The 1,153,433-nt window shown below is 38.3% G+C and overlaps 9 protein-coding genes across 30 annotated transcripts; 5 read left to right on the top strand and 4 right to left on the bottom strand.

Annotated features, from left to right (window-relative positions):
- Positions 1-41,716: 41,716 nt before the first annotated feature.
- NALCN (sodium leak channel, non-selective) lies at positions 41,717-283,653 on the bottom strand. 6 transcript variants are annotated; one of them, XM_068927818.1, is made up of 44 exons: positions 283,580-283,653; positions 273,667-273,813; positions 271,150-271,332; positions 250,825-250,908; positions 249,072-249,211; positions 248,128-248,256; positions 229,090-229,244; positions 196,707-196,849; positions 196,484-196,588; positions 193,558-193,644; positions 160,195-160,326; positions 153,348-153,515; positions 148,247-148,438; positions 138,384-138,521; positions 134,232-134,306; positions 102,303-102,439; positions 100,440-100,581; positions 86,766-86,839; positions 77,894-77,995; positions 77,390-77,459; positions 76,015-76,106; positions 75,729-75,851; positions 73,348-73,404; positions 72,829-72,949; positions 72,596-72,727; positions 70,565-70,732; positions 68,731-68,835; positions 68,044-68,150; positions 65,869-65,989; positions 65,680-65,778; positions 60,994-61,087; positions 60,349-60,455; positions 59,889-59,963; positions 56,374-56,493; positions 55,220-55,288; positions 53,287-53,435; positions 52,957-53,050; positions 51,933-52,065; positions 51,266-51,381; positions 49,849-50,006; positions 49,049-49,199; positions 46,654-46,803; positions 45,818-45,935; positions 41,717-44,027 (listed from the first exon to the last, which is right to left on the bottom strand). In XM_068927818.1, exons 2-44 carry the CDS (start codon positions 273,772-273,774, stop codon positions 43,834-43,836), a joined length of 5,217 nt encoding a protein of 1,738 aa, XP_068783919.1. In that variant the 5' UTR covers positions 273,775-273,813; positions 283,580-283,653; the 3' UTR covers positions 41,717-43,833. The 6 variants fall into 6 exon arrangements, with proteins under 6 accessions (XP_068783919.1, XP_068783927.1, XP_068783935.1 ...); XM_068927826.1 differs by lacking the exon at positions 283,580-283,653 and adding an exon at positions 283,153-283,241; XM_068927834.1 differs by lacking the exon at positions 160,195-160,326.
- A 9,481-nt stretch (positions 283,654-293,134) lies between these two features.
- ITGBL1 (integrin subunit beta like 1) lies at positions 293,135-437,879 on the top strand. Its single transcript, XM_009680118.2, has 11 exons — positions 293,135-293,596; positions 294,901-295,112; positions 352,531-352,677; positions 357,822-357,944; positions 361,493-361,633; positions 364,403-364,543; positions 368,906-369,052; positions 416,909-417,025; positions 428,212-428,358; positions 433,714-433,827; positions 435,326-437,879. Exons 1-11 carry the CDS (start codon positions 293,499-293,501, stop codon positions 435,415-435,417), a joined length of 1,479 nt encoding a protein of 492 aa, XP_009678413.2. The 5' UTR covers positions 293,135-293,498; the 3' UTR covers positions 435,418-437,879.
- Positions 437,880-441,593: 3,714 nt separating this feature from the next.
- On the bottom strand, positions 441,594-858,583 carry FGF14 (fibroblast growth factor 14). 4 transcript variants are annotated; one of them, XM_009680096.2, is made up of 6 exons: positions 857,961-858,158; positions 621,500-621,539; positions 547,998-548,108; positions 538,659-538,762; positions 445,783-445,981; positions 441,594-443,169 (listed from the first exon to the last, which is right to left on the bottom strand). In XM_009680096.2, the coding sequence occupies exons 3-6, from the start codon at positions 548,047-548,049 to the stop codon at positions 443,033-443,035; spliced, it is 492 nt and encodes a 163-aa protein (XP_009678391.1). In that variant the 5' UTR covers positions 548,050-548,108; positions 621,500-621,539; positions 857,961-858,158; the 3' UTR covers positions 441,594-443,032. The 4 variants fall into 4 exon arrangements, with proteins under 4 accessions (XP_009678391.1, XP_009678389.1, XP_068783981.1 ...); XM_009680094.2 differs by lacking the exon at positions 621,500-621,539 and having other exon boundaries at positions 857,961-858,583; XM_068927880.1 differs by lacking the exons at positions 621,500-621,539; positions 857,961-858,158 and adding an exon at positions 581,761-581,961.
- Positions 858,584-936,358: 77,775 nt separating this feature from the next.
- Positions 936,359-988,625, top strand: TPP2 (tripeptidyl peptidase 2). Of its 4 annotated transcripts, none has more exons than XR_011137829.1 (30): positions 936,359-936,614; positions 940,606-940,734; positions 941,891-941,986; positions 942,413-942,517; positions 943,173-943,297; positions 944,052-944,215; positions 945,346-945,500; positions 946,412-946,488; positions 946,957-947,084; positions 948,727-948,826; positions 951,002-951,150; positions 951,326-951,441; positions 952,378-952,546; positions 954,480-954,637; positions 955,773-955,849; positions 956,258-956,364; positions 957,134-957,288; positions 958,403-958,519; positions 959,804-959,904; positions 963,057-963,153; positions 963,422-963,559; positions 966,090-966,334; positions 966,534-966,612; positions 975,672-975,823; positions 975,971-976,067; positions 977,047-977,177; positions 978,500-978,707; positions 985,051-985,141; positions 986,955-987,074; positions 987,717-988,625. XR_011137829.1 is itself a non-coding variant. In XM_068927792.1 (30 exons), exons 1-30 carry the CDS (start codon positions 936,453-936,455, stop codon positions 987,804-987,806), a joined length of 3,786 nt encoding a protein of 1,261 aa, XP_068783893.1. In that variant the 5' UTR covers positions 936,360-936,452; the 3' UTR covers positions 987,807-988,625. The 4 variants fall into 4 exon arrangements, 2 of the variants coding, with proteins under 2 accessions (XP_068783893.1, XP_068783901.1); XM_068927792.1 differs by lacking the exon at positions 985,051-985,141 and adding an exon at positions 968,529-968,567 and having other exon boundaries at positions 936,360-936,614; XR_011137830.1 differs by lacking the exon at positions 985,051-985,141 and having other exon boundaries at positions 977,047-977,188.
- METTL21C (methyltransferase 21C, AARS1 lysine) lies at positions 988,590-1,000,534 on the bottom strand. Its single transcript, XM_068927814.1, has 5 exons — positions 1,000,283-1,000,534; positions 993,937-994,100; positions 992,660-992,802; positions 989,627-989,744; positions 988,590-989,362 (listed from the first exon to the last, which is right to left on the bottom strand). The coding sequence occupies exons 1-5, from the start codon at positions 1,000,309-1,000,311 to the stop codon at positions 988,968-988,970; spliced, it is 849 nt and encodes a 282-aa protein (XP_068783915.1). The 5' UTR covers positions 1,000,312-1,000,534; the 3' UTR covers positions 988,590-988,967.
- Positions 1,000,535-1,045,004: 44,470 nt separating this feature from the next.
- On the top strand, positions 1,045,005-1,053,832 carry TEX30 (testis expressed 30). Its single transcript, XM_068927779.1, has 5 exons — positions 1,045,005-1,045,289; positions 1,047,132-1,047,362; positions 1,049,035-1,049,086; positions 1,050,986-1,051,191; positions 1,052,408-1,053,832. The coding sequence occupies exons 1-5, from the start codon at positions 1,045,272-1,045,274 to the stop codon at positions 1,052,579-1,052,581; spliced, it is 681 nt and encodes a 226-aa protein (XP_068783880.1). The 5' UTR covers positions 1,045,005-1,045,271; the 3' UTR covers positions 1,052,582-1,053,832.
- A 2,494-nt stretch (positions 1,053,833-1,056,326) lies between these two features.
- On the bottom strand, positions 1,056,327-1,069,670 carry POGLUT2 (protein O-glucosyltransferase 2). Of its 4 annotated transcripts, none has more exons than XM_009680100.2 (10): positions 1,068,883-1,069,670; positions 1,066,077-1,066,282; positions 1,065,480-1,065,685; positions 1,064,650-1,064,727; positions 1,060,092-1,060,264; positions 1,058,776-1,059,013; positions 1,057,978-1,058,187; positions 1,057,441-1,057,530; positions 1,056,803-1,056,907; positions 1,056,327-1,056,582 (listed from the first exon to the last, which is right to left on the bottom strand). In XM_009680100.2, the coding sequence occupies exons 1-10, from the start codon at positions 1,069,059-1,069,061 to the stop codon at positions 1,056,565-1,056,567; spliced, it is 1,503 nt and encodes a 500-aa protein (XP_009678395.2). In that variant the 5' UTR covers positions 1,069,062-1,069,670; the 3' UTR covers positions 1,056,327-1,056,564. The 4 variants fall into 4 exon arrangements, with proteins under 4 accessions (XP_009678395.2, XP_068783865.1, XP_068783854.1 ...); XM_068927764.1 differs by having other exon boundaries at positions 1,069,386-1,069,485; XM_068927753.1 differs by having other exon boundaries at positions 1,069,360-1,069,474.
- A 4,058-nt stretch (positions 1,069,671-1,073,728) lies between these two features.
- On the top strand, positions 1,073,729-1,106,762 carry BIVM (basic, immunoglobulin-like variable motif containing). Its single transcript, XM_068927721.1, has 24 exons — positions 1,073,729-1,073,918; positions 1,075,435-1,076,033; positions 1,077,440-1,077,566; positions 1,078,419-1,078,514; positions 1,078,600-1,078,704; positions 1,080,487-1,080,581; positions 1,081,929-1,082,061; positions 1,085,264-1,085,347; positions 1,087,170-1,087,266; positions 1,088,116-1,088,365; positions 1,092,056-1,092,231; positions 1,092,761-1,092,876; positions 1,092,965-1,093,057; positions 1,093,764-1,093,824; positions 1,094,717-1,094,860; positions 1,095,765-1,095,972; positions 1,096,250-1,097,215; positions 1,097,668-1,097,900; positions 1,098,313-1,098,432; positions 1,099,720-1,099,933; positions 1,101,657-1,101,801; positions 1,102,597-1,102,797; positions 1,103,688-1,103,772; positions 1,105,228-1,106,762. The coding sequence occupies exons 2-24, from the start codon at positions 1,075,544-1,075,546 to the stop codon at positions 1,105,759-1,105,761; spliced, it is 4,773 nt and encodes a 1,590-aa protein (XP_068783822.1). The 5' UTR covers positions 1,073,729-1,073,918; positions 1,075,435-1,075,543; the 3' UTR covers positions 1,105,762-1,106,762.
- A 533-nt stretch (positions 1,106,763-1,107,295) lies between these two features.
- On the top strand, positions 1,107,296-1,130,000 carry LOC104147432 (protein-lysine methyltransferase METTL21E). Of its 8 annotated transcripts, XM_068927671.1 has the most exons (7): positions 1,109,602-1,109,686; positions 1,115,612-1,115,650; positions 1,116,551-1,116,828; positions 1,119,990-1,120,046; positions 1,122,732-1,122,889; positions 1,125,436-1,125,553; positions 1,126,462-1,130,000. In XM_068927671.1, the coding sequence occupies exons 5-7, from the start codon at positions 1,122,767-1,122,769 to the stop codon at positions 1,126,884-1,126,886; spliced, it is 666 nt and encodes a 221-aa protein (XP_068783772.1). In that variant the 5' UTR covers positions 1,109,602-1,109,686; positions 1,115,612-1,115,650; positions 1,116,551-1,116,828; positions 1,119,990-1,120,046; positions 1,122,732-1,122,766; the 3' UTR covers positions 1,126,887-1,130,000. The 8 variants fall into 8 exon arrangements, with proteins under 8 accessions (XP_068783752.1, XP_068783742.1, XP_068783772.1 ...); XM_068927691.1 differs by lacking the exon at positions 1,119,990-1,120,046 and having other exon boundaries at positions 1,116,551-1,116,789; XM_068927660.1 differs by lacking the exon at positions 1,119,990-1,120,046.
- The last annotated feature ends 23,433 nt before the right edge of the window (positions 1,130,001-1,153,433 follow it).

Here is a 1,153,433-nt window from a genome sequence, read left to right as displayed (position 1 = left end):
TTAGAGAAGCAAGTCTCCTATTGACATGAGAGTGCTTTGGATCAGACCTTACCTGAATAGAATTTGGGTTCTTAAACGTTTTTCCCATTCTTTTATATGTTTCTGAACCACACTTACTATGTTAGAAAGGCTCTTAAAAACAGAAGAGACCCAGATCATATTTTACTTGAATCCTCATAAGAAATGGTTTATATTGCACCCCAGTATTCCATAAATAAAAAAGTATTTCATTTTGCAGTCTGTTTTTCGTTTGTTTCATTGATTTCAGTACAAATATTAGTCTCTGAATCTACACATATAACGAAAGGGAAAGTCTCAGTACGGAGTGCCTGGCACTGACTTCAGAAGTCTGATCACAGGTATTCAGATCTGAAAGTATTGGTTTAAGATAGCACATGCTTTAAAAGATTTCTCATATAATACCTCTCTGAAACCTGTTCATGCTTTATTGCAAACAGTGATATTGACCTGAGTGAAGAAAAGACCTTTCTTCAGCAAATTTTCTTCACATGTATTTCTCCTCTACTTTTCTAATGTGTCTTCAGAGATTTTCTGAACTGGTCAGTAACTAGGAAAATATGCCTGTGTCTTCTCATATATACTACCCCATAACTGTCCCCGAACTCATTATTATTTGGAATGCAGCCAAATGAATTATTAGTGGTAATTGTTCATTTAATGACTAATGTCTTGACCTTCAGAAACAGTGGGAGACAGCCAGTAATCATTACTGTTATAAAAGGTGTTTCGCAGGGCTGTACATACAGCCCTACAGGAAAACATTCGCTCTTTTCATTTTTCTTCTGCTTTAGATCTGTTTCTGATTTTCTTTTATCTGCAGGGAGAAAATTGAAAGCAGTTTCTTTAGTTTGCTTTCTGTTTTTCAGAGCTTTACTACTTGATCCAGTGCCAGCATCCATGCAACTGCTAATCAAACTTGTCTATAAACAACATCTTTTGCAGCAAACTCAAACCAAACATGAGTGGAAACTTTTCAGTGGAGATTTTAAAAGTTCTGTAAACTGTTCTCCCTTACTTTGCTTTCCCCTCCAGGTTCCAGGTAGAACTGGCAGCAGATAGTGCAAAAACTCTGGTGTGGCAAAATTTCAATAGATTGATGTACGCCCACCCCTGCAAAGCTTGATCCGCATGAGTACCATGTAGGATGGTGTGGGACAGGCTCTAGTTTACCCACGTGATTTAGGTACTTTAGCTAAGGCTCATATACTCCTCTCAACATTTGTGCCTTTAATGCAATCAAACTATTTAGTTTTCTAATTTGATTAATTTCCTTGGTTTACTCAGCATAAGATCATCATATTTATCAGTCAATCAGAATGTTTTTTGTGAGATGGTAATTTAGCCTGTGAATGGTAGAACACTGTAGATGAGCAAGGTCCTCACTGAATCTATTTCTTTTCCATAAATAAATAATGCTTCATGTTTTTCCCTTTCATTTCTCTTACTCTAGTGTGAACAAGAAATAAACAATTTAAGTTGATGGAGTTAAAAAATGGAGATAAGTGAGATAAGAAAAAATGGAGATAAGTGAGATAAGAATCCATCTGAAAGGCTTGAGCCTTTCAGAAATTTTAAAAGTCCATTTATTACTCTGCCATTAGTTATTAGATTTCTTAAGCAAGACTAAAATACAGTTCTGATTTATCTGTATGACAAAAGACTCTAGTCTATCAAAAGCTTATAGAAATGTGATATATTAGTTCTGCAGTTTGCATAAACAAGTCTAACACTACAGAACACCTTCTGTAGTTGCAACCAGCAGTGGCTGAAGAATATTTTGGATTTAAAGGGTGCAGTCAGGAAAAAAGAAATGATGGAGTGAAAGGATAGATTTTGCTGCTGAGGTTTTTGTGTGTGTGCAACCAATGAGTGTAAAACTAGGTAGCTGACTGGCAGTTACCATATCACCTGAAGTGCTGAAACTCAATGGTGTACCCTCTATGGACGCTGCTGCTGAGCAAGGCGCCGCAATTCCCAGTAGTAGAAAAGAAAAAAAAATCTGCATGGCTGATAAATGAGACTTCCTTGGAGCACTCATCTGGTCCATCCCCCTGGAAAGGAGAATTTCCCTCTACTGATAGTGGGAGCGCTACCTGTTATCTCTCCCATGGTATCTTCGTTCTGATTAGATCTAGATGCAATTTACTTCAACTAATCTTAGACGTCTGTGGATTAAATGCATAAAACAAAACTCTCTGCAGTGAGTGGCTCTGAAGAAGGCAACTCGTCACTTCTGTGGACAGTGGTCTGAGGGTGTAGTTTCATGATTAGCCTAAGCCACTGCAAAATGTGATGCTGCTGAAAAGAGCAGCACCAGCCTCTTCCTCTCCCCAGCTGTGCATTCCTGCTGCCCTCCTTGTGGTGGGTCTAGTGGTCAGGAGCCAGGGATGGTCAGTCCAGGGAGGTGGATCTCTGCTCTGATCCCCCCGCAGAAGGCGTTCATCTGCACAATCAGCATTGCCAGCGCTAGGGACTTAACAAGAATATGGGTTAGGGGTGAGAATGGTGTTGGGTGATATGATTTAAAGCTCATCTGCACACACACAAAGGAGCACAGAGGAACTGCGGTGGGTGAGGGAACCTGAATGAAACCCTGATCTGGCTGCTGCTAGGCCCATTTCAGGAGAGCCATCAGCCCATAAAAGGCTGGTCTCCACACACTCACAGGAGCACAGAGGGGCAACGGCAAATGGGGGCACCCCAAAAACCCACTCAGAGACATAAGCCCTGGCCCTGGCTGCCCAGTGCTGTCCCAGGGGAGCACCACTCTGTGGGCCTCGAGGCATCCAGCACCACAAGTCAGGGGGAGCCGCACCCCCCAGCACCTCAGACTGAGGGGGGTCACTGCCAGGGGGTATAAAGCTCATACAGGGTGCACGGGAAGAGCATTTGGGGATTTCACAGGACTTACTATGGGACATTTGGGTGAGGAACCAAAAGTGGGGAGTGGGAGGCATCGTGGTGGTTTTGGGAGGAAGAAATGTGAGAAAACAGAGGGATAATGGGATTAAATGGGGCATTTGTGTGTAAACAGGTTGCTGGTCCCTCTGTTTGTCTGGCCATCCCTGCACCTGATCAATGCAGTCTGTCCTGTCTCCTTATTAAACTCCTTCTCTAACTATTCTGCTGGGTGAGGGAGAGCATGCATGCATGCTCTGCATGCACGTATGTGTGTGGAGGTCTGTGTGACAGCAGTCAGGGGAGGCATGGGTCAGAGGGTCTATGTGTCTGTGGTGCCAGCAGCTGTAGTGCATGAGGGTATCTATGTCAGTGTGCAAACGCTAGTGAACATCAAGCCAGACTAGCCAGTGAGTAGGTGAAGTGACCTGGGAGCCAAGTGTGTGTGAGTGTGTGTGTGTGTGTGTGTGTGTGTCTCTGGAAGTGAGACCACAGGGCAGTTGGCTACCGCAGGGACCAGGGGAGTCCCTGCCAACTGTAAGAGACACTGTGGGGTCTGGGGTTGACTAAGACCCATCTGATCATGTGTATGTGTGTGTGTATCCGGGCATGAGGCACCTGGTAAGAGCAAGGATGCAGGATCAGCTGGTGGGCTGAGTATCCAAGCCCAGCTGCAGGAGGGAGCCACATCGTATGCATGTATATATGTATATACACCCCAATAATGGACCTTTCCTCTGATCAGCTGGAGAGGAGAACAGGATGAGGCTGTTGGTGCTGTTTGTGTTTGTGTGAGTGCTGTGTGTGCCTGTGTTGATCTGTGTGACTGGCCTTGTATATATGTACAGACGTGCTGAATACTTGTGTTGGTGTGTGTGCCTGCTGGGAATATATGCTCAGGCTAGCTACTGGTTGGACTTGGGGGCACGGAGCTGCTGCAGTCTTGCTTCTCCGGGCTACCGGATTTGGCCTCCCCCTAACAAATGGGTTACATCCCAACACCACCACAGCTTTGAATTGGTGAAAGACAACGGTACAACTTCAGCCTCTGACAGCTGGATGAACGTCAGTCTAGATGTTCCTCTTTCTTTCCTGTGATTATATACATGTCTGACTCTTAGACAGCTGAAGCTAGGTGAGATGAATCTATCCCTTGAACTAGGAAAGTAAGAATGACTTACTGCAGAAGTACTGCAATATTTGCCTCAATTTTTATATAGAGAAACATCCAAACTACAGTTACATTTACTGCCAGAAATAGTTAATAGCGATAGAGCTTTTTTGTAGAGCTATGTTTAGCTGGTATTTTTTGGTTGGGAATTTATCCAATATTTGTTTCCAAATATAAACAGGCTTTTCTGGAAGTCAGTTAAAATAAATATTTATTCCTCTACATGAGTTTTTTCTTGTGTCTCTATTCCAGTGCCTATTCTTTCATTCACTTCTTGTTCTTTAGTTTCACAACTAAATACTTTGCAAGATTTTGAAGATTTTTAATAACCACTGAGTTGCCTTCAGATAAGACTATCCAGGTAATATGAGATCCCTCTAGTTGAACTTTTTTCCTTATACTTTACTCATCAGCAGCATTTCCACTAGTTTCAGTCTCTATTTACAGTAGAGCAAGTGACAGGTTCATTACAAAACAAGTGTTAAGACATTTTGCTACTTACAATAAGAAATACAAACAAACAGTTTCTTGCCTACTCCACAGTGTCACAGCCAAGCACCTGAAGGAAGTTTAAAGAACAAAACTTTACAACTTCTTTTATCAGAAAGAGAGCTGATGAAGCTAGTGGTGAGACCTAATCTGCCTAATTTAGAGATCAAACTGGTTCTTAAAATTTAGGCAGTGCTTCTAAAGGAAGTGCTTCAGTTTCCGACATAATCAGTGACACCTTATTTTGGTGGATGGTATTCTCCTCCCTAACTTTCCAAAGGCATCTTCCACCCTCCACTGATTATACAGGGAAGGCAGGCATTAATCTTAGGAGACTAGGATAAAATTTGTCACACGAAACGAGTATCTGAGCTAGTCATCCCAAAATCCTTTATCATCCATGGACAGAAGTAAATAAATGGAGAGTGCAATTCTCAGCTACATGTAGATATCTGAAATGGGTCAGATGTGTTTATTTTTCTCCAAGAAAAAGAGATCCTCAAGTGATTAGTTCAGGTGCAGACAACCATGTAATAGAGCTATATAGACTTCCAAGACTAAGATTTCTCTCACCTTAGTTATCTGAGATTTACATCTATGATAGATGCCCAGCTTAGGGGACTAGTTCCCTCCTGGAGCTGCTGCAGATCAGTCTTTTTGAGGATATTGTTATGTATGGAAATGGATGAGCTTACACTATAGCCTTTCTCTTAGTCTGGATACTTTCAGGATCTTTCTCCTTTGCTAAGCTGCCTAATTTCACAGAGCTTGTAGGAAATTCTATCTAGACCTAGACAGGTCTCTATCTAGGAGTGCCTAGAGATAAACGCCAGCACTGTAGATACGTAATAAAGTAAAGTAAGATGTATCCTACCAGAGTGGTCATGCAAGCCTGCTTCCATAGGAAAACAGGCTAAAATGGTTCAGGGAATTCAAATACATGTTTCTCTCTACATTAGTCTAAACAGTCATTTAAAATCAATCTTTGAGTTAGCTCCACAGCAAGAAGTGCACTTACTGTGAGAGGAGAATATACATTTGAGGACTTCAATGGTAGACTTCAGTAAGGGGTACCAAAGGCGCAGAGTGAAATGAAGCCTTAATATTGCAACTAGTCTTCTTCTTAGCTTCAGCAGGCATACGATTAAGTCATTAGTGAAAAGGATGTCATTGAGTAGCAGGTACAATAAATGGTTCTGAGACTTTACTACCCGCAGCATTATCCTAGTTGTAAGAGATGTGATGGTACGTTTAGAGTACACATTTTCTTCCAAAACAAACTATTCAGTTACTCCAAAATCACATTGAAATCAAGGTTAAGATACCTTTGTGACACTTTTTTCACAGCTCAACAAACCTGGCATCAAAAATAAACTCAGTTCCAATTTCATCAATCTGAGAGATGCCAAGTGATTAGGGATGTCAAGTCATCTCCTCTAACAGAAATGGAACAGGCTGCATTTGTCATGCTCTTGACAAAGCACGACCAAATTTATCCCTGACTAACAACAAACCATGATTGGTGAAAACATGTTGTAATTAAAAAGGCAGATTCTCTTTTGTTCAGTTCTTCCAGCGTAGTTATTAATATACATCCTTTTCTCAATTCCTTCCTGGGAACAAAACAGCAGATTAAACAAAAGCAGCTCCATTATTTTCTTGGTTGCATCTCTTTGTCTTTATTCTGCTCTGGTGACAAGTTCACTTAGAGGCTAAGTCTGTCTAATCGCATTAACTATAAGCTTTAACACCGAGGAGTGATTGGATGCTATGATTTTTCTGGTAATAAAGCTGACTTAAGAAGTTCCTGCCTCTTCTGTCCCAGCTACACCTGTCGATCCCCTTGAGGCAAGCCCATTTCTGAGGTCTCACTCGGATATCTGTATGTTTGTACTCTAAACTGAGTGAAGAAAAGTGATCTGGTTTTTAACCTTCACTTATTGTATATTTATAATCAGATAAGGAATTTGTATGTTCAGATCACTATCAGGCAATTAAAAATTACGTACATACAATGAAATAAAAAACACGATAAAAGACAAACTCAGAAACTTGATATATTTGGCTTTTTTAGCTAGTTCAGCCCAGGTCTGCATAACATTCTGTTTTTAAAGAGCGCATTAATATTTTTTCCTAGCAGAAAGAGCTGCCATTTTTAACATTTACTCATGGCATGTGCAGAAAGCACGTGGTGAGTAACGTCTTTTCTGTGCCTCAATATCTTCCTGTTTGATGCTGAGATTCAGATGATCTTTTGACAGCTGCTTGCAGAGAATTTGCTGGGATTAGCAACCCAGTGGAGATAAGGTGCTTTTATTAGTTAACAAAAAAGAACAAAAGTCTGCAGTCTTCAGAGGACAGTAGTTTAATTTGTGCTGCTGGATATGCAACACAGCAGTGAGGGTCAGATACAACTTTCTGACATTTGATTGCAAGGCTGTTCTCAAGGCACGTTCAGCTTCTCTGATCGAAGGTCCCCACTGATTTTCTTTTCCTAGTAGACAGCTGTACTTGACCATAAAGTCTGCTATAAAGAACACTCTTTGTACCTCACAGTGCCTAATTTCCAGCTTCAAGGTACATCAGTACCTTCAAGGCAAGCTCAGTAATAGAAAATTTCTACTGGCTTTTCATTCAGCTTCTATCTTAGCAAGGATGTTGTGGTGGGTGGAGTAGTCCTTTGAACTGAGACAGGAAAGCAAGGTGTGTGCAATGGCACGCCTGCACTTAGGTATTTGCTCTAGCTGGCAATTGGGCAGACTTCCAATCTCTTCCATTCTTGAGACAGCTGTTTCTGGAGTGAATAGAAATCACAATGCTCAGCATTTTAAAGCAAAGAGCTTTTATTCAGGCAATCAGCATACCTGGAGACCCAAAATGAATTAATTTCAACAATGAAGCAAGAAATACGTGGAGACAACGGTTTGGATCCTCAGCTGTTTCAAATCATAACAGCTCAGGGGCTTCATGCTGGAGATGGGACTGCCGGACTTGGCCTAACCCAGAATAACTTTCCTTTGGAGAAGGTGCACTTCAAGTTTTATCTTCAGTCTGTTGTATCCTGCTGTACAACATTCAGAGGCTGACTTTTTCCTGACTCCAGGAAAAAGACAGGAACTAGTAGTTCATCTGTCTTCAGTTATAGTATAGCAAATTTATGTTTCTTACCTTATTTTGCTAACAATTTGAGGGGAAACTTTGTCAATGCTAGCTTGAAAAGTATGTGCAGCCCATAACTTCCTTCATGGCTTGCCATAGTTCAGCTCTCAGGCAAACTGGGAATGTTAAACCAGATCCCAATTCAGGTTTTTAGTTGAAAGTAAGATTTTAAACTGGTTTGTTAATAAGTAAATTAGTTAACTGGGTCTGCAGTTATAGGAAACTGAAGTGAGACATGAATGCAAAAGTTTCCCTTTCTTGTTCTGCTGATAAATTTTAATTACAAACCAAAAGGCCATTGTCCAGTTCGATGAGGTTCAATCCTAATCTTATTCAGCTCCTGGACTTAAACTGACCAACAGGAATCCACACAGATAGCTATAATTCTTACTTTCTTACCACTACAGAAATACTTTTTTTAATAGAAATCAGCCTTAATAAAAGTATTTTACATTTCAGTCTGCACAATCAGGGAGTAGTTACAAAGGTTTTTTTCAGCTTATGATTCTATAGCAGAATATCTGCTTGATGATCCGTAGTTATTAAGCAGGTAAGAGTAGTATTTCTTATATCATATGACACAAGTATTTACTTCTTATGTGCTCTCTAACTTTCTTGTGGTTTGCGCATTGATTTGCAGAAGTAAGTGCTGCATTTGGCAAATGCCATTTAAGCAATATCTGGTTGAAGTGACTGGACGTTTCACTGAAATGAAGACTGCAGACCACGGCCTGACTTACTGTTCTGCCTTAAAAAATGATGAGTAGCCACGTGCTTAATTATGGCTTAGATAAGGTCTAGGTGGCTATAACACAGATAAGCCCTGTCCCAATCTGCTTGTAATCCAGATCTTCCACAGAGTTTTAGACAAAATCAGTTTGGTATGTAATGCACCACTCTCATCATTTATTTTTCTAACCTTCGAAAAACAATCTCTAATGCAATGAAGAGCTGCAATAATAAGATACATACATGTTAGCATAAGCCTTCCCTACAGTCTTCATTTCAAAGCTTTCATAATTTTATCAGTCAGTTTAATTCAGCATCTTGAACAAAAGTAAGACTAATTTTCTTGGCTTTCAGTGCACCTTTATTTTGAGCAAATCAGGCTTGTAATTGCGTGAATTAGAATCATAGACTAACAGTACATAATAATGGCTGAATCTACCAGAGCAAGCAGTTATCTTTCACAAAAGATATGTTGATTTATCTTCATTAAGGGGTGGAAACCAACCACAACTGATCAAACTGAAGTATTTACTTGTCTAGGTTCCAGTTTACACCTCTGTGTCCTTTCATCATTTAAAAGAGAGGTGTTAACCACCCTTGCTAAAATTGCTGAAGATAAAATTGCTAAAGACTTTTCATTTTGCCCTCTTTTTTTAGTTACTGATAATTTTCAAATGCTTCAATTTCTAGACATTCCCGTTGAGGACCTAGTAGAGCATTGCTCCAGGCTTTGCAAGTGTTATTCTATAGAATCAGATGGATAAAAAGTAAAAGTGAGTTAAATATTTATATTCTGCCTTAAGGGGTGGGGTGAGAGAGAGGAAAAGGCATTTCTGAATTTGGGGAAATTTAAAAATTTAAAATTTAAAAATGGCCCAGGTTTTAAACAACTGTATATGAGATGAGTGAGAAGGCTCTGGCCCATAAGTGGAATTTTGGCAGGCAAATAGCATTTGCTGAGAAGCAGCATCTATGCTTGTTGTGGGGGGAAGTGGTTTCATTTGACCGAGCCATAAGCCTTGCCAAATTATGAGCAGGAGCTATTTTAAAGCTTTTTAAAGATGCAGCTTTAAAAATGAATACTGCACGCATATGCCTGGCTAAGATAGCTACACAATGAAAAATCTAGTCAGGTAAATCGCTGCAATGCAGAAAAGGCATCTTGAGAAAGGTATCTAGCAAGGTGCTAAATGTTTGCTTGTGCAAACAGAGTTCCTGCTGTCTTAGTAAAAGGCATTATGCTGGGCTTACACCTCCCAGGCATGTGTTGCTCTCTGACCATTGTCAGTCGCAAGACAATGGACTGGACAGGATTTTGGTCCAGTTCTGCATGGCAATTCTTATGTGTCCGAGAACCTAAATTTTACCTGAATTTGAAAATGTAGTATCTGAATCTGAGATCCCCTGGGCAAAGCTCTTTGCATTAGCAAATACAAATCACACTTGCTATGTCTGATTTTAATTAGATTAAGCTGTGAGTGCTGTGACATGCCACAATGAAGACAGTAGGCCAAGACTACCATTAATTTTTATACCAATTAGTATAAACAGACATGTTGTTCTGTAGGCCAAATTCCCAGCTGAAGGTTCAAGGATGTGTCTCCATCCTGTCTCCATATTCTGAGTCTGTGGAAGAAGCTGCCTGCTGGTATGCATCAGCTTCCACATTGATTTTATCATGGTTTTGCCATTGTTCTGCAAATCTCACCAGAAACAACTGACTGGGCTATATTACACTGGTAACACTGTAAGTCAGATGAAAGAAGCAACGCTCTGTTATGAACAGGCATCTCCTCCACAAAGGTATTTGAGAGGCTAATTCCAGGTGAAGTCACAACTTACTATCACAAATTCCTTTAAATGTCATCTGAATAAAGAACTTTGCATCAGTTTTTTGGGACTCGGCCGCTCCTCTTGCTCGTTTCTTACATAAAATAACTGCTTAACTGCAGACTCGGCAGTACATATGCTTTCTCTTCCGCCTCTCTTGCTTGCCATTATATCACGTTCAAGTACTAGCCAAAACATCTGCAGAAAGTTCATACCCCTGAGAGCACTAATCTCAATATTTACTTAGTTATTCAGTCTTACTATGCATCCCAAGCTAATGCAAAAGTCCATTAGTTTGTTGATTCATAGACGCTTTCCCTTAAGTTTCTGCTAGAAACAATAAAAAATAATGTTAAATGTTACTTTGAAAAGGCGGTGTGTGTTACAAGAAAGTGCTGAGCTGAATTATAGATGGCTGTTGATGATAGCTGCTTGCTTTAGTAGTGTGGGAGCTTCTCATCTGGGGAGCTGTTGGGTTTATTGCAGAAAGTTCTCAAAGTTCATTAAGGAGGGCTGTCCCAGGGATCAATGCAGACGTGCTGCACAGGCAGCACTACACAGGGCGTATGGTGAGCCTTTGCCTGAACCCAAACGTCTAGTATGAAAAAATAAAGGCACAGGAGAGCTGGTCCTGGGTGGAACGTACCTAAAAGCTGGTCTGCTGAGAATCAGCACAGAAGACATTCTTCTTTTTACCGTGTCAGGGAAAAATCCACTTCTATTTAGAAAGCTGCTCATTTAAAAAAGAAAAAGTTTAAAGAATTAGTCGTTTGAGCCCCTGTGTATTTCAGATCTGCAAAGCAAGCAGGGCACCGTGCCATATTTCCCTCTCCCTGGGACTTGTTTCAGGAGGCTGGTTCCCAAAGAGCTGTCAGCCAGCCGCGCTCCTTAGCAGTGATGCTGAAGTGTTCACTTAAGAAAGGAGGTAGGAGGCATTTAAATCAGTGTCTCAGGCTGCCAAGATCAAAGCAGAACTTGCACATTTTAAAAAGTGTGATGTGGTAGAACACCTAATAGCTGCAGCACGGCAGCACAGCGGGTGTTGTTAGGAGTGCAACACATGAGTGGCCTGTGCCTGGGACACGGCTGGTGGCACTGGCAGGAGCTACCTCTGCGTGGGAGAATGACGGGGGAGAGCCCGAGACCCTCCTCTTGGGGGCTTGAGCAGGAAAACGAGACTGGAGCTGAGCAGGGGAAAATAAGTCAAAGGAAGGGAGGAGAAACATCCCCAGGTCATTAAAATGGATCTGGAGAAGGAACATGACCTATGACTTTTTGCAGTGAAATTAGCTCTTAAGGATCCATGCCCCAGAGCTCTCAGCCATCTTCGGGCAGGAGAAGAAACTTGCTAAGATGCCTATTCTTAACTTATCATTACAGTATTCAACTCTCTGAGTTGCTGCTGACACAGGGAAGGAAACAGGGTAATTAGGCAGCCGTGTCTTTACTCTCATTTTATTTGTATTACCAAAGCACCGAGGAACTGGAGGTATTTCTGTGTCACAATGTACCACAAAAATGCAGAACAAAGAGATGGCCCCTCTCCCCACAACTTGCAGTCTTACTATACACAGACAAGGACGCTTAAAGAAACAATGAAAATATTGAAAAAGGCGAGAGGTAGCAGGCTGAGCATCTCCCTAGAAGACAGGATGTGGGACCTGACCTGTCTGTGCTGACTGAAAGAGGAAGGAGAGAGGGATGGTCTGGGCTGCAAAGGATGAAGGCACGCAGCCTCCGTCTGATACAGCAGAGAAGGGGTGAGATGGCAAAGTCACGGTCTTAGGAAGGAAATTCTTGTGGTGATATGCTGGCAGCAGGTCAACAGCACAAGGTAACGTTTATCATTGCCAGAGCAAAAGCTCTTGTGCTAGTTGAGGCATGGGATTGTAACCCAGGAACCAAGCTGACAAAACAACCAGGGCATTTGTTGGTAGATACCAGGCATGCTGTGTGAACGCTGTGGAGTAGAAAGCCAGGTTGTAAAAAATAACAATGCACCACAGCTGGGGTTAGATGGTCAATTGTAGCCATAAATGATTGCTTAAAAAAAAAAGAAAAAAAAAGTCCCTCCCAGAATTTAGAGCTTGTCAAAGGTGACAGTTTGACAGTCCTGGAGCCTGAAGTCTTCTCATTATCCACAGAACAGGTGCGGCATGGAAGGCAGCAGGACAAGTTTTTCAGCATTGATCTGACAAGCTTGCCTTTAGCAATAAGATGCCAGTTTTCTGTGACAGATAAATTGTTGATCTCCTCATGGAGTTTGCAATTTGTGGTGACTTGTGTGAGCAGTGGGGTTTGTAGTGTGATTTCACACTCACTGAGAATTGTTTTGAGGAAAACTACCCATTTTGGATAACTTGAGTAAAAACTCATTCAGAGGTAGTGCCTTACAACCAAAACTGCTTACAATGTAATTTAAACCAATACCTGACAGCTAAAAATTAGGGCCAAATTCAGCACTTCAATATTGTCTCACCAAAGTTCTATGTGTCGGCTTTCATTCCCTTGAATTCAATATCTTCAATATCATTCAATATCTTAAAAATTTCTATTCTAGATCTTGTTATCCATCTTGATCTGTGTTAAAAATCATGGCCCAGGAGTTGTAATTAGGAAAAGTGGTGAGAGGAGCCAGCTTTGATTTAGAATCACCAGGGCAACCTCACACTGGTGCTATACCCAGATTAGTATACTCTCACTTGGAAGTTGTTTTTCATTCAGTGTTCGCGCTATGCTTCAATGCACAAACAGTCTTGCCTGTACCCTCCACGCTGGACATCCTCCTCACTACTAGGCTGGCTCTCTCCGGCTGCCTGTCCTTTTGTACTCCTAGATTTTGTTTTCTTGGTTCACAGTAGCTCAGCTTCAGCAGGACTTGGGATTCCCTGGTGTCCTGGAAGCTAGGGCAGTCCATGAATGCAACTCTGCAAACTGAGGATGAACTAGATCTCCATGGTCCTGATTCCTACAGAAGTCTCTAAACCGCATGGGTATCCGGCAAGAGGTAAAGGCAACTGCCATTGCGTGTTTTGAGCTGAGATCTCTGCTACTTACACGCCTAAAGACAGCTCCCAGAACACCTGGCAAGGCCCTCTTCTTTCTGACTTAGGTCTGAGAACTCCTGGTCTACATATCATAATTTTCTATATCCCTAATCTCTGTCCCTAGTATCTATAACGCCATGGATGGAATAGGATTAATAAGTTATTAAATGAAAGATTCTAAATTAAGGCTTAGTTTGGCCAGGTCTGCAGCACATCTGGGCAACCTGAAAAGCACCAATCAATCGAAGAACTCATTCTTGTCTGACAGAAGGAATAGTGGGGGAGCAAATTCCTAATATAGGTATTTAAAATACTTCTCAGTTTTTCTTCACGTCCTGAATAGTTTTTTGAATTTCCCCTTAGCCTTTAACTCCTTATTGGCAGAGTCCCAGGTTAGCTAGTCCACCATTTAGCTTGGGTTGTAGTTTATGATGTTCTTCATTATTCATATCAGGCAAACTGGCCTGCAAACTCTGTTTCTCTTTTAAGATTTAGAATTTATGCTGGCTGTGCTTTGGGACTTCACTAGTTGATATCAAGTCCTTGAAGGAATATCAATATTCCTCAGGACAGGAGTATACCTTTTTGCCATGCATTTTGGTATGCTGCACTGCTACCGGAACATGTCGCTGTTTTCCAATACTTGTTCAAAATTAAATGGAGGGTTTCGGAAAGCTCCTTATCTACTGCCTTTTAAGACCCTCAGATATCAATTACTTATCTGTGTACAGTGGAAAGTATGAACTTTATTACATACTGCTGCACCACCCTTTCTGATATCAATAGTAACTTTCTCCATCAACAGCATTCAAAGTGGATGCATCTTCCTGCCTAATCAGAAATATAGAATAGATATATTTACTGAATGTTTTTATATTTTTATTTTCTATTTTGCCATCTACCTTGCTTGAAGAAAGGTTCATTTACTTCTGAATATGTTCTAAGTGGGTCTTTATCAGTATTGATTGTTTGCTTCCTTATCCATATTTTTCAGCATTCCCTCATATCAATTTGCAATACATTGATTTGTTTCACATTTTTATTAATGTTTAACCATTCTTTTAAGCAAGATGGCTTTTTGCCCACTGTATTTATAGAAACTTGTTTTTTAGGTCATTCTTGAACCACATTTAAATTTAGTCAGTAATGCCAACAGATGCCTTAATCTTTAGAAAATTGGTGTTTTTAAAGGCATAAGCTTTCACATTGTCTACCGGTGCCATATCTGTTTATACAACACAAATGTAATCAGATCATGATCATTGCTACCTAGGCAACAACTAATGTTGAGGTCATCTTGTACTGGCGATTGGCTTGTAGAAATACTGCATCCCCTGGAAACGGACATTTACTGTTTTCTAGCAGAAAAATTTTCTACTCTAAACAGCAGCTATTTACTGTTAAATTCATAGATCTCTTTTTTTGAGCAATTGCTGTAAAATCATTTCAAAATGTGGAACGCCTTTATGCAGTGGTGCTTAAAATTTGATGACATGGACTATTCAATTACCTGAACAAGGTACTCATCCAAGAAGGGGTTATAACTTCAGAAGTGGATGATCAGCCCTCCAGAGTGGGAAGACAGAAAATAGAGCAGCTCAGAATTGCTTTTTTTGTGAGGAAGTCAACTCATTTGGTACATATACACCCCAGGGGAGATCCAAGGTTTCAGGAAAAGTCTATCCTGCCTGGACAAGCAGCTTCACGGGAGGGAGGAGGAGCAGGCAACACTTCTCCTCCCTCCTCAGTGTAAGTGCAGGATTAACAGCTGCAATGAGGAGATGGGATCAGGACTCGGGAACTATCTGGTTGGAAACAGCATCATTTGGACTTCATGGACAATTGATCTCCAAGTCAATTGTCTAAAGAAGAACGAAATAGATGAGGATGACAGCTCCTTGTTCTACAGACCTTTGATGTAACATCTTTCTTTGAGGCTCCTTCCCCACTGCTAATCACTGTCTTGCTCCTTGCTGGCTGAGCTGAAGCCCACGTAACCACCCACATACTCCCATGACTGCATCAAACCGTTGGAGAAACATTATTACTGTCCAGGGCAGCAGAATCTCCTTTTGACATTTTACACTGGGTAACTGGAAAATCTCTCTCCACCTCCCTATCCCTTTGGTCACAAGGGAAGTATTACTTCAGATTTGGTTGCCATTTATTCATCTTTAAGGTTGTGCTTTACATATTAATAGATTAGAATTGTACATTCATTTTCAGAGCTAAGCAGGCCAAGCAGTCAGCTGATATTTATATTAAGTTCTCAACCTTGCAGTAAGTTTTTATATTTGAAACACTTGGGTAACATAACCACTCAGCTTTTTAAGTGGTTGCCATAGAAGGAAAGAGAAACATTTACATGCAGCAAAGGAGAACTAAAGCAAGTCTTGCAAGGTACTGTTCTGCTTTGTCTCAGGCACTTTGGTGTCAATGGGGAATTGGGAATGGCAGGTGTCCAAGTGCTCAGCTTTTTACTACCAGCAATGCTCCCTCTGATGTTTTTCTCTTTGAGTGAAATTCATCAGATGTAAAACCTGAAGGCATATTATGCTGTTCTGATCATCCTCTATTAGTCTTGATCCATATGTGTTTTAGCACAGTCGACCCCAAATGTTCAAAATTCATAAATCACACTCCCATAAGTGATATTAAGTTAGAATCCAGGAGATTTTAAGGAAAAAAAAATAATAAAAAGCTTTTTTATTTCTTACTGGTTTATGAGCCGTTAGGTGCAGATGAGTCAGTATCACAGGGTTTTCTCTATGAAAATTAGGTCTACAGATTTCCGTTTGCCTTGTCACGCCTTGCCTTTACTGTTAAGAAGAAGCCTTGGGTAAGACTGTGTCCTGCCCCATTTTGTCTGTCTTGCAACTAAGAAGGCAGTGGGAAGGTCTCAGCTTTTTGTACGCTGAAAAGAAAGATTAAGAGTTGCTGCTGTGCCTAGCAGCAGCTCTTTAAAAAGAGGCAGGACAGCTTCATGCTTAAGGCATGTCAAACCTGTGAATGCAGTTGCTGGCTTCATGTGGGGAAAATATGGTTGAACTCGGTTATTTTTAAAAATGCTCACAAAAGATTCCAAAGTATTTAATATGTCCTGTAACTATTTCACTTTGTTTTAAACCGCAGAGGTGGGATTTGCTTCAAAGATTAAGACACCTAAATGTAGGCATCTTGCTTATGTGTCTATATGTGAACTGCATGTTAAAGCTCTGTTATAGGTGATGGCAATTTACAGAGGGACTCACCTGGCTAAACATAGGTGCACAGAGTCATTTTAGGTCTTGGAGGGAGCCCACTTGGTCTCCAGATGCTGTTTCAGAAAGACCAACCTGACAGAAATTTGTGTCATGCCTGCCTGACTGCCCTGGGCAGGTACTTGGGATACTCTTGAGCGTCTCCAATAGCACTAAATGCCTTTGCTGAAGCAACAGGATCCCTCGCCTGGGCAGCACAGTGAGTGGAGCCTAGGGATTTATCCAGCCAAAATGTGGGCATCTGCAGTGGAGTGAGTTGAACGGCTCTCCATAGACAGCTTAAGGAGCTGTCTTTTAAGTTGCCCTAAATACAGGCACCTGGCACATTTCAGATGCCCTGAAGTATCTGAGACATCTGCACTGGGCTGACAATGTAATTGTGCGACTCATGCCTTGAGGACATGGTGTGGAGTGGCAGCTGGAAGCAGGGTGGGATGCCCTAGGGCATCTCCAATAGGACTAGATAACAGCGTGTGGGCAAATGAACTGAGCCCTGCTATACTGTCTAGATTTCCACTGAGTATATTGGGAACTTAAGACAACCAGCTCACAACAAGACCTCTAGAAATGTCTCAATATGTAAGCAGAACCCCCTCTTTGATTGTTATATTATAAGGTGCAGATCTATACCATTTAAAACTCACATACACTTTTCATCCAGAAGTATTTATACTCGTATTTGTTACCCAAGATGTCACCCAACTGCACACAGGTAAGAAGTTTTTCTTTGTGTAAGAAAAATCAAAGGCAGCAACTGCATATGCAATAAGTTATTTGGTTCAGTTTCCAGCTTATTACTTTTTCTCTTTGCATGTCTGATCTTTTTTAGTTCAAAGATGTATTTTAAAATTTGTATTACATGCTTTTTAAGTTCCCAGATGCATTATTAGAAAAGCACATCAAATTACGACTTTTCAATTGCAGGATAGATATCTGTCTCTTTGCATATGCATTTTATGTAAAAACTTGAACATGCATCTAATTTGCTTACTACTCTGTGACTTTTGTATTATGGTTTTGCTACAAAAGTTTCAAAACTGTTTCAGACCAGTGGATCATGTCTGAAAGAACAAAGCAGCAAATAAATTGTTGCTTTTTATTAAGGTTAATACATGCTAATATATGTTAATGCCATTTTCCAAAGCACCAAATAGTGATATCAGATTCCAGTATAAGAGTCAGTGGATTAGTCACAGGTAGGTGAGAGATAAATAGACCGCTAAGCCTAAAGACTGCAGAATAGAAGAAAAATTGAAAATTCAGGGAAGAAAGAATATATTTTCAAGGACTGCAGGTAGATTGCCTTTTGTCACTGCAGATCATTGTCCAGATCTTCATTTTTCAGGAAAGAGTGTTCTGAACTTCTGAACTCTATCTTGAGAAAGCCAGTACTAAAACCAAAGGAAAAAGCTCAGCCTCTCATCTGCCTAACGTTAACGGCTGAGAGAGCTGCTCTGAAGCTCTGCAGCTGCAACGGGAGGGAGTCCCTGTCTGCAAAGCGCAGTCCCAGCACGAGCAGACCCTTTCTGCTCCGCCTGCTTCTCCAGGTGGGCTAATTCTTATCAGCGGTCAGGGCTCAGTTCAGCTGCCTCAACATAAGCTCTAGTGGCATTTGAATAATTCTGGGATACTCTCAGGTTTTGGTAGGTCTTACTTAGCCCTGTGAAGATGTCTTTGATAACCATGGGTATCGGAAACAGCAGGAGATGCCTGTCTGTGGGCAACTGAATGTATCAGCTGAAGGCTTTGCTGTTTTTCCATTTGCTAAGATCATTAGTACACCTTTGGCCTGACTTTGCTGCTTCTCCTCAGAAACCGGATGTCTGGTGTCTTCCCCATGCCGTCTGAATATCTGCTTATGCTACAGAGGAATTCCTCTGCTCTGGGGAATCCTGAGATAGTGCATTTAGACAACTTTAAATCTTTCCAGAGCCACAGAAAGAGGAGACTTTATGGGACCCCAGACGTGGCTCTGAGGGTCACTATATTTCATGTAAGAAAAGTCCTAGTCTAGTCTTTTCAACTTGCGTACAGAGATTTCACTCTATCTTATAAGTATAAAACAGAGACCTCTCCTGACTAAATAGGAATCCCATGAGTTGAGTATACTTGTGAAAAGAATGAAAGAGTGCAGGGATATTTTCAGGATGAAGTCAGTCAGCCTTGAAAAAATATCACATAGCACAGTAAAAATTAATGCCAAGAATTCAATTGTATAGGTCTTCATTAACTGAGAGAATAATAGAACTCCAGATTTTTCTCTGGGGGCTGGCAAAAATTTCCACCATATTTTAGCTGAACAACAGAATTGCAAGGTTCTTATTCTTTTTTTCCGGCTGAGACAGACAATGGGCCATCACAAGAACACTTAGCAATTATGCCCGGGGTGAGAAGTGAATGATGTATAAATTTCACTCTTTCTTTCTGCTGTGATCCTGAGACCGTCCCTAGCAGACTGTGCCAACAGCTGCCCACCCACAAATACATAATCACACAATAAGATTATTGTGGAAAAGATTGGTTAATTTGATTAATTGTATAATAGCAGCATAGGCTCTCAGAAATAGTCATAGGGAAACCAAAATCTCATAACAGGCAAAGACTGTTTTCTAAATTGTCATTTCAACAGACAGCAGAGCTGGATTTCCACTGTACTTTTTTTTTTTTTTAACTCAGAAATTAACTTTTCTAGAGAGCTGATGGCTTGAATGAACCTCTGTGAGTCTGAGTCATGCACATGCCACACAGCTTCTGAGAGCAAGCATTTTGGTTTCCAGGCGGTGGTACCATAGCTGCAGAAAGCTCTCATGGTGCAGCCAGCACAAATATTCCAAAATATGGAAGCAAAAACTGTTAAATATTCAACAAAGGAGCCATCACTGTCGTTATTTTTCTCTTTATTGTTTTTAAAGTATTTGGAAGAAGACAGTTGCTGTAAGCATTATTCACTCCCTTTTCAGCCTTGTTGCTATTTTGCTGTCCACTTTTAACCAGGGTACTATAAAAGCACAATTGACAAAAGATAGGATATTTTCTGTTCCCTAAAATCAGAGGCTTGCTGTGCCTTGCTGGTTTTGCTACCCATTAGCCAGAGGGAAATCTGATGTTTTTGCTCATCTTGTACATTGAAAAATGCCACATCCTAGGAATTAGAGAAAGAAAATAGTGACTGAACAAACAAAATAGACAGCAAGATGACAGCTGGATGATGCCAATAATATGTAATCTTGAGAATGAATTTTATTCATTAAGCCTGCAGGGATCCCACGCTCAGCTTCTGTAAAACAAGGTCTTTAAAAATTGAACATAAAGACTGAAATGGCCATAATATCTCCTTTTGTAAGTGATGAAGCAATTACTTAAAAACATGAACCATGGCTCTGCAATGTGACTTGAGTCTGTGTGACAAGGATCCAAGTTGCATCTCTCTTTAAACAAAACACAGAAACGGTTGTCTTTTGGTGTCTGCTCTTATTAGCTGCATTCTGTATGCCCTCCACAATTTAAAATCTTCTCACGAGCTGTCTGTTTCTCCCTTTGTAATGTTTCCATTTCTGAACTGAAACTCTGGACTCACTGAAGTCTGCAGGAGTCTTGTGTTCTCTGTTGGTACGTTCTCATATTTTGTAGACCTTCAAAAGGCCACCCAAAAGTCTGTGCTTTCTTCTGTATCTGAGCTAATTGCTAATCACATAACCCTTCTTCCTTCCTTGCTGCCTTCCTGTAAATACACCTTCTCATTCTTCCATTTTCTTCACTGTGGCACTGGCAGTAGGCTAGTGCAGAAGCTCAAGGAGTGCACTAACCTCAGTAGCACGTATTATTAGCTCTATTATTGGCACTGTTAGCAGTTGTGCACCGAGGATTTATGTATACTTCGGAGTGTGTTGTAACTGGATAATCATGTTTGCAAGCAGAGACAAAAGACTTGCTTAATCTGTACGCTCGCTTTCTTTTTCGTATTTAAATGACTTTTTCAGGTGTATCGATAAATAATAGAAATACAGTGGGTAAATCGCTCATTCATTAAAGTGTTGGGGTATCATTTTATTTATAAAAGACATCTTTGCACAAGTCGGCAACAGCTATTCACACAAGGCCAGTAATATCTTTAACCTATGCTTGTAGCTCCTAGAGGCCTAGTTGCAAACTTGTTCGATAAGGAAAGCCAAGCTTCAAAGACAGTGGCTAACTACATACTGCATAGTGACCTGTTAACAAATAGACCGACTGGGAGAAGGAAAAGCAAGTTAAATGGTTTGGGCAAAAATCAGTTGTACTTGTGTAAACTCATCAATTAAGCCTCGGGGAGACTAAGGCAGCCTATATTGGAGCTGTGACCTGTCCTATTACCGCCTGAGACAACACCGGGCTATTCTAATTAACATGACTCTCCAGGGACCACTGGACTGATGCTGAATTTTGTGCAGACACCTGATCGCCATAGTAAATAGAAATCCAGAACTTCAGACTGCAGGTGCTTCACTTCTAGCTGCTGAGACGTATTTTCTCTCTGTATGTAAGACTAACAGTCACACAAAAGTATGCAAACAGTTGCCCAGGCACTGCTCTGAAAATCAGGTACGTACACGTGCGCTTCTTTTCCATTATCTTCATCCAAAGTTACTGAGACTCAGTGTGACTTTCCATAAATATGATTTTATTTAAGCTATAAATTGCATATCCTGAAAGAGTATATTTTCTCATCAGTTCCAATAGTATTTAAATACACTAGAGGCTTTTGCTTCATGAGTGCTTTTGCTAGGAGGTTGTTGCATGTTGACACAGTTGCCTCAACAGCAGAGATACGAATGTCTTAAGACAGTTTCTAAGACAGTAAGTAGGTTTCTACTACATGACCTTTTGAAAAAGCATTTTACATTTGCCTTAAGACTGTCAAGCAGTTGAAAGCTTGCTCTTCACATTACACTTCTGTCCCATTTAATTTCCTTACTCTTCTTCAGTCTTGAAACAATTAGAAACAGATAGATAAGCTTTGCTTTAGCTTTGAAGAAAAACAAACAGGACCTTCTCAGAAACAGCATTATATCCATACAGAGATGGAGATACAGGCAATCAGTGACTAAATAATAAATTCGGGCTACAGCTCTGGGAAAACTAAAATTGTCAGGGCATGAGCCTAGGCAATGGGATGTAGTTATCATACTGGGAAGCTGTCAGAATAGTCTCTGGCATGCTTCTGGACCATGCTAAAACACAGGCAAGGTACCAGCTTCAACTCCAAATGATGGCTCTAGGGCTCACATTCTCCTAAGCAAACTGGCAAATATTCACATTCATCTTAACTAAGTGTCTTAGGCAAATTTCAAATAGCACTTGGATAAAGCACTTGTCTGAGGCACCTCAGACAAGAAAGCTGTTCAGAAAAAATGGTGTTAGTGAGGGAGTGCACTGCAACAGCCAGATGAAAGCCCGTGGGGAGAGAGCTGCAGATAGGTTGTAGAGGGGACCCAGGATTTCAGCTGCCAAAGCTGAAGAGTTCACAAGGGAAAAATTAAGAAAGGATGAATCCAGAAGCTTTGGAGATGAAAGGAGAACGGTGCAATGTTGAGAAATGGTGAGAAAAGGTTACAGAGCACAGTACCAGAGCGAGGCAACTTGTGGGACAGTTGCCTCATGTGGCCATGCTGGATCTGCACTTCTCACGCCTCAGAGCCCTATGCACATACAAGGGCAAGAAGACCCTCCTGATTCCTCGCTACATCAGCCCTTGCCAAGAGGTGAAGGTCAACAGCAGCTGACCCACGCTTTTGTGTGCAGTTTCACCAAACTCACCCTGGCTTTTGCCTCTACAGTAGCATTACCGCTGTTTTCCAAGGAGGCAAGAGGAATGTGTGGACTAAAGGTAGAGAACAGTGACAGAAGGGTTAATATCCCTGGGGACGGCACTTTAATGTGTCTTTCGCAGAACCACACTTCTGGTGCCATGCTGGGATGCTAACAGATGAAGCATGTCCGGATCCATGTCCCTCAGTATTTCAGCCTTTTATCTTCTGGTCCAGTGACAGAGTGGTGCCTAACTGAAATACCACCCATACTGTGACAATTCAGTTGTTTTACGTTTAAAAATGTCCTGTTCTTTACTGAAATATGACACCACCTGAAAACCAATAGGAATTAGATGAAATTACTTGCTTGCCTTCAACACCAGCTTTTTTAGCTGCAGCAGATCCATATTTGCTTTGTAAATATCTGCTAGTGATGAGGCCAGTTGGATTAAAATAATCAGGGAGCAGAAGTATCAAACTAGGCAGAAAAAAATAAGTTAATTATAAGCAGTACAGAGTCAAAAAGAAGCCTCCAGAAAATACTGTTATTTTTCCTTAACATTTTATTATATTTTAGGGTACAATCTGTGATTTGAAACTAAATGACGTACATTAATTCAAACAGCTTCCGTTCTTATGTGTTGTAAAGTATATCAGTGACAGATTTCGCAATTTTTATCACAGCTGAAAATGTCTGCATTTCCATCTCAGTATTTAAAAGCATGTTTCTGCAGGTGGAACGGATGATGGCACAACACTGCAGAGCTGATTAGGCTATATTGACCCTAGACTGGGCACTGCTTCCTATTTGTAATGTAAGGCCGGCTACTGAACACGGATGTTACTCCTGATCCGGGGCTGGTTGACCAACAACTTCTAAACATGAGGGTGAGCAGTAGTGGAGGACAAAATATGTGAAGTGGCCACATACATGATTGAATATTGTGTATAATAATAATAATTTGTATATAGTTCAAGAAACACATGATTTGATGTCTTGAGCATTTTTGTAAGTGACTTTTGTCCATTTGATAGTGTGAACAACAAACAATGGCACTCCATAAAGAAAGAAAAAAGGAAGATGTATATGAAACAAACTCCCAGTTGCAAGAATAATTCCATGTCCTTTTCAACATTATACAACACACAAGATCAACCACGCAGACAGAAAGAATTGCTTTTTTAATAAAAAAACAGATTTTGAAATTGCACCGAAGGCAAATACATTGTATGTTTTAAAAGATCTTCATAATTTAAGTATATACTTAAGTATATTTGTCAATAAAAAGGGACCACTTAGTGATATTTATGTAATAGGCTATTATTTCTAGAGTTGCTAAATCTTTTACTGCTACATTGCAGTAAGGGAAAAGCAAGTGATTATTAATGTACTCTCTATATCATTTGCCTCTTTATTCATGTTTGTGTGTGCACATTGCTCCTATTTTAATAATGGAAGATAGAAATATAGGTTTAATTTTAAACTATTGCTTAGTATAACAGCCTGGGGGAGGGGGTTAGAAAGGCAGATAAAACCAAGCAGATGAGCTGTGGTAACACGATTAACAATCATCTCTTTGAAAAACTCCATTGATTTAATAATTTGGGGCTGAATAAGTGCATTTTGGAATGACCAATTAGCTGATGATTGGGAGGAGATAACAGTGTGCAGAGTGTCCTTGCTGAGTGCACAAAGACAACAGCATCTAAAGGTCGAAAACTGATTCATGGGAATCTGCTGGGAAGCAATTCAGTGCTGAACATGCATGAGGTCACGTGTGAAAAGGTTCCTGCTTATTCTGGTTTTTATCTCCAAGCAGAGAAGAAATCAATAGTCCTATATAGTGCATGCTTCTGAATAAGAACTGACTGTCCCATTCTGGGCCCATTCACTTCAGATCTGTGCATCACTAATAAAAAAAGAAATAAAGGAACTTTCTTTCTGTCAGCACAAAATAGGACCTATATTTTATTTCTTCCTCCTGGTGGCCCTTTAAAGACAACTTAGCTCATGGTGCATGAGAGAGATGCAGAAGGCAACGTACAGCTATTTGGACTTATGTCCTACAAACTATTTTGGCTACAGCAGACTCTGCATGTAAACCTGAAACGTCCAGGAATGGGAGGAGCATTTGCCATAATTCATGGAGTAGCATTTCACCATTCTCTGCTCTTTTTCTTTCCTTCTCTCTCTCTTTAAACCGAGGTGATTGCTTAAAGGAAGTGAGGCAGGGCAGGGAGAATCAGAAACCTCATTCCATCACTCAGTTCCTTTCAGTGCCCATGATTTTCCTTTTTCTGTTAGCAAACATTGATTTTCCTAGTTTTATTTCTTTGGAGCTTTACTCTCCAAGGCTCTGCTTGCTTTCATTCTACTGCAGATCATCAATAACAGCAAAAAAACCCTCTGACAATAGTGCGGGCTACTTACCTGCTGCTCTGGAGCCAGCAGAGAAAACACAAAATCACAACAGGAAGCAGGAGGAAGGTAGTCTGGTGGTTTATCTCTCCTTAAAATTCTCCTCTGCTTTGATGCCAGCAACAAAACTTGATGATTTTTTTCTAAACCTGAGAAAAAACTTCTTCCCTGTGAGGGTGACAGAGCATTGGAACAGGTTGCCCAGAGAGGTAGTGGAGTCTCCTTCGCTGGAGATATTGCAAACCCGTCTGGATGTGATCCTGGGCAATATGCTCTAGGTGACCCTGCTTGAGCAGGGAGGTTGGACTAGATGATCTCCAGAGGTCCCTTCCAACCTCAACCATTCTGTGATTCTGTGATTCTGTGATATGATGGTCAGGCTGCACCTGAGCAGAGACCTCTGCCTAATGCTGTGACCTCAGTTCGCTGGTCTCTTCTGTGTCTCTATCCTATTTACCCATCGCTTATAAACTCATTTAGGTAGGGACCATCTTTTTAAAACCTGTGTGCAGAGCACTGTCACAGCGAAAAACTGCCCAGGTCATTCAGCTTAAACCAAATGAGAACCATAGTGGTTTAGCTATTCATTAATGACGTATAATTAATGAGCAATCAGTGAAGTATACATTCAGGATCAATATCAGCAATACAACAGCTAAACCACAGCGCTCAACATTTTAGACAGCGTTAGTGAACTCCGGCAAATTTCTGAAGACCCTGGTATAACTAATCCCGAGAGGTTTTAATCCCTCCATGCCCAAGATTGCCTGTGTGACCCCTTCCATAGGAGCGGGGTCCCCCTGCATGCACCCCCTTCTGCACAGCCCCAGCCCTACGTGTATCCCACTGCTCCCTGCCCCCTTGGAGAGCTTTAGGCATCCCGCTGGACTGTGTATGCCGAGCTTTGTCGCAGCAGCTGCCGTGGCCCAGGCCGTTTTAGTAAGGGTGGGCCATGTGGGCACCCCACGAGCACCAGCTCTGGGGCTGCCCTTGTTCATGTTCAGAGCTGGGCCCTGAGGTGGCAGGGAAGCTTGGAGCATAGCGGGCTGGAAGGGGTTGTCTTGCCCACCATTGCACCCCTGAAATCCTGGACAGAGTCAATCCTGGCTCGGCTGCAGGTCTCCCAAGCGGCAGATGAGGCATTTCTACCCAAGGGGATTTTTTTTCCAGAGAGCTCTCTCTGCCACTTCTTGCTTGACATGTTTCCTGACTTAACTGCTATCCCTTACCTAAAAATTCAGGTGCGCATTATGTGCTTGTCACACTTCTGTTCACATGACCAGCAGCAGTAAGGCATAAAATGGGCATTATTTGCAATGTGTTTGCGCTCATCACTGAATAGTGTGGAAGTGCCTGATGTGCCTGTGTTAATACTCATGCTTAGAAACACCAGGGCTGAAAAGACTGGTTTGGTCTCTCATTTTGCAGGCAGCACGTAAAGGGATTGAACTTTTTATTTTTAATTGAAATAGTTTAGGATTTAGCTACCACTGCTACAACAAAAGGCTTTTCCAGAGCCTTCCTCTTCTGAGGCTTAGAAATATTTGTCTAATTTCCATCCTAAATGCATTCATGGCCACACCCTCTGGTTCTTGCACTAGCAATATTCATTAGCCTACATAACAGCTATTTCACAGACTGCAGCACTGGAGGCCTAGTAGGAAGCCCCAATAGCTAGACAGAGCTGTGGGCATCCTAAATCCATTTTTCAAGGAATTCTTCAAGGCTGGGGAAACAGCTTGGTGAGAAAGCTGTATGGAAGCCAGAATCTCAGCTGGAGGGGAAAACTAGCAACAGTGGGAAGGATTTCTGGATGAAAATCAATAAATGCATTATTATACAGGATATTACATGCAGTGGGATGCATTTAGCTTTACTTGAGAGTGGGAGCCGAAATTCGCTTGGTCATTATCTTATCTTCCACACCCGATGCAAAATGGATGTTGAGGGATGAAAGATGCTCTCCAAAAGAAGGTTGAATCTTCACTAGGAGATTCAGGTTTACTAATTTAGCATTTATTAATAGAAAGGAAACAAAAATTATTGCCTCAACTCATAAACAAGAAAACTTAACTTAGTAAGTTACACTTTTCCAGTTTTAAAGCATTGTCTCAGATAGCCTCTAGGACCAAGTCTGCCACCAACAAGCCTCTATGTCAGAACACAACTACCACCCCATTGCTATGTCTCCTTCTTCTGAACAGGGCTACTTTTCATCTAGAGGAACCTCAAGAGTGAGATTCACACACAGGCAGTTCTCCAGTTCTCTTATCTTAATATACCCATCAGTTATCAGCTGATAAAAATATATATTTTCTGTCTATAGTGAGAACACACTTTCTAGGCTTCTGGTGGGACGTTTTCTTCCATTTCATGATGTATGGCTAAATCAATTTGTCAAAAGCTTCCCTGGCACAAATAATGTTGAAAACAATAAGCTCTACTTTGATTACCCCACTCTAGGGATATCTTGTCTAAGCATCCCCCAAATTGAGTGTAAGAATTCAAAGTTAACTCACAATTTCTTATCATAGCTCCTAGAGAAGTTCTGGAGCTGCTATTGCTCCTTCCAGACCAACATAAGCCTGGAGATGACTCCACAGACATGTCCGCCAGCTCTTGGAGTCGCCTATAGTTTTTAAGTGCTCCAGATTTCTGCTCATAGCACCCAGTGTAGCCTCTATTAAACTGTCCAACAAGCAGATTCTTTTCAACAGTTTTGTACCTATGCTGAGGCTAGTGAGTTAGAACTCTTCGAGGGCGAGCAGAAAATTGTCTCCATAGCTTTCATATTATCAGCTTTCCAAACTACATAATCATTTTGAGTATATGTTTTTACAAAATGTATATAAACTGCAAACATTCAGTTACTTTTGTTTTTAAATACTGCCTTCTCAGAGCTCACTGACGACTTTCAGATAGTTGGGAACATGTTATGCCTCTGTCAGACATCGCGGGAAATTTATGAGTGCAACAAGCTCCCCGTTCTTCAGGGCCTTTGAGCAAACTTACATGTCAGCATAAGGGGAGCGAACAGCAAGCTGCTATTGATAGTCAGGGACCTTAGAAGACTGTTCAGGGACAGGAAGCTTTGGAAATACATAGCCTTTACACTTCCAGGTCTGCTTTTAAAAAGTAGAGGAGATGAAAATAGTTGTTTGTAGATGTGAAGGCAGATCAAAAAGAATGAGCAGAGCTCTGGAAATAGATTTAGGTATATGGGTCATTTATCAGCTCGGGCAAGGCGAGCGAGTAGGCTGATAAATACTTTTACTTAAGTGCATATAGCAAAATTAGGAGATGAGCCTTGTAAAGGCTGACTCCTGCCATTTTAGGTTCGTATGGCAGGTCATGAGATGCCAGGACTTTGTTTTTGAGGAGTGGACCACTTAAGCTGAGTTCAGTTTTAAGCGTACAAAGAATTTTATGCAAAGATACGAGGCAGTCTACTTTCTGGACTTCAGGAGCTGACTGACCTGTCGGGTTTAAAGTTGCTGTATGTCACTGATGGGCGTCCTACAAGATGAGGCAGGTTGTTGTATATTTTGCGTGTCAGATAGAGCTCACAGCTGGGCTTGCACAACCGAATCATGCCTTCACGTGAGTGCCTTCATCACCTTCCTGTGATGAGGGATTGTCCATGGGTGGCTACTTGGTGCAAGGCAACATGGAAAGCAACATGGTATAGGCTGCTCTTGAGAGATATTGGGGTCCAAGCTGAGCTTCTTCTGAACATGGGGCCACACCAAAGACCTTAGATATTTCCATATATGGGAGAGAGGCAGAGAGAAAGGATGGAGCACAGAATGAGGTGGAGCCCTAGTTGCAGAGAGGTGTGAAACAGGAAGCAACTGAATAATTCAGTAGTGGCATCTGGCGAGTCTGATAAGTGATCCCACCACATAGTGCTGTGTCAGGTTTAGCACTGTAAACCCTATTCTACATGGAGGCCATCCACAGCTGTTACACAGTCATAGACAGATGTCTTCAGACTGCTGTAAATGAACTCTTTTCCCAGTCTTTCCACTTTCAATAGCTCAAGAGCCAGTGCTGAAATACCTCGTACTGCTTCAGAGGAAGCCAATTTTAATAACCTTTCAGCCAAACGTGCGAACAGTGAGTCTTTTGTTGAACAGGCAGGAGCAAGGAGCCTGTGGACCTGGGAGCATCACCAAACGTTTTGCAAGGCCAGAAGCACTTCTGCTCAGGGGCTTGGGAAAAATGAACTATCACGTAGTATCCTAAAACCTAGCTCCTAGAGAAGTCCCAGGTCAGGAAGTGTTGAGAGCCCTGGGATGCAGCTGTAGAAATCTGAGTGCCTGGAACACGTGAGCAGAGTGTGGGTGTTGCTGGGGATCTTGCTTATGGGTACATGAGATCTGCAGCACTGCCTGGTGGAGGTGGGCTTGGCAAGCATGTTCCTGAACGCAGGGGTGCATGACAGCTGTGCACTGCGGGGCGGGCATGTACACAGAGCAGGATTTTCAAAGGTACGCAGCTCCTAACAGAGTCAGGGGGCTCTATGCCAATGCTGTAGTCTTGGCCTCAGGATTTTCTCTGCAAGACTGGGATTGCAGACCTTAAATTCTTTCAGGCAAAGGCTGCCTTTTCTAGATATTGTTAAAGCACCAAGGAGATAGCTGGAGCTTAGCTAGAGCCATCAAATGCAAAGAATTGCTTCTGTGTGGCTCCCAAGCAAATATAGAATTAAAGAAGCATTATTGGAGAGGAGAGTCTCCAAGACTGAAAATCTGAAAGTGAGGAGACGGTAAAGCAATTATTATTTGGAGCCTAAAAGGCTTGAGTTTGCAAAGTCAGGGCCATTTTGAAGTAGGATAGACCTACCTTAAAGTTTGGTATGACTGGTTTTTTCATCATACCCTTCAGCAGAAGAACAGGTGGCCAGGGTTTTCATGTTTCGTGGTTAATATTGCCTCTATGCTTACATTTTGTGCAGCATCCCACAGAAGGAAAACTGCACTGTGAAATGAAAAAAAAAAATCTGATTTTATGTTGTATGTTTATGTTGTTTTCTCTATTGTCACTAATAGAAACTCACAGGAAAAGAGTAGCAACTAAAATACTGCTAGAGTGACTTCAGGTCAATTTAATCACTTGTGACAATAGCACATGAAATACTAACTACAAGTCTAAACTAGCTGAAGTTTACTACTACTGCAGAAACTCCTGACGGAGAAGTTCCAGGATGGACTGAGATCACACACTTACCTGCTTCCAGGAAGCTTAACACCCAGGAGGAGGTAATCAACAAAGGGGTGACTCAGACTATAGCACATATCAAAGGACAGACTGCCAGTTAACAGCTGGACAGCCAGTGACTTGGGACGTTAAAGCAGAAGCCAGAATTAGACCCTCCGGGAACTGCGCGAGCACTGATAAGCCGTAGGGCGCACTAGGTACAAAGATGTTTGAGAAGGAGGCATGAGGGTCCATTCGCATCGGCGGTGGCCTAGAGGAAGATGCTGCGTCTAATGGATGGAGAGGCAAGACGTGAGACCTTCAGAGCCCAGCCAAACTGAAGAAGCAGCTTGTTACTGCTCTTCTGTTCGGCCAGCAATGAGCCACTTATGCCTCCAAATCACCAAACAAGCATCACATCAACCAGCTTCTAAAACTTGCTAATTGAGACAAAGGTAAGAGAAGTATGTTTCTGAAATCTGGAGGCCATGTATTCCCTCCCTGAACAGACCTGGTCAAAGATCCCTGTATGTAGTGCAGGTCTTTTAGGCTATCTATCTGCTTTATTTTTAGAGGAGGCACATTTCAGCTAGGTGGACCTATTCTTTATTCTACCTGATCAAAAAGGCAAAAAGTTTTTCCACCATGTACCGCACAATGTGAGAGCTATTATTCACCACAGACAACTAAAAGTATTACAAAAGTCTTTTATTCTAGTTTATACAATGTATAAATATATAGAAATTATACTTCTATTATTATTATAATATAATGCAAAGAAAAATAAATACTTTTAGAGTATTAGAGGGAATGTACTGGCCAATACTGACAGACATGCCTTGTACTGTTTACTACTCCAGGAGCCATACAGAAAAGGCCTGAATGCTATTAAAGGATTTTTCCACCCAAATATTTTAAAGTTTTTCTTTTAGCTGCTCTTACAGATCTAGCCATAAAAAGAGAAGATTGACTACACTGAGTCAAACTAAGGATCCAATATCCTGTCTTTGGCAGAGACCAATAACAGATGCTCAGAGAAAGAATGTAAGAAATAGTGCATTTATAGAGTGATCTTTCCCCTGGTACGCACTCACCGTTTATAGCAATAACAGCTTAAGAATTTCCTGAGCCGACCGCGGCATCCAGACCATCACGTTTAATGAGGGAGTCCTCTCGGTGGGCTGTCACCAGGTTGTTGTAATTAGATCCCAGGTAATGCTAAGCCAGCTGGAGCTGGGAAGAGTCCAGACAGCTCCTGCGAAGGGCTCAGAGGCGCAGCCCCAGGTGCAGACCTCCCGCCTGACATCCTCCCTGGAAACGCGGGGCTGCCACTCATCTGCCCCTCTCCGGGCTTGGGGGTGGCTTTGTGCCGACCCCTCGGTCACAAACACAAATGCCATCAAATTCATACCTCAGAACGCAGGGGCTCTGGTTTGTGATTTTTATTCCTCTGGATGAAGTGACAATAAAAAGAAAAAAATATGAAACACAAGCATTTCTAGGAGCCCTCTCAGTAACTCTTACTGCTGGAAAACTGTATTTTCACATATGCCTCAGGAAAAAGAAGTAAAGCCTATATGCACTTCCCGATGGTTTATTGAAATAGTTTTTCAAGGACTGAGCATCCTTCTTTACAACTATTTTCCTGACTGATTCTGCCCTTAAACCTAAGACATTTCTTTCTAGAATATACTCGATAAGTCCAATTTAAAGAGAACTAGTCTCCTGTGGGTTTCTTCTCCCATTCTTTTTCCCTTTGTACTTGGACCTGTTAACACCCGTGCTATGTTCTCATGTAAAAGGCCCCACTACCTGCTGGGGGTGCTACGGTTCATGAAATCACTCAAGTGCCAGCTATCCACACTGGGGCACTGGTCAACTCTGATTCAAAAGAGATCAGACTTTTGACTGTGTCTGAACTATGCTCTTGCCCAGATTCCCAGGAAACAAAAGGGTCCAAACAGGCAGAGAAAAAACAAAACGTCCCAAACAAATTACTGGTCTTTTTCCTTCTAGAGCCGTGGACAAAGTCATATTTCAGGTAAATGGCCTGCAGTCAGACCCCCAGCAAGCACTGCTGAGCTCAAGGGATCTATTACTGAGCTGTGCCTTTGTACATTGAAATTTCCCCTCAGCTCTGACACGCTTTGCAGATGAACAGATCTGGGACAGCACAGCTCTTTAATTCTATCTTATGTGATGCAGGATTTCCGAACTCAATCACATCAGGCTAGGGGAAGCAACTGAAATGGTGGCCAGTGCTGAAATGAAAAAGCAAATACTGTCTTAGCTGTTAGAGTCCTTCATTACAGTGAAGAACTCATTCATATATCTCCTGACAGGCTCTGTCCTCAAATACTGCATTTGGGAATATCTGATTGATCCAAACATTCAAGACCCCAAAAATCTGTTAGCTTCAAGGAAGACACAGCTGTAGAAACCCTGCCACTTCCTCCCATCCTAGGCCTTCAACAACTGATAGCCTAAATGACAAGCACAGAGCATCCGAACCACAACAAGGATTGCTTCAGCTGAGTCAGGTGATATATGTCATGCCTCAGCTACCCCAGATGATCTACTCTGCTGGATACTGGTTTGTCACAGAAGGCAAACAGTCCTAAGGGTAATTGGGCACTTGAAGAGCAGAGCATGCAGAAATATGACTTACCTGCAGGCGTGTGCTCAGCATCATCCACAAACACTTGGAAGAAGGCAGGTCATAGAAAAGGGAATGATTTGAAAAATCCTGTTTGGCCCTGCTGTCACAGCTGAATAGGGAAAAGCACAGGGGGAAGTACGTACTACAGCTAAGCAGTGAAGCTGTAACCACCTTAGACTGGAAGACTGTCATGTTAATGAAGTCACTCTCTGCTGCTTGTGCTTTTAACAACTCCTTCCACCCGTTGCTCAATAGAAACACCTCACCAGAGACCAACCTCACTCTCTTTTCCACTAGCTCATCATATCCTATACTTCTTTCTAGCAATGCTCATATATCGCTCCCCCACCTGGTGAACGCAGTCAAGCTTTTATAACTTAACCCAGGATTTTCCATTTGAAGGAAAGTACTGGAGAGGTTCATACATGAAATAACACAGGGTATGGTTCTGGCTCTTGGTTTCATTAATGCCCTTGGCTTTGAGCAACCTGAGACACCCTGAAACACCATCATTTACAAGAGGAAAGGTTTTTTTTAAGTGTGCTCTGAAGAATTCCTTCTTCCTCTGACTATTAATTTTACAGTGTACTATACATTCACTTGCAGGTGTTAGTAACGATAACTTTTGTGCCAATTAAAGCGCTGACTTGGCACAGAAATAATATAGCTGTGCAGTTGCTCTTTGCTCTTCTCATGCCCAGAGAACATACGTTTCTCTCTTACTTCTGCACTTCAGCTTTGGGGAAAACACTGTGCTAAACAGGTGGCATGGGCTATCTTCCTGGTGTGCTCAGGATCATTTAAAACAGAATCTACTGGAGACACATCCAACACAACTGTTTTTCAAATTTACCTGTTACCTGCTCTTTCCCAGAGGTGCCTTCCACCCCTCAGTCACTCATGAGCACCCTCACACCTTCAAAAAGGATGGATATGTTAGTGCAATCTTTATCTAGCCACACCAGAACTCATCTTGCCTAAAGATTTGTCTGGGCTGCCATAACAACCTGCATCCAGATTTGGGCCTCTCTTTCTTTTTCTATCCCAGGCCTATAAGTCTCACAGGCATAGAAAAGAATGTGAAAATGCTTTTTCATTCTCCATCCCACCCAAGACAGATAAGAGCCTCTAAGCGCTTTCCTAAGACATATGCCTACGCCAAAGGAAGAAACACCGTTTCTGGTCCTCTTTTTCTAATTTTTATTTTTCTTTCTTTCTTTTTAATTGTAGAATAGTATAAGAGCAAAGAGAGCGAGAGAGATAAGCACTGGGGGATGGCACTGGAGGATATTGATGATGAAGATGCAAACAAGACTTTTAAGACACCAGGCCTTCAAAACTCCTCACTGCAGCTGAAATAGCCTACAAATTTCTTCACTGCTCCCAATGTTTCAATCAGCATCCTAGTTATGGAGTAAGTACGATCAGATACACACATAAGTCATGATAAAAGCCCTTCACAGCTGCACATGCACAAGAAAGAATATAATAGCTTGATTAGTATCATACATAAAAACATGGACATACTTTGTCTTCAGTTTGAAGAAAGAGCATGATGGTCCCTGAATCTGCATTCAGAGATAGGTGTGGTGTTACCATTGCATCCTCCTGTGTTCAGTTTGAAGGGATTTGTGAGTCAATTCACTTCTTGTTCTCGACTCTTTTCTCAGGCTCTTTGCTTTGGTATAATTAAGTGGTGAACCACAGAGCAATCATCTTTTGTAGGAGGTAAATATTTCTTATCAGTCTTCAGCATAAGAGTCCTTGGTCCACCTTTTTCTTCTCATGCACATTCACTGTTGTCTTGCAGCAACTTAGATGCTAGTTACACAGCTCCTTTCTTCTATTCAGGCTTCTAGTGAAAAGCCTCATAAGGCAACAGGTAAATTGACCTTGCCAGAGCACTTGGAGCACTGACATGGCCACAATAAGTCCATGCAGAGCACTGAGAACCAAACCTGTTTAATGTTGCAGAAAATTTTCTGGGTCACAGATCTTTCCTCATCACCCAGTTTACAATGGTGAAGGTTCATCAAAGAACTATCCTCACTGATTACCCAGCCATGTGTACCTTATGTGGTGAAACAACCCTTGCTATTGGCGAACTTTGATTAGTGTGAGAGTCTGAGTGCGTCAGTGGCCCCAGCACAGTCCTGTGTCCTTTGTAAACAGCCCCTAAAGACCTCCTGGCTACCACAATGATCCTTGGATTTGAAACCTGCTTCATGGCTGCACATAGCGCTAGCATAACACTCCCCCCCCCCCCCCCCCCGGCACCTTGATTACTAACCCCATCAGTTAGTTAGCGGTCACTAGTAAAGTGAGATGGCAAACTCTTAAGAGGCATTGCCTATTCACTTCATCAGATGAAAAGAAAACTAGTATCTGCAGAGAAGCTCTACATAGACTTCCTGGAAAACTGTTTCATGCATCCTCTATTCTGCCTCCCCTCTCAGCCGTTTCGCAGCTCTAGCAGGACTCTCAGCTGTAGCAGGGCTCTTCCAAGAAACAATGTCTGGGAAAACACGTACAAGGTTTCTTCAACTACAGCTTTCTTTCCTTTCTTCTTCTGACAGGTCCTTGCAGCCCTGATCCTCTACTCACTGCATGACTCTAAGTTTGCAGCAGCCTGCTTACATCTATTCACAGGACAATTACAGAAATTGGCAGAGTTCCTCCGTGTCTGTTAACACTTGATAGCTCCCCTCCAAATAATAGGAAAATGAAAAGGCATGATGGAAGATTTTTAACTCTAATTTGGGCTCTAGATTACATTATCTGCTAGTAGGTATCCCACAGCACACAGGAAGAAAAATACCTTTTTCTCTGTCTCTCTCTCTCACCCCCTCTCTCAGCACACAGAGGCCGAGCAATGCAGGAGATGTTTGATCATAATGCTAAATGGGATAGGCAGCCATAATAGCAAATGGTAAATGTGCCTTTACTGCAAGATAGCAGTTTATTATGTACTCACAGGTTGGGTATCAGTTCCTGGAAATCATGCAGCAGTGCTATGCAACGCTTGCACCAAATTTCATATGTAGATGTGCCTTGAAATAACTAATTCACAAGTAATTTATTTAAATAACCCCTGAGCGAGACTCCGCAAGTACTTCAATATGGCATGAAGTCTTGTGGTATGTTAGCCAACATTTGGGAGGAATCCCGGAGCAAAGAGTATAACCAATAATGTGAAGCGAACATGTGGGTGTATGATTGTTGGTGAATTACCACAACTGGAAAAGTCACTGCGCAGAGCTGAACATGGTACATATGTGGACATGCATGCAGCCAAACTGAAACCATGAAATAAAAGACATTAGCTAAAAGTACCAATTAAGGAGAGACATCATAGGCTCACCGTAGCTGAAGGGAAACTTCATGCTGTTTTCAGTGGACATCATGTGCCATCCTGTGCTTTTTCTTCCCTCTCTCTCTTACTGTAAAAATTGTTATTACAAAAAAAAAACCAAAACTCAAAACACTCTCTGCTTTTCATTTTAAAGCACAGAAATAAAGCAATATTTTTTAAATTTCCCCAAATTATTAGCTATTGGCAGATACATTTCATCTCTAATAGGATTTCCCATCTAACCAGAGCCTGTAAGTGAACATATGTAGACGCTTATAGTATAGTAAAGCACTTTAATGGAAAGTGCTATAAAGTTAATGAAAGGTCTCTTGTCCTAAAATGATGCTGGAAATTTCCTCGTGCTTCTGAAATACGGTCACTACAGTATCTAAATGCTGTTCTCATGAAGGATTCAACCCACGCTGGTCCAAGAACCAGGCAACAGAATAATTGCTGCCGCAAAGATAACCAATCCCTTCTAATTAGCCTTTGTGTGTGTGTGTGTGTGTGTGTGTGTGTGTGTGTGTGTGTTGTGCGTGCACACAGCCAATGTAAAGTAACGTTGGCCTTCTAGTGTTAAAAGAGAATTTAAATTTGTCATAGGTCTGCAATACCTCAGAAACTGTTTGTTGAAGTGGCCTTTCTATGGCATTTCTGACTGTCTAGCTCAGAAGGAGAATAATGTTTGATTACAACTGTGGATGACAGAAACTAAATTAAAATAATGGATAGCTGGGTAGCTGGACAGGCTCAGAGAACCAATCTTATGGATCGCACTGAGATCTTTTCCTACTGAAAAGCACTGATTAACCTCAGAGAGGAAATGCTTCGTAACAGCAACCCAGCTCCAAGCTAAGAGTGTTTGCACAAACTGTGCCTAAACGGCTGAGTGAGCCAGCTATGCCTGGCTCTGAGGGCACATAGCACAAGCTGTACAGCCACACGGGGCAGGGCTCCAGCCACATCCGCGCTACGTAACGCTTGCTCTGGAATGTCCCCGGGGCCCCTATACGGCCCTAAATAGTCACCATATTCGTGTGTGTTCTGCTCAGTTAAATTCTTTGGAATCAGGCAAGGGATGGATCGCACTGACCGGAGTGGTGCTTTTATAGCACGAAATGGAGAGGATGTGCCGCACGCACTGAGGCATGGCAGGGGCACTTGCGGGGACATCCAGGGGTACGAAGACGCTCCCTGCATATCTGAGGCCTGTGCAAGGCAGAGGGAGCCAAACTCAGTGCAATCTTATCTGAAATCTGTCTTGGGAGCAGTTTCTGGAGAGATTTACTCCAAATCACCCCAAAAATATATTAGGGAAAACTGGTTGGAGTAGCCTAAAACAGAGCCAGGTTGTGATGACAGACAGGCAGTATGGTGGTTTGAGGTCCAAGCTGCAAGCTTCTCCTTAGCCTGCTTTTATTTAGCAGTTCAGCTGTTTCCAGAGACTTAGCCTCTAACTGTAAGAAAGGCCTGCCCTATATAAAAGAGCTAAAACTGTACAATTAAAGGTGTGGTTTTAAAGCCAATTAAGATAGCTGATGTGTGGAGCTGTGGGAGCACTCTTGCAATTAAAATAAAATCAAGGTTATTTTGGGTTTAACACAGCTCAACAGAAAAAAAATCTTTAAACTGAAATAAGCATTTCCACAGATAACTGAGCTAGAGAAATCAATTTACAACAACAGGTTAAGTTTAAGTAGATGCAACTTCCTCATGTAGATAAGACCTTACAGATACGTGCCGAATTGATGTATGTGTATAAAGTTAAAATACATTTAAAGGCTGAGGTGAGAGAAATGTTCTTGCTGCTGCTGATCCAATTAAGATGAAGGTTTTAATGCTTGGATATTTAATCCTGGACTATTTTACAGAGCTCAGGAGAAGAAGCAATTGGGTGAAGAGTTAAACCTGCTGAGTTCAGGGCATCATAATTTCCAGCGGAACCCTCTTGCCTAGATGAACAGCAGCTAAAACCTGATCTGGTCCTCAGGAGTGTCTGCAGCATAGTGGTGGATTAATTGCACACTTAAAATCATAGATCTCAAAAGTTTTGGCAAAACACCGTAGGTGAGCTTTGCCATGGCAGTCGGGTGCTCTCAGCTGCCCAAGCCCCATGGAGCGGCAGGTTTCCCTCTCGTCGTGGAGCTGGCAGAAGGGGCTCTGTGTCTACCCAGCCTGCACAAAAATCACTGCTGTGTTTTGCCTCCATTCAGGAGCGGCTGTAGCTGGGAAGCCAGGTTTTGCCACGGGCAGTGCCTACAGGGACACCGCAAAAATTCACCACAATTTGTCTGGTAACACTGGAAGACTTGGCAGACAGCTGAGAAGGAACTGGAAAAAGTGATTTGTTTTTTTTCCTAGATGATGATTAGTTTTTGAAATATCTAATGTGTTTGGAAAGACGTCTGGCAGAGATGTCAGCAAACCAACATTTTGACTAAATCAGTATAAGCAAATAGAGCAAAATGTTCATTGTTGTGCAGTTTTTAACATACTGATTACAAAGCCAATGATCCTATTTTTGCTTACATGAGTGTGAAATTGTTCTTATGCCAGATCAGAAAACATGAAATCTATAGAGTGGACTTCAAAACCACTAGATTCCTAGCTGAAATTTTGTGCAGGACAACAGTTCACAGAAAAAAAATAGTTTTTGATTGGCTAAAATTATTCACAAATTTATGTCATATATAGCAAATGAGTTTTGATGACTTTTTAAACAAACAAAAGTCAAAACATTAAAATTCTTCATTTTGAGAAGGGGTGCATTTGAGAAATGAACACATGAAAAAGAAGGTAAAAGCTTCCTAAAAATAAAACAAATATTTCTTGTTTCTTGGCTTGGTAAGTACAACTGAGAAGCTTGACTTTATGTAGAAATATAAGTTTGTTTTTTTTTTTCAAATAGCTGCTGAAATAAAAAAAGATTACTTCTTCTGTTTGTTTCTGTTTTTCTTCCTCTTTCTTCGAAGTTTAAATTGCAATAACAGACTGCCCAGGCAGGATGAATTTAAAAAATCTGAAAGGTGAAAGTCTCTGATCTGCAGAACTCATAGTTCTCTGGAATGAGTGCCAAGATAAAAAAGTAAGATTGACTGATTAACCTTATAAGCTGGCGTCATACACAGCAGCATAATGAAATCATAACTGTGTTGAAACCCCCATTTCTTGGGAGCACATGCTGAGAACACAGAATATGCCAAGATATTTTTCTGCCTTACATGGAATTGGGAGCAAAATCCAGAAGAAAACAAAAATTTGGAACATGAGAGCGGATGTAACATCTGGCTTCTCTGCCAACAAATTCAAGGACAAACCCTCTTCTCTCACCTTTAGGGTAAATATATTTGTAAACGGTAATCCCACGTTTGTGATTTACATTGTGTGGAGGATCCAGTTAGAAACTTACTGTCAAAATCTTCCTCTAGATCTCACTGACATCTATCTGGTATAAACCAGTTATTCTTCCAACTTCAGCAAAACTTTTCCAGAAACGAAGCAAAGCCTACTGAGACACTGGAGGTTTGTGGCTGCTTGAATTCAGAAAAAAGCAAAGGCTAATATCAACAGCTCTTCAGGCAGTGGGATAATTTTTTTTTTCCTTTTCCACCTGTACTGAGACATTTCTCACTGTTCCAGTAAGCTGCCCTTTGATGAAACACCATTTTGTAGGTGCCCAAGTAATTTACCCAAATTCCCCACTGCAGGTATGCAAGTTAGGTAGTAGTATGAAACTAATAATGGTACTGGAATAAATATCTGAGATGGGAACCTGTGGAAGGAGGGTTAATATGCCACTGCCTGTATGCTTAGCTCACTGATGGGTTAATAACTCGGTGCTTAGAGGTTCTTCACTGAGAACAATAGGCAACAACTGCTAATGGGGTCGGACACTAGAGCCCTTGGGATTAAGAGGAAGGTTAATTGAATTCTAGTGAGGCTTCCTTTGTGTTGCAGAGCAGCTGAACAAACCAGGGCAACCAAATTTCCAGACATCATCCTATGTATTGCGGGAAATTCATCTCCGATGTGGCTAAACCCCCTTCAACAGAAGCAATGAATTTAGCCTTCTAAAGCCAAACTTAAGGAGATGGAGATACACAGACCAGTAATTTTGACTGACCAGTCCCACTAGTGCTCTTTTGTGCTTGTGGAAATGTTGTGAGAGGACAAAAACGTGCTCTCTGGATGGGAAGTTAATCACAGGTCTTTCTGGCTGGAGCTCTGGAATGTACATTGAGAGCTCTTCTGTTTCAGTTTTCATGGCCGTCCTCGTCTGCGAAATGACAAGAGCAGCGGGCATGTTAAAAAAAAAAGTTAACAAAAAAAAAGATTATTCTCACACAATCAGTCACTTGCTTTTTGGCATTCAAATCTCTGGCTTTTCAGAAGCTGTGATGCCAGTCTTTGAATGCAGACAATAATGAATGTAATGTTATTTTCAAGATGTTTAAGCCTGATTGGTCCTAATTAACTAAAACAATGATGGTATTTCCAGCTTGCCAGATAAAGTGTACTTCATGTTTTTAAGCTCTTAATTCAGTTGGATACCATCCACCGGCAAATGGCTTCAGGTTATTAATTTCTTCATTACACACTTGATTGATTATCTGAAATCTGACCTGACTTTGAAATGATATTGTGATACATCTTTGCTACACGTTCTCAGAGTTCCCACAAGGCAACTTTTACTTGAGTACTGGAAATGTGCACTACCCACTTTGCCCCACCCAAGCCTTGAGGGCTTTTGCAACTTGCTTCCTATGGAACAGAGCCCCCACAGTGCATGAAAAGAAGTCTAAACAGTTTATTCTTTTCATTTTTATAGATAAATCTGGGATTGATTCCATGAGCCAAGAGCATTGTAGGTAGGAATATTCCCCTGTCAATTTTTTGTTTACTTTTCTCTAGGGTCTGTTTCTATTTGAACTTTTCACCAGGGCTGTCTGGACTCATTCTGATTTCCTGGTAGACTTTTCTCTCTTTGTCTCTCTCCATTGATCATGCAAGCTGTTTTGAACTTCGGCCATTTTTCAGCTCTCCTCTCAATCTCTTCACCTTCATGTGCAAATGTGCACTGGTTGCTCTGCTGTTGAGTATGAGGTTCTCTCTTTCTTTAGTTTTGTTGGGGCTGCCATAATAAGGAGGTTTCCACTTCAAACCAGTCCTCTGGGTGCTCTACTGTATTTTAATTTCATATCTTCATAACTGCATCTCACTTCCTGTATCTGCAAAAGCAAAATGGGAGGATGAACAGCTTAGCCTTACTTTCTTGAAAACATGCTTGCAGGTTAAACCAGTTGATCCAAGAGCTCCCCCCATGTTTTGCAAGGCGTTAGAAGGCAGTTTATGTGAACTATTACAACCTTCCCCCAACACACTTACTCCGGTGTACACACGCACGTGCACACATTCACATGCAGGCTCGCAAGTGGAGAAATGGGGTAAAATTAAATAAATGAACATTCCTAGTTAGTCTCATTTTCTGTATAAGAACCCTTGTGACAGTACTGATGAGTTTGGTTGCTGAACTTCTTCCAAAAAAAAAAAATCAGAGGCCCTCCTATTAAAAGATTTTGAAAGCACTGCTTTAAATAATCATCTACAAATCACATAGCCAGCCGCTATGCACCATTATCACAGATGAGCTAGATATAGCAAATGCAACTAGAATGAAAACCAGAAGGACGAATATTGCTTAAAGCAACTCACTTTTATTGACAGAGTACTGTAAGGCAAGGAAAAATGTTTGCCAGATTTTTTAAAAAGAAGATTTGCAGCAAGAATGATTCAGAAAGATCTGCAGTTTAATATATTATTGAAATTCAAATATACTATCTTTTATAAATGCAATATTTATCTTATTGTCATATATACAAAAGCTGAACTTAAACTAACACAAAACAGAACACAAAATACTGGGTTTGCATATGACGCTTTGTCAATGGTTCATAATCTAGCCAGTAAACAAGAGAATGCACATATTCCATTACATAAATCGTAAGTTAGAGCTGACTACTTTTAAATTTAAATATACCAAGAAAAAAATAATGAAACTACCAAACACAGATGTGTTTGATATTACTATTTTTGAAAAAAATTTAAAACATGTTTAAGATAATACACACAGAATAAAACACTGACAGATGCCAAGAAAACTGTATTTTATGGCCAAAACTAATTTTGCATTTATGGTGAAGGCATCTGTGAAAACAATGCTGTATTCTGACCATTCTACATTAATATTTTGGCCAGAAAACACTGTGAAGCACTGGCTTTTTGTCAGCTCCTTAAAGGATATATATTTTAAGTGGTGATATACATTAACTGTGAGCCTCTCACAAGATCTCACATCAGGCCATGTTAGAGCAACCTATCATTTCCATAGGAAACAATGGTAATGGAAAGGTCCCAGCTATACTAAAAAAAAAAAAAAAACAAGTTGGGGGCCTAGCTACAAAATCTACAACCTCTTAGTGCTTCCCTGAGGGAAAGACAAGTCCTTAGCCCACATATTTAGAAAGTTTTAAATCCTGGAACTAACAAAATGTGTGCTACACTCCTCTCCTGCTTTCTGCTGGTTTTCTTTTCCACCTCTGTCTGTATAGCATTGGCCTTCCACTGGAGAAAATTTTATGAAAGGGACAGCTGCTTTTTCACTGTAAATAATGTAGCGCTTCTGATGCTTCACAAAATAAAAGAATAGTAACACACGTTAAAATATAATGTACCCAGATAAAAGGGACAAAGATACTTAACCACAGTACAGTGTCATGCTTTAGCTTTGCAGGGCTAGAGCATGAATAGTAACAAGGATAAGTAAAATTCACTTCTATCTATACAAGTAAAACTAAACTCAATTTTAAAAGTCTTACAATACGACTCTGTAATGAGGACCCCCAACACGCTAATTTTTATCACATAGACAAGAGCAGAGTTATCTCATGACCACACACAGAAATGGGACCCAATTAACAGGAGAATGACACCATACATATATGCAATTAGTATACGAACAAGGTAATCTGATAACGAAGCACAAACCATGTTTTGCACGTGGAGGTCTTTTGCTGGATGTATGAATGCACAGTTTTCATGTCCTTTTTTCTTTTTTTTTGCTGTTTTCTGTATGAAAATCAAGCACTTTGCATAATTAACCAAAACCCAAAGATATTTACATTTTAAAAGCCAATTCTTCACCTTCTGTTTTTAAAATGAGTTATCTTGTATCTTGCATATTTTAAAAAAATGTCCAGAAAAAGCTTAGGTTTATAATTCAGAATCTGTATTTTGTAAAAATACTTCCCTTGAACATGAAGTCAGTGCTGACCTCTTCAGGTCACTTGTGAATAATAAACTCTTTCTGAAGAAACGTTACTAAATAAGAACTGAGGGAAAACACAAAAAGAAAAAATAAATTACCCCTAAATTATAAAGTGTTGCCATTTCCAAGTACAGTACAAGATGAAAAAGAATCACAGAGATGTGTATATCAAAATGTGTTTTTGTAGCCACAGAATAGATGAAATCTTTCAAAGCTCTGTCTCTGCTAAAGGCAATATAGTCTCTCTGGCTTTATTTGTACTGCTATTGTATACAGGTTTCTTAAAGTATAGTTAATACCTATAGAGATGAAATCTAACATACAAGTGTGTGTTATGCTTCATATGGCAGAAGGATAAGCACTCGAAAAATTTTCTGACACTGATTTTAAATAAATCATACATCACCTAACAGCATGTTCAATTCTAAACATAGAAAATTAGATTGTATTTGAAGTGGTTGTTGTTGCAATATGACTTAAATTTTTTTCAGATATCAAGAAGGTCCTCTCCACTCTCGTCGCTCTCGACAGTTAATTGCCTTGTCCACCACTTCTTGACTTCTGATCCACAAGAAGCAGCATCGGACATAGGATTCATCTTGCATACAACAGATTTCATAGTTGAACGTCCACCAAAGCGGAGGTTGACTGAAGACACTGAATGGCTTATTGGTTTGGGGGCTATGAAATTAAACAGAAAGTTCTGTATTAGAGTAGGTCTGCTTCTTGAACATGTTAGCTTAGGATTCAGGTATACAGAGACAGATGGACAGTGATAGCTTTAAACCGATTTAGTGCAGAAACAATAAGGCTCTATCCAACCTTTTTTTCCGCTCTAGCTGTTCACCCCTGCTCCCTCTAAGCTGCTGGTAAAGCAGCTCAATTGAGCAGTGCCTAATCTCCTTCCATCAGGATAGCTGATGCAGTGGGTCTTTCCTTACCTGGCTAAATTGTAACCTAAATGTTTCGGGCAGTAAGTACCTGAGCTGATCTGCTGGTAAAATGGTAAAAGTGGTAAGTTCCAGAAACAAGGAGGGAAAAGAGCATTTTGGGGTAGCAGCTCGATCTAGAAAGTGACATTTGACTATGGCCTAGTGGTGGAAACCAGTACAAGATACTAGTACTAAAACACACGTGTAAGTATATGAGAAATACAATTGATATTAATGAGCCTATTTGCTATCTTACATACATGATGTTGTTGGATTGGGGACAGGGTACTCATCATCTGATGGACTGTACCCTCAGACATAATGGCACCCATCTGAGGTTGTGCAGCAATGAATTTTCAAGATTCAAGCAGCCCAGATCAGTGTGAGGAAAGGAAACCCTGAACTCCTCAATCCCACTTCAAAAACCTACCGAGTTGGCTGCAGTAATATGGTCCGTCTGGCTCAAAAATTTTTGACTTTCTTTCCTGCTCAGTGACACTCAGCTGGAAGATGTGAACTGAAACCTATCTAGTAAGTTGTCCCATTTCTTCACTCTGGTCACAAAAGTAGGTTTAAAGGTATTTACAGCATGACCATGCCTTCTGCTTCCACCTATATATGATGAGAGTCTATGACAGCCTTTAAAGGCAGCACCCTCTCTCAAAACAGTAATGCTACACTCATGTCTAGCAGCCAACAGAAAGATTAGGACTGATGAAAGCTGAAAGCAAGCTGATGTGCACACCCATGGCCCCTTTCCAAACATGCTGGTCAAGAGATATGCCAGGCAGCAGAGGCCAATGTGCTCTTTAAAGGAAAAGTTTTACGGTGGTGGAAAGTGCTGCTGAGATAAAGCCTGAATGAGGCCTCGGTTTTTCCTGTGCACTTCTCCCTCTCTCCCATAAGCATCCTCCCATAAGGCACAGTCTAGCCTTTATTCTCTAGTGGGCTGTAGTTACTAGAATAACTTGAGGATGTTTCCTGGAAAATAAACAGGAATCTAGTTACACACTCGGCCAACTCATGGGTGAACTGAAGATATAAAAATGTATTATTATGATGTAAGATATACATTGTACACCAGGTATGCCTAGGCAAGACAAGGCACTCGTGTTACTACTGCTATTAGGAAAAATGTAATTCATTTTCACTGTGCTTTATGAGATGACAGTCAACTCTAAATGCACCAGACGCTATCCAAACATATGGGAAGGTACAGCTCCCAATCCAAAGATCCCAAGTAAACGGATGAAAAATAAAAAATTGCACACGGCAGTGCTTCAGCATATCTTCCAGTCCTTCAGAACTGGGAGGGAGGGGAGCGACTACTGTGTTAGGGTGCGTGCATAAGGGTGGAGAAACACTGATGCGGGTGTAAGCAGCAGGCAGGAGGTAGCACCAAGAATCCTGGAGCCTCACCCTTGATGCTTTCCCCACTGTTTGTCTATGTTTCTAACGCACGGATTTTTGTAAAGGCTTTGTTGTGTACAGCAGTGGTTTGGCATGTGTGGGTTTTGCTGCTACACATTCTTCACTTACCTGATGGCAAACGCCATTGTCCAAATTTCCGCTGAGGTTTTCCAGCATCTGCAGAGTCTTGTCGATATCCACCTCTATCAGAAAGTGTTGGACTAAGGAGCTGCTGTTGGCTACTTGTCTGAATAAAGAGAAAAGATTCTCAATTATAGTTCTCCATTGCATAGTCTGACTCCTCTAAGAAGGATTATCTAACCTTTCTATTTTATTTCCAAGCTTCTTACACAACCACAAACAAAATACCTTGCCCTTTCTTGAGGCAGCACAGTTTTTGTTCTTTACTACCCCAAAAGTCTACAACTTGTTAGTTGTAGTTTTTTCTGTTGGAAAAAAAAAGATGATCTGAACTCAATCCCACTATACAATCCTCTGGAAGGGTACAAAATTGTTCTCAGCCTTCTGCAGTGGAGTACTTATGTTGTACCTTCATCTCCTGCTCTGGAAGAGCTCAGGTCTCCTTATCACAGGATCCAGCATGATCAGTGCTAACATTCCCAGTATACAGACTACTCCAGAATGCTTGAATAGCAAAACTTCAAACCACTGAGCCTGCACATAGCTCTTGTGAGAGCTGGAAGTTAGTGCTCGAAGTTAGTCATACAGATGAGTTGGCCCTTTATGGCGCTGGCAAGGCAGCAAACTAAGCTAGAGAATAATTATATTCAACCATCTTGCCTTTAAACCTGAATGTAAAGACTGAACAAAACATTGCTTTCTACTTCTCCAGTGAAGATGATATTTACAAAAATAAATATAGGAAACATGGAAGTTTTTTAAACTTGCTCTAAGTAGCCGATAGTCTTCTGGCTAACATCATCAATAGTTTTTGCAGGACATACCTCTGGCTGTGCACTGTTATCCTGATTAATAGCGTTCATATCTTCACTTGGCTGTGTTGTCTCAATGCTGGGGGGATTCAGAAATCGGCTCAACTCTTGCTGTTGACTTTCTCGTAGACTATGGATAATGCTGCACGACTGCTGTTGTTTCTATCAAGATGCAATGTTTATGTGATAATAAATAAATAAATTGTTCTTACTGGTGTATCTCAATGTTTGACTCTTTTAAAGTCTTCTAAATATTTAACCAAACAGTGAGTGCCACATGTGGATTCCAAGTGCATTGATAAAGCTGCATGTATCAGATGGTTTCCATTTAAATAACATGACTTCCAGCATGTGGCTAGCCTTTATGTAGGAATGGGCAAGAGAAACTTACAAACTACATAAAGTGGAAGTCAAGTTGCTCATAACAGCTTAGAGTTTAAAAATACACAAATCTCTGAATTTGTGAGTCAGAAGTTCATACAAAGATGCAGAAACAAGGAGACTGAGGGAGATTCACTAAGAATCAACATGAAGGCAATGAAAAATTCTGATTCTTTTCATGGACTGTGGGACAAGCTGAATAAATGAGACTGAATAAAACAGTAGTGGAAACCTTAGGAATAAGTACGGATTTACAGGACAAATAGAAAAAAACCCTGCTACCATTATGATCTTACAATCTAATTTGCTTTTAAATTAAAATAAACAGTTCTTAGGAAGGACTTTACTTTCCTGGGTAGTTTTCACATGCTCCCTCTTTAGTGACTAACAAATGAATTTGAAAATATATATTAACTTCCATAATTATATTGAGTTTGGAAAAGGTTCACAGAATGTGAAATGATCTGAACCATATTATTAGAATGAAATGAACAGCATATTTACTTTAACATAGTGTAATTCAATCTCATAATGAAATGAACAACTGAGTTGAATAAATCCAAAATTGAGAGCTGAGATTAAATTTACTGCCATCATTTTACAGAGATGGGACCAAAATGAAACTATTTATTTGCATATGCCTTGAGCGTTGATATTTCAGATAAAATGAGCATTAGATTCAAATTGTCCAGTTATGTTTTTATTAATTTACAAAAAGCCAGATCCTATATTCACAGATCTCAATGAGAAAAACTCCACATACGAGAAGTAAGCTTTTATAAAAATCAAAATACCTGGACTCAGCCTTAGAGTAACTGCAAAATCACTCAACAAGGCAGCCAGAATATGTTTTTCTTATATTAGGGAAGAGTTATCTTTGGGAAAGAGGAAAAGAAGAGAACTGCAAAGTCCACTCCAAATTCCCTTCTTGTCCCTACACCACAAACTTATGAAATTTTTTTTTCCCTGAACATTCTTAATATAAGTGTCATCTAGGACAAACTTTGATCACCAAACCTTGTAGCTAACCCGAGTAAAGGCAAAAATATTTCAGAAAATCTGAAGCGCGGAGTAAGCGCAATACAGACACATTGCCCATGTCTATATTAGCAAATTAAACAGATCGGGATACTTCCTGCAGTGCTGAAGCCAACTGGCAGGCCAGGACTTGCATGATAAGGCTAACCTCTCCTCTACCACAGAACAAGACAACCTCAACTGCGCTGCCTACTGGGAGCAGTCTCTGCTCATACTTGACCCTAACTGTGCCTGGATGGTAATGCTCTGGGAGAGTACATGCATGCGTGGGCCAAAACTGGGCCAAGGAAGACGCCAACAATGAGTACGCGTGATCCAACGCCAGTGCTGAGCCACTGACCTGGTCCTGTTTAATTTACTAGCATAGACATAGCTACTAGGCGCCATGGTTTTATGTTCCTGGTTTGCATGTGCATGTTGCCATTTTTACGCTCAAACACGTGTACATATTGGAACGGAGATTTTGGTGAAACTAACAGCTCATTTGGCCAGACAGTTACTGCAATGGCTCATTCAAATGATATATCCTGATATGAATTGTATTTGAAGAGCCTCTGGGAAACAGTGCATTCTCAGAGGGCCTATTCTGCAGCTACAGGATCTGCTGATTGCCTAATCATATCTCATGTCAGTGGAGGCAAGGAAATTACATGATTATATTCAGTGAATTCACAGGATTAGGCATATAAGGTTTCAGCAAATTACATCGTTTTTAGTTTATTCCTTTTCACATACATCTTCCGGCTGTATTGTGAAAAGGGAAATTTTTGGCAGGAAGACAGTTTTTGCCTTCAAAAGATGCTTATTTTTCTAGCTCTTTGAATCGAGTTGTAACATACTTTCTGCTGACTTAGCAACTGCTATCTACTTTTTCACATACATGCTATGGTGGCTCCAGAGTAGATTAAGCATAGTGACAGCACATTCCAGCTTTGTTGACCAGTACACTTTATCACTACCATTTAGATGCTGTTTTAGCTTGACTTACTGCTCTGATTCGCTTTAAACATTTCTTCAGCCACATGCGTATGGTCTGTTTGGCCACCTCCTCTTCTATGGTGTATTCTAGTTGTTCCCTAGCAAGCAGCTCTTCCAGTTGAAGACTTTTTCTGATATCAACAGACCTATATGAAAGCATGCTGAAAGAAACATTGATATTGTGTTTTTTAAATGCTGATGACCTCACATTTTAATGTGGAAAATCAAAGCTCATAAATACATAAAAGCTTAACACAAAATTATTTAATTCAGGCATATGCAATGTAGCTAAAAATAGTGAGATGATTCCAGAAAGGATTTGTAGTGCTCAAAACAAATGAAGACCCTATCACATTTAGGTACCCAATGTAGGTGAGGTCTTAAACTGCAAGAAACTAGGTCATTCACGTTTTTTGTTTATTTTCTTAAGTGACTAAGCTTGGCAAATGTTCCTGTTTCTATTTTATTTCTAGTCAGATTCATTGTCACGTTGCTACATATGCGGGGACTACTTTGCATGATACAAGGAGACAAGAACAACGTGGGACTGCTGGTCAAGAGAAGCTTTCTCCAATGAAAATGTTAAAATTTCTTGAAGCCTATTCCCTAGGATCTGTGTTTTCCATCTTAAATTTTTTTTTTGCAGGAAAGAAAAAAGGATAATCTAATTTTTTGTATTACACTTAGAATGGCAGTGCCTCCGTGGCTACCAATTTTGTCTTTTCCCATCCCTTAGGAATACCTTTTAGCCTACAGAGAAATACGGGGCACTATATGTGTTACACAAACTCTGAGAAAATCTCACAGTACCTCAGTACATCATGGAAAGTGACATCGCCACCATTATGGAGCCGTTCCATTTCATAACACATGTGCTTGAACAACAGCTTGTCCTTGTCAAGATCCACCTCCAGCCTGCCACGCAGAAGCCTCAGCAGAAATTTCACTCGGAAGGTAGGGATTACTCCCTGGGTAAAATTCAATAATAGCTGGTTATTTATTGCTATGAGCTAACAACAAACTCAGGCATTCTACTAGATCCGTGAGAGAACTACTGTTTCTCTAAAGACTCTGCGTCAAACCCTATCCTGCTTAAATCAATGGGAATGTATTACTGAAGAATACACACATGCAGCTAACTTCTCGGCACATATAGATCCGTCATAGTTCATGGAAGTCTTTGCTCTTATTTGGATTATATAAGATGAGAATCTGTGCTGTTAATTTTGTCAGGGATTTTCAGCACTGCTTTGGAGAGTTGGTTTCCCCATTTGCATTAATTTGTAATAAGAATTATATGCCTAAACAGCTGCCTTTGAAAAGCTAAAATTAAACCACAGTTTAAACATTCACAATCAATCAGGCTTATTACCTGCTGTACAACTGCCTCCTTCTATGTTTGTCTCGGGACAGGAGCACACTGGTAGTTCACCGACTTTTCAAAGATCTTCTGCTCTAAGATTCAACCTAGCACATGTTGTACTTTCTACGATAACAGTTTTGAACTGTTATTAAAACATTAGGAGTGAAAGTATTTCCCTCCAAAACTGCAATATCCATTCTCTTTAAATATTACGTTCTGTTAAATGAGCCTGACTGGAACTGTATTTGCTGTAATATGTTCCACGTCAGAGAGAGATACTGTCAGTCCTGGGCACACTGCATGTAGAGCCCTCCACCTCCACCAGTAAGGACTGTGATTTATGCCTCCAGCACAGCCACAACTTCTCTCAGGATGGTGTTGTTCATATTCAAATCCTAGTGATGCCATGAGTTATTCAGCTTTAGCTCACGTGGGTATCTCAACAGCTCACTCCCCCAGATGCTCTTCTCATCTCAGCAAAGCACTTCTGATCAGATCAGATGATACATAAATGTATGTGAGTGTGTGGACTGGTGGATAAAGAAACAACTCTTAGGGAGATGGGAGGAAAGGTGCTAATGTACCGACTCTATGAATACTTAAATTGTTTTCTAATTTACTATCGCGTATTTCACACTGGTAAAGAGTACAGATTAGCATTTGAAAGAACCACGAACAACATTAGATCATGCTCAGTGAACTTTCAGAACCTGGAGAGATGTTCAAAAACACAAGAAAATATCTGAAATGCACTAACGGCTCAGCAGTTTTTGTCAACATGACAAACATTCCCCTTGACTTACATTTTTTCAAGGAAAAATGTAGATTTACTGGATTAACTGTGCTCATTATCAAGTTTCTTACCTCTCTTTTGTCATCTACCATGTTCCATATAATTTGAAAATGTCTAAGATCATTATAACTTAAAAGTTGGTCTTCTTCAGTTGAGTAAAACAACGAGAAATTCTCCACAATGATAGCTAAAAACCACAAAGAGTGTAAAGAAAGCCCATAGTTACATTCAAAGAGTTGAACCTTTGTAAGCAACAATGAATTTCAACAGAATATAAATTCTGTAATGCTAACTTCACACCGATAAATCCCCTTAGCTGAATGTTGAGATGAGAATTTTGAATGGGAAAGGTAATTTTGAATTTCATTTCTCAACAGCTACCCCTTAAATGCTAGTAAGATGACTAATGCAAAATCTTCTAAAATCAATTTGAAGAATTCCACTGATGTTGGAAAAATGTCAGCTAGAGGATAGAAAAGCCCAGAAAATAATTTCCCTTGGGGTAACTATAGCCTACAAATTTAACACATCTCTTTTTTCAAAAACCTTTTGTGCTCAAACTTCATAAGTTTTAGCATACACCATGCCCGGGAAGTGTCAAAAACATCATAAGGTAACAGTGAAGTTACAAGGTAATCTCACAGCTGAATAGCACAACAGACTCAAATTCAATTTGATATGCCAAGATATATTTGATATATGCCAAGACAGACACTGTTATTATACATTTTCACTTACCAACAAGCAAATTTAGCATGATGTATGCAATGATGACATAAAATGAACAAAAATACATAAGAGCACCAGCATAATTTCCACAGTCTGTTTTCCAGTAGGTGCTGTTGTCTGGTGTACAAAATGGAGGCTGGACCTTCAAAACAAAACGAAACAAAGCCAATCAACCATAGAAAGGGATTCTTTATCAATGCAAAATCAATTCAAAAAAGGTAACTATACATTTTTTAAAGCTTCAAACTTAAGGAATAATGCTGAACATCAGATTAGGGGAACATTACTCTTTCACAGAAAAGGAGGAAAGACTTTTTAATGGATTCTTATAGGCAGCTTGTTGTTGATCCTTCAGTAGACAGAGATTAGAAAACAGAGAAAGGCGTGACAAAAACTGCCTAGACATGGCTCTCACTTCCAGACACAAGGCACACTGTACACTTATAGCACTGTAAAGAAACAACTCAGGGCTCTGAAATGTGGTGGTTTTCAAAAAGCTTCCCTGCCCATTAATTTTAAAAAGGAAGAGAATAACATGATTTTCATTGCAACTGAATCCACAGGCAGAAATTTACCTAGGCAAAGTAAAATGACTCTAAGACAAATTCTGAAGTCATTGAAACTAGCGTTCTCTTGGAATGAGCCACAGAACACCCATTAAAGACAAAGGCCATCTGAAAAATCACCTTGTCACAGTCAAAGTAGAGACAACAGTCGAAAAGTGAGTTATTGCACTTTTGACTTTTTATGTTTATTTTGTGTTTTTTTACGTTTGTTTATGTATATTTATGTTTACCTCTTTTTATGTTTATTTTTTGGATCATTTACTAGCCTAGTCTCGTGAAATATCGCATTATGAGTCTGTGATTGGAACTGCAATTTTTGTGTCACGTTCACAAGTTCAGTGAACATTTTATCTCTTGAAGAGACAAAGGCAATCACAACATTCCTTGTATTAAGCTAAGAGATTGGAAACACACTGCAGTTGTCACCTGTTCATTGCCTACTTTATCTCTGGTAGTATAGTATTTACCATGCAGTCATGCATAATTTTGTTCCAGTCTTCTCCAGTAACTATTCTGAAAAGTACAGTAATAGCCTTGCCAGCTGACGAAAAATTTGCATGTCTGTTTTAAACAAAAAGAGAGAAAGAGAGAGATCATTTAATGTCTCAGAATTAAAATGTTGGCAAGAAAAAATACAGATCATTTCCATTTTCCACTTTCCTACTATTTTGAACCGAAAATAGGTACAGCGTCAGACGAATAATTTCTGAATGAGCTCAAATATAAACTTCTATCTAGCAGAATACGATTTTCTTGGCTCTTTAAAGAACATCCCCATGAGGTAGTACATACTGTACCTGTTAATGTTCTCTCCATATTTCACCGTACCAAATAAAACCACTCCAGCAAAAGCGTAACAAAGAAGTAGTAAGAACATTCCCACTATGATGAAGAAACTCTTGTACATGCTGACAACTACAGTCAGGAGCAGCATTTTTAGTGTCACCTGGAAGGACAGAGAAAAAACAATCCATGATGTCATTCAGGAAAGCAGAGAGAAAAGCGAAAAGAGGGTTATAGCACTTCCCATTTTGGCAATGCTTTTCACTTAAATAAGTTAATGGATGAACCCGAGGAAATAGTACATTCTGAGTCTGATTGTAATTGAACATTTTGTGTCTTGCTCCGAAATTTAGAGAACTTTTTACTTGTTGAAGAAATCAGTGTATCCATCTAATTTACAAGATCAAGATGTTGTTCCTCAAGGGCTACGTACAGGATAATACCGCAATAATACAGCATAACCATAACTATAATATCCTAGGATCAGCACACTGTAGAAGCGTCAAAATTAGCATTATACAAATCGTGGTGTGGTAAGCTACTTTATCTGGAAATAGTGCTGTTAGGCAGAAACCGTAGTTACTGCAGCCCACCTAAAGAAATGGGTCAGAGTACCCATGGGAAGGCCATATCCTTAAAATCACTACAGATTGACTGAACTAGCTAATTTCTCACACAAGTTGGCTAAAGGGCTTAAGATGACAGCATAACTCTAAAAATTACATAGGAAATGGGTCTAGATAGTATTTCTTTCCCATAGAGGCAAACTGTGCATATTACTCTTGATAAAGTTATTGACCTAGATTTAACACCCTTCACCACTTTTGATGTTCTAGAAAATTCCTCTTAATGGAACTGAGGATAACACTTTTATTTAGAAAACTGACAACTCGTGCTAACTTTTAGCCATCACACTGCATCACGGCAGAAAAATTAGACTGATGCAGCTCCTAACATGAAAGCACAAATGACTAGGTTAAAACACTGAGAAAACTTCAGAATCAATCAGAAAGCTTTGAAGACAATCACTTGGTCTGGCTGCAGAGGAGAAGCAAGGATTTTTCATTTGACCTCCAAGGCTGTACAGGCTTTATGTAGTTTGACTGAAGGAAAACTTTTTATCTTTACTGAACAAACCCTGAGTTACCTGTTCTTAACGCCTGTGCCCTACTATAGCAATCTTTTCTTCTTATCGCATTTACGTTAATATGTCAGACTTCACAGAAAATGTTTGGATAATCTAAGAAGTTCTGCAGCAGGAGAACTGCTTGTTAAACAAACGTATTTGTTCTCTGCCTATGCTTATTCTGCCAGTCTACTCCTAATTACAGCAGAGCAAATCCAAACAGAGAAGAAATGTAAACTTTAGAAATGATTTGCTTGGTACCCACCTCAGTGTTTCCAGAAGAATATTTTGGCCCAACATTTTTTTAATTGAACATAAATCCCTTACTGTGATAAGATATAAATTGCTAGAGGTACAAGACAGACACGCACTGTGGAGGAACAAACTCCTACATGACAGCAGTGTCATAACAAGATGAGAGCATTATCCACCACTCACTCCACTTGTCTTGCATAGAAAAAAATAAATAACTTCCACAGCACACCACACTGAAATGGCAAGGACTGGAAGTAGCACAATACATGCTCAGAGTTTTAGAGAGCACTATTTCTAACTGTTTAGTATTGCAGTTACCTTATTTTTTTTTCTTTTTGAAAAAGCACAGCTTTTCCAGTAACTATAATATAACATCATTATAGAATGCACCTAAACCCCTGACATTTTAATGGCAGAATGCAAAATTGGAGACTGCTGCTCTAAGCCTTCCCTTTTTTCTGGCATAAAATGGAGCCTTACAGAAGGCGCAGTACAGAAGCCAAGCAACTACTCTTTTAATCTCTACATGAGCACTGCAATGGCTGTAGTTCCTAATTTATACTTACATGCTTCCCACAAATTGAGAAAAACCTGAAGACGATTACACATGCACCCATCATGTATGTGTATGCATTCTGGAATAGAAGCACAGAAGACTTAACACATTGTCCATCCGTGATCTCACAGAAAGATCAGGTTAATCAGCCTTTAAATAATAGAAGGCAGACAGCATATGAAATAAGAGAATCCACAAACTAGTAGCACCAATATTTCAATAATGTTTCAATACCAACACTGGAGCAAATAGAAAATAACAAAAGAAGCTCTACCACTTCATAAACACTAACCCAGTTTCCCAGCACATCAAACCAAATCCTCAGCTGGGCTGAAATAATGTCCAATAGCCTGCGTCTGTTTGTCTAGGCAGCTGCTGGCTTACAGAAACGTCACTGGTCTTCCAAGCTGCTCAGCAGCAGGGAGCAAACTGAGGATATCAGAGATGAAGGGCTAGTCACCCAAGGCAGCTTTTCCTCCAAAGAGAGCTTGAGGTAGACAAGAGGGAAACCCTCAACCATTATGGAGTGGTGATTCCACAACTGGTGACTGGTGACAAGCACCAACAATCCCTTGTCCTTCCTGGTGATAAGGAACAGTGTGCCCCCTCACAGCAAGGGAACAAGGACAGTAGCCACCTGTAAAAAATTGGAGCGGGGTGGATGGACAGCTGACTTTCTCCTGTCTCCTCCCTAAAGCTTTTGATTAACTTCTTGAATTAAACATAGCTCTATAACCAAAATCAGTAAGCCAGAATCAGTGCTGTGTTTGGGACAGAATGTACCGTCAGCAGTGTCAGACCTCTGCCTTCTTCCAGTCCTCTGCTCCCATGTGGATTCTGCGCATGGCTCCTACTTCCTTGCTGCTAATAAGACTCCTGTTGGCAAGAGCTTCCAGTCTCTCCAGTTTCCTTCCTTTTCTCATTCACAGCTCTTCTAAAGATCTCGTTTTTCTACAACGTTTACAGACTCTACCTCATATCAGGACTTTCATAATTCATTATCGCAAAAGAGAAGGATTCTTTCTTAGCATCAAGGTTATTTTGGTTTATTCACACTTCCATATTACTCCCAAGGGTTTACCTTGATATAGTGTAGTGGTGACCCCACTGCTGGTGCTTAACAAATAAAATTAAGCTTAATAATTAGCGTTTTATAAATCTTACCAGTAAGGCGAAGTGAAGTATCACCCATATAACTCCAAGAGATGTCACCAAGAGATCATAGCGATTTCTTCTGCTTTGCCAGAAGCCAGAAGGTGACATGGCAATAATCTTCATTGTGACCTACAGATAAAGATAATTTCTCAGCTGTACTGAGGAAATGGTTATTTCTCACTAAGAGAACCTCTTCCATCCTATAAAGTGTTTGATTGAGTTCATCTTATGGAATGGTTTCAAACAACCATGGGTACGTTTCAGCTCATCTAATTGTTCCTACATGGACACGTTAGCTGGCTAGACTAAGATGATCAAATAAGCTTTCCTTAGATGGAGGAAAACTGGCACTTGTGGAACACCACAGTTAACCAAGACTCGGGGAAGAACAGTATTCTGGAAGTGTCTCTCTTCCCATCAACTATCAAAGGAGTACAGCTAACTCTGACTCGATGCTTAATGTATAGATTGTTGAGGTAAATGTGGGTTTAAGATTTCTTACAGTTAAGCAAGTTATGAAGTCAGAAAATGATTGTGATGATAATATGTCACTAAAAGAGGTAGTAGTATCTATCTATCCATCTATCTAATCAGGCTAAAATCACATAAACACATTTGAACTCAAGACTATAATTGTGTTCTGTAGCTCCTCTATTTCAAATTACTTAAAAAGCGTTCTCATATTGCAAATATTCCTTGCTTTTAGTCTAGCAAACACCATTGGTATTCAGCAGCATATGAGAGAAGACAGCTTAGAAGAGTAAAGGCAGTACATTTCACAGTATTCCTGGTAAAAATAGCAACCAGAGTGCTTGACCTTTCCAGTATAGAATACTGGTGTAGTATTCTACACCAGGACCCCACTAGCTGGTGGTGTAGGCAAGCTTAAAAGCAGATACTGATAAGAAACAGTCACCAACAAGCAACAGATACTGAGGTAGGGTTATGCAGGCACAGCGGACATGAAAGAGAGTATCTATCTCATGCATGGCTCATATCAGGCATTCATTATGTTTTTTCCATTCCAGATTGCAACATTGCTATTTAGCAATATTCTTTACATTTCCAAAAAATTAAACTGTATTTAAAACACTGTATATAAAACACTAGTTTGAGGCAAAAGTTTGACATTCCATTCAGTTTATTTGCCTTATAAAATTTTCTGAAGCCTGGCTACAAAATGAAGAATAAAGTCAGGAATTTTTACATCCCACACGGAGTTCAGGTGCCCACAAGTAGCCATTTGTCTAAACACACACAGAGTTCTCCTGATGTCTAATTATCTTTTGAAGCACGTTAGCATATCCTACTTCACCTCCCTCCAATTACCTGAGATGTCCTAGAATATCTGAGACACCTGCATGGGGCTGGCAGGGATGACACAAGATCTGCAAAACAACCCTCTCCTGCAGCAGCTATTGGACATAATGGGAGACAAACTAGGATATATAAAATAGCTTTTGCTGCCTTCAGTTCTTTAGGTAACTGAATCCCACCCTACACCTCCTTAATCACAGTGAGAGCTTAAACACCTACCTCACATGTAGAATTTAAATACTTAGGTTTAGGTGTCTGTATTTTTGAACTGAACATCACACCTTGCAATTATAAAATTACATTTCACACTATTTTTGATCATCAATGTTGTGACAAAAGTGTGAGATATCTAAGTTCTTCCTACTCCTCTATGCTCATCTTGTTCTTCTATACCACATACACAAATGTGAACAGCAGAGGTTTAAAACTGAATCAGGAGTCACTAAACTGGACTCAGGGTCACATTTAGCTATGCGGAAAGCCCTCTCAAATACCATGTTTGCTAGACGTTATCCTGAGTATACTGAATTAGGGAAGATCCTGGGCAAGAAGCTGCATTTCTGTGGCTGCTAAGCAACAGGAACTTGCCTGGCAGGTCTTTGCTATGAACCACCCTAATGAATTTGCATTTATTTCAGTGAAAGTAGGAGGTGCTTATGAGCAGCAGGAGTGGGTTCCAAACCCATCCTGGATGACCGAGATTAAGGTTAAAAAACAGACAGAAAAATATAATTAAATCCTATAAAAGAGTAAAATGCCAAAAGGATTATATAGATCCCCTTAAAATCTCTCCTGTTGTCTGGCAAAGTGAACTTTTATTTGCTGTCTTTCTTTGGAACACAGAGAAGATAAGTTAGGTGACTGCTAAAACATTTTATCTGCAATTTCCTCCACAGTGAGAATTAGTTTAAGACAAAAATCACGAAATTTTTTTGCCGAATTCAATTTATTTTTGCTTCCTTTCTCCATAAGTTGTGTGCACTCAAAATGTCATAGTTTGCCTACTGCCAGAGTCAACAAATTTTTCTTGGCTCTGACAAAGTTCCTTCGAAATTCTAGAAGTATATCCGTTTCCCTTGGTAGTATAAGAGAAAAACGATTCTTAAAAGACATAGTTATTAGTAAATTAAAACCTGTCTATGTATGACACAAATCAGAAGTTTCTGTGTTTGCTCATTCTCTCAACAGATATGGATTTCTCCTAGGTAGAGAAAAAAGAAGCAACTACATGGACAGACTCCATCTACAGCTGCTGCAAGGTATTCACTTCATTGTTTATTCATCACTGCTGGCAGAACCTATCACTGGAACATAGGAACTGTCACATTGGATTAGAGCAGTGGGAAATCTAGTCTACTATCCTGTTTATGATAGTGGTCAGTATCAGCTATTCAGAAGGGACTGAAAAGGAAAATACTCATCCGCAAAGTTATAAAAGAATTATGTGGTACTAACCTAACCACAGAAGAAGCATCTTCTTTAACCTCCCAAGTGCGTACTCTGTTAAACTATGGGTATCCTTGTCCATACAATTTTTTTAAAATTCTTTTTTAATTGCATTTAAGACCTTAGATTCAAGTCTTATGAAAACAGGTTAATTATACCTTGCACAGTTGATCGTAGTGACAATGTTTTCTCATAGACAGATAACAGTTACCACATGGGATCCAGATTTGCACACTGAAGACAGACAATACTGCAATTTTACACACCTTATTAAAAAGTATTAACATGAAATCATATGATTGATAATTTCAAAAAAAGAAAAATGCTAGGGATTTGATGATGTCACAGTTACAGAACAGTGGCTATTAATGCACTCTATTCTGAAGGATCAAGCAAAATCTGTATGGAACAAGCAGAACGTCCACGACAGACAGCTTGTGCTATACAGAGTGAATTTAACCCTGGATGTTCTGTAAAAAAAAGGGTTCACTGATTTGCCCCTTCCATTAGGACAAAAATGCAAGTTGAAAAGATCAGAAGGACACAAAACTCAAGGTGGTAGAGCAGTACTACTACTACTACAACAAATTAAAAATTTATTCTTTCAATATATATTTAAGCACAGGCAACATGGAGAGTCCCAAATGTATTTATTCTAAAATAAAAACTATAGTGAAGAAGGAAGTTACATCCCTGAAGTCAAAATGAGGCATATAAAACCTAGTCTTAATCTGAAGAAGTCATGAAATATGTTACTTTACCTCAAGGACAAAAATGAAGGTGAAAACAACAGACATTGTTGCTAAAGGAACAGTCACCGGATCTGCAGCATCCCACTGAAATGCAAACAAAGTAAGCTGACAGAAGAGTAGATGTTAAACAGAACTAAATGTCTATCGATTGCCTTAACTTTTCTGGCAGGATTTATTAATGCATAGATTTCATTTTAACGTATATTCATCTTGGTGTATCGTTCTCTCATGGCTTTAGAGTTCTACTGGAGATGAAGTGGATGAGACTATCAAAAGGCAGAAGTTGACTCAGCTCCACAAGCTACAACTCATTTACAGTGACCTGTGCCAACTGTGATTGCTGTATCTGGAAATCATATGTTTCCCAACATTCATCACAGTAATGGCTCAATTGATATTTAGTTGGTGTTAGGAAATATGCAACATGTAGTACTGCTATAATAAAACGCTTCAAAAAAACCACAATTACCTTAACTGATAACAACACAGACTGGGCCAGAACAAGCACAGCAATAGTTCTCTTAAAAAATGGATGCTGAGTTATATCATACATCTTGGCTCTAAAGCCATCATTATCTGAAAAAGAAAGAGTTAAAGGAGAAGAGTTAAAACACACAGTGGTATTTTTCTCTCTCTATTTCTTGACGTGTTTTCCATGTTCATTAATAGCAATATAATCCTTGACCAGTTTCGAAATACATTTCTAATTTTCTGCTACAATTTCCCATATCAAATAGGGCTTCTGAACATGTAATTTCAAATACTGAACACCAGTGTTGCATGAAGGCTTTTGGTACTTGTAGGGCAAGTGCATCGTTCAACTGCTGTCAGGTTAATACATTCCATTCATATCATTAACAGCTAACTGCAAATATATTTCTTTTAAAAATTCATTTTTTCATTAAGGCTTATCCTAAAACCATCGAAGCACAACCTTTTTTGGGTTGATCTTAATAGCCTTATGCGGAGATCTGTAGTTGAAGCCTGTTTCCACATTAACTCATGCATAACCTCCTAGTGGCCTCACGATTACAATTTTAATTTGAATCTTAGAATCCTGGGGAATTATGAACACTAGGGCTCAACATGAATAAAATCAAAATATCTTTGATACCCGGACGAGGTGGGAGATGAAGAGGTTGTGCTATCTTCAGCCTGCTTTTCAGATCTTCCCATCGTCTCTGATCTACAGTCAGTAAAGCTGTCCCCTTAATAAACACAGAGAAGCATATAAAGCTTTTGTCATATAAAAGCTAGAACATTAAAATGCTGTAAACATGAAAACAACATCCTCTTTGGTGTCTGAAATAAAGTTACATACGCAACTCTCCTTAAATAACACAGTGTTTGGGTAAAGAAATCAAAGTATCAGCCCGTACTCGAGAGGATTTCCGTATGCATTAGCTGAGAGTTTCTGGGACTCGGCGCAGCAGGCATGGCTGTTGCTCTTTGTAGCAGCAGCCCACTGTGGGCAGTGAAACACTGCAGGAGAGCTTCCATTTGACTGAACATCATTTGCCAGGAAGCACTGTTTTAAAGAGTGGTCGATTTTGTTTGGACTTTGCTGCAGAAAAAGCCTGTGGCTTGCCAGTGCTGCTGTAGTTTCTCAGGGAACAGGCCCTGTAGGAGACTGCTGCAGCTCTCCACACCTCTTATGCTTGGGGTATATGTGAAGAAAAACAGCAACATGCTAAGAATCTACAACAGGTTTCCACAAAGGAGAGGTGAAGGTACACCTTCAGGGAGGGTGATGGTAGACGGTAATGCGTGTGTTTCCCTAACTCATGAAAAACCAAGCAAACCAAATAGAGGTCAACACCATTTAAAATGACCTTCAGAACACAATAAGGTCCTCATAACTGCAGGGAACTCTAAAATCTCACGGAAAGAGTCTGGAGTTATGAAAACAAGGGAGTCCTTTTCAAGGTAAACGTCACAGGTTTGCCTCCGAGGCGCTGGATGCTTCTCCAGTTAGTGGTGGGGGCACTAAGCTGGGCAAGGGGTAGGATGCTCTCCAGGGCTTGCCTTGGCATTGGCGTGTGTAGGCTCTGGAACCGCAGCTGGCTGTGCTACTAATAAGATCAGAACAGCTCTTGCCGTAGTGGACATAATCTCTTTATGAAGCTGCATCCCAAATGGCACCCTGGGAGGATTTACCCTTAAAGATGATGCAGACAGTGGGAGTTATAAGGAGGTCTACTACTTGAGGTTGGCCAAAACCCGCAGCATTTAGAAAACCTTAAATTAAAGAGAAAAGGTAGCAAAAAAAGTGGAACTTGGTGAAATTTCTAAACAGTGATGCCAAAGTCAGCAGATCTGTTTATCAGGAACTACTGCTTTCATCAGCTGGTTTATTATATGAGGATCATAAAACAGAGCTCTGTGAAGGGGTCTATTACCCGGAATAGCTGTGTTTGCATTCAGATTTGAATTGAAAAATAGCCAGATTATTTGAGTCAGTCACAACTTCACTGCCAATTGAACACGTGATGTTTGACAGCGATGGAAGCGATGCGTGGGGATTGTGAAACAGAGATGGAGAGGAATCCCTTGGGCATTGCTGCTGAGATTGCTGAAGGCCCAGCCCAGCGTCCTGTGTCATACTTTCCAGGCCTGTGTCTCTAGGCCTGCTGTTTCTGCAGTTCATGTGAAATATTATGGCATATTTCAAAATCGAAATTTTAGTTTTCAGACAACCGTTGGTTGTCATGTTAAACAGTTTATATAACAATTTTTATCCAGCTCTGACTCCCCTCCCCCAACTCCTGGAGCTATTCCAACCATACATTAGCCGTGACCTTTCTAAAGCCAGCATCTCCTTAAGAGACCAATAGCTTGGCCAATTACTTAGTTTTAAGAGGATGCCTCTTAACCTCAGACAGGGAACTGCTTTGTTACCCCCTTTTTTGACTAATTGCCAACCCTCTCCATATCTTATTTTACATTTTCTCAGTTGCTGGATATTACTTCAGTCTATTGGAACGTCTGGTGATGTTCAAATTATTTTCTTCTGCATAATTAGCTACTAACCTCATGCTTTCACCTTAATCCTAAAGAAGTCTTTTCCCCATAGCAGATAAATACATAAAAAGTAACAGAAATTCAAGAAAAAGATAAAAAAAATCATTACATGCCACAGCAGCTACATGAGGTTACTAAGAAATAACTGAAGAAGATAAAATAGGTAACATCATTCATAAAAGATTTATCCTAAGTGTATTTTTAGTACGTGTAAATTATATAGAAACATTGCACGGTGCACCTGTTCAGTAGGGAACTGTTATTAGTAAGTAGGTTTTTTGATATTCAGTCTAAAGCTTGCTCTGTATTCAGACAAGGAACAGAAGGAATAGAACATTCATATCTAAAACTGCGGTCACAGTTTGAGGAAAAAGTACAAGCAGAGACAATCGTCCCAAAAAGATAAATGTAGAAATCAGATAATCTTCTGAAAATAATGGGAACTCTAATTCAGGCCATAGACCTCAGACTTCCACATTGACACTGGCAGCTCATGCAGGGGCAATTTGTGCTAAGATGAATTGTTTAATTATCTCCTGAGCTCACAATCCCTGTAAGCCTAGTGTTCACACCTTCCTGCTCCCTCTCATTCTGAATTGCAGTGAACATAAACAAACTTTTACTTTCCACATGAGTTCGAGCTCTCCTGTGTCTTTAAAGCTGAAAATACAGGAAGAAGAAATGAAATATGAATCTGACACACATTCACATATAATTAAAGGCCTTTTTTCCTCAGTTAATGTTCATATTTCCAACCCTAAAAATAAAACAGTTGTAAAAGATTTACACTGATATTGTGAATAAACCACTTCAAAAGTAATCTGTGGGCTGGCTCAAAGCATCTTATTCCATAGCCTACCATTGTAAAAAAGATGAATACTGTGTTAGGAGTTAATGATATTTCACTCTTTTCTGAAAGAAATCTCACATGCTGCCTTTGCACGAGATAGGCTGAACTTGATCTTGTGAGTGACTCCCATAGAAAGAGTGGGAGCTGACAGTAATAACACTGGGTAGGAGATTGACAGCAGTTAGTGAGACTGGCCCTAATGTCATAAAAACATAATAAAAGCTATACTGGTAAGAGCAGCAAAGATCTAGCTCCTCTAGTATTTTTTTCTGTAAAAATGGGCAAAATTAGATGCCTGTTTGTGTAGCAAGGCAATCCAGAGCGGCAGGTGGCTTCTGATGACTCCGTGTCCCATACACCTGGACCAGAATTCATGACAGATACATTCTAGGCCATATGCAAAACTAAAAGGAAAATACACCACATCCTCGCACTCAACACCACATGCACCATACCTCAACAAGGTAAAAGAAAGATGTTTTATCAATTGTTATCAAAAGCTATTTAAGAGTGAACTCTGCAGTGTTACATTTCTTCTTCTTGCCTACACCCATATCCATGAGGAGGTTTTTGAGGAGATTTACTCATGTAGAAAGTGTAAAGGGCAATGAAGAAGAAGCCATTTGTAAGATAGAAATGCTGAGCTAATATCTCAATAGGGTCTCATGAACAACTATGTACCTGACAGAAACATACACCACTAAATATAATCATATACATACAACAGAATCATTAAAGGAAGAATTTTAACATTTCAAATAATAATATTTTAATGATCTGTAATTTAAATAAAATGGCTTAATCTTTTTCAAGCCTTGCTGGAAAATATATACATTCTATGTATTTTACCAAGAATGACTGCACTTCTCTCACCGAAAGTAAACTGGAATCATACAAACACAGAACATTTTCTCAACAGCACAGTCTTTAGGCTATTTATTGGCTCGTTTCTTCTTGACTCCAACGCACGATGTCTTCCTTGCCTGCACTGGACACATGGTAATTTGTTGCTCGGCTCCCTTCCCAAATGAGCCAAGTGGCTCGCCTGAAGGTCACGCTTCACAGCAGTGTCTGCTACAGAGTCTGCTGTGCGCAGTAGGGCCACAGTCAGCACCCGGTTTGGCATACCAGCATGCTCTGCATCCCTAAACCCCAGAGTACACAATCATCCTTTCCCCCCAGTGTCCTAAGTGACAGACATATCAATCTGGCTAGCTGCAACACAGATCTCATTATTTTGGGGGCATTTTGAACTGAAAGATCATAAAAATCAATAATTATGTTTTGGGGCCAAAGGGGCACCGCAGGACACTTAAAATAAAAGTCAAACTAAGTGCTGCGCTGCGGATGCAGTCTCTAAGCAGTGTAGACATGAGCTGTTCTGTAAGAAGTCACTTATGATCCTGGGTTTTCTTCTTTTTAGGGTAATCCACAAAGCCCATGTAAACTGCAGTTTCTTCCTAGAACGCTAGCCACTTTTTTGTTTGAATGACAGACAATTAACTTTACAATGTACTGTCGTCTGCCGTGATGCTTTACTTTGGATTTAAAATACTGTAACTTCAGGACTCTACAGAGACCTCTAAGTTGTAACACAAACAAGCTACAACACGTCTTTTTCCTGCCATTGCATGTATGCCTAAATCAAACTAAAACAGCATACTCTGGCGCATCTGTAAATACATCGTGCTTCAGATTCAACCTGCATGTGTCCACATGGCTGCATCATAAATTAACTCAGACAGTTTTGAAAGAGTATGTGACGGATTGCTATAATCCCAGGTTTGCACTTTGCAGCAAATGTGGCTTGCTGTATGGAAGATGGGTAAATTAAAAGTAGTCTTAAGAGGTATCGTAGATAGTGTAATATCATGTTTGAAGATTATGGCAAAGCTAGTTCTATTTATGATCAGCCACCTCATTCAGTACCTTGTTTTCATTGAAATTAGCGATGACAACGCCAACAAAGAGGGTCAGTCCAATCATGCAGCCCAGGAATACAAAAACATGAATATAGATTCCATGGATCTGAATAGACGAAAAATATAATTAATCATTAAAACATGTTAATGGCAAGTATGTGCTGTAGAATTCAAAGAGTCCCATGAGCTTCCTTACCGGCCCAACACGATGAATAATAACATCTCTGACTTCCACCCAGCCTTTTAATGAAAGAACTTCAAACAGTGCCAGCATAGCATTCCCCACATTGTCAAAATTAAAATTCCGAGGATTTGCCCTGAAATGTGATATACAAATAGGAGTACATATTTTTTACTTGGTACTTACGTCTGAGGCATCTAATTACAGCTCCTCAATATCTGATGCATACTATCCTAAAACACAATCACATCACAGTAAGTCCAGGAATGAGGCTTCTCTCTTTGTTACCTTTATTCTTCACAGTCTACCTGAGACTTAAATACCTGTCTTGCAATGTTGGTGCCTCTGAAATGCATCATTCAAAGTTCTGTTTCAACAAATAATAAAGCAATAGCAACATCAATAAACACGTACAACATAATTTCTCCTAAATTCTCTATATATTTTATTTTACGTTACTTATAATCTGAATCATTTTAATGAAGCTTATAACACATTGCTGTATTTTAGAGTGCTTTGCCAACATATTTATCTAAAAAAAAATGTTTGCCAACATATTTATCTAAAAAATATTCACGAAAAAATAGATTTGATGGCACTGACCAGATTCTGAAATAAACGTCCTGAATGGGAGAAATCTCAAAAGTAAATAGATGATCCAGATTCCTAAGTCAGTAAGATGGTTCAGAAAAATGTTATTCCTTATTTCATTCTCCCCAGGACTGATGGCTCAAAGCAAAATTTACTGAGAGAAAATTGACATCTTCTTGGTTTTCTGAAATCATATCCTCTGGGCTTTTGTACCCATTGAGATTCAAAAAGGATGCTTCGAGCTGAACATTAAAAGTACCCTCTTTGGGCTAGATTAGCACATTGTCCTGCCTCTACAGTCTGAGACACATACTCCAAGGAACCCAGTTACTATTCAGGAACTTAGAAATGTAAATATTTGGATTCCAGAAGAGAAGTTGAGTGTTGGATGCTTCTGAAAATCTCTCACACTTCAGTGAAAAAGAGAGGTCTCAGCTGTTTAAAAATGTAGCCCTTATACTGTCTTTAAGGTCTAAAAATCCAGCCAGACATGGTCAACATGTGGTGTGAATGTCCTTGCGGTACTACATTTTTCTGCAATGACAAAACATTCCCTAAAGTTTCAGTTTTGCTGACTTAGACAGATTTTGCTTATTTTTGAATCAAACTGAAGTGGAGTGAATTTGCTTACTTGTAGGAAGAATTTGTCTGGAGCATAGAGAAACAGAGTTCTGCAGATGTCACACTTTCACTGACTGTTCAAATCACAGCATATTATTTCATTAGTGTAGGATGGCTCTGAATCTACCGCTGCTGGTACATTCTTTACCCACACACAAAGTCAATTAAAATAATTGTGGCTGTTTAGCTGATTTTGCAAAATGCAAATCAACCTACTTTAAAATATAAGCAATTACAGAGAGTTTTTTTTTTTTTTTGCTTGTTCAGGTGTTTGGAAATATTAAAGGTACTTTATCAGAATACTAATCATTGACATAATGTTGCTTCTTAAATAATTTTTACTGCATTATTCCACCAGATAGACCACAGACTTTCCCTACACGTGAAACAGCAAGTAGCTGATACACTTGCTGGTAGACGGTTGATATAGTTGAGGGCACAGACATAAGGGAAAGGTTGGTTCTATGCGTGACTTGCTCTTTGATTTTCTGGACAGTTGTAGGCAGGTTGATTTGCATTTCTTTTTATTCCCACTTTACTTATTTATTCTTAGGTTCTGGTGGTGAAGTATGGCTATCAGTATGTCTTTATAACAGTATTAAGCACAATGCAGTGGCAATCTTGGTTCACGTCAATAACTTCCACTGTAATAATAATCATAGGTCAAATTTCTGCATACTATTGGTATTCTTTTTCCTTTCTGTATTATGAATAAATAGCACAGCAGATTAAGACTGCAAAAGTTTGATATACCTAGCTTTGTAGTAAATATACTGGATACTTTTTATCCTTTATGCTATTTTACTTACTTAAAAGAAAATCCATCAAATTCATATGAAAGCTAAATGGGCTCCTTTCCTATCAGTTTTGTTTCCTTCATCCCAAGACCTCAGCTGTATAATGCCATGAGACTTGAGCCACATTCTAGATTAATAGCTGAGTTTCTAAAGAAAGATGAACCAAAGTGTAGCAACTCACCAGACTCGTGGCACCCAAAATCCAGGCTTTTTCTCTCCAGGTCTTAGCTTTAAATTTAGATTTTTGGAAACACTTACATTAATTCTGAAGATGCCATGACAATCTTCCTATAGTAAAATAAACCACAGCCTCATATCACATAATGGCCTGGTGGGTTAGGATGCTAGTACAGATAATCAGAAGCAATGCAAACAGAAATGAAGGGTTGTTTACAGGTTGGGATTAGTATCAGTGGACCCTTACCCACAGGAAAAAATGCAGTTGAGGAAGGATTCAAAAAACCCTACTCCTTCCAGGACTGAGAGAACTCTTCATTCATTCTCTATCTACCTTTTGACCTCTTTCCTAAAGACCACTGCAGTCTTCAGGTGATGAGAGCGCTATTTCTCCAAATGGAAATTCTATGTGATGTCCAGTCCTTTGCAGATAGTACGGCATGAGTTTGACAACTTTTTCAGATATCTCTCCCAATATCTAGACTTGCCTTTCTTTTTACATGCAAACCCAGCCTTACCTTCATACTTTCACTCCTTAATCAACTTTCCCTCTGTAATCGTGCTTCTGAACAAGAAAGTGCCCAAGGTCTCCATCTCTTTCATGATAGCACTGACTGCCCACACTTGCTTTCCCCAGCAGGCAGAAATGGTACAGCATACTATTATTCTGAAATAAGAAATCAGTTCTTACCCTTGAGATGATGTGTGGATCATTGCATTTAGCCAGTTTTCCAGCAAACAGCTGCACTCCAAAGCTTGCGAAAACAAGCATTAATGTCAGCAAAAGAATAGAAACCTGTAAAGATGAAGTCAGACTTGTCAAACTTTTATCCTGCAGACTTGAGAAAGCGGTTCAGATCCTCTGACTGCATAAACCTGGAGATAGGACTTTCATGACAGACATGTTACTTTAAGTTCTGTTAAAGTAACCAGGTGCTTTAGTATTGTTCTTAATATTATTATTAATACAGCACATAAGAATTGTAGATAGAGATCAAAGCTTCCTTGCACTTAATGTACAATCTTGCTAAATTTTGTCCACTCAAGAATCTCCATTCACTTTACTGAGACTCCTGAAGTACTTAAATATATGCTTCTTTTGTTTCGTTGCATCAGAGTTTACTAATTAATCTGAGCAAGTCATTGTTAGATATTTAATTCCAAGATAGCTTCAATAAAGGTACGCATAAGCAAATTATGACATAAACCACAAAATCACTGAATCACAGAATCTCTGAGGTTGGAAGGGACCTATGGACATCATCTAGTCCAAACCCCTGCTCAAAGCAGGATCACCTACATAAAGCTGCTCAGGACCACATCCTGTCGGGTTCTGAATATCTTCAAAGCTGAAGTCTCCCCAACCTTCTCTGGGTAACCTGCTCCAGCGTTCAACCACTCTCACAGTGAAGAAATGTTTCTTATGTTCAGAGAGAATTTCATGGATTTCAGTTTGTGCTCGTTGCCTCTTGTCCTGTCACTGGGCACCACGGAGAAGAATATGGCCCTGTCCTCTTTACACCCTCCAATCAGATACTTATACACATTGATAAGATCCGTCCCCAAGCCTTCTCTTTTCCAGGCAGAACAATTCCAGCTCTCTCAGCCTCTCCTCGTAAGTCAGATGCTCCAGTCCCTTCATCATCTTCGTGGCCCTTGGCTGGACTTGCTGCAGTATGTCCATGTATCTCTTGCACTGAGGAGTCCAGACCTGGACACAGCACTCCAGATGTGGCCTCAGCAGTGCTGAGCAGAGGGGAACAATCCTTTAATAGGAAACAGCATCTATGAAATGCTAACTGGCTTTGTATTTTTTGTCCTTTCTCTTTTACTAACTGATTGTAAATATTTTGTAGCTTAGCTTTCTATAACAACCTAACCGAACACAGGATCATAATGTCTGTTGTTTAGGCTGACATACATCGCTTAGGAAAACTTGGATCCTGTGACGATAGATTAAGTTCTGAACAAGCAACAAACTGTTTTGTTGTTGTTGCTGTTGTTGTTGTCATTACTAGTACTGAACAATTGACATCATGCAATGAGATAAGAATGAGATCCAGATCTGTGATGAACAACTGCATTGTCTCCGATTGCCCCTCCTCAAAAACCCTGGAGGAGGTTGAGAATTTCAGCTCTGAAGCCAGATTTACTTTTGTTCTTGTAGATCTGCGATATCTTACTTCTCATCTTCCTTCCCCAGGTAAAACTGTGAATAAGGGGTATGTTTTCTTTCAGAAGTCCTTCTACGTAATTATGACCAAATATATATGGAACAAATAATATTTATAAAATAATTATTACAGCACCTTTACTTAGTGTAAATGAAAATGAGTAATTTATATTCTGAATTTTTAACCTGGTCTGTGGTGATCTGCAGTGGTGCATACAATAAAGTTCTTCAATGAGAAGTAAACACTGGATAGTGGAGAAAAGATTAGAAAACATAAACGTTATAGAAAAATGATAACTTATTTCTCCTCTATATGTTTTGTAACAACAAGAACAAACTAACTGGCACATACCAAAAAGATTTCCTTAAAGCCACTGAAGAGCTCTCGTACAACTTTCCTCATCTGAGGGACCAGTTTAAAAATTCGAAGAGGTCGGAGACAGCGAAGAACCATTAAGAGCTGAGCTCCAGATTTAGCAGGAACGTTCTGAGGCATCCAGCACAGGAATATCAAACTTACCTTGAAGAGAAGAGTAGGAAAAGGGAAAGAAAGATTAAGATTATAATTTTTTACTTGACCTACAAACAGCACAGAACCTCAATAAATGCATTTCTCTCAAATTAAAGGCTAGATTAAGATCTTAGATCTGAGGCAAAAAAGCCTAATTTAGGAGAAGGACTTGGATCTCCTGTGCCTTGGCTGATTGTCCTAACTTGCTGGCTTCAGCTACAGTCTCTGTCTTCCCCTTTGACTCAAAATCTATTTTATTCTTTTCAGCAGATGGAACAGTTATAACAGAAGAAATCAAACTGGCTGATTTGGAGCAAGGACACATACTATATTCTTGGATCAGGCTATTTCCTCTCTCTCTCTCCCTGTTAAATAAAGATTCTATCCTGAAACTGAAATACCATCACTGGGAAAGTTTATTTAAATAGAGTCCTCAGCAGCTCTTCTTCTCACTTTGTTACAGGCACAAGCACCTTTGTCACAGGGCGATTTTATCACGAGTATTGGGCATTCCAAAGCATTTTCAAACAGCATAGTAATGTCTTGTAGTTTTTAACAGTCTATGCAAGTTGGCTATTTGTTATAAAGCCTGTTAATTGCTTCTGAATCTTTTAGGAAGCATTTATAAAGGCAGTGTTATTATAGGGAGGCAGAGATAAGTGTTCCGAAGAGGTAGATACCCCAAAATAGAGGATCAAGCTGATATCAGCAATATGATTAAAAACATAATATGACTTGTTAAAAACAACAGCGGCAAGAGACAGCCACCCCAACAAAACGAAAAAGAGTTACCAGTGCTTCTGACTTTCTTTCCTATCCTTTTAAGGTCCTGGGCGCACATACCACTCAAGGTACACCACCCACATTTTCCTACAAACAGGCAACCAAACCAGCAATAAAAAAGAATCAGAGGGATTTCAAGAAACTAATGCTCTTCCTGACTATGCATACTACAGCTGGAGGTTTTTTTTATATATGTATGCATATATTTATTTATGGTAACCGTGTACTCTTTGATACAAATTGATCATGACAAATTTTATGCAGCACATCTGTCTGGTGGATTAATCTCTGAAAGATTTAATCTAAATCCATCAAAGCAATTTTATTTAGTAATTTCTTCCAATATAAAATATTTCATACTGTATTATACTGAGCACTATTTATAACACATTCTGTGGTATTTATTGTCCTAAGTGAAGATAAAGTGGAATGCCTTCTCTTACATATGAAGCAAATGTGAGAAATGAATATCGGACAATGAAGACAGTGGAAAATATTTTTCCTGAAAAATACTGCTGGTAGTTATCGAAAATAGAAATACGGAATATAAAAAGATGCTGCTTTGTTTTCTATAATGCTATAGCAACACTGGGAAAAACAAGGATGTGCTTTACAATTCCCCTCTTTTAAAGGGTCGCGGCTTTCGAAACATTTTCTCTAAAGCGGGAGAACTGTTGAGAGGGGAGGAAGTAATGAATGACTAAGAATAGATAAAGATGATCTTGCATAAAAATGCTGAAGCAAGGGCAAAGATCTCGATCCTGTGTTGGAATTAAATGAGGTCTGATACGTACAGCAGATCAACACATAAATGCTTAAAAGGGACCAACCATACAATGAAATGTCTATACTAAGTTACCAGACACTTACCAAATGCCAGTGTATCTGTAGATGTCTGAACAAACGTTTGTGCATGTAGCTGACAGGACTGCACATGAAAACAGTGGTACTGGTACACAAATTATATTACTGAATTTGGAGTAAGGTGCTGAGCCAGATTTTTGTTTTAGCATTCCCAAACATTTACATATCCAAAGACGTCAAAATTAAGAATACTACAGAAAACTCCCATGAATACAAAAAACTTACAAGATATATAAATATGTCCATAACTCCTCCAAAGTCCCTAATGACAGCTGTTGGTGTAAAAAACAAGCCATCTGCCATAATCTTCAGATTAAGCTCAATGCTCATGAATATTACAAAAACATATTCAGCAATCTGAAAATCAAAGCAGAGAACAGTCATTATTTAGTAACAGGCAGTGCAGGAAAACAAGGGGGCTGTGCGTCATTAAACAGAATATGATTTACTAACAATACCTGGAGCGTTGGAGCGTGCATAACTCTTCTAAAGGGGGATTCGAACATCATGGAAATGCAGGAGCATATAGTTACAATGATCATGACCCAGTCTAGGTAAGTAACCAAACCCAGCAAATCACTGTGAAAAATATACAAGCGTAACCATTATAGAAATGCCCAGAGTACAATGACATATGTATTGTGTCTGCACCACAGTTAAGTACCTTCTTATGAAAAATAAATTAAGTTGAGGGAGCTAGGATCATGATTCATGAGGGATCACTGTTCTAGGTCAGAACAGTGTAGCAAAACTAGGGAAGTTACAAGCAAATAAAGAATAATAGTCTGACAAAAAATCCTCCCCCTGTTCATCCCTCCCCCCCCCCCCATACAATTCCATGGAAAGAAAAACTTTTTTTGGGGAAAAAAAGAAATACACACATGCATGCACATATACACACATACTTGCATGTGTGTGCTCATACACTTATACTGTAGGCTATTATGACCAAATGAAGTTACTTTTGCAGTGCTTACTAAAGCTGATGGTATTTGGTATTCTTCACAGCTCCAGTAACAGGATCTGTTTTAGAACTATGAAAAGAAAAAAAGATTCAGTCATTTAAATTCTATTTTAGTCAGCATTATACTTATACTATGCACCCATCACCTCAAAGTAACTCACATCCAAAATCAAAGATAAATTTTAACTTGGCTTAATTTTAAATGTGTGTATGAATTTCACTTAATTTATGCAATGTTAGTCATATCATCAATACAGCTAGCACTACTTCAAGGATGGCATATCCGTGATTCCTCTAGTGACTCTTTAAATGGTTAGTTTTTTGACTCATGCTTTTGTAAGGAGGATTTAATGAGAGGATTTACTTTTCTGTTTTGCTTTTGGCCGGGGCAGGGGAGAGAGGGGAAGATGACCTTGCTACTGAATTTTACATTCCAAAGCGCTTCCCCAAGAGCTCCTTCTATCTCAAAACCTATTGGATCATATTCTTAACTAACAAAAAAATCCTTCCACAGGCTCTATTTCTTTTATTGCTTGTTCAACCATTTGTTGATGAATATTTCTAGATTCTCCCCACCTGTGTCTCCTGTGAAGCTGCCTTGCTTCACCTACAGTACCCAAACATCTATTAGGCCACAGAGGGTGAGAACCACTCCGTAAGTAATAAGAATATATGCAGGTGATGCAAGTTAAGTTCCTACTCTACTAATTATTTAGGTTTTTTATACCAAGCAAAATGGCTTCAGCAAGAGAGGCTACAAGAAGGCCACCTGAGAATCTTTCCCTGTCCCAGGGGTTAAGGGCACTTTTTACATATCTTTCACATTCGTGCAGCAAATCATGCAGATGAAGGACCTATGTTGAGGTCTTCTACAGTCTATATGAGCGCTCTAGCCATCAGCATGTGAAATTGTAATCACTTCTTCAGTGTGTTTAATGTGGAAAACTGACTTGACTGAGGCATTACCCCTAGAAGAGATTTCAAGTTTATGAAGTACAAGAATGCAAGGTGTGTACAAGGTGTATAGCTCACCTCTTCCTCAGTCCAGGCTTAGCCAGTTATCCCCTTCAGTATGTAAAATAGTTTTGGTGCCTTTCCACCGAACTCACTGGCTTTTGTGTGTTCTTAAACTCATAACTCCTTCCCCCACTGTATATAGTAGCGTTCCTCAAACTTTTTTACTAGAAAAAACCCATATCCTATCACTTTGGAAAAGATTTCTGGAATATTTTGCTTGGCAAGCTGGGTGGGGGCAATGAATGAAGTAGTTAGGATTTAAATAAACAAAAAATGGCTGTTACAACAAATCACAGTTTTGCTCTTATTAAAATATTGAAATATTGATAATAAAAATTTCCTGTAACCCTTCAGCACTCCATTATGCCAGCAGGCACTGAAACATATCTAGCAAGTGGATGCGAATGCATGTTTGTGAGCTTTGTTTTGCTTTTTTAATTTGCAACTCCTTCATGGGCCAGTGGACTGCAATCAGGTAACAATTACATAGAAAACCTGGGCACTGAACTCAAGGCTGTGCTTCTACATAGGTGCAAGAACACCCAACTGTAGGTACTGCAAAACTGAGTATCTATCCTTCCTGTTGCTCTACCTAGAAGTAATTTGTTGAAGGGCACAGAAGAAATCAACAGTAAAGCAGGCGCTGAAAGCAGGTCCTCCAAGTGCCCAGTTCATACCCTTGAGCGATCTTCTGTCTTACACTATATGTTTGCAAGACGACAAGCATAATCTCCAAAATCAGGGTGCCAGCCATAGAGAGAGGTTTAGAAGACTTATTAGGTCATTTTATATCAGGTTGCTTATAGATCGGTCTGTACCTGCCACACTTGGGTACACCTGCAGTTTAGCTGCCGAGTCTTTCTGCTTTTCAGCCGGTCTCTGCTGAACTACTTTTACCTCCCACTGCTGGATCCTTCCCTCTTCCATTCTGGGCTTCTAATTACTGGCTAAGGAGTCTTCAGATGAGCACGAGTAGGATTCATTTCTGTTCACCTTTTCCTGCTCTCTGTGAGCCATGGTTGGCCTATAAAGCTAAAGACTCCTTGCCTTAAGCTGAGGAATAGAAAGAGAATTGCAAGCTGACTCCCTAAGATCTAAAAATGGTGGTAGAGGACATTACTCCTTTCTTCTTGACTGGTGCCTGCTGCTTGCTGTTCCCCCACAGTCCTGTCCCATCTCTGCATCACAGATTGCTCAAATGCCTATGGAGTTATATAGCATTTTATTGTTTCCTTTCCTCCAGGCAACTGACTGCCAGCTGTTTTTGTGACCACATAATTCATAGTTTCCCCTCCAAAATAAAAGCGGGGCCTAGATTTCCAAGAACATGGAAGACGACACTTGGCTGAACCAACGGTTCATGTGATATAAACTTACGCGTTAAAGCGAGCTCGTACAACGACTCGACAGAAATTCCTGAATCTGTGCTCACGACCAACTATGAAAAGTGGTTTATCAAAATATGGATGATTCTCTCGCAGCTCCTCCTCTTGGACTTTCCTTGTAAAAGATAGGATATAAATTATTAAATGACATGCCTTATCCCTGACCAAAATATCCCCTACATTTCTTTCTTTTTTCATCATAACTTACTTCATTTTCCTTCATACAGAGACTACTTAATACACAAAAGTGTACACTCAAACTTCTGGTTTTTAAATACCTTTTCATTTCAGCTTGTTCTTTTTTTTCTTGGATCATCTTTATCTCACTGTCTTCTCTCTGTGCATTTCTGTATCTCACTGTGTTGGAGTGCTAGAAGCAAAATGATTTCTTTAAAATAAGATCCGTGGGCTGTTTTTTTTAATGTTTCAGATGAAAGCAAGATATGGTATTTTACACAGAAATATTCAAATGAAAAAAATCTTCCTTTCCAAATGCACTACTCATCAACTCAGTCAAGCATATAGCACAGTATTTTCTATCTATCTACAGCACAAGGCTGTTTATTTTCAGCAAAGCTAATTTCAGCTTTAATTTCATGTGTGAACTGCCATCCAATGCAACTTTTTACTATAACTGCAAGGAACTGTAAGCTCAGCTGAGATCTCCAAACTGGAATGAACATCACTGAAATTACTAAGGGCAATTATTGGGAAAGAAAAGGCTTTAGACACGCTTTGAGTTCCTTGAACTTGCTGCAAGTACCGCTATGCAAAATACAGGACAGTAGCAAGTTGCGTGGAACATATATGTAGGCACTGCATAGACACAGGAAGGGTGGAGAATGAGTGAAGACAGGTCCCTGAGCTCATCCAGTGGAGGGTACAATAACTTTTACTATTCAGAGTTAACTGCTTCTTTGGCTCACTTCTGGAGATGGTAAGGTTGTGTGTTACCCCTACCATTGAACGAAAGCAAAGCCACAACGTGCTTTAAAGTGTCAGTTATCTACAGTTTCTCTCTACCATCATACAGAGTAATTCATTCATTATTTCTTATACAGTTGTGTTTAAGTATGAAGCACATCTACTGTGGTAGTTTGGAAATGAAGAGACTAAAAACTCCCCTTGAATTTTCTTTGACGTAAGCACTGAGATCCGTAAAATATCATTATGAATTTGCAGAAGTGCAAATGCACTCCACTGTATGAAACTATAGCACAGGGAATTTTGTGCTCATTATTCCTCTTTTTTAGTCTTTGTCTATTTGTCTGACAATTCTAGTGTTTGATAAATATTGTTAAACTTTCATTGGGCATTTCGAGGTACTGTTTTGCCAGTCTGAGTTATTTGTGTAATTCCAGAGTGAGGCTTTTAGAGATGCCCTGGGTAGCAATTTAGCATTCCTAATGTAGTGTCTACATTTTCAGTACGTGTTTCAAAACTAGTAAGTCTGTCAGTGAAATAACCATGTCGATTATTTTGAGGATAATTCTAATGCAATTACTCCACTTGTTTTCTGATTTCCTTTCAGGATTTCAAATGACAAATTGTAAGCAAGATCATAGACAGACATCGATCTTACACAAGGAGTGATTATGTAGTACATATTCCTAACATTCCCAAATTGAAACCACCATTTCTATAAAGACTTACATCTTGAGTCAATGTTTCAAGAGATTTTCCTCTACTGATTCGCTGGCTGTTGGAACCATGTCTTAGCGACCTGAAACAATCATAATCAATTTAACGATACATCTCAAGATGAAATTTTGACCTTTATAGGATGGCCATTATAAAGCACTGCTCTCCAGTCGTACAATATCTCAAATTCTTATCGTTTTTCTCTCGCTTGCATCAGAAGCTTATATGTTCTTCAATTGTTTTCAAGCCGGTATAACATAAGCCAATTTCTTTCCTTCTGATCTTTAAATTGATAGTTTTGTAGTCAGTGAAGGAAATGACATTTGAAATAAAAACGCATTTTTTCCATTTATACACTACAATGAATTTCATTACAATTACTATGAGGACTGTACAATTCGCCTCTGTGCACAAGTCAGCTCTGTTTTACACAAGTTAGGTATTGCGCACATTTAGTTCTTTTTATGTCCTTTATTTTAAGAATATTTTAAAACTATCCTTCCTGTGTGTGTTTACCTGCGTTCTTGTCGTATATGATGCTGGACACTAAGTATTGACCTTTCTTTTGCAGGCTGCCCCTCAAAGGATCCACTCAGCATGCGTTGTCTAGTGCAGGCCCTACGAAGAAATATGATGATGATAAAAGACAATTTTCAATATAAATGATAGCTTTTGAGGTAATGCATTCAAATGAGGTGACTTGGCTTTCTGGGAATGCAAGTGCACAGTAAGGCAGTGAAAATAAAACAGCAACACTCTTTTCCATAAAAACATCATATTTCCAGGGCAATGGCTCCTTCTCTGTTGAATCACTTTATGACCCTTCTCCATGTTTTAGCAAGGCAGCCCATCTGCGAAGCTTTTTTGTTTGCTGTAGAATCTATGTTCCCTCAAGACTTCATTCACTAAGTGTGGAGAAGGCCAAGCAGTGCACCAATCATCAGTAATATGAGCTTCTCAGGAATGAAGAGGGGAGGTAGAGCGTCATTTTACGGTAGTCCCCTTCCAGGGCTGTACTTACGCAAAATATTTATGAACACACTCTAGACTAACACCACATCCTGGAGTTTTCTTCTATGTAACTTGGACCAGGCGTTGTTTGAAATGAAATGCTGTACACTGTTGATATCCTGCAATATGAAATGTCTGCTCTATGGGAATGCATTGACTTGGAATATTTTGTTTTGTGGGGTTTCTTTGTTTATTTGCTACATTTTGCTTTTGCTGAATTTTGGCAAACAAAGATAGATTTCCATTAAAATGGAGCTGGCATAACTATTCCCATGCAGAGGAATGCAATTTCAAATTTGGAAAAATATTTTGGCTTACCAAGAATGCTGCAAATTTAAGACCACACAATGCATGGCTCATTGCTCTTTTTGTTTAAAACAATTATTCAGAGAAACTCACACAGACCCAGCTGGTAATATTTCATACTTTTTAATGGATGGAATATCCCTTTTTTTTTTTTTTTAACAAAAAAAACCCTACATGCTATTGGAGTGACCACTCTATTGACCAGCTCACTGAAGTTTGGATAAATGCTATCCTTGACAATATAAGATGATCATGCTTGATGGCAAAATGCGTCCCAGGCATGTTCTTTCCTCAGTATTGTTTAACGTGATGGTCTTTCTCCCTCTTCTCTGATATTTCTCCGTCTTTTGGATTTAAACATAAAAATGATAGGATCGTGGATCCCAAGTGAGATCTGGAATGAAAATGAGAAGCTTAGAATATTTTTCAGTGTCATCACTGCCAATTACACTAGCAAGCTAGAAAAATACATTGTGCTACGCTCATTACAGAAGGCTTTAGATTACATTAGATTGAAATTGAGGCATTTTCCTGTTTCAGAAAATCACTGTATGTCCTGTACTAAAACATAGCTTATCTCAGGCAAATCATGAACATTCTAAAACCAATGGATTTTAAGCATTATGTTATGCAGGATGATACAATGTAGTATTCTCAAAAGACAACAACAGTATCATTTGAATATCTATGCAATTTCCATATAAAAAAACCCGATGAAGTTTATTTCCTAAAAATAGATCCTATCTAACTCCATTAAAACGATGGGCCAGCTTACCACTGCAGGGACAACGGAAAGTTCTAGCGTTTCATTTCTTTCTTATAGTGGATTCTTGCTGTGATGAAGGGGGTAACTTTGTTTTTTTTCCTGTAAATATGAATTACTGTGCTCTGCTTTTAAAAGCTAGATTTCCTTAGATCAGTAATGATATTATGTTATTAATGATTTTCCTTACATAAACAAGTGACTTCCACAGAACCTTCTCATGAGCTTGTACACAGCTTAAATGAATACCACGCTACTTTGTGAGTGGAGAACATAAACTGCTAGTGTGCATAACAAAAGAGAATATTAACTGCTCAAACAATAAATTCTTTACCTGACCTGATGAACAAGATGGCTTATTTGATTATAACAATATAATAAAACAACCTAATCACACACTATAAATAATAGATAGGCATAAAGGGAAAGTCCTGTGGAAAGACTGTTAGGATTTTCTATGATGTCTGCCTTAAGTTACATGCCTAAATCTAAATTTACAACTCATACACATTACCTAATTTTCAAAAACTCTGGAAGCCCTGTAGCTCCTACTGAAGTCAACAGAGAACTAATGAAATGCCAGTTTTACTGCACAGCAATCAGAAACTGTTAGCAAGTAAGTGCAAATGAACCTTCTGTATTTTCACAGACAAAGATGATATTGTGAAAAGACCATGGATATTTTTGATAGCTTCTGACTTCTGGCATCCTCCACTCTATGGGAATTAGTGCCTTAATCTTCTTAGTAGAAGCCACATTCTGCTTTCCTTCCATGTCAGGAATAGGATATTTTTCAGCTATTTAGGCATCAAGAGCTGCAGACCTTTCGGGACTTTCAAAAAGGACGGTGTGTGCCAAGCCACTTCAGAATTCCAGAGCTCTCTATCTTAACATTTACAATAGGATTTAACTCTTTATTGTAGACACCTGCCCTTATTCTCAGTGCCTACATGTGAGTTAGCTGTCTATGGTTACCTTATAGTCAGTGGAGAGCTAGGACTCAACTAAATTGCCCGAAGAGATGTGGCCATTGACACCTGCCATGCCAGGAGGTATTTTGCTTTGTCTCCAGCTGCTGCTTTAGAAGTTTATGGATTCCTTATAAGTTTCTGTCATATATGCCATCCCCAAGAGGCTGTCTTGGACATCCTCAGGCATATGTTGTGTTACTAGATACCGTTATGTGGGTAACTTAATTGAGCACTTGGTCAATTCAATTAATGGTGTTTGGAAGGTTCAGGTATTCAGGTTATCATAAAGTGGACATCTAAAGATAAAGCAGTCAGCTAAAGATTTCACTGGGCTCCAGTGCCTGTATTGACTGGATCTCTACTGACTACAATGACAGCTGCAATACTTAGCTCACAGGCAGGTGTGGTAGTCTGGAGCTGAATCCCACACCTGAGACCATCACTGTCCCACAGTGTTAAAAATCTAGTGCTATATGGTTTACTATTTGGAGTTCAGAAAAAATGTTTTCTTGATTTGATCCATCTTTATGCACTTGCAGCTGTCAGATGCTTTAGACATTTATTTTAAAAATGCCAGCAAAAATAACTTTTTCTTTTTTTTTTTGTTTGCTAAAGCTGTCCTTCCCATCTTTGTATACCACTGTGCTAGATACAGATAGATTCATGTTCACTTGCGGAGGAATGATGAAGTTAGGAAGCTGGAGACAAGATAACAGGAAGTATGTCAAGCCTTTCTGCTTTGTACTCGCCTTGCAGTTCTCTGAACACAGTCGAGGAAGCTGCAAATCGTACAATCTAAATTTGCCCCGAAAAGTACAAATGGAAAAAAATATTCTGAAAGAGAAAATTTCACTTGGCAGGTTATCGAAAAGCCAGGTTGCAGGGCAAGACCCTACAGGACCATACAGTATTGGGATACTACACAGAACATGTTACCTGGAAATATGAAGTTCAGACTGCTGAAGCCCTGCAAATTATTTCATGCTTTGGAATCCCTGTAAAATAAGTAACAAACACAGTGCTCAAGTAAAATATTTTGAGCTAATGCAAAACATTAAATGCTTTGAACAATACTTCAAAATACTGTACCTTTCATTAATACTCTGAAATCTCTGAGGTCTCTTGTACAGCGTAGGCATATGGCTCAGGCGTGGACTTTTTCAGGGAGACATCCTTCCAGCAAGAAGTATTGATTACATCTTCTTACATAACATTGATTTGATGTGTTTCTTTTTTCTTTAACTAAGTGAATGTTTAACTGTTCTGCAATGTCTGTTAATATCATTGTCTGTTGCATATAATTGTTCTTTTTCTCCCCAAAAGCTGCTCACATTGAAGTCTTAGAGGTCTGGTACATTTCAATAAAAAACTCAGTTCATAAAATATTATCATCCTCATTCAGAACTTTTTACATGATGAATCTCTGTCCTTAATAAACCTGTCTATGCCCACATCATACTTCCACCTAACTTTTAACATGGTTAAATGGGATAATCTAAGACTCACGGTGAATTCACCTACCAGATGGATTCTAGTGTTTCGGTCTCTCATTTTATAGATTTCATTCAATATGGCATGGTTTAGATAGCAGACTAAACGCATATTACCATCACAACTACACTACTATCCTTTGAGAAAAATACAGTATTATTAAAACAATCTGAATTTGACTGCTAAAATAAAATGGATTATTAATGTAACTTGTATAATTCATGGATCTTCTTTTCCAATATTCCTCTTGAGTCCTTCCACATGTTGCAAAAGGAAAAAGTAAATATCCACTCATTTTCTTTAGAATCTGCTCAATCTGTTGAAATACAGTAGTGGACTTTCCTTTCTTTAGCTGCTATGTATTCTCACTGTCACTCTTGCTTGCTGTTTCAGCATTTCCTCCACCAAGTGTTTATATAATCCTTATTTCCCTTGGATTACAGAAGAATTGATAGACTCAGTGAAGCAGAAGGAACCTCAAGGGGTCATCTAATCTATCACTTCCCTCAAACTGGGATCAATGATACCTTTATTCTTCTGGGCAGATGTCTGTCTAACTTACTTTTCAATACCTGCAGCGTTGGAGACTCCACAACCCCACTAACTGTACTTCACAACAACACCATTTATCACAGTGATCTATAACATGATGGTTCTTCTAAACGCACAGAGAATCTTGTTTTTTGGTCATTCTGATATTTAGAAAAAAAATCACTCTATTTTGAAGAAATATTTGTTTGAATACAGCTGAATTATCTGCTAGCCTACTAGTAAATTAGTAGAACTAGATATTTAATTCAAGGAATTCATTTTTTTTTTCGCAAGACACACTCAAGGCGGTTTTCAGTTTCAGACATATGATAAATGCACTTCACTTAATTAGCTGCTTATGAAACTGAAAGTTTCACCTAGACATGAGATATATTTTCCCCTCAGGCCCAGTAAATGTGACAGGCAAACTTTGTCTAGAATAGTGACAATCCTTTTGAATACCCCCTAGCACCAGTCTACAGTTTGGCTACAGCATCAATTTTAATGAAAAGCAAATAAAAAGCTACTCATTTAAAAAATGCTAATTTCCCAAACTGTCACAGTGCATTATTTTATATTTAACTGTACTTTAGTTAGTGTGCTTGTCTTTATCAACAGATAAGGGAACTTACAAGGAATTCCTTGTGCTTTATGAAGTAAGGGCAGAAGCATGTCTCAGTTAAGTGGTAGGTTTAACAGACAACAGAACCATATTTTATCCTAGTGATATTTTGCTTATATTGTGGACTATGTAAGACTATTTAAAATGATTTGCTCAATTTCTCCACCATTCCTTGTGGTTTACAATTAATCTTCAGCACTAGAGGGAATGGACAGGTTTGTACACAGTATTTTAACTGGGCCTTCTCTACCCTCTCCACTTAAGAAAGCCAGTGGGACCCATTAAGCACCAGACACTCATTCTGAGATTATGAACTAACAAGAAATGAGGGTCAGAAGAACCATTGGGCAGAATTTGCTTTTAAGATGAAAAGCAGTGAACACAGCACGAATGAGTGAGTGAAAGTGGGAACCCCAAAAGAAACACAGGAGGAATGAAATCTGCTAGAAACAGCGTTTTTTGCTACTAGAGGAAATGCCTTATAATTTCCAGAAAAAAATGGAGCTATTTGTAACTCCGAGGGCTACTTGTTTCAGAAAAGTTATTTTGCATGGCTGTAATTCACTTTTATGCTGCCTCATTTTCCTCAGAAGAGTAAAGTTTCCACCTCAGAACTGATTTATATGAAGAATTAGGCTTCTCTGTGCTTTGATACTGGCAGGGGTGATGCAAATCACTGGTCAGAGTCAAAGTAACCGAGACAGTAGTTGTTACACTCTTGACTCTGTTCCAAGGAGTAAGTCCATGACAAACTCCAGGAGGCTGAGTGAAGGCTGGGTTCCAAGCAAGGATCTTCTGAAAACATGTGGTTTCCCTCAAGTGCAGTAGGAAAGTTACAGGAAAATTAAAATACCTGATATGGCCTCTACTTGGAGGCACTTACAATCCATTACACTACATAATGTAACATTCGATGAGCAGGTGAGACCCCTAGGACTGGAAGTATAAGCTGTACTTCCTGATGGCTCAGGGACATTCACACATTTACTTTTGGGGGAATAAGATTGAATATGGAAGCAGTCGAATATGGAAGATGTCCAAGAAATATACAACAGCAGATTTTGCCCTACTAATGCATAAAGATAATGCACAGTCCTTCCATTTGGTTGGTTACATTGAACAATTGTGAATTTGATTAAAATATAATTTGACAAGGTTTAAAAATAGGGAGAAAATATGAGAGGTGGGCTAAAGCTAGAACAGACTTAACATTTTCTTTTTGGCACAGCAGTTTGGTCAATTTGAAGTTGCCATGGGGCAGCTTTACCTTGTAGAAGCATTGCTTTAGATAAATGATCCTCAATTCAGGGAAACAAAAATTAAAAGACTTTTACTAGGAATATTTTCAGAAGAGACATCTTGAATTATCTCTTATTTTTCTTGGCATAAACGTCATTTCTCCTTTTGTAAGATACTTGGAATAGCTAAGACTCAGCTACTCTTAGTGAGGAATAAATAGCATTTGCGATTAGAGTAAAAATAAGTAAAAGAATCTCTTAGGTCCTGTGATTTTGAATTTCTCTGAATTCCCTGAACTGAAAAGTTTAGCTGTAAAATTTGTCTTTCCTTAGGTTTTCGTCTTCTGTTTGTAAAGCTCCCCTGCATGAAATACCATGAAAAAATTGGTAATGTTCAGGACAACTTTGAGGCATAAACATTACTTTTTCTGCCGGTTCAAGAAGAGATCAAAGATTGCCTCTTTTTAAACAACTAAAGTACCGCCCTATAAAGCATTAGAGGACACATAATCCTGTATTTTGCCTACTGGACAGAAGCTCCCTCCTTTTCTCTATTTTCCTCAAAAGTTCATCACTGATGACCCAGGAAGTAGATGGGAAAGCACAATATAGGAAGAACGTAAATTAAAACTTTCTTCTTTTGCCTCTGAAACTTTTCTTCAGAGGAATTCAGAGGTGAGTTGATGAGAAATTCTCCTAGATACAAAGGTTTGGCAGAAGCCTCGTTCCAAGGGGTCAAGTAGAAGTTAGCAGGATGGAAAACAGAAGGACTGATTTGTGATTCTGTCTTGATACCTCTCAGAACCCAGTGAAATCCAAATACAGGTTTGTTTGGATTCTCCCCCCACCCTGCTCCAGACTTTGTCTGAAAAGGAGAGAGTTCTGTGCTGATGGATGAATTCATTGGGAATTCTGACTTTCAGTTTGTGAGACTATCTTTTTAATTCTGCACAATGAAGAATGGACCCCCTACAGCTGTCAGTGTTTATTTTTGTAATATAAAAAAGCAAGGTATTCTCTTTGTCCATGTGTTTTGTTTATGGTATGGTATGAGCAAAAAATGCCAGACAAACTGTCATTTATATAACTCTAGTGGCATCAATAGCATTTCACAATTGTAATGTAACATAGAATTTGGTTATGAGTGTTTTAGCAAAACACTGCCATGAAGCCCATATCTAAAGCTGTATTTATAGACATTTTTGATTATGACAAAGAGACTTATATGTATTTACCCATAATGGTAATGCTTGTGAAATCAAGGTGCACTCATGTAACGGAAATGCTCATAAAGTGAGCCTGAAGTTTGTTAAAAGCAATACTTATGGCCTTGCGGTTACATTGTTTGTTGGTAGTATCATGACAAAGGGCATTCATTCAAATCAGTGATTCTTCTCATTTTTATTTCCATGGTTTTGTAGTTGCATTAATTTCTACACTTCTTTCTGTGTTGTATTCTTACAGAGGATTAAAAAGAACTAAAGAGCTGGCTGCTGTAATATTTCTTGAATGACATGTAATTAGTAGGCACTTTTCTAGAAACTTGACAATTCAGAAATCACACTGAATTCCTGCTGCACTGCTCCTCATAAAACACTGCCACATTTATTCTAATCGCACAGCTGTATTTTTCAGATCAGTTATTCCTGTTTACACTGATATTTCCTTGGGACCAGTCATTCACAACATACTGGAGATGCATCTGCTTTGATGACCATGTAAATATAAACAAAGCAATGATCTGTAAATTGTTGGCATTGTTAATGCACCCACCTTAGTTGAATGATAATCATTCTAATGGAAATACTGTAAAACCAACACTGGCCTGAAAAGCTGCATGGCGTTACCCAGGACATTTTAGACATGACTTCTGGAGACCTAGGAGTGCATTCTCTACTTATGGTGCTGAGTACTTGATTTATTTGGAGTACTCAGATGAGCGATCACTACTAAAACACTCAAGAGTCTTCTCTAGAGGGGTCACAGTTTTGAAGTCTTCACTGCACATTTCCTACTTGGAATAGGGTCGGTCATCTGTAGTCTATGCTTTCCAGGGTACAACCCCCATCAATGTTTACATGCACATACACGCAAGAACTCGGCTGAAATTCTTTAGAAGCAAAATAACACTGCTTTTGAAGAAACATTCTTTGGTTAATTTTGAAGGAAGAAGTGAAAAGAGGTAAAACATGATATTTCAACATGACAAAGAACAGAAAGATACCAAATAAGAACAATCTCTCTCTAGTTACTGCTCAAGCATATAACATACCCAAAGAAGAGTAATTTATCTTTGATTATGAAAGCAATAGACCTACTACAAAGGGATATACTATCATAAATATTATACACATTTTGTAAATTAATTTCCAGCAGTAACAATCATGAAGAACATAATGAGTGACGAGAAATCAATTGTCACTCAACACAGTATCAAATCCCTGCTGATTCCTACCTGAGAATTTTATTGATTGCTGTCTCTTTTTCTAGAAGATTTCTTGCTCTGATGCTGAAAACAGATTTACGGAGCTATAAAATCAAGAAAACAACAGAGTACTTTTTAACGGCCATAAAATATAGCATGTGTATTGACAGAACAGTGAAACATTATGGTGCAAGCATATGAAATACAGATGAATACAGATATAACATAAAATAGATAATGTTCACCACTTTAAAGATAAGATTTCCCCAATTTGATGCACTGATACTGTTTTCCAGGAGAAGGGAGGTAGAAAAAGGTCAAAACGGTCACACATATAGCAAACTCATTTGGGAATGTACCTTATCCTCTGGCTGTTGGATTCCCTGTCCCACTCTTTGGCTAGTTCTGGGTGCAAAAAAGTAGACAGCCTTGTTGATTAGCACTATTGCGATTCCCTTTATTTTCTTCTTATTATGTATTATTTCTAATTATTTATTTCTTTTTTAACTTGGTTGGCCAGTTCACATCTATGTCATGGTACTTGCCTCCTACTCCTCCACTTTGGTTTTGATTTGGCTGGATCACATGCTGGAGATGCCTCTCTCCCTTTCCCTTGACTACACAGAAAACCAAGGTAACAAAGTTTAGATGTCTCAGTTCAACGCCTGGAGTTAGGTGAGATGAAACTACGGCTCCTGTTTCTTTTGAAAGCTGGAACGCCTTCTTTTTCTTTCCTTTGTCATCTTCCTTATCAATTTTTTTTCTCTCATGTAGAGAGAAAAATGTGTGGGGAAAAATGTACTTACGCTTGCCTCTGGCAGTGACCAATGCTTTAGGTATATTCTTGTGAATGCTGTTCAGGACTTCTTGGGCATTAAATGAAGGAGTGAGATACAAGAAAATTCAAGCCCTTAAATCCTAAGCAAGCAGTAACAAATGTGACAAATCAAGGAACATATCGTAGCTGAAGAACTGAGCTGAGGAATTGTGTCTATGATGAACAAAATGCCTCAGGTACCTTGAAAGACTTACTCTGTAAGCTATTTGGAGATTGTCATCTTGAAGCAATTGAGAGAGAATTAGGAGCTCTTAGCAATATTAACTCTGTGTTTGATCAATCTGAAATGATATCTTTAGGTACGTTTCTTTAAAACTATTTATTATAATACTGGATTTATTTAATTGTCTAACTTAAGGACTTAAGTAAAAGATTTCCTAAACATTACCTCATTTTTTTCTATAAAAAGGCTCCTTAGAGCCACAGTCAGCTGACAAATAATTTTGCCAATGCTTCTCTCAAGACTTAGATTGGCTCTGATTCATTGTAAGATGTCTTAATGTGGAGAAAAATAGCAGAAAAATAGAAATAGCACAGAAAAATTTTAGAATGTGTTGACTTATACGGGCTGTCCTCAAAAAAAAGCCAATGTTTTTTGAGCCATAACTGTAACAACAAGCTGCAATCTCTTTCCTAACACTTGCCTTTTAAAGTGTCGCTCCTTTACTCTTTCTAAAGTCCTAGTCCATCTCTATTTCTAGCCTGTGGAAGCTAGTAACACAGAAGGTTATTATCTGTAATTCTTTGAATAAGAAAAATACAAAATTTTGTTTTGAAAACACGATTATTTTGGGACTCTCCGGGTTTCTAAAACCCCTGCAATTTGAAAACTGAAATAAATTATGCAACCTTTCAGAATGTAATTTAGAAAATAAGGTAGTGGGATTTCAGATTACTTTAAAAGGACTAACAGAATTGTTGAATATCTGAATATAATAAAAAATAGTTGCATTACCTGGATATCATTAACATCATCATAAACGGAAACAGTATCAGATAAGCCAGTCAAGTATTGTGTATGGGTACATATATCTTACGTCCAAATATATCTGTTTAGGTTTTAATGCATTTGCAATACCTCATCACATGTTTAGTGGATTTATCAGCATGAAGCCCTACTGCAGATTTAGATCTAACTGACAATGGTGAGAGCAATGGCAACTTTTTTGCATTTTTTTCTTCTATTTTTTTCTTTTCTTTTTTTCTTCTTCTAATGTCAGTGATTACTAACTGCACTTGCAGAGAATTGATTTCTTCCTCTCATTTTAGGATTGAAGAAAGAAACTTCCAAACCTCAGCGGTATCTATCCTTTTACAAGTTGTTAGCTATTAATATACTTAGGGCTCAGCTAGAAATGCTAAACTTTGGGAAATTGTGAAGGAGGAAAAACAGCTTTTTTTCAGTTTGTTCTTTTTTCCTGTTATAAATAGTTTCTTTTGAACAATTGCATCAAACATCAGAGAGACAAGTGTACTGCCTACTGATGTGTTATGTCCAATTCTTTCTAATGCCTGTTCTTTGCTTGTTAACGTGCCTTAGAAACAGGACAGATTTCAGACACAGAATGCATCAATTTCCTCTGAGATTTCCAATTTTTGCTCACTGAATTTCAGAAAAAAAATGAAGCAAATCTTTTTTCCTGAAATAAGGAAAAAGCTCTTTTTTCTAGAGCTTCCTATCTGGTAAAGATCATATCTTTTAGATATTTAAAGCAGGTGTTGCAACAGCTCACCATTAAGTGTATGACCAAAAACACAGCAATTCATCCAGGCTGTCAAGCAGGGATCTGCTCTTGAAAAGCAGAGTAAGGAGTCTACTCCTCTGGAAAGACTTTAAAGCTCCGGAGATGGCACTTTTACTGAGATCTTTAGCCAAGCCAAGTGATAAGCTATTGAGTGCCAGCAAGTAAAACGAACATTTCAAGAAAAGCTGCTTACAGGGCTAGACCAAAGGCTATTTATATCTGACACATTTGCCTACTGGGGACTGTTGAATCCTTGTTCTAGGGAGTGAAACCCTGAACTTTTGATGCCCAGAACACCCTACTTAACTGCTGGCAGCTTTGCTAGGAGAGCTCTGCATGCCAGTGTTTGGCCACCATCCAGCCAGTGGCTCAACATCGACGGAGCCAGAGAGAGAGAGAGAAAAGCAGCAAGAAGGAGTACAAATCTGGAGCCACTGTGACAGAGGAGAAAATACTGGGTTCTGGCTCCTCCTCCCAAAGCTGCTTATAAATTTTATCCAGTGGTGCTTAAACCAAAAAATGCCTAAGAAATCACGGGATCAGGGAAAGGATCTGGAACATGGGGTGTTTCAATATTTTTTTTTTTTTTTGCGCAAAGAATGCATTTACTTCTCCTGCACTTTTTTTCAGAAGGACTGGCAGTGGGAATTGCACTTGAAGCAGTAGTGTCCTTGAGCATTAACTGTGGTCTGAGCACACCTAATGGACTGAGTTTTAGGTGAAGCTTTGTCTTCCTCCTACCCATATGCGCCTTGTGACAGAATTTAGACAGCAGCAAGCTATCTAGTTCCTTAATGCAGGAATCCTTCAACATGCACAGGATCCTATGTTTTGATGCCTAGGGATCTCAGTGATCCAAAATGGAAATGATGATACAACTTAGGCACTTCTGAGGATTATGGCTTTAAAGATGGCCATCCTCAATGCTCTTTAAGACTCAGAAGTTCTGTTTGCTTCAGTGATGAATCCTGGTGAATTTATGTTAAATTTAAAATATCCAGAAGAAGCAATCCAAGATAAATATTTTTAGACATGCGCAAATGATCCATTTCTCATATATAAGGGAGTTCAGCAATCAGTCAAATAACAACAGGCATATGTCAATGTGTCTACTAGAAAAAAAATCAAGCATTACTACATATTTTTAAAACATGTGTCCTTCTTTCTATATTACATAAATAAACCAAAATGCTTCCTATCTAATTTTCCAAATTTGCATAGCACACCAGGCAAATGCAACAGAACTGTACAAACAGAAAATGGGGTTGATGATCACTATTTTGTTTAATAACATCTAGATGCAGCATGCTGGTATATACGGAGGTTAGCAATTAAAAACTTGTGATACCTGCCGAGTTCTTGAATGTTGCAGAGGAAATTACTAGCAGTGTTAATGTAGAAAAGACATTACTTGATCAGACGATGTGGAATTAAATAAGTACACTATACTCTACTGAGGTTATTTTAGGGGATATTTTTCTAGCCTGCTGGGTTTTTTATTATATATTGTGCTGTGCTGTGAGGACACCCTCAGTGTATCATTATTAGCCATTATATATTTATTTATGCAGCCTATAAGTAGGCTCAGTGTAGAAATAACAGTACCACATAACATTCTGCCATAGAGCATTATTTCTTAGCATAAGACACTGTCCTAAAATCACCTAACAGCACCTGATTACTGTTAAATGTGTTCTCTACAATGTATTTTAAAGAACTGCTGCAGGTTACTTTAATCTGTGAGGAACAGTGGCGACAGGTCAGCAAATTACTATTAATACTTCCTCGATGAAAATATTTTAGATGGAAAATATGTTTTTCTATGAAACCAAGAGTTAATCTCATGTTTTGGTTCCCATAGTCTCTTGAGTTTATTTATACAGGTGTGTCTGTGGACACAGAATTAGGAAATCTGTAATGCTTCTTCCACAAATCCTGGGACCCTCCACTGCTGCTGACAGACAAAATGACTCAATCCTGTTAGTGTGAACTTGAATTCTGCATTCCTATGAAATTCCATTTGTACAAAAGGACTAGGACAAAGCAATACACCACTGTAACCTTTGTAAAAGAAGCTAAATCACACAACATTGTTACTCTGCAGTGTCATCTGCTGCTTTGAAACAGTACTGCACACATTTTAACTTGGGGGATTTATTTATTTACTATATATATAAATAAATATAAAAAATTCCAGACTTTCTACCCTGGAAAAATAAAATTCTTAACATAAAACTAAAAGCAAAGCAAAACAGGACAGCACCTTTGCACGAAGACAGCTAACGACTGTGGATCAGTTCCACAAACCAGGTGTATCCGCAAAGCAGTGCTGACTTCAGGGGATCTAGGCCAATTCATAACAGCTAAGATACGGCTCAGTGGTTTTAAGTTTTGAGAAATGCTATTCATTGTCAGCGTTTTGATATATTTTGCTAGTGACATTTTGCAGTGCACAAATCCCAGCAAGCATTGCATAAAGCAATTGTCTTCAGCTTGAATTTGACGAAAAAGTGTATGCTACCAACAGGTGAAACCTGCAGTGATGTAGTGTATTATTTTTATTTCATACCACTGCAGAGCTGGCAGTAGAGGTAAGTGTTGGGGGTGTTTTGCAATGCAAACTGAGACAGAGTCATGAGTCAATAATGAGATATCAATGTCTGAAATGTTTAGGTGTCTATGACAAAAGAAAGTGCATGCACATGCAATATATATTTTTAAGGTAATCTTTTAATTGTTACATGAATATGAGGAATTTTAGCTTAATAGCAGCATTTTACATGCAACTGCAAGACCATATGGGAATATTCTTCTGCACTATGCCAGACATTACAAGCAAGGAAAAAAAATCCAAAGCTTCTGTTTCAGTTTTAGATTTGCTGGATGCCAACTGATGGTTTATGCTGACTTGCTAAATGAACAGACTGCTAGATATTATATCACTATTTAAACATGCACAGCTTCTAAGAATAATAACAAAAGTCAGTACCATAAAGAAATATATTAGAATTACTTTTAAGAAACAGTGAGGAAATATATATTTGGACAGAAACTAGTCAAGGTTTGAACGTTTTATAAAATTTAGGACATTTCTGGCCTGTGAGAGTTTTCTAGGCAGCCTCTCAAATGCAGACATAATTATTTGTTCAACAATATTCTGCCTGTGCATCTTTATCTTGATGAGATCAGACCTTACCAAAATGAATGTAACAAAAATACGAAGAGTGATGGAAGGCCAGACTGCATAAAGACTGCAAGTTGCTGGTAGGTACATAGCAACATTTTCAAAAGAATGTAAATAGTTCAAGTGTCTAAATCTTATGGGAATCAGTGGGACATTTCTTAAGCTTTTTTGAAAACCTTGCTTAATACCTATAGAATCTTAAAAGATACAATTACAAAGGATCTCTAGAGATCACCTAAGCCCTTTTCCTCTCCCAGAGTAAAACTAACTATTTTCATTTGGACTTTGAACACCTGGCCTTTGGCAAGGTTGCCCTATATAAGAAATAAGCTCACTAAACAGTCAATAAAGTGGTCTACTACTAAATAAGTGCCATGAGGAGCCAAGGGCTGTGCCTTTTGATCAGATGTACAGAATGAGAAGTGGGCACAATCTCCTTCACTCTCTGCAGTCATTCTCCTGAAATAGCCTTAATTCCTTTTCTATCCCTCAGCTGCTACCTGTCTTTTCAGGAAAGTCAAGCTCTTGTGACTGATCTTCTTTCACAACAAAGTACCATTTTAAAGTAAGTCTGAGAACACGAACAAGGTTAATATTAGTATATTCATAAAACCCCAAAAGACTTCTGGGGGGGACCATAAAAGTCCCTGATCTCAGTTACATGTGGGAACAGCTCCAGGGATGGAGCTGAATCCCTCCCTTTTATGTCTTCTTGTATTGTGGTTGGATTTTTTTATCTGAGCTTTTTACTTTCAGTGGTCTAACAGGTAGAGTTTTGGCAAGTGCAACATGGGACAGGTTTGTTTTATTTTCTGTCTTTACTTAAAGCAGGAGCCAGGGAGACCTATGGCAAAAGCTAGTTAAGAGTACCGTACAGGTTACTCCTGGTAGCCAATAGCAGTGTGGACCAATGGTCAAGCTGACTCTGAGACTCTGAAGTGGTTTGGAAGTTTCAAATGGGAGGTAATTTGGGTTGAGGGAGCAGGAAAGAACATTACTTCGGGTTGTACAAGCATATAATTCCCTCCACTAGAACAAAGGGTTTACGACTATATTTAATCAGCTTTTGTGAAGGAGTTTGCATGAGGGAGACTGAAGGACTTGGAGGAGTAGTCCTGGATCCTGAGCAGAAGCTTTCCTGAGGGGAAAAGGAGAGCACAAGGCTCAGCTAGAAGGGCTTTTCTGTAACGCACGTTGCCTCTCCCTTAACTCCATAGAAACACTTACTCTTTTCCACTACAATGCGGAAAAATTTTGCTGTGTCTGAATTCTGTTTGATTGAAGAAACAGTAGGGGTATGATCATCCCCTTGTGTTTTAATGCATCTTCCCAGTCTTTGTACCAAACCTTTGAAATCTTTAAGTGCACCAGTGATGAAGCAGACAGCTAATTCTGGAAAGAAGTGTTGAATTACAGCACTATGAGAACAGCAGAGTATCCAGTCCCCCATTTCCTTTCTCTCAGAATGTAATTGAATATTGGTCTTTTTCAGGCAGAATTTTGACCACACTGTGCAGATGGAAGAGTGACAAAGCAATTTAAAATCATCAGTAGCCAGAGGAAGACCATAACAAGAACAGTGTCTTGTTATTATTGCACTTCTATATTCTCTACTGGAGGCAAGCATGGTCACAAAAGGAAAATATTACCAGCGGAACCGTGTACGTGAAAAGATATTTTAATGAGAAAATGTACTTTACAAGTTTGTCTTTTTCTGTTTTGTGTCTAAATTGATTGTTTAGACACAGGGGCATAGGCACATTGTTATGTGTGCTTTATCTGAAAACAAACAAAAACTTTGAAAACGTATAACAGAAAAAGAAGTATCCTAATTAGTTTTCCAAAAAGAAACTAAAATACTTCACTGCATTTTCACATACTAACTTCATTAGAAAGGTCTGGAGGAGAACAGCCATGGGATAAAAATGATCTTTTTTGAAAATAAAGACTGTAATGAGCAAGAAAATGATAGACTCATAAGCCATTCTCATTATAGGAGGTAAACTGTTTTAATGGCTTTTTTGAATGTTATAGTTATCTAGATTTTGGCAGGATCTTGTGATTGATATAAATAGGTAAGAGCGAAGCACCTGGCTATGTTTAATTAACAAGCTTTACAAGGTAAGTGAAATTGTAGGGTAGAGCTCTACTCAGATACTCAGTAAAGAGAGATTAAGATAAAGTTTGAATGAATTTTGTTCATATATATGCTCAAAGTTCTGCAAGAATTATTTCAGAAAGAATGCAGTATTTATTACTGTTTAAAAATAAACATCCTTTTCTGCTTGTAAATCATGTTTATTATATTGCTGTTCCCTTTATTAGTTTCTGCTATATTCAAAATTAATGTGATAAAATTATTCTTTCAAATTACCCAGAGAAAATAATAATCAGCAACATAAGAGAATGCTATTGCACTTTTTGTGCCATTATTGTGCTTTGCAAAACAGAATGCTCAAAGTTAAGTTTAGAAGACTTTGCTTAACTTGGGATATGAGTTAATTATAACAAAATTAAGTAGAAAATCACTTCCAGGAACGACAATTTATGCAAAATATTATACCATTTTTTTTAAGAAGGAAAAAACACAAATAAAGTTTATGAGCAAATACAAATAAAGCTTATGAGCATGGCTTCTCTCCCGATGACTTTCTGAAAGATATCTTGGGACACCCTGCCTACATTACTGCAAGGTATGCCTTAGAAAAGCTGAAAGGCTATTTCAGCTCCGATAATTACTAACACTTTCTGCAAGGAAAGGTACTTTCAGAATGCTCTCAGAATATATGTGGTTCTTTTTGCAAGGAACAGAATAGTTAATGAAAGAAGCTCAGCACTGATCAGAAAAAGACATGCTGGAACAAATTGCTACATTAAGCAACCATATCTTATCAAGAATAGGTGACATGTCTCAGCAGCTCCCAAATGGAGTATCTATGATGCTAACCAAATATGCATTAAAAGTTGTGGTCAATCTTGTGTGTTGAATTTGTGTGTCAAATTGTAAACAGATAAAATCATAAACTTTCCCTGAGGTGCTAAGAAGCACTGATTTCTACATAAATCAAAGGGAGTTGACCTCCAACGAAGTACTCAAACCCTTCCAGAATAAGGCTTATAATTGGGTTGATGTTTGTGTTCCATCCTATCTAACTTTAATAGATATCAGCAGGATCATATCTGGGAATGGAGCCAAATAGCCTAAAAAATCTGGTACAAAGCTCAGCAGTCTGTCTGCTAGGCAACATAGGTCATCATGAACATACCACCCCGATGCTCTTTTCTGTGCACTGACTCCCCATAGAATGCAGAATCCAGTGCGACGTCTGGTGCTTAATATTCATAGTCCTCCATGGTCATGGATCTGGCCACCTTAGAGATCAACTCTCCCTTTCCGACCGTGACCCCTCATGATACAGCTACATTGTGTTTTAATTATGAGATCAACAGGAGAGGCAAATAGTGTGGGAGGCTGAGCTTTCAAATGAGCTAGACCTTTATTATAGATCTTGCTCCCAGAGAAAAAAGAAAGGCTACTAACTCCACTGCTTGCACAGCGAAAAACAGAACTCATACAGGGGAGAGGAAACAGAAAGGAAACTGAATGATAAAGAGAACAGAAAAGAGAAAATACGTTTGCTGCTATCCAATTAATCTTACAAACGAAGAAATGAGGGGGCTGGCCTGTTTATATTATTTCAGTTAAACAGGAGATGCTCAGAGTCTGAGCTGTAAAGTACATGGATATATTAGAAGCTGTTCTGCTTTATTTTTTAATTCACTCCGGCTGTGCCACTGCTGTAAACAAGCACATGGGTATCTGTACCTATTGAGTCACAGGCATTTTCAAAATTCATCTCAGAAACCCGTCTGTTTTGAAATATAATTTAACAGCAATGTGCTGTGTCTAAGACAAGCAACCAACTTATTAATGTCCTCCTCATTCAATTTTTAGCAAGGCCTGCTGAAAGTTGTATGTCTCTTATTCTGACATGTTTTTGTGTTCCTCTGTTTCTAGTCTTGCTGGACACCAGATCTGTTGTGAACCTTACCATTTGTTTAGTATTTTTCCCCCTGAATCTTGCAGTCACTGTCCCTCAAGCTCTTGAAAGAATTACCACAGGAGACGTCTTCATTTTCTGCCAACTTCCTTTCTTCTCATCTACCCACTCACACAAAACTCATCTGTATACACACATTTCATCCAATTCTCCTGTACAAGAATTTGCTGAAATATTGGTTAGCTAAGGAATTTCCTAGAATATTGTGAGTAATTTTCATACAGCTGTTAAGCATAAAAGAACCTCCCTCACTGTCTCTGCAAACTCCCTTTCTCCCACATCTACAATCTTCATTTAAATGCCATGACTGTAATTTCCCCTTTTCATTTGTTTTTAATCCCTCCCTCACCTACTTTTTCCATGAATTTTACAATGGCACTGCTTACTCACGGCACTTTTCCTCACCACTCTTCTTTCTTCCACTAGAAAGTATCTTTAAGATACTTTTTCTATTACAACAACCTCTCCCACTAGAGGCAGCCTCATCAACCTTGCCAGGTCTGCTTTCCTTAATGAAAGCCAAGGATCTTCGAGTCACGGCCTGCAGACCACAGCGGGCTAGGCTATCTTAGCATGCAGTGAGAAGGTCAGTGAAGAGATCAATGCGTGTAAGAAAATTTGCTCAGCAGAACCTCATGCAGAGAGTAAAGAACAACCATCTCAATCCCAGCTCAGTTGCCTAGTCATCTGACTACGAGTGAGCCTCTCTCTAATTTTTCTCAGTAAAATTTCCTGTCTATGACGCCATGACATTTCCTGCAATGTTAAGTCCAGTGAACCCTAGAGAATCACAGTCTTACACATTCAGGTACAGACAGTCATAGACGGTTCAACCAAAGCATTGTGCTAAGCTGCCTATCAAGCATCCACAACAGAGATGGCCCAGGCTTGGCTGACATGGAATACAGAAAAATGTACATGGCACAGTCTGTCCCTACCCACCTCGGCATACCTTTTACTTCTTAACTTTCCTCCACACGGTGAGAGGGAACTCTGAGGAGCCTTATAAAAGATTATAGGCATTAAGGTATCTAAAAGCGATTTTTAATACTAGTTTTTGGTTAGTTTATTACTTTGACAGTAGTTCAGTTTTTTGGAAGAGCTGGAAAAATTTCTGGGGCTTACAGACTTAACTAAAAAAAAAGGAATATAGTAGAGATCTCTCTTTCAGGAAGCTGTTCTTTTGATTTGGCATATATTGAGAATCAAAATAATTTCAAACTGCTTGCCATTATGGTCATAGTAACATATATCAGTAAATGTATATGAATAAATACACTTTTCATTTATTTTGAGAAGATTAAACACCTCCAAAAATGAACTAATACAACTAAATTATACTTCCCTTTTACAGCTAAAAAAAACTTTTCAAGGAAGTAGGTAATTACAATACTGAAAAGACTACCATATCTGTTATATAAGAGAACAAAGTAAGTTTTGCTTTATCCGTCATCATGACTTAGATGTCAGATTGATTTTTGAATATAGAAACAATAGCACATATACAGCTGCGTATTGCAGAGAGGAAGAAAAGAATAACATTGCTGAACTGGAAGTAAGGGACGGTATGTATTAAGTGCTGTCCACCACTCCAGCAGGCGCTGAACACAGAAATGCTGATATAAATCCAGTTGGAAATGAAGAAGCTAGCCACATTACAGCCACCACAAAAGAAAGAAGGAATCAGATCTGCCAGCAGAATCCCACCTTTTGATCCACCCTACTCTTTCCCCAACTACAATGCAAAAGAGACATGAAAAGTTTCTGAAGTCATCACACCATCATCAGGAGTAGTGGGAATGCATCCTACTAGGCACTGGCATTAGTAAAATGGTCAGGTTTCCTTTTGACAAAGAAAAGTAAAGTAGGTACGCAAGGTTCATATTTAAAAGCAACCAGCCATTCCAAGCTTGCTTTAAGGATAAGATGCTTTTAAGAAGATCTGCTCATACAAAAATGAGGTTGCCATGGCAACTGTAACTATAGAAAGCTGGAGTAATTACTTTGACAAAATCCTACCTAATGCTTTCTTCCTCATAATAAGAATGTGTAAATACCTTGTTTCAAGCTACATTTATCAGAAACATTACTCATCATTGATTCATCCTCAGAGGCATAGAAATACAAAAGTGCACGCTTAAGGAAAATTGAATAGTACAAAAGCAACTTTCAAACAATTAGTTCAAAAACAAAAGTCAGATCATGCATATTTGCTCTTGGGAAGAAGTGAAAAATTGAAAAGAATGCAGCATTCTATTTTCATATTGCAATATCTCATTGAATAAACTATGTGTATTTATCTATTTTTAAATGTAATCAATAAGGGTTCACTTCACTTTTGTGAACAGCGGACAGCAGGAGCTAAAAACTGCTATTTTGTATTCTTAAAATACCTTAATGGAAATAGATCGATTGAATTGTTGCAGAGCTCTGCATTGCACCCTGCTGACTTATCTGTGCGGTCAGGACAAGTTTAAGGTCTCTGTTTAACCCTCCACTACATGGCAGAGATGCACTCCGATTTCCCTGGCACAGTGTGTGAGATCCATCATTAGCAATATTTGGGGTAGTCTTGCTGACCCCTATGCTTGTCAGTTAATGGCTCATCCAATGTTTCTGCTATGCTTCTTGGAGCAGATAATGTCCATACAGGCTGGACTCTTTCCTATGGCTTTCCCTGTTTGATAAAAAATATTTTACTGCAGAACTCCCTCTCAGGTCTTCCTGTTCAGCTTTGGTTTACTGATATTGTAGAATACATTGGCCACAGAAATGAGTGCTTGCACTGAAATAGGGATGAAAATTAACAGTATTTTGTAATTTGGCTCTCTTCGAAATTAACAGTATTTTGTAATTTGGCTCTCTTCGTTCATTATTAGAAAAGTATTGCTTTCCCTAGGTCTGCTTCCTGTCTGTACTAATGCTGTTCTGGGTTACACAGTTGCAAATCGCATACTAAGAAAGCCAGAGTTATACTGTAAAATTGTAACACATACCCTCTTTCTCTTCCTTGTCCACGATTCTGTGACTTTGAATGTACTTATAAATCCCATAATGTTCATCATCAATTGAAAGACTGTTCTTTTGTCTGGTTAGAAAGTCACTAATGAGTTACACAATATTGTGAATCATCAAGAAGAGATATCAGCGTAAACGCCATTAGAAACTGGGACATCAATATCGTTCATGAAGCGCACTGATTTTTTTTCAGATCCTGTTGCTTTGCAAGGTGCCAGAAGTCACACAGCTGTACTTAAGCTGCTGCCTCATTGTCATCACCATTCCAAACAGTTCTGATATTTTCCAGATCCAACTATGCCTGTCCAGCTGGGAGACTGTCAACATTTAACACAACGGGTCTCAAACGCATGTGTTCAGCCTCTGTTTTCTAATGACTCCCAGACCTAGAGAGAGGTTAATGTCCTCTAAATAATTAGAATAATTTTTAAATTTCTCCTCAGCTCCAGTGACTCTAGAGAAAACTCCCTTCAGTGCAGTGCGCCCTCAATATTGTAGCAATGGTAGCAAGCGGCTCAGAAATTCCATGTGAAATTCACAAGCTTTAATTTTCCACTAACCTCTGACCGACTCACAGCAAGAATATTTTAAAGAATCGGGTTTAGAAGACGGATGCATTAAAAAAATTATGTATCAAATCCTGAATTTTGAAGTCAAAGGAAACAGGACAATTTAAACCAAATGAGGATCTGCTGTGAGGTCTGTTTAACCAACCAAATTAAATACAGCCCTTTATCCTGTCTTCAGTTATCTTAGCTTGTGTTCAGAGCTTTATGTAATTTGACAGACTCCAGAATTGGAGGTCTTTCCTCACAGTACTTAAGAAAAGACATATACTGCCCTGTATTCTAGATTTACCTTTTGATCAATGTATTTGTTTTCTTCAATTGCAGATCTTTTAGAGTGGTCACATGAGGAAGAAGACGCTGAAGGAAGTCTTCGCAGCAAACAGCTGGTATCTTGTTGCTGACGGTCAATAAACTGCTTCATAAAACTTTCCCTTGTGAACAAATGGAAGACATCGATGGATTAAAAACGCAGGAAAAATTAATGTTTGGTTTTTTGCAATGTGCCACAACCCATTAGTGCTAAGATGCATAAACTGCAAGAGGAAGATATATAGAGGTATAGATGGACAGACTGCGGAAACAAAAACTGATTAAGCTTAAATTCAGCTATCAAAGAAATACATTAACTGAATGGCAAGGTGGATAGCTTGCATGTAGCTTCAAAGAAAAAAAGTTTTGTTCCCAATTATAATAATTGTTTTATCTATTTATTTACCAATTAAAGTGTTAAATATTTAAAGTGCCTTTTGTAGCTTTCAACTCTTCTTGAGTTCATTACATGGTGAGCTGTTACTTCAATGCTAATCAAATGCTGATATAATCCAAAGGAAACACACCTTCTGTAAGAAATTCTTTCTTCGAGATTTCAAACAACATCTGTTCATATAACTGCTCTGAATGCCAATATTAAGCAGTTTAGCAGTTCTCTGAGTGAGTCGCATATGCCACGTTTACGTCTTTGAAGTATTTCTCTTTACAAGAAATGCACATTTATCCTGCTGTGTTTTAAGTTTAGTGGAGATGAGCTATTCCCAGTGTTATAAGTAATCTGTATCTGGAGAGAGAGTTGCACAAAGTACAGTTGCTTCAGATTTAAAGATCCGATTTCCTAGCGATCAAAGTTTGAAGTTTTTCAGTAGTTAGCAGGATCACATATTAGGTTAGAGTATGCTGGGAAAAACACAATTAGAAAGAAATACCATAACAGACTAAGACTAGGAGAAAAACACCCTTAGTAAATAACTAAACAGTATTGTGGAACTGAATATAAAGTATCTGTGATGGCTTCTTAGCATGTGGAAGTTTTTTCTTTCTTACTCTTCTGTGCAGCATCTTTCTCTTCACGCAGCTAAGACGACACTAACAGAACAATTCAGTTGTATTAGCTTTTGTATGAGTTTAACCAAAATAAATGTAACCTCAGGAGACACACAACACTACGAACCATCTTTCACATCATCTTCTCTCCCAGTATGGGCTTGCTGGGGATACTGGAATGGGCAAAGCCTGTGTGGCCAACCTGGGCTGTAATCTCAGTTTTAGTAGCCTCTATGTGCTGGAGGAGCCCTTAGATTGCTCTCATCTGCTCTTGAGACCATGTTAAGAATAATTGCACTATAACTGACTATCTAGAGGCCAACTAAAGATCCGGTCCTTTGCTAAGCTGTATTTTACAGGACAGCGATACCTGTTCAAATCCAAAGAGGGGTCCAGGTCATCTCAGCATAACTGCTATCCGACAACCTATGCATGTGACCCATTCTGATGATTTGTTGCTACTTGATCATATTTTAAAAAAGTTAGATTAGAACTGATTAGACTGCTAGCTGACCATCTCAGCCAAGAATCTAAAACTCAAATGGGAGTGAAGGAACAAAATGCACTTTCTAATCCTATTCTGCTTGTATTGGTTATACCACTTTTGGTCAATCTAGTTGCTTTCATGAACATGTTGATACAGAGTGCTACAATTTTTTGAAAGTAAAAATGGGGTAAAAATAAAATATCACTTGCTTCGGACTCTAATCCGACTCTTTCACTTTGGATTTTCTGAAGTATTTGTTTAATCCACAGGCAAAACAATTAAATATTTTTGGTGCTTTGTGGTACCAAAGCGACTTACAGCATATTAGTAAAGGAAGTATTTCAATACCTTATTTTTGGAACTGTGAAATCGGAAGGGAGCTTGGAGATTTTCACCATTTGTGGCCTGTTAGGAAATTTTTCAAAGATGCGTAGACGCAATGGAAGCTTCTCCTTTGTATCTGCATTTGCCTCGCTTTGTTTTAGCTAAAAAAAAAGAAATGAAAGAAATTATAGAAATTTTTGCTCTGTAATATTTCAGCCTTGTTTTCCAGAATCCAAAGAACAGTAACAGCAATCAGCTAACGAAACAGAAGATGGCAGCAAAGAACTATAGAGTGTAAATTTGATACTCAAGAGTTTACGGGTCGGCTTGTGCTACAAACTGACAAATACCCAACAATTTCATATACCTTTATTTGAAAGTAATAAAATGTGAAGATTGCTAATAATCTTAATTTTAAAATATGAAGCATGTTACTGCTAATTCAATATGGTTATTTCTATGTTTTCTTCACAATTCCATAACACTTTATCAAGGAAATAAACATCCAAGCTCTTTTCTTATTAGGCACATCTTTCTGTACATGTTGACAGCTCTTCGATATTCAAACAGAACACAGCATTTAAAAAGAGAGCAATTACTTAAAATTTTAAAGGCATCCAGCTCTCAGAATACAGAACTATCAGGAAAATCACATTTAGATGAGTATTCTAAGTAGTAAGAACAGACTCAAAAGTGTCCGTTATATCAGCATACTCAGATACTGAGCTGCATCAAATCATGTAATGCATGTGGCATTCATAAGGGTCCACAAACAGTTATTCCACAGTGCCACACAACAAAGTACAAAAAGGCAGATATATCTACCTATACAGATACCTATTTGTCTGTCTATACAGACAAATGCTGGATGCACCTGATGATACCTTACATGAGAGAGATATGACATGGAAATACTATTCCTGAGTTCTGAGTACCTTATACAGCCACTCAGCTGTGTTATTGGAACAAAATATTAAGTCAAAAAGAGTCACTAACAATAGAAAAGTTTGGTAGTCAAATACATTCATTTTAAATGGGAAGTCACACATTAAATATATATTAACTTCTATATGTCCAAATATTGTATACTATTTTAATGAGCATACATCTAATTGAGATCACTGAGATGTAAAGTTAAGTTCTCCTTCTCCCACTTGCTTATGAACACCGGCTTAGAAGCTTACATTTTAAAACAGATTTTCACAAGCAGCACCTGCTGGGAATACTGCTGACAGACATCAATTATAGATTTTTAACAGGGTGAATTGGCCAGGAAGTCAAATGGAGCTTTAACTCTCATTTGTGCTGCCTAGTTTAATGCCTGCTCCCACAGCATGCTATAGAACAACCTCACTGCTGCACTACCATCCTATCAGCATCACCATCACTTCCAGCCTTAGGACAGCTTAAACTGAAAATCAATTCATATTCGGTGGGATACGAACTGTCATGTGGGCTAAAAACAGTTTGAAGGGTTGCAGACAAAGACTAATGATTAACAGCAAAGCCCTGAGTCAGAAGAGAAGGGGAATATTGCATAAATCTGTGCTATGTCCAGTCCTATTTAATTGCTTCATTAATGATCCTTAAAAGTAAGAAATTATGACATTAATAAAATTCACTTGATATTAAAATCTAAAGAGCTGCAAATACCAACGAGGGCAAGGAAAAGGACAGATTTAGAAATAGGGGGAGGAAATAGCAAAGACTGGAAAAACATTCTAGAACAAGAATAAGAGCAGAAACTAAACAAGAGCTTCTAATTCATTATAGCATCAAAAGGCCACTTTGGACTCCAATTACATTAGCAGCCAACGGCTATTCTCACAAACACTGTCTGATGGTTAGATATTTAGGTACTTTTAGAAACAGGTACAGAAGTCAACAGCTCCTCTCTGTGCTGCTTTGAAGTGACCACACTTGGGTATGCATTCAGTTCCAAATACCATTTTACCAGTCTCACACTGACCAGCCAAAATAGTTCAGAAGAGAGCCATAAAAACAAGAGGAGATCTACAGAAACTAACTGTAGGAGGGGAGAAAAAGGGGAGAGAGACTAAAGGTTTACAGATTATAAAAACAAGAGGAGATCTACAGAAACTAACTGTAGGAGGGGAGAAAAAGGGGAGAGAGACTAAAGGTTTACAGATTATACTTAATCTGTCGTAACTGATAACAAGGGAAGGAGGAAGATGTAGAATTATGAATGAAATATTCAAATACAAATCATTTTAGGAATCTAATAGAAATCTATCCCATCCTAAATATAGGAATAAGAGGATGAAATTAAGAAGGGGAATTTTTAGGCTGAGAATCATGATTAATATCCTTAAATTGAAATCTATGACTCTTCAGAGAGATCTCTGGAAGGAAGTGCCTCATCGTTTCAAATTCAGACTAGACAGAACCCTTGAAATACCAGAGTACTTCAAAAAGAAATCCTTCATTGTCAAGAAAACGAACTGGATAATATAACACAGCTTTTTTGAAACATTATACTGTTGAAAAGCTTCACGGCTTCCTCTCAGTGGTAATTTCTAGAGGAAAAAAGGTTGCCAGTTTCTGCTAGTTAGGTACTTTAACAAGAAATTATTGTGCAAATATGCAGATTTTGACATGGACAGAAAAAGCCTCTTATAGCTATGGACTCCTGCTCACAGAAGTCAGTGTCCACAGAACAGAGGGCATATGATAGATTGCAATGCTGTTTGAAGTTTCAGTGCGGAACATAGATTAGTGAGAGCTTGGAAGCAGGAAACTATAGCTGAAGAGCTAAGCAAGGAGACAGCAATATCTCCTGTACAAAAAGGAGAATGATTCCAGATAGGCTTTAAAATAATCTAAACTCAAAGCGATTCTACAGAATATCTCCAATTACTCATGCTGTGATAATATTACATATTGGGGAGCTTGAGGCATTTAGCTTTACTGAGTTATTCTCTACACATTTAGGTTGTAATTGTTGCTCCACGTGACACACAACCTGTTTTATACTGCTGCTTAAATCCTTTACATTTCAGCTTTCTTCAGTACTTAACAAGCACATATGCTTTTAAAGGCACAGGATTATGCTGAAATGTTGCAATGAGTGCAGAGTGCTTTTAGCAACTGCTTAGCCCAAAATAAAATACCAGGCCATTTTCTCTAGATTTTTTTAAATTAATATTATTATTGAAAAAGAAATTACATTGGCCTGATTTGCTCTGCTTGGTTCTTGATCTCCAGCTCCAAAAAGCCTACTGGGAGCAGTTCACCAACCTTTTGTCAGCCTGGACTGGCCAAATTCTCTTAGGGCTGCTAGAAGCATTCCTGCAAAGCCGCAGAAGCAATTTATGTCTACTTCCACCATGCTTAAGTGTACAAGGGCAGAGTTAATGGCACAAGACAGTACAACTGTCTGCCTGGAACCTAGATCAGAAGAGCTTATCAAAATAATACATAAACGGTAGGAGTAGGGGAGAGGAAATCTTAGTCTGGGATTCCTCTGGTTCACAGTAACGTGAATGACACATTCAGTACAAGGCCCCTGGCATCCAGAAACCCAGATCTGACTCAGATAATTGCCTAAGGTGAGTGCAAAAGACAGCTGTGAGAAAGACAGACTTACTGGTGAATACATCAGCATATTTAGATTTTTTCAGAAAGACATTACAGCCACGTCTGTATTTGGTCTGGAGCAGTTTGCAGTGAATCCCCCAATCATCCCCACCTGTTGCGTGCTAGTTTAGTTTGTGAGCTGTTTTGGTGAGCAAAGTAGATTCCTTTCGGAGAAGATAAAACTGCAAGCTCCACTTCTGTTACTCACAAATGCACTCCAATCACTAAGACTGACTTAAGGATCAAAACCAATGGCTGGTCCTTAGGATGACTTCAAACTCCATGTATGATGGGGCATTTAGTCCATTGTATTAGACTCAGTCTATTCTGAAGTAAACTCTCTAACTGAATATACTGGAAATGTGGTAGCCTCAGCACCAACTGCTTCATCCTACTGTGCTTCTCCTAGAGCACAGCCCCACAGCCCAGGGCATCAATGTGGGATGATCTCATTCATATCACTTAATGCAGCATCAGCGACAAATTTATTTGTGACTTCAGGGCACAAATAAACATACCTCTGAAGCACGTTTATTAGAAATGTGCCTTGGTAAGACAAAAAGGGGATTGCTAAAAGGGGGTTTAGTGTAATTAAGATCTGGAACCTTAGAAGCAAAGAGAATCTCTAAGTTGATGTCCTAAATATAGAGAATGGCATGAGTGGTGAAAGAGTGAGATAGAGGCTGCAGGGAATAAAAGAGACGGTGGGGTAATGACTAGCAAGAATATGGGGGAGGGTTAGCTCTCTAACACTGACTAGCGGTGGTCAAACTATTGTGTTGGAACGGACCAAAAAGCAATCAGTCCCTGACTGAAGTTAACTGCTTTCTCAGCAGAAGTAACCATGCTGGTCTGCCCAGACCAACACAGCCACAGCCCAAGACTATTCACAAACCACCCCACCTCTGCCGCCTACTAAAGTCCTCTCATCCACGTTTCAGAAGTGAACGAAAAGTGTGGTCACTTATAATTTTTTTAAACACAGTTTATTGCAATACTTGAGCCACGCAGATATATATGCCATGTTATGCAGAACCCCCAAAAGAAGGTAAGAAATGGTGGTTCTTAACCTTTTTATCGTGAAACACTCTAGTCACACAGATATTAATCTTTCTGACGGCAGTCTGGTCAGGGTGAAAGTAGCAAGTTCTTTTAAAGTATGCACGGCAACTTCTTTGATAGCGATGCCTGGAGTCACTGAGAAAGCATTAAAGGATTAGAGTGAGCCAAACAGTGGGAACTAACTACAAGAGCTGCGTTCCCCAATCTATCTCCATGTTTACTGCAGGAGACAGGCCACAGCGCACTCCAGAGTTTCAAGCGAATGCAGTATGGTTTCACACCTGTCATCCAGCCTATGTTCATTTCTACAGAAGCAAAGATGTGAGAAGTGTCTGCACGTGCCAAAGTCGCGTTATGGACTCCTGCTGCAGCTAACAGCCTGGAAGGTGGAAGTGCTCCACAGTCAGGTAATATGAGTACAGACGTGTTGACCGCAAGAACAGTTCAAAGAGCTAACTAAAGTGAATATCTATTCACATCACCCATTTCCATTTAGAGACAGAAACGTCCCTTAAAGTAATGTTCTTGGCACGGAAAACAGCCTGAAAGCTGAAATTTAATGCAGTCATTGAGTTTCTAAGATATTGACACTATGGTGACAACATGCCAAAGGAGAAATAGTTTTAACCACGTCAGAAAGGATAAGACCTGCTCTTGCTAAATTTTTGTTTTGCTTTGTTTTCTATCCATAAAATTCTGGCCATGAAAGAAGAGCTATTAATGTTTAAAATATAAAGAGTAAAAGATGCACTTTGCATGCGGTCTGAGAGTCAAATGTATGCCAAATTCACTTAAACATTGTGTAAATATTTCAATGAAATAATACGATTATGAAAAATTAACTGCAATGCCCTAACTCCTTCATTTTAGCTGACAGTTTTCATAACAGCCTGAGATCAATCATGTTCAAAATTAAAAGCTTCAGTACTGATGTACATAGAGTTTACTTAGGAACTGGCCAGTTACCCAAAATAATTTCATGGTGAGTGTGAAAAGTTCAAACCTTTTGAGAAAGTTCAAGGGGTCCAACTACAAGATAGTTTTAAATTAATATTATTTAGTACATTATGGTGCATTGTTATATACTAGCATTTTCCACTGGAAATCTCCGTTAGGGGCTCTTTTTGAAGAATTAAGTTACTTTACAATATCTATGCTATGCTCTTAGCAGGATATGCTATGTGCTCCAACACAAAACACTTTGAGTATGATGCAAATAAAGGAAGGGATGAAAGACATTACAAACTGAGACCAGCACCCATCCAACAGTTCCCCAGAATTTTTTGCTTATCTGAATTCTCAGATTTACCATCACCCTCAACTTGTCAAAAACAACTTTGAATGAAATCCAAATAATTAGCGTTAAATGACATGTAAATTAAACAATTAAGAATTACAAAGGCAGATTAAATGAGCCACTTATTTTCCTTTCTAGCCATACAGCTCTGGTAAGTTTTTGGGATATGAATGAGCTTCACTAAAAGAACATATCTGCATGGGCAAACTTTTACAGGCCAGACTCAGCTTTGGCACCAATCTATATGAACATTTTTGTACCTGCACCTGGGTTAGAGTTCAAGACAAATTTGCTGTTCAGTTACATTTGCTGTTTACAACTGCAGTTCGATTAACAGTAAAAAACAAAACAAACAAACAAAAACCCGCACAATTTTGTGCAACTAAGCTGCACCCTTGCAAACAGAAGATAAAAAACCAATCTGAAATGTAAGGCCAAAAATACTGACAAAATCCAGTAGGCTGAATTTGTCACATCTGGATAAAAGTAACACTTGCAAGAGGCTCCCCCAGAAAGTAGTATTTATGATGTGCAGATCTTACTAGGTATGTCTGTAGTGCTAAATAAAAGACTGCTAAGGGACTAATCCCTTAGCCTAAGGTTAGATGACTTCAAACATACTTCATAGTGTGTAGCTCTAGATTCCTCCAGGCTCTGTGTGGTGGCCCTGAGACATAATCACAATAATTATTTTTCTACGTTTTTTTCAAGTCATCTGAAATGACATGAGAGCTTTTATGTGCAATTCACCTGAGAAGTGTTTCTGTAGCATGAAATCTGTGCTGTGCATTTCCTGCTTTGACAGATATAAGAGCTTATGGGCTTATAGGAAGGTGTGAGGCTTGCTGGGATAGTGTTAGAAGACGGTGTACTTCAGAGGAATCAAACCTGGTGAGGCCTTGTCAATGCTTCCTTTGGAAGTAGCTCCTTCAGTAAAATATTCCCTGAATCACACCACAGTATCCTCTGGGAGAAAGTAGCTGGAGATACAGGACGGAGCCAGCAGTGAGTTAACAATTAAGCAATACGCACTAAGAGTTTAGCACTTGGGCTTGCTCTCTTGCCCTCTTTCAGTTAACAGTCTACATCTAATCTAGCCTACTGTCGTGAATTTTGCCCTTTGGGCTCACCTGAACAAATGGGCACACTGCAGGCAATAAAAGAAATCACCTTTGTAGAGACTATAGAACAGAACCTACATTGATTTTAACCACATTCTGCACTGCCTTCGGGAATCTTCAGTAAAATGTACCAACAAATATGATTACAGTGTGGCTGGCATTCACAGCAGAGACTGCACTGTTGACAATACAAGGGTAAAACGAACTGAAAAAGTCCTTGGGAGAGGGAGGAACAAGATTACATACGTATTTCTCATATACACAAGGCCTTTTTAAAAATTTTTTTTGTCTCACAAGCCTTATATGCTGCATGTAGTACTATGTGATGCTGTGACTGCCATTTTTCAATTGTTCATTTAAATGACTTATTCCTCAGTTTTGCATGAATTCTTCCAAATTAATAAGATATTGAGTAAGGTTTCACAAATGTGTTTTCTTAATAACTTCCTTTCAGTAACGGTAGCTCCTATCAGTCCCTCAGGAAGAAATGCTGCTGACACGATGTGATTGCAATTCAAATGCTGCAAAATTCCTCTAGCAAAATTTTGCTAAGATTTAGTCCATTTGTTTAATAAAGGACAGGAATCCGAGGTGGCAGAGATTTTCTCTTTGATTAACTGAGATAAATAAAACAAATTTGTTGGATCCATTACCTCGTACTGCCTGCAGACCCAGGAAAACTTTGTTACATTGACTACCCTTCAACTATAATTCCAGCTTTGCTACTTTCAAATTTATTATTTTTCTCTCAGGATAAGTAACAGAAGTATTTTTGTTTCCATACAAAGGTTACTAAGCCACAAAAGAATGTGTATTATAATAAAAAACATGCATTTATGCACCACTTAAAACTGCTAAGGACTTCTCCAAAACTGGGCGCTGTTGTTTGTTACAAATTATATATTTGATGAACAATAAGCACCTAAGACATCTTCAAGCGAACAAAAGCGCAAGATACGTGAATTCTCTCCTGTACAAGCAGAACTATTCAATATTGACTGAGTACAATGTGTTCATCTTCAAGAGAGAAGGTAAAATTCATTACAACCAAGAAGAATGCTTCTGTGCAGGAGGCAAAGGAAGCAGCACCGCATTGCCATTCAGGGACTCTGAATCTTTGCTTGCCTGTTCCAGAGCCTGCACAAAGGAAGATTCATGGAGGTAGCTTAGTAAATGGCACTTACCTATATGTAGCCAAGACATACAACTTCATCTGCCTTGTTGGGTTCACAGAAAAATAGAGCCAATCCGGGAGATGATAATTAGAGACAGATTTTCAAAGGTTCTGACCACAGGCAGCTCCCATTTATTTTAAAAGAGCTGAGGACACACAAGAGAACTAGGCTGTGAGTTACTGAGGAACTCATCATCTTGACCTCCTATCAGGATATAGACATTGTGAGAGGTATAACAAAAGCAGCATGGCAGTGAGGCCATACGGATAAAAGACTCAACCTGCAGGGGGCCTGTGTGGCTCTGCTCATATTTTAATAAAACAATATAACTTTGATCTAGACTTTCTTAACACTGAAGTACAGGATGACTAGAATTCGGTCCACAAATGCAAAACTTTTATTCCATGTGATCTGCATAAACTAAGTAACTCCCTCATCCTCTGAGGGAGTACACAGGACAGATCACCATTAAAGTGGTGTGGACATGTAGGATATCCAACTCGATTTACTGCTTACTTTCACCTGCACGGTAGGGAACATAGCTGTGCTATGTGGACCTAATTGCATATTCCTAAAGCAGCCTATGTGTTTCCTATGAATTTGTGATTGCTGTTTGAGATGTAAGCAGGTATGTGTGGATGCTGAATGATATTTGTCGCAGATCATGATGCAGCTGCTTCTGCTGTTGTACGTAGCTTCTTTGGGTTGTGGCAATGCAAACCTATGTCTATAAACAACACATCTCCTTCTTTTTAGGTGCTTTGCAGTGTTTATAGGTGTTCCTATAAAGGGACATATTGTTCTCATTGATCAATGACTTTCTTTAACAATATCTTCAAACTCCTCAAAGGTCACTACAAAGACAAAAAGTATAATTTATTCATCATGGTCACTGTAGCTAGGACAAGAACAGTTAATTTGCAGCACAGAATACTATTTGGAGGAGACATTAGAGAAATCTTGCTAATAACGACAGTGAAACTCTGGAATAGACTGATCAGAAAGATTGTGACACTTTTATCATTTCAGAACAGGCTGGACAAACATTTTGCAAAAACGTATAGCAGTCAGAGAATGGACAAATTTTTTTAGCTTCCTTTTTTTTTTTTTAAATTCCTCATGGGTATGGTCTGGCAGTAGCTTGCTATGTTTCCTGGCTGGATAAGGATAATTGTTCATACGATCATGTTCTAGATATGGCTAAGGACAGGTCACAAATTACATGATGAAATGGTAGCATCAGCAGCAACAGTGATAAACTTATTCTACCAGTGATTGTCCATGTGTTGGACGCTCTACGTTCAACTACCTAGAACTAATGAAAAGTAATTATATAACCAGCTGCCAAAAGACGCTTAATATGGTACTAAATAGAACTAAGTGTTTCTGAAAGCAAGTTCTATGTGATACACTATAACGAAAAGAAGCCAGGAAGGTTGAACATGGAATAGAACTTCAGTTTGTTTCGTAAAACATATCTTTTTTTTTTTTTAATTTATATCTATATCTAACAAAGCAGCAATGACATCATTTTAAATATGCATTTGAGAAATTTAAAAAAAAAGATTTTAAAAAATGTTTGGATATTTTGATTTTTTTTTAGATGATAGGTTGATAAAATATGATTTTCTATCACCATATTAAAAAAATCTCATAGGCAGTAGATAAGCTCTGAAAAATGCTACTTAACCATTATAAAAATAATCTGAAACAAATTAATATGCAGAGTAGTAGCAGCACTGACTTAAGCAAAATGCAGCACAAATGCATTACATATATTATTAGCCAACATAACTAGGTCTCTTGGAACTCTTACAACATTTAATATCTCCGTTGAAAAAGCTGAATAACAAATTACTTCAGAGGTACTTACTTACCTAAGAATTTACTGTTACTTAACACTGGAGCTCCCTACATACAAAAATCTTTAACTAGAAATGTACTACTCTGGAAATCTTAGATAATATTGTCCTGCAAACTCTTTTGACCAAACTCTCTTGAAAGAAAGAACTGCAGTTTAACATCAATTAGTTTAAATTCAGTAAGATCTATCCATTGTTTCAACAAAATCTTTTATTCTTTCTGAAACATATTTGGTTGCCTTTCCACTACTGCATTTCCAATACTGAATATATTTTATAATGAGAAAGGCTACTTATTCAGAAAAAGATAATGTTTAACTGTGTTTAAACTATAGTGTTTTCCAAAAGGTACATTCTATACACTAAATGCAACAAAATTATGTCTATCTCAGGGAAAAAGAAGAAATATATATTCAGGAATAAGTAAGGTTACTAGATTTTACTTCAGATATGCCATAAGAAACATTAAGTCAGATCAATGCTGTCTCTTCACTAAGCAAAAATATCCTAGCAAAAGTACTTGATGTTGAGGTAATGATCCCATTATTCTTAGCCTTTCTGGCAGGGTGATTGATAACTAATACAAAAAACTATGCCTTTTGTAAAGATTCGTTTGAGTATGGTCACCTCCTCTTTCATATATTTATAACTCTTCTCTACAGAGAGAGGTCTGGTTTAACCAAAACTGAAGTTAGATCCTCAAACAGTATGCTTCCACTTGAAATACTTTGGCTAACGGGTACTAAACATAGGTCTTGCTTTTTGAGACTGCATCTTGGTTAGTGATACGGAAAGTAATATTGTGACATGACTGACTGGGAATTTAGTTCCTATTTCGGATGACTTTTCCTTCAATTTTTCAAGTGGCTCTTTAGCTTAAGTGAAAAGTAAAAGAGAAGGTGTACTTGTTTGTTTTATAGTCATATCTGATATTATAGTGGCATTTCTGTGCTGCTACGCAAAGAGGAATCAACCTCCTAGGCTGCTTCTGATGCACACTTGGAGCACTGAGTATAATACACTATGTTGATAAGAAACTGAGGATTTGCTTACCCAAACATCAATGTGTAACAGTGTCTGAGACATCCTAAGGTATCTATGACATCTCTATGAGGTTTGCAGATACACAGAGGATGTATGGAAGACCAGCACTTTTCAGAAACTTCAGCTGGAAGCCAGGAGGGACAGTCGATGTTTATGCAACTGAATCCCACCTCCTGCTATCTCCACACCAGCCCAACAGAACTAGTCCATCAAGTAGGTGCTAACCAAATCTCAACTACAGTAATTCTTTTTTCAATCTGCAGTAACACCAGTGCTTTTATTCAGAGTCCCATTTTCATATCTAATCATCGCATTTGATTCTTTAAATTTATTCAGCTAAATATGTGTGAGACTGTACACTTGACCTAATCTCCAAGTAGCTATCAAGGCCTCTGGGACTGGGAAATTAGAGAGGGTCCAGCAGGGATCCACAAAGATGATTAAAGGGTTGGAGAACTTGAGATATGAAGAAAAACTGAAAGAACTAGGCTTGTTCGGACAATAGAAGGGAAGTTTCAGGGGGATCTAATCACAGTGTTCCACTGTCTAAAAGGCAGTTATACAGAAGATGGAGGTACACTCTTCACAAAGAGACTTGGTGACAGGATAAGAGGTAAAAGGCACAAGTTGCTTCAGGCAGAATTCTGTTTAGATAGAACAAAACAATTGTTCTGCTGTGTGTATGCATCTGCCATCTCTTAAAAACTGTACTTTCAATATTGGGCTCTGCTAAATTCTATGAGAAGGCATTTTATATACCTTAGATTTGAGCAACTATTTGCAACTAATATCTGGACCAAGCTCTGCAACTGAACATCCTTAACACTGAGAAAATGTAACTGAAGTCAAGAAAAATGAGGCCAGATTCTAGTTCCTCTCTTTAAACAGGAGAGACTTTATCTTTGTACGAATAAGCTGCCCCTTGTTTTTGTTATTTTTGTTTCCTTGCTTTTTAAGTGGAGGAAATATATTGTATTTAACATACATGGCCTGAGTTTTACACCCATCGCAGTTTTATATAATTGCTCCAGTACGGAAATTCAGAGACAGTCCATTCAACCTGAGGGTACACAGAGGCAAACCTATATGACTAGTAACGGGAAGGACATAATGGCTGCTTCAAGTTACTTCAGAAACCTTCTCGGCTGGACTAGATGAAAACAAGTTATTTTGCTACCACGGCTGCCTTCTCTCCCGCACAAATTTGCTGACCACATTTTAGTGTGAATTTTGCTATTCCCTTGCACAGGAGACAGGGATGGGTCTCTCTGCATTCTTGTGAAGATGATTGCTGCTTTAAAGAGAGACATGCGGGTACAAAATCCCCCTTCATTCTGAAATGGTGCTCTCACTCATTGGCTATTATGCAGGAAAACTGTGCAGGCTTCCTCATCTTCTGTCATGTTTAAAACAGGGTGACTGCTCAGTTAGGGAGGAACTATCATAAGAACTCCTCTTAATCCTGGGTGGAAAATAAATGACTTACTTACTTACTTACACTCTGGTACCTAAAAATCTAAACAAAATGTAATGAATCACCTACCTAAGCTGCCTGCTTTTTCTGTTGACTGAACAGAGAATTAAATCACATGTGAGGGCCAGGCCTCTACTTTTTATAAGCATACAAAGGTTGAATACAATGTTGTGCATAGATCCACGAGCTCCTATGGGCCTAAAATCCAGTTCAGAAAAGGTGTTGCAGATCTGTGTGACAAAAATGAATCCAAAAGCAAATATAGCATGAATTTTCAAGGATCCAACTATGATCAAGATAATGAGTAATGCTTTGCAAGGCCTCTCCTTTCTTCCAAAGAGCTAGGGGATTGTTCCTTACTTCAGAGGATGGCGCATCTAGAAACATGTGTGCACCGAGAAGTACTCACACTTTTCTTAGATATCAATCAAACAAAACAAAAGATAAAGATCAGATGAGCTCCTCAAGATGTAAAAGCTAGGTAAGCATTTTCCTCCCTGGTGATATAAATGAAGCAGCAGAAGCTTACAGGTATATTTTTCTTTTTGCTATTCACATGTTCATAACCAATCCAACTCCCACCTCACCTCCTTGAAAAGGAGCATGCTTTGAATATGATCTAGAAACAGAATTTTCAAAGGACCTATTTTATACAATAAAACTTTCTTCCAAGAAAATCCTCCTGAATTTAATATGATTTCTTGGCCAATAATACAGTACTGTGCATCAATCCACAGGTAGTGGCAACCTCTGAATTTACACTGAGGTGTTTATTTAAACACTGGGCACCAAAGATATAAGCCAGAATTTATGATGAATTGACACTCTTCTTAAAAAAGGTGGTAGATGAGGTAAGAGGTGGAAGAAAGGTGGAGGCTACAACCTTCTGAAGACTTTCAAAAATTTCTTAGTTACTTAAAAGGGAAAGAGACTGACACAAGTGGTATTCTGGATGATCACATTTTCTAGTCTTTAAAGGACAGTTTGTTTTCTAGAAATGGAGATAATACCTGCAAAGTTTATAACTTAATATAACACTACTTTAAATGTTCTGTATACGGCCTGAGAATGGAGGGCCAGTGTGAATTTTGGGAACTTTTTACTATCTTCCTTCTATGGTGAAAAGAAGGATTTCATTCATTTTATGTAGTGCTTAAAATTCAGTTTGGAACCAGTATTCTGCTTTTCTTTTGTTAAATACAATGTGCTTGAAACTTATCTTTCCTGCCAACTGTTAAAAATCCATTTACTTGGGATCAGATATAATGGAAATGTAATTTTGCATTTTTGTGTAGTTGTTTCCCACTTGGAATTACTTCAAGCACTAACCTCAGAATACTCTGGAGGCAAGTAAATCTAACTAGATTTTAAAAAGCTCCTGGATTTTAACACACATATATATGTATATTCATAATTTTATGCCAAGAGTATGTTTAGACATACCAATTATAACACCTTGTTAGCACAATATGTTTCACAAAAATTCCTTAGGCTGAAACTCCCACTTTATTGCTGAAACCTCAGCATGTAGAATTTGAAAGTGCCAGGTTTGATGCTACTGCTGAAATTCTCACTAGCATCTTCCTATATTGGCTGAATGACTGGTGGCGCTGGGGAAAAGGGCAAAGGGACCAGAGCCTGTGTTATGACCAAATGTGTTTAGGATTCTGGAATGGGTGCGACGAAACAGTCAGGACCTGATTAGGAATTTCCTAATTCTCTGCTTTGTAGCTCTTCACTATGCAACCCTAACAGATATCATCAAGATGAAAACAAGAAAGACAAAAAAAATTTGAAATGTCCAGATGGTTCTTAATGACTTTACTGAATCCTTTGATTTTTCACAGCTCTGATCCTTTCTGGTTTACAAGGTGCTTCTACAGGTATGACAACACTTAGGTCTTTCAGGTAGAAAGCCCCCAAATCCTACCTTTTCCATCTCCTCCCATATTGATAAACAAATGAAAAACAAGATATCTATCACTCAGCATAGCTTTTGGAGATAAGTGCCTGAAAAATCCATTATCAAGGTGTTTGACCTGCCATTATCCCTGCGACAGCAGTGAGCTATGTGCTTTGGTCCCACTTACTTACTTATCAAGTTTCTGTGGAAAATAAACCCAAGAACTTCACACTGAAAAGTGCATGTGTGTTATAAAGTGTGAAGATTTTTTGCTGCTCACTGAATAAAGGAGATGTTAATAAGTCTGCAAAAATGATATTTTTATCACCAGGACAGTAAGTCTCTTTAGTATTGTACGAGCAAGGTCAAAATTGCTTTCTGAATGAATAATGACGGAATCTGAATGCCCAGTTCTGGACCTCCCCAAGAAATGGATTGCTTTTAAATGGTAACCTGCTTCACCAGAAAAGATACCTGAGGAAAGCAATCAGAGACCCAAGGCAGGCAATAAGACAGAAACCTTGAAAAGCTGCACCAGCAAAGCATCAGCAAGCTAGCCGAATACAGGAAGACAGAACTTCTGATTACTTCAGAGTGTTTTGCTAAATGTTTTTTTCTATGATAGACTTGGTATTTTGAACTCTTGTTAAAAAGAGAATAATTTCCAGGAAATTATGTTACAGGAATTGTATCCTAGTTGGTCCACGTACGTGTTTACTTAGAAAAATCTGAGAGACGGGGTTTACTATTACGACTTATTCTAAGATGTGCTAGTTTGCCAAATTTTCTTGCAGTTGCAGAACACTTCAAATGGACTTATCCACTAAACAGACACTTTGATCAAATTCTAAGGCTTCATACGCAGGAGTACAAAGGCAAAATATAGTGGAAGTAAACGACAGGGAAGGTAGAAAAGAGAGACCAGGCAGGAGTCATTTGACTGGAATGACTATATATTATAATACAAGAGCTAGGGGGCATCACATGAAATAATCTGGTGGCAGATTCTAAGAAGAAATAGAAATATTTTTTCACATAGTGCATAGTTAAATTTATCTTGGCTGCTACATGCTATAGATGCTAAAGCATACACAGATTTAAAAAGTGATTTAACAGACGCATGCAAGAAAAATCTGTCAAGAACTACTAAACAAAAAGATAAGATGTTGGACAAAGGAAGTTCCTGAACAACAAATCACTGGAGACTGACTATCACTCGAGTATGAAATATCACTGGAGAATGAATTATCACTATGTGCTTTCACTGTTCTTATGCTATTCCCTAAACATCTTTTATTGGCTGCTGTCAGAGGCTGGATATTGAACCAGGAGGACCTTTATTTTGACCCAGAACAGCTGTTCTTAAATTACATGCCTACAGGTACTTCCTCAGCAAGCTTCATAATAAATGTGTAAACACAAACCTTGGCATTACATTTTTACCAGAAAGATAAATACTGTAACCATGTCATTCACTGATCAGAAGTAACTGCCTAGTGACTGTCAGTGCCTTGGTTCTACTCTCAGATGACCACCATACCGATATCAATCTAATGAGGCTTGAATGGGGACACGGGTTTCCAAAAGTTGTCCTTACCCCAGAAACAGTATGTCAGGGCTGCAGAGGGTTTTTCTCTGACATTAGTGGCCATCATCTTGCATGGGGAATACCAGGCAACATGCTATTACAGGAGCAGTAATTTTACAGTAGAGGTGCTAAGGGATTTGCATTTGAACCTAGTATGCTTGGGTCAAGCAAAGTAAAACCCTTTAAGTAGGACTTGTTCTTTTAGGACAGCCCACTGCCACTAGAGGTAAGACACTGAGGTACTCCACACTATTTTGTTACTAACCATGGATAAAATAACCTTGTGGATGCCTGATGAAAAAAAAACTCACTAAATACAAGAAACCTCTTAGAAGTGCTGTTATATGTGGCGCTGTTGGAGCTGTTAAGAATTTACTTTTTTTTTTTCTTTTTTTAAGAAGCAATATTCCTGTAAGGCGTGCATATGCATTTTCAAGCTTTGGGAATATATTCAACACTTACATAAAATTGGCCTGGATTTTAAAAGGGATCTGTGGTTGCTCTGCAACCTGCAAAAATCAGGGCACTTTGGAAAACTCTGTATACTTGACAAGCGTATTATGTGGGGGTGTGAGTGTATACCTGCATTCACACATGCATATGTAAGGAAGGTATTAGCAGAAGCAAAAATGGACGAAAAGTTTTATGATTCTGAAACTATTTGTGGATATGTCTACGTTTGTGAGGAGATTCAAAATTGTACAAGCGGCCTATATATTTATACATTTGAGAACAAAAATATATATTATGTCTTTGAGGTTGGATTGGAAAGCAGACCCAAAATACACATTTAGGACATGATAATCAGATGCCTAGAACAGAAAAATATGCATCTTCAAGTACACTCAGGAGGACTTCATATCCTATATTCTTTTCAAATAACATAAAAACAACTGCAAGACCAAGAGCTTGTCCTGACATTTTGATCAGTGCTTTTTTGCCCCTGAACATAATTGCTTATACCACTGCCTAGAGGGTACCTCATCCTCCCAGAACCCGCACGTTATTTTTAGTGCAGAATGGAATGTAGCACATTGCAAGCATTTTAACTACCTCAAGGCACTGATGGCTTAAGTACAAAATATCTAATTCTAGGGTTTTTTGGATGTTTTATAAGTTAAATATTAAGATTCTTTGTCTTCTTTTACAGTTTTTTTTCTCCTTCTTTTAATCCTGAATGTGTTAAATATTTTAAACATGACTGAAGTAAACTGCACATTTCAGAAAGATGTGGTCAAATTCAAATTACAATTAATCTCTTCATTCTTTGTCAGAAGTTGAATTACACCCTTTCTACAAGCTCCTTGTATGAGTGTGTGCCTTCTTTTTACCCTGATGGAGACACATGGAAGAAGTGAATGTAAGAAAAGATGAAAGCAGGCCTATGGCTTACCCTTGCTCTTTGTAGCAATGCAAGAGATCACTTTTTCTCTGCTGGGCGTGACATTTTGAGGATAATCCTGGAACACAGCAGTGGTAATGATGAAGCAACATTGTCCTAAGGTTGTACTCAACATAAAAAATCAGTGAGTAGATAGCTGGCAATGTAATTCAGGAATCTTAGCTGCTATTTGATCATTCTCTGTATTGAATCATTTTGCCAATAGCAATACATGATCACTGCACTGGGATGGCCAGTGGAAGCTGAGTCTTATCATATGGCTATATAACATTTTTATAGGTTTTGTTCTTTTTCTGGTGGATAGGAAGCTCCAATTTGAAGTATATTCATTTCAGGTGCCAACACAGTACTTTCAACTAACAGATTTGATTTCTACATGAAGTGATACCGAGAGGAAATGATGGTCATTACGTAGTTTGTACTGCAGTTCACCTTGGTTTTATATAACATGGTTCTGTTGAAGTTAATGTCAAAACTCCTGCTGACTTCACTTGTGCCAATAAGCCAACCTTAGTATTTTGTAGTGGTGGCTCTAACTTTTTTTTTAGCTAGTAGGTTTCTTAACAGAAAATTTTGTAGCAGACTTCTGTGCTTTTGTGCACATATGCATGTATAACACAGAGGAGGTTTAAGAGAACAGTATCGTACAAAAAAAGAACAATATAAGTTACTCATTTTCAAGATAACACTAATAAGACAAGAATATTTAGTTGTTATACACTGGAAAACAGAAAACATTGACCGCTACCTTGTAAAGGACCCTATAACTTTCTCTGATGTGCCCCTAGCCATGCTCAGCAAGAATTGCCACGTGTTCCTGTGAGCACATGGACAGCCTGTGAAACCCCCACTGAGGACTACTGTGCAGGCACACCAATGCACAAGAACTTGCATTCTCTGTAACACCTTTAAGCATTGATTAAAAAAAAGTATCTACTGAAACTCTCACAATCTGAAATTACAACACGCAGCAAGTTTCCATAGATACTTTTCTACTTTTTTTTTAATAGTACTAAAATGCATTGAAGAGTCTCAAGCCAGTTTTTCAAGACAGACACTTAACGTTTCAAAAGAAAAGAAAATACCAGTGATGCAAAGTTCAAATGAAGACCACATTACTGTACTCTTGGAGAAAATCTCTTAGTTACAGTTTGTTACAACTCCTGGACTCCTACATAAGCTACAATCTCAGTCAATGAATTGGGAAAGTTTGACCTCACAGAATTGAACCAGAAAATAATTTTATTCTTATCTTTTAAAGTAGAAAAATATTTTATGAATTTTGAAAGATAATTCACAACATTTTTAAATGAGAAGAAGAAGAGGATGAAAAAGAGGATGAAGTGTACTCTAAAACCACAGACCTGAAGTACTGTTTTATTTTTACTGTATAGAACTGCATTCTATATATCCCATGAAAATTTGGTGCTCATTGCTTCTTGAATGACTTTAATCTAAGCCAATGATACCTTCACAGGATGTGGTAAACGGAAAAAAATTGACACTGGAAAGCCTTTATGTGGACCTACTGATACCACAATTCAAGGACTAAAAATGACAGGCAGCATTAGCAGTTTTGGTTCCTAGAGTAGCTCTGGCAAGTCTTAAAATTACTTGCAGCTATTGCAAGCAGCTTGTTTTCTCCAAGCACATCTAAATCTTTTCATGGATCCAGTAATGAGATGATACACATCAGGAACTCCCTGAAGACATGGAGTAAACAAACGTATTGTATTTTTCTCTTCTTCTGAAAAAGCGTTTAGTTATCCATATGATTATCCAGACCCAAAGGTATAAGGCATATACTTAGCAGAAGCAGCATTCTTGAAAGAACAGTCTACTGAATACAGCCACCTTAGCATGTTCAATACAACGGTTTTTTTGGTTAATGTTGGTAAAACCGTGAATTGCTTAATGCTTCACTATTGCAGATGTGCTAGTTTCAGAATAATGCTTGCCCTTTAAATATCAGATCGCAGATAGTTGGGCCTGCAGATAGCTGTCTAATGGTGCAATGATTTTGCCTTGTTTTGAAACCTGAATTGTTTATAGTTTGGTTTTCAAAAGAGGGAGAAAGGGAGGATCAAGGGCTTCTTCCAATTTTTTTTTCTTAACAGAGTGCTCTTTAATTTGGTTTGCTTTCCAAGGAGCTATTTTCCAACAAAAAAGAAAGCATTCTGCTTTTAATAAGCCATGCACGATAGTGTGGTAAGCTGTTCACAGAACATTGGCTAACTGCCGTGTAAACATGTTCTGTGAGAAAGCAGCGTTTTACATGGAGAAAAAAATCCTTGTAAAGCGTTAGCTGGTTTATATGCTTTCATTCCGACAAAGAAAACCACCCCTTTTCAAAGCCCTCTCAGAGTGTGTAACCATACTGTCTCAATTCCCAAATCCACAGTAAGGAAAAGTTTTTACTTCTGTTTTGTTGCAGACATCCTATTTCTATTATATTTCACATTGAATGATCTAAATTTCCTTCTCCTAAGGCAACCAGGCTTAGGAGGCAGAACATCACTGCTTCACTCCTCATAGTGGAGCGCATGGCCTTCAGTTTGGTTGACAGTCAGGTTTTCACTTATCTTCTCCCTATAACTAGTTCTGCTGAATTAATCACTTTGTTAGCTCTTGCCTCTGTAAAGCTCTCATAGGAGTTTAATTCCAAAGATTTCTTGTGAAAAACATAGTCAAAGATTAATGCCTAAATATTTATTCTCAGAAGTTCACAGTGAACAGTTAAAGAAAAATAAGCAGGATACCGAGTTCAGGATGTTTTCTTCATTTGTTCTGCAGACAATCATAAAAAAAGACAGCAGCAGGAGTGTCTAGCAGAAGCTGTAAAAATAGCATGTATTTTGACTAGCTAGAAAACCAGGGAGCTGTTTTAGTTGTTAGAACTGCTTTACATAAAGAGACGATAAATACCTGAAGGGTAAGAGTGTATGGAAACCAAATCCCATTGCTTAGTACCTAGGAATGGTTAAAAAAGCAAACTAAGCAAACAAAAGTGGAAAGGTATAAATAGATAGAAAGGCTGCATCAACAAACATGATGAATGTCATCCTCGAGAAGTTGGTGACAAAACCTTGGCCTTTTCTTCCTGTTCATCTGATTTTACAAGAACAACAAAACCAATAACAAAACAAAATGAGTTAAAATTTGTAAACATCTCCAGCGCTGAAAATAGAAACTCGCTATGTATGAGAAAGACAAAGAAACTCATGGAAGATTAAGTCACAGAACTGACTTTTGTATTTTATTCTGAAAAAAGGTCAGTGTACGGCTCATTTTTTATATCTGTACCAGTGTGATTTCGATACTGGAAGCCTAGTTTGTTTGAAACCTTTCTCTCGCACCAAGCCTTTCAGCAGTATGTATGTGCCTTGGACACACCACCACAAATAATTAATTGTTAGAAGAAAGTTTTGGTCCAAAAGAGAGTGGTGATCATTCACAGAGCAAAAACCAAGTTCAAAAAGGATAGAAACTTTGAAAGGCTGGGAAATCAGTACTGCCTCCTTGAATTTATGGAAGCTTTCTTAAAAAACAGATGCTTGTTTTGTACAGCTCAGATTTTTCTGAGGATGGATAAATTCCTTTGACGATGAATGGGTAGGAGTGAATACAGGCAGTAACGAATGTATGATCTAATGTAAACAACAGACTGCACAGATTGTGTCTAGGTACGAAAGAAAAAGCAGAGAAAATGGGAACCATAATGAAGTTGGCTGAGGGGAGAAAGAAGCTGAACATATTGACAGGTAGAAGATTGGCGTGTCATAGGAATTTCTTTGAAAAAATTCCCCAGAATCTTTATACTGATGAAGCAACACTTATTAACAGATCATTGCAGGGAAGATAATTACTAATGGGGATATTACAGATATCCTCAGCATCATTGGGAGTGCAGCAAAAGCCTTGTTCTCTGGGGAAGCAACCATTTGCATCTTTGTCTTTTAAGAGCAAAGATTAACTACAGAAACTTGTTAGGATACATTAAAACCTGGGAGAGCCACACTTTTGACATGTGCCCATGATTAATGGAGAATGTCTGCTTTCACATAGACCACGCCATTTTTTCCTCTGAGCATGCTTTTTGCTCCACAGTGGTGAATAAGGGGCTACATTTCCTTTAGAGCCAGTCCAGGAAGAAGCTGGGAACCTCTGTAAAGGCCATATAAGATTCTTGCCACCCAGCTTTAGCAAACTGAAAGTGCCTGAAGCTAGGCACCTGCTCTCTTATGAACATAAATACAGAAGTTAGGAACTCTGTTTTTTTCTGCTAAAGACTGAGAGAGAAACATCTTTGAATGTTGACTTTGGTGCTTCTTTCTTTTCATTAAAAATAGAGCATGTAACCTGGAGCAGGATCCCAACCTAGGATGATTTCAGATTTCAACATCTGATGATTTCTGACTTCAGTAATGTAAAAGCACCCAGACTATTAAACGTCTATGAAACGTGGGATCCTATTTCTATAAAGTAGAGGTTCCTCTCTTTTAACTTGATCTATTGAAGGCCAGGCATTTTGCTTGAATTAGTTGTCTAGCTCCCTAATTAACAGAAAAAGAATGCACCTAACTTGGATGGGATTAAACATTTTCTGGAGTGTGGCTATGACTACATGAGAAATAGAGATGACTAGCTTAGATCATGTCTAACTTTTTACATAGCTAACAAGATAACATGAATTGTATCCTTTGACATTTTAGAAAATCCTATCTTAATCTTCTAGAGAAAAATTGGAATTTTCTAAAATGTCAAAGGATACGATTCATATTATGCCAAGAAAAAGATCCTCAGTCTTCTAGATAATTTTTTTTCTTGGCATATACTTGTTCAAAAACTTGATGATAGCTGCTTTTAAAATTATGAGTGTCTGATAAACTACAAAAACATTAAAATCTAGTGTTACACCCCCAGAGTGCTAATGATCTATTTTCTTCCATGTATGTCAGAAGATGTGCTGTTGCTTTTTTCTCAAAAATAACCGCATTTTTTAAAGTTCACAAAGTTTTTAATTCTTTGGTGATTTTTTTTACACTGATCAAAAACTTGAAATTAATTGCTCTAAGTTAGATATGAAAAACAGGTACTGAAAATATTTTCTACCTGCATCAAAATAATAATTGCATAATCAACAACTGATTGCACATGAATTTAAAATCAAGAGTACAAACTGTGCTTCTCTCTAGCTTAAAAAACCAAATACTACAGCAATCACAGAAAGGAAGATTTATATTTGCTCTGGAGCTGTAAGTTTGAGTTGTCTGGCACGTGCATGCTGCTTTTGTTTAATAAAGACTCCAACCCTACAAGAAACTGTGCTCAGGACCCTCCTAAAATCACCTCCTATGCTGATCAGAATCCTGCAACACCGAAAAAATACATTATTCTACTTAATATGAATCTCTGCTTTGAATCTTCTACTTGAATTCATTTTACTGTAGAGAAAGAACGTAGAAGGACTTAGCACAATTTCCCTGGAGACTAATTTGCTCTGTCTTGACTAGCTTTAACAAACCTTTTACACATGCATTCTTGTATGAAGGGGCAGCACTATTACATTCATTTTTAGACTATTTGTGCCAGAAATGTCTTGAACAATGTTTACAAAATATCTGAAAACACATGAAAACATACTGTCTCTTTTGATGGTAGGAGGTCAAAAGTCTCAACATAAATCAGGAATTTCCTAACTTGAGTACTGAGTAATGAAGAAACAAAAGTAAATGCTCGGTGAGATATAAAAGTGTGTTAACTGGTCTATTTCCCTGACAACAAAACTAGAAAAAGCAGGGTAGATTTTAAGACCCAAAGGACTAAAACCTAAAATGAATTTTTTGATTATTCTGAAAGACCTCTGTACCCTGCTGCTGTAGTTCGGGACAATCAGCTGCTAGTGGAGCCTAGTATAACCCTCTTCTCTCCTGAAATAAAATAAAATTAAATTAAAAGAAGTACTATGGAAATAAATTCCATGCTAGTTCTCCCATTTTTGAGTTCCTGATGAACTGTGCTTCTGCTACAATTGTCCTTTCTTATCATAGAAAAGTACCTGATGGTTTTGTTTTCTGCTTTCACTTCTAATGAAGTTCAGTCAAAAAGATCACCGTTTGTTGAACCGCCTTTTTTTTGGAAAGCTTCTAAGCTGACCCTGAACCACTGATGTCAAAATGAGCTGTTCAGACATTAACAGTCAGGAAAAAACATGAATTTATCACACAAAAAAGACAGCAGTACGGGCAAAGAGAATATCTTTATCTCTGAGCTTCTTTGCTTATTAAAAAAAGTCTCTGCTTTCAACATCAAGGAGTTAACAGTAAGATTTTAAAAAGACAAAATGTGTGTGTGCATACAATACACACACACATATAAATATATTTATACCTCTGCAGCCTCCTGCATATGCTGCTTTGACACAGAGTCAGGGAAAACAATCTTGCATACGTTCCATGGTGTGAAGCAGAACTAGAGGGAAAGGAGCTTGTACAACTGACAAGTGTCTTCACTGGTGAGAGTGAGAACTTCATTAAATTAGAAGAATAATGTCCCTACTGCATCCTGTGCTGACTCCTCCAAGAATTTCTGTTGCTAGGTAATAACATATGCATTGACAAAATATTTTTAGTAATGAATACTATCTATACTCATGTTGTAAGTGGGCAGAAGCGAGCATAGACAGCACATGTGATGACTGGACAGAAACTGGATATTCCTTTGAAGCACTAGGACTTATGCGAGATTTCACTAATTTAAAGTGAATGGATATTCAAGACTGACTTGGGAGACCTAAGCACTAGAAGAGACTTTGTTCTATTCCTAGCTGTACTGGGAATTTATGTATGAACCCAGACATGTCAGTTTTTCCAGCATCAATTCCCCAGTTGTAAAATAGGGACACAACAGTCTTGTTTGATATGAGCCATAAGAGAAAGCCTCCAAAGTTAATGAGGCAAGCTGGGGTTGCTGTCATGAGCACAAGGCAAACCAAAATCATTTTACATTGTAATACTCTGAAAACTGTGTTTTAACAGGGGAATTCTAAGAGACAGGATTACAGAAGTATGTTTACAAACCCAAGGGAGTTAGGCTACTGCTTACAGTCAAAGGCACCTGAGATTATCTTTCTCTTCGTTCCCACATGCAAATACAGTAAAACGGCTACATACTTTCCCAGCTTTGGCAATCTCTGAGGCTGCAAGCTACATCTAAGTCACCAGCCCTTATAAGATTCTTTTCCCGTTAATTTAAAAGCAAAACAAAGTACTTCCTTTTGTTCTTTATTTCCTGATTTTGAATGCCTTCTCATTTTCTTACCAAGGAAAAAGCGAAATAGTCTTCCCCTACTCAAATTCTCACACTTTCCATGATTTCATATGACTCTATCATAGTCATATCCTCAGTAATCTCATTTACAAGCTGAGGATCATCGTCATTATCCTTTTCTGTGTCTTTTCTAGGTTTACTATGTCTTATTTTTAAAAAGGAATTGACCTCACCTGCACATAATATTGAGACATAGATGCATCATAGAGGTATATGGTAGAATAGTAATGTTTTTACTTTTGTTTAATAACTTTCTAATCATTTTTAACATTGTGTTTGCACTCTCTTTGGGTAAGCACTGAACTGACATGATAGGGCATACCTACAATGGCTCAAAAATCTTCCTGGACTGATGATAAGTTATTTAAAGTCTATATTTATCTATCCAGCTCGGATTCTTCTCTATGTGCATTTACTGACATTACATTTCATCTGATATTTTACTGCCCAGACATAAAATATTGGAAGTACTTCACAGTCAGTTTTAATTTTCCTGACCTTATTTATTTTGCATCATCAGCAAACTCTGTCACCTCACTATTCACCCCATTTTCTAGATAATTTATGAATACTGAGTGGTACAGGTCCCAGACAAGATCACCATAGAACTCTACCGGTGCCTTTCCTCTGTTATGAAATCATTTCTTCCAATATTTTGTTTCCTGTCTTTTAGTCATTATTCCACATGAGAATCTTCCCATCTTGCAACAGCTTAGAAGGGATCCACTTTACATGGTACAAGAGAAGCTGGGATTATGTGCTACACTTGAGAAATAAGCAGAGTCACACATTGCTGCAAGCTACAAACTATGCTGTAGATGAAGGAAGAATGACTTATATAGCTTGGACAGGTTGAGGATAAACTCATGGTTGGCTTCACATTTTCTTATAGCCACCCTATGGACAAAAAGGTAGCTCTCTAAATTAAACTGCCCTCCACAGATATTTATTTCTCTTCAGTGACTAGAGAAGGAAACCTGCATATATATTTTAGATTGCATATATAACTTTGTGATGCATTTGTGATGAGGGGTGAATTTGACTGAGGTGTTTAAAATTCTGTAAAGTTTAAGTATTTTCAATGCACCATTTCATTGGCCGTGAAAGCCGTTTAAGGGAGCAGATATCAAAAGAGTAAAGTGTAAGCCCGAAACTGAGTAATCAGCAAAGTAAATGTGAGTTTCACTGCAAGGAATGAGGCTAAGCGAATCCCAGAAGTTTATAAAATTCAGGTAGGAAACTGAAAAACTGTCATAAGAAAAAAAAGTCATGTTAAGAAGGGCATATAAAACTACAAAAAATTGTATGCACACACGATTTTATACAAATATCAGAAGTCTAAAGTACACCATGGGTGAACTAGAAATCCTGTTACTAAAGAAAAATATGTTGACACAAAAGGCAACTTGGTAGAAGAAACAAAAGGCAACTTAGAAACTTGGTAGAAGAAACTTAAGCAGGAGGACCCTACAAAATCAGAAAGATACTGCAGAATCAGGTGACAGATTATACAGATTGATGGCACACTGCATCAGAAAAAGATTAGTGCTATTTTTTCGAGAAAACTTGCAGTCACAAAAGTAAATAAGGTAACTGTTTGCACAAACAGCACAGATTCTTTCTGTAGTGAAACTGCATGCCTAACTGGAGGTTTTCCTGCATAAAACTCTGTGAGGTTTAGATAGTAATTACAATGTGCTAAGTAATATTAAAGGTGTGAGGACAAACAGTAGTAATAACGGGAAGCCTTCGTTTACCTTTATGCAGGTGTAGGAATGGATGGAAGAAAGAAGTGACTTCTTGAATCATCTAGTCTGAGAACACATAAGCGGAGAAGCAGCTCATGATTTAGTATTGAGTAAGACCTAGTTCATAGCGTAACTACAAAAGACCTACTGCGTAACAGTGATCAAACTGCTCTAAAATTCAGATTTTTTTAATGTGAAGAAAATAAAATCATCTACTACGGTGAAAAGGGGGCTTATATAACAGCATAAGGCTGTTGAAAAGAACTGCCTTATGATTAAAAGGAGCAGCAAAATGAGAGAAACTGCAGTGGTGGGGTATGCAGTCAGCTTAAATATACTGTTTTAGAGGCAAAGAATACATCTGCCACCTACTGAAACACTTCAAGAAGGCCAAAAAGACCAGCTTTGTCAAAGGGAGTGCAAATAAGGCTTTTAAAAATAAATGGATGTAATTCAGAATGGGAATTCATATGCTAAACAAAGAATACAGAAAAGAGCATGACTCTAGCAATATTTACATAAAACAAGGCAGATCACAAAATTCTGAGCGACTACTTGCTAAAGAAATAAAATCTAACAAGAAAACTTTTAAAAACATACAGAAAGCAGCAAGATTGCCAGACAGCCCTGGAAGAGCAACAGGATATTATTGGTGTTCAGAAAAATAAAACCAAAACAGAAAAGCAAAATGAACTGTGTCCACTGCAGAGAAGTTCAAAGACGACCCTAAACTGTACGGCAGATTAATTCGGAACGAAAGTGTCTGGAGAGAAGCTTTTGGAACATAACTGACACAATGGTAATTTCTTACTATCCAAGACCAGATGAGAGTCATTCAAGACTTCAGCAGAAACATGTAGCAATGCTGACATACTAACCCTGGTGAATAAGCTGTCACCTAAATTAACTCAGTAAGAGTAAGAGGAAGGGAAGTGGCAAATGTGATGTTAACTTCAAAAGGGGTTTCCGGAGGGAGCGTAGGATACTAAAAAATAATCAGTCTGACTTCATATTTAGGCAAATTTATAGAAATGTAATAAAAATGGAATTAGAAAATATGTGGAAAATATAATGGGGAAAAGTTAATAACAGCTTTGGTAGAGGAAGGTCATGCCTCATAATCGGTCAGAGTTCTTTGAAGGATTCAAACAACATACGGATTATAATGATTCAACTCATGCAACACAGCTGAATCTCAAAAAAGAAAAATCCAAAGTCTAAAAGGCTTTTAAAGAAATCCTTTCAGTTTCTTTTGCACTCTGGCGCAACAGGAAACGGTCAGAAGACAGGAATGCAAAAGAAGGAAACAAAGACTGTAGCTGATAGATTTCTTCTACCTAAGATCTCTACCACCTGCATAACTGATGCACTAAAAATCACTGATGAGGACAGAGCTGGAAGATGAACAGGATCAACCTCTTACCTACAAGTTAAGCAGCACACTCAGGGTCAGTTTCAATTGTTACAGAGGATCAAATTTTTAGATTTACTGTACAGACAGTTGGCGACTATGAGCTATAGTACAACCCCTTTTTGTTTGACTTGAACTATCAAGGCAGACATAGCCTCTTCGAGACATGTGGTAGAGGATAGGAAATGTATTACGAATGAATCAGGGAGCTGTAAGAACACAAAGCATAATCCTGTTTTTAGGTCAATTAAATGGTGTCCTGGAAAAATAAGTTCTATTCCTCACTGTGCCTGGGTTCCTATGTGACGCTAACCAAATCACTTAAATCAAACTTTTAACAAGTTTTGTGTTTGTTCTAGGTACTTATGAAGGGCATCATAAAGAATTTAGCAAGGAGATTAATAGTTTTGTGTTTATAGCAAAGCTTGAATACTGTGTAGTAAATGCAACACAGGGTTCACACACTGTACAATACAGAGAAAAAATATTGACTAGCTGCATATTAAAGTGAACTCTATGCACTCTTTGCACGAAATGAGGCCAGACTTAACGAAATAATATTATGTAATGATCTAATTAAAAACTGAATCATGGTGCATATCCTTAACTAAATTTGCACAGGCAAATTTAATTCTAACTTACTAACTTCAAATTGCTTTATTTCACATCCTTAGACATAATCACCCATTCATTTAATGCATTTTTTGCTTTGATTTTTTCATTTTTTAAACACATTTGCTGAACCAACATCAATACCAACGTTTACATATCACTTTACCTTTTGGAGTACTATGGAAATATTAACCAATTAGTCCTATCTCAATAATTTGAAAGATAAGTATTCTTATTTTGGTTATCAAAATCAAGAAAAGGTATTAAGATATAATTAAGAAGGACATATCCCAGAAGGAATTATTAGTTAAGTGCCTTTTGGAGAATAGAAATACTTTTGAGAGCATTGCTGTTTCACCATTTTAATGGATCAATCTTTTAAATTAACGATTTGAATGATTTGATTCATCCCCTGGAACACCATTCAGCTTTTATAGATGTTAAAAATTTTCCTCTGCAATGATACAGATCTATTTCTTTACAGAAATGGTCTTGATTAAAAGACAACAATTATCTCACAATCATCCTTCATCTTATAGCACATTTTTATTGGAGAATTCAAAACATCACTGATTTAAAAATTCCTCCTGGTTTATCTTCTGGGATAAGAGACAACCAATAACACAGTATAACTGTGTACAGTCACTATCAGCATTGAGCCAGTGATACCATCACATTTATCCCCCAGGAAACCTTTTCTGAATGAGTTCCTTAATCAGTTCTACAATCGTTCCATATGATTCAGTTCCAAGAACCAACTTCTTACCTGTTTTCACCATAAGTATTTTTAAAACAAGCAACACTTTATATAACATTAATTAGTTTGGATAAAATATCAGAAGGGAACATTCAACAGCGCTGAGTAATGGTCTCTGAAGAGAGGCTGCTGTCTAAAATCCAGAGAAACTTTTCAAAAACATAAATACAGGTGAACCAGTGTCATGTTTTCAAAAGCCGTTTAGCTACCTTGGACATGTCTATATGTTGTATTGGTGTGCAATGCATATACCATCAAGCCAGAGTCAACCAAACTAGTATGTCCATGTGGCAAAGTGCAGTCCTCTTGTACCAGCCTGGGTTATGGAAACAGACTAGCAGTGTAAGCACGGTGCTCTTCTGCATGGTAGCTAGAGGGCCTGGACATGTAGGCAGCTGTTTTACTTTGGCCCAGCACCACATTTACATAGTTATACTGCTTCCAGTCTCAGAGCTATGCAGTTTAAGGACATACATATATATTTATTAAATTTATGTCTTTTACTTGTGTATGCTCTAGTTCTCATTCTCTACTCTGAGTGCCTGCTATAATGGAAACAGGTTTCCTACAAGGCTAACCAGATTTCAGGCTCATGCAGTGGCACAGTGCAAGTACTGGCTTCTCATCATTGCTTTTTGTCCACCAGCTCCAGCAGTGTGCTTTCAAAACACAAAGTCCTACTACTGCCATTCCATGAACAAAAGTGTAGAATTTTGGTTTGGTTTAATTGAAGAAAGTAAGTTTCTCTGAAAAGCCACAGGATTTCAAATCTTATGCACTTCACCTCAGAAAGCTGATTTTTGCTACTAACTCATGTAGACATTTCACTGTAAGATTATCAGTATGATATGGGGCTGCAGACGCCACATCTGAGTCATTTTGATTCAGATCATTTTATTTCTTAAGACTGATGAAAAAATGAATAAACTTGATTTGGTTTACTTAATTTGCAAGCTCAAGACTGTCTTACAGAATCAATTATAAGATCTCTCTCACTTCACATATGTGAGCTGATTAATTGAACCCAGTATTTTTATTTCTTTGGGCCAGAAAAAGCCTGCCCTTTTAACTTATTTCAGATTTGCAATTCAGTACTGATCTATGATGCTGAAATAGGAAAAGCAATATTGAATTCCATAAGGAAGATCTTAAAATATCTATATAATGTTATTACTTGTTAGTGCCTTGAAGCAAGAGAAGATTGGGAGGCAATATTAGTCTGACACATTCCATGTATTCAGTGACAATATGTGAAACATAAAATCTCTAAATCCACAATTAACATTCTTAGACCAATGAGAAACATGTAGAAAAGTAGTGCACATAATATAACTGTAATGAATCTATAACACATCACTTTAGTTTTGAGACTGAAAGTAATACAAAAAGAGAAAATATGTTAGAGGTAGTTTGGCACATTAGCTCCAACATAATAATTCAATACAAAATAACTAAACTATCTGGGGGATTATTTTTCAGAAAGTGAAAAAAACATAGTTCTACACTAATTGCTGATGGAAAGAGGAACAAAAACAACAAATGATGAGTGAAAGAAGGCTATAAGCCAAATATTAAAAAAGAAGTTCCCACACATTAAGATCTCAATTTACTATCTTGTGCAAGAAATGGGTAAGTGTTGAGGATTTTCCTCTTCTCTGCAGAGATTAAATCACATATGTGTATTTATGTAACACACACAGATTCCTCCCTTTCTGGTGGTTTGCCCACAGGATCAGGATGGCTAACATGAGCTCCTGAGTCCCATTTGTCTTATGCAACTGTCATTCTGGGGTTCAAGCATGAGACAAGGGCTTCTAGGTAATCTGCATTCTCAAATCTGGAGTGTAAACAGAGCGAGTTAACTTTGCCTAGTGTCCTTAGGACTCAGCTAGCACATTCAGTACAGCCCCCTTTACCTCAGGGTAAAGGACCCTTGCCAGTATACTCCCTTACGGTAGGTCTACTGCGTGCTGTCCATATCTCATGGCTCATGGCATTTTACTATGTGGTGCCTAGGGTCAGGAAGATTGTCTGCTTTGCTCTAAGTCAGAGACTTTTAATTAATTTTACTTATGAGAGGCTATGGGAGCTACATGCTACAAAAGGTTACTCTCAACAGAAGAGGGTCTGTGGTGCTTCACATCCTACACAGGACAGATACGGCGAAGGAGGAACAATGCACTTCTACATGCTTTTCATGCTACTGTGTAAACACAGACCTGTAACTACTTAGGCTGTAGTACAACAGTCACATGATAGGGCCTTCCTGAATATGAAAATAGGCTGAACACTTTGTTTGCCAATAAGTAGATTACTTAGCAGTTATTTTTGAATTATTTTCATTACGTGACTATCTAAACTGACTTACACTGAACATTTAATCCAATTTCTAAATCTCTTTTGTAATCTCTCAATTTCTAGCTAACACAGTGTGACATTCAGCTATCTAGCAAAGAACTGCCAATCTCTTCAACATTTAGTGTTTTAATCATCTTGTCTCCTTACAAGAACACCAGTACAGTCATACTTTACTGAAAACATTTTCAAGCACAATAGAAAATATGTACTTACTTGTTTAAGTTTCTTCAGATCTTCATCGAGTTCCAAGTTGTCCAAAATAACAGCAACAAACAAGCTGAGCAGAATCTACAAAACAATTTTAAATTATTTTTAAAGCTTGCTTGATTTTTCTTACGAAGTGCTATTAACTGCCATGGAAAAAATACAGGCCTCTGCTGTAAGCAGGAGCCTTGCCTTTGATATCTGTTGAACTAACATTGCATGCTACTACATGCCCGAGAGCCATTTTGTGAGTAATAAATTGTTTTTAGCCTACCACACAATAGGAATTAAAAAAAATGCAGTTATAGGTTTCATGACCAATGCATTATGTATGCTTAACACTATATCCATCAAAATGTATTTCACAGGAAAAGGAAATTAAATTCATCAGAGATATAAAAACATGAAACAGAGCAGAATCCTAAAATAGCTCTTAAGGCTAAGTTACTTAGCAATTAAGGCATGAATTTTTAGCACAGAGGCCACCTGACACCAATTTACTTTATGGACTTGCTTCATGCTCAGAGTGCCTCTGTGCAGAGTAGCTAATTTTACTTTAAAGAAAAGTAAACTACCTCACTATTTGAGTGCATCAAGAGCCACAGTGTAGGAGACAGACACGGAGTAGCTAACGCACTGCACACTCACAGCTTCATTTACTATACATTAAATTTTGTGTAGATATAGCTTTAGGAGGAAGAATTTCAGAAAAAAAATATGTGTACAAGAAAGTTATTATATTTTCCTTGTGTAGAGGTATTGTCCAGAGCCAAATAAGTTGAAAATGTGATTGATATAGCTGAGAGGGAGATAGAACTAGGAAAACTAGGATGCAGGCAAGGGAGGATACTGCCACTCAGTAAGTATATCTGCTTACATCTTAAAGCAGCAAACGTGTACATACTTTGTTTTACAGCTGTAACTAACTGCCAAGGTTTTAGTCTCTGGGGACCAAGGCACATCAGAGATGCAGTTTGACAAGAACAATGCCTAAAACAAAGACCATACCCTGCAGTAGATATCCTGAGTGAAGCTATCAGTGGAAGTCCTTCATCCTCCCTTGTAACAAATACTTTGGCAGTACAAAAGATACTACCAAAGTGATATAAGCACCCAGCACCTTTCCCGCATTCCTGGTTATTCAAATATGCTTGCAAATCTGATCCAATTTGACTTAAGCAAATAAATGTTGTTTTCTAAATTAACAGAGGCAAATATCTACAAACATATTGAGCTCCTATAGGTAAGCACCAATTTCCTGCAGATATCAATAGGAATTTCAGCTCTTTTATAAGAGTTACAAGACTAAGTATTCCTGTGGTATTGCACCACTGAGCGACAGTTGTCCAAATCCTAACTGATTTTCAACCAGAGCAGACATAATATCAGTTCACCACTGCTGTAAGTGAAATGTAAGTTTATATGTCATTTAGAAACACTGGAAAATTATTCTACACCCATATAGAAGATGAAATTTAAACAGCTTAGCACACCAGACAGAGTCTGGAACTTATCTGTTCAAATGCAGATGTCTACATCTGAACCGGGTGTCTGGATCTCATTTTAGAGCAGGATTCATTTTCTCTCCATCAACTATGAAGGTAAAGAAGATGAAGAAAGGACTCTCACCCATGCATTTGTAAAATGTCAGTCTTCAGAAAAAGGAATGTTCTTTTAGGAGGAAACTGCCTTTAGCAATATTTAAAAATATTTCTGCCGCTTTTAGAAGATACAGTAAATATTTCATGTACCTAAACAGCACCTCACGCACATTTCAGTGATCTGACTACTATGAACTGTGAAAGTTAAGATGGCCCTCAGAAAGGTAAAGCAAGATAGAATTTTGACAAAATACAAACTCCTTGGCACAAAGCAATTGTATCACTAATCGCTGGTGAACAGTTTTGCTATCATTTTATTAGCATTTTAGAATTTTTAAATTTTCTTCTTCAGATACATTATACAGTCTGTGATTCTCTATTACCTGCAACTCAGAGCACATTAGCTAAGGAAGTATTGTTCCATGCTAAAAGGAAATATAGTACTCATTAAATATATCACCACTTACAACCTTGCTGCTTTGACCACATCTATGTATCGAGACACATCAAGACTTTCCTTAACTCTCTTTTCACATCAACAAGAACCATAGAGCAGTTACCACAAAAGGACAGTTAAACCTAAACTTATTATTTGTTTAACTTCCTGCACTGCCATCTCCGTTAATAACAGTCTTCACTTCCAACAGAGGCTTTGTTTTTCGAGCTTCAACTTTTCTTCGCCTTCTATTGTGAAACCTATTCATTTCTTTCCAACGCTCAACAGTCTCTTTTGCCAAATGCCTGCAATTATCACTTCTCAGTTCTAATCCTCCCCCTTCTTCCGGCTGATGAAAGTTATTCCTTCATTTGACTTCATTCTTGTTATTCACTTACTGCTGTTTATTCTTAGATCTCTTCTTCTTGGTATCAGTAGCAGCCCATGCTCCTTCACCAATTTCATGTTATTTTCTTTTTTTAAGCTTCTTTTGCCTTCCGACAACTCTGTCCTACAGAGCTTTTTCTTTCCAGAGTCTGAGAAAAATCTCGAAACTGAAGCAAACGATTTCATATGGACAGGTAGCTCTGCAAAGTTATATTAGCAAAGTTTCTTCATACAAGTACAATTTGCATGAATGAGAAGAAATAGACGCACCTATGAAACAAAGCAAGGCCCATGTAATTAAAAGAGCATTCCTTGGAAAAGGACTGAGGATGCTGTACAGAGCCTCAGCTGTATTTTGCCTCAGCTCCCGGCAAAATAAGTGGGTTAAGTGAACAGAGAAATCCTATGCGACTCTTTCAAAACAGAGTTGTTACATGAGAAAAAAATGGATTCCACTTCAAACAAAGTTCTTTGCGAAGTATCAGAAAAACAGCAGCAAGATTCTCTAACCAGAAAGAGTTTTCAAATCCATGACCAAAATCCACTTTCTTTTTGCTTTCCATCCCCACTTCCCAGGAGCTTTAAAGATCTTTTTAGAGTTAAAAATCGCTATTATAGACCCTGAGGAATCTTCTGATCCTTGCCACAAGAGTAAGAGTCCTACATATCTGTTGATACATATATTCATTCAGCTTATTTTTTAAACTTGACTAGCAGCTCTAAGAGAACCAAATGCCCTTTTATTAAGCAGTCAGGATTTCAGCCCATGTGAAGGAGCCTGCTGCGTTCACAATTACACTCTGACCATTTGGTCATTGCAAGTGAAGCAGGACATATAATGAAGTAAAAAAGGAAGCTGGGGGCAGGTAGAGACTGTATAAACAGAGTTGGTACCTTACATAAGTAGCCAACACAGCAAAGAAAGAAAAAGGAATGAAGAAAATGGAAATATGAACAAGTGCATCCAAACACTATACTGAATGCAAAATACAAAATGAGCAAAAGTAGAGGAGAACTAGGAATAGCTAAAATGATCATTCCCCTAATTGTGGCATTTTCTCTGAATTTGGTATTTGAAATACATACAGTAACAAGCCCTAATTGATGTAAGATTTCTAAAAAGATGCTTTCCTTACCATTTGCTCTATAGAAAAATGTAATCATCCCATTTGAAATGCATACAGGAAAAATATTTTTTTCAGCTATAATCCCCATTTCCATGTACATGCAGGAACTGCTTTAGTAATCCTCATTCTTTTGTTGCTTGATATGCTACAGCATATATTTCCCATGTGTTGATTTTGCATCAGACAACAGGAAAGCAGTGATTTCTAATTAAGAGTTTGCACCCTGAGGCTTTACACTTCTGACTTCAATTACAGCTGCAAACAGAATGCAATGGAGATTGAGAGGATCATTCTACATGATAAATAAAAGCACTTATTTCACTCTGCAATCATCAGAGCCATGACGGAATAAGGTAGTTAACAAATACAGTACCAGTTTAACAGTACTACTTGGATCTTACGAAGATCCCAGACTTGAACAAAGGCTCACCACCTTATGTTACGTGGCTGAAGACTAAATTGTACCACATCAAGGAATTAATCCTAAGGCCCTCTATGCTGAAAATGAGCACAATTAGACTTAACCAACTAAGTAACATAAGTAATGCAAGACCTATGACAGTAATTCAAAGCAAAGAAAAGTACAGCACATTTGCAAGTCAAAACTTACCAGAGTAGCAAAAAGATGATAAAGTATAAAGTAAATAGCAACTACTGGTGCCCACATATGTCCTACAGCATTCAGTGTCTGATCCATGACATCTACCCATCCTTCCTGTGTAAGAATCTGAAACATTGACATGAATGCCTGCAAGAAATAGATTCATAAATTATATTAAAATGGTTTCACAGATACAAGCCTCAAGTTGATTTAACAGTGCAGAAGACTTTTTTTTTAACTGAAAAGAGAAGGTAAATGGAGTTCTATTTGTAAAGCCAGGTGAAATGTTATTTTCAGAGCAAGAGGAGAAATAAAAAGCTTAACCTTTGACTGAATTGTAATATTCTGCAACTTGCAAACACAGTCCTAGCTCCATTAGCCCGTATGAAGTGCTCTCTAGTTTCCTCCAGAGCTGATAAAATAGGAGAAATATCTTGAGCATTCCAGCTTATTGCTTTGAGTGTTATACTGTACTGCTATTATGCTTATTCTTAAGTGTTATCTCTCTATAAATGTGCCTAAAACTAAGTGTAATAATTAAATGAGACCATATATTTATATTATTTTAATAGCAAAAGCATTCTAGGCATCTCACAAGTGAGACTAAGCAAAAAAAGCATGGCCTCAGTTCTTTCATTTGTTTCATTCAGTAAGATTATTCCACGATAGGTTAGGTATCATTCTTTGTGGAAGTGTTTCTGTAACATTTTCAAATCCCTTCAGACCACGAGTGCCTGTTAAAAATAGAGGGGATAAAGAAAATGTTTCAATCCATTGTCTTTCGAGATGGACAATATATGAACCCAGATGAACCCTGAAGCCTAGATATTCTGGGCCTTTTAAAACCCAAACCTGCACTTGAGCCACGTAAAGCGGAAGAAGGCTATATCCCATCTATTGCCATTTTTTAAAATAATATTCCCCAAATGTTACCCATTTATGAAGCAGACCAATGGTGAGTATCCATTCACCCAGTCTGAATGCTGGAGATGATAGTTTTCAGGTCATACAATCTGGAAACAGGCTCAGAGGGGATGAAAATGGGTGAGGCCAAAGGCTGTACCTGCAACCTAAGCCCTCCTAATGAGCTCTCTGGGGAAAGGTGAAACAGCTGCACTTTACAGAATGGTTGTTCATGGAACTGGGAATCACCAAGAAGAAGAAAGAGCCCAGGTCAGGAATAGAATTCATCTGATCAAATGCAGCCACAACCATTACAGACGTTGGCATTTGAGCTACTCACTCAAAGCTTACTTTATATAAATTTTTGAGAGATATAAGCACTTTTGTCTAATCCCAACATAAACTTCTAAAACGGGTCAGACGAATCACCCTCTGTCTACACCTCTTCACTGACATCTCAAAACACATAGATGTAGAGGTTTACATGGTAAGTGGCTAAAGGTCGGTGAAGTTAATGCCACCTAAAAGGCTACAGCACAGATCAGAATTGAACTCAGTATGACATATGTGTGAGCTAGACATAAATGACTCTGCTCTGCCTTAGTCACAGAAGTTTGACTCTGGTATCTAAGTGGTGTGCAGATCTTGACAGCTCTAATACTTCAGCTATGGCCAAACTGTTGCACAAGTTTTCTTGCTTTTGCTGGATATCAAAAATGAATTTCTTTCCAGATAGCAAGGATCAGAGCTGATATCTTACTGAAGTTTAAAATCTACCAAAAAAGTGTTGAAAACCGAAGTAAGATGTCAACAATGCAGCTTTCTGCTAATATGATTCCTCCAATTCAAAATGTTGATGCACGTTGTAGTGATGAAGAGCTATTATATCTATGCTCAGTGTGGCTGACACCCCAAGCAACACCCCCAAGCAACCCCAAGCAAATGAACACAATAATGCCCCTGGCATAAACAGTAGAGAACCATTCTTGTTACACCTAGAAAGAAACAGCACCTTTCGGAAAGCCCTTCACATCAACTTATCCTAAGCCCAAATACATGCTGGAAAAGCCAAAAACATGTAGACTGGTTTATGCCCTTGTCGAACAATAACATAGTTTCTAGTTCATTTTCGAATCTGCTGGCATCAATAAGACTGCGTAGCTTCAAGTTAATATTTCTAATGTCAACTACAGACGCACAGTTTTCTTGAATTCCCTATCAAGTTTGCTGAATTCTTCACATTAAACAATGTTTTCTCTAAGCAGGTCTTCCTGGTGCAAACAGGACTCTTAAGACTAAATCCACACTGTAAGTAGTATGCTGCTGAGGGCTAATTTACTCTATAGCAGACTGGCCACATGCATGCTATACGGCACGTGGTCCTGACCTCCTCCAGGCCCTATGTGGTGTTCCTGTGGCTTTAATACATCATTGTTATTTGGTGAGGGGACGTTGGTGCCAGCCATCTGAAATCATGGGAAAGATGTGGCACAGCTCACCACACTACTGTTTCTGTATCAAGAAATCAAGGGGGTGTGCTGCATGCATAAAATTTGAAAGGAGGCCCTGCGAGCAGAGCACTTGCTGGGATGGTGTAGGAGGGTGGGTAAGGCGGGGACAAGGAAAACTGGCACAGTTTTGCTGTCCACATTACCTTTTTGTAGTGCCCAGCTGGAGAGAACCATTGCCCTATTTGTGCTCTGGGGTCGTCTCGGAGAGAGTTTGCTGGAGCCAGGAAGAAAGTTAATGACTAAGCAGCTTCAGCATCTGGAGGCCAGTGCTCGAGCTCAATGTCTGGCCTCATTCACTGAGCATTGGAAAGCATCCTAGCACTGAAGCTTTTTCTTCTCTATACATTATAACTAGCACAAATTTTAAGATAATAAAAATTGGGTCACGATGTCTCTATATGATGTCCAGAGGAAGAACTGTGCATTTGTATTGTCCCTGGGGGCTCCCACACACTTAGCTATTATAAACTTGGCAAATAATTTTCCTGATGGATCTCACAGAAAAAAAAAAACAAACAAAGACAGAATACAGCTCAGTTTCTTTTTACTGTTATGTTCTGTAGCACTCCGAAGCAGACAGAAGTGTAAGCACTCTGTTAGACTAAGACCAAGGGGTTTGAGTAAGACAGAGCTATTTTTACAGTTGCTTTTCAGAATGAAATAACACTGATGAAATTTTCAGAGATGATTAAGTTTACAAGTCGAAATCATTCACAAGGAGCGAAGCTAAGGTGTACATGAAACAGATCAAAGCAATCAAGAGATCATACACAGTGGAGGATGAAGTTAAGTGTAGGACTTAAATTTCTGTATCAGCAACATCTTGACCAAATGTAATGTACTGACTTTTCCTTTGAACATACAGATCCCACAGAGAACAAAGGCTACTGTAAACCAGAAGCAGCCCCAAATGGACAAAACTGCTCACAACTACCTTCCTGTAAATCCTTTATGTTCGCTGAAATCTTCTCCATCTCTTGTGTTTGGATGAAAGTCCAAACATGGACGCTGGAATTTGCACAGTACCATTCACTTGCATGTTCAAGGTAAAAAGATAACTCCAATACCATGTTGTGAACCCTTCATTACAACAAGCAGTATGTTAACTTAGAAAAGACACTCTTCTAGCATAAGAAAAATCTAATCTTCCATCTAAAACAGTTGTCCACAATGCATATAGTTAATAGAATATCATTTTAATACAATTTAAATATCTTCTTATGCTATTAAAGTTATTTATACCACAAAACATTAGTTTTAAGAAAATAATAAGGCAATATATAATGAGTCTGTGTTTTGCACCCAGCCACCTCCTTCAGAGCAAGATATTTTTAGCTGAAAGGTACACTTCCCACTGTTTATTTTAAAATGAATTTGAAATGCAACCATCTAGCTGACAGAATCAACATCTGTGAAGATGAGACTTAAAGATTTATGCAAATGGGGAATTTCTGAATTAATTTATGTTATAGAAAAGACTGTCAATTTCTTTGAGTATTTATGCCCTATTACTTAATTAGCTGTTTTGATGATGAAAGTCAAATTTGTTTTTTTTAAGTGGATGATCAGCAAATGTTCAATTAAATGTACCAGCAGGAGTGAAAATTCTGATATTTTGGCCATCCATTACAGAGGTGGTGCCACATAAATTATTACAGGAGCAGTTTGGAAACTTTCACTTGTAATGTACTTGATTCATAACTGGTGCTTGCCCATAAAATATTATGGGCAAAATCCTGAAGGCCTTACTCATGGATGCAGTACTACAATAATTTCATGGGGAATAAACAGGAAGAACTAGAAATCTGTGTGCGGTCGCAGAACTGTGACCTCAGTGCAGTTACAGAGACATGGTGGGATAGTTCACATGACTGGGATGCTGTCATGGATGGCTATGTGCTTTTTAGGAAAGACAGGCCAGGAAGGCGAGGTGGTGGAGTTGCTCTTTATGTGAGGGAGCAACTAGAATGTATGGAGCTCTGCCTCGGGGTGGATGAAGAGCAAGTTGAGAGCCTATGGGTAAGGATGAAAGGGCAGGCTAACATGGGTGACACTGTTGTGGGGGTTTACTGCAGGCCACCTGACCAGGAGGAAGTCATCGATGAGGCCTTCTACCGACAGCTGGAAGTAGCCTCACGATCACAGGCCCTGGTTCTCCTGGGAGACTTCAACCACCCTGACATCTGTTGGCAAGACAGCACAGCTAGGCACAAACAGTCAAAGAGGTTCCTGCAAAGCATTGATGATAACTTCTTGACACAGGCGGTGGAGATGCCAACGAGAGGTGCATTGCTAGACCTTGTACTAACAAACAAAGAAGGTCTAGTTGGAGATGTGAAGGTTGGGGGCAGCCTTGGCTGCAGTGACCATGAGATGGTGGAGTTCAGGATCCTACGAGGAGGGAGCAGGGCAATGAGTAGGATCGCAACGCTGGACTTGAGGAGAGCTAACTTTGGCCTCTTCAGGGACCTACTTGCAGGAATCGCATGGGGTAGGGCCCTAGAAGGAAGAGGGGTCCAAGAAAGCTGGTTAATATTCAAGCATCGCTTCCTCCAGACTCAACATCGGTGCATCCCTCTGAGGAAGAAGTCCAGCAAAGCAGGCAGGAGACCTGCATGGAGGAGCAAGGAACTCCTGGCAAAACTCCAGCAGAAGAAGGAAGTCTGCAGAATGTGGAAAAGGGGACAGGCCACTTGGGAGGAATACGGGGACGTAGTCAGAGTGTGCAGGGATGCGACAAGGAAGGCTAAGGCCCATTTGGAGTTAAATCTGGCAAGGGATGTCAAGGACAACAAGAAGGGCTTCTTCAAATACATCAATAGCACAAGGAAGACTAGGGAAAATGTGGGCCCGCTGCTGAATGGGGCGGGTGTCCTGGTGACGAAGGATACAGAGAAGGCAGAGTTATTGAATGCCGCCTTTGCTTCAGTCCTTACTGCTAAGGCCAGTCCTCAGGAATTCCAGACTCTGGGGACAAGAGAGGAAGGCTGGAGAAAGGAAGACTCTCCCTTGGTGGAAGAGGATCAGGTTAGAGATCTTTTGTCTGAACTTGACATCCGTAAATCCATGGGCCCCGATGGGATGCAGCCATGAGTGCTGAGGCACCTGGTGGATGTTATCGCTAGGCCACTCTCCATCATCTTGGAAAGGTCCTGGAGATCAGGAGAGGTGCCTGAGGACTGGAAGAAAGCCAATGTCACGCCAGTCTTCAAAAAGGGCAAGAAGGAGGAGCCAGGAAACTACAGGCCTGTCAGCCTCCCCTCCATGCCTGGAAAGGTGATGGAACAGCTCCTCCTGGAGGTCCTCACTAAGCATCTGGAGGACAAGAAGGTGATCAGGAGTAGTCAGCATGGATTCACCAAAGGGAAAGCATGCTTGACCAATCTGATAGCCTTCCATGACGGAATGACTGGCTGGGGAGATGAGGGTAGAGCAGTGGATGTTGTCTACCTGGCCTTCAGCAAGGCTTTGGACACTGTCTCCCATCACATCCTCCTAGGTAAGCTCAGGAAGTGTGGGCTAGATGAGTGGACAGTGAGGTGGATTGAGAACTGGCTGAAAGGCAGAGCTCAGAGGGTTGTGGTCAGTGGTGCAGAGTCCAGTTGGAGGTCTGTAGTTAGCAGTGTCCCGCAGGGGTCAATACTGGGTCCAGTCCTCTTCAAATTATTCATCAGTGACCTGGAGGAAGGGACAGAGTGCACCCTCAGCAAGTTTGCTGATGATACTAAACTGGGGGGAGAGGCTAACACACCAGAAGACTGTGCTGCCATTCAGAGGGACCTGGACAGGCTGGAGAGGTGGGCGGAGAGGAACCTCAGGAAGTTCAACAAAGGCAAGTGCAAGGTCCTGCACCTAGGCAGGAATAATCCCATGCACCAGTACAGGCTGGGGGTTGACCTTCTGGAAAGTAGCTCTGCAGAGAAGGACCTGGGAGTGCTGGTGGACAACAGGTTAAACATGAGCCAGCAGTGTGCCCTTGTGGCCAAGAAGGCCAATGGTCTCCTGGGGTGCTTTAGGCAGAGTGTTGCCAGCAGGTGGAGGGAGGTGATCCTGCCCCTCTCCTCAGCCCTGGGGAGGCCTCACCTGGAGTCCTGTGTCCAGTTCTGGGCTCCCCACTACAAGAGAGACATGGCACTCCTGGAGAGAGTCCAGCGGAGGGCTACCAAGATGATTAGAGGGCTGGAGCACCTCTCCTATGAAGAAAGACTGCAAGAGCTGGGCCTGTTCAGCCTGGAGAAGAGAAGACTGAGAGGGGATCTGATCAATGTGTATAAGTACCTGAAGGGGGAGTGTCAAGAGGATGAGGCCAGCCTCTTCTCCGTGGTGTCCAGCAACAGGACAAGAGGCAATGGGCAGAAACTGAACCACAGGAAGTTCCATCTGAACCTGAGGAAAAACTTCTTCCCTGTGAGGGTGACAGAGCATTGGAACAGGTTGCCCAGAGGGGTAGTGGAGTCTCCTTCGCTGGAGATTTTCAAAACCCGTCTGGATGTGATCCTGGGCAATATGCTCTAGGTGACCCTGCTTGAGCAGGGAGGTTGGACTAGATGATCTCCAGGGGTCCCTTCCAACCTAAACAATTCTGTGATTCTGTGATTCTGTGAATAAGGAGTATTATTTCTGCAAAATAAGTTAACAGGATTTAGGTCAAAACTGTGAAATGCTTGCATTCTTTTCCGCTTGTGTTGAACTTTGCTTTTTCACCTAATGTACTAATGAGTGCTCAATAACCCACTGAGAACAGAATAGCTGTCCTGTAAACCTGTGTTAATAGGACTCAGACTGAAACTGCATCAAAAAATTAAGACTATACTGTTCAACCTTTTTAATGAATAATGATTATTTTCAACTAACATGTCATAATTTGAGACTTCTCCAAGTTCAAGACTAAAAGTGAAGCCCCAGTTCTACTGAAGACTACTGACATTGACTGATGTCAATTGCAAAAATCCTTTTGGCATCAGATGGGCCTGGATTTCATTTTGTGTTGACCCATTTAAAAGAACAGCAGCACTCCTAGCTTTGTGATTTATCTGAGACACTGAGTAGTCAATACACGGTTCCAAACTGTGCTTTTAAGCAGCATGGAAGTGGGAGACACTAACAATGTATTTTGATTTCCATACGGTGAATCTTTAAATTTCTTAGCAACTATTTTCCATGGATGCTTTTGAACAGAACTCTCTCATTTGTTCTTTATTTTGTGTCTGGAGCTCAGCTAGCCCCTGTTTTTCTCAGGGCTCAATATGTGCAGTCAAAAAAGATGAGCAAAAATAGAGACAGCAGATCGGTTAAAAAAAGTATCGCAAACAGCTATATTTTTATACTTAGTATTAGAGATAAAGCCAGTCTATTCGGAAAGTTGCAATGGTCAAAAGAACAGTGAAATTTGTAACCATAGCAACACTGAGCTTGTGCCTATTGACTGTTGTCAGGAAACCATGTGAAAACATGCAATTTATAGGCATTAGTGAAAGAAGGAGGTCTACTTGTTCCAAAACCCATACTGTGCCTTCTTGTAAAGCACTTATGATTTCAAAATGATTTCAAGTTTTGCCTGTTTCAGTGTTGAAGGCACTTTAATGTACAAACTCAAAATTTAGCCTCTAGTGTCATCATTTTTGTTAGTGTACTTGTCCTTGGCGTATTTAGAACTGCAAAAAGTCCACAGCTACAAACAGTGCCTGTCATTGTAGATTCATTCTTATTTGGGGACGAGCCCCTAAAAATCTACAGTGGCAAATTCTGCTGATGCAGACGTCCTCATATCACCTACATTATCTAGTAGTGCAAGAGTTTGTTCAGTCACACTTAGAAAACAATACATTCCATGCAAACCCCAGTTCTCACATTTTATAATTGTCTTATTGTAAATCGATTTAATGGTCTTTATTCAGAGGATACTAGATTAGTGGGAATCCCCCAGCCTTTGCTAGAAAGATACACTTTAGAGGAACATTGCCCAGTCAAAATTTTTGAGTACAAAATTTTCACTGACTCTATTAACCTATTAAGAGCTACTTCATTAGAAAACTACAAAAGGAAAACACATACTGTAAATTATACTTTGAACCATTTATGACGAAGTGAATATGTATACAAATAAATTATGACTAAAAAATAGGAAGATTATTGATTCAAGCTATCATATAAAAAGTATTAAAAATATTTCAATTCAGTATTACTGGAACACTCTTGTTGGTAAAAGGTGTTGTATTTTTCTAAAAAATGATTCAGAAAATAGAAAACAATTCTGGATATGACTATAATTCTTTCAGGACTGTCATTGCTATTCTGCATAAGTAACAAACTAATTCCAAAGACAAATTCCAGGATGGTTTCAAACTTTTGAAGATGGAAGTGTGTTCATAAATTATACAGAGGATTTGGTCATACAGTACAGGGCTAGTATCACTCAGGGCTAGTATCACTCAAATTACTGGCAAAGGCCTGATTTTGTAAGAAAAAATTGAGTTATATTATCTTCTTTTTCCTTTCTTCAGCTTTAAGAAAAGAATTGCATTGAATTCTTAATGATCCTACTGACTATTTTTCTAAAATAGAAAGCATGGCCTTACATTATTCCCTATGGGTAAGTATTTTTTTGTCTTAGGTTTGATGGCTAGCATCCCATGCATCAAATCCAGGTTGATAATTACAAATTGTTGCCTAGCCATTTTGTTTGTTAAATGCATGACCCCTGAGACTGTCTTACTCATTCTTATTTAATTGCTCCAACCAATGCAGTTTCACTAAAACAGATACAGTGGATAACCAAGCTGGGATGACAGAAACAAATAAATTGTGACTGGAACCAATCCATGTACACTCAGTCTAATATATTATTAAAGAAATGGCAGTATTTTCATTCAGAACAGTGTGCTTCAGTAAATACATTAGCTCCAATTTTCACTGATTTTCAATGTTCTGTTCTGATTTAATGTAATGTCCATAAATATCCACTATTTATGCCCAAAAGACAAACACTTATTTTGTCAGTGCAGACAGGTTTTATAATCCTGTGTAAAACAGGCATTCCTGTGCAAATCAAGAACAACCATTTTCATAAAATGAAGACATAAATCATGTGCAAGCATGTTTTATATACATTTTGAGGATATTATTCATGGTTGTGCACAGGAACCCTCTTTTTCTAGTGTGCTAGACTACTGTTAAACCATATGCTTTGTTGTATTATCCTCAGTGTGCATAAATATGATTTCTCTGTATTCCCTCAACAACAGATATACAATACCTATCCCAACTCAGGCCAAACTTCACTACTGAAGGCAGAGAGGAAGACTGACATACATAGAAAATACAACTCTCTCATCTCCGTATAAGTTGATTCTGCTTCATGATTCTTAGGAGGAAAGTAAGACTGGTAATATAGTAACAGGTATGATATATTAAGAAAAGAGTAACAAACAAGAAGTAATCAATGCTGCTTATACTTGCCCGTGGAAAGGTTGTAAATCTATCCAGTTCTTCCACAAAGCAGAACATCTGTAAACTGATTGCTGACATTACAATTAAAAGGCTGGCAGTAAATACCACCAAACTCCCAAGTTTTTTTCCTGGTCCAAATATCTTATACACAAAATCCTCCAAAGCAGGAGAAATCTTTATCAGTCGAACTACTCTAAGAACCTGCAAAGAAAGAGAAAATATGTATTAGTTGTTTCAGCTATTATACTCAACAACTTTTCACAGGATCAGAAACTTCAAGACCAAAACAGACTTGTAGCCTTCTAGCCCACTAAATATCATGTTGCCATTGCTTGTAACAGGCCACAGGTTGTGTGTTAGGTTAAGAACACAAGCTGCTAGGAGCTGTCAGGCTTTGTCTTATCTTGGTCCACCTAGAGATTTATATTAGCTTATAACAGCAGTTTTGTAAAGGCTAGGTAACTATTAACCTACTTTGTCCTAGCTTTTTATGATTGTGTGGCGTGATGCTTATTCTTATGTATATATTTTGTACAAACAGATAGTAATAAAAAGCACTAATTTTGCATAGAATGAGCAATCTATGACCCTTCAGTAAAATGCAGCTGTGAGGAGAACAGGCATGGGATGATAGCAGAGGTTTTGAGAGTACAGGCGCAGGATGACCCTGGAGGCTCCAGGGCTATAAACAGCTCATCAATGACCAACGGTCATCACAGGAATGCAGCTGGGTTAGGCTTGTTTTAGAGGTAACACAGGGAACAAAGACACACGAAACATATCATAGAAAGTAAATTTGCATGTAACATAGAAGAAGAAAGACCAAGGTGTACAATATGTTACCAACTATATAAGAATGACCACAAGCAGACCCGTGAGGAGGAAGAAAACATCAACATCAGACTTTTCCTGTTCAAGGATTTGGGACACTGATGACTCATCATACCCACCTCAACTGAATCACTGTATGGTGGGACCCAGAGGGACAGAGGAAGAGCGAGCAAATGAAGCTACTGTGATGAAGTCGTTATATCATTTTGACTATGTATAATTTGAACTGTTAGTATCATTGTAACTGGAATAACTGGGCCCTTCAATTGGAATGTAGGACTTAACAGACTAATAACAATAAAAATATGGCTTTGAATATAAGGTGTGGTGCTTTTGCCCATACCAAGATTCTGAGTGTAGCACACTGGAAATTTAAGCAACTTATTCTGTAACTTGGATGCAACAAATTGGTGACAGGACTATTAGAATCATTTTGTCAATCTGACTGTGTAATATAGGTCACTTTCAAGAGTCTCACCTTTTCATTCTGCAGCTGGCCCACAGCTTCTCTTTGAGATAAAACACATTTTTTAAACAGATCAGCCCTAATTTAGCAATTGAGAATCTACTGCAGTGCTCGGTAAATCGCTCCAAAGGTTGATCATCATCACTGTTAAAATTTTTACTTATTTCAACTGGGCAGGGTCCTGAGCAATCTTTGAAGAAAGCTCTGCTTTAAGCAGGAGCCTGGACTAGATGATTTTAAAAGGCCACTTAAAACCTAAATTTTTATATGATTCTATGTTATCTGTAACAGCGGGTTACATATTCACATAAAGAACTGCCAACTCTTCTTCCACACAGGTCACCTTTCCAATCCAGTGACCCAAAGAGAAACCAGCACAAATTGCTTGGCATTATGTACAGCATAATCTAGCAAGTTAGGTAACGAAATACATGTTGCTATTTCATGCTACACACAAAAAGGGACAAATTAGGTGACATTTATCAATAGGAAATAGCATCTGTGTGCCAGTGATATATTTTACACCTGTCAGTATTTACAGTGGCAGCAGGATTGTGAGAGTGTGTGGAGGTCTTACCTAGTATCCTGACCCATTTGCTGCTTTTGCCACCACCTTTGTGACTGCTGCAGGTGCTGCTACTGCTGAGTCTACCTTTGTTAAAGCTGCTGATCCTCCTATTCCTGACACTGATGCTGCCAGGAACGGTGCCAGAAACATCATCATCAACAGAGGCAGTGGCAGCGACAGCAGTTGCTGGAGACAACTCGCAGGAGCATGCGGGGCAAGTGAGGTTCTGTCGTTCTTATAAAGAAAAGGATTAAAGGATTCTCTAGCCCAAGGTACATCTTATATTTCTATGAAGATCATATTGAAACTGAAAGGTAGGAATTAAAGTGCAATTATAGGCTGACCTCGTGTACAAGTCCAGTACAACGACTGTGCTGCTTTTGGAGAGAAAATATGTTGGCAAAATGATATGGTAGTTGTTCCTAGAAAGGCTTCACTCTACCTTATACATTGCTAGGAATGTACACCTTGTATTTTGCATGAAATTCATCTCCCCTAATTGTCAGGTGCCCAGCATAAGCTAGTCATCAAGGCTCTGCTTTCAAAGGGGAGAGAGAAAGTCTATATCTGAGAGCAAATCATTCCAAACATACCCGAACCCTAGCATGGGATGGGATGAGTCATGCTTTGGAAGTGCCTATCTGTCTTCACAGGTTATAAAAGGGACCTAGATAGAGAGGTAACACTACACAGCCTAACTTTCAGATCATCAGAAAAAGACAAGATGAAGTCTGTTCTTTCATGCTCATTCAGGGCACTGTGATTACATTACATATCATCTGGGCATGTGACATTGGTTACCAAGACAGTGACAGACCGTGAGATTAGTGAAACTTCCAGGTACTATGAAGAATGAACATGTAAACATGGTGCCTTCTTACATAAGTAAGATCTACCTGCTGTGTGAATGCTAGCTCTGTTCCCATCAGTCCAATCATAGTGGCAGCACTGACTCCAATGGGATGAAGATTTCACACTAGATGGTCTTCTGAGTCACGTTTCAGATAAACTGTATTGCCCGTGTTACTTTTTCCCTTTGTTTTCGAGAGCAATACACCAATCTTTTTGATATTAGTTGCTGTTTCATTTGTTTTCATTAGGAAACAAATTAAATCTAGTAAAAGTACACTGTAATGAACATCTATGCATTCCATGTAACTGGACTGTAAATTGTATTAAATTTAAAAGATGTGGAGAGTGCACTATTTGGATTACATACAAAAATATTTTGCAAATCAAATCAAAATGAAAGCTACAAAAGAGAAATCACAGCTTTATTGTAAATAATGCTTGCATCTCTTGGGGGATGGTATTTACCCAGTAATTGACTCAGTAATACTTTTCCTAATCAAGAGTACTATACTGTCTCTTCAAACCACCATATGTCAAATTCTGTTGAAACGCCTTCCTGCTATGTGAGTTTATTACAGGCCTCTGGTAAAATATGTAAACTCTGTCATTTCTCCACTGGTTTTGGGGCCTATGGATTACAGCCATGGAATGGTGCTTTACTGTAGTTTATAGATTTTTTTTCACAGGATGCTTTGCAAATTGTTTTGAATGAATGAAGAGTGAATGCAAGGAAGACAGGTGGGAGGGCAGACAGTAACCAACATAGTGAAGAGTGAATGATGTGTGGGTAAAAGTAATGATTAAGACTAATAAATAATGCAGACTGAAATGTATGCATAGGAAGACCAGAGAAGCAAAAAATACTTCTACTTACTATCTGGGAACGTGTCAAACAGGACTTCTGTTTTCAGTAACTGGTTTTGTTAGCTGACAAGTAACGCATTTAACCTGTCATCATTAATATCTAAAGGCATGGAGATCTGCCTAACCTCAAGATGTGCCCATGCGAGTAAGACTTTTTGACCTTGGTTGATTTGAAAATGTTATCTAGCTTGCCTAGAAGCTTAATTGCTGGGCAATATGGTGTGTGCCTCCCTTACACACTGACATCAAAGGTGAAGGATTTTCCAACCTTACTATCATTTGCCTTTTAAGGAATTTGGACTGAAAAATGCAACCTACATCTTTCAGTGGAGCAGGCGTTTCTGTTTGCAAAATTTATATCTCTTACAGACATATATTTTGAAAAAAACACATCCTGATATTTTCTGCCAGAACAGCAAGCGCTTTTATTTTAACTGGGAAACTCTAATTCAATGCATTAAAAATATACACTTTATTATCAGCATCTGGCTACATTTTAATTATGAGTAAGTGATGATACTTATTTTGTGTAACGCTTAAACTTCCTGGAAAAAAATCATCAGATATTAGTGGAATCTGCCCTAATAAATATTCAGCAATTTGTTAACTAAGTTGCTAATGGTCATCATTGAGAGCTCCCAGTAAGCATTCCTGTTTGCTTTTGGCATAAGAGTGTAATGGCATGCTTTTGATACAGCATCCTTTCTTGGATGTTAGGAACATCATGACACACTGAACAATTGTACACATTTTGACAGCAAAATCAAAGGTATAACCATCTAAAAGCTCCCATATGGCACAAGGTGAGAGAATAAAATAGATTTTGTAGTATTGAAGGGTTTCTTGGCCAGGTTTGTAGAAATGTGCAGCGAGAATACAGGATATGATTTGCAGGAGTTTGAAAAGGCCATCATATTTCACCTCCTTCTCACTTGATTAGAATGTGTGCCATTAGAGCTAATCATGCTTATCTACAGGATTCTGTCAGGCCATTTATTATTTGTCCTTACTTACTATTAATTATTCACCACTTCAATCCATTGCTAAACAATTCTTAATTAAAAAAAAAAAAAAAACCTCATATTTGAAACAACTATAACTGGAAGTATCGTGAAGATATTCTGACCACTTAAAGGATCAGTTTTAACTTACTGTAAACTACAATTCCCAGAATCCACCAAAAAACTGAAGTATCTAAACAGTATTAACTTGCAATTCTCATTTATCAGTTCATGATACATGGTAACTTTCCCCTGTCTAGGTCACATTAGATAATGACTTTTTGAAGACAGGCAGCACTTTATGCCTTTCTTTAGCACTACATAGTATAGCCCATTATAATGAATCTCAGTTCTTTCTCCCACAGCTGGAGCAACTCTAAGCGTTTTATGGAGGAAAAACGGGAAATTGGTTGGACCGGTTGACAAGAGGAAAATGGAAGTAAATCAGAGTGAAATATGTACAGCAGTAATGCTTTTAATGGTTATTTGGAGTATTTAGGACAAAATGTAAAAATAAGCTAATCATACCTGAAAATATGTAAACTGAGAGTGATAGAGGTCTGGATAGATATGAAGAGTGGTTCCAATTACAAGCAGCAACTCAAACTTGTGAAGAGATGAGCTAATGTATCCCGTGAAACCCAAACACCAGATCTTCAGGAGAGCTTCTAAATCAAACAGAACTGTAAAAGCAACCTAGAAGAATATATAAAAGAAGAAAGATGGGTTCAAATCACTAAGTTAAACTGCAATTTTCTATGACATGAAGTTAATCAAGGTTTTGTTTGGCAAAAATAAAGATCTCCACAATATTTAGCAAAACCACTGATTCTATAAACAGAACAAAAAATGAATAATAGATTTGCATAAGACAAAACAGGCAATTTTTTGTTTTTCCTAATTTTTGTGATTGCATGGCGTTTATTTGTTCCTTGGCAAACTATGAAAACAAATATAAAACTGAAATGAATTTTTAAGTTTCTAGAACATTTTAAAGAAAAGATAACCTGGTATCTTGAAAGCTTTCTGTAAATACAGACATTTATACATAATCATTAGAATTATTCATTATTGTAAAACAACTTATGATAATATGATGAAAATCAGCTATGACAAAGCACATATCTACTATTCCTTTATCTAATTTGGTCTAATGTGGCACCAAAATCAGGCAAATTCTTAATCCAGTTTCTGTTTTCAAATAGTTGATAGATGAATTTAGTTATACTAGCAGTTGAACAATCTGACACTCTAAGCTTTTAAGAGACATAACAATAAGTGATCTTTATATACAACTAAGACTTTTAAAGCACAGTGCAAATTTTAACAAACCACAGCCCAAACTTTCTCTAAGGTAAAGTATTACTAGCCATATTTTTACAGAATGCAAAGGTGAAAGATGGAGAGATTAACTGACTGTGGGCTGTAAAGTCTACTGGATTTGGCGGGATTTGGTAGGAGATAACAAAATCAGAGACTAGGATTTTAACCCTGAATCTGACACTGGCAGTCTCTGAGACTTTGCCTAAGTACTTAAGTTATTTAAGATTTAAACTCTACAGTCCATCAAAAATATATTTACCAACATCAAAGAGGGGTTTTGTGAGACAGCTAAATAGTATTTTATGTATTTTGTGTATAGAGGACTGTCAGAAGCAAGAGTGGAGATGGAAATTAAACACTGCAGTATTCATGCCCTATGTTCCTATGTTCATTTCTGTGGCTGTTTACAAGCAGTGCTACCAGATACACTCACATTGCTTCCTCAAGGCATGCAAAATGGGCTTCAGATGTCCTCTAAATGACTAAATCAAAAAGCTTCATAGCACTCAAAAATTCTTTTAATTAGGAAAGAAGTACTAAGAGATATTTCTGTGATGTCATACATGCACACACCCATGTACATAGCGTACGAATACTCTCATGCTCATATTCTCAAATATATTTTTTCAGCCCTGTTCTTATAATTCAAAGAGATCAATGAGAATAATGAGCCAAATTTGAAGAAACTACTGTCTTACATGAAAACCTCCATCTGAAAAATGTTTTATCTAAAATTTTAAAAGGAAATCTCCTTTTTAGAAAAAAATACATCTAATTAAGTTCTAAAAGATTTTGAGGGTGAACTAGGAAAAATGGACCAGGGCCGGAGGCAGCTGGAATTCAATTTCAGAGCAGGTGGAATAACAATGCTATTTAAATATACACATACGCTTCAGAGTACATAGGCTTCCCATTAGGGACCAGATTAACGAATACGATGTTAAGTGCATTTTAATTTATTCTAACAAATGTGTGGGCAGGATCATTTGCATTTTACATGCTTGTCAAAGGAATTCAAACCACTAACACTTAAAAATGTATCAAATGGTTTGCATAACATCTGATTACATTTATACACCTGTCTTCCTGCTGACAGAGCTTGTATTTTTTTCCTTCCTTGTTATTAATTAGGGAAGAAGATTCAGAATATCTAACTAGAACTTTTTGTTAGGTGTGAAATGTAATACAATTTTAACAGATTTTTTTATGCTGAAATCACTCCTTTCATTGCTGCAGAGACAGGGAGAAGGCAAACTTCTGTAAAAAACAATAACATATCTGCACAGGTATGATACTTGAGCAGTCGTCCTCCACCAGATGATTGCCAATTTCCCTTTGGCAAAACATCTGTTCGTTCTCACCCTGCATAAAGAAATGAGGACAGGAGACGAGAGAGGCAAAAGAGGAGCTACCAGGAATGGACTGCTTCCCTGCTGGCTACCATTCAGTCACCTGGAAGTTGCTCGGTGCTAATGCTGACTTTAGCAACATTAGCTTTTGCCAATATTCCTTTACCATTTTTTGCAGAGACAGAGCTCAGTTTCAGCCAACGTCCAATGATGACAGATCCAGTTACTCTTCTGTGTAACTGTGGCTTACTTGAAAGGTTTTCAAGCTATCGGGAAATGTAGAAGGGAATTCTTCTGAGCAGGACCAGTGGGAACAAGGGCATAGATGTCGAGAATTTCCCTCACTACCAGATTTGACATTGCACTCACTCTTTCCTTCAGCAAGGAGGGGAAAAAGGCCTCACAGAGGCAGCATCAATAAAGGAGACGGACTTACTGCACAAGGAACCTAAAAGGAAGAACATAGGAGCACCAGTTGGGAATTCTGTTTTCAGCCCTCTAATACAGTCCTTAGATGAGTCTTGCACGCCTTCAATAAAACTTCCACTCTATAACCTCTTTTAATGGAAGGCGATACGGCAATCACATAAAAACAAAGATCCATTACTATTCCATCTAAGTACTGAGCAGGTAAAATCCAGCGTCCTCAATAACAATTACCAAAATGGATTTGGATCTCTACTCTTACTGGGTCCTCAGATGCTCTCTTTGGTTTTCGGCTCCTCCTGTTACAAGTCTGTTTTTGCTTAATCTGCAAGGTTGATGTATACAAGTCCAAATGCTTGTCAGATCCCCCTATTACTATTGGGTATACTAAATTATGTAATCAATGGGATCTGGGCTTAGAATTCATTTCTATTCTTTCTCTTTTTGCCTGACCTTTGACTCTTTCCCTCCTGAGTCTATCTCCTCTTTCCAACAGAGAAAGCAGGATTTTTTTCTTGCTACTGGGTATCTGAATAATTTCAGTCAGGTTTGTCTATTAAATTCAAATGGACACATTTCTACAATTCTAGGCCACTATAACTTGTGAGTTGCTGGAATAGACTCTATGAGCTATTACATCAGACTATGTCTTCTCCTAAAGCCGTCTGCTTCCAGGATGACTCTGGACACAGAGTTTATGCTTGCTCTAATTTGTTTGACCATTTCCTTAAACACAGAGAATCCTCACTGCTGTTATCCACTCAAGTAAGTTTCCTCTGAAGGGAAAGCCTTCTGCAGCCTGCTCTAAGGGAAAACACAGAGCGACCGCAGTGCAGCCTGCTCCAACCGGTCTCCCTCACCAAGGAAACAAGCCAACCGCTGTGCAATAGTCTGCATTGTGTGAATATTCAGCCTCTGCAAGGTTCTTAAAAACAGTATCTTTGTCTGCCCTGTGCTGCAAAGAATAAGTTTCACAATAACAGAGTAGGAAATGAAGCCAGCTTTTCAATTTTCCATCTCTCCCAGAATTTTTTTTTACTCTTCTGCTCTTTTGATGCTGCATTTTATACCTTCTGCTGTAAGAGACTTGGGGCTTGTTCTTATTTGATTTTTACAGTTTCTCTAGTAAAAGCATCAGAGATATAAAATCTGAGGGACTTCGAAACTGTTTATCTTACAAATAAACAGAATACCTTCTCTATTTCAGATTAATTTAGCTTATATACTTAGAAATGTAAACACTTAGACTGCAAAGAAAGGAGTTTTCTGACTTCCCCAACAACAAATCAGTATTGAAAACTATGCAGAGAGAGGAAAACAGATCTTTAAAGAAAACTAGACATTGTTCATAGGACAGAAATATAATATATTAGTCTACATGAGGTACACATCCTGAATTACTAAAACCCTAGCAAGTGCTTCTGTTGAAAAAAGCATCTAAACTTCAGCTAGATGTTGAAGAGAATATTTCTAGCACTGATTAATAAAGGCATAATTATACTATATATTCAGTGCTGCATCAGAAATAGCACATGCAGTGTTTTCATTATATTCCTATTTGGAATATAAATAGAATAAATCTTATTTTGTTACAGAATCCAGGCTCCATTTTGTTGTGTTCATGCCTACCATGAAAAGTTTATGGTCTTAGGCTTTAATCCTGCTTTAATTAGTTGATCCTGGCCCAGGAGATTAAAACAAGTTTCACTATTCCACTTCTATGAAGAGAAAATATGAAGACTACATATATCCCAAAACCTGTGGAGGATGTGGGAAGAGAATCCAGAATTTGCTAGTTTTATTCCAATGTCTTTTTCCCAGAATCATCCTCTTTCACACTCATGTTGTTTTTAGAATATGCCCAGAACGTGAGTTAAAGTAAAGATAATATATTTTACAATTACTCCATCTTAGACAGCTGTCTAAAATGTGAGCTAACTTCAATATGGTACACTTTGGTAATTTTTTTGTTAAAAAACTTGCTTAATGTCCAAAACAAAGTACTTTTAAAGCCTTTTTGGGGGGTTGTTTAGTTTTGTTTTTAATTTGAAAATATGAAATCACCATTCAGTTACTTTTCTGACTAAAATTTTGGATCTAGGTCTAACCAGCATAACTAAGCTATATGGGATGAATTCCTAACATTTGCTGATCAGTAGTATGCAACCCATTGCTATGCCATGGGAAAGGAGTGACTACATAAAGAAGCTTACTCAGTTTAACAGTGACAAAGTTTTCTGAAGTTCTTAAAACAATACGTATATTTTACACTCTGTTACGCTGATCTCTCCCTTCAAAAGCACTTTGCGTATTTGATAATAGGACAATCCATGAAATCCATTAAATACTACTGGAACATAAACTAAATGTTAAATATTTACTGAATACATTTTAAAGTGCATATTGCTAAACAGTCTTTATCACTGTCTTTATCACTGAATTGACTTTGCTAAGGTTTTCAAACACCCTGACTTTTTCACTTATTTGAAAGGTATTTGAACCTAGAATATAACCTTCCTAGCACTCAAAGGCCTAGAAAGACAAGGAGGTTTACTTTATAGAAATGCTGAGAAGTTAGTTACTCTTCTAAGAGAAGAAATAAGGCTGTGAGTGTTATACTCAAAGTTAGGATCCTCAGTGATCCACCCTGACGTTTTAGGCTGCTTTTTAGCCACTAACTTCTGCTACCAGTCAAAAGAAAGGAGGAGAACATGAAGCCAGAATCAATACTTTCATCTACATAAACCTTTGCTTTTACTGTAATTCACATATGCCCTGCTAACAAGGAAGGGCATGTGGGCATGATTCAGGTGCTTCTACATTTTCCTGGGACCGGGCCAACATTTTACTCAATGTTCATTCAATCTTCAGCCATCTCCAATGGCATGAGAGACAACAGAGAATGATGGAGCACTGATGTATCTACAGTCTGCACTTGCTCCAAGGTCTGGACTCTGGTGGCACCTTTAACTTTTCTTTGCTCTCATTTTTGCCCCAGAACTGATGAAGTCTCTGTTTCACAAGATTTCGAGAGATCAGATACAAATTCTAGAGCTAACAAATAAAAAAACCCAGATATTAACTGAAGTTATCACAACAAGAAGATTCATAAAGCATGTTATCATTATGGACGAAAGTACTTAAAGTTGTGTACTTGAGCTTGACTCACAAATGAATTTTGACATTTAAAACCCCTAGAGCACAAGTCATCAGACTTTTTGCCTCTGTCACTGCCATTGCCAGCCTTTTTGGCTGGCAATGTCTCACTCTTGCCTGAGAATGTCTGTCTTCAGGAACTGAGGCCTTAAATTACACTCAGAGCTTCTTCTTTTCAGTTGCTGTCCCCTCTGACTCCAAAAAGGGACTGTGCACTAATTGAAGGCAGGGGAACTGCAGGGACCATCAAGCTAGACAGGTACCCACTCCAGTAAGCTATGGTCATCTTCTTCAGAGGACTGAACTGAGTGACCTTCAACAATGGTCTCTTGATTCTTGGATGAAGTGACAACTCACAGCACTTGTTGAGATCAGCATTTTTAATACAGAAACCTAGAGTAAGGACGTCAGTCTTGATTCAGGAAAAACAAATATTATATTTGAAATTATACCTATATCCGAGTACCTACAACTTAAATAATTGTTTGTAGACACCTTAGCACATCTACTACAGTAAAATCCTCAAACAACTAATCACTCAGGCAGGCTCTCTGCCCAAAAGGCACATATAAATAAACATTTCTACTCCACTTCAGTGGTTCAGGAGCACAGCCTCCTCTTTCTCCAGATTCATGACTGAATAAATGTCTCTTGCAGTGTGCTCTGGAGGTTACTGAAGCCAGGCTATTTGGAACACTATTTTGGCTATGCTTAAGGACCTGCTTATAGCTAAGCTTAAATGCCTAACTGAATAAAGATGATTTTAGAAAGAGGCACTATATTGTTTAAAGATAGGATTGTTGCCATTTTTAAAGCTTTTTTTTTTTTGGATGTTACACTCCTAGAGAAAGAAAGCAACTTAGCAGCCACATATTGCCTGCAGATGTTATACTTAAGCCTCAGCTCATTACCACTGACATTTTGTTTGAGGAAATTACCTTTCAAAAGGTTGTAAAATAGGGCTGTCAGACACTGTCAGACAGAACTTGAACTAGTTAGCAAAGAATTCTTGGATTGCTTAAGGGGATAAAAAAATTACATACTAAAATGTGCTTTACAATCACATTCTCTATTTCTGCTTATCTTGAAAAATATCTGGGTAGTGATTTGAGCACACTCACCTCAGCTAGGTAAAATTCATCGTACTGTCTCTTGAAATTTTCTCCTTTGTAGTAATTACTAGCAGCAACAATCACATCTACAGCCACCATACTTAGTATGAACATATGAAACACTGATGACCTCATCATTTTCTGCAGAAGAAAAGAACAAAATTTTATCATCACAATGAGTCAAACCACATGTACAAAAAAGTTCTATTACATTGTCAAAACATACAGGCAGCTATAATAATATGTTTTTATAGAGCTTCTTTAGGTGATTCTAAGTTATTGCTGTTTAAAATATGTTCTAATATAGTACTTCAACTGGTTTATTTTTGCAAGTTTTTTTTGGTTTTTAGTTTCCCATTTGCCAATCGACTTTTTACAGAAGGTTTATCATTTAATGTGACTACCGTTGCTTTAGTATACTTTTAAACCTAAACTGTACTACTGAACCAGTAACATTAATTCTATCTGACCACTGCCTTTGCTTCAGAAAAGACCAATAATATGGGATTCATCTGATGTCAAACTATCGTCTTACTGGGTAGATCACATCATTCTATAGTAGACAGCCACATCTGGGCCAATGAACTGTGCCTTCCAAGCTTTTTTTCTCTGCATTGACTGGCTTGGATGTAGACATCTACATGATGTGTGTTTAAATTTAGGTGAGATCAATCCCACCCATAACTGCTGATTGGGGAGCTGCTGAAATGCTGAGAGCCTCCTAGCAGAGCTTCACATATCTGGGCTCTAAGTGCTATGCGTCACTGCTGCTGCAATGCCATAGGAGGCAGGAGGAATGGAGGCACACGGTTCCTGCTATAGCTGTAGACACTCGTCTTGCCCTTTGCAGCACTTGCAAACTCAAATGCAGTTGAGCTTTGGCTTTCCTAACTCTAGTCCTGCATGCTTGGACAGTGTCTCTATATTCTTCCTGGGCTGCCTGACCCTGCTTCCACCTCTTGTATGCTTCCTTATGTTTGAGTTTTGTCAGGAGCTCCTTGTTCATCCGTGTAGGCCTCCTGCCACCTTTGCTTGATTGCTCATGGGGACAGATCATTCCTGAGCTTGATGGAAGTGATCCTTGAAAATCAACCAGCTCTTCTGGATCCCTCTTCTCGCCAGGACTGTATGCCACGGGATTCTTCCAAGCAGTTCCCTGAACTGGCCAAAATCTGCTCTCCTGAAATCCAGGGATGTGATTCTGCTTTTGGCCTTGTTCCTGTTCCTCAGAGTCCTGAACTCCACCATCTCAAGGTCACTGCAGCCAAGGCTGCTGCTGACTTTCACATCCCTGACCAGTTATTCCTTGTGTATAAGTATGCTGTCCAGGAGAGTGCCTCTCTGCATCAACTTCTGGGTCACCCTTGTCATCAATGCACTCCAGAAATCTTCTGGATTGCTTGTGTTCTGCTGCACTGCCTTTCCAGCAGATATTGGGGTGTCCCAACATCTGGGCACTGTGACTGTGAAGATGTTATAGAAGAATCCAAAAATTAATTACATATATCTTTACATTTGTAAGATGTTGTCTCCTGTTAGAAGACTCAAACACACACTTGTAAAATACTGTCTCAGTCTTCAGTGATCTGTAGTTGTTATACTGATAAAGAAATGTCCACATTCACATTTTATATTTAACTCTGCCCAGATCTTATGGTCTTGGCCCATAGTGCTTTTTGTGATCAGGTTAGAAGATAATCAGGTACATATGGGATGCAGCAAGTACCAGCAGTTGTTCAGGCTTTTAGCTAAGACTTGTACCTATCTATGGGAGCATTCATGGTCTGTTGAATTCCACGGGTGTTTTAAGGTAGTTTAAATTTACACGGAAGCAGAGTGGAGAATAACCACATAGTTACAAGCATTCAGCGAACAGGACTATCTCTTGGCTCTTAACCTCTAGGCTTCCTATATGATTCACCATTAACACTGCAGAGAGAAGACAGCTCAACCTTACTCATTCAGGTTGGCCCCTTCTGACCCGAGTGGCACAAACTGGTTGTACGTTCCAACCTAGAAAGGAGTTAAGGATTAGGAGATAAAGCCTGACAGTCAGAAGTTTATAGAACAAGCCTGGGCTCATAGCAATGCCTAAAGTGAAATCAGTAAAACTGAATGGCTAAAAGAGGTCTTGTGCTTATTTCTAACTCAAAACAAAGCAAGCTATGAGAATACAATAATAAAAGATATGGCTATTGGCTTCAGTGGTACATTTTTATAAGTGGCGTGATATGCAACAGGTAGCAACATATCTGTTATATTTCTGTTTCACACACAAGTTCTAAACAGACAGCTAGTCTCTCTGCATATTTTACACTGTATGTTTAATAGTGTCAAAATTTCCTTCATAGTAGGAAAGGATGCTCTCTCAATTGTGAAAGCACTTGGGAAGAGAAACTAGTAAGTGCAGCTGCAAAATGCACCTTTCTCTCCCTTCATAAGAAACAAGAAGAGTAAAAATGCATAATCCACCTTGGTGGTAATACCACCTTGGTACACATGTATATTATACATGCACAGGTTGTGACAGAGTCCATGTCTTGGGACACTTATAGAAAGGCTTTCCCAGTGGTATATGTTATTTATATTATCTTATGCTCCAGCATAATATTCTAAGGGCACTATAAAAAGGTCAGCAAAATTCAGTGAAGTTGCCTGTTAGTTACTCAGAGGCCATCTTTCCACCAGAACTAAACTAAAAGGAGATGATATAGCTAGTTGAAGGCCTTATGTTTGTAACACAAGAGAGAGGTTCAGAGAGGATACAAGCTAGTTACAGCTAGGCTATGTACAAGCAGGAACAGCTGGCTGGGGCAGCAAATTAGGAGCTGGCTGTGGCAGACAACGTGAAGGCTGGAGCAAGACAGAAAAGAGGCTGGTTGCTGGCAGAAGCAGAGAGAGCCCAAGGGGCCAGCAAGGTGGATATATCTGAGCAAATATGCACGCACAACACAAAGGCTATGCTGGCGAAACCCCAAAAAGAAACTCATTACTTTTAAATCCCAGTATTGGCTTGCTCATGCGGGGCAGATTGGGATCCTGTGAGTTGGTATATATTACAACCCTTTTGTGTTAAAGGTGAATACTTATACATTCACATTATATACAAATACAAAATATTCTTTCTGGAGGCTCAGATAACTGGATTTAGATCATCTGCGTGACCCTCTACAACATCTTTATTATTGTGCCTTGGGCCACTGCACAGGTTACTTTCTTATTTTTTTCTTTAGCATGTCAGTCTAGCTGCTCGCCTGCCATGAATGCTATGCATAATAAGCAGCTTTCCCGTTGGCCTCTTGAAGCCAGACTACAATATCCTTAGGACATCAATCACCCTGTTCTAGCCCGCACGCCTAATGTGCCCAGCACTTTAATCTGTCTTATTTTGTTCTTTCTGCACCACAGAATTTTAATTTGGATTAGTACCCTTCAAATGGCTCAACTGTATGTAACTCACAAAATCCCCTTTTTGCACCTCTACCATAATGTTTGACCATGAGAGCTCACTCTCGCTTTACACGTTTCTGTAAGACATTTGAAATGAGGTGTAAGAGAAAGCTGAATTTAGCCCACAGCACTTACCCGAGCCTTAAAAATCATTTTGGATCACCAGATCAGCAGTGTGTCATTTGGATTACAGACCTTTTCAGAGCACACAGCCATGGAAAATTCTCTGTGCAAACTTGAAAGATGAGACATAATGCCAGTTTTTGTTCTTGTTTAATTTACTGACCTTTTTCAGCCCTTGGACGTATGTTTCTTAAACTGTGTAAGAATATGATGAAAGAAATGTTCTGATGTTGCTGTCAGAGAGCTGCATGATGGGAAAACTGTGTCTAATATTAAACTGGACTTAAGATTTGCTGCGCTGAAGCAGTCTCAGGTGAAATGCCCTGTTGCTGCCATCAATCATCTACAACAGTGAAAAACTTCTTACATTGACTATGAGTCACTTCTGATGCTGGCATCTGGCTTCATGCAGGATGACGACTCTCAGTGTCTAGGACACTGCAAAGAATGTGGACTGAACAGTGTATTAAATATGCAGTGCCCATAAAAAACAATGCATGACATACCTTTAGCAATACAAATTCTTTCAGTGTTTGGAAACATACAAAGGAGCTAAGTATCTGCTTTGTGCTTAGACTGAAATTTCATGAAAGCAGAAAAGTCTTCTAAAATTCTACTCTTTTATTTAACATTAGGAATATGGTTATTACAGCTGAGGAACTCTAAGTGAAAAATGATATGTAACATCCCAGACCCACCCAAAAGCTCACCAAAGCAATGACAATGACTGAAAGAAACCTTCTGGCTAACGGGCTATTATAATGCATGGACCTAAAGCACTCTTTTGTCATTCCAGGAGCATCAGAGTGGAGTGCCTTGTTCTAATACTCCTTCCACCTTCCTACATGGCAGAGGGAGGATGAGTGACATAAACGGGACTTTGGCAGCTCACTGCCATGGAGAAAACCCACAGCAGCTGCCTCTCTGCACAGCTGGAGCCATGCATACACTGGGTCAGGGAAGTGGGGCTCCATGCCAAATGCAATCACTACGACAACTACAGTAACTGAAGGTGGAATTATGTTTTCCTAATGCTAAACTCCTTTTTGGGGCTTGATCTTTATTTCAGGTCATTTCTTGTACTCCGGTCCTTTCTACAGGATTGTTGTTTAAAGTCTGTAATAGATCTTGCTTACTAAGCAAGCAGAAAGGTGCTGCAAACTACCAGGGCCTATCTGACTTAATAAGAAAGGACGTATAAACTGTGTTACCCCGATATTACTGGCTCCGTACTAGCAATGCTGGTAATGTTCAACATTATCATCTGAAATCTAGAATGAGGTGTCTTTAAAAGAGCTCAGTGGTTTTAGTTCAGATGTGCAGAAACCCAGACTGCATTTGACAACAATTAACACACTTGGTGATGGTCTAAGAAGAAAAGCTGAGAACAGCTTGGCATGAAAAGTAAAAAAATTACCAAGAAAACTCTCAAGTTGGTTAGTACTGAGCAAGACACAGTGACAAGCTGATGCGCAGAAAAATTCTGCTGATTTTGGCCATTTTCTGTGCGAAAAGTTCAGAGCGTCTGTTGTCATATTAGCTGGGTAGCTCTCAAAAGTACCAAACCAATTTACGAACAAAGTAAACACAGCTTAACTAAAACACTTTCAGATTTCACTAGACAAGTAAGCAGTTTTTTTCCTAACTCTGATACTCCTCAACTGTGTATCAATCAACATGGAAACTGTAGGAAAGTTGTATCTAGCCCTAGTTATATTTTAGATACACTCTAACGCTTCGTAAAACAATACCTCCTCATTCCATGTTTTAATAGGATGGCTCAGATAAGCTACTCACTCCCTTTACATCTTCATTAGCTTTTGCTATTTGCCTAAGGAAGCTAGATCCTGCTAAAGGATCCCAGCAAAGCTTCCAGATGGGCTGTCAAAAAACTTTATATTGGTTATATGCTTATTTGTGGTTAATTTTTCACATATCACTGTAATGATTGGAAGATTATTTGTACATGTCTACCAGCACTTGCTGGCACACCATCCTCTCAAGTATTAGAACAGATTTGGATTTGTTAAAGTGGCTATTTAGGTGGGTAAAAAAGAATTGGATATTATTTTTAAATAGTTATCAAAACCAGAAAAGTTATATTTGTGTTACTCTAGTATTTTTCACTCATGGGACTGTTGCCTATACCATGTCAATGCAGTGGCATGAAGGGCAAATGACTCATAGCCCATTTCCATGCACAGCACCACCATGACTTGGCTGTTGCTACATTCTGTAACTAGTCTCATGATACCTGATGCTTTTCTTAAAGCCCTATTAGCTGGAGTAATGCGAGTTATCACAGAATACATCAGATTTGATTTTCTAAGTCTCTAACCCTTTTTTTAGAAAAGCTAATGTAACCTCAATCAAGTTCATGACTGCCCTGCACTTGGCTAGTGCGTCAACAGCACAGAAAACAGTTAAGTCAAATGAATAAATTGAAGTGCATTATGAATAGATTCTAATATTTTAGGCCATTGCTTCAGAATGTGAACCATAACATCTAAACACATACAGGGGATCATAGGTATTATACAACAGGGACAGTTTAAGTCGTACGCACAGAATTCTCACAGCAAAGAAACTAATGTAGGAAACGGTCACTCAAGGTGCTAGCCCATCTTCATTTGATACTGAAAGCAGAAGAATTAGTATGCCTCAACATTCATTATAAGGTACTGGTCCTAGAACAAGACTGGAAATAGCAAAGAAAGTTTGACTTTTAGGATTCTATAGGGTATGATTTCTAAGAGTTACTGAGCAACAACTCAATCTAGGCCTAAAGAAAAGACAAGTTTTTTTGGTCCTGTACAGGTTTAGTACGCTTATGGTGTTTATTTTGTCATTTTGTTTTTACAAAGTGCTTGGAGATACCTTGACAATGAAAGGAGCTTTAGAAAATCACATTCTATACACTGCTAATCATATATAATTCATAGCATGAATAGGATAAATTTGATTTTCATCTTGTTGGTTAATGGCCATCTGAGCAAGTACAAAATTGTGAAATTGCAGAAAATTTTCCCCTTTGTTTGCAGAACATTGTGCAGCATTTTACAAGCTGTGTAACTAATTTTCTATAAACCATTTTGCTTTCAACCTGCTTTATGACTGCCTGACAAAGATACGCTTGTAAGGAGAATTTAGCAAATTATGTTCATGCTCTGCAATCTGAACATTTCTGAAAATTATTAACTATTAACCCTGAATTTTAAGGGAACAGTCTCTTTAATATTGTATATTGATGCACTTACATACTAGCGTGGGACACTACATAACACTGCAGATCAGAGATACATCTACTATATTTGAGGGGTACATTCAGATGCTAGATAAATTCAGGCAATGCCACTTCATGCAGGAAATCATGTGAAGGAAGGGTGAAGGGTGAGTTTTAAAGCTGCTGAGAAGGGAGGCTGCTGTAAAGGCAGTTACACAGAGTAGAGAAATTAAGTCAGTTGTCTCTGCTCAGATGTTGTTAACTCTAGTGATGTAAAGGAGGTAGACCCAGCTTTGCAATCCAGATTGCCTGGCCCAAGGCAATGAGAATAAGGCAATTCGTCCCAGTTTATGTTACAGAAACCATTTTATAACATATTTTATGATGGTAAAGGAACGTCTTGGTGTAGAGATGGATGTAATGACGGTATCAAGCCCGCAGTTTAATGGAAAATCTCCTTGGAATCTCTAGTTACTTTTAGGTCACCTTAAGGTCACTTTAAGGCCAGGTATAGCATAAAGAGCCTTTCTCACCAGTAGCAGGCGATAATACAAAATGTTCAAGGAAGCATAAAAAACATATGACATGATAACTCTTGCAGCCTTCATAATGACACTGCCTGACAGAAAGAACAGCCTAGACAGAAAACTGTCCTGGCTTAAAAAATATTTTATGCATTTCGCTTCACTGTGCTTCTCTTTCCACCTCCCATCTCATCTGATTGATTAATATGTAAACTCTTTCAAGGCCAGGACCGTATCTAACTTTGTATTTTTACAGGGCCTACTACAATGGAGACTCAAAATAAGTTGGAAATATTACTGAATAATAGTAACGTATTGGAAGACACTAATATGTGCTCTAATGTGTAGACAGGATCCTGGTCTTCATGCTATGACAATATGGTTTTTAAAGCAGCCAGATTCACTTTCAGATTATCTATAACTGAAATCATATAGAAACCATCAGTTGCCAAGGGTCACCTTTGGAAGTCTAAATATCTTTTTAATATTTGAAAATACAAGCAATTCATGTATCTGTTATATTGTACCAGACTCTCCTGACTTTTTCCATAGCATATTTTATTTAAAAAGAAAAGCTCCTTAAAAAAAAAAAAGAAATTTGGTCAAAGGAACAAAGTGAAGTGAACATAGGAAGAATGAGAAAACATTCATTTAGGAAATAAAGGAATGGAAACAACGATTGAGAACTGACTGAAGAGAAAGGAAAAACTGTAAGTCATGCTTTTTTCCAAGTAGCTTTAAAGGCAAAAGTTTCTGTGAGAAGTTAGATACTTTTCTCCTTACATCCTAGAGTTGTAAGGAAAAAAAACATTCTTATTCTTGCTATAGGACTAAGTGTTGCACACACCTTCTTCAGACTAGTGGCAGTCTGTTAATTAATATCTTGTAATTATAGAACAAAGCAGATATACTCCTGTACCCTTCCCACTAACATTAGCCACTGTTCTCCTCCCACCAACTTCCAAGAGAACAACCAAAAAGAGAAATGGTGACTCTTCTGCCCTAAAATCTCTGAAATAATGGCTTCTTTCAAAATAAATGAACCTCCTCCTCACCAGTTTATAAATCAGCTAGCACAGATATGTCATTTTCTTTGCAAAAGATACACAGGAAGTACGCAGCCTTTCAGTGACTGCAGTCTGACTTGGAGAAATGGAGAGCAGCAGCTGCAACATAAAAGAAACCTAAAAATACTACTTAAATTGTTCATGACAACAATAACGCATAAAGATTGTTACCTTCCCCTCAGATTTTAAAACTGCTAGTATCATCACCTCAGCAGTAATTTTCTTAAAGCTACATACTATGAAATAATGCAAAATGGAGCCTAAATAATATGAATGCAGGATTAACTCTTTTTCCCAAACACAGTTTAAATTCAGAAAATGTAATCAGATAAAATAATTATTGTACAAAAATAAAATAGGCCAAATTATTTTTTTGCTCATATATAGCGATTTCATCTATGTTATTGGGAAGAAATAGACCCTGTACTTTACTAAGATATAATTAATCACCTGTCCGTCCACACAGGGATTTGCGTACTCCCTAGCACCATAGCATTTAAAAAAATAAAAAAGCATACAAGTCTTTTTCCTTCACAATAAAGAATACTGCAAACTTGCAAAGTTTGTGCAGCAGTTTGCGCAGCAGGGTGCAAAAAAAGACCTGGTAACACTCCTCAGACCAGCACACTTGTCCTCAGCTCTGGTGGCAATGCACCACAGGGCTCGGGCCCAACAGCTGTTGAACAACTGCTGATGCAACACCAGAGGCTTCATCCCAGATGAGGCTTCAGAAGGAGGACACAGTTCTGCAAGTCTTGGGCTGCATGGAGGACCTGGGGCCTCTTGCTGGGGCCGGTGGCCTCTCTTCCTGCAGAAGGTGTGCAGTGGTTGAGGAACTGAGCTGCTGAGCCAAGGAGCTGTGGGAGGAGGTCAGCAGACTGAGCAACATCAGAGAGGGTGAAAAAAATATTGACTGGATCTTCCCCAAGACTTGCAGCTTCAGGAGCCCAAACCGCCACCTGTAGCAGAACAGCAGGCAGAGTCAGCGCCTACCAGGTCAAAAAGTGGAAACTCCTAGTGAAGGCTGGAAACTGCTGACTTCTGGCACCAGGAGGAAGGCTCCTGTTCCATCAGAAGACGTGCAACTTCAGAATAGGTTCATTCCCCTTGCAGATGATGAGCTGGGAATAGTGTCGAATGGACCTTTCGTGCCAGCTGAGCCTCAGCCACATAAGAGCACTAGGAGGAAGCGGTGAGTGCTAACAGTGGGAGACTATGAGCTGCAGAGGACAGAAATCCCTACCTGCCAACCTGACCTGCAGTCTAGGGGGGGTTCCTGCTTGATAGGGGCTTGCATTTAGGAATAGGGGCTTGCATTGTGAAGAGGCTGCTGAGGCTTGTTGAGCCGTCAGACTACTAACCCCTGCTGCTCTTCCCTGTGCAACGATACTGCTAGGGGAGACTTGCAAAGTTTCAAGTGTGATTACATGGCTGTAGGTCTGCTGCTGAATGGGGTAGGAGACCTGGTGACAAAGGGCAAAGATACTCAATGCCTTCTTCATCTCAGTCTTTACTGGTAAAACTGGCCATCAGGAATCCCAGGCCTCAGAGAACAGTGGGGAAATCTGGAGCAATGAAGATTTATCCTTGGTAGAAGAGGAGCAGGTTAGGGAACATTTAAACAAACTGGACGTACACAAATCCATGCGACCCAATGGGATATACTCAAGAGTGCTAAGGGAGCTGGCTGATGTCACCGCAAGGCCACTCTTGGTTATCTTTGAAAGGTCATGAAGATCAGGAGAGGTTCCTGAGGACTAGAAGAAAGCAAATGTTACTCCTACCTTCAAGAAGGGCAAAAATGAGGACCTGGGGAACTACAGGCCTGCCAGTCTTATCTCAGTCCCTGGGAAGAAGATGGAGCAGCTGATCCTGGATACTATTTCCAGACATGTGAAGGAAGGCAGGTGATTGGCAGTAGTCAGCATGGATTTACAAAAGGGAAATGACCAACCTGATGGCCTTCTCTGATGAGTTGACTGGCTTGGTGGATGAAGGGAAAACAGTGGATGTGGTTTATCCTGACTTTAGTAAGGCTTTCAACACTGTCTCCCATAACATCCTCATAGCACAGACTAGAGAAGTGGTCACTAAGGTGGAATGAAAATGAGGTGAAGTGCTGGGCTCAAAGGGTTGTGATCAGTGGCACAAAAGTCCAGCGGGTGGGCAGTCACTAGTGGTGACCCTCAAGAGTCAATACTGAGTCCAGTACAGTTTCATATCCTCTTTAATGACCTGGAGAATGGGATCAAATTCATCCTCAGCAAGTTCACAGAGAACGCAGAACTGGAAGGAGTGGCTGATATACTAAATGGTTGCAGTGCCATTCAGGGGAACCTCAACAGGCTGGAGAAATGAGCCGACAGGAATCTCATGAAGTTCAACAAAGAGAAGTGCAAAGTCCTGACCCTGGGGAGCAACAGCTCCTTGCACCAGTACAGGCTGGGGACTGACCAGCTGGAAAGCTGCTTTGCAGAGAAGGACTTGGGGGTTGTGATGGACAAGAAGTTGAACATGGCCCAGCAATGAGCCCTTGTTACAAAGAAGGGCAATAGCTTCCTGGGCTGCATTAGGAAGAGAGCTGCCAAAAAGTCGAGGGAAATGATTCTTACCCTCTGCTTAGCTCCTATGAGACACACCTTGAGTGCTGTGGCTGATTCTGGGGTCCTGAGAAAGACATGGATTTACAGGAGTGAGTCCAGCAAAGGGCCGTGGAGAATATTACGGGACTGGAGCACCTGTCATATGAGGAGAGGCTGAGATTTTAAATATTGTACCTGTAGAAACACCACTTCCAAAAATTTCAATTAACATTGCTTGCTTGAATTATATGCCTTTGAAGATCTCACCTGGTTCAAAATGGTGCTGAAAATGGTTCCAAAGGCTACTTATTCTAATTTACATTCTAGTTCAAGATTCAAGTCTTTAAAACATCATTTATTAACTGTAAGTGAGTCAGTCAACCTCATTGTCTTTATTTTACTTACTCTCTTTAGCTTTTTTTCCTTTCTTTCTTCATTACAAATATGTACTTGGTTATTTTTATATTATTGCGGCAGTGTCCAAAATTTACTGGCTACTATATAAACATGGAAGAAAACACTGTTCTTAATTATAAGTAGCTCACAAGCTGAAAAGGTAATAGCTCGTAACACCTAAGTAGTGTACCTCATTCTCCATTTGGTGCTTATTCAAGATCATCATGAAAATCTTCAGAATTTATGATATTTTAAGGATCAGACACTACTCACATACCAAGAGAGGTACAGCTGAGCCCTTCCCTTTCCTCCTCTCACAGTTTAAACCACCTTCTCAAGTATTTCCATGTTCAGTTTCAGTGTGACCGTGTTGCTGCGTCAACTCAAACGAGCAAGTTGCTCATATTAAGTCGACATGTACTAATTTCATACAGTTTTTGTAGAAGAAATAGCTCTTCAGGGGGAATCTAAGCTCAGTGCTTTAAGCATGTGCTTTAATGTACCTCTAGTCAGAAAAGTATTCAAATACTGTCAGAAACCTATGTGGGTGTTTTGGTGATACTTTAAAAATGACAGAGGGCAGAAGAGAGATGACACTACTCAGAATAAGTTGGAGGACTGGAGACAAAAATTCTTCTATTAGGAAGATTTTAAGGTACATGTTCTAGTTAGTTTAAGCCCATAAGAAAACAAGATATAGAGCAATTCAGGATAAGCAGAAATTGAGTCCATTTGCCAGTAACCTCTTGTACATGGATGAAGCACCATTTTGAATCCCAAACTACTTATTACCTCTTCTATACTGAGAAAGCATTAATAAGACCATATTTTTTTCATAGAATAGCAACAACAACAAAAATAAAATAAAAAAAAAGACAGTTTTGTTCAGATTGAAGACGTGATGGTAAAAAAAAAAAAGAAAACCAAATGCCTCAAAGGTTGGCTAACACGGAAACATCAAAAACTATGTCCCTCTAAATAGCTTCTTCTTCAACATCAAAATATATGTGTGCAAGCTTTCAGTTCTCTTCTCAGGCTTCTTGCTGTTAGCATTTCCAAGTGGCATGCAAACTCTAAGAATGAGATTCTTTTTAAGGAAGAAAACATTTTCTTTAGCAGGTTTTTTTGGTGGGGTATTACTGAATTTCACTGTTATTTGCATTTCCCAGCCAAAGATAATAAGAAAAAAAATTTCTTGCTTGGAAGAGCTTTAAATTCAACTAGAGCCACCTATCTTCTTGTAGCTTTTATTGTAGCTTTTCATCTTATTACAATGTTTATTATAGCATGCATGTATTGAAATCCTTTAGAAGGGTGAGCTAAATTTCAGTACTTTTCCACAGCTCTTGTATGGTCGAGCCATTAAAAACTTACAGAAGTACTTGATCAGCATTACAAGTAGTGGAATACTTCAATTCTTTGATAACTTTCCTTCGTAACTAAAAACTACCAAATGTATGCATTGGGCAATTGGGACAACTCTACCCAGAATTAAGAAAAATCTTTTCTTGATTTAGACTGGCCATTTGTATGGATTATCAATTCCTGATTGGAACGCCTGGCCTAATAAAGTACATTAATCTTCTGGGTTACTGTATGCACTGTACTGGTCTTGTGAACACAGAGTACAATACAGTTCAATTAGGCAGTAGTTACTTCCCTTAAAATACTTTTGGTTCAGAGGTAAATTTGTTTCTGGAAATATCTGAGGAAGAACTGTTGTGCAAAGAGAGTTGTGAAATCTAACTATAAGGGAAGAGAAAAAATATTAAAGAAAATCAAACAGCAAACATTACATTTTTATCCAGGACATCATTGTGAAAGCAAATTCTTCTTTCCAATGGTGATCTGGCAGAAAATGTGAACACAATGCGTCTATAATGAGCTTTTGCTTCCCAAAAGCGAAATCTAGCCCTCAAAAAATAAAAGCGTTAGCTTCAGCTGGCAAGCCTGGCTGTTCAATTTGTGTATCACAGTTAGTCATATACAGAACAGGGTTGAGAAGGACCAGTGCCCAGACCGAAGTACAAACTTTATTTTGATGTCAGTAAAATCAGTGATGTTTGGAAATACACTGGAGAGTCCTGCTGCGGCATATACTGCATCTGCAGTCCTCCCTCTTTCTTTTCAGGGCAGAGCTAACATGTAACTCTCCTCTACATGTGCAGAGCTGTATAAAGTGCAATCGTACTTGCCTATCCAAGCACCACTTTTATATAACAATTTGGTGCCTGAATGAGGTAGCAGAAACTTTAGACTTTCTGAGAATTTTTATGTCTGAAAATTGGTAATTGAATTAAAATCAGAACACAATGAATAAGATTCAAAATATACAAACCTGTTTCATATAAAAAGGCTTAGAACATTCAAAAATAGTTAGTCAAATTTGCAATGGGAAGCATAAGGAATATACCCATAGCAGTACTCCACAGAAAATTCTATTTCTAGAAAAAAGTATTTTTCTGAAACAAATTACTTTGTGATATGAATAAATATCGAATATTTTAATGGAATTTTCACCTATTGTTTTGAAGAGTTTTTCCTTACATTTTCCTTGCGTAATTTATTTACTACTCTTTTCTCTAAAACTTTTGATTTACATATTAAAGCAGAGATCACTTTGAAATAAAGCAAATGCTCCATTAAAGAAGTGATCAGATGAATAATTAGAAGGAAAAGAAAACATTCTTTGCACTTAGACTCAAAACTTACTTTCTAATTAAGCAGTTTCCACTCAAACAAAATGTAGCACACTGAAGGGGATCATTGAAAGTATTTCTACCTAACTGAAATAGTGCTGGAAATTTCTGGCTACTTACCGGTTGTATTACCTCGAACAGGAGGATAGCACAGCTAATCAGAGAATTTGATTTCCTTTCATTTGGAGGGCAAGGAGCAGGGATCGCCTATGTAATACTCTTCTTCTTTAAAAGTATCTGTTTCCCAGGTTCACCGGCTAGACTACTTTTACTGGGATGCAGTACAGCTGTGACATCTCACAGGTAGCAGCATGAAAACTTATGTCCCCAATTTCTGAAAAGGTTGTGAAGTTAAGGTTGGATTTGGACTAGACCGCACAGGAATCTGGTTCTGTCAATGTCTTGAACAGGTTGTAAGTATAGGCTATGGGAGACTGCAGCCTTCTGGTGTATTTTGAAGCTCACCTTTTCCAATTTAGTTGAGTACCTACTCCAAATTAGTTGGGTAATTGAATGAGTAATACAATAGTTCTTCAGTTTTGTAACCAAACACAGAAATGACTTGTAATGGTCATTTTCAGCATGTTCACAGTTCAACACTGTTGACTTTCTTTTATATGACATTATTTTAAGAAATTTATTAGACCAAAGATAGAGATTGTCTCAAGCCTAATATATGCATCATTAATTCAAATTTCACTCATCTTTGAAAATCATTCCATTCTTTCAACTGTTTTCCAAATAGGATTAAGAAGAGTTAATAGAGTAGTTGCCATATGGAAAAGATAAGCATAACAGGAACTGTTCATAATTATGGTCATACTTAGGGCATAAAACTTGGTAGGTAGTTCAAGAGACCAATCAACAGATGCAGGCACTAGAAAGTCTATTGAAAGCTGGAAGATTGTGTGTAGGGGGGTACAATTCCATTTTTGCGACTCCTTTCGCCATGACATCTTGCTGGAGCTGAGTCAGCTTCTGCTCGTCTGTACCCATTAAACGAGAAGAGCAGCTTAGCTACAGATAGAGCTGACTTGCTACGCTGAAGGTTTTAACAACACCTAATTAAGAGCTGCTTTACTGAGAGCTGTTAGAAATGGATGGCATAACAGTAAAATTGACAAGATGGAGAAAACAGTAAAGACACAGAAGGCAATGTGAGATTTTGGATGAAAATGATAAATTTTAACCCACACTGCTACAGGGACATGCTGTGAATACTGACAATAGAAAGAAGTTGGTTAAGGGAGAGGAAAGAAAATATATAATTCTCCCTTCTCACAAATTCTTACAGTGCTCTTCTCCATATAACCTATCATTTCAAAAAAGAATTCCTACGTGTCCTTCGTACATTTTCACTTCAAAGAAATTTACCGCATGTGAAAGCACATGCGCTGAGAAGTAGGAAAATTTATCATCCCAGCAGGTGAAGGACAGACCAGCAGAATAGAAGCAAAGGAGAACAAAGAGTTCAATACTACGTTGAGTTTGTAACAATACCAGAGAGAACCCTGGGTGGTATGATAGGAGAACTGCCCCTAATGGACTGTGAGATTCATTCCAGGATAAGGATTCCTGTGAGCCTCACTTCTAGGTCTTACTCTTCAACTGGTGAGTGCACTATTTGCCTAAACATGTAGAATATTAAATGAAGGTGGAAACTGAAATGAAAGAAATTTAAATAGAATAAGAAGGCAGGTTACAATTTTGCCATCAGCACATATAACTGCTTTAGAAAGCTTAATTAATAAAAAAATCTATAATTATGAATTGATTTTGATATATACTAAATCAAAATGGAGCAGCTAATTAGTAAACTAAATCTCTTTTGGTCTGTATGGTAAGAGTTTCTACTGAAGTTAACTTCAAAGGATTTCTTTAAAAATTATTAGCATCAAACATTTTTTGAACAACAAAAGAATATCCTTTGATAGGAAAATCCTGTTGTCCTATATTTATAACATATAAGTCTTGTTTGACAATTCTCAATGCAATTATAAGGTATCTCTTCAGTCTTGAGGAAAGAAAAATGCTGTAATTAAATGATAAAGCAAACTAATAACCTAAGTCTGACAATACTGATGCAAGTTACCGCAAATTTAGATATTCCATCCTTTGAAAATCATCAGTTGCTTTCTTTTTCAAGAGGAGGAGATCTATAGCACTTCTTAAAATGGTCACATTAATATAGAACATAACGTCATTTTCCCATTTATGCAGTCATCCCTGAAAAATAGGAAAATCTAGAAATTCCAGTTGTTTTATAAATGTTATGAATATGTGATTTTAATTACATCAAGTGTTAAGAACTTCACTGGAAAAAACCTCTTTACTCACGGCCACTAAAAGACATTCAAAATTAACAACTGTTTGTAAGTCACTAGAGTATTTTTATCCTATGCAAATTCTTTAAAGGGAACTGTAGGCACTGATACAAACAAAATACAGTATACTGTCTTAATATGCTAGTCTAAATACCAATGAAATAGGACCTAAAGAGATCTGTATGTCCAATTTTCAACTTTGGCTAACCAGAATTTTAATTTTAGCAGATTAAATTTGGGGTCACTATAAATTAGAATGTGCCCAAACAATTTTCATTAATGTCACCATGGGTCTTTGTACTTATTTGGGAGTAGGGCCTACGGAAAAAATATTAGCTCATGTGATTTAGTATTTGAACTGTGAACGCAACTGAAATCTTGGGCGCTTAAATGATTAGGCTTTGAGCTATCATCAATGCCTGTCTTAAAATGATATGAATCACCTTCCGAAGATGTCTCTTTCGGCTGATTATACAGAGTGCCCGAGGTGATCAACTCAGACCAGCACATTTAATTGTCAGAGTCCTATGACAGGGCAAATAAATTCTATTCCTTCTATGTCTATGCCTGTACAGCCACTTACAACAAGATCTATGCATAAATATCCATTCTCCCTCTCTCTCATTACCACCCCTAAGGCTTTTAAGCAACTTTTAAAATAATTCCTAGCTGATGTTGTTAAACAGCATATCCCACCATGCAAAGAGTAAAAACAACATTTAAATTAAAACTGCACCCACTACTCCTTTACATCCCCTTCTAAACCACAGCTATATTCCATTATTCACTCTTTCCATACCATAGCTTATTCTTCTCTTAAACAATCAGTACGTAGTCTTAACCTTACTGGTCGTGCATTCATGATTAATACCGAACTGAAAGGGTGCATAAAGATCAAGCTGTGCATTGATTTAAAATGTGGGTTTTTCTTCTGTGAATAAGGAACCTAAGTGCCAACATTACTATAGACAATTTTCCAAAGGATCTGCAAATGTAACTCCACTGGATGATATATAATCTTTGGTACTATGGTCCTTTCATTTAAATGATGATGCAAGTTCCAGATGTTTTTTGCTTAATAAATTTCCATAATCACCATCCTACCACAAAAATGAGAAAGTTTGCAGTACTCTCTGTCTTGTATGTACACTTATCTGTTTCTGTATAAGGTCCTTATTGGTTTATGAAAATATGGTAGAGTCACAATCGGTAGAGTCTTCTTAGAGATCAACATTTTCAAAGCAGTCAGGGGATTTAGACACGTAAGTTCCACTGAGGAAATTAAATTAATAGGTATAAAATAATTCTTGGAGGTACTGAAGTACAGTATATCATTAATTCCAAGAACTAGGCGATATTGCAGAAATAGTGTTCAAAGCTAAAGATGAGCAGTAAAGTAAATTTCATACAGCTATAGTAAACTAAAGGAATTTCTTTTTTTCATTGTGTTTATAGCTGGGAGAAGAAAACAACTAGCTTCTCCCATGCAGCTTCCCCCTACCCCTAAGTCTGCATGTTTTTACAGAGGAACATTCGCAATGTTCCTTTTGCCTCATGGGTTTATGATATTTTTATTTATTTGAAATCTGTTTGACATTTAGATTGGTTTCAATTTGCCATTTTTTAATGACCGCATAAAACAATATTGTGTATGCAGAACATTAGGGAGAAAATCCTTCCCCAGTGCAGCCAGTGGCAAAACCCTTGTGGAGTTTGATGGTGCCAGGGTTCTACTGTTTCTCTTCTACACTTCACCCAAATAGAAAGAGAGGAAATCTGGAGGAATAGAGGGTGGGAAAAAGGCAAAACACTGCCCTTATCACACGCTCTTTCCTCCTTAGCGGATGCCCTTCTCTGAGGGATAGGTCTCTGAACATCAGCACTGGACTCTGCTTAGCTCTATGAAGCACTGAGAATTCCCTGCCAATTTCCTTTCAGAAACCCAGTCCAGAAGCAGTGAGTCATCAGCTTTTTGCACCTCGATCAGTGAGTGAGTAACAGTCTGCCTCAGAACATTCAACTGAAAGACTGGGCAGCCAAAACTGATATCTCTGTTTTTGAATTTTCTTACCTTACCTTAAAGGTAAGTTTCCAAGTCAAAAGTAAGTTTCCGCATGATGGTGGTTTGGGGACACAATCTTGAACAGAGAATGAAAATTATTCTGATATAATCAAAATATATTGAACATTATTCTTACAGTTTGTAGTTTGAAGTTAAACTGCGTTGCCTCTTTCTTTAAAAGAAGCCCCACTTGAGATAACCGGAGATCTCTTTGTAATTTACTGTATCAGAGTTTACTCTTTAAAGCATTCATTGACAGACCCCAAATCAGGTGCTACTTCTGTGATGGATCTACTCAGACCTTTCCCCTAGACAGAGCTGCCCTAAAAAGATAAAAAAGCTTTTAAAAAACATCAATGACAGCAACAACATTCCCCACCCCCCCATATTTTATTTTAAATGAAAACTAGAAAGTTAACTCTTTAAATAGGAGAAAGCAACCTGGTCAGAAATGATGGAGAAATGAAAAGGCTCATACACAGCTCTCGCCCTGCCCAAGCACCTTGGCAGGCAGATCATTGTTCCAGGTTTGTTTTCAGTTAACTCAGTGACATTCTCAGTTGCAGCAAACTCTGCTCATTCTGCTCTATCCCATAGGAAGTTCCTTCTATCACCTCTCTGAGGTTCGGCTGCCCACACATTGCCATCTCAGTGTCTCCAGGCATAAGCTGCAAGATCCAAGCACTATACCAAAGCTACACCTTGCCCAACATGCCCCACACTCTTTGCAACCATCCCCACTTTAAGCATGCTTAGCAGCAGAACAGTGCTCCCTTCCCTCAGGGGAATTCTTCTGAGGGGCAGGGGGACCACACAAGTAAAATAAACGCCATTTGCTATAAGATGCAGCCTGAAGCAGACTCACAACCATACCTGCACCCCCCTACACTTCCACAGACAATCCCCATGGCATCAGTAAGGGGACTTAAGCACAAAATCCTTAAGCATTTCAGTACTTTAATGAGAATTATATATGTGCCCAAGTTTGCTGAACTGGATATTTTGCTGAATAAACTACTGGTATACAGGAAACACAATGAGGAACTATATGTTTAATAGCATCTCAGTGGAAAAATACGACCTGTTAAAAGTAAATCTGAAAACAACAGAACACTATTAAATTTACAAAACTATGACGTTACAAAAAGCTGGAATTATAGTTGTGTGTGCCTGTGTAAATACTATGATACAGTCTACAATGACATGGTCACAAAAGTTCTGAACAAGGTTCCTGAACTTTTCAGTGCACTGGAAGGGGCTGTGCGTTCCACCTCTGTGGGTGCAAAATCCTGGGAGGTGTCCTGTGAATAAGGCAGAGAATGGCATACGGAGAAGGACGGTCTCATAATTAAGGCAGCTAAACACTTCCTTAAAGAACTGCATTCCATCTCTATGCCTGCTGAAAACTTCCTTTGCGATGCTAAGCAAGCCACTTGAACTTTTCATAGGCAATCATTACTAGAGTGTTCCTCATGTTAGAGGCAACATGAGGAAATATATATAGCGAAATGTGAATATGCGAAAATGTGAATTTCGAGTGAGTAGCCTGCCACAGTCCTGCCATGCTTTTCAGAAGTGCAGTTGTGTACTGAGTTCTAGGTCGTCGTGCCTTAAGGCTGTGCCTTATTATTGTCATAGCTTTTTTTTTTTTCTCATTTGTTTTGTTATTCAGTGCTATTGGTATTTCAGACTTGTGTTCAACAAAATCGTTTTAAAGAAAGAAAAAAGGGGAAATTTGCTTAAAGGCATGAATGTACAAATATGAGAAAAACTGGCAGATTTATAGAATTTATTCAGTTTATTAAATACCCCAAATTTCCCTTTCAAATATGCTTATCTCTGAGCGTGCTTAGCAGAATATTTATTATTAAGGTCTGGGGCAACAATACCAACCAAACAGTGCTCAGACAACAGCTGTACCATGATCTCTGCAAAATGCTTATACTGTGGTTAGGTATGCCTGAAGTCTTGCCTGATAGCTAGCAATACACAACATTGTTTCCTTTTAACTGAAGAGATGTAATTTGTGCAAAGAAAGAGCAGTATGGGAGCTATTTCAGCCCCACAAAGCTGCAAAAAGGCATACACTCAGCAGAAAATCACGATCTCTACTAGCAGAAATAGTTCAGATCAGTCTCCAGAGAAGCAAAGCATGGGATTGCTCACCCGTAACAAACTTGCTCAGAGGGCTGTTACAGTTCTTCGCTTTGTTTCTGTTCTGTTTCAATAACTGATATGACTAAGGGTGTACATATGTCTGCGTGAAGCAGCAAGTATATCATGATGCAGCATGCATATTCTTGAGTGGTAGGAAGTAGGTGGATAAAGGCGAGCTGGTCTGAACAGTGAAGGTTTATGAGTCTTGGCTAAGGACAGATTCTAAGCTATACGGAGCTACAAAATCTTTCTTTGGGGAAGGGGTGAGATTGAGTGACCTGAGTCTCAGGATAAAAATAATAGAGGTCCCCTGCAAATAACCATGAGTGGGAGGCAGCTTCTCAGCAGGTGAGAAATGGCTTAGAAGATATCAAAGAAATTTGAGAAGATATCTAAGATGATGCTTCTGAGCCAGCAGGGGAACAGATCGGATGGCAAAACCGTATGTGGATAAAGAGAGCATGAGGGATGGAACTGGGTATATCGTCTGCTTTTACTAATTAATGGCATGAGTATAGGTTAATTACTGATGCATTCAAACTAACATGTACTTGTTAATGTTCCACTTCCTCCTTTGAATATCCAGGATCATTCAGAGGAAAGTGGAACCAGAGGCAAAGAAAGGAGCAGAAGCTCGTGCTGCCAACTCTGCTATCTATTGCTGAGCATTTGCAGTCTCTGTAGTAAAACAGATTCTGAGATCAGGCCAACTAGTGCACGTATATGCTTTCCTGAATTTAACTTTTTTGAAAAGTCTATGACAGAAAAAAGAAAATGATTTATATACACTTTGAGCACTGTGCAATTAATAAAATGTCAACATATAGATTATATACACCAGGTGGCATGACAAAATAATGTTTGGCGCTTAAAGAATGAAGGCTCCAGCTTCATTCAATAAGACAAAGTAGAGTTTCCTTAGGAAGCCTATCACAGCTAGTATTCAAAAGATGAGGTGAAGATTAAACACAAACGACTGACTGTGGAAAGCAATTATGAAAAATTCTGAAGCACTGTAATTTAAATACAAAATATCACGTTGTGGGTCTAGGCCTACGAAATCATAAAAATTGTATGTCCCAATGAGCAAGAAAAGTGTCTGCTGAAGGTGCCTATTTCTCTCCTCTGAGTATAAAAGAAGCCTCTGTGTCTCCACTAAACTTGGATATTTACATTTTAAATATCTAAAGTAAGTTAAATCCTGCCCATAGCAATGACTGGGTATTTTGTAGCTAGAAATATGCTAGTGTTTTGCCAAGCGTCCTGATGCCCGAGAAAAGGAAGTGCATACGACAGTTCTGGCACTGAGTTGAGCTGGAAGAAGAGGTCAAGGCTCCTTGTGTAGACAAAAAGGCAAACCTCAGGAAAAAATCCAACATTATTTGAGCACCAGCATGTCAGCTGTGATTCATTTTTTCCTTTCTCATCATATAAGAGAGTAAAAGAAACATCTACTATATTATATCCTTATCCCTACCAATGCAGGATTATTTTCAAGTCTTTTGTCCTGCGTGGCCTGAAAAAGACCACAGCAGAAAACTTACTTGCAAATATACAAGCTCTTCCACAGAACCTACAACATCTCATTTTTAGCCATACATTTTCTGTTTCTTAATCCTATGCCATTACTCTTAGTCAAAGCTGCTTTGTACCATGTAACATACATCCTATCCCCTCCCACCTACCCTGCTTTTCTGTCCCATCTACTCATGCCTTTTAACATACTCAGCATTAACACCCAGACATGTTTGTTTCCCACATCTAAGTATTGTATTGTATCCTTTCTCTCCCTGTGTTAGGAAAAAATTTTTAAAAAAGTTTTCAGCTAAGGAAAATTCATATTTTGGCACCAGCTAGTACTTTTGCTCTGCTAAATGAAAGAAAGCCAAGAAGGAACTACAGCAATGGATGACCGTATCTGCTGTGCTTAATTGTTCGCTGACCACATGGCTCTGGTTTAGATCTCTTCAGTTAGCTCTCTTCAAAACAATACCCAAGCATGGATCAGCCCATTCTGTATAATCCTCTAATATCATGAAAGTCTTTGCACCCTTAGACAACTTCACTTGTGCTGATGTCAAAGCTAACACCACGCAATGCATGACCCCAGCATCAGACCATAAAGCTACGATTCCGGTGAGCTGCAACACATCCCTCATATTATTTTGCCTATACAGAACTGAAAAAAACACACAGAGAAATAACTATGCCTGAGGGGGCACCATCACACGTGCTACATAAAGTGGATATGACCAATCTGTTCTAGAGAAGGACAGCTCTAGGAAGTATGGATTTAGCCTAGTCCATGTCAGATGGCCTTGGGGAGACGTATCCATCCTGGCCCTCTTTAATTAACAAAATAAAAGATAACAAGTGTCTTTAAAAGTGAGTGCATGCACTTAATGTGACAGGTTCAGTTTTATACAGTGTCCCAAAGCTTTGAGACAGTGAAGAACATAAAATGACTTATGCGTGTGTGAGAATTAAAATAACAGACAGGAAAAAAACCCACCTCAAACCGCAAAATATTCACCCTGAATGCCAAGCTAAGTCTTAGGCTAGAAATCAAAGCATATCTATGCAGAAGAGTGGCTGCAAACATGTGCTGTCAGTTTACATACATCAAACACCAACAAAGTCCTTCTTCCTTATTCTGCATTGCTAGCTTTCCTCTTCACTTCTCTTAGTACCAAAAGCCCCTCTTTTCAAAGATCTGAGGTAAGCGTAGGAAGGAAAGAGAATCCTAGGAAGAGGCAGCAAAAATTGTGAGGGAATCTGCATGAAGATCTGAATTTATTGCACCGCACTACAACGTTCTAGCTTGTTAAAATGCATAGGTCACCTGTAGACACCTTTCTCAAGCTGGTATTTTAAGAGTTCACAAAGTTTAAAGGAGGGAGACTTGGGCCTGACTGTACAAATACTTACCTGTAAAAAAACCTGCATTTATGTCAATGAAATGTTGATTTAAAAACATGATTTTCAAGGCTCTGGGGACCTGCAACTTTTCCTAATCGCAGGAGGATTTAATAAGTGCAAAAACTTCTGAAAAATCAAGCCATGCATGCTTGCACAATCTTGCCTTAATTTTGCTTTAAATCTGCATTGCAAACACATATACATATAGATCATGAGGGATTACTGGAGAAAATGGAGATATAGACTTTGGCCTTACAGACTCACCCCAACACCACTGGCACATCTAAAATAGGAATACCAACACCTTCCACTCCAGTGCAGTCTGTAGAGCTATGGACACTGTCAGATTGAGATCCTCAGTTGCCCTCTGGCAATGCCCATCTCTTTCCATGGGCTACATGAAGGCCCTATGCCACTACGTGCTGGCATCTCAGCTAAGTGCTTCAAGGCCTATGAGATAAATCAGGACCCTATTGATCCTCAAAGGAGTTAGAGTCAGTGTCCAGAATACCAAGAATAAGATAAGAAAAGGCAAAGACTCTTCCCATAGGGTTTTTTTTTTTGGAAGATATATTCATGAAAATTTTCATCTGAATATGAAACAGCCACTTAGATATTTCAGAATTTACTCAGACCTATTTATTAGCCCAGAATCATCCCACTTCTCAGGAGCTTCACTGAGGTGCTGAGAAGGCCACACAGAGAAGGGAGGGAGGCCTCCCTTTGACAATGAAGAAATACAGATAACACAAGGCAATTCAGTACCCAACACGTGAATTCTCTATCTTTTAGATTCACCATCTGAATCACCCTCTCCATTGACTACTGAGGGGCCCAGGGGACTTTTACCCCAACAGTAACAAAAAGATATTGCAAAGTGATTTTTTTTTTCAGTTTTGAGAATCTAAAAAGAGCACTGACGTCCAGTCCAATAACTTACAGAGCTGTAGTACATGATGTACTTATACAGTTCTACTGAAAAGAGATTTTTCTTACAGAAATATTAGAAATATGAAAAATGTTGGGGTGGGGGGAATAACTCACATAAAGAAAAAAATCCCTGCTAGTTTTATTCTAAGACTCTGCAGTCTTCCACTTTGTTCTGATTTGTCATCCAAGTTACAGCTCTAAAGGAAGTCATGCTGCTGCTGCTGCTTTCAACGCTTTGATTGCTGTAATTGTGCTAAACACAAAAAAAAGCTACATGACAATTTAAATACCTGTTTTCAGTTTGATGGAATTTGAAACACTGGACATATTTAACACCAGAAATAAAATTTTTTAAAGGAAACTCAGCTGAACTTTAATTTTAGTGGCATTACTGAATATTCTTTATAATCTACTAATACTGATGTGCCCCCCAAACTGTAAGTGCAAATTATGAGTACAAGCTATATTGAAGTCCATCACTGAAAAGAATGTTAAAAAAATGGTCCACTCAGCCTGCTCAGCTGTGGACCAAAGCCTAACTGGTCTTTAAAAAAAGTATAGCAACTTGAATATGTAGAATATTTCCTTACTGTGGGTGATTTTTAGCTTATTAATTTGACCATGATGCCAGAAATCAAAGTCACTATGTAATTCCCATTTATGAGCGAACTGCGTAAGTCTGTGTGAAAGAAAGTCAATATTTATATAAAATCGTTACAGAAAACTTACTATATATGGAGCACAAAGCTTTTCTGAGGCCCCATTTGAAAATCAGGGTCACGAAGAAAGTTCTAACAGCTTTTTCAAAAATAAGGGGAAGTTCAGAGATTTTGAATGATTACAAGGGTCAGCCAAGGCTTCCACAATTCTGACATACAAAGATTTTTGACAACTTTCTGCTTCAGAGAAATTTCAAATACTCCATCCTAAATCTCCCAAGAAGATGACGAAGGCCTGATGTGACTATGTTTTCTACTGCAGCAAGTCCTCATCTAATAAAGACCACCGCCAAAGAATACCACGATCCTTTTATAAGCTCTAATTATACTTTAACTCTCTGTGTTGTCTTTGCCACAGGTTTCTGGTACCTTAAAAGCATGCAAGAAAACTGCATGTGCAAGCTGAGGAAGTCGTGTTGATGAAATGTATTTGTTCCAACGTAAAAAGGAAAATCAATAATGGGCTTTCTTTCTTTTTGTTTAGTTTCTAAGGCAGGATTGCTACAAACTGTGGCTAACCATATACTTAGCAGGTTGTAATGAACAAGAACAGACAGTTCAGCAAGTAAATGGAAAACTATGGAGAAGAAACTATGAACACAGAAGAACTATGTCTCTCTAACTCATGGCTAGCATATGCAGTTATTTATAATGGTTATAAACAAAAGAAGGCAGGTAGGCAAGAAAGGGCAAAAAAGAGAAAAAAGGAAGAAAAAGGAAGGAAGAAAAATTAAGGAGGAGAGGGAGGGAGGAAAGGAAGGAAGAATAAGAAGAGAGAGAAAGAGAAAGAGAGAAAGAAAAAAGAAAAGAAAGAGAAAGAGAGAGAGAGAGAAGAAGGAAGGAAGGAAGCAAGCAAGCAAGGAAAGCATGATTAAAAGATCTGAAATCACTTGCAAGGGAGAAATTCTGACTCCTTATCATTCAAGATCAGATTTGCTGTTTGACTTAGGAGACTGTCAGGCAAGAAGCGTTATTGGTCGGGTAACATGATCCTGTTTGTTTGTAGCTCATGCATGCTTATTTTATTAAGTAGAGTCTTTGCCTTGATGGATAGACTGCAGTCTTGCAGCCCTTGAAGCTGAAAGTTGTACCTGAATACTTAGCTGAGATTAAGACCTCCTAGTGAAGTCAAGAGAGAGAAGAGGATCAGGTTAGTGCAGGAGACTTTCTACGAATGCCAATATTACTTCTCTCTTGCTCCTTTGGAAGACGAGATACAAGTATTTTCTTGATAATTTCCCTCATATAAATTCCTTATGAACTCCAGGATGGAGAAAAGGTCATGTTATGCTATTTATAGATCCTAAGAGGAGGAGGATTACAAAAATTAGACTGCACATGACTGTAGAATTGCATGGCCTTCTTGGAAAAAACAATTCCTTGAGGCTTTTGCTTAGTCTTCTGTTCCTGAATGGTAGCCACCACATCACTACTTACAAAACACAGTAGGAGTGGGTCCTAAGTACCCACTTAGTGACCCACTTGTGAGAACTATGGGGCTCTAATGAAGAAGGAATGTCTAATCCACTGCCTGGCTTTTTGGATTAGCAAATTTGGGATGTAAAACCTTAGTAGGTTCTACTTCTTACAGGGTGGAAATATGGATGCAGTTCTGTATGCTCTTGAAGTAAGTTTTCTTTTAGATGCATGTATACTACAGTATAGGAGTAGAAGCACAGAAAAAATTATTATAAGAGTCTAAAAAGCATTCAATTAATTAATGTTTGTTAACGTTGGATAGTTACCTATGGTTGTTTTTTAAGCGTTCTTACAAATGATGGACTTCTCACCAAATACACCAATCTCTTCTTTTAATAGCCTTTCTTGATTGTCAATGTCCGTTTCCATTTCTGAAGCTTCCTTAACACTAATAATTCTATTTATACACACATGAACAAACTAGACTTCCTACCTGATGTTTATAGTCTTCAGACACACGTGTCTGTCCTCTTTTTGTTGCCGATTGCATGTTACAACAGTCAATCATCCTGCAATTGCTGAGTTTTGTAGTTTTAAATTTTTTGTTTTATAGAAAAAAAAGAGCATTCATCTCAAAATTACAACCAATAATCTTTGCACTAAGTTTTTGTTATTTCTGATCAATTTCTGCAAAACCAGCAAATTAATTCCTGAAATGTAATCAATTAAAAATGCCAGATAGTTGTTTAATGGAACTTGTTCCTGCAAGATGTTCTGGAAGCCAAAAAGGATAAAGAGATTAGAAAAAGGGCTACACAAATTCATGATAAATCCAGGAATGGGTACTAAATATAATGGTCTAAATTTAACTCCCAGTTCAGGAAGTCCCTAATGAATGATTACTGGAATTCAAGATAGGGCATGAGGGCATAAATAGTGTATCTAGACATTCAGAGAAGGATGATCTATATATGTCCTATTTCTGGTACTGGTCAGTTTTGGAGATAAGACAGATGCATTGTTTGTCTGCTAGTTTTATGAGTACTCCAATACCTAGATCATAAGCCTCATTATTTTTCAGGCCCCTCTTGGTGAAAAATGTCAAACTTAAGCATGCAGGAAAAAAAAATATATGGGCAAAATATGGTTAGTTCTCTGGCATTATGGGATTATCTTTTTACTCATATGAAAAAAAGATATCAGTTCTCAACATCCTAGCAGTTCATTTACCCAAGAAAAACATGACTTACATTATAATTGGCCTGTCCCGTCCTTTCTCCAGCTAAATGGACAGTAATCACCTTCCACTGTTTGATTTCACAACTTAATGTAATTAACACAAACTTAAGTTGATGCCAGTTTACATTACTAGATGAGACAGTGAACTGAAGGCATTTCAGGAGTAAACTCACTGCCTGTTCAGTTGCCATTGTTACTATGGTTAAAACCTCTGAAAAAAAGGGGGAGAGCAGACAGGGGAGGATGGTAACAGCCTGTGAAACTAGATAAAAGTTGTGAAACGGTGTATGGTTAATGACTGATCATTTTTTGAATCCCCACCCAGACTCTGAGAGTTGGCCAGATGATAAAATTTCTACCCCTCTCTACTCACCACAATTTCACCATTTCTTCCCACAACCCTATGTACAAGTGGGAAACCATGGAAGTCTCTTTACTTCATTATGTCCATGATTTGCTACCCTGCTAGGGGCAACTGAAAGTAGGAAGATTATGTGGGGCCGGATTTGTGTTATTAGTGCTGCATATTCTTCTGTTGTGAAAAGGTTTAGCTTCCCCAGAGTCTTTCATTCCACCTCATTTTTGTTCACAGTTTTTAGCTCACCAAAACGGAATGCATTGTTTTTATTTTACACTTTGCATATTCTGCTCCTGAGTCTCCTAAGTAAAACTAACATGGTCATTTTCCAGTCCTATTTCAGTGCCAAACACATCACTGAACTATCCAAGCCTCTGTTAACTGATACAACTTTTAGGCTTTCTGAACAAGAACAAAACATAGAAAAATGTACATTTTTTTTTAAAATGACAGCCTCTGAAGTTTAGGATTTGGAATTATTTAATCTGTTTCTGATGAAATTAATAAACTTATTTGAGTTAAAACTAAATCTTAGCCAACTGAAGGAGAGGATTTTTCTCTCACTGTAAGAGGTGGCTTCATTCATTTTAAAGAAATGTGTCTGCCCATGTAACAAATCTTTTGAAAGCCACTGTGCGTGAGAAAAGAATAGGGATGTGTAGGCATACCTTTTGCTTGCTTCCAAAGTTACACAAAAGTGCAAATTAGTCTATAAATAAACTGCCACACTTTTCTGGTTCACCAATATTTACTTTCCAAGAAAGGCAAGAGGAGAAAACCAATCTGTGCTCTCTTTTGTTACTCTGGCAGTGAAAATCCCTAAACACAGTTTTGTCTCATTCTCTTTCTCTCATTTGGTATATCCATCATGATACTGCTAAAACACTCAGTTCCCGCTTCTCTGATCATGTCTCCTCCTCCCCACCTACCATATGCTTTCTGTCTTTCTATATTACTTTTGATCTTTTTGTCCTCCCTTTCAAGGTTTTCTAAAATTCTGTAATATATATACACATTCTGACAATATCCCATAGCATGACAGACTAACCTTTTGGGGGAAGAAAGGTATGATTAAAATTCTGACATTAATCCTATGTTCAAGAGCACTGTAGTGATAATAATGTCACTTGCTTGCCCAGATCATAGCTTTGTGACCTTCTACTACTTCCCTAGACAGAGCACAAATGATTAAAAATGAATAAAATATTTTTAAAGTGCTGAAGTCCATCAGTATCAGAGTAGAAGTGCACAAAAAGTTTGTGAGTAGATGACCATTTCCATTCATGCTTATACATTGCACAGAGCTTTCCCAGGTTTTTTCTAAATGCCATTCCACCTCCAGCTGTGAGTTCCATTTCTGCTGGACATATGACCCCAAAATATTAGCACAAACATGGAATTACTGTCTGGCTCATTGATCTCCACAGGACCACAGTTCCGAACTTTCTCTGCTCATTACAAATCTATGTACTGAGAAGACTGAACATGTCGTTAGTGCCTTCGTGCTAGTAATATCAATCACAGTTTCAAGGAAGACATGTGCAAGTTGAAACTTTTCAGTTCGCCTTTAAAGCAGTATGCATATTTTACAAGTCTTAGGGGACTGGAAGAAAAAAAGAAGAAAGGAGTGATAAAAACATCAACAACCCCTAAAATTAACAGGAAAGTAATAATAAAAAATACAATGTGCCTTTACCAGGGGATTAAAAGGGTAAATACACCCCTGAAGAGTTTTTTAAAAGGATTTTTTTTGGAACCTGGCGCTCAGCTTTACTTTATTTGTGAACTGAGAGCTTCCTACTGTGCTTGTAGGAGTAAATCATGGTGGGCAGGAAGTTTTAACACACTACAATCTGTTAAAGTACTATCAACAACAGCAAAATAATGTGGCAATGTGGGTTCCTCAGCACGCATTCATGCCAAATGGTTCATGTTAAAATGGAAAATATAAAGATTATTTCTCAGTGACAAAAGAAAATCAATATTTAAAATCAATGCCAGTCATGGGGAACAGTGAGAATAAGTAACAAAAAGACCACAAAGCACTTTTGGGAACGCTTGAAAGAAAAATGTAATAAATATAAAGCCATTATACTGAATTAAAAGCCTCTTTACCCCACATTAGAATAGATTTGCAAGTCAAAATTAAAAAACATAGTTGGTAACTTTTCCTGTTGCCACTTCCAGCAGTTCTAAAGAGCTAGTGAAAACAGAGCAGGTAGGCATCTGAGTTAAAAGTTCTATAACACCTCTTAATGCCCATCTTTCTTGCCCATCTCTTCATGGTTTTGTCTTACTCTTGCTTACTTTTCACAACTACTCTACTGGATACAAAAGCCCTTTGCAGATCCCAGCTCTATATGCACATGCTGGTTGTTTGCTGCCTGCACGTCATATTCCCACTGGAAAGGAACATGGGCTCTCAGGTGAGACAACAGGGGATGCTCTGGGAGGCACCGATGCCCTGCCCAGCACTTTAGACATACCTAAGCACGCAACTCACTGATCAGGAGCTCTCTGAAAGTTCTCTGTACTCCCCTTTTTTGCAGATCTGCTGAAGCGTAAAGAAACGTAAAGACGCGGTTGCCTACTTATTTGTTTTACGTAATTGCACAGGTTGGTGCAAGAGTGCCAAAACATGGCACTCTTGTGAGATAAAGAGAGTCACAAAGGCTCTGCACAGAGTCTATGAGGTACCTCTGTACTATACCTGAATTAGTAGCTGAAGAATAGCACTAAACACATGGGACCCTTGCATGTCACTGCAATGCTATACCTAAGCTAATAAGGCCTGCCAGGCAGAAACACCTGAACAGACTACTGTGGGAGTAACCATGAGTTGTACAAAAGCTGAACTCTGACAAATTCAACTAGTCTTTGTGAAGTGGTTTGCAGTATCAGTATGAGAGAGGTTTTTATGTTACATGCAGCAGATAAATTGTGCTATTCTTGCCCCCATCACTCCCCATATTAAAGAGCTGGATCTCTCTATTTACCTCCTTATACACAACATGCCCATCTTACTGGCCCATCTTACATAATAAGTAATCCACAGTTGTTATGTCTGGTAGGGAGACGCGCCACCACCCCACAGAATGTAACCTAAAGCTAAGATACCTATTAAGTAGTTCACTCAGGGTTTACAGGAAATTTGTGCTTGGCCAATAAATTGAATCCAAACCTCCAGAGCCCCTTTCCAGTTCCTTAGATGCTAGGTCATTTCCTCTCCCAATGCACAGTACTGTTGTTTGAGGAAGTAAATTACAAATGCCTGAATCCACTCAATAAGCAGAGTTTCATCAAAGCACAGATCCATGTTACTGTTGAAAGAGAACTTTTAATGAGCGTTCTCTTTTGTATTTGGAGTAGTAATACTTAAAGAGCCCAGAGAGGAATTAATAAAACCAAATTTACTATGAAATTTAATTAAAACGATACAGGGCAATAGAGAGTCTTCACTACCTTTTCCTGAGAACTCCATCCTTCACAGGATATTGAATGACAGTGCACTTAGCTAATAAAGGTCAGAAGAATGCCTTTTAATGGAACGTATCCTAAAGGCACGATGTGTATTCTTCAACCCGATTAACTTTTTCCTAGGTTCAGATCTATGTACCACTTTCCTCTAAGGAAAAAAAAAAACCCCTAATAAATAGCAATGACATCCCTCAGGACGGACTTCAGGCATAACACCTGCTTTCAATATACTGCAAAGGCTTTAAAAATACGGACTTGTTTGAAGTCTATTGTCTTTTTATGTAGCGATTGATAGAAATGAAACAATAATGCACAGTAAGATTAATAAAGGTGCGCACGCATATGTGAGACTCTGAGATTTGCTTTCTTTAGGCTGTATTTTAGTCTATATTTCATAAGCACATAGCGTATTTCAGGCACTATTCTACAAAAATACATTGTTTTCCTTTGGATGTCACTGACCTCCAGCAAGGCCATAGATTAATGGAGGCTCTGCGTTGCCCAGAAGGATGAAGGATGAGAAGAAAACTGCCAGTTGAGTTGCAAGAATAAAAAGTTACAGCACCCAATGATGCATGAGGTTTATATTCCCTGAAACACAATTTATTATGTGTTCCCATGATCCTAAAATGGGAAATAATGCAATACTACAGACAAAGGCAGAACAGGCTAAGACAGATGCCATCTTAACTTTCATCTGGAGGAGTCCTCACTGTGAACTCAACTATAGTTTATCCACATACCTGACCATCATAAATGATGAGACCTTGAGACCATTATAAATGATATTCCAGTTGCTCTCAAAATTAATAACTTAATTTAGGAAGAGAAGCTGTCAGCTAAGGCAAGTGCTGTAATTAAATATATGCCAATAGTTTGATAAAGTAGAGAGATTTGAGAATGAACAGTTTGTTCAAGGGTGGTTGAAAGGTGCCTGCCAGGTTACTATTCAGCTTACGTGTTAAACCGCCTATTACCAAATGGCTAGCAAACATCATGTTACCACATTGCTATAGTAGCTTTGGTTTTCTCCTCTGAGGCAAGCCTAGAAGTGTTACTCTTTACCATACAAATAAAAATTTGAGCTGCTGTACAATGCGCCGTAATAAAAAGGGATTTCTAAAAATATTACGCATCTTAGTCTGGGTTTATTTAAACAAGGAGGGTAGAGCTTTACAAACCCCACTGATATCAAAATGAGAATTCTATATCTGGAAGTTTCACATACTGTATGGCTTAGTAGCTACATGTGTAGTGACCCTATTTTCAATATAGGACTGAGGTACTTATGTGTTTATTATGCTTAGTCATGCTTCTTGGTGTATGTTACTGTATTTTGCAGTTAATAAACAGGCCTGTCGGTTGTGAATAACTTAGGAGTGAAGTTGTCTTGTATGTAAAGTCTGGTAGATAAAGTAGGATCATTTATGTTATTTTACGTAATAAAAAATGTTCTAAAATCTTTATCTATCTTATGAACGCACAAGACAGAGCGTTTATAATGAATATATTTTTCTAACCTTCTGGCTTTGGGTGTGGTACATCTTTCTTGACTTGTGTTTTCCAACAAGCGTACACTGAAGAAAGCAATGGATTTAAGGCAAGTTATGACTAAAAGTATTGCAGGTGCTATTTCTCACCACAGCCTCCCTATGCCAACATTCCAGTGGTGCTGGTTACACAGACTGATTTATTAAGAAGTACCTGTAGACATGCAGGAGCTCTGCCCTGGGGTTTATTCACATCAACAGCCACAAGCTGCCAACCTCCAGCCGCATCTTCATGAAACATCTTGAAAGAGAAAATAGTTGTCAGAAATGTTTTACATGCCAATAAATACAAGTGAAGTCTGTTATATTCCCCTTAAGGACCTGTCTACATTTTGATGATTGTTAGTATAAAATAAGAGGGGAATGTTTCTTACTGCTACAGAAAAAAGCATCATGCTGTTTTTCTAACATTAGTAGTTTCTGAATTTTACTCAGATAACATGAAATGTAATGTGAATCTGTTAGTCCTTACATACAAACTAGTTCAATTTATTTCTGATCAGTATCATTACATGGTAGTACCCTTTCAGAATAAATTCTTTACTTAATAAGCTTATTCTGAAGAAACACATTTTGACCAAAAAAAAAAATGTCCTGGTGTATTTGCAAACAAATACAACAGATGACCCTCATATTTTTTACTGGAAAAATTATTTTATTTCCAAGGATCATATTTTACTTTTGTTGCACAGATGTAAATCAAGATAAACTCTGCAGTCATTTTGCACTGTTACACAGATCTTATAACTGCTGTAAATATGTGAATGAAATCCTGGCTCTAATTATGCCAATGAAAACAGCTCATTTGACCACAGTATTACTCACATTTTACCGATAATCTCTGGAACTGTCAGCATTATATTTTTTTCAAAATTCAGGACATAAAAAGACACAGACTGTTGGGCTTAAGGACAACGAGAAATCGTGTCTCGAAGTGATTAACACTGTCCTTTAAAGTGTCCTTGAAAGAACATGAGCTGCTCTAGCATTTTTAATTGCTGTCTGAGAATCTACACATACTCAAAGTGTGGTGAAGTTCCCACCTCCCTCCCACCTTTTTCTTGGCACCCGGCACCAAGGAAGTCACCTTGAGAACACAGCATATCAGCATGGTTGAAGCTTAAAAGCTTCCCTGAGAAAAGTGCTCATTAGACAGGGGGCAATGACACACCAATGTGGTTTTAATGGTGCTGGGCCCTTATGTAGTATCTCTGCACCAGGAAGAGCTGATAACTCAGATCAGCACTAAGTTAGTCATCTTTGTACCATGTTTTAATGAGCAGTGTTAAAGCGCCTTACGAGAACCTCCTTTCATTCTTCTGCAGAGGCCCCTCTTCAACTTCAACCTTCCAACATTTTTTTTCTTTTCTAAAGTACTAAGTTTCTGGATTAGTTAGTGATTTATGAAGTGGGCAAATGAAGCAAGATAGTGCTGCTTTTTGTCAACGTTATTCCATGCACAAAACACGTGCATGAACTTTTATTTGGAGCTTCGAACAAGCAAAGTTGCTAAAAATTTTCTGCCCATCTTAATACAGAAAAATATGTGTTTTGTAGTCTGTTAAGCTGTACTTCCTTTATGGTCATTATATTAGTGACTGAGGGAACAAAGTAACCCTTTACTTGTCTACAGCCTAAGTACCATTTTTATTCTGCATGGTGCTATTTATATTCAAAAAGTTCATATTCTTTGGCATGATGACATTATTTTTTGAGTTTCTATTATCCTTGAAATCCCTTAATCTTGACTGCTTCTTGAGTTTCCTTATACAGACCTCTCTGTTCCAGACCCTAGTTCAGGGGGTGTAAGCTAAAGCTATATGGCCCAGGGATTTATCACAGTGGGGATGAAACAAACATTATGTTCTTTAGGCTAAGCATGTGTAATGTGGAAAAGTCCCTTTTTGGTAGAGAATAGGTTTTAAATTGAAATTGAATTACCAAGCCTGCTTTGACAAAGCCACGCACAGCGTGGAAATTAGTGCCAAAAAGTATCTGTGAGGCCAAAAAATGTAGCAGCAGGCAGATAAGGACTGGATTTACATGGGGATTACAAGAATATCTGAAGATAAACCAGAAAATATTTAATAAATAATTTTGAAGACACTTCAATCCTTTGGCTTAAGAAAGTAAATAATCTTTAGCTACAGAAGTTAGTAAAAATTTTCCTCGTAAGTAGGTTTCTTTTACGTGTCTTCCTAAGGGCTTTTTGCAGGTTGTTCTTATCGGTCCCTCTCATAGATGGAAAAGTGGACTAGCACTGAAAAAGATTACCCATTTATACATTTAGGATACCTAAAATATTTGCTACAATAATAAGGGGGCGGTTTAAATCTCTACCAGTAAGCCTTCATTTTTCATACTAGGCCATTTCTACCCCCAAACCCAAACCAGTGCCCTTCCTGGCATGGCTTCTTTCTAGCCATTATCTCAAATCCAGGTTGTCATTTTCTGCAGCTACCTCAAGTCACAGCACGACTCTTTCATTGCTTCTGCACCCCATTCCTCTTTGGTCTCAGTATTTCCTTCTTCAATTCCAGGACCAAGTTCCCTGCACACTTCAGGTACCCGCTGACCTCCCTTCTTCTAACTACAGCCTGCAATTTCAGCTCTTCTGTTTTAGCACAGAAAGTGATAGTCATCTGCAACTCTAGTTCCAAACCCACCAAATGGCATGAGAAAAGGAATTATCGAAAGGGAAGGGAAGGGAAGGGAAGGGAAGGGAAGGGAAGGGAAGGGAAGGGAAGGGAAGGGAAGGGAAAGGAAAGGAAAGGAAGGGAAAGGAAGAGAATACAACCATAACATACCCAGCCATCTAGAGAACCACATTACAGTCTCCTCTATTATATTTTTTTAAGAAAGCCTATTTGGATAATATACTCTAGAATTTAATTTAATATGACAATACATACAACAACTTTAAAATATATGGGGTAATATGCAAAGTCAAATAAAACAGAACCTACTGAGATGAAACAATAATTAACAGGGACTTGTGCCTTACGATTCATTCAAAAACTACAAACAATTAAGTCCCCAGAGAATCTCAGTATTTGGGTGCTCTAACATGAACACTTCACCTGGGTGGTGGCAGTTGAAGTGGTACTGCTCCTGGACCCCCACATCTGCTGGAACTGCACTCTAATTTCTGCAAACGTTTCAATGATGACTGCAATGAAAACATTCTGTAAAAAGAACATGAAAAAATGGCTGACACAAAGCTAAGCAAGCATAAAAGAGAAGAAATCAATTCTAATATGATCTACATTTCATATAGGTTTAAAAGAACATATTTTTTAGTACCTTAACAAGCCAGGCCAGAAAGAAAATTAAGGTGATGAAATAGAAGTATGAACGCCATCGGGGAAAACTGTCAATTGCTCGATACATAAGGAACACCCAGCCTTCTTGAGAAGCAGCTTCATAAACAGTAAATATGCTTGTACCTGTTAAGGAAAAATGAAAATGTTTGCAATTAAGCCTCCCTCCAAAGTTTTCAAGATCAGCAAACAGTAATTTTAATCTATTTTATTTTTCTTTTTTTAAAAAGGTATCAAATCTCCTCTCTCCAAACAGAAGTTTTTCAGGTGCATTTCCATGTTTCTTCTTTTTGCAATTGAATCTCAATTGTTTATACATTAGATTGGGCTCCATTCTCTCCCTGGATACACATGCATAATCCCTTAGATGGATTCAGCGGGAAGTATGCAAATGTCTCCAAAGGCAGAATTTGTCCCATCGTGTGACTTCAGCAGCATCTGTGAGAAAAGACAGATTTAATTAAAACTATCAGGATCAACATTCAGTAGGTGAAAGGAATTACTGTTAATATAAGCAAGGCTGAGTAAGTAGCAACACATCAAGAAGGTGCACAATACCAGCAAGCACAATTAGGTGTCTACAACAAGCAATTGAACAATGTTGAAGTTCAGGTGTCCACGGTAGCTGTGTTAATGTCAGTGTGTTGCCTCAAAAATGTTAAAGCATTTTTGAGTTGAAGTTACTAGACCATTCTGGGGAGGGAGAAGAGGAGATAATACAAAAAAGCTATGAGGAGTTTATATGTGCAAAACTCACTTTTGAATAAAAACTATTAAGTTACTGTTTTCTCATTTTAAACTTAAGAGCCAAACTCATTCTAATGTCTGCAGCCTTTTTTCGCAAAGTGGCCCTTATGCCTTTCATCTGAAAACCAAATATTGAAATCTGGAAAGGACTCTTCAAGCTTATTCTCATCTGCAAGATACTGGCAGTCTTTCCGATACCACTTCTGTGGAAAAGGGATTTAATGGGTGAGAATGCAAAAGGAAAGCAATTTAAAAGCTAGATATTAACATCCACATTGTGGGTCAGATCCTGGATTAGGTATCCTAGCAATTGTCAAGCTACAAGAAACAGTGGATGGAGGAGGAGAAAGGGACTTAGAGGCTATTCTGCACCTCTCATGTTCTCAGCTGGTCGGGGGGCTGATGAAACATTGCTAGGAGTGTACAGCTAAGAGAGGCGGCGAGAGAACGTGCTTCACGATCCAATGGCCAGCAATGCCTTGTTCTAGACAACTAAGGGACAATATGCTCTAACCAGCTCCTCCTTCGCCCTTATCTCTGCAACTGAAGTGTTAAATTACAGACTGTAGTTAGGGGTCATATGTCACTCTTGTTTGGAAGTAATTTCTCAGACGGTTACAGGTGTAAGTTTTCTATAGCTGCTCTGCAAAGTGCAGGGCAGACTTGAGAGCAGGTTTAAGTATGCCGAGGGATGCACATGTTTCTCAGTTCTATCGCTAGCTCTAATTTGGCTGTTAGCCCATCTCAGAAAAACTTGCTTAGGAAAATATGGGCTACAGCTATCTGCAGAGAATATTAAAATGCTTGAGACAGTCTGTGTGCCAATTCACAGAAACAACACAAAGAAGAGCTTAGGTTCTCCACTCAGAGGGAGCCCTGGTGCTCTAGATGAGATGGCCTTTCAGTACAGGCACAAGGGTTTAAAATGTGACTGGTGAGTCTTATCTTCAACAGGCTCAATCCTGCACTTAGCTGACAGTACTGATACACAGCAGTGTATGAGAGGAACATGGGACACCTCGGGGAGAAGGAAAGGAGGCTTGGAGGAACACGAATAAACCTGCTATATGTCCTATATGCTGCTATTCTGGAGGCAGAGCTCAAACAACAACAGGCTCCAGACCACTACTTTCAGCCCTTTATTCTACAGACACGGATGCTGGATTCACGAAAATAAAGTATCTGCTGTTCATTCTCTATGTTTTGGGGGTGCGCAGCTGAATTTCTTTGTAGCTAATAACTACATTTAAGTTGACAGAAATTTTTACAAAAGGGCTAAATTTAACCACTTGAGATTTTGTTTGCATCCCTTTCATCAGTTAGCTGCGTGCTAATGGCCAGTCTGTTAAACACAAAAGGGAAAAAGGGTAGGTCTCAAACTCTCAAATATAGAAAAATAAAATAAAGAAATGCCATGTACTCTTCATCTTTTCCCTACTTTCACCATGTAGAAGGAACAGATTAACAAGCCTATTATAAAGGACATGCAGGATACAAATTAGGAAAATCTAAATAAGTAAATAAAAATAGAGATTTTTACTGTTTTTGTCTTCAGCCATAATATTCTGGCAGGAACTAAAACACTTGGATAGGAACAATTTTTCTTACCTATTAATTTTTCCCTCTGCGAAGCCAGTAAGTCATGATGGATGGGCCTTGTTCTAGTGAGAATGGAAGTACTTAAAAAGCTGCAGTGATTGGGAAAGGCTCACTCTGCTAATACCCTCCAAACTGAGTCTCTCCAAAGATCAATGATAAACTTGTCAAAAAGTGAGCCAGATTCTCACATGAATTACAACCAAAAAGAGTTCGGTCCTCTGTCTTTCCAAGTACAAAAAAAAAAAAAAAAAAAAAGGGCAGTTTCAACAATCACCTTATTTAATTAATTTCCTTCCCCACTCTAGGAAATAAATACATAATAATAAATAAAAGATAAGTAAATGAATAATGTGCCTGGTGTTACAGAGAATCATGGCTGGACCAAATGGATTGGACTAAATATGTGACTTGCATCTAAGTCGATCTTGCCAATGGATGTCTGACCATATAGCACACTTTCTTCCTGTGTAAGGCAAGGTAGAGAAAAATGGACAAATCTATCTTCTCTGCTATGGGAGCTCTTTGTTGAATTACTCATGGGAGAGCTCCAGGATAGACCAGTGCAGAAAAGAGAATGTTGTATAGCTCCACAAGTTAAAAAAAATAACCAAGCCAAAGCAAAAGAAAGTCTAGATTGCTTAAAAGGAAAAGTCTAAGTAATATATTAATCAACCTGAAGGAAAACGATCAGAAATTGAAAATTCTAATCCTGAATTACCTTTATTGGCACAAACAGAAACAATATAGCAATGATCCTCTAACTATATTGGATACATCATGTGAGCAGGCATGCCCACCCTTTCTTTCCTTGCCAGCTAGACCAAATTTCTTTTACCTACGCATTTTGTACGAGATCAGTTCCATGAATTTATAAGGTTCCTCCATATTCACGTTGAGTATCAGGCATAATCTCTTTTTCACTTCTGGTTTCCTGATTTTCCCCTTCCCCTTCCCCTTTCCTCTTTCCCTCCCCTCTCCTTTCCCTCCTTTTAAAATTCTTTTCCTTTTTTTCTTCCCCCATTCCTCCCCTTATCACACCACTTACTTTTACTCCTTACTCGTACATTACTCTTACAAATATTAGCCATCAACATTTCAGCCAGGTTAATTCCTTCTCTTCTGCACTACCTGAGAACCAGCGTGGTAGTAGAGTGCAGAAGGGCAGGAAAGAGGGGATGAGAACACAGGAATAGAGCAGGCCAAAGCATTTTTAAGTTAAATAAAATGTCACCAAAATAGATACTTCCCAAATGCACAATGCTTTTCAGAGGCATACCTGATTCTATAAAAGGATCTTTAAAAATAAGAAGCTCTTTCAGGAATGAGAAACTGTATTTGATGCGGCAATGGAATAGCACGGAACTAAAAGACCCAGTTTCTGTCTAATTTGGAGAGTTGTGCAATGAAATCTGCTGCAAATTCAGGCATACACGGGACATGAACTGCAGCTCCCCACAGAATAAATCAGGTCCACAATCCAATGTCCCGCATTGAAATAACCAGGTCTTGATCCAAGAGTGGACTTTTTAGCACTATTCCATCTATGCACATTTTAAATCTTCTGGTTTTACTCCAAGAAGGAAGAAAATTAAACTGTGAAATCTCACAAATTGCTGTGAAATTGTGGAATTGTCCTACAATCACCTTTTAGCTCTGCTGATTCACTACTGCTTCCTTTCATGAAAGACTGTGGATAAAAGAAACAGAGAGAGCTTGAGAAGCACTGCCATTAGCAAAACATAAAAGCCGCTAAAACATGACTATTTGATTCTGTTCACAGAGAAAATAGTGGTTCTAATCAGAAACTACTGAGAGTCCAGGATTTTCCCAGAAAATCATACCAGGCTATAAAGAGTTCTGTGCTGTTATTCTCCTTCTGAAATTCCAGCATCTACATACTGCTGCCTGCTGACACAGGTGGGATGAACCGAGAAGTGTTTTTGCCTTATGGAGTCTCTTTCACACACAAATCTTCATTGACAAGAGGAGGCACGGACAAATGGATTTTTTTTCTGTATTCACTCACTGGTTTGATCCGTATGTGTTGAATGGCTAATACGGTCATGCTGGGTAGGCAAAAATGTTAATCCTTTCTATTAATTCTTCCAGCTAACAAATTCTTGCCTATTTACTGCATATGTCTCTGAGGACCAATGCACAGAATTAAAAAAGGGGAAACAAAAAGCACTGAAGCAGATAGATAGCAAAATCCTCTCCATTTCTTCAGAAAAAAAGAGTGGTTTCTTATCACTGTTGAAATATTCATCATGGGTATTCTGCATTTCAAAAATTCATAAACTGATGTTTCAATTAGCTAATATTATACTGTTGCTGAACTGATTAAATTATTGAACAAAACAATGCTGTTAAGAACAGGCAGAGATTAAGAAAAAAAGGGAATCTGTTAAAAGTTGCTGGCAAGGAAACTGCAATTAGTCATTATCAATGGGGAAGTCACTGTGAAGATTAGTAAAATAGAGGGGATGTCATGCAAAGTATTTATAAAACATACACTGGGCCATCTGCTGCAATACGGCAACACAGTGAACTGATCAAAATGCACAAATAACCCAATTAAAATAACGCGTTCATCTGTGACATCAAAGTAAAAATATACCTTATATATAACTGGCACAGGTGTTTTTAGGGCTATTTTAAGGCAATCACCATCGAGATGATAAATTCTTACTTAACATATGTGACTAGAAAGTAACATAGCAGTCAATATTGATGCCAGCAAGTAAGCTGTTAACAGTGTCTGTAAAAGTTGTTTCAACTCAATACAGAATAAAGGGATGACAGTAAGGGATCCAAAGCTGTGAAATATTTTGCTTTCAAAAAGAAGAGCATTTCTTAGCTAACCTCTGCCTTACTGTACGTTCTTTTGCTCTTCTAAAAGTAACATTTATTTAAAGGCAATGAGCAACTCATTCTATTTTTTATGACTATTACTTTAATATTTGACTATATCTTTCTTAGGTAAATGTATACATTACTCAAAAGACTCTCCTTTCACAGCATCATGCCTCACTTTTCTCACCATGTTCAAAGCCGTAAGGAGGGAGAGGGAGTATCAGAATTTTAGCTGATGGTGGGATACATCACAAAAATCTGGCACGGTGATGCTGTCATATATAGTATCTAACGTTTGCCCCTTAGATCAAATGGCAAAATCCACTTTTTCCACAGGTGTCAGTATTCTATCTATCAGTGCCATGGCATCTTTGCCTACTTGTTCAGAAGGTTTAAGCACTGACCACATGGTGCTAAAAGTCCCGTGGTTAAGGAACATGAGAGTGCGGGACCTCCTGCAGTTTGTACTAAGTCATGCAGGAACACAGGAGGGAGAAATCAGGCTCTGAAGAACTGCAGATGACTATAAGGACATCACTCATCAGTTTAGGCATGTTATCATGGGTAAATTGTTGAATTTGGGACTAGGATTTAAATTTCTGTATCTAGAATCTTGTTAAATCTCAGTAAACAAAAAATATCTAGAAAAGTATTTAGGAGAATTTTCCCATTGTGTGCTTTGGTAGATACTTAAAACTCTGTGGCAGGAAAGACTAAAGTCATTTAAGAGGAATTTACTGATGACGACAGAGGTAAAATAAAAGACTAGCACACAAAAGGGCAATCAGGAGGAAAACTGTAATGCTATTAAATACGCTCAGTAAGATATATGAGCATGCAGTACTGAATATGTAAAGAGGGCATATGCCTTCTTCAATAAACGTTTCTTTCAATGCACCAACTGGGAGCATTAGACTCAAGAGGAATGGAAGGAGTAGTTGCTTTATCACCTAAAAGAAAAATAATTGTAATAAAAATAAATTCCACTGGTTTCCATGCATAACCAGGGAGCAAGGTCACTCTACTCTTATCCACAATTAGGATGAATATACCAAGTGGGGGTGGAAACAGAGCACATCATAGGTGATGATTTTCCATAGGAGAGTCAGGAAACCTCTCCTTCTGAAAACCCATCTTCTAAATACTCAAGGAATATAAAAGGTATTTAGTTAAAACAAAGACTCATAGTTGACAGAAAAGGACAGTAGTCTCATGGTGCAAGGATGCTATTTTCCATAGTTATTTGAATTTTATAACAATACAAGATTTTCTGTTTGTTTCTGTGCCTCCCTGACATCACCACACTCTGTGACACTAGATCATGCTACAGGCAGCTCGTTCTACGAATGGACATTATGAAAAAGGGAGTGCGCTAATGCTGCCGTTTTATAACTGCACAATTAAAGGTGCAGAGCTAAAAGGTCCCATGGGAAATGTGCCAAATTTGGAAACAGGACCCCTTCCTCCTAGCTTCATGTTCTAGCTTCAAGATTCACAATCCCATATCTGTATGAGTACAGAATCCACAGTGTAGAGAGAGGTGCTGTCTTTCTAATATCTTTGATTATCTTATATGGTTCGTGGCCACCACAAGAAAAAGTGAGGAACAAAAACCCAAGAACTAAGGTAAAAATTTGCTTATAACTAATTTCTTTGACCAGGAATGACATTAACTCCAGCATTTTCTGCACATTTATTCTATGTATGTTTACTACCTTGGTTTACCACGTCACGGTTTTCTTGGGTGTCCTGCACCTGCTGTGAAGCCACTAAGAAATAAAATTCAGAGGAGGGCCAATATCCATGGTAGGTGCATGCAACTCCGTAAGACAACCACTAGCGGTATGTGTAGTCTGTAGAAGAGTGAATTCCCCAAGAAAGTTCCTTGCCTTTGCATTCTTTTTCAAAAGCAACAAGTGCAAATTTCTTGCATGTGTTCATGCATGAAATGCTGCAGCTGGCTCTTTAAGATAGTGTTCTGGCATCGTGTCCTCTTAATCGTCCCTTCCAGGATTGTGATTCTGATAACATATACACTATACTATTGGAGTACTCTGTTATGTTCCATGGTGAGGGAAAATGCAACGAAAAAAAACAAATCTAAAAACCAGGCTTGAGGACAACTCAGTTTTGGAAAATTATGACAAAAGTTTGGATTTGTCGTTTTTTTTTAAATGAGGAATTAATCATACAAGTAAAAATGCACACGTTGTCAATAAGAGCTTAAAATATTACATACTGTCTCCCTGTTGCCCGTGTTTCACTACGACTGTTTCAAGTTAGTAAACGCTCATTTTCTTAATTTAACAGTACCCACTAGATGGCAATCATGTACCTTGAGCACATCTGGAACATCAGGCAGTGTATAAACTACAACCAAAGACAGTGCAGGCTGACAAACTCAAAGAGGGTGCTTGCTAAGGGACTGATCATTTTATATCTTGGGCAAAACTAACTAGCCTTCTGGTGTTGTCTAACTTAACTCTTATTTGTTGTACTGAACACTGACTGGTACCATTCCTTAAGATGCTTTGTAAATGTTATGTCCATAAAAAAACTACTCTCTTGCTCATAGAAATGTTATAAACCTTGGAGTATTCCTGTTCTTGCTCACTTTCACTGATAAAATAAATCATGAAGCTGCCTGTTCCTGCAAGCCATGGGTATTCCCACTGACCAGTCAGCTTTTAATTTATGCCCTCTCTTTCAGTAGTCACATAGTTGTAAAACATTGCATGCATTCAAGATTTTCCAGCTGTCTTACGCTATTGCTTTGGTGAAAGTAGAAGAGAATAAAAACTGCCCAGGAATACAATGGAAAAGTCACGCTTTGGGAAGCAGCTTCTAGATATGATTGAAATAGATAAAAAGAGTAAAACCTGAAAGGGTGAATTTTTTTTTTTTTTTTGCCTGCCTCTGAGCTAGTGATCCAGCCTGTTTTACTCCCGAACCAACTTTTATCAGACAGTTTGCCAGCCAGTAGAAATGAGAAGGAAAAGAAGAAAAGGAAACACTCTGATGCTCTGCTCCTCCTCTGAAAAACCAAACGCCACTATAATTCACCTGTGACTAGCTGTGGAAGAGAGGGCAAAATAGGAACTGTGCAGTGCACTGATTTGCCACAGTGGAGACGCCAGACTCCCATTCTCAACAATATATTTTAATCCATGAAAGTGTAGTGACTTCAAACACACAACAGTGATGTGCTATTGATTCTTCATTTTGAAAATCTGTTCTATCATGAGAGGATGAAGCTTTTACATAACAGAATAGACCATATTCAGAAAAACACCAATAAGGATACGAATGTAATGCTTGAGGATCAATGCAACTTCTGCTACAGAGCTAGTGATGGAAAGTCAGATGACTTCAAGGAGAAGATGTGATGGACTTAGACAATTACACCATTTGCAAATTTATACACTATTCGCAAGTGTTAGCTTACTAATCCAAAAACAGCAGTTCTAGCATATGTCAGTACAGGGTAAATAGGAGTTATACCATTAGAATCTTACATGTGATAGTACTTGGTGCTCCTTGATTTAATGCTTTATGCTTGAAAAACAAAGAGAAATCTGTTTTACGTTTATAAACAAATCTCTGGTGTGAACAGTGACACAGAGTCTTCAGAATGACTTTGGGTGCGAGTATTTATGGATATTTAGCCAGACGAGCATTTATGTTAGCCTTCCATCAATGTTTTTGTGATTAAAATGCTCCTTATTGTGAATGTATATTCACAATAAACTAGCAAATATGGATCCAGAATGTCAGTGAAGTTCATCAGCTGGTTTTTATTTGCATAAATATTGACTGCGTTTCCCTTTTTGCATGCACAGAGCTGTAATGCTAATAAATAGTCTCTTACAGTCATTGCTCTGTGTGTGTGTGTGCGTGTGCGTGTGTGTGTGCGTGTGCGTGTGTGTATGGCAACTTTGAAAGATTTACTGGCAGCTGAAGGGAACCAAGGAAATGTTGAACTGTGAGTTGTTCACACCTCACACATCACTATCTGGAAGCTTTGCAGTGCAGTCACAACTCCTACCTGTCTTTCTCTCTAGAGTCTTTTTAAGGACGTAACTTTGATCACTAGCCTCCCAGCCTCAACTGAACAGGCAGCACTTCAGCTTGGAGCCTGAAAGTAGGCCACTGCCATAGCTGCACTCCAAGGGCTTGGTACAGCTGTCCGCACGCAGGCGCCCAATGCTAGCTGAGGTCCAAGGCATATCCCACCTGGCCTCCAGCACGGGCCCCTTTCAGGTTTATGATATCAAGGTAAGCAGTCCAGATATAAGCATAGTGAAACTACGAACTAAAGGAGAACTAAAACTGAATATGGCTTTCGCTTATCCGTAAAATTTCTGTATTCAGCAAGAATACAGAAATCCCTAGGCCAGGATTGTAAAAGTAACCATGCTGTGAAGATGGGTCTGCTACCATATCATTCTTTCTAATGAAATGTCTCTGATCTAAAGTACAGCCATAGTAAATGACGGCTACAGTAAATGTTATGACAAAATACCATAACGTAAAACCTGTTAAATAGAAGTAGTAGTATAATTATTATTAACTCGTTTCTTTGAAAATGAGATATCTCTTTTAAAGGACTCTTAAAGGACTCTTCTTCTCTTAAAATACACTACATGTGCAGATGCCTTTAAAATCATACAGTTAAATTAACAGTCCAGAAACCAATCATTCAGAAATTCACAAAAATTTGTACATTTAAAATTTAATGACTACCTAAAGGGTTATCATATTAAACAGGCAAATTTAAGGTATGCTCATTGTAGAGACATTATTTATTTGGATTGTCATTCAGCCATATATTAAATATTGGGAATGCCTCCTAAAATCAGTGTGGTGATAGATTCCTTTGTCACAGAGAAAACTAAGTATGCAAACCTTTCTTGACAAAAGGCATGTAAATTGAGTATTGCTTTTCATACACTGTCAATCAAAACCATTCACTGGTTGCACCAATTTTTTCTATAGTCATAGACAGCGCAATCTTACTCATTTTAAGAGCAGTCATGAGACAGCAAAGCTAGCACGTATCATAGTGTCAACCTATTTGCTTCATTAGTAAAAAATGTATCTACTTTGAAACACGAATGAAATTATGTATTAGAGTACGGAAAAATGAACCATAGAACACATTCATACGGTAACATTTCCATATCTAGAGTGACCGAGATGATGCGTTATTCAAAAGCAGAGTTAAAAAAGATATTTGGCTGTAAACTTCACCACGAGAGATCATTTCATCATGTCTTCACTCTGGTCAGACAGTAGCAACTGTCTCAAAAGATTGAAAATGGCTGGAGACAGAAAAATGAACTAAAAAGTAAGACGTAGAAGCTAATGGGAACATGAAGAAGTGATACAGCGGAACAGAAGAATAATTTAGGAAACTGGAGATGCACAGAGCCCCTAAAACTGTGGATATGTTTGGAAAATAGGGATTAGAAGAGGCCACTCGATCAAGACAAAAAGATTTCTAGGAAAAAACAGGCTGACACAGTCCATAAAAAAAAAAAAGATCATGTCCACTGTGCTAAGAAAGCTTTCGCAAGTGATTTTTTAATAGACTGCTGCGTATTTTATTTGATCTCCACAACGTGTTTCCTTATTTCCAGTTGCATTGCAACCCTTTCACCCCAAAATTTCAAACAATCCAATCAGTCAGTAATACAAAAGCACAAATACTTAACAAAAGAACACCACTCCATCCCCAGCAGTGTGTTAAGAGACAAAAGAAATCAAAGAAGATTTGAAGTTTACTATGCAAGAATCTGCGCTGTTGACCGTGTGTAGGAAGTGGTTGGATAGTCTGATGATGCAGGTATGCAGGTAGACAGCAAGGCAATCAGAATTCAAGGAGGAAATTCCACAGTAGATCATTTCAATAATTTTATGAAGGCTATATTATTTTTTTTGCTGCAGGGTAGGAGCAACAGCTGCTTAAGGGAACCTAGGCAATCAAAGCTGATGCTCTGCCCTAAAGCTCTGTTTTGGTGCCATTCAGTTCCTCTGGGTATCACTGGGAATTGCACGCATTTCTCTGAGGATGCCATCTCTCCCTCAAAATGATGAGATCAGCCTCCTCCTCTTGCATGGATAACAGTTTCAAAAGCAGTCAGGTGAAAACTTGTCCCAGCTGCAGTCAGTGGTACAACTCCGTTAGACGTGAATAAGAGACGAATCAGGCCAGTGTTGAAGGCTTTTGAAAATCTCTCCCCAAGGAGTCCTAGTTTAATCAAGTCTCCTCCTTGCTCCAGGTATAACATATGTCTGAACAAGCCTTTATTCTTTTTTGTATGAAAGCTTCCCCTGAGAATAAGGGCAGCAGTAGAAAATCCCAACTAGCAAGACCTGCTGAGCATTCAGTGACCAGAAAGAAGACAATAGCGGCACTTAGCTCAACACTTTTCTGCAACGAAAGAAAAAAAGAAGCCTGCAAAGAAGCTTGAAAGCCAATAAGACATTCTGAACAGATGCATGTCAGAAACCTTATTAACCTCTACCCATCAGAATAACAAGAACAAATACACAGTGATAAACGCATCCTAAGAGACCAATCTAACTGAAGAGCCAAAAAATCTCCTGTCCTGAACAGCAGAAAGGATCTCTATGACTGACCGTGACAAGAAAGCCCAAACTGCACTCACTTAATGATGCACTTAAGTACTAATGCGTTAAGTATTGCCTGATATCTGTTATGTGCCACTGAAAATAAAATAATTTACTTATGTTGTTGACGTAAGAGAGAAAGGTTTGCCCGCTAGCCTAATACATGCAGTTAGGGAGGAGGAGTATGAGACATGGAGAAGCGGTTTATTACACGGTTAGCTCATCAAGCCTCACAACAGCTTTGTGAGCGAACTGTGTTGTTAATTCCATTTCAGAGATGGGCAAATAAAGTTACAGATTGTGAGACTTTCCGCAAACAGCAAATGGCATCAATGTCTGAGATGAGACTGTAACTTAAATATTTCTGATTTTAAAAGAAGGATCAGGGTATTCAAAACTTTTGTTCTTTAGCTTTACGTTAAAAGAGAAAGAGCTTGATTTTCTTCAATAAAAACATACATGGACATAAGCAAGAATAGAAGAGCACCCTTTTTTTCCTCTCATTCAGAAAATGACAGATTGAGTTAAAAAGAAAAAAAAATATTTGTAGCATCTGACTTCTTTTATTCTTGACTGTCCTAAAAGAAAGCGTTTGCATGACCAAAGATACACTAGCTATCAAAAGAATCCTTGGAAGACTAGCACTAATAGACTAAGTAGCTGGCAGTTTATTTGGAGAGGAAAATCAAAGCCTTTGGTAAGAAAAGCTGTATAAATTACCAGATATTTTTTGGGAGGGACAATGTTCAAAGTTATAATATACTCTGTTTAAACCTTGTTTTCAATATTATCTCTGTCTGCAGAAATGCTTTCTCATCTTTGTGCACTGTTGAATATAGTTCAACACACCCATGAGAGAAACTTCCTGGATTTCTCACTGTCAAATCAATGATTTTTTTTTTCCTCAGATATGCTTTTTCTCTTTTTTCTCAGCATCAAATTTTCCTGCAAAGATGCTGATCTTTTGTGTATGTGTCAGCTCTGTGCTCTGACTCACAGCTGCTTTAATTTCTTATAGACCTATGAAATTCAACATATTTTTCTTCAAAGCTTTTTGCTAAAGAGGAAAATGTGGCATGCTGTACTGAGCCACATGAACATGTGGTTTGAAAGAAAAGCACTGTGCATGAAAAAAGTTGAGTTTTGGATTGCTCAGTGAAACAGTTTCCTAAGAAGTACAGATCAGATAGACCTACTCCCTTTAACTTTTTATCAAAGGATGATCTCTGATGATGATAGTTTAACAGATCTCATTTTCCACGTGGAAATAATTTTCCATTGGTGAAATGAAAGTACAGACATAAGCAAGATACACAGATATAAGCAAGTAACATAGGTTAAGTTAAGGAATGGCTGGCTTTCTTTCTGGGTGCCAGTTACTTCACAGTGACTACCTCTGTGCCTGCTCTTCATCTGAGGAAGACATCTGGAAGTCTATTCCCTCCCTCCACTGAACTCTAAGGTACCTCTATTTATCTATCATTTACTTAGACGTAAGAGCTTACATAAGGATAGTTACAGCAGACAGTTAGAATCCACACAACTTGTTATCCTCAGTAACTTGTTTGTCTGACCATCTCCAGTCCAGATTCTACCATAGCCTTGGAAGACTTTTATATTGTTATATTATTTTCTCTTTTTTTTTTTAGAAGAGGAAAACAAACCCTTATCCTAACTTGGAAGCTCTGCTCATACACTTACATAATATTTTCTTGGAGAAAACTATATTCACAATTTTAAAATTGCACTGCTCAAAGTTAGCCACGCGTTGACGTTCACATATCTACAAGTCGATGGAGATGCTAAAGGAGACAAGTTCTAAATTTTCAATCCTGGCCTGACTGCTAGTGCTTGAAGCCGAAAGGAATTTTAACACTCCTTTAGTATAGACAGTTAGATCTACGGTATGATCTTCTATGATATTCTACCGCAGAAGTCCCTGCAATACATAAAAGATATTGGGAAAACAGGAGATTTCATCAATATGCTGTGTTCAAGACACTTATTAAATTGCCTGCCAGGTTAAAAATGAAGCTAGAGATTGATACTGTTAAGATGAAGTCAGAGGAGAAAGCACTACTGTTTCCAGACCTATTTATTTTACAGCATCTGGAAGATGGACTTCGTTAAAATTCTGCATGATGAGGTAGCGAGTACAAGGACGAATGCAACAGATAATCTCAAAAACTTGGTGCCTTCAAAACTAACTATGAAGCAGATCTGTCATGCGCTGGCATTAAAACCCATTCCAGAGACTTTCCCAAGGAACTTTTTAAAGTACCAATTAAACCTTTGTAGCTGGATTCATGTGTTCAGGTCAGAAACAAATAAAATAGTAGGGAAAAAAATTACTAGCAGTTAACAATAAGCACTAAAATAACTGGGAGGACTGTACAATTTGTCTCCCTGGAGCTCCTTAAGAACACATCAAATAAGCAACTATAAGGAATGACATAAGGAGAGATGACTCAGTCTTGGACTAGCTGGACTTCTGAAAAGTTTTTCAGCTTGTTTTGCCCCTTTTGTTCCTAGCTTTATTTGAAGCTAGGATTTGATATATTTTTTAACATCGCATATTGCACAGTTGCCTATGGTCATAAAAAGGAGTGGACGAGAGCACGCTCAAGGCTCTTTCCAGTTGAGTTGTATCATCTTGAAAACAAGGTGTCATCAGTACATATGATGATTTAGGCCCCAATCCAAAACCCACTAAAGTCAATTAGAGTCAGTCCTATTGTTTTAAATTAACATAGACTTAAGCCTTAATGAGTAAAAATACAAAAATTTTAGCTATTTCACTTTCATTGGCTTCCTGACATGGGAAATTTTTAAGAATGCTTCTAATGAGGTTATGCAGGAAGGATTAACACCGTACTCTATTCTGGAAGTTCTCAGCAATGTGGCTGATTTAATAAAGTACTGCACAGCAGCTGGGGAAGGTCACTGTCTGGTACAAAGAGTGTTTTTGTTACAAAATATTTGTTTACTCTGAAGTGGACTGAAATTCTACAGTAAAAACTCTTCCCAAGTCACACCTTCTCCATTGTGCCTGAGCACACTGCTGACAGCTGCAATCCTGTATCTTTGCAGGATAAATGAATTATACATAGAACCAACAATATCCCCATATCTTGGTCAAAAATGTTCAAGTCTCAAAACCGCTGTCAGCATAGTTGTTTACATCTAATGATAACTCTAATATTTAATTGAAACCAAGGACTGCTTAAGGACCAGAAGGAACTAAACATAGATTTAGAAAAAAAAAGTCATAGCCCTTGCAGAAATGAAGAGCTTGCAGATCCACGAAAGCCTGTGTTTTATGTATTTCATAGCACTTCTAACGAGCAAATGAAATCAGAAACCATCTGCAGAAAGACAAGCTGATGGAGACTAGTTAGTTTGGTATCGTAACATAGAGCATCATATCCGACAAATTTGGCAAAATATTTGAGAAGAGAATACACAGAAAGCAGATAAGTGTGAATTAATTAACATAATCTATTTTAATTAGGAGTAAGACACTTGTGAAATTACTGTAGAGCAAGTTAACCACAGTTTAAGTAAATTAGCAGTAGAAGCAGCACTCTTCACTGTGTAAAAGGTTGACCAGGTTAAAAGACTACAAAGACTAACCTGACTGTGAAACATCATGCTGGGGAATAACCATGCTGACTTCCATTAAATGCATCCTGCAAGCTTTCAAGAGCAACTACTTAAAAACAGCACTTTCCCCCGATACTCCAGACTCTCCACAGAATTTCTCTTAGTGCCCCAGTAGCTGAGTAAATATTTACCCCAGCTAATAACCTTAGCTATTTCCAGAATATTTACCATCTTGATATCTGCGTATCAGTGAAATACATATCCATGGCTATGTTAAAATAATGGTAGAACGCTGACTTTTTAAATGGTTTCCGGAGCATGTGATTTCCGTTCTCTGCCATTCCCCTTCTGTGAATCATCATTATTGTCCCATAGCCATGGGACAGTAAGATAGTGAGGAGAAAAAAAAAAAAAAGCATCCAGGTAATGGCAGAATTATGATAACGTATAAAAACTTAAAAGATGAAAACAGGAAGAAGAAAATACAGACCGAGTTTGTTCTAGAGAAGAGGGTTAAATAGCAACATGAATGAAACTTCTTGTCTGACAGACTAAAATAGATATATTTAGTTAACGGTCAACCTCAGGACTCAGGAAAATGCCTAAAAATAAGGAAGCAGCAGACAAAAGCAAACGTAGGCAAAATATTCATATGTAGAGTCTAGCAAAATTGGTTAATACAGAAGAATATTCAAGAACACACGTACTGCTACAAAAAATTCCATGCAAAACCTGCCACAGGCAGGCAATTAAAAGAAAAGAATACCACAGTTTATCAGAAGAGACATACAGAAGTCCTACTGTGACAAATTTATTTTACTTGAATTTGTCAGCCCCTGGTTATCTTCTGTCAAGAAATATCAGCTATGTATAGAGTCAGCCCCTCTAGAAATAAAACAGATTTTTGAAGTTTTTCTCTTGAACACATTACCACAGCATCTATACTATATGAATAGTTAGCTGCCACCTTCCCACTGGGGATTGATGGGGTCTTCTGACAATTCGCTTACTTTTTTCACTTCTTTGGCATCTTCTGCAGTATAGAATTTTAGTTTTTCCAATATCATTATTTATAAAAGTGTACAGCTTGGTGGAAATGGCCCCAAATTCATCCCATCTAATTGTGGCAGTTTAAAGGAAGTGCCAAAATTGGGAACTTAGTCACTGCAAGATCCCTCACTGTAGCGAGAAACACTATTGTGTGGTTTACAGCTCTTCACAGGTAACATGAGACTTCTAATCTGATGGCTTGCAGTGATTTCCTAAGTTAGGTGACATGAATTTTCATCAAAGTCCCTCACTGAAATTAGGTAAAGTGCTACTCATTATGGTATCCCAATATACTACAAGGTGGCAGTAGAATGGCTTTGACGAACAAGTGGAAGATCAACTTTTATAGGAGTTTGGGGTGAGAATGGAAAATGCTGACTATAATATGGAAGTAGAAGTGTCTTAACACTTTCCAAGATGACCAATCACATCTTCCCTGGGGACGCAGTAGCAGGAATTTAAAAAATCTTCAATTCTGTTGAGTACTAGGGACATCCTCCAAACCCCTTTGTATCATTACAGAGTCTCTTCATTGAAAATAGGTGTAGATATTTTAGGAAATACAGCAAATATTTAGCTATTCAGACAATTCCTAACACAAAAATGTCCCAGTAGCAAAGAAATTAAGATTTATCTCAACGCTACATCCCAAGTACAGAAAAATATCAAAGTACTAGTTATTCATTAGATGTTATAGATTTATTCAGATCACCTGCACATGTTGCAAGATATATCTCTCAGTTTAATCACTATCAAAATGTATGACCAATATAAAGAATACATAAGGTATTTAATATTCTTAGATAAGGCTTTTATTCTTTCAATTAACTTCTCTTATTTCTCAGTTGCTATAAAAAAGTAATTAAGCAGTCTTACAGTTATTTGAAGTATTATTTCTATAGTTTGCAAAGGATTCCAAGACTTGACTCTAATCTTTTAGCTTGTAACCTCTCACTAGTTGGAGGCAGGTCTTTTCCAAATACCACTCAGTGGATAATAGATACTGTGTAAGAATTTCTTGAATCGGCAATGTAATGACATTAACCCTGGAATAGAACATAGCAACTACTAAAGTTCCCCAAGAACAGTACACACTTAGCAAAAGAAGCATACGATATTTAAATATTTGAGTAAGCGAGTATCAAATTGAGACTGTGCACTAATTAATGAAGAAGGAGAAAGCAATCACACATTTGCCACAGGGTACTGCAGGGTAACAGCACGTACAAAGTCAGTTACCGCGGATGGGCTGATGTGCTGCAGATTCACACCAAAGTGTCTGTCTGCTATGCGTGTGCTTCCCCCTCTAGAGTGACCATCTGTGATCTAGATTTTCCTGAATAGCCTTCTTCCCTTGCACAAGCAGGAAGGCCAAGCTGCTGTCTGGCCCCATGTTACCACATCAAGTGTCTTAAATCAGAAGTGATTTGGTAAGCCACTATAATTATAATAACAGAGGAGCATATTGCATCACTATAATAGATCATAGCGCATAGTATATTTGTAGTGCGCAGTTTTGCTTATTTCCACCAACTTTACAATAATGTTGCCTAGGAGAAAATAAACTAACCTCAGAAGGCAAAGTAAAAACAATGTGTCCCATGCATTATGCAAGTTTTGAAGGTCAAAGCTTGTAAACTGGTCACATACTTAAGCTCCTGTCTGAAGGGGAAAATCTTCCAATGAGAAAACAATTGCCTCTATTACCCAGTGACTGCAGCTTTCGTTATGCAGAGCTATACTGTCTTAATGGCACTGAGTGATAATCAAACCAATAGGATTAAATTTTCTTAGTATGCAGTGACAGGTTTCTAATTGCCTAACTTCATGCTTTGCCTGTTGGTTAAGAGTTTCCTGCTCCTCGGTATGGTTGAAATTATGCCTTTGTTTCAGGGCAGCTGACACTGCTGTCACACCTATACTACCTCTTTCTAATTTTTCATGTTGTCCTCTGCCTCTTGTCAGGCTTTGAGTTGTTGAGCAGCTACCCATACACAAGCAGCTATGTTTTTTTGACACAAGCTTTTCTCAAACGCTCATGCTGGGAGGTTGTTTGCTTGAAGCTACTCTTTCTATTTATTTGCTTAGTAAATCGTCATTAAGGAGATGGTCTTAATGTGCATTTATTTCCCTTTGACCATAGATTTCTAGCAGGTGTGTGTCCCTTGACTGCTTTAGTTAGCCTCTCAAAGTTATCTGACCCTTTGGTTAGCATTCTGTATTAGAGGAAGAAGAAACATCACTGTAGATGATAGACCTGAGTGCTTCCCATAGGAAATATAAGTAAACAACAGCAGCAATACAAAAGTAAATTTCCTCCTCTGCCTTCACAGAGAATGTACCATCTCAAATCACACTGGGAGACTTTGCTGTGTTGGAGCACAGGCAGCTGAAAGTAAGCATGAGAAGGTTATCTGTGGAAATAGCGCTTACACGATGTTTAACTCATCAGCTGGAGCAGTGGGCACAGATGCATGCCAGACTCTTTGGGGAGTGCAGTGCACAGGCTCCCTTGGGGCTCCCTGTGGAGGCTTAGGTCCTGCAGAGCCAGCTTCAGTGCCTTCAGCACCACATTCCCCAGTAATCTCCATTCCAGGACTGCTTTAAACCTTACACTGGAGCTAATAAGCCTCCTCGAGACACAAAGCAGTAGGGACCAAGGGGTGGGAATATCTAAGTGGCTCAGCATGGAGCCAACCCTGGTGCTGAACCCTGAGCTCTTACTCAACTTCTAATTTTTCCATTACTAGATCTGTGATCTCCTAGTAATCATAGGCAAAAAGTTACTCATACAGAATTCAAGACAAAGCTACTTGAGATAAATTAAGGAACAGTATCTGGACTTATATGTCAATAAGGGATCGAGGTGTCTTAGGTGATGTAACACATAGTGGAAAAAGCATAATGATGCAATTAAAGCTTGCATTTGACCTGTCTTACTTTTATCTTCTTATAGCTCTCTGGTCACACTTTTCCATCTCTTCTGCTTATGATCAATGACAGTTTAAGAGCCTTTTACTTAATGTCAGCATACTGTGTTTTTTTTTTTTTTTTAACACTGCCATCCCTATCATGCAAATACTTATCAGAGGGTATATTAGAAAGAAAACTTCAAAATATTTGCTTTCCCAATAAAATCTAACCAAAAAATATTGATTCACTATCCAAATCATTCCCTCCCCTTTCCCAGGAGCAGATGAGAATGAAAGGAAAAAAGAGAGAATGAAGCATACACCACAGATGTCAGTCAGATCATTAAATTCTGTGCAGGATACTACAGTGACATGAGTGATATAGCAGCTACATAAAGCAGAATAAGATGGCCACCAGTAAAGATCCACAATTACAAAAAAAATTGAGAACAGAACAAAACAATAAAGCTCTCTGGAAGGTTGTTTTATCCCTTTGTAGATCCAACTATTTAACTGTTGAAACTAAGACCTAATACCCTGGAACGCCAGGGGAAAGTATGTTCCACTGAATTCTCTCAGCAGCAGTAAAGTTTTCTTCGACTGTCAGTACGAGACATCTGTACTAATCTATTCACATTAGTTTCACCTGATTGCCTGGTTTAATGCAAGACTCAATTACTTTGGGATTAACGCAGCAATAAATTAAAATTCCAGAGGGTTGCTCAAATTATTCTAAGTTTTCAAAACTCTACACCTTCATATACCTTTTGTTAGTGTAACAAAACTAATTCAACGGACCTTACCTGTGCTATTATTTGTGTGCTCTAAAAAACTCAATATTTAAAAAAAAGTAAAGGTCTTAATTAACTAGGCAGCTAAAATGCCCTCACTGTGAAAAGTGGCAGGCACATAGAAACACTGAATAGCTAGAGGAGATAACTGGAGTGTTGCGTATTTTTTTTTCAAATTCAGCTTATTTAGTTGTCTGAAATCAGAAGCATTGCCTTACTTTTCTCTTTTTGAAAAACTGTGATTTTAGGTACCTGTGTGTTACTTGTCCAACACAGAAATACAAATAGGGGACTCTGACTGTCAGTGACATCCAATATTTAGATCCCAGTTGTGCTCTTGGACCCATACCAGTACAGCCTGGTTAAACAGTCAATGTGTGCTGTACAGTGCCAGAAGGCTGGTCCCTCAGACTGCCTGGCTCATATATCAGGATTCCCTTTACCACAGAAATCAAGAAGCGGGAATAAAGAACTAGCAATGACATGTCTCTCTAGTAAAAGCTCACAATATAGCCAGGGTATACAAAATCATGATCTTAGACATGCAGGTCCATCAATTTAGATGTAGTCTTTAGATAAGCCCATCAGCCTTGCACTGAAATGTCAGGGCTTTACATAATGTACTTAAGCACAGTTTTTTCTAATCTGCAGAAAACTTTTGACAAAAGGCTCTTTACTAATACATTCCCCAGTAAAATTTAAGCTACATCACACACACACAGTAATGATATAACACATGTGATTCTCTTCAGTAACCGTAGTAATTCAGAGACCTTGAAGACACTGAAAATTTTAAAGAAACATAATCCTTGTCAGCGTTTTCTCATTCTGACATCGTGTTCCCTGCAATGGCCTGTTTTCTCCTTTCCATGTACATCCACAATCCATGCAAACCCACTGACAACCACAGCCTAATGTTAGAGAACCTCCCTCATTTTAAAATGACTATACTTGTTTAGATGGAACTGTAGGACTAAACAACAGAACTGAAATAGCTGAAGATTTTTGGCAAACTGCATGTCTTCAATGGAAGGTTCACAAAGACCTTAAGTTTGAGAGGAATGTGCAGTCCTTCTACGGCAATTACAATTTTGCCATGCATCTCAGAATTCTGCTAAACAGAGCTAACTGTCATTCACCCTAAACGCAGTATTATCCCCAAAGTGTTTGGTAACTGCCACATCTAATCTCATGGATGTAATAATGAACCACATGCATTTGTCTGCTTTTTATAAACTTTAATGCATAACTCTTTACATGAGAAAAGCTGTATTTTCAAAGTATAATGTACAGAAATATTCAGTAACATATCAAGTTTATAGAGGGTTAAACTCTGTTTTGTCAGGCTGCAGGAGCAAGGAGTAAATCATTTATAAAGGTTAAAAAATTATTTATTTATGATCAAAGCCAATGTGACTGAGCCATTATGACTAAGCCAATGTGCCTGCTCAGGAGAAAGCTCCATACAGAGGACATCAGCATTTCTAAAACTAGTCTGGTGGCAGCCAGTAATCCTAAGAAATGGTTTAATAGTTGGTATCTTGATTATATGAGGGTTTATTATATAAGGGTTTATGAACCCTCAAATACACTTAAAACTAAATGGTTAAAACAGGTACAGTGAAGACAGGGCAGTCTCCAGATGAAGAAATAATTTCATAGAGGCATTATCCCACCTGTGACAGCAGTACAAATGTTCCAATAGAGTTGTGGCTGAACAAAACAGAGACCTCCTTTTGGAGCTGTGCTAATGTACACGTAGCAAAAAACAGTAAGTATTCTTTTAAGAGGGACAAGTGACAAACACAAGGTAGTCTATCCTTGCCAAGCTGTGGGAATGGTGCCTGAACCTCAAGAGACTACTTGAAGTTTGCAACAGGGACTATCCAGGCAGAACACATAAATGAACTCCAGAAACATCTTACTGCAGAACTGGTGACATATTTGGAAAATTACTTGGCTAATTTTAAAATTCTTGATAATATTTCTCATGCAAAATGGCAGAAATAGGATCAGAAGATAAAGCCCACCTTGCAGAATGTGGAGATAGGTCAAGGGGAAAAAGTTATTGCTGTCTGTTCTCTGCAAGGTGTTGGTTTATTCTGCTCTGCTTCACTGTGCACTGGGATATTTCTGTCCCAATGATACAGCCAAGAACTGGAAATACATGCAAATATTAGTAAATTAAGTATGCTTAGTCTTCTTCGTTCCTATTTCTGCTCATAAACAGCAGTTCTTTCTTGGGGCACCAATCTGAGAATTAAATCCTATGACTTTGCTTCTTTAACAAGTCAGAGGAATTCCATAATACGAAAATTAATTGTTTACACAATGAATTGCCAAATCTCTCAGTTCTGTCAGTTCAAAAACATATCAAAGTTACTTTTCATTAGGGTTAAACTGCCAACTACACTACTGTAGGGGAAGATGGACCAATATGCTTCAAACTTTTAATCATTCAATTAGCAAGTTAATAATGCTATTAATTGCACATGGAGGATAAGACACTCAAAAATGAGTTCTGTTGAGGAGAGGAAAAAGTGGCATCTTTTAGCACCTAAGTGACATAAAAGCATACGAATAAGGAATTAAAACTGTCATGACTTGGGGAACAGAGTGAAACATTGTTACTTTTGAGAAAAAAAAAATCAAGTAAAAGTTACCCTAATAATGTAGATCCTGATGAGACTCCTTAAAAAGTTGTACCTACCTAACGTATCAAGAAAATTTCAATGACAGGAGAATTTGACCTAAAAGATATTATGCTCTATGTATATAAGATATTCTAGACTATCCACAAGGAACACAAGTGTACAAAACAAAATAAAATAAAAAAGGTATAGAACACAGATCCTGATACTTTCAGACTCATATAATGGATAAAATTATACATGCTGCCGAAGCAGCATAATGGAAGAGGGTATTTGTAGGGAAAACCCATGCAAAAAAAAGTTCATTATTGCACATTCTGTAAGTTTGTACACAATCTGATATTTGGAACCTCAATACTGGCAACAGAAGGGAAACAATGATTATATGGAAAATCGAGCATATTCTAGATCTGTATTTTTTTAAATATAGGGAAGAAGAACAAATTAAGACTCATTAAGAAATGTCTGTACAACAGAAAAACGTAAAAGCGGGAGTAAAGTCAAACCACACTGAAGAATATAAATGCTCAAATACAGCACAGATAGTTACTATTAAAGAAGATACTAACTCTTAGAACATATTTTTTTGGAAATTTCCTGTCTGTTATCTCTTGTTTAAAACATCAAAGTATCAGAATCAGAGTTAAAAAGAAAAAAAAAAAAGATTAAGACTGCTTCTCTGTACTAATACTGCAAGTCATTCACTCCTTAGCCACATACAAGACTGAGCCAAAATGTCAGGCTAAAGAATAAATGATATATATCATCACTTCCAAGGCCCAGAGGAACTTCTGGGATAATATAATCCAGAAATAAACAAGAGGAATAGAATCTGAATTTGTATAACAAAGCCTGAGATTTTAACCAAGTGATTCCTGCATCAAACTCAATAACTTCGGCAGGTGTTCTCCATGGTTTCAGGAGAGATTCCCATTTTTCACTTAGCGGCTTCCTGGTGATTATTTCTGTAGGTAGCAACACTCATTGATACAAAATGTTTATATTTTCCAAAATTGTTTTTGCCTAGATTCAACTTCCAACCACAGAATTTCATTAGTATTTTCCTGCTAAACAAAAAAATAAAAGCAAAAACAACCCCCCCCCAAGCCTTCAGTCATTAATTTCTTTCTCATGGGAACCTAAATATGGCCTTAATAATCAGGTCCTTAAGAAGCTGAAAGCAATGAAAACCGTATAGTGCCTTAAGCCTACAAAAAGATTTATTAGTTGATTGCCTTTCATCTTATCTGTCATATCTGAGGAACAACCACAACTTGTTTACCTCATTCACATAGCCATGGTTCACTGTCCAGAGCATTCATATCCTTCATAAGCAGAATTATTTCCCCAGATGAACAATACACAAGCATCCCTAACTTTTCTGACTTTATATACACAGCGCATATGAACCACTTTCTTCAGTCCTCCAAGTTCACCAAAAAACTCTACTATCTTCTGAGGGTGTGTATTTAAAAGTACTCTAAATTAACATGTCAAAGTTCATTTATGCATCGCAGTTAGGATTAGGGCCCCATTGTTCACCCTCCACAAGGTCTGGGTAAGAATTCCAATGGGGGAAAAAATATCTACTACCAATTTTGAAATTATGTTTTTCACTGCTTTTTCAATTAGCGGACCATTGCAGCATGCTTTAAGTCATTTTGGTTCACATTTAGAAAACACGACTTTTATCGCTAGGCTCTCTGAATGGCTTCCCTAACTACGTTCCAGCACCTTTATACATTGACATCATTATCACCTACCATGTTACCACACAACAGTTCCACAGGCCTCGGTCACGGATGAAGGCCTCCTAATTAGGCACTTTATATGCAACCTCAAAGAGCTGTATGAATGGACTGAATGGGATTAGACCTGTTTATCAAAGTATTTAATACTATGGTGAACTTGCTGGGATAATCGAAGCATTAAGACTCAACATATAATATCAAACTTATGTATCACCTGCAGAATAAAAGAATCTGACCACAACTTCTTCATGAAATCATTACTGAGCCAAGCCTCTTTCAGAAGAGCTCAGGCTATTGACCTTCACCTGATGCAATTAAATGGAGCCTCTGCCTTAACAGTAACATCTCCTCATTGCTTTCTGTTCTCCCAGACAGCAACTGACTCAGAGCCAAGGGACTGAGACTGTGGTGTTGATGCTGATCTGCCTTTCTGGCCCTCTGTGTCTGTGCAAAACTTCACTGGCTTCATTCAGGTGGATACGACTGTGTGAAAGGGCAGTGAGGAGACAAGGGAGGCATATTAGGAAGCTGAAAACTGTCCTGTAATCTTTTTGACTATTAGTTAGTTGTATCTCCAACTTTGGGCAATAACATGCAAGTATCATTTTTATTCTATTCACCAACTTAAAATTCACCATTCCTCATGGACCTGGACGTCTCAGAGCTGGCAAAGCAGAGATTTGCCTAGGGCAAAAAAACAGTCATAATCCAGCTGCCATCTCTGCCTATGCCAGGGACCTGGAAAGACAAAGTGGCTGCTAATTCTGCAACCAAGAGATGAGCAGGCTATGTCAGGTGGGCTTGGGGTGAGAAAGAAATGAAAAGGTCAGCCTCAGCCACCCGTTGACAGGTTCTCTTCTTTGTCCAGCGGCAGCAGGAACTGCAAGATGGATTTCCAAGTGTTTTCCTTCATCAATTTCCTTTAATTTCCTTCATATGTCTTGTTAACATTTAACCTCCCAAATCTCAGAGGCGGTTTTATACGTTTTGCATTAGGCAGTCAATGTAGAAACACTGGAAACAATGAAGCAAAGACTGACACCAAGTCTTTACAGTACTCCATCCAGTCACCAGGCTCCTATTTCTTGCTTTTCTTCCAGGCCCACTATTTCTGCTTACGTAGCCTCAGCTAGGAGGGAGATGCATCGGAGAGTATTCTGCCCAGTCAGTACAAGGGGCTTAGAAGGGTACTCTTCCAGAATGCAAGTGTCTCACTTCCCATGCAAGAACTTTGACCACTTTATTACTATACAAAAATGTGGGTCATGTCTACTTTCTCTTTCAGAACCTTCTCTCAGTTTCCTGCACCCAAATTCATAATACAGGTGTCCATGTGAAAGCATGGACTTGAGGCTCTGAGTGCTTGTTTTCAGAAGTACCTAACTTAGGCTGTTTTTTCAGCTTTTCTTCTGCGCTCTCTCCCTTTCCAGTGCTTTGACTTTTATCAGTACATCACACCTCGCTGCTCAACACACTACTCAGCCTTTATGCATTCCAATCCTAGAGACAGATAGCACTAAATATCTCATGGAAAAAGTACTTAACTGACTGCGGGAGAGTGAAGGGCAAAAGCCAGATTCACAGTATACTGTCTTAACCCTAATTCCATTCCTCAGAACAGTGAACCTAATGGCAGCCCACTCTTCTAAAAGTCTAAGTGCAGCGGCTTCACAATGCAAACCCTCTAAGGTCTCTTCCCCATCATAAAAGAATCCCTTCAAGAACCTGTGCAATTCCAGTGTTTGGTAAATAAAGTTTCAATTTAAGGGTAAACAAAGGGGTTATTCTGATCCTTGTACAAGCCTTCAATCAAAATGATAGCTACAAGTAAAAGGAGAAGGATGACACTGGCCCCACTGTGATGTGTCAGTCATCAAACACTAAATGAGGTTCACTTTTAAGCTACTCATGGCAGACATTTTTCCTAGTGACATATAAAATCTTTTCTCTTAATGATGAAATTTAAATTCTAGGTCACATATTAGGCAAATCCTCATAATATGAAATTTGAGGCTGTTGCCGTTTTACAGCCCATAAAATGAGACGACTAATAGCGTATGATTTTGCTGGCTCATTGTGCCACCAAACAGTGTTCATTGCTATTGTTCAGTGGGTAAGGCTTAGTACAGATTTTGTGTTTGTATGTATGCTTTGAAGTACTCCTTACCACTGAAAATTCATTATTTGCCACCAAGATACAACATGTGTGCAGTTATCTCCTATACGTATAAAAGGAACTAATAGGGTCGTAACTGGCAAACACTCTCTGCAAGTATCAGACATAATTATTATCATTTATGGGCTACTGGCCTTACTAATGACATACGGGTTGGCGATACAGCATGGAATGAGATCACTTGCTTCTCTCTTCAAAAAGATCTTTCACGGCATAAAACTCTTCTCCCTTACTTTGTAGAATATAAAGGTATCTTTCATTCTGGACTTCCTTTTCCTTTTGAGAATATTTGAAGCAATATGTAACACTGTAAATCATGAAAAAAAAATCTGTAGGATTTTGACAGGAGTAAAATCAGTAATGTAGTTGCAGGTGTACATCTGTAGATGATTACAGTATTATACTCATGTGGCGTATGGAATGTTTACCAGCCAGATGTTACAAAAATCTGAATGCAAAAGAATCTGTACCATGTGGAAAACACAGACAAGAAGGAAAACCGCATAGAATATACCAACAGAAGATGGAGAAGGGATTCTGGCATATTTGTGTCTCCGTGGCACCCCTTCCAGCAGCAGACGACCCTACCAACATCCTTAGTTTGGGTCTCATACTGATTAGTGCCATGTTAAATACATTGACTAAAGGTAGACATACACTCAGACAAACAATGGTATGGAAGATGGAAGTACTTTCCACAGTTCACCAACTGCCAAGTCTTCCATGCTCTTGTTTAATTCCACAATTACATTTTTGCTTTTTAGATCTAGCAGAGGAAAATACGAATGCAAATACAATCATATGCCCAATTGTACAACTACCGAGGTTTATTCAAAAAACAAAGGTCATATCTTTCAGCATTTAGCCCATCATGTTTTGCGTACTTCATGATACTATCACGCTATCAGTTACACCCTGCAGAGTTAAATATAGCCGGGAAAAGAACAGAGAAGAGGAGAATAAAATCAGAAAGAAGAAACAGGCCAACTGTGAATGCACCTGATGCTCTCAGTGGGAGCCAAGTCTGAAGGCTGTTCTAATATGAAACAAATGTCAACTTTTTCATAGAAGCATGAATCAAAATCAGCTAAGAAGCCTGAGAAAGAGAAACATTTGACAGTACTATACCGGTACAGTCAGTAGTAAGGACCTCTCCACCCACATCCACACAGCCAGCCCTTCATTCATATCCTCTCTCTTACTCCCACTCAGCCCCACAGGTAGCATTCGAAAAATATTCCAGGCATCCTGATGGACAAAAGACTTCATTTAATATGAAGGTTCCCACTGTATAGGAATAACACCTACTTAAGAAGTAGGTGTTCTAAGTTCTGCATCAAACTGCTGGGAAGATTACTCGGGTTTCTGCTGAGTTCATGAACTAGAAGAAAGCAAAAATTTTTTGCAACCTCCCATCAGCTGGAACCTTTGACATCCGAAGTCACTCAAACCTAACAGGATTTGGGGTCCTGAAGTCTTAGTTAACTGGTTCTCCACTCAACGTGGTCATTGCTCATAACTTTTCCAAGGTGTAACCAAACAGTACTGCCCTAGCTTTCAGTTACTTCATTCTCTCTACAGATTACACTGATAAAGCTGGCTGAATTGGCTGACTGGTGTTCTTATTTTCATTCCACATCCAATCTACAAATACGTATGTTCAAGAACAGCCGAGGCTTTAGCAGTAGATATCTGCTGACGTGGTGCAAGTTTGACAAATTAGCCTCACACACATCAGGCATGAGTATTATATTACTATTACATACTTGAAGTGTGCAGGCACCATAGAACCTACGGCATGAATCTGATTGCATTACTGCTGGATAAACACAGAATGGAAGAAGGTTTTGTGAAGAGAGGAGAAGCAATTCATGCTGCATATTTTAATTTTAAAGAAGCTTTACATAGGGTAACGTGGCTAGGCGAAACTACTCTGTGATGGGTGCAAAACCATTTGGTAAGTGTCCTTATGAGCAGCTATTAATGAAACACTGTCAGAGTGGAAGACTGCCAAATGAGGTTCCATCAGAGTCTGTTCTTAGTTTGGTTCTACTTACTTTTTCATTACTGACTAGGTCAACAGAAAAGAAAATATACTCATCCCATTTCAGATAAAAGTAAGGCACACTGCAAGCATTCAAGAAGAAAGAATTAAAATTCCAGAAGACTTTGGCAAATTGAAGAAATAGTCCAAAAATTAGAAATTATGACATGCAACAGGAACAAATGCAAGGTTCTACACTTAAAAAGAATCAAGTAAACAAATATGGGATGGGAAATAATGATGGCACTTCTTTAGAAAAGTACACAAGGGCTGTAACAAATCAGAAAAGCATATGAATCATCCACGTCATGCTGTTGTAAAAATGGAAAACATCTCACTGGGATGTAGAAACAGTAATACAGCTTAGGACACATAAAGTACTCTGCCAATACTCCATTTCAGCAAAGAGGTGAATCAGCTGGAGAAAGTCTAGAGAAGGGCAATAAAAATGATTCATAAAAAATAAGTCCCATAGCAAAAGACTGAAAAATTTGGAGCTACATGGCCTAGCAGGGCCCTAGAGGGTAGAAGAAGCATAATAGCACAATATTAATTGCATCAATAGCGTAATTCAAAGATGTAGAAAACTCTTTTTTAGTGTTTTCTCCATATCCATAGTGGATAAGGTGAAAAATTATGATCTTACATTGCAGAAAGAAAGCTTCAGGTTAGACTTGAGGAAAAATTTCTTAAGAGTAAGGATAATAAAGCGCTGCAATGGATTGCTTGGAAAGACTGTGAAGTCCACTTCACATGCAAAGGTGATGGACAACATAATCTTGACAAGATGCCTTCAAGCCCTATTTGTCTATAGCCTGTAACTATGTTCTTCCTTCAAAAATACATAAATATATACATGCATAATACAGAAAACAAAACATCTCAAAACTAAAAAGAAAGCATGGGAATTAAATGTTCATGGAAACATTTTGTCAAGTACCAAAACTTACATTACTTTTCCGGTTTTTATCCCTACTTTTCCAATTTTTATGCCTTTGAAGCCAAAACCATTCATAAAAGTGGGAAAAGAATATGGCCAAAATTGAGGGACTTCCTAAACACAGAACTACCTACTTTGCACAGTCCTCACAGTATAAAAAAATCAATTAGTTACAGCTGATTTGGACAGATTTGGTCTTCACCCTATAATGAAATCGTAAAAAGCCTCCCTTTTCTTTCTCTTTGAAGAAAAGTAACAGAAATGATCAAATTCAAATATGCATAACTTGTACTCATATACAGCAAATGAAGTGGCACTAATTATATGGTAGATGCCAAACTGCTAAGCTCTTGTGATTTTTGTAATGATACATTTCAGGAAACAACAGGACAGGCTGCATAATAATATCTGCAAGTAAAACATCAATGAATGTATACAATAAAATACTATAATTACATAGAAAAGATCTACTGCATTACTTACCTGTTAGCTACATACAAAGGCGCATCACCAAATGGAGATTTATAAAATATTGATAAACTTGCTGGATATTGCCCTATTTCTAACATTCCTAATTTGAGGAAGCTTATTTAACATTTTGTGGCATAACTGCTCTGTCTCACCCAATATTATAAAGTTTAGTAATCAGCTTTCAACTGATGTTCCATTTAAGCTCTGGCTGCTGCACTGAGATGTGCTTACGTCCTTGTTACCTATTTCTAGACAAAAACCATGTATCAATGACAATTCTATGTCTTTCACCAATCTCTGATCTTTAAAACGCAGCAGTTAGGAGGACATACCAATAAAGCATAGGACTGGGACCCAGGACATCAGAGTTTTAGCTCTGCTTTTTTAACCAGCTTTGCAGGCACCCTGGGACTTCACTTGTCTTCGCTGACCTCTCCTCATCACTAAACAAGTACTGGCCTCCTCTAATAAGCACTGTGAGCCTTGTTCACATCATCTACCTACCTAAGCTTGTCTAAGGCATTGCAACTACTTTTCCCCAGTGCCCAGACAGACAGCTAGAATAAGAGCATTCAATGCCCTAGTACGTACGACAACTAATTTTGCATGTCAAGATAAGAAGGGCAGCTTCAGTCTAAGGCATAATTCTTCTCGTAGTATACTTATCCCACGCTCCACTGCCAAACTATCTTGAACTAGACAACCTGTATGTGGATGTTTTTAGCTTCGAGCGTGAACTCAGCTCACGTTTAGCCAGGCATGACACAATGCCACTAACTTAGGAAGCTGAAGGTTGTGTGAAAGATCAGACAAGGTTGTCCTCTGACATCTACTGAAGACAAATTTTATATAAAAGATAGGTACCACCAGTGGTGCTAGTACAGCTAGCAGTACTGGTACAACCAGTAGACTTATGGACTCCAGGAAAAACAGAATGATATTTGAATGCTTTGTCCCTTTGTCATGAGGAAAAAAAAAAGCACACATACAGTAGTTTTTGTTCAGAAACTTTTTTGTATCACAGAGTACCTGATGTGATAGGATTGTGAGTCTATTTCTTGTAATCCTCTGGCTCAGTGTGTATATTCAGTAGCCTGGGAATCAAATTAAGTGATTTGGGCTGCAAAGGCTTTCAACATTCAAAAAAACTTTTGGATTGTAGTAATTCAGTTATTAAACCTTTTTATTACCTTCAAGTTCAGCCGGGGCCAGGATAACAGTCTATTGTCTGGAGCTCAATCCAGGAAAAATGAAAAAAAAGCTTACTGGAGCTGGACAGAAACATCAGAGAGAATATGGCCTGTAGGCATGCTTTCTCATTTGAAGGGACTTCCCTATCTGTGCTTATGAAAATGTACAGCTGCAGGCTCCTATCGGACCTTTGTCTGTGAAATGCATGTGAGATAACCACAAGGCTCTGACAGGGAAACTGCATATCTTCCATCTGGTTATGGATTTTGCTTCAGCATTTTTTTGCCACATTTTTGCTCAATGTTTGCTCTAAGCTCCTACTCAAGTTTCCCTGTGGGGATGACACCACATATTCCAGCTAGCAGAGAACGTATTCTCCTGCTGACTTGTGGTGTTTCTCACAGAACACACATCACACCTGTACTGCAAAATCTGCTCAACTCTCAATCATTTCGGGGGTTCTAGTTCTCACGTACACATTTTGCATCCAGATTGCTACAGATATATAAGCTCTCACTCTCTCTCCCCTTGCCCTTCAGTATCAAGGTGATTATCAAAGTAACTCAGGGTGTTTTTGAATAAGAACGACTATTAAAATTAGAAAAATTGGATGAATTATGAGAACCATTATATGCTCTAAAATGAATTATAAATAAAAGACAAAAATTAGTCATTATATTTGCATACTGGTGACAATTAACTGTTGCCTCTTCTTAAATAAAGACATTGTTTTAAAGTTATTTAAATCCTGGGAAGCCAGGCAGTGTAAAAACAGATTATAACTTTATCATTCCAAAGCAAACAGCACAGCTTCCCTTTCTGTTATGTGCTCTACTAAAGCAGAATACTGATTGCAACTGATATCTTTTCAGCACAGATACAAGCTATCTGTTCTGCTTATTTTATAAACATTTTTAAATGGATACTGAAATGGATTTTACCAGTGGGACAGACCTATCTCATTAAAGCCACTGTAGCCCAGCTCTTGCCTGCTTAGTCCCAGATCTTCAAGGTCCATGCATTTAAATCCAGGTGGGCACTGGTAACCTTCTTCTAGCTCTCTGGAACAGTGGGTGTCTGGGATAGCTAAATTATTCCAAGTTACATTCCTGTGAAAAAAATGAAATTAATGTGTTATACAAACTCAGTTAATAGCAAAACTTCGTGTAAGTGAGAGGACTAAGGCAAAAAGTACATCAGCTGTTACTCTCACTATTGTTCTTTGGAATACATTGTTTCCATTAGTTCTGAATTGATTATGATGCCCCAGGACATACAGAAGAGGCAATATATAGCCGCTGTGACTGCTCTTTAATGGCATTTGGACACTTAATGCTTCAGACTCCTTTGAAAATCCTGAGAGTGTGTCCAGCTGCAGTCAATACCTGTGACTTTGACTTCCACAGACATTACCTGAGGTAGCTCTGACACTCTTAACAGTATCGTTATGGATGACTCGCCAGCCACTCAAGTACACATTTAGCTTCTTATATGTTGGTTAGGCCAGGTTTCTACCACAGCTGCCTAAAATAGCTACCTTTCACAAGCACAGCCAAGGACTCAAATCACCACATTTTCAGAGTCACTCTCTGGGTACAGCTGTGGTTTCAGTTGCAACTTCTGGATAAGGCCAGTAACAGTCTAGTAAAAGAGGTGAAAAATTCTGAACAAGCTGGTTCAAACAGATTCATGTTGGTAAGTGTAACACTGAAAAACAGAAAGATCATGGGACAATGGGCAGCCCTGCCACCCAGTGTGCTGGCCAGAGAGAATCTCACCTCATTTTACTATTGCCAGAGGCTGGGCATCACTTGCTTTCCCAGCTCTTCTGGCACATGGGGTTATGCTGCTGGAGATGCTCTATCATGCTGCACCGCAACATGAACTCAGGTAACGCCAGCACTAAGGGACACAGGAGCTAACAGGCGAGACAGGACAAGTGTGTGGCTCCCCGTTCTGTTCAATATGTGCCTGTCAGCACGCACACATGACTATATATCAAAGTATCCTCACATTTTGGTAAGGAGGAGCTCAGGCAGTTAATTCCCCATAGGCACTTATGGCACACTGTTGACTACAGCAACACATAGTTCTTTGCCACGGAAGAGCCAGAATCAACAACTGGTCACCCCCATTTCCCAAGAAGTAGTTTAGTTAGACGTCACATTAGCAAAAAAATCCCTGTCCTGAACAGGTCCCTGTCAGGGTCTACAAAGCAACATAGCACAGTACCACAGTGCAGAAGTGAGTATTCGTGTTAGTTGTGCTATGAGTCAACTGGGTAAACCAAAGAGAAGAAAGGCGGCAATATGACACAGCTTCAACTCTGCCGAACAGGCACATAGCTGAGCCTGTTTCCACAGAATGGAAATTCTGATTTTCGGTTCAGTCCCAGTGGAATTTCACATTAGACTTGAAAAGTCAGTGAGCATCAGTTCTGGTATGAGAAAAAAAGCAATTCACAGTGGTTTTCCATTCATGTTCAGGCTGATTCCAACCTCCTGCAGAGACTTTTGATACAGGAACACCCAAAATGAACCACCCAAAGTTAAAAAAGAAAATCTTGCAGTATGCACACCCTTATCTTGAAGCCTCAGGATGAAGCTTAAAATTCATCATCTCTTTTTAATTAATCTTGTTTGTCCACAGAACAGGGGAAACTTTTCTGTCTTAGTGTAATTAGTACCTTATGGTTCTTCTGAAAGTCCCCTTCTTTTAATCTAACTCACAGACACACTTTGACAACTAAACTGAGTGAACAGAAGCTTTAATTACTTTATTTTTCTTGCTTTTATGCATTGCACGCAATAGCAAAAGATTACTCTAAATTTGTCAGCGTGAAACTGAAGCTTCCTACACAATTTTTCTAAGGCAACTGCAAATGCAGAGAAATAACTGTAGCTGTACTCACCCTGTAGCCATTTCTGTATGACACCCAGTGAGCCAAACATATCTTCATGCACGCACACACAAGCACATACAGCTTTAGCTAAAGTTTTATAGAGTATCCTGACAATTTTACTATGTGCATAAGTAGAAAGGTGGATAGATATACAAGCATATTTGTAGTTATTTAACTTTTTGCAAACATGGTCAGCATACATCACTCAAGGATTTAAAAATTCATTCAAACGCTTCAGATTTACAATACTGCTGCATAAAAGCCATTATGTTATAAAGATTATCATAAGACAATATTTTATGAATATTTTCAGGAATGCAAATTAATTCATTGGCACAAGCAGATTTAGTGCCCAGGCTACTGGGAGCTAATGAATTTTTACATTATGGTTTGCATTAGAAAATCCTTCAGATCCAAGAGTCTGGTGGTGTAAGGGCATATTATTAAAAGCATTGCTGGCTCAATCATTACAATGCAAAACATTCATTTTAAGAGCTTCATTTAAACCTAGGTCATTTGTATATCATATCAAATCTCTGTCTGAAGAAAAAAAAGCTGTCTCCAGGCACAGAGTATCATTTTTGCCAAAAGGGAAGACTCTCTACTTATAGTACCTGTACCCATACAGGTATAGACTTTTTTGGACCAATCTCATTAGGCAGTTTGTGTTCTGCTTCAGAATAGTGAATTGATACAGTCAGGAAAATCTAGCCTAGTAATGGCTAGAATATCACCAGTTATTTCCAATATAACATGATTTAAAATGTTTTACTGCTTCATATGCCAGCAGGCCAGACATATTCAACAATGACTAAGCACTAGTATGCAGATTCAGCACATAACTAATTTTAACCTTCTCAAAAGTTCTATTAGGCAATGAGCTTAAATATCCTGCTGAATAGAGGCCTTGATAAACATACGATTGCTACTCTGACATGTTTTTAACTGCCTGAAGAATATTCTGACCACATACATACCTACATATGTACATAACAAGAAAAACATGAATTGATGTGTCTCAACAGCACGTGTGCCTCTTTGCTACGGCATCTGTAGCACGACAGGTCTTTCAACCACCATAGTCATCTTAACATAATCTCTTCTCTCTGAGCACTGTCTCTTTATCAGGACTGCTCTTTAAGGCGAGCTTTTGACCTTAGTATTTACCAATTTAAGAGTCGAATTCCCTGAGGTAGTTCCTAACTTATTTGACCTATTTTCCATTAACCAGACTTTCCCTGCCAAGAACAGAAATGGAGTACAAATAGGGTTCTTTTGTTCTGGCATTCTATTAATTTTTAAAGATATCACCAAAAAGTCATTGGAAATTACCAACCTACTCCTGTAGTTCCCAGATCCATAAAATTACGGGAAAAATTTAGAAGGAAATGTATTGATAAGATATAAAGAAATTACTGAATTAGGAAAAGAAGTCAACAATGAAACACAAATTAGCTGGTGCTGAATTATTTTCTACATTAGTACAGAAGAATTTTATGTCTCTCCCCATGCCAAAACGAAGCTCTGCAAGGCTGCTTGCTAAAGAATTACTATCTAGGTAAAAAAAAAACATAGCAGGCATAAAAAATGGCTGACAGATAATGAAGTAAGTAAGTAGCAACTGTACAGCTTCCAAGTAGGGAGCAATACATTAACTGGGATCTCAGAGGAACTGGCACTGGGATCTGTGCTATCCATTTTCGTTAATGACCTGCGGGACAGTGTGAACTCCACTTCATCAAAATCACACAAACCATATGCTGAAGGATGACAAATACCTAAGAGAACAGAGAAAGACTTCAGAGTTTCGAAGAGCTTAAAGGCTACCCTCAATAATTGTGATTTAATATCAACTACTGAATTCAGAAAGTGATAGAATCTAAATGCAAAATGGAGACTGCTGTATAGAAAGCATTAATACAGAAATAGGCTTGATTCAGATGATTGATAAAGATAGAATTTTCCTTAAGATATCAAGAATTCACAGATTCAGCACCCTTTGATGTTACTTGAATTTAGATGTCTAACTTTGAGCACTCAGTTTTGAAAAATTTCTTCAATTCCTATACATTTTTCTAAAGATCACTTCTTGTTTTGCAGTATTGGCAGAGCACAAACAAAACCACCAAGCCACTGCAAAGAGCACAGAAACGAGAGAAATAAACCCAAATCGAACACTGAAGTTCAGACCTTCATTACCTTAGCAGGAAGTTCTCGAAGTCTGGAATAAATTGGTTCTGGGCCAGGATTACTCAACACACATTTTCTGATGAATTAATACTGTGGCTCTACATTGACTTCAGACACATCATCTCATTATTAATATTGCTATCTTATTTTAAATAGATAAATGGTATCCAATTCATTTGTCTGCATTCTTAAAAGTGAACTCATTACTTCTGTGCAACCTTGCACTATTTTGGACAATCATTGCAGATTATGAACATATTTTCAAGCCTTAATTTCTGTATTACACTAGTATTTTATGAAATGAGATGTCATTTACAAGCTAGATTCATAGTGGGAAAGCAAGGCTAGCTGTGTGACGAGCATCCTGATTTTAACAATATTTTTGGAGATTTCTTTGAAGAACAAAATATACATTTAATATATCTATAAACTGGCAGACTAATAATTGAACCTCTCAGATCAGAGATCTGATATACACAGGGTGGCAAATACTAATTTCACAGTCAGCCTTTCCAATACATTTAATTGTACAAAAGAATACATTTCACACCAGCTACAGAATAAGCTCTATTTAGTCGCAGACACTTTGCATTCTAGATTTAATGCTCCCTTCCTACAATTGAGTCTATGCAAAAGGGGTTCAATTTGGACTTCAACTTGAGGTTCAATTTGGCTATCCTCAGTTAGATTGTTAGTGCCATTTGGGGTGCCTGAGGATAACCCACTTAACCTCTAGCTGCTGATTTAGGAAGTCACAGGTCTCTGTAGTTCCTGTGTCATAACTGAAAGTTTTGGATACGTTAGGTTATTTCAAGTAGCACTCAATCCCTACATGGATACCCACATCAATTCCTTCAAGTCAAAAAATGATGGTTCATATGGCCAGTAAAGTACATGATCTGCTCCATAATTTGCTTTCCACCTGCACCACCCTCCAATTTTAGAGCAGAGAACCTTGTTTTCTAGTCAAAAGACCTTCCTTAAAAAGGTAAACTACCATAATGCAAAATGCAAAAGAAAAAAAAACCCAAACAAAAAATAGAATCAAACAAAAACAAAAAACCCACCCACCTCCTGCTTTATCCGTAATTAATGGTTGTAATCTTATACCCATATGAATCAGGAAACCTGAGATTAGGTTTGTGTAACAACATTATGCCAGTAACGTTGTGCACAAGGATGCTTACAGTACGTCCTGTTAAAAGCTCAGGTAGGTCAAGTCCATCACTACACAGCTGCTGTTATCACTAGGTAGTTAAAAAATATTTTTTTTATATTTCAAGTCTTGCCTTCTTTTCAGAGCCACTGGGAATTTAAGAGCTTAGAAGGAAAAGTGTTTCCCCCTTTAGCTGGGTTCTCATGAAAAACAAAAGGGAGGAGGGATAAAAGTCTATTTGTTGCTTGGTGACCATGAAAAAAATCTAAGTACCTAGAGAGATTTCCTTTTGTTTGCCTTTTTAAATATGACTTTTTCCCAAATTCATATATTAAATCTTACTGCACTAACCCCACCAATTCCATTTTCTCCACTGGGAAACTCTGAACATACAACTGCTATTAATGGATGGTTGCTAAACTACTTCCTTAGACTAATGCTCTTTTTACAGAAAGACTAACAATAACACCAGTAGTCCCTGGGAATTGTTCGAATAATAACACCATGATATGGTCATTAGAATTTTTTTTACGAACTTTGTTTCTATCATGAAGGCTTCTTTGTAATAATTTTCATAATTATTATTGCGTTATGACCTCTGCTTAACACAGAAGATGTCCATATCTAAATTAGTGCTACTGATATTTCTAAAATTTGCAGCAGTAATTTATCATCACTATTGGGCATATGTTTTCAGAGAGTACTTGCTATCAGCTGACTCTCCTGTCACCAAAGCCAGAGAGATATATATAACCATGAACTTCAACAGAAGACAGCCATATAATAATTGAATTGTCTTGACAATCTCTTTCACCAGATCTTCCCATTTATGTGGGAAAAGCTTGCCACTTAGAACAATGCTACTGCTGAAGTCATTACATGTTCTAGACAATACAATAACAGGATCATCCACAATCACTGATGACCTCATCAATGTGTGTAAGTATCTGAAGGGAGGGTGTCAAGAGGATGGGGCCAGACTCTTCTCCGTGGTGCCCAGCGACAGGACAAGAGGCAACGAGCATGAACTGAAACACAGGCAGTTCCATCTGAACCTGAGGAAAAACTTCTTCACTGTGAGGGTGACTGAGCACTGGAACAGGTTGCCCAGAGAGGTGGTGGAGTCTCCTTCGCTGGAGATATTCAAAACCCGTCTGGATGTGATCCTGGGCAATGTGCTCTAGATGACCCTGCTTGAATAGGGGGCTTCTACTAGATGATCTCCATGGGTCCCTTCCAACCTCAGCCTTTCTGTGATTCTATGATAGTTGAAGAAATTTCAGAGAATACCTCTCTGGCTTATGGATTACAATTATTTCTAAGTACAATCTTTTCTCTGATGTTTTATCGTCTTAGCATTCTCACGGATCATTTTTTAATGTTTTGATTTACTTTTTGACAAACCGGGGTCTAAAGTCATCATGGACCACATTTAGAGAAGTAATTTCCTGTTTTTAGTCAAATAACAAAATCTGTTTTATCTTTTAAACTGTAAGTGTGAAAACATCATCCATATTTAATGTTTCTCATAATTATATATGTAATTATAACTATAAAGCTTTCAAAGCTTTCTGGCAACAGATTGTCTCTGCTGTCTATTTATTATTATTATTAAAAGATGAAGATAGGGCATGCTTCAAGGACTCACGACTTTAGGGACACTACAAACACAACGCTTAAGCTTTGGCAACATTCCTTATTTTACATTTTAACTTGGCAAACATAGATTTTACTACTCAAGAATTAGTAGCTGAGAAGGATATTAGGCAACATCTGCTAGGGATAATTATATTCAAATTAACAGGCCCAAATAACTGAGGGCATCTCTCATCTCTTCTATTAATTTTTAATACATTTTGGAATAGCAGGGAAATTCCAGAAGAATGCTAATGTGCCATTATTTTAAAAGGCAAACAGCATGATTGGTTAGCCTGACATCAACCCAGACAAAAGAATGAGAGTGCTAACACAAAGTCTAATTGATAAACAATAAAGACCATGAACAGAATTGATGGCAGTCATTGTGAATTTACAGAAAATAATTTTCATTATACTAACAAGATTTTGACATGATTTCAAATTTGTCTACAGAAACTTCCTATCTTAGCGTTTGTAAGGCAATTCAGTCAGTAACATATGGCTGACTAAAAAGTTGGCACTACATAATATCAATAAAACACATGCTAAATGGGTTGAAAATGAGATTGATTCACATCTCAAAAATACTTGCCAATAAAATGACCATCATGCTCTACCATAATCAATGATATAGAAACAAACATAAAATCAAGATTATAGGTAGAGAGGTAAATAATAGTGAGGGCAGGGAAGTAAAATAAAGCTATCTGGACCATTTGGTTACCTGAATCCAGCAAATACAGCCAAACGCAAAGTTAAACAGGTAGAATTATTGAAAGCAAGCCTAATCTATAAAATGAAGGGAATAAAGGAGGATGGAAATACTGTATTGTAGAATATAGATACTATGTGAGAGTTTGACATGGGAGAATATAAGAGTGCATTCTCTTATATTTGTCATAATAACATCATGGCAAGAGAACCAGTGCTTTCCTAGACTATAAGCATGACCGTAATGAGTTATTGTCCCTCTCTGTATGTCACTGGTACAAATTATGATGAATACTATATACAGTTTTCTGTTCATATTTTTAAAAAATATTTGAAGAAGTGAAGAAAGTATAGAAAAGCTAGGAAAATGAGAAAACTGGAGAACACGTTTTACAGGGAGAGACTTAAATAGCTGATTCTTGTTAGTTTATTAAAAAGCTATTGAAAGGTGCCTAAATTATTTTGTGTAAGTGGATTCACACAGAGAAAATACTGGGAATTAAGATTCTGGGTAATCTAGCATAAAAAAGTACAGCAACAATAGAAAGCTAACAGCTGAAGCCAGACAAATTAAAATGATAAATTAGGAACATACTTTTTAACAGTGAAAATGATTCACTTCTGCTGTAAACTAACAAGTTCCTTGCTTGTGAATTATTCTTCTATTGATACTCTGATCAAGAATAGCTTCATGTCTAGAAGACACATGTAAGTTAGATGCAAGCTATGAGGTTACATACAATGGAAACAGAAGGAAAGGTAATATAAACCTGTAATTTATAAGCAGACAGATTAGGTGATCTAAGTGTTTCTTTTGATCCTAAATTCAATATATAGACACTGTAATATTTTACTATTGCTAATATATTGTCTTCCAGTAATTCTGTCCCAAGGCACATCTTGTTATCTTGTCACTCGTTTCAGATCTTGTATTGATTATTTATATGCTCAGTTTCAGGTTTCAGTATCTATTTTTCTGATAGTTTTCACACAGTCCTCTCAGCAAAGTTTTAAAGCTCCAGCCTTTGTAGACAGAACTTTCTTTTACTCTTTTGGTCAAATTTTCTAAGAAGAACATTGGAGTATGTGTTTATTCAAACCACAAATACTGATGTTGTGCCTTTTCTCTTTCCACCCATATTTAGTCACAAGGTATGACCAGATCAGACTGCCTATGACATGAGGAAGTAATACTAGGCAAAGTTTGGTTTGATTTGGATTGTGGCTTTTTTTTATTTCATACATGAGGTAAGTTACGGTCTACGAAATGTAGATTTCACGGGTATTTCAAAGATATTCAAATGAAACCACTCACCTTACCTCATACTGCATGGATGCAAAAATTCAAAGACCCAGCACCTCATAGCTGAATCACCTGAAGGACTGTCACAATAAAAGGCTGTAGCTCTAGCTCTTACCTCTTATCCCACCTCATTTTATGCAACAAGGAGAGAGAGAAAAAAACAAATCTCCAGAGAATGATTTGGATGGTGGTGGGTTGAATCACATTCCAGAATCATTTTTCTCTCTCCACAAGCTAGAGAGGGAACTTAAGGCATTTAGGTTCCTAACACAGGTGCCAAAGTCAAAAAATGGATAATTCTGTACTTAGATCATCGTGACAGATCATTTGTGCTATGCAAAGCCAGTGCTGCCACTGCCCAAATACGAACAGGATGGCTGCGGATACTTAATGGTTTTGACAACGTATTGGTTTGATTGCTAATTACTGGAATTAGAGGAAATTAAATTCAAATCATCCTGTCATTACCCTTCAGAGGAACAAGGCCACTGAAGTTATTCACAGAATAATGAGTAAGAAAAATAAATCTTTCCTATGGACAGTTCTGGTATGTACATCCAAGCACTAGAAACTAAAGTTCAAAAAAGAAAACTCAGAAGTCCTGGTATGGATTTGTTCTTAAAGCAGTATACATTAATGATGCCTTTTTGAGATTTTATGAAGTGTCACATGGCATATAACCTTTCGACAGCCCATTTTTTTGATTGCTACAATCAGTCATCAGGAAGCTGAATTCAAACAGCAATTCCAAGATACATATACTAATGCAAGACTTGTTTCATAGGAAACAGGATAACATAAATTAATGGAATTCACACAACGAAGGAATCTGTAGTTATAAGAAAGTGCCAAAACATTGGAAATAAAAGAGTTAGTTAAAAACAAATCTAGCTAGTTTCCATGAATCTGCATAAATTCACTGAGGTGTACTAAATTAGGCTGATTTACATGTTGAAGTGATGTGATACCTACAGTATGTATTACAGTCCAGTAAAGCATTTCCTTAGAGAATTTTTTAGAAGAATAAAAAACACCTCAGGACATGAACTCAGATGTATAAAAAAATCTAAGATGAAGACTGCATCCATTTTGACTTTGAAATATGTTCAGGATCACTTCAAAAACACTAAGTTTGTGTGTCAGATTTACCTGGGTTGTGTATAAAAAATACCTTCTGATCAACTGTCTGTCAAATAGAGGGAAAACATATGCACTGTACAACTTGAAAATCATAAGCCTCAAGTTAAGCTGGGATTCACTTCCATCAAAGCTCACAAATATTTTTGTACCAGTCACTCACAAACGTAAAATTAGTCACACCTAGAAAGCATTGGGAGGTTTAACCAGCTCTTTTTCTGGTACACGCTTCACCATGCAATTTTGTTCCTGTGAACCTTTAGCTTAGGCATGAGATATGGTAATCCTCAACATCTTAAAAGAGTTGATGTTCTGATTCCAAATCTTAACGGTATGCAGAACAAATTCTTTCTCAAAGCTTGAGCTGAAAAGCATTGAGACCACACACAAGATGCCTGCATCAAATGCATTCACACAGACTAGCGACTAATGCAACATCAGAAGTGGCAGCAGATGCCAGTGTGGGAATGTGAGAGAAGCAAGGGGGCTGCTATCACTGAGGACTTAAGAATTAACTTTCAACATTATCCAGCTAACTCTGAATGGAAACAATTTAGCAATTAATGCTAAATCAAAGCTCTCACTTTATCCAGGAGAAAGAGGCTTCATTTCTCCATTTACTAACATGTGCTGGTATACAAGGCTGACACAAAGACTTACTGTCCAAAGAGGATCACCATTTTCATCCAGCAAAAAGGTTTCATCCACAAGGCAGGATAGATCATAATATTATTAAAATACGCAAATGTAGACCTCCAACAAAGTCTATAATTTTGTCCACAAAGGATCTGAAACATTGCCAGGGCTCCATAAAAGCAAATGAAAAAGCCCCAAATTGGTATACCCCTCAAGCCAGACACTGTAGCCTACAGGCCACCTTGGGTGCATGAGACAAAAATAAATAGCATGTTCACAGTCTGTAACCAAACAAAGCCTTCTCTTCAAATATTCGTTGAAGAGCCCTTCTCATCAATTTGCCAGCTAGAAGATACACAGAAGTTGGGCTAGATTCTAGTTCTAATACTGTCCCTAGACAACAGCCATGATTATCAAGAAAAGAGGTAGGCAGCATAAAATATTGAGCCGTAGCAGGTAATATCAGTTGCTTGTGCCACCTAGGCAGGCTAAGTCTCTGAGAAAAGCTAGGAGAGAGAACACAAGCAGCTGGGATAGGATGAGCAGTAATCTCGGAATCTGTGAGGGAAGCTGGGCACATCACACATCTGTGAGCCCAGCGGAGCCTGCTACAGCAGGGATAGAAAAATAATCCAAATTTTGGGCAATGAAAAGAAGGAATACGATGCACTTGTGTGAACGGCAAACAGTGTGGGTCACTGAGTATGAAAGTACCTGATAAGCCTATTGCATGCTGCAGAGAGAGGCAGTGATGCAAGATTCGGGAACTTTTCTGGAAATTTACTTAAAACTCTTCTCTGTATCTTCTATGAGAGAGACAGTTAGGGGACAGAGGGAATGAGTAGATGAGAGCCTGGAAAAGCACTAGAGGAAGATGTGTATGAAGGCTGAGTAGAAAAATATTTTACGTTACTGTAAAATAAAAATGAGTAGTAACACTTCTGATGATAGTAAGAACTGTGTTTTGGTCAGGAGAATTGGAACACCATGTAAGGTAGGAGGAAAAATGGAGTCAGAACATCCAAGAGCGCCCCCACATCTCATCTCCAAGGTTAGCTATATACAGAAAGAGATAAAACAACGAGCTGCCACAAGCCACTTGCTCATCTGTGCCCTAACACACACAGCTCTGTTCCAGTATCCGATCCTCCCAACTTTCAGTCCTGTGCCCCTTTCAGAAGAATAGATGAAGACTGCTGCGAAGAGATGCAACAAAGGCAGACAGTTCCTAGGATTCTGAGGATAAGGACATCCGACTTTCTTTATATCAAGAAGGACCACACAGAATCATAGAAAAATAATGTTGGATGTGACCCTTCAACAGGACATTAAATATATTTCCCTGTTCCAGACCATTTCTATGTCACTGCCAACAGAACTTTCCATAACATCTTTTAAAGATCCCCAGTGGGGAAATTCAGAACCTCTCTAAGGAATGTAGTGCAGTGCATAATTAGCCCTACCCCTACAGAAGTTTTTCTTGATATTCTGTCTAACCTGAAATCTTCTTGCTGAAGTTTAATATGAATACTTCTTATCCTAGCTATGGCAACATACAGCAGATTATCCCCTTTCTCTGTACAAGATTTTTTATGTATTCAGAAACTGCTACATGTCCGCCTCTTCCTTTCAGCCAAGTTAAAAAACTGGCAAATGTTCCTTATTAGCTGTGTTCTATAGATCTAAGCTCATTCTTGTTTACCCTCCTTTAGAGTCTCTCCAAATCATCTGTACATATTGCCTGACACTACAATTTATAAATATTTACAACAGCACAATTCTGTTGATTCCTGTTCACTCATTATGCTCCTAAGTGCAGCATATCATCCCTGTTGAATTTCATCCAGTCTCTTCAATTTGTCAAGATCATTTTCATTCTAATCTCCCCAAACGTTTGCAGTCCCTCCCAGTCTCATGTTATCTTCAATTCAATAAGTATACTCTATTTGCCATCATCCAGGCTGCTAATGAAAATTCCAAATAGCACAAGACAGACTTATGTGGATCCCTGCCTGACAGCTCTTTCCGATCTCACAATGAACTCACTAAGCATGTTTTCCTACCAATTTTGCACCTATTCTATGACATTTTCAGCTCATCCATGTTTCTCCTGCCAATTTACACAAATATTGTGTGAGACTGTTTAAAAGCCTTCCTAAAATAAAGATATATGACATCCACTCTTCTCTCCACTTCCCAAGCCTGTTACCTTGCCACAGAAGACAATTGTACTGGTTTGACATGGTTTATTCTTGACAAATCTGTATTAGCTGCTAGTCATTTCCGTGTTATCTTCCAGCTGCTTACAAATAACTTTTTTGTTTATTTGCTACAGAATTCTTTCAGGGATAGAAGATGAGCTACTTGGTATTCTGGTCATAATACCATAATATTCCCTGTTTCTTCTTGCTCTGTGTCTTGTCCCTTCCTCCTCTTTAAACTTCTGCTATTTTCCAGTCTTCCAGTTCCTCACTCACCCTTCACAAGTTCTTGTAAACAATGAATACCTGAGATTGCTTCAGTCAGATCATAAGCATCTCAGGGTGAATATAGAGCATTTCCCATACCTTTCAGAATTGCATTAATCCAAGGGATTGGGACAGGAATCAAATTTAGACATCACATAAAGCTTCCGAAAAGCAGTACAAAATTGAATACAGTTGTTCAGTTTTCAAAACAACAAATGGGTTAGATCACTCACTGAAACACAGATAAACACAGAGAAGTTCTCTTTTAGAACTTCTTTCTTTACTATTTCCTGTAATTGCTCGGATATCCAGAAGTGACTTTACCTCACAGCATTTCCAGGCTGATAGATGTACTGCTTAATGACAAGCGTTGTCTTATTTGTGAATGTCCACAGACTTCCTCATGAGTTGTCTGGCTCCCGCTTGCAACATAAAGGACAGAATTCTTCCAAGCTTCCTTTCTATTCAAGAAAGCAAACAGGACCCAGTCACCTACCTAGCAGATTGAGTGCAGACCATTCATTGTTTTCCAACAAGGTCCGATCTTTCCCTCAATTTTATGATATACTGGAGGATGTTCTGACTTCTGATGTCCTAGCCCTCTGCGAGTTTCCTTCAGAAAGTTCAGTACATCCCAGGCCTTAATTCTGTATGACAATTCTAAGGTAAAAAACCTATGGAACTTTCCAGATAGCACAGAAGAGATGCGGAGCAGTATATTACTTTTTATTGTCAGCCACTTTCACAGCAGTCTATAAAATCTACTCTAGTTTACTCAGAAGGGGTATTTAACAGCAAGAGAAGCGGATGAATCCCATAAAGGTTGACAGGCCGAGCAGGAAGTGCAATAAGCTTTAATGTCTCCACTGCGGCAAAAAAAAAAAAAAAAAAAAGGTAAATATAAATGGTCGCCAATCTTAACACAGGTAGACACATGACATAACTGAGCAACCACGAGCTGCGGCTACTGGGTTCCAATCACTTTATCTTTGATATTCATTGAGAGGTCTTCTCACTGAAAAAGGAGCTGGACAAACTGAAGCACTGGAAATCCTGTGTGCAATAAATCAACAATCCAATTGCTTTGGAAAACTGTCTATATAACAGTTCTAAACCAATCAGGATTTTGGGCCACACATCCTCCGAAAATGAGAAGAATCCACTCCTGAAGATTGTTCCCCTTGGGCATCTACACTGGCCATCACCTCAGCACTCTCTCCCATCCTTTTAATAGGAACCCATTTGGCTAGAACTGACTCTCTTTTAGTCTGATGCTATATTTTAGGTTTGATTTTGGTAGGGTCCAAATAACATCAAGCTTGGAAAAAAGTAAGATTTCTTCCACCTCTCTTTTCCCTGAGGAGTTTACACCAGAGACATATCACCATTAACAGAAATTCTGAATAAATCCCAAACGTAACATTAAAGCAGTGCAGGCTGTTCAACTGGCATCAATAAATTAATGTGCCCTGTTAAAGAAGTCTTATTATGTTGATTTTTTCAAGCTTAGTCTTTGATTTTCTCCCTTTCTCAGAAATCCAATTACTCAGTCACATTTTCCCACTGCTGATGTAAGACAATATCTCAAATCCTTTTTGTTCTTTCTAATCATATTTACTTCCTATATTAGATATTGTGGTGAGCTTTCAGCTCCAGCCTCTTTGAAGCTGACATTTTTGAAGGCCTTTCCACAGGCAGATGGAGAGATGACCAAGAATCTCTTAGATCTTTCTACTACTCGGTAATTATTTTTCTTATCTATTTTCCAGGGCTGTTCTTCCTTTAAAGAAACGTTGCAAAGAATTTAAAATCAACTGCCATGGTGACCAGGCAGATAGGTCTACAGAATACTCAGTCTACACCCTATTGAAAGGCCTTAAAGAGTGAGTTTGGAAGAAGAATTTGGAAATTGTTGTATTTTATGGAATTTGCCCTTTTGATGAAGGAGGGTTTCCGCTCTCCCAGCGCCAGTGCAGGCTGAGAATCACCAAGAAAGTTTGCCATTGTAGAATAAATATAATCTAATCGCGTAATATGAAAGAATTTTTGGATAGTCAAACATGTCTTGGTAATTAAAAATAAGGATAAGCACTCAATAGGTAGTGTGTGAGGATGTACAAAGCATTCTACCAGAGCCAAAGCAAAGGTTTGGAAATACGTTCTCTCATCTATCCTCGTGGAAGTACCTTTCGTATATTAGAGTTGCCCAAGGCTAAATGATAGTAGATATTTCAGAACACAACTTATTTTCTTTGTATCTATTCACTGCTTTGAAATTAATTTCAGATATAATGAAAAAAGCTGTCTAACTGATTTTAATGTATGGACTTATTTAGATAACTGTATTATATATACATGACATTCCAAACATACTGTGTGTCTTTCAAGCAGCTAAAGAAGATCCATAATAAGGAAGCCCATGCAACGTACTGCTTGTTGGCAGAAAAAAGATGTATCAGTGGGAGATATCATGAGGGAAAAGCTGTGACAGCAGAGTTGTAGAAAGATAAGTGATAATCACAAGGGAATACTGAGTGAGAAAATTGCCTAGAAAGAAGATAGGTTTCCTCATAGGGAAAAAACTCTAGCAAAAATAAAAAAGATTAAAAAAAAAAAAAAAAGAGAAAAAAAGATTTATCACCAAATAGAAAAAAAAAATTGTTCAGCCTTTGGAAGGAGGTTGATTTCACAGATGGAAAGGAAAAGTCAGACCATAACTAGCTCACTTCAGTATTTCCTTTTGTTACAGTTAACATTACAAAATGACTGAGGAGGTGGATAGGCAGGAGGTCAGGGAGTGTGGGTGTCGAGAAGGATGGAAAAATAAAAGAATTTGCAGCAGTCAAAGAGGCAACGAGTGCCTGATGAGGCTGCCACAACCTTTCAAACAGAAAAGAATAGCAAGTTTTTAGGATGCTATTTTCATAAGACCCTCCCCTGCTTTATAATAATAATTGAGAAGGCAGTAGAGCTTAAAAGAGTGATTTCTAAAGTAGAGGAATCTTGACTTCAGTAATAAGATTTTACCTTTGCCTTTTGCCACAGAATTCTGCATAATATGAGGCAAATCACTTAAAACTAAACTTCTCACAGGTGGCCACTAATTGCATGCTTTTCATTTTCTAAGCTTAACTTAGAAAACTGGGATCTGATTTGCAAAATACCAAGCATTTACAGCTGTGGCTCATTAGAGGCTATGCTTTAGATTGGTAAGTTATTTGGTATCAAGTACAGTCAACACTGGCCACTCCCCATTGCCCAGAACAGGACTACTTGAGACAGACAGACAGACAGAGTCAAGTTTTGAGAGAAATATTTAAATCTGATTTTAACCTCACAGATAAAAGGCAAATATCCCTAGGCAATTTTTGTGCTTTTGTGCTCTACTATATCTGAGTTAATAAACTCTCCTGGATTCTAAAGTGGCATGCTGCCTCTTTGCTGGACCAGCTTTTGCCCTGTACATCGCCCTCTTTTAGCAGCAGTCCTGTTATTTTCTTCTCTAATTCTCCCAGTCCAGGGTGTTATTCTCATGAACTCTGCAGTTGGCTCTGGTAAGGTTAGCACAAGCGGGCATAGACTACCTTCACCCAGAGTTTCTCAAGTGCGTTCCTCAGAACTGAAAAAAGATCAGAAATGTACAAACATTGAAGAGGTATAGGGATGAATGTTACATAAAGGAAGAAGCAATATGTGTTTTCAGAGTATGAGTGGCTAGTATGCCACAAGTAAAGGTATAGGTCCACATGTCAAGCAAAAATAAAAAATATATTGCTCCCTATGTGAACACCATTAATTCATTTGAATGCATGAGGCAGCAATTTTGTAGAAAAAAGTGGTTTCCAATCATGTAACTGCAGCCTTCATACTCAATGACGGGAGCTATTTAAAGTTAGATGTCTGTTTGGAGAAGCCAGAAGATATAAATTACTCTCTGAAGGTGTCTATTCAAAGCATCTCAAAGTACCTTAAATTAGATACCTTAACTTTCAGAAAGCTAGAATTACATACACACGATAATACTAAAGTAAAAGAGTTAGGAGAGATGTTCAGCCTGAAGTCTAACTTTTCCTAAATTCTACCTGCTTACCTTTTACAACTTTAACATATTTTAAACAGGTTTTTGTTTTTGTTTTATCTATCTAATGTACTGCATATTTGACCCTTTTAACTTTTTCTTGCAATTCAGCTTTTCAAAAACCTAAATTTGAGGTGTATCCATAAACTCTTTCCTTTTTACAAACAATGCAGTGTTCAGAGTAACCCACCATTCACAGAAGAAATTGGACAAAGTTTTATTAGCAAACAAAAAGTTATAAACTTAGCTTTCCACACTGAACATAGTTTGCTGCATCCTACTTCATCTTTTTCTCCTGAAATAAGAAAAAAGCCGTGTTCTACAATCCAAGCAATTTTATGACGTCTGATCTTTCTTGTGTAATCTATCCCATGTCTTGTTTTTCTAGACTACATATGCAAAGCCTACAAAGACTACATAGACTACAGAATCAGAGATCTCATTATCTCAAATACATTTCTAATGAAAAAAGTCATGATTATTAGTTTGTTGATTTTTCATCCTTTTCACAATTAATAACTCATGATTATGGGATATGTAATCTATAAAGATTTTCTTCAAAAAAGAGGAAAACTCAGAATGAAATATCTCATTCCAATGTAGATGAAGGTCAGCCACATATTTTACCACAGTATCCAGCAAAAAATAAATAAATCTCCAAAATTCAATCACCTCTTTCTTTTAACAAAATACAGTATATGTCCATCATATTCTCAAATAATGTTGTCATCCCTTTTTGTATCTACCATTTGAAATAATTTCATTTTAGATTTGATAGCTCATACGCCCTAGTTCAGAAATTTTTTAACAAACTTTTTTCAATAATCAGCACAGTAGCATATTAAAGTGTTCCACTTTTCTTATAATTATCTATTTTATTTATTGTATGTTCTGACAAATTTGATACGGGAATAAAAGGATATAATTTTGACTAAAGCAAAGGATGTGAGCTCTCTAACTCTGGAGCTGACTTTCCCCTATCCAAGGAAACAGGAGAAGCAACAAAGAAATTGATGTAATAGTTGTACGCAATGTAATGGTGTTTGACTACACAGTCAAGCCCTCAATTCCACAGGACATGTAAGCGTATACTTATCTTTGACTTGTCATCCCAATGATAAGAAAGAGGCTACACTGTGCTTCAAGCCTTCAACAATCTTGTGTTTAAGTATGTGCCGAATCAAAAACCTGATGTATGCTTGGTCATCAATGTAGAATATTAATTACAAATATTTTCCCAAGGCTGTGTGAAAAGGGTGTTTAACTTTAAATGTGAGTATCAGGTCCCCAGGACTCCTGTTATCCCAGACAGGTTGTGATATTCTGTGGGTAGTTCTGCCCTATAATTTAAGCTTAAGTCTGGTCCCAGATCTAAACATTCTGGAAAAAGATAGGAGAATACAATGAAGGCAGGTGAATCATCAGGGACCCAAATCAGCCACAAGCAAAATTGCTCCTCCTAAAGCTTCCACTGATTTCTCTCTCTCTTCCTCTCTCTCTCTCACATACACACACACATGCAGACACACAGGTGCATGCATACACGCAGCATGCATTCACCCTCTAATTCAGACTGCAGTTCAATGACATAATTTGTAATGTCTGTCATACCGGTATTTTTTAAAATTTATAGCATTTTTTCTCCAATTTATCTTAGTACATTTTGATGGCCTGTTTTTAATCTAAGTCCATTTTACACTCAAGAACACTAACTAAAATTAGAGAGATGCACTGAAAGAATAGACCCAAATATGCCTATATAGGTTAACTTACCCTGGCTGTGTATCATCTGTTACACAATGATATGTAAAAGTTCCAAACATCTGGACTCCTAGAATTCCATACAGAAGTAGAAAGAACAGAAGGAAAATTGAAACACTCCAGATTTGTTCTCCAGAACGCCTGGTAAAAAGATAAATATGACACTGAATGCACAGGCAATGAGAAGCCATTTTAAAAGCCACAGAATAGAAAATACGTTCACACAGAGAAAGCAGCCTTTTATCCTGCAAAAACTTGTCCTCAAAACTGATCTCTCACTCTATGCCATGGCTAGAAAAGGGAGCCAAGAATTTTTTAAAAAATGTTAAGTTAAAGTAATTAAAGTTGCTGCAAACTGCAAAAGGTAATAGAACTAAATAAATATGTAGGTAAAATGCATAAAGTCTAGCTTTTGTAAAAGAGTATCTAATGAACTATACAGACAACATGTGATGATGAAGAAAAGTTGATACCAAATAAAGTCCAAATAAAAGCCATCATATGGCTTTTACCATCACATGATGTATCTATGTGTGTAACATATGCTTGCAAATATGTGTATCTACACCCATGCCAATATGCTTACACCCATAACTGTTATGGCTAGGACATGTGCTTATGCATTTTCGTTTATGAATAGAACACTACTTGGAGTGTCCACCTTGTGCCCTTATTAATGAGCTAGAATTTACAGCAATTGGTTGGAAATTGCTGAGTATAATTATTAGCAAAATGCTTCCTTTAAGATTAATTTAAATGCTTGTCAGTTCTGATTATTTCATAGAAAAACTGACTTTTCTTTAGAAGTACAAAACAGCAAGAATTTCTGGCTGGACCTAAAACTCAGAAAGAAAATGTATATTAACCTCATGGGTCATTCTCTCAGCTGCCTATCCAACCTTTTCAGCTAAAGCTGAAATTTTCTCTGTTGTTCTTCAGATAACAGCCTCACTTACTTTAAGATATTTGTTATCCTAGTTCTAGGCAGCTCAAAACGAAAATATATCCGGAATGCTCGAATCATAATGAGTGGTCGTGGAATCCGTAACATGCCCCAAGGTGACATCTGATCAACTATTTCAGCAATTTCAAACACCTGCAAACAAAAGAATTGGGAGTTTTTCTTGATAATCCTGTCCTTTTCCTTCTGGTATGCATTTACAGAATTATTAAAACTATGAACACGATAGATTATATTTATTTTCATTTTCAATCTTATCTGGGATTAATATGATCCATTTTAATCATGTTTTTAAAAAGAAAAGTCTCAGTAAATCCTTTAATCCACTTCTGAGATATCCTAATGGAATGCCAAAAATATACTCTGCCTATGTTCATAGTAATTCTATCTCAAACTGCTCAAGAAGACTGTTTAGGTTTGTGTCAGCCTCCTGCTTCTGTGTTAGTTCTAGCCCTTAGGTTTCTCATAAGTTTGTTAAAAGTGAATAATTTACATTTCCAATAACAGAAATTAATACATGCAAATATTGCACATCGCCAAAGTTTTTATTATGACATAGAAGTGCATTAACAGATTGCTTTGTGTGTCGCAATATGCTTATAAATTTCCCATTTAATTCTGAGTGCCTGAGAAGGCTGAACCTGTCACCCTACAACTCCAGTTACAACACACATTTCTCAGCTAACCCCAAAGCAGGAAACCATTTCCTTAACAGCACACATTGACAGGCTATCACTCCATAGACACTATTAAGCCTAATGATTGGGTGAAAATGTCTTGTCTTTAGCTCTCACCCTCTGTGAGCGATTGCTTAATTCAATACTTGCTTGAAGTACTAGGAAAATGGAGGGGAACTTGGTAACACAGAGACTGGGTCATCTGTGGTGCTTTTAAGTTATGACTAGGCTTCACTCTCCAAGTGTACATGACATACCAAAGTTTCCCCTGTGTATAAAGCAGAAAATGACAATGTGTCTTAAATTTGCCAGGAGGGAATAAGCTGTGCCTAACGGCAATCACTATAGATCTTTCACACTCCTCATGTTATCATCAGCCCAGGCCCACAGTCCACAATCCGATCACACTAAACAAAATCAGCTATGGTTAAGGACCAGTTGGTTTGCAGGACACAGTTTGATCTGTACCTTAACACTGTATGGTTTTTTACATGTCCAAGCTCATTTTTCTAAGAAAACTTATCAGATTATTTCAAAATATATTTAGTATTGTTTTTCCACTGCGCTTTACGTTTGGGTAAGGTTTTGGGAAATGTTTTGTTAGGTGTTGCCGTATTATGTGAGATGCCTCCACTTACCATATCAATATGCCACACTATGCCGGCAAACATTTACCATTTGAATCATTTGCACTTTAATTGCCTAAGCTAGTCACCATGCACTCCTACTAAACTCAGTGGAAGGAAATTAACACAACTGTCTTATGGAGTAAGGAATAAACGGCTCTCTGAAGATGCATCCCTCTCTTTTTGACTCTGCAGAGGCTTTACGGTAATGAGCTTCAGATCGACGTCTAGCTTTTCAATGGTAAAAGTTAAACAAGAAAAATCACACTACTAACGTAAATGTTCTGCAATGTGCAGTTATGACGCTATTGAATTTAGCATGATTTTTAAAAAATAATTTAGCCTACGTACAGCTATACACCCAAAACTTCTAATTACTTGGTTGCGCCACACATTTTTCACAACTAAGGAACTATTCTTTGAAAAAGCTAAGTGGAATAATTACCTGTAAAACCAGTGACACCCAAAGACAAAAGACCATGAATCCATCAAACACACACCAACGATCCTTTACATAAGAGCTATCCCCCTACAAGAGAGAGAAAAGCTAAGAGGTTTATTGTTGTTGTTTTACTGTCAGAATTTAAATATATCATAAACAATACTTCTTGGAAGAAGGAGGAGTCTTCTCTGTACCATTTTTAAAATGCCACTTTTGAAAAACACCAAAAGCTGGGCTGGGCTTTAATACAGTGGAAATATATAAACACACCTCTGAGTGAATAAAATGTTAGCTTTATTCTTGTGCAGCACTTCTCTTCAGCTTGTTTCAGAAAGATGTTATAAAGAAGCCCATTATTTACACTTTGATAGGCTAAAATAAACAAAAACCCACTAGACTCATTTTTCCACTGTCAATACTTGCACAGGTAGATAAGCGTAAAATGCTAGCAACATAAAACTGTGATGTTCAATTACTTCAACATTGTTCAATAGCTTCAATTAATTCAGGATCAGATTGCATCCATTTTTCATGAGTTTTCATTGGAATATGCTCCAGTAAAGTCTTGACATTTCTAAACTACTTGACATCTAACCACCATCTCACTGCAGTGTAGGCTCTCAGTTTTTCCTGAGATTTCTTGAGCTATTTCTTATCATCTCAAAACTGACAATTCATTGTTTAAACTTAATTAAATAAAAAGTATGGAGAACTTTTTGACATCGGTGTTATTGGCACTCCATTAACTGCCCAGCACAAGAGATTCAGAGCATAGTTTTGCACTGCTAAACCAAAGAGATTCAGGAAAGAAAACTTAGTGCTGGATCCCTGACCACCCCTATGCCTTATTCTCTGTTCTTCAGCTCTGTTTTAGACTTCTTCAGCTAGCTCTCTAAAATAATACCTGAGCATGATAGTCAAATCCAAAGACCACTCCTAAAAGGCAGCATGGAGAAGGTTGCATCCAAGCTCGGTGCCTTCTCCCTTCTATTCTCCACCACTACCTGCTTGCATACTCAGGCATCCATCCCCACATGCCTCATGTCATTCACAATAGCATGCAACACACACCCTTCACTGCATACTATAAAAAACACTTCCTTGGTGGGCTGCTAATGGCCCACACATTATTTCAGTCACTGAACTGAAAAAAAAAATGTACAAAATAATGATTATGTCTGAGGGTTACAGGATTTTGTATACTACAGGGAGCACAGAGGAAATCAGGGACCAAACGCATACAGATAGATACAATTTGCTGAAAGGGAGTCAAGATTAGTCCAGATCTAAGAACGTGGATATCCTGGCTGTATGTTATATAGCAATAAAAACATATGCACAGATACTGGTGGTGTATCTCAGGGCATAATAATACCTCTTTACAAATGAATTGATTGAACACACACTCCTTTGTCTTACACATTCTCTGGTTTCTTTTCCCTGTTGAGTGTTCTGTCAGATACAAGCTAGTGTTTTATATGCACTTTTCACAGGTATAAATAAAAAGTATGAGAATCAGGTCCCAAGAATCTTGAAGATGTTATTAGACTTTTGCCTGTTTATGTGATTCCTAGCTTGATATGCATTGTTTTTCATCTCAGTGACAGTTTTTGTGTCAATCTGCGCTTATTTTTAAACGTCTCAGTATTTTCATCTGTTCTAAAACCACAGACAAGAAGTTCTGTCTTAATGTAGTATTTTCAGTGCCATCTATTATCCTAAAAAGGATTTCTCATTCCTGGCAGTAGTTGACAGCAAGATATATGGTGTAAAACAAGACAAAATCTGTTAAAAAAAATAGTTTTGTTTCACTTGCAAAAATTCCTTGGGACAGAAGTGAACAAAAGGAGGACATAAGGATAATACAGTAAGTGATTTTCAAATTAGACATAAAGGACAGAAAACCTTAACGCTATTTTCAGACAAAAGATATTATAACATGCAAGGATCTTAAAGTTCTCTTTCTTCAACCTAAGAAGAGGAGTAAGATTGCAAATTAGGGAAGTAATAAGGACTAGTGCACTACAATTTTAACACGCTCTTCCTGCAGAAGGTAAATTTATTTCCCAGCTAACAGTCTGAACTAATGATAAACTTTTCATTTAGACTTGAGCAAATTCAGCTGTTTCAGCTGTTATAGCAGTGAAGTATATTCAAGCTATTTCTCTGCAGAGATCAGCTGCTAACACCTTGTATCTCCTATTCCTCTCTTCTCCCTCCCTCTTCTCACTTACTAAACAAATCTCTGGTGACATATCAACGTGCAATCTAAGTTCTTCAATTGTACCTTTGAATAAAGATGCTGATTGGTCTTTCTCTAGCTGAAGAACTCGTTTAAACTTACTTCACTTCTCTTAAGCACTATTTGTCTAAAGCAGAAAGTTTTCTCTGAGTTGTGCTATAGAGATTTAAGCACGAACTTGTGCAGTAGTTCTGGTATTCAGCTTCACTTGATTAATCCATCAAATACTCACTAAAAAGCCAAATTTTTTTTTAGAAAGTGCTTTTTCTGTCCACAATACATGTGGCATGACTGAAATAGCTCTGCTGCTTTCTCCTTACAAAAGGAGATGTTACGATCTTTCCCCGTCCCTAACCAGTCACGCTGCCTCACTTCACTTCTCTCACTGACAGTTCAGGCCAGTTTATCCCAATACATCCTCTCAGTTAGAGAGGGTTTCAGTGGATCACTTAGAGAAACTTAGGGTCCCTAAATTACTTCTGCAGAAAATAGTCAGGTTTTTTGGTTCTGGTTCTTTCTGCTCTGCATATCGGTAGGCCTTTGGTAAATGCTGTCCATATTTATCTGTCATTTGGCTGGCAGCGGACATGCTCTAACATGTTTAAACTGTGCACTGGCACACTGGAGGCATTTTAAAGGCAGGGCCACTTCTTCCTTAATGTGAAAATCAGAATATACTTTTGTGTATACTTGGTACTGACTTTTATTCCTACTTACTTCTGTGAAAAATCTAAGACTGATTAAATGCAGGACAGTACTCACATATTAACAATGACACAAAGTAAAACAATTTGATACATTATGTTCTACCTTTAAAAAAAGCCTTGGATTGAAATTCCACATTCACACAGTCAATAGCAACCGGTTCTTAGACTCACAAAGGACGTTGTAATACATCTGGCTACATCTTACCTAAAATCATTAAAGCATTGCAATGTATTAATCCCTCACCCTTTTCTAATCATGTCTACTGAAAATTGAGAGTTTGTATTAGCATTCTTCTGTGAATGCACTATTCCATACCATGTGTATTATGGTTTATAAGTTTTTGAAACATGGACTAAATATTTGCAAAAGATAAAAGAATTAGTACTGCAGACTAGAAGCCTTATGCTGAGGCTAATCCAAACCTCTTAAAGTCATTAAAGATGCTGACTCGCTGCTGGCTGCAGGGGACACTGGATTCTTTAACGTCCACAGCAAGTAAGGGAAGTTCCTCCAGCAACATGACAACAGGCTAAGAGACGCTGAAATCGTTTACTTCTGACGGAGCAGTGGATGCCAGTCCACTTACATAGTTCATGGCTGTAAGTTTGGGACAGCCTTTAGAAGGCTTTTATACAGTAAATCATGCCCTCACCTGTCTCCCAGGCAGCCTAAGGAGATCCGTTGGAACTCAGTGGACTAGCTAACCGCTACTAAACACAAAACATTTTAAGATATGTTAAAAAGTGAATATTTGAACTCCAAAATAGCAGTAATGCTTTGTCATGAGACGGAGCCATCATTTCTTTGTTAATTAGAGGCCTATTCATTATCTTGTAAGTACTCCTGGTCTCCCCAGATAGTTTCTCCTAGTACTCTTCTGCCTTTCCCTTCAGTATTTATGATGAGCCAGAGTCATTTTTAGGCTAGTACAGAAAATGGAATTCTGAGTAAACTGCGCCCATGGAACGGATCGGATTTCTGCTTCTGTCTCAGAGATGCTGATCTGGACTAATTTGAGATTTTACACACCAAAAGAATAGATAACCTTGACAGAACTGTGTCCGCAATATGACGCTCTCTGCCCTCTAAGGACTTAAGTTAATCTACCACGGCAATATTACCTTAACTAAGGAAGAATACCTTAAATTCAGCATAAGATCTTAGCAATTCCTTAAAAATTAAAAATGACATCAGCAATCAAGTCTGCTCCCTTTACCCTGCATTCTTCTTACTTCACCAGGTTTTGCCTAATCCTAGCATCGTTGTAGCTTTTCTAACTGCAACGGTAGCCATTTTAGCACTAATATAGCACCACTATGTTAACTGAGTACAATGTCACTATGTTAACTGAGTACAATGTTTCGTCACTTTGTTTTTCAATGCTGATATCCCAATGACAGCACTGAGATACGGAAAGATACACCTACTGGATCGTAACCACCACATTAAAAATAAAACAGAAGGTGATATTCTATGCTTTAAACAGCAGTTACACATGCTCACATGAAAACCAGTTTAGAAAGACATAAGTCATTGGAAATGTCAGCCAACACAAAATACAGACAGAACCATAGATAGAAGTAATATCACACCCAGGGTAGTCATACCATGAAAGCCATTACAGTTTAACTTAGACCAGAAGGAAAAATTGGCTAGGCTATCATTTTTTAATAAAAATTTATTTCATAAGCAAGCTTGCTGAAAACAAATTACTCTGAGAAATCAACAACCAAATTGCATAGAGCAATCTGCTAGGAAATTGTCTGCTACATTTACATAATTTTGTTAAGGAATTCCAATATGTCAATGGTAAGGTACACAGTTTAGCTAGATTATAGCACAATCTGTCACCTAAATCATTTCTGCCCTGCTGATCTCTTAACATCTCAGAACATACAAGGACAAACCACAAATCAGCGAAAAGGAAAAGCCTCCTCTGCCTTCCCGCTTGCCTTAAGGAATTTCCTTTCTTCTCTCATCCCTGACTACAACCTCTCCTCTGAATCCTTTCCTCTCGCCTCCTCTTTTCAGTTGCAGCTGTGGGAAAGCCAAATAAGAGAACTGACTTTACATTACATTTACATTTACGCTGCTCTGATGGTAATCAGATTTATCAACATCTGCTCTGGAAAGGTGTTCTGTAGTCTTGGGTCTGTCATTAACAGAAGCCTAGTCTCCCACTTTTGCTTGAAGTCTCTGCAAGAATAACTGGAAAACAAACAGGACAGCTGAAAGATGGCACAAATGTGAAGAGACTAGCAAGCTCAAGAACAACCAGTCGGCTAGCTAGCTATTCTATCATGGTCACTGGATCCTGCATATTGTGGCAATAAAGAAAGCACATACAACTCTAGGAAATTTTTCAGATCACTCTGGGCGTTACTTTGTGCAGAACTACAAATAAGTGTTAAGGGCTGGAGGCCAACATTTGCTGGCACTTTAGGAGGAGCATAAATGCACACAGGGAAATAAAAGGAATAGAGGGAATCAGAATTTGGGAGTATCATTTCTCCCCCTCTCCACCATGCTTATTATAGCATAACTGAATCAAGGAAACAAGAATAATTCTCCCTCCCGTTTCCTCACTTCACGTTAACACTGTAGGACAAGGAGGTGGAGCTGGGAAGCAGAATGAAACAAGAGCTCAGCAGAACACCTTGCCTAACCTTTATGCCCCCTCTGCAAATATAGATAAAAATATACACATATAGAGGGTATGCATCTCTTACCCCCCTCACATGTACGCCCCTTTTGTTTATGGATCACCTACACGCTTTTCCTGCTTCCTTAAAAACTTTTAATTCATAGGCCTGTGTAATAGCAGAACGACGCGGACAAAAACACCTCTAGCCCCAAAATGTCAAAGACTCAACATTTTCCCCATACAGCAAAGGGAATAGAGAGATATAGCCTAACCAAGAAGAAAAGCTGTCTCCGACTTGTTTTCAGTTCTCCCTTTCTGTCCCTCAAATTAAATTATTTCTCAGGCCTGCTCATACGTCAAACATTAGCCCCCTTCTTACCTCTTCAGAACTTTACAATTCTTAAGCTACCCTGGAGATTCATTTAAATGGAAATGAACAGACAGACATATGCAATACCCACCAAAAGTCCATCTTTCACTCTGCATGACAAAAAAATTCAACACAAAGTTTTATTACATAATGACTAGAAAATTATATGTCATCTCTGAATGCAAAGTACTTTTGTAATTATAAAATGATGTTCCAAGAGGGAAACAAAAGAAACAGTGAATGATTGCTTAGATGCCAATAACCGATGAAAAAATGGCTTATTTTTAAATGGCTGATCACTCTTATTCAGCCCTCTGCAACAGTGACAGTACTGCTTCATATATATAGAGATAGACAGAGAGAGATAGAGAGAGAGAGAGAGAGAAAGATATATAGATAGATATATATAAAATAGTTGTATATGGGATAAGGAAGGAACAATAAGAGGGGCACCACAACTTCTCAGTTATGTGTACCCTCATAATATTTTCTCATAAAAATGTCTTTGTTTACAGTGAAGGAACTTATTTAAAATGTATTCACTTAACAGCAATTCATCCATAGCAGCCAATAGAATTAGAATTGCTGTGTGGAGCTTAACTATAAATGACTTTAGTGGATGTAATATTCCTTTATCATCATTGAGTTAACACACAAGTTCAATCTATAACTATTTGCATATTGTGTTGAACTGCTCCATCATCAGATGCTCCCAGGGAACATCTAACTGCATAATTTATCTTTGTCATAGCATGCAATGCAGTATTTATGGTAAACTAGCATACTACACTATACTAGAAAAAATCTTGGAAAAGTCACTTGACGTTATAATACACAAAACAAAGCTACTCTATTTGTAATACAATAAATTAAATGGAGCTCTTGCTATCCTTTGATTTAGAGTGATGGCATATACGTTACATGCACATAACATACACACCTCCAGCCTGTCATTACAGAGTAGCTATAATCTCTACATAATCGCTACTTCATCATTTGTAACACTAAAATAGTAGATTTTTAAGTGAATTTGTTGAGATTTTCAGATTATTTTTGGAATTCATGAAAGAACGATCTCAAATGCATTTTTAAGGCACGTTACATTTTTATTAATTTATGAAATTAAGTGCATTGCAATAGACGGCTTTTGAACTTGAGCATTCACCACCTCATTTGCTGTTACTAACAGCAAAAAAGATTTTAAGTGATCAGAAACAGATCTCATTGGGCTATTCAAAGAAATAGAATGAAAAAAATGCAATTTCATTTCATTTGATTGAATCACCTGTGCTGTGAAAGAGTTTTAGGGACGCTTCCAAAGGAAGAAATAATCTCTTTTGTGAACTAAGAATCAACACTTTTGTCCAGATAAACAAGGATCCTTTTATTTCCTAAAAATCCTACAACAGCATTTTGGAGAAAAAAAACTGTGATAGCAGTTTAAAAACAGTCTTTAAAACAAAACTGTTAAAGTGAGCTTAAAAATGGGAAAGGAGAAGCACTTTATACAACACACTGTTCCTCAGGTATAAAACCATTCCCACAAAAGGATTTAAAGGAATGTGGTCAACATCAACCATATCAGCAAAATCAGTGGAGAGCATCTGAATTCAACTGAGTGGTAAGTAATTCAGATTGCCCATTATTCAGAGCTGCCAGACACTGACTTCCTCCACAGTAAATAGAGGGCAGGTGTTAATACCTTCTTAGCAATGACTAATAGCAGGTATGACTACAGAACACGTGAGGAAGAAGGGAACTTCACCGCTGTATTACACTGCTACTTGTCAATACACAATTCTGTCACTGCTGTTGGGTGCCAATATGCCCTGCAGAGAGATTTCATGGGCTCCTACACAGAAAGGCTGAATTTTGTTTCCCTCTCCATCTACTCATTATCCAGCTGCACTCAGCACCATAAGTATTGCATTACTAGCTCACGTGGCTCCCCTGGGATGTCGTAAAGATTCAGCAAATCTAGAGATGGCTGATAAGGAGCAGGATTAATAGAGCACTCCTCCCTGGGAAGAGTTAAAATAGAGCTCTGAAGTGTTACAACAAGTAACCGAATTCACTCTAGAAAGTACATAGGAAAAAACATCTTCACTGTGAGAACAATTACCCATTGGAATGGATTGCTCAGAGAAGTTGTAGCACCTCCCTCAATGGAAATATTCAAGGCTTAGCTTGATAGGGCCCTGGATAACCTAATTTAAGACCCTGCTTTCCGCAGAAGGTTGGACCAGACAATCTCCAGAGGTCCTGTCCAACCTAGACTTTTCTATGCTTCTGTGAGTCTACGACAGTTTGCTCAAGATGCTCTTCAAGACTGACTCCAGTCCTACGTGTAGTTCCACATGCATGGACGTTTGCTTATGTTTGGTAGCGCTCCAGCCTTGAGAAGGTGAAGCGTACCAAACGCTGTTATGCTATCTGAAATGTCTGATAACATGGCAATTGCTTCAGGCAGCACGGTTCTGCCCTCCCCCAATTCTGAGGTTTAGTGTTAATGCAGGGGCTGGGTTGCATCCAAACGTTTCAAGGTGAAAACTTTAAACTCCAAAGCACTGGCTATTACCTGGAGGTTGAATAAGGAGATTTGATAGGTAAATAGGTAGGTCTAACATGAAAAAAACTCATATTTATTATATAGATTCACAGCTTTCCTTCAACAGAAAAAAGCCACAATGACAAGAGCTGGAATAGATGAGAAGGAGTCAATCTTTAAAAAGTTTTTTTTAATGGCTTGATAATTAACTCCATTAAAAGCTACAGAAGTTATTTTATACTGCAAAGACCAGAAAAGTTTATGAAAACAACAAACTTAATGCAGCCGTAAGGAAGCAATATTTTCAAAGTCTCATTAGTTGTAGAGAACACAACATTCTGAAATGAAATCCATCCTTCAGGTTGCTACCTTAAAAACCTCAAATAAATTTCATGATCTCCATGAAAATATAGCTGCATAGAAATGTTCTTATTCACTTCCACTGAGATTTGGATCCCATTAAGATTTTTCTTTTTGATGTCTTTTTTTTATTCTCTCAAATTAAAGAGAGAACATAACATAGACATAAAATGAAAAACTGAAAATTGATATGGTTTAATTATAGCAGACTTTTCTGAAAATGTAAGTTTCAACACAGCATAGCACATTCAGGATGAAGTTCCCTTTCTTTCTACCTTAATACATAAATTGTTATCCAATATGTTGATTTTACTGGTATTCCAGTAAATGTGCCATTCTACCCTGACATGAAGTGATACATTAGCAACGTCCCTTGCTGATAACTGTCTTCATGCAGACAAATAGTAAAGTAATCCTTGAAAATGCTATTAGAAATGGCAAAAAAATTAACATTACTCAAAACTAAAGTTTTGTTCATCTGACTGGTATAACTATTTGAAAGGGCATATTTCTAGATATATTTATGGAAGTCAATATGCTGTTTATTTTTTCTCAGTCACTTCAAAGTTAAATTATGGTAACCATGGTAAATCACTACATATTATATGGACACTTCCTTTAATCCATGCCCCAAAATAATTTCTCACTATGACCCATTCAATGACCAGAGAAATTATCTTTCTTAACGTTAGAAATACTGCCCATGCAAGTTCACTAAGTAATTTAAATGCCTTTGATTTTCTAATACTCAAACGGAAAAATTGTGCAAAAAGCCCCACTGTGTAGTATGAGTCATTACTTTCCTGTAATAAACACTCCAACAAAAACAGGCACAAGTAACCATAGAAACAGGTGCGTATATTCCAGTGCAGTGGTCTCTAACCTTCCCTGGCCCACAGGCAGTAATACTGAGCTAGCAGCATACTGCAGGCGACTTCATACTTTGTTTTCCTCATCATAATCCATTTTAATATTTTTAATTTCCTGTGACTGCAAACAGCATCACAGCATCTCACTAGCAACATAATCCCAATAAGCTCTGAACTGATGTCCTTGCAATGGACATACACGCTTAGTAAAACAGCAGAAGACAAAAACAGGAAAAAAGTGAGACAGAGAGAATCGACTTTTGTAGACTGAATGCCTTGTTCAAATAAGGGATACCAATATTGTTTGTTATGAAATAGTATTTAAAGACTGTCAGTTAAAGCTGTCACAGATGTTTAAACTGGTTATTTCAGCATTTTGTAACTTAAATTAAGAGAATTTGAATACTACCCATTTTCCCAAGGCAGCACAGCCTGGGACCTGCGTCCAGGTTTCCAACAGGATCATACATAGTAAAAAATTCTATTTTTTTTTTTTTTAAACACAGACATGTAAAATAATTTAGCACAAAGACAAATTTATTTCACTTTATGACCACAAGAAGCAGAGCCAAAGGTGAAACTCAAATCTTAAGTTGGCAGTATCCTTGCTTCATGTTTGCTTTATGGGCTTTTTTACTACTAAAGATAAGTGGTTTTCTCCCTCTCTCTCTCTTTTCCCCCTTCCACAGAGCTACACTCAGTTTAATCAAAGCATCTCATCATTTTCTCATCTACGTGACTGATTCTGCTAGTTGCATCTGTACCTTCCAGGTTGAGGTTGTAACTTCAGAGTGTCCAAACACATCCCAAGACTGTGATTTCACCACCAAACATCAAAAGCCATCCGAGCAATGTTGACATAGGCTGACAGAAGCCACATATTCCATCTTACTACCTGACCTTTAAAAGTGACACAACATCTTGATCCTTAACTCATTTATATGCCACGGGGTATTTTGTACAGCAAATCTAAAATAACAGAGCAATAATTTCAGGATTTCCTTCTTCTGTCTTCAGTTTGTGCAATGCAGCAGAAACTAACTTGACAAAGTTACAGAAAGTTGGTGAGCAAGCTGACAGTGTTTCACTGCAATCCAATTGATACTTCCATCATTTAAGAGAAGGATTAAACTCATTTTCTAATTTCTCCATTCTTGTTGAAGCGAAGGTGGAACACTTAATATGAAAGGTACTGAAAAGAAGGCAAAAAAAGATCCTTGTAGTAAGTTCTGTAATATATAACTCAAGACAAACTTCTGAATTGGCATTATTATGGTAGAAACTCATTTAAGCACAAATTAATTAATGCCACAAGAGTTAAAGAAGAAGCTGGCGCTCAGAGGTCTATATACTGTCTGTGGTGCCCATCATCCATTGACAACAAATCTAGAAATTCAGAGTTGGATTAATTGCTTATTGTGAGATATCTAAAGGTTAGATGTCACCGTCCAACCTAGTCACTTTAAGCTTCCTCTAGAGTCACCACAAAAGTTAGCCAGTTCAGACCTGGACAACTAAATTGCAGACCCTCCAAATAGCGCTGAGGAATCCTACTGAAAGTGTTCTTATTTTAAGCCCTAAAAGCAAGAAAAAAATACTATTACATGCAAGCAAATATGACTAGCAAAGTGATACAGTATGTAAACAGACGTTAGCTGCCACAGGAAACAACTGTAGATTCTCAGTTTAGGCAGCTACAGTATGACACTGCAACATGAAAGGCCCTGCTCCACCTCACGTTTCTTGTACTACAGGGAGAAGAAAGGTCCCCTGTAGTTGCATGAAACTGAATGTAACAGAGTTCAGGTCCACATCACTCAGGTAAGGCCCCAGCCTCTCTGTCCTCAATTCTTTCCACTTGGGTAGATGGATAGTAACCATAGCAGCTAACGCATCTATCGGAAAAATAACAATGAAAATGTACTATCTGCACAGGGATAACACCGCCTGGGAGCACCTGACATTCTGAAAGCTGCTGATTTTAGCTGATTCTAGCCTTTAGCACTTAAGAGAAACAAAGGAAATAACTCCAATCTGTCTGTGATTGAGCTGGCAGAAGATTATGCTTTGTTTCAGTTCCTCTATGAACACAGAGAGAAAGCAGAAAGCTAATGATGTAACTGCTTACCTTAGACTCTTGCACGAATACTGAAGTCAGTGAATAGTGCTCAATGCTACTGAAATAAAATCCGACAAATCCACTTGCAACTACTTCAGTTTGTACAGAAGTTTTGCTGTGAATCCTAAGATGTAATTGATTTAACAACGGGGAAATGTCAAGGACCATTACTTCTGACATTCTATAATTCCTTTGTAGGCTGAAATATGTCACAACTACACAGTGAAGAAAGATATTTCTATTAAATTCGGGGTAGTACTTCTGCTATATAATTTTTTTTCTAAATTTCAGCTTGATGGTACTAAATTGGTGTCTACTAGGCTGTTTTAATGGACAGGAGAGGGAACTCTCACACCTTTTATTTTCAAGTGTTACTCTTTTAACAGAGGGACAAGATATACCATACCTCATTTTTACAACATGATTTCAATGTCAATTTTGTAATACCGTCAGGATTGTGATTAGAAGCTGCAACACGGATGGGGTATAATGAGGATGATTCCACATCCCCTCAGTGTCCATGGTGTGAAACTATCTCTATTCATCTCTCATTCCCTTAAGGCAGAATTTTCAGCTTAGCCATCTGTTTCTCAGTTCCTTTTTGTTGTTGTGGATGTGAATTCCTCTGTAATATGCACATGTTTTCTTCAAGGTTTCTTGGACTTTGGCATGTTTTCCTATTTAGTTATTTAAAATGCCAACAGGGCAATTGCGACCAATACAAGTAGTTCACCTAGAATATTTCTCTATACTTTATTCCATCTCCTAACACAAAGGCTAGGAGTAAAAAAATTTAATGAAGATATGATATCCTTAGATTACCTTTAGAGTACCTTGCTCATTCCCATGTGACATGACTTTCAGAACATAGCTTATTAGTAAGCAGAAGATGATTTTTATATTACACTGATGAAAAAAATACAAAGTCCTTCCACTGGAGGGTAGGCTCCCTGCATTTTGTCATGAGCCTGATGCTTATTTAATACCACATCTATTTTATGTTTGAGAATTATTTTTTATTTCTTTGGCTACAAGTCCCCCCTCGTACTTTTTCAACGTGGAGATCATTACAGCAGCGCTCCCTAAACTAATGAGCAGACCTAGCTAACGCACATACAGTCACATTCATAAGTGACACGTGAGTGGGCCCATAAATGAAACTGCCGATTCTACAGCATTGCAAGCCTTGTCAGTGAGGTTATAAGTTTCTAATAAACTATTTTTGACTGCTACAATCATTACTTTACACATGGTGCTCTCAGAAGCAGGCCAGCCATGTTAGTAAATTATATAGTGGACATAAACTGCATGTAAATGGGAGCCCAATTCAAATCTTATCCAAGAAACAGTGAAGGAGATTGATCCCCTTTCACTGAAACAGATTTAACATTTTCTTGATGCAGATGACTATAGCAGAGCTCTTTATGACTAAGAAGCTTCGGACAAGAAAGAAATTAGAACCAAAGGTTCACTGAGCTATATTTACGTTTTGGGAAATAAAGTTCATGCAAATAAATTTAGGATAAATAGAAAGCGGTATTCTGAACTGAAGAGACCATGAAAATACCAATATCAAATTGAATTCAATAACTTACTTATACTATTGCACTAAATGTACTCCATTTTATATATCAGTATATGGTTTGGAATCCTGTGGCGACACTAAAATAAGCAGCAAAAATTGTTTTTATTTGTTAGAAGGCTGTAATTTCACACACAGATATGTAGAAGTTGATTATGGCTGCACACATGGTCTAATTTTTGGATTCTTTATACAAATATAAACCACCAGTAGCAGACAGTAAAATAAAGACCATTGCCAGCTACACACGGAAGTTCTAGTTTTATGATCCCAGTGAATCAAAGGTTAGTCACTTACCTAGAGTTCTCCTATGTCTGCAATTCTGCATATTCCACGTATTCTGGCAATCACTTCATTATATGTTTTCTGATAAACTCTAGGGAATATACTACTTTAATCAGAAAGAGTATTTCTGACCAAGTAAAAATGCTATTTAGAACACAACAAAGTGGTTGTCAAAGAAGTGAAAGTATTCTGCGAGAGGCTGGTTGACAGCAAAATGATCGCTGTTCACTATACTATCATAAAAGACATCCCTGACTTCTGCGGGATCACTGAGATTACCTTGTATTATTCAGCCACCCTGGCACTAGTGGAGTTCGTGTTTCCGGATACTATGATTCAGCCAGTATCTGGGGAGCAAGCATAGCTAAATATAGGTGTGGAAAACGTTTTGCTATGAAGATGATCTAATTTAATGTATTTCCATTTTATGTGAGAGAATCAAAGATAAAATTAAATTAGGTAATCTCTTGAAACACCCTTGAATGCTACACTGAACTGAATGAATGACAGATCTCGCAACATGCTAGCTAAGATTGGGAAACTTTTAAGTCTATGATAGTGATGGCTATTGTTTGTGCTACACTGACAAAAATAATTAAAAATAAAAGTTTCATTTCATTTAATTAAAACATTCCTATTCCTAAAATCCACAATAATCTGGTTGCATTAAATCCCATATAAAGACAACTTTCTGTCTTGGGCTTAATTCCTACCTTCTGTCATCACTGAAGCAGGGCTGTACTTCACATTTAATATTTCTAGGTTTGAGACAAAAAATTTAAAAAAGACCTAATGTACGATTTTTTTAGAGCCAATTTGTATGCCACAAATTAAGTATCTTCTGATATTTTTGGCATATATTCCTAACTTCCGGGATCTGTCAGTTGAGCGTGTCCTTGGCAGGAAACTGACAAAGAGAACTAAATCAGACCACAGAGAAGAATGCTAATCTTCAACTTTCTAAAATAAATAAATAAATAAATAAATAAATAAATAAATAAAGATAACTTACAGGAATTCAATTTAAAACATTTAGCTCTCTTCCAGTATGTATATGTTAAAATTAAAGAAATGAGTTCTCCATTTATGTGTGGACATGTATTTACTGTAGTAGGCATTAATTCCACAAATTATGTCAAGCAGTGGAGGATTTATACACAGTTTGGATATGCAGCACTTCTCCACATTCGAAGAATATGATTTCTAACATTATCAATATAATTAAAAATAATAAACAAAGTGGAATTAATGCGATTCTTTGCTGTACTTGGTTTTCTCCATACAGCCCAATATTTATACTCTTTTCCCTGGTATCCACCTGTTACCTGCTCCTTCAAAGCACAATCAGACTCTCCTGCCTGTAGTTTTACTGCCTATCCTGTATTTCAACACATTTCAATGAATTAACACCAGAAGGTACAGCATGGAAACAGCACTGGTTCAGAATGGATGAGAACAGAAATTCTTGCTTATCTGTATACACCCTAAAGCCCCCATGGGTAATACAAAGGTAAAAAGCTCATGTTCGTGCTCCTGTCTTCCTAAAATCCTGATGTTAAACTATATTAAGGAGAAGGGAAAGGGAAAAAAAATATATATATTTTGCTTGCAATGGAACAAAGTTAAAATAGAAAATTTATAGTATATTATAGATCTACACATTATATATACAGCATAAGGATGCAAATAAAAGATTCAGCCATTCCAAGTTAATTCTACTTCCTTTTTACTGCACAAACATGCATCTTATTCACATGCTAAAATACCAGCCCTGACTGCCTTAACATGAATACACAGATAAAGCAAAAAATGGACAAGGACATCTCTCAGCCTCCAAATTGTAATAACCAAGGTCTTTAGATGCCGGGATTGCAGTCAGCTACTCCTACACTAACAAAGACCTGAGGCCTGTCTATAGGAAGAAAACAAAAAATTAGCATAGCAAGACCTGCCTATAAGCAAGCTTAACTAATAATAGCCATATGATAACAGGAGAGTAGCATCATTCATTAACAAAACATACTGTAAAAATATCTTCCCAGTTTCGCTGTTGATTTAACTGCCAATATCTTTTCTAGGAAAAGATACAAAATTAAAACAACAAAGGTCCTCCAACTGTACTCGTTAAACACCAAAATAAGACCCTTAAGATACTTCTGTAAAGTATAGTTGTGTAGCTGCTTTAACTAAGTTGATACCTTTATTAAAACATAACTTCTTAATATATATATCTTCATCATCAAAAAAGAACCCATTAAAAAAACAAGCACTGTGTGGTAACTAGAAGTAAAAGTCAGACAAGATGAATGGGACTGTAGCTCTCAAGTAGAGTAGAAGCTGAAGGGATTGTGATATGCCTAAAAGAACTTCTTTCACCATTTTATGGAAACAGCCATGGTTTGTTCACAGTTCATTTTTTTAATGCATAGAAAGACTGTGATATTTAATACCGATTTTTTTACTCCTTTCAATGATTTTCTAAGAGATCATAGTTTTTAATTTCGAACACATGAAGTCTTTTTAAGATATGTCTGCAACACAATTTGCTAGACATTTGCTAACATGCTTCATAAGCTATTCTTACAGAAATACTGCTGTGGCTAAGTCACATTATCCATTAATTCATGTGCTACTCAGAGAACAGAATTTGCAATACAGTAAAATCATTAAAATGTGCAATTTATGGAGAAAGTTTGCAGAAAAAATATGGACACTTATCTAGGAAGGTAATTTTTTTAAAATAAACTTTCATATTAAACTGTTGCTTTATTAGATCAGGTCTTCATGACTGAAATATCAAAAAGTTTTAGCTCATAAAAACATAATAGGCTATACATAATTCAAAAAAGTAAACCACTCAGTTTCTTTTATAACTACCTGAACAACTTATTTGATGAAGCAATCAAAAGCTAATTTTTAATGTCATCAAACTATTCCATTAGAGGCCATTCATTAAAGTTATTCTCTGGTCACTGATATTATACATTTACTGACTTCATCTGTTTGAAACAGATTTGATTCTGAGCACATAGTATTTTGCAGGACTACTGTATCATTTCACAGTGAGCTCTAACATAGGCCATCATCCTTCAGTTTAGAACATAATTTAGAATGGAGAAATCAAAAATAGATGGTAAGAAACAAACTCACTTCACCTAATTATCTGTCAGATATAATGCTCCACAAATCATTAAAAATCTTACTAATGTTTGTACATACATTTTATACAATGTGGACAACAAACATTACGTAGACTGTCCTAGAATTCTGTACACAAAGAAAGACCTCCATCAGTACAAACAATAGCCTGTTATTTCATTTTGCAGAGACGAGTTTCAGGGGTGAAGACAGATATATTCTAAACATTACTTCAAAACTATGACAAACGATAATTGCCTAGAATACTAAAAACCATAACACGAGCACCATCTCACAGCGTCTTTCAGTGTTTTCTTCCCAGGTACTGCCTCTATACAGATTACAACCCACTAGACTGCGCATTTCTCCCCATTCCAATTCTTCTGGAAGAGTCAGTCTAGCATAACGCCTATTAGAAACAAATAGTGTATGACAGCAGTAATATGAAATATCAACATACCATTTTAAAAACAAAAGCATCTCAGACTCTGCAGTAGATATACACCACACTATCATCTTCTGGTTTCTTTAATACCTACATCTTATGCTCCTTGCCTAATCACATGTCAGTGCCTACTTTCTTTTTAGGGGGTGTATATCACTATGAGCAGCGTCTTTGTAATCTAAAAAGTCCTCTCACTGAATCAATTGTCTTGTCAAATGGAACAACCAACACTCACAAGGAGTAGGTAACCCAGGCTTTAAACAAATTTTACTAGCCCAGCACCAATTATTCAGAAAGAAATGCAGTAATGAAAGGCAAAATGTCACAGTAACTTTTCAGTTAACTTTCCTTCTGGGGTAATAAAGCATCTCGCATATGTATCAGTTTATTTTGTCACTTTATACAGGGACAACAGAAAGCTTTTACAGACAAAAGGCTAGAATTTTGAGAAACCGCTTTTACTTTCTATAAACCACTGGGAACCAGGGGAAGTAAATTTCTAACTTGTCCTCAGAAGGTGTTAATTAGATATGACTTAACATTTTCAAAAATCATCTTAGTTCGGTTATATTGTTATTAATTGGGACTTAGGTGGATGGTGCCTACCTTCTCCATAAATTAGCTTTCTCTCTGGATTAAATTTTTCATTAATCACGGTTCAAAAGTTTATTAGCATTTCAAACCCTTAGGCTTTTACAGAAATACTGATTTACGTATAAGTTTGGTTAAGACTTTAGGGAAAGTTCAGAACGAGCATATAACAATACATTCTTTGATCCAAAGTTCACTAAAAGTCTCCAAGGTGCTTAAACTACGACTACAGTTCATAAACAAAGTTCTTCATATAAAGATGCTACATATGTATGCAAACATCTTTAACATATGTTAACCAGCTTCCAAACAGTGCCCCGTTAGTACCCTGCCACCAAGACGGTGGGAGGGCTGGAGTACACGATGTATGAGGAGGTGGTGAGAGACATGGGTCTGTTCAGCCTCCTTATTGCTATCTACAACTACCTAAGAGAAGACGGAGTCGTACTCTCCTCAAAGAGTAGGAACAAAAATAGCAGGAAGAGAGGCAACGGACACAAGCTGGAACATGGGAAATTCCATTTAAACATTAGGAAAAAAGTTTTTTGCATGAGATTGGTGAAATACTGAACAGGTTGCCAGAAAGGCTGTGTAGACCCTCCATCCTTGGAGGAGTCTGACACTCGACAGGACAAGTCCCTGAGTAACCTGACCTAAGTGGACTTGCTTTGGGCACAGGGTTGGACTAGATTGCCTCTGGAGGTCCTTTCCAACTTAAATTATTCTATGATACCATGAATAGTGTTAGTGAAGCTAATTCATTTGAGTGTAACTACATTCATTGATATAGGACATTAAGTCGTAAGAAAAACCTCAGTTGTTGAAATAGTAATAAATGTAGCCATGTTCTCCTTAAACAAACTATTTTTTGCTATGCCTACTCTACTTTACTAAGTATTTATCCAATAAAGGAAGAGTAAAATGTTGGTGTGCAACCAAAATAACCCTTACTGTGATCTATACATGTGTAACGTGAATAAAGCAGTGGGAGAAACCCCAGTTGCTCACTCTGTGAGGACAGACTCTCTTCAGACACACTTCAAAGGTCAGTTCATTGCCACAAAAATACAAACATTACATTATCCAATGAAAGACATTAGAAAATGCAGCAACATATTATTCATAGCCCCTAGGTACTGACTGTGAATGAAGTTGATATTTCCATACACAAAGGCTGAGAAATCAAGCTTTGTACAAAAAGTCACACCATGTTGGCAGTCCCTCCCTCCCTCTGGCCTAATCTCCACATGTCCATTGTCCATTTCTCTGTAAGGCTGTACTGGCTGTAATAGTAACTTGTTCCTCCGCATCACTGTCCAAATGTGCATGCAGGCCACTAATTCCCCATTGACAATCCAGTGCCTCACCTTCACCTGCTTAATGGGCATTTCTGAATAAGAGAGTATAGGTAGTAGCCAGAAATACTACCTCGCAAAAGATTACTTTGGCCTTATGCAACACAAGAAGACTTTCACAGAATCTTCTTATTTCAGTAATTTTCCAAATATTAAATTAACAATACTTTAACCTTTGCTACTAATTATGCATTAGCTAGGATGACATAATAGTTTAGTCTGGCAGTGAACAAAAATGCTACCTGCAAAAGCACAAGTCAGAACCCACTGAACAGCTAAGCACAACCTCAGATGTCTCAAGAGTCATCAGACCTTTCAGCACTGAAGAAAAGGACATAACACATCGATTTTCTGTTCTGTGCAATAGTGACATAATTAAACTGTTAACAAGCTTTGCAGATGGATTTTCTATATATAAACTGAATTTGTTCATTTTTAATGAAGACTGGAAATAATCAGGAAAATAATGCCACAGAATGATGGCTACTGAAAAAAATTCTGCAGTTTTATGTTCTCCAATACCGTATCTACTGAAACAAGTATAATTAGTCCAGCAACAACACTAAACATTTGATAACAGAAGCATTTGCTTACCAACATGTATTATATTAAGAAAAAAATTCAGTAGAGCAAGATAACTTTCTCATTTTGCTCACAGTAAGACTTATGCTCTTATTTAAATTAAGCAACCCCGTAATGAAAATATCCAGTCTTGTGGAATGAAAATCAAAGTTCTAAATCCAAATATGGATCTCTAGACATTTACACAAGATTCTTACCTATATACATGTAGCTCATTTTGCTTTTCATTCTTCATAGTAACACAATGAGACTATCTATTTCTTAGTAGAAAATCATTATCATGCATGTTGGTATTACTTTTTTTTAATTAAATATGCATCAAATCTGCATCTTTTTCAATCTGCCCTTTCTCTTTATGTGCTATGGTGCAGTCTGCAAGCAAAAAAAATCATAACAAAAAGAGCTGAGAAGTTAAAAAAAATCAAATGCTATTAGCATACATTCAGATCCATTTTCTTAAGCACATGAAAAATATCTTTTAAATGCTTACCTTAACTATGCCACGGATATGCATTTTTGCTATCATCTCTGCAGTGTAAAGAAACATCAGGAGAGTATCGAGAGCAAATGTCACATACTGGAGAGGAGGATAATGCTCAAAGGTCTTTGGAGTGTTCATACAAACAGAAATAACACTGATGATGGCACAGATTCGTAGTAAAGAGTGCACCCACTGAAAAAAAAGACATTGTGATATTGATTTGATATTCAAAAACAGCTCAAATATTTAGCCTCCATAACTTGTACCAGGACTTTTTGTAAACACCTATAGCTGGGTTTTTCTTTTATATCATGATCCATATATTTAAAGTCTTCATCCAAAAATAAGCACTCCTGACATTATTAAAAATAAAAAATAAATTATTAGTTAATCCGGGAGGCTCTATTTCTATATTTTCGAAAATAATGATTAAGAGCCAGGAAAAGAGTTTGGATGCTATACTTTCTACTTTGTGGCCTTTGCAATCCAACTCATTTTCAAATGACAACTTGTCACATTCAATATTTATGTGCAGAGAATAAACAGAATTAGAGGATGTTATAATCACGTGACGATATTAAATGAAAATACCTGAAAATATTTTAGACTGCCTGATTTTTAGATCGGTTTACAATTCCAGAAATGAACTGAGAGACACGGGGATTAAAAACATCCTTGCATTTATGAAAAGAACCAGTATGGAAGAGGCCAAGTCACAGGAAGCTACTTCTTACCATCAGGATTCACTTTTGTTCCAAACAAGCACTGTTGCTATAAGAGAATGGTTCATTTCTATGACTATTTATGTCTCATTCTCACTGCACTCACTACTAATAAGGCTGATATTCAGTACCAGTCATGGCGGTGGGTCTTAGGTTCTAATGAAAAAGTAGAACATATCAGTACAAGCGTCTGGAGTTGGATTTTTTTCTTTTAAATCAAAACATTGCAGAAATTATCCTGAAGCCAGGCAAGTACAATGAATTAAGAATTGATAAGGTCATTGCTCTCAGAACAACAACAAGAAAAAAAAATACTCAAGCAAAAAATTCTTCAAACAAACTAAACTAAAAAGTTTGAACTAAAAAGTGTACTTATAACAACTTTTCATTTAGGGAAAAATTCTACTCTCATTTACACCAATTCACACCTTCTGATATCAAGAAGTTGTAAAAACACTTATCTAACTTCAGTTTACTAAACACTTGTCTAAGCGTAATGATATTTGACCTGGACTGAACAGCTCTAGTGTTCGTACACCCTGAGGACAAATTAATAATTTGAAAGTGCAAGGCACCAGATGAATGATCTTTTATGTCCCTTTAATCCTCACAGAGTAATCGCTTGTTTCAAATGAAAAAAATCAGCATAAAATAGTAAAGTGTGGCTGATATAAAAACTTGCTGTCTACCACATTAAAATGTCAATATTACACATGCTAAGCAATATACAACTAGTCCACCAACATGACAAGAAGCAAAATGATTCCATCTAAAAGTAGTGTACTGTGTACTGAGAAATATATGTAAATAATCTATCCCAACATATATTTCTGCAGTGACATTTTGAGCTTATTACAGCAGTCAATACAAATATTCCATTTAAAATTAGTTAATATGAATCATTAATATATGGGTATTGTCTTGTAAATGATTTAGGTGCTAAAACTCAGACGCAAAGCTGAGGGGGTTTGGCATCCATGCTACTAATGAGATGGCAGTTTCATTAACTGAACATAAGGCCAAAAGCATTTATTAATTGATTTCAGAAGACTGGACTTTCGCTTTTATAAAATAAACATTTCCACTCTATTTTAAGCAAAGCGTGAAAATGCCTTCTCTGCAAAAGTATGAATTCTTCAAAACACAGGAATCCTCGATGCACATTGACTGTTGAGTAAATAAATAACTGGCATATTTACATGGTAATGGCATTTTCTTAATACTGCACATTCTATTAGTAACTCTGTTCCCAATGAAACTTTCACTGATTTCAAGTTACAAGACACTTTTATACCAATCTACTGCTTAGGTCACACTGCAGGCCAAAGGACACCAGAAAAATGTGAGTTCTTCTGGAAAATAAGCATCTAAAATATACTTTTGTGTTCATAAAGGATGTAAGCGAGGAGATTCGAAAATCACAACCTTTAAATACTGACCACCACTTTAAGAACAAAACGCTACTTTTGACACCCTTTTCAAAAGATCCTTTTACAAACTTGGCTTGTAATTTCCATAAACACAACAGCAACCAGAGGCATTGAAAGCATGTGTGATTAGAAGAATAATCTATAGATGAGTTTTTTGGTAAACACTGCCTGACCATCATCATCATTTTGCAACAACCAAAAGAAATCTTTTCATTTAGTTTTGGACTTTTTGCAAAAATGAACTGGTAGATTAGCAACCACAGCTCAATAATTTTTTCTTACAAACTTATTTCAGAATCTTTCTTAGAAGTCATAGTTCAACAATAAAATTTACCTTTAATTTATAATTGGGAACTACTGCAAGAGGTACCTACTGGTTTGTTAATCCACAGAATATCTGCATTGTCTGACAAAGATTCATCGGGACCAAAATCTGTAACTGGCTGGGCTTCCACCCTTGAACTTTGTTTCCTTTTGAGCATCCTGAAGTTAACTTTTGTTATCTATAACGATGAAACCTCCTTGAGGAGAAAAAAAGGGAAGAGACATTAATTCACTAAACAAACCATTTTATAATGACCTTTTGAACAGTTTTGTAATTAACCTAAAACATTTTGCCTCTGTGCCAAGCTGTTTTTTTACTTACCGATTAACAGGATCTTGATTTCATTAAGAGACTGCCTATATAAATGACTAACATGACTCTCATAAGTTCACAAAAATGTACATAGAGGTATGTAACTTAAATAATTAAGAGAAACTTAGCAAAGCTGGCAGAAAATTTATACTAATATGCAAAGAAGGCTATTGCTGGAAACTTAAACCCAAAGTAATCTTGATGGATTTGACCTGGAGCCATTTAATTTAATGGTGACATTTCCATTTATGACACTACGCTAGGCTAAAGCCCAGTGAGCCAAAGGCAAATAGGAGATGTTAAGTAGCCAGCAGATGCTACTGTTCTTCACTGAAATCAGAAAATGAGCCTTTTTATTATATAAATCTATTATGAATATGTATTTTTCTAATACTCTTTATGTTAGCAATTACCTACCCAAGAGCCAGAGAGCTAGCTCCCTCCGGGGCTTATGCTGGGACATGGAAGCATTGAGAAAAGTATGCCCTTCCTACAAGGCTAGGCACAGTTTCCACGCTCCTGTTTGTGTGGCATACACTGAGCCTTTTAGCACCCCAGGGACACCAGAGAACAGCACAGAAGTGGCTGGATCTTACTACTGACTTTTGCACAGATACAGTGCATGGAGCTCGAAGTCTAAATAAATCCAAAGAGATGAACAAGCTGCACCCTTCCAAAGGGTGCAGAAGGGAGCACAGCATATGCACAAAACCCATACATTCATGAAATACAAAACAATTAGGTTTTGGAGATTTTTTTTTCCGGGAAAGCAAGGGGAAAGCAGAAAGCAAGTTCTTGGGGGTAAGCAACCCTTACTCAGGACCAAGTGTGTTTTGTAGGGGATGCTACAATTTTAAAAGGTTAGTCAAAAGTAATATAAAATAATTTCAATAAAAGCTACAAGTTAACCACCAAATATCACAAGGTATGTTGACACCTGCAGTGTGAATGCAAGAAACACTGTGCTTTAATCAGCTACTAGCAGTGTTTTAAAGACTATGGAAGTACCCATGTGTTTTCTCTCAACTGGCCTTTTCATCATACAGGCTGCTGCCTCACATCCAAACATTGCGTTTATACATTCTCTGCTGTCTCTTCTTTCACCCAGAACAGCAAATATAACCTGTTCATCTCCTTCGATCTGTCACTTACAGTCTATTCCTGCTCTCTCTATTCTCTATTTCAGAATCAAGAGGCCAGCTCCTGTCTCTGTAACCCCCTCGTTACATTTTCAGAAGACTCCTTTTGTGTTTTCTCCTATGGTGTGTCTCGCCACATGTAAGGCACTCCTTGTAAACCTCTGCAAAGTCTTCCCACTGTCCTCCTTCATATTTACCATTAAATTAAAGCTCCTGATCATGATTGCTGGAGGTATGTCTTTGGGACAACATGATGACTGTGTGATTAGCGTGCCCTTGTGTTTTCCTGCCTGCATGGACCTCTATGACATCTCTTGTCTAACATTTAAAATCCAAGTCTGGACCACTGGTCCGTGTCGGTATACAGCATAAAGTAACAGTGTCGAGGTCTGGAACTGGTGCTCCTAGCTGTAGGACCTGAAGTTATACAGTAACTGGCTTTTTTAATAAATAAGTGATATAGAAGCAAAAAAAAAGGGACAACTTCTGACACCTTTACTCATTTTGGATGGTCAATCACAGCAAGATACAACCTTAGTAAAAATGAAACTGATAATCTGTCACTAAAAATATGTAAATGTTTTTAAATGAACATTTTAAATACTGTAACAAATGAAGACTGCCATACAAACATGTCCATACAAGCTCTATGTTCTCTTAAGCCTCCTCCTTCACTTCATGCTCCCATTTCTTTCCTATAATCTTCACAACTTCCTTCTCTTTACTCCCTTTTTCCTGCTTTCTCCTATTTACTTCCAAGCCTAATGCATTGACATATGTCTGGACCAAAGCATAACTAAAAACTCTTGATCCCTCAGGGGATGTTGGTATACCTTTTGAGGTCATACAGCATCATATCACTCCTATAATAGCTACATTTAGCGCAGTGGTAAGAAGTTTGCCACAGACCTTGGAAGGGAAAAAAAAAGAAAAGGTACTTTGTAGAATGTTTCTTGCAAATATGTTCCTCCATAAACTGTTACTCAAAAGCTAATCAATGAATCAATAAAACAACAACAGTTTTATGTTTACCCTTTCACTGACTATGACAGTGGTCCTGGTAAACTCTTAATAAAATACTCATAAGTGAGTAGAGGATCAATAAGATAAGTACAATCAATAAGATAATTATGAGAAAAGGCTCAGGATATGAAACACTGATGAGCTACTATTGAAATTGTTTTTATAAATGATACTCTAAATAACAAGTTCTGTCTGTTTGGAGAATAACATAGATAATTACCAACTGGTTATAAAAGAGGCTCAGCTGTTTTTATGCTTTTTTTCCGTATTGCTTATTTATACAGTTGATGTGTAGAAGATTAGCCATATCCTCATAATGAAATTCCCATTTACCTTGTTATCCAGTGACACTTTCTTTCTACTTATGGAATTGATTTGGGCACACAAAATATCATGAACCTGAGATGTCAACGATAGCTTTAATTCACTGAGTCATAATCAATTATGGTGACAAAAGAGGTCAGAATTCCTATTTTTAAGAGGCGGAGATCAGAATTTCTGTTTTCATGCGGTAGCCCTGAATAAACAAATCAGCATGCACGTAAATCCAAGGCAAGAGAGGAAACATTTGCAGAATACAGCAGCCAGTATGTTTACCTCTCTACTTGAAATGAGCAGGAGTGCCTGCAAAATTGCAAAATAAAGACCGCAAGCCAAAAGCCTTCTAGAAATGGTCCTTACCAAGGCTGTTCAAAGTGTAGTAAGATTGCTCTCAAGCTTTTATGCAATTTTTTTGCTCTCACTACTTTTATTTTTCTGGGGAACACACAGGCTTTTACATCTGTTTGTGACCTTAGAACAACCTAAAGCCTGGGGCAGCCTCCAGACTCTCCTGCACGCAGGTGTGTAAAGAATTTAACTCCTGAACTACAAAATTTAACCCTTGAACTGCAACCCCTTTCACAGCTCTGTCTGTAAAGAGGATCCAGCTGCAAAGAAGCAGGGGAGGAAGGGTGGTGTGCACAAACTCCTTGCTGAACGTGACGTGCAGCGAGCACCACACCAAGCAGTACTCTCGGGGAGGCTGCAGCCCTCCCTACTCCGACTATGAATCCACCCCTGCAGCTCCCGCATTGACTCTAACAAGGCATCCTTAGGTCTTTGATCACAACCTGCTATTAACACGAGAGACTTACTACGTTCCCTTGAGAATACTTCTAGCTCCAGAATTTTTAGAAATATGGGATGTGGGGTAAAGACAGGTTGTGAGACAGCAAAACACCACGGAGTTTTTGGGCTATATCCACTTCAGATTTTTCTCCGTAATAGCAGTGAAAATCAACAGCACAGGTGTCACCCTTCTTACAGAAGAATGTAGTTTTTTTGCTTTTAAATCTTTTCTTTAGATTATTTTTAGAAGTAAAGACAAACTAACGGGGTAAAACAACACAGAAAATCATTCAGATACTGAGCCCCTTCAGATCCATTCAGTCAGCCTTTTGTCTCTGAACTTGCGGGTTTGCTCAAAAAAAATTAAGATCATAGCAAGACAATCACTACCCCATCCTAGAACTAAAATTCAAGACAATAAGCTAGATTTATCAGCATTACACTAGATCTGCAGCTTCTCCTGAAATGAAAGTATACCAGCACAACAGCTGGTAAACTTAAGACCCAGTGTGCACTGAGGGGGGAAAAAAAAACCCTATAAAGAACATCTAATCCTAGTCTGTGATATCCAAACTAACCACAAGACACTTTTGCTGATGGAAGTTTGCACTTCCTACAAAAATCAAAAGACAAAGTAAAAAAAAGCAGCTGATCCTACACAGCATCAAAACCGGAGAAATATGTCTTGTTCCTAAAGCAAGTTTGCTGTATATAGTGTATTCTCCACAAGCAATCTTTATCACAAACACAGAAAAACACACTTATAAAAGGCACTAGTAGAAAAAGAAGGCAGTTGAAAAATATCTTCACAGAAAAATAAATAGAAAAATAAAGCAGATAATCCTATCTGTCAAACTTTCTAAGTCTTAAGGAAAGAGTTTAAAGAACAAAGACAAATCCTATCAGCAAAGTCTGGCTTCCCGCACACTTCTGTCTCCCAGTCTATTGACTTTGTCATCTGAAATTGTGTGAGCACAGACTGAAGGTCCTCCCATGGCTGGGCACCTACAAGAACTCTCTTTAACATGAATTCTGAATGTCCAAAAACATGTCAACACCCATTCCAACTTTTCCAGAGCTGGGACATTTAAAGTGGCACATAAATCTGCAAGAGAATAATTATCTTTGAACTTCTACACATACGCAAAAGCTAAAATCTGCCAACAGGTCCAAAATTTGTAGTGCGTAACAGGAAGAGGACTTAAACACAAAAACACATAGTATGATGAAAAAAATATCAGTTTCATTTTACATTTAAAAAACCCACAGGCTGCCTTAAAAAAGAAATTGTTCTTAGCAATAGTATAGATTCTATGATTACAGAAAAAAGTAAGTTCTCTTTCTTTACAAAGCCTTCCTGCTGTTGAATCTCAATAGTCTTCTTCCTTTCCTTCCTATCCAATTGTCCCTGTCTCCCCACTGCCTGCCTCCATCCCAACGGTCTTCCATCCCTGCTTTTGGTACAATTACAAGTGCAAGTTATTTCAGGATTTCTTTTCATGTACCAGAATATTTGAAGTGAGAAAGCTGTATACATGATAGTATAGATATACTTAATTTTATAAAGGTAAAAAGGGAATTGCATGTGAAACAATTGCATGACACATGCCACTACGCATGTAATTACTAACTCATAACTAGCTTCAAGGAAAAATTCCTATCAGTCCTCTTTGTCTCTGTGAAGTGTTGTTGCTCCATCTGATTAAAAGTCCTAAAAGATCTCTTCATTATTTTCAACATAGCATACTGCTAATAGCTGACTGAACTGCCAGTGTTCATTAAAGCCAAACAGGATTCTTCATAAAGCAGATATATTGAAGGAAACATCCTAAAAATCAGTTACATTCACAATTTCTTATCATTTGGACACTGGTAGCAAAGAACAGCTGGTGATGTCTTGTGCTCATGAACCAGAGCCCAGGCCAAAAAAATCAGGTTGGGGTTCACACATCAAGGAAGGCTTACCTTTTTTAATGCAAAACCCCCTAGTCTGAAAATAGACAGGTGTATAGAATTAGCTCTTTGCTCCCTACATGACTCCTGTCTCTTGTCTTGTCAATGGCTAAGAGCTATGCTCACAGAATATTTATTTCTTAAATATAGGTTGTTCTTCTCAGACCTAGCCAGAACCTTTCAGATGTACTCAGCAGACAGAATCAAATATATAATTCCATACAGAAGCTGACCTCTTGTAAATACAATATACAGCCTCCCACTAGTACTACACGATGTCATGTCATGACTTCCTTTTACCATAAGCCTTCCAACATCTAAAAGACACAATTTTGAAGAACCTATGCATATCCACTATGTTGTGATACAGCCAGATGATGCACTTCATCGCTTCAGATAAAACTGGTTTGCATTTTGACCACATTTTTCCATTTAATAATAGCACTGTATAAAAGGAAAAAAAACTGAAGTTCTCTACAATCTCCAATACGCCTTCTTAGTATTAATTAATTGATGATTTTCAAATGAAGCTGTTAAATGCATTCCACCATACCATTTTACATACAAGGTAGAGAACAAGGTACTCCAAGCTTACTCCACCAGGAAAGGGCAGTTACGCTATTACACTACATCCCACCGTCCCACCTCCCCAAGTATCCAGAAAGGAGAGAGAAGTCTGAGAACAAAGCACCTCCTTCCCTCAACAACCAGGTTTTTACTTTTCAAAGCACAAGAGCGGTGTACACCCCGCTGCACAACTCTCTGACCCGTGGGTTGTTGGTATGAGGTAGGACCAGGGAGCTGGACAGTATCCCAAACCCCACAGTTTAAACATAGCCTAAGACTTTACTCGGTCATAATGGCTGGTAAATGCTACTATGTTAATGATGGCCACTGAAAGCCTAGGAGTTATATGTAATGAATAAATTGATGGCAATACATCCCCTTAATGAATATATATCATGGTTTAACAGCTAGATTACTTTGAATGCTCTTTTCAACTGCAGGCCACCTACCCTCCATTTGCTGCCCTAAGATTAGCCTACTGCGATGCCGTCGATACGAAAATCCTTCAGAGCCCATAGCTGACAAAGAAATGCAGCTATTCGCTTAATAAGAATCATGCTGGAAAAATATGACAGCAGTGTTCTGGGATTTCCTTTTGTGATCTGCTCATCTCCAGGTGGAAATTATGCTGTAGCTGATGATCTGTGAAGCTCTAAATGTCTAGGACCTGCCTCTTTGTGGGGTGCCTTCTCTACCCAGACCTTACAGCTGCAGCTAAGAATAGCTGAGGTACTCATCTAGATGCTTCCCTGTGAAAGCAAGGGGGCAGAGGTCATTCTTTGAGAGGATTCAGGGAGCAACCCATCCTCTCTCTAAAACAGTCTCCATTTGGTGACCTGCTAGGAGCACTGCAGGAGATACATTTTGCAGGATTTTTCAGAAAGGGTTGAGGGCACCCTTACCAGAATGACGAAGGGGTGGAAAGAAGCTTCTCTGTAGGCGGATGGCTGGCAGCATGCCTACTTCAACGATTATCTTAACGTTGCTGGGATTTTGTTGTACAACTAATTATGTGTTAGGGTGCCTAGAACCTTGCATACACATCTTTTCATTATTTAAATTGAAATACATTTAAAAATAAAATAAACAGTGATTATTTTCTTTTAACACTGTTACAATTTTTGCTAAAATAATTATTTAAAAAAATCTGAATATTCTAGACCATTTTCCCTTTCCAAATTCTTCTCTTTTCATCATTAGAGGAAATGCCAGAGAATTATTTAACACCTATATATTTTAAACCTGAAATCTTGAAAACAAAATTAGGGCTCTTCCTTGTTCTTATCTTTTCTTTAAAACAAACCAATTGACATGTAATACACAACCTCACCGCTGTAGGAGAGTTCCTAGAAGTTGCAACCACAGCCTTCGCTTTCTGCTACCATCTTTATAAACACAAGGACTGGATATTATGCCCTAGGAAAAAAAAGGCCAAATTTGAAAGCTTTCTTTTGGAGAAAAAAAATGAAGTGGCAAACTGAGATCAGAGTCCTACAATAATTCAGATTGGAAGGACTTCAGGAGATCTCTAGCCCTGCTCAAGCAGGGAGGGTCAGTTGTGAGGTCAACCCAGGTTATTGCAGTTTACCCAGACTGCTTCCGTCTGGTCTTGAAAACTCCAAGGAAGGACTGTCCACATTCTCTGGATATCCTGATACCCTGCTTGATTGTCCTCATGGGGAAAAAAGAAAGAAGGAAAGATGTAAAGATCAGAGAAAATATAAAAGGAAAAAGGGAGAGCAAAGAAAAAGAAATGTAACTAGGGGAACCCAGACAATTTGCAGCCATAGTCTGGAAATACTGTCTCCCAGAGAAAGACATTTATCAGTACTTACCCTGATACAGGAGACTTCAAACAAAATAAGAGAGGTTACGGAGGCAAAAAAAGGGAGTAGAGAAAAAGACTCAAATGGAAATAAGCATTGTGGGTCGAACCATATATTTATTTTAAGCTGATTTTGCTCTCTATCTCCAATAAGATTTCATGCTCAAAACCTGCAGGAAATCCAAGTCCTTTCCCAACCATTAAAGCACTACATTAGTAACACAGTAAAAATAAGTTTATTTTGTGAATGCAACACCTCTATTTACTCATAAACACATACAAAAATCTTGTTTTCAACTGCAAGAATTCCAAAATACAATGAGGGGAATTAAAAAACATCCCCTCTAGAAGCCAATAATACCTTCTACCTTATCATGAGATACTAATTTCTTAAAAGACTCTGTTATCCTACAAAATAAGAGACTCCTCTCCTCTTGCAGAGTTAGGAACCGTAGCCCATTACCCCCCAGAACAGAGCTTGATGATGATCATCACTTGTGGAGAAGGTTTAAGGTTTAAGGCCTGCAACCTATGTGGCTCAAAACCTTGGTTTGCATGAATGCCACATAGGTCTATATAAAGTAGTACTCACAGCACCCGTTATGTCCAAAATCTGGAGACAAATCAAAACAGAGTTTCTATGTGAGAAACTTTTCTTTCCAGAACGTGTACAGAGAAATGGGAACGAACTCTGATGGACCACATCTCTGACCAAAATGAAGCAAACAAAACAAAATGTCTTTGCGCCTACATTTCTAAAGCACATTCTTGTTGTGAAGGCTCAAAAATGTTGTTTTGAAAGACAATCTCTAGCCTAACCGGTTAAAGAGAAATTTCCTCAACTATTTCTAAAAGTTCCCAAAGGTGCATGTGTGAACTTGCAGAAAGTCTGAGTCTTCTATCAGCCTGAAAAACTGACTCAGACAAATATGATTTTTTTCTGCCTCCATTAAAGTTACTGAACTTCTCAATTTATGCAGCAAAAATTAGTTCATTGTCATTATTTTTTTTTTTGGTTTTGGTCACTTATGGAGCAGGTGGGATAGGGTCGCTGTAGAAGGAAATGGAAAGAGACAGGGACAACAAAAAGAAACAAGAAACTGAAGATGGGAAAGACACAAAAACAAACGACCCAAATAGCATTTAGTTAGTATTTTCTCACTGTGAATATTTTCTTTATGAGTGACTCAGAATGCAACAATGGGCAACTGAACAAACCATAGCCATCTTAAGAGCTACATTTGTACATAAAGGCCACCCGAAATCTCACTTCTTCCTAGAAACGCGTCTCTGACGTCCGTGGGAGCGCTAAAATAAAAACATGCGAGCAACAACAACAAAAAGTGAATTTATCTCTTGCCGCTTAATGAATTACGTTGAGACCCTTGAAACAGGACATTACGTTTTTGGGGGGGGGGGGGGGGGGATATAGGTAGGTTGATCTCGCCAGCTGCCCCACGTCCACCCAAAACCGAGGGCACCCGGCCGCCCGCAAACCCGGCGGCAGCGCCCCGGCCAGCCGGCTTCCCCCTGACACCCCGTGTCTCTCCCCACCATCCCACCTCACACCCCCAGCATTAGATCAGGGCCCACCCCCGAGGCTTACATCAACAAAATCATAACGGCGATGCCACCCGCGCCCGTGTGGAAGCTCAAACCTAGGGCTCCGGCCGATTTCAGCACCCGCGGGGTGGGGTAGGGCGGAGGGGGGCAGGTTTCGGTCTCGCAGGCCCGGCAGGCTGCCGGCAGCAGGCCGGAGCCAGGCGCCGCGGGCCCCGGCGCGGCCCGGCGGGCAGGTGCGGGCCCGGCCCAGCCGCAGAAACGCAGCCGGTGGCGGGAGCAGGCCCGGCCGAGGCGGGGGGGGGGGGGTGAGATGGGGGCGGCCCGGCCTGCCGCGGCGGAGGGCGCCCGCCCCCTCTGGCCGCGCCGCCGCTCACCGGTGGCCCCGCGGTCGGCGGGAGGGAGAGGAGGAGCCGCGGACCGTCACGGCGAGACCACGCACGCCGCCACCCGCTGCCGCCGCCGCGACCTACCGCCAGCATCCCCCGTCATGGCGCGGCCGGCAGCAGCTAGTCCCGGCCCCCTCTAGTTCACTGGCGCGGGGGTGTTAACGGGGTTTTGCGCGGCGGCCGCCCCCGGTCTCTCGGCAACGGCGGCACCGCGGGGTGGGGGGGGCGGAAACACACGCGTGGGGGGCGGGCGGCCGCCGCCGCCTGCCCGCGCCTGGGCCGGGGGCTGAGGAGAGCGGGCAGTGCCCCCCCCCCCCCCATCCAAACCTGTCAGGTGTAGCGTAAATACGGTTCAACCTTGTAAGAGATCGGAGGGTTGAGTAAAGAGAAGTTGGGTGCGTTTGTGTGTGTGTGTGTTTTAACGCCAGCACATTAAAAAAAAAAAAAATTCTCATATTTCTGTCTAAGCCGAGTCACCCAAAGCCTGCGCGTCGCAAAACGCGGGGCTGCCTTCCTCGCCCCAACCCCCCCCGGTCTTCCCTCTTCTTTAAAAAAACACCCTGCGTGGGGTTGGCTTTGCCACGGTTCATCGAGTCGCAAAGCAAGTGAGCGCTAGGTGACATGAGCGGGAGCCCAGGCTGCCTTATGCCGGGTAAAACCGAGCAGTCCCTGGGCAAGAAGAAACAGTGACCGTTCAAAGAGAAGAAAGCAAGCAGTATCTCACTGAAGCGTGGCTTTTTGCAGCAGTTTTTGTAGGTTTTTGTTTGGGTTTTTTTTTTTTTTTTTTGGTCACGACGGACTGCCGTCCTAGCACTTTGCTAGTTTTCTTGTTTCGGGGCCAAACCTCGTTTGTGCACCTCCAAGCCGTTTCAGTGTTAACGCACCTCTCCGCTAGCTGCAGCTCCGAACGTGTATTTTAATGATACCGTCAACTGGGTGGTCTTGTTAATTGGCAGAATTAGAAAAGCCAAATAAAGGCTTGATATTGAGCTCCACAGTAAAATGCATTCATAATATAATATGAAAATATCATCTGCTGTAAAGAGATACCAGATATAGTAAAGAAAAAAAAAACCTGGAAAACTGTTACTATAAACTAAGTCACCATATTCTGGTCTGTTTCTGTATTTTCTTGGGCGAAAAAGTAAGTTTCTTTAAATCATGCTTGGTCTTTGAATGAATATAGTTGATATGAAATAGTACAAACTCGTAGCCTTTTGGAGCTAGTAAAATTAGCAGAATTAAAGAGGTAATCCTGCAAACACAGTTGTTGCTATGATAGCATTAAAAATATGCAATCGGATTTAAACAGAAAGACCCTAAGCAAAAAAAAGAAAGCAGAAGGAAAACATATGGCGTAAATTGAATCAAGTTCCTTTAGATTATATCTATTTGACATTTACAACAAAAACTAGTAAGCCAGTCAGGGAGTAGGCCTCAGGATTATGGATCCAGTTCTGGCAACACTTACGTATGTACATTAACAGCATTAGCAATTCCAGTAAATGTAAGCGCCTAATTTTAGTGTTTGCTGCAGGACTGATGTCTTTGGTAGCTATCAGCCGGCTGATATCTCATGAGAAAAAATGAAAACAAATCAATTTAGCAATAAATGTGTTTACAAATAATACTCTATATTTTGTATTTTTCCTCCCCAATTATATTTTATTACTTGGAATACGTTGCTAGGCAGCATTACGCTATTGATGATAGCATCTCATACATAAAAAGTGCAAACAGTGAAACGTCACAGCTATATCTAAGCAAAAGCAATCTTAGCATTTGTCAGCAGATGTGATTTTGTGAAACAGCTTTTCTGTGGATCTCCTGGTGTCGGAAAAATAATAATTCATGGAACAGTTTAGGTTGGAAGGGAGGTCGCCTAGTCTAACCAAGCTCCTACTCATAGCAGGGCCTGCTGTGAGATCAGACCAGCTTGCTCACGGCCTCATCCGGCTGCATCTGCAAAACCACCAGAGACAGAGGCTGCATGACATCCTCTGAGCAACCTGTTCCAATGCTTGACTGTCCTCGTTGTAAATAACTTTTTCCTTACCACAAAAGGTACCTTCTCTTATCTGTTGTCTCTCCTCCCCCAGCCAGGTACCCCTGGGAAGAGTCTGGCTCTAGCTTCTTGACAGCCTCCCTGTAGGCCCTGGGGGGCTGCTGTGAGGTACCCCCAAAGCTGTCTCTGCCCCAAGTTGAACAAGCCCTGTTCCCCTAACCTCTCCTCACAGGGCAAGCGCTCTAGCCTTGACCGCCTTGCTGGCCTCAGCTGAACTAGCTCCAGCCTATTAATGTCTTTCTTATTTTTGGAGGGCCACGGTGGGGGACCAAACCAGATGCAGTGCTCCAGGTGCATTTTTAATGAGCGTCAAATACAAGGGGATTCATTTTGTTACATAAATATTGTTATAAAATACACGTTTCCTTACGTTCATATTTCTACTTTTAAGTGGCATCGTATGTGATAATGGACTGTTAAATTCTGCCCTCCTTGCCTACTCTTGAGCTTCTATCACCTGTAGGCTACTGAGAGAGCAACACTTTCAAGAGAGGGTTGCATTCTCTTTGATATCTGTCCTTTAGAACAGTTGGCATCAGATAGTGCTAATGTTGGATAAAGGGTTTACCCATTGATGCCTTAATGTATCTGCCTATGCATCAAGAAAAATGGTAGTGTCTTTAAAGAATTATGCAGACAGAGATGGTGTGTTGTTTGCAAGAAAAAGCCATTTCTTAATTCATCGTTTTGCCACAAACTTACTTTCATGCCTGTCACATGAAAAACAATTATGAACATTTTAGAACTTAAGTTGCATGTATCATGCGTGTGAGTATAAAGGGTAAAACTTGGAAGCTTATAAAACTGCTGAAATCATTTTGTGAAGAGTCTATCAGTCACTTAAACTCCATATTTAATAGTTAAGGCCAAAGTCTGGTTTATTCTAATTTAGAAAATTCCCACCGACTTAAAAAGCTAGCAGTAAACATACAGACAAGGACTGAATTCAGGCCTAAACTTAAGGTGTTACCTTATTGCAGGGTGAGAGAGATCAAAAGGAAAGATTTATCTTCGTAAAGGTTTACCTTTCGTCTGTCTAACAGAACAGATGAAGAACAGATAAAGGCATTTTCTTATTCATTCCTCAAACTTCAACACATGGTTGAAACTGGCCATAAGCAAACTTCCATTTAAAAGGAAATTTTCTAAAATTGGAGAAGGCTAGTACTGAGAATTCAAATGAGCTTTCCTTCAACCTTACTTATCGCTTTAATTTCAGTAATATGATCTGCAAACACAGTAAGATCTTTCTGAAAAAAGGTAATCAACACACCAATCTTTCCTATTTCTATTCGCTCCATAGCTCCTGGAGAGAAAATGGTGAATGCAAAACATCTGCATGGTCTTGCATGTTTTGTTGCAGACTTTGGATAGCCCTCAAGCCCTGGTGTTCTTGTGGATGCAGTTAACTCTAGCAATTATAAGGCTTAAAATTAGAGGCAACTGCTTTTAAGCTGTGCCAAGGCAGGCAAGTAAGGAACATCTAATTTTCCCCATTTTCAGCGAGAAAGAACAAGAAATAAGAAGGGAAAGCATTAATGCTGGGGACCAAAACTCTCCCACTGTATAAAATCCAGTTGCCACTCTCCCATCTATATAAATACATGTTTCCACAGCAATGTGTGCATTTTAATTATCGTACTGTGACTGAAAGTAGGTAAAGCTACATTAGAAACAAATTCTCGACTCGTATTTCTGCATTTATTTGAGCTTTATTTGTACCACTCTTGTCCTGACTTTCCCTAAGTACCTGTTTTGGATTTGAAGAGTAATGAAAACAAATTTTAAAAGCATCTCAAGAAGCTAAGCTTATTGGAAATCCTATTGCTGGAATCTGATTCACCATTTACAAAAGAACTTGCTGCTTGATCGGATTTCAGATATTCCATAATGAGTAAAAGAATTCATGAAATATTCATTTTGAAATGATGGTTGAGCTTTTAAAAAAGGTCATAAAATGTCATTTAGAAATTTAGAATTCAACTTCAGACCCAAAGGAAGACTCAGTCATTTAGGCATAGGATACAAATCCAAAACTGTTATATTTCTGCTTTGTTGCTCTCTGGCCACAGGGCACCTGAAGTCCTTAGTCATCTTAATAGCTGTTACCACAAAGTTCTCCAGTAATCTGAAGTTCTGCTCTGCACATGCTGAGAAGCATCACAGTCTTGTCAGGGCTCAGCATGATTAAAACCAGTCCAGAAACCAGGCATTCCTCCATCTCTCTACTCTATATGGCTCACTCTGATAGGCATTCTCATTTTGAAGTGTGGGACTGTAACGAAAATCATCATGGAGCAACATCAGACTAATGGCTGTCAAAGAAGATCAGTTAATATTCGTGACTAATTTTGATTGGGATGGATTGCAAAACTGTCATTCTGAAGTGTCAATAACTATTGTCAGCATTGACAGACTGAAATAAAGGACATGGAATATGATTTTCAGAGTTTCAAGCCTTGAACAGAGTCCTAAATCTACAACTAGTACCTATACATTTGGTTTGGTTTTGCAAAGTATTGAGTACTCTGAAGAGAGGCAATAATGGTCTTCCCCTCCCTTCTTTTTCTTTATTTCTCTCTCTCTGTTTTTGTTTTAATAACAAGCAGCAGGTCCCAGCGCAAAACAGAGCATTGGAACCATAGAAGAACAGTTGCTGTAGCCTGGAGAATCTGGTGTGCATATGTTCAACTCAAACATTAAACCTGAGTTATTGCTATTTTGTCTCTAAAAAGTCAGTAATACACATTTTTAAATTTACCATCCCTAGAAACAACACTTCAGTCATAAAGACAAGAATAGCCTTTCATTATTTGAAGTCTAGCATTACTGATCCTAGTAGTTAAGTTACAAAATATGAAAATCATTAGAATTCATTGTTTTAATGTATTTGCCACTGTCTTAGATTTTGTCAGGTTCCTAGCAGCAAGCAACACTGTCATTTTGAAAAGTAAGACAGAGTTTGATCGCAAGATGATGGTTGATGCTGAAAAATGACATGCCCGTTTACTTTCCTTGCTTGGCTTCTTCAACAACACTGTTAGCTTGGATTACATCAGACCTTGAATCACTTTCTGAAATAAGTGCTAAGTGGTTAAGAACATAATAGTATGTTTTTGTAAAACATACTATAATAGTATGTTTTTGTAAAACATACTGTTATTGCTGGCATTCTGAACTCTCTCACAACCTCACGGTTAAAAATCTCATGCTGCCTTAAGGCCTTCATAAAAGCAGAGTATTATTGTTGTTTTGGGGAATTAACTAGTAAATAAACAAAAGATCTACCTACTATTTAAAGTTTTTTCTGGAACACAGAAGAGTAAGTTAAGGTTTTACACTGTATACATATATACACGCACTCTACTATAGAGTATATATACCATCTAGTATAGTATATATAAGTATTCTATAGTATAAAGCAATAACATCTTGATTAATATTAGCCTATAAACTGTTTAGATAGCTTGTATTCACTACTGTTCAGGCCGGCTAGATTCAGGCCAGTTCAGTTTTAGTCTCATTCTAACCTTGATCCTGTAACTCCAAACGCTACTTCCATTCCCTGTGTGATACCATCAGCTGTCCCAGATTCCATGTCATGTCAGCAAAATGAACACACGGTTTTCTGTTCTGCACGAGTCTGGCATACGCTGACTCTTGCGAGGCTCCATCAGCTAGCATGGTAATAAACCTCAACATCTGTATGCGTTTCAGAGCTATTTCATTTAGAGACGTTTTAGTTGCCTCCATCAAGTATTTTGGTCCACAGATGTTGAAGTGGTTTGTTACATGTTAGATCTGTATAGTAATCTAGTTTACTGATCGTTTCTCAGTAACAGAAGTGGTACAAGAACACCATAACCTTCCAAATCTCCTCATTCCACATTTAATGGAGAAATAATAATTTGTGGGATCTTTGAGATTTTCAAATTCTGGTTAATTTTATAAAACTGCTATGTAAGTGAATGGTTCAGCAATCCCTCCAGTGATGGTGTTACTATAAGAATTTCCATGAAGGGAAACACAGAAGGATTATCTGATAAATGTTGGTGGTCTCCAGTTATTTTTTAAGCTGACACTGTTCACTGGATGTGCATTTTACTTTGTTCTGTTTTATTAAATAGTAAGCCTTAAAAATAACTTGCAATTTTGGTTTGCAAACCTAATGGCTTGGTTTAAGTGACAGCAAAATTAAATTGGCCACTCTGAGGCATAACGAAGTAGTAGGAAGGGACCATCTGCCTCCCCACACCAAATGAAATGTTACTTAGCAGCACAGTATGTAATTATATAGTCAAAGAATAGTTGGGGTTGGCAGGCACCTCTGGAGATCCTCTAGTCCAACCCCCCTGCTCAAGCAGGGTCCCCTAGAGCAGGTTGCCCAGGACTGTGCCGAGTCAGGTTTTTGGTATCTCCAAGGACAGAGACTCTGCAACGTCTCTGGGCAACCTGTTCTAGTATTTGATTATCCTAAGAGTAAAAAAGTTTCTCCTTTTTTTTTTTTTTTTTTTTTACATTTCTTATAGTTTAAGATTACTCTAATTTGCTTTAATTCAAAACTCTGGCACAATTGCAGTTGTTCCATTCCTTGCCTCTGAAAACAGGGAAAAAACAACACTACCTGTGAAGTACCTGGTGTGGCCCCAGGTCTTGCAACTTTATTTTTACACATAATGTTACGTTGCACTTCTTTACAGTTTGGAAGGCTGTGAAAGCCACCTTTACCAATGTAGATAGGAAATTACACTACTAGTTCCTTTCCTAGTAAATAAAATTGGAGGAGAAAGGCTTCTTCCAATCTCTTACCCTACCACTCAGACTTTTAATAAGAAGACGAATAATGATTTATTTAAACTGAGGTTCAAGTTTGCATGTGTTTAGCATTTTCTCAGTTCTACCTCTTTATTCAAAGACATTTATTGTCAACAAATGGTGCTTAAACCCACTGCCTACCTTTCAAAAGGTTGTTCCCTACTGGCGGTATATTCCAGCTCCTTCCCGTTATCAGTTTTGTGTTGGCTTTCTCCTCTCTACCTTTACTCTGCAGGTAGTGACATTACAATGTGTAAATTGTACATGTACTGATGTGTACCAAACAGCTACATGTCTGAAGCCTTACTGTGAAACTCCGCTAGATAGGAAGAGAAGCATTTTATGAACGCTTTAATTTGTATAGATGCAGGTAATACACTAGAGAACAAAGCTCTTTGGCATTATGTGCAGGTGTGGCTAAAATAAAGTGAGCAGTCCTCAAGATGGTGTCAGATTCTTATTTACAGTGAGACTGATTCCTTTTAGGCCGACTTTACAGTCCACTTGGGAGCCATTTAGCCCACATCTAGTGTGTATATATACACGTTCATGTACACACAAACATCCTAGGCTTAAAAGATTAGACAGTAGCTCTGAGCAGAGATTAAACCACAGTAAGGAAGCATCCGAATATTGTATTAGAGGCATGTACATATGAAAGCAATTACAAAGCTTAAGCTCTGGGAGCACATTTTAAACACTTCACCCTTGGGCTGTGTAACTCTGCCTTCTCCAGATGTAAAAGGTCCAGAATCAAAATGTGCATACTACTTAAAACCTTGACAGATGTAAATAACTAAAAATAAGGGAATGATAGGGTTAACATATCATGATAGATGTTTTCTCCATGCACATTTGAAGTTATAGTTTCCAGAATGCTTGAAGGTCTTATGAACACCTATCACCACCAGCCTGCACAGGAAAAAAGGCAAAGAACAGATGGCAACATTTTAGTGTTTGAATTAAAGATAAATTTAGTGTCAAAAGGGAATTGCTATTGTTTCAGAAGCAGGGCTTTCTATTTATTCTTCTCTAACTCCAGACTTCTAGCAGTACAATTTTGGAAAATTGCATTGTTCTTAAACGTGCTCCTTTTTTGAATATAAAGGATTTAATTTTTTTATGTAAATATGAAAAAATATCACACAGAGAGAACACACAGTGCTGCAAATTAAGCAAAAATTTAAAGTTTAAGCAGCCTCAAAAATAAAGACTTTGAGCCTGCCAATATTACTTCCTTTTTCACTGGATCCATCAGTCAAATGCATGAGGTTAGCACAACTATGAGCATTTGCAAGACTGAAGCCAGCAGATCAGCCTTAATACAAGGTCTGTACCAGCTGCATTGCATGAGAAAATTCTGTAGTATATGAAATATACTATAAAATGCAGCAACGCTTGTTAAAAAATATGCAGCATACATAATATGCAACAGCTACACACAGAGCTGTGAGATTTTTTTCCTCCTAATTTCCCTTATGCAAGTTTTAGGACAAAATTATGAGTCATATAAAGGATAGTATACTACAAGTGAAGTGCTATGCTTCACAACTTCAAGATAATCTGTTAAAATAAAACAAAAGTCGTATGTTTTAATAGTCATTTGGAGTCATGTTTGTTTCTAAACCGTTTATCTTCAAGGAGTATGTATAAAATATATATACTAACTGTATATTAAATGTTTATTTACCAATATGCTGGAAGAGATTTTTACAATCTCCTCTTCTTTGTTTCACTGAAACATTATATTTTAGTGGAATAGGTACTTGACTGAAAACTAGACTTCAAAGGTTTCTTTGGCATCTGTAAGACCAGCACAGCAAAGTCAAAAATTTGATGTACTGTTTGCAGAAACTTCCAAGAGAATTGCAAGCTGAACTAGCTATGTTAGCAGGAATCCTGGAAACTGTACATTTGAGTTCACAATATTAAATATGAGGCAGCTAATTATACTTTTGGGAAAGGCAGCATCTGAGTCATAGAACTTTTGACCGACTCTTAAAATGTTTTCTACGATATAATCTGTGGTATACCACATATCTAGTTTGAAAATAAAACCAGAAAGTTATTCATTTTGAAAAAGCTGCTAAGGGCTGTAATCTACAGTATGAGCTCTAGAACCAGTGTAAGTCTCCTCTATCAGCTGCCTGCTTCAAAAATGCAGATGTGTGTGTGTGTAGACCAGGACACCTATATCATACGGTCTTTTGAGATGGAAATTTATTTAATAGCTTTTTAAGAGCTTTCTATCCCAGAGACATATTGGGCAATCATCAGTTCCCCGGGAGGAACGAGTGGTATCAAAAAGTGTTACAATTTTTGCATAGCATAAAGAGATGGACATGACCATCCCTGCCAAATTTCACTCATTTAGAGAGAGTCTCCCTCATTTTAGCCTAATCTCAAGGCACTTGCAAAATCTCCCACTTATACAATGAAGCATTTTAATGAGACATGAGGAAACAGCTAACTCAGAATATTTTTTAATTTGCAGTCACTCAGAGTGGCGCAGGCTGGCAGCCTCCGGGGTCGCACGGTGCAATGCTTCCAGCAGGTAACCCGTGGGAAAGGAGGGGAGGGAGGTACCTGCACGGGCAGGAGGGAGGTCCCCGAGCAGCCAGGCAAGAGCGTCCCGGGATGCTGCAGCTCAGCCAGAGGCAGCTGGGGAGCACCGGTCCTCTCCCCTCACCGATGCACGTTTCCCCAGCCACGTTACACAGATTATCCCAAACAGCCATCCGTCAAAGGACACGGGGATACACATACCTCAAATATTTACGGTGCCTGCACTTGGAGGAATGAGACAGTTCGCTCACATCTGTGAACAGGCCACTTTTAAAACATCAAAATAAACCATCTGGCTGCACAACTGTTTCTAATTACTTCCCTGCCTAGACTGTAAACTTCGGGGTTTGGCACCGGCCTCCTTCCCAGAGCGCTGCCCAAATCCAGCTCCCAGGCAGCTAATCAGAGCTGCTGCAGCACGGGGGGAGCAGCCCTGGAGCCGGGCTCAACCGGCTCGGAGCTCTCTGCACGCCCAGCGGGTCCATCCGTCCGTCCGTCCGTCCGTGGGTCTGCTGCAGGAGCGCTCCAGGTGCGTCACGGCTCGGCGTGGCTTGGACCATGTACGCCCAGGGGCTGCTGGGGCTGGTGGTGCTGCTGGCCACCTCGCTGCCCTGTCTGCTGCCAGCTGCGCCTCCGGCCGCCCCCCTGGCCCTGCGGTAAGTGCGGCTCCAAAGCTACCCTGGGGGGGTTGCAATCACTCGGCAAGTTGCCATGAGCGTAGAGGTGGGGCTGAGGAGGGAGCGATGAAGTGGTTTGCAAACTGTTCTTCTGCCTGCTCAAAAGTCACACGGCGACGAGGTGTGTTGTGTACTGAGAACCTGAATAGGTCTCATGCAAACCGCAGATTTTTTGCAGAGATGTATTTTGTGTCCCACATGCAGATCTGTAATGCAGTGAAGGGGGAAAGGTGAAAAGTGGGATGCTGATAACTCTTTATGCCCAAACCTTGAAATTCTGCTACCTAAGTAGAGCAGAAGTCTAACCACAAAATCTCGTACGTTCCTGCACTGTGGTGCAATAGCACAGTGAGGCACACTTTCCTGTTGCTCTTTCCCTCCACCATTGCCAACACCTGTCTGCTCCTACAGCCGGCAGCTCTTTTGCTCCAAAGCCCACAAAATCTAGTGTCTGAGAAGTGCAGATATTAGTAATCTGGATCCTCAGTATTCCCTAGCCTTGCAAACACCTATTTTTGGCGCTTAGCCTTGACCAATCCTTTATTCTGTTATCCTACATCCCAGTTCCTGGTAAGACAACATGTGATCTGCCCTGTGTGTTCTGCGTATCCTGATCTGTGCGTTCCAGTGCGTGGCACAACTGCATGGCAGAGCTGCAAATGTTCATATTAGCATCTAGATTCTGCTGGATTTCGTCAAACCACAGCCACAGACTATACCATTGCATGAAAATCAATGATTATTTCTCTTTCCTCTTCTGACGAAAACATAAAAGCCATATATCTGATAACTAGAAGAAAGCAAAAGGATTACTTTGGCAAATATATTATATTTGAATCAGCTTTTGCTTTGCTTTTTGATATCACACATTCCAGTTCTGCTACCTAGAAGTCTGAATTATATGTGTCTCTTTTCTAAACCTATTAGAATAATTCAGATCAAAATGATTCTTAATCAAACTATACATGTGTACACATGTATACCTACATATGCATAATGAAAAAGAGGATGAGCTTAATGTAGTTTTGCAAAGTAATTAAAATACAACATATGCGTTCCCCCAGGTGTGAATGAGATTTCTGATGAAAGGGAAGAAAATTGGGTGATTTGAGGCAAGTAGTATCTTCACAATCATAAATAAACCTGTGACACTACAAACAGTTTTCCGTGGGATGGCTAAAGCCTTGGCAGCAGTGGTGGTTTCATCAGGTCAAGCTCTTCCCAGCTGTAAGCTGCAGCACCTGGCTTTGACTGCAGCTTGTTCTCTTTGCTGTCCTCTGCAGGAGCAGTTTGGGTAGTCCTTCCTCGTGCCCACTGTCCCGGGCTGAGTCAGAGCTCAGGTGCCGTGTCCCAGGGGGAAAGCTGTGCAGTGGCAGAGGCAGATGCGATTGTGGAGTCTGCATCTGCCAAGTGACTGAATCCGGCAAATACTATGGTCCGCTATGTGAGTGCCATGACTGGGTGTGTGAGATCTATGACGAGAAGACCTGTGCAGGTAAGGAAGCCACAGTAAGTTGGAGACTTCTCTAGTGTCCTCAAGCAGGCAGGGTCCTGGCATCTCCATGCCTTCCTTGCTTATGGCTAATAGCTTCCTATAGTGATTGAAGCTTTAGAAAATCAAGAACATGTGTTATAACTGAAAATATGTTGGTAATACAACACACTGCTATAGTAGAGACGTAGTTATGCATTTGCTCCTGAGCCGTGACTCTAAATGGGTTTGTTGACAAATCTAAGGATTTCACCAGGTTAAAGAGTACAAGTCAAGGCATAAGATGGGACTCTGTCCAGAATGAACTTCATCTGCAGAAAGGGCAAAACTAGGAGATGCTTTTGGTTGGAGGCTCTGCTAACTGTGCTTTGAATGCAATTAAGTGACCCAATTCTGCCTGCTTTTCTCGCGTACTATTGCTGCATTTTGACTGCTCACATAATAATAGCATGCAGCATTTACCAATGCTGTAAACTAGCTCTGGACAATCAAATTTTCCTTGCAATTTTTGTCTTCTCCTGCCATGAGGAAGAAGGCTGACTGCAGCACATATCATCACATGGAGGGTTTCCTATGAGGGTGTATAAATAAGAAAACTTTATTTTTTTCCAAGTGCTATTCAAACAGAGACTAAAATCAGTCTAATTGCATTGTGGTTTCAGAGATCTGTCTATTGACCCTGTATCGTGGGACAAGTTTAGCCCTTTCCAGTTGTTGGAACATGTCACTTAGTTTGCATCTAAACATTATCACTCTTTCATCCTTCCAGCTGTCTTTACTTAAGTTTCTGGGCTATTTTTGTCATATTTTGGATTTTTTGTAAGCAACTGTAGAATAGGATTTTAGAAAAGAGCAGAGAGAAGAAATGCCATCACATTCCTAAGGGGATTTGGTCTGGAGCTTGATGAAAGGAGCCATAAGGGCACTTCATTTCTAGTGTCCCTGCTTAAACAGCTTTACCAGATTCACACAAACGTGTCAACTTTTCAGGCCAAAAACTGCAATTAGGTCAATGGGAATGTTACAGGAATTCTGCTAGTAAGAGGATAATACAAATGCATTCCAGCAGTGGGTTTGGCAAATTCTGTAGGAAAAAGAGCAACTTATTTCAGCAACAGTGTAGTTAAGAATAAGAAGTCCAATAATAACATGAAAAGATCAAGAATGGGATTATAAGAAAAATATTTGTATTTGGCACCTATGACTGTAGAGTTTTGTGCAGAAACTGATCTGTAGGCTCTCTACAATGATGTCTAGCTACGTAAGTAATATTGGAGGTCAACTGGTCACTTCAGTGCTTTGTGGTCCTACAGGTGAATTTTCTGCTTGATGTTGTGATTGTCTCTGGGGCAATTTTTTGAAAGCTCCTCTGATTTTAATATTCTACTACCAATTCAACTTTTATAAAGTTTTATACCTGCTTAATTTCGCTGTTAATGTCATGAGCAGTGGCTGAAAGTTTTGTCAGAGCTTTGGTGGGAAGGGGTTCTGGCAGTATAAACGAAACTGAGAGACTTCTAACGCTAATTTTTAGAATTTGTGTTGCACATCATGCAGCAGTTTAAAGATGTGAACATTAACTGATTAATTGTTTTTAAAAAAACAATTTTTCTAGTTGTCACCTTTTCTTGCTGGAATACTGAAACTATGATGATACCCCTGAGATGTCAAATCATTTAAATTCACTTCACTGGAAAAAAAAACCATATAAATTTCAGTGCAAAGCTGAGGAGGGAAATAGCTGTTAAGGTTTTGCTTGTTTGATTTATTTTTTTATTAACATTGCTGAAGGTCTAGCTGAATTTTTTGGAGTTCAGGGTTGCTCACTATTTCAGGAAAGCAAGCCTCAGATAACTTCTTCAAGGCTGAGCAGCAGGATCTAAACTGGAACTGTGGAACTCCTAGCCAAAAAAATCCAGGGCAAAGTTGCAGAAGCACTGCCCTGTCGTAACGTTAGCATCAGTATGTACTGATCCTGAAAGACCAACATGATTGCCTTTCTTTTCCTTTCCACGCTGTGGTCTCCTATGGCAGATCAGAGAAATGTTTTCAGTATTTCGGTTTTAATACATCAGTTCTGCTTGTATGTATGCCAAGTATGGGGAATTTCACAATATTGTTTTCTTATCCAGAAAGCAAACTTTGCACTGGTATATATTTTTATATATTTGCACTGACATATACATTTGCAGTGTAATATTGCTATTACATTCATTACAGTACTCTGTGTGAATCTACCACTTAGCATTCAGACAAAGTTTGCATGTCTCTTTCACCACTCTTCTGAGGCAAATCACATGTATTTTCGTATAAAGAACAATTCTGTGCTGGCTGTGACTGACCATTCAGTGAAATACGCCTTCTGGTGTTTCTTAATGTTAAGCCACCACGCTGATTGCCCATATGCCACACACTTTCTTTTCTTTGTAACCTTGAGCAAATCTTTCGACTCTGTGATGAAACTGAATTTCGTTTAGGTGAAGAGCCAAAATGTATTACTACAGTTCTATTCCTGTTTTCTTTTTCATTTTTTCTATTTTTAATTTGATGTTTACTGCATTATTTAGTTGGTATTCCCTCCGGCTGAGTACAATAACAATAACTGCATAGCAGTACCACATGCAGACCTTTGAGATACTAATTGAATATTCCTCTAGAGAGCTGTGGGATCTGAGATTGATACCGCTTCAAACAAGCTACTTTTCAACCTGCCAGAATGATGCCTTTTCCAAGTGACTGATGTCTAATCACTGGTGATGCAGGTATTCAGAGCTGGACAGCCACAGTTGCTTGTGTCACTAGTGCCAAAGATAACTGTGTTACCCTGTCAGTCAATCGATATATACCTTCATTTCCCTCTCTCGTCCCCAGCAAAACAAAATACTTAGTTGCTCAATAGATAGCTCATTATCTTCAAGGCACTTTCTCAGTCAGATCCACCTTCTGGACCAGTAGCTGGACAGCCATATTCTGAAGAGGGAAGGCCTGAGGGATAGAAGAAATTTCCATCTGTTTATGATTTGCTTTTTCTCATCACCTTATATAAACAACAGAAAAGAGATTATGCTATGACTAATAAAGAAGAGCAATTTTGAATGTCTCAGTCTTTTTACTCTCTTTTGAGACTTGTCTGCTGTACTTCCCTTTCATAATGTTTCCAGATGCTTTGGAGAGAATTTTTTTTTTTTTTGCCTTTTATCTCACTGAGATTGATAAAGCAGTAGATGATTTCTCATGGAGTTAATAACAAAGCAGATGAGAGAAATGAAGTGCTGTAGTCTGAGTCATTGAGTGCCCTGCCTTCCTCGGTGGTCTTTTCTTCTGCCTGCTTTGCGCTCTTCATGGAGTGTAGAGGAAAGAAGAGCAGAGTTCTGGTACTGTAATTCTGTTTGCAACGTTGGTGATATCTTTATTTTGTCATTTGCTTCTGATCTTTAAGGAAGAGATGAGCTCCGAGATAGATGATTGCAATATGCTGAATCAAAATCCTAAAGGATTTATGCTTCATTCACGGCAAACAATTTACTTATTGCTGTTTACTTGCAAAAAGTAGTTTTGACTTCAGCCAGTTTTGTATTGCCTCAGTGCTTTCTTAGCAGTACTGGAATCCACATTATGTACAGGGAAAAATGGAATGTAGCAGTAATATGTATCAAAGAGCCACTTGATACCTATTTTTCTGTGCTTTTGCAGTATATAGGAAAATATGTAGTGATATTTGAGTGAATTTTTTTTCTTTAGTTAACCTTTTTATGTGCCTGTGTTTAATGAAGATTGAAGAAGGAAGCTAAAGTTAAACTTTCATGGCCACTTGAAGTGGTCACTGCTATTTCAGTTAAAGTGCCACAAAGTGAACACTCTAGATGTTCTGAGAGAATGGATCACAGAAGCTGTCAACTGGAGCATGAGACAGTATGATTTTTGCTTTTGTTAATGAGAACAAGGGACAGATACTATTCTGTGACAGCAAAAAAAAAAGTACAAAGTAAGAAAATGGCTCTTTTTTTCTCACAACTACGCTGATTGTTTTTCCATAGTTATTAAGATTTATAATTTCTCCCCTTCCAAACTGAAATACTTCTTGTAGCTCCTGAATAATAGTAACACTGCATGATTTACTGCTGCCATAATCCATTGCTGTGGGAATTTCATTGTCTCCCTTGATGTCAGTGACAGATTTTTCTGTCTCTTTCTCTAAAGCTATGGGTGCTTTAAGTGCACTACCTATTTTAAGACTAGGTCAGAAATTTAGTGGTAGTGTTCATTGTAGGTTTATGCAGCCAGAAGTGTTGTAATAGTTATGTGAACAGAAAAATATCAAAAGAAAAATATCAGTGCAATTATTTTCAACTCGGTAAGGTTTCAGGATATAAGCTAACTTCTGTTGAGAAAACAAGTGAAAAGTTGAATTGACAAGGAGTAGATGTAGAAATACGAGATAAATCCAAATTAAAGCATTGTTGTAATATGTAGTTATGCATGCATGTAAGTTCATTAGATGTGGGCTCCTACCTAGCAGGTGGAAGAGGGTTAGATAATTAAGCATGGAATTTTGAGAATGTTTTGAGCTGAGGTCTGCTCTTTGCATGAAAGCTGCAATCTTTTTTAGGTTGAGCTGTGTTACTTCAGCTGGAAGTGCTCTACTGAGCACTTGTATTCCTATTGAGTTGAGGTCTGAAATGCTGATTTTTCACTGAGCAACATTTCTTGCTAAAGGCATGTAGAAAAGCCAGTCTTTGACCTGCATTGGTTGCCATTTGACCTGGACTGAAATTTAAAGTCCTGGATTTAGACAGAACAGGTCTAAATCTTTTCTGTATCAAAGACCCTATCTGCCAAGATTCAGCTGTGGGACGTGATCATTTGAGACACAGCCTCTTAAAATGACTAAATTAAAAATAGGACAGGAGGCTACTGATAAAAATGGAAGTCAATTGGTTTGCCTTAGTCTGGATTTTTGAACTTGGCTTCAAGTGACATTTCCTCCTGGATCAGAGGTTTGTAGGTGTGAAAATAACAGATGTGTTAACTTCAAAACAGGTCCCCCAGATTCTTGCAGGAGTGAAACTGTGGTAGCATACACCTCACTGTGGACTAGTTATCTTGGTAAGTGTATGTGGTCCCAGGCAGGTTTACAAAACACAGGCTAAATCCTGTATTATTCTCAGCTTTATGTTCTTGGTACCTGAGTTAGTTAAATGTAAGCAGTCTTGGTTACACTTGCAAGTGCTGTAGTTCCAAATGCAGTGTGTACGTTCAGGACAGTGACAACTGAGGCATGAGGAAGACGCTCAGGAAGAGGCATTATAACAGAGATTACTGGAAGGGAGGCATTTCAAAAGTGTCTTTCTTATTAAATGTTTTGCTTTTATATACCTAGGCAACAGTGTGAGCACCTTTAGTCCTTGGGCCCTTTCAAACAAAAGCACTCATATGCAGGTATTACCTATAGAAAATATGTGCTAATTTAAAAACTGAAAGTGAATACAAGGGATAGGTGGAAGGAGAAGCTTTTTGTAACACCTGTCGAAACTAGAATGCAGGCCCCTCAGGCCACTACAAACACACAAAGCAGGGATGGGAGCAGCATCTCCTTCACCTTTTGCCCTTCCTTCGATTAGGGTGACAAGCTTATCTGTTGCAGCAAAAAAGCAAGTTTTGGCAAGGCAAATAAGTGTTCTGAAGTGTATTTGAATTTTTCTTATTCATGGATTGGTAGTGAACTGAGATCTTTCCTTCTAATTTGAAAGCATATCCTTTATGTCAAAACTGCTTTCACAGACTGAGCTCGTTTATGAACACTTGTGTTTCATTTTCATTAATATGAGAAAGAAATGAACGAAAGGTAATTGTACTTAATGTTTCTGAAGAGTATATTAATGATCTGACCTACTTCATCAGCAGATGGGTTTCACTAAGTGTTCTTATGGCAGCCTTTGTCAGATGAACTGACTGGACTCATAAGATTTTCTATGCCTGTTAAAAATTTTATTGTTGATAGCTGGTCCTGTGAAAGAGCTTCAAATCATCCACCTCTTCTGTTACTGGACTGCAAACCTTTTCGTTAGGTATTTCCAGCTGCTTTGTCCTAACAGGCGACATCTCCCGAATTTAAAATGTTTTGACAGGTTTTCTTAGGAGGAAAGAACATATTAGTAGTGCTATGCCAGGAATAAGGGCAATGTAGATCTAAAAAAGACTAGTGGAGCCCATGAAAGACCGTAAAGTGTATACATGTATATGTATATGTTATCACTGTTTTGACAAGAGTATATGGTAGAGGAAGATCTTGTTGCATTGTGGTGCAGCACAAATGTATTGCTGGGGTCAAATCCCATTGGGAACTGTAAAGACTATGAAGAATAAGTCAAAAGTGAAGGAGCTGGGATTTGAGTTTTTTTCAGCTCATCTTTTTTCTTAGAAAGAAGGGGTTGTTTTTAGCCCAAACCTCTTGCAAAATCTGCTCATAGTAATAAGCCTAGACTGAGAGGAGACATATCCAGACTCCAGTGAGGTCTGTTTTCCTCCACACCTTTTTTCCAAGTCTCAGTATGTAGTGAAAAAAAATGTTTCTTCTTTAAAAAAAATAGTATTTTAAAATACTATTCTGAAGCTTCCTTTCCTAATGAGGGAATGAGCCCTTATTTGCAGATTTGCAGAGTTTTGTGAGGAGGTGCATACGGACTGGGGCTGAAATAGCAACTGAAGTAGTTGCACGATCAGATTCTCATGTAAAGAAGAATGAAGCTTCAAATGAGTTCCACTGTAGTTGCATCTATTTCCTTTCTCGAAACAGCAATTATGTTCCTAAAACTCCTAAAACCTTCTTCATTCTTCTGCCTGCCTACCTGAATATTAACAGTGATATAATCCAAGGGTTTTTCTTATCAGTGGCTTGAAGAGCAGCAGTCAAAGTCTTCTGAGGCAAATCTGGGGCCTCTTATGGGGAAATGGAATAGGAATAGGAATGCCAGCTCTGACATTGGCAGGAATGAACAGAGTAGTAGCTTTATGATTTGAAAAACATTACAATCAGACACTAATGCTTTGGCAGCAGCATATGACAGCAGATGTTATATTTAGGGCACCTGGTCACAGTCCTGTGTTCCTGGGGCAATGCTAGAGATGGGGAGGGGGGTGAGAGTGAGCTGCAAGAGGATCCTTCTGTCCCTAAGACTGACCTCCATGATCCACCTTTCTAAATTATGCTCTTTTGCAGTCTTCTAGTACCAGCCACTCTAGTTCAGACTTGCAAATCAGGTGGGGTCTGTTGCATTAAATATTTGGGACATTAACCTTAATGATCCGTAGTGCAGAGTTGGAGGCTGTTGAATACAAAAGTAACTCCTTTTATGTATTTTCTTTCTGTCTTGCATGTAAGTTCTTATTTATTTAAAAGTATGTATTAAAAGAAAGTCATTTAAATTTTAAAGTTATATGCTTGGCTAAGAAATCTTGGCTAAGAAATGCTAACTCTGACTCTCTAACTCTAAGGAAGTCTTGTACATTTATGTAGTGATGCATCTTTTAATTTTGTATTCATTATGGATTTCTCCAGAGGACTTGTGCTTCATTTAGGACAGGAGGGAAATGATGTCTTCCTTCGATTTAAAATGCTTCATACAAACTTTGTAACATGTTTAAAGCAAGTTTTCACTGTTAATCGTTCAACATAGTTCATTCATTTGTCTGAAATGTAAAGAAAATGGATGACCAAGCAATACGTTGTCATGTAACAAAGTTTTTTCACCCTGTATTTTCTCACGCAAAGGATGTTAAACTTATTTTGGTTACGGAAAACAACTATATGTTTGATAAATCCAATGGCATAACAAGCAGACTAGGTCTTAAAAGCCAGAAGCTCTTCTTCCTAAGGAAAACCTCTTCCCCACTCTTCTCTCCACTTCCTTAAAGACCCAGACTCATTTCTTGTCCCTCCTTTCTACTTCAGAGGTTCTTGGATACAGCTAAAGCGGATGCATGGTGTGAAGGGCTTTTCAGCAGATATAGGCATTTTTTTTGTAGAGGTGAATAATGAATGGCACTTATCCGTGAAGAAGAGGTTAACTTACATAATCCAATCTATTTCTATGTCTATATGTCCTGGGGACTAAAAAAAACCCAGAATATATCAGTATTAAAAAGCCTTAAGTTGTACATTTGTAGACAACTACAAGTCTACCTCTCTGATTAGTGACTCATCCCAGCAGCAGTTCCTTTTACTTTTAAACTAATCTAGTGTAGATGTCTAAAATACATTTCTGTCATGAATAACCTATTTTTCAAGGGAGTAGTTCAGCAAGTGAAACTTAACAACTTTTCTTTTTCATATAGCCACATGGTAATTACCTTGTTTACTTAGGGGAATCTTGGAGACACCCAGCAATAATCTCACTTTCCCTCTGCACTGGGTTTACTGCTTTCTCAGGGACTGCAAGCTAATGGTAAGATCAGCTGATAATGTAGTATGTGTACAAGCAAGATAGATGCCTCCCTTTCAGAGCAGAAGGCAAACTCCACTTCAGATAGTGTGAAAATCTGTAGGATATAGCAGTGGACAATAACAACTATAATTATCCAGCTCTTAGATAGCATATTTATTTGCAGTTCTCACAATGAATTACTAGAAGCTATATCTTCTTCTTCTTGTCCTCAAGAAGGGAAGCTAAGGGTCAGAGATTAAAAACATGCCTCCTGGTCATCTTTGACTGAAGAGAGCCCATCTAAGTCTGTCTCAGGGACTCTCAATCCACCAAGTCCGCACTAGACATAGTGCAAGTATAAAATATGATAGTATGAAGATTATCACTTAAAGCTCGGTCAGAAAAAAACCAAAAACCAAAAAAACCCCAAAAAACTGCATACAGATGCTGAGTAGTTTTTCATGCAAATAATAGTCATGTATTTCTTTTCCAAAGAACTGTTCTCTGCACTACATATTGCTAAATTGTGGTTTCCTATGTGACCTTAGTCAAATCAGAGTGGCTTTGAGTTATGAAAGCGCTCAGTGTATATCTAGCTGAAAATTGTTTCATCTATAAACAAGCAGCTAAGGTCCTAGCAGGGCAATTCCATAGATAATCATTCAGCCACCAAATTTGCTCATTCAGGATATTTTGCAGTAACTTTGATTTATCAAACCAATAGTAACCCTTTTTAATGTTATTCCAGAATAGTAGGCTTTTAAACAGAAAGAAATTCGTATCCTTTAAAACTTAATATGAAAAGATTATAAAGAAAATGTTGACAACATCAAGCGCGGTTACATGAGACGGTGTAGACAGTGTGCCAGAAAATCAAGACTTATAAAGCCACGCACTGAAAGTTTACTGGATAAGTTCTGTGCTTCATTTAAGTAACAGGGAAGAACTGAAATGGAAAGGGACAACCAGTTTCATCTTATGAGCGTACTCGAAGAAGAACCAAGTAACGCCAAAGAGCTGAAGTACAGTTCCTATTCCGTGACTAAAAGCCACAGAATATTATGCTATGTGGTTCTGCTGAAAACTATTGTAGAACGGCACCTTTTAATCACTGTATGCTTCACATGTAGAAATCATTCATGCTGTATTTAATAACATGACGCTTTTACTCTAACAGTCTGCACTGAGTTGATTCTTTTTCAAGATGTTTTTAAACCGGAAAGGATAGTGGCTATGAGTAAATCGTACAATCATAGTCTGGCATTTAGAGATAAGGTTGAGACCTTCTATTACGCAATCACAGAAGGCAGTATTACAAATTTACTTGGCTTTTCAGTCTTGTAGTCAGGCAAATTCTGTTGTAGGCAGGTAATGAGTAAGAAATGCAAATAAAATCATAAAATTGACATGAGATACTTCCTTAGAATAGTATTTTAGGACTGGTACTTCTAGAGACCATCACTTCAGAGAATTTCGTTTCATTCTCACTTCTGTTTAAGTCACAGATAATCCTCATCACAAACACAGCAAGTTGTTTAATGAAGCACAGCACCACGTTTGTGCTTGGGAAGAGATCTGGGTGACAGCTATCACTGAAAGAAAATTGCCCATTACCTTGACAGAGGGCAGTTTCTCTAGATGGGAATTGAGAATACAGGAGCAATTGCGATTGAATTCAACTCCCCTCCATTTAGGTGGATTCACATACAGTGTGTGTTTGCAGAAATCCTTCTGTTTAAGATAGTGTCCAAGTTTCATTTTTACAATTACCCTTTCTAAAAAAGATCAGTTTTAGCTGCCCCATGAGCTCCTTTAGCTGCGTAAGGCCTGGCTAACTCAGCCACTGCAGGTTAATCTAAGGCTCGCACACCCTGGAGAGTCCTTAGAGCTCTTTCTCGCTTATATTACTGAATATCTGTATGGGAACTACACAGAACAAGCTACTTTAAGTAACCTGTCCCTCAAGTAGCCCAAGACCAGTGACCTTTTCTATTCTTCTTTCTCCAAAATTTGTCCCTCCCTTATTCCTAGGACCAGTTTAGGCTTTAGGACATCATATTATAGTGAGAGGCACTGGGTCATTTCCTACCCCCTTCTTTCCCAAGATTGCTTAATCAGTTAAAGTAAAGAGGAGAAATGTTAAGAGTACATCACTGGCTTTGTTTTTAAACTACTTTCCTTTGAACATGGCCTCTTCTAAACAGAGGGGTATAACTGTGGCATAAATCTATGTATCACAATACAAAATAATTGTATGAGCTTTTTTCAAGATTTATAATGCTTTGCTTGCTACTAATTTTGTGTATGTGATGCACAAACACAAGAAAAAATTGATTGGAGATGGAATTGGCAGGATTACCAAACCCCAGTCGTATACTTTGTTAGATTTAGTAGTGGATTCTGTCACTCATCTCTACTCTTCCGGCTAAAAAATGTTTTAATAAAAGCAAATGTTGTGGGGTTTTTTTTCCTCTCAACTAAAAGCCTATGTCTTCTGCTGACATAAGTCTAATAAAATCAATACAGTTATGCCAGCAGAGAATTGGTCTCACAACATTTCCTTCCATTGTTTGACCTGAATCTCCAGTTAATGTCAGACAAAAACCAAAGCGGCATCATACAGACCATGTCATTTACTTGAAAATGGTAATAAAAGCTCCAAAGTTTAGAATTCTTTTAGTCTTGACAATATTTTTGTGTTTTGGGCTTTTTTCTGTGTACTGTACTGCTTTAAACAGTTACGTGTTACGTGGCAGTACTTTAACAGGATATTTACCAAAATAATTTTTCTCCATACTGGCAGAGTTGAAGTTAGCAGAAATGAGACTTTTAGTGAAAACATTCTGATAAATGAAAACAATTCCTTAAAAACATTAGACTGCCTACTATATTAGTAACAAAATTCGTTACACAGACAAAACTATTGCAAGTTTTAAGTGACTTGCTGTTTGAAAAGTCACAATAAGATTAAGATTTTGTAATTGGATGAGCAGGTTAAGTGTCATTCCATTCTCTCTTCACCATTTTAATGCTTGTATATGCAAATTCTTTGGAGTTTTTTTTTTTTTTTAATAAATAAGAAACTTCAATTTTATACGTGAATGTTGATTGCTGGGAGGTGTATCTGCTACGCTTATGTTCAGGTTACACAAGATTTTATTTACAAACATTATCCAGAGAATATAGCATGATCTCTCCATAGCTGGTTTCAAAAAGACATATCAAATGAGAATTTTTTGAATGGAGTTCTTGCAGGAAACAATCTTAGCGTCTGCATCTAACTAGCACAGTGGCTGCACACTTCACTCTGTTTTGTGGATGCCTAACAAACGTGCCCAGAGTTAGACGTTTTTAAATAAACTTACTCTACCTGAAACATCATTTATCAATCTCTTTCAAAACAAGCATATGGTCCCTCTGGCCCTTCCTGTGGGCTTCTAGTCCTTTTGTCTTTCAGGGTTTCAGGTGTTCTCTTGGTTTTTACTCCATCCTTTCCTGAACAAGCAAGGATTGCCAGCCTCACTCTGAACCTTTTGCCTAAGTCCAGTTGCCAAACTGCTTTTTCTAATTCCAGTCCCTGCTCTCAGAGTCTTTTCTGCTTTTTGGGTGGTCCCTGTCTGGCCCTGTTCCTTGGCACTGCTCTAACAGATTTCCTAATCCACATGTCTGGCTCATCAAAAAACAGTTTTTATGAAGGCCTAAGTGAAATTTAGGCCCGCCTTGGCTTTCTTTATAGTTCTTGGTTACTCTGTCTCAAACTATTGACCTCTGCATTCGCACTTGTGTCCCAGAACTATTTATTCTTAGAGAAGGTATGACTTAAAGTGGAACTGAACTACTTTGGGTATTCACTGGCCTTGTGGGAGCTACAGTTTCTCTGTATGAAGTTAAATATTGTTTCCTAGCTCATACTTGCTTCATGTGACTGTTGTTCAGTTACAGAGGCACCTGGGAGGATGTGATTTGTAAACCATGGAATCCTTAAAATGGGCTGAAATAAGGCGTACATTGCATTTCTGTCATTTTTCTCTGCTTCCTCCCTTCCCCCTTCCGGGAGCTGGTAGCTAAGCACACTGAAATTTTACAGGGGATTTACTTTTATATCCTGAATTGTCTATGCATGCAGTAGTTTTCTGAGTGCCAAGAGAGGGAATTTCTTGACTACTGGAAAAAGCTTGTCCTAGGGAGACTGTGGATTCTCTGTCACTGTGTGTTTCAAGAACAGGTTGGAGAAACAGCTGTCAGGAATGATTAACATACACTTGTTTGTGCCTACAGGCACAGAAGTGGGCTAGATGACCTTTTCCAGAGGTCTCTCTGCAGCTGATTTTCTATGATGTTGCTGTGAAACCAGTTGTCTCGCCTGGTATTTTCTCTTGGTGAGAAGGATCAGTGGTAATACTGTAATCATAGTTTTTATCATTCTATTATGTTTTTAATTGTAATAATTTCTTAAAAGATATGTATAACCATTGATTTTCATCTGTGAAGATTATGAACTTTCATCTTTTGCAATAATTTATAAAAGATGGTTATCTGTTTTAAGATCACTTCTGGAATGGGACCAAGTGACCACCACTGGTGAGCAAGAAAGGTTCTGGGTGCAAGCTTATTTGTTTTAAGTATTTAAGCATGTTTTCAGCAGACAGGTGCAAATTAATGCTTTCTAGAGACAGGTGGTAGATTGACATCTGTTAGAAGTTAGTAGTTGTTATCCCACACCTAAAGAATAATAACCTTTTCCCTTATAATTGATGGGGAGGAAGCAGTAGGAGCATTAAACAGAAACATTTATTTCTTATCTGCTTTGTTTAAACAAATGCATACTTAGTCAAACACTGAGTGTGGATAACTGGCAAATGTACAAAACAGCTAGAGAAGGTGCATGGTTGTTTACCATTCAGTGTAGGATAGTGCAGATCACGACAAAAACAAGAATATTCTAGAAATTCCTTATCCTTGATGGCTCCATTGAATAGTAAATAACTTAATTCCTACTTAAACAGGAACCACATCTGTTCTATATTTTTCACTAGGAGTAGATATTTAAAAATGTTTTTTGCAGATAATGAAAAAGGGTAGGAAGTAGTAGTACATTGCTAATAAAATGGGCCAGGTTTTTAAGAGCTGTTATGGGGATATGCATTCTATACATTCCCTCAGTGCAAAATTATAACCTCCAGAATGCTCATTACTGTTGGACAGCAGTGAGCTGGATTCCATGTGGATAGCTGAAAGCGTTATCCAAACTTTTGTCAAGTCAAAAGATGGTGCTGTTGTGGGTTGCAACACCTATATCAACCTGGCTTTTGTCAGAGCAGTGGGAGGAAGGGAGCTGCCTCTGCCGTTCCCTTCTTCACCTTAAAGGCACCCAACTATACACAGGATAATCTCAGCACAGATTTGTTTGAACGTTGTCTTCCTCCTTCTTTCCTCTGTTGGATTTCCCACATACCTAGGCTGGTGGTCTTCACCACACTTCTTGTCCAGTTTCACAGGAAGGAAATGGGAAGTTCCATCTCTGCAATGGGTTTCCCCACTCTTCTTTCTGCTGCATCCAAGACACATGAAAATACTGCTGCTTGCTTAACTTATCCTTTAGCACAGCATCCACCACTTCTCTCTAGGCAGGCTGTTCAGGGAGTCTTGCTGATACTGGAAATTGTCATTCTTTGTTTGTTGCTGCTGAGAAGCAATGATTTCAGAAGCTGCTCTAAGGGAAATGTCTGCATTCTGGATTGTGTATTCTGTAAAACCAAATAGCAACTTTGTGGTGCTTACAATTTTTTGTTAGATTAGCCTTAGAAAAAAAGAGTGGGTCCTTCTTGAGAGTGATGTTACTCCATCTGTACTGTGTGGCAGAATTATCACCCTGTATGTGCCGTGATGGAGGCCAGTGTTGAAGAACCACATTATGTCTTGGGATAATGGGCAGTCCCAGCATATACTCTGTTCTTTCCCTATTACTTTGCCTTTCCTCCCCATGCAAGTCACGTAAGCGGTTTCAAATGTCTTTCAGTGAGTCATATGGCTTACGGATAGTTTTACTAATTCTGTCCCTGCTTTAATGTCACTACGTACAGAGCCTCTTTGCTACCTGAAAGCTAACATTTCATTTGGTCATCTACTTGACACCTTTGTAATAAGTACTTGCTTTCCTTAGCACACTTTTTTTGTCATAGTAACGTCAAAAACTCACGCTTTTGTTTGTATTCTGAACTGTCAGTTTGCATTTTTAAATCCTTTTTCAAAGATGGATCAGACTGAACATTTCATTGGCTGCATACCTCCTAGCACCTTCTGGCAACTATCAGAAGCCAAGAATTCCACTGTGTTGTGGCTTACTGCTTAGTTAGAAAAAGAACCTAAACGCATACAGGAAATTTAATGTGATGAAAGTGAGAAAAAGAGGATCACTGGTTGGAAACAAATGTAAAAAATTCGTATACAAACAGCAGCTGGAATGTGTGTGAATACATGCAGTACAAAGTGTTCCTCAAGATAGGAAAATGTAGATCTGTTATAAGAGCCACAGTTTTGAAATGGTGAATTAATTCTGTGATGATAACATTCATAACATTCCTAACCCATTGATATTATTTGGCTCGTAAATGAAGGAGACAAGAGCCGTTTTAATACTGTAGTCTACACTTCAGATATTGTGTTTGTGGTATGGAAGGGGAATAATAAATTGTCAGATGCCAAAAATCAATGCAAAGTACTAACACCTTTCCACACAAACTGGTAGGCAGGAAAATCCTATTTTAGAAACTAGGATAGGCAAGAAATAGTTCTGGAAAAAATGTGAGAGAGAGCCAAAAGAGATGATTTGTTTGACTGCTGTACTTAAACATATTGTATTGGCATACAAGATATGTTTTGGCATTAAAATGAAATAAACAGGGAAATGAACATAGTTCAATGTCTTTATTGCTTTTTTTTTCTGGAAACAGCTTCTTCTAGGATAGTGTTTTAATAATAAAAGTACTTTAGCACTCTTTGATAAGAAACGGACTTAGAAGGAAAATTTAAATAAAGATATTATTACGGCTTTCCTCATCAAAGTACAGGAACATGTAAAATAGGCAGCTGGAAAATAGTGGTTGTATCATAGCTTTTAAAATTTTTAAGCTTCATTACTAGAGCAGACAGTGTTCAAATGCAGTGGAGTGACTTGGTGACCGGAATATCACCATCTAAACACAAGAATTCACACTTATAATTTCTGTAGATACAAATCAATGCAATTACTCAAACAGAATTTTCTGTGGTTTTGAGATGTATGACTTAAAAACAAAGATTCCTTGTATTTTATGTGTACTATAGCCATGCATAACACTTTTTTATTCCGTTATGCTGCTCTTGAATGCAGTTTTTCTGTTGGTATAGAATGTACTTCAGCTGAAGCTGCACTTTGGTATGCCTAGCTTATGAACAGTTCCAGAGGTAATACAAGATTTATTCTTTCAGGAGTTATTTGGTCCATAATTGCTTATTGGGAAAAAAATATTTTTTTTCTTTGCGAGAGATTGTTGTAGTGGTGTATTCAAATGTCAGCTCATGTTTTCTGCTACTTTCCAAACACCTAGTGGTATTACGTGCTGCAGAAGGCTCTCTGAAGATAGTGTATTACATATAATTTATATCAGTCCAAACTCTCAAGTTCTGTGTTTTCCCTTAAATATATACCCAACTGTGCTTTAACATGGCTAGGAAATTTAATTGTTTTTACTGTTTTGCACAGTCTAAGAACACTCTTTGACTACAAACACTGGTAAATGAAAAGCGATGCAGATCTATGCAGTGCTCTGAAAAGATTCATGCTCTCCTATCAATAAATGTTCTTAACTTGTGATTGTCATGAACTTCTAAGATTTATTTTTTTAATTCCTGAGTAATGAGGTGCGGTCCTCAGAACCCCATCAAGAATTATACAGTTGGTAAATAAACAGGGAATTGACAGAAACTTTGGTATTAGAGCAAATAGGGTAAAAGATGCCTAGAGACAACTGTTGCTATGAGGAGAACGGGAAGGATGACATGAGGAAAAAGTAAATAGGCATAGATGCAGCTACTAATGCTATTAGAAACAACACTTGCTTCATTATTTTGCCTGCCTACAAAACAATTTATGTAAAGAATACTAAAAAAGAAACTGTTGGTTATAGTGAAATTCACACATACAAAAAAGGTTTAGAGACAAGGAGGAGAGACTACATGAGTATATGTTTCTCAGGGTGGAGAACTGACAGGGTTAGGAAAATTAAACTTCAGGAGTATTAATATCAGCTGTACTGAGATAACATTTTCAGGGTCTTCTTAGCCATTTCTATTGACGATTGCTGTCTTTGTGACACTTTTAATTATGTTGCACACCGCTAGAGGCAGACTTATCTGCATGATTGAAAAAGGAATTTCGGTGCTCCTTTTTGAAATATGTACTTAGCTATACGGTAGGAATCCATCACGTGCCAGTGATCAATCACTAATTTTTTCAGTTTTGTGAAAAGCACTCGTTCTCATAGTTAAACAGAAATTTTAACAAAAAGAAAATATGCATGCGTGAATTTTAAAAAATGCTGCAGCCTATCATTCTTTCTTTATACTTCTTATTACAAACGCTTAATAATATATTTTTTTACATGCATATACGCCATCAGAAAATAAAGACTGCCCAGTCTCAGCGCACTTACTTATCACCGTCTTTTTCATCAGCACTTTTTAGACTGTGAAAACAGAAAGAAAGGTCTGGTTCCTAGCCAATGTGTTAGAATGGAATCACAGAATAATTTAGGTTGGAAGGGACTTCTGGAGATCAATTGGTCCAGCCTCCTGCTGAGTGAAGGGGCAGCTTCGAAGTAAGATGAGTTACTTAGGGTCATTACAGACATTAAGTCAAAATATGTCTATGTGGCAGGATAAAAAGAATCAAAAGATGTATAGATGAACTTTTGCTGAAATAGCACTTAATTCATCTGACTCATTTGACAAAAATTAGAAACAGTTAAAAATAATTTTTGACACGCGGAGAGATGGGTTATGAAATCAAACCAATTTATTTTGCCATTTTCTTCATTAAAAGTGTAACACTTTTATCCTGAGAATTGTTATTTGAAGCTTTGTAGCTTAATTTCTTAAAAAAATAAAAAAGGAAGGCAGAAAAGAAAGATTTTTTCTCAGATTGCCTTTTAGGGCTGTTAATTGGGCTATTTCTGCCTCCCCACATCAACACACAATCAGTCCACCTACCCTAGGGTACCTTTCCATTTCTCTTGCTTCTCTGACCTCTTAAGCCTCTACCAGACTTGTTTTTTCTGCTGAATATGTGCTAAACAGTCCAGTCAGTTCTTACTGGGTTTCTCCATGAAATATATGAACTATTGGGTATTTCCTCTTGGAAAACTCCAGGAAGCTGATACATGATATAAGGGCCTCAGAAAGCAAAGAGATAGAGGCATACTTAGTCCTGCAATTAAGTATTTTTGAAATTGCAGGAGATTGAAGGTTCATCATTTGAAGATAGCCTGAAGGAATGAACTTGAAATTTTCATCATTGAAATAAATTTAAAAAACTATTGTTTTTTGCTTGGATCCAAACATATCTCTATTGGCATATGACCCAGTCATAAAACTTATCTGTGCATCAGGTTTTGTGTCTAATAAGAGGCCGAGGATAACCAAAACCAGGAACACGGTTTATCTATACAGCTGTATCAGGTTTTATTGGCACGAATCCCTGAAGGCTTAATTATTCCAAGACTCATGATTCCCAGGGGCTTCAACTGAAGATATGCTTAGTATGTGATTACTATCCTGCAAAGCTAGCTACTTTGACACTGCTTAAACACTAGCTTAAGGACTGAAAGGTCTTGTTGCCCCAGCTCAATCTAACAACAGAACAAGTTACTCAGACTCCCTATGTCTCATCCTCCCTTGTATAGATAGGACTTAATGCTTACCATCCTTCTGTAAATGCCTATTTTTAATGGTGGCTGAGGACTTCCATAAAGCTGTCTGTTGTTGCAAACATCTAGTATATTGATACCAAATAGTTGTCTGGTCTTGTCTGTTAAGTCTGATGTCAAGAATAAATCTACTAGAAAAAAAGTTAGATAAAAACACCCACCTAGGTGACCCTTTGCTCCATTCCTCCATGAGCAGGAAGTAAACAGTTGGTCTTTGATTGCCAGCCTCACTTTTCTATTACAGTCTGTTTGTTCTACCTACCCTATAATTACTGCTTTGGATCTGCTGAAATATCCTCTAATTCACATTCAAACTATTTTCAGAAACACCCTTTAATTCTTGCTTGATATTTCATTGCACAGTAAATAAGACGAAAAGCTCAAGATTTGCTCTATCACAAAGTTCCAGATAGCGCTGTGAACTTAATGCTGTGCAAGATTCCAGTTTGGTGCTACCTAAAAACTGATTTCCTGGGTGAACTGGATACCAAGAGATGTAGCAGGAGTCATAGCAGGCACAAACTTGCCTATCTCCTGCTGTTGAGAAACTAAGTCAAGGCAGTCCTTGTACAATGGGATATTCTTGCCTCTTCTGACATTGTCTCTTTATTATGAGTTCTAGTTTGATTTTTAAAGCTATATTTCTGTAGTTCTGGTTCTTCTTCACTTTGTCTTCATGTCTTACATGTGAAGAAAGGACATCTAGCTGTCTGCTCCAAGTGGGCCAGATGTTAAAAGCATGAATAATTGAATAACCTCTCCTAGGAAGTTAGTAGAGGTGGCCCGAAAGGACTTCTGGTTGACTTGCTGCAAGATGCACTCTGAAGCAAAGGTGGCTTGCACAAGAAGGCAGCCTGCCTTGAGCCATGTGGTGACTGTATTGGCAAGCCAAAATCTATTCTTGGTGAGAGAGCTCACAAAGCCAATAGGAGAACAGTGAAGGGAAACATAGGCTTCTTTTAACCCACTGGACCAAAAGGAAGGAAAGGGAAATAAAACGGTCTTCATGTACCTTCTTGTTTTTCTAAAAGCCTACATACACAATTTCTATACTTTCTAGCAAAATGGCTGTGTTTGTTTGCCTGTGGTTTCCTGTGTATAAATTTAACTTGTATGTAGCCACACAATTTCACTCCCCATCCCCAAAAGGAAAGTGATAAATGAGATCCACAGGTCTGCTGGATCTCAGAAAGTGTGTGGCATCTACTAGCAGGTTTATGGGGACAGCACTAGTTTTTGAGCCTAAGCAAACTGGGCCAAGGAATCCTTGCTCCCAGGAGAGATGTCAGATGTGTTTTTATATCTGTACGAAGAGCAAGAGAGACGGTGTCTAGACTTTGCCAAACCCCGGGAAGCCAAGAGCATGCCAGACCCAGATTTTTGGCCTCATGCACTCTCCTGGTAAGTATCTAAAATGCCGGCAAGGCTTGGGATGCCCCATTTTTTTTTGTCCTCCTGAGAAAACCAGGAAGGAATTGTGTTATACTCTCTATACATAAAGTAATGATCAAATTCAAGCAGGAATAAGATCTCAGCATCAGAGTCTCTCTCTAAAATTGTTTATTTTTTAATCCTCAACCACTTATTTCCATTGGAAAGTTCTTAATGGCTTTCCTTTTTTTCCTACTTGCTTCTGGAGGATTTCCTTTAAATGCTTATTCTTTCTCTAATATTTTTGATATATTGTGCTAACCTTGCTTTAACATTATTGAATGCATGTTGTAATTTACTATTGGAACTGACAGATTGCTCTCAGGGATTTGTGTGTACAGAGTTTTTGTTTTAAAATAGAGTACTAAAAGGCTATAGGCAGAAAATATAGCAAAATCCTTGCCAAATCATTACTTTTACCATTAGACAGTGCAGGACTATCTCTTATCCTTTCTTTCTTATCCTTTTTTCAAGGCTGAAAAGTATGAATAACCATTAACAATTTTTAAAGAGCAACAGCAGTTAAAACTGTAGGACAAAGTTGTGTTTTACTTTTCTTTAAGTTATATGTTTTCCTTGGCTTGTTGCTTCAGTTTAATAAGTACTAACACTTGAAGATCATTCTATTGTCCTCACTATTTTCAATCTGTTCTCATGAAGCATGCTTAAATTAAAATTCCTACTCTTGCCAGTTGATCACACACCCTGTTTTCTTAGAAAAAGATGTTTTCTAAGGTACTTGGAGCCTGTTGCTTGGCTTATTTAGAAAAGTGCCCTTTTTATTGTGAACATACATTGCGTTTTTATGGACAGGATAATGGAAGGAATTGTGTATCATGCCCCTTTTGATTGGACTACTGAAATAAAGACCATAAAAAATGTATCGAACATATATTTTAAACTTGTGTAAAGGGTTTTTTTAGTTTATATTTTTAATTATTTTCTAGTTTATTGATTAAAGACCAAGAACTTTTAATATTGATTAAGTCCAGGGTGCTTATATCATGTAAAACTTTCTTCCTTTTTTCTCCTTAGATATTTCTATAATCTTAAGTGAAATGTGATCCAATTTAGAATTTTTTCTTTTGCTTTGTTTTTAAATCTCTTTGGTACCAAGAAGTGTCCAAATTGAAAATAAGTAACTTCTACTCTTGTACTGTTTCACATCCATTGCACGTAGTGTGTCTGTCACACTAATAGTCTAACATATAACTAAGCATATCACCACCGCCACCAGCTCCAGGAAAGCATTTGAAAATAAAGCACCTTTCAAGTATTATGCACAGTTCTGGAACTGTGGTAGTTTAAAAATTCTTTCACTAAAAAGACTATGACAGATCTTAGCACTGTTGGGTATTTGTACTCTGGTAGAAGAGGCAGACTTGTTCAATGGGTATTTATTTTCTGTATTTGGAAAGAGTGTAGATTCTATCATTATGTGTGGATGACAGAATATCATCTCAGCCCTTTATTATTAACGGGTAAACTAAACATCCTTTACCAGGAGAAAATGTTTTAAAATTAAAATTTAAATATTTAAAATTTAAGCTTGAGAAACTTGCACATCAGAATGATGAGATAATGCTGGCTGTATACATTATTTCAGAAGATTTAAAGAGTGCTAGTAATAGTGCTATTAACAAAGTCCAAATGGAAGATCCAGGTCACCTATAAGGCATTGTAAATTTAGGGTGAAATAATAGGAGGACTGATACGGGATTAACTAATAAGAATATAATTTATGACAGTCAACCTGGCTTTATGGAAATAACTCTTGAAAATGACTTTTTTTTGAAATTAACTTGACTTCATTCTTTAAGCAGGTTACAAGTTCGGTTGATAAAAGTGGTTGCATGGCTGCAACCCTATATTTTTGTGTGGTATTTGATTTGCTATTCAAAGCCTTCCAATAAAAAAAAAGGGTACCTTCATTAATGTCTACATTAAGTGTCTTCAGAACCAGGTACTTAATTTTTTATTCATTTACATTTTTTGGTGGATTTGAACTTTTTTATGGATTGAAAAATTTCTTAGAGGTGTGCTATCACTGAACAAACATCTAATAATGGTCACTATTCAACATACTTTTCCACAGTGGCCTACTTACATAAAAGGGCCATGGACATTGAGTAAAATTTAAAAGACACACAGATTGGCAGAATCATAGGCAAAGATTTTTGTTAATACTAATATTAATACAGAAGCAGGGAAGCAATAAATAGAGCTAGTGGAGTTCATAATTCAAAAAGTATGTGTGGAATAATGGGAGAAAGTAAGTAGAAGGACCAAGAATGATGCAAACAGTGGTGGATAAAGACTGGCTCCATGAAGAAACTCAAATATATTTAGATGATCAAGACATGACTCGTTTATTGTTAAGTGTATTCCCACCTTAAAAAAAAAAAACAAAAAAACTTTCCCATCTAGATTAAGAGATGACTACAGTTAAATACTGGAAAATAATTAAAAAGCATGAATGCATGCTTTTTAATGGAGAAGGTTTCACACAGCTCAAAAATAACCTGCCATTTGACAAATTAGGATGGTTTTTCTCCTCAGAGGAACCACTTTTGTAGTTTAAATTGGCTGCAAGGGTAAAGCTCAAGACGGAGCTAGCACTAAATGAGCTGATACTTTAGTCAAAAATAAGTCCTTAGGCTTGGTGCATGGGCAGCTACATCCACCTGCTGCAGTCCAGACTTAATAGTCTCCACTGGCCTATAAATCTCTGAATCTACTAAATGTACTACCTTTACAAAAGGAACGCAGTTTTATGGTATCAATCAAGAGACAGCCAGATTACCTCATGCTTTATTTGGTATTGTGGGATGCTTAACTCTTGCAAGTCAAGATGAGGATGAGCTTCACGGCATATAACAATGTAACAGGGATATGTCTAAATGGCATCAGTGATGCTTACATGGCCAGCTTCTCCGAATGACTTCCACTGAATTCTAGTAATTGGTCTGTTATTTCATGATAAGGTGAAACAGGGCCCAGAAAAATTGAAGAATATTGAAAGAAAAGCACCTGAATTTTCCTTTGTTTCACTAAATTTAGAATATTGATTGGGGTGGAGAGTCTGGTCTTTACCAGCCAGGCGCTTCTTTCCAGAGAGGCACATACAGAATAAAGACCACATATCTCAAGGCTGTCATAGAAAGTGGCCAGTTTATGGAAATTATTTTGATTAGCTCATAAAAGGCCTCCTGAAAAAGTTGTATTTAACAATAATTATTGTGGCAACAAAAGGAGATGATTGCATCTCAGATGTTTTGTCTATGGGTTCTTTGAGAAAGTTACTGGCAGCATGAGCAAAGCGGATTGAAATTGGCACTGACCATTACCAGGAGATACTCTGTGCATATCTGGCAAAGTTTTAATGTTGGAAATAAATTATGAAGACAATGAACTACTGAATATGAAAATTGGAATTGAATATAGCTATGAATAAAAATGAACAAGAATTAGCCTTAAATTTAATATCTTAGATGAGAAAAAAATACTGAGGTAGAGTCCATTATTTCATGAACAAGATCATTATTTATTCCTTAGTGTTTTTGTTATGGACTTTAATTAGTTTGACAAGGGTAATGAATAAATTTTCTATTTTTTGAGACACTGTTTAGTTAGATTCAGTAGCAAACAGTGAAAAAACAGGCAATCTGACAGATTATAGGAGGATTTAGATAAATACATGGGTTAATAGATGGCAAATGCTATTCAATGCTACAATTAAATGTGAAATAATACGTAAGAATAACAAATAAAGCTAAGTAATATCTATTAACAGAAAGCCTGTTTCAAAGTACAGGCCAGGGGGAAAATACAAGTGATGTGTTATAGAAACAAATTGTGAATTTGTAATGCAATTAATAGGAATGGGAGAAAGAGAGACAATAGAAAACAGTCTGGGGAGGTATTTGGTGCAATGATAGAAAACAATTGCTTCCCATAGACCAGTTGCTCCTATTCCAGACAAATGGAACAACAGTTCACGGGCCAGCCAGAGAGAGGAGAATTTAAAGACTGTCGTTAGCTCTTGAAAGATTACTATATTGTATCTTCATCCTACTGGTCTCACATATTCCAGCTCTGTCTTTAAATGTTCCTTGAGATTGTCCTCTGCAATAAGAAGAGGAAATATGTTGTAAAGGTCACAACAGACAGTATTTTCACCAATAGGTGGTGTTAGAGCCTTACCTGAATACAAATTTAGTGTTTCTGATTGGCAAGGTGAGAAGGAAACTAAACCGTAATTGTGCAAACTGGAATTGTTTGCTGGATCCAATTAACACTTTCAGTTTCTAGAATGAAAGTTTGTGGTTCCAGTGGCGCTTTTTTTTCCCTCTCATTTTAAAGCAGTGGCTTTAAAATAGTGGCAAAAGGTTTTACTTGAGCAAAATACATGCTAGTAAGTCAGGAGATTAAAATTTGTGAGTACTTAAAAGATCCAAGTCTGGGCAAGTAAATTTATGAGAAAGTACAGCAACATCTTGCAAAGTGTTTTGATGCTTAGACCTTTTATCAGCATTTTTCTAGTGACGATTATGAGGTGTAGTATAGTGCAATATAGGGCAAACACTTTCTATTTCCCAACTCAGAGAGGATACTGACCCTTTTGAATTGCTACGAGGAAGGAAAAGGCAAGAGGCATCAAGGTAGTGGTTCCAGCAGCCTTTTTGATATGGTTCTCCTTGTGTCATTCCAGCCAGAAAATAGCCTGAGATTGCCTTTTAAGGGAATTCAAGCCAGGAGACCTTTGATGTTGATGTGGAAGGAGAAGCCACACAAAGAAAGCTAAAACTTGTTGGTGAAAAAGACTGAGAACTGTTTACACAGAACAAGTGAATATTTGATAAGAGCCCAGATGACTACTTAGCTAGATGGCTACTGGGCTGTTGGATCTGAACAAAGTCTGTTCTGTAGGACTGAAGTGGTGATTATTATGCATAATAAATATTATGCCTATTTATAGTGGTGATTATGTCCATGCACATGACTGGAGAAATGCAGCTCCCATTTTTTGGACTTTTTTTTTGGTAAAGAATAGCATTCCTAGTGCAGTTGAATGAGGAATGAAATTTACTAAAAGGCTTGCCAAAAATTCTTGAGATGTTAACTTTTTTTTTTTAAGTTTGGCAATATTTCTCTACCTGATGTAGGTAGAAGAAAGGATGCGTGCTTGAGGATGTGGGGAAAAAGGACTCCTGGGTCCTCAGGAGGTGCTTGCACCTTTCACAGTTCTGCAGACTTTTTGGATTTGTGCAAAACTTCTCAAAACAGACATTGTTGTAATATTGTTATCTGACAGCATCTTTTTGTGGACGATGGAACATGGAAAAGCTTTTAAGTTACTAAAGGAAAGACCATGTATCTTCATGCTGTTTCTAAATATGCAAATCCATAGAGCCCATTTGCGCTAACTTGTGATATCTGACATTAGTATTGGAATTTCTCTTAGTTGAATACGTTGATGTCATCAATAGACACAAAGTTGTTGAAGTCACAAATGAAACAGGAAACATAATGTTTACCTAACAAATCTATGTTTATGAATGCCACGTATATTTTAATATTTACTAGGTATAGAATCTGCACAACCATGATTCCAGTAGGTCTTTGCGCTATGTTAAGTTATGGTTTGTGTGAAAATGGATTTGGAAATAAACTTTTCACATAAGCCTGGGAGACAAAATGCAGTGGCAGATGCTGTCGTGGCCAGATGATGACAGTGAGACTGTGAATGAACCAAGGACACCATGAAAAAGAACAGGCAAAGAATTGTGACTTTCTTTAAGGCATTCATAGGTATTCTGCTGAAGAATATCCAGTACATACTCAGTATTTTCAGGGCAGCTCACGAATTTATTGATTCAGTTATCAACTCACTGTGGTGAATGATGGTAATAGGACTGCCTTTGCAGCAAGCTTACAGAAAATGGTAAGCACGCATTTTCATAATAATGAGCCATCAGCAAACTGCAAAGAAAATCAAGCAGTAGAAAGTATTGAGAGAACTTTTGCTGAGACCAGCACGCATGTACTTAGCAATAGAGGTGACATGCCATGGGGCATGGTCCCCAGCAGCAATGGGAACAGCTATTCCTTGAACATCAGCAGCCTCAACTCAGAGCAAGCTCCCAAGGAAGGATGCAGCTTTCCAGGCTTGGGGCTACAGGAGTGCTTGTGGTCTCTTGATGAGGCTGGAGCAGGGTCAGGAATTAGAGGTTTGCACACAGTTACAGGACTACGGTCTCATTAGGATCACAGAAATGTGGTGGGACAGTTCACGTAAGTGGAGTGCTGCTATCCATAAGTGGATATAGGCTCTTCAGTAAGGACAGGTCAAGCAGGCAACGAGCAGGAGTTGCCTTTTATACGAGAGAGCAGTGGGAATGCATGGAGCTCTGTCTAGGGATAGTTGATGAGGCAGTTGAGAACCTATGAGTCATGATTAGTGGGCAGACCAATGTTGGCAATCTGGTGGTTGAGCTACAGACCATCTCATCAGGAAGAGGGAGTAAGTGAGGCCTTCTTCAGACAACTGGAAGAAGCCTCACATCTGCAGGCCCTGATCCACATGAAAGACTTTAACCACCCCATTATCTGATGCTAGGGCAATGCAGCAGGGCACAAGCAATCCAGGAGATTTCTACAGTGCTTTGATGAAAACTTCCCAACAGAGGTAAGCTAATCCAAGGACAGGAGATGCTCTGCTAAACCTCATGCTTACAAACAAGGAAGAACTTGTCTGGGATGTGAAGGTCAGAGGCAGCTTTAGCTGCAGTGACCATGCAGTGGTGGAATTCAGGACCCTGAGAGCAGGGAACAAGGCAAAAAGCAGGATCATACTGGCTTTCAGCAGAGCAGACTTCAGTTTGTTCATGGATCTGACTGGAAGAATCCCAGGGGATGCAGTCCTGGAAAGAAGATGGGTCTGGGAGGGTAGCTGTGATGTGTATGGATAATTATAGACAACATGGGCAAATCTTTGCCCTAAAGGTCTTAGGATGACAGCATAGCTTGCAAATTAATGCTATAAAAACGTACTTCTTCCCCCTAAATGTATAAATATGCATGTACTAAGTATATCTGGTCTAAATGTTTCCGTTGACCTGGTTGCGTTATCTTTAGTGAATGGTTGAATGTTGATGGCTTTCAGATAAGGAATGTTCCTTGTTTGTAAGGGGAAATAATATTTCATTGATGAATGTTCCCTACAGCTTTTGTGTTTGGAGCATTCAGCTAGCAAAGATGTAACTAGTGGTATGATCCTGCCATCTGTATTGATGAAAATAGCTCTTTTACGGAACATTCCAGGAGGCTTCAATAAATGCGTTAAATCTTGGTTTTATCTTCTACTTTCCAATTTAGTTTTAAAATAGATAATGAAGCTATTCATCTAGTTTCCATGCAGTAAGTAAATGCAGTAAGGAAAACGTCCAAAAGTACTTTTGAAAATAAAATATTTTTACTCCTTTAAAATGTGTTACATTTTGAGATAGAATTAACTGAGGCTAATATTATTCTAGGTGCATCCCATATACAGAAGTACTGCACTCTTCATAGCAGTAAGGTGCCTGTCTGTGGACTTTGAAAATCCATACTTCTTTTCCTTTCAGTTCTAGTAGAGATTTTATTCAGATAGGCTTTCAGAGCTTTTGCTGAAGATTAGTTTTAAATTTTCTTATGGACATTGGGAATCCACAGGAATATTCACATTTGTTTTAACTCACTTCTGTTGTACTTTGCTACTATTTTCTCTTCTACCATTGAAAACAGTAACAGGTTCGAACATTAAAGAAGGAAAGTCCTCCTAATCAACATATTGTGAGTAGAGATGTAGGAACTCAAGCTAGGCTTTAGGCTATGCTAACATTTTTAGTTATATTTTGTCAACAAAAGATGCTCAGCATGTGCTGTTGCAGAGAGCAGTGAAAGCATTGTATTAATGTAACTCATCAAAGACCATTAGAAGTTTTCATTACAGAGAAAAATAAGAATAAATTTAAAGTGTCATATTTATAATTTTGCTCCAGTTGGGGTTGCTGTAGGAATGCCTTCTGCAATTCTGTCAAAGAAACAATTCCGATTGATGTCAGGGCTCTAAAGGGCTGTAAAGTCATATTCCATGTCATTAGCCTCTTAATTACTTTGCTACTTTTAATATGCAACATGTTCTGATCTAGAGTTAATACAAACATTCTGTAACTCTCTGCAGAAACACTGGTGAACTTGCTTTAGTTATCTTTATGAATAATCTCAGAAATATTTATTAAAATACTGCAGAAATTAATTCATATTTCAATTGCTTTGTATAGGATTGCAGTAGTTACAACAAATTAGAGATGCATTTATCAGTTATCAACGTTTGTTCATGTTTTTTTTCCCCATAATTATTCTAAACTTCTTTGACAACAATTGGTAAAAGCATAGTCTAAAATTAACTTTTTTTCCTAAATTAAGCTTTAATAATTAATTTTGTACTGTAGTTATCTCTGCTAGGATTCCCATGTCAAGCTCTGGGTGTAGTTGTGTAGCAGAAGCAGCATCTGGTTATTTGGCAGGTCCTGCAGACAAATGTGTTGCCAGCTTCAGGATTGTCTCCTGTTTTGCCTCATGGTTTCGCTTTTCTTGGCAGTTTGACTTGTTTTCCTTAATGCTACTTCCTTGTGATTTTCTTGTTAGGGTAAAGCCATATAATTAAAAGGCTTTAAGTGTATTAGTGAGCATATATATTCTGGCAGTTCCGCTTAGAATATCATTGAAAGAGCACAGGTGACAGGGAAAAAAGTTTGGAGGCAGTATGAATTGTTCACTTAAATTAAAAATAAAAATATTCCCTTTACACTTTCATGTAGCACGTGGTACATAAAATAGCTGAAAATCCCAGTGAGGATGATGCTGGGTGCTGTCTAAACACTGATACTTACTGCCCTGGAGAGCATTACGCTTTGACAGCATTTTCACAAAATATATCTCAGCATACAGTATGTAAGCTTTTGCAACTGTATATACCAAAACCCATAAGAAAGCCCCAGCCTACATGGCAGCATTTCTCAAAGCATCCTGTACCCTAAGAAAGTAAAATAGCTTTTCAGGAAAAATAATTCACTGGATGTGGGCAAGTCCTGATAGCAATACTTTGAATAAAACTGATCAGAATACACATCATGATAGCATACAATCCCTGCAAAATATACCAAGTTCTGTCACTAACATCATCCACTCTGTGCACTCTGACAAGGGAAATGAATATGTTTGTGCCTTTTGAACACAGTAGACTACGATAGTTTGCTAATGTTTTCCCACTAACTCCCCTATCAATAGATTATTTACCTATTGACAGAAGGCTTTCATGTATTATAGGCAAAGGTATGTAATTATATGCCAAGATTCTGACCATGCAGAAGCCCAAGGTATTCTCCATTAAGCTAGGGTTCATAAACTAGCTTTAATAAAGGAGAAACAATCTTATCCAAATGAAAAATTTAAAAGCACCTATGTTAGCCTTACTGCTGTAAAAGTGTGGACAGTATTAGGTTAAAAGACTGCTGATTACATTTTGGTCTTCACCAGAAAATATTAGAAACAGTCAAGTGGTTTTGTCTGGGAGGGGAGAGTGGGGCTTTTCTTTTGCTTTTCCATAAAATTATTTATCGAAGTGGCTGCTTTTAACACCAGTTCAGAAATGTTAGTTGAAACAAAATTCTTACTGTAGAGTATTATCTTCCTGGAAAGTCTTTTATTTGCACATCCGGGTGTCAATGTATGGAATTGTCTTCTAAGTAATTAGAAAATTTTTCTACATTGCAGACAGAGATTTTGTTTTGCTAATTCATTTATTCATTTTTGTTTATTATGTTTGTTTTGTAATCCACCCAAGATTTCACACTAGGCAAATTACTAGCCTGGATCTGCTTTAAAATTTCGTCAATTTGTGTCTACATCCTTTGACTAGCAAGAAAATGCTGAAGACCACTGAAAATCAATATCATCGCTTCATGATATAACTGCTTATTATGCTGTGTATAGATTGTTTTTCCCCATTGACCATATTCAGTTCTTTACTTCTTTTCTTTTTTTGATCTATTTTATGAGGAAGAGAAATGGACAAGCTTATTTTCAAAGCATCGACAACACTAAGTGCTTTAAATAATTTTATTCTGTGCATTGACACTGTTCTGTTACATGGTTTCTCTTGGAAAAACATTGGGAGTTGGATGCCTCATAACCACATTTACTTTTACAAATCAGGTCTGTTCATGGTGAGAGATGATTATGGCTTTTCAAGTTGTGCTTACTGTCATACTTTTTTATTATTGTGATTTCTATAGTGGCTCTTTTTTTCCCCTAGACGATAGCTGAGTAACATAATCTTGTTGGATATTTAAATGCTGATCTCTTTGTCTCATTCATATAAATGCTATTAAATAGGGTTGTTTGCTTCACATTAGTTTGCTAGAATAAATTTGACTAGCCCCAGAGGCAATGTTAATCTCTTTTGATGCAAATTCTGCCTCACACGCCAAGACCAGGTGGCAAGGCTTGGTATTAATGCGATCATAAGGGTTTGAGGCAGTTTCTTGTGCATGTAATTCTTTAGGCTGTTTCAATATATCCGGACCATTCATCCAGTTAGGCTGAGTGAACTTCAGTCTTTGTTACTGCACCCACTGCATTTCTCTTACTTGGATGTACACTGCACACTGGGATGCTAAGGGTATTAGGGCTGTCCGATGCACAGGCTGCCTGCCTGATCATCTAATATCCCAAAATCATGATTTGCCTGTGAACTGTTGAATGGGAGATGGAATTTCTACACTGAGGTAGCTGAAGATTTGGGTAACTGCTACCTGGCCAAAAAGCAGGAAACTTGGAAAAAGCTTTGAGACTTGTTCCATCCTTTTAAAATAAAACTCAATTTTGCTTTTTGAAGCTCATCAGCCTTTAAAATGAATCCAGATTAATAATTTAAAGATGACTTGTCTGAATATTCTTAAACTTGGCAGCCCTCCCTTATCTTTATGTATATAAACATGTGCTCTACTGCTGTATTAGTGAACTATCAATAAAAGAAAAGCTATGCTGGAGCAGGGGCTGACATTTTCAGGTTTGGGAAGGATGAAAGCAACCCCATGTAGCTGTTTTTGAATGCTTTTATTCCTAATACATTGGAGCAATTATTCAAGAACATTTTACCCGTGTGAAAATATGTTCCCTGTGGTGCTCTCAAAATCACCAAGGCCTTAGCTTAACTGCTGCAAGAAGTGCTGGCCAAACAACAAAGTGCAGCTTTAATTTACTTTCTTCTCTTTTAAAAACACTACACAAATACCTTTATGTTACCTTTACCTTTTTAGTCTGATTTTCTTCTTTTTTAAAATGTCTGTTCCTGTTCTGGGCACAGGCACTTCAGTATAAACGAATAGGGAGGATGACTTAATTCAGTCTACACTAAATCTGCATAAGCTGAAAGTACTTTAGGATACAAAGCTCAGTTTTTTTGCTGAAGTGATAATTTGAGGCCAGCAGAAGTACATACGAGTGAATTATTGCACTCATCTTGTTTTTCTTGAATGAGGAATATGACACTAAAAGTGAAGTTGACTTTTGCAAAGTGACGATAAAATGACCTTGTGGAGTTCTACTTTTATCTCCTAATTGTGTATCGCTATCTTGTTTACATGCTTTCAGTAATTATCTTGCTCTGTAACTTTAATATTGGTCCTTACAGGTATTGATTTTGATTTCATTTTTTTCTTTTGAAATGAATCTTCTTTTGCTTGGATGATGTTTTTCCTGTGCATCATTTTGGGTCAGCTGTGATTTTCTTTTACATCCTACCTAGAGGGAGCCTCTTACACTCTAGCTGGAGGGACGTCCACAGCTGTGCGTGGTTTTTTCTTTCTTCCCAAAAGAGACTGGCAGAAGCATGTAAAAGTTGGTTATTATGTTTAGGCTGTCTTTTGTATTTTTGGGAAGGAATTGTTAGGTTTTTGGACCCATCTGTTTTCTTCAGTAGGTCACCAAATAAAGGCAGTGGAACCTAACAGTCAATGACTTTTCTTCTGTGACTTGCCAAATAGGTGAATGAGAAAGAATTTATCTCTGGATTTTTTAGGTTATTACTCTATGAATGCCCAGGATTCATTCCTAGGAGATCAGTTTTGTACTTATCACTTAGATGAGGACTCAGACTGAAAGTTGAAGGAAAGGAACAGCTTTTTATGGCTAAGTAACGAACAGGGAGCCAGAACCACCAGCTTGCATTAGAATTATTTTGGGAATGCAAAAAAGCCACTTTAAGTGACTCCTTTTTAAGCTGGTTTTCTCTCCTTGTTGTGCAGAAGATGTATACATCTATGCAAAAAAACTCTATAGGGATATGTATTTTTTAACTTTTATGTAACTATCTTTCATAATCCACAACATGGTGAAAATTGTGGGCTTCATTTATCCTTTTACAAAGCATGAACCTACAAATATTCTAGGTTGGAAGAGCCAATGGAAAAAAAGTTGTTTGTACTGGTAAATTGCATAGCTGTTGAAGTGAAAAGTGTACATTAAACTTGATGCCACTGTTACTGTCACCTTTTTCCCCCCACAGTCCTTACAGAAGTAAATTATCTAGTTTGGAATATTTAAATACATTTAATGTGAATTTATCTAGTAGCTTTTCTGGTGAGGTGGCCATATTTAATTTTTGTTTTAAGGAAAGACTATGCGCTCAAAGATTTTTGTCCTACTACAAATAACTGTACCTTAAGCTGTCACGATTCTACTCCTGTATTTAATAAAGAGCTCATACAATGACTACAAAGGAAGCAGAATTTAGCCAATAAATATAGTATCTTTCTACCCAGGAAGCTTTTACAATTTAGGTGAAGGGAGGCGAGCAGATGAATAAATGTTAGGTGGAGAAATGTGACTCTTTTTTACCCTTGGGAACCAAATAGCATGCAGTATAAACTACAAAAACATTTGAGATGCACAGACTTGTATGGTCTACCTTACTAATTGCTCTTAAATTCCTCACTGGCTGCTGTATTTTTAAAATATGAAGAGAAAATTAATGCACCAGTGCACTTTATAAATAATTCTTGCACATTTAACTCATCATTTTCATCATTAGTCAGGAAGCAATTAACATTTTAAATGCTAATTTTTAGACTATTAGAGAAATATCCGCTCATATTAGACTGCTGAGATGGGAGCATGCCATGGTATATTATTATAGCATAATATGAAGAGTGTAGGGGAGAAAACTTCACTTACTGTATGTTTCAATTCAGTGTCAGCAAGAGGTAATGCAATGTACTTCTATAGAAAGCTGGGAGACTTATTTTAACATCTGGTAGAAAATTAGCAAAGCAGACATACGTACAATGCCTTACCAGGGGGGAAAAAAAGTAAAACAACAAGCAAGTTTTTTTGAATGTCACAGTTGTATCTCTTTCTTTTAAGGAGAATATTTGGATTAGCTCATCTTAGCACACTTAGGATTAGAAGTTTTTCCGTTGTTACCATTTTCCTGTTGTAATTGCACCAAGATCATATTAAAACAATAACACTTGGAGAACTGCAGCACTCAAAGACTAGAAATTATATGCAGACAGAAATGTTCATTGTCCGTACATCAGAAGGACTAGGTTTCCAGTTTACTCTCTTTGCTGTTGTTCATTCAAGTGAGCAGTGGGGACTGTGAAATCATACAGGACATAAGAAGCTTGCGTAGGAGGGCATATTTCAGAGAGAAACAGAGACAGAGGCTAAATCAGAAAATACTGCTTAGCAGACAGATAGGTGGAACAGGGCTTGAGACTTAGTTTCAGGTACCGCCTTTGCCAGTGCTTTGCTCTGTGACCTTCTGTCAGGGTTTCTGTTTCCAGAAAAACCAGGTAATGATTTGATTTCCTTCACAAAGCACTTTGAGCTTTTTGTCTTCAAAGCTCTGTATAAGAGCTAGACATAATTATTATTTATTGTTATATTAATAATAAGAACTAATTGCATATTTGTATCCTTTTGGACAAAGACAACCTGAAGAGAGTTACAAAAGTTACAGAAATGTATGTAGTATCTGTTTTCCTCCTCCTCTCTCATCCCTTTGAATGCTGACATACCTAATTTTAGAAAATGCTAGTGTTAGCTATTTAGACACAGAAATGTGAGAGAGACTTTGGTTTTTCTTTTAGTCATGCTACCAGTTATGAAAACTGGCAGAGTCCTGTTTTATTAACTACAGGAACAAAATGCATAGAATACCAGATGGTGTAACTTAGGACCTATATTTTGCCATAAGGCTTTTCATTTCCATTTTGCTAACATCTGTATAACACCTAGTCTCATAAAAACGTTGATGATTTGATAAATTTGCAGACTTCATGCCTACAGTTTATGGTACGGTCTCCATTAGCCCTCAACTCTCTCCTAGATTGGTGACAGAATTTGAAGTTATTGAAAATATCAAGCTTCTGCTTTAGCAGCAAAATCACTACTAACAAAATAAATTCAGTAATTAAAATCAGTTATGTCTAAGTCACGTAGACTGGTTATACATTCAGAAGGATGAACCTGTGTAGCAAACTGCTGGCAAATGTCCATCTAGAGGAATCTGTAATTGAACACATATCTATTTTGCTACTTCTGATCAGCTGCTTTTCAGAGATTACAGGCAGAGTTCACTGGGCTCCACGAGTGAGCACTTGTTACCGTAATGAGAATGAATCTGTCTAATGGGGCCATCTTTGTTCAGTCCGAATGCTTTCACTTATACCTGATTATAACTTATTTAAGGCCACCAGGAAATCTTTTGTTTTCTATTTCTCACAAAGGAAACACTGTTTACAATGTGACAAACCATTGTCGAACTGGAGTTAATGGGAGAGTGAGCAGGGGCTAGCAGTGAATATTTCCTCAAGGTTTCATGGACGTTTTCCACAAAACCTGTTACAAAGGATAACTGGTTCCCAGCAAGTGCTATTCAGATGCTTCTGCAAAATAAATAATTAATAAGCTATTCAAGATAAGCTATCTAAAAATAATCATTCTGAAATAAAACTTTATATTGAAAGTTTAGTAGGAAAAAAATAGAGAAAAAGACAATAAAAACTAACAACAGACAAAACCAACAGAAGTTTAACAAAGTAAAATAAAAAATGACCACAGAAAAGTATAAGTAAATCAAACTTGCTTTACTGGAGTAATTTCCTTGTCTAAAAAATAGGCATAATATTTTATTTACCTGATTTCCATAGCATGGTGTCTTGTTCAACACTGAGAAAATTAAATATTTTCTGAAACTGTGAAGCTTTACAAAAAATACGAGAAAACCAATGAAGGATCATAGCAAGCCTTAGATCCATTTGTGCAGTTGCAAGATTAAGTGCAAGAGATGACTTGTGGCTACAGCAAACAGGCTATACCCACGACTGATCCATACAAAAATACATACATTAAAAATAATTTATTCTTAGAAAGTGCCAAATTCAGATTATTGGTCAAATCAGCGTGTACAGCCCCCTAGCTTTTTTTACTGATGTAAAAGTCATGGTGACCTAACATGCTTTCATTCAAGACAAAAATTCCTTGAATTCTACAGATGAAGAGGCAGAACGTCCTGTCCTTTCTTTCTTATAGTAGCCTGTGAAGTTATTATATATTAACACTCATGGTAGGTTCGGGCTATCAGATAAGGAATTTCTTGAGACAGAGATGGGAAGCTAGTATTATGTGAGATGTTTTTATCTTGTATTGGTGAAATTAGGGTGGAATTGCTACTGAAAATAGCATTATTTTCCCCTCCTGGTGCTTCTTCCTTTCTCTGTGCTTCAAAGAGGTTGAATTAGAGGAGCAGGACGGAACATGCTAGCGCTGTGGCTGACACGTGATCCTTAGGATGAAATCCCAGCCTTCAGTTTAACCGAGACTTTTTCTGACAGTTTTCAACAGAAATTAAATCCATGCTATTGGAACTATGACTGCCCTTTGGCTTTGTAGCTTAATGTCATGTAGGAAGTTTTCTATGTTCAGTTTAGCTGAAGATCATGCAGATAACTAGTTTTTCAGCTTTACTCTTGGCACCCAAGTCTTGGTGTTTCCTTCTTACAAAGTGGGTTAATATGTTTAGAAGTATTTTTTTTTTTTGTTGATCTATTTTTGCCAGAAGCAGCGAAATGGAGAGATTCTGGCTGTGAAGCAGGGGAGGGAAAAATTCACAGTGACCCAACTTACAGCATGCAGAAAAAGAGATTATACTTGACTAAGAGCTGATTCAGTACATGGCCACAAACATAGTACATGGCTTTTCCAGGAAGTAGTTGGCTGCTGCACCTTGATCTCACCTTGAGCTGAATTAGAAACAGACTAAGGATCCAGATCTGTACTTCCAGCATTCTACAGTTTACAGTCTGAAAAATATCAAAATTGTATTATTATTATTAAAGAAATAAAATAGAGTTCCATATTTCTTACCCCACACACAGTTTAGGGCTTGCTTCAATTCCTGTTGAAGTAAAAGAAAGATACTGGTAAATATTGACATGAAATAATTGTCCTATTGATAAATTTCATAATCTCAATATAAAAACAACAGTCACACGAGGATGAAATTCACAGTGTAATTTGCATTGAGCTTATATATTTAGCATTAGGGTGATGTCATGTTTGTTGACATATGCTCCATGTATATCTTTTGGTAATTGTCCCAGTATGGTTAACACAGCAAGAAAGGAAGGATAAGTTTTCAGGAATTTTATTACATTTCAATACTTGGGATAGTAGTGTCAAATTGTCCGTGAAGTTACCTGTGTGATGAGGATAGCAGACTATCTTGTAGAAAGATGGAGAGAAACTGGAAGGATTAAGAAGAAATGTATATGATTTACAGATGACTGTAGAGAATTTTTTGGAAAAAAAGATTATTCCATACTGCTGTATTGTATTCACAGGAACTCAAATCTCTATTCAGTTGGCTTTTTTCTTCCACTTTAGGAAATTGTTCTCTGACAGAGGCCCGTGCTGCATGTGAGTCCCTAAAACACTAAGACTCTTAAGACCTCTTAAATGTAAGAGAAATTTCACAGCATTATCTGGACTGATAAAATTAATATAAATTATTTTAGGATATATGATTTACTATACCTGTTTTCACGTGATAATTCTGGTAAAAAGTTGTGTATCGAAGACAAAAACACAATCCTTTCCAGGAAACCAGTAAGCGGCATGACCACAGTCCTGCAGCACCCTTCTGTTCTGAACTTCAATATTATTTTAGCCCAACCCCATCCCTACCTTTTGCTGCACCATCTATTTCAATCTCCTTGTCCCAGCCTCACAAATATCCCTGTATCCTTTCCTCCACAATCTTGCAATGCTATCACTGAACAGATAAAGGCTTAGAATTAAAAGGCACTCTCTCTGTACTATCTAATGGCAGAGGTTAAAATTGCCAGACCACCTGGTCCATCTAGGAGACATTTTCTAAACATTGTTTTATGTTCTCTTCAGTTACAGGCGTTTTCCAGATCTCCCTTCATTCAAAAAATCTTCATTTGCCTTCATTTGATTCAAAAAATCTATATCCTAAAATATTCTAATATTCTCATTTTATCATCCGTAAAGCCTCTCTTGTTTATTAATACTTTTTTCTGCTGATGCTTTCCGTAGTCAAGCTGTTTGGTTTGTATTAGCAGACATTATTTTTCACCTGGATTTATCTTCTGTTGGACCTTTAATAAACATTTTTACTTGGTTAGCTCCCTAACATATTTCTGTATTATTAATTTTCTGCTTTACAGTCTGACGTTGTAAATGCTTTTACATTTGGTATGGTCTCCTTGGCATCCAGGTATGTTTGCATACTGTCTTTCCATTCTAAACATGTTTTTAAAATATATTTTTGCTAATATTTAATGAAATTTTGCCTTTGGGGGATGCATTCACCCCTGACTACAGGCAGCTGGAGAAAAAAAACCCTAAACAAACAAACATCCCTGCACACACTTATCTTTCGACATGTCCATCTATGTAAAGAGATTGTATATACTATTTGCGTGAAAGAAATTTTATGACTAAATACATTCTGAGCAGCAGATATATTTCCTGAAAGCTTGAAGCCTGGAGCAATTTATGGGCCTTTATTATATGTGCAGGAAATGGAATGAAATCTTGCACTTGTTGCTAGGCAAAGTGTGCCTACCAACATAGCACTTAAAAGTAATCTACAAAGATCTGGCAGTTTAACTAATACGAATACTAAAATGCTTCCAACACAGTTCAGTTGTGATGTATTTCTAAAATTATTTTCCTAACCAATAATTCATTGCCTGCAAAATGTAAACCCTGCTGCTTCTGTAGGATGTCAGCTCCATGTAGCAAAAAAATAAACATTTTTAGGGCTTTTTGCTAGGATGTGTTGAGCACCTCTCATCCTCGTTGATTTCAGTAGGAGTTAAGAAAGTGCACAAAAATTTCTCTGTAATGCACACAATTTGGCTTTTAAAATTAGTGTACTTATTAGAAAAGTATGAGACTGAGAAGTGAGAGGATGAAGCAAGGAAATTTAGCTAATATTTCGAATAAGTTCAGTGTTTGCTTCTGCTCTGTCACGTGCTGTGGACTCTGAGGTGAAATGGAAACGAATATGGGTTTTGAGGATTGGAGAGGTCACAGGAAGACATCTTTAAGTGTGTTCCTAAACCAACATAAACAAACTAGCTAGTAATCAGTCTTCAGTCTTCAGTCTCAAAGATTGTGTCTGAATTTTTCTGGATTCGGTTGGGCAATCTAGAGGTAATTAGAAACATGTGTGGTGATTTATATGTTCTCCTTATCTGACTCTAAAGCCTTTCCAAGATCTCTAAAATACAAGCTGTCTACTTGGGATTAAACAAAGCCATGTTCTTACTGAGTTCATTAAAATACACCTTTTTATTGAACACATCACACTTTATTACACATACTTTTACTTAAAAATGCTGGTAATAGAGAATGTTTGATGAATTTATATTCAATTAAAGAATAAAACTGTCTTTATTCCGCTACAGACTAACTCAGTGTTTGATTGTTATATTACAAGCACATATCAGAGGTTCCAGCTATATACATTTTGCAGCTTTGATTGGCAGCTGTAATGTAAATGAGATTCTCTTTTGCTCAGTGATTGTCATTCAGACATTCTTTGCAGGGAACATGAATTTGAACTAATGGCAAGAAAATTAAACAGTTCCTCTATTGATTTGTTAATTCTTATTATTATAAAGGCATTTCCTTTAGGGAAATTGCATGCCATTTGGGAATATCTTCTGTAAGGCCAGAATTGGCTCCTGATGTGGTGGAATCTCATCCTTGTGACTGACAAGGTTAACTCTTTTCTGGCAAACTGTTTTTTTTTAAATGCTTTTTTTTGCTTTGGATTTTTTCTCCCCATGCATCTGTTTTCTTCCTCTTTCTTTCATTTCCTCCTGTATTTTGAGAATGTTTTAAGCACTATCTCTCTTTTCTACCGTTTCTTTTTCATTTTATGTATGTCCTTTGTTTTCAACTCTTGACCTGTGGTTTTGTTCCCTGTACCCCATATTGTATTCTAGTCTTTTTTATTCATGGATTCCTGCTTCTTTTTCTGTCCTTAGTTTCTTTGTTCACTCTCTAGGACCGTGTCATTGCTTATTTCTTCACTTCCAGGTTCCTTGCAAGTGCTGTATTTTCTTCTGTCCTTTGCCCACCTTGACAGCCGTTGTCCCCATGCACTTAAAGCAACTCTGACTTTTTATTTTCCATTTTTTCTCCCCTCCTCCCTTCCCCAATTTTTTATGTTCTTCTTTAAGCCTATACTTTTATCTTTTTTTGTATGGGGAACACTGACTGAAGATATTAAATACTTAAGAAGAAATATGTTCCTCTGAGATTTTAGTATTTTAAGTACCCTTTGCAAAGTAATTGTGTCGATCTGTCATTCACATTTGTTGCTCTAAGCCACCCTAACCGGGCTTATACTTATCCATATTCATAAGTTTCATAGTGTTGACAAGAATTTGTTGACCTTGTCTAATCTATCTTTCCAATTGATCTACTTCATAGAACAAGTAACATGTCCATACTAAGCAGACATTATTAATTTCTGTGATAATTGATTTTCCACAGAGTGTGAATGCTGCTAGGGTTACACATTTGAAAAACTCTTAAAAAAAAAAAAAAAAAAAAAAACCAACAACTGTGCTGCTAAGAGGAGGAACTTGTATTTTCTTTATTTGTCTTTCAAAATACCATTTTAACAATGAATAATTTCATTATTCTTACTTTCTGTGATATCTCGTATGTTCTTTTTCCAAGTTAGTTTCTCTTTCTTTTTGTCTTTTCTTTAAAACTCTATTAATAATCATTCAATTTTCTGACTAGCCAAGGTCTTGCTGTAACTAGATGGGTTTGTGATTATGTCACGCTTGAAAAGGCATGAATAACCTGCATGAACAGAAGAATTATGAGTGCAATACACTTTATGTTAGAGTTCCTATTAGCATGTCTCAGTAAGAAGCAGAAATGCCTTGCTTTTATTCTTGATTTTTGAACTTTCCTTACTGGCTACCTTCTGGCTTTACTAGACCTTGCACCCTACGTTTCCTCCCAGAAATGTTTATAAAGTGTGCAATTAAGAGAAGGCCAACTGGAAAAAAAGAAAAAGAAATACTCTTCTATTATCAAGCCAGCGTGATGACACTTCTTTAACTGTTTGACTCATTTTTTTCATTATCTCCTTTAAAAGATTCATCATTTTCATCTCAAACTCAGGTTTAGAACAACAATAAGAGAGTCTTGTTTACTGAATCCCTAATTTGAGAGAGCTTTTTTGTCCTTCCTTTTCCATTGATTGCCACTGAACTTCTTAGGAATTTTCTTTTTCCAAATTTGACAGAAAATCTTTTTTGTATGCGTGCATGAAAAATTTGTTAATAAAGGCTATCCAACATCCTTTCTTGGAACAGCCTTCCTTTCCGTTGCTGTGTTTTGAAGATCCCTTGATCATTTCAGTAGATGAGAGGACTTCTGTGTCATGAGCAGAATAATCAGACCTGAGATTGAAATCAGACTTCTGTTAAAATTGATATGAGTGTTGACATTGACTTAAGTGGCCAGTGTATTCTATTTTATTCCCTGTTTTCAGGGTTTGTTCTGCATGTTTTGTTCTATTCCTTCCCAGCTGCTTAGTGTAAAAAGCAAATACACAGTGCAAGACCCCTGACTTACGTGATCTCGGTGTGGAGAAGAAGCTTGTCTCATTCTCTGCCACATAGATACCTTAGCTACATTAGCTAAACTTAATTTTTTTGCACATTTTCCTCCACATTTTATTCCCTCTCTGTAGAGCATGGGTGATTTTTCTGCACACTTTTGGGCATTATGAATGTAAAGGGACATATAAAACACCTAACAGTAGATCGTGATATATTCAGATGATATGATATTAGAACTATGTTAGTATTTGAAATGGAAGAATTCAGGACTCCACTTGAAATTACTTAGAATTTTGAAATGTACTTTTCCCTGTGCTTCATACATTGTCAGTAATGGAAAATGTCATTCAATTGTTTGATTTCTTTTTTTTCTTTTTTATTACCTCTACATTTAAATGTGCATCAAGGAGAATAAAAACATAAAGGGACTGATTAGTTCAATTACACCACCCACACCTAGAAATCGTCTTTTTCCTCTAGGACTCTGAAACATAATGTTTAATAGCAAATAAAACAATCTGATCACCTTTTATCCATTATGTTCTTCTAGTTTAAGATATTTCTCTGCTTTATTTCAAAATAAGGAATAAAAATAGATTTAATTTCAGTTTGCTAAGAATTACAGTTTCTGGTATTTTAAAAACTTATAATACTGTGCTGATTACTCTTTGTTTAAAAGGATGGTAATCTGTGCATGCCATCACAGTTGGAGTCGTGTTCCTACTTGCCAGCCATTTTCTCCCTATGAGCCAAGTTGTTTTTCATTCTACTCTTTAAGTTATCTGATGTAAAGAATAAATAATATCATAATGCCTACTCAGCAAGTATTGTGCATTGGTTTGTCTCTCTCTACATTGTCTACACTTGCCTTTAACAGGAAGGTCTGAGCGTATTCACTTATCCAGTTTTGGCAATGTGGCTGAGAAGCCTGATTATCTTACTAAAATGCTTACACTGGTTTTCAGAATGGGCTCTGCAGAGCTGTAAGGAGCCATGAACTATTTCTAAAGTGCTTATAGAAGGTGACTGAAGAAGACAACTCTAATATACATTTGACTAAAGATATGAATTTTCTAATCTTCTAAAAAGGGTGAAATGTCCACTGGAGAATATTTAGGGGTTTGTAAAACAAGAATAATGTGCACCCCAGGATAATTAGCAGAGAGAGACTTTTTGTTCCAGAAAATAGTCAGATCTACTTAAAATCGGAATCAAATCCAGCCATGCACTGAAGCCACCCGTCTCTTTCCCTTTGCCTATAGCAGAGCTAGAGGTGATTCAGCTTTTAACTTAACTAAGGAACTCAAGTGCATTCTCTTCAATAGGAAGAATTCAAAGGCCTTATACAAATTATTAATACACAGCTGCCATGCTAATCTGAAATGGTTTGATAATCCTCTCTCAATAAATATCTGAAAAAGTCAATTTTAAATGTTCTTTTAATCTCCTACTTTTCTCGGCTAGTCTATTTGCAAAGAATATGTAGTGATTTGTTAAAGAATCCTGTTTTGAACACCTTATTTCTGCTACAGTCTTTTCACTCATCCTCCTGTTATTCCACTTGCTTAGCCCGCCTTCTGAAATTAAAAGCTTGACTGAATCAAGTCACTAGATTTAGAACATTCTTAGAAGTCAGGATGCTACAGATCCAGACCTGACCTTTTCTGAATATTGACTGCAATTGCAATGTAGTTTAGCCTTCCGTCTCTGTTAGGTTAGGGGCAAGATTTCCAAATACTGTACAGCATGGTTTTGAAAGTGCATTCTATTTTAGTTTCATCACGCAGCTAGTGCAAAGCCTGGTAAATTGTCTGCACTTTGAGACTGAGAGAACTGTTTGTACTTTGGAAATTGAGAGAACTGGAGGAGAGCTGCAGGTGGTTTGGCTGGACCATATGAAGAAAGTGACATCCTGAGGCATATTCTAGGAAACAAGATCAGGCTTTTTTTGCTGAACAATAGATTTTTCTAAAAATTAAAACAATAATAACAATCTCAGAACAGGTTAAAAGTTCACACATATTTATCTTTTCTAAAAGCATAGGGAAAAAATTAGACTGTGTTAAAAATGATTAATGTTCAGAAAGCAAGGGCAGAAAAACCTAATACTTAGCAGTATAGTAGAAGAAGAGTATAGCCAAAATAAATCACGAAAAGCATTTGTTTAACATCTGGCAGTGCTGAAAAGAGTGGATAAATGTGAGCATAATTTAAGGTGCTCAGAATTATATTTCACATTTGACTCACAATCCGTATTGGAATTCTGGGGTATGCCCCTGTTATGTGTTCTTGGTGGTCTGATTTCTCTGTTATTTTCTAAAATGGGATTTAAATGTAGCTGCTTTTCCACAATAATGGGCAATTTCAATTATATGCAATGCTCAGTCTGTTTGTAGACATTACTGCAATCATGCACATGCTTGAATAACCAGTTTTATGCATCTCTTCCTTTTGTAATGGTTTTCTCTCCTGTGCTGAGAAGTTTTAGAGAGGTTACTGACTCAATTTGTGGGCTTACTAGCTGGTATTTAACAATCTGAATATATGCTGTGAGAGGCTATGGAACTGTCTTGTTCCATTTATAGTATTTGTATCAAGTGTGCATCTGCATTGTTTTGGAGAAAGAGGAACCAGATTTTCTACCAGACACAAGTCTGAAGGAGACAGCTAATGATTTCTTTATGTTCTCAGCTGTGAGATTCATAAATAACTTGAGAACTTTCCTGTTTAAGCGAAGGACTGAAAAATATGTTTTTGATTTAAATCTGAGGAAACTCATTAACTCTGTTTATACTTTCTTGTTGACATGCTGCTGTGCGAAGCACACCCACAAAGTGCTTATTTTAAACTGAGCTTAACAAAAGCTGAAGGAAGAATGTACAAGTACATTCCTTAAGTTGCTACATATGTAAAAACACCATTAAATATAATTTTTATCTGTTCCAGTTCACTAACTGTACTTATCATGAAGAGTTATGGAGAAATGATGCTTTATAAAGCATATATACAACTTTGAAAGCATACATTAAAATTTAATCTTTGAATAGATAACACTAAATGTAATTATTTCAAATAAGAAAGTATATCTTCTCTGGGATCCTTGGTTTTAAAAAAGTCCTAGGTTCACCAGTCCATCATTCCTTAAGAACAATTACTGAGAAATGATAATTCCTCAAGATGCTACTAAATTTCACTTATGTTTAACCATTGTGGGATGTTAATAGTTGTTTTATCGGTAGGTGCCCCCTTTTCTCCTCTCCAGCTCACCATGCAAAAGCGATTTAGCATAAATTTGGTAGCTTCTGACTCAGTGGTGACTATCTAGTCATAAAACAGTCTTTGTGCAGTGATTTAGCTTGAGTTAGGAGTAGGTTCTTCCGTGTGCAGCTCGTGTACGGAATGTGCCGGTTTTGTCATTTTGACCTTTTTGGTGCTAGGTTTACTACGCTGTGAATAATATCTAAGACTCATTTTTGTTCTCTTTTAAACTGTCTTACCCAGCTGACTTGTTCCATGTAATATTTAGGTGACTGTCAGCTTGTTTGACTAGCTGCTAACCAGCAAACTTTATGAGGTCTTTTTTTTTTTTTCCCCCAGAACACTAGAGAGCAATTGTAACTTACGAGTGATAGCGTTTGTTATGGATCCTAGTAAGACAGGCACTCAGGCTCCATAAGGTATTGATTAAAATACTTTTTGTTGGCGATAACACGAAAAGGGAAAAGGGGACAGCACAGATAATCTTATGACCCTTCAGATGCTGGGTACTCCAGGTCGTGTAGCGTTGGATGGTCCTCTCTCTAGTCAGGGCTTGGCACACTGTGCAGATCCCATCCGTGGTGAGGTTTGCCAACATTATGCTCCTTAGAGCTTTGCAGAATTTTCTTAGAAGTAAACAATTTTATTCATCATTTCTACTGTCAAGTAAAAGGATGTTCATATACTGCTTTACTTTAATGTGAAGGCAAGGATATGCAGGCGGCATCATTGCTAGGTGCCAAGTGGGAGCTGCCTACAGGCTTTTCCTTTAGGATTAGCTGGCTAAGTTTATCCTCTGGCCAGGGATTATGTGTAGCACAGCACAGGCCTGAAGGCCATCAGATGGGTGCAGCATAGCTGAGCACAGGCCTATGCCTTCTCAGGTTAATCCTTTTGTAGGTCACTAACTCCTCGATGTACAAAAGTCTTCTGGGTGGGACCATGCACTAATTTATCTTCAGAGATTCCTTCCAGCTTTCAGAAATGGTGATTCTTTCTGAGTTTTGAAGAAAATATTCACCAAGGCTAACAGAAGATAGTTGGAAGATAGTTTAAAAATTTCATAGCTGACAAATCAAATGTTCCTACTGCCAATGTGTTTGAGTTCACCAGTCCTTTAAAGTAAAGTTCATAATGTGGACCTATATTCTGCTTAGTGTTTGGTACTGAGTTAATTTTGAATATGCTATGTGTACAGCATAGCTTTGCCCCTAAAAAAGTTTCTGACTTTTTTTGAGTGATCTGGTACACTGGGCACTTTTAAAGTTAGTTTGTACCTAACCGGATATATTTTAGCTGTGTAGTCTTTAGCTAAGACTCTTTAACCTCTTCAGTTTAGTGAGTAAGGTTTTACGGTTTAACACAGCCTTTTCTTCAACTACCAGTGATGAATTAGGAGCAGCTCTTCCCACAAAATATCTTCCAGTATCCTAGCTTTAGAAATGGTTACTGTACTACAACCCGTAATTGAAATTAGATAGCTGATTTCTTCTGCAGACTGTTCTCACTCTCTGCATTTGAGTAGGTAGGAGCAACTTGGCACGCTGAGGGAGTCCTCCTTCCTCTCTCATACCCCGCGTTGTTACTTACAGATCGGAGAACCGGTAAAGCCCTCTCCGCCTCCTGTTTTTTCAACGTTTCGTATGTAATACTAAATTGTAATAAAATCACTACACTTGTTGGGTAAATAATTTCTCTGCTTGAGCTACTTGGGAAAGTCCATCAGGATTTGAATGTTGTGCTCCTACCATTTAATTTTACAGGGGCTGAAAAAAAATGAATGCCGTTTTGCAAACAAATAGCAGCCCATCAAGAATAAGTTACCTCGTCAGCTGGGGGAGGCAGGGCTGGCAGCGGTTTCCAATTTTACCCTTTAGGGTAAAATAATCGGGGGGGGGGGGGTACTCCACAGCGCCAGGTGATTTTAGGGGGTGGGAAAGAAGCCATTTGGGTGGGTGGTGAGAGGTGCGAGCTGCGGCAGGGCGCGCGCGCGCCGTCTGGTGTCATGGCGCCGAAGAGCGCTGAGCAGCGCGGGCCAAGCGCCGGCGCGGCCGGCAGCGACAGGGGCGCCTGGGAGTTTGCGGACGAAGCCGAATTTCGCTGGAAACGTCCGATGTGTCGATTCCAGAAGGAGAAGTGCAATTCGGCACGCTTTTCTCCAGCGGCAGCCGTTGTGCCTGGCCTTTTCAGGTCACTACCTGCCTGTGAGGCTGGAAACTGCAGGTGTCCCTCCTCTCTCCTGTTGGGGCTACGATCCACAACGAGGGGCCTCGAGGGCCCTGATACAAACAAGGCTCCCAAGATGTCAGCGATGTAACCCCCACCAAGAACCAAGGACTCTGCTTCAGACAGTCTCTGATGAGCATTTCGGTGCCCACGGAGACAAATTTCAAGCTTTTTCACGCGTCTGTGGAAGCAGCCAGGGAACAGCGTCCCGGCCAGCCGGCGCTAGCTGAGCTGCCCTACGTTAGGGAGCCCAGATCCCACCCTGACCGAGGCCAGACTTGGGAGACAGGATTTATTTAAGTCAGTTATTTCAGCTCTTGACTATAGCAACACAATCATGGACCTGCTGGGTTATAAATCTTTTCTGTTTTCTTTTTTTTTCCTCCACAAGAACGTAGTTTATTTAGAGTGCCTACAAGCGTTAGCGCGTCCATATAGCGAAATAGATGGAGCTACTTTGTATTTTTCCTTCTTTGCAAGTTATTTCCTGGAAAGGAATTGCTCCTTCTCAGATATGATTTTGTTTGTTACGTGGAACAGCTTTCTCTACGCTGAGAAAGTTATGTACTAAGAAGTGATCTTTCAGAAAAGCGAAAGAATACCAGCTCTGTCTATTAAAAGATCTTCCTACTTCAAAGTTGATTATTTCTGTTCCTCAAAAAATGAGAAATCATTCAGTTAAAAATAAGTAAGGGATCTTACAGAACCATTTAATTATTAACAAGAAACCTTGACTCTAGACTGTTTTGATGGATAAAACTAATTTATCTCTGTCTCCCTGAGATATTTATATCATCTGTCTAAACAGCATGAATCACATTTAAAATTATATCAACTTGTGCCACCTCCGGGGTAACAAACTGGAGCTGGTTCAACTGAGTGTTGCTTTCCTTCGGTTTAATCATTCACAATACCTAATCAATTTTTATTACAACTGAGTCTGTTCACTTTACAGGGAATTTGAATTTGTAGCCAAGAGGGGGGAAAAGGAAATGACACTAATCAGCAGTATCATTTAATGTGATTATGTTTTGTATGTTTTCAGAACAGGTATGGGAAAAATGCCTATTGCCTTTGGTCCTTGAAGTATGTAATATAACTACAAATTCATTTATACTAATTACACAGTAATAAAATATGTAGAGCTTTACGTATATAAACATGAGGTGTTTATACTTCTCAAGTAAAAAAATTCGAGTTGTGAAAGACAGTTTGGTCTCAGAACACTGTCCAGTACATAAAAGTGCTAAAAATGTACATTTACACTTGCCAAGTGTTGCAACTGGAAATGAAATGAAATTGGGGTAGGGATCTTTTGAAATTCTCATGTTTTGCATGTTTTCTTTCTTAAACTATAATCAAAAAATCTTTCAAAATTTGCCATGAAAGGAATGTTCAAAAAAATTCAAGTCAACTGAAACTTTTTGACTTTAACATTCAAAAAAATTACTCGTGTTTTATTTTGCATTTTACAAGCAATCTAACAAAACGTCATAAAATACAATGTATTTAAATGAAGTAGCTGAAATGAAAATGTTCTATTCTGATAAGTTTTCTTTCTTATTCATCTTATCCCCTCTTTTCACCACTATCTATAACAACAGTTTTAAAACCTTGCAGGATATTTTAATGTTAGTACATTAAAACACTGAAAAGCGTTTTGACTTTCACTAGTCACGACATACATTTAATGGATATTTTAAATGACCGTGATATAAAATATAAAATATCAAGATTGCAATTATATCTAAATGAAATATATTTGGTAAAATGGAAATACAGTGAAGATCACCTGACTTCCCAATAATTGAACATATCAAGTGTTACATGATTGTGTGGAGCCTGTGACTATTAACTAGAGCAATGTTAGGCTTTAGCAGATGGATAATTTAGCATTGACTGAGGTGGAAATATGGAAACTAAAGTGGAAACTTAAAATGAAGATAACTTGTTTAGCCGGAATGGGAGAAAAGGGAGAAAAGAGACAGATCTGGATGCTTTTAGTGGCCTCTTTTGGTTTAGAAGTCTGTGTACTGGTGAATCTAAGAACTATCTTTTGCATTATCTGCTTCTATGGGCCATGGTGGGAGGGAACAGGCTTCTCTTTACTACCATCAGCATTATCTGTGTAACATAGTACCTTCAGTGAAGGTGATTTTTCAGCCAATTATCTTTTTCTTTCTTTTCAAGATCCAGCTATATCCTGGGTAGAGTTAGTCTTTTATAACCATTCCTGAAATTTAAGTTCTAGTCTTTGTAGTTGAGTTTCTGTAGACATAAGCATAGCTTTGAATTTCCAGACTAAGTAAAATCATCCATAATGAGCTCTTTGGACAGAGGAAGATATTTATAATCTCAGTAATGAATATTTTTTATTGATTCTGAAAACAAATTTTGATGTTTTTATACAGTTTTCTACTAATATTGTTCAATTAATTTAAATGTCAGAAATATCCTCCAGAGGACAACATTTTGATTTTTTTAATCCTAATTTAATTTTTTAGTCTCTTTCTATTTTTAAAGATACTGATTTTAAAGTATTGTTTGACCTGATCCAAAGTTTCTCATTTGTATTACTGTATTAAAATAACAGTTTTTATTTAATGAGAGCACTGTACTCACAGCTCATGTATGATGCTGATGCTAACCTTAAGCACTTTCTTAAAATGACCTTCTGCAAATATTAATACTTTTCATCTCCTAATTGAGCAATAGTACCTTAAAATTAACTTGTTTGCACTACTTGCATTGGAATATGGTTAGAAGATTTTGAAACTGCTATTTTCACATTGACTTAAAAACAGAGAACACATGGAAGTACCAACTCCATATACCAACATTGAACAAAGAGGTTATTGCTAGAAATAATATTGCAGAGTGCGTATAATAGAAGTATCTTTTATACTTATTTGATTTATAACCTGAAACTATGATTTATAACCTGAAACTAAAGTAAAATCAGCAGCCATGCCCTCACTCCCACCTGTGGCATAATTTTTATATTTTAATGTGGGTTCTTGTAGGCTTTCTCTTTTTAGAACACTACTGAATAGCTGTTTACTAAAACATGCTACTAAGCAGTTCCTGAAGCAAGTAGCACACCTAGTGCAATAGGATGTTTTTTTCCTTTAGCTCCTAGGGGGCTTTTCCTTAAGAAGTATCTGTAATTGAGAGAAGATAATTCCATTTCTGTTTCTATCTGTTCTCTAGGGCTTCTGTTGGAGTTAGTGTTTCACACCATTTATAATGTTTTTATTATTAAAGTGCATCTAGTAGAAATTAAATTGAAATGGTTTGTCTCTGCTTTTTGTTTTAACTCTGAAAATCCATTTCAGGTGGACTTAAAGGGCAAGACGGGAAATAGTCACTAAACAGACCTGAAGAGACAAGCCGCAATGCAGACCCTGTGTGCCCTTGTCATAGCGCACATACCCACTCTGGGGCAGCAGGAGACAGTGACTCACTCGCTCTCCCAGGCTGCCCAAAGGCCAGCACTGCATGTTTTTATCCTTTATTGTGGGCTAGGTCAAAGTCTGGACTCCCTAAATAGAGAAATTGGCTTAACATGAAAACTTCAAAGTTCAAAGTTTCTTGCATTTTTGGGAATATTCAGATAAAGGTTTGGTTTCTTTCCCTCCCTAAAACCCTCTGGGCTTACTGTGTTCCTTTGAAAATCTTTGATGCAGTTCTTGTCAGGGCTGTGGTTTGATGATAAAGGCGTTCCAGCAACAAAATTGGCTTGAAAAGTTCCTCTAGCATTAGGTAGCCTTTTTCCCCCCACTTCCCCCTATTTTTGGATTTTTGGTGAGTAGTTTCTAAACTCAAATTAATTCCCTTAACCAATCTATATTTTAGCACCCCAGGGAATTCAGCTGGCATAAGAAAAGAAACAAATCTCTGGGGGAAAAAGAAGCCAATATTTCTGCCAAAGCTACTACACTGCTGTACCAAATTTCATTAGGACCAAATTTCTCCCTAGGCTATACTGCAAAGATCTAGAAGACAGCTATGTTACACTGGAGACAACACAACACAACCAGCCAAGCCCATGACCTTAAGGAGAGATTCATTTCAAGTGTGTTGACATACAAAAAAAAAAAAAAAACAGTGAAACCTACTGTTTTTTCAGGACCTGCAAGAATTTTGGAACAAGAGACTTAGTAATACACTTCAGCTGATTGCAAGGCATAGTTATTGAGAATCTCAAATGCAGCTAAACAGAATAGGCCATATCGTTACTCTTATCCTACTGTAATCTGTTATATTATCACTAGCTCTATATTGGTGTGAAGTAGCAGAATCTACTCCACTAACAACGTGAAAGAAAGACATCCAGTTGGAAAGATCTATTAAACACATCTGTACTGTGTTGGTCTAGGTCAAAATTGGAGGACAATGTTATAATTTTATAATTTTTTTTCTTATTCAAAATTTTCACCTCTTGCAATTCAATCATCCTTCCTTGCTAACAGCCCAATTTAAAGAGGGAATCCGTAACAGCAAGTCCTTCACTTTTCTTCACCTATTTCATGAAGTGTTTTTCAGATTCGAAAAGCACTTCATGAATCACTCAGTGGCTGCTAAAAATGAATAATAATAAGCCCGATTCAGTTATCATGCCAGCTGCTGATTTCCTTCTGATGACTGACTTTAAGTTATAGAAGGGAATCCTTGTGCTAAGCCTTCTCACTTGCCTGTAGAAAATTGATTTCATTAAAATATAAGAATGGGAACTGCCCCCGCATGTGTTCTTACATGGAATAATTGGGCTTTAGTTATTAAAAATAAGTGAAAGTGAGGACCTCTGAGTGTATTCTAATGTCTGGTCAAACAGCCTGCATCTTGGTAGTCCAGTTAGAGACTTCTGTTGTAATGACCTATGCTATAACTAATGCTGTACAACCACATAAATAGTTATTCTACCAAAGGCAGTATCTCCATTAGTGTTGCTTAATGAATCAAGGATTTATTTAAGATCTTGATCCTTGCAATTGAGCAGCTACGCGATTATAGTTTTACAATTGCCCCTAGACAGGCAGTGCTCTTTTCATCTTGCTGAGAAAAAAGGCAAATGCAGCTTTTCCCTATTTATTTTTTTTTAACCTAGCTATTTCTAATCTTACATAGCATCTGAGAACTTCTTAAACATTAAGAAATTAGTCCTTACCAAAATTTCTATAAGGAAATTAAGTATCATTATCACCTTTATAAACAGAAAAATTGAGGCTCATCTCTCAGAGCCCTAGTGATATTATCCTGTGCTTGAAGTTATCCAGAAAATAAAAGATCCAAGAGTAGAACCCAGTTTTCTGTCTTTCAATATGAAGTCTTAACCTGAAGATGAGTCTTCCCTTGTTTTTCTTTTTGTTAAGTCTTCGTAAGAGTCTATTTTTTGTGCCCCACTATTGCTCTGTGAACAAAGTAATTAGATACAGATGTGAATACATTCACACGTGGTCCTAGGTTGGACAAGCATGGGAAGTAACAAAACAGGTCATTTTTCTGATTGCATGTATTGCCTGTGAGGAACTTAGTAACTGATAGGATGTGCCAGAGCTTTGAGTTACTGAACATTAGGAGAAATCAAAAAATGTAAACTCAAACTGGTACAAAGGGACAGAGAATCGTTTCCAGTGGGAGGCACAGAAATAGCAGTAGCACTGCAGAATAGTATAATTCCTATAGGAACATAGAAAAGAAAACAATGATCAAATGCTTTTCCTGCTGTACCCAATAATTATGTTATATACTTGTTTCCATAAATTGTTTGAGATCAACCTATAAAGCTAATATCCTTCTTCTTCTTTTGTATTCAAAGTATGTCAGAATATTTAGAGGCTGATAGAGGTTATTGTATAGACAAGGGAAGCAAAACAAGACAAATGAACCAATGCTTATTTACATGCATACATGTCTAGTGATGTACCAAACTCTGAAGTCAAACCTCTTACCTTTGTGTATCCTATTCAACATTGTATGCTTGCCAGGGGTTAATGAAGAAAGATGGCATCCTCTAAGGACTGTATAGCCCACACAGCTATACTCCGCATCTGGGTCACTCCGCAGAGGTGTCTATCATGATGTATTACAGCAGGATCCTAGAGAGATCAGGTTCCCAGTTTGGTGTCCCAGATACATACAGTTCGAATGGGTCAGATCTAGGTTTGGAACTTTTGTCAGAGATTTTACCCTTGCTTCTTTGTTTTTGGACCCTATGTTTTCCTACATGTAGTAGGAAAACATTTTTTTTTTTCATAAATGCACTTAGAATGATATTGGGAGTCTGAAGACAAAAATGTGCGATACCAACTAAATGAATGTGGTTTAAATTACTGTACTTTAGCTGAGATATTTTAACTCTTAGCCTATTGCAACCTTGCAAGTGGCTAAAATTTGACCACTATCTTCCTTGGAAAATGGCACTCATTCTTCTAAAGATTAGAGACTTTATGGTATTTTCCAGCATAAATTTACACTTTCATTTTACACACATTATGTGTAGCATTTCAGATGAGACTTTGCTAATACTTTGTATGCCTATGGATAAAACTTCAGAGAGTACATCAGGGGACCCTTTCAGCTCATGTCACATAGTCTTTCTACAGCTTACATGGTTCTGTAGTCACTCCCTTCTTCTTGTTTCCAGTGGTGAGGCCTTAGCCTTTAGCATCCTTTACTAGTTTCTGGTATGTGACCTTGCACTACAAACTGCTAGTTTCAATCCATTTTGATTACTTCAGACCTTCAGGCTGTCGGTTCAGTTACTTCTATATGATTTTCGCTCTTTATGTTTGTACTGAGGCTTTTCCGTTTTCTGTCATTGGCAAATGTTTTTAGTATATTCTAAATTTTTGTACTACCATCATTAATATACAAGTTTAATCCAAAAAGCTGATCACCAGTAATCTTTTTCCATCCTACTGATATCCCTTTTAGACCTAATATTGCTTACTTCCCTTGAGTCAGGTTGAGATTGTTTTGCATTTCTAGTGCACCTCATCCAGAATAATTTATTTTTCCTAAGTGGCACTGTATCCATGCTTACATCCATATCAGCTAAATTTCCTGTGTTCCCTTTCCTAAAATATTAATTATCTTAATAAAAAGAAATGCCAGGTTAATTTGGCATAATCATCATCTATTTTGGGATAAAGTCATTATTCATTTTATTCCATTTTTTATTACCTCAGTGTCTTTAGTTGTACACTCCTCCACAATTTGTTTCAAATCCTTGCATAGCTTGTGAGGTCAGAGCTGCTTCTTTTTAGTTGCCCAGATCATATAAATCCCTTTTTCTTAAAAGGAAAAAAGTGTTAAGTTTTCCATTTTCGAGACATTCCGTTGCCAGCCTGATAGATTCATTAAAAGTCTTTGCTATTAGATTGGTTTTTTTTTCATGTGAAAGTATTTTAAGTACTCTGGGTTGGAGATTATTGGGTCCTGCCCTCCTGGTCTAGAAACTTCCTTAAAAACAGTTTTATGTCTTTGTTTTGTTCTTATCTTAGATGAGTAATTTTCATTTCTGTAGTCTCTATCATTAGCCACACTACATTTGCTACTGTAGCCAGCATCCCCATATTAATTTTGCTTTGGACTCTGTAAATTATCTTTAATCTTAACTTCTCTTTGCTGCTCAGTGAAGCCACTGTTTTTATGTTTTCTTTTTATTTGGATGGTGAAAGTACATTTTAGTACTTGTAATTTTTGCAAGATCTGACCCTGCCTAACATTTTCCATTTTCACTTTCTCCGTATATTTTCTGACATCTGACAACTTTCTTTGCATATTAGCCTCATTTTCCACCCCAAAAGCTCTTTGCATATAAGCTTTGTGTATATTTCTAGATATATTCTCTGAGGTGATTGCTCAGCTAGTTAGAAACGAAGCCCTTTGTTAAAAAAGCTTTTCTCCATATTTGAAGCTGCAAATTTCTCACAGCCTACAGCCAGAACCTTTTTCTTAGAGGGATTCCAATCCTTCCTTGAGTCTTCACCATTTCCACTATTTTCTGAATTTTTAAAGTGAAATTCTAATTTATTTATGTTTAGCAACTTATTTATGGTACAGCCATTTAAAAAAAAATGAACTAATGTGTTATCACTGACTTTGAGACATGTTTTTCTTGACCAACTATTTAATAAGGTTTTGTAGCTCAGTTTTCTGGTATTGTGTTTTGCATCCTCAGACATCTGGCTCCTATGCTTAATAATAGGATTTATATTCTGGGAAGTTAAAATATCACATCATAGCTTTCATAGTGCTATTTGCTTCTTATTTACTGTTTCATAATATTATTTGCTTTCTAAATAATCCAAAGTTCTATATCCAATGAAAAGGATCTCAGACAGACTTCTTTGAAAGTGATCTGAAACCAGCTGGACACCTTTGATGCCCTTTCTAAATCTCTTACAGTCTATCACATACTTAATTTATCATCCATCACACCCCTGTTTTTGCCCTGAGGAAGGACCATGTGGTTGGTGCATTTGAATATGCAAAGTAAGCAAGAAGAGGGCTTCTGTATCCACTGACTTGCAGATCTACAGCATTGTATACATGACAAGAAAGATGCCGGGAGTTATAGAAGCTACTGAAGGTAGCTTTACCTTCTACAATTTAATATTATCCTCTCACCCAAATTTTTGAATTTCCTATGCTAGGAATATCTCCCAGTGAAAAAGGACAAAATGTTGCCTTTGCTTTACAACTTGAAAAACTATCCAGTTGGCAAAATTAGGATATTTTAAGGGCAGATTGTCATAAAGACAATCTTACAAATTCATATTATATAAATTGCTTGTGGTTGTTTTTGATTGCATGCAGGAGATATTCCATTATTTCTCCCAGTATAATTTCATTGATTTCAGTTTTATATATTTTTCTTGTTAAATAAAGCCCAAAACTGCTCTGCATGACTACCCTCATGGAAGTCTTTTCCTAATTTTCTTGGATTAAGCTGTATTAATTTTAAGTGAAATTATTATTTTCTTTATGCACCAATAAATTTAGATTAGAGCATCTCTAACAGAGAGATGTTAGTGCTGCTGGTGAACAAGAATGAACCAGCAGGGGCTTCTGAATTGCTCTGTCATTTAGGCATTGGAACAGGAAAATCTGTCCTCCTGCTTTTATTAGAGCATCTTTTCTTCATCAGCAGACATCAAACTGTTAAATCAGAAGAGTGCCTAACATGGAAAAGTCAAAGTTATTATGATAAGTATTGCTTCGAAAGAAGGAAAGTATAGGGAGATGTTTGTGTTTTGTCTTTGATTTTTTTAAAGCTCTCTAGGACTTTCCTTCATTTTCCAGAATGGCTTACACCATTAACTATAAGTGAAGCAGACTGCTTGCAATAGTAGCTTTTCAATTAAATATTTTGTGTCCCACTCTTTTTCTTCTCCTTTACCACTGGAGAGTCATTCAGCAAATTTTAAGAAGGCGACAGCTCCTGTTTTAAAACAAGAACTAATGTGAAACTCTCTTGTGTTTCTAAACTATGTTTTTTGAACTATTGAATTGTATCTTGTCTTAGGACCATCTTGGAAGGCAAACAAAATTTTCTTAATCAACAAAAAGATACTACTCTTTCTCTTTAAAACTTTTTATTTTTACTGGTATTATTACTGGTAGCAGACTGGGTTTTTATTTTCAGGCAGTTGATTCTACCTGCAGGCAATAGATGCATTTAAATTAGCCTCTGTTAAGTTTCTATTTTTGAGGCATAGTGATTGGAAAAGAATCTTCTGTCAATTGGGTATACATTCAAATGGTATTTATTTTAAAATTGAATATTCTAGATTAAAAGTCTTACGAATGTTTGCACATTTACTACCTAAAATTGTAAAGGAATGCTGAAGAATTAAGTGATACTAATTTGCACCTAAAGTTGAATCTGGAACATGATGCTTAACGTGCAACATAAATAGTGCAAATTGTCAATTCATCTGCATATTTGGGCATTTATAAAGAAAATTAGATAGATAGTTTTTAAAAACATGAACTTTCCTCACTATTATAAATCTTCATGCTATTAGACATATTGCAGATTTTACGCAATGTATAAGCTAGTTGAGAGAATCTTAGAATGCCATCTTCTACTAGATTGAGCAGTTGGCTTTGTTCTTTAAGATACTTCACAATTAGCCTAGCAAGCAGTCATAAGTAAATATAGTCCTATTAGGATAAAAATATACCCACGTTGCCAGTATTGTGTCAACGTTTAAAGACAAAATTAAGTCTTGCAGCAGCCAAGTGTAGGTGGGTGGGAGAAAGCTGGAGGGATTGATAGCCAGAGGAGAGTGCAGGAAGAAGGATTTTGCGCCTTTCAGTAGAGGTGGGAGCTGCAACCGCTGCTGCATGAAGGAGTTATTGCTTGCAAGTGTAGCTGGCCCTCTCCACACCCCTTTGCAGGGTTTATGCCATGACAGCTAATTCATGGGTCCTCAGGACACAGTATCTAGCTGTTTTTTGCCTATAGCTTGCCAAAAATGTGAAAGGAAACTCTCCAATTATAGTTTTATTGTGCGAATAATAGTTAACAGGGGAGAAAAACGAGAATGAGAAAGAGGTGAAGGTAATAAAAAAGCCCATTGTTCATACGGGATGTTTTAGTTCTGTATTCCTTTTAAAAATAGGCATTTGTATGTAGACCTATCAAAATGACATACATTAGATTTCAAAGTCATGGAGATTTCAGTTGTCTCTTTGTATTTAAGATACCTATTCATGGCTATTTATAATGCACATGAATGACTGCAAGTTAATCTGTTAATGATATTCATTTAAAATTATAATTGATGGAATCTATTTTAAAAATTGGATTAGAAAATAAAACTTTCTGAATGAAAAAAGGACTTGACACACTGTTTTCCATCATTGCTAGGCCATGGGAAGTGTGACTGTGGGAAGTGCAAATGTGATGAAGGCTGGTATGGTGAAGCTTGTCAGTATCCAACTACTTGCAATCTTACACGGAAGAAAAGCAATGAAATGTGTAAGAATTCTCAAGATATCATCTGTTCTGGTGCAGGTAAGGTGTCTTTTGTTGGTTTTGATGGCTTTCCCTGTGTTATCTTGAGCATCACTTTTATAATTAAGAGCCTTGTAGAGCATATTTTAAGAGACTGAGAAATAAGTGTACACACCCTAAAATGCTAAATTTTCCTATAGACCTCTTCATGTTATGTGCAATGATTCAGAATGCCTACTTTAGTACTCTAGTTTATCCATAGCTATTTCAGATTGAAGAAACTGCAGCTATGTCAAAAGGCTGTGGTAATAGCATTAATACAGAAAGAGACTTAGATTTTTAGGGGTGTGTTAATAGCATGCAAAGGTGGCAATTGAAAATATTTTTTCGGGACATTTACAAACTGTACAATTGTTTAAGACATCTGCGAGCTGTAAAAATGATTATTGAAATTTGCAGTTGTGGGAGATTTGCTGAAACATTTTAGTGGGGTACTTTCATCTTCACCTTTCTGATTTCATAACTCTCTTTTCTCTCATTGTTTAATTTTACAACTCATGATAACTAAAATAGGAATTCCTTTTCTTATCAAAATCAGAGGAAAAAGAGAGAGCCTTTTGGAAGACTTTGCCGCACAACCTTAAAGTTTCAAAGGTCATTTGCTACCAGTCAGATTTGAGACAAGAAACTGTCTTCTAGTTTTACCAGGCAATAACATTGATCTGCCAGTGAGAGAATTTTTCAGGAACTCCACTTCTGCTCACTATTGCTGATCTTTAATTTATGTTTTGGTCCATACATTTGCATACAACTACATTTCTCATAGGATAGTTGTTGACTTGCCTGGCATGAGGAAAGACCTCAAGGGTTTGTGGGACTTGCTATAGAGAAACTAGGCTCTCACAGTAAGAGATGAAAGCAATTTAACTTAAAATTCTAAACCTAAAACTTACTGAGTGAATGATACATGTCATTTATGGCAATAATACAGATTATGTGCAGTTCATGATTTTTTGGCTAAAGAATGAGAGAAGTCTAAATGAGAAACTGATTGTCAAAAATAAACACAGTTCCTTGTGATCAACCAAAGTACTTAAACAAGAATGTGAAGACCTCTTTTGCTTTTCCTCTTCTTGGCTAGAAGTGGCCCAGTCTGTTTATTGCTGAGTCTTCACTTCACAAAAGCAGCCAGGCTTTTGACACTGTCTCCCATCACATCCTCCTAGGGGAACTCAGGAAGTGTGGGCTGGATGAGTGGACGGTGAGGTGGATTGAGAAGTGGCTGGATGGCCGAGCTCATAGGGTTGTGGTCAGTGGTGCGGAGTCAAGATGGAGGCCTGTAGCTAGTGGTGTCCCCCAGGGGTCAGTCCTGGGTCCAGTCTTGTTCAATCTATTCGTCGATAACCTAGAGGAAGGGACAGAGTACACCCTCAGCAAGTTTGCTGATGATACTAGACTGGGGGGGAGTGGCTGACACACCAGAGGGCTGTGCTGCCATTCAGAGGGACCTGGACAGGCTGGAGAGCTGGGCAGAGAGGAACCTCATGAAATTCAACAAAGGCAAGTGCAGGGTCCTGCACCTAGGCAGGAATAATCCCATGCACCAGTACAGGCTGGGGGTTGACCTGCTGGAAAGCAGCTCTGCAGAGAAGGACCTGGGGGTCCTGGTGGACAACAAGTTGAACATGAGCCAGCAGTGTGCCCTTGTGGCCAAGAAGGCCAATGGGATCCTGGGGTGCATTAGGCAGAATGTTGCCAGCAGGTGGAGGGAGGTGATCCTGCCCCTCTCCTCAGCCCTGGGGAGGCCTCACCTGGAGTCCTGTGCCCATTTCTGGGCTCCCCACTACAAGAGAGACATGGCACTCCTGGAGAGAGTCCAGCGGAGGGCTACCAAGATGGTTAGAGGGCTGGAGCACCTCTCCTCTGAAGAAAGGCTGCAAGAGCTGGGCCTGTTCAGCCTGGAGAAGAGAAGACTGAGAGGGGATCTCATCAACGTGTACAAGTATCTGAAGGGGGAGTGTCAAGAGGATGAGGCCAGCCTCTTCTCCGTGGTGTCCAGCAACAGGACAAGAGGCAACGGGCAGAAACTGAACCACAGGCAGTTCCATCTGAACCTGAGAAAAAACTTCTTCACTGTGAGGGTGACAGAGCACTGGAAGAGGCTGCCCAGAGAGGTGGTGGAGTCTCCTTCGCTGGAGATATTCAAAACCCGTCTGGACGCGATCCTGGGCAATGTGCTCTAGAGGACCCTGCTTGAGCAGGGAGGTTGGACTAGATGATCTCCAGAGGTCCCTTCCAACCTAAACGATTCTGTGATTCTGAAAATCTGTGATTCACAGGAAAACCGAACTAACTGAGCAACCACTAAAAGTGATTAAAAGGTCCGTATTTTGTGGGATGAGGACAAGAATGTAAATGTTTTTGGTTTTGTTTGTATTAGACAGGGAAGAAACTACAATGAGACTGGTTAGGCAGTTTGGGGTAACTTCAATAAGCTGTAACCACATTTTGTTGACAGGCTGTCTTGATGGGATTGCCTTTTGAGCTACTGCCGTGATTGCTTTTGAGATCTGAACTTTCTTTTTAAATTGACAATAAAAGACATGAAGGGATGATGTGGGCTGTTGTCACAGCTATCACAGCGAATCGTTTATTGCAATTCCTTTCATGAACTGACCAAGATCCATCTTAAAATTAGCTTTCCTGACCCAACTACTTCTAATCAGATGTCAGAACAACTAGGGCAAGACTCATCCTACCTAAACTTAGATTATCTGTGTGAGTAATTTCCATTTCTATGGGGAGAAATAGGCACTTTTAGGATACAGTCTGTCTGACCTCTTTAGATGTCCAATTTTTGAATCGTTTTAAAATTTTATCTTGTTCTCTGTGAATTATCCATAGACAATTCATTTTTTCAAAATTTTTATTTATATTTATTTTCCAAGTAGTTGCAGTAAGTATTTCTAGTTCTGTAGCTTATTGACACTATTAGTTATAATGTTATTTTATTTTTTTAGCTCCTGCAAGCATTTTTTAGAGTTAACTTTTTCAGATTGGTCATGTATGCCACGGAGCCCTCTTCTTCTGTTCTTTATCTGGATAAATGTTATAGTTAGTAAAACTTGTATTGTGAATACTTGTAATGCTAAAATTTAAAATGGTTTCTGCAAACTAGTTATATAATATTAGCATAAAGTTTCTGTTTTGGAGGGCTTTTTTCAGTAACTTTGTTTGCTAGAATGTGTATATGTATGCAACAAGGAGTATGAATCTTCTGAATTATGTCCCCATATCTTTTTTTAAAATTTATACTTTCTGGCACACCAGCAACGGTGGAAACAGAATCTACAGGTCCATTGACAGCAGGCCCCTAGTTAAATATGATGTTGCACAAAGGTCCTGTCTGTCCAATTTCAATAAAGGTGATAAAGGTAGGGAAAAGGGGTGTCCCATACAATCAGAATGATAATATGTTTGCTTCTGATGTCATTTTATGGTATTTATGTTATTTTGTGACCATATAACTCTTTATAACTGTTTATTCACAGCTTTTATTCATTATCGTGCATTATGTTCCTTTAAAACATAATATATTCTGCTGGCAGAGAAGACATCAGTCTTTGGTTTTGTCGTGGCAACCACATTCCAGGTCAGGTGGAATCTCTGAGGGAAAAGAGGTGATTGCTCTTTTCCATGGGAGCAAGAAAAAAAAAGACTCTCCTGTTTTGGAGGGTGGGTTATGAAGAAAGGCAGCTGCTGAGGTGAGGCAACAGGACCTTAGTAAAAAGGCCAAGAAGCAAACGTGTGACCAAGATCAGAGGTGATAGAAGGGTCTGTTTACAACCCTCTTTCTATTCTTTGTCTAAGAGCTAGGGGGTTATTTATGTCAGAAAGTTTTCTGTTCTGCTTTATATTCTAAGAAAATCCAGCTCTGGGTTTCTAAAGCGTTTGGGCGTCTTGAGGGTGCTTATATCAAGGGAAAGTTGCAGGCTGACCCATGTCAAACCACTAGCTTGTCTCATGTGGGACAAACACATCCTACTTTTGCTGTATAAACCCTTTCAATTTGTAAGTTGTTTGTCCTGCTGTAGTGATAAGTCAGCATATGTCTTATTATATCTCTACCTTCCTGCAAGCCGTAACTTCTTCTGAGACATTACCCAAAAACTGAAGAACAATGAACCCTAAAAGCTTAAAGTTAAATTAGATTCAAGTCCTGAAACAGCAAGATGTTATTTTATTGTAGCTGTCCCTATAATTCTTCAGAGAGAGATGTCCAGAGTCTGGACATCAGTATCAGTATCTGGAAAAAAGAAGCTAATAGTGTGCAAACAGCAAGTGGTTGGTGAAAACTACAGGAAAACGTAAGTGAAGAATGCTATATCAAGAGTTTCAGTAAATATCAGGGAATTGGCTGTTTAATCCTGGTTTATAATACGCATTTTACAGTAAAACTGAACAGCGTGGTGTTTCTGTTGGTATGCTATTATATTACTTATGTTTTTTAATGATGCTACAAATATATTTCACTGCAGTTAGCTTACCTATTGTCCAATTAAATGTATTGCTGTGACAATTGCTTTCTAGGTTGAGTCATTTTTTCCTGACATCTGATCATAAGTAAGTTCTTCATGGAGATGTTCCTCACCAACATTTCCCTCATTTGACTCCTGAATTTTTCTCTGTTTTTAAGTCTTATTCCTCATATGATAGTTGTAGAAAAGGGGCTGGAAACTGGAGTTCAAGGGAACTTTGTGACTTCACCCAAATATATTTTAAGAACCTCAATAGCCATGTCATGTTCGCCTCACGTAATATGGCTGTGGAGGTGAACAAAATCAGACTTCATCCTTGAGAGGACGATTAAGTTCAATTTTCTCCTTTCAGTGGGTTGAAGATATAATTTCCAAAGCTTTGTGCCTCAGGTGTATGAAGTCACATAGACAACTCTAGGAGTGAATTTTACCTGGGAAACTGCTTGCTATGAGTGAGTCACTTTAATGTTGTATTTACTTACAGATAAGTATTTACTTACAATTTTTATTGATATGGGTTATTTATGGTTTTTTTCCTTTCTTTATTTTTCTGAATTATCTTTAGATTTCAGCCTGTTCAGAAGTAAAATGTATACGATCCCTGATAAGCCAATGAAAGTCTTTCATTAAATTGCAGTGGCTGAGTATGGTCTTAAATGTTTACAGGCACATGTCAGTGTGGCAGGTGTAAATGTGTGAACTCAGAAGGGAATGGACTGGTCTATGGTAAATTTTGTGAATGTGATGACAGAGAATGCATAGATGATGAAACAGAAGAGATTTGCACAGGTATGTATTTTAGTAAGTATAAGAAGAAGAACAATGAAATAAAGATGAATATATTGTGTTATAAAAACATTTTACTGTCTGGACCTATAAAATGTCTTTATTGCACATATGAATTAAAAGAAAAACAATTATATTTGTAAGAGTAATGGTTTTAAATTGTAAGTGGGAATTTCAAATGTGAAAATGAGCTAAGCAAGAGGCTAAAGAATGAAGAAATCCTGCAGCTTCCTCCTCTTTTTGGAAGACGTGCAAAGAGGATGGTATGAATTACCTTAGTATGACTGTCTTTGGTGGAAAATGAGGAATGTGAATGCTTTAGGGCACAGATGAGAGCAGGATGGAGGGACAGAGAGGAAAAAAGAAAACAAGAAAGATAGGTTATTAAGAATATTGGGAAAAATAACAATAAATGAAAGATAAGAGCTCAGAAACATTTTAGGGGATGAAAAGGGGAAAGGAAAAGAATGAAAAAAATGTAATCTGTTATAGGAAAGAAAAAAAAGATGTAGTGAACTCTGCACATGGAAAAGGAAATGAAGTTCAAGCTGTGTTTTTATTTCTTTATAAAATGGGAACTTGACAATTAAATACTGTGTAAAAAACACCATTCATATCGTTTTAAATCCCATTGTCTATATTACTAGGGAGGCTTAGCACTAGGGAGCTGGAAAGTGCTGCAAATGTATTTCAAGCTGTATGTATGCATCCTGTATCTGTATGCATACAGTGGATTCAGAACTGGTCTTACAATATTCATATGTTGATAAAGGTTTTTATAGAGAGAGAGAGTGGTTACATGACATAGTTTTATTTATCTTTATCTGTACGCAGAGAACAAAAGAAATTTTATTTCTTTAGGTCCTTTTGAAGAGAAAAAGAACTTTTTTGCCTGGGATTAGGGAGAGGTTTTAAATGAATCTAGCAGAATGATCCTCTGAAGTCCTAATATACCAAGTAACTACGTAAAAATGAGTAGAGGGCATTACTTTTATGTGCCAATGACCCTATTTGTATTTATTTGCTTGTAACTATTCCATATGCTACCAAATATGATAAAAAAATCATGTTTTATTTAATTCCAATAAATTATCCTACTGCTATTTTTTGTCAGGTTTTTTTCCCACGTATATTGCTCCTGATGATAAAAGTTTTTCCTAGCTTTTTGTTTCTCCTTGCTTCATTAAATGGTACCATATTCCAGACCAGATACATCTCTATAATAAACTAGTTTTATATGTTTATGGAAATCAAGGTATACTGCTCTAAAAGAACAAAAAAGTTAGTAGATTGAAGTCTCTAATGTTTGTGATTCATCAGTTAAAAAAGCTCTAATAGCTTGTGTTAGGTTTAGAGCCTTCTAAAGTAAATATTATAAAGTATTAAGTATTGGTATGCTTGACTGGATTAGGTTGTTGTAAATTGAGAAGTCTGTGCGTTTACTCAGCTTGTGAATGTTAGGTCTTTCTAACATGAACCGCTGCAGCGCATAACCATATGCTGAACCAGGCCTCATGCAGAAAAAATGGACAGCATATGAATGAGAGGTCAAAGTTATATAATTTGTAGCAGAAAAAGCAAACCAACCAGCCCCCTGATTATGGTTTCTCTCCTCCATCCTGGTGCCTCCTTGATGTGCTCTGTCCCTTCCTTTCTTCCATGATATTTCCACCACATAAATAATTTAGGTTTATTTAAGAAGCAAAGAAGGAATGGTGTGCCGATGCAGACAAGCTCTACATACGTAGCAATGGCCTCTGGATACTCTCCACAAAAAGGATGAACCTAATCAGGGCCTGTGGTACTTCTCAGTTGTGTTGCATACTCTTTATTTCCCTTGAGAGTTTCTGGGTATAGGCAGGTCATAGAGATTTTAATTGTCTTCAAAGAAAGCAGACTGAGAAGGATCATGCTAATAAAAAACCCATCATGCTAATAAAAAAAACAAAAGCTTCTCTTTACACATGTGTTTTTATAGTGTGTAGCTCTGAGCTGGGATTTTATCCTGGAAAAGGATATAGCACCATGATAAGGTACGGATAACATGCATTTTAGTCTTTGTGCAAGGGGACTATGTTTTTTTAAGCAAATCACGTAGTGGGTGTGACACAGAGTTACAGTGGTGTATCAAACTTTTCAAACTTCAGCTGGATTTTTGTCAGTCAATTTGCTGTTTCTGTATGTTGTTTCACTTTTTATGTGAGGTTACATAAACTCTGGGATCAGGCTGCAGCTTATTTTTGATAAAGTATCATGGCTTTTGGCAAATTAAATTCTGATCCTGATCTTTGTAATCTAAGACTGTTGTGCTCTAACGGAGCAATTTTGTCTTCAATCAAGGGCTAGATGTAGTGGTAAATTGCATCATTTAATTCACGCTTGTTTGAGGAATATATGAGTGTGAGTGAAGAATGAAGTAGAGATGATTTCATCTGCCAAAATTACAAATAGCTCAAGTTAATTTATTCCCTAAAACTATTATTGATTTTTCCCTTCATTTCTGGTTCAACGTTCAAGAGCAACCAATTGATAATAAGCAATGTTGAAACTTTGTTGTTTAGTTATCTAAGTAATATAGTAGCTTTTCTCTTCCGTCATTGTTCAATATGTAATTAAATAATTATAATAACTATTCCACATATAATTGTAAAAACAGAAAAAGTAAGTATTCTACAGTTCTAAATTTGCACTCTCGACAAGGCTACCAGTTGACTACATTCTCATAGAGACAACCAGGTCCACCAAGGTTAACATACACCCTAGAGTGAAAAAAGGACAAGATCCTGACTCGATCCTGGCTCCTTCTAGTAAGGAAATGAACTTCCAGCTTTAAGGTTAGTAAGGGTGGCAGTTACTTAATTTAGATACTTTGTGCCATTGAAGCACGTGGCGGAAGTACCTTAACGGATTGGAATATGTAGAAGCTGGTTTCATCAAGCCTCAGATGACCCAAGTATCTTTTCAGGAGACGTATGATTTGTTAAATGAATTTCTAAAAACTTAATTTTACCAAATCTTATTTTTCATGAACTGATTTATCTGCATTCAAAAATCTTCTTAATAGATAACAACAGAAGTTAAAAACGATGTAGACAGTTTGCTATAAATAAGGTACCTCTTCTGGAATTATCTGGGGGGTTGAGAATACATGGTACTTTGTTAGATGTGCCCAGTACTGTGGAAGATGTGTCCCACCTCAGTATCCAAAGTTGTGCTTAACTTTTAGCTATTACATTTACTATCTTCTAAAGTTACCTATAAAGGTTCAAAAATGAAGCTTAGAAATATAAAAATGGTTATGTCATTTTCATAGTGCTTATTTACTGCAGAAGCATGGTTGAATGAAAACACTATATGTAAGAGATTTGGGGAAAGGTATAATTCAAATATCCTTTGTCTTATTTTATGTAGAAATGCAGGCTATAAATTGCTTCTATTCTGAGCCTAGCACTAAAAGTTTTTAGAAGAAAAAATGTTCAAAATGGTTAAACTGTTAATGCTTTTTAAAAACTTGTCTCTTTCTCACTGTATAAAATTTGTTTTGGGTTAAGGCCATGGAAAGTGTTACTGTGGAAACTGTTACTGTGAGGCTGGTTGGCATGGAGATAAATGTGAATTCCAGTGTGACATCACCCCTTGGGAGATCAAGAAAAGATGCACATCTCCAGATGGCAAAATCTGCAGCAACAGAGGTGTGTCATTCACACATTTCTTCTCCACAAATTTATATATTTTGCTTTTATTTTACAATATATATTTTCTGCACTAAGATGTAGGTCATGAGTTTGCTGATAATTTTTAGTTTGTTTTCATTTGTTTCAAAGCTGGTTATACATTTCTAAATGAGTGAGTGGATACCTGTGTTTCTTTATAAACTTACATATACACAACCGCACCCATTTTTAGATAAAACTGACCTGAGAATTGAAAGCTGTCCTCATTCCTCGTTTTTGTAGTAAGACTGAGTAGGATAATTTATCAGTACATCTGCTGTGGTGAGACACCCGTCCTGCAAAATTAAATATTAACAGATTCTTGACTTTGGATGGATGGATTTTGTAAAGCCAACATGACTGTACGTGGATTTACTCCTAAAGAAGACCGAAGACTGACAACTGGATAGGGAAATGAAAACACAAAGATCATTTCCACTGTAACTTGGAAGAACAGCTAAGCGTTCAGTAACAATGTTGCGGCATATATGCAGAGCTGGACAAATACACTTAGCATAATGTTTTTAATTACACACACACACACACACACACACACACACACACATATATATATATATATATATATATATATATATATATATATTCCATAAAGCCCCAGAACTCGAATTGCACCCAATATTTCTGTTTAATTTTATCACTTTGAAAAAAAAATAGTAGAAAAATAAGATTAGTATTTAGTAGCTGCCATATCTGGCTTCAATGAACAAAGAGTTAAGAGAGCATGTTACTTTTTTGGCGGTAGTCTAGAATTATTATAGTAGAATATGAGTTCAAGTCTCATAGATACCTCTCTGAAAAACATCACTACTGACAAAACCTGCTATAGTGTGAACATCTAATTATCTTGAGAGCATTTAGAAAACTCCCTTATCTTAATTATGGGGAAAATGAAAGATTAGCTCAAATATGGAGATTGGGTAGGCTCATTTAGTCTTGGGACATTAACAGTAAAGACGTTTCTGTAATTCTGGAAATAAAATGTGCCAGATCTGATGTTTTGTTTCCACTGAGAAAGTAATTTCTTGTCAAAGAGATTTTGAAATTTTATCAATCAAGTATTTCTTTAAATTCATATTATAATTGGGGAGATGAGGATAAATAGTATAGCTGATACTCTGAATAGCTACAAACTCCTATACAAAGATATGTTCATGGGATACTTCTATAAGTACTTCTAGCTTTCCATATCTTTGTGATTTTATCCAAATAAACTCTTTGTAGTCTTCTGACTACATAAGATTGCTTTCCAGCAAAGTTTTTCTACTCTCTTTACTCCTATTTACCCAGTTTCCCATGTTTACACATCTTGTGGTACAGGTGGAATTCATCTTGTCAGACTTGAGCCTTCAAGAAGTTAAATATCTAGGCTAAACTTGCTGTCTAGCCTCCCTCAATGGCAAGATGGATGAATTGTCTGTCTCTCTCCACCAGCTGTCTAGTCAACTAGCTAAGATCACATGCGAACCTTTAGATTTTTTCAGTTTTGGTGAGTTGTTGATATGCATTCTAGTATCCAGGGCAGATGTTCCAAATTCATTTTAAAGTCATTTCTGGGGGAAAGGAAAGGATGATAAATTGCTGTCCAGAGGTATTTCCTAATTTTCTGTGTTTTTTTCTCCATCAGTGATGTCACTTAATTGTAAAATTGTCAATAGTCCAGTGCAAATTTCTTGAGGGCTATTTTGGTGGCTTTAGTACCACATAGGGCAACAGCTGTTCCTGCTTCATGTAGAGGAGTCATGTATGCACAGTTGCGTAGCCCTTCTCCTTTTAGAGAATATGTCCCTACCTATATGCAGTAGTTAGTCACCCTATTCTGTTCTCAATTGCATTATATTGTTCAGAGTAATCTGGACAAGACAATGAAGTATTTGGTGGAATAGCAGACAAGCGAAGCTACTGTCCGGGGAATGGAATGCATGCATCTGAGAGGTTAGGCTACTTCTTTTTATCTGTTGGCCTCTCTGAAAAAGCAATGAGTGTATGGCACTGAGGAAGAAGCCAAAAAAAGTCACTTTTTCTGAGGTGCAGGGCTATCTGGCAAGCACATTTGGATTTCTGAATAAGGAACCTGTCTTTTTTATGCGGACTCTTCCTAAGAGGATAGGACATATGTTCTCTGTGCATCAGTAAGATTGTGCCAAAGAAATACCTCAGTCATATATCACATTTCCCTTTCTAGTGTAAACAGCTGGGTGTGGCTCTCAGTATTGATTTGGGCAAATTGAAAATAGCATTGTTTTCATGTAGAGCTTTGCTGATGTTCTTGTTAGGTTAGCGAACACCCCCTAGTCATTTTCAGCGGGGTTATAATTTGAACTTCCTTCTAGTTTAAATGTTTATGCTTTGGCAGTCATTAATTATCCACTGTGCCCAAGTCATTTAAAAGGGATTGATTTTTGTTGTCCCTAGTGTCAGCCCAAATTATTGTTGATGCTGAAGATTCATGACTGTCTGTGCACTACATTTTTCTGTTGACTCCTAATAGGACTCAACAGCAAAAAGAAACTTGAACAAGAAGCCAACTCGCTTGTGAAAGGTATTACTACTAAATAATTGTGAAATGTTTTAAATTGTAGAAGATGAGCATATGTTCATGGTTAACACTGCTCTCCTATGAGAGCAGAATAATCTCAAGTGTACATTCCTGTAATCAAACTATTATTGGTATAAATCGCTTGGTTAATCTTCTTTCTGTCTCTGTCTCTTTTATTTTCTCTACTCTAGGCACATGTGTATGTGGTGAATGCACATGCCATGATGTGGACCCAACTGGTGACTGGGGAGATATTCATGGAGATACTTGTGAGTGTGATGAAAGAAACTGCAAAGCAGTGTATGATAGATACTCTGATGACTTCTGTTCAGGTGAGGAAAGCATGTAAAAGGAATTTATGTACAGTTTTAAAACAGAAGCATCCAGCTGATCTGATCTTGCCCTTCCTTAGTACTCCAATTCTTGTTTTCCCAAGCTTAAAACAGTATCAGCTTTAGCTGCTTTTTCAGATCACAGAATCACAGAACCACAGAATGGTTGAGGTTGGAAGGGACCTCTGGAGGTCATCTAGTCCAACCCGCCCGCTCAAGCAGGGTCACCTACAGTACGTTGCCCAAGACTGTGTTCAGATGCCTTTTGTCAGATGAATGGACAGATTTTTTAAATTAACATTTTTAAATTTAAAAACATAATTTTGTAAAAATAAATCAAAGCATTATTTCCAATTCTATATCTTTCTTAAAAATATATCCTTTTTTTCTATTCATCTAACCTCTTTAAAAATGAACTATTTGTAAGTGCCCACTTCATTTCTAATACTATTGTATTTTGTGTAGCCTAACATAGGCTGAAGAATGGTTGAAACTCTGAAATATAGATATCCAACCTTGAACATATTTAAATCTGAAAATTTATTATCTCATATGGTATTTGTTACTTCATATTATATGGCAGAGAGAGAAGCAACAGAAAGAAATTGAAGGAAATCTGTATTAGCATTAATGGAAGACAGTACTGTGAGAATACCAATTGAGCTAAGAACAAGTGGAATGTCAGTATGTCAAAGAAAGGAATATGCAGTCCAGCTAAACACCACTAATTGTACCTCTTACACACTTTTACCTTCCTTTTTTCTTCCACTCCTACTTCAGAGCATTATATTCCAGTGAGTTATGGTCCATCCAAGGAATTCAGGATATTTGAACTGATGCTCCATGTATTCACTAACATCAGTTGAGATTCTGAGGAAGATCTTGATTACAATTTTGTATAGTTACTGGTAAAGATTATAAGGCTGGGCATGAGAAGAGGACTTCGATCAATACACAGCATGCAATTTGTGCACACAGGAGCTTTGCAAAAACAAGTGAAGGTGATTTCAAAGGGGCTTGATAGATTACAGGCTGTCAACACTAATACTACAATCTCCCACAGAAGTTTGATCTGACCTAATTAGTAACAGAGAGAATGTAGCCACGTCAAGGAAAATAATGAAAAATGCCTGACAAGTGGTATGTTCTTCGCCTCTTACTAGCATGGTTGATCCCACATAGAAAGGTTATAGGAGGCTCCTGGAATAGGGCAAAAAGCTGGAACAAACATGATACGTACAATTCTTAGTCCCTTGTTCTTCACCTGATGTAGATGTGACAGGTTACTCAGCCGCATTTTTTTGAAAAATGTTGATGATTCAAGAGCTAATCAAAATGAAAAAGAAGAAGAATCATTTCTGAAAACTTTTACTGACTCATTTTCTTGCTCCCATTTTGACCACCTCCAAATGGTTACAGAGGTGCATTTGATTAATATCCTGGAGGGATGTAGAACTGCAGTCATGAGAGCAGCAGGAGGATTGAATTTGGGATGCTGACAATTTTTGAAGCTATTACTATTTTGCTGAACATGATTCTAGCACTCTGGGACTGATCAAAATGTCAGCATCAGCTAAGGAACACAAACCTAAAAAGAAATGTGGTAAATGTGTGCTATAGTTAAGGGTGAATGCAAGAGTTTTATACCAAGTTAGATTAAAGCAAACCTGTGGCACCTAGAGTAATCCTGTATCACTGAAACAGGGCAGGAACTGCCTCTTTCCTAGATGTTGTTGCCGTTGCTGCTGCCACCCAAGGCTGTAATGATTGTAAGAAAGCAGAAAAGACTGTAAAGAATTGCCAGTGGGGCGGGGACAAGGAAGGGGGGGAAAGATATAGGCATTTGACAGTGGATTGGGGACTGTGATTGTGTAATTTATTACATAGACATAACTGCAATTGAGTATACTTTACTATAGATACAGAAGGCAGTACTCGTATGACTTGCTTCATGTAACTGAAACTGATGTTTAAATATAGCTTATCTTTTCTGTCTAATCACAGGAGCTGGGTACCTCTTCTAATTCTTCTCCCTTCCCCATAGCAGTCAGAACAGAAGCCTAATTTAGGCTTAGTTGGCCATCTCAGTTTACATTCTTAAAATAGATTGTGCAAAGCTCTCCACATTTTCACCTGGACCACTGTGAACAATGTCTTATAGCCCTGTGGTTTAGTCCTGTTCAAAAATGAGTAAGATGCATCAGTGCTAATCTTGGTTTGTTGTGGTAGATGGGCAGAATTGGCAATTAAATCAAGGATTCACTAGCAGAATTTTAACTGGAGAGACTATTTATTGCTTTCTGTGAACTAAATGTATTCAATGTGCAAAGTGTATGCAGGTGTTAGGTGTATCTGCAAAACATCCTCATCTTTTTCAGGTTTTAACAATTATTTATAAATTAATTTTCAGATGAATCCAGGAGGGATTATTCAGATTAGAGAAAATCACCCTACTCTGCTTAGCGCTACATCAAACTGAGCTGATGCAAAGCTTTTCCTTTCTTGTTTTGCCTGCCTAATAGGTAGAGGCACGAAACCTCATTGTCCAGATTATTGGATTGAAATGATGGAAAGTCATGTTTACCGACAAGAATTTTACTGTAATTTAATAAAACGCTATGATTATTTCATAAACTGCAAAGGATAAGAATTGGCAGCCCTGCTGTGAGCTGTGAGGACTTAACATCCCACAATGGCAGCTCCCTCGTGAAGCTTTGTATTGCTTGAGGGTGGCTGTATTTGCAGTACCTCATATTGGTGACTGGGTGCCTTCTTTTAAGATCTGAAGTACTGTTCAGTATCTAAACGATTTTCTTCCAGAAATGTTCAGTTCACAACATAAAGGGCTTCTCTTTCTTTAAAGAGAATAACTTTAATGACCTGACATGGGAAGAAAAAAAAGCTTCCGTACAGAAATTCCTTCTCATAGTAGGACAAGGGTTTTTGTTTCATTAGCTCATTTGCTGTGGCTCTAGCAAAGATGATATGTAACAGAACAGCATCCTCTCACAGGTATCTATGTGGGGCAGAGACAATATGTCCCATTCTCAACCTGTCAGCAGGTACACATGAGAGCAAGGGACAGAAGAGGAGGCCTCTAACACTTTTCAAGGAAAACAGATAACTAATGTAAAGCACAGTCATTCTTGTGCACTTAATGAGATGGGTAATCTAGCAACTACTCTGATAACTTCTGTAATGCTTGCTTCCTCCCATTTTCTCCTTGTGCATATGTTTTAGGCATACAAAATGAGCCAGTGTTAAAACACAAATATATCTAGAGAGCGCTACAAAATGTGTGTTGCTATGGTTTTCAGGAAGAAACTGAATAGGCAGGTGCATAGCACAGCAACGCTTTGGGTCCTGTGTCTGTGAATGATGACTATGTGAAGCTTATAAGAGAACATCTAACTTTCTGTCTAATCTCATAAAATAAATATTTGTTTTTGTGGTAAGAAACGATTTTGCTGATGCTCAGGCTTTCTTCTCCCAGTTTAAAGAACATTTGTGGTTAGAATCCCACTGCTTCATGCAAAGAACATTAAGCTTATGGTAAAGGGATCTAGGAAACTAGCTTCAATTTCCTTGGTCTAGATATGTTACGATTCAGATAAAGGAAATAGATTATTTGATTGGATTTCCAGGTTAAGTTCTTTGGGGGTTTCCATCCCTAAATTCTTGTCTGTCACATTTTTTTAAAGAAACTTCCCCCAAAAGCTTCTATTGAGTCCAGTTACTTTTCCTCACTTGAACTTGTACAGTGAAAGTTGGACTTATGCAACTTATGTTGCTATTTTCAGGCATGGTCAGGAAGAGTCAAGTTAACTGGTGAGCTCTTAAAACCACAACCTACTGCCCTATGGAGAAAAGAACTGATTATGCTCAGCATTTTATGATTTACACATCACTATTTAGTAGAATACACTAGCTTGACACTAGGAATTGGTGTGACATTGTGTTTGTCTAATGGATCATATTGATTGCAAGTGCATAAAAGATGGTATATGTACCTTACTTAGAGAACATGCTGCAGCAGTTGTAGAAAAAAAACAGAAAACAAAGGTCAGTATTTTTAATGATAGCCCCGCTTCTCCAGGCAGTGAGAAAATGCACATCTGTAGCCTCCATCCCAGCCTTTTGCATGAGAAGCTTGGCAAAATATCCTTTAAGAAGAAAAAAGCTGAATGGAAATATAGCTCAAACGGAGTGATAGTCATTGTCAGGCAAAAAATATATATAGTGAGCTGGTTATATTTTTTGCCAATCTAACAATTTAATGAAACCATAAATTAGATAAAGTTCATATGATCATGAGGTTTTAATACCTATCAGCAGTATAATGGCCAATCTTTAATTGTAAAGGTCACGGACAATGTAATTGCGGAAGGTGCGACTGTAAAGAAGGATGGACCGGGAAGAAGTGCGAACACTCACGATCCTGTCCTTTGTCAATTGAGGAAAGTGCTAAGAAATGCCAAGGAAATTCTAATTTACTTTGCTCTGGAAGAGGTAAGTACATTTCTGGAAGAATGTTCATGCTCTGAAAACACACTTTCATTAACCATATTTTTAAAGATGGCCAGTGTTGCTAGTTCTAAAAAAGGGGAACTCTTCTGGATCACCGTGTATGAGTCACCCTACATAAATTGAGAGTTGTGAGAAGGGAGGAGAAGAACACAAAAAGTAACTATTTTTCCTGTCATCTACTGCATAGTATTTTATTTCACATATTTCAACATTTTGGGGAGGGTTTGCAAGGAAGCTTTGAAGATCGCTGCTACTAAGTCTTTGCTGAGGATATATTAAAAATATGAACATTTCATTCTTTGCAATATGAACGTTTGCACTCTCTGACAAAAGCGCCCTCAGATTTTCATCTTGTGTAAGATATTGTTGCAACTGTGATAGAGCTGTTCAGATTTACACTACCTGAAAACCTGTCCTACTGAGCGCAGAGGTGACTTCTAAAATGCAGATGTTCTTCAGTGCGGTTTTCTAGTTAGCCACCGTCTTTCCATTTGATAGCATTTCTTTGTGACACTGAATTTTCAAAACCTTTGACTAAAAAGTATACAAACTCATGCTTACAATTGAAATACACAAACTGCAAGTAAAGGAAACATTCCTGTGAAAGAGAAGGACCTGATAACTTTGGTCTATCAGCATGTGAAATGATTTTTGCAGGAAGACGAGAGAAAGGTAAATATGACACAGACTTTCACTAGAACTGGTAGTTGAAGTTGTTAAGAATTCTGACTACTTAAGGATTTGCTGGGAAAGGTCTGAAGCTGCTCTTAAATTATTGCATGTGACCCTAAATGTCATTTCATTTGCAATTTCTTCTTTCACTAATACTATCTAACATAGTCAGAAATTGTAGGCTGTCCACCCAAGTTAGCACTGTGATAATTTTATGTTTGTTCCCCTATAGATGTGTAGCAACTTATAACTTAGCTAGTGTAGCATTAGCTATATCTTAAAAGAACTATGTATTAATAGATTGCTGCTCTTTCATTTCTTAATTAGGCTACAGTTTTTCAGTGAATTATATCCAATGAGTCTTGCTAAAATTTCTCAAAGGAATTTCTGGTTACAAGCTAGGTGAAACATGAGCATCTGTATGGAAATCACTGCATTTTAATTGTTCATGATTGCAAGAAGAATTATAATTAAAAGAAAGGAGTGTTGGCATTTGTTTTTTTTCCTTGCTTTTTAATATTTTTTGAATATTGCCTTACTCTTGTCCTGATCCCACTGGATGCTAATGGTTCTGCTCTCATCTACTTCACTAGGATTTATGAATGTGAAGCCCTTGGAGTCTGTGCTGTGGTGTGCGTAACAGACCCTGAACACAATTACATTGTTCGTTTTAAAAATATTGCTCTACAAACCATGAGAGTCAAAGGAGAGAGAAGAAAGAAGGAAAGTCTTAAAAAACAAATTTCATTTGAGAAAAAATAGTCTTTATTACGGAACATGTTGTTCTGTTTATATTTTAAATTTTCAACAGTTTTATTAAGTATAGTGGGAACTAAAAAATTGTACCACAAACTATGAGAGTCAAATGTGAGAGAAAAAATAAGAAAAGGCTTAAAAACAAGTTTCATTTCAGTAAAAATACAGTCTTAAATTATGGAACATGTTCTGCTTATATTTTAAGTTTTGAATAGTTTTATTAAGTATGGTGGGAACAGTGAGTTTGAAGCTCTGAGTGTTAATGGCAGTAATTCCACCCTATTCGCATTCTGAAAAAAACTGAGAATTAATGCTACCTGGGTTCTCTTGTGGAGATATGAGCACTGAAATAACTCACTTTCAAGTAAATTGGCCTGACAATATTTCGATGGCCAAAATTTTTGAATATGAACAGTATCTATTGGAACAAGAAGTTTGACTGATAGCAGCTTTCATTGAACTTTGGTAACTTCCTTTGACTTCCAAACAAGAGGAGATCACCAAGGTTTGTGAGGAGTGCAAATGGCATAGATGCATATCTAGGACATAATATGATTGACAGCTGTTGTACTGAAGGAACAAGAAATTCTACATTCCACCCTTAAAAAAAATTCCCAGGAAAACTGCCATTTTGAAATAAATGTTTTCTCTCTGCAGTGTGGTATCTTGCTTTAGTTCTACAAATAATTTTGTGTTTGAAATTGGGACAGAAAAACAAAAAGGAGAGATTTAAGTCTAAACATTTGCCATTTTGGGGTGGGTTTTTTTTTACGCTAGACTCCCTGGATTTCCCCTTCTTCCACCGTATTTAGTGTATCTTAAAAACCGTGAAAAAGTTCCTATGCAGCTGAAGGGAGGTAGGTGGTTAGTTTCTATTAAATTTCAGTTGGACTTATGCAACTAAATTCTTTGGGCCCCTTTAAAATCTTACTGCTTATTATTGTTGGTTGTCATGGGTGGAACTGTTACACAAGCAAAGGAAATGACCTAAGTCCAGTTAAACACAACTTCTTCCAAAGCTTCTAGGAGTGGGAAGGGCCATGGCCTTGCAAAACCAGTCCCAATTTAGCTGAAGTCAGCAGGGGAGATTGAGTGACAATGAAGGCGAAGTTCCAGAGAAGGTGGAAATGTTTTCCTTTTCATTTGAACATTGTTATTTTGGTCACATACTTGTAATGTTTTTCTCCTGGCTATGGTACAAGGATAGTAAGGGTACATCCACTGCACTGCTGAAGAAGTTAAGTACATAAAGTCCTTATTTAATGGGATCATATAGTAAGTTCATGTATGGAATAGAAAGCAGAACAGGGAGCCAAGAGGTGCAGCTGCAGTTTATTTACTTTGCCATGTACTTGTGTGTCTTTGAAGAATGGTCTGTACTCATCTGCACCTTTTGTTTCTAGTTTAGTCAGAGATGATTACGACAGCTAACCCACTGCTTTGCAATCACTTTTATGCTCTTGGTTAAGGATGTTGAAGGACAAAGCAGTCTTATGATTTTTAATGACATGTAAAAAACTATAATGTGTAGGGAAAAAATGTAGACCTATTATAATTCATAATAACTTTCTATTTTAAATGCTGACTTTTGCTCAGTTTTTCAGATAGAAGGGGCTGAAACTTCAGTTGTCATACTATGTTCCTAAGATTAATGAAAATTGTATTTTCTAGGTGGTATTTTCTTGTTGAAATGTAAGGTATGGTTTCAAAATATCACAATCTTTCACTTAAACAGTAGCCAAAGAAAATTCCATGCTGGCTTAAGAAGCACTGAATAGATATTCTTTCAAAGCCTTGGCTGGCCATTTTTAATTTTTTGTGCACTTTGTAAAACTTTCTGATTTAGAAGTAAGGGCTATAAAACTTACAATGAGCCAGCTTCACTCTTTAGAATCTCCAGTAATAATTACAGAGGATGAGCCTGTAAAAAAAGCAAAATAAAGCCCACAAATTCTCTAAATTCAACATAACAAAGAGGTTTTGGATTTCTATTTTTTATCTCAGAGATTTTCTTTTTTGTTGTTTTACATAAAGCATTATACGCTTTGTTTCATTGATATGATATTTTATCATTTTAGCACAAAAATCATGGCAAAATGATACTTTCCAAAAAATGTCAATCAATCTGAAGGGCCAGAAGCTTCCCTGTTTGATAGCACTAAGCTTCATTTTGTGAAGATTCTTGTTTTATGCTTGAAACCATGTTTTTATGGATAATCATGACAGGAACAGGATTTGAAAGAGAATTTTACCTTAATCTTACTTTTTTTATCAAACATTAGCTGGATGATTCAGTAGCCCAATCTGCTTTTAATATAAAATTTTAATATAAGGTACCGAATTTTTAAACTAAATGTTCCCAAATTTTATTAGTCACATATAATGCATGTTTTGTTCTTACACGAGCAGGAGTAGAGAAGGCATCAGCAGTACAAAATAAGAGAATTTTGACAGTTTAAACATCCAGGTTTTGAAGAAGCTCCGGTTCCATTAACTGTAAGAATTCATCTAACTCAACAACAGAGAAAAAGATATAGGAAAAAAGCACTGGAAGAAAGTAAAGTCTTTTAAGTAAGGTGCTTAAATATATCAAGGATACATGAACATTGTATAAAAAATGTAGAGAATTAAAAGGAAATTACAAAGAACAAGACCTAACTGGGTAATCACTATCCATAAAATGCTAGATTATATTTTCCCAATCTGCCTTTTGCTCTCCGGAGAGCAGAAGAAGCAGAGAACCTTTATTCCAGATTCTAATTCCCTTCTTGATTTTCTCCGGTCACTCTCAAGGATAACAAGCTGTTTCATGGGTGGTGGTTAGCATCTCAGGAGAGCAGAAAAGTGCCAAAAATATTTTTCATTATGACCTTCTATTTCTTAACTGCTTTAGTAGGTGAAGAAGAGAGAAGACTTTATATTGAAATGCTGAGCAGTAAGTGGGAATTTCTACACTCTCAAATGAAGACAGGGAAAATACATACCGTCTCAGTTACATCAGTCAAATTGCCTTTTTTTTCAATAGCTTCTATTGTATATAATGGGAGAGAAGGAACAGGTGACAACTTTGGGAATTCAGACACACTATTGCTAGGTACTTTCTGTAAATGATTTTTGTACAGAAGGATGTTGAGAAGTAGGAGAGGTTCTAGCTAGCCTCATTCATGTAAACTGACTAATACCTTCTACAGTTTTATTCCTGATAGCACCTTTTATTTTTTTAACTTGGTGCATTACTTCTCAGTATAGATGTAATACATTTGATAATTAAAGTCTGTCTCTTCTAAGAATACACTGTATAACAGGACCATTGTCAGAGACAAAAGAGAAGGCACAGCAAAAACTCCTCAAGGTAAGGAGTAAAGAGAGAGGTTATTGTTATCTGGATTATGGGACAAGACAAACCTTTTTCCATCTTTATAATCTGCAGCGCTCACTTGAGTTTCCCCTTATGATGAAAAGCACATGCCAAAATACTTATAATACAAAAGACCTGAAGAAGAGAATTGAAAATAAAAAGAGTAGTTTTTGAGAAGAACAGATGAGAGACTTTTTTTTAATAGTCTTGTTTTCATCACTTATCCTGAGTGAAGGCAACCATCCCATGGCAGTGATCTAAAGACAGATAAATGACAAAGCTTTTGTTGGTAGTGTTGTTTACCATTTTAATCTTCTTTCTAAATTTTTTTCTATTTATTTTGCAGATAGAGAGAATGAGACTTACTTTATCTGTGAAATTCCCCCTTATGCTTATATTCTAGCATTGGATGTCTGAAATACGAAGAGTTTTTTGCTTCTGTAAAGAAAAAAAATATATATTTTTTTCAAAGTCTTCCTAAATCCCATTTTCAAAAGGTTAAATTGGTGAGCTCATATGTTGCTATGGCATTTTTGAAAGTTTACTGGTCATAGTTACTTTACAGGGAAAAAGTGCAAATGCTGTTTCTTCTCTATTTAAAATTATCGCATATTGACTGACTTAGTGGGAAAGCAACAGTGCTCAATGCATTATTGAGGATTCCTTGTAGTGAACTGAGATAGTGAATCACTCACTTGTGGTCAGTGCTAGAATTTCATAATGCATATTGCTAGTTAGCGGGAGACCATCTCCTGGTGCCTGGAAACAAAGCTTTTAATTCCCTTAAGGGATAAGGGTCAGTGACAGCTGCAAAGAGCAGTGCCATTGTCCAGTAGCTGCTGCAAAGCCCTAATCCTTCCTGGGACTTCTTGGCTGTCCTCTCATATAATATAAATTTTATGCACATCTGAAACATAGCTTATCAAAGCCTTGGCTGATACAAAGAAATCCTGTAAATTCCAATTAATACAACACAGTGCACTATGCAGAAGGAAAGAGAAACTCACATGGTATAAATCATATCTATGTACCAACAAGAGCTGATAGAACCTGTATATAAAGATATGTACTAAATGGGTGCCTAAAAGCAGCTGTAACTGTGCAATTATCTTTTGATCTTTTAAAGTCTTACATGGCTGATCATAGTTATGACAAAAAACATTCAGCTTGTGAATAACTTCTGGGGTTAGATCTTCAGCTAGTATGGATTCATATAAACCTATGGAGAGGGTCATTCAGTAGATCTTCAAGTTTTTGAATCTGTACAAACTGTAATACAGTAATGTAAATCTGAAACAGTAATGTAAATCTACAGATAGACATAAAGCCTTACAAAAGGGCAGAAAGACTGCTGGTGCAATGTGCCAGATCATGAGAACTAGTCCTGCATCTTTACCAAGGGAGCCTAATTTGCTACAATTTTGTGTCCTCAGAGTTATGGTTGCTTTTGTTCTAAGTGCAGTTGTCAATTAAGGACTTCAGGGTTCCCCTACAGTATGCTATTGCCAAAACAAATCAGCTAAAAAAATGTCATGTTAGGAACCTATAGAAAAAAGTTGTTTTTAAAGCCTTTTGCTTATTGACCTAGTAAAGCAAGATGGTACTAGAAGTTCCCGTTTTAATAATTCAGTATACTTTACATATGAAGGGATGAGCCCTGGTGAGGCCTCGCCTGGAGTACTGTGTCCAGTTCTGGGCTCCCCAGTACAAGAGAGACATGGCACTCCTGGAGAGAGTCCAGCGGAGGGCTACCAAGATGATTAGAGGGCTGGAGCACCTCTCCTCTGAAGAAAGGCTGCAAGAGCTGGGCCTGTTCAGCCTGGAGAAGAGAAGACTGAGAGGGGGTCTCATCAACGTGTACAAGTATCTGAAGGGGGAGTGTCAAGAGGATGAGGCCAGCCTCTTCTCCGTGGTGCCCAGTGACAGGACAAGAGGCAACGGGCAGAAACTGAACCACAGGAAGTTCCATCTGAACCTGAGAAAAAACTTCTTCACTGTGAGGGTGACAGAGCACTGGAACAGGTTGCCCAGAGAGGTAGCGGAGTCTCCTTCGCTGGAGATTTTCAAAACCCGTCTGGATGTGATCCTGGGCGATATGCTCTAGAGGACCCCGCTTGAGCAGGGAGGTTGGACTAGATGATCTCCAGAGGTCCCATCCAACCTAAACGATTCTGTGATTCTGTGATTCTGTGATGATGTTAGAGCAAACATGTGTAAACAGTTCTCAGGTAAAATTTAGGTTACTATCCCTGCTACCAGCTCTTTACTGCAGCCTCTTATTATGCAAATCACACTGTTTAATTGAAGTGTAAATTACGCTAATATACATCATCTCTAAATTTGGCCTGCTGTTTTCATTCATTTTGCATGACCCCTGCATTCTGAAGGAGGTCTCAATTACAGCACTATAGTAGACAATCTGGCAGTAAGTAACGTTATTAGCTGGTGTAACAAGAACAGAACATAAATGCAAGTCATGCATCACAGTGAGCATCTCTAACTTTCACCCTCATCAGCTTTGAAACTGAGCGCAGTTATACATATGTGCTTCAAGCGGAGAGACTCTCTTAGAATACTATACTTTAATATGAGACAATGCTATACTTTAATACCGGATGAGCTGTCGTGAAACTATTTGGTAAATAACCCATTTAATTCTTATGTGCAGGAATGGTGCTCCAAAGTCTGGTGATGTTTACGAGAAAAAATACAGGGGGATAGTTGCATCATTCAAAAGTAGTCTTCCTTTTCTTAAGGAGAAAGAAAAGGTTTATCTGTAGATAGTTTAGATCAGTGATTGTAAACTGCTTGTCTGATTCAGACTCTATATGAATGTTTCTCTCTCTGTGCTCATTGAAGCAGAATCCTGGGGAAGCTGACTGTAGTTGGGAAGGCCAGCTTGGATCTGCTGAGGCTGTGCTACTCTTTTTTCACTTCTGGTTTTTTTAACATGTTTACCCTTTTGTACCAAAAAGTATTCAGTAGCTAAATACTGCAGCATTTCTCCTCTAGCGAATACAGTGTCTTTGTCAGTGACTCACCTACAGTACCGGTAGCTATTCTTTTTTCCTTTTACCATTGTCTTTTTAGGGATAGAGCAAGTAGGGTCAGAGGAATCAAGGGAGGATTGTAAGTTAGGAGAACATTTCAATTCTGCAGTGTTCGTGTACTTACAGTGCTTATAGTTTAGTAAGAAATATGATTTGGGAAGTACTTTGTATCTGCATAGCTGCTTTTTTATCTGTTCTGGTAGAAGGAGGGAGTGGTGGAAGCTGTTTGTTTCTGAGATGTGGATGATGATTGCAAGAGTGAGGTAGTTCACAGAGATTTCAGTAGTAAAATTTGTGAATGTTCTGAAGTTTCCCCCTAGTTTTCACAGTGGGAAGTCTGAGAAAAGATAAGAACAGAGGAATAGTAGTGTTTCTATATTAGGATGAGACTTAGGGGTGGGAGATAAAAGTACTACTATAAAATTTATGTCAAAGGAATTTTAAACTGTGGCATTTTTGACTGGCAGAGTAACAGCCATGGATGCCACTTCACAATGAAAATAACCTGACATACTCTTTTTTAATGTAGCACTTTTTGATTCAAATATTTTTCAGTTTAGTCTTGTCGGTAAGAATGATGATGTAGGACAAAACCAGTTCTGATCTTTACATGGATAAGCAGGACGCAGACAATTATTTTTATATATTATATTTCTATATTTATTATTTATTATGAGTAAGGATCTCATAATAAGGATGAGGCAGACTATTACAAGTGATGTTGTGGTAGGGGTCTGCTACAGACCACCTAGTCAAGAAAGAAAGTAGACAAAGCCTTCTTTAGACAGCTGAAGGAAGCCTCAAGATTGCAGGCTTTGCTACTTATGGGGAATTCCAGCCACCCTGATATCTGCTGGAAGAGCAGTAAGGTTGAATGCAAGCAATCCAGGAGACTTCTGGCATGAGTGGAAGTAAGTTACTGACACAAGTGGTTAGACATGGGAGGCGTGCTGTGCTGGACCTGTTACTCATCCATAAGGAAGTAGGGGTGTGAAGGCTGGTGGCAGCAGTGACCGTGAGATTGTGGAATTTAAAATTGTTAAAGAGAAGTGAGCAAGATGAACAGCAAAATTGCCACCATGGACTACAGGAGATCTGATTTTGGCTTGTTCAGGGAGCTGCTTGGTAGAATACAATGGGAAACTGCCCTGGAGGGCAAAAGGACTCAGGACAGCTTGTGGTCATCAAGAACAACCTCTCCAAAGCTTGATAACAGCCGTTGCAGTGTGCAGTGTGCAGAAAGTCAAGCAGAGGTGGCGGAAGGCCAGCATGGACAAACTAGGTAACACCTGACTGAGCTCAGATGTGAAAAGTATGCAGAAGGTAGAAGCAGAAGTAAATTACCTAGGAGAAACATAGAAAGACATTGCTTGAGTGTGTGGGATGGAGTTAGGAAAAACAAAGCTCAGCTGGAGTTGCAATTAGTGAGGGATGTGAAGGGCAGCAAGAAGGGTTTCTATAGGTAAATCATAAGCAAAAGGAAAGCAAAAAAAAAAAAAGTGGGTCTGCTACTGAACAGGATAGGGAGCCTAGTGACAAAGGACATAGAAAAGGCTGAGGTACTTTTTGCACTGTTTTTCACTGGTGAGAGCTTCCCTCTGGCCTCCATTTCCTGGAGTCTACTAGCAGAGTCCTCAAAAATGTAGTGTACCCACTGCAGAGGAAGACACAGTTAGGGAATGCTTAAGCCAGCTGGACATACATAAGTCCGTGGGACCAGAGAGGATGCATTCAAGGGTGATGAGGGAGCTGCCCAATGTCATTGTGAGGCTGTTCTCTGTCATCTTTGAAAGACCATTGTGATTGGGGTAGGTTCCTAATGACTAGAAAAATGCAAACATCATACTCATCTTCAAGAAGGGCAAAAAGGAGGATCCAGGGTCAAGTCATTCAGTGTCTGAATGACTCTGTCTCTGAAAAGGTGGTGAAGCAAACCTGCTTTAAGCTATTTCCAGCTGCATGAAGGATAAGAAGTTGACTGTAAAAAGACATGGAGATTTACCAAGGGCAGATTGTGCCTGACTAACCTGATTGCCTTCTCTGACGAGATGACCATTTGCGTGCGTAAGAGGATACCAGTGAATATCGTATATCTTGATTATGATACAGTCTCCCATAGTTACCTTATAGCCAAATTAGCGAGATATGAACTGGATAGCTGAACAATAAGGTGGGTGGAAAATTGGCTGAGCCATCAGATTCAAAAGGTGGTAATCATCAGAACAAAGTCCATCTGCCAGGTCATTACTAATGGTGTCTCTCAGGGGTTGATACGGGGCCAGCATTGTTCAACATCTTTATTAGCAACGTGGATAATGGGATGGAGTGCACTCTTGGCAAGTTTGTGTAGGATAGAAATTGGACTAATAGAACTGATACACTGTAAGGCAGGATTGCTGTTCAGAAGGACCTAGACAGGCTTGAAACAATGGGCTCACAGGGGCCACATGAAGTTCAATGATGGCAAATGCAAAATCTGACGTCTGGGATAGAATAATCCCATTCAGGATACATGCCAGGGGCCAAGTGGATGGAAAGCAGCTTTGTAAGAAAAGGCCTAGGGGTCCTGAGCAACCGCAAATGGAGTAAGAGTCAGCAGTGTAGCCCTGAAGCAAAGAAAGCCGACCATGTGATATACTGTGTTAGCCAGATTATTGCCAGGAGGTTGAGTGAAGTGATTCTTCCCCTTTATTTACCACGTATGAGACCATATTTGGAGTCCTGTGTCCAGTTTTGGACTCCCCAATACATAAAGGATGTTCTACTGGAATGAGTCCAGCGGAGGGCTACCAAGACACTTTAATGGGCTGGAGCACATGACGTATGAGAAGAGGCTGAGTGAATAGGGTCTGTTCAGCTTTCAGATGGGAAAGCTAAGGAGAAACCTAATTGCAGTCTACAATAAAGTGCAAAGAAGCTGGAGCCAGACTCTTTTCAGATGTGATAGTAGGATGAGAGGCAATGGACTCCAGCTGAAACATGGAAAATTTCAATTCGATATAAGGAGGGTTTTTTTTTTTTTTTTTACCACGAGGGTGATCAACACTGCAAGGCACTGAGAGAGGTTGTGGAATCTCAATTTGTGGAGATATTCAAAACTCAACTGGTCACAGCCCTGAGCAACCTGCTAACAGGACTGCTCTGAGGAGGAGGATGGACTAGATGACCTCTGGGGCTCTTCTAACATACATGATTCCATGATTCTATGATACAGATTGTATACAGTACCTTACAGTCAATCAGCTTTGGTTTCTTGTGCAATTTTGAAGAGATTGGGATGATTGTTTAGAAATAATTATGTAACCATCCATTCTGTGGAATGCTGTATTTCTAAGTACATCTCTATGCCATTTGTAAAGCTTATGTACTTAACAGAGTAGGAACAATTCCACAGAGTAGCTGGAACACCTAGCATGAACATAGATCAACTACAACTGCAAAATTTGAACAGCAATCAGTTGACTTTGTCATGTGTCAGACTCTTCATCATATTAATGGCAATTAAATCATAGCATGTAGCTTCACCTACCAAGAAACAAGAGCAAAAGAGTGATCCATGCATAGATTAGTGCCTGCCATTCTGTTTCCAAATGTTGAAACCTGGCATATGTGATATGGCTCTTCCTTGCATTCGTTCTGTTTATCTTTTGGAAAAGTAAGGGAGCGTGTTTCCTTGCTTTTCAAATCATTCAGCTCAGCTTTAGTCTTTCTCTATGATATCACCAGAGGGGGGAGAAAAACATCAGTGTGCAAGTGCTTCATTGGCAACAGCTTAGAGTAGAGATTCGAAATTGTGCCTCTGCTAGTGAAAAGGGAAGCAGAACTCACCAGTACGTTTTATGTACTCAGTGGGCCAGTGTGCACAAGCCCACTAGCCAGCCAGCTTGCATGTTTTTGTCTCTAAATGAGCTAAATGCCTCCTGGAATGTGTTTGGAGGCGTGGATTTAGCTATGGGTAATATGATGGAGAAGAATGGGTAGGGCCCAAATCTGTAAGTAATTAGACTTTATTCTGTCCACTGCACATGTGTTTTTCTGATGGCTGTGGGCATTAACTGCAGGAACTATCCCCCTTACTCCTTCAGTCGGTGCCTCTGACGTGCTACCACCGCTGGGCGCATTGCAGATTTCCTCTTGTATGTGGAATGATCTTCCTGGCTATTGTTCCTTGGATTGTAATTCTTCCTCTAGCAGTCAAAGATGACCTCTCTCGTCTGTGAAAGACAACCTATCACAAATATGAAGGCCAGGAAAGCCTTCTCTCTGCTAGCTGGCTATCTTCTGTACATATTCTCTTCTATATCCCAGTCTTAATTGTTCTTAACCTGTACCTTCCCATTTTGATCGGTGGTAATCTCTGTTGTTTCCTAAACATTAGCTTTCAGTGATTTTGACAGAGCTGACTTTTTTGTTTAGAGTCCCCTGGTTTCTCAACTTGATTGAGCTTGGCTTCTTGTTAAGCAGAGCACGCAACTGCAGTGCATAATATAGAAGATAGATAAACTGAAAAAAACCCCACATAATGCTCTTACCTTGTGTGCAGACAGTATAAAAAGTCAGCACTGGAATTATTATCCAGAAATAGAGTATGTGAGAAATAAGTTTTGCCATGGTATTGTGCATAAGTTTAGGTTAACTTTGAATAGTGCCCATTCTCTTTAAATTCCAGTGGGCTGTACAGCAGTAAATGATGTATGTATCTTAGAAAAATCCGCCATATATTAATAAGATGTACTAGCTCACAATCATAAGTTATCAGGCCAACGCTGTTTACAATTGAAAGAACATTGTTAGTATTCAAAAAGTTCAGGCAAAGCTTTGCATAAGTGGATACTGCAAGTGCTACACTTGGCAGCAGGCTGGCAATTTTGGAACACTTCCCTGTAGTGAATTGCTGTAATTATCATAATTGCCATTACCTAATCAAAGAATGGACTGACGCTCCTTTATGCTAGACTTCCTTTGAATCTTTTGTCTAGTTCATCTCTTTCATTTGATTGGATAGTGAGCTGAATGAATATAGTCCCACAATACATCAACACCTCTGATGGATGGTATGCGCTTGTAGAGTCTAGAAAGAAAATATGTTGTTGTGAGTGCTAGATGGAAAAACTGCATACACTTAAGCAGTAAATCCTGATAGTCAGAGGTCTGCAGTAAAATTTCTTTAGTTTCTGCCTAAGAAAAATTTGTCTTTCAATAATCATACTTTCTGGTTTGATACGCCAAAATCATTTGGAAACAAGTAGAACCTAAGCTATTCATTCCAGTCAGAGAAGATCTGCCCAATTGAGGCAAACAATCATTTTTAAAATACATTAAATATTTGCTGCTTCAAGGTATGACCCTATTTTAGTATCACTAATGATCCCTAAGCTGAAGTCAGAATTTATCAGTCTTGACTACTTGCAGAGATATGGGAATGGTTCACATTGCAGACAAAACTATTCTTTGAAATTTGCAAGGGAAATTGTCCAAAGGTATGTTAATGCGATACATACAACACAAGAGATAGATAGATTGATACAGGTTCATTTTAAATATTTGTAAACATAGTAGCTATTCAAAATGAAAGTACCTGAAGTATCAGCTCTCTGATAACTCTGGTATATCAAGTATTTGTAGTTTGATCACAGTAACAGGAGACATTCCAAAAGGAACTCTGCTAGAAAAAAGAAGAAAGTGAGGTGTGTGTGTGTACATGTGTACCTACGAGAGCTGATTAGATTTCACAGCTTGTTGACTAGAATAAATACATTGTATAAAGTCATGAAGTTGTATATTGCAACAAAAATAGTGAGATGAAGGCCTATATTGTCCAAAACTTTTACTCATTTGATCTTTGTAATACATAATATATATTGAAACATTACAGCATGAGTCAGCTTATATCTGAAAATGCAGACATGGCTATTGTATGCACAACAGAGCGTTTTTGCCTGTACAGCTGCCTACAGTGGGGAGAAAAAAGGTCAGGACAGTCATCATGTTAGCTATTATTGTTATTATTATAGCTAAGATATGTATTAGCTATTGTAAACATAGCAGAATATTCTGGGTGAAGTTCATCTCTCCTAATTTCCTAAGACATCTAAATTTGAGCTACTTCAGCCTTTGTTTTCAGTGGAATGATAGTACCTCCAGAGGGCAATTCTTACAATTTATTTTATAACTCCATGTTACGATAAAATGAGTCTTCATCTGGAGGTTCCTGCTTTTCTCTACTGTCCTTAAAGAGAGTTGGTATCAAACTCAAAAGACTGACCTTTAGATGCTTTGGTTGGGTTCTATGAATCTCACCAGTTCCTGAAATTATTTACCCCACACTATAACATTTTACTACATTACAAATAAAATGAATAGAAGTATGCGTGGGCTGGAGCAAAAAATATCTGCTGTTGATATCCAGATATGTGTACTTGTTCTGAATACCCTGTTGTAGTTTATGGAGTGTGTCAAGCTGCCACAGCAGCTACATCTAGACTAGTAAATTAAATAGTGGTAGGGATCTTTCCCAGGCATTGCAGCTTGCTTGTCTGTGCTGTGGGATGGTTAGATGGGTCACTGGGCCACATTTGCCCTGTGCCAGCTAGTATGCTTTCCAAATGATTCCTGTTTATAGTTCAGGAGGCTAGTGACTGTTCCTAGTAGGCAGTTTGGACGATGCCGTCTTTGTGTAAGAGCACTCAGTAGTACTTATGCCAGTTGTTTCATGCCAACTGGTCTCAGTGCCAGGGAATGGTCCTGATCATGTTTAATTGACTACTGAAGAGACAGCCATCAAATGCTATTGTTATAGTAGTAAGGATCAGCCTTTTTTCTGCACAGTGCTTGATGGGATGTCCATATAGCCCACAGGAAAAGATGAAAGAAAGAATAGTCTCCAAACCACCTTGCCAAGGACCCATTGCCTACTCTGAGGCTGTTACCTGCTTTGTGCCCTTTCCAAGAGAGCAGCTTATGTAAAATAAATGAATCAGTGTTGTCCCAAAATTGATTTTGGATTGTGTGGCAGAAGATGAATAGATTTCCAGACGGGCTCACTAGTGTGATTGTTTCCTTCTTTTCTATACCTTTTATGAAAGTTTTCACTTAACAATACCTTAAAGGCCATGAAAATTCAAATGAGAACAGTTTATTAGGCTGAAAACTGTTAAGAACCAAAAGTGTTTGCATTTTTCGTGAATACCATAGAACACCTTATTTTTCAGATTTTGTTTTTTGAAAAGGAAACAAGCACTGCTTGGGGGAATATGGGTATGATTTTAGAAGCCTAACTTCCCATGATACAAAAATGACATTTTTTCTTAGGTAGGTTGAGACATGACCAGATGCCAGTCTAATCAATATTTACTTAATTATTTGTCTCATAGTTTCCTGTTTGAGAAGCTATTTCTCTTTAAATATCGTGCTATGTCATGCTTACGGTGCAGAATAAGTCACCCCTTATTCTGCTCCAACGGTAACTGCATTTCAGTAGAGAGTATCTGAAGCATATAAATACCAAGATTAAAAAGTTCTTTAAATTCTGTAAGGGTGAAAGGAATTAAAAAGCTAAGAGAATTTTATTTTTTGATAGGCAAGAATAACCTACCATGTTAATATCAGTAGTTCTGTTGCGTATTAGTTTAATTCTAACAGAGTGCTGTTTGCCCACTTTGATTGATATATTAGAGATGCAAGTACTTGTAAGAGTCAGAACACTATAAAGGTAAGTTGTTAAGTAGTAACTCTCATTTTCAAAGTCTGTAGGGTTTCTAATCAGGAACAGAAGTCCAACTTTTCTTACTGGAGTAACTTTAAGAAGTTGACACATTTAACAAATGCTAAATTTAAATTAACAGGATCTTGATATTTAAATTGACCTCTTTCTTTACTACCTTTTGAGGTTGCTTATTTGGTTTGAAGGTACATAGTGATCAAAGATGTAAGGTATAATAAAATAAAAACAGACTAACTTTGCTGTTAAGATAGAAACATCTTTAAAAAGATGCTCTTTACAAAAGCTATTCTGGCAGCTGTTTAGTGTTTTAAAGATCTATCAAAGACTTCTGGATAAAAATCAATAATATTTTTATATGGGTAGTGTTTTTTATAGTATTTTGTTCCTTGTGATTGTATCAATTTAGTTGCATCCTTGCAACTCCTATGGGTAGGGAACAGAAACGATAGCCTAAGCTCCACATATATGGAAGCGTTTCTGTGCTTCTGAGTGATTCCGCAGAGGTTTGTGTACTATGAGAACTGAGTACAGACTGAACTGGCAGCAAGGAGGCTGGGGAGAAGTGAGATCCAGGGAAATATCTACGCTTCTCACTTCTCGTTGAGAGGTTCTGCAGTTGTCAGCGGAACCAGTTAGCAACTGGGAGCCTAAATACTTCATGGAGTTTTTGTTGGATGTAATTCTAAATGCCTGCATGAAACTTTGAGAAATAACTCTAAGGTAAAGATGTTTACTGTAATTTAGATCTGGAGAAAAATGGTGCAAAGTTCAGTGAGAGTTCAAAGTCAAGGGAGTCAAGCTGAAAGACAGTCTTGGTACTGAGATATTCCTAACAAAGTCCTCTTCCATGACAAAATCTGTGTCCCAGAAGTTATAGATCTGTTTCTGACATACTATTTAACAAAGAGAAACTAGGAATTGCTATTTCATTTTGTTTCCTGAATGTCATTAATGCATTTCTTTTACAGGAACTGCTGCAATTTTTCTAAGTAATAGGCCCATTGGTTCAAATGTTCTGCCCTTTCTCTGCCATCTTCATTTGTCCAGTGCCCAAAATACTTTCAGCAGACAGCTTTGTCAGTTCTGTTAAGAAAATTATTTTTATGGCACGCTTGAAGTCTGATATTTGTCTTTGTCTATGTTCTTTTTAGTTTGTCATCTAAATCACACTTCAGAAAACCAATAAAGCATGACATGACCCACAAAGCTAAGTACCTCTGATTAAATCATAAATTCTGTGAAATTTACTGGAATCTTATCTCTCCAGTTCTAAAATCTAAAGCTTAGTGTTGGGAAAAACAAAACAAAACAGCTCTTTCACAATAATAGAGATATTCAGAATGACAGATAAATTCCAGATCTAAGAAACTGATGCCATACAAATATTAGTGGTTGCTGAATCTAATAACTCTGTAACATGGAGGCACAGAAGGGCAGAAAAATGAGATACTAAACACTACTGTTTGTATTTTAAATATTAATTAATTAATGTTTCCACATGGATCATAGACATGGTTTCAAAGCCTAAGTATACACCCTGTCCTTCTCATATTTGTAGTGTAATAAAACAATTATCATAATTACCATTTACTTTACTTAATCTTTATAAATCAGTCCATGCCTAAATACCTATTTCAAAATGACAGCATTTTTCTCAATGAATGTTTTAGGAAAGTTGTAAGGTAGAGGAAAACTGAACATCAATACATCTAAGAGTCCATTTTCTCTATCAGTTTGCTTATGAATCTTTTAACTGTATCTTTAGCCTTCTTTATGCAGGCCGATTTTGGAACTGCATGTTTGGAATTAATTTGTGCTATTATTTGCTTGGTTTATGTGCTTTTCCTCTCAATGTGAAATGTTGTAAGGTTGAACATATTCATGTACAAAAAAATCCTTTTTAAGCAAGTCATGAACTCAGCCTATGATCTCCTAGTAGAGACTAGTGTCCAAATGGAAGGAAACTATTAAGAATAGACATTAAAAAGAAAGCTGGAACAAAACACTTGGCTTCAAATATAGAATTTTCTCTGCTTAAATTACTGTAAGACTCTAGAATCAGTTGCAGTACGTGAAAGTGGCAACCTTACCAAATCTACTCAATTAGGAACAGTGCTACATATTATTATTGCCAGTAGATGGCATTCTTTATATTAACTAAATAACTAATAGTTTGAAACTTTTTTTGTCAGCGAGATTAACAGACACAGATTTTCAAAGCACTAGAATTTTCATGGAAATCATGTATGCTTATTATTTTAAAGTATTTTGTCAACACACCTCATTTCAATCCAAAAAACCAACCTTATTTCAATTCAAAATCAAGCAGTCATTTGATATTATTCATTTTATTCCAAATGATGTAATAATTCATATTTTTCTTCAGGATGAGGAAGAGCAAAGTTTTTTTTTTAACCTTTCTTGGAAGACAAAACAACATATTTAGTGCAGAATTTAGAATGTATTATTACTGTTTGCTGTCAATAAATCCTCTTTAAGAGATTTTTCTTCAGCCGTGATGCTTACCCTCTACAACATCTACAGGCTGTAGACACTCCTACTTTTTTGTAGCAAATCTATAATGACCTGTGGCAGAGCTGGGGGAATAACCCAGCAACCTGAGTCTGGGTGTAATTTACAGATCACTAACTTCTTTTCCCCTTCTGAATTAGTCATGCTGGAATCTATGACCTTTGCAATGATAAATGAGCAACTGTAGTGTTGAAGATATTTCAAGATCCATTGCATTTCAAAATCCATTGCATATTCCACTGCATAGCCGAGACATTGATCCTTGTGTCTCTTCTGTGTGCTGAGTGTTTGTTTCATAGACACTGATGAGTAGGTAGGAGGCAAATGCACCTGAGGGTGTGCACACTAGAAGTCAAATGTACCCACCCTACCCTGGAATAATGTACATGTGGATCAGTTTGCTACCACATGCAAACTCAGTCCATCACTTTGTGGCTGTACAGCCATCATTTGCCCAGGATGCCCAGGCATCAGCCTGATTTGAGTATGAGCAGCAGCCTATCAGACATTGGGCAAATGAGCCTCCTCTGTTTGGAGGAGGTACTGCCACGTGTGGGACTTTTTGCAGATAAAACCGCTGGTGATGGAGGATATATGTCTATTAAGCAATGGGTTCATATCAGCAGTAACTTCATTTCTAAACTTAGCTTTGAATGGCAGTAATTTCCAGTTCCTAAGAGAGTACATTAGTGTTAAACTGAAGAACTGAATAGAAAGATCCTATATCCCAGTAAGTCAACTAAGCTACCTATATTTACAGCCTGTAGCACTGAAGAAACGAAAGGATTAAAATATTATCCTATTGCTCATATTTGCTTACTGGATAAAATCTTTTATTACCCCAGGGACAATTAGAAATCCTATATGCAGGGACCTGGTTGTAGTTCCAGTGGGTACAATGGAAGCAAAGTTTCTTTTTATGACACTGAAATTGGAGCATCAGGTTGATAGCCTAGAAAAAAAAAACTAAACAAAAACATACAGATGTGCTGATTATGTATATGATTATAGATAAAATGCCTGTAAAGGAGATATTCAGATCGTGAGTAATGCTCTGCTACCCAGAGACTATTCCATTTACCCAATCTTCATTGAAAATGTTCTTCACAAAGACTACTTAGGAAAGATGCTGCCACATGAATTTGTCTTGAATACTACCTTAGTACATAAGAAGTTGGATTAATCTTCATGGGCAACTTGAGGAGTAAGACCTTGGTCTCTCACTGCACTAAGGTTCAGGTTTTGGTGTAGAATGTGCACTGGTTGCACCAGAGCAGTTTCACGTGTCACCTGCCCTTTGAAGTTTCATAGTCGTCTTCCGGTGGACTTGAAAAACAAAAGGCATTAATAGAAACTTGAAATATCACAAGTCTATGCAGACTTGTACCTAAATGATTTTAGTATGTAATGGCATACTTGCTGTCTCTGTGCTGCTTATTTGTTAGATTAAACCAGACGTGCACTTTAGCTTTTTTGTGATTAGCAATTTTGATTCAGTTAGCCTTAATCCATGCCTGTATTAAAAAGCATAGGCTACTAATCTGTGTTTTATCATTACTGAAAAGATAATTAATTTGAGCTGGCATGCAAATGTTATAAATTCTGGATCCTTTAATTCAAAATGTTTCCTCTACTTACTTTTTGGGCTTGTACCCAAATGAGTTACAATTCTGTTTTACTAGTTTCAACATGTTTTAGTACTTAAAAGCTGTTAGTGTCAACAAGAAATATGCTGATCTTTTTTCATTCATCTTGATATACAAAGAATTGGGTTGCTAGTCTGAACAACCTGTGCTTCATTTCATTTTAGCTTTTATTTTCATTTCATATCACAGATTCAGAGTAATTTCTTGAAACCTTTCTGTGACCTCTGCTAGTGACCTGTTAGCAATTTGAATATGATGCACCATTGATTATCATCTGATATAGATATTTGAAATGAATAATCAGCTCAGGGGCATTTTAGTTTCATATATATGATGCATTGAATTTCATTATTGGCATCTTACACTCATTAGTCATAGGTGACTGACTTTGACTGGAGATATCACAGTGATGTTATTGTCAATAATATATTTGCTTAGTTTTTGTGAGGTGAACAGTAATTGAATAATAAACAGCCAATGATTATTTTATAAGCGTTTTAAATAATTACCACAGCAAAAAAGAAAAGGGTAGTGGTGGGTAAAGGGTAAATCAGAAGAAGCGTAAATATGTGTTTCTAGTTTCCTAGGCCTTCATAGTTCTTTGGTGGCAATAGCAACCAAGTAAAAGAAAAAATAATAGCTCTGAAGAGAGGAACTGAAGGGTATTGCAAATATAGATATAAATGCATTCATTAACATTAATACAAGTTTTTCTGAAGTCTGAAATGAAGTGCCTAATTATGTGCAGTTGTATCTAATTCAGAGCAAGATGTGCAAGAATCTGTCACTTGCAGAATTACCTAGCATGTCAAACTTCAAGCAGTAATTACAGTTCCTTTCTTGGGTCACTCAGTGAATCTATTGACAGCAGGTCACAGAGATTTAAGAGAAAATTTCTCATTCTTGATGTTTAGGATAGTGAGATTTTGGGGCCTCTTGTAGAGATCACCGGTCTTTTGGGTAGGAAGCTTGCATTTCTGTAAATACAAGCTGTAGTAGTTTGTGTCGTGATCAGGTAGATCATTTCTTGTATGACAAGCTTCCAAAGATGATCTAGTAAAGTAAATGCTTTATAGAAGGGAACATAGGATCTGCTAGAGTTCACTCTCCCTTTCAGCATTTTTTCTTGCTTCTATGTTTAACTTGTGAAGTCGTAAGATTAGAATTCATCTTTGTTATTACAAATTGGTGTAAAACTTGGCATGATGGGTTTGGGTCAGCTAGACTTAGCAATGGTGCTGCAGCTCAAATAGGATCTCAGCATATAGCCAGTGGTAACTAGTATCTAAATTAAATCTGAGGCTAATATAGATGATAATTATAGATGATAATTCAAGTAAGTGATAATTCTCACAAACTGACCTTATAAATAGTGCACACTGCTATGGAATTGCATGTTGACTGTCATATTGGGATATAACAAGTACAGCTGTGTTTCTTAAGAGCTTTTTCTGAGGTGCTAAATGGGGCTTTTTCTCAATGGAAATGACTCATGTCATCACAAATTTGAGATGGTGACATTTTCATTTTATTCAATCTTGTTCGTGTGGCTTAATGTTATACTTTTCAGAGTATTATATGTTGCCTGAAATGAGTCAGCAAGGTGACATAATCTTGTTTAGATTCATTTAACAGGATTGTGGAGCAATAGTTCTTTTAGATAATGCAGAGTGATAATGATTTGGTCTGCATACAAACCTGTAAAAAAAAAATTTCTCTGCTCACAGAGGGATGACTATTCAACAGCTACTTTTTATGAGCTAGAAAAAGGCTATTCCGCCTTTCATAACAATAAATTTTCTTTGGGGCTTAACATAGCCCAGATTTCCAATGGTGGAACATCTAGCCATAGTTAAAGTGGATGATTATAGGCAATATAATTTTTAAAAAGTTGGGAATATTCAAATGTAAAACATTTTGTTTTTGTTTTTGTTTGCCCTTTTAAGAACTAATATCTGTGAACAGCCAAGTGAGATTTACTTGCGCAGGCAGTAGTAGAAAGTGAATCTCAAGTTCAAATTTTGAACATTTGCGCTGTAATTGAAACACTTTTTGTAAGCTATGGCACAGCTTGACTCAGCCTCATTCCAGAGGCAATTAAATGAGCTAGTCAAGAACCTGATTACAACTTTTATGTGAAATTACTTTATGTCCGTAAGTTTAGGACTGTGCAGGGAATAAAGGGAATGCCCTCTGTATAATTTTCTAGAGTTTGTTACGGTTCCTAAAACCTTTTTGCCAGAAACCTAAATACCTTCTGTCTAGTGCAGAAAACTTCACAAAACTGAAATTTCAGAGTGGGTAGTGCCCTTGAGTTTTGCTAAACGTTTTCTATATAGTTTTACACATAGGAGTCCTTCAGGGAGTTCTTCATTCTCTGAGATAATTAAATTTACATTTCTTCAAGAAGTTTTTGCAGAAGTAATTGCCATAGTAATGTTATATTTCTATAACACAATTTGCCTAATCATTACAGAAATGTCTCAGTATAAGGCATTATCATCAGTAACAAAAATCACATAATCAATGTATCATATAAACCTTTACTGAGCTTTTTAAAGACCCTACTCTTTTTCTGAGGGACTGTGGGCTGAGCATAGAAATCTTTAGAGCACGGGTAGCAGTTGTGTAATGTTCCTGCTGTATCTGAATATCTACATACAGCTCAGCTGTGAAGCAAAAAACCAATAAAATAAGCTCTAAATAATGTAAACTAGACATTGAACCCTGTGCAAGGAAATGAAATGAAATGAAAAAACACTGAAAAAATATCCATCGTCTTTTCCTTCACTAACAGATATCTACAGACACCCTTCCATAGCTACCATCTTGTTCTGTTTTACTCTACATAGGTTCTTTATTCCAGTAGTTCAATAAGATGGTTTTGCAGTTTCTTACCTTTTCCGTATGAACGGAATGGAATTTGGGTTTACTGCTGCATTTTATTCTTTAGCATTTGTCTCATGAGAAAAATGATGATCATAATTCAACTAGGCAAGAACCTGAATGACCTAATCTTAGGTGGACCTGGCTCGGGGCATGAAGGAGCAGGTTGGGCCAGGTGACTTCAACAGGTCCTTTCCAACCTTAATTATTCTGTGATTCTTTGATTCTAAAAAAACCATAGGAGACTCAGATGCTTTTCTTTCTCATTGCAAATATTAAAAGGGTGTTTGGTGAAGATTCTAACTGCGAGCTCTAATCCCAAATGTCTCTGGTTCCATAGTTCAGAAGATGGAGAACATTGCAGTGGTAAAAACTTTTGGAGGGAATTCATTCTATGATCTCTTGCTGCCCTCTGAGATGAAAGCTGATAGATAAAGGGAGACCAAATTAAGCCTGATGTTGTACCACCTGATACAACATTGTTTTCTGATGCGGTAGTTGTATTAAATGTAAGTGTTGTGCCTATGGGTGAACGTGAGCATCCATCATAAAATAGTGTAACTGTTCTTTCTCTGTGTGTTTCATTTATGCCTATTCAAGGTTTAGCAGAGTTACTCCACAAGATGTGTTCTATGCATTTTCTTTACCGATTGTTAGGGGACTATTGCTAGTGTATTTTAAATATTTAAAAATATATTTAAATATATTTAAATATTTTAAATATTTTTTAAAATGCTTTTTTGGAGTGAATTTTTCTTAACGGTTATACTAGTACTGTCAGCAGGCAGATGCTTGCTGCAGAATTATTGGTTAAAAATATTTTGTTAGGGCAATGTAGAAGTTAGATTAAGTGATCAATATGGAGTTCATGTCTTAGCACATGAGAATAAAAAAGGGACATTAATTCTTCCCTCGACTGAGCTATTTTTAACTTGATGTAATTCCATTATTTCCTGACTTGCGTTGCTGCAAGAGGACAACTGCTTCTTCTTTTCTATTCTCATGGCAAATGGTAGGAAAATGTTTGGTAAAAATTCTTCATTACCAAGTGTGAATCCAGATTTTCATGGTTTCATAGAATTCAAAGCTGAAAAGACGATTCACAGTTCAGCTGCTTAGATTCCATACAGTTAGGCACTGAGGTCATTAGTTTGTGTTTGATTTAAGGACAAACCTGTATTTTCAAAAAAGGCGTATGACTCTGACCTGGAAGGCAAACATACCACTTTCTCTGTTAGTGTTTCACTGATTCAACACTTTCATTATAACCATTTGCAATATAACTACCCAACAAGTCATTGATAATCTCTTGTCTAATTCTTAGCAGATTTTTAAAAATAAACATGCAGATTTTAGTGCTTTTCCTCCTGAAAAAACAAAAAATGGTTTCCCATTCCCACAAAGTTGAATGCTTTTGGTCATCCTATTTCAATTTTGGGGAAAAAAAAGCTTCATTCATTCTGTTCTATTTTTTCTATACAAATGCTGCTCTTTATATTTCATTTGTCAAATGGTAAGTATTTATAGTGAAGATAAGAGTCAGGCCCAAATGTACTTCTCTCTCAGAATCTCCTCTGATCAATTTTCTTGTAATTTTGGGTAATGGTGGCACAGTCATATACTGAAAGCAGCAGATAGTTACTACTGATATGTGCTCGGAGCGACACAGGCAAATGGAAACAAGAACTGCTGATGCTTAATTAGAATTTCTTTTTTAACTGATTTCTTCATGGTATTATTGGCGCTTCACTTGGTGTCATATTAGATGAAGTGCCCAGGTAGTACAAATATGCAATCCAAAAATCATTATTCAGGAAATGTAGTCATTGCACTGTACTAGTTTTTGAAGAGTTTTGAATAGTTTTAAGCAAACTCAGATAATATTGAGATTGGAACTTCTTAACAATTGGCACTAAATGGCTACTGAGGTACAAAAGAATGGTAGATAGGAAGAATTAAGGCCAACATCTCTACCAAATGTCAACAATGATACTATATGAAGCATAAGTGTATAAATTTCTATAGACTTACAAGGTCATTTAAAAATTTAGTAGGAAAGAAGGTTTGTTTCAATTCTTTTTCCTCCTCTTTCTTTCTGCTTCAAATTAAAAAAAAAAATAACAGTACTTAAAGGCATACACTTCCTTTGTTCAGCTTTTCTATTTTAATCTATGACATCAGAATTTACCAAAAATAGTGTATACTGGAAAAAAACAAGCAAACAATAGGGTAAACTAGTTTTATTGCTTTCACAGACAACAGTAGATCTCTTAGGACCAAGTAATGATTTATTAACAAGGAGACAACGAAAAATCTTTTTTTTTGAGGCACAATCTACTTACTAAAAAATAAGAAGTTGAGATGACATTCTGGATAGTAATAATGTAAGGAGTAGCAACTGTTCTTTCTAATAGGCTCCAAGTAGTAGTGTTTTTTAGGTAGGCACGTAGCCAAGTGTATTACACAAATTTTACACTTGTTACAGCTGTGTAAAATGCTGTAGATTTCACTGATAAATACATCATGGGATAGGTTTGTAGTTTCACAAATAGCTGCAAGGCAACCTCTTGCTTCAGGCTTAGAGAGAGACAGATCCCTGCGTAGTATCTGTCTTCAGAGATACTACATTAGTGTTAGGGTAGCATAAGTATGCGATGACCACGTAGTAAGCCTTTTAAACTGCTCTATTTATATGAGAGTAGATGCATAATGGCAAGCTAACGACTGTCATGTCTATATGCTTAATAAACCAAAAAGAGCTTTGCATTTAGGCAGTCCATTTAGTCACCAGCTATCATAGACTTGGTTTCAATTACTCTGTAATTATTTGTATTGTGTTAGTGCCTCTGGACTCCACTCGAGAATTGGCAGCAGTATTTTTCTAAGTGTGGTATGCCCGTGTGGCAACAGGTGATGGTGCTTATCTCAAGAGGTTTATTGTTTAAGGAAAGACGGTTCTGTTCTGATGACAATGAATAATGGACTACAGGCGGAGAAAGGGAACGTTACCTTCTCAGGCCTAGTGTTAGTTGATATTTTAATCATTCTTTTAGTTTCTGTGTTTTCAGTTATAATGTCACTTTCTCTGCTTGAGGGTTCAACGCACTGTATGTTTTACTGTGGAACCCTCATATTCCTCAGTGAATAATACATAGTTGGGTAAGGGTGTGACTTGAAACAGCATGAGGGATTATTCACAATTTTTAGTCTGAAATACTTAGTAATACCTGTTTTCACTTGCGAAAGTGCGGCTAAATAACCTCCTTAATTGCCTACAACCTTACTGGAATGATAAGGAATAGTTACAGGTGTTATACAATATTTCAAAACAACACAGATAGATTAGATTGCACCACACATTTATTGCTGCCTTTCTATTTACTCTGGCAGGATTTCTTTGCCTTACTTTCTGCTCAGCATGATTTGGGTTCCTGTTTGGTGTCATGAAGATTTTGGCAAACAAAAGTATTGGCCAGTTCTAGAATTAGGCCCTGCTCCGCACCTGGATGTGAAATTTCATCATGCTTATCTATCTGATTTTTGTGCGCACCTTGAAAGCCTCTGCCAGATGTATCCAACAGAACTTTGGGATACTGGAAGAACATTTTGAAAGAAAATGCAAACTCTTGTAGAATTATATATTAAAAAAAGTGTTATTTGAGAGCAGCTAAAGGAAGGACCATCTTAATTTTGTAAGTGCAAAGTCTGCACTCCATCAGTGGAGACAGACGGAGTTTACAACGCAACAGCCACTGTGTATTCACACCACGGAGGAGAGTGCGTATTTCTAGCTGAGTTCATAGCAGTTCCCTTTATTTGCAGTTGTATTTTCATTCTTAGGAGTCATTTAGAACTGCCCACACCTCTTTCAACTTCTTGTCCTTAGTGTGAGGTGCTGAGAGTGATATTTATGATTATTGCTTTATTTCCTTTCAGGAAAGAAATATTTTTGGAATTAAACAAGGCAAGCAGTGAAATAGGAAATATTTTTGTCTACAAGGTTAACCCCTTGCTACCTGGAAGTAGATGGGCTTCCCTGCGGTCTGAGGCAAGATTGGTTGTAATTCGTGAATGTTACAAGCCTTTTCTGGTCTGACATTTTATTGGTATTGTGTCTGCATGTGGATCAATCTAGACAGGAGCCCTGCTGTCCTGTGAGGTGTGCCCAGGAGGGAACAAAGCTTTGTAAAATGGAATTTGGGGTATCAAATCTGAATCTTCCAAAGCTTGTGAAGGGATATAGAATTAGGCATAATATTAATTTAATTCAGTACAGCAGTTTCGGCATTGTTCTGTTCTGACTATGCTGAAGCTGGATCTCTGTGTACATTTTGGTGGATTTACTTGAACTGTGGCCTTAATGAATATTCCATGACAGATGGTACCTCTTAGCTTCCAGTTCATAAACAGAGTAGCACAAAACCATTTTCAGCGTCATCTGTAAAAATAAATTTATAATGGCTTCCACTATTATACATAATGAGCGTATTGTCAGATTCTCTAATGTTAACATGGCATCTAAATTCCTTCCAGGGATCTGTCTTAATTTTGGGGGGAAAAAGAGGAAAAGAGGGAGCAAAACATATGCATGTATTCCATTTTCAAGTCATTGGGAACAGAAATACCTGAGCCTGTTTACTTAGGCTTGTTATTCCTATTGTAATCAGATTTCTTTCCTAATCACTGTGAAATATGCAGTTGTCTTCCCAGCTATTTCAGACACACCCTGCAGATACAGCTAATTAGGAGCCAACCACTGGCTGGAATTTCCTCTTATTGCTTTCCAGTGATTTGTTTTTGTTTATGATGTGTTTTGTTTGCTTCATTTCTACGATACATTTGTGCAGTCTTATTTAGCCTTTAGATCATCAAGTTATTGGAGCATCAGTGCACATGGCATGAAAAGAAATGAGTCATTCACCCATTCCCAATCTTTTGTTTCTTCAGCTGATTGAAGGGTTCAATAAATTACTGTGGTTCATAATGACTATAAAAGTTAAACACTATTTTTATCTATTCAGCTGTGTTTTAAATACAGCGTTGGGATCTATCATTCTGTCATGGAGAGAGGCTCTGGAAGCATTTGACAACTTATAATCTTTCCTCCTTCACATATTCATGAGAGAGGAAGATTATGCATGCAAGCAATAACTTTACACATTAATTATTGAGTCAGATATCAGGAAGACCGTAACTTCATGAAAGACAATGCACAGAAATACTTGGATTTAAAGAAAAGATAAGGCTCAAGGGCAAAAATCATGGGGTTTGAATAACAAGAGATAATTTCCTGTCCTTACTCCTCTGCGCTTTACCTAAGTTTCACACCTGAATGTCTATATTATAAAAAATCCCTGGGGGAGAAGAGAGGAAGTGAGCAGCAGGAGGTACAGCTGTTTGTTGAGCTAATCAATGGGTACAGGCAATGTGTGATCGGCATCTATTACAGTTGGTGTAATGAGATCCATCTCTTCAGTGAACCAGCTGGGTTTCTTAGTGTGATGCAGAGTCAGCAGGGCCATGGCCCTGTAACTTTCTACATCTCGGTGGAGTACTTTCTTCCTGGAAAGAAGGTGGAGCCAGCAAGTCGCTCAATGTAGCCCACTCAGGACGAACTTCTAATACATCCTCCTTCCCCCGTTTTTGCCTTCTTTTTTCTCCATAATTAATCAATAATCCCATATCAGTACTTGGATGACCCTTTTATTTGTATGTATGTGCTGTTAATGTGTGGCTCTTACTACTAAATGTGCCAAGTAATTCAACTGGCCATATTTCTGAAGCCCCTACACTCATTTTCTGCCTGTTAGTGCTTTTTTGATGGTGGCACATATATTTAATCTCAGTGTTTTACAAGAATAATTCACTGAAAGGATGTGTTTGAGAGAGGGGTAGAAAAATGTATCTACTGCCCTTTCATCTACACACTGTAACATAGGCACAATGCGTGGCAGGAGTTAACCCATGATCTTGAATAATCTTTCACAGATGAAACATGGAGGCATATTGAACAATGCTTTTCATTCAGCATTTGGATGTGAGGCTTCCCACAGCCCTTTGTCTGAATACGTGGACTGGATGTGAAAAAAATTTAATCTCCAATGAGAGCTGGCTGTTGTCTTTAATCTGGAGTGTCTCAAGATAAGCTCTCTAGGTATAGCCCCAATACTTTTAAATCAAAAATATTCTGTTTCTAGTAATTGTAGGTTTTTCTGTATTTTCCATACGATGAACAGAGCAGTTAGTTATCTGCATAGATGTGTGTAAATGAATGAAGGCAGTGGCACTTGGCACTGTTGTGTAGTTTGTCCTCTGCTCAACCGTAATGTATTCTGCTGCGAAAAAGGACCCATGTAAGGGGATCTAGCATGTGTAATTTAGAATACCTATGCTTTTGTTGTTTTGCGTTTTTTCCTACTGTCATACTTATTTTTAAACAAATTATATTAATGCCTCTTATCAATCATTTCAGTCTTTTTTTTTATGGCATTTTGTCAGTGCTGCTTGAACTCAGTAGTCTTCTGTTACTTTAGCTTGATTTTGTTTTGTAATTTAGTGAAAGTTTTACAGATAAAGTGTACATTGCCATGCTTTGAAGGTTTCTTGGTACAAATAAATGTCCCTCATAGACTTATACTAATTTTTTTTGTTTTTTTAACAATTATAGTCTTGAAACAATTCTATTTTGAGAACTTTGTTGCATAGCAGAGTTCCTCTCAACAAAGGACTGAAAAGCACATTGTCTAAACGATACAGAGCAACCTATTTTAAAAACTCCAAAAATTTCAGCTGCTTGAAGATCAGTTTCATACTTCCCTTCAATCCATGTCACTGGCATTAGTTAAATTTATTTTCCGTGTGGACTGCCCTGTGTATGACCATCATCTTCCAGAATTCCCCTATTAATCCTAGAATTAGCTTTGTGCTCAAATCACTGATACACTTTTCAGGCTCATTGACTTGCTTTGGTAAACACCATAAGGCTGTTTTTTTTTTTTTGAATCACCTGATGTGATATTTTGGAATTCATTCTAATCTGTATATGCTTTTATGCAACATCTCCACCCTATCCAAGTGCCTTTCAGCTTCCTGCTAAGGAAGAGTGCTACCACTTGAGATTTGTTCTCTCTCTCACCCTTTCCCAAAGGAAGAGTGTTTTGTTTCGAGAAGCTGAAATGATGATTTATGATAGCAGAGATCAAAAAAAGAATTACAGCTTGTCCTTATAGCAGAGAAAGGTGGTGTTCCATCTAAACACAAGAAAATGCTTCTTCACTGTGAGGATGGTTGAACGCTGGAGCAGGTTATCCAGAGAGGTTGTGGAGGCTCCATCCCTGGAGATCCTCAAAACCTGACTGGGCACAGTCTTGAGCAATCTGCTCTAGCTGGCCCTGCTTGAGCATGGGGGTTGGACCAGATGATCTCTAGAGGTCATTTCCACCCCAACTATTCTGCGTGGAATCTGTAATGTTTGTTAGTCTTCATGCCCTGTAAATTTTTGTTCTCCACCCAACTGCACAGCTGCTCCTGAGAATCTTTCATTGCAGTGTAAATTAGTTTTATTGTTTTGGATATAAAGTACCATTGTGCTTAACTTGGATTTGAGATCCAGTTAGAGATCTTGTATTTTAATTAAGGCAAACTATTAGGTATCATGGCCAGTGTCACTGACTGACTTGAAGATAAGAACACTGAAATAGCTTCTTTACAAGCTATTTGATACTTTAGTCAAAGAAAACAGAAAACAAAGTTGAAATTCACTGATTGGGCATTTCGAAAGATTAATTTTGTTACAGTTTCATTTAAAAATTGGTTAATTTTTCATTGGGCAACTTAGGAAGATTCACCTTCCCTAGGAAATATATTTGTAAAATGTGCAGCCCATTTTTTATAGTGGAAAACTGAAAAGCAGGGCACTTATCTCTGCTTTATTGAATTTAACTTCACCTCAACCTGTGAAATTCTTTCTGAGAGTCCCCTACACAAAGGGGGTACCCAGTGTCTTTGCAGAAATTTGAAATTTATCACTGATTCAAAGGTAGCTGTCGAAAGCTTATAAGAATGAATTTCTGTGTTACTTGGAAGTCAGTAAAATATTTTGCCATATTGATTCCTATCCTATCTTATATATTTAACCAAAGTGGTATGCAGCTTTTGGAAAACAGGTACATAAATGCATTTTTGAAAGAGTGCAGGATAGAGATGTTGAGTTCTATAAAATATTCTAGTTCCAAAATTGTTTCATATTTTTGCATGAATCTGGAAGTGCTAAGTGTAAATGCGTATCATGCATTTCCTTCTGAAGCTTTAGGAAACTTCTGTTTGTTTTTCCCAGAAAACCTCAATAATCTCTAGTTAATCAACATTTTTTTTTTTCTTCTAAGGAAAGTATTGTGATCGGTCTCTTACCTTCTTATGCTAAAATTAGTGATTTTTCTGGATAATGGAAATCCATGAGTGTCCTGGTGCCGTAGTAGATCAAAGAAGGAAAAGGACTAAGACGATCTCTGTTGATGACACTGTTATATCAGCTAAACAGACTTTCCCACAAGGATGCATAAACCTGTTTCATTTTGCAGTACCTCTTCACAGTAACAGTTTCATTTTCCCATTTTCAATACAGACGAATTAATTTCAATTAAGGATAACATATTGCAGTCCTTTAGGGGCAGGAGATATCAGTACTGCTCTACTGAATGCTTAGTCCATCCCACTGCTGATGTGAGGTGGTGTCATTTCACGGTACTAAGCTAATGCCAGAAAGTAGACGACTGCTCATATACTCAAGTGCAAAGGAAAAGCTAAGGCACTCCTTAATGTGTGTATCTTTCAGGTCTATATTTCTGTGTGGATTTTGCTGTCAGTGTATGTTGTGCTGTGTTCTCCTTTTCCCTTGTGTAAGAAATGTACTAGAATTTGGCAAACGCTCATCACTTAACTACTCAGACACTTGTTCCCTTGCATTAGGCAATCAGTGTGACTGCCTGGGCTTTTCTGGCACTGATGCCAAGGAAAGTGCTGATGGGAGGAGTCTGGGTTTTCAGGTGCTGTGAGGCTGCATCTGCTGTTGGTTAGTCTGCTGTTCCCTTCAGCATTCGTGCTAACTGGTTAGATCTTCTGCTAGGGTTGCTCCCCTTTACTGAGATATTTGGAGTCAGAGACGCTCTTAATAAGGAGTTTGTTTTTATGAAAAATCTGTCTATAGCAGACAAATATACAAGCTTTCACACAGTCTGTGTTCCAGCCATGTCTCCCTAGTTACCATGGATCACATCTAATCAAGGACTTTGTATGCTATATACAGCTGTCTAGGGCTTCATAATATTCTGTAGGCAACCATATCATTTCATTAGGGACATAGTCTGTGGATCAGCTTTCAAAGTTTTTCAGCATTGCTAAGAGTTTGTCTATAGGGTCTTCTACAGCGAGTCCTGAGCCTGCGTTCCATACTATGTCAGCCATGCAAGAACTAGCTCCAGACATGAAACCACATTAGCAAAGCATTGAGCATCACTTGTTAAACTCTGCTAAGCTCTGTTCATGCTGGTAAGTGGCTTATCTCATTGCTAGAAAGATGCTGCTCTTTAATACGGGAGCAAGCAGGGTCTCATTCTGTTTTTTTGGGAGGGGCATACTCGTTAAAAATTACGTGAAAGAGAGTTTTACCATTTGACTTGTGAGGCCATTTCACACTATTATAGATCTGTATGCATGTTACAAACTATCCTGTACCTGCCTTTTCAAATTTTTCTCCATCTGAAAGCTATTTTAGCCTGATATTTTGGGGTGGGGGCTTCTCATCTTTTTCTCTAGAATTCTGTTGACATTCAGTGTCACGATAAGTCTTTCTAGGAGTTTTTGCTATAGCTTGCCATGAAAGTTCAGCACCCATTACTTTGCCTTCAAGCCTCGCTTGTGCGCATGTGTTGGTCCAGCAAGTTTTTTGAAGAGTTTATGAAATGCATGTGTTAACATGTAGTGAAATTTTCAAGATAAAAGTCTTCTGGGAAGGAAATGTCCATGAAAATTTGCAGTACAGAAATGCTGTCCTTGACATGTCTCCTGACACTGTGAGGGTGGAGGGTGAGGAGTTGTTTGGTTTTTGCATGCTGATAATTGGTCCTCTGAATGTTGTGCCTCTGCTTAGCAGATGGTGACTTATCTTTACTTAGGTTAAGTCTAGGTTATTTTTCCGATATAGAGTAAAAGTGTTTTGTATGTGTGCATTGTTCTATATATATTTCATATATTGCACAAACTATTTAGTTTATAGATAGTTTTCTCTTGTGTAGTTTCAGCTTCTTGGGAAAATATATTTCTTTTTCATTAGTGGCAGCTATAAATAAAGAAGTGGAGAAGCAGATAGAGATAGGTGCAATGTTTCCTGTTGTGATCTTTGAGCCAGGATAGATGAATGAGTCATTTATTTAAGCAGCAGTGCTGGTAATGAAGGTTTCAAGGAAAATATTAAATTCTGTCATCGTGATCTGTCTGTGCTCAGACTTCTGATCCTGAGGGCGAGACTCTCGGCTGTGCAGGCCTGCTGTACCACAATCTGCTCTGTCAGTCCTGGTGATCCTTATGCTCTTCCTAACTCCTGAAAGCCAAACTGTTATCGTACAAGGTGAATAGACCCCAACTCTCGACAGTGACTTGGAGATGGATGCTATTTGCTGGAGAGGACGTGGGACTGCTCCTGTTGAGGAAGAAGTGACGAGTGAATTGCTTTTTAAAATAAAAGCTCCAGTGAGAGAGTGTGTGAGTGTGCTGCTAGAGTTTTGAACTGTATTTTGCACGCTACTGATGTTGCTGCTTATTTTCGAGTGATGTCCCCACTGCTCTTTTTCCTCTCACAACTGAGTATAAGCTCCTGCCCTTGTCTGATCTACAGTTACTGCCACTTGTAACTTACGCCTCCCCCTTTTTCTCACAGAAAAATAATGAGTTCTACTGATTATTTTGCTTATTTCTTCCCACTCCCTCAGCAACAAGCCTCACTAACCTCTCTCTCACAGAGGGGGGGAAGGGACACCAGAATGAAAATAGCAACAAAATTACTAATTCTCCTGTGGCAGCCTCTTATTTGCTGCTGTCAGTGCTCTGCCGTAACCCAGGTTCCTGGGGAGAAGGGTTAAAACCCAAGCAATCACTGGGAACACGCATCTTCCTGCACAGGAGTTTAATAGAGCACCGCTTTTTCAATTGCAGAGAATGTTTGGCCTCGGAGGAGGTCTGAATATAATTTTCTTATGCACTATATTAACAAAGAAGAGCCAATCTACTTTTATGAAAAAAAAAAAAAGCTATTTAATTCATTACTGCTTGTTAAAAAAAGAAAAAAGATAAACTTTCTTGGCTTAAAAAAAAGATCTGCAGAATTAATTGCTTTTTAAGCTTAGCATTCTGTGTTGTTTTTATTTGTCTGAGTCATTTGGAGTATTTTTCCCTTAAACAGTAATAAAATAAAGCCTACCTTCACACTTAGTTTAAAGCAATTTGACACATTTAAATTAGTAATACCAAGCCTATTTTATTTCTCTGATAAGACATTTATGGCAAGTGTGGAGTGCTCCATCTGAACCTGATTTCCATCTGAAATCAGGGATGATGGAGCTGCCAAACTCATTGTGTTCAATCTAGTGAGCAGTATATTATATGCTAAACAGAACTTTGACATTTCCTGGACACAGCTGGGATGCATTTTGGATAGACTGTAAAAATCCATATGAGTAAACAGTTACTGGCTTTAGCATTAGTTCATGTAGCACTAGAATGGGAGATGGTGCTGGAACAATTCCTTGCCACTGGGGTTTACTTCTTATCTGGTCTCTCATACCCGATTAATCCCTCTTGGTGAAAGCCAGGGACAAACGCTACTTTACACTTGTTGCAAAGCCTGCTGGTTCATCTCCAGTGCTTATCATGGGAGTGTGGCTCCTGCAGCCCTAAGGGGTAGTTTTCCCCATTTTGCCTTTCTTCGTTTGGGGGAATCTCTGCAAATTTCCTCTTCTTGCAGGGCAAAGCTTGTTTTTTTTTTCCTAACACCAACTGTGTTTAGTTCTCTGGGCTCTGGTGCTCTGCTCTTGGGGGCAGTAATTACGCTTCCTGCTTCATTCTTGTAGACAAGAAGGTGGATTGTTAACGTTTTGCCTAAATTCATGTGTAGAACCCGTGTTGAACCTCAGAAGGTGCAACCATGCCACGATCCCTGATGACCTTTCTAATTATAAAAACTAAGCATATAAGAATGGTTTTTAGTCAAAGAAATATCTCGCTTGATTCAATAGCTAAGTGGGAACACTGTGTTTTTCTCTCGATTGGCACATGCTCTACAACTGTGCTACCTGGCCTCAGGTACTACCTCACCTGTTCAATCCTTAAGAGTCGTGGTGGTTCAGAGGTGATTAGGGCCCTGGGCACAAGAGGAAAGGCACCCACAGGAGTGAAAGCAAAATTGTCCTCAAACAGCAAAATGATTTGGCAAAGTTTTGAACCATGGTGTGCAGGAGATAGCGTATCTTCCTCTAGACTCAGCAGTCTATAAAATGATACATCACTTCATAGTTCAGCAAGGTGAATATCTTGATTAATCACAGCTGTCTTCCTATGGAAATGAGGTTGATTATTTATTATTATGGAAAATATGTTGACTCTTTCTGTAGATAAAGTCATTTTAACTTGGACAGAAGTTTATGTGCTTTTAAACAGAGAACAATACGGCTTTTTTTCCCCCTTCACACCGCTTCTTGAGCTATCTGTTGTCCTTCACTGCCTTTTCATGCCACACCTTTTCTGCAGATTGGAAAAATTTTACTGACAACAACTAGGTTTCCACTTCCTGGAATATCTTCCTCAGACCTCCTCATCCTCATCCCTTCCGTAATCCTTGCAAACTGTTGTATTTTTTAGATTTTATTTTTTTTCCTGATGAGTCTCAGACTCTCTTCCTTGCTTTGTTCCTTCTTTTGGCAGATCATCTCACTTTCCCTTTTCCCCAAGTTTCCCTTTTTGACTTTATCATTCTTCTATGGGCTCTGATTCTTACCTGCCTCCGTTATCTGTTCCTCATTTGCAGGAGTCTTTACTCTTCTTTCCTTCCATTTCACATCTTTGCATCATTTTTCAGGGTGTTTGGAGTGCTACAAATCTATCCTTTGACCCTGTTTCTTCTCTGCTGCCTGGTTTCCTTTTTTGTCCTGACTTCATGGCTATATGTTTCCCACACTCCTCAGCTGGGGATCTGCTGTCTAAGTCTTCCCATTTGCCAAGTCTGCAAGTTTTCATTTCATCCTGCCTTCTCTCTTCTCTTGTACTTTTCATTCCTCATTTGAATGTTGCCTTCCTCATCAGCTGCAGCTTTAGTCTTGGGATCTTTTCTTTTATGGAGCCTGCTAGAAAACATTTCTTTCACATATATGTTCCAGAGGATGTCTACAAAAGTGTGACTAGTCATTTTAATGTTCTCCTCTTTTCTCCATTCCCATCTTCTGCTACCCTGGCAACCCTTTAAGTGAACTCTTCCTACTCTTGTTGCTTAAAAGTTACTGTTTAAAAAGTGAAAATTTTATCAACTTTATATATGGAAAAATGGAAGATTAAAATGAGAATAACCAATGTCAATTCTTAATAGCACCAGAAAAATTCTGAAGTCAAATGAAGCAAAAATAGAATGCAAAAGCACAAAAAGAAGGAAAAAACTCCCAGCAACATTTCCCACCTTTAAATTCACATGAAATCCCCTCTGTGATTCTGCCTGGTTGACTTTGTCATTGCATATTTTATCAGTGAGCTTTTTGTTAAGGATTCAAAGTCCTGAAATTGACTTTCACAGGGTTTACGTCACAGATCTGGGTTCTTGAAGGACTGAGTTCTGTCTTTCTTCACCACTTTTTGGAGTAGCCTTGCTGTAGAAAAGAACTGCTCCTAAATACCTGTTTGGACAACTACTTCAGGATAACATGATGTTCTTTAGCTTCAAGATTAGCTAAAGAACATCTAGAAGCTCAAGATATAGGAAATAGTAATGCAGAATCCAGGCCTTTCCCTGCGGATCTTTCTTGGCTTCTTGATCCACTACGGTCCAGATTTATCAACATTTCAGGCATATTGCAAAAGTAGTGACCTTCTCAGGTACTTGAGGAGGATTCAGTAGGGTGAATGTTGACCAAGATTATCAGACAGATCAAGAATCTGTCTGTGGGTACTGACAAGGATGTAAGATGTAACATGCTTAATTTGGTTTTTGGATTTTGAAGTATTTTGAGGGAGAAAAGGCACAAAAATAACTACAGCACATACCTTTGATGTATTCTTTTTCTTTCTCTCACCAGAAAGATCAAACCACTGAGTCCACTTGCTATGTCCAAATTTCTCTCCTTAGGTGTTCTTTTGCTTTGCTGATAGTTTTTACTAGAAATTATTGCAGTGAATATTGCTTTTTCCTTGAAAAGATTGCCTTCTGAGCCAGCAACCTCATTTCTAATTTTTTTTAATATTTAATAAAGCAATTGGCCTGTAAAAGCACAATTTATATTGTCTTTGTGTTCTTTGGTGATGACTGAGGAGATTGACAAAGTAGTACTTTGTAATATCTATACTTATTTCCAAAATAAAAGAGGATAAATGTTTTCAATTTATCACAGAATTCCGTACAGTGCTTACCAGGCTTTAGTGTCTTAACATTTTTAATCCTAAAGGATTTGTAAAGGGTCCTCTTACTCTGATTTATCTAACAGACCTCAGCTTTTCTATTTTTACTTCATTTAACTTCAGAATGTTTCTGACACTATTAAAAATTGACATTTTGTTATTCTTATTTTAAACTTCCATTTTTGCATATATTCTCACTTTTTAAATAGTAATTTTTAAACAACAAGAGAAAAATTAGTCATATCTTTAAAACAAAAGAGGTGTAATATTTAATTTCAAGCATATTACTGACATTTTCTTTGACAAATTTTTCTTCAAAAGCATATTGACTGAAATTTTCAAGGGGCTAATATCCGATCGCGTATCTTGAATTCTCCATCTGCTGCATGCTTTTCTCATTGGACTACTACTCTCTCTCTCCCTCTGTCTTTTGAGGGAGGAACTGTAGGAGAAGCTACGAGTTATATAAACCTTCCCTAGCAGCCTCAGTAGTTTACATCATGCAGTAGTATGCCAGTCCTCTGGGTAATTTGAAAAATGTTTTCTTGGTCTTTTGTTTCCATTCAGTTTCAGAGATCTCTTTGGCTCTTCGGTGGTGTTTCCTCGGTTCTGTTGTCCAGTGGGTGATAGCACCCAAGAATGAGGCCTCTCCGTGCCTAGTTTCTGGCTGTCAGCTGTTTGCAGTGGGTGTTCCATTGAGAACAAAAACAGAGTAGCTGTCCGAGATGTGGGTCGGGATGGAAGCGGGAGGTAGGGAAGGGGCAGGCAGCACCATCTGACTGCTGTGTTTCATAGGTATGATCTAAACATGCAGGTAAGTGTATTGCTTGTGACTGGTGAAATGAAGGTGAGTTCTAATCAAAGCTGAAATTTTGGCGGGTGCAAATGCCTCATTTAGCACTGATCCTTATCCTAGAAATTTTGGGTCAACTGCATACTATAAACCTGACTTCTTGCTCTCAGAACTACGTCAATTTTAACATATAAACAACTGTTTTCAAAGTCAGTCTTAGAAGTGCCATGGTGAGGCTCTTCACAGCGGTTCTTTGTGTTTAGTGATTAAAATAAGCAGCCTTAATTTGAGTGTTTTAGACTACTGCTGTATTTGTCAGGAAGGTTTGGAGACTGATCACAAATCCATCTTTTCTGATTTAGACATTGCAGGCGTAGTGTGAGCTAACGGGACAGGCTTTAATTACTTGTTGCATGTGTTTAGACTAGCCTGAAAACTGCTAATTGTCTTTAATTGCTGGGTTTTATTCAGGTCCTCCAAACAGGAGAATGAGTATAAACACGTGAAGCTCATAATTACATCTATTTTCTGTAACTTACCATTAAAGGACAGGGCTTCTGCCTTCTCATGGGGTCATATCAAGAGATATGAGCAAAAAGGGGTATTACTTTCAAAAAGGTTAAACAAGTACACCTGTAGGGTGATAATAATGTGGCTAGCAGATCTCCTTTGATAACTCTTGGCTCACTGTGCTCTTCCTGAAACCTGTAAATTCAAGTAAACCTGCCCTGAAGGTTTGACTACTGATGTCTGAAATCAGAGAGAGGGAAAGGAAGGGCCACATTGCTTTCTAAAGATAAAGTCTGCATTTGAAAAGCTGTTACAACAGTGCCTTTAATTCTTTCATTACACATTCCATACTTTCCTCGGAGCTGACCTTTTTGTGTACCAGGAAGAAGTGTTATTTTGCAGTTGCAATTATCCTTGGGGTAAAAATTTTAGGAGCCATAAGGCAGTATCTTTATAATAGATAAAATAGATAGCCTTGTAATGAGAGGCTAGTGCACAATCTGGCCAGTTGGCAACAAGAAGCAAAATTTGCTTACAAGTGGTGTTTAAGAGCATTTTAACTCGGAACAACTCAATAGATGACGCAGTTGCTAGGTAATGTCTTTCATTTCTAGAAAAAGTCTTGAGGTGAAAGCTAATCAATAAGGTAGGTACAATGTGATGTCTTTTGTTGCCATGGTTTCTGAACTTAGCAGTCTGTTATCTGCAAATAATATTGATGGTTGCTATGCAGTCGGATCTTTTCATATTGTTGTTTTGCCATTGTACACCTCTTTAATCTTGGCTAATGCTTCAAAGAGCAGTGTGTCTAAGTGTTTAAACATTATAATAGATAGACTTGTACTACAACCCTGAAATATCTTGAAATTTACTATCTCATAAACAAGAGGCATCAGCAGGAAGTGAACAAGGTTAACATTTTCGTGATTAAACTTCCACAAAGCAGTTGACATTTTCTAGTAAATTAATCTGCAAATTAAATATCTCTGTGGAATTAGTGCTATGACTCATTACGTGGCAGATCATGTAAAAAAGGGGTAAGCAGTCAATCCTCTGGATGATAAGGCTGTCAAATGTACAAAACTGTAAATGGCTCAAAAGCAATCATAGCTTCTTGAGCAATGTCCTTATATTTCATGTATCTTTTGCTGTTGGATTGTGCCTCTTTATTATGTTTGGGTTTTGCTAGAAAATATTTTATAGCCACTTATGCTAAGTATCAGACAGCTGGACAGACTGAAAGGGAAATGATACTTATTTTTACTGATAGTTGTCAAGGTGAAGGAAGAGCATTTTCAAGTCAGGTCCTTTAAATCAAATATAATATTTCATTTATTGTATTCTGTGGAGAGGATGTTAGTCTTTGTAGAATGCCAGGTACCCTTTACTTGATTTATTGGCATCTCTTTACAGTAGTTTTTCTTGATAATTTGAATTGCTGAGCATTTTGGAGGGAAAGAATGAAAAAGAGATGAAAAGACAGAGCTCAGCGTAAGCTGGAGGAGGTAACATGGGGTAATCTGAAAGAAGAGGTAATTTGTAGAAGCACAAAATGTTCAGTACCCAACAATGAAATATTTTAAAGGAGGGGAGGGCTCACTGGACAAAGTGGAAAGAGAAAAGAAGGAGAGAAAAGAAGAAAAGAAGGAGGTGGATGGAAGAAATAGGAACTTTTTCTACTGGGGTTTGAAGGTAGGGGAGGGAAGGAAGAGTATAAAAATCAGGTTATGGCTTGTTAAATTCTGGGGCTTTTACATCTCTGGTGTGATTTTTTTTTTTCCGTGCTATCCAATTTTTCTTTTTTTCTTTTCCCTAACTAATTCCTCCTCCTCTTCCATTGCCACTGTTCTCTGCCTTCACAACATATTTCTTTAGAAAGTGTTTTGCCACCTTGTTTTTTGTCTTTTTCACACATCTATTTTCTGGGTAGTGACATTGACTATCACATTTCTTTCTAATATAGAAGTAATTGCCTTGATAGTCATACATGCCCCCCGATATGGTGAATGAGTGGTCAAGGGTGTCTCTCCAATGACAAAGTCACACCAGTGACTTTAGAAAGATGTCACCAGGAAAAGTGATATGTGTGACTAGAATTCTGCTTTTTCTAAAGTGAGCAGAAGTGTTCTTGATGACTCCTGTAGTGAAACTCCTTTAGAAATTCCCTCTGTTTGCTGTACAGAAACACAATAGCAACGTTCAAGAAATATATCCTCAAAGCACTGCCACTGAGAGCAGGCATATGGGGGAGGCATGCAGGCTTGATGATGATAGCAGATGTCAACAAGTTAACAATATGAAAAGGAAACTAACAGCACAGCAGTGCTTCGTATCCAAATGTTTAAAGAGAGAAGGGGAAAAAAAAGAAAAGCAACGTGGTAAAGAAGATACAAATCAGTAGCACTGATCAGCTAGAGCTGTAAAAGACTATCTGATGCTAAATCTGTAAAGTGGTGCTGCTGAGTGGATTTGTCTAAAGAAGTATTTCACTATTAGGCTGTCACAAAGGAAGAGCATTTACTTCAGATGCAGTACACCAACTGTGCAATTAGGCTTCCAGTCATACATGCCGTGTATACCAACGCAGGGGGCTAGTCTCAGCCATTTGCAATTCCTGTTGCTTTAACCCTTGCTTTCACAATCCTGGATATTCAGTTGCTTATGCTGTTGTGAGACTTTTGTTGTTTGGGATAAAATACTTCTTTTATTTCGCTAGGGTTTTTATCTTAGGGATATTTATTTTTTGCTTTTTATTTTTTAAGAAAAAACCAATTTGTTATTTTTAAATACATATACATTAATACATATGCATATGCATTTTAAATAATATGTGTTATGAAGCAGTTCTTTTAAAAAAATAAAGGAAACATTTTCTATCTGAGCAAAAAAGTCATATTATTATTATGTGAGGGACATCTTGGTACTTGTACTGGTGAAAAACTTCATGAAGTTCATGAACTTCATGAATGATAGACTCCCATGCAATTTAGCAGTGGAATTTCTTAATTTGTGAATTTTTGGTTTTTTTCTTAGGCCAAATCTTGATACCAATAATCACTGCAATTAACTGATTTAGGTGTTGAGTGGATGTGGGGCTTTAGGTATTCTCCTAAAGGAAAAGGTTAAGAAGAGCTGTACGCGGCAAAGTCCCTAGAGTCATAGTGATGCTCCCTGCGTAGCATATACCTTTTCAAGTCGTACAACCTGTTGACATCCCTTTCACAGTGGGACTATGATGCTTCATGTATAAGTGGATGCCCTAATGTCACTGAGCACTTAACACAGATTTGGAGATATGGAAAGAAAAATAAAACCAGGGATATCAACATTAGCATTAAGTGAGCATTATGCTGGCCTTTGAAGCTGCTTTTGGGGGCCAAGGTGAGATAATGCAGCCTGGGACAAGAACTCATCAGCTACAAGTCAGATACAAGTCTTCCAAGTGTGTGAGATGCCACATTGCAGAGTTACTTGAGCCCTGTATAGGGTAGTAGCGCTTACTGTTGTTGAGGGCAAGTTAGTAAGAGTGAGGTAAACACAGATATTTAACCCAATTATAGGCTTTAGCAAATATTGGTGCTACTTAAATAAAATTCTATGAGCTTGCTGCTAAAAGTTCACTTCAGTATACAAAGTTTTTGACACAAATAGTAGTCCAAAAAATCTGGAAACTTGGCTTTGGATTTATTAAAGCAATTTTCATTTCATTTTATGTCTCTATAATTCGGCTAAGTTCTTCTCTGGCGCTTTCATATCTGTAGTTGAGGTCGTAGGTCAGCCTTGCTGCAAATAATCTCTTTTCATGAGTAGACTTAAGGCATATGTTTGTTTTTCTGTGTATTGGTTTAGAAACAGAAAGTTAGTTCCTGACTCAAATCCAAACAAGTAACTCTTGCTATAGTTGCAGCACGCTTTCTTTCTTGTGTATGAGAAGATAAATGTACATTTTGATGTTTCAATCAAACATTTTGATTTTCAGTGAAACATTTCTGAAATATCAAAATGTGTTACAGGAAAAGAATAAGGTGTTTTGCTTGCTGCTTGAGCCTTATGAGGAAGGACTAAGTCTCACCATAACGTCTGCGCAAGAACAAAAAACGACGACAAAGCCATCAGTATGATAGAGCAATCCTGTGTGCACCAAGAAAAGCCTTCCTGGTTCTGGCAGCTTCAGTTTGAATACTGAAGCATCAGTATTCCCATCTCATGTTTCAAATGCAGGGAGATTGCTGTACAAGACGTCCTCTCCCAGGCTGTTGGCTTCACGTCTTGTAGAAAGGTTTCTTTACTGCAAAGGCTCTTATGGTGTGGGACACAGCAGAGACAGGACTCCAAACTGTATATGTATCTCACACACGCCTCTATTCCTATCAGTGTGGTCTTCACCACGAACCCACTAACACAGGTACCTCTGACAGAGCCTGGAGTGTTGTGATTGAGCACAGTGCATTTTCCTTGCTCTTAGACCGCAGCTGAGCACTCTGTACAAAAGGCAAACCAGATCTGGGGCTCTGATGTAGTAAAACAGCACTTCAGTGCAGAAGGGACTGTTCAAATCCAGCAGGAGAATCACATTATTCATGTAGATACTGAACTCCTTTTGCTAAAGAGCTAGCACCAGCAGTATTTTAACTCATCAAACTGTTTTGTCACAGATCTTCAGGCATATCAGAACATTTGAGACAAACTGAACCGTACTGAAGTATGTTCATAAAGCTTTTTTAGCAGAAGAGAACTTCTTTTTTTCTAACATAACTGGAGATTGCAGATGACATTGTTCACATTGCTAGCAGCATATTGCTCCTGCTTGCCCCAAAATCCTTGCAAGAAATTAATTCCCAGATGTTCATACTTTCTATGAGATCAGACAGACATTCAGGTGTTTAAAGAGGTTTCAAGGATGCTTTTGCACACATTAAAGTTGCTTCCAGAGGCGCCCTTTTTTGGCACCTCAGAAACAGTCCTTTAGCTCCAATAATCACCTACATTTTAAAAGTCAGGGATTCCTGCAATACAAGGCAGAATTCCATTTTGCCTAGTCAGTACAAATTAATTTTTTTATGCGAATAGTTACAGCTAGAAGCTAAAGGTGGAGTTTGGCCCTGTATTCTTTTATGCAAAAAACCCAAACCAAAACAAAAGAAACCAGTTACTTTTAGTTATTTGTTTTTATTTAGAATATGTAGATTCAGTACTATGCACAGAAAAAAAACACATATATTGAAGAGTTGCAGACAGGAAAAGACAATGAAGTGAATTTTCTTATATTCAGTGTTTATTTTTTCATTGAAAGGTATTGCTTTTTCTTCCTGATATTTTTGCGGGCAATAAGTGGGTAAAAATGGTTTACTCTGCAAATTATATACTTCTCGCACAATTTTAAATGAAAATTACCTATATAAAAGAGACTTTCAGTCAATCCAGCTAGAAACTGGTTTGAATGCATGCAGCTAACGGTCATCGCAGTTTGCATGGGAAGAGATTTAATGCAAGGCTAGGCACTGTTTACTTTAGTATGCTTTCATAAATGTTCGACAAGAGGAATGAAAAAAGTACTACAGTAAATGGCTAATAAAATCAAAAGCTAAATCCTCAAGGCACAGATCTTTAAAAGTATTCGTCTAGGTAAGTCATCCATATTCAGTTATCGAACACTTGTGGATTTTAGTATTCTCTTTAAGAACATACAACAACAACAACAACAAATTGAGCTTAAGTCTTTTTTCAGTCTTCAAACAATAACAATTATCTAGCAGTAGTAATAATACTCCTACTGACTTCCTTGGGAGTAAAGCATTATTCAAAAAGAGTGTGAGAAAATACTAAGAAGACAGACAAATGTCTTCTATAATTATTCTATTTTTGGAATCTTGCATTGCAATAAGTAGATTAAGCTTTTCAATGCTAGTACCTAGTACAGCCTCCATCATAAAGCTTCCTTCATCTGAGGTCTTCAGGCAATGAAATTTACTGCCTCTGTTCAGCAAGGAGGGGAAGAAGCTGCTTAATATAAAATATCTGAGGTGAACTTATTTCTTTTTAATCATAAGGTGTAGGTCTTGCTCAGATGGTTGAAAAGATGCAGAATATTATGGTCCTTGTGTGTTTAATTGTTTCTGTATACTCTGGAATTTAAAGAGAATTTAGGATGTGTTTGGCAGTAACTTTCCCTCTATAATCAGGTTGCTATGGTAAACCTATTATTCCAGACAAAGAAAGGGTATGTTTAGCAAAGGGCTGATCCCCTTCAGTATTGTGTGAGCTTCAAATTACTTCTGAATGATTGAATTTGTATGGCAAATATGGTTACCACAAGAACTGAGAATAAGGCAATAAGGTCACAGAGTAAGGCGTAGCTCCTGTTATTTCAGTAGCAGATATATTTGACAGTGTAGTAGTATGGCTGAAGCGATCTCACCCTGCAGATGTCTTCTCCTGGTTTTCCCAGGGAACCAATCTGAAATGTACTGTTGCAGATTGCTATTAATCTTTGAGTTTATTGATATGATGATAAACTAGGTCTTTAAAGTTTACATCTGCTATGTCCTATGAAGACAATAGTTCATGAGCAAAAGCCCACTTTACAAATAATCTAACCATAATCTTGGTACTTTCGAAGATAAAATATGCATTTTAAGTCAGTACAAAGTTTTAACTATTTAGTGCCACCACTAAATTCACTTATGTTTCTAGTGCTGATTTTATAACCTTTGTAAAAGGAATGTTGAAGGAAGTAATAATCTGAGTACTCCTTACTACTATAACTGTATCTTTGAATATTTCAAAGCAACAAAACAGTTCGGAGAAATCTTTTCCCGGCATACCTAAACAACTGAGTTTTCTGTCAAATTTTGAAAGGACTTTCAGTTCTACTGAGGTCTGCAATCAGATGTTCTAAATCTTTTCCTGAGCTTAGCCTGGAGGCAGCCAAGAGAAAATATGAGGCAGAGATATGGGCATGGAATTCAGACTGTTTGCGTATGTATCTTGATGTCTTATTCCTTAGCTGAAATGGCAAGAGTGAGAGAGTTGGGCTCAAATCCCCTTCATGCCTGATTTTGAGAAGACAACCTGAGCTTGTACCTCTTTCATTAAAAAATGTGCCCTGCTTGCCTCAGGATGAGATATTCCTCAGTTTTACTCTGGTAAAACTGTTACACATGAACTAAAATGAATAAACGTGAGACTGAGAGGAAGCTGTTCCCCTTCTGGTGCAAGTGCCATTGGCCTCGCAGGTTGTTCTCACTTATTAATTTAGCATTCATTACAGAAACTTCCTTTGCTATCCTGTCTGGAGGATTTTTCGTCTCTGCTGACTCATCTCTTCAAACAGACTTGCTTGAAATGTGTTTATTGTCATTCAGGCTTCAGGTACCCATCTGCCTATGGGAGCGTGACTGCACTTTGAGGTTCTTGGTGATGTGACGTTTTTGTAAAAGTAGCCAGGATATCTAAGCTGGATGGGTATAAAGAAACTGTGGGAGCCCTAGATATCAACAAACTGGACTCATTTAAGTTTTCTGTGTATTTAACTATTAGGAATGATTTTGTATCAATTTCTAATGCAGATTTCCTTAGAGAATGTATGCAAACAAAATCTATCACTCTGCAGAAAACCATATCTTAAATGTTGACACAAACGCAGATACTAGTGTATTTCATGATATGGTAGATGCGCTTCCTGTAACAGCTTTATTACTGCAACTAATATCTGCAAATAGTTGATAATAGAGTGTATAGTTTTGTTGTATGTTAAAAAGGTATCACAAAGTATTATCTGCTGTTTTCTTTATCAGCGCTTATTTTTTAAAGATGTTATGCTTTGAGTTGGTCATAAACTGTCATTCTAGATTGAATCTTGGCACATGGAGTTTAAGCTCTAAAGCGCAATATGCACTAAAATTTGGAAAGATTAAGAGCAGGGCAGCTATAAGATAGGCTGGGAATTTTTCCATAAATGATAAGATTCTATCCTCCCCCTCCCCCAATTAGACTGAGTGCTTTTTGAAAAAGAAATGTAGCATATTAGAAGTTGACAAAAAATAGATTAACAATGATCTGACACTATGTTGACCTAAAACATTTTATTGTCACAAAACCTGCAGTTAGAAAAGCCCTGTTAATGTTCTCATTAACAGCTCTTTCCAATTCAGCAAAGTATTTCAGCAAATGCTGAAAAAATGTTGCACACACTGAACTTTTTGGATAAATATGGTAGACTGCACTCAGAGGGATTTTTTGCTTTGTAGCAGCAGTTACTGCTACTGTAAATTTGGTTCTGCAATCAGGTCGAGCATTATCCAGGCCTGTGGTGAGTCCCACTCCTGCTGCCGTTAAATTAGTAATTCCAGACAGGCTTTTCCACATCCTGATCCTTGTCTCTGGTGGTCCTTTTCTGCATGCAATCTATTTTCTGAAGTCCATCAAATTTACTGTTACTTTTATCTCTTTTGTGTTCTATTTCGTGCGTTCTTACAGTACTATTACTTTATAAGAATTTCAAAAATACAAAGTCAAACACTCAGAAGCTTGAAAATAGCAGAAAAAATGCTACCCTGAGTTAAGTCTGTGTTGTATATGTGCAAAATAAGAGAGTCCTTGTCCTTTTTCCCTCTCTTGACCATTCCATTCTCACTGCTCTGAGGGCTTTGGAGCAGAAAATCTGTGGGAATTTGGCTGGGTCTGTTCTCCCTTTGAGCTCTTTGGAGTTCCCAAATGAAGAGGCTGATGGAAAGGGAGACTATGGCAGAGGCTGTGCTTCCTACTTTTCTCAGGTTTAGGCAAGAAAAATGCTAGGTTTTTTGCTTTCCAAATGCCTGTCAGAGTATTTGAAGTGTTATAAATCCAGTTGAAAATAGAGAGAACATCACAGATAGCCTTGTGCATAGATTATTTAATTTCAGTCACATTAATTTTGGAGTTTCTGTTGTATGTACTAAATATTTTAGATTAATTACAGAGGTTAATTGGGCAGTTAAACATGTGCCATAGCTGTGCTATGGAAAGCTGAGAAATGAAACAGACATAATTCCAGTGATTGCTAATTGTTGCTATTTCGACCAGGAAATAACACTGATATACTTCACTGCTGGATGGCGTGGAGGAGGGAAAGTTTTCTAAGAGTGCTTATGTGCATACTTTAGTGAATATAGAGTGACTTGTGGCTTTTATCTGGGGGCTAAGGAGTAGAATAAGTTTATTGTTTTATTTCATTTCATTTATTTTACTGAAACCATGACCCTGATAATTGTTTATTCTTACAGGGAAATGTGAATGTGGCCACTGCACTTGTTTCCCTCCAGGAGACAACAGAGTTCATGGTAAAAACTGTGAATGTGATGATCGACAGTGTGAAAATGTGGATGGCAACGTCTGTGGGGGTATGCCTTCAGTTAATATAATATTATTAATATAAACGTTGGCAGTTTGTAACTTTCTCTTTTTCCTCTGATTTTATAGCATTAAGGCACTATAGAATATTGACATCATTGACTGCTTATAATGGATTATAGATCTTTATAAGAAACAAATGTTATAAATATTGAATTGAATAAATTAGTAAATAGTTATTTTAAAACTTCAGACATAAAAACAGAGAAGCAGATTAGACACACCTAATAATATATATGTAAATGTGGTAGCGTATCGCAGCTTCCATCAGTGTTCATTACAGAAGACTGCAAACACTTAAATGGAAATGAAAAAAAGGACTAAGTTTACCTTTTTTGTTTTGCATTGTTGATGTTTTACTGACAGTGTTATATTTTACTTGATGATGATCATTAATAATGATCATCAATACGCTTGAATATTTTATATTCAATGATAGGGATGTTTCCTATTTGCTAAAAAACACTATTGCACTATTCTGAAAAGCATATGATGAAATAATCTAAATTCTTGAGATATTTTGGCGTAGTACTTTATATGCAGCAGGTTATTTTCAATGTTGACAATGAAAGCCTTGTTCATTGATTTTTCAGTAGTGAAGGTTGGTATTAGTTTCAAGTTAGTTTTATATATTTAAGTGCATAAATATCATATGATATTTTTAAAACATTTGAGTAATATTTACCCTAAATGCTCCCTTTCTAGATATTGCTGGCTTTATTTTTGAAATGACTCTTTGATCCTTGATGTTATCAAAGTAATTAGTATGAGCAAAGCCACGTGTTAATACATTTCTTATTTCTACATAAAAAAAGTTATTTTTCTACATGATCTTTGTATACATAAAGAGTTCTTCAAAGGCTGGACCATGCAGAACATAGGTATATGTGGAAAATTCTAGTTAAAATCCGTAGGGACAACGCAAATAGTTTGTAATGTTTGGTGTAATTCAGTAATATGAGTATGCAGAAAGAAGAATGAGTTGAAATTTTATTTTGTTTAAAGGACATGAAAGCTGATAAGAGCACTGAAAAGCTGGGTCATATTGGTCATCAGTTAAGTAGCTGGAAACAAAACTCGACGTGTTCCATAGTTAAAAACATCCCTGCCATTTATGTCATTCAGATTTCATATTATTTGATGACAGTGCTTCAGTGTTAGTAATAATACTGCTAACTAAATTGCACATTTCAGTAATTAGAGACAAAAATTTCCATTGTTCCTTATTAGCAAAAATACAGTGATAGTTTTAATTTTCATTGTTGGCTGGAGAACCTCACACTTGAATGAATAATCATCTCAGTGCTTGAGCCGATATCCAATTTTTACCACGCAAGAGTCACTCTAGATCACACTATGAGCTGAACAAATCCTACCCCATAGTCAAGGTAGTTTTGTCCAAGGACAATGTGAAAATTAATTAGTTCCTTTTTAATAAGTACATTTTAAGCTTATTTTCCTAATTTAGAAACAACAAATAGAAAGGAAAAAATAGCTCATGAAATTATGAATCAAATGCAGTCTTAGCTTTTCTGCTTTCGTTCACACTGGTAGTTTAATTAGTAATGATTTTCTGTGGATGAATGAGAATTACGTGGAGATGTAATGTAACCTGAAGTTACTGTGTCTCTTTTGAAATTACATTGTGCACTCTGTGTTCATAGGACTTCAGAAGACTCGGCCTGTAATTCTCACAATTCCAGTGAGCTGAGCTCCTTTGTAATCCTTTCCCAAAACTGCAGAATAGGTGCCAAAGTCAGGAGTCCTGGGCTTTTGTGGAGGGTAAGGGAGAGTTGGAAGCGTGTCATAAGGTTACATCTACTTAAGTACATTAAATCAAGCAAGATCTGAACTGACCTCTGAAATGCCTCTTCTCAGAGTTGACTAGAACAACTTTTGTCACTCATAGCTGACTGAAGTTGCTAAGATGAACCTGGTCTCTAGCATTTCAGCCTTCCTGATTAGAAGTCATGCCCACTGCTGATGCTGTCCTGTCAAAGTTGTTGGATTTTTGTGGCAGACCTTTTGGGATTGCTGTGGTAAATAATTGCCAGATTGTTTCTGAATATTCTTGATATTTTACTTCTTGTTCTCTATACTTTATTTCTAAATATCACTCTAGATAGTTTTAGAATACTCAAGATTTGGTTATTGTGATTTATACCTTGAAGCATGATACTGTATTATCACTATGTGATTCCATCCACTTTTATTCATTGACAAATAAGAATTGTTTTCCCCTTCCTCTGTTTATGTTCTTATGTTTATTTATTTGCACATATCTTGCGCTTTCCATACGAAGTGCACTGAGATTCAAGTGAGTGAACACAGATTTTTTATGAATCACTCAGTTTTCTTCCATACACCATTTTTCTTCTCTTGGCTTCTACATTGTATTTGAGGGATGTTACCAAAATCAAGATCAAATCCAGTAAAGTTCTGGAGTGCCTTTTTTTTGCCCCTTCTCCCACTCCCCTTCTGTCTTGTGTTCCTCTGTGCTTGTGGCCCATCTCTCTCAAGAGGTGAACCCCGCTATGTAATTTGTTTCCTTCCCAATTCCATAAGCTTCAGCAACTTAAGGCAGCATCTACTTAAGTACAAGTACTAAGTACAGGAATACTTACATTTCCTTTATCTTCAGAAACTCTCCATTGGTTGCAGCTGTCTCTGTACTCACCATTTAAGACCAGCAATCCTTTCACTTTCAAGCTTACTCCTTGCATTTTCTGGACATCTTCCACTGTGGCTTCCACCCCCTTTATCTTTGAAATTTCTCTTCCCACAGTTTCTAGTGACCGCCTCACCAAATATAGGACTTTTTTACATTGTTATCCTTCTTGCATCCTCAATAGCCTCAGATGTTACTGATAGTTTCAGGCCTACCCTTATTTATTTGTCAGATGCTTTGCTTGCCTATCACTTCCCATCTTTGTGATCATATTTTGAATGTTTCCTTTGATAAATGTTTTTTCTTGTTCCTCCCCTTTTAGGAGATCCTACAACATTAACCTTATTTCCTTTCCCCTTTTGCAACTCACCTATTAACAGAACTTCTCCTATTAATTTTGTGCAAATGACATAGACATCTCTGTCTTCCTTTCTAGTTTGTCCTCCCTTTTTCCAGGCTTCCATATCAGCTAGACTCTCTGACATCTCTTGCTAAGCTACTTATCCTTTCCCCTTTCCTTCTCCTCTTTTCTTTATTATTCTTAACCTAGGCAATCACCGTCAGGAAATAAGCTCTTGATGCTACAGAAGAAATGATTGTAGCAACACTAGCTGCAGAGAATTGGAAGCTGGACTCTGTGAACGTGCAGGGTGTGACAGTGAAGATAGACTTTGTGTAAGCACAAGGAAGGAAGACGTGTTTTGAGATTAAATGCATGCTGAAATGGCAAATGTGGATGACAACCTAAGTGATTTGAATAAGAGTTGTCACTAGCCTCCTCTGACCAGCAGAGATTGATTAATAGCTTGCTTTCCAGACCAGCTGTCCGTGCAATGATAGAAAGACATAAGGCAAAGGATGTGATAAATTAGAGTACAACTGAGTGAGACCCTATTACCATGTTTCTGCATGATTGCAGTGAGTCATTTGCTTAAAATTTCAGCTGTCTATCATTTCAGTACCAGGAATAGAGACGTTACATCTTCACTAAGACGGAAGTTGCAGTAGGACTTGGCACAGATTCCACGGCACTCTGCTATTACCCCTCCCTTGGTCCACAGCTTTGCACAGAGACTTAGTATGCAATGGAGGAGGTGTCTCATGAAGCCTTTTTGAGATTGGAACTTTCTGCTTAAAAGTCAGTTTCCCTGAGTTCCATTTTTTTTTAATGATGTAGCTATCCTGGCTGCCCAGGTGTATTGCAATGCTGATCCACGACAGTATTTTGCATTATCTTTTCTTTGGCTTTACCTGATTCTTTGATTTTTTTCACACTCAAGTTAAATGCTGTAGCTTTTGGTGCCAACACCATCACATACCTGACTGGAGAATCACAGTTGTGCCAGCATGAGTTCTTTCTTGGCACAGTGGTGTCACTGATGCATGCAAGGCTTGATGTTTGCTTATCTTATATCCTGATGTGTGACTTCTCGTTCTTCTCTGAGGTTATGGCTATGCTGCTAGCTGCAGATGTGCCCTCAGCTTAGAAGTGTTATTTGTTCCCCTACTGTGTCCAGTAATATTTTTCAGTGATATCATCGTTGGCTGCTTCACTCCACTGACTTGACTGCTGTGTCCTACCTGTTCTGTTCTCTTTCAGGACTGAGAGCAAGCAGACAACAAGAACTGATGACACCAATAAAAATCAATTTGAAATTGATCAGATAATGCTCTTAACTCCATTCATTTTGTCTTGTTCTTCAGGCCATTATTGGCCTAGGTCTGAGTTCTTCTCACAGAAAAATATCAACTGCTGAAGGAATCAACCAAAAGCCCTTCTGGATCCTCTGCTTATTACCAGTTGGTGCAGGATTAGGCTGCTTAATAGCGAAATAACCACAAAATTTCTTGAAGCACCACACAGGTTCTTCACTGGGGCTAGTAGCAAAGATTGAAACTTGTAACAAGTAACTCATAGCAGAGCCTTTACATAGTTCTAGGAATGCATCAAGATTTTGTTTCCATATTGTTTCATGTCAGTATTTCAGTCTGTGCTTCATATATTGGGCCACCAAATAGATAATCAGGTTTGATGGAACCTTTTTGTATTCAGTCATGGATGTTTGACCTTAACACTGAGAAACAAGTAAACCTGTGGTCATCCTAGTAAAACAGATCTTTGGTGGCAATAGAATGCTTTGAAAAGTCTGATTTGTTCATTGTCAGGTGAGCAATTTCACTTTGACTTTTTAACTGTTTGTCTATCCATGACACATCAAAATATAATCCTAACACTGCAGGGAATCCAGTTGTGAAATGGAAGACCTAGCATGTCACATCCTGTCGCTTAATCTCATTCTCCAGTGAGAGCCTTTCACAGAATCAAAGAATGGTTGAGGTTAGAAGGGACCTCTGGAGATCATCTAGTCCAAACCCCCTGCTTAGGAAGGGTCACCTAGAGCACATTGTCCAGGATTGTGTCCAGACAGCTTTTGGATATCTCCAGGGAAGGAGTCTCCACTACTTCTCTAGGCAACTTGTTCCAGTGCTCTGTCACACTCACAGGAAATAAGCTTTTCCTCATGTTCAGATGGAACTTCCTGTGTTTAAGTTGGTGCCTGTTGCCTCTTGTCCTGTCACTGGGCACCACGGAGAAGAGGCTGGCCCCATCCTCTTGACACCCTCCCTTCAGATTCTTATACACATTCAGTAGATCCTCCATCAGTCTTCTCTTCTCCAGGCTGAACAGGCCCAGCTCTCGCAGCCTTTCTTCATAGGAGAGATGCTCCAGTCCCTTAATCACCTTTGTAGCCCTTCACTGGACTCACTCTAGGAGCTCCATGTCTCTCTGGCATTTGGAAGTCCAGAACTGGACACAGGACTCCAGGTGAGGCCTCACCAGCGCTGAGTAGAGGGGCAGGATCACCTCCCTCCACCTGCTGGCAACACTCTGCCTAATGCAGTCCAGGATCCCATTGGCCTTCTTGGCCACAAGGGCACATTACTGGCTCATGCTCAACCTGTTGTCCACCAGGACTCCCAGCTCCTTCTCTTCACAGCTGCTTTCCAGCAGGTCAACCCCTAGCCTGTACTGGTGCATGGGGTTATTCCTGCCTAGGTGCAGGACCCTGCACTTGCCTTTGTGGAACTTTCTGAGGTTCCTCTCTGCCCAGCTTTCCAGCCTGTTGGGGTCCCTCTGACAGCTACTCCTCCTAATTTTGTATCATCAGCCAACTCGCTGAGGGTGCACTCTGTCCCTTCCTCTACGTCATTGGTTAGTAAATTAAACATCACTTATGACTTAGTAAAACAGATCTTTGACTGGCCACAGCAAAATTTTTAGGCATATCTTCTATATCCTTTAGGAGCCAAGAGTTACTATGATTCTATTGACTCAGAATTTTATTCACTTCCACCTCTACACATTTTAGGCAAATCTGGTGGCTGCTGTCTGTGTTTCCTCATGTTGGCTTCCCCATTGCTATAGTTCTCCTGTTGGGGTTATAGGGAAGGGAATAATATATGTAATGTGCTGCAAATGTGTTGACATCCTTTGCTGTGGCACACAAGGTCTTCTGCTGACAAGTCATTGTGCCATGGCCTTACCAGAGTGCAGGCACTTTGGTCTTGATGAAATAATACGTTCTTCAGTTTTATTACTGTGAATATGTTATTGGTTATCAATACTGGCCTTTTTTTAAACCTTATTCTGGTGTTTCTTCTCATGCTTACCCACACATTTCCATGTATACTGTGTTAATACCAGTCTTAAGATTTCTAATAGAATTCTCTATGTACTGGCAGCGAACATGGGAAAAACGCTGGCTTATATAGCCTACGTATACTTAGAGCTGGAATTCCCCAGGTTTCTAAATTAATGTTGTAAACGTTTACAACAGAGGTAGAAACTTCCACATGAGGGTCATGTAGCCATTACCATGACGTACATTGGAGGAACTCCCTCTCAAAAGGCTAATAACTTGCCCCTAACTACCATGTTACTTTGAATGTAAAATTTTCATTACTATCCAGCCAGGCTAAGTAATTTAATTCAAAGGCAGTGCTGCCTTTTTTCCATTCTTGGAACATAGCTGTGCATGATTATATGATAAAGATATACCACAGAAACTGTGAACTCTTCAGAGCAGTGGTCACGTCCTCTTGACTGAGGAATCTACAGTCTCCTGAAATATGTACCATTGTTACAGAATTCATTAGAAATGTTTATACTATTAAATGGAGAATTGTGATTATGGTATTTGTCATTGAAAAATACAATTGATTCTCCTAGGGAAGAAAAATCCAAACAAAAACGTACCGGATAAAATTGACACCAAAAAGCAAAAAAGGCTGGAGATGTAGCTGGAGATGTCAGAGTACCTGGCACAAAGCTAGTGTGTTTAGGGTTTTGTTTTTACAATGCAGAGTATAGAGTTAATGATTCAGTGCCTATGTCCTTGCACTTAACTATTTTATCCTAGCCCTAAGGCATACCTAGGGGCAGCAACAAATAAACTCAATAGGATCAGTAGACTTTAAATTAGATATGAGAGTGGCTAATGTAGCTAATACAGATATTAATGTGCATGGTATGTTCTGGTATTAAATGCAGTTGATTTTAGTTAGCTAATTTTGTTTTTCTAATTTTTTTTTTTTAAATGAGCTACAGTTTTCTGTCCTGGCCACCCAGACATTTATGAAGGTGTATGAAAAGCTGGGACTTTACACAAATATATAGAGACTGCTCTTTTTTTTGTTTGTTTGTTGGTTTTTTTTAGCTTTTAAGATGGCAAGAAATGTCATTTAGGTTTGGAGTAAGCTTTCTAACTGAATTTTCTGTTGAAATGAGCTGTAAAGGAATTAATAATGCATCAACGTTTAAGTTAATTAATAGAGATTAATCCACAGAGTCCAAAAGGGCCTCATATATAAGACTGTATATAGTTATTAAATTAAACCCAGGGTTCCACTCTGTTGAAGTCAGTGTAATGTGTGCAACGAAAGCCTGCTTCTGAGAAGGGCAAATAGCTGTGCTCTGAAGACACTGAGAAACAGGCAGTCCATGCCAACACCACTAGGAAGTTTGTTCCAATAATCATCACCCTTGTGAAACTACCATTTCATTTCTCACATGAATTTGTCAGTATCAGGTTTTACTCCAGTTTTTACATTGTTTTTCTCTGGTAGTTTGAGAATCCTCTAACTAGTACCTTCAAAGAAAGCAGTTCAGATCCTGCCCAAACACTTCTCTGTCTCTCTTTTTTTTTTTTAATGCATATATCCAAGATAAACAGATACAGCTCTTTGAAGTTCTTTCCACAAGCCATTTTCTCTGCCCTTTGAATCAAGTCTCTGGAACCTTTTGCTAGTCTTCCAGGTTTTTCAAAATCTCTTCAAACATGAGTATCCTAGTGATTCACAGAATTTTAATATCTGTCTCAGAATGCTGTAAACATTCCTACTCACCTCTTGCCTATTATACGCGTATAAGGATTGCATTGGCCCTTTTCACCAGCATATTACGTTGGAAGTTCTTACCAAGCAGCCTGTCTGTTGTGTTCCTTAAGCCAGAGCCACTCTACACCTTTAGCAGACTTAGACAACGCTTAGCAACTAATTATGAAAACATAATAGAGATTTAGTATTTTGCTTTGGGTTTCTATGAGGCTGCCCTGCCAGTAGTTGTCATAACTGTTTCTATCTCCTGGAGTTTTCCTGGTTTCCAAGATTCAATAAACATAACAATCAGTGATTGGTAATATTTTTACCAACTGTTTTAGCATGCTTTGGGCAGGTTCATGCAGAATGCAAATTTTAAAATATTTTTCCCGGATAAATGTGGTTTAATATTCTCTTATGTTAATAATATAGTAGAAAGTTCTCTATCAGACTCTTGTAATAAAAAAGACAAAATCCTGTTTCTGTTCAAATACAGAAGAGAAATATTTGTTTCATTTACTCTACTATTCTTAATCAGGAAACCTACATTATGCTAAGATTTTTCATACTCCTAACAGATTTTTAAAATTTCTTATTGTCCATCCAGTTACGGATTATTTTTTGGTGTCTTTTTTCCTATTATGTCAGTTTTATTCACAACAAAATGTCTTATTTGTGTCAGTTGCTCTTCATTTCCTCTATCCTTCTTTGGCTGTGTGGCTTTCTCATACGATCTGGTACCTGGTAGAGTTTTTTCCCCCATTACTGGTTAATTTTGATTGTATTATATATTTTTTATTTTATATTAGTTTGAGGAAACTAGTTCTCCTGAGGTGCCAGATTTTGTTTGGGAATGGACTCAGTTTGCCCTTTTTGAGTTAAAATTGGCTAGTCTGTAAGCAACAGCAAGCTTCCTTTCAGTGATGAATTCATCTTTCTCCATTACACTGAGAATGCAAGGTAGTGGTGCCTCTTGTATTAGAAAATTATCATACCTGTTTTTTTAAAACTCTGAAAACTTTTGTTGTTAGCTGCATGAGTAGTCCAATATACTTTTCTTGGGTTGAAGTTCCCCACAACCACACAGTTTTCCTTGTAAATGTAGTAAAAAATATCTCATTTGGGTATCTGTTTCAGTTTGGGTTGATTTGGGTAATAATAAACCTCTGCTAGTAACCTGTTGTGGCTTTCTTTGTCACTGCATTCATCTTACACATTTATATCTTGTTGTTCTTGGATCTATTGGTAATTCTAAAGAATCTTTAATTTCATTTTTTTCTTTCCTTTTCGTCCCCCCTGCCATTGCTGTCTTTCTTTCTGACTGGAGATTAACCATTAAAAAATTCTATAATATATTTAAATGTTCATTAACACTGATTTTTATGAATGATGGTTGCTAGTTTCACAGCCATTGCAATATGCAATTAGTGATTTTAAGTGTTTTATATTAAATTAGAATTGATGGTAGACGAACATTTCCAGTAAATCTGCTTAAATCTGAATAGTTAAATCAGTATTTCATCACTTCAGCTGATTCAGTTGTGCAGAACTCTCCTTCTTCAATTAATTTTTTTTCTTTTCCCCTTTGCTGTATGTGTACCACTGCTGTATGCTATAATTTTAAACTCTTCCATGAAGGGAATTATCTTCAGTTCTAAAATGACCTTTTGTGCTTTTTGTTGCTCCTGTTGCTCATAACTTTGGGAATCTGAGATTCATTGAAATGAAACTAGGACATTTTCGATGCGGCTTGAATACCAGAAAACAGTTGCTTTTACTGCTATGGTCCTTCCTTTGGGTTGGTTTTTATGGGCACCTTCAGCCCAAAAGAGACTCTGCAAGTAAGATATACATAACTAAAACATACAGAGCAGTTCATTTGCTGACACACAGTGAAAATATCTATGAATTAACGAGCTGTTGGGCTAAGCACTCCTGTGCTCACCACTGTGATGAAGAGCTGCTGCCATCCAGGTGGGCACCAGCTGGGAGGAAGGGTTGCCCCCTGTGGCCCCCGCAGAGGCCCCACAGCGTCGGTGAGATGCTGCCAGCTTCCAGCTCCGTCTTTGCTGATTGTACCAGCAGCTCAACTGGCACTTCTGGGCTGGCCTATCACTGCCCCCCAGATTTTTCCCTTGTGGATTTCACACTGGATTTAGCTATGAAGGTTTTAGTTATGCAGCTGGGTCATACCAGAGGTGCCCTGAGAAACGGGAGCTACAGCTCTGGTGGTGGTGGTAGGGAGAGCCCACAGCAAGGGCTACAGACAGAGGATAGTAATAGTGAACACTCTTCCACTTTAGCATATTCTTCCAGGAGAAACAGTAGAAATTATAAAAGTGAACAGTAGAAGACATCCGGACACACTGTAGATAGAAAACCTGGCAGAGAGAGAAGTGGATAAGTCTTTGCTGGTTCCCGTTCTGGTGATTTCAGTGTTGTCTCATCACTGCCTCAGTAACAATATAGTAAATATTATTATGGTAAAATGGGTTGCTTGAGGTGGAAGAGATCTTTCTACTTTGGAGATTTATATGGCATAAAGGAGGAGAGGAAAGGCCACCTCAGAAAAGTGCATAAACCAAAATTTTATGTTCAGAACCTGTAAACTTTATTTGCTGTAAATTGATGGATTATTCATTATCTTTTTATTTGACTTGTGTAGGGGTTTTGCAGACATGATCATGGTCTGCCTTCTGTAAATCATAATGACTCTACAAGAAAAATGATACAAAGTGATTTCCTCAGTGGGATCAGCATGGATTTCTCATTCTTGTGTGCTAAAATGAGTACAAGTATTTGTATCTCTACAAATAATTTTCCAACATCTAAATCAGGTTAAGTATTTAGCTCTTTAGTAGTTGAGGTATTCTGAAATCTGATCCATGTCTTGCTGAGAAAAGAACAAATAAGGAAGATAAAAATGATCTGAGAGAAGCTTAGCCATACATAGTAAGATAATGTAGATGGTTGCATGCCATTTACTTGGTAGCAGCCTATGAGAAAGTACAGCTGGGTTTTTTTTTGACGTCTTAGGTTTTGGTTTGTGGTACAGTTGTTCCTGTTCAGCTGTGACCATGGTCCCTGCTTTGTTTGCTTTGCTCGTAATCTACCTTGCTATCATTACAGGCCATGGTATCTGCTCTTGTGGCCGATGCATTTGCAATGACGGGTGGTTTGGAAAGTTGTGCCAACATTCAAGAAAATGCAACATGACAGAAGAGGAGAGTAGAAGTCTTTGTGAATCAGCGGATGGCATATTATGCTCAGGAAAGGGTAAGAACCGGTAGCTGAGCTACCATGTATCAGCAGATGAAAATGATCATGCTCTGGAAGACTAATGCGTGCAGCAGTGGGTTGCTGTTTAGAAGCCCTTTCTTTCAAAGGCACCTGTTATTAAAGGGATGTTATATTTTGCTCCTTAATGCACTTGCATCCGTTTCGTCAAACACCCACCACTGCCGTACATGCTTAGCAGTGCTGCTCTCCTATGCAATTTGTTAATAGCATATAATTTCCTGTATGTGTTTATCTGACAGTCCATATTGAACAACTGTATATTATAAACTAAATGATCCATTCAGTCTGAGGGGCAGGGGCACTAACTACAGTAACACTGCAGTGGACAAGATGGTAAGTGTAATATCTCAAGCAGCAGTGAATGAAGGAGAGTATTTAGCAGTGACACTTGGTATGCTCAACCTTCCCTCCCCAGCACAGCAGCAAAAGAAGGGTAGGCTTTGCAGGACCCATGGCAGAACCCCACAAACCCTCTCTTTCGCTAATTTTTAATATGGTATTCAGATGGTTGCATCAGCTTGAGTCCAGCTGTGAAAAATTGCCACAAAGAGAAATAAAATTTAGAAAATCTTGATAATTATCTAAAATTGTCCCGTAAGGTTCTTACTTTGCAGTCTTTCAGGCTGGAAAACTGCATTACTGGAGGGAGGGCTTTTTGGATCCCACATAGTGAAAGCTGCCTACTTAATATATCTAAAAGAGAGGAGACAAAAAAACTGATGCTGGGACTAGGTGGAGGCTAGAATGCAATGCTCTTTGACCCCATCCACTCCTGATGTGCTGTTTCCTCTGTCTGTATATCTCTTGCATAGACAGGAAAAAACTAGCATACTAGCTAGCTGGAAAAAGCACGTGGGATCCTTCTACATCAAGCATATTCCCAGCTGACCCTTTTGGTAATTTTCATTTCAGTGCAAAGGAAATTTGACTGAGGTTGGCAGCCTGACCCTCTTCCATGTTAATCGCTTATCAGAATTCTCCCCCATTGCACCGTTTTGCTTTGGTTTTCTCTCACAGCTGATGCAATATCATAGAAAATGAGGAAGTTGCACTGTTTCTCTACTGTTTTCACAAGATGTGGCTATGTTTAAATTAGTATAGGTGTAAGAGAATATTGACTTACTGGAGAACTGGAGTCACTTTGAGAACTGGAGTTATTCTGCAGAAGTTTGCTTTTTTAATCATAGTCTTGATCTCCTTGTAATTTTTAGTATAAACCTTGACAGTGAGCAGATATAATTCAAATCAATAAAATGGGCCATATAGGATTCTAAACAAATGTAAATGTGAAAAACAATCCACAATTTTAAAAGCATTTGTAATATCTGCCACCTTCTTATAAGGAAGACTGAAAGTTATTTTTTCCAGCCTATGGATCTTGCTCTGAGAAGAATTGGCTTTGACCACACGTATCAGCATTGCAACATAAATTTGAAGCTTTGGAAACAGATCATCTGGCAGGAATTCACAGAGAGAGATATCGAGGATTTTTTTCCCCTCTCTTGGCTACTGGCAAACAGCCCCCCTGTTTGGGAATTTGATCACTAATATCGTCTGGAGAAGCCTGAAAGTTGTTCTAAGTTATATCCAGCTGCATGCAGACAGTGCTGCAAAAAAGAAGGCTCCAAAGGCCCAGATTTTCTACTGTGGTAGAAAAATTTCACCTTTGAATAGCATTTGATTTCTCTTGGAATTACAAACATGAGCCTAAATTCATATTCAGGAACACTATGTATTTTCTCAGAAGTATCTTTGGCCTCCAAACACAGCTAAGATTCCTGTGTGATGGAAGGTTGCCTTGAAGATTTGTCAATGCAATTAAGTTGTGTCAAGTTAGATGCTATAGCTGCTTTATTGTGGGAACAGGTAGTTATATGCAAGTGCTTGCCCCAGCAGAGAAATAGCTATATAAGATAACTTCTAAAAGTCAGTGGCCAGTGAACATCCTGGCAGTTAATGCCAGTGCCTAAATAGGCTTTTGTCTTAGGCATCGGTTAATGGTTAATTCTTCTTAGGTACTTCACACTTGGGGAACAATCTACTTCCCTCCAGATAGTGTCTGTGATTCCTATGAAGGAGAGGAGAGTTATACAGGCTTTTCAAGACTTGGGGGACTGATCCAGTCCAACTAAAAGAGGATTATATGTCACACTGCTCCTGGGAGGAGGAGCCTAGCTACCTCTGTTGAAGTAGGATGCAGAATCATGTTCTTCGGCATCCTGGGTAAGTGCCTGGCTAAAGATGGGCACCGCTGTCACGGCCATGTTGATTTAGTTGTGAAGAGGACCACGGCTACTGTCTCCTGCAGCTTCTCTGAGCAGGATGGGGATCATAGGAAAAGTCAGTCAATGTACCCAAAATTTTTGGCTGTATGCTTGCCTTTTTTGTCTTTTTTTTAAAACAAATCTATTCTTGATGCTATATTTGGAAATCACGTATTATTGCGTACCCATACTTTAAAATGTTGTTCATGGCTACAGTGGCCAGCAATATCCTGAGGCCAGAAATGAGAAATTTCAGTGCATTAAGCAATAAATAACCGTTATTGCTCAAATAACAGGGATTTTAGAACCCATGCTCTAACGAGTTCTTTCAAGGTTGGTTATCTGCGCCTTTGCTGGAATCCTAGACAAATGTGCAAACACTGTAATGGATTTAGGGAGCCTCAGTTTTTGGATGTCGGATTTGATAGACTCTAAGGACTCCTGTTTTTCAGCAGGTCACTGCTGAAAACACTTTCATAAAATTATACTCTCTTAATATAACCAAAGTTGGACATCCACAATCCTATCTAGTTTCAAAATCTTGGCTCACTGACTATACCACCTGTAGTAAAAACTCTTACCAAGGAAAACAGCAACACCCACCATGCTGCTGCCTCTCTGGCAAGAAACATAGGGCTACAGATGGCTACTGTAACTGTGCAGGACTCAGGTTAGTTAATGAGCCAAAAACGATCAGAGAAGATCTGGCCGGGATTCCAAGGAAACACCCCTCAACTAATTAGACTTGTTTTAATTAGACTGACGAGGCTCCCCAAGCAGCATGCCCTGTTCAGGGAACAGACTTAATACATTCATTCTCCCTAACAGATTTTATATTGTGGAGCCTGATGTTCTTAGTTTACTTGGTGTTAGATTTGCTGTATCTTCCACAAAATAGCCTTGAAATATCTTGGTCATGTTTCAGTCGCAGCATCAGCATTTGGTTATGGAGAGTCACACCAGGTTTCTTCAAATATCTTCCTCTTAATTCTTTTACTTTTACTAAAATTCTCATACTATGGTGCTTTTCATCATTATCTTCAGTTGCCTTTGCCTTGTGGTTTGTAGAAACAGAGACAAACGATTTAAATGACTCTCAAGTATGTATTAGTGTATCTCTTTGTAGAGTAAGCATGCAATATGTATGCTATTCTTCACTGCCTCTGTGTAATGGCGTTTTTATCCTTGTAGGGAACGTCAGTGTTTCCTGACTCCCATAGATCTGTAAGCCGTACTCACAGAACGCACAGAGTAGTAGAGGCTTTACTAAATGGTACCATTCCCAAATGTCCCAATCATTAGTTCTTTCCGTATGTATATTTTCATTCCATATATTGCAATTTAAAACAGCATTTCTCAAAAATTAGTCAGTTAATTTTTGTCACCTTATAATAAGCAGAGTAAATTAGCTACATTTTTAATTAAAAATTAGATAGTCTGCAAAGGCTGCTCTGAAGTTTTAAAGAATTAAGTTCCAGTGATCAGAGATACTTTAGTGTTTGTGGAAAAATCCTGTGGAAATATAATTGACATCAACATATACACATTTAAGGAAATCTTATATTTGGATTTTTACCACGGATTTCTTCAGAGGTCACTGAAAGGAACGCAAAAATGAACAGCATCATTTCGTATACTTTGGCTCAGGCCCTGCAGTAACCCATCAATTCTGTTTAAGTTACATTCCAACAGAATCAAACTTCCCTCTATGTTGTTTTTAATATTGCGTTAAATGCATTGACTTTTTATTACCATAATTTTGGAAAAATTGCAAGAGAGTGAGATTTTCGACAGCACCTAACTCATTTAGAAGCATATTCTCTTAAAGGTCAACAGCTACTTAGGCTACTTTTTCTTTTTTTTTTTTTGGTCTGCCTCCCATTGTTGAAAACTACATATGTATTGTCTGTTATCACTTATTTGAGTTTTCTGGTGGGAGGAGAGTTTTTTTATTTTGTTCTGTTTTAAAATAAATTCTGCAGCAATCTCCTCTTAGAGAAGGATCCACGAAAGACTTTTGCCTCTGCAGTTAATAGACTCCCCATCTTGGCATTTAAGTGTCTGAATTCTGTATAGAGAGGGGACTGGGCAGCTGAGGATGGGCTCCATAAACGCTACTCACTTTGACCCGGAGGAAATGCCATTTCCTAGTGGCATTTCTGAGTTGCAGAAAGGCGACTGTCACAGACTTCCCAGGCTACTGGCTCCTCAACACGTGGTTGTATAGGGTCAAACATCCCTTTTCACGATTCAGAGCCATAAACCTTCTCCTGAAGGTAAGGGTGCGTGGGAGTCTTCCCTTTAAAAAGAGGTTGCTGGTGCCACCTCAGGCCTCGACGGGCTACAATGCTCTCCTATACCTCACTGTTGAGTCCTTCTTGAGCCTAAGGAGGAGAGAGCTGACATCCCCAGGGGAGGAGGAGGTGAGTGGCTTGACCTGGCAAGCGACCTGATGAGGTCAGGACTCTGCAGGAAGGAGCAAACTGCTGAACCACAGTTACATGCACAAACTCTCTTTCTGGCCTTGAGCAAATGATTAATAATTCTGTGGGAGGTGAAACAGCTTCATTTGCGGTAGTGAAGATTTTGAGGTTAGGCTTAGGCACCTCTATTTTTTTGTGCTTCTGTCCCCAAAGGCCTTAGATGAGCAGGGCCTTTTTTTCCTAGGTACTATTTTATTGCCTTCAGTAACAGTAGGTTGGGAACAATTTAAGCTTTTCTAGCTAGAAAAAAGAGAACAGTTACTAGGAAGAGTAGTGCTGATTGTAGGTCTCTGAAACCAAAGGAAAGTCTCAAAATGTGAGTCCTGATTAAATGAAATAGCAGAATCAAAGCGTTAGAAGGAATGCCCTGCCATACTCTCACTCCCCCAGAAAGAATCCTTTTATTCAAAAAGCTTTTAGCTTGATTATTTTCCTTCATACAATAGTGTCTTAGACAGCAATTTTGTGTGTGGGGGGTGTGTGTGCGTGTGTGTGTGTGTGTGTGTGCATGTCTGGGGATGCTATAGTCTAGTCTGAAAATGCTAGTGCTCTTTGACTGTGAGTGATAATCTTCATGATTTCAGGTTCCTGCCACTGTGGAAAGTGCATCTGTTCACCACAGGAATGGTACATTTCGGGTGATTTCTGTGAATGTGATGACAGAGACTGTGACAAACATGATGGTCTCATTTGCACAGGTGCAGTATAGACTAACGCTTAATTGCTCCAAGAAACAAACTGTGTTGATGGGAATTATATTAGACAAAGCCCAGCTTCTTCTTTCTCTGCTGATGAAGGAGGTGCATTTGGTTGTTATTCAAACCTACCATAATTGTTTCTTCATGCAGTGTGATAATCAACTTAAGGTTGCAAAACAACAGGTGAAAGTCTGCGCATGAATTTAAATAACTAGATCAGTTATGAAATCCATCAACAATTTTCATTGTAATAGACTACAACTTATGCCGCTTGGGCAAAGAACATATTGACAGCATTATGATAAAGTGATTTCTAAGACTTTTTTTCTCACTACTGGATTTGCTGTGTGTATAATGCATTCAAGTAACAGAAAACATTCACTTATCTGATAATCTTTGCTAGGTGAGAGGAATAGCTGTGTTGGTTAACAAAGCTTCCTGGCACTCAGACAGTTCTCACTGGGAGGCTGAAATACCTGACAGCTTTTCTTATGAGGTGATGGCTAGTGATTAAAGGTGCCTTCACCCTAACATTGGCTGAGAGTTCAGATAACAGATGCAAATAGAAATGAGCAGGTTGCCAACAAACCCTCATAACGAGAAAACCTAGTGACAAGCAGCAGTATGGGAACTGTTATATTAACTTGATGGCTGCTGCCTGTTACAAGTTTTAATTTTAGAAAATCTTTGCTGAGTAATTATCAGATGTGGAGGAAGTCTGCAAGCTGATTAGAGCGAGAGTGGGAGAGTTGGCAGTAGTAAATTCAGGTCACAAACCTGGTCACCTGGCTAACCTAATTAGTAAGTGTCCAATTTTTGCAAGTAACCAGTACAGAGGCAGCTAAGAGCCTGATCTGCAGCTGCAATGGCCGTTCACAGATCTTCATGAAGTTGGTAGGAGTAGTCGCTCACCATGGAAAACCAGACTGTTGAGGTCTCTAGCTGAGCGTCCAAAAATCATTAAATGATTTAAATAAAATGAAAATGTGTGTCTCAGTACTTAATATTTCCCCTTGGCAAAACAGGGACAATATATTTTCATCAGACACAGAGTGTGAGATATTATTTATCTGTATAGAACTTTGAGAATTTAGGTATAACGTTTTTCAGGTTCAAAGCAATGTCTTCATTACTGTTCTGTTTATGACTTTTTATTTCTTCATAACAGCTAAAAATAATTCTCTTTTTTCCTTGCACCTTAAAGTGCAGTGTGAACACTGAGCCTCAACGGCTGGGTGCAAATAATGGTGACATAATTACAATATTTGCAATTCTGCTGATGGTATTATTGAGAGAACACTATTAATTCTTTAAAAGTGTAGATTTGGGGTGGCTTTTTAATGCAGTGGTACAGTAATTGCTTCCTTACAAAAAAAAGGGGGGGAGGCATTAGCGGGACAATGCAACTACTTTAGCATGGCTTTTTACTTCCCATAAAACACATTTTAATGTAGTACATTTCAATTATGATAATTGTCCTCTATTCATTCTGTTCTAGGCAATGGTGTTTGTAGCTGTGGAAACTGTGAGTGCTGGGAAGGATGGAATGGAAATGCTTGTGAAATCTGGCTGGGGACAGAATACCCTTAACAAAGGACATTGAAGACTGGGGAATTTGTTTGATTTTTCTTTAGGCTGCTAGGACATTTAATTTCAGAAATAGTGTGTGTGTGTATGTGTGTGTGCATGCGTGCGCGTGCTTGTATAGGTGTGCAAATACTCTGTTAACAGTCATTTGAAGGCCTGCTCCTTAAGAAATATATGACAAAACTAAAAATGATTTCACTTGGGAGCAGGACAATCCAGGCCCTAAAAGCTGAAATCGTAGAATACCGGCCCTGTGGAAGTTATCCATAGTTTTTCAGTGACTTCAGTGGGGCTGAGATTACACACTTAATGCCTGTTTCTTAAGCAATCTTTGGGGAAAAAATATAAGAAAGCCTTTTTTTATGTTATTTACTTGCTTGTCAGATCTCCACATCAGTATGTAACAGCAGAAGAGTAGAGCTAGTTGAATATTTCATTTGAGCAATTTTATGGTGTTTGGCAAATACGTTGTTTGACCGTGTTTCTTTCTAATAATCCCGACTCTGCCCCAGTTCCAAAATCGATAGAAGCTGCAAAAAGCTTACCAAAACTTTAATGACTGGATTTTTTTTCCAAAGAATTGTATTTGTATAACTGAGGTCCAGTTACCTGACAACCACAGACTGAGGACCCAATGTGTTTGAACATACCCTTGTCCACAAGAGAACCTTTAATTTCTGTGGTTAAAATGACAATAAGTTGGTTATCTATTCTACATACTACAATACTTTCAAATGCATAACCTATAGAGTATAATGACTGAAATAAAGATAAAAATGTATGATTTGCTATTCTGAATATATATCCTACAGCTCATGTACTTTTATCATACTGTTTTACATGTGTACACTTGGCTAGTCCTCTTGAAAGTAAAACAAAGGAAAACTTGTTACACTAACACCTTTCAGAATGACAATTCTGTATGCTATTAGGAATCTCTGTTTGGAACAGATTGCACTTTCACACATGGTATTCATTGAATTTCATTGTTTTCATAGAAGTTGGGAGCCTGAAGGTCAACTAACCTGAAAAATTAGTTATGCTGTGCAGTACACTGGTCTCAGCCACAGATCTTCAGATGACAGCAACAGAGTAATTAAAGTTTTAATACAGTAAATACAAACAAAGCAGTGGTATGAACAAAAATTTTATTTTTTATTTTCCAATGGTGAAATGCTGCTCAGTGTGAAATTCACATTGAGTTATGAACAATGCACAACTATTGGGACTTCCCTAACTTATTTACATGTGAGTCTCCTTTTTTTATACATGTAGATTTGGCAGCCCTTTAATTCTTTAGAGCAAAAAAATACATACATATTTTTTTCAAAAGTCATTACATTTTGTGAAATCATGATTGATCAAGAAATTGTTTAAATGATTGGAAAATACTTGTTGTTAATATCAAACTGTAATATTGTGGTTTAGGTGATAAGGTCCAGGTTTTTAAGAGAGGTACATGACTCAGAAATAAGGAAACTGTATATCAACTGAAAAAGGTATTTCCATTATTCGTCTAGAAATTTATTTTCTTTTAGAAAGGACGCTTTTGAAATAGGAAAATACAATGGTACAGAACATGTAATAATTAGAATGCAAAAAAAATTAAATGAATTTATAAGTCATTTCGAATAATCACTTTTATTTTTCCTCCTTCCCATGTAGCTTGCTCTTTACCTTACCTGGTTTTTTTCTTAACTGAATTCTTTCTTTCTAAAAATGAAGCTTATGAAACCCATGTTCTCAGGGAGACACAGTATAACCACCAAATGCCTATGCGTAACTTGCAGAGGAGTTATGCACATAAATAATGAGACATATATATCCCAAAGCTGCTAGTTGCTCTCTTTTTAGGTAATCAAAACTCAGGCAGAGTTCTAAAATGTATTGACACAGTATAAAGAAACTTAAAAGTAAAACACTTTTTGAAATTATAGTTTATATTTTCTACTTATAACCCTCAAACTATGTAGAACTGAACAGGAATACTTTCATATATTTTAACGTATATGCAATTTGTCAACCCTGGTGTCTGACTGGAGAGCACAGAATATTGGTCTTATTTATATTTATGAATACTGTTGACCTGAGTCCTCCTATAATAACCAGTGTTTTTTGGCATACACGTTCTGCTGAGTCAGAATATAAACACGGAAAGACACAAGGTTGTACTTGATTTCCTTTCATTTGCATTTAGTACTGTAAAAGAGGAGATAGTAGATAACCAGTGCTCTTATTTAGATTCAGTAGAAACTTTTGACTTGTTTCCTGATATGACAAACATTTATAGATACTGTAGATCAGCCTTGGAATTTCAGGTACTCCCATTCACAGACAAAAAAAAAAGATCCTTTAGAGGGTTTCAGTGTTGTTTTTGATGCATTTTACTTTGTAATTTGTTTCCCTTTTAAATTTATGTACTAAAAGAATGTAAAATAATTCCGGTTTCTAGTTAGAAATTTTTTTTTAAAAATACCCAACTTCAGTATTTTGGTTACTGGGTGGATTACATAGCCGTAGAATTTCAGAAAGTGCTATCTCAAGTTTTTGTTAAGGTAAGTATGGAAATATATTAGAATATTCTAACACAGCTAGTTTCAGGGGCCAATTAAAATGTAAATTATCAAACAAAATGGTGCTATCACTATAAACCTTAAAATATTTACGAAGACTATTAGAAGTATAATGAATATCTGTTTTCCTTTCCAATTTTTATTCTATTTCTTACAATGTTGCTTGAACTTTTTTTTCCCCCCTTTCATGCTGAGGAAACTCACGATGTGACTCCCAGCAGATCTGTTTTGTGGCTCATTTCCTCACTAGAAATATGAGACCTGAAGGAATAAGATTATTATTCCACATATGTGAAAATACTAGTTGTATTAATAAATTGTGACTTTACAGCTCATTCCTGGTGTCAGGAATTCAAGATGCCTAAACTGTAAAAGCAGGGAGAGGTATAAGGGAGTGAAACATTCTGGATGGTTCTTCATATCTAGTGACTGTAAAAAATTGCTTTCAGGCCTGTGGCAAAAGGTAGTTATAGGTGGTGAAAATAAATGGGATAAATGGGGATTTTGTACTGGCTAGATTGGTAAATCTTAAAAACAATGATAATATAGCCTTGCTTTCTTCTCGTGATAGAAAGAACACAATCCAGAAGTGGGCTGAATGCTTCTACAATACACTTGCAGCATTTGGTAGAATTATGCCCATTGTGTATTGCATCTTCTGGAATGTCATCTGCAAAACAGCTGCGGATTGATTTGCTTTTGTACATTATTAATATCCTTGTGATCTTTTTTTCCTTGGCCGTGCTATCTTTTAAGAGCCATGTAGATGAAGATTTAAATGTCCCTGGTCTGCCCTTTCTGATGCCCTGTCCTTGCTTCTTTAAAGAATGTCATCTGACTTCATAGCTGAATGATATAACACACTTTATTACTGGGATGAAGAAAGCTAAGTTGAATATTTCTGTGACTAGGTAATAGAACAAAGATTTTATTACATCTTTAAAAATAAGTCATACCATTTGCATTAGTCATCACGAAAAAATACTGTTATTAGACATTTTAAAATGCATTGCACAGAATATGAGTTTATCCAAAGAGGCATTTAAAAGAAAGATAACCTCCTTACTATGTCTAATTTTACTTGCATTCTCATTTGACTGGAGCTGAATAATTTCTGCTTTATACCAATGAGCAGACGGATCAGCAAGACACACTTGTAATGCCTGGACCAAACTGCCTGCTCTCATACCTCATTACTTAGAGTGCTTTTAAACCAAGAGAAAAAGTTTCCCCATATATGTATAAAAAGTCAGATTTTTTAGCATTTTTTGGGTAAATACTACAGTCAAAGTGAATTGTTTTATTTTATATTTAATGGTGGTGTTGGGGGGTTTGTTGAGGAGCAAAGTGACTCTACACAAGTTAAACTTTATGAAAATGACAGTATAGTAAAAATAAGTGATTTGAGTGTGGCTAAAAAAAGCAAAGGAAGCAAAAGCAGAGATAATGACTATGTGTAGTGTTACCATATCTGTACATAATAAGATGGTAAGATGGGGTTGATTGCTGTGCAAACAGTCTCTCTGAGATTAGATAAAACCCAGAAGAAAAACAAAATACAAAGCAAGCGTGCAAAAGATCTGGACTGCTGTAGAGGCACAGACAGCTAGACATGTAAGTACAAAACACCCAATCTGTAAATACAAACTGATTCCATCAGGTTTGCTATACAGTACTTTAGTAGTAACAAACAGTTGAAAACAGCTTTCACTTAACGGCAAAATTAATTTTAGAGGGAACAAAATGGTAAAGTCCTATCCTGGAAAACAGCAATAGAGGTATTAAGGAGCTAAAATTTTCTTTGGCATGGTAAAAGGGGAGAATTGAGTTTGCCAACCTATCTGCATGAAGTTTCACCATACTGTGGCCAGTGCAATGATGTTTTGCACAGTCTACTTGTTACATTTTTTTTGTTTTTTTCAGTATGCCTTCATATAAATGTTTTTATTCAACGTGTTACATCTGTGTATACAACAAATAATAATAAACACAAACGATGCAGACAAACTCTTTGCATATATGTATGTAAATTCAGTAATACAGACCAACACTTCCTTGATACACAAAACCTACTACATGCAGTTCATCCTTGCCATCCTCTTTCCCATGCAACAGGTGAGACAAGAGACAAAACTAATGGAAGTAACCAAAGCAGAAAGACCCCTTTGCTATATTTAAACAGACTGCAGAAGAAATGATTGTTAGGACCACTAGTCATTGGATAAAACATACATATGTATTTAGTCCATGTAAACAATAACAGAACAAAAAAAAAGTTGCATTTCCAGTATGAACTAATGGCTTACAAAAATTAAATCTGGCCTTAATTATAACTCCAACATTGGTTGGCAGATTTTAATTAGCTGGGATTGAAAGTCTAATGTTGAAAAGAATACTTATGTAGCATCAGGCCATGAGCCAGATCCTCATTGCATGTCTCAGCCAGTTCTCCAGCCCTGCCTCTTCCCAAGCTCTTACTCTGGGAAAAGTAAAAAGAGGACTATGTGGGACACAAACACATGTATTACCTCCTCATGAACTCTCTGAAATTTAGAGAGAGAGAGAGAGAGAGAGAAAATGTAGCCTTCAGCTTTATTAGTCTATTCAAAATATTGTGAATTGCTCCTCCTATAATTCTAGAAAGATTGGGGATACCTTAGGGACATGGTATATAATACAACATCAAGGCTGCTATGTCCCATGGATCCCCCAGATTCAGCATAAGCTCCCAGCTTACCACATGACTGGCTTTGTTCTTGCTTAATTTTCTTGGGGATGGTACACAAATCCCACTGGACGAGATGGGTTGAGAGTGGTGCACCGAGATTTACCCTAAGGCTTTCAACAAAGTAGTTTAGAGCTAGCAGGCAAGAGGACAGTCTAAGTCAAAGTTTCTTGTATTTTTATCACAGTATTAAAGTAGCTTTGTATTTTTTTCTTTGTATGTGGATTTGGACTTTGGATGTTTGTCTCACCCCCTGCCCCAAGAAAGATCCAGCATCAAGTGTTAGCTTGCTGTTTTTATATTATGAATACAAACAAGGAAGTCTAACCTATCCAAAAAAAAAAAAAAGAAAAAAAATCAGTTTAATTATCTAGAATTTAGCAGCTTTACAGTAGCCTCCTTCAATAAGGTACTAAATGTTGCTTAGAAAAACAGAACACATGAAAACTAGCATGAAGAATTCATTTAGACTGAATCAGTTATTCAGCTGAGCAGGTTAGGAGTTTGAAATAACCAGTGGGCTCTGCTAGGGATTTAAGCATAAAGATACGATAAAATAAATTGCCAGAAATACAATGCTAAAAAAAGGAATGGGAGAGTTCCTTTTTTATCTTTAAATATCAAGATAACAGCAAGAGGCCAAAACAGTGTTCTCACACAGAGTTTTCCAGACTAACGTACAATTTGGTCCTTGTTGCCATTTCTGAGAAGCAAATACCTTCTTAGGCATACTGACAGTACCCATATTTTTAGTTTTCTGAAAGCATGTGACTAACTAACTAACACTTCAATGGCATCCCTGTGGTATTGTCTAAATCTTATTTTTCCCCTTAACATTAGTTTCATTGTTCATAAATGACACACTCAGAGTGTTGATGGTGTTTCTTGTAATATGATCCAAGGCTTCAATTTTATCATGTTTTTGTTTTCTTCTAGGTTCATGTAGGAGAAGGTACAGTATATAGAGATCAAGGCAAGGCACCTTTAATCTAGCAATTTGGTGGGCATATTATCCTAGGAAGCTGGGTAAAGATACATACTGGGATATTGGTGAGATACATAGGACTGGACTTTGCATGCTGAGCTAAAATTAAAAATAAAGTTTTGTAATATGTCCAGTTTTAAAACTTGTTTTAAAACACCAGAAATATTAAAGTATAATTTGTAACTACCCTTTGCACTTGTGCTGCAGAAAAGAACACAACAACATCCTTGCCCATGCTTTGCTGAGTATGTGTGGAATTCGGCCAAAAATAACAATGGCATTAAGTTCAGTTCCTTAAAAACAGGAAAGGATTATATTTGAAATGGACTTAGGTAGCGCAATTCTGGTTAGTCTTATTTTTTTTACTGGTGGTGGTTGTTTTTCAAATAATGAGGATTTAGTAGATGAAAAATGAGCCTTAATTCAGGCCTACAAGGCCTACAGAGTTCTTTTGACCCACTTTCCCAAAAATGAGTGGGTCTTGCTCGCTGGGCAAGGCAAATGTTACCATTACCAGTAAGCCTGTGATATGTATAAAACACACACACAAAAAGAAACTACAGGGGAATGTCAAACACACTTTTCGGAAATCTTTCTATCATCGGGGTGTTTGACAGTCTTCCCTCCACTTTAATGCCAACCTCAGGAGCACAGTATCTGTTACTAAGAGTATTCACATTTAATCAATATTATAAGCCAGAGACAACATCTTATTCTTTATAGATATAATTTGCAGTAATAGATTTTCGAAGGCTTCCTGATTCCCTGATTGCTTTCAAAACTAAGCCACCGGCAACACTTAAGTTATAGAGAAACACAATCCCTGCAAAAGATCACAGACAGTGGAGCGAGCAGCCTTATAAAAAAGGGGAGAAGAGAAATCCATAATAGCACAGGTTTACAGCATCTAACTAGAAATTACTTGATTATTTGTGTGCTACAAAATAGAACTTAAACACATGGATTTTGCTGAAACTGGACTCAAAAAGGGATTATGGGTAATTGTCAGCAGGCAAGGTATCAAGTGTACTTGTGAAGTATGTCATTCACATGAAGTGTCACAGTCACAGAAAAGATATTAAAAAGGCATTCCAATATCTGGTAGGGCATTCCACGGTCTGAGTTTAGCTGGTTTATCCAGGTGTCTTCTTGTTGTGGGAGGAGCTACATGTTGAGATTTATCCGCTTGCAACAACTTAGTTCAGAAACAGCAAAGAGCAAGTATTTCGCTTGCCTCAAGCTGATCCACGGACACTGCAGAGGGAAAGTCTGGCAAGGATAAATCGCTCAACTGTACTCTGGACTCAGTAAGTCACAACACCTGTGAGGATCTGGCTATGTGGTCTTACTCTTGTTAACTGGTTTGCCGCCATTCATTATTGCAGATGCACTTGTGCTTTTACTTGGAGTGACCCCAGCCTTTGGCACTGTTTCTCCAATATCATGCAAAGATGGTTCCCGATACATGGCAACTAACGGGAGAAAAGAAAAGGGAGATACATTTTTAAGAAAAAGTATCTAAAATAGGATTAATTTTCTACAAGAACTAATATTTTAATATACTCTCTGTTCCTCTTGCATATGAGGGAAATTATTTATATTTTGAAAAAGACCTATTTTGCTTGAGTGATATCTTGACCTTCTAAGCTTCTGTCTTCAGTCACATCTGACTTAAAAACACCGTCGGAAACTATGTTTGCCTGTTGAACAGAACTATAGAAGCTGCAGAAATTAAAAATTATTCTTCTATCTTTGTATGAGGCAGAGACACAAAGTGTAAATTTTTATATATGTATATATAAATATATATGTATATATACACAAATTAATTATACTATAAGATTTTAAGTGTAAAATACAATGAGACAACATAGATTGATTTTTATGAATGGAATTATATGATAAAATTGCTTAGACTTAAGCCTTCTCTTGTAGTCTGAGACTGCAAGACCAGGCTTGGGCCTAACTCTGCAATGTCATTTGTATATCTAACTCTCAAGTGTGAGGAACTTAGCCATGACCTCTTCCAGTCTATGTTGTATAAATGTGCAGGACAGTCCTGTAGAGAGCACACAAGACAGTTGGGTTTTTTTCTTCCTTCTTTCAAAAAATTTACTCAGAAGCCACTGATCTCCACTGAATGTAGAAGTGCAGAAAACTGCAAATTAACCTATTAACTGAATTCTTAGAGGAATTAAAAGTTTGCCCCTGGGCTTCAGTCCCTATATAACCCGTTTAAATCCTTTGAGGAAAATACATGTGTTCAATTACACAGTTCCAGCGTTAAGCTGCCTTAATGATTAATGCTCTTGGATAATTCAATTTCATTTTCCATGTCACTGAATCAGGTAATATTTCCACTTATACCTAACTTCAGTAGCATTTATTTATATCAGAGCAATGTTAAAAGAGATGTCAAAGCCGTCAGAAGAATTAATCATCACACCATGATTTCGGGGCTGGCTGCGTGCTGCCACGGAGAGCACAATCCCTTCATCCCTTGGCTAATTAGAGTAGGAGGCAGGAGTATCAAAGTACTGACCTTGATCTTCAATGGTGTGAAGTTTTATAATAAATATGAAGGGTCCCAAAGCATCATTAACTAATCAAATAGTTAACTTGTTCTAACAGTTCCAGCGACATAATCTAAATCCTTTTATGGCTTCTGAAAGTCTGAAATTAAATGTCTTCTCTAGAGAACGTGAGGCTGGTTATGATCTATTTCTTCAGAGTGAACCCCCATAACTGGGTTTAGGACACTTCTCTTTGCTGATTAATTAAAGGGCACGATGAAATAACACCATGACCCACAAAATATTAAGTCCAATAACATGAGACAAAACTATAAGGCAAGGAATTACATAGCAGAGATGTAATATTTGATGAATCTTGTGGGCAACATAAAGCAACTTACTTCTAAGCCTTGTCTGAGCTATTTTGATAGAGTCTGACCATCAAAACATTTAAAAAGTCACTTCTTCCTAATCCATATGAATTGATGCTGCTTTTAAAAATGCACCAGCTCCCTCCCACACAAATTGTTAACATTTACTATAAAGGGACTGACATATAAACTGCAGATATTGTTAAGAGCTCCTGAAAATCTTAAGGCTTTTGCAAAGCAAAGAAGCAAAAAGGCATCAACCTGAGTTCAAATATGAAGTTAAAACACACGGCTCTTCAAATTCTGACCTCATGGTCAAACTCTAAAACATTTAACAAACTGATTCTTTAGATCAAAAATCTTCAAAGTTAAAAGGTTAAAAGAAAGACGTGGCACTGCTAATTAAAGCATTACTCAGGTGTGTGCTTTAAGATGTTAACTAATGAGATAATTTTCAGAATGGCTGAGGCTATGTGTAGCAATCATCTGAATGAAATGCTGTCAGGACAAGAAGCAAAAAGAAGCACAGGCTGAAAAGGAAAAGGCTTGCAGAATATACAGGATAAATCAAAAGTTATATTGCCAAGATTTAACTGAACCTATTTTCCAGAGAATGGGTGACATCATTTTAATATATAAGGTTAGTATGACTTTTATTTGCTTCTGTCTTGGCTTAAAGGCCAACTTACAGAAGATATATGCATTACACAAGCTGGCTAAGTAATATAGTATGATTTATTTCATAAACAGACTTTTGTGTTTCGTATTAGGAAGCTCTCATTTTGGAATGCTGACATTTCATCCATTCCATTTATAACTCCAATTATCCTACAATATCCATTATTTCACTCTGCTTAATGAAAGGAGTATTCCTCACTGCAACAGTCACAACAGCTTTTGCCCCTACCGAGAGATTATTTAAAAAACAGCACAATGCACTTCAACAAAAGATTTATTTTCTTGTAAAAAATGACCTCTTAATCTCTTGAAAGAATGTTTTTACATATGCCCTTTCTAGCATCACGATGCCGAAGCAGAAAACCACACCATGAATCCTGGGAACTGTCATTTGGAATGGCTCCTGCGTGTGGCAAGTGCATTCAGACATGGTATTTTAGAAAATGTTCCCTCTTCATTTTGTGATAATTGTAACAGGATCTTAACATTTTAGCCTATCTGACAGTGATGGACTGAACCTCACCTTCCAATGGCTTGGGTAGAAAATGAGCTGCTGGTTTTGTTTTCTTCACTCTGTTTCCTTTCATGACCTGCCCTTCTTTGTTCAGCCCCAAGAACCAGGCCCTACCAGATTCCTGTTGTCTGTAGAGCATGGATGAGTAGATTACATAGTAATTTTCAAAAACAGATTCCTTAAATTTGCACTCCGGCGTAAAAAGTTCCTGTGGAAAAAAAGTAAATGTTAAGTGACATCTCAAAAGTGGTCTTCCTGTTATGTTAACTTAAAAATACATTTTTGTTAGTTTCATATATGACCTACAGTAAGGTACTGTTTTGAGAGCAGATCTGTTTTCCTCTAGATGACCTCCAAGTGAAGTTATTTTACCTACCGTGGATATCTCCATTTTCCCGTCTGTGAAAGAGGCATAGTATATTTTCAAAGTATAGAAGTAACACAGGCACAGAAAAACTATATAAAATATAGGTATAATTATTATTGTGTTTGTTTTTTGCAAGGATATCCTTTTAAAGATTAAGAAAGTCCATATTAAAACAGCACTGAAGACAAAGCAATTCTTCAGTTTTAACATACTTGGCAGGTGTAATAAATGCAACAAAGTCCTTCTGTGCCTTGTAACAACTCATATTTGACACTTAAAAACTGCTGTTACCAAGATACTAAAAAATAAATCCTAGAGTGGACATGGCCTGTAACACCCCAGGAAAACACTTTTCTGATTTACAAATTTCTGTACTAAAAAGCATAGCTCCTACTGACCTCCTCAGTGTTCATCCTAACACTGCTAAAGCTTCCAAGAGCTGAGGTCAATGACAGTCAGTTGTCCTGAACTCTTTACTAAAGTTAACCTAAGCACAAACTTCTAGAGCACAGTAACCAAATCCATTTAACGTTATTTAATAATACAATAATAAAATAGTGTCAACAGAATTCAACAAAATCTATTTTAAAAAATCAGCAGGTTAACAAGCAAATAAAATTAGATTTAAAATGCCACAAAAAAAAAAAAAAGATTCTGTGTGAATGTAGGGTAATGATTTTCAGTCTTTGGTCATATCTACAGAAACTTATGGGAGATGTTTCCATCACAAAAAGGAGGGAGTAGAAGTGGGAAAATGGAAGGAGGCTTGCTAAGCTTTCAGAGCTTGAAGTTCTTGGCCTTGAATTCTTTTCTCCAGTGTCTGCATTTCTTTCAGTTGCCCTTCCCAAGAAAGACAATTCTGGGAATATCAAATATTTTCACTTCTCCATTCGTAGTATTCTTCTTTTTGTCATTTCTTTTTGCTCCTGGCCTGAAACAATGCTGAGTTAACTCTAAGCAGGTAACGTGTTCTCAGGGTCTCTATGCTGCCAACATATTATAGGAATTTCACAGCTGTTCCTGTCACAGCAAGATCTTCTTTTCAGAAATTCAAGTCCTTAAAGACAGGGTTCCCCATACCAGAAAGCATAGATGAAGTACTTTCCTGAATCTGAACTTGCACAACAACTTGAACAAGGGTTGCAGAACCAAGTGCTCTTCCAATATTATGGGGTATAAGGCATTTGCATTGCAGCAGCCACCAGTAACTAACCACCAGTAAGCAAAGCTGTCTTAAGTGATACCTTGCACACTATTAACTTGTTCAATTGTGAAGTAATTTTTAACTCCAATTAAAAAGAATCAGCGTATTTTATCCAACAACAGACTAAAAGCAGCTGGGTAATATTTTAACTTGCCTGAAAATAGGTTGCTTTGTCTGAACAAGTGTACTTACAGTGCCTGTAAGTCACAGTGGTTTACAGGATACAAAAAGGATTCTTTTACATATGCAATAGCCATCTTTCTGCACTACCACATCTTTACCACCTTTGTGCACAGCTATATTTATATGCACACGCAGAAATGCAAATATCGTCCGTGCTAGAGCCACCAAAAACTAATGACAGAAAATATCCAAGCTGTACCCTCTCCTTCACCACAGGGCTTTTTCTCTCACTGTTGCAAGACTTTAAGATGTCTGCTGTTTATGTTACTCTCCCTTCTCCTCCAGTGATTTCAAATCACAGAAGGGCTCAACAAGAATCAAAATAAAACTAAAAGACAGGATTGCATGCTAGAGGGAACGTCGGTTAAACACTGGCATGAGCATTTATATTTATGTCATATTCCTAGGCTGTTGGAACAACAGATGCTCATCAGCAAATGCCTACACAAATCTCCTTATGAACTGAGTCACTGCAAATTCTAACCACTTTGTTCTCCACCACATTTTTCTTCATAATAAACACTACGGCTGAAGCAATACTCAGTTTTTACTATAAAGAAAAGTTATTTTTCATTAATGCTGCTCATAAACTGTATTTGTGTGTTTTCCCAAACAATATCCATTAGGATACTTAAACAAGATTCCTTAGAAGGGGCATCATATCCCACCTCTAAACCAAACCTGGCCCTTCTCTTCTCTCATCTCTTTCATATGTACAGTAGTTTTTCTGACAGTGCACAGCATAAGAAGCTTTAGGTATGTACTTTAGCAAGTCAAAAAAAAAAAAAGATTATGCCAACATAGTTACTTGGCTACTCCTGGATGTGGATTGATAGACTGGGCAAACTGAGGTCACTACTATTTCTTAGTTATAAAAGCCCAGCAATAGTCTGCGAATTTTTTTTTTGGTGTAAGTGGAAGAGCCAAAATTGCTATCCTTCTACTCCAGTGTTGTGATAGCACAACAGCTTTGGACGGGGTTTGTTATCCATCCAGTGTATTAGGATGCAATTCTGCCTTGCATAAAAGGCACTTAAATATATGCCTACATTAAAACATGCTAATAGTTCCACTGATGTGGAAGAAGAGTATTCATGAATGAAAATTAAGCACCTGATGATTACTACGCTGAACTGCAGCCATCCGTTCCTCTGAGGAAAGGATTACTCAGGAAGGGGCTTCTGAAACAGGCACCTCCAGTGGGGCCCAGGTGGAAGCTGAATATTTCTAAGCTGAAGAGGGACTCCTAAAGCTTTGCCTCAGACAGCATATCAGCTGGCTGAAAAAGCCGTAAAAGCAACTATAGTTTCTCCAGTGAAGCAGCCACCGCACCTAAAATTCTGCTTATGCATGTACCTAGGCCAAATCTAGCCTTGTATACCCAAGTCGCAATTCAGAAAGAATGCTCAGAAAATGACTAAAGTGCTAACAGCACAGAGCTAAGAAAAATAAAAAATTCTATCCGCAACCAACCTTGTTCAAAACCATTGTGGGAGGGAAAGGCAGGACAACGGCATTTTATAAGAGGAACTCAATGGTGTGGGCACTCCCTTAGGCTACCTGCCTTCTAATCCAACCTGAAGGAATCCAAATCTGCATCTGACTGACAAGAATCATTTAGATGTTTCTTGCAATAAATAATTTTTGGCTTTTGACCCCAGGACTGTCTTTGCATTTTACATTACAGAGTCAATGAATAAAATGCAAAACCAGACATGACATACAAATAAGAACTTGTGTGCAGGACTTCTCTTCCAAAGTCAGTGCCCGGATTTAAGCAGTGGTCTTATAACAAAAGGTGGTTTTCTCATGCCAGTGCAACATTTTAGGAATAAAGCCTATGCCAACAGACCATTTCCAAAAACCCCAGGAGAGGGATTTGGCTGTAAACTGCATTCTGATATAGCTTTTTGTATCCTACAGAAGTATAGGATGTATTAAATTGCACTTTGCTGTGAAGAATTTTCACTTGGATATTTTTGCTAGCTTCTCATCAACCATTTGCTTGATGTGAAGCCTATTTGGACATGTTTTAATTCTTCTGGTTGCTGTAGAGCTAATAAGCATCACAATGCACAAGTTGTGGGTTCCCCTCATGGAACTAAAAAGTTTTACCCTTGTAGAATTCTTAGTTTTGGGATCCTCCTCACCCAATGTTGCCAAATCAATATTTTATTATTACTTCATGGTAGATAAGTGTTAACTTACGGAGTCATGTGCTGATGTCAGACTCTGTTTCAATTTAAGGGCAAAGCACAAATAAAATTTAAAAAGAGCCATTATCTACCTATCAAATTTAGGATTGCCTGAATCAGTAGCCCAGGTTACCAATGTTTTCAACACTGACATATAAGGATTGTCAGAAAGCAGTTCAGATGACAACTGTGATGAATCACCTACCAAGTAACATCTATGCCTTTCTGTCAACTGCAGGCCAAAGTTTGGCAGGATGAAGCTAGGCCTCCATGCAAATCAAGAATATGATATGCTCTAGCAAAAGGCTACAGTTAAAAATCAAAGCACAGCAAACTTCTTTATACTTACTGCTTCCCGAAACTATTGAGTAAATAAAACTATCCGAATGAGATATTGACTAGTTTTTGTGTTTAATTTAGCTAGCCTTAATAAAGTTACGCATATCTATTTGCTGCCATTGTCTTTCACTTAAAAATCTCACAAAGCACAGAGTTTTTCCATTATAGTATTCAGACAGAAGAAATAAATTATACAGCTATGGACCAGACACCTACTCTGTGAGCTATAGAGGTACAATAGTAAAACCTTGCAAGACAAGAGAGCTAGCCATAGAGCTTCTAGATATTACTTCTAGATATTGAAGAGTGTTGCCAGCAGGTCGAGGGAGGTGATCCTGCCCCTCTCCTCAGCCCTGGGGAGGCCTCACCTGGAGTACTGTGCCCATTTCTGGGCCCCCCAGTACAAGAGAGACATGGCACTCCTGGAGAGAGTCCAGCGGAGGGCTACAAAGATGATGAGGGGACTGGAGCATCTCTCCTATGAGGAAAGGCTGCAGGAGCTGGGCCTGTTCAGTCTGGAGAGGAGAGGACTGAGAGGTGATCTCATCAATGTGTACAAGTATCTGGAGGGAGGGTGTCAAGAGGATGAGGCCGGTCTCTTCTCCGTGGTGCCCAGCAACAGGACAAGAGGCAATGGGCACAAACTGATCCGCAGGAAGTTCCATCTACACCTGAGAAAAAACTTCCCTGTGAGGGTGACAGAGCATTGGTACAGGTTGCCCAGAAGGATAGTGGAGTCTCCTTCGCTGGAGATATTCAAGCCCCATCTGGACAGGGTCCTGGGCAATATGCTCTAGGTGACCCTGCTTGAGCAGGGAGGTTGGACTAGATGATCTCCAGAGGTCCCTTCCAACCTCAACCATTCTGTGATTCTGTGATTCTGGAATTAAAAATTATGTGAACACCTCCTGCAATTTTAAACTATATCTTTGTTCAGTAATCAATCAGTAATGAACTGTTGGGGCTGAATAAGAATAACGTTCCATAGCACATCATGAGGGACAGCATAAGGCCAGGGCTCTACCAGGGTCATCAAAAAATGATGTTCCAAGGACAAATGTGTTTACAAAAATTTGCTTTTTATTCTGCTATATCGGAAACGAGGGTTTCCTTCTAGTTGCAGCTCACAGAAGTGATATAGCTAACAGTCACCCTCTTGAATTGTAGCCAGAAGCAAATAGGGAGCCAGTGGAATCCTCTGGGGATGGGGATGACACGTCTTGCTCATCACACCACGCAGCAGAAGCACAGCTGCAGCCTGAACTAGCTATCACTTTTCAGTGATGCCAAGTAGAACACACAACAGTAAGATAAATTCAAAGATGCTGCCAAGCAAAGAATAACTAGTCTTACCAAGCACAGTAAAAAAAAAAAAAACCTGATTACCAGTCCTCCTCAGAATTCAAGACCAGCTGAAAAGCTTAAAGAATCCTGTTTTAATACTATTTATTATTTGCACTTAGGAGCCCTTTCATAGAACTGGAGCGCAGTGCTTTAGAAATGCAGACCAAGTGGAGTCTCCCTGATGTGAACACCTTACAGTCTACACAGAGACTGATACAGGATGTACAGAAAAAATAAGGCACATCTGAGCAATGATCTCAGTGTGCTAGTAGCTGGTTATCAAATATTTTTTCACAAGAATGATGGCAAATGTGTTTTAAGGAGAGATTTGAGAAAGGACAACATTAGCTCTGCAGAAGCCTATGGGAAGCTTCTGCAAAGTGAGAAAAGCAGCATGAGAGTAAGCTCAGAGGTATTTTTTGGGTTAGAGGCTAGGAACACAGGAATCAAAAGGAGGAAGTGACATTTCAGTAGTGGATAAAAGGGTTGGAAATGACTCACAAAGAACTCTAAAACTGAACACAAGCAGTTTGTGTTTAATGAGGAGAATGTTCCTAAAAGAGAAAAAAAAAAACAGTTAAAATAATGAACCTGGGAAATGAACTTTGTGGCAGACTTCTGACCTGAAATAGTGGGGGTGGTAGTCAGTGCAGGAGGGAAGGATGCTAGAGTAATTGAGGTGTGAAAATGATGAGATATCAGACAACAGTTTTAGTGTTATAAAAGGGCAAAAGGGCATATCACAGATATATTTATGCAGCAAGAGCTGTTAAGATCTGGAGGTTTCACCTGCATGTGAGGACTAGAAAATATCTAGACTGATATTTCTCTTTTTTTCTGCACATCAAATTAGAGGCATTAGATCATATCCTTACAGTACATCCATTTGACAAATGCTTATAAGCATTTGGTGTATGAGAATATTGTTAGTAACTTGCAACACACACACACACACACACACACACACACACACACACACACACACACACACACACACACACACACACACACACACACACAGACAAGAGTCTCAAGATTTCCCATCCGTATCATCAAATTTTTCCAACTCTTCACCTGGCCAAAAGGTTACAGTTCAAAATGATCTTGTTCAAGAGCTCCTCTCCAACTAGCAGAAAACCCAGCAACACATGGTTAGACACTTTCTTGAGTAAAGAGAAATTTATATCACCTTCCTTCCTTTTTTGGAATATCTTTTGCTCATCTGAGTCTAAAAGCCCCCTAATGTGGACATAATTTTTACACATAAAAATAAGAACAAGTAAAGTTGGCAGAACTTCCTATGTACAAACTGGCAGATTAAGATACCAAGGAATTGGAAGACTCCAGGAGAATTTAGCTGCCTTACTACAAACTTTTTAGCAACTTTACTAACAAAATCTCTGCATAAATAGCTGAATCTGCCAATCATACAGATTATCTATCAAAGCAGCAAATATTCAGAAGTTCGTGCCCATAAACTTCATAGTCTTCACACAGAATATTTCCCTAACAGATTATAATAGTCAGAGAACACCAATATTGACTCTTCAGAGCTAGTGTTATTTCTGTTCTCCAGAAGGTCCCTCACATATGAGCTTAAAAAAAATTAAACACAGGAACTGATATCATGCAGATAAAAAAAAAAGGGATGATTCTTGCTGGTTAAAGTGTCACTGAGAGTGCAGTCAGGATGTAACCGTGTCAAAGTAAAATTTCTACATGTAATTCTTGTCATTCATTTTTCAGTGCTTAAAAAACCTTAAGATAAAACTATCCCTACTCATAAAAAAGAAAAACAACTTTCAACTACATTTAGACAAAAGTAAACATAAATCAATGCTCTTGCAAATATGAGCACCTTACTTAACTGAGATTCTAATGAGCAGTGATATGATGTAGCAATCTTTTATTCATGTACACTCATGAACTCCGACAATAAGTTCATGAATAAAACCCACAGAGCATATATAGAGACAAACTAACCAAAAAAAAAAAGTCTTGGACAGATTTCTGTTTATTTAAGATGGTATTGATTGCATCCTGAATTTGGCTTCATTTTCTGTCCAGACTGAAACAGAACATAAAACAGCTTGGATTACAAAAACTTGCTTGTTTCATAACAAAAAGTTGCTTTGCTTACAATAACTAGCAGCTATGGTCATATTAAAATATAACTGATTACAGGGAATAATGTTTTGTGTGGAAGGCAATGCACATACTTTTCACTTCCGCATAGTTGCTACTTGTAAGACTAAACGATGTCAGATAATAGTTTATTTTAAATAATAAAAAGTGATCCCAAATTACTACTTACATACACTAGCCAGGACAAGCTTTATATATCTCTCTCTCCATCCACATAGAACTTAACATTGTATCACAAGCTGTGCTCACATATTTATATTTTTTGAACAATACCTACAATTCAGTCATCAACGCAGTGGGAAATGCGTGAAATAATAGAAAAACATTTCCTTGATATAAGTAAGTGTCTCTGAGACTGCCCAGTTATTAAGGCTTAAAGCTACCCAGTTTTGACCGCAAAAGAGAACTAATGCTGAAGGCCCATAATGCAGATCTGAATTATGATTCTCAGATTAAGAAAACAAGGTGGTGGTCATTTTAAACTAAATCAAGGTTGCTTTGGAGGAGCAACCTGAAAGCTGCAACTAAAGTTTAAAACTAGCTTTCTGACATTTATGTGCATCCCTTGTGCTGCCTCCCTTGAAGAAAGGAAGGAAAATGAAGTTTGAAAGTATTAGCAATAAGCCAGATTTGTAAGTGTGGCTTTTGAATGGGCTGCAGCCCACCCACAGGCATCATGCATGTTAGCAAGTGGTCAAGTGTAACATCCTCCTTATCCTCTGCAGACATCCAAAGGAGGGGGAGATTATTTTTCTGTTTCAGTTCTGATTTGAACTTTCACAAAAATATGTACTTTTTGGCTGGAGTATATCTTGGGTTTAAAGGAAACGCAGTCAGAATGCTTATGTCACTGAAATGATATATTCTTTCTTTCTCTAAGAGCGCAGTCTCCTCCCTATCTAATCCTCAGTATCTAGCTTCCCTTAAAATTTAAATTTGCAGTAAACTGTTGCTTTAAGGGTTCAGCTTAAGTACCACCTATAAGTTCTTGCTGTATCAACACAGAAAGACATCTTTTATCTGCTATACAGCATCTGTGATTTAGAAAACCCAACAGTAATAAGAAAGGCGCACACCCTAAGAGAAACTGTGCGCTCTGTAGGGAATGTTTTCTTGTGCGACTATTACGGGATATTTTAGAGAAGAATGTGAGTAAACCAACCTATCTTTCCCAGTCACTTCCACTCAGAGCAAACATAGTTCAGCAGCTTGTAGACAGCGCCAGGTTTTCAGCTAGAAAAGGTCAGTGCCAAGGGAAAATGGGACAGCAACAAATTAAGAGGCTGAAAGGAAAGATTTAACAAAATAGCTGTAGAAACAAACCACCATGGGTCGGGGAAGGAATTCTCATCCAGTTGCCCATCAATCTACTCTTCTATCCACAGGTAAATAACGTAGGAGGAATACAGATTACTCTCAGATAGAGACTTAACCTTTCCAAATGACAGTGGATTTTTTTGTCACAATTTTATCCAGCCGTTCACAGTCATTACTGGAAACAATCTTCTGTCATCCAAATGTCTCCAATAATTTTGACTATCGTGAAGAGAAGCACAGCTATTATTAAAATGACCAGCTACCAAAAGAGAACCAAGGACCACTTTCTTACCTGTTTCCATTAATGAAATAGCTGTTCCTCTGCAATACACTGCAATGTTAGATAAAAAAAAATTGATGCTAGTGTTTGCCACTGACTGGTACATTAACTTTAACTAGGTATTATTGTGCAACGTTGTATGGTGCAGTATATTTTTATAGAGTTATTACATAGCATTTTCAGACCTCCCTGAGTATGATAGGTATGACGTCTCCCTAGCCATCTACAAATGCAGAAGTAAACATAAAGAGGGGGGCCAATGCAGAGGTACTTTGTAACGTATACTTTAGATTATTTCAGTTCTACTTGTTCCTTCCAAAAGATGTGTGAATTTATGAAAGTTTTAAACTGGTGTCATTTACAAGCTGAGAAGCCAGAAAAAGTTGCAAGAACATTCAATTTATAAAAAGTGGCCTACTTTAGTGTACTCATTTTATTTCTTTTCCCTTCTTTACAGTTTTGAGCTTGTTTTTCTGCTTGCATTCTTCTTTTATAAACTCTCACTGAATGAATTACATTGCCTAAAAAATCAGCTATTATAAACGATGGGGGCTGCAATGAATAAAAGCCAATTATGTTAGGTCAATTATATGAACTTCTTTCTTGGATGCTAATGCCACTTTGCCATCTTTTTCCCCTTTTATGTTGGATCTCCATAAGGAGAATGTGAGAGGCAAGCCCAGGCAAGACTTCAGTTTGAGGAGATTAATACGAGGTAAAACATTCTGTAAGAAATGTTTTTAATTCTTGAAGAAAAAAATATGTCTTATTTTAGTCTCTTTATCCCAAAAAGCTGCAGCAGACCACTGAAGGTTGGGACGTAAAGAGAACAGAGATCGTTTTCTCAGGTTTTTGTTATTTAACTCTTACGCAAATAAAATGCAAATATGCATCTTTAGAGAAATTTGGGGAGAGGAATTCTTTGCTTCTTTCACTGTGCATCTTCTTGTCTTTTACCTTCAGGCACAGAAGGATCCCTGGAAGTATTTAACAGGCTTTCCCATTTTGCTTCGAAAGCAGTTTTCAAATATGAAGACAAAGTGCCTTAAATCCATTCTTCATTCTACCCTTCCCCTTTTCAATGAGAAATGGATATCAAACCTGAAAGGTGGCAAAAACATGACAGGCTGAAAGACTCTTTAAATACTCTATACTGTTTCATGCTGTGTATTTTCATTCTTACATAGAAATGTCTACAGCACTATTTCACTTAAATATAAAGCCTCTAGATGTATGGTGAGACACACCAAGGAGTGCCTTCCACATAGGAGACTAGTTAACCACGTAACGACAGTCCAGAAATAGTAACAGAGGAGCAAAGTTGCCCGCCCTTAAATTACTCCACCCATCATGTAAACAAAAAATCCTTGCTGATGTTTTGCAACCAAAGTGCAGAAATTATACATACATTCATACACACACACACACACACACACACACACACACACACACACACACACACACAGACGTATCATGCAAATAATCCTTTTCACTAAACAAATTCTAACTGTGTGTTTTCACTTAATAAATTCCACTTCATCTAGAGATCTCAAAATAATGCCCAGTTATTATTTAATTAAGTTACACAGCATCTAATTACCTATTAATTTAAGTATTCATTTTCAGAAGAGTACCCTAAAATACAAAGGATTAAAACCCGAACATTCAAAAGATGTATCAAAATGAATCAATACCAAAGACAAAATAAAATCCATTCTGTCTCCTGTCTTAACTAAATAGCTAATAGGAAATAAAATGTCAACCACTAAAAAGTATTTTTGCAATGACATCATGCTGTTTACCAGTCAGAAGCAATGCAAGTAAACAAGTTAGACACTTTTGAGCATATCATTCTTTATAGGTTAAAAAAAAAGCAGAAGATTAATGTATCTCACTTTAAATACGATATGATTATATGCAGCTCCTAACATAAAATCAGTAGTGATGCTTGGTTTGGTTATAGATGGGTACCCATAGGATAGCTATACATACATCTACATGCTCAGAGAAAATTTATATTGTAGCAACAAGCTTATAAATTTTAATTACTGACAAAATGAATATGTGTTGCAAGAACAAAAAAAGAAAAAAATCATATTAGTAGCAAAGGATGGGGGGTTTTTAGTTACTTCACTGTTACAATATGCATTGCAGATCCAAAGTAAATAACATTCAAAGTAAACACCATTCATAACAACAATAAACAAAGCAATTTTTTAATAAATAGCTGCTGGTAACTGAGTGATACATCAATGTCACTATTTGCTCAAGTTGTTAAAAAATCTGAAGATTTCCAATAGAAATAGTTATCCCGTTGTTCCTAAACTTCCACTTCACTGACTGTCTATTAGAGCATATTGCTATAACTGTTCTGTGGAAAGTCAAAGCTTAACATTGCATGGATAACAACATATTGATCCTAGAGCAGTTTCAGTCTATTCATTAACAATCTGGCTGAATAGTAAGAGATGTACAAATATCCAACTTTTAACTCTTCTAATCTGCATCTGAGGAATGCAGACCGCAAAAGGAGTTAAAAAAAGAATAAGAACTTTTTTTTTTTTAAATTTACAATACTGTAATGGCAGGGCTTTCTAACTCCTCTGTATCCTACCGCTTTCCAACAGGATTTATTATACCATAGCACAGCACAGTACACTTTTTTGCAAAGAGGCTCAGCTATGATGAATATGTTTCAGAGAAAGCAGTGAGGTTTTGTACAACAATATTTTTGCTTTTACTACTCCTTGGCAATGAATTTACATCACCTGTACTCATAAGAAATCAAAGATTTTTCTCTATGCCAATATGACATAAAAAATGCATTATTTATTGACTTGAGTGGCTAATTGCAAAGATAAACTGAGCTAGAAAGCATACACTACTATAGAATTGTGTGTTTAAAAAAGATTGGAAGGATAAGATCATGGCCAAAACTGTAGCCTACACAAGAGCAAGTCCATCTGTATCCCCTCAGGCTGAGACCACCTGACTGGCAGAGGAAACACAATCAGTACTGAAGATAAAGATGTTCCCTACTACATCACCTGTAAGACGCAGGGGCAAACTGCTGAATGCAAAAAAGACTGCTTTTTAGGCCTGAAAGACACCAACTGATGTTGTATAAAGCATAAAGCATGCTGCTGGAAATATCAGATATTTTGATTTCAAAGTCCACTGAAAATACAATTCTTTGCCAGTTTCACCAAAGCTGAGGAGAGTTTTTCATATCTTTCACAAGAAGCGTATGGATTGAGCCATATTGCATGCAAACATTGAATTACACAGGATAATTCAGAAAGGCTGGAAATGGGCTGAACTTAAGCCAGTGACTTCAAGTTACCACCATCTCAGTCTCGTGATGCCTGGAAAGTTACCCTGATCACAGTTGCCTTCTCAGAGAGCAGTTACTTGACCTATGTGTTATAAGCACTAATTTATCACTTAGCCCCTGTCTCAGTAGACCCCAGGGGTCCTTGACAACTCTCACAACTTTGCTTTACCCTTTTTACAATTTACCTGAAGAGTTCCGGGGCTGTTTTCTATATTAAAACTCCTGTTATCGCCTTAGTCAGGCTCCTGCTCTGGCTAGTGCTTCCTCCAGCAGGGAAATTCAGATGAGGACACACTCGCTCACACTGCTACTTGACCCAGCATGCAGGAGAGAGGCAGCTGACCCCTAAGTTTTTGCTCTACAAACTTAATTTCAGACTTCAGCGTAGCTGCCAAAGGTGACAGAGATCTATCCCAAGACTGGCTGCACACTGAAGAAGCTGAGATTTCACCACATTATCTGTGCTTGGTTTTTGGATGATATCCGATAGTCTCTTATTCTCCTTTGCTGTCATTCTTTCTCATCATTTCTTTCCTACACCTTTTTGTTAATATATGTTTACCTGGCTGTCTTTTTTTCTCTAGGTGACTGGGTCTCACAGATATTATGAAAACCCAACAAAGCAAAACAAAACAAAAAAATCACAGGGCAAAAAACAGTTTTGCAAATTTTTTACTTCAAGAGTAGTCTGGAGAAACAAAAATTATCTGCAAGGAAAAGTCAATGGTGTCGCACCACTCAGCAACGTGCCTTAATTCCTCTATCATAGATTTATTTTACTTTTCCTAGATATGCCAACTACTTTATTGACCACTACCACATTGCCAAGTACTAGCAATGCTTTTGCAAGACTGTGTGTCCTTGCTTACAGGATCTTTTTTTTTTTTTTTACCTTTTCATATATATTGATTTAAGTTCCATTTTTCCTGTTCATTTCCTTTAAGTCTTTCAAGAATCTTTTGAAATGTATTGTCTCCTTCTCCCACAAAAATTGAAACATCAGCATATTCAAAAAGTTTTTGTAGGCCATATGAACTCCTTTTTCATGAGAATGTCACAATGATTGTACTTCTGTTTCCATGCCCATATACACTGAGGAATATATCTGTCTACCTTCACCTTAAACTGACATCAAACAGTGTAAAGATTTGACTTATACTTTTATCTTCTGAGCTACAAACACGCTGCTCGGTTATCCTCAGTTTTATCCAGGTTTCCCACCGTGTCCCAAAGGCATTGCATGGCATGCATTCTTAAAATGCATCTAAACTGTATATGTGTTCTGGTTTTATTTCTGTCTTTTTTTATTTGATTAGCTAACAAACTAACAACTTTTTATAAGAAGTGGGAGCCGTTTTTCCATAATTCATATGCCCGAGCACCTCTTTCCTTCATATGAGTAAGCCTATTGCTTTTCTGAATTAAGAGATTACTTTTATATCTGAAGAGCTAGGGTTGCCTTAGTGAAAATGTACAATTTTTGTATATTATCATTCGTTCTAGATCTAAAGAAATATATACTTACGTGGTACTTGGCTGTCTAGACAATACACAAGGTCTTTACTAAAGAGATGTCAGACATATATGAGAAGTAGGTGAATGAAGGATTTTTCTCATGAATGACACTTAGCTATTTTTTACAAAGGCCACTAAAACCAACTGAATTAGTTCACTAATTTCAATTTCTTAAGATCAGGCAAACACGCAAATAAGACGTTGTGCATGCTAAATTTGTGTGCCATTTGCTTACATTTCTTTTAGCTTCTGCCTTTCACACTGGTCCAGATAGATGCATGCAGATCTGTGTAAGCCCATGTATAGGAGAGAGTCTATTTTTCAACACTTTAGTACTGCTGCCTTTGTTAGTCAACAGCCCATTTTTCATGCTGTTCATAATTTCTTACAAATAATTTTTTCCAAATATAACCTCAGCAAAAGGAAAGTTAAAACGCATCCTTGAAACATGAAGTCTTGAATTTTTTTTCACAAAAGCATTTGCACCTCTCCAGGTGGGAGGGGATGAAAGATGATAGAAAAAATGTATGATTCAGGAGTCTTATGATTCAGGAGCATATTTCACCGTATGAAAAGAAAGAACAATAAAAAGGTGACTTATTTTTCCTGTCTTGCAATATTTTAAAATTTCTTTTCAACAGAATTGAAGTACATCTCTCATTTGCAGATGATAGGAAAACACAGGATATCATTCATTATATAAAAATATATTCATTCTCCTAACTAAAATGTTGTATCATATCTTGGAAATGAAGGAATCAATTGCATACATTTTATAAAAAATACATACGTCTCCTCCTTATATGACCAGAATACATTAAGTATTGCAGTAGCCTTTAACTCAGAGGTTTAGCTACATATGAGCTCTGTTGAAGTCCACCGGAGAGGCAAGCAAATACGACTTTTCCTCTGGGATATGAGAGCTTGCTTAGACTGAAAGACTCTTACGGTTGCTCTCATGTATGCTAACTTGCCATGGCCCCAAAGGGACTGCCAGACTGCCACGTTTCTAACTATGCCCTCTGCTGCACTGAAATATCTCTTGTTACAAGGGGCAAGCCTGCAAAAGTGACTATTTCCACAGTGAAGTGAAGCATAAATGAGAAACAAGCTTTCTGTGCCCAGAGTCTCCAAGTGCTAAGTAAGGACAGAGCCGAAAGAGATTTCAGAATGAATAAAAGCAATGATATTTGGAAGGAAAAATTAAAGGATGGATGAAGAAAGGAAGGTCTAAGCACAATAAATGGAAGATTTTCCAAGCTATTTTTTTGTGTTATACTGCCTTTTATTTTCTTTTCTGTTTTAATTAAAGACCATCTGTCAGAACCAGTGCTCAAAACAACTTGACAGCTGCAATTGTGTTGTTTTATGCAAACAATCACACATATTCTTAATATTAAAGGAAATCATTTTATTTTAAATCTGCATTTAAATAGAGATTGGTTTGTGGTACAATCTCCTTTCATTCTTGACAATGTAATAGCTGTTTGGCAGTTAATATCTGGTCATCTTTAACTGATAAAGCTGCCTTGAAGATTCAGTATTCAGAAACTAGCAGGAAGCACCATGATATTTGGGAAATTTCAGGGTGCTGTTTGGGTAGGTTGTTTGCTAGTAATAGGCTGAAAAGCGTTCAGAGTGTTCAGAGAAATAAGAAGCCACCTTTCCTCCCACAGGATCACAGTACGGTTGAGGTTGGGAGGGATCTTTTGTCCAACGCCCCTGCTAGAGCACATTGGCCAGGACCCTGTCCAGATGGCTTTTGGACATCTCCAAGGAAGGAGACTCCACAACCTCTTTGAGCAACTTGCTCCAGTGCTCAGGAATCCTACACTAAAAAAGTTATTTCTTTTGTTTAAACAGAATTTCCTGTATTTCAGTTTGTGCCTGTTGCCTCTTGTCCTGTCACTGGGAACCACAGAAAAGAGTTTGACCCCATCCTCTTGACACCCTCCCTTCAGATATTTACAGATAGGATAAGATCCCCTATCAGTCTCCTCTTCTCCAGGCTGAACAGTCCTAGCTCTCCAAGCCTCTCGTCATGAGAGAGATGCTCCAGTGCTTTCATCATTCATTTTAGTAGCCTTTCGCTGGACTTGCTCCAGGGGCCCCATGTCTCTCTTGTATTGAGGAGCCCAGAATGGACACAGCACTCCAGATGTGGCCTCACCAGGGCTTGAGGGGAGAATCACCTCCCTCATGCTGCTGACAATGCTTTTCCTAATGCACCGCAGGATATCACTGGCCTTCTTGGCCACAAGGGCAAGTGGCTGGCTCAGAGCCAACTTGTTGTCCACCAGGACTCCCAGGGCCTTCTCCGCAGAGCTGCTTTCCAGCAGGTCAGCCCCCTGCTGCACGGGGTTATTCCTGCCCAGGTGCAGAACCCTGCACTTGCCTTTGTTGAACTTCCTGAGGTTCCTCTCTGCCCAACTCTCCAGCCTGTCCAGGTCCCTCTGAATGGCAGCACAGCCTTCTGGCGTGTCAGCCACTCCCCCCAGTTTAGTATCATCAGCAAACCTGCTGAGGGTGCACTCTGTGCCTTCCTCCAGGTCATTGATGAATACATTGAACAAGACTGGACCCAGTGTTGACCCCTGAGGGTCACTGCTAGCTATTGGCCTCCAACTAGTCTTTGCACCACTGACCACAACCCCCTGAGCTCTGATATTCACCAAGCTTTCCATCCACTTCACTCTCAGTTCATGTGTTTAATCAGCCGGCCTAGGAAGACATTATGGGAGATGGTGTCAAAAGCCTTGTTGAAGTCAAGGTAGACAACATCCACTGCTTTCCCCTCCTCCACCCAGCCAGTCATTCCATCAAAGAAGGCTGTTAGGTTAGTTAAGCATAATTTCCCGTGTGTGAATCCACACTGACTACTCGTGATCACCTTCTTGTCCTTCCCATCCTTGGAAGTAGTATTTGGGATTACCTGCTCCACCACATTTCCAGGGATCAAGGTAAGACTAACTGGTCTGTAGTTCCCTGGGTCTCTTGTCTTGCCCTTTTTGAAGACTAGAGTGACACTTGCTTTCTTCCAGAACTTCCCATCACAATGTGCCAAGTTTTACACCAATAAGATGCTCTGTCAGTGATGAAAAGATGAGTGTTGCTGCAAGCTGGCTCTGCCTGTGCATGCACAGGTGTATAAGGTCTATTTTTTTTTTGGAGCACTATCAGTCAGTGAATTCAACTCAGCAATCAAAACTACGCCATCAGCAAATACATAGTCAGAGGTATTGGATGTTTTTGCCTATGCTAATCACATATTTCAGAGAATAAACTTTATTTCTTTTACCTCCTTCTATGACATCAATAATTTGAAAATAGGGAGCCACTGTGAATCACTTTCACAGTTTCTAGCCTACTCCTGGTCACCACTAATCAGCAGAGAGTGTGCTGTTTAGGATGTACATGATTTACATCAATAGCAAAACTGGTATTTCACAAAAACCTCAAGCAAACAAACAAAAAAACTGTTTTGCATTTTTGTAGTGTTTTATATTTCCAAGGTTCTGCACTAATAAATCCACTTACGAAAACCTTTAAAGAGATTGAAGAAAAACCTTTTAACTATAATTTATAACTTTTAACATGAGAAACTGAGATTAAGACTGACATTTTCAAAGTCAGTCTTTTCAAAGATTTTGATATCATTGCTTTATTAGTGATACCTGCAGGCCAAATATTCAGCTGGTCAATGCTGGGCAGCCACTGTTCTACTCTCAGCGTGCTCTCCACTTCTGAAAATTAAGCCAAGAATTTAGATACCTAAGACATACAGGTAGGAAAATCTGCTCATAAATGATCTTCCTCAAATCCACAAAATCAGTCTTATCTTTCAAGCCAGCTAAGATGGACTTTTTGACGATGTTATGGCTACTCAGGGAGTTCTGGAAGTAGAGAGGGGCCTTTTAACCCCCAGGGTCTCACTGTTATCTAAATGCTGTCCTGCCTATACATATCATACAACACTGAACACAGAAGTACATGCTTCCCTATCTACCTTAAAACCAGCCTGCATTTAAACACATATGCATATCAAATGCAAGGCGTCTTAGTTGAAAATCAACCCTCAAATCTACTTACTGCGGAGAGGGAGAGATTTTCTGCTGGTGTTTAAGCAGAGTGAGTGTTTAAGAAAAAGAGCCTGCAAAATGAGTTTGTACAACCTTTGCAAGCATGACAACATACAGAGAAATAGAAAAGAGAAAACAATGGTCAGGAAATGGTCTAGCAGGAAAAAAAAGGGCAAATATGAAGAATGCTCATGGGACAAAGCCATGTGATGAGACTACACAAATTCAGAGGAAAAGCAGTAAAGCTATTCTGGGGAAAAGTCACATATGAATAATAGGAAAGAAAGTGCACAAGGGTTGAGACATAGTGGATAACTTTGCTACGAAGAAAATGTATTGGTCCAGAAATATGCTACATAGAAGCCTCTCCCCACCCCATATATACAGAAAAGTACTGGGGTTTGTTTGCAGAGCTTCCTGTTAATTTTATCATTACAGTATGAACGTTTCTCTTTTCAAAAACAGTACCAGGGATCAGCCAAACACGAAGGACTATGCCTGAGGACTTCCTGCTCCTCATCAAGTTCAGACATCTCGCGGCCTTACCTCATTTCTTCAGCAAGAGGGGCGCTCTCTTTAGCTGCTGAGTTTTCCTGCTACCTCGCCCCTCTTAAAAATGATTCTCTCTATTTGCTTTAAGTGATGCCAGCAGAGATACTGATTCCAGGAGGGGAAACAAGTAAGTAATGTAAATCTCTCTACTTTGTCTGCCCTCTTCTCAAGCTGTGGACCTTTGGACCCATGCAGGACACAGCCAGATCTCAGGAAAGTAAAAAAAAAAAAAAAAGTATGTTCAGGCAGCAAGCAAGGAAGTTTTGCAGCCTGTGACTGCAATGTAGGCAGAATCCTATTTAAGCCACTTTTTCAAAGCTCTAAAGTGAGCAGTGTATTTGCTCATGATGAAATCCAGAGGAGTACCATCCGCCCCCAGCCTCAACTGATCAATTCATGCTAACAAACACAGCTATTTTAGAAACTGAAATTAAGTAAATGCGTTCACACTTACAAAGAATAGGGGAAAAATCCTCTATTTTATTTTTCTAAGCGATGGCTGCCTCCAGAATCCTGTTGCGGGTATTTCACATTTTGCTCTTTATCAATAATAACAAAGAAGTGCAATATTTGGGAAAAAATTATCCCTTTTCTACCCACATAGTGTCTGTCTCTTGCCTGACACTTTTTAGGCTCATGACTTTTACAACACCCACAGTCTGCATACCTTTTACTGAAGAGTTCTTTAGCGTTTCAGTTTGTGTATCTACTAAACATAAAACTGACTCAAACCTAATTTACATTGAATTAGAAAGCAGACATATAAAATTTTGAAATGGTACACCTCTTGGAATATTGATATGAAAATAAAAATACTTAGGGTCCTTACTGAAGGATGACAAGTAACACTGTAATTACTCAGCTCTACATGTGTAATAAAAGAATATTTGTTTTTTTAAACTGAAGGCCAGTCATTCTCTTTAGCTAAACTGTAAATTTTGCATTGAGATTAAGCTGAATAACTACACTGGTACCCCTTGCCAGAGATTTTACCAAATACCGACCAATAGGTATATAACGTGGTTTGCTGGGTATTCAAATCATGCAGCTACCCCTTGCAATTACCTAAAAGCAATTGCCTACATTTGGAGCAAGTACTGCCTCATCAACATTCATCACCTTTTAGGGGGAAATCAATAAAACAGAGAGAGGTAGGAAAAAGCCTTGTGTGCAGATGCAGGGGGATTTCTTCATGGAAGAAATGAGAAGAGGGGAAGGGGAAGGGGAAGGAAGACAGAGGAGAGGAGAGAAGAGAGGAAGAGAAAATTAACAGTGCTACATATCTAGTGGAAATACAAATATTGACTGATTCATTTATACTTATTTCACTGGACTTTTAGGAGGTCTCATAGCATAGGCTTTGGACCTTAAGCCAATTAAGGCACTCAGCTTAAAATCCTAAGAACAAAACGTCAAAACAACCCCAAAACTCCCATAAAGAGATTACACTGGGAGAGCATTACAGTTCTGTCATTAAAGATAATTTCTCAAAGACCAGCCTTGCTTCTGGCAAGGCTGCATGTACCCACTGTAGGGAACGGTGGCCCATCTGCTCAGCACAGTCCTCTTCTCCCCGGAGGTCACCATCACCCACAGCCTTTTGTGGAGGGGAGTACAGCCAGACCCCAGATTTTGGGGTCTGCCTGGAAGTTGCCACCATGTGTTGCAGTGCTGAACAGTGAGCTGATAAGATGATAAGTATGATGAGCCATGATAGAAGTTAAACAATGCTCACATTTATATTCTCCCAGGGGAGTCCATTAACCTGGGTCAGTGGGTGAAGTAAGTGATTCCTGATTGGGTCACAGCTTAATTTATGAATATGATAATAGAATCTGTCTCCCTTCAGCAGATACATAGGCTTTCATTATCTTGGTTATTTCCTTATTAAACCCTTATTAGATTTCTTTCCTAAAATCTTGTCCTCCAGCAACTGAATTTTTTCATCCTTTTAGCTTGCACGGAATGCTTTTGCTCACATGTCACTCTTTGTCTGTATCTCGGGGTAAAGGCATCAACACAGTTAAAAGTAAACAAATTGCCACTTATATTTCATGAAACATTTTTCTTTCCTGATAATCCACTGCCTCAAAAGGACAAATAGTAAATGGAAAAAGGCGGTGAACTCTTCTTCAATAGCACTCTGCTTTATGTGCCATTAAATGAAACACTAAAAGCTATTCCAGAATTTTAATATTTAGAATTAGTGTAATCTTCTCCATTCTAATGGCATGCACATTCTTCCGACTTTCTCAAACCTCTACCATAAATCATTCCTCCGGGCCAATGAGCAGAATGGCAAATAGACTATATTTCAAAGCTAAGTAGAAGAACTCCTGCATAATTTATAATCATCAATGTTTTATTTGTCTAAATATAATATTTATGATTCTCATTTATGAAATTACTTAATGAAACATAAAATGTTATGAGGTATAATTTATTTTATTAAAATGAAAATCAGGAACATTCAATTACTGTTATGGATAATCCCATCTGAATTGAATCACTATTGCTGGGCACCCTGTAATTCTTTCTAAGGCTAAGAAGCTGCAGATACATTACTTACAGAACAGCTAATTGCCATGAAGAATACAGAACCTTCACAGTACTCAGGAAAATGCTTGTTATATTTCTTTGACATGGAATAAAACAGCAGTCCTAAAAACTCACTAGTGCCTTGGATAACACATATAAATATTAGTAACTTTAATTAGTATAGCTGACATTAGGAGGACATTCATATATCTAAACTAAAACATATAAATAACTTTTTAAAAGGTTCATGGATTAATTAATTATTTGCAGATAGGTAATCTCTGAAATATTCTAGGTATTTATAAACGCAGGTTCCTATAAGCAGATACGGAGATGACCTCATCTATTCCGGCCACTGACAAAATCACAGTTAAAAACTCACAAAACACATACATTTACAGTCCAGAGATTTGAAACCTAAACTAAAACAAAACACCTAGACTGGAATATATTTCTCTCCCTTTCACATTTGAAAGGAAACTACTGTGCTTTCATAGTTGAGATATTTATTTCAAAGCGATAATTGTATTCACAGAATAATACTCTGCACAAGTAAGTTAGCTACACAGCATGTGAGTGACAGTGAATGGCTCTAGGTCAGCTGTGCCATTAAAAAAATAAAGAAAGAAAGACAGAGACAACAGTTCTAAGGCCAGAACACAAACAATAAAGTTAAAAAAAAAGTCTTGGATTATTTTGCAATTTTAAAAGTCCCTTTCTATCATCCCATTAAGTTTACATTTTATTGTGTGTTTCTATTTTCCTCAAACCAAAAGGTGATCCCATTTCTTTTCTTGGAAAAGGTCAGATCCCAATTTCCTCGTAAAATCTCTTAAATTTGATTTATTACAGAACAGCGTCAGCATCTGAGTCAGTAAGTTAATATGTTTAAATGTCTGCTTTAGCAAAGTAGAGAGTACTTCTTTCATGCTTTAAGTTACATATATCCTCAAATATAGTCCTTTGCTGTAAGGATTTATTTTTTTCTACTTTTATTTTCTAGTCTCCTTTCTACTTTTCTTTTATTCTTTTCTACTGTATTTCCTTTCTCTATATTTTGCTGATATACAGGTTCAACATGGCTACACAGTCTTTCTGAGCTCATCCGAAACATGAATTAGATGAAATAGTTTCTCCAGTGGATGCCAATGTGCTTTGCTTCTCAGGCATGTTCCTTAAAATCCATTGAGCTTGATTGTAGGAAGTGGAACATAGTCTCTCATGATACGAAACTACACATATAAGATATAGTATGAGACCGAACTACAGGATACCAGGCAGTGACCATAATAAGTCATTAATTTTAAGTTCCAGTTCATAAGGCTGGTTTCCAAGCACTCATTAAAAGATATGTTAAATTCCTAAGGTGGAACAGGCAGTAGTAACTGAACTACCTAACCCATAAAACTATACTACTGTAGCATTAAGTTTTTCAGATCCTCTGAGCTACTCTCCTTGGATTTTGAATGACTCAGCACTTAAATACACCAATGCTATAAAAAAGGCAGTCAGACATAACATACTAATCAGAGATAGAAATCCTTCTAGCTTGGAAGTTGACACTCAACTATAAAAGGTGAATCTAAGTTTCACTGAAGAAACTACAAGTGTAACATTGTCATTCAGTCACTTGTCCCTCTTCTTCTAAACAAGAACATCCAAAAACCTGATGATTGCTGCCTCTAGAAGATCAGTGAATAACATTAGAATCATAAATAAAAATATGTGAGATCTTTTTTTGAGGCTCTTTTGTTTTCTGACCTTGCTAGTAACTTATATCCAGTTTCAAGTGTCTCTCTACAATTTTAGGGAGAAAATTAAAAAATTTTTATTTTTGTAATCACAAATTTAAAGATGCTTGGGTTTGGAGGAAAATATCATTGCAACTGTGCATTTGCTTACAGTCTCATTGCCCTTTTATTTACATAAAACCGTTATCTCTAGTTTCATTTCTAAGCAAGACTGAGCTGACAATTGAGGCGTTCCCACCTAACTTTCTACAAGAGAGGAATAGGTGTATAATCTTGTGGCAGGGCACAGTTTCATGAATCACTTTGAACTACTCACACCTACACAGTACAAATACATATCAAGACCCAATATGAATAGATTTTCAGTCATCACAGATTTTATTTCTTAACAGAAAAAAATTAACATAATTAGCACCAAGACTCACTGCAACTGAGCAGCAGGAATCCTAATCCTCTCTTTAATCCTATAGCAGAAAGTGGTGTGAGAGGAAGACATTACTTAACACCTACAAAGGTAAATTCCTAGACAATATAGTTGAAAAGAAAAGCTGTAAAAACACCTTAGATCCTTTTACCGATGAAGTAAATGGGACCTGAGTAAACAGAGCGATTGTGAGAAAAGCTCTGGGAGAGGTGAGCTGAATCATTTCAGTGCTATACATTGCTAAACTCGAAGAGCTACCTCTTCAGAAAAGTCTGACAACAGACAGAGCTGTGTGACACAGGAAGAACAAAGAAGGTATGTACAAAATAAGAGTAAAAAAATGCATTTCCCTCTTCTTGTCATGATGGGCGAGAGAGCCAGTTGTCATTCGTAGAAGTGCGTGGCCGGCAGGAAAGCGTAGCCTTGTAGCCCATCGCTTCTAACAGGCCACCGGGTATGTCTTAGGTTGGTGGCATAGGACTCAGGACTTGCTAGGCTCCGCCTGGGCTTGTCGTGGCCTGCCTGGAGCTTCACTTTAGCTTATTTAGTTGTAAAAGCAACTATCATAGACTTACAGAATAATTCAGGTTCAAAAAGACCTCTGGAGGCCCAGCCTCCTCCTCAAAGCCACCAGCTATGAGATGAGGTTGCTCAGGACTTTATCCAGAGGGGTCTCGAAAATCCTGAAGGCCAGAGGCTGGGCAGCCTCTCCTGGCAACCTGTCCTAATGCTTAATTATCCTCACAGAGATTTTTTTTTTCCTTGATATTCCTCAGCGAGGTAAAACATGGGGGTCTTGGCTGGCAGTGAACTGCACATGAGCCAGCAGTGTGCCCTGGCAGCAAAGGAGGCCAACAGCATCTGGGGTGGTATCAGCAGGAGCGCAGGCAGGAGATCCTGGGCAGTGATTATCCCTCCTTACTCAGCAAGACCAGACCTTGCAGTGCTTTACATTGTTGTTGTCATCCCCCCTTCCCCTCTGCCCCCAGTATCAGAAAGATGTCAGTAAAAGGGAGCAAGCTTAATGGAAAGCCACCATAATGGTCATGGTGCTGGCATTTGCCCTATGATAATGGCTGAGGGAACAGGGCTTGTTCAGCTTGGAGCTGAAAAGGCTGGAGGGGACCTAACAATATCTATAATATCTGCAATACGAGTAATACCCAGAAGATGGAGCCAGGCTCTTTACTTAATAAGCTGGTTTGATCTCATAGTTGACTCTTCTTTAAGCAGGAGGTTGGACCTCCTGAGGCCCCCTCCAACCTGAATTATTCTATGGTGATACCAGAGGTCCAGGTAAAAAAAACATAAAAAATGACACCAGGCAGACCCAACAGTGAGAAGTATGAAACTATCAGCATAACTCCTGGTGAAGGACTTGGGATGCTGATGAGTTGCTGTAACCTGCACTGCCATCTGCTCCAGCTGAAGCCCTTAGCCTCAGGACCCAGCACGGCAGTGGAAAGATGAGCATAACACTAGAGAAAGGGTAAGTACTAGAGAGTCTGTGTATAACTAATTTTAAGTGTATATCGTTTGAATTGTGTTAGTATCATTGTCACATGACTACTAACAATTCTTTGATTCAGCTGTTGAGTCTTTAGCAGACTAACAAAAAATTCTTAGCTTTGCATAGCTGGTGTTCTCCTTTGGGCAGTCAACTGCACAAGAGCAACAAACATGGAGAATTTGGGCAACCTAGTCTGACATAGGGATGAAATAAATCAGTAATACAAGGAAACTGAAATCTTACAGCCACTCGTTTCCAGCCATAGGAATAGAATTAAAAAGCTGGGCCGTGATGCGGGAACAGAGCCACAAAATTCTCCATGTTAGGCAAAATTTACTGAAGGAGAGAAGTCACCCTGTAGCCCCTTCAGCCGTGATTCATGCAACAAATATTTCTTCTGTGTCTAACCCTTTAAGATTTCAAATCCCTTTTATGTGATCTTGAGTAAAAATTCCATTAGACTAAAATCTAATTATATGGGACTGATTAAGAGAAAAATATAAAAAACTTTTATATTGAATCATGCTTAGTCTTAAGAGTCAGGCACAGATAGCACAGATGCCCTTTAGTACATCTTGTAACACTGTTCTCCTTTCATGAGTATGACTGAAAGCAATAGAAGCTGGACTAGAAAGCCATCATGAGCAAGGCAAGCAAAACATTGCCCTTCATTTAGACCATTAGGACTTGAACTGAGATAAACAGATTATCTTGCATGTGCATGAAACTATAAATTTCATGCAAGTTTTCTGATACTAATTTCTCTTCTACATTGGTGGCAAGCAATTACTGGAGAATTTCAACTCTCATTTAATTAAAAAGAAAAAGAAAAAAGACTAAAAGTCTTCACAGCTGTCAAAAAGATCCTGAACAGGTGGATGCTTAGTGCTCAGAAAGCAAGACAATTGATTTAAACTTGATATTTGCTATCTATTTTCAAATATCATAATTTTTAAATGAATGATTTCTGACTACTTGGGATGGACAGTGCAGCGCTGTGCCAGTAACTAAATGGTTATGCAGTAAGAACTTTGTAAGTCATTTCTAACTCAGGCCATATTTAAATCAACTTTTATCAGATGATAATTACTGTACCACAAAACTAAACTCTTTAAATTACAAGTGTTCATTTTAAAACAAGTGAAATTCACCCCCCCCCCCCAAAAAATCATAATTTTCCCCTCTGACTTACCAAGAAGCAAAGGAAAAATTAGAAAGACATTCAAGCAGGATCTAACAATGAAAAATATTCAATCTTAAGAAAAAAGTAATAATGCCCAGCGAAACCATTTGCAAAAAATACTAAAGTTAATCAAGAAATTGCAAATTACTAATTTTTGTGGCAATCCATACAGTTTACATGTGTGCTAATACTTCTGAAGAAAATTATCAGAAGCCAAATTCTCAGCCAACAGACGACATGCCATCATTTTTGTTCATGTTTTTGTTGCCTGTATTCATTTTATAGCATCAGAAAGTAACTGTTATTTAAAAATATTTTAATTAGTGGAAAGAATAGTAAATTACTCATTTTTTATACATTGCACTTAGTTTTGATTTGCAATTAAATTCTGCATATCAGCCTTAAAACTCCTACTCACCATATTGTTAATACCCTTTATAGTACCATAAAAAATAGAGACAGAATTCTTCTACTGTTCCAATTCTAATCACTTGCCACTTTTAAAACAACATATGGGCAAAACCGAATACATTTTGAGAATTCTGCTTGTTTAGCAAAATGTAATAGCAGCTTAAATTATTCTTTCCTTTAAAAGCTGTCTAGATTATGCTTAAAGGTATTAGCAGTATTCTGATACACTTCAAGTAGAAAAATGTAACATTAAGGTAGGCTTTTGTGTTACACATTATTACCTGGTTTATCAAACTGAGCAAACACTACTATTCCTATTTTTCTGCTGAACAAAGCAAAAGCAGATGCCAAGATTAAGAACCCAATCACAAGTAAAAGCGAAGACTTATTCGTGCTTTTCAAAAGATCAGCTATTGAAGTTTACCTAACGTTCTGTGATTACCTTATTTTATTTGCTGTTTTCTCTACACTATACTTGCTTCTTTTAAGTGTCTACACCACTTCGCAACTTATTCTGATCAAATTCCTTAATATTACTTCTAGTTTTCTACACGGCAGTGGAGAATTCAAATTACTGCTTCCTCCAAGTCTGGATGAGGCAATTAGCTAGTCCTGCAGCTAGGGAGTGACGTGCAGCATCTGAAAAATGTCTGTGCCTCATGGGCCCTGGTTTCATTGGCTCCACTCAAACCATGTGCGTGTCGCTTGGCCTTAGGGTCGGGGATTATCTTTTGCTCACTTTTCATCAGTGGTATAGACATAGCCTTAGATACATTGAGGATTTTGATTTTATTGTTCTTGGATAAATTTTGTTATTATTAAATAACAATTTCTAGTCAATAACAATACTCAACAAAAAATGGATAGGAAAACACAAACTTCTCCTTGCCTATCCATCACTTTGTGCCAGATCTAGGCCAAACAAATAAAAGGTAACAATATGACACAAAGGTGCAGGACCCTTCCTGCTGTCTTTTCTACAACCAGAGAAATAAATGTTTATTGTGATAATTTTTGAGCCTGAGATATAAAACCTGTCAAGGACTTAGCAGAATATTTGCTGCATTTCCACTACATAGAGAAATAAGCTTTGCAATGACTTACTGCCAGAGACCTGGACTATTGCCAATCTTTATTACAATTTTTGAGTGCAGAAAAACTGACTGTTTCTGAGACAATCACCTCACAACACTTGGGAGCAGATTTAGCCACCCTAAAAAAAAACCCAACAACAACAACAACAAAACAGGGATGAAGTGATAAAGTTATTTTTCTTAAAGTGTGGGAGGTAGCAAATGAGCATCTTTTTGTGGAGCACATAAGGAGGAAATTCTCAGGTCAGAAGCAAACCGGAGTGCAGATGTACAGAATTTACAGTTAAGGATATAGAAGAACAGTAGGTTATTGTGTAAACTGAGCCACTGTCAGCCAAAGTACACAAGCAGCACTCAATACGCACACTGAGGTTTTAGTCCTGCAAATATCTGAGTTCTCCTACCCTAACCTATAATGACTGTAAGTATATAATACATTATTAACTCCCTGAAGACATAAAACTGATCTACTTCTGGGGCTTTTGGACAGTTTCAGTTGTTATTCTTCAAGAATAACAATTCTAAGTCTAGCTCACAGATATCCAAAGATCATTCAAACCTCATTCGTGCCATATTGGGGTAAATAACTGAACAGAAAATTATTGCTCGGATCCTACGAGCTGCAAATGAAGCGCTGTACTGCTCAGCAGGTTTCCAATTGGTTTTAGTCAAATAATTTCACCAATGCAAAATGTGGACTTTAGAAAGGATTAGCATCCTCTCTCTAAAACCTTCATCACGGTTCAGATGATTCTGGCCTCCATACAAAATGATTCACCAAATGCCTATAAAGCTGTACACCGAACAATACTTTCAGGGAACTCCTGGAGGAAAACATTACACACTGACACATTTTATGGGCTGCTCTATATCCTCAAGTGTGGCGACAAAATAAAAACAAAAACATATTGTCATCGTTCGAGTTTTTCCTGTGCTAATCCATGCTGCTTGGCTAACTAGTGTGAACTGAATAGCTGATAGCATTTCTTATGTGAAAAAAAACAAATCTGGAGGTTCACAGGGCTATGGAATCACTCCAAGATGCTTTCTGATGAGTCATTATCCAGCTGTCTGAAGCCTTTGGCAGCAAAGATATCAAGCACATATTATGCCTGAAAAGCTTTAGCTCTGGGACTTTACTCCAAACGATTTTTTTGCCTCCATATCCTGCTAACTACGATCTTTGCAGGACAGTTATTCACTTAGTGTTCTTCTTATACCACAATATTAGACAGCAGTTAGGTGGCCTTGAGTGGTACTGTTCAATGACAGGCGATGTAAATGTCACATTTTCTCAGGCTACATCTGCATCAGCCACATTTTCCTCCTTGTGATTTTTTTCTTCATATGCCCCAAGGAATAGTTTCATTCTAGTCAGTGACCTATATTATGGCAGGCTCGCTGCCACAGCTGCAGGGAGCACCTTTTAAAGTGGCATCTACCTCCCTCCTGCTGAGCTCCAACTCTGGCTGTTATTTCTCATGTGAAGTCTCTTGGACCCCTCCAGTCTTACATGAAAGAATCCAAGTCTTTTAATAACACATTTTCAGGAATTATTAAGAAAGGAATCAATTTCATTTTATTAGTTACTGCTGAAAAATTCTCCACTCATGACACAGACGAACACCAAGAAGGGTACATACACTAATACATATGTGTAAATATCTCTTCAGGGTTTAACAGCTACTGTGACACAGGACATATATTCTTAAGTATAGGATATATCCAGTAACACAGAGAGGATTCCTTTCACATGACTTTAGCTATCAAGTTTTCTTATACAGTCAGTTGAGAGCAAAAAGTACCTTCACAGTGATCCATTCCATCCTATGATGCTGAAAATAAGTATGATTAATTGCCCTCTTGTGGTGCTTCTCTTCTTACACTGGTCATAAAGAATAGCTAGGAGACTTATTCCATACCACATGAAAAAACCTAGGTAAAGAAAATCCAAAGTCCTAGGGTGGAAAAAAAATATGGAACACCAAACATATGGCCAAATGTTATAACTGCAAGAAGGATGTCCTTTAAGAATTTATTTAAATCAATCTTTCACTTCTCTTATTTTGTGTTTAATTACTTGGTATTATACGAATCTATACTGCCAGCACCCTGTCAGTACCTAAAAGAGATAGCATCTCTGTAAAAAAAATGCTGGATGAACACCTGAACACAATTAGCATCAGGAGACCTGAGGGTCTGAAGCGTTACTGATGTTTACTATCCAGCTTCACTGAATGCACACTGCAATAGAAAAATAAAAAACAGTATTTCATGTCTGGGTTCATTTGTTTCTTGCCTTACTGAAAAACAACTTGATTAGAATTTAGCTCTGCCCTTATCGCTCAGAAGCTGTGACAGGACTGGCAAGCATATTTCCAGTTTAATTACAGAAAGTGGGAGAACAGGAAGGGTGATATAAAGATCTTAAGAGCGTTCTTCAGTCATGAAATAAAAAGTAACTAAAAAATAGCAAGTGGAAAATTCTACACGAGTTCCCACTTGCTTGAACAGGTTGAGGGATGTATCTCAGGCAAAATATATTTTTAAAAGAGAATTACTTGCTGTTCAGGAATGTTCAGTAACGTATGCATAAATAATACTTATATCTGATTCTCTGATTGTTTTATCGCACATAACTCTCAAATACACTTTTGAAGCTGGTATGATTTACCAAAATGGCACAGATATTTGAGAATATTTCCTATATATTGTAATAAGTTAATTATAGAAAAAGTTATATTTAATTCACAACCATTGGCTCCTACACCAAACTGTGTCCATAGGGATGGACCCTAGGGTCCAAGAACAGCCACTTAACCTCATGGAGCCAGGGATTTGCCCATGCAGCTTCAGTCAGAGGATCGGGGCTAATAGTTTGCAAAAAAGGAAAAAAAAAAAAGACAGTTGTTTGGTTTGTAAAACATGAAGTTTAGAGGATGACTGGCTAGTACTGCTCAGGCAATCTATCTACATCTTTATACTCTATCTATCACCATAGTAACTGGAGCCTGGGAGGTGTTTCCAAGAGACAAAGAACAATTAAGCTTCCAGAAAATGTAAAACAATATCCCTGGTCTTTTCTTTCCTCAGATAACTGAGTTAGATGGAGTGTGCCAATTACCCCAAGAGCCCAAATAAGCTAGTAAACACAATTAATTCTCTAGAATCATTTACTCACCGTTAAAATTGTTATTAAATAACTTTTTAAATGTTTATAAGGGTAAGTTTTAGGGAGGAAGAGAGGAAGAACGTACTCAATATTTCCACAAGCAATGGGAGCCTGTGAGCTGACCCAAGACAAATAAAAGGGGTCGAGCAACAGCCTGGTTACTACTTGTGGATAAAAAGGGAACCACATGCTCCTGCTCCAGCAGGAATATAACGCTACACACACTGAAATGAGGTTTGCTATGAGTCTTCTCATGTTGTGCTTTGCTCCTAAGCTACAGTATACGGATTATCTAAAGAGACTATTAGTAGTCATAATCAAAAACTTCGAGAACTGTATGATATTACTAATGATTTTATATACAACTATCAACCAAACAGGAATCAACATAAATATTTCTACTCTTATAACTGAAGGCCACGCTAATTTGTCACCAGCTAATAATAACAAAGACAATCCCTGCAAAAAAGTTTATTAAAAGAACAAAACACCCCATGAATCATCACCATACACCACCCAATATTTCAGCAAATGACAGTGCATTTAGAGAGCCATAAGATACTATGACTTTATCAGAAACTAGAATCTTTAGAGATAGTTTATCTTCTAGCTCACAGAGCAAATAACACAGTGTTGATAAATTAATTTAATAAGCATATTTTAAAGTACATGTGGTTTTCTAGAGACTGAGAGTTAGTGACAAATCCAAATATCTCACAAAAATGCAAGTGCCAAGGAAACTAGCTCCTCCTTATTGGTCCCCCTTCCTCTACTGATGTTCTCCATGCCACATTTATGTGCTTATGTATTCCTAGCTCAACATAGCCTAACTCAGAAAATAGTGCTACCAGTGAAAATTTAGGCAGAACACTGCACTTTTAAAGTGTGCATTTCCTATGGTAAAAATACACAGAGAAATGGTAACATACATAAACCAGATCCACATCGTATTCTAAAAGCACAATAAATCTATCCTCCAAGAGGCCATGGCAATGACCAGTCTTGGTAACCACTGAGCAAGCGTCAATAGAAACAATTACTGTTTTTTTAAGCTTCCTTTCACCATGCTTAATCCAACTGTGGTCTTTCTGCAAACCTTATTTCACCTGACATCCCAGCATCATTAGTAACCTTATTTCATTAGCTTCCTTAGTAACAACTCCTTTTCCTTCTTGTTTTGCAGTTTTCAGAGCTGATCACTTGAATAACCTCTGGTCATCATTATTTCCTCTTCACATACCCTGGTAATTTGGTCCTAAACTTATCACAGTATTCTGGTATTCATTTATCCTTTTGGTATTCATTTATCCTTTTAATCTGTCTAGCCAGTCAGTTACTTTACCACTATCACTAATCTTTTCTTAAATGTTATTTATAACTGAGAAAATATTGGAAAGGTCCAAGTCATAGCAAGCTTAAGAAGCAGATTAGTGGGTCTGTGCTGAAGCTGCAGTCAAGAAGCCCACTTCAATTGATTACTTAACATATCAAAATACTGCTATTCACCTTAGTCTTTCACGAAGAAGGGACAAGGCGAGAAGAAGTTTTGGAATCAGAATCTGCAGAAAAGTAGATTCTTCTGAGACTTCTGAGACAGTTTCTTAAACTGTAGTTCAGAACAATTCACATGCAACAGGGACTGCTATCCTGGTAACACCATAAAACGTTCTAAGCTTCACCAAACAAATTCCATGTTAATTTTAATGTGGGTTTAGCTGGCAATTGCATCCTCCGGTCTGAAAGTTTAAGGAGCACAGCCTTGATTAATCCGTTCTGAGATTTACGCTGGAGCTGAGATTGCAACAACGACACAGGATCAATGCGTAGGAGCGCAATTTAGATGGATACTGCATAAATTACATATGTCCTGGATGTTTGCACATAAATACTATTCATGCACATTGACAAACATGGCACAACAGCCTCTTCCCAGTGTTACAAGATTAAATTCCCACCTAGTAACAAAGCTGTTTATCTTAATTTAAAGCATATATGTAAAGCATAGATTTAGCATATTGGAATTCTACAACCCAAACCTTTGCTACTGTAGAGTTAGCATGCTGGAAAAACACCCCTTGTCCGGGGAAATGAAAAGACCTCCTGTCGGCTGAGGAATAGAGACAAAATGGAATTTGGGACCCCATTGTTTGAAGCTTATTCGTATATCTTAAGGCAAAACATAGGATTGTGCTGCTGATGGGGAGAGAAGGGAAAACAACTCCCATTAACTGTGGATTATGCATAAGAAAAAGATGGTAACATGAGTTATATGAATAAAAATGCACAGACCCTCTGCTCACTTACACTGCAAGTCCAAATATTTTTTTTGAAATACATGAATAAAGACTACATTTTGGTTTTAGCCAGCTACTGCCTGAGTACATGTATGAAGCAAAACTCCACATAACACCTGAGCTGTCCTTGTTTACGTACAAAGTTTTGCATGTGTGTGTCCATGCATTTTTTGGATGCTACTTGTAATAGGGAGTCCATGAGTTAGATCAATCATATCTATGAGGCTACTGCTTATTTTCACATGCTCTAAAGAAGCTCTTTAATCTAATGTTTTGTTTCTAAATGCTTGTACTGGTTTGATCATGCAGTTTTGACCAACTCTGAGTGTGAACAAACAGGTTTTTTGTTGAAGGACTCTCCATTTGCACACTAACTTGAATGCTAGTAGGCACAGAAAAAATACAGGAGGAGAAAGGCTGTGTTAATTCCAGCTCTCCAGCAGGTAAACTACATTATTCTCACCATTAATGGATTCTCAGACAATACTCAGTTTAATTGGCTAATGTAGCCTTATTCGTACCAAACAAGAACAACAGAGAAATAAACCAATAGAGTCCCAAAATGTAATGGCAAAGAACTGCTTTATCAGAGAGTGAAGCCTCTTTCTGGTAATACTGAAGATTGGCAAAGGATGTTCCTGTGAGGGAACTGAACTCTGTTTAAAACAGAGCAGGAAGGTACCCCCTGAAGACATGAGTTATAATAAGGAGCATTATGAAAACAGGCAAGTAACAAAATTATTTATTTGGGGTCATAATGGCAAAGCATTTTAGCAATAGCCAAGCTATACAGGCACTCAATAATTTCATCATTATTTTCTAATAATTTTATTTCTGCATTACACATTATAATCTGATGCTTATATAAAAAATAGTCCAAATTTTCAAAACCGATGCACATAGAAATGCTTTTCAAACAACACTGTTTGAGGAAATTGTTGCAATGTAAAAGTATATAGTTACTTACAATACTGGAGACTAGTATGAGGATAAAAGTATACGGCCAAAATTCCCACAAGCAACTAGAAATATAAATGTTCGGATTCAGCTATGAGCCATCTATAACTGGCAGTTTGAACGCTGCCCATGCTGTTTTCCATTGGCTATAGCAGGAGACAGAGTGTGGTAGCCTTGAATAGTTAACATCCTTAATTGTTCATTATTCTCTTCAGGTTAAGACACAATGTAGGCTCTAAGTTTATCTTGGCACCTATAGTGGGCAATTTACATAAGGGATCTGAGTTTTGGCCTCTGCCTATAGTGATGACTTGAGAGACTGTTTCAGATAACATGAAGAGTTTGGTTTCCATCTCCAGCCAACAGTAATAGGATTGTGCTGTACAGGGAAATCCTGTACATTGATATAAAAATAGTCAGTAAGGAACAATTATGTTTTCTACAAGCATGTGCTGCTGGGAGCATTTTATTTTCACTAGCAGAGCTTACAACAGAAGAGTCTGCTATTGTTGCTTTTTGTAGAGCATGCTTCACCTACCAGAACTGAGTGCATCATGACAGACTGTGCAGTGCATCAACAAGGGAACATGCTTTAAAAGCAGCATGGACTGAGCTCCCTTCCCCCTCCCTAATTCAGATGTCCAACTGCAGGCATCTGCATTTATTAGCAGTCAGAGTTAAAGCTGGCTTTTCTACTTAAACTGAGAGCTGTCTGTGGAAAGCAGGAAGGAGCTTCACAGTATTATCAGCAAACTGAAAACAAGGTAACTGAGTGGAATCATCACAAAGAAAATAAATTTTGTTTATGATTCATGAGTCTTTCCACTTTATACAGATTTATGAACTATTATATAGCACATAAGCTTTTCAGAAATGCTTCCAAAATAGTTATACCTATGAACTAAACAACAATTATGTTATTCTTGCAGTAATTTTTATTTCAGTACAGCAGTGTCAAAGCAAGCTACTAATTTAAAATAATTTGATAATTTAACATCTCCACTTTAACAAAAAATCCCCATAGCTCACTGGCAAGTCAGAATATAGGCTCGAAAACCTTACAGATGCTGTGCTGCTAAAAGCCCACATTCAGCAAAGGACCAGAATGAGGACTTCAAGTTCCTAAATTTGGAGACTTTTTAAAGAGCAGTATAGCTTAAAGTGACTGGAGACACCTAACTACTGTCCAACAGCTCACAGGCCCTGTGCACATCAGAGGGTTCACAGCTGCTCCCGAAGCCACTGTGGCTCAGCGACAAATTGCTTGATATGCAGTGTGGTCCCAGCTTGATGCCAGTAAGGTTTGATCTTCAACGGAGAAACACCTTCTTAAATACAGATAAACTTATTTTGCAGACTCTCTATATTGTTAGTGCAGGGCAAAGGGGCTTGAATAGGAGCCAGTAATACTTGTCGTTAAGGAAAATGCCCTGTAACTTTTTGGATAAATGGCATTACCATATCAGAGGGAAGCTGGGAGAAGTGGTCACTTCCACTATTTTCATCATAGCAAGAATTTCTGCCGTCCTTCTTTTTTTCATAACTCTCTGAAGTACAATGTAACCCAATTAACACAATATCTAACCCTAATCAGCACCTTCTTCAAACGAGTTCTGAAAAGGAAGTGAGAAAACATTTTCAGCCGTGTTTAATGATAAAGTTAAATAGTACAGAGAAGTTTTCTGTTATGATGGGAAATGATTGATAGTTATCATTTCTGTCCAGACATATGCAGGTACATTCCTCAATGAGAAACATTAGTGTAAACATATATATACCTACTCACAAACAAATAAAAAAGGTGTTCTCATGCATCAAATAGCCTATTACATTTTTAACCATAAGCATAATGCATTCCCCTGAATTTAAAGGAGCTCCCAAGAGCATTTCTGAAGAAAAACAAAACAAAACAGAATAGCAATATATTAGTATTTTCAAATGCATGCAATCATGCATGGAATGCATGCATGGAAATAGGGCGTTTAGGAGAACGTTTGGTTAATGTTGTTCAAACGTCTGTGCTAGGCCTTAGAAAAGAACAAAGTATGCACTGCAAGGGAACAAGATCGCCGAAATTTTACCTAAACTTGACCTTTTGTGCTTAAAAATCTCTTTACTACTAGAAAAGAAATCTATTTCAACTACTGCCCAATATGATTTTGTCTGTAGATATTATAATTCATTAGGAGCCTACCTGCCCTGCTGAAAAGTTTCTTTAGATGCCCACAAATATTCAGAAGCACCTGTCCCCTGGATAGAGAGGTATCTACCTCCTCCAAAAGGTCTTTGCTACAAGAAAGGAGGTGGGTTCAAATCGAAAAGGACCAAGAAGCCATATTGATTCTTCTGGGTAAGCTTTCTAGCTACCTGCCTACATGTGAAAAATGTGGGATACTGGTGACCCTGCCAATATAGTTTTAAAAAATAAGCCTGACTGTATTAGGCCCCTATCCTCAAACAGAAGGCCAATCAGATCCCAAGAAGATAAAGGTATTAATTTTTTTTTATTACTTTTATTTAGAGTCAGTGGGGAGAGAACAGTGCTTTGCTGAAATACTGCACAGGTCTTGCTTTCTCTGCTGACTTTATACAAACAAAAATAGTTTAGATCCGGATTACTCCTTCCCCCGCCAGGGTTAGATATCAAGAATTTAAGCGTATCTGAACTTCTGCTAGGCACAGTGCATCTCATCTTGTGAATCCAAGCCCCTTAAAAACGATCTGTTTCAAGTTTTGTTGCATTTCAAAAAAAGAAAAATCTCACTGTAATCCTTCAAATTTGTTTTTAGAGGGAGATCTCTTCTCTTCCTCCACATTAATGAAAATTTCTAGGCAATTTTTCATGGAGTGTAGGTTTAGGCTGCCAAGTTAGATTGCCGGAGTTTCATCATTTGGTTAGAGTGACATGGTATTTTTAAAGGATTTGTGACTACTTGAACTTACGTCACTGCTCAGAAGAATCAGCAGAAGCCATTCGATTTGCTTTTTTTGTAGGGAGGCTGTTCCCAAGCTGCCTGGGCACCACTAAAGAAGCTGGACAGGGAAGCAGCTTAAGGTGACATAGGGGACTGCTAGAAAAGATGGTCTGTTACAGAACAGCCATGAATGGCTTGAGAAGATCGTAGATATCTTTGAGTAAGTTAGGAAAAACTATCTTTGGATAATTGTTCAAGTAGACCTCTAGTCATTATGTTTCTACATTTTTAGCTGTATATTCTACTTGGCTAACTAGTTTTATGTTTTCCAATGTGTCACAGGTACCTCTGTTTCCAAAGGCGCATTTTCAGGGTAACATGTCTATTCCAAGCTGATTTTACTCTGTGCTTTCAGCCACAGTTTTACGACAATAACAAAGCAATAATGCTTGAATAATTAGTTAACTGAATTGAATGCTTCAATTAAAAAAAAGGTTAAATATTTAAGATGGATTGCTGTTGTGATCCTAGAACTGCAGCAAGAATTCAAAGGGGAAATTATTTTTGTCTTGGATAAGTGAAGGGGACAAATCTGCAAAATTTAAAATGTCTAATTGCCTCTTGGCTTTGAAGATAAAAATTGAAAATTACCTGTAATTGGAAATAACAGATTTCTATCTGTAAATTTTATGCAATTGAATAATAGCTTTTCTTCTGCTTTCCAGATTAAAAGGAAAACTCTCTAGTATTGAGAATACTGATTAAAACAGAGTATATCACTGAACTAACAGAGTGGAGTGCCACTATGGTGCTTCTTATAGGGAAAAGTGAGCATGCACTGAGTAAGCAAGAAAGGAAAGGTACTTTCATCTACCTGGAAAAATCTCCAAGTGAATTGAACAGGTGAATTGACATTCTTTTATTCAGTCCAAACAATGAATTTTGGAAGAATCCACATCATTGTACTAACGCTAGCTCAACAATTTTTCCACTACTGTTTGGAAATCATGATGTCCCTCCTTCCTTTCAACACTGTTAAGTGCCTCAAAAAATATCCTAAGTAGTCTGAGAAAACTTTGTCTTGAGGAAGTGAGGGTTTCTGTGGATGACACTGAAAGATGTGAGTATACAGGAGGTGAATTAGAAAAAGAAAAAAGATATGGAAACATTAATATGCTCTCCAAAGTGACTGCCCAAGGGGAGAGCTTTCAGTCTCAAGCAGGGTACAACCGCAGGAACTGGGAAATCTCTCAGCCATCTTTGCCCCATGTTCACCGTCTCCAGAATGCCATTCTCAATGTTTAAACATATGGTTAAGGGAACAGAGTTATGTTTACTTTTTAGTCTTCCCGTCTTATGAGAAAATAAACATGTATTTGCTAGGTGTCTATTTAACTTACTTATTAAATGCACAGTTCCAACTATGTGTACCTTTACTTGTAGATTCTTACTTCACTTTCAAATATAATGGGTTTCTAAATTAAAGTTGAAATTTACAGCATGGTTTAAACACCACTGACTTGCAGCTGTAGTATTGTAATTAAAAGATATGTTTGACATCTGAATTTAAATGACACCCATATATATGGCTTGAGGCTGGTCTCCACTGCTGCTGTGGTTTGTATAACAACAATTGAAATGGTTCCCTTGAAGGGAAACTTTTTGACAGCTAAATGAGTAAACAGCTTGGATTCCAATTCCCTTCAGTCACTCTAGTTATGTGATATAGTAGAAAGTGATTTGGAATCTCAGCTGTCACTAAAGATCAAACCTCAAGGTTAAAAATAAAGAAGAAATGGATATCTGAAGTTTTTCCCCCACAACAAAAAAAAAGTAAAGGCTCATGCAGTACTGTGTTTTAGTTACTCCAGCTTTGAAGCAGCACTCTTTCAAGTAATCAATAGTAGGCTGCATGCTGTGGAACTGCAGATGTCAAGTCAACCCAGTTGAATAGATGGAGACAACCTCAAGAATTTTCTGAAAAAATTCATTACCACCAAAAATCTTGATTAGATGAAGTCCCATGCTAGAAAAGATAGTTGAATCTTCTGTAGATTTGGACAAGAGAATTTTGGTATGAAACAGCCTGGCAAGAACTCTTGCTTACCGTATTAGAACTGTACAGTAGAACTGTACAGATATATTGAAATGCAATGACTTCTCACAGTGCTTACTGAGGACTGACAATTCACAAAACAGTTTCTTGGTGCATCAACAGCCTTTTGCATTTCATTGCCTTTTACTAAAGTTACTTACATCTTTTGGTAAGCAAACATAATTGGCTGAAATGTCCAGCTGCATAAGAAAGAATAAAATCCCTAGGCTAGGTCACCTGAACCACACACTGTAGCCTGCAGCACCATCAACACTGAAGGTGAACTCCTGACTCCACCTCTGAAGATGAAGCCTCATGATTCACTAAAACAGGGACAGGATTAGCTGGACATGCTGAGGGCTCTCCCTGGTCCGTGTTCAGAGACCTTTTGTTCAGCTGGTCCTGCTGACTGACACGCTGACGACTTGGTCTGTTACTTGACCCAGGGCTGGGAGAATCAGCAGTCCCAAGCTGATAAAAGCTTAAGGTCTCACACCTAAGCAAGAGCACTTGCAGAGACCTGAGACGAGGAGTTTGTTTAAATATGCTGCTGTCACAATAGCAGAACAGTAGCTTTTAGGGGTTCTAAGGTTATTAATTTGAGAAATGTTGCAGTAGAAATTGGATCGCTCGTTGTGCTGGCACTGTTTCAAAAGTAAGCGATACAATAAGCCATTTCATACAGTATCCCTAAAACGTTTTCTCATCCTGCAAGAATGAAGGTGAAATGATTTGCCTGCACGGTAATTTGTGGGACTGGACCCTACGTGCACAGAGGCAAACTAGATCATCTTTTTCACCTTTGCATTTTAGCCTCCACATATAACAACTTTATCTAGGATTCTTGTGCTTCAAAATACAAAGGACGTAATCTGCAAATTTGGAGGAAATATGTGAATGTAGCTATTTCAATAAAACTATCAGAAATCAGATTATCTTTAGTCAGTTTTTATCTTGTATTGCGGTTTTGTTTTTAAATGCAACGTGTAATTTGTTTTTCAGGTTTGAAACGATTTCTTTCTATATTACCTAAATTAAACTGCTTTGAAAGAAATAATAGTATTGGACTACTGCAATTGATTTCCAAATTAGAAGAAAATTCATTATAACATTTTAAGTAAAACATAATCTTAACCAGCAATACATCAAATGCAAGTGGAAAACTACTTTTATTCACAGTATTGCATTAACGGTAATTGAAAAAAGATTTTTCCAGCACATACTTTCTAGTGTTATTTACTCTAAAGTACGTTATAAAGAAACTTCTTGCAGATTTCATGTTAAAACAATTTCGTTAGACAGATGTCTCTGTCTACAGCTGAAGTACTGGAGCAAGCCAATCACTTCTCCTCTTTTTTTTCATAAATCAGCAATCTGCCTTGAAGTGTGTCTCCCAGAAGCTCACCTACCCAACTGCACTGAATGACATGCACCCTAATGAAAACTGAAGCTATGAACAGTGCACACTGTTTTTAACTTAAATTTTGAATGGAGAGAAAGATAGCTATAAAATTTAACTAAGAATCAAACTGTGTGGATCTAGGGCTAAAATAAACTTTCTTTTCAATTAGCTTGCACACTTACCAAGGCTTTTAGAGAGACATCAATCGCCCCAAAACTACTTTTGACATGTCTTCTCAGATACTTCCAATGTTATACAGTAAATGCTTCACTGCACACACAGTTGAAACCACTGTTTCCAACCTAGAGGGACTTCAAAGGAAATCTTACGGTCCTCAGCCTTTGACTGAAAGATAATGTTCACATTAACCCTGGATCAGGGTGGTGACAAATCACCAGATTTTGAAAGATCAGCAAGAGCTATCTATGTCCAAAGTTCCTCTTTAGACCTAACCAACAATGAGAAATCCCCTGTAGAACTACTAGCATGAGGTTACATAGAAAACTAAGAAAGTACAAAAAAGTGAGAGAACAAAAACATACTGCTTTCTTAAAACCGAATCAGTGTTTCTTATTTCCTAATTAATTGGAAGTTTCATTGGCAATGAAATTCACAGGCTTTTCCTGTACGTGCCTTGAAATTATGGGGACCTTGGCTGTTTTGATTTGCAGTGCGCTGACTTCTTCCATTACATCACCAAGGGAGATCATAAAGCAACACTTCTTTATTACTCCGTAGACATTGCCACCTATCTTATCTTAATTGCTTCAAGTACTATTTTAGGAATGACCGACACCATACCTCAGAAGCAATGCACCAGTACTTCAAACATTTTCAAAGCTTAGACTTGGTCCCAAATGAGTCTCAAATGAAGTGAAGATTACTTACTGGGTGGATCAAAAATTCTTTAACATTTAGTACACAAGGTGTGTAAAGTGGAAAGGCATGGAAGGATAACTCCACCACCATTCTTCCCTTATTGGCCAGGGAAAGTATTAATACTGAAAGCTTATAAAGAGGCTATTATAGAACTTAAGAGCTAATCGTGAGACTGAAAATAAGTGAAATCTTTTATAGAGTAAAAAATCATTTTGATTTGCATTGCTAGCTAACAGGCCAACTACTGAGCATAGAAATCAATAAGCCTGCAAGCAAAAAGGCCCAGCAACACATTGGGAAGGACCTATATTTGAGGTAAGTTGATTTTCCAACCTGACTGGTTCAGATGAACAATATAAAAGCTTCATTCAAACTTTGACAAGCAAAAAGCTATCCAACAAGTTGCACAGTATAGAATGAGTGCAGTTACTGGGATGCTTTTTTATAGTAACAGACCCCTCTAGTTTAATCAGCCACTAGAATAAACATATGTTGTATTGCAAAGAAAAGAAAAGAAAAATTCTTCTCACTATTTTCTCCCTCTCCTCTCTTCAAATTACAAGGATATTAATGAGCAGATGGCAAAGGGGAATGTCTTTTATGTGCACAGCTGCATATGTCATGGTGTACTTGAAACATAGAGTAAAACTCAACCAGTCATGACACAAGGAGTAACAATCTTCCACTGCTGCATGAACAGATTTTAAACCACACAAGTGGTTTAAACCACTTAAACATGAAGAAAATGCTTTTTTGTATTTAAAATAATAAATAATTTTTGTCCACTTCAGCACAACACTGCTCAAAGTTCCAGAGCAAATCTCTTTTGCTATAAAGTTTACTTGTGTTTCCTGTAACTTCCCACCCGAGGGAACCTTGGAAAGGGCTTCAGCTAAAACTCTGGCAGGAATACATTCATTCACTGAAATACTGCTTGGTACAGTGATTTATACATCTGGCTGAAATATCCAACCACTGGATGTCACTGTTACTCCACGCGAAGTAAGCAAATACAGCTACGAGACCACCAACATCGTAGAGTGGCTAACTAGCTACTGCTAACTTCTTCAGAAAAAACAAAATCTTTGAAATGAACAGTGAATTCAAAATTGAATAGGAGTGCAAGGAAAAACTGTGCTGGGAAAATGAAGTCTTAGGGAGTCCCCAGTGCACAGGGTGGACAGTGGTTGCCAATATTACTATGGCAGTTTTTGACTTTGAAAGGAAGAAAGGGAAAGCTTTCAAAGGAATTAGAGAACAGATCCTTCTCCAAGACTTTACATTTCTGAGCTCTGGGGCTGTGAATGATTCTTCCAATGAATACCCATTATATATATACACCCTTTTGTTCTACAGGTTTTTTCCAGCTGGAAGAAGAGTGACATGACTCATTTAGATAGCACCAGAAAGATGCCCATGTATACACTCAGAAAATTCCCATCCGTCCTAAACTGGGTACCCTAAAGGTGAATGGCTGTCAGTTCCACTAGTTTTCCCACATGTAAGCTAGTCTTCTGGTGTAAAGGATTGCTAACTGCTTTAAGTTGCTTCAAATTTCACCTTAAATGGAAGTTTCAATTTCTCTTAAAAAAAAAAAAAAAGGATGTCTATCATCTCATTAGCATGCTTTCTTGACCATATGTGATTTTCTCTGCATCAGCCTTGAACATGAAACTGCTTTGATCTACCGGGTGATGTACTTCTGTTTTTGTGTCATGCTTCACCAAGCAATTGTTTTATCTGTATTTTAACCTCCTCACCTGGCTATCTCTACCATTTCCAGTAGTCCTTGAAAATACAGAAATAACTTAACTTGCTATTTTCAAAATCACTTCCAGGAAGCAACTACGAGGATTCCTATAGAATCTGAAAAAAGACACTATTCCCATTAAACATTAAACTAGTTGTAACTAACCAGCAGTTACACTCCTAATAAATGTTATGTCTATAATCATTTTTAAGTAGTTTCAATTTATTCTCAGTAGACTCATGCTCGTTCTTCATCGTTCATATCATTTCAACTTCTGTTTCAAACTTGTTCTTCTGATAATTTTTGAGTGTCTTTTTTCTTTCAAATTAAAAATAAATGTTAAGGATGAAAATAAAATCAAAATAATAAGCATTTGAAAGCTGTCTAAAACATGCAAGCATAAATAATGAAGTTATCTCTCTGGATATATTAAATTATAGTGGCTAATTTCACCTTGTGTATTTGATAACACAGCAAAAAAAGAATTTTTAAAAGACATTGCACATTTCTTTTTCTAGTTTTCCTTTGCAGAGAAATATATATAGGATTGATGAATTTTATTTCCAGTCAATGTGTGAATTTACTATAGTTGGATGTTATATGGCTTTATGGTCTTGCTGCTTACGTACTATAATTCCGTATGCATCCAATTAAACTTAAAGCTCTAAAAAAGCTTTAAAAAATGTAATCCATATAATCAGGAAGAGCAGAATGTTTGGGAAACAAAGACAGAAAGAACATATAGAATGCTTTACGAATTATCTGTACATCTATTAAAATGCAGTGGAAAATGTTATTTTAATGATACGAATAGAGAGATTTCCAGAGGACTAAGAGAACAGATTTCGGACAGCTTTTTCACTATGAAATCCAACACAGGTTTCATATTCTCACATGACTTAAAGCAAACATGTATGGGTCAGGAATTAAATGAGATTGAAAAGTCATGGAAATTCTCCGAAAGTGAGAGAGACAAGAAATAAGTAGCCACAGTAAAAATATCCCAACAAAATATGGCTTTTTAACTGACTTGCTAGCTCCAGATGAGAGGAGATGAAAAATAATCACAGAACTGACCTTTACTGAATTGCTCATCAACCGTAACTCGCCTTCGAAACCTGGAGAACATATAGACCCAGCATTTCACAAGGCGTACGCAGAGCCTGACATACCATGTCCACAAACTCTTGCCAGACTGTTTTTGTGATTATCGTATTGTTCACAGTGTATTAATGAATTTTAATTTAGTAGAAATGTTTCTATCAATTCAAATAGTACACTAGAATAACAGATTGTAAAAGGCAACAACAGGCAACAACATAGGACATCACATGTACCCTGACCACTTTATGTTAGATTTTGTCAATATATTATACTTGTTTGATTTCTCTTTGCATTTATCAGCTAGCCAAATAAAATGTGGGTCATTCAAATCTGCAGTCAGCATAGAGATTTTGCCACCAACAGCATTTCTTACTTCAATGGAAAGACATAAATTGGTTAAAGAAGTTTCATGAAAGCAAAAATCTCTGAAAATGTCTTCCTACTGACTTTAGACTGTTATGATAGTGAAGTCTAGGTGATAGGAGCAGGGGGGTGAGGGTACTAGGGGAGAAGTACTGATTATTAAAAACCTCACACAATACATCACTAGAGAGTGCAAAATACTGAAATTCAGTGGATGGTTCCTTGAGGCATTTCCTGGCCTTAGATAACTCCTAGTTTGAAATTTTTTGCCTTTAATCTTTTCTCACTGACTGTAAATGATTCTCTCTTTCATGGATGGTTGTTAAGCAGCTCCTTGTGTCGCCTGCCACAGAGGAATTCAGACATTGAAAGGGCATTTTCTTTGATGAACTGGAACAAAACCTGAATATGAGACTGTATTGTCTTCAGCTTTCATAATGGGATTCCTCATTAAGTGGAAGGTAAACATATTAAGAACGGCAATTTCCATCCAATCATTCAATTTAGAAAAGGACAGATGTTGCTTACAAAGTCAAATAACATGGCAAGGTTATCTGTAATAAGGATTTTATTTTTACAGTACAGCTGTCAGCACTAGGCAATCATCTGTTTACCAACAGGTATTGGTGTTCATTGCTGGTTGCTTTCCCCAAGCAGAGGGGGAAACGGAAGAGTTAGTGAATCACTAAGTACCAGTGTTCTAGTGCCTTTTGTAGAGGTTGGCTCAGAAGACTTTTGTACAAGGAGTGAGCGATCCACATCATGGCCCAACCAAGTGTATCTGTATCACACCCTAAGAGGTGTGTGTATTCAACTGATGTGTATTTAATCATCAGGATATGTGTAGTGTAATGTTTCACCCACTTGAAATACGTTATGACTTTGATCACCAACTGCATGTGCTGTTCCCAGGAACTGTAAGTCTATTAATATGTTGAGAGTATTAGGGCGAGTCGCCCAAGGCACCATCCAAACCTAAGTCCACAACTCAGATCTGACTTAGCAATGACTGAGAATTTGTACTGCAAGCAAGGCTCTGCAAGAGTGTGAGCAAGCGCACAGCTGGGGACACTCACATGGATGGGAAGTCTGCACAGCATGCTGTGCCTAACCGGAGGTCTGTCCAATGCTGTATCATTTCGGGGTTCCCAGCATCAAAAGAGACGTAAGATTTTACAACCTGCTAGCACCTCTTCTGAGATATTAATAAAATAACTATCTTTCTTGAGAGTTTGTGCCTCTTTTGCTGGGATCCAAAAAGAAGCAGCACCTTTTTGTGCAAAACACCTCTCAACAAATATTTATATAGTAGAGAAGATCACTATTCAGACATAGATTTGGAGCTGCATCATTTCTTTACTCAAGAAAAAAAGAGAAAGATCAGTTATAAAAGTGCGAGAATTGCACAGTCATTTAAATATTGCAGGGGCTGATTGTGCAAACACTTCTGAGCCCAGTGCTTATTACCATGAACACCTTTATTAAAACTAACTGAAGTACTCAAGCAAATAAAACTTTTAATGCCTTAAATTGCTTGCATCTTGAGGTCCACAGGTGCGTAAATGTAGATCATTACACCCACATGGAGTCCCCTGACTTCCAAAATAAGCTCTTTTTAGGTGAAATCATCTGCCCACATAGTTCTTTTTGAAAGATTAGAGATGCAGTTTCTGGAATAACATACTAAATAATTTCTCTGAATTTGAACAAGAAATGATTTCCTTCTTGTTTAGACAAATAAGGAGAAGCCAATGTAAAGAAATAATTTAAATGCCAAAATAGAACAGATGATTAAATCTGATAGAAATATGAATATAGGCAACTTCTAGAAAAAAATTTACTACCAAAAGAAAACTTTTTACTTTTTATATGGCTATAAAATCCACATCTCCAATTCATAAATAATATTTCATTTTGGAAGTTTTTCTGCTTTTTATTTGGAAATTACATATTTTTTTAAAATGGTTGATAGTCACTTTAACTCAACATCTGTCTCTCACATTCCAGTTTACATAGAGCCTAAGGAATTGAAGATTAAAGTTCTCAAAATTCATACCAGTCCTGAGCTCCTTCTACCTTCTTTTTTTTCAGGGTTTGCATGAAGCTTACACTGCAAAGAAGGAGGCGCTTGCAAGAGTTTTAAACTAACTAAATGTGAGAGCTCAGAGAGAAGCTAAGGTGCTAGATTTGATCTTACTTTTTTCATAGTTTTCACATTAAGTGCAATTAAATACGACTTCAAAGACAATTCTAGGAGCTTATTCTATTATTAAAGAGGCTCTTAAAACTGACCATGTTATGCTGTAACTAGCGTTATCATGCCTATTCTTTTTGACCATTTAATTCTGCTGATATTAGACACGACTTCGTACATTTTAAGGCTGATATTTCATTCACTTTGCATCCAAATCTTCCACTAAATTCAAAAGAAGTTCAGTTTGTGCAATGTCTGCTAGACTGATCCTTTTGTGGACTACCTATATTAAACTCCACATGGTACAATGTAAATGTAAATCTTACTGGCAATCACTGAAAGAACTTCTTTTCACAAATCAGAACTGCAGAATGACTGCAACCTGTCACACTGAAGTTCATAATAAGTGCATAAGAAACCTGCTTTCATCTAGATATAAAATATACATGCTCCCAATGGGCTACCAGGTCTCTGTTGATTTACAGCTGAATAGAAAGTGTGGGCCCATAAAAGTCCCGACTCCAAAGGCATAGAAACCCAGCAACAACTCTGGAAACAAAGCTACCAAGTAGACAAGAAAATACTACTCAGTGGACAACTTTGTCAGGCCACTAAGACACAGGGATCATTCTAGGTTTGTTGAAATAGTTCTCAGCGTACCATTTACTTAAAGGGCAGGACATTTCTACTGTTAGACCCCTTTTTATGTCTTGTGAGGGCCAACGTGTCTTTACAATTTCTGCCCATGAGTGAGAAAAGTCCTACTTGTAGATATGATGTACACTGTATGTGTGTGAATATGTATGACTGACGAGTAATGTATATTGTAAAAACCTTTGAAGCAAGAACCAGATCTTCTATGTTTTGTACTATTTTACAGTGTTAAACTCCTGTAAATAACAAGTAATAATCATCAAGAAAATCTCTACAAACAGCTGACAATTTTTTGGTATTGCTGAAAGGAACTGAACATGCATAATTCCTCTCAAAAGTGATAAAGCTGCCCAGGAAGAATCTCTAACCATGGATGTTCATTTCTATTACAAATGGGAATAGTGGGGAAATTCTGTTTCTAAATCTATGCCAATATTTGCCAAGGGTAAATGGACTGATTGTCAGTTAACATAACACCAATCCTAGGTAAAAGCAAACAAACAAACAAAACCAGGAAACAGAAAAGGCTAAAAGATTATGCTGGATTTTAATTAGTAGACAATTAAGTTAGGAATTTAATTAAGGCATTTCAACACAGCATTACGGAAAACATATCATATCAGAGAAATCCTGTGTTATTTTCTGAGAAGACTTTAAGTCTGGTAGCTGACAAAGGAAACTGTGTGTATATACACCATATTTCAACCTGGCAAAGCATATGACTTGCTATATTACAGCACATTGATAGAAAAAACGAAGACCGTTCTCCTTCACGATCTTTTAAGGACTTGCTCTAGATTAGTGGCCTGCCACATTCATTAGTGATTCCACAGAACGTTAGGTGATGACAAAGACAGGCCAACGGCACTAGCTGGACTACTTGGTAAGTGAGGCAAATTCAGACAAAATATACGTTAGCATAGCCAAATGGATATTCAGGCATTTAAGGACAAGATATCAGTAATATTTCAAAAACAATGCAAAAGAATTATTTAAAATGCTGACTTTAAAAATGACAGAAGGTCAGAAGAGACAAGCAACTTAACCTGAATTCTCAGTGCATGCTGCTTTGGCAAACAGGGCTAATAGTAGCCTAGACTTCATAAACCAAAAAGCAGCTAATATTCAGAGAAGATGGTTTTACCTCTCTATACAGCATGATCAGGTCAGTGATGGAAAAACGTTTTTCTGATGTCCATGTTTTTAAATTTGGAACCATGGGAGTAAACACCTGTGGAGCTTCTTTTTGGAAGATGTATAATACATATTTCTGGGGACTGATGCAAGGGTGATTATTCAAAATGAATATGGGATGCATAAAATTTGAAAGTTGGTAAAGAAAATAGTCTGGCTGAATTAGCCACCTTAGTATTTCAGTGTCTACTGAACGATCCCTGTGAAAAGCTTCTGAGATATCTCCCGGTTTATGCTATTTGTCATTTAAGCCTACAGTAAGGTTTCCAAGTAAGACTGGATTGCAGATTCAGGTCCAGGTAAATATAGTTAATATGAATAATGTACCACTATCTATTAAAGATATATCTATTATATCTTTTTGATATCTATTTAAGAGAGTTGTACACAAGTTCCTTGCTTTGTGAGACTTGTGAACAGCCTATAACGCAATGCTATATAAAGAGAGATAACCGCAATAACTTCTAGCATCCAGTGTACCTCTATAAGAAAGCATAGTCATAAGGGAGACTAAGCTGGGTTTGAGAAGAGCTATACGAGCATACTTCTATATCCATACTAATTACTTTTATGAGAAAATAGTTAGCATGGGCATAGTGCTAAAATGATGCAGCTACAATGCTGCCAGTTGCATTAGACCCTTGCATCTAGCTTGGGTAACTGAATGGTCTTACACTATACATTGTATGCTGTGCCCTAAATTTAGATAAAATGCTTTTGATTTCCCCTTCACTCCCTCTCACTCCCCCTCCTACATCTGGTGGTCCTGTGATCCTAAGAAGGAGTGTTATCATCCTATTATAAAGACGAGGAACCAATAAAAAATTAAATGAGGTCACTGACGAACTTCAAGGTGATGCCTACATGACAGATTGTGGGTAATTTCAAGCCAGTTTTGCCTTATGTTCTGGGATGCAAGACAGCTCCAGCTGTATGTTAACAAAGTTCCGAGGTCAAGCTAAGCAGTTCCTTGAGAAATGGAATATATTGGCTGAGCATGTCATGGTACTAACGCACATATACAGTTATTAGACAAGATCTAATTTGTCAAGATACAGGTCAAGTTTGCCCACTCACCATCCACCATATAGGCAAATGCACAGAGCGTCAATGGTAATGCCAGGAACTCTTCTGCATTCTGTTCCAAGACAAAACTAAAATTCTCCATATAAAATATTCTAGAATTAATGTGCTGCATCTTTCGATAAGTATATCTTAGAAAAAAAAAAAACCCTCATTTTTCAAAGAAAGCTATATTAAACCCAACTTTTTGTATATGAGTAGGTGAAGAAGTGTTCCTTGCTAACCAATGAACAAGCTATACTTAAAAATGTACACTTCCTTAACAACATTATTTTGTGCAATGCCAAAAATATTAATAACAATAGCAATAACAATTTTATTAATAACAAAAAAATTCTACTCCATTGTTGCTAAGTCTCTAGTGTACAGTTACGAAGTCATGAATGCTAAACTTTAGTTTCTATTGTAAGACTGCAAAACATTTAGATGTGAAGAAATATGAAGAGCAAACCACAGTAACATGACATAATCAGACATCATGCCATGAAGTCAGGAAACCTTTCTACAATGTACTGCATACACACTGATAAATACCTTCTGAATAAAATTCTGCTCAAGCAGGCATGCAGTATCTATTCAATCAGGAAACCACTGCAGTTCACAGCTTTGCAAGAAATAACCTGACATGACAAAGTATGATAAAATATATAATTCTGCAAAAATTAAAAAAATAACTACTTTTACCAACTCCAGACAGGGTGTAAAACATCAGAAATGGGCTGTTATTTCTAGCTATCTTATGAGATGAAAGAGCTAACAACTGGGATAGAACCACTGCATTCTGTCTAACTGGAGAGGGGCTTTCTGATAAGCCTTTAAAGACATGAGATTTTGTGCTCTTGAGGGTACAGAGTCCTGAGAGGTGGAGAGAAGGAACAATGGAGCAGATAATGTTTAAAACACATTGAATTTAGAGAAAAAACACCTCAAATTTCATAAAGTGAAAAACTCAGGTTCCCTGCTCTGTTTTCCTCCTGGAATAATCACCAAACTCATCAAATTTTCCAGCATCCTTATTCTTTGGATTAATCTCCCTAAAGCTTTCTATAAACTCTTTCATGAATTTTATAGCATTTCAGCTTCACAAAATTTGTATAATTCTAGCTTTTCACTGGAATTTTCCTCCAAGATTTCCATTGCAGCATCACCGATAATGTTAAAGAAAACTGTTCAATGAAATGGGAAAAATAGCTCGCCCATGACTTTCAGACTGAAAACTGTTATTGTTCAAAAACTTTAAAAAAATTTTAGGAAGATATAGGTCATTCAAGATGGTAAAATTAAATAAAAACTGTTTGTTTTTTAGTGTTCAATGATTTCACACATTCCTAGTTAGCATGAGATTTTTAGAAGGGAAGTATAGACAAAGGTGTTAATTCCAGTTTTAATTAACAACTTCATAAGTAATCTGATGGGATAACAACATTAATTAAAGTCACAGATAATACTAAATTGGAAGTTGCTGTAAGCATGAATGGGATTGGTAAATAATAAAAAGGTATATTAATTTATGAAGAGGAACTCCTGCCCAGACCTGAATATCTTCCTACATTGCTACAATCTATTAAAAGCTAATTGAAGGTTAAGATTTTAAATTGTCATCATTCATTATATTTAGTTAAAAAAATTGTATTCTGAAGTAAAAAGTAATAATAACAATAATAAACTAAAACAGAAAGAAAGCCTGTCTCACATACACTAAATGTGAAATAATAACATCTGGAGAAAATATCTTGAAAAATACACAGTAGAAGATTCTGACCACACTTTCCCAAAGTAAGGGTAAGTCTTGAAGAGAACAGAATGGTAAAAGTGACTGATGTCCTAGTACAGTATAACTCTTTATTAAGGCTCTTAGATTTTGGTCATAGGCAGCTATATGCACAGAATTGATTTGCTTCATCTATATGACTCTGGTGATACTATACTTGGAATACCATATGCAATTTGAAGCTCCTCCATGTTGCTGAATTTGAGGAATTTTGGAGGAAATGAGCAGAAATGGTTGTAAAGGTTCACTCAAAAAAAAAAAAAAGAAAGATTTAGAAAGGTTGATCATGACTAGCAGAGGACATTACAAATGTAAAACCATCCAAACATGCATGTGGCAAAAAGGGTGTTTAAGAAGATAAAAGTAGACATAATCAAAAATAACAGGATCTATATCTCTAAAAAGTATATTACTAAACTTGTCAGACTAATGTCTTTCAAACCATTAAATTCCTCTGCATTGTGCTAAACTTAATTGCATCCATTGTCTAAGAATTAATACTAGCTAATAGACTTGTTATCTTCTTTATTAGCGTTCATTATGCTAAGCTACACTGCTGCCCTGGACAGCTGCCATTCCTATTTTATTTAAATTTTGTATACTAAATATATTTAATCCGTTCTCTGCTGCCAAATATTAACAAAAGGAAAGAATTGGGGCAAAGAAAACTAAGGTTAAATATCAAATCGAACCTCATCCATTTATTAAAGTATCATCAAATAACCAACAATAATCCTACACTGACAACAGAGAAGACCATGTGGGATAGGAGGAGTTTTTATCATAAATATCTATCAATCTGAGATTATGCTAATCCATTTCTAAAAACAAACAATTTAAAACATGCTCTTTGTTTCGCTAGACCCTGAAATATTTATATCAAGAATAATGTTCTTGCAATGACAGCAAGACTGAGTTGTTATTAAAAGGAGGCATTTTGATGTGGGACTGCGACAGACTGCTGGAAGGCAAAGTAGACCTTGTTATTTTAACATTTTTTTGTGTTAAGTTTGTATTAGTTTCTTGGTACAAGTATGAATTGTTATGCCATTATTTCATATAGGCTTTTTACAGTGCTTCCAAGTGTCTAATCTGCCTGATGACTTCCATAAAGAGAGTTTTGGCCATTGACTTGATCTTATGTCGTAACTGTAGTCTCCTGCTTTATGTTGAAACTTGAGTGATGACACAGAGCTGCATTCAAAATAAATAAAAAGAAAGGCAGTATAAGAGTCCAGTTCTTCACTTTACCACAGAACAGGGGAACTCTTGAGTTCTTGACAGCAAGAGATGTCATATTTTGCCCTTAAGTGCTAAGACAATCCACTCGACATCTACTTTTTCATTAATACGTAAGTCCTTGTATTGAGACTGCGTGAATGAAGGAAGAAAGAACGAATATTAATCTATGAGTTATTTCCGTAGCATACTGGAGGGCCTGCACAGCTGGTTGGCAGGTGCTACTGCAGAGGGATGTAATGGAGAGGGGGCAGCTTGCTGCTTCATCTCTTCAGGAGCTTTTGATCCCGTCAAACTAGACTATACATTACTGACTGCAGCTTCTTCCATTACCCAAAGAGGAATAAAGAGTGCCAAAGAAGCACTAAAAGCTGGGAGTATGTCTGTTTGGAATGGGTAATTCAAACGAATGGGTAATACTGAAATTGATGACTAGAGAAATGGGAAAAAAAAGGAAATTTAATATAACTTTTTTAATTTTGGTAAACAATCTAATTAATGCTAATTTTTTGGTTAAAAGTATGTCAAAAATCCATTTTTTTGTTTTGGCTAAATAAACCACAGTTTTAGTTAAAAACTAATAAAAAACTAATAAAGTTTTAAATAATACTATTATCCAAATGGATAAGTGGAAAGGGCAAGCTAGCTGAATGCGTGGACCCCAACATCCAGTGCTACAGATCGATTGCTCTTGCAAAAAGTGTCACTATGCCAGAATTCATCCTGCCAATGATGTCCAAGTTTGAAGTTTAATTTGAAAGCTAACTGATAGAGCCAGGGCCCTCCAGAAACCAAATTCACTCTAATCAAGCTATGTTCTGAAGCTTCCTGTGTTCTCTATCCCACTCTCTACAGAGGGAGGTAGGATGACTAAACTCAAAATTCAAGGATGCCAATTAGAGATCTGAAGTTATCTGGGGTGAATCTGTGCATTATCCTAGCTGTTTCTCAGTGTGCAAGACATGACAACCATGCTTTGTATACTTGTAGAAAAGAATAAGACGCTTTGCTCACTACTCACTTTTATTTGCAATCAGACACAATGGCAACCAAGCAATTTGGGATAATAGATTTGACACAAATGACACTCTCCAGGATATTATTACATAACTAACCCTCCCTACCCTTCTCTTCAGTCCCTACACAACATTTTTTCTGCTTTGCTTTTGTATGCCTTCTATGATAAGCATCCCAGCTTTAACCTCTTAGCAAGTAAACAAATAAATAGATAAAGAGATGTACATGACTGGCACTGGGCCTCCACTGCTCTTCTACTGCTGTGCTGATAAATACAGCAGATAGTCCTTTGTGAATTCACAAGATTGTAGAAATAGTTCAGGTTTTTCTCTTTAATCTCATCATCTGCCCATTATTCTACCTTCAAGTAAACGGAAATGTAATTTCTGAAACCTAGAATTAGGAAGTTCACTCAAAAGCTATCTCTAAAAGCACAATAAAAAGTCACCATTCTCCTCTGGCAGCCCAAGTTTTCCAAGAAGAACAAAGAAAAGAGAGACAACCAGAAGCCGAGGAAAAGTTTCCCTAACTTTATTGCCAGGACTGATAAACAATCAACTAGACGGTAGCTATTTCTAGGCAGTTTTTTTGGCAAAGCTTTTTTTTTTTAAATATTGGCATATTTAAACAGCAAAATGGTAAGGGATGGCCTTTCAGTCTGTATACAAATACCTTTAGCATACAGAGTCATAATAAATAGCTGAGGGCCCTCAGACGTCAGGTTCTGATTACTGCCGAACAGGCTCCTGAGACTAGAGAGCTGCATGTGTGAAACTGTCCAGTCCTTTTAAGATCAGCTATGTTTACTCTTAATTCTAGCAAAATCATCCATAGCTAAAATTCCTGGGATCCCTTCCTTCCTCTTAATTTTACCCGCAGCTTTCAAAAACGCTGAATGCCCTCAGAACCACGACAACCTTCACTTTCCCCTGCAGTGTTTGAGGGTAGACCTGTCTAGCAGAAGTGGCACAGGGAAAAAGAAAGGCAGATGGGGAGAAAAAAGGCCTTTCTTAAATTAACTTTTCTGCTTGCTGCTGTTCTCTAATACTTTTAGGGATATACGAGCACAGTCTAATCCCCTCAGATCACCTCCTTTTCACAGAATTCAGTATTGCCAAAGTAAGTTGGGTTACTATGAAACATTTCCGCTCCCTTCACAGCTCTGCTGCAAGAGCCGTCGGGGTAAGAAGCATTCAAATAAGAAAGCATGACTTCCCAACTGTTTAAATTATGTAAAATGCTAACAATATTCTAAATACAGGAAAACTGCTTTTTTCATGTTCCTTTCTGACAGTTCACCAGAACTGCATCCATTTCAAAGGCTTCTGTTCCCCACACAGAATTAAATAGCTACTACAAACGTCCTTTGAAAAAGAACTGCCATCAGTGGGACAGGAACACAAGCAGCCTGGGGGCTGGTTTCAAACAGTCCCCCAAAAGAAAGATTATGAAGGAACCAAGGACATCTAAAGAGAGAAATCTAGGCTGAGAAACTATTTCAGAAATTATCTTGAGAGAGATTTCTTCCTAAAAATATACCATACATGCTTTACACTACAAAGCATCTTCTATCAGTACAGTACAGGGCATACATGTATCCTGGTCAAGTGTCAGTCCCAACAGCAGAGCTCTGACCTTCTGAAACTAAAGTAATAGTAATTCTTAGGGTGATGTGAACCTTCATTTGGCACTTTTCCACTGTGGTAGTCTGTGTAGGTGTCTGTTCGCACAAACAGCTCCATAACACCAAGATGACAGTGACATGGTCTCTGCAATAGTAACTCTCTAGGTCAGATTTTCTAACTCTGCTGCGCAAGGATTACACGACTATAAGTTCATGAGCTTCAAGACTTACAGTGTCTTGGAAGTGTCCCCTCTTCACCTAAGTTATCAGTGCAAATACACATCCGTGTAAAGCTTTACTAGTGCTCCAGATAAGCCTTATGCCTGGATCCTGGATTTTTTCAGGCTGCAGGTAAAAGGACAAGAACAAAGGTCTGTCTGCAGAAAATCATGAAGGAATACAGATATTAATTTGGACATTTCAAAGAAGGTACAAAATCTAAGGGAGTTCCCTTACTCATCCCCTTAGACTACAGGGATGATCTTCAGAACATGGGAAAAGGATAACTGTGAAGCAATAAGACAAAGGAAGTGATAAGAGACAGTGTTGTCACAGGCATTGTGTGGTGTTTAATGCTCTTTTGTCCAGGGACTCGGTACCATTCCATGAATGCAGAAGACTCTTGCAAAGGCCAGAGAAAGGCACTCTAACACTGCATAGTAAAGAAGGGTTCATTGAGAAAGGCAGCACAACAGATGCAGAGCCTACAGAGACTCAGGAACTCTTTAAGACTCAACAAAACCATAGAAGAAGATGGAGAAGAAATCATTGAGAAAAGGTTTACAACTCCCCATACCACAGAGATTGAAAAAATAATAGCAAAAAAAAAAAATCATTTGTGCCCCAATATTTCCTTCTCAATGTCCCATCATATCCTCCGAACGGTTCACTCCCCACTATAAATGCCAGGGAATGAAGATATTCTTTTACAAGGTTGCCAGTTTGTTTCTGGGGCATGTACTCAGCAAAAGAAGGTACACAGGCTGACAAATTGCTTATCAATCACAACCTACGATGTGGAGCATGCCAAAAACATTGTGTCCCTAGCAAATCTGTCCCTGAAGTCTAGTTAGGAAAAAAAACGTAACAGAAAGTAAGTCAACCAAAAAGCCTGGATTCCCAAAGAAACCACTTTAACAGAGGCTTCTAATGTAGTGAAAAGTAAAAACACTTGCAAACAAAGAAAATAAAGTAAAACACATATGGAACAGCACCAATTCAAGCTAATTTCAGTGTGCAGAAAACATCAAAGCATATCAGGAAAGAATTCAGTATCTGGACACTTGAACTATACCACTTCGCAAATACGCTAATACAAACTCACTGATAGTAGTGATTTCATCCGAAGTAGAATTTTTTCTCATCAAGAGCAAAAGTTCAAGTGCAAAACTGCTTGCATGCTGCATTTAGGCTCAAGAAACAGGTAGAAATTACTGAATAAGAACAAAACAGCAGCAACAGCTCTTCTCTGTAGGGACTGAGATTTATTTATCTCGGCTTTATTTAGCTTTTGTTTGCTAGCACACATTTATTTAAAATTTCATGGAGTAATGACTTATCTGATCACTCATATTTTTTTTAAAAAAAAAGTTTTGACTGAACACAGGGAAGGAGCAAAGTAGATCCTCCTCTTATTTCAACGGTAGTAGAGTAGGTGCTGGCACAAAACTTTTGTGCCACATAACGTGCTCATGCTCATGCTCTAATGAGAAAAGGAGTGCCACAGTCAATCTGTATCTGCCTTTCTTTGCTGTTGTGCTGCAGTGGATCATCTCTGTGAAGAAACAAGTGGCGTATGAAAACACATCTATTTTTGAGGTGGCTTACAACAACACTAGCAATATTTGATGAGTTAAGATCTGGCCTAATTCTGTGAAATTTCAGCTGCTGCAACAGTTTTATTCAGTGTCTCTAAGTCATCTTGTGCTTGCTCAAAAAGGAACCAATTCTTTCTCATCTATTTTTCAGTTTCATGACACAAAGTACAGTCTAGGCCCACAAGAACACGCATTGAGATGGTAACACCACTGAATCCGCCTATTTTCTTCTTGTTGGCCAGAGTCACAATTTTGAGGATTAGAACGTCATTAATGGCCTTGCAACTTGTTGTCCGTGGATGACAACAATGCTTATTGTGGATTTTCTGACATCATACCAGTTAACATTGTCCAATAGCAATCCCAGGCATGCTTGTCAGCTCTATTTTCCTTGCAAAACTAGCTCTTACTGGTCTCAGAGAAGACTGCATCGCAGGGGTAGGATGAGTGCGATGCACAGTTCCAGGAATCATATTCCCTCATGTGACAATCAACAAGTAGCTGGAATTTCCACTGCCCTCTGATTCCAATACCTGCCAGTGAATATTTCATGGGCTCATAAGTACTACGCTACTGTATGCAGCTGGTCTGTAAATGCCTGTAGCATTCAGTGACTTTCATTTACTGACCACATTTCCAAGGTAGCACCCTTTGCTGCTGTGGTAGTTCCTTGGGATGAAGAAATATAAAGGGACTGGCCATATACTCTACAACAGCACAGCTGATTTTTCCAAAATAGTCAGGGAAATGGTGAAGAGACTGAAAGTCAGGTCAAGAAAGCGGTTACAAGATAAATTTGGGGTAGTGCTGGGATTCTTAAAAAAAAAAAAACAAAAAAACACATAAAGGAGAAGAAAGAAACAAGAAATTTGAGAGAATTTGATCCTGAACCCCTACGATACCCTGAAATCAGCTCTGCCACAGCATAGCACTGCAATGCAAAAATTTCCCAGTAAGTTGTATGCCTGAAGGCAGCATGTCCCTCATACCAGGAATGCCTACATACTGCCACAACTAGTTTGTGCCACTGCAAATGTTGCTGTGAGAAAGGGTTGCCTTGGAAAAAAGAATCAAAAATGAAAGAAATGCAACATCATGGCAACGTTAGAAGCTGTGCACTGGTAGAAATTTTACTACTGCAGGGTTCTAGTGCACTGCTAAATACTTATAGCGCTTGGAGTTCATCTCCATGCTGGAGAAAAGGTAAAGAAGAATGTAGTCTTTATCTTTAGAAATCACAGAAGAATATACGTGAGATATCCAGACATTATGTAACACGACACAAAAGATAACTTGAGGTAACACAAAAAACATTTATTGCTAAAATAAAATATTTTAAAAAGATATAGTAGCATATTCGACTCCTCCTGACATCAAATTCAAGACGCTACTGACTTCTGGAAAATATGAATTTGGACTTTAATATAGCACAGTTATTATGGAATACTATGTTATATTCTACTGAGTACATTAAGACATCACAAAGCCAGTAACTTATGAAGATAAACCTTAGTTTGGTAATAGCAGCTCCTAAACACATTGTTGTAGTTAGTCACTCAAAGACTGCACATTCCCAAAGTTTAAAGTCATTGAGAAATAATTATCCGGATCACAGCTTTCATGCAGTCATTCTGAATATGGGGAACTCACTGGGGTTACAACATTTCTGTTATAAACGTGTACAGAATAAATACTGCTATATTAAGCTGTTGTAGAAATATTTGGCTCATTGCTTCATGGTTCACGGATAGTTTAATGATGGAAAATATGTTCCTTTTGTGTTTCATTAACCTCCTCATTCCCTCAGGCATAAGTCAACTGTACTCCTCTAAAAATTAAGGGATAGAAAACTGTGAGGTAAAAAAATGAATTCAATTATCACAACAATTTAGACACATACTCCTATTAAATTCAGAACTGACCAACAGATGCCTAAGTTTTATACGCCATTTTATACAAGTATTAATCAAAATACTTATACCTCATAACTGTGTGAGCTGGCATGCATAACCCTTGTTTCAAGAATGTACTATCGATTTTAAAATGAATGTATTAGAACCTTGCTTCTCATCTTTCTGTAAGATGTCTAAATTATCGGCAATAAAAGATCTTCAAGTAGGAACCTTAATACTTTTTTGCATTTAAAAACATCATGGCAGTGAATGCCTTTAAGGGCTAAATTCAGTGCTGTGATCCAGTGAATATCTGGAAATCCTCAGATTCCACGCCTGGAAGGTAGCAATATTATGATATTTAGAAGTGATGACATTTTAACATACAGAAAAGCTGCTATTGACCCTACAGTGATTGCTGCTTGCCCTAGGGCTCAAGTAAATCTTAATCCATATTTTGGGATATGAGCAGAAAATGTTTCTCTGACAGATTTAAACAGAAAAATCAAAGTGTGCTTGCTCTGAAACCTCTCAGGGATTCGGAATAAATCCGTCGAGATCATAATGACAGAAAATAAGTAATGTGTATCTCTATTCTGTCACAGCTTTGTTCCAGATGGATGGAGGGAGGAAGGAGAGGAGGAGATTCTGTTAATCATCATTCTCTCTATATCTTTAGTACCTATGCTATTTTCTTATAGAGCTCATTTCAAAGGGCTTTCATGTACAGAGATGTGTATGAGAAAAGTTATATAACAAAAATTCATGCAAACCAGGCTACTACACCCAAAACATTTTTGAGAAATCCGGATATATTTGTGTGTGTTAAAAGAATTCTTCTTACAGATGACCTTAAAATTATAACTATTTTATCAGCCCCAAACCATTTTCTAAAATAATTAATTCTGTATCCCGAGTTGGAGATAATATATAGCACAGACTGATGGCTTAATTACCAAAAGATGGACATGAGGGAATTGCTACGGAATTGTCTGGATGAAAACCAACAGCTGAGTATTTGGATATGCATTTGCAGACAGCATCACAGAAAGTATCTGTGTGTAACCTGGCATGAAACAGGTGCAACTCTGCTAGTGTGAGCAGAATTAGGAGGCAAGAAAACTCCCTGTCTGGCTTCTAACACCACCAATAGGAAGTGCCGCAATAATTCTGTAGAGGCAAAATAACAAAAAAAATCAGCCTGTTTAGACAGGTTGGAAAACAAAGATAAAAAGCAGACGACAGTTTGGAATATTTCAGATATATATATTTTGAACCATTAACCTTTTATTTTTGTCTGTTGTATTGCTAGACACACAAACAGACTAGATTTTGTACTATATTACATTTATAAAATAGTAAAGAGAACAGGTTGGGCTTCAGTGCCCAGGAGATGTGAAAAGAGGATGGTAACCTGGAATAAAATGCCAAAGCACTTTCCTGAGGAACCTCGTCTCTGAGCCTTGGGATCTTGTCATCTGTGCAGATGACCTTTAAGGAAGAGCCAGCAGGATTTTTCCAATTTGGTAGAGAGTTTGTTTACTGAGTGTTTCAGGGTCTTCCTGACTCTGCTTGATTGACTTACTTTAGGGCACATCTTCTTCCCGATATTTGTAGTCTACCACAAGTAGAAATAAAGCTACTTCTCGTACCTTACCCTTTTCATTCATCATTTTGCCATGTTGACTTCATTCAGCCCTTTGGCATACCTGCTTTTTTCTAACTACTTCTATATTGACAGTATGTGAAAGGTTTTAAACTGAGAATTAATTATGCAGATACAAAGCCACCAGGGGATATGCCTGCGCAGTTTGCTCGTTTGCCTCTTGGGATAATATGTCAGAAAGAAAATAGCAACAGTATGTCAGAAAACCTAATGTGTCTGAAGCTTGACACAACATATTACAGGAATGAAAGATGTTCAGCTTTAGTACAATCACAAAGCCAAGGCAAAAATCACATTGCTTTAAATAGAGGTTTACGTGAAAATAGAGTTATGTTTGTGGAAAACTGTCAATAAATAGGACTATTGTTGCTTTGTCTTTTGTATTGATTCCTGCTGAAGCAACACATTTAGAAATCTGTAAGAAAGATAAACAAGCTCAAACAGTTTTAAGACTGTAAATATTGCCTGTGCTAAGCAAGAAAAGTGTAGGTTAGTGGTGACAGCCGCAACTTCAGATCGTCTACTTTGGCCTAGATGTCAGTGGAAAAATCTATGTAAAGCTTCTTCAGTATATATATTTTTCAGTTTCAGTACAGCTGAAACAAAGGCCATTTCTGACTTCTGCTTTATACTACTGGATTTTGCCCTCTTGCCGACTTTGCCTCATGTTTTGGCCTTGAGTGCTCATTACTGGGTTTTGGTAACACCTTGCTGTGCACTGCTTCCCAAACATCTGTAAAGAGCAGTACTTAAGATTATTACATATGTAAAAGAACTTTTAAAAAGCCATTTAAGCAAACAGACATGTAACCAGTTTTCCATTGTGACAGACACTGCTAGGACAAACTGCATGTCGGATTCCCCGAGGTTCAGGGATCAAGGTACAGAAGAGCTACAAAATTACCGGCTATTTTGTCAATGTGAATTGAATGTTATCTGCTTTACATTTACATGTGTTACATGAATTGTTCAATAAAGCAGTGTTTAGTGACTGCTTTTCTGAATTAAATCATCAGCTTTCATCGTTCCTAAAATATCCAAAGGTGATGTCACTAATCCACAACACTGGCCAACGGTCTGCAAAACTGCAGTTTAAAATCAAAACAAAACAAACAAAAAACCTTGAGGAAGTGTAAAAAATTAAAAGCATATATGAGAAAAGCCCTTCACGCTTTTATATCTCAAAATGTCTTATGCTAATACTTTTCATTAAGCTATCTGTCGGTATTAAAAAGACATAATCAGGTAAATAGGTTGAACTGCATGTACTGATCACAAGATCTGAATGTAAGGGGGAGCACCTGGGTAAGGAGATGATGAATAAAAAATGCCAAGTTTAAAATTGATCTGGGGGTTCTTCACAGTCACAGCTGCAAGGAGGAGGGAGAGGCACTCAGCCCTCACAATTCATGTAGAATAAACTTGTTTGGTGATATCAGTCAAGCTCTAAATTACAGCATGTCTATTCTTTTACAGCTGCCGGTTTTACATTACCTAGCCCAGGATCCTTAACAGTCCAGCAAAGGAAGCACGAAAGCAGAAAAAGAGCTACAAAGAGTATTTTGTAAAAGGAGTCGACATTTCAGCACCCAGCCTGCTCCAATTGCTATGCCGCTGTAACTACTCTGTTGCTGATACCTGAGCTAACCTAGTTTAAAGATGGCTTAGTTATGTCAACATTTCACAGCAATGTAGCCCAATCAGCCTACAAAGAATTAGTCCGGTACACAAAGATTCAACTTATCTGTAATTTCTTAAATCTCAATGGCAAAAGTACCAGCTAATGTACACAGTATAATGTTTCCTAATGGGGAACTGTAAAAAGATATATTGATTTTTTGCAGTGGACTAGACTTACTGAAGCAAGCTGTGCTTGTGACATGTATAATTCTGTATGGCATTTCATACGTAAACTAAATACAACGCTAGAATATATAATTGCATCAACTTCAAGTACAGAAGAGAGCAAAGCCTTGACAGGAAATGAATTGGTCTTTTCTAATTTCCACTGTTTGAAATTGTTACAGTTTTAAACTTTCCGGTTTCCAGGAAAGTCATAAGACATGGGTTAAGCACTAGGTTTGAACATATCTAAAGGGAATACTAGGAATTTTAGGATGAACTGAAAATGAAACATGACCAAAGGATGCTGAGAGGGAATGGTATGGTGAGCACGTCCTGCAAGTTTTCTAACCAGGCGCGGATCTGCTATTAGTCAGTGTTTGATACCATTTGCTCTGACTGAGCAATAACAAGCAGATTCCAGCTGGTTTAGGCTGCAGGAGTATAATCCGGTTGTTGTAGCTGTGACACTGTTTATCATCTATTAGTAACTTCCCTCTGTCAAAAAAAAAAAAAAATTTCTGATGCTAAAGGAAACTATGCTAATAAATAGTGAACAGAAATTCAAGCCACAAAACTGTGGTTCAACTGACCACAGAGGCTGTCAGGCTCTGTGAATATTAATTTTCTCTAGTCACATAAGTCCTTTCAGCAACTGTGCACAGGGTTTACTTCCATTAACAAGGAAAAGAGCTCCAGCTTATCCATATCCAGGGTTTAGGTATGAGAAGAGCAATTGTGAAATTCAGAGTATGCTGCTTCTAAAACATCTCCAGAATATAGCCGCACCATGAAATTTCAGCTTATCAGATCCCTAGCAAAAATAGTTCTCTATCATCTTTTTCTTGATAAAAAGATGAATAGATGTTTAGAAAACTATTTTAAAAGGATATTTATAAACTAGAATGTGAATTTTTAAACAGCAAACCCTAAACGAGATTTCTTATTTTTATACTGGTTCATTTTGACACTTTTATTTGTGCACAGAATTCCTAAAAATTGCTTATAAATTACATATTTAAATACAGAGAGATACACACACCATTAAATCTTTAAAATTCTGTCTTGTATATTCACTGCAGGGTTTGTATGGGGAATCAGAACTATCTGTAGGGCAACTTCTCTATAGCTATGATCAAAACTATATGAACTGCTAAAAATATATATTTGCTTCAATGATTCTTTGTTTCCTTTATCCCAAATTCTTAATCAAAATAGATTTTTGAAACTGCACTGAGATCTTTCCAACTTTGTTAATTTATTAGTTGTACGTAGCAGCTGAAATACAGTGTTTCCCTCAGTTCTGACTTTTGCACTCTGTGCCTTAAGAAGTTTCACTAGAAAAACAGTACATTATTCTGGTAGATTATTAAAAATGCTTGCAGAATGTACAGAAGGTCTGGGTGAAGCAGGTTGTAAATTATAAACATTTTGAATATATCAGATCATAATATAGCGGAACACCAGAAAAAAATCATGCCATAGCAGATCGAGCAAAAAAGGTAGCCTCAGCCTTGAATGAGTTATTATCACTTATTCTTTTCAGCACACCTGTAATGAGGTCACAATATCTGTGGATTTCTGGAATTATAAATTTTAACAGTAAATTACCGTATATAGAAATGCTACATGTTATAGAAAATACAGAACAGGTCAGGAGCTTTCCATAGAAAGAAAAAATGTCCAGATGCAATCACAATTCCCAATTACCTATTTCGTTAAGCTGACATGAAAGCTCCAAAGTCATTTCTTGTAACTGAACACTGTTTTGTACTTAAAGCATGATACTATGTTACCTTTATTACATACATTTAAGCTACCTTCCAGTTCTATATCCTTTTTTTGCTTTTATTAAACAAATATGATGGGTCCTGAAATGGGCCTCTTTTTCTATAATGGGAACAGATTTGGACCAGTGCTGAAAGTCAACTGACAATACTGTAATTAAAGAGACTTGCATTTTTAATTTCAGCACTTTCCATATCAAAACTGCACAGTGGATATGTAACCCGTTGTAATGGTGTGTTAAATCTGGGAAGTGAGACTAGGCTAGAATTACATTTTAAATGGAAAATATAAAGGAGTAAAAACTAATAAAACCAGCAACTCTTCTGGGTTTGCAAGGAATGGATTAAGATCAAATAGAAGGCATGTGGTGGTCAAACGTCACAATGTCAATAAAATTCCAAATTATTTAAATTTGAATCAACTTTGACTCCATGAATGAGAAACAACCTTCCTTTCTCCTCAAGTCTAAAACGAATCTCGTCTCCAAAATGAATTCCTTTTGCAGTTGGTTCATAAGGAGGCAAGCGTTGTCGATATTTTGGCCAAAGTGAGTTCTGGAAAGAAAACTCCTACAACTCGTACAGTGCAGAACACAGGAGTGCGCTCTACCGCACAGCCACGGAGACTGCCTGGAGACCTGCCCCTTCTCCACTAGCTCCAGGCATGGCTCCGTAATACGAGCCTTATCAGATCTGGAGTCACAGACTGCAGGGATAATACTTATAGTACTTACAAAGTGATGAAGAAGGTAGCGCCACTGTCAGAGCTAAATTGCTCATTTGCAAAGCACACTGGAGATCAAAAGTATTAGTTTTGATTTCTGAAAGATATCCAGTTCACTAAAAGCCACAACTGATGACAAAACCCAGGTCCTTTGAATACCTAACAATCCACAGATTTATTGCAGTGTGAATAAAAGCCAAAGGGAAAGAAAAGAATTGGAGCACAGACTGCTTTAAAGAAAACAAATGAATACGAACTATCAAGCAATAGCAGTAGCTATCAAATTGCAGTATAGAGGGGGCCAAAATTTAAAGAAATTTCTTCTCACTTCTTTATATCTTCAGCTGCATTAGTTTGTAAAATAAATAGATAAATCATTTAAAATAGAATTTGTTCTACAGGCCAGTCATGAGAAGGAATTAAAAGCTGAAATTATATCAAACTACCTAATCTTCCTTCTTGCTTCTGCAGAGGCCATTGGTTATTCACTGTGGTGAAAACTCAAGAGAAAAAAAGGAAAAGAAAAAGGATATCTAACCTTACTATATGTGAAAACAGCATATTTAAAGCAAATAGTAACGTAAGGTATGACTATAATGTGAAACAACTGAGTGCGCTGCCCTCAAATACAAAAAAATAATTCAGTGCACCGATTTTACACCTACATTCTCTTTTAAAACATGTACAATTAGTTGTGTTGCTACTGTCTAATAGTAGTTGTTATTAAAATGTCACATTAATCCGTCACTTTAGCTTGAGGTAAATCTGTTCTGACTGAAATATTAAATCATTAATACAAACATACGCTTGAGAGATCTGCCTTTATTGCCTAGAACCCAGATGCATCCTTAATAGGTGCTGAACACAAATAACAAATATCTGTACTTATTATATACCACTTACGCGTCATTGCACTATGTGCTATATCTCAATTTTATTGGCAGCAGACACATCAGCTGTTCAACTCAAGCACAACAAATCATTTTTATAGCACTGATTTGCAAATTTTGCTCACTGAATTACACGCTGAATTCTACCGTTAGCTATTTGCAATGAATGGTAATAATGGTTTCTTTCGCCAGCACAGCAACCTCATTAAACAGCAAGCGATTCAGAAAACCATTGCAGATCCTTTAAAATAAATGTGGCCTTGGATCCTGAGTCCAATCAAAGTTTACTGTGTCTGCTTAGTGATAACATTATCATGAAGACCCCAAACTGGGAATCAGAAGGACTTCTTACCCAAATGACTCCCTATGGTACATTCATTTCTGTATCTAGAAAAAGCAAACATTGGTTTTTATTAGTTCTATAATAACTGTGCTGTTGCTTTTTCTGTGAGATAATGATTTTCATTTGTATGGATTAAGTCACCTTCTCATATATGTGTACATGTGTTATATATACCTATTGTTATTCCAATTGTGTTTGCCAGTTTAAGATATTTTATATTTAAGATATTAAGAATATTTCATACTATATGGAAGAGAATATACTTTTAGGCCTACATATTTCACTGTACAGCATTGTTTCTATTTCTGTATTAGGAAAGAAATGGAATGATAATCTAAGTTTCACCTCAGTTCTTTCTTCCTTTTTTTAATGTTTTTAGCCAAAGTTCTATGTCAGAAAGAATTATATAAATCACTGATTAAAGAACTGAACCAAGGTTAATGATATACATTTCACATGTGTTTAGAGTCCTTTATGGTCTGAGTTTTAGCTAGAAGCTGATTATTTTACCAAAAAAAAAAAAAAAATCACAGCTCTCCTCTGTCTAGGAAGCAATCTTCAATCACTTTTAAAGGTTAGAGTACAGCACTTTTAGATTTTACTTTGTTGCTATTGCATGAGTTCATATACAAAAATTCACAAAGTTTTGGTAATATTAGTAGAATTTCCTAGAGCTAGTACTGAGAATTATAACTAAGTATCTGACATCCTTCACCAATTTTAATGTAAAACAGTTACTTCTGACAGCAGTATGACGACTCCTCTGAAAGAAGCAAAATGAGCTGTTTACAGCTGTCTGTGACTGGTTAGACAATAGTAAGTCGGATACCTGTCCTCTCAGAAACAGATTTTGTAACAGGAACCCACACATTTGTAACTTCAGGGTTTAGCTTTGCAATTTATATCTAAGAATGAAGCAAAGCATCCCACAAGAGTCTCAAGACAGTGCAAGCACTGTAGTAACCTGTCTATATGTCACACGGTTTCTCTGTTCTTATATCCCTTCTGGCCCACAATCTCAATAAAATTAAATATGCCACAGAAACAAATATAGCTTCTTTAAAGACTGATGATAGACTACGTTACCCTCTTTGTCCACAGCTAGGCCCTCAAGTACTGACTACGTTTTACAAGAATAACGAATATGGGCAGACCCTAATAAGAGACAGATTTCTCCCGGACCTTCATCTCTCCCTGTAGCAACCTCTCCTACAAGGAATGACACCAGCTGGCTACGGAAACAGCCAAGGTGACAAGAAAGCATCACTTTAAACTAGGCTCCTACAAACTATATGCTAATACAGCTCTAAGTTAATTAATGTAAAATAAATACATAATAGCAATGATATTTCATTCTGAGAGGAAAGGCACAGGCAACTGCTACATATTGAATTTGTATCTACAAAACATGATAACTATTTTTGCACTGTCGAGGAATAATTTTGTAGCACATGTGATCTTCATGTCAGCTGTTGGATGTTACTCTAGATTTATCACCATTAATCTCATGGAACACTGCTGTTGCTAAGAGTGGAAAGTACATAATTTGGGGGAACATAACATATATAAATATGCTCCTGGATTAGCAACACAGATGAAGGGAATGCACAGAGCCACTGCAAAATTAGATGGGGCCTCCAAAAACCTTTAAACGTTGCTTTTACTGCTCTTTGTGTATTAGACTTACCTGTTTCATTCTGTCTGGTTACTAATAGCATAGCACACTGCAGAAATGCAGTACTATACACTTATTTGGAGTCCCATTGAACCTGAGGCTCCATAGATAAGACCTGCACCAGAATAAGGTTCACCTAGTCCTATAACAGACCTCAAACAGTAGGAAAATACAGATTCCTAAAGAAAGAGTAAAGTGAAAAAAAAAGCATATGGGACATGGGGAGCCAAAAATACTGCTTCTTAAAAAGAAGGAAAAACAGAAAACTAAAACAAGCCATATACAGGCATGTTGCTTGCAGGATGACATAAAATGAAAGCTACTTATGCATACTGCATCCACCCTCATCCTGCAAAAGGCACATCAACAATATATGCATATATTGCTACTGTATGCATTAAAAGGGAGATGGGACAGGATGGAGGTAGAACTCCTTCAGTGAAGATAAGTAATGTTAAAATATGAACGCATTTCCTTGCAGATGTCTTAGAATATACCGGGCACCATGTTTATTTGTGAATGCTCTGGATAAAGAATGCAATACTATTATAATTTGGTTTTGGACATTTAATGGTGGAGTTTTCATGTTTTCAATTAAACTTTTAAATCAATTTGCCATACACCATTAGAGAAGGAGGTCTGGGAATTCAGTGTGCTGAACTATACATAGGCAGCCATAATCTCTATACAATTATTTTCTTTCATGATGACTCCATTTACAATATAGTGTTCTACCAAAAAACTTTGAAATATTTAGCTTTTGCTGTACTATTATGGCTTAATTTCAACCTTATGTTTACCACTTATTATACTGAACACAGAGTCCACATGCACTGACTTTATAAGCCAATCAAGAAAGCGATGCTGCTATGACATTGAATGCAATTTAGTGTGCCAAGAAATAAACCAGCATATAAGGAAAATCTATATTCTACAGAAAACAAAAATGATACCAGAGGCATCTCTCAATGTATGGCTAAATGATTGTGTCGTAAGTAGTACCTGCATTAGGACTTCATTCGAATTTATCATTTTTCAAATGGAGTTTGATTATTGGACTATAGCTTCTGATTAATACCACTAACATTGTTTATTTGTTATTTTCAGTAAAATATCTCCCAATTTATGTCTGCATCAGAGGATAATTAAGTAATTAGTCATTTTACACCCTAGAAAATGCAAGGTTTTAACTCTTTTACTTAAGCAAACCCAGTCACGGTAACCTTGTGCTCTATAATTAAGTTGCTGGGAAACAGTCACACTCATTTATATATTTTTTTAGTCATAAATTCTTGGACCTAGTCCATGATCACTACTGAAAATTACTCTTGTATTTTAGAAGAAGTTAGGTTAAATATGTGTCATCATCACTGATATCTATTAGTTTACTAAAGCCAAAGGAGGCTGCAGACTCCTCTTTATAAAGGTAGTAGTTATATTCCATGCCATTGCCCACATAATTTTACACCGTGTACATTTACTCGGTACTACCAAAATAACCTGAAAAAAAATCTAGAGAGATTTTAGCAGTATAACGGATTACTTCAAATTTTTCCTAGTTCACCTGTGATAACTAAAAGACATAAACAGATGGTGCAGTTGGTTTATGTGGCTCAGGATTATTGATTGAACACAACATATTACTATTTACCTTTTACTGCACATGTCCAAACTATTTCAGAAAACGCAAATAGCTCCTAGACACAACACAATTTTATTCTGAAACATTTTGGCCAACTGAAAAAAGCTTAAGACTCAGTATTGGGGGTTCTTTTGTGTGTGTTGTGGAAGCTGAAGTCTTGAAATCTGAACTTACTTCCTAATCTCTGTAATGTTTCTAAAGTATAATTTACCTTCACACCAAACACTAAAGGTTGTACCCCTACTGCACATCCCTTTAACTGCTTTCAAGGAGAACCTCTAAACATAAAATCACTTCTGCATTTTGCTGGAACTTAAGTGGGGAATGAAGAAGCGTTGACAGCTGTAGAATGCAATAACAGTGCACACTACAGGCTTAACAAATTGAAGTTTCTTTTAAAGGTATATTTTGGAATGTAATAAAAAGTCACTCTAGTGTTTATAGAATAAGTTCTTCAAAGAATATGAACTTCAGCTATTACTATTATGCAATACACTAATAAGCAATAAATAAATTCCAAGAGACCTTATAAAATTTAGTTTACTAGTAATTAATAGTTATTTCTGCTCTTTGAGGATGTGCAGAAATGAAAGGGTGTACAGCACTTAAGTTTCACCTATGACTTCAAATGAAATATTTCTCAATATATCTTACCAAAATTGCTTTCCTATGGTTTCCTAACTTTCTCCCCTCTTAGTAGTATGAAATATCATATTAGCCATGCTCCTACAATTACTACTCCATTTCTGAACTGTTGTCTAGTCTTCATGCTGTTCTTTCCCTGAACTCTGTTTGCTTTCTTACACTGAAAAGCAGCTCAAACCACAATACTCACAGCACAACATAGCACAAAGCTACTAAAAATCTCAAAGAAAAATATGAACTATCCCTAAACACAGAAGGGCCTTAAACAACTTGTTGAAGTAATTAAGAACTGCTACACTTGTCTTTCACTTCATAAAAATAAAACCCATCAGGAATATATTCAAATCTACTCAGACCATAATTCTCAATGAAACAGGAAAACAAAAACATTAATCACCAAAATTAATGCATTTTTTAGAAGTGTTAGCAGTTCAGCTATTTGCCAGTCCTTTTACACGGTATTCCATTTTCTGTGATAACATAATTACACTAGAAAATAGGCAATTGTTTCAATAGTCTGTTTAACGAAAAGGCGAGCACAGTTTTCAAAAGTATTCACTCTTATCTGGGTTTTTCTCCAAGTGAATTCAGTTAGAGTTTTATGCTGAAGTGAACATTTTTATAGTTGGGCCATTGGAGCTTCAGAAGGAGGTTAGGCATTACATATACTACAGCCATGAAACTGTGCTGTCCTTCTTATGCAGTCCTAAGTTTTCTGCTAGGGGTAGAGGTCACACATTATTTCTTCTTTATGCACTGCTAGTAGAATCGGAGATCATGGTATGCATTATTTTCTGATAGATACTTTAGACCAGTTCCTTTTGTTTTGTTTCTCTGAAGACAAAGATGAAGGTATAGACTTCCTTCCAAGTAAAATAGGGTAACACTGAAGATCGGAGCTTTCAAGCTCCACTTTAATGCATTTGAGGGTAAAGATTTTTCTGTACTCATTTTTAGCTTTTCATGTTTAAATAAAAACAAACTGCTAATAAAACACCAGCAGAAACTAGAAAAACAACCGATAGCAATCACTGAAAATAATAAACCAAAAAAGAAAAGGAATGAAGAAAATATTTGTGGAAGGATTTTCTAGGCTCTCTATCACTAACTGAATTTAATTTTCATTTTGAATCATTCACAATTCCTCATCTATATTCTCCTTTTCCTGTGTTACCATTCAAATACTGTATAAGATTATCATAAAACTCTCGCTATATTTTGTAAGGAAGGATCAGGATATACTCAGGATATACTCAGGCATTGATATTCTGATATAACTGTGTTATCACAGATCTCCAGAGCAGCACATTTTGTTAATTAACTGTCACCGAATTCAACAGCTTTCCTGTTGTGTCAAAAATGTGTGACCTTTTAAAAAGCAGTATATAAATATTGCCTTGCATTATATAAATCCATATCATGTGAAATGATGACAGTCACCAATTACAGTGATTGATCTTTTTTGCTCAAATAATATCTTACAGATCAAACAACTTCACCTTACTACCTTGTAAATTTAACTTTCTGTACATTTAAACCTTTCAGAATTCAGGGAAATGCTGTTACAACTAATATTCTATTGATTTATATAAAACTTTAAATTAGTTAAACAAGAAAAATACATGCAGAAGAGCTTCCAGAGTATATCCAATGACTCATAAGAAGGTACTGTTCTCTCCATAACAATAACACCACTGTCACGTACTTTTTTTTTTTTGGGGGCTACTTGCTGGGGGGAACGTTACAGATGTCCTCTTGAGGGAAACTAGATGCAATTGCAGTCTTTGCTGTTAACAGTTAACTGTGATTCCATTAGTACAGAACAGAAATTTCCAAATGGAAGCAAGCTGCTTTTATGTAGGACATGGTTCAATAGGACATAAGGACAGAAGAGAAAGAAGAGTAATGGAAATACAACACTATCTTGTTTTGTGATGGCAATAAAATTGGGAAAGAGAGAGAGAAGCTTCTAAAAGTATGAGCTGGTTAAAAGCAGACAGCTATCCAGTGGGAAGGAAGAACCTTGAAAAAACCCTAAATAAAGAGATACCTACGAGGAGTCAGAAGTGGGTGGTGATGGCTGTGAAGCCCTATGACCAGGCACTAGGACACGCGGGAAATGTTTAGAAACTAGACTCCTAAAATACAAATCTGTGGCAAATTCTCTAACAAAACCAAATTGGTACGGCACTGCAAAATGTTATTGACTCTGGAAAAAAGTAGTCCTCACATAAAAACAGACAAATAGTTCTAAATCTCCAGCCTCTAAGTCTGAACTCCACAGGGCTCTCACAGTCTTCAGCAAATCAGTAAATGGGTTCACTGTAAAGTAAGCCATCACAGCAAATTCCCATTTCTTTATTTCTCTAAGCGGGAAGTATCCAAGGGACTCTCAAATAATTGTTTGGAAACTATATGAACCATATTGAACTATATGAACTATACCTGCATGTTACCTGAACAAATCTTCACTAAAAAATAAGTCAAACAACTGACTCGGACTCATCAACCTAGTGGAATCAGACCTCACTTTTAGGATTGTGTAGTCCTTAGCAGAAATACAGGCAGCCACTTATTACTTTTTTAAATTCAAGTCTGCTACCTTTCCTAAATGACAATACATTTCTTAAATTTCCAATCAAATAAGTTTAGTAGAAGGAAAAATCAACTTCTGACCTTTTCCTTATTCTTGGAGTTAGTGACATCCTGCAATGGACAGTCTCCTAAATGTTTCTTTTTCAGTTCTGACAGCTTAAGGATAGCAGTTCAAACGACAGTAAACATCCACGATAAAAAAGATTGCAGTTAGTAATTATTTCGTTGCTTCAGACTCTTAGACTATGTAAATCTGAGTAACCATGTAAATGTAGGACTGGAAAAGGCTTTTTGGTAGAGAGGGTATTGATCTTGCTGAAGTTCCCTGATCTGAATCAGAAGTCAGTCCAGATCATGTTGACAAAAGTTTGTCTAACTCATACTTAGAAACCTCCTGTGAGATGACTAATAGGTTTTTAGCTTGATCTAGTGCCTTTTGTAGTTAAAGATTTTCTCCTGACATTGTCTTTACTGACAATTAAGCTAATTACCTCTTGTACCATCCTAGATGAACCTAAAAATAATTGCTTGCTACATACTGTCGATTATGCTTTCCTCACTCCTCTACTGTACAGATTAACATAACCCAGTTCTCCCAACATCAAAACCCTACTGAATAAAAGACATAGCACCTGCAAAGCCTTCTTACCACTAGGTCAGCTGCACTACCAAAGAGGGTAATGAGACCGACTTCACACAATCAACTCTTGATAGCACACAAATGTTAATATAGTAAGAAACAGCCCATATGAATTTTATACAATATTTTTTTTAAGAATTTAATCTGTGATATCTGGAAAGATCCTGACCCAGGTAGACTGCTAGATTCTACACCCTCCTTTCACCTTACTTCCCACCCCCTGCATATATCTGCATGCTTCTGTTATTCTTTCAAACCTAATCCTTAGTCACATACCTCGTTTCCACTTGTTCCACAATTTCTTACCAAAACTCAAAGCATAACGACCCCCAAAATAGGCATAGCAGTTTCTTACTTTTTTTTCCTGTGTTAGGGTTGTTTGGCTGCTTTTTCTTTAATTTTATCTCTTTCAACAACTGTCAGCTCTCCTGAACAAAAAAGCTCTTTTATTTTCACCCCATCTTCTTTGACTCCTTTTCCATGAAAGTACATTCCAAATTCAGATTTTCCCTAACTCCAGCAATCTACAATAGTGCTACACTCCAGTTTATGCACTGAGAGAAAGAACCTTTCTGAAAGCGTTTATTCCTTACTTACCTTGCTTTACTAGCATGTGTCACATTGAAATGGAAGTACTTACAGAAATAAACCCGAACTTCACAGGTTACCAGAAAGTCTTCAAATATTCTACTAAGCTTTTTTAAAGTTCAGAAGCAGATCTTCAAACATCATAAGTATCTGAGAAAACTTTTTTCCTAAGGATCTACCTTAAAAAAATATTTATTTTAAATGATTTCATTGTTACAGAGAAAAACATTAAGCTGGAAGTATGCTTAAGAAACAAAGAATTACAGTGGAAAAAAAGGAAATATTCATGTTTTCAAGCCTTCAGAACAATATACTAACACTTACTTTAACCTTTAAGAATCACATATGTTCTATTTAATGAATTTTTGATTTTCTGCAAAAAATCAGGTTAACAGATACATGGTACATTATATATATGCTTTCAGAGACAAAATGCACATACTAACCAAGTTAGAAGAACTGACAGCAAAGAGAAAAAGAATGAGAATCATGTAAATGATGAGGACTGCTGCAATGTATCATTTAATTCCCAGGTATACAAAACTGTAGAATAAAAACACAAAAACATAAATTTCAAAAACTCTCATCAGTAAAATGCCCTCCAAGATCTTTTTTCTTTTTTCTAGTGAAGAAGGAACATAGCCTCCTGAGAGTAATAAGTCACAGCAACAGTGTATAAGAAAGAAGGGGGAAATAAAGGAAAAGGTTCATTACATATTAGTAAAGCTTCCATTTATGATATGGGCAGCATTCAAGCTTATATTACAAGCATCTATTCTGTAGTTTAAAATCACAAATTACCTTTCAGCTCTCTACAGTTTGATATATTTATTCACAGCTTTTCATTCCATTTATCTACAGTAACAGATTTGATTCAGTATTCTCTACTTATGTGGAACTCTCTCATTTCAAAACAATTTCTGCAGCAATTTCTATTTCATATACACGGGCATTTGTCTGCTTCCTACATCCTCCCAGAAATTATACTGTTGGGCCACCCAGAGCTGTGCTTTAGAAAACTGCATTTACACTACTATTCTTTTTCCCTTTACAATTGAGACAAAAATCTTTCTCTGAACAGCAAGGTAAAATATTATTATACATAATGGGGAATAGAAAAAACTCATCAAAATACCTTAGATTAAAAATTTGCTAACTCCATATACATACATTTAGCTAACTCTACTACAGAAGAACGCATTTCTCTAACTTTTCCACTCTTACTTGGAGCTATACAAAATGAACAGTATAGCCACCCTTAATGTACCTTTCAAGTCCTTCAGGAAAGCAGACAGCATTTTTAAGGAACCAAAGTAGAAAACTGCACATCAGAAACTATTACATATGAAGCTGTTTTCTAGGAAACTCCTTTGTTGTTGAGTTTTGCATAAACTACTTGCAAAGTACTTACTGATTTTGACCTCTCAGGCATTCTGCTTTCAGTCTCATGCTCTACTGCCCTAAGCACCTGCAGTTCTCACTGCAACAACGCTACAGGATGGATTTATCCTCATGTCTTCATCACAATGAAGGGTCCTGTTAATTAGGCTCTTCTAAGTTGACCACTTCTAACAAGAGCGGGTAATGATTAGGTCTTCTCTTTTCACTACCTTTTTAGCAATTTGGTAAACAAAGTAGGGGAAAAAAGCTAAGATAATAGTTTGGCGTCATATTAACTTCATTGTATAAAATGGAAATAAAACTATTCTAATATAAAGAAATGGAAACAAAGGAGTTCCTTCAGTTTCAGCCTAAGATGTGACATTATTATGGCACTTTTAAGACTAAAGAGAAAAAGAAATTGAACTACTAATTACAACCCATCAAAAAAAGAATGCTGTCCAATTTTATTGACATAATTCCTTTCAAGCTTAAAAACTTTACAAGTGACACCATATAATTAAGTAGAGAGGGTTGTATAAAAGTATAACTATTTTTCTAAGTGATATTTTCAGTTCAAATCAGCTATGAGGCCATTAAAAAGTCTGGGTCCAACCTAAGAGCAGCATTTTACAGAACTGTGGCCTGGAATGCTTGACATACTGCGTTTCATTTAATAGTTACCACCCAAAACATGATTGTTGTATTTTTAAGCTATGGGCCTTTTAAATCATTACGGATCGTTCAGCTCTCGTGCTTAATCTGACATCTGAAATGTTTACTTCTGTTTAATGTTTAATGTTATTTTTCTTGTGTTATTTTCCCCTGTAGAAGTTAAATCCAGAAGAGAACAGAGTCATATTGAGCAAAACTTTTTCAAGAACTATTGGAACGTACTATGAGCATTAGCTGGGTTACTGGTATTCCTGCTTTCTCTTACTCTAGCACAACCAGGAGACTCTCACCGTGAGGACCAAAAACAAGCCAGATCAGCTTGTGAAAGCAAAGTTTTATCTGTGTAGTGATACAGAGGCTTTATATAAAACTCCCTAGGACAAATTACATCTCAGTTCAGGTATGCAGGTCACCCACTTACTTAACAGAACAAGCCTGAGGTAAGAAACAGTCACGAGAAACAGGAAAAAAGAGAAGCAAAAAAGTTCCTTTTAGAAAGCAACTTTGGACATGAGGTTTTAGCTCATGGCTAACAAACTATATGAAGGAGGGATAATTGTTTTCTCACTGTTCTGCCACTGTTTGTATTTTTGTTGAAATGATTAAGAGATAGGATTTAAGAGAATCTACTTGAGAGATATTACTCGAGAGAGCATATGGATGATCAATGTAATTTGGCTGTAATGGTTTAGTGCAAGACATTAGGATATTCAATACTACAATCCACATACAGCCTTGCTGCAAAAAGATTTCAAAGATTAAGTAAGTTCATTCTACCATAAAATCATCTGAATCTAGGGCACAGTTTTTCAGGTCACAAAAGACTTTGTGACTGCATTCATACCACTTCCTATGGCACTACTATTAATTCATTATGACTTCTGAATTCAAGAAAACAATGAGAGATTCAGATACCTGTCCTTTTCTACCTCAAAAATAGTCCGTGGAAAGAACCAGAGGCTATACGCAGACTAGCTTCTACTCTTACATGTTCACATATCTCAAATCATTGCTATGTGCTTAATACTTGTAATATAGTTCTGTTACCACAATCACTTTACTCTTCTAAATTGAATAGCTTCATAAACTAAAAAAAAAAAAAAACCAAAAAAAGGAAGATGAGGGTGCTTACTAGCATTCTATATTTTAGGTTTCTTGAGAGCCCCGGGTGGAAGATGTTAACAAAATAAGGAGTCAGTGCCACCATTTGAAATCTCAGATCATTATTATAGATATTTGTTGGCACTGCTTAGGCTCTGATTTCATAAACATTTCACCATGGAAGCAGCGGAGTTCAACCCTCAGTGAGACCAAACGGAAATATAGAACTATGGAGGTGCATGAGAATTCCTAGGTGTATTCTTTCACCAAAAAAAAAAAAGATTATCCTTTCACAAGCCTGTCCTAGAAAAACCTTTCTTCCTCTCACTCTCCTCAACACTAATGTTTACAATGCATATACCACAGAAGAATCCATTAGTGAAAATATCCACTTATATTTATGTTTTCCTGTTTTTGTGTATTCATACTGTAAAATAAATAAATAAATCTTTGTGTTATATATTTGCTCTTGTCCTTTAGTTGGAACTGGAGATTTACTTCGCAATAAAGGAACAATGTGTCACCTTAACAGGGGTCTTCCCAGCAGAGTTTGCTTTCCAGGTCATTCCAATCACAGAGCGATATCAATCTGACATTAACAGAAAGACACTACTAACAATCTTAAGCGTGAGACAGAGAAACCCCTGCTGTCTACCAGTGAAGAGAATTGAGCTGGAAACCTTTAGAAAAAGCAGCAGGCCATGAAATGCCAAATAAAATTCCTTTTTCCATCTAGAGATAAAGGAAAAGAGTACTGGACTCTAACAAATAGGACTTGACAAAAAAGAGAGAAAATAGAAGCGGACATTTTTCAATATTTGTTGCTTTGCTGAATGGAAGAACATGAAGAAAAAAAGGTTGTTACATCTTTGGTGAGAAAAAACAATACACATGCACAAACATTTTTAGCAAACTTCTGAAGCCAATGTCTTTAACCAAAAGACCACAAAATTTGGTTTGAAATTACCAAGAGATTGTAACAGTTAAAAGGGCAAAACAATGGTCCAATTTCCACGGTGTTTTTGTAAAATTATTGTTATATACACTTAAATGTAATACTTCCTGATTTGATTATCAACACTTTCCTTTTATTGACAGAAGCACACCAAAAATCACTGAATCTGCAAAATACAAAGATTCAGTTATTGTAAAATTGGAGAATAATCTGGATTATTTAGGACATGCTAACAGAGGATAAGTTCACTCTCATAACAGGAGATTTTTACTTTAATGTCTGTGTATCAATTGCACTTATGTATAGTTGACATGATTTTTATGCATGTGTATGGGGACTATACTAACACACTCCTTTACCTATATAAGAGGTACTATCATTATTAAATAAGTCTTTATTATTTTGTTATTTTCTTGTGATTATCTACAATTTTGACTATTAAAAAATTGATCTTCAATATGCAGGTTTTTCAATTATCATATGCGGTAAAACTCATTAGCTAGGTAATTCATCTCTCATACAATACCTCACAAGTGATTGTTACCTGGAATACAGTTCAAGATCCTGAACATACTGATGAGTAACTATTTCTGGAAAAAAAGTCTATTGTCTACCTGAATAATTTCAAAGTGTCTCTCTCTTTAAAAATATTTTTAATGTTTAGTTTACATATTAACTGGCTAAACTTTCAAGGAAAAAGTCATTTAAAATCAAAATTTCATTTTCAGAAACTAACACTTTTTTTTCTGCCCTGGAAAATTCTTAACCAAACAATACAACTTTCTGGTATGTACTCTACTACTGATTTTGCAACACCCTATTTAAATTCCATGAATTTAGACAACAGATAATATTTATTAGGATAGATAATGTCTTTCATTTTTACCCTATATTGAGTCCAACTGGATGTTAAAAACTGCTTTTTGCTGATTCATGTGAAGTTTGCACACAATCAGCTATTCCCTGCTCCCATTAACATTCAGAAAATGGTGTTGTGAATAGCCACAGTTTCACAACTTTTATTCAGCATTCTCTAACTCAATAACATCATAAGTTAACGGTTACATTTATGGACATCTTTAGTGACCTTCTAATTAAACAACACATCAATATTTTCTTCAGATTTACATGATAAATACTTTGGTTACACAAATATGTCCAAGAAAGTTCTGCTATTGTAGGTTCAGACAAAAATAGTTCTACTGAAGTCATGAGGATGACAAAGTTATAGCATATTTACTTCTAAGACTGGGACACCAGGACTCCATGCTATGTTTCTGAGTTTGGCATATCTACAAAATAATGAAAATGAACATGCTTATTCATAGATAACAGAATCTGTGATCTGTCAGAATAAAAGGACACTTTGTAGGGACTTTGCATCTAGTCTGCATCTGACATGCCCAGTGCCCCCAGATTTCCTACCAGTGCAATTCTAATGAATGTTTCTAGTGAACATATTCTCACTTTGAGCAGTTTCAGACACAATTTACTAGTGAGACTGTTTTCATATGATTGGCAGAGTAAGCAGTGAACCTATTCTGACCCTGCCTGTCAATCTTCTATTCCTAATCCTTTCTTTTGTCTCCTTCTTTCTCAATGCCCTACTTACATATCCAAGGCCATGAACAGGACACAGTGTGCTAGACAACCTCACTATTCCTCAGGTATCATGTACAGACCAGTTATCTCCATACAAAAATCTTTCAAAACCAAGGATCAACTGATCCATCTTCTACTCTATTCCTATAACATCAGGAAAAGCGCCTTTCAAAATTCTGAGCAGGACAGCAGAGGCTAGGATGCTATCGGTCATCAAAGATACAGTGAAGTATCTGCAAGTATTTAGGGGCAAATCGATTTCATCTACTATTGTGTTTTCAAAGGCTATCCCGCAGTCACCCTCCATGCTCAAATGAATGCTAAACGAGTGACACAATTGCCTCAGTTGATGCTTCTGAAGTTGTCACTTCAGATGCCTGAAAGGCTGATTCCTTCATCTCCTTTGCTGCTGGTGCCAACAGATACTTGAAAATGAAGCGACAAGGGCACACTCCTGATCTTCAAATGTCAAGAAGAAAATAGTCAGTTCAGTCCCTCTCACAAACAACATAACTGTTGAAAAAGAATATTAAATGTTGCCTCCTGATATCTTACCCTAAACCTTGAAAGGAGTTCTCCAGAAGACATAAGACGAAAAAAAAAAGCATATGATATGCAAAAGTTGAAGCAAATCTACTTTATACTAACAGCATTTGGATATTAGCTTAAACAGAGTGATTCTCCCTCCTCCACTTTGTTCAAGAGGAAGCTGAATAAGAATGATGCTCACACTTATCTAAATCCCTCTGGTACCTAATGAGTCCAACCAATGTCCCACTGGAACTAATGGAAAAATTCCTACAAAATCTGACAAATTATTTTATGTCATTATAAAAAGAAAGGTAAGTCTTATGAAGGTATGAAATTACAACTGCCACTGAGTTCTAAGGCAATATATTTTTCAGTTCATATCTTCCTAAGAACAACAATTTATGGAGACTGTACTTCCCGATCTTTTTAAATTAATTACATTTTACTTCTTTGTCCAGCCAGTCTATCTTCACATTATTTCAGTGACATGTCCCTTGCTCTTCTCTTGGTATTATATGTTGTGTAGAGAACATCCAAACAGATTTTAAAAGAATAAAATATCAAAGAATATTGTGTAGTGTGCTTAATCATAAACAGTTCTACTTTTTAATTAAAATTCATTGAAACTAAAAACCTCGTATGTGAAAATAAAGCCATGCTCAAATATTAATGTACAACTGTAATAGGAGAAATAGTATCAATGCTTAGCAACTGAATCCAACAAAACTTTACTCTTCTATCTTTTCTTAATATCTTCAAAACTACTTTTAGGATTAGATCTTTTCATATTTTTATTCTCTTTACTGGTGATCTGGAGTGTGTTGGGTTTTGGCCCGTAGCCTGAAAGGCAATGTGATGGGGCATAACTACTTAGGGGACATCAGTCACAACACTGAAGTCAGATGCTGGCCAAAAGGGACATGAAAAAGAGAACATATTACGCTTTTGAAATGTTGGCTATATTTTGTTTTGTGCCTGTGATATAAAGCCTTTTTCCTATCTTTTTAAAATTCACCAGCTGTTAGGCAATTCTGCAGTAAATAAACAATTCCATGGTGAATTAGGCAATCACATCCCTTTTGTGGAAAACTCTAGGTTGTTAGCCAGATACATCTGCAGAGCTGCATAATATTGATGTTTCATTTTCACGTTGAAACACTTTGTTTTCAGCTTTGCAGCCTCAACTACTCTAAAGATTAAGTAAGATAATGTAAATATCTGTCAATACTAAAGAAGTTCTACCATCCTATTAGTAAGTCAAACCTATCCACAACATGACATACTATTGGAAAAAGGAAACCAAAGGGGCACACAGGGAATTAAGTCTTCACCTTTGTGTTTCGCTTAGTGAAAGTACAGCATGTCCTGCAGACCCTGCAGACCTGCACATTATGTCTAGAGGTTTTTGTTTTGACAGGTAGTGGTATCATATCACTTTTCATTACAAAATGTATGGTGACAAATAGATCATGAGAACAGAATTTAGAGCACAGTTATTACTGAATTCAAACATGATGGGGTGAATCATCTGCTCACCCCTACTCCCAATCTTTAGCTCAGGATTCAGGTTTGAGTGCTTATTTTCTACAGGCTTATGACCCCTTTCAAGATGCCCTCAGGGAGAGACATTTTTTCCCCAAGGCTGTATTTGTGTTCCGCTAAAAAACAAGAATCCTTGTCAAGTCAACAGAAATCAGTCAAGAGAGCTTCTGGTCTGACAGCAAATAGAATATTTTGAATAAATATTGCACAAAAACACCCCTCACCAGTTTAACCCTTGCATGAAGGACTTTTAAAAGTGCTCCATTATGCCAGCTCTGCTACCATTGAAGTCAGCAATTATAATTAGCAACCCTTGGTACTTCTGAAAAGTGTCTTAGAGCATTGCAATATCCAGACAATACTCCACAAATTTCAAATTGGAACTTTTATTTGATTTAAGATGCATGTAATTGCACTCAGGTGTGGGCTCCAAAGGCCCCCACCACTCCTAGCTGCTGTGCTAACACTACAACGCAGCCAGTGCTCTGTCAGATAACATGACAGATGTACTACATACACTGCTCCCAGGGGTCTGTATCTGCCTGGTTCTACATAAAGCTGCCTCTTTGGAGGCTGAACAGTTTTCCAAACGACGGAAATATGAGGGAGCTCGAAAGAGTCAGGCTTGACAACGCAAAATGTCAAGAACAGGTTGCAAAGTCTATGATACTTGCCTACAGAAGAACACATGATCATGTGCTATATATGGAATTACCCTAGGAGTCACTGGTAGGGAAAGCTGCCAGCAGAGAGAGTGGAGAATTGAAGGAAGAAGTATTTGAAATGTGAAACCAAGAGGGAGATGAAGACTGCATGTCTGCTATAACTAAACACAAGAAGATGCTTGCTTTCATAGGATGTTTTGGATAAATGGATACATAAAAATCACTCCTAACACAAATAATTACATTATAAGTGAACGGTAATTAGAAATAGTTAACCATATATTTAGCTAAAGGAAAAAAAAGGTCTTGAGTTACCCCTTCAGAGAGCTTCACTCACACAAGAGTGGAAATCCTTCAGAGACAATCCCAGTTGTTCATATGGATATATTCACCCATAGTTTATTGCAGTTTCACATAGGCACATTCTTTCAAGTGCCTGACCACAGAAAATCCAAGAGAGGAAAGCTTGTGCAAGTGGTCCCCTTCCCCTCAACACATACATGCAAGACAGGGGCTATAAACACCCTCAAACAGCTCTCAAATTAATAGGCTCTGCCCACAAGCAAGGGGGCTGGGGTAAGGGGTCATTAGTCAAATCTTGTAGAACTGGCATCTCTATGGGCCTCTCCAGACTGCCAAGTTCCCACGCAGAACCCAGTCCACCGTTAAGGCTGCCCTTTCCAGAAGAATATAACTTTTATATAATAAAAATTTATTGCTATCTTATTTTTCACTAAACTTAGCCTTAGACTTACCTATTAAAATGACAAAATGGATACGCTGTAATAAGAAAATAGATGTGTATAATGACAAGGTAAAACAAGACAAAATAAATATTGAATAATACCAAACCTGCTTTGTTCCATAAGTATAATGGATATTATACATAAGTAAGTCATTAACAGATATAAAACTAACATAGAAAACATCTATGGCTATCACATTGCAGGCTGCTGGGGCTTTTTTCAATATTTGCTATTGATAGAAATGTATCTTTTATACAAAGCACTATTGTGTAGGGCTGCAAAGTACATTAGCAAGTTAAATAGACCGTACTCATTTTGCTGCTCAGTCTTAAGGATTATGTATTATACAGCATTGTGTTGCAAAGGTACAATGATACATTAACAATCACATACTTGAATCCACAACATCTATCATGAGACATGAAGGATGCCTTACCAATCTCTCTGAAGTTAAAGAATGCTTGCCTATCTCTAGTCTCTCTATATGCATTGTTTTATACATGTATCAAACACAGTGTTACTTTCTTTAATTTAGCTAAATGAAACATCTCCCTCTTTTATGTTACTATTATTATAGGATATAAGTTGAATATTCTAATCCAAGTAGCTTAAAGTTTCAGAGAAATTACTAACGATTAATAATTAAAATTAACAACATTTCTATTTGACTATTTCATTTCTGCAAGGCAATAACAAACTTTTCTTGGGTAATGAAAAAAAAAAAAACCTTTGCCTTGCCATTCTTCAGCCCATAAGAAAACTTCTTTATAAAACAGACTTTATACTTAAAAACTCAAAGTTCACTTCTATTGATCTAAACAGATATCTGATACCAGTCATATATCTTTTGGAAATAGCTCTGAATAACAGAAGCTGCATTAACCATGCAGTTAAAGCAGTGATGGATAGGCAGCACCCCATGCTATCGTTCTGCTCCACACAGTACTTGTGTTATTTTGTTTCTTATCTAGAAATCTTGAAGATGCACAGAATACTCTTCATAATATCATATTAATCAAATGTATTATGGAAGAGATTTAAACTTACCATAAACGCCATCTACAACTGTCTTCAATATTTTGAATATTAATTCAATTGAAACAATTCAACCAGTAATGCAAAGTAGTACATTTTGATGAGAGATATGTTTCTCATAAGTAACTCAAATTACTTTAAGAAGTTTGAAATCTTTGGTAGCTACTTTTAATCTTACTCATCTATTGCATCAAAGTATGAAATAGTAATGAATGGAAAGTTAGAAATTTTGAACATCATCTTTTTGATAGGCTTGTGCAGTGACAGTTATCATGGAAGTAAAAGAGCAAAAGAGAAAAAGGGTACTGGAAGAATATATAATACACAGTGAGACAGCATTCTACATTAGGATTATAGACATCTCTGGATCCCTAGGAATAACTAGGTGGAGAACAAAGAAATATCCAGAAAAGTGTAGTTGCATTTATGCAACAAAACAAACATTGGCCAAAAATACAGGGAGATTACGATGAAGGACAGAAATGCTAGAAGCATAAATTTGACAGAGTAGATGAAGCTTGCTGTGGATCAAGTCTGTGCCCAGCCTTTGGCCGTGACCATTGCAAGGTTCAGAAGTCAACCTCTCACAATGCATCTACAGTAAGCAATGCCATATATTGAGGAAAGCATTCCTCTTGATCCCTGTGGCAATCATCTTACTCCCTGAAGCGTGAGATTAGATTACCCTCATTTTAGCGTACCTACCTACAGATACTGTTCCTTGTCATGCAACTATTAGTTAAAAATATCCAGCTACAGCTGCTGACTCTGATCTTCTATGCTTTGACAAGAAGTCTGGAAGAGCAGCTGTTTTACCCTCAATAAATTTATACGGATTTTTGTAATATTAGAGAAAGAGAATACATATATCAAAAGACTGAGAGATTTTCGCATGTGCTTATAGGAGGAAAACACTGGAAAAGAAAATTAAGATTTTAAGCTAATATGAAAAATAACATAGCTTTTCTTACAGATACAAAATTATGACTAAATCTTGCTAAGGATCCGGTGGACCTAAATGAACCAAACAGGACATACATATGTGGCTTAAATGGCCAGAAACATCATGGCAAGTTTTGAGTCAAATTCTGTTATTACTCCCAGTATAGCCATAAACGGTAGCAGGGTGAAACAGCAGCCACAGATGAAGAAGCCACCAAGATATAGTGTTCTTTATAGTATTGAATATGCAACAAAGATAATTAAAGTAGTGCTTTTTCTTTCATTAGCACTGTTTGTGAACTTTAGTTCAAATAGCAACCACTTCTGTATGCTGGAGACTCAGAGGTAGGAGCCAGCACGAACATCAAGGACTCTTGAACAATGGTACATCGCAAGGTTTCCTACAGTTCTGTTCTGCTCAACTGCGTTACTTCTCTGCTTTCTTAAATCTGTGCTTATCACAATCTCTTCATCTCAGCTTCACTTCAATTCACCTCTTTCCTTTTCACTTCTCTCTTGCCCTCTCTTATCAAAATGCCATGCTTCTGTGTATGCTTCACTTTTCCCTTCTCCTGCATCTTAGACCACTGGTTTAAATACATTCCATCCTAAAATGTAGTGAAAACCTAATCCATTTGAAAAAGTGACACATTGTTCACTTAATATGCATTTTATACCCCTTTTCCACTATATACAGTAGCAGGGACTATTTTGTACAAAACAACAGGACTGTGTTCTCAGTTGTTCCTGAAGTGCTACCTTAGTATAAACAAATAGATTAGCAGTTTTCTGTATCTATTTTTAGCAGGCAACTTGAGAGACAAATTATCCACCTCCCAACACAGATATAAATAAGCATAAACCATGCAAATGTTTTCCTCCTCCCTGTCACCGTATTTCAATAACTTCTGAAACATATACTTTTTTACCTCTTGAGCAACACAACCCAGCTTTTACAGGAAAGCAGCCTGGAAAGGTGCTATTTACTCTCCTCTCAAACAAATTTTTGTTTTATTGTATAAGGCAAGTATAGATTACCTTCCAATTGATACTTAAGATAACATGCAAAGAAGACACTCATACATAATAAAGCACTCCAGTGATGAGGCCTTAAAATTAGCCAATGGATCTTGTGTAAAATCTGTATTTTTAAACCCTTAAAAATACTTCTGTTAACATAACTATTTTTCAAAAGTCTTTGTCACAAGCTGTAATTTTCAAATAATTCACCCATTCAGCCATTTTCCCCTCCCCAAAACACGTCAAAGCAGCTCCAAGACACAGATAATGAAAAGTGCCCAAAGGTCCTGTCCCTTGCAATGGGAGATAATAGCGTGGGAGCAGGTTAAGACCCTAAAGTTTAAGGCTGATGTAAGAAATAAAATCTTGTGTTTCTTATTAGTCATTAGTTTCTTATCAGTATTATTAGAGAAGCCACTCCATTTTCATGTATTTATATTCACAAAACCACAGATACCTCAAGAGCAGTAAGATTTACTGTACTCTATTTTTCAGGATTTTTGTGACTACTAAGACAAAAAGCTACGTCTTTAAAATAGTGGAGTAAGCTCATATTTGTCCACATCTCTCAACAGACATATATTTTTATTTCTGAAATACTTTGCATGATGGGGTACAATCTCTGCTCAAACCTGTTGACCGCTGTGACAGTGACAACACAAAAACAACAGAAAAATGCTGCCTTGACGTCACATTAATCTTTTTTGAATTATTCTTGTAAAATAAAAAGCATGAATTTTAAAATAACAAATTTCTTCTTTGATTTTGCCTAGTTCAAATTTCTTTCTTTTCTTTGTATTATAATTAGTTTGCACCTTTGAACCTTCTAAGGATTGTAGGTGCTAAGCATTATTATTCCAAAGCACAAACTGAGGCTTTATGGGAGCTACAGAAACTTCTTCCTCATTTGACTTTAATTTAGATATTAGAATTACTAATTACTTTAGTTCTCATTCTTTTACAAGCTGTATCGTCTATAATCTTATATGCTTCCTTGGGACTGCAATTTCTTCTTCGACAGATCAATTATGTGGGCTTAAGGAAAGAATGGAAATATTAGCACTGTAAAGCTGCTGAAATGTCAGGAGAAACCCTCCATGCTGAAGTTGTTTTATTTTCAGCTGACAATTGCCAGGGTGATATTACAAATGCACTATCCAGTTACACATATTGACATTTTCTCTCATTCATGAGGGCTCTGACGTAGACTGTGATCCTACTACCACTGAAATACTACCTCACCAACACCCATTTAACTTCAAATATGTAGCATGACAGATCAAACTCAAACTTCAACCTTACGAAAAGATTGTTCTGTAAATCAAATATTGCATAGTCTCTACTTTTAAAGAACGTATAGTTTCTAAAATCTCCCAGAACTTAGGCAATGTCTCTCTATTACTCTATACACTCTTCTGCTAATAGTCTAATTGGCCCCATATCTAGAACAGAAACCTTGGACTGACAATTTGCCTGCAGCTGCAGTTCAGAACTCCAGCCTGACATCAAATTAGGAGAGCTGACCATAAAGTTTAGACTTTGGCGAGGTAGATCCAACCGTATTTTAAAACATTTTTGTAGTTTATCAACCTTACTAAGAAACCATACAGCGAATTACAGAGACTGTAATATTCACTGCTGCCATTATCACAGAAGTACTCTTCCATTTCCAGCTTCATCCACATATCTGGTCTTAATGGAAACTGGCAGAAGAAATGGGTAAAAAGGGAACAGAAGCAAGTATAAGCAGGTAGAGATGCTTCAGCATAAGGAATTTTTGCCTCTCTACATTTTATTTTTTCTCCTACTCTGGTAGCCAACAAATAGTGATAACAGTCAGCTGAACTGCTCTTAGAATGAATAACCACTAACTTTTTCAGAACCCTCCCAGATGCATCAGGTGTTTCATCAGAGGTAATCATGTGGTATCATCCAAAAAGCCTCTCATATCTTTGTCTTAGGAAAACAGGAATCATAAAATCCACAAACATAAAGTATACCTTATCTTGGAATTTATCCTGTTATCATATGAGAAAATCCAAGAAGCAAAGCAAGCAGCTGTAGCCCTGAAATTTGAACAAATTTGAACAAAGAAAAAAATCACCTTCTTGCTCTTTTGCAACTTTGTCCAGGGTTCTGTTTGCACTGCAAAATCCAATAGCTCATCTCCTGGACAGAACTAATAGAGTGATTTGACCAGAATTAGCATCAAGTATGCTACAGTTTCTATCATACACTGCACTGCTATCTTCCTTCTGCAGGCCATATCTCCTCTTGATAAACAATCCCAGCAGATGCGCTCCTTTTTTCAGGGTATAGAGCCAGTTCCACTCCTTTTTATCTTGGTAGGATCAACCCCTGAAATTAAACCTTATCTTGTCCACCTTTTCCAAAGGTAAGATGGAAATGAGGCATATTTTTGGACTTCAGCATATTTTATTACTAAGTCAAAAATCTGGCTAGTATCTGAAATGCTTCTTTATGGAAAAATCAATTTTTTCCTACCCAAACTAGCTTTCACAGTCATGAAGTCAGTTATAAATACTGACTTATTCACACTTGATTAATCCATCTAAAATAAATCTCTACTTTTTAAAGTTGTATAAATATAATTCTCATTGGTCACTAACATACACCTACAATTGGGAAGCTGTCACTAAATAAATATGTCCTAACTATAACAAGATATATTAGGATGTACACACACACATACACACATATATATATTTGCATATATATAATATATACACACACACACATACGTACAGAGAAATAAAGTTGGATGCAATAAACTAAAACTACAAAAAAGGTGAGCTTCATGGTTAGTATGTCTTTAAGTGATCTAATCCTTGAAAGTGCAAGGAAGAAAGAAAAGAACATGAATAAGCTCTCTCTCATCCTCATCTTTTATATCATATAAAACAATGAATCACGGAATTACAGTAATGACTTTGAATCCATTGAAGAATAAGGTTATAATTTTAGAAAAGTATTTTCCCTCGAGAATTCTGCAAAGCCCCATCATGTGCCAAAGATTTTCCTTCTTCTTTATTTGACAAGACTTCAATGGTATGTTATTGGGACACTGATTTGGATCAATTCTCAAAGGACAGAATACAAATCTGCACTGCTAGAGCAGGTAAAATAAGTATGAAAAGCTCCTTTCTGTACAATTTTCTGTTCTTCTGTTTCTGCTCTAAGGAAGAAATACTGCCATAATGTTCTTCTGTGATACTTCTGCATTTTTGTTATCAGTTCTAATTCTGTAAATTAGTTGAAAAAAATCTTACATGAATACGGCAGAATAAAAATAAAAAAGGCTCAAAACTGACACAAACAAGTGTAAACAAGTTTTTAAAAAAACAAAGCAAGATGACAATGCGTATCTGCATGTGACAGTCTACATGCAAAACTGATCACTGTACCTTCATGTTCCTCTGACTGAATATTTCATATCAGAGAAAGGAAGATCTAACATAACTCCTTTCCTATCAGTTTGTTTGCTTAATTAGCCAGCATTATGTGAAGCTCATCAACTACAAAAATAATTGAAACGGGGCCTTTGATCTCACTCTGAAGAGAGGCATCAACATGTAGGATATTCTCACAAGCTACAGGTTTTATACACCTGAACAGATAAAGGTACACGGAGACATTCTGTGGAGAAGGACTACACAGGACTTTTTCAACTTAGAAAACATAAATACCCACTTACTCTATAGTTCATGCTTTCATTTTGGGAAATATTTGTAATATATTGATAAAATATCTAAATATATGCAAATTTTAATTATCACATTCCCATTATTTTCACTGATGACAGATGGCATACCAAAGCTTTTACAAGAAACATTTTTCTCTTAGCCCTCCTAAACAGCTAAGGGAAAAACATATATAACATATAGTAAACAACTTCTGTATCTCCAGCAATGGATACACAATACTGCCAAAGAATCAAAGAATCCACCAGTAATAGAGAGTAAGACAGTAACAGGACAGAAATAGATTGGTTAAAAGTGATTTTCTACAAAGGACTGTACTTAGGATCTTCCGAGTGCAGTATTTCTTCATCTTGATCCCCAGGGAGAAGACATATTTCTCTCTGATGCTTTGTCTTCTAATTTTCAAATGCGTTAGGCTCTAAGCTGAAAACAGGCAATTACTAAGATGAAGATATACTGCTAATGTTTTCAGTATATTAATACGAAATAACTAAAACTAAATTACAGCGCTGATATTTTGTAATACTACCTTTAAATTTGCATTAGATTACCAAATCTTCTAAACCTGACAAAAGTTTAAGCTTAAAATCATTTTGTGGATACACTAAACCTACAGGCTTCCAATCAGTTTTCTAATGTGTCATTTATCTTTGTCACCTACTGGGCCACTCATTTTTTATCCTCTGCCTGAGGAGGAGTAAGCAGTACCTTCCAAAAACATTTGTTTCCTTACCTCACACGAGGTAGAGTGACAGACTGAGACACTCTCCCCAAGGAATCTTTAAGTGAAACATATTAAAAATGTAACAACATCCACAGAATAAAAATTCAGAAGCAACCAATAAACTGCCAATAACTAAGTAGCTTAACCTAGGAGTATGTAAGTCATCAAGTCCAAAAATCTTGACGGTAACGGCAATAAAGAATACGCAGTCCTGCAAAACATTAAACATGCATATTACATTTTCCTTTTACATAATATTTGATTTATGTCCATGAGACTGATCATAACCATAAGTAATCTGTGTTGCCAAAGAACAAGCCAAAGTAATTTAGATTCCCACTGGTGTCATGGAAATACCTTGGTAGATCTGAGAATGTTTTAAGGGTTAGACCCACACCTATTCAGAGGTTGGATACAGCCACCTTTTCTTATCTTGCCTTGTACTTCCTCTCCTTCCCCTTCCCCAGATGACACCATTAATTTCAGGTGTATCATTTCCAGAACAGTACATAAACACAGCGAATGCCAAAATTTACTCAATACAGGTTCTCTCGCTGAGCAGAACTACCAACCAGGAATTTTTTGGAAATTGGCACATTCCAGGGGTGGAATCCTTATATCCTTATAGTTCTTTAGGAAGGAAGGAGAACTCACTTCAGAATCAGCGCTGGGCAAGAACACACTCTGACTGTACCAACACACACAAAGGTTGTGTGCGTGCCATCACACTGATGCGAGTTCCACACACGAAACGCTGGGGAACTGGGAAGTCAGCAGCGCATTAACACTAACTGCTCTAGTTTTCTTCACGGACAGGAAATGTTGCATGACCTGTCATGTTTTCCTGTGACAGAGTTGTTATTTGAACAGAAGAATATAAATGTTTTAGATCATTCTGCTGGCAGTTCCAACAGTATTTATGAGGGGGAATTTTTGTTCTGTCTTGACATTGATGTTCAAGATTAGTTCCATTTTTTCTTCCCAATTAACTTTTTCAAGACAATAATGTATTTGAAACAAACATAATATTTTCCCTCAGGGCATCAGAAGCTTAGCCTGCCCAATTTCCTTTCAATGGATATTGAAAACAAAGCCCCGTATTGCAACTCAGTGGGGAATTAAGTATTATGTGGCATAAGAAATGCCAAATGTGCTATGAAAAATAAATTCAACATTGAGAGCAATAAAAATGCTGTAACCAAAAATCTTTTAAACCACTTTGTTAATGATTGATAGAACTGCCTGTTAGTATTTAAAATCTATTTGTGTTTTAAAGGAAATTAAGACACAAAACTGAGGATTTTTCTTCTCACAATAACACATTGACTGATTAGCATTAAATCATTTGGAATATCCTAGACAATGTGAGGACTTTCCAATCACTTTATACAGCAGTACTGTTTATAACTCCAAAGAATTTAACTTTGATCATTTTAAAAAGATACAGTCCTTCTCAGAACTCTTATTTTTCTGGTATCTTAAATACAAAAATCAATAGTGATCAGCATTACAAGATTATGATAAACTGTGAGATTATAAATGACTTTTTAGATTTACTTTACCTGTAAGTCTTATCAATAAAATTAATTGTTGTGGCAGTTTTTGGATTCTGATCAACAAATTAGTAAGATTTATGCATAATTTATAATTGCAGGTCTTTATTTACAAATTCTAGAGAACTGGAGAATTGAACGGAAAATTATAATTTTTGTGGAGTATTGCACACTAACAGTAATTCCTACCGGAAGAAGAATTCTAGAGAATGTTTTTTTAGGACTGCTAACAGATAGGTTGTCATACATGGTGCTTAGTGATTTCTAGTATAGCCCATTTACAGATATGTAGCATACGTGGTCACAGGTGCATATGTGTATGTTTTATATGCATATACACATTATATATATATACATAGGCGTACACAAAAAATAACACATAATAAGACTTCTTACAAGTGAATGCGCCTCTCATTCTAGGGTAGATTTCAACTTCAGTTGCATCTCTTACATAGAGCTCAGAATGGTACTTACTGATGTGTAGAGGAAGCCTTCTCCATTTAGAGCTATATACAACCCAGTTTTTACACCCTGGATAGCAACAACTCGAAGTCCCACTGGTATAAGGTTGAATAATGCTGTGAAGAGAAAACGTGACCAGATATGAGCATACCACGGTTACTAAAATGCTCTAATCAACAATATTAATAGAAAAGGATGGCAGCTACCGCCTTTATATTTTGTTCGGATATTAAAATTAATCTCATTGAGAAAGTCTTGCTACTGGTTAAGTTAGTACTTCAAATTTAAGCACGTGTGTCTATCTAGCAATCATTCCTGCAACATTTCAGTACTTGGCACAACTGCTAACTAACAACCACAAAGCGCAACACACTGAGCTGCAATCATTTATGTAGCACTATGTACACAAGTATCTCAAGCAAATGGAAAAGAGCCAGAGTCCAACATTTGCTTTACCAGTGTTTACTGGTGATAAGGGTAACACTTCTGAGATACTCTGATATCTTTCCGATTTAGGTAAATAGCTTTTTATTTTCTTAAGCATCAGTGTGTTATTGGATTAATAGGCACTCTTATTAAGACTACTTTCAAGGGGTCTTTGATTTTGAAATTGAAAAGATGTATTTGCCTTTACAAATTAGATCTTTGATAAAAGCAGTAGTACATAGGCCTCAGGTAATTGCAGATGCTTAAGTTTGCATTCAGGAAATCACTAAAACATGTGCTTGTCCCTAAATGTGCATAAATCCTCAAAAAAAGCTGAATTTAGAACATGTTCTAAGACTGACATTCTGAAAAAGTGCTTTTTTTTTAAAAAAAAAAAAAGCTAATCACAGATACACTAGCAATGGTATCCACCTTTTTAACAACAAAAACACAGCTTTGATTAATGTCTGAAAAAGCCCAGAGAGAAGAGGGGGACTTTGCCAGTTTCATAACAGAACAACAAAAGAAAAAGTGATGAAAGTATAAATTTTGTAACAAAACAATTGTTTAATAATGGCAAACAGAGGAAACAGATTTTAAAATCTGTTTTCTTCAAAAATACAGTTGTGCTTTATAAGAATAGAAAGATAAATGATATTTTGATTCAGATCTAGAAGCAAGGACAGAAGATTAGAAGACACTCCTTACAAGAGCCCCATTGCCCACTCCATTTATTGGAAATGCTAGTGTTAGAGAAATGAGACAGAGACCAATTCTTCTTCAAAAATTATGCCAGCAAGCACATCTGTATTAAGTTTGCTGACTCATATTAGAAAATCAGATGGAAACCACACATCAAACAGTCCCTGAAAAAAAGATATGGATGTGCCACAGCTCATGCTAAGCAGCTTTTGCACCGTGGATGAGTCATGGATTCACAAATCCTTGGATGAAAACCACAAGTGCAACCTGCGTGTTCAGCATAGTCATAGAAGATCGTAGTCCCACCAAGTCAAGTCTTAGGAACACTGCAAAATCGACAGTGAGTTGCTCAAAATTTAGAAAGGGGAGTCATAAGTGTGACCAGAAAGTATACACTATGAGGCTACCTGTAATTAGATTGTCAGAAATGAAACCCAAGTCAATAAAAATGTGAAATGTATTTGCAAGGGACAAGTAGGTACATTCTCAAGGGGTGACAACACCTGGCTGGTCAAAGAATACAAAGAACTTATGATAAGGCTGAACAAATTTTCATAACTGACAAAAAAACAGGTTGACTATTAGAACTTAAAAAAACCCCTTTCCTTCAATAGTAATATTATCTGGAATATTCTCATGCAGAAAATGAATACGTAACATAAGATCTTTTTAGGAAGTTACAAAGCCACTATAAAGCTAGGAATTCTAGCAGAGTACTTCCTACAGCTGTAGAAAGAAAGATACATTTAAAGGAGCTCTAGAACAACATAAGAAGAAATTTATGGATTTACAAAAGAGAATAGAAGTGATGACCTAAGACAAGAATTAGCACAAACATATATTATTTTCATTTCTGCAGTTTTGAAGTCGGAGTCAAGCTAGATCTTACTTGGCTGATCACTGCAAAAATACTTGGTACAGGGAAGATTCCCTCTTTAATCTATAGGAGATGTGAATCAGGGAAATATGGCAGTAATGGAAAAGATATCCTAGGAGCATATAGGCAATATACTGCATGATTTGAGGGCCTTCAAACGTATAACATAATTTAGAAGTTTTAAAATACCCACTATTACCCTCAACTGGAAAAAAAATCAGTCAGTAAAACCACTGGGGTTGGTGGAGAGATAGGGACGGTCAGTCTGTCACAGAACAAATGGATTTCAAATTGAATTGACCATCAAGGCTACTAAGGCGAGAAGGATCAAGAAACAAATGGAAAAAAAAACGGACAAGTACGCAGTTAAGATTGTCTTTTTTCTAAAAGAAAAAAAATTCCAGGAGGAAATCTGGATATGAAAACGATACTAGAGGAAAGGCAGCAACTATGCCTTGCCCTGCCCTACAATTTATTTAGGAGATACCAGGAAGGAAAATAAACAATATTTTTATAAGGAAAAAGGTGAACACCAACACGAGTCATCCACAGAAAAATGCAAAATTAAAAAATAACTTCAGATCGTAATGGTCCAGTCCAAACTTCTGGAAAGCGGATTTCATTTAATGTATTACTGATAAAAAATAAAGAAGCAAAACAAGAAAAAAAACAGCAACCTTTGAAGGAGAACTACAGGCCTTTAACATGACAGTGTTTTATGCAACCTATAAAACTACTAGAGTGGCTTATTGTTATTAGTGAATTTAGAAAGCACTATAGCGGGGATATTATGCATCTTTTACTGCTACCAAGTTTTAAGCAGAGATTGTCACAGCTGCTGTAATTAGTCTAAGACCATAAAATTTTAGAGTGCAAACCCAAATGCTGGAATTCTGCACACACAGAATATTAAGCATCTACCACAAAATCTTTCAGACTTTGGTGAAACTAGGGAGGCGAGTCTACATGCAATTATTGATACATAAATGCTCAGCAAAGTATGTGCTTCATACTGAGATCAGCGAAACACACACCAGTAATGCACAGCATGTGATTTTTACGTGCTCAGAAGCTGGCCAAAGGAAAATTAATTTCCTCCAGAACCTAGCTGTGCAGTACCCTTCAGTGAGTAATATTTCTATGTACAATTGCAAATTTCAAACCTTTTGAAGATTCAGCTGTGCTGAATAAGAATCTGCACTACAGAAGCACAAAGCTTTCCAGAGTTTGCTGGCACTACAAAGACCAGAAAAGCCAAAGCTATGCCGTTACATGAAAAGAAAAAAAACGTGGTAGAAAAAAAACATGCTCCCAGCTCTTGTCTATTTCTATGACAACGATCCAGAACCAAAAATAATCGAGGAGTGAGGTCCCAGAATGTCTTTATTTACCTAAGCCCAGCCCAACAAGTCTGCATACGAGTTGAGACGGCACTCCTGAAGAGCTCAGAAAATACAATTTTGCCTGGTGCTCAATTCTCCCATACTTCACCCTGAAGTATGAAGCCTGGTAAATCCAAATCTAAATAAGAGGTGGGAACACCAGAGATATTAGGCGATCCGATCAGCAAAAACTGTGTGAGTAAAACCCTTTCTCTTCCCTGGCTCTGACCCATACACAATCTCTTAGCTCTATTTTTGTATTCCATCTAATTCGATGACTATAAAGTAGATGATTTCTCTCCCTTTTCATACACTTGCAAGCCTACTTCCATCACGTATGAGATGATAAAATGTGCGAGGCAGGTAACAATAATAACTGACATGGAAAAAACAGGATTTTCATTGTTATTCTTTTAAGGATTGTGGAGGAGATTTGCTCGCACAAATCTGAGCTGGATTCTGAATCCTCTGAAAGTTTGGATCAAAGCCAAAGTTTTAGAGAGGCTACACTTTTGACATGATAAATCATTCCTGTACTCGAGCAAAATACAAAAAATCCCATATTTCTCTTTCTCTCTCTCATTTTATTTATATAATACCATCACAGTGAACTAACTTGAAATGTGAAATGCCTGAAATCAATTACTTTGATATCCCTGCCAAAGTCTATTTAGGTATGACTGATTTGTAGCCACAAAAAAATTGCCATTACAGATAAATGTTTTTCTTAGCATAGCTTGCTAGAGACCTGCTACTTAAGGCTTATGAACTTGCTATCTGTTCTGCATAGGCACTGCCCTAACATCAATCAACACAACATCACACACTACTGAACCTGTAATAGGTTAAAGGCAACTCTCTCTAATTTATTTTCATCTACAGGCCTAAAGACAAAAATGATGACTTCAATCAAAACATCTTTTAGATGAGTAATGAGTGCAAGGAGAATAATAATCAAAGACATAGCCATCCATTTCTTATGGAGGAAACCCCTTTCTCCCGACTGATGTTACACAAGATGTAACAAAAACACACTCTTCAGTATGGCTGAACATGGACTCCATGGATTATGCAGCCTTGACAAAGAGTTAACAAGTGGGAGAAATGGGCTTATCTAACTCCCGAAGGTTAGGAAATAAATAAATGACTAAATGGCTGTATAAATCTTTGAGTACAAACTGCTGTTAAAAAAACAGTGAAAAAAATTAGACCATACATATTTCAATTTAGTGGTCCAAATTTATCAGCATTGCAGGTGCTGTTTTTTAATCTTCACATGCTTTATTTCTGCCTAATTATCTTCTTTACCTTACAAGGATGCTGTGAAGATTTGTTTTAATTAATATCTTCAAACTGAAATATTCTAGTGGCAGGTACTTTAGAAAGACTTATTAAAAAGTTAAAACTTCCATATTCAATTTGGAAGATATAAATAAGCATTTGGAGCATGTATTAAAGGATGAAAATAAAGGCATGTTAAATAGCAGCATGATTTCTTGAACACAAACTCTTCTAGGTACCAAGTGTCATGAAGGAAGTAAAGCATGTTGTTGCATAATTAAACAAGAGACGTGCACAGCACAGCCAAATCAAAGTTTCTTGGGTAAGCTTAATTTTGGCATTACCAGCTAATGAAATATGGCTAGAAATGAGCAATATTTTCTTAACCTGTCTGAAATAGAACTGTAATGTTATATTTCGTGAGGGATATGAATAACAACATTTCAGTCTTAAAATCAGAGTTATCACCCATTAAGAAAAGTATCATTTATGTGGAAGTTTATCAGTGGTTGTCGTCTGAGATATATTTTTCAGGTGAATCAAGAAAAAAAAAAAGTAGGGCTAAGTAATTCTAGGTTCCAATCTCCACAATTAAAAAATCAGAATTGCCTATATTCCAAATTAGATTACTCATCCTACTAACAACACCCTTCATTCATGCGAACAAACGTTGAAGACAGTCCAAAGTCCAATGATGAGCCATTCTGGGTGTGAAGGAGGACAGGAGGAGAACACAGTGCCATGTTTGTTACCACGAGCACAACATGGAAATCCCCTCTATTTTTTTCATAGTTTCTGTACAGTAGGTTATTTTTCCAAATTAATAATGGTTAGGCCTATGGAAAAGACTGCAAACTACTACACCCTGAAGCAAGTTCCGTTTGCACCAAGTAATGCCGAGAACTTCTGTGAAATCCAGGCAAACAGAAGCTAAAGAGGAGCAACTATGCTAAGTAGGATCACAATAACCAAGTCTACAGCTCTAGACACGACTGCTCCTGCTTACACCATAAGCAAGTCACAAACACAGAGCAGAAACTGTAAGGCATTAAATGAAGTTGAAAGAAAAAAAACAACTAAAAGAAGAAAAGTAATGTAAAAAAGCCTCTTTCACGTGTCACTGCAAATTTGGCAAAACTACAGACTGTACACAGAAGACAGTTTAAACACATAGCCCCAGTATGATGATGTGATTATATGGAAACTCAGTACCATTAACCAACAGCTGGATAAGTTAATACTCCAATAGTAGTTGGAGTATTTTCACTTACTAGAGAAAAATACAAAAAGGAAATTACAACAATGAACAAAAACCAATCACGCTATTTAGTTTAGGTTCTGGTAGCACAGCCACCAATGTAGTATCTAAGCAGAAAAAAGTACATTAAGGGATGCAGTTACAAGCAGTTACATCTGATCTTTCTTTTCCTACATGCGTCTTCTCATCTGAGGATTTGTGCACAATGATATATTAAAAATCTTACTATCTACATGAGCAGACCCTGGCCTTTACTCAGGTTTAAGATAAGCTGGGACAATGACTTATGCTATAACAGTTGACAAAAAAGTACTATAAAAAAAATGCAGAGTGGAATTTTTGAGGATCTTTGTACTGACAACTCTACTTCACAGAAATATCTTATACAATTTATTTTGACTCCAGAAAGAAGCAAAAAGCCAATATTAAAGAGACTACCAAGAAGCTTTAAAGACAAACAAAGAATGGATGTTGACAGCACTACTCAAACTGAGCAGACTCCAGTTTACTTTTACTTTGGACTTCCCCTCTATAACATCGTAGTTACAAAAGTGTGCAATTCATATTTACTGAGGTACATATGAGTACAAAATGATATGGGCACTTCTGGGGGGTATTTTTATTTTAGGCAGTCCTCTAATTGCTTGACACACATGGATACAGAACAAATTGCAACAGCAACAGCAAGTGGTAGTACAACTAAACTTCAAACAGTTTCCTTACTACAAACAAAAAGACACTTCTCTGTTCCTCACTATTCCTCACTCTGGTTTCTCCAAGACACACAGCTGCCCAGATGGTCTATAATGTGAGGAGAGCTCTTTCACAGGCTTCAGTGCAGAGCGCACGTGGAAGGCTGGCAGAGATGCATGCCTTCAGCAGACTCAATTTCCCGTGTTTTTATGAAACACACTTCAGAACTATTATAAAGAGAATGAAAGTTCCTCTCGCTACCAAGGTAAGAGTACTATCCCTCCTACTGACAGCTAATATATGTCCATCCCTTCCCACGCTGTGTGCATTCAATAGACATTCTGCAAACTCAGTGGTCAGAAGATTTCTTCCTCCCAACCTGAGCCCAGCAGGAGGGCCAGGCTGCAACTGGGGCCACGCTTCTTCCTCTGCGGCTGCCAAAACTTATTTACCAGTAAGTCTCAGACATGAATTATCATGATAAGAAGCTCAGAAAAGAAAAGACTAAACGACTGGAAACTATATCCAAAGAAAATGGCTTTTTAAAAGCAAAAGAGAAAAGCAAAACCAAAATATGGTACAATAAAGAAAAGTGACAGAAAATCAAGACTTCAACAGAAAATGGAAGGAAATAGAGTGGAAAGGTGAAATAACTGAGGAGAAAGACAGCACAAAAGAAATAGACACACACTCATATACTATTTAATGTGCCAAAAATATAATCTTTAATATAACACATTAATCTTTTCAACTCTCGATGCTGTGTTGATACTTACATACTAACAACATTTAAGGTGGTGATAATATGCTTCCTGGCATGCACATTGATTTTACATCATTACGGTCTAGCCTCTCTTTATCGAACAATACTTTAAAATTGGACTAATGAAGAAATACACGGTGACTCACGCCAATTAAAAAGAGAAAAAAAATTTTCATAGCAAAAACTCATTCTAGCCTAAAAGTCATGTCAAAGTAAAACATAAGATTATCTAACAGTACATATGCAAAATATAAAGTACTTTTATCGAGTGTTTGTGTGTTTTTTGACAACATCTACATGTTAGAATATTTATAATATTGAATATTCCTGCTACTTTGGAACAGCTGAGAAGAATAAGAGAGCTGGGCAGACAGATGGAAGCCTAGAAGGGCAGGGAAGAGGGGAAAGAGGGGGAAAATAACATAGTAAGGAAAAAAAAAAGGAACATTAGTAAAGTTGCTAACAGAGAAAAGAAGAAAATAAGGCATTAATTGTGTAGCTTTGCAAAGATTCCAAATTTGTATTTAGAGTTGCAAGATAAATACATAGAAATAATATTAAACATTCCAAAATTACTGCCCGTACACACTTCCTCACTGAAGCTGAAAGTATGAGAAAGACAGAAAGACAGAAGGAGAAAAAGATACCCATACAAACTCTAAGGCACTTACTTCTCAAACTTAATATAGACAAAATTTCTATGAAAAGTAACAATGAGCCGATCTGTACAAGGTCTCAGTATCTGATGCATTACAGGAGTGGGCATGAGAGATGGACACACTAAGGAAAAGGAAAAAAAATAACAACAAGGAATAGAGGGGGAAAAAAAGATTCTCAAAAACCAGCAGAGCTAGAAATATACATCAAAATAGATTAATGAATTATTTATTTCAAATTAGAACAATAAAAGAGATAAAGCAGATGCTATCTGTTCAGGAAATACGTTAAAAATGATACCCATGCATTAACAGGGATGGAAGCCACCCAAATAAAAGTAGACACCAAAAATCCTTTAGTTTTTGTAGCCTCATTCCAACAAACTTGAGGAAATTCGAGGCTTATTTATTTATGCATGGTAAGCAGATAAATGTTTTACATTCAACATGCTTAAAATAGAACTTAAGACCACATAGAAATATTTTACATAAATAGCCCCCACTAAAATGGAATAAAAAAATACAAATGTTCTATGCTAAATGGAAAATTAAAAATCCACTGTTTCTGGCATAAGAATAGGTTTACTTAATTATCATTTGCAGCTCACATTATCAAACATATACAGGTTAACTGAATGAAAATATGTACTAGTATCACATGAAATGAAATATAGCAAAGCAGTGATCCCCACTGACCTTCAAGAGTTACACCATTTTCGTTCGGAATATTTTTCCAAACTGCCTCGTAGAGCAGTCCCTACACTTGCAGAAATCCTGTTAAAATCATTGGAACTCTTGCTGGTGTAGGGACTTCAGGATCAGTCTCTTTAGCCCCAGTTCAGCAAGGTACTTTGGCATGTGCTTTAAACAGGATTTAAATAGTTACAGTTAGACATACATTTTTTTGCCTTGCTGAATCAGGGCCTACGTTATCAGGTTTCCAAATAGTTATGATTTTTTTTTTTTTACTTATTTATTTAAAGATAACAAAATGCTTTTAAATAAAAGGTTTATGAAGAAATTACCAAAAGACTTAACATTGGTCTGAATGTCTCACCAGTGAGGTCTACCAGCACTTCTACCCTTGCTTCCAGTGGAAATACATTTAAGACAACATTCTGCACGAGACATGCAGGTGGTTATTAGATTTTAAATGGACAGACCCTCCCTCGCCCCCCCCCCCCTTTTTTTTTTTTTTTGACAAAATACATTTGAAAACCCTCAAAACCCATTAAAGTTCTGTCTGCAGGTATACACGTGAATGAGTCAATCTGTGTTTGCGATTAATACATTCCCCTATAGCAGTCACTTACTAGAATTACTGCTGTCATCCTTGGTTCCATCGAGAGTTCCATCGGGGTGCATTTGCAAGTAGTAGCCTTGCCTGCAATATAACCTGGTCACTATACCCTTGAGCTGGGGATCTGAAAGACAAACATATTTTGTCACTAGCCTCAAAACTTTTTCCAAGAGTTACCCCTATTTCTCTCACGGTAGAAGGGAGTGGGTTGAAGCAGCATGGCTGTCTTAAAGTAATACTAAACAGGATGAATCCTAATGGAGATGAGGAAAAAAAAAAAACTTTCTGCAGACTATTATTACTCCAGTTTCATGTCCTCTTTGCTGCCTTGAACATCCTTCATTAGAATTAACAGAGGTAAAACAGAAAAAAAATACTGTACATAATGAAAAGATTTAAGCTAGATTAGACCCTACAACAAATTTTACACTTCATCAGCAAATATAGAGCCTTACAGAAACAAAACATGTAAAAACCCTAATCATATTTGAGTATGTTAGTAACTTAAGTTTTAATGACACTTGCATGAAAATATCTCTCTCCTTTTACTTTCTACCAAAAGTGATAAACTTTCTACTATAATATTTTGTAATACTCCCACCTGGAGAGTTTCCAAAATCCTTTACCAATCAAGAGGCAGATACTATTCACCTGCCCTCTTCCATCCCCCAGTGAACAACACCCACAAACAGGGCAAGACATAGCCCTTCTTAACAAGAGAAAATAACTGGAAAACACCTTAGTGAACTAAAAGTAAATGGGAAATTTATGTAGCTGAGAAGTTAAGCAACCCTGTTTAATACTGTATGTTTACGAAAATTACTAATAATTGAGTAGAGTCTACTGAGCAACAACTTTATGATTCATCTCAAAGATGGTGCTTTACCAAATCATATATTAGCCGGCTGCAGAATTGGCTCAATGTTGAGACAAAGGACATCACACCTTAAGGAACCTAATAGCACTACTTGTGCAAGCTGCTGGTATTAATGTTGTTAGAAATCAACTATTAGACCCAACTCTAGGTGATCAGTATAATAAGATATCAAATTGTGGGGACATGGCAGTAAATTCATATCTGTGATATCATGCTTAGCTCCACAGTAATGAACTAAAACCATAAAGAATTTGAGATAGATAATTAATAAAATTAACTGTTAAAACAGAAATTATTGTCATGCAAATATGTGCCCAGAATACAAAATCCTTCCTTGAATGTGTGTATAATTGCTGTCACAGTCAGTCATGCTGGGTTACTTACAGTATCCTTAGGGAAGGTGAAAATAATGACTTATAAATAAAACTGTCTCTAAAAGGAATGTTTAAAAGGTTTCTGTAAGGACTCATTTCAATGAAATGATTATGGAAATGATAAGTTTTTCTTGACTATTCACTATATTCCTAAAGAAATTGTAAGTTTGTATTACAAAGTCATATTAAACCAATAAACCCATCTAAATTAAAAATGTAAGATGAACAAATAAACTGCAAATAGCAGAGACATTGTTACCATAAATATTAACACTATAAAATCATTGAGGCATGGAAATAAATAGTATAAATATTTGATGATTAACATGTAAGCAAATTACAATTTTTTCTTTTTTCTTTTTTGCTGTCCACTGCAAATTTTGCCCTCCAGGAGTTTTTACTTTAGCAAAAGTTTCTCTGTATTTATATAATCTGTTGTATTCAGAGAAACTCTTACAATTTATAAATAGCATAAACTCTGTTTTCTTTGAATGTACTCTCTCAATCATTATTTAATCATTATTTAAAAATGGAAAGTGAGTTCCTCTTATATAGGTGCTTTTTTCCTATCAATAACATATACTTTCAATATGCATTTCCAAACTGACAGATTTAAACATACTTACTTTATACATATTAAAACTGCATCTCAGAAGACTAAAGAAAATAATTAAAGCAATAGCTTTAGAAGGCATTTACAGTAAAAAAATCAGTATTTAGAAAAACTCTTCCTATACACAAACATGAAGAAAATCAACTTCCAGCTTCAAGGAAGTATCTCATAGGAAAGTAAATTACAGTCAACTCATTAACACCAGCTGTTTTACGCCTCCTCATTGCTCCAAGGGAGAAATGTGAAATTTAGAAGTGACTTTCACTTTATCCTTATTATCATTCTGTTTTGTTTATTTTTTATATTCACAAATAAAATCTACTTTCTAACATTTTTAACAAGGAGTCATACAACCATATGTCTTTGTTTTCGCCAGAAGTATTATTTAGCTCTGCTGTACCTGCTATCCACAATTATATTTGAATTAAAATAATTTGCTGGATAGCTATGCATTTCAGCTATAATTTCAGGCTACATAAGATGGGGCAAGGTATGAAAACCCCATTTATTTGTTCACTCAGGTTCAAATATAGCAAAATAATAGCTGGTCTAGCATGACAGCAGGGGATCCCAGTCATGTGTTTTAGTTCATTTGGATAGAGTGTTAATGGTTTCAGTTGTCAGAGAACTGAACAAAACTGGCTCCAAACATGGCTCTTGCACTTAAATGTTTCATTTAAAACTGGAACTTAATAATAATAGCTCAATACAAATCAATATTTTCATTATGAAAAGTAGATCTCTGTAGAATAGACTAATCTTTTTTTTCCAAGAAATGTAGGAATTGTAATGTTTCATTTTCTTATTTTCTTTCTTCCTATGGACTATTAGAACCCTTTTGCCCCACCTTCCCAAGAATGCCCTTTCTGCCTTAAGGTACTATATGTCCTTAGGAAGATTAAAATTTTTATTCTTGACAGGAAATTTAACCATAGATTTTTTTATTAGTTCTAGATGGCAGTATTTAGTCAATATATATCACAGCACTTCAGATCTAGAAAGCAAAGCAGAAGATGAATTGATCTGTTTTAGCTAAACTGTGGGAGTTTGACAATGAGATGTGGTGTTTCTTTTATCTTAGCCAAAAAACAAACCACAGTTACTGATAGAGTCATATAAAACAATTTGTTCATCCCAGCGCAACTCATAGTAAGCAGCAGTCAAAAAGACTACTCCATACAAATTCAGGGTAAACATCTTAAAGAAGTAGTAGACAATCTCATCAGGCAAGGAATTTGTAAAGAGAAATCCATTTTTTATGCAACTACAGTCTCTAGGAGAGTTTGCCTACCCATAGTCACTTCAGAATATTATAGAAACATATATAGAAGGTTTCCAAACAAGTTTCTCAAATCCTTCTTGACCGCACTTTTGTTTTTTTTTTTTGTCCTTTAGAAAGAAGGAGCTAAGAGCAACGCCCGGAAACACCAACAAAAGACTGAGGCTGCCTGTCTGCAGAGGCATTGGATGTGTTATGCTTGTAACTCCCCTCATGGTGATACACATAAATCAACAACTACCCTTATGCTTCACGTCACACACATGCCTTTGTCTTCCCACCAGACCAAATGCATATAAAAGAGAAAGGCAATGGTAAGAGAATACAGCCAAATAATAAAATGAAATAAAATAATAATAAAAATGAACAAGATGAGGGTAGATAACCTTCCCAAAAATTCGCAGCTCATACAGTTTTATTATATATTTTACGTTACTTGTTCTCTTGAAGTCCTATCCTCTATAGCCAGATGTTTATCTGAAAATCTTAGTTTTGATTCAATTCTAAACACCTAGGCTTCAGGAAAAAAGCCTTCAACATAGTTCAAATTCAAAAAACAGTTCCACATCTCCTAATGATTTTAATGATCTTATTTGGGGCCTCGATTCTGAACGGTTCATTTTGACAATATGGGCAATGCCCCAGCATGGAAAGAATTATTCCGTTTTGTAATTATTCCAGATTGTCTCCAAAAGTTCAACAATGTTCTACTGAATCAATAAATCAACACCTTCTCAAATCTGTCTCTTTCACAGCAACTTGTGTCACAGCAGTCACTCGCAGCCCATCTTTATTGTTCTTTTTCCTTGTCAGTGACAATGGTAGCATGTATGATTATAGTTAGCATGCACACTCTGGCAGGAGCTTTTCTTGTGTCCTCGACAAAGACAGAGATTAATTAAGACGTCTTCGCTTCTCCCTGTAACAGAGGCTACAAAAACTGTTTTGACATTAAGCCTTGACACGCTGAGTGTAGCTGCTGCTTTAGAAAATCTTTGACACTTTATGTTTTAAATTCAGCGTATTTTCAGTTTACAGAATAGAATGGCTTGAGTACCTCCTCTTCTTCGCCCAAGAGAAGATAATATTTAGAGGTACGCCCTCTACATTTAGAACAGCATCAAACTCATGCTAACAGCTGCAAGTTCCAGGTCTGTCATCTTTTACTTGCACTTTATTCTTGCATTTACCTCCTCCAGGTTTTACCTTTGGATATTTCAGTACTGAAAACATCATTCATACTGGTCCAGAACAAATCAGATGTCTTTTTTAAGCATTCTAATACTCTAATAGTCACCGTGGACTGACTCTCATTTCTTGTTCTCTGATGTTATGAGTAGTTTTTGTAATAACCTTTTCTCTCCTCTATTAAACTTAATTTGAAATATCAAAAACATTCCTGATCTGTATTAGGATAAAAACAAACAAAATCCCCCACAGATTTCTTGTGAAGTAGTAAAGTGAAACATCAAAACACCCCCCCCAAAGCACAGACATGACTCACCCACTCTAGACCCATCTATCACTTATTTCTTAGGGCACTGGCCTGAGATGTACAAAAGCCCAGCTTTTGCCTCTTCTGACAATACAGTTATTTAGACTTTTGGACTAGCATTTCTGCAGTTTGTCCTGCTGAAGGCAATCTACTTTGCGTAGTAAGTAAATGTCCACCAAGGGAGCCATTAGAGCCTATCCACTAGATCATAGTTTGAGTCAGTCTCCAGCCCTTCACTGACTTCTATGCAGAAGCACATTAATGATACTATTCGTAACTTTAAAATGTTTGTCGCTATTAGTCAGTATTTTGGAACTTTTTACCACTAGGTAATGCAGCTCCAGAAGAAGGGATCAAATCCTATGTAAAATGCAATTTCCCTTTTTTAGATTCTTTATTTAAAGTATTTCAGTTCCTTCTACAACTCTTTTCCACTTTTCAAAAGTTTGCTTCTTCTTAAGCATACTGTTTATGTTTTACTTCCAGAAGTACTCTAAGAGGTGCGGTCCGCACAAAGAATTATACCATGCTCTTTTGTCTGTTTTTGAGTCCAGCTCACAAGTGCTGCATCATCATTCCAGCACAAAAAAGGTAGGACAGGATCCTCTGATGTCTGAGGTGCTTGCACTATCACAAAAATAAGCTTCCTAAAACAAGCTCATAGTCAAAAGGAAATTCAAATGCAGAACTTCTTACTTCGCTTAAAGGTGATAAAATCCTTAACATGCATCTAAAAGCAAAATGCTCCTGTATTTCCTGTTGATCTCTTCAGCTGTTCTTATGATACAGCTCTTGCATTCAAAAGCCTCTTATGCTCTCAACTTCTTCATGATTGGGACTGTCCTATTAGCCTGGCCTGACAATGTTTCAAATTTTCTGATCATGCTATATTTACTTTCTCATGTAGATTAATAGGAAATAAAACAATGTGGACACTTACACGTTAGTGCTCTCTGATTTTAATAATAATGTTTTCTATATCTCATAATACACCCCAAAACACTAAAATCTAATAAATTTTTTTACAGAAAAATATTAACTTTTTTTTCCCTCCATTTAGGATAGGGGGAAAAAGGATATAAGGTGAATTTAGAAAAGCAATACTTTCCATTATTCTGTGTTCTTACAAGTAGTACTAGCACTTCTAGTGAAATGCTGTGGCTTTGTTAGACACATTGTCTCTGTGCCTACTTATTTTTCTGTCCTCATGATGATTACATAGCATTCAACTTCAGTATTTATTTTTAACTCTGCTTTTTGTTCAGTCATGCCTTACATCACAAACTCATCTCCTGTAGAATCCTGCTTTGAGAACACTTATTTAAGAGATCCACAAAATCCTATGCTCCTGTACTATTATTTTCATCAGCATTTCTACTATGTTGATGAAACTTCTTGGTAGGCTATGAAAACAAGCCAGATTTCTGCAAAATGGTTGCTTTTCTTGAAACCGTAACATCATACCCTTTGTGCTGGCATCCTTACCTTTGGACTGTGAATGTTTTTAAGTAAGTGAGCTGCAAAATGTGCTCCCTTCCATTTGCGTGCACTGATATTTTGTCTTTACGTCTTATAATACATTTCTAACTAGATTAGATTTGCTTCTTGCTATGTGTTTTTACTTGAACAAACCTGATCATCAGTAGAATTACAATAACATGTTTTCTTGCTGGGATAATTTTTATCCGTTCAGAGTCACAGGACTAGGTTTAATACACTTGTCTTTAACGTAATTGTTAGCAGGCTCCTTTATCAGCTGTATTATTTTAGGAGAGTATTTGTTGGGGAAGGAAGAGTTTAAGGTGGTTAAGCAAACACATCATCCCTAAATAACAATTTTGGACAGATCATGTTAGTTTCACTTTATTAACTTTGTTTAGTAGTTTAGATTTCTCTTGCTACTGGAATATATTGTACATCTCCAGTGTTTCTCTTCTTAAAACACACAAGTTGGCTGAAGATTGCTCCTTAAATACCATCCTTTGTTGTTCCCTGTTCCTTTTTATACATTGAAATTCAACCCTCTCTAATCTATCAGTATCTAAAATACTTTACGTTATACAGAAGAATATTGAGAAGAACCTTGCCTTCATTTCCAGGCCTTTTGAGACAGAACTGGTCACTTTAATGACAGGCATCACCTTCCATTGACACCAACCGTCATCTCTGCAAATACACGCACTTTCTCAAAGTATGCTTCCAACTGCTAGCGCAAAAAAATTCTATTGTCTGAAATTCCATTTACAGCAGCTTTTATTATTAAAATGTTTTCTTTTATTTTCTTTTTTACTTTTACTATCCCATCTTACTGAATATTGTTGTCAAAGCTAAAACCATTTTCTAGTATTTCTGTAGGACTTATTCCTCTACTGGAGCACTTTATACCTGGTATACCTGGTATACCTCTACTTGATATTTTATTGATCTAAATTCTGACAATAATACATTATTATCACCCAAAATATTGTTTAACATTTCTCTTAAAAATAAATAAATAAAATAAATAAATAAAATAAATAAACAAACGAAGCTATGGATCCCAGAGTCAAATAATTCCTCTATCCTCATTTTTTGCAATAAGCTACACTTTGTGAACTTCCCATAAGACTGCTCAGTGAAAGACTAGACTTCATTTTAATCACATTCAGAAAACACTAAGGAACCACAACGTGACAGATATTGTTACTAACTAACTTATTTATAAAATTTGACTGATGTGTTGTCCTTTGAATTGGTAAATGGGTTTAAAGAATGAGATTTCTCTGAAGCTGTCATTGAAAGTAGAAAGCATATCAGGATGGACATAAACAGCCTCTTTAACTGAATATGTTTCATACAAAACTAACTTTCCAAAGAATGAAATTGATTATTCCCTTCCTAGCTAACTCATATTTTTAGGATAAAATGTTTAAATATGTTAAATTTCTGTTTACCGTTATGATTATTTATCTCCTTGAATGCTTCATCACAGAGCAATGGAATATTTGAAATTGTATTCTTGTATTCTAAATTTCTGTCACAAGCTGACTTAGAATTTAATTTGGAAAGCACCTAAAAACCTAATTAAAAAGTATTCCAGAATATCATGGCAATGCTCACTGGAAAGAGGACAGCAGGATAATTTGCAATGCGAAGTATTCAGTTCTGAACCACATTCATTTTCTTTTGTTACATACCGGAAGCTTCTTCAATAATCCAGAGTGGCAGGGGTCCTTAACTTGTTATTAACTTCATTTACTCCGTGCCAGAATACATGAAAGCTCACAAAATGAAGTAGTATATTCCCTCTGTTTAGATACACAGCAATATCACTCTGAAACGTGCTGAAGCACTTCAAGAACATAGTGTATCATATTTACTTTTATTTTTTCCTAATGCCAATTGCAGAAAATATTGAAAATAACCCTTTGCATTACTTTCAATATATTTTAAATTTATTTCTACTGACTAGCATGTGCGGCGCAGGCAAACAGATAAATTGCACTGTCAATGAACTGGCATGAAGGAGATTTTTATCTGGTTTCAAAGTGACAGCTAGGAATTGCAATACATGTCACACAGTCATTGCAGAGCAAACAGACTCAGGTTTTCTTTGGTAGCTGACCAATATAAAAGGCTTTTCTAGTTTCACATATACAGCTAATATGGAAGAGATTCCAAATATTTCTTAATGCATTCTCAATTTTAACTGCCACAACCATAAACAGACCACTACCATAAACAGACCTGCATTAGCTCACTTTATAAGATTACAAAAAAAAGAGACTTATTATTTACATATTAGTTAATTTGAGTAGATTCAGCTGAGATTAGTGCAGATTTAAATGCATAAATCAGAAAGCCAGCAGAACCACTTGTGACTCCTTTTTAATAGAACAGTGTCTATTATTTGTTCATCATCATCAGAAGTAATAACTTAGAGCACAAATGTAACCTGCTGATAAAAAAAGGATTAAGTTGTGAACAAAGACAAATAAACCTGCTAGATACTTTTAGAAATACCACTCAAAATGAAGTAGCTTTATATACACAACATACACATGTAGCTTTAAACAATATACAAAAATCCACTTGGTTTAGCTGATTTCTTTCCACCTGACAGAAAGCACTTATTATGAAAAATATGGATCAGTAAAATGACTGCAAAACTTTAGAAAAAGAGAAGAAAAGTCAAATTTTTCCCTGGTTGAGCACTTAAATATTTTCCATATTGTCATTTTATTGTTGTGCTTTCACATAAATCATCACTGTCAAATCGCCATTCACCAATATTGTCTAAATAGATTTATTTAAAAGATATACAATCCTAGCAAAATGAAAACTGTTAAACGCAAATTGCATTTTGGTCCTCTTCATGAACAAGTGCTATTTCTGAAGCCTATAAATAGGACTCCAAAGATCTGCGGTCAGGATGAATGGATAAGTTTATCAGTTATAAATGGGAAATAAATGTCTTTCCAAATTCACTATTGGTTAGGAACTAACTTGATTGTTTCTATATCAAGCAGGATTACACAGGTCCTGTCAGATAGACCGTGCTTTGCATTGTTAATATTAATAAAAAATCTTATTTATTTAGAAAAATATTTATTTGGGTAGAAAGAATGAAGGCACTAGCATTAGTTCACGTGGAAGATTTTAAGAAATATATTTATATCATTAAACATATAGTACCATTTATAATTATTTAACATTTTTATAATACTCCTTTGCTCTTTCACAAAGGATTGTTATTTTCAGTTCAATCTCTGAAATCTCTAAAAGCAATGAAGAGCAAAGCAAGGCATTCTTACCAAAAGAAGTATAATCAAGGATCTACTGAATTTTTTTTTTGGCAGATGACACTCCAGTAAATGTCATCAATTATAGGAAATGGAAATTATTAAGAATAGTAGGCATTTCCCTATGCTTTGTTCTACTATATGCCCATTCGCTCGTGTATCTGTGAGGATACAAAAAGGAAGAAATATGTTCCTGGGTTTTTTTTTTTTTTTTGAGATCAAATTTTCCCTGAAACCTTCCTGTAAGAAAGGGACAAGAATCATGCTCATCATACAAACTGCAAGATCTCATAATCTAGGGTATTAAACACAATTGGAAGTCTTAAGAGAAGCAGCTTGGAAAACTGATCTTCAGCCAGTCAGACAAGAAAATAATCCCCTGCACTTTAAGAACACAGTCTATTCCATTTCTAATCCAGAATTACAATTATGAAATAGTGCTGAAGAAAATGACGACATCATTTCTTGCATAAGTTTTATTTTAAAAAGAAGTACTGGAAACGCTTAAATTAACGAATTTGGTTATCATTATCAAGAAACATATTACAGAATCACAGAATCACAGTGAGGGCTGAGGTTGGAAGGGACCTCTGGAGATCAGCTAGTCCAACCCCCCCTGCTCAAGCAGGGTCCTCTAGAGCATATTGCCCAGGATCGTGTCCAGGCAGGTTTTGAATACCTCCAGGGAAGGAGACTCGATCACCTCTCTGGGCAACCTGTGCCAGTGCTCTGTCACCCTCCCAGTGAAGAAGTTTTTCCTCATGTTCAGATGGAACTTCCTGTGGTTCAGTTTCTGCCCATTGCCTCTTGTCCTGTTACTTGGCATATATATTCTGAATAAAAAAATTAATTTACCCTTTCTTTAGACTGATGCTTCACCTTCACTAAAGAAGGCATAGCCTGTCTGCCAGTACTAACAGGTTGCAGGCAGATTTCCTGGAAAAAGAGAACTCAGTGACAAAGTCTGGGTTTACTTTTAATGGGACTTTACTTCTTCTGTTATCAGTATTGCAAAGTAGCATTGCTTTACTGGAGGTACTTCCTGGTTATTTTCTGAGTTCAAGGTTAACTTGGGCCATGAATTCAAGGGTTTTTTTGTCTTCCCTACTACTCCTGCTAGAAGTAACTAGGAACATGCAGAAAACAAACTCTTATGAAGTTACATGACTCCAGGAGCTGGGCTTAAAGGAAGCTGGCAGGTTTTAAGACTGCTTACAAAGGACAGAGCACGGAAAACTGCTACAGGTGGTCACTCAGCAATTCCTTTTCCAGGGACCTCAGCAGAAATATCGTTGCCTTGCTTCCCTGCAGCAACTCTTGCTTCAAGACTGACTTCAGCAATAGATTCAATATAAGGGGCAAATTCCTTTGATGCAACCTAATGCTCCTAGAGAAAAATCAAGCATAGATTACTCTGGCTTTCTGGGAAAGACCATTTAGTCCACATGATTTAGCAACTAACTAGAAGCTAACCAGAGCTATATTCATAGCATCTGGAAAATAAGCAGAAACAGTTCAGATCAACTGAACTGATGATCTGTAAACAAAGTATATCTAGGAGTAATTCTTCTGATTCTGAGTCTTTTAATGTTATGATAGGGACAGGGCCAGTAAGGAGGAAGATCTCAGCCCCTCGCTGCCACCATAAACTAAAGCTAGTAACTACTGTTCATCTACAGAAAATGAAAGCATTTTATAAAATCTCACAAGATCACAAAGATAATGATCTGCTAGGTTTTGGAGGAGCTCTAAATTGGTCAATGTTTTGATGCAGATCTGCCCAAAAATATCTCAAAAACCATCAAAAGGGCTACACATCCCTGAAGCTGGATTTTATTAGAACACAAACTAGAACAAATAGTTTCTAAACAGATAATCTGAAATTGAAATAGAAAAAAAATAAGAATTTTAAAACAAATACCCCATCCTGTCTACTGTGTTTTTGCAGTGACCTCATGACCTGTTTTATTCATCCAGCTCTGCCTTTAGGCCAGTCCCCCCCCCCCGCCCCAGGCCTTTAGAAATAATTCTTCTTTAGCAGCATGAAGAACTGTCTATACATTTACCTCCTAAACTTTTTAACAGTCTCCCAAATATCTGCTCAGGTTGCAGGCTCACCTTGCTGTTTCTTACATCCTGTCTTTCACTCCCTACCTGCTGTACTCTGCAGTCCAGCATCTTCTCCCAACTACGCATCTCCAACTATGGAGAGCAGTCAGAAGCACGTAAGAAGATAGCCATCCTCCCCGTTCCCAAATCACATCTTAACTTCATTAAAACATGAAAAACCTACCTTGTAGGTTTCAATCATCAATCATATATCCATCAACCAATCATATATATCCTCCTCTAGAAATTTATGGAAACACACACATTCTCTCTCTGCTGACCATGTCATAACAAAAGATACAAATTCCACCTTGTAGCTATCAGAAAATAAAATGCAGTCTGTAATTTCTAGTTGTATACACAGAACTCTGTCAGCACATGCCAAAGCCATCAGACGCTTCATCAGCGTTCACACGGACTTTACAGAGTAATGAGTCAGCGTGAAAACCCATGGCGGTTCTGAACGTATATTTTCTCCTGAGAAGAGAAATACAAAACTGGCAAAAACAAAACAAAACTGGCAAAAACAAAACAAAACAAAATATACTCTTCATGTCTGCTGAACTGCAACAATTCCACAATGACCACTCCTCCCTTCACTTTTTACTTGGCCATAACCAGAGTCATTCCCTATCAAGTTTGGTATTTTCCCTCAATTAATTATAGATGCCCAATTGTATGTGTGAAGATACTAAATGGGGCAAATTCCAGAACCTGTAGTGAGTGTCTTCCAAAGAGATAACAAGTGAGATTCTTTTGACCAGGTGTGGGCATCTGCACCTAAGCTAGAAATCTTGAACTCCTTTATAGCCAGTGGAGAGAAATGGGCAGTTCTAGGAATGATTTCCCTCATTTTAAGGGAAAAGTCAAAAATGCATCAAATGAATCAAGCACAGAAGAGCCTATTAACAACCATAAATATCAGGTATGCAAGACACACATGTCCATTCACCCAGAACATCTATCAGGGGTTGTTTGGCCCTGTTTACCCTCTGGAGATACTAAAGTTCCCAAGTTTTTGGGCTAGCCTTTCCCCTCGAGCAATTGACTTCAGTCTCCATTAGATTGTTCTGTTTGGACTAGACATATGGTCTGAGTCAGATAACCACTCTCACATTCTCATGCTGTGCTCTGTCATAGAAATGCAGCTGTGTGGGCACAACTGATTTTAAACTGGTTTGGTTAGCCTCCTACCCAACCAGCTATTGACTTTTCTCATACCAGTGTTTCCATTCCACCCTTTTTACTTAGAAGCTCATCCTGAACATTTTAATAGATCATACACAGTCAGTTAGCAGGTTTTAAACAGAAATCAAGAACAATTTAATCAAATATTTCCAACCAGTTCTAAGTCTCTAGATTCAGTTATTTGTACTACAGCAATATCTTGTTAACCGCAACAAAGGCTGCAGGAGCATCCTGTTACGCCGCCAACTGGGACTCTACTGTATGAGACAGCACTCAAAAGAGAGAACAAGTATGCTTCTAAGGAAGAAATTACATTCATTCTGAATATTAATATTAAATTCACTTTAAATCGCTTATGCTTCTAGCACATTTATTATACTGACAACTTAAATATTATTTGAAGCTAAAAGGTTAGAGATTGAAAAGCTGGGAGTTCATCACCAGGATTTCCACAGCAATTTTTGTTAGCGGTCTAGTGACGTTCCAGAGACAGTATTGGTATTAGTGGGTATCGCTAAGCAGCTACAATCACTGGTGCAATTTTTATACTGTAATAACGTCTTAATGACAGCCTCTGACTGAATATTCCCTTCAGCTTTCTTCAGCTGCACGATCCGGCGTCTCAACTTTCGAGCGTTAAAGCGCGGCTTGCCGTTCCTCACGGGGAGTTCAGCGCGGGATACATAGCTCCGAGCCCGAAGTGCAGCGCTGAACTCGGCTGACACCCTTGTGGCTGCGCTCTCCTCAGCACAGTAACACACTGGCACACTAACTTCAAAACCCTATGCTGACTCAACACAGTGTTAAAAAAAACACTGCCTGCCCTGTTTTCCTCTCCTAGCGCTCCCATGCTCTTACTTGGATTGTCTGATGCACCCTCTGAGGGTTATTCCACAATACCTTAACCACTGGTGCTGCTAGCGCTTCCTGCATAATGTTACAGATGAAATATTATATGGTGTAGTATTATAACACATCTCCAGTGCAATATTTGCATACACCTTATAAACAATATAATGTAACACCCCAAAATACGTTGCATTAACTTGCTGGTATAAGATAAATTAAAACCTCTCCAGCTCCTAAGTGCAGCCAGAAAAAAGAAATGGAAAAGACTACTAATTCAGAAAAACTATCCAAAAAGAATCTACCTCCCTTGCAATAAAGGTTACATTTTGTCTGAAGTCTTTGTTTGTTTCTTCAGAGGCCTTTGATGTAGCTCTCCATTTCTATACTAAGATACAGCAGAAATCTCTGACATTAATCTTGTTCAGGTTTGACATACAAGCCAAATTCCCTTTTCTACACAGAGGTGGGAGGGGCATATACGGGACTTGATTATACTTTATTAAGTTCTTCATTAAAATCCATGTCGGTGGCCCTGTCAAGTACACTACAACTGTTTTTTTTTTTGAGAAATTATTTTTAGCTGTATGCAAACTGTGGATTTACTGAAGAAGGAAGAGGAGGAAAGGGGAAAGAGAAGTTGAAAGCTCTCATCCTACTGACTGATCCACTGCTCGTGCTCCCACCGACATGACAGCAGCAACCTATTGCTTGTGCAGCAAACATCCCCCCTTCCTTCTCCAGTCACCGCCTGCATTCGCGGTGCAGCTGCGGAGTGGTACAAAGCTTATAGCACATTTTTTTGGTACACAGTTTGTGGACAAGCCAAAAATCTGCAACTTTATAATCAGAATATCACCAGCAATTTCTAGGGAATGTAACACAGCAAAGGAAGTGCAAAACATTGGAAAGTGGCTGAGCCATGACTTTGGTTTCAATAAAAAACCTAAACATATTGGGCCTATGCCTACCATAGTCTACAGTAGCTACATGGCCTTTGCCTCTGTACTATCAAAGCATTGCAGAATTTTTTTATTGGCTTTTTGAAGGTGTTATTGCAACAACAGAAGTAGAAAACTGTTATCAGCTCATCCTGCAGACAAGAACTGACACAAATGGCTTCAGGTTTCTGAGATGAGTGAGTGCACTGGCTTGCTCTCTGAAAGGTCATAAACTATGCCAGGAACCTGGTGCCTAAAAAAGGAGTCTAAAGTGAGATGAGGCAAATTAGGCGAATAACAGCATAACCTCAGATATTTGCAACAGAAAAAGGACTCGTATCCAAGTCCTCAAAGCACCAGCATGAGGTACCTAAAACATGAGGACTGGCCTTTTTTTCTAAAGCCAGGAGTAAGGTAACTGTAAATCTTCACTGAGAAAGAGAAAAACCTTGAAATAAAAGCAAAAAAGAACAGATTAAAATCTTTTCCACTCTCCTCTAATAGGCCTAAGCGAGCAATGCTGTATCACTGGCAATTCCAATACGGACAAAACATTGGGTCACCCCGAAACACGCACAAATCATCTGTAAGTCACAGAGCTTGTAACCCTTCATTTCATAGTGAACTGCATGCTTAATTTGGCCAAAGAAAAAATATTTTATTTCAGTGTTAAGTGAAATTGTATTATTTTAAAATTAACTCAATTTGCAAAAAAGTTGTTTTAAAGTTAGAAAAATAATAAAAATCAGAAAATATCTAATTGCTTCTGAAGTCTCTCCCTTCCCTCTTCACTGAGCAGTATGGTTAAACTAACTAATATGTCTCTGAAGACACTTTTGCTGTTATGAGTTCTGCATTTCAGACTGCAACAAGGTTGCAAAGAAGACTATCTTTAAAAATTACCCAGCGCTACAGAATATTCCACCTAACCTGAGCAGGCACAAAATCCCTTCCCCTCCACTAGCTAGGGGATGAGTTCTGCTTGGCATCTACTTTCACTTTCCAGAGTAGTTCTGATGTATGTGAAAAGATCTAAAACCAAAGAATTTGTCATAAAGTATGCTCCATTTATTTTGAAACACAGGGATATTTAGGAAGCAGAATATCACTACCAAATTCAAATTCTCATAAAAGTAAAATTTACACCCTTCTTTTGGGGAAAGTGTCATACACTCAGGGCAGGACCCTCTAGGGAATTTCTGTTGCTGCTCCCCAAATCTCTTGTAGTCCAGTTCTGATGCAAAGAAAACTTAAAGTCAGCTTTTAATCTCTGGCAAAAATCACAGAACAAGCGACCTTTGTATTTCCAGCTTGCATATGTTGTTTTTAGAACATGAATAGTTTTGAGTATTTCTAGGCAACAAAACATCTTAAAGGCCTCATTCATTGAAATTAATATTTGGATTTGAAATAAAAGTAGGTTGTTTCCAGTACAGCTGGGGCAAAACCCCGGCATCTACAAGATTTTGCATGAGTTCTTTTGATTACCACATTCTGCAGATTTTAAATGAATACATATTATGTTAGGAATCTAGCAAAGTGAAGAAGCTGATGGTGGCCCTCTGGGCAAAGCTCAGACATGACAGGAGAGGGAAGGTATGGCATCATTTCTGGAAGGGATCTGGATTATTCTAGAACAATCTGGAACTTTCCAGGAGGAAGATGAGCATATGCCTGACATCGCAGACTTATAGTAAAAACTCCTTGCCTCAAGCAGATTCCCAGGCAGAGCCTAAACAACGGGGATCGGCACCACCCTTGCTTTGCAGATAGCAAAATGAGCAAAAAGAGGGATGGTTTGCCCAAAATGGCAACAGAAGTGAAGTTTTCTGCGTCACAGTCCAAGCTCTAGAAGGCCCTACCAGGCTATATGAAAGGATTTGCTACGACTGGAAATGACATAATTAATCAGCAACTGGATAGACAGAAACCACCGTTTACAGGCATGTCAGAGGCCAATTACTACCCTGAATTTTACATTAAATTATGTGTATTTATCTGAACAAGACGGTATTAATCCCAGGTGTTACGGCAAATGGAATGATTTTGCTGAAGGAATTTAAAGTGAGGGGAAGTGAAAGGAAGCGGAAATGGCTTGCCACTGCTAATAAAATATACAGATCACAGCAAAAATACCCATCATTTATTAGAAAAATCAGCCTTCTATGTGTGTAGCAGAGTGACAGCGTATAAGAACTTCCCCCAGAGCTTTAATATCTAGTGATACAGGCAACCGGAAAGAAAGGAGGGGAAAAAAAAGCAAAAATAAAAACAAAAACAAAAAAAACCAAGGTCTTGTAATCAGTTTTGAAACAATTACAGAAAAAATAATTTACTTTAAAATCATATTGGGCCAATTCATGCTAGCTACCGGATATGTGTGGTCCAGAATAAATAATTTCTCAGTGGAATTACCTTCTTTGAAAGTCACAAAGCATTTTAATGTCAGTCTTTGCACAGTCTAAGTAGGTCTAAAACTATTCTTGAGAAGATACATCTGAAGGAAAACAGAACCTCTGCTTTTAATGTCATATCTGCACATCTTTTAACCTTTCGTCTGCAGCATTCCAGAAGGGTAATTCTTTCTCTGATCCTGCTTGATATCTGTCTAATGCTGTCCCTCGAAGAAACAAGTTCATGAGGTCTTTTGACAGCAACAAGCAGACTGCATAAAGTTCTAGCCACTTACTACATAGTGCCGCAGGTATTCAGTTAGTCCAATTTATGTCCAAAATCAGCATACGGGTGTGGCAAAATGGATAAAGTAAACCTTAGTGGGATGAAAGCTATGTCTTTATTTAGCAGAAAATGCTGCTAAGACACTGACTGATACTCTTCATTTGAAAAAAAAGCTAGTAAATTTTCAAAACCATCTCATGAAATATATTTTCCTGCACTCTGCCGTCATCCTCAGGTTCTTTTCAGCCCATCAACAAAGACTGAGCTTCCAGCTCAGCAATGGTGGTATCCTACAACTGTCGTCACTCCACACCACCATACGTTCTCTGATAATGTCCTGACTTAGGTAACAATTACCAGTCACTTTTTATCTGACTACTGCAAAGTGCTTTGAAAAAGCTTCATGGTTGGAATTAAGCAGGAAATAACTTTCCTATCTTGAAATACTTTTTCAGACTTAAGCTCTTCAATTCTACCTCAAGATAAACCCAACAACAAAGCTTGCCTACAGAAAGAAAGCAGACCAGGTTAAAACAATACCAGAGCTACTCGCACAAGAGTAGCTATAGGTCTGGCGATAAGTACAATCACCAGAGATTTAAGTTAAAAGTTTTTTATCTGAACTAAAGTGAACAGGAACCCAAGCTTGAAACTTGTATACGGTAGGAGAGTCCTAACAGAAATTTAACAAAACTTTCTTGTTCTTAGGGAAATTTGAGGTTTGGCCAAATCTGATAGAATAGTACAATACTTTCAGATAAATTTACATTATCAATCTAACAATCCCTACCAGTAGGACAGTAAAGCAGTGATCTGTCCAAAAACACGTTACGTGGATTCATGACAATTTCACTTTTTTAGCTTACCTGAAAATATTCAGTTAAAAAATGGTTCTCCTTCCCTTGATGATACACAGTCCTAAAGGACTGCTTCATTTTTTAAAACAAAGCAATTATTTTACAAGCATAAAGAACAAAACAAAATTCAACTGAACATATCATAACATTTGATACATGCCACTGAATAAATCACCCCATTTTTCTAAAGGATCTGTTATTCATTATGGTAGAGTTGCATCAGTGCTACAAAAGCAACAGAAAATCTCAGATGTAACAAATACACGTGTGCAGCCTTCCACCCTTTCCAGCAAAGGAAAGGCCTACCTATCTCCAGTAATTAAGTACTTACTCCATTGTAAGTACATAAAAACAAAAAGCGATGCAAACACCTGTAAAATTTACCTTCAATTCAGCTGCTAAAAATAAATCTTAGAGCAATTAAACTATCTAACTTGTTAAAACATACTCTTAACTCATTTTGCAAAACTGTGTACAATATTTATCTCTGCTTCCTTGTATAATGACGATTGGAACATTCCAACCAACATAACTCTTGATGTTAAATTGAGTATGTTTGTACCTCAACATCTGAAGTTTAGCATATTTGCTTATATTTGATAACACAGGTCCTCTCAGAATACACCCAAAAACTCCATGCTACCTACCAAAATCTCTTTGGATGCTGATCGTGACCCATTTTAGCACCCATCCAATGAAACGTCCACTAAAAGAATGATTCTAATTATATTTTAAATCAAGCTTGGTTCTTCACAAGATGAATAATAGTTGGATCACTGAAATTGTTTTTTATAAACAGCTTCAGTTCAAATGAAACCTTCCAGCATTTATTTGCAAGAGGCCAGAGCAATTTAATGACCCCATATGCATCTTTCCTTATACTCAAAGTGGATGTGAACTTAAAGGGAGACATATTTTCAATTCAGCTTTAGGGTAGAGAACAAGTATTTGCAGAGATGCTTTTATCCTTCGGAAAGACAGAATTACCTCAGCCTTTTATCACAGCAGCATATATTTCTATTCTTATTTGATTGTGAAGTAAATGACCTTATGTTTGCAAGATTACTGGGAAAGATACACTTGTTAGAACTTTCTTTTCAAAGTTTGTAAAATTAGTACTAAGGTCAGTCACCCTGATTTCACAAATAGAAGAATATAGCATTCCCATAGATATTACTTTTCCTCTCAAATCTCCAAAGAATATCCTTTCCCCCTTACCTTTAAAATAAATGACTTACAAAAAACACCTACTGCAGTATACAGGTTTTACTGTCATTTATTACATAGGGTGCAGCTTGCACAGGTTCCCTGCTCTGAATCAGCGAATCCGGTACCATTCCAGAATCACTCTGATAATTTATGCCATGCCATCCACTTATATCAACATCCATCCATCTTCCCGCAGTTTCCCCTCCCTAGGAATATGTGACCTTCATGTTCTAACACAAAGAATACAGAAATACTAGGGACCATCAGTAAGGAAATATGGTATGTATCAGACAGGTGTGCTTGGAAAGAAGGAATAAGGGAAGCACAAAGCCTGGAAATTGAAAGACGCTACAAAAAATGACGGAAACTGATTACAGATGATTGGGGAATTTTGAGCAGTGCCATATTCCTTACCTCGTATAAGATTCCACTAAGCTCACTATATATGCCTTAAGGCAAACTAAACAAAAAAAAAAAATTAGCAGCACTGACCGTATCAAGCATATATTAACAATTTTTACCAATTGATTCCTCACTGGTACATTTTAGGAATAGTGTAGAAAGAGGTCAAATATAGGTAGAGAAGGACAAAGTTGTAATTCCTGAGCCTTAGCTACACTGAGGTTTCCATTGTTAAAGCTGCACCCTTAAAACCTACAAATATAAGCAAGGCCAGAGGGGCATCATCATCAGCAAATGGAGAGAAATGTACTTTTTGCACAGTGCAAAATGCATTTTTTCCTTACCATAAGTCTGCTCATGCAGATACTCCTGCTAGTGCTGCTTCTAATGTTCTATAATTGTTTTTTTTTTTCTTTAAAGCCTTGCTTGTTAGTTCCAGTGATAAACTCAGAATGAGGCAGAACTGCTGAACTTTCACTGCCAAAATTAAAACCTCCGTATTTAAAGGTATACATACCTTTTGTGTATATAGAAATTAGGGGAATGGAACCAAAGTCTCTGATTCTGTTTAGCAAAATCTGTACAAAAGCTGGCTGCAGTCATCAGCAGATTTCAAACTTACAACCCCAGAACCAATTGACACTTTATTTTCCCTGTACGGAACTGAAACTGATTTCAGCTGCCTCCTATTTTAACAGCGGAAAGCTGTAAGAAGAATAAACCCAGTAAAATACACTGAGGTATGCAGGGGTAGTCTTAAAGTTCAGAGTTGTTTTGATACATTTTCATCACTTTTATTGTGTTCACCACTAAATGTCTCTCCACTCATTGCAAAGCTTGACTTTGCTACCAGCTGCATTCCTCTGATACAAATTGCACCACTGCTGTTAGGTAGTATGTCCCAAACAATTACTCCCCTTGGTTGTGTTTTAACATACGAAATTGCAGGAACATAGCAAACAGGCATCACAGAACCAAAAAAAACAAAAGTTAGAGCCTAAATACTTCTGGATAGAGTACTTTTTAAATAAGTCTTGTATGCCTATTGCAGTTTTCTAGATGGAACAAAATAAGTATAGCTAGCTTTTTTCTTGTAATGAGGTAACTAACCAATATGGCTATACAGTACAGCCCAGTCATCATGTGCATGTCAAAGCAGGTTTTAACAGGAAATGCTGTTCTGACAAAATAGAAAACATAGCAGATTTTGCAGTGAAAAACCCTACAAACATGAAAGTCAATTTGTTTTAGTAGTTGACAGAAAAGCTGTTTTCTGAACAGCTTTGTTTTATATGTTGATATTACTAGTAGTCTGATTTCCGAGTAGAAGTTCTTCGGCAGCCAGAGCAGGTTCCAGTGCGCTCTGCATCCCTGCCACATCAATCACCTAAACGTACAAAGCAACCGTAATATGTAAGCTTTTCACATCCATACATCTGCTACAGATCACGGTTGCACCCGGTTGCTAGCAAAGTCAGAATAAGTTCTTTTCTCTCTTCTCCTCTTTATCTGATTTAATTTGCAGATAAATAGTTATTCAAGCATAAACATCAGACAAACAACATGGTATCTGTTTCATGGCTCCCACTGGAGCAAGAGGTGTGATTCAAGGCCATTTGATCGTACTGTAACAAGTGAACGATCGCCCAACACATCATGGCTAGCCTTTCTTCAGCCTTACATATGCAACGCAGATCAACGGCAGCATAAATTTCCATGACTCCCAAGGACAAAACTGAACAACTGCATATTTGGATGTTTGTTTCCTTGCAAAAGCCTCTCTGCCAAAGTTTGCAGGCAAGTAAACTAAAGCTGGCGGCAAAGAGCTTTCAGAGCTAAGGAAATTCATATTTATCCTTCCCCTATAAGAATGAAAATAGCAAAATTTCTATCTTGCTCCAAATAAAGAGGCTGAATTACCCTAAATAAAGAAAATCTATTCAATCCTCTCATCTTCAACCCAGAATAGAAGCTTAGATACAAGTAAATAAATAGCCAAATTGAACATATTCAGAGTTAACTCACTGATCAATTGCTTCACAATTGTTTAAAACACACTGATCCAGTGCCTCTCTACAAAGAGAGAATAAGCATAATCAGCCGCACACTCAAAAGGGGGAAGCCCAATAGCATCCAGTACTCAGAAAGATCAAGGTCCAATTCATAACCATCATGAAAATGTTCCAGAACCCCTCAAGGCTCAAAGAAGACCAAAAAAAAGTGGTATTTCTGTGTTTGTCCCCTAAAGACACTTTCTGTTTCCATGGCGGTAGGCAGTACAGTATAGTCCAAATCTGAGTAATTTCCATGTTACTTAAAAAAAAAAAAAAGAACATCACAGGGAGAAAAATTCAGCTCCTTAACCAATCGGAGGCACTCAGGATTCACCGAGCTGCCAACATATTAGAGCCACTGTGCGAGACTTTGCTGATACTACGGCAGCAGTGAAGAAACATTTCTTCACCTCCTACACGGCTATGAGATATACCTAAAATAGAACTCTGTATGCCACAACCTATTGGACGCTGCATGAGACTTGCACCATTAGCGCTCTGGTGTCACATCTGAACTGCTTCAGAGAATAAACAACGTACACCCGGTTTTGTTGTATATAATAGCACAAACTTATCTAGAAATCAGGTGGAACCATTACATACGTAGATTATTACACAACAACTACCTGCAGCTCATATAAATAGAAAATAGAATAAAACAAATTAGAAAACAGTTAAAGCCTGTTTCGTTGCTGAGTCTTGCCTTTAGTAGTCTGTGTCATCCTTGATATGATTAATGGTAACACAGATATCCAAAAAGAAGCAAAACCCTCATGCTGCTTCAGCTGCAAACGTTGCTCGTTTCCCCATTGCAATTAGGGACTGAAGTTAATCACACTGCTTACTTGCGTAAGAAGCCTAAATTCTAAGATATTAGTCCAAACAATCTTAATTCCTAGATGGAAATTAAGGTTATGAGAGAACAAATTAAAAAATTAAAAATTACCTTCTCTTTACCAATCCATTTAATCTGGCAATACTTTACTTCTTAGTCAGGTTACTTAAATGCATTTAACTTTTCCTTTCCTTAACAAGTTTGGAATTATTTTTAAGTTTAGGCAAAAGTTGTAGTAAATGCTTTTGGAATAACCACATCAGCAATATACTAACAATGCTTTCGGCCCTTAACTACTTATACTAACGAGTACCTTAAGTATTCATTAGTTAAGTGCAGAAAACAGGTTTATCTGCCTTAGACAGATACATCCTTCACTACATTTAAAACAAAATGCCAAATATGAAAACCAAAATACCACTACTGTGTGAAGTTGATAACAAGCTGCCAAAAAATAGTGTGTTAAGAATCTTTAAGAACAAGCAATTTATATTTTAAGATAAGATTCACTATGCTCCTCATACTTGTGCCACTTGGGCTGCTCCAACCATGGTTTTGTTAGCTGCTATTTTTGGAACACTGTAAGGAAGCAGAGAGCTTTAGTAAGTCTGACCTTGAATTTTTAACTACTTATCCATGACAAACTTGAGTAGGCTCTGTTCAGAGCCATCTAATGAACTAGTAATTTAACCTAATAATGCAACATACGTGTTTGATTCTGTCATTGGTTCATTTCAGTCATTCAATTTGCAATGTAAAATCCTGGTAAGCAGGGTGATGATTGACTGATTGAGTGACATTTGATGTTATACTGGCCCTGAGATTGCTACCGGCCTGATTCTGCTAGTCTGTCATCACAGTAAGATACAAATATCTGTATAAACTGTTAATATCTTAGTTTAACTCCAACCAGACTATTCAGACTCAACCTACGCTAGATTTTAGTATATTTTAACTGTGTAGGCAACATGATGTATCTTTGTTTCTCTGTTATTAACAACTTTGGAGATAAAAAAAGTCTGAGAGTGCTGTTGCAAATACCTGTAAGTAGAGAACTAGACAGTACGGTTAACTCTGTGGCTTATTTTTCCTCTTCTTTTTTCTTCTGTGCTTTGGAATCTGTTCTCTATAGTGATATCTTAACCAGTTCTCAACAAAGAAAGATGGCTGCTTGCTAGTAATATTCAAGGTTTCCTGAATGTCATAATTCATTGAAATCTGAGCCATCCACTTCTCATTATGATTTATTTAGATGTTCATTTTACAAAAAAGAAACAACAGAATACTTTTTATATGTAGCATTACATATTAATTTTACAAAGATTTCCAGAATCACGTGCTCAGATGAAAAGATAAAGAAGACACTATATTACATCAAAAGCTCTTTGTTATTAGAGTAATGATATGACCACCTCACAGTTGTTTAACACATATAAGCTATTTAGACAACAGAATTCACTGAATACATTTACATTCACAAAAGGATTAAAATACTTATTTTCCTATTTGTACACAAATTGCAAATGTTGGGGCACTTGACCTTTAGAGCTGGAATTCAAAAAGAATTTCATCTCCTTTTCCTTAAACATTGTCACAAAAAAGTCATTACTGAGGCTCTGTGGAAGCTGGTTTCTCATTTGGTTTAGCAGAAGTCTACGGACACAGGAAACTGAATGTCAGTTCCTCTCCTTTGTCAGAAAGCTCTGTCATAACTGGAAACAATAATGAAGTGGGATTTACCAATCTAACACCTAGAAGAGTTCAGGTGTAAACTAATCTCTGCACCAACCCATCTTCAGAGGAAAAAAAAAGGAAGAAAAAAAGAGTTCTCAGAATCCAGACTGTTATTTAAGTAAGCCAAAACTATGCTAGTGATGAAGTCAAGACTATGGACTATGTTTCTAAACATTTATAAAAAAGGCATAAATCATCTGTGCACCAGACCCTGTACTAAGCTGATGATAAACACAGAGACTGAGTATTTAAATAAAGCTAGAGATCAAAAAGTAAATTGCTTAGTAGTGAGAACTACTCATTATGTAGACTGTCTACTACTAATTATTTTCAAATAGGTTCCTTAGGAGGAATACATATATATGTTCAAGTCATTAAAATATATGCAAGCTAAGTTCAAGAATATTAATTAAAAGCAACGAAAGCTTGCATTTCTTCAGACCACCTGCATTAGCAGGGGTGAGCCTCTCTCAACTTCTGGATCCTAGGAATATTTTCCTATATAAAAATTACTGAAGTTTCTTGTGGTATTTAACTATTAATCCTATTTCTTGACACAATCATTATCCAAGACAACTGAGAAGATAATGAAAAGGAATTAAAAGCAGGAGGAATCCATTCTTGTTTCTATTGTGCATCCCTATACTGGTATACAAGAAAAGAAGATGACGACGACAACCATACTTAGATCTTCATCCGGTAAACATACTTGTACATGCCTGTGGGCAAATGCTGGCAATCTTCAGGGCTGACGCCACAAGTATACCTCCAGATATAAGCCTGGCCAGAGCTTTGACAGGACAAGACTTGCAGTGGATGCAATGGGAGCCTCACTAAAATCCTAAAAGCTGCAGCAAAGCCATCCTGCCATGCAAATATCTTTCTATATAGAGTTGATGGAATTTGATTTTTGTTTGGCTTAAATAACACAGTTTACAGTGCTGTTGGGAAGAAAATATTACACACTTTGTGTGTGTTTGTTCTGATTAGATAGAAGGAACTGTTCAGATCACATAGCAGGAAGAGTGAAAGAAAAAAACGGAGCAATGAAGTTTAAGAGTTCATTTATTTCATAGTCAGTGGCATACAGATTACAGCAGTAAACTTGTCAGTTCATCCGAATTTTGAGATACAAGCCATTAATTAAGGTAGAGGAACTCATGTCTCAGTTATACACAAACTACACAGATGGAAATGACGGGAGGACCTGTTTAAGCTGGGACATTCACAATGCATATACCAGTGTGTGAATAACTAAAAGCTCAGCACACAATGCAAGATTTTGGAGAAGTAATGAACTACAAGCTATTAACTACATAGTTAAGGTTACAAGAAAGACTGACTAGAAAAACTCCTGCTTCATTACATTTATGAACATAACCATTTGGTAAAAAATTGTTCTTAAACGTAAAAAGAAGAAATGATTGTGGATTAAAACAAACAAAAAAATAATACCCAATTTATTTACACTCTGGCAAACAGACTATTATTTGTGAATTTTCAATAAACTTCACACACATTGTCCTACTCATAAAAATTGTTTGCTGTTATATGAAAACTTTGGTTACAGATTTTGCAAAGAAAATGTATCATGCTTAAATAGACTCCTTGTCGGTAAAGTACTCACCGTACTGTGTTTCATTATAGAATATGCTTCTTAAAAAAGAGCACTTACACAAACATAGGCATTATATATATAAAGTTTACAAATATATATGCATATATAAACCACAGTTATAATACTTATGATCATAGAAGTCTGAGAGCAAATTATTGCCTTTCAAAGACAGCTTTCACTCATGTTACAGCAAATATTACACATAAAAGCACAGTATTTTTTTAACAAAAAAATCTATTGCTTGGGTTTTATATAGGTAGCTTAGGAGCTAATCCTCTGTATAATGCTCTGGAAATGCATATGAACATCAAAACCAAACTAGATATACGTTTAACGCATTACTGCATTAAGGGGGAGCCTGGTAGCATCTCCTACATTTAGGTTCCATAAGAATTTCCACTGTACAGAAATCTGGTGACCTTTTCTTGAGAAGTCTAACATATTTGTCGTTTGCAGTGTGACTTTGAAATGCAGCAGTGAAAGAGCCCTGAGGATTGAAAACTCTCTTTTCGTTGGGACATGAAATTCCATTCAGGTTTACCTGCACAATGAATGTGTAAAAAACGCAAACTAATTTAAAAAATCACTACTTCCTTTCTCTCACTTGCATTTTTCCAAAAAGCACTGAAAATAGCCTAGCAATCACAAATAAATGTCTTCCGGAGCCATGCTTTGCAGTACCAATATAGCAGCAGCAGCAGCTACACTTAGTGTATTGGCAACACAATGGAGTTTACAAAATAAATGTTGAAAGTTAAATACTTCAGAAGGATTTTTTTGTTTGTTTCAAACTTTTTTAACAAATTTACCTTCTATAGAGACAAACTTTGTGTTTGTTTTTCGTAACGCTGAATTATTCTGATATGAAAAATAATACTTAATTTAATATTTCAAACAAATGCTGACTTCCATCGTCTATCTATGTTGATTATTACAAACCAAGAGTCCAATTCTTATTCAGCTTAAAGAAGTTTATGGCACAGTAACTCCAATGCCTTCAAAAGATGAAGGCTACACTTGGGCAAGAGAGATTAGAATCAAGACCATGGATTTAATTAAATTGTTTCATTTTGTTAAATCCTAAGGATTATCCTTTATCCTTGAGATAGGCTATACTTTACATTCCCACTTCTGTTAATTTTCTCTATCTTCAGTTATGAAAAACTCACTGAAACAACCAATATCATGTTTATGTAGCCTGTACTCAACACTGTACGAAATGGTAACCAAAATATAACCTTGAATCCTGAAAACTATGAGGGAGAAAGATTTCTGTACTGTTTTCAGCATAGTCCAGCCATTTAAATTTTATATCCACCCTTTATCATTTACTTCTTTCAATCTTAAATTCATTAGCTTTCTTCTGAAATACCAAAATTCTTTACCTGATTCGGTTATGTATTTATTTATTTAGAGAAATATAAATAATGCCACCTGTTTTAAGATATGCTGAAATTGTCTACAGTTTATAACACAGAATCAGAAATTATGAGTCCCAGGATCGACTCCTGTCTGTCTCTGTCTTGCTCAAATCACTTATTGCTAAATTCTGGCAGCAAATGCAGCTAGTTTCCCTCTTAGCATCAGGAAAGGATATGTCCCTCCATTCCCACAGAAAATTATATTGGAAGAATTAAAGCTAATCTCATCAAGTTATTGTCTGATTTATATAGCTGAAATGAAAAACTAAACTCTAACGTACAGAACTGTTACGGCCTGGAAACTACAATGTAATGCAAACAGGTTGTTGATTTGAGATAATAATAGAGAAATTTAGAGTTTTCTTAATTTTCCCCTTTCTCTTTTACCAGAGAACATAGCACCATCTAATCTTTCTATTTTCACATCACTTAGTATGTGAGAAAGTATACGATTTGAATTAGCATTAACTCTTGAGGACAAGAATGTACCAGCGTCAAGAGATTTCAGAAAAAGCTGATGGCACTACGCATCATTGGGGTATGTCTTCTGATGTATCTGTTAACTATTTCTTATTTACCAAAGATAAAAAAGAGCTTATATGTGACGAGGCAATATAGGCCACTGTTTGCTCATTACAAAAAAATGGGCACCTAATCTCACAGGTTTGTGTATCTGCACATTTCCAAATTATCCGTAGAATCTAAATCAAAAGACTTTAAGGATAAAATTTTTTGTAATAAACTTTTTGGAGTGGTAACTCTATACTTAAATCCATTACTGCTGTTTATAAGCTGGTGACTTGAAAAGTCATTATTCAAAATGACAGTTTTAAGCACTTATTTTCAGTTTAATTCAAAATAACAGAATTAAGTACCCTGAGAAAATAGGACGTCCACTAATAGATTATATATTGCAAAAAGACAGAATTCTGTCTTTAATACACCATAGAAACCGCACCTTACGTATAACATTTCTATCACTAGACCACTATGAATCAGTAACCTCTGTAGTGAAACTTGCTTAATATCTTTATTAACAAGATAATTTAGTTCTATAATAAGTTTAATAGCTACAAAACTGATACTCCTATGAAAAAGATCACTAGATGCAGACTCAAACTTTGGGCATTCCAGTAAGAGCATTCAAAAAAAGTATTTATTACAAATGAAGAGTTAAACCTGCAATTACAATGGAAAGCGAGTGAAAGGATGTGTTTGTATTTAGGAAAAGTGACATTTCCTTTCCTCCAATGAGGTGAGCAAAATATCTGAGGTAAATAAATGCAGAACAATGCCTATCAGGAAGAAAGAATAGACAAAAAAAAAATATATATATATATATAAAACAAGGAAGAAATTCAAGCCAAAACAACTACGAAACCTCTGAGAAAGTTCAAATAAATCTGAAATTGCAACTAATACTAAACTTAGAATGTTTAGAAAACATAGTTTAAAATATTGCTCTGTGAAATTATCTAATTTCCACTTTTAATATAAATTTTTAAGATATATAAGGGTTACAACTGAGTTTTTGTACTTGCATTAGATTAAAATACAAGAATTCTGAAATTCTGAAATAATGTTAGCATAGGACTATATATTTGAGATAATCCTAAAAATCCATAGTTTATAAAATTATATTGCCATTTGAAAGTTTTTTTTTCCAATTTCCTCTCAAAAATATGTCATTTATCATTTTCAGAGCCACCAAAACCAGTCAAGTCTAATTACAGCCCAGCCACTACAATGCTTTGCTATAAAAGCTGTTTTAGCAAGCACAGATGCTACATGAAATACTTTACCTGGGGGAGAAACCTTGACACTCAGTCCAGCAAACCACATATTTAATTATTATTTTTAAATACGCTTAGAGTATTTTACATGACAAACAGCATATTTATATATTTTCATTTTGTCTTTCAAACAGATTAGCAGCACTGAGGAAAAAGAAATTGAAATGAATTTTGTTACACATACTATTAAGACTACTTTTATAGTTCCAAATGTTTTGAGGGTGAATTAATTTCATTCGGAAAAAGATATTTAAGAATCAGCAAAGTCAGTTAAACACCTGGCATAATACACAGTCTGGCATTTAGAAAATATAGTAGCTGTGGTCTTCAGCAAACTGTTAAGAATAATTCCTAAGACACCCACGTAGGAAAGCCCAGCTACAGGTTTTGGTCCACTGAAACTTCGACACCAGATAATCCAAGACGGGAGTTAACTTACTGGAATTGTACACAATTACTTAAGTTTCAGGAAATGAGGCATGTACACACGCATGTATAGAGATCTCAGTTCGATTTATATCATTCCACATGTAGGAGAACTAAAAACTAGTTAAGGCACTACATACCCGGGGAATTATTTTACATCAGAGATTATGGGCCACTCCCACATCTGCCTCAAAATATTATCTGAAATACCGAGGAACTTTTCAAAAATGCATTCTTTGGAGAATTAAATTACCTTTGTAGATGCAATAAAATCTAATCAATGCATTTTCTGAACATGTTCCCTGGGTCTCTCCTTCTCATTAATATTAATATATACAAAATCAGAGGCCAAGTCATTCCAAAATTTATACACTGCGTGTATAAATTTAGAAGTCTTAAATGTGAAATGAACTCACAGAGAAACAGGAAACTTCACACTTGATTTTTAATACATTTAAATGCTGAGCATTTTCCAGTAGAATAATCTCAAGAGACCTAATTAACCAAACGCCAATTTTTCAGATTAGCAGAGAATCTAGATTTGTAGATGAAAATACAGGCTAAAGAAAAGTTAGGACTGCAGTAGTGACACATATATCTTTTCAATCTATAGTCTTTAATTGCATGAGTTAAGGTACCGACATTTATTTTCTTCTTCTCATTGGTTAGTCCCAGGTTATATAAGATTCATTTTGCATGAAGACCTCAAAATCACGTCAATTGTCTACGAACATTTGTGATTATATTAGCAGCAACTGGAAAACAATGAGAACTGAACAACCTCCTTCTAGAAACAAAGGGTGATTTGTAATTGATAGATGTCTGGCAGCAATGTCAGGCAAGATTTTGGCTTCCTGAATATCTGGAAATTAATAACAATGATTTCTTCATCAAATGACAGGTAGAATAAGATGAAGATGAAATAAATTTGAAATATCATGATACTAAACAATATGAATCAAAGCTGTCTGGTGCGTGAAAGTGGTTTTGTCAACTCAGTAGCTTATCAGGCAAGCCTCCCAGAGAAATCACTTTGATTGCCAAAGTAATTCATTAATCAAAGTATTAGAACAGGTGTTTAACACCATCATTGCATCTGTCTTTTGAGACCATATTTAAGCAAATAAAAATATTACTCTTTACTCTAACTGAGGTCCTGTATGTATCTTCTACGCTTTAATGCCATCCTTCATAAATGTTAGTCCCTCAAAATATATTGCTGTTGATATTTCAGTATGTCCCTAACCATGAGCAGAAAATTGTTTGCAACTCTAGGCAAATTTCATATTCAATTGGGACACATATGTTTTTAGCATATTACGTATTCATAATAACTTATTTTGTTCACAAAAAAATGCCACCACTTCACAATAGTAGTACTAACAAGCATTTTAAGACAAGATTAAAAATAAAGAAAATTTTCAAAAGTTTGCTAACATGCTTGCAAGTGTGCATACATTGTGTACATGTAAAAATATCACATGTACACATGCGTACACACAAGTAAACATATATCTTGATTTTTAAAAGTAGCATCACTGATTGCTGCTGCCTAACCATTTCAAAGATGAGAAGACATTTATTTTTCATATGTGAGGACTTTACAAAGGAAAACACTTTGCTATTCCATGGGTAATATAGTCTAGATTTTGCTACATAACTAATATTTTATATATATTCTACTCCTCCACCGAAATATATGAACAAGCTAAGGATTATAGCTCATAGCATCTCCGTTAGGTCATTTTTCACAAGGTTCTCATGGCACTTTGTGTATCATTCACGTAAGGTTCATTTGTAAATGTTCCATAGTACTTTTCTGACAACAGATGTTTTGAAATGTCTCCTATTTTGCTAGGCAAAGACTTAGTTTTAACAATAAATTTCAGTGATGAATTCAGTAATCACTTTACACAGTATAGATAAATTAGAAAGATACTAGTATAAATGTTCATTTTGTAGCTCATATAAGGAACATTTAAAGCAATCAACTTAATAAAATGTGTTTTTCACGATGATTAATCACTCTAAATTACTCTGCATAAGATGCTTAACTAATGACTTCTCCTTGATTGTTTCTTCATAGTTTCCCTCCTAAATTGCATGCAACTTTGAATCCACAGGTACTCCACATATTACATTATGTATCATGAACATACACAGCAAAAGGCATGATAGTATTTTTTCAGCAGGAATTTTTATGGATGAACAGTAATTCTCATTCTGAGGTCTTGACATAAATGAATGTATAAACATTGCCATGTCTCCATTTGAAGGATTCTTAGAGAAAATAAACTAAGGGATTTGAGGCTGCAGACTTTATATGAACAGCCCTTATTCTGATTATTTCCACTGAAAGCACCTGTATCAGTGGTATAAGTTAAAGTAATACTCTAATCCAGTTGCCTTATTTGAGAATGTCACAAAGTGCCTTATGAAAAATGAATGAATGAAAAAGGATGAGTTCAGAAGTCTCTTTTAAGCTTCTTCCTACCTAAGGAAATGTTTGGCATCTGAGTGCTGTGAGGCAGTCATCACCTGCTCAAACCGTAATACAGTCAAAGAGAGAGTTTTTTCCCGAACAAGACTGCACAGGTGATCGAGAACAATTGTTCAGTTAGCAAACCTCCTGAACTTATTTTCATCAACAAGTATCACACAGATAAATCCACCATTATCAATCAAACACTCCAATGTCCTAGTTAAGCACACATACTCACTGCCTAAAAATAAGCCTGCATAGATTTTGCCGTTAATATATTACGTTCTCGTCTTCCCCTATATCAGTGTACTATTTAAAAATGGCAAGTTTTATATTAGAAGTTTTAAGAAATAATTCTTATAGCAATAAAGCCATGTAAAAACAAGACTGTGTGGATTCTGGCAATTTATGCTATTTCAAATATGAAGCATGAAAAAATGGAGGAGAGATAAATCAGGATAGATCATTAATTATGCTTCTTAAAATTATTTTCCAATATAATTAAGGAGGAGACATACATACCAAACTACAACACAGGGTGGCATTCTCTAATGTAACGGAGTATTGCTTTTACTTGGCCATTGATTGATATTATCCATGTTTTGAGTTATACTTAAGATTTTTGCTCTTCATGATATATCGTTTTGTTTTAAAACTACCTGTTTCCTGAGGATAAGTGCAAAATAAAGTCCTCACCAGTCTGAACACTTTGGAGTTGAATGAATGAATTCAACTTGAGGTGAATGTTGCAAAAAGCTACAGAAGTCATTGCTACACCGTTTAACTCCTTTTATTTCTAGGGCTGTAATACAAAGTACTGATAAAATGCAATCATGTTACTCCGTTAATTTTTGAGATCTTACACTGCTGAGTACCATGAGGAAAAATCATCTGCAAAACTTCCTTCCTCATTCATATTAGAGGCCTTAACCCAATGCAAGCAGCTGGAAGGCAGACACATGAATTGATATGCAAGCAGTGTTCAGCAAAATGTAACACCACTCCCAAAGATGCCATCTATGACATATTTCTTACTTTCATAACTCTTTAAGTTCCTATTTTCTCTCGCACAACAGCTAGGAGGGGAAACCTTATGGTATGGCTAGACTATGTGTAAAAAACTAGCAGGTAGCTTAACAAAAGGAGTCATTAGTGACAGTTCCCTCAGGTTGCTTTGCCAGACACTTGAAAGCTTTAAGAACGATGCACTATTTGTCCTTTAAGGAAATGGTAAAATGCACTGATACGGGCTATAATAACCACAAGTTACTACATGTACTGCCAGCAGTTGTCAGCATCACGGAATCCACTCACTACTGTCACCTCAAAAAAAAAAAACCAAAACAAAACAAACAAAAAAACCTCCAAAACCTCAGCTTCCTCACTCAAAAAACTATCCCTCTAAAACCGTGCGGATTTGTTTGCCAGCCCACTGTCATTGCCTCCCTGGCGCCGGGGACGACCCTCCGCGGCAGGCCCGCTCCGCGCAGCGGGCTCGGAGGCGCCGTCGGGCGGGCAGCGCGGCCGGACGCCCCGCGCTCCGCGGCCGCCCAGCCAAGGCGGGGGCCCCGACGGAGGGCGAAGTGGAGGGCAGGAGAAAATCAACCCCCCAAACCTCCCTTGGGAAAGCGCTGCTTTTTGCCCGCGTCCCACAGCGCTGGGCAGGCGCCTCCCGCCCAAGGTTTCCGGCCACAGGTTGCCCCCTTCTCCCCCCTCCCCGCCCCGCGGGGAGCCCACGGGGGGCCGCGGGCACACGGACACACCTTGGCGCCGCAACCGCCGCTTCTTGAGCCCGAAGATGCGGACCTTGGAGAAAATGTCCACCAGGTTGCCGTTGCAGAGCCCGCGGTTCTTGCTGGGGCTGTTCCGCCTCCTGCTGGCCGAGGGCCGGTCCCAGTGCTGCTCCCGCGCCTGCCGCTTCTGCCGGATCAAGCCGCTGGCGATGGCCGCTGCCATGGCTGCTGGCTGTGCCTGGCCCGCACCGGGCGGGCGCGGGGCAGGGCGGAGCGGGCGCTCAGCCCCGGCGGGCACCCATGGCCCGGGGCGGCGGGCGGGCGAGCGGGAGCCTGCTGCCGGCTCACAGCCGGGGCGCCGCCGCCCCGCGGGTCACCGCATGGGTGCCGCCCGCCGGGCCCCCCCCCCCTCCCACCAGCCCCCCTCGATGTGTGCTCGGCGAGGGCACAGCCGCGCCCGGCCCGGCCCGACCCGACCCGGTGCGGTCCGGCCCCGGCGGCGTCGCCTCTTTCCTTCCCTCCTTCCTTCCCTCCCGCCGGTGCCGCTCAGCACCGGGCTCCGGTCGCCCGCTCGCCCGCCGCTGCCATCGCCGCGGCCGGCGCGGCTACTACCACCGCCGCCGCCGCTGCTTGCCGGCTCCTGCCCGATGATTGCCAAGTGCTTCAGAAATCAGCATCTGGAGAGAGCAATCTTCCTCTCCTGGGAGAGCTGTAATCACAGCTCTTCAGTCCCACCCCGCTCCAGCCTCCCCCTGCACACACACACACACACACACACACACACACACACACGCACGCACGCACCGCTGTAGCTTTTTTGTCCTTCCCAAGCCGAGGGGTGGCGAGGGTAAAAGGGGTGGAGGGATGGGAGAAAGGCAGGAGAAAAAAAAGAAAAGGAGCAAGAAGCGGCGGGGAGTGGGCGGGTTGATGCAATTTTCTGGTGGGAAATAGCGAGCTCCCAGCGGATCCGCCACCAGCAGCCACCGCTCTCCCTTAGGTGTCCGGACCGCCTCGTGTGGGGCTCCCTCCCCACGGGGCAGGGAAACGTTGGGCGCTGCCGGAGGGCCCCATGGCCCTCCTCCCCACTCACACACCCGCACCCTCACACCCTCTCACAGGCACCCTCTCCCCCGGCGGTTGTGTTTCAGCGAGGTGACAGCGGAGGGACGGAGGGGAAAGGCGAGCCCGCGGGGTGCTACAGCACCGCCCCCTCCTCGTCCTCCGTCCCCGTCCCCTTCCCTTGGTCAGCAGCTGAAGCAGTGACACGAAAACGGGACGCCGGGCCGGGCAGAGAGCCAGCAGCAGCGCCCAGCAGACAAGAGGCGACCAAACCACTCACCCCAAACGCCCCCTCGTCCCCTGCACCGCGCACGTACGTCTTTCACACAAACAACCGCCTCTTGTGCCTTGTGCCCGAGGAAGGAAAGCTCTGGAGGGCGGCGGGAAGGCAAGGGAGGAGAAACGGGGCTACCAACCGAGGCGCTCTTGCCTCCGCGACAGCCCCCTCCCCGCCGCCCGCCGCTCCGCGCCCGCCGCCGCCAGCGGCCCCGACGGCGGGGGCGCACGGGCGCGGCTGCCGCCTGCTCGCCCCGCACCTCGGGGCAGGGCGGCGGGCGGACGGGCTGATAGGCGCTGTGAAGTTTCACTTCTAACGTGAGTGATTGAGAGCGGTAAGAAAGAAACGCGCCTAGGCAGCTGAAGGAAGCTTGCCCCTCAAAGCCAACGCGCGCCCTTTGTCTGAAAGAAATGAAAAATTTACTCCACGAGCAGGCTTTTAGCGTAGAACACAAACTTAATTTCGGAGGTTTCAGAAAGACCGGATGGGTTCTACAGGCCACCCACAAACAGCCACAGGAAGAGGCAGAGCTACTGATCGCTACCACAGTGTAAAGTTACTTCTTAACGCTTTTCATAGACCACATCTTGGAGCCCTTGAGCGGACACTACCAGGTTTGCTAGACACAGAATGCCTAAGGATTCTCTGCCCCAAGGAGTTCACCATACAGTGCTGATAATAAATACCACATAAAATACTGTGTGCAACGAGCCCTTCTCTTTTGCTTTTCACCTCTTTTTTGTGGGGGAGACGGGGCGGATCATCTTCTTCTGTTGCGTCATCTCCTTTTGTAAATAAGGGCCGATTTTTTCGGATTTAGTTTCTGCCAGTCTAATAGCAAAATCTCCTAAAGTTGTAAACTAGAGGAAACTAGAAAAAAGGAAGCGAGCAGCTACACAGGAGATATGCAGAGTTATCCTGTGGGGTACTGTTCATATTCAATAATTAACTGTATTCAGAGTGTTCTAATTTCTTATTAGACCATTCGTTCTGAAAATAGGTTTTAAAGTGTAAGTGGTCATCCAGAATAATTCATTATTTCGCAATACAAAACCTGGTAGGTAACATTAGGTCCTTGTTTGAGCAGATATTGACCATTATTTCCCTAAATCTTTTAATCTATAAAGATCTGTTTTTATCCGGAGGGCAAAAGTGTATAGGGGGAACTCCCTTATAGAGGGATTTTGTATTAACAGTAGATCAACTAGGAGCAGAACATGCACAATCGGATCTGAACACTCACACTGGATTTTCTGTCTGGCAGTTTTAACAGAGCAGCAATTTCCTTACAGTCACTACAATTGCCTTAATCAATACAATTAGACAGAGGCTTTTTTAATTTAAATTTCACTGTGGTAGTTTTGCACTCGGCTTCCCTTCTCCGTGCTTCCCAGCGGCGGACTGGACACGGTAGTGCCTTCTGTAGGTCTTCACGGCAGTGGCCCCCGCGGGGCCGCCCGGGCGTCAGCGCCGCCTTCAGCACCGCGGACAGCGGCGGGCTGCTCCGGGCGCGGGCGCGGGGCCGCGCGGCCACCCGCGGCGCGGGAGACGGGACCAAGCCCGGGGGTCCACACAAAGCAGTCAAGGACAGGGACTGGAGTGAAAGAAAGCCGAACGCCACCCTGTCTTTAAATTTCAGAGGACTTTAGGAATAGGAATGAGGATGGCCCTAACTATTGTGTGAGAAGCTCTTTCTCGAAAGGTGCGGAATCTCCATTCGCTTTGCTGGAAGGACCTCTCTGTACTGTCCTCTCTATACTATCTACTATTATTGTTCTTCTTCCACAGTTTCCTTCCAATATTGGGCCTTCCCCAAAACACACCAACATTCATGAATGGCATGATGGTCAGAGTGAGGGCGGAAGGAAATAATGAAGGGAAGAGAAGATGGGCAGCTTGTGTATAGTCAAGGGAAAATGTGTTTCTTACTCCAGAAATCAAAAGCCAAAGCTTTCTACTTGCATCTTAGAAATGCAGAGTAGTTGTTTACAGCTTGAGGTTCTCCAAAGAAAACTCAAGAGAGCCATCTGCTGTCTTAACCTGTGATAAAATGTGTGCAATTCCAGTCAAAGTCAAGGTTTTGCTAACAGATGGATTGGAGAAGTATGAACATATCAGCTATCTTAAAGACTGGTAAACTGCATAAGATTATGCATTTAGGACAAATGGGATTATCATAGTTATAACATTTGCTACATTAAAATATAATTTTATTTCTGATTAACAAAAGTCTGGATATGCAAACAAATGATTAAAAGCAAAACTTGGAGGGGGAAGGGATTTTCAGTACTTTCTATTTTCCCATCTGTTCATTTCTAACTACTAATACATCATGGATTTAATGAGTTTTCTCAAATAAGAACGTTTTACAATCTTTAAAAGTATTTGTTTCAATGAGCTTTAGAGAAAGGCACTCCCTGGATATAGAAATGCATGTAAAATACTTGTTTTACTGTATAGCTAGGGTATCAAACATTGTTATTTCTCAAATTCATTTTCGGCTATAATACTGGAGACTAGGCATATTCTACTCCATCTAATTTAAAAACTTAAATTAAATGTGGCACTTTCAGACATCAAAGTACAACAAGTGCAAATGTACACCATTAACATTTGTGTATATTCAGGTATTAGCAGTACATAAAATGTTATTTAAAGGGTTTCCATTTTGTAAAATAATATTCTATACCTTTTACTCTATCTAAACCTATGTTCATAGGCTATAAAATTTTAAGACTCAAAAATGCCATCTTTCTGGTTTAAGGCCTATATTCTTTATGCCACTCACTGTAATTTCTGTATTGGGTTGGATGGAGTAAAAAACTACAGATTCAGTTCCGGTCAATGCAGACTTGAAGCCACTACAAAGTTCTTGCCTTCATAAGCCATTTCACTACAAATAAAAAGATATTGCAACGTGTATGTTTCCCCCTCCCACTCCAGCCATATTTTCTCCTCCCCTGTGTCCTGAAACTATTCCTCCTATCAAAAACAAAAGAAAATAGAATCTAAGAAAATACTCCAAAGTCCTTAGAAATGTAGTTTTTCTAGAAGCGCAAAAAGCTAGATTACACATTGCTATGAAAACTTGTTTTAGTTTCATGAGATCTAGTAAAGTTTGTGTTACACTTTCTTGCCAACTGTAGGCACACACAGCTTACTTGACCTGTTAAATACTCCAGATTATGCTTTCAAATCAATACTATTTTATATTCTAGAAATTATTACTTCGGTATTATGAATCTAGGAGTATTTCCAGACTCTCAAGAGCTGAAGATCATTTTATGCCCCTGTAAAGGCAATTTCATAAAAATTTACAAAATATTGCTCAGTTATGTCTTTTGGTCACTTCCAGTTTATTATAGTTGTTATTATTTTTAAGACTGTCTCTAACAAAGTTGCAAACAAGCTTAATTCCTTACTCCTTGTACTGCATTCAAATGGGAAAGGCTACTCTAGGAGTCAAAGTACCAATCAAGGAGTAACAATTTCACAGTATACTTAAGAGTACATCTGGGCAATAAAGAGAATGTAATGTCATCCCAGGAGAAATTGCCTCAGCTCTGACAAAATCCTTGTTTATTCATTCCGATAGATTAACTGAACCAAGATCTCAGGGCCTTCAATGACTTTACCACCAACAGTAGGCCAGTTACCAGCAGAGCACTATTGCCAGCTAGGCCTGTGATTATGAATGTTGGAATCGATCAAAAGGTCTTTGAAGGTTGCTGGTAATTGTGATGGGCCTTAATTTAAGCATCTGCATTCAATTTACATATGAATACCCTTCCACCCACCCTCCCATAAACAGATCATAAGGGAAAATTCAATACAGCTCTACAAAAAGGACCATTTATACATTTGTGTGTGTTTGGTGAGAGGAGGGTCTGTGTTGGTAAGCAATAGTAACTACTAATTCTTGATTTCATTTTCTTGGAGGACAAAGCTAGAGCAAGAGAGATAATTCAATTACTTGCATGAACAAGATGGAAGGAATACAGCAGTGCTTATTCTGTAGGTTGGCAGGTGCTTAATTTTTAAAAATTAACATAGAAAAAAAGTTTGTCAGCATTAAAGGTCATATTGCTTATGACTATGCTGGCAAGAATATTTGAAGTCAAAGATAAGAAATTCTTTTCCAGGTAATTTCTGTGCATTCTATGCACAGAAAGTTGTGCAATGAGCTTTAAACAGTTTAAATTTGTTCAGTATTATGTGCTCATGCATGTTAACCTGGGTGCCACTCTTGTGTAAGTTACTGTTAATTCATCAGAAGATGATGAAGTGTGAAGCACTGCAATTTAAAAATCCTAAATGCCTCAAACACTTGATACTGGTTGATTAGACTTTGACGATCATTAAGAATGAAGTTTATTAAACACAGTAATATATTTCAGAGCATACAGATATCTATGTTCTTTCACTGTTCTGTGTCAAACGCATTCAGCTTTCATTCTCAACATTCATAATGCACTCAAGGAGCCAAATTCATACCTATTAAAAATGTATTGTTTCCACAGGAGGTCTTAAGTAGTAAATTGTTCAAATAGGACAAGTGAACCCCTTTAAAATAAGACAAAGAAACTAAGTTTCCAATATGTTGTTTAAAGGACTGCATATGTGCTAGCCAGCTTCTTCAGAGGCTTCAAACTTACTCCACCTTATGTATCCAAGTCATTAGAAGAACTGTTAATGCATAATCAATAAATATATTTGCAAGAATAAACTAATCTGCCTCACAAGCTAGTACTTCATTGGATGACTAGCTATGCTGAGAACTGTAGAAACCTAAACACAGGATATACAATATCTTTAAGGAAGTGAGAATCATGACATCTGATCAGAGCCAGTGGTTCAGCTAGTGCTATATTTCTTCTTCTGCAGTGACCAGCGCCATTTCTTTCAAACATGATCTAGGATATATCTGCAACTGAAAGAACTTTTATGCTAGTAAAGATTCAAAGTCATTTAGAGAATTGAATAAAATTGTCTAGTAGATAAACAATAGGACTGAACTTAATTAGTCTTAACCATGTTAGTTTGAGATAATAAGAAATTTAGCATTGGTTTTACTATAGTAATGAGTCTCACAAATACCATTGTGTCAAGAAAAATTCCTGCTTTGATTGCTTAAAATTTTATTTTCACAAGATTACAGAATGGTTGAGTTTGGAAGGTCTCAAGAAGATCTTGAGATCATCGAGTCCAATCCTCCTCCTCAAGCTGAGTCATCTAGAGCGCATTGCCCTGGACCCTGCCCAGACAGCTTTTGAATATCTCCAAGGACGGAGACTCCACAACCTCCCTGGGCATCTTGCTCCAGTGGCCAGTCACACTTGCAGTAAACCAGTTTTCCCTTATGTTCAGACAGAACTTGCTGTGTTTCAGCTTGTGCCTGTTGCCTTTCATCCTATCACTGGGCACCACAGAGAAGAATCTGGCCCCATCTTCTTTACACCCTCCCTTCAGGTATTTATATACATTGATGAGATCCCCCCTCAGTTCTTCTCTTCTCCAGGCTCAACAGGCCCAGCTCTCTCAGCCTTTCCTCATATAAGAGATGCTCCAACACCTTAATCATTTTACTGGCCCTTCTCTGGTCTTGCTTTAGTAGCTCCATGTGTCTCTCATATTGGGGATCCCAGAACTGGACACAGTGGCTTCACCAGGGCTGAGTAGAGGGGAAGCTTGTCCAGCTTGTCCAGCTTGTCTCCCAGGACCCCCAGGTTCTGCTTTCCAGCTGGTCAGCCCCCGGCCTGTACTGGTGCATGGGGTTATTCCTGCCTTTTTGAAGTCCCTTTTGTTGAACTTCATGAGGTTCCTCTTTGCCTATTTCTCCAGCCTGTCAAGGTCCCTCTAAATGGCAGCACAGCCTCCTGGTGTACCAGCACAACCCTCTAGTGTATTGATCCCACTGATTAACCCCTTGTTCTTCTACAGGGAAAAAGAGTGATTAGAGATTCTAACTCTCTCTACTATCTTTACAATTGATCTTACGTGAAGATAAGACACATATTACAGTTTCTAACTTTTAACACTCCATTTCTGACATTTTTTATGACTCTGTTTGGTGGTCACTCTATCCTCTACTTCTGATATGTCTTCTGAGATTAGGTGAAAGAAAAGAAATTGCCTGAACTGAGAGCAGAATACAAACAGCAGCATGCAGATCCTTTGAGGCCCTCCAGGATAACTCAGCTGGGCCCCAAACTTATCTCCAGCCAAACTCTTAAAAAACAGCAGTCTCTTAAACAACAACAAACAACAACAACAAATTACTGTCACTTTGAGGAACAAATTCATAAAAGTAGCTAAAAATTAAATGCCAAGGTCACAGTTTCTGCAGAGATATGTATGTGATCTTAACTTTGCATATTAAATAGTCTCCCTGAAGAGAGAGTTTTAATTATTAACAACAGAAACGTGTCAGTATTTATTTTGCTCCCTCTAAAGCTAACAGCAAAAGATCTGCCACCAGAATGCCAAGGCTCCAGAGCCACAAGCCAGAACAATAACTGTCATTAAAAAACAAAAAACAAAACAAACTACATTTTTAATCCACACAGATGCACAAAACAGTTTAAGAATTAAAGACTTAAAAACAGAGTGGACAGCTTATTCATTAATTTGTCGTTCGTACAGCTTAAATCAACATCTGTTGTATTTGCTTATCTAGCTACAGCAGGACTTTCTTGCTGTTTGCCTGAGTTCTGTTACAAGTAGTAGGCATTGCTATTATTTTTCCAAATAACTGAAAGTCACTCTTAATGTGCATCTGTTAAATTTTGTTCTACAGAAACAAAAGGAATGCCACTCCTGAAAGCAGAAATCTGGTCTCAGGCCTGCAGTTAATTTCTTCTGGAGTGAGAGCAGTTGACACAGCTTGACAATATACAAGCTATTGCATTTGGTTGACATAATGGTCTCAAGAGAAGGCTTTCTACTCACCATAAAACAGAAAAAAAAAGGTAAGATTGTAATGAACTTATTTGCAGTCTCTTGACTAGAATAATCAGAAGAATTATCCTTTACACATTTTCTGTGGATTAACATACACTGATTTATGCCGCACAAGTTCCAGAAAAATTTATATCCTGTAGAGCAGTAGCCATCAATACAAAAATCTCCAACTACAAAAAAAAAAAAATCATCTCCCTGGATAATACCAGTGCATACACACAACACACAATGTATTCAAGTATGAAATATATTTATATATGTAAAATATTTTTATTATAGTATTTTACATATTATTAATGTATTTATGAAAATTTGGGATGGTTAGTAAGTGGATATTTGTATTCAGCTGTTTTGCCTGAGTATCTTTTAAAATAAATAATCTGTCAGCATATGATAAAATTAAATATTTAAATATATCTTTTGTCTTAAATTATTCTGAAACTAAAAATACCATCCAAACAATATACACATATATATAAACATAGTCCAGACTTACTGACAGTGTTATTTTAAAGTCTTTCCATGTATTCATTTTAAATTCTTACATAAGTATTTCTCACTTTCCTCATGAAAATACATGATAATGTAAGATCAAGTATATGTTACATTTTCAGATGTTAAGAGCAAGGGAGTTACTGGATTTTAGTCATTCCACAGAGAGATCCAGAAGAAGATGCACATTACATCCATTACAATAAAATGTTGACTAGAAAACGCAGGATAAGCTGAGACATACATAAACTAATAGCTTGAGAAGGATGATTCCCTGGAAAATACATCCAGATGTCCTCTAAGTATAGAAATTGATTCTCACCAGTAGTAGAAAGGACTGCAACAAGGCTGTGTGCACACATGCATGTATACACACACATACACATAATCCCATTTTGCAGCGGAAGAAAACATGACAGACACTTCCCTGAGAACAGTTTAGAAAAAAAATAGTCTTTTCTGCAGTCAAACCTAAAACTGGCAATGCTGCTAATTTGGGGAAAGAACTTTTGATGGTCATCTTTTTTTTGTTTACAAGTCTTTTACATTTATTTTCAAATACCTTTTACTATTATTCAAAATAACATTTGATATTATTCGAATAACGTTTGATATTATTTCAAAGGTGCAGACAAGGACAAAAGCCCTGAAACCTAAAATCCTGCTCTTTTCTTGTCCTAGAGGCAAGATCTACCCAGTATTTCTCTGGGTAGTGCTAACCATGACAAGACAAGTCTCTAAAGGGGGAAAAACAATACAGCCCTGGGTAGTGCAGCATTTGTCTGCAGGGTAAGCTCTGATCTCCTCTGAGAGCCTCTCATACAGGCCCTTCCCTTCCTTTGGGGTTCAGACGTGATCTGCTTTCTGTAATAGCCATGTGCTGTGTTTCTCTCTTTCCAAACAGAAAATTCAGTGCATTCTCTACTATTTCTGTTGCATGGTGTAAATTAATGACAGATACAGATCTTGGAAAACAAGTAAGACCCAGCTCCTCTTTCGTTAATTTAGATATTCACAAGTATCTGACATGATAAATGCAATTCATATTAACATAGGAAGCTACTTTTCTTTTTCCTCTTACTATTTCTCTCATTCTGCACTATTTTAATTGACTGAAAGATTTTCTTTGCTCTGATATACTATAGTTAAGCAAAAGAAGCAAAAAAATCTGCTATAAAAACTACTAGGAAAACATTAATTAACATTTATTAGAGACTAGGCTTTTCTCCCCTCTCTCTGATAATCAGTCTATTTTACTTTGTGCTTCACCATAACTAGTGGCAATTATTAGTACAAAGCTGCATGTTTCCACTTTATTTCTTCTCAGACAGAAACATTAATTTCTTCTGTAAGTCATTTATACTTTAGAGAAAAAAACAGCAAAACTAGCAATGGTTGTTTTGACCTAAAAAGTGAACTTAAGAACCACTTCCTGCCTGTCTTGCTACTCCCATAAATTAGAAAATGGAGGCTGAGTTCATAGTCTTTAACTATACTATCGTTTATTTTAAAGATGCAGCAGTTAGAGTGTCATGAATACTGCAAGTATTTCTGTGCAAGTCTTGAAACAAATATTGCAACATCTGCTTGTGTTACTATACTGAAATCATTGGCTATCAGTCCAACTACTACAGCAGTTATTATCAGCAGCCACAGCAAAAATACTCCTAACATAGTGACCTGATTTTATAACACAGTCCTACAAACCTAAATTGGGAAATATCTTGCAGTCAAGTCTGTTAATTCGTCAAAACCTTCCAATAGCACAGCTCTCTAATATGCAGTGCAATTATCTGATTTGCCAGCAGTGGACACTGTTACTCTAGTTATTCACAGATGCAATGACTTGGGGAATAACTTGCAACACATAACTGGTAAATTTTTCTTTCACTACTTGCACTGCTGTGAGTACCAAATAAAAGTTCAGTAAAAATTGTAAGGCAGCAATGTTTTTCAACATTTGTGTGATAACAGATAGACTATCCCTTTCTTTAAAAAAACTTTATTTTAAAGAACTTAAAAAAATAAATATAGACTTATTAACAATATGGGACTGCTTTTTTCATTATGACTGTTTGAAGTCCTAGATGTTTTGAAATAAAAAATGAAAATTCCTCCTCAGCTCCTTTTCTCAGCAGTATGGTTATCACAATGAAGCTGTAAACCTTTCCAAATACCATACCATTTTGCGTTGTTTCAATAACATTGTTAAATTCAGCAAGCTGAAAAATTCTAAATAATGTATTTACTTCAGTAGCCTGTACCAAATGTTACATAATATATGTGTTCAAAATCTGCAAAGGGTATGTTTTACCCACAGACGTTTTACAGGCAGTTTAAAGTTGAGCTGAAGTGCAGATGTTGGTTAAGGAGAGAAAATAGACAGTTACAGAGCAACTTCACAGAGTTACAGAAGGATTAGCTAGAAGTCTGCCTAACTTGTTGGAAGAGAGTTTCTATTCCCCTTGGAAGTAGAAAGAAAATCTAAGAATTTTAGAAAAGTAATGCAACAGCTTTATGAGAGATGACATGTGTATTATCTCCTTAGTCAACATTACAACACTGATAGCAATTACCTCCTAATCTCAATATTCAATTGACGCATTAAGCTCCTCCTAAAAATCCTCATCATTGTAACACTATTATATAAAACCACTTTTCATGTAAGAATATGTAGTATGTTAAGAACATAATATTCTTTATTTATCTGGCTAAAGTTGCTGAAAACTTGTTTTCAGCCGCTAATGAAATAAACCTAATGAAAGTGTGTATACAGAGGGCATCCGGAAAGTCTATAATTGTGCTTTTTCTCCAGTGAAAAGTCAAATCAGCATGCAGGTCCAACCAAAACTTTTTCTTTTCTTTTTTGTCCTTTTTTTTTTAACTCTTCGCCGTGATTAGTAAACTGACTTGCTATGCAGTCACTAGAGCTGAGAAAGTTGCATATGAAGCAGGAAGTGGGGAGAAGCCTTTTCAGTGGTGTGATAGTGTCTGCTAAGCCTAAGCCTGTTGTGAAATTGCATCCCAGAAAGCTGGGAAGCTCAGCCAGGTTGGTGGAAGGTCTAACATCTGGCCTGCAGCATTTCAATACTTGAGAAGTTTGAGCATCCACTGGCTGAATGACCCTTTCTTGTTCACAGTCTCTTATGATTTGGATCAGACGACTTAGAAACCTCAGTGTGATAACAGTGAGGGGATAAATAAAACAGAATAGTTGGACTGAACTGAGAGACTGCTGAAACTGTTCCCAGTCACATTAGCTCTTAAACACGCTCAGCGTGGAGCGCAGGTAGGTAGAATACTGTCCCTCCCTAAAGCTCACTTTTCCTGGCCTCCCCTGTCTTGAAACTTAATTTGCCATTGGCAAGTTTGCTTGTTCTTCAAACTCAAGCCTTTGGGACTTATTTGCTGCTGGAAGTCTGCAAGTGTCCCTTGCTTTGTCCTTCAGTATTCAGACAAGCCAATGTAGCCCTTGTGTTTTAAAAAAAATAGTAAAACAAAATTTTCTCCCCAGATCTCAAAGCTTTTTGACTTTTTTCCAGCTTCAATTTAAGCAAGTTGGAAACTTGCATTAGCCACAGATGTAGGGAGGAAGTGCTAAATTAATACCAGGAAACAACTTGATCACTGAAAGCTCTCTTTGATTCAGTCCAAAGCTGTGCTCTGTAAATAAAAACTGGAGAGCGGTTCTGACTATGCTACGCTGATAAGGAAGAACAGAGCTCATTAGAAATGGAACATACTGGCAGCCAAATTGCTGTGCAGCATAGCTCCTTGAATAATATTTTTCTCTCCAGAGACAAAGCGGTCCTTCCTGGGGGTTAAAGAACCAAATATAAACAATCTACACAACATCATTTATTGTGAAAAGAGATATTTACTTATTAGTGCAATTTTACAAATGTGGAATAGGGTCCTCAGTGTTACTCGTATCTGTAAGTTTTTGATTGTTTTGTTTAAAGTTACTTTATAATATCGGAAGAAATAGTGGTGCTTTGATGACATTCACCTTTTTTAAACTGATTAGTAAAAAACCTTGGATATATTTTGTATCGTTTGGGTATAGGTAGACCAACTTGCCGCAGAAATTAATTCTTATTATTTTAAATCTAACTAAATCTAACTGAAAAACTGTCTTTCAGTATGTTATGCAAGTAAGACTAGTATTTTACATCATTTCCTTTGAAAAATACCAATCTTTTAAGATCAGCTTCTTCATTATTTCAAGACTTGGCCCATATCTAAGTGAATTTGCTGGTTTAAGAGTGCTGACGGCTTAGGGGAAAACAAAAGAGCACAATAATCTGAAATAATGATGTTTTGTGATGTCTGTCATCATTATCTGCAAATACTCTTACAGGTTTATTCATGATTTTGCAAATAGAGAAAAATATACAAGCTTACAAGTTACAAATTTACAAGACTTTAATATAAATTTCAGATTTTTAGATCAAAAGCATAGAAGTGACCACTAAGTTTACTGAAGCCTAATTTCTTTTTATCATAGAATAATATAGGTTGAAAGGGACCTCTGGAGAGCCACTTACAAAAAATGTTGTAAATCAAAATCTGTGCATGAAGACCTGGATCTGAACAGCATACAAATGCTTCTAAGATGGCCTAGGGAAAAACTGGTTTGCGAAAAAATTGTCAAGATTCTCAAGAATGCAACAGCATATTACTAGCATGCAGAAGCCAGAGAATAACATTGGTTACTCTATTTCTAATGTCAATGCTTGTGCCTCAAGCATGTAATGTGCAGTGCAAGCAGCTCCACTGAAGTCTAAAGAACAACTAATATGCTTAATTTAATACATACACAGGAAAGTTCACATGGCTGGTGGCAAAAAATACTGAATGGAATTAAATGGGGAAAATGGGAAAAAATGTATCAAATCTTTAATTTTTACTTCAAGAAAATCAGTAGAGACCGCTACAATTCTTTTTAACACCACTAGGCTTAGAAACACAACTTTGTTTTCTTCCTTCTGTGGGGGACGTGTAGAGAACGTAAATCCTATTTATAGGCCGTTCATACGAATTGAAGAAATTTCAGAAATTTTGTTTCCCATTACTCGAGGAAGTAATGGAAGTACTTTTACAAGTACACTCACAGAAAATAAGCTCACATCAACTTAAAGGCTGTTGAACTATGTCTTGAAACAGATCTTCTGGATCTTTTAATAGAAAATGTATGCAAAAAGGGTTAAAATATTTTATTTGATGAGTTTAGAAGGCATATTTATATCAGAAAACCTTTTAGAGCAACAAACTACACATTCCAGAAAAGAATTTCGTAACTGTTAATGGTTTAAATCCTGCTTGTTCCTTACACGCTTGGGATGCTAAGGGTTCTTCTGAACACAGACAATATTCACAACTATCTTGCAGTAGATTTTCACGTAATGAGTTTTTGATATCCTTGATCGAGAATGATGAAATTCAGCATCTCACATTAAACACTACACATGTAGCCTTAGTAATGTGAAAGTCCATATAAATTTAAATACGAATATCAGTGGCTCTCTGACAAAGATTATGCAGCTTTGTTCTCAAACTCAAAAAACAGGAGTTACTTCTCCAAAGGTCACCACGGGACAAGATTTCTTTAATTAGTACTTAAAAAGGCTTTCTTTAATTGTTATACTTTGAAAAAACATAGATTTATACATATACACATGATTACATACAATTTTCCCACTGCTCAAAATAGATTGGATTCTTGAAAACAGAATTTCATATGCTATCAAGAGGAGATGAAAAGGAAAGGGTGGCTAGAAGATGGAGGGCATAAGAGAAAATAAATATTAAAATTTTTCAGAATTTTTTACTATAAGACAAAAGAAATTGCAAGTACACTATATGTATACTCAAACATATGAATAAACACGCTGACATTAAACTGACTAAATAATACATTAACTGAAGATGTTTTTCATCCAGTGAACAATTTAGTGATCCAAGCAAATTTCCAATCCAGTCAAAACTGAAACAGATTTGCTTTCTTCATGCTAAGTATTCAAGAAAAAAATGAGACTATAAATGAGACTTTCAGAACTGAAAGAATAACATTTATTTTCTGCACTAAAAATGTATTGTGCTTTTTCTTTTGTAGCAATGAAAGTCTTTTGTGGAAAAATGTAAATACAATTATATTTATTTACTTTTAGAAGTAAAACCATTTCCTGGGTAATGGTATCACAGTTACTAATCAGTAAATCAGATCTTATTGTAACTGAAATCTATATCCTATGCTATCGTAACATATCATATCTGGCAGAGCTAGAGCCACAGCAAATATTTTAAGAGCTTCAGGCATCACCAACTTTAAGAATAAAGCAGAACGAACGCTATCATTTCTAGTGAAAGATCACAAGTGGAGGCTGTTCAGGGAAAAGCCTTGGTCTATGCCTCATTTTGATCTGCTTCTAACAACAACTAGGACTGGGGAATCAATAGATTTGATGGGCAAATCCCATTCATGACAATGTTACCTTAACATGAATTATTACAGAGCTCAAGTCAACGAGGTCCTTCAGGGTGGTAACACCCTATATGTGAAGGCATTTGGCCTACAAGGATTCTGAGCTGCTGCATGCAAGATCCCCATTTTCTTCCATTGATTCTAAAGGGATTCTTTATATTTAGATTCAGCTGCCTAATACTGCTTTTCTGGAATGCATCTCTAATGCTTAAAACAGTTTGAAGTATTGAAGCGCCTGTGAAGGATTAAACCAATAAATAGCTTGAGATAAGTATTTAAAAATGAAAATTTCAAAGATATCATGAAAAAAAGCTATTAATTTTCAATAGTTAATAAATCATTGTTTGAACAAGGCTTACTCTATTCCAACATCAACTGAAATATCCTGGATTTTCTTTCTTCATGTTTATAATGCTCACACTGTTCGGAGATCTTTAAGCCATTGAAATTTTCTCACAAGAGCCAAGAAGCGTGCTAATTAAAGGATTATGTAAAATAGCTTTAGTATGTAGGCCTTGAAACATTATAAACGATCACGCATTACTGACTTTCACACATTCAATTATGCCTGCTGAAACTTTAGTAATTTTGTATTGTAGCTCGATCATTTTTCCTTATTTTTTGGTGAGACCCTGAATGCCTCTCAGCACAGATTTCCTCTCTCTTCTCATTACACTTAGATCAATATTATGCCCTATTACTAAAACCTAGTCTGCAGCTATATTGCTACATAGCATGGCTCCCAGTGTGACATCACCTTTGAAATGAAAAGAGCTTTATTATTTTGCAAACAGAAATGAACAGTACTATGTTGGCACTTTCTGCATATGTTAAAAACTAGATTACCTCTTCCACAGTTTCTTTGTAGATAAGTGGCAAGATATTGTGTTAATAGTTTTTTTTTTTTTTAATGGGGAGAAGGGTGTGAGAGCATTAGATGAAAATCCGAGGTGGTGCTCTTTGTTGTAAGGTTCTCTGAGACATTTTCTGAGAAGGAAGATGAACATCAGCCCCCTTGGAGTACACTGAATCTAAAAGAATATGCCCGTTCTAAAACTCATTTCCTATGACATAAGTATTTGTATTAAAATACTATATAATTAAAGTTCATTTGTCTTTTGCATGTGCTTTAGTGCTAATTTTGTTCACTAAACTAAAAGTCAGCTATTAGTTACAAAAAAACTACTTGAATTAGTCTGCCATAAAATGAAAGTTCTACTTTATTTTGTTGAGAGAGAGAGGGCACAACTTTATTTCTCCTCACCACCAACACATTTTGATATTTCTTTGGGAAAATGAATTTTAATATCTTTTGAATTTAAAGGCAAGCTAAAGCTACTGCCCTGCTCTGGGTTGCTCTGCTCCAGATGAAAACAAAAATACAAACAAAAAATCTCCTCTGTTTTTCCAAGATCTCCTTGCAGATATCCAGCTTCCAAATGAGAGTTAATGAGGACAAACTACAACTTCCTGGCTTTCTCCATACCTTTCCTGCATCCCTTCTTTCTAGTTTGGTGGAAAGCGTCATTAACCACCCTGTCACTCTGCTCCATCACTTTGCCTTCATTAACTTGGCCTTGCTACTAGAAAGTCAATTCTTGCACACTGTCAAGATCCAATCCCTTTATTTTTGCACTTAGTTCTCCACTATAAATTGGACACACTAACAAACTATTATTTATTTTGGTTTGGGTCCAGTATAATCACATCCTATGCTCTATTTTTTCGAGAGTGTTTTTTGTATACCACCAAAGTCCAACCTCACTGTAATAGTCCTCACCAGAGCTCTTTGAAGGGGGGGGGGGGGGGTCTGATACCGCTCCTCTGTATGTTTGGTATCTAGTGCAGAGACTGAATCTGTGTGTTATCTAGGCCAAGACAAAGCCCACAGCCCAGCAGTGATCTCCATGTGTGAACTTTTTCTAATTTCATCACCGATCCATAGTAGTAATGGTTTCCTCCCATAATACGGAAGAAATCAGCGCTAGCATCAGAGCATACAGAACGTTCTGATGTATAGCACAAAACTGTTCTGCCTTTAATCTGACCTTGCCTAGTGTAAATGGGGCCATAATCTCATGGGTGTCTGTGTCCTCCTTTAGTATAGCAGTAATTACTACTACTAATAGAGGAAAGGAAGAGAAATCTGAAGAAGAGTTGGTAGATTTAAAGAGACAAAGCATAATTTGCTCTCTGACACGCTCGTTATTATTGACAAGTTTAGGTAATTTCCTTGCTTATTCTCTTCCTCCACCTCAAGACAAATAAAAGAACAAAATCATGCAAAACAAGTGTCAGACACTCATTAAAATTTTACAGGTGTAAAAAAGAAATCAGGATATGCTCTTTCAAAGCTAAGAGCAGACTGATTCAGAACACCCTAATGCTACCATAAACTATTGCAATTGAAAATAGTTACAAATTTATGACACACAGATTAAACAAAAGCCAAAGTAAAGCAATCTTACTCAGAGGTTCAACAGCAGAATATGTGAAATGCTACCCTACTACCCCTGTATACGTACTAACCAGCTGGCTGCAAAAAGGGCAACAATAATGCTTACCCCCGCCCCCCCCCCCCACACCACTGTTACGTACAACAGTCCTCACAAGAACATCAAAGATAATTACTTTGTGTTTTGTGTAGCACTGATTCAACCCAAGGTCTGAACAATGTCAATACTACCTGGCCTTTGAAAAAAATAAAACATTTATTTCAGCCCCTTAAAAAAAATCCTTCAGCTTATCAAAGAAACATTACTAATAAAACTCTACGTGAATCTGGGGTGTGTGAGTCATGCAGGTATTTATATATAATACGCACAAGTAATAAGAGCTGTTTAAAGACTCAAATTTGCCATTAATAAAGATTTTTAAAGACAAAAGACACAAAGAATTAGATTAAGGCCATCTAAATTTAGTCAGTAAGAGTCTGGACTTTTGGCTCCCTCTGTTGTGGACAGACCTGTCCAAAGGAGACAAACACCCAGCCTTTGGAATATGCTAACCACCTTCTACTGATTATAAAGAAATCCAAAAGCCTAGGAATTAGATGAGACGAGTGAGAGGAGCATTCCACAGCCCTTGCACAACAGTACCTTGCTTGCACCTTTGTACCATGTGGTAGCTCCCCACTGCCTGCCTAGCTTAGGTTCAACAGCTGACTCCTCTTTGTAACTTAGTTCAAGATTTTCCAAGCTTATTTTTTAAAAGCTGGCTGATAGGTTACCTTCTTTCTTTTTGTTCTGTACTTAGCTAACTACTCCTTCTCTTCCTTTTCTGGGTCTTTTTCTCTTCTTCTGGGTGCAAGACAAGTAACAAAGAAGCTGTTGCTTTGCTGAAGGCCAGTTTCTGATCTGACTCAGAGAAGCCACAAGGCAGAGTAAAGCACTTGGCTGCTGGGCAAAACCTAGGTTATGTCAAACTGCAATCAGTATGATGTCATTTGTCTGTTGTGATGGAACAGAAGGTGAGGATGGCATAGTCAATTTGTCTGCTTGTTTAAATGGTCATAAATTTCATAACCATCTCCAGGTAGGATGTTCTTCAAATGACAGCTAAAGAGAGCAATTCAAATTCATTAGCTATGTCTATTTCAGAAAATAATTCCTTGTGGAAACAATTTCCTTCAAATCTTTCAGCAGTCACTTTTCAGTAAAACATTTGCAGATGCTATATTTATTATAGTATAATAAGCTCTTGAAGATTAAATGACAATGACTAATGATTTTTTTTTTACTATCCTGAGCAGTAAGAATGATATACAACTTTCTGAGGATTATGATGCCATTGTTTGATTAGGTAATGCTTTACTAATCTCCTGAGCCATTAATTTTATGAATCACATAAAATCAGACACGCTTCAAGTACTTAGGGGTGCCAGAAAGTATGCCATGTACTTCCTATCTCGCTACCTTATGCCTCCAACTTTTTGCTCTCTCCTATACCATCCACAATTCTCTATCCCCAGGTCTTAGCCGCGTTCAGCGTTCTCATTCCTGTAATTCTCTGCCCATTCTGTAACGGATATTACACTGAACAGTCACCCAGCAAGGTAAAAAAAAAACTGCTCCAGGAAGAGGAAGTAAAAACCAAGAGACCCCTCTTCCATAGGAAATTCTTTGTTACTACACTACCAAGGTGCCCTCTGCTTCCCTTTCTCTTTATTTTCTGCACAAGGCCACAGCATTAACAGAGGAGTAGTGTCCTCTTTTACTGCCTGGCCTACCAATTGTAACTCCCAGTCCCTCCAGTCTGCAAAGGACATACAGAAAGTCAGATCTCACCATTTCCTCAGCTCCGAGTAAGCGTATAACTATGGAGCTACATCAAAAATGAGCATTTTTTTCTATATTGCGCTGGCTCTGTACTATGGCAGGAAAAATTAACTCAGCTCTAATATATAAAGTAATGAAGAGGGTTGAGGGCCTAACCTCGGGAGGCGGCTTTAATTGTAAATACCAATCTGACGAACACAAACAATTTCATAATAGTTGATGGCGCAACTATAGAAAAGAACTAAAATCCATTTTTGTTCATAAAGACAAGGAACTACAGCTTAAGCAAATTTTCTGCACAAAATGCACTATTTTGCTCCACAAGGAAGCTGCTTTGCTCTCTCATGACAGCAAATTTTGATCTTTTGAAGCCACACATGACAAACAAAGTATTTTCATTTTATTAAAGAATAAAATAAGAGGGGAATTATCTCAGATAATCGATAACAATAGTGAGAATAATAAGTGAAATACGTTCATTATCAACATTTGTAACTGTTAATTTAAAAACAGACCTTCAGGAGCGTTTCTGTGTCTACCTTCTTGTGAAAGGCCTTTTCCCTGATTAATGTAAACCAGTCTTGCTGCAAGTCATTATGACAGAGTTATGTGAGCCATGACGTCATAATTACATAGTAGATTTCCAAGCTATCTCACCCACATATTTAGCAAGCTCCATTACATCCTGGCTGATCCTCTTTACTTCTCCAAACAGCAACAGTCTTCCCAGTTGTGCTCTCAACAGCAGCAGAGAGAGAGCCTAGAGCCATAGCTTCAATTTCTGCTTACAGACCATTTCTCATTAGTATGTGGAGCATTACGAAAACATGGCAAGCTCATTATCAGGCAAGAAATTGTTCTTATTACTGTACTCCGTATGTATGAAGAGGGGGGGATGTAGGGGATAAAGGAAAGGATGGGGCATGTAGAAGCAAAAGTGCATCTGCATCCTCTTTTACTTCACATGGTACTGATGAAACTCAAGATGGTTTTCCCTGCGGTAATCCAAACAGACGTGTAAGACCAGAATGAGATAAATGATCTCATCTGTAACTAATTTGTAAACTAATTTGTGGACCAATTTGTAAAAGGCGTGTGCGAGCAGCATAAGTGTTTCATATATCAAAAAGTTTGATTCCCAAACTATACACATAACTGTGTGTAGAATACCAATATTTCAATAGTGCACAGGCGGGTTCAGCAGCACCTCAGCAGAGAGCTGGACCAAAAATGCCACCCTCTGCTGAAACAGCATCACAAAACATTTGAGGTTGGTAGGGACCTTTCGAGATCATCAAGTCCAACCCCCCTGCTCAAGCAGGGTCACCTATACCACACTGCCCAGGATTATGTCCAAATAGCTTTTGAATATCTCCAAGGTTGGAGACTCCATAACCTCCCTGAAGAACCTATTTCAGTGCTCAGTCACACTTGCAGTAAATAAGCTTTTCCTCATGTTCAGACAGAACTGTCTATGTTTCAGTTTATGCCTGTTGCCTTTTGTCCTGCCACTGGGCACCACGGAGAAGAGCCTAGCCCCATCTTCCTTATATCCTCCTTTCAGATATTTATACGCATTGATGAGATCCCCCCTCAGTCTGAACTGAGTCAGGCTGAACAGACCCAGCTCCCTCAGCCTTTCCTCATGAGACAGATCCTTCAGTTTCTTCATCATCTTAGTACCCCTTCCCTGGACTCGCTCCAGGAGCTCCATATCTCTCTTGCACTGGGGAGCCCAGAGCTGGACTCTGTACTCCACATTTCTACTTACATTTGCTCTTTTCCTATCTATGTCGATATTAAGGTCCTGATCAAGAGACAGCTCCATTTATGCTGAGTCTGATCTAACCACTCATCTCCACTTCCCAGTTAAACACTGCTTCCCTCTGCCAGTGATCAGCAGCTTAGGATGGTGTCAAAGCAGCTCAATGATCTGATGGAAGAAATTGAGTTAGTTCTAGCAGATCAATCTGCTGAATCATCTTGCTGATCCCGCTTGCCCTGTAGCCACAGAGGAGGAGGAATGCAAAGCTATAGATAGAGGAGGACAGTGAACTTCCCTATCTGACAGTCGACTTGCATTGAACGTAATGAGAAATGGTATCTTTATACAAAACATCTGTTTTCAGCCCAGATTACCCTTTCACACCACAAATGATAATTCTGAGGCTCAAATTCTTCTTAGCAGAAGCATGGAAATGATACCTAAGAAAAACAAGTCCTCCCGGATCAATGGCTTTATGAAAGCTTAATATATTTCATTAAAACGTCTAATAATTTGTAAGAAACGGTTGTGTGGCATACTTGAACTTCTGAAGCTTGCATATCAGTGTGGTATTTGTTAGCACAGGAGGGGTTCCAGCTGTTGGAAGTCTATGATGCTAATATTCGACCACAAGGACTTGACAAATATTTTTAAGAATTAAGTTACATTTTTAAAATCAATGAGAAACCTACTTTAATGAATTTTAGAGAGACTTATTATAAAGAGATAATGTCACACGTAAATACCAAGGCTATTATAAAGGCAGTGTCATGGACACATAGGATAATCAAAGACTTTTCACTGAGAGAAATACGATGCTATGGATACATGGGATTTTCAAGGACTATTGGAACATATATACAAATAATCAACTATCATTCAACATTCCATACATTTTTGGATCAGCTACTATGCTTCCTGCTGAAAGTAAAGCTAAAAAAAGATAAAAAGTTAAAGTAAACGATCTTCATCCATCCAGTACATGTTCTGACCTGTCTGAGAACATACAGACTAGCCTGACTCAGTCTCAGTTACAACTTCTAGCATAAAGGGCTTGAAATAGTCTGACTTCAGAATTGGAGTCCAGTGATACTCAATTCAAGAATTATCATCATTCCGTTACACAAGCTGTATGAAGATCTGTGGTACTGTGGTCCTATCCTGGCTCTCCTATGTGGCAACTGGGTAAGTTTAGCATACTATTAATGCATTCAGATTATTTATGGTTTCCTTTATAATGCTTCTTATGAGATTAATTAATTTGTTCTTAAAGCCTAACCTAGTCCCTGAAAAGGAGGAAGACTATGAACAGTGAATTAAAATTGTGAAGAACTGCAGAAGTCTGTGACCTCTGTTTCTGATTAGAATGCAAGTCCCGACCCCTCAAATAAAAGTAATATCTAGAAGATATTACAAGTCTTGCCTCAAGAAGATGATCTTGGACAAGTACGCATGAATGAATAGTTCAGTGAGTCCACCCAAACAACCCAAACACCCTACTAGGAAAAAACCTTATTCATGAGCTAGAAAGAAGGCTTGCACATGAACACTGTTCTGAGTTGTTCACTGACTTGTTCACCCTGTTATTTAAAACATACAGATTTAATGATCAGGTTGCGTGAGAATAGAGAAGCTGCATATGTGTATTTGTTATGATTTTTTAATGCTTTTTCATGCCCGACCACTGCAAAATAAGCACTTATTTTTATTGTAGATATAGCAGTGAAAAAAGTGACTTCTTATAGAAATCAGTGACAACATTTCAATGATTTTGATGGATCAGCTCCAAAATAGCTGGTAAGGACAGTACTCCAAATTTATTTCAGACGCATTTAAAATGTTTATCGACACCCAGGCAGGAGGGGTGCTGCTTGTTATTTCAGCTTGCAAATTTTTCCAGGCCACAAGAAATATGAAAGAAAGCATAGTAAAATATTCTGCTATGTACAGTTTGTTCTTTTTCTGATGTGACAATCAGAGCATATTCTGTTATAAATTCAGTGAAAACCATTAGAAATTTACATCCAAAAATTATCTATGCTGAAATAATCTTCCCCATTCTCCTCCAGAAAAAGTGGGGGAGGTGTTTCACCCCTTCCACCCTGCCTCCCACTTGGTATTAAGCAATAGCACTGAAGTTGTCTTACATAGTATGAATAACTGTAGGGAAAAGGGGAAAGCAGGACAAAAAAAATCCAAGGAACTGAGTAATAGTTACTTAAAAACATAAAGAAAATAGTTTCTCAGTGATAGATCAGTATACAGAATAATTCAGAAGGGAGGTTTGCAAGTCTAAGCTGAGTTTATATAACTTTTCAAAACTGCAGCCTCAAGAAGAAGGTTGCTCATTCCAATAGTCCTTTCAAACAACACTAAAGCTTGCCAACTTGCTAGAGTCTTTCCATATAAAGGTATCTTTTTCTTTGTAGGATATTCAATAGAGTTTTTTACATATTTTGAATCAATTAATGATTAAAGAAATGGCTATTCAGGCTGAAGCACAGTTGAATGTGTTTGAACTTTCTAATGTCAGTCCAAGTGAGATTTATGTATAATGAATGAGGAGAGAAAGGACAACTAGATTAAAACTTCTGTTATAAGTACACTACTTGCATCTCATTTCAGCAGTCTTACAACTGAACTGAATTACCATTCGAGGAAAAAAACTGCAAATAGCTCCTAAAAGAACTGTTTTATTCCATGACGGATCAAAAAAAAAAAAAAAACTATGCCGATCTATGCATTTTGCTGAGTTACGATGACTTGCACTTCACTGGTGGCTTCACACGCACTGCTGGCTGTGTCAGAATATCTAATCCTTGAGTTCATTCTCAATATTCTATAGTATGAACCGAAAGAAATGTCAGAGGCATTCATTAAGTAGTTATATCAAGATTTTACATTGCATTAGATGTAAGTATATACAGAGCAAGAACATATGATTTATTTCATATGTTATCCATGATAAGTAATGTAGCAGATCAGCAGGGTTTTCTTTAAACCTGTATGCAGAGATCTTTAAAATAAATTATGGACCCTAATACTCAGCCAATAGTAGGATTAACCACAGAATGAGCACTTTTTTTTTTTCCACAGTGAAGCAGAAAGTATCTGAATACAGATACAGTTATACATGTACATGAAAAACATGTTATTGTATTATATTTGATGTGATTTTTATGTCAGAATCCTTTGCTAGACCTTCTTTAAATTTTTGAACCAAACTGATTCAGCCTTGAAAAAAGGCATTTGTTTTCTGTAAGGATTAAGGTTATGGCAAGTTTGAAACTTAAAAACAAATTCATTTTGAATTATCAAAGTGGAAAAAGTCTCCTTTTCGAGAAAAAGGACATTTACAATATTAGACGCACATACACTTAAAAAGAGCAGTATGATTTTATATTATAAGTCAAAGGAATAAGAATTTTTTCCTGTTCAGCTATAAAAACTCCTTGTCCTTAAGCTATATGCTTGCAGTTGAGTTTATTTTTAAAAATAATCTGTTGGACAGAAATCATTCACAGCTGGCTGTAGTCCAGTTTTAAAGGAAATTTCCAAAGAAATCCTTCCACTCTTCAATCACATAAACCGGAATCTTGCTTCACTAGCAAATGCTTACATATTTATTATCCTAACATTCAACCTATCAACCTAGGCCAAAGCTTTCAAAGGCAGGCTCTTAACTCCGGAGTCAATGCTTTTAGGATTTAAGCCTCCCCATCACTTGTGCAAAAGCTGTTAATCTGCATTTTTGGAAGGCCAAACCAAATTCTTTGTCTAAGGTTACAAGGTTAGGTACATTATAAGATGGCAAAAATTCCTGAGCCCTTTTCTGTCTCTTGTTTGCATACTACCTCCCAATGCTTGCTATGATTAAAAACCCCATATATTGATAGTCAGCAGCTTAGGCATGATTTCTAAAATAAACTCAGCTTTTGAAAAAAGGTAAAAGATGGTAAAAAACATATATTGGAACAAATTTTGGGAAGACAGCCGAAATATCTGATACTGAAAGAAAAGGTTGTCTGCGTAAATTGGCCCAAAAATAAGAAGTAAAAATATTATCTGAAAAACCTAAGCTCAGCGAAAATGGTTCACAAAATAAATATTTATTGAAAACAGTTATTTAAAGAAATATTTCCTTGCTCTTCATTGTCTAGCTATTGCACCCTGATGGTAACACCTGAGAACTGGAGAGTGGGGAAAAAAATACAAATCAATTTAGAAAAATTTAGATTATATTTGTGACAGTGGAATACATATGGTGAAAACTAAATTTAGATTGGCTGTGATCCCGTACATCCCATTAATTTTGGCTTTTATACCCAGAAAGGCTGTTTGGAACAGCCTCAGCACAGTAAGGTCCTGGCCTAAGACTCCTAGGTGTTACATGAGAACAATAACTATGTGCACGTATATATGTATATAAATATATATAAATATTTGTAGATATTTGCACATACATATATATAAAGCAAATAGGAAGCAATGCAGTAATTCTTACAAAATTCCACACATACATTCTCCTTGTCTCTCATTTATTTACTTGAAATGCATCTGCATGAAGACCAGACATTTGACCTTAAACATAACCTACCAGCGTCTAACTGGGCACAAGCAAAGCTTAAACAATCCACTGGAAATAGGGTAGAGGTTTATATCAGAAATATCAAGATCAGTATGCATGAAATGAATGGAAATGTGTGTGCAGGGAAGGACGTGAGCGAGTAAGCAAGCTCAGGAACCCTTTGGTTTACAGGATACAGGATTCAACATGGCAGACTTTGCCAAGAACATCCCTAAGCTCTGACTAGATGCTGGCAGAGAAACATATCTAAGAAAAGCTGTCTGGTTGCCGAAAATTGCACAGAAATCTGAACTGACCTATTTTGGAGCCCAAAGATTGATCTGCACACCCTGCTCCCGTTCCACCTTCTCCCACCCTGCACTCTTTTTAATCAAACTAATTAAATCAGATTTTTTTTTATGTGATGAAAATCAGAATAAAGCAAGCTTTTTCTATTTACACTTAACTTCCCACAACTATGTCCCCACTTGCTCCTGTAACCTGACTGACAACGTCGGTGCTGAAGAGCCATGGTATGGAAGACCACTGTAGAGAGAAAAGTTCCCAGCGACAGGGACTCTCAGAAATCCAGTGTTGTAAGTGATTAGATCCTGCCAGATTTAAATTCCTCCATCAAGGAAAGGCAATTCCCCTCCATTCACTTGCTCCAACGTTAGAAAACCACAGAAAACTGTATTCCACTAGCTGCTACCTTGCATCTGTCCACTAACATGTGAGTCAAAGCGTAAATTAAGGCAGCCTATATGGTATTTGTCTGTATATCAAATCAAGACAACCCGAGAATGAAAAAAACTGTAGCTGCTTTACACCCGAAAAGCCTACCCAGTTAGTCTGTGTTCAGATTAAATCATGAATGTTTGAGGGAATTTTTTGAAGTTGTTTAAAATGAAAAAGACTAAATTCATAATATTTCCCAGTATTCTTGTTTGTTTGTTCTTGAAAAGTTTGCTAAGTTATGTCTGTTACTGAAATATGAAGGGCAACCTGGACAGACACCTGAGGTAAAGAAATGCGGAAAGGAGAAATAAAGAAACACCAGCAGAAGTGGTAGCTAGACTATTTTGTTTCTCTCACCCGAATTGCTTTTTATTTTGATCTGTTCTATCCCACAACTTGACAAATGGTTAAATTAAGGAAGGTATCTGTAATTGAAGTGTGAATGAATTGCTTCATTAGTGTTTTCCGTCTCCATTACAGAGTAAAAGTACACAGCTGAGGTTTGACATAAAAATAAACTGTGTTTAGGGTACACTAAAAGGCACAGTTCTATTTAAAGTATAATCTTGCAAACTAATACAAGTCAGCTGGAACACATTAGCAGTGTCTAGCTGTCAAAATAATACATTTAGAGAGGTACTTTCTCCAGCTACAGATTCAAAGATAAAAATGCCACTTTACTGCTAAAGTTCTGCAATTGGCCCTAAGTTACAGGTGAGGGCAGTGTAAGCAAAAATAAAATCTTAGGACAGGATATATGCAGATGCATTTGAAGTGAGACATTTTTAAAAGGCATAACAAAAATGTACTCACTGAGATTTCATATCGGAGAACAGTTACTCCCAAGCTGAAAAGTGCTGAGTACTTTTTATCTAAACGCTGTTATTTAGAGAATAAGTGAAGTTTTTCCTTAGAAAATTTATGTATCTTCATATTAGACGTCTAAAGAAAATTGCCTCAGGATAGAATTCATATAATCAAACAGGATTACATACGGAAACATAAATCTGCTGCCCAGTGCACTTCAACTAGGGTACAGTTTGAGATATGAATCAAACACAATGAAAATCCTAGCTCAGACTGTTCCTGACTGTAAGAGATCAAATATTCTAAAGTATCTTTTTTTCCCAAAATAAATGCAACTGCAGAGCATTTCTGTACTTGTTTCCATAGTACAAAAATGTATATCACCTGCACCTAGAATTATTTGAAATTTAAATAGTTTTTATTTTATAAATGGCTATATACCGCTTAAAAATTAATTTAGCACACATTTTTGTCTTACTTTTGTTTTACCCATTTGAAATCTATTTTCAAATGACAATTACATTGATTTTTCTATAAGATGTATAATTCTAGCTCAAATATTTAATTGAACTGAGCAGGAAAAAAAGCCATATTTAGTCACTGATGTAGGTAACATAACTGAAAAAAAAAATTCAGCACCAAGCTGCTTCTCTGAAAGTTAGTGGAACACTTTTTTTCTATATAGAAGGCTCAGAACATAATCCAAAATTTCAACAAGAAGTGGACTAGGTCTCTACTTAAAAGTTTTGAAAAGAGTTTAGACTCTGACTTCATAAGAATGTTTCATGGTCTAAAATCTAGAAAACCTGAAGCATTTTTCTAGAATGACCAGTATAGAGAAACACAGGCTGTCTTGTCTGAGAACCGGTATGATACAACTGAAGACTGTATGGTGTCGTACATGCACAAGAGAAGGACCCAGAATCTTATGTTTGGCTTCTCCTGAGTAAAATCCTTAAGAATAAACAAACAAAAAACCTCCCAAGAATATGAACCTCCCAATATTTTTTTGTTTTTTGGGGGAAAAAGCAAACAAATAAAAAAGCTATTACAGCCTCTAAGATTTTAAACCTAATGAGACTTCCAACAGTCTGCAAATTTGATCTATTACAGTGTTACACCAAACAACCACATTGACTTCATGAAGCCTTACTAATGCAAAACTGCTGTAGCGGAGACAAACTTCATACACAGACCACACCTGGAAATATTTGACTCTTAGTTACCAGAAGTCTGCTATGCTTTATGAAGCACTAGGTATTAGGTTCAAAACGCAAGCTGTTCAAACATTCAGCTATTCCAATATCTGTAGGCTCTATGACATTGAGCTATAAAATAACTAAATGTGAGAAACTTGATCCAGGTTTAAGGCTGTGGGATAAAAATTTAAACAGTCAGTTTGGCAAGCAGAGGGATGGATGCATAGCAGGACCACTTTTAGCATCTGGGATTTCAGGCTGATTTTTCCATGGATCCTTAGGCAGCCTAAACTCAAAGGTTAGGAAACACAGTAGGTCAAAGTGACCGACTAATATGCTCCAAATGACACTGTAAGTGCCTAAGTGGTTTGCTGCATGCCTTCACTAGGCACAGCAATGCTAAAAGTCTTGTCTGACCCTGGGATGGTCCCCAGGACCCCAAAACAGGGAGCAAAGTTGCCTGTAAAACACATAAAGAAGATAAGAAACCACACTGATGATGGGCTGCCTAACCCGAAGACACTGCAAGATGACACTTCTCTTCAAGCGATTGAAAGTTCACTTAAGATCTTTTCAAAGATCCAAAGCCAAGCTCTCTCTTTGCAAAGCAGACAGCTTGCACTTATTTTAGAAAGGTGATGGTCCTTTTTAAAATGAAATAATCCAGACCATCTCACCTTCCTTGTCAGAGATGATTCACTTTGGGGCTCCCACAAGGCCTCTCCAAGGCCTCTCCAAGAATTATGCCTCAGAATCACTCCCAGTGAATTTAAGGCTCAGGTCTGCACGTGGAATTACAATGGTCCAAACTCTGTCATGCAGCTGACAGTTTGGTCTGCTACCTCTGTGTCCCCGTTTTTTTAAGAGAAAGCAGCAGGTCCAGCAGGAAAACAGCAGCTTTTCCTGTGCAGATCCTATGCAGGTAGGCTTTGGGGCAGGAGGTGCTCCTGTCCCTTGTTCCACCTGCCCTTAGCCATCAGTTAGCTGCCAGATCACCTCACGGTGACAAGGAAGTGCTTCCTGAGGTGCACAGAAACAGGACTTGAGGTACCTGGGATAAGAAAGAGGCACCTATGCAATTTAGGTCCCCTCAGTGTTAGATGAATGCTGAGAAGCACTTCTCTGGGCCACAACCTCTTCTTGGTTTCCAAGGAGGTTTAATTCCTTATAAAGTAGCTCTCTCTATACATTGTTTGCCAGTGAATTAGAATGTACTTTACTGATATTTTGAAAGTATAAGTGCATGTAATGAACTCGATAACATAAAAAATATAAAACAATGAGTGAGGTAAACACAAGCTTTCCTTTGAACTCAGTGTAGCAAGGCTATCACTCCATGTTTCATGTTCTAAGAGGAGAGTCCCACTTTCCTACACTAGTATTTGAAGTTAAGTCTCTAACATCCGGCAAGATCTTGATGGTGTTAAGTGAAAGGTCTAAACAACCAACAGCAGAGCTAGAAAAACAAAGCAATGCCTTGTTTTCATAATAACAAACACTGTCCAGTAAGACATGAATTAAGATCAATTGCCTAAATTAAAAATATCTATAAACATGATTGCAGTGGCATCTGCTAGTACTCCTTTAGTAGTCTGAGTTTCTAGAAAAAAAAAAGAAAAAAAAATAGGCCTACTCACCTCTCAGCTATCATCTTCCCTCTTCCTCCATCACCCCCCCTGCCTCCCCCAAAGTTGCTCGGAATACAAAAGCTATTACTGATCCAAGTATCCTGCAGATCGTATATTTCCCAAGGACCTGAAATATATACGTATCTTACAGATCTTCCATCTTCCAGTTTCAACTTTTCCTTACTCAAAAGTGGTAGAAATTTTTTTTTTTTAGGAAATAATTTTAGATAAGGCAATCCAATTGTAGAAATTTGTGGTGGATGAAACTTCCTTTTCGTTGCAAACTATTTAAATCCTGCACTTAATGCCAAACAGATCACTTTCTGTCACTGCAGAAGTAAAGAAACTCCTTCTAAGTAAATTCACAAATAAGAAGTATCAGACATTTGGTATCAAGCTCCGTGACAAGTAACTTATCTCATGAAGGACACAAAACATTCACAACAAAAGAGAGACATACACAGTTCAGGACTGCCGACAATGCTCCGCCAAAGCCAGCTCCAATAGGAGGCAAACCTAGAGGCAGAAGGATGACTCTGCCTCAGCCAAGAAACCATAAATTTGTGGAGATTATGAACATACAGATGGAAATAATTGGCATAAAAGATGGCATCGCTTATGATATGGATGCCTAAATACTCCAGGAGAGCTAACTCCTTTCTATCAAGGCTTCATGCAGGTTTGAATCAGCAGCAATCTTTACTTAATACTGGATTAGATTCACTGTCATTGATCAAAAAGAAAAAAAACAATTGTCATGTTTTAACACCCATTTCTGACTCCCTCCAATATTTTGTTTGAGATGATAGAAGTAATAAAAAAGCTAGATTTGTTTATCATTAAAAAGCTGGATTACATATTTAAAAGGTGTGCATGTGGGTGCACACTGCAGACAGACTATAGATTTTTCATTTAGGACAACTCTGCATTATGTTTATTAAATACTAACACAATTATAACAGTCGCATACCACACCCTCTCAATATACAATGCTGATATCCCATAGATGCAAAAAGATTAGTAAATTTAATGCATGCAGCTATTTAAAGGCAGCTAGAGGTAGCTTCTAAGAATATGTAATATAACAAATAAAATATTGAAGGCACAGACTCTTATCGGATGAAATTTATTACCTTTAAAAGGAAGAGGAAAAGACACATCCAACAAGACTGAGAATTTTTCAGTTGGACTGAGCAGAATTTCCACCAGAATTATCTTAGACACTTTTATGCTGAAATTTAGGTTTCTTTTTAAATACGATTCTGGTCTTAACAACTTATGTCAAATTTAAAATCTGCCTGAAGAATAGAACTAAGCATGGTGGTAAAACAATTTATGAAATGATGCATAAATAGCCTGTGCAGTTTCCCTATGAGATTTGACAAAACATACTGGCTTCTATCCAGACATCAAAATGTAATTAAGTATGATTTGTTATGTATATTCATGGATTATTCACATCTGAATATTTTGCTTGCTTGAACTGCATTAGCGTATTTGGCCCAGATCTGTAAAATATTTTAAGTGAAAAATCAAATTAGAATGATAACTTTTTTCCTGGAGGAAAGCAGTTGGTCTTTGTCTCCCCTTCTACAGATCTAGAGCACTTAATAGTCTGAGACATTTGATTAATGTTAGACCATTAATCTAAACATTTAAAATAATAACAGATGGTGCCAATATAACACACTGTGTGTGATTCTGCAGTAAGGAAAAAGCCCAGCTATGGGAGCAACATCAATATTCCATATGTTCAGGTTGGTGACGAACACTTTAAAGAGAAAATGATTTGGTCCCAGCAGTAACAGAATTGCCACAATTCCTATATAACTAATGAGATATCAAATCAGTTGAAGAATTACTGAATGCCAGATCTCTATTTTTTTCCAGGCCTTTGTCAGGATGCTATTTTCAAACACAACAAAAGCACCCTGCTGAACCAATACAGGCTGCAGTTTTCTCTCATCTATGTGCCCTGTAGAGATGAGAAAGCTCTCACCTTTGAACTCCTGCCAGATTGGCCTTAACCTTTTCTATACTGGCTCAGAACTGTGTTTAAATAAGTGGTATCTAATGATTACTTTTAGGGAAAGGGGAAAGGAGCCATACCCAAACAGCTGCATTCTCCTCCTGCACAGCTCTTCCCCCTGTTTCCCCAGTCCAGGTAAATCTGTTGGTTTATAAGTGCTCTGTAAATTCCACTATGACAGAAGCAACTTTGATAAAACATTGAGAAAAATAAAGCAATCCCCCCAGCACCCTTTCCCCCAACAGTAATGGTGTTATCTCTGGCCAGGTGGCTAACAAATCACTGCCACTTCCTGTTTTAAAACATGCTTGTTTCAACATTCCTTTTTACCTTAAACTCTTCCCTCTTCTAACACTTTACTTGGCCACTTATTGTAACTCTCAATACCAAATTTTAGGCTCTTTGATGCATTTGCATTTCCATGAAACTCCCTTTTTGTGTGGTAACTAACGCAATGGGATGCCACTCTGACTAAGGACACTCAGGAGCTGCTATAACACCAACAGTAATTTCACCATTTGCTATATCCTGCTGTCAAAGTTTAAAGAAAGTTTAGAAATTCTATAGACCATTATGCTCTTATTCAGTTATACAGATATGTTAAAAGAATTTAGAAAGAACAGGGAGAAAGTATTTGTTCTAGAATAAAAATAAATCCAGCCAGTAAGGGTACTTAGGTATAAAGAAACGTACCTGCTCAGTGGGAGAATGTTAAAACAAAGTTTTAAGTAGGATGTAGATAAAACACATCCATTTCAGAAAGAAAAAATGAGCCAAAATTATTACTTTCCCATTGAGCTATCTAAATAATACAATCTAATTTTATTTATTTATTTATAAACATTTAGCATCCTGTAACTATGGTAACAATTTGCACTGCTGAATCCATCTTTGTTGAAGTCCCCTTGCTATAGTAATGCTTCCATCACCATCTGGCAGTGGCAGTTTTCTTGCCTGAGCGGAAATTCTTCCAAAGTATAAAAATCAGGCCATTTATTTTTAGAGGGATGACTGCTCTAGCTCCTACTGACTTGCAGAACCCCAGTCAGAACCTCTGTAAGTTCAGTCATGTGATTTTGATGTCTCAATGAACAGGATAGTCAGCAGTGTAAACGATAATTGAGTTAACAAGCTAATCAGTTCTCCTGTTGCCTTTGAAAGGTTAAGATTATTTTCCAAACTTTCTCAAGGAGTGATGTTTTAAAAAATCACATCTTCCATCTCATCTCCTCTGCATCAACTTGCATGCACAAAATCCTTTATATGAAACAGATGGCAAAAATAATTCCATTATTAATAAGACAGGTTCCAAGAATATCACATGAGGACTGGGAAATCTTTGGTTTCCATGGAGAATCATTTGACTCTCAAACTGTTAATAAACATGCTTAACATTCCAAACTCAGGAGGTCAAACTGAGACAATGAGATCACAATTATTAGGTCATATTAATAAAGTGAGAAGAACCCAGAAGGACAGCAAAACACCAAATATATACTGACAATAAGCCAGGCTGGCTAGATACAAAAGCAAGAGTCCTTTCAGTCACGGGCCTCCCTCCTGTCTCCATTTTGACATTTTAGCAACTCTTCTGAACTCTGCTCTAAAACAGAAAATAGTGTGTTTACATCGTGAGAATAAAAAAACATTATTTTTCAGTTCAGAAGTAAGATAAGTGCTACTAAACATTTAATTGCACTGAACTTCTTTGGTCATGGCCATATTTTCTATACCCGGTCATTAAAATTGATTGATAAATGATTTATTACTGGATTAGATTTGTTCTTCAAAGTTGCATAAAAGGCAGCCAAATAATCCTTCTGGGTTTGGGGGGAGGATAGGTGGTTACCAAACATATGATAGAGCTTAGGATACATTTTATAAATATTTATTTATGCCTTTGGTATACATGTACCAAGCAGTAGAGCAGACATAGACATGGAACTACTTTATTCCTTGTCAGTCATCCAAGCATGTGTCGCTACTGATTTCTTCCTTCACAAGTCCTGAACATATGATCACAAAGTATTCTAGTCTACTTAGTGGACACACAAGGCAGGCTCCTTTATAAAAAAAGGAATTGATAGGGACATAGCAGCTTAGGCTGGCATTTGGAAACAATATTGAGACTAGCATGTAGCTTGACAAAAAACACTGATGGAAGAAATGTATTGATGGTCACAATGGGAGGGTTGAGAGACAGCTTGACTTTCAAATTCTAGGATGATTCTGTAGGGTTTGAATAATTTGTAGAATATATATGTTTTAAATTGAGCTTATTTAGCACAAACATCTGAGAAAGAATTGAGGGGGGTGGGCAAAAAAGGAAAGTATTTGCTTCTGAATAGTATCAAATACATCAGATTTCTCAGTCAGGACTCCTTAAGTTACCTTACAGTAATTGACTAAATGTCTGGTTACCTCTGATGTTTTGATACCTCTCAGACCTGGGTTCTCAATTAACTTCCCAGATAACAAATTTACAAAACAAATTTTTATGAATACTACAGCAGGCCTCTTTCACGAGGGACTGTACTATATTTTGGTTCCATGCTTATTGCACAAATATACTACAAATTAATTAAATATGAGTTAAAAACCTATGATGAAAAGACTGTGGAGAGAATCCCTTATTCAATACCTGGATTAATTTTCTTAAAGAAGGTTATCATATGTAAGACATAACTTTGGAAAGGTTAGATATCGTCTCTGAGGAAGATTGTTATCAATTTTCTGACCGGAAAATACAATGATAGCTTGCAGTTCTTTAGGGGAAAAGTTTAAGGCCTCATATGCTTCTATTTACTTCTTTATAAAGGTAAGGAAGTTTACCTTCTACTGAGATCATTAATCTCTCTGTGTTATAAACTGTTTCTAGTCATTTATTCCATATATTTTATCCATATGGTATAATTTTTAGGTTTTATAAAGTATGCAGCTCTTTTCCCTGGAAGAAAACCTCACCTGTTGAAAAAAGAACTGTTGCTTCTTCCAGTCTCCTTTATACAGAAACTTTATAGAAAAAGTCAAAATAGAGAAGAAACTCAACATATGAATTATCAAAATGTCACGAGAAAAAATACCAGAATTCTTAAAGTTACAAATTTATTGGACAGAAATGTGAGAATTATTATTTTCCCAGCCACAACCACCCTAACCTAAAAGATTCTCTCCTCCTGTTCTAGAAACCCACAGTAACTTGTGAACATATTTCCAACTGTGGAAATATGTTGAGAAACTGCTGAAAAAAATATTTTGTTCTGAAGATTTCACCAGTTCCATTTAATCATGTGAAAAAGGCTTTAAATGATGCAAGGTGCTCCCTATCCAGGAATATCTGAATACGTTCCCTGTCTGGTTTTGTCTCATAAGATATGCATTTCACATTCCTGTCACGATATCCTGCATTATCATCCTAAAACTAGAAATACTCTGATGTTTTTTCTCTCTGCCTTGCTCCACCTTGCCCAGTGAAGCGCAGAGCACATGGAGGTACCTATTACAGGAATACGATGACACGCGACCCAAGCACGTGTACCTGCTGCAGGCACTCTGCTACAGATACATGTGCCGAGTGCATCATCTACCAGCTGACAAAAATCTGCAGCAGCAATTTTTTTTTCCTAATGATTTGGCTTTTATTTATTCTTGTCTTTGTTTTGACTTTTCCTGTTTCCCTTTCCTTCCCTGGGAAGGACATTACTGACGTGGTGCTAAAATAGGTGTCTAACACTACTCAGACGGTTGAGAAGCATCAGCTTCTGGTGGGGTCAGTATCTCTCTACTGAGCCTGGACAGAACCAGAAAAACTAGCCTACAGTAACTACTCATCGCAGAGAAGTGAGCAGGAGATGTGCTGAACTGCCACTCCACTTCTCACTCATCCACAGCAATGCTGTGGAAATCAGACATAACTTATAAAAATCAACGGAGCTGCAACACAAAGGAAGCAATGGCACGAAGACGTTATTCTTTTCAGACGGATTAGACTGGAATTTATTTCATGGCATGTTCCGTGTGGCTTTCTCTCACCTGACCCACAGGAAAGATGATAATATTTCGGCAATTATTCCTCCCAAGGAGGTAAATGCATAGGAAGGTTGCTACTTCTCTTTGGCTGACATCTATTTCTTTTGAACACTGAGTCCATGACTAACAGTCTTCTCTTCACAGTGTATTTAGAATCCTACCACAGCGCTTAAGAAGAGAAATCTCGTACTACTGCTAATGAGAACTATACCTCAAAATAAGCAAAAGAAAAGGATGGGTATATTTATTAATTTATTATAATAATTATAGGCTAAAATATCAAAACCATAGGGCACCAGAAATGATGTTAAAGACAATAATTATATTTACAGGACAATAAAATAATATCTTTGGCATAGACCAGGAAAACTATCCACTATGGTTTAAAAGAAAGCCAGCCAAAAGTATACGCTGGCTGCAATATAAACATAAAGGGAGAATGAACTATTGTTGATCTGATTTGTTACACCTGAAGAGCAGTTTTCACATTCTGAGAGTGTTTAAGCCATCAGAACGCCACCTTTTTAAATTTATTCTACGTCATACTCCAAGTATCCATTCTCAAAATCTACCCCACAGTATTCTTAAGTGTTGTCTTTCATAATTTATAACATAAAAGTAAAAACTAGCAAATGGCAGAAAATACACCCACACATCTGTTTCTAAGTATCTACTTATGACCATAGGAAAGCTTTGCTTAAAAAGAATGTCGTATTCTTTATTCTTAGCAAATTGCCATATCTAATCTATCACATTAGGGGCATTGTTGCAAATTTTATTCAAAGGAAGTAAAACTAATACAACACAGGCATGTTGCAACACGTATTTTACATTTACAATTCAGCCAACTCATACATTTTCCTGAACTCTCCTTTGGTGCATCCACCCTTGGAAAAATCACTCCATAAACATCTCAAGAGTAATGTAAGAGTTTTTTTCAAATCCCATCTTAAAATACTTTTATTCTCACATAAAACCTGACAATGGCTAAGGTGCTAGATGACTATCTTTTATCATGGTGATTGGCATTTCTCATGTTTCCCTGAACTCTGTTGCTTTTGGTAAGTATTTAGCCTGTCAGCAGTTAGCAGTAGTTTGTTGTGGTTGTTGTTATTTTTGTTTGTTTGTTTGCTTGTTTTAACTACAGATAATGGGATCTTTGTTGCTAACCAGGATTCTGGGTGCCACAATAATGCCGGGGACTCTCCAGGAGTCCTGATGTTTCTCTATTCCACTCCGTAATAACTGGTATAAAAGTCAGTATTCCACAGCCATTCACACTACAATACAACATCCGCAACACTGAGATAAAGAAAATATGTGCCACTATAACCTGGAGGTAGGTGCCACTCCACTGTAGGCCAAGAGTGTGAGTCCTGAAATCAAACTGGACAGCCGTCTAAGGCTGCACAGGCAGAAGGCAGCTATCATTTCCTTAGATGTTGTGACGGTTATTCGGACACGTTACGATCACATAAACAAACCAACCAGCCAACCAACCAACCAAAAATCCCCCTCTAGGTAAACTGAAGGCTTAATCTCCAGTAATTATACATCCCTTGGAACTTCAAAGGTACCATTTTCCTTGGCAGAGTAGTATTGCATAGTAGCCTATGCAATTTTTTTCAGATAGCTCTGTTCAATATTCAAGTGTCATGTCTACACAACAAAATTATCATGAAAAGTAATGGTAATGTTATGAACCTCAGAATAAAAGCAATTAATTATACTCCAGATGCCACCAGGAAAGGACACACAAAACCTCTACCTTTTAATTAGTTCTCTATTGTCCTCATATTTTTTACACAACATGGAATTATTAGCTAATTAAAATACAGTTTGGGGCTTTTATTTGCTCCATGTTGACCATGGGAATTTAGGTCTTTCCCTAGTTTGGGAAGAATCACTCCACTGAAAGGCTAATCTTCGTGTTAAATGGACCAGGCACAGAGAGGTCATCAAAGTAAGTGTATTTCTAGTTCCGCAGTAGGAGGAAAATAATTATCCTTACAAGAGGCATCACGTGTCAGTCCATAAACGACAACATCTTGAAGATTAACCTAATCTAATACAACCAGGTCTTCTCCTAACAGAAAAATATTCTATTTTACTATTAAACTCTATCTTTACTTTTATGCTTTTGACACACAACCTATGTAGAGCAGTTAATGTACAGAATCTGATCCCTAATGTGCCATTATCAAGAGGAGTGAGGCATCTTTACTCTGTTGAGGATTTGCTCTTGCTTTTAACTGTAATAGGAAAACTTTCTCATCATCATGGCAAATACAAATATAGCTTTGCTTTCATAATTACCACAGCTATTCAGAACTTGAAAAAATGGCTTGTTTGTTGCTGTAGTCATACCACCCAGATCTTAAGGGTGTCATAGAAACTAAGAATGATTCACTGGGTAGGCATGTTCTTGCTAAGTCAATAGTGAACTAATAACTGAGAACAACACTAAGAAAAACTGTTCTAATAAAGACTGTATATTTCTGAAAACAAGTGTTTGACACATCATTTGCCTTTCTATATTCCTCTCGATAAATGAATTCAATAAAGCATTTTTTCCTTAATCAAGCATTTTTCCTTAATCTTTGTGCCTCAGCTACTCTGCTTTACATATCTGCCTTGTAAACACTGCCAATTTATATCCTTTTAGCAAGAGGGCAAAAGCGTGATCCCTATGACAAGAAAAATAAAAGGCAACGTCTTTTTGAATAACTTCTGTACTTTTGAGTGAAATTATCTGTTTGAAAACTACACAATACAGTATTAAAGTGCTTTGCTGCCCTTAAACATAGTAAGCAAGCCTTCTGTTTAGCAGCAATTTTCCTCTTCATTTTACGAGAAAACTCCTTCTAACCTCCAATCTGTGTTATGCAAGGCTGTGTACTTTCTCCCTGTATCATTCAAACTAATCAATCAAGATTATGCAACTAGAATTTAAGTTTACAATGTGTTTGATGAAACTTGACCTAAAAAATGAGCCAGTCATCTATCAGCTCTCCAGTATTAGCTATTCAAAAAGGTAGCACGCTATATGATCTACTATAGTAGATCTTTTTTTTAATAGAAAGATGATTACCCTCTCCCCATCACCGCTGTTTTCTTAAAAATCTCACATACTATAGGCAATAAAATATTTTAAAAGCTAGTGTATGATAAGAGGACTACAGATTTTGTAATGGGATATAGAAACTGCTCAGTTTAAGTTCAGTCGTACTGTGGCCAAGAGTGACTTCAATCTGACCCAATAACTTTGCTTTGTATGTCATATTTCATCTGCATTCTTTCTTAAAACGATTCAATCAACTAACTAACAAAAAACTGGGAAGATGTGTTTTTATAAAAAGAAGCAAATAGCAGTACAAGACACCATAATATGATTGAGTACATTCTGTGTTAAGACCAGTAAGCAGGGAGAGACAAAGGAGAAAGGGAAAATTACATACCACTATTTGTGTTTGTTGCTGTCCTCCCTCTTCTTCCATCCTACAAAACAAGATCCCATACAGCAAGCGTTATCTACCTACTAGGAAGCAGGAGGCAAAAAGACTGTCAATCACAGGAGGTATTATATACAGTAAACTTCCACCCTTTCTCCCCCTTGTAGTCATTTAAAAAAAAAAGAATATACTTTGTAGAACTAGGAAATATGGTATTCTGCAGAAAGCCAGCATTAATGCAAGAAGGGGAAGGAGGGAGGAAGGTAGGCTGGGAGAAAACAAGACTATGACAAACACAATTACTAGTATGTAATTTTACGCTCTTGTATAGCCTATCTTCTCCCATCCTACAAAACAAGATTCCATACAACAAGCAGAAGTGGTAAGAAATGAAATAAGGAGATAGACTCCCCTTAACTGGCAGCCTGAGGAACTCTTCAACCAAAATCATCCAGATAAAAAATTAAGTTTTGCCGATAACAACAGTGACAAGAAATTTATCAAGGATCAAATCTCAGCTTTGTATATGTCGGATGTTGCTGCCTCAGTCCTTTTGCCTAGAAGATTAAAATGATTCCAATATACTGCTCATAAACAGGCAGACATCTGCATTTTTTGTACCCAATGCAGAATCTCCAGAGCACAAAGTAATGCTTATTTCAAATTTACTAAGCATTTCCTTTTCCACAGAACAAAATCTCTTCCTCATATGAGCTTGGTCTAGGTTAAGGAGATGTAAGCACAAAGTGACAACTCATATCTGATGGCTCTTGAGAAAAGAGCCATCTTTCTCCGTCTTTATACCAAGAGGTGTACCAACTTACGTAGAGTGCTGAAAATTAAAGGAAAGAAACATATACTACACAAACAACTTCATCTAGTAGTACAGTCAGTTCAGAAAAAATAATGAAGTTTTCTTTTCCTCTGTGCCTAAAACATGTTTGTATAGAAGCAAATGAGAGGGCTCCAAGAGAGATCCACACAAAAATTTTGGAATATCCATGCTGTGAAATGCGGACTATCCTTTTCTTATTGCCTGCCAAGCCACATACTGAATATGCTGCATCCAAAAACTTCTTGAGAACCTAGAAGAGCTTTTGATGACCTTACTGAAAGGAATTAACAGCCAATAACTTCAGAGATCACCTATTAACAAAACTGCCCTAAACTAAGAGAGTTCAGCAACTGTACACCAGCTGTAATGCTTAATAATATAGGGAAAGAATGGCATTGTAGTTATAAGACAATTATCATGGAATTACTACAAAATACAGTGAGGTAGCTGAGGCAAAAGTGGTTGTAGGTAAGTTCAAGAAGATTGAAAGAATATCTATTGAAAGAGATACTTTGCTGCAGAAGATTCTTTCACTGTTCCAGCAAGCATTTAAATCTCAAATTATAAGTGGGCACCTAAACCGCAAAAAAGAGGAGGGGGGAGTTAGATACTCATGCATTAACTGGTCAAACGTTATAACAGGACGAGTTTTAGAAATGCAGTTTCCTGGCACTTTAAACATGTTCCTTATAAATGCTATTTCTAGATTATAACAAGAGCTGTTCTTGAGAAAAATCCTGAATTACTGCTCCGTATCGGTTCACACAGGAACTATAGCTCAATTACTAAGCTGTAGTAACCGGAATGTAATTAAGCTGTATATTTTAAGAGAATTATTACATGATTTTGATGATTACAAACTTTAGATAGTAATATTTTATAACTATATCTTTCTAAAAATATCTACATCAAATGCAAAGGTTTAAATATATGAAAGTTAAAATTCCTAAATTCCTTTTGAAAGCTCCTTTAGAATAACATAGTTAAGTCACAGGGAATAGACTAAGAGCAAGAGGAAACAGCAGTATGATTAAAGAGGAAAAATCCAAGAAATGACTGAAAGTTAATTTTCATCTGCTATGGGCTAGTTTTTTACAAGAGTAAAACCAACAGAAGCAAACTTTGAAGGCAGGCTGAAGACCAAATAACTGAACAGATAAGAAAATATACTCAAGAGACAGAGTAGCTATGAAAAAAGTAAAATGTTCTGTTAGATCCAGGTTATAGAGCAATTAAAACATACTGAAAGCAAACTACATTATTTATTTGCTTTACAGCTACAAAATGTGTCATAAAATGTTATTTTCAGGTAGCAGAGAGCAGATATTCACTGACAACAATACGTTAAGACAGTTAAGAAAACTGAAAATCCACAAGTCGCCAGAGAGCAGAACATAGCACTGCCAAGTGACCCACTGGGTGGGTGAGAATAAGGCATACCGGATCCCACAGCTACTGTGTGCATGTAAATGATATGGCCACCATAATAACCAGTAATCTCCACCTTCCCATATATGCCATTCATGATGGGGTTACCTGAAGCAGAGCTTTCAGGTAGGCTCAAAGTGACCATCTTGCTACAGATCCAAATGACACACCACCTCTGCTGTTGTACCTCCTGAAATATTTGCCAGAGGAGAAAGGATATCAGATAGAAATTCTAACAAGAAGTATAACCAGGAACTGTGATACAGGGCCGCAAGGCTTTTTGACTACAGTCACCTTGACCTTCAGTCAAGTCTTACGTACAGAGATCGGTCACTGAAGATAGAGGTTAGCTGGCTTTGATTTCTCATACAAATTCAAGCTCCCTTCAGTCACACACATTTGATTTAGCATGCATATCCTAATAGACCTAGCAGTCAGACTACGTCATTGTTAAAAGCAATGTGCTGTCAGATACATGATACCTGCCCAAATTAATCAGAGTAAAGCCTGCACAGTGTAAATACAGAATCCTAAAGGAGTTATAGTACTGGCAACGTGAGCATAATGCTCTTGGGGCCATAAACTCTGCACTCAGTCGTCTTCACTCCAAATAATACATACGATTTTCTTGCCAAATGCACATTAATGGCCACAAAATCTACAGCAAGCACAGTATGAGATGTCTTTCACTTGTGGTACCTGGAAGACCTGTTAGAATTAAAAGTTCACAAAAAAAAATATGTAAACAATTTCTTCACTGCAAAATTTTCACCTTGAAACATTCATTTTAATTAAATATGTTTTTACTGGAAAAAGAAATCTAGAAATTGCTATCATTCTTTTTCTCTGCCTAAAAAAGTCTAGGTCCCAGCCACCTCTGCTGAAGTTACAGAAGCTTTATGGAGAGTATCCTGTGAGGTAGGTGGGGCAAAAGTCGTTGTAGGCAAGTGCAAGAAGACTGAAAGAATTGTTTCCCTTTTACAAAAGATTTAATACACTGGAAATACTTGTTGAAAGACTGCACTCCTGGAGCTCATCTCTCAGCATGTGGATCAGGAGTAGTCAGCATGGATTCACCAAAGGGAAATCATGCCTAACCAACCTGAAAGCCTTCTATGATGGGACAATCAGCTGGAAAGATGAGGGGAGAGCAGTGGATGTTGTCCACCTTGACTTCAGCAAGGCTTTTGACACTGTCTGCCATCACATCCTCATAGATAAGCTCAGGAAGTGTGGGCTAGATGAGTGGACAGTGAGGTGGATTGAGAGCTGGCTGAGCTCAGAGGGTTGCCGTCAGTGGCACAAAGTCCATTTGGAGGCCTGTAGCTAGCGGTGTCCCTCAGGGGTCAGTCCTGGGTCCAGTCTTGTTCAATATATTCATCAATGACCTGGAGGAAGGGACAGAGTGCACCCTCAGCAAGTTTGTGGAGAGTACAAAACTGGGAGGTGTAGCTGATACACCAGAGGGCTGTGCTGCCATTCCGAGGGACCTGGACAGGCTGGAGAGCTGGGCAGAGAGGAACCTGCTGCAGTTCAACCAAGGCAAGTGCAGGGTCCTGCACCTAGGCAGGAATAATCCCATGCACCAGTACAGGCTGGGGGTTGACCTGCTGGAAAGCAGCTCTGCAGAGAAGGACCTGGGGGTCCTGGTGGACAACAAGTTGAACATAAGCCAGCAGTGTGCCCTTGTGGCCAAGAAGGCCAATGGGATCCTGGGGTGCATGAGGCAGAGTGTTGCCAGCAGGTGGAGGGAGGTGATCCTGCCCCTCTCCTCAGCCCTGGGGAGGCCTCACCGGGAGTACTGTGCCCAATTCTGGGCTCCCCAGGACAAGAGAGACATGGAGCTCCTCCAGCGGGTCCAGCAGAGGGCTATGAAGATGATGAGGGGACTGGAGCATCTCTCCTCTGAAGAAAGGCTGCGAGAGCTGGGCCTGTTCAGTCTGGAGAAGAGAAGACTGAGGGGGGATCTGATCAGTGTGCACAAGTATCTGAAGGGGGGGTGTCAAGAAGATGAGGCCAGACTCTTCTCCGTGGTGCCCAGTGACAGGACAAGAGGCAATGGGCATAAACTGAAACACAGGCAGTTCCATCCGAACATGAGGAAAAGCTTCTTCACTGTGAGGGTGACAGAGCACTGGCACAGGTTGCCCAGAGAGGTGGTGGAGTCTCCTTCACTGGATATACTCAAAACCCGACTGGACACGACCCTGGGTAATGTGCTTGCTCTATGTGACCCTAACTGGGCAGGGGGTTTGGACTAGATGATCTCTAGAGGTTCCTTCCAGCCTTAACCATTCGGTGACTCTCTATTCAGTCAAAACCTGAACACATCACTTTTTGGTGGTAAATAGTATATTCTAAAGGTTGTTGCAGATTCTTTTCAAAATCACTAGAAAGACTTTTCTCAGATGAAAGCTCTCCTGCTTGGGAGCTCTCGACGGATCTGCAAGAATTGGTCATTTGATAAAGTTTTGTATCCGCATAGATGTCATTCTTCATACAACAGGTCCAACTAGGCTGCGTAAAAGGCAGCTCTAGTGCTCGATCAGAAGCAGACAGCGCAGAAACAGAAAGAAAAGTGGCTAATTTCCGTGAAAGGGACAATCTTTTCAAGCTGCAATGCACTCTATTTAGCAAACAGTGAATCTGTACAGAATTAAAAGTAAGGAGTGAATTACTATTAAAAAAGAGGGAGACTAAACGGTAAGTGCTCAGTTACAAAGAGACTACCTACTGGGCAGTGGAGGGGAAGGACAGCTTTTTCTATTGTAGAGAACACATCAGCTGCCAGAACACTTGAAAAAAAAATAAAGAAAATATGGGTACTTAAAGGAGGCTGCTGAAAGATAGTTCAGTGATTTAACAAGGAAAAAAAAATCAAAATCTAAAATTCTAAAGAGAAGATACCCACCTATATCTGCAGTCTTCACTCAACTGTGAGATCAAGCACAAGACCAACACCCGAAAATAACATTCAAATACTGGAAGCCCTATTTTCCTTGAAATTCTGTTTCGCAGAGGAGGGGAAAACTAACTGACTGCGCTCTACCAGAATTTCTGTGCTATTAGATATTTCTATTACAACATGCAGCACTCAGAGATGGTGGAATATATTTCTCCCCCTTCTCCAAGAGACAGGGGCAACCTGTAACGTGTGGGCCAACAGCATCAATAAAAAATTGAAACATGATTTTTCTTTTCTTCACCTGTATTTAAGGCATATACAAAAGAAGATAAACTGTCCTACTTCATTCCTGAGCTCCATCGGCCTCTAGAAGCAAAACACTTGTGCTCAGAAGCACAAGTGTTAAAAATGCCGGTGAGCTAAGGTAACGTGGAGCCTGGTTGTTTGTATATTTTATTTTTAAATTTTCTTTCTGCCTCCTCCATTTGAGCAGAAGGAGCTATATTGCTTTTCGTATGGAAAGCTATTTTGTGGATTAAGTGAGGAAAAGACATATAAAAATAAAATTAAGATGAAATCTGAAAAATAGCACAGAAAAACTCTTGGGTAGGGAATTATCCATCTCTGAAAGATGAGCATACATAGCAGTATTGCAATTACCACATGACAAAAGCATTTCAGCTGCCGGGGGACGTGGAAGGAAGGAAGGAAGGAAGGAAGAACCTACCTACTACATGAGAGTATAGAGCTCAGCTTTCAGTCCTTTACTCCTACACAGATACTGCTCAAAAAAGTGAAAAAACTACATATCTACCGTAGTGGTAACATTTGTTATGTGAAGGACACCAGACAGTTTTCCACATATTTCAGCTTTCCAAACAGCTTTCACCAGATCACAATGATTTGTTTCTATTTTCTAGAGTCTTTTCATTTTTAACTGCTCACCTGAAAATGAAAATAATCTGTATCCCATCAGCAATCTCTTGATCATTTTACTCTCTGCAGCTAGATTTTTTTTCCATGAAGTTCTTCTGAACCACTTCCTATTACAGAAACAAAAATGCTTGCACAAATGCAGGTACATTTTCTAAATGAAAGAATGCTTTCTACGAAGTTCAGCAGCAGAAGTGAAGTACAGAACACTCAGTGTAGATCCTAGACCAGGGATTTATTGTCTGGGTAAATCAGGCTTAAGTACTAGATAGCCCAGTATGCATGCACTTATCAGAGCATATAGTTCAACATATACATTTCATAAAAATTAACTAACCTGTTCTGGCCCAACAGCTTTCATAGCACAATCAAAGTTATTAGATATGCACATAACAGTTCATAAATTGAAAAATAATTAATAATTTTTCTCTAGTCACAACAGTGAATCACTCACTGTACTGTAAACAGGCAATGCTTCAAGCATATACCAGCTGTAAAATGCAGCATTGTAATTAAGTAAGTTTATCTTATTTATAAATCAGCACCTTTGGTATCCTAACTTTGCTTCATAAAAAGTTACAGTTCAAAATACCATGTTTATTATTTTAAGCCATTTACACATGAAGACAATTATGTTCTAGATGCCTCGGGGAAAGGAAGAAGATACCAAGAACTCCCTATGCTATAAACACTGTAGTTAAGTGCAAGTCTGATGGGATACAGTTATGGGGATTGCAAGGCATACAAGAAGCTAGGAAAAATAAATTATTTGCTCTATCATCAGGCTTATTCAAGCAACACTAGGATAAGACCGTATTATCACTGACTTGTGATAAATTTGTCCTGCTGCACTGACAAATTTTAGAAAGATTCTTCCTTAAGGAAGGATTCCTTAGTTATTTGAAAGTTAGAGTACATGAATTAACTTTGTTCTCAGTTTTTACAGCACACAGTGGGTGTCTGTACCGTGATAAGGCCTCTGAAGTACTACTGCAGTATAAATATCAGGTCTAACCATGCAATCTCCACGCAAAGCTTTTCAGTTGCGACAGTTTCTCCATTATTTCTTTGAAAAGACTACTCACTTTAATTCTGCCTCAAAATAAAGAAATATATTTGCAATTTTTTTTGCTAGAGTTGCTTGCCATAGAAACATACTTTTTGTCTGAGAACATGCATTGAGTGATATTCTTTCCAATGCAGAGCATAAATCTAAGAGTGAAACCAACGCAGTAACACCACCACACTTCAATGAACAGAAAGTAACGTCTATCAGGAAAGACAGGAGAGAAAATGTTTAAGAAAATACACATGCAAAAGCTTTTATGAAAGAGATGAGCTGGAATACGTGACGTGAAGATAATGCTCTACATGTACATTCTGCAGGGAAGATTAAGAGGGGCAATGACAAGGTACCTACCCTGGAGAAGAAAGTGTGAATCCCATATGAATGGAGAGAGGAAGTTCTCTTGGAGAAGACAAGAAGGATAATATGAAGAGATGGAAAAGAGTCTTAGGAGGACTGGACAACAGAGTAAGAGAACGTTTGTGTTCACTGAGGGGAGACTGACTTCAAAAGAAATGAAAACAAATGACAATTAACAGAGGAGTAAAGCAGACATTAAAAGGAGCTAAAACAGACTTTAGGAAAATATAATTAGTCAAAACAAAATAAATTAAAAGGAACAACATGAAATAAATATCCACACAATGAATAGAATGCAGGTAAGAAAATGTCACTTCAAAAACACAAGCTAACTTTCAAGAAATCGCAGCATTTCTGTGGCTCTCAATAGTACAGTATTCTAAATGCCTAAAATATATTTCAGAAGCTCTAAAAATTATACTATACAGCTATATATTCAGACAAAGCATTTAAATATCTAAGGTTGTACAACCACATTTGAATACTGAGGTCTTTGTGTATGTTATAGATAATTCAGTCCAACATGTGGTTATTATTGGACTGTTTCAACAACTTTTACCCTCCTGCCTGATCTCAGTTTGATTGTTTTCTTTCATTCCGCTGTACACTGACACTATACAATAGCAGAGACAGAAACCCTTACTTTTAGATTTTGTTCCTGGTAGCCAGTGCCTCTCTGAGGGGATGGCATTAGAATAGGAGCTAAGCTGGCCAACACTGGTTCTAGAAGAGTTGATCATATCCTCACATATGAATCCATAATACAGTGCTTGTTAACCTTTTCTTCAAAAAATATTATGCACTAAAGCAATAAGAACACATTGTGCTGAGCTTTAACATCTTGAATTCAGGGCTGGCATTTTGACCAGTCCGCATATCAGACAGCTGTTGAGCGGTACCTAACATGCATCAGGTTTAGGTGCAGCACAGCTGACTTATTATTTCCTTTTTATTACCTTAAGAATTCTTGGTTCTTTCACCGAAAATTCTTAAGAACAGGCTCAAAGGGAAAGAAAAAGAAACCGCACACTTGATGGAAAATGAAATGTGCACTTGTTACCGGTGTCTTTTAAAGCCCTTTCTTCTCTTTAAGTCCCTAAACAAAAAGATAATGCTTGTTACCGTAAGAATTACTCATTATTCATCAGTTATTGCAACCTGCTATGTAAAATCAGTGATTATAAACTCAATTTGCGTGCATTCCCATGAGTCCTGCTATAGCTCTCCATCGAGTGAATGAATAAATACTGAGTTATATCCTCTACGTGCTAGCATCACATATGTCCATTAAGAACCCTTTGCTAGATGATTTTGCTAATTGACCAGCTTCCAGTCAGGTACCTAAAAAAATTATCCAAAATACTTACCAGCTGACCTATTTAGCATCTTCAAAAATTGTCCAAAAAACAAACAAACAAAAATCCCCACTAACAACAACAAAACCAGATGTCTTATTTTGATAGCTAGATAAGATTGGAGTTTCTCAGTGGTGTTTCAGGAGAAGAAAAAATCTAGTTTAGGAAACAATCTTCTTCAGCTAATGCCAAACAAAAAAATATGTTAAGAGTACAGGAGTTAATTTGAACTTTAAATATATTTTTCAGCATGCTGTTCAGATTTGCAAACACATTAAGTAGAAGATAAATCCTAATTTTGATAAGTAATATGGAAGGACAGTATAAGACATTCTAAAATTAAGATACAAGGCAAGATTCACTAGAGCGTATTCAGAGCAACTAAATGAATTAAACATCCACCATATTTACCAAGTGAATAAAACAAAATAGTGCTTCATGTATACAACAAAAGAGTATTCTGGGTTAAACATTTTATTAGTCTAGACTAATTGAAGGTTTCCATTTCATAACTTCATCTGCCCTTCTAAACAGTACAATTTAATGTGACTTCAGATCCCATTGTCTCATTTTCACAGGCCTCCATTATACTTGGAAAGCATTAAAATTTTTTTTTTTTGAATGGATTTCTACCTAAAAAAAAAATTATTGAAAAGTAAGGCAATCACTAAAAATTCAGATTTTTTATGAGTCAGCACTGTAATCCTATACGTCATAAACTCACTGTAGCAAAACTGCCAGAAGGCAGTATATTCATAGACATGAACTCCGAGGTGTACACAACCTGCTCTGCAACTCTAACATCATTAGGCAATGGATGACATTGGTAAACACCTGGGAATGATAAAGAGCCCAGTATCTACGTGTGTGAAAAGGTACATATTTTTCTGTTACTTCTCATATATGAACACTGTTAATATATTAGAGAATACTCACAGATAGAGCTAGATAACATATATTAGTAGAGGAAAAAATACTTCCAAGTGTACATTACTGTGAATTTCTGAAGTTATTCATCAGTCTATGCCGGCAGAGTCCCCTCACATTGCCTTCATGGAGTTTTCTCAGAGGAACAGAAGATATATATTTTTAAAGGCAATAATCTCCATTCCTGACCTCTCTAACAGCTGTCAGTCAGGGAAATCCCAGGCACGAAATCCCACAGGCGCATTCAAATTTCTCCAGGTGACTGATGTTCAACCAGGCAGGGAAAAAACATTACTCTGTTCAAATGTCAAGATCTCTGATGTTATCCCAAGAACATAATTGGAATATTCTGACCTTTGCAAGGACGTTTCCAAGGACTTTCACAGGACCCAAGGTTGGATTTAAACCAATGCTATGCAATCTCTAGAAGGGAAAAACTAACCCCTGAAAAAATACATCTCTTGGTCATACTGCCAGGCAGTTCAAGAGAAGTAGCACAGGAGGAGCATATGTATTTCTTAGGTCTGGGAATCAGATACTATAAACTGAAGAACCTCTTGCAAAATTTGAAGTATATCTTGGCAAGTGTTTAGAAATGTCAGTTGTGGGAGTTCAGTTTAAGGAAACTTCTCAGAGTCTTGCTTGGTTAGACCACAAACAGCATCATTGAGTTCTAACACTTGCATCTCAAAAGACACAAATATTGAGTAACCCGAAAAAAAATGCATCATCCAAAAAGGGAAATACCTAACTTAATAACATTGCTCTCTGTGTCAAGTGAGCTGTAAATTTTTAACAACAAATTCAGAAGTCAAATGTATATCAAATGACCCATGCAATTTAAAACAAGTATTCCCTAAACAAACACAATTGAACACTTTCCTCCTGCAAATGATCTAACTGTAGTCAACGAGTTAGATATACATCCATAGAGACCTAGAATTGATTATTGGAACCCACAGACACACCATATCCACCACTTCCATTTAGGAAAAGAAAAATATCAGCACTGAAGAACATCTTAGGATTTTAGTTTACACACACATGCTAAACCCCAGTCTCCCCCTGCCTAGATTCAAAGGAAACTATTCTGTACCTATACATTTGCAAGGAATTTGGCTCAGATATAGCTTAGCTGTAGGCTCATATTACAAAGCATCACATAGGTGAATATTCAGTATGTAACATCATGGTTAACACTTAACCATGAAGAATAACAAAACGTAGCAGACTACAGAGGTATGAAAAAAATCATAAACGGTTTTTAGGGATTTAATTGTTATACTTGACTGGAACTTCAAGAAGAAAAATGAGCTTATTTTTTTCCAACCAGTATTTCAGCTTAATCAATAGCTTGCACAGCGGGCCTCAGGCTCAGTACATTCTCTTGATTTAAGCACTTACAATAACGCAGAATAAAATACAGCTCAATTATTCCTTTATAATTTACTACCTTTGGCTCTGGAAAACACAAAGCTTCCAAATTCTATCCTGTTAGTCATTTTTTATTTTACAATTCAAAGTTAAACTTCCAAACTTTTATTGACACTTTCTCATAGCGCTAGCAATTTCTTTGATAACTATAACAAATCCTTGAACTTGTGACTCCAAAATGGCAGAGGATCAGTTCCAGTCAAGACATCTGATACTATTCAGCACTATGGCATGAAGTCTGCATGCATACTTCTAACAGTACAAACAATAGCACTATGAAGAGGTTGTCTCAGAACAGTACCAATATCACTGTACTAAATAGCAGGCTCACTTATCATGAGATGAATACTTTTGCGTACATTTACTGGAATTAGAATTTTTTAAAGGTGTGACACTTAAACAGTTTGATAAACTGCAATGAACTGCAATAACTCAATAGGTAAAAACTCAAGCATCTCTTCTAGTACCAGGAATCTACTAAAGAATATTACATACAGCATAATATGATGCATCTCAAGGTATCTTATAAACAAAACAGAAGGCAGTAAATCAAAGGTATTTAAAAAAAAATCTAGACTTTTCTTTTCAAAAAAAAAGGGGAGAGAAGAAGAGCGGGAGAGTGGAAGAGAGAGGGAGGCTTTTCCTTCTCCCTGAGAAAATGGCACTTAGCTGACAGCAGAAACATCAGCTGTTCCTGAATGAAGACAAGAGGAAATCAACTGTTATTAATTTAGAGGGATGATGCTATCCCACTTCAAGGAGACTGCATGTCGAAGAACTCTAAATCTTTTGGACAGAGTGTCCCTGCATGGGACTGACTCAGCCCAACATGACATACTGCCACATGTTAAGTCACTTAAAGATGACTCCTTCAGTCATATAAAACCTCTCATATAGAGGTTATGAAGCCAGTAGGATTACCACGGTTTGTAAGATAATAAATTTTTTTGCATGAGCAACCAGAACTCATTGACTTTGAAAAAGAATTTGACCATTGGTGATGTTTCTCACTTGAGCTAAGCATGCTTTCTAGAACAATGCCAAACAGTAGTCACAAAATGCTTTCTTCTGCACATACATTTTCAGCTTTCATAATCATTCTTGTTCTCAGTTGATGAGCTCAAATTCAGCAAAGCAATATATTCTTTGTAAGCAAATCTATTGACACAAAGACTGAAAGTGATACCTGCTTATTTTTCAATAAATTGTTGTTTTCAAACTACTCCCCCCACACTTTTCCCATAAAAAAAACAAACAAAATCCAAGAGAGCAGGTTACTTTATTATCTGTAAAACAATTTCTATTAATGTAGATGGGAAAGCATTCCTTGCTTTTTTTTTTTGCCCTAGAAAAGCATAAATACAAGCTCTTTAATGAAGCTTCAAAAATATATATTTTTACTAACAAGTGACTATATTTACTATGGAGTGAAGTGACCCAGATGATAAAAACTTATTATATTCTCAGAATAAAATGAACAAGAATATTTAGCTATTCATTCTAGTCAAAACATATGACATAAACAAGGCATGGCGACAATGGACTACTAGGCTATCCTCACTATCAGGAAAAATAGTGACCAGAGGAAGAAATAGAAATTTTTCTTCTCATAAGAACATTTGCTTTATATACTGTAAAGACATACTACTGGTCAAATTCCAATACAGACATGAAATGTCTCCACCATTCCAAGTTATTTGGGAGAGAAAGACTTAGAAAAGGAAAGCACCAGTTTCCAATTTTTGTCTCCGACATCAGAAGGAGGCAAAAACAGGAGTCCAGTACCAGCTCAGACACATTTTTGGCTCAGCAGTCCCTTCTCTGCCACTCCCAAGCATCAACCAGAAAAATAAAGAATGGTTAAACAAGAGCGGAAGGAAATTTTGCATCTGTCCTTTGTGGAGCCCTTAAAAGCTTCGCCTCCAAAACATGGCATTGCTTGCAGGTGGGGAGACCACAGTCTGAAGCTACATTCGCATCTTAGTGTTCCACATCCTCCAGAGTTTAAATGATCCTTTCCCCATACCTCTACGTCTCTCTTCTTATAATCATTAGACTAATAGTTATCGAAGGGTTTAGTCCACTCTGTGCTTTGTTCTGATATTAGCTAGGGTCACGCAATGAACCAGCAACTGGCACTAGGAAAAAAGGAAGCCAGACCCACTGGGGTCAGCCAAATCTTGGATCCCTACCACAGCTACCCTGAGTGTTACTGCCTGGGTTTTTCCTCTCTTCCTCAGTGTTGAAGGGTTATCAGAGATGCAGGAGCAGTATCCTTGTTAACATATATTTATTACTTGGTAACAACGTGGTACAAATCAAAAGACAGGTTAAAACCCTCTAACTGCTCTTTTTTTTCTGGATTTCTTTGCGGTAGGGGAGGGTACGACTGTTGCCCTTTTTACTGCCATATTATCTGCTGTCTGCTGTCTGTCCTTTTATAACTTTTGTGGCTTCTTTCTCATCTCTACAACCAATTTCTCATTCCCCTTTCTCCCCTTCTGCCATCAGTGGCTCTTTTTTCAGTCTCCAAATCTCTACTGGAAACCACTGCTGGAAAAGAAGCATGAAGACGCCCAGCAATCTCAATTAAAATAGCAGTACTACATTGTCACCTTTTCCCCACAAAAACACTTTTGCAGACAGCCTTCCTGTTTAAGCAAAATATTTAAGCTACCATTACAGAGACAACACAAAGACACTTCTTTTTTGTGCTGTAAATCTGCATTACACTAGGAACTGTACTCTGTGATGAATGGTGGAAAGCCCGAGACCTTGTATTAAAAAGAAAAACAGAAAATAAATAAATGAAAAGGGTGAGGTTTTGTTTTTGAAGACTGAAATGCAACAAAGAGTTTAGTTACTGTTGCAGAAAGAAGAGTTTGATTTTGCGAAAAATTTCGTATTGCAAAAATATTTGGCATTTTATCTTTCATTCAGGGTAACATCAAAAGAAAGACACACCAAAGAAAATGTGAATACAAAATATGGAAGAGGAAATGAATGTTGGAAGGCAAAAAAAAACCCCAGAGCTTTCAGCTATTGGACTAGTGATACTGTAGAACATCTTACCCAGAAAAGCAATGGAGAAGAAAATAAAAATGATGATAAAAAAAGTCAGTTTCTGACGTGGAACAATTTATGAAATGGACACCTGTGTTGCCTGTAACACAAGGGAACACTCTGAATAGGTCCCTTTCAGTCCTCTATTCTCAATTCCTTATAGTTATGTCCAAACTTATCCTCCATGACTCTGGTAAAATCAACACACAATTAAAATTTTGCAAATAATGTAGGAAACACAGAAAAGTGAACACTATGATTATTTTTTATAGAAAAGTAACTGAAAGAGTATAAAGATAATTATAACAGAGATATTCCTTCCAGGTACTCCTATGCAGCAGGAACATGGGAAGACAGGAGCTTAATTGTAATTTGTAAAACTTTCAAGAGAACAGCTTTGGTAACAGTATTCCACCACTATTTATTGCAACCACCCGTCCAGAAATATATATTAGTTGTAATACTTAAGGAAGAAGTCATAAATGGCAGATTTTAAACAGAAGTCTCAATTCATATCAATAATCATAATAATCAATAATCAATAATGTCAATAATTCCCATCTATAGTTTCATCTGTTTGTCTAAGTTTCTCCAGCTTCAGTTTTGTGACTCAATATTATTATTCCTCCTACCATTACATTCTGAAACATTTCAAATCTATTGCTAGTAGTTCAGAAAATGACACCTAGCTACTCCTCATAATGAAAGAAAGCAACATCACACATAGCAGTAGCTTATTGTTTGTCTTCTGCAGTAACTGCATGTCATGGGCTTTTTATAATCTCATTCAGGAGAGCAACATAAACAGTATTATAGCTTCAGAACTGCCAGTGTGAGACTTACATTTTTATGTAACTGATGTTTTTGCCTCTGAGAAATGGAGATATGGTTACTTTTATCAGATCAACAGGAAAACACCAAAAAGGAACATCACTGATAGCACAGTTTGAAATAACTCACTCTTATCTGAATAAGGAAGTGTCAATAATAAGTCCAAGAAAAGAGGAACGGTGAACTGTGCAAGAGCAAATATTTTTCTATGTACTCTCCATTCTCTTCTTTTGGTGAAACTAATGAGCTCTCTGCTCCCACTTTCCCAGTGTCTTTGTTCAGGAAACAGAAAAAAGAAGATCATACTTAAATAACAGAAAACTTGCATACTATGATGATGAATCCATGCCACAAGAGGATTATGTATTTAGATATACACACGTGTGTGTGTGTGCGCGCGCATGCACACACAACCCAGACATACATATATGTTTATGTAAATAATTACATACATACACAGTCACACACATGTACACCCAGCATAGATCAGCATAGTTCAGATTTTCTCCAAGCTCTTGGTAGATGACTGGAGTATACTAGTTATCCGGAGGTTGAACTATTGCCAGGGACGTGCATGGCTGTATGCAAGATTCTGTGATCCAGTCACTCAAACTTTTTTGCCAGCTAATCTAGCACATTTAGAACCTCAAACTTTTACCTTGCTGCACATACAGTATAAAATTACATGGGATATTGTTGATATATCTACTTCAACACCAGAGCAAAAATTGAGAGATGATACTCTACATATTTAAGAGGATTAATTTCAGTTAATTAAACTGTGGAATAACCTCAAAGCGTGTTATGAAATAGAAATGGTTGAGTATTTTTAGAAAACTTATAAAAAGCGTGTTAAAAATACATGTGGTTTTGTTTTCTTCCCCATAACTGAAGTATTACACAGTCAAACAGTATGTTTTAAATGTGAATGAAGAACACTCACAGTAATTCACACTTGCATAAATACGTGGGTACAGTAATATTCACAGTAAGGAAAAAGAACAGAAGATTCAGGCAGAGAGGGAGGCCAATCTTCTACAGGCCATATAGTCATATAGCAGCTATGGAAAGTCACAGAAATCATACTTTCTTTATTCCATAGAAAGATGGATAAAATGATTTCTGTGACTTTCATGAATCTGCATGCTTGTGTTAATACAGGCATCAGATTTCTGCAAAAACATTGTTTTTAATACTCAGAGATGTAATGGACAAAGCAAAGAACACTCTCTATTGACAGTAAGCATAAAAAAACCTCGACAACTTTCAGAAGCTCTCTTAGAGCCAAAGCACATCAGATTTGGAAACTTAACTTGTATGTTTGTTTTACTTGTCAGATGGTATCTATACAAGACAGAAGCATGCAGAAATTAAACTTAACCAAATAAAATGCATTTGCAACTAATTTCTGGCTGTATCTTTGGGAACTGCAAACTTACTTACAGTGTTCTTCAAAAAATCATCTCCACAAAAGTCCTACGATTCAGGTGAGGGTAGTGTGTGTGGGAGGCTGCCCAATAACATAATGCATACATGCTCCCCCCTCTTCTGTGTTGATTCAATATCTTTTATTTTCCATACTTTGGCTCACTGATCTGAATGTCCTTTAACAAGGACACTTAGTTTTACCACTCAAAACAAAAATTGAAATTCTTTTAGATAATTTTGTATCAAAAGCATAAATAAAACTAAAATAGTTGCTCAACAAGCTATTCCGCTTTTCTAAATGTACTAGCAGAACAACAACAGTAACAACAAAATCAAAAATACCTTAACAGCAGTGAAGTTGCACCTTTCCAATTGCATTTATAAAATGTTATATCACACAAGACAGCTCTCAGAAAGATTCAATAACCTACCACACTAGATCTATTATTGATACTGTTATAAAAATTGGAACAATACAGATCAATACACACCAGGGCTATTAAAAAACGAAAAAAAATCAATCAAACAAAAAACCTTGCCAATGCCCCTTTTTATTTATTTACCCTTGAAGACATTTAATTTAGAGATGAAAACATGGACCAGAGCATATACTCATAAAAATCAGTAAGTTGTATGCGTTACTACTTTCAGGTCCTTAAAGTAACACGTAACACTTACTGCTGAACCATTTTGAAATAGAAAGCCAAAACTACTGGCAAGACAGACCATGTAAAATATGATCCTTAAAAATATATAAGAACCATACAAAAGTAACGTGTAATTTACTGCAACAAGCAAAATATGTTAACTACTTTGTAGTGTCTTATGTTTTCTTCCTACATTGAGGAACAAATAAAACCAATAAATGTTCTGTTAAGCTAGGCAGTAAGTCACTGGATTTACTTGGAGCCAAGTAATTATACCTGTTTAACTTCATAAGCTTTCAAGGTATATTTGGTGCATTGCAAGCGTCTATTTATTTTCATAATGCTTCATTCTTTTTATTTTATCTAAGTTAATTTTTACTTCAGCTTGTGCTGAAATAAACAAGTAATCAGAATAATAATGCAAAAAACTAATACTAAAAATCCAGATGCTATAGGACCAGTGGGGCATATTATATCTGAAGACTTGAAAACAAACACCATTACTTATCACAAAAGTGTTTATCCCGATAACAAGGGAAAAATAAATCAGATGTGGGAGACTTATCTGAAACAAGAGTAACATGAGGAACATATGAAGGACACTAAAACAGAAGGCATAAGGCTCAGAATTCCATTCTTTACTGATCTGCTATTCATTATATATTTTATATAAGTTTTAGTTTTCACAAAAGAAAGACTTAATAAGTTCGGGGGGTGTGTGTGGCAGGGGGCAGGAAGCGCAGAGCTTTATATAGACAATCTACTAGAGGGAAAGTATTTTCAGATCCTAAAGACAGAGGATAAATAATGAGGGGAACAATTCTTTATTGCTACCCATTTGTTTCATGTGATTAAAGAAAAGGAAAAGGACAATGAAGAAAATATAAAAAGACTAAAATGTGAAAAGAAATTTAAAATTAAAATGAAAAAAAATGTGATATTCTTTTGTTTCATTTTTCTAGTAATGGAGAATGGTTATTACCATAAATGTAGGGTAAGACAAAGACTAACATCTTCCAAGACTTAATTTCATCTAGAGGATAAGATAAATATAAGTCACAGGTTTTCTGGAGTTCAGATGGTGAATCATATTTAATACTACCAGAGATTTGTTGCTTTCTTCACATGCCTATTCATCTTTCATTGGTATAGCTTATCTGTCACAAGTGTTAGGACAACTTGAATTTCCCATTTGGCTAACTACCAATTACTCTTTTTTTTTTATTACATCATACCAAAATGAATATTTATATATGTATGTATATTATATATAATGCAATGCTTTTAACAGTTCTGATTTCTTATTTCTCCTACAAATTTGAAGGCTTTCATGAAGCCACTTCAATTAAAAAAAAATCTTATTAGAAGAGAAGTAATAGTTCCAAAAAAGGCTACATTAAGGGTTCCCCCTATCCCCACTCCCCATTTATAAAGCTCAAATAAATTAAGCTTAATGCTAAGATCATTACAGGGAGCTGGAGGGGAATGAAAAAATAATTGATGAAGCCTTAAATGTTTATTTACACTAAATTGACTTGCAAAGTACTAGTTTGCTATGACAGCTCTCCATTCCTCACTATTATTTTTATTTAACCCATTTGGGCTCCTGCTCAACAATGTTAATTGAAATTAGGAGCTTTTTTCAATTTCTTGCATATTTCAGTAAATGATCTAAGAGGAGCTCATCAGCAATTCCTCCATGCAGCAGTCCCTGTCTGGATGATTTTGCCTCTTTTTGGAAGAAGAGGGAGCAGATGTGAAAAGACGTCAAAATAATGATTTGCCAAATCCAAACATTTGGCTGGAATGCATTTGCCAGTTGTCTTAAGGATGGAATCTTTTTTTTTTTCTCTTTTTTATTTTTTGAGGTGGAAAGAGGAAAGAAATAAGGAGGAAATAGAAAGCCTAGGGAAGTAATCTTGAAACAGTTGGACACTTGAGACACAAGGATACTTGGGATATGGAGCCCCAGTGTCAAGTTCACTTGCTGGGAAACTGAGATCAGGTACCTTAACCTTGGTACCCATATTCCTGGGGACTGATGATTATCAGGCTCTTTGTAGTCCAGTGACTAAATATATGCAGTAGAATGGCAAAATATTGAAATTATATCTTAACTGAACTACTGACATTCTGCGACAGATGCGAATGTCTGTTATCTCATCTCCAAACGTTCAGTCGTGCCGCAGAACAGAACACATCTAAGTTGAAACGTGTCCCACGGACTCGGAAACTACCTCCCCAGCCCCTCCCACATACCTCTTTTACTGCAAAGAATTTTTTAGCTCTTCTTTTACAGTGTGACACTAAATATGCCATGTCATGCAATATACTATAATAAAAGCATCACCTTTAACGTGTATTCAGATTGCACTTTAACGTAGGTCCCACTTCTCAACATTTGAATTTGTAACTACTTTTTGTAATTAAAGTTACTACAAAATAAGCCGTTACTCCAGGTAAGTCAGAGTATGATTCAACACTCAGAGCGTGCACCATAGCAACTGCTGAAAAAAGGAATTATTACAAACACACACTCATGCATACACGCACACTCACAAAAGGACAGCTACTACTTTATTGTTCCATAATTCTACAACCGAAAAGCTAGGCTACGTGCAGGATAAATGAAATTTAAAAGATCTTCTTTGAGTATATAGCGTTTTTTTAAATGAAAATGAAGAAAAGCACTACTCAGATCCCACAAATGGTTTATACAGGAAAAGAAAAAAAAAATCTCAAAACTCAGCCATCAATCGATTGTATTCTCATAATGCACATACCTTTTCTGGGGAAAGTTCACTTTAAAATATGTTGAAGAATGCTGAGAAAATCTGGAAAACTTTCAGAATTGTAATTAGGTTTTACTTTAAAATACACAAACTAAGAAACTTCAGTCTCATCTGGGGGTGGGGAGTACAAGAGTTTTATGCAAATTCAGAAGCTCAATAGAGAATGTAAAAAGAGAGCAAGAGTACAAGAAATATGATAACAAACGAAGTTAGAAGATGTCAGATTTAAAGGAAACAAAATCTGTCATCAAGCTCTGCCACTGGATCCTATAGATGAGCCAAGACTTAAACAGGCTGCAGAACTGGTTTGAGCGGTTCTCAGACAAAAATCCTCTTGAGTCATAATATTCAATTCAGAGATATCGCCTTCAACTCTAGGCGCTTGTAAACTGCATGCCACTGGAAGATGGATTTCTAGAAAAATTATCACTACCTGTGTTACTCATTCTTTCCCAAATACCTTCTGCTGTTGAGTGATGGTATATGGGTCTAGATGGGCCTTTGGTTTGGAACAGTAGAGTCATTCTTACCCCATTAGATATACTCATCTGTGCACTTTGATAATCATTATCAGTCCCAAAGAAACATATGCCCAGCGTACTCTCTAAGAATAAAAGTGAGACCAGCTTGAGCCTGAGGAGAGTCATAATCACGTGCTAATGCACAAGCACAGGTGTCCCATCAGGCAACGGGGAGGTAGAGAGGACTTCAGCCTGCCTCTCCCGCTCCTTGCAGGGTGAAGCTGTACCAGGAAGCATACAGAGCACAGAGGAAGAACAGTAACCCCTCATAGCGCGTCAGCAATGATCATCCTTCACAGCTGACTATATGCCAGTATACTTTTAAGGTTCTTTGTGAATCTGTTCACAAGGGGTATTTCCTTCAGAAAAGTTAGCTTTCCTTTTAGCAATACAGATGATGCCAGTTCAAAAGAAATAATCAAATAAGGTTGTGACAAGGCATTCAAGTAACATCATTAAAGCACATATACGTGCATACATACTATTAGCCAGCATAACGGGATGGAATCCACTGCAGTCAATGCAAGGGTTCAAATAGTCTTTAAATGGGCTTTAAGTGAAGGTCTGCATACGGATAGCTTTGCAGCTCTCCCTGAACAGTCTGCTGCAGATGTTTCACTTCTCTCAGAAAAGAGTTCAACAGCGGAAAAACACAAACTAACTAAAACCTAAGATGACAAGAAATGATTAAAATATTGTACAATGACGTGCTTGAAATATGGTATTTTTAAAAGAGTAGGTCCAATCTGAGTTAGTATACCTTCAAATCACTTACTGTATGATAATAGTGTGACAATAGCACTTCAGATGATGAATATAGCTTGATATTAATACTGAAAGAACTAAATATGCTCCATAATGATTTGGTTTAAAGAGATGCACAAGTTCCAGAAGGCAAGGGAGGAGGAGGACACTGTGGAGGACATCCTAAAATATAGTAAACAGCAGAGGGAGGAAACAAATGTCTTCTAACAAAAGCAGCCTATTTTTAAGCCAGTCCTCCCATTTTTGGTTCTCTTACATATGTATTTAGTTTTTCTCATTTGGGAGAGAAAACACAACAGCCTCTTATCAATCCCTTTAATTTCTAGGCTCAATTTCCCTATGCCATACAGCTCATTAGGAAATGCATTAATGTTAAATTATCATTATTTTCTTCAAGTATATCCTGCCAAGGAGGGGGTTACTAGTGCATTATAGATATATACTCGTTATGATTATCACCATCAGAAAACCTAGAATTGCAGGAAAATAAAACTTACTCATAGAGTATTATTTCTCTTTTATCAACAGTCAGTTTGTAATGGAGGCTTTAGTACAGACACTTAAGACATTTACTTTCATTACATATGAATATGCTCTCTCAGCTTTTTAAATAAACAGTGTGAGCCATTCTGTATTACCTGCATGGAGTTCTTTCCTTTCATTAGAACAGAGACATACATTAAACTAGCAATATTGAAAGCTGGCTTTTTTTTTTTTTTAATAAAGAGTTTGACATCAAGCCAGACTTAAATTTAAATATTATAGCTGTTTCTGCAAACTTACTGCAGGCTGATATTAAGACTACAGGCTATAGTAACACTTTAAGGTTTCATGAGAAAGCTCCATCCTCTGTGGCTTGCACAACTCATTCTGTAAGCACAGTGAAATATCTCAGTGTTCATTAAACGAAGTTTCACAGAAAGCTTGGCAGTCAGGACGACGGACCACACCAATACGTCATCGGAGACAGAGAGCCGTTACATGGAGAAGATACTCATGTAAATTACTGATACACAGCCGTAATCATAGTTTCCCTGCTGCACTGTTTTTGCAATATGTCCTTATTATCCCTATGGCCACCCCTACTCCCAGTCCTTTTTCTAGAATTTCTGTGCATGCCCCAGAGCCTTTCAACCTTAAAGTAAAATCCTCTGATGCTACAGTGCCCTGCACATCAAACATGCTGAGCCAGAGAGTCCAGCAGGTTTCAGCTCCCGTGCTTCTTCTCTTTGGTAAGAGTGGTGACTGGTGGTGAGTACAATGACATAAGACAATTTTCTTAGAGTAGGAACGTTTAAACTTAACTCTAGGCATTATAGAAATAAGAGATACTAAAATAGAAAGAGGTCTGCATGGATGTCTACGTACAGTACGTCAACCATGCAATTAGAGACATGACTGTGATAGGCACAGATTTATTCAGGCCGGTTCTAATTGGGGTCCACAGCACTGACATGGAAGAAATGGATTTCAGCACTGAGCAGTTTAAAAAAAAAATCTACCCTCTTGCTATCAAGAACCAAAGGAACTAACCACTGCAAAAATATAAATTGTTCCCTTGCTCAATAAAAAATATGCATTCCCAGTAGTATCGAACTATTTCATTCCCAGTAAGACTCACGGATTTGAAGTGAGAAAAAAAGTATAGTCTGTTTTTAATTTATTAACAAATAAAGAAAAACTCCCTCCTCATTCTCCTCCCAAAGAAAAGAAACTGTGATGCTTCTTTTGACTGTGCTTCACCTTTGGAGTCAAAAAAGCCATCTACACAGTTTTTGGAAAAAACAATTGATTTATTGTAAAACTTATTTAAAGCAACACATAAGGGTAAGTTAAAACTTGTTAATTGTTTTCTGAAGTGCTTTCCTATGGCTAGCAGGAGGGAAAGAAACAGCCCATTGAGAAGCCTATTATTTATACGTAAATATTCTATTAACATGCACAGGTTCCACCAGAAAACTTTTTTTTTTTAATGAAAACTGCAGAGAGGAAGCATCTTTATTTTCTTTCTCCCATCCCCATTCCCCATCAAGGCCTTATTAACCGCATGGTAAATGTCTGTAATTACACACAAGGTTGTATTCAAATTCATAATTTTCAAACACATTTACCATCAACATTTTTATCATTCCCCTCCTGATAATTATACTCCCTGAAGCACAGCATTTTACAGATTGTTATAAATTTTAAATATTTTAGAATATAAAACCAATTCCCCACTCCCCTCAGACACAGCTCCAAATCTCTCTTTTTGAGTAAAACAGCAGCATTATTTACAGCATTGACTTCACCAGGCTATCTATTAAGCTCTGCTACTACTAACAGTGTGCTTCCAGACAGTTTGCTTGTTCTGGGAATCACACATCAAATACAGAAGAAAGACCACAGATGTAAAAGAACAAAATTAGACGATGCACTGTTTCCTAGCAAAATTTAAAATTTTGAACAAAACTCAAAACTCACTATGATAAAGAAGCAGCAACACAACTCTGGAGCTTGTCCTATTTTAGCCTCTTTGTCTCTGGACCTTCAAATCACTGCACGGGAAATGAACTTCTGTAATTCACAGGGTCCCTCCTGGCAGTGTCGGCCTACAGCATCGTCAACTAGACAAAAATGAAAAGGGAACTGCAAAAAATCCTAGAACTTCGTAACTCTTCTCATGTGGTAGGATTTGGCCCACCTCATCGCTAAAGAAGTCAGACTCTCACAGACTCATTCCTGTGAAGCCTGCTTTGTGCAGTGGTCCGCGAGGAGATTTCATCCTGAGTACTCCGATTACAGAAATTAGCAGAAACCTGCATGAGCTAGAAACATCTATTTGCTGTGTGTCTTCACTGATCCTTCCAGGAGGAAGTATTGCTGATGCGTTTTCTTCTGCTATTCTCCATACATGCTTGAAACATCTGTTATCCCTTTCCTCTCACTAGTGATTTATTACAAAGCTTTGCTGGTCCTCTGAGGTCTGTACCCATTTACAAACAAAACATTGTTTTAAATAAAAAAATAGATCATCACACACACGAGCCTAGGTATTTTAAAATTTGAGCCAATAGGCAATGGTTTATTGCAGAGCATGGATATAAGCAACAAGGGGATGTAAGGGACAAATGAGCTACTGTAAGTACTTTTCTCTTCAGTTCCTTGAACTCTATATGCTTTAGTATAAACTATGCCAAATCACTGAGTTTGTCTATATGTCCCAAGCAGCCATCACCTTTTGCACCAAAGAAAAACATAACATCAGTTTAGCATCCATAATCTATATGTTCTACAACCCAGCACAAAGTAAGTGATGAATTTTTGGCAGCTTGCTGCTTTAGAATTACCTAAAACTCCTCCCAGCTAAGAAAAAGGATATTTGGTAAATATTTTTGCCTTTCAGATAGAAAATTTAAAATGGGATATTGAGAGGATGGATAAGGAGAAGCTATTACAGAATAAAAACATTTAGCAGTGCTTCTAAAAATAGGCAGTGACTGCAGAATAAAAACATGTACTTTTTTTTTTAGTCACCTGCATGTGTCTGGTAAAATCAGCATATTATTAACTCTTCAGTGAAGTCAAAAAAGGAGAATGGTTAAAAACACACATTGAGACATTTCCAGCGGAGAAAGGAGAGAGTAAGACAAAAGCATCCCTGTACCTAATAGAAAACCTGAATTTACCTGTTTAGTGGCATACTAAGACAATAAGCTTGGTTTAAATACTTTCATACAGCCATACCTTCTTTGGTCCATCTCACCTACCGTACATACAAACTCTGGGAGAAACACAGCATTGTGAGGTGAGCTGGGGATGACCATGCTCCAGCCTGCACATATCACCAACATACAACTTTTTACACATGTTGTCAAAGCTCATTTTCTGGTGCAATCAGTGGAGACAGCTTCCTAACACCAGGGACAAATATTTAACTGAAAGGGATATACTCTTGTTTTTTAGGTTTTAGCAGGAACCTTTCACAGCAGATAGGGAAAAAGTGGTGCTACTAGTGCTGTTGGTAGTTTTTGTTAATTAAAGATTGAATAATTGTGAACTGTTCCACTAGCCTATATCCTCACGTCCTCAGAGGTGCAGACTCATTTCATTCCGAGTCCATTGTGAAGCTATTAGCTGTAAGTTAGGGAACGTTCTCCAAAGCACTTCTGAATAATTAACTAATTTAATGCAGACATCAATATTTCATTCCTTTTTAGTTCTCTCATCAATAACTTCTTGTAATGCTTCTATAAGTCACCTTAATTTCCTATTTTGGAAAGTCACTTTGGCTCAGAAAATCTTGTTGATTATAATTATTTGCCTTATTAAGCTGTTCAGTGCAGAAAATAAGTTACTTCCAGTACGAAGGACTTACTGGTTAGGAAATAAATATTTTTCCTCCAGTGTTTTAAGTTTTCTACTCTTCCTATTTCTGAAACAAGAACCATTTCTTAATAATCACAGTTGTTATGCCTAGAGAATTTTGTCTCTAGATTTTGGCATAAATAAGCTTAATGAAAAATCTGATGATGCCATACAGTGGTGAAAAGGAAGCAGAAAGCCTGCCTCCCTTTAATGCAATGAAAGCAGACAAGGAGAGGGCCAGGACAAGGAAATGCAGGTTGGCACTCCTTTGGTACACTTTGGAGAGGGATAAATGTGCACAAGTAATGTATTTCTGAAAGTGCAGTTCCAGAGAGACCTAAGTATTGAGGGAGAAAACAAATACATCTGATAAAGGTATTGGCAGCTTCATAAATGATGATCAGTTCTTTTAATGTTTTGTGATGTGATTTAAAGAGTTCTTATTACTTTGCAAGAAATCTGGGCAACAACATTCCTGTCTCCAAGAACAAAATTACAAAACCAGAATATAGGCCCAGTTTCTGAGCGATTGGAAAGCAGGCGCGCGCTCTCTCTCTCTCTTTGTAAAACATGGGTGACAACCGAGAGACCATAAGGTCTTTTAATTTACAGGCTTTTGTAAAACACAGAAGCAGACAGGACCTTCAGTAAAACAGTAGGTTCTGACACTATGCTTTCAATAAAGTAGTAGCTGGGGTGATAGGCGCAGAGTTCTCCAACAGCATATGAATTTACTTTAACTTCACCCAAATGAAAAATCCCACTGGAATCTGAGCTATATGAGAAAGCCTCAGGTGCTGATACCTCCATACCTGGAGATTATTAGCAGAAGATGCACCATGGGAAAAAGATGTCTAAAACACATTTACATAAATAAAAATCAAGAACAGCAGCCCTGCTTCTGGAAGCGTTCATTACAGTCTTCTGAAAATGAGTCTGTTACCACAGTAACCAAGCTAATATTGGCTTTTCTGCTTGCAAGCACTAAATCCCTTCAATGCAGGTGCAAAGGATGAGTTCACAGTTTTGGAGCAGGTGAGCTTCCTCTGCCAAAGACATCAGAAGTGGAAGGAAGACGATACCATTAATTTTTATGGAAAAGATGTAGCGAATCAGTTACCCAAAGAAAGCAACAGAGGGGTTAGTGATATTAATAAAATTTGATCTGGATGGAATGCAAGCTGTGTAACTTGTGTGTACAATCCCACTTTTTAACGTTCAGAAATAACTGCTACTTTGCAGAGAGTTATTTTGGTGATGCTTAAAATGAACTAGAATTTGTTTCACTCCCTTTCAAGTGTAAGAATAACAGGCAAAATATAGATTATTTTTGGTCAAGTGGGCGCCTGAGGTTCTGAATACAAATAAGCAGTAGACCTGTTGAGACAAGAGCATTCTTCCCACAGTTGTTTCCAAAGGAAAAAAATCTCGGTCTGGTAAACATCTATTGTACTCTGAGAAAATTATGCTGTGCTAGACTCTCCTACCAAATCGGTAATATAAATAGGTTATAGATAGATATATGTCATAGATATCTAATTTTCCTAACTTAATGGTCAGTGCTGAGTTGCAGGAAAAGACTCATTACCAATTCTTTTTAGAATTATTCTCAAGACACTCATTTTAATAGCTTTTTAAAAAATTCATATATATAATCCTTTTTGTCTTAGGTCTTAATTACAATCTTTAAAAAATCTTTACATAATAGCAGTTTTACAAGTGATAATGTTCTTACATGACAAAGAATTTCCAGTTTAATGTTAAACATTTTATATTCCGTTCTGGAATTAAATCTTTATTATATCATCCTTTTAAAACAGATAAATACATGTATGTTCATACAGCATCTAAATCTACTAACTGTACGGCTTATAATATCAAGGCATGAGAAGTCTTCGCCTGTTCAAGAGCGCAAATGTTTGGGGAAAAGAAACCAAGAGATGCTTGTCTCAGCTTCGGGGCTGTGGAGGAAATCAGGATGCCCTGACCTTTAAATGGGGAGAATGGTTGTGTTTAACATGAGGTTAATGAGTCATTCCTCTTTCTCTTACCTTCATACTGACTCAGGCATTTTAAACAAAGTGACACAGAGGTAGCAGAGGGACTGAGGAAAAGCTACCCTCTGACCAAGAAGTATTCTGCACTTAGGACGAGTTAGGTTAGTTTAGGAGTTTCCTTCCTCTTGGCAGGCAGAAACACGTTCAAGAAGATACAAGTTCTAAGGCCCAAGTTTCAGAGTAACCAAAATGGCATTTTCCAGCCCATTTGCTCTTGCTTGAAAATGATTTCATCTGAGCTTTCTAAACATTAGAAATAAATAATGAAAGAAAGTGTGGCCTCTTGTATGAGGATGTAAATTATCATGTATGCATTGGTGTGGGCATAATCAGAGATTTTCCTTAGTGATTCATCCAAATGTTTTTAAGAAATCTTATTTCTTCTCTGAAGTTTGACTATGTCAGGGACGACATTTCAGGTTCATGAAACCTCTGAAACACATTAGACAGAGCAGCTGAAACTATGCTTTTTTTAAAGGAGCAAAGAATAAAGGCAACAGGTTCTTATAACACAGAAATGTTGGTGCAATATTCTCACCTCCAGTTTTAATAAGAGTTGGTGTCTTTGCCAGTATATGGCTAGTGTTTATCTTCAGGATCATGATCTTCTAAGGATCTATCCTGATCCACTGGGAGTTTCCGCATGAAGACTTCAAACTTTTCAGTATCAAAGCTGTTCAGAGCATCAGCCATTTTAATATCAGACATATTACTGAAGCATGACACTATTCTGAAATCTATTTTTTCCTTGCATGCCATAGTGAAAATCTGAAGAAAAAGCAGCATGAGAGTAAAGTCACTGTCTTATGAATCAACACAGATTAGATAGACCTCTGTAAATACTGCCAAGTGGTGTGCCATAAACAAGAATCTACTAATAGTTTATTATACAGTACCTAAACTACTTAAATAACATAGCTCTTTAATACAAAAATATTCTAATATGCCTGATACCTGGCAAAAAGGACTGCAAAATGCTAGCATTCAGCAGAGGATGAACAGTAAAATTGTTTTCCTACACTAATATATATTTTATTGATTGCAGACCAGCATATTACAAGATGAACATGTCTCTGCCTGTTAATAAGTCATATCAACTGTCTTTCCATGTTACTACCTCACCTTCAGTTTCATACCAGGAAACTGTGAATAGTTTATTGTCCCAATATATTAACGATTGTTCAGTCTGTGAAAGCACACCAAGTTCAAACATAACTTGACATCCTAATTTGATGTCATTTACTGGCCCCTTTTGTTTAATTTCAAACATGTCAAACATTTCAAACATGTCAAAGAACAAGACATTCACTGTTCTTCTTTTCCTTCATTCATGGACAAAACCCTTTGTGTCAACACATCAAGGATATTAGAAATGTCCATTTGACAAAGTACATCCAAGTTTCAATTCCTGCAGTTTGCAGTGAAAAAAGTAAAGTTTTACATATAAAAGGTACTTTAGTCAGAATAAGAAAGCCTTGAATAAATCTTTACTGTTTTACTTAATAAGAAATAGAAAATGCTGGCCAGGATGCAAATAATTTAAAACTGTAATTAAGCAGTGATTTCCATAAAGTCTCTAATAGCTATTATCAGTATCATAATATCAAAATTGTCTAACATAATATTGATATGTTTTGAGTTTAGGCATTTTTTGTCTTTAGTTTTTTAACTACAAATTGTTATCAGATGCAATCCAGCAGTGTCAGGCTTTCAAAAGTGTTGATTAAACCCAGAAAGTCTTAAAGTTTCAGAAATTTCTGTTTCTCTGCCCCAGGGTCCGCAATAGTAAACTCTTTTATAAACAGAAAATTAGCTGAAATTACAAAAAGAAGTTTAAGAAATGCAGAAAATATCCGTTGTCTTTTCAAGAATGCCTATTAAATTAAAAAAAATCTTAATAATGGCGTCAAAACTGTGCAGCATGAATTTATGTTTAAAATCCAAATACCAAACTAAACATAGGTGATAGTGTATCAAGTGCCTCACAGAAATTCAGCTAAACATTGCATTAATACCTCATCAGGCAGAGTTATGATCTCTTTAAAAAACAGCATCTCTGAGGGTTTCGTAACCAGACCCACTCTTTGTAAAACTATACTGATGGACTCAAGTATATGTTCGTCCTCTAATATCTTACTGACTGCATCTGCTGTGGTGTCTTCAAGCACTAATGATAGGCAAACCAGGTTACACTATTCTAAATTAGCCTATATTTACATTTAAAACAATCAAAAATACTGACACATTATGTTTTTTCCAGCTCTCTTAAATGCATCATTAGTATCAGATTTGTTAAATAACGTTACAGATTCAGAGCTCTGTGGTCGAGTCTTCTGAACATCTTTAGTATATGTTGCCAACACTGCAGAAATAAAAGTGTTCTTGTATTCCAGTCATTATTTAACTGCTCCTCTAACTTCTGCTGAATTGGGCAATGTGCCGTTAGAGCTCCGACACCCTCCCACCTTTCCTTAAAGCAAAAAACCTCAGCATAATGCTCAATACTGCATGCAACAACTCTCCATCATGCCTGATAACTTCATAATTTAAACTGATATCAATGCAGAAATTCTGATATTTCAGAGCTTACAGAGGAGGATGGTAACTAAACTACTTGCTATGCACATAACCTTTTCTGGAGTATCTAACAGTGTCTAAATTGAGTCACTCACTGTTTCCTTCCTTAATTAAAGCTCATGATTTAACATTCCCTAAGAGTCTGGGTTATGTCAGTCACCTTAGTTAGCAATTGTACCTAAAATACATTCGATTAAATTAACGTAATGTATACTAAACACAATGAATATAAATAAACATTTTAAATTTCAGAACTTTGGCATTTGCCATGTACTTGTATGAAAATAAAATAGTCTTTCAGCACTTTAACATAGTTATTTTTTTCTAAACTGAACCTGAAATATACTGCAAGATTTGACAGGTGTCTGTTGGTTTTAACACTTGTAAGATAAATAGTCTGAACCAGACACTAATTTCTGACTCTCCCCATTTTATAATTTAAGAAACAGTCGCACAGTATATCAACATAGCACATAGGACTCAATCTTGCAATTTTGTAAAGATAGTAGGTGGGGTTCTAACACTGCTTCAAATGAAGGTGATATATTCTTGGTACGAAATATTAATAAAATATTAACCTTCAAATAAGATAGCTGTTGTTTTCCAGCAATCCCTAAACAGGCTTAGTTCATTTGCATGTTTTCCTCTTTCACCTCAAAAAACTCTGGCTGTTTTCCAAGGCTTCTTGCAACATTTATATGTTATTATAATTTTATTTAGCTTCACCAGTCATATAGTGACACAGATATAATAGCACATAAGCTGCATCCATCATAAAGGCAATACTCTATCAGCTTCACATTGGGCTTAATATCTGGTAAAACACTAAGTCACAGATTCCTGTTTGATGCTGTAAGTCCTGCGGCTGTATTAGAGTTATTTTCCTTACTCTACTGGAATATTGAAAATCTTAATCGTTTTAAATAAAAAAATTGGGTTTTTATATTTTACTGAAAATTTCTATCTAAACTAGTTTGAAATATGTTCTCTTAGTGAGCAAGAACACCATATTTTTGTCAAACATTAAATAAATGAATAAATTAAAAGAAAAACATTAACATATAAGAATAAACAGAATGGCAAATAAAGTAAAATAAAAACATTACAATTTTTATAAAATAAAAAAGCTTCCTCCCCTCAAGAGACTGTCACTGAACTGAACTAGAGACTGACGCTAGGGTGGCAGCACACATTTTTACCCATAAGCACTACAGCCTCTGAGGTTTGTGTCATATGGGCCAAACTTTCTCCTTCCCATTGCAAAATTTGTCGCAGTCAGCACTGATGCATATTTAGACTCAGCTGAAGTTAGCAATTCCCTGGTTTCAAAAAGTGATGTTTAAAGCAAACAAACAAACAAACAGAAATAAAAACAAGGAAGAGAAAGAGAGAGACCCCAGAGTGTCCAGCTGCACAGCCATCTGCAAGTGCCTTCTCATGCGGCTAGAGCCACGCTGCTGAGTAAAGGTGCCTTAGCAAAGATGAAGCAGCACAGACGCACTGAAAGAGGAGCCTGTGACTGGCATTGCAGGAAGAGTAGGTAACCCAAGAGAAACATGCTGCGTAAATAGATGGAGCAAGAACTAAGGGGCCAAAGATGAGGGAAAAGACTGGAGTTTAGGGAATGGGGAGGAAGAGAGGAAAAGCTATAAAAGTAGAAGGAAACCCAGGGAAGGAAACAATACAGTTCACAGCAATAAAAAGGATTTTAAATGAGCAGCAACCAGTACATTGACTTTGCATACAACAGCAGCAGCAGTGACATAACTACCATGTGCTTGCCATCTAAGAAATTTGTTATAACTTGATCTCAATATTTATTTAAGTTATATATGTGTTATCCCTATCCTACAGACTAAAAAAACCCGTGGTTTGAGGAAGCCTGTGGAAAGATGGTGAGGAGTTCCAGTTCTCTACATTTACTCTCACAGATGAGATCCACTTTCACCTAATGTAAGCCTGAAATTTTAACACTTGGTGAACCAGCTCAGGAATACTGTTCTCTGTGGGTCAATGAGAAGGTGCTAGCAGGCTCCTACAACCTCCTCTGGAAGCCATCAAAACCTATTTTTGTCCATATCAATTATTTAGCTTAGTATCCTTTAAGAGAGGAGTTGTTTCTAACTGGAGCTACTTGGAAGGAACGCTTTATTGGGTATCTAAACATTTTTGGCATAAACTAGGCAGAAATATATATTTTTTACTAGAAGATAACTGTATTTACCACTCAAGTTTATAAAGTAAGTGACTGATGGCTTTAACTAAGTTCTACTATTTCAATTTTCTGGCCTAAGTGCAGCAGTTCACAAAATTACGTTATTATTTTAATGCACAGAGAATTTCCTTCTGTAAAAAAAAAAATTGATTTCGGTAACCATAGTAAAGCAGAATGAATGTTTAAATCCAGTTTCTAAGTGAGATTCCACACTATTCTTATTAGAGACAAATACTGCAGCAAAATCTCACTTTCATTTTGAAATAGCACAAGATTCGGCCAGGAAACTTTATACTTCCTTACACTGCTTTAGGTTGAGGAATTTGAGTGGTTTTCTTGCCACATAACCGTATACTAATCTCAATTTCTGCACATTTCAAATGAAAACATTCTTCAGATAGAGAATAATTAAGTAGCAGAGATTTTTCCATTGCTCAAGGGAAAAAGAGCAAAGATGCAGTTGTCTACCTGCATAACATAGCAAATAGTAAATAGCAGGAGAAAACACAAAAGTTATCCTAGAATTGTTCTACTCTAAGATGCGAGGAGATTATCTTTGGCCCTAATGAGAAAAAGAAAGGCCAATATAGTCACAGAAGGATTTAACCAAATGGTACCAACTACCTTGTTAAGGCCTTCAGCGCTTGAAGCTCTGTGTATATACTTTTAGCACTGCTGAAACATGCCTGTGGATGTTTGAAGCATTCTCTGTCAACATATAGAACTGAAATACATTTTGCTTTTGATAAAAGTTAATCACCCAAGACTGAGATAGACTTTTTTTACACATGCTAACAGCAAAATTAAAACTAGATTCTTTACAGTAAATTCAATGATATTAGATTGACTGTATTGATCAGATACCGTGCGAGAGAGAAACAAAAGCCCCTCCAAAATTGTGGTGTAGTAAAATTGTACTTGTCCTTTGTTCTGTTCTCTAAATATCTCTCTTTATTCTACCAAGACCTTGTTAGTAAAGGAACCTCGGAAAATAAATCGTAGTAATGCTTCTCTGAGAACACTATTAGCTGACTTAGCTATAGCAGAAAACACTATTAGGGCAAAGTTAGGTGGTTTGGTAATTTATACTGTTGCAACTTTGCTAAACAGAATAAAATTGATAATACCACAGACCGCAGAAGCTGGCCCTAGAAATACTCACACAGCTTCTTTTCATAGAATGAAATATCTGAAAGACACAACTAGAGCTGACCGGAAAAATAAAATTTCCCACAAAGCTTTTGAAAGTCGTTTTCTTCCAACATTTTAGAGAGTTTTCACATTTTGTGAAAGAGAAGGAACAACACCTTTTCCACCAAAAGTATATGACCCAAACAGGCGCTACATGAGAGTGGTCCTGACATAGACACATGGCTTTAGGTCTCTCACATTTCAAAGAAATGACCTAAACTCTGAAACACTAATTACTCCAAGACAGGTATGTCCCATTTTAAATCAGAAATTAAGTCCTAGAAAACGCAAAAATAACATTTGGAGAAATGATTGATTTTTATAGAAATTATATTGTTTTGCTGGAAGAAAGTGAAATATTGAAAAGCAAGAGTTAATTAAAAAGAAGGTCCTATCTAGAATACTCGATTGGACTACACAAAATAAGTCTAATTTATAAGTTTAAACACCAAGATTAAACAAACTTCGCTGTCTGTGGATAAGACTGCAGGATCACAACCACCTCAACCAACTCTGCTTAGGCAAACTGACTTCTCTGGATCTCTGAGCAGGATGGGTGGGAACCTGTGCACCTTTTATTAAAAAAAAAAAAAAAAAGCCTGGAAGAAGGCTACCCTCTGTTTTTTGCTGCAATATTCCTTGGGACTATAATTCAGTTTCTCACTTCCCACTGAAGGCTTCCAATATTAACATCAGCTAGTAAACTTGTCTGAAGAAGTGCTGACATACTGAATTATTTAAACAAGCAAATCTTCATAAAACGTTGCCTTCAAAAGCAGAAAAGAATTACTTTGCTGTAGTTCTGTTGAACGTCTATGAAGGCAGGAAATAAAGTGTTATCCAAAAGTGTTGTAAGTGATATTAACACGGGAGGCCTTAGCGGGAGGTGAGACACTGAATTGTGTTCCCAAAGAATGCTTTTACACTTTTTAAAACGAGGAGTAAATCTGGGGAAAAAAATCTCTTTATTGCACTCGCTGAGTTTGGAGTTCACTGTTGTTAACCAGCTGCAGCTCGCTAATATCCTTGAATTTTTCTGCTACCATCCTACAGCATTAAAAGTGAAGAGGTAAGGTGAAGAGGTTAGGTATGTTATCGTGATTTGCCCACTGTTTCTGCTTAGAAGCACAGTACATAATTAACGTGAAAGTAAACATGTAGAATAGCGATTCATATCAAGGACACCAACTCCATTGTCCTGTAAAGTCTTCCTTTCCTGTCTCCTCCTCTGATGTACAGCTGCAAAAACAGCCCCCTGCTCCTTGCTGACCTCTGGGTGAGGACCAGAGCAGCATTGCCTCCACCGCGCAGCTGAGCCAGGGCTTGGGATGGAAAGCAGAAGGAAGATGCCTTTATGCACTGATAACCTATCCCTTAATACGTTTGCTCATGCAAGAGATTGTACCAGTCAGTCACCCACTTCCTGGGATGCAGCACAGTTTTTTGGCATGGTATCTTTTTCATATTTAGCGGTATTTTTTCCCTAGAGAGTAATGACTCTTTTATGAATTATTACATACAGCTCTGCATTCTCCCCAGTGAGGGACAGTAAAAAAACACTGCAAGTCACAGTATTACACAAGAGAAAAATCTGGTTCTGAGTTTCAGACTCCGAATCTCCCTGTGCAGCTTGGCATCTGCCATCAATATGATATTTTTCTTTCCAGCTCAGAACATATGCCTCTTCGTGCATAAGACAAGATTGGACACCGAATGACATCATTCGTATTTTCATTAACCCATTTTCAGAAAACTGGAGTCCCTTGACATTTGAATTCAGAAAGATAACTAGTTTTTCCAAGCGCTAAACCAAGATAATCTTATGTATTTCGCTTCTTCTGGCATCTTGTGTAAGGTATATGCAAATAATATAATTTTTCTGAGCCATTTGCAACACTAAACATAGAATTCAGCAGACGGCATGCACAACCAAATTACACAATCATCTAAGAATGAGATGGTTTCCAAAGATAGTTACATTAAGCTTACATTTGCAGAATAAATAATTCAGTCCTCACGCTCCACATTTAAATATTTATACAAATACACTGCTTGTCACAATTAGTTTGATTAAACTGTTAAGAAAAAGGAACTGTGCAAGAAATGAGTCTTCATCCAGGAGGGGAAGCTATTTATATTGCAGTTAATTATGTGAAATTGCAGAAGCAGCAGCAGGTCAAGAAACAGTTGTCCAAATCCAGCCAAAGATCTGACCTCCAGCTCATTCAGAGCAGGTTTCTGCCCCAAATTTTTTTATTTAGCCAGAAGAAGACTCTGAGCTTGTTTTTCTCTTTGTCTCAATTTCTTCTTTCTCCTGTGAAAAGTCTTATTTGTAAACCGAAAATGCATTCTATTTACAGATTATTTTCTGCATAATTTTATAAATTATTTTCTTTCCCAGTACGCTTGCCACAACTACATGAAGCAGGAACTGAACATTAACGGAAAACCTTTTCTGTTTAATCCCAGGGGCATTTTTCAGGAAACTACAAAAATCATAAATAGTCTTTGAGAAAGGCCTAGATTTGCGATCCTGTTCATAGATCAGAATAGAGGATTTTTTCCAGTCTATGTGAGGTCCAACGCTAGAAAGTTTAGGGGGAGAGAATTCCACTCCCCATCTAGGAGGAAAAAATCAGCTTATCCTATCCCACAGGCATTAAACTTGAAGTGATCAAAGTTACCCACATGCCATTCAGTCATGGACATTTCAGTAGCATTACCTGGAATTTGTGTTCTTACTCTATGTGCAATATTGGACCACTGCTGTAACAAAACTCATGAATGGGCGAGTGGGTCACCTTGTTGACCCAAGGCAGTGTTTTTCAGTAATAAAAGTGAAAAAAAGATGACAGGGGTCTACTCCATCAGTGACTAAGTTCAAACTGGACAGCATCATATAACATCACTTAAATTAATAACAGACTAGTGAGAGAGGCTCTGCAGGACAAATCTGATTGCCAAAGCAGTTCATGATTCAAGCTCATGAGGACATGCTAAAGGGATCCTTAAAGGCCCATAGCTCTAAGGGCCCTGAGTAGAGACTTTGTCCAGAGGACAAATCAAAAAGGTCTCTTGTTTCTCCTTGGTTATTTTAATACCGTGTGTGGAAAATGTCTACAAGAACCGGACTAGGAATGTGTCAAAAACTCAGAAATGGCTGTTGTAGCTTTCAGTGGTGGGTGGTGGTACAATAGCACAAAGAATGCAAAGAAAATAGTGGAATATTGCCTTTAACTACCACTGACTCTAGCTGGACCTGCCAAAAGGGTGTATTTTATATTATGATCCAAAGAAATCAAACAAATCATAAGATGGATCTACTATGCAAGCTAGATTCCTAAACATAGGCAAAATTTTGCTTGCTTTATTATGTTCATGGTTGACGTGGCTGACATGTTTCCACATAATCTGTGTTCTCCTACTTTCCCCTTCCATATAGAAGGGTTTCATTTCATGTTCCCAAGCATGAATGCATGTGTGCAAATGGAAGAGAGCCCAACAACAATGCAGTCAATGATGTGGTGCTTTAGTTTCACAATACCAGAAGTGAGCACGTATCCCCAGGAAAGCCCTTGCACCGCCTGAATTTATCTGCTTAGAAAGGAGCTCTAGACAGCCTGAACCTGGCCCCTGTTTTTGCTGACATCTGGGATACTTTAAACATAATTATATACACATAAATGAATCTATAATCAGGGATAGAACTGGGGCACAATAAAAAATAAGTTTGTTGGCCCATTTCCCTATTTCTCCCAAGTTTGACAAGAAAATAAAAACAGGTGCACAGTCATGGAAAATGCTAGCTCCCTTCCAATGTTTGCAAAAGTTAGTTATCTCATAACATTAGATTTTACCCTTAAAAGATTTCTTTGCCTCGCACAGCAACCTGTCACTTCATACATCCACTCTCCCTAAGAAATAAAACACGGATAGTTAGGTAAATTTATAAAAAAAACTGATGTGGAACTTATACTACTGATAAAAACTGCAACCACAGAACTTTTCTTTTGAAAAGGCACAAAAAACAAAAGATAGACATCATACGTAGGCTTCACCATCGCAGAGATGTGTGCAAGCAAAGGAAGTGTGCATGATATAGGTGTTCATCAGCTTGAAGCTTTGAGGAAATGGATTACTAGGACCCTTCACCTTCTTCACCCTCTTTTATTTCTCTGTCACCAAAAGAGAGCAAAGAGTAACATTTCGGTGTCAGAGAAGGCAGTCAACAAGTATTTTATTATTATGTTTATTACTACCTAGAAAAACTTTTCCCGCAACAGCTGGCAACCTGCTGAGAGAAAAGAAGGAATACATGAAGTATTTGCTACATTTGCCAACCTGTTTAACACAAGGTTTCAAACTACATAAACATGCAGGGCAGCAAGGGAATTATCTGAAGTACCATCAGCAAATGGTTACCACTGCACAGTTATTCTTCAAAGAACCATGCTGTAGAGGAATCTGAGAGCAGCCCTTCCTTACCTTTCCACTGCACCCTTGTTTTTTCTTTGTTTTGGTACCAAAGGATGCCCTTACTTAGCTATGATTATGCCACTTCCCAATAGTCATGCAATCAAGACATGATTTGTTACACCAGGAATGCAAGAGATCATTTAGAAAAACATTATTCGCTGTCAGCTAAGTCTGATTCAGGGGGAAAACATGTCCAGAAGTTGTGGAAGGGACTGAACTTTTAATCAGAATCTTAATTTCTGTGATTTGCACAGCATGCTGCTCTGCAGTCATTGTCCCTTAAATATAAGGTTTCTACATAGTCAGAAAACCATGTTAACAGCAAACCTATTATAAAACAAGAGAGAATGATAATGCTAACCAACATTCCCTTCTCTACAGCAAGGAAGGAAAAGTAATTGCAGTGATGGACCATTTTTAGTTTCTGTTCTCAGAGTGGTAATACACCTACTATGTAAATAACCAGAGCTTATACCTTATATTATACAAACAGCAGATATTCTAGTATGTGTTTTACATCACATGCATACACATGTGCTAATTATAAGAAGTCTTTGCTTGGCTGCAGATAGCCTAAGTTGATTAAAACATCCGCAGTAACGTAAGTATGTATAAGCAAAGTCAGGGCCTGCTTGTTTCTGGGATTGAACAAAAATGGAACAGGTAACAAGCACTGTTGTTTAAAAAGTGTTTTTATCATATATGTTAGGAAACAATTCCTATTAATGGCTATACTAATTTTGCCTTTTAAAATCATCAGAAGGGGAAAGAATCAAAGCTCATGAAACTAAACCGGTACATTTTGGAATTACGCAGAACCAAATCAGTAAGCCTGATCCATTAAAGCAACCCCTCAATGTAACTCAGGGATCATTTTGACAGGTTCTCTAGGAAGTCAGAATAAACCGACATGGTCAGCTTAATGTTGTATCTCAAGAGAGATTTTATGGATTTTATGCGAGATCAAGAAACTTAGAGAAAATACACTTCCTATTCTGTAACTATTGTCCGTTATAAAGCCTAAGAGCAAAAGGGACAACAATAACAAACTAGTACTGTCTCTTACTAGTCCTCCTGGTGTACTGTTCTTGAAATTGCTCTGAAATGATGAAGAGGATAAAGAATAGCATAGAAAACCATTAGCTTGAGTAAAGATTAAGGACATTACTAATGTGTATTGCTTAATTGGTTAAACATTGTCTTGCATAACCATCTCCTGCCAATGCTTAAAAATTAATCTTTAGGATGGAAAAGGAATTAGGTTAGGGCTAATTAAAATGTTATTATACAAAACTAATTTGGCTGAAGACTAGAAAACAGGGTGTTTTAATCAGAGGATGTTCAGCTGTAGACATTTGTCTCAGTGAAATCCGCATGGCTTTTCAAACCTGGAAAAAGCCATAACACACAAGGACATTGCAGAGAATAATCCTTCCGTGACTGTATACCATAGGGTTCTTCTCATCTCTAAACGTCTGCCTGCATCTCTCTTAGTTGAAAAACAGGACCTCATGACTCGAAACTGATAGTTGGCCTCAAACTCTAAATTCCTTCTTGGATCTTTGAAAATTCTCACATTTCTAATATTTATCAAAATTATTTATGCTGCAGATTTGTTCTAAAGAAAAAAAGACTTATTTTAAACACGAGTTGAATAAACATGTTTCTTTTTGACATTCCTAGAAAGGACGTATGCTGACAGAAGAACATATGGTCTTTATATCTCAAAGATAACAGTTTCAGTACCTACACAGTAAAGATGGCACTTGGCTTTCTGTATCTGGACAATAAAATTTTTTGGTTTGCATTCTGAATAAAGGTTATCTCCATTCCTTCTAACAAGAATGATTTTTTTTTTTAAAGCTACAGCGAAGGAACTTGATAAATACTTAAAGATACAGTAAAGTCTGCCTAATTGTTCATTTAGACCTTTTCCCTTGATCATTCAATGGGCCCTAGACTGCCTTTATTAGATGCAATTATATCTTCTCAGGAGGAAATAGTAACCCATTTACTATACATGCTTTCCAACATTTGAAAGGTATTGGTGGGAAGGGTTGAAGGAAAAAGCCTATTGATTTGATAAAGCTGAATTAGTGGTTATTAAAGTATTTCTTTAAGAGCTTCAAGGTGTTAGCATCAAAGATATGTTTGTGATAGGATGCTTGTTAATATTCACAGAAGCACTGGGTAACTCTTGGGTCAAATCATTAGCATAAAGCATATGTATGGCTGTGGCATATATGCTATTTTCTCAAACCTTCTTGGAAAGCTCAGGCATGACTATGCATATATTCCACATTTTAAATCTGGCTTATGCTTTCAACATTAACAGGAAATACTATGCACTTTGCTGATGACATATGATAAGGTTCTAAAATTCAAAACCTAAAACCATGTCAGTTCTGTAACTTGCTCAGATGCACAATGTTCAGAGCCAGTTGCGATATGCTGCCTGGAAAGTCCAATAGACAGATATATGAACAGCCAGCAGCAAAGACTTTTTTTTTGTGCTCTTTTTCCACTGCACTATCCAGCTACATTCTGCTCTGCGGTTAAACTGTTGCAAAGAGGAATGCACTTGCCGTACTTAAAAAGTCTAAGGAGCACACTGTTTCTTCTGGAAGAATCACTCTATGCTTCAGCAAATGGGCTGTAAAGATCATATTTTTGCAGATGTATTTTAGCTTGTCCTCTTTTTTAAGAGAATGAGTTTACAGTCTGATCAAGAATCACAAGCTTTTGTCCAACCTCACACCTTTCTGGGTAGTAAGCCCACCCAAAAGCAGACTCTATTCTAATGTTAACAATCTCTTTCCTCATCTACTCAATTGTTTATCTTCTCAGCAATTTTATTCCTGATATTCTTTTAAAAGTAGACAAGGTCAAAGATAAATAAATGTTTTAATAGACAAGAGTTCAATAAAAATAATAGTCTTCAACTTTCAGTTTGCAGATCTCGGCCTGAAATTGCGTTATTTGTGTTGTAACTCCCTGCTTGTGCAAACGCAACATCCTTGGTTTGGAGAGGGAAGGCAAAGGATTACTATTTACAAATAATCTGAATTGCAAGCTTAAAAAGAAAGGCAGTTGTCAGTTGCCCCCCTGACCTCTGTCTACACAAGAATTATATTGCTCCCATGGTTTTTGATGCTTCTCTTATGTTCAGGTACCAGTTTGCAGAATGCCCAGTCTCTGGTCCTATAAATTCACCCAGTACTCCCAGAAAATCCCAGTTGAGGACCTGGACTTGAGTTTTGAGACTTTTGGACATAAATGAAAAGAAATTAAAATAAATTTTAGAATTTGAGAGCTGAGCAAGCTGTAATTTAGACATCGTCAAAGACTTACTACAGAAGGCTGGAGGTCCAGCTGGACTCCCACACTCCTCAAGAAAATCCCCTTAAAATGTCTTCTGAAAACACAGCCTGAACTGCTTTTTTAACCTTAATGATCTTTACTTCCAGAAAGGAGCATGAAAGGTTGAGGGAAAGGAACCAGCACATGCACATTATGATAAACAAAAGAGTTAAATCTTTTTCATTCTCTGTGCTATTAACTACTTTAGCTTCTATGACTTTAGTTCATGAAATATGGATTTGTCACAAGTACCGAAATAAAAAAACTTCCTGAAAAATAAAATTAGAAGCTTAATCATGTGTATATTTTTATACACAGAGAAAATAATCATATTTTGTAAGCACAGAACCGGGAGAAAGGGGGAAGAGAAGATTTATTCTGAATTCATACAGCTGGAACCTGTTTATGTGGAACTGTTGTCCTGTTGACAGAAAATTAAAAAAAAAAAATAGCTCTTACTATTCAAAAAGAAACCCCTAAGCCCTCTGTACTCTTGTTTGTATCCTATATATTCTTATATCCAAGAGACACAAATTTCAGTTTGAGAGGTCTTATCAAATTTATCTTGTTTTCCTACAGAAATTTTGCTGATCATTTTTTTATTATTAGAAGAAAATATGAATAGTATATGTAGCTAGGTTTAATCTGTAGAATACATGCCCATGCCCCAGCAAAGACCAGTGGCTGACCACCTGGAAAGCAGCTTTGCAGAAAAGGCCCTGCAAGTCCTGGTGAGTAAGTTGCCTGTGAGCCAGCAATGTGCCTTTGTAGTGAAGAAGGCTAACAACCAGCCAAGAGCATCACCAGGAGGTTGAGGGAGGTGATCCTTCCTTTCTACTCAACACTGGTGAGACATATCTGCAGTGCTGGGTCTAGGTCTGGGACCTCAGTAAAAGAGAGACATGGACATACAGGAGTGAGTCCAGCAAAGGGCCATGAAGACTGGAGCATTTCTCATGTGAGGAAAAGCTGAGAGAGCTGGGACTGTTTAGTCTGGAGAAGACTGAGGGGGGATCTTATCAGTGTGAATAGCTATCTGAAGAGAGCACGTAAAGAAAAGAAAGCCAAACTTTCTCAGTGATGCCCAGTGACGGGACAAGAGGTAATGGGCAAAGATTGAAATAAAGGAAATAATGCTATTCAAACATACGAAAGAACTTTCTCACTGTGAGGTTGGTCAAACACTGGAACAGGTTGCCCAGAGAGGTTGTGGAGTCTCCATCCTTGAGATATTCAAAGGCAATTTGGACACAGTCCTGGGCAATATGCTCTAGGTGTCCCTGCTTGAGCGGGAGGATTGGACTAGATGATTTCCACAGGTCCCTTCCAACCTCCACTATTCTATGTGATTCTGTGAACTTTTCAGGATTTATTGCTTGTCCTGACCTGTATTCATCTATAATTTTTCTTCAAAGCCTTTAAATTCTTCTATTAGACATTTTGGATCTGTAAAAAAGTAACAGTGTTGCAAAATCCACTTTAAAAAGTTTTCCCAATCATAAATGTTTAGGTTTCAGAAAGTTCAGCATAGTATATGCCCGCCTAAATATATGATACTTGTTTGTACTGCAACAAGATAAAGGTCAGTTTATATTGATAAGAATCTTCATAATATTCACTGTTCTCCTCATCTCTCAGATACAATCATTAGCTAATTAAAATGCCACTTGTCTATAAAAGTGCCCTGAAGTTTACATGACTAAGCCAATTCATTTTGTTTTCCTATGTAATTAGAGATAAATGGCCATCCTTCAAGACATGCCATAAAAATAAATAATATGTATGAGTTCAAAATGATTTAGGATTTTTCTGTAATGACTTAATATTTCTCCTTCCAAAACAAGGCAGTATATCCTAACAGCCAAATCCGAAAGCAATTAGGTTAGCCAGGAGAGTCCAACAGATGCCACTGGTCACAAATAATACTCGAATGACAGAAGGCCAAGAATATGTGGAAAATAATGCTACTAAAACAAAGGCAGTTCAAAATAGTCATGGCAAAGATCTGAGGTTTATTACATGTTAACTAAGTCTAGCTTAACAACTGTTTTAATTACTTATTCGGTTGCTATTCTCTTCATTCAGTATTCTGACCTTAAGAAGGTTCATGCTGTCATCCATAGAGAATGAGAGAGATTCATATTCTCTGCTCGTGAATCTTTATGGTCATTTCCTCTCAAACTTCTCAAGCATCACATTGCAAAAAGAATATTTGCCTGTTTAGTCACATTGTTTCACTTTTCCCTGTGTTCTCTTTCTCTCTCTCTCTACTGTACCTGCACTGCCTTATACTTCGGATCACAACACCGCTCTGGTGTACAGGCTGTCCTTTTCTTATGTGTTTGTACTGCACTTAGCCTGGTAGGGTACCAATCTATGACTGGGATCCCTAAAAATTGCCCTGACATAAACATTCAATCACCGCTTCTAGTAGAAGGTGCAATTTCATGCTACATCTACCCAAACTAATTGCATGCTGCTGTTGAAAACACATTTCCACTCTCCCTCCTGCAATGTCTCTTGCACGCCAGATTTAGCGATCACGAGAATAAGCTTGATGATCCAATGAAACACTAGATCTCTTGTTTTCCTTAGTTAATTCTCCATAAGAGATATCAATACAACTCATCTGCAGGCTATACGAGTGCAAAAGGGCTGAAGCTGCAGCTCCTTGAGAGTTCAGGTAGGGATTAAACCCTCAGCTAGAGCTGATCAGCTATAAAAAAACCCTGCACCCTAACAGAGCTGAAAACAATTTCTGCCCAGCATCGGTTGATCATACTAAACATCAGAATAAACTAGGTGGTATTTTACATAAATACAGTCACATAATCTTACTGGTTTCTAGTTTATCGTAATGGATTACTATTGGAAAACCAAGGAGAGCACTTATCAAGAGAAATAGAAAACAGCTAGTAAAACTATTAAAAAAAACTTATTTTTTAATTTAAAGATACTTTTCCACTTACATATAAGTCTTCTCACTCTTCAGCTCCTAATAACCTGTGAGGAATTCTTGGCTGAGCTCACAGGTCAGTATGCTAAATGGAAACTAATCCCTTGCATAATTTCTCCAAAAGGAAAGATTTCTTTAACCCGTCAAGAGATCAAGGACTTTTGTGAGATCTGATTTTCATTTTGAGAAATTTCAAGTCATTTTTGGTGATTTGCCAAGTACTACACCAAGCTGCTGCTTGAGATCCAACTTGGCTGCATAGATATTCAATCCTAGTTTCAGAAACATGATTGTAAGAATCATTCTTAATTGCAAAGCAATGCAATGACAGCCATCAATCAAAGCAGCAGGGCAACTTGGAAAACATATGCCACAGGACAGAGTCCTTGATTAGAGTTCTGGCCTTGGATGCAGACTCAATTCCTTGCCCTGCCACAAAGTCTCGAGATAATTTAGTGCTAAATCTTGACAGTGACTGAGACTATTACAACATCAAACATCAGAAGCCCAAAACTTACCATGCGTGGGCTTGAATCCATAAGAGAACTTTAAAAATGATCAAATAAAGGAATTAACTGTCTCAAATTAGGCACAGCAATGTCTAAACAATGTCTTGTTTTTAAATGCTTGGTCAAAGAGCAGAATGGAAAATACAGAGCTAGACATAGAGTCAGCATACAACGGACAAAGAGAATTAGTTACCCCAGAGATAAGGCGAGAGACTAGTGATCCAAGTGGGAAGTCACCAAAAGCTGAAAAGCAGGAAGTATAATTAACAGAGACCTAAGCTCACCTTCCTAGGAGCTTCGATCTGCTTGACGTCCAGAGCCCTCCCTTCATTTGGCATGCCAAGTAGGGCCCATAATTGATCTTTCCAAGAAATGAGAAGAGGAGGTCACATTATTTTTCCTTTTCTAAATAGTGGCAACAACTGTTCTCTAGGTGAGCTTCAGATTTGAGGCACTTCTGCTGGAGGTTTGACCTTTGGGCTCAGAGCTCTCTGTAGACCCGGTGATTCAAAGGCACAAGCTGGGATGGAGCGCCTGGTGCCCTTCCTTTCTGAAGCCTGGCTACTGCACAGATGGCACCGCCAGAGTGACGGCACCAGAAGAAGAGACCCCGACGCTGATGCCTTTGCGGCTGGCAATGTCCCAGGGACCTTGCGGAATGAATACTGGGTCCTGTTTCTAAAGACTGCCTCTGCAGTTTTCAAGAAACCATCATTAGCTAACATGAGCAAATAGACTATGTTTTCTTATTGGTGCTGGCAGCAGACCTACAGTACAAAAACAGTAAGTGTAATTGCAAGAAAAATATTTAGGACAATAAAAGGTCAAAACCTAAAGAGTGGATTTTCTCACATCACCAAGCCCAATACATGTTCCAGGCCATGAAATGAGGAAGAAACTTATCCATATTTCCCAGTCTGCTTCTGAATTCCGTGTCTTAAAATCAACAGGGTAGTTTCAACACTTTCAGAAAGAGGTATTCAGGTTGTGGCCTTTAACCATTAGATCAAAAGCTAAAAAGCTAAGCAGTTTTCTTTTTTTCCCATCTTCAAATCCTGATTACTGCAAGTGTCTAGCAGAGGTTTTACATAAGTATATTCAGCAGATTGTTTCTTCCTCGACCCCATTTTGCAAAAAAGCAAACAAACAGAAAAAATGAACATCTGAGGGGCAGGGGAAAAAAACTCCTCATTTGTTTCTACAACAAATTACTCAAGAAAGCTGTAGCATATTCACACATGATGTGCCTTATCAGAGAAGCGCTAGTTTAAATTTAGATTGAATATATTTAAGTAGAGCCTCTGAAGGTTTTTAGAAAGCCTAAAATCATAATCAGTAAATAAGAAGTACTGATGTTACTTAAAAAATTGTTACTAAAGGACAACTTTTGTTTTAGACACATCTGATTAAAACCAAAATAAACACAGTCTGATATGTTGTTCCATAAATCAAGGTCATACTGAAAATGCTGAATATCTAATGGAAACTAGTGGAAAAACTGCTTGCTACTGCAGCCCCGCTTGCCATGCTAGAACACACTTCACAGAGCAGACATCAACACAGACCCCTTCTAATACAGAGGAAGTCACCGTTAACACAACTTGCTCTGCCATGTATTTTAAGCAATATAATATTTCTTTAATGATGAAAAGCTTGTTCAGGCTTTTTGCCGAAGCCTGGCCACAGGGGACGGGTCTCGTAGCCATGGCATGCTGTGCTAGCCAGAACCCTGGCCCTAGATGGGTCATGGAAGTGGTCCCATCAGAAAAGGGAGGTAACATCCACAACGCTAGTCCTCTTCACAGGCTGATCACTAAACGCAGAATGTCTACGGTGAGCTTATGCCAGCGTCAGAAGAATACCATATCCTAACTCTTTTCAAAGATGTTTGCTATAGACAGAAGCTGTTTTTATTCAGTAACAAAAAGTCCTCATGGAAGAAGAAGCCACTTGAATTGTAGTTCATTTGAGATCCTTAATCTATTCCAGGGGTCTAGCACATAAAAATAAGTAGCATTAGACAGTGTCATCTATTTTTGTAAATACATACAATTCATATGTTGTAAAGAGAAAACTCATTCTCTCTTCACTTTCCACTGTCAAATTTAATTCAGAACGGAAATGAAGATGCTGATCTGCTTCTCTTCTTCCCTATCTGGGGTATATCCTCATGCATGCTCCTTAGCATGCCTTGCTGCTCTGATTTTAGTGAACTGCATCTTCACAAACATCCCAAGATTTAGACCTAAGCGATGCTAAAAACTGTTTATAAAACGTTAGATAAATACCTCAGAGGGGAACGCCATGAGTCTACCCACCATCTTTCAAAGTTCACGCTGAGATTTGGATAGAACAAAAAATGGTCACGTGATGAAGCAGGAAACAAACCAATACCACATAGCAATTTACACTCCTACTCCTGTTACACAGGCCTTTAGAAGTTCACTTTTTGTACTGAAAGTTGCAAATATTCTTTTTTTTCTCTCTCTTTTTTTTTTTTTAAATATGTACCTTACCACAGAAAAATAACCATTTACCAGAAGAAACTGGGTTTGCTCATTAGCTCATTGATCAGTGATGGTTGTTGAGATGTTTTTCTTCAAGTGGGTGGTTCACTCACAAGTTTGGAAAAGGCAATAGCGCACTTTTTTTTTCCTTTTAACGTCTCCACTGCAAGAGTGGTTGGTAATAGACTCTCTTCTCTTACAGTTTTCCGTCAAGTATTTTTAGGTGCACGCAGAAAACCCATATACTGAAAAATTTCAAGCAGTTTAGTCAGTTTTCGAACTTCAGTATGAATTCAAAGATCACTACAGTGAGTGAAAATATTTCTATTGCCTCTATTTCTATTTCTATTTCTGTTGCCTCTGACATCTTCTCTCACTTCAGTTCTTTCATTAGCACTGATTTTCCCATGAAACTAAGCACCGTTATTGCCTTGCTAAGTACGCACTTTCAAAAATCACATCCTTGCTGAGCATGGAGTTGTTTGTGAAGAAGCTAGGTCAGAATACTAAGCTTACTACAGTAAGTAACTGAGGAGGAGTATTGCCTATAAACACTAATAAAGATGATATTCATATGAAAAATGTTCTGAAATTGTTTGCAGATACGCTGCACAAATAGACCAAATCCCATGTAATTTAAAGCTTTTCGCAAAGCTGCACACCAACCATCAAAGCTCCTAGAAACAATAGTACTTGACTGCCCTATGTCTTAATAACCAATGCCATTATAAGATTTTTTTAGTCAGAATCTTACTGTAATCATGACTTAATTATTTTCTTAAATATATAAAGATTCCAGAAATGGTGATTCAGAGTTAATGCTAATTTTCACTTATACTTCCCCAAGCAGGAAAGCTCTGAGAGGCTCTGAGAGGCCTTATGTCCTTGGGTCACTATAACTATCAATGACAAGCTGCACCTTTTAGAGCAAGTGTGATTAAGTGCATAAGCCTTATTCTGTTTGTATTGCAACATTCTTCTGAAAGATACCTATATTTATAATTTACAGGTACGAAGCACAGCTATTTGCTTAAATCTAAAATATTGCATTGCAGTGGAAAAATACTGATTTTGGCACTCGCTTGGGCATCAATCTGAAGTTTAAATAGGGGCCTTCACTAATTTTAGTGAAGATTGTCCATGCTAATATTGCAAATATGTGCCGGTATTTGCAAGGAAACTGTGCTGTAGTATTCCAAGGCTCAAGTTCCTTGACGTGGGACTCAGAAGGATTTCAGTGACGAAAGAATTATTTCTACTAGCATAATTAGGAGAATAATTGGAACTACTGGAATTACATATTTATGTAGTCTTCTTTCCTCCTAAATAAAAAGAAGGTCTTCAGTCTAACCAGAAAACTTAGGAAAACTCTCCTTCCAAGGCACCTTCTATCTTCTGTTGCATTTAACTCCTTTTTAACATTTAACTTTTTAACTCCTCACACACGGTGTGGTAGGTACCTTATATAGGAAAGCTAAGTTCCAAAATATGAATTTACTCTGTACAATTTGCTTTAGTTGCTTTTCACTCTACTAGGAAGCTAACTGGTCTCTTTCACTTCTGACTGCAGTAAAAATGCTGAATAAGAAAAAGGGAAATGGAAATAGGTTCTTTAATCCTACAGTAGCCTGTTATTGTCCTTTAAATCAGTTTTTACAAGAGATGCAAAGTTAGGAGTTCAAACCATTAGCAACAACCCTTTGAAACAGGAAGTTATGTTTTGGGGGGATGATATCATCCCCTAGCACCCCTCTGTGAAAGCTTTATGCCCACCACAGTCTCTCCGGAGGAAGGAACATTTCAAACACAATGGCAGAGAAATCTTAACAGGAAGTTGATTACGCATCTATTCGGTATTGTAAGAATAAGGCTTTTCTTTCTAACGGCATAATTTCACCAATACTTCTAGAGTAACTTCAGACACGTTCATTATTTAGTACCAGAACTGTGAATTCTGTAATCTGAACAATGTTCATTCTCAGAGTTCAGTCTTTCACATATACTACTTTTTGGCTTGTCACTAGTAGTCCCAGTTCCCACAGGATAAAATATTTGTTCATTACAAAATAATTAAATGTTTTGCAACAGTTAAAGTATTTTCAATAACGCTACAGAAGGCAGTACACTGAAGAATTCACAACATCATAGTATACTGATATGCCAAGCATTAATTTCAATTTCACCAAGGACTACAGGAAGAGTTTAACTTCATCCATTTTAATTTTTCCTACTCAGAATCCTTGGCAACTTTAGTATTCATATACACGGAAATCTTTGGCAGAATTAATTCCCCCAAGATAAAGGATTCTTTACAGGATCTGTGGTCCTTACGTGTACACAGGTAGATGATGGGAACCAAGAGACTGCGGAGCAGAGACAAAATCTAGCCACTGAGAAAGAGAGCAAGAAGACCAAGCCAGCCCTATACACATGCACAAAGCAAAGCAGAGTCCCTCACTTTATTCTAGCTGCAACAATTCACAGCACAGATTTTACTTCTCACCCAGAGATTTACTGAGCTGTAGCAAAGTATAAGAGTCCCTGGAAACCGGTTGCTGATGCTGGTCTTGTGAGATTACTGAACTCCACTGAGAAGCAGACTGAGAGATGAGGGCAGCGCCTCTTGTCTGAATTTTTACAACAGCTGCCAGCTAACACACACTATAGATTTAATGTATCATGCTATTTGAAGCTACATCCACATCATACACATGCGCGCGCGCACACACACACACACACACACACACAGGCAAAACTGAAAACTACAGTTCTGTTATAAAGCTGTACATGTCAGCAAATAACATTTGCAATCCCTGTCACCCTTCCACAACTCCCACCTTCCGTTTCTGCAAAAGCATTAGACAGATTATTTTTGAAGTATGTTAGTTGTGACAATAATACAAATATGTTTATTTCTCACAAAGAGAGAAAATTATGCATGGCTCAAGACATCTCTTTTTTAATTAAAGTAGACTAGAGTACAGATGTTAAATAGAAATAGAGATCTATACAATTTTTATTCAACTGTGTTAAGACTTCATGAAGGAGTAATAACCATCCAACAGACACACTGGTGAAACGCTGAGAACCTGGAAACTGCATGACCTCCATTTCCTGAGCCAGTTAGCTTTTGCTCCAAATCAAAACATTGCTCTTCTAATGGTCCTCTTCAAAACATGATTTGAAGCCAATATCATGTTAATGTAAGCAGTCTACAACCACAACATGTTGTATAAGTCCTGAATTAGCAGCAATAAGCCCTATCAAAAGACGATTCAAATCAGACCCTACCTTCCTCTCCACCCCAACAGCGTCAAACACAAAGTCCATGCAATAGCAGCAGGGAAAAGATTTAAACATCAAATCTAGTGAAATTCTCATCAGGAAAAAGGATGGCATTTTATAAATTATGCAGTGCCATTAGCATCTTTTAATATTAACATTATTTCATCTATATACACATTGGTCTCATGACTGTACAATGGTCAAACAATGCTCACAATTAATCTCTGAGGATATACTTTTATTTACATTTACATAGATTTTTTCTTTTAGAATTGCCTACCGAGTGTTTGTAATAACTGGAAGAATAATTTTGAAAGCTTCTACTCTGCATCACAAATTTTGTGTGATGGTAGTTACTAGGTCCAGCATGAGCAGAGCGGTATTTCCACATCCCTTATGTTTCTACTAGTAAGTCATTAAGGGAGTATATTACTGTAGTCAGATATTACTTCAAACTCAGTAGTTGTCCAGCATCTTACTAATAGCCTCGTATTAGGAAAGACTGCTAAAGGGCCTGAAGCTGTGATCCACAGATAGTAGATCACCGCTCACTTAGTCAGCAGGATTTGAAAACAAGTGATGTAATTAGTCTTGCCACATATCTGGCACAATTTTTTCAGGAATAACGCTGAGTTTAGAAAGATAGCTGAATGAAGTTAAGCTTTGACAAAAATTTGTTGAGCAACATTCATTGAAAATGCATTGAGAAGCAATGAGCATGCGCAGGGGGAAGGAACAGGCTCTCTTCTGCCTCAGATTGGACTGACAAGGGAATGAACCATCCTACAGGATGTCACAGAAGGAGGATTTCTCTGTGCTTAATATTGCAGCATCCCATTTTCACTTTACACCCGCCACTCAAATGGAAGCAGAAAGAGGCTTAATATAACCCATTATAGTTGGGGGGGAAAGCAGTCTTTCTGGAATCCATACAATAGAGCATCAATGGAACTACCACATCTTTCTAAAAAGTTGTTAGTGTATTCAGCAGGACTGAAACAAAAAGTCCTGAAAGCATTACATGCAGTAAAAAAAAGAGGAGGGAAAAAGGTACTCTTTAAAGCAATTCCAGGCATTAGGGAACCAAATGGTTCTGTGGAGGCTATCATTCACCAGTACCACGAAAATACAATTGGTTAAAATCAGTTTTTCTTAATGTAACATATATCTAATAATGGGGGAGGCAGGGAGGACTTGATTTTGCCTAAAGCCGCCCGGCTTCATTCCCACAGCTAATGTCACTGCTGTGGCAAAAACGGATGATCTCACCACTAGCTTTGTTCAGTGTGTTTTGACAAACTACTAAAGAACTCCAGTTATTCAGTACTGCATCTATTCAAGAATATTTATAGGATCTCTCCACCTGCTCACCCCCTCCTTTTCGCTAAAAAGACACGTCTCCAAGGATGACTAACTGGGAAGGAGAACATAGGCATCCTGACTGGTAATTACAGCTGTGGTAGACTGCCAGCCCTACGGGCTTGCAACTTCCTCCAGGGCTCCACGCTTCACCAGGGAAGTGCTGAAACTGAAGAAAACTCCTGAAGGACAACTACAGTTTTACCTCAAGTCTTGAAATATTATCCAAGTGATTAATGACTAACTTTATTGTGAAAGTAAAAGCTGAAAAGAGATGCCAAAAACTTGGAATGGGAGGCGGTAACACCTGGGAGTGGGATCTGCTTATCCAAAAGCTAAAGCACAGAGTAAAAGCCATCTAACAACTGCAGGTTTAAAATGCTCAGAAGGAAAACAGGATTGCAACTTAGCCACAACTACTTCCACAGGAGAGCAGTTCTCCTGCACATCTAAGACAATTACTTTTTGTCCAGTGACAGATTTTCTAAATTAAATCTGAAGCTAAAATAATCTTCAGGCACACTTCCACAAATACATATGCTTAGCTTATCTTTGTGTGTTAGGATCATGCTAAAATGGAGACATGAGCTTTCAATGATATGAGACACTTGGGTATTTTTCTACAGTCCAGGGATGGGAAGAATTTACCTTCTCCTGTTAAGCACTGTGTTATAGCAAAGCATTGAATCAGAAGGACAAATAAAAGATGACCATTTTATTGCTTGCGTGGCTTCAAATTTCTCAGCTGATTTCTGTTGACTAACATTTACAAATGAAAAATCTTCCACCTTCCACGGCTAAGATGGAACAATCATCCACATTTTTTTGAAAAGTAAAATTTTTTTGGTGCAAGCGTCTGAATGTCGCGCCCCTGAAGAGCTTGGAATTTGATTTTCTCCCTATCAGACCAAGCAAATAAAAACCTATGGTAAACAAAGTGGAGGAAAATAAAAGTAGAAGAATTGATGGCTAAAAGTTTCCCTACCAAACTAGTATTATAAACATTAGTAGGTGAAATAATGTTTAAATACACACCAAAATCAGAAGCCATTCCAGTCTCCTAGTGTAAAAATAAAGTTATTGCAACTGTCTATGTTACCTAGATATATCAACTCTCTGCCTGGCATGAGGTTTTGACAGGCATTTTTTGGCAAAACTTCAAAAAGTCATAGAGAAGCACTTTCTTGGTAGTGATCTGTCTGTGAATATTTTCAGGGAAAAAGATCATTAAAAGTCCAAAACTGCTAAGGTAGAACAAAAAGAATTAAATTAATTTTAATTAACTGTATACAGAATGAGAAAAAATGTCAAAGGTTTTACACTGCAATGAAATAATAAGCCTTTTAATTTGTGTTACAGTACATTACAGTACATAATTGTGGGACACATCAAGCACTTCAAATATTGCACATAGCTGGGCATTTTAACAGTTTCTACAAATAACACTTTTGACATCCAATAGCGGAGGCACTCCTAATTAGCATCAAAAAAATCCAACAAAAATCTTCATAAACTTTTCAAATGTAAATTTAACCTGATATCAATCCTGTAAAAAGACTGGTAATTTCAGTATTTCTTTTCAAGATCCAAACAGAAATAAAATTGAATTGGGAATAAAGCACTGATGTATGGGCAAGCAAGGAGATTTCACAAGCTGTTTAAAACATAATTTTGTACACAAACAATTACATTTCAATTGTAAATATGTGAACTCGTAGCAAAGTACCTGAATGCATAATAAACTATAACTTTTTTAGAAGTAACACTTCTCACTCACCTTCATTTCTTAAACACTGAATTATTGAGAAATTGCTGCATAAACAAAGTGAATAAAAAATTACAATTTATACATATTAGTCAAATGATAAAATATCTTGTTTCACTAATTCAAACGAATTATATTCCATAATGAAAGAGCACCAATATATCACACAGAATCAGACAGAATATTTAGCATGCCAATTTCTTTTTAGTGGATCTAGCTGATCCACTATCAGCATTTAGTTAAACTTTTGCTTGCAATAGCCTCATCTTGCAAAGATTTATAACTCTTAACTTTTACACTGTAATACACCACCTGACCTTAAATCACATCATTAAATGTACAGTATGCATTTACATCTTTGCAGGACTAGGGCCCAATTCTCATATCATGCTCTGAATTCAAATAATATGTCAACATTTAAGTAGGGGGAAAAAGACTGCCAATTGCCTATACCAATGCCTTCAATCATTTTTCAGAGTCCAAGCCCAGGAGGGAGTAAGAGAAAAAAAAACATCTCTCTGGTAAAGTACCTAAGCAAACCATTCAAGAGAAGATGTATTCTAGGTAAAGACTGACAAGTTGTGAGTCTGTGGAAAAATTAAAAATGAATATGTAAAAGCATATCTGATTATTTTAAGGTAATTCATATTTTCATCTCAACATCTACAAATGCAGGCTTTGATCTGTTACTATTTTTTCCCTTTGTAGTTATAGACACTTTTTTAATGGAATGACAGCGCTGAGAAATCATTACAGAAAAACTTCATAGAGAAAGTGGAGAAACGAGAAACCTAATTCTTTGAGGAAAGAAATTTGGAGCCAGGATTAAGGAGAAAGACAGGCTTATATTGCTCTTCGGGGCCTACATTGCCCTCACTTGACTTTGGCAATTTAGAACATAGGCATTTAAAGCTGGGGTGCATCTCCATATTCAAATACCTGACTTTGGGTGCCTATAGTGCCTTTATAATCTTTGGAGATCTAGTCCAAAACAGGAAGATGCGTCTCATCAAGAGCAACCACCTGTGCTCGTCAGCTGAATAACTCTCTCTGCTCCTTCAGTGGTATTGACTGTATCTCCATTGACCATAAGAGGTGCACAGACACCTACTTCACGTGTTTCGGCGTCTCCTTAGATGTCTAAAATTGGATCTGAATTGTACGCTTTGTCAATGTCAATTGTTCAAGCTTCCTTTGTAAATCAAGAGAGAAAAATAAACACCTCTCAAGGAAAATTCACCCCTTCCAAAGTACGCATTGAATAAATAAGATCTGCCTTCCCGGGGTGCTTGTCTTTCAGACAGCACCACATAGCAAAGTAAGGTTTGCTGACTTACTAGTTTGGAACAGATACATTGAATGAGAATAACCACACCTCGGATGCTATAGTGCTATTTTTTGAGCTTAAGAGCAGCTAGGCAAATCCCACCCCAGAGCTCATCTGGAATGGATGGTCCTTGGTAAGAGTTTGCTCTTTTGAGATGCTATACCACACAAATTCTTCTTGTGTGGCCCATTGGAGCCTGACTGAACTGCAAGAAAAGCAGTGGACATGCAAGCCTAGCTCGCTTCTTTGGCGCCCACATGGAACACTGGGAAGGCCTATTTGCTCTTGTGGAGAACCAACACTATTGCTCACACCCGACCTCTAACCATGACTTTTAGTAACTGTTTTTGAAGCAATTACGTGTCTTGCTTTCATCTTCTAGAACTTTTGTTTCACCCCTATCCTCCCCTAAAGGCTCATTACTATTTACTGCAATTCAGTTTCTCACAAACTTCCACCCCTCAGTTTCAATGAATTCCTGTTCCCCATTCAAATCTTGGTCTATGGCCAACTTCTGTTCCAACAAATCTGGTTTCCACACTGTTCCGCTTTCTTTTAAAGGCCTGGATAACAGCCTATAAGAGTTTTTTCCTCCCACTGACTAGAGCTGCTCCACCTATTTTCTTCTTCCCATCTTCCCAAATGTGATGTCCATATAATCACAGCCTCTGTTTGGCAATTTTTCCATCTTCTATAAAATCTTCTTCCCTCTGCTCTACCCTTTCATTGGTCTTCCAGTTTCATAGGTACATATTTTTTGGTCTCGAATCCCACAACAGTGCTCCACATTATGTTCTGAGATACTAGCCCTGAATACAGGCTGGAGTCTCAAAGCCATAAAGCTAACACACTCAGAGGATCAAAATCCTGAAGAGCAAAAATAAAACTCTGATCACACACAGGCATGCTGAAGATACAAAGGGGTGATCTAGTTTCTCGGTCTACAAATAACTTTTTCATCAAATGCATTTAATCTGCAGGGCAGATGAAAGTCCATTGTATATGAGGCTCTGTTATTACTGCATGGTAGATGTCCATTTGGGGGTGCTAAGGAAGTGGCCACTTTATATTCTTAGTAGCAGGAAATCTAGGTCTCATCCAACACAATTCCAGCTAAGCGTGCTGTTTCTCAAATGTCATGTTGCTCTTTCAGCACGTGCCTGTTATATTTTTAGCCTCTGGCCTCCTTCCTGGACCTGATGCTTCTCTCCAATGGCACTGACGTGGTCAGGCTCCAAGGGGCACAAAGGCAGCTGGATTGGGATCCCACAAACAGGGACAGGTGCTTTGGCAAATTTAAGCTTGCATGCATCAGTCACTTGTCTCCTACAGAAATGCTGCCACCTCTGAAAGAGAGCAGCAAAGGCACAGCAGCTCAATGCCAGATTCATAGCAATTTTGGCAAAAATAATGTTTTCATAGATATTTCAGTAGTGGAGTTAAGCAGGCGTTCAATATACTGTTACTAAAGCTAAAGCACTTGACCCTAACCCCAGAGCTGAAGTGCTCACTTTTATGAGAAGTTCTTCAGGACTTCAAAAGCTCAAAAGCAGTCCCAAGTTGAGCTCAGCTATTCACCAAAGCCCAGTAAAACAGTGGAGTGATCTCAAGCACTCTTTAAAATACACAGAATTACCTCCGACGTGGTCTCCACACTGCCTCCAACAACTCTACGGCTGTCTTGGCACCGTGGGGGCTGGGGGCTCCCCGGAGCCAGTGTTGGGGGCTGCCAGTGGGGCTGGGCCAGGCTGGTGTTGGCTGCTAGGTCCCGTTCCCCTGCTCTGAGGGCACAAGGCCCTGGGGGCAGCTGGTGCAGCTCCAGCCCTGGGCAGGGGGCATGGGGCACCACTGTGGTGGGGCCGGAGCTGGCACCGCTGTGGCGTCATGGGGCAGTGACTGGTGGCCCCAGGCTGCACTAAGAGGGAGCTGAGGCTGGGTGGAGAGGATGCCGGGGGGGACAGGGATAGGCAAGGCCCCCAGGACCCTGATAACAGATTTTCACCCGTGCTGTCCACTAGACTTGAGCTTAGGGAAGTCCTGTTTTAGCCTGCAAAACCTGAGCAGGTAGCAGTTTGAGCAGGCACTGTTGCACAGCGTTAGGCAGGGCTGAACATGATATCTCATAACATATTCTCACCTCCACATCTATGCTTGACAAGAGAGTTCATTCCCTAATGAACTGCGTACAGGAAAAAAAAAAAAGTGAGTTCAGAGCATACTGACAGTGAGAGAGGCAAAACAAATGAAATGTTTATGATGCTCAAAAATTAAAAAGAACTTTTGAAGTCTTTCCAAGTCTTCACAATTTATTATTACTCATTGATTAATAAGCTAACAGTTGTATAAAGTGACGTAGATAACTTAGTGAAGATGGAGATATCCTCTATACATCATTTTTGAAGTGGTAAGTTAGAGGTAGAGCCCTGGCTATGTTGAACTCACAGGAATTTTGTAACAGATCCTTGCAGTGTGAAATTTCCCTTTCTGTTTCACTTGCTCATATAGGAACTGAATTCTCCACTTTGAGCTTGTGTGTCTTACTCCACGCTAGCCCAAGCATACTTCAAATCCACAAATTCAAAGAGCAAGAAGGTACTCAATATACATCGTGCCTGCCACTGCAGGCTTCTACAACAGTGTGAATTATAGCAGCACAAGTCTATAATTTCTAGCAATATGGGGAGTTATATCCCATTTCAAGCTTGAACAAACAAATAAATATTTCTGGCATGGTTAGAACATAGCCCTGTAACCTATATCTCTTTCCAAAGCAGAACAATGAATTCTTTTCTGTTCTTATCAGACAAATGCAATTTCCCTAAAACTGTCATATGAAAAAGCAAAAACCTGAAATTACAATAAAATAAACAGCGGGATCTACCTGCGTGGAATCTCACATGCAGTAGGAATTTATTTAAAGAAAAAGACAAACTGACAGTGTACATTTTTGCACAGGAAACTTGTGGTGGCTTAATAGATCAAGCATACATAACATCAAGAAAAGTAGCATAAAATGTAGCTATTTTATTGAATGTCCCAGAAATAATTTTAAGAAAACTCATACTAACTGTAATAAATCATCTCTGTAACTGTTACCTTGTAAGCTACTGCTGCTAAGTTGGCAGGCAGTAATTTTTAAATCCAAAATGGTCAAACTGTTTTGATTTATGTGACTGTACTCTTTTCACGTAACCACTGCTGAATAGCAATTACTTCATACGTGATACTTAACTTAGGACCTGGGAGAATCAGCCTCTCTCACTTGAAACAACTGTGGCTCAAAAAGCCTGGATCATTTCGCTGTTTTTCTGATCCCTCATCTCTGAACTTGGGGCAATCACCACTTCATACAGTTTTAATTAAGAATTGTTTGCAAATGTAAGGTGCTTTGAAACTCAGAGTGCCAAGTGTTACTGGCATACTGAAATTAAGGTAATGCAAAGAGCTTTCATATACCTTCATAAATGCACTCCTCCTTATTTCAATTTAGATATAAGGTCCATTTACTTGGATGCATGGTTCCAACTGCAGCTGCTGTATACATATATATGTAAATGCATATATATACATAAAACTAAATAGACATGTGTTAGATGCTTTTCACTACATACTTGAAAAGCCACTGTCAGTGCAGCGTCAGGTTTACCTACTCTATGTGGATGAAGACAACTATCCATAACAAATTTTAAGAACTTGAAATTGCAAAAGCAGACCTGTATTCAGGACTCCAAGCTTTACATATCTTTGCAAGATTTGGGGCAGATTAGAGGGGTATTAGATTAGTTTCTCACTGGAACCACAAACTGGCCTATTTAGTAGTAGTGCTTCCTCTCTGTGCATTCACAGCAAGGTAGCAGTTTTGATTCATCTTAGCATACCTGTCTAGTGCTGCTATCAATGCAAATATAAGGTGGCAAAAGTTAGCTTCACTGAGTTACATCCAAATTGCAAGGCAGGTTCAGGGAGCACAGATTGCTTCTGCCTCTCACACCTCCCCTTCTCTCAGCAACAGCCCTGGTCCGCACACCCAGCTTGCTTCCTAGTGGAGGAAAGAGGGTTGGCAGGAACAGAGGGGAGGGTAGGCACCCGCTTACCACCCCGACGTGCTGTCCGGACACGGCTAGGATGCACACTCTGGAGCTCAGAGCTCCAACACATCTGATGTAGACCAGAGTCAAAGCACTAGACGTTCCATGATCAGTGATAAATGCACATGTTTAAACATGCAGTCCCTGTAAAACTCCACCTATCGATAAGGGCACAGGTTTGCGTGTGACAAGGTTACAGAACTAAATAAGCCCTACAGGAAATTCAATGTTATTCTCGTTATTGTTATCTGCGCTACAGTAATGATTTTAACAACGATCAGATAGGGCGCCTTGCACTGCGCAGCGTGCAGATACACAGGATGGCAGTTTTCCACCTGGGAAAGTTTTATGTTCTAAATTTAAACAAGATCCATTTTATAAAAAGCAACAGAGCAATGTGGTCAAATAGTCTCCTTTGCCAGCATGACAACTATTCCAAATTGCATCAATGGAAGTGGAGAAAAATAACAGCTTTACCTTAATCCTTTTTATATTATGTTACAGAACTTGCCCATATGATTTAATTCCCAGAACTCCTATTTCTATAACTTTCTGTAAAGAAAACAAAACAGAATGTCCCTAAAGACAAATTAATTACAATGTAATTTCTTCATCTATTATATAGAAACGCTACAGGCTGGGATGAAGGTAAAAAGTTCAGAGTTGAAGATAATGTGCACAGCGACTGACTGTGCTGCTTAAGAGAAAAAAAAATGCAAGATTCACACAAAGTAAAAGTAAAAATTAATTTTTCCTATTTTCTGGTGGATTTCTGCTACAGTTTAATATTGATTCCTTTCATTTAACAGTTAGATACAGCATGCTATACAGTTTGGTTTCAATGTGTTGCTCAGTAGAAACTGTTGTTCTCCATTATACTACTGAACCTTACAGAGGCACAGTTAAATGCCATGTAAAGAACAAGCCACAGCACATTCCACCAGATGGCTGTTCAAAGTCTTACACAGGCTTTCAGAAAACCCACAAAGATAGCATTCATAAGAAGAAAACTAAGCACACCTCTAGAAGCAGTACAAATATTAACAGCAATGCAGGAAAACAACTGAAAAGTGAGTGTGTCTGATTTATCACTGAACTACTGCAGTTTCACATAACTGTAATTCCAGTGATTTTCCCTGGAATCAGGCCAGTTGAGTTTTGGTGTAGGGAGCTGAAGCAGCTTTGGGCAGAGTAACACAGCAATGAATCAGATTCTCCATCCACTGTTATTATAGATTTCTTCTTGTCTAAAAACAGGAGCAAATATTAGATGCCTTTGGAAATAACTTCTGAAGCAAACCGGTATCTTTACAGTGATCACCACACATAAAGAAAGGAAACTAAAATGTTTCCCAAGACCAAAAGAAAGTCAAAAAAGTTACCTTCATTAAAAACATTGTGACATCTAGGATAAATTTAGTAAGATAAAGAACTGCCTTGCAAAGCAGCCACGTGTGTGTACGCCAGGGGCCCATCAGCTCAGATGTGGAGCTGGACACTGCTACAGACCCCCCAGGCAAGAGCTGCATCATATTTAATAAAAAAAGAAAAATACCACCAACAACAGAAAACCCAACCAGTGCACCACATAGGCCAGCTGTAAGCCACTACGGGCTCCAGCTTACTGAGGAGGCTAAAGCGCAAGCACAGGCTTGGTCTCCTTTCAGGGCAGGAGGCTGCTGGCCCCTCACCTTCTCCTTTGTCTGTTCGCAAACACAGATCTAAGATTTCCCTTTTTTGTGCTCATGTGTTCATTTAGCTCCTCCAAGGCCTTCTCTTTTTTTCTTTTTTCCTTTTTTAACTACTATGATTAGTACCTGTCTAGATACTTGAGTATACAGCTAGATACTTGAATGAAGAATTTATGATAGTTCGTCTCAGCTCTGCTACAACTAAAAATGCTCATTTCTAAAGCAGGCTGATGAAGACGAGTCTTCAACAGAATGTAGTAAAGGTAAATATCAGAGTTTAAACAGAGCAAATATCATACAAGAATCTTTGTAGGGGAATCTTTGACCTGGAATCAAAGCCAATGTACTAACATTATGCTTAGAAATTCTAGGGAAATAAACGACAGCCAGATAAAGTAAAGTAAAAAAGAAAATAAATCACATCATAGTTAATTCATCCCCCAGTTAAACACAGAGAAGTTCTCTCAGTAACTGAAATTGAAAAGAAGCATTGGCCAAACCAAACACAATCTAGCTTTTCATTTTTTTCTATGCAATTGTGAAGTATTTCTGATACTAGCTACTAAATATCAACAAGGCTTGTAAAATGTAATTCATATTTAGCGGGCAGAAATGGAAGTTATAAAGCTTTTCTATATTTATTCAGAAAGTGCCAAGAAAAAAAAAAATCCACTTGTGTGTAATATATTACAGCACTTCTACACAACAGAAAAGTATTCTGCTAAATCCCCACCTTTTATTATGCTTCAAGCCCCAAGATAATGAGCTGGTATCAGTTGTATCCTTCAACTTACTCTGAAGATAAAATTATCTCCCAATGCTATTTTTTGCTGCAGAAAAACAGCCTAGTGCCTACCTGTCTTAATAGTAAAGAGTCTGGCTTTCTGGTTCATTCACAGTCTAAATAATTAAAAACAGACATACAGACAAACGAACCTGGAAGCACATGCATATTGGCATAAAAATAACATGATCACTATTTTCAATCCGTTTTATTTCAGCGAGTAGCTTGAAGTTACACATCAAGATGGTAAATACGAAAAAAAAATATTTTGTTGAGGACATACATAGACACTACTCAGGAGTCAATAATCCTATGGAAATTCCCTGGGAAATAAACAGAAGGTGATTGAAGCCTTTATGGTTTTGACCTATATCATGACTTGATGCAGTCCCGAGAAATTAAAAGTGAAAAAGCTTTCGACACCTACCTTTGATAGCAAGGGGAATTGTTACAACATGGCCTTTAAGTTCTGGATATTTAGCCAGGTTTTAGACGGCTCTGTGTCATCTTTGCCAAAGCCTGTACTGTTACTAGCATTTGTCATAAGTAGTTAAAAATTATCTGTGACAGTTTTTAAGGTCATAGGAGCTGGCTTACAAATCCTAGTCCTCTCCATGAGTGCAACAACAGAAGAGAAAGTCTAAAGAAAAAAAAACCCAAATTATCCTACCTTTGGTCATAATCAGCAACAAAGACATAAAAGACAGGATGCTGGTGCTTTGCCCTTTTTAAAAGTCTCTAAGAGGCATAAATATTAACCGCCTACTCACCAACTCAGGTACTCGGTAGTAGATGCTATTACAAAGTGCTTTAGGAGTGATTAGATAAATAAGCCCAGAACTCAGTGCGGGATACAAAAGTGTTAAAATAAACATTTGTAGAACTGGCCTGTATTCAGGGCAGAACCTGCTGCGGTTAGGCAGCTGTGGATGCATGAGAGACCCAAGTTTGCTTGCCAAGTTACTACTCTGCTGTACTTTAGTGACCAATGCAAGCATACTCTGTGAGGGTAAAAGAGCTGCAGACAGGAGCAGGAGACAGAGGAAAAATTATGTCGAAACAAGCAGAGCTGCAACAATCTCAAAATCAAAGCGACAGACTTCTGGCCACAAAGAACAGGAAAGCAGAAAAAGAGGCCTATCGGATAAGGAGGTCAGAACTAGAAATACACAGGGTAACAACATGATAAAGGTGCGAATATGAAATGGGAGATCATAACGGGTGGGGGAAAGGAAGAGAGAACAAAGTTAGGCAACTTAAATAAGGTAGACCTTAAGAAAAGGGAAATACCAAAAAAACTTTGGATTGATGGTCAGAAGGATCAATTTTGGAATCAGGGTACATAAAGCAGCCTATCTGAAGAGCTTCCCCTCTTCAGGTGACTTACAGAGCTGCCACCCACACCTGCCCAAGAGAAAAAACACATTTAAAGGCCCAATTACACATTCTGAAACACTGTTTTTACAATAGGTCCAAAATGAGCTAAGATTTCAGTTACATGAGCACCTTGTTTTTCCAGGTTAAGCCCTAACCAGTAGGAAGTCAAACATTCTTTCTGCAAAGTCACAGTAAGCTGCCCTTTCTTTTATTCAGCTTCTATTTTCCCAGAGAATTGTTGCCTATCTATAGACTACATGGATGAGGTATACAGCTAGATATCTTTAAAATAAAATAAAATAAAATAAAATAAAATATTGCGTGTGGAGAGAAACACGGATGATAAGAGATAATATCAAGAGCTTGGACGGAACTATATACCTTGGCAGAGCTTCTGTTTGTAATCATGGCTGACCCTCACATCTCCAATGAAGTACTCTCAAGTTGTTTCTTGAAGTCCTCCTTTGTTCCTGCTCCCTTTCCTAATACTTTTCAATGGGAAAATTTTTTGGAAGGGCAAATAAATATTAAAGGAAACTAGAATCGAACTGCTTTAATTTTTTTTATAGCAATAAATAGAGTTTGTGGGAATTTTTAGTTTGGGTTTGTATTTTTATTTCCTTTATTTAAAAATTTCTTTCTTTTTTTATCTACCATCTTTTCTCTTATGCTCAGTGATGCCTGATCATTTTAGCGCTACCCACCAGAAGGTTGTTGATGCCATGTAAAAGCCTTGGGTGAACAATATCAAAACTGAGCAACAGATGGAAGGAAACAGTGAGGATCTTCAGCATATAAAGGAAGAAGCTAACTAATTGAAAAAATAAAAAAAAAAAAACAGATGAAGTGTGAGATCTTAAGTTATTAAAAGAAAAGATAAAATAAACTATTAGAAGAGTTCAAGCTCTAGTATTCCTAATAAATTTAGTCATTGATGGCAGCATACAGATCCAAAATGAACAAAGGCTCACAGTGCATTTAACAGATGCACAGGTGTATATTTCATAAAGTGATAGCATATATCATTGGTTTTCAGTGCATATTCCCAATGTAAAAAAGAAAAAATTTTATTCAGGTCAGAATCAAATTACAATCTGTTTTCAAGAAAAGCCCTTTAAACATTAAATTTTAAATATAAGTTAAAATATATTTTCATATGATATAATTTTAAATATATAATATATAATATCAATATATAAATATATAATATTATATAATATATAATATAATTTTAAATATAATTTAAAATTTATTTTTTTAATTTTACATTTAATTATTTGCTTAACCTGAATATGATCAAGGTATAAGAATAAAATCTAGACTACAATGAACTTTTTTATTTTATATCATTCTAAATCAGCCACCATTGGTTAACTGGCCTAATATATAATTTAGGTTAAACCACAATATTTAAAGTGCTACACAGTCCCAATTTTTTTCATCTAGCAGCAGCTGTGAAGAAACAAATTCCTTAATAAAATTTCATCATGTTCAGAGATTCACAAAATTTGCTATAAAACAATAAGAAAGGCCGTTTGAGGCAAAGTCATTGGCTATTCATAAATACAGACCTATAAACTCCACATTCCCTACCATTCTAGTATACTAGTCACCTACCTACTACAGAGATATTTGTTTTCAAGAAGGATAAAAAATAGCATTTGCAAACCTAAAGAGTCGACTTGACACACACAATGGAATTGTCATAAACCTAAATGTTTATGACACAACATTTCCAAAAGAAAGCACAGATGCTTAAGAATTTGAACATTTTGTACCTGCTGATCTTTCAAATAATTGGAGTCTTTCATTTATTCCTTTTAAGTTAGACATTTTTTCTTTCCAAATAAGTTCAAGAAATGTTGCAGCAATTCAATAGTTAGGTCACGGAAATGAAAAATCAGAGAACTTAGCCCCTGTTTCTTTTCTGCTATCAATGTACCCTATGCCCATACACTAAAGCAATTCATCTTCTTGCAAGTTTTTACCTAAAGAAGGGACCAGTCAGGGCTAAGGGTTTTTATACAGAAAGTACAATTTTTCTACAAATATCAGCAAATTGATGTTTCTTCAGAATAAATAGGTGACGTCATAGCCGAATATGTAATTCTTGTTCTTTTAAAACAGTACTTCCCAATAAAGCAAAAAAAAAAGATATCATTATATAATTATTCTGTGTATGAGCTAAGAGAATTAATAAGCTATCAAAACCATGAAAAACATAGCCATATTTTAAATAAGGATTTGTTGGTGGTGTTTTTTTGCGATTCCCTGATTTAAATGCTATCTGAAATTCATACATTTCAGATAATCACTGTTTGTAGGATTTGCTTTTTGGGGGTGGTGAGGGAGAGCAGAGTGTGCATGTTTCAAAGAAGGCAATAATCTGGCCAATAGTATTCTAATAGCAAAATGAAAATTGTTTCAGTTGTGGTAATGCTGTCAGGCAAATTCATCTTTATGATTACAACACAAACCTACTACTCAAACTGATAGCACCCTTTTGAGTTATTGGCTTTTTAGGCAAATGCATAATGAAAGGATACTTTCGGTTCTCAGAACTGCATCCAAAATCAAACAGAAGAATGAAGTGCCAGCTAATCCAAACCTCACTTCTCAGTGTTGTTTGTCATTTGTGTTTAAGCGTCATGTTTAAAATGTATAGTTTGGGGAAAGGGAGAAACATATTTCAGTCATGTTGCTAGATGCATGTGTTATCACGCATATGATAAATTCTAAAAATTTTCAAAGACATTTTCAAAACGAATCCATGAATGCAATCCAGTTATGTAAAACAATGGATATGTAGATCAACAGAAAAAAACTTAGAGGAAGAGCAACAATAATAATGTAAGCTCCTGTGTTTCTTGTGATACCTCAGCGCTGAATCACAGGGCACCTCATAATGCTATAACCTTAAACTTTATAAGGAAGGTTCAGTAGAAGGAGACTTTCTGCCTTGAGCAACGACAGAACAGAGCACAGCCTCCACAAGGAGCGAGCTGTGCTAGTCTTTTCTGCCACTCTTGTCTTTCTCAAAAAGACTGAGGGAGATTTCAGAAGAACCTGCCAACGACGCAAGGGTGGTCAGAAACTGTTTCTTGACCACTCTAGTAACAGCTTTCTCCAACCGCAGCACTGTATTATTCCTAAGCCTAAGAGCTTTGAAATCAAAGCTCATGAGAGCTTTGTCAGATTAAATGGGCAGCCTCACAAATTAGCCAATGCTAAAAAGCTAAGGAGTCAACCATATTAATTTTTATATATGTTATTTTTTTCACAGTCATTTGCATTATTGCAAACTTTTTTATTTTGTCAGTTTTTTCAGTCTTTGTAATCAGGGTAGTGATGAAGATCTCTGAGTCGTCTGATAAGCATCAATTTCCCTATTTCTTTGGAAATACTAAATCAAATAGGGTTAACTGTCAGACTGGCCACCATAAACCAGAAAGCTCTGATAAGCTGCGACATGTATTGCAGTCCCCTCCTCTCCCAGAAAGGCCAGTAGGAGTCCTAGGGATCCTACAAGCCAAACCTGCAAGGAGTAATCGCTAGTGAGCTGCAACGAACAGTCCAGTTGCAAGGGGAAGAAGGGTGTGTGATAGCCTAAGACTTCCAGAAGTTCACACTCTTGCAGTGGATAGAAAAAACGGAGAGAGAGATAAAACAATTTGGCTGGTCAAAGCATATGTAAAATATGAAGTAAATGCATTAAATCTAGTGCTTTTTCACTGGCAAACAGGCAGTTCTGACAAGAGAACTGAAAAGATCGCCTTCACAATTTTCCTTCTATTAGGAACATCTGAAAAGCCACACTACCCTGCAGAGAATATTTCCTAAGGGTTTGCCGAAGACAGTGACGATAGCAAGTTATTAAAAACTGATACTGCTTCCATACATGGGAAATGATGGACAATTCATTAAGTCTGGATCCAGTTTGCTTAACCGTGATGAAACTGAACGGGGAAATTAAACACAGACAAAATAAAAAAACACAATGATATTTAATTTTGCATGGTCAATCCCTAGCACTTACAGTCCTCTACAGAGGACTGACTAATAATCAAAACGCAACCACCCTCCAGATTCTCTAAAAAGCAACCCCCTCACCACAAAACTTAAAGTAAGCCCAACCTTTTTCTTCTTACTTTGGAGCCTTTTACCAGTTGCAGGTAAAAGGTACCAAGCTTTTCCCTACTATAGAAGGAGTCAAATGTAATTTGTTAAGAATTTTAGTGACTTGACAGACATCATCTCCTAGGGCTTTAAATAAGAAATGCAATTGCAATAGTCATGACATTGCTGAAAGAATTGACAGAATATTTCAGTTCCACTTAATTTTTGCTAGAAGTGAACAATAGCCAGTATAGAAAATTCCACTGACCTGAACATCCCATCGCTGCTGCTATCCCAGACTATTTCTGCTGCAGAATGCAGCTGCCATGGACTCACAGGAGCTTAGCAGATTAGTGAAAATAAATGCTTTGCTATATGAGTAAGTTGCAAAGCTGCTGCAAAACTAAGGCCACCTCACAAACCACTTCACTGATGCATAACACAGCTGTGTACACACTATTGTATCTGCAAAGTGAATTGTAAATAAAACTTGTTCAGACTAGATCAAAAGTGTTTTTCCTTGAAATTGGACTATATAAAGAACAACATGAAGGTACAATAGTACAGAGAGACCGTAGTGACCGCCAGACAGAAGAGTCCACCTACCATGTGAGCATCCAGGCAAGGACTGGTTCCCCTTTGATTGAGTCCTCCCTGCAATTTTGTGTATATTAAAGCACATGTGAGTGTTCCCAAGAACTGCCTAGCACAAGGGAAGTGCTGGTAGCTTTTTGCAATTTTGTTTAGTAAAAGAAGTAGTAATAAAGTCAGTCTTATTCTCTTTAGTCCACTCTGTACCAGGTGTGTCCTGCAAGCAGCATAAGGTGTTGTTTTTCTTGTAACGGATTGATGGAGAATGCAGGCAACTCAACAACCAAGGCTATGAGAGCAAGACTGTGAGAGCCTGAGCAGAGCAGGAATAGAAATCGTATCTTTGTCACATACAGCGAACAAGAACACTTGAATACCAGGATGGTTAAAAGGTCATAACCCATGTATGCCTTAGTGGGACAGCAAAAGAATCATAGCTTTTTCAAACCCATCAAGGAATGCAGTAGTAGTCTTTGAAGGAGGGGTGTATGGTTACTATGCTAGGAACATGGGCAGGATGGTGGGGTCCTGAGCCCTAGACACATTGAGGTGTTTAATAGTCTTTTAAGTAATGCTGTATGAGGTTTTGAAGGCCTGAAAAAGAGTGGATTGTTTATGGGAAAGGAGGAGTTAACAGCAAGAGCAGCAGGGGCTCCAAGGAATGTTGGGCAGCAGACAGGCAGCGCATGCAAACACGTGAAGATAAGAGCAGGGCATTAGGGGAGGAAAACAAATGCTACGGGGATCACGCTGGGGAATACAGGGCCAGGGAATGCACCTTTGCTGCAGAAGGGATGGAAAAGGCTGCAGCAATGAGAGTATGGAAAGGGTGGGAGGAGAGACTAAGAAAAGGAGTTTTGGACATAAAACAATGTGGTGGGGAGGGGAGAAGAGAAACGTGAGCTGGCTCAGGCTAAAGCAGCTGTTATAATGGTGTTGGAGAAACTGCAGAAGAGGAGACAGGAAACTGAGAAGCACAACTCCTATACAAAGATACCTGAGAAGTTTAAACAGAAGTTACTGAGTAAAATGGGTAGAGTGGCCGCAGCACAAACTGGAAGACGGCTAGCAAAATAGGATCCTGAAGAGTGGCACAGAGACATCTGAGGTGATCCCATTCCACCCAGGCCCACTTTGAGTGAGAGTAAATCGTAGAGTACAGACCCTGGAGTCCATATATTCCTTTTCATATACAGGCGTACGAACAAGTGCTACCCATAGTGATAATGACCCCACAAAAATAGCAGGGCAGGGAACAGCTCAAGAGAAAGGTGAGTGGCTGTTGAAATACAGCTGGATACCACTTAGGTCTGAGCTTTAGCTAAAGAGTTGGGACTTTTGAACAGCAATAGCTGTGTGGGGGGGGTGGCTGGTGGCTTAAGAAGAGCTGCCTGGTTTAACCAATACTGATCAAAATCATGTGGCTAAGGCAGCCTGTACAGCCACCAAATGCTGAACCCCCATAGAAGCCAGCTAAGAGGAAATACGTCTACCCTGGTTACAGCCGGCATTAAGATGTGTTAAGGCAGCTGGAATAGTGTCTATGGAGCTTCACTTGGAAGAACAAAAAACAAATGAGGGTCCAGAGTCCCATACTGTTAGAAAGCAGTTACTGCCTGTAGTTTTTAAAGTGGTGCTGGAGGGAGGTTGGAGTCCCTATTTATAATGAGCTACTACTCAAAACTGTAGCACTGAAGGATTCACTCACCCATTGCAAGTGATTATGGGACCTCTGAATCCCACTAATGTAAATTGGGTTGATTTGGAAGGGCAGGCTAGGAGGGCTGGAAAGAGTCTGCATGAAGGAGAAGAACTTAAGCACTGTAATCAAAAAGGACAAGGCAAATAAATACAAGCAGTTATTACGTATGCTAATATAGGTTTGAAGGCAAATGAGCCCAGGCCCCGAAGGGTGAGAACAAGGTGGAACCTCTGCAATCCAGGATATGGGGCTTGTTTACAGGAAAACACAGAGGTTTTTTTTTTTATTTATTTTTATATTTCCAGGAATGCTGGATGAGTCACGGAGGTAGCATTTGAAGCAGAACAGGAATAGGGTTTGGAAGGAAAATGGAGAGCTTGGGAGAAGATACAGCCAAGTGGAATAGGAAACCGCTTACTATCTTTATGCATAGACTGGCAGAACTGTATGCTAGTAGCAACCCTAGCGGAGTAGTTGCAAACATAATGGAAAACCTCACCTTGTTAAGAGAGTCTGGTGCCATACTGGATGTTTTGAAGTACGATGGAATGGAGGTGGTGTTACTGTGTTCAGCAACATAGCAGAAAAAATGGCATTTTAGGCAAAGCTCTCTGATTAGGAAACGGCCTCATTCTGCATCAAGCTAACAATTGTTTGTGTAAGGGCAATACAGAAACAGAAAGAGTCATAATAATCTTGGTTACACAATGGGGAACTGCAGTGAAGCCCCAGAAACATTTGAAACACCTCGGAGTGAGTGGCAAGAGAAGTTTCTACACACATGTTCTCAAGATAAGGTGGCGTGTGGAAAGATTAACTCGCTTGCTTTAATAACAGGATCTGATCCAAAACCACAGAAACAGTATAAATATCCAGATGAAGCTGAGGAGGGATTGTTGCCTGCTATTATTAGCCTGCTGGATTAAGAAGCGCTAGTTCAATGACCCGGTTTATATAATTTACCAGTCTGACTGGTATCAAAAACTGATGGAAAAGAGGCGGAGTCTGGATTTCAGAAAAACAAACACTGTAACTCTACAGATAGCAGCTACTGTTACTAAAATGCCAAAAGGTACAGCCACAGAAGTACAGGAAGCAAAGCAGTCATGGACCTAGCAATTTCTGCTCTTTTTTTTCTTTTTTTTTCCCATCACCCTAGCCGAGGAGTGTTGCTACAAGTTTGCTCCTACGATTTTCACATGAATTCCTCAAGAGTTTCACAGTGTTCCTGCAGTTTGCCCAGAACACCTCACCTGAATGGAGGATAACTTAATCCATGAGTTACGGGAAAATATATCAGGTTTTCATAGGATATCATAGAAGCTGTAGTAAATACCTCTTGTTTTTTGTTCAAAATCTGTTCATTTTTGATAACTATGGAAGATTATATGTTATTTTTCTCATAAGCACCCCGAATTATGTGATAGGTTACTGAGCAACAAGAGATACAGAATTCAGCAGAGTCCATAACTCCTGTGATTGTTGAAGTGATTTAATGTACAATTTAAAAGAGTAGTAAAAACCTTAAAAACACTTGAAATCTAAAGACAGCTAAATTATCACTCAAAATTACTATTTATGTTTAAAAGCAGAAACAGACTAAGCTTTTAAATAGCAAATTGTTTAAAACTCCTTTTTCCAAATTTATACACACAATGAAAAAGTTCCATTTTCCAGATCTTTTTTCAGTATAATAGGCAGCAGCCTTAGATCACTTTTTATCACTAGATGTTGATACCAGAAGATAGCAGGAGGTTATTGAAAATGACAAATTGCCTTTTTCTAAAGCAAATTGAGCTGCAATTATATGAACGCCTGCTTGAGAGGACCCCCCCCACACACACACTGCAAAACGCTCTAGTAACTGCATTCCCAGAACTGTTTTGTGTGGAGTTCCAAACCAAACTTCACGTAAGTGACAAAATTAAACACAAATATTGTCATGAATTGTAATATTAGTGTAACTATATAATTTAAAAACTGTTGATAGCACCTATATTTTAGCATTTGACATTACTAAGCATTCTAAAAATAGCACTGGAAAAGAAATAGACTAAATGAAATAGGCTAGTAATAATATTAGAAAGAAGATTGATATTAAATTGCTATTTTACTTCTCAATTTTCATTCAACTTGACATTCTGTCTCAAAAGCTTTGTAAATTGCTGAGTGAAGACAGGGGTAAAAATCTGAGATTGCCTGTGTAAGGATGATCCTGTGCTGAACGAACTGTAAACAGTAGTTTCTCTCTGAGGTTGATCCCAGCATAGCTTTTACTTCCTCCTCTCTAATGTCTCTTCTCTTCACACCTCCTTCTTTAAGGAAGTGATTCTAGGGGGGTTTTTTTTTGCAGTACTTTTTTTGGTAGTACCTTTTTTTTTGCAATACCTTTTTATTTTTTCTCTGAAGACAATTGAAATATCAGTGCCATATAGTGATATAGTATCACTGCCCTCTCTGTGGGGACATGGCATTACAGTGTCCTTCCAGCTAAGCCAAGGAAGATACTGGCCATGCGCAGACTTCACTGCCTCTCTACCTTACCCAGAGGATCCTGCAAAACACGACGCTCACAGCAGACTGGCTGAAAAGCTGCTACATCACTTATATTCTAAAATCCACATACATTTTTAGGCTAAGCTTTAATGAGCTCTGTTTGCCTTTTTGCCATTTTTCCTCTTCTTTTCTGCTAAGCTGAAGCATAACAGAGGCTCTGCTAAGTGAATGAGGCTGGAAACGGCTAGGGGAGAGAGAAGCAGAGCTTGGCACCTCCATGCAGCATCAGCACGTAAAAAGGTTTTCAAATGTCAGTATTCTCACTTATGATGATGGCCTCTTTGAAAAACTGAAAAAGCCTCTGTGCTAGCTTACAGTCATAAGTCAAAACAACAGCTCCACGCGAAACAAAGGTTCATTCCAATCCATCTCACTCCTTCAAGTGCCACAGTTCCCAGCAAATGGAAAATAATTTTCAATTACAAAATAATTTTCCATCTATGACCTTCTCTAGCAAGATACAGGAGCTCTTAAGCTGCACCCATCATTCTCTACAATCTGTTACACAAAGAAGAAACAATATTGCACTGCAAAGACAATTGCTATTTTCAGCTGTTGATATAGCCTCAGGTACAGAACGTTTGGAACCCTTTTCATCCCCTTTAAAGGGAATTAAATTTAACAGTAATGACATAACTGCTACAATTTAATGTTGTCTTGCTAATGACAGGAACGAGATGCCAGTGCAAGCTGCATCACCAGTTCAAGGGACACCTCAGACACGGTCTATTTCTTCTGAATCAGTGGTTTTAAGACTCAAAATCCACATGCATTAAGTTTATTCTAATCTATAAAGCAGTATTTCCCAGGGCAGAGTTTGTACAACAAAAGAAAGTGTCATCTTTTTTCAAAGGCATTAAACTCACATTATACTGGGAGATTATAACAATTGACAGCCCTAAATAGTGTCTGCCTAATAAATTTTCTTGAAGATATATAGACATTTTCAAGTTGTCCCATGTCATAAAAACTACCACTTTAAGATACTGAAGGAGATAAAATTATGTGCATTAAATGTCTGTAAAGACTTACGTTAAGAGCAGCTTCATTAAAATCTTAATTATTTAAAATATTCTTAATTTTTATTAATTTTTCTCCTTTGACCACTGTGGGTTTTATTCTTTAATAATACTTAATTTCCTCCCTTCAGTTCAGTCAACATGTGTTGCTAATTCATTCATACAGCTCTTCCTGTGGTGGGCGCAGTGAGAATTATCTCACTATTATCCTTAGTTTACAGATGTAGAAACTGAAGTAAAATGTTTATGAAATTTAAAAATGAATTTTAATGTAGATTTTCTTTATGAAAATGGTCTATTCTATGATATAAAAATACAATAAAATCATTTTAACTGAGTTAAGTACAATAGAAGTTACATCTTCAAGATGCACCCTGGCGTATTTGTTCTGTACTTGCCTTGCAAATCTTTATACGCCAAGAGGCCACAAGTCAGAATCTGAAGGAAAGAAGGGAAAGCTCCAGCCCTCCTCAGAGCTGAGCTCCGTCCAGATGTGCAGCCCAGGAATTTAGCAAGCTTTGACCTTGCTGCTCCTCACTCCAGACTGCACCCCATATAGTCCCATCTCAAATGCTTTATACCTATGGGACTGGGTACAATTGGCCTACTTAGCCCTGTCTCCAAATTCGCACTACTTTTGGAAGGTCATATCACACACACAATCTTTTCTGGATCTCAAATATTCATCTGAATGTTTGTTCTTTCCAGTTGCAGGATTTTCCCTACTCCTTCTTTCCCCAAAACAACCAGAATCAATGCCAAGGTGCTTTCTTTCTGTGCATTTTGAATCCCTAATCATTCAATACTCACTGAAAATGGTGAAAATGTTCCCATAGGCTTAGGTGGGTGCTGGTTCCCCTGCAGGACCAGTATATTATGTGACACCCTCTCTGGTACTGCTCAACAGGCTCCATTTTAACTGTTTCAGACCTAATACTTAGCTATTAAAACTTAGTTATCATATGGTTATTTAATTCAATGTTTTCTGGGGCTGCTATCTAGTCTAAAACATTTAAAATATCTTGATTCTCACATACCCCATAACCTAGCATTGTACTGGCAGATAGCTTGTCTCCGAACATCTTTATTCACATAGCAGAAAGTATTGGATGAACTCAATATTCTTCTGCCTCCTCTGCGATCTTAAGCCTTTACGCTGTATACATATACTCTATGAAAGATTTTATGCCAAATGGTAATAAAGGTTTTCAATAGACTCCTGTCTTCATAAAGCTGCAAGCCTTACATCAGCAGCAGAATTATAAAGTCCAGTGTAATACTATGACAAAGTCCATAATTTAACCTTAGAATTTCAAACATTGAACCACTTGAGCTTTACTCTCGCAGTCTATGAAGTAATAATAGTCTTTTCAGTGAAACTGCAGCCTTGCAAGGTTCTGCTACATACACAACTTTCTTCACTGTAATATAAGATTTACAAGGCAATATATAGCAACTTGAACATTTTAAAACCTGTGCAAATATGTGAAGTAGTAAAGCACTTTACAGTAGTTAATGGCAGTGGATGGATGACAAAAACGAGTCATGGTAGTATTATTTTTCTCTAGAGATGACAGCAAAACAGATGTCAAGTCTCTTTTTTCTTAAGGTTCAAACAGATTTTGTATTTTTAATATGTTCTTTAACCTAGTCAGATCTTTTTCCATTACAAAATTTTATTATTTCTATCCTCTGCACACGACAGCATTTGCAGCTGCTAAGCAGGTTGGGTTTCCTGTGGGCTTGTAGGTCCTGCGTGTGTGCAGGTTGCCTGGCACAGGAGCAGCAGCCCACAGTGGTGGCCCAAATTGCATGGGAATTCTTGTGTCCTTTCCTGTTCTCATAGTCCTGTACATTTTATAGGGGAAAAAAAAGGACTGTGCTGGCCTGCCCATGAGCCAAGGCCCAACTGCCCAGAGGCATCACAAGCCCAATTCATAAGCATCAATCTTATCTTCTTTTACAGATGATTTATCTGGTCAAAGAAGGTCTATTTTCTTTATTCTGTTATACATTCTCCACGTTAATAGCCGCAAGCCACATTTAGGTCAGCAATGAAAGGAAACACTTTAAGAATGAAGAAATAACTGACCCAAATTTACATACTCTCCTCCTAGGCAAGTGCTTTTTGTTCCCTTAAAAGGCATTGTTTTGTCTTGGGCAACAAAGCCCCTGAAATCTGCATTCTGTGTGCCTGATGTAACAGTATCTTGATACGAAGGACATCTTGAAATATTCTGCCTTTGTGAATATGAATGTAGGAAACTGCAGAAACTGTGAATGAACATTTACAACAAACTGTGAGCCTCCTACTGATGCACTCAAATACAAAACAGGAGGCGAGAGAGAGAAGGAAAAGAGATGAATTTGTTTTCCTCCAAACAGCTGTCTTCTTTAACAGAAGAAACTAAAAAGAAAACAGTGTGTGAAGAGGCCAAAAGCTGCATTAATTACAGTATTTTTAGATGCTACAAGCACAATTTTGATAAACACTCTAAACTGTGAAAAAACTGTACTGTCAATGCAATTAAGTCTTTTTTCTTGGTGCAGCATCATCAATGCATGTGCCTGCTGAGAATACTTTGTGGGCTGTGCAGTGCAGTTACCCTTTGATTAATGATTCAAGGCAATCAGTAGGGACCACACAAACACCTGGGAAATGCCATAGTAAGCAGCACAATGTCATCATTTAATTTCTTCTCTTTACCTATATTAGAGAGAATGAATACATTCAGTATTAAGGACCAAATTCCAGCCCTGGTGATATAGACGAAATTGTCGTGGAGGTGAAAATAATAGGTACACAGCTAGGAGCAAAATCTGGTGTGGAAAGACTACGTGGATATTGTTGTTTTTTGTAATTTATTTAGATCAGCTGGTGGAGGTGGGAAGATGTCAAACTAACACTCATGCTGATTTTAGAGGCTAGGCCTGAGGGGAGATGCTCACACCAAAAAAAACCTATTAATTATCTGGAAAAAGCTATATCTCCTTTCTTATCTAGTTACTATTGCTATTTAGCCAGAGTATGCTATTAGAGCTGTTATTTCATCAGGAAAGACCTAAAACTCAGCCTGAAATAAAATTTTTGCTAGACGCATCCACAAGTAGTGGGTGCCGGTAGGACTGCTTTTCTGCGCTGAGATGAAGTCCTCCCTTTCATGTCAACAGGTAGTGATCCTGAAGTATTTGGAGCACAGCAGCCTGGTATGTTTGGGCCTTCAGCCTTTGGAAAACGCTAAATAGTCCAAAACGTTGTAGTATCTCTTTCAAACAACAGTGCCTACTGTTTCGGTAGCAAATTTGTTCTCTGCTTCCTCAATTGGCCCTCCATACAGCATTTGTTCTTGCCTAAGGTCTCAGTTATTATCTTTAAAGCATATCACCGTTTCAGCAAAGGTTAACTGAAAGGCCAACATTAGCAACATTGCCAAAAGCATTGTTTCTCTGACACGCTGAAATTTTCTACAGTGACTGTGAAGCTCATCTTCACTAGAGACATCATTTTCTCTAGGGCTAAGGGTTTGGAATGAATTTCATCTATGTGCAAGAGTTATTTTTGGCTTCGACTTCATTTATATACTTGAAACATCTCCAGTACCCTCATTTTACCCATGGGGAGAGGTGCAGGAACAGATATGATGGATGTTAGTCACATTGCTTCCTTCACTTCAGAAAGCTGCTCAGATACTACACTATGAAAATATACATGACTTAAAATGGAATGAAAGAATATAAATCCTTAGATATATAAAATTACAAATAAGGAATAATTCTGGCTGTAGCAGGAGCTGTCAGTTTAAGCAGCTTCACTTAGTTGTTAAATAAGAATGTACATATTTATGGAAGGACAGTATTTTTGCTAAGTGAAAGTACTATAAAAGTCTTTATCTTCTAAAAAAATAAGAGTGATCATTAAAATACTTGTGAAGTAGCTTATGAAATATAGTCTACAGAGTCTTACACACTGAAAACTAACATCAAAGCTGAGAATTGTCACCCATTATATATTTCCTCTGACTGTGGCCATAAAACAACCAACCAGCAAACATACAAACAAAAAAGAGCAGACCACACATCCCCTATTTAGGAAGCCCATGAGGAGTGTCTTTTAGCCTCACATTAAGGAATTCAGGCAGTAATACTGCAACTCCATCAAATGTCTACTAAATTTGAAATTGTCCGAAACTAGTGTATTCCTTACATATGAAAACTACTATTTGTTATTTGGGACATTCACCAAGAATATGTTTATTTTTCTTTTAACGTATAAGAAAAGAGATTTTAAGTTTGATAAGTGGCAGCAGCTGCTGAAATTGCCTTCTAGATATTTGGAGGTATTTCCCCAGCTGGCATGGGCTGCCATAGCTTTCATCAGCTTAAAAACAAACAAACTTTTGTCCCTACACCTTTACAGCTGGAATAGCACATAAGGCTCATTTTCTCATAGAAATAGTCTCAGATTCATCACTTAAATATTGTAGATATTAAGCTTTATGTTAGGTAAATACAGTTATTTCCGTTGCTAAATCAATATAACTCGTCTGTTCCTCTTAAATTAATAATGTACCTCTCCTTAGCTACTTAAGTAGGCTTAGATTCATTTATATGCAAAGCTCAAGAAAGAATATGCTTCAGGTATAAAAATACAGCTCTCATCCTTTTTTTTCCTCCCAGTCCTTGTGTATTCAACTCTTTATACAGAAGAGATCCGTTGTCCCTGAAAAGAGTAGAATTTTTAAGTCCCAAAACGTGGACTTCAAAATTCCTCAGCTGCCTGGAACTGGGCTTCTCTGCTTAAGCAGAACTGGTCCAAGCTTGAGAGAGTTAAGGAGTAAAGTTACTTTACTGGCAGACTGTCCCCATTCTAAGGATTTATCTTACCCAAAAGCTATTTTATATAAAAATAAGTCCTTAGACCAAGCATCAGAACCAGTGTATCCTGTTTCTGTTCCCCTCCACTTGTGTGCCCTAACTGCTAAGGAGCTCCTCAACATTTAAAAGAGAGTAAGTGGACCAGTGTCAAGAGGATGGAGAAGGGTATTCCAGTGAGCATACATGACAAGCTAATATTTCACCGACAATGCACTGTAGACACTCAAATCCTTCATCAGTGAGACCTTGAATAGTTATGTGTGTTTTGCAATTGGAAAAACAACTTAGAAGCAGCTAATCTAACTTTATATGACTAAGAATAAACTGGCTATTCTTATCCCAAAGAAGGAGGCATTAATTGTTCTCTGGAACAATTTCTCCCTTTGACCATGGAGAAAATTGAGGTGAATGCTGGGAGCAAGAGCCTGTTCCCTGAACTCTGTTTCTGCTCCCTTTCTGCCTTGTGGCCTCGTGACTACACTCATGCTCTCAACAGTCAACGGACCACAAAAGCCCATTTTGATACGAATCAAAACTGACAAACTAACTGCCTGCTCAAGTGACTTAATGTCCACAGGGACTAAAATTGAAGGCATGAACAGGAGGAACATAACATATTACTGACCACCTAAATGCGATGGTGACACTGACTGTAATATGCTATGAGAGATTAGGGGCAGAAAGGCCAGGAAATACAAGAACAGCAGGAGACTTCAATTACTGCCATGCAGATTAGAAAGGGTCACATTGGAACATAATAAGAGAGATCACATTTGGTAATCAGTGAGGACTTCTTGAAGCAGCTGCTAGGCAGTTCACAAAATGGGACTCATCCCTCAACTGTGTCCTGAGTAGCACACAGGGCCTGGCTCAAATCTTTGCATTGAATCTAGATAAATTTTGCAACTGCAGCCATAAGCCAAGAGTCAATATCCCTACAGGAGCAACAAAGGCCAAAAATATCCACAGCAATTTCTCTCAGTTTCAAGAGGGAGAACTACATAGAAGCTTGTTTAAAAAGTGTGACCAAGAGAATTAAAACCTTATAGACAGTGCAGAGATTACTGAAAGATTTATGCTTTGCAGGATTGATGAATGCATACCATAGATTTTTTTTTAAGTGTTTAAAAAAAAGATAAAAAGGTCATCAGGACTGAGCAGCAGGTAAGGGAAATTATTAGAAACAAGAAGGCATCTCTCAGAAGGCTGAAGCTGTGTCAAAGCTAAGGAAAAGGAAATGATCATGAACTTTGGCAGATTAAATGTCAAAACATAACCAGGAAGGTCCAAAAGACAGTTTGAGGAGCAACTGGAAAAAGAAATATTCATTCACTAAATATTAAATCTTTCTTTAAACACATCAGAAGCGAGAAGCTTGCCAAAGTCTATAGGGCCAACTATGCTAAGTATACAAGAGAAACCTGAGAAAAGACAAGATCATTGCAAAGAGTAAAATAAATTTGCTGTAAAAGAAACTGAGAAGATTTCCATCCGGAAGTCTTTTGGGGTGGGAGGAGAGACAGAGCTCAACAAAGGTGACACCTGAAACTTTCTATTTATTCCGTATCCTATTATATAGTTATCAAAAAGTAAGTGGTGGCAAAATGCAAAAACTACATGGCATTTACCAAGGAGTTCTGAGAGAACTGAGGGATGAAATTATGAGTTACTGGCAGTAGTGAACAATCTCTCCCCTTAAGCTGCCTCAATAGTTGAAGACTGCAAATGTAAAGTGAATTTTGCAAAGCAGGTATAGGGACAGTTGTCTGATACTGGCATCAGAGTTACAGGTCAGATTAGTAGAAACTGTAATAACAAATGGAATTAGCAGATACCCTTTTACATATAACCTGATAAGAAAGAGTTAATATTACACTGCTGTGGAATGAGGTCCTTTCTGGTAAACTCTTAGGAGGCAGAAAAACATGCATGAATACAATAATTAGTGGATGCAATCTGCTTAGATTTCTAGAAGGCTTTCCCTCACCAAAAAGGCATTTGAAAAACTAGGCTGTAATGGGACAAGAGGAAAGGTCCTTCCATGGATTCCTAATTGGTTAGAAGTCAGGAAATAAATCAGTTGGTTCTTGCAATAGGCAGGGATCGCCAGAGTAATTCTGTGGGGACCTGAGCCACAGCTGCACTATTTCAGAATTCATGAATGCAGAATTCATGATGAGCATGGAGGGGACAAATTTTGCTGCTGATACTTAGTTATTCAGGTTGGTCAGGACAAAGGCAAACTATGAAGAAATCCAGAAAAGCCTTATAAGACTGAATGACTGCGCAACTAAATTTAACACAGATAAATGTGAAATGCTACACTCTGGGAAAATCTATCTGAACTTCCCTATATAAAAATATTTTGGATTCTGAGCTGATTATCACCATTTAGCAGAGAGACTACTGACTATGATAGCTACTTTTATGAAACCACCAGCTCAGTGCTCAGAAACAGTCAGAAAGTAAAACAACTATTAGGAATTAATAGGAAAGGAATAGAAAATTTAACAAAGACCAAGCTGAAAGTTCTTAAGTCTGTGGTTCACCCTTATCTTGAATAGGGCACAGTTCTTATCCTCTCATCTCAAAAAGGACATACAGGAGAAAGAAAAGATTCAGGGAAGAATGGTAAGGATGCTCAAAGGCAGGGAACAGCTTCCATACAACGTGTTACTTCGTGGGTAAGACTTCAAAATCAGATGACCATGAGATGGGGAGTGAGGAGGAGACAGAGACTGGATAACTCTAAAATCATGAATGGCATGGAAAAGGGAGATAGAGATTGACGGTTTTCTGCCTCTTCAAATACAAGAACTAGGGGCATCAAATGAAGATAGAAGGAGTCCAGGTGAAGTGGTTCTTTGTGCAAAGGAAAGCAGATATAAGGATCTTGCACACAGGGAACAATGTGATTGCTGAATGTTTACATGGGCTAAAGGGAAGAATAAACAAGTACTTGGAAGAGATATCTGTTGGGGATTAGGAAACACACAGAGACCACATTAGGCTCTGGAAATCAACTGAACGGAAAAGAGCTGGGAGCTAGGACAGCACTCAGCTTGTCCCTGTTTTTACTCTTCCCAAGTATCCGGTTATAGCCGTTGATGGAAAGAAAATACTGGCCCAGGAAAACCCTTGGGCTCACCCAATACTGGTATTTTATGAGGAAATACAATAATCTGACTTTTAGATAGCTACAGTTAGACAAGATGAATCCCCCTCAGAAATTCCTGTGGGGTAGAAAAAATCTCGAATGTGTCTACTTCAAGAGGAAGAAAGGGGACAAGTGCTCCACCTGGAAAATGCACTGGCATCAGCTTAATCCATACAAGTAGACATCTTGCTCCAAATGGTGAGCAGCATAATTTCTTGCAAAGCATTGCTCTGAAAAAGACTGTATAAATATTGAGAAAGAGGATCTTTCAACATACTGAGAAGAAAAACAAAGTAGAACACAAAATAAAATGATGTCTTTGCCAGGACAGTTCTATTTTGTTTTCTTCAAAGATCAGATCATTTTACAGAAACCTGTATCAATGAATGGAACAAGCAGTTTAGATTCAGGCACTGACTCCAATACATGAAAGGAAAGACGTTAAACTGACTTAAAAGAATCTGAATAACCTGTTCTCAGGTAGGTATTTTTTGGCTGTTTTTTTTACTTTTTTTTTTTTACTTTGTATTCTCAAGTATTCTTATTCATGTTTTGTCTTGGTATAGAAAATAGTTCATCCAAAACAAAAAGGATGCTTTTTTTTATCATAATCTCATGCAACCTCCCATTTAATTCATTAATAGGAAAAAGGCTAACTGATTTGTCAGAACTTGAAATGATAGTGTAGGGTATGATGTAAGAATTAAAAAATCCCACTGTCCTCCCCCCCCCAACTTCTTCAGACACTTATTCTGGATTATTAATTAAATGAGAGGTAAACACATTTCCATGTTGCTTCGAGTATAAAGGACCTTTCAACAAAGCTTTATGAACTTTCATTGTCTAGCAAGTTAGACGTTGTATCACCCAAGGCTTTGCTTCCCTCAAAAATGATTTTTTAAATCTCTTTTCCAAAATTTCCCACGCTCCAACTTACTATTTATTTGAATTTGCTCTAAAATTTGTTTTAAAGGATTATATTTCTGTGCAGAATGATTAAAAATATATTTTTTGAATTTGTGGGATGTAAATTAGTAGTAGAAAAATGTTGAAAATAATAAGAATGTTGAAGTCATTTGCATGGTTCTTGTTCTTTTTGCAACAACCCTGCAAGTGCTATTTTTTCCTCAATATATTTAATTTTTACTTATCTCACACAATAGATACAGGAGTAAAGGAAGAAAATCTTACAGAGAATGAGGAAACATTGATTAGCAAATGACCAAGCTGAATACTTGCCTAGCACCCTGATTAGGATACCTTTCTTGTTGCCCTGAATCCAAACGAGGCTCTTAGCTAAACACCTGAGACCTGGAATGCCATCCAACTGGGCCTAGAGAGGCTATAATGAGTCTCAAGTTTTACTTTACCCTAGGGAAATATAAATCCTGCATACATTCAGGCTGTAGTATTTCTGATACACGCTGTGTTTGCACAGAGAACATGATGAGATATTTATAAGTGGCATGATACATTATCCTGTAATGTTGATGAGTAACACATGCAAGTATCACATCATGCTCTAAGAGAAGTTAATCTGTCATAAAGTACCTTTTATTTCTGAATTTAAATTTTTAGAGGGGCTGTGAAAGCCATAAACTACTAAGAAGTCAAAGGTTAACATTCTTTCAGGTATAACGTGATTTCTGCATCTAATTTGAAAACTACGTAATAGAAGGACTCAAGTGCTTATTGCTTTCATTAAATAAGGCAGGTGAATGATGCAGTCAGTGGTGCTGTTGATCTAGCAAACAACAGGAAAAGAGAAAGGAAGCATCCACACAAAAGAAGGCATATTCAGGAGGTTTTGGCAGTGGGAAGAACTATCCAAAACATAAAGATCTACAGCTTAAGGCTGTCAGCCTTTCATAATGCATTATACAAACTACAGGATTATCTTTCAGAAGTGGCTTTCAATACCTTATGAGGAACTGTTCAAGGTCTGGAATAGATGGGTGACTGGACAGTGCATATCTGTACTGCTACAGTATAATAGCCAGAAGCTTGGCACAAGTCTTTGGATCTGTGAGTTAATTTCCCTTCTGAGCTGCTTCAGAGGCCATATAACTACTACCTGTTCTTTGCCTGGAGCTGGCTATAATTCATTCTTAGACAAGATGCTCTAGAAGTATTTTTGGAAACCTGCAAAGTACAGAAATATTCACATTGGAAAGTTACTCCACACAGATGCAATGCCTACTTCAAACAAACATACAGTCTATCAGCTAAAAATAGTACTGGTTACAGAGTATACCATAACTTTGGGATATTTTCAGCAAAAGCCACAATCTTGAAGAGATTGTTCTTAAATTCTTTGATTCCACTAGGTTTTGGATTAGTCCATAATCGTTAAACATGAAGAGTAATATCACAGATGCAGAAATTAATTCTATCAGATGACATCGTGTATGCCTTTGTTAAGAAGGAAAAGAGACAAAGTAAAAGCAAGCCAAACCACATTCATCTAAAACTGTTGAGTGTATGTGTTTTTTTGTTCTTTTACATTCCTTAGAAAAATACTTGCTTCCTGTTAATTTAATATCAGCCTTCTATAACCTGCATTTTGTTCTTTCTTTCAGACTTCAGACAAATGATAGTTGAAAATATGAGCAAATCTCTTCTCTTAAGATTTTTTGGACAATTTTGTCCAAAAGGAAATCACGATTTGACCAATTTATTTCAATTTTGACAATTAGAATTCTTTAACCTTGCCAAGGCAGAATATGGAAAAAGGTTAAAAAAAGAGGCTAGGATAGGAGTATCAGATGTATAAAACAGAAACATGTTACAAAAAATTGAGAAAACCATTATCTTTCCGAAAGGCACAGCGTTCATCTGGTTAATACTTGACTACATTTGCAGAAGTCAGACTTTTCTCGTCTCCTAACCCCCAAACTGAAGAAGATAAAAACAGCAGAATATGAATTCCTCTAAGCTGCACAGATCCCCATTGAGGAAAAGAACGAATTTTAGGCTTCTACTCAAAGGCATCAGATCATATACTGAAAATGAAATTCATACCTACAGTAGTCATTCAATTGTAAGAGTACCTACATACTATATTACAGGTACATTGTAACATCTAATATCTCACGTAGTCCTAGATTACTTAAAATGATATGATAATGACTTTTTTTTTAAATGTGCTTTTTCCTATGTTAAGAAAAGAGAGAGAATTGCTAACCAGTTTGGTCATTTCTAATTTTGTATTAGAATGGGTTAAATTACATGAAATGGGGCTCTGTTTGAACTGAACCCAACCGTGAATCAAGTATTGGAAAGTAAAGATTAATTTGTGATGGAAACAAGAGAAAAAAAATGAAGCTAGTGCAATTGGACTCTAGAAGGGAAAAAATAAAACAAACCTGCTGGGTAATCTCAGAAGAGGCACTGCTCTCCATAGAAGCAATCCAAGCATCAGAAGTTATTGAGCTTTTAGATAATATCTTTCTTATATAAAATAAAATTACAAACATAATTAGTATGGTAAAGGACAAATCTTTTCTGAGAAGTCCAAAGATAATATACTGAAAAACTAAAACAACAAATCTCAGGGCCTATCTTTCAGAACTATCTAATCTAGATTCTTTCTAATTTGCCACAAGTATTGCAATGAATAAAGGATTCCTCTTGTTTAATCTAAACTGACTTATCTACCTGTATGCTTATATGTGCAGATCAGTAACTATTAGAATCATCCCCTTCAGTCCTAACCTGTCCCCTTTTTCCATTTTCTGATTTATTTTGAATTTTCTCCTGATCCTCATCTTTTCTAAGTTGGCTATTATATTTTTCATGTGATGCTATCAAAATGTTATAGAAGTCCACACGGAAATGATCAAATATAATTCAATTTTTTCAAATTATCTTACAAGATACTTATTAAAGTGGCTTATCCCTTCATAATTAGTAGTTTAGGGCTGACTACCCTAAATGTTTTTCAAAGTTATCAGTACAGTTATTTCATTGAAGGTTGAGTACAGTTAAGAACCTTTATACTTTTCCTTTTCTTAGGAGGATTGGAGTTTCTCAAACTTACTTGCATCCCCATCGGCAAAGGATTATAATTTTCTTCCTTGCCAAGGTCAAAAATCAGACCTCATTCTCAGAATTGTCTTTTGCTGGACTTCTCCACGGAAGATAGATGCTTTCTAGTACTCTTTGCAAGGGAGGCAAATATCCGCTATGAAATTTGAGTGACAGCACTAGGGGAAAAGCAAAAGAAGCAAACAAAAAATTGCAACAACAAAACAAAACCTCACTTTCAACCAGCATCAACTCCACTTTCCCCTGACCTTTTCAAAAAATAAGATAAAGATTACTTTAAATGAGGTATACAAAATGACAAACACTAGCTAGTTGTCCTAGTACTTTCCTTTGGGAAAAGTCTTTATTTGAAAGTGAGTCATTATTTCCTTTCCAAATGATGAAATGCCTTCACTGCACTTTCTCAAAAAATGTACTCTACTTCCCTCATATAGCAGTGGAGAAATATCAGCAACAGTAGCTGTTTTTTGCTTCAGGATCAGATTGCTCTGTAAGACCCCTACTTTGTCTGAAAACAGGAATCAGGGTTCCGTGGAGAAAGTATAGAAACACAACTAGACTTGTTTCTGTAAACCACACCAAAATTGCATATTCTGCTCTAAAACAAGCTAACAAAGCAAAGAATTTAAAAATATATCCAGTTCTGCTCTTTGCAAAACAAGTAAAGGCAGCTATATTCATCCATGAAGCTGGAAATTAGCTCAAGCCGCAACACTTGGACCTTGGTTAACTGTCATATTTTGTGTCCTAAGGCAATCAGTTCAGAGGTGAGCAGGCTACTGATATATTTATCCTCCTACAGGAAGAAGTTACAAAATGCAGTCCAACAAAGGACCACAGAGATAACTTTGGATTCTAGCCCTGCAAATAGTCCCAGTCTTCACCGAAGCCAGCTAAATCAAGTCCAGATTTAAGAGGCCTGTGTGAAGATCAATAAATGGTAATCTAATGATCTTCTTTCTAAAAGACCAACAGAGAATATGGGAACAAGATATGTCTTCTAGAAATATAGAACTTTAAGAAAAAAAAAAAAGAAGAGGCAAAATTGCTCTCTCTTCCCTTATACATACGTTGCCTTTAACTGTCCCATATTTTTACAATTATTTGAAGCCTCCAAATCTAATCCACCAAAAAGCTGTTCATAACCATACAGTGCTCAGATACAAAACTCTCAATAACATTAACAATTCCATGAAGGTGTTTAGAGGAATATTCAAAGTCAGAAACAGTAGCTGGCAAGAAAAGTCATCAACGGGGATGTAGAAATTTCATCCTTCAGCTTTCCTTCAAACAACTTTATTTTTGGTTAAGAAATTCTACTATGGCCCTTCATGTTGCCCTCCACAGTTTACACGCAGATCTTCGGAGACATTTACTACTCAACACTGCTATGTGATTACTGTATCTGCACTAATGGTGCACTATGCCAGCATACAATCCAATCTACAGCTATTTATTCTACTTTAGTATAACACCCCAGCTCTTAGTAGCACAGCAGGTTAGGGACTTCCCCATGCCTCAGGAATCACGACTGTCTTCAACTAGAATATTTGTCAAATCAGACATTTTGAAAGACTTCCATGCGATCCTTCCCATGTGAACTGTGTGTCACTTTTGGGATAGCACAGTAATTCATTGCACCCTTTCTTAAACACTCAGAAGTTAGCCATAAAAACAGTCACCAAGCAGCCTTCAGGCCAGGCTGCTGCTATCATTTTCCCTTGCAACCTTTATCACAGACTATTTCTCTTTGCTCTGAAGAAACAGCTTCTAAACACTGTCATGCCCTGAATAGAGAATACCCAAATCAGCTTCCTAATGTGTTTTTAGCAATGCTTGCACTGAAGGTCCACTTCAAATGTGAGAACGGGGTGCCTCGACAAAACAGCTCCATATCCCAAGCCCAAGTGTGGAGTCTGCCACCATAAATGTTCTGATTAAAAAAAAAAAAGTATTACTGAGCTCAGACAAAAAGGTTATGAAGCAGACACTGCTAAACTCATAAGAACTCTGTAAATGGATCATCAAGTTTTACAGTTAGAGTTCAGATGCGAAAATCAAGGCATTAACTGCAAAAACAGTATGTTCCTCAACAATTATTTTTAATGGTTTATTCCAAAGTGCTCAATGGAAGATGAATTCTCAGTATGGATTAACAACTTTAAGCATTTATTGAAAGTTTTTCTAAACAAAGCAATCCTTAGCAACACATACCTAATGGGTTTTGATGTTGCCCTTGAAATTACAGCTTAAATTTATTTTCAAATGAATACAAGTAATTTTAATAGGAATTATTTCATGAATACAAATAATCCCTAATTTGGGGTTTTTTTCAATTTACATAGAACTCCTATAAAATTTTTCCTATGCTCGATAAGTAACAGACCTCCGTATGTTTTCGGTAATACTTTGCATGAATTCTCTATGTGCACTTTTCAGTTAAGATAAAATATATTACAAAAGATTTCAAAATCAGAAATCTGCAAGACGAGAAGAGACTTTTACAGCAATTCATGATGAAAGTAGCTTCATTGATCGGTTTTACTAGCAGCGAATAATCTTCTTCCACAAACATGTCAAAGCACATAAAGAGAGGTCTTCCAAGTTCCCCACATCTTTGCACTTCATATAACTCAATGTATGGCAATACATCTGCTTTATCTGCCTGCCTTTATTAACAGTGTAATTTCTTTACATATTGAAGTGCATATGGGATCTTTTATCCTTCAGTCGTCAACTAGGCCCATGAACAGTGGAATACTGACCATCAGATAACATCTGAATGTTTCATCTGACCTCTCAGTTTCCATTAATGATACATATTTTCTATCATTACTATTTTCAGAGTGCCCAGAGGAAAGTTTAGGATGCGTGCTTGTATGTGGTTCCCTTGTCCATCTAGGGATAATATCTAGAACAGGCAAAGCACAAATGAAGGGCTAATAATCTCTGCTCCAGGGAGCAGACCATCCTACAGCTTTATCCTGCACTGAAATTCATAACCAATGCCCATCAGTCTATGCCAAAACCCTCAAATTGCCTTAAAACTCTGCATAGCTTGTAGCATCTGCTCGTGAAAATGAGGGGGAGTTGGGACCTTTAAGGAAAAAGTAACAGAATGGGGAAAAACAGGATAACAAATGCAAGTGTTTGAATTATTATTATTATTATTATTAGTGAAAACTGTTCCCATTTCTTCTTCTCAGTCTGATAGTTTTTTGAAGATTTTCCCTGTCTCGTGTAAGGAAGGGGATGGCATGAACACATTCTGAAAGCAGGACCTTCACCTTTGGGTTTTGTTCCTCCACCTAAATTATCCTACCCAGGATCTATGAAGCTGGCAACACACTATATAATTTTGTTCTTTACTCTTTTCTTCCCCGAGTCCCACAGGCTTTCAAATGGCGACTTGGCTCCACCAGAGAAAATATCATGTAGACAAAATTTTGTAAAATAGTTCAATATCCTCTTTTATAAGGTGATCTTTTTTCATTTGTAGTTTTTCTTATGATGTTTGGATCAATTTGTTACCTAGTGAATAAAGGAAAATACATGCAGGAATGTTTTAATACACCAAGAACACATATTTTTACTATAACATTAGGATATTTTTGTATAAAGAATGCTAATTACCTCCAAAAATGTTACTGCAAGCGGACCCTGCAGGTATAGTTTTTAAAAAGGTATACACGAACTCATTCTCTGGTTGCCCTCTTCCTGTCCTCTCTTTGATCAGGAGGTTCATTGAATCACAGCTTTTTTGCCTGCCTGAGCTTCACCCACTCATTATCAGGAATGAATCATCCTCCCGTAGCTTCTCCTCAGCCCCCAGCCAGAGCCTCCAAGCAAAAGAAGCAGCCCACAAATCAGCTCCTGATTTCAGTCAGGCAAGCAGTTCTCCCACCCCAGTAATTGTGGGTGACCACTCATGGCTTTTGCACAGCTCAGACACTCAATCGGTACCACCACGCAGCAGGGCTGTGCTGCAACAGGGGCTTCGGGGAGTCCAAATTGCCACAGGGGCTCAGGGAAGTCCAAATTGCCAGTGGTGGGAAGCAGGAAGCCACGAGGAGCTACGACAGTGGCAGCTACAAAGTTCTTTTTCATCCCCACTCCCTTTCCTCATGTGAAATGCCCCTATCACTCTTCTTACCCCATCTTCTCAGATGTGTTTCTTATGGCTCTCAGTCAGACTTTCTAACCTAAATCATAGTAACACCATCCAGATGCAATTGCTTCTCTCTCTATTGCATTCACTCACGATGTAGTATGCTCACAACTCATTGCTGCAAGTAATATTGGATATTTGACTGGTATGTGGTTCAGAGAGTAGTCAGTCTATCCCTTTTTTTAGCATACTCTTGTGAAAGCGGGTCACACCCTGGGTTTCAGGTTATCCCATATTTTAAAAGGAAAATGGATGTTCAATTAATAATAGGAAAGGCTGAGTAGTGTAGCCATCCCGGACCTGAATCAAGCTTTTCCACTGATGATAAAATAAACACAATCATACTAACAGCTTCTCTTGACATATTTTCTTATTCTTATGTATATGTTTTAAAAAGAGGCTTTATTGCTCAGAACATTGCTTCCAGAGTGCATTTGTTTTCATAATGCAGTGTCAAATAAAGTGACAGAAACAACACAGTGGGGCAGGGGAGCAAAAAAGGGGAAAAGAGCAAATAAAAAAATTCAGGATTGTGAAGGCAATTTCCTAATTCAAAGCTATATGTTCAAATCTTGTCAGTACTAAGGGATGAGCTTATTTTGAGCAGAAAGGCAAGTACAAGAGCTGTCCACAGATCACGGCTTGGAGAAGAGGACATAAGTACCAGATTCCCCCAGATTGAGAGTATACTTCTCTTGACCAAAAGGCCAGCCTAGATTTCCATGTTATGTTGCTATAACAAGGCAGTATGGATATCCCAGCTGAGCTATTCACAACTTTGAAGTTAAAAACACAATTAAGAGGATCAACCCTTAGATCTTAATTATACACATAGACAGCATGACTTGTTCTTACAAGTAGCTATGAAGCATTACTGCAGTACTGGCTATGACAGCGTATATTAAGATTGCAATCTTGAAAACTGTGTAAAGATTCATAGTGCATCCCAACATCCTAATGTTAATGGAATAAGGCATAGAAGAGGAGCAGGAGGGTAGAACTAGTCTGAGAAAGAGATCTCATACTTTTGACAGAAGGAGCAAAAATTATGAGTGCTAAACAAAAGAAAAGCTTTAAAGAATCCCAAAGAATGACGAATGCATTACAGTTAGTTTTGGATTAATTTATATCTGTTCTGGGGGCAAGGGGAGGGGTTTGAAAAGACTTTGAGTGGGAAAGAAGACAGTAGCGCTCCTCATTTGGGTCTGCTTACTTCTACCATTGTCCCACGCTTCTCTCCTCATTCCCTGGAGTCAGAGCAACCCTTAGGACAATAAACCTTCTACTTTTTGAAAAGTTATCCCAACAAGACCTAGCAGAGATGTGGATGCAGATGTTACTTCCACATCCAACATCCAGGAGGTGGCCAGGGTTTCTGCCACCATTCATCTCCTCACACATCTTCTCAGTCTTCCAGATGTTGTGTTTTATACTGCTCTTGTTTTTCTCTCCTCTCTAAGGATCTTACTTTGACATGTGAGGCCTTGTTTTCACAGGGCAATAGTTCTGTGAACCTGTGACAAGTGAGGTAACTCAATAATAGTCTAAACAGCCCAGTCCTTCTACAGGTTTGCCACATCTTGGAGCAGCTGATAAGACCATGTGTTCTGCCCACATTTTTCCAGCACTCGAGACAAGAACGGCTTTTTCTATTTTTACAACTTTTTTCCAGTACATTTTGTCTTATAGGGAAAAACTTAAAGCAGCAGTCCATCTCTACTTTTTCTCTCCCATCCTGTCCTTAGTATGTAAAAGAACAGGCATTAGACAATTCTAAATATAGTAAAAAGCAGTCAAATAGGATTTTTCACTGTTTAAAAAAACAATAAAAAACCTCACACACTTTCTAGGAAAGAAAAGGAAATTAAAGGAGCTAAACAAATGTAAGATGAAAGCCTCCTTTTATATTTAACGTTTCTATTGCTTGTCTTTACTTGTTCTGCTCTCCCTCATCCATTCTGCCCAGTCTTTGATAGAATTCTGAAAGATTAGCTAATGTGAACAAAACAGCCTACCACCCCTGTTGACATCTACTTTAGCATGTAGCTTGCTGCTGTATGAATACACAACATAACTCTGCTTTTCCCTCTAAGTAAAAAAGTGTTACAGTAATGTCAATAACACCAAACAAGCATTATACGGATTTCGGAATAAGCCGTTCTACAAGTGAAATTACCCTAGTGGGGCAGCGTTTGTGAGACAATGTACTGCTTTCCTTTATTAAGGTAAAGTCAGAGAAGACACTGTTACACTACATCTCTTCTAAAAAGGTAGTTTGAGCATTATAAAAGCTCACATTTGCATTATTTAGTTGGGAGGGTTGGACTCTGACTTCAGATTCTTGTCTGAGATATCTTTGAATATCAGTTGTTCCTGAATTGAATTTCTAGGTTTGATGGATGATTGCATTTGTTAATTCCTACTTATAGTACTACTTTGAACTTTACTAGTTGTAAATCCATTACAAAATATTCCTACATTTCCAGAAATCAGATCTTTTAATGAATATTGCAAAGTAATGGAAGAGAAATTCTAACTAAGGAACTTGGGCTGACTGGCACCTGGTGAAAGGAAAAGCTAGCTATTGTAACCAGAATGGCCTCCCAAACATGCCATACTCTGCTTATTTCAGAGTTCCAGACTCTAGTTTTTTGGGGATTCAAGCTTCTAAATTGACTTTAATGTTCAACAGAAAATGGGAAACATTAAAATAAATGTTCTTTTCTAATAATTTATATAGAACGAAATATCTAGAGCAGAAGGAAAAAGCACCAGTCAGGCTAAACAGGATGCTTGTGACCAATCACTGTATGGATGGAGCTCATGGAAACCACTTATCTCCAGGCTTGCCAACACCAATGTGGAATTACTCTTACAGAATGAGGTCAGGTCTTCTCCAGGTCTTCTTCTTGAACTTTGCTTAAAATTCAAGAATGAAACACCAGAGCTGTCTCTAGAGGGAGGCCTGGTTTTGTGCCTCTTTAATCTGGAGTACACATTTGTGACAAACTTAGTAAGATTTTCTGAAAAGATAATGGATAAATAATTGATCAGCTGAAACCACTTATATAAAATTAACACTTCAAATAAGAATGTACTAAAATTGGAAAAAATAAGTGGTCAAAAGTCAGAATATGCAAAAAGAAAACTTTTCTATAGAATCTTAATTCAGTCTTTTCTGTACGGGCATAACGTATCAGTCATGAATTATGCTTTCAATTCCGTATGTGACAGTGACTGCTCACTAATAGCAGAATGATTACAAAAAAAGCTATGCTTATCCCTTTCAGACCTAAGATGAGTCACATTCAGCTATGGATGATCACAGATCTGCCATATAAATTTATATTCTTCAGACTCATATGACTGTTTCCACTCATCATATTTGACTTGTTCGAAGTTAAAAAGACAAAAAACCACTAGGCAAATCAAACAAGGACATTCTGATGCAGATAATGAGCACCAAAAGTTTCAGTTCAATGGTTAAATCTTGCAAATTTGTGCATCACTCAAAATACGATCTTCCAATGGGAAAAAAAAAAAAAAAAGACTTAGCTTCCTCAATTAAAAAAGGTATCATTTACATGATCTAAACCATCCTAACTGCTTCAAAACAAAATGCAAACATGCTTCACCATGTTCTGTTTTCATTTAAATAATCTTTTACAAGTGCCTGACTATTACATACAAAAAGATGCCACTTGAAACACTTCTGATGCAGGTGAGCATTTTTCAAAATCTCTTCCTTATCTTCACAGATGCTCACGGACTCTGGGAGCCTCCTTGCACCTCAGCTGAGAAAAATTAACAGCTCCTCTGAAATACAAAAGTGCCTTCTGCACAGAAATACAGAAACCTGTTTCACAGACCAGCCCTGATTCCAGAAAATAATTACAGGGTTGTTTAAGCTCATGTAGCTTAAGTGGATCTCTTCAACTCAGAAGGAAGAGTGATTGGTATGTATTGCTAGCTTTCCATTTCCTTTGGTCCAGAGCTGAGCTATGCCATATGGATCAGTAACAAATGCAGGAGAGGAAAAAAATAAAAATAAAAACACTTTGCTGTGTATAATGAGTGAGTGGTTTATTCATATAGTTATGGAAAACATTTTGAAATAGTTGGGATTAAACACCACAGGAAGCTGCTGAGGTACATTATTTATGAATATGAACTATATAAGTATTTGGGCCCCACATCCTGCAAATAATTTCCCTTATGCATAGCTTTATCATGAACTAATTGGCAGCACTGTGGTTAATTGTACAACATACTTTCCCTTGCCTTCAACAGTCAAAGAAATGAAGAATTATGTTTTTAGCCTGATATTTTTATCCTTTTTTTAATTCCCGAGGAAAGGCTAGAAACATGGCACACATGGACCTCACTGACAACTAATTTTGGGTTTTGTTTGGGATTTTTAAAAAATGTGTTTTCAGATAAATAAAGATATTTACAACCTATGCAAGTATAATGAAAAGTTGTTTTAGCTTTTAACTGAGTATGTTGATTTGATTTACAAACACTTCAATATCAGAGTAACTTTAGGCACATTATTCTGCCACTTAATGGCTCTTGCCTGTCACAGTACCAATGAATATTTATTTTAAGTGTGATTCTAACCCCACAAGCAAAACTCTTTTGCAACACAGTATATCCTGGACAACATCCATTTACAGATTCAGAAGCGCTACTGTTCAAAGATCATGAACAACACCTATGTCATGTGAGCAGCTAAACTAACAGTTTTTACAGCATGAAGGAAGCAAAGCTTGGACCTCCCTTCAAGCGGCTAGCCCTGATGAGCACCAAAGGAAGAGATATCACATAAGTACAACAGTAAACGCTTGCTAAGGTTTCTTTTTCCAGTACACTATGATCTATTATTTACCTAAAGGCTGGAAAGCAACGAAGTTATTTCATGATTAAGTGTTTTAGGAAGCAATCACGGGATACTTTCCAGTAACACAAGCATCCAGAATTATTGCTTTGTTTGTTTTTTTTACTTCATTCCCAACAGCTCAAGTTTAGTCAAACAATTCAGCTGTCTAAGCACTTATATGACATTATATATAGTATTTCTGTAGCTAAGACTTTAATTTTAAGTAACCATGACAGGACGCATTTGGAAAGGAGAGAGGAAAACAGTAATTGAAGGTAGAAGATCACAAAACTTGGGAGGAATGCCAAGAGCGTCTCAAACTGAAATGTTATACTACAGGTTAGGTGGAGTCTCTTTAGACTGTGCTGCCATTCAGAGGGACCTGGACAGGCTGGAGAGCTGGGCGGAGAGGAACCTCATGAAGTTCAACAAAGGCAAGTGCAAGGTCCTGCACCTAGGCAGGAATAATCCCATGCACCAGGACAGGCTGGGGGTTGACCTGCTGGAAAGTAGCTCTGCCGAGAAGGACCTGGCAGTCCTGGTGGACAAGTTAAACATGAGCCAGCAGTGTGCCCTTGTGGCCAAGAAGACCAATGGTCTCCTGGGGTGCATTAGGCAGAGTGTTGCCAGCAGGTGGAGGGAGGTGATCCTGCCCCTCTCCTCAGCCCTGGGGAGGCCTCACCTGGAGTGCTGTGTCCAGTTCTGGGCTCCCCAGGACAAGAGAGACATGGCACTCCTGGAGAGAGTTCAGCGGAGCGCTACCAAGATGATTAGAGGGCTGGAGCACCTCTCCTATGAAGACAGACTGCAAGAGCTGGGCCTGTTCAGCCTGGAGAAGAGAAGACTGAGAGGGGATCTCATCAACGTGTACAAGTATCTGAAGGGGGAGTGTCAAGAGGATGAGGCCAGCCTCTTCTCCGTGGTGCCCAGCAACAGGACAAGAGGCAATGGGCAGAAACTGAACCACAGGAAGTTCCATCTGAACCTGAGAAAAAACTTCTTCCCTGTGAGGGTGACAGAGCATTGGACCAGGTTGCCCAGAGAGGTAGTGGAGTCTCCTTCCCTGGAGATATTCAAAAGCCGTCTGGATGTGATCCTGGGCAATATGCTCTAGGTGACCCTGCTTGAGCAGGGAGGTTGGACTAGATGATCTCCAGAGTCCCTTCCAACCTCAACCATTCTGTGATTCTGTGATTCTGTGAGTCCCTCAGGCCATCATGGATTGGGTATTTGTAGGGAGCCTTATAATGCCTCCACACTTTGACTTACGCTGAACGTGGTGCTGGGCCTAGAGGATGCTGAACAGACCACATACACATCTAGCCATGATGGCTTGTATTCTGGAGTTACAGATAAGGACTTGTTACTTACAGTTAAAATCAGGCTCATTTCTTCATAATTTCTAGATGTACAAATCTAAGAACACTGATACAATAGGATATAGGAAACTGATAATATACATCTGATAATCATGTCATTTTTAGTTTACTTATCCTGAAATATAATTTCTAAAAGAACAAGTTACAAATATATGACATTGACCTGAATCTATTTTCTGCCAATTCACTTGTGTAGGAGAAGCTTGAAGTGCTTGTCTGAGTACAGGCTATTTCACAGGATGTTGTACTCCTCACTGGAGGCAGCCTGGTAACCCTTAAAAAATTATTTCAACGACACATCCACAGCAACCAAGGCATCAAAGAGCATTTCTCCCACTCAAAAGCCTCCTACTTAGCTGAACCTGCTGCATTCATGTGATACCTTGCATTCATTCTGATACTTTTTTGCTTACCAACCTTAAGCAAGGGCAGGAACAGGGACAGAGCAGATACAGCAGACTGCTTTTTCAACTACCACCAGCTGGTATTTAACTTCAGCAAGCTCCTGTCCTCCCTCACGGTGCAAGCAGAGTGATGTCAATGCAACAGAAACAGCTTTGCCAATTTTTCCTTCCCTTTTTATGGCTGAATTGCCTTCTTCCTTTCTCTCCAGAACCCCTTGCATTTGTATCACGGTGAGGAACCTGCAGCCTGGAAACACCTTAATTTCCTACAACGTGCTCCTAAGTTGTTTTTGTTCACTTTTTTATTCAATTAGTAACACCAACGTGTATGCAAACACCAGCTTTCCTGAGTGCATTTGAAAAGCTAACTCAGCCCTCTGCCCCCACTGCAGAAGATGATACACATAAGGACCTACGCCTGAGTACAGTGCAGTCCTATGCTTGTAGAATGCTGTTATGTTTTAAAATTACTGTAGTTTGCAGTGTTTATAGCAAAATGTTTCCTTCAAGCATTAGCCATCTGGCAAGGTTTGCTTATCAAATCTTTCAGTGTGCCTCAAGGGACAGTTGTGGGCAGATCTAAGGCAAATACAAATATACCAGATTAGGGCCTTGGTCCTTTTAGATTTAATCTGTTTTAATGGAAAGTAGAGTGTAGAGGAATGTTTAGCGCGATACCCTAAATTCTCCATAAAATTGCCTTGTATTTTGGTAGCAGGTACCTTTCTTACACAAAGAACAGTCTGTGCTTTCAAAGCACTTACATAAATTTAGATAGCAAATGCCAGCGAGAAACTGGGAACCACGCAGCCAGGCTAGGTATAATTATCATTCTACTATTCAGATCAACCCAAAATATCTTAAATTGTTCATCACATCATAGCCAGTTATAAAAACCTGACACCTGAGAATAGGCTGCTGACTTTCTTGGAGAATAGTTGTATGACTAACCAAGCATGTGCTTGAATTAAGGTTTCAGAATCAAGCCAATAGTTGGTAATTTATTCTACTTCACAGATTCTCATATTTGCAAAACACAGTTTCAAGGTTTTTCTTCACTCTTCAGGAGAAACAAATTCTGTAAGAAGAAAATAACATCAAGATTAAGGGAAGAAAAAAGCAACCCACTTGTTTTACGATTTTGTTGTTCGGAAGGCAACAATTCCTTCCTAATTCAAGTTCCCCCCTTCTCCCCCTTATTTTTTGATATAACTACGTAAGAAATTTCTGACTACTGTCAGAACAACCAGTCAAAAAAACAGCAAACACTGTGCTCAACGGAATACATCCGGTAAATAATCATACTGAAATCAGTTTATCTCCAAAAAATTGAAGGGTAGGTGCTCCGGTTCTTATGCAGAATGCTTTATTTTGACTGAAACCAAGTGAAGACACTACCATTTCAGAATATAAATCTCCCTCTCTTTGTCTATTCTGCCTCTTTATACCCGGTGCTTATGAATACTGATGTTCAAACTCTGTAAAGAAGATACACAACAGACTAAGATACCCCAACCCCTCAGCTCTCAGTTTCACATTCTTGCCTGAATGTGCAAAAATGACTCCATTGTCTAGAATTCTGTAGAAAAGAAATATAATTTTATTGACATTTAATCACAGAATCGCTCAGGTTGGGTGGGACATCAGGACGTCTCTAGTCTGACCTGCTCACTCCAGGGTCAGCTATGAGATCAGACCAGGTTGCTCAGAGCTTTATCCAGGTCTGGGTCTTGAAAACCTCCAAGGATGGAGCCTGCACGACCTCTCTGGGCAACCTGTTCCAGTGCCTGTCTGTCCTTGTGGTGAAAAAAATGTTTCTGATATCCAGCTGGAACCTCCCATTTTTCAATTTATAACCACTGCCTCTTGTTCACTTACTGTGCACCTCAGAGCCTCAGTCTTCTCAGTTCTCTCCTCGCAGGTATGGGAAGGCTGCTGTGAGGTGCCCCCAAAACCATTTCTGCCCCAGGCTGAATGAGTCCTGCTCCTTCAGCCTCTCCTCGTAGGGCAGGTGCCTCAGCCCTGACTAACTTGGTGAACGTTCACTGAACTCAAATTTATCAACACCTTTCTTGTATTGAGAGAGGGGAAAAACTGCACACAGTATTACAGATGTAAGGCTGAGCAGAGGAGGATAATCACTGCCCTTGATCTCACGGCTGTGCTCCTGCTGCTACTGCCCTGAATGCTGTTTGCTGCCTCTGATGCCAGGGCACACTGCTGGCTTGCGCCCAGCTCACCGTCAACCAGGGGCCCCAGGGTCTTTTCCACAGAGACGCTCCCCAGCCAACTCATTCCTAGCCTGTATTATGGCACGGGACTGCCCATGCCAGCTGCTGGACTTTGCATTTGTCCTTTAAAACCTGTTTGGTTTCACGATGTTGCTATTGGCTCATTCCTCATTCCTAGGTCCCTCTGGATGGCAACCCTGTCTTCAAGCACATTGACTCTCCTGGTTTGTTGATAGTGCTTTCCCTCTTCTCCTCCAGGTCATTGATAAATACACTAAAGGATAGGATCCAGGACAGACCCCTGAGGTGCTGGACTTATAACTGGCCTCCAGGTAGAGTATAACCTGGTAGAATATAAGCCATTTAGTATGACCATCCAACAGTTTTTTCACCTATCTAGCAGTTCCTTAATCTAGCCTGTAAAGTCCTAACTTGGATGGAAGAATACTGTGGCAGATAGTGTTGAAAGCTTTATTAAAGTCAAGGTAAATGACAATCACAGATCAGATCTCTCCTCATCCACAAACTCAGTTATTTTATCATAAAAGGCAGTCAGGCTGGTCAGGCGTGATTTTCCCGTGATAAATCATGTTGACTGTTTCCAGTCACCACCACCTTCTTTATGTGCCCAGAAATGTGCTCCAAAATGACTTGTTCCATGATTTTCCCAGACGCCAAAATGAGGCTGTCCAGCCTGCAGCTCTCCAGTTCATCCCTTTTGACCACCCGCCCCATTCACCAATTGTCCCACACTGTTTACCCTTTTACCACTAATGTAGAAGTAGAAACTCTTCTTTCCCTGGGCTTCCTTAACACTTTCACCTCTAACTGAGCTTTCGCTTTCCTAACACCACTCATAGATGTCTGGGCACTGTTTCTATAGTCCTCCTTTGTAACCCGTCCATGCTTCCATCCGCTGTATACAAATTTTTTGTGCTAGAGCTCATTCATGAGTTCCCTTTTTAGCCATACTTGTCTCCTGATACATTTACTTGTTTTCCTGAGAATGAGGATGAAGTATTCTTATGCTTAAAGGACATTGTCATTAACAACTTGTCAGCTCTGTTGAGCTCCTTTGACCTTCAGTGTCCCACCTACCAGCTCACTGAAGAAGCCAAAATTTGTTCACCTGGCATCCAGGGTCCTGTAGTCTGCTACTTGCCTTGCTCACTCTCTTCTGATTTTGAACTCTACCATTTCATCATCACTACAGTCAACGCTGCCTTGGATTATCACATGTCAAACCAATTCTTGCTTGTTTTGTGTAGTAGATTCAGGAGATTATCACGGTGAGTTGGCTCATCTAGCATCTGTGTTATGCAGTTATATCTGACATTCTTCAAAAACCTCCTGGATTGCTTGCATCCTACCTAGTTACCCTTTCAGCAGCCCATCTTGTAGTTGTAACTTTCTCCCCAGGATAGTATCAAAGCATATCAGGTAACAACTTTTACACTTCCCTGACCTCTTTGAATTTCAGAATCAGAGTTCAGCATCTTTTGAGTATACCCCCATCCTGCAGTACTCCCTTCTGTTTTTCATCCTATGTAGACCTTCATGAGTAAGCCACTGGTTATTAGATCTTTTTTACACTAAAATGAAAGTTTTACACATATCAGTAGCTGAAACCATAGAAGGATCTTTACTTCCGTAAAGTGAGCTTTCCTTCAGTTTTTAATTTCTGAAAATCTTTCCAAATTGTCCTTTTCAATGGTTTTTGTTTGCCATATGCATTACTGCAAGTAAGTTTCCTCTTTTCTTGCTGGTCTCAGAATGAAAGAGTTCAGCCTAACAGCTAATCATCTTGAAGACCCAAATCCCCTAAGATACAGTCCGTAAGAGGATAATATAGCTCTTTCAAGCCAAAAGCATTCCGCCAAAAAAAAAAAAAAAAGGAAGAGTGTTTTTAGCTTCCGCTAGGCCAATTTGGTAACTAAGATCACAATGCCTTAAGTAACAGGCTCTATACTATTTGCAGGTGTCATAGTACAATCCTTCACATACCAAGAGGCTCGTAGTTTGGGAGAGAACTAACGGCTAGAGAATTTTGTTTGAAACCCTTACCTTGAGGTTTTATTCTGGGATTACTGTTGTTTTGTGAGACCCCATGTGCCAGCTTATTGACCATTTCATTTTTCAATATATTTATTTTTTGTGTTTGCAATCCAAAACACTAAGCAAAGGACTAAGGAACAGGGTAAATCAATTCAGATAAGTAATTCTGTTTCAAGTTAACTTTTTTCTCTTATTTTGCCTTCAGTGTCTGAACGCAAAGATCATTTTGTTTTAACTAACATAAATTGAATCTGACTGCTCTGCTAGAATAAATGTTGCTTCTTATTTTGCATATACCAGTCTTCAGTACAATCAACAAGCAGCTGTATAGCAAAAGGGGAGCATGGGACAACTCACTTTTCTGTTGCTGCTCTGGCAAAGGAAGAGGAACAGTGTAGACAGCTGTCTGGGGAAAGCTGGTAAAGGACCTGTGTAGACAGCTGTCTGGGGAAGGCTGGGAAAGGACCTCAACACGATAAACTGAGGATAATGCTTTACCTGCATGTTTCAAAATTTCACTAAAGTACTTCAGTAGTACACAGAACAAAAAAGATAATGTTAAGAAGTGACAGATTCTTCACTCAGGCAGGCTCCAGATTCAGAAATCAAAATCTGAAGACAGTAGAAGTGCAATCAGAGCTTAATACTGCAAAATACTAAGTGTGAACAAACATGAGTGTATGCAGCGCTTTCAAGACTTGAGGATCTCACAAGAGCACTCAGCACCTTGGAGAATAAATTGGCAAATATTGATTTGAACAAAGAGCTTGCAGAAGAGGAAGATCAAGCAAAACACTGATTCCAACCAAACAAGACACACATTACTTCAAAAATAAATCAATTTTTTACTGAGAATTTACAAGAAAATGGGAAAATTACGGAATATATATTTTTCACACCTGGGTAATACTCTGGTCAAGACAATTTCTATCAAGTGCCTTGAAAACAGCTGCCTGAATGTCAAGTCAGATGAATCAGTCATATCTAACTTTTTCTTCTTCAGAAACAATTAGTTTCTTCTGGTAGACAATGAGAAACCTTTTTAGAGGTGACTCATGCATGCGTTTGCAGTTGAGTTTCTTAGGTGTGAAAGTTACTTACTCATTCAAGGACAATTTGTAGCTCAGTAAGAAAAAAACGCAGTGCTCCGTCCTGCAAATGCCATCAACCCAGTTCGTTCAAGTAACATATTTACATAGCAGCGTACAGCCACTTGGACACCGTGCGCTCATGCAAGGGCAACTCTTCATGCAGCCTTGCTGAGGCATGCAAAGCTTAGAAAAGCAATGCAGAAAACATAAGAGCTCTCGTTGAGCAGAGTGGCCCTAATCCATCACTAACGTCAGGTAATGCACTGAAGAACAGTTTGCTCTTGTTTAAATGGGTAATAAAATAAAAGAAATCCAAAGGCTGCACGCACGCACACACACACACACACAATATCGAAGTAACTTCATTTGTACTCTTCCTAGGCACTACTCCATTAAGTAATTCTTGGCTGTTAGGCTTTTGTTATTATTACCATTTTGCGCTGTGAACTCAACCCATACATAAAGTGCTATAAGAATAATTGTAGGTTTAGCCAGGTTAAAATCTTGAGCTAATACATGTAATGCTTTGTTGACTAACAGGAAGAAAGAAGCGTCTAAACAAAAACCAAGACAAAACAGCTGAAAACCTAAGTTACTTGCTGAAAGTGACATAAAGCACACTTTAAAAAATATCACTCAGCCTGAGTTTTCTACAACCCTAATGTCCTTTGGCACTTTGTAGGCACAGAACGGTCACAAAGCCGGTATGACCCCTTACTCCCACTCCCTGAGGGAAACTGCTCTCCCTACAGTTATTCTGAGTAAAGCTGTTTCATGCAAAGCACAGAACAGATTTCTTGAGAACACTGATCTTCCCACCAGCACTTTCTTAGGACTCTTTCTCTAACCACCTAGATTTCAACAATTCATCTTATTTGCATCCCTGAAATTTCTGTCCACTCATATGACTTTCCAGCTACAGATTTGCTCATTTTTCCCAGCTGAGATGCCCAATAAAAGGACTCCCAACCTTGAAGCCGCATGCCTTACATTCCTGAGAAAGATTTCAGCTAGCCTCCACTCTCTCTCCATTTGATAGTTACAAGAGCAGTCCTCTCACCCCACTTGAAACATTTTCAAATCCCCTTATTTTTAAAACAAAATACTGGTAAAATCTGTTTTCTAAATAAATCAACAACATGTTTAACACAAGATTACTTTCAAAAATAGGGTTTTATTGTACTGAGGTAGCTTGGATAACCTACAAATATCTGAACGCTTCTCAGATTCTGAAAACCTGAAGAACAAAATTAATCCAAAACTCAAAGTTAGAAGTCCTAGAAAATGTGTAGTTGTATGCAGTATTAACTGTGTAACAAAGCAGAAGCCAGTGATCAACCTGGCTGTTGATTTAATTCATATGGAAAAGTAAATCAAATCAAAATACCTTCTTTTACTTCACTAATTTATTCACTTGTACAATTTCAATATCTTAGCTAGAAGCTCAGAAAATCATTAATGAGTTTAAGCCTCAAAATCCTCATCCTGAAAACTTGAGAGATATTAGAGAGTTACAGCACTCTGTGACAAGTTAAAGTGACTGATGTATCTCCTCCGTACCACAGGTAAAAAATAATTTGTATACCCATTCAAGTGCCCAGTAATTCAAAACGGAATTATTAAACTGCCTTGTTACCTTAATCTCTTTGCTTCAGAATTTGTTAGCCATTGGAATACTTGATTTTTGTCTGAGGTTGAGGCAATTATTCTTTCACTGGAATCCAAATTATATGTGTTTTTTTTTCTAAAAATTGACACCAAAAAGTTAAAAAAGAAAAAGCAGCTGGTGAATGAAAGCTTGTGGTCCCTGCTCAGGAGAAATAACAGATTATCAGTCATTCAAACTCAGTACTATGTCCTGGCAGAACAGAAAGAAGCTTGCTTTTTCCATTTCAGAACATTTTAAACAAATCTTCAGGATTATTAGACCACAGCAAGTCATGAAAAGATTCTTATCCAAATTTCAGACTATGAAAGAATAGATGAAAAAGGAATCACTGCCCTATTTCTTTTTTTCTCCTCATCCCCTTCATATTCATTACAGAAATAATTTAAACTAAAACACACATCAAATGAACACAAGGCAGGCAATACCTTGCGAGCTGCTGAAACAGATTTGGTAAGCATACCACCATCCTAAACCTCAAATCAATAAAACATTAATACCTTCCCTACCTGTCAAAGAAGATTATAACAGAGAATAAGTTATCTTCCCTTTTCCCTTATAGTATCTTTATTATCACTTTATTTCAAATTTCATTCAAAAATAAGATTTTAAGCGTGACTATTCAATGAATCCGTATGAAACAGGAATAAGAGCTTTTTTCAACTTGCTCTAAATTCAAAATATTTTAGCAACCAAATTCCCTCCTTTCTTAGGGCATTCATTTTCCTAACAAAGGAGCTCATTGGTGATACTGCACACCTCCACATCTTCTTCACAGCTGGATCGTTCTTGGACCCTTTCTTTGGAAATGCTAGGTCTGTGCTATGCAAACCCCCATTAGTTACAGTTCATAAATCCTTTTGAGAGACATCATTTGTGCCTTAGGAAGTTACCAAAACCCATTCAGTCTTCTGCAGACAAATTACCAGCAGGCACAGACACCAGCTCACCAGTGATAGACTGGGTCTTGGACAGCCACATGAGAAAAGCACATTTGTCCCATGCTTGTCACTGTCTCATGCATACTCCACTCTCCATCCCCTGCCAGAGCTGCCTCCAACACTGTCAGACCTCCGAGATCAATCTGCATCACCCCCAGGGGACATGGTCTGTGTCATGCCAATCCATGTCAGCATCACAGCTGGTGGCACCATTTGTCCCCAGATCTAGCTCCTGAATGACCTTCCTGGCCATGGGGATAGCCTGCCACCGGCTACCTCCAGCTGCCAGCCACTGGCTAGCAACAGCAGTACTTCCAGGTGTTTTGCTGTGTGTTTTGCCCCTCACCTCTGGCACCCTACCTGATGCTCATGGGGAAGGTCGTGCTCAGCCCTGCCACGCTTCAGCTGTACCTTTCCAGCAAGGATATTCCTTGGCTTGCCCCAAGACATGCAGCTCCAAACCCGGGTGTGGTTTGGCCCACTCTGGTCAGAGTGGCTGGGCCTGGCTCCCACGTCCCAGCCGCAATTCCTCGAGAAACAGCCACTACTACCTTTTAAGTCAAGCAGACAAAAACATGTTCTTTCCATTCTGCCAGGAGTTTTTCCTTGAACAGATCTAGCGATCCAGGGCAGACATGGAGAAGACTCAGTTCTGAGCATAAATCCAGCTAACAGCATGGTAACATCCAAACCAGCTAGGTGAAAAAGGAAGGTGATGGAATCCGAAGGATCTGATGCAACGGAGGCATTACACTTCTACAGGTAGAAATTTTTTTTTAACATTTCAATTGTTTATATCGTTAGATTGAAGGCAACTAAAAAGCTTGCATTATTGGGACTATTTAAATAAACAGTCCGGGTAAACTAAGAGATATTCACAGAATTTATAGGAGTCTGATGAGAGATGTTTTTCTAGAACTTCCTTGGTATTCTATTGGTCTTAAATACTCAGTTAGAAGTCACACCACCATCCAGACTTGAGCCATAATAACGAGCATTTATCTTCTCTTTTTTCATTTGAAAATCTATTTTGTTTAAAAAAAAAAAAGCACACTTTGATTCCCTTTCTTGGGATTCCTAAAGAAAGCAGTCCAGAGAATTAAAAAGAAGGTTTTTTCTCATTTTTACATAGATTTTTTTTTCCTCCCAGCCTACAAAAAGTTTCCTCAACAGTTTCTTTCAAGTTAATTTTCTATTTGGACAACACTCAGGAATACTAAATCAATAAGTTTATCTGTTCTCTGTTTATCTGTACTAAGAGAAATATTTAAAGAGGAAAACTTTGGGAAGTGGATTTTCATAATATCTCATCTTTTTTTCATCTGTTCTTTTCCATGTGACATATTTCAAATATATTTTGGGTTTACATGGGTTCTTGAATACTCGCTGTACCTATGACTCAGGAAAAGTTACATTTTTGGATTACTGTCTGGGAAAAGAAAGTAACTATACCTGCATCTCACTGAGCTGCTAACCTATCCTTATGAAAAAATTTAAATACTTCAAATATGATAAATGATTAAAAATACAAAATTAATCAAGAAAAAGTCAATTACTTTGTATCTTGTTCATCTGTGACACAAAAACACTTGAGACTTATGATGCAAATATTAAATCAGCAGGCAAAACATTAAAAATGACAAGCTGGGGAAAGAAGAGAAGAATAGTTAAAGGGGAAGAAAAGGAAGATGTTTAATGCAATTATTAGGTGCAATAGGTTAAACATCAGCTTTCAGGAATCCCACATAGAAGAGCTATTCCAGGTGACATTCCTCCATACAGCTTTATGCTTCATCCTAGCAAAAAGCCTTGAATTGCGTTTCTCCCTATCCAGCAAATACCCATGGGTTTGCAAGAAAAAAAGGACAGCATTTTCAGATTATTATTGCTGGCTGCCTTTACATATTGTTGCAACTGCCACTTTTTAAATTATTAAAAACCTGGAGAAAACACTGACAAAGCCCAAGGTTTGAAAGAAAGCACTAAGGTGATCCCACTAAGCAAGCAATTTACTGCTGCTGCTTCCAGTCACCTTACCCGCTTTGCAATTTAAAGTTCATATACACTCAATGAAGTCAGCTACTAGGAGAATTATGGCATTACTCTTGGCAAATAACATAAATATTGGATTTTACTTTCTATGCATTAAAAATCAGTAGGTTGTAATAACTACAGTTGAAATAATAGTCAGTTCTTAGATTAATTCCCCTCTTCCCCAAATCCTCAGTTTTATAATCAATAACATTATTGTGGATGTAAAATTTGCCTTTCATCCAAGATTTAAAAGCTTTTGCAGATGTAAATTTACAACAGCCCAGTGGAGCACATGTTGTTCTCCCTTTTTTCAAGAGGGCTGCTATAATAAGCTTAAAGGCTTGTCTACAAAGGGAAGCAGATGAGACAGATGTGAATCTACAACTTCAAGCCAACTCCCTCTGTCCATACTACGAGCCTGCAGTAAACGCAGCTACCTTGTGCCAGATTTAACCAGAAATTACTTCTGGGAGGCCCTGGTGCTTGCATATCCATCAGACAGTACGACTGCAAACTAATGTTGCCTCTCCCCATGCCCCTAGCACTTTCAGCCAGATCACTCAGATACCCTAGGCCATGCTATTTTTCGTTCCAGCCGGTGCAGGTTTCATGCCTTGGTAGGGCCATGCCAATGGGCTGGGTGGGCCCTGTAGCCACATCTCCCTTGGCTACAGTTTGGTCTTCAATCCATTTAAGCTAAACATGGAATTACACCTTGCTCCATTTTCATATACTTAATGGTGACATCTCTGTATAGTGCAACTTGCCCAAAACCAAGAAAATTGGTAAACCTCACTGGTAGATTTTTAAGGGTAGCATAAACTAGTAACGCAAAGCCCACAGAGAGAAACAGAGAGACTTCCCAGGAAAAATAATGAAATTAATTGAGAGTGTGATTGGATGACAGCTTGAACAAATTTAAGGTGGAGCTGCCACAACTCCTCCCTTTCTTCACTGCCAAGCCTAACCTCATCCAAAAAAAAAAAGTTTGCAGCAAGCAGGATCCCCTGAAACTCCAGCTGATATTACTTTATTCTACCACTAATATTGCAGCTGCGGGTTATTTGTAATAAGTAGGCAAATTACAGGTCTTTCCATGCAACATTTCAGCACAAATACAAAATGCTTATGCCTCACCCACATCATCTTTATAATTCAGCTACCTTTAAAATAAAGTGTGGCCAATATAATGCATATTCCTTGTGCCAAGCTTCCGAGTTCTGGGCATATAAGCAGGGGTTAAAACCCAGGCTGTGTTAAAATGTTAAATATCTGCACTTAATCCTTCTTCACAAGCTTGAGGTTCTCTGACTGTACATCATCACTATCGTCATCCTGTCACCCATCCGCCAAAAGAGATCCACCTACTTCAGTTACTAGGAGATAGAAGAGCACTTAAGACATAGCTCAGAATGGAGAAGTTTCGTTAACCAGGATTAACCATTACCTAAAAACTTAATGGCTTCCCACTCTTCAGAAACTCTCACATTTAGATTTGTAATTATGCTTATGTATCACATTGTGTAAACAAAATGGCAAATGTCCACAAATTTCCTTAATATATAACTATCCATAGGAAAATTCACTTACTGATTTTTGGGTTAGGGGTTTCCCCCCCCCCCCCACGCTTTTTGTAGTGCATTTCTTAAAACAAGAGCAGACATCCCTTCCATCTGGGTTCATGTTAGTTGGTGAAAAGCCATGTGATTCTGTCATTTTCCACCAAACTTTCCCTCCAACTAAAAAATTGGAAGTCTGTAAGTGACCCTCTAAATCTTCTGGTAGTAGGCACTCCTCAATTTAAAATTACCCCCAGCATTCCTATGTTAGGAGTGTTAACTCCTTTCTACTCCAACACATTAAAAATGATAAAATGTGTAATTAGGTTATAAAAAAGTGCTATATATTTAATAACCAATATTTTTTATTTTTCTTCAGCTTTTAGTGAGATCTTGTGCCATACTGCTTTTAGGATTCCATTAAAATAAAATATAACGCACAGCTAGTCAGAGTCAGCATACATTTGTATGAAAACTATACAGCAGCTCCCCCATCAATTACTCTCTAGAAGATTCAGTTAAGCATGCCAATTGAAAAGGACAATCTGCCAAATACTCAGACAGCTCACAGCAATCTTTTTTTTCCTAAGTTTGTATCTTTTTATAGTAACTCAATTTTTTTCCATCTTGTAATATGAAAAGTTACTTCTTAACTTCTGCACAGTTTTAGTTACTACACTCCTGTCTTAAATTTTCCATAGTGACTATGATCATTTTTGATATTTAGAAACTAAAAGGTATTTTTTAATTATATTTAAGAAAGGAAATGGTGATCTTATTAATTAAAATCTGTATTTTACTTCTTTTATATAAAAAGCTTGAAGCTATTCGTAGATAAAAATGTATGCATATATACTGCAAATCTTAGACTCCAGACTAGGTTCTCCACACCAGTCTACACAATAAACTTGAAGAAGAGAGGTGATCTTTCAGGTAAAGGCTATGAGTCTGCACTTGAAACACCTCTGTCGGGGTGCAAAATCTTTCTAATTTTCCTGCATCTTGCAACCCCATTTACAGAATACCAGTAATAATATATTGCAATATAGATCAGGGATGCATGACAAAACTATAAATAAAGAACATATAGACACCTGTGAGCTAGCTTTGAACTAACTAGCAGAGGTTCTAGGAGCCGTAAAACCGCGATCATACCCAATGGCAGACAAGATATTATTTGTACACTGTACTCTTGATCCTTTCTGAGGAATCTAACTTTAGGAACTTAAATCATCCTAAACTGAATTTTGAACTCCCTGTGTAGACAACGAGGAGGAGTAGCACAGAAAGCCAGAACTGCCCAAGGTACATGACGGAGCCCGGGAAACGGGACTTGACTCAGTGGTGGCATGCGTTTCCAAATGCCAGGACATGGGTCACTAGTTTTCAACCAGCACCTCTACACGAGCCAGCCTTTCACACCGACAGCTTCTGCCTGTTGTAAGGACACTTTTGTTAAAAGTTGGAAGGTCAATATTTGTGCTGCAGTTGATGAGGACTTCAGAGATGCTTACTCATAAGTAACCTTCAAGGTCAGATATGCTATCTAACAGTCCTCATCTACTCAGAACAGAGAAATTTCTTTCTCATACTTCAACTTTTATTTTGATGTTTCAATACAGATTTAGGAACCCTTGGCTTCAGACAGCCTATTGCAAATATTGTTTCACTTCTGTATAGTACACTATCATCTGTCATCCACATAAAAAATACTAGTCTGAGACGAATCCAACAGTGAAACAGGAAAAATAGACATGTGCTTCACATAAGACAACTACTACATGATTAAATATTATGGGTAAAAGCCTAATGTAGGAGACTTTTACATCAAAGGAAAAATATGGTAGAGCATTTATAACTAAAATTTCTATGTATGTTCCATAAGAGATATTATGAAAAGCATTCAAGTACACTGTGGTTGCTGAATCTCTGGCAAATATATTTTCACCTTTCCACTCAGAATATCAAAGCTGCCTGATATTGATCACTGCATTGAAAAATGAAATATTTTAAAACTGCAGCAATTGTTTTGAATTGGTATTATGTAGGTGATATCTCTTCACTGCCCACTTCTTTCTGTTTATATAGGCCTAGGTGCTGATAACAGAAACAAGAGAAAAGCTATGTATGTGAAAACATCAGTAAAATCCTTCAGAAACACCTCTCAACTCATACAATTATTATATTCCAATCCTTGTCAATGTTCTCTTGTCTGCAGCCTTTGAAGTGCAGCGTAGTTTCAGTCATGCGAGAGTATATTATGATTACCTTTTTAAGGTTAACCTGGTTTGCACAAGCTATTGCAGATGTCTGCAGGGATAGGAAAAAATCATTTTTGTTTTGCTCTCAAAAATAATAGGGAGCAGGATGGTTTCAGACTGAGAAAAGCAGGGAGAGCTAGGGGATGCTCCCTTCTGGGAACGAGTCCTGACATTACTGGGCAGTCTCATCTCAGGCTACAGCGCCTCCCCGCTTACACATCTTCCCTTTGGAGAACTGAGCTTGGCCGGATAAGCCCTTGAGATGCAGAAAGTACTTTGTTTTACTAATGAATGTAAAAACGAACTGAATGCTTTCTAAAGAGCAGGGGCTCAATATATCTGTTTTCCCACACTTTGCATGTCTAGTTTTAATACCCCTCCAATATGGTCATTTCCAGGGGCTTGTGAATTATCCCACAGTGTTAAGGATGTTAAACCACAGCAGCCAATGCACTTGAAATTAGAGATGAGCCAATGCACCAGACAGAGCCAATCAGCTGTGGACATTGAGGTGCTTGGTTTGAGGTCTGGGGCCACTCCTCTCGTTGGACTATGTACACCAGTCCTTAACACGAGCCATTTCAGTCATGAGTAGAAAGCACAGGGAACTAAACTGCCAAGCAAAGCCTTCTGGTGGATGGGTTGAATTACCCAGTACAGCAAATTTTGGCCGCCGCCTTTCCTTCTTCCGCAGCTTAAGTCTCTTTATGCTGTCTGAATAGGGCTCGAGGGAGCAAGAAGTGGAAGAGCAGAAGGGTGATGGCAGTACCTACTTAGAGGAAGAGGGATGAATTGGGACAGCCTCCCCACAAGCACCCAGCAGTCAAGGTGTGCAAGGGGTATACAGAAGTAAATAGACACTTAGCCTTGATTTCATATCCACCCAAAACGTGAATCCCCTTCTTATTCTTGTGACTGCATTGTGGAAGAAATGTGAAATGTAACTCTTTCAAGAGTGCTTATCTGCTCTCTACTAAAACTCTTCTTCTGAAAGCAAGCTTAAGGCCCTCTTGATGCCTTTATATAATACTTTTTTCAAAATGGACATATTGTGTTTGCATATTAATAATTATCTGTTGACCTCAGCAGTTGTTTTTATTGCTCTGTGTGTCTACCTTGGGCTTTATAGGTCACATTTAATGCGAGCTGGGAATTAATAAAAAGAAAGAAAAAAATCCCACTTCCAGTGTACAATAACTTCCTAGTTAGCTATACCTAATTTTGGAAAATATCTCTAAAATTATACCTTTACATGGAAGAAATTAATTACACAAAAGGGGAAAAAGTCAGCATGTGTTCTATGTAGGTCTTTATATAAGAAGACAGAGAAAACGCGATTTAGCAAGTGCAAACAGCATATCCTCACAAACCTATAACTCTGAGAATATAAAGGGAAACTTATTTTAAGTTTCACTTCTATTTTTCCCAGTCATAAGATAAACTGTTCATTTTTCATGTTAGGAGAAGAATTACAGAAAGAATAAACTATTTTTAAGGCAGTAGGTATTTAACAATACATTCAGCACAGTATAATATTAGTTTCTATAATTTTTTTTAGGTGTTAGGAACATTAAAAAACAGCTGACAGTGCCTAAAGGAAAATGTTCCTATCTATCTGTTTCAAGATGTACTCCACCCTAACTCTTACCAGTCAGCTTGGAAACATAAAAGGAAAGTCTCCAAAACTTTGACTACTGAAATTTGGGAGAATTAGTGAAAAGAAGGTTTACAGTATGTTTGTCCTGTTTCCCAAACTGCTACAGCTGATTGCTGGAGACATGATACTGTGCTAGATGACACGTTCTGTGGATTTCCTATGTGACTGAAATAATCTTTCTCTGAGAACACCTTCCTCTCTTTAAAATAAAAAAGTGAAAACATGGATCTGAATTTCATTCGTATTAAATGCTGCAAGCCATACGTATAATACATAACAAAAGACAAGAAATCACTCTTATTAAGATGGAAGAAATATTACAAAGTAGAATTCTGCTGAAATATTGAGTAAATGGTTACAAAAAAGCTGAGATTACAAAATCCAAATATGACCACTGAGTTTAAAAATAATTTTGTGAGACCAGCTTAATGATTTAGTCTATATGCACACAGGAAACATTCTCACTGTCTGGCAACAGAACTTCCTCTGGAATTTATGGCGCAGTCCTACCCTCAAAGAAACGAATGCTTATGAATCTTTTAATTTTATAGGAAGATACATGGAACTTCCACTTTCGTAAAGGTATTGCTGCATTTTAATGATTTGTTCTCAACAGGACAATACTACCACTTTCTAAGTGTTCAAAATTATTCACTTAGGCACTGATTTGCAGTATCTGCTAATAACGGTACTGCTTCTGCTTCCTGGAACTAGTAGAGTGGTTCAGGGCTAATCTGTTCTGCCTGCAGTACTTCTCCAAAGCAGAAGTGCACGCTGCACATGCATTTTTGTGTTATGCTTCTCCAGCGGTTAATCCCTCCTGGGCTGCTCCTGTGTGGACCACTACAAAGCCTAAGATAGCCCAAATAGGAGGATATTCAAAATTCTCACAGCTGGTCAATATCCGATTTTTCTTTGCTATTGACTTGTAGGTGTTTGCAGTTTGCTCAGTAATGAAAACTATGAAAATACTGTCCTTCAGGCACAGTACAGAAAAATAAACACACCTCGTTCTTTTGAAAAAAAGGTGAAGGCTGGTCACTTACAATGTATGAAATAACTATTGCATATGGGATTCATTTCCTTAGACTTTAGTAAGATAAAGGTTAGATTTCTAATTAAGGATGGAAATAGGACACCTTTTTGACATTGTCAATAAAAAAAATTCTGACACCTTAAGAAGTGCTAGTATTGCTAGCAGCATATTTAGAATCTGTATATATGCAAGAAAAACAAATCTAAAAATAAGATTTAAATTTTTTTGAAGTAACTACAAGCTGGACAACCGCCATCCCACCCCCTATTAAAGAATGCCTTGACAATGAGTGGAAGAGCGGTTTCCACTTTTAATAGTATTATTCTTATGCAAGTTTGTGATCCGAGATGCAAAATTAAAATCTAATTTTCCATCTTTTGACTTCTTCAAAAATTCAGAGTGTGGTTTCTGATTTGAGTTTCTGTTATGACCAATGGGCACAGGGCAATTTGTACTTTTGTTACTTGCCTCTGTGTTTTTTCTATTGATTTTAACCTAAAGTGACATTTTTAAAAAGCGTTCATTTAGTTCCACATCGAAGCAGGACAAAACAATCTTGAATCTCTCCCTTTGTAAGAAACAAAACCTGAAAAACAGTTACCGATGCCAGTCTCCTACACTCCATAGCCACACAATTTGATCCCTTTCAAAGAGGACAACACAAGTGGTAGCTGAGAAAATAAATCAGCCTCCAGTGACCCATCCATATACAGCAAGACTGAAATAAAGAGAAGATAAGAAGTGCTGTTGCTGTTTGTATGAAATAAGGAATGGGTGACGAGACCATGGCTGGCGTGAGGATTAAAAAAAGACCATCAGAAAGCAGCCAGATGTTCAGCTGAGCAACTTGTAGACAAGGCAAGCTGGAACATTGTCATGCATAAGGTAATAACAATAGTAAAAGAAATTCAAGTATGATTTAGACTAAAGAGTAGGAAGAAGAAGCTGTAGCATTTACAGTTAATCAAAAGTGAGTTCATTTTGGCCTTTGATTCAGGCCTAATTCAGACTGTTATAGTTATGCGGGTAGTTCTTCTATGCTATCACAGCAAGACATGGATAACTACATGGGGAATCCTATGACAGCTGTGACATGGCCCTTTTTTGAGAAAAAATTTGTCTTAGCGCTATGGAAATTTCTCATTACCACTCTAGAGATGTTTGTTTTGGGCACGGGATAGAGGGAGGGAGCAGGGCTTGTTCCACGCTATTACAGTATAAAGCACCTTTCACAGAAACATCTAAAGATGCTTTATAAATACTGATGAAGTCTCCTGAGACCTTGACAATTGGGGAAGTAATATGCTTGCATTGTGGAAAGTTACTCTGCTGTCTGGAGGAGTTATCTGAATTACACAAGACCATAAATCCATAACAAAGCTCTCAGTAAATGTCAGTTATTGGAATAGAACCGTAAGAAAATATTGTGCCATAAAGATGGGGAGGAGAGAGGAAAGCTGTTTTCTCCTGGGAGCAATCCCTGCTTCCACCTTAAAGCTACAGCCCGTTACCAGCCTGCCACCAAAGTCGTGCAGCCCCCCTTGCAGGACAGCACTGGTCAGCAGGGCTCAGCTGCACCGTCCTGCTATTTATGCTCCTTCTTTCAGAGTCCCTGGGGCAGGTGGCCTTTCCAAGTCCCCCTCGCTACAGCTCAGTGCCTTCCCATGCTTCATCAACGATGGCAGAAGAGCTGCTTACCTTTTCATGTGATAAATTTATGGCTTAAGAGATGTGCAACTTGAAGCGATTTTATTCTTTAAGCATGCAATTCCCCCCCCGCAAATGCACTTTTCTTAATATGCCTTTAATCTTGTTAGTGGGCAAGTACTTGGAAGTAAACTGCAAAAAAGTCCATTAAGTGTCGTGAAAACTCTCAGCCTAGGTGTGATTTTAATTTAACTAATGTTCTTTAATAACATGGCATCTGACAGAAAAAACTGCCTCCATTCAAGAAATAAAATTCATAGAAAATTTAAAGGGTTGTTAATTTGGTGAATATGTAACATTAAGCAAATTATATTAATAAAAATTAGGTTGTTCCACACAAGATCAAATTGCCAAAACAACATTTCTCAGCGCTAATAGCATTTTGACATTTATACCTATAAAGCTATCATTAGGCACCCATTCTAACACAGCGATCATAGTGATTGCTTTCATAATTAAACAAGGAACCACTTCAAACCAACTGGAAAAAAGACAAAAAGAATGGAGCTGTCCCTATGTCCCGTAAAAAGGCAACTAAAACTTATGCTTCCTTATATTGAAGTTACTGATATTTTTGAAATGAGCTTTCAGTTTGCACGCTCACATCATAATAGAGGAAGAGCCCTGCTCGCCTATCAGCGCTAAAAATCTACAAAACTGCTTGTCCTCATGAGGGCAACAGCAGAAACAGGTTGCTACTGTAGGCCTTGTATGTATTTTCACAGATTTTCCTCCAGTGCTCCTGGCTGACAATGACAAAGATTTTGTTAAAAAAAAAAAAAAAAAGTGATGTACGCAGTTAGTGACTTCCAAAGGGAGTTATGCCCTAAATTGCCTCTGTACCCTCTAAACTTACTGTGATGAATTTGTCAGCACGGCTGTTCTTTAAAACCTCAAAGCACCAGTTAGGTACCTCAGAGTGCACGCTTCTTTGTCGGGGCTGGGACCACAGTACAATTAGAAGACGTCTTAAGAGTGACCAACAGTTCCATGGGGAAAAAATATATATATTCATATATATGTATATATATACATACACACACACATTTAAAAACAGGCCTAAACATTCAACATCCCAGATGTGAGAGTTACTCAAAATCTACCTTTATTAATTTAATGCAGGAATAGTTCATACAAATCAGGATGATACTGAACGACAGCTATTCGCTCATACAAAAGAATGGGAAATAAGCACATTTTATCTCACAATTAAAATCACATCCTAATGTGACAAAAGTAGTAAATTAAACTAAGAAGTTTCCTTAATTTAGTCAGAGTTCAGAAATAATATTCTGTGTCCTTATTGAACAATTGTATTCAAAAATGTATAAATCAGGAACAGCTAAAGTGAGTCAGAAAGCTGTATCAATGCAGAATAAGTTGATATCCTATACTTTACAGATTCTTACCACACATCTCTTAGACATTCTCCTTTTAAACCTCCGCCTCAAATAATACTTTATTAACCAAAGTATAAGAGGTGATTAACAGCTCACAGTGGATGAAAAAGTGGATATCTTATAAAGGCAATGTTAGCTTTATTAGCAGCGCATTTGGCTCTGTCTTTTATTCATTAAAAAAGAAAAGTGTAAACTGTAATCTAGCTGTAACTACAGCTCTAGGCAGCCCTGTTAAACTATTCATAATTGGTTGGAGGTGAGAGTTCTCTTCTTCACTAATCCTTTCATCGAATAGTCTCATCTGTTTTACATGACTTCTGTACGGAGGCATGATTTGTAATTCAGGAGATTTTGTATTTTAGTCCTGATAACTAAATAATACTAGCTAAACATTGCTTCTACGTAAAATCCAAGCCTCGGCTTCTTCTATTGAGTGCTGGAATGCAAAGACACCCTGGCATTCATGGCAGAGACAATAAGCAGTGGATACAGTTCTGGATCATGCAGAAATTTTCCCCTAATCACCTTTTCCCCTAATCTTGCTACTAGAATAGGAGCTAGGAGCATTCTCTCTGAGCTAGAAGAAGGCAGACTTCAGTGCACACGAGAGCGTATCACGAGGGCAGAACTGAATTGTGTCACTGATTTGTATTCCCACATCTGGAAGTATCACAAAAACATAGGACCAGAAGGATCATTAAAAGATCATCTACTCTAACTTCCAGCACTGAGACTGGGTAAGATGCACACAAACAGGTGTAAATAATATAACCCATTTAAGGCAGATTTTCTTTTAAGTTCCAGAGGGATATCTAGTTAGTTGACCAAAATGGTAGTTAATGTGAATTAGGCTGTTAGGGTGCAGTTCTGCAAATGTGCCTGTGTGCTAGTCCTTAAATACTCAGTTCTCTTGGAATCATTTGGACCACCTATAAATTTCAAAGCACGGTATCTGAATATATGCAGGACACTGACTGAAATATAAAAAATATCCTAATGGTGAGGGCTTGCATTTCTGTGCTTTAGTTTGCTGCTTGTTTTTTTTTTTTCCAATGGAAAACAGTGAAATTGAAAAATTTACAGTATACATATAAAAAAAGCTTTTCTATACTTCTGATTACAAAATAACTGGAAAATAGAACATGAAGAGCATATGGAAAATTTTCTAAATTATGAAACAATTGTAATTCAGTAATCACTTTTTCAATACAAATATTGCAATGTTTTAAAGAAGTCCCCGATGATATTGCTTATAATGCAAATGTAAAGAATAAATATAGAGGACACGTCCGTGTTCTGACCTAAATTTGTTCACTTCTTCCAGCCAGCTCCTTCGTATTGACACTTATCCAAACTCATACTGTAGAAAAAGGAGACACACCAAGCTTGGCTTCTGCTGAGCTTAAAAAGAATTCATAGTGATTTTAAGAGTGAGCTTAAGGATCAGAAAAGATATTCCAGTACCTAGCACAACATATAAACCAATAAAAAGAGTCAAATTCATAGCTTCAAAGACTATATACATCCATTGTATTTTTTAAAATAATTCTATTTTAAAAATATTATGATGTTACATATAAATTGTTAATTTAAAGAATATTATGGTTGCTTACACCATTTGCTCATACTCAGCCGTTAAGGAAATGCCAGAACTAAAAGCATCTATTCCTTTAAAATGTTTTTCCACAAGATTTACACCTTATTAAGTACACAAACTTGATAACGCTCATTTGATGAGATTTGTTAAACAGCTATTCTACACTTTACTTCTTTTCCTTATTGTTTAAGGCTTAAACCAGTATCTAATTTACTACAAATGATTCAAATCATAGCCTGAAAGAACAAGCATTAATTTTCTCATGGTCTTTTTGAAGGCTGTCATCATTTATAATAACCAAATGCTTCACAAAAATTCATCTACCTTGCAAGGGAGGGCTACAACAGCAATCGTAATTTCACAGCTGGGAAACTGTGACACAGTGATGTAATCTTAAAAGTATCTGCAAATATTCAGTGAAAACTGACAAGTTCCCGCTGAGCTTATGTGAACTAAGATACACTGAGGTTCACAATACAGACAAAACTGAGCATATGTCCACAGGACTGACAAAAAGCTGACGTGAAGATAACCTCATCCCTCCCGCAGCCAAATTTAAAAATTTTGCCCCTAATCACTGAAGGGCTAGAGAGTTCCCTTACAAATGGGGCATGAGATGTTGCAACACACAGAAGAACGAGGCTGGTTTGCCAAATTTCACTTTTAGGAAGGATGAGTCAGGGTATTGGGTTTTCCCTCCCCCTCCCCCCCTCCTCTCCTTTTCTGAAATGTTCCCCAAAAGCTCACAGGGAAGCAAATATTGAGACTAGAAAGGGGTGCAAGACCCCATAGGAGACCCATACACTTCTGCAACAGCTGCCGTTAGTCAGGCAGAGACCTCAGTACACATCTAGTAGCACTAAGTGGCTATGTTTATGCCCCTGTCTCTGACTGACTGTATCCTGTATAGGAGCAAAGGCATAGGGTAAAATATAAAGAGAAGGGAACAGCCACAGTGTTCATGCCCTAGAGCTGTCACAACGATGAAGCTCAGACATTAAGTTTAGCACTTAAATGGTGTTCTTCATGACCGCTTATACCTGACCACAATGTCTGTGTTACAGAAATTTAAATAGGAGCTAGTCATGCTGGGCTCTCTTTATAGGCAATGGAGAAAAAGAAGCAGTTCTAGGGCAGCTCATGATTCATCTCCTCCTAAAGCAGGTGTCTAAAATAGGTCAGATGAATCATGCCCTAAAAGCATCTGTTTCTCTCCATTGACAACAAAGGGCCAACATCAACAAGCTCAAAAGCAAACTGCAACCACGTAGACTCACGAAGTTATGGAAGATGAACCTCCCCCTTCCTCCCCCACAGTTCTGCATGGACAAGTTGAGGTGTCAAGACTCTACCTTGCCAGGTACAACCCTGCTAGGAATAAAGGTACAGACATTCTCCAAATCAGGCCCCCAAAGTGCAGCTTCATCCTTTCACCGTGATACAAGAAGTAATCTCCTATTCCCTTCTTTCAAAGGCTCATGTCACCTTCAGCTTCACAGCATGTCCTTCTAACTACACTCCTCTAAGTGCTCTCCCCTACTTCCTTAGGTACTCCCCCCTCCTTCACTGCTTTCTCCTGAGTGCATTTATCCCTTGCAGCTGCATTTCATCATCCCATCTGCTGTCTTGCTATCGCCTGCATTAACTATTTCTCTGCCTGAAAGAGCCACACTATAACTTCACATACTTCTACAAGCATTTATCCCACCTGTGCATGTGGCCAGTTAGCCTATTGCACTGAAGGAAAAAAAATGGAGAAGCAGTAAAAAAGTAAAAATGTAGAACCTGTGGTCCTTTTGAAACAAGAAGAAATTTGTGTTTTTCCTCTTCAAAAGTATTCTGCAGTATTGAAGCACCTCACAATGTAAAGATGAAAATATTGCAGCAACATAGTAATGGTGGCATTATGATACTATAGCTCAACCATAACAGAGATAACAAAATGTATATTGAAGGAACTTTCATAGGAGGTGCCTGAAGAAACTTCATCCTTTTTCCTTCCTAATGGAGTTACAGCTCTATGCACCTCAGGAGAAAGAATTGCTAGGTGTGTTGCACACAAGTTAGAGGTTACATTACCATGCACCAGCACGGAAAATGAGCAGCAGCGCAAACTCCACAAAAAAGGAGACAAAGAAAGTGTCTCATGAACTCTTAATCTAGTAAGGAACTATTATTCTCCTGTAATTTGTAAAGGAATAAGTCTCAACTGAAGAACAAAACATGGCAAGTTAAGGAAAAAAGAATTATCTGATACTTTTCCTTTTGATTTGAAATGTACTTTTTATACATCACTGTATGACGGTGAAACAGAAGAATTAAGAAAGGGAGATTAAAATAAAACTATCAATATTAAAGTCTGTATAGAAAAACAAACTGTGTGAAGTTTTTTCCAGTTCCTACATGGCAGCTAAACGGTAGCTATCGTTCAGAAGAGTGAAAAGCAGATAATGACCAGAATGACCTTTGTATCTATAACGTATGGTTTCTTCGATGGTTTTAAGCCTTATTTTTCTGATCACAAGGTCATCCGTTCACTCAGCTGTGAAGAAAGCAAAACCATTGTGTAGTCTTAGTTTTAAACAGCACAAAGTAAATTTGTGACTTTAATTTTACATCTGTGAAAAGTATTACTGAATGAAATGAAACTATTCATTTACATTCAACTAGGTACATGCTTGAAAGATTAGAACCTATTTCATGACTAAGTATATTTCAAAACTTGCAGCTCCAATGAATTTTTCATATCTATCGATTTCTCTTTATGTTATGTGAAGAAGGTATGCAGGTATGTGTGTAAGGGAACAAAAAAGAACATCCTTTGGATTCAGTGTTCTTTTCCCTCTTTAAAGAGAGAGAAGTGCCAGATATATGAGTGGAAGGATAATTTTAGTAGAGCAAGAATGTGGCTTCATGGAGAAACTGCTTTTCTAACTTGACTGTCTCTATATAGTTAAAGTGCTCATCTTCAAGAACTATGAGTGCTGCCAGTCATCTGCATGATTAATAAGAGTTAATTCAAAAAAGAAAAAGACACTGTTAAAATCTGTAACCGACACACTAAGTTTGTGATCTGGCAGGCTGTGCTTCAATGGACACTGGGAATTTGCTATGCCTACCTCAAGCTTTGCTGTGGAAAATAATGACATAGAAAAAGCAGCCTGTCCCTGCAACCCGGATGGAAGAACTAAAGTTGGTATCTGGTCTGAACTCGCTCAGAGTGCATCTACACCTTGGCCTTCAGAAATATAGACATCTTCTTTTTAAGTCTTATGGTAAGTGTAGCTGGAAAGGTAGAAAGCCAATTGTTTGTCTATTTTTTAATTAGATGTAGTTACAATTTCCACCTAAATATTTTTTTCAAAATTTTCAAGTGTTAATGGCTCTTTTTTTCTAAAATAAGGACTCTAAAATAAGGAGTGCAAGATGCCACTTCCTTTTGTGAATCAATAGTCGTACATTGTTGAAAACTATTAATATTGAAAGCTAACAAACTATATGAAAAATTCATTGATCTTCACCCTATATATCTATCTATCTCATCCATGCAATGCATGGAAGCAAGCCTCTGCACTTGTCCTGTTCCTGTGCATTTTCATATCATCTTCCAAGACATCATCTTTCGGCTTGAGCTCCTTTCAGCTGCAGGCTTTTATTTTAGCATCCGGAATAATTTTAACTGCTTTTGTATTATACATTTTTATTTAAATGAACATTAAAAAAGTAATTTCTCCAGTACATACACTAGGATGTATATTTTTCCGTGTATGTATGTATGCACTAGAGAGCAGGGAACATCACACTGCTTTAATACAGTGGATTTTACTCTTCCAGCAAAGCCCTGAAGCTAGGTTACAGGGTCTCCATGTTTGGCTGTATTTAAGAATAAGGCACATAAACATTTGGCAGGAGTGACATGGGCAGAACTGAGCCTGCTTTGAGGCTGGGGGAAGATGGGGTTGGATGGTTCCTCCAAGGACCCTTCCAGTCCTGTGATTTCAACACATTCCTGCCAGAAGAAAAGAAGTAGAAATATACAGTTAAGAGAAAAACAGTACATGTATGTATACATTTAAGGAAAAAAAAAAGGAAATCTTTTCATTAGTGCCTGCACTCCACAGTATTTAGCTGAACATAGTGATGTCAGGAAGGAGCCAAGCGAGGCTGCTCCACGAGGGGTGATGAGCCGGGGTCGAAACAACTGGACCCTAGTGCAGGCAGGAGACAGCCCTCCCGACAGGGTACATTCCCCTGGCAGCCATGCAGGGTGGGCAGCGCTGGGCTGGTGATGCTGACTGGTCCCACCACGGGTCTGCAATCAACAGGCATGGGAATGGCGATGTGTCAGGTCCCAGGGTAACCAGAAAGTCCAGCCAGGTCAGGAGCAGCAGGGGCTGAGGGTGGTGCTCAGGGCTGAGTGAAATGGGGCTTCTAGGCCAGGGCTAGGGTTTGGGGTCTGTGATGGGGCTGGTCAGGGCCATCAGGGCCTATGGGTGCGCTCAGGACCCCAACAAGTACAAAACAGCAAATATATTTCTGGAAGAAGAACTTTCTCCTTTAAAAAGTGGCAGCTGATACATGAAGGAAAAAATATTTCATGTCAAGAATCATAATATCTCAGATGCACAATGCTACATCAGAAAAAAATAGTTCGACATTCTTGAGGCCACCTTATCAAAATAGTTGCCAGTAATAGTTATGCTGTTAACTTTTTCCAACTACACTGGCTGGTTTAATACAATATATCACTTCTACCAAAAAATCTTGTCTTGTCTCAGACCCATCATGCCTAGAAAATCACTATCCACAATGAATATTAAGAACATCAACCCTCTCAGAAAACATTACGGTTGATAAACCTCCCAGCCACTTGCAGAATGAAAGGGAAATAATGGAGGCAGAACTCTAACTTTAAACTGTACAATTAGTTGTCCGTCATCCCCACCTCCACATGCTGGCATGTGCTGGACAAGGCTACACAATAGGGTCACACTTCAGGATCATCCAGGACACGAAGTGCGTGGTACATTTATGCAAATTTCAAGCACAGATACAATATTCTACTTTATCATTTAAGAACAGGAAAAATTAGATGAAATATACCATACTAATTCTAGACAAATTATTGCAGTCTGGGAGTGTGCAGTTCTCATATGTTACTTCTTCCCCATTTGTTCTTTAAAAATGGATGTCTGCATGCAATTTGTACAACTGAATCACTTCTTGAATTTCTAGCTTATTCTTGTATATTATACATTGTGTCCTCACTTGGGACACAGTATGTACGTTGTCTCTTCCTCTTCAGCCCTCAGTCCTTTCCCGTCCCGTGTTTAGGTACAAACAGGAAAAAAAGGCTTTTAACTTTCTATACTTGAAAAATAAATACAATGTACTGGTTTTGCCTTTGATATGGCAACCAGCTCTAACACAAATAAGGTGCAACTTAATTTGATACTAATCCTCAAGGCCTGATAGTTACATATTTTTTTGCCAGTGCAACTCAGGGACTCTTAATTCATATGCAAAAAAAAAAAAAAAAAGTGAAAAGTGTTCCAAGTTACAGCTTATTAAGCTTATCCATGAGGAGAATATCATTGATGTCAAAACAGCATAAACACAGTCAGCTTCACAGTCAGCCCCTTCCTTTGCAATGCGGTGGAATAGAAACAGTTTGCAGATCAGCTCAAGACAAGCAATGAGGAAAGACATGGTGCAAGCTGCCCAAAAGTAAAGTTTTGAGGAGATAATTCATTTATTTATGTCAGATTTCTGAGTTTCAAAGAGAACTTCACATTTTACTGAGTGGGTAACTGAACAAAATAGTATGAACTGGAAGGATACTACTTGTCAAGAGATTGTTTAGGCCAGATTTGTTGACGTTTACAAAAATACAATGTATTTATGGTTTGTGAAGCCATTGGAAAAAGTAAATCGGCTTGCATCTGATTTAGATTGGCCAAATGCATTCTTGGGAAATGAAACATATAATGTTTCAGTATCAACATACCATCTAGCAAGTCTCTTAGCAAAGTGATACTGCTAAGTGGCCTCCAAAGGCTATGTGTCAATACTGTTATCCTGCCTCTAAGTAGCTATCTGTTAAAGTTAGCTGTCTGAAGGGAATATCAGTAATGGTATCATGAGTTTGTTTTGATTGTCTTTTTAAGTACTGTCATGGTACTACTACCACTTGCCAAGAAAGTAAAGATACCTTTCTAGTCACTGTTTTTGGTTAACATTCTTTGCTCGTAAATGTCAGGAACAAAAACATACAATAGATATGCATACTGCTGTGAATTAGCATCTCATTCAGATTTCTCCATCAGTCACTCATGTTTGTTTGTACACATGTGCAAGCTCTAATATAATGAAATAACTTAAGCAAGTAACTATTTCTATGCTTCATCTCCCCACCCAGTTGCCTCTCTGAAGCTGCACTAAGACCATGGAACATCCAGTCCAAAAGGCCATAACTAACCCGTGAATATTAAAAACATTCAATAATTAGTAATTATTTTTAATTCTCCAAACTTGTCATGAATAGCACTGGGAATGGAGGGGAGGGGGTGCAGGATTTCTGGCCAACACACACCTCTTCAGAACCAGCATCAACCCTTTCTGAAGAAGGTTCTAGGAGCGCAGATGCTTCCTTCAGTACTAATTATTTCTCTTTCTCCTTCATTTATTTTATTCTCTTAAAAAAACAGTACAGTTTTCCCATTCTCTCTGTTGCATTACAGTCTCAGATGCCTGTTCACTATCAACAACTCCCCTATCCCGGTAATACAGCCGCCTTTCTTTCTCAGCGGGAACTTTTAACAGTATATAGAAAAAAAAGCCAAGGCATTCCCCAGAGTCTTCACATTATTGCTAGTACCAAATGTTCACATTACATGAATCAGGTACCCACACACTACAGAATAACATTTGGGGTGGGAGGAAAATACATTTTGGATGCCTTTATTTTGCTTTCTACTTCCTGAGTATTTAAACAACGTTTTGAATCATGTTTCCTGACTTTTTTCTTGCAGGCAACAGGGGTAAGAACGTATTAAAAATTATAACTGTGGTTCTGATATTTATATTGCTCTAAGAACTAAAAACTTAAGGAAACTTTCTAATCAATGATGTGCTTTCAGTTTATATACAGAATTTTTTTTCAAGTGGATCCTATATCTACTGTGTCTTGGCCAATTTTTACATTATCATTTACCCAAATAATTAAGTAAAAATTCTGTTAAGCTTAAACTGTGTTGAAATCAATCTCTACAGGATAAGCCTGACATTGCAGAGTGTGAAATAGTAGCATGCAATCAAGGGGATTATTTTCTGATGGTAACTATTTGCAATGATAATTCTCATTTCTCATCTAAGCTAAAGTACCCCTAACCAGGATACCAACACACACCTGAAAAACAAAGAAGACAGTTGGAGACAGACTGCTGCATAGTCTTAAAAGCTAGCAATTGCAACTGTGAGCACATGTGTGAAAATGCATGTATATGCATCTTTAGTTAGCGTTGTTTTCATTCAGCTGTTGTTATTCCCCGAATAATGGATATAAAAAAGTAGGAATTTTTTTGTGCCTTTGTTTTCTAGATACAAGCCAGAAAACAATTTTAGGCTTAACTGAAAGACTTCTTCTTCAAACTGTTTTTAGAATTTTCTAAACTAAAATGTTATCCCTTGTACCATTCTTTAAATATGCATATTAGGCTTAGCCAAACTATAAAGGGCTCTAAAATGTAAATGAAAACATAGTCCCAACTGCTCTGTAACTGAGAGACTTGATTCCTTCCGCTTCCCTATTCACTTTCCAGATACGATAGTCTGCTTAGCATTTTTAACCCAGATGCTTGAGCGATGTATAATTCCTAAATCACATAACAATTGTTATTTGAAAGGCGGACCGTGGAACTGAGTGGAAGTCTCGAGCGATCTACAACACAACAATATGCTCATTTCAGGATGCAAATTAGGCTCCCTTGTGAACAAGATTTTTACTCCTGTGCTGAGCCCTGTCGGCAAGATTCAGTCCACCAAACTCAGGCCCCCAATTTGCACTCAAATTTTAGGCAGTGGAGCAGTTAGCTAAGGGAGTAATCAAGTTTCTTATATTGCAAATGGAGAAGAGGAAACGCCTGCAGAAGAATACCGTGTCCATCTAATATAAAGACATAGATTTGGACAGAATGACTGTCTCTGGAAGCCTTTGAGGTATCTAACACTTTTCGCTTGTACTTTAGGAGAATTAAAATATTTTAGGATACTAGGAGACTAACTTTAGGACAACTAGGAGACTAAAATTGAAGCTCATATAATGTAATGATCCTCACCAGTCAGCTGTATTTGGCAATGACAGTTACCTGCAAGAGATTCTGACCCCTCAACCTCATATATTGCTATTAATTAAATATTTATTCACTGCTGTGATGTTGATGCATACAGTTACTGATGCATACTTCAGCAGAAAAATTAGAGGAAAGTTTTCTAGTGTTCGTGAAAAAAATTGGTGGCAAAAGTCTCATGCTAATGCATCAGCAAAGTTGGGTGAAAATCAGTAGACAAAAAGGGGAAGACAAGAAGAAACGTGGTCGATGGCGTACATTTTTAAAGGATTTTCTTCATATTGCTCAGAGGTCAAGAGGCACAGGAGCTTTTAAAAACATGAAAATCGAGAAGTACAAGAAAAAGAAAGCCTATTAATAAATGAAAAGGGAGATTAAATTAGCAATGTTGCAGTAATGCTTGAGATATTGAAATCCCTTTTCAAGTCTGTCTTTAAAAAGATTTTAAAAAAAGAATGAATAAATAGAAAGCAGTAAAGAGTGTAAAATAAACTTCTGAGAAAATGAAGATGAAAGAAGGTATGCTACTTTGGATGAAGTCTGTCATACTTTGCAGCTGTGTTGGAAAAGCCATGGGCAAGTAAGTTCTAGAAAACTGGAACATGCTACTGGCTCACAAAGGAAAAAGAAAGACAACATTTATCAAATACATTATTCATTGCAACTACTCATGTATTTTTATTAGACTAAGTACAAGTGACAAAACAGCAGTACCAGTAAAATGTATGTGTGGGTAGAGAGATGCAGGTAATGTCCCATAAAGATTTTATTAAAATTTTAAAAATGCTAAAACACAAGAGACCTTGCAATTGAATGCTTCAACCACAGATATTTCCTAGGCAATACAAAAGATGATTTTATATATTTAAGCTTTGTCATTTCTTCTTTTCATTTTTCCTTCTACTTAGAGAATTTTTGCTTTTTAGCTGTTCCCTGTTCAACATAAAAGATATTTGAAGCTGTCTAAACGAGAAGACAATGACTCTGCTAAAAATTTATGTCCCTGATGGCTTACAAAAAGCCCCATGTCTTCTTCAGGCAAAATCTGATGGAAAAATGAACAACAGGAGCAATTCAAAATACCACACAAAGTCCTTGAACACCTTATCTCTATGAAACAATACAGAAAGAAGCCCAAATGGCTTCTTTCATTTACCTATTATGGTAACTGTAATGACAAATCAATGCTTAAAGGAGATAGGTGACATTACCTGCAAAATAAAGGGAAGAATTATCACCGGACTCTGTCATTGCCAGCGTTATAAGCTTCGGACATTACTGAAGGTGTTTAAATGTTGGGGTAGAAAAGCATTTAACACACTAGTGTGTCCATGTTTATATCTTCCCCTATATATTCCCATGCACACACAGAGACTAATATCCTGATGATTCTGCAGCAAGGGAAAAAATTCTTATTAGCAGGATTAAAACTGAGTCGCATACTGTGGACTACAGAATCATTTATAGCTTTGATACAGTTTATATTCTTACGATGTAGTTAGCATATATCTGTGCATGGAAGTTTTGGAATATCAAGAAGGGGCTGGTTTTGAGCAGCGGAGATGAACAAGAACATCAAATGGAAGTCAGAATCTCAAACAAGGGGATGATGCAAAGATGACTTTGCTTTCATTTTGAAATCCTCAGAAACCATGCATTTCTGCTTCCAAAAGATATCTAGTCATTGTTATGCCAAGCCGAAATTACAAGCCAGCACTGTAGACAGAGAAAAATAGCACTTGAAAATGAAAACTAATTTCACCAGCTTCAGGCCACAGTTCAGTAAATGTAACTTTAGCTAAAACTAGCTTTTTTATATAAAAACAAACCTGAAACCTGTGTAATTCTATCAAAGTAGTGGGATCAATCTTTTTATTCAGTGACAAGCTATGTTTGTGCCCAAGTTAAAAAAAAAATGCTTCCATGCTGACTAAAGAGAGATGGTTTTTAATGGAGCTGAGATGGAGTGGGATAGTGCAATGGCTGTGAAAAAGGATATTGAAAAGCTGTGACTTCCAAGAGTGTAAATGGTAGCTATTCAAAATCCAGACAGTTCTAAAAATAGAGAAAAATGGAGAGATTTTACAGTTGTGAGAGAAACCATATCTTTTTGTTAAGTTGTAGGGAACAGGGAAAAGAAGAGATACCATAAGTCTCTTTCTTTTAAATTTGTTGTAACAGACCATCAAGAAAACATGAATTTCTATTAAGTCAGGATTTTCAACTGTCTTCCGAAAGTTACTTCCATGACTCTGAAAGGCCCATCCTGCTTTTAAGTTCTGGAAATTCGTTGCAACTCTGAGAAGGCACTATCTCAATTCCTGTGAAAAATAGGCCACGTTTACTCAGCTGCCTAAATGTAAAAAGCCATTAAACATTAACGTAACTGTAATGTTTTTATGTGTAATACCTAATTTTGTGTAACTATTTTATTATAAGTTTAACAACAAATACTTGTACATGCTCACCATGCAGTGTAGCACTCCTTCTAGCGTAAGTCATTCCAATATTCAATAATAAAATTACAATGACAGCTGTATGAAGGATGAGTCCATGACTGGGTAAGACTTAGTTGTTGCTTTACATTTCACTACACTGAATGCCTGGTCTCACTAATCTAAAATAGGAATCTAGTTTTATTCATGAAAGTTAATGGAATACATGTGTTTCATAGACAGCTGGTATTTTCTCTTCTGCCTTCCATAAAACTCTATTGGGTTAAGCCTCGGATATTACTCGTATAAACAAGACCTTGTAAAACTACTACATACATTGCCAGGTGCAGCTTGTTAGTAGTAAGACATCCAAAATACTGCAGCAAATGATGCAAAAAATGCAAGAATGCAAGGTGTTGGGATTGCCATTAATAACAGACCGATATCAAGAATACTATTTTTGGAATGTACCTCTAAGAAAATTTTTACTATTGTGTATTTGTTTTTTTTTACTAGGACTTTAGTGAATAAGACTTTAGTAGAACTAAAGTAGGACTTTAGTGTCGGACTTTAGTGTTTTCATTTTTTGATTGCCTAAAATTAAACTCCTGAAGATGCTGTGATGTATATACATACATATGTGCACGAGTTTCAAAGATAATGGATATTCTGAAGATGCCACTGTGTCAATGCCCACATTTGGACTCAGTTATCTCATCTAAGACACATGGCATCATTTTGAGCACCACGAGGCATGCTATCTAACCTCAGCTACCTCCCCAGGTAGCTGAGTTTCTTAGAAATCTTGTGCTATATTAGCCAGCAGCACCTTAAATGGCACATCACACCTCTCTGTGTTGGCAACAGAATCCTGGCCTGAACTGTCTGACTTTCAGAATGAAACTTTGAAATTAGCCTACAGATACTTCTGATCTATACTAATAGGATATACTGTGAAAATGAGAAAATACTACATATTTAGATATCTGAAAATAAGGCTATGACATAATTACGAACATAAACTCTCTTCCTAAAGTCATTGGTGACAAATATTGGTGACAAATGCCGTGATTCTGTATGTATCCCCCACAAAAATTCATTTTCACAGAATATGAGCCTTATGCAATTTCTCTTTGTGCTTCTCCTTTTCAGTGAGACTGTGGCTAAAGCTCCAATTTGCCCAAAATGATATATAGCCACACTCCGGGAATACCTATCACACTGCACTAAAATTGATTTTTTTTCATATATAACATGCAATAAAAAGGTTGGTACATTCATTAATTTTCTTCCTTTAAAAATCATTTCATTGCTGCACATTTTGACCTCGTAAAGTTTATATTGTCACTGCAATCCATTATCATCAGCATGTGCAGCTAGTTTGCATCAGCTAGTTTGCAAGCAAAATAATTAGAAACAAGGACTTATGCTAAGAAAGTGGGAAGAAATTAAATTAAACTATTCACAGAAAACTTAGCACCATCTGGTATGGTACAAAGTCTCAAAAAGCAGTAGAATTAGCCAAGAGTTAATCATGAAACATAAATCATAGGACTATACTGTATTTTGTGTGAAACGCATTAGAAGGTAGGCAAAGAAGCTAAGTATCAACCAGGTGAAAAATAACACTTTTTTGGTTGGTGTCAAAACAAATTATGTCCCACACAAAGTATACAGCAGTTAAACGTTATTGATGTAATTTTTTTTCAAATACTTATGGAAGTCAGAAAAGCTTGTTTGGAAAGAAAAGATCCAAAATCCCTATGCACTACTTCCAGGACACAGTGGTTACTCAAAGAAGAGGTGTTACCGCATAAAATAATGTATGTTTCTAGTTTCTAGTCTGATAAGGGAGGACCTCAATAGAAAGAGGAAAAGCAGACAGTTACATATGAGGAGTCAACAAGTCAATGTCCCATTATCGTTTTCACAGGAAGGCTGCTACTGAGTGATACTGAAAGGTTTCACAGTGTGTCACACTACAGTCTTAACTGGGAAGATTACAGCAAGTCTGTAGACTTTGAGAAAAATCTTACTAGACGAGGCCAGTCAGGTCAATCCTGGCAGCCACTTGCTACTTGTGAAAATAGGACCCTTTAGAGAGTAAACTGGAACACAGGTAGGGAGAAAGTTAGGTCAGATTTTTCTGCTGAAATCCAGTTACTGCTAGGTACTTTTCATTTTTTCTTCGAAGGTCTTCTGTTCCAAATCCAGAGTGCTTACCAAAGAACTTCCTATTCTTCTCAAGATTTTAGGAATAGCAGGATCAGTTAAAAAGAAGTGGCTGACTGAACTCCTGGGCAAGGAATCCAGATTTGCCTCATAATTTACATTGAGCTCCGCTCCAAATCCTAGCTCGGCAAATCTCAAGGATCAGAAATGGCCCAAATCTATCCAGATTCAGAAATAGTAGCTATCTTACAGCAATCTTCTGGACAAGGCCTCATACATTTGTAACAATTGATCTGTAATAGTATAGTGATTTCACAGGAGTAGGCAGAATTAATTCTTAAACCCAGTGATCAGCACAAATTCATCAGCTTCTTTGATGACACTAGTTATGAAGCCACAAAAGCTTCCCAGGACCTAAAATAGTCAGCATCGCCTCATCGAGCTGAGACAAAAGCTCTTGGGAAGAACACCAGCACACCCAGGGCTCCACTGAGATATAAATCTTCCAAGGCTGAAATTAGGGATGAGGGCTAAAGTTAGCTGATGTTATGACACTGAAAAAAAGTGTTGCGCTAGCTTAAGTGGTACTGTCTCATAATTTCAGAAAAAGGCTACATCAGCCTTATGAGTCCCAGAGAGAAGTAATATCCTTCATAGGAGACTGGGAATTTATGAGTCTTCTATTCTTACCATAGGATGTCTGGGTGCAGATGTTCTCTCTACCTCTACATGAGAGGTAGGAGTAGATGCCAAACATGTTCAGAAAAAAAGGAAAAATAAGATAGTCCTGAGGATTCAAGGTGTCCCTGCTATTCCAGGACAGACAGAAAAGGAGTTCTGACTGGAATTATGAGTAGCTAGAAATAGTATAAAGAGACTTACTTCTATTTGTGGTCATCTCAAGAACGGACTGGCTGCTTCAGCACCTGGAATTCAGCACTTCAAGAAGCACTCTGGTGGAACAAGAGAGCTCACAGCAGTAAGAGATGTATTGCTCAGGATGCTGCATGAAGGGTTTTGATACCTAAGAGCCAGATGCCTTTCTAAGGCATCAGCAGACCCGTGTGCCTGAGAGGGATTAGGTAGGTTTCACAGCACATTTTGCCTCACTACCACAGCTGTCCATCTTATGCTGAAGTGAAGAAAACATTCTTGGCCTTCACCCAGCTGATTTACCTCCGTACTCTCTTGTACTGAGTGGATCAAGAAAGGTGAAGAGAAGGCCCACTCTCTAATTCAGTAAGAAATGCATAAAAGGTATCATATGTTCGCCTTAAGGAAAGTTGTCCAGTATTTGACACTGTGCCTTGCCACAAGGAGACCTTGGGAGAGGCATGTCCCCCAGGGACCACGCATGCAGGGCTAGCTGTGTCCTGCTGAGTTATTCTGCAACGCACTTTATTCGCTGCCAGATGAAGAGATACAGGCCACCTGTGGAAGTCCCGCTGCCCCCTGTTCAGGGGCAGTAATACAGGTCATCTTGTTTTTAATATTCACATCTCCTGCATACCCTTCTAGGGAAGAAAAACTGGAAGTCTTGAAAGCGGATACGGATCCTCGGGTCCCAGTGGCTCTGAACAGCGACGTCTTTGTTACAAAAAATAGTACAGAATCAGTTGCATAAAGACCTAGGGAGGAGAGAGGGAGGGAGAAAGGTATTCTCCTATAATATCCCACCTTTCAAAGTCTGCCAGTAGCTAAAGCAAGCACTCTGGAAGCAATACAGCTTCTTGTGTTGCTGAATAAGTCTGCGCATACTGTCTTCCTACCTTCTCTCTTTAGACTTCAGAATTATTTTGAATGAAGTGCACCTTTGTCCACTGTCAGGCTTCATAAGAAAAAATGGATCAAATAATCTAGTTAAACGAGTTAACAGACTCAAGTGCACTTTCAAAAGATGCATAGCAACACCATAAGTCACCGCTGAAAATAGATATTTGGTACTTATGAAAGATTTTACCCTTCAGTCACCCCTACAACTAGAACAGAATTTATTGCAATTACACAAGGGCCAGATCCTTGGAGACAGGCTGGTGCCCAGCTACCATCGAAGTTAATGCTTGAGCAGCTGGGCTGCATTCGCAATGTCAGCCTGCTTGGGATACGTGCTACGTCTCAGCATTGAACAGAATGATTAGCTGCCCCAGGTTAACCTTTAAGTTCTTCTGAATTGACAGAGAACCTGTTTTTAGCATTCCTTCTGATTAGACAATTTTCCTTTAAGAAATGTCCTAGGGTCAACTGATGAAGAAGAAAGTGTCTTACTGATATCCCAGTCATAGGATAATTAAACCAAAAAAAGTAAACGTGCCCTGAAAGAACTATGTTGTACAACTGTACAGAAGAAAAATAACAAACAAACAAATAAATAAAAAGCTAAGGAATGAATCTGGACTCCTAAATTATTATCATTGTTTCAGAATGGATGTCTCGGATATACACAGATAGTTTATTAGACCTCTTAAAGATCCTTGTCAGGATCTCAGGATTATACAGTGGCTTTTATTGCACTTAGGTTTACTAGCCTATGCGACAAGAGCCATAGACTTCCCAAAATTGCAGGGACACTCAGAGCTAACATGCTTTTCCCTTACAGTCTTAATCTATAGGAAGAGCAATCACTGTCAAAACACACTGATTCTTCTTTAAATAACTAGTAAATTTAGGATGAAAAACAAATTAGTTGGCTATTTTCTTTAAACAACGTTTTTTTCTCATTGCATATTTAGCTTATATTTATTAGCATTTCACTGAAAATGGTACAAACAGTAGTCTTTCTGAACTTCCAAATGTCTCACCAACTCCGCAGGAACTTTTTTTCACTCTTTAGGACTGGATCCTGTGAAATGACATAAGCATTTAATGATACAAATATTGCTTGTCATAAAAAATTATTTCCAGAAGAAACGCTACTATGAGAATCCATCTAATGCTATGAGTAACGCGAGACCCAGCGACATCATTCCTTTGAGACTTTTCCTGTATTATTGGCTTTCCCAAACCACTCCCTTCTATTGGCTTTTAATAACATGACAAACCACTCGCTGATTACGAGCAGTCTCATCAGCAGTAACAATGTCTTTGAGACTCGGCATTATATCTCCTTTGAATACTTCTATCAACAGCTGTGGATCACATGGTAATTATCAAAGGCATCAGAGGTAAACAAAACCGTTTTGTCGCTTATTATAAGTCCTTTCAATATACAGCATCCTTTCCTGGATACATATGATCCAAATGTGCTCTAAACAGTTTCAAATTTGACACCTCTGGCCTGTGTAAGGTTTGCTCACAATGCAACATAGGATGTCTCTTGCTTTGTATAGCTTATATGTTCCTAGCCAGAAACTATCCTATTACCAACAACAGATGAAGCTAGAGAAGTAAAAGTATTTGCTTTTCCTGAAATTTCTATATAACAAGCCTGTTTGTAAGCCAAGTTATTTGAATGTTGGGTTGATATGCCAACAGAGTTATCTCAGTTTCTCTGAGAGATAACTGTGTGCTTGAGAAAAGGATTGTAATGGTATTCACAACTGTATGACAACAAACAGGTGACTTTCACAGTAGCCCACCAATGATAATCATGACTGCTATTAGGACTTAGCTCCATCCTCTGAAATACATTTAAACTTAGATCGTTAATTGGTGTCAACTAATGAATAATGAAATAAACATTTTTCTAGTGAAAGCTGCATGGAAACCAATACAGCTCCCAAAAGTTATTGGGTAAATTACATCCATTTTTCAGTAGTATTAAAGAGACGGAATTTGAAGCATTAGACATACAGGGCACAGAAGGACAAGGGGAAAGTTCAAAATGCCATTAACTAAACTGGCAATTCTCCCAAACCATCTCAGATATATACCCTTCATTTTATTTGAAAAGTAGTGTCTTTCAAATCAAATTAAAAAAAAAAAAAAACAGGCCAGAAATGACTTTAATTCTACCCACTGTTCACTACCAAAAAAAAAGCTGTAACGAGATCACTTGTTTCTCTTCTTCAGTGACTTCTTTGCATTAACCAGAGCTGTTTGTCTAGGATGTACAAACATCTCTCAGTAGAAAAATTTTCTTCTCCTCTCACAAGCTCCAGGCTGTTCACTGATTAATTTGTCAAGAAAGAAAGGAACTGGAGCTTATCCCCTTATCAGCCTCCATCTTCTGTGTTCCCCACTTCACTCCTCACTCATTATCATCGCCTCCCTTCGCTGCCCCAGTGCTGGCAATTTCCTCCTTCTCAGCTGCTTTGCAGGCAGCGGGCAGGAACCACAAAGCCACGCAACAGCCAGCTGTATGTGCAGGCATGTGTGTGCATCCCCTCTGCCCCTGAAGCTCTGCCATATCACGCCACACAGGACCAGCACAGGCTCACGATGTGACCACACATGATGGTGAGGCCCAACCAGCTCCATCCCACGGCAACTATACCTGTCCTGCTCACAGAGACTGAAAAATAGGAAAATCTCTGTCAAAATAGGTCCTCAATATACTCTGCTTGCTGCATCTTCATTGACTGTGTGATACATTTGTCACACAGTTCAAGCTGAAGCTGAATCATATGCTCTATGACCATTAGTAAACCCACAGCACTTGTCTAAAAGAAAAAAAAAGCTATGTATTTACTGATGAAATCTAACACGATTCTTCCAAGCAGCCTCATCTACACTCATGCACTGTGTATGGAGAAAGGCGCTTGATTAAAAAAACAGCTTTTTACAAGCCCAAGCCCATTCTGAACTGACATTCCTCGCTCAGCGTTGGGTGTGAGGAAGAAACAGGGAAGCACAGAAAGGATATGGTAGAAAGGAGGGGCTGCATCCCAGCAGCAAACTGTTTGGAATAATTGAATAACCTCCAGCCAAACACAAGCCTTTTTCATACTGAGATACATCTATTTCAGTGTCCTCAAATCGATGCCTTCACATTTACAGAATGGAGAGACCTCTGCACTGTCATCAGGCGCTTCTTTAAGCAGCAGAAACATTTAAAGCTGGGACAAACATTGCAGAACAGCTATGCTGCACCATCCTGTTACTATTATTTGTTTTCTCAGTGTGCTTCCCAGGGGAAAGCAGTGCACTCCACAATGTACAAACAACATCACACCATTATCTTCAAAGCATGAAAAAGATACCAGAGTGAAATATAATTCAAAGGATGACCTTTACGTGCTATTATCTGCAGTGTAGTAATTAATTTCATCTGCTATGCACAAATGAAATGAATAGCAGAGTTGTGCAAAACCCATAAATGAAAACATAAATAAATAAGTAAATGTAAACCACCAGAAGCCTCTTCCAATACATCCTCCTTTGTTCTATGTTATAAAGCTCTATGCAAGGGGCAAAAATGAAAGAGAACTGCTAGCAACCCTATGTCTGTGCATTGAAGTGCTCATCTGTTCACTCTAAAGTGTTACGAAGAATATTTTGGCTTCAGACGCCAAGAAAACCTTCCTACAAACAGGACTTGATTCCACCTGTTGTATAATATCAGACATTTCATGTGAAACCAGTTCAAGAGAAAAAAGGAAACCTTCTGGTGCAAATTACGCTTTCAGACGCAAACAAAAACTCTCTGGTTCAGAGCAGAGCATGTTGTAGAGCTTTGGTAATGGCCAGCTCACACTATGTGTGGGTAACAGGTCTGGGCTCTAATGGAGTAAACTGGGAAGTCAGAGGAAGAAACTTCTGCAAAACCATTGTAACGCCAAGTTCTAGCAAAGACTGCTGAGCCAGATCACACAACTATTTAAATTGTTGTGTTTTTACTGAGGCACACTGCTGTATGCCTATTCTTTCTTAAAATAGGTCGTCACAGGCAGATGTGATAGAGAAAACCAGAACTGGCACTCTTGCATGTATTCTAGAGACTGTTTTCACACCCCTCTTTCCTAGGTTATACCAACAGACATTCTCCTGACCTTAATGCAAGGGAATCAGGCCTTGTATTTCTGAACACAAGTTGTGAATAGAAGAGTCTAGAAGAGATACACTTGGCTTTGGCTATGAAAAGGCCCTTGGCTCTGCCTTATTCTTAGTACTGGTGATCAATATTTACAAACAAGATGTGGCCAAATCATTACAGAAATCAGAGATTTCTTCCATCAGGACTGTGCATACATTTTCACTTGTAGCTAATATGCAAACTCAGTCTTACCTCACCTTTCACCTTTCCAGTAAAAAGAGCATCAGACGGAGATTGCACATTCCCAAAGAAAGGGGTGATTGTCTTCAAAATGTCATTTTAAAATCTGTAATGACATAACAGCTCTAGCTGAGGTGACTTTTAAGCTTCCTCTCGCTGCCACATCCTTTTAAAGGAGTTAGATACTCTGAAGTGTTCTGGGCAAGTTCCAGCTCTGTATATATTTCTGAATTGCAGTGGCATTCTTTTTAACCTAAGGTCAACTCCACACTCGGAACTCAGCACAAAATTTTGGAGATTTAATTTTTGGGATTATCTGCACATTAGGTCAATGGTCCTTTTCACTAGCTAATTTGCACTGACCACTCAATTATGAAGAGCAATATATTAATAAGGCCAGTAATTGAAACACATCGTAGGGAGATTTAAGCTTTGCCAAGCTGACAAAAATTACTGACGTACTAAACAAAACAAGAATGGAAGAACACCTTTTTGCTGCACTTCAAAGAGTATTAATTGTATAAACAAATTGTTTTTGAATGATCAGTAATGTCTTTTCATTCTTAATCAAAATAATAATCTAAATTCAAGAACACTGGAAGCCCTTTACTCCTCCACTGCCACAGACAGTGATAACTCCTAAAGCCACAAGTGCCACCGCAAGTTAGCAAGACAGTACTAGAATCCCTCACTATTTATAAAAAAGTCTTTCAATATTTTGGGGTCGTTTTCCTTCAAATTCTAGAAACATGCGAATGCGTTATAATCGCAGCTTTTATTAACCAAAATTTTAATAAATGTCTAGTCTTCATGTTTGTGATAAAATCTTGAAAATGCCACGTAAAGAATAAGGGGAGGGAAAGAAGTTACAAAAAAAAGAACTATAAGTATATTGTTTTCATTGCAAAACATTATTTCATATGTTTGACATTGATTTCATATTTATAAGCAAGGAATACTTTAAAAAAATAGTGTTTGGTTATGTTCTTATTCTTTGTAAATCTTCAAGCGTTTAAGCACAGTGCAGTCTTGACCTCCTTTACTTTGGAGATATGAAAGCAGAGGCATAAAAATGATTTGAGACACAGGGTTCAAAGAGCTTTGAGCACTTCTGCGTTGTGTAGCTCAAAATAAGTTACTCCGGATTGTATTTTGAGGTTTTGCATATCACTACTTTTCCTGATGTTTCTGCAGTTTTGTCAATATAGGAAAAATAAAGGTGCTACCAGGACTTTTTTTTTTCCGCCAAAGGCCTATACATTGGAAGTTGACTCTCTATATTCGTCCAGGAAGCCCCAAACTGCTGAAGCGTACTATAGGCATGCTCATCCCTTTTTCAGGATATTGCTGATTTTATAATTGTAACACCTTCGAAATGAAGATATGTGCACGTCTATCTATAGACTGATTCACCTATTATTCTTGAAGCTAAAATCTCCTGAGAATTCTCACAATCTTGGAAGAATAAGCTTCACTTTATCCTGCAAGTGTTCTCAGGGATTATAGTAAGAATTTTACAGGATAAAAGATATCACTTAGCCTGAGTAAGGAAGCAAAATCTGATCATACTTTAAGTATAGGGCTTTCAAGAAGTTTACAAGTCTTAGAGGGATTACTAGGTTAAATAATACTGTAGCTGGAAAACTTCTGTTACACGCCGCACAGGAAAAAACATGAATTATACCCAACAATGTTCTAACATCACAAATCTCCCTGTTTTAGGCCTCAGCTGTATTTTAACTCCATTTTATTTTGTTACTTCAGATTCATACTTGGTACTTTGCACTGTTTTAAATGAAACCATTGTGTAATGCTGTCACTTCTTTTTTTTCTTCCAGCATGTAGACACAAAGGTGATTGCTTAATTAAGCGGTACTACTACAAGAAGCAAATTAGTACCAAGCCTCTTTAGAAGAAAATTGCATAAAGAAATAATTAATCTTTTAACAAAGTAGTAGAGTCAAAAGTAGCTTACAAAAAAGAGATTCATTTTAACATGGTGTTACTTCAAAGAAATCCTGTTTTAAAGCCTTGTATTTATGGAAACAACTTTTATATCATACTACACTATATGTTTTTAAATTGCTATGAAGTAAATGAGGATTCATTATTGAAAAGAGATTCGTTTTTAACTTTTGCCATCAACAGCATGGCATATATCTGGTGGGTTCCATTAGTTCAGAGTCTAGCTTTACTTGTTTTGAAGCCAAAAAATACTCTGCGTATTTTGCCTTTAAACAGACTTTTGTCATTACCAGTAGATGCTTCTCGCAGCTAGTCAGCACAGAGAGAGATTACCTATTGATTACTGGATTTTTCCCAGCATAATAATTTACTATTAATTCATATTTTTACGATGAAGTAAAACTCAAGGGAAAATATTTCTCGGATGGAAATAAGACAAATAGATGAGAAGGGAAACATGAAACATCGTATAGCATGTACTTTTCCTCAAATGTACACCTCTACTGCCTCCAAATGCCTTGTTTAGTTATTAATAAACTCAATTTATTATTTAATATAGGATTTATCAGTTTTAATACATTTGAATACATTTTTCCTTAATTTGCTGAGCCCTGGATATGAAAAATTATGACTCACTTTAATCTGAAGCTCTAGCTTAACAGAAGCAATATGCGTCACGTTCTGCAGTTTATCTCTTTAGACAACAGTCTTTCTACTGCTGTGTTTGGGACAGGCCTGAACGTCGTACTTCATGACTAGGAAACTGAGAAACCAGAGAGCTGGTAATAAACATCAGACCACCTGCAAACGAAAACTGCTAAAGACTGTACCATGCCCAACCAAATCTCTCAGAACACAAGCAATCCTTGTACAGAGTTCAGTGAAATTTAAACCTTTCAGTTATACCTACAATATCTGACTGTCTTTACTGTTTTGTTTTCTTGGTTTGTTTGTTTGTTTTTGCATTTTTTCCTCTCTAGAATAAATGGCTGAATCAGGTTAAGGCAAACTTGCTTGTTGAAATTAAAGTGTGAGGGCAGGTATTTAAGTGCTATTGAACAGTAGAATTAAAGCCCCTCCCCCCATGTTTTTATGCTTTATAACGGTACGTTTCTAAAGAAAATTTTTGTTTATTGGAATTTTTTTCCAAGAATGACTTCACTCTTAAGGTGATTTATATCATAAACATTATCACACATAAAATCGTTTTTTCTAACTTTAAAACTGTTTCATAAAAACTTTTAAACACACTTTGACAGAAATAAAATTAGTACTATCTCACTGACAGCATGTTTCCATCTTTGTCATACTTGAGAGGACTTTAAAATTGCTATTTTCATATAAAGTAGAAAGCAACTCAGAAAACATTTTAATATACTTTCAACCACAGGCTTAAGAGTGTCAGAAGTGAGAAGGGATTACAATGTATTCACATAGTTCTGAAACTTTTGAGGCTGATGACAGGAGGGGAATAAAAATTTGCATTACATGGCTTTCATATGATAGCTTATTTATTGCGTGCTTTGCTGAAAACTGCAGCACAAAAGCTGGTAAATACCTGGAAGCAAGTACTCATCCCAAACTTCATTTATCTGTAGATAACATGGTGTCTACAAATATCATCTACAATCTGTAGCGTTATTACCTGCAGATGAAGATATCCTGTCAAGACTGAAACCAGCTGATACAGTACGCTTTCTTAAATTTTCAAATATACCTAATACAATGTCATTTTATGTCTTAAAAAGTAATCAAGAAAACAATGGGTCATTTTCTTTGAGGCTACGTGATAGCAAGCATTTGGAAATTTGGAAACATTTTGATATTTCCATTGTTCGAGATATCAGTGGCCACAGAGAAAAATATATCCTCTCAGAGAAGTCATGACATTTAAGAAGAGGTGATATAGAATTGACTAGGCATAAAGTTTCTATCCTACTGAGTGGAAAACAGCCGTACTTAATTTTCCATCACAACTAAGTGATCTATCAGAATTATTAAGAATAATACGTAGTAAAGCAACATATTTTCTTCAGAATCCTCCTTTCGGTACTTTCTTATTTCACAATCTTAGTACTGCAAAAGTTTCAAGAATTTTTTTCCTGAGCTCTGTGAGGATTGTGTTTGTGATCTCCTTCATTTGCATGCTGTCCTACATCTGACAGTCATTTCTAAACGACTGAGAAATTTCTTCTGCACAAACTCCAGTAAGCTTTGTGACAATTACTGCTATCTCTGCAGATGCATGAAAACTGTTCTCCTACTCGCTTTCAAAAAGCTAAAGCATCTCTTTTTGTATTTTGACTCACTGATAGGATGTTACCAGCGGTAGTATTGAATACAAATACGAACAGACTGACTAAAAATATATTTATAATCTCACTCGTAAAGGTGGTATTCAGCCATGTAAACTGACTACGGTTACTCTGGAAAAGTGTTTTATAATGTATCATCTTTGTATTTAAGTCATTTCTTCATAAATTTGAAGAAGAAAGGCTCTTTTGGGGTTTTATTAAATTATTGCATAGACATAGCTATTTGCATTTACTTCAGATTAAATTTGTAGGGCTCAACTTCAAATGGCAGGGTGGTCTGAGGAAAGAATCTTCAGCAAAGAAAGAAAGAACAAGAAACCAGAAGTCCGTTTCAGAGTACACCCAGTCAGAGTTTCTTCATAATTTACGGTCTCATTTGTGTTAGGCTCTTCAGCCTCCAAACTATAGTTCCAGTTTTGGAAGTGAGTGAATTATTTAGAAGCAGTCTTTTACCTCAGTTCTCCTCTAAAATGCCCGTTTAGTCCTCACCCTTCGGGGTGTCCATTTTGCTTACCATTTTGGCACCTTCTTTCTAAGAATGCCCCTAGTGACTCAAAACAAATTAGTTAGTACCAAAGTACAAATTATCTCCCTGTAGACTATAGTTCATCTCTGCTCATGGCCTGCTGAGTCTGGCTGAAAATTTCCCGAGAGCACTGGTGAAGGAAGAAACTTCCAGATTTTGCTAGGAGTTGTCTTGCTGCGACGTTTCACAGCCATATCACGCTTCAAAGCAAAGCACTCTCTGCACCTTTTCAATAAAACATAATAGCATAGATAACAGATTTACTGTTCGCACAGTCACTAGTGACCCTCTCCAGGCACTCAGTCCCTTGCTCTCTGTTGCCCTGCCGGCATAATAAGTGGAAGTTTCACATGTAAAGCCACTTCCGTGATCTCTTTTTCCAGTATATAACTCAACCTTGGGAAAATACAAGAAAGCCTCTCTTTCTTAAAGCTTTGTAGAGGATTTGTATCATAAAAAACATTTTTCTCAGGCTGCCTTTTACCCTGAAATGAAGGTTTAATCTCCAGATTGAGACTTCTGTTAACTTGCAGACAAACGAATGAGAAAATTTGTGTCCCTTAAAATTGAACAGAAGTTTATTCCCTAAGAAAGAAATCAATGAACGGTTATCATAAAAAATGGGAGGTATGGTCACCTAAGTAGATACACCAAAATTTCCAAACTTCTAGACACATTGTGTTTAAAACTTGACAACACAAAGACAGACTGCGTTTCAAAGAGCTAAAGTGTAATTTGCAGCAAAATGCAACTAGCAAATTTGATGAAGAGGAGGAGGATGTGGAGGAGGGTAATGACTACAACGTCCTGCAGTCATCTTGTTTTTATATCACACATCTTGATGGCTTAGATAATATGAAAGATTTTATTCTTAACAATAAATAAAACCACCTTAACTCTGACTGCTATAATTTAGCTATCATGGACTGCTTAGTCTCTTCTGTGCACCACAAAAAAGAGAGAGACATAAGAAAGGGCAGCAGACACACAGGTATTTAAACCTTAAAAGATCAGAGAGGTAAAAGGGAACACGGCTGATATTCAGTAGGTCCGAAGCCTCTGTAAAGTTCACTCATTGAAATAAACAGAACATTGTTCCTTCAAAGTTCATTAAAACTTCCTAAAGAGGAGAGCTTTAGGAGAAAAAGATAGGAGAAGAATTTAATAATATTACTGAGAAACAAAATACCTCAGCTTCAGGAAATTAAAATTAATTGGCAAGAGATCTGATGGCATTTTTACAGCTTTTTTAATGTTACCTCTAAACGTCATACTTCTCAGCTGGAGCGTAGATACTACTTACACTCTGCTCACGTTTTTGTATTTGCGGCTACATCATCTAAACCCTCCCCTTTAAATGTATGAGCAAAATACCCTCAAAAGTGGGGTTCTGAGGAACGAGACAGCAGAAGGTTCACCAGCTCCTTCTAAGCTTCTGGCTGGTAACAGTTCAAAGTCTTCGGAATATCAAACAGATTCCACCTCTTCCCTAAGACTTTTTTCTTCAGTTAAAAAAACAAAACAAAACACACACACACTATGTTTTTGTGGTAACTATCTTTGAGACAAAGTCCTGGTGAAGACAAAGCTCTGGTGGTTTTAAAACCATTTTAGGACTTCCAAGCCCCTCCCTAATCTATGCTTTGATCTGTTATTGCATCTGAGAAGTATAAAAATCCTTTTATTCATCTGGATTTTGCATCATCTTAGCTAGAGGAAGACCGCACATTTCATCCTCTGGTGAACATGCCCAGGCAGAGTTGAGAAAAAATGTCTTCTTTAACAGAACTGAGAGAGGCATCTGGGCAGTGGCTGTCCTTAAATTCGTCATCCTTTATACTCAGTGTTAAAAATATTAGAATTAGGCCTCTTTGTGAAAAAAAAAAAGAAAAAAGAAAGAAAGAAAGAAAGAAAGAAAAACAGGTTTAAAAGAAAACTTCAAGAACAAGAAGATATCAAAAATCAGGACTAAGTGTTTGAATGAAAGTTCAATAGATTTTTTTTCTTCCATACCACTGTATGCCATGCCCTTCATCAAATGCTAACCTGCACTCCTTGGAGAGGCGAATCAGAGGTTTCAGTTAGAGTCACAATAAATGAAACGTGAATATAACTAGTCTCTAATTCCATTTTTAGGCATTTACTGAGGGAGTAAAATAAAGAGCAAGGAAAGAGGGAGATGGCAAATGTAAGAGACAGATGAAAAACTGTGCATGTATATGTGTGAGGGAGAAGAATGAGTTCAGAAGAAGAAAAAAATCAGCCTTAAATCCCTTTTCTGCCTTAGCCCAGATATCTTTTCATCATCAGATTTTGGGCCAGTATCTAACACCAAGACTCATTTTCTATCGGAAAGGTAATTTATAAACCTCATTTAAGATCTCCCTTCCTCTAGCAGGAACCACATAATATAGAGCTGAATCAGAAGCTACTTCTTCTGCAGGTAGTAGTTAGACTCATGAAAATGAAAGTAGGACTTCAAATTCAAAAAAAAGAAGGAAAAATGGAAGAAAAGGAGATAGGAGTAGGAGACAGAATAGTTGAAAATATGTTCAAAATATCATATAGCAAAAAAACAGAAATACCAGAAAGAACCTGCCTGAGGAGTTATTCTTTTGCCTGTCATGCTTTTACCCTTAGGAAATATTAAGGGAAAGATACATTGCAAGAGTTCCCTAAAATTTTATTTTTGAAAGGCATCTAAAACATATAATTGATGATCAATATTTTATGAAATGATGAATTACTACATCACTGTTACCAATTCCAAGAGCTCTAGAATACTAAAGTGTATATAAACAGCCTAACCATGAAAGCTAAGCTTTGCCAGTAAACAGTTTTAGTTTGTTGCAGTATATTTACATTGAAAAGATACAATCTAAATAATGATCATGACAAGGAATGGAGGAGAAAAAGAAAGGTGACTGCTGACTGTGTTTTAGGTGCGTTACTTTTGAAATCAGCGTGATATCTAAAAAAAATCTGCATTATTCTGCCTAGATAAATAAATTAAATCATTCATCATTTTTAGTCCTCAGTTGTGAAAAAGATGACTTCATTCCAAAAGTGAGGCTAAAATGGGCAGATAAAAGAATTATCATTAGGGAGAAGCAACCTTAAATTAGATTGCCTCTTTATGAGTAAGCAGAAAAGATTACTATAAGACTAAGCAGATCTACAGAAAAAAGGCCTTGAAAAGCACACCTTTACTGCATGAAGAAAATTCAAGACAACAGCTAATGACCTCAGCTCTTTTAAAAGAGCTTTACAGTTCTGGAATTCAAGGATTTGGTTATGAAGTCCTAGTGCATTGAAATAAATGAGAGTGATAAAATAGCAAACCTGGTAGTGAAAAGAAAATGTGTTGCATATATGTTCCTGAATATTTTAGAGAAAAAGAAGTATAAAATATTAGTCCTGCAACAACTACAGGCTCTGGGGCTTTTGTTAATATTTAACACTGAACGGATCTGACACTGATTTTTAAGATCAACATCAAACTGAAAAAAGCAAAGCAGCACCTTACCATCTGTTTCCTAGCTACATGGGAGTAACAAAAGGCTTAGACCCAGGATTTCCAAGGGTTAGCAGAAAGTTCCCGCAAGAGTCTGTAACAATCTAGACAAAAACTGAACTCCAGCAAATGGTGGGCTTGCTAGTAGCAACATTATGCTGGGACACGTTTGCCAAGTTCCAATTAAAAAAAAAAAAGAAGAAGAAGAAGAAGAGGGGAAGAGAGGCAGAAAAGAAAGGCAAAACACTGGATGCTTTCCATTTCTCCAAGTTAAGATCCAAATGTAACATCAAGATGATGCTAATATTATACAAGCTTGCTGCACTGCACCAAACTCACAGAACATACTGCACTACTTAAAACACTGCCTCACTCTCTCTACAAGCAGGCTGACATAAAAGAGCCTCCTAAGTTATCTCTAGCATTAAATCATTCATCAGTCAGAGAAGGCACTTATTTAATCATCTTAAGAGGTGTAATGTATTAATGTGCTACATATTCACTGATAGGTATCCAACATTACACTGGTATGTGGAACTAAAATCCAAAATCATTGAACTTTTCCCCTGCACAGAAGCTTCCCTTTATGAAAAAAAAGTGTTTCTTCACCTCCATCATCCACCACAGGCCCACAAGGACTTTCTGTTATAAAGAATCATGAAGTTTTATAGCAGGACACAGGATCAGGGGGGTAATATGTAGAATAAAGGTCATATTACACTGCAGGAACAAAAGAAAAAAGTATTAAAATATTTATAATACATATATCAACTTTTATGAAGCTCAGATATTGAAATCTGCTTGACCTGAGATTAGGGTGTTGTTAGTAACAGATTCAGGGCATAATCTCTCCACAGGATATACATATGATGTTTGTTTCTCCCACTAGTGCAAATTTTATCAGTCACAATAATGCCAGAGTCTAATTTTCAGATCTTAATCCAACATACTGGCAGAGGATGCAGGACATCAAGCAGCTCTAGGTCCACGCCGTGTATATACTTTACATTACACCTTTGGATTATTACAGCTTATATATATATATATACAGCTTATTATAATGCTGCCCATTTACCTATATATTTAGCCTTCACTGGCATCCCTAATGTGGGAAATACGCACCTCAGCAGGCAGATTTTACACCTTAACTGGCTAACTGACACCTCTAGAAAAGGCCCAGAGACTTTGCCTTTGGTTGGATTAATGTCCAACCAATATTGGGCACCAACAGACATGTCCAAACACTAGCAAACTCTCCTTCAGAGTATTGAATAGTTACTGTTGGTCCTGACATGGTTTTAGCTACTGGACATGGTTTTAGCTAGATCTGTCTAGCACCCATCCAAATAACATCCAGGCATTCTTGTTTTAGTAAGTAAGAGCATCACCCTATGGATGCAAGGCATGCTGTGCCAGGTGGCTTCAGGGCCACAGGCTGGCTCCTGGCTCATTTTATTTATTAGCATAGACATAACCAAGCAATTCAGACTTGAAAGAGACTAATCTGTTACTTGTTTTCTGCAGAGAACAGGAGAGTTTGACATCTAGCTAATGTTCAAGACTCTTGCAACAGCAAGGAACCAGTCAGCCAGAAATACCCAGATGATTTCAGCTTTTCAGCTGGTGATCTATGCTGCATGCTGAAGAAAAGTTGGGGGGAAAAAAAAAACAAGGCTTGTGCCTGTCAGATCTGAGGTACTTAGCTTGTGTACCCCAAGTCTTTACAGGGCCATAACTGCTAAGAATGTTCTGCTTAGCGTAATCCTGTAAGAAGATCTTTTCTCTTTAAACAAAAACCTTCCAGTTTCTTGTTTTCTTTAATAGCAACCAAGAATCTGTCAAGAATTACAGGCACCCTCAGGGAAAGCAATGCAGACCATGGCAGATCTGCTTGAAGCACTAATTTTTCCACAGACTACCATAAATCTCCATTTTTAACACTTAAAACCAATGACAGATGCCAAGCCAGATCGCTCTCCCTCAGGTGCACTGGGGCAAGTGCCAGGGTCAGATAATTTAACGCTAGAAACTGGACGAGGAGCATGACCTAATTCTAGCACATGTACACTTCCTGTGCCAGAAGTACCTCCAGTGATATTACTAGCTGCATCCCATATGGCCTATTGCTATTCTCATTTTGATAAAAAAACACTGCTCAGTATCAATACCTCACCTTATAAGACCAGTCCAGCGGTTTAACTGGATCCATGACTTCCACCAATTACATCTTAGTCAAGAAATATGAATCACATATAAACTATGTAGTCCTAATGAGATTATTATATCTAAGTCAAATATTTTGTTAGTTATTTTTCATGACTAAAGAAAATAAAAGCTCTTCTTCTTTCAATGGCACATTAAATTTTTCTGCTTACGAATCTTTCTGATAAAATGTACATGAACATTGGAAGTATTCCAAAGACTCTTCAGCAGCAACGAACCTGCGCTGACAAAAGCTCTTTGTACAATTAGGAAGAGGAAAATATATTGAAGACCTCAGCATTCAGCCCAACAGTGAAAAAGAAAGAGTGGATGACAAGACATAGAAAGGAAAGGTATTAAAATAGGAGAGAAGGAAAAACAGGTGAAAAAAATGAGAATGTCATGCTGTAGTTGTGCTGAGGAATCTACAAGCCTTAAATACTTGTCACTCACTCAGGAGAGGAAGAGGAGAAATAAGTCAAAAATATATTGTTTATCTACAGGCAGGGTATTTTTATATTTAAAAACATCTGTCTTACAAAAGTTCAGGTCACATCATTCAGTTAGATAATTATAAGCCCTTCCAAAGACCCAGTTTTAGTAGAAAATGCTAACTTGATACGAGTTCCTGGCCTGAAATAGCTGTGGGCTTAGCTAAGGCATGATGGAGAGAAAGTAGATGTGGTCAAAAATCATTCCAGCTTCAGAAATTCCTGCTCCCTAAGGGAACGGTACAGCTGCACATTTGTAAGGCTATACTCTCAGTCTCTAGACATCAGTCAGGGTATTGCGGGAGAGACAGAGTAAACGATGGCCCATAGTGGACCTGGATACTGGGATTTGTTTAAAAATGAATGAGACGAGTCGTTTCCCTACTTGAGTATCTTCACCTCCTTTCCAGGCTCTCTTCTCCTTTCTCAGGCGGCATCTTCTTTCGGGGAATGTTTGTTTTTGACATCAACTTTTCTTTCCAGGCCCCAAGCCCCCAGTTTTCCCAATCTGAATCTACGTGCAGAAGCGTAACATGTGATGAGCCTCGTAATTGCTGGGTTTGTCTCATATCTCTTTATTAACTGGAGGATTCAGGACATGCCCCTTCTGTTTAATCCAGATATTATTTACAGCCATTCCATACTAGTTGCAGCTGGCAAGTAGCAGGCTGCTGCTTGAGAGTTCAAAAGTTCAGTTTTGAACATTCACCTACACATACACATGCACCCAATTATCTGCTGCTTGTTTGCACAATTCAAGCTATTTTTTCACCTGTGACACTTACCCTATGTCATAACAGGTAATCTTACCTAAAAACTGGAAATAGGATACATAAACCCAGGTGAGGAGCCCAGCAGCTGCTGCACTCTCAGGTCAAACTGTGTGACACATCATGGGGCAACCCGGGCACTCTGCTGTTCCCCTGGGCTTGCTCTCAATGGGATACACAGTGATTTCTAATTAGTCATCAAATCAGAATGATGACAGGACCAGGGATCAAGACAACAAATTGTCCTGATCTGCGCACCAAAGATAACTCGTCAAGATGCCTATAGTTTCAGGTGTGCGAACTAGTAAATAAGAGAACAATTTACACTCTACAGCAAAGGTCAGTGGTACAAACAGTCGCATATCCAGAGATCCAGAGCAGGGACAAAGGTAGTCAAGGAACAGACACTGGGCAACAATATCAAAAAAACAGTCCCTGCCTCAAAATATTTGCATTTAGTATCAACAAAAGATTCAAATCCAGGAAAAAATATACTAGAGCTTTCCAGGGTTTGCATTAAGAGGGCTAGGCAAATCTGACAAAGTCAAATGCAATGTCAAAGGCTAAAGCAGAAGTCAGTATATTCACTTAAAAGCCTATGACAAATCTGATGACAATCACTGCAATATCTTGTCATCAGATAAGAGCTCAAGATTCACTGGAGTGTACAGAAGAGAAAGATTGTGGATTTAGTAACTACAATACGCATTTGAGAGAGATACACAAATGCCAGTTCCTGCTCCAAAGACTCATTTCATTAACATTAGATAAACATTTCTCAGATGAGCTGTGGACCATCGGGGTTCCTTCTCACATGTTAGTAAGCTAGCCTTCTCCTTCTCTTCCCCATGGGCAGCTTCAGACTCTAAGGTAATACTATGAGCAGGGCTTGACAGCCTGGGCTCCATTTTTGCACTACGCCACTCTCCTCGTATCTGATTCTGGTACCCTCCAACCATCAGGAAAAGGCATTAGGAAATGAGGCTTTGCCACAGGCTTCTCCAACTCCAATTTGAAAGACAGCAGCAGACACTAACACCCTGTGCTCAATGTGTTCAGTCTATGCTAGGAGTTCTCCAGGGGCTTAAGGAGCGGCAGCCCTAATCTTTGGGTCCAAACTGGTCTTCAACACAAGCTATTTGACCACATCTAGAATGAAGAAGCCTATGTTTTCACAGAACTACTGCTCCAGATGCCTGAGGAATTTTAAAATCAAACACCAGCGTTCATGCTGCTCTTCCAGGGTTAGAGAGCAGGTGAGCAGCAGTTTCCAAATCACAATTTTGAATCCAGGCATGTGAATTCTGTTTGAGACACATTTAGATTTTGACATCCTTCTTTTGGGTGTGGCCCTTTCTGTTTCAGTCCAACTCATCTAATGTCCTTGATACTATCATTAAAAAGTCTCAGCCACAAAGCCAATGACTGATGTGATCAAACAAGGCATCCAAATGACTTACCAGATATGATACTGTTATACACTCCTCACTTTAACACAGATGCCAAAACAAGTCTGGCTTTTTCATTTGCAATAACATGGGAGAGACGTGCAGCAGGCAGTGTACAGAGGCTATGGCAATAATAGGAGTTTGCTACCTATTACACTACAAAGACAAATAGTGCCATTAGGGAAGAAAAAAAAAAGTGTTCAGGATTCAAAAAGGCCATGAAAGGACAGTGTTTATGTTTGGAAATAAAGGTTAAAATAGAATTCTTGCAGATTTTGTATATATTCTGCATTTAATAGATTCTGAAATGCTAAACTAATTTTGTAGTATCCACTGCCCTCCTTCCCAGAAACATACCACAACAGTCTTGGAGAGAAAACATTTCATGCTAGATCATTTTCCATAGCAAGGTAACCCTGATAGACTACCAGGAACCTGCCAGATCTTCTTCTGGAGACTAGTCATTTTAACATCTTCCTAATTATAGAATACACATTCAGGTGACTGAGCTCTACCAATCTTCTGGAAGATCAATGAACACTAATTGGATACTTACAGTTGATTGTACAGCTTAAAGTCTACCCCTGTGTGTCCTACCTCAAAAGGATGTTCATCAGCCAGCCCAGGTGCTCTATTAAGGAGTCAAAAAATATACCAGGCTGTTTTTGAATGTGAACTGGCATCATGAAATGTTCCATCAAGGTTAATGACCTAATTTTCTAAGATACCAAGGCAAATCAAACACAAGACTTAAATTTCCTTTTACATTCAGGATGCAGGACTAGAATTTTTGTCACTTGAAAAGATAGAGCTCAGCACAGCCCCCAGATTCCACCATAATAATCCACTTTTGAGTCAGATAAGTAAAGGAATGATAAATAATGCCTACATGTATATTTCAAAGCCTCAGTGCTTACCTACTATATATAGTCCAGATACCTAATGCTATATTATCATAAATACTTAAGACATTACATTACTCTGGACTAAAATATCAATTTATTGAAAGTACACTAGAAGTAAGCAAGCTGGTTATTACCTGAAATTTTGCATCCATTATTCATATTTTAAAGGAAAGAAGGGAAAAAAACAGAAATCTCTAAGTCAAATGCTTTTTAAATAGCATATTGCCATAAATATGAAATGGAAAATGTGATGCATATAACTATCCTTACCCTCTTCCCCATCCGTAAGGGGGATTACAGCATCTGTGTTCCACCTCATCAAATACTGTGTAAAGAGGCTGCAGAATAGATCCCCTCTGGAACTGAGGGTGGTTATGACAATTACCTGTAGCTCTGCATTACACCTCTTATATTTCCAGTATCTGCTGAAGAATAGGCCAAAAGAAAGACCAGGAGTAATACATGCCATAAATTGGCCAAGCCCTCGGTAGGAAGCAGATTCACGTATTCTGAAAAAAAAAAAGACCAAGGTGGCTGCCTACTGCAGGTAAATGCTGCATGTTGATAAGGAAAGGTGCTGATTATTGACAGAATACTGCTATTTATATTATCACAACAGCATTGTTATCAACACCAATAGCCTAGGCCCCTTACCTTGCTCCTACTTCTCTACATAGAAGTGACAACAACAAGATAATTTGATTGTGTACTAATGAACCCTGACTTGCTCATGCACAGCAGTATCGAGATCTCTAAAAGTGCTACATTCAGTTCAAAAATTCCTACTGTGAAGTAGTTAAAGCTCCCAAGACCTCAAGGTGCCACCATAGGCCAAATGGTGGAGATCACAATCCAGTCATATGTTCTAGGTGATAACCATCTCACTGTACTAAATCGTGTAAGATATGGAATGCAGCAACTGCATCAGATCTTGTATTGATGCTGCAGTTGCACACTACCCAGATGGATAAGGAAGGATAGACTAATAGTAAGCAAGATCCTCCTCCTGCAGAATAATCTTGATTCCTTCTGTGCCAAAAAGTTGCAAAAGAGGACAGCATTAACACTATCCTTTAATACAAATTGCCATGCAGTAGGCGAAATAGAATTGTTCAGCACATAACAAGTATACAATATTTGTGCAATCACTAAGCTGAAACCACACAATACAAATCTAAGCAAAACATTTTCCCTTCCTATAAGTAATTTCAAAGGACATCTGCTCTGTTTGAAGGTCAAATAAAATGAAAGAACTAAAAAATTTCTTCATTCCTGACACAGTATCTGTGAAGAGGGTGTATGAGTTAATAATAATTATTGTGTGGCTTTTGAAGTCTTCCCAAAGCAGGGTAAGCAGGAGTCTGTACAAGGTGGAGAGACTAGGTGGAATTCATGATTGTCTTCTTGCAACCAATACAGACACCAAGGTGTATATGATTCTGAAGAGTGTGCGTTTATAAAGTTGGTATAAAAGGAGGGTGAGGAGCAAGGAAGGAAGAGAATGAGTTAAAATAAAAAATAGTAGTTTCACAATTCCATTATCTTATCTACTCTCACTCATATTTTGAAGTTTTCCTGTTTCATCTGAAGAGAGGGAGAAGTTAATGCATTGGCTTTGCTGAAAACAGCATGAAAATGCCCAGCACAAGAGCCAGAAGGTTTACCAAGCCAGAATAGAGCGAGCTACATGTTCACATTACGCTTAATGTGAACCAGCTGTATAAATCCTTGTAATTCATTCAGCTAACAATGGCTGTCATCAAGGAGAGTTTAAGTATTTGCAGACTGCCCTGTTCCTGCACACATCCGTACTATGTAGGCAGAAGTGTGCTGAAGTTTATGTGGACCTATATGAGTTAGCTCACTCAGGCAGCTGACAGCGCTGCAGTAAAGCAATAGGATCACAGCTAGACTTGTACAGCCTGCACTGAAGTCTGTGCTGCTCCACTCTCTTGTCAGATTGGGGTCAAAGCTAGTCTAGGGTTTTCCTGTAATCATATCTTCCACCTGCAACAAAAAATAACTGAAGCGGAATGAATACTGCAAAAGTAAGCAGGGAGAAGGAACCCAGTCTATCCAGCTTGCATATAGGTGTTACAGAACTATTTGAGCATCACAACTGAAGTAAGTACCAAAGTTGTTCATACCATCAGTGGAGTAGGTGCTTTTAAAAGCCCTTGAAACAGGCCAGTTTTCACACCATGTTACATAAACAAATTGGATATTTTGGTCTGACAGACTATTGCCCATGTAATATGCATTTGTATGAGTTGTTTGGCAAATAATTAAAATACAGTGCATATATTCATAGAAAGTAAGGCATTCTTATTAACAGCACATAGGAATAAAGTTTCATTTGCCTTCCATGCTATTTGTGATTAATTCAATAGCCTCCATAGCATCACAATCCTAAGATCCTGAATTAGATACTCAAAGTCAGAATGAAAGAGATTACATGATAGGGCAAAAATGTTTTGTGCTGCACATTGTTAACTGTTCATCACTCCTGCACTCTGACTAGCACTTCCATTCAGCAGACTACAAAATAATTTATACCAAAAAATGTTTAAAATTATATCTAACTATCTATAGCAAGATATATAGACAAGGAGAAGCCCACAGCAGGAAAAATGTATTTATAATTTCTTTCATATTTTTCAGTGTTTCTTTTTGTCTCCTTTTCCCTTTTATTTAAGGGTAGATAGGGAAATAATTAACATATTTCCTAAATCAGCTTTTTTTTTATTTTATTTTTTATCTTCACATATGAAGCTATATTCTCATGTTCTTTGAAAAAAAGTGTTTAAATAAAACTTCAGCTCCAAATAGTTAATGTTTTAGCATAAAATTATGAGCCACTGTTAAAGACTAATCAAAAATGCTATTGCTTCTTGTTCTTTTTGTGTGTTTGATGAATACTGCATGCATATGTGTGCATATGTTCACATACATGTATGTAGAATGAAAGAAGCTTAAGTGTCAGGTATTACCCTGACACTTGCACAGGATTTTGCCCCAGTAGAGCTAATTATAATCTGCCATTATTTTGGCTTCACCAGCACATCTGGTACTAGCAAGAGAAGACATTATTTGCATTAGTGGGATTGATTTCAACTGGAAGCCTTATCAAAGCATAGAGTTGCTTTGTCTGTCCATCCTAAGGGTTACTCTGGTATAAGCAATCTGAGGGCTGAGATATTGGCATAAACGATCACAAAGATAAGATCTAAAAATCATTTTTATTTTCAGCTGAAGAAAGGCACTGGAAAAAAGGGTGCTATACTTCTGCATACTTTCAGTGACAGTGTAGGTAATGTTGGAGTCTACGTCTCATCATCATATAGCATTTATGGCCTAACTGATATACATTAAGGTACCTGAGGGGGCAGATAGCCTCACCATGAGTTTCAAGAATTTCCAAGGATCTAGTTCAAACTTGCCATTGGACTGATCAATGTCCTCATACCATGTATTGCACAATGGTCAACCCAGGGAAATTGCCAGCTCTGCTCTCTGTTAGTGGTGAAACTATTTTACCAAATTTCTTGTACTGTTGTATTGAAAGACCTGGACTCCACAGGCACTCTCTTTCCATTACTGCCTGAATCCCTCTGCTGATAATTTATTAGCTTTCTCTGCTTGAGAAACTGCAGGTGGTAATAGAATGTGCAGAAACTTAAGATGTTCACAGTTTGATGTGGTGGAGTTCATAAAACATAATTACCATAAGGTTATATGAATACCGTATTATGAAGGTGTGAATCCTAGTCTATGAATTCTATGTAATATCTTTATTAAACTAGTTTAAATTTTTACTGTGAGAATAATCTGACCTATCTGCTATATTTTTACTTCCATTTTGACATGAAATCAGTGAAAGCAGTGGTGACATGACTGATCAATATAGATTCTTGAATCCTGAAAATCTTCTGTTTAAATGAAAACACCATCAAAGGAGACAGTCAAATCAGAAAAGTAAAACTAGGTAGACGAGAAGTAATTAGAAGTGATCACCAAACCAGGGACATCAGTCAAGATATCAAGATTCCTCAGGGGATCAAATGGAAAGAGACACTGAATTTTTTAAAGATGAAATCTCTCCTTTAACTCTAATGTAAAAGAAAAGAGGCTAGAAGCAAAAAGTCAGGCTATGTAGGAGAAGAGAGAAGATTTAAGCCCTACAGCCATACAAATTAGTAAACTGGATCCTGCATCTATATTTTTCTTCCATTAAGTACAAATTTGGAATCCTGGCACAATATGTGTTGAGCGTTTCAAATATCTCAAGACGTGAAAGGGAAATGTGAACCCCTGCCTGCTACCTGTTCTGGTGAACAGAGCGCTCACAGGACCCACGTGCATCAGGTTCACATTGTTCATAGGGCAGCTGAAACTTTAGCCGTATTTTGAAGGATTAACAGACCAATAGCCTTTCTTTTGATGAAGGAGAAGACAAGAAAGAGACCACACTGCTGGAGCCTACACAGATTAAAGGATGCTTAAGGGAAAATATGGTTTCATTTGCAGTATGCCATACGGCAGTAAAACATCCATTCCGCACTTCCTTTCTGACAGCTAAATTAACTAGGGCTGTGCTGTGATGGGATGTAATTGGACATTTACCTCCTTTTGTTACTTATGGTCATTCATTTGGAATATAATGAAGCAAAAGATGTGTCAGAATATTCCAATTTATTTATTTATTTTTACCTAGCTCTTCATTCAGGAATTGCTGCTAACCACGCACAAGGAAATAAGAAGCATGAGTAACTGTCACTTGCACGCTCTTTTAAAATGAAATATATTTTATTATTCAGCATATCTGTCATCCTCATCATCTCTCTTAGCTCTAGAAGTTTCAGCTGTAAGTACCTGTTGTAAATCATGTCTATAAACTGATAGTCCCAGCATCTGAGTATATATTTTTCATATGTCTCAGTGTTCCTACATTGTCTTGGGTATGAAACATGCAATAGAGAAACAATTTGTCTTTTTATTGACTCAAGGCCTTAAAAAGAAATAGAGATCCATAGTGAAAGAACCTGTAACAACTCCAATAAAAAGAAAAGATTAAGCGATGAATAAATTTACCTCAATAAACTTTGCAAAAACCCAGTCCAACCCATAACTTTACTAAATGTAGTAGCAAATTCTAATTTATGAAATATTTTCTCCATATTCTCCCCTACACATTCAGGGTAGTTACTTTATGCTCTGTCAGCACAACATTAGAAAAAAGTGCACAAGATTAGGAAAAACACACAACAGTACAGAACATCAAGATACGGCAGCTAGTTTCAGGTTCCTGGCTCTGTCTATTTACCTCTTTGTTCTAATCTACACCTTGAAAAAGTATACCCTTAATTCTATTGTTGATAGAATGCACAATTCGCATTTGGACAGGCAGCTGGCAAGCACAATTTTATTAAGAGTGAAAGTGAAAACCAACAGAAAGGCTTACCCTGTAAAAAATGCATTACCAAGCCTATATAAATTCACATCTGTACTTTGTGGATCTCCTCGTCTTGACCCTAGGCTTCAAGTCCTCCAATGTGGCTGGAAGTAATTCATGTCAGTGAAAAATGGCTACATTCAGTGATCTAAGGATCAGTTACAGCTTGTCCTGTAACATGAAGACTTCTATTAGGAGCATGGAAAAGTCAGGTATACTATCAAGTGAATTCACAGCCAGAAACTATATTTTCACAGAATCATAGAGGGGCTGTGGTTAGAAGGGACCTCTGGAGATCATCCAGTCCAAAACCCCTGCTCCAGCAGAGTCCTCTAGAGCATGTTGCCCAGGATCGCGTCCACACGGGTTTTGAATATCTCCAGCGAAGAAGACTTCACCACCTCTCTGGGCTACCTGCTCCAATGCTCTGTCACAGTAAAGAAGTTTTTCCTTACGTTCACATGGAATTTCCAGTGTTTCAGTTTCTGCCCGTTGCTTCTTGTCCTGTCACTGGGCACCACGGAGAAGAGTCTGGTCTCATCCTCTTGACACCCTCCCTTCAGATACTTATATATCTTGACCAGATCCCTCAGTCTTCTCTTCTCCAGACTGAACAGGCCCAGCTCTCGCAGCCTTTCTTCAGAGGAGAGATGCTCCAGTCCCCTCATCATCTTTGTAGCCCTTCGCTGGACTCGCTGGAGGAGCTCCATGTCTCTCTTGTCCTGGGGAGCCCAGAACTGCACACGCTACTCCAGGTGAGGCCTCCCCAGGGCTGAGGAGAGGGGCAGGATCACCTCCCTCCACCTGCTAGCAACACTCTGCCTAATGCACCCCAGGATCCCATTGGCCTTCTTGGCCACAAGGGCACATTGCTGGCTCATGCTCAACTTGTTGTCCACCAGGACTCACAGGTCTTGTCTGCAGAGCTGCTTTCCAGCAGGTTAACCCCCAGCCTGTCCTCGTGCCTGGGGTTATTCCTCTCCAGGAGTCTGTTGAACTTCGTGAGGTTCCTCTCTGCCCAGCTCTCCAGCCTGTCCAGGTCCCTCTGAATGGCAGCACAGTCTTCTGGTGTGTCAGCCACTCCTCCCAGTTTTGGATCCTCAGCAAGCTTGCTGAGGGTGCACTCTGTCCCTTCATCCAGGCCACTGATGAATTAAGTTAAACAATTCTGGACGCAGTAATGACCGCTGGGGGGACGCTCCTAGCTACAGGTCTCCAACTGGACTCTGTGCCACTGACCACAACCCTCTGAGCTCTGCCATTCAGCCAGCTCTCAATCCATCTCGCCATCTACTCATCCAGGCTGTACCTCTTGAGCTTGCCTATGAGGATGTTATGTTGTTATTATGTTATGTATTTTTCCTCATTATCTGACAGGATTTGGCTGAAGAATCTAAGTGTATATTTATAGCAGTAAACTAAGCAAACCTAACGATTGCAAAGATACTTTTCTGGAGACCATGATCCTTTAATATCAATTGGAACATTCACTTTGAAAGTAAAGGGTGGCAACCTGGCAAAATGTTTAACCTCTTAAATCTAGATCTCTGAGCAAAGCCATCCAATTTGGGGGCATATTTGTAACCTGTAAGAGGTAGCAGATTCACATTATAGAGCGGAAGCATCTGTAAGGACTCACCGGTTACTATCAAAAGTGCTGGAGATGAGAAATTCTTACTTCTTATCTCTTACTCTTATCTTACCTCTTCTACATTTTGCCAAGTTGCCATCCTTTGCTTTCAAAGTGAATGTTCCAACCGATACTAAAGGATGCGCTTCATGGTCTGCAGAAAAGTATCTGTGCAAGCATTAAGGGAGAGGCTATTCAGCTGCAGCAGCACTGGCTGCAGAGATTTCAAACCTAGTTGCTGGCTAGTGAAATCTACTCACTTTTTTTTTTTGGAAATCAGGGAAAAAAGACAAAGTTGGATGAAATTACCTGCCTTCGGAGAGAGAGACAGCTGCTTAGGAAATTAGGAGATTAGACAGCAAGGCAGTTCACCCACAAACTGTCAGACAGTTTTGTGGTTATCAGAGGACACGGAATTCTCCTGTTTTGGAGAAAAGAGGGGTTTCTGGGCCTGGAGAATATTAAGAAAAGCAAACAAAAATCCAAAATCACACATACCAAACAAATAAACTCCTTCCTCAGTAGTTCCAAGATTGATGAAATAAGACTCCTATAGAAGGGGCGCATGATGCATTATTACAGTAATTCTAAAATATATTCTCTAATGTTCGTTTCAGTCAAGCTGTACAAGAGTCTTCAAGCTTTATTTTTTCCTCCTCTTTTATCTAAAGGTGAAGACTTTGCAGAATCAGAGTTATACACTACAGAAGAATGAAGTACAGTTCAGGATGAGAGCAATCAGCGGCATCCCTTACATTGACCTTCTGGAACAGCTCTTTTCTCCTTGAGTTAATAACAAAATATTTACCAGTACTTCTTAAATTGACCCGTTAACAGGAAAGCTAAAATGAATTCTCAGAACTTTATGTTTTATATCACAAAGTTTGTTCACAAATTATATGATCCTTACTCCTCTGCTGAGCTATTCTTCTCAGACAAAAAACGAAGTTGCTGAAGTGCCATTTTAAAAATTATTGCTAATGCTACAGCATTTGACACATGTCGGGGGCAAAAAAAAAAAAAGGAAAAGTTGTCACATGCCAGCTAGAGCCTTTTCTTTAAGATGCCTTAGTCCTTTGAGCCAAGACTACCACTCTTCACTATGTTGAAAATTCGGTTCAGATTTCTTTGAAAGAGTCATAGCCTCACGTTTTTCAATTTACAAGTAAAATAAAGCCTGCATTTCACTCATTGTCAATTATAGTAGCTGATGATAGGGAAGAAAAGAAAGATTTAAGAACCTTGGGAAGGAGTTGTACCTTGGAAGGAAAGGAGACTAACTGTCTATTAAAACTGGAATTTTTTGGGTTTTTTCCATATGTAAATCATCATAAACAAACAGATCACCTTGTCAATTGGCCTGATAAATTTATACATCAAATACCTAAATCAAAGAGATTTATATTGACCATTTCTGGCCTGGACTGTAACTGTTATAAACAGTGCAAGGTAGCACACATGCAGGTGCCCACCTTTGTGTTCCCACAGGATGCTCTGCTAGTCCGGAGATCTCGCTGCTTGAAGCTTTCTGCCATACAAGAGCCACAGTTAGAGCCCTCACCATATCCGAACAGGGAAAGTGAGGTGCTGGCGAGGAACTGGAGAATGCAGTTTCAATACTCGCCTCAGTCAGAAGATGAGATGCCAGGTTCTTGCTCAGGGACAGTAGTTTTTCAAGGACTACAAATTTGTTCTTCAATTTCACTTTCTAGACATTATGGTAGAAAGCAAAAGAAAAATCCATCCAGACAGAAAAATGTAATGACTGTGACACAAGTCTTTTCTAAAGGTCAAGGGGAGCCAAAGACTATAAGCGCAGCAAGGCTCAAAGCTCACATTAATAATTTTAGAAATCAGAAATCATTTTACATGGCTGGAAGGCCCTTGGCTTTAACAGCTCTATTTTTTCTGTTTATGTTTACCAAGATGATGAAAGCAAAAATGAACCTGTTTCAGGTTGTGCAGCCTTGCCAATTCATCGATTTTCTTTATCTCAACAAAATATGAAGGGTTTCACCACTAACAAAAAAAATACATGTATTGGGAATAGTTAGTAGAAAGAATATACTGTGCATTTATTGGCTATTGCCAAATATAGATGCAACATATACAGCAGGAATATAGAAAGAGGTTAGCTATTTAAAAGACTAAGTGAAAGTCCCAGAGGAAACAATCTATCTTAGATTGTCAAAGGGAGATAAAGCTATAAATGCAACAAGGTCATGAGCTGGAAAAGGATACAACCATGTTTAAGGCAAGAAGAAGTCCTGGTGTTTTGGCTGCCCCATTCCAAAGAGTATAAGGCAAAGACTACTCCAGCAAGGGCAAACACACCGTCATGGTACCACACTGATGTCAGAAGCAGTGCAATCATTTTAATGTGTAACTCCTCCCAGATATCTTGCTTTCAGTAAAATTAAATATCCCAGACAGCTCATAGTGTCACCTCAGTCACACAGCTCAAGGCTATTCAAGTATCTCTCAATTTAGCACTGCAGTTTGCCAGATTCTTATAGTACCTTTTATGGTATGCTGCTAAATAAAGGAAGGCCTGGGCATTCCCACTGCTTATTTGCTATTTCCTTCACTCAGTTTAAGCCTTCATTAACTATTTCTCTTTAAGACAAAAGCCAGTTGCTTTTGTGAGGTCAATTCATTCCATGGAGCACGGACTGCTCAAAAACTGAACCAGATGTGGTTCCCACCACCACATGGTGTGCTACAGCTTTGGCCCAAGTTTTACAGGATTAATCACTTCTTTTATTTAGCAGTAGATCTACTCTTAGTGTCTAAAAAAGATCTGGAGCCAGTCTTTTTGAGGACACAGAAAGAGCAGGGAAGGAGAGCAGGGTCTTGCCTTATAACAAAGGGGACACCTTGTCAAGACTAGAAACAGCACTACAGCACAAGAAAGGAGACCGAACTGTTTTAATTCTGCTGCCAAACTATGTAGGAGGATTGAGAAACTTGAAGGCAAACAGATGTGTCTAGGAAGAAAATGCTATTTTGTTTTAAAGGTTTTTCTTTGTTTGGTTCTGGTTTTGCTTATTTAACAGGCTTGTAATCAAGCTGGGTGGGCCTGCATAGACATTATTTAGGGGCCCTGCTCAAAGAACTGCTTGAGGGCCTAAATATGCTACAATGGTCTTGATGAGCCTGGCTAAGAGTGGCTGTAAAACCCTCAGAAGGGTATAGTACTCTCCTTTTTCATCCTCAATGGCCAGAGATATTCAGAAGCTGGTGAATACTGCCCTTTAGGCTATATATATTCCATGGACATTCATTCTGATATCAGCTTTGCCCACCTCCCCATCTTTCACCTCATATTACTTATATTTGCAGCCTTCAGGCTATTAAACTAATTAAAATATGTAGTCTTCAAGATGGAAAGGCTCCTGATCTAGCTTTCATAAGGATTTTTAAAAAATCACCTTTCCTCTGAGTCAGAATAAAATCAAATTATATACTGACTAGATTAGATTAGAGAAGGTCTGTTTCTTAAAGTACTTTATCTGTTCTTTTTTCATTGTAGTCAGTGAAAGCAGATGGATTCACAGAACACACTGTTTATAACTGTGAACCTCACGCTTACATGCTCATCAAATTCTGATTCAACAAAAGTCCTTCCAACAATATGTATAATATTCATCTGATTCCAAAGCAGAGGATATAAAAAAAAAATCAAGTAAACTTAGATGGATGTTTAAGTGCATTAAGGGCTCCTCCTAAGTCTCAGTGGTTCTCTTACAGTATCCAGGCTATAATGGATTCACAGGAGACAAAAGACAATGCATAGCAATTCATGCGTAGCTAATTCTGATAGAACACAGACCAATGCTTTTCAACAATATTATGGAACTGAACTTCTTTCAGAAATGACTTAGCTGTCCAGAAGATGCCATGGAGGTCTAGCGTAGAAAGTGAGCATAAATGAGATGAAAGCTCACATCTGAAAGAGCTCAGCGCTTGAGCACTTGAGCTCAGCCAGTAGGGAACTGGAGAAGTCATAAAGTCCACCCCCCAGTGCAAAGGTAATAACAGCTACATCTGTACATTAGGTGAGGAAAGCACAGTTTTTAGGGGGAGGAAAATATATTTAATTTGATCACCTGAGAGAGACAAAACTAGCAGGTGAGTTTTCAGCCTCCACTGTTAGGATGAAGGGTGACTGCAAGTTCACTGCTTTTTCTAACTGTATCAGTTGATATAACAAAAGATACCTATGAACTGAGTGTCCCTTATATCATTAAATAATCACAACTACAAGAGCAGAAGTTCTAAGCATGACATATTTTTTCTTATTATTTGCTACTGTTATATGGGGGGGGAGACCCAGTACTTACTAATGAAAGATAGTTTGGTGGAAAAGCAGCATGGGAAGTTATGAAACTCTTAAATAAAGCAGTCTCATGCCACTGAAAAGAATAAAAACAAAAGGGAAGTTGCAAAGAAGATGGGGCCAGACTCTTCTCAGTAGTGCCCAGTGACGGGATGAGAGGCAATGGGCACAACGTGAAACATAGCAAATTCCATCTGAACATCAGAAAACACTTTTTAATTACGAGGATGGTTGAACATTTGGTCAGGTTGCCCAGTGAGGCGGTGGAGTCTCCGTCCTTGGAGATATTAAGAAATTGATCGGACACTGTATTGGGTAATGTGCTGTACCTGACCCTGCTTGAGCAGGGGAGTTAGACAAGTTGGTCTCCAGAGATTCCTTCCCATCTCAGCTGTTTTGTGATTCTGTGACAAATTTTAAAAAAGGGGACAAGTTCCTCCTTGCCCTTTCCATAGGAAACATTATCCCCTCAAGAAAAGACAGTCTAGATAAATATATCTTTCTGATATTAAGTATCTAATTAGATAATAACTGATATCCATATATATAAAACCTTTCAGAACCATAAGCAAAAACTCTACCCAAGCGAAAAACTTACAGGATCACAGGACACCAAACCTTAAACTCTCACTCATGTACCTTGAATATAGTTTGAAAATGCAGTAGGTGGTTGCATATTTTCTACTGAAGGGACAGAGTACCATATATTTCCAGAACAAAGAAAATTTTTGTAGCAGGTCTATATTTATTAAAGGTCAGCCACCTGAAGCAGCTGAGAGGTTTAGAATATTGATGTCTAACAGAGATAAATTAGTGGGCAAGTGAATGGTCAAAAGGTGTTTAATTCATTCTCTGCCTCTGAAAGCTGTCACGTGATTATCCACATCTGCTGGATGCTCACATATAATTGATAATATAAATCGTGCTCATGACTGCTGTTTGTGGGTAACTTTGGTCTCAGATGGCTTACTTCTGCAGTAGAAAGAAAATAAGGAGAGAGAAAAAGTAGGAAAACAGAAGAAATTAAACACATTAAAAACAGAAAGAGGAGAAAAGAATAAATATTAGAAATGCCATTTGGTTGTATTTTGAGAATTCATGAGGATCTGATACCAGCTCAGAGCGGAATGACTTTATCTCCAGGCTACCTCCTTCACGTGCAAAAGGTTGCACCTTGCATAGGCCTTTCTTAAGAACAGGGCAAACCAGATAATCATAATGTAAGTTAGAGAGGTGAGGAAAGAATAAATGTATGATTATCTTAGCTACCATCGTATTTACTTCAATTTATAAATATATATATATAAATATATGCGTATACCCTAACAGTATAGACTGGCAATCTTAGCCTCTTCAGCACTTTAGCCTAAGGTTCTGCATCTTAGCTGCTTACCTCAGTGTGAGACTTATTTCAATCCCAGAGCAAAAAACAATGTAGGTATAATACCAAGAATCTAAAATATCAGGAAAACTATACAACAAGATTCATCAAATTGAATCCAATAAATCATTCAAAATACAGCTTCAGCCTTTAAGAAGTGGTGTTACAATAGTTTATACAGATGTCTCTGACAGTACAGAACTCTATCAGGCTCCTGTGAAAGCTGAGGAAATGCAATGCAATTTTAACCATGGTAGCGGTCCATTTCAACCTACCTCAAAACTCAAAACGCATCTCATAAAACAACATTAGCATTTTTGGAGACAAACTGGGCAGGCAACTTTGGTAAACATTTTCACTGGTGCAAAAACATTTTCAGCAAATAACTGCATGTTTCTCCAAACAGTTTGTTCATTAAAGGGATAAAAAAATGATTATTTTTGTCTTGGAGAAAATGTTGCACACAACTCTACTTGTAATCCTCTCTTAAATCCTGTATGTGGGGTGGAAGCCCACAGTGCTCCTCCATCTCATAGCCTGAGGAGCCACATCAGATGTCTAATGTCATGGAGAGTACACTTAAACAAATCAAGCCTTGGGAAAACTTAAAACGACACAGCAATGGATGCAATGAGTAGACAGCTGAATTATTCTGACTGTAAGGCAAGCATAAGTTGGCCTTCCATGGAGAGTGACTGAAGGAATACGTGATCCCTCCTTGTCTCCCTTGGAGCGCTTTCATTCAGTCAATGTCTAGATGTCAACTATGATCACCTCCATTAGTATGAGTGAAAATCAGTATCTACAGAGGCACTCTCTCCAAAAACCCTGACATGTAGACTAGCAGACTTCTTACAGTATTACTTATTTTTAAAAAAGCTGTTCTTACAAAATATATTTTAAAAATAACAAACCAACAAGGCATACGCTTTCTTTCTCCCAAAGCTGCAGTTAGACACTCTCATTAAAAAAAGTGTTCCTTCACAAGCCCTAAGTAAACAAATATATTAATATAGGAAAATCAAGTAACTCGACGGAACGATTCAGTAATTTAATTTATTGGCCAGATCATTCATTGCACTAGTATTGTGATTGCACATTGGAACTCTTAAACTGCAGAGCTACTTCCCACATACTCATGTTTCCTGCCTTATCTGATTCACAAAGGTGCTCCAAGCCACAGATCCCAGCGCTCTGGCAGGCAGACTGCTTTAGGGTTTGCTGTGGACACAGTGCTCAGAGTAGCCCCAGTTCTGTGCTGGCCCAGAGGCACTGCAAATGGGCAGCAAACCATGCTGAGTACACAAACGACTCAGTGCCTCACCTTGTCTACAGAGCTGCACAGCGAAGGTGCTGCTGCTGCTGCTTTCCCCTCCTTTTGCTCTCACCTACGGATGCAAATGTTTCCATCTCACCCCTTCCCCTGCTTTGGCACTGTATTAAATTCTACATAGGACCAGCCTGCTCTAAGCTCAGGCCACCCCCAAGTTGTCAGGCTCTTTTGCACTGGCTCCGTTGTAGCCCTGCATAGTGCAGAGGCAGCAGAACCATGGCAGGATGGGAACAAGCGAAGTACAAGAACGTCTGCGCTAGACTTCCCACGCACAAGAATGCTAATGATGGACAAAAGCCCTCAGATTAAATACTGAGTTTCGCTGCAATGGTAATAAAAGGGCTAGTTTAGCTGAGCTCTCATATCCTTTTATTATACCATAATTTCCTCTGGTACATACCAGTTGCTTTGCCTCTCTCTTTGCAAAGCAGGTCAGACCTGCACCTGTGAGGAGCTGTCTTGTGCATCTTGAACTTCCTGAGGACTGTGCAGCCTCCAAAGCCAGAATTATCTCTTGCTGGTTCATAAGTTCTGTTCTCTGTTTCCTTCCTAAATAAGATTATGAAGAATCTCTGCAATGAGTTAAAATTATTCTATCATTTCCTTCACATGAATTTTATAAAAAAATAGGTGACATAGGTCACCATTTTATAAAAAAATAGGTGAATAGGTGAATCAAAAGCCTAAACTCAAATTCACCTTTAAAAAATTCTTCAGAAATATAAAATATATACTGCAAAAGTGTTCCCTTAATTCACATGTGAGGCATTAATACTTCAAGAGAATCAATACTACATTGATATTTCAGACTCTGTGTAAAGATCTAAAATCCACCTTTGCCACATGCTAAGTTTTCTTAGGTCTAAGTTGAACTTTGGCAAGCACAGGCTTAATAGGGAATATTTCTTGAAAATTCTGTGTTAGCTATAGTATTCTAAATTTTTTTTCCTTAAATCTCTGTTTTATTTCTTAAGTCATAAAGACCAAATACAACTTTCTAAAGAAAACTAAGCCCCTTTAAAAGCTCTAGGGTACCCTGATCTTGTAAATCCCCACCCAGCCTACTGCCTCTGCAACACTCCTTACAAAGCTAAACAAGTTTTATCTGCCGACTGGTCATCTTTGAATTTTGCCACTGAAGAAAACTATTACCCTCACATGGGTGATACTGAACTGGAAAGATGGTTTCCTGACTAAGGAGAGGCTAACTGAGCTCAGACATTTAAAATTAAGACACTGTGATTTCTGGGTCAGGTATCTCCTGATATTCATTTGATAAAACACAGACAGCTATTTTAGGATCAGACGAATCGCCTTCTTGAGCTGGCTGTCTCTTTTTATTGAACTGCTAACAGAGCCTAGGTAAATAGCTTATATTCAGTTGTGTAAGTCTCAAACATCAAAAATGAAATGAAAAGAAACCCACTCAGTCTGTACATTCTTTTGAAGCTGTAAAGTCAAGTCATGTAGTAAAACATCTCTTTGCTTTACAGACATTTCAGCTCTTCTGCGTCGGAATTTAGCTTATAATGCACAAGAGCAAATAAATATTTCAAGGGCCCCCTGCACTGTTGCTATACCCAACAGAAGAGTTTTATTTCTTGGAAAATTCAGGAACATTCAGCTTGCATTTAAGTTTCACCTGTTTTGTACAATGGCCTCCTTCTACAGATAGGCTGCTTCAGGAAACTAATAAACATCAATTTTTCTCAAGATTTTGGTAAAATAGAAGGAAAAATACAACTTTTACAGCACTTGGTTCTCAAGCTTTCTTCTGCAACACTTGACATTTATTTTTTACAACCCAAATAGATTTGAAAATATTTGGATATCATCCCCAAGCTTTCAGTTCTTGCAACTACACAACACAAGAAATATTCCACAACTCTATATGACCGAAAGAACTATAGGCATATTCAATTGTAAGTAATTATTTAGCATTTGAATTTACATGTGAATCTAAAGCATCTAGCTGAACTGGGCCCCAACACGTGAAAAGCTCAGGAACTGGCCCCAGCATATCTCTTTGCTGTTGAACATAGGCATCGACAGGCTTTGAATAACTAATAGAACTATAGCTGAAAAGTCTTTTTCTTATAATTTGACCTGGTTGTTGCTTATTTGCTTTTTTAGAAAAATGCCTTAAGAAAAATCAAGCTCTTGTCTGAGAAAAGTGTCAGCGGGCCTGTCAACTACAGCAAGGACAATCAGTGCAGTTGGTACACTACAGATAAGCATGCAAAAACTTTCCCAACAGCACTGATAATCTGAGTCACGCCTTGAAGAAAATATTTCTGAGAATACAGATTAATATATTCACTAGATTAATTTTATCCCTTGCCTGAGCACGTGACAATACAAGCATAGCTATATATATTACCAAAGCCTACCAATTATGGTCTGAGTTTAAAATTTCTGGAATGCCTAATTGAGTGTTGAACTGAGGGAAACGAGATAGAACAACTCTGCTGCAGCTGAGCTCTTTTAGATTTTCAGTGTGAGCAAGATGTTTCTAGAGTTGTTACATCATCAAAACAGAGCTGCAGCCAAGTCTAAATTCTCCTACTTATTTGCAGTAAACGGTACACATCCTGACTCATCACGTGAATGATTATTTCAGTAGTGCTGCTGCTCATCCAGCCTATCCAGACCCTAGGCAAACAGGCTATATGCTGTCTGGTTCAATGTGGCAAGTGCTATGCTGTGAAACACAAGACAAAGAGTACACACAGAGTACCGCAGTTTTGCACACGTCTCTATTTCCACTTAGATATTACATTAATGCAGTACCCAAAGGACTTTAAAAGAGGAGTCTCCATGTATACCATCTCAGTGGTACAGTAGCAGGAGACCTGTTCGTGTGGCCGCACGCTTGGAAACTATCCGCAAATGTCCACTGCTTAAATATATAGATCAATTCCAGAGTGCATATGCCTAACGCATGCCCCTTCCAGGATGCCTGCCTATGCGCTGAGCAGAATGTGTGCATATGGATGCAGTAACTCTGGTGCATTTTTGGTGTGACAGACTTTCTGCACATGCCCAGATCAATTATATGGCACACACACAGTTACCACTATCCCAGATAAAATAAACACATTCTGCAAAGGACTAACATATATGCTCATGTATTTTTGGCACCTGTATATTTTCAGTTCTGTGAAGAGCTAAAATGGACCTCAATATAATTTAGGGCTGTTTAAAGTGACAGTGAAACTTTTTTTGCTGTTTATAACTCTGCCCAGGATCTCACCCTTTTCCTTCCAGGAAGGGGAAGAAAAAATTTGGATTTTTTTCTCTGGGAGCACCATGCAGTACTCTTTGCAGGCTGTTTCTGCCTGCAGAATTATATCTGCTGCTGAGCTGGTTGGGGTGTAAGACACAATCGCTTCTTCAAAATTCAGTGCCAAAATATACATTTTGTAGTTTTAATTACATTCATCCGCTTGAATTATCAGATAATGAAAACAAATGGAAACATTGTGAATTTGTGTAAGATTGACACGCAGCCCAAAGGAGATTATGAATTAACAGGAAGAAGCAAGAAATTGTATTTATTCCAAATGAGAAAGTCACTGCTGAGAAAATAAAGATATTAAATAACAAGGAATATGGCATGTGTTCAGTGTTATCTCCTCTTATCAAAGAGTTAAAATAAGTAGCACTTACAGATTCACTATAGGAAAAAGACATTCTATCAAAATTATGCTTGATTTTTTAGTAAGGGTGTTAAGAGGAGGAAGATGTCACCAATCTTGTACACTTACTGAAAAAATAATTTTCAACTCAGCCCCTTCTTTGGATTTAGGCGAAAAACAAAAAATACCACTTGTGGAAACTGACTAGCATCAGCGATCACATCACTTGTATCTGTAGTATTTAATTAAACTAATTAATTCTAATATAAATTTTATAGTATTAAATAAAGTGCTTAAGGACATATCCTAGCTCTGAAAATGTGTAAGTACTCGAGTCTGGGACACTTAAAGTGTACTCAGCAGTGGAAAAAGCCCTACTGATTGCTGCTAAAATAAAACTGAAAAGTATTATTAGTGAAAGCCAATATTCCAAATGCAGGCAAAACGACAGTATTTTTTTCCATTGGATTTATGCTCTTTTATGTCAGAAAGGTGTTTGCTGATACTGAACTTAAAGTTAGTAAAGTCAAAGGTAATGTCTTTCACTTTTTTCTGATGACTGAATCATTTCCTACCCTTTTGAAATGCCTTCTTTAGCAATCCCTGCATGCCTTTCTTAGCACTTCAGTGTGACTCCTTTTGAAACATCAGACTCAATTAGTGGCACCATCTTACTTAAACAGTAATGCTAACTAGGTAAGAGGGGTTACAAAATGGGTTAGCACAAAAAAGGATTAAATGCATTCATTATAAAATAGCTGCTTCTTTAAGGGAGTAGGACAAGCTCCTACAGGTATTTGAAGAATACTAAAGCCATTTTTAGGAAAAAAATATTTTAATATACAATGCACAAAAAGATTATTAAAAACTGGGATTAAATTAGAAAAAAGCATATTTAGGCAGATTTCCAGAAAAACCACCCTGCATTCAACCATGCAATAATCTGACAAAAGAAGAAATACAAATCTCCTTTTCTGGGGCTTTTGAACCAGAAATCAGTGTTATTTCAACAATACAGTACTAAAACACGGTAATTCCCTACTGAAATGTAGGGAATGATCTTGTGTTTCCAGGAGTCAGGCAAGATATGTCCTCCTATCCTTGCAGCCGCAATAACAATATTGTGTACAATGGGACCATTCTGCTCTACCAATTACATTAGAGTCCGGTAGAAATACTAGAGATTCGTTGTAGTTGTATTTTTCTCACTTTTACACTCTTTCCAATGACACTGATGCCCAAAATGATAGTGTTTACTGCTTTCTTCTATGCCAGACCCTCTTGGGGATGTCTTGCCATACTAATTTGTAAAGAACGAGAGAAAAGGATCTTTACAGCCTTTCTCTCACTTGCACATCGACAGCACAGGGCAGAGCTGAATGCACCTGTCACTACAAGCGATGGCCTACCTTACTTTCATATCAGCAGCCAACACATGCTACTTTATTATCCTTTTACTAACAATTCAATTATCTTGCATTGCACAAATGGCATAGATACAGTTTTTCATAGCTGTACGATATGCAAGGCAGTTGGATGAGTGATCAAGACTATTCCTTGTCTTTTAATCTCCTGTCAGCCAACACAGAGCAGCAATAAATGAATCAATAGCTACTCCCTACTTGGTATGTATGTCCTAGCTATCTCAGAAGATAATAAATAATGTGGTAGTTATTTGACAATCTACTTGACAAAAAATATTCTCTTTCAACAGCTGAGGTTAGCGTGACAAATCCTAGTATTTCTGAGAAGCTCTTCTGCATCTTAATGTCGCCTAAAGATCACAGAAGCAGTATAGGCTAGAAAAATGGTATTTCTTCAGTTTCTTTTTTTCCTGTAAGCCTGAAGTGCTTTTCTGTACAAAGAACATACAGTTCAATTTACTTATTCCAGAATTACAAAATCCAAAAAAAAAAAAAAAGTGTTTGTGCTCAGTAATTTTGCCGCAAACATGTTTACCTATTACACTTGTTAACTTAAAAAATAAGTAGATAGCTTAGAAGAATTATGCTGTTTTTCTCATGGTTCTTTTGAGCACATGAACAAACGCGTGCGCTGGTTCCTTACAAAACAAACTTGAGAACTTGGCGGCTGGACTCATTGCACATGGTCAGGAGCAGCTGACGTGCCGAGTGATGAAGTCAGCAGCCCAGCAGGACTTTCCCTGTTTGGGATCCAGCGCCAACAAGAAACTAAGTTTCTGGGTACACTGAGATAGGACTGCTGGAACCGTCGACTGCAACAACTCACTGGCTGAACTTTGCTGTATTGCTAAATTTTAAGCTTGCATTGCCATAGGGCAAAACATAGGAATGTTTTTCCAAGTTATTTGTCTAGGATTATTTGTGACCGTCCATTGCAACAGAATTACTCTGTTGTGCAGTACTGGTCAGCACTGCTAATGGTATTTTGGTCTTGTTTCATAACCAGATTTTGAATCTTCCAGTACATCTTCTAAGATTATTAAAATCATGTGAAGAACAATTTGAGAAACACTGTATGAATATGCAGGTAGATATTTTCCCAGAATGAATGTGTTCCCAAAATGTTTACAACTGCCTCCATACACGGACTACATGGATGCTTCCAACACCACAGAGGAGGAAAATAAACTAACACTAATGAACTTGGAATCAGATAGAACACAATTTCACTTTATGGGTGGATTTTTCTACTTTTTTAAAATGTCTCCTCTCAAACCTTCACAAATAATGATTATAAATTCTTTTTCTCTCACCTTTCTCCTTACTGCATATATATCGTCATCACACACATGTTGAGCTGTATTGCTCAGCCACTCTCCATTGATTGATCTCCAAGGCTGAGCTTTAAAAAGCTAATAGATCCTACTGTATTTAACATTTGGTTTCCTTGGCATATGTTTTTGACACAAAAGAAGTATTATTTTTGTAATAATGTAAAGTCATTGAGGTATTATGGAAAATACAAAAGGACCTTAAGACTCTAAAATATTTTGTGAATAAAGAAAAGTGAAATTCAATTTGGAAAATGCACAGGAAAAGAGAATGCTTGGTAGAAAATAATCTGACAGACATGCTCAACAATACAGTAATAACACTTTGTACCTAACTAGCACCTTTCATTGGAGGATTCACTGGTGCTTTACCAGATGGTAGGAATAATCCCATTCTACACGCGAGGTAGCCAAGGTCTCAAAATGTCCCATGCCTTGATTAAGATAAAACAAAGGAAGAATGAAGAAAAACGCAGGTTGTAGAAGAAATACAGCCTAGTAGTTGTGTTTCATGCCTGGTCACAGGATGAAGTTCATGGTTAGAGGAAGGTCAGAGACGACTTTACTTATGGTAGGATTCTTGTGCCTACATCTTTTTAGATTATTCCCTATCCTAATCAACTAGCTATTTTCTTTTCTGTGCTGTTTCTCTTTTCTGGCTTCGGGCCAGCTTGTGACACACTCTGTTCCCATGTGAGGAACAAGCAGTAATCTCCCATTACCTTCTTCTGGGTCCACAGGAGAAAACAGGTGATGCAATCACACACACGCCCCCCACCCCTGGTCTCCCTGGGTATGACAAGAAATTCCTGGACTAAGATAAAAAAAGGCTTTTATACTCTAAGACTGTGTTTTCTTAAATTTGTCTTTTTTTTTTTCTTTTTCTTTTTTCTCTTTGACTTTCTGGAGTCACCCCTTTTCTTCTTTCTGGGCTTTTTCTACCGTGGCTTCTAAAAGCCACTCAATTTAAAGTGACCCTGAGTAGGTGTAAATGTTATGTATATAAAAGGACCTTCAGTGAGACAAAGGGCAAGCATGTACTTAAGGGTATTTTGCTGAGCCAATAATCAGTGTCAGGCTAAAAAGCAGCCAGAGTGCTCCGTGGGCATGTGTACCTGTTTACTTAGGCTACCATTTGCTAAGTTAAAGGCTCTCCATTCTAGGAAGCATTAACCCTTGCTGTATTATGGAGAAAAGAGCTCTTATTTGCTACTTCCTTCAGTTCTTAATAATTACTAGAATTCTGGGCAAACTCCCAATTAGTCTGAGGTAAATGTTCACCCCTTCCCTTCTCAGCATCCTAAATAGGAATATCTGAGCCTAATATTTAGTTCAGTTTCAATACAGAACAGAGTCAATGCTTACTTTTACAAATATTCCTGGAGTTACTGTCCAAATAATTCACACCTGATCTTTGTTTGGCTGTTACGTTCTTCTAGGACAGTTAAACATTTTTAAAAATTGTCTATCTCACAGGTTTTTGGTTTAGTTTTTTTTTTTTTAAACAAACTGTCGCGGGCAGAATATGGAGAGCTTTTAAACTGGTTATATAACACTGAAAGATCCATTCCATTCTTAGTCATCAGTAACACTATTAAGCTAGCAGCTGCAGTTCACACACCCTTTTTGCTTTTACCATGAAAACAGAACGAAATTCATCATTTATCAAATACAATGACTTCTCTGTATGAATAAATTATCTTGTGGTTATAACTTACAAAATGTTCCCATCTCTATTCACACGAAATGCATCAAGTCATTTGGATGACAGTACGCCACAAAAACTATCTGAACTGTCAGAAAGATGCAATGACTTATTGTATAAAAATTATTCCAATTTTTAGTGACTCAAAACAGTAGCAAAAAAGAAAAAGAGAAATCTTTCCAGAATATTGGTCATGTATAGCTCAGAGTGAATCATCACTGAAGAAATCATGTTTGTTCTTTCTAAGGAATCACTGATGTACATTCTAATGATACTTGAAAGAGCAGTCATGATCCCTCCTTTCAAACAAATCTTCTGAAAAAAAGAACCATATGGAATTTTGAAAGTATAGATAACTTTCTCTTAACAAAACTGAATTTACAGTAACTTCCTATGTTTGCCACTCAGATTATGTTATCCCACCATGAAATGATGCAAAGCCTGAACGGTTAAAGGTTTCTGGGTTTTTTTGCTATCTTTTACTTGATTTTTACAAACTGTATTCCAGCTGGTAAGAGCTGCACAGATAAAGGAGATGCGTATAGAGCTTATGGAAAGAGCTGGAAAGTAGAGGAACTCCTCAACCTGTTTTTTTATAACTCTGCAATTGGGATCTGGCCAAAATGTGTTTGATAAATATTTGCATAGCCTTAACGAATTTCTCAATTTATTAAACAATAAAAAAAAACTATGAACATATAAACAGGGTAACATTGTAGTGATTATAAAGCCAGTTCAAGGCTTAGATTGTCACAGTACAGCATAAGTCTTTTCAAAAAAAATTTCATAAAAAGAAATTGCACTTTATAAATCAGTAAAAGAAGATTAAAAATAAACTTTTTTTCTGGAGACAGCAACTTCTCCCTCATCTACAAAAACTTCAAGCAGTTTTCACTTAAGCTGAGTCAACACAGATTGAGCAGAAGCATCTGGCCCTATGAAAGCTGCTGTGAGAATTTGCAGAATTTTAGATCCTATTTCAGGAGCATCCTGGTGACACTGTAATTATCACACTGCACTACTAAACAGTCTCAAGCTCTATTTCAAACACACAGAGCTTTTGTTCCAGCACAGCAAAACAGAATGGCAAGATGGACCTGGCTCGTGGCTGGCTAGTCCAATAATGTCACCTACAGCAGCCTTCCCAAATCTGTTGAGGGGAAGACAAAAGAAATTCTGAAATAGGCAATTATGAAATTGTATCTTTGGAGGGAAAAAATTCTTCCTAATCCCTTAGTAATTAAAATTTGGGTTATGCCTCAAAGTATGGAGATACTGAATTTTCAAACTCTCAGAGGTGGATCCTCAGCTGCTGGACTGTTGTGATAGCCCGGAAGGAAAGGGAATAGCAGTGGCTGAGACACCAGCCCAGATATTAGTTTATCTTTTTAATCCCTGCTCTATCTCTGAATGCTTCATAGTCCATATAATCTCCAGTCTGCTACCTCTTTTCTTCACTGGTACCCAGTGGCAGCATAGGTCTTTTTTTTTTTCTTTTTTTTTTTTGCAACACAAATATTTAATTTATTTTCATCTAGTTATGCTTCAGTTTCATTAAATGTTTGCTTGCCCTTGTATCTCAAGGAGTAATCAGAGCTCTTAATTTACCTTCTTCATCTCTTTATGTTCCCCACTATCCATCTCCCCTGCAAAATGAATGGTCCCAGCCTCACAGAATCTGTTTCTCATTTCAGGATTTCCATCCTTCAGCTACTCTAGTTTGTTTAAAAATGTCCTTAACATTGATCTTCAGATAGGCTTTTAACATTGGGAGAAAACACCTCAATCAAGCAATATTAATCAACACAGGTCTTACCCAGAACGCCCTAGACGGTTCTCACCAAAGTCTCATTTACTAATCGACCTTGCTGCGCGATGTGAGGTTTGACACTGTCTTGGGCTCTAGACATGTCAGCCAGCTTTGCAAGGAGACTGGTACAGGGGAGTAAGTCCTTTGAATGAGAGTGGGTGGTTGAAGAGCATGTTCCAGCCCCGGCGCGCTCACTGCACACAAACTGCAGGCTTTTCATTTTACTAGTAAAAGTTAAAATAGAAATACCAAAAATATACGTTAAAGTTGCTAAATAACAAATGCGGTCTAATGCCTTTGACCTTGTGATCCGTGACACACATCAACAGTAAGCAAATTATAGGATGCACTCATTCTGCCTAGGATTTCCAGAGCAACGTCTTGAAGCAAACAGCGTTATCTTTTTGATGTCAACCTATAATCTGATCTCCATACTCTTTACGTAGGCCCTAGGGATTTTGTAGGGAAGCAGGCAGACAGAATATAGATCTGATAGCAGAAGAAACAGTATTTGACCTTTTTTTTCTGTTATTATTAATAACAGACAATATGCTGCCATTTCCTTAGTGCAGCATACTCAGAAAAGATCTTTTTGTGTCAAACATAGCCTCCCTTCCTTCTTTTGAGAAGGTAACTTGTATCTGACAATTCCATCTTTGTTTTTCTTGGGCATAATCAAAAATATTTTACTTATCTGGTCATTGCACAAATGATTAAAAAGCTCTTGGATTTGCCAAGCACACCCCTTTTCATTTTTACTTTTACTTTTTTTTATTTTTACTTTTTACTTTTTTTCATTTACTACTTTTACTTTTACTTTTTCTGAAGTGACAGTCTGTTGAGTAATCACGGAACTAACTTGAAGGGTGTTTCTCCAGCATCCACCTTAACCTTGTCTCCTTTGATCAAACATTATCCAAACTAAAAATAAGAAAGTTGGGAATCCTTCTAGATGACCAAAGACAACATACAAAATCACATCCTACAAAATGATAGACATAATTATAATGACTCTGGTATTCCTGTGCACAAATTACTCAGAATTAGCAACAGAGAAGAAAAGAGAAGCACAATCTGGACTGTTGCTACCCTAGCATGGGGTTTACCCATGAACAAACAAGAATACATTGCGACAAAAGGGGAAAAGCAAGGTGGGGAACTCTCTTGATTTCCTTCCATTCATCAGGGTTGCAGATGAAATTCTTTAGAAAATAAGGCTCTGTAAAGCCAAACGGCATAAAAGAAAAACTCTTCATCAAATATTTGCATTTATCTGCTAATGCACAAAAGGAAGTCAAATGCTGAACCAGGTTGCCCAGAGATGTTGTAGGTTCCCTTAGAGATATTCAGGGCTCAACCGGATGTGGCTTCAAGCAGCCTGATATGGTTGGGCCAGCACTGAGCAAGGCTTGGACCAGATCAGCTCCGGAGGTCCCTTCCAAGCCAAACTCCTAGATGAGTCTATGATACATATCTTAAGTGCTTCCTTTGAATGTTCTAGAAAGGGAAGCTAGATTTTTGACCAAGTTCCTTTCAAGCTTTCTTCCTATAAGGAAGCAGGTACCAATGATCTACACATAGTGCTTATAGAAGAGAGGGCCTTAGATCAAAGGCATATGACCTATACACCACTCAATACTACTGCGAAAGTAAAACATTCAAATGCAAATTTTTGTTCCTTGAACCTACCTCTTGCTCAAGGGAAAATGGGAAAAACCATAAACGTACTACAAGCCATAAAGATATACACTCTTGAAAAATTACCTTTTATTTTCAGATTTTGACAATCCTAAGCTTTCATAAGTTTGAAAATAACACCCTCTTCTTGTCTATAAGGGACTAGCTTCCTTTATGTTTCTCACTGGAAGTGTGTAACTATCTGACCATCTTTCATCTTAGCTTAAGAGCTCAAAAGAGCCTTTGTTAAACTGGGACATGATCACATGCTGATAGAAAAGAATGAGACAGAATCTCTTAAGAACCAAAAGGAAAGACTACTTGACAGAAGAAAAAACTACTATTCATTTATAAATAAGCAAGTGAAAAAAAAGATAAATATTTTAAAACTGTGAGACTAAATATAAGGCTAATTCTGAACTGTGAACTTCGTATTCAGAAACAAATCTAAAATACTATATGGAGATTCAAAATTCAAGAAATGAAGGTATTTAGTAAAGTGTCAATTATAATGCAAACCATGCCTATCTAAATATTCATTAGTGACAGTTAGACAATATTTACAAAAGCTGTTGCAACATGAGCCGGCATGCATAATGAAATGCAGATATATGAGTTAATTATTTTTCATGCAAGTGGTAAGGTCACATAGAGACACTGGTAACATTTATGGAAAACGCTGTCACTCGAGTTTTAAAAAACTGAAACAAGAAGGCTTTTAGTGAAGCAAATGCCACCCTCTAAATCCATCCCTAACAAGGACTGCTTTTCTTTTCTCTATTTTCAACCAGACTGAACATTAGTGGGAAGAAATTACAGTACTGTGCAGATGCTTCCTCCCTGCCAAAATAAAGGCATTTGGGAGGGGGGAAATAGAAGTTTCCTAATAAGGCATTTGTTTCCTCCTAGCAGTAGGATAAAAGTAGAGGAAAAAAAAACCCAGACATTATATAACAGAGAATCCACCAAAAAAAGTACAGGTATATCCTCCTTATAATATTCTAATCCATCAAAGACCTTAAAGAAAAACATGCATGTGTGCACGTTTCTCTCTTACCACAAGTTTTACATTGGGTTTTTAATTAGATCTGACAAGATTGTCAAAACTGATCCTAATGATCAAGAAAAAAAGTTTCCTGGCTATGAGCGTTGTAGTCTGAAGTGATGAATAGGTTCATTTACCCAAGTGATAAACTTGAAAAGAGCCTAGATGGGCTTGTTTTCCCTAGAAATGGCCATAGGAAAAATGGTGACCTGACAACCTTTTTTCTTTTATCAACTTTCTATGGTAGGAACTCTCAAAGATCTCTTATTAAATAAGGGCATGTTCTAGGCATTCAGAAGTGAGGCCAAAAGAAATGTGATAGACTGTCAAAGAAATTATTGGAAAATACAACTTTTGAAAAAACCTATATCATGCAAAATATATCAAATCACCATGAAAGGTAGTCAACTGATGTGCTTAATTTAATAAAGTATGCTTCATTCAGGCCAACAAAACTACTTCAAATTCTAGGCTGGCTTTTCACTTGAATGTAGGATGAGACATCAGCCAGAAATACACAAGTTCTTCAATTCTTGGCAAAAAAAGAAAAAGCCATAAGAAGCCATCAGGTGACTTAGGATCTCCTGGAAAATTATCTCCCAGCTTCTTAATTATAATCTCTAATCTGAAGCCAAAACTTGCATTTAAATAAAAAAAAATGAGTTTGTTTTATGGATTTTGTGTGGAATCTCTCCAGAGAATTCTGGGCTCCCAAAGCAGAGGGTGGGGTGAAGCGCTAAGGTTAGTGATGTTCAGGAGAAATAAGGGAACAACAGAAAGGAAGGCAGACTGTAGGCAGTGTATACAAGAGGGAGGTGCCTATTGTACTGACATCAGCCCGTATTTTAAATAACTTTAAAATTATGGCAATACACTAACCTTTACAGCAGGGCATGATGCTTTGTTAAATGTCCTAGCAGAAACACTACTCAGAGAGGGGATTAATTATAAAGACAGCATGCAGACACTTGCCTAGTATGGACAAAGATAAAATAATCCTTTATCTGTGCCCTAAGCGCTGTTTGGTGACTCAAGGAGTCATGTCTTCCAGAAAGGTACGCTATCTAGATTTGAAGACACAAGGAGATTGAGAATACAGTCCTTGCTAATTTGTTACAACTATCAATCATTTTCACCATTAAATAGATGCCCAATTTCTAATTTGACTTCAGCTACCATCCATTAGTTTCTGTTATGCCTTCCCCAGCTAAAGAAAAAAACTTGATTTCTGACATTTTCTTCTAGTACTTGCAGATTGTAATTAAGCCACATAACAAAAGCCTGAGCTCTTTAAGCCCATTTCTCCCTGAAATGCTTTTTTACGTTTTTTCCCTGCCTCTTCTTTTTCTCAAGTCCCTTCAGAAAGTTGTGGCATAAGAATTGCATGCACTATTCTATTTATTAGCAATCAAAATAATGACAAATGCATACGATTTTACTCAGTACTCACACGATATTGATACTGACATGGCTCAAAGACAGCCTGCAGTCTTTGTGTCAGACTCTGACATCACTCTGGTGCCCACGTTGAGAGGTTGGTCCACCATAATTCCCAAGTCTTTCTGAGAGTTGTTACCTTCCTACACACAGTCTTCCATTCTAAAAATATGGTATTCTTTCCTTGTTGCTGCACATGTTCTAACAGACCGACTTTCCCAAATAATCCAAGTTGCTCCCTATGATTGCTCTTCCTAGAAGATGGAGCCCTCCAATCTTTGTATCACATTTTTTGCAAAAAAATCTGCAGTGACTTTTAAATTTCATTCTGAAACTTCATGAAAGAGAAGCAACTTCCCAGGTTCCCAAAAGCCCCAGACTAGAATGACACGCAGAGCTAAATCAACACTGTTATGAAACTGGATCATACCCATACAATTTTCCTTATCAGTCTTATTTATAATCCCTCCAAAATAAAATAAGACTTGTTTGGTGAGACTTACTTTCCATAAAACCATGTTGACTACCATTAATGAACTTCCTATCCTTTAAGTCTTTAATAATTGCATGCAATAACGACTTTTCTATTGTTTTGCCCAGGACTGCTGTCAATTTATGATCATCCATGTTATACAGACTATCCTTCTCTAATGTTGCAGCAACATTTCCACCATTCTAGTGGAACTAGTTCTCCCAAAATGCAATACTGTTCTGATATTTAATAAATATTAGCACTAGGGGGGCAGATAACTTCCCAATCAGCTCCTCAGAAGCTCTGCTGATTGAAAACTGCTTATCGCTAGCAGATCTTGTTAACATCCTAATTTTTTTATTTATGAACAAGGATCAGAATGACTAACTTATTTTCATGTAATACGCATACATCACCCTATTTCTTTCCAAGTACAGAAAAGAAATATTTTGGGAACAGTTTTGTTTATCCTGAATCATGCTAACAATTTTACAGTTTCCATTCCATACTGGACTGACACATTTGCTAACATTTTTTTATTTTTACTCTATCAAATAAACACCCTATTGCTCATAGCTCAGTCAGGCATAGATTTTTCCTTGACATCTTTGATTTTCCTGACATAAATTTTAAAGTGCATAACTTCTATTTCATTTTTTGTCATTCATTTTATATTTTAGTTTTTTGTTATTTCTAACTGCTGCCATCATTGCAACAATAGTTCAAGAAAGGCTACTACACAAAACTTTGCCACCGGATGTCTCATATTCCTGTCTATACTTTTTAAAACCTACTTACTTTTTCTCAAAATTTTTTCTAGCTTTGAGAATTTAGCTCATTTGAGGCACAAAATAAATTACTTATCGAAACGTTCTGCTTTTTATTTATAACCATTTATGAATATAATACACATTATATAATGAATATAATATTATGAATTATATAAATATAATACAAGGAACATAATTAGGTTATGATCATTGGTCCCTACATAGCCATCAGTTTCAAATCTGTTACAGCTGATTCAACTGTATCCATTATAGTGGTGACAAAAAAAATTTACTTTGCTTTGGATGCAATACGTCAGACTTTACTTCCTTCCTTTTTCAAAAACCCTCAAGTTGTTTTATTATTTGCTGTGTGAAACTGAGCAAATGCCTTCCAAATTCAGTATATGTTTCTTCACTTTATACACAATTCTGTATCTGGATAGATACTGGAAAGAAATCATAACGTGTACTGAAAGCATGACAGTAGAAGATCTGCTGTAAATTCTGAAAAGTAGCACAATGTGAGACAGCAGGGGTTTTATTCAAATAGTTGCAGCATCAGTAATGAAAAAAACAAATGTCAGCAAGCAATGGGAGAGTTTGAGAATCAAAATTAGGTGATTTAGCCTGCATGGCAACGATGCAAGACATCACTGAAACACAGGAGATGACTATAGATGCAGATGAATGTAAATCCTGACCCTATAACACAAACAGGAAAGATGAGAGTTTTTGTAGTAGAGGAAGCAGGATTAAATCTCAAAAAGCATGTAAGAAATAACTTAAGTGAAGAGATACCTATATCAAAATCTGAACAAATGCAAACCTAGAGTCATGAATATATAACACAGTATAGTTATTTCAAAAGTCAGTTGATCAAGAAATTGGTTGCATAAGCTTGAAGGATAGCAAATAAACAACTGCAAACAACAATGTGATTTTAAGATATTTCAGCTACCACATACAGAATACATGCCATGCGTATTGACTCTTAAAATTATGGCTTCTCAGAACAGCATCTTCACTGGTATGCAGGACAGATAGGTATTCTCAGCACTCTCCTTTAAAAGACACTGAAATTGGTGAAAGTAGTAACTACAGCTGAGCCACTAATTAACAGTGACACAATACAATTAAGTTCAACTTCCTCCAGGGAGTAATCACACCATAAAATAACGTTGTGACACTAATCTTCAGAGAGGGGTATTTTAAAAAACATGTGAAGAAGTTAATCAAAGAGACACAAAAGTATAGAGTAAGTACATCAAAATTTCTAACCACAGAATGAAGAAAACTCTAGATTTTTAAACATTTAATGCGGTAAAAATAGCAATACTCATATCTCTAAATAGAACAGAGGAAGAAAGAAAAGAGAAAGAATGGGAAAGGAGTGAATACTTCTATTTTTCAGAAAAAGAGAACTTAATTTTAGGTAAGTCAACAAGAAGAAATGAGAGCAAGTAAAACGTGCCATGGGAAAAGAGCATGGACATTCTTCAGAATAGTTCAATGAAAACTTTTGCTCAGCGTGCAGCAAATCAATAGAATAAACAAAACTGGAATGTGTAAGATACTGAATAGAAGATTCATACTGGAATCGCTATAACACTGCTACATGAATCAATATACCCTCAACTGGAACATCATGTTTGGTTCTCTGAAAGTGAAGAGAAGCAACAGATAGTGAAGAAAAGATTAGCCCCTTTTACTCCGCACCACAAACCCTCTAGAGACATAGAAAGATGAGAAGATATAAAGAACTAGGATTTTTAAGTTTAAGGAGGAGACAAACTTATTAAGGTAGACAAAAAAACAAAAGAAAGAGAGAAGGTCTGCGAGGAGGTAAGTCTTCACTTCTGCTGACTTTCAGAATTGTAAGGATAAGGATTAACTAGATTGAATTGTCACAGAATGAAAAGAAAAGGTGAATGAACTATAGAATGAATCCACAGAGTTCTCTCTTCTGGTGTAGGTGCGAGGAACTTACAGTTCAAACAAAATATTTTTTACAGGTAACAGTATCACCATACACATAAAGTTTTAGACAGAATTTTGCAGGAGTTTATGTAGAACCCCTTCCTAGTTTCAGGGACAAAGCCAAAAATGCTCACTTGGTAATTAACAAATGGGAGATGCAGGTGGACATCATAAGCCAACTGGCTTCTAACAGTGAATGGCATAATTGCATTAGGAACAGTTTGTGAAAGGCTTCAAGAGAGAAGGTAAGAAGAAGGGGTGCCAGGGAGAGAGAGAGAGTTCAGGAATATGGTTAAAGTAATAGATTAGAAAAATATCTTTGCAGTGGATATATATGTGTATGGGAAGACTGTGCTTGGTAAGACCGATCTCTTTTCTTTCCCCACCTTTCCCAAAAGGTGCTACAAATATTGGTGAATGAGAAGGAGGAAGCCAGAAAAGACAAGCTATGACAAGCAAGATGATACTCTGCCCCAGTATTTGCAGTATATGATCAGGAAACTTCCATGAACTTGTGTCGTAGGACTATATAACCTCACACTCTATATTCAATTTATTCAACATGTATAAATCTCAGAAGAATGAAATAAAAACTAACATTTGAGATAAATGCTACAATTTTGAGACCTGCATGATATATATGACATGGGAATTCTCTGCAGCATCTACATATACAGACAAAATAATGTTATGATTTAAGTTTTGTGCAGATATAATATTGAACATTGAGCAACATTCCTTGGAGGTTCCTCTGCATTAGATATTTTAATATCTCATAAAAATCTACTTCTCAAGGGCTAAGACGTCAGCTAAAAATTTAATTACTGTTCTGAGAAAATAACCCATGGTGCCACACAGTGTACTCATAAAGCGTTCTTCAGGAAAATGAGAGTTTGGTACTTGAAAGCTCTCTGTTTTCATAGCAGTACTTTGTGTGGCAGCCTTTAACAGTGCTGTACAGTGACTGAAATAGTTCAGTAAAGAGGATCTCTTGAGAAACAGTCAAGTTAGATAACAAGGTTTCATGAAATGGCCTACTGGATAATTATAGAACATTTTGCTTTAAATGCTTTCTGATGGATTGTATGTAAACAGTATGTTTCTTTATTTGTGACCCTTCTTCTGTCTCTCAAACCTGTTTTTTTGTGAGAAAACAATCTGACTTTGGGAATGAGGCAGGCAAATATTGACTGTGCTTCATATTGAGTCATACTGCAGATGGACTCGAACCAAAACATCAGGGTAAAACAAACCTGATTCTTCTGAATCAAATCTGGATGAAAATTTGCTATCTTCTACAATCCAGATGAAATTCATCTCATCTAACGCAGGAATTTAATGCTAAATATCCCCATCTGAACAAATCACTGTGGGCTCTCTATATTCACTGGAAATGAACTAGAATTTCCAAAGGACTATCCAGCTCAACCCAAAAAAGGTCAGATGAAACACTTGCTGGAATTGTCCATTTTTCTTTGCTAATTATAAAATGAGATTAAGATAAGCAGATCAGAGATTTAATTCTCAGGCAAGTACAGCAAAATAGGAGACAAAACCCACTTCCATCTATATGTCTACCCAGACTACTAGAGCATACGCTTATATTCTTCCTTTTCTCCACCCTTTCCAAGCTGAAGTAAGGCTTGCTATTCTTCATATGTACTGGCTGTAATAAAATCGGTTCAAGCTAATCAAGGCAGTGGGAACAAGAACACACTGAAAATCCATCTGCTTACCACTGGCTTATCTTCATAGAACTCCCTGACTCTGAATAGAATCCTTTGCTACAAAATCTTAGAAATTTCCCAAATCAAATATCAAGAGTTGCATCCAAATTTCTGAGGCCCACACCCTAATTCACATTTATCCTACAGAAATACATGCTGCATTTATTTATTCTTTTCTCTGCAATCTGATGGTAGACAAAGAGGTTTCATTTCAGTTACTTTTAGGTCAGTTTCTGTAAAATATTTTGTAAAAATATTCTGCGGCTCTCTGAAAGACAACTCATTTGCATTGCTTCACTTTGCATTCGAGCAGTATATGTCCTAGGATGAGTCAGCCCCACAGAACCCAAAGTGCAGGGGCTTTCGAATCAAGGCCCAAGATCCACAGTATCTTCAGGCAGTAAGAGCCAACTAAGTGTTTTGATGAAATGACTCACCAGCAGCCAATTTACAACATGACAAATAGAAGTAAGATAATACAACCCTGAATTGCTCTTCCATCTGAGAACAACCTGTGCCACTGGTGTATCACCCCATTTCCCATGAAAGCCCAGCATCACAGTTCAGTTAACAAAACGTCACTTTGCTTTACCAGTATGAATTACATTTCCACTTCTAAAGCATTTATTTACTCAGATTATTTTTAGAACTTCTGCAGAATGATTTTACTATGACATCAAGTCAGAATAGATATAACCCATCTTCTCTCCATCCCCTGACTTCAAAAAAGGGGAAAAAGCCTTGGAGCGGTGAGAAATTACAAAAAAAAATTGTAGTGGAAGCAAAATGAGCTGAGTCACCACAAATCCAATCCATAGTGTTGTGCTGACGGCCAAATCCTGTTCACGAAAGGCCCACATCTCCTGTATTATTCATTCGTAGTTTACAGACCTAAGCAGGAAATCCTACCTACTAAAGGAAAAAATCCTTTTCTCTTCTTGTTTGTGGTGGATCTCCTAGAGCAATACAATTCCTTTGAATAAGAAAATGGGAGAAAAGGATCTAGAAAGGCCTCATGTGTCATTTGCAGCCCTTCAGTGAAAAGCATCCTCATGGCCCCTAGGAGGCAATACATTTTTGCAGACAGGGGCCAGACGCCTATGGTCGCTCTTCCGTTCTCCTGCCCCAGCACCACACCCCCATGCAGCCAGTCCACAGAAACAGGGGATTTTCTCCATATCTATCTCCAGTCCTTGAGACTACTCATCACCTGTCAACGGCTAGCTGCTGGTAAGAAGACAGAGGTTGCAAAGCTGAGCTGGAAATGTACTGCAGTGCACAAGAGTACATGGACTAAATGGCTCCAACTCCTGACCTCATTTCTAGAGGATTCCTGTTTTGCTTGGCCTGCCCTACTTCTAATGGCCCTTGCTTTTCTCCTGTTGACAGCTATCTTCTCATTAATGCATTCAGAAGCAAAACCTAGAAAATTTTGAAAGGTTTTCTTCCCTTTGTGCAGAGCTCTAAGGTCTCTGCTGATGAACAGTAGCTCAGTGTTCATTTATGGGTGTGCAAGTCAGAAAAACTTCCATAAAAATCAGCTATTCAATTAATTCACTTTTAACATTAGGTTCATTTTTAACCTAATTTTAATTTTTAACATTATGAACAGAATTCCTTGCACCTCTGCTGAATTCAAATTTATAAATATTTTGCATATTTGGTTTCTGGAGAAAAACAACTTCCTTCTTTTCCTGAACAAAATATTTTTTTCTTCTTATAGAAACTCCTGGGAAGTTTTTCTCTCAGAAAAGGCAAGGAGATAAGTATTAAAGGAGATACTATTTTATGTACTTCTAAAATAGTTAAAATGGCATATGTCTTTGAGATGGTGCTTTGATATACAAACTTTTGGGATTCGAACATAATTTACATATATAATCACCTAATATCAACAGTTATATAAATAGATTTTTATGTATACATAGAAGAATGCCATTTAGTGCAATACTACTATATAATTATATTTGAATATAACAGTATTACTAATTTTTCAAATTACCTGACCAAGTTTAAAGCCCCAAGGCTTTAAAAAGCCTTTTAAATGTTGCTTTTAAGGCTATTAGGAGGAAGGTACAATATCTTCTTTGAGAAATATTTCATTTTAAAATACTCAAGAATTATTCCATAGTGCATAGATTTTTCTGAGAATAGAGAGCTATATTTTTGAAAAAGACTCACTTGGACTTATCTGCAGCAGAAGTTGAACAGAATTAAATTTTAGAGATGTTCCAAGAGTTCCTTCAACTAGAAAAAAAGATTAAATCCCTGTTGCATATTAGCCATATACTGTATTATATACACAAACTCTGTATGTATTTTTATATATATGCATATACACACACACACACGCACACGCACACATATATATGCCTTTCATCACCAATGACAGTCTGAAAAGGGGACAGCATACATCTCGTTGAACCAGGCTGGCAGCACATGCTCTGCTTCCATCTCTCAACTTCAGTTCCATTCAAGTTGCACTAATCACGTTTGAAAAAAGACTCTTGTCTCCTTCAATCCACTAACAAAAGTAGAAAAAATGGGGCAGAAGTCTCTATATCAGAGTAAAAGGCACCGCTTTTCAAACATAATGCAGCAACGCATCTTTCAGCTCTCCGTCTGAGGAGAAGGTGGCCAAAACTTTGTCAAAGAACTATACTCATGATTTGCTTGTGATGATTTCAACAGTTTATTTAAAGACTGACCTTCTTGAAAATGTCAACTGTTTCACCTAGTTATAACCCCAAATGGTTTAGCTTAGACTGTGTTATAATTGAGAGAAAATATAGTTAGCTTTGATAAATAAAAATATTCTATTTAATTTGAATGGAATGAATATGTTATGGTTTCTGTCAAGATAGCTCCCAAATTCCTTCTGTTAGGTAACTGCATGTAAATGTTGCATTTGATTAGTGCAAACTAAACAACCCGGTCCTGAAAAGGCCATACAGCTTATATATGACAAATCGAATCCCTAAACAAAATTCCTTTGCTCATGCGCAGTTCACTATCATTACTTAAGATACTTTAAAAAAACATTTCCTGCCTTACTACCTCCATTTGCAAAAGTCAGTATTAACAAAAATACACCTCGCAACATCCCTTTCTACCTTGTATTATCAACATTTTACATATCTTCTGCATGAGTTTTCAAATGTAAGAAGCAAAACTGTGTTAGTCTAACTAAGGGAAGACAGTCATGATTTGGCATTGTTTGCTTTTAATAGTCCTTAGTATTTGTAGGTAATAATAATGCTGACAACCAATAATCTTTTCCTAACAAAGGAAAAGATTTACTACTCATTCCAGCTGGATGAAAAGGACATGACAGTTAATCCATGGAGAAAAAGAATTATGGGCACCAAACAGTCCTTGAGAAAAATTCCTGAAGTAACCATGCTGGAATTTAATGTCTTGATTCATTTACTTTTCTTTAAAGAACTGAAATTCAACTACAAAACTTCTACCATAATTGTGTGAGAACAGCATTTCCTCATATAACTTATACTTGATTAAAAAAAATAAATAAAAAGTCTCTCTCCCCTTCCTTTTCAGGTAAGTGTATTGGAATTTCATCACGAATATGGCGAGAAATTTTTTTCTTGTGAATTAGATTTAGGCTTCCTTACAAACAAGCTTTAGGGCAAAAAAATTTTATTGTCTCCAGAACCAAAGTTTTAATAGCTTCCAGTAATTTTTATGAATTATATCTTTCAAGTACTGAAACCATTAATTCCAGGTACAGTTTTATCAGTCTCTGCATCTTCGTACAATGTTAGAAAACGTCCATAACTGCAACCTTAATTTATTTCCCTGCCTACACCTCTGAAAAACAGAAGCTAATGAGGAAGCAGGATGATACTCAAGATGAATATGCACTCCTCGTTTCATCAATGATTATAAAGATGAATGACTGAGTCCTATTCTCAGATAATCTCATTTAAATCAATAGAAGTAAAAGCACAGGCTGAAAATGCATGAGAAAGTAGAGATATTGTAGTCAGATGAATAAGATCATTCTCTACTGAATCTTAGCATGAGCCGTCATTCCCTTGAACATGAATAAATCTGGAAAAAAAACCCTACGCGTAAATGGGATGAAATAATTTTCTTGAACTTTTCTCCAGAAGTGCTGAAACTATAAAATATTTTTATATGAAACAAGCAATGAATTCTCAGTGCATTGAATCAATTCCTTTCCTGATTATGAAATTGCTTGCAAGGTCAGATTGATAGCTGTTTTGAAAATATCCCCATCATTCATGTACCAAACAAATTATTCAAAATACAATTTTATGGGAAAGAACCTAGCGAACTTTTATGCTAACAGAAAATGTACTACTTCAAGGTCAACAAAGACGCATCTTTTCTGGAAAATATTTTCCCGTTCACAATTGCCTTTTCTAACATTCATTTGGCTACCATCCCCCAAATTATCCTATTCCCAAAGACACCTGTATACTGCCCTTGCATCTTAACATGACATATCTTTCTCCTGAAAGCTATAAAGCATGCTCCACAGATTAAGAGAAATCTACTAAACCACTTCTTTTGAGAATTTCTTCTGGAATTAACCATTCCTAGTAGATTTATTCATCTCTGACAGGATTAGAATAACACTCACTGAAGTAAGGACAGAGCCATAGCAGTTTGTCTGCTTGGGAATAATAGATCTCTTCCTCTCTTAAGTTGCTTGTATATATACTTAAATACGTGTGTGTGTGTGTGCAATATACAGAGTCAGCCACTGCTGTCACATAGTGCACACTGCTCTCAAAGGTGGCTTTAATTTTGCAAATAACAAACAGGTGAGAAGCTTAAACTTTGGAGAGACTGCTAATGAACCTCCATATTAAAGCCCTACTTTTTGACTATCTGGCACAACAACTTGACCTTGAAAATATTCACCTGGCCTGAAAATTGCTAGATACAGAGAAAAGGAAAATATTTCTTCAAAATCTGAAAAATATTTAACTTAATTAGGCACTACAAAGAAATTACTTAAATTTGCAGTGCTAATCACATAAATGTAGTATTAAATCTTGTATATAACATTCATCTCTTGGTAATTGCAAAGCAGCTTGCTGTTACCCCTTCAAACTTATTAAAGAGTTCAATCTTTCTGAAGTCGAGCATTAGTTACTGGTTATTAATCAAGATTAATAAGAATCTGCATCATGACCAGCGTTGGAACTCAATCGTGCTGCTAGTTGTTTCAGTGAGTCACTATCCCAACTGGCCACTGTTGGCCACTGAGATTTTTCGTCCATGGATTTCGGTGGAGTAAGGACTCTACAGTGTTTCCCATGTGTGATCACACTCTGCTGATTGACTAGCTGCATCTCACGAAGAACAGAAAGCTCTTTCTCTCTATGGTAAAAAATGGAGCTCCTCTTTAACGTGAAAGCAAGGTCTGGAGTTCTGCACCGTTTGGCCAAGATCTTCAGTTTCAAATCTTTAATCCCATGGGATTATTACAGAGTGGAGAAAGTAGCTAATAAGTAAAATCTCAACAGCCGTGCTATTGTTAGGCTGTCTTTCTTTATACCTTCCTTGTTCATCCTTCCTTGTTCATCCAAAAAATCACGTACTCAACATTTCATAATCTTGGAATTTGAGTCCCACTGATCAGTAAAATTTGTTCCAATAAACATGACTACCTCAAGCCAGTGCTTTTTGATATTAAAATTCTCAGAAATAACCCTTGTGTAATTGTTTCTGAAATGACTAACATTTATAATTCTCTGTCAAGATCATGAAATCATGCTATCTCACAGTATGCAAAATCATCATTTTCACTTTCCGGGTGCCACGGTTATTTTTCTAATCAACGTACTGCATTTAGGTATCACATGAAGGGACACTTTAAAAATCCACTTTTATCAACAGTTAAGATCGAAAATTTTGTTTATGTTAACACATTCAGCAGGCAGTTTTCAAGGCACAAATTTAAGAAATGGTGACGATTTGAAACTATACATGATTTTCTATCAATGAAACTGATGAAAAGAAGAAGGAAAGAAAGAAAAAATCACAGAGGGGAATATATTTTTCAGTTGTCCCTACCCACACATGCTTTAGGTGACCAAAGCAAAAATACAAAGGTGATATATTATTTGTACCTACTGATCTCTCGTCATCAACCTGCACAAAAATCTGCTATGAATCTGCAATCTGATCTGAACAGGGGGACCCTTGAGAATACAGACAATCTTACTGAAAGACTATATTGTCTGCAAGTTGAATGTCTTAGCTGCTCCACTCTCTCCACACATTATTATGGTGGAATACAGATACTGGTTTCCTGACTTTATTAGCTCTGTCACTAATATATCTTAAGTTGGTCTTAATTTGTGAGAGGTGTTCTCCGTTATTTCCCTTTTAAAAAAAAGGGAAAATCAAAAAGCTGTTTCTATACACGAGGAAAACTATTTTAGAAATTTTAGAAATGAGACAACCCTGCTAAATGCAAAAACATTTAACATTTACCAGGAAAAACAAAAACAAAAACAAAAACAGAGATAATAGAAAAGGTCACCTCAACTCTTTTACTTCCCACATAAAGTATACTATTCTTACAAAACAGTACATAAGTCACTGCAACAGCATCTGCCAAGATAAATATTATTTCGACCTATTTTGACATTAGTAGCCTCAGAGCATACAGTCCAAGTTTGAAGGAAACAATGAATGAAGGCTGATGGCTGTGGTGAGAGATGTGAGGAGAGCGTGGAGGCGCAGCGAAGCCCCGCTCCCCACGCAGTGCTGACCTGTGGCCAGCTGCCTCAACATGCCTGGCCGCAAAACGTCATGGCACGGCCAGGGCTCACAGGCGACTCGACCCAGGCACCGTGCTATCCCTGTCTGAGAAATGAGCCTGGCCACGCTGCCGTTTCCCCTTGGTGCCTCACGGCCCTGGCAGAAACCCCTGCGCTGACCCCCATGGCGAGTGTTTGGTCCACATACAGTTTGCAGCACCATCACACGTCACAGCCCTTCCCTCCCCGCTGCCGTTTCCCAGTGCCAGACCGTGCTGCTTGGCTGACTGCAGTTTGGACGTGCAGAGCACAGGGATTGGTCTTACCTGCCAAAGGAGGGTCCATCTAAATAACTGCTTTGTGCAGCGCAATAGAAGGGGTGGGAGAGAGCTGTATAGCCCCTGCCCTATATGACCCTACTGCACTGCATTAGGAGATATGTGTGTGTGTCTGTGTGTCTGTGTGTATTTCCATGTCAAGATATGGCTCCACAAACATTTCTTCTCAATGGCAAAGCCAGTTTAAGAGACTCCCATGCTGGCTTCTTATCCTTATACATCTGCTACCACTCTTAGCAGCATTAGTTGTGCACTTTTTCTGAAGAGTTCTTTTTAATGCAGACGCTGACTTGGCACGCAGAGCAAATCCACTGACCAGTTGCACCCGTACAATTGAAGAGTTGGAGAGCTGAGCTGGGAAGGTGGGAATAAGCACCTAAGACCAGACAGCTCTTCAGCAGGCTTCATATCAGATTCTGAATGTGCACACGTGAGCCATATTCACAGTCTTCTCAGCATTTTTTACTCACACCATAAGAAATGAATTAAAAAGAAACGAGGTCAACCCTACGAGTGACGCACTGCTCATTGCTGCAACTTCTCACCTTCCAGTAACACCATTAGATCAACAGCTACTGAGTAAAAATAAGTGCAGCCATGGCTATGTAATAAAATAAAAAAGGTTAGATCAAGGAGAGACAGGGAAAGGACAGAGAGAGAATGAAAAGAAAGAAACTGAAAGATACAGCCTTTGGAAAAAGAAAGAAAATCAAGGCCAAGCATAGGGTCCCTCTCCAAGCCTGCTTTCTTTCTAGCACGCTATCATGGACATCTTCCTCAGCACCCTCATGAAAATAAGTATAGAGTGCACAGAAGCAAAAATATCTTTTGAATAAGAATAAGAGATCCTGCTATAACAAAAACATCTTTAACACTCTCCTGCACCAGTTCTCAGGACCTCTCATGTTTGCCTTTGCCTTTTTGAACTAGTAGATTGATATTTTCTCCATGTCACATTCAAAAATCTATTATAAATGTTCCCCACAATTCTATTCAATGTTAACAGAAAACGATGAGGAGGTAACACAGACAGCCATGCCATATTACGCAGAGATCTGTAGAACAGCACTAAATCTAGAGCAGACACAACAATTTGTTTGAAAGTGTCTGTCCTGCCCAGCGCCTAACATGCTCGGGGTTGGCATTCTGCACACAAAGACATCACTGACCTGATAAGACACTGACGTCTGGCACGATGAGATTAAATGAATTATGGCCAAGTGACGTTGCTACTATATTTTTATTCATTCCAGAGAAGAATGATTTAAGGACCACTTTAAGGAACTTTCACTGTGAGCTTTTCAAGCTGACTGTCAACAACATTTCCATTAACATTCCTGACAAACCCACAGTGTCATTTTCATCAGCAGATGTACAATCTGCATACAAACAGACAATGTGGCTAACCGTCAGTCCTTAAGAGTCACATGGCATTCATGCAGAAGGAAAATATAAGTACATGGAAGGCCGCTCCTCTTTCAGCTAGTGTGCCCTATTCTCTGACAGACACCTGTGTGCCAAAAGTCAGGGTTTCATCAGCCCCACCTATTTTAACATTAATCATGGTGAGCTCCAAGTGGCCTACACTACATCTTCCCCTTCCCCTAGTCGGGCTCCGTTGGCTCAGTAGTCAACTGGCAGCAGGTACCTGTGGCCCTGAAAACACAACATTGATCATTTGTTGCCTCCTGCACCATGCCCAGCCCTTCTATACCATAGAAGTGGACTGATCATTCAGGGGATGTGTAATGACCAGCTGCTCCAGTGTTAGAGATGGGCACAAGGCAGCAACTTGCAAAAAAACCTGAATCCCCCCGTGCAGAAACCTATGAACCATGCAATCAAGCAGCATTGGCACCACCCTCCTGCACACTCTACGGATAGACCCACTTTCAGTTAATGATGTCCAGCACTTCCTCCAAGAATTTAAAACCTGCAATGGAGAAAATGCTGTTGGACAGAAAACCAATAATTTATCATGCTTCATAAATTACAATACTGAGAGGAGAAAATATGCAGCGTATAGTTTGCTTTTCTATATCCCAGTAGCATGCACAGACTTGGTAGAGTTTAGCCATGTGATTAAGCAATCGCAGCTGCTGAACTGGTAAAGCGAGGAAAAAATCTAGAGATTTCTCATTTTTTCCTCATCAAAAGGGAGAAAAAAAAGACATAATTTGACATAATTGTTCCATTTCACTGACACTTCATTTTGTTCATCCATATGAAAAACAAAAGACGACATTAATAGCAACTACAGCAGCTAGCTCTTTCTCTAAGAATTCACTGTCTTGAGCCGTGGAGGGGTTCTCTTATCACTTAGACACTTGGTAAAAGAGCAGCAGCACATCTTCTCCCAGCAGATTTCTAGTCCCTCAGCCTCTTCTCTTTCTCCCCAGCAGAAAGCACTTAGTGAATTTGGCCTCATTTGCAAATACTTTCCAAGTCCCCACGCTGCAGTTGCCAGAGAATTTATTCCCAGTTCCAGTGCAATAAATGTATTGCAGTACAGCTGTGTATGAGGCAGCAATATACTGAAAACAATTTTAATGGGAAGAAGTACTTCTCCTGTGAAAATCACTGGCCCTTGCAGTTTCATTGCATGCTGCACCATAGCCCAAAGCAAGAACAGATACTAACTGTTACAAATATGTAGGTTTTGCCAGCTGCTTTGTGTCTGATGTAGCAGTCTTGATGATTAATGAGAAGTCTAAGACGAGATGAGATAAGATGAGTCTAAGATGCTAGCAGATAAGCTAGCAATCATTAGGAAAGAATTTATGGGATGAAGAAACATATGCAGGAGAGTCAGTCCTCTGCCTTTGAGCTACTATCACAGAACTCCACAGTCAAACCAGGATCCTCCATGGCATTTTATCTATCAGGTCAAGCCCTACATGCATAAAATTCATTATATATGGACTCGTTCCCCTTTTAAAAATTTGAACAAACATAAACAAGGGATATACTACAACAGCATCTTCCACCTGTTTCCTTTCTTTTTTTCTAAAATCCTTGTACTAAGTTATTTTCCAATTTCTAATCTCTACATTCTTGAAGGAGAAATATCATAAATCAAACACTTTGAAAATACAGGATACTCCTACCACAAATTAATTATATCACGTCCTCCTCTTAAGGGCACTGACAACCATCAATGTGCTGGATAGGCTAATTTCCTCAGCAGTGATGAACCTAAGGCAACATTCAGCAATCAGACGTTAAACAGGCATTATTGCAGGCTACCTTGCCTTCACCTTCAGTATATGCCGGCAGTTCTCACCGCTCAGTCTGACTCAGGATTTCAAAAGCTCTGTTCCCACACCTTCCTACGCATACTTGGCACAGCCCTTTGACCTGCTTCAGCGCTAGAAGCTTACATAGCTAACATTTACTGAGAAAGAGCTTGAGAAGGCTACAGAAAACATTTTAGTCTAACTAGTGGATCTCAAGCAGTCTGGACCAACAGATCGCTGTTAAATGGTGACACCTCTCATGAACCACTAAGTACTGTGCCAATAAGCAAAGTGCCTACCAGGAGCCAAGGGACACACTGAATTACAGGCAGAAGAGAAGTGATGAGTTTCCCAAATAAGATGGAAACCAAAAGTATCCACCAAATAAGTTCCAGGTCGAAAGGAAATATTCCAAAGGTCTTATTTTAAAACAACATTATATACAATATAAATCATGGAACACTGCATAATACAATAGAAGTAGTGCAGGAAAGAAATGTGTTAGAAGTGTAATTTTATTAACCTATCAAAAAGAAGAATCTTACTACTACAACTATCGTAAGTTTAAAGATGTAAATAAACAGGAAATAACAGGAGGTCAGGCTAATCAAGCTAAATCTTCCCTAAGCTTCCCTAAAGATCACTTTAGGAGGAAAAGGGTGTCTCATTGTGCCTGCAAGTGGGAACTCAGCATGAACACGTCCGTGCCAGAAGAACACTGCTCCAGAGCAGAGCCCATCTTTTATTATCTAAACACTAACATTAAGCTGCTTTATTATAAATATGGTAAGTTGTTGCAGTTATGGTATGACCCCTTCTCTAGGCAGACTCAACCTGATGTAAGCCTGATTTTTATAATCAATAGTTACCTAAGTCATGATCTTGCTAAGTAGTCAGTAATATTTTTGCAGACAAAACATTTATTCTTTCCACTGTTTCTTACCTGTGACTGTTTCTTTTGACTCTTTTTCTCTTGTAACTTTGGTCTGTTCTAGGTGACATGCGGGCAATAACTTGTACAGCGTTCTATAAAAGGTCCCCAAAAATCATTGCTAAACCCTAGCCAGTGTATTAGGAACCTACCGTATGCCTTATTTAGCTGTATGTCTTATTCCTTGTATTTTCAGCCACTAGTTTAACAGAGTTTGAGGCTTTAAGGTACTGTTTAAGGACTCTGCAGTGCTATATTAGAGCCAATGCAGCTGTCAGCTAGGACTGTAAACTGTTTACTTCCACGGACCTTTGCACAGGCCTCAAAGACTTCAGGTGACCTGCTGACAACAGTTTGGATACTACCAGATCCAAGCCAAGCAGCACATACCTATCAGCAACTAAAAAGTCAACGTGAGAATTTCCTCATTATTTTTTCTTCAACCCAATTCAGAATTACGTATTACCTAAATCTCTCAACTTCTCCCAAACTTCTTTGTCCCCAAAGTGCATTACTCACATTTCCAATCTGCATTCAGCTGCTGAGATTTCCCACTTTAAAACTGTGTCAAGACACTGATGATGTTTTGACAGTGCAGACTGTAATGTAGAAGGCTTGACACAGCTTAGCAAGACATAGAAAAAGATACACTTCAAATGAAGGAGCAGCCACTTTTAAAATGTTTCATCAAGAAGAGCCATGCCGTCATGCTGACAAACCATTCATAGACTCAGAAATGCTGGCTGGTAGAGTAGATTATTTTAAGATAGTGCTCTCTTGATACAAAAAACTCTGCAGTACATATTTTTATGCACTAAAGGCTCAAATTTTTAAAATATGATTGCCTAAAGTCAACTTCCTAAATCAAAAGTGCCTCATTTCCAAAAGTGCGGAATGCCAGTAAGTCCTGCTGCAATGCTTTCTAGTTCTGTTGTGTGTTGGCTTCAGTGTGATGAATACTTTGATAAAACTAAGTGATTTATTTAGATGTCTAAACAAGGACTGAGCTGGCATACCAAATTTCAGACCAATGGAAATGATTTTGCATCAAATATGAAAAATCTCTGCAGTAGAAACGCTGACACATTCTTAACAACAACAGCAAAACAAGATCCTAGCATACAGTGTACGCTTATTTGTTCTCAGATAAACAGTTAATTTCATTAAATCTGTTAGGATTGCTGTTGGAGCATGTGTTAGCTGACAATAAAAGACCACACAATCCCCCATTACATGGCTGCCCTACTGGTTTTGGCAAGCTGAGATTTTTAATTTTTTTTTAAGTATATTTACAGTTCCTGAGCAAATGAGTAGATAACAGACTTTTTTTTTTCTAGAGGTAAAACCATGGCCAGTGGGTGCCATTTTAACAGTAAAAATGCATAGACTTGTGCTTCTGAGATAAAAAATCACGATTGCTGAAGTTTGTTCAAATCATCCACATCTCCAACACAACTGCCAACAGGGATTTAGGGAGCGGAGGAGCAAGGAAGGGGAGGTATGGAAGTAGGACTATGAGAGGCACAGAGTTATGTTTCAGTAGATTACTTATGTTTTAGCAGGCAGGACCTAGCAAATCTTCACCTATTTTTTATTTTAAGAGGAAAAGACAAGATACAAAACCTGTATCTTGTCAAAAATACTATGCAAAATAAAGCACAGTGAACAATGAGGGCATATTTTGAAGAATAAGCAATATGGGCATGTTTTCTTAAGTTTAACTGGCTTCTTAAGTTTAACTCTTTGCTTCCCAAGCTTAAACTTTGCTTTTTCATTTTGTCGATGCTAGCTACTTGGCTGCTTTCAGTATTAGAGTCCATTTTGTTTGCACTCTAATAAGCAGCTGGACTCCAATAAGTACAATGTTCATGATGGATGCTTGGTAAACAACATAAGACTTCTATTTCAAAATAATAAAGTACCATACCACCTGTGCCATTTACAAAATGTTGGGTCACATTCTCATGGATCAACTATAGCATGTTGCTGTGACTCAGCTGACTTCTTAGTTGCAACATACTCATGGAGCCAATGGTGCAGGCATAAAAGAGTGAAAGAATCTGACCATTTTGTGTCTGACTAGATACAGTGGATACAAAATCTAACAGTATTTGCTGTGATAAAGCAAATATTTCAAAGACGTAAGAGGAGTCTGACAGATGACAAACCAATTCAGAATTCTTAATTCTGCCAACTTTATCATACTTGTGAGTATTTCACATGCCCTCAGTTGTTTTACTCATCCACAGCATTGTTCAAATTGTTCACTCTGCATTCAAGACTTCTGTGCTTCTTTGGGAGTACACAGAAGGAAAGAAGCAACCCTTTAACAGGGGAGTCTATCAGTAGCCATAAAGTTGGTGCAACTAGCTTCTACAGTACTGTGACCTGGAGCCTACAATGTGGAGAAGGATGTCAGAAGTTTGCCAGTGGGAGAGATCTTGAGTACACAGTGTATTACAGCTCAGGCTATCACTAATTGACTGGGGGAGGCAAAAAAAAAAAAACCCTCAGTTCCCTCACTGAACCAAAGTTCTTCCCCCCGTAAAGAACACAATGAATGTAAGGTTCCTAATATATTCTTCCCTTTCAGCTCATCCACATGAGGTCCCAGAAAGGGGATACCATATTGCAGAGCACTATGCTGTAGCCCATGAGTCTGATCTCACTCCTTCTAAGGAAGTCTTACACTTGCGAGGCTGAGAGTACAGCTCTCTCGAAGGTATAAACACTATTCCTCCAACACATACCTGTGTAAAGTACAGCAAAATCCAAATATTTTTTAAAACAGTGATTGTGATAGTAACCTCAGAATAAGTGTTGCCTACTGAAAACACTTCTTTATTGCTAGTCCCATCTCTTGTGGAGTCCCACAGAGATTCGTCCCCAACTTCCACAGTGCCCGGAGCGTAACAAGGAAAAGGCAAATGCTAGCATTGTGGTCGTGACACCCACTCTGCTAGTCGTATTACAGAATAGTTACTCAACGACTGAGGAAAGCAACTGAGTAAAGAACTGAATGCTGGAAGGACTGAAGTGGTGCTGATAAGGAGAAAAACAGATGAAAATACACGTTCTTCTGTAGCAGCACTCCCTATGATGAATGCCTACCCTGAGATCATTAAGACATTCAGTTATTAGGCTTTTCAATATTAGGCTAGATACTCCTTCTGTATATCTAACTATAGCTACAGCTATAAAAATATCTTCTTCTTTCCAGGGCTTATAGAAGGTTGGACTTCCTCTTATCAAATAGATGCTGAACTATAATGCCTTTATATGTAAAGTCTCCTTATTATTTACCTAGCTGCAGCCCCAAAGAGTCTACTGTTCACTCTTTAGGACACCTCTAAGCTTTAAAGGACCTAATTTAGTCAGAACAGAGAAATCAAAAGTGTGTGATTAAGTGCATCACTACCTGTCAGCCCTGTTAAACGCCAAATAAAATCCAATAACGTCAAATCCTCTTTAAAAGCCGATCATCATGCAACCCTCTCCATTTGATCCTCTAGAAAGAAAAGGGGGTTGGGTTCCACTACAGCAATAGGATTGTCATTTTCATTAGTGAAATTCTTAAAAGTATTAGGGCTTTCTCCTGACATCACACTCGGAGCTGGAATTAGCTCCTAGAAGAGAACAGATTTTCGGCCTTCACAGAAAACTGCAGAAGCTCCTGTCCCTCAGGAAACTTAGGGACTAACACAGTTCTTTTATTATTGGAAGGAGAGAGGAGAAAGTAATACAAACTGATACACAGACTTGAGGTTTGGGGATGCAGCTAAATAATACAGAAACGAACTCTCAAGCAAATAGGTGCCTTTGCTCATCTTAACAGAGTACTTTGCCTCTACACATTAAAATATAACAGCAAGTTGCTTGAAATGACTGTCTGCAGGTTAAGAGGGAAATGCATGAACAATGAAAGCAGTGCCAGAAGAAAATACTGTTGGCTTTGTCGATCTTCATTCATGGACACAGCCAAGTCAAAGGCAGGCACTTCGCTCAAGCCACTTTTATTTGGCTCTCTTTTCCCCAGTTGCTGTGAAATGTGCAAATCACCTCTGCCCTCACAAATATAGTCGGAGCCTGAACTAGGAAAAGAGTTACGAGTTTTCTCTCTTTCTCATAAATTCCAGCTGTAGGAATGAAGCTGTTATACCCCACAAAAACAATATTTCCTCAAAACCATGAGAAAAAGGCTCTTTAATGTAGCTTTTTTTTTAATTAAAGCAATCACTAATATCACAGTTCCAGATTCAAAATGCCCTTTTTAATCTTTAACATAGATTCCTGGTTTCACTTTTACAGATAAAACAAGACACGTCAATTTTTAGTTTTATTACTATCAAGGTTTCTATGGAAAATTCTTTTATACTTTGGAAACCAATGACAGATTAAAGATTATACACACACCCACATACACACAAATACATTTTTGGTTTACTGGATATATTCATTTCGTGTCTAGGAGAAATATAAAAATCTGGAAAACTGTATGTAAAAAGAGATAGTGACTTAACGGCTGTCCCGTAAATCATCTGTTATGTTACCTGCATATTTTGAAACACTGCCTGGTAGTACTATCACATTTTGGAACATTACAGCCCTGCAGCCAACCAGCAGCAGATGTCTCGGTATAAATGTCACAGCCAGGCATACTCTCTACCTGCCTCTGTATCTAAGGGATTTCCCCAGGTGAAAGGTATGTGGAAAACAGCCCCAGCTCTACCAGCTTTGAACCAGCTTCAGGCCTAAGTTGCATCTGTGCAGCCTCGCTGAAATCACTGCTTGTGCACCTGGCTAATTGCTGGTCATTTTCTCAACAGCAAGTGTTATTGACTCATCGGCAACTCGATGTTTGATCTTTCTCTCCAGTCACTGGGGAAGAGGGAAACACGTGTGGTGCACCAGTCTTCAGCCTTTTTCAAAAGAACAGGCACAAATGATAGACACAGCAGCTTGCAAGTGGATAAAGAAAAGGAGTTGCAGTTTTTCATGAATAATAAAATAATGAATAACAGAGGGGTACTATTTATAGCATGCAGGGGCAAACAGAAATCAGGATTGCTAGTGACAAAGCCTAGCTTTAACCAGACAGTACAATAAAAATGATAATGTTAAAAAAGGAGCACCAGCTACAGTAGTAGCAAAGATGATGATCAGAAATGCCTTGTTTTCCAGAAGGGAAACCGTGACTGAAGCTGAGTGAGAAGCAGCATAGTATACTTATATTTTACTTAGCATTCTGCTGTGTAAGACATTGCATTAGCAACATGTAATTGTTAACTTAAATGAGTTGCTGTGACACTGTTTATCTATGTATGAGAACATAAGACTTAAATGCTCACAATGCATTTAAAGGAAAGAACTAAAATGAAGAATTCAAAATAGTAACAGTGATCAGAAAGATATACCCCAGTAAGAGGGTAAACAAAAAGCTGATATTAATTAAAAACTTCCTGTTACTGAATATATAATTTTGATAGGCAATAATAATAGGAAATACATTCCATGATGCTAACTGTTAAATAACTCAAAAACGCTGAAAAAGAATACAGTCCACTAAGCATTATGCCACTCTTATAAAACAGTGGGTGTTATGTGTCCTCTACCAGTTTTGAATATGCCATAAAAGGCTATAAAAGAACTACAAACTTAGAATTGTAAACATATGGCTACTACCATTATAATAAATGCATTAATGGCATGAATATTTAAAATATATACAGTATATATGCAATTAAATTATTTCTGACAGTTACAGCATTGCATGACCTTAAAGCAATGCAGGCAAAGTACCTGCAATGCACCGGAAAGCTGCTGTACCTGTCAATAAACTGTAAGATTGTCTAAGCTTTCAAAAGAAACAGATATTCAGAGTATAAACAATCCTTTGGCTGAAACAACTGGATGAAGACAGAACACAAAACATATACACAAAATGTAAGCATCAGTTTTGAAACTTTCATTCTTATTCATATTAAGCCTGCTTGCAATATTTGCTTTTATAATGTGCTTTAAATTAGACAGAATGATAGACATAACATTAATAAATTACAGTACATGCAATGCTCTGGCTGTGAGTTTACTCCACATAAACAAAGTGTATACAAAGCAATTTTATTTCTTCAGAGATCATGACATTTATAAATTACTCTCATATAAAATGAGATTAAGGTTGCTAAATGACCTGCGTAGGCACATTTTATTCCAAAAGGAGATCCATCACTCACAGCATGATATTGGTATATGGACTTGTATATGGATTGCGTGGATACCCATACAATACAAATTTTTAAACCATGGGTTTAATAATGGGTTTCCAGTAGCAGTGCTGACTTCAGTCATGCTTTTTTCTTGTACCTTTCTTTAGTCATAGAAATATAGCATAGCAGTATTTGCAGAAACTGATTTCTCAAACCACACCAAACCGCACAGAAATCCCAGAGGCATTGTTCCCCCTTCTCAAGCAATGAACATGGCTCCCAGCCACAGCTTATTTCACAGCTGTTGCAAAAAAATATGCTCACTATAGCGTGAAGGCAAGAAGCTGAAGTCCTCAAAACACTGTATTGAAAAGCATATATATTAATAAGTTATTAGTGTGTGTGTTAGAATGGCACTTGTACCCAAATCAAAACCAATAGTCCTTGTTAGAGTCATGTTATAAGTACATACAGAGATTACATCCCTTCCTTTCTTTACAGTCTAACTAGAAGAAAGGTAAGAAGGAGGAGAGCAGGAGAGCAGCCATAGCAACGTGGTTACTCACGCTATGTGCACAGTAACGACTGAGTTGTCTTTTTCTTCTTAAATATGGTAAAGTGTTTTGGTTTTAATGAACCGAAAGTGCTCAGCTTATGTCATCATCCTCACCTTGTTAACACATTCTTGTGTAGACAAACTATCCGTCGATCAAAGCTTCTATGGAGCCTGCTTTTCTAAATGGTTTTGCAAAGACTTCATGAGATTATGAATAATAATGCTCAAACCAGGCCTACATGGGTATAATTTGTATTATTATAATTTAAAATCATAAAACCAAAACATTTAATAGTTAAAATCTATTGATCTATTGATCATTAACATAGTTTCTAGCACATATGTATCCTTTCAATACCAGTGTGAAGTACAGAAGTATCCTCCTCCTTTTGTAGGTGGGGATGAGAAGGATTATGTATTCTCAGTCTGCCAGGAAGTCTCTGGAAGAGGAGGAACATACTTGATCTCTGCAGTGCCAGCTAGCATCCTCGCTATTACATCCAGCACCAGTCCTTACATGTAAAGTTCAAAATGCAATACAAGGCATACAACAACCCACTTGGATGGCAGAGTGGATTTATGCTATTCATTCACTTATTTTTCTGCATTTTGAAGGAATTCCTGAACAACTGCATTTGCTACACTGTTTAGCCAAAGACGACACTGTCTGCACCAAATCTCTGAATTTCCTTTAGCCTGTGTGTGCAGGTTAGATCTTAAGAGTTACCTGAAAGTAGTTTGCTGAGGGAGGTTGTGGTTTGTATTTATCGTTGTGTTATTTTGATTCAAACATATAAGCCAGTAGGATAGCAGAACTTCTCAAATCCTAAGCACCAAAATACCACGCTCAGCAATGTGAAACATTTTGCTGTTTGACCTGGCAGAAAGATACAGTATCTCCTGCAATTCAAATAAAGACATTTAAAAAATTATGACATAACACATTCAGTACATCCCACTTTTTGTATAAAAAGTAAGCTCTATTAGTAAACATGCTAGAGAAATATTCTGCTAGTGCATCATTGCAGCATATTTACATTGGAAAATATCTACAAGCTTCGAGGTGCAAGCATCCCAAAAAGATGCAGTAAATACTGTCTACACATAGAATATGTCGTGTACCAGCTGTCGTATGAAATACATCACATTGCAGTTACATATAACTAGAACTATAGACATCGCCTGCATTATGTATTTCCAACCCTGAGTTTCTATTCTCGATTAACTTCTGCAAAGGAATTATATTAGTACTCTAAATTTCAATCGCTGATTCTATACAGGCAACAGATTTGATTTATGTAGTGATGATGCTGAAATCAACACTTTAAAATTCTTCAGTCTGATTATGAAGATTGCTAGATAACCTACTCGCTCTAGCTGATAAGCAGTCAAGTACTTTCTGATGAGATTTTTCATTCTTTGGACAGCTTTATCATCAGAACTACAAACAGCTATCCTTGAAACCAAGATTTGGCTGCATTGCATTAAGCTTTGCTCACCATCCCTTTCCTACACAAGAACTGCTAATGACACACACTGTCTAAAATCCTTTCAATTTATCCTGTCATATTTTATTCTAACAACATAAACTGTGATGTTGCAAGACACTGAGTGTTATAAAGTACTAAGTGCCTTTTTCTCCTATGAACGTCAATCAGAGTTCAGTTTCTTGCAAAATCGGGATGATATTCCCTATCTTCTGTGAACAAATAATCTATACAAAGAAATCTAACATGTTGCACTGAGTATATTTCCATGGGGAAACATCAAAGTTTTCTTGAAGGTGCTAGCAAACTCTGAAAATATTTTTGCCGACAATAAAGTGATAGCTATTAGAAGATGATGTATCTAGAATTCAGCACACAAATCCCAGATACAGTATCTTTCTTATAGTCTGCAAGTTTGAAACAAAAATCCAGAGAAAATTTAAGAAGCTGTTATGAATGTTAACAGGCTTTGTATGAGGTTTTACATAGAATCAATGCTATTCAAATCAGCTCCTTCTCGTCACTCTTTAAATATTTTACTTAGACATTAGCAAGTTTGAACTTGACCTTCATCCTTTATTATCTCTTTCATCATTATTAAGCTATATTGTGGTAGACACAGATCCAAACCTACCTCTATCTATACATCCCAATACTTTGTATTTTTTAACCTCAAAAAGGTAGAGGTATGATAGCATACAAGGTACCACTCCCAGTGAACATTTGGAATTAGTAGCCAGTAAGGTTGAAGGGGTTTTGCAGTCAGGTGCCCTTTTTGTATTCAGTCTAGATTTTGAAATAATCAATACAGTATTTTCAAATATAACTGAGTCTCCAGGGAGTACTTGAATTCATTTAAACTGTTGTCATCTAATCAATATTATTTAAACACTGGCCTTGAAGATTTCTACTCACAGTTATGCTTTGAATCTAGTCTATAACAAGGCTGGGCATCCCACTTATTTAATTTAAGATTACAGAATACTATTATATGATAAAAAAGAAAGGCTTTCACACAAAATGTTTGGCATTCAGATACATGCAAGCTAAACTTTCAATCTATTAGATTATTGTGTATTATTAATCAGAAAGGTGCATAAATCAGCTATAATGGAGATGCAGCCATTTCACAGACTCTGATATATTTACGACGCATTTAAGTAAGCCAAAGCAAAATATTTCTTGCATTTCTTAACTGAGCTTAGGAATCCTTGGAAAGAGGAAAAGGGAAATTTCATTGGAATACATAAAAACAAGAGAGACCTGTTGATACATAAACGTAAAGCAAAAATCTAAAAACTCTCTGAGTTTATAAATACTTTATTTCCATAAAAAAATCAATCTTATATTCTTTGTCCTTGACTGGCAAAGCTATCAGCACTAGTTCATATATCTGCCTGTTGAATGTTTTATACCGCAGCTATAATATTATAAAACCAGGGCACGAAACAAGGAATGTTTGGAAGAGGACCATATTTATATTCCTCTGAAAGCCAAACGGAGAAACTACTCCTGACTTATTATTTCAAATAAAAGTAAATGTTTAAATCAACTGAATGAGGAAATAACACCTAAAAGTGCCTCATAATTTGGAAAATAAATGTTTTAAATGTCTCAGTGCAACCAGTTAGCTTTGGTTACCTCAATGTCACTGTAATGTTAGAGACTAATTGCCAGTATGTGAGTTTTCTAGCTGCAATATAGTACCAGCTCTGTTCAACCACCTCCTATTATTAGGAATGAGGTGGAGAATGAAGATAAAAAAAAAAATCCAGCAAAACTGTTGGCAAGACTGACCTTAATGATCTGTCAGCCTAATAGCATTTTAAACAACCTGCAGATTTTTTCCAATTCATGCTAAGATCCCGTTCTTCCCTTAGCAGCATAGTAGCCACATAGTGTGCATCCATACTAGGGATTTACTATAAAAAGGAAGCTCTTTGTCAGTCGATTCTGCTTGCACCACCCTCCCAATGGAGCCACGGCTGAAGTCATGTGCCAGGATGCCATGGGAACACCCTCTTGCAGTGTGGACATGAGGTCCTCTGCAGTCAGCGTTCCTATATGCGTGCGATCGAGGTGGCAGCCGCAAGGCAATCTTGGGTGGCCGCACAGGAATCTGCTTCTTATCACCTATTAGGATCATAAGAGAATTTGGGTTGAAAGGGACCTCAGGAGGTCTCTAGTCCAACCTTCTGCTCATAGCAGGGTCAGCTCTGGGGTCACACCCAGTTGCTCAGGGCTTTGTCCAGTCATGTCTTGGAAATCACTAAGGATGGAGCCTGGACAACCTCCCTGGGAAACCTGTAAGTACAGGCACACCATAAGTGCCTACAGTTGGCAACTGGCATGAACTTCATTGCCAGTAAATGCACACCGTGTGCATCTTGAGCCCCAGAAACATAATGGATTGGCATCATCCTACCCCCTCCGTGCTACACCTGGCTTTAGCGTAGATGCACACACCATGTCCCAAATGAATCATAGTATATACATCCCACCTCCCACACAGCTGTAGTAAACGGAGCTTTGCTGCAGCACCAAAACTGCCTCCTGACAGAAGCACCTTACTAACTGCAGCTTCAGGAGAAGCAGGTCTCGAACCCACTTGAGTTACATGCTCATATACTAAAATATTAATCATGTCTTTGGATTCCGTCTTTTACGGAGAACTTACAAAACTAGCTTCCACCGATGATTTCATGCGTGCAGGACTGGTTCTGTTGGTATAACTCCCAGCAGCTGATTATTTTCACTATCTCTTAGTGAATTAAAGCATCAAGAGGCAGTGGAGAAGAGAATCAGGTCCTTATTTACCATATACCCCATAAAGACTTTAGTTAATATAAAAAACCCAAGAACTTTTGTGAGCTTAACCTGGCTATTTAACAATAATAGGTAATGAATAAAGCAAAAGAAATGTACAACAAGACTTTCATAACACATCTAAAACGTAAGCATGCTACCAGCTTTGATAAGAGGATCACACAAAAACCAGATTAACAGATTACTTACTTTTTCTATGGTTAAAGACTCAAACAGATTGTCTGATTCTGTCTTTACTTATGCCAGCCACACATTACTATGATGCCAGTGACTCCCCCCTGATTTAGACTAATTATTCCAGATTATATTAAATCAAACACAAATCTTTGGTATGCCACCTAACAAAAACCTCTGGACTTTAAGAAAAATACAGCTTTAGAAACTCAGAATTAGAGCTTCATTCTTTATGACTACTTCCTGTAATCCTATTCATTTGTTTTGCAATATTGCCTCAATTATGGATAGACACTGCTCTGTCTTAGCAATTTATACCTATCTACAGAAGGAAGATAGCTTTCTGAACAATTACTGTAAAAAGGGGGAAGAATAAGGAGGGGTTTGCCACAGAGGCTACTTGGAACTGTAATTATGCCTGGGAGTAAAAATAGGGATTGCAGACTCTCCCCAAAGAAACCATTCTTGAAGAAAGCCTTGTATAAAAGTTACTCTTTTTCTTCACTGTTCAACTCTAATTCCATGAACAGAAAACGTTATAGAAAGACGATTTTAATTACAACTACATTCATTTCTCTCAAAACTGTAGGTGCATGCACTTACAAATGTAAACTCAGTAAGGCTCACCAACCTTTTTCCATTCGTATGAGATACGAAAGCTAATCTGAAAACTCACCTTTTAATTGTACCTCTTGACATGTCAAACAGCGCACAGGTATTGTGTGCAAAGGCAGCAGTGCATAATCAAGCTGTATATAACCATAAAATACTACCTTCAGGCATATACCTCTACATCTTCCCGTGTGATGGCCCATATAATTGTATAAAACATTCTATTGCTTTCCAGATAGGATCTGAGAAGGTGATGTATATGTATATATGTATGTGTGTGCGCATGTGTTTGTCTATATATGTACACATACCGGCAGCACAAAAGACTGCTGGATATTTATTTGCCTAGAGAAATGACGATGATAGAGTTTACTTGCTTTTTCTTCTTAAAGGGACAACTGTATTCTTTGGTTAGTGAGCTGCACACCCGCACTTCCTTATGGTTTTCATACTTTTATTACCACCCAGTTACTTAATCTATACCTAAGTATGACTCTACAGTACAGCAAATACCAAGTGATAGAGCCTAATGGAGCACATCTCCTCACTCATTTTGATTATCAGACTACGTTGTGGTACTCTGCACACGTTTTCCACTGAATAGGAAATTCAAGGTCCTAGTTCCGATTTTCAAAGCACTCAGTGGCTGAGCATCAAGATATGTTCAATGGCAATGAAGATCATGGTCAGTCATTTCACTGCTCTGGCACAATAGAACTTTCTACAGTAAAGTTTTCTGCAGCAAAATGCATCAAATCCAGGGATAGGGCTCTGCTCGTCTCTGGCTACAGAATGACCTGTTCCAGGAACAACTAACAGCTGTCGCAAACCCATCACCTTCCACTTCTAATGCAAGTTGCACTTCTCTGACTCTTCTCTAACATTAACACAGAACAACCGTACGTATTATTTAAAAAATCAGCAACACTTAGTTTCACAGCACGCACTCCTCACCCTAGGAAAAGGGTAAAATAACTAATATGCTTTTATCTTTCCATATTAATATATTATATTAAACTTTACTAACATTTAATGCATTTCTGGAAGAAGCAACAGTAAAATAGGAAACTATTTATGTAAGAAGTCTTAAGTACAAGACAAGGTTGTGGTCAGTCCTCTCTCCTTACTCCGCAGGTGCTTTAATTTGTTCATGTACAGTAATAAACCATTTCTCATGAGGAGAACTCGGTAAATTAGGCAAGATATTGTACACAACTTTACAGCTTTTCTGTAGCCTGTACATGCCACTCCGCATGTGTGGACTAGCTTTCTCAAAGGCCTAATAGAGCAGTTATAAATATATTCACCACCTAAATAAAGTCATCTTTATAATCATACCATATAAAATGCTGGAAGGTCTATTTTAAAGTCTAAGCTGACTCGTCTGGTTAAGGTACACTGATTTCTGTGGTGCAAGAGAGCAATATAGCTCATCTCACACCTGGCTCCTTTGTTTCCCTAGCGCTAATGATGAGACGACCATTTAGAGCCAGAACAAATGAGGTCTCTGGCACAAAATCAGAGCAAGATTCAAACTCTCACCACTGTTTTCACGTACTGACTGCATAGCTCCATCCTACCACATACCGTCACCATATATTAGAGTCTCTCTATTTTTCAGAAAAGATTTACCAAGGTATTTTGGAGTAACCATAATTTTATAAAATGCATTAGAATGCATTTCTCAGTACACAATAGAATAAACCATACTTGTTATTTCATTTTCATTTTGCTTAATCCCCCATTTACAAAATTAGGTCATTTTCAATGGGTTTACCACATGAAACAGCGAGAAATAACAATAGCCAACAATTAAGTCAAATTTAGCACTTATTACTCAACAAGAATTGCCTAGAAACAGAACATGTTTTCCATAAATGCATTCATTGTTCAAAATTCTTTTGAGGCTGTTTTAATGCACGCGCCTTCTCTCCAATAGGCTTTTAATAAGCTATTCATTGCAGGAATGTATCATATGTTGGATACTCACAATTCAAAATTTAAGCTACTTTGACAAGTCGCAAGCCAAATGTCTCTTCTGCTGATTACACGAGCATAACTCATCAGATTTGCAGTATGTCCATTCATGAGACTGAATCCCATATTTATTATTCATGAACAATCTAGAATAATAAATAAAAAATAAAACTGTTTTTGTAACTATTCCTATGATAGTTTGACTAATCATAGTCAAACTAAGGACAGGGAGAAATCAGAATGTAGCAGCTTCGCCCAGCTCTATTCCTAGTCCTTAGTCCAAATCAAAGAAGCTATATATTTGAAAAAGCTGACAAAGCTCTAAAGAACAAAAATGTTGTGTATTTGTCATAGAATTAAGATCATTCTGGTTCTCTTTGGTTTGTATAAAAGAAAAATATGGGCTATTTTCACTGCATAAACGCCAAGCACTTAGTGTCTATCTTCAGTAGTTTCATAGCAAATACATCAGTGATTCATTTGGTATTCATCAGCTTTGATATGCTGCCTGCCCTTGAAGACCTTCTTAAAATATGTGCAAAATCTGCAGCACCAGACATGGTTTTCTGGACCATTCTTTCTTTCAACAGACGGCATAACCACGCACCTAACACAAACTTGCAGCTTGCGATCTCTCTCTTGATTTCAATTATAACTTGTAAAAAAGTCAACATTCCCTTACAATAGGAATCACTCCAGTTGAATACTTACTACAAGACCAAAATAGAAAGCAAACAGTTAGGATAGGCACACTGTATTTATAACGTCCCTTGAATGTATCCCAGCTTTAATTTCCCAGCACAGAGAAGCAAGGTTTTAAGTTAAAATTAGTCTTTAAGTCTTTGATCTTTAAGTTAAAATTAGCACTCAAAAACATTCACACTTACGGAATTATAGCTCAAGCAACAAATCTCACCATTTCAGTTACAACATGTGATAACACCCATCTGCAACACCCAAAACGCTAACATAACGACTGCTCCTTATTAGGTTTGAGCTTAGGAGGCATAGCAGCTCCAGGCTGGGAGCAAAGAGGGCTTTCAGCCAGAAGCATGGTGCTACAGGCTCTGTGCTACAGATTCAGCCTCTGTCCACGGACTTTGGAGAACGGTGCAAGATTGATGATGACAGTGACACAAGGCAATGAAGGCTGTTTGCTTCCGGTCCATGCAGCACATCTCCAGCCCATACATTGTTTCAGTATGAGCTAGATGAGATGACAGAGCCCACTCCTTGGTCTTCATTTTCATTAGTCCTTGGCCGGCCTCAAATTCAATATACATTTTACCAAGAGATATGGTTATAGTGAAGTAACTTTGTTTCAAATGGGGCTGATTTTTGAAAGCCACAGCATAAAAAAGTATGTATGTAGTGCAAGATCAATGAAGTGACTGGCCTTCATCCTGTACCTTGTGCAGTTCACATCCATGCAAAAAGAAAGTGCAATAAGCAGAGAGATCCGATTTGGTGGTGTTTTTATGCTTTGCACAAATATAGGAGGCCTCACACAGTGCACAGCAGTAAAAAAGTCAGCCTAACATTTCTGCAAGTTGTTTAGCAGCTTGCACTCACTCCTACATATTTACAGACTACGAAAAATGACAACTTCCTTCATTGCAGCTGGCTCCTACTGGCTATCTACTATGGTCTGACATTTTAAGTCTGACCACAGAACAAAGTAGGAGCCTGTAGTGAGACAAATGAGTCAGTGATTGTCTGTTTCCCCATTAACACCTGGCACCAACCGAAGCACCTGTGTTGGCCAACTCTCTCCACAGACTTATTTTCCAGGGCTGACTTGGGTATTCATTCACCAAGACTTGCTGCGGTTAATAAAAAAGCATATGCAAGAATCTAAAAGAAAATGAACTGTCTTCTAAATGCAATAAACTTGTGCATAGGATTCTTAATATCAATTGACTAATAGCTGGCCGGAGTAATTAGGTATTCCATCAAAAAGTCAAATAAGTAAGGCATTAAATTAATACAAGAGTATTCTCTTCAAACTTAAACAGCATAGTAGTAGAGAAATACTCGAAAGTGCTTTATCGCCTTCTGATTTTTCTCACTGTAAATTTTCTCAAATTTATCAAATATACATATAAATATACATATATATATATACACATATACATACACACATATAGTACCACCAGCTTCACAAGATCATAACCCACAAGCAAAAGTAAAGTTACAAGCTGAATAGAGCTGTTTTGTTCTGGTTTTTGCCATTCACTGGAAGAAATCATCTCCTTTTGCGTTAGAGTGTTTTGGGAGTGTCTTCCTTGTGGACCTCCTCCTTTCTTCTTCTGCTAATAGTCGGGATGTTTCCCCAGGCTCCTTCCCCATGCGCTGCTCTCTGTAGCCCTTTACTCCAATAGACAAGCCCCTGACTTTGTTTCTTCATGAATTCTAGCACCAGGCACAGCTCCTGTCCAGTCTCCCATCTCTTGCAAAACTGTTGCTTTTCCTTCTCTCCACTGTCCCCCAGCTTTTGCCCAGTGTGCCCAATTAGAGGAACAGATGACCAGCTCTTTTATCTCCCATTCCCTACATATATTTTCCGAACAGCTCTTACCCCATCTCCCTTTCTCCCCCTTGGGATCTGACTATGTACAGACCACGGTAAGACGGGGAGACCATTTTCTGGGCATTTCCTACACGTTCTTCTTTGCTTCTCTTTCTCCCACTTCATCCCCTATAAAGAGATGAAGGGTAGGTAAGGAGAACCAGCAGATTTCATGGTTTGTCCCACAGGCTGCCACTCCTGGGGCACCGGGCAACAGCTGCCTCAGCTGGAAGCATCTCAAAAAGCCACCCTCCCATGCCAGCAGCCCTCCCACCCTCTGCAACCAGCACTGAAGCAGAACTGCTGAGCTGTCAGCAACTTCTCACAAGAGGCCAATTTTTACGCCGCATAATTGTAGCAAAGAAAAAAATTCATGAGAGTTGGCAACCCTAGTTAAATTTGCATGCATATCTGATTAGTTGCATCTTTAGAATACACAGTCTTACCAAATATTGCAAAATTATTCAGTTTAATTTTTTTTAAGTCTGGTTTGAATTCTGTCAAAGTATAAAGCCTGTTTTCTTGTTCCTTCCCTCCCTCCAAATGAGTATAATCCAATTTTCCTTTGATACTGTAACATTTTATTTTGGGCTGTTTGGGAGTTATGAACAAAAAGAAGAAAAAGACAGTAGTGGGAATGAAAAAGAAATTGTTTAGCTTCATCTTTATTTAAGCATCCAGACAAGGAAATAGGACACTTCCCTACAGTTCGTTCCTCTTCTTCCACCCGTCTGCCTAGAAGATACACAGGAAAGAAGGCCCCAGACTGGTTAGTTGAAGCTTATGGAAGTCAGTCTCAAAGGCAGCTTTATATATTTATCTCCTGCATGGCCTTAGCCTAAGAGTTCAAACTAGCAAGATCAAAGTACAGGAAAGGAGCCAGAACGTTACATATCCAGGCACTGATGGCAGACCTGCTCCGGCTGGCATAGAGAGTTGATGACAGAAGGCCAAAAACATCATTGCCATTCAGGGTTGATTTTATCACTTGTAGCACATTAGCCACAGGCACGATTTCTGTCAGCCAGCCTGGCTGACTAGGGCACCTCTCCTGAGAGTGGAAGTCACAGAGCTGCAGGAAGGTTTGGAGGCAGAGGTTTGGGGTTACATTTTCTGGCCCTACAGAAGTGTTTTGTCCTGAGAAGCTGCAGTTTCACGTTTGTTTCTGAAGGCTCAGGCGACGAATGCTGCACTTTAGGCTGCGGCCAGGGCTGCCAAGCACCCATTTCCTCTGGCAGCCCCCTCGAGCCATCATCAGGATCGCCGCTCCCTCCCAGTGACCAGCTTCCAGCAAGACACAACTACCTACCTTCATCCCACTTTCCTCAGCAGTTTCCTAGCCCCCATGGGCCTCCTAGACCCTTGCCAGCACCCCCCACCAGCCCAATGGGGCCCACCCCAGTCACAGCCACTACAGATTGGACAACCCCATGTTCCATGGTTGCCTTTGACGTGGTTAAAGTGTGCTTACCAAGGAATACAGTCCTGTCTCCTGAATGACCAGGAAGGTTAGGGTTATGTGCAAACAAACAAATATTCAAATTGGCATGATCGTTGATATTATATGTCACACAAATAAAAACAGAAAGTCTTTGATAAACACACAAAAAGATGCATGTCTGTGTGCACGAGCTAACACTAAGACCTTTCCTACTTCATCTCTCATGGTTCAGAAGGTATATATCTTCTATTCCATAAATATGCATTATATAAACTATAGAAAAAATATTATGCGAAAAGCTGTATCAAATTGTTTTCTACAGTCCCAGGTGTACATTTTCTTAAAAATATTTCAAGCAGCATTTTGAATGCTGCATTTTGCTCAGAGCGAGTATTAGAGCACTAAAGTTATTTTCTCAAAACAATATTGAACAATTTGTTAGACCTCACTTTAAGGCTTCCATACAGTGTCCTGGGTGGTTGTATAACTCTTTCTGAAAAGAACAATACAAAACTCAGGTTTCTGTTCAGAAAGTGCACAAAGAGACTTGTTGCAGTGGCTACACTGATTCTTCTGCAATACATAGGCGCTTACCTTCATTTGACAAAAACAAGCCTTCCGTACAGACTACCCGTTAAGGGTTTAGAAAGCCAAAAGTAATAAACCATTCCAAGTAAGTGTCATAAATAAAATGCATCCAACTTTGTGGTGAAATACTGGTTTTATTTTTCATTTTTCTGTTGTAATTTAAAATGGTGTAGTCATCCCAGTTCATAAAAATAGAGCATAAAGTTGCACCACAATAGAAATACTTAGTCAGTGCCTACTCATGTTGATGCCTAAGCAAGGAAAGCAAGAAACATAATGATAAAAAAGAAAATCTGGGAACAAACAGAGCTATGAATCCTGAATACTTTTATCCGTTCACATACACTAACTATCAACTTCAACAGCAACTGCAATCATTTCTCTTGTGAAAGTCCACAGAAAGTCTACATAGTTAGCTAGGTAATAGTCCACCCTGGAAGGTGTTTGGACGCTGAACTCCTAATTAGGAACTGGTACCTAAGAAACTAATTTCTGTATGTGGAGAAGACACCTTCTCTCCCCATTTAGACATCAGCTTGCATCCACCAGGGTTTATTAGCTCCAGATTAGCACCAGTCTTAGATGGGTCTAGATAGTTTGGCTTGGAGCCACTTAGATGCCTCTGTATTGCACTCAGCACACCAGGTTACAGGAAACATTATTCACTTGGGCACAGAACAACACAAGTACACACAGATAGCTTGGTTTCTAATCACACCTCAGCTAATAAGCCCTCTTGAGACTTGTTAGTTTCAGCTTGAGCTGTCTGGAAACATGTCTTGCTCATATTTAAGAAAACTCTCAGTCATCCTTCTGAAAACGTCTAATGCGTCTGTGATGTAGAGCAGATGCCTGAAACAGCACCACATACAACTTCAAACTGTATATTTATAATAGATTTACTAGAATTTAGCATCTAAAGTCTCTAAAATTCTGTTTGCACTGTGCAAGCCACAACCCCGGATCTTAATCAGTGGGCAGGGACAATGTTCTCTCCGATTGCTCCTGCCACCTTTCTAAAGCTGCTTGGGACATGGGGCACCAGGACAGGGAGACAGTCTCTCCTGTGCTCCTGCAATGCTCCCTTCTCAGGCAATGCTCAGTGCTCAGGCAATGAGAGGAATAAGAAAAAACAAGAGGCAATCATGTACTTAAAGCCCAAATCTATCATAATTAATACATGTAATAATATCTGTTAAGTAGAAGCTTAACTGTTATGCCGACAGGAGGTTGCTCTATATCAGGGATTCTTACTCCTTCCTGCTACAACTGCTAACAAACTAAGGGATTTAATTCTGCTGCTATAGTTGAAGTAATATAACTTTCTAAAGTGCATTAAATGGTTGATTTTGCAGTTCCTTTAACATATTTTAATTTAGTTGTTTGTTTGTTTTTTATTATTGAATTGACAAATACCGTCAAGCAGCAACAAAAACAAGTTGAATACAAGCACTGTGATTACATGCACCAGGTTTCACTGCCTCACATCCCTCGTAGCTATTTACTTTCTTTCAGATAGATAGCTGGAAAGCTAGTGACTAAAAGAATAATTTTATGGTTATTCATTGAAAAAATGAGGTTATGTTGTCAGAAAGAGTATTATACGAAAATGTTAAGTCATTATAATTTTCTATTCCTTATTTCCCTGTCTCTGAATAGAGATTGCTAAGATTTCCTTAGCCTATAGAAATGTTGGAAGTTCCAATTAACATCTGCAAAATAATTTATGATCATAGATGGATACAACTAGTTTAAAGCAATTCATTTTTATTTGCTCTCTGTTCTCTTTGCATCTGAAAAAACTGCATGCTGGAAACTAAAATGTCTATCTACCATATAGAAAGCAGGGAAATATAGAGCTTCTGGTTATGCTCTGTTCTTTCAAAGCCTTCAAAACACTATTGAATGAATGGATTTAAATGGACCTGATTTTAAAGGAAAGAATAAAAGTACAACTACTGCACATTTGATAGTTTCCGTAGCACTAATTATACTTCGCACTTCCGTAATACTGGGGGAAAAAAATCAGAATGATTGGAATTATGAATGAAATCAGCCAAAACTTTTGCCCCTTCTTCTTAAAACCACTATAGCCGTAAAATATTCTGGAGCACTTTTGATTATTTCTATTAAGAAAGGAAAAAAAAGTAGTGCATTTGTTTCAGACATTATATTATACTGCAGTCCCTCTGGGAAGTAAGCGCTGTTGTGACAGGAGCAAATTTTCACAGCGTCACTGATGCAAAAAAACACTCTTTCAGTTTTCATCAACAGAGACTCTGCTCTATGGTCAGAGGTTTGCCTAAATTTTCTCCTGAGGCTGTTGGTATCTTGCTGCAGATCCAATAGCCTAAACATAGGAGAACTGTCAGCCGTGTCCCCACATCACACAGAGCCATGCTTATGACTCCCAGGCAATTTTCTTTCATGCGCTCCTAAAGAGAAGGTTGTGGTCAGAGGAACTGGGGCATGACTTCTTTTCTTTGTTCTCTCACTGTCATCTGAGCCCCTCGGTGTCAATGTTAAACAGCGTTTCTAACCTAAACTAGGACATCAGAAAGCTGCCCAAGGAACTGCATATCTGCAGTGGAGTACTTTACACCATATGGATATGGATGCCCATGCATAACCTTCATGCCGCAGCCACTTTCAAGGCTCTGGTCTTAAAAGCAAATGGCCTTAAAAGCAAATGCTAGAAATACTAGAAAACTGAATGATCTCAGTTCTACAACGAAGGTAGTTCTTTGTTGCCCCACTTTTCAGCTGCTGAAGTCACTCTCACTCAAGTGTTACAGGAGCAAATGCACTCCAGTCTTGCTGCCCGCGTTGCACATGCAGTGTTATAGTTGTCTGGATAGCAACTATATACAGCTTTGAGTAAGCGCTCATAGTGCAGCAGAGGAGGTAGCATTACTTCCACTCTTGCAACTGTTGTATTTTAGAAACTGTATGTCAGTCAGAAGGCACATTCTAATTTGAAAGACGCTAAAAGCCTTTGTCATTCATCTGTCTGCTTACACCCACAAGCAGTAGCCATTAAACGTCAGTATTTGTCAAAGATTTGAAATAACATCCAGTAACTTGTTGTTCTTATTTTTAATTTCCACAACTGGTACAGTTCAATGTATGACAGTGGCTTCCACCGCCAACTGATCAGAGGAAAACAGGAGCCTTTAATTACAGTTTAAGTAGAACTGCCTGTTATAGCACATGGACAAATGAGTGAGGAGCGAGAAGCACAAGTTCTGCCACACAGTAACATTTGGAAAGAATATTATGAAGCACTGAGGCAAAGTTGTCAATTTTAATTGCTATCTCTGTTAAAGCAGAGCGCTGGCTTTGGGGTTGTGCCCCGCATGGTAGTGGGAATCAGGGAATCAGCTGCCTTTTCAATCACACAGTGCTGCATGTGTTGTCAGAATCAGATTTGTTCTAACTGGAAGAACCCGGGTATTATTCTACGTGCTGCAGCTCTGCAGTCTAGCTCTAGCCTTCTGGCTACCGCAGGCGGAGATGAAAGATGGACTGCTCCCACCTTGTTGAGAATCAACTTCCTGGACATCTTTCCGTGTCCAGAATAAAAGAAATAAGTTTGTGCCAGCCACTCTGCAAGAAAATAAGGGAGAGAAAGAGCTAGGTGCTGCCTTGTCTCTGCTATGCCAAGTGTAGAACTAACTATAATCTAGCCCTTACCAGGCCACGCGAATAGCACTGTTTAAAAATGAGTGTACAGGGATTTTCTTGAAATGCATCTGGCACAGTCAGCACATATTTTTAGTTCTATTTTTCATGACAATGGCAATACTATGCAGATAAAGCAGAGGCACTGAATAATAAAATCCTATCCTTTGCCACTGCCTAGTGAGATGTTGATTTGGGCAGAAAGAAGCAAGTGCTGCGGGCTTGTGGGATGAAGAACGGTGACCATTCAGAATTCTACTTTAACTGTATGACGACATTATTTCTATTCTTTTTTGTCCCTGAAAAAGTATTTCAAGGGAGATAGATAGGTTTCCAATCTTACTTCTAAAAATGAAAATATTTATGGCCAAGTCTTCAGTGCTGCCACTCCTACAGCTACTGTGACCTATTTGTTTAACAAGACAGAACAAGCCGCTAAAAAGACACGTGAAGCATTATCCTCCTTCTATCTCTGGAACTTTGTTAAAGATGTAGAAAAACTAACGAAGAAATTTATTTAGATCAAGGTTAGTTACAGCAAACAATTATCATTACTAACTTTTGAAATGCATCACTAAGGTACAAATAACATTTTTCCTACCTGTATAAATAAAATCACCTTAGGCTAAAACAGAAACAATTTAAATGGAATCCACTTTTCATCTGTTTTTATGCTGCTTATTAAATGTGAACGTTTTTCTTAGTTTGGGCAATAAAAGTACCCTGAATCTTCAATTTTATTTCTTAACCATTTTGTTCTCTAATTGATATGCAAATGTTTGCTGCCCGCTATTAGTAAGGTCCTGCGCACAACAGTATTTTAGTATTTATTTATTTATTACACTAGGACACTGGACCCATGCCTAAGTGACTGTTTCAGAAGGACTATACTACATTCAGTGCCAGCTTATCGAGAGACAATTCCTAATAAGTCAGTGCATTTTCATCTATTTACTCCAGCGGAAACTTTGGCCCAGCAATCTCAGTGCTACTTGCATCTCCTCAGACTTGCATGTAGGCAACATTTTTCTTTTGCATTTATGATACAGTACATGAAGGAAAATACCAGTTCAGGCAGGAGTTTTTGAAATGCACTAGGTACGAAATGTCATCTTGTCACATCCAGTTCTTTAAAGCTACAGCATGAGTTTTGATTAGGTGCCATAGAACATTCAGTATGCAGCTAAGTGTGAGCATGCTGTACTGTGAGTCAGTTAATATGGTAAAATCACTCCTTATCTAGGCCTCTTGAGGTATAACAAAAGCTAGGGAGAGTCCAAACCTGCAGAAATGGAGGAAAAGCAATCTGCATCAGTTTTGTTCCAGTTTCCAAGACCAGAGGGAAAGGTAAAAAACAGGTGGGAAGAAAGACACTCTGAAAGAATAACTTCTTGCTTTCTGAAGGATAATACAACAATTGGATCATTTGCAAGAATTATTCATCTTAACTACAGCAAACTTGTACAGCTTTTTCCTGTACTAATCACATCTTTGTAATGTAATCAAAGGTTAGCAAATGTACCTTTAAAGAGCAATACACTGACATAAAAATAAAAAGTGAGACACTGACAAGGGTTTGAGTCTGCTATTACTGAATCGATACAACTTTTGAATGATTGAGCTCTTCATTAAAGCTGTTAAGGCACAGAAATGTATTGATAAAACTATATGGCTGGGAAAGGCTGGGTAATAAATTCCATGTATTAAAATCAACATAGGGAATATTCCTCTTCAAACCTCATCCAAGACACTGAAGGCAAAGGGAGTGTTTTCATTTGCTGAAAAGAACTTTGGATCAGGCCTTCAATGCTCCAAACCAAACTTTTTTTTGTAACGCAACTCATAGTCTAAGACATGACAGCTAAATCATAAGTCTGATTCCGCCATTAATGTTTAACTCTACCTTTAAGAACATTTTGTGATCTGTTAACAGCAGGATAAGGGCATTTGTACAACACGTACATGAACATATTTATCTCTCAAATTATCATAAGACTTTTTGAATTAAAATTTATCTGCAAAGAACAAAAATCTAGTAGAACCAATATCCACTGGAAAATCCTTCATGCTTCTTTGGATATGCCAAACTATGGGAATATCAAAACAGTAATACCCAGAACTGACCTTTAAGTGTTTCCTCAGACCCTGGTACATCCATCATAAATATGACCAGTTGACTTCCATTTAGATATCATCTTCTTAAATACTATTTTCTGCATCCGCAGAAAAGGAGCAGAAATCAAGTGGATGCAGTTGAAATGGGTGCTGCATGACGAAGAAGGATCAAAATAAAGGTTGTTTTATAAGTTTTAACAGACTCGTGCTTATCTGTGAGCCTGAGAAGACCAGGAAGGCAGAAGAGCACAGTGAATACTGTGAGTGTAGTGCATACACTGAATTATAAAACTGAGGCTCAGCAGATTCCATTTCTCATGGAAGTGCAGCAAGGTTCTCTATAATGCAGGTAAAACTACCTTTCTTGTTTCACTTCTGTGGAACAGAAAAACTTGTGGTAATTATAGCTAAAAACTTGAGTATCTCAGGCACACTACCCGAACATCACTTGCAGGACAGCTGGGTACCAGTGGATTTATTGGCTTTGTTCTTCCCTCCCCGTACTCCACTCACACAAATCCCCATTGCACACGGGCTGGATGCTACAACAAGCAGGGTTTGTGCTCTCTCTAGAGAAATTTCAGCAGCTTTTTTCCTTCCCATCTGTTAGAATCCACCCTAATTTGTCCTGAGCAGCATTTGCTCTCAGAAGGGTGGTATTTGCCCCACAGTAAAATCAGCTGAAAGTTCAAAATCTCTTCACCCCTAAAGCACAGGTTTCTTGCCTTGTGAAACAGCTCCATCTCGCTGAACTTCACCTGGTAGTGGGGCAAAGCGCTGCGCTCCGAGGACAGTCATTGTCAATGTAGTGCTAAAAGCCGACTCCGTACACCTCTCATCACCGAAAGGAACAGAAGGAGAAAGATCGCCGAGATCCGTTGTGGAGCACAGCAGAGGCATCCTAGCTCTCAGCCTTTTTAAAACCATCCGCATTTAAAATACCCAGAAACATACAGGGCTCCGGAGGCCCAGCGCCACAGTGAAAGATGTGAACTGACGGAAGCTTTGTATCGTACCCACAGAAGCGGAGAGATTAGCGTGAAAACCGTGCTCCAAATCCCATTCCCAGGTGGAATAATTTACCAGCTGGTTGCTCTGTAGCAGGATTTTCACTCTAACTAATTCATCTGAGAGGAAGATAGGAAGAGAGAGCAGAGGGAGGAATGAGGGGAAAAAGCAGAGGGACAGTAGTAGAAACCAGCACCTTGATATAAGAGATTTTCTTATGTCCATGTCTTCTGTGGGCAAAGAAGGGGAAATTCAGGTTAAATAGTTCTGAAATGGAATAACATTGATACATTTGAATTAAAATACTGCCTAATCTCTAACAGGTTAACTGTTCATCTAGGGCAACAGTAGTCCACCTAGTCATTGGCAATGGAATATTATGACCAAAATGCTGTCTTTTAACAGGCCTATGACAGGAAATGTAGGAGCAATTGCTTGCCTATGACCTTGAAAATAACGTGGTAACTAGCATGGCCCAGTGCAGAAAAAAAACAGAACAAAGAAAACAAGAATGCAAACACACATGGATGTAAAATGAGCTTGTAAAAGCACCTGAGCTAGAAAATTTCAGCTCCATCCTTTCTGTATGAAAATACTGGGTATGACAAAAGATCTGGCTCCTCTTCAAGCACAGGTATGATTCAAGTACAAGAAGTACCACATTCTAGACGCTCCTACTTATTAGCACTAACACAATTGTTAATGTAATACTGCTCACCACTAATTTAAACAAATTGCATATAATCAGTTCCTATATACTCTTCAGAAATCATTGCTTTACTACCTCAGCCGTAAGCGCAGTCTTAGTTCAAAAGACTTAGGCACCGAAAGAGGATTGAAAAACCAGTGGGTTTAGCATCATAGAGGTTTTTGGTTTAACTCAAAAGGCAGTGAATTTCAAGTGAGAGTCTCTGATTTTATTTTGATGACAGACTTTTATTTCACAATTAATTGAAGCTTGTGCTGCAATCCATTGGGCAAAGCATGTTACACGCACATGCGTAATATGAGGTAGTGTATACCAGAGCAGCCAGTTCACCAATGCTTTTTCTAGAGTTTTATAAACTCACTATTATATCTAAAGTAATCTTGAAAGAATTAGTATTTTAAGCGCTACTCTGAAAAGTATTGTTACTATCAACATATGTCAGACGTTCTACACTCTTCTGATCTTTCTATACTAGATTTAAAAAAAAAATTGTTAGTACTCTTGTCAGGGACTTAGCATACTGTTGTTATACAGTTCTCCCAGGGAGAAACACTAGTGCCACGTATCAGGGAAGAGGAGATCACCAGGTGAACTACTTACTAATTGATATACTGCAACGTTTGTGCTTTCCTTCTCCTATATCCTTTATTTAGAAGGATTTTTCAACAGGATTAGAAATTTTTGCTTACTTAGGAAGGCCTTTCATTTTGTAAATTTGCTTCCATGTCCTTCATTAAAGATCACAAGCACAAACAACCTTAAACCAACATCAGCTCCCACTGATCAATGAATATAAGAAGACTTCCACGGACCATGGAAGGATTTTAAGATCCTCCTGTCTAGCCAAGGTTGCAAATACCCTTCTCTTTCTTCAGAACTGGCACACTGAGACTTCTGAAATCTGCTTTTTTAATATACAATATTTTTTATGGTATCTGCTGTCACATGTACCTAATAGACTGAAATCAATGAGCAACCCAAACTTTGGGATTTTGAGAAAAAATGCAATTTTCTTAGAAGGAAAGCCCAAGAGAACTACATCAACATGAGCGGAGAAGTGTTGCTCTGTCCCAGCTGTTCAATTGACATTTGTTCCATTTGGTTTATGTAGCTCTAGATTAGTTTTATTATATGCAAATACCCCTGGAAGCACACTGGAGAAGACATGCTTGTTTGGCAAATTAGTTACTGTAAGCTTAAATAAACAAGAAGATGGAGCAGACTGAGACCAATGCGGTAGGAATTATTGAAGTAATGGTCAATTAAGCACAAAACCCCTTGTCTATATAAGAAAGTCACTGTCTTCCAGGGAAATCTGGGCCCACTCACTATGGAGACCAAGAAGTGGTGGTCTAGCAAGAACAGATTTGAATAGAGTCCAGGCTCCACAGTCTTTTGTATCTAAATTTAGCGAAGATTTGGGAAATCTAAAGCAGTTGCTAAAACCAAAAAAACCCTACAATATAAAAGAGTATTTCCTTTCTCTGAGGGCAAACAAGATTACCTTCATCACAAGAATGGTCCCATGGTCTGATCATGCAGAACTTTTTCCCCCATAAAACCTTTGTTTGGAGATCCTTGCTTGCCCACTCAGACACTGCGGAGTAAAGCAAATAACAAGGAACTTTCCACGAGCCACAAGGATTAAAGCTGGTTCTTTTGGGTAGCATGCCCAAAAGAAAGACACTGTAAATAAGAAGGCAACAATAAACTTTTATTCCTCTAGCTTGGAAGGGGAAATGAAGAACAGATATTCAAGCTTCTGGAAAGAACCTCAATGCAGTTAGTCTGGCCCCAGCTGGCCTAAGGTGTACTGAAAGTCCTTTACTCCTATATTGCCAAAAAGAGTTTGTCAGATAAGAAGCTTTGAGTTGACTTCCAAACTTACAGAGCGATTAGAGTGGTTTTAGAAATCGTGGTGCTTTGGCGCAAGCCCGGACACTGGACGCAGCCCCACTCTGTACTCTATTTTAAGACAACACAAAACTACATCCCATCATCAGAGCTTTCCATAATTGCTTTTACTGGGGCAATGCAAACACAAAACATCTTTTCCTGTTAACTGCAAAATCATTTTTTGTCCCAGATTAAACAATAATTCCTTTTTTTTCTAGATATGTAATTTGTAAAGAAACACTTATGCTAAGGGGTTTTCAGGGAATTCATGAAAGGAGGAGACTGCAGAGCTTAAATTCAATCTACTATTTAACATTAAATGCAAGAGTAAACAAACATTTTGCATTCTCAGAGAAAATAATTCAGAGGTTCCAAATGGTCTATAAACTGATTTTCCCCAAAAGCATTTCAAAAGAAACAAAATAAAACCTACTTTATTATTTCTAATTCTTATTAATATAGGTAAAATACACACGAATATACTGGAGCATACTGTCAGATCGTAAACCAGACCTTTTCAATTCACAGACCATGATCAGATTTAACCTGCCAAAATATATGAAGCATCAATAATAATACATAAAAATTGTTCTTTACCCTCACTCCTCACAACTGTTTAAGAGAAGAGAGGGACCAGTGGCAGTGCGGGGAGAAATATATACCCTTTAGTTAAAAGCAAGATCAAAGAGCATGTGTGGCAACTCATGTCGGTGTCATATCTCCCAGCAAATGGGATATATGAGTGCTGTAAAACAACTGGTTATTCACTGAACAACAGTGCTGTCCAGCTTTGCTGCACATACATACACAAAGAGAAGAAGAGGTGATGAGCTCAGTGAAGAGGAAAGAGGGTTCAAGTCAGTGAATTGGAAGAAAGGGTTTGATTTAGAGATAGAGGAATCCCCCTGTCCTCCTTACCCAGAGGCTGGGCTGCTTCTTATCAGAAACAGGGAGAAAGGGGAAATCTTTTCCCCAGCAAGACTGGGGAAAAGTCTGGAAGAGTCTTCCTGTCTGGAAGAGACTTTGCTGAGTTCAAGTCTAATTCACCCCTTGCAGATTTGGGTCTTTGCTGATCAGGTGCCAGACTCGCTCGAAGCAGAATATTCCTCTCTTTTTCCTCCACCAGCTTTTCACAGGGTTAACCATGCATCATAGAAAGTGCTTTTCTAGGTGCTCCTTCCTCAAAGGATGAAGCCAGGATTCTTTTATCCTCTCCACTGTGACTCCAGTATCTCCTTTGCTTGGCTGGGACGGTGTCATATACTGTTAGCAGCCCAGATGCAATGCCACTTCAAGGCTGAGGGGTACGAGTTATTCCTCCTGTAAGTAGAACTGACCCTAACTTTCCTCAAGGAGATGAAAAGGGTTTTCCTGATCCTCTTTGGCTATGCTTATCCTGCTAAATAAAAGAAGCACTAGATCCCTGATCACCCGCACTGCTTACTCAAGTAGCAAGCCTGTCTGGACCTCTTCAGTTAGTTCTCTGCAAGCCAGATCTGCTAGGGAAGCTGCAAACTGCAAGTAAGGTAGACATGAGCCAGCCAGCACCATATGGCTTTGAATCAATCCCTGGCCCTTTTTAATTAAGCAATATAAATTCAGTCTTAGGATCCTGAGAGACAAGGAGGACTTTAAGGTGGAGGAAGGTTTATCAATGCCAAATTGAAGGCTCTCCCAACTCCTACTTGCCCTCTGTCAGTGAGAAAGAAAAGAGAGTGACTCCTCACGTCAAAGTTACTTTAAGATCCCCCGGGTAACCACCAGGGTGATCGATTAGGTCTGTATGATACCTAACATTCTTGGCTTATTTGACTATGGTCTTTATATGCTACTGGAAGAAAAATGGAAATTAATAGTAAACCTACACTACCCCCCTTCACACTGCCTAATGCTTACAAGCGTGCAGAAATGCCTTTGAAAGATTTAACCTGATGATAAAGATTAAAAGTTACTTAAATTGTTCCGGTGTCAGTTACTTCTGCAGTTTAAAATGATTTCATGAGGCTGAATTCAGCCTCATGATTTCATGAGGCTGAATATCGCCCAGAGCATGATTGTCTGATAAAAAGAAGGTTTACAAAGCTTAAGATCAGTAGAAACATATACATTGCATTTTAAAATTTGTGCTGCGAATCAATTTGGAGCAAAAAAATTGTACGTTTCCTTTCACCAGCAGGTACCGTGGCACCTACGCTACCGATTTAAGGTTAGCTTGACAGCCACCCTGATGACCACACTTGTGTACCTGCTCCATTGGGAGCCTGCAGGTGTTAGCTGGGGCAGGGGGAGCACACATTGGGCTCCACATGCCTGTGGAGGTGTGCTCCCATGGACTGCTTGCAGACTGCTCATGCAGCAGCAGGCAGGCGGGAGGCACAGGACACTGAGCTGCAGGTCACCCAGGAGGCCACTCCTTCAGGGCTGTGTGACGACAGCAGGTAGACTCATGAGCGTGTGGGAGCACCTTCATTTATGGAAGGAAAGTGCTGTTTGCAAGCATATTTCACCCTTAGCAAGACAGCTATCCATGGGAGAAACTGTGAGAAGCTACAATCTACCAAATGTAACTGTCTCAGCTGTCCCTGGTAAAGAGAACTTATACAAATAGACGTTTTCCATGAAAATACCCATAAATTGCAGGACTATCTGCTCTTCAACTAGTAAGCAGCTTAAAGAATTTCTAAATTCTGTAGGACTCTATATCACTAACCTTTCTACAGATTCTTTAATCCCTTTATTATTTACTTTATAATTTCTTTTATCATTCTGTTTTTTCATCTCCCTCTGAGAATAAGTGGGAGAAAGAGCATCCCACACTATTCAAGTACGATCCACACAGCACTTGAAAAAAATCTCACCTCATGTATTAACATCACATCTGACTTACTTTTATTTGAACTTCATCAAGTTCCACCCCCAAATTCTTAAACTAGATATGACTACAAGGGATTAGTATTTATCTTTTCTCCATCTTCCATCTTAAATCTATTTACCGGAATACTTTTGGCAACTAACTTACACCATAATAACTCCAACTGAAAGCTGAAATCCAGGGAAAATTGGCCTCAGCATACCTAATGAGTTCTTATTTTACTGTTTTTCCTGATATTTTATTTAAAAGGTTTTAACTTAGTCTGCACAAGTTATAGTCTAATTCTGCTTTGGTTATAAGGTCTTAAACTGCTGCCTCTGCCTTCATCCTGATGGCAATTGGTACAACTGGGATAAAATAATTCCATTCCAGTATTTAAGGGACCATAAAACTAAGTTATTATACAGTGGAACCAGGATTTTCATCTGCATATTCTGAGGTCCAGTTTAATTTTCCTCACTGCGCTTAAAGGCTTTTTGTTTTTTCTTAATCAAGAGAACCATAATTGCTTAGGCATCCTCAGGAATTTCTTAAACAGTATTTTCCTCATCGGTTTGTGGTAGTTCTCAAAACTGGCGTGTGCTGTCGAAGTGCTAAATAAGCCAACATCTTCTAAGGTGCATTCTCACTAAAAACCTTCAATGAGGACACATAGTATCTTCTGGCCCACCAATTCCAGGATTCATCTCCATTTCGCATGAGTAGTACTCCAGACACATCAGCCCTTGTAAACTGCAAAGACAAAACTGAAACGAGGAAAGACACTCTTACACAGTCACAATGGATCCATTCCCATAACCTTGATGCACATTCCTTCTACCATGATGAAACTCATTGATCTTACCCAGATAGATATTACCCAGGAAACTACAACGGCTAGGTTTGTGTGTATGTTTTACACTTCTACAACTCCACAAATATTACCAGGGTTTAAAGTCTAGAACTAAAATAAAATAAGCCCTTCAAAAATGTGGATCTTCAACACAAATGCTACATAGTGATCTTTTTGCTAGAAAACAATCCAGTACTGCTTGTAGGTGCTGTTTCACGGAAAAGAGTTCATGTTACAAGTTTCAAAGGTAAGAGAATTCATCTTCAACATGTTTCAAAACTTTGTACTAATAGGCAAAGCTCAGCACTTCAGAACACACTGAGAAGTGATGCATGCAGTCACGTGTTTTGCCATGGATGTCCCTGGTCTGCAGGAACCCTACAGTATCTTGCACTGAAGCAGCACCTCACAATTCTCTCATAAAACAATGTCTCAAAACTAGACTATTAGAGGGGAGCTCCATTCAAGATCCAGACCCCACATACATTCTGGCCGTACCCTGCTGAAGGCATCGACATATGTGACTTGTCCTACTCTGACACAGGTATTGCAGTCCTCTGGGAACTCTTCGGAGTAGCTTCAGCAGGGTACCATGTTCACAAGCTTTGAGGCCGCATGTAGCTCTCAGGTGAGCGGGCAAAGCCAGGACTTGGAGCTTATTCCTCACCAGGTCAAGAAAGAAGAGCTCAACAATATTATCTGAAAAACTTTCCTGGAAGATGAAGTGTCCTGTTTTAACAGTAGAATCCCATGTAAAGCATTTTATCCTCAAAAAATTAACATCCTGAAACAATCCTCGAAACAATTGGAAGAGGCAGAATTTGTTCTTTGGTCTTCTGAATCCTCATGCTGATTTTGTCTTTTCCTAATCGGTCACAGCTGCTTTATTACCTCTACATCTATGTACTTCTACTACTGTTTTAAATTAGCAGAAAGTTGGAAACCCATCATTCATACAACTCGTGCCCAGTAAAACAGAGGATAACCCATCTGCCTGCCCTTCATCCATCATAAGTATCTATTATATCAGTAATAATCTGTATAGTAGTTCTGCTCACTGCCACTAGCTAATTATTCAAAATAGGGAGAATTTAAAAATGTCTGAAAGAAATATAATTAAGGCTTAATTTTCCTCACATATTATAACCTAAAATAAAAAAGTGAGAGGCCTGCACTAGCAGCAGGTAAAAGAACTAAAAGAGATGTGAGAGAAAGCATAGAGGCTGCAATGTCTGGGATGGGTCAAGGTCATGTATGTGGAAATAAAACAGGTCTGAATAAAGCCAGGAGACCAGCAAATCTTGGTACTGAAAGTCTGTGTAACCCTACTTTTTGATGGAGAGAGTCTCTTTCACATGGTACAAAAGAAATAAGGCAAAAAAACGGTTTATTCTGGTAGGGGGCTCGGAGGTAATCTATGGGGATCGTAAAGTTCTCCAAATTCTAACCTACCTGTGAAAGGCATTTAAAAACGTGGATTTTATTAAAAGTTGAAAGGATCCAAGTGACAAAATCACACTAGGATTTTAAATAGCTCAAGTTCATTCACATGTGAGATTTTGGGTTGATCCCTTAATGGGATAATCTCCCTAAATCACGTTTAGGTTCTGTTTCTCAAGGACTATTAGCAGCCTGGGTTGCAATCCCCAGCTGCAAGAATACCAAAGCTCTCAAGAGTTTTTTCATATCATAAGCACTATATATTAATATGCAGTACTATTAATTTAACCCTTATTAAGATATTTCTGATAGGACACTTTTATAGGACACTTCTACCCTAATGACATCACTGATTTTTTTTAAGCATTTCTCTACTTTCCGGCTTTTCCACATCTTTTACTATACTTTCTACTTAGTTTTGCACTATTAGTTCCTGTTCATTTTATTCAACGTCAGTAAATTTACTGACATTGTACTAGCAATGAGTGATATACATGGAAACTATTGGGCAACAGCAACCCTCCATAATGCACTTCTCTAATGAAAAGTGTGACCTGGAAACTGTTAATCTGGACATTACGTTTAAATGTAGCAGGACGTGCTGAGAAATACATTTACTGAAAGAGTAACAGGTCTGGCAAACTTTGTTTTCTTTGAATAAACATTTTAAGCTCAAAACCTCATTAAAGGACAATGAAATTCTTCTGTATTTCCTTTACTGGCATTGCTGAGAACCAAGAGATTATTTATATGTAAGCAGAAGGCTTTGCTTTTATATGCAAACTCTCTCTCCTGTTTAAACCATTCCACAGCGGTATAAAATCCTAGTTTTCAGGTGACAGTAGAGCTCAGTTCTTCAAAAGCTTGCTCAAGGGTGCAATATCCCTCTTCTTCCCTCGAGAGAAAGGACATTGCAATAACATGCCCTTTGCAGGAGATACTTCCTTATCCCATAGGCCCAGAAAATCCACAGGAATGAACTCCCTTCAGCTGGACGAAAGCAGAGACAACCTGTCATCGTGGGACTTGCTCCTCCTTACGGCACTACAGCTCTGCGAGTTTCTGAGCTATGGCGAAACTGTGGTAGCACCCAGCAAACACCCCATACACAACCAAAAACCTCCTCTGACTCCAGTAGGCTCACAGAGGCAGATCCTCGTGCAAAGGAGGTCAGTAGCTCCTTTATCTTTGTCCTCCAAAGCCTGAGACATCCTACTTCCTCAGCAAAGGCAAGCTAAACTGCAAAGGAGCACAGATGGTAGAAATACTGTATATTTTTTGACAGTTCAAGGATGGAGAAGACACAATGTAAGAAAAACTCCTCATCTTCTAATAGATGAGAAATTCCTCATAATCGGTAATCACAAATAAGGAGAAGTAACAGCAGACAGAATTAGCCTCTATTTCTCACAGCTCAAGAACAAGAACAAAGGAGTACCAGCAAAACATTAAGCCCTCCACACACCGTTTCTACACAGCACATAGCTAAACAGTGGAACTCACTGTCACGTGACGTTTAGATGGCCGAGAAAAGATACTGAACATGACAAACTGAACGCATATATCTCCTTCAGAGGCTACTAAACGTAGTAGTCTGAAGAAAAGCTCCTATTTAAGGCATTTCAGTGATTGCTGAAAACTGAGAGCACAGATAAGAGGAAGGAACAAACCTGGATTTGCCCATTTCCTATATTTTTCTTATACCATCTACTTCCCAGTGTTGGAGACAGGATACCTTCAAGAGCTAAGGCATGGGTCCTGCACATTCTGTAGTCTTACTATGTTCTGATCTTTTCAAACGACACAGCTGCATGAAAAAACAGGCATGACATGATGAACCTTCAGAGAACAGAAAAGTTTATTCCCATATCAGTTCACTGAAATACAGACCTTTCTGGAGTCTTCTTAAAGTTTTCACAGAGGATTAGGGCTTATTTGTATCATTGTCTGATAACAAAAGCAAAAACAATTCCAATAGGATCAACATGTTCAACCTTGGTACTATTCTACTGTCAAATGGGATCTGTTTAATTTTAGTGCCACAAAATGGTTAAGCCAAATCATTTTCAAGATACTGCCTTCTGTATGCAAGCATTAAAATTATTCAGTGCAACTCCTCATACTGTTTCGAGTTAAAAGTAAAATAAGCAGGTGTCAGAACCAAAATGCAAAGTACGGACATTAAAATTACACCAACTTCTGTTATCAACGGGGTAGCATTTATTGTCATTTACCCCACACCACCATCCAATATTAACACTCAAACTATTAAAATATTGCTTATGTTCGACACAATATGTAACTGGAATTAATGCATTGAATTTTACTACAGAAGATATTATTCTGACTTCTCAATGCAGTCTCATCGGCAACTATTTCCATTGCTACTATTCAATATAAGTGCTTTTAATAGGGTGTGCTACAGACATACAAAAAAAAGCATTCCATTTATGCATTAAAAGCCTTTCACTTAATGATTTTGGAGGTTTTGCCTGCAAAGGACCCCCTTCCAAGACAGCATGTTCCTGATTCGGATAACAGCTGTGTTTGTTATTCATATGCTATTCACCGTTGGTGCAGCATATCTTAAAAAAGTGTTACTTACATATATTTTGCTCACTGTGGATTCAGTCCATCATGGTGCCAAACACCATCAGTTTCCTTTGCAATTATAATTTTCAGCACTTCTGAGTGGCTCAGAACCTCTCAGGATCCACTTTGAGAACACAATAAATAATTTTTTAGTATCCAGTCTGAAGATGAATATACTGCTTTGAGCACTTCATCACATGGTCTCAGATAAAAATATTTCCTTCCCACTCACTTCATTTGTTCTGACAGCTGAAACACGCTCTGTGCAAGGCACTTTCTAAACTAAACATGGGCCCGGACCTGCAAAGTTTATTGCCAGGTACACTACTATACTACTTTATACAGCCCTTCTGTAACAGAGGCAAGTAACTTCCAGGTACATTAATTGTTCAAGCCTTGTGCTACACCACAATTTTTTTGTTGTTTTTGCATCACTGAGGTTTCAAAATTTTAAAATCCATCTACATTTTGTTACTCAGTAAGATGTTTAGTAAGCTAGTAAGTTAGCTTTGAAAAGCTATCACTCACTGAAATGCAAAAAGCAGATGAAACAATCAACAGCACACTTATGCAATGCTCAGACGTTGTCTTCAGTTTTTAACATGTAAGAAAACAAGGCATGGGGAAGAAACAGCTTATCCAAAAACATAAAGGGGATCTTAAACAGAATTAGGTATAGAAACAAATCACTGCTCCCAAAGTAACAAGATCATCTCTGACTGTAAGAACCCTGCTCCAGGAGGAGCCCATGCTCACGGGCACATTTGGCTGTAGATACTCAGCATAGTTTAATTTGCACACAGCCACTTTGTTTACCCAACCACATTCTGAACTTGCAGCATTTCACTCTACATGTTGAATAATTATACCCCCCCAAAAAAACAGAGTAATTATACAAAAACCTTAAAATAGCAACGCCACAAACTACAAGACACCATCACAGATTGGTGGAACATACTGCTTTTTATTTCTTTGAGTTTATGAAGGCCTTCTGAAAAACTGATTTCCAAACAGCTCCCCCTTTTCCAGATTATATTTTGACAGATACATTTACCAGACAGAAAATCTCCACAAAGGGTCAAGTTCTGAGCCTCTAACTCCTTACTTAGATTTGAAGTCAGTGGAAGCTTACCTCAAAATTGATACACTTAACAAGTAGGCAAGTAGAATAAATATCACTTTCAGATGAAAATTGCATAAATATAAATATTTAAACCAATGATATCTATAAATACACTTTGCATATTTTCCCTCAGCCTAAGATATCTTTTGTATATTTGAATTCATTTATAAATGGCCTGTCATTAGCTGACATTGAACTAGGTGTAAGCATTTTATCACAGTAGGGAGATTCATGAGCAGGCATAAATTTCACCCCTTAACAAGTATAATATGCAATTTAGTTTGATCAGGAATAATTAAATTTGTATGAATTCAGGAAATGTATTCCATTGAGGACAAAACTTCAGTAGGTGAGATACATGTAAATAGGCCATTTTACATTTGAGTGCTGTCAGAGAGAAATACGTGGTGCCTCTAATAACAGTGTAGGTATTTAAGCAGTTGGAGCTGCTTTTCAGACCTACGTGAAAGAAACTTCAAGGACCCAATCCTGCAGCTGTTACTTAGGCAAAACGTCTTTTGTCTTTTGGTGGGAGGTTTGTTTTCCAGGAGCAAGGAATGCAGCGGGTGACCCCAACTTACTTAGAATTCAAATAATGCTACACAATATGTATCTTACAACAGGATCAAAGCCTCTGCTTTAAACAGATCTATTCTCACATGGCTATGCTTAGAAACTTCTTTTGAATGATAAGTAACCATTAAAGAGCAGTCTGACTATTGTATGAGGAAGGAGTTTAAAAAGGGATTATACACCAAGCCCCGTTTAGACACAGTCCTCATTTCAGATGTCCTTTTTAAAAAGATTTTGTGCTTGAGATTGATATGGGATTGATACTAACAGAAGCTAAATTCCTCTGTCAGCAACATATTTATAGTAATGCCAATTTCCATCTACACTCCTGTCAACAGCCTTGACTAGGTTGGAGAGATGCCTCTCCTTGGAGGTAAATGGAGAGGGAAATGTGATACATCCTCTGACTGCTGGGCTGCCACCACGAGTGAAATGCGATAGCAATTCCAGCCACGGGGGCATCTAGCCCTCTGGCCAACTCACTCATTTCCCATGGGCAACCTAACAGCTGTCATTTGGTGAAAAATTTTAGTCACTTCCTGTACTTGCTTCAAAAAATACTTAAGAGTTACTCTCCTTCCCCATTTCTCCTCAAGGCTAAAATCCTCCCCCTTACTTAGCCCTTCCCTAACTGAACATACTCAGTTTAGACCCTCAGTGGGAAGCCACCAGGATGGTATCTTACCATTACAGGCCCTGGTTCAGGCCTTATGGGCTCAAGCAACTTTTAACTCTCTGTGAGACTCCTTTCTCTCACACTTTGTAAAATCCTTTCCACCTGTACGCCTCGCCAGAATGGCAGAGTTAAGTGGAAATGATTACATACAGCAAGCAAAGCCAAGGGAACCTAACACATTGTAAATATTTTCATGCTGGACAAGATGCTGAAGATACGGGGAGCATTGTTTCTTCTTGCATTATTAGACTCAGGAAAATTCAAAAAAATCCCATCAGTGCAAGCAAAACCACACTTACTGATTGTCAGAGTTTTTCCCCTTGTGAAGAAATATAACATAGGTAAATAATTTTAGCAATCAATGACAGCTCTTTCCAGGATCCCGGATTTGAAATAGAAAGGGTTTTCAGCCTCCTGCATGTCTATGATGGATAAACTAAAGCTTCCTGACGCAACACTGCCAGTGATTTGCACAACTCCCACTGGACTCCACATCCTTCCTTGCCCTGTTCGCCCCTTGCTCTGACCCTGCTTTGTGCCAGTAGCCCCAGCAGGGCCACCCGGAGGCCCCCGGGGATGGCAAGAGAGCCCCGGGAGGAGGTGAGCACAAATGAGAGGGTTGCAGCCAGCGGCAGGCAGGAAATGCAAAGCAAAGACTACCTGGAAACAAGCCACCCAGTCCCATTTCTGGAAAAAGACCAACTATTGAAAGGAACAAAAAGAAAAGTGCATCAGGCCAAGAATAGCTAGCTAAATTGAAAAAAACAGACACCGTTAGCTGCCTAACCTGCCTGATTCTCCGCACGGTGAGATGAGCAGCAGCCGCTCGTTCATGTGGCACCTTCTGAAAGCAAAAGACCCACCTGCTCTCCAGAAGTTTTGCGGAGAAACCAGGGCAGGGGCAGTGTGGGGTGCTGGACCCAGGCCCAGGGCTGCCCTCGCAAAAGCGGGGCGCAGACCGCTGCTGTGGCCCCGGGATGGCTGCGAGGGAGGGTGACACGACACCAGCCCGCTGCTGCGTTGCAGGAGGGGGAAATATGAGCAAGAAGGAAGGGCATCTTTTGCCCTCGAGCAAGAGCGCTGATTATCGGAATATCAACTAATCCAGTCAAGAAGATTAGTGCTTATGAGCCTTTCCAAATAGTTAATCATTGTTTAATGCTACTCTGGAAAGGGATTTTAGCATTAGGCATACGGTCTGGTCTTGTTTCCTCTCCCCTTCGCCGGAGTCACGTCGGATGAGAGCAGAGGGTGGGTAAGCTGTGCCCGGCACCCCTCACGCCCGAGGCACACAGACCGCTGCCTGCTCGCACCCTCGGTGGCCAGGGGCTCCCAGCCAGCGCCCCGCCAGCCCGGCTGCCGGCCCCGACGGGCTCAACCTCGCCCGGGCCCGGTGGTGGGAGGTGCTGGCCGCTCATCCCTTGCCGAGGGGGGCAAGCTCCCTGGGCAGGGGAAGAGGTGTGCTACGGGGCTTTGAGATCGCTGCCCCCCGCCCCCCAAGCAACCTCCCCCGAGCCACCCCTCCGAAATCGTGGGGTTTCGGCTTGCGGTGCTGCTCTGTGCTGGCAGCCCCCCCCTCCCCCCCGGGGGAAAGGGCACGGCGGCAGCGGTGTGGCCGGGGGGCGTGTGTCTGTGTGTGTTTGGGGGGGGGGGTTGTTACGCCTCTCCACCAGCGGGATGCGGACTGAAAGGTCTAGAAACCAGCCCTGGCCACCAGCCCCTGCTGGGGGGCACCGTCGCGGCGGCCGCTGAACACCCTGCCCGGGCGGGGGGCAGAGGGGCCACCCCCAGGCGGTGGGTGCGAGAAGCTGGCAGCTTGCCCTGTCCCTGCCTGGCCCACTCCGCCGCGGGGTGACACACGGTTTGCAAGCTGCCCCCTAAGCGGGGGTGGCCGCCTTGCTGCAGCGCAAAGGGAGTACTCAGCGGGAGGTTGAGCGCTGCGGCCGCTGCCCAGCCTCCAGCGGGGGCATTTCGGTCTCTTTGGTATGCCGAGAAGTGGCTGCTCTGTGCTGCAGCGGCAGCGATGGGGAGGAAAGGAGCGAGCCGAGCTGGCAAATGGCAGCGGGGGGGGGGGGGGGGGGGGGAACAAAAAAAATCCGCCGAGATGTCCACCTCCACTCTTTGCACCGGCCCTGAGCTGGGAAAAGCAGCAAGCCGGCTGCCCAGGGTGGGGGAAGAGGGGCGCGGGCGGCCAGAGCTGCTGCTTGTTGATGTTGGGGTGTCAGAGAGGCAACGAGAGCCTATGATCTACTACACTGCAGTGCCAGCGTCAGGAGCCTCCTGCTCGGGAGCTGCCACTGCAGGGCAGCCGGCACACACACACGCACACACACACACACACGCACCGAGCATCCCTCCCCACACAGCTCGGGCTCCGGCAGCACTCGCCTCCCCAAGCACCCAAGTGCTTGCGGACAACCTGCCGGCCCGCGGGAGGGGGGAGGAGGGAAGCGAGCACGGCCGGAGGAGGGGAGAGTGGGGGACGACGACCAAAACCCGGTGTGAGGGGGCGGGGATGGCCGGTATTTCCTTGAAAAGCTCCCGGCTCGCACGCCCGGAGAGCACCGCTTCCCCGGCTGGCACCTCGCTCGCCAGCCGCGGGCTTGGCCGCACCGGCGCCCAGAGCAAGAGGGAAGCAACAGCAGCGGCCTGACCCCCGGGGACCGGGCGGCCCAAAGCACCTGCATTTGCATTTCTTATGTAATGTACTGCAAGTTTCCCCCTTGGAGCCGGGTTGAACCGAAGCGCATGATTTCCACCACCCCCCCCCCCCCGCCATAAGGCAGACATGGAGACGTTCACACAGACACCAGTGTGTGCACAGAGGGGTCATCCCGCCAGGGAGAGGCGGGGGACATGCAGCCACCCAGGTGGTGCTGCTGGAGCTGCTTGGCAAAATGTAGTTTAGTTGCCGTCTAGGACACGCAGGAAGGTGTCCACCCCCTTTCCTCAACCCCCTCCACTCTCCCGACCTAGAGCCATGGGGGCGTGAGTGCTAATGGGGAGCCCCGGGCCGGGGGGTGTCGGGCTTGACTTCAGAAAGCCGAACGAAGTGTGTGTTTTGGGGAGGGGGGGCAAATATTTTGCAAGCTAATCAGAAAGTGTTGTGCAGGACCGGCGCCCCGGCACGGTCACCCACCGCAGGCAGGGCCGGCTCACGCGAGCACAGGAGAGCCGGGCTCCTCTTCCCAAAACTGACTGCCCCTCTGGGGGTGTGCATGGAGGGGTCGGATCAGGGACGGCAGAGGGTGGGCTGAGCACAGCCCTTCAAAAGGGCAGCGGTATAAAAGTTTCCTCCTTGGAAATAGCACATACAAACTAGGAGATACAGACTGGCCTGGGGTCGCCTTGAATTTTTGTTTTTTGTTTTTTTTTTTTCCCCCGTGGTGACAGTGGCCGAAGCTAATCCAGACTGCTCCTTGCTTATTCATACACGTATGCACATGCATGTTCGTGCTGGCCTCGTTATATTTCCCCCTTCTCCCCACAGCAGGATTGCAGATCTACCTCGGCGAGCAACAGACAGGGTAGCATAAAAGAAAAACAACGCAATGCAATGGATTGCTTACCAGTTTGGTTCTTGTTTTTCTTAAGACTCTTGCCACAAAGACACTGCAGCATATGCGATCCTTTGCTGAAAATGTTCCAAAGAAACCACATTGATTTGGGCGAAAAGCAATCCAGCAGCTTATACACCCTGAGAAAGAAGAGATCCTTGTGGTTGCATAATAATAAATTGAGACCAGTTCTCCTGAAGAGGGGCACCAGTTTTATCATAGAAAAAATGATTATATTCCGATCTTCTCCCAGTTTTTTTTCCTCACGTGGTATATTTCTTTGAGACTTTTTCAATGGATGCTTTTTTCAGCCAGGCTGAATGGTTATTCCCCCTAGATCAACATTGGATTAGAACCAAAAGCGTGGAGAGAGGGAAAAAAAATCCCTTTTTCAGCATGAAGCCAAACGAAAAGTAAGGTAGTGAAATCCCAGCCGAGGCCAAAACCTCATCAGAGACACCGGCAAAACACCCGAAGATCCCCAAAGAGAAAACCATAGCCTGGTACTGGACTGCTAGGAGGATGGGTGGATCTGCAGAACAAAAGCCACGGCAGGATCCATCCTACTGCACGACTGCCATTGTGCAGCCCCGAGGCGGCAGAGCGCACCACCAGCACCCCGCCGAAGCGCGGCTGAGGCGCAGAGACCGCTGCCGGCCGCGGGCGCGGACCCCGCCCGCAGCCCCCGCCGCTGCCCTGCAGTCCCCGCCGCCCCCCGCGACGCCGCCCGCCCTCGCCCGCGCGGGCCGCTCGCCTCCCCTCCCGGCCCCGGCTGCCGCTGCGCCCCGCACCGCGCCGCGCCGCGCAGGAGGCAGCCACCAACCCCCCCCTCCCCTCCCCTCCCCGCACCGCGCCGCGCCGCGCTGCGCCGCCCGCCGCAGCCTCGGCGCCCAGTCGCCGGCGGGCGCCGGGGGAGGAGGAGCCGGCGCTGCCCCGCCGGCCCGGCCCGCCGTCACGTACCCACGTGCGGCCCGGCGCGGAGCGGCGCGGAGCGAAGCGCAGGGTCCCCCTCTTGCCCTCCGCGCCGCCCCGGGCAGGCGGCGCCGCCGCACCCGCTCCCGGCCGCCCGCCACCCCGCCGCTGCCCCGCGGCCTGCTCGGAGCTGCCCTCCTTCCCCTCTCGGCGCCTCTCCTCCCCCGGACCCGCTCGTGTCCGGCCGGCTTGCTCGTACCGCGGGCTCGAAGGAGACGAGCGGCCCACAGGGCCGTTACAAATCAACCTGAACGTGTGTGCTCCCAGGCGCTGTCCCTACTGGCTTCCTACCTAAAAAGTGTTTCGGCATGATTTTGGTATGCCCCGGATTAGGGCAGACACTATCTAGTTTATGTTAGCGTGGTACATCACGTTCCGGGATTCAGCACAACAGGGCTTCCCACACACTGCAAATACCCAACAAGGCCATCACAGAACAGCCTGTGCTGCTCAGCTGGGTTGGGATGTCCAAAGGCAGACAGGGCAGCTCCTGAGCTCTGCCACACTCTGCTCTGCACAGTCCCACGCAGGCAGTGTGGCTCTCTCCCCTGCCCTCCCCGGCCGGCTACCGCACGGCCTCTGTGGCTGCACCGTCCAGGCTGAGTAGCACAGAGCCAGTCCTGGAGCCATGCGCTTGCACTGGTGTTTGGCAGTGGTGGCACAGCTGGAGGCTGATGCCCGCCTTCCTCCTTCCCCCTTGCGATGCTCTGCTGGACTGTGCAGATACTGGAAGGGTTTGGAAGTGATGGGACAGAGCATGAATAAATGAGGGAAAAGAAGATGAGGTAGCAGTCGGAAGGAGTAGCTGAAAAGGAGGTGGAAGCAGAAAACTGAGGTAATAGAAATGGGATAGGGAATAGCTTTCTTTCCTCTCCTGCTCTGCCTCCCGATGCCAAGGTCTTCTACATCCTCTTTTTATCTCTCTGGAGAAAGTTCCAGCCTTTCCTCATTGACTTTTCTCAGTAACAAGTTAAAAATTTGAAGTATCTCAACACTGTTGCCACCTATGACATTTCTATTCACATTTACATTCCTTCGGGCACAGTCAGAAGTTAGTGTTTTCTCCTGAAGCGACGGAAGCTGCCGCTGCTCCAAGAAGTGTAAGGCTAAAGCAGGAAAAATGCAGGGTGAGGGTGGCCTCTTCCTCCCTGGTGAGGATATCTCTCTGGTTACACCATTTGGGAAACCCTCGCAGTTAATATTTAGCCAGCACACTAACAGAAGTGCTGGAAACTGAAAAATTCACCATAGTTTTGTGTTGATTCCAATGAGATTTGATATTTGTACATGCAGATTAACAGCTTGGCTGCCAAATCTCTGTCTATGTGATATATGAACATCATTATCCTATTTTCTGGAGATAAAGAACGATGCACAGAAATGAAGGGCTATATTGTGAGAAGTGGTTTATGGAGTTTGCAGTATATTATGTGTATGGGGTAGGTGTCTACCTCTAGGCACCCAAGCTTGGAAAAAGAAAAACAAACAAAACTTGAGCAAGAAAATTTAAGAAAGGTTAGAAATGAGTCACAGAAGAAATCAATGTTGTGCTTGGTCCCTTTTCCTGTCCCCTTGGTTGTGCTGCCTGTTGAGCTACTAAACTGTCCTTCCTGGTGTCCAGAAGTTGCACAGGCTGCTCAGAAGAAGAGCTGGCTCAGCCACCTGCAGCCAGCTGGCTGGGAGTTCGCAGCAGCCCTAGTGCTATTCGTGGCTGCTCATATGTCACTGCTCCCTACAAACATAAAATTGATCTAAAGTCTTCCCAAAATATCAGAGATCTCCTTCTATCTTTCCTTGACCAAAACAGCCAGCATTATATAGCCAGAAACAATCTGTGTTCTGTACTAAACAAAAAGTCACTGACAAGCTTTCCACCCCAATAATTGGTTTATATACCTCCCTCAAAGCTAGCATGTAGCTCTCTACTTTTTAAATGAAAGTAAAACTTCTTAACCGCTCATCATCATTCAGAGGTCAGGGATTGTGGCTACAGAACAAAAGGGGATGATTCTGACGGTAGTATATGATTTAAGGTTTACTGGAGTTAGAACAGGAGCAGAAACTGCATATCTCTACTGAGAAGACTAACATTCACCTTATATACCTGGTAATATGTTTGGAGCCCTGCCTATTTGAGCCTGTCTGGTAACACGCTTTGAGCAGGTCCCCAAAACAAGGCAAGCCTGCAGGGGAATAGCTGAGCAAGGGCAAGAGTTTGTTCAGAATACCTCTTCATGCAAACTCAAAGTTATGGAAAGATTAGCCTTTAGAAATAAGAGTTGACCTAATGTGAATAAATGGAGCAAGTCTTTTCTTCTCTGGTGAAATATGTATAACAACATTAAAGAGCCTAAAATATATACTTAGACCTATTTAGCCTAAGTATAAATTATCCTTTTCAAGACTTTAATTAATCTGTAAATGGTCTATCATTAAGTGACACGCAACTAGGTGTAAGCATTTTGTCACAGTAGGAAGATTCATGAGCAAAAATAAATTTCATACTTTATTTTGTACAATGTGCAAATGATCAAATCAAAAAAAGACCTCAAAAAAAGAAGAAAACATCTCCTCAAGTGCTCCCATCTCTTTTTGGATCATGGAATAAGAAGAATTTACTTGAAAGGGGATAACACATGTTAAAGATGGGGAGACCTGTTACGAAGATGGGAAGAAAATGTCATCTATATAGTCCTTTCAGGTCAAGAGAAATGAAGAATCAACAGGTGATATTTGGTCAGCTCCTTCCGCAAGAATTTCAGGTTCCCATGTGGGGGAAAAAGAGAAAGCACCAGTGATATATTGTGGTTACTCAGTCACTACCAAGAAGACTTCTGATCGCAGGTTTCAGGAGAGAGTCCCCTTTCTTGTAGTGAATACAGCATATTACCAAGAGTTCCTGTCATCTGGGTCAGAGAAAAGCAGTCCCTACTTAGAGACGCCATTTGGGAGGCCAGGGTGATGGTGGTGGAGGAGACCCAAATACCAGCTAACCTATTTCATGGGGAGGTGGTGACAGAGGACTCCATTTTATGCAAGAAAAATTAACTAAAACCTTGTTCTGGAAGTCCTTTGAAAATAGAGAGACAGTTTTCCCCAGCTGTCAAAGCACACCTACCGTACAGCCAGCTTGCATATTAGTCAGTAAGACTGAGCACAGAATATCCCCCTCAGCCTGAAGTTTCTGTGTGCATTGGTTACAACAGTAAGTTAGACAAGATTAACTGTTTACATGTAACTGTGAACTCGTGTGTCTTCTAAAATATAGAGTGTGTAATTCCCATATAGTCTAGAAAGTGAAAGATCTGTAGCTATCATTTAATGATTAAGGGTGAGCTTTGCCTGACAGAATAAGACACCTACGTTTAGATGTCTACCTGTGACATTTATATTCCATGGAGATCTTGAAACTGCTGCTGAAACTTAGATATCTAAAGCCATTTGAGACTCCCTAGGATATCTTGCTGCATAAGGCATGGCAGCTATGATACTAAACCTGTCAGAGACCCAAGCCCTTCTGTAGCTGCAGGCGGAGGCCATGGAGTGTATCCTGGAGCATCTCAAACGAGAGATGCATGGGCGATTGAACAGTCTCTACATCCCTATTGATTACAATGGAGCCTAGATACTCAGCTCGCAGGTTGACAATTACGTGCAGATTCTTAAGTTTAGGTGTCTTATCCACAAGTTGGATCACTAACTGCGTGTTTACAGCTGTAGGCTATTGTCACTCTAAGAGGCAGCTAGGTCTGAAATCCTCCTCTTCCTCTTCTATGCTGGGAGTAGTGTCTGGAGCTGTAGATTAGGCTCAATTCTTCATCATATTTGTTGATTGATTTTTGGACTATTCCATGGAAGAAACATCAGAAAGAAATACAAGTGTATCAATAGCAATGGAGATAAAGGTATCTAGCCTTTTGGAAGTTTCACCTTGCTCCTCGTAGGAAATGGGAGAGAGAGGACTTGCCATTCTCCAGTGATTCAGCATACGGGCACACACCCAGAGAAGATGAAAGGGGTGAGTTGGAACATGGGATGATTTTACAGGTCAGAACGTGCTGATCCACTCATTCCAGTCCAGTGCCAGTTTCTGTAGGACTATAAGGATCACATTTCTCATCTGAAAAAGGAAGGGAGGGAATGAGAGGTAGGCATGAGTCCTGAATAGCTCTGAGAGTGAAGGTGGACTAGACAAGAAATAGTACCCTATAAACTCCCCACAAGCAGATGCTAGCCAAATCCCTAATTAGGTATATTCAAAAAGAGGTAGAATATCAGTAGAATATCAGGATTTCCCTGTTGTTCTGAGGAGATGAAAGAGCTGCAGGGCGTTCCTGCAGCAACTAACAGGAATAGTGCCCTTAACTAGTGGTGCACGGGTGCCCTGTACTGGTGCATGTATGGAGGTCCTGGGATTATTTTAGATTGCTAAAGCAAGGGGATGTTTTCATACACATAAGTAGAGACCCCCATAATCTGTGTCCTACTTACAGCCTGCTATTCCATAGCAGCATTGCATGTATGGGAAAGAAGGACCTAGTCAAACGGGAGGAAAAGGGCCCTTGAGCTGCCTCCTCAGTAGGGGCCTAAATAGGTCCTGCTGTTTGGGAGGAGCAATTGTGGGAGGAATCCAGCTGTCTCCATACAGCATAGTAAGCTTTCATGAGCGAATAACCGGGTGGTGGGAGGGATGTGAGAATGATGCGGACTGTGTTATAAAAACGTTCTAACACTCGGAAACCCTGTTCTGTTACTCTTTTTGGACTGGAAGCACAATGAAATGCTTTGCAGGGAGGTGCCAAGATCAGTTTACTGAACAATTTGTTATTATTACTGTAGTAATGCCAAAGAGCTTTAGTCGTGGATCAAGACCTCAGGATGCTGGCCTCTGCAAAACACAAAGACTGTTTCTGGACTAAGTCTTCCTTTGCAGGAAAGAATAAAAAAAAATTAATGTGGAAGAAACAGCCAAACTGAGACAGCTCAAATATTTTCCTGTGCTAGACAATATTGAACTCATTCAACAGTCTGTAGAAAGCATAATGAGAGATGTTCATAGAGGCACTGAAATGTTCCTGAGTGCCTTAACTGTGTGAATATCTCCCTTGTCACATATGAAGTCCAATGAACATAACCATGTATCAGTCCTTTGGGGTGTGTATAAAGTCCGCTTCTTCCAAGTGAGAGACTAAACACACGCTCCAGCAGAGCAGAGGGTCCAGCAAGTGGCAAGACATAGGATGCAGGAGGAATCAGTGTAGGCTCCCACATAGGTTTTGTCTTCAGGAAGCCTATCAAAATTCTCTGCATCAGATTTGTGACAGATGTGCCTGATCAGGTAGCTACAGCCTAATTTACTTCTACCTAACCAAATCAATCAGAAGGCAGCAACTGCCTTTAAGACACTTGGCAGGGGCTAGGGACTAGTGACAGGTGAGGGATTCACAGACTGAACTTTTGCACCTGCAGCCATCTCCCGGCTGTGCTGGTGGGAAGTGCCCAGGTACCGGCTCCTGCCGGGCTTCAGCACAAAGCCTGGCTCAGCTAACCGAGACTTCGGAGAGCCCTGGCCACTACGCAACATACAAATATCTGTAAAACAGTCTAGTTATGACATGGGTCTAGACAACATCCTTTATTAAATTAGTAGCCTAATACTGACGTGTTTTGCTCTATGGAAGCACAAGTCAGTCATTGCAAAGACCATAATTTGTAGTAAGCGTGAGATCATTGTGAAAAAAAAATGCAGCTATGGGTACTAGAGCAGAAGGCATTCATTTTTAAATAGACCTGGTTCCAGCACTGCTTGCAAATGCAGATTGTGCCTCTTTTCCTTACCTTCAATAATAGAAGTTTCATAAAGTGCAAGAGCACGTACTATGGGGCAAAGAGTAGCAATCTGAGAAATATAAAAAAAAATGAAGGCCATTTTTTTGAGAAGGAATGTCTCAAGGATTTAAGGGCAGTGGCACTGAAGGAGCAATTAGCTTTGATTCTAAGCAAATACTGCAGATTTTAGGACAGAGGAGAGATTTAAAAATAGCTTAGCCTAGGTTGTTTAGGTAATACAAAGGTATGGCATCTGTAGTTGCTTGATTTAATTTCAGATACCTGTAATTGCTATGAAGACTAACTAGTGAAACTTACAGTTCTTAAAGGGCAAAACATTTGTGTTAGAACTCTTGTGGCTAAATTAAAAATTGTGTCAGTAAAGGACAGCAAAATGCTTCAAGTGGTTTAAGAGGAACAAAATAATTCTGCTTCAGTGGAGCTTCTGAAAGGCTTTTATGTTTGTGTCTCAGCTTATATTTATTGCATTTGAAAGATGTGAAGAAATCAAATTATTAGAGAAAGAAGATAGTGTCGTGTTTTGTCACTGACCTGAGCAATAGGAGTAACAATGTATCTGCAAGATGCTTGCAGTAGATAACCGGCAGCTGCTGATGAAGGTATAAATAAAGCATGATATCTTATACTTCATGATACGATACAAGAAGGAAGGATAAAATATATGTTGATCTAAATGAGAATGTAATTGATACAGAAAGCAAAGACTCAGCTCCTGACAAGATAAAGAGAAGTACAGTGCTGACAAGCCTGAACACATGTTTGCAGACAGTTTATATTTGCCTTGGCGCCATTTAGCAGAGCACCCTAAGGCAGCAGCTGCACCAATTAAAGCCATGGGCACAAAAGGTGGTGCAGTGGGCTGTCAGGCTATTTAGGCGAACAGCAGTGAAATGCGTAAACAATGCAGCACTGTGAACATTAGGAGTGATCACCAAAGAACAGCAGAAAGGCATTATCCATCCAGGCAGAGCAGGGGAATTTGCAAACATGTTGCAGTACCTGCTGGACACAAATGACTCTTTTCTTTAATCTGCAGAATTTTCATGTCAACACATATATTCCCTGAAACAAGGATCATTATACACAGGAGGAAGTCAGAGGGCCTTGAAGGAATAGAATCCAAACCATTCAAAGCATGAACCGAGTACGTGTATTTTCTCTGGAATAAATTATTTTCCAAACTTGGCTGGATAGTTTATGCATCTAGCTCAGCCAGCTATATCAACCTGTCATAGAATAAACAGTACGCTTCAAATAGGTAACTAAGAAACAGCTGCAGGTAGAAGTCAACACGCACCTATTTGGTTTAGCCTGATATAGGAAACATCTCACTGCCTTGGCTGCAGCGACCATGAGATGGTGGAGTTCAGGATCCTACGAGGAGGAAGCAGGGCAATAAGCAGGATCGCAGCCCTGGACTTCAGGAGAGCTAACTTTGGCCTTTTCAGAGAACTACTTGGAGGAATCTCATGGGGTAGGGCCCTAGAAGGAAGAGGGGTCCAGGAGAGCTGATTAATATTCAAGCGTCACCTCCTGCAGGCTCAAGATCAGTGCATCCCTCTGAGTAAGAAGTCCAGCAAAGCAGGCAGGAGACCTGCATGGATGAGCAAGGAACTCCTGGCAAAACTCCAACAGCAGAAGGAAATACACAGAATGTGGACAAGGGGACAGGCCACTTGGGAGGAATATAGGGACGTTGTCAGAGTGTGCAGGGATGCGACAAGGAAGGCTAAGGCCCCTTTGGAATTAAATCTGGCAAGGGATGTCAAAGACAGCAAGAAGGGCTTCTTCCAATACATCAATAGCAAAAGGAAGACGAGGGAAAATGTGGGCCTGCTGCTGAATGGGGCGGGTGCCCTGGTAATGAAGGACACAGAGAAGGCAGAGATATTGACTTCCTTCTTTGCTTCAGTCTTTTCTGCTAAGGCCAGTCCTCAGGAATTCCAGACTCTGTGGACAAAAGAGAAAGTCTGGAGAAAGGAAGACTCTCCCTTGGTGGAGGAGGATCGAGTTAGAGATCATTTGTCCGAACTTGACATCCACAAATCCATGGACTCCAATGGGATGCACCCACAAGTGCTGATGGAACTGCTGGATGTTATTGCTAGGCCACTCTCCATCATCTTTGAAAGGTCCTGGAGATCAGGAGAGGTGCCTGAGGACTGGAAGAAAGCAGATGTCACTTCAGTCTTCCAAAAGGGCAAGAAGGAGGAGCCAGGAAATTACAGGCCTGTGAGGTTCACCTCCATCCCTGCAAAGGTGATGGAACAGCTCATCCTGGATGCCATCACTAAGCATGTGGAGGACAAGAAGGTGATCAGGAGTAGTCAGCATGCATTCACCAAAGGGAAATCATGCTTGACCAAATCTCATAGTCTTCCATGATGGAATGACTGGCTGGGTAGATGAGGGGAGAGCAGTGGTTGTGGTCTACCTGGACTTCAGCAAGGCTTTTGACACTGTCTCCCATCACATCCTCCTAGGTAAACTCAGGAAGTGTGGGCTGGATGAGCGGACGGTGAGGTGGATTAAGAACTGGCTAGGTGGCAGAACTCAGAGGGTTGTGGTCTGTGGTGCAGTCTAGTTGGAGGCCTGTAGCTAGCGGTGTCCACCAGGGGTCAGTACTGGGTCCAGTCTTGTTCAATGTGTTCATCGATGACCAGGATGAAGGCACAGAGGGCACCCTCAGCGAGTGCAAACTGGGAGGAGTGGCTGACACACCAGAAGGCTGTGCTGCCATTCAGTGGGACCTGGAGAGGCTGGAGAGGAACCTCAGGAAGTTCAACAAAGGGAAGTGTGGGGTCCTGCACCTAGGGAGGAATGACCCCATGCACCAGGACAGGCTGGGGGTTGACCTGCTGGAAAGCAGCTCTGCCGAGAAGGACCTGGGAGTCCTGGTGGACAACAAGTTAAGCATGAGCCAGCAGTGTGCCCTTGTGGCCAAGAAGGCCAATGGTATCCTGGGATGCATGAGGAAGAGTGTTGCCAGCAGGTGGAGGGAGGTGATCCTGCCCCTCTCCTCAGCCCTGGGGAGGCCTCACCTGGAGTGCTGTGTCCACTTCTGGGCTCCCCAGGACAAGAGAGACATGGCACTCCTGGAGAGAGTCCAGCGGAGGGCTACCAAGATGATGAGGGGACTGGAGCATCTCTCCTGTGAAGAAAGGCTGCGAGAGCTGGGCCTGTTCAGTCTGGAGACGAGAAGACTGAGAGGAGATCTGATCAACATGTACAAGTATCTGAAGGGAGGGTGTCAAGAGGATGAGGCCGGTCTCTTCTCCGTGGTGCCCAGTGACAGGACAAGAGGCAACAGGCACAACCTGAACCACAGGCAGCTCCATCTGAACCTGAGGAAAAACTTCTTCCCTGTGAGGGTGACAGAGCACTGGCACAGGTAGCCCAGAGAGGTAGTGGAGTCTCCTTCGCTGGAGATATTCAAAACCCGCCTGGACGCGATCCTGGGCAATATGCTCTAGAGGACCCTGGTGGAGCAGGGGGGTTGGACTAGCTGACCTGCAGAGGTCCCTTCCAACCTCAACCATTCTGTGATTCTGTTATTCTATGAAATTGTACGCAATCTGCCTCAAGAGACGAGAGGGGAAAATCATTCTGTCCTAGCTGAGTTTCTTTATCTTTCCATGGATAATGTAGAAAACTGCATAGAGTTCACCTGTAGTCTCTATGTTTTGCACAATAAGCGCATTGTTAAAGCTCTGACCCCAAAGGCAAGAGAATTTCTTCAGCCTAAAGACAGCGATGATCTTGTCACTAGATCCTATCCTTAGATCACTAGATTTGCCATTATTTATAATGATAGTCCAATATAAAAAAGTATGCATGGTCCATATGCCTGAATCTGGAACCCCAGATCTATCCACCCATTTGAATGTCTTAAGCCCTAGGCTAGATTCAGGTTTTCTCTTTCCTGACATGCCCACAAAACATACCAAGCTCAGGAGAGAGTTGGAGCTGATTTCTAGTTCTTCCTTTGTTTTTCTGGAACATTGAAGAGAATGTAGAAATTCCCAAGCTAGGTACAAATGAGAAGTATGTGTAAGTGGCGTGATGGAGAACTGTGTGAATGTGACTATATTTCTCACTATGAACCTAGAAGTGATGTGGTTGCTGTCTCTCCAGATGTGAGGGAGGGAAGAGCTGTGTGCAGAATAGGCAGAGGGCTGAAATACCTATGAGCAAAAAAGAACGTGATACCGAACATAACTGAGGGAAGGAAGTAAGGATTCTTCCTTTGCTTTTCCCAAGTCATGACAAAGACCGATCCCTTCAGCAGCAGGAGCAGAAGGCATTAGCAGATTCAGTTCTCCTTTTCTTTGCTCACTAACTGGAGCCTACTAGGCAGCTGCTATAGGTTCCCAGGCCCATGCTTGAGCCATATGATTTTTGCAGAATCAAAAATTTTAGAACCAAGTAATATGAGAGTCCCTAACTTTTTTGTTTTATTGTGATAATATCTCCTATAATCTCTCGCTATCCAATGCCTCTCTGTAACCTACTGGCTATTCCCTAATACAGATCTTTCTGCTTACTGCTATCTCTCCTTTTCCTTCTTGCTCTCAGTAAGTTATCATTCCCTTTCTTTAGCCAATGGATCTACTTAAAATGCTTTTATCTTCTACCTAAATTGCAAATCCAGCCAAGGTCAAATCCTGCTTCACAGAGAGGTTCACTGTCTCCCTCCTCCTGCTCATGCAATAGAAGATCAGCAGGAGAGCTGTGCAGCCAGGGGCATATCTACAAATGCAGAACTGTATTGGACAGCTGGTGAAGTTCTCTCTTTCAAGAGAGGGAGCCACACAGATTGTAGTGAATGCTCTGTGCTAATTTGTCCTTGTAAGGAAAAAAGAAGATCTTTCTGTCCTTCTCCCAGCACAATCTCTGACATTGTCCTTCCTGGCATGGCCCTAACAAACCATGAGAAATTTCTATGAAGATGTTTTCATGAGTATTCAGACAAAAAAGTAAAAAAAGCATCCACTGAATTGCTTGCTGGAAGAAGCCATTAACACTACTTGTCATCCCCACTCTTCTCATGGCTATGGCTAGGGGCTAAAGCCAACCACTGAAGATATTTAGGCATTTTCTACTGAAATCAATTCTTTGAGGACTTGGCCCAAGGTCACAACGCTAAGGTCGTTGACTGAAGCTTTTTCTCTGTTGTATGCTGTGTATATGTCAGATGCTATAAAACAATAGTTTGTAAGTAGCCCACGTAAATAAGACAAAAACAGTTAAAGGAATTCAGGAGCTTACTAAGCAGAGATGGTGCCATGAGTTTGTTTAAGTGAGAGCTCTTTATGTGCCAGATTTAAGTATCATTACCCATTTCTACAATAGCAGTGATCAAGAAGAACAAAGATATTTACTTTCATTTTTTTTCTGACCACGAAAGTAACCAAGGCTTACCCAAGACAGAACTCGTTCAGATCTTGCTTGGGTACCTTGCCATGCAACTACACTGCCACCGAGGCAAAACTAGGATTTGGAAATCTGCCCTCTCAGGTGACCCACTTTGCTTGTGTTCCTGCTTACGTAAAGGTAAAATATTTTATTGGTAGAAACTGCACCAGGAAAACTGTTCATTCTTTAGCTCTGAAGTGGTTCTTTGTGCTTTAGCTGCACTGTGAAAGTTTTCTATATGCTCTGGTTCTGAGACCTTATTAACAGATGAGTCTTACTGAAGACAGCTGTAATGAGATTCAAAATTTTTTAAACTTGGAATGCAATTATTTTACAATGGATGTGTAAAGTGACTATTCGAGCCTAAATTCAATTTTTGATGCCTGATTACATAGTGAGCAGATTTCAGGTCCCACAACTTAAATGTAGGTATCTTTATGCATCTACACATAGCCTATAGGTGTCTACCTGTGAGATAGGTGTCTCTGTTCCCATTGTAATCAGTGGAGGTTTCCTCAGTGCAGTCAATGGATACTAAGAAAGACTAGTCTACAGTTCTTCAGCTCACTCTTAATCAGACGCTTGCATCAGGTCAGCTGTAAAACACTCTTGATTCCACTGACTGTGGACTAGCTGTCCCTAAAGGGGATTACATTTAACAGTCTTAATCTGCAACCTGACTTCAATTATTTTATTACCGATGTATGATATGGCAATAAAGGGAAAGTGAATACTAGTTTAGTTAATTTAAAGTTATGATACTGGAAATAAACCGAGCAAAATAGTTGGTGGGCCAGACATCTACTGATGAAAAATACCCTAAGGGTAGACATGCAGGTTTCTGCACATGCAAGTTAAGCTACATAGATCTAACTTTCTAGTATGATCACCACCCACATAAACAGCTTGATCTTCAGAGGTGCTGAGTATTCATAGATTCTGGAGCCAAGAAAAGCTGTAACAGTACATCAGTCTGAAAATTGGGACATTTATTTAGATTGCTATGTGACAATGTTGATTTAAATAGCCAGCTTGAAAAATTCTGACATGGCCCCTTTGTTGAGGAATGAAGGCAGTAGCTTAGCACAGCTAGCGTTAAGGCTCTTTATCTAGGCCTATGATTGTTATTCCACGTTTTTCCAGTTAGCGTATTGGCTTTTCTATTTTTCCTTCTCCAAGTTCAAGTATAGTGTTCTGCTAGTTGATATCAGTGATCCCTCTTGACATTTGGTATTTCCAGCTCTTTTCTTAATACTGTCATTGTTGAAGGTAGAGATTTGCACCATGAAGTCGTATCCTCCCTTGCCTCTGTCCTTCTGGGACCATTTATGCAAAGAGTAGGAAGTGACTGGGTAAGGCAAGAACGCTAATTTAACATCAAGTTACGTGCCATCTGCACAGGTGTGACCATACAAGCAGTATAAATGACCACAGAGCAATGAAAAGCAAGGCTTTTCCAAAGGAGTTTTGTATCTTCATTTACAGTAACACCTCCCTCATCCCTTACTCACCATCCAAATGTAAGAAAGGATTTAATCTGGGAGTAATTTACAGTTGCACTCACTCCAACATCTTGTTTACAGAATAAGAATTATGCCTCAAATCCCCTTTCAGCAATATTTTTGGAAAAGTGGGGAACTGGAATGGATTCTGTTTTGTTATAGAAATAAAAAATTAGCAGCTCCAATCAAGATGATGAAGACAAAAGAAACAAAAGCTTTCCTTAGGATGAAATTAAATGCTTGACATCTTTCTTCAGGTCTTTGTCTTCATATTGATTTCTAGTTGATACTTGTGCTGGTTAAACTGATACTCTAGAATACTCCAGAGTGCACTCTCTAAAGTGCACGTTTTTAATGAAAGAAAAAGATTCACTATGAGTTGTTCACATTTTTTATTCTTTCCCTACCCAAATGATTAATTTCAGGTCTGATCTGGACAGCTCACTAACTCCTCAACTACATGAACATTTTAATTTACAAATAGCTACTTGTAGTGCACAGAGTTTGCACAGAGATCACCAACCGTATTTCAGTTAAAGGCTTTACATTGTAATTGGAGCATGGGCCCTAGAGGGAACAGTCTAGTATTCAATAAATTAAAACACATAGTGATCTACTTTTGTACTGCAAATGAATGAAAGCATGCTGTAAATAATAAATAACAAGAGAGACTAACAATATATCTTCTGCACATTTTAGATCTTGCATTTCTATTACATTGAATGATTATTCTATGGCTTGTCATGGAAGTACAGAACAAATTAGAAGGAGGTGTATTAAATGAGAATGTCTTTGGAGAAAAAAAAACAAGTTTTTTTCCTATCTACACTCTTAATAATCTGAAGTAACTATCAAGTCACTAGAGTTGTTAGTCATTATTAGAAATATAAATAAGATCAGGATATGGCTTATAATAATGGTCTGATCATCCTATCTGGAGATATTTGAACCGTATTATTATTATTATATTTAGATGTTTGCTCAGAGACAGTTTTCAGTTAGTTTTCATTTATGTGCTCAGAGGTAGTGTTAGCTAACAGGAAACATCTGAAAATCTCTAACTGAAATAGCTACTAAAAATGTAATTTTTAGGCTCCATTTTTGTGCCTATTTGTGCACCAAAACTAAGTCTCACTGTGTTACTTCCAAGTTGGCTACCGCCAGGTACCATAAAATTGGAAGGTTTTAGGGCTTTTGTGCAGTAAGTCCATTTAGGAGGCATCAGCTGCCAGATACAGCCAAAATATGGAGAGAGGATGAAAAACAGAACAAAACCTGAAGTTTCTCCCTCATGCCACACTCAAATCTAAATGCTCCGCTTTTTGTCATTGACCGTCAACAGGAGCAGAAGATAATGTTCCACACAGCATTAAAAAAGGGCACTGGCAACCTAACTTTAATAAATTAAATCAAAATCTAATAAAACTACTTTCTCAAAAGGGCACCTGCCTCTGAGATCATCTCCTCTATATTCTTTCTCATTATTTAAACTAATTTTATCTAATTTAATTCTCTATTGCTTTCCCATTCTCTGCTGCTGTGGAGGATCAGTTCTTCCCCCTACACACACATAAGCAGCTTGCAAAGATTCCCCTGAGGATTCCTGGAAGTAAGATTAAGATCTCAAGGACCCTTAATGTGTGGCCATATCACTCTGAGACAGCTTTATTCATCCACGTGCATATCCACCTGTGTCTGTTCTTTGTTTCTTCTCTTCCTTAGATTCAGAAAGAATGAGGCAAATTGGGAAAAGCACTCAAGTCTGATGTTGCAATGCTTCACTGTTCTTGCTTAGCTGCTACATAATATTAAGACATTTAAAGACCTTACAATTTTTACTTTCAACTGTGAAATTTTCAAGGATCCTCTATTTCTGCTTCTATACAGACTTTGCCTTGACAGGCACCAGTATGGTCAGACTTGGGTTATGCCTAAGACCAAGCAGGCTTTCTTCCTCCTAAGCTCTCTCTGACGGGAACATTTTGGCTAGATTTGGTCACCACATGCCAAGAATGTGCCATTAGTGCTAACTGCACTGTTACGGATCCCCATGGGAAAACCCTTCCAAGTCCTGCATGGCAGTGGCTGGGCATACTGCCTTTGGAGACCTGAGACCATAGATAGTTAATACTTTTTATTTAGTAAGTGCAGAGTACAAACTTCCCCCCTACTCCCATCCAAGCAGAAGGAAAGAGTTGTACTCCCTTTTCCTGGCCGATGAATCTTGAAATGCTTTCTTCACAGCAACACAGCTTCAACAGATGAAATGGAGGGTATCTGCTGCATGCACATACCTTCCACCTAGAATAGCCTGTAAGTAGTAAGGAACTTTCCAAGAAGGTATGAAATGGGCATTTGAAACCCCCATTTGAAGGGAGAATATTTGCATCCCGAGTAGTTCCTCTGGCCACTACCTTATCATACAGAAAGGCAACAGCAGCACAAACTCTTTCAAAAGGTGAGAGCAAGTCCTGCCCAGTTTTAAAGAGAGTGAAGGATCCTTCTTTAAGGACATGATCCTGAGCTGATAAAAGGAGAGCTGCGGTGAGATACCTATGTCCAATGTGTGGATGATGAGACTGAAGATGCATTTAAACATACAGCATTTCCGTCTTGACTGACATCTCACAACCTTGCACTCAGTAGTTTGATTTCATGCACCTTTCTGCTCAACATGTTAATTATTTGAATCCCATTCAGAGATCTATGTCTTTTCACGTCCTGTACAGATGCCACTTTGGGACTAACTACAGTCAAATTTACAACTTCTAAGGTCTTTTAGGGTTTTTTCCTTAGGATTCTTTTTAACTTTATTCTCATTGGCTCCTCATTAAGTCCTTAAGGCCCTCAGGCCTCCATAAAGAATCCATGGTTTCTATTATGAATTTCTTTATGTTTATCAAAGGTGTTCCAAGGAAACACTAAAAAGCCTCTTCCCAGGTCTACATCATCCAGACTCTAGCACACCAAATAAAATGAATAGTCCATTTTCCAAGGCAGCCAGCAGTTACTCTATGCTCCCTTTTGTCTTTTGCGTATGTAAAGAAGGAAAGCTCCTCCTCATATCCATTAGAGGAAAGTAGAGTATGATAACAGATGTTTGACTTCTCTAGAGTGATGCCTTCTATCCCTGCTCCTTTCTCAAGGTTTCATGAGAGATGACCACATACTTCTGAGACAGGAGAGAGCCTCACAGATAAGTAGTCCTTTCTCTGGTGTCAGTAGAGATTCAGATCAGAGAAACAGACTACTCGTCAGCTATTGTGTGGATCTACCATTGTCTGAACACTCCGAAAACATTTACAAATTAAGTAACCTTAGTAAATGAAAGCTACTTACCTACTTGTATCTAGCTGAACCCTGCAGCTCCAGTCACAGCCCAGGTGCATTAAATTTAAGCAGCTGTATTTACAAGGCTTAGGTTTCCCTCCTAGAAGAGAACACGAGAAATGAATTCTCATTAGAATTAGACTAGTGCATGATACTGACCAAAGGGGTATGCATTTCATATGCAAATAAATACACTGGAAATCTTTTCTTTCAAATTGAACATTTCTGGCAACCTAGGTCAGTTTTCCACAGGGTAATGTTTTAGGGAAAATAAACAGTACTCTGTAGAAAGCTAGTTGGTGCCACTGTATGGCAGTACTTGTCTCCAGATCTAAACTGGATCAAATTAAGTTAACTATCTATCTTTGATATTTTTTCCAGTGAAGAAACTGTATGGTGTTGCCCTAAAGTGCATGGCTTCCAAGTGAATGCAAGTGCTTTTTAAGAGTGGACCCACAGCGGCCCAAGCCATAATTTGGATAGCTACACTTCCTAATTCCCAACACTTCCCATTCCTTATCTACTACTTTCTGCCTGAGTGTGGCCAGTTGACTAAAATATGTTACACCCACTTGCATGTACAATTGCAATTAAACCGCTGAGTAGGTTAGTCTGAGTAAATCACTGTGCTTACTCTCACAAACAGCAGTCAACACTCAGGCATCTCGTTTCTTCTATAACAGAAACCAGTTTGCATGAGACTTGCCTATGCCCACATCTCTCATTGTTTCACTGACTTTCTTCTCAGTTTCCATTTCTAAAGTAGCAGATCTTTTAAGTTTGATCTAGTCTTCAGTTTCTCTGGAAAATGTAGTAGGACTTCATGTTTTCTCCTGGAAGAAATATGAATGTTTAAGTTTCTCAGTTTCCTTCCTTTCCAGCTCAATATACAATTATCAAGGTCATGCTTTTCTTTGCCCTTCTACCCTCCTGTTCAGCAAGCCCTGGCAAAGACCAATGTGCTCCTTGCAGTTCAGGTACTGAGGCTCTGTATAGTGTGATTTATGTGGATAGACCTTTCCTCTGTGCAGTGTCTTGCTGACTTCGGTAAGATTTGTATGAGCTTCATCCACTTCTGGACTATTGCAAAACCAAGACCTTTGTCAGCCACAGACCTGTTTTCAGTGTAAATTCAGAGTTACGTAAAACCATGGGATCAAAAGTAAATGCTTATGAACCTTCCACTGTTGTTAGCAATGCAGACCAGCTGAAGCTACAGAGTAACAAGGCTCTGTTCTCAGTTTTGGGCTACTGGCAATTTATGAGATAATTCACTGACAGTATCTAGGAACATCTACAGAAGCTGAGTGAAATTGAAACAAAATTTGTTGCTGATGGCAATTGTGTTCCAAGCCAGGAAAATATATAAGAAACATACATAGCTTATCTTCCAGCACGTCCATTTGCATAACAGGCAATCATGATTTGGTTGTAAATTCACAGATGTGAATTGAAACCATTGATGAACAATAAAAATTAGAATCCCATGGAACGTGATAATCACTTATCAGAACATAGATACATTTTAACATATGGCCCATAAAAAATATTATCTAGTATGTTTTTACAGCTAAAAAATGCCGTTTTTAACTGCTGATAAAATTGGCTTGTTCCACAGACAATCTAATTTTGAGGATACTTTGAAGAAATAAACTATTCTGTGGCAAAAATAAATAAGATATAGACTATATTCCCAGGAAATAGCACTGACTAAGAAAGAAACAGCAAAACATCCTCAGAAAAATGGTGTGACTTTTAATTTGTTATATTTTTCTTAAGTCATAGTGAGAACTATAAATCAGGTATCACCAGTCACCATTATAAATATGAATTCAACTAATTAAAATTATATAATTTATCACATTTTAATAATGGAATAATTGGCTAGGTTTGATGAACCGATAATACAAAGATTTATCTACTGACACAGAAAATTTATATATGAGGTATTTCATTGTTCATATTCATAGAAGATCCATTTCTCTTCTTATGAAAAGTTTGAAAGATTTGATCTACAAAAGTATGTTAGGATGCCGCAATGTGGCTGGCATAAATTCATCATGGTAGCTGTATCAGACATGTTGATTCATATCTCCGCACGATTTAAACCCTGCTACTTTTCAGATAGCCAATTGTATAGCATGATAGAGGATATAACACTGCCTTTTTAAAACATTTTTCTTCTGTTAAGTGCCATAAAAGCATTTTCTTCTAAAGAAGTCATAGCTTCTTTTACATTTTTCTTAACAGCATTTACTTAACGACTTCACCACTTTGGAGTTACAGTTGGGACTGACTCATAAGATATTTATATAAAAGACTATTTTATCTTGTAGTTAAATTCCCATATACAGACAAGCTGAAATAATTTCAGTAATTCAACCATAGATAGAGCAGGACAAGATTGGTACCCAGCAATGCGGATTTATATTTAGGATTGCTGAAGTAAGGCTCAATTTTAACAGAAAAGCTTCTAATGTGATCTCATTATTTACTCATTTCCTAATAGAGACTAATCTGAGTCTATGTATAGGTAGGTAGTGCCTGTGAACCTAGAGAAAAGATGACTGTAGCCTTTATAATCCATTTGCTACCCTTGTTCTACCCAGAACATGTGGTTATTACGCAGCTGTCTTGATTTTTTCCTATCACAGTATGTTCAAGGAAGTGTCTCTCATATCTCTTAGAAGAGCTGATTGAAAAGTATTGGGTCTTCTTCAGAGACATTCTATTATGAATTTAAAATAACATTGTCTTACATTTCACTGAAAAACAAAATAATAGCATTTAATGCTTCAACAGCATGCATTGCCTTCTCCACATCTACCATTTTGCCAGTGAGGTCAAAAAGAAATAGATAAGAGTAATTATAAACAAATAAAACCCTAAAATATAAATCAAGAAACCTTAAAAAATGGCAGATGGAGACCAAAATACCATATTTGGAGAGGAAAAAAAGGTAGTCCTGGTTTAAAAATAGGTTGGAAAACCTGCAAATTCCCTTTTGTCTGGTAAAGAATCGTGTCGGGGGAGCCACAGATCACAGCCAATATTTATTAGAACACCTTTTATTACTGAAGCTGTTACCTATATTACCATCAAGCTGTTATTATTAATACCAGGCCACTATTTGTTTACTCTCACACCCAGACACTCACCCACAGTTCCTGGCTGTCAGGCCTCCGAGGAGCTTTGGTTCATCAGGGGTATGTATGACTCTGCAGTCTTTGCACATAGCAGCAACCTCCTTGTCAGATGTGGTCCAAGTTATTCAACCTGTTGCTGAGGCTGGAGCATGCTAGTGGCCTTTTTTTTTACAAATCTGGCTAACTCTTGGTGTTCTGAGTTTATCAGTTTTTGTGGCTTTGAGCCGATGGAGCTTATCAGTTCTCAGGAGATGTTCAAACACCGCCTCTCAGCAGGTACTTTTCCTCTCTTCAGCCTGCTGTTTTCAGATAACTCTTTCTGCACTCATGTCCAAAAGTACCTGTAGAACTCTTTCACACAAACTCAGACAGAACGGGCTTTTATGACAAACTGACTTTTCTTCTTGAGAAGAAAGGAAGGAAGGAAGGGAGAAAGGTACCTCCAAACCTAAAGCCTTAAAATAACAGTGGTACTTTTCTCCCTTGTGAAAATAACTTTTTGCTCTAGGTCTTCTGCTTCTGAGTTACTGTGGAAAATACTGCTTTATAAAAACCCCAGATCAGTATGATAGATATGTGCTTACATTCCAGATAGTTGGTAAGACTTGAAGAAAGCCATCTGATAAACTTGAAGATAACAAATCACTATAAAGTGGAAAATAGTAGTTCCCTAGGGGTAAGTTAGCTATCTCTGTTAGTAGCTAACTCAGGGGTTACATTAAAGACTTCAGTTTTAGGCAAATCATATATTTTGGCCACTTCTTGGCATGGCAGACCACATAAATACAACAGTTCATTTATTTCTTACAACTCAGAAAGTCTCAGTCACATGAGGTATCTGTGTTATTTCCAGGAAAAGAGGAGGGAAGGTGTATCGACACAGTAGAATTCACCTTAAAAATGCCTGGATTCCAATATCTGAGGTAGGAAACCCCATGTTTGTCCTTTTTCTCTTGGTAGTCTAACTTTCTCATCCCAGAAGAAAGGGTGGAAATTTTCTTCCCTACTTAGTATGCCAGAACCAGGTTGTTAGCATATTTTTCTTGGAAAGATAGAGACAAACTCCCCTGGGTTTAAGAGTTCCACTATCTAGGTTGTACTGCTGAGCAAGCATTCTCATCGCTGTTAGTATGTACAAGATGGGAAAGTGGGGCACCATGGTTATCATTTCCTTTTTTTAAAAGAGCTGGTCACGCTTTGTTAGGTCCATATCTTCAAAGAAGACTAAGTGTATTCCAAAGAGATGGAGTCATCTGGCATTTCATATAACGACTCTGCAGTTAATGAAGAAAGATAAACATCTAACTTAGTGGGGCTGTATTTTCTTCTAAGTGTATTCAGAGACAACTACCACTTTCCATTAACTTTAAAGGGAATGTAGGAGCTTGCTTTTCCCCTGCAAGGTCCAGATGACTAGAATTTAGGCAGATTTTTGCTTGTCAGTTGGAAATGCTGGGTTCTACTTCCACAGACTTTGTTTCCACAGGACATACTATAATATCAGCCTCATAATTTAAAACTCTCACTGTAAAACAATTTTAATTAACATCACTAACACTGGTATATATATTTACTAGTCTCAGGATACAATGAAAGGATCAACTGACTTCCAAAGGATCAGCGAACCAACCTGACTGTCCACTCCTCATACCTTCTTTGATCTGCCTATATAGCACAAAGTGAATATAAAACACCATCTACCAGACTTCTTGACTTTTTAAAGCTAATGTTAAAAGAATTGTAAGTCTCTGTGACTTGACAATATTTTATTTTGTGTTTGTACCGTGTCTAGCTCAATGGAGCCCTGGGCAGTGAGCTGAGTTTTGAGGTGCTAATGTGATCATACATGTGGTTTTTTGTCTGAAAAAGTCTTTTCTTTTTTTTTTTCTGTCTACAAAGTCTATCCTAAATGGATTTTAATAAGATCTTGGAACCAGATTTTGAAGGTGTGATCAAAAGCAGGCAGTAGCATTTCACTCTTGTGGGAAAAATGATGGGAGGCAATACCCAAGGTGGAGGTGTGGTTCGTGGAGGTACAGCAGGTACCAGGAGAGGTGAATCTGAGGTGTTGGATGACTATGCTAGCTCTGGGCAAAATTAGTAAAGCAAACCTTTTTGCAAATTGTTTCATTTCCTGATAGGGGTGTGATAAAGGTGCCGACTTCTTTACTGTACACGAGAAGGACTGGCTTCCTCTCTTTGCTTGCACCTTCCTCTGTTGTCTTTGCCTCCCAAATGTACTTCTAGCTTTTGCAAGCTCCTTCTCTTGGAGCCATGGGGACAGGCTTCCTTTCACAGAACTGCCCAGTGAGATGTGGCACCTTTCTGTTGGTGATATCAAGGAGCTTAACCCGCTGGCTGCGGGTGGAGGCACCAGCTCCCAGTTCCAGAAGCTAAAATGGGGGTCTTGTCCCCAGTGCTGCCTTCCAGGAGTTGCAGAGACTGTGCGAGGCTCAGTGCACCCAGCTGCCTGTTGCTGGCCAAGAGATCCACAGACTTCTCTGCTCCATGAGGGGAAGGAGAGAGGAACCAGAGGGGGTGGAGGTGGGCTGCCTGTCCATACTGATCGCTACGCACATCATAGCAGAGACTGAAAGGATTTGGGGGAAAGAAAGACACAAAAGACCCTTCATAAGCCAATGGTTCTAGGGTAATAAATGGCATCTGATGGTTGGATTTGATGTAGCTATATTTGTGAGGGTGATCATGAAGAGAAGTGGTGATTTCATCTTTTCACGGAACCTCATCCTCACAGGCCACAGCCGACTGTTAAATTGCTTAGACTTATTTCTCATGTATTAAAGGCATGTAAATGTCACCCACACATTCCTATACTGAACACAATGATTTTAATTAGACTTAAATATTTCAATCCTTAGGCAACTAAACTCTTTTGTTCCACACAGAGAGAACAGAGAAGACTGAGACATCAGTCTACAGTGGATCTACTGTAGATTGGGAGTGGGGGGATCTACTACAACAGAAATGATCTGTTCCTCTTTTTCTTGAACTGTAAAAAGTGTCATGAGTCCTTCCGCTATGCAAACATGTTTCATCATGTAAACATTTCCTTACCTTCCTAGATTTGATGGTCAGGTGGACTTTGCATTAATGCTGATCAGCAGTGAACGTGAACTGAGAGGACCCATCTGGTACGCCTCAGAGCATCAGTACATTCACTATCCTTTGTCCAGCTCCAGTTAAAGTCTGGTGTTTAGAATAAGGTAGAAAAATGAAAAAAAAATATTTGGCCAGTTGCTCATCTTTTCCAAATGAGCAATTGGTAGGAGCCTTGAAGAAGGTGGGCGTCTTGAGAATTGATTGCAGTCATTTACTGCATAGCTGCCAATTCTGTGGGACTGTGCAGGCAAGACTGTCGATCCTTTCTTCCCCTAGGGATGTGTGGCTAAAAGTAGATGGCAACGAGTAGCATTTGGAGTCACAAGATGCAAGGCAAGAAGGAACAACACAACCTAGACTTACTTATGTAACTGCCTATGCAGCCTTCAGGCTCTCAGAAGCCGGATCAAATCCTGTCTTTAGGAAGGCAACTAACCTCATCTTCCAATTATAGCGACTGCACCACTTTCCAAAATCAGTATTAATTAATTATCTCCTTTGCATCTTAATTCAGGGTGAATTTGTCCCACTTCTGTCCTACTTCTGTACCTGGTTGCCCAATGTCATGTAAGTGTAAAAGTCTTTCAGTCTCACTTTCTTTCTTAGAAGCCAGAACTACACACTTTTGATTTTTTTCCCCTACATATATGCGTAGCTATGAAAGATCTTATCTCATCATCCTTTTTATAACCTGAGTAAGATCAGCTCCTCATCTTAAGAGTTATTTTTAGGTCTTTCGTTTTATGACTCTTCCTCTTGAAGTGCGAAAATCAGAACTGCTATGGTAGTCAAGCAGCATATTACAGTAGCACAGTAGGGCAGCTATTACAGAGCAGATCTATTACAGCGGGGTGGTCCTGTGAACAGAGGCAATATTATATCCCCCCTTCACTTTAATACTTTTCTTTTTGTCCTTTATCAAGGATCATTCTAGCCTCTCTGACTACAGTATAATGCTGAAAGCTGAGAGGGAGGTGATGAAGGTTGTCACTGAGTAAGCCAAGAAGTGGACAACTGCTTTCTGAATTCTGGAAAAATATTTCTAAAAATCAATTTTGAAGAAAAGTTTTTTTTTTTTTAATCTTCATGAAGGTGCAGAACTAGAATGTTAGTATATTGTGTTTAGAAAAAACAGGAATACACTAAAGAACTCAACTGGTGCATTTCTTGGCATTATAGGTATATACATACTTGACTCATTGCTAGAGATAATTTTCAAAAGAATTTTTGCAAGTATAGTCTTATTAATGATGAATTATATCACAATTGAAAAGAGTAACATGTTTTGAGGTGCAAGTGAACAAATTAAACTTACTTGGAGCTGTCTGAAAAAAATAGATATATCTTACCCTTAGGGAAAATCCAGAAAGTAATCAGACACTGCTACTCTGGAAAAGAGGAAGATATTGTCAAACAAAAGCATTTATGATAGATATTTTAGACCACACTTCACAGTTTGTCATCACTTAATGGACAGTTATGTGAAGTTTAAAGAAATCTGCTTTAATCAGTAGCAGCAGCTACTGAAAGTGAAAAGAATTTTTCCTGATTAAAAGTTTATTGCATTGAGGGCAAAAAAATAGCCCTATAAATAGTTTACAACCATTTCGGAGTGTAGTACAATGTGCTGGCCTAAGTAGATCATGAAAATTGTGCATTTATGCTTGCAAATGGAATAATTGAATATTCACTCAAGGGGAAAGTTTCATAAGATACAAATGTTAGTTGTTTCATAAGATACAAATGTTAGTTAGGTACATGATTTCCACCGTCTCCCTATGGTAGTTAGGTCCTCAACTGGTTTTTGTGCATTTAAAAGTCTTTCCTGCAATCACTCAAACTAAAAAGCACATTACATTTTTTTATTTTAGAGGAAGGCAAATTCTTTTTACCAAGCATTTGGTGGAGAGTGTAGCTCTTCTGCATTTTCAGTTTCTGCTAGTGCTTTAAGTCTTGAAGGATGGATGCCTACCAAGAAGCTCTCAGAATGGGGAACACAGCACCTTGAAAGGATTTAACCTCAGAAACCAAATAAAACCAAAACAAAACAATAGAGTTGCCTGTAGGGTCTGAATCTGGAACTGAGATGTTGTAAGTGTATTCTAGCTTTATTTGAGGAGGTACAAGCAGAAGTCCAGGGAACAGAGTAACTCAGGTAATGAATACTGTGGAGAAGGTATCTAGCTATGGTACTGAGAGTTTAAACATCTTTCAGAGCTGGCTGTGACTAAGCTGAACATGGATGACACATGGGATTGTTCAGGAACACAGTTCCTTTGACTTCAGTGTTCTGAGCACTTTTAATTTAAGTCTGAAAAAAATATGTTTCCTCTTGAAAGAGCATATAACAAAGCTATTCCTCATTATTTTTGTTTTGCCCACCCCCACAGGGACACCTTTCACAGTGCTCTGTGAACCTCTTAACACTACAACATTCATGTAAACGGAGTTTCTCAGTATTTTTGTAGAAAGCTAAACATTGGTGGAGATTGTGGTCTAGTAATTAAAATAAACTTACTTTTATGACCAGTCATAACATCATTTGGCCCTACGTTTTTCCACTCACATAAGTTTTGTGCATTTTTGCTCCAGAGAAAAAAAAAAATCTTTTTTCTTTGTGGCCATTTGAATGAGCAGTGAAAAGCAATACCATGGCAGCCTTTGTTTTAGCCATGGAGACAATCTGCAGTGATATCAGCAACCCTGACAAGCCTGACCCTGAAGATTACTCCTGTCCCAGCAGACCCTGGAGAAAGTCAATATTCTATCTTTGGCCTCCGACTAGCACCAGGAAGACGAGCTATTCTTACTGTTTACTAACCTGGTATCCTACAAAAAAAAAGATAGGTCAGAATTTCCCCTTTTTCAGTCTGTACTCCTTTCCTGTCTCACAGAAGAGTGCCCATTCTCTTTCTCTTTATCCTTTCTTCACTTTTGTGCTGGGGCTTCTCTATGTCTCAGTAGATTCTGACACAACAAGGACCTTTCTGAACAACTGAAAATAAATATGTTCAGCTGAGCTTCCCTGAGCTGCAAAATTCTCTTCCTGTTCACTTTGCTGGAAATTGTAAGATGATGTAAAATCAACTTTAATCTTTTAAATGTTTCAAAAGAGTACATCTGTGTAATAATTCCATTAGAATAGGCTTAGCTCAGATGTATATCCAGAAAGCGTCTTCAGCTACTAGTTCAAGCCTGCCTTCCCCCGGTCTTCTCCAGGGATTATTTTTCCTCTGAGGAGACGTGTGTTTCAGTGGAGGAGTTCGTCCTGACCACTTCTGGCTTTTTGCTCATCCTTTCAGTGCAGGTTCTTCACTCCTGACCATCTTCCTCTACTCTGAATTCTTTTGCCTTGAGCAGCTTTTCTGATTCTTTCTGAAATCTGAGTTTGTTTCAATACCTGTTATTGTGCCATGTGAACACCAGGAAATGAGCTGAGTAGCCAGGTTTCTAGAGCCCAAGGTAGTCTAGCTTGGCTCATGATGATAGCTCACCTTTTAAGTAATGTTTGGGATGTACTTGGAGAAAGCACTATGTCCAGTCCCTGAAGCTGAAATTCAGGAGCCATTCATTACCCTGCCACTAGCACTGAAATGGATCTAATTTAAGAAACAGCAGAGCACAGACTTTTTGGCCTATTGGGGGTGAGGGACAGGATTGAACCTTTTCTGCCCTTCATCCCCTTCCAAGGAGTGAGTGACTATTGACGTTGCTGGCTCTACCAAGCTGATAAAATAAGGTGATGACAATGTTGCTGCAAGAGCTCTCACTTGGTCATGTGGATTCTCCGTTTCTCTTCCAGGACCCTGGGCTTTTGTTGAGTAAGGCTGATAGGTGTAGAAAATTGCCAGGTATCATAGCGTCTGGGCACTGTTTGACCCCTTCTGTTTCTAATTTGTCTGACAGCCAGTTCAACAGGAATCAGCATCAGTAGGATGTAAAATAACTTGCACCGAAATTATTAATACTCTTCATGGTTACACGTCTTTCTATATTTAAATAGTACTTGAACTGACAAAAATATCCATTTAAGAAGACTGGAGCTTAAACAAAATACAATGAACAAATTATTGAGTGAATAATGAGTGAAACCATACTTATGTGAAACTAATGCCATTCATGAACATTAGGAAATCACTTTTTCTAATGAATGAATTCCTTTTGATTGCTTCATAATTCTTGCCTTTACACTGTGCGTGTGTGTGTGTGTGTGTGTGTGTGTATTTGGGATTAGATCATCTTCTCTTTTGTGCTTACCTGCAGGAGCACCAAAATCATGCCTCTCCACGGAGTTTAACAGAACTGGCAACACAAGTGTTACATGACCTTTGGAAGGTGGATGGCAGGGAGGAGAAGGTAAACCAGAAGGACACAATATAGTGTTTTGCCTTATTTTACATATTAAAACTGTCTTTCCTGCTTCATGAACCCACTTTCCGCAGGGGAGGTAGACTCGTAATTTTCAGATGTGATTGTTTTGTTTCTAATGGAATTAACATTGTGAACTGAGTCTTCTAGCCACTGTGACTAACAACAATACTTTTCTAATGTATTCTCATATTAAGTATTCGTTTACTGTCCTTTTGTTTATTCTCTGAAAAACAAACTAAGCCTATAAATGCTTGAGTCAGTATGATATTGATGTTGGGTCAGGCTTCAGGTTTTGATATTTATCATTTGTTCAGTGAAATGGAACTTTTTAAAGACAGTTAATAAATCACTTTGTCAGTTGAAAAGTGAACCACCAGGAAAAAGAATGGAGGTGGTAGAAAGACTTTTAGCACTATCTTATACATATTCTGTGACTTCCATGAAAACTGAGGCGAGATCATTTTCAATTAGTCTCCTTCAATCCATTCCTGCTTGTTCTCTGAAACTTCTGTGCAGATGCAGGGTCTAGCATGAAATACATGTGCACATGACAACCTGAAAGCTAAATGTGGCTCTTTGTTTTCGCTGGTCCTTCTAGGTCCATACATTATAATGGAAATACCTGCAGGACCTGCAGTTCATCCCTACAGGCTTGTATTAATAGACATACAGATGTATGTATGTATGTATGAATGTATATATATGCATGTATGTATGAGCATATATTTATGTATGAACACGTGTGTGTGTATGTGTGAGTGTGCACCCGTGTGCATGTGTGCATAGATACATATACATATATACACACACACACACACACACACACATACATACATACATACATACATACATATATATATATATATATGTATGGAACTATCAGAACCAACACTGTGTTTCTAGCAGTAGACCAGTACTGATAATTAATGAGTGAAACTTCCAGTGAGGCAGTCAAATGGCCATTTCACATGAACATTTGTCCTGAACAAAAAGTTCAAAGCATTAAGTTACAGGACTCTTGCTGTATAAGGAGAGAGGATGTCATTTTGATGGGCATGAGGAGCTCGTCTGGGACTATGGACACCAGGGATGCCACCAAGGAGCACACCTGGGCCCCTGAGCTGGGAGGTCCTCCTGTATCCTCCCACCCGGGCACACACACACTGCCTCACAAGGTCAACTCCACAGATTCCTACCCTAGCAAACTCAAACCTGAACTGGACCTTTGCCTAGAGCTTAAATACAAGCTCCAATCCCCACCCCTAACCCAGATGTGAACCTGAATGCTATTGCAGGATTTCTGCTAATAATATAATTATACAATGATATCACTGTATATCATTAAAGCCTTGGAAACTCAGTCCTAAAATGCAAATTCAACAAATGCAAATACTTTAGAAAGAGCCCAGAATTTCTTTCCTGACTGCTATTCACATAAGCAATTACATCCTGTCGTGAAGCCAATTTATTCAACATTTACTGCATTGGACAATAGGTGTCTTTTGTATATGATTGCAGGTAACAAAGTGTAGCACCTTTGGTAATGTAATTTTTTACATCAATGAGTATTTCAAAGCATGTGATTATGGGTGTAATTTTCGTGGCCTCATATTCAGTAATTTTACTCAAAATCTGGTGATTGTTATTTTGCAAGAGCTGAAACAGCAGTTTTGCTTTATTGGAATTTGTCATTGGACTACTTTGACAATTACAGAGCATCCAACATATGTAGGACAAAGATAGGCCAAAATTAGAACTGCAGTCCTTTTTGGATACAATGTGGTTCTTTCAGTTGCCTGGTCATCAATATTCAGTACTTCAAGTAGTGGGATGTTACGGTTTGTTTGCTTTTTGTATTTTGAAGCCTTCATAAAACTAAAACTGCACGTCTAAAAAATTAAAATTCAGAATGTTTAAATGCAGAGCCAATGTGAAGAACCTGAGTGACAAAACTGAGGTTTTATCAATGCACTCTTGATTGATTGGTGTATTAGAGCCAGGTAACTGCTTATTTTTGCTACTCCAAGTAGCAGAAATAGAAGAAGAACTGGGCCAGCTGGATTTCTTGAAATGTGGGGCCTAAAGGCATCCTCATGAGAGAAGTGTTTATCTTTGAAGAAAGTACTGGAGAAGAATGTAGACACTTGCAGTCTAGTTCACATTTACAGTAAGGGCTTCTTACATTGGCCTAGCTGGCTTTAGAGGATGAGGAAAGTACACTTGCACTTATTATTATTTATATGGTGTCATACTGTGAAAGCTGAATTTCCAGATCCTTACCCTGATGGGTTGGTGAGGCCAAACAGTGTTCACCTCACTTGTGTGACTGGCCTCATCATCTTCACAGATGTTCATCCTTTGAGTAAAAGGGAACGGATTGATTTTTAAATTCCACTGAAGTCGATTTAAAGAACTCTGCTGAGGTTGAAATACCAAGGATCTGATCCTACATTTTCCTGTTTGGGGCAGTTTACTTCATTTATCGTCCAGGATTCCTTGTCTACCACACCAGCTTCTTTTGGGGTTTTTGCCACACCTCGATCTCTCATGTGAAGTGCAGCATCCTTGCTGGGCATTTATTTTTGAGGATGTTCAACGCAAGTCTAGCTCTCTCATCCTTGCACACGATGAGCTTTGCAGTCGTACATCTCTCTAGTTTGGGCTTTCTCAGAAGTCATCTGGAGTTAAAATGTTTCTGGAGATAAAGGAAATGAGCATTCCTGCTCAGTTATATAAGTGTGCTACCTTCTTTTCTGTATCTTTATTCTTTTTTTCCATGTTCTCTCCAATTTATTACCAATGTGGTTCTTGATTTGTTGTGTCAAGTTAGATGTAACCTCTTCCAAGCAGAGACTGCTGTCTTTTAGGCTTCATTGTTGACAATCGTGTGCCCACTGCAATGAATCCCAAATACACGCTGGAGCTACTCATAGGTGCCACTGCATTACACACAATAATGTTAATAGCAATAGCCATAGGAATGTGTGACTAGTGTTGCGTTTTTATTTCTACAGCTGTGCGCTGCATACCTTTTTGCTATTAAAAAAAAAAAAAAAAGCCCTATGATTTCTGCAGTAGTATTGGCTGATCTCATGAAAATACAAGAAACAACAAGAAATACAAGAGGAATTTTATCCCAGAGTTCCTATCAGCCAGCAAACCTTTTGATTTGATTTTAATTCCTATAATGCGACTTCTTCATGAGGATATGAAATATCTGGACACTTATTTTTAAGGAGTAGTTCTTTTTCAGGGGTGCAGATGATGCATGTGGAAACATAATAATATATTATATAAATACAAAGCTTCATTTATATTTTTAACAGCACTACCTAACTTTGAATTTCAGTTGTTTCAATTCATTCCATTTTTCCTGAACCTGTGTATTCTCCAGAATGCTTCCTCCAGCCAAAGAAATAAGAATAAAAACATTCCCATCTGGTGTTATTCTGTTTATTTTCAGGAAAGAGCAGTGGTGTTGCTAGTGTTCATGCTCTGGCATTAAGGGCTAAGAAACCTTTTTCTTAATTATAGTTTTTTCAGACAATGCCTTCATTTAACATTTCCCAGGGCAGATAATGCCATGTTGCAACACATCAAGTCCTGGCACACCAGCCACACCTATTATTATCCCAGGCTATGGGACAGTATGCAAAAAGCCGGATACAAATATAAGAAGTCATGAAGCACAATGTCGGATGCCAGGGATGAATATTTGACATGCACTACTTTTCTGCAAAGTGTAGTATAATGAAAAAAAGCTTTCCCTTAACTCTCCAGCATCTAAAGGCAATTAACAGAGACTATGTGCAAAAGCATAAAGGGCTCCAGACCTTGTTAACTTGTCCATTTTAAAAATCTTCTAACTAACTAGAGATGATTGCTTAGTTAAAGTTGCAAGCAAAAAAGCGTCAGTATAATAGGATCTTTGATAATAGGAATCTCTTCCTGTTTCTCATCACTTAGATAGGGTGCAGGCTATTTAATGTAGGAAAACAGGATCTCTGTCTTTCTGGAAACCTTCAAAGGCATCTTCAGTGTCTATATAGGAAAGTCTGGCTCTTCCTTCAGGGTGATTGCTTTGTGAGGCACTTAAAATGTAGGCACAAATAAACCATTAAATTAGACAGACTTGATCCAATCCTCCTTTTTCTCTCTTGTGTTGGAAATATACTAGGCTTATTAATGGTGAATTTATTTTATGTATAGAAATAGCTTTACAGGTGAAAAAATAAATACAATCTCTTAAAACCAATTTTTACTACATAGGAATCACAGAATCACAGAATGGTTGAGGTTGGAAGGGACCTCTGCAGATCAGCTAGTCCAACCCCCCTGCTCCACCAGGGTCCTCTAGAGCATATTGCCCAGGATCGCGTCCAGGCGGGTTTTGAATATCTCCAGCCAAGGAGACTCCACTACCTCTCTGGGCAACCTGTGCCAGTGCTCTGTCACCCTCACAGGGAAAAAGTTTTTCCTCAGGTTCAGATGGAGCTGCCTGTGGTTCAGGTTGTGCCTGTTGCCTCTTGTCCTGTCACTGGGCACCACGGAGAAGAGACCGGCCTCATCCTCTTGACACCCTCCCTTCAGATACTTGTACATGTTGATCAGATCTCCTCTCAGTCTTCTCGTCTCCAGACTGAACAGGCCCAGCTCTCGCAGCCTTTCTTCAGAGGACAGATGCTCCAGTCCCCTCATCATCTTGGTAGCCCTCCGCTGGACTCTCTGCAGTAGTGCCATGTCTCTCTTGTCCTGGGGAGCCCAGAAGTGGACACAGCACTCCAGGTGAGGCCTCCCCAGGGCTGAGGAGAGGGGCAGGATCACCTCCCTCCACCTGCTGGCAACACTCTGCCTAATGCATCCCAGGATACCGTTGGCCTTCTTGGCCACAAGGGCACACTGCTGGCTCATGCTCAACTTGTTGTCCACCAGGACTCCCACATCCTTATACATATATATATATATGTATGTATATATATGTATGTATATATATATGTATGTAAATATATATGAAAAATATAACCCCATGATTTCAGTAAACTAATCAAGATATGTGGGTCAATCATTTATAAATAATGTAGCTAGAACTTCCTGTAATCTGAAGAAAGCAGGAATTAATTTTGCAACGAGAATCCATTTTAAGCACTTATACATCCTGTAGCCATAAGGAGCAGGGTACGCCTAACAAGGGGATTGAACTGTAATAAATGAAAATAGCTTATTCTTTGGGAAAAAGAAAAAGCTATCAGCTTTTCCAGAAAAAAATAGCAGGGCACCTCCATTTCATGTGCTGTTCATCAATCTTTCATCACCTCTGGCATTCTTGGGGCATATCTCTATGGTGTTGTCTTCAGACTTGAAATGCATTGTAATATTTTGATGACAAGTATAGTATTCTGAATTCCATAAGTAGCATTCGTTCTCAAAGCGATGAGGCTTGGAGGCAGGAGGGTTTGCTATTTGTAACAACACCACTGAGGAAGAAAAGAATCACTCAGAGCAGACTGTTCTAAATGTAAAACTATTATGAGCAAGAGCTCCCCAAAATCACGCCGTTTCAGCTTGAATGGCCCTATATTTTTTAAGCTGCTTCACTGAAGCCTGAAGTACACAAATGGAAACAAATTTTAAAACACTTTTGCTTTATGGCATTTTTGTAGCTATTACATGAATTATTTAAATCTGTCAGATAAAGCGGAGGAGAGTGCAGTGGGTTCCTTGCTGTTTAGTGCTCTCCATTGAAGGGAGTTGAAACTCTTTCCCAAAATGAAGGTGCAGTCTTTTTGCAGATATGTGGCAGGCAAATGGAAAGCTCAGCAAATGTTGCTGTCATGTGCCCGTTTGTACAGTGATTTGTCCTGAAACAAACATTTGGGCTACAGTTCTCTGCTTTAAGCCTGCTTCGTCTTGCGCAGGCAGGGTCCACGCGACCATCAGCAGTGAGCATACTGATATCCTTGCAAAACACTGTGCTGGCTCCAGTGCCACCTTCCCCTCTTCCCTGTCACAGCAGAAGGGGATTTGCCTTGTGCTCTGCTTCTTCCCAGCACTGTGATACATGCTCCTTGGCAGGGGCTGACCTGTGATGAGACGAACCATGAAGAGCATCCCTGAGGACTACCACGCTTTTGAGCAGCGCTGAGCACTCCCTATATGCAGCAGTGAGTCAGGCACTTTGGGATTACAAAGTATTATATCAATAAACACAGCTGCATGGACACAATATGACTCTGTTTGTCATCTTTAAAATTTACTAGTGTGACTCACAACTGGATTTCTCTGTGCCATTAATGGGGTAATTGAAATATGTTTTCAGTGGTCAATTTAACATACTTTATACCTAACTGTAAGATGACAGGAATGGCAATTATACTCCCACTCACATTTTATGATTTTTTAATCTCCACAGCCAGGGCAGAATATATGCTTGTTTTCTAAAGGTATGGTAGTTTGTGATCAGCAGTGTGTACGACCGAGCCGCAGTTTCACCCGGCACACTGTGGATTTCAGTGGGCTGTTGCCCGTGGATGGAATAGAGTCAGTTCTACTTGCATGTTGTTTGAGCCAAGATAACAGAGAGGTAAGGTAAGGAAAGCAAGGTAATAGCAATAGAGGAAGTGACATGCGATCAGTCAGACTTATCATGTAGGCAATGCTTCTGGTAATTACCTGAGCTGTTGCTCTAGTTCCCGTTAAAAAAAGAAAATAAAAGGAGAAAGAGCAAGAGTCTTGGTGCTAAGAGCAAGTGTTACAATTACAGTGAGATGTGAGGAATAGAAGATAGTCTAGAAGGACTGTCTTTTGGAAATGCAAGACTTGTCAGCTTCTCAAGAGAAGGAAATGATAAGAGGAGTCAAGAAAATAAAGTGCAAGCGACAACAGCTATGGGTCACATTGCTACTTCAGGTGGAAGCAGTGTGTTTCTGATCTATTTAAAGGACCACCTTCAAAACGACATGCTTGAAAAATACCCAACAAGGGCATTACAACCGCTTACATAGGAGAGAAGCAGTAGGTTTTTGAGGAAAATATTTATATGGAAAGGAACATATTTGCAGTGGACTAAATTATGTAGGCTACCGTTTAATTCCAAGTATAATGCTTGGCTACCCAGCAGCTGTCTTTTGATAGCCAAAGAGAATGAGCAGAGAAACTTTTGAGATAACATCGTGGGAAGTAAGCAAGCCATTTGGGGAGTGGCAGCATCCTTTGCTTTATCACTTGGAACCTCACTGGATAAGGAGCAGACGGCTGGGGTTTGAAGCAGACATTTCATACCCTGGGCTGCTAATCTGAGTGATTGTCTATTGCAAGCTGTTGCACCTGCAGCCTAGAAAAGTAACTCTTTTTCATTTAGGAAATAATCTCAGGTTGCAATCTGCAACCTCTGGACATGCAGCGATGAAGTATTAGAGTCCTGACGGGTGCCACTCGTGCGGGCGGGGAAGCTGGGAGCCGCGGGGAGCAGCGGGGAGGCAGGGAGGGCTCTCATCCGCCAGGGCACAGACCCCAGCACCCAGCAGAGCAGGTCCAGGGACCATCACCGGGTCCGACACTATCCGCAGTGGCCAGGCAGGGCCATGGGAACGGGGACGGGCTAAGGTTGGGCTCCCAATCAGCAGGCCCACAGCCAGGCACAGGCATGGCTGCAACAACATCTAGGACAGAAAATTTCAGAAGAAATGTCTTTCAGGGGTAAATTCTCTCCCGCAGAGTATGACTGTTTAGGTTGCACAGTCTCTGCTACAGTCTACAAGTGCTACAGTCTATAAAGTACTAGTCTGATATAATAGACTTGGTCAAAGACTGCAAAACAGAAAAGTGGAATTGAGTTTGACCTGCTACTTTCAGTGACTAGAAGAGTCAGATCTGGGCTTCCCTTTTTCTACAGTTTTTCTACATTGCCCAGTGCAATGGCATGCAGAGGTACTTGAGAACACTCTTACTGGGTGCAAGAAACAGTAGTTTACCCTAGCAGAGTGAGTGCTGGTATAGCTATAGAGCTTTGCTTTACTAGTTCATCCAGATCCAGATCCAGAGTCTGTGCAGAACAGTTTTTTGCTGATTTTATTTTACTCCCAAGAAAAGGCTTGACCTGTGACGGTGTGATCCACACTAAGCACGGATGTTAAAGCGGAGCTTTACAGAAGCTTTGCTGGGTGAAGGAGTTCATCCCCAAGGACAGTACGGCAGTTTCCTGGTTATATGTTAAAGTAAGGACAGAGGGTTTTTTATTTTAGATAGTGAATATTAATATCCTTTGAAAAACCTTTCTGGAAAATATTTTTTACAGCTAGGTGATTATAGCACTTTAAAAATCAATCACTGTTCCCCTTTTAAAAGGTTCTTTGCATTTACCAAGCTGATGAATAGCCTAATTAAATTCAAAGGAGTTAAAAAAAAACAAGTTCAGAACTGAAGCATGCTGAAGTGCTATTTTGGGGAACACAAAATATGACTATGTCAAAAGCCTGTTTGGTGAAGCGACATGTGATGAACACTTTCTTACTCAATTGAATCTGTTCCCTTTCCATCTCTATGAAGGACTTTGAATGAAGAATAGCAGTGCTGTTTTTTCAGGATCTGAGTTTCTTTTCATACTCACTTTTTCCACTTCCAGTAGTGATGTAAAACAGGAGGAAATTACTGATGTAGTAACGTAAATTATTGCTCTTTATTTTTACGCTTTGAGGAGTTATGGATACATAATCATTTTTATGGTTTATTTTACTGTCCAGGCAGAGCAGAATGCCATTGTGCTAGGCAATGTATAGAGCATAAGCAGGGCTGAGTTATTTTAGTGTAAAATGGGCATGAGAAAAAGAAAAAAAATCCTCTTTTTTCTTGAAATGGGAGATTTAAGGGATACTACTGTATTGTTACAATTACAATATTTTAACTGTATATCTTAAATTGCATATCTAGTTTATATCTATTTATTCTCTATTTATATATAGATATTATTTGTATCTATGTATCATCTATATCTAATTTATGTCTTCTTTCTTTCTTACACTCCAATCTAATGCCGCAAGCTACATACATTTACCTTTGCTTATTCTAAACTTCTAGTAAAGCTTTCTCATAGTTTCTTAGGCTTAATTAGTTTTCAAAAATGGTAGCAGGAAGTAATGGTTCCTTAAAGATGATCGGCAGAGCTCATATTTGAGAAGCGACTTCATCTGGCCCTTGTGTGCTGAAGAACTAAATTCTCTTTTCTGCAAATGGATCAGTTCTTTGAGCATCTTCCATACATATCAAACTATTATCTTCATTCAATGGAAGTGAAGGAAACAGCATTAGGGCTATTATTTGACCTAAAATTTGGAATGGCTGGGTGCAAAAAGAAGAGTTTGAAGTAGTGCATATTTTCTAGAGAAGATGATACATTTGTGATCAGAGAAAATGTAGCATGTGGGAGAACAGAGATCAGGTCCGGAAAAAAACTCCATGTGTAGGTGAAAGGTAGAGCTGATCTAGCGCTGAGGGGCAGATGAGAAGGGGAGAGAAACAGGAGGCTGCTGAGGCAGAGATTCACAGCATAAAAACTAAATGCAGTGGACTAAGGGAGGGAAGTCAGAGAATTTAGAGGGAAAAGCAAACAGATGCTAAGCGCAATGTCTAAGAAACATAGAGAAGGACATGCTAGCAAAGAGCTTGTTAGACAAATTCGATGACAGAGAAAGAGAGGAGATACTAGGGACAGGAGAGTAAAATCCAGTTCTACTCTGGCCTTAAGTGTAGAGTACCACAGTTTAAAGTGAACCTGTAGAAACAGCATTGCAGAACGGAAGGGGCAGGTTTCAGGTAATATGAGGAAAGGGACAAAGCAACAGGGGACGATGGTCTGAGCTGTAGAGATGGATCTATGCTTTTTAAGTACTGTGTTCACTGAAATGTGGATTGACCTTTTTGACATTGTCCGGTTTTGAGGTATGTTCAAGACTATCCTTTGCCTTCACCTAACCTTTGGGAATCTGATTTGAAATTTAGCATAATCTCTCAGACAGCTGCACTCATAGGCATTTTCTAGTTGTAAATCAGTGCTTTAGAAAAATAAGTAGAAGAATTTCAAGTAAAAATACAGCTGTCATCAGCTCGTTTTGTTGTTTGGATTTCTTTTTGCTGACATATATTGGAGTTTGACATTTACTTTCTCTTTGCTTCCAGATGCATTAGTGTGCACTTTTCTACAAGACTAGTGTTCACTGGCAGGTTTGGATTGACTTCTGCTACTGACCGACTTGGAAAGTCTTCTGGGGGAGATAAGCTTTAAGTAGCTCCGTAACATTTCCACTTGTCTCTTTTTTCACATTGTGCAAAGGTTATCAGACAGACAAAGTTCAGGCAGTCTCAAATGCACTTCACAGCTCAGGAACATACAGGTGCTATGAGAATTTATTGCAGAGTGGCACAGCCTGACTTCAGTGTGAGCATTGTCCACTTAAATGGAAAATTCATAGCAGCTAAAATATTTCTTGACCATTTTATTTGGACATTACGTTGGTTAGTTAAAACCTCCTTTTTTCTTGTTTCTCTTGAACTTTTTTTTACCTCCTGCACCTCTGTAGACACTGATTGCGGGCCTGTACTAGCAATGCAACATTTTACCGTTAAATCCTGGCAAATGGCTGATATGTTCACATTTGAGTAGTGCATGCAGTTGTACATGTCTGACTGTGTGAAAATTTTAGGATATGTTTTTGTCTCTTAGTGTTCAGCCGGCTTTGCAAAGCCATATGAGGATAACCAAACTAATAGGTTGCTTATTATTGATATTGCCATGTGCTGATCCCATGGGGTGCTTGGACTATGCACACGTGCAAACCAAATCTATGTACTACTTTTCCATGTTTAACGGAAAAAAGGTGTGTGCTGGTTAAAAAACTGCTCCATATTCCCATGTTTTATTCTTATTTTGGCTTGTTGCATTTGTAAAACCTATGCGCTGTGTACAAAAGGTATAAGTGATCTCTAGCTTTAGTTTTAGATATACAAAGCGACTATTCAAGATGCCCAATATCATCACAGCACTTTCATTACTGAGCTCATTAGTGGAAAAAGCATCATATTTCCTGACTCCCCCAAACTGCATGCGGCTGGGAACAGCATCAGACAACTGTAACTCCATCTACCAATTATATGTTTCATTTGTCTGGATATTGTCTGGTCTTCTATGTTCCTGAATGTTCACTATTACCTTTTCTAATATTGAATGTAATTAAAAACAAACAAGCAAGCAAACAAACAAAGCTATGTTACAACACCGTTAGGGCTGTCCACTTTGATGCTGATGGGAGAGTTTATGTGCTAACGTGCTGTGATTCACACCGGGGCAGGATCCTGCTATGAAGTGCCAGGGACTTGCTGAGGAGCTGGGAGCTGTGGGTGGCAACAGGCAGATAGGGAGGTCCCTCACCACCCAGGGTGCAGACCGTGGCTCCCAGTGAGGGGAGCAGAGTGGGCTGGGGGACGGCGCCTGGAGTCAGCCGAGAGCCAGGGTCACCTGGTGAGGTTGCAGCAAGGAGGCAGGGCCAGGGTTGAGACCGGCCGGCACAGCACGGCAGGGCTCAGCGAGGCGCGAGGCCACCCCTCCTCCCGTGGTATGCCGTGGCTCCTTTTCTTGCAGTGGAAACCAGCCTGTGGGCAGGGATGGGGGAATCAAAACCCAAGCTCTTATCTTTATGTACTGTTCAGATACGGTTGGGATAGTGCCCTGAACCGAGGAAGGGGAAGATGTTGTTTAGACATAGAAATCAGGCAGAAAACCGGTGAAAGTACCCACTAATTGTGGTGCCCAGCCTGAGACGAGCAGGTTCTGATCTTTCCAAGTTGTTACTGTTTTCCAGCCCATGCCACGGCAGCCAGAAGAGCATGTTTTGCAAGAATACCTGTGAGAGGTTTTTGGAGAGAGTGTGGAGTGCTAGCCAGGAGGTACTTTTTGTGATAGCATCATAGTGCTTGGTTTGGCATTTCAACCCAGAATCCAGTTGTTTCGAGAATTAAGCCAGCACGTTCACTTTGGTGAGTGTGGAAAACCCTGCAGTTCTGCCTAACCAGTACAGATAATATCTACAGCTACTGTAATGGTCAAACGTTACTGTCTCTACTGCCAAATTGAGTGTGTTTGGTAGATTTCTAAATCACTTAAATCTGTGTAGATCCTTATCCACACAAGTAGAGGGAAAATGCACAGCCTGCTTGTAAACTTCAAAGTTCTTTAAAGTGCGGGAGCATTAGTCCTTCTCAAGAAAATGGTTGAAATAGCAGAAAGACAAAGAGCTTGTCCCCAGTCTCACTTTTAGCTGAAATCTTGAAAGAAATTGTAAATTCCCAGGCTGGGAAAAATTTAGCCCAGATCTTTGGTTAATCTTTGGCAACATTTTAAATAACTGAAAACAAAGCCTTCTAATGGAATGTGTCAGGCAAATTGAAGTGTAGGAGGGACTGTCAGCTGTGCCTACAATTTCTTATACTCATCTACTATTGGAGATATCACTATATAAAAACCTTAAAACACAATTAGCATGAGCACTGCACCCTTCCTAATAGTTTTCCTTATTTGGGCCTCATAATTGACCATTAGATCACTGTTACTGCAGTTAATCACGCCTATCTTTCCTCACAGGTTTACTTTGTTTTTTTGCAGTTAAGTTTTACCTCAAGTAACAGCTCTTTTTCAGCACTGATGGTCTAGGAGCATTCTTATTTCAGGCCTCTTGGGGTATATAGTAGATATAAACGTCTAACACTGAGTTCAGGAGGAAAAGTGGTACGACACCTTATACCACTACCCTTGAGTGATTCTTCTGCACAGTATTGCAGTGCAGTGCACTGTGTATGTCATTTGCAAAATCCAGGGCTGGGATTCATCTTATGTACCTTTAGCTATTTAGAAGTTAGACGTCTAGGTCTAAAATAATTAGCTTAGTCTCCTTTTACAGGCAACAGAGAAAAATAGGCATATCCAGATGGCAGTTTATCTTATTCTAAAACAAGCATCTAAGTGAGATAAATGGCTCTCCTGTGGTGCCTCATTTTCTCCGCTGACTACAGAGGAAGCCAAGGGTGGTTAGCTCAGTGCTGGACATCTAGAATTGGATATCTAGCTTTTAAATGAGTAAAGTTAGATTAGATGAACCCCATCCCAACTTAAGCTATTAACTATTACCCTCTTCACTATCAGATGAAGCATAAAGGAGTGTGAGAAATTCCTCAAATCTTCTTCACTTCACTTTCATTTGCAGAAGTGTCATCTAACATTTTATTGTCATTCTTCAAGAAAATGGACCCAAATGCACACTAGGAAAATTCAAATCTATACAATTAAGTAAATAGAAGCTGAATAGTCCAGTTACATCTGCCAACTCTGAGGATTAACCAAGTCTGATAGTTATATTGTCATAACATTCTAAAGGAAGAAGGATCTGTAAACTATCTCTAACCACAACATGGTCAAATGTTTATTTAAAATGCTCTTTAAAATTTACGTTGCAATTTCCCTCTAATTCAGTTCAAGAACCTCTCTTTTTATCACTTTCCAGAAAACTGATACAAAATGAAAGCCCCAAGGGACTATCACACCTCTCTTTACACATGGATTCTTATGAAGCTGTTGGCTTTTGTCCCTGCAGGAGGAACCCATCACTTCCATTCCATGAGAAGTAGGAGTTTGATAAATAACTGAAAGCCCTTCTTTCTTGCCCGCTCTTTCAATTGCTTCAAGCCAGATGGAGCATTCTTTTTCTGCTTCTCCCACCTTTGCTTTTAGAACTGCTAAACTATTCATTGTTCAGTGAGAAGTCACTGCTTGTCTTTTTCTTCTCATCCTAGTTTGTATCTCCTGCTGCTGTGAATAGTTCCAGGGTAACACTGTGACTCTTCCTCAAAGCTTTTACAAGCTTTGGGAGGATGACTCTGACCTAAGCTTTGTCAGCTGCTCAGCTCTCCCCAGGGATCTCCACATTTCCATGGTCCACAAAGAGACCAGGGTTACCAATGAAAGTGCCAAGGACCTCAGCAGTTTACATCCTGCCAGTGCTTGGGAAGGCTGGAAGCAACAGCAGCAGCACTGGCAGCTCTTTTCTCATAACCTCGAGGAAGACAGCATTGTACTGGTCACTCTCGCTTCATGTTTCAAAGTGCTTTCATTGAAATTGCACAAGCTCAAACCTGTTTACCCTCATACTGGTATTTAAATAAAGCTAAAATTCTACAGAATTTGATAGCACTTGTTTGGAAGAATTGAGGTTAGAGAGGAGCTGTTTCATCAAGTCTTACATATTTAGCAGCTGACATCTACTATATTTAGCTTGTGTTCTGAAGAGCAGATAGCTGATTATGCAACAAATTGAACTTTTTCTGGCCTCTTTGCAATGAGCAGGGCATTCAGCACTGATTACAACTGTAAACAGTTAATAATTATTGTAATAATGACTGTTATTATTAATCCAGCATTAAACCAGTACCCTTCTTCTGAGCTTTTCAAAGCGTTATACAAAATAATGGATACTTGTAACACTACTGTGGGTTAATCAAGAATTGCCACTCCCCTCCCCCCATTTTTTTTTTTTTTTTGAAATGAGGGTTAAGGGCCTGATCCAGAAAGGAATGTAGATGATACTGACTCAGATTTCAGTTTTAGCATTAAAGAAATTGATAATATTCAATTAAGTGGTTGACCTTGTGTAGCTTATGTGCTTTAATACTGCAACTGTAAAGTTATGCTAAGGTATTGCTGGTCAGGCTTTTTCAGAAGCTTCTCTTGCTATTTATAATGAAGACACAGTTAACCTGGGTGCTAATGAACTTATAAATTTTGCTAGTGTAACATTTGTTAAATCTGTGAGGAAAAGAGGAAAGCTGCAAGAAAATTTATGCCACAGAAAGGGTCATTTAGTTTTAGTAATCCCTAGTTAATGGTGAACCAACCATTCAACTATTAGATATAAGGGACTTTTTAAAGAATGATATATTTGGTAGTGTTTAATTTCATGTAGCTGGTGCTTTCCAAAACATTACTCAGGAAATGGATTGCATTAAGTTTGAGAGATGAAAAGAAAATTCCCCAAATACCCAGGCCTTTCCTCTCCCAGTACTTCCCTCTAAAAATAAATGCTCACCCTTCAATGAAAGAAGGAAACAGATTTCTGAAGCATCATTACTGTGTTTTATAACTCCGTAAGTAAATCAGGAAAGATGCTGAATAAGAAACATACTTCTTATACTCTTTGCTTTCTCCCAAAGTGCCAGTTATTGGTGCTATACTTAAATTAATTACTACTGCTTTGCTTTTTGTGACCAGTCTTCTAATCATTTAATAAACTGCCATGGTAAAAGAATAACTTTGACTCATTGACAATGTAGTAAATTGGTTGTTATTAGCCAGTAATCTCGCTTAATACTATGTTTGTATATATAGCTCTACGTGAATTGCCCAAAGTAATATAATAAGGTGAAAGGAAAACTGGCAGTTCTAATTTTACAAAAAAAGGTACTCGCACTTGAAATACAGAAAATTTAAAAAAACTTCTATAGGTGATTCCATTGACTAATTTTTAATTGTTTGATTCATCCATGGTTACCCAACATGTGGGCATAGCCAAGGAGAACTTCCAATGTCCATCCATTTAAAAACTGCAAAGAATTATTGTTAATTAATTAAATACTGGCATCTGATGAAGTGTGGGCCCTCAGGAGATGGACGAATTTATATTCTGCATTTCCTAAGGACCTAAAAGCATTACCATATACTGGATACAACAAAGCAGGTCTGTTTTATCTAAGATAAGTGGCATATCTCAAGACAGCAGCATTTTGCATTTTACTTAATATGTGCATGTATAAATATTATTGCATAGGAAATTAATTGATCACATTTATTGTTCTGCTGATACAGATAAAAGGTGTTCTACTTCTCTAATTTTTGACATTTTATTATAAGTTTTAATGAGTTGTCATGTATGTTCTTATGTCTTTCAGTAAACCAACTGCCATTATCTTTTTTTATATATTCTTTTTAACCATGACAAACAATAACTTCATATTTAATAGAATTTCAATTTTGGTCTCCATTAAACATCAATATTCCATTATTTTGTTGCAAGCCGCTGTTTCAAAGGGACACTGATCATATCAGAGCTAAAGCATGCTAGAAAGAACTGCCCGGTTTCCCTATTTTCCTGTCCTACCTTAACTGAAAACTTAACATCACAACTCCCAAAGTAAGGAGGCAAAAGGATTGGTTGTCAAATGAATGTGAAAGCAGCACTCACTTCCCTTCAGCTTTTTAGTCTCATTCAGCCTTGAAGAAAAATAAGTTTTTTCTCTTTCCTTTCATTCTGCAGCTCTTTCTATTTTTTTTCCCTAACAGCAACTCTCGGGACTTGGAGGGTGAGGAACTAATTGGTTGATTATTTTCTTGAACTTTAGTATCTGTGATTTCTGCTACTAGGCAAGAGAAGGCAGCAGATGCAATGGCTGAAATCCTGACTGCTTTGTGACATCATTTGGGAAGGTGACACAAACATCAGCTCTGAGAAGAAGCAACTGCGGAAGCGTCGGTCTCAGAGCTCAGACATATATAGCCAAGTTACCACAGTAACTGCATGATGGTTGAGCCTTGGTGACTTTCTGTAAATGTGCCCCAGCTTATGAGAAATTGTCAGCCAATATGATTTAACTTAACCTGCTGTGAAGGATAGCTGTAAGTTGCTTTGCATATGTTTGTCATGGTCTAAGAACATGTGCACAGATAGTTTTTGCTTCTCAGCAGATATGCAGCAACATTTTGCCCTGCAGCAATTTGCTCATGTATCTGAGCCTTCAGTTTGTGCCCGTATCAGTGAAGAAAGTGCTAAAGTAGAAAAGCTCAGCCAGGAGGAGCTTGGGAGGGAAGAGAGAACATTGTGTTGTAACAATATATTTTAAATATTGTTTGAGAAGCTTGGGATTCCATCTTTGGTTCCTGATGCATGTCTTCCCAAATGTATTCAAAGGATTAAAAGTATTAGTTAAAAGCCTGTATTTAAATTACTGACTACTGAGATTTTTAAGAATTTTCTACGTTACAGTTGTATTGAGGATGTTGGACTGGTCAGGTAACAGTTAACAATAATATTACATTTATATGACACCAGTACATAAATTAGCTGTAAAACCATATGAATAACATATATATCAGCTTTGAAAAATCACTATGTCAGATGCTTGCTCAGATTATAACTCAGCACCAACTGATGTCTTACTCATTTCTGGATTATTATTATTATTAGTCAATTTTTAGTCTGTTGGGAATATCTCAACATATATTACCATAGCTTAGTATCTTCTCACTCATCCTTACATTTTTCAACCAGTAGGCCTGTTATAAAAAGCACTACCTTACTTTTAATCTTTTGTTCTATTTTAACCTACCACAACCCACTGCCTTTTGTTCACATATGTGGCAAAATGTCACTATGGTAATAACTGTGCTATTTTTTCAACTGTTTTAATGGTGTGCTAACATTTGTTGGAAGCTAGAGATTTTACTCTGTCACTATTTCTCAGATCCGGAACATATTGCCCACTGAGGTTTGTATTGTTAAATCCATTACTGATTATAAATCTAGACTTAAATTCTGTTTGTTCTCCTTGGCTTTCACTGAATGAGCTAAATTTGTGGTTTTGTATTCTTCATGTGTAATTTTCCTTAAGACACTCTGTGAAAATCACTATGTAAGCACAATTTGTGCTGCACGGTATTATTAAGTATTCTCTTTTAAGTCGTACAGTGAAAGAACTGTATAATTCACTTTGCTGTAGCTTCCCAAACAAATATAATTTGCTAAAATATTTTTGAATAAAAATTGATGTGTCATGTAGCTCACTACTACCCACTGATTTTAATTTGAACACAAATAGGATAGGCTGGGGCATTTTCAAAATACATGTTCATCTCATATGTTTTCTTTCAGTTGCATCTAAAAAGGTTTCCACTGGCAAAACACTGTTTCAGAGCTACTACATGTAATCTCCTACCTTAGCATTCCTATGCATGTTAAGATTTTAGACTCAGGTCATCGATAACAGAACATATTTCATAACTGAAACTGATATGGGAATTAATCTCCTTCCTTACACTTTGAATTTTAACATTACAGATCACAGTATGGGCCACAACGGTACGCAGTACTGCCTAAGATATTCTGCTAGTGAGAAGGCAATGTGAGAATTGGTATTTAAAAAAAAAAAAACTCTCATTTTTATATCAGACCAGGAGGTGATTATGCAGTTCACCATAACAGCAGTGAAGAGTGAATGACTCTGCCTCGAAAATGTTGTGGTTGGCTGAGTTTCTAAAACACATTTTAACCAAACTGCACATCCACAGTAATCACCTCTGATGCATTTGACATAAAACATTTTTTTTGTTGTGCTTATGGCTTGAAAAATTTTGGTTCCTTTGGACACAAACTTTTACAGAAGTTGTCTTTAGTGCTTTGTAGATAGACAGCTTTGACTATGGAGCCACAGCCAACTTTTGCTCTCAGAAACACACGATTAGCTTCCATTTACCTTCGCAGTATTGACAAACGTATATACAATCTGATCCAATTTCACCATTTCATAGCCTACATAGACAAAAAGTTGCAATTAAAATAAACCCTATACACTGCCTCCTTTAACAAGTATTAAGTTTGAATCCAAACACCATTGAAACTAAGGAATATCCCCAGATTTCAATCTGCATCAGAGTTTTATTGAATATAGCAAAGGTACTGAATCAAAACCCAAATGCAAACACTCTTTAAAGTGGGCAAGTGAGATTTAGAACCAGGTCTGAGTTTACATGGCTTGAAACTGTCTTTAACAGTTGACAAACTGAGTTACAACTGATTCTTGATTTATTGACATATCTAGAGCATGGCAAAACTTGATACTCTTTGGTGAACTCTGCTGTTGTTCAATTTTGCCTTTTTCTTGAAGAAATCACCATCCTTCTGAGTCACTGAGGGACAATAGCATCGTCTCTTTGCTTTTGTCACTTTCCATCGGCTTCTCTCTGGCTTGCTGCTGTTTTCAACTTTCCTGTCCCTGCCTGCCCTTCAGTCTTTGGTCCCTCAGTCAACACATAGCTGGCATATATTTTTATTTTTCCTGCTTTTCCGGAATCCCGTCTCCTGAATGATCTCCTTTACTCCACATTCTCTGTTAAGAGTCTGTGGTATACTTTTAACTTCTTAAACTTTCATCTGCTCCTCTGCCCAGATATATTTTTGGATGGGATCAAGACTAACACACTTAGAAACCAGACTTGTGCCTCGGTTTTACCTTCCTTGTTCACCAGTCCTTGTAGGTGATGGTATAAGTCTCTTCAAAGGTTAATGGAGTGAAGAGTGTGCTGCTGAAAGCCTTCAGAAGGAGGTCCTACCTACCCAAATTTTAAGTGCAAGTTAGAAGCCCAAATTAGCATGTCATGTTCTGTGACTCTCTGGAAGCAGAGATGGGATCAGTGTTTAGGCCTATATTTTTTCAGCCTAAGACTACTAAAATTGAATTTTATTCCTATCCCTCTTGCATGTTATTGTAACTAGCATTTCAGATGTGCTTTCAGTAATTCAAATTTCCAACCGTGTAGTTCTCTGACTCTTCTTGTATTTCTCTTGGGCACTTCTACTTTTCTAACGTCCTTCTAAATCCATCCCTTTCTTTACATCTCCACCAACAAAACCTCATGTCTTTATACAAATATATATATATATATATTTTGGTTTGTTTGTTTTTTCCAAGGTTATAGTATCCTTCTCTTCCTCCAGCCTCCCTTGTTGAACATTTCCTTTTTATAATTGCTCTTACAGCATTCATTCACTTGTGCTGTAAATTACATCTGACATCATTTCCAAGATCCTCACTTCAGTCCTTACCAATTGCAGAATAAAGCGTTAACTTTCTGTTCTCTCCTGTAGAGAGAACCCATGCTAAGCTGCTACATAACTCCAACTCTTCTCATGTGAGTGCTCTTCTGCCCTTGCATTTTCTCTCTGTTGTTCTCGGTCCATTTTTCTGTTTTTTTTCTGTCTTTGCTCTTTCTCCCACCTTTGGAGGATTTTCACATAACTCTAGCTTAAAGTGGCTGAGGCAGAGGCAGTGCAGAATACATGATGTAAGGTTGCTTCTTTCAGCTGGCCTGGCAGGACCCTCCCCTTCTCTCTACTGACTATGGCAGGAGCTGAAGACAGGCAAGCAACCGACTGTGTCTTTTCACATACCCGTCCCTTAGTGATTTTCTTGTAGAACATTAAGTAACATCTCTCAAAGTCCTTCCACAACCTATAGCTCTGAGTTCAGCCTTCTAATCCAACAATGGTCGTTGCCCAGTGGATAGGAGCAATGCTGTCTTCATGTTGGATAACTATCGAGGACATGGAAAGCAGAGAAAATTATCCTTTTAGAGCTGAAGAATATTGGTAATTCTAGCACGTATACAGGATGTGCAGGGAGTGCTTGCTTGAAATTGTGTTTTTTGCATAGCTTCTATTTCTAGAAATAAGATGTATATTTAAAATAGAAGAATTCATGTCAGGAGATGGATTTTAATCTTCCTTACTTTTATGTCTAACCTGAATTGAAGGTAATTAAAATATTTGTCTTAGGCTTGAATGACAGAGCAGATATTAGTGAGGGTTTCTGTGCCACAAGAGCTGCAGAGAATGAAACAATCTACAAAACACATTTTTTGTCCTACTTGCTTGAACAGTGACTGATTATGCTACCTGTCCGTGAACTGCACTTTGTGTCCTAATTATACTTTGAGCTCCTGGGGGAGGGTCACACAGGACAGAGGAGACCGACTGATTAATTCTAGAGTCTGTCATTTCTAGTGGACTTATACTCCATGTGAAATACTGTGAGCCGATGAGTAATTTTCCCACAGAAAATCTTTGCAGTTCCATTGACTACCCTGTGTCACTGACCAACAATTCTGGTCTCAAGGAACCTGCATTCTTTCTAGAATACTATTTACAGGAAAAGCAATAAAAAACCTTAGTTATCTGTGTCTTCCTTTCCATTCATGAAAGCCACCACTGTCTCTTCACTGACAGGTATTGCTAAATCAGTATGGAGAGAGGAGTCAATCCAGTGTTTATTTTAAAGGTTAAAGATGAAAAAAAAAAAGAAGACTACTTGCTATATGATCTTTTTAGCCTATCCCACTTTCACTGCAGAAGTTTCTTCCTGATATACAAAACTCTGTAATGCTCGCCTCACCTGACTTCACATGATGGATTACTTAAAGCTAAAAATTATTCAAAGATAACATCTCACATCATCCTGGTAAAGTCTCATAAGAAAATAAATGCTTGACGTGCTCTGAGCTCAGGCTTGTAGGAGGTAAAGTTTGAGAAAGCACAACAAAAATGCAAGCCAGCAAGAATGGGTAGAGAAAGATGAGAATGGAAGGGTGAAATAAGTTGTTACAGCATTTGGATATAGGGGACAGAGCCCCCGTCTGATCAGTGGTCCTTGCAATCTGAGAGTAAAGGGGAAAGAAACATGACTTTAAGACACCTTTATTCTAGGAGTGATATAAAGTAAAGCTAAATGCTACATAGCCAGTTCCCTGGCAAAGAAACTCAGATGGGATTGACCTGTCAGCTTCCTTAAGAGCTCCTCAACACGGAACATTTCCCTTACGTGGATAGATCCAGACAGAGACTTTTACTGCTTGGGTTCACCGGGTTTATGGCTTCTCCTGTGTAAAGCTGGTGTCAGAAGTCTTGGCCTTACACCTAAAAATATATGCTTAAGATTTATAATGTCTGCTACGGTTCCCTCTGTTTCTCCTGCTGTGGGAGACATCTCAACACTAGAAGTGACACCGCTGCTAAATCGAGCTCAGCTTTCTGCAGTGTTTCCACAGTGGTCTAGTGAGAGTGTGGGATGTGGCAGGAGTCAGCAACACTTATTTTCAGAGATGGCCTTGCAGTGTCTTTCAGAAACACAGAAATAAAAGCGGGAAAACAGTACGGTGCACGGGCAGGAAACTGTCTGCCCCAACCAGCTCTCTCTGAGCTAACAGTCACAAGTGGCTCCTTCTCCAACCATCTCTCTGCACACATCAGAAGTATCCTACACATGGCTACTCTGTGTGTGCCTAAGAAGAACTGGAATTTGGCACAGTCCCTGAGCACTTATAGATACAAAGGCATCTGAATAGCCCATTGGTGTGAGAATTTTCTTGCACAGGCACCAGTACTAGCTCTGGCAGGGCCATGCATGACTGTATAACTCCTAGAAAGGTTTCACCCAACTGTGGGTGAGGAAGTGAGGAGGGCTTTGAAGACATCCTGGAAGGGGAGAGGGAAACTCTTCATAGTCAGTAAGTAGATGCTCTGCTTTGCAGTGCCATTCTGCCAGAACTGACCACTGGGTGATCACTGCAGCTGACATGTAAAAGCAATTATGAAGCTAACAGGGAAAGATTCCTGACATATGAAGATCAAGGTTAAGAAAACTTCTTCAAGGTTTCCTCTCCATCTACACTGAAGAGGTTCCACTCTCACCCCATATCAAGCACCTAACTCCCACAAGGCTTTCTCTACATGAAGAGGGTGCCAGCATCGTTGCCTCCTGAGACTTGGGCTTTGCAAAGGCTGAGGCACATATGGAAGCTGCGTCATGGGATGAGAGGGGTCTATGCATCTGGCAGACATCTGGATGTAATGGGGGCTGCCAAGCAGTTAGCGCATGATAGGAGGAGGGGGACCGAGAGTATTGCCTGCAGTCTGTGCTTGGTCAGGTCTGTGCCACCCAGATTGCTCTGAAGAGTGTTTCCAACACGATCCAACTCGCCATTGTCATCTGGGACTTAATTCAGTTACTCACACATATACATCTAACACGATTTCAGACGCCCTAGAGTGCGCTTGGTTTTAGCTGCCACCAGAAAAAGGCAAGGACACCCAGCAGGTCCTACATTGTTATCTGCCTCCCCTATAGAGAAGTTTCAGACATCCCATGGCATCGCAAGTGGCACAAAGAACCTTTGTGTGAGCAACCAAATTCAGCACCTGGAGTCTGCAGTGACACCAGTAGGTTTGGCTTGGCTAGCAACAGCTGCTATAGTATTTAGTCAGTAATTTTGAGGTTCCCTTGGTGGAAGGCAAGGACTTCTCTGGTGCTTTCCAGGTACCATGAGGCAGGCAGTGGCTTCTACAGGGATACAGGTTGTCCAGCATCCGCATTTCTGTGCAGCAGGGAAGGGGGACCCTCTTGGCCCTTACCCCTGCGACTAGCATCATTAGCACCCAGAAATGGAAAAGCTGCACCTCGCACTTTGAAGCTGTTGAAAGGACAGTTATGCGTGAGGGTGTGAGGCCCTGATGGCAAAAGGTTATGCGGCCAGCCTATGGGTAAGGTGGGCTCCAAGGTGTGAGGTTAGTGAGATAACCTAAGGGAGAGCCAGATGTATAGGTGTACAAAATCAGTGAGCTTTCAACACTTCTTCCTCCCTGCAGGAGTGCTTCAAGGCCAACGCAGGTTGCGCATTCAACGAAAATGTCCTGAAGATGCTACTAGACATTCTCCTATAAAATGCCACAGATATAGCCCACCCGGTCAGTTCACTTTCAGTATTTCATTTTTTAATAAATGTCTTTCTGCCCTGGAGTAAAATCTGGTAGCAGCAATCTATTTTGAAATTTGATGCTATGCTAAAATATCTGAAAGCTTTTTCCATACATGCAGATCAGTACCCAGCAGAAGATGCTCTCTGATCTCTGAGGGTACAATGTGTCTTTTTCTTAAGTCAAGCAAGAAAGAGGAAAAGAAAGACAACAATCAACTTCCATTCCTACCATGCAGGATCATTTCAGATGTCAAAAAGCAATCAGTTACTGCTTTCCAGTTACAGTATTTGAGGTTGAAGAAGGTTCAACCCTAGATTTTACAGTTAAATAAAACTAAGCCCTAACTTTCCTACCTATTTTTTGTCTTAAAGCTGGTAGTTTTATAATACCTATACTGACAGTTAAAATTTGTTATATACAAAACTGATGTCAAATCCAGCTGCAGTCAAAACCTAAAACTGACAGAAGTTTTGTTATATTTGGATTTTATGACATGCTAGAGTAAATAGGATTTTGACTGGCAGCTTCTCAGGGGGACAATCTTATCATCTTCGTATTCTGGAAAGTATGTTAGCTGTAGAGCACACTAAGTGGTAAATGTGCCAATGTGCAACAAAAGCTTCTTCGGAGTTCTAAATTCTACTTAAATACAGGTGATATAAAGACAGTTTCAGTTTTCCTTTATATGGTGGATTTACAAGAACATTAGCAAAATCACTAGCTATAGGCCTCCAACTGGACTCTGTGCCACTGACCACAATGAGCTCTGCCATTCAGCCACTTCTCAGTCCACCTCACTGGCTGCTCATCCATCTAGCACTTCCTGAGCTTGCCTATGAGGATGTGATGGGAGACGGTGTCAAAAGCCTTGCTGAAGTCCAGGTAGACCACAACCACTGCTCTCCCCTCATCAGCCCAGCCAGTTATCCCATTGCAGAAGGCTATCAGGTTGGTTAAGCATGATTTCCCCTTGGTGAATGCATGCTGACTACTCCTGATCACCTTCTTAGCCTTCACATGCTTAGAGATGGCATCCAAGATGACCTGTTCCAACACCTTTGCAGGGATGGAGGTGAGGCTGATTGGCCTGTAGTTTCCTGGGTCCTCCTTCTTGCCCTTTTTGAACACTAGAGTGACATTGGCTTTTTCCCAGTCCTCAGGCACCTTTCCTGTTCTCCATGTGCTTTCAGAGATGACGGAGAGTGGCCTAGCAATGACGTCCGCCAGTTCCCTCAGCACTCGTGGGTGCATCCTATCAGGACCCGTGAATTTGTGGGTGTCAGGTTTCCCCAAATGTTCTCTAACCCGATGCTTCTCCAGCAAGGGAAAGTCTTCCTTTCTCTAGACCTTTTCCCTGGTCTCCAGAGTCTGGGATTCCTGAAAGCTCGTCATAGCAGTAAAGATTGAAGCAAAGAAGGCCTTAAGTATCTCTGTCTTCTCTGTATCCTTTGTCACCAGGTTCCCTGCTCCTTTCAGTAGCAGGTCCACATTTTCCCTAGTCTTCCTTTTACTTTTGATGTATTTAAAGAAGCCCTTCTTGCTGTCCTTAAATTTCCTCACTGTGAAACTTCTGGAAAGTTAGATCATTCTGTATTTGAGGACTCCCAGCTGTGAACACTTATTTCCTTTCTCAAACACATCAGGAGTACCTAGAAGACTCTGCTAGGCTCAAGGCTTATTACAATGGATAACCAATTCTAGGAGTATCATAAAAATCACATTGTCCAAGTGCATGGTCTTTCACTGAAGAGCTGAGATAACAGAGATGATAATCTGCCTATGCAAGTCCATGGCAGGACTTGGAGACAGCTCACTATTAAATGCATTTACCACCAGATCAGCTGACCATTGTAGCTGGCAACACTGAGTCATAGTATCAGTCACAGAGGAGTACAGATGATTCATAGGTTCATTAATGTATCATTCTTTGATTTGGTTGAAGGCTGTACTAATTAGGTTTTGAGATATGGCTACAAGACTCAAGAACTGTGTTGTTTCCTTTTGTTTGCTTGCAATTGCTGTTCTATATTACAGCAATCTTCCATGCAAAGGGATTTATTGCTAGCTGATATAATGTATCACATCATCATATAATGTAACTCTCTGACTACGTTTTTAAATGATTCATACGCTTTTTATACATACCAGCTTATTTTTAAATAGAAGATGTAGACTTGGAAAATCTTAAAAGATATACACTCCTTGTCCCTGCCTTTATTATTCTCACACTGCATTCTCACCTGGTTTGCAAATAAAGGCACTAAAACTCTTAAATGAGTACTAATCTGATTTTCTAAGAGACTTATAAAAAGTGAAAACCAAAAGAAAAAAGAGGAGCGCAAACCAGCTTCCAGTAACTGAACTCAGAGCCTAGCTTTGAATTATGTATCATTTTCTGTAGTCACTGAATAACAGTTCTATAGGAAAAGTGTCATCATTCATGTAGATAAGTACTGGTAGCCAAACCAATGCGAGCGAAAAATAAAATTCACGATATATTTGGTGCTAAAATACTACCAACTCTGTACTAGAAAAACCAGCATCTGAGGACTTCTGATTCTTAGCCATGAAAGTTGGTGGGGGTTTTATAGTCTTAGAATAATATTCATATTTCACAGAGAGGAAGTTAGATGATGATATGATTAAATCATAGAGGCATAAATCAGGCTTCTCATCCAGGTGACTTTCAAGAGAAACTTTAATTAAACTTTAATTAGGTGTAGATTCAAGAGGAGAGGTATTTTTGTCTTGCTTATCCACCTGTATGTTCACCTCTCTGTTTGGTCTCTGTTTAATCCCTTTTAAACTTACTGGCCAAGTTCAATCAAATTCGACAGGCAAGTAGTACATGGATTAGTATGTCTAAAACATCCCAGGCTTCAGGGAAAACAGCAGCAGGGTAGAAAATGGTCCCACATAAATACTGATATGAAAGGAAAGGTGGCGATTTCTTAGCCTCCTGTCAATCCTGAGAGGCAGCTGCCCACTGGCCAAACAGCGACTGCCTACGGTGCACCACAGCCCAGAGCCACACAAGAGCATCAGACCGGGCGAGCGGGAGCTGGGAGCACTGTCTGGAGCACTGAGACACAGTCAGTATGCGAGCTCTGGCAACGGACTTCACCATATAATGAAAACTAGGATTCACTAGTTATTCTGCTCATAGAAATATTTTTTCTTTTTCTTTTTTAGGCTTTATGTTGCATAAGAAATGGAAATTTACCTTTCTGATCAGACCACAAAATCAGTTAATGCATACCCTATTTCCAGGAGTGATGGGAACAAAAAAAATAATCAATTGTACACATACAGAATTGCCTGTCCACAATGGGACTCTTATTCCCACGTTCTCTCAGTTAGTAGCTGTAGCTTGGCCTGAAATATGACGTTTTATATCCTATCTCTTTTTGAAGTTATTTTTCTGAGAGGAGAAGGAATTTATGTGATTGCTCTGCCTACCTGCTTGCATGTCCAGGTGTCTGTCCCTTCCACCAATAACTGTTGAACCCACTGGCTGCTTTCAATGAAACCTGAAAAAATAAGAGAAGTCTGACAAAGACAATTATGTAATAAATCATGTGAAATTTGATGGTTTGTAGAGGTAAGGGGTTTAAAAATTGATATATTCACTGAGGGAAAAGCTAGCAGGATTCAACTGTAATACATTCAGTTTGTCAATTGACTGCTAGCCAGTCTGCTTATAAAGAGTTACAGGAGTGTTGTCTCTTGCAAATAAGTGTCACAGGCTGGGGAGTTAGGGCTAGAGCATGCAGGGGAAAAGGAGGTTAGGGGACAAAAGATAGAGTAAATCAGGTTGGGCAGCTCTTTACAGATAACTTGTTTCAGAGATTATGGCCTCCATAATTTAAAAAAATGCAAAAGACTCGTAATTTTGATGTCCGTCTCTTCATGCTAGCTCCTCATCACCACAAAAAAAGTTTATACAGAATGATGTACTTAATTGGAGTGGTTCCACTGTAGCAGAACTTTTAACCAAAATGACTGAAATATTTGTGAATTTTTCAATCCATGTAAACCAGACTAGTTTAATTACATCTTAAAAAGGACTGCATAATCTCTACCAGTTGTTGAATATTTCATCTCAGCCTAAGGATGCTAGAGTGCTCCATTAGTTGAAAAAGCCCTTGAGGATGGGTGATCGTGGTTTTAGGAGAGAAAAAACAGCAATAGGCATTGTAATATTGTGAGAGGTAGATTACATCTTACTGAAAGGAAACAGATGTTTGTAGAGAAAGGTACAATCATCTTTCATTACAAAATGCTATTTTAACAGTACAATCATTTTTACTTCAAATATTGGTTTGGCCTGAATCTTACCTCTGATTTCTTTTAAAGATAAAAGGCCGTGCTCATATGAAGTCTGAAAAATATTCATAAACTCTTTTCTGAGTATCAGGATATTAAACAATACCCTAATTTTAATATTTTGCATTTGTCTAAGGTGTCTTTGTTTCTATGCGGTCTCAGCTTGTTGCTGCGCGTTCAAGCTTCTTGTGGCTATTTGAAGAAAGCGAGATATAATTTAGCAAAAGTACTTGGTGTTCATCTGTTAGATAATTTGATCTTCACAGGTATAAAGAGAATTTATTCATTCAGTCATTTATTTATTTTGCTGCTGCCTTCAGCAGAGGAAGGGTTGCACACTATACAATGTATGAATCCTCCCACTTGCAATTCAGAGAAAGCGTACGATTTGCAATCCATTACATATGACAGCTATACTACGTTTCCTGTACTTCAGGATTAAATGTCTGCACCTTCTGAAGAGCAGAGTTGTGAAATGAGTTCAGGATCTGTGTGGGGTTTATTTTGAAGAAGTCATGTTGCACCATGAGGCTGATGCTCTTCTCCCTCATAAGGAGAAAATAAATTCTTCTTTCTTTCACGTCTTGACAGAAGTGTCACTAAAATCAGAAGTGTTTGATGATGTTTCTGTTTATCTATGCCATTTTTTAGATAAAGAAGATTCAGGAATGCCTCCTGACCCACTATATCATAGTGCTAGCCACAGTGTTAAAGCTGTTGTGCTGCATGGTCCATCATTCTTTAACCAGCACGTAAGTGAAGGAAAGTTAGGCTGTTCAGTCATGCTTGGTCAACCAAGAACATTTCTGTCTTAGTAGGTACTCAAAACTGTTGCTAATATATTTGTTTTATTCCTCTGTCCTTGCTGGCCCTAATAACATCTCCTAGATTAACCCATTAGTAGCATGTAAGAGTTTTATTATTTAAAGCTGTTGCATATTTAGCCCTTATAACACTTGGCTTTGTGTACTCTGGTGCAGATCCCACACCATCTGCGTATATTTCCCACTCTTTCAAATCCTTTCTCGTCTGCCATGGACTTGGAGCACAAGTCTGCTCTGACTTATGTTAGCACTGTTTTAATGAAATCCAGGAACACGGGAACAACGCTCATCCATAGGCACCCTGATTCTGAAGATGACAGGGGCCCGCTCAGGTATAAGGATGTGATGCAATAGCTGCTGTGACATGGCAGAGAAGAGCAGGTGAGGAAAAGCAGTAAACACTGATGTCAATTACAAGGCAAACTGCGGGTCTCCTCTGTCTGACCTCCTAATAAGCCCATCTCTCCTCCAGTGTTTCTTCCCTAAAGGACAGAGCTACTCATGAAATGGAAGTCTGGGACAAACTGCATGGGATGGGCACTGTAAAATTTCTCTCCCAGCGTCATGTGACAAAAAGGATAGTTCTATTAAAAAATATGATTAACTAAAGGTATGTAAATAACCAGGAAAAGAGTTAAAGCAACAAACAGATGGTCTTTTCCCTTTCCTTGCAAATTTAAAGAGGTCTGAGCAGCAGTCACTCTCTTTCCCTCTCTGCTGCAGAACCAGACTGCAGCTTCTCTTTGATTAAGTCCACGTTGTACACAGTACTCCATGGACCGCTTTTTATTCCTGTGTCACAAAATGGAGGTTGTCCAGAGCTCCTCACCAAGAAGGACTTGGGCTGACCTGTCTGCCTACAGTTGGCATGTGAAATTTCCTTCAGGACAGATGGGGGACACAATGGCAGATCAAGCTGAGTATATCCCATTCAGGCTCCAGGAAAAGCAAAGACAATGCTAAGTGACAGTGTAGGCCCAAGCTTTCTCCTTTAGCGTGCCTCAAAGCTCCTCAGAAGTCTGAGCCTTCAGGTAGTATTGAGTCAGTATAGATGCAAGACAGACTCAGATCCAAAAAGGACATGGGCTGATGCTTAAAATACAGCATAGACCTAGCCTTGCTGTCTAGTAGGAGCTTCAGGTTATGTTTAATTTGACAAGTTTAAACAAGTTTTTTAATGACCATTAGCATCAATATCAATCACAGAGGCAAGTGTTACTAATCCTACCTTGCCTACCATTGCCTACTAATCAAAGGCAATGACATCAGATTATCTGTGCAACAGAAATTCTCTTTTGCCTCTAAGCGAGGAGTCTGGAGTTCTAGCTCCCAGGGCTCTTGGTCAGCAACCACCCATGTCTCATTGGACATCCTCTCAGCAACAGCTGCGACTCACTTGCCTTCATGGCATCATCCCTTATACTAGGCTGCAGTTTCAGACAGTTGCTCTGATATAATGACTTACCACTACCATGGAGAGAATTCACTTCCCTCTCTGTCCTGCTCCCTTCCCACGGTGAAAAAAAAAACTGAGTAGCATTGTGCTGGGTTAGCAAACCAAACTTCCAAAAGCTCAGCAGCAGGTGTATGCATGCAGGAGAAGGGAGCAAAGGAGACAGAAAAGGAAGGAAGACCTCTCAGTCCTTCATTTTTCCTTTAAAATCTAGTAGTGGATTTTAAGTCCATTCACCCTAACCTGTGAAACCTAAATTACAAGTGTAGAGAGTGACTTCTAGCCTAATGACTTTAAAATGCATCATACCTAACTGCAACCCAAGGCAATTTAAACAGTAATTCACCACATTCATTTAAAACACTAACTGTAGAGAGCTACTAAACTTACTGAGATTGTTCAAGGCAAAGTTGACCAGCGCTTTAGGATCACTCTGCCAGTGTCACATCCTAACCACATGATGAACATAACCTCAAAGTCCTTTCTCCTAAATGGGTTCCTCTAAATTTTTTTTTGCCTTTGAAAAAATATTTGTATCAATTCTGGTCAACTGGAAAGACATGATTTCATTTAACGGTCTTTAGCTGCTCCCACAACTTTCTAAGTAGTCTATTAAAAGATAACTCATCTTTGCTTCACTCATTGTCCTCTTTCCCCTAATCCTTTTCTTTAATTCTGTATAATAACACAGAATACTATCAGTCAAATTACAGTGTGGATGACATTCCATCAGCCAGAAGGAAGAAGAGGAATTATGTAAGCTGGTCCAGAAACATGCCAACACCTAATGAGATGAAAGTCTGTGAAAACCTGAGAGTTTTAAGGAGGATGGAGGTAGGGAGTAGAAGAAGGAATGGTGCTAATGGGTGTTGGCGATCTTATTATCCAACAGTCTTTAAGTCCTTTGAAAATTGTCAAGGGTAGAGCATTTTTCCATCTCTAAGCATTTTCCATCTCTGCTTTCTATGATGCTGTGATGCTGCCGGGGAACACTTCAAAGTTAATTAAAGAATATTTGTAAAGCACTTTGAATGTTCAAGTGCTGTGCAAGTACCTATTATTCAAATGAATTAGGGAAGAATTCTAGCATCCTGTAACAATAGTCAGGCAGAGGTGCTAGGCCAGCTCAGAGAAGAAGAGAGTTGGGTGGGGAGAAATATATGGTAGATTCATTTGAGACATATGAGTAGCAGTATGAGGAGCTGGTTATGCTAGACATGCTAAATCATCAGTCCCTGGGATGGCTCATAGGTATAATTTTCTGTTACTACAGGTTCCTAAGTAGAAACGTAAGTAGCAAAGAATTAGTAATTATCAGCTCCTAATTGTGAAGAAACCGTCACCAGCTTCCTCTTTGCCACGCTGTTCCAGTTCCTTTTCCTGTAGTGGATGAAGAACCTGGGCCTCCTGGTGTATCACCACTTTTGTGTTGATTCTTTGATATTACGCATGAGTTTGATATGAGTGCCATACACATTACTGACCCGAAGGGAACAGCTCTTCTCCTGGGGTTTCTGATTAGCTGTGCTGAGCTTTTCAGCTGGACCTAATGTCTCATATATCTGAGAAAACGAGATTGGAAGTGACAAGAACTCTGTGATGCTTTTGATTTTTTAACTTCCTATTGCCCTGTTGATTTACACAAATAAAAGTTGGCAGTGGGCTGCAGCTCACTGGTGGAAAGAATTTAGACAGTTTAGAAGCATATACGTTCCCAATATTGTTCCTCACCAGTTGTGCTGGTAAGCTGCACTGGGTAAGCTTGAGAGAACAGAACTTGGGGCCAGAGAAAAAGCCCTTTCTTATAGCAGTCTGCTGCTCCTTCCAATACACTGGGTTGCTTTGAAGTCCTTCTTACTGGGTATGGGTTGGACCAGAGGTGTGGCGACCTGCAATATTTAATTTTGAGGAACAGTCAATTACTGTAGTTCCTTGTAGTTCATGGAGGCGCAGGTAGGCCATTCTACTTACCTTTATTGTTAAGAGGACCATAAAGATCCTCATGGGATGGATTCTTTATTCACTTAGAATGAACTATGAAAATTATGATTGGTAGCTAGCATCTCACATCCAAATAAACTGGGAGTAAATACAAAAAAAATCTGACATCTTTCATGTCTCTTATATCTTTATTTTTTGAGCAAAAGATTGTCTAACTGTCTTACACAAAACTGAGCATAATGGTCTCATGATCCATGGGAGCTTTGTCCTAGCTAGCACTTCTTAAAATCAGGCCTCTTATGCTTAATGAGCAAAGATACCTAACTTTAGGTACTCAGTAAAAGCACCTAGAAATCCACTTTAATGTACAGCTTTTTGTTATTTGCTGGCCTTTCCTATACTCTGCTATCGCTCTCACTACTTACTGGGAAATTCAAAGCAGAAGAAAGGAATAATAAGGTTAATCAGAAAAGAAAAGAAGCTTCTCTTAAAGACATTAAAGAGATAGAAGCAATTATGTATTGTATTTAAACAAGGGGAAGATGATGGACAGGACTCTGAATACTTCTAATATCAGGACAATTGGCATTTATTTTAATGGTATATGACAGTATCTAGAACCTCGCAGGTGACTGCCAGAGTTTTCATACTTTGATTTTAGAAGACAAGAAATTGAATTTTTCACATTTCTGACTGATTGAAAAGGTATCATGCCTGAAGTCTCAGTGTTAGGAAATGTGCACTATTACATTCATTATTCATCTTTTCTCAGAGAGTAGGCAAGCAGTATGCCTGCACTGACTGCTGGCAGACTAAACTTCACTAAGGACTGTCATAACCTGCATGGTGCAAATTGGAAAGTCACCATGTTCCTGTCCCTGTGCATCAGCTTCAAGCCATGAGACAGTAGGCTTAAATTTAAGCTTAATTGTGCTGCAAGGTTACAGTTCTCAACCTCTGTAATGTAGCTTCATATTTTTTTCTCAGCCAGTGCAACCAACTGCTTAAGTTTTACCGCTCCAGGTGAGGAGCCCTGGATATTTTAAATGCCCAGCAGTGCTTAAATAATTCATTCAGGGTTTTTAACACTGTTCACAGATGGAAGATTGCCCTGGGTTGTGAATCATTTCAGTCCTAGTAAGGCTTCAAAAGGTCTGGTCACAGAGTTGAACGATATTATGGAAGTGCTAGGATTATAGTTATTTCTCTTCCTATCAGAAGAGGAAAAAAAGTCTTGACCTGGTGATATAGCAGACTCCTCTGCACTCAAAATTGGAAGGTCCTCAATGGGAAATAAGAAAAAATGGTTTTAAGAGAGACCATAAAATGGAAAAAAGTAACTATTTATTTTGTCAATGGGTAAATAACAGGACCTTTTATTTTCATCCCCACTTCTAAATGGCAGTGAACACCGGAGCTTATAGGATATGGATAGGAGTGACTTCTATCTTTTTTTGGTATGATTGCTGTGATGTAACTACTTATTCCTCTCCTGCAGGACATGAGGCTAAAACCATATGATGCTCAGGGTTTCAGTTTTAGACATCTTCTAAGAATACTAACATAACAGTAGCTCAAGCTTTTAGCCAGAAATCTGGCTAATTAAATTGCACCATCTAGGCATACAGAATGAACAATAACTTGCCTGTTCACAGGAATTAGTTCAAACAAAGGGTTTTATACAAACAGTATTTATTTGGGGGAAGGTATGTGGGAAGAGAAAGTTGGCAAACCTACTAAAGCACCAGTCCAGGAAACCCAAATAGGTACTAGTCCAAAAGGCTACCGTTCTCTCCTCCTGATGAGAGTAAGCCAATGCTAATTCTTTTTCTGTCGTTCAATTGCTGGAAATTGCTGTTGAATCAGCAGGTACTATCCTCCTGTCTAGCTTATAGACCATGCACAGCTTCTCATCAAAGCTTGGAGCCCAAGTATCAGACAGCTCTGTCTGTCTGATACTGACTGAAGTGATTGCAGCTCTGTTGCAAGGTAGGGATTCCCCCAGGCGATTTCCAGCTGTAAGCGGCCATGGCCAGAAATGGACAGGGATTTCTGTTACCACCGCTCCGCTGTAGATTGCTGTTTGCACCCTCCAATTGTCAGAACGCTGTTGTTGTTTAGCGGCATCATTTAAAAATGCCCCCACTTTCTAAATTGTTTCCTTTATTTTATTTTAGAAAGAAATCAGTGAAATATGGCTTCTGGCTGCACCTTTGTCAAACAAGGGGCACAGCCCTAGAGGGACTTTCTTTGTGCCGTGTCACTTTCAAGGCCGCAGCTGCTAACTGTGGTGGCTTCCTCCCCCAGGCATTTTTGACATAATTCTCCTCTCCAAACATTTTCGAATAACAATGCAAACGTCAGATTTGCCACAATTTATATATTACTTACATACTTAATTGTCTAGGGAGCAAGTCTTAGGTGACCTAGTGAAAAAAACTTCTCCAATAAAAGCTGGACCCTCCTTTCTTCTCTACTTGAAGTTCATCTGGAATTTACAAGGACCGGCTGGACAATTCTTTCTCTTCATGAAGGAATGTGAACTGTAAACTCCCCTCCTCTGCAAGGTCTCCACAGGCTTGCACATGCTTTAAAAAGAGAGCCTGATATTTAACTGTCTGAAGCTTAGGGACAGCTAATGAAGTCTGAGGCTTGCATTAAAGCTGCAGTGAAGTTTGAACTGAGAATGTTCAGCCACTAAAGGAGAGAGGGGAAGTGAGACCTACTTTTTCTTCTGTGTTTCTATCTCTGTTTTCATAGATACACTAACCTGTCACAATCTGATTTCAGTAGACTTACCTGAAATACTATTAACATATTGAGTCATATGTATTATTATTTGTATTATGGCACAACTACCATAATGACTCATATAATTCCAGCATGCTAATAATGCTTTTGCCATTTGATTGCACTCCAGTTCATATCAAAGAAGATATTACTGTAATTTTATAACAGGCATTAATACCAGCCGTAAAGCTTAATGCAAAAGCCAGGGACAAACACGAATATTTCTGCTGAGAGAAAACTGGGTTCTGAGGTTGGTAATACTTTGCTGGTAAAATGAGATTGGCTATTATGTTTGCGCCAGGTTCCAGCTGGCTAAATCGAAATACATGGAGATTATGAGACAAAGAAGTTGTACATATAACATTTGAAAAATCTGAAAAAAGTTTGAAAAGGAGTGACTCCCTTAAGTCAGTAGACAATGCAAGTTTTGATATGTAATGGGACACAGATGTAAAAACAGTAAATGCTGTAAAAATTACAAACAAGAAACAAAAGCTGAGGTGGAACACGTAGAACATTTCTTTTTTTAGGACAAACTAAACGTGCTAAGAAAAATATATAAAAGCTTTGACTGCAGTTAAAACATTGAAAGGGAGACAAAGGAAGGAGAAGTGGATCAAGCCAATATAGCAAACTACTCTTTTTGGTGGAGAACCAGTAGAATTACTTATTTTCCTGTAACAGGTCTTAGAAATAATCTTGGAAGCCTCCTTATACTATGTGGTTTGTGACCTCTCCAATACTCCATAGCAAATTCAAATAATCTTATGGCTACACAAATCTTATTCTAAGGCAGCTAGTTGATCTGCATTTACTCTTTTGAGAATTATTAAGAAATAATGTTTTTATTAAATGTTGTGGTAATTACATGTCATTATGATGTTATTTTATGTCCTAATTTTAAAACAAATTTATATTGTACAACTTTGATTTGTTTGCTACAAAAAATATATCTTTTTTTTCTTATAATGCCATTCTATAGGGCCTCCTATATTCTGGTAAGCAATATACATTTGAATTTGCCTGAATTGGGCTGTGCTCACAAAAGTCTCTCTTTATTAGCTTTATATAATATTTATATTATATGAATCTATGACACCATGTATTATATATAATATAAATACAGTATCTTCATATTGGTTAAAATGATAAAATACACAAGAAATTAGAGTAGCCATACTGGGTCAGGCTGGAGGCCCATTCAGATGAGTATTCTGTCCTTGGAGGTAACCAGAAGAGGATGCTCAAGGAAGTACATAAGGACAGGGCAAACATTTAAGATGCTTTCCCCATATACTCTCCATCTTTTTACAGCCTGGAGATTTAATGAACCAGAGTGCTTTTTAATTTAATTTTAATTTAATTTTTTAATTTAATTTTTAATTTAATTTTAATTTAGTAACTGTCACTTGACAGAGCTCCCTCTGAACCCATAAATTTTTAGTAGCCACAACATCCTGCGAAAAAGAATCCTATAGCTTAATTATATCTAGTGTGAAGACATACCCTCACTTCATTTGCTCTCTGCTAGGTTTTGTACTGGAAGATACAGAGAGGAACTGAATCCTATTCACCTTCAGCATGCAACTCATGCATTTGTAGATATCTGTGTTTCCACCCGCCCCACCATTTCTCTCTTTTCCATACTACTTTGAAAGTCCTTGCTTACTGAGGAATCCATGAATTTGCTCATACTTGGAGCTCTTCTCTGAACCTTTTCCAGTTACATTTTCTTATTTCTCCTCTCTGGACATTTCTGTACTCTTTCCTTTTTGAGATGAAGTGACTAGAACTGCATATCAATGAACCATAGAGCTGAAAAACGATATTGTCTTTTGCTCTCTGTCCCTTTTGCTAATATTTCTTAATATTTTTTTTTTTTTCTGACCACTGTCAGGCACTGATTTGATATTTTCACAGAAGGATCCACAATAAACCAAAATGGCACTTCTGAATGGTAACGGTAAACTTACAGTCAATTTATATACATAAATATATATATGTATCTATACAAAAGTAAGGATTTTTTCCCTCCAATGTTCATAACTCACATTTATGTGCATTGAATGTATTCACCATCCTAGTCACACATTCTCATAACGTCCTTCTGCAGTTCTCCACAATCCTCCTTTGTCCTCACTTCCCTGAATAACTTAGTATAATCAGAAAACTCTTACCTTACTTGCTCACTTCAGTGACCCCCTTCTCCCTGTGCATGTATACGTCCCAGCACAGATCTGCACAGAACTCACTCACAACTTCCTCTCATTTAAAGAGCTGTATTGTATTTCCTATTTCAGCCAATTATTTGAACATGAGCCAGTAGTGTGCCCTGTCAGCAATGAAGGCCAGCAGCATCCGTGGCAGGGGCACAGCCAGCTGACCAATGGCAGTGATTATTCCTCTACTCCGGACTCATTAGACCACATCCAGATACTGTGTCCAGTTTTGGGCCTCCCAATAAAGAAAAACACCAACACACGGGAGCGAGGGCAGCAGAGATGAGACGGCTGGGGGCTGGAGCACCCGCCCTGTGAGGAGAGGCTGGGGGAGCAGGGCTTGTTCAGTCTGGGGTGGAGATGGCTTTGGGGGCACCTCACAGCAGCCCCCCACGGCCTACAGGGAGGTCATCAAGAAGACGGGGCCAGGCTCTTCACAGAGGTGCATGATGGAAGTCAAGAGACAAGAGGCAAAAATTTGCCCTTGTCTGAAGGGTAAATTCACCTCTTCTGCCAGTCAAAAACAGCTTAAAACCTGTGGGTTGCCTGCATTGACTTAAAATCAATATGCTGCATCCATGTCTATTAATGTCCACAGAAAATAACTGCTTTATTTCTGAGGATCAAAAAGTCTCAGAGTCCTATTCTGTGCCCATTTTCACCTCATGACAAGTTGCTCTCCTTTGTGATTCCACTTGCCCGATCATTCTTGTATTCCTCAGGGATTCATGGGCAAAGATAGTAAGAGTTGGACTTCAAGAGACCCTTTTGGCTAGTTATCTGCACAGGAGAGATACAGTTAGGCATCCCATTGCTGTGACACCAAAACCATTCATTGAAATTAGGCCTTAGGGTTATTTTGGAGCTGGAGAATAAGAAATTAGCAATTGAAAAGGCACGTATTCTAATTTCCCATTAGGTTCTATCTGATCTGTAAAATATTTTGAGTATTAAATCAAACAGCATCTAGTAGATCTTCCATGCAGTGATTTGCCCATTTACTTTTCTCTCAAAAGTTTTTTCCTTCTAATATGAAGAGGAAATTTTTAGACTCTAAAGTTATACAATCATGTATTTTCATTGCACTAAAACTTCTAAAGTGTGATTTTTAAAGGGAATAGTGACAATTCCATTCACAGGATTACATAACAACACTAGAAAGCTATAGTTACTCCAGGTAGTTTTTTAAGGGGCTACAACTTACAGTGATGAGTTATGCTTCAACTATGTTTACACAGAGTAACAGTCACACCTAGTGGCCAAATAAGTTAATTATTTTTATATACTTCGTATGGCTAATCTGAAAGTTACTTTTTGTATTATCAGATGCTATTATTTTCTATTTAAACTGAAGAGCAGGCATCTTAATGAGACTTGAAATGTCCATTTAAGCAAGATGCATGTGTATCTACCTACGAATATGCTTATTATATACTTATGTATATACTTATGTATATACATTTCATAATTCTGGATAATATAAAAGCAAAAAATGATACAACATTAGAGGAGGGAAGAAGAAGTTCAGAAGGCATTTAAAGATGTAGATAAAGACATTTAAAGATGCACATACAGGTAAATAGAACTTTTTTATTTTGGCATGGTGGCAGCAGATGACAAATACTATTAACATCCATGAACCTAGTCAAACATGATAGTTAAAATGGTAAGATATTCAAGACACATAAAGAGTTTGAGGTTTTTATGTTCTTGTAAGCAGAAGCGCCATGCTGAGGTTTGCTATATATGATATCATACACACAGAATGTTTTAATTAACTAGTACTTCTAGGCACGTTAGAGTTTATGAACCAAAATGTTTCCTCTGTTGTCTAACCAGTATAAGTTGCTCTTCTGGTGGAAAAGAGGCCTGCCTGGAAAAAGAAGAGGAATCCTTTCCATGGATCAGACAGGGGCTCCATGACTACCACTCCAAAGAACCTCAGCGAAGTGAGACCGATTTCCCTGGTTCCCACGGTGCCAGGACCTGATCAGCAGCATCCGGTCTTTTAGCTCCCCAACCAAAAGACAGAATATGGTGCTAAGTATGGATGAGTGGTAACTCTGCTCCCCAGCCTGGCGCTAAACAGTATGGACCAGCACTTCACCTGACTCTATTCTCTTTCTCTGGGCTCTCTCTGACGCATGAGGCACAGGCAGGATGAGGCTCCAGATGATTCAAAAACAAAGTCTCACAGAAGGGTCAGAAACAAGTTGAAATCGCTGTCAACAAACAGTCAGCTGTCCAAGGAAGTGATGTCAGTCCAGCCTTGCAGATATATGGAGTATTAAATCATATCATCTTTCACTAGTCTGAATGCAGTTTACACCTGCTGAAGTCCTACATGGTACACCATACAGAACCACCCTGCATGGTCAAGTCTCCTTTGCAAGCGTGGACAGCCCTGCCAAGATGTAAAGGCATTCAACATTCACTGCCTTTCACATGAGCCTGAGTTTCATTCTTTTGGTCACCTCTGCATTATATTCCTTGGGAACTCCTTCTCTAAATTTCCTCTGTCTTACGATGAACTGATCCACGCTACCAAGAGCATACATCTGAGTATGTATAAACTATTTGGATGAGATTTGAGATATAGGATTTGAACAGCATATCTACATAATATGTTCTTGCTATAGGGCTTCAAGTACTCCTGTAGTGCGTAATTCAGAACAAAGCAGCTACACCACATTGAGAACAATATTCCACTTCTGTGGGAGCTGGAAATAAGGTACGTTATGACCACAGGGCAATCAAACTCTTTCCATTGTTCCTGCGAGCTTTGAATCCGGCTCCAAGTTTGAAGGTATTCTGGTTTCTAGTACATGAAATAAATTCAAGAGAAGCTGGTCATTCCTGGGTCAGGTTTACCTTCTGGGTTAAAAGCAAAGAGAAAGTTCTGAATCACTGAGTTTCTATTACTACTATCAACGTAAAATATAATGGGATATATCAATGTACATTTGTAGCATTGCCAGCATGAAAGCCTAACAGGTTATAAAAGAGCTAATCTACTCTTTTATCTAGCTTTATTCAGAATACACAAAGAAGTCACAATTACTATCAGTAGTAAATATAGCACTAGCTCAAATTTTCACTGATACCTCTTTTCTTAATGCATGAATGAGGAAAGAAAGATTGTGCGTTTAGGTTTGCATTAAAGTTGATACGACAGTTAAAGCAGCTTGCCCACCACTGGCGCAGCACATGGCACTAGCAGATGCACGAAGCAGCAACAGCAGCTTTCGCTCTGAGGTGCGGAAATACTTTCCGAAACTTGTCACAGACTTACTGATCACTGCAACTATTTGCATTTACTTACTCTGCAGCAAGAAACTGTGTTGGAATGAAGCCACGTGGGAGACATGCAAACAATACATGAGCAGACCCAGCATGTAGGTTAGTAGTTTTTGTTATCTTGTTCCGTTTCCTCTATTTTAAGGCATTGTACTATGTTCACGATAAAGACATAGTAGAATATAACCATTTGTCTTGGTTAGTTATAGCTGAAAATGTTCACAGAATCACCAGTCCATCAAAGGCTTGCCCCGAGCCAGCTAACACAGCTTGCGGTTGAGTTCCATTACTATGGAAACTTATTTAAAAAGCACATTTTACATTTCGTCGCAACCACAATTAGTTCCAACAATGCACAGAAAAAGAAAATTGCTTAACTTTTAGTGGACGTCTACATTTTCACCTGATGTCACCGAGAGTAGAAAGACTGTGAAGTCTAGGATGTGTTTTTGCTTCTTAATTACCCTAGTCTCCATTAGTTTATAAGTGAAGGCCTGCTTTCATGAGCAGTATTTTTCACTTACTCTTTCACGCGTTGCTCTTTACTATAAGAGGAGAGCTGTAAGTAGAACTGTACTCCTAACTTTGGGAGCCAATTGGGAAGCTAACCCTGGTCTATCTCAAATTCAGGATATTCTTTATCACACCATTAGGAAAGATGAACAATTTTTAGTTTTGAATGTTTGCTGCCCTCAGGAGGAGAACTTTTAACAAATACTGAATGCATTGCATTGTTCTACTGAAAGTAATTATTGAAGGGTGCTGTTTTTATGTTTTGCAAGACATATCCAAGCCCTTATATTTATCTCTGGCTCAATGAGACTTAAGAGTTTGCAGCATCTGAAACACTCAGCTTTGGAGTTATTCATATTTTCAAATTAGATAAAAGGAAAAAACACGTTAGATAGCTGTAACCTCAGCACTGCCACCATCAACTTTAAGTCTTGATTTTCAATGTTTCAGGGTTGCTAAGAAGTTGTAAGAGATATGCGGTAACATATTTATCATTTGAAGATTTAGACATTATATAGTGCCATATATAGATTCACAGAGATGGATCAGTTCTAAAATCAAAATAAATCTCAAGGGTAAACTTATATTGCAAGACTTCTGAGTGCTGGGAAAAAAAGAGATAAAATAATTCGCATGCACATTTACTAGAAAGTTGGAAACATGATTCACAAAGCCTGGTAGCATGATCAGGAATCTACAAACATCATTTTTAACTATCTGCTGTCCCTCTCCCAGTGTCACAATTTTCCATTATGCCCCAGTGAGAGTACTTTTCATCCTGACACTGAAAACCTACAGAAACCTTTTCAGCATGGAAAATAGACAGACTCAAGAGGGATGTGTTAGAAGTCTATAAAATCTGTAGCAGCATATGGAAGGAAGACAGTGATCGACTTTCATGGTCCCTTCCAATACAAGAACTAGCAGTAAATTCAAAACAAACAGAATCAGATGGTTCATCACATAATTGGCAATGAATCTATGGCATTCCTTGACAAATAGTGTAGATGCAAAAAGTTTTCGTGGGTTCAAACAGAGGCTAAGCAAGTATTTGGAAGACCCATTTAGGGTTACTAAATAGACAACCTCCTCAGGTTCAGGAAATCCCCTGAGCTGAAAATAGTAGAAGGTTAGAAGAGCACTCAGAAATATCATTCACGTTTGTCCAGGTCTGACTCTTCTCTTGATGTCTGCTGATGGCCTTCACTGGGAGACAGAATACAGGATCAAATGGAGCTTTCAGTTATTCTTATGCTCTGAAACATATTCTTCAAGTACTGGTAAGTAACTTAGGAAATATTTTTGAGAAGCACTGGATCTTCCATATCTTCTGGAAGAAGTTCTGCATCACTTTAAAAATGATCTTTCCTGGAAGCAGTCGACAAGTGCCTGGAGATTCTCAGTGTTTTGTTCTTTTAATAAAACTCTACCAATGGATTTACAAATCCTTTGACGTTTCCGCTTAGCTTCGTCTTCCTGTGAGAATTGAAGAGTAATAAAAAAATAGAATTAGACACCAAAAAAAGAAAGAAGAACAGTTTCAAGATTTATGTTCAAGAAATAATCTAAATAGTTTCAGATACCATTCAGGCTTTCTACTGTGAAGCACTTTCTTTACTTATTAGACGCTCTTTTAGCTTTATGTTGCTCAAGAATTTATGTTAAAGGCTCATATACTATATAGTCAGCAGAAAGCAGGCCTGTGACCTGCCATTTCACTTTCCGTTTTTTTAAGGGTTGCAGACAGTGGCAGCTCTTATTTTGTTTAGTTGATGGTGACCTCAACAGCACTTTTTGTACCAGATGTGTGTGCATGTGTATAACACACTGGACAGTAAGAGGACAGTACCATACAGATCAAGAACAGCATAGGGTACGCATGATCAGATATGCAGTAACATATTTATCATTTGATCATCATTATCTCGCAATACTTGCAAGATGAAAGTATTATTATTTAGATGCTGGAAAAAAAGAAAAAATAGCCATAACCTTACGCAGGACCTTGTAACTTCCTGCTACCCTTCCCTTTCTCTGATCAGTCCATGTTGCTACACGCCTGTCTCTGTGACCTTGGAGGCAGCCAGTGAAATCCCCACTGAGGGCTACTATACATGAATGCACAAAAACTCTGTAATGTGTTCAAGCATTCATTGAAAAAAAATGAGGGGAACTCCTTACAAAATGTAAAAAGTCACTACATGTTTGTATAAGATTTGCAGTTGCCTCAGTCTTAAAATTGAGGTAAATCACCACTGAGTATTTCTGCATGTCATTGTCAAGATAGAACAACAAAGAAAGATTTAAGTGAGGTTTATAATGTTCTGGGGGATAGGGACACCACTGTTACCAAGGTAAGAGTTGTTCCTGGTTGGATACATTTCTCACAAAAAAAATTGTATGTTAAAGGAAACTCACAGTAACTTCATTTACATTGATGCAGTTCTTCTCTTGTTCTTTTCTTTCAGGATAAGCAGGTGCTTAAACACCTAAATAAGCAAATTCTTCAATTCTGACTATTAGAATCCAATAGCTGTTCCCTATTTCCTATTCATGTCACCCAAAGAAAGATACTTCGTGTTCAGATTTGTCCATTATGAAGATACAAGCTAGATACAAGCAACTTTAGAACTCAGATCAAGTCTCCATTTTAGTTCAGGCTCATCTATAATATAAAAAGCATTGTCAAAAGTTGTTGTAATAGTGGTTACAGGCAAATTTGCAAATACTTTTAGCTAGTTTATTGCATAGTTTCTTTCTTAAAAAATACTGTTTCAGGCACCTCCTATACTTGCTTCTGAACGAATGAAGCATTTCTAAAGGAGGAGCTCCTGAGTCCCATCATAAGAAAGAGCAATATATTTAATATATTTATGCATGATACACTGCAACCTAAAAAGATGGGGTTTTGGAGTTTAAACAGATATGGTAAAGCTTCAGGAACAGCTTTAAATGATGTACATTTTACATTTCAGCATAAATAAATTAGAATTGCTGTACATAAACCTGTAACAGTGTACAAGATACTTGCATAAGACACTTGCATCCATAAATTTAAAAAGAAATAAAGCTGCAGTATCTTACAAAAAATTGACTAATCAAAAGCATAAAAAGTCCTAAATGAATCCAATAGAATAAACACTCTTGCAGTGCTGACTGCTTTGACATTCACCCTATTAATATGGCATTCCTGTACTTGTAGGAATTTAATATAAAAAAAAAAATTAGTATCAAACCATGTGGAAGAAGAGGTGATATATTGAACAAAACCAATTTTGGTCATTTACATTCCTTCTCTCATAGATTTTACTTTCTTATGCCCCCATGCTCCTAGATGCGTGTGTCCTGGTAGTCTGGCCAATTTCACCTATACATGACGCAAAGGACAAGGGACATCAGCTGTCAAGTCCTAACTATATCACTTGGATTCCTCCTGATGAATTTTTTGGGCATAGCTTTTACATCCTTTCGAAATCAGCTATTGTGGCATGAACTTTTCTTCACAATCTTGCTTACTTCATCCTCCATAAACCTTAAGCAAAGTTGCTACCTGTGGTGTGTGTTTCCTCATGTGGGTACCTTTACGGCTACAATCTGTCTTCCTACCGGCACAGAAGGAAGAGTGATGGCACATACAGCGTATAACCTGGCTGCCATCCTCCTGCCATCATAGCCCTGCTCTTCTGCTAACAAGTCATCCTGCTGCGGCCTTATTAGAGCTCAGGCCTTCTGCTCTTGAAGTAAGCACCACATTCCTCAGCGTTAACCAGTTTGATTGCCGCTAATCACGTCCTCGGTTATCAACAGATGTTGCTCTTTCAACTTTGCTTGGTATTGTTTCTTCTGATACTTTCAGACACATACATTTCCATCCACAATTCATTCTACTCATCTTAATATCTCTGTCACTAATCTCTACACACTGTGCAAGACCAGGACTGGGAAAAAGGCTCAAGTCTGTTTCAAGGTTCGGGGAAACCTGAAAAGCTAGTGAATCTGCACGCTCGGCTCTGGGAATAGCGAGTACATACTTACATCCAGCAATTTCTTTGCTCATTTCTGCAGCAAAGTTCTGTCCTCCTCCGATGAAAGCATGGTTGTCTCAGATTCATATATACTCTTAAACAGAATACATTATCTTCGCTTTGAACGCTTTCCAGTTAGAAAACAGACCATGAAGGTCACATTTGTCAGCTAAGGTATCCTCATTGTTCTGTGTATACCTTTGCAAACCTCAGCCACAAGTTAACCTTGTAATTCTAATTGATTTCTTCGATAGTTTGTCTCGTTTCCCACCTGTGGGGCAAAAATTGCATGTCTAATTTTCACAGAGAAGATAAGTTCCACGGAAGTAACTTTGCGATTGAACACAACTTCCAATAATTCAGGCAACTCCTGAGAAGGAACGCTCATCATAGGGACAGTTGACAACTGCATTTGGCAGTGGTCTTCAAGGCTCTGTGGACTGGAGGTACAATTCTCTCCTTTCTCTCTCTTTATACCAAAGTGAAAAATAGAAATGTGCAAATGATTTTTTAGCTACATTGAAGAGAAAAGGCGAACATGCCATTTTGTTTTGTGCCTTTATTTTCAAGGGAAAAAAAAATTTCAAAAAACAACCCTAGTAGTAATTTTGTCATACATGGCACGCAGAAGACCACTAGATGTACAGTATGAGGTTGAATTGGTACTGTGTTTATCTGCAGCTTTTTGCTGAGGCCAGTTTCTTGCTAAATGAACCCTACCTTCTTAATTTTTCATCTTGAATGAGTTTTAAGTAGCATTATTGAGAAAATGCTTAAACTCACAATGAGCTCTCCATACGGGTACCATTTCAGACTATTTTTTACAATTTAGTACATGAGAACATAGCCTACAACCTTTAGCTGGGCCTCCAGAGTCTCTGCATAGAGAATGGTAGGAATTGATTAAATTTGCCTCAGATAACTCCCAAGGGCGTATTTGAAATATGTTTACATGGGAGAATAATAAAAGCCAGTTGACTAATGATCTTGCTATTCTATATTTAGCAAGGAATGAATCTGGCAAAAAGACCCAACCAGATAAACAACTTAGTAAAGAGAAAACTGGGGATACGTTGTCCAGGAAGGAAGGAAGGGAAGAAGGAAAATTTGGTATCAAAAGTAAGATGGATACATGTTTCTCTCTATGAAGAAGGAATGTCAAAGTGCTCACTGCATAAATCTGATACCTTTGTTCACACAGAATTAATCTGTACTAATCACAGAATAAAAGGAGCGAAATTGAACCATCTCTAAAAATCTTTATGAGCTAGACCCACAGAAAAACTTACAGATTTGTACATACTTAGGCTCTTTGTGGAACCAAAATGCAGATGGGCCCACTGCCAGAGCGCATCCCAGACCTTTGTGCTAGTAGGGCTTTGTGCTAGACCAGGGCTCCCTGTGCCATGGTTCAACAGTTCATCTAATCTAAGATAAATCTGCACTGTCGCTGAAAGGGATGAGCCGTCTCCAGTTGCGCACCAGCACAAGTGTTCAGTAAGTGGCACTGAAACCTGTACCAGGTTCTTGAAAAGGAATCTCTTTTGTGGGATAGTTTTCAGCTAGATTTATTCCTTGATTTGGTGCACCACGCAGACACACAAGCACGAGTGCCTGGGGAAGAAAGAGAGTGTGTGGCCAAGGACAGAGAGTGCAAGGGCGTGGGAAAACGTTCTCTCTGGAGGACCTGTGTTGACTTATGCTTACATGGCACTAAGTAAAGCCCGTGTGAGTGAACAGGGAGCCACATAAGCCAAAAGGAAATGGTAGGAATTAGGTACATTCGGACACTTATGTCTTTCAAGGACCAGCTATCCCCAGAAAAAAACGGGAGTTAGATATCAAGAGTAAACCCTATCTCATAAAGCATGAATAGAAAAAGAGTCTTTTTACCGAACACCTCAGCAATTAATGAACTCGCCCACAATATGGAAGTCCCTCTCCTTCCTGAGGTGATTTGAACAAACATCCCATCTCCCAGTCTGTCAAGCTCATTCTTCTCCTTAGCATGCCACAATGAACAGATCCTATGGGTTAACAACTGGTTGCACAGATAGTGTCGGCAACCGGGTTTCATTTTCTATGACCATGGGACCCTCCTCAAGGATTGACCACTGTTGGGTAGAGCTAGGATCCACCTGACAAAATGGGTAAAAGTATCTTTGCCAACAGGTGGGCCAACCTGTGGAGGACTGATCTCTAAGAGAAATGAGCACCCATGGCTTTCATTGTTTTCAGAGGGATCTGGGCAATACCGTGCATCTTTGAAAATCAGAGTCCCAAGATGTGACAGCAGTTGCTTACTTTGGCTCAGTCCCCAGATTCAGATACGACGAGCTGAAATGGTCCCTAATAAGGAGATGTGAATCTATTTAACATAGCAAATTCACATGAACTGCTATATAAATTTAGATCCTGAGAGAGGCTAAGTCATTATTTTAATGATCAAACCATATTGTCTCAAGAAATTTTACAATAAACTCTTCTTTTGAATTTCCAACATGGCAGCTTTACTTCTGTCTTTATTTTCACTGGAACAGCTATGGTATTACTCAGAACAAAATAAAGCTCTATTTATTACAGTTCAGAAACTTATATACATTAAAGTGCACTAGTGTTGACAGTACATGTTAGCAGTATGACGTAAATATATTACAGAATTATTTTAACAATCTGCATATCCAAACTAAACCTTAGAAATTCAATAAGCTCAGAATTAAATGGTCCTAACTGGAAGACTATTACACATTGATGAGCTAGTGAGTCACCTAACAGTTAACCTGAGCAGGCACCAGCATGAGCTGTGCTGTGCTGTGCTGTGCTATGCTTCACGAATAGCTTGGCCTTGAAGCCCGCTACACTTCAGGCTGCACATATCCTTTGGCTGCAGGATAAACTTTGCTGGCTAATCATAATGGAGGAGCATGTAGCAGCTCCCACTTGGTACTGATGATTACAGCACCTTACGTCCTTGTCTTTATCTTAAAGTGAAGCAGTGAGTTTTCACTTGAACACCCTTTTGTTTGATAGTGGAAATGATGAATAGAATTATTTTCTTCTAAGAAAATCCTGTAAGAGCACTAAAGACTAAAATGTCAGTGAGCCACTTCACAGATGGGATCCCCACTACATGCCACCCCATGCCCTGCCCTGACTAGAGATCTGCCTGATGCTGTGCAACTCAGGGTTCCCAGCATATGAAGGGATGCAAGATTATCTATCCTCTTCTTCCTTCTTTTGTTAGCTCCAATCAATGGCATTTTAAGCAACACTTTACAGAATCTGAGTGCCTTTCTAACTGGGATCATAATGAACATTAGCTTCAGTGCCTTGCACCAGTGCACAAAGGTGCACTCAAAAAATCTCTATATGTTAAGGGCTGCAAATGCTCAGTAAGATAAGCAAATAAGTAAGATGATAGTAAATAAGATAAGTAAATAAGGCTGCGGTCTTAACCTTTTTCTGAAGTCATACCACATAGTAATTGTACTAATATATGAGTATGAGATTTAAAGATTGCAACTGAAATTAAATTGAATTTTCTTTTTTCTTCCAAGGTATTGCCCAAAAGTCTGCTAAAAGACGTTTGGTTTGCTTTCCCCAAATTTTCTGATTCTTCCTGCAGAGCCTGCCCTCCTACTTGGAAGCGCACGTCATATAGATAATTCTACAATTAATGTAACTGTTAATTAGAAATTTGTTTGTGGTATAATTACGACAACACAGCAACAGAACAGAGCAAAAAATTTCAGAGTTAGTAATAAATGTGTTTCAAAATTATAACATACAGATTGTTTATTAAGTGGGATATGAAACATTTTGAGAATTTGATGTCTCAAAATATACTAGCAATAGGATATATTAGACTTTTGTTGATTTAATGTGCTGCCAGAAATACAAACATCTCCCATTACAACATATGCATTAGCAATGATATGCAGAAGCAAAACTAAACTCAAATGAGCAATAACTTAGATACTGCATGAATGAATAATGGCCTTGTCAGAACAATTGTTTCCCTTAAGTATGATCAGTTAAGGTTTTATGTAATTCTAAAAAAATTGAATATGGCTGTCAGACCCCAGCAGGAGTCTAGGAAACAGTCAAGCACATCAGAGCTAGACTTCTAAATGTAAAATTTTTACTTGTGATTGAAAAACAAAGAGGGAAGCAGTAAAATAACTAGTAAAATAAGTACAGTACAGATTTGACTCTCTTTTTTTAGCTATGTATTTTTAACTGTCTGCTCATCAGGTTTTCTGTGGTACTGTAATTGCATATAAGTGCTTCAGACCTCTAAAACCATTGATGGGTTGGAGCCGTTGCCAATGGTAGCCAAAAAATGAGGAAAATGCATAATGTACCACTATCCACTAGCAAAAAACCATTTCTATTAAGAAGGAACAAGTGCCAGACTTAGTTGAAGAAAAATTCATAATGTTCGACATACATTCAGTAATAAAGAAATTTCATCAGACCCAGGAAACAAAAAAGCATTTTACAAACGGAAATATTCTCAAAAGCCAAAATCCCCTTTGCCTTGCAGACAGCGATGAAGAGATTAATGTATCCAAACAAATTTATTTTGCGCAATAAAGCTCTCTGAACAGAAACTTGCCTGAGGAAAGCGCATTGATACTGAAATAACAAGAATGGATGGCACCTTTACTGCCAATTTATATGGCTAAAGCCGGGAGTCAGGCCCTATGAACAAGATTGCTTTTTTTAAGTGCTGTATTTGGTTTCTGAGATTCTACAGTTCATTCAGTTTTTGCTGGCAAGCTTTTCTGCAATCAGGAAAGCGGGACACCGACTTTAAAACCTCTCCTAAAGCTAAGATTTATGACTTATCTCGCCAAACATTTCATTTGGAGCTGTCAATAGCCTGCAGCTAGTCTTGTTTCCCTTAGAACTAAGTAGTTGCACAGGCATTAAATCGCAGCACGCTGTAAATACCGTTTATCCCTCCCACAGTAACGGAGGTAACAGTGCCCCGGGGGGGGGCAGCTCAACCGCATAACGTGTTTTTCGCGTACAAATCAATCAGCAGAAGAGGCAACGTTTGAATATTTATAAGTTTTCATGTTGTTTTTGTTCAGCGGGTGACGGGTACCCTTCGTGCGCCACTACTGGAGTTTCCTCTCAGCGCTGCCTGAGGGATTCCCCCCACGCCGCCCGCCCGCCGCCGCCGGCCCGAGGCTGGGACGGAAAACGGCGCCCGCCCGCGGCGGAGCCGTTTTCCCTGCTTAGGCGAGGCCCGCCCGCTTCGGGAGCAGGGGATTGAGGGCGGCCCAATCAGAGCTGGAGCCCGGCCTGCTCACACGGGAAGATGGCCGTAACCCCCCACCCCGGCCACGGCCGGTGTCCCCGCAGCTCTGCCAGCCATCCGCCACCCGCCTTTGCGCTCCGCTCCGCTCCGCTCCGCTCCCCTCCCCTCCCCACCCCACCCCCGCGTCTCAGGAAGGCAGGGAGGGCGCTGGTCACTTTAAGGGCGCGGCCCCCCCGTTCCTCTCCCGCCTCCCCCGCTCTTCTCCCCCCCTCCCCAGAAGTTCCAGCGCGTGGAGAATTTCCCTTTTCTGATTGGCTGCAGCGCCGCGGGCGGGCGCCAGGACGTTGCGTGGCCTTATTGGCTGGTTTAGGCCCGGTGCGCTCGCGTTCCGGGTCGCGCCAGGGTGCGCCCCTGGGGAGGGGGCGCGCGCATGCGCCCTGGCCTCCCCGCGCCCACTGCCCCCGCCCGCCGGCTGCGCTGTGCTCTCGCGCTGCCTGGCGGCGCGCGGCCCCCGTTTCCCTTTCCCATCATGGCGGCCGCCGTGGAGGAGCCGTTCCCTTTCCACGGCCTCCTGCCCAAGAAGGAGACCGGCGCCGCCGCTTTCCTCGCCCGCTACCCCGACTTCGACGGGCGGGGGGTGCTGTTGGCGGTGCTGGACACCGGCGTGGACCCCGGCGCCCCGGGCATGCAGGTAACGGGCGGTCGCGTGCGGCGGGAGGAGCCGCTTCAGGGCGGCGGCCCTGAGTCACCGCCGACAGGCAGCGGCGGCGCCGCGCCGGGACAGGGTGGCGGGCGGCCGTTGGCTGCGAGCGGGGAGCACGGAGCGGCCGGCCCGGCGGCTGCCGGAGCCCTGGAAGCCGCCGGGGGAGGGGGGGCGGGAGGAAGGAGGTCCCCGCGGAGGGGTCGTGCCGGGACGAGGCGTCTGGCGCCCCCACGGCGGCCGTGAGAGGCTTGCGGTTGTTGTTGTTGTTGTTTTCCTTAGGATTCCCGCTAAGCATTCATGCCCGTGCTGCATTAGTGTGAGCTCCGCGGAGGTCGGCTGTGGGAGAGCGGAGAAAATCCTGTAGATCTGTGTGTTTCCCTTCGGTTATTTGTAGGAGGTTTCTTCTTTTGAGCCTTCCACAGATGCCTTAGGGCACTTAATCCCTTTGGCTGTCTCCTTTTTCGCAGAACCTACTCGAAAAGAGTGCTTCGTATTTTTCTTAAACGTTAGCGTTATTTCAGTAGTAGCAAGGGAGTTCAAACAGCCACTTAAATGTTTTGTATGAAAAATGTGTTTTAGCAAATTTTGCATACCTTTGTTGTCAATGTATTTTTCTTGTATTGCAATCAAATTTTTTATCAGATTTGTATATGCTGACCTTTTTTTACATCTGCTAGCTTTGTCTATAGCTCAGAGTACACCCCATTTGTCATTACAATCTTGATCTCAGGTTTTGTAAAATTCTGTGTAGGTGATTTTTAATTTGGACGTTTCACAGTTTTTCCTTGATTCTTTCAGTATTTGCTTTTTAACATCTTCTTAATTATGCAGTGTATATATGGCCTTTTTTGTTGCTCCTACTTCCAACTTCTCTTCAGCATGTTTTCTGTCAGGATTCGGAGAGGGTTGTATGCAGCTCCCATGGGAACTGCATCCTTTATATAAGCAGGGATTGTGGTGGTTTCTGCTCTTTATTTGGCACTGGTGCAGATTTTACTCTTCAGTGACCTAGCTCAGAGGCCTAACTTTGATCTTTAAGTTCAGCTTTCTGAACTGACTCCTTGTGGGGTTCAGGTAAGTGTTTCACATGTGAAAGCAAAAAATCTGAATCTCTAGGGGTTGCGTATGTGAGGAACAAAGAAAGCATGAGTTTGCACGGTTGAGACTAAGACATGCTATAAAATATTTTAATTATATAGTAATTTCTTTTTTTAAAATTTTGGGGTGAAAACATTCTTTACATCTATAATAAATTCATTACTTAGAAAAAAATCAAATCATACAAAGAAAATTAATATCACTTAATTCTGCCCTCCCTTCCCCCCCGCCCCCAAGATAAAGGACTTCAAGGGAGAGGGGAAGACAAAAAAACAGTTGAACCGTAAGTTTCATTGTACCATTACTACTGGTGGGCAGTGTGCCAAACAATTCATGTCAGCACTGAAAGCTCTATCAGTTACTTTACGCTAAATGACTGTGAATCGGACTGGATCGCTGCCATTAGGAATTGAACCTTAGACCTTTGCACTTGAAACTCAAGTTTCTTGTGTCTGACCTGAAAGACTGATTTGTTGATTCTGATTGCACAGACATGTACGCATGTGGACCTGCTATTCATATAGAGGGTGACGATCTGTACGGTGTAGGAGTTTCACATAAAATTTCTGGCTAGGAAGGAACTTTTAAAGCTACTGAAATTCACTACAGCATAAATCTATGTTCTGGCCACCTGTTGCAGTATGACTCACCAGTGTCAAAGAGGTTGCCTTGGGTTGCAATTCCATTTTTATTTTCTTGCACTTTGATCGCTGAGCAATTTATTACTTTTTTTTTTTAGAGGTATATTGAAAAATGCCCAATTCTGATAATCTCAGGTTTAGCATGCATATAATTTATTATTGGTGGAATCCTCTTTTTGGCGTAACTTCTGTTCAAGGTTACCTGTTAACTTCTCTGTGAGTGAAGACTGGCATCTGAAGGGATTAATTACAGATGATAGAAAATTCTATGGTATAAATGCCTGTGCATGGAGTTTCCCAAGTAAATTTTCACTACTACATAGCTGCTGTTCTTCTAAATGAACGTGAATTTCTGTGAGCAGAGTTAACCGTGTTGATTTCTGCAGTGAAAACTGTTCCATAGCAGGTTTCCTCAAAGCAGTATTTGTTACCTTCTGGAAAACAGAAATTTGTCTCCTGTTTATACTTGTTGCAGTATCTTTTCTTACAGCTATTTAAATTTGGATTTTTCTAAACAATGAAAATTCAAAACCTTGGAGGTATTTGTCTGTATTTGTTGAACTCCAATGTAGGCTTGACCATTGTCTTGTCTTTTTTGGCAGCAACAGAGTGACTTTTATGAAATAACTTAATTATTATCAATTTCTGTGGCTGAACTCACACTTCCAGAACATGATTTGAGCAAACCTATCTGCCATGTGTGTTAGCTGCGAGATCAGCGTTAATGGTAGAGCATAAAGGCAAGAATACCAAGCACTGAAATGCTAGAAAACAGCAAAATTTGCAGCTATTCTGAACACGAATGCTTTTTATTATTATTTTTTTTTTTTTACTTTCAGTATATTGGTGTATAGCAGGTGCTGAGAAGGTGATTTTTTTAATCAACAATCTTTAATATAAAGCTGTGAAAATAATTGCTTACAGCCAATTCATGTTGCACTTCAAGCATCTACTACTTTTTATGGAATGTAGTATGTTTGCTGAGTAAACTGATATGAAATAATAACATGCTTCATCCAGAAGGGATTACGAGAACATAGTAACATTGAATATTTTTTTCTAAATGTGTCAAGACAGTCTTATACTTTTGATAATTGTGCAGAAGGTGCTTCTGTGGAAGGGACTTTGTGTGTCGTTAGTTGTTTTTTGACACCATTAACTGTCCTTTCTCTCTAGGACGTTTTTAGTATGGTCCTTCAGGATTTTACTAGCTGTCATATGTGTTCCATGACATAGCTGTAGCTTTATACTTTATACAGTAGTTTTATTTAGCAGTGCAGATTACTGCTATAGAATAATCTTAAATTTAGGTAACACATTTATTGTTTGGTGCATTTCTTATAGTGCAATTTGTTTTGGTAAACAATTTTTTTCTTAAATTCTTCAAAAATTATATGATATGTCATTCTGCAAGATTGTGCGATATTTTCCTTCTCTTCTGAAGTAGTCTTATACCACTCTGATTTTTCCATTCTTACCCTTCAAAACACTATTATTATCTCTGTCTGTGATTGGGTAGATATGGACTTCTTCCCAGTAGGCCAATGACTGCTGTCAAGACTGTTAGGGCTAGTTTTCATTTAATTTGAGGAGATTTTAAAATTTTGCTCTTCCCAGACAGATACCTTTCCTGTCTCTTCACCCTCCTAAAAGTACTCTTTACACATAGCTCCTAACACTTTGAATTGTTTAAAATATGAAGCAGAATCCTCGTAACAGAAAAATAAGATGACGATATTTTGTGTAACTTTTAGGATTAAACTCAGTTAAGAGGCTCAAACATGTAAGCGCATGTAGTTCAGCAGCTTTCATCTTTCTGGAATTGTGGCATCATTACTGTAAAATTTGGCCAGAGCAGTAGGATGAAAGCAATGTTGTAAATGTTTTGAAAGAAAATTGTAATTTTGCAGACTTAGGGAAAACTTACTGGAAGGTTTGGTTCTAAATATGAGCTTCTGAGCATTATTAATAAATTTTTTTTTTTACTTGTTTCTCTTGTAAGACACTTTTAGAAATGAGTTAATAGTTTATTTAAGGTGAGGAAGATGCACAAGTTCATTAAAAATTTAACTAATTTCAAAGAGCTTTTTATGCCCCTCAGTTAAAGGTAGGGTACTTAAAAAAAAAAAAAAAAAAAAAAATCAACTTACTTTCTTTTATTCACAAAAATGAAAATTTTCCTGGTCTGTATGTTGAAGAATAATTGACTGCATCTTCAAGTATTCTGCTCATATTTTCAGATTACAACTGATGGGAAACCCAAAATAATTGATATAATTGATACAACAGGCAGTGGTGATGTAACTACATGTACTGTAGTAGAACCTAAAGATGGAGAAATTATCGGTCTTTCTGGAAGAACTTTAAAGGTGAGATTTCATATAGTGGCTACTGGGCATCTTTCTTCTCTCTAACAACAGATTTAGCACTAATTTTTGTTCTTGCAGGTTTTTTTTCCTTTTAATGAGTCCCTATCAAACCTAATTCAGCATTTGTTCATCTTCATCCAGATTGCTCTGTTTAATATGAAATTTTTTTAGTTGTCATGTGTCTTTATATAGCAAATTCTCTGGACTGGAGTTGAAGTGCAGGTAGCTACAGAGTTTTATTGGGGACTCAGTAATCATTTAGTATGCTGCTCTTTTATTCAAATCAGTTTCTGATACAGTTTTGAAAGTTGGCTGAAGAAAGCATGCTAACGTGTTTTAAAAAGATCTAAAGAGACTTACTGTTCTGCTTTGAAATATGCTAGTGTATTTCACATTTGTGTGAATTACAGGAGGAGTCATCCTGTTAAACTCATGGAAAACAGTTGTGGTGACTGAAGAATCTGGGAGGACTTACTTACAGGCGCAGTGTACTCTCACTGTTAACAAAACAGGCATAGGATTTTTAGAAAGGATGTGATGACATCAGCTATGTTGGACTGCTGATATTACTGCCATGTTCTCATTTGGGTGTTTAGGTTGATAAAACGTTAGGAGCACATCAAGTCTTTGGATCTTTCCAAGCTACCAGCTATTTTTTGAATTTCACATGAAATAGGATTGTAAGGGTGAATCTGTAGCTCTTTCTGTTATTGTTATTAGGGCTAGTGGATCTGATCTACTGAGAATCAAAACTGCAGCAAGATATGAAGTTAGACATTCAGATGTTTGTCAGTGGCCTGTCTTAAGATTCCCCCGCTGCCCCGTGATAGGATGTTTCATTTCATTTATAGCAGTACTGTTTCCCTCCACCTCTACTCAAAAAGGTCTCTGCTGGGGCTGTATGTTTTTAAGTATCAGTTGCCCCCTCTGCTTTTAAGATGTTCAGCTGCAGCGCCACATGAACTGATAGTGATTCGTTAGGAACAGAATTGCAATTACCATATCATATTGTTAAAAGTTAGTGCAGTAATTACTTTCACAGAGGTATGTAATTAAGTGATATTTGCAAGTTTGTGCTTACATGATGGTCTTGTCTTATCTTCTTTTTGTTTTTGAGGAAATTAGTTACCTGATTTCTGAATATACTTTTCTCTAGATTCCAGCAAACTGGGTAAATCCTTCAGGCAAATATCACATTGGCATAAAAAACGGCTATGACATTTATCCTAAAGCTCTTAAGGAGAGGATTCAGGTAATGAACTGAACCTTACTTCTGATATATTGTGGTTATATTTCACTGTTCTCATTCTTCAATTTTTACTTAAAACCAACCAACCAAACACAAATCTGAAATATATGATTTGCTAACATATGTAGGCTGCTGGCCAGAGCTTTAGAGCCATTCTTTAACTGATTTTTGTATAAATTGGCAGAAGAAATAGGTTATTTCAAAATTGTAGAACCACAGGAGGCAGGAGCCCAGAGTGGTCCGTTGCTGTAAAAAGACTATCACTGTTACCAGTTACTCCTTTGTGTGTAATGATTGTTGTTTATTTATAGAATTGTATTGTACTTTTTAGTCACTGTGTCTTAAATCAGAATTTTGAAATGATTTTGTAGTCTTCGTATATGGACAAATATTTGTCAAGTTATTGAAGAACTTGGTTTTGTGTTGCAGAAAGAACGCAAGGAAAAGCTCTGGGATCCCGTTCACAGGCTGGCTCTAGCAGAGGCCTGTAGGAAACAAGAGGAATTTGATGCTGTTCACAGCTCTCCCTCCCAAGTTTGTATATTTCTAAATAAATGTCTCAAAAAGTAACTGTTTACAAATTTAAAATACTTTATCAGATGAGTGAAGGAAAGATGGTTAGGAATATTTTGGCAGATAATTATAATTGTATCTACTGATTGATTAAAACGTCTTAATGTGGATGCTTACTTGATTTGCTTAATGTTGATAACATATTCAGCTTGCTACTAAATATGAAAATGGTATTATATTTAATACTTTAAGATATATATTTTCAAAAAATTTTATTTTTAATTTAATATGATTTGTTTTGAGGCTGTTGTCATTGCTTTGTTCAATTTAGGAAACTTATCCTTTTTTGTGGAATAGGTATCATTTCAGCAAAGTACTAGAAATTCCTCAGAGTACTTCCATCTCATTTACCAATCAGTATTAAAAGGGCATTAAGCCTTGCAGTTACAGAAATCAGAAATAGTTATGCATAATAGGCCAAGAATAAGTGTTGCACGTATCCAAGACCATTCAACTTCTACATGTTTGTGCATTCTGTGATAATCTTAAATTCTTGATGAAGTAGTGGAACAAATGTGTAGCATCAGAGAGCAATATGACTCATAGTGGTAGTAATTTATACCCACCTAGTGAAAATTTTAGAAATACTCTAACTGTATTTTTATTGTCTTATTAGGTAAATAAACTAATAAAGGAGGAACTTCAAAATCAAGTGGAACTGTTGAATTCTTTTGAGAAAAAATATAGTGACCCTGGTCCTGTATATGATTGTCTAGTATGGAATGATGGTGAGACCTGGAGGTAAATGCCCAGACTTGTTTAAAACATTGTTTTACATACAAGACAACAGTTTGCTCCAAGAAGTGTGTTCATTTTTTTTATCTACCCTTTTTATAGAGCTCTTAAATATAAATATAGTTTTGCTTTAAAATAATCCTACTGTATCACTTGAGCTTCATGAAAGAAAGATCCTGAAGGAAGATGGGTACAGTGAAGTCGTGGAGACCTCCCTGAGAGCAGTGAAGAGAAGTACACAGAAAAGAGAGACTATAGTATAAAATGTAGGCTTGTGGGATTTTTTGAGGCAAAGAGTAAAATCACTCTTAGTATCCATTAATGGTAGGGGAAAAAAGCAGAAGCCTTTATGTGCACAAAGTTAAGAAAGTATTATGACAATTTTAATTATTGAAAATACAGATCATGCAAAATAATTGTTGAGACTTCAGATGTTTGTGTACCAATACCGCACAGCTAGCTTTAGTAAGAAGTCCTTCCTTGAATAAATTGTCTGGACTTTCTTATACCAGCTTTGCAAAGACAGATTTATTTGAATTTAGTAGTATTTGAAAAGTATTTTATTTAGAGGTTTCCGTAGTTTCTGAATATAATTGTAGGTAGCCAAGTTTAAAAATACTGCTTGACTTACAGAAGAAAGACATAAACACAAAACGAGGCCTGTTGAGACCTCTGTGGTATTCTTGTGTGGAAAAAGAATAATTGAAAGTTTGCATTAGTTGGTAAATTACCTTTTTTTGTTGTTGTTTTTTGTCAACAGAGCCTGCATAGATACAAGTGAAAGTGGTGACTTGACTAACTGTACAGTGTTGAGAACCTACAAAGAGGCTCAGGAATATGGATCTTTTGGCACATCTGAGATGCTGAATTATTCTGTTAACATATATGATGATGGGAACCTTCTTTCCATTGTGACAAGTGGAGGTAAATGAAATGCATTTTAAGAAAATATGCTGCTGAGCAGGTATCATAAGAAGCAGCTATCTAGAGAGCGTATTGGGGCCTGATTCTGGTACTTGTGATGGCCCAAGGCAATTTATTAGTATGGCACTCAATAGTATGACATAAAAGATCAATATCCACATTTCCTGTGGTAAACCCATAATGATATCTTATTACCAAACTTGCTTGCATTTTTGTCTGAAATATTGTCAGCTCTGCGCATATATGCATGTATAGATAGCATGATTTTTGTTGAAGTTACTCTTGAAGATACTCCTGCATCTTCCTGGCATAAGCCTAAATAGAGAGAACCATCTTTCAAAGTAATTTTTTTCATTCTGTTTTTAAGTATCAGATGATTGTTAAGTTTTGGTTGCTGTCCTTTGCAGCTTTATGATTAAAGAATGATTTATGGACGACAACTTAAATAAGACATCCATGAGTGAAGGAAAATTAGCTGCTATTTTGATTTATCTAAACTTGCTTCTGATGGCGGGTGTCACTATAGCTGTAGCTCCAACCACTCTGATCCCATGTTTGTATGTCTATGTATAATCATTTTCTGTGTTGGAAGCATATTGAGGGTTCAGATGGTTTGTATTTGATAAAGAATGCTCTTAATTTCTCATGAAAATATCCATATTTCAGTAGTGTGATGAAAACAGTTCTGGTTCCTAAATTAATGGTACATTTTTTGACAGGTTCCGTTTATATTTCCATGCAGTTTTATTCTAAAAAAATTATTTTTGAGTATTTTTTGGGGGGGGGGGTTTAAACCCCTCTATCTGGATCATTTGAGGGAATAATTTTAATAACTTGTAGTAGATGATGTTGAGCCTTTTAGGTAACTTCTGATAGTGGAATAAACAAGACTGATTTAATACTTTTCTCCCTCTACCCTTCCACCTGTTCTGTTTTGCAAATTGCTGTTGCTTTCTGACTTTTTGTTTAAACAAATGCTGTACTGTGCGAAGAGACAAGGTGATTTGAACGCTGGACTTCATTTATATACTGGTAGCTCAATAAATGAAAATCATTTGAGCTGTAGTGTATTAAATTGGTGTAAATGAAGCTCACTAAGCATACAGTGATAGACTTTTTCGTTTGTTTAGGAGCACATGGAACACATGTGGCTAGTATAGCAGCCGGATACTTTCCGGAGGAACCTGAAAGAAATGGTGTGGCTCCTGGAGCTCAAATTCTAGCAATCAAGATTGGTGATACAAGACTAAGTACAATGGAAACTGGCACTGGTCTAATAAGAGCTGTGAGTATTTCACTAAATAAATAGTTAAAGTCAGCAGTTTAACTGTAGATTATTCTGGGTTACTATCTGCTCTTGTTTATTATAGTCTGTGTTTTTATAGTTCTAGACTATGTCAGACTCTTGGGGTAAGTTTTCAAACATTTCTTAACACTAATACTTTAAAGCAAAAGACTTCTGTTGCGTAGGGCACTAATGGGGTTTTTCAAACCGATAGAGATGCAGTGTTTCTTCTACCTTAACACATGGGCTAAGTGACTTGTATGCTTATTTTATATTCCTTGTTCTGTGCTGTCAGTATACTTTTTACAGTTACTTAGGTAACCATAGAATAAATAAATGCTTAAATATTTAGATAAATCTAGAATAGAGACCAGTACCTAACCATGTGGCTAAGTTTATTGTCGCTATACTCCTTAAGAGGGAGAGAAATACCATTCCTTTCTAGCAGTGAAAATTTACATGATATTTGTAATCTGTAAAAAGATGTTGCTATGTCAACATGAAGATGTGCAATAATGTTTTCATGAGTGTTTGGAATCTGATTAAACCACATAGTAAGCGGGGGATGTTATGTTATTGAGGACAGACATTTGAGACAATTCTAGTCATCCTTGTGATTTTTACGTTAGTGTCTTAATCTATAACTTGGAACGTGGCAAGCTGATAAAGTGTTTGGGGATTGGATTTTTTGTTCTGTTGAGTGGTCACTGGGAAAATATCATCTAGATAAAGAATTTAATTTACTTCAGTCTGTGAGGTGGTTTGGTTTTTTTGTTGTTTGTTAAATCAAGAGGAACTCATGCCGTATTCTTTGTGTGACTATAGCAGATTAAGCAGATGTTATGTGATCTTTCGTAAGTAACTTATCCTATGACTAGTGTGTATTTTGACTCTCTTTTTATCTTTATCAGATGATAGAAGCAATAAAATATAAATGTGATCTTGTCAACTATAGCTATGGAGAAGCAACACATTGGCCAAATTCTGGGTAAGTGTTATCGTTGTTAATATAAACTGTTTTAATACTACAGAACTGGAATTACAGGTCTTTGGCTTTACATAAATGTAAGAATGAATTGTGCAGGCCAAAATGATTCCTGGGCATTAAACTGTCACAATTTACATTTTAAAATACGTCTTTGTAAATTAGATAAAACTGTTGAAATTGTCAATAATTTATGATGTAAGGGATTTTTTTAGAATATTAAACAAGAATTTTGGTAGATAGAACACTACATAGTCTGTGAGGGGTTTTTTGGGGACTTAATTTTTGCTACATAATCACTGCTCCCTTTTAAAATTAGAAGCTGTATTTTGTGGTCAACTTAAGTGCTGGAACTACCTCTGTTAGGTATGGGAAGCAGGCTGAATAATGCTCCATATGCCATTGCCCCGATGTCTGTGGGAGGCAAGCAACGCTGTTGATGAAATGACTGACTTTCTTCTCTTACTTCAGGCGAATTTGTGAACTAATTAATGAAGCTGTGTGGAAACACAATGTAATCTATGTTTCAAGTGCAGGCAATAATGGCCCTTGCCTTTCTACAGTAGGATGTCCTGGTGGTACTACATCTAGTGTAATAGGTAAGTAATTTGTTTTGAAAAAGTTACTCATGTTGACAGTATTCAAGTGCTGTCTTTACAAGTTGTGTCCTTGTGTTACGTGCTTGACGTCGCAGGTCAATTGTTAATATAAGGTATTTTCAAAGACTAGGCAACTAGATTAATTCCGAGGAAGGCACTTGCTGTATGTTTTAGGTATAGAAGCTTAGATTATTACCTTACAATTCAAGACCTTATCTATGTAGAAAACAGGTATCAGATGCAGGTGATACTGATTTGATGTCACATTGTATAAAATTTGCAAAATAAATCTTTGTGGTCTGGCTTACTCAAAGATTCCAAGATGATTCTTTTTAATTGTAACTGTCTTAAGTTCACCGTTTCACTCGGATGATTAGCTATTGGTAAGTGCAACTTCTAAATTAGAATTAAACTTAGTTATTTTTATCTCACGTAAAGTCTTGAAATCCACCTTAAATTGTCAGAAATGTCATTTTAGATTATCTAAATGATTAGTCAGGTATCCTAGTACGTTTTCTTTCTCTTCATAGTGAAACCTAGCTCTATAATTTGAGTATAAGATAATCCCGTTACGTTACCTGGAGACGTCCTTCTGAGGGAAGAATTCTTTAAGCTATGGTGCCACATCTGTGCAAATGTATTACTGGCCTAAGAGTTGGCTCCTCTGATGGGCCAGTATGTGTTTTTGTTATTTCAGTGGAAGATCGATATATTAAGAATTTGAAAAATGTTTAGCCCTAAGGGTTAACTTTCCTGTTCTTAATTTTTATATAAATCCTCTGATGCTACTCTTAAGTATTTTGTGTACTGCAGTAAATCTCAGAATCCTCATGTTAGCACTCCAGCATGCAGCCTTGAAAGTTTGAGAGACACTATTTCAGGGTAACTAAAAGAATTAATACTGATTACTTTCTAAAAGTTAATTTGCAATTACTTCATCTATGAGTGAGTTTGGGGGAATGGAACGGGAACTAATAGGCTCTTTTCAGGTGTGCATTGGCCTCATTCTGACAATGCATCCACTCTGTTAAGTCAGCTGATTCATTGTATTACTCCAGAGACTGGTTTCTTTTTCATCTGTTCTGCATGTAAAATAGCTTCCTCCTGTCTTCCATCTGGAGTGAACCAGGTAGTTTTCTTTGAGGGGAAAACCCAAATACCGTTGACAGGTTAGGTTAATTCAGACAGATAGTATGGACAGGGACCTTGTCGAGGTTGGTTCGCTTGACTTGGCATGGTGGTTTCCTGATAGTGCTTGTAGCATAAAGATGTGAGACTGTACACTGTAAAATAGACAACACACATCTTTGGCCTCATGCTCTAAAGCCACAGCTTTAGCAGGCTTTGACTTAGCCATTTACGTGCTTAGGGCGCTTTGGACTAATCAGGAAAACAATGGCTATCTCATCATGATAGTGTGTGAGCTGTATGCGTGTGGCCATCTGGTCCAGATGGCGTAGCTCTGGGCCACGTGAACGTGTGCCAATTTATGCTAATTGCTTTGAGGTGAGATTGGTGTAGTTTAGCAATGTAAATTAAGCCAAAATATTCTTTTTCAAAAAAACATGTAAAAATAATCTGTTGTGAAAGAAGTACAAACAGTGAATATGTACTATTCCAGCTAAAATTAATTTTTTTATAGGTGTTGGAGCCTATGTATCACCCGATATGATGATTGCTGAATATTCTTTGAGAGAAAAACTGCCAGCAAATCAATATACTTGGTCATCTAGAGGGCCCAGGTAGGTTATTTTAAAAAGAACAAATTCTTTAGTTTTGGAGTCAGAATACATAACTCAAAGGCTAAAAATTGGTCATTATTACTGAAATAAAAGTTCCTTTCACATAGGGAGAACTTAGGTGGCCTACTGTTCTTGGAATATCTTTGTATTAAGGCTTATAGAGCTCTTGAGTGAGAGGGAGTACCCCTGAACTGCCTTGTCACAACCTGTGCATTTCAAGGAAACGTGTATGAGTGAAATCCTAGTCTGTAATTCTTTTTTTAAGCATAGACATTAGAAGTTGTTGAAACTAATATTTTTGCTTGTAATTTTTTTTTCTGGAGTTCATTTTTTTCAATGGCTTTTTTCAGTAGCATTTGTTTCATAAAGTTAATGTAGTGAAGGTTACTGTTCTGTTAGTGTTGAGGATCAGAAGAAATACTGTTACTGTGATGATTTCATGACTAATGGCTTCAGTGACGTCGCTATAATGGCACAACCTTCTTAAGGGTTTTGCTAGTGGAGGTGAGTAGAGAGAAAAATTGCTTTTCTGTGTCACATTGTAGAAGTTCTCAGAGATGTACGAAAGAAAATTTATGGGCAGTAAAAACTAGGATTTTTATTTCATATCATGTCTCGGAAGAATTTGACAATAACATCATAATCGAGAGAAAAAGAACAGTACTTCTTCCTGAGTTCTTACCTGTGTTTAGACTTTTAAACTATTCTTGTAAGTCATGGAGGGTTTTTTTTTTTTTTTTTAAAGTATACAATAGTTTAGCCTGCAATATTACTGGGGAAGGAAATAGTAAGAACCATAATTTGAGGCTGGTCCTTGATTTATCTGGTGGAAGCATCTGCTTTCCTGATAGCATTTCTCTTTGAAATAATCAATCATAGTGTCTGTATATTTACAAGCAAGTATATTTTTACAAGAACCTTACTATACGGTAAGGAAAGGAGAAATGTGTTCTCTCCCTCAACCAGAGAAAGAAAGAATTTATTTTTTAAATTGAGATTGCTATACAAACAAACTACCTTTTATACCTAGATCTGTGAAATATCTCCTACTTTGCACTCTAGGCTGTTAAAATAGTCTGAGTGACCATATGTGAACTGAAAGGCTCCAATCTGGCCAGAGTGGCCAGTGTAGGGTGTGGTACATGGGTGAATGCAAAGCTCCAAAAGCTTTGCTAGAGTAGGCTTCGGGTAGGGGATCAGTCTGAGTAAACACTGGAGATCAGGTAGATCTGCTGTGCTCTCTTGAACCAGAAGTGTAATAATTCCAAGCCTGTTGTTTATACTAGACTGTTATGTCTAAACGTTGTACTGCAGAATCATTCTGACTGTAGTCTGATTTGAGACAAAACTTAGGCCTATGAAGCTGTTAGTGCAGGAGCTAAGTCAAACTAATATACACTGCTTAGTGGTGTGATTGTTCAAGGGATGTGCTTTTCTCCTGTCCAGAATAAGGAAGAGTGGGCAAGTCTGGCTCATACTAATAATAATAATAAAAAAAAAAAAGCGTCTTTAATTGTGCCATAGACATCCACTCCTTTCTTGCTTGAGCCTGTGTTAAATAGGTGACTTAGATGCAGCAGATCCTGGTCTAACTGTTGATGTTCCTTCTTTTACCTTTTCCTCATTCCTTGTTTCAAGTACTGTGCTGTAATTCAAAATTTGTCGTCATTGTGAAATGGCTACACTCACAGAGATCTGAATTGTGGCTCTTTTCTATTTTTCCCTTCCTGTTGTTAATTTTATTTAAAAATAGTAAAGGCTAAATAGACTCAATAGAATACTAAATTACACATTGAAGTGCGTAATAGGCTTGTTTGTGTGCATTTGCTAGTTCAGAGTCCAGAAAATATTCTGCTGACTAAACTGAAGCCTGGTTGATACGTAAAAATCAGCTGTCTAAAAATTTCCAATGTGTGGAGTATTCTACCTATAAAACTTAAAAGTTCAGAAAATAGGCATAGCTGATGATTAATGTGACATTTAAAGTTACCATTTAATGGCATGATTTCTTAGTTTTAATGGATTTAATAAACTAATATACTTGAGAATGTGATTAATGCTAAAATTATCTTTCTAAATATACAGATACAATAGTACTTTCAATATAAAATGACTATGTGTATAAAATGTACAGAAGAAAATGCTTATTTCTCAATAATTTTGTCTTAATGCTAGCACTGATGGAGCCCTTGGAGTAAGTATCAGTGCTCCGGGAGGTGCTATTGCTTCTGTTCCAAACTGGACTCTGCGAGGAACGCAGCTCATGAATGGCACGTCCATGTCTTCGCCTAATGCCTGCGGAGGCATTGCATTAGTACTGTCAGGTAAGAATAGGCTACAATATTAAATAGAGATGCATAATGTAGAAGAGATAAGATCCTTTTTCTCTATTTTAAAAAAAATTGCTATGATGTGTTTAACAAAAATTAATGATTGATAATGTAGTAGCTTTTTCAGATTTTCTGTTGTCTCCAATTATATCTTTCTTTTCAATTTCAGGACTCAAAGCTAATGATATTCATTATACTGTTCACTCTGTCAGAAGAGCATTAGAAAATACTGCAGTGAAAGCTGAAAATATAGAAGTGTTTGCACAAGGACATGGTATTATTCAGGTATTTACTAACAATGGAGAACTAACCCACTAGAAAATACAGAAGTGTTTGCACAAGGACATGGTATTATTCAGGTATTTGCTAACAATGGAGAACTAACCCACTAGAAAAAAAGTCTTCTGGATGAGTTTACTCAGCTTACTTTCATGCTGCCTGATCTCTAGGTCTGATTCGGGGGAAGGAAGGGAAAGTAGTGGCAGGAGAGGAGTAATGAGTCTGCTTTCTCAGCTTCAGCATGCAATTACACTAAAATAAATGTATTAACAAGCCATGTTCTTGGACTGACCAATAAAGCACATAAAGTAGGGTGTGAGTTGTTGTAACCCCTACATTTGGATATGGATGGCCTAAATCCTGTCTTAACAGTTCTGTCCAAGTCTTAAGTCTTAATATCTATAAAAAAATTTTTTACACTATTGTCAGAGAGAGATGGTCTTATTCTATATGAACAAGTGCTGGAACTGTATGTTCTGGGGAGCAAAGTTGCAGACACTCACTCTGGTCCGTGGAGTAGTACAGCGGCATTTCTGTGACAACTTTACTCTGGGCCTGCACTGATAAGTCTGAGTGTTTATTGTATCCTGTAGACTTTTAAGTAGCTTGGAAGTCTACGTTTTGATCCTTTGTGTGATGAAAATCTGTTGGATGACAGTTTCCCTATGCTTAAGTTTTGGCCAGTGAATTTGCTTACATTCTTAAAGAGCTGCTGCTGTTTCTGCCTGCAGTTGCTCCATCCTAGCCAGATGGAGATACTGAGATGATGTTGCCCCATCTTCTGTACTTAAGGTGCAGTCACTATGGCTATAAGTAGCGTGTGAATTACTTCACGTTTCCACATTTGTTGCAGTGCTTGCTGAATACTTCATAGAGAAGATAATTTATATAAGTGACTATTAACCTGAAATTGCTTATTCTGGAATATGTTCTTTCTAATAGGTTGATAAAGCCTATGACTACCTCATTCAGAATTCATCATTCACAAGTAACATAGGCTTTACTGTTACTGTTGGAAGCAACCGTGGAATCTACCTCAGAGATCCTGCACAGATAACAGCACCTTCTGATCATGGGGTTGGCATAGAACCTGTCTTTCCTGAAAATACAGGTAGGAAGGAACTTGATTTGTATGAGGAAAAAGATAAGGTGTAACCTTAATGTAGTCTTTAATCGCAGAAGCTATGATGGTGAGGAGTGATAGGAACCTCACCATGACAAGAAAGAGTGCAACTCCTAACTTCATTGGTAAATGAAGGCATGTAGCTAAATGACTTTTCCATTCTAACCTCATATATTTAATTTCAGCACTTCCACATTCTTAGTGACTCTTTTGCTTCATGTTTCCTGTTACTGAAAAAAGGAATCTCTTTTTGTTCTGTAGAAGTCGGTGATATGGGGAAGGGACAGAGAAAACATGGGGAAAAAATTAAATATCCTTCATGTTTCATGAAATTGTAGAACTTCAGGATTGTGTAGATAGTTCTTAACAAGGTATGAATATTGTTCTGAACATGGAAGAATTTAACTGAGAAATTAATTTCTGAGAATTTAAAGGCTAGAAGTTCTAGCTTAAGGCTTTACATTTTCACAGCATGAGAAAAATCTCCAAGTTTAACAAAATGGACTTATATTATGAGTACCAATGGATAAGTACATCTAAGGTGGGCAATAATGGGACTGATAATGATTTTGATTACTTTAACATGAGTAAGTAACTGATGCCAGTCAAAATAGGCTTGACAAGATCTTTTTTCCATAAAGTATTTTGCTGTGCTTTGCTTTGTTAAATACAAATTTGGACTTGCTGAGCAGCTGAATAGGATAAGGTGCATTCACAAATGACCCATGTAAGACCTTGTTACTGAGATTAGTTACTTTCTTGAAACCAGTGATCCAGAAGAAGGCTAGTGTGTGACAAAGGGTGAACGTGTTTAGGGGGAGAGATGATAGTAAGAAGGACAGATTACTGATTCAGAGTAACCTTATTGTTTGATAGGTTACATTTTAATCACTGTGTTTTTTTACCTTGACACTATGACACTAAAATAGAATAATCCTCCAAATGTAGGATTGACACTCTTTGGCAGGAAGCAAACAGTGTGAAAACACGGTTAGAGATTTGTAATGGATAATTACTTGCCCCATGATGCTGTCTCTCTAGCACCTGTCCATTTTTTATGGCTGTGCTGTGTCTGGTATCTTCAGAAAGACTTGAGTTTGAGGGAGTTTAAGTAAGAGGTTAAGGGAAGCTGATCTGCTCAGTCTGTCCCTTGAAGTTTTCTTTGAGTTGATTGCCTCTGTTATACCTGTCAGGGAAGCATGTCTGATTGTCAGGTAGAGAAGAGAGTTCTCTACAAAGATGTAATGAAATTAAATGTCTGAAAGTTAGGCTAAGGCTAATACAGAGTAGAAATCATGGATTTTTGTTGTCTTTAACGTGGCACTTATCTCTAGAGCAGCTTTTCTAAAAGATATGCCTTAACACACAGCTTTTTTTTTTTTTTGACGTGGAAGCTAATCCAGATATGTTTTGTGGGACTTCTGTGAAGGAAGTGAGACTAAATTAACATAGTAGTCCTTTTAATTTTGAGAGCTTAACCCTCACTTAAGTTGTTATAGTATAATTTGGTAATCAGTATAAACTTCAGAATCAGTGCAGTTCGTTTTTATTTTATTTCTCTGTGTTAGGCAGGCTGTTGGCTCTGTACAGGAATGTATATATTTGCTTCCAGATTGTGTCACAGGCAACTGAGACGGTGGTTGCTAGTTTACCTTCAGCTTTGTTAGGTTTGCTTGTTTTATGAGAGATGATTTCAAAGTGGGATGTAACTTTTATTTTATTATACTGTGCTATTTTTCCTACTTTCTCTGGTTAAAAGAGATAACATAGAACGCTCACTACTTAGTGGAGAGCTTACTATTTTGAGACTAATTTGTTTCCATTACATTTGATTTAGATTTGTATGTTTTAATGGCAAACACAAGCTAGTAGAATCTGAGCACTTATTTGGATTACTAAATTATTTTTATTTTTTTGACAGAAAACACTGAAAGAATATCTCTCCAGCTGCATTTAGCTTTAACTTCAAATGCACCGTGGGTACAGTGCCCTAGTCATTTAGAACTTATGAACCAGTGTCGACATATAAACATTCGTGTAGATCCACGTGGCTTGAGAGAAGGACTGCATTATACGGAGGTATTGAAGTACTCCTGTTCTGAGCAAGACTGTATGCCTTCTCCCTTCTTTGAGAAGTCATTTTTCAAGAAATAAAAGCTGTGCTGTGCAGACCAGAAAACTTTGCCGCACTCCATTCTACCTTACTGGCTGAATCCAGGGTGTTCAGCAACAGTTCTGAAGCATTTACTGTTACTGAGGATAGAGACTTGTGTTTTAAAGAGATTTTAATATTTCTCTCGCTGTTGTGGCTTAAGGGCTGGACTAGTTTTTTATGGTGTTGCCACAGTGTCTTATGTGGCACCAAGATTTTGCTTTAGCTTCAGAAGTTACAGGGGTACTGTGATGTATTGACAAAACCTGCTTTCTTCTTGTTTTCCCTTCCCTCTCCTTACTGCAGCAATGGCTATGTGCCACTGAAGGATCCTGCTGCCTTTGGCTACCATCAGATTTGGGCAAATTTAATATGAAAGTCATTAAACCTCTCCCTCTTTTTTCCTAGCCGTCCTCCTTCAGTTCTCTGACAAACTCCCCCACCAACACGCAATCTTCAAGCTTCCTCATCCCAGACTTTGTTAATGTTAAAACGCTTGCTTTGCAATTGATTGTAAAAAGGATAGCAGTTTGCTTTTGGAAAAGACCTGCTTAAGATACTTACAGTTATCAGTCTTCTACAGTACCAGTGAGAACATTTTAGCAAAGTCATGACATAAATTTGAAATAAATTTGCAAAGAGGCTTAGACATGAAAGGCTCGGTAAATTGGACTGTGTTTTATCAAATGTTAGCCTGAAATGCGAGGATTAGAAATTGTTTTTCTTTTTAATGCCACCCCAAAAAAAGCTAAATTAAAATAATGTGTGTTTGGGGCAAATTCTGAGTTTAGAACTAGGTCTAGCTTTTGGTACAGAGACTATCAGATGTCAGTTGAAAGCTTGAACACTTATAGAAAAAGAGTGAAATGAACATAAACATGCAAAGCTCTTAAACCTTAGTCTTGTTTTACTATTTCTAAGGTGGCAGTGGTTGAAGTGAAGATCTCTTCTGAATGATCACTACAAAGATTCAAAATAATCTGCAACTAGTTTAAATTTAATGATATCTTTTAAATTTGGTTTTGAACACAGATTTTAAGTGTCTGTATTTTATTTTGTCAGGTGTGTGGATATGATATAGCAATGCCTAATGCAGGCCCTCTCTTCAGAGTTCCAATAACTGTTGTTATACCAACAAGGTCAGTAAATGCAGGCTTTATTTGCAATTTTTTAAGTTTAGTTAGTTTTCGTTACCCAGTTTACTTGTATTGTCATATTTATTTCCCTAGGAGTTCTTGAACTTATTAGTTGACTCAGCTAAAATTGCTGGGGTACAGACATCTCAAGATTCTTGCAACAGACCTATGCAGCAGTGGCCCAGGGGCTGCATGCTAGCATAGATAGGCTCAGTGAAGAACAGTTCTCTTGGAATAAGCCAGTGAGAAAAAACAACAGTATAGTGATTCAGAGAAACAGGACAGTCGGTTCTTTCTGAATTAGATGTGACCTAGGGATTCTAAAGTGAGTAACGTGTTTAAAAAAAATCTTAAAAACAAAATCAGTTTGACAGTGTGATTACTGTTTTTGTTTTCTGTTTTCATTTACAGAGTAGATGAATCGTCTTGCTATGACCTTGCATATAAGGATGTTCATTTTAAACCTGGTCAAATCCGAAGGCACTTCATTGATGTCCCACAGGGAGCTACGTGGGCTGGTAAGGAAAATCATCGCACTTGGCGAAGTTGTCTTGAAATCTGCGTTGTAGAATTTCAGCTTGAGTAAGAACTTAAGGATTTGACCTGTGAAGGTGTAAAATACTTATTTGAGTTTTAGCTCTTAGAGGAATGACTTTGAATTGTCTCACGGTTTCTAGTAAAGTGAGCTCCTCCTCACCCACAGTCTTCTAGAAACCGTCAAATGTAATCTGAAGCGATTGCACATCACTGTGCAATGGAGGGATTCCCCATATGTATGGAAAAGTATTCCTGCTAGACGTTTGCTTGTTTTGCAATGTGTGAAGATAGCGTTGAAAGATGTATTAACCAAAGAAAATATTATTAGCATTATGGCAGTGAGAGATTGTTGAAATGAGAGATTGTGGAAAGGATTTTGATTTAATAGTCTTTCATTTTGTCTGAAGATGGTGATAAGACTCTTAATTTGGAATTCAGCCACAGTCTGTGTTGTAAAACAGATCACAGATGTGAAATCTGTACAATCTGATTAGTTGTCATTATTTAACCAAAAGTCAATTTTTCTTTTTGCTGATCTTCGAATTTAGCTCGTTTTCCTTAACCTGAAAGGGTCTTAGTAAGTACCTGATGCGTGAGTGTTATTCACCTGTGGAGCCACTTGTGTACAGTGCAACTTCTTAAATTGCAAATAACTTCTGCAGCTAGAGTCTTTTTCTGGTGAATCCGCTTTCCTTTTTTGCAAAATCTTTGACTATTGAAACTAACCTTGATTTTTTTCCTTCAATCTAGAAGTGACAGTATGTTCATGTTCATCTGACGTGACTGCCAAGTTTGTTCTTCATGCTGTTCAGCTAGTGAAACAAAAAGCATATAGAAGTCATGAGTTCTATAAATTTTCATCGTTACCAGAAAAAGGATCAGTAACTGAAGCATTTCCTGTCTTAGTAAGTTACCTTGGGGCGGGGTATGAAGGAAGAAGAAAAGGAAAGAAAAAAAAGTAATATATTAGCACAATAAAACTTTGTAAGTTTTTCTTTGAAAAAAAATCAATCTGAAGAAACCACAAGATTTTTATAGTAGTATGTTTGTCGGTTTTTAAAAAGGTCTTTAGTAGCATCCTAGTGTTTCTTAATTATCCTGTGTTACTATTATAATATGCCTTAAAATTTAGTCTCTTCAATTTATTAGTGCTTATTTAGAGAAACTAGTTTGTTTCCCTTTCAAGTAGGGCTCAAAACTTGTTAGAGAGATGTATTTTAGCATATTTTGCCTTTTGTGCTTGATGTGGTAATCTGGGACATCTCCTTCATGTTGAAGCTAGATGACAACTGGCTCTCATTCATACTGCTCAGATATAGCAGACTTACCTTGGAACCAGCTAGTTTGAGCAGTCTAAAACAGAACCAGGGGTGAGCTAACAGTTCAGGTGTATGGATAATTGAATCCACTGTCCGCGTTTTACCCCCTACCCGTCTTTCTTTAGTTGCATAGCCCTAAAGCCTGGGAGGGGTTGTCATTTCTTTGCTATTTAGTTCTTTATCCCCTTTGAAAACAGAGGTAGGTGGCCCGAAGCTAAGTCTGTCCTAGACAACTAATTGAGAGTTGTATCATTTCTGATTTAAAAAAACATATCCTCCCAAGCTTTGTTCCTCTGTTTTGAGGCAGAGCGGTTTCTCCTTCTCAATATTCATTTTCTAAGGCACGCGTATTTAAACTCATCTATGAACTAAGCTGTCTGCATAGCTTGAAGGGGAGGAAAAGATAATGTAGTATTTGCAAGCTACGCCTTTCCCTGTAGTGTGTATGTGTACCTCTGGTATTCTTTGTGTTGTTGAGGTAATCAGACATCCTATTTTGTTAGAGCTGTCCTGTCTTTTCTGTACCAGTATAATGTCGTATTTGATTTTGTATAAACCTAGGTTATTGAAGTAGAGTAGACATCGCTAGATCTTTTTTTGAGCTGTATTCAAATTTTTTTGGTTTGGGGATGAGGAAGGTGGGGGTGGATAAAAGGGAAAGATGGGAGCTCGTGCCTAAACTTTGTCTTTTGTCATCCAGGCTGGAAAAACGATTGAATTTTGTGTTGCTCGGTGGTGGGCAAGTCTTAGCGAAGTTAGTATCAATTACACAATTTCTTTCCATGGCGTACTTTGTGCGACTCCTCAGCTGAACATGGTAAATTATTTCAGAGTTCTTATTTTGATTGTTCTGATAGTCTTATGATACATCCCAAAATAAAATTAGCTTTTATTCATTCTTGCTTGTATTTAGGAAGACTAAAAGTATGTTTATATGCAACATGTTTGTTTTCCATTAAATGTAGGTAAATAGGAGCTTAGTAGCACAAAACTAGTATGAAATCTTCTGTGCCTTTTCATTATGAATCAGTAGGAAAAAGTTAGAAAAAAGAAAAACACCAGGATTAGAAATTGTATATTAGAGTGCTCAAGCTGCAACTGTTACTTTCATAAGCAAGTATTTGTGTGGAAAAAACTTTATGGGGACCGCAGTTGTTAAACTTCAGTGTCTAAACTACCATTGCTAAAACAAATACTCTTATTTTCAGAATTTTCAGAATAAAATGTCAATTTATTTTCAGAATAAAGTTTGTTTTCTATTCTGTATTCAGTGTTCTGCTGTGATATTCCAGTGTGAGAGTCATTGTTTAAGACAGTTGAAGGCACAGCATAGATAGCAATATTGTAACTCCTAAGAGTCTGTGATACCAAAGGATTCAAATGTTACTAAAAACATTATTGTAATATTCACAGTAGTCTATCTTCCTCCTGTGTTCTTTGCTGTGCTTGTGCAGCCTGGCTTAACTTGACTTTGCTTTGCCTTTCTTAGGAGAAGGCACTCCTCTAGAGCTGAGATGGCACTATCGGGAGGAAGCAGCATTGACTGTTGGGAGGCTGTGCTAATTACTCCTGACTCCTCCTCCCTCAGCTGAGGGCCAGAGCAAATCAGAATTGTGTCACATGTGAAGCTGGATTTATTTGAACTTTAAGACCAGAATAAAGTTGGGTGAAAAAGCAGAGATTGCGTTTTGCAGAGGTAACCGGTCTTGAACTGGTAGAGTAGGAGAAGGAAGAGGTAGTTGTGGTGGTGTACGTTGCAGCCTCTACTAAAGCAGGTCCAAGCTCTCACAGCAGGGTCAGTACTTAAATTATCTTCCAGAACAGTGGATAGCCTTAGGAAAAAAACAAATATAAATAAGACTATCTGGAAATAAGGCTTTAGTTAAACTTGTGTAGTCCAATGTTTGACTCGTACTGCTAAAGTCTTATAAGTTGTTGTGTCTGCTGTTGTAGGGATAAAGGCTCATGAAACTTTCAAACTCAGTCGTGTTCTTTTAATAGGTAAACAGAACTTGCATTGTATTTTTGAGGGACACATCAGATTGTCCATATCTTATGTTTTAAATGTACAGAATCATAATTATTTTACTTTTTTCTTAAGCACGCTTCAGAAGGCATCGTGCGGTTTGATGTTCAGTCCCTTTTGAAGTATGAAGACATTGCTCCATGCATAAATCTGAAAAGCTGGGTTCAAACACTCAGGTAGCGTTTCTGGGGAACTGCTTTGGGAAGATGGGCAAGTTACTAGTATGTGGCTGAAATAGTAACAAACTAACAGTGAAACGTAGGATAACAACAATATTCTTGGGAAATTATAAGTAGGTTTAAAAGTGTCACACTGAAAAATTTCTCAGCTTTTTTTATTATTCCTTGTCAATTTTGACAAAATTGGACAACTATGGTGACTTCTTCCATACAAGCTACTTTCCTTAGGCTAAGTTTTTTTTTAAAACACTTAAAGTATTCCACTGTTTCCAGGGGAGATTACTAGAGGTAAAAGACACTATAATATTTGAAGAAATAAATTGTACTACATAATTTGATGTCACTGTTTTTTTTTGAAGCAGTATTGCAAACATGAAATCTGGTAGGTTGGTACCTTTTACTAAGACTATATTATTTACTATCGCCTTGGAAAAATTATCCAAGCTTGGCCTGATAACTTATCTTAAAGCTGCTACCTCTTTAGTAGAAATTTCTCAGAGCACAGGAACTAAATGTTAAAAATTTCCAGCCAGAATGAAAATGTTGTATATCCTGCAGTTGGCCAGAATATACTGGAGCCTTTGAGCGTGTTCTATACCTGAATAGCTTCCAATCTAGTAGATGCTGGTCTATACCATATGCTGATGTTTCTGGAGATTTTTATCGTAAAATTTCCTAGACCAAGACAGAAAACTAAAATGTGATAACAGTTTTTAAAAGGCATATGTAAAGACAGCTATACAGTTTCCATGTGTATTACCTTCTTCATGGGATCCTTACGTTGGAGGCACTGAACAGGGGATGTTCCTCTGGAGATGAGCAGGCTACTATTTAAAGAAGTTCCACGTTATTTGCTGCGGGTGTTGGATGGTATGTAGTGAATATAGCTGAGAAGGGAGGGAATTCTCTGTGTGCGAAACTTATTTCTTAACTCTTCCATTCTGCGTTTGGATGAACTTGTAACTTTTATTAAAAACTTGTCATGGAACTGTTTCGGTTCCTGCCTGATTTTGATCTGGGAAGATTATCTTCTCTTTTGATTGATCAGGAGTGTTTTTGTAAAAACTGGTACAGAATTTCTTGTGAAAGGTTGTATTTATTTGTTAGTTTGACACGCACTGATTTGGAGGTAAAGCTTTGTTGGAAATTTCCTAATGAGTGCCGTAATTTATAAGGTTGGGAACATCTGGAGGAGAAAGAAATGCCATACAGTTTGAGCAGTAGTTTTAAGGCCTGGGCTAAGGATTCTGGCCAGACAATTTCAGAGTGATCAATAATTTAACATTTCCCATTATTTGGACCCCTCATTGAAGACTGTTATGGAAACAGTTCAACCCTAGGTTTTGGAAGAGCAGAGTCGCATGTATGTCTAGCAGTGAAATTAATTATTTACTTAAATGATGATACAGCAAAGTAACAGCTCGAGCTGGGTGCTTCCAGGGAGGGACACAGAACAAAGAAATTCTGGGATAATTATACTCTTTACAGTCTTATTTCCTCGCCAGCTAGCGACAGTCTCTTCCAGTCTTCTTTACTGAGTCGGTGGTCTCTTTCTTTTTGATCGATTCACGTCTACATCTGAGGACGGTTGCTGTGTTCCTGTTTCACAGTGCCTTATCTTATGCAAAGGTTAACCATTACCTCTGTTCCTTCTGTTCGGTATCTTTGAGCGCTGGTTCTAGCTGGTTTTGCGGTCACATCCTCAGCAATGTCTCTCGAGCTCGTTTACAATTCAGTCCTGCGGCCTGCAGGCACTAGTGCTAACCTGGGCTAGAGCTCGGTTTAGCTCCCTTTTCTAACACAGACCTTGGTGCCCAACTGAGACTTTTGGACTTTTTTAACTGGAATTGAGGTCACTGGGCATTTGCTGTTGAATGGACATGCTACCTAATGCTAGATTTGGAAGTACTTGATTTCATATGCCTTAAGTGAGGAAACGAAGCAGTCCCCTAATGTATCTTTGTTTCATTCTTGGTTGGTAGAATAGGCATGCTGTTATCTCCTTGTATTTATTTGTGAGGTGCTCATCTGACAGCAAATGAACTCCATTTAAGAAGACCAATGAGAAATATACTTCACACAAAAGTCACTCTTCAACCCCTAATTTATTAATAATATATTAATGAGTCGTAACACAGAGGGGGGGAAAAATTACTGAATGACTTCTCGTTAGGTCTCTTGAGTTTCAAATGCTTGGAAACAGGGTGTGTATTAGGGGGACGTATCATGTATGTTATTACTCTGTCCTTACGATTTTCTGTCAGCAGTTCCGTTTTGGTTCCTGTTAGAGTAGGAATCCTGGGCTAACTGGTCCTGTGGCCTGACGCAGTACAGGACTCCCCTGGTGGCTGGTTGGTCCTCTTTGTACTCGAGAAATGATGGGGACTTGTGGAAAAATCCTGATCATATAATTAAAGTTATCGTAATGCATGTGTGAAATGTAGTCTTACGTGTTGCACAAGTCATTCTGCATTTCCAAAATTGTGATTTTTTCTTTTTCCCATCTTGATGTTATTTGGCCTTTACTCTTTGATGCACAAGTTTTTAAAGAGTTGTGCTGCTCTGAACAATGGCTTCTCCTAACTATATTTGAGTTTCCAGATAAGTAATGTTGGTTAAAGCTTCTTCCTTTGTGTTATAGGGAGCTGACTATTACTCTGATTTCTGCAAGGCCTCTTAAAAATCCTCTTCTGAAAGAACCTTTCTATAGCAAACAAATTTCAACTAACTACTTATTCTGTCCTGAAAATTACTTGCCATTCATTCTTCAGCCTGTGAATTAAAGTGCTGATGGCAACAAGACTATGGAGATGTAAAGTAACCTTTTTTTTTTTTTTTCCTAATCCTAAAGTCTGTTGGTCTTCCCAGTCTATCATGGCCTTTAATTTTGAGCATTAGATGTGCTTGCTAAGTTCTGTTGACTTCCATATCTGGCAGTGTCTGTTATGTCACTAAGCCTTCTTTTTGAACGGACATCCATTTTAATTGAAGAATTTATTATGTTGTTTGGATGGTTACAGTATTTTAAGAGATGTTATTGCACATGCTGAATTCAGCTGTAATTCAGAATATGTTACTGCTTAGGGTAGCTGAATTTTGATATAGAATAAACGTATCTCTTAATGCTGTCTTCTGTTTTTTACCTGCAGACCAGTGAGTGCAAAAATAAAACCTTTGGGATCCAGAGATATTTTACCAAATAATCGTCAACTGTATGAGATGATTTTGACCTATAACTTCCATCAGGTAAAGGGATTTTTTGATTGTTGTTTGTCGTTAATTAATACAGCGTGTTCTCTAAAATAAGCTTTAGCTTTAACTAGATTCCTGTCAGAAATGGGGTCTAGAGTCAGACTGTAGACTCTCTAGAGTCAAAATTCTGATATGGTGCTCTTTAGGAGCTACTGTTGCTTGAAATGGCTTCAGTTCAGGTCTCCTTTTGAATGTGTGCATCAAGGTTATCCTTATTTTTACGCAACGGTGGAATAAATGTTTTGACCTTTTCTTTTTATAGCCTAAGAGTGGAGAAGTAACTCCAAGCTGTCCCCTTCTGTGTGAATTGCTATATGAATCTGAATTTGATAGTCAACTGTGGATTATTTTTGACCAGAACAAAAGACAAATGGGGTCAGGAGATGCTTATCCACACCAGGTACAGAGCAATATATTTATCTTATACCTTACTGCTTTCTGCAAATGTGAAAGTTTCATCCTTTTTCACCTCCCAAGCCTGCTTTTAACTCCCAACAGATCCTGGTGCATAGGTATAATATGAAGAGATGAGAACAAGGGCAGCCATTGTATCATTCAGTTATATGTTTGTATGGGGACGGGGTAAGAAGTTACCAAGTTTGTTTTCATAGGACTTTTTTCCTCGCTCTCAAAGGAGGAGTAAGAATTATGGCTTGCTTTATTTCTACAAAAAGCTGTTAACTTGTGATTTTTTTTTTTTTTTTTTTTTGCCATTTTGACCCATGCTGCTCAAGAAATGAACTCAAGTTCTTGTCTTTGGGTTTTTTTGTTTTATTTTTTGGTTTTCTTTTTTTACAAAGATACCTTGAACTCTTCTATTTAAGATGGAAAGGATCTACTGAGTTAGACTCTTTTGTATTCTAACTTGTCCTTTCACAAATCAGAGGCAACTGTGTCCATGAAGGCTGTCCTGCATGCTATTAATGTCTTTAAAAAGCCTTCAAACGGTGCTTTTTGACAACGCTTGTAGATATCGTGCTCTATGTGGGGATCTTGTTCCACTGTCTGCTCCAGTGGATCAGGATCTTATGTAGGAGGAGAAAAAGACGTAAGGGAAAATTTTTTTTCTGTGGATGTGGGGCGTTTTGTTTTGTTTTTTTAACTACCATCCTGAATTCACACTTGGACTTCATCAATCTAATGTTAATTTATAGATAGATTGATGATTCTGGAACTGTAAATATTGAGATCCACTTTAATGCATGTCTTCTGAATCATATAAATTAAGTTCACAAATTGAATTATTTAAACTTATATTCCTTAACCTGCATTTTTAATGTGCTATGATATCTAAAAACTACCAAAGTTGTCTGTTACTTATGCCTGGTGGACCTGTCTGTGCTTCTCTGGTGTTCTGCATCGTTCTAAAAAATTCTAAAACCGTTCAAGATTTGTAAATCCTGGAAGAAATATCAACAGGAAGCATGACTCTATAGCCCAGATAAGGGAAATTCTAAGAGAAGGGTAGTCCTCAATTAATGTCCCTCTTTTCAGGGCTGGTTGACCCTGTACTCCTGTCCTGTTTATATATGACTGCTTTTATGCTTAGAACAAAGCCTTATTGAGGTGTATTAGACATGATTTGAGGAAGACCTGCTGTATCTGAGGATAAGCTTTTGAAGATGTTTCTAGATGATGCTTGGGCTTAGGCCTGACCAAGACACCTGGTGACTCAGCTCTGAGTTAAATTATGGTAGTCCTGAACTTGTTTGAAGAAAAAATATTTGATCCTAGGATAATTTTTTAACTTGAAGGAGAACATCTTAAAATTTCATGCTCCCCCAAGCCCAGTGGCTACTAAGCAAGGGTGTGCAGGATTTTGTTTTGAATTGAAGTTATGTCTTATGTTACTTTTGTAGGTTATCATGAAATGGACAGTGCAAAAATTCAGGCTCTCCCATGAGATCTAAGATGCCTTTGGTATCGATACAAAAGCCGCAGTAAGGTTCTGAAACTCTGAACCAAGATTCTTAGCTATTAGTGTAGTATGAGAAACATTTACATAATATAATACAGATCTGCTGCTCAAACTGTGGTCTGTGGAACTGACAGGGCAGTTGTATAGCCTGTATTTCCCATTGCGCGAGTAAGAGGAAACAGTTACTGAATTGTTACGTTTGGTTAAACAGGAAAAAATTATATATATAGAATAAGTCATAATGTCATTGTGGAGCAGTAGTTAAATAAGGCTTATTCATTAAACCCTGCAGTTTTGACTCTGCCTCTTGTATTGCCGCAGCAGAAAAGTCCTAAAGGAGACTTAGCATACTACTGCCCATAACATTCATATAGTCCCATATTAGGTTGGTAGAAACTAAAGAATATATTCCAAACTAAGAATCTGCTCATTTATTTTTATAAATAAGGATGGTGCTATCTGCACATGCCTCAGTGCATGTATGAAGGCTTTGTAGAATCAAGGCAAAGTATCTGTCAGCTCTTTAAAGATCAGCCCTAAATCCCAAAGAAATATTGGGTCACTTAGTGTGAAAATTGTTGTAATATTGGAGACAGTAAGAAGTGATGTAAATCATTAAACTCCAGAGTTGCACAGTAAACTGCAAGTACATTGAGGAAAACTTGCTGGGGTTTTTGAACTGGAAGTTTAGCAAGAAGTCTCGTTTTTTATTTGAGCGACTAATAAGTGTTAGAGTAGGAGCAAATGATGCCAGCCTATTTTGTGATCTGAAAATTATTCTTTTTTTTTCTCCATTCAGTACAAAAATGTGTTTTGATTGCTGTCAGAAATTTTGGAAGTGCACCATTTTCCTAAGATTTCAAAAGCTAAATGGTCTAGCATATTTTAAGTGGTTAGAGCTACGTACATCCAGGAAAATATGACAGTTTTATTTCCGGGTTTCTATGTGCGTGGTGTATTTAATCTTGATGAGTATTTAATTTTGACATTTACACAAACTTCTTTCTTTCAGTATTCTGTGAAACTGGAAAAAGGAGATTATACTATTCGGTTACAAATTCGTCATGAACAGAACAGTGAGCTGGATCGCATCAAAGACCTTCCATTTATTGTTTCTCACAGGTTGTCTAATACCTTGAGCTTAGATATTTATGAAAACCATAGCCTTGCTCTCTTAGGGAAGAAGAAATCCAACAGTTTGACACTACCACCAAAACACAGTCAGCCATTCTTTGTTACATCTCTGCCTGATGACAAGTAAGTTACTGAGGTCCTGTTTCTGGTGTGCGTCTAACCAGCTGCCTCTAAACCTAACTAAAATGATACTTTGTCGTATCTACCTATCTGGGCTTGGTAATTTCTCCTATGTTGCTCTTTCACAGTTTAGGTTCTTTGTTGTAGTCTGAATTGACATTAATGAGCTTGTTTTTTATGTTGAATTTCTTTATTTAAATAGAATACCTAAAGGAGCAGGACCAGGATGCTATCTTGCAGGAGCTCTTACGCTGTCTAAAACAGAACTTGGAAAGAAAGCTGTGAGTATTTGAAACAAATGATAGTTTCTTTTTCTGAAAACTTTCAAGCAGGAGAATGGCATGTCAGGAAGTGTTGTATTTTCTTGCCTTAATACTTTAAAGAGCGCTCAGTTTACTAACTGAACACACTTTAGAAGCAGTTGTTTTATTTTAAAATCCGAGTAACTTCTAGTAGTTTCATTTTCATCCTGTAATTAAATTTGAAACTACATTTTTTTTTAAATTCTAGCTATTCCTTAGCTCTGAATCCTTATATTTTGCAGAAGCAACTGCTTTTTTGTTGGTGTGGCAGCCTTAAAAAATGGTTTGATATAATTGCGTAGTTTAGTATCATTTTTGAACAGAGGAAAAATAGAGCTCCACATATTTTATTTTGTGCATGTTGATACGCTAGTAAACCTCAATACTCTTCCTTGCATGCATGCAGCTCATCAAAAATAAGTACTTTTGTAACACCTGTGTTTCTCAAACTATGAGACATTTTTGTTGACTCCAAATGCCTAAGCAGATTTTGTTACCAGCTGCACGCTCGGATGTTGTCAACCACTAGTATGACTGTATGCTCCAACAAAGTATTTCATGGTGGAAAAAATGGTCTTTTTTGTTGTTATTTTGCTTATAATGCAGCATCCTTGTAAAAACTATTTCCTAACTTGAATGAGTCTGTAGTGCAACAGCGTTTAAAGTATCACTATTTGCATGTATCTAGTGCTCAGATATCTAGAAGATCCCTTAGCTATTCCAGGGCTTTTAAATAGATGATAAAGCTGAGAGTAAATTTGAATTAATGTTGATCATGAGTATTTAGAGGTAGCCCATCTATGGGACTAAAAATTACTAAATGTGGCTGAACAAGTTGATATAAGAATATTTGTTTTCATAGAACGTGTGTTTCTGTGAGGAGGTGGGCGTATATTATTACCTTTTAGATCTTGTTGAATAGACAAGTGTAGTTCATTAAATCTGATTTGATTGTAATCAATGGGGAAAATTACAGTATTAATCTTAGTTGTAACTACAGGTTAGTTAATGTTTCCCAAGAGAATTCATGTATGTAGGAAGCTATACTTCTAATGAGGAAAAACCTAGTAGCTAACCAAAAATTTTTATTCTTATATTTCTTTGTGATTTCTGCAAGGTTGCAAGTATACTTTTATAAAATCCATGGTAAATCCATCGCAGTAGTGTAGTTTAGTTTGTCTAACCTGAATGCTGGAGTTCCTTAAACAATTAGTTGTAATTCTTGTCTCTGTTTATTTTAAAACAGATGAAGTTGTTGTATACAGTGATTTCTGGGACAGGAGGCAGTAGTTAGCAGGTATTACCAGTCAAATTTCCATTATTGGCAGCAAAGAGAACTTCAGAGCTTATACTGAGAGAAATTCTTGCTGAGGTCTGTCTCGCATCATACTCTAAAGCATTGTTGTTACGGTCATATTTCACTGGAAGAAGGTTGATATCAAGTAGCATTAGATTCTGCTGCCTTCGGTGACCCTCAGTATGCACCAGGAGACAAAAAGGGAGGAATAGGCAGCAAAGTGTCTGGTTCGCCTCGTGGGGTGTGATTTGAGGGGAAAATATATCTGATTTCAATGTGTGTGTTATGAAATAGAACAATGCCACTAAACAGTCTAAAATCTACAGTTTTGAAGCTGAATTTCTGTAATTTCACTAATTTGAGCTAAGTGGCTAACAACACTTGCTTGTTTTACAGGAACAATAGACTGTATATACAATAATGCATTGTTTTATTAATTAAAAATGAAAGAGCGTGCTTTAAGAGCATGTTTGATCATAGACGTGACTCTCTAACAGTTTAAAAATCTGTAGGTTGAAAGTATAATTGTACAGAGAAGGTGTCTCCGTCCTGTGTGGTGTGTGCATGTTTTCTTACAGTATGTTATTCTAACTCCCAGGGGCAGTCTGCAGCAAAGCGACAAGGAAAATTTAAAAAGGTACTGAATGTTAGTTTTTGAAAAAGATATACTTAAGTCTTTTTGCATATGACTTAAAGAATTTGTCTACCAGTATTAATTTTAAATTTGTCTCCCTCATCTACCTGCTTAGTCTTCGGTTGTTTGCTTCATCACCTTAAACACGTCTACTGGTAGAACGACAAAACACTACTATATTATAAAGCTAACTGAGAAACGTGAGCACGTGGATACTCCTGCAATAGGTGCCGTAAAAATGCATGGGGTGATTAGTGGTCTGTAACTTCTTTTTATAAAATACCCAGGAATCTCTAGTGTTTGTGGTCTAGACTTTTCCGTTGCAAATGTTTCTACCTATTCCATTCTGTTGCAAACTAAAAACTGAAAATGAACCTAGCGCTTTGGTATGCAGTGAAGTATTCAATTCTACATCAAAAGTACTGAATTGAGAGCTGGCTCTCATCCTAGTAATGGAAAATATATTATAATAGCAGTTATTTTTTAGAAGAGATGGAATTGGTGGAAAAGTTTCTTTGATCATGTTTTAGCTTTTACTTAAATTAAATATTCATTACAGGTTAACGTGAACTAAATGCATCTGTTCATACTGTGAGAGCTGGCAGTAGAATTCACAGAAAATACTTTGTAGCGTGTGTTAGAGATATTTCATTTTGGGGGGAAAAAAATTGAGTGACCCTAACACAGCAGTGTTGTGCTTTCTCAAATTCTTACGTTAGGTATTATAATATTCTGCCCCCCAGATAGAGACTGAAAAAGTCTGTGGGTTTTTTGGTGACTTTTAGTTGGTTTGTTTAGATTAGTCTAACCTTTATTGGGCTGCTATTTTGTTTTTCTAGCTTTGCTCTTTTAAAGTTTTAAGGTTGTTTTTTTTTTTTTTTTACATTCTTTTTGTTTTCAAGATGCTATTTTCTGGATTGACATGTGAATTTAGTCAGGGTCTGTGTTAGAAATACAGCATGGGAATCATGAATAACAATTTATTGCAGTAATCTGCTGTTCTGTTAACAGTGAGTTGGTAACTGAGCCTTTGTTTGCTGCCTTTCGTCTTGATGTAATAACGGAATGGGAGCATGGTTAGGCTTTATGAAAAGCGTTTTAATGCGCATTCCTGCTATTTTATTTTCATACCATATTTAAAAGTTATATCTATTGCTTTTAAATAGATTATTTAAAATCCTTTGTGAATACGTGGTTTCCGGGGGATAGTGTGTAATGTTTTCACTAAGTGAACCTTGTGGTAAGGAAGTTAATATTCTCTAATCATAATTTAATTTGCGTAAGGAAACCTCTTATTCAGTTCCAGGAGGTCACTAGATGTTTTCTTTTGTCTTTAGAGCAGAGATTTTTGAGATATGAGCAGTATATACCCCTAAGCCAAAATAACTGTTCCTTTTCTTGATACTTCCACCTGTGCTCCGTAAGAGGTGTTGTCCTACTAAGCATGGGTAATAAAATGCACTGTATCTCAGAACATTGCTTCGTAACAGCTTCGTCAACTAATAGTTCTTCCTGAGACTGAAAATCTGCAGGCTTTTTAGTTGACAAGTCTGGAATACTTACCCTGCTTCCTTGCTTAAAATATGTGTGCAGTGCAGATTTTTTTCCATGCTTGAAAATGTTTTTAACCCTTTTGTGGACTGGTGAGTCAAGTTGTATTTCAGCAAGGTACACACAGACTTTTCATCTTATTTTTTACAGAGAAGTCCTGCCCCTCTTGTTTTTGTTTATAGACCTTATTTTTGTTTTAGGGATGGTTTTTTTTTTACTCTAGTATCAGTGACTAGTCTACAGAAAGTCATTCCCCACCCCCAAATATGATAGCTTGCACCTTGTGTGTGTGGCACTATCAGAAACCCAGGATGGGCTTTGTGGCAGTTTGAAAATACTTCTTTTGTGTGAAAGCAATTTGAGGTTATGCTAGGAAATAGCAGCCTGTCTTTTTCCAAAAAAGACAGTTCATTATTTTATAACCAAATAAAAACGTCAGTGGGTCCTTTCCACAGAATAAGTAGGGGTCTTTGTCTTACTAAACACGTACAGCAGGGCTGTCCACATAAGAGCTTTTCTGCGAGACTAAATTTTATGTAAATATAAAAAGACACCTTAGGTATGGGTTTCTACTGAATGTCTTCATGTGTCTGGACCTTTTTAAAAAAAACAAAAAAAACAAAAAAAAAAACAAAAAAACCTTTCCTTTCTAATTGAACCTGTGATGACTATAAGGTTCAGGATTCAGTGGTTTTTCCTTGACAGTGGTGCCTGCTGAAGTAGAGAGAACCCTGCTGTCTTGACTTGAGAAGTTGATTTAACGTGCTGTTAGTCTCTAATGGAGAGGTGCATGCTAAACAGCCATGTGAAAAACAAATTGGTCTTACGTGCCTTTCTTCTTTCACCACCTAGCTTTTAATATCCGATATAGAATCTGAGATTTTTCCCTTGTCTCCCTAGTCAGAATGAAAATAGATCCCTGACTTTTTCTGGTCTGTAAAAAGCATTTTCTATTATTTTACATAACGCAGCTTTTGAACAGCAATGTATTGACTGACCTAAGGGATTAAAAGTTTCCTACTCTACCCTCCTGTTCCCTATTCTGGAGCAAGGAATGGACTATGCAGATATTTTTAGATACTGTTCTAAACTCTCGTATGAGGGGAAATGTGTTGCATGACTTCCGTTCAGCACTATCTAGCCTTGCACTCCCCTTTCTAACCCGGAGACCTTTAAAAATGGGATGAACTACGTGTGTCTGATTTAATTTTGTATATTTGAAGGTGACTTTGAGAAACTGCATTCATTTTCAATTAAGTAAGGTTAGTACCATAAAAATAAGCAATGTTAAATTGTTTGCAAGTTAAAGTAGCTGCGGAATTTCTTAACCACAGTCTGTTATGTGCGTGCTTGGTATTTAGTAAATGGAAAATGAGATAAGGGAAGCATTCCTTAAGGAGCTGGTTGCTGTGCTTAGCTTTGCTGTGGAATGCTTTAAAACAGAAAAAAAGATAGTTCATATGCTTTTTCCACATAAAGTACCAGATGTTGAATCATTCAACAAAAATTTAAATATTGAAGGGAATTTAAGAGAATATTTAAGCTTTTAATTAAGCTTTTTTGAGGTGACTGTTTTGAGGGCACTGTGCTCCTTGTATGTATGCAGTTTGTAGTTCTAGTTACAAGTAAACCCACTGAGGCTTACCAACTATACACAAAGTACACTGAACGAAGTGCAAATCCTCTGTACTTCCAAGGTTTTTAACACTATTTAGTTTGTTTTTAGATAATAAGCAAAGGGCAGCTTTCTCATTAATTGGGAAGTTTCCTTACAGTAGGTTTTCAGTGGAAAGTATGCTTGCTCACTCTCTTTCTCTATCTATAGTTATATATATTTTTTTTACATCAATATAAAAAATAAAATACAGTATGCTAGCAATCTGGTTGCTATGATACAACAAGCAGAGTGAAATTTGAATAAGAAAACCGCTTAAAGCACTGAATTGTGTGAAGTAGCCTTTTCTTCCTCCATTACTTCTAATGTTTAATGTAAACGGTGTAGGTTGTTGAACCCAATTTAGTGACATTAAGTCAGGGCTAGCAATATTTTGTGAGAATAGCAATTACCATTGCCAGTCTTCCTTTATAGATAATGTTGTTATCTTCCGAATGTTATTTAGTGTAGTCTAATGTTCATGCTTAGGCTTACTGAAAAAATGGTCCTGGCAGATATGAAGTGTCTTCAGTCATCAGTTTGAGTACACTTAATTTCATACAGTCTAATAATGAAAAGTATTAAAATTTTTCATTTTGGTAGTGAACTTGTTGCCATCACTAGCTCATTTAACTTATAATCAGCCATGTTTTAGTTAACCTGAATAGCCTTTTTTCTAAAAGTAAGTAGTGCTGTGCCTATTAAATCTAGGTTCTGTGTTAAAGTCAACTGGTTGACTTAACTCGGGAAAAGATGTATAGGAAATTGATGGCAACTAGTGTTTCCTATAAATCCAGGAAAAGAAGCGCATGAAGGAATGGACTCTTTTTTTCCCCCGTCATCATGTTAATACTTTCCAGAAATCCTTAACGTCTACAGACTTTTCACATTTCTGAGAATATTTGGACGAGCCTCTTGTCTTCCTGCCCAGGGGACTAAAATTTGTTCAGGTTGTTTCAGAAGAGCCTTGGGGAAGGGACGGTGCAGAAATTGATATCTTGGGTACTCTTTTGCCTCCTTCAAATCCTTTGAAACGCTACTGTGAAATTCACTGCTATGGGAAGAGAAATTATACTTTACTTCGTTTCTGTAAAGGCAAGGATAGTGTCATCCTGAGATCTTCTGGTGACTAAGGGATTGCAAGGACTTGCATAACTAATGCTAGCAGTTACATATGGAATGATGAAAATGGTGCAGAAGCCTAAAGTCTGTACTTAGTCTTGTGATAGTTTAGTGAAATGTGATATGCACATGGACCTTATCTCTGTCTTGAAATAAGATTGGTGTCTGTGGAAAAGGGAATGGCTGCTGGAGCTCACTTTATTTGGTGCTTTTTCTGATGGGTTGCAGGAAGAAGCTATGTTGCTACACTTCTCTGTGAACTCTTTTTGAGAAAGAAAGGTGCCCAAATTTGAAGCTCATTGTTTTTGTTTTAGTGGTCATGGCTTGTAGTGCTTGCAGAATCTCCTGGGGACGTAACTAGCTGAGAGAACAGTGAGCTGGCATTTCACTGCCTTGTTAATCATTTAACTATGTAGGATAAGTCTCTTAAATGAAAATATTCATCCACATAATTGGGATTGTGCTGAACTAATTACATTTGTTTTGAAACCTTAAACCGGACTGGTAGTCTTCTCATATAGACAGAGCTTGAGAATGCAACAGCCATTTAGATACCTAAACCCCAATTAGATATTGCCAACTAAGACTGAAGAGGACTTTAAAGAAGGAAATCAGCTATATAGAAGAAAATCCTGAGATCTTATAACAATATTCTTAGGAAGGGAGATTTCTTTCTCAGGAAGATACTAATATCAGTAGAAGATGTATTTAAAAACCACCTTAAACTGCTGATCCGGATTTTCTTACTTCTTAAACATCTTGATGTTTGTTTTGTTCTTACGAGCTATGTCTTGCTTTCTACTTTTCTAATCACCATGGCAAGCTCCTGTACAGTTTTCCTGACTTCTGCATTCTACGCTGCGTGTGCTTGCCTCCGTGACCCATTTTTGTCATGCTCTGGCCTAGGTATTACTGAAGTCTTACTTGGGTTTAGTACTTGGTCACATGCTTCATACTTGAAATACATGTATGTAGAGTAGTTCATGTGATGACTGCCCTTTAATTTCTGTTAGGGATCTGAACTAGTTTTTAAAAATAGCTGTTTATCTTAAATGTCAGTTTTGTGGTTCAATTGTAGCTACATGTTAAATACCTGGAGTAATTTTTTAAGGGCAAGTTGATGTAATTTTGTCTTACCAGTATTTTCAGTAACCTGTAGCAAGCTGCTGTTCTATTTGAACTATCAGTTCAAATAAAATCTGCATCACTGTTCTCGAATAGGTTCAGAAGTGTGATGTTAGAGGTGACTATTCCAAGATTATACTCAAAAGTTATTAATAGTCACCTTTTTACTCACTATTTAAGTGACTAAAATATCATGCACAAGTGTGTTTTTTTGTTTTTTTAATTATACAACACTGACTTGATTTATGGGAAATATATTCACACAAATGTATTTTGGAATAATTGGTATGAACAATTAGATTGCTGCATCACTTGAAGAGATGACACAGTGTAACGAACAGATGCTATAAGGAGGATTTAAGTAATCTTTTCTGTGAAATAGCTTATATAAAATAACTGGACATGTGGACTGAATGTTTGCAGAGGAGCTTGTTAAAAAGTTGCAAAATTTAAAACAAACAACAACAACAAAGTCCCCAGCAGTTGTATGCGTTAGAAGCAGTGGTTGAAAACTAATACTGACTTAATTCCAAATTTATGTGTAAATTATCCTAGGAAATAGGATTCAGAGCATGGTCTGAGATCAATTAAGTTTTTTGTTCTAAATGTCTGTAGTTGCTATTCTCATGGTAATTGTTGACTAGTGTAGCATGAAGTCAAATTATAGTAGTATTTCTGTGCTTGCATATAGAGTTTTCAAAAAATATCTTGGCTGTTCTGTCTACTTAATCTGAATACAAATATAGGTGAACCTGAAAAATGTGTAGCAGCAACATGGAAAACAGTTGACTGTAGATCACAGAATCACAAAATGGTTGAGGTTGGAAGGGACCTCTGGAGATCATCTAGCCAACCTCCCTGCTCAAACAGGGTCCTCTAGAGCATATTGCCCAGGATCACATCCAGACGGGTTTGGAATATCTCCAGCGAAGGAGACTCCACTACCCCTCTGGGCAACCTGTTCCAATGCTCTGTCACCCTCACAGGGAAGAAGTTTTTTCTCGGGTGCAGATGGAACTGCCTGTGGTTCAGTTTCTGCCCATTGCCTCTTGTCCTGTTGCTGGGCACCACGGAGAGGAGATTGGCCTCATCCTCTTGACACCCTCCCCCCGTCAGATACTTGTACACGTTGATGAGATGCACCAGCTAATTCAGTAGGCGTGTGGAAGAAATATATATGAGCATATTCCCCCTGAAACAATATGTGGCAAATTCATGTTTATATGACTGTTATATTATTTTTAGAATTCAGTCTTTTTCATTCACTTGTTTATTCTCAGACTTTAAAGGATAGGATCTTTAACTGATTTTATTCCTTCATCTTTTAACCAAAATCACTTTACTTTTCTTAAACCAAAAAACCCTCCTTCTGATGCTTGAAGGAATATTATGTAAAATTACCTGAATACAAAAATGTGAAACTTAATCAGCTTCAGGTTTTCTTCTCTTACACCCAGTTGTACTGTTTTTATATTTGGATCCTTATATTGCTAGCAAAAGTTAAAGCAGTTTCTGAAGTCTTACAGTTAATGCCTTTGCTCTTGGAATCCTTATTCAATGTATGTGTAGCTCAGAGTAGTGATTTAGCTTATTTTGTAGCATCAGAGAAGGTATGTTGTATCCCCCTCAATACGTCTCTCTCTTCCCACCTCCAGGACGTTCTTACTGTTCACTATCATCTGATACCATCACCATCAAAGAGTAAAAATGGCAGCAAAGAGAAAGAAAGAGAACTGGAAAAAGAAAAGGATGTAAAAGAAGAGTTTGCTGAAGCTTTGAGAGACCTAAAGATACAATGGATGACCAAGTATGTCTACTGCCATTATTGTACGAGCTTAAAGCAGTTGTACCAAGAAAGTTAAAATTTAATAGTTGAGTGTCACTGTTTAGTGTTAGGAAAAAACTATGGACCTCTGAAACTCCAGAATCTGTACTTTCATGCTCTGTTTTCTAGGCTGGATACCAGTGATGTGTACAATGAGTTGAAAGAAGCGTTTCCTAATCATCTTCCACTGTATGTTGCAAGACTTCATCAGCTGGATTCTGAAAAGGTTATTTAGCTTTTTAAAACTTGATTTGTCTCAATACGTGTATTTAGCCTAAGTAACTGAATCTGAATGTTTTCCCTTCATCCTTTTTCCTAAGTGTTTTCTCTTGAGGTGACTGCCATACCTGTGCGAAGTACAGTAAAACAGAAATTAGTAACTAGATTGACAATGATATAATTGGCAGCTTCCTAAACAGGCAGTGATTTACTTTCCTGACAGTAGATGAAAAAAGTATTTCTAAGTATAGTATGTCTGCATATCACTTTCTTCAAGGTGAGTTGAACATACTGTGAGCTTTCTTACTGTTTTAGACTATAACAATACCATTCAAATTGGGGGTACCCAAGACAAGCACACATCCTGTTCTGCTCCTCTACCAGTAATTTCTTGTAGCAGAATTGCTCAAACAGCTGAGGGCAGTAACTCCTTGAACTGGTACAGCTAAATCCACCATCTGTTACTGTTCTCAAAAATGAGAAACATGAACCGTTAAAACAGACCAGCATATGTCTACCTGTTTTTTTTCCAATACGGAAGATAAACAACTTCATGTGTATGGTTGTAGTTTGAATTTGGGTTTTTTTACTTGTTTGTTTTTTTCTCTAATGTTTGTCTTATTCCGCTTTTGCACTCATGCTGGTAGCAGTCATTCTTTTCAGAAATTTCTTAAGAAGATAAATTCATCCTGAAAGGTGTTTTTCTTACTGTAAAGTCTCTGCATTTTGCATATACTCTCCTAATATTTTACAGTTTATTTTCAGCTCTACAAATGTATAGAATCTTGATAATGCAGACTTATACTCAGTTATTTTCAATCAGAAATTGGAGAAGGTAAAGAAGAGGGCATATTGAATTACCTAGTGTTGTTTCTGCATACCTTTGCAATTATCCTAGTGGTAGTAGAATCAGTAATTAAGTAATACGACTTTTGTATTGCTAAATACCTTTTTTCTTTTCTCTTTTTTTTTTGTCCTTCATGTAGGAACGAATGAAAAGACTTGATGAAATTGTTGAAGCTGCAAACACTGTAATATCTCATATTGATCAGACAGCGTTAGCCGTTTATTTTGCTATGAAGACTGATCCCAGGCCTGATGCAACTACTATAAAAAAGTACCTACCCAGTAAATATTTTTTTTTCTTGCATCCTATTTCTGTAATCTGTACATTTTGTCTCTGCTTATAAGAATTTGAATGACTGTAATCTTTCTTGAATAACTCTTGTTATTTTGGACACAGACAGTTTCAAACTTGGTTGCAAGATCATTTAATTATATATCTAGAATGCAGGAACATATAAGAACAGAGAAACTTTCCATTTTGTTGCTCAGAAATTTTAAATAAAATTAACAAGGATGTTCTCAGGATTTAAATATGTCAGCAAAATGAGGTATAATTAAGTTTGTATCAGGCTTAATCCCGAATCAGAGGGACCACTAGAATTTCAATATAGAGGTGTTCATTCAGAATGCTACCTGCATTTTTATAATACTTTGTAACCCTTTTACACTGGATTTGAAGACAAAATTGGCAGCTGTCTTGGAAGTAACCGCTCACAAAAGGTTTGTGAAAGGCATGGTGATCATTCCTGCATTTCGGAAGAGCTTTCATGCCTTTTTTTCCCCTCTAGTTTTAGATAGTTCCTCTGAAGTACCAAAATATATCACTATAAAGATGATATTTTGAAGGTGATGCCCTAATCTGGGGAGTAACTTGTGGATTTTGCAGTATATGATATTGCACTGTTTTAGTCACAAATACAAGAGCAAGAAATCAGAAGATTAGGCCCTTAAAAGGGGAGATACATATTTGTTGATTATATCAGATAAAATACTAGATTTCAATTGTATGACTAGTCTATCTGTTGTAGCTATTCAGAATTTTTTGTGTATTTTTCTAGAACTGCTGATTTGAAAGTGAAGCAATCACTTAATAAATTTCATTCTAAACATTTCTCAATAAGTTGACCCATTAGATCATGTGGTTGAATTTAATATCTGAAATGGAACACCAAATTCAGTGGCGGTGTAACTGCGAGCAATTCCTTTGAAGTCGGCAGAATTGTATCTGCTTATGTTAGTGCTGGATTTGACTTCCTCTGTTTATAATGCCAAGACCTGTAAAGCTGTGTTGCTCGATGCTGGCTTATTTGGTTTTAGAACCTTGAGTTGCCCATGCCTTAAGGTAACAAAGGCATTTCAGACTTCTGAGAATCATTTTTTAATTATGGTTTCTGTAGGTGGTTCTTTACAATTAGTTTAGTTAACTATAAATAGCTTTGTTCTAAAAATGATCTTTACGTGCTTATTTTCATTGTGTCTGCTAACTGCTGTAACCATTTTAATTTAAACTCAGTAATGCATTGATTCTGTTCTTACTGATGTATCTGCAGTAGGTCCTTAATATTTTTCATATTATCTTCTCTCCTCCCCCAGTGAAATGGAAAAACAGAAGACCACTTTAGTGGATGCTCTTTGTAGAAAAGGAAGCGCACTGGCTGACCAACTTCTTCATCTGCAGGCCCAAGATGGGGCTGCTTCCAGTGATGCAGAAGGAAAAGATGAGGATCATGAGAACTGCTCAGAGGCTTTGACAGAGACGTTCTGGGAAACAACAAAATGGACCGATCTTTTTGACAGCAAGGTAAAAGAGCAGATTTGAATGTATTTATTTTTAAATTTTTTTTCTTTTGCATGATGGGTTTTTTTGATGGTCTTTCCTGGAATTATGCACCGCCTTTGTGTGCACCGCCTCATACATCCCCCCCTTCTACTCTTTCATGCTGTCCCTATATGTTGTGCTTCCTTAATGACCTTTTTCCACAGAGGTCTTGTGAAATCTATCAAATCTGTGGTAAACCCCTCTCTGTGCATGTGAATGTAGAGGTAAAGGGAAGGGTATAGAACAGTACCAGATTTCTGTGAAAAAGCTGCTTGCTTTATTCAATTGCTTCTTTCTGTACCTTTCAGGGAATATTTTTGATTAACTTCTGCGCTGTTCTAGCTGCACACAGAAATGTGCAGCATCCCCACTCTGTTCAGTCCTGCATTCTGTAGCCTCTTCTACACTATGGACAAGAGAAGTTTTGTGTTTTGCTGTCAGTAGTGTCTGTAGAGGTAAAGGAAGAAATAACACTTAAAAATTTATTAGCACAGAATTCCCTATTTCAAGATTCTGTCTGCCTCATTCAAGATAGCTATGCCGGGGGAAAAAAACAATCCCTCAAGTTTAATTTACAACATTTTTGCCTTTGCTTGTTTACTCATTGAGTTATTGTATGTTATTTCAGTAGTTTGCTGCGCTTAATGCTGCATGTTGCTGCATTTTAGTGGAAGATGAAGTGACCAGTGTGTGTGTTTATATTTCAGTTATAAGAGTCTGAAGTACTTTGGGAATATGTTTTTTTTTAAAAAAAAAAAAAAAAAAAGGCTCTGAAATAAAAAACAGCTTATTTCTCTTGACTTACTTTTTCTCTTCCTGGTAAGAACCTGTGCTTTAGCTGGAGGCCTGACCCCAGAACAGTAGCAGTGGTTACCCTCAGTTTTTTTTAACGTATATGTTCTTGTCCATATTTAAGTATTTCTCGTTCAATCTAAAACTGATTATAATATCCTGTGGTATCAGATTTTGTGCTCTAATCGTATAATAATGATGGGTTTTTTACGTCTGTCTGTAAATACAATATTATGTTGCAGTATAGTGTTTATCCTGTGTTTTAATTTTAGCCCTTGATTGCAAGGCTGATGGGAATATTTTCAGTGGAAAAACTGCCAATCTTGTTGAAGGCTTATCAGTCTGTTATGTTATTTTAAGATAAATACTGATTCCTGGTGCTCTTATGCTAAATGCTGTGGGCCTGGAACGAGTAACTCTGGTTTGAATCAAACAGATTAGGGATTTGAACCTGGCTCTTTGACTGCCTTAACCATGGATTTCTCTAGGAGCACGGTCAGGTTTTGCTCTGAAGATGGATGCCTCTGTACTGTTAAATTGTTACAAAACCTTAAAGATTTTATTGGTCATTTAGTGCTATTTAATAAGGAAATAACTTCCATCCTGTTCATGCAGGGTGTTTGCTTTTCCCTCTTCGTGATTTTTTTCTTAGTGAGGAGAATGTATTATGAGTCAGATGGAAATCTAAACAAACTGAGGATGCTTTTAGGCTAAGAATATTCTAGGACATTCTGGTTTTGGTTTGGTTTTTTTAAACTGGTGGCTGCTGAAAATAAAGCCAGTCTTTCATACCGAATCCTAATGACCCCTGAAGTCCATCTTCATTCCTTGCTTTTCTGCAACCTCTCTCGCCTCTGCCCATACGTAGACTCTTATTTACTCAGCCCCACCTGGCCCACATACAGGTTATCTGCATGTTGTTTCTTGTTGCCAGATAAATTGTCCTGTACTCATACATTTGCAATTACTAGTCTGACTAATATTGCTTGCGTTGCTTAGATGATAAAGGGACTGGAGCATCTGATATGCGAGGAGAGAGTGAGAAAGGTGGGACTGTTCAGCCTAGAGATGAGAAGGCTTGAGGGGATTGTATTAATGTATATAAATGCCTCATTGGGGGAGTGAAGGAAATGGAGCCAAACTCTTCTTAGTGGTGCCTAAGTGACAGGGAATGGGCACGGGCTGAAACAGGAAATACTGTCTGAACATGGGAAAACACATTTTTACTGTGAGGGTGGTCAAACATTGGAACAGGTTGCCCAGAGAGGTTGTGGAGCTATTCAGAGCCTGCCTGGACACAGTCCTGAGCAACCTGCTGTAGGTGATCCTGCTTTGAGCAGGGAGGTTGGACTAGACTATCTCCAGAGGTCCCTTCCATCTCCAATTGCTCTGCGATTCTCTGACTGCTTAGCAGGGAACTTGTGTCGCTTGACTTCTGTGATGGTCGTCTTTGTACTTCCTGTGGTCCAGGAGCGTGTAGGTTGGTTGGTGATCACGTAGTGACAATTTTGCTAACAATCAATTCAATGTGACTGAAGACCCTATGATGGATATACCCTCTCACCTGTCCAGTGGTACTGTTTAGTAACCCCCTTCCCAGCAGTACCTGTAGATAGGATAGAAAAAAATAGAAGTGGGAATGGAAATCGCGTGCTGCTTTTTAAAATATTCTTATAACTATAGAGTTAAGACTTTTAATTTTTCCCATTTTACTTTAAAGCTGTCTCTTGCTGGAAGCTCTTTGAAAAGAGAATTTTACTTTGAAATGAAATAATAGTGCTGTATAAAGTTGCCCAGCCAGCAGGTTTAGAGAAAAGGACTAGAGCCAGAGGAATTCATTTCAACAGGGAGACCTTTGTTATTTCTCTTAGTTGCTTCCTAGAAGTTTCACTTTTATTATTGTTCATATTCTTTCATTTAAATTACTCACAGATGTCTTGTCCATCTAGCAATTTTCTTAACAACTAACTGTAGTTAGCAATTCTGCAGTTCACATCAGCTATTTCAGTTGTTATATTAGGATTTTCAGACAGTGACAAACCGTTTGTATGAAAACGATTTGTCAAAAGCATAAGCATATGAGGAAGATGATCTCATTGTGCTTTATTGTAGCCTTTTAAAGGGTCGCTATCAGTGACCAAGACTACATAATTATATTAGAGTGTGTTCTAACACAAAGAAAGTATTGGAGAAAAACTTAGTTATATGCCTACTCCATGTTTGTTGTAAACTGTGAGAGTAGCGATACGTGTGTGTCAAGGGCTGTTGTTTTTCTTCAAAAACAAAATTAATATTTTATAGTTCCTTCATCCTATGCACCTCTCCCATACTGCAGCTTATATTTAAGCATAAACATGGCTGTCTGATTGATATTCATCCATTCTGATTTATAATGTTTGACAAGTTTTTTTTTTAAGTGGATTTGTCCTTAAAACTGTCAGGTTTCTGTTTCGATAAACATAAATGTCTTGCGTCCTAGAGAGGGACCAACAGAATGTTTTAAATATCTGAGCTAGCATTTGGTCTTCCTCCTTCATAACTTCTTCTAGCTCTTTGGAAGCTGCAGTCATATAAATCTCCGGGTCAGTGTTACATGTAATAAACTTTTGGGCTTCTGGAGTATTTTGCTTTTTTAAAAACCAAAAATTGAATAACTTAGTGCAAATGCTGGTATTTTGAAGACAAAGGAAAATTTGAACTCATAAGGGGAACCTTATTCTTCAGATGACTTGGTTCCTTCTATGAGTTTAATAAACAATGTTGAGGACTCAATTTGTAAAATAACATTTAAGGTTTCTAAACAGATTCTGTCTAAGTGACAGCCAAGTATTTTTGCTGGGGTAAAGGGAAAGAGCATTCATTCTGCTGATTGTATACATATTTTTTTTTAGTCTAGTTGAGTTGCGCTTGGCCAAAAATCAGGTTGGTAAAAGGCAAAAAGAAAAAAACAAACAAACAAATTATGGCTTTAATGGTCTTTCTGTGATGATACACTTAGACATAGACTTGACTGATCAAATGAAGTGATGTTACCTGGCCCTGTCAACTAACCTTGGTTAACTCATCTTTTGAGGAATGAAAGAGGTTTGGAAGGAGGAAAAGTAAAGTAGAATAGTGATGTAGGATGAGGAATAGACTAGGTTGCCTGAACGTCCTTCAAATGAAAGAGTCCTTAAGAGGCAGCCAGGTTATTCTAAAGCAGTATGTTGGAACTGCAAACGTGGAGGTTTTCTTATACTTGAACACTGCTTTGCCCCATCGGCAGCTGGATATGAAAGTGAAAATAAATTTAATATTGTACTGATAATTTAAGAACACGTATGACTTCCGGAAGACATATTAGCCTAATTGGTTTTACTTTTAAGCTTCCTATAAGTCAAAGTTCATCCAAATAACAGTAATTAAAAAGCTAAGTGGATTTTTGAAAACAAAGTGACCATGTTTTCTTTTACGCTTTTTCTAGTGATGCATCAGGAACCTGGTCACTCTTTTGTTTGTTTCTATTCACCCTCTAGTAAACCAGATAGTATCATTTGTTTCACCTGTCTGCTGCAGTTGTATCGCCTGTTTTGCCACAGGACATTAAGTTCCTTTGAATTGCTATTTTCCATTGTAGCATCACGCCTGTTGTCACATTGTAGCAAGCATGTAGGGAAGCTGGTACTGACTCTGACAGTAAGTACATTTATTCACGCTCCAGCTATTCTATTCAAATCGCTTGTCTCTCTCTGAAGGCTTATTTTAAAGCATATGAAAGAAAATATTTACATCCCCTATGCATGCATTTCAAGTAAACTCTAGTTGTCACAGCTCTATTCAGTAAGTATTTCTTTGATTATGCTAACTCATTCATGATAGTGCTTTAGGGTTTTCAGTAATGGCATATAAATTGTGCAGATTTTTTTTTTTTAATCCAGATCATAGCTTTAAAATTAATTTGTAGACCAAAACCACCATCTTTATATGCAACTTCTACAGGAGAGTAGTAGGATGTTTTCAATTTGTTGCTGGGAGTGTCTCACCTGTTAGAATGTAATGCTTTTTTTTTTTTTCTTTTTTTTTATTTAGCCCCTCAGCTTTGAGGTAGCTGTCAGGGATAAGCAAAGACTTGCATTTAAAAATAAGTAGACAAATAAAAGATGTAGGCCTTTCCATTCTGTCTTTTAAAACTCCTTTAGCCTGGATAGTTTTCATGTTACTGTCCACACTGTGTCAGATGCAGCTGTAAAATTAGATCTATTCCAGCTGATCATATTCAATCACTGCCAAAAACTGCCAGATAAATATTTGATTCCCCTAACTCCCTTCCCTCTCTTGAAAATAAGATGACTCAATTTTTTTACAGGAATATTGCTTTTATTTGTAATAAGCCAGTTGATAGAGGAGAAAGGCAACAAAGATGGTTAAGAAGCCTTAGTTTATTACTACAGATATACATGAACCTGAAGAAACTTGCTTATTGGTAATTATAAACATATCAACTCAGTGTCCTTACTGGTGGCTGTAGTGAGTTTATCTATAGATTCAAATAATTAAAATATTAAGTTATGTTATATGATCTATAGATACATTTTAAGCAATAGTTTAAATGATGATGTAACTAATTATACAAGTTTGTTTTCCTTTATATAGGAATCTGGATTAGGATCCTGGAAACGTTCTATTAGACAGATTAGTGTTGCTAGATAATTTATTTTTAAAGTGTTTTCAGGCTTTTAAATATTTTAGTTCTGCAGATATCTTAAGGTATATCATTTCAGCACTTTATCGTCATAAGTGCTTATCTTTATGTAGCCACCTGAGTTATCAATGGAGTTAGTGACAAGTTGGGCAGCTAGTTAGGAGCTAGAGATCCTACCACAGTTGTGGATCTGGCTCTCAGTATACTTATTTCTACAGGTCATTAGTTTGGGAAATGTGCTATCTAACATAATGTGCTAGAAATAGACATCGTTGTTTATAGAGCTTTGGCCAATTTATGGTCCATATCACTATACCTATAAAAGTCAGGCTGATTTACTGAAATTAAGAAATGATATTATCAAGTACTTAGAATTTATTTCAGTTAACTTCTTTCATCTGTCAACTGCTTTTAAATGCTACAGATTGTTTATCTGCTGTTGTTATGCATCGGGATAGCAGCTGTTTTCTCTGTTACATCTTAATAGCTTTCCAAATTACTTTTTGCTTATAAGCATCAAGGACTCGTAAGCTTCACTTTTGTGATATTGTAAAGCTTGCAGTGTTTTAATTATAAGGCTTAATTTGATCAATATGTGCACAAGTTATAAAGTATAACATTGTCTTATCTAAAACTAATGAACTTCTAGTAGTTTTACTTAACCTGTGTACAGTTTTTCCAACACCAAAACAGAAATTATTATCTTTTATCAAGAACTCTTGGAACGTTGTTGCAACCTCTTTGGTCCAGCAGATTTTTTTTTTTTCTCGTTTAGAAATACCCACATTTTTTACTTAGCCAGAGCAAGGGTGTTTCGTAAAATGCTTTGTTTTTTTGCCACAAAAACTCTAGGGAGCCCTGTTACGAAAGAAATGGTGTCAAGTGGCTTTCCTCCTGCCTTTATCACTGATGTTCAGTAGCCATTCAAAACTTACAGGGTCAGGTAAGAGCTTTCTTAATAGAGCAGTGGTGTTATTTCTGGTTAGCCTCCAATATGTTATATATGCTGAGAGCTCCAATGCATCTTTCATTTAATTTTTTGTTTTGTTTTGTGATTCTATCATCTTTTATGGAAGGGATCATTTTTTTAAGTTTAGTTTAACCAACTAAATCTGCTAGTGGATCCACTGAGCAGTTGTTCAGAAGTGTTTGCTCATGTTTTTTTGCTCTCGGAAAATATCCAAAATATTTGGATTGAGAATGCAGCATGCAAAATGTTTTTCCAATAGTAATATTTGGAAAATCTGTGTGTGAATGGTGCTGTATGCTCATTGTTGCATATATGTGTGTGCTTAAACCAGTAGAATTCAGTATTCAAAATCTATAGCAGCTTAAATGAATACTTCAGCAGAACATAATAAGTACTTGAAGACAGAAGGAGAATGAGCAACTCTGAGTGCTTGGATCATATTTCAGAGCTTGAAAATTATACCTTTACTTTCTTAGGAATAAGTGTTTGGGGGGTTAGGGGGATGTTTTTTAGCTCAATCTCTTAAGTCTTGATCCTGCAAAGACTTTTGTTTGTGACTGACATTTAATACAAGTGTTCAGGCAGCTAAAGTTAGGCAGATTTTTCAGTCTTTGCAGTATTGGGATCTCAGATTTCTTAGTGCTTATAATATTAAATGCTTAATTTTTTTTTTTCTTAGTGATAAATATTTATTTCTGAATATCTTTGGAATGTTTTTGTTAGGTTTTCTTATTGGGATGTTCTAAGCAGGTGTTGGGAAAAACAAATTTTTATTGGAGTAGTCGGAGAAGGAAAAACATTGTACTGAGAGGAAATGAATAGCAAACTGTAATGCCAGATTTCCTAACAAACTTTGCCAACAACAGAAACAACCTGAGCCTTTTTGCCATGTTTCCTAACTTTGCTGATATGTGTCACTTTTCAGTTTAAAGAAAGAAAAAAAAAATTTACTATGGATGTGCAAAAGGAATATGTGGAACATAAAACGTCTTGATTGGACACTAAGCATTAGTGGTGAAGTAGTATGAAATAGCATCTTGTAATACTCTGAATGTGATCAGTGCTAGGGTATTAACTTGATTTATTTTACATTAGCACTTACATTACATACTTAAAAGTAAAGGCATTCACTTATGCATGTTAGTTAGAACATGGACAAATACTGTCTCTTTGGAATTAATGTTACCAAGAGGAAGTTTTTTTTTTTCATAGTCTGTTTTAATAAATCATCAGGACTAAGGAACTGACCAAACCTGAGGCTTGTCTTCATGCTTACCTGTCTTCATTGCTTGTTTATGATTATGTACATATCTTTGTATGTATATAAATATATATAAAAAAAACCATTCACATGTATGTTCACGTTTATTTCTACAATAAGTTTGTGACTTCCTGGGAATCGAACCTCACAATCGGATCTTTAGTTCTGTGAGTCAAAGATATAGCTGCCTGGTTTCTGATTTTTATATGCCAAACAGTAGCTTCTACAGAATAAAAATCCAAGAAAGCTAGAAACGCAATTAATGCAATATTTTGAATAGCGACCTGTCCATTATATAAGATGTTCTGAAGTCAGATATGTTCATGAAATAGGAAATAGTCTCTAGGATGTTCATGTTTATAACTACTACTGTGAGTCATCTTTTTTATTACAAAAAACTGAAAGCTATCTTAGGTTTTACTTTGTTTAAATTACTTCTGCTACTTGAACAGAATCTGTTGTTGTTTAAGACTTGCAAGATTCAATTATTTTAAAATCTAATTTGTTTTTGTTTACACCTTGTAGGTTTTGACTTTTGCCTATAAGCATGCATTGGCAAATAAAATGTACGGGAGAGGTCTCAAGTTTGCAACCAAACTTGCAGAAGAGAAGCCAACAAAGGACAACTTGAAAAACTGCATTCAGGTAAGGTGCATTTGTTCAAGTGATGGACTGTGTTCATGCTGAATAAGCTTTTGAAAATAAGAGGTGCACGTCTTCTGGGATTTTTGATATCTTTTAAGTTGTAGAACTCACTAAGCAACATTTTTTAACAAGCTTAACACATGCTTTTGTTGTTTGTCTTCCTTTTGTAATAGTGATTTCTTCTTTCTAGAATGACTTTTTTATGAGTAACTGTCAGTTTTAAGAGAATTAGTTTTTGGAACTTATTGTTGAACGTAGCAAGCATAGCGATAACTTACTTCAAAATGTTTTGCATATTTAAAATAGCATAATGTTGCTATTCAACCTTGGTTTTAATATTAGTAATCACAAATATTGCCAGTAGCAATGTGGTGTGGGGGGAGTTGATGATGGGAATTATTACATCCCCTAGGACAAAATTTTTTTGTCCATCAAATTGAAAGACTGCAGCTTACATAGGATGGTTTTATTTCTCATTCAGGGCTAAGTATATCAAAGATCTCCTATCTATTGTCTTTCTGCTAATAGTTCTCTCTAAGACATCTGTATCTATGTGGTGTTCTTTGGGAGGATTTAGATTAAGAAGAGAATAAGACCTTAGAGGAAGCTTCTCATGGTTTTTATGCTTGCTTTTTTCTTCAGCTAATGAAGTTACTTGGATGGACTCATTGTGCAACTTTCACTGAAAATTGGCTTCCTGTCATGTATCCACCTGATTATTGTGTATTCTAGAAAACCAACAATTGTGAACTTTAAAGTGATTTTTATATGGGCAGGATATGAAAAGATAAGTTTGACTTTTTATTGGAACGCATGTTTTCATTACTGAATGCTGATTATTAAATTGTGTGTATTTATCAGTAAAGGCATCGGAGTACAGCTTAATACCTGTTAACCTAACTCCTGACATCAGGGAGTTTCCTTAAGGTGCATCCCATTGCTGGCAATGGATGTGCCAGAACTGCCAACACCAAGGATTGGAATTAGGCTGAGAAGGCTTATTGCATGCAAGTTAGGTTCTTAAATGTTAATTTTAACTGTAAACCTGTAAAAGCTTTGTATTTTTTACAGTAAACAATTTTAACATGTTTAATCGTAATTTCACTTTCAATTGTATGAAGGCCTTAAAGCTACATCAAGCGTAGCTAAAATCTTATTTATTAGACTGTAGTAATGGGACATCATTACCTGCATTGTTTGCAAGAGTTTACTTTTTTTTTTTTTTTAAAGAAAAATTCAACCTCTCAAAACTGTCATAATGTGTAACTCGGAATTGCTATGCATAGGTGCTCTTGTATATCTTCATTTTGGAGTGATTTCGGGCAAACTCAAAAAAATCTATGTGAAGTTGAGTATCAGGACAGGCTGATACGTGTATAAAAGTGCCAGACAGTTTAATCTTAATCAGGTATTGTAAAGCTATACATATATGTTTAATAATGTTAAAATTGTAAAACACAGAATAAATGTGCAAAACTGAAGATCAAAAAACACCATGTGCACTCTGATACTTTTAAAAAAATTTTATAATTAATAAAAACAAATAATGAAGCTGAGAACTGTCTTGTTTCTCCAAGAGTACATAAGTGAAACCTGTTGATCAGAAATTCACTGATCTTCTGGGCTGCAGTGCTTCCTGAAAATGCCTTGCTACTTACTGTCGCTACTAACATTGTTCCTTCAATGGTGTGAAATTCATCTATTTGAACAGGTTATCTGTATGAGCTCAGGACATTAGGATATCATTTGTCTTGCTTTTTTTTTTTTTGTATTTTGTAATGGAAAACTGATACAACTGTACTGACATAAATGCAAAGAGTACACCATAATGCTACAAAACATTCCAAACTGTAAGGTGCTGCCATTAAATCAAAACAAGTAATTATTTTCTCTTCAGTTTTTTCTCGTTGTGGCTTTAAGCAGCTTGACATTTGATTCTGGAAATTCTGCTAGAATGGTTGTGTCGAATGTATCACAAACTTTTTCCAAAAATTCATAGTCTGTACTGAATCTGAATTTATTTGCCCATAGTAGTACTGTCCCTGGCTGACAAAAATATGCCATTGTTGCTAGCAGGGGTTCCAGAGCTGTGTGATGGTATACAACATCAGTTGCCAGAATGAAATCATAATGGTAAGTTGATAGAGGAAAGTCTTCATTGAGGTCTTCTCCCCACACCAGTTTTCTCACCTCAGGTTTGTGCGTGTTCATGTTTCGTGTATTTTTTGAAATATTAAATGAGAGATTTTCAAGAACTTCAGGCAAATCTGTAGCTGTAACATAAGCTCCTAAAGAAAACATGAGCTTGTTTTAATTCATAGGTACGTATGGACATAGGAACGCATACCTATATAACTTCCTACCACTTTCCCCCATCAATAATTAGGGTAGTTACTTTCTTAACAGAACCGTATTTTACAATAATTTTCACTTTAAAAAGTAACGGCAAACAAAGCCTTAATTTCAGCTCTAGCTTCATTGTCTTTAAAATGGCATTAGTAGATCTAGGTCATCTCTCACAAGAAATCCAAAAGGAATTAGAATTTACAAACCCAAGATGCAGGCCACAATAGAAACCAAGCCTGTTCCAGCACCAATTTCCAAAACTTTTTTGTCTTTGAGGTTGAATCGTTCTTGATTTGATTCCAGATACTGAGATAAAGCCAGTGCCTAAAAAGTTAACACATATCCAAAGAGGTATCAATTAGGTAAGTTGCACAAAATCCATTTAATATTTTTTGAACAGTGCAAAACACGAAAGGCTATAACATGAAAACATCATATGGGAAGAAACAAGATGCGTCCTGTCTTTTTTTGTGTGGGGATGTGGGTCAAAATCTTTTAAACAGCTAATTTTTATTTTTTAGATTTTGTGGGATATGGATTTGCTACACACTGTTGTACAGTTCTCGATTCCTCTGGTAACTTAAGATAGGAAGTGTCTGCATATGAACTCTACGCAGTCAATGCAGCAAACAAGGTTTAATGATATGCAAAAAGCAATGTTATAATTTGTTATCCATAAAGTAGTTCAGGCTTCAGCAGAGACTTTTTGGAAAAAAAAAAAAAAAAAAACTGATTTTGGTGGGGGGAGTGTTTTAAAATATGTTTGAAAAGGAAGTGTTAGATTGGTATTTTCTGAGATAGTAAGGTACTGAATATTGGTGTCTATTGGTGAAAGAATAAGTGTAAGGGAACAGGAAAAGAGCTTATCTGTCCTTTATAAAGATCTTATTTAAAGCAAAAATTAGATGTTTATAAACAACATAAACAGATGTCTTAGAAACTAAGTTCCTGCTTTCACTGCTTAAGAATTGTGGTACTGTTACTGTTTTAACTCTTGTGCTTTACGTAATGCACCACTGAGTACCTGCTCTGAGAAAGCTGACAACTAATGAATCACCAGTCCAACTGTGCACCCGCTAGGTTTTCTTGGAAACATTTACCATCTGCGTTCTGGCACCTGGTTAATTTCAGAGCTGATGATCTGACACTTCAAAATAAAATATTGTTTTACCAGTCCATATGCTTTTTTTATCCATTGTTTTGAAATAGTCTGTCATTTTCTGGCAGTTTTCCATATAAAGACTTCAAATGTCTTTAAAGACTTTAAAATAGTTAATATGCTTATATTGGGAAATTCACATTCTGTCTTTGTAGTAATATATCTAACCTCGGGCATGTAAGTTACCAATACTGAATTCCCCATTCAGAAATGGTCATCTTGCATAAAAAGAACTCCAGATCTTAGCTTAGATTTTCAGATCAGAAGCTTGAAGTTGCATAATAAAAATTCCTTCCTTAAGTTATCTTCAGCTCTGAAAATAGCAAAGTGATTTCTTTTTTTCCTTTTACCTTAAAAACAACTTTAAGGTTTCTTGAGCTGTCAGACTGAAGCAGTCACATATATAGAACCTGATATATCAAAATGGACTGTGAGTGGATAAATCTTGCTAACAAACTGATTATGTATGGATCACCTAGGGTAACATAGCTCACCTTATATTATTATTCTGTTGCTTTCATATGGAAACTTTATACATAAACTATGGAATAAAACCATAAAAGAAAACATTCTGTAAGTGTCAATACCTAACATTTGTTTTAGGGTATACATGAACAAGCTCATCCAGCAAGGAAAGTAGTTGTAGTAGCATGTTTTTCACATGGCAAAACATGCAAGACCAGCACATGATCTCCTTTCTGAGACAGTGTTGACTAATTCTCCCTTTCATAATAAAATTCTGTGTCTGTCATTACTTCTGCCACCTGGAACAATTTTTTTATAAACTGAGAGTGAGGGGGATACGAAAATGCCTTTGAACCTCAGGACGACCAAAGAACTTAGTACTCATTGTGGTTTTTGGGTTTTTTTGGTATAAAGATCCTCAATAGATTGACTGTTCTTACAATAGATATTTGTCCTTTGTCCAGTCATCATAAATTTAACAGACTATGGGCAAAGAAAAATTAATGGAAAGTAAATTTATTGGATGATGTTAGACTTTTCTGATTTTCTGTGTTGGAAGATGATGTTCTCATAAATCAGCCTAAGAGCATGGATGTAGAACACTTCAGGTCCTGTCCAGCTTGCTGTTGTACATAACACCTCTTAAGGACTGTCCAAAGGGCCAAGGGGCTGGGATGTGTACTACTATTCTTCATCTTGTCCTGTCTATATTCTTGGGTAGGATACACCTGCAGTAATATTAATTTAATAATAGTATTAAAGAATTAATCACTTGCTTCACAGCATTGGGAAAAGCAAGTTAAGATTCCCCGTAGCAACTGCCTGTTTTCTGCTTTTCCTGTGATGGTGAAAAGTGCTTTCATCTGCACATGATGCAACATTCACAGAATTCCCAAGAGACTCCTATACACTGTCATATAAACGCTGTATTTTGTTTTGACTGCCTTTCAGAGCTTTATCAGGTGAATCTGCTGTTCAGTTTCCTCCTTTCCAGTAAGTTTTAAAGACGATTTGGCTCATTCAGTCTGGTGTAATTCTCACAATGCTGTTCATTGGTAATAACTTTCTGAAGTGAAAATGGAACAGAGGAAGCTGTTCTGGTTGCGCATTCTGCACTAGAATTATTCCAGCTTGGTCTTTTAAAGAAGCATAATTTTTTGTTTTTAAACTCCTTTATTTAATCTCTCCCATAATTTTTTTTCTTTAGCCTCCTTTTTTCCATTGCTGATTATTTGCTTCCCAGCAGTGACTGATTTGAGACATAGAAGAAGCTGAACACTTCTTCTTGATTTTTCTTTCTTAATTTTTGTTCAATATCTGAATTCAATGTACACGTTCAGCAGATAGAGACTTGGTTTTTTTCTTGGGCCTTTAAGTGGAAAGGGCACATGATTTTAAAAAGAATATACGTTTTGTTCACTGGCATCCTGGGGTTCTTATGCCACAAACCATCAAATTAGCATTAGTCGGAGCTTTCTGCTAAAGTACTCACAAGTTCATTCTGCATAGGGAAGCCTCTGTCAGAAGTATTATCTAAAAAAACTTATTTGTGTGCTATTGTCATAATTTACTTCTCTGTTGTGTCAGCTTTCTACATGCCTCGTTGAATACTTACACCAGGCCATACCACTGCTCCAAAGTGTTCTATTGACTCTTGAATGATGATCTGATGGCCTGCATAGGTATAGTGTTCTTTATCAAAGTAGTGGGAAACTTTGGGAACCCAGTTCTGTAGTATTTTAAGAGTGACCGGTGAATCTGAGAGAGGAAAAGATGAAATCTGTTTTATATGCATGAACATGTTCATTTCATTGTGCAACTTGTTAAAAGGTAAAAATAAATAAATAAATAAATAAAATTACTTTGTTACTATAGCACATAGCAGCGTTCATTGGAAAAGCTGTCAGGTCATTGGCCTCAAGATGAGTTGCTGTCCAAGGTGGACAGTCTGCCTGCCTAGGGAGTCAAAGGAACAGTGGTCCTTTCCTGCTGTTCTGAATGCTTGTGTGGACAATTTACAGAGAGAAGCAAGTCTTTTAGGAGGATCTACTAATTCAAATACGTAACTCTGCTAATAAGGCTGAAAGACTTTCAGACCCAAGTTATCTTGGTTTGGGGTTTGCCACAGTTTATATCTATGCCATGGTATACCATGTAGGTGTACTATATTTTTCATTTGTGGGAAATGTATTCTTTTGGAAATTTTGGGTTTCCCATGTGATATTGAAAAATATTTCTCATATTTTGAATTTGTTACCTAAGGTCAGGGTCTGCAAATCCTTGTTATCGGTATGATATCTTACTGTAGCTTCTTAGAAACTTTGAAATGCAACTGCAGCGGTCTGGGCAGAACAGCAGCAAGTATTGATTCCACAGAAATGTTCTGGGACCTTTTAACGGGAGTTAGTTCTGAATCTTTTCATCATTATCATCTTCCTCCAGAAAACAAAAGAAAAAATTGACGCTTCAACTTGTGTGATGTATCAGTGTGTCAGAATATTGGTTAACTTAGCTCTGGCTTGCATGGATTTTAATTGATGCTGACGTAGAATCCTTGGGAGGTATCTGAGCAATTTAGCCTGTGCTGAAATTTGTCATACCGCAACTTCAGCAGTGCTAGCCCAGTCAATGCATGTTGTAACATGTCTGTGACTGTAATTGAGAAATAATCCTTAGAAGATGTCTAAATAAAAAAAAAAAAAAAAACAGATCTTTTTAAACATGTATCTTAATTGTGGAGATGGCATACTTTTTTATATTTGATCTGATAATAAATAAAAATATATGAAGAAATGGTGGGAAAATAGAGATCACCAAAAAGAAAATGTAGTCAGGAGAAAGTATGAAATACTAGCATGCCATAGAAATTGCAGTATTTAAATTGGATTAAACCTGAGTTGGATTCTGTTGTTGATGATGCGTGCTTGGAGCTGTGAGTGCAGTTTTCAGAGTCATATTGGTCTTCACAGGCCTCTTTTTCCTCAGTTTGGCCATCCGTTACTGTTTGAATTTCGCTGGGGAACGGTGGCTGCTGTGTAGAGATCATAGCAAGAGAGCTGAAATGGAAGGGGAAAAAATTAATACTGTAAAACATAAGAGCACTCTATTTCCATAAGATGTGATTGTAAGGAGAAAAAATGATTTTTTTTTTTTTTAATTGATGGTTTGAAAGGACAGGAAGCTATGATAAGAGGTAGCTTTCGTAATCCTCTGGAAACAGCTGCAAACACTTTCTGGTAAACTCCAGCTGTATTGCTGCATTTCATTTCACTATGTGGACAACAAAAACTTACCACAACATCACTAAACTGATGGTGCTACAGTCTGAAAAGTGAGCTAACTTTCACGATATTCATACAGATTGAAGCAACAAGTGAGAAAGATGAACTGTCCTGTAAGGTCTGTGATCTTTTTGTCTGTATAAATTACCGTTTTTCCCAAAGAGCCTCAGGACTTGGCCTTCCAGTGGTAAAGCTGGTTAACTGGCTGCAGCCAATACTCTCCAGGCTGGGGGGCTGCAGATAGTGTTGTATAGCGTGGGTTGCATCATACCACAGGAGGCTGCTCTTGACATACTGACTAGAAGGGGAAAAGGTTTGGCGGAGTCCAGGAGATGAAGCAATGCCTGGAGGTAGTTTTTTAAGGAGCTTAGTAACTGCTGACTTGTGTGGGTGATTTATTTGCCCACATGATTTTGAGACTATTGCGGTTTTATTGATGCTTGCTTGATATATTCCTTACTGCTACTCTCTTTGCTGACAAGGACAGGATTTGCATTCAAACTCGCCAAGTGTGGTGTGCGGCACCACGTTTGTTCAAATTATGGCACAGTGGTTTTGTACTGTCAGAAAATAGCATGTTTTAAAGTAAATTGATCTGTGATTTTATTTTATTTTTTTCCTCTGAGAGGGCCTCAATCTAGCTAATAGCAAGTTCTGGCAAAGCACACTTTGTGAATAATTTAAGGAATGATGATGGTACGCAAGAGACTGAACGTAATTCAACAGCTACAGCGTTTCCTGGGATATGAATGAATACTTCCATTTTCCTTTTTCTTTTTTTTTCCTGCTTGTGAAAGAGTTTTGCTTTCTTAAAAGAACTAGTGATTTGCATGTAGTCTCTCATTTTCAAAAGTATATTTTGAATTTTCAGTAATGCTTCTTTTTCATGTCTGAAGCTAGAATAAATCTTGCACGTGTTTCAATGTTTTAGGAAATCTGTAGGGAAATATATTAACCCTTGTGTATTTGACAAGGTTCATAATCAAAAGAAAGGAATCTGCGCAAACTGGTGATTGCTACAGCCAGAGAAAACTTACTTGAAGGCCCGGTATTCTGAAAATTTTATGTTTAAATATGCAAAGAGCTACATTTTCAAAGGCTTTTCTACTGTGGTAAGGCTCTTGTAGCCTGACATCTCCACTATTTAAGTGTAAGCCTAATCTTGAAAAAAGAAAGCAGATGGAAACTTTGCATTATCCTTTTATGTAGAAACCAGAAGGGCTTGTTTAATGAGTAAACTATTAAACTTGTCAGAATTAGTGGAAAGTGATCCTTTCTGTCTTTTTTTTCCTGCCTAAATTAGTTCTCACTGCAGCAAGTCAAAATTTCCGTTGGCTGTGTACAGCAGTGAACACCACAAAATATCTTAGAAACCGGCTTTAGAAAATACAAATTTGTTAAGGGACTTGCAGTAAGTTATTTTTTTACTATCATCAAAGTACCTAATATAATTGCTTGTCTGACGGTGAAATATACTGTTATCACTTCTGTAGCACAGACATGAATTTCTAATTTAAATTAGGCCTGTTACGTTTTCAAAATAAAATTTTTATGCTTTCTCCTGTTTTGCCCTTTAAGCTCTCCTAAAGGAAGGTCTGCTTAAATATTCATAAAGGCAGTCTGTTTTTATTAAATCTCTTCTTAAAATGGTCAGGAGGTCCAAAAAAAACACCTATAATGGTTATACTGATACTGTGCTGAGACTGGTTTGATTCCTGTATCCATCAGTTGCCTGAGTTCTTAGATGGAAATTTTTGGAAGGTAAAGTTATGTTTTCACTCCACATTTGTACATCACTAACACACTGGGCTTGGGTTTATGTCCACGGCTTGTAGGTGCTGTACTAGTGTCATCAATAATTTTATCTTTGTCCACGTAGCGTTTGTGGAATAAAATTGCTTCTTTAAAATACAAAAGAAGCAAGTCTACTACCATAAATTATTAATAATATATTTCATAAACTGATGAGGGTTTTTCTAGCTGCAAACTCTAGGACAAATTTAGTATTCAAGGATTCAAGTATATCAGTGTCTCTGTCTTAGTGATGCACAGTTTTATTTTACTATTTTAAGACCGAACCTTATCACTACAGACTTACTTAAGTCATTATTGAGTAAGCTAGTTGCAAGTAGACAGTGTTTTCATTATTATATACCCTATGTGTAATATAGTGAAATTGCTCCTGTCATAATCATAAATACTGCCTTTTTTTTTTTTTTTTTTTTTTTTTTACTATTTTGACATTATTCTGGTCCATATTGCAATGAAAATGTTATACCTTTAAAAGCATTTTGATCAAATATACATACATACATACATACATACATATATATAGCAACCAAGTAATTCCAAGCTGTTATCTTAGAAAATGTTGGCTATTTCTGTATGTTAGCAGCTGATTTCCTTGCAGAGTAATGCTAAAGGGAAATGATTGTCTAAGTTCTGTGGTTGCCAAGGTTTTTAAGCTGGTATGGACTTCACTAATAATCTTTAAATCTTATGAACAAAAGGACTTAAGAAAATCATATTGATTTCTTCAGAACCTAAGAAGAGAAAGTATTTCACAAAATTTTCTCTTTGACAAAGTCACATGTAATTAGTAAGGCAATAAAATACTGAAGATGGAACTGTAAGATTATAAGCCTTAAGGTAACAGTTTATCCTCCGTAGGATTAAACTTTCTGCCTCAGATCTTCCAAAATCCATTGTTTGGGAAGAGCTTTTCAAATCTAGCTGCATGGCAGGAAAAAAAAAAATAAGTAGGTTAGTGAGCAATACAGTGTCACTTGATCTTCAGCTGTAAACACATCTCTGTTGAAATGGGTTATGTCAGCCTCACACAGAGCTATACAGCGTAGTCTCTTTCAGTCTGAATTACTTGGACAGAAGCCACTTTGCGTTTGCTCACATGGGAAATGCAGTTACAGCGTGTGTGTTCTTTGTGTGTTAGGGCTTAGCATGCTATACGCAAACATCGCTGTTTCTTAGAGCTCATGCGATTTTCTTCGGTTCTCATGCACTAAGTAAAATTGCATATGTAGGTATTTATGTGTGTGTATATATATATATATATAAAATATATATATATATGAATATAAAGGCTAGGAAATAAAGGAAATGCTAGTGCTAGGAAAGTCACTGTATTAAAGCTATATGGTGTTTGAGTCCACAAGGTAAATGCATCTGAATACTGAAAAAGAGCACTGACAGTCACTCCTTATGAAACATTGCTGTCCCTCAGTAAGTAGGTATACTTAAATTGGTTGACTAGGTCAGGTAACTAGAAATGTAAGAGTTCAGATAAATGGATTTCCTTTGTTAGTTAATAGAAAATACAAACAATGTTAGTTGAACAATTGTGTAGTTACCTGTTGTGACAGAGGGCACTGGAAATTCCCTGTAGGAGGATGCACACACACTCCAGAGGTTTTTATACAGGCACGCACCTGGAAGGAATAATTCTCTGCTCCAGCCAGTAGGATCACAGTCTATTTAGAGCAGCATTACCAGGCAGCACTCTAAGAACTTACTATGTTACACTAAACTCTTTCGCATTTGCAGTACAAAATGAAACTGCTCTTAGACTTTGAAGTCCCAAGTGTACCTGCCTCAGAAATAAAATCTCAGATTCTTCCAATCGCTCATTCCATTTCTGGAAGATTAACTAACTGTTCCCTATCTTCATATTACTATCTGCAGTCCTGACTCAAGTGAGCTACTTAATATGGGCAAACTAGCACATAAATAACGTGGGTGGCCTCTTGGCGGTAGCTCAAACTTGGAGGAAAGTTCATGGGGCCCTGAAGAGCCTCCTGCCAGGAGAAGGTCAGGTCTTGTTTGCCTCTCTGATCTTTTGGTTGGGGAGGTTCTGGGTACCTGCCCTACAGTGAGTCACAAAGAATATGGGGAACTGCCAGTACTGAGGAAACGACAGCTTTCCCACGGTCTTGAGTGCAGGCCATACCTGCAGGAGCTACGTTATTATCTACTAAAAGAGGCAGGATAAACGTGATGACCGCACTACCATATGAAAGTCCTATTAGTTACTCATTTTAAAGCACTGATGGGCATTACAGAAATTGGAGATAAACCAAAATGCATGTTCTTCGTGCATTTTAAGAATTTGAGAATAGTATGTGTTAACCCATTTGCTGCCCTTCTGTCCTCTTCTCTTCTTCTTGGCAAAGATTCTTTAAAAAGAAATTCAGTTAGTTAGTAGAAAATTTTAAAGAGGACTGTGAAAGTCCTAAAATTTAGACTCCCCCCCTTAATAATTAATGAGCAACTGAAGTTTGGCAGTAGAAATAGGAGGAGGGAAATAGTAGATTTTAACTCTGTTTATAAGCGTTTATATCTTTGGACGCACAACATGTAAACCCTGGTAATATCTCTTCCCGAATGATAAAGAAAAAATAAGCCTTTTTCTCCTCTCAATACTGCTTGATATTTCACATACTAGCCACTGGGGGCCTCTAGTAGTCATACCAAGTGTATGAAACATTTGGATTCTCACTGAAATGCACACCAGTTTCTTCTTTCTCCACAATTTAATATTTAAGAGGTACTTTTTTGATACTTGGGAGCAGACATTAAAACATTACTGTGTTAAGTTCATGTCTTAAAAACAGCTTGTGTTCCTTAAGCATTTCACAGAGCCACCAGTTTTCACAAGTAGTCGAAATGAGCGGTCCCTGAGCTAGGTCAGGAGCCATTATTAGAAAGAATAGGGTAGATGCATTGCTGCCTGAATGATTGTCATAGCACTTTTTTTTTTTTTTAAGTCTTTTTTAAGTCCATGGTCTTTTCAGCAGGCATTTTCCAGTGCTCCAGGCTGTCATATTTTTGGGGTTTGTCACTGGGGACAAATGTAGCTCAGGCTGGTACTACTGTTAAAAGTTCTGTCTGAACTTTGGCAATGTGATTGATGCCGAACATAAATTATTTTATTTTTTAAATCAAAACAGAGGAACTAGCTTACTCCACATGGTATATGTTGTGTAAGCAATGAAAAGGATAGCAACTGTAGGAGCTATGTTGCACCTTCCTTACAAATAGTTTAGGTATGGCTTCTTTTCTTGTTTACAAAATATAAAGGAAGCAACACTGATGATCTGAAATATAGTTGTTCTTAAAATATATTCACTATATAACTTCCACAAATGCTTTTTGTGCTGCAGTCTCTTTCCAAGCATTTCTTGGTTAACATTGAGTGTTGCCTGGATGCATAGCTCTGCGGAATTAAAATTTTCTCCAGATTTCTGTGAATGGACAGGTTGGAGGAAGCACAGCACTTCAGTTCCAGGTGTAAAAGGGCTATTTACAGTTATTAAGTGAACGTTCAGTTCCACAAATGTTTGAATTATTTGGTCAGCTTTTCTGTTTCTCTAAACATTTGAGTGAATTTTTCTAGCTGGATCATTTGTGGAAGACAAAATGCAACAAGCTGCCGAATGTGGCAAAGTAAATCTAACCATTCTTCAAATGTTTTTAGAATGTATTTATTTTTACTGTGTGTTGTGTAGCATTTTTTTTTTTAATTCTGGTTATATGAAGCCTAGTTGTTTTTTTTTTTCTTTTTAGTGCTGTCAAACTACCAGGAAAGCAGGGAGGAGTATTCTTCCCAGCTCTGCCTCTCACCAAGCTCAGCAGTAGTATCCTCCTCAGGATATAGCAGATCAGTACTACATTTCATTTTACTATATTATAGATTAGAATTGATGTAAATTTAAAACGAAAGTTCCTCTGTTGTTAACACTAACAAGTTAAACGTAAAATGGAAGCAAGATGTAAAATCATTAAGACCTTAACTAAAAGATTACGAAGAATAGGTATGAACATATTAGTAAGGCCTTATCTGAGCGCATAAGAAGGAAGAAGCCTGGCAGATTTATGCTAAAAGAGGGCAAAGTTAAAGGAAACAAGCTAAAGGAATGCCTCACCTCAGAATATTCACATACCTGAATGTTTTTATAGGGACAAATTGCATCAACTGTTCTTCATCGCTGTAGGGATCTGTTGAACTTTTCTGGATGTAGAAAGCATGTTTGCATTCTCCAGATTGCAGGACTTCTTTGCTGCCATCAGCAGCCAGCTAAATGTTTTGAATGTGGTGTTGACAGGGCCTGTGCTGTTTGCTGAAGTTAAACAACTATGAGGTGAAATTTGTGCCAGGTTAGCATCTTCAGTGTTGCTTTTCCATTCCTGCAGCTATGGGATGAATCTCCAGCTTAAAGTCACCAATACTCAAAGATAAATACTGCTGGCCTTCCTGATCGGTGTCAGCCAAAGGCATAGAGCGACACAGAGTGCACCCCAAACTAAGCCCGTTGTTTTTAAAGTGAAAGAGTTTTATCCTTGGTACGGGCTTTCATTTGCTCACCGAGCTGAGGTGGGTGGCTTCCGTAATGGGGATGGATGGATACAGCTTCTTTAAAGGCTCTCAATATGTTTCTTTTGATTGCAGTAGAGTTCTGAAGAAGTATATTTCAAGTGTTTGAATTCTTGACCTACATGTTGAAGGCCCTAGGCCCTGTTACAAATCCTGCCACCTTCCATCTCCCATGGAAGATACCTGCGCACAGCACTCAGGAATCAACTGCTTTGGGAACTTGCTTTTATGTGGATTGGCCAGTTTTTCCCATGGTATCTTGCATAAATACCCATAGGATCTCCCTAATATGCACATAAAAATGCTAATCTTAATAGGAGAGCAGAGGTGTTTGCAATTATACAGCAGGATCCCCAAAAAGGGCTGTTTTATTTAAAAAAAAAAAAGTTTAGTTTTGTTTTTCCTGTTTCATAGCAATGCCAAACATACTCATAGGCTGCTTCATCAAAGACAAATCTGTAACCCAAAGAATATACCTCCTCATATTTATTTCTTCAAAAATTTCCCCTGTCATCTGTGTGTGTATGAAATAGACTGCTCTCCAAAACAACAGAACAAAAAGTTGCTTCCCTTTCATCTTCTTTAATTGAAGTAATATTTCATTTTAATTTAAAGAGGCTTAACCTTATTTATGCGAAAATTAATGGTACCTCCAAGAAGAGAGTAAAGCAGAGTATTCTCGGTAAGTCATTCTTTAAAATTCTATTACCATATAGGGGCTCTTCATTTTCTCTAAAGCTTGAAAAAATGAAGAAAGCAGCCCAGTGAATCTTCCAGCCTTTTACGGTGAGAGGAGGAACATCAGGCTGCCCCTGCATTTTGGGTCCTGACTGCCATTAGCCACACATTGAGTGTTCAATGTCTGTACCGTCTTTCATTGGCAGAGAAAGTGCTGTAGCTCAGTAACAAAATTGTTGGGGAAATGAGTGCTACATCAGTTGGGCTCACTGCAAGAACCGGTATGTTGGGCAACATGACTAAGTTGGCTGTCTTTTTCCATATTCTTCTAACCTTCCTCTGCTGCTCTTAATTAGGCTGAAGAGCTTTGTTCCTAGGGTTTATCTGAGAACAGATGTGTTTTGTACCTTCTGTGTTGGTCTATGTGCTTTCTTAGCTGTTACACAAGTACTCTTCCACGTCAAAGGAGAAGCAAGAGAGGGAGCAGAGTTAAAATTTGGCCTTGGGTGATATGAGTACAACCTGCATCCTCTTGCCTTTAAGTGGAGAGCCCCCAGGTGTGATTTAGACCAGCACTCTGTAGTACCGGAAGTAACTGACTTTCACTTTCTAGTAATTTCCTTGTCCTAGAGGTTTTCATCCAGCTTCAAAATGTTTCTTCTGTTGGCTCCTTTGCATGCAAGTTGTACCATCCTGAACTCCTTTATATTCACATATGTACCTGCTTTAGTTCAAAACTGGAGTGCAAATGGGAGATGCGAGAGGATAGCATGTGAGCATATGGCCAGGTGAGTGCATGGACTCCCAAGCTGAGTTTGCGTAGAGAGAACGTGGAGGTCTGATTTCAGCTGTGGTCAGAAATTCATTGCACCACCAGTACTGCCCCTTTGCATGCTCTTAACACCTAGCTCATCTATTTCAAGGCGAAGCTGTTTGTATTAACCCATCTGATTTGGCACTGGAATAGATGACGAGTGCTCGCAGTCCCTTGCATATGGCTTTGCCATAGTGGGAATGATTGCTAACAGAGGGGCACTAACAAACAAACATCGTAAGGTGGCTCAGCCACTTCTGCCAAGAGCATCTCCCAGCTTTAGAGCTCACTTTAGGCATAAGTAAATGTTACAGATATTGGCACCAGTGAGAGGTTCCCCTGCACCAGCCTGTACCTGCCTGGCCTTGGTCCCTGTTGAAAGTCGTTATGCTCTCCTGCCTCAGCCACTCCTGCAGTTGCCTTCTAATCCATTTTTATCCAAATTAACTAGACCAGCTTAAATAGTGAAGACCCATCATGTAAACTAATTGCAGATCATTTTGATTCAACACACTTGCATGAGGAGACTGGGCAAAGCAGTAAAACTGCAGTGGAGAGGCGGTGAAGAGCACCAAGGAGAGGGAACAGGGAGGCACAACATCTGGCACAGCTGCACGTGGGAAAGAACATTAGTCAGAGCCTCTGGCTGCATAAGCCACTGGTGAACCAGATCTTTTACTCTTGTTTTCACAATATTGAGAGCAGAGAAAATAAAGATACGTACGGATTTTTTGCAGCTGATGAGCTCCTATTTTATTATAAAGCTATGCACTCCTGTTGGCCTTGGCAGTGAGACAGTGATATCTCCAAATCTTGTACAGTTAATTTTTCAAAATCTGTAGGTATGTGCCTTCAAGGCACTGTTTAGTTTGAACTGCCTTGTTATTCTCAGTCCTTCCTAGTGCTTTCTCTGTGTTTGGGTGGCACTCTTTATAGTGATAGCTTTTTTTCCTTTAGTGCCACCTCTTTCGCATCTATTTATTCACCCTAAGCCCAGCCTATTTGGAGATCCATGGCTCCCTGGAGAAAGAAGTTATTAAAGTTGAACCTTCTATTTAGATCTCAACTCTCTCAGGCTTGGGAAGAATTTTAACCCTTCACTAAGGAGCTGTCTACCCTGCCGTAGAGTATTGTCTTACCTTTCAGTTTCCCTACGGTATTTCTCAGCTGGTTGCTCAGAGAAGGACTCGGTGCCATCTGCTATTTTTTCCTTATGGCAAGGAAAGAGATCTTGAACTAATTCCATGGAGCTTTTTATAGAGCACAGACTGTGATGGTCTTAATTTACTGAACTGGAAGTTTTACAGCAGGGCTGCCTTAACTTTTTCTCTGTAGGACTGGTTATTATATGCAGAAATGAAGAACTAAAGCTGGCTGTGTTTAAGATGAATACACCAGTCACAGTGTTAAATACTTCACTGACTATAGTTAACAGGGATGAAATTGGGAGAGCTTTTTAACTACTTTTTTTATAGGACACTTAGTCATCATCTGTTGTAATAATATTTGCCTAGGATTAAATTCTGCAAGTTTTTATTCAGGCAAAGCTGTTAAAGTCATGGAGAAATTCACTGGGGTAAGAGGTGACTGAGTAACAAGCATACAAGATCCGGTCAACAATATGCATGTCAAGTGTCTTCCTTGTCTCCTTCACTTGTGAAAAATCTAGCATTTCTTTAGAAGAAAGATAAAAACTGAATTGTAAGTAATTTCAGAAGAACAACTAATAAACAGCTCAAGCAATATTACAATTAAGCAATTTTTGTAACAAGAGTTGGGTATTTAGAAATTAGACTCTGCAGATAATTATTAGAAGCAATCTGACATTATTAAAAAGCATCAGATGGAAGTGACACTACTGACTTGGCAGACACCTTAAAGTAATGTTTTTTAACAAACCCGACCTTTGTGGAACTTGAGCTGTACAAATTTAAAGGGCAATAAAAGATCTCAGTCTATTGTGTATGCAATTCTACAGCAGTCCTGTGCCTGGGTTAGTCCAGCCTGATGCCAGTGAAACCAAAGTGAAAATTTTTGTCCCAGGTAGCAACAAATTTAAGATTTCATATTATGCTTTTTTGCATTTGTATAGTGCATTTTGGTACAAAAGGGATAGCTTGAAGTCTTCAGTTTCACATGGACTTCCTCAGTGTACGAGAAATATAACGAACATCTGTGTGCAATATGTTTTAAAGACAAAAGCAAGTTGCTGAGAGCATCTTGTCAGCTCTTCCCTTACTGTCTTGGTCGTTATGTCATCCTGTACCAAAGGAAAGCACTTGCAGCATCAGCAGCTCTGTCCAAGTAAGAATTGGAGAATTTAATTCTGAGTTGATACTAACACGTATTAAAAAAAATCTATTAACCTCCCAGATCTATCATCATTTCTTTGTAACTGCTGTCCAGACCTATAAATGGGTTGTAAATTCAGCGCTGACTTGCATGTTGTAGCTTGCTGTGCATCTGTTTCACAGGCTTAGCTCTCCTGGCTGTCTCTTAAGTAGGAACAGTATGTTGACTTTGCTCTGTGAAAGCCTAAACAGATTAAAATCTGATATTTAACAAGCATCTTCCTTTGTCAATCCGAAATCATAGTCAAGCCCTTCCTAGCTCATTAGAGAAGGAGCTGCTGGCAAAGTACCTTTCCTGATTTATTTAGGACTGCAGAAATAGTTCCTGTTTTGGCCTACAGAAGCACAAATTGAGTTTTGTTGGCTTTTGGGGATATAAACCAAAGTCTGGCTGTTTGAAGGGAAGGGAGTAAGAAGGAAGGGAGTAAGGAGACTTTGGGCATTTATTATCAGAAGAACACTAGAATCTTACCATATTTACTGAGCTTCACCTCTCACATCAATGTGTTTTACGGTGGTAAGAGCAGAGAAGTCCCAGGAGCATGGCTTCAGGGATTTAGATGATCTTGGCAACCTTTTCTTGTCATATTGCCTCTGCAGTAATGCAGCATGTGTATGATATGTTAGGAATGGCCCAGAGAAAGCAGAATTACGTTATCTGGAAAGTACCACTAATACTTAAAGCTGTGAAAGATTTATCTGGCAGCTTTTCTAAGGTTATTTGGAAAAAGTTTTTTGGGATGACATTGCAAAGCTAAAAGTGTTCCCCACTAGCACCAGCCAAAAGAAAATGGATTGCCTCATTAATTTTAAGTCGGTCATAGGCCCAACAAATGTTCTGTTCGCATGTTCCTCTCTGAGGATGAAGCGGTCTCAAACTAAATATCGATGGCTTAGTTTTAATGGCGTGGAGTCTGGTTTCTTCTGCGGATGGCAGGATCTTCAGAGATCACTTTCCATTCGTATTGTTCACACACTGCCTCAGCGATTAGCTGAGTTTTACTTAGAGAGGTCACAGAAAATTGTAAGGAAAAACAAAGCAAAATACATGTAAGTGATATTTTAGCTATGCACACTGATGGCTTATAACCATTCAGTGTATTTGAATCTTCCCCTGCCGGTGCTGCCGGCTGACATGAGTGAGGTTGTGAAGAGCCTGCTAAACACTCTAGTGCAACCTTCAAAAATCCTCCTGCGTCTGCCTCACGAGGAACTGACATGCAAGCAGCCGAAACAGAGCCTGCCCTCTGGAGCGCTAAAGCCATCTTAGCTCATTCCCATTTGCCCCCCTTTTCTCACCCTCCCAGCAGCTATAGAAAATGATGGGGTGCGGTTTCTAAGGATAAATTTTCAATCATGGCTGCAGACTATCGTACCCAAAGCCATATTCCCTAACTTCCCACCCCAGAATATGGCTTCCTCAGAAACCGGGAGGTGCTCAGGACCAGAGAAGCACGTGCAGCTGGATCGTGGCTCCCCATGAGAGAAGGGGAAGCAAGCCCCAGCGAGGGGAGTGCTCCACCTCGCCGTGAGTGGCGAGGCGTCCTTTACTAGAGAAATCGATAGACAACTCCTTTTCAGAAAATGCCGTTGTCTTTATTTGAATCTAACTATGCTCTCATTTGCAGATGGCATTTAAAACAAGAAACTAGCAGCTAGGCATTCAGACAAACGGCAAACACATTTACCTACTTAAGAAAGAAATAGGGCAGGTTCTCTAAGTGAGTAAACCAGCCTACTTGGGAAAAAAGAAAAGTATTTTTAAAAACTGAACATCGTTGTAGCATTTAAGTGCACACGGATGTTCAGAGGAGCGGTGGCTGTGCTGTGTAAGAAATTATCGAGTGACATGTATGTCAGTGGTAACAGTATCCTGCTACAGAGCTTGGGATAGATAATCCAGCAGTCCAACAGTAGCAATCTCCGGCAATTACATCTGGTGTTACAAACTTGTTTTTGTTTCTCTTACTCATCCTCTTCTCTGCCCACAGCTCTAATGTAGCTTGTCCGCAAACTTGTTGTAATTGGCAGGCAGGCTGCCATGAGTGTTAAGAGCGTAAGGGAATGCTGCTCCCACGGCAAGATGAACGTGTCTAGAGGAGGGTGATCCTCTCTTGTGTCACTGCACTAATGAATTTTCTAATGGGAAATTTTTATTCATGTGTGTCTGTAAGAACACTGCGTGCACTTACACCATTGGATCCTTTTACGTTACTTCTATTTCCCTTCCTGGTCAAATACTGAAATGTATTGCAGATGTATTCTCTCTAGCTGTTTCCAGTGGAAACAGTTATTGTGGATGCTGTATAACAAGTGTTTTCCTATGGAATAATCCACTTACAAGTTTTGAAATTTCATTAAAAGAATAACAGTCTTATTTTGGTTTTGGTTATCACTGTTCTGCAACTTAGCTCTTCTAAAAAATGTGATTAGTGGTAGTGTCATGTAAGTTGGACCGTCTGTCTGAAAATGGATCTAACCAAAAGCAAAAAGAAATGGAGCAGAGACAAGGAATAAGTACTTTTTTTTGTTTCCCCTCAAATGAAAGAAGTACCCATAGCTGTAGTTAATATGGCCCAACTTATTACAAAACATGTACTTGTAACTTACATAACCCTATGTGCTAGTAGTTACTTTTAAATTCCTTATTTTTAAAATATTAATTTCTGTGGGTATATCCAGTGTATTAACATATATGCAGTATATATCCAGTGGGTATATTAACGTGAGTTAAGATGGCTTTATCCATGCCTCGCGCAGCAATCCTTGCAGTCTCCAGTTGTTCAGTTTCACAGATGGAGATGCTTGAGGGAACCGCTGGTTTATCACTCAGACTCGAACGCGGTCAGTGCTGGACTCTGCATGTCCCTGTCAGCAAAGCTATTGCTGGAAGCCTGAAGCTTCCTCCCCTATCTGCTGGTTTCAGGAGGCAGTGAGCAACCATGTGTGTCTGCCTGTTACTGAAGACTGTAATCCTAGCCCAGGTGTGTTAGAAGAAGGCAGCAAATGTTGGTGCCATGTGCTAAGAGAAGTATTGCAAAGGCACTTGTCCCACTTTTTTCAATCCTTGCAGACTGGATCCTGCAATGTTAAATAGCCATTTGTGAGGAAAAAAGAGCACAGTCATGTTCACATATTGCTGCTTCTATGCCAGCTCCATAGGCTAGAGATATGAATGGTTTGTTTCTGCCCCTTATGAGCAGCGCCTTATTCAGGTGTTGGTTGGTAATTTGCATTGACAGTGAGAACTGTATGCTTTTCAGGGAACACCCTGATTGGCCTCAGGGTAACATATAGCGCTTTCATTTCTGAAACCTATATTTAAACTTCACCAACAAAGAAATTCAATATTAATACTATGAGTACGCTCATCCCGCTAGAAGTCAAGTATGTGCTGAGCACAGATAGCTCAGTATTAGAAAGAAACTGAAGATAGCAATGCAGTGAGGATGGTGTAGACTCATATCTAGGGCTTTGGAGGCATCTGTAGCCTTGTGCAGCCTGTGTATAAACCCTTCTGTCCCTGATCATGTTTCTACAACCAGAAGGGGAAGGGAGTATTTAACAAGAGTCTTGCTATAGCTGTGAATAGTTTATGAAACGCCAAATAAAGGATTTTCTGTCTAAAGACGTTGCTATTTCTTTCACCCTCAGTCAACGATAACTTTGCTTTAACAAAATAAGTACAAAGGAAATATAATTTCCCGTTCTGGAAATTCAGCGCATATGCAGGGTGTTTCAGTGGTTGCTCTTACCCTCTTAGTTTGCGCTAAAATTGTCCACCCCACCCCCACCCCAATGATGCTTCTGAATTTTAATTCCATGGGCTCCTTTGGCATATATATGCTGAGTTGAGGTTGAAAAGTGGATAATGGGGAGCAGAACTGATCCCTTTAACTTAAACGGTTATTTTAGTGAGACAGAAGATAGGTTCAAATTTATCTGCAAATACAAAAATACTGGAGTTGTTTATTGCCTGTGATTGTGTGAGCCGTTAATTTAAAGCTTCCATTTTTCAAACAGCTGGAATGAGATTTAGGGTTCTGAAATAACAAGTTTATCTAAACCAGACTGATTTAGCTGTTGTCTTTGCTCTCCTGTGTTGCTCACGTGCTTGCGTTTGGAACTGACAATGGAAAGCATTCATCATCTCAGCACCAAGATTTCCTTTTATCCCTCATCTGACATGAAACAGCAACATAGCATTAAGAGCTTAGTGGAAGTGAGCTTGTTATCCTTACACCTGCTCAGTGAGATAAAATAAGAGATCAGAACTAAGTGAATTACTATCCCATAATGGAAAGGCATGCTCACAAACAAGAGTGTTTAGGAGTACTTAAACTCTTTTTCGGATATAAAAGACTCTTTATACTCAGTCTCCAACTGAATCTCTCTGAAATGCAAAGCCAGAGGATACTGCAAGCACCCATTGGCTGTGGTGAAACATTTGTGCTTTCCTCCTCCATTTAGGGATGCTGCTCATTATGTATGTTCTTTAGTTTACCCCTTCCTGTCATGACTCTTGGTCAGGTGAAGATTTCTCTCACTGCCTGCTCTCGGTAGCCCTTTAATATTGTGTCCATTCTCACCTGAAAAGGCAGCAGAAAATGCCTATGTACTTCAATGCTAACTGTTACTGGAATTATTGAGACTGCTAGTGCACATGATGCCACTCTATACAAAATCAAGGCTGATATCAGAAAAGAATTTTAAATTACGGGTTATCAAAGTAAAATTTACAACTCTCTCTTGAATAACTGAAAAGAGGTCCTGAGATATCTCACCCTAGCTAATATGCATGTTGCTACTGGAGCCAGGGTATCCAAAGGAGGAGTCTTCACTACAAGTAGGAAACGGAACAGCACTCTGATCACAAATTGTATTCCAGATTCCTGTTGTTACAGAATTACACAGAATCACACAGAATCGTTTAGGTTGGAAGGGACCTCTGGAGATCATCTAGACCAACCTCCCTGCTCAAACAGGGTCACCTAGAGCATATTGCCCAGGATCACATCCAGACGGGTTTGGAATATCTCCAGCGAAGGAGATTCCACTACCTCTCTGGGCAACCTGTTCCAATGCTCTGTCACCCTTACAGGGAAGAAGTTTTTTCTCGGGTGCAGATGGAACTTCCTGTGGTTCAGTTTGTGCCCGTTGCCTCTTGTCCTGTTGCTGGGCACCACGGAGAAGAGCCGGCCTCATCCTCTTGACACTCTCCCTTCAGATACTTGTACACGTTTATGAGATCACCTCTCAGTCTTCTCTTCTCCAGGCTGAAGAGGCCCAGCTCTTGCAGCCTTTCTTCACAGGAGAGGTGCTCCAGTCCCCTCATCATCTTGGTAGCCCTCCGCTGGACTCTCTCCAGGAGTGCCATGTCTCTCTTGTCCTGGGGAGCCCAGAACTGGACACAGGACTCCAGGTGAGGCCTCCCCAGGGCTGAGCAGAGGGGCAGGATCACCTCCCCTGGCTGGCAACACTCTGCCTAATGCACCCCAGGAGACCATTGGCCTTCTTGGCCACAAGGGCACATTGCTGCCTCGTGCTTAACTTGTCCACCAGCACTCCCAGGTCCTTCTCGGCAGAGCTACTTCCCAGCAGGTCAGCCCCCAGCCTGTACTGGTGCATGGGAGTATTCCTCCCTAGGTGCAGGACTCTGCACTTGCCTTTGTTGAACTTCATGAGGTTCCTCTCTGCCCAACTCTCCAGCCTCTCCAGGCCCCTCTGAATGGCAGCACAGTCTTCTGGTGGGTCAGCCACTCCTCCCAGTTTTAGATCATCAGCAAACTTGCTGAGAGTGCACTCTGTCCCTTCATCCAGGTCATTGATGAATACATTGAACGAGATTGGGCCCAGGACTGACCCCTGGGGGACACCGCTAGCTACAGGCCTCCAACTGGACTCTGTGCCACTGACCACAACCCTCTGAGCTCTGCCATTCAGCCACTTCTCAATCCACCTCACCGTCCACTCATCCAGCCTGCACAGACCTTACCTAGGAGGATGTGATGGGAGACAGTGTCAAAAGCCTTGCTGAAGTCCAGGTAGACCACAACCACTGCTCTCCTCTCATCAGCCCAGCCAGTTGTCCCATTGCAGAAGGCTATCAGGTTGGTCAAGCATGATTTCCCTTTGGTGAATGCATGCTGACTACTCCTGATCACCTTCTTGTCCTCCACATGCTTAGTGATGACCTCCAGGATGAGCTGTTCCATCACCTTTGCAGGGATGGAGGTGAGGCTGACAGGCCTGTAATTTCCTGGCTCCTCTTTCTTGCCCTTTTGGAAGACGGGGGTGACATTGGCTTTCTTCCAGTCCTCAGGCACCTCTCCTGATTACCATGTGCTTTCAGAGATGATGGAGAGTGGCCTAGCAATAACATCCGCCAGCTCTCTCAGCACTCGTGGGTGCATCCCATTGGAGCCCATGGATTTGTGGATGTCAGGTTTGGACAAAAGATCTCTAACCTGATCCTCCTCGACCAAGGGAGAGTCTTCCTTTCTCCAGCCTTCCTCTCTTGTCTCCAAGGTCTGGAATTCCTGAGGACTAGCCTTAGCAGTGAAGACTGAAGCAAAGGCAGCATTCAATTAGGACAGTTACATGGAAAGGTACAGCTCAAAACCAAGTATAGCTCATAGTTTGGCTTGATTTTTTCAGCAATAGTCTTTTAGAAGCAAGTTTAATCAAATCACAAACCTGTGTGATGGATGGAGGGCTGGGCTGGGAGTGAAACTACAAAAACATAGCAGCAGAAATCTGACTAATAAGAAAGATGTGGGAAATCCATGTTCAATACCATTAGTGTAAGAGAGCACAGCTCATATTACTTCAATAGGATCACCATCTCAGAGAGCTGTAGGATAGGAAATGGAAACCTCAATGCCAGCCTCTAATATGGTTTTCAGGCCAGAAAGTGGCATAATAAAAAATCAGCGTGGAGAATACATACTGTGATGTGCTGGAAGTCAAAACTACCACAGCCAGCAGACGTGGCAAAAAACTTCTGAACAAAATCAATAAAGACTTTGGCTCACACTCTCCCAAAGAAATTCATATAATCTTAGGCACTGCTGGGTACCCTGCCTGGACTCCGGCTGCCGCTCTGGAGTGAAAGGTGTGGGTCTCCCAACTGTGCTGCATCTCCTCTGTCAGCCCTGTACAATTATTTTGGACCTGTTGAGGTGTCTCAGAGGGCATTAGGCACCTATATTTAGGCCACTGAATTCTGCCCCCTAGTGTCTTCATGCTGGTTTGGAGGACACTCTCCATTTGCTCAGTGTCAGTAGCAGTCTGAATTTCTTTGGGAGAGGGTGAGCCAAAGTCTTTATTGATTTTGTTCAGAAGTTTTTTGCCTATGTTTTTAATTATGATTACTAATTAGCATCTGTACTTACAGTTATCATTCACATAATATTCTAACCTTCATAAAACAATTTCCTACAAGTCACAGAAAATTGGCCTGGAATTGTCTGTAGAAGGCCGTTCTTCCAGCCCAAGGCAAGACCACCTATAGCTAAATCATTCCTGACAAGCATTTGTCTAACCTGTTCAAGACCACCAAAAAGGTTCAGTCATCTTCACTATACTGAGGAGGTCGAAGATGAAGAGTGAATCGCAGGTGCATGACCTGGGTGCAAGGGTCAGAGCAGGTCTGCAAGATGTTGAAGCGCCAAGTCAGATCACTCATCTACTGCATACCAGTTAAGCATGTTCCAAATCTCATTAAATTCGATAGGATTAAATTGAAAAATATATGTAAGCACTTTGATGACCAAAATCAACTGTAAATGCATTGGAGCATGAGCTGAGGTTACTTGCTGCCTTATCATATCACTTGGTACCTTACTAGACTGAGACTGACATGATAAGAAGTAGTTCCAACCCCTTATAAGCCAACAAGTTTTACAGGGAACAAGAAGTGTTGAGTATTCTCTCAGTTAAATTGTGTTTCTTAGTAATACTATACTGAAAATGTTAATTTAAACAGAGCAAATAGGAGAGGTAGATACATATACTATTCTACTCCCATCTCCACTAAATTTCAAAACAGTAGTCTATTGCTAAACTGAAAAGTGTATATATCACTCAGTGCTGCAGATATCTATACTGACAGAGGACTACTGGAAGGAAACTTTGCTTTAGCATGTTTTTTCCAAAACACAACACTATGAAGACCGGACAAGAATGTACTCACTCTTCAAACTTGGAATGAGATACTGCAAACAGTGCTATATCCAGTAAAGTTTTATAGAGTCAGAATTATCTCCAGTATCTGTGCAGGAAACCTGAGAAAGGACGTCTTCTCTCAGAGGTTTAAAATGTTGCTAATGAGAGTTAGGTTGCCTCCGCTCCCTCTTGTCAACTCCCCTCACGCACGTTCATTATTTCTATCCTTTCAGCCCCTCTCCTTCAACACTGAACTGCTAAATGCTCTTTTCTAAAGGAGACCATCTCACCGGTTAGATGTGCTGCAGTATATTTGTTATAGCAAAAAGACTTGTGTAAGAACATTCCCTGTGACATCTGCCACCTAAAACCCTTCTTCTGTATAAAACACTGTCACTGGTTTGTGCCTTGGCTGCTTAGAAAAAGATTTCTCTGCGGCTCTACTGACAGCAGAACTTGAGACATGTTAGTCGTAGCCTTAGACTAGTGATAAAATTTATCTTCAAAGAGCAGCAGTGATAATGACTTTTTTGAGCATTGTAACACAATTCTTTGCACATAGCAATAGCTCAAGCTACCAAACTAATCCGCAAATAGCTAAAGTAGTGTAAAAGCCCCTCAAAAAATACCCTTAAATGACTGACAAAACAAATATGGCCTAAGTTCAAGGGGAGAATTTCTGCACAAGTAGTGCTTTAGCAATGTACTAAGGTCTCACGGAGTTTTAAAACGCACTGCCTCACTTCAAATTTAGCATCTGTCTATACTGTTCTGAATAGGCAAAGACCTGTTTATAAGCTTAGAAGTTCCTTGATTTGTTTCTAAATTACAGATAAGAAAACATCAAAATCCTTATTAGTTACTAAGAAATAGGTAGTAAACAGCAGAGGAAAGGCATGCATACAGCTAAGCTTGCCATTTGTAAAATTTACTTTTTTATTTAAATACATCAGTGACTGATAGTGACATATTATTTAAGAAACTGACTTGCCAGTGTTTGCTAATCACTCTTCCTGACAGTTACAGCTATTCCAGATGGTCCAACAAATTGTGATCCAAATCTCAGGTTCAGTGCGAGGCCACAGCCTGAAAGAAAAATGACTTCGGCAGTTTGTGATCAGCAACTTGAATTACAGCCTTGATATTCTGAGCATCATTTAAGAAGTATGATCACATGTTTGCAGAGTGAGGACTGGTTTTTTATTTCATTGCAGAAGCCAAATTAGAAATTATAAAGATAGCATGATGGCAAGAGCCTGTCTAATCCAGAAAGGGGAAAAATCAGAAACTACCTGTTAAATGTAATTAGAAAATAATGATCTAATACTAATTATAACATGGAGTTGATGACTGCTTAATAAGAGAGCTTCTGTGGGTTTTTCCTTGCTCTGATTGCGGAATACAAATGTGGTATTCATTTTTTTCCATTTTAAATACCAATTCTTATCAACTTACTGGAAACTTTGAAGTGATTTGGATCACCTGGTTCCAGAAAGGTCCTTTTCTTATAATTTCAGGTCTGTAGAACTGATCAAAAGCAGCACAGAGAAGAAGCAAAGGCCAGGGCAGGCTCATGTTGTGTTTCCCTTAGCAACGGGGATGATGAGGCTACAACCCTCCTGCTCCCTGGTCTTGGTTCCAGAAGAACCGAATTTTGCTGAAAATGTGGCGTGAAATCAAGTAGTGTCCAGCATGTGCAGCGAGAACTTGCTTCAGTTATTAATCGGAAACAATGACAGGAGCTCAAGACAAAGCTATAGGCCTTTTGGCAGAACCAAAATGATAGAAAAGCATTCAGAAGGTCCTATACAGTCCTCCCTCTGTTACCCCTGAGCAGAAAAGCCTGGTTTCAGGCAGAGAGAGATACCTGAATGGCTTTTTGAGCAGGCTAACACAAATTTAGCAGCATGCATTAGGTGAACAGCTGCCAAGATGACTTGAGTGCAGAAGGACAGTAAGTTTTTGTGGTCCTGATCTCCAGCCATGTCACTCAGAGCCAGATGAGATATTTCTGACCTGCTGTCTTCAAGGCCTAATTAGCTGAGGCTCAGTGTTGAATGAACCCTTAGACCATCCTGAGTTAAGCAGTACAACTTCAATCACACAATCCCAGATCTGACCTACTAAACCCTCTGGGAAGCAGGAGTGGAGAGAGAGCACAGACATCTGAGCTGGTTCGCTGTGGTGTGCACTCAGCGCTGGAAGTTGAGGGGATTTTCTGTTAGCCGAGTCATAGCAGCAGGATGGAGCTAAAGGGGAGCTTGACAGTGTAGCACTCATCTACTTATTCACCACCATATCAAGAAGTGCACCTGCTCCATGTAACCACGTGAGTTGGTTGACAGCTTGCAGCCAGTGCAAGCAGGTTTTGTTTCCTGCTGCTGTACCTACCTTCCCATCCCGCTCCCAGCATTTATCTGACCTGGAACTCACTGACTGTGACACAATCAAGCTCTCTGACCCTCGCACCCAAGTGCCACTGGGTCCAACCAGCACCTGAGTGAGTGCAAGGAGACAGGAAGACTGTTTGATGAGGGGACTGGAGCACCTCTCCTGTGAAGGAAGGCTGCGAGAGCTGGGCCTCTTCAGCCTGGAGAAGAGAAGACTGAGAGGCAATCTCATCAATGTGTATAAGTATCTGAAGGGGGAGTGTCAAAAGGATGGGGCCAGACTCTTCTCCATGGTGCCCAGCGATAGGATGAGAGGCAACAAGCACAAACCGAAGCACAGAAGGTTCCATCTGAACCTGAGGAAAAACTTTTTTGTGAGGATGACAGAGCACTGGAACAGGTTGCCCAGAGAGGTAGTGGAGTCTCCTTCACTGGAAACATCCAAAAGCTGGCTGGACACAGTCCTGGACAATGTGCTGTAGGTGACCTGCTGGACCAGGGGTGTTGGTGGTCTCCAGAGGTCCCTTCCAACCTCAACCATTCTATGATCCATGGGCCATACTGCTTCAAAGAGGAGGGATGTTTGTTCAGGAAGGCCCCTTTACATTACTGTGACACTTCCCTAACGTTTTCTAGAGTAAAGGGGGAGTTCTTCTGTATTTCAGATGCCTGGGGGTTAGAGAGCAAAATCAACTGAGAGGCACAAGGGTGAATAATTGTAGTATTATAGCAGTAATTAATGTTATCATCTAAGCATATTGTCTCCTGCTGTTGTTTTATACCCTGGGGCTAAAGAAATTGAGAAAGGATGTAAGATGTACTTCCTATCTATAGAGCTGCTGCAGCAAAGTAGTGGAAATCTCTTACAAACTCATGAGCAAGAGGGTGGCCCCAGCAGGTGACTACAAGCACAAAAGCCAGAAGATAATATATATGTATTCAGAAGGTTATATATATATATATATATATATGTTAACAGATGCTTAGTGTTGCTCATACTTTTCCATGTGATTTCTAACACCAGAAACTGCTCTCCTAGAACCGTATGTGCAGTTGCTTTTAACCCTTGTTTTATGCTTCCAGGATCCTTTCAAAAGATGCATCTGTGAAACCTTGAGGGATCTTTTAAAAAGAGTTTTATAAAGTAATGTATGATAGTACATACAGTTAAATAGCAACAGCTCCATGAACATGATTAATACAGTTTCCATATATTGATTTCTAGCTACTAGAGCTCAGAGGTGGAACAGAAGCCTGACAAAGGGGACAAGGAGAAATAGCTAATTTGTAATTAAACAGCTGCAAAGAGCTGGGGTTAGGGAGATTCCTTGCACTGCCTAGGTACAAGCTTCTTGTGCACATGGAGCCCATGAAGTCTGTTATGTTTCCTAGATGCAAGAGCCACAGCTGTGAATTATTGCAGGGGATTGCCCTTATGGTATAATAATACAATTGCTTTTTTTTTCCAATCCAGTTCCTAATGACAGTAGCATCTTGGCCTGTTATCTGCTTTTTGTTTACAGATGATGCACAGTGTTGTTTTAAGTTGGGTTTTGTTGGAGTGAGTTCAACATATGATATGCCAGTTGTCTCCAGCCCTTCACATGCAGCTTGATGTCCACAAGGCTCTACGACCTTGTTCGTGGACACAGCATTGTGAAAAATTAAAACCAGAGCCACCTGGGGAGCAGAGTATACTGTTTCCTTCAGCACATTACTTGCTGCTGATATTGTAACCCATGGAAAAAATGCTATGCTGAGTGCTTTACAGGCAAGCACACATGGTCTTCACTCTGGTAAACTCAACAGTAGACTTGAATCAATAAGAGAAAGTAACTGACAGAAGAAACATGAAAATAAATAATGCAGTTACTTATTCAGCAGACTTGGAAGGGTCAGACTTTCTAGTCTGCTGAGGCCATGTTGCTTTATAGATGCAATAAGCAGTGCCCTTGGGCATCTATTCTGTGTGTTCAATTTAAATTTTGACTAGTTCTTGGTCATGGCTTTCCAACACTGACTCCCTGATCAATGTAGAGAACTGATCAGGGTGTCTGAAGTCTCAAATTACCTGACACAGGTCCCTAGATTAGGTGATGTGTTTCTCTCCATGTATTTATTATATGAGAAGCTTTGGTCCAGCAGTCCAGGATAAAAGGCAGCCAGAGTTGTTGACTAATCTCTTGAATTACAAGTGCAGTAAGAATCATAACAACTAATTAGACAGCTGGTTAGAGGTCCAAATGTAGGTCTTTAAAGCAGCAGAGGACAAGATTGGAAAAGCTCCTATTTCTGTGAAAGAAGTGTTTGCTGTTGTAAAACCCTGCAATTTCTGTGCCAATAGACTTTTCTAGCCAAGAAGTGAGAAGAGTGTCCGGACACATGCCAGGAAAAGCAAGAGGATGGGGAAAAAATGGGTGAGAGAGAGAGACCTCTCAGCTCCTCTGTTGTTCTCCATGCACAATACTAATGTGATGGACTTGGCTGCTGCTGAATCTCATTGAAGAGGGGCAGCTGCAGCACTACTGCAGAAGAGAAATCCGGCCCTCAGAACACAGCTGTCATTTCCAGTGGGTGAGTACTCCACTGAATTGATTTAAATGAATCAGCTGCAGGACTCCGTTTGCAGGATTGGAGCTTACCTGCCAGTATGGGACAAAGCAACAAGCAGCTGCAGGAAAGAAGGGAAGGAAGAATGTGGCTTCTTCTCTTTCTCTTTTACTTCTGTTCCTCTTCAACCAGCTAGTACAAGGTCCAGCAGCACACCTCTCCTCATTGGCTTCTCCACCACCTGTGTCAAAAAGTTACCCTCAATGCTCTGCAGGAACCTCCTGGACTGTTTGTGCCTAGCTGTGCTCTCTTTCCAGCAGATGTCAGGGTGGTTCAAGTACCCCATGAGAACCAGGGCCTGTGATCATGAGGCTACTTCCAGCTGTCTGTAAAAGGCCTCATCTACTTCTTCCTCCTGGTCAAGTGGCCTGTAGCCAGCATCCACAACAGTGTCAGCCATGTTAGCCTGCCCTTTAATCCTTATCCATAAGCTCTTGATCTGTTTATCATCCACCCCTAGGCAGAGCTCCATACTTTCCAGTTGCTCTTTCACATAAAGGGCAACTCCACCACCTCACCTTCCTGGCCAGTCTTTCCTGAAAAGCACATAGCCATCCATGACAGCATTCCAGTCATGTGAGCTATCTTACCATGTCTCTGTAACTGCAATGAGTTCATGGCCCTGTGACCGCCCACAGATCTCTAACCTTCCTGCTTATTCCCCATGCTGTGTGCTTGGGTGTACAGGCACTTCAGAGAGGTATTCAAGTATGCTGATTTCCCAGGAGGGTTGCAAAAGGATACCCCAGAGTCATGTCTTGTAGGCACTTCCTTGGCTGCATGCACTTGCTGGAGGTATCCCCACCTGAGGCCTGTTTTGCTGTCTGGGGTGGTCTCTATAACTCTTCCCTTCTTCCATCTTTCTTAGTGTAAAGACCTCCTTACCAGGTTGCCCAGTCTGTTGACAAAGATGTATGTGCCCCATTTAGTGAGGTGGATCCCATCTCTCCCAATCAGTTGTCGATCTTAAAACAGGGTCCCATGGTTATAGAAACCAAAACCCTGTTGTCAACATGAGTGGGGCAGCCAGTTGTTTACTTGGAGAATCGGTTTACTCCTCCTCTCATCCTTCACCCTAACTGGCCAGATTGAGGAGAAAATAGCCTGGGCCCCAGACCCTTGACCACCATCCCCAGAGCTCTGAAATCCTATTTGATAGTTTCCAAGTTGCCCTGGGTATCATTGGTGCCCATGTGGAAGAACAACAGGGGGTAACAGTCAGATGTGTGGGTAAGCCTCAGCAGTCTTTCCATGACATTTCTGATTTGAGCCCCTGGCAGGCAACAAACCTCTTTAGGAAGTGGTCAGGTCAGCAGATAGGTGCCTCTTTCCCCGGCAGCAGGGAGTCACCCACAGCAACCACTCGCCAATTCTTCCAGGTGATCCTGCATGGCACAGGGTTCATTGGCTCAGTTATGTCACTTGAAGCTATGTCCATCTCCTCCTCAGCTTGAAGGGCACTAAACCTGTTCATCAACTTACGTCTTTAGGAGGAGCAAGAGCCTTTCTTCTCAAATGAGGAGTGACCAGTTTCCAGCTTTTATCTTCTACAGAGTTATGACTTACTGATTCACATGGTACAGAGCCCATCTGCATCTCTACTTCAATGGGAGGCTGAGACTCCTGAAGCTGTAGGATTTTTGAGAATATCCTATCTATCTCTTGCTCATCTTCATGGATGCTACTCAGCCTGCTTATCCTCTCTTATAATTTCTTGACCTGACAACACAACTCATCGACAACAGCACACCTTCCGCAGAAGAAGTGACTGACATCCCCAGCCTCACAGAGAGACCCCAGGCACTCCCTGCAACCTGAGATCTGCAGTGCTACATCCACTGTCAGAAGGTCTGTCTGGGTGGAAGCCTCTGACACAGCAACTCCAACAGCTACTGGGGAACGAGTTCTGTGGCGTGTCAAAACCGTACCTGAGAGAGCATACACTACTAAGACTAGAGATGAAGGGGGGCTTCTTGCACCTTCTGCACAAATAGCTGTGCAAACTACTGCCTCTGGGAGCTGTCCTCCAGGCCTGGCTCTTATATGGCCTCTGCCTCGCACTGATTCACAGGTGCTTGACGCACCCTAATCAAGGGCTGGCTGGAACAAAGGCTCCAACTCCCTTTGGTCAGGGGCAACCAAGAGAGCTCCTTAGCAGCAGCTACACCTAGCTACAGCTTCCCAGGAGAAGTTAAGGTCCTCCGTAGCTGCCCTTGCCTAGCTCTCCTTTCCTGTCAGCAGCAGGCACCCTTTAGCTCCTCAGAGGGTCCCCAGAAAGCCCCCACAGCTTCCAATAAGGTTCTCACAGGTTCTAAGCAGAGCCCAGACACTGCTGTGCAAACTGCTGCATCTATTCACTGCCTCTGTTCCCTGCAAAGATCCTTTTGTGCCGTGCAGTTGCGGATGCCCTCTCAGGACAGGTATTTTTGTCTTGTCTGTCAGACACAGGGGAGGAGAATAGGGCAGTGATACATCCCTTGAATTCCAGAATTTCACATACATGCAGTATAAATTCTTTGATGCAAAGCAATCTCGCATAATGGCACGCCTTTGGGGTGAAATGAAAGCATCTTCCCATTAGGGTGAAGTTTACTGTAAAAATTAAGCCTGCTAAAATGCAGTAAATTCAATAATTGTATTTCATCAATCTGATGATACCCAAAATTTTATTTCAGTAAAGTTCATGGTGGCACTCATGTGGCATATCACTTGAGCATGTGTAGCTCTCGGCATCAAGCAATGTATAACATGCTTACATTATGAAAGTGCTTAAGGGCTTATGTTTAATCATAAGCCCCAGAAGCAAACTTCTCTGCGATCTGATGGGGATGTGATATAGTTGTAAGCAATCTCTTCTTCAGTTAAATATGGCCTGTTTACTAAGCTGCATATGCATTTAAAGGGTTCTGCATTCTCCGTAGAGGTTACTTCTCTTTTTAAAACAAGCTGGTAGTGTTTACTTCTATTAGAAGGTGCAACTCTTCCCAAGTCTACCCTCTCTTGATTATATAAGGATTTTGAAAGTGTCAGGATTAGTCTGTTCTTCTATCCCAATGCAGTTAGTATGTATCACAGCCCGGTCAATGCTTCTATCTATACACATGCCAAGAGAAAGTTTAGACTGAAATGTGTATGCTCATGTATGTGTATGTTACATGGACTCCCCTGATTTAAAAAGGCTTTGATATACATCTATTTTTGAACACAGGTGAATACGGCTTACTTCAGGCGCCCCAAATTAATAGGATCTTTAACTCTGGCTTCCCTGCAGCACAGTTACGCTAATGTTAGATACCCAGCATAGCCAGACACTGTCAGGCCAACACTCTTTTGATTCTTCTCTCCACACCTCAGAGGAAAGAGGAAATACTCTGGCATGGTCCTTCTTAGGGAAACTGAAACCTTAAGTTAGAAGTACAAGTTACAGTGCTGCCATAGCCTGAACTATGTATCAGTAGGGTTGGTGCCAGAACTTCGTCTGTGATATCCGTCATAGTGTCAGATGTGTTAACATCCAATTAGAGGGAAAAAAGAGCTTTGCAAGCAAGGCAAAACCTAATGCTGCCAACCATGTTCCTGAGTGATTTTTGTAGCTAGGAAAGAGTATACATTTTTTAATAATTATGAAATAAATAAATAAAATTACTGTGAGCTGTGTTTCCATTACAATAAAAGCTGGGGGTTCTTGAAATGTGTAACTGTTTTTCCAGTGTGCAAGGAATACTATCTATAGAAAGACTGGCTAATGTACGAGAATGGAGAAATTAAACTGTCTAGAACTATTGAAAACTGAAATTCTCTTGATCGACATCTGAGATTCACTAAATTTTGGAAACGTAGTTCACGCTTCTCCGTTCTTATTCTCTTCATTTTATGTGTTCATTAGCATGGTGTTTTAAGCTTGCAGTTTCCATGATCCGTGGTGAGATATGTTATGTGAGCTAAAAAGGCTGATGTAAAGAATGGCAGTGGACATTATCCCCTGCATATCTGTATTTGAGGTCCCTCCTGCCTCTGTGAGGATTAAGTTTCTGATGAGAAAGCCTCCATGGTCAAAAATATCCCAGGGGACACTCCATTTCCCAACTTTCTATAATAAGCAGCAATGACAGAAAATCTGCCATGCGTCTATCCAGGCATAGCTGCTTTTTTGTCTTTTTGCGGAATCAGTTGAGCTCTGGTTTTTCCCTTCAGCCCAGGAGACACCGTGAGATGCTTTGTCTGGAGATGCCCATGTGCAACTCAAGGGTGACCAAGGCTGCGCTGTCACTTTGCAGCAGGGCCAACGTAACTGCAGACTGCCACTGCAAGGGCTGCTGCCATGGCGTCCTTCTGCTTTTGTGATCTCAGAGTGAGCTGGTGCAGAAAAATGAACTGGCAGAAAACTACCCCTACCGAGCATAAAAAAGGAAAACTTTTCTGTAGCTTTTTGCCCACTTAATTCCCTGAATTCAGCAAGACTCTCTACAAGAACATCTTAAAGCAACCCATTTAAAAAATATAGGACAAAATGGGAGGAAAGCCAGGCAGAGATTTACAGGGAAATATGAGGACAGGTAAATTAGCAGGATTGTAGCCTCACATGTCCACCTTCCAATGTGACATGCACATCTTGTCTCATAGCAAGAGCCCAGCTACATGCTTATGACTTCTGGAAGAAGAAAACAGAGCAAATGAACTTTCTATGGCTTGTTTCACCAGCCTTCAGTCCCATCCTATCATCAGAACTTTACAGAAACAAAGAGAAAAAAAGCAGTTTCTTTTTCCCACAAGTCAAGTGGCCTCTAGCCACCCAAGGGCTGCTACCTGCCAAGAAGTCTGTCACCTCTCCTGACCTACTGATAACACACATTGGCTCATGCAGACAATACTGCAGGTACTCAGGAAAAGAGAGCCCAGCCAGGGAACTGGAGCCATGGGACACAATTCAGTATACTTTTGCAGGTACCTCTCTGCTGTTTGGGAGATATCTGGGCATAGCTGTGACTGACGTGGCATGGTAATACAAGGCAAAGTCCTGGAGCTTCCTTCCTCTGCATTCCACAGTATCATTACCTTCATGGTAGGTCACTCTTGGGCCATTAGATTTCCTTGCTTAGAAACACGGTGACACATGGCCGTCCTGGGGTGCAACATCCAGGCAAAATCCTGTGCAAGGAAAGCAAGGCTTTCCCACAGCTCACTTGCTAAATTGCCATGAGCCCACACTGCTGCACCATTGATCTACTGGAGGCAATATGCCTTTCACAGGTTGATAAATGCTGTGAGGGAATAAAGTCTGAGTGAACTCTAACCCTTTCTCTATGACAACTGTGGGGAGGGAAAAAGGTACATATTCTTGGTCAAGGTGCTTCGAGTGCTTTGGTTTCGTGGAAGGCCAAGGAAGATTAATTCATAAAAGGCTGTTGGCATGTATGGTTTGTTAGTGCAGTCTGATTCCCATACACAAGTTGCACACATAGGGTGTAAAGTTGCACATGTGTGGACTGTAACGTCTTTTTCCTCACTCCTCAGGGGCTCACAGACAGCAGGAGCTAGCAGGGGGCGGGAGACTCTTCTCAGCCGTGGGAGTGCCCCTTGTCATTGCCAGCACCTCAGATATGCACCTTGTAGCTTGATATGCCTTACTCTGAGCCCTCCTCCCCCAGATTAGAAGAATCAGAAAATAAATAATACTCCAAGTAAGGGGTTGTTACTTGCCAACAGCTCCTTCAGTTATTACATACTTTTGACTCTCTCCTGCACAGCCATTCCCAGTCCTGCTTTCCTTGCCCTTCCTGCAGGTATTCTGCAATTCTTGATCATATTTTGTCGCTACTTTTAAGTGCTCCTGTAAATCTGCTGAGTCAGGCAGCCTCAAATTACTAATCAAGGCATTGTAGCAGCAATGAGGGAGGCTCTTTTAGATCTAAACATCTCAGAGAATTAGGGAACAGGACCTTGAGGGCACAGAAAACCTCTGTGCTGTGCCCAGACCCCTCTTACTGCTCTTACTACTAGCTACATCACATACTGCCATCAATACAGCAAACTCCCTGATCTGCTTGTCTCTGGCCCATTTAGCTGCCTCCTGGACTGTCTGCCAGCAGCCTGTGGGTAGTTCAGGACTGTCTGATGGTACAAAAGCCACCCCGGTGGCACAGGACACAGCTGTACGATCAGGTCTCATACACCTGGACATGGTCTTCTGACCATGTGAGGTCCCACCCCTGTTAAGTTTGCTAGAATCTGATCTTGAGGTACTCGGAGTACTTCTAGCACCCCTCAAAAGACTTAGTCTGCAGATTAATGCTACGTATATTAAGCATGGTATGGTAGCATATGTAAAAAATCGTGTTCCCCAGGGAGCATTTATCTCGTAGCTTCTAAATAATCTAAGCTAGGACACTACTGCTGACACATTTAGCCCTGCCTAGATGAAACATTTTTTGAGATTACTCGGTTACATGTGAGGAGATGCTGTAATCACATTTGTGGAATTAGGAATATACATTTTGCCTAAGCCACACATTAGATGCTTTTTGTAAATGAGTAGTCCCTTGTACAAAGAGTTATTTATTTACATATAATTTAGTGATTGATCCCAGAATGTCAGGCAGTTATTAGATACTTGTATCTGCCCTGTTGACATATCTACACTGCCATTAAGCTCATTACCCTAAGTACTCGTAGCTAGCTACCCACAGCAGCAGGGACTTAAGTGTAGGCTTCAAAATATGCCTGACAAATGAAGAAAATAGCTGAAGCTGAGCTCCATGCTGCAATAGTTACTTTGCTGTTTCTATACTACTAAACTAGAAGTAGCTCTGATTGATAGGTTTATCTACAATTTGGACACTATAGACATCCCTGTAATTTTTATTTTTCACAGTACCTCTGCTCTTCCTCTTTTAAATCGTATTTTAATTGGGATGTCTGCCATGCAGGGAATATTCACACAAGACTTGCTAGAATTTTCTAAAGAGAACAGCTGCCCAGCGAGAGATCCAGCAGCACGCAAAGCTGTCATGTGAGATTTTTCACAAGATTCCGGAGAGGGCACCGAAATCAGCAAGATCACAGATTTTCCGGGCCTGGATTCCTAGTCACCCTACCTGTAACTATTAACATAAACATTACTTCACAGTGAGCAAACCCTACCCACTCCCCTTGGAGAGATGCAACATGAAGCTCCTGCAACATTTAATATTATTTAAGCTCTTAAAATAGGACTTTAACGAGGTTTAAGTGCTGAGTTTGTGCTACACCTTCCAGAGGAAAGCTGATTTCATCCTGCATGCCTAACATGCATAAACTTGAAAGCAGCTGTTGTATAAATTTAAAAGTTCCTGTTTTATATATGAATAAGTACATGTACATGTTTTTGTGGGTATCCCCATGAGCTGGTATCTGAAAATGCACCCCATGAAGTTTCTGGCCAAAAATTAAAAGGTATAAATACAAATCTTAGAAGAGCTGGGCTTGTTTTGTTCTGTTATACTTTATTATCTGCAATAATTAAATATTAGCACTGCAAATGAGGAATGGTAAGCTCTAAGAGTGTAAATGTAGCCCATTGATGGGCATATATTTCAAGTTTCCATCTGTGCACAGGACAGAAAAAATCACAGATGAGCCTTGTGGTTCCTTGATGCTCAAAATGTTCTAGCCATCTCTTGCAGCTTGGAAAATCCTTTGTTCAATTCCCTTTAGGGTAGTCAAGAGATCTGCTATCATATAAATTGTGTAATAAATGTACACGTATCTTCCAAAAATTTGGTCTTATTTTTACAGCTGCTTTAGAATTGGAAAATTGGAAAATGGAAGATCTTATTCATTAATATGTGTGTGATTTTCTTCACTTGCTCTTATCAGCAGTTTCTCACTAAGATGCAGGGGGAGGAAGCCTACACTTAAGCGTACTTGCGGTTCTGGGTGGGATAGTTAACTTCAATAGGATCTAGGAAGACAATGTACTTCAGTACACAAAGTCAGCAATAGGCCATCCACAGAGCTGAATGCCTAATTTGTAACATTTGTAAGTTGTACCACTTTGGTTGCTTCAGTGTTCCTGCTGCTAAACCCATACCTGGTAGTATGTGTAGGTACAATGTAGGCCAAGCTGCCTGTAGTTGGTATGAGGAACTGTTAGCACAAGTAACTAACTCATGACTAAACCTTCCTCAAGATAAAAAAAAGAGCAACTGCCATTGCATGATTTGAGTCTCCCTAAGTAGAACAGAGAGAAAGAAGAAAAGCTGAGGAAAGTGCCCCTGGAAAGGCAAAGGAAAGGATGTAACTGCTGGAGAAAAAGCAGCATCTTCAGATTCCCTGGAGTCTCAGGGTGATTGGCCAAAGGACTGACGAGACCCTTTTAGCAAGGATTGCATAACACCGCTTTATTTTACACATTTGTATGTATGTACACAGTAAAGCTGGCTGTCAGAGGACAGCCTGTCTCATCTCTGTTTGACTGCCAGCTCTCTAGATTTATCACTTTGGTAAAAAGCAACTTTGGCCCATCAGTTTCTTTGGGACACTTTTGAGAGAAAATGCTGTGGTGTTTCCAACCACTTTGTTACCCCTAAATGTGCAGGTGGGTCTGCTAGAGTTGAAGTATGGTTGAAATACAGAAAATAAATTATTTTCTACTGTCCTCTACTGAACTAAATCAGAAAGAGAGAGGGACAGAGAGAGCTCAGTCCCGGAAAGAGAAGACCCCAAAATGGCATGTGACAACCTCCAACATTTGCTTGATCAATTCATCTTCTGTTATCCGAGAGCTCTGCTTAGTCTCTAGTCAGCACAAACTGCTCAGCCAAGCTATTTGGGGTCCCCATAAACTGAGTCAGTCTGCAGAAAGTTTGCCTGCCCTGTGAAAGCAAATGAGAAAGGTTCTTGGGGGTACCTGAGTAAGCACAGCATGTAATGGTAAGTCCAGTTCAGTATTAAATAGTATTAGACTGTATTAGACAGTATTCAGCATTACACAAACAAGTCCTGGGACTGGGACTTTGCACATGAATGTTCTCTTATATAAACATGAAAATAAACATGTAGCAACCTGTATTGTTTGTGCAATTAAAAAATTAGCAACTCACTTCAAAAGAAGACACAGAGTAGCCCGCTTCCCCTTGGCAAAGGGTAAGAGAATACACATTTGATGTTAATTATATTCTTTAATACATTATTTATTATTATTTATTATTATTATTTATTTATTTATTTATTTATGTAATGTAATGTATTTATTTATTCATGGCACTACTGGAAAGAGTCCAGCGGAGGGCTACAAAGAAGATTAGAGGGCTGGAGCACCTCTCCTATGAAGAAAGGCTGCAAGAGCTGGGCCTGTTCAGCCTGGAGAAGAGAAGACTGAGAGGTGATCTCATAAACGTGTACAAGTATCTGAAGGGAGAGTGTCAAGAGGATGGGGCCAGTCTCTTCTCCGTGGTGCCCAGCGACAGGACAAGAGGCAACGGGCAAAAACTGAACCACAGGAAGTTCCATCTGAAGCTGAGAAAAAACTTCTTCCCTGTGAGGGCGACAGAGCACTGGAACAGGTTGCCCAGAGAGGTGGTGGAGTCTCCTTCGCTGGAGATATTCCAAACCCGTCTGGATGTGATCCTGGGCAATATGCTCTAGGTGACCCTGTTTGAGCAGGGAGGTTGGACTAGATGATCTCCAGAGGTCCCTTCCAACCTCAACCATTCTGTGATACTGTGATTTAATTCTATAAACTTACTGGGATTGAGAAGGCTGAAAGGATTAAGTAATTACCAAAAGGACATAGATTCTGTGTCACACCTGGTGTGTTCCACAGAATCACAGAATCGGTTAGGTTGGAAGCCTCTTTCTACCCCCTACATGGGGCTGTGTCACTACAAATACAACAGCATTCTCTCACAGTGTTGTTTTTAAAAGTTCTCAAAAGCTACTGCAGTGAAAGTCATACACGAATAGAGAAGAAATTACAAATGATCTCATCAGTGACTATGTCCATCCTGGTAAAGAAAAGGCTTGCTTGGGCTTGTGCTCTGGCTCAAAGGACAAGTGACACAGCTTGGAAAGCAACCATGGGACAAGTCTCTCTTTCTTTGCCAAAACAAGAGTAACCTCATCCTTACTGTTCCTGGCCCATGCTATTCCCCAAGCTACTCCTGGAGAGGGCTAGCTGACATGGGCTAAAACTGTGCCAGGGAACATACACAGTACAGGTGATCATGAGCCTGAGCGTATGCCCTGGTACTGTCTCATTCACTGGTATAGATATGGCTCAGGGTATAGGGAGGTATTTATAGAGACCTATTGTGTGGGTTTCCATAATTAAAAATCTTTATGTTGACACAGTCGATGCAATGTGCTGTGGTCAGAGTCAAAACATTTAATTACTTGCAGCTGGGCTAGATATTTTGGAAAGCAATTGGGTAATTCTAAGCATAACATACACTTGATAACTGACTGAACCTATTGTATTTAAAAGGAGATGCAGTTCTTTGATGGCTTTATTTGGGAAAGAACATTTTAAGACTCTTCAACTAATTGTACTTACAGTAGCAGTTCCTGCTGCAGTTATTATTATTTGCTGTGAGAATAATAGGTTAATTTGATCTGTACAAGAGTGAACCACCGTTCCATGATATAGTATGGTCTGAAGTCAGTGTAGAGCCTCAAACTTTCCTTCCGTTTAAGATATGCACTTTGATACCAGTAGATCCTGCTATTAATAGAGATGGTTGTACTATGGCCAGGTAAGGAATTCAGTAGCAATTGCATCCTTTTGCCTGAGGAAGAAAGAAACAACTCATGTTAAGCCTTGGTAACACCAGAAATTCATCTTGGGTACAATTTGCATGCCTGCAGCTGGGCCAGGGTTGACCACAATGTGTGATGACTCCTTACGATGTTCTCTAATGGAAAGAGCCCCAGTCTCTGGTTTTCTCCTGGGCCCCTCTTTGTATTCTTACTGGTGCGTTGCACAGAATTGATTCTCTACTTCCACTTCTCCTTGCTGCCACAAGCATCTGTGTAGTGAATCCTTGTGAACCTTTGCTGCCTGCAAATGAATGCATTTCATACTTCTCAAAACATCTATTGCAAAGAGAGACATGTAAATACTTTTCAGAGAGAAGTGCAGACCCCAGCATAACTATTGGAAGAGTCAACAGTACAGAGGGAGCAGTCATGGAATGTGCCACAGCCTAATATACTGTTAGGTGTACTGTTATGTGGGTGAAAGCAAACATTTATATTTCAGATTTAGACAATGTGCAGCCCCCAGCATACTAGCAACTAATAATGTCACAGCCCTCTGAGACCTGTTGCACTGTAGAAGGGGAACCCGTGGAAGATGTACTTTGTTACTCCTGTTTGAAAAACACAGATGTCAGGAGCACACTTCAGCAAAGGAGAAGGATCTGATCAAGGCACTTGATTATCACCTGTAAAATCTGGAAATACATTGTAGAAGTGACTTTCATAATTATAAATTCCTCAGGTTAGTGCTGGAAATTCTAGATGTTGAGATACTCAGATTTGAACTGGACCAATGCTGCACTTGTGAATATAGGACTAGATGACATAGCTGGCTTCTAATTCTCTAACTTCTATGGCCCTAGGAAAATGCCTTAATAAGATATTTAACTGCAGTGCTGTCAAAGCATCTACTGAAACACTCTGTTGCTGCATCCTCTTCCATGGGATTCCACTAATATATACATAAAAAAGATTTTAAGAATTTAAATGTTTTTTAAAACTTTAAACTGATGCAAAATCATTAGTTTCTTCCAACTTGTTTGACTAATCTGTTGACTGATCTTGCCATCAACTGATTATAACTCCTTCTGCGCTGAACTGCCATGCTATAATTAGAAGCATATCTTTTGTAGTTTTTCACAAATGTCATTAAATTAGCTTGTTTGTTTGTTTCAAGAAATGTGTTTATTTTCAACCCTGACTGGAAAATTTGGAACTCCAAATCTTAAACCTTTTAAGTAACAGAATGGTAACATGGATTTCATCACAGAAATTCACACATGATTTCTTTTGGTTTAGGTAGGGCACAGACCACAGTGGTGGCCTAAAATCTCAGTTCAGCATTTGGATGGGGCCAAGAGCTCAATGTGAGCTTGTCATCTAAGAGAACAACAAGTTTATAAAGATAATCTGTCACCCTTGGATCTTGAGACTGTTTTTGCCGTAGCACAACATTGGACTAAATCTGATCCTGATCTCAAATGAAGGCTGATAGACCTGCCTTGACCGGCAAAGGCTCAAAATTCCAAACTCACCACCCAGAATCCTTGCAGGTATTCACTTTGGAAAATGAAAAAAGCACAGGGAGAAAATATTGCCTTTTGGAGTGCATAAAGTTGAAAGGACTGAAAGCAGCAGTTAAACCACAAAACTGATAATACTATAAAATTCCATTCTGCAGACGATCTTTCCTCAAATCTTCTTTTCAGTGCCCCTTTCATTAGCTCTGCTCCTGTCCATCATTCAATAAAGCACAGAGCCAAAGCCTTGCTGTGTGCATCAATGCAAGTTGGCATACGCATGATGCAGTTTGCCAGGTCTTCCTCCTTCTGACTATATCATCAACCTGCCTCTTGACTCCGGGGACAGTGTGCCTGATGTCATTGCTCAGACATCCTCAGTCTGATTTGCTGCCATTGGCAAAGACTTAAAAATTCCCTATGGCAATGAGCTCTCTAACTTCTAAGTGTAATGTTACTATCCTTAGTATTTTCCCAGAAGGCTAAAGTGCAATGGGCTTTCTTTCTTGGTTGTTTTTCAGCTAATGGGATTATTGCAGAACAGACACGTGAGGGACTTGTGATCTTATATCCAATCTCTGAAGTAAGTGTTTGGGCTTTGCTTGTTGAAGTAACTAGGTGATTCAGGAAAGGCTGAGTATTCAAGAAAAGTTCAGAGGTCGGAACTGGGATGACTGGCCCCTCATAAATAAAAAAGTCGTGTGATGTTACAGGATCTTTGAAGTATTCACTATGGAAAAAGTCCTGTGTTTCGTCTTTCTTCTGGACTTATTCATGTCATGTAAGATATTGTTTTACAAGTGTTGAGGAAAAGAAGTGCCAAACACGTCTGGGGCTAGAAGGTGTCATGTGGATTCCAGTAATTTATTGCCCTGTACCATCTCATGGAAAATTTTCCATTTTGCACTAAGTGAGTTCTTGTAAAAGGAAGGCAGATTTTGTGACATGCATCCCATAACTTAAAATGGAGGTCAGAATACCTGACATGATTAACTTCACATAGCAATAAGCTCAGAAAAGAACTAGGTCAGGACACATTTAATGGTGTATCAGAGAAGTTGTTGTGAGGCTCGGCTGTATTTAACCTCTTCGTTTACTTGGAAGATGTGGTTGACAATAAAGGGTTTATATCTGTGGTTTATATTAAGGTGGCGAATATGGAAAAAAGAATTCACAGTTGAAAATAATAAGGAAAACTAGGAGAGCACAGGAATGTGGCTTAAAAACAATGAAATGAGATTCAAGACGGAAAAATGATCCAAGAAGCGTATTCATGTGCATAAATATACTGGAAAAGCTCTAATGTCAGAAATGACATGGGGATGGTCAGTGGGCAGTTTTCTACCAGCTGAAGAATCTTCATGTTATTTTGAACTTTGTAAGTAGAAATACAGTATCTGTAAACCAGTAAAAGCTTAGCACTCTGGATACAAAGCTGATGAAATAACTTTGCTTGACATATTGTTGTATGTGACCAACTTTAGCTGTAAAAAGCCTATAAAAGTAATTTAATGTAATAATGATATAAAATATTTATTATTCTAACATAGTGTCCCAAACTAAACTTGTGCCAGTGTACAAGGGGTGTTGAAACCCTAAAAAGAGTGTGTTTGCTTTTTAAGGGAATGTAGAGTGAAAATACTTGTAGAGAAAGTATTTATTTAGTCAAGGTGGGTATGGTGAGTCATCACTATCCCAAATCCTTCATTGGGAGGAGGCTGATGTTGATGGCTTCTTCCTCCCCACTCTTAAGATTCACTCAAGGTTATTTCTATATGTTTGCTAACATGCTCTGCATCTTGCTCATTCTTCATAGGCCTGTAATTTCCATTTACTACACATCATCGTGTGTTTTGCATATGTCTTTGTTCCCTTTGCTGTCCCTAAACCTGGTTTTACCCAGCTGCATTCCTTTGATGACCAGTAATTGGCCATTTGTGGGTTGTTTATAGTGCTGGGGCCTCAGATATCATCCAGTGTCTGTACCCTCAAGGTCTCTGCTGTCATCTCATGCTTATAGTCCTTAATGCTGCACTTTTTTAATAGGGACACAGTTCATTCTACACAAAATAACTGCTTGTTATTGCTATCTGTTGGTACAAAAAATAAATGTAACAATAAACATTATACCACACAATTGTACAAAGCTGAGGAAAAGCAAAAGCAAAGAAGGTTAATAATCACCTGACTGCATGATAATTGCTGTTACTTGACAAAACAAATCTCCAGGTGAGACAAAACAAGTCTAGACAAAGCCTAACAGGTCTTGAGGCCTGTGTCGGTAGCCTAATACACAGCCTGTGACCCGTTACAGCCAATGACAACATCATACTTCTAGGCCACAAGGCTGCAGATAAAAAGGGAAAAAATTTCACTGTAAAGATAACAAAGCATTAAGATAAGTTGACCAGAAAGGCTCTGCAATCTTCATCCTTGGAAGTCTCCAAGACCTGACTGGACAAAGCAGCCTGATCTGATCTCAGAGCTGACCCTGCCTGGAGCAGGAGGTTGGACCAGAGACCTCTGGACTCCTTGTGGCCTGAGGGATCCCATGTTTCATGACTCTATGATATTTGTGATGGAGGTAGACTGTGATCACCCGTTACCTGCTACTCTTCCCCCAACCCATCCTCCTCTGACTTCTGGATTTTAAATGAGCCATACACATAAAACGCAAGTGTAACTACCTGCAGCTTTCCCAGACTTTCTCTTCCAGCCTAGTAAAGTCATTGAAATGACTGTAAGAACCATTTCTGTATAATTTCGTAAAAGCTTTGCTGCCTTCATGTCAGCTGAGTTCCAGTTGGCTTAGCCAGCAGGAGGGAAAAAAGGCATATTCAGATCATTTTGCTCAGCCTTATTTTGAGAGACATCTTAGTTTGGCCGTTTTGTAAAACGTCATACGCCCCCGCCCCCACCCTGGGCTGCACACAGGCTGCCTTGTGGTTGGCTTCTGGTTTACCTGGAAGTAACTCAGAAGGGAAAGTCCTTTCCCTCTACCTGTGCGGGGACTGTCATTTTGTTTCAGCTGCCTTTTCACAGTAGGGAGCCACCATTTTGTAAAATGTCATGGCCCAAAAGTATGACAGAAGAGGAAGCACCTGCCGACTACATGCACGGAGGCTGCCACTTCTGACAGGGTCTTACCCCTCCTGCAGTTTCATGCTCCTCTGTGATTTGCTGCTTGCCTTTTTTCGAAACCGTTATGCCTACGTGACCCCAGAGCCCCCTCTGATTGACTGCCCACTTCCTTTGGACTAGAAAGTGTTCAGATATAAAAACATATAAATTTATATACAATATATACATACATCAAAAAATATATAATGGAATGTACAAGTATGTATAAATCCATATTTTATTTGTTTATACAGTCACACTATTATGTATATATTTACATATGTGTATATAATAAGCATACATATACACATTTATAAAGATATATAAATGATATATCTATCCATGAAAGCATAGGTATAAGATGAAGACAACATTCTTTAATAAGAGCTAATGGAATGAATAGTTAAAGTTTACATGTGAATAGAAAGTAATTAAACAAAAGTAAAAGACAGCTGTGTGCCCCCCCCCCCCCTTTACAAGGCTGCAGAACAAGCTCTAATAGGTCTAGGGTGGGGGTGGGGGAAACTTCAAGACATACAGGGTCACCAAAAGGGCTGGGGGGGCACAATCAGGGTGGGACATGCCAGAGGGCTACGAGCCCCCTGTGCAAACTCAGTCATGTCCCAAGAAGAGACCAGTCCTGTCAGCTGGACTGGGAGTCTCTCACATCCAGTCCCAGCATGACAGGATGACCATGCAGCATTACTTTGAGCTTTGCATGGTGCTGCAAGACACCCAGATCCAGTTTCACTATACTATCCATGACAATACAGGGCATTCAGCACAGCCATTGCTTGCATAAAAACCTTCCAGCCTTTTGTGCGCTCATGCTTGAAGGGGCACAAGTCTCAGATTAAATCAAGCACGCTGGGCCCTTTGATGACATCTCTTTGGTACACAAAACTTCCCTGGTTGTCCCAAGAAGGAATATGTTTGTGTTGACCTCATTTACCTAAGAGCACTTGACTGTTCTTCCTATACCGTGGATGTACATTAGCCAACACTTCCTGAATAGGACCAGGGTCCTCAGGAGTCTCAGGGGGCTTTCCTCTTCTGGCTCATTTTCTTTCAGAAAAACGAGAGTTATTTTTCCTCTTTCCTGACTGCTCTGATTCATGAGCACCAAATACTTTTGAAGAGCAGCTGTGTGCACCTTAGCTTTTTTGTAAGCCGTCAAGCCTAGTTTCTGGAAGAAGTCCCTCATTTCAGCATCCAAAGAGTGGACTGCATCAGGCCTAATGCCTGCCCCAGTTAAAGGCAGCACCTTTAGCTGGTCCAGCTGATTTGCAGGCACCATACACATTTTTTCCACATTATTCCGTCACTGTTTTACCAAAAGCCCCAAAATGAGTAGAAGAGCAAAAGAGGATCCACCAGTTTGCTTCACCAGTAGCTTCTTTCTTTTTCAGGACACACTTTTGTTATTCAGGATTTTAATAAATTTGTGGCCGTTTTTTGACACGTGTATCTGGTGGGATGTTACTGGAATGGTTCCCTTCAAGGTATTTAGTACAATTTCAGAAATGGCCTTTATCAAGTTATCAGAAGCAGTGCAGAGTACTGTTTTCCTCTGCCGGAGTGAGGAGTGCATCAGCCTCCCCAAGAGTGACAAGGTACTCTTCAGACACTGGAAAGGCCAGTTCTTGCCCTGAAAGCCTCAGGGGTAGAAGGATTAAAATTGCCAAGCAAGTACCACAGGGTGCCTTCGTAGCATCTTGAAACACTTCTGAAAAGAACTGAGCCTTGCTAGGAGACATCTCCCTGGCTAGGGACGTATAAGCTGGAGCTTCCCTCAGGGGCTGTTAAATAACACTGTCTATTTTGTGTTGAGAGAGATGGTGCGGTTCTTTTTACCCTGGCAAAAAAAAGGTTCTAGACCATATATGGGATGCTGAGATTCCTGTGATGCACATACCTAATTAAAGCTTTCTCGGTTTTGTCACCCTCACAAGCAGAGTTCATCAAATCATTGATCACAACCATATTTACTTTATTTGGAGGAAATAAATGGAAACTAAGGAGGAAACTAAGACTTTCAGGTAAGTCCACCACAGACTTGATAGTTACAAGTTTTTTGATATTTTTGATCTGTAAATCAGAGCAGTTCATGATACAACCATTGCCCACAACTGCAACACCACAAAATGTTCACAGGTATAGCAGAATGAAAGCAGTCAGCATTCTCCAAACCACTTTTTACAGAATAACTTTTCCCACAGTTAGTAGACCCTGCTAGAATAGCAGAAATACCTTCCAGCATATGCTCGTGATGAAAAGCTGTAGGGGGGATCTTAAAATTTTTAGTCAGTACCCTTTTGTTATAGACCACTCCTATGTCTTGTGGAGAGGTCTGGTTTCTGTCACTTACTGCTACTTGTTCTTGACAATACAGTGCTGGTCACCTTCTTTTTAGGGTTGTCACTGTCTGGATTTGCACCGTAATACAAAACAAGATCTCTCAGTGCCTCAAAATTGATCTTTTCTGTTTGTTGCATTTAGAGTGATGCCTTTAAGCATTAAATAACACTGTGCTCCAGACTGCAAGTAGGCATAGCATTGAGGGCCTGACACAAACTCAGTAATGTGCTTATCTGGCAGCAACTCCCTCGTCAATCAGCCGAATTAGTCAACAAGCAGAGGGTTCCAATCCCACAGACAGCTCATGAGTATCATAGAGTTTATGTCATGGTGAAGACAATGGTCTTGCAGGGCATCTAAGAGATCGTAAAGCTCTAGGCACGCATGCATTGTCATGAAGCAAGCTACAAAAATGTTAGTGTTGTGTTCCAGGGACGCACATCCTTTGGAGTGCTTCCAGGAGACAGTGGCCACACAGTCATCGATAAAATCGCAGGAGGATACTTCATAAGCTGGTAGGTAGGTTGGATCTCTTCTCAAATTTTCCTCATAGAGAATTAAAAAATAGTTTCACAATTTGGCATTTGGTGGGGATCTTCTTAATATGTTCAGGCTACAAAACTGTATCATCTTTCTGTCTGCAATCTTCAAAATATTTAGCTTTTTTTCATCATCTGTGCAGCAGGCTGGGTAGCCTGAAGCTTCCTGCTTCTAGCAGAGGTGTAGTTTTATATAATCTGAGAAAAGAGTGTTTCCTCACTGCCCAAAACGCCAAACTGCATAAACTTCAAAATCCTTGTAGCCCTTCTTCAGAGCCATGTTCAGTACTGGGGAATAGTTGGTACCCACGAGGGCTCTTTCTTCATCACTGTGGGTGCAGAGGGCCTGGCAGGTTTCAGAAGTGTGGCAGAAGGGAAAAAATAACTTGCTATTTACCCTCATGGGAAGCACAGGGGAAAAGAGCCCACAAGATGGGCAAACCTTTTCTTTGACTATCCCAAAGTAGGTCATTAGGATGTCAAATTTCTCAAAAATAACTTTAGGGTGCACAAGAGGGTATTGCTTTGTTTTGCTGATGAAGGGATAGAGGCTAGTAAAATCACAACAATGTATCTTTTCATCGGGGCTGCCTTGTACTACAGACAACTGGCATTTGTCCTGCCGCTGAAAAGCGCATCTCGGGATCAATGGTGTGGGTGGTTTGGTCCTTGCTAAGTACTCTCCAGTGATTTTCTCATAGCAACTCACTCATGCTTCCATAAAGATCTGCTGTTAAAACCTGCTTTCTTGAGGTGTTTCATCTTTTGTTGTGTTGCAAAATACAAATAACTAAAGGTAGCCCCCGCCAGAGGGCTCCAGTCGTTTTCAGACATGGAAAAAGTATCCATTATATTTAAAAGCTGTTGGTACCCCATTAATGACTGCATGGCCATCCAAGAAGTAGGATCCTACTTGATATTCACCACCTTGCAATGTGTGACAGATCTGAATATTTTCTGTTTCAGTCACGTACACAAGCCATTGAATAGAGGGCATCAGTATCTCCTTTTGCTTTGATGATGGCCATCTAGAGGGAGGAGTGCTACCAAGTCAGGTTTAAGGACATGTAAGTAGATGCCAGTGCAGTATACTGAAAAGGATCTACACAGCAACAAATCTTCACCTTTTCATTGCCCTCTTTCTCATAGAATGTGCAACGGGATCATCACCATAATCTTATTCCTGTAAGATCTGCAGGCTTCCCCCAAAATGTTTACATCTGGCTAGCCATAGTAACTCATTTATTTTTTCAAGTCAAAAATCTTCTTCTGATTAGCTGTGTGCCATGCATAGAATTGTTTTTTCTTTTCAAGAATCATGCTATCAACCCCATAATACTGTGGTGGTAGAAGAGGGCCTACAGAACTTTGATTTTCAGCAATGGTAAAAAAAAAAAAAAAAAAAAAAAAGAGGAAAATAACCTTTGCAGCCCTCCATAACCAAAGCTTGAGGAAGGCTACTTAGTTTCATGGGTAAAAAATTTAAAGACTCTATGAAACATTTATTCAGGCTGGATACTTCTATGCACATGTATTTACCACCTTGGGTGACTAATTGCATATGCATTTTTCCCTTCAGAAGCTGACTGTCAACAAAGTAGCCATAGCCTTTGACAATATCTGCTAGGAAGGTGTAGCCCTGAAACATTGTGTCCATAAACAACTGAATAAAGTCCATGAAGCTTGTGTCCACTTTAAACTCCCATTCTCTTTCAGTTTTCCTTTCTGCCCCTTCTTCTTCACCCCAAAGGGCATCTGGAGCTAACTCTATGGCAAAAATGTAGTTTGGGACAAATGTCCTTGTTTCTTGCATACCCCATACATTCAATGTCATAGATAGTATAGCCCTGCCCTCCTTGCAGGTTTTTGATCATGAGCATGAAAATCCTTGATATACGTCACCTGTCTGTTCATAGCACTTTCCACACTTCCAGACTTTATATTCATGATATTTTTCTGCATAGGCCTGCACTTTTCACAGAAACCAGTTCTGACAAACACTATAGCCAAACAAGCAGCTTCTTTTTCAATAGCCAGGGCCTTGTGCCTCTGTGCACGTTCCCCAGACCTGCATACCTGCAGCTAGGGCAGGTATTATACTTGTCCCCAAGTTAACTGCACAGTCGTGAGACAAGGCAATGATATTTACAGCTATGGCCAAGCTTACATAATGTATGACAGAGCTCACAAAAGTTTCTCATCCTGTTAGCTTCCTGACATCCTTAACACCATAATAATGTTAATGGTGTCATCATCCCAAAAGACTTGGGATCTCTAAGACATTCATTCAGCTTTGAAAAACCCCAACCCTTTTTTACTGTAGATAGGAGGAAGACACGTATATTAACACGTAGCAGATCCTCAGACAAGGGGATGTTCACCCAGCATCACCTTGCTGTGCACAGACCACCCCAGTTTGCCACATAGCTCTTTTCCTCTGTTTACCAGCTCCGCATGACAGATCCCTCATTGCTCTAAGTGCTGTGAGACTCCCAGCAAAACAGAGATGGTGGGTGTTATTGAGATTGTTTAAATAGCCTCACTTTTTGTCTGTAATTTTGGAATGGGGGAAAGATTGCAGAGTTTTGTGTATCCCAGCCCAAACTACTATTACAATAACGATAGCCACGTGGAAAGCCTGATCAAAGCATAGCTCTCACCTACTTTGCAGGAGAGCAAAGACCAGTTTAGACCCAGTCTAAAAATTTCACAATGTTCATATTGTTTAAATTAATAGTTGGAGAACATAGTGTCATACATGCTGACAGCTTCAAGGCAGAACAGAGTGCAATCACCAGGTTCAAATAGCTGGCATAAATGATCAAAAATTTTGTCTACACCCCAAATAAATGTCGCATAAATTAACAAATCTGTATTCTTCTACTTAGCGCCCTACCCCTGAACCTCTAGGTGGGAATCACACCATCTTACATGACGCATTTTCAGGCAGCCCTGTGAACGCCTGGCAGGATCAGCCACTCTTCTCTCGTCTACCCTGGAAGGACGTCTGTGTAGGAAGCCTTCCTCCACTAAAAACATAGGTGCCATCATTTCGTAAAATGTCACTGCCCAGAAGTATGTCAGAAGAGGAAGCACTTGCTTACTACACGCACGGAGGCTGCCGTTTTTGATGATGGTTTACCCCTCATGTTTTCCTACTGCTCTGTGATTTGCTGGTTGCTTTTTTTAGAAGCTGTTACCTCCAGGTGGACTCAGAGCTTCCCCTTCAGGCAATGACATTTTACAAAATGGTGGTGCCTGTGTATTTAGGGGGAAAGGACTTCCGGTTCTGAGATACTTCTGGGTAAACTGGAAGGAGGGGCTGATCCTGCCAGCCAGCGCACACATGGGGTATGCTGTTTTACAAATTATATTTTACATCACCATAACCTCTTACCTTCCAAGGACTGCCCTCTTTACAATAAAGTGACAACTTCACATTCCTAGGAGCCTGTCAAACACTGAACATGTCAATTCTTCTCCAATTCAGCTGGCAAGTGCTCTGTGACAAACATTTTTTCATTGGGAATCTTATCTAAGGCTAAGAGGGTAAGAAGTCTGTAAATAATACAGTAATTCAAATGAATTGACACTCTTAGATCCTTTCAGAAAGGAGAACAAAAACTGAACTTGTACAGATATCCTACTGTTTACTGTGGTGCTCACACCCGAGTATGAATTTGTGTGAGCTAAAGGTAAAGAGACGTGCAATGGCATTTGCTGCTTTAGTTTGCAATGAGAAGCAAAATGTACGGACTTCTCATATTTAGATGCTGCAACATAGTATTTATAATTATAAATAGCAATAATCTCTGGATAAGTAATTCACTTGGATCATTGACTACATGACTGCAGAGGGTATCCGTTTTTTGGACTGTGAGTTAAATGTTAAAGATTCTCTTATCTTAACACAAAGTTCTTAGTTCAAATAAAGGTAATCCCAGAAGTGGTCATGTTGATCTGTTGAAAAAGCAGTATGTAGAGAGTGAAACTTCAGAGTGAAAACATACATGGAATCGAATTTTGCGTTCAAAGATTATATGAACATGCCAAAACTATTAATTCTTCTCTTGCAGCAGTGGAAGCAAAGAGGTTTGTTCCACTGGCACCTAGCCAGGTTAGTTCATGCACAGTCCAGGGGAGAGAATAGCCAGGACAGGAATTTCCTGCCAACAAATGTCCACAGGACAGCATACTAATGAATTGTAACAGCTGCTACTTGAAAATGAAGTGGTTGCATTATATCAAAAACAATGAGGGAATACAAAATCCTTTACAAAGACCGCAAGAAATGTATAGCATCCAAAAGTTGCCATCCAGAAGCATGCATTATGATGATAACTTCCTTAATTAAAGTAAAGGCCTTCCATTTAGCACTACAATTACAAGGCCAGAAATCTTCCCGAGGAGACTTGTACAGTTTGAAAGGACTACAGAAAATGAAAGGTTTTTTTGTATTGTACATTTGTTACCTGAATTTATGTGTGCTCCCAGAGGTAGTAGCCAATATAATTCCACAAAAGAAGCCAGCTCTCTGTACACATTATGGTTTCATTAAAATCCATAACCTAGTAAATATTCACTAGAGCAAGTGCTACTGATAAATGACAGATATACACAATGATAAAGCTGAAATCACTCTAAAAACTAAAATAATAAACCAATGGTTTTGCTATTGGTATCAACTGATGCAATCACCTGATGAATGCGACAGCTCATCAGAATGGATTCTACCAATAGCACTAACAGAAATAGGTTTTTTTTTTTTATTCTATTTGAGTAATTCACCTTCTGATGAGTCCAAAGTCCCAAATGATCTTCTAACCAAGACAGCTGGCTGACCTTCCTGGTGGATTAGATCAGTATCTGCCAAATGTAGCCTCCACCTTTTCCAGGGGAAACCATCCAGCGCAAAAGGCCAAATTCTTTGGTTCAGTGTAAAAAAACCCAGGGCTTCACGCATGCCCTGCTAAAATCTTACGTTTTTGTTCATTTCATAGTGGTTTTGTTTACCCTCTACCCATCACTTGCTATAGCTTGTTATTCACTTTTAGAAATTCAGTAAAGGTTCTTTTTACAGCTTTCATGTTCTGCACACACAGCACATGGATGTGTTGGTGTATATACATACACGAAGAAAAATAAAAAATGAAAGGTCTTGGTTAAAAGCCAGGTTTCTAATTTAGAGTGAGAGCAGAACTTTCTAAACAGATGTGTATTTCTCCAGTCCAAAACAATCACTTGGATACTACTTTACTAAAAAGATTGAGAAAAGAAATAAATATTTTGCTTCTGATTCCCCATACCCTTCAGCATTTAGATATTTTGCAGTGAAATACAGATAAAAAGACAATTTTTTATGCCCTAGTTTTCTAAACAAATCTATTCAGAAACACGACCAGTGGGAAAGGTCATCCTTGTTGCTCCTACTGCAAATAAACCTAAGTCTCTGGCATGAAAAGCTATATTTATAATCCAAAGAAACAAACAGGGATTATCTGATGTTCTATAGAAAGTCAAGAAGTCTCAAGATTAGATTGTGGATAATGTCTTTGATAAACAAGATTATTTGATAATAATCTTTGATAAACAATATTGTTTCTTCCAATCCAGCTGTCTTTGGCAAATCAAATCTGTCAGAGGTGCCTACAGCAATATATAGGTTATTAAAACATACAACATACAGAGACATGTCAAAATACATGCTGTTTATAATTTTCATATTTGATGATGAATTTAGATTATTAAGTATCATATTTTGTTTTTGAGATTTTTTTTTTTAATTTCCAGGAGTGATTTAAGGGTAAGATTCAAAAAATGATGTAACTTAACAGTTTCATCTTTAGCTAAGTGCAAACTAAAAGATCTAAGAAATCCCATGTTTTTTAACTAAAAATAGGAATTGAGAAGTCAAGAAAAGATTTATAATCAATATTTTCAAGTATGGAAGCTTACAGTTAGATTCTTAATTCATATTAAACCATGTGAAAAAAAAAAAAAAAGTTTGATTTTTAAAGATTCCTTGCCCTGAGTACTTTTAGATTTCAGTGCGTTACTCAGCAAACTTGAAAATCAATCAGAATCTCCTTAGATATCCCCCTAAAAACAGAGTCTTAATTTTGAGTACCTAGATATGAAAGAGCTGTCATATCTCATGAAATTAGAAAAATATTTCCTTTGCATTCACATAACACATTTCCTTACATATGCAGAAATTAATAAATAGCAGAATTTGTCAGTCCCACAAAACATATCCATGAGCTTGCTTTTAATACGCACACTTAAGTTCAAAATTCCTAGTCTTTGAGTAGTGTATAAAGGATGCTTATCATCCAGAAAAAAAGGCTATTGCAGAATTGTGGAAAAACAGACTAGGCTGACGTTATTCCTATGGAGCTCAACATTAAAGTAGAAAAGAGTATCTCCTTCCTCAGCACATTAATTCTAGCTGCTCAGGACTGTAAATGATAATAGAAAGCCTATCTTTAACAAGGTTTTTCTACAGAGAAAAGGTTTAACTACTGAAAGGAGATTGGGGCTAACAAAATGCATAAAGAAGGAAGTAAGCTGGTAGTAGTTTATCATATATGAAAAGTATAAGACGACAGTTTTCAAGCAGGCACGGGCTAAACTTAGACAGATTTAATGTGATACATTCTCAGTGTGGACAGTTTAAAAGACAATGCACAAATAATGAAAAGTAGGAGAAATACACTAGGTGGACTAGAGTGAGACAGAGGGAGGGAAAAAAGGGAGAATGCAAAAATCCAGCCAGTCAGGAAACAAAACAAAATGCCAAAAAAAACCCCTAAACCTGAGTACATAAGTATCTGCTAAGCCTAGCAAGGAAACCAATAAAAAAGAAATAAATGGAAAACAAAAACAAACTTTTCCCTAATCGTGTTTCTTCCTGCATTCCTTTTTTTTTGAAATAGGAATCGAGACTGAGGTTGAAATTGTAACCTCTTCAGGATAAGAAACCTTTTTAATCCCAGTTTTGCTAAGTATCTTATTTGTAAATTCTTTGTTGGTGCTGACTATTAATCAGAACTGGGTGATCTCCGAGCAAGATGAATATCTTTGGCATTACTTTAAAGTACTTCTCAGGGAACAGTTTTGCAATTAACTACTAAGTCAACAGAAAAGAAAACCCATAGACATTTTGTTTCCATCAGTCCGCAGGACTTCCTGAACGTGAGCTATGTCTGAAGTAGCAGTTACCTCCTAAGTCTCTCTCCAGTTAAGTTGACTCTATTAAAGTCATTTTCCCAGTGACTTGAAATGTGTAGAATCCACGTGAACTGTTTTGATGGCTTTCATCCAGTTTTAGGCTTCTCTCTCTTGATTTTGCTTTATGTTTCTTACATATTTCTGAGACAAATACAACTCCTGTCTTCTTCATTCTCCATTTCCATTGTTAACACTTTAATTTTACAATAATAATGTCTAGGTCTGGAATCTGTCTTTAACTGGCAGTCCCCAGACAGCCAGGATCATCACTGAGCTATGGGGTACATCAGAACTTATCTGCTAGGTAAACTTCTCAGAGGACCTGAATCTTTGGATCAGTCATTCATAAAATCCAGCCAGCATGATGACATTGCGCACAAGTCAGAGCACATTTATTTTCCATTAGGTTAAAATGTAAAAACGAGAGTTCCATTTGGTGATGACATCTTATAAATCAGAGAAGTAACAGCTTATCCTAATTTATATGCCTTTCATGCACTGATAGTGGCAGAAAATTGATTGATGATCTCAAATAATTTGCCATAGAAGATTTCAGAGAAAGTTTATGAACATATCTGTGAAAAATCACATATATAAATATTGCTAATGTTGCTTTAGAGTATTAGTGCTATCTTTCATTTCATTGGATAAAAGCTGTCTTTATTGACCGTGCTAATTTTTTTTATTGTACAAGCTTAAGCACAACCTGGGGGACAGCTGGACTTTGGCACTTAAAACTCTTAACAGTGTAGTTTGTCTCTTCTGTTAGCGAACAACGCTTTGACCCAGTATGCTGCTGCCAGAAAAAATTATCTAATGCAGTTCTGGGCACCCAGCTCATAGTAAGGATTAAATCCAAATTCTACGAAGTGAGAATGCACTTTTCTAAGCAATTCTTTAGTAATAATCTTTATTTCTTCAGAATTATCACTTGCAGTCCATATTTTTCAAGTGGACATGAAAAAAAATTACTTACAGGGATTGCGAAGAAGTCTCCAGTCAAATAGCCTCACTTAACCATAATTCAGCAACTGAAGAACCATCGTTTTACTCATCAAATTTTTTAATTCTCTGTAGTACGGTTACTATGATTAAGACATGTGGCTCCTTGATACCTCTGGGTTTCTTTGAATAACATTAACAGTACCTGGTGTCAGCATGGCGAGCACTTATTCACTTTAAGTGGAGAAGACCTGGTGTTTCAGGAGATGCTGATTTGCCACAACTAACAAGTGACTGTTGGACGGGTTCCAAGCTCTATTTTTTCTTCTCCTTTAAGGCCTTCCTTGCTTGTGAGCGTCTCACTACGAGATTCCCCAAAACATAGGTACTACCCCCCTGAAGGGTGACTCCACCAACGTTATCTGAAACGAGTGCATGCAACAGTTGCTCTAGCGCTGATCCTGACCCGGGGTGGGCGGCCGCATCGCCCTCCCAAAAGCCAGAGCACCCCCCCCCCCCAACGCACCTCAGCGGCCCCAAAGCCTGTATTTCCCCCTCCCTCCCTCCCTCTCCCACCCAGCTACAGCCAACCTCCCGCCTCAGTCCATCTCCGCCATCATCCCCCTCAACACTCTCCTTCCCCTCCCTCTAGACGGCTCTCAAGCCCCGCCCGCCCTGCCGCGGCCGGGGGCGGGGCCTTATGTTACCGTGCGCCAATCAAACACCGCTACAGGTGCCTGTAAACGCCCAGTCCGCCGGAGGGCGGTGGGCTGTCAGCCACGTGACGTCAGGTTGACTGGCGGCGGCATGGACCAATCAAACGGCTCCTTCGCCTGCGCATGCTCCACAGGTTTCTTGCCCTTCGTCTAACTGCTGCGCCAACCCTGGGGGCCGTTAACTGCTCGGGGCAGGGCGCGGTCGGCGGCCGTTAGACGGGCGGTGCTGCGGCGCGCGGTGCTGCGGCGCGCGGCTGGCGCCCAAAGGGACTCGCTGCCTTGCCGGGCGTGAGCGAGCTCGTCCCCTCCCCTCTGAGGCGGCCTTCCTTATTCACGGTGTCTTTACCGCGGTGCCTTCCCGCGGGCAGGCGCCGCTGCCCTCAGGGAGGAATGAGCGGGCACGCAGAGGTATGGCCGGCCTTCCTCCGCCCGTGCTGCCCCCGCGCGCGGCGAGGCCTTGCCGCTGAGCAGAGCGGTGGCTGTGGGGCTCCGTTGGTTCGGCACTTTGAAATCAGTGGAAAAGTTAAAATGAGCTATCATTGCGGCCGAGCTGGCAGTCTCGGCTGCCTTGCAGCTTTGAGTGGTTTACCAGGCTTACTTCCTTTAACTCTGTGGTCTTTGCTTAAAAAGGAACTCCGAAAGAAATTTTTGGTTAAATTTGGCCCAGAGTTCAAGTTCTGCAAATACAGAGAAGAAAGTCAAAGTATTTCAGACAACAGTGTATTTGCGACATGGTATTTTGCAGCGTTGCATTCATGCTGGTATTGGAAAATGCGTTTATGCTCTCATAATCCTCGTTTTTTATTTACTACCGATTAAAAGAAAAAAAAGTGAACTGATGTCCTCTGTAGTAGACTTAACAAAATGTTTACAGTTTTTGATTTGAAGTCCTTACCCACAGCCTTACTGTGTATCATTGGAAAAATCATTTAGCCTGTATGTGCCGGAGTTTACCATAAGGATAATAGTACCTTTGTACTGCAAAGAAATAGTGTAATTTGCTTAGAAAGGTTGCCGAGTGCTCAACTTCTTTTAAAAGCTGTAGCTGAATACAAAGCAACAATCTACTTGGGATTATATTCCTAACGTGCCTTCCTAACGTGCCGTTAGAAATTTAAGGTGCTATAGTCTGTGGCAACTGCTTGTCCCTCCTAGATGTTAGAAATTTAAGGTGCTATAGTCTGTGGCAACTGCTTGTCCCTCCTAGTGAATCATCGTGGTAGCTTGGATCTGTGTTGCTACCGTTGTCTTTCTAGGTGAAATTTAGAGTATGGTGTTGACCAGTGGAGTCTTGCCTGGCTTGGTATCTTCCCTGAGAGGTTACCCTGGACAATATCTCAGTAGCCAAGAAGCAGCGTTGGATGTTTAGATTTCTGATGCTCTTTGTCTATATGTATATATGAGACTACTGACTGTCAAATGCTTCATACTGCCAACCGGTTTTTGGCATCCTGTGTTTGCATTCCTGCATTTCAGCTGAGCTTTGAGAAGGCTATAAATGTAGCAATTCTGTAATGCAGCTGACAGCCACTTTCTTCCTTGCTGGGTTCCTCTGCTTGATCATTGCCAAGAAAGAATATTTGAGAGGCGGTGGCAGCTGGGTATGCAGTGGGATGAAACAGGGGTCCCGTCTTGTTCCAGGATGTTTTCGTCTGCTTTCAAGAGCTTTAAAGTTATGTTTAATGTCTAAAACTAGTGTATTCAAGCCCATTTCTCATGGTACTCTGTTTTAGCGTTTTCCATACGTAATCAAATTTGAGTCTGGATCCTATGGATGCAGCCGGCACAGAGTTCTCTTGGTCCTATAGACTCCATGGGGCTATATAGACCCCAAAGCATTGCAATAAATGATCAGGGTCTAAATAGTTTTTCATTATAGGAAAATCTAATTATGGGAGTGTTAACCTTTTGGGGGAGCTATTCAAGTCAAAAGTGTCAGCTAGCACTCAGATCTAGAGATGCATTGAATATCTGGTAAGAAGTCAGTTTATGCTGCAAAACATCCTTTGAAGCTAGGGAAACTTTGGTACCTTCATTTTCTATATGGAGAAACTGAAATGCAGAGTGATAAGGTGACTTGCTCATAATTGCATGGAAAAGTTTTGAACCAGAGTTAGAGTTACTCCCTTATAATGCCATCCAGTACTCTTAAACAGAGAGAATTTTTTCCCCTATCATTTTGTTTTAATTTATAGGCTGGAAATATTATTTTCATTTTTCTCATTATGTTTTTTATGTTTTTGTTTCTAGGTTAAAGTGAAAATACCTTTTGGAAACAAATGTCTGGATGCTATTTTTTCTGTCCCAGAGAAGGAATTAACACACGGAGTGATTCTTACCCATGGAGCTGGAGGAGATATGAATTTCCCTCATTTAGTTTCTTTGGCAGCCTATCTTGCATCCCATGGAGTTCTGTGCCTGCGATTTACTTGTAAAGGCCTTAACGTTGCTTATAGGGCTAAAGCATATAAAACAGTTGTGGTAAGAAGTGACCAAATTTTGACAAAGCTCATATCCATGGATGTACTTCCAGAGAGGGCTACAGTACCTCCAGTTTTAACTTGATTTTAACTGTTTTCTGTTTTCAGCTGATTAAAAAAATATATATCCTGTCTGCTTCTGGGTTTCCTAAATTACCACTGGAGATTAGTCAAACAGCTATGGGAAAAGCAGAAGCACTGATTAGTTAAATGGAGCTCACAATGGAGCTAATGGCTGTGAGCAAAAACAGCAGGAGCAGTTTTTAGATAGGTAATAGTTGGAACAGCTGCAGCGAGTATATGGCTCTGAGCTCAAGGAGGGGGAAAAAATTTGAGACGAGGGTGTGTGAGTAGAGCAAGGACATTTAGTGGGAGAGAATTTTTAGCTGGTAAAAATGAAAGCATTTGGGCAGAGTGGGGATAATAGGTAGGTGTCCTAGGAGCCTGGTGAGGTGCTTGGTGAGGAGAAGGGACACAGCTTTCAGAGGGGATTTCAAAGGGAAGAAACTGACCTTGGGATTGTGCTGGGTCTCTGAATGTTTGGAGCTGAGAGAACAAACTTTGGAGAAAGACCAGCAGAGGATTCTGGAATGCAGAAGGATTTCGGGCAGAGGAGATTGGAAGTAGCATGTGGGAGCCCTAGATACCTACATAATTTTTGATTACAAAATCAGTTTAAACGGGTATATGTTTGTGTTTAGTTCTTTCTGCTGTTACTATGTTATTTAAGATGCTCTTATATACCTAGATTTTGATAAAATGAGTAACCTTTTGCTATAATAGTATCAGTGTAGGGTCTGTTATTGTTCTGGAGTGTGTAGGAAGGAATGGAACTGTTTATAATAAGCAGATTATCTAGCTGATTTTACTAGTGCATGGGGAGGTAATCTAAGACTTTGCATCAAATCCAAGATTCAGGTAGGACTGGTAGGGGCGTCAAATATTTTTACTTGGGCAATTAAGTCCAGTTCTTAAAGAATTTATTTGCATGAGGTCATTGTGATTATTTGCCTGTTACTTTGAAGTAAGACTTTGCTAGTATTAATGTGTCTGCTCTATGATATTTTTCTTAAAAGCATAATGTTGTTAGCCACCCTATATCAATATGCTACTGCATAATGGTAGTTTAAAGGCATCTGCTAAGATTGTAGATGCTAATCTAAAAAAATCCGATTAGTTATCTTTCTTAAACTGAAAAAATTCTGTTGCTGTATTTTATCTTTTCTGTCAAAAGTAACTCATTGTTTATCTTAACCTTTTTAGTGGAAATATAAGGTAAAGTACATGACCTGAAAACCCCCAGTGAAGGGTCTTTGTGCTAGTCTTGTGATAGGCCAAAAGCCTGAATGTGGTCTGTTACTATAACTAGGCTGATGCACAAGTAATTGGGTGTGTTTTGGTAACTTGATAGCCTATCCAAGCTTTCAGACTTGCTGAGAACTAATGTGAAGTTGCTCATGATTACTCCTCATTTTTTTTGCTGCAAAATACTATGTGGTTATTTGTGTGAAAAACAGGAAAATGTTGTATATATGTATATTCTTTGTTTAATCAGTCAGGGAAAATGCCTCCCATTTCATGTTTAGTAGCCATATACACAAACAAAACCTTCAACTGTCTTAATGCTCCTGACTTGCTGACTTGTAATGTTTCACTTTATCTTATTTCTTTAGGAATACTTAAAGCTTTCTGATGATTATAAACTTTCAGGTGTCTTCCTTGCAGGTAAGGTTTTCATTGTCTTTAATTTTCCTTCCTATACTGGCTTTAACAATTGTAATCTGTAATTACATGCTTTTGAAGTCTGCCCTGCTCTGGTGAGAAATGAATGAACTTCAAACGTGGAGGATGGATTTCAGTTTGAGACAGGCACCAAACGCTTGGTGTCTAACATGGGAACAAACTAAATAAACTCTCACTAGTCAGGGACTAGAGATTGCCTAGAGAGAGCAATTCAGCTATCTGCTAGTAGGATCTCCTTTACCGAGAGCTGGATGCTCTGTACTCTTCATTAATTGATTAGTTGTCCACTGACTGCAGTTGGGGGACATAGGAGCCAAACCCACTTACATCATCTGCCTTTAGGTATCTTAACCTAGAGCTGAAGCCTACAAGCTCTGTAGCTGGTGGATGAGCCAGGCAGGTATACAACTCAGCTCTAGTAGCTGTGTTGAGCAGCACTGCTTCTTGGATCAAAAATGAGAATATCTAGCTTGTCATTTTCAGAAAATTCCTATGGGAGTACAATTGTCTAGGCCTATTAACCATCCTTATGGCTGCTGTAGATTTCACTCCAGAAGAAGGAAGGAAAGAGCAATAGGCCATGTTTTCCAGATTCTTTGAGAGAAAACTGTCTACTCTTAAGTGAAAGGTATGATTCTCTGATAATCCACGTGTACAGGATTACTACAGGTCTTGAAGTATTCCTGTTACTTGCAAATGGCTGTTTTCCCAAGGCAGATTTTGGTAAATAAACCTAGTGGCAGATAGAAAATCAGTTATATTATGTGAAAAGTGAAATAGATGCAGCCTGCTTGGATTCTAGCTACTACTGTGCTATATAACCAAGTGGGAAATAATTTAGCTAGGGGTTAGTACGAGAATTGTTAGCTAGGTAAGGAAGCAGCCAAAAGAGGGATTAATGAGCCAGAGTGGAATTGCTGATGGAATTCAAGACTCAGTCTGGGAATTGATCTATTTAGTATTTCTTGTTAATAAGCTTGACACAGAAGATATGCGCTAATTAAATTTATTTTTTGGCAAAAAGTTGGAAAGCATGGTAGTGCATGGGAAGCTTGAGATGTAGTATGGGAAGACTTTGCAGTTTTGTTAGAACTTGGATGTTTTCTCTGAAAAAATGCAAAAATAAATGATTGGGTTCCTAGTACATCCTTCTGACTCCTTGACTTGGAGAGTTAATTTTGACTAGGATTAACTTGATACTGGAAACTCTGAATATCTTCCAACTAAACTAAACCAAATTGATTCGATTAACCCTGATACAGGCTAGTTCCATTGGAATTAGCTACTTCTAACACTCAATTCTGAGGTATCATAAACTCATATGCCTTTTCTTCAGGGAGATATTTTGATACCCCCTTGCTGTTATTCATGCGGCAGGTTCATTCTGCCCTGTTCCCCTCTTTCTGTTTTTACTTTTAGGCTGAAATTTGAGGTATGCATAAACACTTACTGGATTTGGTTGGGGGGCAAGGACCACAAAACTTTTGTTTTTACTCTGAGCAGATTAAAGTTGCATAAGAAAATCAATACAATAGCATTGTTCTTTAGAATTTCAAAGATCTGGAATGTAGGGCCATTTTTTTTTTCATAGGATGAGCTATTACTCTTTCCTGTATTCCAAAGAATCTCTCTCCATTTCTTTTCCTTTTTTGAATAGTGATGTGAAACTGTAACATAACCAGTCAGTTATCTTATCACAAAATACAGAAATTCTGGTTAGTGTTTTCCACAGAGTTGATGAACAGAAGAATCTCTAGCATTTTGTACGACTGGTGCACTGAAAAACACTTAGGATTGTTTTTAGGAGTTGTTTATTCTAACAGAATGTTGATGAGGTGATAGTGGATATGCTTTCTTCCTTTATTTTCACATGGGAGAAAGGCCGTTCCATGGGCTCACGAGCTGCTGCCTCAGTGATACGTCAGCTTAGCCAGGATGGTGATGATGACTTCATTCAAGGCCTAGTATGTTTATCTTACCCATTGCATCGACCAAAACTTCAGTCCACGCTCCGGGATGAGGATTTATTATTCATCAGGTGTCCAGTGCTATTTGTCTCAGGATCAGCAGATGAGATGTGTGAAAAAGTGAGTATCCCTGTAAATGCCACTATAAAGGGCAGTCTGGAGGAAAAGGAATTAGTCTCGGTGACTTTAGTACTGGTATCCACAGCTGTGACTTTGATTAACAGTCTTGTCTAAATATAAATCTTCTAGAGGAAGCGTTGCGTAGGAAATTTCACCATCAGAATTAACGAAACTTGGGGTACTTTCTTTTGCTGCTTAGCGCTTCTGGCTCATGCTCGATCAGCTACTGTAATAAATTCATTTTTGGACCACTAAATATTGGACCACTAAAATATTGCTAATTTAAATGCTTTGTCTTAATAGGACAGGTTGTACCAAATCATAAACAGTATGTGGAAGGGGGGAGTTATTTGCTATGCTATCTTCACTCTCTCTTAACCATTTCAGGTTACAGAATAGAAACACTGTTCTATGCCATCGATCTACATTTATCACATTTTCGTGACACATTTTTCCAGCAAAGCAGTTCTGCCCACATGTCAGATGTTTGTGAAAGAAAGCGATGTTTTTGTTGAGATGAAAAACAAGTGTTCAGTAATCAGATTATGTTTTTCTGCTTTGTTTTCTTGCAAAGTACATGTATGTTGTCCTTAAACAGTCCTACTTGAATTTGAGACTGTGTGCTTAGCATTTTTCATGCCCAGACAGTTTATAGGGAAACATAACACTTTCATAACGGGTTGCAGCCAAAATTAGTCCTGTTAGTAACCTGCAGATACTTGGGAGTGCCCTCTTAATGGGGGAAATCTTAAGACTTTCTGGGCTGGTTTTATCGTTTATCTTAGATCTGTTTACTGGGAAAGTCGAGCAGAGTCAAAGCTGGTCTCAAGGGAACTATATTGATATTCTTCCCTTGCAGACAACTCTGACTTAACAAGTTCTATCATTTTATTGCTAGTAGTACCCTCTGGCAGTGAGAGTAGATTCCTTTATCAGTGCAGGGAAGGAGCCTTCACAGGATTATGAAGTTCTAAATTGCTGTTATTTTCATTTGAGTGATGGAGTGATACTGAGGGTTAACCTTTGAGCAAATTCCCTTACTGAATATGGGATTGTCACATCTTTTCTGTCAACATCTTTTTGATGTGCACGCAAGTCCACTTTTTTTTTTTAATAGTTGCCGATTATGTGTTGCACAGGTAAAGGAACAGCTGTAACTTGCACAGTTTCTAGCATCTGATTCTCTGACTTCTCCCATTCTTGATTTTCTCCACAGCAATTGTTAGAAGGTGTGGCAAGCAAAATGAAAGCTTCTAAAAAAATCCATTGGATTGATAAAGCAAACCATGGGATGGCAGTCAAAGGACGAACAACAGATGATATAATGGAAGAAATAAACACACAGGTTTTTTCTTGGCTCAGAGAAAACATTGAACTGGAGCACAAATGATTATCAATTGTTAAGGAAATGTTAACCTAAGATATTACTAAATATAGCAGATTAGAGTTTGTTATTTCTGAGAGACAGATTCTTGAAAACAAATATTTTCAGAGTGGTCTAAGTGTAAATACAAGCATAACTTTGTATGAATGTAAAAATTATGTAAAATAATAAAGAACTATTTTTAAAGGAAAGACACAATATTCAGCACTGGGCCATCATTCTCTTCTATATCTCCATGCAAATGCCTGTATACAGTTATTGATCTGCACTACCAAGTAAATGTGTTTTGACTAATATTCAGAGTAATATCCTGGGGGAAAAAATCTATTTTGAAGCCTCTGAATTTTTAGGTGTATTTTATTTCTGGGTATGTTACTGATGTTATATTTGTTTTCAAAAGGTATTTTTCAAATTAAACCTTATTTTGAAAAGTTGTTTTTTAAAATTAAAATTTGTTCTACTTAGGATTAGAATCCTGCCAGCATGTCCCACAAGACTGCCCAATATGGCTTGTACTCGCCTACCTTTGTGCCATATCCCTGACCTCAATCCACTTCGAAAACTGCAAGACAAGTAGAGGAATCTCCCACTCTTAAAATGTCACTACCATAAAGAGCCAGATTGTGAGCCTGCATGTGGCAGAGGAGGAAGGGAATGGGAGTATGGTACTGCAAGCAGGTTTATGCATCAGGAACAAAGAATGTTAGTAGGGTCACAATTTTGAAAAGTTAGCCTGCTGCAGTCTGTTATGTAAAGTCTGTTCTCACAGGCTGTTTAGAAAGATGGGTGGAGAAGACTATTAGCTTAAAATGGAGAAAAAAACAAATGATGTTTTTATCAGTGGAGGAGCTCCTGGAGGAGGAAGTAGTTCTGCCTTTATGATGTGTTTCAGAAGGCTTTTGGCAGGAAGGCACAGAGGAGGCGTGTGGGGGTTCTGACCTCATCATTTCTTAGCAGGAGGAAGTCAGGTCTCCAACACTGAATTCTGATATTGCAGGTGGGACGCATACTTTGTATGTGTTTACAGCTGCAGGCCTCCTGCGTATGGCCTGTGAGTTACCTGTTTGTTGGTATAGCCAAGAGTATAGCAACGTGCTCATTGCCTTAGGCCAAATAACCAGAAGGATACATAATGCCAAGCTGCAGTTATAAGTGAATGTACAAAGGTGGAACCAGTTTGGAGTCAATTGCTTTGTTTTCCCTGGCACGCTCTTGGATTGGGCATCTGTTACTGTATCTAATAAAAACATCCCATCCATCCTTCTGAGGGGCGAAAACAACCTATCCACTGGGCTTGAAAGCGTTTCCTGCATGCACTCAAAGTGCACAGCAAGTGCTGATGATCTGGTCAGTGCTATCTTGTGCAGAGATCAAACTATCTTGGAGGCAAGGCCTGTGAACCTTGAAAAGGTATGTTCACTAGCCTCTAGATACGAATGGGGACTTTGGTAGAAATTGTTAGGGGTATGTGCTACAGTGGCTGTGCTGACAAACAAAGTATTGTTGCACCATTGCTGTTGGTTTCATGGGAAAGAAAACCTGTTTGTGCAGGAGGAATTTCTGAAATGCAAGCTTTGTGCACTTTGCTGTTGTGGGCTGTGCTACAGAAGGGAATTTCTGAATGAAAGAGGCTCTTGGGAAAGATCTTGTATCTGGGAAAGATCTGGTATTCTTAGACAACTGGAAAGCCCACTTTCCTGGATTGGCCTGGTACTTTTCAGCAAGTTGTTTATCCAGAATGTGTTGATAGTGTCCAGGATATCTCAGGGGCTAATCAGTTATTATCTGGCACCACCAGGTACTTGATGGCAAACTGCCATATTGCAGGCTTATGGGAATCTGGCATGCAGAGTCTCCAGAGCGGGTGCCTGCCTCTTTCTTATGTGCTGCTCCTTTATAGCCAACGCCAGTTGTCCCACAAGACCAGGAGCGTATCTTTTGTATCCTGTCTCTAAAGGCCTGGAGTTCATCTGGATGATAACATTGTCTCACTATGTACTCCTCATCAGTCCAGCTGAGATTTGGCAGACCTGGGCCTTAAAAAGTGTAGAACTCAGCCATGTTCTTGCTTTACTGGGAAACAGCTGAAATACTTCTGTTCTCAGCTCTAGTCTTGAGTCCTGACCCTGAGATGAATGGCTGGTTGGTCCTTGTAACCAACAATAACCAAGCAATAACAAGCTTCTTGTTATTGTCTCCTGAATACATGACTTATCTCCATTGCCAAGAGTTCCCTGAAACCTGCTCCTGTCATTCTTGCTTTTATGGCTTGTAGCTTGCTGCTACAGTGCAATCAGTCTGAAGTGAATAGGCAGTTCTAGCCTGGTGGTTCTTCCTGGGAGCAGCTTTTGTGCGTGACATTACAGAGCTGCTTAAATGTACTCTGAGTCAGCCCTGGTGAGCTCAGATGGTTTCTGTAATGTTTTGGTCAGGTGATTGGATCGATAGCTTTATTTTGGTGTAGTAATGTGAAAAATAGCTATTGAAGACTTTAGATTATTGTAGTTTAAAAATATATGGCATATGTGGCTTAGCAAACGATCCAACAAAGTCTTCCTTCTTGTCAAGAGTAAACAACAGAAGTTACTTTTCCACAATCATTCACAGAACCCAGATGCAGAAAAAGCAAAACCAGTTGGCCTTATTTCTTTAACATTCTTTTTGTTTAATTGAAAATATGATCAGTAAGGCTTAGTGCTTGTTGTTTATTAGCCATATGAAAGGGATTTCTGCTACGGTAAAGGAAGAGCTTAGAACAGTAAATTAGATATGCTTATGATACTAAGCCAGCTAATCAGCTTACTAAATAAGAACTGGCTCTATAAAACTACTTTGCAGACAACTGTGAGTTATCAGTGTTGCGTTTAGAAGGCTACTGCTAACAATATACTTGCAGGCTCACTTTTGATACAGCGAAAATAATCATTATACTGATGAAAGTTAAATGTTGATCAGATATAATATCCCTCCGTTGTTTCTCACAGGATTGCTCATAAATGTTGATCTCCCAACAGTAACGTTATGAAATAAGTATGGGACACATTCAAAGGTTCGTAGCTGTTTCCAAAAGAGACGCACAAAGAAACAAGCCATAGGGATTTTAATTTGACTTGCTATGTAATACAGACTTGCAAAGTAAAACAGATCCTCATTTTTGGCTGGAAACATATGTCCTGACTCTTGAATCTCATGAATTTAGATTTGACTGTGAATCTACCTATACAGCATTTTGAGATGATGTTAACATGCTCAGAAAGTAATAGTTGAGTTACTTGAGCAGTTTCAGCAGAGAGCAGATATTTTAAAAATAAAATAGCCTAGAGAAATAACGATCACTTTCGTTTCAGTAGTCACTGATATACACTGCTTAATTCTCTTTAGATTGCCAGAGAGACTAAGATTTTCACAATCAAAACATCTGTAAAAAATCCTACAGAACTTAAAAATACTAGATAAAAAAAGTTCAAAATGTCCAGTAGAAATGAGTTTTTCCTTTAAGATTCTGTAACACTTAAAAACAATATATTAAAAAACCCACGTTGTTGTCTTTGAGAATGCTGGTTCTCTCAGAAGGAACAAAGTTTGGTCTGAAAAAGACCACTTTGGATAGATGAACTGGGTGGGAGGTTTGCAATTCATATTTAATCATTTTTGCAGAACATGGTTGTGTCTAGACCTAGTACACACAAGTGGTCTGTATTCATGAAAAGTATCTGCATTTCAGAGGTATTTCAGAACAAGAACACATGGCTCTGATATAAAGATGTTTTTATTTTTTAAAAAAATTATAAAAACATTTTGAACAAAGTTCAATGACTGCTGCATTATAAAAAGAAAATTGGTGATGGTTGGTTTTCTTCCAAACATAGATCATGATGCAATAAACTTCATAATATCCACTGAAATTTTAATTCAAATTTTCCTTCTTTCCTTAAGAAGGGATTCTTAATGTGGGTAAATATTCCAAAAAATGATTTTATTTCTTTTTGTCAGAGTTCATCTTTGGTCTGTAATCAAGAAGGAACAACCATTTTTCAGTTCATTGTAAACTCAATTTTCAACTATCTAGTGCTGCAAATGCACTAAAAAAAAGTTTCAAAGACTGATATGTCTTAATATTGTGGTAACTGATAACTATGCATTATTGCACAATGGCTGTACCAATTTGTTTGAAGATGAACTGAAGACATTCAGCACTTGCTCTACCTTTAACACTCTGTACTGTACCTTTTTTCTGTGGCAAGTACATGGAAAAAGGTCATCATCAGGCTGCTGCACTTTCTCCATGCCATCTCTGATTTTTGGCTCGTTTACTTGCAAACTGGAATATTCCTAGTTTTAAAAAAAAATGCATTGTTAGTTCATAAACTTCTCAGATTATACATTTGGTTGTAAATGCTGCAACAACTCAGCTGAATAATTCTGTAAAAGTAATGCGGCTGCACAATCTCTTCCTCGATACTGTGTCACGGAAAGAGTAAACAGATACTTAATCGTTGACAGGAACCCCTGTGGGTGCCTCATTGTAGTTAATATCTTGGTGCTAATGCACAGATATTTTCAGCTGTGGTTCACAGGGTGTATGTCTGACGTGGAATTCTTTGATCATTGTGGGCAACATATTCTTGCAGATTAATCAAGATTTATGTGATCTGATTCCTTCTCTCCATCTGCCAATATAGTCTTAAGAGGTTTCCTAGGAAATAATTGCATACAATGTTTATAATCTAGTTAAAGTTCTTGATTACTGCTGTTTGCTTTGTGGCTTCAGTACTGGATTGGCCAATTTCCAGCAGCTCTGTCTCCCTGATTTTTTTCTATGGGATTTCTATTTCAGTGCTAGTAGCAGTTAGAAATGGACTAACCTGAAAAAGTTTGAAATAGTAACAAAAAATATGATCTCCCATGAGATTATTTCTTGCAAATTCTTGTCCAGATTTTGCGATATTTTTGGCCTGTGAAGAAAAGAAAAGTTTAAAAAAATCCTGTCAGAAAGTTATTTCAGGATGGTGATATTGCTTCTGGAGTTAAATATAGTGTTGATTGTTTAGAATAATTAATCATTTATTTTTACCTAATACTTAAACACCCTGAATTGAATTGTCCATGAAACAGTCACATAAAGCTCCTACTGATAAATTTAAAAGATAAAAAATTTAAGCATTCTTAATTTTAAAAGGAAGGCATTATTATGAAAATAGTTTTAATTTCTCCAGAATTCAACTTACTTTCCAAATTAGGGGCAGTATTATGTATTGTAAAGAAGTGTTTTTCTTATTTATACAGCTGATAACACTCATGCAGAAATCCTTCTAATAGATTTTTTTATGTTAAACAAATGCACTTTTTACTCTCTTATTTTGCCAAGACACATTGCTGACTACTTATAAATATATATTTACCTCTTCATCATGCTCTTTTGCCCACTGTAGTTTCTCTAGTAGATCACTCAGGTCACTTTTAAATGGAATATAGTGTTTCCATGGCTGCAGTTCATTATAAAAATGCTCGTAGTAGATGGAGTCTTGCTTTAGCACTACACTGTTTCCTGCTAGTAGATAAGGCAATCTGTATGCTGCCACTGTGCCATCAATATTAATTTGATATTTATACTGAAAAAAATGACCATAGTTATTAACAAACAGAAGATCTGAATAGCTCGGTTAGGTTTTGTTAATCTGAGGGCACTGGGTATTACTGACTTGCTGTTATTGAGAAATGTAGGACTGGTTAGTCAAGCATCAATTTTTAAGTAGTTTTTGTTATTTAGTTTGGGATTCATCACAATGCCGAGAGTACACAGAGAGGCCCTCTTCATCAGTTAATTTCTCTGGACATTCTTAGACGCTCATCCTCTGATGTGAGGGTAGGTGTGCCACTTCATCCATTGATTTTTCCCACTATGTTAGTTATGTTAGTAGTCCTGATCACTGAATCAGGAAAAAGAAATAAAAAGGAACTTGGAGTTATTAGATTACACAAGAGGGTTCTACTGAACCTTCAGATGTAAATCAAACATAATTATCTTCAATCTAAGAGCTACACAGCAGCTAAGCCCACTAGAGGGATGTCTACTCATGCTTATCATTGGTGTTGGGTGGGAAAACTGCAATCGCTTTATTATAAATAATATGTGCAAAGTTATTTGATAATAAGAAACACTGTGTACCTAGGTCTACAGAAAGCAATTAGTGACCTACCTTAAAAAAATCAAAAAATGAAATGTGCTTAACAATGGGGCCATAGAGGCTTTCATCATGTTTAAAAAAAAAAAAGTTTGTGAAAGCAGCATCTATGATCTCTGGATATTTTCTGCTGAGTTTTACAAGTTCAAGCCTCTCTTTTCGGCTGTCACGTCCTCTCCAAAACGCTGTGGTGTTCTTGTCTTCCCATGGTGGGCCAGTGTTAGCTTGAACGGACATCATATCCAGACTGACTCTGGAAGAGAAAGGATAAGTGATTTAATAAGAAAAGCTACTGGAATTTTTCTTTACATGTTACTTAAATGTATTTCAGTGCCATTATTTGAAAGACTTTACAGCACCAATACACAAACAACAAAAGATGAAGGTCAGTCATGGGTACGCCCATATATGCATTTGCACTCATATTTTTGCAATGATAAAAATGTATGAGGAACGTCAAGTTAACAGGTTTGTGGCAAACAGCATCAGTTCAATGGTGACATTGTGTGTGGAAAGGATACCTATTTGTTGTCGTGGAAAAAAGGTGGCTGAAAGTGGATACGGCTGCCAGACAGATGAAGGTGGTGCAGGATAATGCCATGACTGATAATGGCAATGAGGCAGCCATGATAGTCCCAGGCAAGGTTTGTATGTCATTGGCTTAATGCGAGGTATTTCACTTCCTTTAAAACCTTGCTTAAACTAAACAATTAAAACATACAGAGCGGGGGGAGCATATTTAGGAAAAGTCTTATTGATAAAGAGAAGGAAACTGAACTAAATACAGTGAAGTGATGAAGAGATTCAAAATGGGTAATGAAGGTATCTTAGAAACTGATTTTGTAGCGTTTCAAGACGACAATACAGCTGTTACCAAGGCCAGGTATCATCAGGAATCAAAGTGGGAAATGATAAGACTCAAGTTGAGAATTTTAGCTAAGTAGGATTTTAAAAGAAACAGACTGGATTCTAGGAAAATCATGAAGAAAGAGACCTGGCCAGTTGTCAGCAGGTTCACGGAGTAAAAACCAACTAAACAAAAGACCCCACCAAATATTCACTCTAAGTGCTGTTTTCATTGACTTGACCACATTCAGATTAATTTTGATTTCTGAAATGAAATAGTGAAGTATATTTTAATATACATAATTCATGATCTACAGTGCATAAATTGGTTATGGTTATTAACTACGTTAATTACATATTTCTAGCCTAGCTAGAGGCTACCAATATCTGAATAAATAAATAGTAAAACTGTTAATATATTGACAATATATTTTGGAAGATTATTCACTGTAATATTTTTGTGAAAATTGTAAGGGATTTCTTACCGTCCCATAGTTTCCAAAACTGAGTCTGTTAAGTCATATGTTGGCATGACAATGTCTTTTGACTCACTGGACCCACACCATGAGAAAATAGGATGAAAGATCTGCGGAGATTTCTTTTTCTCCAAAGGCCAATCCCCCAAGTTAACAAAAAATTCTACATCTGGCATTTTCACCTACACAGATACAAAGCAGGCACAAATGTATTTTAGTACAAAGCAATATTCTTCTGCTGACATCTGACATATTGAGAACAACTACACTGAGAGAAAATTGAGCTAGGTCAATTATATTCTCAATCCATCCGTAACAGATGGTTAAAGTTCAGAAATGTTGTATTAAGAATACTCAGACCAGACAGTAAAGCCTACAATATATATATTTTTTAAAGAATCACACAAAATCACATGTCTTTTTTAAGGTATATGAGCACCTCAGGTTAGAGGATAGTTTCATGTTATACTTCACGTGATCAGCCACATAGTCTTTGTCCCGGTCTAGCATTGGGATATAGTAAGCAATCACGTGGTTCCAACATAAGTTGGACCATCTTGTTGACCGTATGGAAACCTGTTGTTGGGTGGTCACCTACTTTTCTGACGTATCGGTGAACTGATCTGATTTGCCCTCTATCTGCATAGCGGCTAGATCCAACACAAGAGAAGTAACAGGAATGAACTACATTCAGTCAACACTAGGGTTAATGATTAAGCACAGCATGGTACTGCATTCTCACTTATTTAAAGCATTGGTAATACTGAAACGATTATCTGAAATCACATGTCTCGATGTGCAGCGGCAGCCAAAACGCTATCAAAATATTGGCCATTGCCAAGAAATGTTGCGAGAACAGGACAGGGGGTATAATTTTGCTGCTATAGACAGCCTTGTTGCACCCGCATTCTGAGAGACTAGCAGCACTTCTCCAAAAGTAAGAGAAGGTACAAAGAAGGGCAGCTACTATGATGGGGATGGACCAGCTGCCTTGCAAGGAGAAAGTAAAAATGTGGGGACACTTCAGTTTGAACAGCAGAAGGCTGCAGGGGAAATACGATTGCGTTTTACAGAATCCTGAACGCAGGGATAATGTGCCTGCAAAACTCTCTCATCTGTTCCTTGTTCACCCTCTTCATGACATACTTTTTAAATAAATCTCTACATCTCCCTCAGTTGCCCCTTTCAAAGCAAAAGAATGCTAGTCAAATTAGCCTATCTCTATGTACAAGTCAATTGACATCTGAACAGCCTTGTCACTATAGTTCCTTTCAAGACAGTGAAATGAGCACTGCACAGAGTATTACTAGATCCATGTCACAGGTTTTATACAATAATATAGTCTTTTTTCTTTTGTTCTTGCTTCTTTCCTTAATAATTCATAATGCAGCATTTGAATATTATGAATATGTGATCATTAAGCTGGTGTTTTTGGAAAACTCTTGGAATAACTCCAGGATCTCTGTCCTGAGTAGTGTCAGACAATTCAGAGATCACGTATGATTAGGAATATTCTGTTCATGTTTTATCATCAATTATCTTAATATCTATATGAGAAAATACCTTTTCTGAAGGAAGAACAATTCTGAATATAACATGTTAATAATTCGCAAATCAAAATATGCATACACATATAAAAAATATAGTTATAAGGATATTGCTGACTCCCTGCTATATATTTGTATGAAAACTTTTCTCCTTTTAAACCCTTTTATTCCTCAAGTCAAAATGGCTGCTCACATTCTAACATTTCAGGATTTTTCTGTGGCCCAGATACATTTCATTAAGTTTCTAATCGAATGTATCTTTCTGGACAGAGATAGGAATTAATCATTTGCTAAGTATCAGACTTGGGGTAAACACTCCCAAATGTCTGAAGGTATTTTCTTTAACCTGATGATATATGAAAGCCTTTGGCAGACAAATCCAGAAATTCTAAAGAGAGAGACCCAAAGCTGTAGTTCTTGCCTTCTGTGTACACACTGACAGAAGAGGTTTTATTGTGTACCTTCATTTCAAAGGGAGTTTGGATATACTTTCTATCTTCAGCAGTAATCTTTATTAGTACAGTGCCATCTAATGGTTATAATGTACACATAAAAGCTACAAATCACATTTTATCTATATCTGCAGTGACAAAACCATTCAACAGGTTACATTTTTTTCTCCAGCCCAACAGCTATATTGTTGTTCAATCACATTACTGAACAAAAATTTCTAATGCCATCTAATGGGGATGAAGTAAACTCTGTTTTCTGGAACCATAAATAGTTTTTCTTGGCCTTAGAAAGTCTTTTCCAACATTTAACCTAAATCCCCTTGATGTGATTTAATTACATTATTTCTTATTCTACTCTGTTCATTTTACTCTACTGACATAGAGAACAGCTTCCTTCCATCTTTCATAGAGCAACCTTTTAGATAATAAGACTATCTTCATATCTCCATCAGTTTCTGTTAGATGAAACAATGCCCATTTAAATGAATCATTCTTTGTACATCTAGTCATTCTTACCACTATCCTCTGCAATGTCATTAATTGAACAATCTTTCTTGAAGCATGGTACCCAAAGGTAGACAGAGTAGCACAGCTGAGGTCTTACTAATCCTGAGCACAGTGGAAAGGAAGATACTTCAGGTTTATTTCAAACGCTTATCCTGTTAATATGTGGGGGTTTTTTTTGCAGCAGCACTATGCCACTGCTGACTCATGTTAAATTTGTAATACTATAATTGTCCCACTTTTCTGCAGAAATAACTGCTCATTTCCTATCTTAAAAGGTGCTATAATTGTCTGATTTATCCTGTCTTTATGTAGTATGCTGCCTTTATCACTTCCTTCTTGTCCATTTTTTTCATACAATTTCTCTTACTTGTCAAGAAAATCTTTAATTCTGATGCTGTTCTGCAAGGTGCCTGCAGGTTCTCCCAGCTTTATGTTATCTGTAAATTTAATAAGTATACTCTCTATTCATCATTCAGTCAAAATATAACTAAACCGGTAAATGGGGACCGGACCTAGGACAAATCTCTGAAGAAACATCTTCATCTTTCTCCTTGTCTGGAACCACTGGCAACTACTCTTTAAGAAAGGTTTTCCAACCATGTTACACTAGGTTCTTCTAATCAAAATTTTCCTGTGTTGCTCATGAGAAACTCAAGAGACTTACCCTCAAAAGCCTTCCTAAAATAAAAATATTTGGCATGAAATATATTGACATGAAGTCTATTATCTTATTATAGATGGAAATTATATAGGTTTGGCTTGATTTGTTCATGGTAAATCTATGTTGTTTGATACTGATGCTTACAAATAATGTGCTTATTATTTTTTGCATACATTTTTAAGGAATTTAGTTAGGGTAACAAGTCCAAACTTTAGTAGCTCCTGTGTCTTCTTTTTATCCTTTCAAAGACAAGTACTGTGTCTTTTTACAGTCAGAAGGAGTTAGATATTAACTCAGGTATCATCATATTTCTTATGCTACTCTGTGTACGTAATAATCACATGTATTAATAATGTTAATGAATCTTTCAGTAATGTGAACTAGTTTCCACTTCCTGCACAATTCCTTATCGCATTTCAAGTCACTGGAAACCGGTTCCTTAGCCACCTTGGTCTCTTTCTATTCTCGCTTTGGAGAATTTGTCCTTTTGCCCTTAATATGGTTTATTAGAGGAACTAACAACTCCCCTTTTCCTGATAGTTGCCTTCTATCTTCTGTATTGCTATTTAATTTCAGTTCCCTGGAGCCACCTTTCTTAAAGCCTGAACTTACAATTTAAATGCTCAGAGCTTGCATTGTGCCTTGAAGATAATGCAATACCAAACTTGCAACCATTTCTGCACCTCTTCTGCTTTAGATATTTATAGGAGTCGGGACATCCCTACCATGATTTAGACAGTTCTGGAACTTGTCCAAATTATGGAAGCCTCCGTAGGCTGCTCTACAGGTATCTCTGATGTTCAGAGTGCCCCAATCTGTGTGTGCTGAAACTTCAGCCCTTTCTTTATTCCTTCTACCTCTATATACAGAAGGTTAGGGGTTTTTTTTTAAGACTCCCTAGAAAAGAGCCTGTGTGGTGGTTTTTGCTTATACATTGAGGGACCTTTCCCACGTGCCACCTGGTGGGCTTTTGGTCCTCCTGTTCAACCCTTCCTGTCCTATTTTCAACATACTGATTTTAATGGAGAATGATACATAAAGTCCCTATTTTTTTCTTCATCCTATAAAATGTAATAGCAAAGACAGAATTTTCTGTTAGATCCTACAAGACGACCAATTTACTCTATAGAAAAATCACACTCTTCAAGTCTACCTAGCTCTGCTATAAAGTCTGCTAATCAATTAAATTAACATTTGTGATATTCCCTACACTGATCACGTAGCATTCCAGAACATCCCAACTTCAACCAGAAAAATCCATCTGATCTTTCAATTATTAATCAAAGAACAAAAACAGCTTTTTAACACATATAGTAATAAATATACCAAAGTGTATTTACTGAGCCCCTGTTTCTTTAAAAATTGACATATAGAATAATTGGTTGTATGGATATACTCACTTTTCTTGTCAAAGACAGAAGTATGGCATCCATGAAAATTCTGAAGCCAACATGTTCCCCATATGTTTTTATATAAACCTGAAAATAATCCAAAGTTTTTATTGGACTAGTGTTTTCATTTCAGAGAATGTAAAGATCTAGTCAGACAGATTGTATGACTTTATCTACAGATTTATGAATCAACTGAGAAGCTCTAGAAATCTTGTCTCATAAAACTGTAGGAAAGCAGAAGAAAAAAGACAAGCTTTACTTGCTCTTTGCAGACATTTTAGATCTGTCTCATGTAAACAAACTGGTTGCCTGTTTCTGTTGTGATCTTTTGTTCTCATTTCCCTGTGAAACTCTACTCAAGGCAGTAGTTTTTTTACAAAGAACTGCAGCTCTGATCCTCAATGGAGCCAGGTGGTATTTCTTTACCTCAGAATTATGCACAGCATAATTTATTGATGCATGTCACAATTAGATGATCATGACACTCCACAGCAGTATTACTCAGAGAACGGGAAACTGAACTAGCATTTAGGAGACTTAGTTATGTTCCTGGTTCTCATATTGATTGTTTGTATGACCTTAGAAAGTAATTTACCTTCATTATGTTTCAATTGCTTCAGTTGTGACATGGACAGAACACACTTTACAAAGTAGGACAGATACTACTGAACTCATATTCAAGTTGCAAAGTATTCTATTTCAAGGATAGAGAAGCAAACAAAGGCAGTTTCTTAAAGAACAGATTAACATGTGCCTTTGAATCAGAAAAAAGCCAAGTAGCCTAACTGATCACTTGTCACCAGATCCCTATATGGACTTCAGATCAACCCATACTATACCTCGTTATCTTTGATGGTGTAATGACACAAACTCTGTCTTTGTCCAAACCTCTGCGGAATTTCCTTTGCAATCTTATCTGGATCAACAGTGGGAAAATTTGCTAGGTCTCTTTGAATCTGTGGAATGCTCTGAGGGCAGCCCATCTCTTCCAGCCATGCACTGATCTCTTCCTGAGGGCAATCACAATTTTCATGGTAAACAGGTCCTATTAGGAACACAGTTATTAGTTTATTTTTAATAAGTCATACTATCAAGCCATTGAGTTCAGAACAAAAGGGTCAGGCACTGAGCATTCATTGTTTAGGGCCAATCCTCCCGCAACTCTAAATGGACATTTTCTGACGCCAGTGAAGTCATGCTTAGCTGCTTCTGATTGAATGCTTTCCATGCGCTCAATAGGTATTAACTTCATACTATTTGTTCTGTTTTCTCTGCTGAACAGTATATGGAGGGCATTTATAATTAGTCCATAACTCCAATGGGATTTGATAGTTCTCAGCATTTCCTGAGACGCTCTATGTTAGTCCTAGAAAATATTCACACTTTGTGAAAAAAAAAGCTACAATATGAAATCTGTGTACAGTACTGCTGCTTACCTTTTAAAATATATGGAGACTTTGCAACATGTTTATCTCTGGTTTTAATTTCTATCTTCAAGTTTTTGTAGCTTGCATACATCCTATATCTCACAATGAAGGAACCATCTTTCCTGTCCAATACTTGTACACCAACCCGAGTGAACTGCTCATCTGGAGCAGTTATCTTCACCTGGAATGCATTTTCACCTGGTGACGAAGTGAACCTAAGCAGAGAATAAGTGGGAGCTTAATTGAAAAGTAAACACACAACAGTTTTCTTGGAGCCTGATCCATCCCTTTTCAAGTTGACAGATTACCAGTGACTTCACTGAGCTGCACTGGGCCTTTACAGCCACATCTCCTAACGTTCACAAGTACTGCATGATTTTTCCAAAGAGAGTTTTACTGGGTTACCTTATAATGTAAGGACACAACGTCGTGTGTTGTTAGGAGTACTAGTTAACAAGCAGTTTCCACTCAGACACTCATGAACCCACTTCCCGAATTACTTGGTGTTACATGCTGAACGGTATAGAAAATATTGTATTTTTTGGCTTATGTGGAAACAGAGAACATTTAAAAACGCAGTGCAGCCCTTTAATAGAAATAGCCTAGGTGCAGACTCATGAAAAGGTGGTAAGCACGCAGATAAATGGAACTTGGTAGTTATAAAAAAAACAGCACAGCAAGCTTCATTTTACCAGCTTAATACTTCCATTATTTTACATACATGGAACTAAAATGTTTCCAGTTTACACTATTTTCCAGATATTATTTATGGAAATAAGAATGAAATTAAACTTCTGATAATACTCAAGGTTCTTAATCATTACGGTAGTTCATTCAGGAAAAAAAGGATATCACAAATACCAGTGTCTTAGTAAGGGAAAAAACATTTCAATTCAACAAGTACGTAAGGGATTACATTAAAATTCACCACATACCAATCACAGAAAATTCTGCCTAAAAACAAACACAATAATTTGAAAAATCATAGTTAATGTAATGTTACTATATTACCTTAATGTTGATAATGTTACCAATAAAGTTGGTACATTCAGAGCGCTGAATTCGCCTGTTTTCTTCCTTCTCTTTGAACGTGGACCCAAATATGTAAGAAGGGTTTGGAATAAAAAGGGAGGTGGTGGGAGAGAGGCTGGACTATCAGATTACAGCCTAGCAGCCTGGCCACCTTTCCTCAAACTTGTCCAGACACACTGGAGAGCTGTCTGTTGAACTGAAAATACAGAAAATAGCTACTGGCCAAGACCAACTGAATTAGCAGCTTCCAGGCTTGTGTATGCCACGGTGCATCCAACCTGGACTACTGAAAGGCCTGGTTGGAGCATTCAGAGCTCCCATCTAGCCTCTACACTCAAGGTTTCCTTTCTCTAGGAACCTGTAGAAAAGGAAGGCAGGACCATGTCTCATCCTAATACAGAGCTGAGATTTAGCTGAGGCATGTGCCTGGACCTAAGACATGGGAAGTGCTCCTTAACCGAGATGCTTCTATTATTTACCCCAACATCCTAGAGGGATCTCCATGGGGCCTGAATAATGCTGACTCCACTGCTATAAAGATTCCTGAATAAGGCCACACACCCCTTCTTAAGAAGGAAATGAGAAAACATGCAGGTGAAATGGAAAGCCATGAGTTTCCTTTGAAAACTAAGTTTACCTGCTCAATTCCTATAAAGTTTACCTAGGGGTCTCTGGAGTACTTTCTAATTGACTATATTGACTACACGTTCAGGAGAAATACTGATACTGCTAGCAGTGGAAAGAAGCAGGAAAACAGAGTGGCCATATCATAAATTAATCATTTATTGTTAAGGTTTTGACAAAGTAGAATAAATCATAACTTGTTGGTTGGACCAAAGTGCATGTTTTGCTAACTTTTTAAACTGCCTTTCTCATCTCATCTCATATAAAATTTGGTATAAAAGTTAAATTTAAACTAGCGCAACGAAAACAAGTTCAGAGGAGTTTGAAAAGGATCAAAATTACTTTATAAACAACTCCCTACTACGGATGATCTTGCAAAAAAATCAAACCAATTAGACAAATTAACCAATGGCAGAAACAGTCTAGCTCCACTAAAGTCACTCTGGCCTTTTATTTCATCAGTGAATTTGCCCTTACTTTTTGTTGAACGTTTTTTTAGTCCAATACTCCACAAGAATACACATTTCTTATTACTGGCAGGCAAACAGGCCTGCTACAATTAATTTAAAGAGAGTGTTATGTAGTATTTGACACCTATACAAAGATTAAACTGGCTTTCCAACTGATATAGAGAACAAACCATGTAAGGAGCCTTCAGCACCTGTAACTTCCCTTTCTGCAAAAAACTCTAAGTTTCCTTAATGAAAGGTTAAAGTAGTTCAGGAAGGATGTGAGTAGGTAAGGCCAATCCTGCTGCGGATGCACAAATCTGAATGGGAATTTAGACAAGTGGATGCTTAAGTTACAAGACATAGTATCTGCTTCTAAGGGGGAAAGCACGAAGCTTCACATGCCCCCCCCCCCCAAAAAAAAATCCAGCAATTATGATTTGAAGCCAGACCTAGCAACTATTTAAGAACGTGCCTGAGGGAAAACTGCACACCTGCACACCTGTTTTGGGGGGAGTAAGGCCTGGAGAAGGACAACTGGAGAGGTCTGTAATTCTCAGTGCAAATTATTTCACCACCTTGATGGGGGGAGGGAAGGTGGACATGAAATTACACCCGTGGAGTAGGAAGGTGACATTTTAACCGATCTCTCGATTTTCCGCCCGTAACGAAAACGCGAAGCCTCTGTGAGAAGAAACTACCATACTTACTGCTGCCCTTCAGTGTCCACGGCCTGCACATAAAAATAGCGAGCGGGGAGGACAGCCTCGGCTCTCAGCCCGGGTCCCCATACCGCCGTGTGCTCCGGGCTCAGCTGGCTCCCTCCACCCGTGACAGCACCCAGCGGCGCGACTCCCAGAGCGAAGCAAAGCAGCCAAATGCTACACATTTACGGGGCTCCCTCTGACGGGAAAACACCGCCAGGCAGCAGGAGTGAGCCCAGAGGGAGGGGACGGCCAGGCTGCGCTTCAGTCGCGGCCGCGGCGGCAACGGCTCCGTCACACCTGCGCCACGACGAGGCTCCGGTCAGGACAAAGCCGCCCGCACAGCTGCCTGCTGCCCCTCACCGCGGCACCGGGGAGTCCCGCCTTCGGCGCGGCTGCATGGGGGGCGGGGGGGAGGCGGAAGCGGGGCACACGCCGCCTGGTCGTGGGGCCGCCCGCCGCCGCCCTCGCCCTGTCCCGTGCCTGTGGCTGCCGGCTCTCCTCCTCACCGCAGCATCCCCCGGCTCCGCAGGGCGTCAGAGGGAAGGGGCCGGCGGCGGGGCCGGCCGCCCGGCCCAACTGCTTCCGAAGGAGCGGCGGCGGCGGCTGGTGTCGCACTTCCCGCGCGCGGCGGCGGCGGCGGCGGCGGCGGCGGCGGCGGGGGCTGGGAGATGTAGTCGGGCTCCGCCGCGGGCGGCCGTTGGGCCGTTGGCCGTTAGCGGCCGTTGCGGGAGCTGCGTCAGCTCCGGAGGTGCGGCGCCGGCGGCTCCGAGCGCTTCCCCCGTCTTGGCTGTGGCCGACAGCCGGGATTACCTCAGAGGGAAGGGGTTCAAAAACGCCTGCTTTGCCCGTGCTTTTCACTTCTCCTGCTGAGCGTCGCAGGCTAGCCGGGTTCTCTGGGTTGTGTGTTGAGGTCCGCCTGTGTTTGCATCGTTTACTCTCCCCAGTGTGCGAGTTTACTCTCTTTTACCCTCACTAGCGTGAGAAATAAAGGGTTTACCATCGGGAAAATAAGTTCACAAAATCCTGCCCAGAGTGGTGGAAGCAGATACTATGTCTTGTAACTAAGCCCAGTGTCTTGAATTACCTGGATTTGGAGGCCAAAGTGGTTACATTTGCACGTTTCTCCTCATGTTGTTTATACTTCTGATGCACTATGACTCGGGATTCCATGTTAATATAAAAAAAAAAAATCACTTAACATAGACCTAGCAGAGGCACTGAAGCTTTGGTCTCACAACACTATGTGCGAACCTAAGTCCGCCGCGCTGTTATAACCAGTCTCTTGTTACAATACCTTATGTTCTTCATTAGTAAAATGACCCAATTTCTGGTTCTATAAGCAGATAAAAAATGTAAAAAGATGCACAGCTTATTGAAGCCTTTCAAACCATTTTCATCCTGAAAAATACTCAACATTTGTATATTTTAGTGTTCACGCCAGAAATTACTTTCTAAGCTATCCACAAGAAAGAAAACCAAGATCACTCAAGCTGGAGAAATGGCAATTTTGCACCGACGTATTTCTAAACAGAGTTTTGCTATAATTTTGTGCTTTTTTTGAATGATTTTATATGTATATCTACATGTTTTTATGAAGGCGGGACTGAAACTGTGAAAAACAGACTGAGTCACCCCTCCTGAGTGGGGAGGTGATATATTGTGGAGGTGGGAAGAAATCCAAATTAAGGAGGTGGCTTTCGGGCTCTGTGGAAAGTCTGGAGTCTCTGTTGCTTCTAGAGCTTTCAGGATTGGCTTCAAAGACCTTTGCCTGAACTGCAGAGAGAAAGAAAAAAAAAACAACCCAAAACTTTATATATAAACGACATGAGGTGCTCTGTACTAAATGCAAGAGGTGCAGAGGTGGGACCGCAGCGCACAGCAGGTTGTTCTGCAGACTCCCAGCCTCCAGCCGAGGCCCGTGTACACCTAGCGTGTGAGTGTGGAGGACAACAGTGCCAGGGAAAGCTCTGAACAGCTGAGATTTATTTCATTATATGGTAAAGAGTTACAGGCAGGGTAGTGGCTTGGACTGGAACAAACAGGACGTTGGTGGCTGCTGAGATACCGCCCCGGTTTCATCAACCTTGTGGGTGTAGTTTGTACTGCTTACTCCATTTTTGATTATGCTTTCCTAGAACATGGATCCACAGGTTTATCAGTGTAAAGAGCTAAATGGAGAGGGCTGGTCATATTACCCTCGTTTTAATAACATCCAGGGTTTTACTGTTTTTCTTAAGAAACATTGAGCAAGGAAGACCTGGGTTTCCAAATAAGGAAGAAGGCATGGAAAAGGTTACCAGAGTATGTAGACCGTCAGTCAGATATGTTCTTTAAAGACTTCAGAAGAGGCTTGAGGGACAGAGGTTTAAAAAAGAATCCTCAGTTTCTTGAAGCCGGTTGTGCTTAATACCGTTGAACCCTGAAAAATAGAAAGGCATGTAAAAAAAATCAGTTGCTTTTAGAAAATCATAGGCTGAGAAAGGACCACCTAGGTCAATGAGTTTAGTCTTTTCCAACAAGCAACTTCATCATAGAATGTCTTAAAAATTATCAAGCTTCAGCGTTTAAAGCGACAGTTTTTTGCCTCCCGATATTTATTTTATAAACTGAAATCACACTCCTCAGCTTATATTTTGCTGTACGAAACAAGCTAGTCTCCTTTAATGTCCTTGGAAGAGAATTTGAAACATGTTTGTACATTTAAGAAGAGATGCCATAGCTATAGACTTCAGAGAACGTACTTCCCCTTCCTAGCAGAGGGAGGTCGGCATGTTAAAAAAAAAGCAGAATAGCAATGAAGCAAAGGTGACACATTTCTGCCCTCCTGCCTTTCTACCTTCCAGCTTTTCTTCTCCCACATAAATACTGCTCAGGGAATCTGTGTACAGATTTGGCACTATTTTTCAGCACCCAAACAAGTTGTAAAATAAATCATAAACCTAATTTTAGTTCTGGCTGGCAAAGCCAGCATTGTTGCTATCCTAATGCCTATAATTTGGCTCAAAGAGAAGTGCTTTGGAGGCAGAATTGTTTAATTATTTCAAAGGCTGTTGGCCAACTAAGGCTCCTCAGGCTTCCAGCTGGCAAAGACTTAAAGGGACACTCTCGATTATGGGAAATGTCTCCTCAGGATGAAGCCATATAAAATTGTGAATTTGGTATAGGTCTTGTCCTGTTTGTACCTGAACGGCAAACTTGGCTGTGCCACCAAGCATTAGAGGAGTTTTGCAACTTTGCCTTATCACTGAAAACTATCAAACAGCTGGAACATCTTGATGCTTCTTTCCATTATTGCTGCACCTCTCATACTGGTGGGATTAGAGGCTCTGTGATGGACAGGCAATATGCCATAATTAATAGCATCAAATCTTCTGTTAGCAGGAGACCGTAACTTTTTGATCTTCCTCTGATTTTTAATTTTGCAATAACTACATAGTAACCTATATAAGCAACCATTTAATGTTACAAATCTGAATATTCTAAAATAAATAAATTTTAAATAATTGTCAAAGTGCCCAAAGTGCACCACTCATGTCTTCAATGTCACTACGTTTGCTAATGTTGAAAATATGCTCACTACAGTGAAGAGACAGGAAATACTTTCAGCACTTCCAGGCACTGTTTTTTCTAAAAGGATCTTTTGTCACTTAGTATAATTTTCCTGAAGCAGTTTTGTTACACTTACACTACATTTTCCCTAATACTGCTAGGGAGAAACCAAGAGAAAACTGGTACAAATCGGATGTCTCTCCCTCCCTCCCCAGGAGAAACCCAAAGCTCTGTTTTATGCGCCTACATTTTCTATACCCTGAATAGGAAGATATAGCTGCCTTAAAAGGGCAGCCGTAACTAAAGCTGCCAAGACTTGCGGCAAGCCTATTCTACTGCTGTACTCTACTGACTGTTTAGGGTAGCAGGAAGAGGCCTGGAAGCAGGGAGTGGAATCCAGGACACCCTGCTCCCTTTGGAGTCTTGCTTCATCTGCTGGCCAAATTAACCTTGCACTCTTGGCTGCGCTGATTGATTGGGTGGGGAGCATTTACCCCCACCCGATAACCTGCAATGCATGCGATAACCTATAATCTGGTGGTAGGATGGTACTGAACCCACGTTTCCCAGACTGGGCCAGTTTTGGGGGTTGTGCACATCACAGAACGCAGGCAAGAAGGGACGCTCCAAGTAGGAGGGGATGTCTTTCATGAAGGTAGGTGATCCCAAAGCTGTTGTGCTACGAATTTCCAGTTTACTGCTTTGGAGCTGGGTAGCTCCAGTAGGCATGTATATTCTTTTGGACGACCGTCAGCAACAGGTCATTTATAAATGGATTTTCTGCAGCCATGTATCCATTAGTCATAGCTTTACTTTTTCAAATGCATACAGCTTCCTGGCAGACACCAAGCAGGTAAAGCCAAATTTCTCATTCTTTCCTTTTTTTAAATTTGTTTTGGTCAGTATCTCCAGCTCGTTCTTCCCATCGCTGTACTTCTTGCCCTTTCGCCTCCGATGAAACGCACTCTCCCCTCGGCAGGCGGGTCAGGGCTTTCCGTAACCCCGCTGCGGCTGCAGCAAGAGGGCTGGGCGGCCGGGGGCTGCGGGCCCGCGCCGCCTCCGCGCCCCCCGGGCAGCAGCGGACGAGACCATGAGAGCGCCCATGGCGGGGGGGGGGGGGGGGGGGGGAGACAACAGAGATGCCTCTTACGGCGCCGAGGCGCCGCCGCCGCTAAGGCGGCAGAAGCGCGGGCGCTCACGCTGCGAGGCCCCCCGGGTGTGCGCGGCCGCTGCTCGGGGCGGCCTCCCGCGCCCTCTCCCCGGCCAGCTGCGGGAGTTGGTACGTGCCCGGCAGCCGCGCGGAGGCGGAGGCGGGGGCGCAGGTGAGCCCCGGCGCGGCGCCGCTCCTCTCCCCCCTCCCTCCCTCCCTCCCGCCGCCGCCGCCGCCGCCGCCGCCGCCGCCGCCGCCCGCGCCCGGCGCGTAGTGTCTGTTTCCGGCGCGCTCACATCGCCGCGGCCGGGGGCAGGCGAGGCAGGCGGGCGCCATGCAGGTAACGGGCCGCGGGCGCGGGCCGCGCCGCCCGCCCCCGCCTTCTTCCCCCGCCGCTGCGGCACCGGCGGCCGTTGGCAGGCGGTGGCGGAAGGAGGGGGGCCGGCCTTGGCGGCGAGCGGTGACGCCCCCGGCGGGCCCTGGTACCGCGGGCGGGCCGAGGAGGTGGCGCCCCCTCCCCCCTCCTCGGGCTGTTAACTCTGGAACCGACTGGCGGCAGCAGACCAGAGACTGCCGCCTCTCGGCGGCCCCGATTGGCTGCTCCCCTCCCGCCCGCCGGTGCTGCGGCCCGGGCCCGCGGGGGAGCGGTTGGGGGTTGCTGGCAGCGGGGTCCGAGGTGTGGGAGGCCCCCCCCGCCCCGGGCCTGGGCGAGCTGTGCCGTGTCCCGCGTGGGTGAGCCCGTGGCGGCGCTGGTTCCTGTCCGATGCGCGCCGCTGCGAGGCTTAGGCTAGTCGGGGTGGATGCTGGCGGTGGAGTGCTCTGCAGAGTGGGCAAGAGACAGTAAGGTCCTTACGACCACGCTTATTGTAGGCAGCTAATAAATGCACGTACGTGTTTTGCTATCTCCTTGTGATCTTTGCGCCAACTGGAATCAGAGCTACACGCTTGCCTGTGTTTACTTAGAAAGCATATTCCTGTAAGAAGGAGGTGACTGCATTGTAGGGTAAGTGCAGTGACCGGAAGTCGGCGTTGCAGAAGGCTGCTCTCCAGTAAAGCTGCGCGCAGTGTTTTCCATCTGTGGAATGCGTCTTTGCATCACAGAAACGCAAACTGCTGCAACGACAGATACTATCAGCTTGCTTTTTCTTTTTTTTTTTAAAGTTAATTAAAAGCTGTTCAGCACATGTGCTTCTAAATCTGTTTTTGGTAATTCTTAGCTACTGTGAACAGAACCTGACGCTTTTATTCCTCACGTTCTGAAGAATGGGAGGCACGTCAAAAGAACAGGGAGCCCTTAATAACCGTACAAGGAAAGCAGTGAAAAAAAATGAGTCAAGTGCTGTCAATTCATAATAAACAGAGATTATAGTAACTGTCATTTTCTGTAAGTTTGAACTTCACTTGCACCAAAAATAGGCAGGATTTTTCAGTTATGTGACTTTAAGTTGCTGTCTCTTCAATTTATTAATTTACATAAATTATTTTATGTTCCACATATGTAAGATATTCTGAGTATGAGGGAGTAGAAGTGATCAACCATAGTTACGTAAATATTGGAAACTTTTTTTTTTTTGTTTTTAAATCCTGTGCTGGTTTAAAAGTGTAATTTCGCATGATGTCATCATCATAGCATCACTGCAGGGTGTGGTGCCGTCATTTCACAAATAGTAACAAGTTCCATTTTTACAAATCTAGAGATGCTTGGGAAAATGTAGCAGTGTGTGCAATGATGTATCTTAAAGGATATTTCAATTGTTATGGGATGTAAGTTCAAAAATAAGCCTTGTCTATATTTGTATGTTGATTGATTATCAGCTGAGGCACCTGTACTAACTTTTTTTTTTTTTTTTCCCCAGGAACCTCATCAATAGTTTGCAGATCCGGAGGCAATGACATAGACTGTGTTGTACTTACGATTTAAATACGTATATTCTTAGGGGAATAATATTTTGTCAGTATCATTCAATGCCTAACATTTCAGAAGATGAAAAGGAGAATGGTTCTGGAAACAATGGAAACACTGAAAACAGACCTGGGAAAGAATCCCCAGAAGATTCTCTTCATGATCCTATAAAGCCATACTGCATGTCACATGCCTCCACTGCATCACTGGTTTCTAGGGCAGATGGGCATTATCCATGGGGATGTCCGGTGACTCATACAAGAGAGAAATTTTATACTATCTGCTCAGACTATGCTTTTTTAAACAGAGTAACATCTACTTGTAAAAGCCCAAGTGCTTCAGTTAGTGCCTGCCTGTCGGGCAGTGCTGCCTTAAATGTCGGTAGTAACACACCTAGCTTAATCAGCATTCAAACGGGTGTTTCCGAGATAATCTATAGTGAAGATGCTAACTTGGAGAGCTTGTCTAGCAGTCTGGGAAAGCTTCCGTTGGCATGGGAAATCGACAAATCAGAATTCAACAGTGTGACCCCAAATCTGAAGAACAAAGCAGGTAAGATGCTGAACGTTTGATGTCGTGATGGAGAAAGGCTTCATGTTTAGAACTTGTTGTAGAGGGGGAAGGTCAGCGCTTCTCTCTCTCAGTGCAGTTCTGTAGAAGAGCCTCTAAGTCATTTCTCACAAAGGAGGATTTTGCTGATAGGAAGGAAGTGGTTGAAGAAGGAGGAGTGAAAGTCCAATGTAGCTAGCTAGGTAAATGGCTCTAAAACAAAGCTGGCTTTTACTTAACTGTGTGTGTGTGTGTGTGTGTGTGTGTGTGTGTGTGTTTTGGAATTGTTTGTTTGTTTTTAATAGAACTCAGTGCATCAGTGGTTTCTACCTATAAAGTACAGAGTTATGGTTTGCAGAAATATTACAAGGTACTGCAGAGATGGAAAAACAATCTGTACTTTGCACTGAAAGAAGAGCCGGTCTTTATTTTTGATATGTAGATGGAATCATTACAGGAACCTACTTCTGTATAACTGTTTTATTTACTGCCTCCTATAGTCTTTCTCTATCTAGTTACAGGTTTCAGCTGTGAATCAAGCATTTGCACACAGATGGTTTTCTATGTCCTATAATCCCTCTTCTTATCTAGAGCTGCTTGCAGCTATTTCATAATGTGCTGGTTACTTAGTCAAATTGTTATTATGTCTACCTTATTATGAAATCAGTTTAGCAAAACTTAAATATTTTTTGGCTAGTTACCATTGTCTTTTTACACGTACATGTGGTGTCCTTAAATAACTATAAGAAACAATGATAACATCTCCCAGGGGGGTCAGTTTTGCTAAAATACATGCAATATACTTCATTTGGATATGATGGCTTCAAAATGGGACAGAAATACTGCCTCAGTGGTTTACAAAAAGGAAAAGATCTAAGGGGTGTACAGTTCTCACTGAATTTGCACAGGAGTTTCCATCAGAAAGCGTAGCTGGCTATGCAGCTTGGCCATGACAACCAAATATTTAATTATATTTCCCCACGTATTTAAGATTATATGATGGGAAGTTTATGTTGGTGATCCCCCTCTCCCTTCTCCCTATTGGGACAGCATTGTGTTAGCCGTCTTATGATTTTTCAGAGAATCTGTTTCTGGGATGGCTGATTCAACTCATTAGAAACTAATCAGATTGACTGTCCCATTGAAACAGTTGAGCAGGTGGTCATTACTTTTGCTCAGTAAAAGCAATATGCTGTTTACATGGTCAGTGGGTGGTTTAGAAACCTGTTGACACTCTTGATTGCTTATTTAAGCTTTTTCTTCTATTAATGTTTAGTCCCAGTTTGCACTTAATGACACAGCTAGCATCTCTATTTGAGGTGCATGCTATTAATAAAAATTTTCAGGGAGAAGGATTCAAAGAGGAATGTAAACCAGCAATTCATTTACTTCTGAAATCTGTTTTACAGGCAACATGAAGAAACAAGTAACAAAGAAAAAATCTTTAGACAAAAAAAGCAAACAATACAGGGAGTGTCCTCAGCGTTCTGCTCTTGAAGAGGTGAAGGAGAGGAAAGTGTTGGACCTCCGGAGATGGTAGTATTTGTGAGATGTATTAAAGATTATCCCCATATAGTTTGTTGGTAAACACTATTGCTGATTATTTTATTTAAAACTTTTTAATAAAGTATTTAATATTTTTTAGTAGAACTACTGTATAGGGTATGAGATGTAGTCTGTATATGTTTAACATACTTTCCACAGGATGGTGAGAATAACAGCTGCCATTCCATATGTTAAAATACTAAAAGTATTTTACTTTCTAAACAATTTTCCTTTTCAATAAGGAAGTAAGTTATGTGGGGATCTGGGTAATTGTCTTACTCTTGATGTTTCTTTCGGTTTGGAAATACTTGAGCAAAATTTGTCAGTTCTACGCAATCTATGAATGTATATCATATGGACTTAGTTCACAGAGTTCGCTTAAATTAGTGAATTCATTTAATTCTAACTTACTGTATTTCTGTGACATCAGGAAATTAGTGTCCCAGGAACCTGTGGCCCAGAATCACATTCATTAGTAAATTGGTAGCGATGCAATTTACTAAAAGCTCATATGTTAAAAGAGACTGGTTGAAACTGTATATTAGTTTATTTGATTATATTAGTGTACAATCATTTTTCCTACAAGATCATTAATACAGAACTTTCTAGGGGCTATTAAAAATTTGATGGTGACTCATTTGTATAAAATAAGGTTATAGTATCTGACAAACTGGAAAGAACTGGGTTAACACATTTGCTCCAGATTTGTAAAAAAAAAAAAAAAATTATGCACTTTTTTAAGGCAAAATAAAAACAAGTTCATTAAGTTATCACACAAAAATATTTCAGGTTGTTCACATGGCTAAATCAAGAATGCTTACTGATTTGATATTTTTTTAATAGGTATTGTATTAGCCGACCGCAGTACAAGACTTCTTGTGGAATTTCATCCTTAGTGTCTTGCTGGAATTTCTTATACAGTACACTGGGGGCTGGAAGGTAAGTCAAACTTAGATCACTTTACCTCCAAAGAGTCTAAAATATGTTGTTAATTACTTTATCAGACAAGATTAATTTTTTTCAGCTTACCACCTATTACTCAAGAGGAAGCTTTGCATATACTGGGCTTTCAGCCACCATTTGAGGAGATTAGATTTGGTCCCTTCACTGGAAATACAACTTTAATGAGGTATGTCTGGTACTCTTGATGCAGCTGAAGTGTTAATATATCTAAAAATAACATGATAAAGCTAAGAGTTAGAGTCTCTAAAAATAAAGTAGTATTGGTTTATTTAAAAAAAAAAAAAAAAAGGGATATGGCTGATACAAATCAGTCATCTAAATTTTCCAAATGAAGAATATCTCGTGCTCTGACAGAGTCCAAAGGAACATTTCAAGAAGAGTTTTGCACTAGCCATTTTTTATGGTACTGTGTTGGTATACAAATCATGAGAACATGAAATTCTATTTGATTTTTTGTTCAGTTTGATTAGTGGCAGTGTATTCTAATGAATGCAAACACTGTCCTAATTAGGAAAGGTGTTTACACTTGTTCACCTGTCTTCAAAAGCCATGTTAAATATTTGTTAACGTCACTAAAATAGCTTGTAAGAGTTGTTCAGGGCAGCAGTCAAGGGAGGGAAGTGGGACCGGACTCACAAAAGCATTTAAACTTTCAAGTTCTGTTTACCTTCTACTCTCCTGCTACTTGATCTTGGAAAATTAGGCCTAAAGTCTGTATCCTTTTTTGTTTTACTAAACTCAAAGAGTTTTAGAATTAAGCAGAGTCAGAACAATATTTTGACAGTGCTGAACATCTTAACAGGGCTTTAGTGTGTTACCTGTCTGTGAGATTAAGAAATGTTGCAGTCTTTCTCCTGTTCTGTCAGTAGCATCTGATCTAGTTAATGTGTTTGGAAGGTTATATATGTAGTTTGACACAGCATATGGGTGCTGGATTAGAAGATGTGGCAGCAATCTGTTCTTAAATAATAGCATACTAGCTAGATTGTTAAAGGCAGTCATGAAAATTTCCTTCTCTGCCTTGAAAGACTGATCTTATTTTGTATCTCTTAGGAGTATTTCAAGGTGTAGTAACCCTTTCAGAAGAAGCTGATAGAATATTCTACCTCTTTACATTGGCAGTCTATAGAACAGAAAGTAAAACCTGAAATTCTTCTTCCTTTTCCTCCCTGTGAGTGAGCTATGCACGCTAGTCTTAGTGATTCCCCCTTCCCCCTTTTTTTTTTCCCCCTCCCTCTCTGCCGAATCATTTTAAAGTACTTGTCAGAGTGGAAAACGGGAGGATACAGAGCCAGATCCATTCTAAGATAGTTCTATAATTGAGATGCAATAGTTTTATAATTGAGGGATGTGAATTTGCATCTTCTAGTGCAGAAGAGCGCAGTGAATGTCTGAGACCACTTGTTACTTTCTGCTGCTGTGAAGAGTTCTGGTGTGGGATTCCTGAAATTCTTTGGGATTGTGAATTGTATGTGATAAAAGCCAAACATGATATGCAGAAAGTCTCACTAAAGAGTCATGCCTTCTAAAGGCTGTCTTAGAAGGTTACCTCTGTGTAGCATGCAAATAACGTTTAAAGTTTAGCGCTTCAGAAACTGAGAGTTTTTCTGAAAGTTCTATGTGACTGACTGAACTCAAATGATGAACGTTTTCATCACAAAGGATGAATGTTTTCAAATCTAGCCTTTTGGTTATTATGCACGAATCTATGCCAGGTCTGGAAAAGCAAGGTGGAGGAGAAGGCTTTAAATATTTATATAGCTTTCTAGGAGATGCTGTATTTTATTTGTATTATGGTAGCATGATCATCTGAGATCTGTATGCTTGTGGTGGGTGCTTAGTACCACGTTGAGACTTCTTTCCTAAATTGTCAGGGAGTGGGAGAAAATAAATAAAATTGCACTTATTAATTTTTGAGATACTACAATCTTTAAGTTTATTGTTTCAGATGGTTTAGGCAAATAAACGATCACTTCCATATAAAAGGATGTTCATATGTTCTGTATAAACCTCATGGGAAGAACAAGACAGCGGGAGAAACTGGTAAGTAGCTAATCCTAAAGCATTAGTCTTTCAGGATGTAAACTGGAAAAGTCCTATAGCATATAAGATTTGACAGGTCAGATTATGTAAATAGTCCTTATACTTTGCAGTTTCAGATAAGCTGTCAAATAGCTCCAAATTCCCTCCCCCCCCTTTTTTTTAATTTAATTTTTGTTCTTATCTTAGTAAAACTTTCATTTATACTTTTAATAAATATAATCTGTGATATGAGATTACTGTGAAAGAGCTGGCTTTCTAAGGTATCCAGGAGGATGCTGCATTTCCAGTTTTGTGTTGGTATCCCTGTTTGCTTTAATACACAGAGGATCAGCTCATTTTTATATCTCAATTTTTTAGTTTTCTAAAACAGTGAATATACAGCATCCAAGCTACTTAGTTAATACCTTTATTAAATGTTTTCATCTTTTAAAAGTGTTAGTCAACTAGTTTTGAAGTTAGTCAACTCATCTATCATGCCTGACTGTAGCTATGTCTAAAAGTTAGATGATTACTCTGAATTACCTGCTGAAGCTACATTTTTCCATTGTATATACTTTAAGTGGGCTAACTAAAGATAAATTATATTTTTGTATACAGATTATTAGTCTTTGAGGTGGTCTGGGTAATTATCTTCAGACTGGAAGGGTAATTTAAAAGGGTTAAACTACTGACAAGTTATTGGAGAATTTTTTAAAGTGGAAACTTTAGCAAACTGCTTTTTGCTGTTGAATTGTTACATGTTCCGGTGTCTTTTTTTGTCCTTAGTATCCCATTGGAGAATTCTTTCATGTTTCAGTGCTTTTTCTACTCTTTTTCTGAAACTGAGCAGTGTAATTGTGTTACAGAATATGGTGTAGCCAAATCTGGGAGAGGTTTCCAAGACTATGAAGCTTTAGAAGCTTGTGATATAAAAATGTTTCAAAGCTTTTAGGGAGTGCCAGTTTTATCACTGATATGTGCTACATCTGACTTGGAGCACTGAGATTACTTTGTATTATAGTATGTTTCCTGACTTCAGAGATACTTTTGGTTCTTTTTTGTAAAGCAAGTAGTCTTTAGTATGACTTGGATCTAAAAACAATGCGTACTTTATATTTTATTTTCCTAGTGCCCACTGATGTGGCAGATGTTACCTTTTTGCACTATGCAAGAAATGGAATCCTAAGCTACAAATTTTAAGTCAGAACTATATTTTGTGTGCGCCTGTTGGTTCTGACCTCCATTTAAAAAAAAAAAAAAAAAGAAGAAGAACTTTGTAACTATTTTATATTATCACATAGGTCTATTCTGCTGAATGTGTAGCAGGATCAAAAGCACTTTGGCCTGTAACCTGGTCTTTCTTTATAGCTGCAGGGGCCCTGGCAAAGCTAACGCGTGGACTGAAAGATGAATCAATGGCCTACATCTACCATTGCCAAAATCATTATTTTTGCCCAATTGGATTTGAAGCAACTCCTGTAAAAGCTAGTAAAGCATACAGGTAAGAAATTGTGCTTATTTTTATTTTGGTTGAGAAAATCTACAGAGAAATTTACTGCAAATTGATACCATTTTTCTCCCTAAATAGCGTTTAAGTGGAAATTGGAAAAGCGTCTATGTCTGAACTAGCAATATACTACCATGTACTTTAAAAAGCTTGATTCTGCAAAGCTAGATACAATTTAGCCAACTGGATGAAAGGATTTAAACAGAAAACTATGAACAGTATTACATTTTTTTAAAGGCATTTTAGCCAGGTGTAGAGAGGGTAGTTACTCACCTGAAGGACAAATGAAGGCAGCTTTGCTGAAAAAAGAAACTATATAGACTGAAAAAAGCAAGGTGAAACTTTCTTATTTGAAGAAGAAACAGAAAAAAAACGACTCATTAGTTAGGAGAGTCTGTACTCAGATTCCTCGGGGAAAAAAGGAAGTGTGTGTTTGTTTTGGGATTTTCTTGCTAAATTAGAAGTAAAAAGAAGCTTAGCTGTTGGTTAAAGCATTATGAAATGGTAATGATAAAACTTACCATGGCAGAAATAAGTGTTTGTGTATGATGAGAACATAGGGGATGTTGCAGTAGTAGTTCAGGATGCTGGCTACATACTTTTTTGCAGTGTTTGCTAAGAACAATGATAAACTGCAGCTCCTGGAGTTTGAGGCTTTGAAAAATAAATAGACCTGAATAATTTGTTACCAAAAACTTAAAAAAAAAAAAAAAAAAAAACCACAACCAACCAAAAAAAGCCCAACCGATCTGGTTGAAGTGATCCCTAGAGTATCATTGTGTTTAGCTTTTCTATTATTATTATTATTGTTTTTGTTATCCCTGTCTGGAATACTGGATGACTTCTAGAACACCAGGAGAAAGTTACTATGCTAGTGATGACTCGAATGATTTCAGGTTTGCCAGGGTGACAAACGCTGACAGGATAAAATAATGAAATAGCTGATATGGATTTCAATTAAATGTGGGTTAAAACATAGATAGTAGACGTTAGAAGAATAGATGATAGTGTTGATATTCATGCTGGGTTTATGGAAAGCCTTGCATGAAAATACCAAGTTTGGTATGTTTGACAGATTTTGAAATCTTGAGCTTTTTTTTAAGGCATTTAACTTGTCACTATCTGATACGCTGACAGTAGTTCATATTTTACATCATTCACAGAATCATATTACATTAAACTGTTTTTCCTTTCTCAAAGTAGTTGTAAACATATTATGTTTTGGATGTTTCTGTTTGACTTGGTTCAGCTGTTGGTAAATACTTATTATCAATGAGCATAAGAAAACAATCCGCGACAAAATCAGAAGATACTGATTGCAGGGAATGGTAAACAATGAAGAGAGTAGGCTGCTGATGTAAGGTGAACCTCAGTCTTGCACTTTGCTTACCAAGCAGTCTACGTCTGGCTGTGTTGAAGAAGTAGTCTCTTACATCAAGGAATGAAGAGTGCTGACTTGACTCCTAGAGTTCAAAACAGTGATTGTGTGGAGGCAGTAAAGTGTAACCATCTAAATCTAATCTGTTCCCAGTGTGAGACTGAGACCAAGAGGTTAATGAAAGCTTTCAGTATATGAACAAAAGAATACAGAAGTTTTTATTACGATTGCATTCACTGACATGCCATGTGAGTGAGATAAGTTTGCAAAATAGGCCCCTAATGGAAATCCGGCAGCTTGGTCTGCTTGTGTTTACCAAAAAATTAATGGCTTGCTTACTCAGTCAAGTATTAAGTATCTGCACTGGGAGAGGAGAGAAATAAATACAACTTTTGCCTACTAGATTGAAAAAGCAGTTAAAGAAATAATATGGTCCAGTGGCTAGAAACTTAAGATGCCTTATAGTTTGAATTCTCATCATTTAGTAATGAGAAATCAACAATTCAAATACTTTAACAGTGGTTGAAATGAATGCTCAGTTGCTGGTGATGTAATTTTTAAGTCAATATTGGATTTTTTTCCTAAAAATGATCTCTTCTAAAAATGTAATGTGAAATAAGGAATTGGAGGAATTTTTATAGCCTCATGTTAGGCTGCAGATCAGATCAGAAGAGCACCATGTTCTCTTCATTATCTTCTAATATATGATTGAGGAAAAATTGTTTAGACTCCAGAAGCATTGTCAATAGACTCTGCAATAATTCTTACTTACCTGTTTTTGCATTCCAGTTATGAGGAAGGTTTTTATTTAGAATTCAAACTTAAGTTTCAGAAGAAATCAGTAGATAGGTTGCTAGGCTGAGCTTAGGAGATAGCTCCCAGGTCACCCACAGACTTCCTGTATGATCTTAGGTTACTGGATTTGGACTCGGGAGACCTGGGTTCAGTTCCTAGTTCAACCACAGACTTGCGGTGTGACCTTAGGTAAGTCAATCTGCCCTGTGTCTTGGTTTCCCATCTGTAAAATGATGGCATGCATTATTATTTTATAGGGTATTATATGAATAGGTAAAACGTTGCAAACAATAAGGCCATATACTGTCTAATCCCATAGCTAGAAAAATCTCAGTTTTTGTCACTGTTGAAACTGAGGTACTTTTCACAAGCTAATTGTGCCCGTAAGGTTGCAGAACAGGACTGTGTCTCGTCAGTGTGTCCTAATGTCTGTAACAGACCATCCCTGGGAAAGTTACTGCAGGCTTTGTGTTTCTTGGAAGTTGCTCACAAACTTGAATTATTATCAGTTGAGGGGATTTGTGTTTTTTTTTTTTTGTGTGTGTTTAATATAGTTGATGAATGTTTAGGAGGGAGCTGTTCAAGTCACCCGTTGATTTCATGTGGGTTACTTTACAGCTGTCAGTAACAACTGTCAGCTGAGATGTAGTTTAAGTGCAGCAAAAGGGGTTCTTTGACTGGCTCTTTTGAGGGTTCCACCCTCACAGGTTTTTCCAGAACTCTATTTCCATTGTTACATATATATTTAGGTCTTACATTAAGATTGCCTTTCAACAGAGTAAAATTATTTTTGATAGAGATTTTTCTTTTTCACAAGTAATGAGCAGTAGCTTGTATCTTGCTTCCAGGTCTTGTGAAACGAAAAGCTTCCCTGTATGCAATTGCATACAATTATTTTTAGCATAGGCGCTCATAATTTTTTTAAGTAATAGGAAATCCTAAAAAATGATAAGAACGTTAATCTTTTTTTTCTTTTTAGTATGCACAGTAAGTCTTACTAGGATTGTATCTTCTATTGAACAGAGGTCGTGTCTTGCAGCAGGAAGTGGAATACTGGATCTTAATTGGTGAGCCAAGCAGGAAACATCCAACAATACACTGTAAAAGGTATGTTACTTGGTAAGAATTTAAAACCATGTATTTTCTTCCAAAAACAATGTGCATTTTCTCGGTAGGGATCGTAAAGTGTCTCTTTAATTCTTTCAAATGAATATACTATAGTTTTTAGAGAAACAAGTGCTCTAGTGAGAGACTTCATGTTTTGACAGCTTATTTTATTCCACTTGAGAAACCAATAATTCTTGCAATTAGTATGTTAGCACAAGGGAGTATCCAAGACCAAATCTGCTGGCCGTCTACTCTGGTTATTTGTTCTTTCAGTAACCTCAAGGCTGGCCCTAGGGTTTTAGACCACGTAGCAAGACACGCTGACCTGTACTGCACATAGGCATGTATAGCCTCCTGGGAGCCAAAGCAGTTTTCTTATGTATTAGCGTGATGCAGCTGACATCGGTCAGAGAAAAAGGTTGTCAATAGACTCTGTCTGCAGACATAGGCTGTCTGCAATAATGCCACTTGGAATTTATAGGCTGTATGAACTTTGGTTGACTTTAGGCTGCCATTGTGGAAGTACATAGCTGTATTTTGGTGTGCATTGAGTACCATGCTACTGTTGGATCTCTTTGCTCAGGTGTAGGTACATGCCTGCAGTCTTTTACAGTAGTAGCTTATATATGCACTAAAACAAGGAATCTATGACCAAATCTGAGTCAAAGTTAATTTCCTCCTAGTTAAGTATGGAATGATTTTTTGGGGGGTATATATTAGGAAAAGAGCTGTTTGGGGAGAGGGGGGGAAAGGTTAAGCAACGTCTTTGTTTCCTCATCTTTATTCTCCTAAATATTTTGAAAAGTTCTTTCAAAGTACTTGTCTGTTTCGTAGTGTGTCAGATTTATCCCAGTACCTAAGACTTAGAGGAGTTTTTGGTCAGGGTTGACTATGTCAACAACAGCTGGCTGCTTTGGATTAATGGACATTTAAGTGTAAGAAAATAAAAATCTCACTATGCTTGTGGCTGCTGTACTGAGAAATGGATTACTCCTATCCCACTGACAGACTTTTTCCCTGTGGTATAATGAGCCACAAACAGTGCAGGAATATGGAATCCTGACTATGGAATACAAACCTCTAATATTACTTCTGGTTATGAAGAAATTTTTGCTCCTGCTAGGTAGGGGAGAAAAAGGTTACAGTAGAAATGTTTTTTTTTTCTGAATTTGGAGGATGACGTTAAAGAGAAAAGGGTATTTGGAGATTAGAAGAACTGAAAGAGTGGTGTGTAGGCTTAAAGATGTCTTGAATATGGGGTTACATGTTTCAGTTGGGCTAAAAGGAGCTATAAAACTCTGAAGAGCAGAGTGAATGGGTAATGATTGAACTGATAGCTTATTAGAAAAGGGAATTTAATAGTATAGAGGAATGAATCATGGTCAGAGTAGCCTGGTAAAAACAGGTTTAATGGGTGAGGGGAAAAAAGGGTTCAAGAGAAATACTGTAAAAAGGTAAAAGAGGGTTAAATACAGTAGAAGGTAACCCGTTTCCTTGCCTAAACACCTTGCCGCTTCCTTTTACAAAGCGGCAAATTGATAAGGGTAAGGAGAGCTGATAGTGCTTTTACTCATTTTGGAAGCTGTTTCTCAAGAGCAGTAATGATCACTGTAAATGATGTCATTAGAACTGGAGCCTTTATATCTGCCTTGATGTCTCCAATACTGAGGCTATTATATATTTTTACACATGAATTTACCTTTGAATCACTGTTAGGCTATTTAAAGCTGCAAATACATATTTATGTGTGTGTATGTGTAAGTCTTAGTGGTGCTGAGGTTTTATAGATCTCAATTGAGTAATAATATATTTTATTCTATAGGTGGACAGATATTGTTACTGATCTAAACACTCAAAATCCAGAATACCTAGATATTCGACACCTAGAGAGAGGATTGCAGCATCGAAAAACAAAGAAGGTAAGGTAGTCTTACTAAGATAGGAGAGAAATCATAATAGTTATTCAGCCAACTTACTCATACTTCAGCAGTGTAAGATGACTCTACTAAAAGAAGTTTAATCTGAAGTATTGCTGAAGACAAAAGTCAAACGGGAGTTCTTACGGACTCGCTGCTTGTATTTACTTTCAGGACAAAACATGATACAGCAGTAGCTTGGTATTATGCTAGGATGAACTAGGATGTCTGTATAGACAATATTTTTGTTTGCAACATTTAACCTTGTTGGCTTAAAATCTAGGAGCAGCAAGGGTAGAAATACTCTACAGACAAATAATAGACTGATGCTTTTGGTGCATGAACTGCACATAAACAGGAAAGAAAGTAGGTGCAGTAGGGTCAGACAGAAAACAATGCATATTTTGTGGTTTTATCATCAATGCATATAGCTTTCTATTGATAGGACTGGTGGGGGGAATGTATTTTTGATTAGCAGGTTGGAAGTCTACGTAAGAAATAATAGACCGGAGAGAGGATTTAAAGTGTGGAGACTATATGGAAGGTGAAGTCAATGAGATGAGAAGGGACCAGAAGAGATAATTTGTGTGCAGGTGGCTGGGGAGTAAAAAGGGTAGCAGAAGATAAGTTATATTAGACCATGAAAGGTAAAAAGGGTAACTTAAAGGATGAGAAAGAAGACAATAACTGAATTTAAAAAAAAAAAAAATCAAAATCCATGGGGCAGAAGGTTTGCAGTTTTTTTTTTTTATTCTATATTCTGTTAGCCATAAAGATCTTTATTTCAAATATCTACTCGTGTTGTAAATGTGCCTATGTGCATTTAACAAAGAACCTTTTAACTTTGATTAGGTTGGAGGAAATCTTCATTGCATCATTGCCTTTCAGAGACTTAACTGGCAGAGATTTGGTCCTTGGAACTTTCCATTTGGAAATGTTAGACAGGATAAACAATCCCAAACACAAGGACAGGGACTTGCCAAATCTGAGAGTGAAGATAATATCTCTAAGAAGCAACACGGACGACTGGGTAGATCTTTCAGTGCTGGCTTCCATCAAGAATCTATGTGGAAGAAATCTAATCTGCGTGAGAGGAGGAACAGTGGATATCAGAGTTATAATGATTATGATGGAAATGATTAAAATTAACTTTAGAATAAGAGAGCTCATATATTAAAGTTAGTTTTAATCAAGATATAGTAGGGATCTATTAGTCCTAGAATACATATGAATAGAAATTATGGTATAAGATACAGCTTCATAATTATTAAATATATCTGATTATATGGTTGCAATGGATGAGATCTGATGTACGAACTGACAGATAAGCACAGATTACTGTACTTTTGTAATCAAAAAGTATATACGATAGCAAAATCAATCATTTCTTTTGAAATAATTGTACTATGTCCTGACCTGTGAAAACAAAAATGCAGACTGAAGTGTAATAAAGAGACTTCACTGAAAATACTTAATCTTCAAAAGCATGAAAATTTAACATATGACTTTACAAAAAGGGTTATTCTGCATATTGTATAAGGATAGAAGTAAACATTGCCTTCCCTTTTAACACTCCATTTTACTAAGGCTGTCAGTATCCAGTAAAAAGAAAAAATCATGTACGTTAAAAAGCCTTGTCAGATTCATGAGGTGAATTACTGTTCTCAATTCAGTTCCAAGTAGACTTTTGTCAGTTAGATAACCCTATTTCGTCAAGCGGATACTGGTTACTTTTCTCTTAGCTGGAAGCCTACATTAGACTGGGAGGACAGCCCTTTGGCAGGAAAAGCTTGAGGATGGATGTTCCTTCCTGTTTTTCTTTTGTGGTTATGGTAGCTGAATTCTTATCCTGGAACCTTTTGAGAGCACTGATTTGCTTAACACTTCCTACAAGCTTGTAAAATACAGTTTTTAAAAAAGCTGCAGTTACCATTAGCCAAATGAGCTAGCTGAACACTGTGTTCTGTTGGCAGTTCTTTTCCTTGCTCCGTCTTAAAACTCCTGTCACTTTTATGCTGCTCCTTTAATTTGTATGAAGGTGATGCAAAGTGCCGAAAACTGCTGGCAGTCCTAATGATATACCTCTAGGCCAGCAGACAACTCCAAGTTTTTTTCAGGTGTTCCTGTGCAGTCCTTCCTTTATTTGAAAGTTTATATGATTGTTTGCCGAATGACATCTCAGCAATTTTGACTTTTTTGTGTACGAGTGTTCATACCTGCTCAAGGATTAATTTTTTGACATAAAAAAAATTGTCATGGAACGCAGGGGTTTTGTAGCTTGCTGCTTTTGTTAACCAAAAATGGGAGACTTTTAGACTTTTGTTCATTCAATAAAATCTGTTTTCTAGTTCGTTGTTTGTATGTGGTGTTTTGTTTTGTTTTGTCTTGGGAAAGGTGACCCTACATTCAGTGAAGATTTTCAGTGTTTGGTGACTTGAGGGATCAGAATTGCAACCCCTGCTTTGGGTCACAGGCGTGTGCAACCACTGTGACTTAACCTCTAATATTTACCTGGCCAAAGGCGGTAGCCTTTGAAAACGGGGGAGTTTTTAAATGAACTGTCTCAACGCTTCATTTTTTGCAAGCTGAATTTGGCGCTCCCCCCCCCCATCAAGGCGCCCACGAACTACACTTCCCGGCGGGCAGCGGGGCAGAGCGAGAGGCGCGCATGCGCACCTGTGCAGCCAGGAGGCCGCTGGGCGGAAGCGCTGGAAGCTGCCCCGAGTGGGGCTGGGGGTCGGCTCGGCGTGACGGTGCCGTTCCTCTTCTCCGGGCGCGGCGCGGCCCCCCCCCCCCCCCTCCCGCCGCCGTCGCGTGAAGGTGAGCCCCGCCGCGCGCCCCCAACGGACGCCCCGCCCCGCCGCCATGGCCCCGGAGCCTTCCCTCTTCCCCGTCCCCCCGGCCCTCTCCACTCTCTAAATTTCCCCCCATCTCCGCCGGCGCTCCGGTCCCCTCAGCCCCGGCGTGGCGAGCGGCGGAGGGCGGGTGCGGAGGCCTCGCTCGAACCTGCTCGACGCCAGCCCGGAGGAGCGCCGTCCCTCGGGAGGGCGTCGGCCGTGGCGCAGCTCTCGGGGACCGTCAGCTGAGGGGGCCGCGGGAATAGAACAGGTCAGCTGCGACTTTTCTGGCCCGGCCGCCGGCTCGGAGGAGCGGGCTGACTCAGAGGGAAAGTGCCGGCGGCGTTAACCCCTCTCGGCCTGAGAGGGACGGGCTTGGGGGTCCCTGTGCCTGCCGCTCCGCCGGGGGTGGGCAGTCGCGGGGGGTCTCTGCCGAGAGGAGAGCTCCTGCGTCTCTCTGTGGGCACGCGTGTGGCAGCTGTCATGTTGTACCTGACTGGATTTTTCAGGGTTGTCATGCTATGCTATTGAAATCAGAAGGAATAAAAGCCCCTGAAATCATTTGCTGCATCGCTCACGGCATCCTCGGCAGATTCTAACCAGTCTAACCAGTTGCAGTGAGGACAGGTCTTCAGCTGGAAAGGGCTGCCCTGCACAGCAGAACATGAAAGAAGATGCAGCCCCTTTTAGTGCTTCTCCTTTTCTGCCAGATTTGCTTAAATATTGTCTACGTTTACGTTTAGTTGGCTAGCTCTTACTGTTTTATAGCAGTAGTGCTAAACATGAGGTAGAAAGGAAAACTCTCTTGTTCTACAGATTTCGTTAGCTAGTTGAACAAGGGTAGTATCTGAGACAAATCAGTTTACGTTCTTTGTTTCTTTTGGTATCTATTTTCTCTTGGTAAGCCTGCTATGCGACTTAAATGGAATGTGAAAAAGGCTCAGGTTTGACTTATTTCCCCAGAGAGCAGATTTAACCATATGTAGTATATTTTCTGTCGGTTGCACAACAAAGCAGATTACTGCTGTTAAATCTTACATCCATGGTTTGCACGTGAGGGAGTTGGGGCAGGGGCCTTGACTCGCAATTATGCGACAGGCAGGCTACTTCAGTAGGTGTGATTTAATGTAAGCCTGCTTCAGTTTTGATGACCTTGATGTATTTTTTCGCTAGTTCTATTTTCAGTGATAATGCGTTGGGTTTTCGTTATTAAAGTGGATCGTACAGTCTTTGGATTGTATTTTCACTTGTTCCTTGTAGATTCTCTTCTCTCAAAGGAGCTAAGAAAGGACAATGGGAGTTCAAGGACTTTGGAAACTGCTTGAATGCACTGGGAGACCTATAAACCCAGAAATGCTAGAAGGGAAGATTCTTGCTGTTGGTATCCTTTAGAAGTAAAGCTGATGCACTAAATTTGAGAGGGAGGTTATTTTAACTATTCACTTATTTCTATATATTTTTTTTAATTTTAAATCATGACAGTGTTTTGATAAATAGATTTATACGTTTCAATATATGGAAAACAAAAATCTTGGTATTTATATATATGAAAAAAATGAAACTTCTGTCATAGATTTCTTATACAAATGTCAGGCTGTAGCATTTTGTGCTGCTCTCAGTAGGACTAGAATATGAAAAAGTTTGAAATGCTTTTACCTCTGCTTTCCTATCATGCACGCATAGTTAAATGCTAGAAAGATGTTACCCTTCATTTATTAAATAACTGGGGAGGTACTGTTTGCTGTCCATTTGTTTCAATCTGTTCTGTGTTCAGGCTGCTAGGGGCAGGAATTTATTGTTCTTCGAAGTTCACAAGCACTTGGATAACCTCAACTTCAATATGCCAACTTAAAACACTTGTCACCCACTTAGTCATATATATGAACTCTATAGAAACTGTTAATATGATATATGTGTAAGGCTGCACCTTTTTTTTTTCTTAATTGTTCTTTAAGATATCAGTATTTGGTTGAACCAAGCAATAAAAGGAGCCAGAGATCATCGTGGTAGTTCTATACAAAATGCTCACCTCCTCACTCTGTTTCATCGACTCTGCAAGTTACTGTTTTTTCGAATTCGGCCTGTCTTTGTTTTTGATGGAGAGGCACCACTTCTGAAGAGACAAACCTTGGTATGTGACTTTGCTGAGCTATCTTATAGCCTGTTCTAATATTGCCATGCAAAGCTATTTCTGTTGATGCTAAGTAGCCATTTTCATATTCCTTGAATTCTGCTTATGCTTCTGAGCCATGACAATGGATGGCTTGAAATACAGTGCTGTGCAGGTTTTTAGGCAATCCCAGTCTCAGCTGCTGCATGCTGCTGCTTCCGTTTTGATTCATACATTGAGGTTTTCTTTGCATAGAAATCAGATTGCAAAGAGGTAGGTGATGGCATAAGTCTGGGTCTTGCTTCAGAATGGAGCCTGAGCACAACTCTTGCAAGTGTTTGTACCCAGAAGCTGTTAAGTAGTCCTGAGTCCCACAGAGACCAGACAGAGAGATTTAGAAGGCTCTGACCCGCACTGATGTAGAATGAGTTAGGAGTCAGCCACAAACTCGGCACACAGAGTTGTAAGAGTAATTCACTGGATGTGTCCTTTCAGCATCCAGCAAATGTTGTTTTAGTAAAATTGTGTTGTGTTAATTTTACGTTCACAGGCTAAGCGAAGACAAAGAAAAGAAGTGGCGGTCAGTGATTCCAGAAAAACTACAGAGAAACTCTTGAAAACGTTTTTGAAGAGACAAGCTATCAAAACTGCTCTAACAGGCAAAAGGCAAGAATAAAAGTTATTTTCCCCTTGTTTATAAGAGTCAATTAAGTTTTTGTTTCACTGTTAATCATTTTAACCTTTTTTCCCTAAGCGCTGAAGCTTTGCCTAGTCTTACGCAAGTTCGCAGAGAAGGAATTGATGATATATATGTATTGCCTTGTTTAGAGGAGGAAGAGAAGAATAGGTAAGTAGAATTAAGAAAAATAGCTCAAATGGCTATAACAAACTCAGAGAAAAATATGAAATACTGTTTTTGAAGCTGGTAATATATCTTTGAATCACGTGTCTCCAAAATGTATGCTGTGTATTTCTTCAATTCATGATTTATTTCGCTTTCTTTTTGGAGAAGTAGGGTTATAGGACACAGAAGCCTTCTGGTTATTCACTGGAAAATAACTAACAGAACAAGCTTTCTTACATCAGCCTATAAATTAAATTTCTACCCTGAAATCATCTTTCAGGATGAACACGCTATTTTACTCTCTGTGGCAATATCTGTATAGCTAAATAAACCTGAATGTTCAAGCTTGCGTAGCTACTGAAGTGTGTGGCAGCTTGCTTCCAGTTTGTGGTTCTTCGTTTGGGTGTGGACACGTTTCGCAGAGGTAGACTTTATGTGCGCTTGTCAAATTTGTGTCATCTTCCCACGTAAGACTAAGTGGGAACATGGAGCTAGCCTTTGTAATAGTCTTTGCACGTTTTCATTGTTGATAGATCTGCCCTAAAACATAGTTTAAATGCCGACCAAGTATTAAGTAATGCTTTGAGACAGCAACAGTTGTCTCAGTCTAGATTTAACTGAGCAGTCTGCTTTGTCACTTTCTGCTCATAGCTTTTTGAGAGAGAAAGAGAGAGAGAATCTGGATCTTTTTTCTCTTTGTGATTTTTAGCTCAGAAGAGGAAGATGAAAAAGAATGGCAAGTGAGAATGAGTCAAAAGAAGATATTGCAGGTAAATGCTGCTAGTTGCCCTGTTATTTTGAAATATCCTGTTATTCATGTGCTATGCTTTGAAAAAATTTTTTCAAATAGTGTTTGGAGGTATAATTATTAATGTATAAGCATTACTTGTCAAGCAAATAATCTTAAGAATTCTACGAATTCTTACTAATCGTAAAACACAAATATAATTTTCTTTACTGGAGTACAGCAGAGTAGGAATACCCTGGAGTTATTTTTTTCCTGGCTGTTTTCTCTGGATAGGTGAAGAAAACAAACATTGTTTTTTGCAATGGTAAAAGATAATAAAATGCACATATGTATGCAAAAATAAGACAGTATATTTGACAGAGCTAATGCTCTTCAAAATACAAATTGATGTCACAACACTTCAATTCTTTTTTTCATATATAAATTCTGTATTTCCTTTTGATACACTGATCTCGTGGGAAGAGGAGAAAATAATTCATGTAAGCAGAATCTGTTTGTGAAGAGTAAAGTTGTTTTTGCTTTCAGGGAGTCATCAAAGTAAATAAAGAAAAAATTCTTGGAAATGTTCTTACTGTTTGAAGTAGTCTGTGTTCAGAAAGAGAAAGTCTTTGGAAGGATGAAAGTTAGAATTGCTTAGGCAGTCGGAGCTGCTTCTGTGACTTGTACTAAATATGTTGTATAAAAACCTGCAAGTTTTTAAGGAGTAGTTTATTTATATAGTGTATCTCAATAATTATATCGATTCAATAATTTAATTAGGTAATAGTTACTTTTTTCTTCACAGTGTAGGGAGTAGCAACAAGGTTGTTTTTTCTTTCCTTTAGATTTGGAGTGATACCTTACATATTTTCATTTTTGTTGTTGGTCTGTAATACAAAATAAGTGTTTATGGATGTTGTTGTTCGTTTTTATAGGAAGAGTTACTTGAAAATCCTCATTCTGTAGATATTGAATCAGAAGACTTCAACAGTCTTCCTCCAGAAGTAAAACATGAAATCTTGACTGATATGAAAGAATTTACAAAGCGAAAAAGAACATTGTTTGAAGTAATGCCAGAGGTAAAGTTTAAAAGAATTTCAGGCCATTACAGTGGAGTTACTGTCATTAATGCACGTGAAGACTACATAAGAATATTGCATCTGGAAAGTTTTAATCTCAGACCTATTTTACAAGAGATGTTTGGGAATTTCTGGCAAGAAATTTTCATATTTTGAGGAGGAGGGCACGGAAGCTTCCCTCTTTCCCATGGGTGTATGCAGAGTCCTATCTCCTGATTTCTACTAAAATTGGCAGAGGTAATCTTTTTGGCGAGTATGGAAAAATCATGCTGTGTTTCATGCCTCATCAGCATTATGTCCAACATTTCAATTGCGAAAACATATTACTGGTATGGATAAATCATGCAGAAAGAACGCAGCTTGACTTCCAAACTCTTAGTTTGTTAGGGGAGCTGGTAGCTGGGAAAACGTCTTTATTTTTGGAAACTAAGCAAATGTGACACCGCAGCCGTTCAGAGACAAACAGGGAACCCTACGCTGCCACTTTTATAATAGTTTTGCAGGGCACAGTGAGATTTTTAAAGTACAGTATACCTCAGATCAGTTGATAGCTTGTATCAAAGTGTAAGCTAAGAACCATTTTGTGATGGGCAACATGTTAAAACTGCCCACATGTGGCTTCTGTTGTAATTGAATTGTATTTGAGATGGGATCCAGCTCTGTTAGCCAGCTGATTTTTGTTAGTCATATTATTTAGATCTCCCTGTGTTTAAAAGGTATCACTACATAATTCTGAATGCTGGTTAAAGTTCTGTTGCATATTAACGTGTTAATATCACCGTCACTTGGAACTTGCTTAAAAAATGCAGTTAGTGCCATTTTATTTAAATTGATTTGAATTCATTTCTTTTTCTTTTCTTTTCTTTGCTTTTCTTTTCTTTCCTTTTTTTTTTTTTTTTTAAAGGAGTCTGATGACTTTTCCCAGTATCAGCTTAGGGGTTTGCTTAAGAAAAGCAACCTCAATCGATGCATAGAAAATGTAGAAAAAGAATTGAATCAACAGCACTCGGGTCAAATCCAGACACAATATGAAAATGAAGGTGGTTTTGTGAAAGAAGTGGAATCTAAGAGGGTAGTCTCTGAAGATACTTCTCACTATATCCTAATAAAAGGTATGCCAGTTCTTCATTTCATAAAACTTCTTGTTGGGTGTGTGCAGTCTGCAGCTGCAAGTTTTAGGAAGAATCTGAGTGTTATTTAGAGATGCATGTACCTGATGATTATATGGAATATGCAGTAATGGTTAGATGTAACTAACTGTGATAATAAACATGTAGAAAATTGGTGTATTGATCTTTAAATTACGATTTTAATTCTCATTATGTAAAAAGAATATTAGCATAAATCAGTAATGTGTTAAAAAATTTAAAAAAAACCCCTTTTTTTCAGGTATTCAAACAAAAGAAGCTACTGATAGAGATGTGGAAACTAGTGCGGGACATTCCTCAAAAAGGCTAGAGTTTACTAAATCTGTTAAAATATTTAATGAGTCTCCTGCTAATGCAAACATAGTTGAGTCTGAGAAGCTGCAGACAGAAAAAGATAGCAACGTGGTTACAGCACCACCATCTCCCCAGACTTTGCTTGCTATTCAGGCAGCTATGACAGAAAGCAGCTCGGAAGAAGAGCTGGGGGATGAAGATAAAGGACGATTGAATGTGGACCAACCTAGATTAGAGGAAGGCAGTGTATCGCCAAGAACTCTACAGGCAATTCAGCAAGCTCTGAGTGATGACGATAAAAGGGAGGAAGTTGTTACCTCTAGAACTGATGGAGTGATAGCAGAAAGTTCAGAAGTGAAGGATTTTCTCCTTAGTAGTTCAGATGAGGATGATCAGATTCCTACTGTTACGGAGGGAAAAAAATTACCTACATCTACAATTCATTCATCAAATGGAGTGATTATGCAAGATATTGAATTTGGCCAGGAGAATCACAAATTGGAGAAGGTTTATGTTGCACCCAAGGACATCAGTATGTCCAGAATTGAACATTATTCTTCTGTTGATGGTACTAGAAAAGGAAAAAATGATATAGACAAAGAAGAAAATGGTTCCAAAATGGACTTAAGTTCTTTGGAAGATAAGAATGTAAAGAATATAAACACGTGCATGCAGAACTCAAGCTGTTCCCCTGCACACGCAAGTATGCAAGCTTTGATTCAGACTGAAACAACAAGCCTCTCTAAAAATGAGGAAAATCTTAAAATTTATAAAGACATAGAAGAAGTCATTTCAAACACAGAAAATAATGTATCTGAGGTACAAAAGGAACTTAGCCTTTCTCCAGAAGCAGAAGGTCCTAATGAGGAAAGAGTAGAAGGGATAACGCAATCTGAAGACAGTGATTCTGATGGTATGTACGTTTTAATTGCATATTGTGTTTATGATCATTCTTGACCTTTTAAGCCAGGCTTAAAAGACTTTTGTGATGAACAGGTCTGTAAGAAAATAAGGCATTATTATGTTTGCAGTCAGTTGAAGTTTCTCATAATAAAAAATGCTTTAAAATTTATATTGGAGATGAGAAAATCTGAACTGTACTTTTTTCCTTTGGTGTTATTCTGTAATCCTGAAATATGAGTATATAAAATGGAGAAGCTGGAAAGCATGCTGTTCTGTAGGTTGAACTTCATTAACTGGTGTATTAATAGCCAGCCACATGATTTCTGTAGTTTCACCGTCCTTATGTCTATTTACTGCATATAGCATCTGTTGTGGGTGAAAAAACATCTCAGCGCAAGAAGATTCAAACATTTCTTTTTAAACTAATAGCAAGAAGCTGAACTCTTTATTTTTCTTTTATAGGAAGCTTTATTGAAGTGGACTCTGCAGTCAGTAATGAGCCTGAGTTTCCTACTGAGTATGATGAGAAACTGGGTGATAAAACAGCACTTAAAGAAATGGAGGAAGACAGACATCATATTGTCTCCCAAGATGAGATAAAGGAATCTGATGAAGTGCACTTGGCAAACCGTCAGAATGTTGAAAGTGAAAATGATGGTAAAGACGCAGGGGATGACTGGCAAGACATCAGTTTGGTAACTCCTTGTTATTTGCTTTAAGTTAGTCATGAAGTGCTTTGTAGCTAAATACATATTTTTAAGGAAAACTATCAAACAACTGCTTACAATAGCTGTATGCTATTTTTATCACTTTCTCGTGCGTTTGTTTATTTGAATTATATGGGAAATTATTTATTTTATTTTTAAAGATGAGAGTTAGCCGTAGTCTCCACTGAAATTGTAGAGAAATTGTAAGGTTTTAGCACTCTGATGCATAGACCTAGTTATGGTCTTACAATTTACTGCACTAGGGAAACTATGGCACTGTACAGGTGTGAATTAATGGAGCGTGTATTCTTAGAATAAATATAAGTGGACACCTAAGTGTATTTAAGTTAAGTAAAGCACTAAATTGTTGTAATGACCAAGATCATCTTCTGTTATTCAGGAGGAACTGGAAGAACTGGAAAGTGATCTTTCTGCTGAACAAAATATGCTTCAGGCTCAAAAGCAGCAGCAGGAACGTGTTGCTGCTTCTGTTACAGGACAGATGTTCTTGGAAAGTCAGGTAGTGCTTGTTGAATCATTTTGCGATGACATAGGATAAAAAGTATTCTTCCCCTCAGGAGTGAAATGTTTTCTCCAAAGCTGTTTGTAATTTTTTTTTTTAACTGTAGGTCACCTTTTTCTTCTTAGGTGGTTGTTTTCTTCAGACTACTTGGTTTAAAGTGTTGAGAGAAGATTAATCGTCAATTCCAAGGGTTGGAAATAACTATTATAACACTATTAAACATTCATTCATTATGAATGAAAATATTTCCACTCTTTTAAGCACTATACTTTTTGAATTGAATTGAACTCAGCAATATGGAATTGATCTAATTGAGTTTAGGTAAATTGTGATTTCTCTTGGGATTAAAAGATATAAGTATAAATTGTAATCCAGGTTGACGTCCTTTATTGTAATCCAGGTTGACGTCCTCAGTAACTTATTTAAAATAACTTCATCAATAATTCCTGTACAGGCCTGTAACTTCTTCAGTATTAGCATTAGAAGGATAACTCCATGTAATGTGAAGACTTCTGCATTTTAGATTATCCAGTCATAAACAATGTGATACGTTGAATTTAATATAGCCATAAGATAGTAGACAAGCAGCGGATCTATGACACAATACGTTTATTCTAAGAAATATATAAGAATTCATATTTTCTTTGAATAAAAGGGATAGTTTGGATGTCATTAAGAAGACTGAAATTCTCGTTTCCTGTGTTAAATGTTTGCCTGTACTTTTATCTTCAGATGATTTTTTTTTTTAAAGGCCAGTAATTTATGCCTTTGTAGTATTATGTGCCATATAATGGTAGATTTGCCATTATAGTTGCAGGTCTTTTGACCTTATGTTTTTGCTTTTTATTACAATGAAAGTTAACTTAACAGTTTCAAGGTTGGCTTTTTTAGGGCACAAAAGCCATTTTTTGCGGTAGAAAAAAATACTTATATATATATATTTTTTTTAAATAAAAACCTTACATCTAGGTTTTGCAGTGGTTATTACATCTAAATTGGGAACAGGAGAATAAAAGGAAAGCATAATTCATGGAGATGAGCAGATTCTCAAATAGTAGTAGTAGCGTGGTCAAACAGTGCTTGACTTACATAGCGTTATCTGCCTTAGATGAGTAAGTGAGATTTCCCCCTTAACTTAACAGTGTTTAGTGCTTTTCAGTGGAAATTTAAGACTTGCTGTGAAAGATTAAACACCTCCCAAGTGTGAAACCAGCAGCTCTGAGTCAAACAGAAGTATATTAGAAGCTTACTTCTCAAATGAAATAGTTTTCTTCCATCCTGTAGGAGCTTCTCCGTCTGTTTGGCGTTCCATACATTGAAGCTCCAATGGAAGCAGAGGCACAGTGTGCTATCTTGGACCTTACCGATCAGACTTCTGGGACAATCACCGATGACAGTGATGTTTGGTTATTTGGTGCACGGCATGTTTATAAAAATTTCTTCAGTCAGAACAAATACGTGGAATATTATCAGTATGTTGATTTTCAAAACCAGCTAGGTAAGGCTCAGATATTAGTATATTAGACAGACTCTTCAATAAGACAACTTTTACCTATTTCTTTTTGAAGATGAATTTCTTATGGAATTTCATGTAAGCATTATGACGATACCATTTCTTTACAGAGGACATACAACTCGGTTGTCAGTTTTAGTATCTGAACTTGCAGCTACTAGTCGTACCTGCGTTTAATACGCTTAAGTTAGCGTGATGATAATCAAGGCTGGAAATATGAACTGTGATACCAGTTTCTCGGTAGATGTCAGTATGACTTTTCTGACATGGTATTATATTCTGATAATGTCATCAGATTGTAATTTTTTTGTAAATAGAAGTTTATTTTGGACATATTGACTTATACTATTAGAAAGGGATCCAGTGTGTTTATACACTGTGTAGAAAGTAGAAGAAGTGTTTTTTTAATATTGACAAGATTTTTACTACTTTCTCGTTCTTGTTCTAATCTAATCAAATTGTTGCTAGTTGGACTATTAAGCTTCAGTGTCACGCAGCGTATTAAGGAAAATGCAAGCAAATTCTCTTTTTTCGTCATGTTTTGCCTAGGCAGAACTGATAAAATCAGTTTTGAAATTTCTGAGCAAAGTAGGGATATGGACTTTGAAACAGTATTTTAATGCCTTTATCATGTGAAATTTCACAGTAACAGATTTCACATTCACAATTTGTGAAATGGAATTTCACAAATTTCATTTTTATGGATTAAAAAATAATTACATGCCTTTAGTTTCTCTTCCCAGCAAACTGGATGAAACCTTTTAAATTTATTTTGGGTATACCAGTGAAACTTACATGGAGGGGAGTATTCTAAAAGCTCCTGTGATTTTAGCTGTTATTATGGTAATAAACCAGTGCTGCTGTTTTGCTTTATTTTGTTTTAAAAAAAAAAATTCACCATCTGTCTTGGTGTCATATCCTTCTGTAGTATGTTACTACTACTTACTCCCTTTCCATACATTGGACAATTTTTCTTTCCTAACAGTTGGTGGATATCCTTACTAGCATTCAGATGGTCTTGATTTGCCTGTTTAGACACACTACCCTTCTTTTCTCCCCTGAAATAATTTTTTGGTCTGAGGTCCTGAAGGCAGTCCCTAAGAATCAGTGTAGTTGCCTCATATCTTACAATGTAGTGAGTAGAAGTGGTCAGCTGGGTTCTTCCTTTTTTCTAAGTTGTTTCATAGGCTCTTTTGATCTATAACTACAGTAGCGTAGAACAAATGACCGGCAGTTTGGGAACACTTTTAAGAAACAGTCATGAATATTATGGACTAGAGTTCAAACCTGAGGACTGGGGAATGCTTTAATTTCTGATTGAGCAGTTATTAAATTCAGGTCAGCATTAGATGAGAACTGGACTGCTAACAGCGGAAGTATATGTCAATTAATCTCTTAGCTTTCAGAGACCGGTGTTTGGGGAAATCTGGACTTCTATATGGTAGCATTTTAATTTTGGCATCGTTGTATTTGCACAAGTTAGCATATTTTAGTACAGTTACTGGCGCTTGAACTAGCATAGCATATTGATGCTGCTCCAGAAAGTAATTTAGCAAATTCTGACGTTGAATAAAGTGTAATTTTACACAGTTAATGCCTATATGTTCCTTTTGTTGTTTGTCTTTCAGATAATAGACTTTTGTTAATTTGTAAGAGAACAGAGGCTGAATTCAGTAGGTTTATTTGGTTTATGGACTTTCTTTCACAGGGCTGGATCGAAGCAAGTTAATTAATTTGGCATACTTGCTTGGAAGTGATTACACTGAAGGCATTCCAAATGTTGGCTTTGTAACAGCAATGGAGATTTTAAATGAATTTCCTGGTCATGGATTGGAACCTCTCTTAAAATTCACGTATGCTTGTGTCTGATTTTTTTTTGTTTTTTTTCCTTCCTATGAATGTTAGTGAATATATTTTTCTACTGCTTAAGCGTGCAACAAAACATGGACAAAATTAAGGAGACTAAGTGAACTGTAAAATATGTGATTCCGTTATATCACTGTTTGAAACAGCAGATAAATAGGGTGATGTGTTGACACAGCAATTACAACAAAACTAGTGAAGACAATAGAACAGCTTCAGAACTGTGCATCTGCCTCTGAGTTCATTGCAGAGCTGGATCCCTAGTGGAGTGGAGGTGGTTTCTCCCCGAGTTTGTGAGAAGGTGCTCTAGCTTGCTTATAGAGAAAAGACACTTGATGAGTGAGCAGTGGATGACCTGGAAAGAGACAGACAGGTAGGCTGTGGGGGGAATGGGGTTTGAAGAGCGCCAAGCTAATTTTATTGGCAGTGGCAAGGATGGTTGGAAGTTATTTTTTGTTTCAGAAATCCTCCAAAAATGATCATTATGTGTGGGGCATCCTTCTCAAGTGAGACTGAGTTTAGGGCCTTCTGTTTGGCTACTCATGGGGAATCCAGGTGATGTTTGCTACTGTGACTGCCATATGGCTATGTTTACTGTGTATGTTTTCTCCTTTCTACCTTTAAATTATATGCCCCTTAGGTCATGTTATTTGGAAATGTCCTACTTTGTCTCATACAATAACTGAAATAGGAAATCTAATTAAGGCTTTTTTAGTTAGCATGGTAGCTCTTGACATTCTAAATTTTATCTTATGGATACAAATGAAAACTTTTCTGTTTTTCAGTGAGTGGTGGACTGAAGCTCAGAAGAATAAGAAACTGAGACCTAATCCACATGATACCAAAGTCAAGAAGAAGCTGCGGGATCTGCAGCTTTCTTCAGGTTTCCCAAATCCAGCAGTGGCAGAGGCGTACCTGAAGCCTGTGGTAGATGAGTCAAGGGGTTCATTCATCTGGGGGAAGCCTGATGTAGAGCAGATCAGAGAATATCCTTTTACAGTATGACTGGAATTATTATTTAAAAGTAATCGGATTATAGTTCATGAGGCTAGATAGTTCAGTAACAGAGAGCCAAATTCTTAACGTCTCATTAGTGTGAGAGCCCCCACCTGAGGCTATATGTCCTCTCCTACGTAATGACGATTACTCTGGAATCGGGAAGAGTGCATCTGTGTGTATATGGCATCCAAGTCTGGTCTGCCTTCCTGAGAGGCTGGGCTGCTTCTCTGAATGCACAAAGAGTCTCTTAACTGAACTGACATAGCGTTGTTGTGATGTTTCACTTCTGTAACTGTACTATGTCTGTTTTTAGACTTAGCATGGGATTGTCTGCATGCTTGTGAAATATCTGTTAGCCATCTTTCACAAGTAAGTTTCAAAACCTTATCAGAATCAGTGATTCAGACAGTGCTTTATTCCTGGCTATTATTCACCACATTACTTGCCCTGATGCATGTTTTTTGCATCAGTTGTGGCTTGAGCTGCAGTGAATTGTCGAAAAGTAGATGGTGATTCATGCAGAGCTAGTATTGTATTAAACTATAAATGAAATTTCCTCTGCGTGTGTGTAAGCATAAAAATAACGTTTATTTATAGGTACTGTGTTTTATGGCAGTACTATGTAGCCAAAAGGAGCTTCACTGAAAGACACTCTCGGAAATGATGGTATTAGAATTCTGTAACTAATAGAAATGTGACAACATGATGAAGACGTGGTGTAATCTTCTAGTATTTTTTTTTTTTTGCAGTTGAAAAAACTCGACTACGCTGGCTTTTCTCCAGATGTTGGCTATTTGAGGAATTTTCATTTTGTGTGTTTATAGAATACTGGCAATTGTTTTTTTTTTTTTTTTTAAAGATCCTTAACTTTTTATACATTCTGTCAGGATCACTTTGGTTGGACTAGGACAAAGATAGATGAAGTCCTTTTGCCTGTGCTAAAACAGCTGAACTCGCAACAGGTAAAGTATAGAACCTGTGTATAGTTTAAGGCTAACCAGAAAACTGTAACAGCAACTTTTTAAAATGAACAATGAGACTTTAATCTAAAGTGATGCTTAACTAACTTGGGTGAAACTTACTGTAATGTATGCTTGCATGATTCAGATAGCCCATACTGTTTGTAAAATATCCTGGCATTTAGCCGTATTTTTAATTTGAATATATTTTTTAAAGTCACTAAACTCTCAATTGTGTAGATTTTGTTGTTGTTCAATTTGAGTGTGAGGCACTCTTGCATTTACAACCTTTGAAATTACATATAGTTGCTTTAAAATCTTGTTATCTGTCAAGCCTCTATCTAAAGTCCAGACTGCTGTTTGTTCTGCATGCTGCTGATTGCTACACGTACCTGAAGCACCTTTAATGCTTTTAAAAGACAGTGCCTTATATTTTAAAATGATTTATAAAAACATCCCTAAGATTTTGGTGAAGTCAGGCTGACCGTTGAGTACCACCCGTGACCTTTGGGGAGAAATGCAGACTGAGCTATTGCTGTTGATCAAGCATCCATTTATAATACTATTCCATTTTATAAGTAAATGCGCTGTCAACTTTTAACACAATTTAAAAGTGAATAATGATGCATGCAGTGACACTAGGAAAGTCAGCTGTAAAACTGATGAGCCAAGATCAGATTCTTTTCTTCTTTTGCTATCAGCAAGATAGATATGTTGTCTAAAACCAGTCTTCTAGGTCCTCCCTATTAGTAAAAGGAGTGAAAAGTACCACAAAAACTGTAGTTGAATCTATATACTTTCAGTATGACTGGAACATCCTTTGCAAGTGTGTGTCACAGCCAATTTTTGGGAGAAGCCAGAAGACTGGCTTAGTCTGGGTTTGGCTGAAGTTGAATAAAACAGATCTCATTGTGTGTGACTACTTTGGGTTCTACTGTTAATCTTTATACTGTAGTAGCCTGTGTTACAAGGCACTTGGGTCAAATTATAGCATTTTATTACACTGGCCTGTGCAAAATACGAGGTGCACATACAGCATTTGCTTAGTAACTCTCCATTCTAGCAGCTTGCAGCTGAGGATGTGTTTATGAGCACATAAGAGCACTCTTAAGACCTCTGCTTTAAGTTTGAAAATAGCAACCTATGCCTAATCATGAGCACAACACAAAATTTTTAATTTTTCACAGGTGTTCACCCATTACCTAGTTTCTTTAAAGAGCAGTGTAAAGGTTCTTGCTTTAGAGAAAGTAAAACTTGTTGCATAATTTATATGATATAAATATATATATCATATAACTATGATTAATGCGTCTTATACTCCACATCTATTTAGATACATATTATTTTCATTAATCTTTCTTCTGCTTAATTTAGGCTACTGTATAATATAGCTTAGATAACTATTGACTTCCTATCACAAGAAAATCCTAAACTGTTTCATTGTTTTATTTTTTATAGACTCAGCTTCGAATTGATTCGTTCTTCAGACTAGCACAACGTGAAAAACAAGCCATTAAGAGCCAGAGACTTCGCCGAGCTGTGACTTGTCTGAAGAGAAAAGAAAAAGAGGAAGAAGCCAATGAAATTCAGGAGGCTACTGCAGTTATGGAGGATGAACTTAAGCAGCATGAGGAAAGGAAAGGGAAAAGTACTGCAGATCATCAAATGACAACACAAATAAAGAGAAAGAAAAGTTTAGATTCCAAAAGAGAACCTTTATATGGAGGTGGTTTTATTGGGAATTTGCATCTTTCAGAAAACTCTAGTGACTCCTCAGTAGAGGAACTGGAAAGCAGAGATTTAGACAAGAGCAAAAGGAGGAAAACTGTGTCTCAAATTGAAACAGCAAACCATAATGAGAAAAAGGGATACAGCAGCTCAAGTGATGAAGATGAAGTGGGAAACCTAGTCATGGTGACTGCCAAACCTGTATTTGAGGGCAAAAAGCGTAAATCACAGAGTAAGAGAGGAAGAAAAAAGAAAAAGTCTTAAAAAAATAAAGTCTTAAAGAGACTTTATGGGGGGGGGGGGGGAATTTTATGACCTAAACTTTGTAAATATTCTAATGAATTTTCTGAGAGAAAAACAATAAATTACCTCTATTCATCGTGTATTCGTCTTGCATTGCCTTTGTGTCCAGAATTTATGTAGGAGGGATTTTAAACAATGAAAAAATGTTTTTAGAGCAATTGTACTCAAAAAGGCCTAGACTGGACTTGGTAGTCTTCTGTTTTGAGATGATAAAATTCAGCCAGAAAGTGACTTGCATTCATTTGTCCTCTAACTGAAGTAAAATAAAAAAAAAATCACATGCATTCTGTTGCTTCCTGGTTCCTTCGTGATCCACTGGTTGCAGTATTTATGTCAGATTAATTTGTGAGAGAAACAATTTGTTAGCTCAGACCACCCTCCTCCCATCTATTTAAATACTTGCAAAAATTATTTATAGCTTCTGTGGATTAAGATGGAAAAAGTTGAATGTTCTTACATCAAATTTTAGTCATCCTTTGTGGTTTTTCAATGTTTTTTTTATTTCCTTTTACGTGATTTCATTGTCTGTAAGTCCAAATCCACACAATCAGTGTTGTATAAAACATTAGTTAGCCTCACCTGTAAGGATGAAGGACTGAGGTGAACTGGATAGGTTTGGCCTTTCAGAGAGTCTAATATTTCATGTACTATGTTTATTGAGCATAACATATCCCTTTAATGGTACCTTTATAAAAGATAAATGTATTTGAAGGATATTCTCAGTCCGGACAGCCGGTTTACAGCAGAGTTTTGCAGATCTTTAGCATTTACTGAAATTGCCTCTAGAATGTAGATCAGCTCTCATTGATTTGTTAGATAGCTTCTAAGTGTAAAGAGCTACTAATTTCTTTTGCTAAGTACAGAGACCTTCATTTCTTTGTAAGGCTTGTTTAGCATTCTTGTGCAATAATTCATTACCTTTCAATGGCATGCAGAAACCCCAGCTGAGATTGGTGTGCTATTTTGCTTAAAAAAAAAAAAAATTATGAAAAAAGAGATGGCTCCTGTCCTGGATAGATTACAATCTAAAGGAAGTCTTACAAATACCTGTGTTTTGTTCCTATAGCAGTAATTGATTGGGAGCTGTGGAGAGAGTATACATCTTGGATATAGAAAAGAGGAGTGCTGTGTGTATTTATATGTATGTTGACAGCTGTTTCATGAATTTAATGCTAGACTGTGAAGTTGACTGGAATTTGTTTGGATATTGTACCTCTTCAAGGTTTTGCATTCTAATGTGAGCAAACGTGTACATATCCTTGTCACAGATACGCCCCTGCTGTTTTGTATTGGCCCTTTGTGCAAAGGAAGAATCCCTTTGTCTCTGAATAATTTTTTTTTTTTTTGGTGCTGTTCGGTTACTTTTTAATAACAATAAGAAGTTACTAAAACTTTGCAGGTACCTTATTTTTGTGGAAAATACTCCAAAATTGGTTACTTTACTGATTGGAGCTCTCTTGACTAGCTACCTACTGCCATTTTGAAATCTTCTGTTCCCTTATGTAAGGGTATTGGTTTCTCTGGGAGATATGGTATGTTGTATCTAATTTGTGTTCACGCTGCAGCTGTCAAGATTTATTTTCCTTCTGCTGGGGAGATGTTGGCAATATATGATACACGCTTCAGAGCTTTTCTGCCTGGGACTGCTTGGGAGCTAACTGGGGGAAAAGGAGCTAGCAAATAAGGATTTTGAATATAACTTTTGGAAAGCTAAAAGAAGAGCTTCAGGTAATGTTAACTGAAATACAGTAGATGTGAGTTGCCAAAGTATTTTAATTGCCTATGTTTTCAAAGTTTATTCTTTTAATCTGAATTACTTTGCATCCTTTATTTTAAAGAGTGTAAGTTAGTAACCGAACTGTTCTGCATTATGTTTTTAGTTACTTGTAGTATTACTGAATTACTATTTTAAAGTCAGACAGGTTGTTGTGTAGTTCAGTGTACCTCATAGGGTATTTTTAGCAGGAAAAAATGTTTAGGGGGAATATGTAAAGGTTTTTCCCTTCAGAGTGATTTTATAGTGCAACATTGTCTCTTCTTCACAATGCAAAGGAAGTGATTATTCCATAAGCCACTATCTTTATCTTCTAATCAGAAGAAAATTTTCTTTTTTGCACTTCTGAGGTAGATGACAAGCCGATGAATGTATTTAACATTTACTGCTTCATATCCAGTAGTTTATAATGCTACTTGGTATTCTGAAGATAGATACAAAGATTTTACATTCCATTGAATCTATCTTTTCTGTTCCCCACGTAATAGTGTTACTATTGGTAAGTTCATAGAAAGACATAAATACAGTAGCATTATTTTTATTTTATATGTATTATGATAATGTGTAGAAGCCCACTAAGCTATTTTTCATCCTCAAATACCCATTCTTCATCTTCATAGCGCTGTGCTGGCACTATGGTGATAAGGTTAAACCTGTATGTGTAGGACAAAGTCAAAGAGAGTAGATTCCCTCTGTAACAAGTCAGGATTGTTCTGTACTATGCGGTTTTCATCCTTGGGTCTTGAGAGATAATTCTGTCTAAGGCTTTGCACTGTGAGGCATTTTTTTGTGGTATTCAGCCTATGTTTTTATTTTTATTGCTTTTTTTCCTTCTCTATCCATTGCCTTATTTAATTGCATTCCCCTTGGGTGTTTAGATATCTATAAACTATTAAGTGTATGCTGCCTATAACCATTCTTGCAGAAATCATTCAAATTTCTGAATAAGAGTGTAAGAATATTATTATCAGAGCACTGATAATTTTTGTTATTCTGCAACCTCAGTGTTTTTCTGGTTGTAAAATGTCAAGAACTTGAGACCACTGATTATCTACCTACTTTTCTACAGAGAAGTGAAAATTGCACTGTTCTTTTTTGCTATGATATTGCACTGCAAGTTATTGTATAAATTTTGTGCTCTATCATTCTTTCTGCATTACTTTTTTCTACTGAATATGCATGTTCTGAGTCTATTTATACAGACACATGCACCTTCTGTGTTCTACGTGATGTCTGTAATTCGTACTTCCTACTGAATCTGATGTGCAAATTTTACTAATAGGTTGTTTCCTTCCTTTTTGAGGAACATTTCCACACAGAGATGCCATTAAGGGAACACAGGCAACATTTCAGGAAAATGGAAGTTGTTTTACTGCATCAGAAGCAGTAGACTAGCTTCATGAAGTATTAAAGAATACTAGTTACTTTGGTCCAGAAGTTACTAGGCAACAGACTTTTCAGTTGTTAGGAAAGTTTCTCAAGAATCACGTAAATAAGGATGTAAAAGGAAGACGAGGATCAGAAAATTTAGAAGATAATGGTGACCTATGCAGGTTTCCTTTACCTCAGCCTTTCCAAGCTAATTAATTCAAATAGTATTAGAGCCTTTTGGTGTAAGTTTTCTTCTCTGGACATTTGTTGGTACCTTCCCTTTCAATCAGTTATAAATCTACCAACCTTCATTTGAATTAGTTCTACTTTCAGAATTTCAAAATGTCATAAAATAGTTTTAAACAGTTATTAAAAGGTTTTTTTTTTTTAATCATTTTTTTTCCTCTTGGGGAGTAGAATAGTTAAACTGGCTTGAGATTTTCTTATGCAGTTTGAGGCTTAGGGCTCTGAATACTGAGTGATTTTTGTGTGTCTCTAGGTCTCTCATTATTTATTAGTAATATGAATAAATTATAGCATAATGAATGTAAAAATTACTTTTTAATTTTTTTTGGTGAATTATTATGTGAGGAAAAATAGAAATAAAGTCATTTTGATCATTTTACCAGGTAGGCAGGCTTGTGCTTCTCTCCAGTGTTCTGTGGCACAGTATGGATTTGACGTCATCACAACATAATCGTCTGCATAAAGAACTGATAAGGAAACTAGAAGGCCAAGAAGGTAAAGAGTTTATTACCCACCATATTTTTTGTTACACTTCAGAAAATTATTAAATAGAAGGAACAAAGGTGCCTTACTGACCATGAGCTGTCTCCTCATTTTTCCTGAGGAATTGTGTTTATGGCATTTATACAGAAAATGCAATAGATAGCGCTGTTGTAGTATTCTAGCTACGTAGCAAATTTCTGCTATGCCAGCATACTTTGGTCCCAGCAGTTTCCTACCAGTCTTTGGCATCTTGCCTCCGGCTATTTGCCCATGACTGGTTCCAAGGAATGAAGCTGTGACTATGATCAAGCTATTCAGAAGAGTTTTCTGTGTGGGGTGTCAGCTGGACAAAAATCAGTTATTACAAGCTCGGTTTCTGTCTAGACAAACCTCAAACCTAATTCTCAAATACTGTCATCAACAACTGTTAGCAGCTTTTTCTCTTAAGTGAGTCCGTCTCGGCTGCCCATCTTTCAAGATGCATCAGGAGTAATCTCAGTTTTTAGGGGCAACCAAGTTTTAGGGCAAGTTATGTGTATTGTTCTGAGGTGGGCTTTAGTTATGTTCTACAGCTAAATATGAAGGAAGTTTTCCACGCTTTTTTTTTTTTTTTATTATTTCATATTTTTTTGTTTAAAATCTGAGCTGATTCGTGGTCCATTTTGGCCCCTGGCTTTTGAGGTTCTGCATTTTGAGAGAGCTCTGGACTGGTTTTACATCACCACTTGCTTAGCAATGCAAGGTGGCCCTGAGTGCCTTTGACAGAGATGGTATAGACTGCTTGCTCTCCCTCTTTCAGCTGCGTGCTCTTGGCCTGTGGGTGACTTATATTTGCTCTTTGGTCTCAAATATTAAGGAAGAGATCTACATTTTCTGACAGTGTGGAATCCTTAGAAAAGGATTTTTTTCCCCCCACTGGAGAAGATAAGAGTTTTGAGGATGACTGCAATAATTACAGTAGTTATTTGCTCACTGAAACTTTATTTACCTTTTTTTTTTTTTTGAGTGACGTATGTATTCTATGCAGTAGCACATCTAAACATACGTAGCAGAATTTTTCTTGGAAAAACATCTTTTCTTTTGAATAGTAACTGTTAAATAATGGATAGAATTGAACTGAATAGAATGAAATAGAACATTGTGTATTAAGAGATTTCCATGTTCCCTGATTCTTAAAGTATCTGTAAAACGGGATGAGGGTAGGGGTGGGGATTAAGTTTAAAAAAAAAGAAAACATTGATATTTTTGATTTGTAACCAAAAAGGAAAGTAAATTTTATAGTAGTAGTATGTAATCAGAGGCCTGAGATTATAATGTAAATAAAGACAAAAATCATGCTTCTAAAGAAAAAAATGTGGAGAATCTTCCTTATTTGGAATCATTGTAATGTTGGTCTTGGGGAGGTAAACTTACATGTAATATATATACTGTGCATAAGCCCCCTGTATTTAGGAATTGTAAGTGTCTAGCGTTGTAAGTTTTGAAATAATTTCGCTTCAAAAAGTTTGATAATAGTGGAAGAGAGTTGAATGACTGAGATACAATTTAAAAAATTACTCTAAAATACTAGTTTTCTCAGAACAGCTACTTCACGTACAAAAAAATTTAAAAGCAATATGTATCACACCTGATAAAGTTGGGGGAGGAGAGAGAAAAACAAGTTCTTCCAGAAAATTTCAGTTGTATTTTGGAGGATGTTTTGTTTGCTTTTTCGCGAGTCTTCGTATTTTTCACAGTAGGAGTCCTACAAAAATTAAGTACACACAATTGATGACCATCTCTGGAAAGCTGATATTGCACAAGAAGACGGCTGATAGGGATTGGTATAGATTGCAGTTCCACAAAGCACTATTTAAATGCCTTAATCTGAAGATTTTAATTAATGCCATTCCCTTTCCTATCATGTAATTCTGACTTGAACGAAGAGCTGAAGTTGATTCTGTGCTATAAATGAGACATGATTGTGAGGAGAAGAAATATCCAGAAGTAGAAATATTAAAGATAAAACTACTAACAGCTGAAATATTAATTATTTATGTATTCTATTGTACACAAGAGGACTGAGTTAAAGTTGTGCAGGCATTTCTATGCTTCTGCAGGCTTATCTTTCTAATATTGATGCTTTCTTCATGCAGGATTTGGGGCACGGAAGAGTCCGCCTGTAAATTCTTAAGCTTTGGAATTAGGAATAAATTGAATTCTAGGATATTACATCAATGTATGCTAAATTAGTCAGCAGGGCAGCATTTTTTTAGATCAGCTGTAGTTGCAAGCAGGTTGAAGGAGGTGATCCTTCCCCTCTACTCAGCACTGAAAGGCCATATCTGGAGATCTGTGTCCAGTTCTGGGCTCTCCAGTACAAAAGAGAGATGGACTTACTGGAGAGACTCCAGTGAAAGGCCACAAAGATGATGAAGGGGATGGAGCATCTCTCATATGAGGAGAGGCGGAGAGAGCTGGGGCTGTACAGCCTGGAGAAGGCTCTGGGCAGGGGGGTGGATCTTACCAATGTTTATAAATATCTGATGGGAGTGAAGAAGACAAGCCAGACTCTTTCCAGTGGTGCCTAGTGACAGGACAAGAGGCAATGAGTACAAATTTAAACATAGGAAATTCCATCTGAACATAATAAAACACTTTTTTACTGTGAGGGTGGCGGAACAGTTGAATAGGTTGTCCAGACAGACTGTGGAGGCCCCTGTCCTTGGAGATACTCAAAACTTGGCTGGTTACAGCCCTGAGCAAACCTGTTCTAGCTGACCCTACTTGAGTAGGGGAGTTGGACTAGAGGATCTCTGGAGGTCACAGAATCACAACTATTTTATGATTCTGTAAAATATATGCCACTTTGCTATCAATGCGGTTACTCTGTTAGCTATAGCAGGTTGTTCCTTTCTGTGTCTCACAACACCAGTTTAAGAGGGTGAGGCGATATAAATGAAAAATGGGATTCATCTGACACCAGGCTTTGGGCTATTAAATTCCATGCCAAGTTCTGGAGGGAAGGGCATTGAACCTTCTGCACAGACTTACCTGGTCTACCCCCTTTGCCTGCACCTCCCTTATTTTTACCCTTTTCCCTCTACCCTGTTCCCCATTTCATTAAATTTACCTATCCAGTCTCAATCTCTGTTTCTCAGGATTCTTATTCCAGCTCAGTTTCTCAGCAAGTTCTGCTCACTGTGTTCATTTTCCTTCTCAGCCATCTTCTGTTTTATCAATCTAGAACTTCTTAGTTCCCAATTTATAGGTAGCTCCTCACTCAGTCTGGTCTTTCCTGATGTCTTTATCCTGTCAGTTCTCCATCAGGCCTGCATCAGTAGATGTCGCTTCTCTTTCCTCTCATAACTTCTCTTGATCACTCATTTTTGCTCTCTTTGGCTAAACTTTTCTGAGCTCAGACTCTACCACTCCCTTCTTCGTTTCTTAGGATACTGAATTTCTTTGCCTTATTTGGATTCGCCTCAGAATAATTTTATCTCTGAGACAAGAGGAGGAGAGCATGTTTGCAAAATGTACTTGTCCTTGGCACTTCAATGTCTCACTTCACTTGGCCAGGACCCAGTTTTTAATCCATAAATATCTGAGAAAATGCTGACCTGGTAACCTTCACATATCATACAGCATTTTATAAGGGACACGCTTCTCCTCCTGCTTGACAGATGTCCTCGTTGATGGCAGTTACTCCCATAATTTCAAGTCTCTGGGTGAAGTCCAGAAAGATGCCTTAAATGGGACAGAGTTGGAACTGAGGCAAGTGAGAAGCAGCCTATCCCTGACTTAGAAGATAAGATAAGCAGCTGGGAAGACAGAGTGAGTTACTGTCTTGTTCTCATTTCCTGGGTTACTTCTAAAGACTTGTATTATTTCCCCCCCGTTCCCACTGACCCTTTTCTATTGACCTCAAAGACTGTATGATATAAAATATAAAAAACATCCTGAGACCAGAAACTAGAGACCAAGATTACTTCTTTCCAACCGAGTGCCCAGTTCATAGTTGGGCTTTTCCTTGCTCGCTGGCTTTTCTTGATTTCTTTATGGCCCACCTGTAATGATGGTGGAAGAGAGGAGCTACACTTGATTACGTGATTCTGTAGGGTGGCTAGAACCACCCCTAAGATGTGAGAGTTGTGAATTTGAATCACTCTGAGTAAGGCCTAGAACCCAATTTCTCCATTTTCTGAATGAATGCTTAAAATGCTGAACCATTCTCTAAACAGTGGACTTTGCTATTAACAGTGCTGGTAAAAAAGGAATCTCTTTATTCTGTGCATAAATAACTGTTTTGCTATATCTTCCTACCACCCTTCTTTCCTCTTTTCCTGTCTCTTAGCCTTGAATTATGTTTCTATCTTTAAGAAAGAAATCTATTGCATTAATTCTTGTCTCAAAAGCATTAAATAATAAAAACCTCTTAAAAGCAGTATGTTTGCCTTAGTTACCTACATTTTTGTCTTCACTACAGGATTCACCTGAAACACTGGAACTCAAATTCTATTCTTATGTGACAAGCTGTTTTCAAATGGAAAAAGACTAAAAGAGCTAACGTGGAATAGGACTTGTGTACAACCCACTGTGTGATTGACTAGAACTAAATTACACCTTCACAGCAAATCAGAATACTCTTAAAAATACCTGCTCTCTGAATTCATACGTTGGCTATCTTATAGTAACTCATCTCCAAGTTCTTTTATTTGAAAGTGGCAGCATTCAGAATAGTGTAGCTGTGGTACTTAAAACTAGCATTTCACTGCTCCTTTTCTCTCCTCGCAACAAGTAAACCCACTTTTGCTGAAGGCATTACTAAACTTGAAAGAATATTTCTTGTGTATGGATAGAACAGAAGTTGGAGGCAATGCTCCAGTAATCATAGCATGGATTAATTTTATAGGGAAGTCTGTAGTATGTTCCTCCCTTTCAGCCATGTGTCTATCTTTTCTGTTTTAACATCTTTCCCCTTTCCTCTTGCCTTTGGTTTCTCCACTGCAGTGGATGCATTTCAACAATAAATGAAATATTTCTCAACTGCCACAAGAAAAAGTGGCATGTTCTCATGGACTGATGTTGTTAGATTACTTTCTGATTCTTTCCTCAAAGAAAAGTTTTAGAAGTACAAAATTATTGATAGGGGAAAATTGGTAGGCATTTTTGGAGTTCCTCCTGTTCTGTTTGCCATGGTACCTAGAGTGTCCTGGTATATGATTATAAGCAAGTAGGAACCTTCAAGTGTGCAAAGTCACCTTGACCACGCAAGGTAAGAGGGGTGGAAGTTTAGACTAAACATGGCTTACAGTGTCTAAGTTATGCATCCAGATGCTTCCTATCCGTCAAAAAATTAGTTATCAGCCTTTTAGACTTTAGACCATCGAACTTAAAAATGCAGCCTGCTTTTGTAGTCAAAAGAGAAGTTATTTACTTTTCTTTAACAATAAAATTGCTGCTGATCCTAGACCTGCAGCTGTTTTCCACAACAGAAAAATATGATTAAGTAGGGAAGTACTTGCCGCATTTGGATTGATTGCGCTCCTGAGATAGTCTGAGTACAATGCTTTTATTTTCAGGCTTCTAATGGTTTTGTATGACCAGTGATTTGGATGGGGCTGGGAAGAGAATGATGTGAATTTCAAATTGAAAATGCACCTTTAAAACCTGGATAAACCAATATGTTGTTCACTGTGAGCATATCCTCGCTCCTGTTCTTATGTACTCATACTCAAATTGCTAAGTGCAATTTGTCTCTTGGCTGAGATGTGCTGTCCATGGGTGCCACAGTTCTATCTTTCTGCGTTTCAAAGTATGAAGTTTCAAGCATTATATTACACTGACGTAGTATCTCAGATTAATCGATGTAATATACCTTGCCATTGCCATCACTTCATCAGGTTTAGCTTGGAATGAATGTACTAGAATCTTACATGATCATTTCTCCCTTTGTAGGTAAGAATGAAACCAGTGGAAATTAACCATTTAGTTTAGGTAAGTGAGTTTTCTGGAACAGCACTTTGCTTTATGTTCTTAGAAAAGTGTAGGTTACCTCTGACTTCTGGAAAGTCAAGGGCATGGCTAAAGTTCCCTCCTATCCCCTTCCTTTAAGGGTCCTTAGGCTGTGATAAGGACAAATGGGTGGAGAGAAATGAAGACACTAAACTGATGCTCCCCAAGATGTGGGGAATATTCTGTGATTCAGTATTACATATATTTCCATGGAATTATCTGTAATACTTTCAGAACCGGGGCTCTGATCCCGAGACAGTAGTAGCTCAGTATAAATGATGAGGCTTCGGGGTCCCTTAGCATTCAGGTCTAATGCAGAATTGAGTAGAATTCCTCTAAGCCTTTGGAAACACTCAGATGGATTCACAGGACTACCTTTTGAGGATTACTTATCAATGCAGCAATGTAAACTCTTCTCTGGTCATCTCCTACAGTTACAGAGCTAGCTGCAGATCTGTTCCTGTACTGATCTTCTCTGCAGCTTTCGTCTTGGAGTTGGGCCTCACGATGTCCTGCTGGAATTGAATTTGCTGAATTTCTTACTAATGACTTATTTTGTGGGTGAATGTCCCCAGACTTAACCCACAGGTCCAATGCTATTTATCTCTTGTGAGCTTTAATTTTGGGAAACTGTAACCAGAACAGTGATTGTAATGATGAAATAGACAATATTTTGGGTCAAGACAGCTATTTGCCACAACAGATAGAAACTAAGATAAAGAGAGGAGAAGAAATATTATAAAGGAACACGGCATTTGTTTGTTTTTAATTTATAGACTTACAACCTTCTTTTGGCAGCTGACCAGCTCTCCCAAAATAAATTCACTTCTGGAAAGAGAAAGTCTCTATTTATAGCTCATCCTTTGACTTTTCTGTTTACAGGATTTTAGCCCTTTTTGAAAAAAGTGGGTTCTGTCACCTGTGTGAAGATCAGAAGTACAATCTTCACAGATGACATCACCAAATGAAAACAATTTTAACAGCGACTGAGACGCCTGTACTTCAAGTCATTGCTTCTTGCCTACTTTTCACACTTCCTTATTAAACCTAATCACCTGCTGCAGAACACCCACATGTCAGTCACATTGTCAGCCCATTTGGAACAGGAAGTTAGGAGAAAGGTGAAATTATTGATTGAATATTTCGATCTATTATTGACAGTAAGTAATACAATTGCATTAACTAGATGAAAGAACTACTGTGTTTAAAAAATGTAGGAGAATGTTTTTCAAACAAAATGTTGAAAATTACTTGTATTCTTGCTCCTCTCCTTCTTCCCAAACAAGTATTTCCACACTAGGGCCTCTGTATTTGTGAAATGGAAAGTTTGAAGAGATCCACTTCAAACTTACCTGAAAGGATTTTTTTAATCACTGAAAAACACGTTCAAGGTAAGGCTTACTCTGTTTAAGTCATCCACCAGTAACTGTGCTTTTTGAAAGAAGCAGTCTGAGCAAGAACTATGAGCTGCCCTGAAATTTGGAGTTCTGTGGGATTCCTTAATAGCAACAAATATAAATGGTGGATGACGCTGCCAAGCTTCTATAGAGAGGCCATGCTTGCAACCCCAGTAGAGGTTGGTGTTGGAAAAGAAACTAACCTTGCATATTTGGGCACTGCTGAAAAGAGAATTTCTATGAATTGTGCAACCCAAAGAATTACAGATGAGGTGATACAAATAACTATCTTTTTTATTATTTTTGAAATTTATTTTTGAAGTTTAAGTAGTTGCAGACTAAATATGTAAATTATGTCTTGAATTTTTATTTTGGATGACTCCAGTTTTGTGTGTCCAAACTGGAGAGTTCTGAAGAGGCCTATTGACAGTGAGTTATTAGTACTTTATCTCATGTATTATTCAAATCAGTACGTCAGTGCAGGTAGTCCTCCTTGTTCATCAAACTCACAAAGATAGTTGCTGAGAAGTCTTAGAGGAACCAAGTAGATCTTCACAACTGTAGGTACATGGTGGTTACCATATTTTTAAGTACAGGCTTAAATGGTAAATTTGAAGCCTAAACTCTACAGGTGAGAGAGTATACTGCTTCTGAAGGGAGAATGTGTTGCTGTAGGGCTGAACTTTGTCAGGTCAAGTTCATGCTGAAGGTTTGAATTTCATTACTTTTGCCAGTTGGAAAAGATCCATCAGAGTAGGATAGAAGTAGAAGACAGTTGGATCTTATTTCCTTTGCGTGCACTCTTATCAGCTTGGGCTGTGACACGATTTGACCTTAAAAAAATAAGTAGGATCAGGTCAGCGCTTGGAACAGAGTACTCTATGATTTTTTTCCTGTAAACTGTTTTGGTGAATTATTGGGTGAGATTATGGCTTCTGAATTAATGCTGTCCTGATCCATTAGCAAAGTAGTCAAAGGATGTTTTGTTACTGTATGTGCTGATTATGAATGAGACTCAAAATGGAGATATTGATGGCTAGTATTGATGGCTTTATAGCTTCCATGTGGAAGGGTCATTTAACTTCCTTTTGTGGTCACATTCTAATTAGATATTTAAACAAAGCTATCAATTTTTTTGGAAACTTAATTCATACTCCTTGTCTTTATTGCTTTTCCTGCATTTTATGTGCTGTTTAACAGTGTACATCTTTCTTCCCTCTTTACTCCATTAAGAGCTCATTAATGTAGGGAGTATCATTCATTATAGAGTAAGAGAGATTTAACATATGCTAATAACTGATGGAAGATACCCAACTGAATTTTAGGGTTGCTGCTTCCTGACTGAGCTATATACTACCAAAGTGGGTGTTATGTGACAATTAGCGTAAACAGAACAGCTGATCATGTAGCGTATTTCTAAACACTTAGTATTTCTACTGGTTCCAGGAAAAGTATACAAACCAACTCAATATAAGGGCTGTTCTCATGATTTCCTTCTTTGTTAAAGATGCTCTAATTAGCAGCTTGTTACTTTCTGACTTGGTCCGTCTCCTGTTATTTTCCTTCTCCCTTGCCTTCTCCACCTGAAGGACTTCTCCAACTCCATCTCAGCAGAACTCTGCTGAGTGCTTTTTCTTCAGATTTTGTGCTAATATAAAACATTTAATTTGACATTAAAATGTAAGAGCAAAATCCTCTAGTTCCCTATACAAGATTCTACAGCTTGCCACATATTTTTATAACTAACCTGCCACTAACTTAAGAACTCCAGTCTTCCACATGATTTAGTATGTCTCTTTGGAAAACAGTGTTCACGTTTTAGTTGTAATAATTATGATTGCTGTGCTTTTGAGAATGATGTCTATGCTGTTTTCATAATGATGTGGTTGATATAGTGCAAGATTACGTGTCAGCGGTATATGACTTTCTCGATGTTAGCTGAGAACCAAGAGAGTTCAAAGAACATGCTCCAAAGACATTAGACTCTCATGGTAAAAGATGAAAGCGATACCTGAAATACTTCAAAGAACACTGTAGGACATTAGCCTATTAGTCAGAAAGTCTTAAGAAACTTACCTAAATTCAAATGCTATTTCGAGAAGGATTTGGACATATATAGATGGAAACTTCTGTGTGAACACAAATTCAAGGCCAGAGGAACACGATCTGTTTCTCTAGTGGAAAATTATTTCAGTTTCTGTATGTTAACTGAATAGGCTCAAACCATTGCACGTTAATCTAAATAAGTTTCTTCACCTGAAGCTCCGGTGATTTCTATGTGCACCTGCTTACACCAAGAGGTAAATAGACTGAAGAAGGTAATTATATGTGCATACCACTTCCATGCCTCTCCAAATCACAGCAGAAAAAGAATTATGGAGAACTTACCTGATTAGACTTAGGAAAATGATTAAGGGAGGAACCAGTTCTAGTTCTCTAAAGTTTTGCAAATTTAGTACAGGTGCTTGAGTAGTATCACTGGAAATGGCCCAAATGCACTCCCATTCTTACAAGAATTAAGATCCAAGTCAGTCGTCTTCTTCCTTTGTCCGCCCCTATTCCACTGATGACTCAGCTGTTGCTATCTTAAAATATCATTAAAATTGTTAAAATCCAGTCACTGAGTCATAATTTCAAGAGGTTATCTTCCTGAACAGGAGAATAGGGACTGTAACACACAGATAAATACCTCCAGGAGAATAACTTTCTATCAGATTTAAAAATCTGCTATCAAGAAACTTGAGTTTTACTTGAAATAGCAGAACTTTCACAACATTTGCAGGTATTAAAAGAGACTTCATCTCAGTTGGATTTTGTTTGTTCTGATAACGATTGTCTTGTTGCATGAAATATTTCCTGCTAGTTTGTTATTTTCTGTTCTGACTGCTCTGAATGCAGTTAACGAAAAATAACTTCTTTCCCAGAAAGAGTTTAGCTATTCTGAATGATATGAAGCAGAAAATAGAAGAGCGTCTTTTGAGGTACGTAGGGAGACTTACAAAATCTACACTCATCGTTTTGTCAGCACTCTTCAGAATCATTAGCTTCTTCATGTTGATGTAATTTCTCATCATGGTTTTGAAGGGGACATCATGGGACATCATGCTATGTGATGTCCCTGATGAAACAAATGCTCTTAATTCTACAGAATATTAGGATCTTCTTAAGGGGAAGAAAGAGAAAAAAAGAACTGTTTTGAAAGGTTCTCCACATAACCCGCCTGTGGGATCACCAAGTGGATAAGATAGCTAGTGGATAAGCACTCACAAAAGATGGTTAGTTGTTCCAGAGATTTAAATGATGTTATTAATCAGTAGATTTGGCATTCTTCTTTCGGGGCTGTGGACAGTTTAGCCAGAGTGGGGAGAAGTGTTCTTTATGGCCTACAAAATCTTAGTGCAGGTACTATGCAATTGTTGAGTTGAAATACAATTGCTAATATAGGTGGGAAAAGTATATTGAACACTAGAAAGGTAGCTGTAATACTTCTAAACTTGCAAAGGCATTTTGCCAGAAGCTTTATAAATTGGGGCTTTTAATGACAGTTAGACCAGAAGCAGATGACAGAAGGAGAATCAGAGCAGAACGGAAGAAGAATCTGGAAAAATGGTTGTAATTGAAGGTAATAAAAGAATGAGCTTTTTACTTGCACAGCTAGTACTGATCATAGAACAAGATCAGACTGCTCTAAGCAATCAGAAAATATTAACAGCTGGCTAGCTCTAGTATGCCTAGAAACAGGATAACAAATTAAATACACTTTGGTTATTTGTAATAAGGCATCTTCATATCAATTATTTGATAATAAAAAATGAATTTTGCCTTAGAGCAGCATTTCTCTGGCATTTAACTCATGTTTGCACAGAGTTTTCTGCTTAGAGGCACAATATGTGCTTTTCCCAACTTAACATTAGAGCGTTGCAGAAGATGTGGTGGGCTGGCCACATACTGGTATTTCCTAATATGTTAAAATATCATAGTTTCTGTATTAAGACTCTTTTCTTTCCTTTCCATTAACTTTATAAAATTATGCTACTTATATATTTCTTTACAGTAATATATGCGTTACATTATTTTTAATTTTACTGTGTCCCATGGCTAGCATTTGGGATTTTTTTGAACTTCCAGATCAATCTTTGAATCAATAGAGCTAAGACTGAGCATAAACATTTTTGATTTTTCTTCCCTGTGTTTGTTGTCATTCTCTAATTTTGTCTGATGCTCTGAGTGAGTTGAATTACAAGCTTCAAGCACTGGCTGATGAGCCTGAGCATATTTCTGATCTTTTTTGGTTTGTTGTCATTCTTTCTTTGTTCACCTCTGCTTTTGTTCTGTGCCCTTCTATAACTGGAGAGGGACTTTTTCAATAGGTTATGACATAGAAGTGCTGAAGCATATGGCAGAGAGAATGACAACAATTGAGGCTATGATATCCTGTGGCTACAGTAATTCCAGGGGGAAGAAAATGTGCAGAATCTTCAGTAGTACCAACAGTCACCATCCAATTACGTTGTGGTTTATGTGAATTTGCTAAAGGATGGTAGTCCAATGTTTCTATGCTGATGAGAGAACATTTGCTTTCATTTATAGGCACTGGGGGCTGCAGTTTCTATGTTATGTAATATGCAGACCTTAATATCTGTGATTTGAATGGTAATTACAGACTTGAAATAGAAACTCTTATTCGGAAAAGGTGGTAGCCCAGTTCTCTAAATCTCTAGTATGCTTTCTAGGGGATGTAGCTTGTAAACATGTTTTGTTTTAGCTAATTTGCCAAGAGCTTGTAGTTGGCTGTGAAAGCAAATTTCCTATAAAAACTTAGAATGAATCTAAAATTTGCTAAGAAAATGCTCTAGAGAGATTCACTTATCTATTTCATCACAACATTGTGGTGCAGCTTTATGTGATGATGGCAACACTGAAACTGACTTTGTATTCAGCTAAAAATAAATGAATCTTCGAATCTTCTACTTTAGAAAAATGATCTTGAATTATGTTAACCGTCATAAATATCCTTCACATAGCAACAAGGAAGGTATTCAGGATATCAAGCCAACTGGAAAGAATCCCTTTTGCAAGGCTCTGTTGGGGAGGATGGATAAGCTTTTCTAACAACAGTAGCGCTTTCTGTCCTGTCTGTCATAATTTGCATTGCTAGGGTCTGTTTCACAAGTTTTGTGTCTGATTTATAAATGAGATTGCAATTCCTTTGTTTACCATCAAAAAGAAACATAATGTGAGGAAAGTGAACAAAAAGAAGATATAGGAAAAAATTCCAAGAGCATAAGACCATGAGAATGAATAGTATGGCAGCTGCTCTCAAACTGAAAGAGAGCTTAAAAATTTTCCTTTGAGTTGCTGGAATGGAAAGCAAGATATGGTAACATGCCACTTGTTTTCTTTACTTTTTCTGAACTTGGCTTCTTCAGCAAAGCAGGAAAGAAATTACTTTAATGTAGTCATAAACTGAAAACTTAAATTAGAATTCAGGAGACTTCCCATATATCACGGTAACCATTAATGGTAAAATGCATTTTCATTCACAGACATAATTCAAATTCTTGCTTCCATACCAGCTTTCTAGTACAAATTGGTAGTTTCATTATCAGCCCACTCAGCTTTTATGTTTTTGTAAGTTGTTTGACCTTTTATGCTTTCAATTCCAGGGAAAAAAGAAGATGAACTGATAGTTGCAGAAATCATGAAACGGCGTTTTTTTCCTGCTGCTATAACTCACAAGACCTGGGAAGGCTTTCACTTTGCTGGACATGAGATAAGAATTACAGAAGCCACTGACTCTTACGGGGCAGTAGTATGGCCATCGGTACAATATTTATGCAATATTATTATTTTTTAGTTTCTGAGTCTTCTAGCGCCTTTTAATTTATTTTGCACGGTAAATATATTTTTTTGGATGTTGTAAAGACCAAAGATAACATACTACGATTTCTCTGTTTGCACTCTACAAACCGCAAATCTGTATTTAGCCTGGTTTCCTGTGGGTTTCTAGTTCTCAAAGCTTAGATATTATCTCTTGTTTATTCCCCTATTCTCCTCTTCTGCTGCAAATAACTTTTGATCTTATTATCCAATTGCAAACAAATTTTAAAGGAAAGATGGCAGTCTCAAGATGATTACGTTTCTGTACATTTTATAAATACAGATGTCTGTATAACAAGCAGATCCAGATTGTGGAAATAGCTGTGATGTGATCTCACCGGCTATTACCCCAGAGAGAATCTACTGAGCCTACTCATGTGAGAAACACATTCACCATGTAAATACTCAGTTATGGAGAAAGGTTCAGCTGGAGCTTTCAATTCCTTAAACAGCAAGCAATCTGTGTGGTACAGAACCCTTGTAATCCGGAAATATCACTCATGGCTCTGGATATATGAACAATTAACATGCATCATAGGAAGAGCTTTTTTCAAGGTTTTGAGTCTGTACCGTGATGCAGCTAATTGAGTGTTAAGTCAGTTTCTTAAGAGAGTGAGTGATGTGGTCAGGGATGTGCCATGATGCACCATTGACGCTTATGGCATTTGGAGAACACCACTGAAATGGAGTGATCCCCAGGAGCTCCTACAGGGAGAGGACCGTTTCTATTCCCGTAGTATTAGCTTCCCAGGGTTTTGCCAGTTAAGAAATATGGCCATCGCTAAACTGAGGAGAAGTAGCGTATTTCCCTGCTTTGAGCTCCAAACACTTTTCCTCCTCTTAGTTGACCTGGGCAAATCATTTAATCTATACCTCTTAGCAGGCTCAGTGCACTTCTTCAAGGAAAGGTTGGATGGTTGCCCGTTGTTCTCACAAAGTCATAGGCTGTACTGAAAAGCATAATTTCTCTGGAAGGATTTAGCCAGTTTTACTATGAAAAGAAGACAACCCCTCTGTATCTTTTTGTATTTTCCATGCGGCAGTATTCGAACCCGTCTGACAAACGTCAACCAGATTTGTCAAGAGGGCAGCAGCTGAAGGAAAATAAAGTTTCTGCATGTTTCATGGAAAGGAAACCAGCTTTCAAAGTTTCAGTGATTTAACTCATAGCACTTTCATCCTGCTAGCCAGTTTCTACAGCTGAATATGGCAAGACTCTGAGGGAAGAGCTTATAGGAATATATGGAACTAAAAGAAAATCTTAGTACAATGTGTTTAAAAAGTTAATCAACCACCAGATACAAATCTTTAGAAACCTGACCTTAATTAGTCCTGGTGCTCACAGAGCTACTTCTTTGATGTAGAAATATACCAAGTACTTCGTATACTTATATATCAAAGCTTTGTTGAGTAGGAGATATCTGTGAGTTCATGTAAAGGATCTTTCTCTTTCTACTCTGAGCTGAGAGGCAGAAAGCAAAAACTTTGAGTTTCTAATGTGTATTGGATCAGCATCCCTTCTGTTCCTTTCTCTCTATTTCTTTCTCAATCTGTTAAAAGTATAACTTTGCTATTCCAAACTGAGACACTGATAATTGTCTTTCTAAGTGGTCATCCATATTTCAAGATGATGTGGCAACCATCATATATATTTGTCAATGGAGACTATATAATTTTCTATGCAAACCGGCATTTGGGTTTTACTAAGTCTTGGAAATAGTATGGGGGGCAAGCTGGAAACCATCATTTCAAGAGGAATGGAAGTAGCAATTTCTATTTCAAAGTGAATTCAGACTATGCCAATCTGTGGACAGACATCTGGTCAATATTAAGACAGGACAGAAAAGCTTAAGAAGCTTCTTGATCACAGTTTATAAATGCATACATAAGGAGACAATTGTAGAGGACTCTTTGCTATAAAGGTTTGTAACGCTTCCCAAGGTAAGCATACAGAAACTGAAAATGAGCAAGCTGAAGTGAACATAAAGAGGTAAAACTGTGGGTCCCTTTTAAATCATTACGATAATTAACTGTTCTTATACATAATTAATTATTGAAAGAGATTAACATGGGTTGCAGCTGATTTTCTTGCACAAGCAGTTCTTACATAAAGATGTCTTTGTGAAGGACACATTTGAACTCAACCAGAAGTAAGTGCAGCTATATGCAGGAATTGCTGAGTGGAATTTTCTGGCTCATGTTACACAGAGTGACAGATTAGATAATTGCAGGGGTTCCTTCTGGTTGTAATGCTTTGCAAGTATATATTTAGGCATGTTATGGCATTTATTTTGTCAACCTACAGAGCTCAAAGATCATAGTGAGCTGTGATCCTTTCAGGACAGCGTTTGAATTAATATTGCTCATTTGAACAGATGGGGAATTAAAAAAAAAATTTTTTTTGCATGCTTATAAATGACAATGCTTATTTAGTTAGAGGTTTTATTTCATTTGTTTGTTCAGTATGTTCATGGGTTCCCTCCCCTACAGGCTCTTGTTCTGTGTTATTTTTTGGAAACTAATTCTGAACATTGCAATTTGGTTGACAAAAATGTGATTGAAATTGGAGCTGGAACTGGGTTGGTCTCCATAGTAGCCAGTCTACTTGGTGAGTACATATCGTTGCTCTTATGCTCTTAGAAACATGTATGAGATGAATACTGGATGACACAGGAAATGGCTCAGTTCCTCTAAAACGGAGTTACTTGAAAGCTGTTAAGAGAAAAGGTGAATTCTGACAGGCTTCTTTGGAAGCTGGTTCTGTTATTTTCTCTGAAAAATTATGAATGTATTGGTGAAATAAAGGAGGTTCCAGCAGATGAAACTGCTGTTAAGTGTTAAACAGGAGATTAAAATAAGAAACTAATGACCTGAAAAAATGTCAGTGGCAACTAGAAGAAGCCAGATTTAGGGAAAGCTTCTTATTCCATTGATCAATAGCTCTGGGGTGCCAAGTTGCTTCCTTTCCACATGTGTTCAGCGTTTTCTCTTGTAGTGCCTGTAGCAGGAAACTCAGGGATCAATTACTATCTGTTCTGTTTTCTCTCACGATAGCCTGTTCTTTCTCAAGAGTAATCCAAATCAGTAACTTCTGCATTTTAACACACTGTAGTCTGAGAAAGCTTTTTGCCGTGTGAAAAGGAAGGTGCCTGAAACAATGCTTAAATCTCATGCTGACTTTTTGGAGTCAGTATTCCTCGATCCCTAATCTCTCATAGTACTCTTAACCAATGTGCTAGCAGGGCAGTAAGCACTGGATATCTCCCTTGCCTCCCCCTGCTTCCTTTATATTGCAATATGTAGACTTCACTATCTTTAAATATGATTCTTGATCTGGGAATCAAATATAATTTTAAGCACAATGACTAAGAGCTACTGGGAGCTTTCAGTGTTCTGTTCCCCTCAGTGAGACCTACATGGTAAAATCAGTTCCCTGTGGGATGGCTTTTGGAAGTGAGCTTTTGCTCAAGTCTTGAAGTATATTCAAAGATTACATTTGTTTTCTCGCTGTCACAGGTGCACGTGTGACTGCCACTGATTTGCCAGAACTACTGGGAAACCTTCAGCACAATGTTCTCAAAAATACCAAGTTGAAATGCAAGCACCAGCCTTGTGCTAAGGAATTGTCTTGGGGAATTGATCTGGAAAAGAACTTTCCTAGCTCTTCATGTCACTTTGACTACATTATGGCTGCTGATGTGGTTTATCACCATCCCTTCCTGGATGAACTCCTCCTAACTTTTGATCACTTGTGCAAAAATGACACTATTATTCTCTGGGCTATGAAATTTAGATTGGATAGGGAGAACCAATTTGTGGGTAGATTTCAGACATTGTTTGACTTAGAAGTAATTTTCAATTTCCCCAGTTTGAACATAACCTTATATAAGGCAATGAGGAAAGGCAGGATGAAAGTCAGACACTCCAAACTGACTACCTGAAAAAGAGATCCATGAAGGTGACAGTTTCAGCAGTTCTGGAGCTTTTTAATAAGTTCCATGTTAGTAGCTGCTTAAACCAGCATGAACGGCATTTTTTAGAGACAGCTAAAACAAAACATCAGATTTCTAGTTTATCCCTGAAGAATTCCTGAATTCAATTTGCTGTTAGTTTTATACATAGCAATGTGTCTTTTATGTGCTAAACTGACAACATTAATAACTTTCACAAGTCTTACTATTATTGTTATGGGATGTGTAATGTGTATTCCATAGCTTTCAATTGCAACTTTTAACAGTGCCTGGTAAGATTAGCCTATCATTTGAAACTTAAAACTATGGTAAATGTTTCTATTTAAAAGTTGTGTTGTCAAATCTGATCTTTTCCCATTCCCGCAGTAGTGTGTAAATCCTTTCTTTAAATGGATATTCTAGGACACTAAACTAACTTCACAAAAATACTGGGAAGTATACTGTCATAATAAAGGGACAGAATATGTGAGATGTATCTCCATGATTTAATGATTGTGCTCTCTGCCCCTTCCACTGGTTTGGATTCAGGGGTTCAACTACAGGCAGCCACACCCGTAAGGCAACAGGGAGCCAACTGTCCTGTAGCTTGAACAAAGGTCTTGAATAAAAATAGTATAGCATATCACCAATTCCCCTTTCAAAGACCTTGATTTCTTGGAGGTCTGCCCTCCCGAAAATAGGCCATTATCTGGACCTCAGGGCACAACGATGTAATAATGCCAACAGGACAATAGCTAGCAAGATAAGCACTTTACGCTGCTGGCTGGTGGTAACCGGAGGTAGAAAAACAACCAGCGTGACTTGGTGTTGTTGTCATAGGCAGACTTATATTTTTTTGATGGACAAACAAAATATTTTTTCTCCTAGTCATCTGATGTTTCATTCTCCTATCTTTAGTAGTAAAATTAACGTGATTGAAGCCAGTTGGAGAACTTTTTCAGGGGAACATGAGTAAAATGATTCTTTAGAGACCTAAATTTTCTGATTCAATTTGTAATTATGTGTGTGAGAGTATTTCCAGACCTTTGTAGGCTAGAGAAACAAATGCAGCTCAAGTGCTAAAGTCCATGCAGAGCTTTACCACATCTGTTGTAGCAGGCGATTGCTCAAGTAATATGAGGGCTCTGTGGGCTGTCATTCTTAACCTCTTTTTTTTACTCCCCTCTAAATTTACTGCTCCAGGAATTTTCTATATATTGTCACATTTGAGCACTTTTTTTCTTCCTCCTCCACCTCCTCCTCCTGATGATAACTTCCAAAACATACTAGTGTTTGTAATTTTTGTTGCTTGTTCTTTATTTACTTCGCAGCCTGGAAAAAGTATGGGGCAGATTATGCTAAATGGGTGAAAGGATTGAAATGCACTTTGTATACCTACATTTGTAGGTAGCAATAACATCTTTTGTTAGATCAAACGGTATAGTTAGAAAACTAGACTATACCAGCTGGTACAAGATAATACCTCTCCTTACATATTTTATTCTGCTTATGTCCTGAGATTACTACAGCTCCAGAAAAACACAGCTCCAGCATGAGTACAATTTGCTTTCCCTGTCATGCTTTATGTAACAGAAATAGTTCAGAGTTTGAATAAACATTTGTGTCTCCATCATTTCTAGATTTCCTCTCCTGCTTCCTCTGAACTCCCTTGCAACCATCAAATCCCCTGCAATTGTCACTATAATCCTTGCATCTTAAAGGACATCTCTGCTTACAAATGCTTCACGGTAGACAGATTGACACTATAATTTAATGGGTAACAAATAAGAAGACTCTTCACACACCAAAATCCACCAATGAAAATATCTTGTGAACTCCAAAATGATTTGGGCAAAAGAAGAAAAGGAAGACTAGAGCAAAGTGGTAAAATGCAATTGCTTTTGAATAGCTGTTCTGCTGAATAGTTCTTCTGTTCGGGCTGCTGGCTGTTGACCTGCTGGGATCCTGCTGGTCAATACATACCTGTTTGTAGAGTAGATTCAGGACTGGGCCCTCAGGCCCAACAGCCTGTGTATATTGATGTTGATATTTCCTGTACTGTAACATCACTCCTCTTTCCCACAAGTCTGTCTAGCAACGCTGTATGAAATTTCCTGGGAAAGCACTAGTGACTGGCTGCTCTATTGTGTAGCGACCTTTTGTCCTCTGTTATGACTGGCAGCTTATTAGCCATGACCAATGGGAGTTTGGAGGTTGTATATGGCATATGTGTCTGAATTTATTTCTGTTCTTTGAGAATAGGTTTCTCAGAAGAATGTCAGGTATTACTGATTCCCAAAGTCAGCCATAATTTTAATAACCACTTATTTATTGTTTGTTCCAATATTTCAAAAAAGAATCAAGTTGTCGTTCAGTGCATTAGGTCACTAATACAAATGGTGTTTGCATCTAACTGATTTATATCAGCACTTTGGTCCAAATATCTTTTGAAATAACTGTAAAGCTGGTAGCATTTTGAAAGCTAGAGCAAAAAAAAAGTCTATTACATTTACTGGTGAAGGAGCGCTATCTATAAGAAATGATACAGAGGCTGCATAAGCTTATACAATTTTATAATATTTTATAAAACATTATGATAAAGATATTAATAGAAGATATAATTTGGGATGTACTGTATGAGTTCAGTTAATTCCTTGGATGTTCCAGTCTAACAAGCATTTAATGAGCAACAATCTATTTAAGCAGCTTGACGGTATTTGTTAGAATTTCTCTTCCACAAATTATATGCATGTGAAATGATAATGTTTTCAGGAAGTTTATTTTATATAGAGTGAATATAAAAACATAAAGTGATTTACTTTGCTGCTTATTATATAACATAATCTCCATCAAGGTCTTTTTAAAAATCATTGCTTTTTACTTTTCAACATTAAAGTAACAAATGTTTTCAGCACTGTGTTTTTTCCATATGAGCTTACTGAGTTTTTGGCTCTGCTTGATTGTATTGTGATGTTGCAGCTCTGACTCACTGGGTAGCATTTTCATTATAAAACCTACTCATTTGGGCTTTTGCCTCTCATAATAGCTGAAAGAAAAAGCTGCACTACTGAACATTTTGAAAAAAAAAAAGGCAGTATAAGCTATTTGTATAAATGCTGTTTTCAGTTAGCAGCAGTAGTATTGTAGAGGCCCAGCCTGAGAAATGTAACTGCCAAGAAATAGTCAAATAACTAACCGTGGCACAAATGGCAATAGATTGACAAACAGCCTATATTAGATATTGTACAATCACTAGTCAGTGTTAGTTGAACATAGAAGACCTTAACTGCCACGTGTGTCCTTCTTAAAGATGACTAGTATTAAAGATCCACTGAGTGTGCCAGTAGATGTAACATAATCACCTTATGAAATACTGCATATAGTACCCAAACAACAGGGGATCCTGAAAAGTGAATAAGTTCAGAAGACCCATATTCACCTAACACCCTTTGAACTTCAGCAACCTGAAAGATATGTATTTTTGTCCACTCAAAGCCACTGATACTACCCTGGTAATCATAAGGTGATCTCAAATAAATTCAGTAAGAAAGATAGATAATGGCAAGGTGTCATTGCTCTGGATGTGTACTTTAGAAATTGATATCCTAATTCTTATAATAGCTCTGTGACGTAAAGGAAATATTGTTGCACATGAGTGAAGCAAAGCGCGAACTGAGCTAAGAGTGAAGCAAAGCGGGAACTGAGCTAAATGTCAAGTGATTTAACAACAGACACACTGGAGAGGCCAACATGAAAGTTCTTCCACACTGAACACAATATTTCCTGTACCCTACCTTATCAGAATTTGCTCACGTTAAGGGAAGGTTTAGATAATTTTATTCGTTCTTAAAAAATGATTTTCCATGCCTCTCTGTAAGTAAATAATTAAAAAGTGATTATAAGCACTCAGGAATAGACAAGAAGAAAATCTCAAATTTCCCTTTCAGATGGTCGTGTGCAAATACCTTACCACACATAGACTGTATTGGCGATCATGGAATTTCATGGAATCATTCAGGCTGGAAAGCACCTCTGAAGTTCTACCTCCTGCTCAAACAACGGCTAGCTTCAAAAGTTTGAGGAGGTTGATCAGGTTCTCCAGTGGACATATGAAAATCTCCAAGGAAGAGGTTCCACAACTTCTCTGAGCAGCCTGTTCAACACTCTTATTGTGAATATTTTTTTCTATATATACAAGTGGAATTTCCCTTGCTGCAACCAGGCCATTGCCTCTTGTCATTTAGCAACTTGCCTTTTGCTCTGTCTTCTCTGTAATCCTCTTGTTGGGTAGTTGAAAATAGCAATTACGTTCACCCATAACCCCTTTGGGCTGAACAAACTAGACTCTCTCAGCCACTCCTTGCTCCAGTCCCCTAACTGTTTTAGTACTCCTCTTCTGGACTCGTTCTCTCTAGTTTGACAACATCTCTGTTGTACAAGGGGCTCTGAAACTGAATGTTACTCCAAGGGGGGCATCAAGAGCGCTATGTAAAGGAATAATAATCACTTTCTTTGATCTGCTTTTGCTGATGCAGGCTAATATGCAGTTAATGTGCATCTACTGCAATGCCACACTGCTACCTTTGTTCATGTTCAGCTTCTTATCCATCAGGACCCCCAAGTCCTCTTCTGCAGAGTGCTTCCTAGCCAGTCTGTTCACAACCTGTGCTGTTGCATGGGATTAATTTGTTGGCCTTCATGAGGATTTTGTCAGCCTGCTTCCTCAGCTTGTCAAAGTCCTGCTGAGCAGCAGCTCTGCCCTTACCCCAGTACGGTGACATGACAGCATTTCATTTCAATATATTTCATTCCATTGCTCAGGTCACTGATGAAACCTTTAACAGGATTGGTCCCAGTCCTGACTCCAAACACATCACGCATAGAGGGTGCTAGCTGGACTTTGAACTTTTGGTTACTAACTTTTCAGCCTAACGGTGCAGTCTTTTTTAACACTTTGTAGTCCATCATCTAGTCTGTATCTATCTCTACAGATGAGCTACAAAGCTGCAATAGGAAACAATGTCAGAAACTTGATGATGAAAAAATAATATCCATTGTGCTCTTCTCATGTACAGAAGCTGTCACAGAAGGCAATCAGGTTGACCAGCTCCTTAGAGGAACAGAACAGTTGAGGTTATGTGATTCTGTGAACTAGAGGGAGGCTCCAGGGAACCGCAGGCTCGTCTGCTTCAACTCAGTCCTTGGGAAGACTGTGCAACAAATCCTCCTGGAAGAAATTTCCAAGCACATGCAAATCAAGAAACTGATTGTAAAAAACCAATGCAAATTAAGTAAGGAACTGATCCACCTGATTGCCAGTTCTTTGGATTGCTAGTTCTTTTTAAAGATGGGCTGATATTTGCCTTTTGCTAGTCATTGGGAACCTCCTCTGATTGCCATCTTTCAGATAAACCCCAGCATTCTCAGAAGCATCCTATCTAATCCCATGGACTTCTGTATGTTCAGTTTACTTAAGTAAATTTGGCCCTCCTACCCTGCTACTACCTCTTTCACCAAAGTCTGTCACTAGACACAGAGATCTGGGAATCCTGAGAGCAGACCTTGCCATTAAAGACCAGGCAAAGAAGGAAATGAGTACCTGAGCCTTTTTTCCTTTCCTCTGTCTTTACATCTCCTACTTCATTCAGCAATAGATTCACATTTTCCTTGGTCTTCCTTTTGCTGCTGATGTACCTATAAAACCCTTCTTGCTGCCCTTCACATCCCTAACTATTTTCTAATACAGCTGAGCTTTGGCTTTCCTAATTCCATCCCTGTAAGCAATGTCTCTATTTTCCTCCTAGGTAGCCCATCCCTGCTTCCTGCTGTCCTTTTTGCATTTGAGCTCGGTTAGGATATGCCTTTTATAAATGCCAGCCTTCTGCCACTCTTGCTCAACTTTCTACATGGTAGAATAGACCAGTAATCTGCTTTGAGGGGGTTATTGAAGATCAGTCAGCCTCTTGGCCCCTTGGTCCTTCAATGCAGTCTGTGATAGGATCCCATCTACTGGTTCCTTGAGCAGGCTAAAGTCTGCTCTCCTGAACTCTTTATTCTGCTGCTTTCCTTCCTCACTTTTCTTGGGATCTTCAGCCACCCTCTCAGGGTCCCTGCAGTCAAGGCTGCCTTAGGCTATCACATCACTGACAAGTTCTTCCTTATTCCTGAGTAGCAGATTGAGCACTGCACTTTCCTCATCTGGCCAGTCTAGCACCTGCCTCAAAAAAATTGACCCCAAAGCACTCCAGAAATCTCTTGGATTTCTTGCAATGGTGCTCGTTGCCTTACCAGCAGATATCAGGTTTGATTAAAGCCCCTCATGAGACACAGGGTCCATAATTTTGAAGTTTCCTCGGGCTGTTTAAAGTAGGCTTTGTCCACTACCTTTTCTCCGTGAGATGATCTGGCAGATGCCTTGTTGCTCTTTCCTCTGATCCTGCCCGTAAGCTCTTGGCTGGCCCATCACCTGTTCCATAATGGAGTGCCATACATTTGAACCTCTTCCTTGCATAGAGTGTAAATCCCCTTCTTTGTCCTCCCCTCCTGTCCTTAAAGATCTGTCCATCACAGCACTCCAGTCCTGCTGCTTATCTGAGAGATAAGGCTCTGAAATGTACAAATATGATTCTTACCATATCTGAGGAAGAGTGGTAAGTGTAAATTGAGAGGCACACACAAGAATATTACTTAAGAGGTCCTGAAGACTTTTCGGGATTACCAAGACATAGGTTTTAAGTGCACAGAAATCCTGAGCTCTCGTTTTCTGGGAGGTCCGTAGTTACGCAGACTTTTACATAGGACATTATTTATTGATTATTAGACATGATTTATCTCTAATATCAGATCACTATATTATCTGATTATACAGATTGTATATTGTCAGATTGTTAATTATGTGATATTAGCTATAGACCATCTGTCCTCTGTGCTACTGACTCCATCCATATTTTTTTCAGACTTGAAAGGAGTTCATGAAAATTGAAAATATTGTTGTTCCTTTGATGCCCATGATTACTCCTCTGTGTACAGCAATGACAGTTACATCCTGAGATGCTTAGCCTTGGCAACAGTGTAAAAGGATTATCAGATATTGGCTGTGTTCCTCCCAGAAGTCAATGAGCTCATCGTAGCATTAGTACTCTTGTATTAATTAATAGAAGTGTATGGAAATTCTAGGTAATGGAATGGATTTCGCATTAATGGAGGGCACAGTCTGTATTTGGAACACATGGAATATGATTTCTTTTACTGATCTGTGAAAATAAAATTGATAGCAGTGTTCCCCAAGTGACCTGAACAACCATAAAAACTTGTCCTGATGCCCTGACAATGAAATTCTGAAAGGCTCTGCTGCTGTAAAGGGTAAGAACAACATATAGCTTTGTTCCAGTTTATTGACTCTTGGACAGTGTTGCTTTGATCTACATTATGAAGGAATAGGTGGAAATAGACGACAAGTTTGATTCAGAGGATCACAGTGAATATGATCTGGAAGACCATGGTGTTGCCCATCTCTGCATGATATGGATGACTGTGAAGACAGTTGAATCTGGCCTCCGGGAGGACAATCTGCTTCCTTCTAGACTGGAGTCCTTCCTCAAAGAAAGGAAGCTTTGGGGAAACGTTTTAGTCTGAATTAAGATGAAAAGCCACAACCTCACAGTTTTATAGAGTCATCAGTGATGATACTGACTGTTCAAGGAGCTTGTTACTGCCCTGTCTCCCAAAACGGCTAGTATGCAATGTTACAGCATAGCTGCCTGAAAGACTTGGGCTCAGACTATACAGCAGACAGATACTCTTTGACTTTTGAAATCTGGTTTTCCTAGCAGCCCAATAGGCAAGTACATAACTTGAGTCAAAGTTTGTTCATTGAAACTAAGACATTCTGCAAAACTGTGGGGTTTCAGTGAACTGGCATTTTGCACTGTAAGCCTACTTTGTCAGAAGATTCCCAGCTAATTATTAGGAAAACAGTGGAAAGAAATCTGTTAAACAAGCTGTTCAGAAGGTTGTAGAAATAAGGAATCACAAGGAACTTATTTCTGAATGATTTAAAATAGCTCAGCTTTATTCAATACTTGTTTGCAATCTAGTGCCCATTTTTCACTGAACTGGCAGATAGTCCATATAGCAGCCATAAGCAGCTGAATAATGGAGGCAGAAGCAAGTTCAAACAAGAAAAAGTCTCTGAAGCAGCAAGTGAAGAAAAAGATACCTTTTAGTAAGTCTATAGAATAATCCCCAACTGTACTCTCATCGCTACCTAGTGGTAGAATAGATATTAGCCTTCCAAGGTGTAGCAGCAATTTAGTAAGGTCTACTCAGGGGGAACAAAGATCTCTTTTATGAGTTTTTAATTGTTGGCCTCACACCAGCAGCAGACACAGAAATACTCTGTTTCTACCCTCTCTCTACAAATGCAAGTGGTCCTCAAGGTTTTTTTTAGTCTCTTCCTCATAGGTTCTATTGGTTGGAAAAAGAGGGGTGACAGAGTACAGAAAGAGAAGATACGCAGTTTTTTTTCTCTGCATCTGGGATTGTTCATTTTTTCTGTCCCATCATGATTTGATATAAAATGTAAACTTACTTCAGATGCCTGATCTGGAGCCTCCTTTTCTGCCTTTTCCCTACTGAAAGTTCTTTGTCATTAGCGCAGAGCCAAACTTATACTTAGGTCTTCTGGGTCTGGCCCCAGGACTCCTGCATTCCCGGATGCACAGCAGCCCAGTCTCTGAAATAAGGTCATTCCCACCTAGCTCCAGGATGAGAAAAGACTTTGAACTTGGGTCTCCTTCTTCATGAAAAAATGCGGTAACCACTAGACATTTACATAAAATTGGAACATGATCACTGCCCAGTCCGGTTCAATAGAGACACCTTCCATTTCTTTCAATAGGAGAAGAAGATATGTGATTTAAGCAGATTAGAGATTAGAGCATTGCTGAGATATGTAAGTTCTACATAATATAAATGGAGAGATGGAATCTCTAAAATTAAATGGATCTGAAGACTCAGTAGATCTCTGGAGACAGTACCCTTCTGTTGATTGTCTAGGCAATTTGGACAATAATACTAAAGGAACTGGATTCCTCACTGTTCCTTCAGGCAAGCACCTAACGTTTCATGGAAGTAATGCCTAAGTCAAGCATTGAAATTTGGATCAGTTAATTTCCTTTTTTTTTTTTAGGTTAGATTCCTCTTAGTCCTTAGAAGAATTTACTGAACTAGACCTCTTGCTACATAGCTTTTCCTTCCCAGTGGATATCATCTCCAACTAATGCAGTGCTTCTCAGACAATCCCCTAATATCAGAGAGAGCTCAGTCTGCTGTTCTCCGTCAGCCAAGTATCACCAAAGGAGATGAAGATACCTTATTCGTATAAAATCGATCATCTTCACTTGAAGCTGACACAGTTCAGGAAAGATGCAGATGCCAGCACTTCTCTTGTTAAAGCATCTTTGAAACCTGATATATGATTTGCAGCTGATGCTCCTGGTATTAACAAAGTTTTGCTTTTTTTCCAAGCATGCAAACAAGTGTTTTGACTACCTGATGATGCTTGTGAGACTTTCATTACATAACATGTAGGCCTCTGATATATGGCAACTGGTGATTAACTATTGTCAGATGCAGTGCTGCAATGCTGAAGGTAGCAGACGCCTTCAATCTGTCTAATTGCTCCTGCTGTGAAAACTCAGAAATATTCTTGGCTGGATCTTTCATGTCTTCCAAAGGAAAGTGTGAAGCTGATCACCTATTTTTCAGGAAGAGATCCATTTAATTTTCACATGAAGGAGACCTGTGTTGTCCCACAGAAGACTTCCGCTCACCATTCATATCTGTAGACATCCTTCTTTCACTTCTACTGATCTACTCCCCAGAATAGCTCAAGTCTTATAGATTTCCTTATCTTTGGTCTTTCTGAAGCCATAAAGTCTCGACAAAACCTCAAACTGGTGCGTGCCATGTCCTAAGCACCAGGTAATTTGAGCCAAAGCAAACATTTTAATATATCATTAAGAGTTGTGAACCTTGTCTTCTCTCCTACTTTCTGAAACAATAATACCCTGTGATACACCTTTTCAGGGTGCAAGTGTCTAGAACTAATGAACTGAGAACTAATGATCACAGACAAACATTCAGATAGGACACTTGTGGTATTACCTCCAGGTTGCACAATGCCATTTGTGTTTCTGCTGGATCCCTCACCCTCTTCTCTATTCTCTTTTTACAGGGATTTTTCTTATGAGAGCTCACTGCAATAGGAGAGCAATTCCTCCGTTGTCATGCAGCAAGTCTCACTTGATTCTGCCTCAGTATCTGGATTTCATTACACTTTTTGCTATTCCTTGCTGACCAAGTTGACAGCGGCAGGTGCACCTTTCCTCAGCCAGAAGGTTCCTGCCAGCTAGCCAATGGCTTGTGCATGTGAAATATGATCTACACATCAATGTGCTGAAACTCTTGCAAGTGAGAAGTGGGTATCAGGCCATCTTTCTGTGTGTTCAGGGCCACCTTGTGTCAATAGAGATGCACAGCACCACTGTCTTCTGAGTCTTCCTTCCCTTTCAGTGGTCAGCGATCTGCTCATATAGGAAACCAGCCCCCTCAATAATGGATACATCTGTTCTCAATGTATTTTCCCAAAGCTGTAAGCATAGTAGGAGCTGGGATGAATTTCTTCAAACTGTTCACAAAGACCTTGGTTGTACCTGTCTACAGATGAAAGATCTAGAGGACTAGCGATTTTGATGCAAAGGTGGTAAAAGATATGTGGAAAACAGCAAAGAGAACCACCAGTGAGAACTAGGGGTGGACTCTGTCAGATGTAAGGCAACTTTACTGTCTTTCTTTTTGGGATTCCCAAGTTGCTAATTGGAGCTTTCTGATAGTACCAGAACTTCTCAATTTGATGCTGGCTTTGTTACATTTCTCCTTCAGTCTTTATTCAGCCAAGCACCCACTTCATCTCTCAGGTGTGCATGCTGCTGAGAGTCACCTGCAAAATGAATGTACCTGTAGGCAAGCTTTTGAAGGAGGAAGGAATGTTATTTACCCCTTTTAAAGATATGTCATCTGTAGGCACTTTGCAAATTATCCTACCTGCCCTAAGAGGTAGAAGGATCTCCTGGAAATCTGTGGTTGAGATAGAGGAATAAGGAGCAGCTCTTCTATGGCTGCATGTGCTTTTGTGAAGAGGCGTGAGAGCTTGTGTATGCCCCTACAGATAAAGCAGAAGAGAAACAACTTCTTGTTAACACTGCTTGTGACTACATATGTTAACCTGGTTATGACACATATTGAAAAAGAATAGTTACAGTAACTTTTCCATGAGTAGATTAAAACTGCACTTGTTCATTTATGCTTGCAACCACCATGTTACTGACTGTATCAGCATTTGCCCTTGAAAACTATTAACCTTATAGTATTTGAGATGCATGGAAGCCATAACGATGAGTGCCACCTTCAAGAATCTGCGTGGGACAAGACGGTAGCTCCACTTTAAAGCCAAGACTGAGGAGGCTGAACCTGCAGGCTTGGCAATGTTTGGGCATGCATGTGACTGTAAGTGGCAGAGGCCGTTAACAGTACAGGATTTGTCCAGCTGTGGGCTATGTAAGAGACTACACAGTTTCACTTCCTCCCCGTGAAAATTCAGTAGCTTCCAGCATAAAAAAGATTTATCATCTGAAGCAAAGCTGTTACGCTCCTCAAAAGCTGAAATGCAAATCATCTTTCAGTACTAGCATTATGAAGTATTTGGATGTTTAGCTTATGTATTTCTGCATTCTTCTACTGTCATCTATTCCTCTAATTCGAATTTGGCTTTTCCACATTTCACAATAGTTGATAATTTTTTTTTAACTTGTAGTGCTTTTCATTTTTGGTAAGGGGTCATGAAAGTTGTTAACATTAAATGAAGACGCTACTAGAAGGAGTTATAGACAGAGAGATAAACAATCCTTATTTAATTAAAGGCATATCTGCTAAAGAAATGGTGAAATAATGAATTCTTTACATTTCTCTCTTACTATTTACTCTGAGATAACACAGTTAGTTAGTCAGTCTTCAGCTTTCGTCCAGAAGTACATGGATTCAATTCGTGTCTCCAATTCCAGACCTGCCTGTCATGCTCAGATAACGATCAGGGATACTTTTCCCGTTCACAAAGTAAGTTTAGAAGTCTAAGAGCTGATGTTGGCCACTGGAGGTCACTGTAGCTCTACAAAAGGAGAGAACCATTTATTGACAAGTAACTATCCAAAAAAAGGTTTAAAGCTTGAGCTGTTCTGGGACTTTGTATGTTAGCAGTGTGAAAACTGTAGTATAAAAACAATAAAATCCATTTGAAAAATATGACATATTTAGACACATTTTTCTGCAAATTCTGTGTATGCAGGAACCATTTTGAGCAAATAGTGTAGGAGTCTACTTTCCACATGCCCCTTTTCTACTCGCTATGAAAATTTGTCATACTTGGTATAAGAGAGAAGGAACTAGGCTAGTGCCCATTTTCTCTTCTTTATGCAGTGAAGGTCTTTTCCTATCAAGAAGTGTCTCCTGTTTCAGGAAACTGTCAGCTGAAGTTTCCCACTATACAGTTCTTCCTGCTTCCCTTAGCTGGTTATCTCTTTGGGAAACCTAATCCACGACGATATAGGAAACACAGATTTTTTTTTTTTTTTGAGATTTCCTGAAAGTTTACCTTTATCCTTGTCTGTCTTCTCCGAACGGTGAAGTGCTGCCCTCCAGCAGGCACTCGCTGTGCTCAGCTCACAGCAAGTCCCAGCGCACCCATGTTCTTGGGGCAGGATTGAAAAGTGGCTCTTGCTGCTCTTGATTACTGATGCATAAGCAAGTGTGGCAACCAGCTATAGCTACTCTTTCACTGACCTGCCTCAATCTAAACTTGTTTCCTGCTGTAATTATAGCAGTGACAGCAGGGAAGGCTGCAAGACCCAGCTGAAAAAGTGGGTAGATTTTCTAGCCTTTATCCTTCATTGAGCTCCTTTCTGCTGCAGCAGTACTGACATCAGTAGTTGAGCGAGCCAGTTTAAAGCCAGCTCAGGAATGCTGAAGTTTTGGTAGTAATACAGACATTCTTTAAGTGCTTTCTTGCAGCAAAGCACTTTAGCACATGTTCAGACACAGCTATGTCTCCGACTTCAAATATTGAATTGGAATTGGACTGGAGACTGTGGAAACTGTTAAAAAGATGCAGAATCTGTTAAATTTTTGAACCGAGGTGCTCATGAAGTTTCCTGTCTCTTGTACTTTTAATAGCTGCTCCTCGGAGCTCTCTCACAGGAAGACGTAGATCTTACGTAGATCTTTGTTCAAAAAGCCTTTGGCTAAAAACAGCATATGGAAAGTACAAGTGAGGATGAAAATACAGAGGGAGTGAGATTCTGATCTAGTAGCTCTACACCCATTAAAAGCACTGAGGTCTAGGCTGGCCTACCTAAGTTAGAAGCCAGTCACCTCAGCTTCCTTTTATAATTTAGCTCTAAGGGGATTCCCCCTGCCTCTCAACAGCCCTTCAAAGTGATAAATCATCATGAGCTGCTGCCAAGAGACTTAGCTTGAAGCAATCTGCCTGTTACACCAGGAATAGGCTCATTATAAGTTATGCAGGCTGGCAAGCCAAATGGCAGAAAAGGTCACAAATCTGGGGCATTTCAGACATAAGCCATGTTCCATCACATTTCCTTTTCTGAAAGAAATCTTAACAAGCCAGTTCAATGGAAAATTCATGCATGCTTAAGGGTTGATTATTTGTTATATATATTGACATCTGACTGTCAGTTTATACAAATATCCCTCATGCAAATGTCTGGACATTGGCAACACAAAGTGTGGATAATATGCTTGAAAGATAATTGTGTTGTGTGGTAAAATAAAAGATTAACAAGTTTTAAAGTGGAAGCCTATAGATACATCTATATACTTATGTATTAGCCTGCATACAGTCAGTGTGAATCACTGCTGTAATGAACTTATGCAGAGTTTAATAGCCCTGCAAGGTATTTGGGGTAGGTATGTACTGCGTCTGTTACTGTACTACAGCTACTGGTTGTATGTCTGCATCACAGCATATCTCAATAAAGAGGCAATGAAGTTGGAAAAAGCTGGAGATTTTGAAGTTTCCATTTCAGATCATGTGTTACCTGATTTTCCCAAGAGTGATTAAGCATATTTGTTTCCATTTAGATATACTCAAAACGATTAAGTAGGCCATTCGTGACTGTCCAGTCAAGCCCTTCCTTATGAGTGTTGCCACTTATTTTTGAGGCTGAAGTTATGTGTTAGAGTTGTTTAGTGTCTTTGTGGATCCACACAACACCTCTCACTTGTCTAAAGAGTAGTTAGGATGTTAATATTGACATGTTTGACCTCACAATTAATACATAATTAGAACTGAGTCCTGAGCTACGCTCTGAAAGAGGACAGAGAAATGCTATTCCAGGTCAGTTCACTGCATGTGTCCCACGTGTAGATGGTAGGGTAAAAATGCATATCTGGGGAAAGTGGGAAAATAGGAGGAAAGGTTCATGGCTGGTGCCATTGCCGGGCAGAGCGTGAGGGGTACCACAACTTGTACAGACCCTCTGGCACAAAGGGGTTACTGAATTGCTGCCTGTCACAAGGCTTGTGTCGAGAGGATTATAGGGAGAAGGGAGAGGCTGGTACAAAGGACACCATGTGAGGGTCAAGGTATGTGCTCTGCTGTTTCCAGCTGGCAGAAACTGGAGAGGTTTAAATGCTGACTTTGAAGTTTGATCTGATTTACTAGCTTTTTGAGTTTTTTTCTTTGAAAGTCAAGTGTGTGAAGAGACTTTATTAGGGGCTGCAATTTTCCTTCCACTATGCCAATCTGTGTTTGACTCACATCAGAGACACAGAGAGGGCAGTGAGACCAGGTGAGGTAGGAGGGCCCTTTCCAAGGATGTCAGGAAAGGAGTCTAGGTTTGATGCAGAGGGACAGCTGAGCCTGGAGCTTGTACCTGGATTTCCAAGACAGACCTGGAGAAAAAGGGACAAAGAAGATGCTAGGAGCAGCTGTGATTTCCAGAGGGCGTGTGCGCATGCATGGGTTTGGGTGACGTGCATGGAAGGGCAGCAACAGGCACTTGAAAGAGTCCCAAGAGAAGAGAGGTGCTGGTGCTCCTGCTCATTATTTTAAAATCTCCTTCATTCCTCTTCAAAGAGGAAACTGAAATCATGGTCTTAACAACTCTCCAGTTAGCTCAGTTGTTTTCAAATGTTTTGTGTTTACTTCCTTTTTCTATCAATCAATTTGGATGTCAGAAAGAGGAAAGGATTTCGGAGGTCTCTACCTCCGAAAATCTAATGTAATTTCTAATGTAATTTCCAGGGGATTCACAGTAAGAAATTCACCATCTTACAACTTCTTAAAGGGATTTTTTTTTTTTTAGAATAGTTAACATTCAATCCTGACCTGCAAAGTAATTTGGAAAATTAGCTCTCTAGTTGCTGACTAGAATGGGTGGCTGACAACTCTATAAAAACCAGCCGTGCTTTACACAGGAGAGCTGATACCTGAAAGACATTATCCGTCAGTCTGTCTTTAACATCACATCAGCATCTCTGGGAGAAACAGGACCAAATGCAGGGTGATGTACCCGGAGCTCAACTGTGCTAATTATTTGTAACTGACTGAGTGATTTTGGGCAAGCTGCTGCATTCCTGCCTCAGTTTTCCATCCATCAAATATAGGTTTCCTGCTGAGTGCTATGATGCCTGCCTTCTCGCAGATGCTCCAGTATTTCCAGTCTGTTTACTAGTTCATCCCGCTGTTTTTCCTGGGCTTGACCTGTTACCATGCATTTGATTGGGATGCCTGACAGCTGTTGGATGAGTTACCTTCCTCTCCTCTTTCTAAGGAGCCCATAATTCATCTGACTTCCTGAAAGGTTGTGTGACACCTTCTGCTTCAGCTGCATCCACCACAGTAGCACATTTCAGAGTAATAACCAAAACCTGCAGGGTCTGTGGTTTCAAACTGCTCATGTTCTCCCTGCACTTCCTATCAATATCAGTTCTTATGAAATTGTAGCTATAACTTCCATCCCATCTTTAGGTGATGAGAGCACACTAAAGCAAGTCATTTTTGTGTGCACTAGTGAGTCTAGTTTTGTGAAAAGCCTGTGCTATTATGGGTCATAAAACATAAGAGAAGGGGGTGGTAGTGCTAACTGGATGTGTCAATCCATGCCTATAGTTTTCACTATGTCCTTTCTTAGTTTCTTCATGACAAATTACTTTCAGGGAAATAATTTAGTCTCTCACTTTCTCTTCCCCTTTAGTAGGCTCAGTCCTTGGTAATTTGATTTGTTGTTTCCTTTTATTTCTCTGAACTTTCTGAGAGTACGTTGTTTTTACTGGGGTGATTCTGAAGCACAGGCAGGTTGTGAGCGTTTCCTATTTCTTCAGAAGAAATCTTCAGAAGAATTCGTCCATCAAAACCCAGCTCCTGCACAGCTCAGAAATGCACATCAGACACACAAGCTTTATGAAGCCCTCTTTTTATTAAAAAAGGTAAGCCTTACCTGTTGGCTGCTCCAGACAACCAAAGAATTTGCCAACAAATACAGGAACATTATAATGGCCTTTGCCATGGCTCTTCTGTGGTAAGAGTGAACTTATTTCTGTTCTTCATTCTTATCCAGAAGCCGAAAGACCGCCCTAACTTTCTTTCAGAGAACAGGGAGTGGAAGGGGAAAATGCCTCTGCTCTCTGAGCCTGGCTCCCCTTTGCAGGCCAGGCCAAGACGAACTCCCAACCTCTCTACTTGCCAGCCTGCTGGGGCTGTTTGCCGGCCTGCTGGGGCTGTCCTGAGACTCCCGACTTTTTCTGCAGCCAGGGATTCTGTTGCATTTGGTGCTTGCTCTACTGGCAGTTGTTTCTGCCAGGGAACGTGTGCTAGATGGCTTAAAGCCACCTAGAAGCTTGAAGATGTTGCATTCCTCTGCAGCAGTCTGCACATTCTTATTTTTAAGACTACAGAAAATAAACAAACAAAAAACTTATTAGGTCTGAGCTAGCCACCAGTTAAGACACATCATTCCCACCCCCTATGCTTGACAAGATTTGGCCATGTGGGGGCGAGCGTGACCAAGACCCAGAAATAGGTCACAGATGAACACGTATGTGCAGTCACTCATGTGCATATGTTGTGTGTAGCTCATTGCTTTAATATAAGTTCACTTGCCTGATTTCCATATCTTGTGTAGGCAATGAAGATATTTCCTCTGATTGTTTATGGTGTTTTGTATTCTTAAGTCACAGAGGGCTGGCAATTAGCAGGGATTGTTATTAGCTGTTGGCACGTTGGTTATAACATGCATAATATTTATGTGCTTTTGAAACAACGCCTCTTGTAATCAAAAAATTACAAGGGAATTTCATCTTCTATTTTTATTTTTCTCAAAAACAAACAAACAAAAGAAACCTTTCTGCTTTTTTTTTTTTTTTAATTGTTGAGGTCTGTATTCCAAACAGCTATTCTCACTTCCCCGTGGTAGCCTCACTAGAAGATACTGCAGTTGCGCACACATTTCCAGCCCATCTTTCATTACACATTATACATGGTGAATAATAATGTCTGACTGTGGGCCACAGTTTAGAGAACATAAAGTTGGGCAATTTGCAATAAAATTTGGATTTAGACACATTACTGCCAGTCTCCATCATTCCTAGTATAACAGACAGTGGAAAAAGGCATTAAAATAACAAATTGGTCACTGAAAGAGCTGTAAATCCAGACTCCTCTATAAGTTTAGCACCATAGAATCGCCTTAATGAAGCATGGGCTGCCACCTACTGACACGCTGTTCGACAGGAAACTGGAAGCAAGAAGGCTATAACGTTAGCAATGTTACACGATTCACTGGCAAGCTGCAGATGTATAAAGAAATAGCTAAGGCGAAAAATCATTACTCAGTTGATGTTCAGAGCAGGAAATAATGGCTGCAGCTCGGGGAGGTAGTGTTGTGATTCTGCAGTTGTTTAAACCTCGCATAACTTTGTGATTAGCTTTTCCTTCAGAATTTATTCATCAGTGCCCTTCACCTTGCAAAATGAGGATGACCTTTGGCTAGTGCAATTGCACCAGAAGGATGGACACTGCAGGGACACGAGACGCTGTTGTTAACTCCCAGAAGAGAGGCAGGTAGGCCTTAGTTCAGCCTGATACAACTTGAACCAACTCAAGTGCAAGTAAATATAGACAGAAAAGCAGAAAACAAATGAGAAGAGCCACCATTCTTGCTTTTCAGACAATTCTCAAGATTCTATGATCTTGATTTGTTACTGCTGAAATCTTCAAGCTATCAATACTGTAACTGTTCAAACAACTGAGATACCACCAGAGTTGTTAAAGAATTTGTCCTCTGAGTTGAGAGTGAGAAATGTATATATTATCTTTAAGAGAACTGTTATTACATAAGATTATATATTTAAGTGCTCTTAATATATGAATAATTATATCTACTATCATTTAGATATTAAGAGGCTTTCTAAAATTGATGAGACAAAAAAAAAGGAAATATAGAATTCCAGTGACGATCAGGCAGTTTAAAGAATTATGCTGGTTATAACATGAGGGAACTTCAGCTTCTGTATGAAGGAACCAAAGCTTTAAAGGAACATTGGAAAGAGGTTTAAAATGAAAGTAAATGCAACTTAATTTTCCTTTGGGTTTTTATCTGTCATTATGGAATGCACTGATGAATGTATTTATTTTTCACTTTTATAGCACATGCAGGAAAAGCTTAGATCACTATCTCTGGACTTTGGTCTAGGATTCATCTTGCTTAGTTTTAGATAGCTATGTTGTCATTTTCTGCTTTTCATATAGCAGACTTCCTGAGCTCCATAAAACAGATGCTTGAAAACGTGATTCACCTGGCCTACTCTAGGTGTTTACCTAAGGATGAGATGAATCATGTTGCGGAAAGGTCTGGTTTTTAACATTGTCTATAAAGGGAATTAACATAAGTTGAGATAAACCCACCTCTTTTGTTTTTTGGATCTGCATATAGCAGCCACAGTTTGGACAAGATAGCGGATCATTTTCCCAGGTACTGTACCTTTTTCTCTTGCCTTCAATTTAGAAAAGCTATACAGAAGGGATGAAAGGGAGATATAATCTCTCTAAATAAGTCTATACAATCTTTAATGAGTAGCTGCAAAAGCATTTGCTAGCACAAGGTACACCTTAGCTTGCCCCAAAGCTTAGTCCACTTGACTTTTGGCATGCAACCTGCAGAGAGCTCATCAGAGTGGCCCTTGTGTTAAGCACCTCACATACTAATCCATAACTGTGCTTGAGCATATAGGCCATCTCTTCTCATGAAGGTGCCCTTCTCTTGTGCCAGGGCAGCACTTGCAGGTTTTCTGGCTACACAAGCTTTGACTCTTGGGTTAGAATGGCTGTGAGTTAGCTCTCAGAAGATGTGCAGGCATATTTCTTGTTCTGCTAATTGTTGGCCTTGCTAGTGCCAAAAGAATCAAAAAAGACCAACCAGGGTGATAGGTCTTGTGATAAGGACACACAGCCACCAAGAACTTGACTGAAACAGGTATTTATTTCTCAGGTAAGAACATTTCAATGACAAGGTGCCTTAAAATAAGAGAGTAAAAGGACTAGAGTGTGTGTGTCGTGGGGAGCAGAGTCTGCCCAGATAAGAATATGCTTTAGAAGCTTTCAAATTACAATGGAAAGCTGGTGAAAATTTATTTTTTTCCTAAAACAGGGTCCCTTCACATCTTACAGCCAATCAATAATTTGCTTTGACATCTGAGTTGCAAAAACAGATGAAAAAAAAGGAAACCCATGGCAATATGCCACCTAATTATATCTACAACACAAAATCACTGCTTCAGTTGCATGTGACGAACATTGGGGAAGCTTTAAATCTAACTATGCATGAAATTTCTAACAGACTTACTGCATGTGTGAAAATTACCTGCAAAACATTAAAAAGGATAATATATGCTCTTCATTGTGTTCTAATTAAACAGACAATGAGGCACCGTATCTTTTTTTTAAAAAAAGCCTTATATTCTTAAGTATCTCATTATAATAATTAACAATACCACTGCAAGTGAAAATCAGTTTTGAGACAGCTGATGCCCAGGTTGTCACGAAAGAGAATAGTGAAGAGAATTGCTTTATACTTGAAGAAAAGCAAGCTGTGAGATTTCAAAAATAATTATCATGACTGTGAAAAATCTGCTTGGCAGTTCATTTCACTTGCGTCTCAGGGTTGCCATTCTTTCTTTTCAGTGATTTCTTGCTAGGTCTAAGTACAGACTTTCAGTCTGAAGTTAATTCCCCACTTCAACTTTTAAACTCACATTTGAAAAGAACTGGGAAAGAATTATGTTTGGTGACTTCCATGATACTCAGAGTTTAACTGCACTTCATTTTCACTCCTGGATCTAAACTTCAAAGTGCCTCCAGGCTATTAATCCGTCCTCCAGTGTTAGCCATTTATTTCTACTATAACTTCTTACTCATTTTGCTGTAGTTGGCATCAGAAAACGCAGGCTAGTCTTAGTAAGGGCATCATGAGCCCCTTGATAGTCACTGATTTTTGACTTTTCAGAGCTTAGCATGTATCCAAGGACTTTACAGTCTGAGGCCTTGATTTTGTGACTCTTTTTGTAAATGCTTTATTTTACTTACCTAAGCAATCCCAATGTTTGCATTAACATATTATGTTTTAATAAAAAGGGAAAAATGAGGAACCCTTATTAACAGTTTCATATGTTGAGCCTTGTCATAAAGAATTCCATGATGTTTTATAATGTAGAAACAGCACTCTGTTGATCCATATATAGTGTTTACCTAGCTTGTTTTTAATCTGCTGCTATGGGAAGAGTCAAGGGTATTCCTATAAGGGAAAATGGAATGAGAAAGCTTGTTAGGGCTTCCTATTGAGACTACATACTCCAAATAAAACTAAGCTATGCTCTATTAAATTTTGTCTTGGCTCTGTCCCCGAAAAAAAAAAAGAAAAACCCACAGTGGATCATGATCCCGAAAATCATAAGAATGGCCTTGAAATGAATATATTGCCAGTATTTTCTAATCTAGTTGAAAACACGTTATATTACTACAGAAACAACATTATGCAAATTATTTTCTCCCATGCTGCCTCCCGTGCTTGGAAGGACTACCTTTTAATATACCCTTGATGTCTAATCTCTTCTGAAAACACACCTCTGTAATAGCTATAAGCATGTTCATGGCCAGGAGCGTGGCAAAGAGTGGTCATCAGGAAGGTGGGGCCTCCCCAGGCTCACTGACGAGCCTTGCCAGCGCCTGCAGCCCCGCTTACTGCTGTTGCCACCCAGGAAGAGTGTGTCAGTCCTGGGTGATGAGCTGTAGCTGGAAGGACGCCAAGGACACTGGAAAGCACGGGACCGGGGAGGAGAGGCAGAAGCCCCCTCCTCCCCCCCAGGCCTTGGGTCAGTAGGGACAGGGAGAGCAGGAGGGAAAAGGGGCATAAAAGGGGGCAGGGAGAGCACCTGGGACAGGAGCTGGGAAAGGACGATGTTTTGGAACAAAAATTTTACCTCGGGCTCTGGTTGCAGGACAATACATTTGTTAAAATGGGGCCTCTTTCTTTTGTCCTCCTTGGTCCCCTCTATTTGCTATGTTTATTTGTATTTCACTACCTTGACAGGGAGATCTTAAAGGCAATGACTGTCTCCTTATTTAGGCGTATATTTTATGTGCATAAGCACAGTGGGATGTGATACTTTCCACCTTAGCATAACAGTAGTTAATACTGAGATGACTTTGACATTGGAAACAGCAGGGATTCTACCTTAATTTGAAAAGGCATATTGAAAATTTTATGTGTTTATCTGCAGGTGCTGTATATGACAACTTTGAGAATAACAGTCTCAACATCTATTGACCTGTCCGTAAGTGCTCCATGAGTTTTTTATGTTTATGTTTGTATGGATTTATATTGTATATTTTTGGAGCCCTTTTAAGAGATATGATATTATTTTGGCTATATCCATGAACGTATACTTACGAAAAAAGCTTCAGAGGAATATATATCGGATAATGCTCAGCTTTGCCACATCTCACTAGAAGAACAGGGAAGATAGATACGAATCTGAACCCTTGCTCTAGAGTCAAAATAGCCCATCTCTTGGGGAAGTGCTCAAACTGCCGAATGTTGACATAAAATGTGGACGCTGATCCTTCTCTCCCCCTGCAACCTATGGGCTCTGAGAAGGTTACATGTGAAGTCTAAGGTTTGCTCTCCTCAGCTTTGGGGTATGATTCCTGTTCAGCCCTTTAGGATTGTCCTATACAAACTTACTTACATGAAAGGTAACACATGACAGTTTCTGTTTTGAAGAAAAACAAATTAGATGTCAAAGGGACCAAAAATCTCTTTGGAAAACTCCCTTAATTCCAGTGAAGGCATTCTAATACGATTGGCACAAATATACTAAAAAGAGACCCACTTATAACATCAGAAGGATGAAAGACAGCCCCAGTGTTCAAATCTCACTGAAACACTGTTTTTCTTGCCTACAGCTCTTAACTGTTCTCCTCTCCTGCTTCTGTATTTACTGTTTACTTGAGACTAGTCCTTCATTTGGCAAAGCATCTTGGGAGGCAGTTTTTAATAAAAATGTTATACTAAATAAAGTTTATTGTATTGTAAAGCTGTATGCTGCAACCCAAATATTGCTACTGGCCTACTAATGACAAAACCCAAGTGAGGGTTTGTACATACTGCTCTCGCCATCAGAAAATGAATTTTGATCTTTAAATGTGACATACTCATTTTCCCCCTCGTCACGTGCTAGTCCAATGTAACAGACAAGAAAGGCACTACTATTTCTCTTACTAATTGTTAGAAAAATCTTTAAGTATCTACTTACTTCTATCTATGCAAAATGTATATTGAGGCATTAATGACCATTGCATGAGGTTGACTAATCCCTTGATGACAGACTGTGGAGAGCAGAATTTCTCTATGTCCATCCATCTCTCCTAATGTAGCTCTGGCTCATTGTCTTTGGTTACATGAGTTTGTCACTTCAGTAAGTGCAGGAAAAACCGGGGAACTGACGGAACAAGTCCTGAAAATGATGTGTAAAAAAATCTTTATTTTGAGTTCAGCTGTTTTGAACTTGTCTTATTTCAGCAAAAGTAAAATTATCTTTCTGTAACAGTTTACAAGAATTATTGATTCTTTAACCCAAATTACCCAAACTTTAACAAAACTGTAAACATTGTAAACATAAAAATACTTGAACATTCATCCTAGGGCTTTAGGAAGAGCAAAGAAAAGATTCTCAGTCTTCTGGAAAAAAAAGGGGGGATAATTTTTGGCATTTTTACCACAAGACTTTTATTTCCCTTACAAATACAAATACATAGACATGATGCCGAGTATCTATTTTATTACTTTTATTTCTTCTGTTTCATTGCAGCCAGGCAGATACTGCTAACTGCACTTTTGCTGCCTCGTCTACCGCTCCGTTGGTCTTAAGCTTCACGGTGTGCTGCTGAGCCCCTCAGGCCAACGCTGAGCACAGCTGACTGCACTTGGTTTATGCGGACAGGGCGTGCGGACTGCGTGGCTCCTTAGAGACCTCCTCAGCTCCTCCGCCCTGCTACTCTGTTTCTAGCTTCTGGACTTTAACTATTAGCATTTAAAATGCACTGCCTTCCGATCCCTACATAAATGGGAACAAATGGATACACAGTTTGGTCCAGAGTTTGAGTCTGAAATACTTTCAGAAGTCTAGGCTATAAATCCTTGGGCTGGATGAAGGGTTTGTCAGGGAAAAGATTAAGCTTAAATAGAGCATTTCCCTGTTGATAGTGGCATTATTATGGCCATCAAGTGCATATACTGCATATCTTGCTAGTAAGTAGCTCTAGCATGTCATTCAGCTTCAAAGTCTATTCAGGGGATTTATTTTCTGCTCTTGTTAGTTTTGGATTGACCTTGCTTTCTTCCCCTTAAGTTTTTGTTTTTTTAAGGGGCAAGTTTATAACAATTTTATAAGCATTTAAAAAGACAAAGATAAATCTACCCAGACTGTCTTGTGTCATAGGGCACAAATACCAGATTGTAGTTGGATTTTAAGGTATGTTATACAGTTATGTTTTGAATATAATTGATACCAGCGGGTTAATATTTAACATTTATTTTGTCCTATGTAAGTGTGGTTAGTGCAAAGGGAAGAGCATAAATGTTCTTCTTAGCTAAAACTACTTGCAAGCGGGAACATATGCATTTACTCACATTTTCTCTTAGTCTCTGCAGTTAACCAATTTCAGTTGCCCATGGCTTTTGCTTGGTGGCCAGCCAAGGCCCTGGGGTGTGGAGGTGGGCTTCTGTCCAGTGAATTTAGTTGCTCTGTTGATGCACATACACAGAATACCCACAACAGCCCTTCTCCTTCAGATTATACAGGCTGTAGTCTTTAAAGGTTTGCATCGTGACCTTTTTCTTGGTCTCCAACAGTGCTACTCTTTCCAAGTTTATCAACAGTGTCTTTCTCCCTCAGCCTTATCAAGGTTGTCTATCTTAGTCCTATCAATAGCATCACTCTTCTTAAAGATCAGTTGTGTATTGCAGCTGTTTTTCTTGTCATATGCTGAAGGTTGAAACAACCCTCACACAAGGGCCCACAAATGGGCCCTTTACAAGCCCATTGTTCTTCAGTCGATTCCATAGATTGCACTTGTTCAATACCACACGCAAACGTTCTTCCGCTCACCCTGTAAACAAAGCACATTTTGTCTTATCAATTGCATAGTGGTCCTAGCAAGTAGAACATGCTGGAGCATTTGTTTTAAACATAATACCTGGGTGACAGCTTGATATTCCTGAATATGGAAGATAGAAACAGTTGTATTTTCACATACAGCAAATGAATGAAAGTCTTCTTTGATGGTCTTAGTACTTAGTCAGTCTTGTTGGGTCTCGAAAAAGGTTTGAAGGCCAGGATATCAGCACAATTCTTTTACTCTTAGGTTTTAATAGCTGGCATCCTTTCTAGCTACTTTTACAACCTTGCAAAGTAATCTGTAAGTGTCCTATAGTCTTTTAAATCATGGTTACTCTTCCTTGTTTTCAGCCCTCAAGCCATCTACAAAGGTATTTCAATATTAACACTTCTATCCACCTTTCATCCAGGCTCGGAATTAACACTATGTGCCTAAGTTCGGAAAGAGCGTAGGCTCCGTAGATAGTTCATGGAAAGAGGTCAGAGTTAAGAGCCTGCTTCTCTATGCAGAGTGCCTAGATTTCTAGCTCGGAGACCTACGCTAGATTCCTTAATCTAGATAGCGTTAAAAAGCAATGGGACTGAGTTAACTGCATGCTTTGAAGTAATCCAGTTGTTAAACATGTTTAACTATACAATACTATATACTGAGTGTAAATCAAATGAATAATTTTCAATTATACAAATAATCAGTCCAATCTTGCACATTTTTTAAAAAATAAACCCTTCAATTAGGATGGAGATCTATTTCTTTTTGTTTGGCAAAGTCCTGATGATAAACTTTGGTGGCCAGTGTTACAAATGCCATTGCAGTCATAGAGAATCATAAATTACTATTTGAATTGAAACTATATTTGCTAAATGATTTTTCTTCAGTACCTGGGACTTTAAATGGTTTAAAAAATGAACTGAAATTGCTCTTAGTTGTACAATGGCGTTCATCCTCGTAAGACGAAAAACCCCTCACATCTCCTTTTAAAAGCCTAGTGTGTTGCCACAAAATGAATTGCTTCACGTGAATGTCTTCGTTCTATGATTAATGACAAAACTGAAGAATTTTTTTATGATAGAGGAAAGAATTTAGCTCTATCCAAAAGGACCCATTGTAAGTACAAGTAGGAAGTTCATCAGATAGGTAGGGAAATTTAAGAGAAAAGAATTTTATGTTGATCAAACATTACAGTTTTGCAGATTCTGGCTTTTGTTTTGTTTGCTTGTCTCTATATAATGTTCTCATTAAGTATAACTTGTATAACTGTACTAATGTAAATGGATTTAAAATAAAAATGTTACAGAAAAGTGCGGTGGGTGCAAACATGTGAGTGATGGCTGTATGACTTCATATACGTTGGCAGGGTTCAGGCGAACAATTTGACACATCAGCTTTACAGCTATAGTATCTGAACAATCACCTTATTACACTACAGTGTCTCTTTCAAGACCAAACTGAGGTCTATACTCATTGCTTGCTTTGTGACAGCTCCCTCACTTTTTGGCTGTCTTTTAGCTTGACGATGACATTAACTGTTGCCATTTCTGTCACTCTTAACTCATGGCTGCTGCAGTGCCCAAGGAGCCTGGACTCACCTGACTTTTAGATTTCTGAAGCATGCGAGAAATGATCCTAGTTATTAAGATGCAATTCATAGGTGTCTAATGCCATTTGGGATCCTACCTGAGAAAATCCCTCAGGCCTGGCAGATACGACATAGGATTTATGAGAGATCTGTG

The sequence above is a fragment of the Struthio camelus genome, chromosome 1 (genome assembly GCF_040807025.1).
Source record: "Struthio camelus isolate bStrCam1 chromosome 1, bStrCam1.hap1, whole genome shotgun sequence".
Taxonomy (NCBI): domain Eukaryota; kingdom Metazoa; phylum Chordata; class Aves; order Struthioniformes; family Struthionidae; genus Struthio; species Struthio camelus.
The sequence above is the reverse complement of the archived record's forward strand: the minus strand, read 5'-3'. Positions and strand labels throughout refer to the sequence as shown.

What these genes read in the sequence shown, in the direction of transcription:
- TPP2 (XM_068927792.1), top strand. Translation starts at nt 936,453, where the DNA reads ATGGCGGCCGCCGTGGAGGAGCCGTTCCCTTTCCACGGCCTCCTGCCC. An exon ending in CATTGCATTAGTACTGTCAG is followed by an intron (nt 951,151 to 951,325) that starts GTAAGAATAGGC and finishes TTTCAATTTCAG; the next exon opens with GACTCAAAGCTAATGATATT. An exon ending in AAGGACTGCATTATACGGAG is followed by an intron (nt 954,638 to 955,772) that starts GTATTGAAGTAC and finishes TTATTTTGTCAG; the next exon opens with GTGTGTGGATATGATATAGC.
- METTL21C (XM_068927814.1), bottom strand. Translation starts at nt 1,000,311, where the DNA reads ATGCAATTTGTCCCTATAAAAACATTCAG. An exon ending in GTCCCTATAAAAACATTCAG is followed by an intron (nt 994,101 to 1,000,282) that starts GTATGTGAATAT and finishes CTTCCATTTCAG; the next exon opens with CTCTCTTGCTATGATCTCTA. An exon ending in TATTGTGGCCTGCATCTTGG is followed by an intron (nt 989,363 to 989,626) that starts GTTTGTAAATTC and finishes TGTTTTCTTTAG; the next exon opens with GAGCTTATGTTACAGCTACA.
- NALCN (XM_068927818.1), bottom strand. Translation starts at nt 273,774, where the DNA reads ATGCTCAAAAGGAAACAAAGTTCAAGGGTGGAAGCCCAGCCAGTTACA. An exon ending in ACAAATACATTGATCAAAAG is followed by an intron (nt 86,840 to 100,439) that starts GTAAATCTAGAA and finishes TTGATTTTATAG; the next exon opens with CTCCGTAAATCTGTTTTCAG. An exon ending in GAACAAGCTGAAATGAAAAG is followed by an intron (nt 75,852 to 76,014) that starts GTATTTAAAAAC and finishes ATCTTTTACAAG; the next exon opens with GAAAGTCCAAGAGGAGGAGC.
- POGLUT2 (XM_009680100.2), bottom strand. Translation starts at nt 1,069,061, where the DNA reads ATGTGTAGCATTTGGCTGCTTTGCTTCGCTCTGGGAGTCGCGCCGCTG. An exon ending in GTGGACACTGAAGGGCAGCA is followed by an intron (nt 1,066,283 to 1,068,882) that starts GTAAGTATGGTA and finishes TTCTCTGCTTAG; the next exon opens with GTTCACTTCGTCACCAGGTG. An exon ending in ACTATTTCAAACTTTTTCAG is followed by an intron (nt 1,056,908 to 1,057,440) that starts GTTAGTCCATTT and finishes TTTTAAAACTAG; the next exon opens with GAATATTCCAGTTTGCAAGT.
- ITGBL1 (XM_009680118.2), top strand. Translation starts at nt 293,499, where the DNA reads ATGTACGCCCAGGGGCTGCTGGGGCTGGTGGTGCTGCTGGCCACCTCG. An exon ending in TGACGAGAAGACCTGTGCAG is followed by an intron (nt 295,113 to 352,530) that starts GTAAGGAAGCCA and finishes CATCATTGCTAG; the next exon opens with GCCATGGGAAGTGTGACTGT. An exon ending in TATCATCTGTTCTGGTGCAG is followed by an intron (nt 352,678 to 357,821) that starts GTAAGGTGTCTT and finishes AAATGTTTACAG; the next exon opens with GCACATGTCAGTGTGGCAGG.
- TEX30 (XM_068927779.1), top strand. An exon ending in AAGCATATAAAACAGTTGTG is followed by an intron (nt 1,047,363 to 1,049,034) that starts GTAAGAAGTGAC and finishes TTATTTCTTTAG; the next exon opens with GAATACTTAAAGCTTTCTGA. An exon ending in CAGATGAGATGTGTGAAAAA is followed by an intron (nt 1,051,192 to 1,052,407) that starts GTGAGTATCCCT and finishes TTTTCTCCACAG; the next exon opens with CAATTGTTAGAAGGTGTGGC.
- FGF14 (XM_009680094.2), bottom strand. Translation starts at nt 858,168, where the DNA reads ATGATAAAACTGGTGCCCCTCTTCAGGAGAACTGGTCTCAATTTATTA. An exon ending in GGATGACAGCAGTAATTCTA is followed by an intron (nt 538,763 to 547,997) that starts GTAAGTGACTGC and finishes TTCTCTTCACAG; the next exon opens with CATTATTCAACCTTATACCA. An exon ending in AAGGCTTCCTCTACACATCA is followed by an intron (nt 445,982 to 538,658) that starts GTAAGTACCATT and finishes TTTTTTCCACAG; the next exon opens with GAACTTTTTACGCCGGAGTG.
- BIVM (XM_068927721.1), top strand. Translation starts at nt 1,075,544, where the DNA reads ATGCCTAACATTTCAGAAGATGAAAAGGAGAATGGTTCTGGAAACAAT. An exon ending in GTGTTGGACCTCCGGAGATG is followed by an intron (nt 1,077,567 to 1,078,418) that starts GTAGTATTTGTG and finishes TTTTTTTAATAG; the next exon opens with GTATTGTATTAGCCGACCGC. An exon ending in TGTTTGAAGTAATGCCAGAG is followed by an intron (nt 1,094,861 to 1,095,764) that starts GTAAAGTTTAAA and finishes TTTTTTTTAAAG; the next exon opens with GAGTCTGATGACTTTTCCCA.
- LOC104147432 (XM_068927651.1), top strand. Translation starts at nt 1,109,617, where the DNA reads ATGGATTTGACGTCATCACAACATAATCGTCTGCATAAAGAACTGATA. An exon ending in GAAACTAGAAGGCCAAGAAG is followed by an intron (nt 1,109,687 to 1,122,731) that starts GTAAAGAGTTTA and finishes TTTCAATTCCAG; the next exon opens with GGAAAAAAGAAGATGAACTG. An exon ending in GGGCAGTAGTATGGCCATCG is followed by an intron (nt 1,122,890 to 1,125,435) that starts GTACAATATTTA and finishes CCTCCCCTACAG; the next exon opens with GCTCTTGTTCTGTGTTATTT.